This window comes from Capricornis sumatraensis, chromosome 13 (genome assembly GCF_032405125.1).
Source record: "Capricornis sumatraensis isolate serow.1 chromosome 13, serow.2, whole genome shotgun sequence".
In the NCBI taxonomy this organism is placed as follows: Eukaryota; Metazoa; Chordata; class Mammalia; order Artiodactyla; family Bovidae; genus Capricornis; species Capricornis sumatraensis.
Window position 1 is genome coordinate 14,092,218 of NC_091081.1, and position 1,153,433 is coordinate 15,245,650.

Genomic DNA, 1,153,433 nt, shown 5'->3' on the forward strand with positions numbered 1-1,153,433 from the left:
TCCCAGCAGAAAACTGGCTCCTTGAGAACAAGTTCCCATTCATTCATGAATAGAAGAATTTATTGTATGTCTCTGATAAAAATCATTATCTTAATCTTAAGTGACATTACTTTCTCATTAAAATTAGTTTTTCCCAAATAGCCAAAATAGTCTTCTATAAAAGAAACAACTTAGAAGTGTCATACTTCCTGATTTCAAAATTACTGCAAAGGCACAGAAATCAAAACAGTGTGGTACTGGCATAAAGACAGACATATAGACCAATGAAATACAATAAAGAGCCTAGAAACAAGTGCCCAAGTCAAAAGACTATACAAAAGTGCCAAGATTACTTAATGGAGAAAGGATAGCCTTTTCAACAAATGATAGTAGGAAAATTGAATATATACATGCAAAAAGATGAAGTTGTATTTTTACCTTATGTGGATGCTCAGTTGCTTCAGTCATGTCCGACTCTTTTTGACCCTATGGACTGTAGCCCACTGGGCTCCTCTGTCCGTGGGATTCTCCAGGTAAGAATACTAGAGCGGGTTGCCATGCCCTCTTCCTGGGAACCTTCTTGACCCAGGGATTGAACACGTGTCTGTTGCATTTCCTGCATTTTGCATAGATTCTTTACCCTCTGAGCCACATTATACCATATACAAAAATTAACATAACATAGATCAAAGACTTAAACATAACAGCTACAATTATAAGTTTCTTAGAAGACATAGGGACTTGATAAGGATAGAGTCAATTCAGTTCAGTCGATCAGTCGTGTCTGACTCTTTGTGACCCGATGAATTGCAGCACGCCAGGCCTCCCTGTCCATCACCATCTCCCGGAGTTCACTCAGACCCACGTCCATCAAGTCGGTGATGCCATCCAGCCATCTCATCCTCTGTCATCCCCTTCTTCTGCCCCCAATCCCTCCCAGCATCAGAGTCTTTTCCAATGAGTCAACTCTTCACATGAGGTGGCCAAAGTACTGGAGTTTCAGCTTCAGCATCATTCCTTCCAAAGAACACCCAGGACTGATCTCCTTCAGAATGGACTGGTGGGATCTCCTTGCAGTCCAGGGGACTCTCAAGAGTCTTCTCCAACACCACAGTTCAAAAGCATCAATTCTTTTGCGCTCAGCTTTCTTCACAGTCCAACTCTCACATCCATACATGACCACTGGAAAAACCATAGCCTTGACTAGACGGTCCTTTGTTGGCAAAGTAATGTCTCTGCTTTTGAATATGCTATCTAGGTTGGTCATAACTTTCCTTCCAAGGAGTAAGTGTCTTTTAATTTCATGGCTGCAATCACCATCTGAAGTGATTTTGGAGCCCCCCCCAAAAAAGTCTGACACTGTTTCCACTGTTTCCCCATCTATTTGCCATGAAGTGATGGGACCAGATGCCATGATCTTCGTTTTCTGAATGTTGAGCTTTAGGCCAACTTTTTCCCTCTCCTCTTTCACTTTCATCAAGAGGCTTTTTAGTTCCTCTACACTTTCTGCCATAAGGATGGTGTCATCTGCATTTTGATATTTTTTCTGGCAATCTTGATTCCAGCTTGTGCTTCTTCCAGCCCAGCGTTTCTCATGATGTACTCTAGTTAGCTTAGAAACCCCATTAGGGAACCAGAGATAAAGAGGAACTTTAAGGGGTTTGGGAGACCACAGTAAGATTAATGATCACTCAAGAAAGTAAAGGGAAATTCTGAAACAATGTGGGCTTGCTTAACTCATAAAGCAGAACAAATCACTTAGCATCAAAGCCAGGTTGGCTTGCCTAACAATAAAATCAAGCTAACCAAAACCAGAAAACAGAAACATGAGACATGCCCCAGACAGTGAACCCATGGGGACGTGAGAGCTATATCCTTCCCAGTGAGCTCAGTGAGTTAATGAACCCCAAACATGCTCTTGACCCGTAAGATATGTTCTTTGCACAATGTCCCTCAGACAATAAAACAATAGTAGAGAATAAGGCCTACAGCCTGCCCAGTGGTGTCATCAAGTTAGTGACCCCGGGACATGCTCTGTTCATACAAAAAACAATCATTTGTGGAAAGGTGACTTTTTCTAAATGGAAGATGCTTATTGTACTGAAGGCTTCCCCAGGGGCTCAGCGATAAAGAATCTGCCTACAGTGCAGGATATACAGGAGACTCAGGTTCTATCCCTGGCTCAGGAAGATTCCCTGGGAGAGGAAGTGGCAACCCACCCCAATATTCTTGCCGGAAAAATCCTATGGACAGAGGAGCCTGCTGGGCTATAGTCCATGGGGTCGCAAAGAGATGAACCCAATTGAGCAACTGAGCATGAGTACATATTAATAGAATATTTATATGATCCTAGAAAGTTTTAAGTTTAAGTGCTCAAAAGTTTCCGTTCAGTTTTTTCATTGTATGAGACCAATTATTTGGAAAAATAACTTTTCCAAAGTGCTATGACAATCCTGGCCTGACCATATAGGAACAAGAAAACTCCCCTGTCCAACCTGGGGGAGGAACTCATGATGGAAACACAATGTCTACTCAAGAAAAGACGAAGAAGGTCTCCTTCCCCTCCCCTCTCTTCGTTTGATTATAAAAAATGTATCCCACTGAGTACTTCAGGCAGTGCGACTCTTGCCTGCCAGCATGTGAACCTTGTAAGTGTCCTATTGTAATAAATCACTTATCTATCCTTTTGCCTCTCACTGAATTCCTTTCTGCAAGCAGACATAAAGGACTGTGCTAGCGGAGCTCTTCGGAACCCTGGAAATGACACCTAATGGTTTCAGAAAACCTTCGTGACATTGAGTTTGCAATGATTTCTTGGACATGACATTAAAAGCCTGGGAAATCAAAGAAAAAATATACATTGGATCTCATTAAAATTAAGAATTTTTGTGGGTCAAAGGACAATAGCAACAGAGTACAAACACAGCCTACAGAGTAGGAGAAAAAATTTGCAAATCCTATAACTGTTAAGGGATTGATAATAGAATATATATAAAGAACTCCAATAACTCAACAACAACAAAAAACCAATCAATCTGATTTTTAAAATGGGCAAAGGATTTGAATAAATATTTCTTCAAAGGAGATATACAAACAGCCAACAAGCCCATGCAAAGATGCTCAACATTGCTAGTCATTGCTGCTGCTGCTGCTAAGTCACTTCAGTCGTGTCCGACTCTGTGCGACCCCATAGATGGCAGCCCACCAGGCTCCGCCGTCCCTGGGATTCTCCAGGCAAGAACCCTGGAGTGGGTTGCCATTTCCTTCTCCAGTGCATGAAAGTGAAAAGTGAAAGTGAGGTAGCTCAGTCGTGTCCGACTCTTAGCGACCCCATGGACTGCAGCCCACCAGGCTCCTCCTTCCACAGGATTTTCCAGGCAGGAGTACTGGAGTGGGGGTGCCATAGGGACATGCAAATCAAAACCACAGTGAGATACCACTTCACATCCATTAGGATAGCTGAAAAACACAGCAACAGAAAAATGACAAGTTTTGGGGAGGATATGGAGTAATTAGAATCTTCGTGTGTTGCTAGTGGGAATATAAAATGGTGCAACTGCTGGCAGTTCCTTAAATTAATCATAGAATTAGCATACGATCCAGATATTCCACTTCTGGGTATATACCTCAAAGAAATAAAAGTGAGGTCTCAAACTGAGTACACTCCTACTCGGTACAGCATTATTCACAACAGCGCAAAGTTGGAAGCAACCGTCTTCATCAAAAAATGGATGGATAAACAAAATGTGGTGCCTACATACAATAGAATATTATTCGGTCTTAAAATGGAAGGAAAATGTGACTCGTCTCATAACATGAATGAACTTGAAATCATTATACATGATAAAGCCAATAACCAAAAGACAAGTACTATACGATCTCAGTTCAGTGAAGTTCCTAGGGTAGTCAGATTCATAGAAGACAGAAAGTGGAATGATGGCTGCCAGGGCCTGGGGAAAAGAGGAATGTGGAGTTAATGTTTAAAGAGCTTCAGTTGGGGGGGGAAATGGGTGGTGACGGTGATTGCACAAGAATGTGAATACAGCGAATGCCACAGGACTGTACGCACTCAAATGGTCAAAGCTTAAATTTTATGTTATCTATATCTTACCACAAAATTCTAATTTCCGCTCTTCAGACTTGCATGTTTTCTTTTTCTAGCTGTCTAAAAGCAGATAGTACTTTTAGATGATAAGAAACAAAGGGAATATTTTTTTTTCTTCTTCTTTTCATGTTTACTAGCATCTTTCTGGACCTTGTTCTTGAATAAAAGTGATCTAGTAAGATTTAATCAATTATCTGCTGCAAGCATCTGTGAATTCTATAATTTTTTTTCCCAGAATGGAAAATCAACAACAGAACCCTTGAGCTCAAAGATAATCTAATCTAACCCCTGAGTTTTGCAGACAAGGATGCTGAGACCTGGGGGGATTTCGTGACTTGGGGAGATAACACAGCTGCTCTCTGATGCTGTAGGTCCGCTGGCATTATGGCTATAACAGAAGCCAGGTTTACAGGCTGTGTGCTTCTTGTGGTGCAAATCATATTAGCTGGGAAAACAAAGTACTGACAAATTCAGTAAACAAAACAGCCATTAGGAAAACAGGATTAGGACAGGGCTCAAAGAAGCCTAGGGGCAGTACATTTTATGATGTGAGAGGATGTTAGAGTCTTTGATCCCCAGTCGCATACTCAGCAGTTGCATGACCAAGGGCACTCAACTGCTCACTTCGCTCTGCTGCAAATTGAGCTTAATTGCAGGGCAGCCATCATAGAGCTCCTGTAAGATTAAACGCGATCCTACTTTTAGATGAGATTGTACTTTTAGATGGCTCTACGGAACTCGCTGTTTCTGTTGTTTCTATGTTCTATTCCTGTTGCTTCCGATTCTTTTATTCTAAAAATGGAGCAACCCAAATTCACAGACCAGCTATGATTTCACAACCCCCAAAATTGTAAAATTCTTGTGCTCTAATCTTGTGCTTTCCCCCGCTTTATTCATGAATTTTGTTCACCCATTTGCTGCCTTCTATGTCTGGAAAGTTCTGATAAGACATTATTCTTACATGTTCACTGCAGTATTTGAAAGATTTAAGAGGTATTAAATAGTAAACTTGTTCATAATTATTTATACTTATTAGTAACTTATTAAACTTTTTAGCTTTTGTAACTTGGGGTTTGCAGGTACAATCAGATGGTAGACTGTAAAATCTTTAAGGAAAAGAATATCCCTTCTATGCTTTTCTCACAGTAGCTGGAGGCATGTAATAGATGATCGTTGAATAAGTAATAGAATGAATGGAGAAATAATTAACTACCTGTTTATTACTCATTAATATTGATATAGTCTTATTTTTTTCTGGTATATATTTTCCATTCATCTTCTATGTACCATCATTTTGGTTCACTTCTTTCATTAAAAAATTAGTTAAGGCAATAATGCTACAATGCTGGACACTCTTAATCCCTGAACTAAATATCTCTGTTCTACCAGAATAGATTTATGCTGGCTACAGTCTCACATCCTGTCTTGATTAAGAGCATGGGTCATCCCGGGCATTGGAGTTGGGAAAAAAGCAGATTAGAGACATCCCAGAGTGAGCTGAAACAATAAACTTGCCAAGTATGTAGGACTTGGTCTCAGGCTTGAGAGGACATCAGTGAGTGTCAGACTCCAGTGTGGACTGGTCTAAAAAAGCCACCAACTGGTTTTCTTTCTAACTGTGAATTTGCTTTCTTTTTATCCTTAGCCATCTTAATTAATGCATTTTTAAACTTTATATTTGTCTGAATATTCATTGTTTTTCTTTTTGCCCCTCACTTTCTGTTTTGGTTTTTTCCTTTATCATACACTTGATAAAAGTTTCTTCCAGCTTTGTTTTCTGTCCCTTAAAGCCCATAAGAATATTCACAAAATACGATTACTTTGTGAAAGAAATGTTGCAAAAATCAGATGGGGTTTACAATCATTTTGGATCTGGAGTAGGACCAAGAGTTAGTCATGTATAGAAAAGAAAGTTTATTTACTGCTATCTGAGAAATAGTTGCTCAGTTGTGTCTGACTCTTTGTAACCCCATGGACTATACAACCCATGGAATTCTCCAGGCCAGAATAATGGAGTGGGTAGCTTTTCCCTCCTCCAGGGGATCTTCCCAACCCAGGGATCGAACCCAGGTCTCCTGCATTGCAGGTGGATTCTTTACCAGCTAAGCCACAAGAGAAGCCCAAGAATACTGGAGTGGGTAGCCTATCCCTTCTCCAGCGGATCTTCCCAACCCAGGAATCAAACTGGGGTCTCTTGAACTGCAGGTGGATTCTTTACCAAGTGACCCATCAGGGAAGCCCTTTTCAAGAAATTGAGTGTATGGCCTTATATTACTTCTAGAAAAAATAATTATTACCTCCATTTGACAGGAGGCTCTGTGTATGTTCAGAAAACACAGAAGCATAGTGAAATAAAAAATTTCTAAGAGCCTAGTTGCTCAAACAATTGAACGTCTAAACCCTTCAGTTCAGTTCAATTCAGTTGCTCAGTCATGTCCGACTCTTTGTGATCCCATGGACTGCAAGACACATATCATTTTTAAAACAAGAACTTTAAGAATTTGTTTGATATTCAGGAAAAGGTAGAGAGTCAGTACCTCTGTGACCCTAGTCACGTGTCTTTCTCTAATATCGCTTCGTAGATAAACTCATAGCTCTCTCTTAAGACATGGATTAGTTTACTGAAATTACTTCTTTAAAATATTTATTTATATTTCTGTTTTCTAACTTTCCAATTGTCTAATTTAGATCTGGTTCATTTGAAGAATTTTACTTTTTGTTCCAGAAAACATTATTTGGTTATTACTGAATTTATTATCTCAGGCAAGTTCCCCTTTGGTTTGTGTTCACATCTGATTTATGGGCAATAGCCAGATGCAAGTGCTGCTAATTTCTCAACTGCTTTCTTCCAAGTTCTCATTAGCATTTAGTTAAGGTAATGCATGGCCATTACCATTTACACAGTACTAAGAAGATGAGTGCAATTGGCAATGGAGGCAATTCAAGGGGAGAGTGGAGAAATTCATCCAAACATGTGTAAAATGTGATGTAGGGAAGCAGGTGGGAAAAGGCGACTGTGGAGGGTGCTAATTGATTGTCCTTGGAGATGCAGATGGAGAATTTATGATGATGAAATCCCTTAGTGAGAGGCCAAGGCCCGGGTAACTTTAGGGGAAAGAGCAAAGGGGAAGCATAATAAGAGTTGACACCAGAGACAGGCAACAGGATCATTCTAGTGTCTGTATGAAAAATAGGCTATTGGCAAAAAAGCTGAATCAAGGATAAACAGTACATTGCAATAATGCAGGGCAGAAATGAGAGTGGCATGAATTTGGGGTAAGTGGTCAGATACTGAGTAGAGTTTCAAAGCAGAGCCAACAGGATTTGCTGATACATAACGTGTGGAAATGGAAAGAAATAGAGAATCTATTCTTTATTTATTGAGTCAGTATATGTGTCAGACATTGAGCTAAGTAGTTTGGCCTAGAAATATAAAAAGGCACAGTTCCTGCTCTTAAGGAGAAGATGACCTAGTACATTTTTTCCCCACACATTTTGACTGCAACAGTAAAAAATAAATTTCATCTTGTGATCCAGTATGCATCTATATACATCAACATAACTGAAATGAGGTTTCAATAAACTATATTTATCCATGTAATGAAAAACTTAAAATTAATATAAAACATAATTTTAATAATATAAAAATAGCATTCTTTTTTATTCTATTTAATTAAAAAATAATACTGGTCACAATCCATTAAATCAGTGGTTCTCAGACACTTTGGTCTCAGGAACACTTTACACTCTTAAACACTAACAACATCCGAAAAAGCTTTTGTTTACATGGCTACATCTATTGATTTGCTATACTGTAAATTAAAATGGATAACTAAAAAATATTTACTTGATCTAAAATGACAATAATAAGCCTAATATAGTTCGACATAGTTTATTTTTCATGGAAAATATTCTTAAGGAAACTTACGCAAAAATTAATGAAAAGAGAGACATTGTTTTACATTTTTGAAAATCCCGTTAATGTATAAGACAGCTAGATTTTCATATCTGTTTCTGTGTTCAGCTGGTTGAGACATGTTGTTTGAATTGAAGTACAATGCGGAGGTAATCTGCACTTAGCTTGCAGTCAGCCCTCCTTATTTGCAGTTCTTCTGCATCCGTGGATTCAGTCATCCATGGACCATTTAGTAGTATTGTCTTTACTGTTGAAAAATATGTATATAATTGAATCCTCGAAGTTCAAACCTGTGTTGTTCAAATGCAGCTATGTATATGAAGAAAAAAATGTATATGAAGAAAGTCTGGCCTTATACAGATATGTAGCTAGAAAAGGGAGGAGCATTTTAACGGCCTTTTAAAAGTAATCATGATTACGTTTTGTTACTACACCAAAATTCAATGGTCGATATTAGTTTCTTAAAGTTTACTTGCATCATGAAATCTGAAACTGTGTCAATGAACTTTTAGTACATTTTCATTTACATCCCCTGGCTTGTCTTGCACTTTAAATGGCTCTTTTACCCCTGCTTGATTTTGGAATGTTATGCATTAGTCATTTGGAAAATACTGGTTCACTGAGTTATAAAGATTTTCCAGATGGTTTATATATTTTATTATATAATATCTGAAAATTGTATTTGTTAATATCACCGTCTATTTTTATCAGAAAAGCAGCGCTGGCCTTGTGGATCTCCTGAAAATATCTTGGGACCCCTCTTCTGCCAGGGTTCCACAGATCACACTTTGGGAACTACAATGCTAAGCTGGCTTGGCAACCCACTAACAGGTAGCAAACCAGTTTTACACAGAGAACATGCTAATGCAGGAAAAATTTAAAAAGCAAGAAATCTGAAGGAAATGAAGGAAATATCATTAAACTAGATTTTAGTTTTATCCCCACCAACCAAGGTCATGGCTAATAATTGAATGAGAGGGAATTCGATTTAAGTTTATCCAGTTTCAAAGACCATGTTTTTTCTAATGTAAATGCCATTCTTATACAGGAAATTGTTGTGGAAAAAATCATTTTTTTTCAACAAATATTTACTTAGTATCTGCCATAAGCCAGAAGCTATTTTATTATTGGGATTCTTCTTATTCTAGGTATCATAACAGGCAAAATCTGCTATTAGTCCTCTGGTGCGCTGTGTTCTCAGTCATGTCCGACTCTTTGTGACCCCATGGACTGTATCCCACCAGTTTCCTTTGTCTATGGAATTCTCCAGGCAAGAATACTGGAGTGGGTTCCTCCTCCCGGGGATCTTCCTGAGTCAGGGATCAAACCCTGACTCTCCTAGTCATTGCTAGGTGGATTCTTTATTACTGTGCTACCTAGGAGAAGAGAGTCCAGTGGTAGCAATATATATATATATTTTTAATAGATAAAAACAAACAATAAAATATTTTAGGTAGTATTGAAGTCTATGATGGGAGTATGGAAAAGTAAGAGCAGTGTTATCCAGAGCCCATGCTTTAAAGGCCTTCACTTTTAAAGTAAATGCTCTTTAGCCATATCTCTGGTGATGCTAGTGGTAAGGAATCTACCTGTCAATGGAGGAGACACAAGAGATGCAGGTTCAATCCCTGGCTACAGTTGTGAACATTCCTAGGACGATTTCTGGAAGCAAGGAAGCTGTACTGGGCTGTCCATCAGAGCGTGAGATCTTTTTTAGTGCAGGATGAAGTAGAATGGGGAGGAAGCTGGGCATGTGGCAAGAGATTCCATTTAAATTCTGCTTTGTCCTGTAAATGTTAGGGATGGGTCTGAATAAAGGGATAGAAGAGACTGGGTGCATGGTTTGGAACCTACTTGTAGTCAGGTGGGTCAGTTAGGTTACTTTTGAACATAGACTAGACACACTTGCAGAGGCCCTATCTCATATCATACCAAACACATTTAAAGACTACACATTAAATATTAATTTTTTCTACAAAAATTTTTAGAGGTTTTTAGGGACTTCCCTAAAAAGTCCCTAAGTGTTGGTCTAGTGGTTAAGAATCTGCCTTGCAGTGCAGGGGATATGGGTTCAATCCCAGGTCAGGGTGAAGAAGGAATTCATAGGGCCTGACTCCATCTTAGGCCTGTTCATGCTGATCATGCTCAGCCACCTTTCCAACGGACTCTGAACTCTGTGTTTAGTGCCTATGAAAACAACAACAGAAGGATAAGACCCCTCCAGACAGGGGAACCTTGAAGATCGTATCTAGGTTACTCATCGCCTAGGAGAAAACATACACTAATCACCTCTTCCTCCAGACAGGCTGTAAATTTTTCTGTGTCTATCGGAGTGTAACCTCAGGTTTATTGATTATTGGCTAATTGTTTGACTGTTTGAGCACATGAGCACATAGCACGTGAATGATGGGGTTATTGGGATTGTGTTTTCCTTGGTTTATGTAAGTCTCAAGGAATTTGGAGTGGTGGGTTCAGATACGTACACATGGGGTATAAAAGATTTTCACAAATGCTGGTCGGGGTCCTTGGCTAAGAGGAGACTCTGCCTTGGGCCCGCCGGTGTAATAAACTGCACTCCACTATCGGCATTGTCCTTCTGAGTGAGTTTGTTTCCCGGGAACACGTGGCTACATTTGGTGCATTGGCCGGGAAACTCCTCACTTTGAGGAGACAGGTCTCATTTGAGGCCACCCCAAGGCTTTGTGGCTTGAATCTCCTAGAGGGGGGAAGGCACCTCACCCCTCTGGAAGAATTCAGCCTTTCAACGTCCGGTTTCTTCACTTTGGCAGGTAGTGAACGGCAGCAAGGGAACTGAGCGCTCAGGTGGGGAGGAACCCACCTGGCAGGGTGGAAAAGGGGGCCTGATCACCCCCCTGGGAGGGACTAGAAGGAGCATGGACCCACAGGGGCCTGGAATAGGCAGGCGGCGATTGCTTGGTACACAGGTCGAGGAGCATGCTATGGTTTAGGAGGGAAATTTGTGAACGTCATTTAGGAGGTGTGTCCACGCTGTCTCAGGGAAAATTATTACCAAGCGATTGCCAGGGGATTTTAGGATAGGAAACTGGTCCTTGTATGCTCGTATTCTGCCCTCCCCCAGGAGGTGTCCCGACTGCTGTGAAATTCTTGACCCCCTCGGAATTGTTAGGCCAGAAGGAAGGGGATACATAAGTGAGTATGAATTGGCTGTCCCGGAGATGGCCTGGGACATGGGATATTTAACCCATCTGTATTTTCATCCGCACCTGATCAAGCGCACCAAGGCAGAACGGACTTTAAGGGAGAAACAGTCCTGGACCGTGTGGTTTCTGGTTCGGCTGTGCTGACCAGCAGGTGGAGGTATGCCGATCCCCCTTCTCCCTCTGGGATCTGGCAGGTAAGGCTCTTCTCACCCCAATTAGGAAGGAGGCAGAACGGCAATTTAAGTGTCATTGAGTGGAAACATCGGAAGTACATAGGGTACTGAGAACTTCATAGACAGAATGAAAAGGAAAAATAGAAGAAGGTCCGAGAAGGTAAGCAAGGTGGGGGGAAGTGAATCTAAGGCAACTGTATTAGAGTGCAGGGTTAAAAGTTTAAAGAAGGGATTTGGAGGGGACTATGGGGTGAAGATGAAGCCTAACCACCTCCACATACTCTGTGAGGTCGAATGGCCCCATATGGGAGTAGGATGGCCACCAGAGGACACCATGAACTTAAAAATAGTGGAAGCAGTCTATTCAGAGGAGAGCCAGGACACCTGGATCAATATCCATATACTGACTCATGGCTAGGGTTAGCTCAAGACCCTCCTACTTGGACAAGCTTCTGTATCCAGAAGGGAAAGGGAAAAATATTAATGGCACAAAAAATGACTGATGATAAAAAAGGAAATTCTACAGGATTTGGACGGGTCGACCTGACCCCTCCCCCATAATGGATAATGACGCTCCTCCCTCATGCTCCACCAGAACCGGAGGCCGCCTTACTGCCCCATCCAGGGCCAGGTGAAGTCCTGCAACAGCCGCTGCTCCTCTGCCAGCCCTCCCCGGGGTCATAGAGCCACCTCGGGCGGCCCCGATCCCGGTGACAGAAGCCTCTGGCCAACACTTCCAGGATCCAGCTCCAGCCAAACCGCCCAAGCTGTATGAGCCTCTCCCGGTGAGTACTGACAAGAAGGGGAGGGAGACGTTGGAATTAAGCAGAAACTGCTCTCTGCCAGAGAGCTGGAGGGAATGAAAGAGAACAGACAAGAGATTTGCAGTGCTAACTGCTGCTCTGGGAAAGCCTATCTCGGGCCCTCCTGAAAACGTCCTCTGCCCCAGGGACAGGACAGTCCTTCAACCAGTCCCAGCGGAGGCCCTGGGCCCTGTTACAGCCAAACCAGCGTACCCGGTGCCAAGCTTTTGGCCACTGGAAGAATGAATGCCCTAAGGTAAGGAAGGAAGAGGAAGCTCCCGCAGTTGTGGGGCTTGCTGGCTTGGAAATTAAATAGGGCTGCCTGAGCTCCGAGATATCAGGTCCCCAAGAACCCATGGTAACCTTAGAAGCGGGGGACCAAAACAGTGACTTCATGGTGGATACAGGAGCAGAACTGTCGGTAGTAACAAAACCTGTGGCACCACTGTCCAAAAAGACTACCGCTGTAACTGGGGTATCGGGAGAAGACATGATTAAATCGTTTTGCCAGCCCAGAAAATGTCAGATGGGGGGGCACCAAGTGATTCATGAATTCCTCTACATTCCTGAGTGTCCAGTACCCCTGTTGGGAAGAGACTTGCTCTCCAAACTAGGAGCACAAGTGACTTTCTCCCCTGAGGAGAGGCCTACCTTCCAGATGGGCACTATGACTTATTTGCTCTCTCTCTCAAGACCCCCCCAAGATGCGTGGAGGTTGCATGAGCCTACGAAGGCAGAACCAGGTGGGCCGGAAGAGAATGAGAGAGAGCTAACTCAATTATTCCCTGAGGTCTGGGCGGAAGACAACCACCCTCTCCCCGCAGGATGGCTAAACATCGAGCTCCAGCGATAATAAGGTCCAGTACCGGCTACCGATAGAGGCCTGGGCCAGCATACGGCCCCACATCAATAGGTTGAAACAAGCGGGCATTCTAGTAGAGTGCCAGTCGGCTTGGAATACACCGATCCTATCAGTCAAAAAGGAAGGAGGACAGGACTATAGGCCTGTACAGGATCTCAGGCTAGTCAACCAGGCTACTGTGACTTTACACCCCACTGTTCCAAACCCCTATATCTTACTTAGCCTCCTCCCGCCTAGGACTAAAGTTTATACTCGCCTAGATCTCAAGGATGCCTTCTTCTGCGTACGCCTCACCCCAGCGTCGCAGCCCATCTTTGCCTTTGAATGGGAAGATCCAGTTGGGGGCACCAAGCAACAACTCATCTGGACTCCCCCACAAGGGTTTTAGAACTCTCCAGCCATCTTTGGGGAAGCCGTGGCTTCTGGCCTGGACTCATTCCATCCAGAAGAGTATGGATGTTGGCTCCTACACTATGGGGATGACCTGCTGCTGGCCCCCGAGACCAAGGAAAAATGCTGGAAAGGGACAAAAGCACTCTCCAGCTGCGGATGGAAGCAGGTTACCGGGTGTCAAAGTAGAAGGCACAGATCTGCAAGGAGGAGGTAAGGTATCTGGGGTTTGTTTTAAAGAAGGACACAAGGGTCCGGACCCTAGTTGGGTCCTGTATACTGATGGCACCAGCCTGATAAAACAAGGACAACGGCTGTCAGGTTAGCCAAAGCGGAAGGGGCCATCAAGACTGAAAAGGGATGGTGGGTATTGCCAAGTGGCAAATTATTGGTACTGGAGGAGCTGGCACACACTCTGGTAAGCCAAACACACCAAGCGACCCACCTAGGCCATGCTGCCTGCTCACAGGTTAATGCTGCCTCTTGGGTATTCAGACAAAAACCTCCAGGTATTCAGCCGAAAGGCATGCTGCCCTTTGAACACCTGGAAGTGGACTTCACTAAAATGAAACCTCACCAACACTACCGTTACCTGCTGATCATGGTATGTACGTTCTCAGAATGGGTAGAAGCTTTTTCTACCTGGACTGAAAGAGCAATCAGAAGTAGCCCAGTGCCTGCTTAGGGAAATAGTTCCCAGATTTGGACTTCTTACCAGCATTGGTTCAGACAATGACCCGGCTTTTGTAGCTGATCTAGTACAACAAGTAAGCAAAACTTAAGACATCAAATGGAAACTGCACACTGCATATAGGCCAGAGTTCTCAGATGGTGGAATGAACCAACCGGACATTAAAGAGACTCTCCAAGTGGATCATAGAGACTGACTGCTCCTGGGTGGACTTGCTTCCGACGGCTCTGCTCAGACTCAGGATGACCCCACAGTCCCAAGGCTGTTCTCCACACGAAATTGTGAATGGGAGGCCCCCTCCCATAATAAAACAGGTGTCAACAAATTTGCCTCAGGTAAGGGGGAATAGGATTTCACCGCAGATGGAACTGGGTAAGGTAATAAATCAGGTAACCAAGTTTGTACAAGAAAGGGTGCCGTTCCCCCTCGGAGAAGAGATTCATGAGTTTATGCTGGGTGACCAAGTATGGGTCAAAGATTGGAAACATGATTTGCTAGCCCCCTGGTGAAAGGGCCCTTATGTTATTCTAACTACCCCTTCTGCAGTTAAAGTTGCAGGTATTGTCCCTTGGATCCATCATACGAGGGTGAAGAGAACATACCACACAGACCCAAAAAACACTGAGTGGACTGCACAGAGGGACCCCGCTGACCCTTGAGAGACTAAGACCATCCTTAAGAAGGAGGAAAAGAAGATCCTGGACGAGCCCCTTCAGGATGAAGCGGCACAATCAGCTCCTGCTGCTTGGCCTCATCAACGTGATTTTGAATTTAACTTCCGTTTCAACCCAGGACAATGTTTTCATCTCATGGGCACGTTCCTATGCAGACTTCCACAGCACTTCCTGCTGCTGGGTAGGTAGGGCTATGACTCTATCAGTGATGGACGGACTTCCTTGGTGGGTGTCTCTGCTCTGCCAAGGAGATTTTAAACCACTCTGCTCTTTTCTGGGATGACAAAAAGAGACTTTGCTCTCTCTTGCCAATCCTTGCTCTCTTGGTGTAAGACCTACAGTCAATAGACTCGGGTCATGGGGTTACATTTGATATAAATGCCAGTGTAACAAAAGCCTAACCTACTTGTAAATCTACCCTGGTAGCCCCGGTAAATCTACCTTGTTTACATGCTACGTGGACAAGATCTGTGTTTCAGTGATATGAGTATATTGCTGCTTATTCGTATCCTCTATAGGGACAACAGATATCATGATTAAAGTAGAGGCCTGGACTAATTTCACAAAACAGGCCCTCCTAGATAGAACAAAAGCCATCCAAGCCTTAAATGAAGAGCAAACCCAAATGAGAAAAGCGGTAATTCGTAATAGCATGGCTGTGGACATACTCACAGCTGCTCAAGGAGGGACCTGTGCTATAATTAAGGTTGAATGTTGTGCATACATTCCTGACTTATCTGGCAATGTATCGACTGCTTTAGATGACACGAAAAACCAAGTAAAAGCAACGTCAAATGAAAACATTCCTTGCTGGACTTCGGTCCTATCTTGGGTGAAAGGTAATTGGTGGAAAACTATATTTACCACTGTTATAGTTGCCTTGATAGTTCTGCTTTGTGGACCCTGAATTTTATAATGTATTATGAACTTTGTAACCTGAAGGTTGATGTCATTCTCCCAAACTGGCAGTCGGAGAGCCAGGGTGCAACATATCCCTATGAATGATGTTCATAATATGAGTTAAGACCAGCAAGAGGGGGGAATGAAGAAGGAATTCATAGGGCCTGGACTCCATCTTAGGCCTGTTCATGCTGATCATGCTCGGCCACCTTTCCAATGGAATCTGAACTCTGAACTCTGTGTTTAGTGCCTATGAAAACAACAACAGAAGGATAAGACCCCTCCAGACAGAGGAACCTTGAAGATCGTATCTAGGTTACTCATCGCCTGAGAGAAAACATACACTAATCACCCCTTCCTCCAGACAGGCCATAAATTTTTCTTTATCAATTGGAGTATAACCTTGGGCTTATTGATTATTGGCTAATTGTTTGACTGTTTGAGCACATGAGCACATAGCACATGAATGATGGGGTTATTGGGATTGTATTTTCCTTGGTTTGTGTAAGTCTCAAGGAATTTGGAGTGGTGGGTTCAGACACGTACACATGGGGTATAAAAGATTTTCACAAATGCTGGTCGGGGTCCTTGGCTAAGAGGAGACTCTGCCTTGGGCCCGCCAGTGTAATAAACTGCACTCCACTATCTGCATTGTCCTTCTGAGTGAGTTTGTTTCCCAGAACGCATGACTACGACAAGGGAACTGAGATACCATATGCCCAGAGCAACAAAGTCTGTGTACCGCAACTAGAGAGCCTGTGCACAAAACAAAGATCTGGCATGTTGCAACTAAGACCTGATGCAGCCAGCAAAATTTTAAAAATATTTTTAGAGGTTTTTACAGTTTTGTTTATCATAGAATTTGACCATGAGAAACTCACTTAATTTGCAATTGGCTATGATTTGATTTCTTGGCAATTATTATGTATACTTGGAATTCTTGTGAAGAGGAAAAATAAACAAATTATGTGGAAACACAATGCAATTTTCTTTGATTCCTGAAATAAGATTTTTAAAAAACTGACGCCATATGTTTTGCAATATTTAAACATTTATTAATTTTGAATTTGAGGTTTTCTGTTATTTTCTAATAATATTTCTGTTATTTTCCAATAATATTTCCAGGTTTTATATATTTTCTTAGGTCCTTGGAAAAGCTTATTGTGTTTAATAGTTTGAACTCTCATAGCATTACTTGATAGCTGAGGTCCTAGAATTAGACTGTGTTGTCCAGTACAGTAGTCACTAGACAGATGTGCTTTTAAAATTAAAAGTAAAATGGAAAATTCAAGTCCTCAGATGCACTAGCCATACTTCAGGTTTCTAGGATGATGCTGATCCAGGTCAATCACTGTCCTGGAAGTGCAGACACTGATCTATCTTCAGACTATAAATCAAGTTATCTATAAAGGGTTGGAAATTCTCTCAACTGGCTTGTAAAGGAAAGGAGTGTGAAAGAGACAGAAAATGCTTGCAGACTGTATTGGAGGAAGGTCTCCAAACCAAGTACAAATGAAACAGAACTGAGTGCAAAGTCAAAGAAAGGCCGGAAGAAAATGCGAAGAAAAGTGGGTAGAAATGGTGATGCTAACTGACTTAAAAAAAAACAAAACAGGACTTTGAGAACATGTGGCATGCAGAAAAGTGAGAGCCGATTTAGTCAAAGACTAGAAACTCCAATTCAGGTGTCTGTCTGCTGCGCTGAGAGGAAGGAGCAGATCTCTCCAAGATAATGCAGAGGAAACAACAGCAGAATCTGGCAACGGATTAAGTGTGATAGAGAAAAAAAAAGGCTTCTGGGAGACGGAAGAGAGATGATTCTACAGAGTTAGTGCAATTGAGAAGGGTCCTGTCTGTGAGACTGGACAACCCTTGGGAGGAAATGGAGACTTGAGTGTTTATTCTTTTCAACTGAGAGGGTCGGCAGAGTGTCACCATCAGAAAACAGGAAGAAATGTGGGACTTGATGGGGCTGGGGGTCAGTGGGTAAATCATTGACCAAAAAAAAAAACGATGGTTGCAGACCTGAAGCAGATGGGCTTTCTCAAGGAAGGAAGAAGAAGAAGAAGAAAAAAAGGGAAACCAGTAATCCTTGTTTGGAGGGTAGTCAGCTCAGTAAAAGGAAGGAAAAGCCATGCCAAAAGGAATGTGTAATAAACAGTCAGTAAAGGTAACAGTCCTGAAGAGGAACAGTTCTAAAGGCCAGCAGGGAGATCTTAGGGGAAAGGAATGACATAGAGAACCACAGGTAGGAAAAACTTTGAGATTAGAATGAAAATGAATAGACTTAGACCTATATCACTGAAAACCCATCTCATAGTGCTTGAATATGAGGGCAAGAAAATGTCTTAACCCAAGGGCATGATGAACCACATAGAAAATTCTAGAATTAGGGCTTTTCGTTGCAAAAAAGGATGTGCACACTGATTTATGGGGTGACAGCAGAGGGGATATGATTCTGTAAGCCAGTGTTTAAAAGGAAGAGGCATATATCTACAGTTAATAAGAACAACTACGACCTGTAGAACACAGTCTTGTTTCCTGAGCATACCTCTTGAGCATAAGTATCTCGTAGTTTCAGTTGCATCTGATTCTTCGCAACCCCATGGACTGCAGCCGGCCAGGCTCCCAGGCTCCTCTGCCCTTGGGATTCTCCAGGCAAAAATACTACAGTGGGTTACCATTTCCTCCTCCAGGGGACCTTCTTGACCCACGGATCAAACCCGTGTCTCTTATGCCTCCCGCATTGTCAGGTGGATTCTTTACTACTAGAACCACCTGGGAAGCCCACGAACTCGTTTAAGCTCCGATGTATCTCATGTAAAGGCGACTCTGCTCTTTCATTTGATGCATTGATAATGAAGTAGCTGAAATAAGAAGATGATTGTCTGTCTGGGACTGTCAGCTCAATCTATTGTGGCCCTACTACTACTTCTCTTCACATTCCTAAGGCTGCATGCAAGGCTTTGCCCCCAATTTCCCTTCCAGGTTTAACCAGGTTTCACTTTTTTTTTTTTTAACCCACTATCAAATTTTGTTGAAGTGAATCTAATTGCCCTAGGAGTGTGTAATGCTTTAAAAGTTCACCATTGACCAGAAAAGAATAGAAAGAAAAGAGTTTTCAAATGCGCTTTCCTGACTGTGTTCCCAAGTCAGAAAATTATTTTCTGCAGCAAACCTTATGCTTTATTCCTAGTGTAGATTTTGTGTTTCTCTAATCTTAAAGAGGCTGTTTTATTACAGAAGGAAAGGAAGATTTTGGATTCCACTTGATAGCAGCAGACTTTGGAGTAATAATGGAGACTTACATGTAGATGAAGCTACACTCTACACTTCACTAGTAGTTTCCGCATAAAACCCTTTGAGAAAAGTATATTTCTTTTTTATTAAGGTGTAGCTGATTTAAAATGTTATAATTGATGCTTTTGAACTGTGGTGCTAGAGAAGGCTCTTGAGAGTCCCTTGGACTGGAAGGAGATCCAACCAGTCATTCCTAAAGGAAATCAACCTTGAATATTCATTGGAAGGACTGATGCTGAAGTTGAAGCTCCAATACTTTGGCCACCTGATGCGAAGCACTGACTCATTAAAATAGATCCTGATGTTGGGAAAGACTGAAGGCAGGAGGAGAAGGGGAAGACAGAGGATGAGATAGTTGGGTGGCATCACCAATTCAATGGACATGAGTTTGAGCAAACTCTGGGAGATAATGAAGGACGGGGAAGCCTGGCATGTTGCAGTCCATGGGATCACAAAGAGTTGGACATGACTTAATGACTGAACAACATAATATGTAATATTATAATTTTTATAAATTATAGTCCACTTAAAGTTACTATAAATAATGGCTTTATTCCCTGTCTTATTCAATATATCTTGCACATTATTTGTTTTCTATGTTGTAGCTTGTGCTTCTTAATCTCCTGCCCTGATCTTGCTCCTCCCTCCACCCATATTTCCACGAGTTTTCCCGAGTGTTTCATTTAGCAGTAGGACTCCCTAGATATACTGAGAGAGAGAGAAAGGGTAGGAGAAAGCGGGGGAAGGAGGGAACGACTGAACAATTGTAAGGAATTTTTGAGCTAGGTAAATACCAACAACGCCTCAAGTAGGCAGAAATGGCTGAAACCTTCAGGCTACTGCTTAAAGGATCTGAATGGTACTAAGGTGGAAGTATTAAATGTTGCAAGTTCAAGATAGAGGGAGAGAGAGAGAATCATCTAGACAAGAAGGCAAATGATCCATCTGGCTCCATGAATTTATTTATTTTTTTCAGTTATTGTGTGGAAAAACATTTTGGAACATTTTTCTGTCTTACACTAAGTGCCCATATCGGCGCCAACTGAAGATTTCCTACTTTTCACTAACTACTAAAACACTAAAAACAAGGTGGGAATGAGAATGGAGAGAGAAAGTTTTATTATTTATTCACAATAAATCACCCTGGGCTTGATATAAACCCTAAATCTTTTAAGGAGTGAAGTTTATTTTGAACACTGCTTGGAAGATGGGAATACCAGTGTATCACAATGTAAGTCATGTGTTTGACCAAAAGAACAATACAAAACAACAGACATCAAAGCAGAAGCAACCAAGAACAAATTACACAATAATGCTCGTTTCTCTTAAAAAATTTTCCTGATCCAATTTCATATGACAATTCTATTTTTGGCTATCCAATTTCTATTTTTGGCTGTTTGTGGGTGGGGGGCGGGGGTCTGGTCTTTTTTTCTTCCTTGAAAGAACCTGACAGGAAATGATTCTTACCAGTAAAGTCAAAGGAGGCGTATTTACATAGTTCCTCATGATGTGATCAGGAAATCCTGTTGCAGAAAAAAAGTTGCAGAAAAAGGAAGGAAAAAAATGTAGTCTGCTTATGTTTTCTTAAACTTCTCCTGCCCCACCCCTGGAGCCATTCAAAATACAAGAATGGTCACATGTGTATGTATGGCTGAATCTCTTCACTGTTCACTTGAAACCATCACAACACTGTTAATCTGCTACACCCCAACACAAAATATTTTTGCTGTTAAAAAAAAATACAGTCTCACTTTTTTTTCTGAACCATAGATGTCAGTCAACACCAAAATTCATACTTCTGGGTTTGCTTCTCTCTTGTTGTTGAAAAGCTAAGAAAGTGGAGGTTTCAGATGCAATTTTGCCTCATTTCTAGATCTGTCCAGTCTCATCAGGGATGGCTGAATGTCTGTGGGCAGGAGAAGGCATTCCAGCTTTGCAGGTTTCTAATCTCTCTCCTGACATGCCATCAGGTCTCCCGCTGACGTCTGTGAGCTGTGCGTCAGAGGCCGAAAGGATCTAGGCTCTGTGATCTTTCTTCTGAGTGACAGCGACGCTGCCAGCCAGGAGGGGGCTGTCACTTCAGATTCCACAGCAACTTGAGCGGCTGCAGCTGCCGCCTGAGGGAAAACCAGATGCACCAATATTTTGAATGTGCTATCAGATTTGCTAGGAATGTACAGACTTGTTGCAGTTGTTTTGCAGGATCCTGGTATTTGAAATCTGTCACAAAGCCAATTCCAATTTGGGTAATAATGTGATAACTCTGAGCACTGGGTGCTAGGTACTAAATTTTACTTGAGAGTTCACACATTCTTACTGACAAGTTCTATGAACCCCATGTTATAAATAGGGAAACTCCCAGCATTGCTAAGGACACATGGTGAGTCAGTTCTATAAATGGTCATCTGGCAGCACATCGATTCTCCTGTAACTTTCAACCGTTTGTGTTCTCCGTGTAACATATTCTATCCCGGGAGGGAAGGGGGCCATTTGTTACCACCTGGGAATGAAGAATTAGCAAGTTAAATCACTTGCTCTAAGCACATTTTATTTGGAAGGAAGCACTATTATCGCAATTCAGAGACAAAACCACACCTTTTCTATTACATATATTTGTCTGTGGTCAATATCGGGTAACCCACTCTCACATTCCCTTTCTTTGTAAAGAAGGCAGACTTTGCACTTTCCTGATGAGATTTTCTCTTCCTGTAGCTGTTTCTCCAAATTTGCTGTTTTTTTTTTTTTTTTCACTTTAGAAAGTGTGAACATGACAATTTAAGATTATATCACAGTTCACAGCTTTAAGAGCCATATTTCTGTTTTGCTCTATTGACTGGTTGATTCTCAACCTAAGAGATATATGATCCTTTGGGAACTTTGTTGCATTCTTTGATCATTAAGGATTCTCATTAAGCAAAAGCACAAGCAGGAGAAATTGAAGACCTAATTTGATGAACTTCTACTATAGGAGAGAAATTCTACTTTAAGCAAGAGAACATGGGCCTGTTGCATAAGCAAGGATGCTGTTTTCCATGTTTTCCCATTTTCACTGTATCTCTGGCACATGGAGCAGAGCCTGGCCTTAAGTAGGGCCTAAGTAATAATAAAATTTATTATATATTTATCAAAGGAAAGCATGAATGAATGAATAAACAGATGAATACATTGCAGACTTTTAAGAGGAGTTTTTGATGTTATTCCGGGAAGCAAAAAGAAGACTGGGCAAACTCAGTGATTTCATTTTTCCTCTCTTTTATTAACATCAATGTATATTGCCTGCAATAGAGGGGTTAAGATAAGGTCTCTGCTCTCAAGCCATTTTCATAACAGTTACTGATTCTGATAAAACAACTGGCTTTAGGGCCTCAGTCCTAATGTTAGAGCTATACCACTATTCCTTAGTAAATATTCTTGTATGCTGTTTTCAAGATTCAGAAAACATGAACTTTGCACCTTGCATCATCATTTTTTATTTGGAGTTTCCTTCAGCTCCAATTTTTTCTGCCTACGTGGTGTTCTATTAGCATTGTTGTTGAACTGAATTATTAAATTTCAAAAGCATATTTTTAAAGACAGTTTCAGTAATTTTTCTAGATTATAAATAGCTTTTTCATTACTTTTTGCTAAAAAAAAAGATGTTTAGAGCATTCCAGAAAGTTCCTTATCATTGAACTCTTTTACATGGACATTAATAATGTGTCCCAACTGTATATTTATTTTGACTCTCAAGCTTAGTTGCTGTGTGTCTTTTACTGACCCTCAGTTTTCTCATGTAGAAAATGGAGATATTTACCTTTTGAAGAGTTAGTAATTTTAAGAGAACCTATATAAAAACACTGAAAATTTCTGCACATTGTAAGTACTCTGCCCAAAGTTGCCAATTTTTAGTATTGTATTTGATTTTAATAATTAAATGAGTGTTCGATCCCTGGGTCAGGAAGATCCCCTGAAGCAGGGCATGGCAAACCCACTCCAGTATTCTTGCCTGGAGAATCCCATGGACAGATGGAGCTTGGAAGGCTATAGTCCATGGGGTCGCAAAGAGTTGGACAGTACTGAAGTGACTTAGCACGCATGCATTTATATGGGGCACAAATGACAGAGAGACTGCAAATGAATAATACATTGACTTTGCTCTCAAGTAGAAACAGTCCCAGCACCTAAATACATGAATCACAATGCAAACCTGTGATAATAATAAACGAATAAAGTGCTTAGGAACATAGTGATTGACTTCATCCTAGGATACACCAGGAAGACTTCCTACAGAATGGAATTTTATTTCAAACTTGCAAAATGGGTACAAATGTATCAGGAGAAGAAAAGGGCATCATTTTAGGGAGTGAATATACCTGAAATAGAAGTTCAGAATGACCAGAACCTTCAATGATGATTCCATCAAAGTGGAGTTTGGAGAGAGGTGGTTGAAGAAGTGAGAAAAACTTGTTGAAGACAGATATGAAGGAACTTGTATGGTAAGGAAGGAATTTGATTTAATTTTCTGTAATTAGATCTATGTTTTAGAAAATTAACTCAAGAGGTAGTATGAATGATAGTACAGTGGTTACCATCTGAGTCACCAGGGAACTTCCTCTACCATCAGATCAGATCAGTCTCTCAGTCGTGTCCAACTCTTTGTGACCCCATGAATCGCAGCACACCAGGCCTCCCTGTCCATCACCATCTCCTGGAGTTCACTCACACTCACGTCCATCGAGTCAGTGATGCCATCCAGCCATCTCATCTTCTGTCGTCCCCTTCTCCTCCTGCCCCCAATCCCTCCCAGCATCAGAGTCTTTTCCAATGAGTCAACTCTTCGCATGAAGTGGCCAAAGTACTGGAGTTTCAGCTTCAGCATGGTTCCTTCCAAAGAACAACCAGGACTGATCTCCTTTAGGATGGACTGGTTGGATCTCCTTGCAGTTCAAGGGACTCTCAAGAGTCTCCTCCAACACCACAGTTCAAAAGCATCAATTCTTTGGTGCTCAGCTTTCTTCAAAGTCCAACTCTCCCATCCATACATGACCACTGGAAAAACCATAGCCTTGACTAGACGGAACTTTGTTGGCAAAGTAATGTCTCTGCTTTTCAATATGCTATCTAGGTTGGTCATAACTTTTCTTCCAAAGAGTAAGCATCTTTTAATTTCATGCCTGCAGTCACCATCTGCAGTGAATTTGAGCCCAAAAAAATACAGTCTGATACTTTTTCCACTGTTTCCCCATCTATTTCCCATGAAGTGATGGGACCAGATGCCGTGATCTTCGTTTTCTGAATGTTGAGCTTTAAGCTGACTTTTTCACTCTCCTCTTTCACGCTCATCAAGAGGCTCTACAATAATGGTACCCTAATCTAGGACTTCCAGCTCTCAGAACTGTGAGAAATAAATTTCTGTCCTTTATAAGCTAAAAAAAAAAAAAAAAGGACAGGATCTAGAGTTAGATGAAGAGGAAGTCAGTCACTCAGTCCTGTTGGACTCTTTGCGACCCCATGGACTGTAACCCACCAAGGTCCTCTGTCCATGGGATTCTCCAGGCAAGAATATTGGAGTGTGTTGCCATGCCCTCCTCCAGGGGATCGCCCTGACCCAGGGATCAAACCTGGGTCACCTGCATTGCAGGCAGATTCTTAACCATCTGAGCCACCAGGGAAGCCCAATCTAGAGCTAGATGGCTTGGATTGAAATCTTGCCTCTACTCTTTACTAGTTCATGACTTTAGGGCAAGTTACAGCAACTCTGTGTGCCTCAGTTTTCCCGGATATAACATGGGGATAGTGAAAATACATGCTTTACAAAGTTATTGTGAGGTATGAGTTAAGCTATGATTAGAATAGTGCCTGGCATGTAATAAGCATTATAAATAAATGCTGGTTAAACAATAATATAAAATAGAAAGAGAGAATGAAAGCAGTGAATGAATGAATTAAACCCAGGTGGGATGCTGGTGAGGGTCAGCTCTCAGACTCAGTCATTTCAGTGCAGAAGAAAACTTGTCTGGTCCAAAACGTAGAGAAATTTGAATAAAACAACAATATTCTTAAAACAAAGATGGACTTGAAACCATTGATTGGGGGCTAATACACAAAAACCTGGTGTAATTTTCCAATTTGATCTAGGTCCTACTGCTGGGGACTGGGACCAGACTGAGGTGGAGAAGCAGACATAAGTACACAGAGAGCTGAATTTAAGCTATCGCTATAAAGCTAGAAGCATTGAAGAGAGGTCTAAGATATTAATATGAAAATGGGGCCAGAAAAATCTATCTATGGCCTGGAGGATGTGACAAAAATATTCTGCATAGTTCTATAGATGGAAAAAAGTGCCGCATGTAAAACAAATAGGTATGCAAAACAGCTGTGAGGTACTAATGAATATTGCCTACAATGTATAGAGATTTTATTCTAATGAAATGAATATAAAAATGTTTATGAACAACCCAACTATGTATTACATAAGACACACACTTCAAATTCAATGCCATGAGTAGTTTGAAACTAAAAAGATAGATAAAGGTATTCCACGCCAATATTCATTTATTAAAAAGGAGTGGTTCTATTCATATCTGATAAAGTATATTTCAGAACAATAAAAATTGCTAGAGAAAAGGAGGGACATTATGTAATGATAAAAGGATAAATTCACCAGGAGGACATAACAAATTGAATTGTGTACATACCAAATAATACATATGAAGAAAAAGAGTCATGAAACAAAAATAGACTGAAAAGTAGACAAATCCAAAATTTGTTCATAAATAGCTGAACACTATAATCAAACCAGCACATCTAATTGACATATATAGAGCATTTAACTCAGCAATAGCAGAGTATGTATTTTTTTAAAAATCAAGCCTCTATGGAAAAGTAGCTAAGACAGACTATATCTTGGGGTATAAAACCCCAAATTAAAATCATATAGAGTATATTTTCTGACCATAATGAAATCAAACTAAAGATCAAAAACAGAAAGACAGTAGAAATACATTCAAACACAGAAATCAAAAAACACGCTTCTAAAAATTCATGTATCAAAGAGGAAGTCTCAACAGAAACAACAACAAAAAGAACAGAATGACAATGAAAATACAGCATATCGAAATGCTATATGAAATGTCATGAAAGAAGTCCTGAGAGGGGAATTTATAGCATTAAATGCTTGCCTGAGAAACGAAGAACGTTTTCAAGTTAGTAACTTAAGTTTCTCCATCAAGAAACTAGACAAAGAAGACCAAAGCAGCAGCAGAAGTAACATAATACAGAGCACAAATAAATAAAATTGAAAATAGGAAAACGATAGAAAAAATTAGTGAAACAAGAAGTTGCTTGTTCAAAACAAGCTAACAAATAAAAATAAAATGGATAAACCTCTAGCAGGCTTCCTTGGCGGATCAGTGGTAAAGAATCTGCCTAACTTGACTTTAGTGTGGAGTAGAGGAAGACCAATATTAAGAGTTAAAAGTTTTTGTTTTTGTACAGACTCCTATAGGATCATATGATAAACTGTGGCATAATCGTTTAGTCACATAAAAGCTCTTGATTACACTGCAACAAGTGAGTATTTTATCCTGACAGGTAGATCTTAGAAAGAAATTATTTTTAGAGAATAGAAGAAATAAGTTAGTTTCTTTTGGGTAGCTACTAACTTATTCTCAATAGAGTAGAGCACATTACTAGAGTTCGTAATAGCTGATGGTAAGGAAGCAATCACTGGTCAGTTTATTTTCCTTTTCAGTTTTGCTCAAACAAAATGGGTTTTTTCTACTGAATTTTAACCAGTAATGAATGAAGGGGATGTCCTCACTTATTTACACATTAATATACTATGTCAGTGTCGATAAAATTATAACTTCACTATTAGTTTACTATTTACCAGATTTTCTATTTTCTAAGACAAAACTAGGGACGGGGAAGCCTGGTGGGCTGCTGTCTCTGGGGTCGCACAGAGTTGGGCACGACCGAAATGACAGCAGCAGCAGGACAAAATTGTAATCATAGCATAGAAACCTGTCTGAAATAATAGAATTGGAAATTGTGATACTTGTTTTTGTTGCTAAGTCATGTCTGACTCTTTTGTGATCTCATGAACTGTAACCCACCAGTCTCCTCTATCCATGGGATTTTCCAGGCAAGAATACTGGAGTGAGGGGCCATTCCCTTCTCCAGGGGATCTCCCCAGACCAGGGATAGAACCTGCATCTCCTGTATTGGCAGGCAGATTCTTTACTACTGAACCACCAGGGAAACCCCATTGCAGTAATTTGACTAATCTTAAAAAAAAAAAAAAAAATGCGATGCTTAGATATTACTCAAATTAACAGAGTTGGCACATATGTAAAATCAATTCATTTACCAATTTGTTAAAATGTATTAAGAGTTGGAACTCTACTGCAAAAAATGTTTAAGCAAACTTTCTGCTTTGGAACATATTTGAGCAGTAAAGGGCGATGGTTAAGAATTCTGGCTTTTGTGGTCAAACATATCTGCTCTGTGATCACTAGTTGTGTGGTTTTGAGTCAAAGCAGACTTTTCTGGGTACAAAGCAGGACAAAGCAGACCTTCCTAGGTACAAAGAAAACAGGAGGAGGAATTTGTCTTAAAAAATTCTGATAATTGAATTAAGTCCAGCTAGTGATACACAGTGCCTGATAAACTACTCAAACAGTGTTAGGTTTTACTGGAATTTATCATTGCCTTGGTATCATAATACTGTCAACTATTGATTCTACATATGAGAAAGCTTTTACATGGAAATCTGATTAATAGAGTTTTCTATATGTATGTGTATGTAAGACTTTAATGATGAAGTTGTTGTAAAATTAGAAAATAAGACAGCCATTTATATTGTTACTGTGTTACAGGCACTGGTGAAGAATTTTCACATATTTTATTTCATATTTCACATGTATTATCTCACTTTGTGTGCAGAAGAGCCATGTAGGATGGCAATATTCTTTTCATTTCAGAATTGAGATAAGAAAATTTCTGTTTCGAGAGTCACAGATATATAGCCACAAAATCATATTCAAATATCCTAAGTCCCTAGTTTTACTGTCTTGTAGAAAACATGATTAAGCCATAATACTGATTGAATGGAGAGTAACTTTGATACTTCTGCTTGTTTAACTGATTGAAGCAGGTCACGACGCAATCTTCTACTCCTGCTATTGTGTAGGTGTATGACTATGCTGGAAATGTCATAAAATAACTATTGTCATAAAATGTCATAAAATAATTATTCATAGTTTTTAGTTGATTTGTGATAAATTGTCCATATATAGGTTACAAGGTCTGACTGATGAAATTATATGATAGATGGATAGACAGATAGATACAGCTACTAGGAAAAGTAAGAGGCAGTCTGGCTTTATCATAAATGGATAAAAGACTCATTTTGCTAAGAATCAAGGAACCTGGGCATTTGTAAAGCCTCAGGAAAGTGCCCCTAAACTTTAGCAACCAGGAGAAGTGAAACTAGAAGGATGAAACAGAGGGGAAAATGATACCCTTATCCACAACTCTCAAACATTTTTAAACAACAAAAATGACGTATCATAATACACTGAAATCTTTTAAGCATTTATTTTTTAAATATATGAGTTAGCACGTTGTTTTATAAACATGCATTGAAAGAAAACGTTTCATGTTAAGAAAATTAGAGTTTATATTGCATTTGAAAAAATAAATCATTCAATATTTAAATATTTGAGTGAAGACAGAGTGTTTGATATTTTTCTGGATTTATTATATAATTTAGGTATTTTGGATTTTGCATTTGCATATTAAAGTTTGCTATTTCATATTGAAAATTTGATATTGCATATTTAAAATATTGATATTTCAATATTCCCATATTGAAAAATTTGATAGTTTTAGCTCTAAGGCTGAAGTTTGTATTCCAATCTTTGTACGCCCTCTTCTGGTTACTGGCAAGTATAAAAAATTCTGAATTTTCTCAATGGATTCCAAGATTTGTATCAACATTTTTATATTTTTATACTTAAATTTCTGAAATGTGACAGTAAATCACCACTTCTGATAGTTGGTGATTGACCATTTGACCTTAAATACAGTGTATGATGATCAGAAATGATCTGTATGCCCCAGGGACCTCTAAGAGGCTTACTTCTGGGAGCCAAGATGCTTTGAATCTCAGGGGTCAAATGGGAACACCACATGGGAAGAGGAAGAAAGAAGGAAGAAAACAGACGTAATTAGGCCGTTGTTATATGTAAAGTGAAGTCCTAGGTATTTCCGAGCCATCATCTCAAAGAGATCAATAGTTGCTGTTTTGACAAGAAGGAAATTGAGGCACAAAATGCCCAAGTGATTTTCCCAAGATTACATAACTGGTAAAGCCAGACGTCTGACACCTTCTTGACTTAAGTCCTGTTCTCTCTTCATTAATGGGCTTCACTGGTGTCTCAGACAGTAAAGAATCTGCCTGCGATGAGAGAGACTTGGGTTCGATCCCTGCGTTTGGAAGATCCCCTGGAGAGGGGAAAGACTACTGAATCCAGTATTCTTGCCCAGAGAATTCCATGGACAGAGGAGCCCACTACAGCCCATGGGGTCATAAAGAGTCGGACACAAATGAGCAACTAACACTCCACTATCTTCATTAATACATAATAAAAGGCAGAGAGGCAGGAAAAAAGTAATGCACAGCACAGAAAAGTTTGTGATTTATTCATTCAATTACTCATTTAACAAGCATGATTTGATTTGTGGATTGTAAAGTACATACTGTTAAAATAATTTAAATCTATTTTAATTTACAGTATTTTTGTGGACAGACTGACCTATAGATATTGTCAGATGTCAGATAATCTCTTCATTATGTAGTGATAACATGAAGTAATGAGTAATGAATAAGAGCAATTGAGAGCAAATTGCATTCTTCTTATTCTTTATTTTAACAAACACACAAAAGCTGTGTTTTTCTTATCCCCCGGAGAGAAAGGGAAAAAAGAGACAGGATAGAAGGACAGTGATTTTTACCTAGGGCTGACTACGCGTAAGTGTTTTATATATTTTGTTTTTATTAATTGTCTCAATAAACCTGTGATGTGAGGCATTGCTTTTTAATTATAAGATAGCCATATATCCTGGCTTGCCAGGTTGTCCTGGTTTACTTCTGCCATCCTGGGATAATTATTAATAGCACCTTCTTTCACTCTTCAAAATATCCTAATTTGGCGTGTGTGTGTGTGTGTGTTAGTCACCCAGTCGTGTCTGACTCTTTGCCATCCCATGGACTGTAGTCCACCAGGCTCCTCTATCCACGGAATTCTCCAGGCAAGAATACTGGAGTGGGTGGCCATTCCTTTCTCCAGGGAATCTTCCTGACCCAGGTATTGAACTCTGGTCTCCTGCATTGCACGCAGATTCTTTACCACCTGAGCTACCAAAATATCCTAATTTGGACAATGTATTATATGTCCTTTTAATGATCTGTTTTGTACTTATACAAACCAAGGCCCAGACAAGTTAAGCAACTTGCCCAAGGTGATCAGTTTGCAAGCTGCCCTGTGAGGACTGGGAGAAAACTCCGCCTAACCCTAAAGCCCAGACTCTTCTTGCTGTGCCAAGGTTGTATCTGTCACACCTTCAGAATTTCTTCAGAGCCTTTTTGACTCTCCCTTGCCTCTTGAGGTAATGTGATTTATTGCTTATCTTGCAGGCTTTATAGGCTAAGTCATAACTGCGATTAAATTCTCCCTGTAAAATATAATTTCATTTTCAAAAGGAAACACAGATCTTGCTGATAGAACCACTCGTGAATGCTAACAGCCTTCTTAACTGCAGTCCCCGGTTGCTTTGTCAACTGATCTCCATACAGTGCTTAACTCAGTCATATCAAAAGGTTCTTGTGATACTGAAAGGCTGTATTATCTTTATTTAATATTCTGCCCTTTCTGTGGTGCTCTGTCAGATCAAAGTGTTAACCTTGTTGAACGATCATTTTGCTAATGAGTTCCTGGTAAAACTGTGTCATTGTCAGAGAAGAGAGACTCCTTAGAATGAAAACTTTCAAATGTCAATTAAACCAGATCCTTGAAATTGATCCTCTGGAAAGCTGTCCATGGGTGAAACATACTGTATGAACATAGGGGCAGAACTAGAGGGTGGGGAGTAAGTTGCAGTCAAAATGTGAAATGCACAGCAAGGAGGCCTGTGGGGGAAGAACTTACAAAAAGTCAGCTTGCAGGCATATAAGTGTATACCTAAATGGAAGTGGTTTTACCCCCCTTTGCTTAAAGATAGTTGAGGGTGGGCGATCTAAACAGCTAGACAGTAAAATACCATGTTTGATAAAACACATTAACTTTAATGTGACTTAACACATGTCTTCTCACAGGAGTACTTTATTTTTTTCCTCCTAGAAATTAAAAAAATGAGAATATAGACAGAGATTTCAACATCGACTGACAGCCTAGACACATTTCAGTGAGGGTTCTACTTGGAAAGTCTCAATGCAGAGGTAAGGTCAGTCTACTCTGTCAGTTGCTAGGGTGCCTCTCAGCATAGCGCATGTGTTTAGGTGGACTTAAAGAAATATTGTGAATGACAATTTTAAAAAAGCTGTTCCCTTTCTGGGCTCTGTCCCCGACATAAAATTCCCAGTTATATACTCTATTTATCTCTCTCTTGGCTTAAAATAACATATACATAATACAAGTGTGTCATAAACTTTCTCACTTTTGTGTGAGAAACACTTTGTGTTTAATGTGGGGAGAAAAGAACTTTTTGCTGGATAATGAGGGAATAAGAAAGAAAAATAATTCAAAACCTACATTGTACAGAGAAAAAAACACCCTGGATTTTGCACAAGCACTTCTGCAAAGTCAGTGAGCTGGGATGCTCTTGAAGGTTTGCAAAATCCAACAGCAAGAATAATTTAGCATTTTACAGCATCTTCTTTCTTATCTTGGCTTATTAGGGATTGCCAAAATGTATTCCAAAGAACATTAAAAGAAGCTTCCCTTTCTTTTTTCCACTCTCATAGGTTTGTGTCTAGCCTCTTAATAGCCCATAATCAGGTGAATTGTTTATGATGTTATTAAGTGAAGACAGCCTTACGGTGAAGGTACCTTGATGTGTTGCCATGGAAATGCCACAAGCACTGATTTGGCATTAGGATTTTTGGCCACATTGTAGAAATAAGCATAGAGAGGAGACAAGCTGAGATTTTCTTGAAAAGAATTTAAAATAACCCCAGTTATATTCATCCCTTGCTTGTGCAACAGATATGTCCTTTAAAGAATTTATTTTTCATAACTTAAAAATATACTGTTATAGATATTTTAAAGAATCCTGATAGCCATTGTTGGCAAGTCTGGAAACAACAAAATTGTTGTTGTTGTAAGTGATAACAGTACCTATCCTTTGGTTATATTATTTTAGTATAATTAGATATCATAATGTATGGTAAGCATTCAGCAAGGTTTTTAACAAGTAGTAGGTAGATTTCTGGGCTTCCTAGGTGGCGCTGGTGCTGCTACTGCTGCCACCTGCCAATACAGGAGACCTATGAGAAGCAGGTTTGATATCTGGGTTGGAAAGATTCCCCTGGAGGAGGGCATGGCTACCCACTCCAGTGTTCTTGCCTGTAGAATCCCATGGACAGAGGAGCCTGGCGGGCTACGGTCCATGGTGTCACAGAGAGTAGGATATGACTGAGAGACTAACATTTTCACTATCTTTATAGTGAGAAACTTTATACTGTAAGGTATAACACTTTATAATGTTAGCGAGTAGCATCTTTCACTATCTTTATAGTTATAGTCACTAACGTGACTTTTCATTCAGTTCATTTCAGTTCAGTCGCTCAGTTGTGTCTGACTCTTTGCAATCCCATGAATCGCAGCACGCCAGGCCTCCCTGTCCATCACCAACTCCTGGAGTTCACTCAGACTCATGTCCATCGAGTCCGTGATGCCATCCAGCCATCTCATCCTCTGTCGTCCCCTTCTCCTCCTGCCCCCAATCTCTCCCAGCATCAGAGTCTTTTCCAATGAGTCATCTCTTCACATGAGGTGGCCAAAGTACTGGAGTTTCAGCTTTAACATCATTCCTTCCAAAGAAATCCCAGGGCTGATCCCTTTTAGAATGGATTGGTTGGATCTCCTTGCAGTCCAAGGGACTCTCAAGAGTCTTCTCCAACACCACAGTTCAGAAGCATCAATTCTTCGGCACTCAGCTTTCTTCACAGTCCAACTCTCACATCCATACATAACTACTGGAAAAACCATAGCCTTGACTAGACGGACCTTTGTTGGCAAAGTAATGTCTCTGCTTTTGAATATGCTATCTAGGTTGGTCATAACTTTTCTTCCAAGATAAGAATTTTAGGACTCTTGCAGGTCAAGATAAGCTAAGAAACTCTTTTTCTTTCTGGATTCCTTACTAGCCAAGTGATGCTCTCCTCACCACTTCCAGTGAGTCACTTATAGACCTCATGGTTCTCATTCCTGTAGGCTCTGCTAGGTTGGATGGAGATCCTGGTTCCTGGGCGATGGAGGGAAAGGGGGGGGGGCGTCCTCCAAAGGATAACAGGAAGTGATCCATTGAACCTGCAACTATAAACTGCCACCTGGTCACTTAGAGGTTCTCATGCCGAGGGATGAGGGGGCATACCAAGGAATACTGTACTGGCAAGGATAATCAATCTGCCCTCTTTCACAAGGCAATAGAATTGCTGTAAGTTTCTTTCCCAAGATCACACAACTGTGGAATGGCTCAAAAAGCATTTAAACCTAGGAATTTCCGCCTCTGATGTCCATGTTCTTACTGTCATATCTTAAAAGAGGTCCTCAGGAAACCTTGAAATGAATGCTCAAAATGCCTGGAATATGTATAATCAGATCCTGTAGTTTCTAACAAAATCAGAGCAATTACAGAAACAAAATTTGGGATATGAATAAGAAATAAGAGATCATTAAGTAATTTAATCTCTACCAGGTAATTGAAGGCATTAAAATATTAATATCTGGATATTAACTAATAAAAGTAGATATTAACATGCTAAGTAGTATTTTAAAATTTTACATGGAGTCACTTAGTGAGATAAAAGAATATGCAAATGTAATAAAGAGAAATGGTATATGAATGGTAGACTTTCACCCAAAGAAAGTCATAGATCTAGGCTTGGCACTCACATTAAAATAATAGAAATTCAACATCATGCTTTCTGATTTTATTTGACTTAGGGAATCAAGCTAAAAGGTGGAAATCAGTGAGCAACAGATAGACTTACCATACTTTAGAATTTAGAGTCAAATAATCACAAAAGCAAACATAAAACTTTACTCTGAGAGAGAGGGATATGGAGTTCTGAAAGAAGGTTCTGCCCCATCTGGAGGAGGTTTCCTTTGGGCTGGAACTTTGAATGAGATCTCTGTGAGTTACCTGTTATTAGGTGAACGGTTGGCCCAGTTTGGTGGCATGAAACAAACCTTTATGTTGGTCATAAGGTCTGTGTGCAGGTGACGGGTGTGGTCAGGACACAGCAGATGTATTTTATTGTCTGCTCCATAAGTGTCTGGAAGCTCCAATGGACGATCCAAAGGCCCCGTGTCTGTGTTGGAGGCACGTGGGGAGGGGGCTTCTAAGATCAGAATCAGAGTCTTCTGAGTGCTCACTCAGCTGCCTGTAGGCAGGGACTTCTGACCAGAACACCACTCGGTAGTCTCTCCTTACAGCCAGGACTTCGCCACTAACAGTGAATGGGTGGGTTCCCAGTCCAAGCATTGTCAGAGGGACAGAGCCAGCCAGAAGCTGTAGCGTGGTGTTGCTTCTCCTGCATTCTGTTCTCAAAGCAGCCACAAGGCCAGCCCAGGTTCAAAGGAAGGGGACAGCGGCTCCGCTTCTTTACAGCAAGAGGCAAGGTTCTGCGGAAGCTTACAAGGGACAGGAAGTATTCTCGTTTCTGTAAAAGATAACCTATCACAGACCTGAAAAATGAGTAGAAATTAACTGAGCTAATGAGTGAGCGTGCGACAAGATGAAGAAGAACAGCATTCTAATGGAAGCAAAGAGGACCACAGGGAACGTGGATACCTGGAGAGAGGAGTGGTACCATTTAACGAGACAGGAAACACCAGTCCTGGGAGAAGATCAAGTGTAGACTTTTGCTTTGAGATGACTTTTAAACATTCAAATTCAACTGTCAGTTCGCAGTGCCAGGAACTCAAAGTGTTTCATCAGTTACAGTTATGGTTCAGTCGCTCAGTCGTGTCTGACCCTTTGCAACCCCATGAATCGCAGCCCGCCAGGCCTCCCTGTTCATCACCAACTCCCGGAGTTCACTCAGACTCACGTCCATCGAGTCAGTGATGCCATCCAGCCATCTCATCCTCTGTCGTCCCCCTCTCCTCCTGCCCCCAATCTCTCCCAGCATCAGAGTCTTCTCCAATGAGTCAGCTCTTCGCATGAAGTGGCCAAAGTACTGGAGTTTCAGCTTCAGCATCATTCCTTCCAAAGAAATCCCAGGACTGATCTCCTTCAGAATGGACTGGTTGGATCTCCTTGCAGTCCAAGGGACTCTCAAGAGTCTTCTCCAACACCATGGTTCAAAAGCATCAATTCTTCGGCGCTCAGCTTTCTTCACAGTCCAACTCTCACATCCATACATGACCACAGGATAAACCATAGCCTTGACTAGACGGACCTTTGTTGGCAAAGTAATGTCTCTGCTTTTGAATATGCCATTTAGGTTGGTCATAACTTTCCTTCCAAAGAGTAACCGTCTTTTAATTTCATGGCTGCAATCATCATCTGCAGTGATTTTGGAGCCCAGAAAAATAAAGTCTGACACTGTTTCCACTGTTTCCCCATCTATTTCCCATGAAGTGATGGGACCAGATGCCATGATCTTCGTTTTCTGAAAGTTGAGCTTTAAGCCAACTTTTTCACTCTCCTCTTTCACTTTCAAGAGGCTTTTGAGTTCCTCTTCACTTTCTGCCATAAGGGTGGTGTCATCTGCATATCTGAGGTTATTGATATTTCTCCGGGCAATCTTGATTCCAGCTTGTGCTTCTTCCAGCCCAGCGTTTCTCATGATGTACTCTGCATAGAAGTTAGATAAGCAGGGTGACAATATACAGCCTTGACTTACTCCTTTTCCTATTTGGAACCGGTCTGTTGATCCATGTCCAGTTCTAACTGTTGCTTGCTGACCTGCATATAGGTTTCTCAAGAGGCAGATCAGGTGGTCTGGTATTCCCATCTCTTTCAGAATTTTCCACAGTTTATTGTGATCCACACAGTCAAAGGCTTTGGCATAGTCAATAAAGCAGAAGTAGATGTTTTTCTGGAACTCTCTTGCTTTTTCCATGATCCAGCGGATGTTGGCAATTTGATCTCTGGTTCCTCTGCCTTTTCTAAAACCAGCTTGAACATCTGGAAGTTCACGGTTCATGTATTGCTGAAGCCTGGCTTGGAGGATTTTGAGCATTACTTTACTAACGTGTGAGATGAGTCCAATTGTGCGGTAGTTTGAGCATTCTTTGGCATTGCCTTTCTTTGGGATTGAAATGAAAACTGACCTTTTCCAGTTCTGTGGCCACTGCTGAGTTTTCCAAATGTGCTGGCATATTGAGTGCAGCACTTTCACAGCATCATCTTTCAGGATTTGAAATAGTTCAACTGGAATTCCATCACCTCCACTAGCTTTGTTCATAGTGATGCTTTCTAAGGCCCACTTGACTTCACATTCCAGGTGTGAAGTGTTTCATCAGACTATATCAAATAGATTTTCCCATGGTTCAGTCTCCGCTTATGACCTGGAAACTCTAGCCTTCCTTGAGTTACTCTGTCATATCAAGAGCTTCTCATTTAGTCATTCCTTTAACCAATAAGTATATATTGAGCACCCTAAGTACCAATTACTGTTCTAAGCACAAGGGGTGGTGCTGCTGGGAAGAAATCAAAGTTTCTGCTCACATAGAACCTGCATTTCAGTGATGTAAGTTCCATCATAGATAGTCAACCCACAGACAGATAAGTACAGCCATCCCTTGGCATCTGCAGGGTATTGATTCCAACATCTCCCACCCCAAATACCTATATCATCAGATGCTCAAGTCTCTTATATAAGATGGTATTATTGTGCTTAGTCGCTCAGTCATGTCCAACTCTTTGTGACCCCATGGACTGTGGCTGGCCAGGCTCCTCTGTCAATGGGGATTCTCCAAGCAAGAATACTGGAGTGGGTTGCCATGCCCTTCTCCAGGGCATCTTCCCAACCCAGGGATCAAACCCAGGTCTCCTGCATTGCAGGGTGATTCTTTACCATCCGAGCCACCGGGGAAGACCATAAGATGGTATAGTATTTGTGTATAACCTGTGCACATCTTCCTGTATATTTTAAATCATCTCCGATTACATAGAATACCCAATACAATGCAAATGCTATGTAAATAATTGTCAGCATGCTACAAATTCAAGTTTTGCTCTTTGGAACTTTTTTTTCAAAGATTTTTGATCCACATTGGTTGAATCCTTGGATGTAGAAGTTACAGATTAGGAGAGTTGACTGTATAAATTATAACTGTAAGTGCTATGAAGAACAAAAGTAAGGCATGTGTGGTAGAAGACCGTGATAGGTGGCAGTCGTGGCAGTCATATCAGACATTGAAAAGAAGACATGAATAAGGTGTAAGGTGATTGATAATGGTGGCCTGCCGGGGATGGCAGGGAAATGATTACCTGAGTCTAACTGAGCTGCTGTATAGATCCACCTGAGTACAATTCTGACTTGCAAGTGTTCCGTCATGATTCCACAGGTAAGAGCTTCATCCTATTGGTTGCTCAGTTCCTCAATCAGATACAGTAAATATCTGATGAGTCAATCAAGTGGAGTTCCAGCAAGCAGGTATCAATGAGAAGGATGTTTGAGGCAAAGGGTAAGGCAACTGTAAAAGCCTGCTGCTGCTGCTGCTAAGTCAAGTTAGGTTTATTTATTTATCCTGGATATATTTAAGAATAGGGTGGCCAGTTTGGAGAGAAAGTGGTAGATGAGGTTGCCGATGTATCCAGGGATGAGCACATGGAGGGCTGCTTATGTCAACATAAGGAAGGTTGACTTTATTTTAAATGTAATAGGAAGCTATCAATAATTTTAGGTAGAAGAGTGGCATGACCTTAATTATATTTTAAATAGATCTGTCTGGCTGCAGTGTGAAAATATTCAAGAAGGGTTTAAGAGTGGGAGCAGGAAGTTGGGTAGGAAGTTATTGCAGTGATTCAGAAAGAGAAAACAGTGGCTTAGACCAGGGTGATGGAGACAGAGAAACTGAGAGCAGTCAGGTTTGGGGTAAGTTTAAAGGCAAAGCCTATAAAATATGCTCTCTCCTGCAGGTCATCCTGTAGCATACAGTTTCCATTCCCCAGCCCACATGAGCTGGTTTGGTTCATTTTCCGCTATTGTACTCCTATCGCTCACTGGGTCCATAAAATGTCCTTTTCAGTCATATCACCTGTGGGAGAGCCTGCTTCCTGCGCCTCTGATGTGAGTCACGGTGCTTGATCACAGCATGTGTGCCTTCTCTGTTTCTCCAGGGTGACTTTCCCCCGCGTGATGCTTCTTGATCTCTCAAGCAAAAAGACCCTGTTGATCCCATTCCTCTGCTCTCCAGGCAGTACTGGGTGTGTCCAATCGAGGCACTACCCAATGACAGTCTCCTCAAGAGTCCCTGAAGTACTGTGGGCAGGAGAACATTAAGACTCTGTGTGGTACAGCCATCTTTAAGCTCTAGTATATCAGTTAATGATTTTCACCATTGTAGGAATGTTAGAACTTCAAATCATGAAACCAGCTTATGGTGAATCGAACAATAGCATTCACTCTTATATTTGAAAGCACTTGTTCTTCCTCTTTTAATGCCACTCACTTATTTAATTTTTAAATATTTTCTTATCTTTGATTTCCTTTGTGCTTTATCCTGAAAATTATCCCTTAAATCTGTAAGTTGAGGGATAAGCTTTTAAGCTGTTCTGGAATCAAGAAAGGATTTCAATGTTAAATAAATGAACAAATGAATGAATATTTAAGTAAATAAAATACGTTGTCTTAGACAGCTTACAGTGAAGACCTGGGGGGGGAAAAGACTTATTTACCAAATAGAGAAAAGCTTCACAAGGCATCTTAAAGCTTATTTTTCACATGTATGAAAGGCAATGATGAACTAATATTGAATTTCTTTGAGTACAGGACTTTAGAAAATGATCTCAGGTATTTTTTCAAATTGCAATGAACTTGACATATAACACTGTGCAAATTTAAAGCGTGTGTGCGTGCTGTGTCGCCCAGTCATGTCTGACTCTTTGCGACTCTATGGACTATAGCTCTCCAGGTTCCTCTGTCCATGGGATTTTCCAGGCAAGAATACTGGAGTGGGTTGCCATTCCCTTCTCTAGGGCATCTTCCCTACCAAGGGATCGAACACGCTAGAATATGTGTTTACTAGGAAGACTTTCGGTCCAAAGAAAATTGTGAAATATTGGGAAGAGTTAATGAAAGTAGTTATGATTGGGGCTTTTTAGATAATTCTCTAAAAAAGTGTTTTCTTCTGCTTGAGAAGTTCTACACGGAAAAGAAGATAGAATAGATGGGTTAAATAAAAAGTAATTCTTACAAGTAAAAAAATACACTATGTAGCTTTCCAACAAGCTTATTTTTGGAAAAAAATTTTAAAATAGCATGTAGCTTTAAAATATTTTAATGAAAACTTTGGGCTTTATAATGCACTGTATCGAATTTGAAACAATTTTAAATGAGCTAATTAGAGGCAAAAATGATGACTTATGGGCAAATCACAATAGTAGATCAAATTTGTGATATTTTTTCTTGTTTGTGCTTCTACAGTCAGTTTGAGGACTAGTGCTTTAATTGATTGTAGGTTAGAATTGCCAGACCTGATTCAACCATTCACTGAAACCAGATTACACATTGCTATTAGGGTTAAGGATGAATAATTCAAGAAATATTTTGGGGGAGCTCTTTTTACATTGAAACTCTAATCGGTAGGTGGAATTTAATAGCACCTGGATTAAGCAGAAACCAATGAGGTAAAAATTGCTTCCTCTCTACCCATGAAAAAATTTCTCCTTTGCACTAAGAATTTTTGAAGGGAAAAATCATTCAGAGTATATTTTTTGAGTACCTGGAAGGTATAGCAAGTTAGTTGAGAGCCTCTCACATGAGAGAAAAGATACATATACTTTTGGATCAGAGAGGAATTCACAGCAAAACGTACTCTGTTCAGCTACCAGTTAAAGTGGCTTATCTGTGCTGCTTGCCAGTCAACACACACAGATTCGCACATACACCCACACACACCTACTGCCACTGCCGCTCTCCAAGATTCAGTGTCAAGCAAGGGAATTTCCAGCCAGACACCACTCACTTAGCTTTTACCCCATTTCTTTCTCCTCCCTTCAGATTGACTGGCGTTCAGTATGTCACACTGTTGATTGTTAACTTCCTGAAATAACGTATCCGTTGTTTCCATAACTTCTTGGGGGGCCATAAAGACAGAGTCTTATCATACTCTGATAAGAGTGGCTCTGATAGAGTGGCTCCTGGCCTGTGCAGGCTTGGCCTACATTGAGCATTTTGGGAACGACTGCCTCTGCAGACACAAGCAAATTGAGACATGGGTTTCGTGTGCCTGAGTCTCCTAGGACCCAGGTGGGAGCATGACTTCAACGTAAAAGCACTAACTTTAGTCCCGTGAGAATCCTTGTTTCGGGGCATTGCTGCACCCTTACAAAGGCCGGTGTGAGCCTAAGGGAGTGCAGTTTCCTACTCTGATTTTTTTAAAAAAATTAGCTGAGGATAAAATGATGATGATATTTTCTGGATCTTGTGGTACCTGTAGTATGTATGGTTTTTCAACAGCTGTAACTTGTTTTCATTGTCTCAGTCTTAACCTCTAATTCTAAGAGCAACATGAATTTAATAGCATGTAAATACAGCTGCTTTAGATAGACAATGAATTAATAGTAAGAAGGGAAAGAACAAATTTGTTACCTATATTCCTTGTTTTTTCTCATTGTGACTGCAGAATTTTTTTTTTTAATTTTAGTTTTTTATATGTTTCACACACACACATAACAACATAGCTGAAATAAACTTCTGTTTTGTTAACCTGGTATTATTTGTTATGGATAAAATACTAAAATCAAGCAAGTTGTGTTTTGATTAAAGAACTTAAGCATTTGGTTTTGGTTATCATAAACCTACTGATCTACTAAGTAAAACTTTTTATTTAAATTTTTTCTTTTTTGGATAATAGGTGCTAGGTCAGTTCAGTCGTGCCCGACTCTTTGTGACCCCATGGACTGTAACCGGCCAGGCTCCTCCGTCCCTGGGATGGCACTAGCTTTGTTTCTTCCGGGGGCCTAAGGAGCCCTGGGGACAGGCGTAGTTATGGGGGAGCTGTATGGTCACGGCCTTAGGTGGTGGGCATCTAGGGTGCCTCAGCTTGCGAGTGCCCATTTGGTGCCACCAGTAAAGCCACTGGGGGAGGCGGGCGCTGCTCTCTTCTCGCAAGGCACAGCAGGCAGTGGCCACAAGCCCAACTCGCTCTAGGACAGGGCGCTTCATCTCGCGCTCCAGAAGCATGTGCAGACTCTGAAGGTGCGTTCAATGCAGTTGGTGCTGGCGGAAGAGTGGTTTAGCCACCGGGCTGCCCCATCGTCCAAGCTGTGCTTGCAAGAGGAAGCCAAACCGACAGCACCGGTTGGAAGCTCTGTAGCTCTGGGTTGACATTTGTGCAGAGGATCACACGCTGGCATGGTCTGGCAGCGGCTCCAGGTCCGGCGTGAGGGGATTGGCCAGGAGCGAGTCCTCGAATGTGTTGTGCAGTTCCAGCCTGTTAGTACCGCCCAGCATCCGCTCTGCTGTGTACTAATCCAGGACACGCTTGCTGTTGCCCACGTGCCTGATGACCATGCAGTGACCTGGCTCCTCGCTCTGCAAGTAGAGTGCTGCGTCGCCGTGCATCAGCACATCGTATACCACGCTGCTCTTGGACACCTCCTTGGAGCGGAACTGTGTTGGCGCCGACGGGTTCTGCCCGTCATTGTTACCAGGTGGCTGTAGCTCAAGATGGACAAGGTCTTGAGGCCAGAGACAATAAGGAAGTCCGTGAGCACGAACCTGACCTTGGTCTGGCCCGACTGATAGTCGTCTCCACCCACAAAAACACGGCACTGCCACGTGAGCTCCAGGGTACCAGGCACTGGCGTGGTCTGTGAGTACCCACCAAGGAAAGCGCAGCCCTTCAAGATGCTGGCCACCCTGGAGAGCGTGGAGGGCAACACTTCCAGGCCCAGCTGGACGGTGCGCAGCAGGCTCTCAGCGGTGTCACTGAGACCCGGGAGCACTTTGCAGAAGCGCTCAAGGTTGGCGGGCCACACCCTGAGGATGCCTCCTCCGGCTGCTGCGTGTGCGCGCGCGTGCCCGGGAGGACGTCGTCGGCGTGCGCGCTCTGGTTAGTTAGTTGTGAGGAACTCGGGGGATACAGACAGCGCCGAGAGGGCACAGAGTTTCCAAGAGTGGCCGCAATAGCTCCCGCAGAGCCTGTGAGTGCGTGTCACCTCCTGCAGGTTCAGAGATGATCACGCTCGAGTCGGAGAACAGGCGGTCGTCGAGACCACCATGGGCAGTGAGCTGAAGTCACGAATAGCTCCTGGCCCTTGTTGTCCAGGCTCAGGCTAATGAGGGCCGTGGGCGTCAGCCAGTGGTTGTAGCTGGCCTCATTGCGGCGGGTCCAGGTGGCGCAGGACAGGTGCAGTCCAGCATGGCAGGGCTCAGCCTGGAGTGGTTGTTCCTGTCCCGGCGGAGCAGGACCCCAAGCTGGGGCAGCTGCTGGGCGGCCTGGAGGGTGAAGCACGTGGACCTGGCTTCGCTGTTGACAAATGTGATCCAGTACTTAATATAAGTCCTTGGCGTCCGGCTGTAGACCGCAGCGGGCTCTCAACCTTGAACTCGGTTTTCATCCATCACGAGGAATGGTGCGGAGTCGGCAGGGACAGCAGCAGGTGGCTAAGTAAAACTTTTTATAAAACTTTTAATACAGGTATAAAGTTAATCGTAATTTTTTTTTTTAATTTAAGGAGATAACACATAACAGTTTAAGTTCAACTTGGTTTGATTCAAACATATCCTTCTAGACCTAAGACTGTGTGAAACATTTTATCTGGAGTTTTCAATGAAAACGAGTCCCTGTGTCTGTATGTGTGTGTGTGTGTTTAAATTGGAGGATAATTGCTTTACAATGTTGTGTTGGTTTCTGCTGCACAAAATGCGAATTAGCCCTAAGTATACATATATCCCCTCCCTCCTGGGCCTTCCTCCCACCTCGCCCCACCCCACCTCGCTAGGTCATCACAAGAGCACCCGGGTAAGCTGCCTGTGCCACACAGCTGCTTCCCACTAGCTAGCTGTTGTACACGTGCTGGTGTGTACATGTTGGTGCCACTCTCTGGATGTGTCCCACCCTCTCCTTCCCCTGCTTGTTCACAAGACTGTCCTCACCTTTGGGTCCATTCCTTCCCTGCAAATAGGTTCATCAGTCCCATTTTTCTAGATTCCATATATATGTGTTAATATAGGATATTTGTTTTTCCCCTTCTGACTTAACTTCAGTCTATGTAACATGCTCTGGGTTCATCCACCTCAGTTCACCTGACTCAATTGCCTTTCTTTCTACAGCTGAGTAATATCCTGCTGTACATTTGTACCACATCTGTCCCTTCATCTGTCGATGGACATGTAGGGCGCTTTCATCTCCTGGCAGTTGTAAATAGTGCTGCAGTGAACATTTTGGTACGCGTGTCTTTTTGAATTATGGTTTTCTCAGGGTATATGCCCGTAATGGGATTGCTGGGTCATAAGGTAGTTTTATTTCTAGTTTTTAAAGAAATCTCCATGTTATTTTCCATAGTGGTTGTATCAGTTTGCATTCCCACCAACAATGCCAGAGGGTTCCCTTTTCTCCACATCCTCGCCAATATTTATTGTTTGTAGATTTTTTGGTGATGGCCATTCTGACTGGTGTGAAGTGGTACCTCATGTAGTTTTGATTTGCATTTCTCTAATAATGAGTGATGTAGAGCATCTTTTCGTGTGTTTGTTAGCCATCCGTATGTCTTTGGAGAAATGTCTGTTTAGATCTTCTGCCCATTTTTTGATTGGTTGTTTGTTTTTCTGATTTGAGCTGCATGAGCCGCTTGTATATTTTGGAGATTAATCTTTTGTCAGTTGCTTTGCTTGCAACTGCTATTCTGAGGATTGGCTTGTAACCTCATTAATAGCTTCCTTTGCTATGTAAAAGCTTTTAATTTTAATTAGGTCCCTTTTGTTTTTATTTCCATTACTCTAGGAGGTGGGTCAAAGAGGATCTTGCTGTGATTTATGTCAGAGTGTTTTCCTATGATTTTCTCTAGGAGTTTTATAGCTTCTGGCTTTACATTTAGGTCTTTAATCCATTTGAGTTTATTTTTGTGTATGGTGTTAGGGAACGTTCTAATTTCATTTTTTTTTTTTTACATGTAGCTGTCTAGTTCTTCCAGCACCATTTATTGAAGAGGTTGTCTTTTCTTCATTGGATATTCTTGCCTGTCTGTCTTACATAGCTGATGTCCTGACTGACATCTCCTATAAAATTAGTGAAGGGATGACTTAATTCCTTTTATTTCATGACAGTTTCTGTAAGCTCACATAATCTTACAATTCTTTTATTGTCAGATTTAATATAAAATCTTAGATGGAATGACTGGGATATAGAATCGAAGAATATATGTTGACACAAATTTTAAAACTAAATTGTTTGCATGTTTACTTACTCTATGATAAATTGATAAATATTTACTCTGTGAGGGCTTTCCTGGTAGCTCAGCTGGTAAAGAATCCTCCTGCAATGCAGGAGACCTGGGTTTCATCCCTGGGTTGGGAAGATCCTCTGGAGAAGGGAAAGGCTACCCACTCCAGTATTCTGGCCTGGAGAATTCCATGGGCTGAATAAATCCCTGGAGTCGCAAAGAGTCAGATGCAGCTGAGCGACTTTCACTTTACTCTATGAAGCCCTTTAAACACTAGATGGCACTAAAAATATATCATGATAAATTTTGTTATTCATCACACAGATGTAGTATTAATTTTATGAGCTTGTAAGTTGGTATGTACTTTGTTTAAATTTTTTAAACATTTGAAACAACTGAAGTGCTACTAGTGCAGTTGATTATTGAAAGAGGTAATAAAATCACCAAGCTGCAGAAATGCATAATTTGTAATTAAAGCTATTCAGTGTTCAGTGGACAACAGATATTACCTTTCTGAAGCCTTTTTCATCATATGTGTTTGCTCTCTAAATTCACTAAGGGAAAGCACTACTTTGCAAATGAACTTAATGGAGAGGTCCTTTTTATTTGTTTGGCTGCGCTAGATCTTAATTGCGGCACTTGGTATCTTTAATCTCCATTGTGGTGGCATCTGAGCTCTGTATTGTGGCATGTGGGATCTAGTTCCCTGATCAGGAATTGAACTGGGACCCCCTGTATTAGGAGTGCAGAGTCTCAGCCCCTGGACCACCAGCAAATTCCTCAAAGAATATGTTCTTAAACTGTTTGATAATCTGATTATGATGAAGCATGACGTATGAGCACATTGATAAAAGATTGAAATTCTTGACATGTAATACTTCCTCTAACAAAAATAACATGAAATTAGTGATATACCACTACCTGAGGACATCAGTGAGTCACGATAGATTTATCATCAGTCCAAGGAATATTTCCAGTTAATCACTGCACAGAAAGCTTTGAAATGACCCGAAATATCATAGGAAGAGGTTCCTAAATTTGACAGCTGTCCTAAAATTGTACCTATTATTATTAGATAATTTGTGAAGCTGAAAGAAAGTTTTATATACTATTGCAGGTAAACACAGTAAGATCAACTGTGCTAGAGGAAAGCCCGAGTTATCTTCTTTGTCCTGTGGAGACAGGATTGATGAGGATAGCCAGTCACCAGGGAGAGGTGTGTTAGGTGGTGTCATAATTCAGGTGTTCCATAGTGTCTGAATCTTGTGATATTTGTAGGATTTGCTTGCTTTAAAAAGTTTCTCATTTGTTGTGACTTCTCATTACAGACATGTTATTCATTTTTGTGTATAATATTGTATTTTTTTCCTAAATAGGGTTCAAAAATGGTATAAGCTTCAGATCGCAAAAATTATTCATTTTTAGCCCATACAGTCTCTGCTTTCTTTTCACTATTGGACTTTTGTTTATGTTGTTTTCTTTGTTTTTTATGTCCTCTCAATATTGCCTTTCTAATTTCTACTTGCCTAGGACTAAAAGACCTGGTACATATATCATATTTCCTTCATGAAAAGGACTTTGATCTCTCTCAAAGCTCTACATTTCCTCAAGTCAATCAAGAATAATTTCTCCATCATCTAGAAAAATGTATTTTTATTTCTTTTGTGACATGTTACTTTGTATATCTTACATTATATATACTTATGACTGTGTTATTTTTCCCTGTTGGGGTCTTAACTTTCTGATGGAAGAATCTAAATCTTATCCATATGTATCCTGTGTAATACTTAGCACAGTAATTTATATCATAGGTATCCCCTAAATATGTGTAAAATTAATGAAAGCGTGAACATTGTTTGATCTGAAGGTCACAACATAACGTTTTTCTCTGCCTATTTATTCAAACTCTGAATATTTTGGTTTTAGGTGTATACTTGTATTTAAAATAAAATATGCAACAACCAGACTCTTGGAGAAAATAAAGGAGAGGTTTTTACATTTACAAGAATCATGGTCCCATCTCGATATCGGCAACATTACAAGACCACAGATCCCTCTTCCAGCATATATTTAGTCTGTATCAGAAGGCAGCAAACTATAGCCCATGGGCTAACTCCGGTCAGCTGCCTGATTTTGTAAATAATGTTTTACTGAAACACAACTGATTCATTTTTATCATTTTGTGACTTGTTTTCAAGTCACAAAAGCACATTTGAGTTGTTTTGATAGACTGTAATAGTGAGCAGAGCGTAAAATCTTTACCATCCGATCCTTTAACAAGAAAATTTTGCTGTCCTCTGATATGAATCTTGTTGGTAGTTAGGTAGCTAGATAACTGTATAGGAGAATCCAAAGCTTTCCTTTTAAAAATGAGTTGGGAATAAGAGAACTACTAAAATTTTAGCTTTGGAGTTAACACTTTTTCAGAGTGTTTTAAAGGTTAGTTTTCTCTTGGAACATATACACCCCATTGGGTAGTAGGAACTCCACAGAAATTTGCACAGTGGAGAAAGACCAACACATTTCAGTTCCACACAAAGAGGTGGAACTTAGTGTGGTTTGCCGCACTAAGTGGGCCAGCCAGTAGTCACCAAATCAGTAACTTGTGAAGTCCTGCAGTTCAGTTCAGTTCACTCACTGCCATTTCTGACTCTTTGCAAACCCATGGACTGCAGCACGCGGAGCTTCCCTGTCCATCACAAACTCCCGTAGCTTGCTCAAACTCACTTCCACTGAGTCAGTGATGCCATCCAACCATCTCATCCTCTGTCATCCCCTTTTCCTCCCCACTTAAATCTTTCCCAGGATCAGGGTTTTTTCAAATGAGTCAGTGGCCCAGGGTATTAGAGTTTCAGCTTCAGCATCAGTCCTTCCAATGAATATGCAGGATTGATTTCCATTAGGATAGACTGGTTGGATACCCTTGCAGTCCGATGGACTCTCAAGAGTCTTTTCCAACACTACAGTTGTTGGGGGGGAAAAAAAAGCATCAATTCTTTGGCTCTCAGCTTTCTTCACAGTCCAACTCTCACATCCATACATGACTACTGAAAAAACCTTAGCTTTGACTAGACAGACTTTTGTTGGCAAAGTAATGTCTCTGCTTTTTAATATGCTGTCTAGGTTGGTCATAGCTTTCTTTCCAAGGAGCCAGCTTCTTTTAATTTCATGGCTGTAGTCACCATCTGCAGTAATTTTGGAGCCCTCAAAAATAAAGTCTCACACTGTTTCCACTGTTTTCCCATCTATTTGCCATGAAGTGATGGAACCAGATGCTGTGATCTTAGTTTTCTGAATTTTGAGTTTTAAGCCAGCTTTTTCACTCTCCTTTTTCACTTTCATCAAGAGGCTCTTTAGTTCTTTTTTGCTTTCTGCCATAAGGGTGGTGTCTTCTACATATGTGAGGTTATTGATATTTCTCCAGGCAATCTTGATTCCAGCTTGTTCTTCTTCCAGCCCAGCATTTCTCATGATGTACTCTGCATAGAAGTTAAATAAGCAGGGTGACAATATACAGCCTTGATGTACTCCTTTCCCAATTTGGAACCAGTCTGTTGTTTCATGTCCAGTTCTAACTGTTGCTTCCTAACCTGGATACAGATTTCTCAAAAGGCAGGTCAGGTGGTCTGGTGTTCCCATCTCTTGAAGAATTTTCCACAGTTTGCTGTGATCCACACAGTCAAAGGCTTTGGTATTGTCAATAAAGCAGAAGTAGATGTTTTTCTGGAACTGTTTTGCTTTTTCAGTGATCCAGCAGATATTGGCAATTTGATCTCTGGTTCCTCTGCCTTTTCTAAATCCATCTTGAACATCTGGAAGTTCATAGTTCATGTACTGTTGAAGCCTGGCTTGGAGAATTCTGAGCATTACTTTGCTAATGTGTGAGATGAGTGCAATTGTGCGGTAGTTTGAGCATTCTTTGGCATAGCCTTTCTTAGGGATTGAAATGAAAACTGACCATTTCCAGACCACTGCTGAGTTTTCCAAATTTGCTGGCATATTGAGTGCAGCACTTTCACAGTATCATCTTTTAAGATTTGAAATAGCTCAGCTGGAATTCCATCACCTCCACTAGCTTTGCTCTTAGTGACGCTTTCAAAGGCCCACTTGACTTCACATTCCAGGATGTCTGCCTCTAGGTGAGTGATCATATCATCATGATTATCTGGGTCGTGAAGACCTTTTTTGTACAGTTCTTCTGTGTATTTTTGCCACCTCTTAATATCTTCTGCTTCTGTTAGGTCCAGACCATTTCTGTCCTTTATCGAGCCCATCTTTGCATGAAATGTTCCCTTGGTATCTCTAATTTTCTTGAACAGATCTCTAGTCTTTCCCATTCTATTGTTTTCCTCTATTTCTTTGCATTGATTGCTGAGGAAGGCTTTCTTATCTCTCCTTGCTATTCTTTGGAACTTTGCATTCAGTTGGGTATATCTTTCCTTTTCTCCTTTGCCTTTTGGTTCTCTTCTTTTCTTAGCTATTTGTAAGGCCTCCTCAGACAACCATTTTCCCGTTTTGCATTTCTTTTTCTTGGGATTGGCCTTGATTCCAGCCTCCTGTACAATGTCATGGACCTCAGTCCATAGTTCATCAGGCACTCTGTCTATCAGATTTAATCCCTTGAATCTATTTGTCACTTTCACTGTATAATCGTAAGGGATTTGACTTAGGTCTACCTGAATGGTCTAGTGGTTTTCCCTACTTTCTTGAATTTAAGTCTGAATTTGGCAATAAGGAGTTCATGATCTGAGCCACAGTCAGCTCCTGGTTTTGTTTTTGCTGACTGTATAGAGCTTCTCCATCTTTGGCTGCAGAGAATATAATCAGTCTGATTTTGGTGTTGACCATCTGGTGATGTCCATGTGCAGAGTCTTCTCTTGTGTTGTTGGAAGAGGGTGTCTGCTATGACCAGTGTGTTCTCTTGGCAAAACTCTATTAGCCTTTGCCCTGCTTCATCTGTACTCCAAGGCCAAATTTGCCTATTACTCCAGGTGTTTCTTGACTTCCTACTTTTGCATTCCAGTCCCCTAGAATGAAAAGGACATCTTTTTGGGTGTTAGTTCTAGAAGGTCTTGTAGGTCTTCATAGAACCCTTCAACTTTGGCTTCTTCAGCATTACTGGTTGGGGCATAGGCTTGGATTACTGTGATATTGAAAGGTTTGCCTTGGAAACAGAGATTATTCTGTCATTTTTGAGATTGCATCCAAGGACTGCATTTCAGACTCTCTTGTTTTCTGTGACGGCTCCTCCATTTCTTCTAAGGGATTCTTGACCACAGTAGTAGATATAATGGTCGTCTGAGTTAAATTCACCCATTCCAGTCCGTTTTAGTTTGCTGATTCCTAGAATGTCGCTGTTCACTCTAGCCGTCTCCTGTCTGACCACTTCCAATCTGCCTTGATTCATGGACCTAACATTCCAGGCTCCTATGCCATTTTGCTCTTCACAGCATCGGACTTTACTTCCATCACCAGTCACATCCACAACTAGGTGTTGTTTTTGCTCTGGCTCTGTCTCTTCAACCTCTCAAGTTATTTCACCTCTGATCTCCAGTAGCATATTGGGCGCCTACCGACGTGGGGAGTTCAGCTTTCAGTGTCCTATCTTTTTGCCTTTTCATACTGTTCTTACGGGATGGGTGCAAATGTATAATTCTTAGAATCTGCCCTTCTCAGGTCATATTAAAATACACACACACACACACACACACTACACACTCATACTCACACTCCCTATTGTGTACAGTAGGCCTGGCTCCATCCAGTGAAGGATGGATTTGGTGTGCAGAGTGAGGGTTGTGTCCTGCAATGAGAGGCCCTGGAACAGGAGGCCTTTATCGCATCCGGTCTCTGCTTTTTCTCGGTGCCTTTCACCTGCCTCGGTTTCTCCTAACCTCTCTGCCCTACCTTTTCCTGTTCAGACCAATTTCCAGTCTTCCAAAAGTAGGACATCAAGTCATGGGGCGACCGAGTTAAAACCTAGCCTCTCAGGAAACAGTGAAGGTGGAGAGATTTCAAGAGGGCGCTTGAGGGGCTTCCCTGGTGGCTTCGTGGTAAAGAATTCGCCTGCTGAGGTGGTTCAGGCCTTGATCTGGGAAGATTGCACTCTGTGGAGCGGCTAAGCCTGCGCTCTAGAGTCAGGAGTGCCAGCAGAGAGGCCCCGGTGCCTAGAGCCTGTCCTCCTCACTAATAGAAGCCACTGCAATGAGAAGCCTGCACACTGCAGCTAGAGAGCAGCCCCCACAATAACAAAGACCCAGCACAGCCAAAATAAATACATCAATAAATAAAGAAAAAAAAAAAGAGGTCACCATTGCAGAAAAGCCAGCTCTGCTTGGCAAAAATGAGGCGGGTCAACAGGCTGTATACTCCAAAAGTTGTTCTCTGTGATGAGAGCAATAAAGGGACCTGGTGAGCAGACCCAGGGCCACTGCCTTCTTATTCCTGAGACTACCATGTAGGAATGAGCGCCTTAGATGGAAACACAAAGCCATAATATTTATATTAAAAAAGTTAAAATATTCACGATACACCACCTGCACACAGCTAGTCCAGTTGGCATCCTGAAAGCAGGACCCAAGGTATGGTTTTCTAAGGGAGCAAATACATAATGAGCGTGTTGGCTCAGCAGGTGTGGGTGGGACTGAGCAGCTGTGCAGCAGGTCTGTAGCCGTTCCTCTGAGCAGCCCTTTTGCTGCTCATCACAATACATTTCTTGGGAATAGGGTTCCTGGCACCCTATTTCAGGAGTGGAGACGACGTGGAAAAAATCTGACCTTACCTTGGAGAGATTCCATCCTATGGAATATAGTGACTGGTGGGTTGCACCCATCAACCTGATCTCATGCCTTATCTTTTTATTCGGGCATGGCAAATATTATTATTACATATCCCTCTTTAAAAGGAAAACACCTTCTCTACCTTGGCCACTTTCAAAGGCTGGAGATTCTGGGGGCAGAGACTTTGATAGAGCGTGCAGGCCCTAGAGGGAATTTCTTCCAAAGCCCTCCTGTGCATGTGAGCAGAACACCGATGGAGTTCCTTTCAACACCACCCCAACCCACATGGGAAGAGGAGCCAACGGTGTGGACCTGGCCAGAAATACATGGCAGTGCCAGCTGCCCCTACCCACCCTGTCCCTACTTTGCCACTCTGCAGATTGATGTCTGCACCTGGAAACTTTCCTGATGGCAAAAGTATATCCCCACACTGGGGCTCAATTCTCACTCTCTGAAGCAGGGCAGGGCCCTGAATCTCATCGTTCTCCCCAGCATATGCTAGCCTTCCTGGTGAGCTGGGGACTTTGAGTGGACAGAATGCCATGTATAGCTGATGCCCTGGCAGATGCAGCATGTCTGGCCCTGGGGTGGCTCCTTGCATTCTTGGTTGGTTGGTTGGTCTAAATCTTCACAGGCTCCTTGCATTCTTGGTTGGTGGGTCTAAATCTTCACAGTCGTAGCATCTATCTCCCTTTGATCTTTCTTCTGCATGTGGTTCCCCTTTGGCCACCTCTCACTCCCAATACAAAACACCCAGCAGGGCCAGTGACACTGAGAGATTCCAGTCCCTAAGGGGACTTCTCAAAGGTGAAGCCCAGTGCCCCTCCTTCCTTCAGGCCCTGGAAACCCTCCGTGTGTCTTTCACTCTGGGGCACAAAGTGCGGCACAAGCTTGGTGCCGTCGTTCATGAACAGCAAGCCTGACCCATGTTCCTGCTGGGACCCACTTACAGGTGCTGGCATGGTACTGCAGCTGCAGCTTTGCCATCTGGGCCATGTGCTCTGGCATGTTGGCGCAGCCACCTGCAAACTGCTGGCCTGACCTGGAGACCATGGCAGTCAGTTGAGCTCCTGATTAGGCAGTTGGTGCCCCTCTGCGAGTCCAGAGGCAAGAAGGTGGGAGAAGAGGCTGCTGCAGCTGCTCTCATACCCCAGGTGATGCTTATGACACCAGCATTTGAGAATCATGACTTAGATAGACCAAGAGAATGAGGAGCAGGTTTAAAGAAGTGTATAAGCACATACGAAAACTTGCTTATGATAGCCCTGCGGCTTCCAAAGTACACACTGCGCAGGTTCCGGGAAGTGCTCACGGAATGGGGATTTGTGATTGGGCTGGGTGATGGGCAAGGCATCAGATATTTGGCATCTGGACTCTGACCGGCTCTGGAAGGGTAGACTGTGGGCCTGCTGGGCTTAGGAAGAATCTCAGGAACTGTTAGAGGTGAGGTGTGTGAAATAATTGAAAAGAGAAGAAAATTGCACCTAGCTGTGCAGTTTATTCAAGATCCGGTCATGATTTTAGGGTTACTAGCTCCCACCCAGGTCTCATTGCAGCAGCACGAAAATGGCAGTCACCCCTCTTACTGCCTGAGGAGCACTCACCTTAGCTTCTCAGCCTCATCTTTCAAGCGTGTCTAACATGAATGTGAACGAGTTCTTTTCTAATACTTGAAATAGACAATTTTTTTTTTCATTTTGACTTTTCAGCCCCCCTTTGGTCCACGTCTTCTAGGACCACTTAATACATGCTGGTGTGAAGACCTCTTGCGTGATCCTGCTAGAGCCAGGATAGGGGTTTCTGATTCTTCAACTATTTTGAAAGTAAGACAGTACAAAAAGATAAAATCATTTGCATGCTTAGTTGCAACTTATATTGGTCTATGCCCTCTTTCCTCCTCCTGCCCCCCTCCTGTAGGCTCAGAGGATAGATACAAAGGGAGATAGAAAAAAAATCAGAGCAAAATGAATTTTACATTTTCTGGATTTGACTGCTTTGTTCTTTCTACTACTTAATGGTACCAGAGTATGAACAGTTTGTAAGTGTTTTTCATAATGTAAGTGCCTGTCTTCATCAGGGGTAGTTTTTCCCCGCTAAGACCATTCACTCTTATTTGCATAGGGAAATCACAGGAACGTGCAAAAGACACAAATCACTGAAATTCAGACTATTTATTTTTAGCCGTAAATGGTTCTGATAAGCTTGCATATCTGTGTCACTCACTGCATATTTACCATGGATTATTAATTCTTTATGTTCACTAAGGCATATCTCTCCGTCTTAAAGTTCCTTTGTATTCCATCAGATTTATGGTACATAGTAAATCCTCAATACATATGAATTGATTTATACAGCTGGGAAAAAAGATAGGTTCAAAGTCATTGATAATGCCAGTTGGAAAATTTGCGATCTGTACAACTGCACGTGGATGAACATTTATAGGTGAAATGTATGGTGGATAATGTGAGAATGCTCTGCTGCTGCTCCTGCTAAGTTGCTTCAGTCGTGGCCGACTCTGTGTGACCCCATAGATGGCAGCCCACCAGGCTCCGCCATCCCTGGGATTCTCCAGGCAAGAACACTGGAGTGGGTTGCCATTTCCTTCTCCAATGCATGAAAGTAAAAAGTGAAAGTGAAGTCACTCAGTCATGTCTGACTCTTCGTGACCCCATGGACTGCAGCCTACCAGGCTCCTCCGTTCATGGGATTTTCCAGGCAAGAGTACTGGAGTGGAGTGCCATTGCCTTCTCCAATGCATGAAAGTAAAAAGTGAAAGTGAAGTCACTCAGTCATGTCTGACTCTTCGTGACCCCGTGGACTGCAGCCTACCAGGCTCCTCCATTCATGGGATTTTCCAGGCAAGAGTACTGGAGTGGGGTGCCATTGCCTTCTCCAGAGAATACTCTAGCAAGCATTATTTGTGAAAGGTGGGTAATTCTTGATGCACTGAGAAATTTACAAAAGAATAGTGATATATTGCAAAGCTTGTCTATAAGATTTGCACCCTTAAGCATTTTCCAAAGTTAGAGAAGAAGATATTACAAATCCTTTTTGGAATCGTTATTGCAATTTGCTTACATAGGTACTCTCCAGAGACCCTTGGTTATCAGTTTCTTCTTTTTGATAAAGACGGAGCAGGTTTTGCCTCCCTTGCTGACCACACCTTATACATATACTGCATCTGTCAGGAACACTCTTCATCTTCGGTGTGCCCCATCCTAGAAAGTACCCACATGTGATACTCTTTGCCTCATTTCTAGGTGTAAACGTTTCTCTTTCCAATTTGTTATATCAAAGGTTGGGGCTATTTTGAAATATTAAGAAACATGGAAACCCATATGGCAGAGATTTTTTTAAAGACATGTGTATCACCATTTGGGGAGTGATAAGGAAGCTATTCTGTCTTCACTGAGGAAAAAGTAATTGTCAATATGGTTAAATTGCTGGAAAGTGTACTGAGCATAGATGCAAGGAAGAGTTTCTCTGTAGGGAGTGTTGTTAGGTCCTTGAATGGGTGACATAGGAGGTAGATCACTTTGATTTTCATTATTAACTCTTCGGTATCTTACTAAGATCTGGATTCTAGAATTTTGAATTCTAGTACATTTCTTTTACTTTGGAAATAAGCAAAACCAAAAATTCCCACCAAAATGTTCTTTCTTTAAGGCCTCAGTTCTTTCTAGAGCTGGTGATAATGGATAGACTATGGAAGATTTCACTGAAGATTATGAGTGCTGCTATAGAAAGGTATTTGAGGAGTTTTATTAAGTGTGAAAAAGCAAGATGCTCTTAGGGCATGTATAACTATGGCTGCCTTCAAAAAGGCAAGCATGGTGTTAGAAAACAGGAGTGTGAGAGGGACTGTTCTTATAGTGAACCAACCTTGGTAGCTCAGCTGGTAAAGAATCCACCTGCAATGCTGGAGTCCCTGATTTGATTCCTGGGTTGGGAAGAACTCCTGGAGAAGGGGTAGGCTACCCACTCCAGTCTTCTTGGGCTTCTGTGGTGGCTTAGACTGTAAAGAATCTGCCTGCAATGCAGGAGACCTGGGTTTGATCCCTGGTTTGGCACCCCACCCCAGTACTCTTGCCTGGAAAATCCCATGGGCGGAGGAGCCTGGTGGGCTGCAGCCCGTGGGGTCGCGAAGAGTCGGACAGGACTGAGCGACTTCACTTTCACTTTTCACTTTCATGCATTGGAGAAGGAAATGGCAACCCACTCCAGTGTTCTTGCCTGGAAAACCCCAGGGATGAGGGAGCCTGGTGGGCTGCCGATTGTGGGGTCACACAGACTCGGACATGACTGAACTGACATAGCCTCAGTTGGGAAGATCCCTTGGAGGAGGGCATGGCAACTGACTCCAGTATTCTTCCCTAGAGAATTCCATGGGCAGGGGAGCCTGGCGGGGCCCAGTCCATGGGGTCTCAAAGAGTCAGACATGACTGAGCGATTTTTCACTTTTTTAAGTGCATATATTGCCTATTCTGAAACAAATAAAATAATAAAATTCAAAAAACTCTTAATTCGCGAACAACAAAAACAATGGCACCCTGAATTCATTTAATGTTGACCAACAGGGATGTAGTTAGATAAATCACAATGCTCCATCTAATGGAATAAACTGCACCTGTTAAAAAGAATGAGGTAGGCATAGAGAACATAGTAAGTGAACAAAAGCAAAATGCAGTATGTACAAAGTTTCACGTCTGTACATTTTTAAAGGTCACTCAAAGAGCTTTGTATACTTAAACTCTTCTGTGTGCCAGTGTTGTTTTCTGGAAGGACACACATGGAAGGATGAATAGGGTTTTCCCATGGGGAGAGAATAGAGGGTAAAGAATGGGGAGGATGGTTTTATTTGTCATAAATTTCTGAGTATCTGTAATATGTGTGTATGTTACTTTAATGAATGCTTAAAATGATATTATGCCTTTGTGAAAAAGTTCAGTGTCACATTCCACATTTTCCTAAACTGATGTGAATCCAAGTAGATAAGTTATATAATATTATAGAAAACATCTGTAAAAATTTCACAAGTAGAGAGCAGCTAATCTGTTCTAGACAGTTTCTTTTTCTTTTCTTTTTTTGCAGTCACACTCTTTATTTAGAAGTGATTTATTAAAAATGGTTGGATTTTCCAAATTATTAGCAATAATATGATGCAGTGGAGATAGTAGTAGCCTGAGAGTCTCACTAGGACTTCCACTTGGACCCCTTCAGTCTAAGACCCAGCAAATTTCTGTGTTCAAAGAGAGAGGTGACTAGTTCATCTTTAAGATTCTGTCCCACCTTAGAATCCCAGGATTCTCTTACTGCTAAGAAAGCAAAGAATTCAACGCTGATTTTAGTAACATTTAATTTAAAGATTTAAATCTGTGATTTAAAGTTTTTAGCATCCTATGTGATATTATATATCACCAATTAGGAATGCTGGCTCTTACACCAGTGTGTGTAGGTTAGTACCTTGGTAGAGGCTTGGTGGTTATGGTTGGTATAATAATGACCCTTCAAAGATGGCTATGCTTTAACTCCTGAAACCTGTATGTGCTGTATGTACACGTTGCCTAAAGTAACAAAGGGATTTTTGTAGTCCCTTTTGTTCAGTTCAATTAGGTTGCTCAGTCATGTCTGATTCTTTGTGACCCCATGGATTGCAGCACGCCAGGCTTCCCTGTCCATCACCAACTCCCAGAGCTTGCTCAAACTCAAGTCCATCGTGTCAGTGATGCCATCCAACCATCTCATTCTCTGTCGTTCCCCTCTCCTCCTGCCTTCTTTCCCAGCATCAGGATCTTTCCCAGTAAGTCAGTTCTTTGCATCAGGTGGCCAAAGTATTGGAGTTTCAGCTTCAGCATCAGTCCTTCCAATGAATATTCAGGACTGATTTCCTGGAGGATTGACTGGTTTGATCTCTTTGCTGTCCAAGGGACTCTCAAGAGTCTTCTCCAACACCACAGTTCAAAAGCATCAATTCTTTGGTGCTCAACTTTCTTTATAGTCCAACTTTCACATCCATACATGACTACTGGAAAAACCATAGGTTTGACTAGACAGACCTTTGTTGGCACAGTAATATCTCTGCTTTTTAATATGCTATCTAGGTTGGTCATAGATTGTCTTCCAAGGAGCAAGCGTCTTTTAATTTCATGGCTGCAGTCACCATCTGCAGTGATTTTGGAGCCCAAGAAAATAAAGTCTGTCACTGTTTCCATTGTTTCCCCATCTGTTTGCCATGAAGTGATGGGACCAGATGCCATGGGACCAGAGTCCGTTTTGTAGTTGTGATTAATTTAATGATTTATGAGATAGGAAGATTATCCTGAAATATTATAATATCATGATCTTTGTAAGAGGGAGGCAGGAGGGTTAGTATCAGGGCCGGGAGAGGTAAAGATGACATTAGAGGTCATCGAATCAGAAAGAAATTTAAGGATGGTATACTTCTGATTTTGAAGGACCTAGGCCAAGGAATGCAGGAAATCTCCAGAAGCTGGAAAAGGCAAAGGAATAGACTTTTCTCTTGAAACTCCAGAAGGAACAAAATCCTTCTGACACCTTGATTTTAGCCCAATGAAATCCATTTTGTACTTCTGATCTCCAGAATGGTATCTTAGTATCTTAATAAGTTTATATTGCTTTAAGTTACTAAGTCATGATAATTCGTTACAGCAGCAATAGGAAACTAATGCTGTGATATACATGTAGAATTAAAATTTAAAGGTCATATCAATTGTTGTACACGTTTCCACTTCTTTAATACAAATAGAAATTGTCAACCAAAGCAAGATTGAGGAAAACCTGTGACCACTCACTATCAATCAATAATACATGTAAAATGTTGTTGACTTTTATAGACAAAATATAGGAAAAGATAAACCAATAGTTAAGTTTGAGGAACTTCCCTGACATTTAAATGTAAATGTACACTCTTTCAGAAGGATAAGCTGCCAATAGTCATTCGAAGCGACTAAGAATGAAGGAATACTGTTGTGCTTGGCATGGATGGTGGAAAACTGTATGGGACTGTTTCAGTTTTTTCCCTAGCCTTCTAATGTAAATAGCTCTTTCGGAAAAGGTGACATTTTTGTAGTGGTATCAAATCCTGCCTGTAAGAGTGATTAACAATGGCAACAAATACTCAAGTCCTGGTTCACCGTCCATCTGCATCCATTTTACTCTAGCTCAGCACTTCTCTGTCAGTTACAGTTTTAAATGTCAAGCACAACTCAAGTGGGACTCACAGATAAGGGAATTTGTAAGCATAATGTAGTACAAGTGTCTTGTTTTCCTTCAGAATTGACCATGTTTAGCAAGATTTACTGTGCTTTTTTTTCCCCTCACTGTGCTTTTTCCCCTACCTGTACAGAGAGAGAGAGAGAGAGAATGTTGATGAGAGACATCCTGTGGCAGTGATAGGTCACTTTGAAGCCGTAGTGACCTTTCAGTTCAGTTCAGTTCAGTCGCTCAGTCGTGTCCAACTCTTTGAGACCCCATGAATCGCAGCATGCCAGGCTTCCCTGTCTATCACCAACTCCTGGAGTTCACTCAAACTCACTTCCATCAAGTCGGTGATGCCATCCAGCCATCTCATCCTCTGTTGTCCCCTTCTCCTCCTGCCCCCAATCCCTCCCAGCATCAGAGTATTTTCCAATGAGTCAACTCTTTGCATGAGGTGGCCAAAGTACTGGAGTTTCAGCTTCAGCATCATTCCTTCTAAAGAACAACCAGGGCTGATCTCCTTCAGAATGGACTGGTTGGATCTCCTTGCAGTCCAAGGGACTCTCAAGATTCTTCTCCAACATCACAGTTCAAAAGCATCAATTCTTCGGCGCTCAGCTTTCTTCACAGTCCAACTCTCACATCCATACATGACCACTGGAAAAACCATAGCCTTAACTAGATGGACCTTTGTTGGCCAAGTAATGTCTCTGCTTTTGAATATGCTATCTAGGTTGGTCATAACTTTCCTTGCAAGGAGTAAGCGTCTTTTAATTTCATGGCTGCAGTCACCATCTGCAGTGATTTTGGAGCCCCCAAAAATAAAGTCTGACACTGTTTCCACTGTTTCCCCATCTATTTGCCATGAAGTGATGGGACCAGATGCCGTGATCTTCATTTTCTGAAAGTTGAGCTTTAAGCCAACTTTTTCACTCTCTTTCACTTTCGTCAAGAGGCTTTTTAGTTCTTCTTCACTTTCTGCCATAAGGGTGGTGTCATCTGCACATCTAAGGTTATTGATATTTCTCCCAGCATCTTGATTCCAGCTTGTGCTTCTTTCAGCCCAGTGTTTCTCATGATGTACTCTGCATAGAAGTTAAATAAGCAGGGTGACAATATACAGCCTTGACATACTCCTTTTCCTATTTGGAACCAGTCTGTTGTTCCATGTCCAGTTCTAACTGTTGTGGCAGAGAGGAGCTACTCCATGTCCGAGGCCAGGGGCAGAAGCCTGGAGGACCCCATGCCTGGGGCAGTGGCCAAGAGGAGTTACCCCAAATCCGAGGTCAGGGGCAGTGGCCGAGAGTGCCAGGCTGCGATGGCACAGGAATGGCTGAGAGGAGCTACCCCCCGTCTGAGGTCAGGGGCGGCGGCCGAGAGTGACTGGTTGCAACAGCGCAGGAGCAGCCAAGAGAAGTTACCCCACGTCTGAGGTCCGGGGCGGCAGCTGGGAGGAGCAACCCCATGTCCAAGGAATGGTGGCTGCATGGGAGGGCCTAGAGGAGCTCTTCCACGTTCAAGGTCAGGAGGCGGTGGTGAGGAGATACCCCTCCTCCAAGATAAGAAGAAAATATACTATCTCTCAGTTACATAAAATATGTCATCTCAGTTGCCTCTTTTGACACAGTGTCTTGTTTCATGATGCAGGAGATAGTGAAGGACAGGGAAGCCTGCGGTGTTACAGTCCATGGGGTTGTAAAGAGTCTGATGTAACTTAGTGACTCTACAACAACAAGGAGCTAAAAGACCTGTACTCTGAAAATTATAAGACACTGATGAAAAAAATCAAAGGTGACACAAAGAAATGGAAAGCTATACCATGGTCTTGGATTGGAAGACTCAATTTTCTCAAAATATCTATACTACCCAAGGCAATGCAGTCTTGGGATTCAGTGCAATCCCTATTGAATTACCAATGGCTAATTTTGCAGATCTAGAAAAAAGGAATCTTTGTGGAAACACAAAAGACGTCAAATATCCAAAGCAATCTTGAGAAAGAAAAATGGACGTGGAGGAATCAGGCTTCCTGACTTCAGACTATAATATAAAGCTACAGTAATCAAAGCAGTATAATAGTAGCACAAAAACAGAAAGATAGATTAATGGAACAGGATAGAAAGCTCGGAAATAAACCCAGAAATCTATGGTCAATTAATCTACAACAAAGGAGGCAAGAATATACAATGGAGAAAGCACAGTCTTCAATAAGTGGTGCCGGGAGAACTGGACATCTGCATATCAAAGAATGAAATTAGAGTGTTCTCTAATACCACAACAAAAATAAACACAACATGGATCAAAGACCTCACTCAATGTAAGACCAGATAATATAAAACTCTTAGAGGAAGACATAGGCAGAACTCTGAGACATAAATAGCAGCAATATCTTTTTTGATTCATCTCCTGGAGTAGCATAAATAAAAACAAATGTGACCTAATTAAACTTAAATGCTTTTGATGACAAAGGAAACCATAAACAAATGAAAAGACAATCCACAGAATCGGAGAAAATATTTGCAAAGGATTTAACCAGCAAGAGATTAATCTGTAAAATATACAGATAAGTCATGCAGATCAATATAATAAAATCCCAATAAAAAACGAGCAGAAGATCTAAGTAGACATTTCTCCGAAGAATACGTACAGATGGCCAAAAAACAGAAGAAAAGATGCTCAGCATCTCTAAGTGTTAGAGAAATGCAAATCAAAACTACAATGAGGTATCACCTCTTACAGGAGCGGATATCACCAGAAAGCCTAACAATAAATGCTAGAGAGGATTTGGAGAAAAGCGAACCTTCCTACACTGTTGGTGGGAAAGGAAATTGGTACAGTCACTATGGAGATCAGTCTGGAGATTTCTTAAAAAACTAAAAATAGAGCTACCATGTGATTCAGTAATCCCATTCCTATGATATATCTGGAGAAAACTATAATTCAAAAAGATACATGCACCCTGAGGTTCACTGCCACACTATTTACAATAGTCAAGACATGGAAACAAGCTAAATGTTCCTCAGCAGGTGCCTGGATAAAGAAGGTGTGGTGCGTGTATACAATGGAACATTACTCAGGCTTTAAAAAGAATAAGAGAGATGGCAAGTGTGAACCTTGACACTCTCTAGAACCAGCACCAGAAAAATAGGTCCTTCTCATCATGGGGGACTGGAATGCGAAAGCAGGAAGTCAAGAGACACCTGGAGTGACAGGCAAGTTTGGCCTTGGAGTACCGAATGGAATAGGGCAAAGGCTAGCAGACTTTTGCCAAGAGAATACACTGGTCATAGCAGACACCCTCTTCCAACAACACAAGAGACGACTCTACACATGGATATCACCGGATGATCAACACCGAAATCAGATTGATTATATTCTTTGCGAACAAAGATGGAGAAGCTGTATACAGTCAGCAAAAACAAGACCAGGAGCTGACTGTGGCTCAGATCATGAACTCCTGACTGCAAAATTTAGACTTAAGTTGAAGAAAGTATGGAAAACCACTAAACCATTTAGATAGGACCTAAATCAAATCCCTTTGATTATACAGTAGAAGTGGCAAATAGATTCAAGGGATTAGATCTGATAGAGTGAAGACTATAGATGGAGGTTTGTAAAGTTGTACAGGAGGCAATGATAAAAAACCATCCTCAAGAAAAAGAAATGCAAAAAGGCAAAATGGTTGTCTGAGGAGGCCTTGCAAGGAGCTGAGAAAAGAGGAGAAGTGAAAGGCAAAGGAGAAAAAGAAAGATATATCCATCTAAATGCAGAAGTCCAAAGAATAGCAAGGAGAAATTAGAAATCCTTCCTAAATGATCAATGCAAAGAAATAGAGGAAAACAATAGAATGGAAAAGACTAGAGATCTCTTCAAGAAAATTAGAGATACCAAGGAAACATTTCATGCAAAGATATACACAGTAAAGGACAGAAACAGTATGGACCTCACAGAAGCAGAAAATGTTAAGAAGAGGTGGCAAGAATACACAGAAGAGCTATACAAAAAAACAACTTCATGACCCAGATAATCATGATGGTGTGATCACTCACCTAAAACCAGACATCCTAGAGTGTGAAGTCAAGTGGGCCTTAGGAAGCATCACTACAAACAAAGCTAGTGGAGGCGATAGAATTCCAGCTGAGCTATTTAAAATCCGAAAGTATGATGTTGCGAAAGTACTGCACTCAATCTGCCAGCAAATTTGGAAAACTCAGCAGTGGCCACAGGACAGGAAAAGGTCAGTTTTTATTCCAATCCCAAAGAAAGGCAATGCCAAGGAATGTTTAAATGACCGCACTATTGCCCTCATCTCACACGCTAGCAAAGTAATGCTCCAAATTCTCCAAGCTAGGTTTCAATGGTACATGAACTAAGAACTTCCAGATGTACAGGCTGCATTTAGAAAAGGCAGAGGAACCAGAGATGAAATTGCCAACATTCGTTGGATCATCGAAAAAGCCAGAGAATTCCAGAAAAGATATCTACTTCTGCTTTATTGACTACACCAAAAACCTTTAACTGTGTGGACAATGAAGTGTGGAAAATTCTTCAAGAGATACCAGACCACCTTACCTACCTGCTGAGAATCCTCTATGCAGATCAAGAAGCAACAGTTAGAACCGGACATGGAGCAACAGACTGGTTACAAATTGGGAAAGGAGTACATCAAGGCTGTATAATGTCACCTTGCTTATTTAGCTTCTATGCAGAAATGCCAGGCTGGTTGAAGCACAAGCTGGAATCAAGACTGCCGGGACACTCCAGTATTCTTGCCTGGAAAAGTCCATGGACAGAGGAGCCTGGCGGGCTGCAGTCCATGGCATTACATGACTGAGGATGTGTGCATGAGGGTGGAGGTAGATGGGTTGGTAGCAATAAAACTGGTAGAACCAAAAAAAAAAAAAAAAAGACTTCCTGGAGAAATATCAATAACCTCACATAAGCAGATGACACCACCCTTATGGCAGAAAGCAAAGAGGAACTAAAGAGCCTCTTGATGAAAGTGAAAGAGGAGAGTGAAAAAGCTGGGTTAAAACTCAACATTCAGAAAATGAAGATCTTGGCATCTTGTCCCATCACTTCATGGGAAATAGATGGGGAAACAATGCAAACAGTGACAGACTTTATTTTCTTGGGCTTCAGAATCACTGCAGTTGGTGACCGCAGCCCTGATATTAAAAGATGCTTGTTCCTTTGAAGAAAGGTAATGACAAACCTAGACAGCATGTTAAAAAGCAGACACATTACTCTGCCCACAAAGGTCCATCTAGTCAAAGCTATGGTTTTTCTAGTAGTCATGTATTGATGTGAAAATTAACCATGAAGAAGGGTGAGGGCCGAAGAACTGATGCTTTTGAACTGTGGTGTTGGAGAAGACTCTTGAGAGTCCCTTGGACTACAAGGAGATCCAACCAGTCAATCCTAAAGGAAATTAATCAACTCTGTATATTCGTTGGAAAGACTGATGCTGAAGCTGAAACTCCAGTACGTTGGCCACCTGATATGAAGAGCCAACTCATTAGAAAAGACCCTGATGCTGGAAAAGATTGAAGGCAGGAGGAGAGGGGGATGACAGAGGATGAGGTGGTTGGATGGGATCACCGACTCAATGGGCATGAGTTTGAGCAAGCCTGGGAGATGTTGACAGACAGAGAAGACTGACGTGCTGCAGTCCATGGGGTTACAAAGAGTTGGATATGACTGAGCGACTGAACAGCGGCAGCAGTCTGTCAGGCAATAGAGGCAGGTGAAAGGTATAAACTCCCTCCACAACCCTGTAGCCAGAGTGTATCACAATCAAGATGAGGCTACAGCCTATTCTAATAAACATACAAGCGTCCTTAGCAATCACATATTCTCTCTATATGTAAGTTCAGAGAGTCTCCTGTACTTGGTCCTCAAGCATACCAAAAATAGGGTGAGAATTTCACCCTAGGGCAAATGCAATGATATCCAAAGTGCAGAACCAGTCAAACCTTTCATCTCTTCAGGGATTTGAGCCATCTGTGAAGGCAGAGGACATGAAGAGGAGGAACCCAGCCCCACAAGTGGGTCTCAGTACAGGATACAGGGGAAGTTGCTGGGCTGACGAGCTCCTCGGTCCCTACATCCTGTCCACCCAAGGGTGGTAGCATCTGTGCAGTTTTCAAGGTAGTCATTGAAAATGGCTCAGGCATTGCTCATTGTGCCAAAGAGAAATCACTTCTAATTTTCTAGAAGCACGGGAAGGTATTTAAAATACTTGGTAGTCTTCTCTAGGTACAGATTCGTATTTAAGTTAATTCAAAGTTAACTAAAGGTCCCTAGGATGTAGACTAAAACAGTGAGCAGTCCCCAACATTTCTGGCACCACAGACTGGTTTTGTGGAAGACAATTTTCCACAGAATGAGAGCAGGTGGATGGTTTCGGGATGATTGAAGCACAATACATTTAGTGTGCACTTTATTTCTAATCTAATGCCACTGCTAATGGAGCCAAAGCAAAAACAATACCCAGCTGTGGATGTGACTGGTGATAGAAGCAAGGTCTGATGCTGTCAAGAGCAATATTGCACAGGAACCTGTGTCAGGTCCATGAATCAAGGCAAATTGGAAGTGATCAGACAGGAGATGGCAAGAGTGAACGTCGACATTCTAGGAATTAGTGAACTAGAATGGACTGGAATGGGTGAATTTAACTCAGATGACCATTATATCTACTGCTGTGGGCAGGAATCCCTTAGAAGAAATGGAGTAGCCATCATGGTCAACGAAAGAGTTCGAAATGCAGTACTTGGATGCAATCTCAAAAATGACAGAATGATCTCTGTTCGTCTCCAAGGCAAACCATTCAATATCACGGTAATCCAAGCCTATGCCCCAACCAGTAATGCTGAAGAAGCTAAAGTTGAATGGTTCTATGAAGACCCACAAGACCTTTTAGAACTAACACCTCAAAAAGATGTCCTTTTCATTCTAGGGTACTGGAATGCAAAAGTAGGAAGTCAAGAAACACCTGGAGTAACAGGCAAATTTGGCCTTGAAGTATGGAATGGAGCAGGGCAAAGGCTAACAGACTTTTGCCAAGAGAATACACTGGTCATAGCAAACACCCTCTTCCAACAACACAAGAGAAGACTCTACACATGACATCACCAGATGGTCAACACCGAAATCAGATTGATTATATTCTTTGCAGCCAAAGATGGAGAAGCTCTATACAGTCAGCAAAAACAAGACTGGGAGCTGAGTGTGGCTCAGATCATGGACTCCTTATTGCCAAATTCAGACTTAAATTGAAGAAAGTAGGGAAAACCACTAGACCATTCAATTCAGTTCAGTTCAGTCGCTCAGTCGTGTCCGACTCTTTGTGACCCCATGAATTGCAGCACACCAGGCCTCCCTGTCCATCACCAACTCCTTGAGTTCACTCAGACTCATGTCCATCGAGTCAGTGATACCATCCGGCCGTCTCATCCTCTGTCGTCCCCTTCTCCTCCTGCCCTTAATTCCTCCCAGCATCAGAGTCTTTTCTAATGACTCAACTCTTCGCATGAGGTGGCCAAAGTACTGGAGCTTCAGCTTTAGCATCATTCCTTCCAAAGAAATCCCAGGGCTGATCCCCTTCAGAATCAGGTATGACCTAAATCAAATCCCTTATGATTATACAGTGGAAGTGAGAAATAGATTTAAGGGAGTAGCTCTGATAGATAGAGTGCCTGATGAACTATGGATGGAGTTTTGTGACATTGTACAGGAGACAGGGATCAAGACCATCCCCATGGGAAAGAAATGCAAAAAAGCAAAATGGCTGTCTGAGGAGGCCTTACAAATAGCTAAGAAAAGAAGAGAAGCATAAAGCAAAGGAGAAAAGGAAAGATATAAGCATCTGAATGCAGAGTTCCAAAGAATAGCAAGAAGAGATAAGAAAGCCTTCCTCAGCGATCAATGCAAAAAAATAGAGGAAAACAACAGAATGGGAAAGACTAGAGATCTCTTTAAGAAAATTAGAGATACCAAGGGAACATTTCATGCAAAGATGGGCTCAATAAAGGACAGAAATGGTCTGGACCTAACAGAAGCAGAAGATATTAAAAGAGGTGGCAAAAATACACAGAAGAACTGTACAAAAAAGATCTTCACAACCCAGATAATCACGATGGTGTGATCACTCACCTAGAGGCAGACATCCTGGAATGTGAAGTCAAGTGGGCCTTAGAAAGCATCACTATGAACAAAGCTAGTGGAGGTGATGAAATTCCAGTTGAGCTGTCTCGAAGCCTGAAAGATGATGGTGTGAAAAGGCTGCACTCAGTATGCCAGGAAATTTGGAAAACTCAGCAGTGGCCACAGGACTGGAAAAGGTCAGTTTTTATTTCAATCCCAAAGAAAGGTAATGCCAAAGAATGCTCAAACTACCACACAATTGCACTCATCTCACACGCTAATAAAGTAATGCTCAAAATTCTCCAAGCCAGGCTTCAGCAATACGTGAACTGTGTACTTCCAGATGTTCAAGCTGGTTTTAGAAAAGGCAGAGGAACCAGAGATCAAATTGCCAACATCTGCTGGATCATGGAAAAAGCAAGAGAGTTCCAGAAAAACATCTATTTCTGCTTTATTGATTATGCTAAAGCCTTTGACTGTGTGGATCACAATAAACTGTGGAAAATTCTGAAAGAGATGGGAATACCAGACCACCTGATCTGCCTCTTGAGAAACCTATATGCAGGTCAGGAAGCAACAGTTAGAACTGGACATGGAACAACAGACTGGTTCCAAATAGGAAAAGGAGTACGTCAAGGCTGTATATTGTCACCCTGCTTATTTAACTTCTATGCAGAGTACATCATGAGAAACACTGGGCTGGAAGAAGCACAAGCTGGAATCAAGATTGCCCAGAGAAATATCAATAACCTCAGATATGCCGATGAGACCACTCTTATGGCAGAAAGTGAAGAGGAACTCAAAAGTCTCTCGATGAAAGTGAAAGAGCAGAGTGAAAAAGTTGGCTTAAAGCTCAACATTCAGAAAATGAAGATCATGGCATCTGGTCCCATCACTTCATGGGAAATAGATGAGGAAAGAGTGGAAACAGTGTCAGACTTTATTTTTTGGGGCTCCAAAATCACTGCAGATGGTGACTGCAGCCATGGAATTAAAAGATGCTTCCTCTTTGGAAGGAAAGTTATGACCAACCTAGATGGCATATTCAAAAGCAGAAACATTACTTTGCCAACAAAGGTCTGTCTAGTCAAGGCTATGGTTTCTCCAGTGGTCATGTATAGATGTGAGAGTTGGACTGTGAAGAAAGGTGAGCACCAAAGAATTGATGCCTTTGAACTGTGGTGTTGGAGAAGACTCTCTAGAGTCCCTTGCACTGCAAGAAGACCCAACCAGTCCATCCTAAAGGAGATCAGTCCTGAGTATTCATTGGAAGGAATGATGCTAAAGCTGAAACTCCAGTACTTTGGCCACCTCATGCGAAGAGTTGACTCATTGTAAAAGATCCTGATGCTGGGAGGGATTGGGGGCAGGAGGAGAAGGGGACAACAGAGGATGAGATGGCTGGATGGCATCCCCAACTCAATGGACATGAGTTTGGGTGAACTCCAGGAATTGGTGATGGACAGAGATACCTGGAGTGCTGCGATTCATAGGGTCGCAAAGAATTGGACACGACTGAGCGACTGAACTGAATCGTACAGAAAGAAAAAGAAATGCAAGATGGCAGGCAATGTGGTTGTCTAAGGAGCCCTTACAAAAGCTGAGAAAAGAAGTAGAAGGCCGCGGAGAAAGGGAAAGATATACCGAATTGACTGCAGAGTTCCAGAGAATAGCGAAGAAAGATAGGAAAGCCTTCTTAAGTGCCTAATGCAAAGAAATAGAGGAAAGCAATAGAATGGGAAAGACTAGAGATCTGTTTAAGAAAATTGGAGATACCAAGGAAGTATTTCGTGCAAAGAAAGGCACAATAAAGGACAAAAACAGCAAGGACCTAACAGAAGCAGAAGAGATTAAGAAGAGGTAGCAAGAATAAACAGAACTGTACAAAAAAGCTAATGATTGAGATAACCACGATGATATGGTTACTCACCTAGAGCCAGACATCCTGGAATGTGAAGCCAAGTGGACCTTAGGAAGCATCACTACAAACAAAGCTAGTGGAGGTGATGGAATTCCAGCTGAGCTATTTCAAATCCTAAAATGTGATGCTGTGAAAGTGCTGCATTCATTATGCTAACACATTTGCAAAACTCAGCAGTGTCCATAGGACTGGAAAAGGTCAGTTTTCATTCCAATCCCAATGAAAGGTAATGTCAAACAATGTTCAAATTACTGTACAATTGCTCTCATTTCACATGCCAGCAAGGTTATGCTCAAAATCCTTCAAAGTTAGGCCTCTGCAATATGTGAACTGAGAACTTTCAAATGTATAAGCTGCATTTAGAAGAGGTTGAGGAACCAGAGATCAAGTTGGCAACATCCGCTGGATCATAGAAAAAGCAAGGGAATTCCAGAGAAACATCTCCTTCTGTTTTATTGACTGTGCTAAAGCCTTTGACTGTGTGGATCACAACAAACTGTGGAATATTCTTAAAGTGGTGGGAATACCAGACCGCCTTACCTACCTTCTGAGAAACCTGTTTGCAAGGAAGAAGCAACAGCTAGAACTGACCATGCAACATTGGGTTGCTTCCAAATTGGGAAAGGAGTACGTCAAGGCTGTATATTGTCACCCTGTGTATTTAACTTCTGAGCAGAGTACATCATGTCAAATGCCAGGCTAAATGAATCACAAGCTGGAATCAAGATTGCTGGGAGAAATATCAACAACCTCAGATATGCAGATGATATCACTTTAATGGCAGAAAGTGAAGAGTAACTAAAGAGCCTCTTGATGAAGGTGAAAGAGGAGAGTGAAAAAGCTGGCTTAGAACTCAACATTCAAAAAACTATGATCATGACATCTAATCTTATCACTTCATGGCAAATAGATGGGGTAAATATGGAAACAGTGTCAGCTTTCATTTCCTTGGACTCCAAAATCGATGCAGACAGTGACTGCAGCCATGAAATCAAAAGACTCTTGCTCCTTGGAAGAAAAGGTATGACAAACCTAGAGAGCATATTAAAAAGCAAAGACATCACTTTGCCAACAACAGTCTGATAGTCAAAGCTGTGGTTTTTCCAGTAGTCATGTATGGATGTGAGAGTTGGACTATAAAGAATTGTCACTTTTGAACTGTGGTGCTGGAGAAGGCTCTTGAGATTCCCTTGGCCAGTAAGGAGATCAAACCAGTCAATGCTAAAGGAAATCAACCCTGAATATTCATTAGAAGGACTGATGCTGAAGCTGAAGTTCTAATACTTTGGCCACCTGATGTGAAGAGCTGACTCATTGGAAAAGACCTTGATGCTGGGGAAGATTGAGGGCAAGAGGAGAAGGGGCCAAAAGAGGAGGAGATGGTTGGATGGCATCACTGACTCAATGGACATGAGTTTGAGCAAACTCAGGGATATAGGGATGGACAGGGAAGCCTGGTTGGGTGCAGTTCATGGGGCTGCAAACTGTCAGACACAACTGAGTGCCTGAACAACAACAACAGTCAGACAGGAGGTACCAATCTGTGGCCCAGAGGTCGGGGACCCCTGGACTAAAGGTATTCAACACTTTATACTGAAATATTTTTATCTAAACTACACATAAACAATAAAAATAAGTGTCTTTTAATATGTGCACATCAATTAAAGTAAAACTTCGCAAGTGAATTAGTTTCAAGATACTTTGGTTTAACACCAAAGCTGGCAGAGAAACAAAAGCCATTTAATTCATTGAACTCACTGTATTTCCCAGTCCTGAGGACAAATGAAATAAAGAAACCTACAACCATTGCAGAGTTAAAATTCCAAATTGTTTGTTGGGTCTTCGCCTTGGGAAATTCCTGGTATCTTTCATGTGAACTGAACCCTAACACTAAGCACTTGACACTGAATGCCTCAAATGGGGAATAATCACACTTCTTTAAAATACACAGTTGGTAAGTTTGAGACACAATTGGGAAGTTTGTTCACAACTTAAATCCGTTGAACAAATCTCACAGAACTCTCAGCCTTTCTGCTGCTGCTGCTGCTAAGTCGCTTCAGTCGTGTCCAACTCTGTGTGACCACATAGACGGCAGCCCACCAGGCTCCCCCATCCCTGGGATTCTCCAGGCAAGAACATTGGAGTGGGTTGCCATTTCCCTCTCCAATGCATGAAAGTGAAAAGTGAAAGTGAAGTCACTCAGTCGCCAAACTTTAAAACAGTTTAAACTGTGAGAAACAGAGAAAGCTTCCTGTCCTCAGTCAGGGCGGAGAGATGTCTTATGTAGTTTATAAATCTGAGTGGTTTCAGTTCAGTTCAGTAGCTCAGTCGTGTCTGACTTTTTGTGACCCCATGGACTGTAGCATGCCAGGCTTACCTGTCTATCACCAACTCGCGGAGCTTGCTCAAACTCATGTACTTCGAGTCAGTGATGCCATCCAGCCATCTCATCCTCTGTCGTCCCCTTCTCCTCCTGCTTCAGTCTTTCCCAGCATCAGCGTCTTTTCCAGTGAGTCAGTTCTTCGCATCAGGTAGCCAAAGTATTGGAGTTTCAGCTTCAGCAGCAGTCCTTCCAATGAGTATTCAGGACTGATTTCCTTGAGGATTGACTGATTGGAGCTCCTGCAGTCCAAGGGACTCTCAAGAGTCTTCTCCAGCACCACAGTTCAAAAGCATCCATTCTTTGATGCTTAGCCTTCTTTGTGGTCCAACTCTCACATCCATACATGACTACTGGAAAAACCATAGCCTTGACTAGATGGACCTTTGTTGGGAAAGTAATATCTCTGCTTTTTAACATGCTGTTTAGGTTGGTCATAGCTTTTCTTCCAAGGAGCAAACATCTTTTAACTTCATGGCCGCAGTCACCATCTGCAGTGATTTTGGAGCCCAAGAAAATAAAGTCTGTCACTGTTTGCATTGTTTCCCCATCTATTTGCCCTAAAGTGATGGGACCAGATGCTGTGATCTTAGTTTAAACCACTCATGATTGGAGTAGTTTGGAAAAACTCAAAAGCAATTAATTAAAGTGAACTGGTTTCTTACAGCTCCCAGTCCAGCCCCTGCCAGTTGTGGGAGGCCAGTCTAGGCACCCCTGCACTGTGGAGTTTCTCTCTAAATCCTGCGCTTTGGGGTTGGGAAGAAAGTGGCCACATCTTCCTGTGCTTGGATGACCAGCCTCTGTTTGCCCAGGTCTGAGGGGTCTTCCAGGATGGAGAACTGTTGGTGCTAAAACAGAGACAGTCTGAGGCAGCAGGCCCAAGTCTCTCAGCCCACTTGAACCCCTGCTCCTCTCCTAGAAGGATCCCTCCTCACTGTTGCCAAGGCTGGGAAGATCTCCCATGAGTGGTTTTCTTGTTTAGAGGAAGCTGCTGAGCCTCAGAGTGCAGTTTCCAAGCTTCCTGCCTCTACCCTACTTGGCCATGTTCACAGATTCTGCCCTGAAGACCCCAGCTATTCCTCCTCAGCCCCCCAAGCCTAACCCCACAGAGGCTGATGGGGGTGGGTCAGGTGAGGTTCTGTAGGCACCGGTGCTGGAGTTCCTGTGAACTAGGAGGGCTGGGAGAAAGCAGGCTATAAAGAGGAGGGTTGCTCCACTCTTTTGGAGGCTGCCCTAGGGCTCTGGCTGCTCCTTGACAGCTGCGGTGGTGGGGTTGCTCAGCATTCATTTTTCAAGCTTGCAAGTTTGGCTCTTTCTGTCTTGAAGATGCTCCTGCGTGCCTTTCTTTCTTTCTCCAGCTAAAGCATAAAGAAGTGGCAACCAACAAAAGCTTCCTTGGTGTATCTCCACTGGCGCCTTCTGGCTGCCTCTTTGTACCAAGAACCTCCTTTGTCTCTAGGCCTTTGCTTCATCCTCAAAACAGGACTAGGAACCACGCATCCTTGGTGCAGGGTGCTGAGGCGAAGCTTGGTTAGTTTATCCAGCAGATCAGGACAGGAGGAGTTGGCTAGGGCCCTATGGCCCAACCTCAAAAAGAATAGTAGAGCTGGGTGTTAAAAGCTCCCTCCCTCCCTCCCTGCCTCTGACTCCTGACAACACCATGAAAACCGGTGCTAGCTGAGAGCCCTGGGCAGGGCCTCTGTCGAGCTAGTGAGTTGAAAAATGGGGAACTTTGAGGGACTGGGGCTATCATCTCAGCCTTCCATGAGAATCAGGCCAGCCTAACCCTGTTAGAAATGTCAGGTCAAGGGAAACACGGTGGGTGGATGTAAATGGATGAACTTGAGACCCTATGCCAAGGTGCGGGCCTTCCCGTGCCCAGGCTAGGTTCCTGTCCTGAAACAGGTGCTAACAGCTTTTGTTCCAGCACCCCTGAGCACCAGACATTGTCTCCCAGGTGCCATCTCATCAGCTCCTCTTGGGGGTTTGGAGGGCTGAGTGGCTCCCCAGACCTGACCTGATAACACAGGACTCCCCGATTTAGTCCCTCTCTGAGCTGTCCATCCAGGTGCTCAGCCTCAGGAAGAAGGTACTTTGCAGAGCTGAGATGGGCAGATCTTACCATGGCTCTGTCTGAAGTTTAGGAGGCTGGTCCCTGCTCTCGGCAGTGGGCGACTGAAATGGAGCCTCTTGGCCTTAGAGCCCTTTTAATAACTTTTAAAGTTTTATTTTATTGGCGAATAGTTGATCTGCAGTGCTGTTTGGTTTCTGCCGTACAGCAGGGGGATTCGGTTATATGGATATATATTCGTATTCTCTCCCATTGTTTTATTGCAGGATGCTGAGTGCTGTTCCTTGCGCCCTACAGTGGGACCTTGTTGTTGATCCATGGTGCCTCATGGTTTGCACCTGCTGGCCCCAGTCTCCCCAGTCCATCCCTTCCCCACCCCACCCTACCTTGGAAACCACAAGTCTGTTTTCTCTTAGACCTCTTTTTAGTAATTAGATCAGACTGAATGTAGATCCAGAGAGCCGAGAAGGGGCAAGAGGTCATGGCATAGCTGACCACTAGGAACCCTTAGGACCGTGTCTCTGTAACTTACGAAGTACAGGGCATGCTGCCTCCTGCCATCAACGTGCTCCATGTGTCCCAGACTGTCAGCACGTTATGAGCGGCAGAGCTTGGCTATTTGTGCAGGTTTAAACATCGCTCCGCTAAAACTCAGCACATTGTGAACTAAGCTTAATTGAACCCAATCATCTCTTTTCTTAACCTGGCAGGGATTCAACACCCCTTATCGATCCCAGTAGTTCTCAGGTAGGCATTCATGTCACCAAGAGGAAATGAGCCTGAACCCAGTTCTCGTGTTTCATGGTGACACGCATCCATGCTTGCCTTGTTCTCTCCTATAGGACCCGTCATCCCATTTTAGGCAGTGTCTTGTGGGTTGGGCCTTTCTCAAAGCAACATAACTGGTTATTGGTGGAGAAAAGATTTAGGCCCAGTCCCACCCAGTCAGCTGGCTTCTATTCCTTCATGCTGGGAATGACGTTGTGAAATGAAAATATCTCCTGCCATATCAATAAACAAGAAATGTCACAGCCATCAGTGATTTTGGTCTCCAAATGTGAGTGAGGGCTCCCCAAACTGTGATCCAGCAGATGCTGCCACCCTCCACGGTGACTGCTGAGGAGTTGGAGGACTGTGGGAAGCAGCCATCTGCCGCTCCTTAAGGTGAACAAGGAAACAGAATTTGGTCCCAGACAGCTGAGTTGCATATGAAAGGAATGAATTCAGTGGGCCCAGAGGTTTGCATCTTCCCATACATAGAATGCTAAATTCCTTAACTTGACACCTGATCTGTGATGTTCAGGCTGCCTGCTCCTTTGTTGCAAAGTTGTATTTGGCCTGACTCCCCTGCTCCTGCCGCCTTGCAGCAGTTTTCTCAGAGCTACTGAGATGCTGTCTCCTAGGCTCGGAGTCCTAAACATTCCCACCAAAAAATAACTACTTTCGGGTTGTGACTATATATTTTAGTCAACAGCGTGAACTCCATTGCAGCCCAAGTCCTTGCTTTCATCTACACCTCCCCGCCGCCCATAAGTGTTAGATATGTTCTATGACCAACCTCAACAATTAGTATCTTAGAATTTTAGTGGGAGTGATAGAGAAATAACCCTTGTTGCCATTGAAATTTATTCTTCAAGTTGTTACTTGATTGACTTACAGCCATGAAATGTTGTAGTGCCCCTGCACTGCGATGGATTTCAGTGACCCATTCAAAATCTTTCTCTAACAGAAGTGCAGTAAAAACCTGACTAATCATACATGTAACCAGTATTTGATCCAATTCACTAGAAGTTTTGAAAAATACCAGCCTCAGTATCCAAGGCTTAGTATCAATTTATTGTTCTAATTCTTTTTTGAAACATCTTTTTTTTTTTCATTCAGATTAAAAAAAAAAACAACCCAGGAATATTTTTCATAGTAAATGAAATATATCCTAATTCTATCTATTCAGTAACACAATGGGGGTAAATTTGAAGGCAGTAGAAGCAGGCGAAGTTTTACTCTTGGCTTCTCTAGTGAGCAGGGCCAGCTTTATGGGCATGGGGGTGTGTATCACACATGATCCGCTTGCTCAGAGGAACCCGGTGCCTGGCTTAGTGCTCTACTGTCCTCTTCAGGAAATGCGTACTAGATTATTAGTGAGCAGGTGGTGAGCAGGGGAGGTGCCCTTGGGGGAGAGCCCCTGCCATTGTTTGTGATCTCACAGCAGTACCTGAAGGCTCTGACTCAGGCCCCTGGGCAAGGAGTGCAGCAGGCAGAGCAATTGGCCTGGCCAGCCCCCAGGGCAATTCAAGGAGCCCCTAGGCTAAGTGGGTGATTGAGAAGGGACCTGGGGCCGGATTGGCAGTGATGACAGTGTCAGCAGCAGGAAAATGACTGCTGTGTGCCTGGGGAAAGCAGAGGCCCCAGGCAACCCTGGGAACTGGGGGTTGGGGGGGCAGCTGGCCCATTCATTCACCAGGAGAGCTGGTCCCTGCATGGGGGGCCAGCTGGCCCATTCATTCACCAGGAGAGCTGGTCCCTGCATAGGGGGCCAGCTGGCCCATTCCTTCACCAGGAGAGCTGGTCCCTGCAGCTCCCGCACAAATACTTAACTCTGGTTTACCCTGGGACAGGAATTGCTGGTTCTCCAGGAGTAAACTTTTGTCGATAAATTATTACAAGGTAAAAGCATACACATGGATATTGCGAAAAGGTATGTCAGAGAGTTATTAGAATTATTCAGGAGAGTTTAGAGTCTCTGGTTGTGAAAACTGCTGCAACATTGTAAACAAATATCTGCAGGCCTACCTGTAGAAATTAAATGTAGTTAGCAGTAGACATAAAAGAGCTCTTTTCCTATGAACTTCAAATGAACAGATTTCTAACTAGGGAGACAATTTTTTTTTTAATTGTCTTTCTAGTTGTTGAAGACTGAACAGTGAAATTCGTGAATGAAAAGTGAAGTGAAAGTTGCTCTGTTGTGTCCAACTCTTTGTGACCCCATGGACTGTAGCCTGCCAGGCTCCTCTGTCCATGGGATTCTCTAGGCAATTGGAGTGGGTTGCTGTTCCCTTCTCCAGGGGATCTTCCCAACCCAGGGATCTAACCCAGGTCTCCCACATTGCAGGCAGATTTTTTACTATCTGAGCCTCTAGGGAAGCCCTAAATATGTGAATAGGTGTTTTCAATTATATAGAAATCATGAAGTCATTTTCAGTTTCTTAAATAACCTCTTCAAGTTATAGGAAATATCAGAAAATACTAAAATGCCATGGTTCATTTTTTATTTAAAATTCAATTCAGATTACATGAAACATATTTATGAAGAGTTAAATCTTTTAAGAAAAATTGTTCGGTGAACCATAAGCTCAAATGACTGAAATTTGTATTTCAAAATGATTTATCAGAAATGTATCCAATATTGTCACTGCTTACAAAATATTCTTCATAGCTCTAGTCACAGTTATATCAGAAAGATTCTTCTCAAAGTTAAAAATGATAAAGCCATTGATGCAAATTTGCAAATTTTTATGTTCCTTTATATTGATTGCATATGAATTGGCTAAGAGTATAGATTTTGATGACTTAATAAATTGTGGAAAGGTGAGTCACATCTTCAGTTCAGTTCAGGCATTCAGTCATGTCTGACTCTTTGCGACCCCATGGACTGCAGCATGCCAGGCTTCCCTGTCCATCACCAACTCCCAGAGCTTACTCAAATTCATGTCCATCGAGTCGGTGATGCCATCCAACCATCTCATCCTTGTCGTCCCCTTCTCCTCCTGCCTTCAATCTTTCCCAGCATCAGCATCTTTTACAGTGAGTCAGTTCTTCGCATCAGATGGCCAAAGTATTGGAGTTTCAGCTTCAGCGTCAGTCCTTCCAATGAATATTCAGGACTGATTTCCTTGAGGATTGACTGGTTGGATCTCCTTGCAGTCCAAGGGACTCTCAAGAGTCTTCTCCAACACTACAGTTCAAAAGCATCAGTGCTTTGACACTCAGCTTTCTTTATGGTCCAACTCTCATATTCATACATGACTACTAGAAAAACCATAGCTTTGACTAGATGGACCTTTGTTGGCAAAGTAATGTCTCTGCTTTTTAATATGCTGTCTACGTTGGTCATAGCTTTTCTTCCAAAGAGCAAGTGTCTTTTAATGTCATGGCTGCAGTCACCATCTGCAGTGATTTTGATCATAAGACCCACATCTTATGATGAATCAGAATATCCCACTTAATAGAATACTACATTTATTGTTTTTAAAATGATAATATCAAAATATTATGTTTTATAATTTTTATATTGTTATTTATATTACTTTTACCCTTATGGATAATAGTAATGTTTTGTAAGTAATAAAGTATTTTAAGGAAAAGCCCCTTTTAACAACAACTTTTTTCCTATTCTTTGTAAAAGATGCCCCACATATTCATTTTGCACCGAGCCCCACAAACTGTGCAGTCAACCCTGATGGCAAGGTTTAGCATTGATGCTCCCTTCCAGACATCTTCTGGTTACACTCTTATTCTTTACAGTTTGAACTGATAGAAGCTTTTGTCCATTAGGAATAGAAATGCTTCATGTTTAAAAATATTTGCCTTTCAGCACTCAAAACAGCATACTTAATGAATATGCTTTATTTTTCCATGAATTATTAGCCTCACCCTCAGCCTCTCAGCCATCTGGCTCTTCCCTCCTACCTGCTTTTGAAGATAGGAAGGCTAGTTCTGTGGTGTGTGGAGCACAGTGTTGTTATATCCTTAGCAATGGAAACTTTTTTATAGTTTTAACTCAGTTTGACATTTCCCCATTGACTTACCAGTCATAACTCAGTGTCCATTTGTTTGACTTCATCCTAAGAGTCTTGGTCAGCCTGACATTACAGTGACAAGACGTTCAGGTGTTCTGATGGCCTCCACAGTGAGGCTGGAAAGATTTATGTCTAGACAGCTGTGTGCAAAAACCTCTCTGCACATGGAGATCCACATATCCCCAAAGGATATAATGAGGAAAACTAGAAGAATAATGAAGAAAAATGACAGGCACGTGGAAGGGGAACAAACAGGGTATGCCTCTGGTAAATAACTCCCTGAAGGACTCTTAGAAAAGACTTACTGATTAATTGAATCAATCCATCATCCTTTGGGTGACAGCATCAATTTGCAATCTTTTGGGGGAGTTGTTTCATTTCATTGCTGTTATAGCTTAAATTCATGTGAGGGTAGAATGAGAGGTTAAAAAATATACCTGTTTTATTATTCAGTTCAGTCGCTCAGTCATGTCCGACTCTTTGCGACCCCGTGAATCGCAGCATGCCAGGCCTCCCTGTCCATCACCAACCCCTGGAGTTCACTCAAACTCATGTCCATTGAGTTGGTTATTAGACTACCACAATTCTGTGCTCTCATTATAGAAATGACTTACATTGATTTTAATAATGGTTTAAAATGTCAGAACATCAACATGTGTCTTATATACGGATTTTTCCTCTCTGAATTTATCTTACAGAAATCAGCTATCACTACCCATCAAAAATTTAAACTCATCTATTTGCTTCTAAACTGCATCTTCTGTTTAAGAATTTTTGAAGAACAATCTTTTTTTTTTTTTGTATTTCTGGGGACTATACAAAGATCTATCTTTATCCTTTTTAGGAGGAACTCACCTTTGTTTTCTTTGTGGTCTTTGGCAACCATAGTTTGTGATACTTGTGTAGATTTCAGTGGTTAATGAGACCTGTGAGTGTATTCTGGAGTTGAGCTTTCATTGAATTAAAAGGAATAGAGTACATACACGTCTTGGAGATTTTGCTCTCATACCTAGTAAAAATGATTGTTTCCAGACACTAGCATGTTTTAAATTGGACATAATGTATCAGTCACAAATTCTGTCTTTCCCTTTCTTGGGAGTGTGTGAAAGGTGGATGTAATACAGTGAAAAGGGGATTGATCGTGGGTCCTAAGCAAAGACTGACATGTGAGGAGAATAATTTGGGCTTTATTATTTTTTTTTATAATATAAGGATTTTGATGTCAAAGCTTCCTGAGTACAAGCATTAAGTGCCATAATTTTACCCAAGACTCATTAAGTGTCTGAGGGAAGATTTATCTTGACAACCATGCTGCTGCTGCTAAGTCGCTTCAGCCGCGTCCGACTCTGTGCGACCCTATAGATGGAAGCCCACCAGGCTCCCCCGCCCCTGGGATTCTCCAGGCAAGAACACTGGAGTGGGTTGCCATTTCCTTCTCCAATGCAAGAAAGCGAAAAGTGAAAGTGAAGTCGCTCAGTCGTGTCCGACTCTTAGGAAGTATTAAAAAATGAAACAGTTTGAGTAATCTTAATCTCTCTAATATTGGCTACTGATGAATGTATTATAAAAGAAATTGAAAAACTTCTAGCCCTGAAACTGAATGTAATTGGTTGACTAATATATAAGAACATATCATACATACATGTTAACATATGGGATCATGTTATTGATATTTAAGAGAACTCTAACGTGGATGAAAAGTGTTGCCTACCGTATCAGTAAACAAAGGATGCTATGGCCATCAAGCCAGCTGCTATTGCAGCTGCCCCTGACTGTGTACCTGGAGGGGAATTCAGGGTGGAGAAAAGGAGGATACTGGCCCTAGACAGCTGAGTGTGTATCAAAGGAATTATTGTAATGAACCCAGACTCTTCCATCTTCCCATACATAGAAAAGCACTAAATTTATTAACTTGAGATGTCTGGTTTTCTTTAATAATAGTCTTTTGATGTTCTGATTACCTGATTGTTGTTGCAAACCTCGTAAATCCCCTGGCTCTTCCATTACCTCTTGGGAGCAGTCTCTCAGAGCTGTCTGAGAGGCTATCTTCCAGGCTTAAGTTCTCAGTTGTTTGCCAAGTAAAACATAATTCTCAACTCTTAGGTTGTGCATTTTCTTCAGTATACAAAATATAAAGGCATATTTAACATGAAACTATACTGAATTTAATATACAATAATTCAGAAGCATTTTCTGATCTTATACTGCCTTAGGAAGTCTTCCTTATCAGTGTTCATTGTGGTTTACACAGTCCAAAGCCACTTGACAAATCCCCGTTGGCTGGGTGTAGTTTATTCTGTTTTTACCAGAGTGCACAAACTGGAATTTGTGGTAGAATGGCGATGTGTTTGCATTTTCAGAATAAATAGTAATCTTGAGTAGTCTCAACCTCAGTTTAACTGTTTTTCTAATGCCTGTGTGTATGTATCTCCAAAGTTTGTCCCACAATGTGGTCTATTTAAAAGGTTTTTATATCTGAGTTCAAATTGTCCACTTGTTATGGTACAATGGAATGCTGGAGTTTTGCTTCACCATTTCAGAGGTTATATTTTATAGTAGCTACCAGATGAAGAAGATCTTGGTACCCTGTGTTATTTACCAAATGCACATCTTATTTAATGGAGAACTCTAGACTAACGAATCTTCTCTTTACATCATATATACATATGTGATCTTTACTTAGGGTTGATCTATTAACTTTTAGTCTATTAACTCTTTTTATGCAACCGAGGTCTGGTGTGCACGAGCCCTCATGGTGAGAAGCAACATCCTAACAGTCATCCACCCTACTTTGATGAACGCACATCAGCATACTTCCACACCGGGAGCATCAGTGAGAGCAGCCTTGGTCATCTACAAGGCTCTCACCATGTGGCCCAGAAGTGAAATACTATAAGCTGATCTTCAGCTTCCTGGAATGCTGCCTCACAGCCTTCTTTGTTTTCGGTCAGTTGTGGCATTTCGGCTTCTGGGGGCTGGTGTGTGTCTGTGTGCGGTGAGAGCAAGGATGCACCCCCAGCAGCCTGGAGCAGCCCAAGCCCTCAGTCCCTTGAGTACGTATGGTAAACCTCAGCTGAAATTGTGACCCTGCGCTCACAAGTGCTAAAGTGAAAAGTGAAAGTGAAGTCGCTCAGGCGTGTCCAACTCTTTGCGACCCCATGGACTGTAGCCCACCAGGCTCCTCCGTCCATGGGATTTTCCAGGCAAGAGTACTGGAGTGGGGTGCCATTTCCTTCTCCAGGAGATCTTCCCAACCCAGGGATTGAACCCGGGTTTCCTGCATTATAGGCAGATGCTTTACCGTCTGAGCCACTAGGGAAGTCTCACCTTGCCTATCCTGTTTCAACATGTTCATTAAAATTGTCATCAAATCTTCATTATCAGAAGGGCAGTAAATGAATAAATTATTTTATTTTAAATAATTTGACATGCAAAAATGAAAAAGCCTCCCTATGTTAATGTAAGGTTTTTTAAATATAGTGCTCTATAATCCAGCTATTAGCTGGATGCTAACTCTAAATTCCAAATAGAGGAGGGACAGAAAAAAAAAAAGTTCTCCAAATGACAGCAAGTATCTTCCAGAAGGTCTTGTAAAAGAACCCTTAGTGTCAGGAGATAATGAAAGTGCATGTTACCTGTGACTGAGCTGAAATGGTGCCAAGACCTGGCAATTCCTTTTTACTGCCGTACCGTGTAGAACATCAGCCCTGTCTCCATGTCACTGAAATAGGGTTTCCCTGTCAGTGACATCACCAGGTACACTTTGAGAAGGAACGCGGACTTTCAGGGATGGCTCAGAAACTTGGTTGTTTTTCCATTTATTTTTAAAATGCAAATTACACTAGTAAGTCAAAAAAATCACTCTGTTAAAAATACATTCATAATTAACAAATGCAAAAGAAAGAAAGACACATCAGGATTGTAACTCTTGCCTTCTGAATATTAGGTTTATAACAAAAGCTCAGCCTAGAAAAATAGCATTCTTCACCGGAGTTTGAGGAGGATACAGCTGTACAACTTAGATGTTTCTCCAGATAGAATCACACTACTGTGCTCCCTGTTTACTGATTCCTGTTTAGTAGTCAACAACTGGTTTTGAAAATTTTGGTGGTGATGATCGTAGTGATTAGATGGTAACTTGGCTGCAACGTAAAGCAGGAATATGAGGGTTTTGTTCTCTGTGCATTTGAATCTCTATCCATATACATGTCTTAGGGTGGAATCTCATCCCAGCATGAATGTACAGTGAAACCTCATGTTAATAGTCACATTAGAATAATTTCTGGCATGTGTAGTATTTATATTTTAAGAATCAAAGGATGATACATTGGTAAGTATTTTTCTCATATGTTAAACATGCATGTCACTATAAAATCATCATGAGGTTTCGCTGACATGTTTGTGACTGTATATTTTATGCATGTATATATGGACAAACATACACAAACCGCTGAGGAAATTCAAGCACAAGTGCTGGAACTTTTTTTTTTTTTGTAGTTTATGTTCTACTAGTAACCTTTGTTCCTTTGTTATCTTCAAGTGCGTATGTGTGTAGATCACAGACATCCATGCAGGCACAGTAATGGGACTGGTTTATGTAGCTTTGCATGGGCTAACATTCAAAGTAGGCTAACCCAATAACTGAAACTTCATAGAAACCAAGAGAAAAAGTTGCTCCATGCCAATTTATAACGTTTCAAGTCCAAATTTCACTGCATTTAAAGATGGTGTATTATTAATAGTCCTAAGAAATTGATTTTAGTGTCTCAGGTGGATCAAAAAGAAAATGACTCATCTGAGTTCCTGATAAGCCTGAGCTAATTATGTTTTTCACTAATGAAAATCAAATAATGCCTGAATATATAGAACAAAATTTCCTAGGAATTCAGAATATTCCATAAACACATTGACCTACTATTAAGTTTCCAAAGGCATCTTGTTGCCAACTACGTTAACAGCACAGTTTTTCTGCCACAATAATACAGGAGGGTTAAAATACACTCTAACACACAACAGATCCCCCAATTACCACAAAGAGATCTCAAATACCAAGGTAACTATTGTTCCCCCCGCCCACCCAAAAAATAATCTCGTACGCTGAAGTTAGGAAAAGAAGTTCACCTACATAGGGGCTTCCATTTGAATTAGATATAAAAGAGTAAACATAGCTAATACATATTCAGTTGGCCTCTGTTGATAGAAATCCACAGCTGTTTCTGTGTTAGTAAAAGACATTTGTAGATACTTATAAAAGCACCTAGAGTGCAATAAATAAAATCAGTGAGTTAAGCCATCTCTGCTCTCTGCTTCCCCATAGATTGATGAGTTTAGTAGATTAATATGCTTTGTCCCACCCAACCCCCCCAGAAGACCTTATTGAAGAATTATAAAGATGACGATTATTACTTTGTTACTATTACTTGTCTCTTTTTGGCCACCGTGGAGGCTCAATGGTAAAAGCACTTGGCTGACAGCTGGCAGTTTTCATACACAGACACACTGGAGCTGCAGAGCTATGCAGTCTTGTTTCTTGACATGACACACACACAGACTTGAACTCATTCGGAATTAACAGCAGTGTGTTAGCCTAAAGGAAGTGACTTGGGGATGTCTGCACTGAGGACTCTCAGGCGCACAACTTAGGTGGGTTAAGGCAAGTATGTACGGTACAGCCTTTAGGGCAAACAACCTGCCATTTCAGACTTCGGTTACAAGGTCATCATGGTATGTTTTGTGTGTTTGTTTTTGCAGTTACATTGCCTACATAGCCGTGGTGCTATCAAGACATATGGGGGGCAGAAGACAGGGCTCTCAAATTACTGTGCCCTGGATGACTTTGCAGCTGGCAGAGGCCGCCTGGCTGGGCTGTAGAGGAGTTAGTAATGGCCAGCAGGGGGCGCCAACACGTCTCCTCATGAACTTTGCAAAGACCTGGGAGAAAGCAGCCTGCATTCCGGAAATCCACGAGGGGCGTGTCCTGCATATTTCTCTGTTTCAGATAGAAAGAGGAGGCCAAGTAGAATTGGTGTGTGCCAGTGTGTGCGTGTGCGTGCGTGCGTGTGTGTGAGTGTGCGTGTCTCTTCCAGTGCATGTGGAGGCTTTATGTTTCGTTAGTATGTATTAAACTTAGTTGCTTCTTTCTCTTCAAAAAATGCAGCAGGCCACCACGAAACAAGTTCTTTGAAAGGTCCAGGAGCTGATGTACTGAAGCCATTTGTGTTATTTTGACCTGAGAGAGAGAAAGAAGATGTTTTTAATCAAGGGCGAGAGCTCAGTACCCTTTTCTCACCTCTCCAAGCACAAGAGTAAGCCAAAAAAAAAAAAAAAAGTCCAAAGCCCAAATTATGCTTTAAATAGACAGTTTTCCTCCTCTCAACTTTTTCCTCAGTGCAACCTTCTGGATAGAGAGGCCAGCTATGGTAATTTAAAATCCATTTTCTGGGGGCAAATGTATATGTATTGCTGTACAGTTAGGCTGCCAAAAAGAATGCAGCGGTTTCAAATGGTGGCCTGTTACGGCGTGGGATATTCCCACATTTATGCCGCAGGGAGCCCAATAGATGTGGACCTGCTTCGGCACATTAGGTCAGTGGTAGTCAAAGCAGCTGCTTTGTTAGAAAATTAACCTGCAAACATGGGAATGTTAAGTGGAGCAAGTTCATAGCCATTGTTGGTTTCAAAGAGTCCTCCAAACTGTAAGAGAAAAATTAATGAAAACTTTTCCCTTTTAGATGGATTATAGATAATCCAAAGAATTATACATCAAGAATATTCACCCAACCTAACTTTTTAAAAAGAAGACTGTTTATTCATTGACTATAGAAACTAAAACACAGCTATGAATGGAGGCTGGTTAGGGGTAGTGTTTCCAAAGCCTTGTCCAGGCTCTGAGCCATTGAAGATTTGCTGGGTATAGTGGAAACCCCACAGCTAAAATTGTGCATTGCTTTTAAGCATCTATTTTCCTCCTAAGGAACTGCTTTTATTTCCGGTTGCTATATAATATCATGGGGGTGCCTGAGCTGGCCCATGATGTTAAATTACTCTTACTTTATGAGACTTGTTTACGGCAGGTTGACAGGAGAAGGTCCACTGAACAGGACAAAGACATGGGAGGGGCTCAGGTCTCTGCCTCCCAGCAGGGAATGGAGTTTACGCGTGAATCAGTTTTAGTTTTTCATGGGATTCTAATAGGCAGCGACTCTCCAATGATTGGTTTTGAGGGCTACACAGTTGAAAAAGCTCTTCATCCAACACCACATAATGCGAAACCAAAATGGAGTATAAGGGAATGCGCCAGAAGGGGAGGGTGCAGGCAGGTACGGAGCTACGGCGGCTGCGTTAGTGTGAGGACGTAAAGGTAGATGAATTTAAGATCAGGGAGTGACATGTCAGGGCAAACTCACAGTCCACAGAAGAATTTGGAAAAAACGAAACAAAACTAAGGGATCAGGAAAACTGCCCGATAATGGGCCGCATGTGACTAACAAGATGTGTGACCTGTGTTTTTCTTTCCTTTCATCCAGTGTCCTCATCTGTAGAATAAAAGCTTAGTGTTCTAGGACTTGAGGTCTGCTAGGGGATGCTTTGTAGAAGAGATGGTAGCAGTATTTTGACTGGTGATTTGTTAAACATTTATTTCATGAGCAGTGGGACTTGAAGCCTCTGATATAATTAACCATTTTCAGGCAGTAAGGAAAAAAACAGTATTTTTATTACTTTTGGTTTGCAACTGAAAGTATTTAATAAAATCATGAGAAGTTTCTGTTTTCAAGGAATTTCATTCTGGACATTAAATTTGAAGAGTCCTCTCTTTAAAGAAAACAGAATTATAAATGCCTGATTTGAAAGTATATTCTTGATTACATATAATTAGCATTCTCATGTTATCATCAGAGCTTATCCTTAAATAATGATTATATCCAATTTATTACATTTTTATCATCTTTATTGATCATTCATACTGACCAGCACAGTGTAATGTTATGTGATAAAAACATGATATTGTTAGAAGCAAGAAATTGCAGGACTTACAGATATTCTGGTCTACTTTTGAGCACAAGCATATTGTTACATGTTACTTGGGCTGATAAGATGTGATACATTGTTTACAGAGGAAACCTTTTGGGAATGAAAATACAGTGTATGTTAATTTGAGTTCATGAAGTCTTTTCCTGAGTAATATTGGGTAACATAAGCATTGTTCCTACAACTAATAAATTGCTTATTAAGTGTCTTGTATGTGACATGTCCTCTGTTGTAACTCTCTACAAGCATTGTTTTATATAAATTCAGAGCAGCTATATGAAGTACATGGGCTATTGTCTCTGTTTTGCAGTTGAGGAAACTTAGGCCCTGATGGCTCAGATGGTAAAGAACCTGGCTGCAGTGCAGAGACCCAGGTTTGATCCCTGGGAAGGGAAGATCCCCCGGAGAAGGGAATGGCAACCCACTCCAGTATTCTTGTCTAGATAATTCCATGGACAGAGGAGCCTGGCTGTCTACAGTCCATGGGGTCACAAAGAGTTGGACATGACTGAGTGACTAACACTTTCATTTTCAGGCTTGGTGAGAATAAAGTTATTCAAATAAAGTTACAGGTCCAAGGTCATAAAGAATTGGATCGCATGCAGTCTACCTTCCATAGCGCATCTTAACCACTGCCTCTCGCTGCTTTGCTTTTAGTTTTTAATAGAACACTTTACACAAGGGTATATTATTGATATAATATCGAGAAGAATGGTAAAGAACATAAAGGACTTATTTTTTATTTAAGCTATCAAATCTTCTGGGAGGCTGGGAAACTTATGGTATAAATAGAAATACAACTATGTTGTGGGGAAGAAGCAAAAAGAAATATCAAAGGAAAAAGATTTAGAGACATTTCATAAAGAAAGTATATTTTAAGATACAATTTGAAGGAGAGTGGGATTTGAAAAGTAGAATTTGGGAAAAGACATTTGGTGTCAAGAGAATAGCATCGACAGCTGAAAAAATCCACATCGTGTTTGTGGATGGCGAGAGTTTTAGTTGGGCTGTTAGAAGTAGATAAGGGGAAACATCAGAGTATGTGTGAGACATCAGAGAAGGTAAGGTCAGGAAGCAGTTCTTAACCATTGTAAAATGTGAAATCGTTGCATTTTCCTGGTGTCTCTCAGCATTATCTGCATCCAGTTGAGACTCAGAAGTTTTTAAGTTGAAGAGCAGAGATAATATTTCCATAAAATTTTGGGGCTGGGCCATAGTAGAGCGGCAAGTTCTGATATGGATTTTGGACTTTTTGTTTAGTAGGCAATACGGAGTTTTTTGATAGTTTCTGGGCAAAGGTCTAACAATTGGAGTGATACTTTAAGAAGATTAAATTGATAGTTACATAGAAGAATGGGAGTAGGGGTTATAAAATAAAGAGACTGTAAAACTTCAGTTAATGAATAGCTGAATTGGGGCAGTGGTTTTGGGGATGTAAAAGAGGGGTTGTGTGAGATCCTGTTTACAGAAGGGATGCCATATAGTATTGACTGCCTTCTGAACTTGATAAAGTCTGTTTTATGAGTGGTGTTCTGAATGCTTTTGGGGAACTACAAGAGACACACACAAAATGCAGCATGGTGCACAGATCATGCCCTTTGTGAAAAGAAGCTGAAAAGGGTATGTATAAGGATTACCTTAATCTCTCCGGAGGAGAAATACTCCCCCAAATGTGTTATCATCCTACACACTAACAATATTAAAAGGCAAAATGACTGAATGGTGGAGGACAAGGACAACAAACACGAATCTTCAAAGAGAGAAGCTCACATTTCGAAATGAATTGGAATCTTACTTTCTATTTTGATCTTCGCTTGCAATTCAGCATATCACCTGATGCTGATATATAGAATTTGTTATCAGTTGTTATCCAAGGGAATTTGCCTAAACACAGATATAAAAATCAGGCTCCGATTGTATGTCTGCTCTCTTGAGTGCTAGAGTAAAGGGTCTGATAAGTTTAAGTCTTAATACTCTGGTTTCATTTTCACTTTTCACACCAGAAAAATGTTAAAGAGCATTATTACTTCATTTATCATCCAAAAGAGAACACTTATAAGTCTCATAGGGAGTGCTGGTAATAAGTATACCAGGACAACGCATGTAAACTGTGACTGTACTGGGAAAATCAGGACATACAGCTTATATATAGTTACGTACAACTACCTACAATGTTATATCATCATCAAAATATACAACTTTTGGGCAATTCAAAGAAATTATATATTGAATTTTTAGCTATGTAGTTGATACACATGTAAGAATACTTTTAAAAGTAGCTTTAGAGGTGGCTTTCCTGATAAATTTTGTAAAAATTATGAACAAAATGTTATTAGAGTTATCTCAGTCAAAACAACGTTAATAGAGGAGAAAGTATTGGAGGCAAGTCATGACTGAAGGAAAGCCACATGCCATCTCTTGTGTGTGACAATAACATTTGCTTAATCACCTTTTAGGATCCCAGAAGAATACTGCAAAGTAAAGCACTCACATGTACATGGGCTGCAGCTGTAAATGAGACGTCTTCTGAGGCCCCTGATAGCCGTAAGAATCAAAGCCACCTATGAAATCAACTAGAGAGGGACAATTGCTATAATTAGTCAACTTTTCAGAGGAGATGCATACTCATGTTCAAGGTCTTATACAGATTACTAATATAAACCTTTTTAATAATCTATTAGACCAGAAGTAGCTAATTGTGGAGATAAAAAGATAGTTCCTTCAAGGCAGTGATTCCCCCACCCCCAACTGTGAGATTCAATTATTGCTTTACACGAATCTATTAACTTGGGAGAAGAAATTATATACTCCTTTGAAGCAACCAAGACTTAATTGGAGCAATAAAATTCACTTGCACAATTAAGATGCCATATGTCTTTGTGGTTAGTGTGGAGATTTTCTGTAACACCTTGCAAATGTAAAAAAATCGACGATAGCTCAAGTGCATGTATCTATCAGCAATTATTATTAGTAATAATGTTATATCCTGATTGTCAGGTTCAAGGTGCTGTGATGAAGGTGAGGTAAATTAGCTCAGCACGGGCGTCCCTGCCATTATGTGGTTCGTAATCTCAAATAGAAGGTGATGGCACCCCACTCCAGTGCTCTTTATAGAAAATCTCATGGACGGAGGAGCCTGGTGGGCTGCGGTCCATGGGGTCGCTGAGGGTCAGACAGACACGACTGAGCGACTTCACTTTCACTTTTCACTTTCATGCATTGGAGAAGGAAATGGCAACCCACTCTAGTGTTCTTGCCTGGAGAATCCCACAGATGGGGGAGCCTGGTGGGTTGCTGTCTATGGCGTCGCAGAGAGTCGGACACAACTGACGCGACTTAGCAGCAATCTCAAATAGACAGTCAGAAATAAAGATATGGAAGAAATTCTAACCAAGGATTCAGATGCATCTGATATACGTTTGGTGCAGACATATTATACAAGAGCATTATAAAATATGTATAGTATTATTCATATTATATTATACCTAGAACAGTCAAGTTCAGAGAGTCAGAAAGTACATTGATAGATGCCAGGGATGGCGGGGTGGGGTGGGGTGGGGCGGGGGATGGATGGGGAGTTCGTGCTTAATGGCGACAGAGGTTCATTTTAGAAAGGTAAAAAAGTCGGGAGATGGAAGATCACGAGGGTTGCACAGCATTGTGCATGCACTTAGTTCCACTGAACTGTAGAGTTAAATATGGTGACAATAGTATGTTTTATATTATGTGAATTTTGATGCATTATAAAAGCATTAAACATATTTATAAGCAAAAAAAAAAAGCCACATTCAAATGCCATACACACCTAGATGTTTGAGGTACAATGAGATACAACAAGAGTTACTATGGTAGATTATATTATCCAGAATGGCTGCAGCAAGATCTCCTGAATCCCGTGTCTGCTTACAGTGTGATCTTGACACTCCACCTGTCCTGTGGTTTGGGTCTTTATCCTTTCCTGTTGAAGCTGGGAGGAACTTTGTGGCCACTTGGACCCACGGAGTGTGGTAAAGGTGACACTCTGTGACTTCTAAGGCTAGATCAAAAAAATGTCATGCTCTTCCTTCCCTTTGCTCTTCAGGGATTCTCTTCAGGAACACAGCCGTCATGCCCAGACTGGGAAGGGCAGCACATGGAGAGATCAACAAAGGACCCTTGGATATGATTTTGTCTAACAGGGTGGCTGAGGTCCCAGCTGACAGTCAGCGTCAGCACCCAGACACGTGCCTCCAAATGATCCCAGCCGCAAGCTGCTGAGTCAGCCCAGCGCTGGAGTGTCCCCAGCTGAGGCCTCTGACGCTGGGGGTTGCAGACCAGCTGTCCTCGCAGTGCCTTGTCTGGACTCTTAGCCCGCAGCCCACGAGTGTAATCGCGGCTGTTTTACACCACTGCATTTTGCAAGCAGCGGTAGCTGTGACGCAAACATTCGTGCTAAGAGTGCTATGGGAAACTTTTCCTTTGTGTTTCCTTTTTCATTCCTGGTCGTGGAGGTCCTGTGGTGGGGCCCAAAGAGGCAAGACGACAAAAAAAGCTGACAAGATAGATGACAGGAAGGGGAAAGAGAGGACCCTAGAGACTGAATTAAGATGTGTGAGGATATCTTTACTTTTTTTCTAATGTCTTATTCTGGTGGTTGAAGTTTGGCTAGTTTTTATTCTCTTTTTAATATCTCAAAGTGTTACAGGTAGAAATTGGAACAAGGGACATAAAATCCATGATGTCTGTTTAGTGGGGAAATCTTTTTATTTTTGAAAAGCATTTTATTTTTTTAGAGCAGTTTTAGGTCCACAGCAAAACTGAGAAGTACTGAGAGTTGTGCCCTATCCCACCCCCAGTATGTGCACACCCTCCCCTCCTGTCAGCATCCCACACCAGTGTGGTGCACTTGTTACAACTGAAGAACCTACCTTGACGCATCCTTAGCACTCAAAGTCCAGAGTTTGCATTGGGGTTCACTTTGCTTTTAAATTCTGTAGGTTTTGACAGACTTGTAATGACATGTATCCACAATTTTGGTATCATACAGAATGGTTTCACTGCCCTAAAAATCTGTGTTCTGCCTTTTTTAGGGTTTTTTTTTGTTTGTTTTTGGCCATGCTGCCTGTAGGATCTTAGTTCCTTGACCAGGGATTGAACCAGGAAGGCCCTTGACCGTGACAGCACAGAGTCCCAGCCACTGGATCACCAGGGAATTCCCTTGTTCTACATTTTTAATCCCTGCATTGCACGCCTGCTGCGTCGCTTCAGTCGTGTGTGACTGTTGGCAATCCTGTGGACCGTAGCCAGTCAGACTTTTCTGTCCATGGGATTCTCCAGGCAAGAATACTGGAATGGGTTGCCATTTCTTTCTCCAGGGGATCTTCCCGACTCAGGGGTCAAACCCAGGTCTCTCACACTGCAGAGACCTGCAGATTCTTTACCCTCTGAGCCACCAGGGAAGCCCTATAATCCCACCCTCTCCCTTAAACTCTAGCAACCATTGATCTTTTTACTGTCTCCAGTAAATGTCACGCACTTCCCTTTGCTCTTCAGGAATACAACCGTCATGCCCAAACTGGGAAGGCCAAACTAGCCCACGTGAAGAGATCAACAAAGGACCCTTGGATATGATTTTGGCTGACAGGGTGGCTGAGGTCCCAGCTGACAATCAGCATCAACACCCAGACAGGTACCTTCAAATGATCCCAGCTCCAAGCTGTTGAGTCAGCCCACCTTTTCTAGAATGTCACATACCTGGACTCCTATGGTTTCTAGCCTTTTCTGATTGGTTTCTTTCAGTTAGTCATATGCTTTGAAGGTGCCTCTATATCCTCTTATGATTTAATCTCTCTCTCTCTCTTTTTTTTTTCTATCATTAAAACCCTTTTACTGAGGCAGAATTTCTCTTCTGGTCAGAAGTGGAGTAGTACAACAGTCCTTCCTTATCCACAGAATACAGTTCAAGGTCCTTAATGGATTCCTGAACCATGAACAGTGCTGAACCCTGTATCTACACAATACTTTGCTTTTTTCCCCTCCCTGTACTAATGGATGCTACTAATGGATAGGTAGCATGCACAGCATGAATATGCTGGACAAAGTGATGATTTATGTTACTGGAGGGACCGAGCAGGATGGTGTGAAATTTCATCACAGTACTCAGATGGCTCAGAATTTAAAACTTAGGAATCGTTTATTCTTTTCAGACTGCAGTTGACGGCAGGTAGCTGAAACCATGATACGGAGAATCTAGAGTGTAATGAAAAGAACAGAGGTCTGATGTTAGAAGGATGGGGATTCAAATACTGTTTTGACCAGTTGCTGGCTGTGTGACCTTAGACAAATCACTGAACTTCTCTTACACAAGAATTAGAACACATTTTATTAGTGGGAGGATAAAATGAGGGGTGTAGAGCCCTGGGTGAGACATGTGGTGTGGAAGAAGAAAACTAAAAACCCGTAAGAATTCAGGATTTTCTTTATAGTTCTTCTAAACTTTGCAGTGTGGGAGAAAGGAAGTGTTTAATTTGGAACAACTATAGGAATACAGGGCTTGCCTGGTGGCTCAGATGATAAAGAATCTGCCTGTGATGCAGGAGACCTGGGTTGGGAAGATCCCCTGGAGAAGAGAAAGGCTACCCACTCCAGTATTCTGGCCTGGAGAATTTCATGGTCAGAAGAGCCTGCTGGGCTACAGTCTATGGGGTTGCAAACGAGTCAGACATGATTAGTGAGCAAATAATGGCAACTAGATGTTTGGCTTAGAGCTCAAAATTTGTTGTCTAGGAGGTGTTGCTGCCTTTAACAGAAGCAAAAGAATTGAGAGAAGGGAGCTTGTGTTTGGCTTCATTAGAAAATGTAGTATGTACGTGGCATATATGAGCAGCAAGGACCAGAAAACATTTGGGAAACAGGAACTATAATTGTAATTGGTGGGAGACAAATTGGAGACTTGCTGGGACTGGAGAGGTGAATTTCTTTTTCTTCATTCAGCTTTATTGTGTTTCATTGAAACCTATCTCCACCTGACATATTATGAATCTACCCTATTTGTTGTTGATCTCAGCATGGTAACATAAGCTGCATGAGATTTACTGTGCACTACAGTGGCCCCAGAACCCAGAACAATGTCTGGCTCATGGAAGCCATATTTACTGAATAAACTCTTCAGGCTGTTTTGAAAAAAGGCAGGTGATTTAAGTATGGAAGATGCTGGGAAAATTTCTAAGTGAAATTGAAGTGCATTTACCCTTTCTTCAGAAGGCCTTGAATGATAATTAAGAGAAGACCTTTTATAGGAGATCTAGAATGTCAGTACTTGCTTGGATCCTGTGAGACAAAAGAAATCTTTTGGATATCAATGGAAAGAAGGCACCATTCTCGTTTCTGCGGTCGATATGAATGGAAGGAAGAAAGCTAGGACTTGCTTTAGCATCAACATAACTCGGGTGAGAGGGATCATCCATTGATGATTGCTATCACATGTTGCAAAAATGTTGATAACTGGTAGAGAAAATATTGGTTTCTTTCTGGCAAGTTCATAGCATTCTAAATAGAGGTACATGACTAGGTAGAAGGTGACAAAATAAAAGAAAATTTGTACTTGTTTGATCTTTGCCTCTTTGGAGCAGTTTGGTTTTGGTTCTCTTGAAACAACTCATGAATGTTATTTTCTCGGCAGTTGGTTTTTTCTTTGCCTTAGTTTTCCTGTCTGCAGTATGGGTATGCTTTTAATCTACTGACCCGTGGAGGCACAGGGATGCCCAGTTATTTTAAATTAGTAAAGTACCATATCAGTTTAATGACTATGATTTGAGAACATTAATAATAGTGGAATTTAGAAATTACCAAGTAAGAGAAAAATGCTTTTTGAAGGAATATTCTTCAATCAAATATGTCCCCTGTTGTGAGCTTCCCTTTTATTTAAACCTTTTAATCATGAACAGTGAGTTCAGCAAACTTAAAGCTGCTTTTTAAAAATACATGTTGGCAGGGAGGTATTGTAATATAAAATTGTACCTTGGTTATTAATGACAAAAGCTACTAGTCAACACACTCTTTTGGAGATAGAGCTGGAAAATATCACGGGGGGAAATTTTAAAAGGCAGCTCACAGAAAGCTAAGCCCAAATATTTGGAAGCACTCATTGAAAGATGTTAAAGAATTTCTGTGGGCCTATGAAAGTAGAGTGTAAATCCATTATCTCTGCAGGTAAGGATTCCAAGGGTACTTATCTCCAGTGGCACAAAAGGAATTTCAGAGCATAAAAGTCGAAGTCCAAAAAACCGCTTGTTGCTCCCACGCAGACTTACTTGGAGGCAGCAATTCAGCTTCTTCTGTGAGCTTGATGTACTCAGTCTGGACTTACATCTCTGAGTGGACGGTTTATTTTTTCTGATTAGGAAAACACATTCTTTGTAGGTAGGGGTGTTTTACTCCACCGTTGCCTGAAAAGTCACTAAAGTGTGATACTACAGAGAGCTTCCAGCAGGCGAAACATGCATTGAATGAAATGAGACTTATTAGCTAAATCACAGCAGATGCTTCCCTTCCTAACCTTGTTCAGAAAGTAACCTTTTCTCAGGATCTTAGGGTTGTGTTTTCCATGTTTCTCTCTTAGTTGTATCGCAGTCAGATCTTCAGGGTTTTAACTTGGTAGACACATTTAAGTATACTAAAAACTGCAAAGGAAATATTTCTTTAGAGATCATTTGAGTAACTAAGCTTTAAGCTGTTGGTTTTAAAAACGTAATGAAAATGCTATACACATTTCCATAAATAAATAAACTGTTTCGTCTTTTCACTGTTGCCTATTTTGGCTGATTCTCAGTGTGGCCAGTACCTTAGGTGAGATTTGAAGAAACACATGTTGGTTTTCTGCTGAGACAAGGGTCTTGCTGTTGAATCATCTTCTAATAGTATAATGCCGCCACTGGCTGCATCGCAGGGAGAGTGTGAAGTAGTGGGAAGATTGAGGGCTTGGGAGTCAGAAGACCTGGGCTCAGCCGTGCCTTCCCTTCTTACTAGCATTGTACCCACAAGCAGGTCACAACTGCTCTGAGCCTGACTTCCTTCTTCCTCTGTGAAGTGGAGATAAAACAATCCCAACTGCACAGGGTTATGTACGTGTGTGACTAGATGCACGTGTTTTACGGATACACTGCAGGTGGATGTGGGGTTTCATCTCTCTTAGCAAGGGATTTGTCCGAAAAGAATGATTTGAAGTATGCTTTACACGTTTACTTTCTTTACTGAGAGCATGAGAATTTTTCAGGCCAGGAAAGTAGATGGAGGTAAGTAAGAGTCAGAAAAGAGAACTTTGTGTTAGAATTTACTTGAAGTTAGTGTGGAATAATGAAAGTGTGGAAGTCATCAGCAGAAGCTGAGGTAGGTTTATGGAAACCCTTCTCATGCCCACTTGGTTGGTTAACTATAGTCTGGCAAGTGATAGGAGTAAGCCATGTGACATATTGTAGATAAAAAGGAAAGATATTGTATATATTAAAAAAAAAAAAAACTACCTAGAACTGAGTTTCCACTTTTCAAATATTTTTGGAAATCACTTCGTATCTTATCCTAAAGGATGGAGAGGGACTGGACCTGATTTGGTTTGTGGTCTGGAAGGCTTTGACCCATGAGTGTCAAAAAGGAAATTTCGAGTGGAGTGAGTGAAGGTGAAGACACCAAGAGCTTGTCTCCTGGGTTGGGCTGAGGGAATGAGGCCAAGGCTAGGTGGAAGAAGAAAAGCTAAACCATTCCTCTCAGATTTAGGCGGGGTTTCGAGAATATGTGGCTCAGATGGTTAAGAATCTCCCTGCAATGCGGGAGACCTGGGTTTGATCCCTGGGTCGGGAAGATGCCCTGGTGAAGGAAATGGCAACCCACTCCAGCATTCTTGCCTGGAAAATCCCACGGACAGAGGAGCCTGGCGGGCCAGAGTCTGTAGGACCACAAAGAGTCGGACACAGCTGAGTGACTAACGCTTTCACTTTTCTAGAAGACAGAAGGATAATTGCTGGTATGGAGAACCCTCGAGGTTCTGAGGGGGAAATGGGACGCGTTATGTCTGGTAGCTTTGGTTTTTCTCAGGTTTGGGCACTAGACGTAAGGTGCTTGGAAGGCTTTGCAGCAGGTCCCGTGGCCACTGTGTCACACCGTCAGGGGGAGAGGAGGGAAAGCTGTGTTGGGAAGAGGGAGCACCCAGGTGGGCTTTGGGGCTCTCTCCGGCTGTTGTGCAGCAGCCCTGGATTAGGAGTAGAGACGCTGCATCTGAGCTGCGTCAGGCAGGGATATTGGAAATCCAAGCCTGATGGAGGAGAATGCAAGGAACGAAGGCCAAGGGTGCCTGTAAGAGCATCACTGTTCTTATGCATCCGGGAGAGAGATGATGAGTAGAAAGATAAAACTTCCAGTGGAGGGAAACTCCTGAGTAAAGATGAAGACACAGTCCTCCAGGAGGGAGGCAGGAGAACAAAGGAGTAAAAATCGGAGTTTACAGTCAGGCAGAGAGTGTTAGAACTGGTGGTTTTTAGAGATGCCTTTTTCCTCCATAGTGAAGGTGATCCACATCTCTCCTCGGTGAAGGGAACTATGGGGTGGTGGCAAAGTGAGTGGTGACAGATGTGGTTAAGAAGTGAGATGGTCAAGAAATTGTACAGCTCGAGTCAGAAAACTCTGTATTCAGATAGTTTTAATACTTTGAATAGATGTGGAATCACGTGCAGAGTGTGATAAAATGACCTTTATTTTCAAGCTTCCTGGCATCACTTTGTGCCATGGCATTTGGGTGGATTAGATAACACCAGTCTCTGTTTTGTTCTTCCCCTAGAGAATGGCTTTCAATTATATGTGACGTGTCTCTCAGTCGAAATTGGAGAGAGCAGTTATTACAGGCTCTAGGCAGGCTAGTTAGACATGATTGGCTGTGTCTTCACAGCTGACATCTGGGATATATTTAGAAGGCACAGCCCACTTAAATGCAGGTTTTAATTAGGGTGTCGGACATCGATGTATCCATATTTAGGAAAATGAAAAATAAAGCATGGATGCTAAAATCCCCAGGAGAGAACTGTTTCTCCCCTTGTACTTTTTGGTTGCACAATTTTTGCATTATTTTTCAGCCTCCAGAAAGAAGAGCTAAACCTAAAGTGATCATCTTTATCGGACAATGAGAGCATTTCAGGCATGAGGATGCCCAGTGGTCACTAGTGTTTTCTTAGCTATTTGGGATAGGTGAAACTAGGTTTTCCACGTGGGGTTCGTTAAAAACACGTAAGATGATTCTTGTGTGAATTATGGGGTCCATTTGATCAATATGGGTGAAAAAGTTATCCTTTTAAGAAAAGGCGCATCTATTTTTGTTAAATTCTGCACATCCCTCTGACTTATCCTTTAGGTTTCAGTGGGGATGTCATTTCTTCAGGGAAGAATTTCCTAGTCCTCTTAACTGCATGAGGCACCACTGGGGGTAAGTCCTCCCATCCCCACTCTCCTTATCTGAACACTCATCACACTTTGGTCTATTTCCTCGTGTGAATTGTGTGCTGGGTTGTAGGCATCAGGGGGGGCAAAGACAGTGTCTGCTTCATCCCTAGTGAGTAGCACACAGCCTTCCATGTGGAGTGGCTACTTGACAAAGGTCTCAGAAGAACCTGTGTCGAGTTTCACGGTGAAGTGATGTGTAAAGTATACCTTGACCTGGGAGGCAAGTTCGGCTCCCAGCACCGCCTCTAAATGATTAACTTGGAGCAAGTCAGTGTTCCTTTCCTCAGCTGTAGAATCAAGGGACTAAAGCAGGTGATTGCGAATATTGCCCAGTGCTCTATGCTCTGCACGATTCCATATTTGTGGGATTGTTTTACATACTGATAATAGCAGTGGAGCATTTAAAATGAACCAACCTGTGAAGACATAATGAGTGGGAAAAATTCGTGTGAAGGAGTTGTTCCCCCTCTGGCTGTTGCTGCTGTTGTGCGTCAGTTTTACTGAGCACGTTTCTAGGGAGATGAACTGAAGAATAGGTCTGTTGGAACCTGAGACTCGAGACGTGACCGTTCGCAACTGGGGAACAGAGTGATGACAAAGAGTGGGAGCCGGGAGAGAAAAGTACGGTGGACGGGCTTGGAGCCCACAGAAATACTGCCGTCCCCATTCAGTTTATTTCCGTGACGAAGGTGTGTGGATGCCTGACTGTGAGCATCCCTTTGCCTCTGTGCTCTTGGGAGTTCCTTTCGCATCAACTCCATTAGTTACAAAGGCAGCAATCCATATCCAGTTTTCTTTTTGTGTCAGAATTGTTCATGTATAAACCAGGATTCTTTGTGGGAAACATTTGCAATTAATCCCCTAAACAAACAAACAAACAAACAAAAAATGCAAATCTCACTCTGCCCTGAGGCAGCCCTGCTGACTCCGAGGCCAGACCACCATCTATTATACACAGAAATGAATTGAAATTCCCACTTTGGGCCTAACCTAATTTTCCAGTGATAATAGGCATGGATTCCCAGAAGCACTGTACGCCTCTTGATAGTAACATCCTCATTTCCTTTCCTGGTAAATGTTTTAAATAAAGATTTTAGCGCCAAAGGAAATTAACCTTTAAATTAATTGTAATTATAAAATGCCATCACTGATTTTTGTCTTCAGCCTAATTACTTTCTATTATTTAAACAAACCTCACCTCCTGTGAGTTTTAAGTTTGTTTCTCCTTCACTCCCTGCCACACAATGCCAACCCACCCCCGTGGAGGCCTGCCTGGCTCTCTGCCGCTGGAGCAGCCTCGTTTAAAGGTCGCGCAGGATGGAGGGTTTGCCCTGCGCTGCTTCTTTGCAATGCACTCTTAACTGCTCTGCGTAAGGCAGCTCGGCTCCGATGTTTTCGCTCCGCGTACCTGGTGGCCGTCCTGTCTTTAGAGAGGCAGTGCTTTCAGCCCCCCTGCTTTTAAGAAGGAGATAGCCATGCCTGGCCTTCTGTTCCTATCAGATGCCGTTGCTACCGCTAAAGCAAAACTGGTCGTAATGGATTTGGCAACTGCCAGCATCCTTTATCAAAAGCCCGACTTTGGGTGCACCGTCCTCTTTCTCAGCGTGTCTCAGCGTTGGAGGGCTCTCAGACGTCTGTTTCCTGTGCCAGCTCTTTGTCTTGCTCTCGTTTGTTCTTTCAAGACAGGGCTAAAGGATCCCATCTACTTTATTTGTGAGTATGTATGTTGGCGCTGAAAGCATCCTATCTGCCACTTAGCTGCGTTCCTTCTTAGGTCATTATCAATGTGAGTAAAGAGAGAGATGGTGCGGAAACAGGTACAGAACACGTGTGAGAGGATGGAAAGAGGCAAACTAATCCCAGTGGGAGATGTTTCTTTTAATCCTTTCTGTAAATACCACTACCTCTCCTGCCTTTCACAAGCGCTGGCTTTCTTTTCCATTGAGGCGGATTAAAACCACTTGGATGTTATTTATCGACTGCGTTATGTTGGTTTTCTGCATTACATACCTCCTTTAAACACCCCAGTTAAAGGGCCTCCTCTGCTGCTCTGAATATTGTTAACCTCAGCATTGACTGTTTAGAAATACGGGCCTGAATGCTTCGAATCAACAAAGGGTAGAGAATGGATCAATTTCTTCCCCCATATTTTTGACTTGGGAACATGGTATGCATGCTCAGTCACTCGGGTGTGTCCGTGTCTGACTCCCTGTGACCCTATAGAACGTAGCCTGCCAGGCTCCTCTGTCCATGGAATTTCCCAGGCAAGAATACTGGATACTGGAGTGGTTTGCCATTTTCTTCTCCAGGGGATCTTCCTGACCCAGGGGTCCGACTGGTGTTTCCTGCGTCTCCTGCATTGGCAGGCAGATTCTTTACCACCTGGGATTCCCTTGGGAACATTAGATTTATTTAAGGATGGTCCTGTGTGCATGTATGTGTGTGTATGTTTGTGTATAAAAAGCTATGAAGTATAACGGAATGGCCGCTAGGAGAAGAGGGAGAAAATGAGAAGTAACTGTTCAAGAAGACTCAACTTGGCCCTCAATGTTGATTGTTCAGTCACCCAGTCATGTCCGACTCTTTGTGGCCCCATGGACTAAAGCACACCAGGCCTCGCTGTCCCTCACTGTCTCCCGAAGTTTGCCCAAGTTCATGTACATTGCATCGGTGATGCCATCCAGCCATCTCACCCTCTGAAGCCCTCTTCTCTAATCTTTCCCAGCCATCAGGGACTTTTCCAGTGAGTTAGCTGTTAGCCTCAGGGGACCAAAATACTGCAGCTTCACCTTCAGCTTTAGTCTTTCCAGTGAGTATTCGGGGTTGATTTTGCTTAAGATTGACTGGTTTGATCTCCTGGCTGCCCAAGGGACTCTCAGGAGTTTTCTCCAGCACCACCTCCAGTTTGAAGGCATCAGTTCTTTAGCGCTCTTTGACATTCTGTTTACAGTCCAGCTCTCACAACCATACATGACCACTGGGAAGACTATATATTCTCGACTGTATGGACCTTTGTCAGCAGAGTAATGTCTCTACTTTTCAACCCGGGGTCTAGGTTTGTCATAGCTTTCCTGCTGAGAAGCAGTTGTCTTCTGATTTCATTGTGCAGTCTCCATCTGCAGTGACTTTAGAGATGAGAAGAGGAGATCTGTCACTGCTTCCACCTTTCCCCTATTTGTCATGGAGTAATGGGTCTAGGTGCCATGATCTTAGTTTTTTTAAGTATTTAGTTTTAAGCTGCCTCATGAACTCTCCTCCTTCACCCTCATCAAGAGGCCTTCAGTTCCCATTCGCTTTCTGCCATTAGAGAGGTACCGTCTGCATATCTGAGGTTGTTGATGTTTCTCCCACCTGTCTTTTGATTCCAGCTTGTAGCTCATCCAGCCCGTCATTTCTGATGATAGGTGTATCATCAGCATATAGGTTAAATAAAGCATGGTGGCGGCAGACAGCCCTGTTGTACTCCTTTCTCAGTCCTGAACAATCAGTTGTTCCATACTAGATTCTAACTGTTGCTTCTTGACTCACATACAGGTTTCTCAGGAGACAGCCAAGGTGGTCTGGTACTCTCATCTCTTTAAGAGCTCTCCACAGTTTGTCGTGATCCACAAAGTCAAAGGCTTTAGCGTAGTTGATGAACCAGAGGTAGATACTTATCTGGAATTCCCTTGCTTTCTCTGTGGTCCAGCGAATGTTGGCAATTTGATCTCTGGTTCCTCTGCCTTTTTCAAACCCAGCTTTAAACCAGGTTTGGATTTTGAGACCCAGTCTGGAAGTTCTTGGTTTGTGAAACACGAAAGCCTAGCATGGGAGATTTTAAGCATGACCTCACTAGCTTGGGGGATGAGTGCAACTGTCTGACGGTTAGCACATTCTTTAATTGGCTCTTCTTGGGTGTTGGACCTGAATATCCAAATTTAAAAATAAAGCACTCATGTTTTCTCTTCCGTGACCACAAGAGGGAGCAATTTAACAGCTGGCGGAAAAGACCAGTACTAATTTCGGGAGACGGAACTGTAAAAATTGTCTCACAGTTCGGGAAGGCTGCTGTCACCGACAGGCGCTCACGTGTTACTGACGGGAGGCACACGTGTATGTCTCTGTTTTAGGCGTTGGTCATCTAGCCTGGCTTTTGTTTTTACTTATGGCAGCATATCTTTCTCCCCCCAGCTTTCTTCCATTTGTAGAAAATGAGGAAATCTGCTTTATTTATTCATTTATCTCTTATAAATTCATTATTTATTTCTTATAAATTCGTTATTTATTTATTTATCCATTATTCTCTTACTTAGAATTAACTGGGGTCTACCAAAGTGTCACATTCGTTTGGAGTTTCCCTGTAGTCCAGGAGATGTTAGTGGAGAGCTAACTGGTTGATTCACTTATTTCCCATATACTTATTGAGGGATAGGTTAGATGCGGAGGCTATAGCAGTGGTCAAGACAGGTGTGGTCCCCAGTGACATCCGCTAACACTGTCTTCCCTTGAGGGAGTCAGTATGTCCTGTGTGATGTCAGAAGCTCACCGGGAACACTCAGCGACCTTGGGCAAGTTGTTTAATCTTATGGGTCTATAAAATTAAAGTGTTGAAATGGGGCAGTAGGCAGCAGTTTTCCATCATTTCAAACTCCGCAGTGTTCTCAGTTCATAAGAAGTCTGAAGCCAAATCGGGAGCTGTAAAATTTAACAAACGCAGAGCTCCTGCTCTGGAAGGTTGGGAAAGGGGCAAAGTGACACCTTCTACTCTGGCCCCTCTGTGGCTCTGCAGAGCACCAGCTAGAGATTAGCAGCATCCGAAGTCTGGGGCTCCAGACCCTAATAATGAGTGATTCTGTTCAGAGATGGGGAAAGAAGAGACAAATTTTGGTTTTGTGATAGGCTGGCAGAGATAAACAAGATTACTTCAGTCAGTCACCTTCAGAATTGCAAAACAAATGTTGTAAAGAAAACAATAATATATTATACTTTCATTTGATTGAGTATGATATTTGTGAAGTAACATAGGCAAATCATTCTCATAACTCTACCTGTCAACCTGGCACTCAGGAACTTCGCACCTTTTTTGAACTGCTAATTGCCTACCCCTTGGGTTATGTTTGGTGAGTGATTTATAAATAATAAGAAAGAAAGCTGAGGTTACCAAGCAGAATGTATAAAATGGCCCCGACAACCAGATAGAGAGACAGAAAAAGATAGGAAGAAAGGAGACATATACCCAAATGTTAACTGAGAACCAGAATTTGAAATTGTGAAATCATTCTAACTTTCTTTTTCTTTCATCTGTAGGTTCTCTCCATTTTGCAGTAACTTACATCCTTTTATAAACAGAAAGCACCAATTTTTTTTTTTTTAATGGCTGAGTACTCCTCCCTTGCCACCTCCACCCACCCTCAGAGGTGGGAGAACGTGTCCTTGTGCTCAAAGAATAGCATCCAAACTCAGTGATCCTGTCAAACTAGAAAAATGATCAAAGTGTGCAGAACAGAGTTCAATACACAGAAGTGTAGGCCAGCAGGCTTTAGAAGAAAAATCAAACAAAAATAACAGAAAATTATTAGCCTCAGAGAAGTGAATAATTTCCCGTGGTTTGCTTTTCAAATGAAAGGTTCCATAAATTGATTATGACTTTTATCCCAAGGCCAGTTTGTTTTGGAGAATTCAGGACAGGATTTTATGCATCTGTGCTTGGTTGGCAGGTTCATGCACATGTGTATCTACAAGTTTAAAAATCTAGAATTAATTTTTAAAATATTTTTTCAAAATAAGCCCCCTTAGGATATTTTAAAATGGCATTCTGCATATTTTCCCGGATGATTTGAATATTTAATAACATTTGCAAACACACTGAATCTCTTTTAGGAAAAATAGTGAGTACTTAGAAAAATGTCGCCTTCCCAGATGGTGCTAGTGGTAAAGAACCCTCCTGTCAAAACAAGAGACGGAAGAGACACAGGTTTGACCCCTGGGTCAGGAAGATCCCCTGGAGGAGGAAATGGCAACCCCTCCAGTATTCTTGCCTGCGGAATCCCATGGACAGAGGATTCTGGTGGGCCACAGTCCACGGGGTCACAAAGAGTCAGACACGACTGAAGCTACTTAGTATGCACTTAGAAAAATGGATCCATTTTCCAGAGGACTGATGTTTATTTTTAGTTCTAGTTTAACTATTAAGGCAAAGGTTTATAAGAACACATAATAAAAATTTAGAAATCATGTTGGCCTTTTTTTTCCCCTCTTATGGATCAGTGATATTTCCCACAGCTGCATGTTTTCCTTTTAATTGTCCCATCTAACAGCGCTAACGCAGCAGGTAATTTCTCAGTTCTGTCATTCTAAGTGGACACTGGACTCTGGTGCAGAGAAGCTGAAGATTAAGGGAGAGAAGAGTTACAAGTATCATAAAAGGCAACAGACCAGAAGTCTCGGAACCTTTTATTTATTTCACAGAATATTGTCAAAGAGAACAAGTAGAGAGGCATGGAAAACACTGGAGGTTCTAAGGAAAAACAGCCTGGTTGGCAACGCATGATAGAGTGAAGAGCCCAACCACAAAGACAGCTCAGTGAGGGACGACCACTCCCCTGGAGAAAGAATTTTCTCCTAAGACATACCACTGCCTTTTCACTAACAAATGTAGCAAAGTACGTTGTGATGGTTGCCCCAGTCACAAGCGTCAGGGCGCACCCTCTGGAGCAGGTCCCAGGTTTCTGGCCAGGGGCTTCTCATCTGAAGGCAGATCGCCCCTACCCCCGGCGGGGGATGCTAAGCAGGACCGCTGCCTGCCGGCGGCGAGCCAGGGGCGGGGAGGCCGCTGTTATGCCTGGAGCCTCTTAGGCACAGGCCTTTGAGGCGCCAGTGAGTGGAAGCTAGCCCCACTCTCTTCCCAGCAGATGTTTTCAAATAGCCTCACGCTGTGTGCCTCTGTGTGTATGTGTTTAATCTTTAGATATGGGATGTTCGGGACTGAATGGTGTCCCCTTCCAGATTTATCTTTTAAAGGCTGAACCCCCTAGGTGGATTGTATTTGGAGAGGGGACTTCAAAGAGGTAATTAAGGTTAAAGAGGAGCCGACAGGCTACCGTCCAGAGAGAGTCGGACGTGACTGAGCGACTGTCACATCACAAGGTTAAAGAGGCCGTAAGGACGTGTGGCCCTCATTTGATAAAACTGGTGCCCTTAAAGCCTAGGAAGAGACATGGGCATATGCACAGAGAAAAGGGGGCACGTGAGAACGATGCGAGAATTCAGCCTTCCGGAAGCCAAGGAGAGAGCCTTCAGGGGAAACCAAGCCTGCCAACACCTTGAACTTGGACTTCTAGCCTCTAGAACTGTGAGATCATGGGGATCCGCTGGTTAAGCCGCCCCGTCTGTTACGCTTTTGTCACTGCAGCCCTAGGGGGCTGGTCCATGGGGGCGGAAGTGCCACATCTTCCTGTTTGAAATCTTTGCTCCAAGGGCGGTCGTCATCCCCCGGCAGGCTCAGCAGATGGCAGTGGTGTCCTGTGAGTTTGCACCGCCAGCTGTCCTGCCAGGCTGTGGCTCCAGCTTAGATCGCCGAAGGGTCAGAGATGCCAGCTTCAAGGCCCTAGGTTCTCATTGGGGAAATAACAACAACTTTGCATTAAAGTGTCTTGATAAATACTTATCAAACTGGCCGCTAGAGAAGTGCATGGGATACCGTTTAAAAGGAGAAATAAGGAAGAAAATCTTCGGCGTTTGATGTGCCTGCAGTGACTCCCTTTCGTTCAGCAAAGGTTTATTCTATTTTGTGGAGTCTTGAGTCTTCGGTTGTGGAGCCTGAACCCTCACCGCAGCTTCCTCGAGGTTGGTGCTTCTGAGGCTGGCTGGCTGCAATTGCTGCTGAGCCTCAGATATTAAAACCGAGGGCAGACTGGTCAGTATCCTCCTGACGTCACGGACACTGCAGTCTCCCAGGTGCATGGTTAGGCTCTTAACTGTACAGTCCAGTCCCAGCGCAGCTACAGAACCCAAACTGTCCTCTGTCCCTTCTGAGACCCTTAGGAATGGAGACTGAACTAATCTGGCAGTTAGGGAGCTGGCACCTCCTCCTGCCCTACACTCCCTTTAGGATGCTTCATCACAAATCCATAGCAGGTAAGGACAGTCACACACAGATCCCTTCTCTGTTTATATATACGTTAAAGTTGCCTCATATCTCAGGACTTCAGCGGTCCCATGAATGTCCAAGATAAACATGAGACTACTTGAATATAAAACAAAGTAGTTTATATCTTACTAAGCAAAAAGACCACAAGTAGAAAAATTATCTATGATAAGGCTGCTTGCGTTTTAGATTAATATAGGCGCTTAAGTTGAGTGAAGTAAATCAGAAAGAAAAACAAATATTGTGTACTAATCGTTATATGTGGAATCTAGAGAAATGGTTCTGATGAACTTGTTTGCAAAGGGGGAATAGAGACACAGACAGAATGAATGGGTGGGTGCAGTGGGGGGTCTGAACTGGGAGATTGGATTTATGCGTGTATGCTGCCATGTGTAAAACAGATAGATAGCTAGTGGGAACTACTGTATAGGGCAGACAGCTCAGCTCGATGCCGTGTGGTGACCCGTATGGGTGGGATGTAGGGGGGAGTCAGACACACACACGCGCGCGCGCACACACACACACACACACACACACACACACACAGCTGATTCACTTCATTGTACAGCAGAAACGAATACAACATTGTAAAGCAATTATATTCCAATAAAAACCAAGAAGTTGTGAGTTGTGGTTAAAATAAGGAGCTGTGGTCAAAATATATATAAAGAATAAGCATTATGGAAAAGCTTTTCAGACGTTTTAAAGGTACGCCTTGTCTTCCAAAAGATACTTGTAACTTCACACCCACTTTCATTTATATGGCTTTGACTAAAACTTGACTTAGGGACGAATTCCCTAAAAGAGTTCCCTGGGATTCCTGTTCTAGTTTCTTCAACTGATATTTCCATCTACCTGTTCATTCATGTCAGAAACCCGGAAATCCATCAATCTCTTTTTAACCCATCATTGAGTATTTATGTTTAATAACATACATATCCTTTCCCTCTCCATCACTGGTCGTAGGCCAGACCCTCATCTTCTCATCTCAGTCCTTGTCATGGTGTCCTAATTTGTCTCCCTTTCCTTAATTTTGATCCATTCATCCAAGTCTTTGCTTCATAATGTTTTGTTTGCATATGTTTGCGTTTCTGATTATGTCATTCTCTTTCTATTAACTGCCAATTGATTTGCCATCATGCAATACAAAATAAAGTGCAGACTCCTTTCTTTGTTATAACCATTTTTTATGCTGTCTCATCTGCTTCCAGTCATCTCTGGGTGCCCACTTCTAGCATAGGGTGTAATTCAGTCATATTATCCCGGCTCCTCTGCCCCCAGCTTGGCAGGCTGTGATATGTCTTGATGCTTTTTCACCTTTGGCCTGGGATCACCTTACTCCCACATTGGCTACCCAGCAAATACTAATTTATTTTCCAAGATGAAACTCAAGAGAACTCTTCTCTATGAAACCATTCCTGATTCCTATTCTTATCTCCCCACACTATACACTGTACAGAGTTTTATTACACTTATTTGTTCACATGTTTTTTTTTCCCTACAGAATCTTTAATTCTTAGAGGTAAAAGACTGCATATCATTCCTCTAAAAACATCCAGAGACTGACACAGCGCTTCATACATTGAGGAGTATTTTGTAAATGCTTATTTGTAAATGACTATCATTTCCTTTTGCACACAGCATACTATAAACTATACACTGTGTAGTCCTGATTTTACATAGCGTGCAAGTATGATTGAAAACGTGTGTTCTCTAAATGAAACATCTGATACAGCCTCCTTCTTTCTAGTATGATTGGAAAGTGAAGCAGAAACACATGTTTCTCTGAGCATTTTCCTTGGATCATCCTGTAACAGAGCAGTGGATTATCATCTTTCCCCCCACTGTCTCAATACCCCAGTCATTATGAACATGTTTGAAAACCAAGAAAAATGATCCCCACCTCTGATTTTTCCTCAGAGTAAATATAGCTGTATGCGCAAGTACCCAGAGATCCCGGAAGGACTTCTTCCAGTCCTCCTCTTTCAGATCCTTAGTGGGGGCGAGGATGAGTGAAACTTTCTATCTGCCGATTTTCAGAAGAGTAGACAGTGGAGCCGCTTCAAGGCTTGTGAGACGGCCCTGAGGTCTATACTTGGGATTAAGCAGTAGCGCTAAATGCTGAGACTCTGAGGTAACATTCTTGCCATTTGTATCAAATTATAACAACAAAACTGGACTTCCCAGGTGGTGCTAGTGGTAAGGAACCTGCCTGCCCGTGCAGGAGACATAAGAGGTGTGGCTTCGATCCCTGGGTTGGGAAGATCCCCTGGAGGAGGGCATGGCAACCCACTCCAGTGTTCTTGCCTGGAGAATCCCCATGGACAGAGGAGCCTGGTGGGCTAAATTCATAGGGTCGCAGAGAGTTGGGCACGACTGAAGCAACTTAGCACGCACACAGGAACGAAAAGGAACTATCAATATTTGGTTTCATGATTTCTTGATTTAATCTGAAGTTGGTTCTTGTGAGAATTTTTGAAACTTACTGCAAATTGTTGATTGTAGTCATTTGTAGTCCTGGGTGACACCCATTAGTTATCTGTATGGTGGATAGTTTTATGAAAAACACTTCAGCCTGATGTGTGCAAAGGGCTTAGTCCCTGGTTCTAATGATGCGTTAAGGGATATCGTCTGACAAGCAGATAGGCTAGGTAAGAGGCAGTACAGACGATGCTCTGAACGTGAAAGAAACAGGATAGAGCTTTTATACTTACAGCTGTCCTCTTCTTCAGTTATACATTTCACAACATAACAGGCGTAGATGAACCCTGCCAGCTGAAACAAAATAAAGATGCTTTAGACATGAGGCAAAGGCAACAGTCCTGGACCTCACTGGGGGAATGGCCTTTCAAAGGCAGGCAGTTTTGACTAGATTTGGTGTTCCAAAATGGTTCATCAGACTTGTTCCAGATTCCAGTGTGGAGTCTTGATTCGTATAATGTGCCTTACAAATGATTACATTACTCTGTTTTCCTTTGTTCTGCATTTACGTGAGATTTGTTAATTGCCAGGCAATCTACAACAAATTATTTTAGGTCTTGAAAAAGAACTATGGCCATTCATTAATGGAATAACATTTGCATTTGTGCCAATCAACTTCTAATTCACTTTTCATTAGCCCAGAGCCTAAGATTCTAAAATTAGATTCCTGCTGACTAGCAGAAAAATGTTTCAAGGGAAAAATTTTGAGGAGATTCCATGGAAAGTTGCATGAACACTTTGTAAGTAAAACTTGTTTAGACCAGTTTCGGGAACCAAGACCAGGAACACAGCATACCAGGTATAATCAAGATGACGTGCTACAGAAGAGCAACAGGGTAGATAACCAGTATGCTCTGAACTGGGATCGCACACATCAGAGCATCTTTACCGAAACATGTGGCAGAGGTCCCTGTCGTCAGGGAAGCCTTTGCTCACTGAAACAAGTCTCTGTGAAGGAGCACAGCAAAGCTCTTGATGTATAGCCCCTCAGATGTCATAGTTTTGTATTCCTTCATATAATTATTGAGTCCAATAATGAGCACTGGTGGAAGGAAGGAAACTAATTTCCTGATTTGTGGAAAATTTTTTCCCTCCAAATAATCCAATCTGGAGGAATCCTAAAAAGCATATGCTCAGGATAGTGATGAACATTATTCACAATGACATTTCAGACAGGCATTGATCCGCTGAGTGTTTGGCATCGGGGAAGGGAACCTTGGAAAAAAGGCTACCGTCTTCAATTAGGAAGCCAAGGTACAGAGCAGAGAGTTGCTGCTGTGAGAAGTCTAATGAACTTGTTTTTCCATTATCTGACAGATTGCAATATTTCTGGAAGACACGAGTGAAACAGTTTAAGTCAGAGGGTACACTGAGAGATTTAATGGGAACTATTTGGAGATAGAGAGAGGTCCAGTTCAAAGGAACTTTAGAAAATCTCTGATTTTAATTTGAGAAGGAAAGCATGTTCTGGCAGATTCTAGTTCTTTTTCAAAGAGAACTGGCATGAGATAAAGCAGTGGTTTTCCCAGCACAGAAGCAGTGACCCTGCTTAAGAGTGAGAAGTGGATGAGGAAAACTTGTGCAGAATATTCTTTACCAGCTTCTGTTTTCAGATCCTGAATGAGAGGAACAGTGGAGCCCCCCTGCCCTCCCACACCAAGTGGGTTATCTAAACTGTTACATATAATAATAGATAGAAAGCATACTGGGGCTTCCCAGATGGTGCTAGTGGTAAAGAACCTGCCTGACAGTGCAGGAGACGTAAGAGACACAGGTTTGATTTCTGGGTTGGAAAGATCCCCTGGACGAGGGCATGGCAACCCACTCTAGTAGTCATGCCTGGAGAATCCCATGGACAGAGGGAACCGGTGGGCTACAGTCCATAGGGTTGCAAAGAGTTGGACACGACTGAAGCGACTTGGCATATAGTGCAGATAACATACCACTGATGTTACGTTAGCCCTTAGGTTTTTAAAAAATGTGTTAGAAAAGTTACCAAATAACCATTTTTCTCTTTGTGGGTATTGGCAATAAAATTGTGATAATAATAACTATTTCCTTATATAATGGAATCATCAGAGTTACTGTTTTTATGAGATTTACTTTTGAAGTGCTAGGTACTGTTAAAAAAACCAGTGTGTCCTGTTTGGCTTCAGCAAGGATTTTGATATGACCAAGCAAAATCACACAGTGATTTGAGCATTTTCACGGATAGTGGGGAAAACAGATTATACTAACACTTTTTAATTTTTTATCTACCAGGACCCATGAAAATGCCCTCTTCACTGAGTGACCCAGGCCCACTGGTGTTTTGTCATGGGTGCCGGATCTGACACTTGCTAGGCAAAGAAGCTGTGGGTTTGGTTAGATCCCCTGGGTACTGCTTGTGTCTCCTCTTCTTCCTCTGCGGGAAGGTGTTACCACTGTGGCTAATGCAGTAGATTTATCCATGGTTCCTCTCTTCAGGTTAGAATACTACAGGCAGCATTTTTTCCCAATCACAAGCTTTTCTCTTGATTTTCACTCATCACTTAATTACTTTGAAATGAAAATCTAGGTAAAGAGCACAGATGAATTCTGAGATTCAGGGCCAGTGAGTTTAAACTTCTCATTAAAGTGTCACTAGAATCTAGATTATTAAGAGTATTTCTCTCCCAGGATGCAGCCGTGGCACTGTATTGTGCTTACCAGTGAGCTTTTAATTGTATTCAGTTGCATTCTTTAACTATCAGGGGAGCGACTTTGATATAAAAGTAAATCCTGCTGCATTTCATTACAAAAGCTTGCTGATTAAGAGAACTTCAGCTTTTAAACTGGTCACCTCTAAATACAAATGGAAATGAGTTTCCCCCAAATTAGTCAGGATTCATAAACCTCTGTTACCTTTCAATTTTCCTACACTGAATAAATTTCTAATTTAATTTTCACTCCCTCGCAGCAATTTATAAATTTACCTTCTGAAGAGCAGTTTCAAAGGATTTCTTACAGCTCTGAATACTTTCTATAACATGCAACTCTGTTAACTGTGGTCGGGCCACAAAGATGAACGCGGCTGGGTTTCCCAACCTTGGCACCACTGACGTTTTGGGTTGAGTGCTTCTTTTTCTGTGGGCTCCGTTGTACCTTATAGGATGTATAACTACTAACACCCTATGATCAAGACAGTTTGACAGCTGAGATAATCCAGAATATCTTGGAGAAGGAACTGGCAACCCACTCCAGTATTCTTGCCTGGAAAGTCCCATGGATAGAGGAGCCTGGAGGTAGTTCATGAGGTCGCAAAGAGTCGGATACGACTGAGCGACTAAGTACAAAATGTCTCCAGACCTTACCATACATCCTTCAAAGGCAAAACTGCCCCTCGTTAGAGCCACTGTTATAGACCCAGTCTAAAGGATCTTGCAATCTTGTGGCAGGGATACACATATAATTGTAATTCAAAGTAGATTAGGATAAGTGTCAGGAGGAAGGAAGAAAATTGATTGTCTCCTAACTGACAAACAGTAAACTGCCTGCTTTTGCGGTTAGCTCATTAAATCCTCACAACTGCCTTTGGAAGAGCATCATACGTATTTTTGCAGAGGAGTGGTAAAACGGGCCTTGCTTTGCCTGAGTGAGTTCATCAAGTGGGGAACTTACAGCTGTGTTCAAGGAAGAGCCAGTCTTTTCATCTGATGGGTGTGTGTGGACCTCATGTTAAAACAAGGGAAATAAAAGCTGTGAAGGCAGATTAGGACTATAATCAGAAGGCTTTGAGTATGAATCAAATTGCAATTCTGTGTCATTTTCTACACAATACACTTAAGGAGCGCCCTGTCTTCAACCAAAAATGTATAAAATTTTTTGTGAAATACAAATCCTTCCTAATGTGATACGTTGGTCCCTTTATAGCCTCACTTCTCACCACTCCTTGTCTCAGAACTGACACCGGTATGAAGCTGTTGGCAGTTTGCTGACATATATCAGATGGTTGCCCTCTGCTCTTTAACTCATTAGCCCCTTCTGCCAACAAAGTGCCTGGCCGCTCTGCACCTGCTCCCTTTCTTCCTCACTCAGTCCTGCACCTTTGAGTAGGTCTGACTCATCCTTTAAGACTGAACGGAAGTGTTGCCTCCCCGAAGAACTGGGAATCCATCCCCTGGGTAGATTGTAAGTGACAGGCTGGCGTTTTTGGAAATAGATCTTGAGAAATGGGAGAGGGGGCTTTGAGAGGGAATAACCAGAGGAAAGGTGAGAACACCTTCCCAGCAGAACTCAGACAGCCTGTGGGATGATGTGGATTTCATTCAGGGAGGAGCAAGATGGCCCCACTTCCGAGGAGTCTGGGTCATGTGAAGGGGAGTGATGGTGCCCAAAGCAAGAGACAGTGACCGACATTGTCATAGTAGGTCTGAATACCTGGAATTAAAATAAAATTATTTTATTTTGTTCCTTACATAAAAATGGCTGGAATAACAATGGCTAGATACTGGTCATACTGTATTAATGCTAGGCAAACATATAATCATCCGCTTGTAGAAAATCAAAATATTACAGCTGTCTTAGTCTTTGGCATGCAGAGCAGAGCTAAGCCTAAATCTTTTTATTTTTATTCATCTTTTCACCTTGACACATCTAATATGATTTGTTCACTTCTAATTCACCTTATAGGGAATTACATATCATCTTGATACCATTACTGGCTGAAAGGAAATGATACTTTATAACTAAATCAGATTAAAATTCTTTTTTGTATCAACAAACCAGATTATGACTCTATGTCCCAGAAATTCACTTAGAAGCTAATAGGTAAGTAGAAACTAAAATCTTTGGTAAGTATTTAAAAAGATTTAATTGTAATAATTGACAATGTAACAACTTTAGTGTTTCAAATATTATCTTTTGGACTTTTTTTTTTTTTCAGGAAGTTGTACTAGATGTACTTTTTCCTAACCCTCCCCTTAAGTAGAGCTGAAAACCCTGGACATTATATATGTGTGTGTGCTTAGTCACTCAGTCACGTCCAGCTCTTTGTGACCCCATGGACTGTAGTCTGTAAGGCTCCTCTGTCCATGGAGTTTCCCAGGCAGGAATAGCAGATCCTCCTCCAGGGGATCTTTCTGACCCAGGAACTGAAACCATGTCTCCTGTGGCTCCTGCACTGGCAGGTGGATTCTTTTCCATTGAACCACCTGGGAAGCCATATATATATAAATATATAAAACACATGTAGGAAGGCTCTGAGAGGCGGAAAGAAGGTAGACTGACCAGGAATCTTGGGACCCAAGGAAGGACATGGGAGTGAATTTCCTGCCTTTTTTTTTTTTTTTTTTTGTCTCATGTATGCCATGCTTGAAGCTGAAGAAGCCCACAGCCCAGAAATGCCAATGGACACACATAGGAAAAAACCCGCAACAGAAGCCTGCTGTCTGACCAAAGGACCAGGGAAGGGAAAGCCTAGCAAGACAAAAAAAATTAAAGACAGTAATTTTTGGGGTCACAAAGAGTCGGACTAACTGAGCGACTGAACTGAACTGAACTGAACTAAATAGCCCTTCTTTAACTAACAACACAGAAAAAACTATAGCCCCACTGCCCAACCACAGCAGCAAAGAGTGTAGAGCCAAGTCCTCGCCTCTGTCTAGGCTGTGATATCTGAGAAGTCAGAAAGGGAGCCTGGACTTTCATTTCTTCCAGGAAGGAGGAAATCCCCCTCTGTAGTGTCTGCAGAGATCACAGAGGGAGTCTGGACTTCTAGCCTCTCTCTTGAGTAAGGAGCACCCCTCGCTTCCCAACAGTGCCTTGTCAGAGGCGCTTAGTGGGTAACAGGTCTTTCACCAATGCCCAGCAGCAGGGAGGTCAATCCCCTGGCCCATGGGGTCAGATGAAGCCAAATGGGATCAGTAACAAGGCCCTCCTACCCCTCCTAGCTATGGAGGTACCAGTGAAGGCTGAGTGGAAAGGAGCTTCCACTATCTCCAAGCGTTAATGAGAAGCCCTTCCTCTCTTGAGTTTCAGTTGAGTTTGAGTGGGGAAGCTGGACTTCTAACCCCTACTCAGAAGTAATGAGTAGGTTGGTATCTCTCCTTCTCCTGCCAAAGTAGCACCAGAGAAAACCAGCTAATCAGAAGGTTTAAGAAAGAAAGATACAGTCTCATAATGTAATACCAAATGCCCATGTTTCAGTCCAAAATTTCTCACTATAGCAATAAGGATAACATTCTCAACATGAATGAAAACAGGCGACGGATAGAAGCTAACATAGTGTGAGGCTAACATAGTGTGACAGAAATGTTAGAATTATCTGGCAGACATTTTAGAGCAAAAAAAGAAAATGCTTGAACAAGAAATTATGAACACACTTGAATGGGAAAAAAAAGTGTCAGCAAAGAAATAGAAGATGTAAAGAAGACCCAGATTGAAAATATAGAACTGAAAAAAATGAAATATCCAAAATTAAGCTCAGCTGCAGAATGGAGGAGACAGAACTAAAAAAGTGAGCTTGAAGATAGAACAATAGAAATTACCCAATGAAAAACAAGAGAGAAAAACAGTAGACTAAAAAAAATGGACACAGTCTCATACAGCCATGAGACTGTTAAAAAAGAAATCTAACATTTGTATCATTGGAGTTCTGAAAGGAAAGAAAAAAAAGAGCCCTACTGAAAGAGTGCTTGAAGAAATAGTGACTGCAAATTTCCCAAATTGGACTTACATAGTCAAGAAGCTAATTGAAGCCCAAATAGGGAAAACCCACAGAAATTCATACCAAGATACACGATGGTCAAAATTTAGAAAACCAACTATAGAAATCTTGGAAGAAGGAAAAGGAAATATTTATGTATAGCTACTTTGGAAAACAGTTTGAAGTTTTCTTAAAAAAACTAAAATGCAACTACAGTATAGCCCAGCAACATACTCCTGGCCATTTATGCCAGAGAAAGGAAGATGTGTTCACACAATAAACTGTACACGAAAGCGTATAGCAGCTTTACCCATGATAATCCCAACCTGGATGCAATCCCGATGTTCTTCATAGAATGAATTGGCATGCCGGTATTATGGAATAGTACTCAGCCGTACAAGAAAGGGACTAGTGATACATGCCTCGACCTGTATAAATTTTCATAGAATTTAGCTGAATGATAAAGCCAGCTCCAAAAGTTATATCCTGTGTGACTCCATATAAATAACATTCTTGATGTGACAAAGTCAGAGAAATGGAAAACAAGTTAGTGACTGCCAGGACTAAGGAAGGTGGCGTGTCACAGGGAATGGATGTGACCATACAAAGGCAACAGGAGGGGTCCTTGACTGTACCTACGTCAGCATCCCGATCGTTACTATTGGGCTAAAGGGTACACAAGACCTCTCTGTATTGTTTCATAGAATTGCAGTATGTATTTCACTATTATTTCGCAATATTTCACCACTGTTTTCTAGGTGTTTCTACAATTATTTCACAAAAAGATTAATTTAAAAACACTACATTCTAGGTAACTGTCATTTATGTTAAAAGACCTTTTATGTTATAATTTCTAAATTTATAAATGTATTTAAACAAGGTGGATGTACTTGTTTTCTTAAGTACAATGAAACATTTTAATTCTGATCTCTTAGATCAACATAGAAATTCACAATAGTTATTTATACTGATACAATATGGAATTACTATTCAACCCTCGTTTTTTAGACTGGGAGTGGAAATGGGGGTAGCAAACACTATTTTTTTTTTTTTTTTGTATTTGCAATTATCTCATTCTCGACTGTTTCTGTGTTTCATTTAAATTACATCATCTATTTTTGTTCTGAATTTATAACTCAGATGTTATAAGCCCATGCTTTTGGTTCAAACATGACTTTGAACTGAAGGATATTATCCCCTCAGAAAATATACCTTTAAGTTGCAAATCATTTTACTTCTTTGCATGTTATTCCATTTAGGTATTTTGAGATTACTTTAGCCAAGTATTCTAATATGATATAATTAATACCAGTGTCATTAATGAAGGTCTTTCATATGAAATATTTTTTATGTGGACTGGTGTACCGTTTCAGCTGTCCACCAGATTATTCTTATCTTAAACTATTCCAGTGGTTGTGCTGTTAAGCAGCACACTGCAAATTTTCTTTGCTACAGATAATCCAGGTGCAGTTACCAACCTACAGTAACTCACAGAGGATTGCCTTTAGGGCTATTGTGAAAGTTCACAGCCCACTGAGTCAGAAAAGCTTTCCAGAGGATCAGAAACATATCTTAATACCAGCCTTTAGGTATTGTGCCGCAACACCAAGCATGACTGTATTAAACACTTTTTAAAAGATTAAATAAAAGTAGACATACATGCAAACTTGCATTATCTACTTAAGGCTAGGAAATGGACTGAACCAAATGCCAATGCTGGCTTAACCAATAATTCCTGTTCTAAATTGGCCTCTGGAGACTGGTAGATTTCTTCAGGCCAATGTTACCAAAAGGTTACCCGAGTTCAAATGAGTCTAATGTATTAGTAAAGTTGGAAGAGCAGGAGATTCTCAGGCAGGGTAAAAGACCACTAATAAAACTCAAATGTCATCATGGCTAATAACCTCTCTCAAAGTTTAAGTATCACATTAGTTTAAAAACTGTATTGAGAGCAGTAGTTCATGCATTCTATGTATCTGGTAGGTGTGTGTTGCGTGTTGGTCACCCAGTCGTGGCGGTCTCTTTGAGATCCCGTGGACTGTAGTTCGTCAGGCTCTTCTATTTATGCAACTCTCTGGGCAAGAAGGATCCTGGTTGGCTGCCGTCGACGGGGTTGCACAGAGTCAGACACAACTGAAGTGACTTAGCAGCAGCAGCAGCAGCAGGCAAGAATACTGGAGTGGGTGGCCATTCCCTTCTCCAGGGGATCTTCCCAACCTGGGGATCGAACCTGCGTCTTCTGCCTTGGAGGCAGATTCTTTACCGTGGAGCCTACAGGGAAGCCCATCTGCCAGTTGGGAGGAGATCAAAGAAATGGCTGGTCTAGTTCAATAGAACTGCCACAGCACACCTTTAGTTTTTGAAAGAGGACGCATAGTAGGCGTTTGTGACCAAAACTGTTCACTGAAAATAACTGGCATTATATTATACACCTAAAACTAATGCAATGTTATGTGTCAGTTGTATCTCAATTTTTTAAAAAAGAAAATGATTGGAAAATGCTAAAGGCTAAGAATAACCCTCTACTATTTTGATAATAAAACTAAGTTTAAGATTGTATACGTCACATGTAATAGGGACCCTGATTTATTCACAGTGAAGCATTTGAGAAAGTGCGGTGTCGCAGTGCTCTATAAAACGTGAAAAATCGACACTGTCCAGTGGCAACTTTGAACAAAAGAAGTACATAATGCTTTTGTGAGCAATGGTACAAACAGCATCATTTTTTTTTTGCTCAGAGGTAATAGGGGGAACCTACCAACGGCACCCCACTCCAGTACTCTTGCCTGGAAAATCCCATGGACGGAGGAGCCTGGTAGGCTGCAGTCCATGGGGTCGCTAAGAGTCGGACACAACTGAGCGACTTCACTTTGACTTTTCACTTTCATGTATTGGAGAAGGAAATGGCACCCCACTCCAGTATTCTTGCCTAGAGGAATCCCAGGGATGGGGGAGCCTGTTGGGCTGCCGTCTATGGGGTTGCACAGAGTCGGACACGACTGAAGCGACTTAGCAGCAGCAGCAGCAAAGCAAAATTAATTGTACAAAAAGTTAGGCATATGTAAACATAAATGAGCTCATCTTAGGTTATGTCAGCATTAGCAGACAAGGATAAAGGTGTTCAGTGTGTGTCACTGAAGGAAGTGTGCTGTTCCAGAGATGACAGTGGGAGTACAAGGCCAGATTCTTCTGAGGAGACTAGGAGAATTGTACTGAAATAGTAGTTGCAAAAATGACCTGTTTGTTTAAAAAAGGTGCTCAAACTAAATTAACATTTCCTTTCCAGAGGTGCTAGGTTAGAACATAAGGGAAATGCAGAATATATAACGTACCTGGGGCTTCAGCACACATCGTACCACGATATTTCAAGAAATCGTGACTGAGATGACGTCATGAGAATATATACATGTAAATGTATAGGCTGTACGTGAAGACTATACCCTGGATCTGTATCTGGTTAAAGACCCGGACTCTGAAAAGAACCGTGATGAAGCGATCAGCTTAGAATTGGAGGGCAGTTTCAGTAGCATGCTTCAGGTGTCCCACCTTAAGTCTTAGTCTGTACGTCTTTTTAAAATTCTTGAGAAAGAACAACAAGGATCTAGTGATCAAATTCTGTAATTAGATGCAGCTTTCCTAAACTAGTGGTGTGGTCCTTGGCTAGAGGAAGAGAATACTGTGTAAACAAAGTATTTTTACAAACAAAGCATGTTTTACACCTCCTATGTAAAACAAAGGAGGTGAATAGCCCTACTTCTTCTGGTCTCATCAGTCAGAACACTGACAGTGTTTGATGCTAGTACCACAGCTGAAGAGAGATACTCGACAGACTTGTACCCACACTGTGAAGCGAGACAGTGGAGTGAGAGATGACGAGTAAACGTTCTGGCTCATAGAAAGGTCTCTGTGAACATTGTGAGGAGGAGGAGGAGGACAGAGAATTTTCTGTGTAATTTGATGGTGGACTGTTTTCTGGGACCAGCACTGAAAACCACATGATCTCTGTGATCACTTCCTGTCAGAGATTTTAAAAGTATTTAGTGAATAAATTATCACTGTTTAGAAATGAAAATGTGGAAACGGTAGGCCCGTTCATATGTTTTCTGTAAGCATAGCATTTCAGTATAATTAACATTTAACACAGAGCAAAGTGAGCACCTCTGCCCATTACTTTAGTAAATAATCTGTTTCTCTGTGTTAAAGTAGCTGTGATGAAGTACTGTAGGCCATTTAATATTTGCGGGGTGGTGAATAAGACATTATCCTTGGTCTCTAAGATTCTGTCTGGTTCACATTTCTAGGAGAATCTAAGATCGTTACAGCAAGATCACTGCATACATGGTGGCACAAGGCCTCTGCTTAGGCAGAAGTCATTCCTTCCAATTTCATCTGAGAATACTCAGGAGATTGGACTTCACAAGAGACCTTTCTGGAATTGACCAGTTATCATCTTCCAGTCTAGAAGTTGATTTCCATTGAACTGTTTCTTTCCAGAATCAGGAGCTGAGTCAAGAAATATAGCTGGGACTCATAAATCTCATGGAGAAGGCAATGGCAACCCACTCCAGTACTCTTGCCTGGAAAATCCCAGGGACGGCGGAGACTGGTGGGCTGCCGTCTGTGGGTCACACAGAATCCGACACGACTGAAGTGACTTAGCAGCAGCAGCAGTGTAAATCTCACTGGGCCAAAAAAAAAAAAAAAAGTCTCACTGCCCACACTATAGGCTTGCCCTCTCACTCCTTTCTGGCTCTGTTGAGCCAGCTGGAATGTCCCCATGGCTCGGAGGCGCACACTGTCCTCTCATAGCCCAGAGTTTCAGCCCAGGCTGGCCGGTTATGTGGTAGGAGGTGAGAAAGGGTTAATGTTGTCCAACTTTGACTTTTTATGAATCATTTCTTCTTTTGGAAGATAATGAGTAGCAGAAAAAGTGTTAAATGACAGTCTCACTATTATATTAAAAGATTACTGATTAACATTGTATAAAAATAATATCAACAAGAAGAGTGCTCTCATTGTACTAAAAAAAGAAAAAAGAAAAAGGAAACAGGGCATACCAGCTAGAGAGAAAAGTTGCTTCAGAATGTTACAGTAAACTTAGATGTATTTTTTAAGGTTTTGAAAAATGGTTAAATAGGAAGCTTAGAGCAATCAGTGGCTTGACCATGACATCTGTGGGAATAAGCTTTATGCTTTATGAAAAGGTATTTTATGTAGCATTCAATGAAGCTTGCTTTTGAAGCAGAGTACTTGCTGTAACATGTGGCTGAGGAAGATGAATGGGAATGAAGGTAGTAACAGAAAAAGAACCCCCAAGGGGAATAAGATGTGGATTGTGGAAGACACAAATTTGAAGACCAGTTCTTCCCAAAGCAATTTTAAAAAGCACAAAACTGAATTAAAGTGGCATTTAAAAGACCCGTCAGCTCTTCCTTGGCTAGCAGAGTAATCTAGTTGGATTGAATAACTTCAGAGTCAGAACTTGGCTATGCTTGGTGTTCTTCACTGTGCCTCTCCTCCTTTCTATCTGAGTTACCTTCTTCAACATAAATCCTAGATCACCTTCTTTCTGCAGAACATGTGGCCAGTGTGAGGGTGAAAGATACTGAAGATGATCCTTCAGAATAGAAGGGCTTCATTAATTAATGGTAATACAGTTGTTACCACTTGGGAATATATAAACTAGGAAAAATGGCAACTGTATTAGTGTGTTTTATGTCTTCATTTTTCAGTGTTTTAATTTCAAACAACCAATCATCTAACGAGCCTGTCATGTCCTGGGAGATAGAAAAGGAAAGGCTAGTGATTACAATTCACAGCAATAGCTAACATTGTTGAAGTGTTCACTATATTCTGGGCATATGTTCACATCTTTATAGCTATTGTCTTATCTGTTCTTTCCAAAACCAATGAGAGATTTTCCATCATTACCCGTAATTTACAAAGAGAAAGCCGAGGCCTGGGGGAAATTAAATGATGCTTCACGATTAAGAGATGGTAAGGAGAGGACCTGAACCCAGGTCTATAAACCTGAAATACTGTGTTTGTCACTCTTACATGGTATTGTTAATTTACCTAATAGGCAAAACTGACTCCTCTCACACAAGGGGAACATAAGATTCTAAAACTCTGAGTGAATTCATATGCAGACAAATCCTAAAATTAAGTTCACCTACTTTTCCAAGTTGGAAATTTGAACATAGAGGATAATATTGAGCTTTGGACTAATGGAGGTTGGAAATCAGCAAGAAAAAAACTGGCTCAGCTACCAGAGAAACCACAGAAGAGTTAATGCCACTCATGGGGAGCCTGGGGTGTGTAGGAGAACTGGAATGTTCCTCCCACTCATTTAATTACTATTTCAGTTCTTTTTCAGTAGTTCCAACTCATCATGATTTTCTAGTCCTCAGAATTGTTTATAGATGCTTCTACACACTGGGGCTTCCCTGATAGCTCAGTTGGTAAAGAATCTGCCTACAATGCAGGAGACCCCAGTTCGATTCCTGGGTCAGGAAGATCCTCTGCAGAAGGGATAGGCTACCCATTCCAGTATTGTTGGGCTTCCCTTTGTGGCTCAGCTGGTAAAGAATCTACCTGCAATGTGGGAGACCTGGGTTCAATCCCTGGGTTGGGAAGATCCCCTGGGGAAGGGAAAGGCTACCCAGTCAGTACTCTGGCCTGAGAATTCCATGGACTGTACTGTACAGTCCGTGGGGTCACAAAAAGTTGGACATGACTGAGTGACATTCACTTTCTACACACCAGAGTGGGCTTCTTATATTAGAATTTATTGGTGAGCCACTAATTACCATCAGTTTACTGCTGGTGAACAAAGCACGTGTCACATTACGTGAATAGTCATAGGGGCCATATGGTTCTAAGAGTCTGAAAATCTAATCAGTGGCTTTCCTTGCTCATATGATAAAGAATCAATACCAGACATTCAAGAACTTGCCTGGTTTGGTTCAAGCTTATCCTTCCAGCACCGACTCTTATGGCTTCCCTTTACCTTTTCATATTAAATGTCCAAGCAATTACCCCCATCTATCAAACAGTATGTCTGATACCTTCATGCTTTTAAATATGGCATTTCTCTAGCCAAGAAATAAAATTTAACACCATATAGTGAGTGTCTATGTGCAGCATGGGTTACTTCAAGACTGCTTTTCAGAGAAGTGTTTCCTAAATGTCAAAAGGCACAGATAGGTACTTTCTGCTCTGTACTCATATAGCACCCTGTTAAATACCTTTATTATACAGCTTCATTCATCTTATTGTAATTCTTTTTTTTTTTTTTCGTCTATTAACTCTTAAACTCGGCTATGAGGATTCTCAAGACCACCCAAGAATATGTTTCTGATCCCAGAAAGTTCCCTCTTGCCCCTTTCTTATCATCATTTCTCCCATTCCCACCTCACTTACTAGGCAACCACTGTTTGGAATTTAGTAACCACATAATGGGGCTTCTCTGGTGGCTCAGATAGGAAAGAATGTGCCTACAATGCAGTAGACCTGGGTTTGGTCCCTGAGTCGGGACAATTCCCTGGAGAAGAGAACAGCTACCCACTCCAGTAATCTTGCCTGAAGAATCCCATGGACAGAGGAACCTGGTGGACTATAGTCCATGGGATTGCAAAGAGTCAGACACGACTGAGCAGCTAAGCACACGTGCAACCATATAATAATTTTGTAGAGTCTTCATACACAAAGCAGAATCATACTGCTTTGTGTATGGCTTCTTCCATTGAGCATGCTATTTTTGAGATTAATCCCAAGATATTGCATGCATCTGTAATTTAATCTGTTTTATTTTCAACTGGCATTCGCTTGTATGAATATTCATATATCAGTTAGTTAACTTTAGCTACATAACAAACCACCCCAAAATTTAGGGTTTGAAACAGCAACCATTCATTTTTTGCCCATTGTCCTGTGGTTTGGCAATTTGGGCTGAGTTCAGATGGGCAGTTCTTTTGCTAAACTTGGTTGAGTTCACGCTTGCATCTGTAGCTGATTGTCAGCCATCTAGGCAGCTCTTTTCTCCAGGGTTGGCTGATTATTAGTTGAGGTGATGAGGACAAATGTACCACTTACTTGTGGTCTCACATACTTAATCATCTATCAGGGAAATCTGGCTTGTGCAAACTGGTGTGGCATATTCCCAGAGCAGTAATAATAGGTTGAACTTTTCAAATCTCTGTTTGTATTATTTTTGCTATCATCCCAATGTCAAAATGAATGGGTTGCCATTATAGCAAAAATCTCCCATGATACTCCAATTTACTTATCTATTAATCTGTTGAGGGAAACTCTAGTTGTCTCCAGACTTGGGGTGCTATGAATTAAGCTATCCTAAACATTTTCTACAGATAATTTTGTGAAGCTGTATTTTCCTTTATCTTGAAGTGATACCAACTAGTGGAATTGCTGGGTCATTGTAGGGTAGGAGCTTGGCTGAATGGAAGTGGTCTGGTTCTCTGGAAATAATTAGCAGAGAGAACAGACTGTGGATTCTTCAGGAATATAGATTGTTAGTACCCAACTTTTGTCTTTACTTTTTGGTATGTTTGAGCAATGTGATCATCTTCTTAGTATCTGATTATACCCTAAACTTCAGTGAAGTTTTGTTATGCATTCTTACATTAGCAGTCTTTTGGGGAACTAAAGGAATCAAGGTGACGATGTACAAAGATGAGATATAAGGAGACAATTGAGAATTCAGCTAAAAGAGTGGAGTAAAGGTGTCAAGACCTCAAGATTCTCCCAGTGATACTTCTGAATACATTGTGTATGGAGTAGAAGTTTGGATTACCTTTTAATCCTGAAGAACAAGTTGAGTCCATTAGATGGAAGGCTTTTATTGGCAAATGAATAAGCATCATGCCTAGCACTTAGCGCTCAAAAATTAGCTAGTTTCTATTTCCATTTAGTTCCAATTCTGTATCTTGCGCTTAGTCAAATAATTATACTTTAAGGTTTCCTGATTAAATAGTGACGAGAAGTTATGTTTTGTATAGGTTACAAGTCAATATGAAGATAAAAAAAGTCATAACTATGAATGTACTTTGAGTTCCTAGGAGAAATATTCTATGCTTTAATCATTCACATCATCTCTAGATGTTCATCAGACTCAGATTCTATTCAACCATCCTCCTTAAGAAGGAAGGAGGTCTTTTTATTTATTTTATGTTCCCAGATGTATTGATTGTCTCAAGTGGTTTCTGTTTCTGCTTCCTACCTTTTTTAACTTTAAGGATGCACAAGTTGAGAACTGTCAGCTACTTTAGAGATTTTTATGTTTTCATAAAAATGTTATTTATGTTTTTGATTTTCAACTTCTAAAATTGAAGTTTTAACATAAGCATTAGAACATTTATCTTACACAAATTTTACAAGTCCTTAAACAATATTTATTCTTTCTTAGTAAGTTATCATTCATATTTCTGAGCTTGGAGTTTTCCTATTAGTTTCTTATAAAACTAATTTTATCTGTATTACAGGTTTTATTTTCTCCCTCTAATTATTATGTCATTAAAGTTTTCTCATTATACACTTGTCAAAAATTATCAAAGAGAGTACAGCATTGATGACTCCATTAAAGAAATAAGGGGAGAGAAAACAAAAGAGGAGAAAAAAGAATTTGATAAGTTTGTAAAGATATGAAAAAAAAAGACTGCTGAGAATGGCCCCCATGTAAGGATTTTTTTAAAAAATTAGTATTTACAAATCATGATTCAAATGCTGTAAGAACCATGTTTTTGTTTCTTTAATTCAGCATATTAATATTTATACTGACTTGTTTTTCTTTCCCCTAATCTGGGAAAATATGTTTTTCATTCCATTATATTATTTACTATACTTGAGAATGCACAAAGGACCATGCTCTTCATAGCCACAGCATCAGCTCAAAGGGAGAGAGAGCTGTCCGCTTTTTTTTCTTTCCTTAAAGATGCTATCATTATCAGTTCTCCCAGAAAAGTGGAGCTTGATGACATTCTTCTCACTTTACCTTAATGACTTTAAAAAATTGTTGAAACCTTACTCCTGAATGTTGTTGCTGTGCGTGTGTGCGTGTGTGTGCGTGTGCATGTGCGTGTGTATATGAATGTGGGTCTTAAGAGAGCAAGAAATACTGAGTAAGTGATGGGATTCCATTGGGTTTCATGGTCTTTTATGAAGGTTGACTCAGTTCTAAAATTGGTCCCCATCTGCTTCTGCAGATCAATTTTCTAAAATTCAGACAAGTCTAAGATTTTTTCTACACCTAATTTCCCCCTCCAGTTCTTAAGTCCCCATCTAGAATTTGTCTGTGACTAAGTTCGCTTCCTTCTAAATCCCCTTGTTCAGATAGCTGATTCCCAACTATTTGCAACCTCATCATTCCAGTATATGACACTCCATCTTACAGCTTCTGGAAAAGCAGGTAGACTTAGCTGTTCCTCATCTCTGATGAACATATTCAATCTGAGAGAATTAGAAAATAATGAAATTAGCATTTTACTACGCTCATACACAAAGTCTTTTATTCCTCGCAGTCTTCTTATGAGGTGTAGGTATAATTATATTCTCTTTGTAGATGAGGATTTGGGGTTATAGAGAAGTTGAATGACTGCTTTGAAATCACCTGCTATCAAGCTGTGGGGCTGGGATTTTAATCTGGGCAGGCTGGCTCTAGAATACATGTTCTTGACCACTATTCTACACTGCCATTTCCTGCTAGGACCCTAAAAACTGCATTCTTCTTGGCATTATGTGTTTTTGGAATGCCTGTTTTATGTGCAAAGGTGTGTCCCATGAAATGCAGCTAGTTAGGAAAGTAAGCATAAATAAGTATCAAAAAGCATTACTTTCACCCTGGTCTTTAACATTTATTTCTTAAAAAACCCAAAGTAAAGGGAAGACATTTTATTATATTTAAATCCTTAGGCAATTAGAAAATCTGATTGCATGGTAATATATTTCATTGATTACATTTTATTTTACAGAGGTAAAAATATCAGGCTCAAATGAACTATTTCTATTTCTTAATCACAATTAATAGACTAAACACTTAAGCCTCTAACCTAAGTTGCCTATCTACATGTAAGATGAAATAAACCGTGATAAAGATGAAATATAGAACCCAGCAATAGAAAGAAGGAAACTCCTAAATTTTCTAAAGTCCCTTGGACTGCAAGGAGATCCAACCAGTCAATCCTAAAGGACATCAGTCTTGGATATTCATTGGAAGGACTGATGCTGAAATTGAAACTCCAATACTTTGGCCACCTGATGAGAAGAACTGACTCATTGGAAAAGTCCTTGATGCTAGGAAAGATTGAAGGCTGGAGGAAGAGGGGACAACAGAAGATGAGATGGTGGGATGGCATCACCTGACTTGATGGACATGAGTTTAAGTAAGCTCCGGAAGTTAGCAATGGACAGGGCAGCCTGGTGTGGTGCAGTCCATGGGGTCACAAAGAGTCATTCATGACTGAACGACTGAACAGAACTGAACTGAAAGTAACAGAAAAATACTGGGCACAAACATAACATGAATAATTGTTAATACAATGTTCCTATAATTTGAAGTTTGGTACTCTAGCTATTGTTGGAGAAATTTTTTGAAAAGCACAGTTTTATCTGTTAGAATATATGGTATAATGCTAAGTCACTTCAGTTGTGTCTGACTCTGTGCGACCCCATAGACAGCAGCCCACCAGGCTCCCTCATCCCTGGGGTTCTCCAGGCAAGAACACTGGAGTGGGTTGCCATTTCCTTCTCCAATATGGTATAAAAGATGTTTAAAAGTTATGTTGTATAAAAGCATAGTTCAAGCTTTTTTAAAGTACAAGTGCAAAGGAATATGAGGCTATCATAGAAATAAAATGCACAGCTACACCCTCAAGAACTTGTATTATTTGGGAGGTAAGGGAAACAGACACACACTAACATCACACACTACTTGAATCAGGTAGATAAGAGGCCTGAAGGGATGATGTACTTTTTTCACTACCATTCTATAGCTCTGATTCCTTTTTCCACTCTAAGGGGGTATACTGAGTGGAGGGTGGATGAAAAAGAGAGGTGAATTAATCTGCTTCCTTTTCTCAGTTCTTCTGTCCTAGAATTGCAGCTCTATTTCAACCCCAGTAATGTCTCAAGTATAATGTTCAGTAAAAATCAAGCACCATGCTAAATCCCATGGGCAGAGGAGCCTGCAGGCTACAGTCTATTGGGCCACCAAGAGTCAGACACGACTGAGCGACTGAACATACACATACTATGTGCAGTAAACCCCAGGGCACTGGCATTCTCAGAGAAAATCCTGTGCTACACTATTGGGTAGAAATATAGGTTCCAGAGTTAGGCGAATATATCCGTGGAGCATTCATGAACAACCAAAGAAAAGTTAGGTTTAATCATTTCTCCCAGGGTGGTCCGATTGTAAACAAAAATTTCTGCATATCATCTCAGAAAAAAATTCCCCCAAACCAAACTGCGAATGGACTCAGCAGGGAGAGGTTTGATTTTTCTTTCTTGCCAGAGATGCCAGCTTTAGTTAAAAGCAGCAGAGAATTGAAGCTGGCATAGAAAGCAGGACACTTCTGAGTTGGTTACTGCATCTTGGTGGGCTAGACAACTTCCAATTTCTTTTTTGGTTCTCTTGACCCTGAGTCTTTGGATACTTTCTGTATTTCAGCAGCTTGATCTTTCTAAGAAGATGGAAATGTTCAGGATGGTAAAAGTTAAAAAAAAAAATCTTTATTTTAATTAAATCAGTGTCAACAGTGTTCTGACCCTGCCTATTGCAGTCACTTTGACTGATACCAGCTTGGCTCCTCACAGGGTTATCTTAGCTAAGATGTTAGTCAGTGCTCAAGATGAATGTAAGATTGAAACATTTTCCAACTTCAGAGAGGATGTCTCTTTGTGTTCACATGGAATTATAATACATTTTCATGATAAATTGCAAAGTTTTACCTGTGTGCAAAGAGTCCTTTTGGTGGAGGGGGCTGGGAATTAAATGGGATTAAACAAACAGAATAATGTATTGTTTTCTGGGCAAAGTTTCCTAAATACTTTAGAACTTAAATATATTGTTTGGAGATGACTTCAATTTATAATGTAGGTTTAAAAAAAAATCTGTCGTGTGTCAATTTCTTATTTAAACCATTAATCCAATGGGTGAAAAATAGAAGTTCCTTTGAGAAGATGAAAGGCTGGCTTCATACCAAGAAAGCTACAAAAGAAGGTTCAGGGTGGCTTGGCCCAATTAGTCTCCTGGAAAATTGGCAGCTGCAGAACTCACTTCTGAGTTCCATTTTTGCCTGTCTCAAACACTGTCAAATACTTGCTTTTGCTTTTACCACTCAATCCATCAGACTTAATATTCCCGAATCCTGTAGTTAAAAGTGATGAAGGGTTTTCTCTTCATGGAAGTAAAAAGTACCCAGATCATTTATTTATAAAATATAGACAGCCCTTTCCACATGCTATGCCCAAGTGTAGTGGGGGTACTAAGAACTGAGAGATCAGGAAATGAAAATTTCTCTTCAGTTCCATCTAGAGTTGGTAAATTCACTTTTAGACTTAGTCATCACATTCTTGGACAGCCTCTGGAGCCCTGGTGGTCTTTCCAGCTGCACACCAGGCATCTCCTCCTGGGTGTCCTAGCGGACACTGTAAACTTTCCATGCCCCAAACTACATTTCTGCTCTTCTTTTTAACACCTGAGTATACCCCATAGCCTTTCTGTCTCAGGAGATGACAGTGGCATCCTTTGAGATGTTAAATATCAAAGCTACTGGAGACCTCCTGGCCACTCCTGTCACACTGCAGAACCCAGCTGTCATGAAATACTGTAGGATTTGCTTCTAAAGTCTAACTTAATCTGATTACTTTTAACGTCTGCCGTCTCCCAGTCTCAAGTTGCCCCTTCTCTCACCTGGATTGCTATTATGGTCCCCTAATTCATCTCCCTATTTCTATTTATAATCTACTTGCAACACAGCAGCCAAAGTGACCACTTAAGGATGTAAGTCAGATCATGAACCTTCTTTGAACAAAACCCTCCCTGGCTCTCCAGTTTGCTCAGAGTAAAGGCCAGAGTTGTTACAGTGGGGCCCAAATGTAACATAATCTGTCTGGTATTACCTCTCTGACCTCACCCTTTCCTCTTCTTCCCTTTGCTTACTATTCCCTTAGCACCATTAATTGTTTTTTTTTTTTTTTTTTTTGCTATTTCTTGAATAAATAGGCCAAAAGTAGCCTTTAGGCTTTGGATATTCTCTCTGTACCTCTTTCAAGTTTTGTTCAAATGTCACTTTCTCAAGGTTGCCTTTTTATCTTCACTGTCTGTTTCAAATTGCACCTTCCTTGGCACTCTCAGTACCTCTAATTCTGCTCTATTATTGTTCCAGAGTAATTTCATCACATGTACGAACAGGTCCTTTTTATTCCATTTCTAAAGTTAATTGTGTGGTTAACCTGGGTTATTTTGGCACTAATGATCTAGGCAGAAATTGCTAGGTCTGATTCCACTTGGTGAAACTGACAATAAGTTGTAATTTGATCCTGGTAGCCTACCTTGAGAAAATTGCCACAGGATTTCTTCCAGATTCAAATTTACCTCCATCCCTACCCACCCTGAAAGCCCGTAATCCCATTTCTAAGGGGGGTGTCATCATCCTCTGAGCCGTAATTCATCCCTTCGCTACGGTTTAGATGCTACATCCCCTGTTTCCTTTCTTTATCATCTCCTTTTACCTCCACCTCTACCCTTAAATGTTCCCACCCTACTGTTCTTTATCCTCTAAGGAAAAAGCCCCTGAAACTGTAAAATGCCCTTCACTGACCTATGTCTGTCTGTCTTTCTATCTCTCCATCCCATTTGCAACCAGAATTTTGAAGAATTTTTCTACACTAGTTCTTCATGTCTTTCATCCCACAACCCAGAGAAATCAGCCTTCCATCTTCTCTGTCGTAAAACTCTTCTCACTAAGACGAAATCATAGATTTCAGGATGCTAACTCTGTGGACAATATTTAATATTTGTCATGGACAAATTTTGATTACTCGGCTTGGTTTCAGTTCCAACACCACTGAAAAATGCTCAATGTCTTGAAAATCTCACAGCCCTTCACCTTAATGATAAGGGTCTCTTTTGACTTTTCTTCCATCTGTTGATACCTTTCAATATTCTTTTTGGGTTCTTTTTAACAAAACATTGAGTAATTATGATTCCAAAGTTGTTTCCTGGATCTTCTTTGCTTCTCATTTCACATACTTCCGTTTTCGCTTTCAGAATAAGTATTGTTTATGGACTTAGAATATAATTTTAATGAGAGCAGTATTATATAAAGCCTGATTGGGTTGTGAAATGAAAATCCTATGAAGAAGCAAGTATAGAATCATCCTTCATAAAAGTGGCTGCGTACAGGAATAAGATTCCAAATTTGTATCTGCTGCCTGACCTCCATCCAGGATGCCAGACTCTACTGTGTAGCAGCCCATGGACATCAACACTTGGATACGCTGGGGTATCGCAGACGCATCTTGTTCAGCACTGAGTCCTCTTTGCCTTTCAGCTGTGGCCCTCCTCTCTTGCACCCTGTCTCAGCGAATAGACTGCTACTGTGCATTAGCCTGAATTTCAGACTTTATCACTGACACCTGCATCCTTACTTCCACTCTACTAAGTCCCGAGTTTCTACTTACTAAGGATCTATAAACGTGGTTCTTTTTTTCCCAAGCACATTGCCACTGCTTTAGTCTGGGACTTTGCCATTTCTTGCAGAGTTTACTGTAATAGGTTGCCAATTCATTTTCCACAGTGTGGACAGAGTGATCTTTTTACAAATGCAGTTGTATCATACAGTCTGCTCTAAAAAACCTGTTCGTATACCTTCAGGACAAAATTCAGACTCTTTCACCTGGCATATATTGTATTTTAAGATTTGCCTCCTGCCTGTCACACCAGCTTGATCTCCTTTATGGAAAACTCTATATGTTCTAGCCATACCAAACTTGCAGTTATCCATAAACGCCATTCTCTCTCACAGCTCTCCCAACCTCTGATAGCCCCTTGACCCTATTCTTCCTTCTAGATGAAAGGGAATTATTGTATTCAACTTGAGAATCTTCTTATTTCTTAAAAAATCAGCTTAGAAGTCATCCCCTCAGTCTTTGTTTGGGCCTTACTTTAGGAGATAAACCCTTCTTTTTCAAATTTAAATTTGTTTCATTAAGTTCAAAATTAAACTATGCTCACTAAATGAAACTAGAAAAAGAAAAATAGGAATTACTCATAATTCTGCCATTTACTTAATCTCTGTTAACATAATCTTGTCTACCCTATTGTATCTATCTCATAAAATGTATCTAAAATATACATATAAAACCACAATTTTTAAAAATGTTAAATACCATCATATTATATATGATCCTTGAAGCCCAGTCTTTCAGAATAACCAGTGCCTGTTAACGAATGGTGAGGAGTGCCATACTTAGATTTCCTTTTGTTCTGTTTTCTTCAAAACTCAGTGGTTCTCCTAATGTGTCAAAAGAAGAACAACTGTGAATAAGGTTTTTATTTTTGGCATCATTTTAGTCGTAGGTATGACACAGTGTATGAGGGCATTAGCTAGAAAACAAGAATCACTGGGCTCATGAGAGAGTACCAATCAGTACCAGTCTGCTGGAGTCTTTGAAGTAGCCTCTGGTGGACTTAAAACATGAAAAGAGGTGAAATAATGAATCAGAGTAGTTAACAAGTGAGGGCAGATTTTAGGCAGTAAAAAAAAAAAAGGGCGGGGAGGGGAGTGGGAAATAGAATGGAGAAAAGAAAGGAAATTAAAATGTGTAAGTTGCACAATGAAATCTTGAAATGGATGACATGCAGAGTCAGTTAAAATAAAAGATATTGTCATCTTGGAAAATTGAAAGCTACAGCCCTCACTTCAGGAGGTCCAATTCTGTAGGAAAATGGGATGGGATTTTAAGGTGTTTATCAGCACACTGTTCATAGAGACCCAGCTAGAATTTTGCTAAGAGATTAGTGAAATTTTATCACCTCTTCTCAGAAAGACTAAAATGAGTTTGAGCCTGTGAAAGGAGACAAATAAGCAGGAAGCAGGAAATCCCCAAGGGAAAGAATGTCTGGCATGAGAGAAGCTGGAGTGAGCCCGCGGGAGGAGGGCAGAGGTTGCCCTAGGTACAGACTATACCAACATCTTACTGCAAGGTAGAGGCAGGCATTTTAAACTTTAAACCTTGATGTTTTCATGTGTCTAAAGGAGCATGTTAGTTTGTTAATGTTCTCCTCTTCTCCCGGGAAAGCAAGTATATACTCTGTTTTCTCTCACCCGTGTTGAATGTGACTGCTCTCCTGTGAGGGAGCTCTTGAAGCGCTGACAGATTCAGTCTCTAGAGAGGGCTGCGACCTGCCTTCAGCCAGGTTGAAGATACTAAAGCAAAGGAATTAACTTCTGAATTTCCAGAAGAAGGTGAGGTCCATTTACCATCACTCCGCCTTCCCCACTCCTTAATGCAAAACACAAGTGTCATTTACTTAGAGTGTGCTCCAGGGACCTAAAATGCCTCCCCAAACTGTGAAAGGTTCACCTTAGGTTTAGAATTAAAGGTTTGCTTTTTTTTCTTTTGAACTTTTTATTTTGTATTTGGGTATAGCTGAGGGGCCTCCCCAGTGACTCAGTGGTGAAGAATCCACCTGCAGTTCAGGAGACGCGGGTTCAATCCTGGGTCCGGAAGATCCCCTGGAGGAGGGCCTGGCAACCCACTCCGATATTCTTGCCTGGAGAATCCTATGGACAGAGGGGCCTGGTGGGCTACAGTCCATAGGGTTGCAAAGAATAGGTCAACTTAATCGGGCAACGACTGAAGCAACTTAGCAAGCTCGCACGTAGCCGATGAACAGTGTTGTGATAGTTTCAGGTGAGCAGCGAATGAACTCAGCCATACGTGTACGTGTGTCCATTCTTTTTAAATGGCCATTGACAGGGAAGCCTGGTGTGCTGCAGTCCATGGGGTCGCAAAGAGTCTGACATGACTGAGCGACTGAATTGAACTGATTCTTTTTAAATAAGCAAATAGGTCCTAAAGTTGCCAGGTAAACCCAGCAGTCACTTCTAATTAATCTAGCAATCTCAACATCTTCAGCATAATTTCAGTTCCTTCACTGTTTAATGTGCCTGAGTTAGAATAATAAATAAGAAGAATCAATAAAATGAGTGAGTGTGTCTTTTAGGCATGTGGCTTGAAAGAGGGAAAACAGTCTTCCTCATGGGGCGATGTGGGAAATTCTAAGCCCTTTTGTAATATTTTGAAGTTAATCTAGGTCATATTTCCACCCAACAGATGAACAAAAGAATTCCTCAGGAAACATACATTTAAAAAATAATCATTCCTGCCTTTCTGAACTCTTTATTAATATAATGGGAGGAACTGTAGAAGCAGAGGTGGGGTTTAGAGGGACAAAACCACATGTAGCATACGTGAGTTCATGTCTGGAGAGTTTTGTTTTTCTTTGCTACAGCATGGTTTAATCATCTGGCTTTGGTAACTGACTGCCTCGGGCAGCTGTAGCCTTTCTTATCATTATGTTTCACCATGTGTCACCTTTCCCAGACAGCTATAGGATCAGGATAAGAAAAATTGTTTCTTTATGCTGTAGATCTAACAAAACCACAGGCTGCTCACAACCCACCAAATGAATGCCTAGCATTTAAAATCGACCTGAATTAAATGAAGCAGTTGATTATAAATGCTAGACACTCAATTTAGAAACTGTGGCTTAAAGAAAGAAACAACATATGACTATGGATTGTTCATTTTGCATGAGAAGAAAAAGGTGATGTTATGACCAGAATGAAATATTTCCTGAGGAGTGAGTGAATTCCAATGATTTTGGTTACTCAAAACATCTTTGTAAGTGTGACGCTATTATATGGATATTTAAATAACATTTAATATTTCTGTCTCTGAAAGGAGTATAACCCAGTAAAGGACTGGGTATACATTTGTAATTCGTATACCATACCAGTTATTGAAATAATGCAAATAAGGTGGAGAAAATCAAACAGAAGGTTTTTTTTAACCCTAGGTAGGAAAAATTTGAATTATGAGTAATTAGACAATTCCTATATGTGGAAAGGGACTGAGAAGGAGTATGTGATTGAAATCAGTTTGTAGTTACCTCAAAACTGTTGTGTGTGAAGGTTTTATGATATTGTCTTTTTTTTTTTTTTTAAGTTAAGAAGCCCTGTTGGATCAGGATGGGCTGATTTGTTATTGTTCTGATAGTGAAGGTTAGGAGTCTAGGCTCTCAGATGGCTAAGATGGAAGGATGTTTCATAAAACGGCGAGTGAGTGCTGCTCAGATGACAGGTTAGACTGATGTCTTGATGGATAGGAAAGAACTTAGCTGAGATGGCTGTTCAGCATTCTCAGAGGGAAAATTTATTATGTCTCCACACTGACAAAAGTGTTGACTTTGTCTGTGCTTTCCTTTGCAATAAGATTGGATACAGAACCTTAATAAAGAATTAATTCTATCCTGGCCTGTTGTATTCAATACTTCACACATCTAAAAATAATATAAATAAACATACTCAGTTTTTTTTTTTTTTTTTTTTTTTTTTTTTTTTTTTTTTTTTACATACTCAGTTTTTTTAGACATCCTCTTGAAACTAAATGATTAGCATTTTACTTTAAATGTTTTGGACTTTTGGTTACCTGTGGAATGGGAACACAAATGTTCTGTTTGTTTTACTTTAATAGTATTGCACAGATGAATGTGATTATGATTTTAACTAATATAAAGCATTTGTCATATGGTATAATGTAAACCATTGATAGGTAATTATTTCTTGAAAATCTACTAGGTGTTATACATAGCATCATGTGCTGAAATACAGTAGTGAAAGGGAATATGTTCTTCCAGAGATTATATGTTTAGTTGGAAAAGCCAGACAAGAACAAAAGTAAAATATAAACGGTCCAATAAGAAAATGGGCAAGAACAGTGTGGAAAAGCTAAAACTGAAGCAGAAAACCACAGCCTTATTTGCCTCAGGGATCAGAAGATGGGTTTAGGATCTCCAGAGTGTCAGAAAGGAGAGAGAAGCAGTGAAAGATACCAAAATCTACATGTCTTTTAAATCCATAACTAGCCCTTTTCCTTCATATATGCTGCATACAATGTTCCAGAGAAAACAATAGCTGGAAAGCTAAATGGACTGAGATAAGATTTCACATGCAGAGGTAAGAAAATTTGGAGTTCAATTCCAGCCAAGCTATTTAGGTTGGTACAAGAGTTTTAGACTGTGAGTTTTAAATCATTATATCTAGGGTCAAGCATGCATCTTTATTAATCAAAATAGGAACCATTACAGTCAACACAATTTTTGCCAATGAGAAATAAGTTTATTCCTGTAGCATGAAAATCCATGGTTCAAGGTTCCATTGGAAAGCGTTTTATGGCTCCTTCTGGTTGGGGAAGCATTTTCCCCTGCACAAAATTGTCGAGATGCTTGGAGAAGTGGTAGCTGGTTGGAGAGAGGCCAGGTGAATATGGCGGATGAAGCAACACTTGGTAGACCAATCAGTTCGCCTTTTGAAGTGTTGGTTGTGTGACTTGCAGTTTTCAGGGAGAACAGTTAGGTCCATTCTGCTGACCAATGCCAGCTGCAAGCTGTAGTTTTCTGTGCATCTCATTGATTTGCTGAGCATACTTCTCAGATGTAATGGTCTCAACTGGGATTCTGAAAGCTGTAGCGGGTCAGATGGGCAGCAGACCACCAAACAGTGACATGACCTTTTCTTGGTGCAAGTTTGGCTTTGAGAAGTGCTTTGGAACTTGTCAGTCCAACCACTGAGCTGGTCATCACTGGTTGTCATATAAAATCTACTTTTCATCACATGTCACAATCAAATGGAGAGATGGTTCATTGTTGTTGCACACAATAAGAGATGACTCTTCAGAACGTTGATTTTTTTGATTGTTCTGTCAGTTCATGAGGCACCAACTTATCAAGCTTTCTCACCTTTCCAGTTTGCTTCAAATGCTGAATGACCGTAGAATGGTTGACATTGAGTTCTTTGGCAACTTCTCGGGTAGTTTTAAGAGAATCAGCTTCAGTGATTGCTCTCTGATGGCTGACCACTGTGCTCATCTCCTTTCCAAAACTGCTTGAATGACCACTGCACTGTTTGTTAGTAGTTCCTGGGCCGAATGCATTGTTGACATTGCAGGTTGTCTCCACTGCTTTACAACCCATTTTGAACATGAATAAAAATATCACTTGAATTTGCTTTTTGCCTAACATCATTTATATAGTCTAAATATAAAATAAGCAGCAAGTAATAAGTCATTAGCAAAGTAACATAAACTGAGAAATGTACATTAAAGTGATGTGTAACATAACCATGTTTATTTAAGAATGTATTCCAATATCAAATGGCAAAGTTCAACAATATAAAACCACAATTACTTTTGCAACAACCTAATAAAAGGGTTTGGGAAATACTTACTTTCCACATAAAGTAATAATTAAATAGTAAAGGTTATGTCTAAGATGAAGTGATTTCCTTGAATTAGGAGACAAACCAACCTAGTCCCACTCATAGAATCAAACTTCTACAAATTTAAAATACTCTGCCAGACATTTAACTCCCTGGTAGGAAAGAACTGAATCTTCAGGAGAAAGGAACAAAATCTTAAGAAGCTATGCATATTATTTACAATGTCTAGCATACATAAGGAATTATTAGGCTTTTGAAGAAGTAGGAAAATATGAGAAAGAAGAAAATAGAAATCAAATAGCATATGACCAAGATTTATGAAGATCATGGCATCTGGTCCCATCACTTCATGGGAAATAGATGGGGAAACAGTGTCAGACTTTATTTTTTTGGGCTCCAAAATCACTGCAGATGGTGACTGCAGCCATGAAATTAAAAGACGCTTACTCCTTGGAAGAAAAGTTATGACCAACCTAGATAGTATATTCAAAAGCAGAGACATTACTTTGCTGACTAAGGTCCATCTAGTCAAGGCTATGGTTTTTCCTGTGGTCATGTATGGATGTGAGAGTTGGACTGTGAAGAAAGCTGAATGCCAAAGAATTTATGGTTTTGAACTGTGGTGTTGGAGAAGACTCTTGAGAGTCCCTTGGACTGCAAGGAGATCCAACCAGTCCATTCTGAAGGAGATCGGCCCTGGGTGTTCTTTGGAAGGAATGATGCTGAAGTGAAACTCCAGTACTTTGGGCACCTCATGTGAAGAGTTGACTCATTGGAAAAGACTCTGATGCTGGGGGGGATTGGGGGCAGGAGGAGAAGGGGACAACAGAGGATGAGATGGCTGGATGGCATCACCAACTCGATGGACGTGAGTTTGAGTGAACTCCGAGAGTTGGTGATGGACAGGGAGGCCTGGTGTGCTGCAATTCATGGGGTTGCAGAGTCAGACACGACTGAGCGACTGAACTGAACTGAACTGAACTGAAGATTTTGAAATTTTGTAATAAAAAGTTAAAACTATTAGTAATATGTTAAAGACTATAGAGAAAGACTGTTATAATAGATGAAGAGATGGGAGAATTTCAGAAGAGATTTATAAAAAGAACCAAATAGAAAGTTTATAGCCAAAAAACACAATATCTGAAATCAAATATTTATTGGATGAGATCAAACCTACTATATATAACAGAAGAAAGGATCATTAAACTTGTAGATAGAATGTTATATATACCATCCAGTTGAAGTACAGAGAGAATAAAATGGAGAGCAAAGAGTAATTCAGTGATGCTTGGAAGAGTATAAATCGATCATTATTGGAGTCTGAGAGAAGATATGAGGAAGGAAACTGAAAAGTTAAAGAAACATTGGCTAAAGTATTTGTAAATTTGATTAAAAAACTCACAAATCATATAATTTCAATATGTATCAAATATTAAAAATGCAATGAAAGTGAAATCTAGACACATTATAGTCAAACTGCTGAAAACTAAAGATAAAGAGGAAATCTTAAAAGATGCCAGGGTGAAAATGCTAAGAAAAATTCATGGCTTTTCATCAGAAAATGGAGGCTAGAAGACAATAGAATGTCATTTTTAAAGTATTGAAAGAATCCACAAACCCCACAGTTTGTCAACCCAGAATTCTATACCCAGGGAAAACTTTTTTTCTAATAAGGAAGGCAATAAATTCTGAGTAAAATTGTTACAACGGACCTTCACTATTAAAAATATTAATGGAAGTTCTTATGCTTGATGAGAAATTATAGTAGGATATATAATACATTAAGAAAAAAGAGCACTGGGAATGTTAAAAATGTAGATAAATATATAATGTTTTTTCTTTCATATTTTAAAAGACAATAGATTGACACATCCAAGCAGTAAAATTGAACCCTTATCTGGAAATCATCCAGAGTATGTTCTCTGACCACAATATAATTAAATCATAAGTTAATAAGAATAAGATATCTAGAGAATTAATAAATCTTTAGAAATTAAGCACTACACTTCCAAATAGCCCATGAGTAAGAGAAGAAATCACAAGGTAAACTAGATAGCATTTTAATGTTGATGAGATCACAGAATATTAAAGTTTATGAGATGCAACTGAAGCTATAATTCAAGGAAATTTTATAGCTCTCAAGAAGAGAGGGTTAAGGTCAATAGTTTAGATTTTCACTATAATATTTTTTCAAAAAGAAGAGCAATAAGCCCAAAGAAAACAGAAGAAAGGAAATAGTATAGATAACAATAACAGTCAGTGCAACAGAAAACGTCACAAAAATAGAGAAAATCAAAGACAAATATTGCTGGGAAGATTATTAAAGTTATTATTTATAAAATTGAAAAACCCCTAAAAAATGAACTGAAAAAGGAAAATAAAGATTTTTCTTGCTTCATCACAAATGACAGAGGAAACGTCAATATAGTTCATGCTTTTATTGAAAGACTAATGAGAGGTTATTATGCTGATAAATTTGACAACTTAGATAAAAGGATAAAAGTCCTTGAAAAATAGTTTACCAATACTCATAGGACATTATGCTGGATAAAAGAAGGCAAATATGAACAAACATATTCTGTGAGTCTATTTATATCACAGTAGTAACCCTGGCTCCAGTACTCTTGCCTGGAAAATCCCATGGACGGAGGAGCCTGGTAGGCTATAGTCCAAGGGGTCACGAAGAGTCGGACACGACTGAGTGGCTTCACTTTCACTTTTCATTTTCATGCATTGGAGAAGGAAATGGCAGCCCACTCCAGTGTTTGTGCCTGGAGAATCCCAGGGATGGCAGAGCCTGGTGGGCTGCTGTCTATAGGTCGGACAAAGTCGAACACGACTGAGGCGACTTAGCAGCAGCAGTGACCCTGGCAAACTAAGGTGTACTGAAGCAAGTTAGAGCAGCAGTTGCTTCTGGTGGTGGGCTAACTGACTGAAAAGAGTGCATGAAATATGTCCATTTTATTTTATTTAAATTATACTTCAATTAAAAAATAAGTAGACATGATATTTCGGATAGTGATAAATATGGGAAAACTCAAGTGGGCAGGTTGACTATAAGAGCAAGAAGAATTGGATTTAAGTTAGGTGTCATTAAAGACTTTCCTGAAATGATACCTTTTGAACCAAGACCTTACAAGGAACCAGACAATTGAAAATCTGATATTTTCTAGGTATAGGGCTCAGCATGTGCAAAGGCCCCAAGGTAGGAGAAAGTCTGGCATTATTTACTGGGGCACCAGACAGAAAAAGATCGGTGGGGTTAGAACTTCCTGGGGCTTTCCAGGTTGCACAAGTGGTAAAGAACTCACCTGCCAATGCAGGAGACAAAGGAGGTGTGGTTTGATCCCTGGGTTGGGAAGATCCCTTCCAGGAGGACCTGGCAACCCACTCCAGTACTCTTGCCTGGAGAATCCCATGGACAGAGGAGCCTGGTGGGCCACAGTCCATAGGGTCGCAAAGAGTTGGACAGGACTAAAGCAGCTTAGCACACTCGCACACACAGAACTTCTTGAGCCTGTGTGTGGTGGGAGCTGAGGTTAGAGGAGGCAGGGACCAGTTAGGAATTTGAAAAAACAAAACATGTAGGATTTCTATAAGAATATGAATTTCAAATCTATAGAATGACATCAGTACTTAGTTCTACTAGTCTTTGGCAATCTCTCTTTCATATATTTCTGAACATAGCTGAGGTTTCACTTTATATTTTTTCCTAGAATAAATAAAACTAGCAAATAAACTCTTGGAACTTACATAGGGAAACATTTTGTAAACTTGCCTGGTTGGCTAGAATGACAGAATTTAGAGAAAAGATGAAGGAAGCAAGGAAAGGGAAGCCTTTATTCTGTAACCTATATTAAAATCACTCTCTGGATGGAGAGCACTCAATAAAGACAATTCTGGAAAAGCATGTAATCCAGAGCCTCTCTTGTCCATATAATAATATTCTCCCTTGCCAGAATTTTTGTAAGCAAACTTTGAAGCAAAGTGGTCTACAGTCTTAGGTTCTCGTTAAGGTCACCTGCAGTGGGTAAGGGTATGGAGAGCTAAGGGTACAAAAGACTATTTCAGTAGAAATGGAAAGTAATATAGGCACATCTACAATACACAACTAATTTTGTTAGTTGGCAGAGGAGGGGATGTGCAAGGAGGGACAAGTGGCTAAGACTGATTAGGTTTCAGAAGGTGTGTTTGAGTGTGGAACCAAGCACATCACTCCCCCCCAGAACATCTTGTTTTTGAGTTTACTCTTACAGGGCAACCTTGGGTCCTCTTCTTCATATTTTGGGCAAGAAAAGTAAAATTCATCTCAACAGCCTCAACAGTTGTAAGAGGCACTTGAAAACAAGTGCTTCGGAGAATGCTCTCCTTTTCCTGCAAACCTAGAGCTTGGGGGTTCAGCTGGCTCTTTATGGAAAGCTAGTACCTTGGTGATAACATGAAATCAACTAAGAGCCCAATTATTATACCCTGATGTTTTCTTTAAAATAAACACCTGTTATCTTAGTCATGTCTTATAAAACATTCTGATGGGAAAAGAAAAAGTTGAGGCAAAGGGCAGAAGACAGAACACAAAACAGCAAATATCTGGATGGCTCACAGAAATTTAGTTTTGTTTTAGATGTGTAGCAGAATAGAGACAGTTTTATAAAAACACAAGATAGAATCAATTATTGGTCCCCAGAGTCCCCCAGGAGGACCAATTTAAGAACTCCCTTTCAGCTCCTATAATGCCTGATCTGTAATTCAATTGGCACAGTGATAGTCGAATCCCACATTTACCACCTGTTTTTGGTAGCACTATAATTTAATTTAATAACATTAGAGAGAACTCTTCAGTTTTTAGAGATCCAGGTGGTGGTACACAAAGGGAGGAAATTCTGCAGAGAAGTTCAGTTATCGACCACAGAGGCTGGGAAGACTAGGCATTAACGCTCGTGCATGCTTCTATCCTCCAGGAGGCCTTCCACAGTATTTCAAAGAACAACTTAAGAGGAGTGTGACCTAATCTCAGCCTGAACCTCTTTGGCAGAAATAAAGGCTGGAGAAGATAATTTAATTGGCAAGACATAAGAGGATCCAGTGTGACTCCAGGAAATGGTATCCAATTCACACAGGCGTCTTTCAGGACAGAAGTGCTGTGCAGCAGCTTGATAAAACCAGGCGCTAAAGTGAGCCAAGAAACAGCAGAACACACATTTCCTTCTTGGTTGGTGAGGCCTCTCTGTAAATGCAGTGAAATCGCTAAGGGAGGCTTTAAATATTGTTGAACAGACTGGTCGGGGTCTCACTGGGTAAAGCGATTGGGATTTCAGCAAGCTATTCACTGAGACTGTTACTTCTCAGACGAAGGCAGAGGAGCAGGTATTTCCACTGCAACGTGCTTTGATTGCATTTTTTTCTGCTCAGGTCATTTGAAAAGAATATTAAATGTTTCAGTGAATCCGAATATCCAAATATTTATGAAAATAATAATGATCGTACCTTGTGCTTAAATAGCCGCTTCCATCTGAAGTGCTCAGATATTATTTCATTACCTTTCAAAATATTATCTGGAGTTGTTTAAGTGGAAACTGTATATTTACATTTTATCCCTAGTGGAACTCAGTTAAAGGCAGTGCCAAAAAGTTGCATTTAGGCAACTTTGTGATAAGTTTATTGAATATGATGAATCTCCCCTGAAAGTAATAAAAATCAAGAGAATAAATACAGGTTTTTTTTTTTGCATTTACCATTTAATGGATAGAATTTTCCTTAGTATGCTTTACTCCTCTCAGCCTGATTTCTTCCTGCCTGTTCTGACTCGAGGGTAAACTAAATAAAAGAATCCATTTACAGTCAACTTTCAAGTGATAAGAAGCTGTCTAGGAAAGCTCAGAGGTATCTACTCAAAGAAGTCTGATAAATATAGAAATAGATGATTTGGTAGTCAAAGCAAAAGCCTAAATACAGGTTGCTTACAGCAAGAAGAAGGAATAAGACAGGGAGTTCTTTCTGCCTCTACCTCCCAAATTTGAGTAATGTACAGGCTCCTTCTAAAGCTTGGATTAACCATTTTAATCCCATAACCCCCTGTGGCAATCTGTTATAGTTTATGCACCTCTTCTCAGAATAATGTTCTTAAGTGCATAAAAGTTAATATTGAAGAGTTATAGAGAAAACCAATTATACAGTATTACAATAATCAAAATATTAAAAATCATAATATTTAATATTGTGAACCTTCACTAACACAATAAATAATAAGATCTACCGTCAGGTTTGATAATTTCTGTAGTTTTGAATTAGTGATGAACATAAAAAATATTCAAGATTTTCACAATAACTGTAATGCCCTATAAAAATATCTTTTGTCACAAATATTTATTGTAGAAAGGAATGTAATAATCCAGTTAGAAGTTAGTGAAAATAAAATACGTAAATATTTATTCTCAGTCTTCAAGAATGTTATGTTAAAAACCTGTAAGTTAAAGAAAAATTATTTTCTTCAACTCCTGAGAATAGATCTGTGGATGCCTAGGGAGCTAAAGACCATAGTTTCAGAAACACTGATGTAAGAATGCCAGTGTTAGAATTTACAAAGCTTGATCATGTGACCAAAGTAAATTATTGGTTTGGACTCTTAAGGATTAATATATAAAAATTTAAACTGAGTTTGGGGTACAATGTCAGAAGTGTTCGGGCATTTGAGCAAAGCTAAATGCTTTGTAATTTAAGTTTTCGCTAATATAGAATTATGAAAACTGAATGATCAGTTCAGTTCAGTTCAGTTCAGTCGCGCAGTTGTGTCCGACTCTTTGCGACCCCGTGAATTGCAGCACGCCAGGCCTCCCTGTCCATCATCATCTCCCGGAGTTCACTCACATCCATCGAGTCAGTGATGCCATCCAGCAATCTCATCCTCGGTCGTCCCCTTCTCCTCCTGCCCCCAATCCCTCCCAGCATCAGAGTCTTTTCCAGTGAGTCAACTCTTCGCATGAGGTGGCCAAAGTACTGGAGTTTCAGCTTTAGCATCGTTCCTTCCAAAGAACACCCAGACTGATCTCCTTCAGAATGGACTGGTTGGATCTCCTTGCAGTCCAAGGGACTCTCAGGATTCTTCTCCAACACCACAGTTCAAAAGCATCAATTCTTCAGCGCTCAGCCTTCTTCACAGTCCAACTCTAGCATCTATACATGACCACAGGAAAAACCATAGCCTTGACTAGACGGACCTTAGTTGGCAAAGTAATGTCTCTGCTTTTGAATATGCTATCTAGGTTGGTCATAACTTTCCTTCCAAGGAGTAAGTGTCTTTAATTTCATGGCTGCAGTCACCATCTGCAGTGATTTTGGAGCCCCCCAAAATAAAGTCTGACATTGTTTCCACTGTTTCCCCATCTATTTGCCATGAAGTGAAGGGACCAGAAGCCATGATCTTCGTTTTCTGAATGTTGAGCTTTAGGCCAACTTTTTCACTCTCCTCTTTCACTTTCATCAAGAGGCTTTTTAGTTCCTCTTCACTTTCTGCCATAAGGGTGGTGTCATCTGCATATCTGAGGTTATTGATATTTCTCAAGGCAATCTTGATTCCAGTTTGTGCTTCTTCCAGCCCAGTGTTTCTTATGATGTACTCTGCATATAAGTTAAATAAGCAGGGTGACAATATACAGCGTTGATGTACTCCTTTTCCTATTTGGAACCAGTCTGTTGTTCCATGTCCAGTTCTAACTGTTGCTTCCTGACCTGCGTACAGAGGCAGGTCAGATGGTCTGGTATGCCCATCTCTTTCAGAATTTTCCACAGTTGATTGTGATCCACACAGTCAAAGGCTTTGGCATAGTCAAGAAAGCAGAAATAGATGTTTTTCTGGAACTCTCTTGCTTTTTCGATGATCCAGCAGATGTTGGCAATTTGATCTCTGGTTTCTCTGCTTTTCTAAAACCAGCTTGAACATCAGATGACCATTATATCTACTACTGCGGACAGAAATCCCTTAGAAGAAATGGAGTAGCTATCATGGTCATCAAAAGAGTCCTAAATGCAGTACTTGCATGCAATCTCAAAAATGACAGAATGATCTCAGTTCGTTTCCAAGGCAAACCATTCAATATCACAGTAATCCAAGTCTATGCCCCAACCAGTAATGCTGAAGAAGCTGAAGTTGAACGGTTCTATGAAGACCTACAAGACCTTTTAGAACTAACACCCAAAAAAGATGTCCTTTTCATTATACGGGACTGGAATGCAAAAGTAGGAGTCAAGAAACACCTGGAGTAACAGACAAATTTGGCCTTGGAATGTGAAATGAAGCAGGGCAAAGACTAATAGAGTTTTGCCAAGAAAATGCACTGGTCATAGCAAACACCCTCTTCCAACAACACAAGAGAAGACTCTACACATGGATATCACCAGATGGTCAACACAGCAATCAGATTGATTCTATTCTTTGCAGCCAAAGATGGAGAAGCTCTATACAGTCAGCAAAAACAAGACCGGGAGCTGACTGTGGCTCAGATCATAAACTCCTTATTGCCAAGTTCAGACTTAAATGAACAAAGTAGGGAAAACCACTAGACCATTCAGGTATGACCTAAGTCAAATCCCTTATGATTATACAGTGGAAGTGAGAAATAGATTTAAGGGACTAGATCTGATAGATAGAGTGCCTGATGAACTATGGACAGAGGTTCATGACATTGTACAGGAGACAGGGATCAAGACCATCCCCATGGGAAAAACATGCAAAAAAGCAAAATGGCTGTCTGGGGAGGCCTTACAAATAGCTGTGAAAAGAAGAGAAGCAAAAAAACAAAGGAGAAAAGGAAAGATAAAAGCATCTAAATCCAGAATTCCAAAGGATAGCAAGAAGAGATAAGATATTTCCCTACCATTGTGGATATTTACCATTTATTCCTTTCATCTATTTCCATTTCTACCACACAAGTCCTATTCTTTGCCAAATAGTATCATCTTGTAGGTTAGCTCATACCCTAGTTTTCTCAAATACAGAACAATCAACATCAAACAACCAGGCCAAAAATGCACCATGTTTATTTTTCACATACTTATCATAACCTTTCGTTAGAATTCACCATCTATATAATAACTTACTTTTAACTGTATACATTTACTGTTGGGTTTTTCTCTCCCGTGAGCTTTGTTATAAGCTCAACTGTGTCCTCCCCAGATTTCTGTGTTGAAGCCCTGACCCCCAGTACCCGAGAATGTAATTGTGTTTGGAGACAGGACCTTTAAATAAGTGGTTAAATTAAAATAAGCCTTAGGGTGGGCCCTAATCCAATCTATAAGTGTTCTTCTAGGAAGAGGAAATTTGGGCACACATAGAGACTTCAGAGCTGTGCGTGCACACTGTTTGCGTTAGTCTCTCTGTCGTGTCCGACTCTCCGTGACCCCACGGACTGTAGCCTGCCAGGCTTCTCTGTCCATGGAATTCTCTAGGCTAGAATACTGGAGTGGATTGCCGGTCCCTTCTCCAGAGGAGCTTCCTGACCCAGGGACTGAACCCTGGCCTCCTGCATTGCAGGGAGATTCTTTACCGTTTAAGCTATAGGGAAGCCCTCTGTGCACAGAGGAAAGGTCATGTGTGTGTGCCAGCTTCATCTGCATGCCAAGGTGAGGGGCCCCAGGAGAAACCAGGCTTCCTGACTCCTGGATTTAGGACTTGTAAACTCCAGAACCAAGAGAAAATAAAAATCTGTTGTTTAAGCTACCCTGTCTGTAGTATTTTGTTATAGGAGACTTAGTAAACTATCACAAGTTAGGAATGCTTGTACACTCTGTATCTGTGGATGCTTTGTAAATTTAAAAATAGAGAAGAGAGCAGGAGAGAAAGAGAGGTATGAAGGACCATGAAGTGGAGATAAGAAGGTATGTCTCTGCTCCTTTTGGAGACGTCCCCCCTTCTCATTTCTGTTTCTCCAGAATTCATGATGCCTTAGTCAACTTGATTGATAATGAAACAGGCAGAATTAATTACTAATTTAAGATTTTGACTCTTTTATCCCATTCAGAAGGCTAATAGACATGACCCTGATGCTGGGAAAGATTGAAGACAAAAGCAGAAGGGAGTGGCAGAGGGTGAGATAGTTAGATAACATCACTGACTTAATGGACATGCATTTGAGCAAACTTCAGGAGACAGTGAAAGAAAAGAAAGCCTGGCAGGCTGCAGTCCATGAGATTGCAAAAAGTTGGATACAACTTAGCGACTGAACTATAACAACAGCTGTGTGCCAAGAACCATTCAACTACTTGGATATAAGCAGTGAAAAAAGCAGAGAAAAGTTATTCACTCATTTTCAAGAAATGTTGATAACCTTCATTTCATTGGACATAATCTCATACAATCTTGGGAAGTGAATGAAGATTTTAAGGTGGCAGAGGTGATTTGAAGAACTCATTTTTATTGTAGATGTGGACATGCAGCCTCAAGCATCTTCTAAGATTGTCCCAAACAGCGGTTCTTAGCATGAACTTGTAGTATTGGATATATCATTCTTTACCTGACTCAGCTGCCGGGGATAGTTATGAACACTCAGCTTCTAAACAATGAACAATTTAGTGCAGTCACAGTTGATGAATAGACTTATATACACCAAGCTCCCACATACCTGAGGGTGGACTAAGAAAAATCAGATTTGGTTATTCCTAAAGTACCTCTCTTTTCAGTAGAGTAATAGGAATCTGGCTGAGTGGAAGCTGCCCATTTATAACAAGACCGTTCTCTGCCCAGGAAACTCTTACTGTTAACAATGTCAAATGGGTGTTCCCTGTTCCCTCTGCCACTCAAGATTTCATAAAATGACTCAAGGACGGTATCCCTTTTTAGCCCATGCATCCAGTCCATGGTCATCTAAGCTTGCCTCTCTATGGGCTAAGGAGGATATATGGGATCAAGAGTGTTCTGTCACTTCTTAGCTTGTAAATCTGTAAATCTCCTCTTTAGAAGGCACTGTTTTAATTTACTGTGGTACACTATTTCTGTGAATAGTCATATCCTCTTTGAATGAACTGCTCTCATGGAATTTATATTCTAGTGTGGGAAATAGACAATAAAACATAAATACATAAAATATTTACTTGTTAGATAGTGTTAAGTTCTAGGGAGAAAAATAAAGCAGAAAAGGGATGTGTGTGTTTGTGTGTGTGTGTGTTGCAATGTTAGATAAGGTTCCCAGAGCAGATCTCATTGAGAATGCGTCACTGGGGCAAAGACCTGACCATGGGGTGGCAAAGAGTTGGACATGACTGAAGTGACTTAGCATGCACACACACACTGGAGAAAGTAAAGAGAGAACCAAGGGAATTTTTGAAAGAAGGATAAGCATTCCAGGCATAGATCATTTGAAATACTAAATGTTCGATTAATATTTTATATAACTATTTAGGGGTTAGCGTGCATGTGTGCTAAGTTGCTTCAGGTGTGTCAAGACTTTGTGCGGTCCTATGGACTGCAGCCTGCCAGGCTCCTCTGTCCATGGGGATTCTCCAGGTAAGAATCCTGCAGTGGGTTGCCATGCCCTTATCCAGGGGATCTTCCTGACCCAGCAGGGATTCTTACATCTTCTGCATTGGCAGGTAGGTTCTTTACCTCTAGCGCCACCTGGGAAGCCCATTATGCCTAGATTCTTTGGTTGGTATTTACTAAATTAGAATAATTTTCTGAACTACTGCTAGGAATCGATGGTGTAAAAATATTTTTTGTTCAAAGCATGTTGTGAGACTGAGGAAATTTTTTGATCTTACCTGTGAAATTTTATTGTCATGTTAATGGCATCATGCTTGGCACATATTGACTGCTGGGTGAGTTTTTGTTGGATACATGTATAGATAGATGATCAGCCATCACTTGCAGGGTGCTGTTGCTGTTGCTGTGGGAGACGTCTCCTAGGAGTGAGGTGCTATATCTGCTCTCCCAGAGCAGAAGGGCTAACACCAGGGAACTGGCAAATAAACAACGGCCATGATTCAAGGTACAATACAAAAGGCAAACATGAGCGATATGTTAAGCGGCCCATATGTGACTTTAAAAATTAGAGAAGTTGTTTTTGCAGGAGATGATTTCCAAAATTTCATGATGTCTAAAATTAGGATAGGCTCCTAACAAAGAAAAATAGCAATGACACCCTGGAGGAGAGAAAATACTAGAAAACGTGAGAAGATACAACATGTTAAGTTTTACTGGAATAGAGAGCTAGAGTCACAGAGTAGATAGTGGTAAGCCTAGGAGATAGGTTGGAGGCATATTGTATAACGTTTGAATTCTGGGTTGAGGCATTTGTAGTTCATTTAGCAGCAAAAAGGAGTCACTGAACATTTTTGCAAGGAGAGAAAAATAAGCCAATCTGAGCTGTGATTTAAGCATAATTCTCTGGCAGGTTGGCTGGCTCAGGAAACCGATTAGTCGGTGAGCCTCTGCCATAGGGATGAGGAGATCCTGGAATCCGAGGGGGTAACTTCTGGAGTGCTTCTGCCAGTCACAAGAAAGTCAGAGGGAGGCTGGCGTGCAGTGGCGGGAAGGGGATTTGTGTTGGCTGAAGCTACTTGGCTATTTGGATACTTCTCTCTTAGAATGGATCCTGAAGATGTCTTCTTTCAAAACATTTTTTTTTTTAAATCAAGGCTTATATAATACACTGCTAACACAACAAATGAAATATTGGAATTATACCATAATATTCCTTTACCAATTTAACTTACTGATCTGGAATGCCTACGGCAATAAAGAACTCAGAGACTGTAGGTGTTGTTCTCTTTGATGTGTTTCTATCTTCCCCTAATAAAGAGAATTTTAAAAAGCCACAATGCCTTATTTGTTAAAAATTCAGTATATAAGATATTGATGCTCATACTGGAGTCTGAGTTATTTTATGCTTAATCTCAAAAACGTCAACTTTCATATAACATTTAAATTTGAACCCATGCTGTTTTAAAACTATTTGGGTCTCTTTAATTTAGTGTGCTGGCATATTTTATAGTTCCAAGATAACAAGTCACTCCTCATTAGATTGGCTAATTTCTGGATTATCCTGCATACACGTGTACCCCAGCATGCTCCCTGTTTATGGGGATGCTTACCTTTTAATGACTATGCCCTGTCATGCCTTGTTGCTTTGAAAAACATAGCATGTATCCTAGAGAAGCTTGTTATAATTCTACAGCTATGCATCCATATATAGGTTGGTCTGAAACTTAAATGAAACATCCCAACACTGTCATATTTACTCTTCTCACAGATGAAGTACACTTTTATATGTAGATGTATCTGGTTTGATTTCTGATTGTGTTTAGCTGAATAAAGTGTAAATGGTATCTTGTGACTCTTGCGCACAGTACACACATCTTGGAAATTTGGGAAAAAATAAAGACAGACATCCCAGTAGATAACAATAGCAATCAGTATATGATAGTGATAGGAATATTGTGCAGAGTAATATAATGGCAAAGCAAATGAAGTCTCTAAACGCCCCCAACGAATCTATAGTCCTTTGAACAAAGGAAATTCAGGAAAAACAAATGTAGAAAATGAGAGGATGCTCACATCAGAGGCCAGATAAATAAATGATGTTTCAAATACATATTTTAAAGCTGGTAAGAAGTAAAATGGGGCTTCCCTGGTGGCTCAGACAGTATCAGTTCAGTTCAGTCCCTCAGTCGTGTCTGACTCTTTGCGACCCCATGAATCGCAGCACGCCAGGCCTCCCTGTCCATCACCAACTCCCGGAGTTCACTCAGACTCACATCCATCGAGTCAGTGGTGCCATCCAGCCATCTCATCCTCTGTCGTCCCCTTCTCCTCCTGCCCCCAATCCCTCCCAGCAGCAGAGTCTTTTCCAAGGAGTCAGCTCTTCCCATGAGGTGGCCAAAGTACTGGAGCTTCAGCTTTAGCATCATTCCTTCCAAAGAAATCCCAGGGCTGATCTCCTTCAGAATGGACTGGTTGGATCTCCTTGCATTCCAAGGGACTCTCAAGAGTCTTCTCCAACACCACAGTTCAAAAGCATCAATTCTTCGGCACTCAGCCTTCTTCACAGTCCAACTCTCACATCCATACATGACCACTGGAAAAACCATAGCCTTGACTAGATGGACCTTAGTCAGCAATGTCTCTGCTTTTGAATATACTATCTAGGTTGGTCATAACTTTCCTTGCGAGGAGTAAGCATCTTTTAATTTCATGGCTGCAGTCACCATTTGCAGTGATTTGGTGATTGCAGCCATGAAATTAAAAGACGCTTACTCCTTGGAAGAAAAGTTATGACCAACCTAGATAGTATATTCAAAAGCAGAGACATTGCTGACTAAGGTCCATCTAGTCAAGGCTATGGTTTTTCCAGTGGTCACGTATGGATGTGAGAGTTGGACTGTGAAGAAGGCTGAGCGCCGAAGAATTGATGCTTTTGAACTGTGGTGTTGGAGAAGACTCTTGAGAGTCCCTTGGACTGCAAAGAGATCCAACCAGTATAGTAAGGCGTAAAACAACCTCTAATATAAAATTCCAATTTATTAGCAGCACAGTTGCTCTTTGCCAATAAAAAGGACAGCAGAAGGAATTTTAAAAAAGATTACAAGTGAATACATAGAGTTCTAACAATGTCACTAAATTTTTCTTCATGCTGATTTCATGAAAAATATAGATGTAAAGTGTGGACTTCCCAGGTGGCGCTGGTGGTAAAGAATCCTCCTGCCAATGCAGGAGATGTATGAGGGTTTGATCTGTGGGTGGGGAAGATCTCCTAGAGGAAGAAATGGTATCCCACTCCAGTATTCTTGCCTGGAAAATTCTATGGGCAGAGGAACCTTGTGGACTACAGTCCATGGGGCCACAAAGAGTTGGATGGAACTGAGGGCGTGTATGCGTGTGCGAACACAGACAGACAGACACACACACACAGATACAAAGTAGTGAAAACAAAAATAAAGACCATTGTTTTTGAACACCTGTATAAAAGTATTGAAAAGTTTAATAAGAGAGCCATATTAAATTTTAAAAGTAGAGCAAATATTTTAAACCTTTAAACTATGTTTTGCAACCACAGATCAAAGAAACAAAAATAAATAAGATGCTTCTATAATATACAATATGAGGGAAGACCAATGATATGAATCAAGGAACAAAGATGAAAGAAAAAATAGGAAAAGCTTTCATTAGCCTGAAAATCACCAATTCATTGTTGAACCAGAGGTCAAATCACCAACATCTATTGGATCACAGAAAAAGCAAGGGAATTCCAGGGGGGGGGGAAAAAGATTACTTCTGTTTCATTGACTGTGCTAAAGTCTTTGACTGTGTGGATCACCACAAACAAATTTTCCAAACATGGAAAATTCTGAAAGAGATGGGAATACCAGACCACCTTACCTGGTTCCTGAGAAACCTGTATGCAGCACAAGAAGCAATAGTTAGAACCAGATATGGACTGATTCAAAATCAGGAAAGAAGTACATCAAGGCTGTATATAGTGCTTATTTAACTTCCATGCAAAGTACATCATGGGAAATGCCAGGCTGGATGAATCACAAGCTGAAATCAAGATTGCCCGAAGAAATATCAACAACCTCAGGCATGCAGATGATACCACTCTAATGGCAGAAAGTGAAGAGGAACTAAGGAGCCTCTTGTTGAGGGTGAAAGACGAGAGTGATAAAGCTGGCTTAAAACTCAACATTCAAAAAACTAAGATCATGGCATCCGGTCCCATCACTTCATGGCAAATAAATAGGGAAACAATGGAAACAGTGCCAGAATTTTATGTTCTTGGGCTCCAAAATCACTGTGGATGGTGACTGCAGCCATGGAATTAAAAGATGCTTGCTCCTTGGAAAAATAGCTATAACAAACCCAGACAGCATATTTAAAAGCAGAGACATCACTTTGCCAACAAAGGTTGGTCTAGTCAAAGCTATGGTTTTTCCAGTGGTCATGTACAGATATGAGAATTGGAGCACGAAGAACGCTTAGTGTAGAAGAATTGATGCTTTTGAACTGTGGTGCTGAAGAAAACTCTTGAGAGTCCCTTGAACATCAAGGAGATCAAACCAGTCAATCCTAAAGGAAATCAGTCCTGAATATTCACTGGAAGGACTGATGCTGAAGCTCAAATTCCAATACTATGACCACCTGATGCAAAGAGCTTACTCTTTGGAAAAGACCCTGATGCTGGGAAAGAATGAGGGAAGGAGAAGGGGGCGACAGAGGATGAAATGGTTGGATGCATCACCGACTCAATGGACATGAGTTTGAACAAACTCCAGGAAATAGTGAAGGACAGGGAAGCCTGGCGTGTTGCAGTCCATGGGGTCTCAAAGAGTTGGACAGGACTTAGTGACTGAATAGCGACAACATGGTTGAATCCATGCCGCCTCTCTAATCTACTATAAATTCTGTCATTCAACTTCTGGATTTTCTTTACTGTAAGTTACCTTTTTCTCATTTAAATGTTTTTTTAGTATCTGCTCGCAAACATTAGGATAGAGGACTAGCTTTCTTGAGTTTTGGAATTTGCAGAGCTGGTCTAGTGGCAGAGTAGTTTAAGTTCTAAATTGTAATCTTTCCTGGCTTTTCCAAAAAAAAAAAAAAAAAAAAAACAGTGGGTTTACCACAGTGACTTTAAAATGCTCAGTGTTGAAAGCAGAGAAAGGAACTTTTCCTGACATTACTGTCTCACTGTCATGTAAAACAATGAGGAAAAGAGGGCCCCTGGCAACCAACCCTACTTTTAGTTATTGTGGGCCTTCAGTTCAGAAATTTTGGAATATAACAAGGTGGAAGATCTTGGGTAACACACCTAAACCATCACTTCCTTTGCTTGCTTGCTTATTTTATTTATTTAATTAATTAAAGATACAGTTGACCTTTGAACAATGGCAGGAAGTTAAGCCAGCCTCACCCTCCCCTACCCCACAGTTGAAAATTTGTGTATAATTTATAATCAGCCCTTTGTATTCATGGTTCTTCTGTATCCAGGTTCAGCATCTGGATTCAACCAACAGTGGATTGTGCAGCATTGTGGATTTACTAATGAAAAAATTCCACCTGTAAGTGAGTCCTAGAAATTCAAAACCATGTTGTTCAAGGGTCATATGTCTATCTTTTGTAATGACTACCTGAAAAAAGAGGCACGCCACCTCCCAAATGTGTTCATCTCACATGTGGGTGTTAGTTATTTATTTAATTAATTCAATAAATATACATGCATCAAATATTATCTTAGGGATCAGAGCATGAAATGGCAGAAAAGACACGATCTGTAGCCAGAAAGCATGTCAAAGAGGATGGAAAATCAAATAAAGAAAACCTTATTTAATATTTTCAGTTTTTATCTCCAGCATTTACTCAGTGACCAGCAGATAGTAGGAGATTGTGAATAAATTCCAACTTAATGAATTAAAGGATGTGGTGAGGAATCAAATGAGACAAAGGAATTCAGTGTGGCAATTAGTTCGGTTTGCTGATGGCATTCTTCAGAACTTGGTTTATTATCTTAAGTTTTATATCAACTACACTTACAACCGTAAATAGTGACTGAGGTCATCCCAAATGACTTCAGGTTTCCAAAGTTCTCTGGCAAACCGCTCAGTCACAGCAGTGAACAATCTGCAAGCTCAGTTAATTGGAACCTGCGACTGATGCAGGTGCATAGGAGAAGCAATTGAACAAGCACTTTGAAAATTAAGCCTTTGAGGAACTTACTAAAAGAGTCATGGAAATTAGAGCTGAGAAAGATCTGATTGTGCTATGTAATTCATCCCTTGAGGACTGGTATGCGATTGTCTTTTTACAGCCTATTTTTTCCATATATTTTTCTACTTGAAGTTTGAATGACTCAAACAAAAGGGTTTCTAATACTTCCATTGGGACAATATTATAAAAGATCTCATTATTAAGAAATATTTCCTCATACACATCCTGAATTTTTCTTTGCTTAATTTCATCCCATTAACCCCAATTACACCTCCCTGGGGCAACAATAAAAAATTTCAGCTTCTCCTCTGAAGTTGCACTCTTCAGAGATTCCCCATTCATTCCCGACATGATGGAGTCTGACTGTGTACCTCACTCAAGGGCCAACTGTGGCCTTCTAACCACTTTTATCTCCTTTATTTTTGAACACCCTCTAATCTCTGGCAATTTTGACTCTAGATAGAAATCCTTATGTGCTTTATACCCACTGTGGTCCATGCATATAAACCCGGATCATATAATAAGGCATTTTTCTCTAGGTTGAACTACTGGTAGTAGGAGTGTGGGGAAAAAAAAAAAAAGCTTAGTGTAAATGGCACGTATGAAAAGCTGAACCGACAGAAATCACATTCTTGTTAGGATTTGCATCTTGCTGAATACAATTCTGTGCTAAAGAGATTATCTTAGGAGGTTGTGTCTGCAGTACTGTTATTGTACCAGTTGGTTTATAATCAGAGCGTGGAGTTTAGCAGATCTGCACCCTTCATTCAGAAGGAGATTTTGTTCTACAGACAAGGTGACAGGAAACACTTGCCCTTCTAAAAGGATTAGAGACTTTACATTTTAAAGAACATTTTTGTACAATCACTAACATGAAGCCAGTTTCCAATTTCACATGAGAGAGATCTCTAAGGAGATAGCCAGCTTAATTAACTGAGAAATGATGGGTACAACAGAATTTCCCACTGATAGCATGTGACTTACTGTAAAGACCCTAACCTCAACTGACCTCTTCAGTGAAAACTGGCTAAAAAGTAGTGTTTAAAGATTATGCCTGAACATGGGCCTTAGGAGCCAAGAGGACAGTAGAGAGAGAGAGAAGAGTAATTTGGATAATTTTTTGTTCAGTCTGTTGATGTATAGTCTGGGAGATACTTAAAATATTTCTAGCCTGTATGTGAGAATTCATCTCATAATTGCATAAATAAAATTCATTCATTTCATCAACAGAATTCACTTCTACCTTTAGAGAATATGTGTTTTATGTATAACATATATATTTGTTGAATCTGTCATTGTATCATGAGCATAGGGCTGTAAGTTCTGTTGACCTAATAAGAACTCTGGCCAAGCTCTGGCAAGCAGTCATGAAATAGTAATCAGATAATTGTTGAATTACTCCCCTATAAAATTGGTTGGTTAGTATAAGCCATATGTGTGTGTTCAGTTGCTCAGTTATGTCCGACTCCTTGCAACCCCATGGATGGTAGCCCACCGGGCTCCTCTGTCCATGCAAGTTTCCAGGCAAGAATACTGGGGCAGGTTGCCATTTCCTTCTCTAGGGGATCTTTCCAAACCAGGGATCAAACCTGTGTCTTTTGTGTCTCCTGCATTGGCAGGTGGATTCTTTACCACTGCATTGCTGGGAAGCCCAGTATATAACACTCCCCAAATATGCAGGCTTGCACACACAATACAATATATATTAGCGTATCATTTTGATAGTCATGAAATTTGATCATGTTCAGAATGGAGAAAATAAGAAGTGGATGGAAATAAGAATGAAGAGAAAAATGAATACCCAAATACATTATTAATAAAAAAATGTGCACTGGGAAGAAAAGAAGCAAATAACTTCTTTCCCATTAGTTTCCACTTTTATTTAATGCCCAGAGTATGTTTTAGGGAATTTTGTTGTCAAGAGCTTTGAGTAAACGTGAAGAGTAAAGGGGAAAATGCCTAGTACGTTATGATTGAGAAACTTTTCTGCAGGATGCCTGAGGATGATCACACTGCTCCCCTAGGAGAAAATTTGGAGCTTTCCCTTGTGTCTCATCTCCCTCCGTTATTAGAATAGGAGTGATTTTAGGACATGGACCATGTAGTGGGGTTGTGACCTCCACTGTCTTTTAACTCAAAAATAGGAGTTAAAAAGTAAAGCTGTATAACATTTTTTGAAGCAGTAGTACTTTCTGAAATATAGACACTTTTGCATATATGTTCATATAAAGCCAGATTAAAAAATTTACATTTTAACCCATGGATTCCTTTCCGCCTAAAACTTTGGGTACACACCTCTACCTCAGCCAAGGGCTTGCTGGGTTCAATTTGCATGTCAACAGACCTGCTGACGCAAAACCATGATGGATAGATCCCATTAAGGAATTCATTCACCCATGCCTAGCCTGTTTTTCAAGGGACATTTCTAACTCATCCCTCCAGAAATACACATTTAGCTTCCCACTGACCAAGCGGGGCTTAACATTTCCCTCAGCTTGCCTGAACTTGAGACACACTTTTTCCAGACTCTGTGCACCAACCCCTGCCCCGCCGCCCCCCCCCCCGCCCCCCCGCCCCCTGCCACCTCCCTTTTCTTAGAGTACTTACTTCAGAAAACTTGTGTTTGTAAATTCTTTCTCTGTCTCTTTGGGATGTATATCTTTTTCAAAGCTTCTTTACAATTTCATAACCCAGGAATATCTTCCTCAAGGTCTTGGGAGCCATCCCTTAGAAGAGTAATCATCAAGGAAGATAGCACCCTATCTCCTAGTTTCTGGGGAAATAGAAGTGCTTAACTTTGTAGGGTACTTTCCTCCAAGTTGTAAAACTGTCTCCGGTCTGAAGATGCTGGAAGGTTTACTTCTCCTTTGCTGCTGCTGAGTCACTCCAGTCATGTCCGACTCTGTGCGACCCCATAGATGGCAGCCCACCAGGCTCCCCCGTCCTTGGGATTCTCCAGGCAAGAACATGGAGTGGGTTGCCATTTCCTTCTCCAATGCACGAAAGTGAAAAGGGAAAGTGAAGTCGCTCAGTTGTGGCCGACTCTTAGCGACCCCATGGACTGCAGCCTGCCAGGCTCCTCCGTCCTTGGGACTTTCCAGGCAAGAGTACTGGAGTGGGGTGCCATTGCCTTCTCCTATACTTCTCCTTTAGCTAATGTCAATTAGCAAACACACTTTATATTATCTAATTTCCAACTATTTTTCATCATATTAGGTCAGCCTTTATAAGTATGCCATTGGCTTAAGAATCAGCTCATGTCTACCTTGAAAGCATAGATATTGGTTGGTGCATGGGGATGACCCACTGAGATGTTATGGGGAGGGAGGTGAGAGGGGGGTTCATGTTTGGGAACACATGTAAGAATTAAAGATTTTAAAATTAAAAAAAAATAAACAAACAAAATCATAGTATTTCTGACTACTCTGAACACTTACTATATATAGAATACAGAAGTTTGCTTGAATGAAGGTAACAAAGATTAAAAAAAGACAGTCTCTGAGGAATTTACTGTCATTACAGGGACAAAATAGAGACACACAAAGCATTGCCATTTGGTAAGCAGGACAGCTAAAAAGATAAAGGGATAAAATAAGACACAGTCAGAATGTGCTGTGTTGTGGTTAGTTACTCAGTCATGTCCTACTCTTTGTGATGCCATGGACTGTAGCCTGCCAGGCTCCTCTGTCCATGGGGAGTCTCCAGGCAAGAATACTGGAGTGGGTTGCCGTGCCATCCTCCAGGGGATTTTTCTAACCCAGGGATCAAACCCAGGTCTCCTGCATTGCAGGTGGATTCTTTGTCATATGAACCACCAGGAAACCATGGCATACTTTTAAGACAGATATATTTAATTTAAATTTTTGTATTTATTAAATATGTACTGCGTTTTATTTTACTATGCTAGGTTCTACATTAATTCCTCCATCCTTCTATCTATCCATCTATCCTTCACTCCAAGCCTTTTAGGAATGATTAATTTGTCCATTTTGTTAAGTGCTGTGGATAAAATAAGACATTTTTACACTCAAGAAGATTGTGATGTGGTATAGGGCACAGATAAGTGTAGATATTATCCTTAAAATGCCACACTAAATGCACATGATGATGGAACAGCCAAGGCTTGACACACGTGGTCAGGGGTAACTTGACAGAAGATGTGGTGAGCTGAGGCCTGAAGGAAAAATGAGGTTCTCTAGGGCAAAAGAAGAACTGACATTTAGTGATTCTTGTATAACCTTGTGTTACATGCTTTTGTGTATATTATTTCAAAACCTCAGAACATCCTTGCAAAGCAGATTTTAATTACATCTTATTCCCTAGGCCAAGGAGGCATCTAGTAGCTTCCGGCCTAGTAAGTAGAGGGGGTGAGTAGTTCAAATTCAAATCAAAGTGGTTTTCAAGTTTATCCTATTTTAGTTAGACCACATCTCCCTGAAAGAAGGACGGGGCAGTTTCCACTCACACAGAAAGAAGAACATGGGCAAGGAAAAGCATGGCTCAGAAGTCTGCAAGTGTTTTGGCATGTAGTAGGGAATTGTGAGAAATGGGGCTGAAGAGTGGGCCTAAATTATGAAGAATCAGATTTGGGGGTAAATGAATTTTGCAGTATTGAATTTGGATCTAAAACAAATAATTCTCGACAGAGGACTAGGGGGCAAGTTAACTATGGTAGCTATCTGAAGGTTGCATTGGAGCTGGGAGGGTACTTGGAGAACAGTTCAAAAGACCTGATACACAAAGATGAACACAGCACAGATGCCCACCTACCATAAAGGCTCTTTGAAACTTATTAGGAATCATTGTATAATTAGGACCTTATCCAAGGGTGTAAAGTTACAGAAAACTAGAAGAGACCAAGGTAACATTTCATGCAAAGATGGGCACAACAAAGGACAGAAACGGTATGAACATAACAGAAGCAGAAGGTATTAGAAAGAGGTGGCAAGAATATACAGAACTATACCAAAATAGTCTGAATGACACAGATAACTACAATGGGTGTGGTCACTCACCTAGAGCCAGACCATCCTGGAGGGTGAAGTCGAGTGGGCCCTAGGAAGCATTACTATGAACAAAGCTGGTAGAGGTGATGGGATTCCAGCTGACCTATTTCAAGTGCTACATGATGAGGCTTTCAAAGTGCTGCACTCAGTATACCAGCAAATTTGGAAAACTCAGCATTGGCCACAGGACTGGAAAAAGTCATTTTTCATTCCAATCTCAAAGGAGGGCAATGCCAAAGAATGTTCAAGCTTTTGCACAATTGTACTCATTTCACATGCTAGAAAGGTAGTGCTCAAAATCCTCTGAGCTAGGCTTCAACAGTACATGAATTGAGAACTTCCAGATGTACAGCTGGATTTAGAAAAGGCAGAGGAACCAAAGATCAAATTGCCAACATCCGTTTGACCATAGAAAAAGTAAGAGAATTCCAGAAAAAATCTACATTCAATGACTATGCTAAAGCCTTTCACTCTATGGATCACAACAAACAGTGGAAAATTGTTAAAGAGATGGGAATACCAGGCCATCTTACCTGCTTCCTGAGAAACAGGTCAAGAAGCAATAGTTAGAATGGGATATGGAACAACAGACTGGTTCCCAGTTGGGAAAGGAGTATGTTAGGCTATATGTTGTCACCATGCTTACTTAACTAACATGCAGAGTACGTGATGTGAAATGCTGGGCTGGATGAAGCTCAAGCTGGAATTGAGATTGCCAGGAGAAATATCTATAACCTCAGATATGCAGATAACACCACCCTAATAGCAGAAAGTGAAGAGAAACTAAAGAGCCTCTTGATGAGGGTGACAGAGGAGAGTAAAAAAGCTGGCTTAAAACTCAACACTCAAAAAACTAAGATCATGGCCTCCCATCTTATCACTTCATGGCAAATAGATGGGGAAACAATGGAAACAGTGACAGACTTTATTTTCTTGGGTTCCAGCATCACTGTGGACGATGACTGACATGAAATAAAAAGATGCTTGCCCCTTGGAAGGAAAGCTATGACAAACCTAGACATCCTATTAAAAAACAGAGACATCACTTTGCCAGCAAAGGTCCATATAGTCAAAGCTATGGTTTTTCCAGTAGTTGTGTATGGTTGTGAGAGTTGGGCCATAGAAAAGGCTGAGTGCCAGAGAATCGATGCTTTCAACCTGTGGTGTTGGAGAAGACTCTTGAGAGTCCCTTGGACAAAAAGGAGATCAAACCAGTCAATTAAATCAACCCTGAATAGTCATTGGAAGGACTGATGCTAAAGCTGAAGCTCCAGTACTTTGGCCACCTGATGTGATGATCTGACTCATTGGAAAAGACCCTGATGCTGGAAAAGATTGAGGGCAGGAGGGAAGGGGGTGACTGAAGATGAGATGGTTGGATGGCATCATCAACTCAGTGTGCATGAGTTTGAGCAAACTCTGGCAGATAGTGAAGGACAGGAGAGCCTAGTGTGCTGCAGCCCAAGGGGTCACAAAAAGTGGACATGACTGAGCGACTGAACACAACAAAAGTTACTGATGTATATTTTAAATTTTCTTTTCTTTTAATCTAGGATGAACTCATGGATTTCTTGTTGTGGTAGTAAGAGTGAGAATCCTAAGTATGCCACCTCCTATTCACCATACCTGTGAAAACGCTTTTATGTGACTAAAGCATCTCTATTGGTATGATCACAGTTATAAATCTGGAGATGGGAAGAGAAGCTTGTATTATCCAGATTAGCCCCATTTCATCACACAGCCCCTTAAAAGCAGAAAGCCTTTTAGAATGAGGTTTAGAAAGATGCAGCATGGAAGAACTCTACCCACCATTGCTGGATTTGAAGATGGTGGGAGGAGGCTACAAGCCAAGGGAATTGGCTGCCTTTAAAAGCTGGGAACAGCCTTAAGCTGACAGCAAAGAAATAGGGATGTCACTCATGTAACCTTCAAGAACTGAATTCTTCCAACAACCTGAATAAGAAAAAGCACAAATTCTCCCCTAGAACCTCTAGAAAAGAGTGTAGCCCTGCTAATAGTATGGTTTCAACTCAGTGAGACCATGTTGGACTTCTGACTTACAGAAGCTGTAAGATAATAAAATTTCGTTGTTTTAAAGCATTAGGTTTATGGTGATTTGTGACAGCAGTAATGGGAAACTAATACACTTGTGTACTTAATGTCAGAGCTGAGGGAAGCATCAAATGGTGCTAAGAAAAGATATAATAGATATTTTTTACAGATGTGCAGTGAACCAAGTTAGAAAATACCAAAACCAAAGATAAAAGTAGAGGATTCCAGCATTTTATGATCTTGGAAAAGCAGGAACCAAGAGGCTACTACTGTGTTTTATTCTGCAGGCTTCTAAAGGAAGTGAAGAGAGCATGGGGGATATTGTGGGTGGTGGAAGAGTGTCATAGGTGATAGCTGAAATGATTTTGCTCCTTCTGTGTCATTCATTCATTCATCCATTCATTCAATACATACTTGCCCAGAACCTCCCAGTGTAATATGGAGGGAGAGGGGTCAATCTATAAACAGTTGCAGTGTGGAAATAGCTAAGTGTTTACAGGGTAATTGTTGATGACAGCTCTATTCAAAAGTGCCTGTCTGGGAGTTGAGCCTTACTGGCCTGTGATGATAATGTGCAGAGTTAAATGTTAAGAAACTTTATAGTAAATCAAAAGTGATTTTATAGCTGTTGAATATAATAATAAAATAAACTTGTTTTAATATTTAATTTTTGTAGTAATTTATTTTTTCTATACATTATAAAAAGCACTCACTGCAGTGGATTGGGGAAAAGCAATCAGAGTTTGAAAAGTACTGGACTACAATTTAAAAGTGAAAGTCACTCAGTCGTGTCCAACTCTTTGCGACCCCATGGACTGTACACTCCATGGAATTCTCCAGGCCAGAATACTGGAGTGGGCAGCCTTTCCCTTCTCCATGACTTTCCTTTCTCCAGGACTTCAGGCTTTCCCTTGGACTGCAAGGAGATCAAACCAGTCAGTCCTAAAGGAAATCTGTCCTGAATATTCATTGGAAGGACTGATGCTGAAGCTGAAGCTCCAATACTTTGGCCACCTGATGGGAAGAACTGACTCATTGAAAAAGACCCTGATGCTGGGAAAGATTGAGGGCAGGAGGAGAAGGGAACGACAGAGGATGAGATGGTTGGATGGCATCACCGACTGATGGACATGAGTTTGAGTAAGCTCCGGGAGTTAGATGGACAGGGAAGCCTGGTGTGCTGCAGTTCATGGGGTCACAAAGAGTCACAAAGAGACACAACTGAGTGACTGAACTGAGCATTTGAAAGAGATAACAAGACTAGACCTGGTGAACATAGAGGGAAGAAGGGGAATTTGGGGGTGTCCTGTCTCAGTTTTTCTTTGGCTTGAGTTTTTTGTATTTTCAAGAAGCCACATTATGGAAAATACAAGGAATAACTTTGCAGAAGCCAGCATCCCTCCAGTTTGCTTATAAGTCCCTCTCCACCATTTCTCCTGTTGGCCTAGTTCTTTTGAGAACCTTTCACATATGAAAATTTTATGCAACTATTCATCCCACAATAAAAAATTGTGAAGTAATTTCTGTTTAAGTTACAACCACATAGTAGCTGAGCAAGTTTTCCTCTTCACACTCCATACTAGGAGCTTGTGCTAATTTTCTTGGCGTTTTCACAGCTCTGGCTTCAGCATAACTTCTCTCCTCCACACTAAGCTGTTCTCTGATAAGGTGCAGCTGGGGAAATCCATTGCTCTCTGGACCAGTCAGGTTTTCACATCAGTTAAGTTAATTGACAGAAGGCTTAACATATTTCTTAATTATGGCTGCCAAGTCATTACTGGAAGAATCCCCCAAATCATAGAAAAACAGTATTTTCTGATTCATTGGTTATGAAAATGCCACAGTGAAAACACAACACACAACCTGATGGGATTTTTAGAAGTGAGAGAGTCCTGATAGAGGTCATGATCAGGTAATAAGAGTCCCCTCAGTTCTAATCTTACACAGCATCTCTCCACTTTGGGTATCTTTGTCCTACAAATCTTACAACCATTATTTTAAAATACTGAATGTTGTCTTGGATTATTTTGGGAATTTAATGTTATTATAAATAGATAAAACATATTATTTATAGAGAGAAATAGCCCTTGAGTTTTGGCTTGCTAAATGCATGTAAGATAACATTTGTTGCTAATAAGACTTCAATTAGTCTTTGTTTTCTTTGGATATCACACATAATATGTTATAGATTCACAGAATTATAGAAGTGAATGTGTCCTTAGGAGGCGATCTAGTTCAATTTTTTTATTTTATGGATGAGAAAGCTGAGACTCAGTGAGATTAAGTGACTTCCCCTAGGTCACTTAGCTTATTAATGGTAGAAGCAAGTCTAGATGTTTCCCTATTTCTTGACCTGAAAATTTTCTTTGTATGATTATAAAAGTAATAAATACTCATTGTAGAAAACTTAGGGCATACAGGAGGTATAAAAACAAATTAAAATTCTGTGTAATTCCACAGTTCAGAGATTTGCATCCTTATTAATTTCTTACTGTGTACAGATATAAATTTTTTCTCTGAAATTGGAATTTAATTGCATAGTTTGGTATCCCCCTCTTTCATTCAATATTAATATATCAAACTTTTTTCACTGTCATTAAAAATATTCTCTAGGCTATGTTTTTAATAACCAAATAATATTCATTGTCAGCATAGCCCAACATATCTTTGGTCATTGTTGAACGGGAAGAATCTTAACTCTATGTAGTTTTTAAAAATTAGCCTTATTTCTTTGCTTTGTCCATTTCCCCCCCATTTTTGAGCATATCATTATTCCTCAGTGATTTTTAAATGTTCTTTACCTACTAAGGACACTGATTCTCTTTCCTCCTACTTTCATAAATGCAGTATTAAAACATTTTAATTTTTATTATGACTCAAGGTTATAATTTTGAATTTCAGCTCTTACCATCGGCTGTATTACAGGTTAAGTAATTTGGGAAGGTCACACAACTGTGAGAGACAGACCTGTCATTATAAAACTAATGTGTCTTACAAAAATTTAGCTCTTTCCCAATACACCACACTGCTTTTCTGTACAGTTGAGACCCAAAAAGCAGGGGTTATACCCAAACTACTATACAGTTAATGAGAGAATTACAATTGGTAAACCAGTCTGCCAAGAAGTAACTAGCAAATCAATATCCTATATCTTTTGTTTTTCATTTTGATTCTCTTTGATACTTGGAACTGAAAACATACCCATGCTGTTCAATCTTAAGATTGGCATTTGACTAATGACTCTTCTTTTCCATTTATGCCATAGAATGTCTCAAGATTAATGAACAACTTCATAACCTATTTATTATTATTATTTTTATAACCAAGCAGTCTTATAGAAAGAGAATTTTTATATGGATCTGTGCATTAATGATTTGTCTGATATTTTGAATAGAGCAATGTCTAGGTAAAGAATATACAGAAATATAATTGAGAAATAACAAATCATTCATATCCTTTTTGGAGACTTGAGTGTTTCTCTTATTTCAGTATCTACGATTGTTTTAAATTTGATATTTAGTCACAGATCTCAGTAGACAGTTTAAAAAATAATATTTAAAAGAAACATGTGAAATAGCTGTAATTTGTAATGTTACATATTTTATTCCATAATAATTTTTGTTTTGAAAAATAGAGACAAATTGAAAAGTACTGCAGATTCATAGTTCAAAATATAAGGAGATTTAAGGAAAATTCTGATACCTATAAAATTTCCACTAACAGGGAATATTCTAAATGTTAGTTTCACCTTTAAATTTAAGTCTCAGAAATTTTGTCACATTAAATGTTAAAATCCCACCAGGTGATGGACAAATTGAATGCCTCTAAGTGTTTGTACATCTACTTTGATATATTCATAGTTTAAGCCTTTTTGTAAAATCATCTTTAACTTCAGGTGTGTGAGAATATTTACATATTCTGTCATTCACTTTTCCATTTTGATCTAGTTTCGATTAAATTCCTTCCTTTGGGAACTGGCCATATCTTTTGCAGTAATTGAACATTTTACAGTGTCCTGCATTAGACTAATTTATCTTCTCTACTACAGTAATAGGTGTCTGAAGAAAACTAATTGGGAAAATAATCAGAAGAGAATCCAAAGCTCTCGCAGCAATTGGCATTCAAGCCAGGCATGTTATGGGCTGAGAGAATATTTGTTAATTGTGGGAGACAATTTGCCCTTTACTGGAAAATGGAGTTAACATGTAGCCAAGGATGACATCTCCCCTCCCCTGTTTGAACTTCACCATCTTAAGGACACTTCTTAGAAAACATTTGAGTTTTATACTTCTAAATGGGCAGCATCTATCTCTTTAGTGGTGATAGGAAAGTACTGATAGATATGTTGGAAAGTAGCTCTGCTAAAATCTGTGTATTCTCCGATCATGACCATTGTTAATTTAGTAGAAAGGATATGCATCATCATTTAATCAATTGATGGGCCCTCTTTGTGACCCCAAATGCATAAAATGGAAGAGATGTTACGCTATTTGGTTTCAAAATGGTTGGGATTTAATTTTTAAATTATAAGGTTTCTGGAAACATCAGATGGTCACATGGGTATAAAGTAAGGCTTCTCCCTACCTCCCTAAATTGGTGAGAAACCAGAAAAAATTATAAATAGATGCAGACCTACTAATTTCTAATTTTTTAAAACAGAGTTGCAGAAGAAATTTGGGAGTTCAAAAGTTCAAACAAAATTATTTGAATAAAGTATGATGGAGGCAGTAATATAGTATGAATAACCAGAAAAGATATACACAGTCACTAAACTAAGTGACTCAGATGGTCTTCTTGTAATCCAGACTCTCCCCTCTCCCCACCAAGTTAATAATAATAAAAGCCCAGAGAGGAAGGATATGTCTGTGTCTCCCCAGCACAGAAGTACACAAACCAGGAAAATGTATGTACAGTGGAACCAAAAATACTATTTTGGCTTATTCCTCTGGTAGCATGGGATGTATCAGGCTACCCTGTTTCAATTCCATCAGCCATTAATCAAAATACTCACTGTGCTTTATTTCCAAGCTCATTCTCATAAAGAAAAAAAAAAGAAAAAGAAAACCAAATTTTTTTCTTACTATAACTTGCTTTTTAATGTAATTTTTCTAATAAAACCAAATGATAAAAATTATTTGCTGGGCAGTTTTATTTTTCACTGTAGTCTCTGCCAGTGAATTCAGTGAGTCTCCTGACCGTGATTTCCTCTGGCAAACTTGAATGTCTGGGAACCATGAACCCTGATCTAAATAGTGGATCATTGAATCTCACAAAAATCTTCTGGGGCAGGTGCTATTTGCTTTCACAGACCAGGGTGTTGAGGTATGGAGAGGTTAGGTAATTTGCCAAGGTCACAAGGCTAGTAAGAAGCAGATTTGTCCCAGCAGATCTGATGCCAAAGTCTATACTTTGAACCTCTACGAAAGCCTGCGTCCATGATGCCACAGTGTCTGTTTATGGACGGCCTACAGTGTGCCGGGCGTCATGCCAGAAGCAAGGACAAGACTCAGGAGGTCTCCCCTCTTACAGGCTCAGGCTAACACTTCTGAATTCTGAAGGAATTAATTTTTGAACAAATAATAATTATAATGTTTTGATCATGGTATAAAGTCCTTGCTGTCTTCCTGCCTCTGCAAAGCCATGTGCTTTTAAGGAGCAGAGCCCCAGGCACATATAGGCCCATGGCTGTGGTGCTGTTCTGAGTGAGGCTACGAAGGAGGGGGTGAAATCACACATGCCAGGCATCTGCAGTAGAATTTGCCAGGGAGGGGAGGATACCACGTGTTTGTAATAGAGGAACTCAGATCAAGGCAACCTGCCTAGATACGATCAGAGAGAGAGGCACCTGGGATCCCCAAGGGGCATTGTTTGCTTCATCTTGTAGCGTGGCTGTGGTCTGGGATACGAACAGTGAGGAGTCCAAGAGAGCAACATCTCAGCTTGGACATTGATTGCGTTGAACCCTAGGTGTTCTTTTCTTGTTGGCTTGCTGATAACGCGAGTCAATGAATCTCCCTAGGCCTCGACTTTTCTCTGATAAAGTTAAACTTGTACCATTTACCTACTAAGTGACTCAACTTGTTTATTATAAAGCATTTCTTTTTATGATTTGTATGCTAAGGAGGATCAAAGAGGCTTACATGCTAAAATGCATGTGAATTAGGACAATAAAAAAGACCAGAAGGCACATAAATAGATAGGCTGTGATGGATTAGTAAAATCAATTATAAAGCAGTTTGCCTTCACAAATTGCAAGATGAGGGTACAATACACGATCATAATCACAATAAATGATAATAGCCATCTTCAGCTGCTTTTGCCCTGGGGTTCAGGGCAAGTTCAGCTCCTCATTTTCTGTTCTCACCTGACTTACTGTATCTGGTCAGAGATAAGCACACACTGTCTTTCTGTCTGAGGGGCCTTACATTTCCATAGCGGATTAGTCAGAGCCTGTGTAGTATTTGTGATTCACACTGGTATTATTTTCAGCGTTCATTTTCAATACTTAAAAATCCTCAGTTGTAGTTCCTGTAAAATCAGGGGACAAATTCTACTTTCATCTTAAATAAATTATAATGGAAAAATTGAGTCATTGTCTTAAAAAATTATTCATTTATTTTAATTGAAGGCTAGTTACTTTACAATATTTTGGTGGTTTGGGCATACATTGACATGAAACAGCCATGGGTACACATGTGTCCCCCATCCTGAACTTCACTTCCATCTCCCTCCTCACCCCATCCCTCTGGGTCATCGCAGAACACCAGCTTTGGGTGCCCTGCTTAATGCATCGAACTTGCACTGGTCATCTGTCTTACATATGGTAATATACATGCTTCAGTGCTCCTCTCTCATATTGTCCCACCCTTGGCCTCTCGCACATAGTCCAAAAGTCTGTTTTTTTACATCTGTGTCTCTTTTGCTGTCTTGCATATAGGGTCTACCATCTTTCTAAATTCCATATATATGTGTTACTATAGTGTATTGGTGTTTTTCTTTCTGACTTACCTCACTCTGTATAATAGGTTCCAGTTTTGTCCACCTCATTAGAACTGACTCAAATGTGTTCTTTTTTATAGCTGAATATGTAATATTCTATCTTTTGGATCTAGGTAATATCTGATGTTCAAGCTGGTTTTAGAAAAGGCAGAGGAACCAGAGATCAAGTTGCCAACATCCACTGGATCATGGGAAAAGCAAGAGAGTTCCAGAAAAACATCTATTTCTGCTTTATTGTCTATGCCAAAGCCTTTGACTATGTGGATCACAATCAACTGTGGAAAATTCTGAAAGAGACAGGAATGCCAGACCATCTGATCTGCCTCTTGAGAAACCTGTACGCAGGTCAGGAAGCAACAGTTAGAACTGGACATGGAACAACAGACTGGTTCCAAATAGGAAAAGGAGTATGTCAAGGCTGTATATTGTCACCCTGCTTATTTAACTACTGCAGAGTATATCATGAGAAATGCTGGACTGGAAGAAACACAAACTGGAATCAAGATTTCCAGGAGAAATATCAATAATCTCAGATATGCAGATGACACCACCCTTATGGCAGAAAGTGAAGAACTAAAAAGCCTCTTGATGAAAGTGAGAGTGGAGAGTGAAAAAGTTGGCTTAAAGCTCAACATTCAGAAAACGAAGATCATGGCATCTGGTCCCATCACTTCATGGGAAATAGATGGGGAAACAGTGGAAACAGTGTCAGACTTTATTTCTTTGGGCTCCAGAATCACTGCAGATGGTGACTGCAGCCATGAAATTAAAAGATGCTTACTCCTTGGAGGAAAAGTTATGACCAACCTAGATAGCATATTCAAAAGCAGAGGCATTACTTTGCCGACTAAGGTCTGTCTAGTCAAGGCTATGGTTTTTCCAGTGGTCATGTATGGATGTGAGAGTTGGACTGTGAAGAAGGCTGAGCACTGAAGAATTGATGCTTTTGAACTGTGGTGTTGGAGAAGACTCTTGAGAGTCCCTTGGACTGCAGGGAGATCCAACCAGTCCATTCTGAAGGAGATCAGCCCTGGGATTTCTTTGGAAGGACTGATGCTAAAGCTGAAACTCCAGTACTTTGGCCACCTCATGCGAAGAGTTGACTCATTGGAAAAGACTCTGATGCTGGGAGAGATTGTGGGTAGGAGGAGAAGGGGATGACAGAGGATGAGATGGCTGGATGGCATCACTGACTTGATGGATGTGAGTCTGAGTGAACTCCGGGAGTTGGTGATGGACAGGGAGGCCTGGCGTGCTGCGATTCATGGAGTCGCAAAGAGTCAGACACGACTGAGTGACTGAACTGAACTGAACTGAATAACTAAAGTTTCCTCCATGGATTGCAAAGGCCCCTATAGTCAAAGCTATGGTTTTTCCAGTAGTCATGTACAGTTGTGAGAGTTCGACCATAAAGAAGGTTGAGCATGGAAGAATTGATGCTTTTGAACTGTGGTGTTGGAAAGACTCTTGAGAATCCCTTGGACTGCAAGAGGATCAAACCAGTCAATCCAAAAGGAAATCAACCCTGAATATTAATTGGAAGGACTGATGCTGAAGCTGAAACTCTAATACTTTGTCCACCTGATGCGAATAGCTGACTCATTGGGAAAGACCCTGATGCTGGGAAAGAATGAAGACAAAAGGAGAAGGGGGCAGCAGAGGATGAGATTGTTAGGTAGTATCACCAGCTCAGTGGCCATGAATTTGGGCAAACTCTGGGACAGTGGAGGACAGAGGAGCCCGATGTCCTATAGTCCATGGGGTCACAAAGAATTAGACATAGTGACTGAATAACAACAGCAAAAAATATCTAAATACTGATGTATCCAAAATTTTATTTCCAGTATTTACCTCTCTACTGAGCTCAGGTTGCTACATCTACCTACCAGGTCAGTATCTTGGCTTGCCTGTACAACAGACATCTCAGTTTATGTTCAGTCCAGAATTATTCTCTTCTTCTGACTCTAGTCTTTCACATTTCCCCCATCTGACTATATAGCATCACTATTCAAATGTCATCCATTTAGGAGTTATCTATGATTTTTCTTCTTCTCATGTATACATTTTGGGCAGACCCCAAAACATAGCCAGAATCTGAAAAAAAAAATTCCCACCTCCTCTAGTCTAAGCCACCAACTTTTCTCATCTCACTTACTTTGGTTGCCTCCAAACTGGTCTCTCTATGGAATTTCACTCTTCCCACAATGAATTCTTTGTACTGGAGTTCAAAATCTTTAAAACTATAATTGGATCTTTAAAAACATAATTAGATCAAATCCAAAGTCTTTTTCACAGCTTTTACATCTCACTTGATCTGGCTCCTTCTCCAAGTTACTCTTCTGTGGTCTTCCTTTTCACTCATACCTTTTCAGAGACACTGGCTCGCTCTCTGGAAGTTTCTTGAGAAGGCAAACTCATTGTCATCTTTGGACTCTACTCTTGCTACCCTCTCACTTTGGAATTTTCTTCCCGTAGCTATTGACATGGCTCACTTCCACTTTACCCAGGTTCTTACTCAGATGTCATCAGAGATGCCTTCCTTGCCATTCCAGATCTACCCCTCCCACCATTCGCCTCGTTTCCTGTACCTTGCTCTATTTTCCTTCATAGCACCTGTCACTGCCTGCCATTATATGATGTATATATTTATTTTATCTCCTTCACTGGAATGTGAGCCCCAGAGGGTAGGGTCATTGTCTGTCTTGTTTTCTAAAGTATTCTTTGGGATTAGCAATTGGTCCTTAGTAAGTATTCAGCAAATATTTGTTGAAATAAAAAATACTAACATGCATAGATTTTCTGTGCTATGAATTAATCAAACCAGCTTCCCCTACTCGCTCCCCAGTTACTCTTCCTTCCCTAGTTATTATACTTAAAATCCACATTTCGGTCATAATACTGAGATTATGGGAGGAGAGAAAGATAGGTAACCAACGTTTGGTTATTTTGGGTGAGAACCATTGAGGGAAGTCCGGAGGAAATGTGACTGACAGATATCTGAGCATAATGGAAGTACCAGTTGTTAACGAGGTTCCTCTCTAGGCCCCTTTGTCTCAGATGAAACAAAGCTGGAGGGGCTCCTCCAAGACCGCAGAACGCTCAGAAGCACCTTCCCCGTGCTTTGCTTGCCACCTGGAGCCACCTGCCCCCTGTCCCCCTTCTTCTGCCAGAACACACTAATTGTGAGGGGCTAAACATCACAAGGCCTCTTTAGGAGACCTAACCATCTCATAGACAGGCAGCAGGAACACAGGCTTTTCTCATGACTCAAAAAGAATCATGAAGCATTTCGTTTTTCTGCTGGCCACAGGTTGCTTGTAATACTAACTCTGATCCTGTTTGCCATATATTTAAAAAGATCATAAGCCCAAACCATCTTCAAGATGTAAATGGTGCATCTTCACTTCTTTCCATGAACATTGTCAATTAAGACTCCATGCCTTCCACTTCCCCCTGGCACCCCTAGAGATTTGCTCTGATGACCACAGATGGTCTAGCACTGCACTGGCCCCAATAATTACCAGCAATGTCTCTCAATTAAAGTGTAGAAGGGCCTTTGTCCACAGTTCTGTATAAGCCACCACTGTTTAATTCACTTAACAGTTATTTGTGAAGAATGACACACATAGACACACACACAGGGAAGGTAACAGAATCTTCAAGATTAAATTTAGCCTCCGCTGACCTTGGCTGCCATTAGCTCAAAAAATGAAATCTGAACAGGTGATGCTAATTCTTTACAAATTTCTCAATAATTATTTTTGGTAGTCATAGGCATTATGTAGAAATAAAAATTTAACAAAAGTATTAGATAAACTGATAGATGAACTGGAGTTAATGAACATAGCTTTGAGTTAAAACTCATTGGGAATCATTGTGAAAAACTCCATTAAAAATAAACAAAGAAATATAATAATCACTAATGTGTGTAATACATTGCAAGTTACAAATCATTTTCTCATACAATTTATCTTTTATAACAATGCTATAACACAGATATTGTGCTCCATTTTGTTATGAAGAAAATGAGATTGAAAGCAATTAAGTGATTTTCCCAAAATGACTCTTAGAATACCAATCATGGTCTTCTGGTAACTGCTCTTCATAGATGCACAGTCTAGGTGGACATAGTACTCCCTGGTGGCTCAGTGGTAAAGAATATGCCTGCCAACGTAAGAGACTCAGGTTCGATACCTGGTTCGGGAAGATCCCCTGGAGGAGGGCATGGCCACCCACTCCAGTACTCTTGCCTGGGAAATCCCATGGACAGAGGAGCCTGGTGAGCTACAGTCCATAGGGTTGCAAAAGGGTCAGATACAAGTTAACAACTAAATGACAAGGTGAAGATATGCTGCTGCTGCTGCTGCTAAGTTGCTTCAGTCGTGTCCGACCCTGTGCGACCCTATAGACGGCAGCTCACCAGGCTCCTCCGGAGATATGTTGCACACATAATAAAAAAAATTCATGATTGATAATAAATAACAGTAAAATTTTTGCTAAATGGTGTAGCAATAATTCCCATTGTTTTCCCATTTTTAGACCCCAAAATGTTGTATTTACCAGTTAATATTATGATTTTGCCCTGTGGAATAAATACAGAGAATGCACTTAAAAAAAAAAAAAAGCAACTGTACATTATTGAACCACTCTTTAGACATTTAAACCTATTTTATTTCAAAGTTTATTTTCATTTTCTTCCTGGTTATATTTTATTACCCAAGTGTAAGGACTACATTAATACTATCTTGAATTATTTAATTAGATTGCTTATGTAACAGCTTTTAAATGGCAGGCATTTTGCCAAGTATAGTAAAAACAGTTAAAAAATGGTTGCACTTGCTGTTTATTAATGTCATAGCCAATATTATTACTTATTTTTTTAGCATTCAGGGTTTGATGCTAATTGATGTAATGTCAATATCAAATAGGGTACAGATGGAGATAACGTGTAACCAAGATTATTGTCCTACAGAATCCAAGCTCAGGATTAAACCACACGTGTTAACATTCATTAGACCTCATAGACCATTTGAACCTTAAATCACATTTTATTTTACTGTTACTCCTTCCCTTGAAGTATTTATGTCCTCATATATTTCCATTACCCTGCACTTCCTCTATGTTTGTGCATATTGTTACTTATTATGTTATCATAAGGCTGGTGGGATTTGATCTGTGGAATGGCTTCTTAACGCAATTAAATATATCTGACAAACTGTATGAAGTTCTAAATTCCAAGGGTTTATTTTTAACCATGACAAGATGACATATTATAATCTCTTCCTAGCTAACTCAGATGGGAAGATAGTATCTGACAGAGAAACTATCACTGGCTGATGTGTGTGGATAACTGTAACTGAGAATGCATCATGCTGTTAAGCTCAGACAATTGGTTTGCTGCTGTTATAAATGTGGGTTATAGGTGAAAATAAGAATTCTTTTCTCAGGAGGGCTCCTCTTACCTGCTCTTTCTTATACATTTTCACACAGCTCTAACAATTTTGGAATTTTTGAGCAAAGATAGCTGTGAATGTATTGGTATACAGTTTTGGCTACTTCTTACCAAGGTTAATGATGTGTTTGGTTAACTTCCACCGAGACTGGAAGGTAGCAATTTCTTAGGACTCAGAAATTAGAAGGACATGTTATAGAGTCCTTTTATTATTGACTGTTTTATAATTCTACTTTTTTTTCAAAAGATTTTGATTTCTCTCTCTTTTTTTTTAGTGCTTCACTATACTTAGCAGCAGCAGCAGCATACTAGTTTGCAAAGTACATTTAAGCCTCATAGGAGAAAAATACTAAACAGCTACATTGCTGATGGAAAAATCATGCTGGACTGTGGTCTCCAGGCCCTTATTCATGTAACTAACCCCTCCCCACCACCTAGATGTATAATTCCTGTTCTTTGGGAGTCCATCAGGTCCTCCTCAGGATCACCTCATCTGATTCCCCCCTTCAGTGAACCCCTGTAATTTTCTCTAACAAGCATTTGGCATGCAATTATCTCCTGCCTTCCAGGGTTACTAGCTGCTCATGCCTAGATTATGCTTTTGAAGATCATGAACCCTTTTTATGCTTTTCATGTTCTTACGCCAACCCTTAGCATAATGCTTAGTAATTGCTCAGTTACCACTTGCTGAGTAAATGAAATTATAATGTTTGCTGTTTCTTATGTTTAAGATAAGTAATAATGGAAAGGAAAATAAGTATCTCATAATTCTAAAGAAAATGGGCTTATGATTCAGATAAGAAAATCAAGCAGGGACAGAGTTCCCTGAAGGTCAGCATTTGGCAAAAGGAAAGAGAAATAGGGGTGGGTGTATTAGGAAATCTTTGTGATCTTAAGATCACAACATCTTTGTCTGAGATTCAGCAATTCAGATACAGATTCCAGGGGATTTGTGCCTCTGGAAAGTCAGGAGGTTTATTTAGGTTCCTTTCAGCCCTGTCTATGAATCAGTGCATATTTTAATAGAAATGTCATACTGTGTATCTCTTCTATGCCATGGACTGTGGCAGAGACTTTCACAGACATTATCTCAAGGTCAATAAAAATCAGAAGAAAGGTAACAGAGTTGAAAAGAGTTAAAATTCCTGAAAACATGGAATTATTCAGGCAAATTCAGTTCTGGTCTCAGAGATTCCCATGTGAAAATGATAGGAAACAGCTAAAGAGCAATACCCCAGATGACAGGACAACTCGGGGAGGGAGAGGGGATGTGCAGTAGGGTGAGATAGGAAGCATCACTCAGTCAATGACTTCTGCATATTAGGCTGTATTTAGCTTCTGGGTGTTCGGTTGCTAATTAGTGTCTGACTCAGCAACCTGATGGACTGCAACACAACAGGCTTCCCTATCCTTCATTATCTCCTGGAGTTTGCTCAAACTCATGTCCACTGAGTTGGTGATGCCATCCAACCACTTCGACCTATGTCACCTGCTTCTCCTTTTGCCTTAAATCTTTCCCAGCATCAAGGTCTTTTCCAGTGAGTCGGCTCTTCACATCAGGTGGCCAAGGTATTGGAGCTTCAGCTTCAGCATCAGTCTGTCCAATGAATATTTAGGATTGATTCCCTTTAGGATTGACTGGTTTGGTCTTCTTACTGTCCAAAGAACTACAAGAGTCTTCTCCAGCACCACAATTCAAAAGCATCAGTTATCTTGCGCTCAGCCTTCTTTATGCTCCACCTCTCATATGCATACTTGACAACTGGAAAAACTATAGCTTTGATCATATAGACCTTTGTCAGCAAAGTAATATGTCTGCATTTTAATACACTGTCTAGGTTTGTCATAGCTTTTGTTCCAAGGAGCAAATGTCTTTTATCTCATGGCTGCAGTCACCATCCCCAGTGATTTTGGAGTCCAAGAAAATAAAATCTGCCACTGTTTCCACTTTTTTCCCATCTGTTTGTCATGAAGAGATTGGGGCTGGATGCCATGATCTTAGTTTTTTTTAATGCTAAGTTTTAAGCCAGATTTTTCACTCCCCTCTTTCACCCTTGTCAAGAGGCTTTTTAGTTCCTCTTTGCTTTCTGCCATTAAAATGGTATCATCTGCATATCTGAGGTTGTTGATATTTCTCCTGGCAATCTTGATTCCAGCTTGTGATTCATCCAGCCTGGCATTTAGCATCAGGAATTCTGCATATATGTTAAATAAGCAGGGTGACATACAGCCTTGTTGTATTCCTTTACCAATTTTGAACCAGTTCATTGTTCCATATCCAGTTCTAACTATTGCTTCTTGACCTGCATATAGGTTTCTCATGAGGCAGGTAAGGTGGTCTGGTATTCCCATCTCTTTCAGAATTTTCAGCAGGTTCTTCTGATCTACACAGTCAAAGATGTTGGCATAGTCAATGAAACAAAAGTAGATGTTTTTTTCTGGAATTCCCTTGCTTTTTCTATGATCAAACAGATGTTGGCAATTTGATCTCTGGTTTCTCTGCCTTTTCTAAATCCAGCTTGTACATCTGGAAGTTCTTGCTTCATGTACCATTGAAGCCTAGCTTGAAGGATTTAGAGTATTACCTTGTAAGCATGTGCAGTGAGCACAATTCTATGGCAGTTTGAACATTCTTTGCATTGCCTTTCTTGGGACTGGAATGAAATTTGACTTTTTCCAGTCCTATAGCCATTGCTGAGTTTTCCAAATTTGCAGACATATTGAATATGGCACTTAACAGCATCATCTTTTAGAATTTTAAATAGCTCAGCTGGAATTCCATCACTTTGACTAGCTTTGTTCATAGTAATGCTTTCTAAGTCCCACTTGACTTCATACTCCAGGGTGTTTGGTTCTAGGTGAGTGACCACACAATTGTGGTTATCCAGGTCTTTAAGATCTTTTTTTTTTTTTTTTTGGTACAGTTCTTCTGTGTATTCTTTCTACCTCTTCTTATTCTCTTTGCTCCTCTTAGGTCCTTGCCATTTCTCTCCTTTATTGTGCCCATCTTTGCATGAAATGTTACCTTGGTATCTCCAGTTTTCTTGAAGAGATCTCTAGTCTTTCCCATTCTATTGTTTTCCTCTATTTCTTTACATTGTTTGCTTAAGAAAGCTTTCTTATCTCTCCATGCTATTCTCTGGAAGCCTGCATTCAGTTGAGTGTATCGTTCCCTTTCTCCTTTGCCTTTCACTTCTCTTTCTCAGCTATTTGTAAGGCCTTCTCAGACAACGATTTTGCCTTCTTGCATTTCTTTTTCTTTGTGATAGTTTTGTTTAGTGTCTCCTGTACAGTGTTATGAACCTCTATCTATAGTTTTTCAGGCACTCTGTCTCCCACATCTAATCTCCTGAATCTATTTGTCACCTCTACTGTATAATCATAAAGGATTTGATTTAGGTAATATTTGAATGGCCTAGTGGTTTTCCCTATTTTCTTCAATTTAAGTCTGAACTTAAAAAAAAAAATACCATCCTTTTATTGACATTAACTTCTTCTTTTTTTCACTTTACAATATTGCATTGGTTTTGCCATACATCAACATGAATCCGCCAGAGGTGTACATGTGTTCCCCATCCTGAACCCCCCTCCCACCGCCCTCCCCGTACCATCCCTCTGGGTCATCCCAGTGCACCAGCCCAAAGCATCCTGTATCCTGCATCAAACCTGGACTGGCAATTCATTTCATATATGATATTATATATGTTTCAATGTCATTCTCCCAAATCATCCCACCCTCTCCCTCTCCCACAGAGTCCAAAAGACTGTTCTATATATCTGTGTCTCTTTTGCTGTCTCACATACAGGGTTATTGTTACCATCTTTCTAAATTCCATATATATGCATTAGTATACTGTATTGGTGTTTTTCTTTCTGGCTTACTTCACTCTGTGTATATGTACCACAGCTTTCTTATCCATTCATCTGCTGATGGACATCTAGGTTGCTTCCATGTCCTGGCTATTATAAACAGTGCTGCAATGAACATTGGGGTACACGTGTCTCTTTCAATTCTGGTTTCCTCAGTGTGTATGCCCAGTAGTGGGGTTGCTAGGTCATAAGGCAGTTCTGTTTCCAGTTTTTTAAGGAATCTCCAGACTGTTCTCCATAGTGGCTGTACTAGTTTGCATTCCCACCGACAGTGTAAGAGGGTTCCCTTTTCTCCACACCCTCTCCAGCATTTATTGCTTGTAGACTTTTGGATAGAAGCCATTCTGACTGGTGTGAAGTGGTATCTCATTGTGATTTTGATTTGCATTTCTCTGATAATGAGTTATGTTGAGCATCTTTTCATGTGTTTGTTAGCCATCTGTGTGTCTTCTTTGGAGAAATGTCTGTTTAGTTCTTTGGCCCGTTTTTTTGATTGGGTCATTTATTTTTCTGAACTTGAGCTGCAGGAGTTGCTTGTATATTTTTGAGATTAGTTGTTTGTCAGTTGCTTCATTTGCTATTATTTTCTCCCATTCTGAAGGCTGTCTTTTCACCTTGCTTATAGTTTCCTTTTTTGTGCAGAAGCTTTTAAGTTTAATCAGGTCCCATTTGTTTATTTTTGCTTTTATTTTCAATATACTGGGAGGTGGGTCATAGAGGATCCTGCTGAGATGTATGTCGGAGAGTGTTTTGCCTATGTTCTCCTCTAGGAGTTTTATAGTTTCTGGTCTTATGTTTAGATTTTTAATCCATTTTAAGTTTATTTTTTGTGTATGGTGTTAGAAAGTATTCTAGTTTCATTCTTTTACAAGTGGTTGACCAGTTTTCCCAGCACCACTTGTTAAAGAGATTATCTTTTCTCCATTGTATATTCTTGCCTCCTTTGTCAAAGATAAGGTGTCCATAGGTGCATGGATTTATCTCTTGGCTTTCTATTTTGTTCCATTGATCTATATTTCTGTCTTTGTGCCAGTACCATACTGTCTTGATGACTGGGGCTTTGTAGTAGAGCCTGAAGTCAGGCAGGTTGATTCTTCCAGTTCCATTCTTCTTTCTCAAGATTGCTTTGGCTATTCAAGGTTTTTTGTATTTCCATACAAATTGTGAAATTATTTGCTCTAGCTCTGTGAAAAATACCGCTGGTAGCTAGATAGGGATTGCATTGAATCTATAGATTGCTTTGGGTAGTATACTAATTTTCACTATATTGATTCTTCCAATCCATGAACATGGTATATTTCTCCATTTATTAGTGTCCTCTTTGATTTCTTTCATCAGTGTTTTATAGTTTTCTATATATAGGTCTTTAGTTTCTTTAGGTATATATATTCCTAAATATTTTATTATTTTCATTGCAATGGTGAATGGAATTGTTTCCTTAATTTCTCTTTCTGTTTTCTCATTATTAGTGTATAAGAATGCAAGGGATTTCTGTGTGTTGATTTTATATCCTGAAACTTTACTATATTCATTGATTAGCTCTAGTAATTTTCTGGTGGAGTCTTTAGGGTTTTCTATGTAGAGGATCATGTCATCTGCAATTAGTTTTACTTCTTCTTTTCCAATTTGGGTTCCTTTTATTTCTTTTTCTGCTCTGATTGTTGTGGCCAAAACTTCCAGAACTATGTTGAATAGTAGTGGTGAAAGTGGGCCCCCTTGTCTTGTTCCTGACTTTAGGGGAAATGCTTTCAATTTTTCACCATTGAGGATAATGTTTGCTGTGGGTTTGTCATATATAGCTTTTATTATGTTGAGGTATGTTCCTTCTATTCCTGCTTTCTGGAGAGTTTTTTATCATAAATGGATGTTGAATTTTGTCAAAGGCTTTCTCTGCATCTATTGAGATGGCTTTTATTTTTCAATTTATTAATGTGGTGAATTACATTGATTGATTTGTGGATATTGAAGAATTCTTGCATCCCTAGGATAAAGCCCACTTGGTCTTGGTGTATGATCTTTTTAATGTGCTGTTGGATTCTGACTGCTAGAATTTTATTAAGGATTTTTGCATCTATGTTCATCAGTGATATTGGCCTGTAGTTTTCTTTTTTTGTGGCATCTTTGTCAGGTTTTGGTATTAGGGTGATGGTGGCCTCATAGAATGAGTTTGGAAGTGCAATAAGTAGCTCATGATATGAGCCACAGTCAGCTCTAGGTATTGTCTTTGTTGACTGTATCTTCTTTTTCTTTGACTGTGAAGAATATAATGAGTCTGATTTCAGTATTGACCGTCTGGTGATGTCCATGTGTAGAGTCATCTCTTGTGTTGTTGGAAGAGGGTGTTTCCTGTGACTAATGTTTTCTCTTGGTAAAACTTTGTTATCCTTTGCACAGCTTTATTTTGTACTCCAAGACCAATCTTGCCTGTTACTCCAGGTATCTCTTGACTTTCTACTTTTGCATTCCAATCCTCTTTGATGAAGAGGACATCTTTTTTGATGTTTGTACTAGAAGGTGTTGTAGGTCATTATAGAGCCATTCAACTTCAGCTTCTTTGGCATTAGTGGTTGGGGCATATACTTGGATTACTGTGATGCTGAATGGTTTGCTTTGGAAACGAGCCAAGACAATTCTGTGTTTTTCTGAGATTGCACCCAAATACTGCATTTTGGACTCTTTTGTTGACTATGAGGGCTCTTTCATTTCCTCTAAGGGATTCTTGCCCACAGTAGTAGATATAATGGTCATGTGAATTGAATTCACCCATTCCTGTTCATTTTAGTTCACTGATTCCTAAAATGTTGATGTTCACTCTTACATTCTCCTGTTTGACCATGTCCAGTTTACCGTGATTCATGGACCTAACATTCCAGGTTCCTCTGCAGTATTGTTTTTTTAACAGCATTGAACTTTATTGTCGTGACCAGCTACATCCACAACTGAGCATTGTTTCTGCTTTGACCCAGTCTCTTCGTTCTTTCTGGAGCTATTTCTTCATTCTTCTCCAGTAGCATATTGGAAACCTACTGACTTGGAGGGCTCATCTTCCTGTGTTATATCTTTTTGCCTTCTCATACCATTCATGGGGTTCTCAAGGTAAGAATACTGCAGTGGTTTGCCATTGCCTTTTCCAGTGGACCACGTTTTGTCAGAACTCTCCATGATGACCCATCCATCTTCAGTGGCCTTGCACAGCATGGCTCATATTTGAGTTACACAAGACTGTGATCCATGTGATCATTTTTGTTAGCTTCCTGGGATTGTGTTTTTTGTTCTGAAATCTGTGGGATTGTAGTTCTTCTTTCTTCTGTCTGGCTTCTAATGGATGAGGTTAAGAGGCTTGTACAAGCTTCCTGATGGGAAGGAGTGGATTTGGGAAACCTGGGTCTTGCTCTGGTGGGCAGGGCCATGCTCAGTAAATCTTTAATCCAATTTTCTGCTGATGGGTCAGGCTGTTTGTTGTTTGACCTAGGACAGCCCTATCCTGGAGTCTACAGGCTATGGTAGGCCTGGGATGACTTTCAGAAGGAATTATTCTAATACACATCTCCTAGGATTGCTACTGCCCATGCCCCTGTCTATGCAGTAGGCCACCGCCAACCCAGGTCTCTGCAGGAGAGCCTCAAATACTCACAGGCAGGTCTGGCTCAGTCTCTTGTGGGCTCACTGGTCATTTTACCTGGTTCCTGGTACACAAAATGTTTTATTGTGCCCTCCAAGAGTCTCTGTTTCCCCTAGTCCTGTGGAATTTCTGTCATCAGTCCTGCTGTCCTTCAAAATCAGATTCCCTGGGGATTCCCAGTCCCTTCGCTGGATCCCAAGGATGGGAAGCCTCATGTGGGGCCTAGAAACTTCTCAACAGTGAGAGAACTTCTTTGGTATTATTTTCTCCAGTTTGTCGGTCGATTTGATTTTAACGTAATTACACTCCTCCTACCATCTTTTTGTGGCTTCTTCTTTGTCCGTGGAGGTGGGGTATCTTTCATTAGTGGGTTCCAATATTCTCCTGCTGATGATTGTCCAGCAGCTAGTTCCGATTTTGGTGTCTCACAGGAGAAGGTGAGTGCATGTCCTGCTACTCCGCCATCTTGATTGAGCCTGATAAGTTTTCTTTAAGATATTTTTTTTGCAGGATGTTAAATTTTCTTTTTTCTCTCCTGTTTCCTCTGTTGGGGTCTACAGACTGAGTCAGTAGCTGCTTGCAGTCTCTGGAGAACTTGATTTAAGTTATCTTGCATTGTTTTCCTACACTTCAGAAGAGTATGTTCACATGTCTCATAGGTCATATTCTTCAATTTTTCAAGAAATTGCGTTTTTTGAAGGCCACGTTTTTCTTCAAATTCTATCACAAAATAATGAGTTTTGCCTTGGATAACTAGTTTATGATCTAATAGACTTGAATGAATTTCTCCAAGATCCTTGATAATGAGGTGCACTGGCGAGCCTGTGGTTCCCAGCAAGTCCTTCTTGCCACTGCTCTTGTCACAGGTGGCCTGGAGTGGGTAGCCATTCCCTTCTTCAGGAGATTTTTTCAACCCAGGGATCAACCTTGTGTCTCTTGCATTGTAGGCAGTTTTATTTATTTATTTGTTTTACCATCTGAGCCACCAGGGAAGCCCTGTATTTAGCTTGGAAACAATTCTGTTCCTGCCAAAAGCCATATTCAGTTCGGTTCAGTTCAGTTGCTCAGTTGTGTCTGACTCATTGAGACTCCAGGGACTGCAGCACACCAGACTTCCTGTCCATCAGCAACTCCCAGAGCTTGTTCAAACTCATGCCCACTGAGTTGGTGATGCCATCCAATTGTCTCATCCTCTGTTGTCCCCTTCTCCTGCCTTCAATCTTTCCCAGCATCAGGGTCTTCTCCAATGAGTCAGTTCTTTGCATCAGGTGGCCAAAGTATTGGTGCTTCAGCTTCAGCATCAGTCCTTGCTATGAATATTCAGGACTGATTTCCTTTAGGATTGACTGGTTTGATCTCCCTGCAGCCCAAGGGATTCTTAAGAGTCTTCTCCAACACCACGGTTGAAAAGCATTAATTCTTCAGTGCTCAGCTTTCTTTATGGTCCAACTCTCACATCCATACATGACTACTGGAAAAACCATAACTTTAACTGTATGGATCTTTGTCAGTAAAGTAATGTCTCTGCTTTTTAAGATGCTATCTAGGTTGGTCATAGTTTTTCTTTAAGGACCAAGCATCTTTTAATTTCATGGCTGCAGTCATCATCTGCAGTGATTCTGAAGCCCAAGGTGAGAAAGTCTGTCACTGTCCGTAACAGCACTCCAGTCCTTCCATTCACTCTTGCAGGCAGGGCTAGCTTCACGGCCATGAGATCCATGCTGTCCCACAGGGCCTGATGTTCAGAAGGGCCCAGTACTTGTCCCCATCTTGGCATTCTTAATAATTTACAATGAGGAACTTTGCATTTCCATTTTGCATGGGGCCTCACAAATGAGGTAGCCACTCGTCCTTGCAGGTCACAGTGGGATTGAATAGGGATGAGAGAATAACGAGAGCAGACACAGATCAGCTCTGGAAGTCTGTCTAGACTATAGCAGGTGCCAGGCACTTTGCAGGGTATACTCTGCACAGCTGAGCATCTGCACAAGCCCTGACAGTTGTTAGTGGGAAGAGACAACCAGAGATATTGAAACATAGTTGAGGAAGAACCTGTACTTCATGCCTCCAATTCTGAGCCACGGCAGAAGGCAGGACAGAAAATGCTGGGCAATTAAAACAAAACCCAAGTTTCAAGAAAATAATTATTTTAACACAGATGATGTGTATATACACTGATAATATATGAAAGAATAAGTGAGAACTACAGTGGTTAAAAAAGAGGATTTAGACAAACTGATACACTATATCATGATTATATTTTTCTAATGAGTAAGGCATATAAGCCACATTAAATAATTGTATAATTATGTATTAGCTCTACTTATATTATTTACATTTATTTTCTCATATACATATATGTTCTCTCTCTCTCTATATATATATCCATATATACACACAAAGTAAAGGTAATTGGTTCTCTCTCTCTCTCTTTTCCTTCCTCCCTCCCTTCCTCATGTCTTAGGGTGAATCCAGTCAACACATCACTCTAGCTAAGAGCTCTATGATTTTAGGCACGTCATTTTCCCAGTTATTTCCTCATGTGTATCATGAGAAAATTAAATTAGATGTGTTAGGTTTTTATATGTGTAAAGTTTTGTTATTTTTCTCTCAGGAAGAACAGAAAATAGCAGTCTTGTTTCTTTCAAAATGATGGTATTATTAAAAATAAGAAACTCACTACAGCATAGAGAGCTGTCAGCTTAAGGCCAACCTACCTAACTTTTAGCTGGTAATAAGAGAATATGCACTTGGCTCCTGATCTCATGTTCCTCATGCTGGTCATCTCTCTCTTTCAATTTATGTAGAGAGCTCATGGTTGTTGAAAGATTGTGTATTATAGATGTCTTTCCTGTTTTGACTTTGTTGTCCCATGATCTTTCTTTAATATAATGCCCTATATAACCTCCACATTCACACCACTGTTATGTTTCTGTAGCAATGCATATTTTATGCTCTCTGAATACTTTCTGTACAGTACATTTGCACTTTTATAATCTTTTTGTTCACTTTTAATAACCTCTCTGCAGTTCTATGCTGAATTATGCCCTCTAAAATATGTTCCTATTGTGGTTTTAGGAGTTTTTCTTGGCCTATTACAAAGAAATCTCATGCTTTACTTTCATTTTGCTTGTGAATTTAAACTATCTTAATCTTGAATGCGATATTTTTCTCTGAAGAACAGTAAAATGTTTGTGTATTTTTCCTAGAAGGGGGAAACAAATAGAATATGAATCTCCAGAGTCTGTTCTCTTATAAATTGCAATACTACTAAACAGCGCAGCTTCTATCTGACTTGACTCTTTGTAAAATTGTATTTGCATATATTTCAAAGAGTGCTATATAGCAACTGCATTGATTATATAAAGGGGAAAAGTGTATCTATTCCTCCTTCTTTGAAAATTTAATAACATTATTTCTCTCTCTTTATCTCCCTCTGTATGTATATACACGCACATTTATAAACACACATGTATATATACACACATATTTAATACACATTTTATATATGTATGTGTACATTCTTAATTTTTATAGATAGATAACTATTTTTATAGATAGATAACTGAGGGAAGAATTCATACCATATATATTCTGATTGTTGAATATAGTACTAGGCCCATAGTAGGGAAAAATAAATGTTTAGTGAATGAATAATGAGTGATTAACTGCCTAATCTAATCTTTAAAAAATTACTACGTTACGGCCTTTTAGCAATTCTCAAGTTTTTCATTTTGAAATAGTTGTGATATCCTGTAAGGTCATTTAACATTTTGACCCTAATGTCACCCATCCAATCTCCCACTGACATCCTCATTGATGACAGTCTTAATATGAGAATCAAATAACATCTATGAATGTTTACCAAGAACAAGGAAATATGCCAGGGTAGAGGAACAAAGGCCTTTCCTTAGAGTTCCTATAGTTTTGTGTGAGAAAATGGGGAATAAGCCATAAACAAGAAATAATCAAATTGTGTGTTGTATGAACCAAGTGAGTGAATTGGAAAAGAAGTAACACACATATTCAGAGTAAGAGGTTTGCAGGTGTTGGTGAAGCTTCATAGAAGAAATCCAGTACTTTCGGCTAAGGAGTGGGATGCCTTGAGTGAATCTGAAAAAAAACATGACTAAGTAAATCTAAACCAAGACTCTGGTGTGGAAAGCATTTCAAAACAGGCCATGGCATTTAAATTTTATATGGGCAATGAGAGGACACTAAATTTTTGGGGGGTAGGATAGCTGGTAAAATTGCAGTGAAGTTTGCCTTGGAAGGAAAGATAGATGACGGTAGATGGAAAGAGCCATAGGGAATTATTGCAATAGTTAAAACAGCAGCATAAACTGCACATTACAAAGGATCTGATGAATGGGTGTAGACAGTGGAGACCCGGGGATCTGAAGGGATATGGAGACTTCAGAAATGTCACCAAGGTGTATAAACTGAAAGAACTGAGTAAATCTGGTGAAGGAGATTATTTGATTGAATGTTTGATTTTAATAATTGTTACAGGCTAAATTATGTCCCCTCAAAAGATATGTTAAAACCCTAACCCCCAACACCTGTGAATGGGACCTTATTAGGAAATAGGGTTTATTTGTATAATAAAGTTTAGGTGAGGTCAGTAGGGTGAGTCCTAATCCAATATGACTGGTGTCCTTAAAAGAAGAAGGAAATTTGAACACAGAGATGAGAAGGCCCCATAACAAAGAAGCAGAGATTGGAGTGAAGCAGCTGTAAGCCAAGGGTTACAAAGAATTGAGGGCCATCCTTTCCAGGTGGTAAGGAACCCAACTGCCCATGCAGGAGATTAAGAGACATGGGTTCGATCCCTTGGTTAGGAAGATTTCCTGTAAAAGGAAATGGCAACCCACTCCAGTATTCTTGCCTGGAGAATCCTGTGAACAGAGGAGCCTGGCAAGTTAAGGTCCATAGTATCAGAAAGAGTTGGACACGACTGAAGCTACTTAGCACGCATGCACACAACCAGAAGGCAGGAAGAAGCAAGTGAAGGGTTCTGCCCTTAGGTTTCAGAGGGAGCATGACCCTGCTGACACCTTGATTTCAGATTTTAACCTCTAAACCTATACTGCTGCTCAGTCACTCAGTTGTATCTGACTCTTTGTAACCCTTTGTACTATAGCCTACCAGGCTCTGCTGTCCATGGGACTTTTCAAGTAAGAAAAAAAAAAAAAAAGAATTACTGGAGCCAGTTCCCACTTACTTGACCCTGGGATCAAACCCACATTTCCTGTGCCTCCCGAATTGCAGGTTAATTCTTTACCCTCATGAGCCATCAGGGAAACCCCCTTTAGAATTATGGGAGAATACATTTTTGTTGATATTGTTGTTTTAAGCCATCCAGTTTGTGACACTGTTATGGCAGCCCTAAGAAATATGAACAGTAATGCTGAGCCTGTGCAGGATATTTATTTGGAAACATTTATCAGGTTATTAAAGACAATAATGAAATTAATAAATGGGTTTAAGGCTAGAAGTTTTTAAGCCACTTAATTAGGTTGACTTTTTAAAAGCTCTATGTATTTAATATATACAACTTAGTAAGTTTGGGAATAAATATATATTTGTAAAACCATCATCATTACCAAGGTCAAAGTTCTATCTATCTCCTCCTCAAATTTCCTCCTATCCTTATTATTATTATTTAATACTTTGGGCACCTGATGTGAAGAGCTGACCCATTTGAAGAGACCCTGATGCTGGGAAAGATTGAGGGCAGGAAGAGAAGGGGATGACAGAGGATGAGATGGTTGGATGGCATCATTGACTCGATGGACATGGGTTTGGGTGGACTCCGGGAGTTGGTGATGGACAGAGAGGCCTGGCGTGCTGCGGTTCATGGGGTCACAAAGAGTTGGACATGACTGAGTGACTGAACTAAACTGAACTAGTAGTATGTAATAAGTAAGTATGTATATAATAACTAGTAGTATGTTGTGGTAAGAACACAACAAAAGATTTACCATCTTAGAAAATTTCAATTATACTAGTATAGCATTGTAAGCTATTGGTACTGTATGTATAATAAATCTCCAGAAATTATTTATGTTACATAACCGAAACTTTGTACACTGTGACCATCACCTTCCAATTTCCTCCATCCCAGCCTCTGGTAATCACCATTTTACTTTTGTCTTCTCTGAATTTGGCTATTTTAGGCTCCACACGCAAATGACATCATGGAGTGTTTGTCTTTCTGGTTGTGGCTTACTTCACTTAATGTAACGCCCTCCATTCCATCCATGTTATCACAAATGGAAGAATTTCCTGCTCTTTAGAGGCTGAATAATACCCCCTTCATTTGTGTGTGTATCACGTTTTCTTTATCCATTTATCTGTCAATGGACATTTAGGTTGTTTCATACAGTAGCGGTTGTCAATTGTGCTACAGTGAACAATAACTCTGCAGGTTTCTCTTTGAGATCCTAATTTCAGTTTCTTTATACCAAGAAATGGGATTACTAAATCGTATGGTAGTTCTATTGTTAAATTTTTAAAGAAACCTCTATACTGTTGTCCATCACGGCTGTACCAGTTTACATTTCCAGTAATAGTGTACAAGGGCTCCCTTTTCTCCACATCCTTGCCAACATTTATCTTTTTCTTTCTAAAATAATAGCCATGCTAATAGGTATGATGTGATACCTTACTGTGATTTTCATTTACATTTTGCTGATGACTGGTGACATTGACAAATATATTTGTTGGTCAACTATATATCTTCTTTGGAGAAATGCTAATCAAGTCCTTTGCCTATTTTTTAAAATTGGATCATCATCATTATCATTTGCTATTGAATTGTATGAGTTCCTTATATTCCTTGAAAATTAATTCTTATCAGATAGACAGTTTGCAAATATTTTCTTCCATTCTGTAGGTTGCCTTTTCACCTTGTTGATTGTTTCCTTTGCTGTGCAGAAGCTGTTTAGTTTCAGATATGCATGAAGTCTAAGTGAGAGTTGAAACCAGGGAGATGAATGAGTTTCTTAAAGGAGAAAGCTGACACAGAACCACAGTCAAGGCTTTGGTCAGTGGTGTGTGGAAATTCTTCAAGAAAAAAGGCCTAATATTCAGCATTTTCTTATTCCACTGTGTAAATATTCCCATCATGGCTGATGTTACTGGTTGAAAACTTCACAAAAATTTAACAGTTGACTCCTTATGAACTGGTATGAGTTATTTTCCAGCATACCACTGCTGTGGTATGTTCATATTTAGGGCACATATGGAAGAAATGGTATCACTGGATGAGATAATAAAGTGGCTAGACAGACATTAAGACTAGTATGGTGAATTATCATGAAGACAATCATAAGAAATATTTTTAAGAGGATGATTTAGACCTCCTCTCTTTTATTGCTTATTTATATCAAATATCAACAGTACAGCTGCGCTCCTTAGAAAAACTGATCTACTATTTGTTTTTCCAACATGCTATTACTTTTCTTTTTAGTTCTATACCTATTAGTAGTAAGAAAACAAAAGGACAGTGGCATTGTTTTTAAATAGCTAAAATTTCTATAGTGAGTCCTATGTACTAAAATGCTTTACACAAATTATTTCATTATTCATCACATTGACACAATTGTTGACAGATTATTATTATCCTCACTTCATAGCTGAGGATAGTGGGGTACAGAGAGTATAATACTAGGTCTTCCCTGTCAGAACCAAGACTCATGAAAGTCTATCAGACTCAAACTCAGATGCCTGCAGAAGTGAGAGAGGGAAATACTTGAGTGGGTTTGGCCAACTGCAAGTGCCACTCTATTTCACAGAATGTTGCTGTGTAGAAATAAAAGCTCTGAATCACAGAACATAAGGTTTTTCAAAGGAAACCAGAAATCCAGATTTAAATGTGAGTTTTCCATTTTAAAAATGTTTAAATTTTTATTATTTAAACGTCTTGGTGGCCAAAAAACTGTGAGTATATGCCATCAGATTAAATTCTGTACTATATTGACTGTTCCAGTCAGCCTTACAAGAACAGTGGAGAAGGCAAGAAGAATAACAGTGGAGGAAACTTCACAGATATTAAATACATCATGTGAAGTATTTTCAAAAGTCTGAAAGAGAATTTCTGTGCAAAATGTATAAAGTGCATCCTATGTGTAAAGTACATTATTATCCTTTCTGTGAATGGTGACATAAGCAGAAATGCTCTTATAGCCTTTATCTACCATTTTTGAATTGATTTCAGTTCTTTTCAGTAAATGTTGATGAAAATTACCCATTTAACTCTGTGCTTTGAACTAGGTGGTGTCTATCACTTGCCAGCTACAAATTTTCTTGACATTCCATCAACTTTCCTCCTTTCTTTCCACTACTTGCTCTTGGAGTGTCAATCAAGGCAGTCAAGGTTGGTTAGAAGGTCTCTTCTGAAAGTTCTTTTTGGATGTAAGCTGTGTTTGTCCTTTTTTTTTTTTTTGGTCTCACCACATGCTGAGCATGTGGGATCTTAGTTTCCTAACAGGAGATGGAACCTGTGCTCCCTGAAGTGGAGTTGCAGCGTCCTAACCATTGGACCATCAGGGAATTCCCTGTTCTGGTCTGTAGGATACCTGGCTTCTGGCAGGGAGAAATGGTGGAAAGCACTGATAAGGTAACCTGAGGTTAGATTTTAAAGGGCCATACTAAGGAATTTGGGTAGTGAGGAACCATTTAAGGATTTCAAGCAAAGGACACAGCCTTGTGAGAGCTATACTTCAGTATATACTTATACTCTGAGTCACTTTGTATAAAATACAGTGAATGAGGCTAGAGGCAGGGGTTCCAGGGATGAGGCTGTGATAGCAGTTCAGAGGGAGATAATAAAACCTAGCAGAGATAACAGCAAACAGGACCAAGAATCAAGAGAGATGTATACTTAGAGTGGATCTGACACACCTGTTGGATATGGGAAGTGAGGGTTGTAGTCTAACACTGCTGTTAGAGACTGAATGTGTCCCCTGCTCCCGGAATTAGTATGTTGATGCTCTAACCTCCAGTGCTTTTAGGAAGTAATACAGTTAGATGAAGTCATGAGGGTGAGAACCAGGTTTGTTGGGAGAAGTGCCCTTTAAGCAGAGACACCAGAGAGTTGGCGCTTTCTGTTGTGCGTGTGCTCTGAGCAGAAGCCGTGGGAGCACATGGCAAGATGGCGGCCATCTGCAAGCCAGGAAGAGCGCTTGCGTCAGAACCTGGCCATGCTGGTACCCTGAGCTCAGACTTCCAGCCTCCAGAACTGTGAGAAAATAAATGTTGATTCAGCCACCCATTTGATATTTTATTATGGCAGCTAGAACAGACTAATACAGTTATGTTTTATTGCACAAATCATTCCAACTTTAGCTATTAATGGTTGGCTCTCTTGTTTTTTGACATACACCTCAACATTGTTGGTTTAAATCTATGGACATATTTCCTTATTTTCTGGTATTATAAGTATTCCAGGCTCAATTTGTATATCCTGCCTCATTCCTAGAAATGTACTGTTTTTTTCCAGGACCCCTGGTTCTGCTTATTGGAGAAGAGATTAGAAGCCAGTATTTGGGCATTAAATATACTCATTTCTATGGGGGTGTCATTGCTTCAGGTCCTCTTATCTGGCAGCAAGGAAATATATGTGTATGTAGTAACTGTGTATATGTACCTATGTATGTATATATGTGTAACTATATATATATTTATATATGTGTGTATCTATATTAAGCTAAACATGAATTCATCCTGATGTCTGCAACTCTGTTCTATTAGATCATTCTAGCCTTCTTTTCTCATTAATCTGGAATCTCCCACTACAGCAGTGAGAAATGCAGATGGCTTCCACCATCTACAGCCTTTTACTTAATTGTTCATTTCCAGTATACATGAGTAGCAGTATTAGAATTATGAACCTGTGCTCCCATGGGAAGCAGCTTTATCAACTAAAGTACAATGCTTATGTGCAGTTTCTTTTTCTTTCAGTCTTGCAGATTCATTTTCAAAGTTACTCATTTCCAAAGTTACTTAGGTCAGCACCTTCCCCCATCCCCTTCAGTGAAGTTCTTTCATACATTTGTAATGGAGTTCATATCTCTTCTCACAAGCTGCATTCATTTCTGGGATCATGGAACCTTCAAAATATTTTTTTGTACACTGAGGTTTACTCTTTATGCTCTAATGTGGTATGGGTTTCAATAAATGTGTAATTGCATGTATCTGTCATTAATATATCATAAAGGATAGTTTTGGCTGCCCAACTGGCACAGTGGTAATCTGCCTGCCAATGCAAGAGATGCAGGAGATGAACATTCAATCCCTGGGTCAGGAAGGTTCCCTGGAGGAGGGCATGGCAACTCACTCCAGTATTCTTGTCTGGAAAATTCCATGGACAGAGGAGCCTGGCAGGCTACAGTCCACAGAGTCTCAAAGAGTTGGACATGACCGAGGGACTGAGCATATATATACACAGCTTCAAGTTTTGGTAAAATCAAGTTTTTTACATTATTTTTTACACATCAACTAACAAGAGGTGATGGAGTGATTGTTCCAGGAACTACCTTGAATTAAACAGCTCCGAAGATACTATAATATGCAAGAGGCAAGAGTTGGCTATGTTAAATTTCTTATGGAAACACACTAATAAAAAGGTAAAACAACTAGATGCTGAAAAACTGAAATTCCTGTTGTGTGCACATACTGGTGACGTGCAAGAGTTACCTCTGTTTATGATATAAATAATTCTACGATATACTGTTTTAATCTGCAATGATAATCTTTGATGATAGAAGTGTTTGACCTCAATAATTTTTTTCCATAGTCTTAAAATTTAGGATAGTAGACATTTAATGTTCTTTTGAATATTTTATATCTATGTATGTATATATTTTTATGAAAATAATATTCCTTACATAACAATTTTCATTGTTACACAATGTGAACTTCAAAAGAACAGGAAAATTATATAAATAATTCCCTGTATTTAGCTCTACTCACTTGGAAAAGTAAATTAAGTATTTAAGTTGGAAGATCCCCAGTTGATTCATTAGAAATTGAAATTGATTTTAACTTATTTTATGGTATTTTTTATGGTGATTTCCTTCTGCTTCAACTCAGACCCTTATTTCTACCTCATATAGCTGTTGTTTATGAGAAAGGTGTGATTTAAATAATGGCATTTTGCTAATGCACCTATTACTGTAACTACTAAGTGTTGTTCTACAACATCCAGAAGTGGTGACAAATAATACGAATTACAGTTTTTAAATAGATGCTGTACGTGAAATGGCAGTATACATAGAGTAGAAATCAGTAATTAGGGTTTGAAGTAGCTAGCAAAATGCTCACGTCTCATCCATGGTGAGCTAAATGCTTATTGGGTGCTCACAAGGTTCTTGACATTATGGTCTACTTTGCCGTGACTGTTGTCTGCTCCATATTTCCAAGCCACCCACTGAAGACAACCATAAAAGTATAATCTATACTTCCAGTGTAAAAATGCCTTAAGATCTTTTAAAGGCAGCCAGTTGATAAACTCTTTGTCTATATTAGAAATTCATGTGAATTGAAAACCACATCCTAACACAGACAGTTCCGACAAAGATCCTATGAGTCTAAGGAACTCATGATACTTTTACTGGTCATTGAAAGTTTGCTCCTGATTGCATTTTGTGCGTGTGTGTGTGTGTGTGTGTGTGTGTGTGTAAAGACTGCAGGAGCAATAATCAAATACCATTAGTTATCTGGTACTTATCATGCAGGGAAAAAATGTGCATAGATCAATGTGCTAAGAAAACCTTTCATGACTAATGAGTAAAAAATGTCATTTTGAAACCTCTCAGCAGTTTTCGTAACAGAAAGAGCTTGCACTGTATCTTAAGAAATGCACCTAAGTGTCTAAATGTAAGAAATGAATCGACATCAGCACTGAAAGAAGACATGGGTAAATTGTTCTTTAACATAGGTGTAAAGAAAGGCTTTCTCTGACTCAAAATTACAGAAGGAAGAATAAAAAACTGTTAATAACTTGGCCATACAAAATTAATTTTTTCCTATCACCATGAAAAACAGTGAAAACATTCATGACATACACAACAGACAAAAGGCTAATATTTATAACATAAAAGTGAAGTTGCTCAGTCGTGTCCGACTCTTTGCGACCCCATGGGCTATAGCCTACCAGGTTCCTCCATCCATGGGATTTTCCAGGCAAGAGTACTGGAGTGGGTTGTCATTTCCTTCTCCAGGGGCTCTATCTGACCCAGGGATTGAACCTGGGTCTCTCGCATTGTAGGCAGACACTTTACCATCTGAGCCACCAGGGGTCCCTTATAACATAAAAAATTCCTAAAAATAGAGGGCATACTCTTTATATTGTAAAGAGTTTTATTGTTTATATTATTACCCCAAAGGTAACATCTTGCAAAACTGCAGTAAAATATCACAACCAGGATATTGACATTGATACGATCAACTGATCTGATTCAGATCTCATCAGTTTTACTTGTACTCATTTGTGCCATTTCTTTGTTTAACAGAGAACTACAGGAAAATGAAATTTTTGAGTCTCAGTCTCCTCATCTATAAAATGGGGAATAATAATGCAAACCTTGCTAGGCTCTTGTAGGGATAAAATGAGCTAATCACATAGCATGCTTCCTGCAGTCTTGGTACACAACGACCATTCAACTATCCCCTCTTCCATCCATCTGCATCATGACCCAACCCTCTGTTTTTATTGCCCTCTTAGCCTTGTGCTTAACTCCCTCCTATTTCTTATTTCACCAAACTCTGTCCTGTTCCTCACCTCCCTGCATAAGCCTAAATCTCCAGTCTTTACTCTTTATTTCTGTGGTGCCCAATATGTTTCAATGATCCCTTCCTGTCTGGAACCCATAGAGCTGAACTAGAAGCCTGTTCACACTCAAAAAGTAAAGTGAGGGCTGGAGAAGGTGGCCCCTTATTGTGCTAAAGACATAGCAGAGGAAGATGTATATCTTTCTTCTCTGTTTTGAAGTTCTATAGAGAAATACACTGATAAATGCAGGTTAGAGCAATGATACCATATGATTAGAATGGTAATGTATGCGGAATAAGTAGTACATTTTTTAAAGTGTTGCCCGAAATCCATTTATTATATTCATTCTAACAACAATACTAATTTAATACTTCCTGTGTGTTCATTGTATGTGGACTTTATAGACACTGTTATGTAGATACTGCTCATAGTTATATAGGCATTATCTAGTGATATATTTATATTGTTATACAGACACAGAGTAAGCAGTGATTCAAGATAGCTTCTTAGAAGAAATGCAGACAGATGATTAGCAACAGCTGGAATAAAGTGGTAAAAAAAGTTCCTACCCTCATGAAGCTTCTTAGTTTTTACTTGACCAAGTGTTCTAGGGTGTAAACAACTGCTTAAGCTTTCAAAATGTAGACCCCTTGTACCCTTTGGAATACTCCTGCTTTAAAGGAACTGTCATAGCCAGGTTTGGATAAAAAAGGAAAATCAACTTGGCATATGATACCCAGGGAGATATAGGAAAACCAAGAAGTCCTTTCTTTAAAAGGAAGCTAGACTAGAACAGGGAACAGAAATATTCTAGGATGGTGAAGCCTAAGTAAGGGAAAGCACTCAAAGCTGAACATCAGGGGCTCAAGTCAGTTTGCCAGTATCTGAATTGTGACCAAGAGTCGGCTATTTGTGGTAGTTGTGATGGGAGGGCACTCTGGGTCATTCAAACTGAATTACATAATGACTGAACATAGTGACTCATTCAGAAAAATGCATGTACCAGTAAGGGGGTCTAAGTCAAACACTATAGAGAGAAGAAAGAGAGAAGACTTCAGGCAAATGGTGGCAGAGTTTGTCAGTTGCACCAAAAATCATTCCAGTTTTAGAAGAGATCCTCAGCCCTAGAAGAGCATAGTTGTGAAAAGGGAGTAACTCAGCTTGGAACAGGAGGAATTTAGGGAAGATTATCCAGAAGAACAAGAAAGCTAAGCTAAAGCCAGAGTCTGTGGAAGGATTTATGGACCCAAGGGGACTATTTAAACCTAGAAGAAACTAACCCAGCAAACTCGGCTTAATTAATTCATGCATTTAGAGTTTGATTCTTTATTACATGCAACAAACTGTGTTAAACACCGAGAGATATGCATATAAATAAAACATAATCCCTATGCTTATTATTTTATTAATGAACTATACCCTATCTCTGTAACAGTGTTGCAATTATTATCTAAATAAAATTGAAATAAAATGAGCAAAGGGAAGAAGCATTGAAGAAAGGCAGGGACACCCAGTAGAAGGAGAAATAACTTGAATTTTACCCTTTTGTGAAGGCACTGAATAGAGAATATGAACTATATTCTAGTAAAGATATAATCACTTCTAATATCTGTTCTTTGACTGTCTCTGAGAGCAAAGTTTTCCACACCCAATTGGCAATTGCAGTTGTTAAACCATGATGGACAAGTTGTGGTGCCTTCCCGGGTTATGCTCTGGTTTATTTCAGTGGTGACTCCGATCAGAAAATTCTTCATCAATTTCTAAAAGCCACCTAGGGGCTTAACGTTGAAAACCTCTAGAACAGCAGGCTGTTCAGCTGGAAATGATATAAACGGGAACAAAAGGCAGCAGTCTTTCTGGCTGCCTTGGTGTTGGCTCATTGGATTCCATGGTTCAGCGACTCATATCTGAACAGTATGAAACTTTATCACAAAGAGTTTTATTCTGCTTTAAGCCTGCAGATGAAAAGTAATTTAGTTCATATGCTGCAGTGATGCAAATCAAAACCCATAACATTTTTATTAATTGCTGAAAGCAGACAGGGTTTCAGAAGCACAAAAGTACCAGCACAGAACTATAGAAACACAATAAATCTGAAAGCTAGGTTTGGAAAGATGCCCAGTGTTTTGGAAGTGAAGGGTCTGCTTATACATGATTTCATAAATGTAATTTTGCTGATGCAAAATCAGTACAAGTAGTTTAATTTTAAGATATTCCTTGGTGTAAACTAAAGCTTCTTAATTCAAATATGGACATTAAGCAGCTTTTAACTTATTTTTCCCTTACGGTGAAAACTGAATTTATTCCTGTTCAGCCCATGTTCCTACCTGCTGTCATTTTGGACACAATTTCATTTTAGTCCGTAAGGTCTCTCATAATAAACAAGTACCTTCCCAAAGAGCTAAGGTCTAAGGCACTATCTACTCTGCTTGCATCTACTCATTTTAGTCCGTAAGGTCTCTCATAATAAACAAGTACCTTCCCAAAGAGCTAAGGTCTAAGGCACTATCTACTCTGCTTGTAGAAAACAAACAGTGCCTAGCACAGTCAGCGTGAAGGACTCAAATAATCAGAAAAAAACTGAAATTTCAACCCTGACTATTGCTGCTCGAAAGAAGGGAAATGGATAAAAATAAAAATGTCTGCAGGTGCAACAGTAAGTCAGAGATCTTTATATATGTCATACACACACACACACACACACACACACACACACACACACATCAGATGACCATAATGAAGTTGCTTATAGTTCTCCATGAATTCAGTGATGATACAGTAACATTCAGCAGCACACTGTAAAGTATTGCTGTGTGGCTCAGGGGCTTCATTGTGTTTGCAGAGTTATTAGTTGTTTCCGTGTCAACTTACCTTATTCAGACTGCAGGTGAATAGCAAGCATTCTATGCTACACAATATCTGTAGGATGGGCTCGGGGTTTTCTTCCTACACTGAGGTCCTTTGACACCACATCCATCCAAAATAGTGAATGGTCTGCCAGAAGTCCTCAAGAGAATCAGCTGAGGAACTTGTTAATGTTGCTCAGGCCCAGTTTGATTTGATATTTGATTCAGTATTCTGAATGTTTCTACTAATAATATGAGGATGAGATGATTCTCATGTATGTCATTTGCAAACCACACTTTGAAAGAGTGTCTAAAATTTCAAGTATAAAAATGCTGTTTCACACCTATTAGGATGACTACTATAAAACATGGAAGAAAGAAAATAACAAGTATTGATAAGGATGTTGAGGATGTGGAGAAATTGGAATCCTGGTACATTCTTGATGGGAATGTAAAATGGTTTGGAAACGTGTGGCGATTACTTAAAAAATTAACAATAGAATTAAGAATATGATCTAGTAATTCCACTTGGGAGTATATATTCACAAGAATTGAAGACAGAATCTTAAAGAGATATCTATATACCTGTGTCCATAGTAGAATCATTCACAGTAACCAAAAGGTGGAAGCAACTCCAGTGTCTGTTGACCATGAAATGGATAAGTGGATAAACAAACTGTGGTATATACATACAGTGAGTATTCAGTCTTAAAAAGAGAGGAAATTCTGACATATACCACAACTTAGATAAGCCTTGAGGACATTATGCCAAGTAAAACAAGCCACACAAATGGACAAATACTATATGATCCCACTTACATGAGGGACCTAAAGGAATCAAATTCATAGAGACAGGAAGTAGAATGGTGGTTGCCAGGAGCTGGTTGGGAGTGGAATAAGAAGTTATTTTTGGGGTGAAGTGAAGTCACTCAGTCGTATCCGACTCTTTGTGACCCCATGGACTGCAGCCTACCAGGCTCCTCTGTCTATGGGATTCTCCAGGCAAGAATACTAGAGTGGGTTGCCATTTCCTTCTCCAGAATTTTTTTTGGGGGGTACACAGAGTTTTAATTTTACAGATGAAAAGAGTCCTGGAGATTGGTTACACAATGCCGTGAATGTAGTTAGCACTACTGAACTATATACTTAAAGCAGTTAAGAGGGTACATATTCTCTTGTATTGGCTGTGAAAGAAAAGTGAAAATGGATAGCAGTTTGAAGGTGAACAAAGATAAAAGATTCCTTGAGTGGAAGTGTCTTGAAAAAGAAAAAACTGAAAGAAAAGACTCAGTGGAGGGAGAAATGTTGATAATGCAAGGACATTAAATACAATTTAACATATGTAAAATATATTTGTAATTCACAAGTAAAATTTGGCACCTAGAAGGTTTGCAATATCCTTAATCTTTCCAGGTATACCTTGCATCAGAGAGTGAATTAGGTAAAATGTTGAGGGACTCTAACTTTCTATAATTCCAAGACATAAGAGAAAGTGGGCAGGAATCATAGTAAAAATCCTCCTACTTAACCGACTGGAACTGTGCTAACATTGAAATACTAAATAGTTTATTGTCAATTTCAGATATGCCAAACGTAGAAGGAAGTTCAGTTCATTGTGCTTTCCATGCTTGAAAGTGAAAGTGAAGTCGCTCAGTTGTATCCGACTCTTTGGGACCTCGTGGACTGTAGCCTACCAGGCTCCTCCGTCCATGGGATTTTCCAGGCAAGAATACTGGAGTGGGTTGCCATTTCCTTCTCCAGGGAATCTTCCTGACCCAGGGATCAAACCTGGGTCTCCCACCTTGCACGCAGATGCTTTACCCTTTGAGCCACCAGGGAAGCCCCATGCTTACTCCTGTTCATAAAAATGCTTTGATGATATTGATTCTTTGAACCAAATGGTGAATAATATTCCTTAACATAATAATGTTGGCAATTCTACTAAATGTGGAGGAGAACAAAGAATAGAAACTTCAATATTGGGACCTGAATTTAATCTTGTCTCCTCCAGAGTCTAGAAATATTCTCATCCTGAAGCTTGCAGATCCTGCCTTTCTTTTCTCCAAGTGGAGCAACCTAGCTCTGGGCTGCACTGGGCTCCAAGGACGTGAGGTCACCTCGTGCTGTGGTGCTTCTCTGCCAACACAAAGCAGGACCAAACATCCATTTTTTAATCTGAATGGCCAGCCTCTCAGGTCTTTACTAATGGTGCCTAGAGCATGCTAATTCCACTACAAATTTCAAAATATGTTTGACACAGAGCTGAGGAGTGTTTGAAAGGTAGCAATTTAGATATTTTAAGATTCCAAATAAGCCTGTTTTGGCACACGTTTAAATTATTTAAACCATGCATATATCTTTTTCTCATTATAATTTGTTCCACTTAATTTGCCATAGCTTACAATTAATTGATCTACCTTCCTGTATTTAATGGGAAGCAACAACAATGAACTTGTCAGTTGTTGGTCGAGGTGAGAGAGCCCCAAGTGAGTGCTGTGAATCGTCAAGAGGACTAAAATTTCCTGACAGCTGTGTTGGTCTTTGCAAAAAGTCGAAACGCTCCACCCGTCTATTACTATAGAAGACTCTGACACATGGTCCTTGTGCTGCTTAATTACACATTTCTTTTCCACTCCAGTTAACATATTTCACTTATTTGTCATTTCTAATATTTTAGCTAAAATTATGCCATTTTCTTCCTTTCAGTTTGACTGATGGCAGGAATTTTGATTGCCAGGAAAAAAATAATCCAGTCCTCTAAAGTAAAAATGAGGATCTAATCAGCAAAAAGTCCTGAAAGAATCTGACATTCTCTTTAGGAGATGATTGGCTGCCCACAGACCAGAGTGTGTGTGGGAAACTTGCCTAAGTCTCTGTTATTTGATTAACTTGTAAAGGCTAAGATCAACTGACAAATTCAATTATACATTCAAATTATATTTCTAAATTGGCTTAATTTTTTAAAGTGATGAATGAACCGTAGGGGAAAAATTCCATTACATTGTGAATGAGAAGGAATAAGTCCCAACATTAATAGTACGCCAGTGCACAAGACTTCTCTATTTCTCTTGATTAGCTGGATGGGTTTAATAAACAGGTTTATAAGTTTATTGGTCAACTGTGGTGTTTACTTTCCAGGAAGAGAAAGCTCTTTAGGGTACGAAAGAGAGAAAAAAGTGATGGTGTCCTTGGAAAAGTAATAAAAATCCTCTTGAATTGATTTTATCTTAGTAAAGCAGATCATAAATGGAGAAAACTATTTGTCTACAGATTGTCTTGAAAGGTACAGAATTCGCTAATGATTGCCTAGTAGGAGCAATTCAGGAAGAAGTCATTACTGATTGCAAGAGACATTTCTGAGTTAGATTCAAATACAATCACATAGTGATAAGTAATGTGTTGCTAAACATTTGCCCCCTCTGGAGACTTAATGTACCATAGTCAGGACAAAAGAGAGAAATACTCTTCATATACTCTCCTATTAAAGTTTGAATGATTGTCAGCACTTGAATATAGTAAATTCCAGTTTTATGGAATAGGTTGTGACCAAGACTGTTATATAAAAATTGATTTTTACACAAAATGGAAATTAGTAATTTATCCCAAGAATGTTATTGAAAAAAATAGTCTATTTGGTTAATGACAGATGATAAAGCACACTACTATTTCTTCTTTTTCCTTCTATGCTGATAAATTAGCACACACACACAAAATCAATAAAATTACATTTAAACTCATAAGTATTATTTAAATCTTCTTTACTAGGCAGTCATTTTTGCCCATCAAAAAGGGCACATTCAATTGAATTTTTACTCCATTAAAAAATATTGTGGATTGAGGGTTATTATTTTTTATTCTTTTTTACCTGCAAAAATTAGATGATTTAAATTGACTTTGAAAGAGCGCACTTTCCAACCACACCTGTGAAGGTAGTTGTGAAGACAGGCAGGATACAATGTTTGGAATTTTTTTGTTTCTTGCATTAATATCACTTTTGAGCACTTATTTTCTGCTAAGACATGTTGCAGATGAGGAAACAGGGGCTAGAGAAGTTAAACACGTGCTAAACCATACAGCACATTGGAGTCTGAATGCTAGATGGTATAGTTGCCAAGTTTATGAATTTTCTCGATATATTAAAAAGACGAGCAAAAAGTTTACATAACAGTTCATAGCTGCATTGTTCATAGTAGCCAAAAAGTAGGACCACCCAAATGTCCATCAACTGAGGAATGAAAAACAAAATGTGGCACATTCTACCATGGAACATAGTTGACCATAAAAGTGAAGTAATGATGCATGCTACAACATGGATGAACCCTTAAAAACTTTATGCTAAGAAAAATAAGTCAGTCACAAAAGACCACATATTCTATGACCACTCTTACATGAAATATCCAGAATAGGCAAACCTGTAGAGATAGAATGTAGACGTCCAGTTTGCAGGGGCTGGAGGAGGCTGGGTTTGGGAGTGGCTGCTAAGAGGTTCCAGGCCTCTATTTAGAGTGGTAACAGTGTTCTAAGCTTAAATTGTTCTAGGGTTGCACAACTGTGATTAGACTAAAAGTCATTGAAGTATCCTCGAAATGGATTAAGTTCCTGGTATATGAATTATGTCTCAATATATTTGTTTATTCAATGTCACAATGATCCCATGCTTTTTCTTCATTTTACAATGCTCAATGGATGTGTCCTCAGAGATAAAATCATGTAACTCAGAGATCATTTTGAATATGCCTGGAAGTCACACCTCTCCTAGAATTCTGCACCGTCAGCATATCTCCTCACTCCCCTTTACTCTTTCATTTTACAGAAAAAATCCCAGCTTAACCCTCTGTCAGTAGAACAGGCACATTGCTTCATCAGTGGCCAGAATAGGAGCATGTTAATGATACATACAAATCCCAGAGCACACAATTAATTCATAAATATAGGCTTTTAATGGTAGAATTCCAGTTATCTTGGTGAGAGAGAGATACTTTTTAATATTAATATAATGTGGCTGAATTAGTGCTATTTCTTTCAAAGCAGTTACCAAGAGTGGATCACTACATGCTCTGAATGTTTATTGACTTAAATGCTTATTTTTATTACAGCGCTTGTTATTGTCACCCTGGAATTATTTTAGAAAATTGTGACACCTTCTCTTCAACAGTGGAAATTAATTCTTTGGGGCTGAATTTTATTTTTGAGATACGACAAAGCAAATTTAATATGACCAGCAATCACATTGAGTAATGCCATGGGGGACTTCAAAAATCAATATCCATCTTGCTTCTCCAAAAGATGAATTTCAAATTATTTTGAGTAATTGCTGTGCAATTCATTTGATACATTACATGTATTTATTGAATCTCAACAGTTTCCTTAAACACTGGGAAAATGTCCTGTTATATAAGGTGGCATCAATGAAGAGACGGGTAATGAACATTTACTATCTCTGCAATTTATGAAATGATTTTCACAATTTAGCTCAAAAATTTGAAGAACAGCTGCAAGTTTTCTATCCTGTTCTAACTGAATGCGAGGAAATTAAATAATAATGAGAAAGTGATAGAGCAGGAATCAAAACTAGATGTGTGTACAATAGTTCTGAACCTTCCTTTTTAATTAGGATGTTGCATTACAGTTTTAAAACACTTATTTAGCTAACACACACACACACATATAATGGTATTCACCCATTCATTCATTCACTTGCACAGAAAACACTTATTGAAGGTCTGCTGTGAGGCAGGCACTCTTCTAAGCCAAGAATAAAGACAACCCAGACTTCCTGCTTTCATGGAGGTTTATCACCAAACAGAGAAGATGACCGTACACAAGATAAATTAGCAAAACGTGTAGTATGTTAGATGGCACAGGTGCTGTGGAGAAAAATAAAGCAAGATGTGAGGGAGAAAGCCCTGGGGGCTTCCAGAAGAGCTCTAGGCAGAACTCTCGGAAGTGCTAGGAAGAGCCTGGGATGACTGGAGTTTTCCCTGTGTGATCGTGGAGAAGTGGTCAAGGAGACAAGCCCAGATGATGATGGTGATGTAGATCCTACGCTGAATTTGGCTTTGGCTGTAACTAAATGACAAGGGGGAGCCACTGCAAGCTTTTGAGGAGAGGAGTGATATAATAAAACTCTTGTTTTAAAAGGATGCCCATGCTGTTGTGTTTAGACTGAACTGGGGCAAAGGTGTGTTTCTTAAGGACCCATCTCACTACGCTAGACTCACAACAGATATTCTCAGACTCGGCATCGTTAGTGTTCTTCACACCACAGCCTGGAAACGTGTCTTTTGCTTTGCCCATTCAAAAAGCTCGTCTCCAGCTTCCTTACTGTAGGGAATAGTATAAAAAAGATTGCATAGGAAACCCAAGGTGGAAACTACCCTGTAATTCCTATACCTTGTGGCTACAGTAGATATGAACAGAAGTCAAAATAATGTCTATTACCTAAATATTAGTCCTGAACCTTGAACTCTGGTCACAAAGCAAGATGAAATATTAATTATACGGGTTTCTAGACTCTTTTATTATCTTAATGTTATCTCTGTGTTTGTGGTTTAGAAAATAACCTTGGTTTACCAGTAGACCCCAGATCCCTGGTGTCAGAGCCCATTGCCATGAAAAGAGCGAACAAAAAGAAACTTCATCAGGGTGATTAAAAAAAGAAAAACAAAAAAAAACAAAGAATAGCTCAAACAAGCAACCTCCTTGTAGACATTGCTCGTTTTCTAAGGAAACAAATCTGTAGTGGAATTATTTTAGGGCACATATCCTTTAAAAACTGCAATCCCTTAACCTAGCCAAATGTTTAGCGCTGGGACAACAGATTTAGCCAGAACCTAGATTTAGCCAGAATCAATTATATTTTGCCTCTGGTTCATGTATGTTAGTGGGGGAGGGTTGAGGGGTACAGAAGAGAGAGAGGGAAGGAAACCAGGTGGCAGCTTTGTGAAGCTGGCTGGAAGCAGTGACGAGGGGCAGGGATTGATGGCAATGGGCTGTCGCCTGTATGGGCGACTAGGAATATGTGTTGTGACTTGATTCTTTGGACAGATCCTGCTCAGTGCCTCTTACGTGATCATTCTGCTGGCTGCCTTGGGTGTGACCGTGGCCCAGTGGTGTCAAAACAGCCTGATTTAGGAAAGGGCACGTTTAAGGCCTCTTCTTGGATTCTTCTAGATTTGCCCACAGAGTACTGATGGTAGTGGTGGGGGGTGAGAGATTCATGGCAATAGAAGGTGATCATAGCTCAAGACGGACCTTCTGGCTCTGACAGTACAGGGAAGGGAGAAGGGATGGAACATCAGAGTGAGAGTGGGCAAGGTGGTGGGGCAGCCCACTCTACTTTGACCTTTGACCCTTGACCTTTCATCTCCTGCCCCACTCCCTTACTCAAAGAGCAGGGCAGGCATCTATGGGATGGCATCACATGACGCACGCTCACCTCTTCACCCCAACCCAAACCTGTCACAACTTGTTCTAGAGTGTGGAGGGCTAGACTCTACAGCTGATTCTCATTCTTCACAAGTACCAACTAGAGAGAGCAGCACGTGTGACCCGGCTAAGAGAAAAGAGCGTGGAAAATGTGCTCCGGAGGGCTCCACACGTGAAGAGCACAAGGCGGGCTGGACTGAAATCCACTCTTCCACTTACTTTGCAGGAAGTGGATGGCCTGCACAGGGTTAAACCGCCTCATGGATTCGGTCGCCTGGGCGCTCAGCCCCCTGCACTGTTCTGTTTTCTCAAGGTTCTTGGAATGGATGGCTGGCCGGCAGTGCTCCTCCGACATGAATAAATGCCGCCTGCCACACCTGGGTTCTGGCTCTCCCCGTTGAAATGAGGCGCCTCCCATTACTCAGTCAGCCATACCCACTTCCTGCTTCACAGCCTCTGTTTCGTGGAAATAACCTGTCAGGTCCCATCTGCTTCATGAAGCTGCCAGTCCCCCGAGAGGAGGACCTCCACCCTGCTCTCCTGTCACATGCTGGAAACCCAGAAGGGAATAATCCTTCCCGTCTGCCAGAAATTGCTTTTGTGATACCAAGGCCTGCCTCAGGGAAGCACAATATTCTATACTCAGATGAAAATTAGATTTGTAAGTACACTGCTTTCTTCCCTGGGTGGCTTGCAAAAGTTCTCACCTTTGTTTGTAGGGAGAACTGCAAGGGCTTTAAATTTATAGCCATTAATAAGCCGGAGTCTGACTAACGCAATTATTGTTTTCCTATATCAGGCAGGTGTGGAGAAAGCCACAGAACAGACAAAAGTCTTTTCATCAGTGAAAAATGAACGTTAAACTTGCACGTCAGCTCCAAGCAGGCAGTGGATTATAGCAGGTGCAATTAATTGCCACTACATTTATTGGAACCTTGAAAACAATTAGCAAGTGTCCTAGTTGATATGACAGACTCATTAATCATTTCATATATTCCTGCAAATTGATTTATCAATCAAATAGCTACCCCTGGTTGAATAACTCATGACTGTGCTTATGGCTCTATTCATAATTCTGGTCTGTTTTTTTAAAGGAAACCAAAAGGCTTTAGCTCAATTTAGATCCTTCAGTCTCAGTAGCTATATAGACTACACCTCGGTCCCTTGAAGGTAGAACCACTACTGCAATAGGAGGGATTCACAAAGCAGACATTTGAGAGGGTGTTAGGAGCAGCAGAGGGTGTTAGAAACAATGTGTTAGCAGCAGCAGCAGCAGCAGCAGCAGCATACATCCTTCAGGGGAAGAAGCGACATTGACAGAAAGGACTTACTTGGGGGGAATGTCTTGAGGACAATGCAGCTGGGCCCTAGGAACAACTAGACCTTGTCCAAGCCAATTCTGAAGTTGCTAAGTGAGCAAAAAAGGATTCTTGGAGATATAAACTACTCAAGGTCACTTACTCACCCTTCTTATCTCTGCTAACATTTCCTTGAATTTCTATATTGATGGCGTGTTCATTGGCATTATATTTTGGAATAGTTTTGATTATCAGAACTATTTTTTATTCAGAGTAAAATTTTACCTACTACCTCTGGAACTACACAGAGTAAACCTTATACTTCTTTCAGGTGACAGCCACTCTAATAGTTGAAAATAGCCATCCTACCCTCTTGAGTTTATTTGGCTCAAGAATGTGATTTTCCATGTGTGATGGCTCTAAAATATTATCCATGTCTACATTTTTTAGATGCATTTCCATTTTGTAAAGTTTCACCTGGCACACGATGTTCAGAAGTGACCACAGTACTCCAGTGTGGAGGCGTGAGTTCTAACCAGCCCCATTGTTTGAAATTCTGAACCCTTTTAATGCAACTTAAGCCTGTTTTGTCTTTATTTGAAACTTTGCGCACTTCACTGACTCCTGATGAGCTGATTGTCAATTAAAAAATTGTGAGACATTTTCCTGTGATCTCTGCTAAATCATGTACATCCTATCCTGAACTCTATTTGAGGCTATCCTTCAGATTTTCTTAGGAGGGAATAAAGCTTAATGCCAGTTTATTATGGTGATTAAAGGAAAGAGGTTTCCGGATTTGAAAATTTGCTCCTCTGCTTAATAGCCACGACCGGATACAAGGAATTAAATCTTTCTGAGCCTCAATTTCTAACATATAATAGGAATCACAATAACACCTATATCTAAAGATTGCTGTGAGATTAAATGAGCTTTATAAAGTGTTTCTTTGGAGTGCTTAATACACAAGAATCATTCCATAAAATGTGCACTATTGTTATTATTGTAAATATTCCCTCTATTATGTATCATATTGGATTTTTCTTTCCTCCTATCATTACTATTTCTTTATATAAAGCTGAGATGAGTAGTTTTAAATATAACTAAGACAAAAACACTATAACTTAAGATCTAAGCCTCTTTTTTTACAATAGAACCTGATCTCTCCTCTTATACGGTTAGATATAATGCTATTCTGTTTAACAAGTAGAGCTACTTGAAATAAAACAAGGTATAAAAAACTTCCTTTAATAAGTTCAGTTATTTTATTAGTTGAATTGAATTGAACTTTTTTTTTCAGTTGGGAACTCATCAGTTCCGAGGTAAAGCGCTAGAACCAGCTGAAGAGCTATTGCCACGTGGTTGTGGTAGCTACATGGAGTGCCTTGATGCTCTTTAGCCACTCAGTTATATTGATGGTTTTCTAACTTCTTCCACTATCCTTACTTCTGCCTCCGGCTTCTTTAGGTCTGAATTTCTTTGGCCTTGTCTGTTTATTCATTTTGTTCTCTAGAATTTGATATCTTCCGATATCTCTACCTGAATTTCCTGCCATTCATTCTTTTTTCCGTGGGACTTTCATGGATTCTTTACCAGCTGAGCTACCAGGGAAGCCCCCATAGAGACAAAATACACACACACACACACAAAACCAAAACAAAAAACCAACTAGCTCAGCTGCCCTATAATCAGGCGTCAGTTAGAATGGAATATTGTTCAGTAGCATAGAGGATACAGTTTTGTTGTTCAGTTGCTAAGTCATGTTTGACTCTCTGCAACTGCATGGACTGCAGCATGCCAGGCTCCTCTGTCCTTCACTATCTTCTAGAGTTGGTTCAAATTCACGTCCTTTTGAGTTGGTGATGCTATCTAACCATTTCATCCTCTGCTGCCCCCTTCTCCTTTGGCCTTCAATCTTTCCCAGCATCAGGGTCTTTTCTAATGAGTCAGCTCTTCGCATCAGAGTATGCGAAGTATGGCCAAAGTATCAGGTGAGCTTCAGCATCAGTCCTTTCAATGCATAATCAGTGTTGATTTTCTTTGGGATTGACTGGTTTGATCCTGACAGTTCAGGAGACTCTCGAGAGTCTTCTCCAACACCACAATTCAAAAACATCCATTTTTCAGTGCCCAGCCCTCTTTATGGTCCCACTCTCATATCCATACATGACTACTGGGAAAATATAGCTGCACCTATATAGACCTTTGCCATCCAAGTGATGTCTCTACTTTTTAATACACTGTCTAGCTTTGTCTTAGCTTTCCTTCCAAGGAGCAAGCACATCTTTTAATTTTTTGGCTTAATCACTGTCAGCAGTGATTTTGGAGCCCAAGACAATAAAACATGTCATAGCTTCCACTTTTTTCCTTTCTATTTTCCAGGAAGTGATGGGACCAGGTGCATGATCTTCATTTTTTTGAATGTTGAGTTTTAAGCTAGCTTTTTCACTCTCCTCTGTCACCCTCATCAAGAGTCTCGTTGGTTCCTCTTGCCTTTCTGCCACTAGAGTGGTATTATTTGCATATCTGAGGTTGTTGATATTAAAAGCTTAAGCCTTCTATTCAGACAGCTTTGAATTTGAGTTAGAACATCACCACTTTTAGGAGTAACCTTGGACTTCCTAGGTGGCCCAGTTGATAAAGAATCCGCCTGGCAGTGAAGGTGATGCAAGAGACACAGGTTTGAGTCCTGGATCAGGAAGATCCTCTGGAGTAGGAAATGGCAACCCATTCCAGTATTCTTGCCTAGAATATTCCACAGACAGAATAGTCTGGTGGGCTACAGACCATGGGGTCACAGAGACGAGAGCACACAAACACACTTGGCTAAGGACATGACTAAGCCTCTTTTCCTCATCCATGAAGTAGGGATAACAGTATTGCCTCAATGTTAAAGGCTTGTTTTGATGATGAAGTGACATAAAGCATTGTAAGATGTTTAGACAGTTCTTGAGCTGAGTTGTTATTAGCTACCATTCAATTAAGTTAAAATATATTGATGTCCCACTAAGTACCAGGTACTAGACCACACCAGTGGACAAAGAAATGGTCCCTGCCCTCAGGAACTCATGGATAATGATGCTATCACTGTCATCATCATCATCATTGTTGTCGTGGTTATTTTTGCCTTGTGTTTGTTATCATCCTTAATCTCTCTAAAGACCCAAGGGCCATCAGCTGTACCCATGGAAGAATCTGTAGGTACCTTAATTTATTGAATCCACATTCTCTCTATCCTTTCCTCTTTTGCTTCACAGTTTCTAATGCTATTTTGGCTTTTTTCTTTTTTTCTCTTACATGTGTGTTTAGTTGCTCAGTTGTGTCCTACTCTTTTGCGACCCCATGGACTGTAGCCCACCAAGCTCTTCTGTCCATGGAATTCTCTAGGCAAGAATACTGGAGTGGGGAATCTTCCTGACCCAGGAACTGAACCTGAGTCTCTTGCATTGCAGATGGATTCTTTGCCAATTGAGCTATGAGGGAAGTCTTCTTATACATAATACACACTTAACTTATTTCCATTAACTATTTTCCAGCCCTCCTATTTTGAGCCTTAGTCATTTCTGTCTCCATTAGGTGTTCAACATTTTAGGTTTAATAGTATGTCTTATGACTTTACTGTGACTCTAAAGCTTATTTGTCTTTTTTTCCCCCTTGAGAAATCTTTATATACCTTTTGAAAATCAGTATATAATTTGCCTGTTTCTATTTGTCCAATGCTTACATCTTTGTAATTCCCCCCAAAGTTACTGAGAGCATCTCAGCAATCTTATTCACAAACTTTCCCAATACCCTGGGATGCAGTTTTACTAAGTAAGAAACTTGAATCTGTGTATAGTTTCTAGGTATTCTTTTTTCAACTTAAGGTTCCATTCTGTTTTACCAATGTTCTTTCTCCTCATAACAGTCCATGGCAAAGAAGAAATGGACAAACAATGCAGCTGGGAACTTCAGCATATTCTATGTCATCTGCTACCATTTTGTCAACAATCTTAACAGCAGGTTATTCCTCTCTTATCTGTATCTTATTCTAAACATACTAAAATTTATTTTTTACTATTCTATTTATCCTTCAAAGTCTTCACTTGCTCTAGTTAATCATAACTAAAGTACTTCCACTCTTTTATATATGTATTCCTTTTCAGTGAGAGCTCATAGGGAACTGTCTGCATCCAGATTCAATCATCTTCTAAGTTGACTCTTCCTGCTGTTATCAAATTTGTTTTTGTATGATTAGGATTTTGTTCTGAGGTACATCTATTATAATAGTTTCTTTCTGAGCAATATTTGTTTGAGAGATTTTGGCCATTGACTCCTCTCTATCTTTTAACAGAAACGTTTTATTTTTAACACTAGAGAACATATTTATGATTAAATCTAGCATTTCTTTCCATGACTGTTATAAACATTAAGATAATATTATCACATTTGCAGAGAGTTGCCATGCTTCCATTTTACTGTTAATTAGTTCTTCTTGGGTGGTTAAAATTAAGTGCAGATAAAACTCAGTCCCCCTATTGATTCCTCTTTCTGCTAGGAGGCAAAATCATCAGGAAGGTAAATAGAGAATTTCTCAGATGCCCTGATTCAATCAGGATATAAGCCATAGTAGCTGTCCAGATAATGAAATGCTGTCAGAATTAAGATATGTATATATATATATATATATATATATATATATATATATATACACCCATGCATACACATATGCATGAGTACTCAGTTCTTTGTTTCTTACTTTTTAAATCTTTTTTTTTTTTTTTTTTTGGTGCAGAGATTCTACTTTAAAATGGTAGAGAAAAGAATTGTACTTATGTACTCCAAAGTCTTTTTCTTTCCTATATGACACTGAATTTATAAATCCAGATATGTTTTGGCATTTTCCAGATTTCCCTGCAAACTATCAGAAGTAAATATTTGTTAGTGAATCTTATACTTCTTGGCAGATTCTCAATTATGTCTCACATTTGTATCCTGGCATGATAGCTTATCTCCCAATAGACATGTCAGAGCTAGTGTGGGGTCACCTCCTTAATTCCTCAGCTAAAGGCATAAACCTTCATGACTAGTCTTGTGCTATTGGCACTAATAACTATTTTCTGTGCATTTGTCAGAGCAGCCAGTTTTAGGGTGTACAATCTCCTAGTGTTTTTATCTCACTACAGTACCACAGGTTAAGGTAGAGTTGAGTGCATGAATTAATGTAGTTATGAAAACATGATGTGAAAAGTGAAAGAAATATGTGTTAACCCAACAAAATAGAATTTTCTGCTATACAAAGTCATCATAGGCAAATAACTTCCAAAGTTGTCCAAGAAAGGAAAGGATGATGAGGAATCTTTGGTGCTTGTGGTTCAAGAATTATGCTGATTTTTTGAGGTCTGGAAGAAACTTTCCCACACAGAAATTTTCCTCTTTTTCCCTTTTTTTTTAGTTCTCACTCTGGAAGAGTTATAACTACCTTTGAATATTCCCACAGTCTTGAAGGATCATTGCTTTGTTCCAGAAAGCAGTTTTTGTCTTTTTGTGACAGTACATTTGGGAAAGGCTTCTGACTTTGCTGACAGAGTACTGGCTGAATCTGAATTTAAATACACCCAGCAGAATGATGGAAACAAATAGTAATGCCCTTTTCTTGATGCAACATTTACCCTACCCAGCACAGGAGCTTGAGATGACTTCTAACCCACAGAGTTTATTTTTATTTCATTTTTAAATAAAAATGTTATCATGTGAGTAAAGCAGTGAGCCAGATTCAACTTTATGAAATCATACATTTAAGGAATATATTCGATTTGGAAAATTAACCTCATAACATAGAAATAATCTAACTGTATTTTCAGTCCCGTGTTTACATTTTTAATGACTAAAGAGACTGTCTATCTTTGGGGTACAAGATATAATGACCAGTATCACAGCATTTGTGTGTCAGGTTAGCTGTTAAAATTTTACATTTTGTTGCTCCCAGAAAGCTAATAAGCATTGGTAAGTTAACAGAGCATCAAGGCAGGTAAACAGGGAGTTTGACGAACATGGAAGTCAGAAAGCATCATGAGTTTAATTTTTACTCCTTCTATAGATAGTATATTCAAAAGCAGAGACATTACTTTGCTGTCTAGTCAAGGCTATGGTTTTCCCTGTGGTCATGTATGGATGTGAGAGTTGGACTGTGAAGAAGGCTGAGCGCCGAAGAATGGATGCTTTTGAACTGTGGTGTTGGAGAAGAATCTTGAGAGTCCCTTGGACTGCAAGGAGATCCAACCAGTCCATTCTGAAGGAGATCAACCCTGGGATTTCTTTGGAAGGAATGATGCTGAAGCTGAAACTCCAGTACTTTGGCCACCTCATGCGAAGAGTTGACTCATTGGAAAAGACTCTGATGCTGGGAGGGATTGGGTGCAGGAGGAAAAGGGTACGACTGAGGATGAGATGGCTGGATGGCATCACCGACTCAATGGATGGGAGTCTGAGTGAACTCCGGGAGCTGGTGATGGACAGGGAGGCCTGGCGTGCTGCGATTCATGGAGTCGCAGAGTCGGACCCGACTGAGCTACTGAACTGAACTGAACTGACTGATACATTTCTTGGCTACATACTGCCTTTTTTGACATTTGACTTAAATTCTGTAGTGTATCTAAAGAAGTCACATTGTGAAAGAAAATGAAAACAATGTTGGCAGGAATTTGCTGGCTCTTCATGTTAGCCAGATATGAGATTCATGAAGACAGTTCACAGTGCTTACTAATCATTCAAGTCAACAGAAGGGGTCTTTTTGTTGTTTGTCCTTATATATTTAAGTGAAAATATGTCACACTCCAAAACTTTGAACTTCCATATCTATGATTTATAAGGTGAATATTTTCATGAAATTCCATGCATATATTTTTGGTTATCCACCAGAAGTAAATATTAAATATTCAGAAAGGATTCTGAAGCAGTTCAGAATGTTTTGTTTGTCTGATTTTGATATTTTATGGCATTTTAATCATGTTTACTCGGTCTATAGGCAAATATGAATATATAGCTATACTTGCATCTGTTTGTATCTGTCAGTTTAATGTAACCCAATTTTAAACTATTCTCTGAGTTGGAATGCTTTAAAGATACGGACAGATCAAATTGTATAGCCATGTCCAGGGTCTTTGAATCTCTGTGGCTGTCCTGTGTGGGTTCACTTTAGTTCCAGAGGTCAGTATGACTCTCTCGCCCAACTGAGGATGGAAGGGCAGAGCTAATATCATTTCCAGAGCATCCTAAAATGGTGTGACATCTTTATTTGGATATGTTCTATTATTGCATATCAGAGTTATAGTTCTGATAAATATGTAAAACTAAATGACCCTCATGGCAGAACTGCTGATGGGTCAAAAACAATTCCAAAAGTGTTTAGATTGTTAATGTGAAAAATGCAAAGATTCAGACTTTGGTAATGACACACAAAAACCAACACGCATGAATCTATGTTAATACTGATTAGAAGAAAAGTTTGTTTACATTTCTTGTTTCTTTTCCCCCCAAGAAACTATTATTAAATCAGTGATATAGGTAATAGGTTCCACTTAACAAATTACATCTATTTACTTCTCTGTTTCCTTTAATTAGCTGCTTTTCCATTTATTTTTTGATGGTATTATGTTGTGTGACTTCCCTGGTGTCTCAGCCATTAAGGAATCTGCCTACAATGCGGGAGACCTGAGTTTGATTCCTGGGTTGGGAATATCCCCCGGAGGAGGGCATGGCAACCCACTTCGATATTCTTGCCTGGAGAATCCCATGGACAGAGGAGCCTTGCGGGCTACAGTCCATGGGGTTGCAAAGAGTCAGACACAACTGAGTGACTAAGCGCATTATGTTGTGTTATTTGATTTTTATAAAGCTTTCTCAGATTTTTAGTAGACAGAGAACAAATCATAAATAAGTACATACATAAATAACCTGAGTATATTTCAACTTATTTATAAAACCCATATGGATAGGTGTTTGAACTTAAGCTCCTCAAACAAAGGAAGTCATAGTCAGTGAACTGACCTTCAGAAACCTTGTTGCCCAGATTTTTTTTTTTTTAATAAGTATATGGTTTGGTTGATACATGTGTATGTCCTTAGTTTAATCAACCAGGGTGTTATTTTCTATGCCAAAAATTCTAGATTACAGTACTCTATGAGTAAATAAAATAATTTACAATAAGCTTAGTTTTGAAAGCTTTACAAGACATACTCTTCACAGTTTCAAAATTCGAAAACACGATTTAAAAAGTATTCTAATTTCAGTATTTATAATATCAGAAAACAGATGATTTCTAGAAGAGCCTGATCTAGTGTATCACTTTTCCTTGGAATCCAAGGAAATCACCCTAATATTGCATTGTCTGAGGTTGGGAAATGAACTTCTGTGTTAGGACACCAACATTTTTTTAAGGTGCATTTTTTTCCTTTAGATTTAGTTTCTGTCAGGTATCTAATGTTTCACTTACTCTAAATGTCTGTAAGCCAGCTTCTAGGTAAACATCACTGAGCTGACTTGTAATGGTTTTAGGAGGCACTATCATTTACCTAAATTATTAGTTCATCTTTGCAGAAGTCAGATAAAAAGAAGAATATCATGCCAACCGTTTGCAAACTGAGGCCGTAATTATCTGACATTTACAAGAGGCTGAACTGTGTATTGGATATAAAGTCCTCCACCTTGTAACTATAATTTCTAAGCTGTGATAAACCTCTTGCTTTTGGAAGAGAGTTACTGATGTAACTCAACACCTTGGGTTTTTATTAACAAGATGCTGAGTGAACAAAAGTAATACTAATCAATTCAGATGGAAGTATAGTTTTAAGTGTTCTTTCCCACATCTTGGTAAGATCCTTTAAAAATACTTAATGCATAGGTTATTTTCCCTTGAGATCCATGATTTTGCCTGATTTTTCATCTATTTCCCATAATGTTCATCTGTAGAACAATGATTAGAATCACTCATATAAAGAGTGAAAATAGGTTATTCTGAATATTAGTAATGAGATGTGTTAGAAGCCATCAAAATGTGAAATTAAAAATATATCAGTGAGTCATCTTTATAAACGCACATTCCTTTTAGTATTTGCTGCAAGCTAGGAATCCTGCTAGATTCTAAATCTTAAGTAGCAAGGGGCAAGAAAAAGAAAAGAAAACTTAAAAGTTCCCTCTATTTGTTTTTAGATCTAATACCAATAAAACTGTACTCTATTGGTATTGTTTATCTTCATTTATTTTTTGCAGTGTTTTTGACTATAAGACTAAGATTTTGCATATTACATTGAATTCTTTCTTTTTATAGCAATGTGAAGTTCAAGATAATACTATGCTTTGGGCTGAGAGCTGTTTCAATTTTTAAAAATCTGATCATCTTGTCATCACTTATGAGATTTTATCCACCCCTGGAATTGACCCTTTGCAGAATGGACCCTACATGCTGTCACCAATCGTCACGGCTAGAGGCAATGAACTACAGCCAGAAAGGCACAGAAGGATGGCATTGACTCAGCAATGTAGAAAGCAGCTCCTTAAGAGGAAGTATTCCACAACCCATAAACTATGAAGAATACAAACAGAGTGAATAATTACATATTCACTCAGGCCTGAAAAATCAGTAAATATTTCTTTTCCCCTGTCTGCAAGAGTAGGTACATGTTGTAAATGTTAATTTTCAAATATTGGAAAAACAAGATCATAGTTACAAATAGCAGGGAGGATAAAGATACCAGGACACAATGCCAAACATTCCAGGTTCTGGGGGATCATATTAATAGACAACATTTATTGAGGGCTTAAGATATGTCAGGCACTGTTCTAAATATTTGCTTAGTTTTGTTAACTCATATAGTCCTCCCTTAAACCTTATGAGGTGGACACTATAATTATTATCCTGTGGAAGATCTTATTGCCCCAATATGATTGCAGTGACCTCTCTCAGCCCACATGCTCTTCCACAAGGTGCTTTCTCACTCTCTCCATCAGGATGGGGCTTCCCAGGTGGCTAGTGGTAAAGAACTCACCTGCCAGTGCTGGAGATGTAAGAGACTGTGGATTTAGTCCCTGGGTCAGGAAGATCCCCCAGAGGAGGGCATGGCAACCCACTCCTGTATTCTTGCCTGGAGAATCCAGGGACAGAGGAGCCTGGTAGGTTGCAGTCTATGAGGTCACAAAGAGTCGGCCATGACTTGGCACGCACACCATCAGGATAGGGAGTCTAATTCTTCACTTCATGAAGCTGGGACTCCTAAGTCTAGTTCATAAAAGCCTCTCAGCTTTCTCTTGGGTCTCACAGGAGGAAGCCTCCTGGAAAACTCTTGCCCTCCACAGTAAACTTCCATGCTAGAAGTCCAGGGACGTGGAGAGGTACGTGGTCCAGGGAACATGGGTAGGCATTCTGGCTCACCCTGGAGTGAGTTAGCCCCCAGGGCAGCTGGCATCAACTGCCGCCTGGGAGAATGAGCCATCCTGGAAGCTCAGTTCAGACAACTCCAGCCGCAGCCCTTGCCATCATCTGTCAGAGCTCCCCAAACCAGGCCCGTGTGGCTGAGCTCGGGCACCCCACAGGACCCTGAGAGATAGAAAATTGTTCTGTAAACCCCTAACCTTGAGGGTCCACATATAATAACAATCAACTAGATTGTGCTCCCATTTTACAGACAGGGAACCTGAAGCATCAGAAAATGCTTGAAAAGTTACCCAATATCCCATAGTTAAAAAGTGGAGTTGCTAGGACTGAAATGTAGGTAACAACACGTAATCTTTATCCTATACTGCCCCTACACTAGTCTAGAAAATACTCTGTATTTTCCTGGCCGTGACAGAGCTATGGACTGCATGGATGACTCTGATGACCTTTTGTGGCAATTCTTCTGTTCCGAAATAATGTCCCTTCCTCTTTTCTACTGACAATGACTTTTTTTTTTCCTGCTGAAACATTGGAGTTGGACAGGGAAATTAAAATGGCAAGTTTGATACAGCTTTGAAAAATACAGTACATAAATTACTATCACATTAAGATGATTACAGCGTAGAAATGACAGTCAAAAGTAATGAGAAAAGGACCTCTTTTCTAGAGAGCAAAGCAATTATCCTGCACGACTGTAAGTTGGTTGTAAATCTAAGATACACTGCCTGCCTATTTCTTAACACAGATCTGGTGTTTCTATGTCATTGTTATGTTACTTAATGATACCAATTATTTAAAAATTAAGCACAGGGTCCTTCATGACATGATATTTATTAGATCCAAGTGGAGGTGATTTCAACTTTTCTTCAGGGTAGTGCAGTCATTCATGCCTCCTTCCCATGCCTTTCCTATTTTCCCCGAAGCTGTACTTTTTTTTTTTATGCTAACACTTAGTGGAAATTTCTGGCATAAAAAATTAAAAAGGTCAATTTTATGATGAAGCACAGCCGCTTAGATATTCTAAATGGCACCCTAGACTCAAGAAGCTAATTGCTTTTTCACAGCACAAGTCTCTCAAGTGCCCACACTGCAGACTGGCCTAGACAGACACCAGGAAGTATCTCGCTTCTGTTTCAAGGTCCACTGGGATGAGCGAGATGAGTGAAGCCATTAAAAAAAAAAATAGAAATCACCTGGAACCTGTGAAAATTATAATCGAGTACAACTTACAGTTATGACAGTCTTAATCCATCTGTCACTGTGTATTTGCGTCATGTTTCATCACCTGTTTGGTCACAGGTGTACTTTTAATCAAATCAGAGATGGCACAACCCCACCACACTAAGGCTTCTGAGTGTAGGACACACAGATGTCATTTCTGGCCCGTTTAGATTGTTCAGTTGCAGAGCTGGGTTACAAGTCCATGAGCTGTCAGGGTGTAAGATACAGGAATTCAAAGGGCAGGACAAACTGAGGGCCTGGGCTCTTCCCCAAGGAAATATTTTTTGAAATAATCTTGTTCTGATTTCTGTTAGTACAGATAGAACTATCTGCACGGTTGTTCAGTCACTTAAGTTGTGTCTGACTCTTTGCAGCCCCATGAACTGTAGCATGCCAGGCTTCCCTGTCCTGCACTGTCTCCTGGAATTTGCTCAGATTCATGTCCATTTGGTGATGCTATCTAACCATCTCATCCTCTGCCACCCCGTTCTTCTTTTGCTTTCAGTCTTTCCCATGTTATCTCTATACTTTATAGGAATAATTAAATTTAGCAATTTGGGGTAGAAACAATACAGGTATGAAAAGTTAGCTTAAGGGCTGTAAATAACAAATGCTTCTTAACCTACATTTATTTCATGGGTCTGAAATCCCACATTGGCTTTTGCCAATGGTGTGGGCTCATAAAAGTATTGTTTATGCAGAGTAAGTATTAAAGCGTCATAATGCTTACCATTTAGAAGAGCTCTAGTGTAATAGAGACACATAAGTGTACTTGTAACTAGTGTAATATAAAAAATAATAAATATTTCATATGATGGAACAAATTATGAGCTAAAAACTCAGGATCTATGTTAGGTATTAGATGGCTAATGAGCCATTAGATTAAAAATCTATTCAATAATCAAGGAGTAAGCCAAAGACATTATCTAATTAATTTAATGATATTTATCAATGCAAGGCATTTTTTCCTTATTTTCCTTCTGATTCCCACACATTCTGCCACAACTTTTTTTTTAATCATTTATTGCCTTTGAACAGCTACCTTTGTGTGCATTCTGAAATCTAGTTGATTTGCTTTGGTCATTATAAGGCCTGGGGATTCCTCAGAAGCTCAAGTTACATGTTCTGACTATTAGACTTAGTTATTTTACTTTACTTTAATTTTAAAATGATTTTCAAGACTTATGAAAGCTCTGGGAGAAAACTGATTAGTATTATTTCTAGTTTATAATGGAGGTGACGGAGGTGATGTGGAAATAACTCACTGAAGGTTGTGTAGTGTGTCAGTAGAAAAGATTCCTTTTCTTTTTCTTTAAAGCCTTGTTTGCTTACTGAGACACTTACTAAGTCCCAAGTTAACTTATTTGGAACCCACATTCATAAAAGTGACAATGAAAAAACACTGGCCTAAAGAAGTCCTGCTTCTCTCTGCTGTTGAACAAGTTAGCTGTGTTGTTTTATTTCAGTCTTCTTGATTGGTACAGCTATTGCTAGTTTTCTTCCTGAATAGAATAGACCCTTTTACACACACACACACACACACACAAACACACACACACACACACACACACACACACACACAAACACACACTTGCCTGGTCGCTCAGACCATAAAGATTCTACCTCCAATCCAGGAGGTCTGGGTTCAGTCCCTGGGTTGGGAGGATCCCCTGGAGAAGGGAACAGCAATCCACAGCAGTATTCTTGCCTGGAGAATTCCAGGGACAGTGGATCCTGGTGGGCTGCAGTCCATGGGGTCGCAAAGAGTTGGACATGACTCAGTGAGTAGCACATCCACATATATATGTATAATTGAGCCCTTGAGATAACATGAGAGCTTCTTTGATTCTCTGGAAGGGACCTAAGCGTGGTTGCAGTTTCAGCAGTTTAAAGTGGAGAGGTGGCAGAGAGAGATAAATGTTTGCCTCTGTTGCCAGGGATTTATTTGGTTTCCCATGATGGGCTTGGATCAGACAGTAAAGGATCTGCCTGCAATGCAGGAGACCTGGGTTTGATCCCTGAGTCAGGAAGATCCCCTGGAGCAGGAAATGGCTACCACTCCAGTATTCCTGCTTGGATAACTCCATGGACAGAGGATGATTCCATGGACAGAGGAGCCTAGCAGGCTACAGTCCATGGGGTCGCAAAGAGTCAGACAGGACTGAGTGACTAACACACACACACACACACACACACACACCCCATGATGATGGCCTAAGAAAGCCCTGGTATCAGGTAGGAGTGAAGAACCCCCATTATGTTTTCCGGAAGACAGAACATCTGGGGGCATATTTTCAATCCCATAGGGCACTGGAGATAGCTCGTGCCTTCAACACAGTGTGGGGAGAAAACTTGCTCCCACACCGTATAGGGAGAAAATTCGGGAGAAAATCAATTTGTCTTTGGCTCGCTTTCCTATATGAGCCCATGTGTTCTTTGAGCCCTCTTACTTTATCAACATTTGCCCTCCATTTTTATTTTCTTTTAATATGACTCTACAATGGGATATTTTGTATGCATCATTGTCTTCTGGAAATAAATTTCCCCTTAAGTCACAAGGCATATTGCCCAGTATCCTCTAGGACCTTTGGTTTAAGATGGATGTGGTCTAGAATTTGGTCATCAAGATGGGACTACTGTACTTCATAAATGAGCAGAACAACATTTAACCCTCCTGAACTTTTCACAAATCACACCAATAGGTGGGACTGCATTAAAAATATTTATAGGTGAGTGATGGAATATTTATGTTTATCTGAGATTTATCCCACTGTGCAAATAAGACTAGACTTGCTCCAGAAAACCCTGTAGTGAGTTTAGGAAGCTGGGATGCTGGGCTGACAGCATATATATGTATCTCAATCTTTTGCAGGATAAATTATTTTGAGAAGCAAGAGTAAAGAGGGCAGTTTATTAATTTTTGACAGACCACAAGTTATTAACCATATTAACAATCTTTTTTTCCTGGGCAGGCTATGGTAGCAGTAAATCTTATTAATCTGGTCAAAGTCAAGTCAACACATTAAGAGAAACAGAGAACAGTCCTTCTGCACATCACTGAAAGAACACCATCCAAAATTGGAAGTGGGTAGAGAGGTTCAAAGGCATGTACTATATGTTACAAAGTACTACTGGCGTAAGAACAAAGTAAACAAACCCAACTCAAAAGAAAAAAAAAAGATGAAAGTTCCATTCACCTATTCATATATTTCAAGTGAAACAAAATTCAAATGTTTTTCTTAAAACTACTAGCACTCTTAGCTGACTGCGCAAATATAGTCTTCACTTCTGTCAATAAATGTTCATGTTAATTTTCTGGGTAAAAAAATCAGTTTCATGCTAGCAGGAATACAGTGGAAAGTGGTTAGATTAAACTTTGGCTCCCGGCTACACGTTTCCAGCACCAAAAATAACCATATGGCATTGAGTGTGTGCAGGTCACTCTGGAGATTTACTGTAATTATGTCATGATGTGCTTATTGTTATGGATTCAACAGCCTTTCTTGCCTCTCTACCTGCTTTGTTCAAGAGCAGCTGCTGGCTTCAAGCTGTTGTCTGTTTCCAGCACAGAGGCTGAATGAAGAAGTGCTTTCTAGGGAAGTCATGTTCCAAAGTAAGAACAGCAGCAATAAACGGATTCAATGGGGGGACATAAAGTTCATTGGGCGAAAGTCTAGTCATCAGCCGGTGCTAATTTAACGCTGCCAGTTCCAATTGGTAAATAACCCTGCCTATGCAATTTATTCAGAGATGAAAGGGATGCGAGATATATTTAATGGACAGAAGAATAGAGTATTGCTCTGCAGAATGCCTGATTGTGATGGTTTCATTTAAATGATTGCATGAGTGAGCTTCAACTACTATTCCTACTCCCTGTGTGTGCCAGGACAGAATCGTGGATGCCAGGGTACAGAACATTTCATAATTTTTTGCTGCAGATAATGCTCAATAAATATTATATATATATATATATATAAAATCACACACATTCTTTAACTACATATCATATATTAAGTGTTCCTATATGCAAATAGAAGTGCTTTTAAGCAAATGCTTAAAACACTTGATAGAATGATGTGTGTGAGATGCAGATTTACGTTTTAGATTACTGACTTTATGGCTATAGTATATGCCCCCCGTTTTGTTTCTTCAAGGTGTTCTAAAAATGGCTTTTAAAATGTGCCTTTATTCATGCGGTTTACAAGGAAATAAGTAGAACTGAAACCAATGCAACCTGGGGACATTATTTCTCCCAACAGGCTCATCCTGCAGGGCCTGAGACCGGAAGTGCACAAATAATGGGTATTGCAAGGAGTGATGTGCCCGTGCATCCAGGCTCAGTCTCTCTGGCCCCCTCTGGCTTCTCCTGGTACCTCCCCCTCAGAGCATGTCCTATGCTCCTGTCACACAATCGCTGGCCTTTCTCTTCCCCCTCGACTTGCTGCTCTTGGATAACCCTTCTCATCTTCAAGACCAAGTCAGGGGGGCCTTCCCCCTGCTTTCCTAATCTCAAGTGGGCTAACTCTTCCTTATCTGGGTTCCTCTGTTTTCTGGGCTTTTCTCTGTTTCTCTGATACCTCTGTTTATCACATCGTCTTGTGATATATTTACCTTCAACCTGGAATATACTCCTGAGGGCAGTATATTCATATACAAAATGAGGCTGCCCTGACCTTGAAGATTCACAAATGGATGCTTCTCTATGAATGTGACTTAGAGAGATGTATAGTGTAAAGTAGAGGCTAGATGGCCACCTGTGAAATGGACCTGGATTGTGAAATGGACCCCTCATTGTAATGATTTCAAATTACACTAAGGTCTCCAACTTATAGGATGGCTATTTAAAACCATAAAATAATAATGGTTCTCATATCAAAGGCATGATTTATCTTGTCTTATCACTGGAGTCTGCTCCACATAACTGACTTTTTCATAATTAGTGATTAGAATATATGAAGTCCCCGGGGCCTTCATCATAATCATTAAAAATCTTAGTTTCTATGAGAAAAATTTCCACCTTTAAAAAAAAATTACTTTATTTCATTCCCACTTAATTCACTTATGTAAAGTTTACATAAGTAAACTTTATGTTTACTTTATCTTTTTTTAGATTATAATATGAGTGGGTCGAATAGCACCTTTATGAGAGTATGTATACTTTAACTCAGTGGCTGATATGTCATCTGCAAATTTGAAGTTCTTTACTTAAAAATCTAAGAAAAATAGAAAATATATTTTTGCGTATTCCTTCCACTCTACTTTTATGCCTCATGAAAATATTGAAAAGTAAAGCAGGCATGGAATATTGTCTGATGGATTAGTAAATTATAGTTTACTAGTTGTAATAGGAGTTAAGCCAGTATTTCAAAGAAAGCCAAATGTATTAGTAGATGTATTACATTTTATATCAGAGGTGGTTTTAGATCTCTTTAGTAACAGGTAAATACTCAGTTTTGTCCAAATAACACTTTGCAGATTTTTATCCTGGACATTTAAATTTCAAAATATAACTAACTGCATTTTGATCATCTGATGACTCATGCGCAATCATAGTACACCAGACATAGAAAGCAGGTTATAAAGGAGTGATCTGAGTCCTTGAAGATTTATATTCAAAAGGGAAAACTGTAAAGCACACTTGAATTTTAACCATGTGCTTTTCTCCACTCTGTGTTTCCTGACTGTTCTTGTTCCATGCTACAAGAGGAGGTGAATATCTCAGAGTTAAAATATCAGATAGGTCAAATTTTTTGATGGATAATGCGGAGTGTGTAATTTTCCCTGTTCCTTGTGTGGTCAGGGTGGACGTTCTGAAGGGCTAGACATGAAAAGGAAGCTTGTATAATGCAGAAGGAAAAAAGAAACGTTTAGGGAGCTGATGTGGGAACCAGTGTCTACACAACCTGAAAAGAAGGGACAAAGATGGAAACACTCTAAGAGGCCAGGGCCCAGGGTTTGCCTGAACGTCCAGGGTAGACATTCATCTGAAAGGCCAAAAAGATGAAATGTGAAAAATTTGAATTCTGTACAGGACTGGCAGGGAGCAAACACAGAATCTGAGGACTGGCAGGCAATAAAGCTGGTTTTGGGAGCAGTATTTTCTACTGATTGGGAAGGAGATAGATTGAGAGCAGTGAGATTAAATAGAAATTAAGTTGAAGTAGTTGAGGAGTGTGATGGTGAGAGTGAAGATCACCATCTGATCAGTGGGGATGGGAGGGGATATGTCTACCAACTGGTAAAAGTCATTTGGGATTTTGGGACAATCTGAAGTACAAAAATATGGAAGTAAAGACAAGCATAATTCCACGTTGGAATTTCCTAGAGTGCAATTTGGAAAGGGAGGAGGTTTAAAGGGAAATATAAAACATTAGAAGTTAATCTGCAGCCTTTTATGCATTCTTTTCCTTTGTAAGAAATTGAGACAGGAGGATGAGGTAAATAGATAGGGCATCTTGAATATTTGATTCTGAAATGACGGGCAAAAGGAAGTTATGTGACAATAAGAACATAGTTCTTAGGAGGAAAAGGGCGACTACAATGTATAGAATAACAGAACAGAAGAGGGAGGTGCTGGAGTCAGTAACTTGGAAAAGAAAGCTGGTAAAACCACCCAAGTGAGATGAGATGAGACAGCAAGCGTGGCAACAGGGAGGAAGGCACAACCTGAGATGCACTGTGGATGAAGAAGAGGTAGGAGGGGCCCAGCTGGGGCGAAAAGGGACAGGGAGGAATTCTCTTAAGTTTAAGAGGGCCCGAGGAGTCAGAAAAAGGGGGGGCTCAAAAAGACACATTCGAATGTAAAGATACAGAAATGTAAAGGATATAAATATAAAAATCTGTTGAGGTAAAGTGCTGGAGATGGTAAAAGAATGACACTCGGCTATATTGTTATTTTTATTAACATTTGGAAAATAGCAGGAAAAAAATACCCAGAAAATCCGTGACATCAATAAAGCAAAAAATGGAAGCCCTCAGTCCTATGTTCACACAGAACTGAATTCTTCGCACAGAACTGAATTCTTCACACAGAACTGAATTCTGCCAGCGGCCTCGCTCAGCTTGTAAGTGAATCCTTCCCCAGCGCATCTTCAGATGAGACCACAGCCCTGGCCAAATCCTTGTTTGTCACCTTGTGAGAGAGTGAAGTGGAGGATGCAGCGAAACTGTACCAGAATTCTTCCCCACAGATACTGTTAGATAATAAATGCATGTTGTTTTAAGCTGCTAAATTTGTGGGAAAGTGACATAGCAACAATAGATGATTATTATAGACACCAGGATCTGATGAAGAAGTTTCTGGCCTGATGAGAACAAAATTGCATGTTGGTGGTCAGGGTACTTAACCTTTCCAGGTCGTGACTTGTCTTATTCACGAAGTGAGGGAGTTGGCCTAGACTATCTCTCATGTCCTTTCCAGCCTGAATTTGATTTAAATGAAGAATTTTTACATCTTCATGTAAATATGAAAGACAAACCATGACTTGGAAATGTAAAGGACCTTGACTGCCAAAATACAATTCTCTTCTCACCAGGTTAGAAACTTCATTATAGCCTGGTGTTGTCTGTAATAATCATCTATTCTTGCTTTGTTACTTTCCTGGAAATTTAGCAGCTTGTAAAACACAACCCGAATTTGGGGTAGAGGGGTGAGATGACTTGGGAGAGTGGCACTGATATATATATACACTACCATATACTGTAAACTAGATAGCTGTTGGGAATGTGCCATAAAGCACGGACAGCTCAGCTCGGCGATTTGCGATGACCTAAAGAAGTGGACTTGGAGAAGGAAATGGCAGCCCACTCCAGTATTCTCTCCTGGAGAATCCCAGGGACGGGGGAGCCTGTTGGGTGCTGTCTGTGGGGTTGGACACGACTGACATGACTTAGCAGCAGCAGCAGCAAAGAGGTGGGCTTATTCCTTGGAAGGAAAGTTAATGATCAACCTAGATAGCATATTCAAAAGCAGAGATGTTATTTTGCCAACAAAGGTCCGTCTAGTCAAGGCTATGGTTTTTCCAGTGGTCATGTATGGATGAGAGAGTTGGACTGTGAAGAAAGCTGAGCGCCGAAGAATTTATGCTTTTGAACTGCGCTGTTGGAGAAGACTCTTGAGAGTCCCGTGGACTGCAAGGAGATCCAACCAGTCCATTCTAAAGGAGATCAGTCCTGGGTGTTCTTTGGAAGGAATGCTGCTGAAGCTGAAACTCCAATAATTTGGCCACCTCATGCGAAGAGTTGACTCATTGGAAAAGAGACTGATGCTGGGAGGGGTTGGGAGCAGGAGGAGAAGGGGATGGCAGAGGATGAGATGGCTGGGTGGCATCACCGACTCGATGGATGATGGACGTGAGTTTGAGTGAACTCCGGGAGTTGGTGATGGACAGGGAGGCCTGGCATGCTGCAGTTCATGGGGTCACAAAGAGTCGGACATGGCTGAGCGACTGAACTGAACTGAACTGAAAGAGGTGGGATGAGTGGCGGATGGGAGAGAGGTCTAAGAAGGAAGCGGGTATTTGTACACTTACTGGTTAAAAAAAGAGAATTTTCAGGGTAAGGAACTTTTATAATAATAATCCATATAAGAATTTTTAAAAATTGTTTATTTGTATCTTTTACTAGGCACAATGATAATCACTTTCCATGCATTTTTCACTTTGATTTCCCTTAATTCTTTATTATTACCCCCATTCTAAAAAATGAGAATGCTAATGTTAGAGGATATTCATATTTAACAAATATACAGAGCTAGTGCATTTCAGAGCTATGATTTGTATCCAGATTTGTCTGATTACAAAGTCCATACTATTAACTGACAGCGTCTATGATTCCCTGGTGGCTCAGACGGTAAAGCTTCTGCCTGCAGTGCACAAGACCCTGGTTTGATCCCCGGGTTGGGAAGATCCCCTGGAGAAGGAAATGGCACCCCATTCCAGTGCTCTTGCCTGGAAAATCCCACGGACAGAGGGGCCTGGTAGGTTACAGTCCATGGAGTTGCAAAGACTCGGACACCAGTGAGCAACTTCAGTTTCTTTCTTTTCTTTCTATACGAAGATACTGTGACTGGAGAATAGTTCAGGCTCCAGTAAACTTTGCCTTCATAAATTCCTGAGGAATCCAGAGCCAAGTCGACCTGAGGATAGAGTCTATGAATTTCACATGTAATCAGTGTGAAATATTGAAATTCCTAGAGGACACTGAACTCATGTATATCTCCTACACCTGTTTCTAGTTTATTTGATCAAGGCTCTAGTAATGCTTTAGTTGTTGTTGTTATGTGGCTATGTGGCTTGAGGGATCTTAGTTCTCTGACCAGGAATTGAACCCAGGCTCTCTGCAGTAAGGCTACAGAATCCTAACCACTGGAATGGCAGGGAATCCCCTCGAGTAAGTCTTTAAGTCATCTCAGTTTAGGAGATGGTAAACGTACCAGTTTATTCTCCTTATTTTGGCTTTTTTTTGAAAGGTATCCTTTTTGAAATCACTTCACTTCCATAGTGAGTTGACCAGAAAATTCTCTAAAATCTCTCAATTTTTATGGCTTATGTTGTATGATTCAGTTGATTTGGCTTGCATAACATCTTGTAAACAATTTCAAATATAAAATGATTTACAGTTCTTTAGTGTTCAGTTTTGAACAATAACAAATTGACCATACTTTGAGAAACCACTGCATTAAACAATCACCTTTCGTATTTAATGTATGTTTTACTGCTAATTATAATTGTTCTTTGCCTTTTAGCAAAAAGTCAAATCCTTCACTTCCCCACAGGACCCAAAATAGGCAGAACTTTTCTGTTGCTTAGCTCTCTATAGCAGCCTTCCATATGTTTAAACCTTCAAGTCACTTGTGTGACATGAGAAATATTCCAAGTACCTAATTATTGACTTAATTTGCCAGTCTATCATCTTCAGAAGCCCTGAAACACAGTGGATTTTAAACCTCTAAACAGATGTGTCCAAGCATATCAGGAACTCAGAAACATGGTTAAATGACTGGCTGATGAAAAAGATTGAATAGATAGATAGGGAGCATATTGTGAAGACGGTTCTGTGTCTGACTAAGGAACTTGTATTTTCACCCTCTTGGCTAGAAGAAACCCATGGCAAGGATTAAATTTGTCAGATTTTCTTTCTGGTTTCTCTGTGAAGGGTTTTGAATATTTTTATGAAATTTCTTTCTAGTCACTCCTCCCCCAGATGTTTCAAAACAAAATACAGTAGGAACTGTTTTGATTTTGCTAGGGCAGTGGGTGTCAGACTGTACTGGGCAGCAGCATTGCCTGAAGGAGTTGTTAAAGGAGGTTGCTGGGCCCTGTCACACCATTTCTGATTAATGGTCTGGGGAGGGTTCTGAGAATTTGCATTTTTAACAAGTTCCCATGTGCTGCTGAGGGCTTCCCTGGTGGCTCAGTGGTAAAGAATCTTCCTGCCAACGCAGGAGATGTGGGTTTGATCCCTGGGCAGAGGAAGAGCCTCTGGAGAAGGAAATGACAACCCACTCTTGTATTCTTGCCTGGAGAATTCCATGGACAGATGAGGCTGGAGGGCTACAGTCCACAGGATGGCAAAAGAGTCAGACATTATTTGGCGACTAAAAAGGACGCTCCGCTACAAGTTGTAAGACTGTTGATTGCAATTCTGTGGTTTTTAAAATGTAAAATATTTTCAGTAGATTTATGCAAATATAAAATTTCAAGCAGACTTATGTTGTTGTAGTTCAGTCACTCAGCCATGTCCAATTCTTTGTGACCCCATGGACTGTAGCATGCCAGGCTTCCCAACCCTTCACTATCTCCCTGAGCTTGCTCAAATTCATGTCCATTGAGCAAGGCTTTTCATACTGTTCATGGGGTTCTCAAGGCAAGAATGTTGAAATGGTCTGCCATTCCCTTCTCCAGTGGATCCCATTTGGTCAGAACTCTCCACCATGACCCATCTGTCTTGAGTGGTCCTACATGGCATAGCTCATAGTTTCATTGAGCTAGACAAGGCTGTGATCCATCAAGCAGAATTATACTTATTATCTTATTACCTTTGAAGATACCAGATTGCAAGTTTAACCAATTTTATGAAAAAACTGATACATTCCTAAAACTTTATTCATATGTTGAATCCCATTACACATCATTAAGAAAATAAACCTGATTGAATCCTCAAGAGAGAAAAAATATTTTATGATATAAATACAAATCCCTAATTTACTGGTTTGTATGTTTTCATCATTTTGAAACTTAATGGCTTCTTACATGGGAACTAAGGAAATGGCAACCCACCCCAGTATTCTTGCATGAAAAATCCCTCAGACAGAGGAGCCTGGAGGGCTGTGGTCCATGGGGTTGCAAAGAGTTGGACATGACAGAGCTCACATGCCTACGCATACACACCTATAAAGAGCCCATTCTTCTTTAGAAGTGCAGTGATTTCTGTTGTATCACAGGGGTCCCCAACTTTCTGTAAAACTCTCAGAATCCCACATACAGGAGCCAGAACCTTGTGGGCTTCATCATTTCCTGCCAAGTCCCAGACCTTTCTGTACAGTGACTGTTTTTCCCACTTGCTGTGAAGCAGGACAGCTGCCCTTTTTGTCTTTGCTCTTGAAGCCAGTGCATATGCTTGAGTGGTTGAACAGAGGCCCATGTTGGCTCTTTTTGTGCTAAAACAGGAGGGAGACCAAATCTGATGCATACCCTCTGGTCAAGCACCGCCTCCTACAAGGCTGATTACAGTGTGTGATGGGCTGCCACCTTGCTCTCTCTGCCACCATCCTCTAGATGGGGTTCCTAGCTCTCTGAGCCTTTCATGTGGAACCCGTTTGGTAGATGCATCACCAAATTCCTTTCTTCCAGTGAACTCTATGCCAAAAAAAAAAAAAAAAAAAAAAAGAATAAAAAAGGAAAATAGCTTCTCTGAATGCGGGAAATAATGACCTGTGGGCAGTACAGGAATGACAGAGATTCAGATCCAGACAAAGAGATAACTCAAACATATATAGGTAAAATAAAGTAGTCTCATTAAAAAGTCCACATTGAAATACTTGGACTTATCCTGGTGGCTCAGCAGTAAAGAATCCACCTGGCAATGCAGGAGATGAAGGTTTGATCCCTGGGTCAGGAAGACCCCCTGGAGAAGACTATGGCAACCCACTCCAATATTCTTGCCTGGAAAATCCCATGGACAGAGAAGCCTGGTGGGCTATAGTCCATGGGGTTGCAAGGAGTCAGACACAATTTACTGACTTAAACAGCAACGTCAGCATCCTGTCACCTACAGGCACAGAAGTTTCTGTTTGCCACGATGACATTAAATGGGACAGGAACGTATGATCCTTTTTCTGCTAATGGAATGTGACTGCAGTAGTGAATTAACACTACCTTCTTATGCTGCGTTCGGATTCAGTAAATGGCAGAGATGATATGTCACCTGTCAAGTGTTTACTGATGTTCTAAAATGCGTGTGAGGAAGAGGGTGAGTCGGGAATCAAGGCAGATGTTGATCAGAGAACAGTGTGTATTTCCTGCTCAGACCGGAACGCTTATCATGACACATGCCGGCTGCACAGTCAAAACTTATCACCACCCACAACTTCAGAAGCACGACAGGATAGCTTTGTGGCGGGCTGCTTCCTTGGCAGATGCAGTTTGATATGTCAAGCGCAGGACCTCAGTAAAATGGAGGAAATACATTTAGCTGGGTCTTCTGTGTGTGGAAGAAACTTTGATTGGAGAAGCTCTCTGAATGGAGAAGCTTATTAATCTTGCTTCATAAAATTTTTTTAAAAAGCATTATTTTATCCAGTTCATAGTTCTCTGATGAGAATCAGTCATACTTTCAAGTGGGAGCATATCAATCTTTATGTTAGAGAACACTGATTTATGTTGTCCTTAAAATGTAGCTTAAGAGGAGAAATTTCATTTAAGCCAGCAAATTGTGTTTATATTTTATCACAGGTGTTGTGGGAGTCTTTTTCCCTCTGGATTGACATGACTTTAAATACTGTTTGGCATACACAATTCTTTAAAGACTTAGTTCTGATTTGACACAATAATGTCCTATGGTTGGGAGCTCTTACAAAGATATCGGCCTCTGCTTATAAGAACTTTGTGTTGCATAAGCATAAAGTTAAAAAATTTCAGCTAATAAAATGTTTTCAATATTTACACCTCTAGTCAAACATTGTGACCCTTTTATAAGTCATAAACAAATTAATACTGTGACCACTTTCATGTGGATGGTATCAGCATCCTTTCAAATAACCTTTTTCAAAGTTTTCTAACAAATCCATAACATTCATGGTATCTCTCTGATCATCACTCTCTGGATATTTAATGATTAGCCATCTCTTGATAATTTGTCTTTTGAATCTGTTCCCCATTTTATTTAAGTGGGTCACTGATCATTTTTATTTCTAAAAGAAAACTTGGATTAATACACGTATGTCAGTGCTTTGGGGATTGAAGTATAAATCGTAGCTTTCTTGTAGGATATGCACGTGGTGTTCTTTGTCAGTGTTTGCTCTTCTCTTTGCATTTTTTTTTTTTTTGACATTTCCCTTGCCTTACCTGTCATTGTTCTCCTCTCTCTGTTTCTTTCTTTCACTGTGTTTCTCTTTCCTGCAAGCTTGTCAGCTTCACTGGTGCTCAAGACATCAAGGCTGAATTTCAATGATCTTTCAAGCTTTTATTTCTATTTCTGGCTCCTCACCTGTTTATAGGTGAGGGTGCTTAGAAGGATAGAATTACAAGAAAAATAGAAGCTTTTCTCACATGGAAAGGAAGTCAGGGGAGTCTACATTTTCTCTAATTATAGACTTTCTAAGCATTCATTTTCTCTATCCCCATATGTCTCAATCTCCTCTCTTGCTTCCCATCTATAGCAGCAGAACATACACTATGTATATACCATGGCCGTATGCAAAGTAACCAGAAAGGAACAACATCAATAACGTAACCACCCCTCTGAAAATGACATCATTCTACACAGCTGCCATCAGTCAGAGGCTGCGAAGATCTTTATCTGAAAATACCAATTTAAACTACCAAATTAACAATAAATCAACATGATACATCAAGTTATTCTATGAACTTAGAAGATTTGAACAACAGATAATCTATATTCATTCAGAAATTTTTTTTTCCTAAATAACATTTTCCCAGAAAGGAAGTAGAAGACAGTTCAGTGATGTGATCTTTATTAAACAAGATGATATTAGTGGGAGGTGGAAAAAGGATGTTAAATTGTTACTGCTTTATAGTTGGTCTTGAAAATAAATAATATGTAAATAGGGCTCTAGGTCTTATTTCTTATGGTGTTAATAGAATAGCAAGTGAATAACGGAGAGAGTGCAATGATTTGGAAAGCATATAGGGCTTAGAATATGACTGAGTTCTAGCTTAGTCTCAACCACTAACTGATGGGCCAGCAAAATGAAGGTTTCTCATAGATATGCAGCAAGGATATATGTACTGTTGGGTTCTTATTTCTATACATAAACACCTCAGTCCAGTTCAGTCGTTTAGTCGTGTCCTACTCTTTGTGACCCCATGAGTCGCAGCACGCTAGGCCTCCCTGTCCATCACCAACTCCAGGAGTTCACTCAGACTCATGTCCATCGAGTCAGTGATGCCATCCAGCCATCTCATCCTCTGTCGTCCCCTTCTCCCCCTGCCCCCAATCCTTCCCAGCTTACTCTTAAATTGCTTCTTAAAGTTATTAACTAAAATATAGTCACAAATCAGAAAACCTGCAAAAACACTTCAGCATCTAAAACATTTTACCAGTCTTATGTACTTTGTTCATGGGGAAAGCCTTCATTCTGTGACCCAGAAATGAACTACTGTTTTTTAAGATAATTCTAATAGTCTCAGTTTTCCTATCCACAGAAGACTGAAAATAAGATATAGAAGCTGGAGAAACAGTAAAAGATAATTTTGATCAAATGAAGCAGACATAAGTCAAAAGACAAAAAATGAATTATGACCAAACCATTGGAAAAGAACAGACAAAAATATAGATAGCATATATAAGAAAACAAAATTTTTTATCTATATCTATGTGATTTAAGAAAAAATATTTCAACACATTTTCAATAGGTCTTGATTATGTGGTCATATTTTAAAATGATTCACTAAATAACTAATGTCTTTATTGAAGGTCTACTATGTAGTATTTAGTTGCTTAATAAATGTTACTTTTAATTACTAAATAATATTTATGAATAGAATATAAATATTTTAAGGTTAATATAATAAAGTTCATATTGAAGATGCAGAAACTGGGAACTGTGCAGTTTGCTCAAGTGGCGAGAGGCAAGAGGCAGAGATGAACCTAGTGGTCTCAAAAACAGCACTTTTCTCCTTTATCTGGCTTGAAAACAATCTTTTTTGAAAGATAAGAATTATATCCACTTTTCATATGTCACGTATTTTAGAACCATTCCTACCAAAATCATTACAGTCACTTAGAAGAGTCTTCTAGTCAGTATGGTAAGTGGAACATAAACAGGAATTCCCTCAGGCAAAGTATAATTAAAATGAAAGTCATTGCTAAGTTTAAAAGACAAAGAGAAAACTTCACCTCCAATGAACAAAATGGAATTAAAACCAAGACAACGAATGGAGCTGAAATTGTAATCTTTCGATGTGTAGATATTTAATATGCACCCTGAGAAGAGTTTTACTATGCAATGGGAACTGGAATCAGAAGACTCAGATATGTACTTTCTTCCAAAAAGAGAAAGGAAATGGAAAGTGGCAGTTTTGATCATGAATGGGAACTGACTGAAAGAGTGTCCTTGAATTATATGTAGATGAAGCCAGTCACCATGAGAGAACACATATTTTCAGAATTTAAGTAACCGACCCAGGGATTGAACTCGGGTCTCACGCCTTGCAGGCAGACGCTTTAACCTCTGAGCCACCAGGGAAGCCCAAACAATTTTTAGAAAAATATAAATTATCAATTTCTGTAATCTCAAGAAGCAATAGAAAATATAACAGTCTATATAACAGTTGTTGTTGTTTAGTCACTAAGTCATGTCCGTCTCTTTTGTGATCCTATGGCCTGTAGCCCACCAGGCTCCTCTGTCCATGGGATTTCCCAGGCAAGAATATTGGAATGGGTTGCCATCTTCTCGAGCCAGGTATCAAACCTGCACTTCCTGCTTGACAGGCAGATGCTTTACCACTACCTAGACATATTAAATTCATAGTCAGAAATCTGTGCCTTTATTTCACTTCCAACACAGATAGTGGGTCAAAATTTTTTTCATGTGATTTCAATAAACTTTGAATATACAGAAGTTGTCTCTGTGATATGAACTCTTCCAGGTTATTGAAAAAGAACTACAGTCTAATGCTTTTTGAGACTCTAGTATGGCCTAACCACTAGTGCCACCTGGGAAGCCTTTAATGCTAAGAGTAATGACAAATTGTACAATTATAGAAAATCATAGTTTAATTTATAAACAGATTAAATATCCCAAGTAAAGCATCAAAGTTAATCTGTTTATTGATAACAAGAGAACAACAATATGAAAACATATGATTCTTCTGAGGAATGCAAGGAGAGTTCAATTTAGAAAGTTTGTCCTAATTAGCCACATTAAAGATTCAAGGAAAAAATTATATGATCATCAAAATAAATGGAAAATGTTTAATAATTTTCTGTATACTCTTAACAAAGAAGGAAGAGAAGGAAACTTGATGTATAATATAAAACAAAAGCAAAACAAGCCCAGCAAATGTCACCCTTAATATTAAAATATAGAGCATTTACACTTAAATCCAGAACAAGATGAACATGCCAGATTCCTGCTCTTAGATGTATAATTTATTATCATGTTAGCAGATACAAGAAGATCACAAAGATATAAGGTCAAAGGAAAAGGTAGGAGACATTATCACAATTTGCATATGATAATCCACCTGCATTGAAAATCCAAGAAAACTTACAGGCATGCTTTCAGAACAACTGAGTTCAGCAAGGTTGCTGGACACAGAATAAAAATTATCCCTAAATCTCAGTATATATGGTTGGAGAAAGTAATAGAATTTTTTTAAAAAAATCAAGCTCATGGTTGTAATAATACTTCAAGTACCTAGAGATGTTTTCTAGGTACAGTAAGAGCTGTGCTAGCCTTTAATGGAGATAATTATTAAATTTATTGTATAATATATAAGAAGAATTGAAAAGTATAGACCTGTGACATTTTCAGTTGGAATAATCAAAATGACAAAAATAATTTCTCTCTGCTCCACATTGTAAGATATTGTTTATTCCTTAATTAACTTTTAAAGTTAGTTCCATTTACAACTGTGTTTTGCATAGAACTTGATCACTAATTTAAAATTCATATGGAGGAATTAAAGCCTATGAAGAGACACTCGATTCTGAAGAAAAAACAGAAGTGAGCACTTCCTTGACCAGATATCAAAGCATGTTACAAAGCTGTAATGATTAAAGAAGTCAGGCATAAATACAAGAATAGTCAAAAAATCAGTAGAACAGCATAGAGAGCCTGACAGACCAGGTATATAGGTAAACGAAAACAACAGAATTAATGACTAGTGGAGAAATAAAGGATTGATGTTAGGACAGGTTTCCATTCTTATGGGAAAAAATCAATTAGGTATTGTTCAAACATCACACTAATAAAGAAAAGTAAATGTAAAATAAAGAGGTAAATGTGAAAAGCAAATGCTTAGAATATTTGTGTTAGAACAAATATGAGTTGTGTTATTGAGATACCTAGGTGGGTAAAATCTTCCTTAAAAAAGTTTAAAAAGCACATCTCTTAAAGGAATATATTTGAGAAAATTTGTATCAAGATGATATATTTTTCATGATGGAAAATAGTATCAGTGGCTCAGTAGTATCTGACTTTTTGCAACCCTATGGACTGTAGCGCACCAGGCTCCTCTGTCCATGGGATTTTCCAGGCAAGAATACTGGAGTGGGTTGCCATTTCCTTTTCCAGGGGATCTTCCCGACCCAGGGATCGGACCCATATCTCTTATCTCCTGCTTTGGCAAGCAGGTTCTTCACCATGCTTGCACCACCTGGGAAGCCATGATGGAAATCAAAACAAAGCTAAAAGAGAAGGGCAAGGTTGGAGTAACAATAACCTTAAAAAAATGCTTTTCAGAATATTTTTAAACTAGCAAATATTTCTCAAAACTTGAAAAACAAAGGTAAGACTAGAGAGTTCATAGGAAGTAAAACTTAAATTTCTGCAAAGCACATGGAAAGATCTCCATGTTTCTGAGTAATTAAGGAAATACTCCTTGGAAAGAAAGTTATGACCAACCTAGATAGCATATTAAAAAGCAGAGACATTACTTTGCCAACAAAGGTCCATCTAGTCAAGGCTATGGTTTTTCCTGTGGTCATGTATGGATGTGAGAGTTGGACTGTGAAGAAGGCTGAGCACCGAAGAATTGATGCTTTTGAACTGTGGTGTTGGAGAAGACTCTTGAGAGTCCCTTGGACTGCAAGGAGATCCAACCAGTCCATTCTGAAGGAAATCAGTCCTGGGTGTTCATTGGAAGGATTGATGCTAAAGCTGAAGCTCCAGTACTTTGGCCACCTCATGCGAAGAGTTGACTCATTGGAAAAGACTCTGATGCTGGGAGGGATTGGGGGCAGGAGGAGAAGGGGACGACTGAGGATGAGATGGCTGGATGGCATCACTGACTCGATGGATGTGAGTCTGAGTGAACTCCGGGAGTTGGTGATGGACAGGGAGGCCTGGTGTGCTGCGATTCATGGGGTCGCAAAGAGTCGGACACGACTGAACAACTGAACTGAACTGAACTGAACTGAAGGAAATACACATTGAAACAGGGTGACAATGCCCACCCCCAGATTACTGAAAAATCTGAAAGTCTAACTTTTCTTAGTTTTGAGGTTCTTGACAGGAAGAGAGCTATATTAGGATTCACCTTGGTTTTGATCATTTCCTAATTGACTGGTAGGCATTTAGAGGCATCTGCCAGTGGCAGTATAAGTTAGGGGCTGAGGGTAAAAGGATAAATGGAAAAAGAAGATGGGAGTGGTGATGGTGACTGTAGCCATGAAATCAGAAGACGATTGGTTCTTGGCAGGAAAGCTATGACAAACTTAGACAGTGTGTTGAAAAGCAGAGCCGTTACTCTGCCAACAAAGGTCTGTACAGTCAAGGCTATAGTCTCCCCAGTGGTCAGGGATGATTGTGAGAGCTGGACTGTCTAGAAGGCAGAGTGCCAAGGAATTATAACTATGGTGCTGGAGAAGACTCCTAAGAGGCCCTTGGTCAGCAAGGAGATCAAACCAGTCAATCTTAAGGGAGATCAACCCTGAATATTCACTGGCAGGACTGATGCTGAAGCTGAAGCTCTAATATTTTGTTCACCTGATGTGAAACTCCAACTCACTGGAGAAGTCCCTGATGCTGGGAAAGATTGAGGGCAGAAGGAGAGGACAACAGAGGATGAGGTGGCTGGATGGCATCACCAATGTGGTGGACATGAACTTGGGCAAACTTTGAGAGATGGTGAGGGACAGGGAGGCCTGGCGTGCTGCAGTCCATTGGGTCGCAAAGAGTTGGACACGACTGGGCAACTGAGCAACAACACTCAAATCTTGCTGAATTCTTCCCAAGATCCCTACATACTGAAAACAAATGATTAATATAGAGAGCTTCTTCTAGTTGGAGGTCACTTTTAAAAATTGCTTTTGACTCTTGTTTCTTACCTATTTAAAAACTTGCTCTTTGATTACAAAGTAAAGCAAAATGAAAGTGAAATGGGATTACATCAGGGGTGGAATTTGTAATCAAATTTGTATCATGGGCCTTCAATCTCACCTTAGACAGAGGATATAAACGATCATTGTCGTTTTCCCTTTTGCTGAATTGGAGCTTGGGCAAACCTGCTGAGAGAGGGGTTGAGGAAATAATCTTCAATTTTCTTCCAGCCAGAGTGAACAGTTCCATCTCTGGACTGTGGGAGCAAAGCCCTTAGCCAAATGGAGATACTTGAGAGTCCCTTGGCCTGCAAGGAGATCCAACCAGTCCATTTTGAAGGAGATCAGCCCTGGGTGTTCTTTGGAGGGAATGATGCTGAAGCTGAAACTCCAGTACTTTGGCCACCTCATGCGGAGAGTTGACTCATTGGAAAAGACTCTGATGCTGGGAGGGATTGGGGGCAGGAGGAGAAGGGGATGACAGAAGATGAGATGGCTCGATGGCATCACGGACTCGATGGACGTGAGTCTGAGTGAACTCCGGGAGTTGGTGATGGACAGCGACTGAACTGAACTGAACTGAAGTTTGGCCTGAGACATTATGATAAAAGTAACTATTGGATGTGTTGAACTCTTCAGCTAGTCTCTGTTTTTGGTGTTTTGCAATGTCCATAGATTTTCAATTATAATCAAAGTACTGTCTGATGCAGAGAGGCCTTTTTAAGATTGGCAGACTAAAATCCAGTTAGTTGGACACACTTGCAGAGTTGTATTTATTATTGGATAATGCTGTCATATTTAAACTGCTGACTGTACAGAGACAAGACTCAGCAGTCATGAAGGCTTATGCTCTTTTCTTTTAATATTCCCCAGATAGCCCTGAAGAATATTGGTATATTGTAACAACTCATTAAAGATAAGTCTAACTGACTCTTAGTTCTGTAGCATGTAAGTATGCTCCAACTAAAGAGCCTCTTTTACTCTTTGGAACTAGAGACATTTCCCTGCCTTCTTCCAAAGTTTCAAGGATACAGAGTTAAAAGCACTGTCCCATAGTCAGAAATTAGAAAGTTGACTGAAAAGGATTCAGAAGTTGAGATAATTTAATAAAATCCAGCCTGGGAGTTATTTTCCAGAAAATTACCTTTAATATATTAGAAACATGAACGAGATGGAAGCAGTTCCTACATTAAACATTCTTAGAGACACTATTGGGCAGGAATTTATTTTGTGCCCTGTAGTCTTAAAAGCCATCATCTTAATGATGAAGGTGGAGATAACAAAGGAAACGGAAGTTTCCTGACTCACAAGATCTGATTTCCTCTATTAGCTGGAAGCATGCATCATTGCAAATCTGTAGTTCCTTCATCTCGCTTCTCTGAATCCTGATGCAATAGTTAGCAGTCTTACCAAAGAGTCCTAATGAGCCACAAGAAGATGGTTAACAAACTTTTCTCCTACAGATTAAGGAACTAGTCAGTGGTAGATGAGTTAAGAATGGTATTCTAGTTCACCTCTTAAATATTTAGGAGTCCCCCTCACCTTAAAAATATGTTCATCGTGAAGACAGAAGCAAAATTGTTGTATAATTCTTGGTGACCAATCTAATACTAAAGGTAACTGTTGCTCTCTGTACTTAAAATGACCTCCATTTGTAACTACCTGGATTGCCTCCAGCATCATCTATAATTTAATTCTATTTTTCCCAGCTCACCTAGAAGAACTCAAAATGAAATGGTGACTTTGGTTTGTGAGGTCAGAATCAATAGCCATTAAGAGAATGAGGAGATTTTTAAATCTAGGGGAAAAGCAAGTACTTAAAATATCCCTTGCATCAGCCTCAAAATTCTCGATACTGAGACGATGCAGACATGGCAGACTGCATCAAGAGGCAACAGCTTTTGGCTTCCCAGGTGGTGCTGGTGGTAAAGAAGCCAGGAGACTTATAAGAGACGTGGGTTCAGACCCTGGGCTGGGAAGATCCCCTGGAGGAGGAAATGGCAACCCACACTGGTGTTCTTACCTGGAGAATCCCATGGACAGAGGAGCCTGGTGGGCTATAGTCCACAGGGTCGCAAAGAGCTGGACATGACTGAAGCGACTTAGCACGCACACATACAGCTTTAAGGCCTGGAGAGATAGGAGTTAATACACGAACTGATTGTCAGTCAGAATAAGAGCTAACGTTCAGCTTTCAGAGTGTTTCAGACTTGTGTGGTGCAGTAGGAGAAGCCAAGAGACCCTGCAGAACGACTGAAATAGACGAAAGCTGAGGATAAGAAGAAAATTCTGTGTTAGCTAAGTGTATGAGTTTCTCTAATCATGTCATTGGCATCATGTAAATGCCAGACACCATTTATATACAGCTTAGATACAGCAGATGTTGGCATTTAAGTATAGGTTGCTCTGAGAGAAAATTGCCCTTGAATGGAAGAGGAAGTGTACTGTCAGAGAAAAATGATTTTCTCAGTTAACAGTTATAACCCCAATAATAGAATTGTTGTCAACCAGAGGTTGTGGGGTGGGATAGGAGGAAAGAGGTAATGATACCTCAATTCCAATCGAAAAAGGAAAATCAGCTTCAGTTTAAATTGCGGATATGTGGGTTGTATACATAGAACCTTCTCCTCCCTCTCTGCTCAAACCTCAAGGCTTCATGTTAAATGGAACAAATCACATCCTTCGTGGTTCTGCTCTGTTTGGTACAGCTGCCTGCTGCAGGTGGTGCCCTAAAAATATATTGTTTGTTTATTTTGCAATAGAGCAGTCTGCAGAGTGGTACCTAAAAGTGCAGCAGCTCCCTTCTCTTTCTGTCAGTGAACCAAATGATGAAAGGCTAAGACCCCTGTCAACCTAGACGAAAGGACCCAAATAAGAGGCGCAGGTACTGCCTGAGGCTCTGCTCCTGATAAGTTCCATTTTCTTTGGATTCATGAAGCAAAGCTGAGAAGCAGACTATCTGTTATCAGAGGCTCTGACTGGGTTTCAGGGAAGTAAGGCCAAGCAACACACCACCATTGTTGGGAGAATCATTATATTTCTCTGGAAATTAATATCTGTAAGCATATGGGTCTAAAGGGAAGAAAAAAAAAACGTGTAATGGATCACAAAAGGAAAATAAAAGCACAGATTAATCTTAGGTCAGAGTTCACATAGATGCCTTTCAATTGAGCCTTCAGTGTTTTTTTATTCATTATTTTAAATGATCAAATAATTGTCACAGCCAGACTGACAGGGCACTCAGTTTACTGTTTACCGTCGTTGAACACAACACAATAACTTCTATTTGAAAATGATTTATACGTGAGAGTTAAAATAATGATACACAAAATCATATTTTCCTTAATATTATTCCAGACTTTCCCCATTGAATGAAACTGTAAAAAGACATTCACCAAAATTTCAAGGTTTGCATGAATTAATTGGCATAGAGGGGTCACTGGTGATAATGAGTCATGTCAATCCAACTTTGGCACAGTCTGATGGATGATAAAGTAAAATGTTATACTAGAAGGGATTTCCTAGAAAAAGCTTGAAAACTATTGACTTAAACAATCAAATATTTCTCTAAAATTCAGTGATATGGAAACGCCCTGGATTATTAACAGGGATGGAGCCATGTTTGCAGTTAGCATTAATCCAAACAGTCACATGGAAAGAACTCCTTCATTAAGCATAATACAATACTATGAATAGTTAGGAGAAGAATAGAAGTGAGAACTATATTGCATGAGAAGTTGGTTTCGACTCGTCGGGCTACTGCTTGAGAGAAATTTAACAATGGGTGGGAGTTGGCACAGATGTAGCCATGGAGCCTTAAGGACAGGCCTAGGCATGAAAATAATGACTGGAAATTGTATACCCAGCGTGGAGGACTGTGTGGGCTGAGAACAGTAGGGTTTAAAATCCCATTTGTAGGACTGGTAAAAGCAAATGGTATGGAGAGACTATCACAGATTGTTCTTTTTCTACTGTGTAAACAATATTTAGCTTAAGTGTGTTTGCCCATATATTTATTCTTTTTCATTCAAGTATAAGACACTAAACAATAAATTATCTCTTGTATTATAGGTATCATTATAAATCATTTTTACATCCTTCTTTTGAGATGACTTGCTGTTATTTAACAACTATAATGCATTCTACTATTATTAATTCTATCACTGTGTGTAGAAGTTTCTGTGAAGAAGAAATTTCCATCGAAGATGTATTTCTCAAAAATGTGTATCATAATAATTGATCATGCCTGGAAAGACATCTTAAAGGCAATGATATTATATATGACCAAGGAAGATGGTAGCCTTTGTTGAAGTTCAACAGCTTGTCATGTTTTCAAAAATACTCCATTTTACTATATTTTTATATACTTTTTTCTTTCTGAAATAATTTATGACTATAAAGTTAAATACAAGAAATGGGATTCTACTGGGTCTACTGTATAATACTCTATGGAGGTAATTTCAACTTTAATATTATTCAAGAAAACCCAATTATTATTGGTTTGTCACAGGCTATAATCTTCTCTACCATGTTAAATGTATTGGTATTTTTATTCCATGGTGTTTCTAAGCATAATGTGATAAATCAAGTGATATTATGCTTTGGGAGTAAGCAAGTGCTTCAAACATTACATATAGAAGCAGATACTGTAATCTGATGATAATGGTTGATATGGGATAAAACTTGCCCCGTGTAGGCTGGTGTGTTGTTACACTAAATAGTATCACACTGGCTTTAAGAATCATGGTTCTGTCTGGGGAGTAAGTAAGCTTAGTGGGATTCAGTTCATTTTTGCACACCACTGCGAGTGAACCTGACAAAATAGTAGTGTTCTCCAGAGCAGTGGAAGGAACTGAGCTAAGGAGAAAATAAATATACCACCTTTATTGTTTTCAAGGCAGTTTCTTAGACATTATCTCATCTAGTTCATAATTACAAAATAGTTTATTATACAGCTGGGTGTAAAATTTAAGGATTGTTACTCCCAGACTGTGAATATTTTACCAGATAGTTCTGAACTTGCATGTAGGGAATACTAGTGGATATTAAAGGCAAGAAAAAATCTTAGATTTAATTTGACCTTAGAGACTGTTCAAGTTCTTGTGGTCTGTTTGTTCACAGACTCACGAAACTTCTCACCAATATACAAGGACACCTTTCAGGAATAAAGCAAAATAAAATAAAGGGCATGATAACTGATTGTTCAGGGTTTATTTTTACCAAAACTTGATTGACATCTGTGGATAAGACATGAAGGTGTTATGCTCTGAAGTGATTATGTTCAAATGAATTTGTTATTTTCTAGAGAAATTGAGAGTAGATTAGAAATTTAAACATGTGCCCATTTCAGAAGTATCCATTGGTCTCAATATTTCTTACTATCAGGGGTAAATCCAGTTGGGGTTCTAAACTTGGTTTGTAGAACATCATTTATGTGTTTTGGAACACTCAGTTGTACCAAAAAATGTCCTTTCCCAATTCTATTTAGGTCTTCCCTGGTGGCTCAGACGGTAAAGAATCTGCCTGAAATGTGGAAGAGACCTGGGACTGATCCCTGGGTTGGGAAGATCCTGTGGAAGAGGGCATGGCAACCCACTCCAGTATTCTTGCCTGGAGAATCCCCGTGGATAGAGGAGTCTGGCGGGCTGCAGTCCATAGGGTTGCAAAGAGCCAGATACAACTGAGTGACTAAGCACAATTCAATTTACCACCTTCATTCTCCTAATTAAGCAACTTTGTCCATTGGAAAAAATCCCCTGTTTACAATTGAAATTTGATTCTTCTTCCCATATATTTGTGATGATTTGTATAAACTATTCTGATGTTACAGAAAGATAAATCACATTTATTTCCTTTACTGACAAGCAGGTCTCTGTATCTGAATACCTGGGAGAACAGGAGTTGAAACAGTGTGTTTAGTATTTGAAGCCAAGCAGCAAAGCTGTTGAACCATAATGGGAGCTAGGAAAAAAAACTGAATGCTTGCCATTCTGTCCATTTCCATCACACGCAACAAGCAGTTTTGTGCTAAAAACTTATGAACAGTTTTGGACATTGGACTAGAATCAGAAGTTCTACACCAGCTCACCGTTCAGTGTGGAGGTATGGTAAACAGTGTTTAAGTACATGAATTCACTATTTGACCATAGGTTAGTTATGTGAGTAACTCTTCCCTGTTGCTCAAATGGTAAGAATCTGCCTGCGATGCAGGAGACTAGGGTTTGATCCCAGGGTCAGGAAAATCCTCTGGAGAAGGGAATGGCAATCCACTCCAGTATTCTTTTTTTTAAAAATTAATTAATTTATTTTAACTGGAGTCTAATTACTTTACAATATTATGGTGGTTTTTGCCATACGTTGACATAAATCAGCCACCACTCCAGTATTCTTGCCTGGAGAAGTTCATGGACAGAGAAGCCTGGTGGGCTTCAGTTCGTGGGGTCGCAAAGAGTCAGACACAACTGAGCGACTAACACACACGTACGCAACTAGTCATATAACTTATGTGTTTGACCCTGCAATACAGGAAGGGAAGTGACTCTTAAGGCCCGGAAAGGAATTGGTAGAACAACCAGAACTGTGGTACCATCTTGGCATATAAAATCATCTGCCTGACCAAGCACCTTGCTTTTCTATGCAATTCATATTTGAGGAATCAGCAATAAAAGGAAAGGGATGGGACTGATATTTCTGGAGAAACTTTTGAAAAATATACCCACCTCTGCCCTACCTCAGATAAAAGGACAAAAAATTTTTAGAAGTATGTTTATAGTAATCTTTTAAACAGCTAGGTAAGTAATTCCTAGTCTCAGCTGGCATTAGCAATCTGGGCTTTAGGGGAATGTATGGGGGATCCATACATTCCCCTAAAGCCCAGATTGCTAGTGCCTAGAGAATCCCAGGGATGGGGAAGCCTGGTGGGCTGCCATCTATGGGGTCGCACAGAGTCGGACACGACTGAAGCGACTTAGCAGCAGCAGCAGCAGCAGCATGGGGGATCCAAGACCGCCCTCTCAGCACTACCTGAGAATTAAAGGCCTGCTTCTTGTGCTCTGGCTCAGTCTGTAGGGACTGAGGAAGGAAGGAAGGAAAGAAGGAACAGGAAGAAAGAAGGAAGAAACCACTGCTTTAGATTAATGGCCTCCGAACATTTTGGCTCCTACATACCCTGAAATAAATTTTTTAAAATTCCACTTGAAAATATGTGGGCTTGAAACTGTCTGCATTTGAAATTCATATTTGATATTTTTCATCATTTGTATAAATGGCTTCAAAAGCACTTTATTTTGGTATAGCATACATGTCAATATATTTTAAAGATATATTATTTGCTCTTATATATCCAGTGGAATTTGAATACTGCTATGATGTGTTCACTTTCTTTCATTTAAGAACACATGTACACACTTCTATAATGATCATTATGTAAAAAATAAAATTTCATTTGATGTACATTTTTGATTAATACTAGAATGGGATGGAGTTTAGCATGAATTCTATTCTAGTTGTTTTTGTATTAGGTATTTATTTATTATAAATATATAATATAAATAAATATATATTATATATAATACTATATATAAATATAAATATTTATCAATAATATATGAAGCAAATATAAATATATAAATATATTATAAGTGATATATTACATATTATAAATATATAATATATTAGGTATATATTTACTTAGGAAAAATATTGTTCTTTCAAAAATAGAGAAGTAGTGAAGGCTTTTTGTTACAATGACATCACTCAACTTCTGCAGCTTCCTTGAAATTGGGTGCCACATTTACATATTTACCTATCATAAGAATTATTTCAAGTAATCTACCAATTGGTAAGTCTATAAGGTTTTCCTTCAGTTTTAATGGAAGCAAAGAATTGGAAAGTTCTCGATTTGCAGCAGCAATTTCTGGGAGGTATACAAAGAACACCACCAAGATAAAATAAACAACAATTATACTTATAACTCTTTCTCATAAAGGCACCTAGATTAATCTGATGCATATAAAATTTGTGAGAAATATTTAATTTCAATATATTTGTTGATATAATATTTTTGTCCATGAAAAGTATGTGCCTCAAGTGTATTTGAATCAAATTATGGAGCTGCATTACTTTACTAGCATGTGAGATGAGTACAATTGTGTGCTCAGGCTTCAGCAATATGTGAACCATGAACTTCCTGATGTTCAAGCCGGTTTTAGAAAAGGCAGACGAAGCAGAGACCAAATTGCCAACATCTGCTGGATCATCGAAAAAGCAAGACAGTTCCAGAAAAACATCTATTTCTGCTTTATTGACTATGCCAAAGCCGTTGACTGTGTGGATCACAATAAACTGTGGAAAATTCTGAAGAGAGATGGGAATACCAGACTACCTGACCTGCCTCTTGAGAAATCTGTATGCAGGCCAGGAAGCAACAGTTAGAATTGGACATGGAACAACAGACTGGTTTCAAATAGGAAAAGGAGTACATCAAGGCTGTATATTGTCACCCTGCTTATTTAACTTCTCAGAGAACATCATGAGAAACGCTGGACTGGAAGAAACAGAAGCTGGAATCAAGATTGCCGGGAGAAACATCAATAACCTCAGATATGCAGATGACACCACCCTTATGGCAGAAAGTGAAGAGAAACTAAAAAGCCTCTTGATGAAAGTGAAAGAGGAGAGTGAAAAAGTTGGCTTAAAGCTCAACATTCAGAAAATGAAGATCATGGCATCTGGTCCCATCACTTCATGGCAAATAGATGGGGAAACAGTGGAAATAGTGTCAGACTTTATTCTTTTGGGCTCCAAAATCACTGCAGATGGTGATTTCAGCCATGAAATTTCCTTTCCTTACTCCTTGGAAGAAAAGTCATGACCAACCTAGACAGCATATTGAAAAGCAGAGACATTACTTTGCCAACAAAGATCCATCTAGTCAAGGCTGTGGTTTTTCCAGTAGTCACGTATGGATGTGAGAGTTGGACTATGAAGAAGGCTGAGAGCTGAAGAATTGATGCTTTCGAACTGTGGTGTTGGAGAAGACTCTTGAGAGTCCCTTGGACTGCAAGGAGATCCAACTGGTCCATTCTAAAGGAGATCAGTCCTGGGTGTTCTTTGGAAGGAATGATGCTAAAGCTGAAACTCCAGTACTTTGGCCACCTCATGTGAAGAGTTGACTCCTTGGAAAAGACTCTGATCCTGGGAGGGACTGGGGGCAGGAGGAGAAGGGGACCACCAAGGATGAGATGGCTGGATGGCATCACTGACTCGATGGACGTGAGTCTGAGTGAACTCTGGGAGTTGGTGATGGACAGGGAGGCCTGGCATGCCGCAATTCATGGGGTCGCAAAGAGTTGGACACGACTGAGCGACTGAACTAAACTGAACTGAACTGATGGAGCTGCAGGTTTGGCTAATCAGTTTTTGTAAAATGACAATTTCAGTAACATAAATGGCCAAATCATTTTTCATTGCATAACAGACATACCAGATCAAATTTACATTTTGTCTTAAAAACACTGTCTTTATTTTTCAGCTCAAATATTTCATCTCAAGTAAATGACATCCACATTGTCATCCTTGCACTTCTGAATACAACAATAGCTGGGTATCATCTGCTCACACCATTTTTCCCACTCACCTGTTTGAAATGGTGCAAGTTCACAACTTAGATTTAATATTTGCCATTTTAATAGCAACTTCCATGGCTAAGTGAAAATCAGAATCCAAATCTTTGAAAATCAAGCTTCCATGGATGTGTTTCCAGATTACAGGGAAAAAACCAGCAGGAGCAGTAAGGCCCTTTACTCTCATGCATACACCACACCCTTCAGCAACATTCAGAGAAACAACATGTGCCATTACCAGAGCAACCCCAGGTCAACTTGGATAAAGTTTGCATTCAGAATTTTGCAAATTTCTTTACCAGTTATATTCTTAGGCAAATCCTAGCAAGCCAGATAGCAAATGTATATCATTAACTGGAAACAACTGGAAACATCTGCTGCTGCTGCTGCTAAGTCGCTTCAGTCCTGTCCAACTCATGTGGGACCCCATAGATGGCAGCCCACCAGGCCCCCGTCCCTGGGATTCTCCAGGCAGGAACACTGGAGTGGGTTGCCGTTGCCATCTCCAAACTCTATCCATTTGAAAGGCACATATTTTACCTTCAAAATTGTTTCAGCACAGTATGTTGAACAATGATTTCCATCATTTCACACACTCTACAAAGTTTTATAGAGAATAGATGTAACTGAGGGATAAACTTGGCAGTGAACCTATTTTTTTAGCTATGAACAGTGTACCGGAACCTTTTCTAAAGTTTTCTGTGACTTCCCTGCTAATTTGTAGACAGTTTCTAAACCAGTTTTAATGGCTACAGGAAATAGTAAGCTTATTTATGTTTTTACCAATATCCTCTACTGGTCTCTTAAAAAATTAATAGTCAACTTGCTTAGAAGTGTGTCAGAATTAAAAGAAATAGAGGAAAATGTAGCCTAGCAATTTTGGTTGGAGAACTTCATGTTAAATTTAGAGACATTGGTCCTTTGAGCGACTTCACTTGCACTTTTCACTTTCATGCATTGGAGAAGGAAATGGCAACCCACTCCAGTGTTCTTGCCTGGAGAATCCCAGGGAAGGGAGAGGCTGGTGGGCTGCCATCTATGGGGTCGCACAGAGTCGGACACGACTGAAGTGACTTAGCAGCAGCAGAGAAAAAAGGGATTTTGTTTTCCAATGAATTGTCTGGATATGTTTCAAAATAAAAAGTTACTTCAGTTATTAAGATAAAAGTTTCCTTTAGTGGTTCATTTATTTACCTTTCTTTGTAAAGCTACTCCCTTTTCATTGTGTTGGTTACAGGAAGTGAGGTATGTGTGTGTAATACAAATAGAAGGGGGAAAGGTGCAAGCAGTGGCAGATTTCCTCTTCTTGGGCTCTAAAATCACTGTGAATGGTGACTGTAGTCATGAAATTAGAAGACGATTACTTCTTGGCAGGAAAGCTATGACAAACCTAGACAGTGTGTTAAAAACCAAAGACATCACTTTGCCGACAAAGGTCCATATAGTCAAGGCTATGGTCTTTCCAGTAGTCATGTGCAGATGTAAGAACTGGACAATAAAGAAGGCAGAGTGCCAGAGAACTGATGCTTTTGAACTGTCGTGCTAGAGAAGACTCTTGAGAGTCCCTTGGAAAGCAAGGAGATCAAACCAGTCAGTCCTAAAGGAAATCAACCCTGAATATTCTTTGGAAGGACTAATGCTGAATGGGGAAGCTCCAGTATTTGACGATGTGATGCTAAAAACTGACTCATTGGAAAAGACCTTGATGCTGCCTAAGATTGAAGGCAGAAGGAGAAGAGGGCAACAGAGGATGAGATGGTTGGATGGCATTACCGATTCAATGGCCATGAACTTGGGCAAACTCCGGGAGATGGTGAGGGACAGGGAACTGTTGCATGCTGCAGTCCATGGGGTTGTGAAGAGTCGGAAACGACTTGGTGATCGGACAACGACAAATACAGGTGAGATATATATACCTCCCTTCCCCTCACCCATGGAAGACATAGCTAATTAATAATGGCATTCTTTGCTACTGAAGAGAAGTCTGAATTTGGGGTTTCATGAATCTGTTACGCGTCAGCTGATGCTGGCATGCTGGTTTAAGCCTGTCTTCCTATCCTTGGTACCGAGAAAAACTTAGATTAGCATGTCTGCCCTCCACAGGTACTAGGTAAGAAATCTTGGGAAAGGCTTTGAGTCTGTCCTGCTGCTCTCCCAAGACTGTTACACAAATCAAAAGATTAAATTCCTATAAATGCATTTTGTAAATCATACAGTTATAGTCACATTTTCTGAAGAAATCAGGTTCATTGTGTTGTAATGTAAACAGCATCATCTCTTTAGTTCATCTCCTCCTGGGCTTTTTCCATACATATTTATTTTATCTATTTTGTAGGTGCAGTTTTTAAAAAAAATTGGATTTTATTAAAACTGTGCACACCTGTATTCCCTTTGAACGTGATATCTGATCCTAACTAGAAGAAAATGCTGCTGGAGAAGGAGAAGGCTGGAAACCTCACACCTGGCTGATCATTATGATGCTGTGGCAGTCCTTTCTGCTCAGCTGGAGGCTGTGTGATTAATAGCCTCTCTTCCCAATTATGTGGATATTATACTCTTCTTCCTTTGGCTGGAGATGGGAGATATCTTATGAATGTGCAATGCAAATGTGGGCTTTGTGAATGCTAATTTCAAAATCAGCTAGGAGTTGATTGGCAGGAAACCGAACAATGGGGTGACAGGCGTGCCAGGGGTTAGGAATCTGTGAAAGAGAGGCTGAGTGAAGGTGGAGAAAAAGAGCTGGAGAGATTTGGAGTTAATCAAGAGCCGTTGCTGGAACAGCAGCCATTTATGAAAGCAGATCTAAGCCAGATATCCTGGAAGAGAGGGCAGCTTCAAAGACAGGTGAAAGAGAAGTGTGGGAGTTTAGCTGACCACAAAAAGCAGGACAGAACTAAGAAGCCAAGATGATGCCATAAACACCACAAGCCATGTGTGTGTACCACATTCCCGAAGTGTGCCTGTCTGCCCTGGGTGTGTACCCTGAGGAACTACGCCCATTTCTGACCTTGACAGCCTCAAGGTCAGAGATGCTGTCATTTGTTTCTCTAGATGCCAGCAGGGAGCATCACTCAGGAAATGTTCACTGGACTGGACCGAACTAAACATTGGGTTGTCAGGAGGATGATTTGAGTAACAGGAGAAGGGGAGAAGCAGAGAAGCAGAGATTCAAGCCGCTGTTTCATCCCTTGTTGTTGTCGAGTCACTAAGTCGGGTCCCACTCTTAGCAATCCCATGGACTGCAAGCAGCATGCCTTAAACAGGGCAAAAGAAGTGATCAGAATGACTGTAGGAACATATTTAGTTGGAAGGCTTCTGCTAACTGGGCAGAGCAGATTGTTCAAGATCAACCCTGTTTTGGTTTGCATTCTAAAAAACTAGTTAAGATGAGCTAGGTTTTCTACATAGCAGATGCTTTCAGCCCAAGGCTGGCTAGACAATAACAAACCCAAAGATAGAAAGTGTATGGAAACTTTTCCAAAAAACTGGCTTGGGCTGCTGACTTACTCTCTCAGGTGATCCAGTCAGCATAGCAAAAGAACTCCCCCAGAAGGAAGAGCAGGTGGAAAGAGCAGAGGTGAAGATGCCACATCCTGTGATGACCTGCTCAAACTATTGCTCCACTCAGCTGGGGGGCAGTGTCGACAGGAGGATGGAGAACCAGCAGCTTGATATATTGGTCTCATCTGCCCTTAGAGACACTCCATCCATCTTCTCTACACTCTAGCCACTTTGCTTTTACAGATGATTTTTACTTATGTAAAAATATTTTTTTCTTTGGGCAGTATGTTAGCCTCAACACATGTTTCCATGTCCAAATGTCAGCAAATTATCTGTGAACCAGAATTTCACGGCGGTTTAATAAATCTGCGAGTATAGTTTATTCATACACACATTAATTCAAATAACTCTCTAAAACAGTCGTCTATTTAACTATCCATGCACACAGACTATACATTTACATCATCCTTGACACATCTATGGAAGTTTTCCAAAAATTATGGACACAGTTAAAAAAAAAGATAAAAAGGGAGTTTCAAGGAAGGAACAAGGAAGAAACATTTTCTCTAAAATTCCTCTGTAACATGTAGGAAGACATTTTATCTGTCACTAAATACCAGAAATATTTTACTTTTCCCATATGAGAATGAATGCTTCACCTAAATGAATTTTACATAATGAAATGACTAGTTCCATTCCATCAAATCTCACTTTACTTAAATATAATAAAAATGAACAGTTATAGAATTTAAAACTATCATGGAAGCTTTTTTTTTTTTTTTAATTAAAAAGTGCTTCAGGTTGGACACATTCAAGGGAGATCACTCAGTGCTTTAGCCAAGAACGTAATTCAAATATTGTGGAAATAATTTATGCTGCTCCTCAAATATTTACAGTTCCTCCTCCTTTCTGGCTGATTTGTGATTGGGTAGGAATCTGGGTCTAGTTCTGGACGATGAGCTGTGGGCAGTGAGCTCCCTCTCTCAAGCAGGAGCATTTTTGTGCCAGTGTAGACACTTCAGACCTCTTCCTGCCTTCTGGCATGGCAGCCATGATGACTGAGATGGTGGCTGTCTCCTATCCTCGTTTCCTTAGCGACCAGTGATTGGTCAAACTTCTTGCTCACCCATAAGAATAAACCTTTGTGGTTTTCAGTCACAGAAACTTGGGAAGTGCTCTCAGCACAGCATATATAGTATATAATTATATGTATATATGTATGTTTAGATATATTCCTCATTAAACAATATAATAACTATATATTAGTTATGTAATCTAATACACACACTTATGTACTTTCTTTTTAAATTCCTGAAGAGTTTTATATGAACCAGCTGGTACCATTCTACCCAGAACATTTTATGTCCTGTTATTTAAGAACTGTGAGTTACTGTCATTCTCAAAGTAATTAACTAAAGAAAGGTAAAAAAAAGATTCTATTTGTATTATTTGTTGTTAAAAATTAAGACTGTGGACCTCAACTGAAGATCTACATAGAGCCTAAGAAAATACACATAGATCTGCATACATGATCTGTAATAAATGGAGACATGTATAATAAAGTTGCCTTAACTTTATGAATCCCACAAAATTACACATTTAGTATTAGCGAAAGTTCTTCTCAAGAAAGGGAGGTGTTAATCTCTTTATCATAGGAATATAATGTAAAAAATGTTTTCTATAACATAGTAATATATTATACAAATGTGTTCTATAAATATACAAAAACAAAGGAATTATTTATAACTCCAACTTTCTTCCTGTAAAGGGAGCATTATTTATTGGCAGAATACTGTGAAAAATAGGGGTCTGATAATCTAGAAGCAGAATTCATAGAAAAGCTGAATTGTTTTGAAAAAGAGAGACGGTGATAAAAGATGATGGATGGTACCTGGGGGAAACCTAAGAAGAAGATTTTAAGGGAGAAGGGAATTCCCAGAATTAACAGCATACCCAGAAAGAATCACTTGGTCCATGACATAGCCTGGTTTAACCTGACAAATCCCTGTTAAAAGTGGCAGTGATTAGGAAAAAGCACACAGCCACCTTCTACCCACAGGTTCCAACTGCGTGTGCTGAGTATATACAGAAATGAAACAATTCGGGAAACACTAGAAGGAGTGGTTGGCTGTCAACACTTACTGCGAGGACAATCTGGAGGGAACTGTGAGCCACTTCTATGTACTGGTACTCCAGAAAACACCCTGAGACCGTGATGTAGCGATGGTCTTCTGGGGCCCAGTCTGGGGCAGGAGTCACTGATGTCACCGTACATCCTGGTCCATTCTCCATCCACCAAGATCGGTGCATTGAAATATTAAAAGTCAGGATAAGGTCTGTTTCCTGCAAGAAGACAATTTAAAAGGATGAGAATTACTTCACAAATGTTAGCTTATTTGGACTGATTTGCTTTAGTTTCCCATTTTGAATTGTGTTTTTTTCCCCTTCCCTTGCTGTATTTTATACACACAAAGAGCAAATGTGCTCAGTTGTGTCCAATTCTTTGAGACCCCATGGACTATAGCCTGCCAGGCTCCTCTGTCCATGGAATTTTCCCGGCAGGAACACTGGAGTGTGTTGTCATTTTATAGGGAGAAAAGTAGCTAGATCTAAAGTCAAAGTTCCACCCAGAAAATATGTGTCTGTTAATTTCATTTATGAAGGTTTGCCTGACTACAATAATATAAATAAGAGTATTATTAGTAAAACTGTCAGACTTACATTGTTATACTGAAAAATCTTAGCTTTTAGAACTTGTAAGTATTACAATGGGAGTGGTTTTAACTATTTTGTCAACTGAAGTTCATCTTAAAAGTGCTATTTTCCTCTCCCTTAGAATATTTACCTTTTGTACATTTTTTAAGGGGCTTACCTGGTGACTCAGACTGTAAAGAATCTGCCTGCAAATGCAGGAGATCCTGGTTTGATCCCTGGGTTGGGAAGATCTTCTGGAGAAGAGAATGGCTCTCTGCTCCAGTATTCTTGCCTGGAGAGTTCCATGGAGAGAAGAGCCTGGCAGGTTACAGTCCATGTGGTCACAGAGAGCTGGACACAACTAAAGTGACTAACTTGCATTACACATTTTAAATGTTAGAACTGTACATCAGTCTGGCAAAACACCCTGCTTATTTAACTTATATGCAGAGTACATCATGAAAAATGCTGGACTGGAAGAAACACAAGCTGGAATCAAGATTGCTGGGAGAAATATCAATCACCTCAGATATGCAGATGACACCACCCTTATGACAGAAAGTGAAGAGGAACTAAAAAGCCTCTTGATGAAAGTGAAAGAGGAGAGTGAAAAAGTTGGCTTAAAGCTCAACATTCAGAAAATGAAGATCATGGCATCCGGTCCCATCACTTCATGGGAAATAGATGGGGAAACAGTGGAAACAGTGTCAGACTTTATTTTTTGGGGCTCCAAAATCACTGTAGATGGTGACTGCAGCCATGAAATTAAAAGATGCTTACTCCTTGGAAGGAAAGTTGTGACCAACCTAGATAGCATATTCAAAAGCAGAGACATTACTTTGCTGACTAAGGTCCATCTAGTCAAGGCTATGGTTTTTCCAGTAGTCATGTATGGATGTGAGAGTTGGACAGTGAAGAAGGCTGAGCACTGAAGAACTGATGCTTTTGAACTGTGGTGTTGGAGAAGACTCTTGAGAGTCCCTTGGACTACAAGGAGATCCAACCAGTCCATTCTGAAGGAGATCAACCCTGGGATTTCTTTGGAAGGAATGATGCTAAAGCTGAAACTCCAGTACTTTGGCCACCTCATGCAAAGAGTTGATTCATTGGAAAATACTTTGATGTTGGGAGGGATTGGGGGCAGGAGGAGAAGGGGACGACTGAGGATGAGATGGCTGGATGGCATCACTGACTCGATGGACGTGAATCTGAGTGAACTCAGGGAGTTGGTGATGGACAGGGAGGCCTGGCGTGCTGCAATTCATGGGGTCGCAGAGAGTCGGATACGACTGAGCGACTGAACTGAACTGAACATAATATTGTGGTTAGTGGTAAAATATGTAAGACCTTTACTTAATAAAACAATATAGCTTGCCCCTCCATTGTTATTTTAGAAAATCAGGATCTTTCCAATCTTGCCCACTTCCACTATAAGATTGGTCATAATATTTCTTAGAAAATATCCTTAGCAAATTATTGAAGGGTGAAGATAGTTAAGTCAACAACTCTTTAGATGACGTATAGCATGTTAGGTGATGTGCAGCTACACATGGAATGAAGGTAGTGTCTGCGCTACAGAGCTTGAAATCACATACACAAATGTGGAGCTATCAGTAGCACAGGGACAAATGTTGTTTTCTAGCAAGAGAATGGTTAGAAGAAATGCGCAGATACATCTTAGTATTTATCAAGTCATGAGGGAAGATGATTTCTAACAGAGAGTTTCAGTGGTGGAAATGGAATTATTTCAGTGGTAAAGCTGGAAGATAATCATAGATGCCAGCTAGTCTTATTCCAAAATGAAGTGCTTAATAGGAAATATTAAGATATGTCCACTTAAACTGAACTTATGAAAGCGTTGAACATAACTGATCAGGGAATTTGGGGAGGGGAAAGAGTATTCCCCTTTTAATGTGCTAAGTCACTTCAGTCGTGTCCGACTCTCTGTGACCCTATAGACTATAGTCTGAACTATGTTATGAGTCTCATCATCTCCATAGAGTGGTGGTGGTGGGGGAGGGGATAATTTCTCTTTTCTTCAAGCCCTGTTGAGAAAGGCTTCAAAATGTCCTTGGAACCTGGAATATACAACAGACTAGTTTCTGACTCGGAGAAGGCAATGGCACTCCACTCCCGTACTCTTGCCTGGAAAATACCATGGATGGAGGAGCCTGGTGGGCTACAGTCCATGGGGTCGCTAAGAGTCGGACACAACTGAGCGACTTCACTTTCACTTTTCACTTTCATGCATTGGCAAGATGAATTTCAAAATAAAGCTTATGACTGGAGCTACTGTTTGGTCAAACGAAGAGTCTGGTTTTTATTGCATTAGTTGATTTTTGATGGTGAATCAGTCTAGTATAAATCCCACTTGGTTGTGCTGTGTAGTTGTTTTTGTATGTTGTTGAATTTTGTTTGAAAACATTTTGTTGAGGATATTTGCATCTATATTTGTATAGGTATTGATATGTAATTTTTTGTAATCTTGTTACGTGGGTTTGGCACTAGATTAACACCAACTCATAAAATCAGTTAGGGAGTTTTCCATTTGCTTCTATCTTCCAGAACAGACTGCAGAAAATTGAGACAATTTATTTCTTAAATGCTTGGTAGAATTCACCAGTGAACCCCTCTGGGCCTGGGGCTTTCTATTTTGAAAAGTTATTAATTGATATAAATATTGAATATACATATTTATATTCAGTATATTAAATGGATATAGGCCTATTTCTTCTTGTGTGACTTTGGTAGTTTGTGACTTTAAAGCAATGTGTCTGTTTCAGTCCGTTTCATCTAGATTATCAATTTTGTAGACATGGAGTTCAGCTCTATACTTAAGTCTCTCTTCTCTACTATAGCAGTTAAAATAAAATCTATCTTGCCATTTTTAATAAGTGACCGGTGCATTTTTTTCTTAACACCTCTCATAGCTTTCCCTTACTTGGTTCGCTCTCATTTCACAAAGTACATAATTCACTAGTTATTTTTAAGAATAGGTGAATGACTTAGTCTGAAGTGTTTTTACCTTAATTTTATATTAATTGACTGATATTTTGGTTGGATATATTCTTTTTTGTTGAAAATCATTTTCTGTCAGAACTGTGTGGATATTTCTCCATTATGTTCTACTTTCTGTTATTATAGTTAATAAATCTGATGTCATTTTGTTCCCTGTAATTTTTTTTCTGTAACCTTTCATTCTTTTGTTCTCTTGTCTTTTTGTTTCAAAAAGTGAAATAGTTCAAAAACATCAAAAAGTGCATAAGATAGTCTGAAAAAACCATTATACCCACCACTCAGTTTCATTAAATCTTATGTTATATTTGCTTTAAGACATTTTTAAATAAAATTTTATACATATAAATGATGCCTCATCTGAGGTTTTCCTAAATATGATTTCCCTCTCTCTCTCTCCACAGATAATTACTATCTTGATTTTAGTGTTATTATTCTCATGAAAGTTTTTTGTAGTTTCACTGAATATTTACTTATTTATTAATAATATAAAATGAAGGTTTTTTAGGTTTTAAAGTGTTTATGTACTCTGTCATATATTTTGGTTCCCTGTTATATTTTAAAGGTTTATTTATATAAAAATTTTTAGCTTCAAATTCTGAACTTCAGTAAGACAGTATCTTGATGGGTTTCTTTTTCACTTAGTTTGTAGAGCATCTGGAGGGTCTTTCCATCCAAGAGCCATTTACTTTCATTTTAGAAGTCAACCTACATTATACCTTTAGTGGTTCCCTCCCCTCGACTTTTTCTGTTACTGCAGTCAATTCCTTTCAGACAAATTCCTATCTGTCTTCCAGGATTGATCTCTTACATATCTTACATTTCTCTTTAGTCTCTTGGAGATTTTCTTTACCAAGTCTTCTCAAACTTATAGAATTATATCTTTAATTTTTAATACTTTGAACTTTCAAGAGCTAATTCTTCTCCAATTATTGATTTTATATAGTTAATATTGTTGAATTGTTTCCTGGATATAACTTTTCTTATCTTCTGCATACTTAATATTTTAAATTGTGTTTCCTACATTGTTTTAGATTTATCAAAGTTACTTATTTTTGCTAAATAAATAATCAGATAAATAAATAATATTAACAGTAATTATTAAGGATCTATCATGTGCCCTAGGCAATGTTCCTACCTTCATGAGTGTTAATTTTGCAGTGGGTGAAATGGATAACAAATATATAAATGTATGAAAATATCTATGTAATGATTAATATATGCAGAAATATAAACTCAAGTAAAGAAATAGAGTAACAAAGAATTGGGTGCTAGGGGGGAGGGTAATGCAATATTACATATATTAGTAAGAAAAGATGTCTCATTATTTTGTATTTGCACAGGGCTCTGAATGAAGTGTAGGAGTAAAGAGAGCAGGTATGGGAACAGCATTCCAAGCAGAGGGAAGAGCCAGTGGGAACACCCTGAAGACTTTCTATTATGTTTATTTTTTTTTCTGACTTTCCTATTTGAGCTGTTCCTTAGAACTCTTTCATAAAAGTTCTTACCAAAGAGAAACTAAAACTTGATTGGCATTTTGTCATGCATCAGTGGGCTAATCAGCTGGTGTCTTTCACACATGATTACTGGGCACCGCCTTCCAAGTGCTCCATTTGTAGAGACTGGTATAACTTTGTTCTGGGTCTTCCAGTTAATCTATGGCTACACACCAGACCACAGCCTTCCTGGGTTGAATGGAGAGGAACTGATGGTTTTGCTACATAATGTGCAGGCTTTTTTTTCACTATACAGCCTTTAATTTAATGCTCATGAATTCAGAAACTTAGCTTGTACCTCCAGTATTCTCGCCTGGAAAATCTCATGGACAGAGGAGCCTGGTGGGCTATAGAGTCCCACAAGACTTAGCAACTAAACAACAGCAATGTGTGCTTCAAAGGTGTAACCTATTCAGAGGAGAAGTATGGTTGCACAGACTAAAGGCAGAGCCTCAGCACAATCTAACTTCCTCTTGAACAGATCATTCAGTTCTTCCCATTTTCAATCCTGGACCTCACATACTCCTCCTTCTTCTAAATCCTGACTTTCCAAAGGGTTCCATGCACACTGGAACCCACTGCATGATCATAAGTTTTAGGTTTTTCCATTTTTCTAAGTCACTTGCTAATCCTCTGTCTACTTTCTGTCTTCCAAAAACTGTCGACACTTCTTGTCCATTCTCTTTTTACTGTATGTTTATCCTTTTTTTTTATTCTTTAGTATCATTTGGTGGAGTTTCAGGATGAAATGTAAGTGCATATATTCAACCAGCAATCATTAATTGGATAGTTTCTAGAATTAGCTTATTTTCTTATTTATTTTCATGTAGACACTTAAACAAAAGGTCTCTGTGTTTGTGTGTGTGTGCATTATTTTATCACAAAATATAAATTCCTGCTTGTAAAATAGACAATAGAAAGGCCCCCTTGAAGTCCCTTTACGTGCAACAGAAATTCCTGAGGTGTGAACTGGTGCTCCATGCATAATTGATAGATTATTCAATTCCCATATGCTTTGTAATTTTGCGTTCAAAATTATAAGGACTTTTGAGACAAAGAATGAGTCTTGTTAGCACAAAATAAGGCATAAAATCACAACCAATCCATATAACCAAATTTTCTATGGATTCACACTGAAAAACATATAAGATAGGTTCAGAATTGTAAGATTCAAAAACTTTTTTTTAATATAAAAAGACTTAATAATTATATGTTCAGATCAGTATAGTGACAAAAATTTCTATCAGTATATTTATTCATCTCTCTTAGTAACTCTTCAAAAAGTTCAGATTAAAGGACCTCATTATGGTCATGTCATTTTTCAAAATAGCAGGGTCTGATGTGTTGCATGAAAGCTGTTATTAGGCTTATAAAGTTGTTTCTGATGGGGTTGTATGTATTCAGGGCAATGTAAGAAGCCTAATTGCTCAACAAAAAATAAGCAAGCATTTGATAATTAAAAAAAAAAAGGTTGACAAGTAAATGAGAAAATGCTACTAGTAATGTCTAAGAATTTCAACGTAAAGCTAAAATTTGCTTTCATAATTTATGGCATTTGATGCATAATCTATTCTAATTGTAAGGAACTGATTCTATATTGCAGGAGTTAGAAGGAGAAGTTCAGAGTGATAAGCTTTGAGTTGCAGTTTAAAAAGCCAGAAATATTTTCTTAGATTTTTGGAATTTTCTTACTTAGTTCTTCTTTTTGAATAATAATATTGAAATTTGATTCTCTCCCTGCTGTAGATTGCTTAGTTAATGTCTGGAAGTCTAGTTATCAGTATTCCAGTTCCAGTTCCAGTTCAGTCGCTCAGTCGTGTCTGACTCTTTGCGACCCCATGAATCGCAGCACGCCAGGCCTCCCTGTCCATCACCAACTCCTGGAGTTTACTCAAACTCATGTCCATCAAGTCAGTGTCAGTATAGTTACTAACAAATATTAATTGTTCATATACTATATGCAAAATACTCTACCAGGCCATGACAAACAGAAGAGATATAAAACTGCAATCTCTAACATTATAGGGCTTATTTTGGAGGATGAGATATATGGGGATAAAATATAACAATAAAAGGAATAATGTGGTAAGTGATAGATGGGGGCCATCTGTGTCTGGGAACTCAGAGAGTGTGTTGCCTGTGGGCTCTGGTGGGACAGACTTTCAGAGATGGGAATGCTAGCTGGGGTCTGAAACAGGATCCAGGTTAGAAAGATCCACAACCTGGAGGAAAAAGACCATTTTAGGTAGCATGCTGCTGCTGCTGCTAAGTCACTTCAGTCGTGTCCGACTCTGTGCGACCCCAGAGATGGCAGCCCACCAGGCTCCCCCATCCCTGGGATTCTCCAGGCAAGAACACTGGAGTGGGTTGCCATTTCCTTCTCCAATGCATGAAAGTGAAAAGTGAAAGTGAAGTCGATCAGTCTTGTCCAACTAGTAAGCGACCCCATGGACTGCAGCCTACCAGGCTCCTCCATCCACGGGATTTTCCAGGCAAGAGTACTGGAGTGGGGTGCCATCGCCTTCTCCTCGGAAATAGTCTAAAGTACATTAAAACATACTTCTGGTGATGATATTAGAGAAATGCCAAACAAGCACATTTAATGATATGAAGCAAACTTTAACAACAATAAAAATACTCTGGAAGGTCAAAATATTTATATTAATAAAAGGATATATATTTAGACGTTAGGGCTAAGAGAAGTAGTTAGGATTGAACCTGTGATTTGAATGGCATTGGTAATGAGCTGAGGATATGGAGTTGGGATAGTGGGAAAGGCTATATTTGACAGCAAGAATCACTTATTCTCAATGAACTCATTTTTTACAACCAATACACCCTGGGTTAAAGTTTATAAGATCATCAGAAAGCACTGTGTTATATCTCATTGCCAGTATCTACATGTGGATACTAATTCATAGGAAACTGAAAAAATTCATTCAAATTATGATCATTCATTGCTTATTTCCAGCTGGTGAACTGAATATTCTAACCCTAAATATAACTGTTTTCTTCTGTTATACAGTCTGTTCTGTTCTTTTGTTAAATATATAGTCCATAGAATTCTCTCAGCCAGAATACTAAAGTGGGTGGCCTTTCCCTTCTACAGGGGATCTTCCCAACTCAGGAATTGAACCCAGGTTTCCTGCAATTGCAGGGAGATTCTTTACCAGCTGAGCCACACAAGGGAAGCCCAATAATACTGGAGTGGGTAGCCTATCCCTTTTCCAGCAGATCTTCGACCCAGGAATCGAACCAGGGTCTCCAGCATTGCAGGAAGATTTTTTACCAAATGAGCTATCAGGGAAGCCCTTAAATATAGCTGTTTTCTTCTGTGAATATATACTGAAATCTATGCAAACCTGCTTATACATATAAAAACTCTATTGCTAAATTTATCCTGGTAACACAAGAATCTGAAAACAAATAATTATTGTTCGAGATTCCAGGAAGAAGGAGCTAAGAAAATATGGTTTTGAGAAGATACTCAAAATTACAGATGCACTTTATTAACAAGTTGAATGAATGTTGCACACATAGGAATGTAGCCCACAACAGAAGGAAGTTCGTATCAACCAACTCCAAAATCCAAAGATGTAATTCATCCTACTGTGATAAACTGAAGTAGATGGAACATCAAATGTACATCTGTGCCCCATTATGGATCATAATTCAGTATGATACCATTGGTATTGCTAGCTCCAGTTCCTGGCTCCTGTCTTTAGTTATTCAAGGAAAGATTAAGAATTTTCCTGTGAGCATGAAAAACATTACAAACACCGCTCTAAAATCAAATGAGGAAAATCTGATATTTGGATTTCTAATATAGAATGTTTAAAGTTCATCGCCATTATATGTTTTCATTGTTTCTTGCCTGGAAACAGGTTTCTCGCCTGGAAACAGGTTTCTCATGTCTGTGTTGCAATAAAGGCCATTATTTCACTTTTCTAAATCTTATTCTAATTGCCACCTTGGTCCAGATAAATGTTTTATGTTCCCCCACAACTGGTCTGCACCCTCGGTATTGTGTGAGCATTGTTGCAAACATTTTAATGAGATCCTCTTCAGTACTTCCTTTTAGAGATTCTCTGCCGGTAAAGAATCTGCCTGCAATGCAGGAGACCCTAGTTCGATTCCTGGGTCCAGAAGATCCCCTGGAGAAGCGAATAGCTACCCACTCCAGCATTCTGGCCTGGAGAATTCCATGGATTGTATAGTCCATGGGGTCACAAAGAGTCGGACACAACTGGGCGACTTTCACTCACTTCCTATTAACATCCTGCACTTAACCTCTGCATTTTTTCCCTTTTAAATTATTTTTTATTAGAGTGCAGTTGCTTTGCAGTGTTGTGTTAGTTTCTACTGTACAACAAAATGAATGAGCCATGCATATACATATATCCCCTCTCTTTTGGATTTCCTTCCTATTCAGGTCATCACAGTGGATTATATAGAGTTCCCTGTGCTAGACAGCATCTTCTTGTCAGTTATCTATATTACATATAGTATCAATAGTGTATTTAAATTAATTCTTTGGGCTACCCCTTCTAACAGCTTTTCTTGATTAATTCCTTTCCTTTTTCAAGATCATAATGTTATACTTGCTGTGTGTGTGTATATATATACATATGATGAACAAAATCATCTTGGACCATTGTTTTCTTCTTGTGAGTAAAGGGGTATGTTAAACCCCAATATAGTCACTGTTCCTGCTCAAGAAATGCATATTAACTCTTAGCTAGAGAAGAAAGTCTGCATTTGGAATATAAGGAATTTCATTTCAAGGTGATCCTTGTATGTTGTGAGAGAGCTGTAAAGAAGGAAGGGAGAGAAGGAGGGAGAGAAAGGAAAGGAAAAGATTGCAAGGAAAAGAAAGAATTCAATAAGGAAGCTGCCATACTATGTTAAAGTTAATTGAACCTCCAGGCTCAGAATTCTTGATTATTTTTTTACTTCCAAAGATAGGACTTATCAGCAATGAGTGGGATCTAAGTTTGGCAAAATGAGTCTTGTCTCTTTCACACCCTTCCTAACAGATGCTAGAGGCAGAATTTTCTCAGCTGGTTACCATAATGAAAGATCAGCTTCTCACTGACTTTATAGTTTTCGATGTACTGAAACCTCTTCAGGCAGCTTTTCCTGCTGTTTTTTCACTTTCTCGTTTGTTCCCTCCCTGCAGGTATCTTTTTGCTTTTTGTGAGTGTTCCTTTCCCGTCTAAGAGCTTTGTAAAGTGATCTGCATTCACTCTAGGGGATCAGGGAGGCAAAGGACGGGTTAGCTATTTCAAAAGATGTCACTGCCATTTTGGCACTCATCTGAAGGCCACCATTTTCTTTGTTTTTAAAGCACTTGTATGTGGAGTTTTAATTGGCACAGAGCCTGATGATCCTGAAGGCGTGGTGACATTCAGGAACACTGAAATGTCCTCCTCAGTGGTCCCCCACCATCACTGGCCGTCATTATCCCACCTAGATGTACAGAGCACCCCCAGTACTTACATCACCATTTTTCCAAAGTTGGAAATGCTGGCGTGGATAGTATCTATACTTGCCTCCAAAGATTTTAACTTATCAATGGAATTGAATTGCAAGAACAATCACATTTTGATTCACAGTTCAAAGTGTCTCTTAGTTAAATTTGTTACCAGAAATGCTAATAAAGTTTTATGTCCTTTCCTTTCTTTGTTCATTCTCCGGGAGAGAATAAATCATGGAAATATGACCAAAGAATGGTAGCAAGATGGAGAGGAGCCAAGTGCTAATGTTATTAATGCTTAAGTTTATGTAGTCATTTTTTCAGTTACTGAGAAGGACCATAACTAGAAATGAAATGAAGTACTAATGAATAGAAAATTTGTAAAATCTATGTAAATCTGTTCATTTCAAATATAAATATCTCCTAGTTCATTATAAATTCTTCAGCTTATTGTTAAGTTTGAGAAAATATATATGCTGCAGAAAGAGAGGGAAACTATGGATTTATTACCTAGTATATGCCTCAACAACATTTAGAAGTAGAGATTACCACCTTTATTTAACAGAAGAAAAAAATGAGGCCTGGAGGGCATATATAATTGCATGAAGTTATTTTTATGAAAGATGAAAGTAGGTTTCAAACCTATTTTTGTCCAACTTCATGCCTTCCCCTGGACCTTTCTGCATCTTAAAGAAATTCTTTTTACCTCCAAATCAGTCATTGCCCAAACACCATATTTGGTACTCTTTAGGAGAAAGTTTAGAGTAAAAAACGGTGGACTCATAATTCATACCATTTATTGAAAAAACTTCTAAATGCTGTTCAGAAGCCTACACAGTGCTATAAAAGACCTTGACATGTCCTCTTAGGTGGTTTGCCAACACTGATCCAAAATTCATTGTACCCTGCATTTACAGTAGAGGTATATCAGCCATGCATTTGGATGAAGAAGCTTTTAAAGATATTTTAGTTGTACTTTATTCACATGAGAGAATTTTTTTTTAAGTGGTAAGATTTGTCTCTTGTCTTGTTTTACCCCGGCAAGTACATAGATCAATACCGCTTAGAATTTGTGGAGACAAATATAAATAAACCTCTAAGTCTAAATAAAACACCTCTTAAGTATATGTACCTATTTTCTTTGGATGGCTTCCAAAGAGCTCTTTGCAGCTTTTGTAATGCACAAGACCAAGAGGCTACTGGTGGAAAAGTCACAGTCTAGATGAAAACACTGAGAAACAAAAAAAAGGCTCAGTACTTTTCTATAGGGAAGCACGCAGTTCCTTACTCTCCTTTATAAAGAGGGGATATCCTTCCCAGAAGGTCTGAGAGAACATAGAAGTGGAAGCTAGGGACACAAATATGAGGAAAGGAAAGACCCAGTAATTTTGTTGCAGAGGTGTAAAGATGAGGAAGATGTAAGGCAGTGGACCAGAGAGCAGTTTGTTCCAGAAATGGTGCTGATACTGCCACGGCATCAGTCAACCTCAGTTCAGTTGCTCAGTCCTGTCCGACTCTTTGTGACCCCATGAATTGCAGCACGCCAGGCCTCCCTGTCCATCACCATCTCCCAGAGTTCACTCAGGCTCACGTCCATCAAGTCAGTGATGCCATCCAGCCATCTCATTCTCTGTTGTCCCCTTTTCCTCCTGCCCCCGATCCCTCCCAGCATCAGAGTTTTTTCCAGTGAGTCAACTCTTCTCATGAGGTGGCCAAAGTACTGGAGTTTCAGCTTTAGCATCATTCCTTCCAAAGAAATCCCAGGGCTGATCTCCTTCAGAATGGACTGGTTGGATCTCCTTGCAGTCCAAGGGACTCTCAAGAGCCTTCTCCAACACCACAGTTCAAAAGCATCAATTCTTCGGTGCTCAGCCTTCTTCACAGTCCAACTCTCACATCCATACATGACCACAGGAAAAACCATAGCCTTGACTAGATGGACCTTAGTCGGCAAAGTAATGTCTCTGCTTTTGAATATACTATCTAGGTTGGTCAAAACTTTTCTTCCAAGGAGTAAGCGTCTTTTAATTTCATGGCTGCAGTCACCATCTGCAGTGATTTTAGAGCCCAAAGAAAATAAAGTCTGACACTGTTTCCACTGTTTCCCCATCTATTCCCCATGAAGTGATGGGACCGGATGCCATGATCTTCGTTTTCTGAATGTTGAGCTTTAAGCCAACTTTTTCACTCTCCTCTTTCACTTTCATAAGAGGCTTTTGAGTTCCTCTTCACTTTCTGCCATAAGGGTGGTGTCATTTGCATATCTGAGGTTATTGAGTCACAACCTAGTCCTTATTTAAAAGATGCACTTCCTTCCAACTCACCCTTTTCCTTCACGCTCCTACAGAAAGCTATCATTCTCTGTCAAATGTTCTTTTCTACTTATTGGTGATTCTCTTCTCAAGAGTATCAAAAGTGACCTGAGAAGTCTTGTGAAAAGTCATAGCTTAATAATTCCCCATTCAAAAGCTCAGATTCATAAACCAAGAGGCAACTTGAATTTACATTGTACACGTTAGCTTGTCCAAAATGAAGTTGGAAATCTCATTGAGAAAAAAAGTTGTGAACAATTTTAAGTTATAGGTGGATTTTGTTAAGCTACCTCAATAAAGGAATAATAAAGTAACTGCTATTTTCCTGCCATGGACATAGGGATTATGTGACACCCAACCTTCTCATTCACCTGAGGGATCTTTTGCAGTCTCTTGGTCAGACTGTTTTAGAGTTTGCATCTGAAGACAGACACTGACAAAACTACGTTCTTTGTCTAAAGTAGTTGTAGGGTCTAAAAACAATGTCTTATGATGCATTTTGAGAGAATTTGGGTTGAATTGTTTGGAAAAGACTAAAAGGGATACTTATAATTGCCTTCAAATATTTAAAGAAATATAAGAAAAACAGAGGGATCAGACTCATTTATATTTAACTTTAGGGAGAAGCCAAAGATTCAAGCCAATGAATTTATCTGGGAGGTAAGGCAGACAATGCTCAAAGGATTAGAAGTGCTCCCGTATGGGTGATATTGTGAGTAGTGAATCCCTGTAGCTTCTGCTATCCAAGCAAAGGCTGGGTGGTCCTTCAAGAGTGAGAGTTACACTCAAAATCTGCACAGTCTCTTCCCTTAAAATGATTCTGTGATTATGTGAGTAGAGAGAAACTAAAGATCATATATGACATGAATATCTATTACCTAGGTTTACTCAGTATCACTGAAATAGACAGGGAATGTAAACTACAGAGCATATCACTCAGTCTAGTTCATATGAAATGACTTAGAAAAATAAGCTATAATTTAAAATCTATAAATGACTAGTTTATGCCCAACTGTTAATAATCTGCTTCTATTGACAACTACTCATTTTAGCTCTTAAATATACTGCACTATGCTGTAGTTGACAATGATTATATATAAATTCTCAGCACCAGGCACTTAGAGAATCTCTGTAGGAGTATCAAAATCACTTAAACACTCTTGTGAAAAGGAGCAATTTTAATCATTTTTCACCAATCAGTGATTGTTCACAGAACCGAGAGAATGGCTTGAATTTACCCAAAGAATCTGAAAAGGTTCCTACAAAATTGAAGCAATTTAAGAATTTAACCTAGTTAGAATATCACAAAGGTTACTCACTGTTATAGAATATAGCAACATGGGTTTTTTAATTAAAAATTGTTACTGAAAAATGCTCACCAATATCTGCTCCTTCAGCAAGTTGCAATCATTTTACAGTAGTAACATCAGAGACCACTGATCACCACCTAAGATACCATCATAGTGAAAAAGCTTGAAATATCGTGAGTCTTACCAAAATTCTCAGAGACAGGGCATTAACAAAAATGGTGCCGACAGGCTGGCCACAAATGTTCAGTTTGTAAATAATGCCCTGTCTCTGAAGCACCATAAAGCAAAGCACAATAAAACAAGGTGTGCCTGTAATTAAAGCCCCATGTGTTTTGCCGGGTTTGTGTCTTACACTTGTGTTCATATTTAACACAAAATTCTGTTTTTGTCAAACAGACCCCACTAGGCAACCAGCTTTGCTTTTGTCAACTTTGTTCTTCCCCTCGGAGAATATCTCTTCACAAGCAAGGGCACCAAGTAGCACTTCTTTTTGGTGAATCTTTTGGAAAGACATCAGAGAGAATTTGCAAGCACATATTGTGAATTGACCCTTCCTGGCATTCCTGGTATTTCTGCTAATCAGTATCAAAACATTATTATCCTACACACGCTGAATGATTCCTCAACACTGATAAAACTCTACCATGGAATATCATTGTGGAACTCTGTTGATCACTGAGCATGTTTTATTACTTATTATTTTACATTATCTCTACTGGGTTTTCTTCTCTCTGTAAACAGGCTTTGGTCTTCACTAGCTCTTTAAAACCACCGCTATCAAGCCCACTTATAATGATCGTCCTTGGCCACAGCTGCCCTCTCTCTCCACCATGCCTTCGATAGACTTCACTGCAGTGAGCGGTGCATCAGAACCACGTGGAGGGCTGGTCAAATCACAGGCTGCAGGCACCACCCCCAGTTTCTGATTGGTAAGTCTGGAGCAGGGCCGAGAATTTACATGTCCTAACATGTTCCCAGGTGATGCTGATCCGGGCTGATCCAAGAACTCTGAGACTCAGAGCTCTACCAGCCGTGCCTCGTGCCTCATACTGTTTGTCAGTTTTCACAGCTAGAGCCATTTAACTCATACGTGTTGATTGTGCCTCGTGCACGTAGGAAGGAATACATGCTTTTCCTTGGTTCAGTATATGTAAGGTTACAGCAGATTTGATGTGGGCAGTAAAGCTGAGCCTTTAACTGAGTTTTCCAGCTCCCTTACTTCATTCCTTCCTGGACAGCCTCCTTTTTCTGGGGCTAGGACACTTGGATTTCCCTCAGCCAGTTCCTTCTGGAAGCTGAAGATCAGCAGGTAAGTGCACTTCCCATATCTGGGAATCTACCTGCGTGCCTTCTGGACATGTGTGACCTTGTGCTTGCTCTGGCGTTTTTGGTTTGCCTGCACTGATTTCTTTTCATTGCTTGTTGTTGAGACGTTGAAGTTTGCCTTTTCTGTGCCAGTAAGTCTGGTGTCCTGGAGGTAGCATTTCTGGTCCTGATGCTGAATACCTCAGGCTGCCTTCTTTGCTTTTCAGATGTGGGTTTTTTATTCAATTGAACAACGTCGTTTCTCTTTCAGTGACTGCTGCCTAGTCTTTCCCTCCCTGGATTCCTCACTGTGTTTCCAGTCCTCTCCGCCCCATCTCCTGCACACTCTTAGCTCTGAGAGTCGGTGCGGGCTTGGTCTTCTACCTCTGTGAATAACTGCTTTTCTGTAAGATCCTGTGACTTGGCTGGAAGCTTTATGGACACCTACATGTGTGGCTTAGATTCTGGTAAGTCAGTTGTATTATTTCCTTTTTAAACGTGCATCAAGGAGGTCTATGGGCTTCTGCAAAGTGTAGTCTGAGAATCAGTGGCTTTCAGCCTGTTAGGGATGCTCGTTATAAATGCAGAGCCTCAGGCTCTGCCTCAGATGTCCGGAGTTAAGAGTCCATGGTGTAACAAGACCCCAGGTGATTTTCATGCGCATGGTGAACTGATGTATGGTATAGCACCTATAGAATGAATTGCCACCACCTGAGACTAATTGTCTCAACATCACCAATCATGACTTTTTTCAACTTTATCACACTGATGTAATTTTACAAACCTCTGTTATAGATGAATTTTCCGCTGACAATGTGAACCCAGGATTCGGTGGAAACCTAGAGTCTCTCTGTGTACATCTGACATTTGTTGTTTCTTGGTATGTCTCTTGCATAAGGACTTTTCTACTATGTCAACATACCAAAGGGATATTTGCTAATGCTTGTGGCCATGGTGTGATGTGGGCTTGGATGATAGGCAACCTGAGGGTCCAGGGTGGATGAATACCAGTCAAGTTCAACCATAAGTTTTAAGTACTTAAGGTAATGCTGGCCAATAGCAGGTGACCATCCAAACATCTCTCATCAGCAGTTATTATGGAGGAGGTAGATCAGGCTGGGTGAACCAACTATAACCTAGCATTTCTGTGTGGATGGAGCCAGCGGTGCTGGCCTGAACAGTGACCACACATGGCCCTGTTGCCAGGAAGCCATCCATGAAGGAACAACGCTCCAGGCTAATAAGACAATGTTCAGAGAGTGTCAGAGCCTCGGTCAAGACTGCCTACCTTCAGGATAGGGCTACACCCAAGAGGAGGAAATGGCCGTGTTACGGTCAAGACTGCCTACCTTCAGGATAGGGCTACACCCAAGAGGAGGAAATGGCCATGTTAACCTGGAGACAGAGGTATTGACAAGCCCTTTTTCATAAGCAGTGCCACAGAAAGAACATGGGTTCTAGAATCCAGGTTGGGTTTGTGTGAACTTGAGTAACTCTAACCTCGGATGGTCTTCCTAGGCAAATTAAAGTGCATGTCCAGGGTTTAATAGAGGACACAGATATAGCAGATGCTTAATTCAGTGGCCGATACTATTATGTTCATTATAGAGGAAATCATGTTCAGTGTGAGTCTAGGAACCTCAGGGCTACTCCAGGTTCTTTGAATTCTGACCCGATTGGTTGGAGGGTTGGGTGGCTAGGGTAGTACCTTATTCAGGATCTGAGCAGAAGGAAGCATGTATGCTCAAAGCATAAGAACTTAGCTGGGTGTTTTGGAGGACTGTTTTCCTTCCCTTTTCCTTTGTAATTTGATGACTATCTTATAGTGTTGTGTTTGGATGCCTTTTTATGTGTATATTGATCATAGATTTTTGGTTCATGGTTACAGTGAGGTTTTGGTGTATCAGTCTATGTATATGTAATTGTTTCAAGTTGCTGATTGGTTAATTTCAAATGCATTCTAAATATTCTTCATGTGTCCTCTCCTCCTTTCATGATTGCTGGTTTTGATATTTTACATTTAATTGTTTCATGTATCCCTTAACTGCTTATTGTGAACACAAATGATTTTATTACTTTTGTCTTTTAACTTCCCTCCTGGTTTGTGTGTGGATGATTTCCTACCTTTGCTATAGGTTTGCCTTTACACATGAATATTCCCATTTTGTAATTTTCTTGTTTTTAGTTGTGACCTTTCCCACCTAAAGAAGTTCCCTTAACATTTGTTGTGCAGCTGGTTCGGTGGCGCTGAATTCTTTTAGCTTTTGCATGTCTGTAAAGCTTTTGATTTCTCCATCATATTTCAAAGGGTGAAATAGTCTTCTTATTATTGGAGTATAATTGCTTTAGAATGTTAGTTTCTGCCATAAAACGAAGTGAATCACCTGCATGTACACATATGTCCCCTCCCTCTTACACTTCCCTCCCTGCTCGATCACACATATAGGTCATCACAGAACATCGAGCTGAGCTCCTTGTGATTCCCACTCGCAATCAATTAATCACATAGTAGTGTATGCATGTTAATCCCAGTCTCCCAATTCATCCCATCCCCCGTTTTCCCCTTGGTACCCATACGTTGGTTCCCTACGTCTGGGTTTCTATTTCTGCTTTGTAAGTAAGATCTACACTAATTTTTTCAGATTCCTCGTATATGCGTTAATATGCAATCTTTGTTTTCTCCTCTTTCTGACTTCACTCTGTGTGACAGTCTGTAGGTCCATCCATATCTGCACAGAAGACCCAGTTTCTTTCCTATTTATGGCTGAGTTGTGTCCCACTGTATATATGTGCCACACCTTTACCCACTCCTCTGCTGATGGACATTTAGATTGCGTTCACAGCCTGGCTATTGGAAACAGTGCTGCAGTTAACACTGAGGTGCATGTGTCTTTGAATTATGGGTTTTTCTGGGTATATACCCAGGAGTGGGATTGCTGGGTCACATAGCAGTTCTATTTGTAGTTTTCTAAGGAGTACGTCAAGGCTGTATATTGTCACCCTGCTTATTTAACTTATATGCAGAGTATGTCATAAGAAACGCTGGACTGGAAGAAACACAAGCTGGAATCAAGATTGCCGGGAGAAATATCAATAACCTCAGATATGCCGATGACACCACCCTTATGGCAGAAAGTTAAGAGGAACTCAAAAGCCTCTTGATGAAAGTGAAAGAGGAGAGTGAAAAAGTTGGCTTAAAGCTCAACATTCAGAAAACGAAGATCATGGCATCTGGTCCCATCACTTCACGGGAAATAGATGGGGAAACAGTAGAAACAGTGTCAGACTTTATTTTCTTTGGGCTCCAAAATCACTGCAGATGGTGACTGCAGCCATGAAATTAAAAGATGCTTACTCCTTGGAAGGAAAGTTATGACCAACCTAGATAGCATATTCAAAAGCAGAGACATTACTTTGCCAACAAAGGTCCATCTAGTCAAGGCTATGGTTTTTCCTGTGGTCATGTATGGATGTGAGAGTTGGACTGTGAAGAAGGCTGAGTGCCGAAGAATTGATGGTTTTGAACTGTGGTGTTGGAGAAGACTCTTGAGAGTCCCTTGGACTACAAGGAGATCCAACCAGTCCATTCTGAAGGAGATTAGCCCTGGGATTTCTTTGGAAGGAATGATGCTAAAGCTGAAGCTCCAGTACTTTGGCCACCTCATGTGAAGAGTTGACTCATTGGAAAAGACTCTGATGCTGGGAGGGATTGGGGGCAGGAGGAGAAGGGGATGACAGAGGATGAGATGGCTGGATGGCATCACTGACTTGATGGACGTGAGTCAGAGTGAACTCCGGGAGATGGTGATGGACAGGGAGGCTGGGCGTGCTGTGATTCATGGGGTTGCAAAGAGTCGGACATGACTGAGCAACGGAACGGAACTGAACTGAAAGAGCCTCCATACTGTTCTCCATAGTGGCTGTATCAATTTACATTCCCAGCAACAGTGCAAGGGGCTTCCCTTTTGTCCACACCCTCTCCAGCATTTATTGCTTGTAGACTTTTTGATAATAGCGATTCTGCCCAGTGTGAGATGACATCTCATTGTAGTTTTGATTTGAATTTCTCTAGTAATTAGTGATGTTGAGCTGCTTTTCATGTTTGTTGGCCATCTGTATGTCTTCTTTAAAATGTGTGCTCAGTCATGTCTGACTCTTTGCAACCCCATGGAATTTTCCAGGCAAAAATACTGGATGGATTGCCATTTCCTCCTCCAGGGGATCTTCCCAACCCAGGGATAGAACCTGCATCTCCTGCACTGGCAGGTAAATTCTTTACCACTGCACCACCTGGGAAGCCCTATGTCGTCTTTGGAGAAATGCTTATTTATATCTTCAGCCCATTTTTTTGACTGGATTTTTTTTTTTTTTAAATATTGAGCTGCTGCTGCTGCTGCTAAGTCACTTCAGTCATGTCTGACTCTGTGCGACCCCATAGATGGAAGCCCACTAGGCTCCCCCGTGCCTGGGATTCTCCAGGCAAGAACACTGGAGTGGGTGAGCTGTTTGTATATTTTGGAGATTAATCCTTTGTCAGTTGCTTCATTTGCAAATATTTTTCTTCCATTCTGAGGGTTATGTTTTCATCTTGCTTATGGTTTCCTTTGCAGTGCAAAAAAGCTTTTAAATTTAGCTAGGTCCCATTTGTTTAATTTTTCTTTTTATTCTTATCACTCTAGGAGGTGGATCAAAAAAGATCTTGCTATGATTTATGTCAAAGAGTGTTCTGTATTTTCCTCTAAGTGTTTTATAGTATCTGGTCTTATATTTAGCTCTTTAGCCCATCTTGTTTATTTCTGTGTGTGGTTTTAGGGAGTCTTCAAGTTTTATTCTTTACATGTAGCTATCCAGATTTTCTAGCACCACTTATTGAAAAGACTTCTCCATTGTATGTTCTTGGCTCCACTGTCAAAGATTAGGTGGCTATAGGTGCCTGGGTCAATCTGTGTTTTCTGTCCCATACTATATATTTATATTTCTGTTTTTAATGCCAATAACGTACTGTCTTGATTACTGTGGTTTTGTAGTATAGTCTGAAGTCAGGGAGCATGATTTCTCCAGCTCCATTTTTCTTTCTTGGTTGTAGGTTTATTCCTTTCACAACTTTAAATATATTGTAGCTGTCCCTTTTGTCCTGCAGAGCCGTATGGAAGTTCCCTTGTATTTTATTTATTGCTTTTCTCTTGTCGCTTTTAAAATTTTCTCTGTAACTTTAGTTTTTGTCAGATTGGTTACTATGTATCTTAATGTGTTCCTCCTTGGGTTAATCCTTTATCGGATTCTCTGTGCTTCCTGGGTTTGGATGACTGTTCTCTTTCCCATGTTAGGGAAGTTTTCAGCTATTATCTCTTTGCATGTTTTCTTAGGCATGCTCTCTCTTGCTTCTCCCTATGGGACTCCTATAATGTAAATGTTAGTACATTGGACTTTGTCCCAGAGGTCTCTTGAACTATCCTCAATTCTTTTCATTCCTTTTTCTTCTGTTCCAGTCTGTCTTCAGCGCATTCATCCTTCTGTCTCATTTAGTTCTGCCATTAATTCCTTCTAATGCATTTTTCATTTCAGTTATTGTATTCTCCAACTCTATTCTTTCTATTTTATAATTATTAAATACTTTGTGCATCCATTCATTTCCTGAGTTATTGGATTATCTTTTCAGTCATTATTCTGAACCCTTTCCCAAATAAACTGCCTATCTCCATTTCACTTAGATGTTCTTCCAAGGTTTCATCTTGTTCCTTTGTCTGGATCATCCTCCTTTGCCATCTCATTTTCTTTAAATTTTTATGTGTATTTTCTTTCTGTGGTAGGTTAGTTATACTTCTCCACCTTGGACAAGTGACCCTCTTAGGGGATTCTGTGAGTCCCAGCAGTACAGTGCCCTCTTGTTACTTAAGAGCCAGGATCAGGGTAGCTTTTGACTTGCATTTACAAACTCAGTTCTGCAGGCTGCAAGATTTTAGCTTTCTGGCCTCTGGTTTCTGCTCCCTCCTGGTGAGTAAGGCTAGTCTCCTGTGGTCATGTATGGATGTGAGAATTGGACTGTGAAGAAGGCTGAGCGCCGAAGAATTGATGCTTTTGAACTGTGGTGTTGGAGAAGACTCTTGAGAGTCCCTTGGACTGCAAGGAGATCCAACCAGTCCATTCTGAAGGAGATCAACCCTGGGATTTCTTTGGAAGGAATGATGCTAAAGCTGAAACTCCAGTACTTTGGCCACCTCATGGGAAGAGTTGACTCATTGGAAAAGACTCTGATGCTGGGAGGGATTGGGGGCAGGAGGAGAAGGGGATGACAGAGGATGAGATGGCTGGATGGCATCACTGACTCGATGGACGTGAGTTTGAGTGAACTCAGGGAGTTGGTGATGGACAGGGAGGCCTGGCGTGCTGCGATTCCTGGGGTCGCAAAGAGTCAGACACAACTGAGCGACTGAACTGAACTGAAGAGGCTTATGCCAGTTTCTTGGTGGGAGGGGCCAGTGCCTGCCCTTTGGTGGGTGGAGCTGGGTCTTGGCCCTCCAGTGGCCAGGCCTATGTTAAGAGGCACGTCTAGAGTTGGCTGTATGTTCAGGAAGTCTTTAGGCAGCTTGTTTGTTGATTGGGGGTGGGGATAGGGGGCTGTGTTCCTGCCCTTTTGGGTTTTTTGCCTGAGGCTTACCAACACTGAAGCCTATGGCCTATTGGGTGAGGCAAGGTGTTGGTGCTTATGACCCAGGTAGGATGTCTGCCTTCAGTGAGAGTTTATATAGATGACACTCGCCAATATGTACACCACCACCAGTGTCCACGTCCCCAGGGTGAGCTACAGCTGTCCCCAGTCTCCCCAGGAGACCCTCCAAGACCAGCAGGTAGGTCTGGCCCAGGCTCCTATGAAGTCACTGCTTGTTCCCTGGGCCAGTGCACGTGAGATCTTGTGCACACTTTCCAAGAGTAGAATCTCTTTTTCCCCAGTCCTGTGTAGCTCTTGCACTCAGCCCCAATTACCTCCCAAGCTAGCTTCTCTGGAGACTTCTCCTCCCAATGTCAGACCCCTCGGCTAGGGATTTTGACCTGGGGCGCAGAACTCTCACTCTTGTGGGAGAACTTCTGCCAACCATTGTTCTCCAGTTTGGGTTGTCCACCTAGGTGGTATGGAATTTGATTAAATCGTGAGTGCACTCCCTTTCCTCCTGTCTTGTGGTTTCTCATTTGTGTCTTCGGATGTAGAATATCTTTTTCGTTGATGGTTGTTCAGCAGTTACTTGTGATTTTGGTGCTTTTGTGGGCGCAGGTGAGCTCAAGGTCCTTCTCTGCTGTCTTGTCCCTCTGGGCCCCACATTTCCTGTTTTCCCTTAGGTTTCTTGTAATTTCTCCAGGAAAGTCTGAAGCAGACTGGATGACCTAGGCTTCTTGCCTGACAGTGCAGTTCTGGGGTCACATGGCAGCTTTGCTCCAGTTATCTTGGTAGTCCTCGTGTGCTGGAGCCAGCAACCGCAGTGATGAGTGACTCCACACTCTCTAGCTTCCAGGGTCAGTAATAAATGGAAGGTCCAAGGTTCTCTTTTATTTTCCCACAATTCTCCCAGCAATCATGAATTGAAGTCTGAGAAAGGAAATTCTTTAGATGGCTTGTATGATGAAATAGATTTTTGATCAGTTACGATAGGTCAGAATGGAGCAAACCCCTTGCCAGACAGCAGTTTTCCAACAGCGAAATGAAGAGACACATAGCACGAGATCCCAAAGACAGGAGCGTCTGTCCTTGCAGAGTTTGGGAAACAGCATACTGGCATGCCAGGGCTTCCCAGGTGGCGCTAGTGGTAAAGAACCCACCTGCTAGTGCAAGAGACCTAAGAGCCAAGGGTACATTCCTGGGTCAGGAAGGTCCCCTGGACTGGCAATCCACTCCAGTATTCTTGCCTGGAGAATCCCATGGACAGAGGTGCCTGGTTGATTGCAGTCCATAGGGTTGCAGAGTCAGACACGACTGAAATGTCTTAGGATGCACAAAATGACATGCAGAAGCATTCTGGTTCCCCAACATGGAAACCTACATGGTTTTCAGTAACTTTATACTTTAAAAAATTCAGTCACAAAAGAACTAAAATTTACTGTAAGATCCTAAGGCTAAATTCAAACCTGACATATCTGACTCCTTTCACTCTAAAATGCAATAATTAATTTTTCCTGGTGCTGTATTGTCACTTAGCATGAATTGAAGCTTTAGTTTTTATTAACTGTATAATTTGATTTCTCCCTAGTTGAGTCTATGTTAATCATTTTCCATAAAGAGAGATGTATGTGTCTGTCTGAGATCACTGAGAATGAGAAAAAAGTAAAGAGTAAAATTATTTCATGTTCAGGAAAATGTGAAAGAGCTCATACACATCGTGACAATCGCTTTTTCTTCTCCTGGTCTAAATTATCCAGGTAACTATGTAATTTCTCTGCTCTGTTTACCAGTGGGAACTAAGCTTTCAGGGCTGGTGGGAAAAGTAAAAGATGGTGAATAAAAAAACTGAACTCATGCCCGTGGGCATCATTCTCTACATTGCTTTCCCGTTCTGTAGTACAGAGGAGATAACAACCTTCCCTTTCCAGATAACTGAGGACCAGAGAAGTATAATGGGAATTGTTACCTTAAATGAGGATGAATTTGGTCTTAGTGGTAAGACTTGTAGGATATTGACATAATGAGATTTCTGACAGTTTGTAATAATTAACCATTTTTTGTCTGAAGAATCCTGCCAATAACTGTGGTTTCACACACAGCTGAGAAAATGTCCCAGCACTTTAAGATGTTTCCCCCTACAGTAAAGGACGGTCTTGATGTGGTCTTTTGGTATCAGTGCCTGGATTCTGTTCCCTGGTTACTCAATTTGTGTATGGAATGCCTCCTACACCCAATCCTGACCTCTACCTTTGTGTAAAGAGCCTACATTTGCCTGTATGTATTTCTGAACACAATATTGGCTTATCTACCCTGCTCTAAACCTTCTCTCCACTCTGACCTAACACCTCAGACTCTATACACAGAATCATGGTACCTACATGGCACCTCTTCCTATGCTAGTTGTATTCATGCCTGTAACTTCCCATCAGCATGGGTTGGATTGACATCCTGGGCCTGACAGTCCTTCTGTACTTGACTGCTTTCTGAGACCCAGTATGCAGTGCACATCAGCATAGAACCTAGAGTCTAAATATATTCAATAACTAATTGGCATAAATGTCTCTTAGATATGGCAAGTATCCAAGAAATACAGCTTCTGAATTGACATTTATTGAGTCAATAGGTTTCATGTACTTAAAATGAATGTGGTGATGTGCGCTCTGTCTCTATAATTTGGCTTAACCTTTCCTTTTGACTAAAATGGATTTCTGGATAGTATATAATTTTGTTGCAATATGTTAATGTTGTAAAAGGTTTTGATGTTTGTCATTTTTAAACCATAAGCAGAGCAGCTAAAGGAAATGAATAAGAAACTTGTGTTCAATCGATGATCTCAAGTAGGCAGAGCTTTTCTTACACTCCAAGGTACTTTTCTTCATTGTAAACAGAAGACAGTATTTCTCCTGTGCACATGGGCAAGGAATTTCTTGCTGTGAGCCAAAATAAATTCTAAAAAATTTTGATACACTAATTTTGTGGGCATCATTTGAGATAGGAAATAGGCTAGACTATGAATCTGGGGACTAGTGGAGTCTGAGAAATCATTTCAGAGCCTCTAGACATAAAGGATAAACTGTCTATCAGTATCTGAGGAAATTAGTTTGTGGAGGACTGTTCTGATTGACTTCTGATGCTCACTCCTCTCAGAATTATTATATCTCTGGGACTTACTTTTTAGACTCAATAAATTAGAAAAGTACTCATTTCCCATTCTTCAGGTTTTCACAAATGGAAAAAAAAAATTCCATTTTATTCCTCCTCAGGGAAAAGGATGGGAAAAATCTATCTCTCATGTCTCTCTTTCCTGTCACTTAGCCCCACCACCTTCATGAAGAGTGACTTATTTGATGGGCCAGTTTGGAAAACGGCCTGAGCATGCTCAGTTTAGTCACACCACTCTTATTTGGAGCCTGCCTGTCTGCAGAACGCATACAGTCTTTATAAACCCACAGAATGGAATCAGAGGTATGTGGTGTATCCTCACAATAATATCCATATGGAAATAACACTTTCATACTGTTCTCCCTTATAAATATATGTAAGTCAACTGTATGTATGCCTGAAAGTTGAATGATTCAATACCAGAGAATGGAGCATGAATATAGGAAGCCCAATAAAGTATTAGAAAGGCCCATAGCCCACTTTTGAGGCATCCTGAGTTTAGGACCACAAACCCATAACCTCTGTTTAGTTGGATTGCAAATGAAAGTCTTATACTAGACACAGAAGAGAACTAGTTAGACCCTGTCTCTTTCCTAGATTGAATACAGTGCATTGAGGTAAAATTAGCTGTATATCATTAAAATATCCATCCTCACGTTACTTGTATTCTAAATACGTCTTGTTTCCTGGGAACCTGAAAGGACCTATTTCAGAAAATTAACTAAGATTACAGTTCTTCAAGATAATGAAGGCCATCACTGTGAAGGATAAAATATAAATAAGGCGTGATTATAGCCTTCAAAGACTGTACGACCTGATATCCAGTCAAACAACAAGGGGAATTATATCATAAGGTGGAACATGGCTGTAACCTTAGGAAAGATGAAGAAAAAAACACTTTTGAAGTTAAGAAGGTCACATCTGGTTGAGTTATCATGAAAGGCTTAATAGAGAAGTTGGTACTTTAGACCTTAAAGAACAGAGAATATTAAAGTAAGAAGGGAATTATGGGCAAAGGTATAAAGTGAACAAGATAATTTAGAAAGGAAATAAATGGTGAGTTGGTCTGTGAGGCTACAGTCATTTTCTTCTGCATGTGTGTATGTGTGCAATTATGTGTGGGCACAAGTGTATAAAATGTATGTGAGTGTGCACACGTGGTGGGTTTAGTCGCGAAGTCATATTCGACCCTTGCGGCCTCATAGACTGTAGTCCGCCAGGTTCCTCTGTCCATGAGACTTCCCAGGCAAGAACACTGAAGTGGGTTGCCATTTCCTCCTCCAATGCATGCATGCATGTTGTCGCTTCAGTCGTGTCCGACTCTGCGACCCCATGGACAGCAACCCACCAGGCTCCTCTGCCCATAGGATTCTCCAGGGAAGAATACTGGAGTGAGTTGCCATTGCCTTCTCCAAGTGCACATGTGACATGAATGTAAATGTGTGAATGTATGTGTGAGCATGAGTGTGTGTGTGGGTAAATATACACACATGCCCCCGGGGAAAGGCACTGTAAGGGTACTGAGGCAGTGAGTGGAGTGTAATACAGGAAAGATGAGAATCATCGAACACTTATGCAGAAGGATCTAAGAGTCCTGATGGAGCATCCTATGCAAAGTGGTACCCACAAGTACCTGGGGTTTTTAGCTTACACAACCTAGAGTGCTAGCCTGGATGATTGAGGATTTGGACTTGCGTTGAATAAAGAAAAGTGATGGATGGAAACCGACATCTGTTGACACCTTTATAGACATTATCTCATCTCATCCTCACTACAGTCTTTTGGCAAGAGCATTCTTATATAGCGTGAGACAAAACGGAAGCTAAGTGATTAAGTGACTTGCTAAAGTACAACTAGGACCTGGACTTAGCTCCTACTTATCTTATTCCAAAGCTGATATTTTCTCCCTGGTACAGTGATTTTCAAATGTTGGCTGTTTATATATTATCTTCCTTGGTTTGCCCTATTACTACTTGTAATTTCTGAATGTTTTCTTGTAATTTAGTTATACATAACTCATTTTGAAAAGGATATTAATTTCACTATTTGAGCTGGTTATACATTTCTAATATAAGTGGAAATTGTTGTGTAACATGGTATTCTGTATGTAGTGGCTATGAACCTCTTAAAAGAAGAAAAAAAATATCTGCCTGGCCATGTTCTTTGACATAATCTAGTATGCTTTGTGAAATACGGCATTTCACAGAATAAGAGGCCTGTCAGTGTTCTTGATATTTAGGAATTCCTCTGTTAGACTACTATTTATGTATAGGAAGCATTCAATGAAGTATGAATCATTTCACAGAATGTGTTTCCAGGATGTCTGACTCATCTTTAAATGTGTGCTAAGTATATGAATTTATATATGTAGATATGTAAATGTTGCCTCTTGGACCCATGGATCTCCATTTTATAAAGCTGATGATAACAGCTTAGGTGACCTAGGACCTGCCTCTTGATATGATCACTTGATTCATTTACTGTATATTTTCTCAGAAGTATCAGAATTTCATCAATTCAAAGCTGATCATGACGAACTCCCACAAACTTGGAAAAGAGCTTTTTGAATGGGACTTTTGGAATGTGGCCCATCACCGCTGCTTTTAGTCTACTTTCTATATTCCTACTTAGTTCAGTCCTGGCAATTATTTTTTCTTTAGATAGTTAGGCTTCCCAGGTAGGGCTAGTGGTAAAGAACCTGCCTGCCAGTGCAGGAGACATAAGAGGTGCGGGTTCAATCCCTGGGTTGGGAAGATTCCCTGGGGAATGGTAACCCACTCCAGCATCTTGCCTGGAAAATTCCATGGATAGGAGGAGCATGGTGAGCTCCAGTCCATGGGGTTGCAAAGAATCGGACACAATTGAGCACGTGCACACGCAGATATGCAAAAAGCACAAAATATATTTTTTTCTATTTCAAGTAGTAATACACAGTAAATCTGGTTATATATACATTTTAATGAAGACAATGTAAAAAGAGTAGGGGTTTTAGAATGAGACACACTTTGAATCTGATCCTTGATGGTTTCTAACTGTCTAACCTTAGCCAAGTTAATTAACCTGTAAAATGTAGATAATACTTCTAAGTTTTTCTGAGATCACAATACATAAAGTATCTGCAGCACAACATAGGTGCTCAATGAAAATGATTTTTCTCCTTTTGTTATAACTTCAAATTGTAAAAAAAGTTGAAAGCAAAGTCAGATAAACTATAGAATTCTGAAAATACTTTTGATGTATCACTGGTTCCTACCCAACTGTTTGGTACTCTGAAATGAACCAGATAATTTCCTCTTTGCTTTCATTTTGAACAGCTGCCTCTCTCCAGATACAAAATAAAGCAAAGGCCTATAATTTAGGATTCCACCTTCCTGAACCCTGAGAAGTAGCATTTTTCCTCCCTGGTCACTAGGGTCATAGCCTTAGTGAAGAGCAGAATCTGGTCCAGGTACCCAGCCCCCCTGCTGTGGCAGTGAGGGAAACCCCTGAAACTGACATGGTGTCAAATCCGCCATTGAACTGCTGCCTGTGTAGTTTAAAACTTAGATTTTTAGGAGAAGATGTGTCCCAGGGCAAGAGAGAAATTATGCCCAGCTATGACTTTGCGATTTATGTTTAGACACTTTGATGATTGTGTTTAGTGCCTTAGTGGAATGAAGGAAACTTTAGTGTCAGGAAGATGGAGGAGGCAAACACAGATCAATATTACAGAGGAGACTCAAGGAAATGGCTTTTCTTCTTACTTAATATTTTTAATATGTGCATGATGCATCTTAGTGATTTAATTCTTAGTTTAGGACAAAATAAGTATAGAAAAACTGGCTTTTGGAAATTAAGAAGTTAAAATGGAAAATTTTAAGAAATGAAGCCATACAAATGAGCCACTTAATCTATATGAAAGAACTAGTGAGGAAGTGCAATGATGGATTTCATCTTTTATTTAAATAACTTACAACCATTTGCTCAAGTGATCTTTTCAGAATTCAGACCTCTAATTTGAAGATCTATATAGCTGATTCAAGACAGACACATGTCACAAATGGAATCAAGCTTCTTGAGAACAGTATCTTGTGAGAAAAAAGGCCTTGCTTTAAAAAGTGAAGCTCTGTTCCCTGCCTCTGGAAAAGTGCAAAAAATAAATAATATTCTGGCTATAATTTGTAAGACTTCTGCACAGTTGGGATTTTTAAAAAGTAATGCTGTGCCTAGGAGAAAAATCTTCTGTTAAACTTATTCCTTTCACGTCAAACCATTCTGCCATCTCATAAGAAAATTGGTATTTAAGCATCAGAATGAGCTTGCTTTATTTTTGTCTTCTCTGATTTGTGTAACCCTTAGAGTCTTGAAGCCACAAAGAAATTATATTATCTGCTGGTAAGTGGCAGAACCAGGTAGAAGTCTCAGATCACCTAAATCTTATTCCAGTGTTCTTTCTCACACTTCTGCTCTTCTACATTGGACAAATTATGCACTCTTACACTATTGACCTTACAGGGATCATCATTTAAGCCAAATGCCTTTTTCTCTTTCCTTCAACATCTGGAATTGGCTATCTGTAAGCAAGCTCGCTAATTACTTCTATTGATTCCGTAGACAGATGTCTCTACTTAAGGGTCCAGGGAGGTTTTCTCTTCTTAAAAGCATGTAACCAAGTATTTATATTTACCTGTTTGACACCCCTTTCTCCTGCTTCTGATAACAAGATTACCACTTTTGTTTTGGGAACTGACTTTCCTGGCGATGTTAAGCGGACTGATCACAGTACTTCAACCCCTTAAACACAGTGATTTGTAAAAGGCAAAGGCCCTATTTCAAGTAGAAGCAATTAAGAGTCCATGCTGGGGAAGTGGGCTGGACCTCAGATGAGAGTGTCCCTGTCTGTGGTTGAATAGAACGAAGACTGAGAGAGCTTGCAGCAGAGGCCGAGTGCCATCTCTCCTACCGTATCGGGGAGCATGTCTCAGAGTGAAGCAAGAGCACAGAAGAAAACCGATGAGAGAAACAGTGAAGAGACATGAGAGCACATTTCTGGTAGCTTCGCGGCGCTTGTGTCCTTGGGTTCTGTTGACCCTGAAGACGGCACCACCTCTTTAGGTTTTCTTGTTCATGAGTCAGTACCCTCCCTAGTACTAGTCAGTGTTAGTCAGTCGTGTCTGACTCTTTTGCGACCCCATGGACTGTAGCCTGTTAGGCTCCTCAGTCCACAGAATTCTCCAGGCAAGAATACCGGAGTGGGTTGCCATTTCCTTCTCCAGAGAATCTTCCTCACCCATCAATCGAACCCATATCTCCTGTATTGGCAGGAAGTTTCTTTACCATCTGAGCCACCAGCGAGATTCCCTAATACCTTCCTTACCTTCCCTCTTTTTCTCTTAAACCAGCTTGGGTTGAGTTTCTGTGACTTAGAGTTTTAAGACAATTTCATTCTTGTGTTTATTTGCATCCTCAAGTTTTCTTTAATAATTATTACACAGTTGTTATCCTCTACACCATGAAGATCTAAAGAATTATGTCTCTTCATTTGTATTTCCTTTTATACTTACTTTTGTTTTTTGGTTCAGTGATACGTATTGAGCCCTGAGGAATTTCAGTCTTCTGATAAGTCATATATGCCCAGGGATCTTCCTGTCCTCATTGCTGAGTGTGTCCCCTTTCTCTATGGATGAGGTGTCCATTCTGCTCCTTCCCTTGCAGCACCCTCATGCATGTGACCAGCCAAAGAACAGTTCTCAAGTGAAAACATAAAGCACGTCTTACTTCCCAGGATAAAACTGCCAGAAGCTGAAGGGTAGTGAGCATTGTGGTGGGTTAAATGGTGGACCCCCAAATACATCAGTGTCCCCAGAACTTGTGAGTAAGGGTCTTTGTGGATGTAATCAAGGTATTTCAAGTTGAGGCCATTGTGGATTATTTGGGTATACGCTAAACCCAAGGGTAGCTGTCCTTACAAGAGCTTGAAGATCAGAGGTGGAGGAGAAGACTATGTGAAGATGAAGACTGAGATTAGGGTTATGCTTCTCAAAGCCAGGGAAACCTGGAGCCCCCCAGAGAGGAAAGAGGCAGGAAAGAATTCTTTCCTGGAGTCCCTAGATGGAGCATGGCCCTGCCCATACCTTGATTTCAGATTTCTGATCTCCAGAGCTGTGAGAGAATCCTTTTCCATTGTTTGTGGCATTTTTTTTTCTTTTCTTTTTTAAAATTTTTTTATGGCAGCCACAGGAAACGAGTACAGGCATTACCAAACACGAATGTGAAAATTATTACTTTAGAACCAATGAATGTACAGGGTTTAATTTTTGTCAGTGAGGTTCTCAGCTGAGGACGCAGTCCTGGCCGGTGTTTGGACAGAACTGGCTCTGGAACAAGAAGAGGAAGGACAGGGATTCGCGTACCAGCGAGAAGAGGACAGAGGTGCGTGGCAGGCTAAGGTCCACAGGGTCGCAGAGAGTTGGACACGACTTAAGTGACTTAGCACAGCAGAGAGGAAATTGTCTCCAGCAAGAGTTAGGAGATGTTTTCAAATATATAAGCAGAGTGTTATTTAGGGAATCTCTTTGTTTCTCAAAGTCTTCATTTGGAGAGAGAGACTTCTCCTAATCAAATGGTTGCTCATTTTTTCTTGAGACAGTGATGTATAGTTAAAAAAAAAAAAAAAAAAAAAACAGTGCATGAGCCCTATAAACGGACGGCCTGGCTGTGAATTACAGCTTCTGGGATCTTGATCCACTCAGAGCAAATGAGACTTCTGCTCAGAGTCTGAGAAAGAAACCCTTACTCTCCTCTTATCAATTTAAATGTGAGAAGAATGCAGGGTTGAGAGTTGCTGATTTATCTTCTGGCTCTGAAGGGACACCTTGTTTTAGAAGGGAGCCAACTAGAAAAACTGAAACCAAGATGGGAGAGAAGTGAGACATTGATCACTTAATGATTTAAGATTTCGAATTCAGCTCTGCTGTATCCTCTAGACATTTTAGTTACAAGAGCCAATAAATCACATTTTGTCTAAGACACTTAAGCCACAGAGCATTTTACACTGTGTGAAGTCACTTGATATGATTCCTAAACTGTAGGATATACACTGTAAATATTAGTGCCCTATTTGCCTAAAATTCTACCAGTGTATTTCCACAGAACATGCCTTAGAGCAGTGATTTTTTTTGTCCCCCAACCTTGGCTACACATGAGAATGACCTGGACAGCTTTAGAAAGTCTCCATGCCCAGTGGCATCCCAGGTGGATTAAACCAGAGTCTCTGAGAGTAGGATTCAGGCCTCACTATGTTCTTAAAGCTCCCCAGGTGATTTGAGTCCACAGCCAAAGCTAAGAACCACTGTTTTACAGCTAACTCACAAACAGGATTTATAGGGAAAGGAAAAAAAGGCTTTTACTTTAAATAGCCACCCTAAGTATTGCCTACTTATTGTGTCAAGATTTTGAAGTTCACTACCTCTATGGCGACAGCTTCTAATCTTGTTTTTGTTCCCTCTGGCAAATTGTTGCTGGTTTTCTTTAGCAGGAGTTAAGAGAATATCCTTTTAGCCTCACTAGGTAATGCTCATTTATTTTTATTCTGTGAAAAACCCTCCAAGCTTTTGAGCTCGTTATTTTATTAGGGACTAATAAATTTAACTTGACCATACACACTAAGCTAAAAAGCTTAGTCTTCTATATGAGGCAGGCCAACAGACTGTGTTTTTAACCCTTCAGCTTAGCTTATGAAAGCCCAGTAGTGGGCTTCCCAGGCTAGTGGTAAAGAACCCATCTGCCAATGCACGAGACATAAGAGATGCAGGTTCTATCCCTGGGTTGGGAAGATCCCTGGGAGTAGGAAATGGTACCCCACTCCAGTATTCTTGCCTGGAAAATTTCATGGACAGAGGAGCCTGGCAGGGTACAATCCATGGGGTTGCAGAGAACTGGACATGGCTGAAGCAACTTAGCACACACAGTTTTACATTAATAGCTGATGTTAAATTGTGTACAAATCATGCATTTTTTAGGTACCACCCCCTATGGAGGTTATAAAACTGAAGATCCTTATGATAAGCCTAGATCCTTCTAGAACAGCAGGAATTTGAAGCTAGCATGTGGCACAAGAGCAAGCATTAAGTAGCTGTGTTTGCTGTTTTCAGCTTCAGCTTTTCTCATTTTTTAAATGAAGTCTATAATATTTCACCTATAAATTTCACAGGATAAATAGTTGTTTGCATGCATGAGGTTTGTAAACCAAAAATAAGGATAAAGTAGAAGTTAGGCATTTTGGAAAATCAGAATTGCCATACGTGTGAATTGTACCTACATGGTTTGAATAATAAAGACAATTCAATAAATACTAAGATAATATTTATCCAAAAAGCTGTATCTTAATTGCAAATCAACCGAATGTACAAATCTTCACGCTGGTGCTGAAATCTCATCAGAATAGTCATCATGATCTCAAAGTTTGTTTCAAACTTTGCAAGCATCCCTGATAGCTCAATTGGTAAAGAATCCGCCTGCAGTGAGGTGACTCGGTTTGATTCCTGGGCCGGGAAGATCTGCTGGAGAAGGGATAGGCTACCCACTCCAGTATTCTGGCCTGGAGAATTTTATGGATTGTGTGGTCCATGGGGTCAGAAAGAGTCTGACACGACTGAGCGACTTTCACTTTCACTTGCAAGCATCAAGTATCCATCAAAACTGAGCGTGAAACACTAGTGAATGTTGAATTCTCATGCTTTAGGTGTACTTCCTTTTTGGAGTTTTGGTTCTCTGCTATTTTTTCCTTACCATTTCATTTAAATTCCCTGCATGCTAACTTCATTTGTGTGATTGAAATAAAATTGCAATATATTAAAAAAAAAAAAGTTGTGTCTTGTGGGTCTGAGAAAAAGTGAAAACCTGAAGAAATCATCTTGGGTCTATGCATGAGGGCCTATGGTATTGTGTCCTTTGTTTCTGTTCAGTGTCAGTCACATCAAAGGGAAAGGCCTCTAATATTTGTATGCATCTATAGTTAACCAGGCCAACTTTAAAATATCATTTATTAATTTAACATTATTTGAGTGATATGTACCAGGCACTGACTCAGTTAATTCTCACAAGTAGTCTAGGAACCCAAGGGATGTTAAGAAATGTAAGGCTACATTACAATTAAATAGCGGAATCAGAATTTAAAATCAGGTCTTAACTCTGTAGCCATTTGTTTATAATGATGTCACCCTGATTCCCAGTTCTAGCACAAAGGCAGTTTTTCATCAAGAAAGGGATAGGAAACACTGACAATTATCATACATTTTTCTCCTAGCAATTATTTTTTGTACTGCAAGTTTTGAAGGTACAACTCAATGCAGGGAATGTGCTGGTACAGATTCCTTGTTCCTCTACCCAGACCACGTGTCAGATTTTAGTTTGTCATCTTAACATCTCTCTGATGCTCTCGTCACCAAAGCAGTAGTGCTTTACAGAGATACTGACCTCTGCGAAAGGACAGGACTTTGCAAAATCTATGCATTCTATTTTCTAAGCATGAATACTTCTTAGGAATTTTAGATTCTTTCCCTCAGGTGAAGTGAAATTACCAGGTCAAAGAACTGAATGTTTTAACTGAATGCTTTCTATACTTACTAAATTTGTTCTAGAGCACATACTGTGAAAATGAAATATTCTGTCTGTTTCACAACAAAGATATTTGAGGCTTAGGAATTTGCAGAAATAGAAGAAACATATCTCATAATTAGTTAACAACGCTTTACCCATAGTCTTCAAAAAGTCCTACTGGTTTCCAGAAGTACAGAAAAACAATTTATTTGATAGAAAACTTCTGTTTTTAACAGGAATAGAATATTATAATTGCTAACAGGGAACAAGTTGAGAATATTTGCAAACCTGAGGAAATTCACCCAACCCTAGCGCAGGTACCTGTGATATCTCTTTGATCATTAGGTAATGAATCAAAATTGAAAAGAATTTTGTCTTCATGTTCTATTTATGCAATATAATTCTCTTTATATGTGATGATTAATGTAGAAACCTTTTCCAGAAACATTTGGGAAGAGAGGAAGTTTTTTGTATTTTAAAAAAATTATAGAAACTTTAGATTCAGTACCTTTTAATTTTAAATTCATTAAGAGGAAGCCAGCATTGTATTTTACTTTTAATTTTTTTTTTTTTTTAATTTTTTTTTTTTTTATTAAATTTTAAAATCTTTAATTCTTACATGTGTTCCCAAACATGAAACCCCCTCCCACCTCCCTCCCCATAACATCTCTGTGGGTGATCCCCATGCACCAGCCCCAAGCATGCTGTATCCTGCGTCAGACATAGACTGGCGATTCAATTCTTACATGATAGTATACATGATAGAATGCCATTCTCCCAAATCATCCCGCCCTCTCCCTCTCTCTCTGAGTCCAAAAGTCCGTTATACACAGCTGTGTCTTTTTTCCTGTCTTGCATACAGGGTCGTCATTGCCATCTTTCTAAATTCCATATATATGTGTTAGTATACTGTATTGGTGTTTTTCTTTCTGGCTTACTTCACTCTGTATAATCGGCTCCAGTTTCATCCATCTCATCAGAACTGATTCAAATGAATTCTTTTTAACGGCTGAGTAATACTCCATTGTGTACATGTACCACAGCTTTCTTATCCATTCATCTGCTGATGGACATCTAGGTTGTTTCCATGTCCTGGCTATTATAAACAGTGCTGCGATGAACATTGGGGTACATGTGTCTCTTTCAATTCTGGTTTCCTCGGTGTGTATACCCAGCAGTGGGATTGCTGGGTCATAAGGTAGTTCTATTTGCAATTTTTTAAGGAATCTCCACACTGTTCTCCATAGTGGCTGTACTAGTTTGCATTCCCACCAACAGTGTAGGAGGGTTCCCTTTTCTCCACACCCTCTCCAGCATTTATTGCTTGCAGATTTTTGGATCGCAGCCATTCTGACTGGTGTGAAGTGGTACCTCATTGTGGTTTTGATTTGCATTTCTCTGATAATGAGTGATGTTGAGCATCTTTTCATGTGTTTGTTAGCCATCCGTATGTCTTCTTTGGAGAAATGTCTATTTAGTTCTTTGGCCCATTTTTTGATTGGGTCGTTTATTTTTCTGGAATTGAGCTGCGTAAGTTGCTTGTATATTTTTGAGATTAGTTGTTTGTCAGTTGCTTCATTTGCTATTATTTTCTCCCATTCAGAAGGCTGTCTTTTCACCTTGCGTATATTTTCCTTTGTTGTGCAGAAGCTTTTAATTTTAATTAGATCCCATTTGTTTATTTTTGCTTTTATTTCCAGAATTCTGGGAGGTGGATCATAGAGGATCCTGCTGTGATTTATGTCTGAGAGTGTTTTGCCTATATTCTCCTCTAGGAGTTTTATAGTTTCTGGTCTTACATTTAGATCTTTAATCCATTTTGAGTTTATTTTTGTGTGCGGTGTTAGAAAGTGATCTAGTTTCATTCTTTTACAAGTGGTTGACCAGTTTTCCCAGCACCACTTGTTAAAGAGATTGTCTTTACTCCATTGTATATTCTTGCCTCCTTTGTCAAAGATAAGGTGTCCATATGTGTGTGGATTTATCTCTGGGCTTTCTATTTTGTTCCATTGATCTATATGTCTGTCTTTGTGCCAGTACCATACTGTTTTGATGACTGTGGCTTTGTAGTAGAGCCTGAAGTCAGGCAAGTTGATTCCTCCAGTTCCATTCTTCTTTCTCAAGATTGCTTTGGCTATTCGAGGTTTTTTGTATTTCCATACAAATCTTGAAATTATTTGTTCTAGTTCTGTGAAAAATATGGCTGGTAGCTTGATAGGGATTGCGTTGAATTTGTAAATTGCTTTGGGTAGTATACTCATTTTCACTATATTGATTCTTCCAATCCATGAACATGGTATATTTCTCCATCTATTAGTGTCCTCTTTGATTTCTTTCATCAGTGTTTTATAGTTTTCTATATATAGGTCTTTAGTTTCTTTGGGTAGATATATTCCTAAGTATTTTATTCTTTTTGTTGCAATGGTGAATGGAATTGTTTCCTTAATTTCTTTTTCTACTTTCTCATTATTAGTGTATAGGAATGCAAGGGATTTCTGTGTGTTGATTTTATATCCTGCAACATTACTATATTCATTGATGAGCTCTAGTAATTTTCTGGAAGAGACCCACCTCAAAACAAGGGACACATATAGACTGAAAGTGAAGGGCTGGAATAAGATATACCACGCAAATAGAGACCAAAAGAAAGCAGGAGTGGCAATACTCATATCTGATAAAATAGACTTTAAAACAAAGGCTGTGAAAAGAGACAAAGAAGGCCACTACATAATGATCAAAGGATCAATCCAAGAAGAAGATATAACAATTATAAATATATATGCACCCAATATAGGAGCACCGCAATATGTAAGACAAATGCTAACAAGTATGAAAGGGGAAATCAACAATAACACAATAATAGTGGGAGACTTTAATACCCCACTCACACCTATGGACAGATCAACTAAACAGAAAATTAACAAAGAAACGCAAACTTTAAATGATACATTAGATCAATTAGACCTAATTGATATCTATAGGACATTTCACCCCAAAACAATGAATTTCACCTTTTTTTCAAGTGCTCATGGAACCTTCTCCAGGATAGATCACATCCTGGGCCATAAATCTAAACTTGATAAATTCAAAAAAATCGAAATCATTCCAAGCATCTTTTCTGACCATAATGCATTAAGATTAGATCTCAATTACAGGAGAAAAACTACTAAAAATTCCAACATTTGGAGGTTGAACAACACACTTCTGAATAACCAACAAATCACAGAAGAAATCAAAAAAGAAATCAAAATATGCATAGAAACTAATGAAAATGAAAACACAACAACCCAAAACCTGTGGGACACTATAAAAGCAGTGCTAAGAGGAAAGTTCATAGCAATACAGGCATACCTCAAGAAACAAGAAAAAAGTCAAATAAATAACCTAACTCTACAACTAAAGCAACTAGAAAAGGAAGAATTGGAGAACCCCAGAGTTAGTAGAAGGAAAGAAATCTTAAAAATTAGGGCAGAAATAAATGCTAAAGAAACAAAAGAGACCATAGCAAAAATCAACAAGGCCAAAAGCTGGTTCTTTGAAAGGATAAATAAAATTGACAAACCACTAGCCAGACTCATCAAGAAGCAAAGAGAGAAAAATCAAATCAATAAAATTAGAAATGAAAATGGAGAGATCACAACAGACAACACAGAAATACAAAAGATCATAAGAGACTACTATCAGCAGTTGTATGCCAATAAAATGGACAATGTGGAAGAAATGGACAAATTCTTAGAAAAGTACAATTTTCCAAAACTGAACCAGGAAGAAATAGAAAATCTTAACAGACCCATCACCAGCACAGAAATTGAAACTGTAATCAGAAATCTTCCAGCAAACAAAAGCCCAGGTCCAGACGGCTTCACAGCTGAATTCTACCAAAAATTTCGAGAAGAGCTAACACCTATCCTACTCAAACTCTTCCAGAAAATTGCAGAGGAAGGTAAACTTCCAAACTCATTCTATGAGGCCACCATCACCCTAATACCAAAACCTGACAAAGATGTCACAAAAAAAGAAAACTACAGGCCAATATCACTGATGAACATAGATGCAAAAATCCTCAACAAAATTCTAGCAATCAGAATCCAACAACATATTAAAAAGATCATACACCATGACCAAGTGGGCTTTATCCCAGGGATGCAAGGATTCTTCAATATCCGCAAATCAATCAATGTAATTCATCACATTAACAAATTGAAAAATAAAAACCATATGATTATCTCAATAGATGCAGAGAAGGCCTTTGACAAAATTCAACATCCATTTATGATAAAAACTCTCCAGAAAGCAGGAATAGAAGGAACATACCTCAACATAATAAAAGCTATATATGACAAACCCACAGCAAACATTATCCTTAATGGTGAAAAATTGAAAGCATTTCCCCTAAAGTCAGGAACAAGACAAGGGTGTCCACTTTCACCGCTACTATTCAACATAGTTCTGGAAGTTTTGGCCACAGCAATCAGAGCAGAAAAAGAAATAAAAGGAATCCAAATTGGAAAAGAAGAAGTAAAACTCTCACTGTTTGCAGATGACATGATCCTCTACATGGAAAATACTTTTAATTTTTTAAAATTTTATTGAGGTGTGATTTGCAATGTTGTGTTAATTTCTGCTGTACAGTAAAGTAATTCAGTAATACAGTAAATACACAAACAATTTCTTTTTCACATTTTTTCATCATGTTTTATCACAGGATATTGACCAGAGTTTTCTGTATACAGTAGGGCCTTGTTTATCCATTCTAGGCATGATAGTTTACATCTGCTCATCCCTATCTCCCAGTTCTTCCCTCCGCCGAACCCCTCCACCTTGGCAACCAACCACAAGTCTGTTCTCTGTGAATGTGTTTGTTTTGTAGAAATGTTCATTTGTGTTGCATATTAGGTTCCACATATAAATTATATCATATGATATTTGTCTGTCTTTTTCTGGCTTCACTCAGTATGATAATCTCTGAGTCCATCTATGTTGCTGCAAATCGCATTATTTCATTCTTTTTTATGGCCAAGTAATATTCCATTATAAATATGTACCTACTTCTTCTTTATCCATTCATCTGTTGATAGATATTTAGGCTGTTTCCATGTCTTGGCGATTGTCAATAGTGCTATGAACATAGGGGTGGTGTGCTCCTTAACACAAAGACCCTGACCCAGGAGATGATTAATGTATTAACAGCAAACTACTCAGAGGGAATGCTTTATAAATATAATATATAAACCATTTTTATTTCAGATTCCATGTTTAGTGGGCCTGTGATCTTGACCTACCACAGTCTCAAAACCTCTTTGCATGAGCTGCTTTTTCCCCTGACTCAAGGCATTAAAATAACCTGTGAATTGTTCCTTTTAGCTACCATGTTTACCCTTCTTCTAGCTTTGTCTTTTGGAACTTTAGTATGTTTGTTCCTTTCAAAATTTAGATTAAGAGGATTTCAGATTTGTTGGCTCTTGTTTTATTTGGAGAAAAACTTTGTAAAGCAAAGTGTACTGGCAGGAAAGTCTTAAGTATCTAACCATTGACATAAAGTGATTTGTAGGGAAATGCAAAAAGAGTTGGTCCTTTGTTCAAACAATCCAAAGTAAGATTATTAATATCCTATGTGGCTCAGATGGTAAAGAGTCTGCCTGCAGTGTGGGAGACCTGGGTTTGATTCCTGAGTCAGGAACATCCCTTGGAGAAGGAAATTGCAACCCAGTCCAGTATCCTTGCCTGGAAAATTCCATGGATGGAGGAGCCTGGCAGGCTACAGTCCATGGGGCTGCAAATAGTCAGACACGACTGAGCGACTTCACTTTCACTTTTCATCCTAATACCAGAGTCATAGTGGAGGTGATGGGATTCCAGTTGAGCTGTTTCAAATCCTGAAAGATGATGCTGTGAAAGTGCTGCACCCAATATGCCAGCAAATTTGGAAAACTCAGCAGTGGCCACAGGACTGGAAAAGGTCAGTTTTCATTCCAATCCCAAAGAAAGGCAACGCCAAAGAATGCTCAAACTACCGCACATTTGCACACATCTCACATGTTAGTAAAGTAATGCTCAAAATTCTCCAAGCCAGGCTTCAGCAATACATGAACTGTGAACTTCCAGATGTTCAAGCTGGTTTTAGAAAAGGCAGACGAACCAGAGATCAAGTTAGCAACATCTGCTGGATCATCGAAAAAGCAAGAGAGTTCCAGAAAAAACATCTATTTCTGCCTTATTGACTATGCCAAAGCCTTTGACTGTGTGGATTACAACAAACTGTGGAAAATTCTGAAAGGGACGGGAATACCAGACCATATGACTTGCCTCTTGAGAAATCTGTATGCAGGTCAGGAAGTAACAGTTAGAACTGGACGTGGAGCAACAAACTGGTTCCAAATAGGAAAAGGAGTATGTCAAGGCCGTATATTGTCACCCTGGTTATTTAACTTCTATGCAGAGTACATCATGAGAAACTTTCGGCTGGAGGAAGCACAAGCTGGAACCGAGGTTGCTGGGAGAAATATCAATAACATCAGATGTGCAGATGACACCACCCTTATGGCAGAAAGTGAAGAAGAACTAAAGAGCTTCTTAATGAAAGCAAAAGAGGAGAGTGAAAAAGTTGGCTTAAAGCTCAATATTCAGAAAACTAAGATTATGGCATCTGGTCCCATCAGTTCATGGCAAATAGATGGAGAAACAGTGGAAACAGTCACAGACTTTATTTATTTATTTTTTGGGGCTCCAAAATCACTGCAGATGGTTCTGCAGCCATGGAATTAAAAGATGCTTACTCCTTGGAAAGAAAGTTATCACCAACCTAGACAGCATATTAAAAAGCAGAGACATTACTAGTGAAGGCTATGGTTTTTCTAGTAGATGTATGGATGTGAGAGTTGGACTATAAAGAAAGCTGAGCACTGAAGAATTGATGCTTTTGAACTGTGGTGTTGGAGAAAACTCCTGAGAGTCCCTTGGACTGCAAGGAGATCCAATCAGTCCATCCTAAAGGAGATCAGTCCTGAGTGTTCATTGGAAGGACTGATGTTGAAGCTGAAACTCCAATACTTTGGCCACCTGATGTGAAGACCTAACTGATTTGAAAAGACCTTGATGTTGGGAAAGATTGAGGGCATGAGAGAAGGGGACAACAGAGGATGAGATGCTTGGATGTGATCACTGACTCAATGAACATGAATTTGGGTAAACTCCGGGAGCTGGTGTTGGACAGGGAGGCCTGGTGTGCTGCAGTCCATGGCATCACAAAGAGTCAGACACGACTGAGCGACGGCACTGAACTGAACTGAAGCAGAGTCATTCTATGAGTATTTCTAAAGAATCAGTGGCCCATGAACAGGTATTATTGCTGATAGAAAGTTGCACAGAAATTGTGCTGTTTTATTCACTGCATTCATTACTATGACTCAGATATTTGCTTTGTATTAATTTATCAAACTGCAAGGGACAAGTGCTTCATTCTCTGCCTCCCCGACTCCAGAGGTGTCTTAAGACCGTCCCTGTAGTCCAAGTATCCATGAGAGTTCTTCATTTGGATGTTTAGGTTCAGCTGGCAATTTGAATCATCCAGAGATGTTAATATTTATAAATATGAAGAGAACTTAATCTTTAATTGAGCTCATATATATTAGTGTCTCCTTAATACAATTCTTCTAAAACATAGTACTCAACTTTCGAGTACTCATAGTACTCAATAGTTACCATTTGCATGACCGAGCTAAGATTTTAGAATCTATAATCTCAGTCATGACTTCTATCAGCAAATAGACACGGCTGAGCGACTTCACTTTCACTTTTCATCCTACTACCAGAGTCATCCTCCTGCCAGTATCCATCCTATTTGTTGACTCATCCAGCAAATATACTGGACATGACTGAGTCCTGGCATCGAAGGACCTAATAATTCCGCAAATAGGGCAGTTAATATAAGCCTATGAAGTACTAGAACATGACCTAGACCGTGATAGGTACATAAGGAGTAAAAATTATGCTGAAAAGATCTCTAAGGAAGGAATATCGTAGAAGAATTCAGTGTAGATATAACATGTAAGGTAGCCCTTGAGGGATATTTAGGAATTCATCAAGCAGATAGGAGAAAAGAAAAAAGGATTTGAACAGTGCTATTGTGCTGGGCAAGTGTGAGACATGTTTGGGTTATAGAGAACAGTGTGGTCTGAATTGTGTAGATGAATTTTTTTTGAATGTGAAAATAGATAGGAAATTACGTTGGAACAAGAAGAAAAAATACCTTGAATCCGGAGCAACAGTTGTGTTTTAACGTCTCTTATTTTAAAGTAGCTACCAGTCACTGAGCACTGATCATGTGCTGAGTCGCTTCAGTTGCGTACGGCTCTTTGCAACCCTGTGGACTGTAGCCTGCCACGCTCTTCTTGTCCATGGGATTCTCCAGGCTAGAATACTGGATTGGGTTGCCCTGCCCTCCTCTAGAGGATCTTCTGACCTGCATCTCCTGCATTGCAGGCGATTTCTTTACTGCTGAGTCACCGGGGAAGCCCACCCATGTTCCAAGCACTAAGAGAGAGATTTTATTTGTTACACATATCAATTCTCTCAATGATTCTTTAAGATAGATATTATTCTCTCTGTTTAACAAACGCTAAAACTAGATATTCAGGTAAATATTTTGCCTAAGTTTGGTCAAAAAAGCTAGTCAGTGATAGATCTTTGAACTCAAAGCCAGACTTACTTGACTCAAAAGGTGGTGTCCTATCCATCACATCGCACTCTTGGACTTTATTCTTTAGGAACTGAAGAGATGTTGAACACTACTAAGGAAGGGTATACCATGACCAGAATCATTCTCTTGCAGAATCTTTAGGAAATAACACGGCCGCAGCTATGCACCAGGGAGGATAATCTGCCGGTGGTACATAGGATAAAAACCAGGCTCATACTACAGGCATGAGGCAACAAGGGTTTTAACCCAGGAGGACGCAGCACGGAATAGGCTATAGAAGTAATGGCATTCACATAAAATAGGACTTATGCATTGAATACTTTCAATTAGAACAACAAGAGGTAGATTTTGTCTTCTGAAATAGCCAAGTAAGCTTCTGCCAGATCAACACTTTTACAAATAACAGCTATAAACTTTAGGCAAAAGTAGAAAAAGCCCGAAGGCACTGGAGAGTGAGAAAAGTATAGTCAAAAATTGAGAAGGTCTGACACTAGGAAGGAGGAAACGGCATATTGCATGCAGGATGTAAGTGCTAATAAAAACTCACAGTTTCTGAGCAAAAGAACAAGATGCCAGTGCAGGGCAACCACAGATGCTGGGAGATAAGGGGAGAATATGAAAATGGAGATACTCAGAGAGGAAAAGCCCCACATCTGTGTATAAGTTGGCCAAGATATCTGGCTGTGCCCTGAAAAAAAGATGCACAGGGCAGACTCCAAGCTGTAGAATGAGAACTATGAAAACCAAGTGGAGATTTGAGCCGCTTCCCAAGGGGCAGAATTTGATTTGCAGTTTGAATCCCGCTAAGTCAACTACTTATTAAAACTAAAGAAAAGAAAAGCCAGCACTCTTCAGAATAACATAAAATAGATAATAATTTTATTACTGTATTATAAAAATGGTAATATCCAGATTAAAATACATAATAACTCACATATGAAGATTCAGTAAAATGTTACTCATTCTGAAGAGAAGATCAACTGAAGTCAATTTGGTGATAACTCAAATTTTGCAACTAACAGGATTTTAATATAGCTATTATGTGCTGTGTTTAGTTGCTTCAGTCATGTCCCAACTCTTTGCAACCTTATGGACAGTAACCTGTCAGGCCTCTCTGTTCATGGAATTCTCCAGGCACAAATAATGGAGGGGGTTGCCATGCCCTCCTCCAGAGGATCTTTCTGATGCAGAGGTTGAACCCGCGTCTGTATGTGTCTCCTGCCTTGGCAGGCGGGTTCTTTACCACCTGGGAAGCCCCATAGTTGTTGTAATCATGTTAATTATGAAAATGAAAATATGCTCATAATGAATGAAGATATAGAAAATTTCAACAGAAAAATAGAAACAGTATATTTATATACAGAAATTTATCTCTAAATAGAAATTCCAGAACTAAAATACACAATAAGTGAAGTCGCTCAGTCATGTCTGACTCTTTGCGACCCTATGGACTGTAGCCTACCAGGTCCTTCGTCTATGGGATTTTCCATGCAAGAGTATTAGAGTGGGTTGCCATTTCCTTTTCCATATGTGGGGAAAAATACCCACTTGGTGTTGTTCAGTCCAAAGTCATGTCTAACTCTGCAACTCCCATGGACTGTAGCATGCCAGGCTTCCCTGTCCTTCACTGTCTCCCTGAGTTTGCTCAAACTCATGTCCATTGAGTCAGTGATGCCATCCAACCATCTCATACTCTGTCGCCCCCTTCTCCTCTTGTCCTCAGTCTTTCCCAGCATTAGGGTCTGTTTAATGAGTCGTCTCTTCCCATTAGGTGGCCAAAGTATTGGAGCTTCAGCTTCAGTACCAGTCTTTCCAATGAATATTCAGGGTTTATTTCCTTTAGGATTGATTGGTTTGATCTCGTCAATGTCTAAAGGGATGCCCAAGAGTCTTCTCCAGCATCACAGTTCGAAAGCATCAATTCTTTAGTGCTCAGCCTCTTTATGGTCTAACTATCACATCCATACATGAAGAAAACATAGCTTTGATTCTACAGACCTTTGTTGGCAAAGTGACGTCTCTGCTTTTTAATATGCACTTAAGTTGGTCAGCTTCCCCTGTGGCTCAGAGGTTAAAGCGTCTGCCTCCAGTGCAGGAGACCCGGGTTTGATCCCTGGGTCAGGAAGATCCCCTGGAGAAGGAAATGGCAACCCACTCCAGTATTCTTGCCTGGAGAATCCCATGGATGGAGAAGCCCGGTAGGCTACAGTCCCTGGGGTCTCAAAGAGTCGGACACGTCTGAGTGACTTCACTTTCTCTCACTTAAGTTTGTCAAAGCTATTCTTCCAAGGAGCAAGTTTCTTTTAATTTTGTAATGCAGTCATCATCTGCATTGATTGTGGAGCCCAAGAAAACAAAATCTGACACTTACATTTTCACCATCTTTTTGCCATGAAGTGATAGGGCTGGATGCTATGGTCTTAGATTTTTTGACTGTTGAGTGTTAAGCCAGCCTTTTCACTCTCCTCTTTCACCTTCAAGAGTTTCTTTAGTTCCTCTTCACTCTCTGCCATTAAAGTGGTATCATCTGCATACCTGAGGTTGTTGATATTTCTCTTGGCAATCTTGTTTCCAGCTTGTGATTCATCCAGCCTGGCATTTAACATGATGTACTCTGCACAGAAGTTAAATAAACAGGGTGACAATACACAGCCTTGACGTACTCCTTTCCCAGTGTGGAACCAGTTTGTTGTTCCATGTCTAGTTCTAACTGTTGCTTCTTGTCCTGCATATGGATTTCTTAGGAGGTAGGTGACGTGTTCTGGTAGTCCCACCTCATTAAGAATATTCCATAGTTTGTTGTGATCCACACAGTCAAAGGCTTCAGTGTAGTCAATGAAGCAGAAGTAGATTTTTTTAAAATTCCCTTGCTTTTTCTGTGATCCAGTGTATGTTGGCAATTTGATCTCAGTTCTTCTGCCTTTTCTAAATCCAGCTTGAACATCTGGAAGTTCTCAAGTCATATACTGCTAAAGCCTAATTTGCAGAATTTTGAGCATAGTCTCACTGGCATGTGGAATAAGTGCAATTGCATGGTAATCTGAATATTCTTTGGCATTGCCCTTCTTTGGGATTGGAATGAAAACTGACTTTTTCCAGTCCAGTGGCCACTGCTCAGTTTTCCAAATTTGCTGGCATATTGAGTACAGCACTTTCACAGCATCATCTTTTAGGAGTTGAAATAGCTCAGGTAAAATTCCATCACATCCAGCAGTTTTGTATGTAATAATGCTTGCTAAGGCCCATTTGACTTCACACTCGAGGATGTCTGGCTCTAGGTGAGTGAACACACCATTGTGGTTATATGGGTCATTAAGAGATTTTTTTGTGTAGTTCTTCTGTGTATTCTTGCCACATGTTCTAAATCTTTTCTGCTTCTGTTAGGTCCTTGATGTTTTTGTCCTTTATTGTGCCTATCTTTGGTATCAGCCATTCTGTTGTTTCTCCCTATTATTTGCACTGTTCACTTAAGAAGGCTTTCTTCTCTCTCTTTGCTATTCTCTGAAACCCTGCATTCAGTTGGGGATATCTTTCGTTTTCTCTTTTGCCTTTCGCTTCTCTTCTTTTTCAGCTATTTGTAAAGCCTTCTCAGACAGCCATTTGTCTTCACATTTCTTTTTCTTGGGGATGCTTTTGGTCACCACCTCCTGGACAATGTTATGAACCTCTGTCCATAGCTCTTCAGGCAGTCTGTCAGATCTAGTCCCTTGAATCTATTTTTTTACCTCCACTGTATAATCATATGGAGAAGGAAATGGCAACCCATACCTGAATGGTCTAGTGGTTTTCCCTACTTTCTTTAAGTCTGAATTTTGCCATAAAGAGCTGATGATCTGAGCCACAGTTAGCTCCAGGTCTTGTTTCTGCCGACTGTATAGAGCTGCCTCCTCTTCGGCTGCAAAGAAGTCCCTTCTCCATATCAAGGCTGTGATCCATGAAGGGACTGAAGGGGTAGCAAGTGTGAATAAGCCTCACTTATTTAGTCCACAGATATTTAATGACATTGACTATGTTTGAGGCACTGTAGTAAGTATGAAACAAAATGAACAAAATGAAGTCTTTCCTCTTATATTCTTGTGGGGAATAAAAGAGAAATTAAATATTCTTTATTTAGTAATTCTGCTTGAAATCCTTATATTGGGTCAGTATAGCTTGAAAGAAATTATTATTCAATGTACTATCATATTTGGGCATCCTTCTTCAAAACCAACAAAGTACTGACCTAATGAAACAAGCTTATTTAGAGTCTCTTGGTGGAATTTTAGATATAAAATATAAATTACTATTTAGATATAAATAGTAGATAGAGTGTCATCTAAAGAAAAGGAAGCTGGATCTGGTTAAGAATTCAGTAGGTAATGCCTTGATTAACTGCATCATTCCAAAATCTGGCCCTCTGTTCTGAATAACCAGACATTTCTTGACATCCATGACTTTTTATGCCCTGAGTGTCAATTGATAGGAACTACCATCATATGAGATTAGAGTACTTATTTATTAATTTACGATGAGAAATAGAGTTATAGAATAGTCACACCGGCATAACCTCTTTTCTGTGATCAAGCATATGGGAGGTCAAATAATAATCAGAAACCCATTTTAGATTTCCACAAGAAACCATTGTATTAGACACAGGAAATATTCGAAGTGTGGATATTCAGTGCTGTTTCTCCCAGTGGGCAGAGGGGCACGAAATGCTAGCCTATCATCAGAAGGTAGCTTCATGAGCCGGAAAACAGAAAAGGGGAGTCAGGTGAATAGAAGGTCTAATAGCATCAGGGTAAGATCAGCTGATGTATTCATCTCACAATGGTCTTGTTATTGACATGGAAATTACTTAAAGTGCTCATTCTCCCTTCCCACTGGATTAGGCTTGCAGGGGCCCGGCCACCATTTGTGCACTAGCTCTTTTTCTATTCTTCCAAGGCTGATTAATTCCCAAACTGCACATTCATGCTTTGGATATACTGAAGCATTCAAACAGTCCCATTCCAGTCCTGCTGACATCAGAGCCACCTGCTCTCTGTTAGGTGACTTTTGTATTTCTCAGCTCTTGAGCATGTCGATTTGACAGCATAATTCCCCAAAGATTATCCTATTTCTCTCATTTTTAGACTTGGTTCTCCAAAAAGTCAGATGTTCCTCCAGACTCTCTTATGCAAATAATAGATAAAAATCACATTGGTGCTCATCAGAGATACATACTTGGAAATGGTTTGAAGCCAAATTCTCTTTAAGACTTGCTTTGGGGCATTGTGATTATCTCTTTCCCAGACATGTTTTTTTTTTAATCCATATAGTTGTAAAGTTTAAAAGTGACATTAAGAGATCATATGCCTCATAGCTTCTCTTTATAGGGGAGAGAGATTCTGCTTCAGAGATTTTTAAGCTATATAATATGTAAGTTATACACAGTGGAAAGTGAAGTCGAAGTCCACTGACTTTTTTACCCTAGGGACATTAGACTTCAAGCATTAGATTTCCATAGAGCTTTACTCTGTCATCTTCAGGCTGATAACTCCATCTTTTGAATTACTTTTATTTTTTAATATTTTTAACCACAAGATAGCTCAGCAGGTAAAGAATCTGCCTGCAATGCAGGAGACTCCAGTTTGATTCCTAGGTTGGGAAGATCCCCTGGAGAAGGGACAGGCTACCCATTCCAGTATTCATGGGCTGCCCTCATGGCTCAGATGGTAAAAAATCCACCTGCAATGTGAGAGACCTGGGTTTGATCCCAGGGTTGGGAAGATCCCCTGGAGGAGGGCATGGCAACCCACTCCAGTATTCTTGCCTGGAGAATCCCCATAGATGGAGGAGCCTGATGGGCTAAAGTCCATGGGGTTGCAAAGAGTCAGACATGGCTGAGGATGTAAATAATAAAACTGATAAGCACATAAAAAAACTTCAAGCAATACTGCTGTTTGCTATATGTATGTGATTTCTTAAAATTCTGCTGTATTTTATTATTTCACCAATGATAAGGAAGGGGATTTTTTTTTTCCTATTTTAATTAATGCAAAGAAATGTTTAGTATTTGATTCTGGATTTCTTCTCCTAGGAGTTTTCACATTAAAAACCGTATTCCTGTAAATAAGACCTTCATCCATTCCAATGACATAGATTGATTCAAATGAAAACTTAGCACAAATTATGTAATCAAACCAAAATATCTATATATTGTGGGAAGGAGGTGAATATTTATTTAAAATTATAAACAATAATTTTAGTGAACTTTGAGACTGGTAGTTCTAAGAGGTAAGACGAAATAAAAAATACTAGTGGAAATATTCACTGCTTGTTTTTTCTGCTGTAAATGAGGCTGAAATTCAATGATGCCAACATATACTCTAGAAATTAAAGTTAATAAAGAAATAATTTATTTTCTAAACTGTATTTACATTAAAACACCCAAAATCACCCCCATCCCACCTTGTGTTCTAGTCACATTATGGGGAATCTCAGTAAAGAATAACAGGTCTGGTTTGGTCCATAAGAGAGAGCCACTTAAGGTGGTGTCTTAACAACGTTCACTATATTATAAACATCCAGAGGAATGGAGACCAGAATTTATGTTAGTGTATAGACTGTGTCTATATACAGTTGTCCATTGGTATCCATGGGGGATTGCTTCCAGGAACTTCATGGATACCAAAATCTGCAAATGCTTAAGTCCCTTATATAGTATGGCACAATGGATAAAGTGACCGTCCCTATCCATGAGTCTCACATCCATGGATTCAACCATCCAAATGCAAAAGCATGAAATTTCAATCCATGATTAGTTGAATTTATGGGTATAAAGCCTGTGGCTGCTGCTGCTGCTAAATCGCTTCAGTTGTGTCCGACTCTGTGCGACCCCGTAGACAGCAGCCCACCAGGCTCCCTCGTCCCTGGGATTCTCCAGGCAAGAATGCTGGAGTGGGTTGCCATTTCCTTCTCCAATGCATGAAAGTGAAAAGTGAAAGTGAAGTTGCTCAGTCGTGTTTGACTCTGTGCGACCCCATGGACTACAGCCCACCAGGCTCCTCCATCCATGGGATTTTCCAGGCAAGAGTACTGGAGTGGGGTGCCACTGTGGCTAGGGAGGGTCAATTGCATTTCTTTGGTTATATATACATCTGTACTCAAAATTGTTTCATTCTGTTCAGTCTATCCTATATATAATTTAAAACAATGTATTTATCTCTTGGTTTAGTACTGTTTATTTGCTCTCTAATCTCTTTCTTCTCCAAGGTAAATGATTCACAATCCTTTAACTAATGTCTTAGACTAAATTTCTACTTCCTTAACCTCGGTACCCTTATATATCACTAAAGATGACCAAATGATTAATAACAAACTAATGCAAAATTATTTTAAAAGAAGCAAAATTTGGGTAAATATTAATTGAGCTATTTCTAACTAAAAATAGAGTTTAAGATGCTTGGTCAGACTTTTTCTGGCACAAAATAGTGATTTCTAAGTTTTTTTAAGTGGCTTTTGCTTTAATGTTAGTAAGAGTTGTTTTTTTTTTAAGGTTTAAGTCAGAAATTCAGTAATTCTAAGAAAAATCTATACTTTATGTGTATACTTATTAAAATAGCCAGTGATATATAAGACTACAATGTATCTTTGTTCTGCGTCATCTTTTCAGAATTAAAAGTTTCTATTGATGGCTAAGAATTTTCCTTGAATAAAAAATAGCCTTAAAATAAACTGTATCAGAAGTGCCACTGAAGATTTTATTCATCCTCCTACCCTCCCATGGGCTTATTTGTTAAATTAATTTTTACTGGAGTAGAGTTAATTTACATTTTGTTTCTGCTGTACAGCAAAGTGAGTCAGTTATACATGTATCTACTCTTTCTAAAAATTCTTTTCCCATACAGGGCATTACAGAGTACTATTGAGTTCCTCTGCTGTACAGTAGGTTCTTATTAGTTGTCTATTTTATACATATATTTTATATAGGTATATTATATATATATATATATGTGTATATTTTAATCCCAAACTCTCCATTTATCCCCTGCCTCCTGACTTCCCTCTAGATAACCATAGGCTTGTTTTTTACATCTGTGACTCTATTTCTTTTCTAATAGCTTCACTAGTACCATATTTTTAGATTCCACATGGAAGTGATACCATGTTTATCTCTGTTTGATTTCACTCAGTATGACAATCTCTAGGTGCATCCATGTTGCTGAAAATGGCCTTATTTTGTTCTTTTTGAGGGCTGAGTAATATTTCATTGCCTTTGTGTACCAAATCTTCTTTATCTGTTCATGTGTTGATGGACATTTAGGCTCTTTCCATGCCCTGTCTATTGTAAATAGTGCTGCAATGAACATAGCGGTATATGTATTTTTTTGAATTAAGGTAAACTCTGGATATTTGGCCAGCAATAGGATTGGCTGAATCATAAGGGAGGTTTGTTTTTGGTTTTTTAGGGAACTTCCACGCTGTTCTCCGTAGTGTCTGTACCAGCTTACATTCCCACCAACAGTGTAGGAGAGTTCCCTTTTCTCCTCACCCTCTCCAGCATTTATTGTTTGAAGACCTTTTGATGATGGCCATTCTGACCAGTGTGAGGTGATACCTCACTGTAGTTTTGGTTTCTATTTCTCTTAATAGTCATGGTAAGCATCTTTTCATGTGCTTTTTGATCATCTCTATGTGTTCTTTGAAAAATGTTTATTTAGATCTGCCCATTTTGATTGTTCTTCCTTAAATTATTGAGCTGTATGAATATTTTTGTATATTTTTGAGATTAATCCCTTGTCAGTTGCTTGATTTTCAAATATTTTCTCCTATTCAGTGGTTTGTCTTTTCATCTATGGTTCCCTTTGCTGTGAGGATTTTATTCACTTTTTAAATTTCACCTGCATTGTGGTCAGGTTTACTGATCTTGTGCAAGTGAAGTACATAAAGTTGCTATCTCCTTCCCCTGCCAGTCTGAATTGACAGAGAACAAGGCTGTGTTTGGGAGATAAGGCCCTTAATGATACTCTTGTACTCTGGAAAAGTAGTGTCAATCACATTAATATTATAAGCTTATAGTAAAGTATGTGATAATATTATATGTAAAATTAAGTCAGTTTACTAATGGAAGTGTGTGAAATTGTGGGAAAAAGATAAGATCACCCCATGCTATGACAAATATCAAGTCAAAACCAAAAAAACCACAGTATGAACTGAACTGAACAGTACTCATTCCAGCGCGTATTTAGGTTAAATGCCCGGCATGAAAGAATGTGAAGATCAAACTCCTTTGCACATACTTATTCATTCAACAGTTAATCTATTTTGAGTGACTGTTACATGTTAGTTACAGAGATAAGTTCTGGATAATACAACAAAGGAATATCATCTTGTTTGTGCCCTGAGTAGCCCACAGCTTAGGAGGATGTATGAATAATTGTAATATATCATGTTAAGTATTTGTGAGTAAAAGATCAAATAATGTGAAAAGTTTGTTTTGGAGAGCAGGCACCTGCCAGTACTAAGAACTTCCTTTGGTGTAGGCTTGGGGCCAGCTTCACAGAGAAGGGGAGGGGAGAGAGAATACACAGTCCTTTATATCTTGTAATTAATGTAAAGCTCAGACTTACCCTGTATGTTTACTCTGACCATCCCTGTTGTAAAGTCAGGGAAGTGAGGTTAGACATCTAGTAAGGGATGGCAGATGGAGAAGAAGCTTAGGCAGTCTAACCTTAGAGTCTGAACTCTCAACCACCACCCCATTCTGTCTCTTTTCCATGCTTTTAGGATGTGGGTTTTGAATGATGAAGAAAGGAGCTTCCAGGAGAGAAGAGTCTTAGACACATATACGCCAAGTTCAAAAGGGGTGTGTTACATTTATGGAAAAGTAAGACATGTGGAGGGCTTCCCTGGTGGCTCAGAGGGTAAAGCGTCTGCTTGCATTGTGGGAGACCTGGGTTCGATCCCTGGGTCGGGAAGATCCCCTGGAGAAGGAAATGGCAACCCACTCCAGTACTCTTGCCTGGGCCGTTGGAGGCAGGGAAGGAAGCAGGAGCCTGGTAGAGGATAGAACTGGAGACTCAAGGTCATCATCTTCACTTCCCCCTAAGACTCTATGCCTGATATTCTAGATGTATTTTTAAAGTTTCCCTATATCATGACTTCTAAGGGGCTGGCAACTGAATGAGTTTTAGAGAAGTATTCTATTAAACAATTTCTAACATTTGGAGATGCTATGATTTCTCTTCATCTCGTATTCTTTCAAAACATTCTATAAAGCCATTGCAGGGTGAATAATGAAAGAATAAAGTAAAACTGACTTTAGCCTCAAGTTCTATAATGATTATTTTGACTGCCTTTTTTCTTTTTACATTTTTTCTGTCTAAAAATGGTCATAACAGGATTTTTGCCTTCTCCTGGAGCTGTGAGAAACAGGATTTTCCTTCATCAAATCTTTGAAATTGAGGAGAAATATTGGTCAGGTAACAAAGAGCATTGTTTGCATTTCAGACAAGTGAAATGAGAGGTGGCATTCTGGTTTCCTCCTTGAGCAATTCCTATGTTCACTTACATTGAGGTTTCCAAGCTCTTAAACCACAAATACGGTCCAAACCAGAGTTTCCCCAACCAAACCACAGGAACAAATAAGAGAGAGCTGATTTTTAGCCATTATAAGAATACATAGAGACTGACAAATCTTCATGGACATATGCATTTCCTTGAGTAATGCTGTAAACACCATCTAGCCCGGTGATGGCAAGGGGAAGAATTATAGTCTAGGGGCACCTGACTGTGGCCACTGTGTTGCCTCGTGACCCTCTTGACCTTCTTGGTCAGCTTTTTTCATTCCCCAAAGTGAGGTCAAAAACCATCAGCCCCAAGGCGGCATGTAAGACACAAAACTATTTTACTAGTCAGATGCAGTGTTTTAAAAGATATTTTGAATTGTTTACCAACATTTAAAAATCAGAAGTTTCTACAGAAACATGGGAATGGTTAGCTTCCGTGGAAAACTTGGGAGATTTGACACCATTGGGTTCTGGCCACAGCCTCCTTTAGTAAGGGTGCACTCGCACCACTGTCCTTCCTGGCCAGCTTGCCTGCTTAGTTCTAGGAGATCTTTAAATGTCTTCTGTTGCTTCTGCAACTTCAGATGGTTATACCTCCCTCCCCTCAATGTATTACCATTTATGATCTCCATCTTGTTGCAGGGGAAGATAAAGAAGACAGTTTAGTTCAGTTCATGAAACATTTACTGAGTGCCGCATCTATGCCCAATACTTTGGCCACCTGATGCAAAGAACTGACTCATTAGAAATGACCCTGATGCTGGGAAAGATTGAAGGCAGGAGGAGAAGGGGACAACAGAGGATGAGATGGTTGGATTCCATCACTGACTTGATGGACATGAGTTTGAGCAAGCTCCAGGAGCTGGTGATGGGTAGGGAAGCCTGGCATGCTGCAGTGCTTGGGGTTGCAAAGAGTTGGACACGACTGAGCAACTGAACTGAGGTCTATGCCAATAATGGGTTTAGCGCTGAGGATAGGGGGAAATTGACATGGGTAAAATGCAGTCTTTACCCTTAAAGAGCTTTTGGACTAATTGAAGAAGAAAAACAGACAACATCGACAAGAGATCATGCTCAAGCTAAAAAGTCTGATTCATTTGGAATTGAAACCATAATTGTTATCATGGTCAGCTCCCTCTTTAGCTTATGCTTGTGAGAAAGGCGTCTATATCTATACATCTGTCTTTATATATTTATATAAACATCTGTTTATTCATACAGACACACACATGTGCATGCATGTGTGCATAGCAAAGATTGTTTTGCAATCAAGTGGTACAATAACAAAGCTGAAGATCATAGGTATATGGTAAAATCATACTTTCTATTAAAGTGTTGGTTTCTTGGTCACATCTGACTCTGCAACACCATGGACTGTAGCTAACCAGGCTACCCTGTCCATGGAATTCTCTGGGCAAGAGTACTGGAGTGGGTAGCCATTCTCTTCTGCAGAGGATCTTCCTGACCCAGGGATTGGACCCAGGTCTCCTGCATTATAGGCAGATTCTTTACCATCTGAGCCACCAGGAAATATCAGCATTTAAAGTGAGCAGCCATGTCTGACTCTTTGAGACCCCATGGTCCTCAGCCTGCAAGGGTCCTCTATCCACGGGATTTCCCAGGCAAGAATACTGGAGTGGGTTGCCATTTCCTTCTGTATAGGATCTTCCCGGGGTCAAACCCAGGTCACCTGCTTTGCAGGTGGATTCTTTACTGCCGAGCTACCATGGAAAGTTAGTTTCCTATGTGGCTTAATAGAAACCAAACAAATCTTAATTTTGTGAAATAATCCCCTAGAATTTTCAATTGATTAAATGTTTTAGGTTGTAAAAGTCTTGACTTGTTATTATATGTCACTTACAGTAAATATTCAAAATTTAGTGATAGGTTTTTCTTCAAAAGCTCCCTTGATGATTTAAGTATTGAATATTTCATTCAAATCTGTGTCTTTTGCTCCCAGTATTAGATAAGACTTTTTTTTTTTTTAGATATAGTGTGCTAGGTTTTTGAGGGTGGAGGAGGAGATATATTTGCTTTACAATGTGGTATTTCTGCTGTACAGTGAAGACATTTGCACCCTCTCCCTCTTGGACCTCCATCCCACCCTCTCATCCCATCCGTCTAGCTTACAGAGCACTGAGCTGAGCACGCTGTGCTCTATAGCAGGCTCCCCTGAGCTGTCTGTTTTACACATGGCATTGCACATATGCCAATTCCTATCACCCAGTTCATCCCACCCCCACCCCAAATCCCTGTGTTCATATGTCTGTTCCCTCCTGCGACGCTATTGTGCCCTGCAAATAGGCTCCTCTATACCAGTTTTCTAGATTCCACATACATGCATTAATATATGATATTTGTTTTTCTCTTTCTGAATTATTTCACACTGTATGACAGACTCTAGGTTCACCCTGTCTCTACAAATGATCTCATTTTGTTCCTTTTTATGGCTGAGTAATATCCCACTGTGTAAGCACCACATCTTTATCCGTTCATCTGTTGATGGACACTTAGCTTGTTTCCATGGCCTGGCTATTGTAAAGAGTGTTGCAGTGAACTTTGTGGTGCATGTGTCTTTTTGAATTATGGTTTTTCTCAGGGTTTATGCCCAGTAGTGGGATTGCTGGGTCATGTGGTAGTTCTATTTTTAGTTTTCTAAGAAGCTTTCATATTGTTCTCCGTAGTGGCTGTATCAATTTACATTCCCACTAATAGTGTAGGAGGGTTCCCTCTTGTCTGCACCTCCTACAGCACTTATTGTCTGTAGATTTTTTGATGATGGCCATGCTGACACACTTATTGTTTGTAGACTTTTTGTTGATGGCCATTCTGACTGGTGTGAGGTGATGCCCCATTGTAGTTTTGATTTGTATTTGTCTAATAATGAGTGATGGTGAGCATCTTTCCATGTGCTTGTTGGCCATGTGTATGTCTTCTTTGCAGAAATATCTATTTAAGTCTTCCACTCATTGTTCTGATTGAGTTTTTGTTTTTAATATTGAGCTGTATTTGCTATTTGTATAGTTTGGAGATAAACCCCTTGTCAGTTGCATCATTTGCAAATATTTTCTCCCCTTCTGGAGAGTGTCTTTTTGTTCATGGTTTCCTTTGCTGTGCAATAGCTTTTAAGTTTAATTAGGTCCCTTTTTTTAAATAAAATTTCTATTACTCAGGGAGGAATATCCAAAAAGATGTTGCTACTATTTATACCAAAGGGGGTTCTGCCTGTTTTCCTCTAAGAGTTTTCTAGTATCTGGTCTTTCATTTAAGTATTTAATCCATTTTGAGTTTATTTTTATGTATGGTGTTACGGAGTGTTCTAATTTTATTCTTTTACATGTAGCTGTCCAGTTATACCAGCACCACTCATTGAAGAGACTTCCTTTCCCCACTGTATGTTCTTCTATCCTTTGTCATAGATTAGGTGACCATATGTGCCTGTGTTTATCTCTGGGCTTTCTATCCTGCACCATTGATCTGTATTTCTTTTTTAGTGTCAGTACCACGCTATCTTGACTATTATAGCTTTGTCCTAATGTTATAGTCTGAAATCAGGGAGCCTGATTCCTCCAGCTCTGTTGTTGTTGTTATTATTGTTTTTTCTTTCTCAAGATTGCTTTAGCTACTCAGAGCCTTTTTGGTTTCATACAAACTGTAAAATTTTTTGTTCTAATTCTGCTAAAAATGACATTGGTAAAAAGTTGTAGTTTTAAATATCTACACTGTTGAAGACCATAGCACTCAGATATTACTAACTAAACGTAAAAGGCAGGTAGAGATGTGATTGTGCACTCATTCAACTTTTCGCTTCTGCTCTTTTCCTCTGTTTAAAAACCAAAACAAAACTCTCCTTTGGACATAAAATGAAGTTAAGGTTGGCATGAAATTTAAAAAAATAATAATAAAGCAGGAGTCTTATGGGGAAAGTCAGCCCTGGGATGCTATCTGCTTTTCTTTGCTCTGAAATCAAGGTGTTCCCAAGAAATACAATATTTATGAATATAGAGTTGTAGGAGGTTAGGAGAGGTACTACCACTTTGGGAAGATTTGAAATAGAGGCCAAATAGAAATTTGAATCTGTATGATAAAAAAAAAAATATAGCACCAACCTAACCTGAGATTTTTACTTTTAAAAACTCCTTTGTAGCATCCAAACTCTTACCTTTCAAGAGATTGTATAGCCTCAAAGAGTTCATCTCAGGAAAAGATGTGGACCCTAGGAGGAGTGCTCAGAAACAAAACCACTGGAGGCACAGTTTGCCTGGCACTTCCTGCTATGACAGCTCTTCTAAAAAGGCTACCTTCTGTTCTGTTGATATCTTTAGAGGGATTCAGAACAAATATCATCAGCAAACAAACATTTTTAAAGGAAATCACATTGCATAATACAAAGTTATTTTGTTTGCTTTAGATAGATATGGTGAAGTGCCGGGAGCCAGTGTGAGGAATCCCGCACGTGACAAGGTCATGAGGAAGGAAGCTGACATAGGCAAGGCGTGCTCAGACTTCAGGGGCCCCTCTTGGAAATTCCTAAGCATGTACCCCAACAAAAATCTGCCGGCTTTTGTGCTCTGCTTTTCCACTCTTCTGACATTTTCTGGAAAAAGTCAATTCAGGGCTTTAGTCTTCTACATTTGAAAGAGTGTTTCAATCCAAAAAACCCCTCTGATGGCTTTCTAGCCTGCCTGCAGGACTCGTACAGCTGCGCATGTGATTGTTTGAGGCCTCCTGACCGCAGGAGGCACAGGAAGCTTAAAACATCCTAGGAATGTAGGGGCTTCCGAAGAGTCAAAATCTTTAGAATAGGACTGATTAAAAGTTTCATTTGTTGAGTCAATGCTTGCTGGCAAATTTTCATATCCTTTGTTTTTAGATATAGTTGGTATATAGAAAAACAAGCAGTAGACCTGGTATTAGCAACATTAGATCTTTGAGTTAAGTACCTTCTTTGTTATAACCCACTGCGCCTTTGTTCTATAGAGATGTAACTTTAGCGCTTTTAAGGAGATGCAGATTAAAGAAAAACACTTCAGGGGAAACAAAATTAACATTCATTAAGGAAGAGAGCCAAAAAGTGTTAACAAGCCTCTTGGCCAGAAGATAATGTAAATCACCTGAGACCTTTTGTATACAAAATGATGTATAGAAAGAGTCTGGGCTGCGAACGCTACATAATTTTGTGTTACCCATTGATCTCCATGTTTTATCAAAAGTATAAAAGGCCTTCTGAACAATAAAGGATGGGACCAGCTTCTCGGACCAGTTTCTCGAACTAGTCTCTCGGCCTGGTTTCTGGGGAATCTGGCTCCCCCCGTGTCTCTCTCTCTCTTTTTCTCCCTTTCCCTCCCTCTGCTCTTTACTTTAATTTCAGGCTGAATTTCCATCTGGGACGCGGAGGCTCGCCAGGTCTACTTATTTGCCCTGGCTGTTAAGACCTGCGCAAAAGGGAGCTTAAGGCGAGGCACCCTGAGATATTCAAGCGGGCGCCGGTGGCCCAACGTAGATGGTGCAAATTCCTTGTCTGGAATTTTATTGGTCTTCCGTGTAAACCAAGCTATTCAGCCCTCTTTCTTCACTTAATCTTCTTACTACACTATAGTTTCTTAATCTAATCTTATATTAATAAATAAACAAGACTTTCCATGCCAACGCCGTCCACCCTTCGAATTCCCTGGATCCACCAGGGCTGGACCCCGGCAGTGAAGTAAAGTTGCTCAGTCGTGTCCAACTCTTTGTGACCCCATGGACTGTAGCCTACCAGGCTTCTCCATCCATGGGATTTTCCAGGCAAGAATACTGGAGTGGGTTGCCATTTCCTTCTCCAGGGGTCCTGTCCTAAATTCATGAAATAGAGGGTTCCTCAAAATAACATTCAAAGAAAGGTGATTTAGAACCGTATTTGCTCATGATTTTACATGGAAAAATTTAAGCTACAAAAATCTTTGGGGAAATAACCCCTATGATATTCTCCATAATACAATTTGAAATTTTGTGTATTCTTTCTTTAATTAATTTTGGCATGCTTCATTATTTTGGCAGCCAACATCAATTTTCCTCCCCTCTGACTTCTTGTAGTTTGAATTATTAAGGGAAAATGTGCTTAATTACATTCAATTTAGCACTTTGTGGTACATAGTCGGCTCTAATTGTGCTCTGAATCTTGCCTTCCATCAAGGTTGCATGCTCCAGAGAAAGGAAATATGTCATGTACTTTATCTCTTTTAAATTAGCTAATGCCATTTTTAAATAATACCTAGCAAACAGTAAGGACTCAATAAACACTGCTTAATCATACCTCTCAAAGCTCCCTAAGTATATACTACCAAACTTCTCAGGGACTAAAATTAACAACAAGCAGTCCATAAGTTGCCTGTCAGTATTTCGTATTATTTCAAAACATTCTCTTTTATTTTCCAAGTCATAAAACAAAGATTGAACCTCATTGTTAAAAATATTGTTACAGAGCCAGACAGAACAGGGGTTATTATTCTCATTTGTACCATGAAAGGGTTTCTTTATATGTCGGATTCACTCCTAAGCCCAGTGTGACAAGTTAAGAAAAAGTCCAGGTTTTGCTTCTCCTCTGTTCATTCATTTGACAAATATTAATGGGTGTCTTCCCTGTACAAGACATTCTGCTAGGAGCTATTCAGGATACAATGATGAATCAGCAGAGATCTTGCCCTCAAGTCTTATGATGCTTTGTTGTAAGGAATACTGTCAGAGCCAGGTGAAAAGGCCAGAGACTAGAGCCCTGAAATCTGTAACTGACAGATTTCCTACAGCATTACATGCAAATGAATAAAGTAACCAGGAGAGCGGATTTCATTTTTCAACTCAAGTAGAGAAAATGCTTAGAGGAGCACCTTTGAGTTGGGGAAAGGAGTACCTAGTCATTTTCCATTTTTGTTAACATTTATTAAAAACATTTCTTTTTCTGGTGGAGATAATGAAGAAAAATTATCAAACATGGAGAGAAAAATCTAGTGATGATCCAAATACTTATTTCCTATCAAAAGAGAAAGCAGGAAAAGACATGGAGAACTGAAAAGAAAGAGGAGGGACAGAGCCACCGGGAAAGAAATAATTTTAGAAAGCCTGAAAATGCTTTAATTCCACCCAAATTTATGGATAAAATGCTAAATGGTGAAGAGTTCTGACACTTTTTAAGATTACATATAAGCCAAGAAAAGGGCTAAAATGAAATGACGAATTAGTTGCTCAGTCACATCCAACTCTTTGCGACCCTATGGACTGTAGCCCACCAGCCTCCTCAGTCTGTGGGATTCTCCAGACAAGAATACTGAAGTGGGTAGCCATGCCCTGCTCCAAGGAAAGGGCTACTGCTACTGCTAGGTCGCTTCAGTCCTGTCCGACTCTGTGTGACCCCATAGACGATAGCCCACCAGGCTCCCCTGTCCCTGGGATTCTCCAGGCAAGAACACTGGAGTGGGTTGCCATTTCCTTCTCCAGTGCATGAAAGTGAAAAGTGAAAGTGAAGTCGCTCAGTCGTGTCCGACTCTTAGTGACTCCATGGACTGTAGCCCACCAGGCTCCTCCGTCCATGGGATTTTCCAGGCAAGAGTACTGGAGTGGGGTGCCATTGCCTTCTCCGAGGAAAGGGCTAAGAGGATAGCAATTCAGGATACATGACATAATTTTAGTATTTGTATTTAATATAAATCAGTGATTCTCAAAAGGTAGTGTGACTGTGAATCCTATACAAATTGAGTCAAGAGTTCAGGTTCTCAGGCCTTTTCCTAGGGTTTCTGATTCAGTGAGTCTGAGGTGCAGTCTGGAAATTACCTACTGGTCCTCAGCTATATGAATGACAAGAAATATGGCTCACATCTTTGCTCTGGTTTAGCCCTTGGGAGAAACTGCCTTGATCCTCAAAGAAAACTGTGTTTTATACTGCTGATAGCTCAGACCTGTGACTGCAACACTGCTGTCCTCCAATGACCGCAACACTGCTGTCCTCCAATGACATCAGTACCCAGATAGCTGAGACTTTGGGAGGAGACTAACCCCGGTGAAGTTAAAGTTTTGTGACACTGTCTCTGGTTGCTGAGAACCATCTTGGATCAATCCTGTTGAGTTTAGGTAAAGGGAAACAATTATATTCATTTGTTTTAATGTGACTTCAACCTAGGGTCATCATCACATATCTTGGTTTTCTCAGGATGGTCTGCATAGCCCTGTTGGCCCATTTTCTTGTCCCTTTCACTCTCAAAGTGTACCTGTCTGGACAGTAAAATATATGGTCATCTTATGTAAATATAATGGACAGAAAGGAAGAGGGAACTGAAATTGTGAAAACCCAAATTTGTAGAGTAATTCAGTGAGGAATAGTAAATTTTGATGCACTTCTGTTAATCAAATATTCTATAATTTTATAGGCTTAATAATTTTGAGCTGACATATAGACACAGAATTTGAGTTAAATTGAAGTAACTTCTTAATTTCATATAGATGAGACAGTTGAAATAAGTAATTATTGATTTATTTTTCTGAATAGAATTAAATTTTTAGCCAAAATGTATGTAATGCAAATTGAGATGCAGAAACTTAAGGAAAATGAATATAAAAACTGAGTATCAACAAAATCATTTCAAATTATGGTAGTAATATATATGTGTGTGTATATATATACACATACACACATATAAAATGCTGTTCTTACTGAAATATATATACACACACTACATTTTTTAAAAAATAAAAGCACTATTTTGCTTTGAATGCAGACATGACACATTGCCATTCAGAATCATTTTCTGTACCTGGGAAGGGAAAATATCAGGATACATGGAATTATTAGATATTATATATTAAAAACTATGTGGCTTTTGTGGGTTTGGGGCCATTTTCATGATTGTCCTTTCCTAATTCTGTAAAATGGCATCATATTTCCTAACAGGGTTGTTGTGATGATTAAATTGTAATGATGAAATAAGTACATATCCCAAATGCTTTATAAATTCTGGTTGAAAGCATAAGCCTAAATAATCTTCATGTTCTTCTTGTCCATAGTTAAGTGTTTTTGTCACTAGATGAGACCCTTTAATGAAATATGTCAGTAATTGAAGATTCTTTTCATGTGTACTGATTTCATTTTATTTTTAAACTTTTTATGTTGAAATATAGGTGAGTCACAATGTTGGATCAGTTTCAGGTGTAGAGCAAAGTGATTCAGTTACACGTACACATGAGAGTGTGATAGTCGCTTAGCTGTGTCTGACTCTTTGCGACTACATGAACAGTAGCCACCAGACTCCTCTGTCCATGGGATTCTCCAGGCAAGAATGCTGGAATGGATAAGCCATTCCTTTCTGGATCCAGGGGATCTTCCCAACCTAGGTCTCCTGTATTACAGGCAGATTCTTTACCGTCTAAGCCATCAGGGAAGCACATACATATACATGTATCTGTTCTTTTTCAAATTCTTTTCCCATTTAGATTGTTACATAATATTGAACACAGTGTACTGATTGTAGATCAAATATCATTAGCAGTAAACACATATGACATGACGAGGACAGTGCAGAGTTAGAGGGGATTCAAAGGGCATGGTTTCATGGAGATTGTAGATAATGAACATTCTACCTGCTCAGAATGAATCTACCTGTGGTTGATTCAGGAAATAAGAATTGGAACATTTTTATTCTCAGATACTTATATTAGAAAAAGAAATGTATATCAAGAATGCCTGAGTTTAATTCTGAATAAGATAAATTTTCTCACTATCATAGTTTCTGGCCTTTTCCTTAGCTTTTTCTTTTCTTTCCTCTTCTCAAAATCTTGTCTTCCATTTTCTTTTTCTTGTGCAGAGCATTTTATGGCTTTATTTCAATTCTGAAAGTTTTTCTAAAAGTGACTTATAAATGTACTACCTAAAAGGTTATTTCTAAGAGAACCCTGGTAGTGGCTGTTAGTCATCATTTATACCTGTTACAAATAGAAACTCACATCAGGAAGCCAGAATAAAAAGATGGTAAATATAAAATACAAACATAATTTTTATGTGAAGATATCTTTAAGACTATTAAACTTTCACCCTATCAAGATAGTAGCAGTTTTTTCCTCAAATGCAGTTAATATGAAACAAGTACAAATATAAGCTCAGTTTTAAAATGGCAAACACCTGGGGGCCACATAAAACCTTAGAGCCGTGGTGCTCCATTCATTCAGTTATTCATTCATCGGTCCAATCAATGTACATTCAGATTTACTGAGTCCTAGTCATGTGCTGAGGGCAAAGGTAGAGGACCCCAAATGGCAGCCCATTGGCCAATTTAGCCTCCAGATAATTTCTGTGATACCTACACAATGGCCCTAATAACTAAAAACTGAGAGATTCATCAGTCAGTCAGTCAGTTCAGTGGCTCAGTCGTGTCCGACTCTTTGCGACCCCATGCTCTGCAGCATGCCAGGCCTCGCTGTCCATCACCAACTCCCGGAGTTTACGTAAACTCATGTCCATTGAGTCAGTGATGGCATCCAACCATCTCATCCTCTGTCGTCCCCTTCTCCTCTGGCCTTCAATCTTTCCCAGCATCAGGGTCTTTTCCAATGAGTCATATGAATATCCAAATGCACAGCTTTTTTTTTTCTTTTTAATTGGATGGAAGGCAGCACTGGTTCTAAACTCCTGCTTGGTAATAAAGGGCTGAACCTCAGTTGCCGCTGTCTCCATTGGTTGGGTCCTCATTATCTTACTGTTAATGACACCCCCCTTTCACTCAGTTGTTCTACAAGCCTGAACCATGTCAATTCTACAATGTAAGCACCATGCGAATTCCTTCCTTTTTTCTGCCTCTCCATTCCCTATACTCAAGTCCACTATGATTATCTACAGCCTAGATATCCTCAGTGGCCTTCCAAAGGGTACCTCTGCTTTCTGTCTCTCCTTGCTACCCACATTTCCTAATCAAATAGCTACTGTTCAGATAGACTGCACTTCCTGCAATACAGATCTGACCATGTCACAGTAGCTTCTGCTTCCTGAGGTGAGCCTTCCATTTACCGCTGCAAAATGCATGGTTGGCAGTTCTGAACTGTATACTCTAACTATGGGAAAAAAGCTTGAAATGTGGCATTGCTAAGAGTATTAAGATAAAAACATTTGTCTCAGATAGGCAAGCTGATTAATTTGAAAAAGGGGCTTATTTGCTAATCCAGCACTTCAGAATCCTGTAAGAACTAGGCAGGGTAGTTGTCAATGGACACAGGCATCAGAGCTTGAGTTCAAAAGATCAAAATCAATAGCATTAGAGAGCATTCTTTCCAAAGTATGGTAATGGTATAACTCCCTTTGGCTTTAATGGAAGTCATGAAGCTAACATGCCATGTAACCTTTTTAAAATGGAAGGATTAGCATTCAACTGGAGCTGCCACATGCAGGGTCTATTGACAGAGCATTACGCACAGAGCTTGAATTGATCAGAGAGACTTAAATTTCTTCTCTTTCCTCTTTTGTAAACTGAGTACCATATTATTCTCCCTACCTATATGATAATGATTTGGACTTTCAAAATGGAACTCCATGCGGACTCGAAAAATACCATCTGTGGCAGGAGGTTAAGGCTTCCCTGGTGACTCAGATGGTAAAAGATCTGCCTGCAGTGCAGGAGACCTGGGCTCGATCCCTGGGTTGGGAAGATCCCCTGGAGAAGGAAATACAGCCCACTCCAGTACTCTTGCCTGGAAAATCCCATGGACAGAGGAGCCTGGCAGGCTGCATTGGGTTGCAAAGAATTGGACACAACTGAGCAGCTAACACATTCATTATTGATTTAGGTATCTATAGTAATGCCATTTTGGAGATTTTATTTATATCACATTTCATCTGATGGTGGTTCTTCTTCACTGATTCATTTAAGAAAAATATAGAGAAGGCTTATGAAGTGCAGGGCACTGTTATTTATTAACAAAAATATTTCTAGTCAAAACTGAGAGAGTATTTCTTAATCTTCTACCCATGCTGCTGCTGCTAAGTCACTTCAGTTGTGTCTGACTCTGTGTGACCCCATAGATGGCAGCCTACCAGGCTCCCCCATCCCTGGGATTCTCCAGGCAAGAACACTGGAGTGGGTTGCCATTTCCTTCTCCAATGCATGAAAGTGAAAAGTGAAAGTGAAGTTGCTCAGTCGTGTCTGACTCTTCGAGACCCCTGTGGACTGCAGCCTACCAGGCTCCTCCGTCCATGGGATTTTCCAGGTGAGAGTACTGGAGTGGGGTGCCATTGCCTTCTCCTCTTCTACCCATGAAGATGCTTGTTTTGCAGGAACATGTCACTGAACTCTTATCTATAAAGAGGTTACATGGATTATTTTTTCTGTGACAAATTAAAATAAGAGGAATTAAAATACTCTGGATTTTAAAAATTCAAATATCAAATATATGCTAGGCAAATTTAATCCTTTGATTTCTGCTTGCTACTACCCATGGATTCCTCAAATACTGAAATAATATCAAAGTAAATTATCTTGTTTTAAAGGACTGAACACAAAATGAGAAAATGAAAACAATGTAAACTTGGATTCCTGAAAATATTTTTAGTGCAGTTCTGGGGCAGCTCACTGTCATATAGAATGTTATATTAATATAAGTTAAATCATGATTCAAAAATAAATTTCATTTGTAAAAATAAAATTCAGGTTCAATAAAGACTGCTTTTATATTATAAGAGTATATAAATATGCCATTGGTTTCAGACGCTTTTATGGGTTGCCTCAAAAAATAATTGTTTCCAATTGAAAAAAACTACATACATGGATGGCATTTAGAACTTAGCTGTATGCTAACCTCTGTTCACTAACATGTGGGTGTCCACAAGCAGTTGCTTATTACATCCTCCTATAGACCACACCAATTACTGTAGTGATAGTGTGTAGTCACACCACAGCTGCTTGGTGTGCTGAAGTGAATATTAACACTGTCTTTTACTCAGTGTAACATGGCGCTCACTCAAACAGTGCCTCAGTCCGTCTGCTTTCACATATATTCCCCAAGATAATGAAAGCCATTTGGGAGCTCTGGAAACCTTAACCAGCATAGATTTGAGAGGCCACGCTGCCAGATCCCGTAACAGGCTATTTGATGCTCTGCTCCACTTTGATTTAAACAGGGCCTCTGACACAAAACAGAACATGCCTCATATATTCCAGAGCCTTGTGTTCTATTTCATCATACCCTAAGGATGTCACTTATCATCACCCTTGGTCATGCAGAGCTGAAAGAACAGGAGAGGAGATGGGCTCTGCTGTTCACAGCTGGGCTCCATTTTGACTGCAAAAGGAGGTTACTTGATACATTGTGGACTATCTCTTGGCCATTTAATCATATTCAAAGAAGAGCAAAGAGCGGCTTTTATAAAAATGACATTTCAACTACTCTGCCTTTTCTTATTTTTAGCCCTAACCGAAGAAGTATCACCATCCTAAGGCATTTTTTTAGCCCTAACCCAAGAAGTATCACCATCTTAAGGCATGTATTAATTCAAGAAGTGATGGAACACTGACAGTTACATGAATCATAATGAAACCAAAGAAGTGTTATGCTCTTGATTCCTTATGAGGAAGAAGATACTTATATTAAACATTCAAGTATTTAGGAAGATATAACTGATAAACATAGAGCCATTACAATTGGCAAGATTCACAACACAGTTTTCCTAGAAATGTAATGATTAAAATGGTTCCAACTCTAGTTTCCCAGAAGTACTTTTTAAGGAGGAAGTCACTCTATCTAGGTAATTTTTCATAAAATGAACTTACACTGTGAATTTTCTCAGGACAAGTTAGACAGCTTCAAAGTTAGATGTTTTAGGAAGGGAAAACTAATGACTGTTTGACAGGTTAAAAAAGTCGTACTTGACAGCGTGGTTATAGCTGTTTGATAGTAAGACTGAGACGGTCTGCTTTATCGAATGTCAGGCAGCAGAGCTGAAAGATCAGCCAAATAACTTCTTTAAAACCAGCAATTTGTCATTTAAAAGCATGAGAGTAGTTTTAATCAAATAATGGTTCTTAATATGCTTTATATCTCTAAAACGTTATGATTTTATGAGTTCAAACCATTTGTTCAGGGTTAGAGGAAGCCAGAATTTCACTTCGGTTATGTCCCTCTGACTTGGAAGTCTGGATAACAAAAGTCCCTTAGAACTCTGGGTGTCCCTTTGAGGTAGAGAATTGAATAATCTTTCAACTTCCTTTTCAAATGTTAACTCATTGACAACAAGCATTAATGCTTGGTATTCCCAGTGCGTTTCCACCATAACACAATATATATGTATAGGCTATCAAAAAGTATCTAATTTCCTAACTCTATCATTCATTCTGCTGTGCATGACAATAGTAGGGTTGCCCAATACAACAGAGGACGCTCATTTAAATTTGAATTTCAGATAAACCATAAATAGTATTGAGTTGGCCAAAAAGTTTGCTTGGGTTTTTCATGCCAAAACCCTAATGAACTTTTTGGCCAACTCAATATTTTAGAAGGGTAAGTATGTTCCAATTATTGCACAGATACTTTAACATCTTGGTCTGACTAAATAGGTTTTCAGTCATTGTTATCCATTAAAAGAATTTTAACTAATTCTGAAGACAAACTGTGTTCACTTTAAGATTCTGGAATTTGGATGGTGTGATGGTTAATTTTATGTGTCAACTTAACTGGGCCACAGGGTGTCCTGATATTTTATTAGACATTATTTCTGGGTGTGTCTGTGAGCGTAATACTGGATGAGATTAGCATTTGAGATGCTAGACTGGATAAGCAGGTTGCCCTTCTCAGTGGGGACAGGTTTCATTCAACCTGTTGAGGACCTAAATAGAACCAAAACACCCAGTGTGGGAAACTTTGCTCTCTCTGAACTGTCTTTAAAATGGTCATTGGTCTACACCTGCCTTTGGTGTTAGTGGTGATGGTTGTTCAGTCACCCAGTCATGTCCGACTCTTTGCAGCCCCATGGACTGCAGCACACCAGGCCTCTCTGTCCCTCACCATTTCCCAGAGTTTGCGCAAGTTCACGTTCATTGCATCAGTGATGCATCCAGCCATCTCATCCTCTGATGCCCTCTTCTCCTTCCCTCAATCTTTCCCAGCAGGGACTTTTCCAGCAAGTCATCTGTACACATCAGATGATGAAAATACTGGAGCTTCAGCATCAGTCCTTCCAGTGAATACTCAGGGTTGATCTCCTTTAAGAATGATTGGTTGGATCTCCTTGCTTTTAGGAATCTACTCCAGAACCACAGTTCGAAGGCATCAATTCTTTGGCTTTCTGCCTTCTTTATGGTCCAGCTCTCACAACTGTATGTGACCACTGGGAAACCATAGCCTTGACTATACAGATCTTTGTTGGCAGAGTAATCTCTCTGCTTTTCAACACACAGTCTAGGTTTGTCATGGCTTTCCTGCCAAGAAGCAAACATCTTCTGATTTCATGGCTGCAGTCACTGTCTGCAGCGATTTTGGAGCCCAAGAAGAGGAAATCTGTCACAGCTTCCAGCTTTTCCCCTTTTATTTGCCATGCAGTAATGGGGCCGGATGCCATGATCCAGTTTTTTTAATGTTTAGTCTTAAGCTAACTCTTTTACTCTCCTCCTTCACCCTCATCAAGAGGCTCTTTAGTTCCTCTTCGCTTTCTGCCATTTAGAGTGGTGAAAGTGAAGTCGCTCAGTCATGGCCAACTCTTCGTGACCCCATAGACTGCAGCCTACCAGGCTCCTCCTCCCTCCATGGGATTTTCCAGGCAAGAATACTGGAATGGGTCGCCATTGCCTTTAGAGTGGTATCATCCCCATATCTGAGGCTGTTGAAGTTTCTCCCACTTATCTTGATTCTGGCTTGTCACGCATCCAGCCCGGCATTTCTCATGATGTGCTCAGTGTATAGGTTAAACAAATACGGTGACAGCAGACAGCTGTCCTGCCTTTGGAGTGGGACTCAAATAGAAACGTTTATATCATTGGCTCTCCTGCTTTTCAGGATTTTACTATTATTTTATTGACATATAGTTGCTTTATTGTGTTAACCTCTTCTGTATAGCAGACTGGCTCAGTCATACATATATACGTACATTCTTTTTAAATATTTTTCCATTACAGTTGATCATAAAATATTGAATATAATTTCCTGCGCTATACAGTAGGACCCTGTTGCTTATAGATTCTATATATAACAGTTTGCATCTGCGGAAGCCAAACTCCCACTGCATCCTTCTGCCACCCACTCCTCCTTGGCAGCGCCGTCTGTTCTCTCCATCTGTCAGTCTGTTTCTGTTTCATGAGAGCTCGGTTGTGTCATATTTTAGATTCCACATATGTAATATCATAGGGTACTTCTTTCTTCTTCTGACTTCAGTGAGTGTGATAATCTCCAGTTCCATTCACATTGCTGCCAATGTCATTCTTTCTTTTCTTATGGCTGGCTAGTATTCAGTTGAATGTGGACCACTTCTTCCTTCTCCATTCCTTTGTTGATGGGCGTTTGTTGTTATTCAGTCACTAAGTCATGTCCTACTCTTTGCGACCCCATGAACTGCAGTACGCCAGGCTCCTCTGTCCTTCACTACATCCCGTGTCCATTGAGTCGGTGATGTCATCCAGCCATTTCATCCTCTGTCTCCTTCTCCTCCTGCCCTCAATCTTTCCCAGCATCAGGGTCTTTTCCAGTGAGCTGGCTGTTCACATCAGGTGGCCAAAGTACTGGAGCTTCAGCTTCACGTTCTGTCCTTCCAATGAATATTCAGGGTTGATTTCCCTTAGGATTGATTGGTTTGATCTCCTTGTTGTCCAGTGGACTCTCAAGAGTCTTCTCCAGGACCACCTTTCAAAAGCATCAATATTTTGGCAATCGGCCTTCTTTATGGTCCAACTCTCACATCCATACATGACTACTAGAAAGCCATAGCTTTGACTCTATGGACCTTTGTAGGCAAAGTGATCTTTTTAATACACTGTGTTTGTCAGAGCTTTTCTTCCAAGGAGCAATGTCTTTTAATTTTGTGGCTTCAGTCACTGTCTGCAGGGATTTTGGATCCCAAGAAAATAAAATCTGTCACTGTTTCCACTTTATCCACATTTATTTGCCATGAAGTGATAAGACTGGATGCTACAGTCTTAGTTTTTTGAATGTTGAGTTGTAAGCCAGCTTTTTCACTCTCCTGTTCCACCTTCATCAAGAGGCTCTTTAGTTCTTCACTTTCTACCATTAAAGTGCTATCATCTGCATCTCTGAGGTTGTTGATATTTCTCCTGGCAATATTGATTCCAGCTGGTGAGTCATCCAGTCTGGCATTTCACATGAGGTACTCTGCATATAACTGTGGTGCTGGAAAAGACTCTTGAGAGTCCTTTAGACTGCAAGGAGATCAAAGCAGTCAATCCTAAAGGAAATCATTCCTGAAAATTTATTGGAAGGACTGATGCTGAAGCTCCAATATTTTGGCCACCTGATGTGAAGAGCTGACTCATTAGAAAAGACCCTGATACTGGGAAAAATTGGAGGCAGGAGAAGGGGATGACCGAGGATAAGATGGTTGATTGGCATCACAGACTCAATGGACATGAGTTTGAGCAAGCTATGGAAGCTGGTGAAGGACAGGGAAGCCTGATGTGCTGCAGTCCATGGGGTTGCAAAGAGTCAGACACAGCTGAGCAACTGAAAAACAACTCTGCATATAAGTTAAATAAGCAGAGTGACAATGCACAGCGTTGACATGCTCCTTTCCCAATTTTGAACCAGTCCTTTGTTCCATAGCCAGTTCAAACTGTTGCTTCTTGTCCTGCATATAGGTTTCTCAGCAGATAGGTAAGGTGCTCTGGTATTCCCGTCTCTTGAGGAATTTTCCAGTTTGTTGTGGTCCACACAGTCAAAGGCGTTAGTATAGTCAATAAAGCAGAAGTAGATTTTTTTTTTGGAATTCTGTTGCTTTTTCTATGATCCAGCAGATGTTGGCAATTTGATCTCTGGTTTCTTGTTTCCATATCTTGCTATTGTGAGTAGTGCTTCTGTGAATATTGGAGTGCATGTATCTTTTTAAATTATAGTTTTGTGGCTCAGACAGTAAAGCATCTGCCTGCAATGCAAGAGGCCTGGGTTTGATCCTTGGGTAGGGAAGATGCCTTGGAGAAGGAAATAGCAGCGCACTTCTAGTATTCTTGCCTAGAGAATTCTGTGAACAGAGGAGCTTGGGGGCTACAGTCCATGGAGTCGCAAAGAATCAGACACAACTGAGGGACGAACATTTTCACTTTCATGCCTAGGAGTAGGATTGCTGAATCGTAGGAAAACTCTACTGTTAGTTCTTTAAGGAACCTCCATACTGTTTTCCATAGTGTCTGCACCTACTTAAACTCCCATCAGCAGTGTAGGAGGGTTCCCTTTTCTCCAAAGAAATTTGTAGATTTCTTCATGATGGCCATTCTGATCAGTGTGAGGTGGTACCTCATTGTAGTTCTGATTTGCTTTTCTCTGATAGATAGTGATGTCGAGTATCTTTTCATGTGCCTGTTTGGCATCTTTATGTCATCTTTGGAGAAATGTCTGTTTAGTTCTTTTGCCCATTTTCAGCTGATGTTGAGTTGCAAGAGCTGTTTGCATAGTTTGGAATAATTTTATAGTTCGCTTACTTTGGAATAAGTGCTTGTCGGTTGCAACATTTGCATTTATTTTCTCCCATTCCATGGGTTATCTTTTCATTTCGTTTATGTTTTTTTCCTTTACTGTGAGAAAGCATTTATTAGTTCCCATTTGTTTATTTTTGCCTTTATTTCTATTGCATTGAGAAATATCAATAACCTCAGATTTGCCGATGACACCACCTTTACGGCAGAAAGTGAAGAGGAACTATAAAGCCTCTTGATGAAAGTGAAAGAGGAGAGTGGAAAAGCTGGCTTAAAGCTCAACATTCAGAAAACGAAGATCATGGCATCCAGTCCCATCACTTCATGGGAAATAGATGGGGAAACAGTGGAAACAGTGTCAGACTTTATTTTTGGGGGTTCCAAAATCACTGCAGATGGTGACTGCAGCCATGAAATTAAAAGACGCTTACTCCTTGGAAGAAAAGTTATGACCAACCTAGATAGCATATTGAAAAGCAGAGACATTACTTTGCCAACAAAGGTCTGTCTAGCCAAGGCTATGGTTTTTCCAGTAGTCATGTATGGATGTGAGAGTTGGACTGTGAAGAAAGCTGAGTGCCTAAGAATTGATGCTTTTGAACTGTGGTGTTGGAGAAGACTCTTGAGAGTCCCTTGGACTGCAAGGAGATCCAACCAGTCCATCCTAAAGGAAACCAGTCCTGTGTAATCATTGGAAGGACTGATGTTGAAGCTGAAACTCCCAATACTTTGGCCACCTCATGCAAAGAGTTGACTCATTGGAAAAGACTCTGATGCTGGGAGGGATTGGGGGCAGGAGGAGAAGGGGACGACCGAGGATGAGATGGCTGGATGGCATCACCGACTCAATGGACATGAGTTTGGGTGAACTCTGGGAGTTGGTGATGGACAGGGAGGCCTGGCATGCTGCGATTAATGGGGTCGCAGAGTTGGACACAACTGAGCGACTGAACTGAACTGATTGTTATGGTATTCCCATCATTTTTTTCTCTTTATGCCTGTTGGCAGTTGTTTTAGGTACTTGAGTCTTCCTATAGTAGGTGCATATATATTAACGAGAGTGGTATCTTCTTCCTTTATGGTCTTTTTATTATTATATAGTGTAGGACTTTGGACTCAGACTGAAACTATAACACTTGGGTTTGGACTCCTCAGTCTCCATATTTGTGTGGGCCAATTCTTTATAATAAGTCTCTTTACATGCACACATTTTATTGGTTATGTTTCCCTGGGGAGCGCTAACACAAAAAGGAGGAGGAAAGAAAGATACCCACTCTTTATAGTAAATTGAAGATAGTAGACTTTCCATGCCTTCTGTTGGTCTGCTCTGCTGCGTTTGTTTATTGTATATAAACTTGTTGTGGGTGGACAGAGACCTCAATCCATTCTACTCCTAGGGGACTCAGTTTCAGTCAGATTTCCAAAGCACAGGCTAGGAAATCTTCTGACCTTCAGTCATATCAAGCAGCTGGCCACCACTTGGAGTTCTCACACAGCATTCATCTCACACAGAAAGGTGTAAGTCTTTCTCTTTACTCTGTAAATCTGCAGTTTCTATCTCATCTGTACTGTAGGACCCAAATCTGGGAATGCATGGCAATATTCACTTCATATACACTTTAAGCAGTAGGGACTCTAGGGGGAGATGTTTGCTGCCCTCTACCTACCTTAATCAACATTCCTCCCCATATTTAGATAGTAACAGGCAAGTCATCCGGAGAAGGCAATGGCACCCACTCCAGTACTCTTGCCTGGGAAATCCCATGGACGGAGGAGCCTCGCAGGCTACAGTCCATGGGGTCGCTGAGTTGGACACAACTGAGTGACTTCACTTTCACTTTTCACTTTCATGCATTGGAGAAGGAAATGGCAACCCACTCCAGTGTTCTTGCCTGGAGAATCCCAGGGACAGAGGAGCCTGGTGGGCTTCCGTCTATGGGGTCGCACAGAGTCGGACACGACTGATGTGACTTAGCAGCAGCAGCAGCAGCAGGCAAGTCATCAAAGCCCAAGCTAAGCAGACATCAAATTGGAAGACCAGGGGATCAGTCTTTCTCTCTTACCGGCAAATGAACAAGCTGAATAATTGTTAAGGTTCCCATTCACTTTCCCCAGGAGAACAACTCGGCTAGCCTCTGGGAAGTCATGTGACATGAGAACCACTTTTCATGGATACTACACTTTCCCAAGTGGAAAACTCTTCACACCTCCCTCCCTCCTCTTCCTATCCCCCCACCCTTTCTCCCACCCTAATCACCACTCCTGCTTTACATCTCTAATGGTCAAGGACACCAAGTCAGTTTGGTGTCTCTAGTTGCTAGGAACCCTCGCAGTTGTACATAAAGACACATGCCTTCTGTGAAATGTTCTGGAGAAGTCAGTGCCATTGTCTTTCTCAAAGCTCTGCTGTAGTCTCTGCACTACTCACTATTTAATTAGGTGGGGAAAAATGTTAGCAGGTAACACACAACATCCTATTATCAAAATAGGCTAAATTGTATTAGAAGTTTCATTCCTTATTAATGGTCATTTTTATTTTTCCTTTCCTTTTCCCTAAGTGTATCTATTAAAGTGAATTTAACATGGTGCTAGGAAACATAATCTCAAGAAGTTCCCTGAGATATCTAGAAATACCCTGGGGTTTCACAAAACCAGGGTTAGGGATCACTTGCTTGTGAAATGGTTGTTCTCAGATCCTCAAGGGAGGTTTGCCTGGTAGCCTAGCTTTAAGCAGGAGCCATCTTGCAGTTGTCAGAACATTGTGCGTGTGTGCTAAGTCGCTCAGGCATGTCTGACTCTTTGCAGTCCCATGAACTATAGCCCCCTCAGGCTCCTCTGTCCACTGGATTCTCCAGGCAAGAATGCTGGAGTGGGTTGCCATGCCCTCCTCCGGGGGAATCTTCCTGACCCAGGGATTGAACCTGTGTCTCTTATGTCTCCTGCATTGGCAGGCAGGTTCTTGACTACCAGCACCACCTGAGGAATGTCAGGTGGATCAGGAGTCAAGTCCTGTAATGGGATCCAAGAAAGGTCCAGGTAAAGTGGAAAATCATAGAGATCAGAGCCTAGGCAAGGGGTCTGAGCAATAATCATGGCGCATATGCAGTAAGAAGAGGATCTTCATACCAAAAACAATAGACCTTGTGAGAAGAAGCCACCAGAAATTCATGATTTCTGATTTCAGTTGTGTCCTTAGGGTGGCCTCAAAATCTTCTTACCTAAACCTAGCCAGCTTTTCTTTTGTTCTGCTTTTATTTCAGACTTAGATTTCTCTTCAAACGTCCAATACTTTTTACTGTGTCCTAATAGATTACTCTGGTTCTCACTTCACTCAGCCCACTGGGAGAAAGAAAGTGAAGTCGCTCAGTCGTGTCCGACTCTTTGCGACCCATGGACTGTAGCCCACCAAGCTCCTCCGTCCATGGGATTCTCCAGGCAAGAATACTGGAGTGGGTTGCCATTTCCTTCTCCAGGGGATCTTCCTGACCCAGGGATCGAACCCAGGTCTCCCACATTGCAGGCAGATGCTTTAACCTCTGCACCACAAGGGAAGCCAAGATCTCATTGGGAGAAAAGTATCTCAATTTTATCCCTTGGCAATAATATTCATATCACTGCTGGTGCTTATCTTTTCACCTTTCACCCTGTACCAGGGGAGGAGGTGTTCTTTTTCCTAAGGTAATCATTCCTTTTCTATCAATCTCCATCCTTTCCTCTGTCCTCAGCCTCTTCCCACTTTTCTCTCTCTTGCTCTTCCACAAAAATAGAAGTATGAGAGTTAAAGTCCCTCTAGTTAAAAAAACAAACTCACATTTCCCTCTAGCCACACTCATCTCTCCTTGATTCCTTTCTCAAGCAAAAGTTGGAAAAATAAATTTCACGCCTTTACTTCCTCTTGTCCACAGATCTCAACATGCCGAAATCAAGGTATCAAATCCTGCTACTCTATGGAAATATCCCTCGGTATATTGATGAGCATCCTCTTTTTGACCTACTTCATTATACACACTTAAGTTCTTACTCTAATTACATTTCTGCAACATTTTTACAGTGCTGACCTTACTTCCTTCTTTGAACTCTGTTCTCTTGCTGTCAGTGGTTATCCCCTGAACTTCAGTCTACGGCATTTTATCTCAGGTTCCTCTCTCTCTCTGCCTCCTCTCTAAACATTGATTTGCTTGGGGCTTTGTTCTTGGTTCAGTAATCATTTCACTGTATTTACATTTAAGTAGATTTAATGATTTAAATTAATGACTTTCACTATACTTAAGACTTCTCAATCTATGCTCCATGTTAACGTGTTTAGTTGAATGTTGAGTTCTGTATTATCTGATTGGAGGTCTTGCAGGGGTTCCACTCCTAAGTCATGTCCAGAATCAATTGATCATGAGGGCTCACCTCTTTTCTTCTCCCTCTCACTGTAGTAACTGCCTCTATAGAGACAAGATCTCTGCAAATAAAATACTTCATGCCAGAAATGGTTGAAAGCCCTTTAACTACACAAACTCATTCAATGTTTATAATAACCCTGTATATTAGGAACTCTAATTATGACAAAATATAAAGTATTAATATTTATTTACCTGCTTAAAACAGAAACTTGGAGGTTACTTCAGGCTACTGAAGCCCTATACCCTCAACATTCCCCATTTCCTAGTTAATCTACTTCCATACTGTGTCTCAAATTCTCCCCTTATCTGCAGTCTAATTGAGTACAGCCATAAGTCACGGGTAGCAATAGTTTCTGGAACGCCTTGCACAGCGAGGTCACAGTGATCTAAAATTCAAATATAATTATTTCTCCCCAATGTTCAAAACTCTGGAGTAGCTCCCTATACCTTTTAGAATAAAATTAAAATTTCTTAGCTTAGATTCTTCAAGGAGTGATCCTATCTTTCTGATAATTTTCTCACTTTGCAAGGAAGTGCCTCTCTCTCTTTCTGCTTCCCTAGAGGTCCATACACCTCTGGGAGGTGATGGGAAGAAAGTTTCTGCCTTCATTGCTCACTGCTTTGTTTCTCCTTCTCCAACTAATTGGTAAGACTGAGGAAAAAATTCAGAAGTTAACAATTAGGGTCCACGAAGAGTGGTACAGTCAGATGACATAAATCTCGGGAACAAACTTTTTAGGGAAGAAGGTGACAGGGCAAGTTCTTGAAGGATAAGAAGAATGCTGAGAATCTCTTGATTCTATTTTCACCTTTTAAGGCCTTTTACTAGGTGAGGCAACAAATAACCCTGTCATCTCCTTTGGACATCTGAATTTTCGAAAAGCTAAATTTCAATTAAGAAATTGATGCAGAATTCTTTTGGGATGAGATTAAGGGTTTAGAGGTGTTTGTTTACAGTGAAAGTGAAGTTCCAGAGGGTACAAGGACTAGGATGTGGAGAACGGGCAATAGTGGGAAGGTATCAGTGAAAGGAAGAATAAAATGGTTTGCTGATAGAATATAAGAAAGTAGAGGTCTCTGGAGGAACTTCTATTTGGACTTGGTGGAGGACTAGCTAGCCTGAAGTTCAAAGTATTAATAATAACGATATCTAACCTTTATGAGTTACGTTGTCCAGAATTTTTCCAAGCATCTTACATGAACTATTCTGCTTTCATTTTAAAGGTGAGAAAACACTAATGCAGATGAATGTGCCTGAATTTTACATGGTTACAAAGTGGCAACTCTGGGAGCAAACTTAACCACTGCATGATAAGAGAACTGAACTGTGATGTGAGCATATTGCTAGCATGGCTTGGGACCACGTGAGTTAATCACTCAGATGTGTCCGACTCTTTGAGACCCCATGGAGTATAGCCCACCAGCCTCCTCTTTCCATGGAATTCTCCAGGCAAGAATACTGGAGCAGGTAGCCATTCCCTTCTCCAGGGGATATTCCTGACCCAGGGATTGAACCCAGGTCTCCTGGATTGTGGGCAGATTATTCACCATCTGAGCCACCAGGGAAGCCCAAATCATGGGACCAGGTATTGGTGAATATTTTAATTGCCCCTGTAACTTAATTCCCGGTAAAAAGAGAAGCTGAATTAGATGTCTTTAAAGTTCTCTAAAGCAGTGGTTTCCAGAGCTTTATATCTCACACAAACTTTAGCTTTCCGCAGAGTCAGTTTTTGCCCTTTCCTCAGTTAAGTTTTAGGCATCAAAAATTATGCAGAAGATTATGCAAAATAACTCTATTATGGTTTAGATGGTGACTTGTATATTTCCAGAGTTCAAAGGTTCCTCAGTTCCTGCATTTTACCAATGACACTATCCATGTATTAATATAAACCTTCACTGAAATGTTTTCCTGGTGTAACAGATCGCAGTGAAGAAATTATTTTGCATATTAGAATATGATCATCTAAAAACAACTCTCTAGAATTCTGAAATCTGGCCAGTTCCTAAAGTATTTTTGTTGTTGTTTGCTTTGTTTTGCTTTGCCCTCAAGGCTAATGAATACAACCTTTGTCAGACTCCAGATTTAGCTCAAATTCAATGTCAAGGACATTTTCATTAGAGTGACTTTTCTTTATCCTCATTGAAGTTGAGCAGGCATAAAGTCTTGTCTCTTTTAGGTCTATTCTTTGTAGAAGAAATACTGGTATAGTGGAAAGTGTATATCTATGTCTTTAATTCATCAAGCCCTAATGTTGGCTTTACTCTTTATTAACTATGTTATCTTAGGCAGGTCACTAAAATTCTAAGTTGTAATTCTTTAAGTGGTTAGGACTTTATCTGAGACCACACACTTGCTCAGCTCTTTGCCCTGATCTCTCTTGCTTTTTACCCTCTGTGATAGGTTTTCCTTGAAGCGTACACCCCGAATAAATCCCACAAATCAAATCCTTGTCTCAAACTCTACTTCTAGAGAACTTGACCTAAGACATTTGGTACACTTACTCTTGTTTTGCTGTTGTTGATGGCTCTGGGGGGACTTTTGCTTGTTTTGATCTGATTTTCAGCTAATAAGTTCCTTTTCTGTGAATAGTCTGCTGATACCTTGACCTTGACCAGTCCACCTTCTTCTTGATTTCTGATGTATACTTGATATTGTAACAATTGGGCATTTCATTGTGATTCTGTGCATGTCTCTCTTCAGACTCTATGCTTCAAGAGGCCACTGCAATCACTTTCCCTCTTTTCTTAGCCTCAGAGCTTGGCAGAGTTCCTTATTCACAGAGTATGTGAAATGACAGTGGAATATACAATAACAGTGAGAAAGAGAAAGAAGAGGAAAATATTTATTACCTCTCTGGTTCTCTGTTATTTTTACTGATACCCTTAACGCAACAGTATAAAAAACAACAGGAACGACAAAAACCCTTTCAAATTGCTTTGGTAACAGAAGAGAGGCAGAAAATTGCGTGAGCAATGGACAGAGGCAAGTATAAACAGGGAAAGGGAGCAGATAAACCAATCTCAGTGGAAGAAAAGGCAGAGTTTGAAAGTGGCCGAAGGCTGTGAAACATCCTCAAAAGCAGATAGTGGGTTGTGGGCTGGACTCTCACAGTTCTTCAATGCTTCATCTTCTTGCTTTCTCCATATTCAATTTCAGACTCTCTGTAGAATTTTCTTCTCTACCCTTCTCACTTCCTCAAATAATTTCTTTTCCTGTTTCTCACATGTGCATTTCTATCTTTCTTTCCTCAAGAGTTTATTGCCCCAGACCAGGAGATTCTAGAGTTATAAACGATTGACTTATAAGTAGACCTTTGGCTAAATCCATATTTCTCTGCATAGTAATGGTACATTCCAATTTGTGACATTATAAACTTTGAAAACAATCATGTGCTTGTGATTTCTTGACTTCTTTAGAATTTCCCACGTGTTCACAAGGGAAGTGGGCACAAGTGTTCCTGACTCTCAGGTTTGGACTTACCAGATCCCTAATAGGAAGCAAATCAGGGGACCTACACCCCCTCCCCGACCATCCTCATTCATGATGACTGGGACTGCTCTTTGTTGCTGATATACCTGGTGTCTGCCTCTTGGAAGAGAGAAATCCAAACATCATGCAATCCCTGAGTGATTCTATTCTCTACTCTTGTTGATCCAGTTAGAAACCTGGGACTTAGCAGAGTTGTCCTTCAGGTATTCTTAAATTACCTGGCCACCTAGGTGGAATCCCAGCCTGCTCCTCTGGAGCTTAAGAAGCTTCTGGCTCAATTCCTGCTATAATGAACTCATGCCAGTGCTTCCTCCATGACTTTGATTGTCACCCAAGATTTGGATTTCTCTTATGACTGAATTTCTCAGTCTCTCACACCCCCTGGAAAATATCACTACAGTGCTTGCCGCAGATATGGGGCACTGTGCCAGGGACCTCAAGGCCACTGACCGCTGACCTCAAGGCACAGTGAATGTGGCTTCCCTCTCTCTCTTACATATCTTTGCACTGAGAGCCTAGTGTGTCTCCTGAGTCAGTTCAGAAATGAAGGTATATTGTGCTAATTCTTCAGATATTTCTTTTTAAAAGATTTTTATTGGAGTATAGTTACTTTACAATGTTGTATTCATTTCTCCTGTACTGAAAAATGAATCAGCCGTACATATATCACCTCCCTTTTGGACTTCCTTCTCATTCAGGTCACCACAGTGCATTAGGTAGAATTCCCTGTACTGTTACTATACAGTGTGTTCTCATTAATTATCTATTTTATACATAGCATCAATAGTGTATATCAATCTCCTATAGAATCAACAGTATATGTGTCAATCAAATTCCTCCCCAAAACCCCTGGGTATTCACATATTTGTTCTCTGTGTCTGTTTCTCTATTTCTGCTTTGCCAAACACTTCATCTATTTCTTTTAAGCAGTGAGAAGACAGGATTCTTCAAACTTGAGTAGTCTATATAAAACACATTTCAAAATTCACAATGCAGTTAACACGCCAGCCAAAGTACAGATTCCTGGCAATTCCAGTTCATTGGAAGACAGTTCTGACGCTGGATATGACACAAAACTCTGAGCACAGAAGCGGTTGTGACAAACTTCAGCCTTAATACGGCCTTAAAGTCTCAGGGAAAAACCTGATGGCTATCATTTAGCAGATGATTCTTGGTTAGTTTGTTATCTGTGCTTCTCAACTCACAGCCAACAGCTCAGGGCAGCGGCAAAACAGAAGGGCACGGACAGGGGTTTACACTGGAGGCAATGTGGGTGGGAAGTGGCAGCTGAGAATCTGACCAGTAGTGAGGGGAGGGTCAGAAGCAAGAGTGTTTTGCTGCCTTTGGGGAACATTTTAAGATTTAATACAATTTCTGGAATTGATGTACTTTCCCCTGTTTTAATGTTTTGAATTTGACACATGTGCATCTCGTCAAAGAGTATATTTAACACCAGTTTATTTTTCTAGAAGACTTGTTTTTGTAGCAATGGTACTTCCTAATGTGAAGAATTCTTACAATTGAGGAAATGCAATATGAATAGTGGCTGCAGATTATTAAGGAAAGTTTAAATGGTGTTCACATTTTTTTTTTTTTACTTAGCAAGATCTTACAGTATTTAATAAATATTGGAATATCTCGCACAGAGACAAAGGGGTTAACTAAATAGTTTTAAAGATTATGAAAATTTCATTCAGTTACCTGGAAAATTCACTTATTGAATTCTCCAGCAGTACCTGAAAATACTTTATGCTAAATAAAACCTAGTGCTCCAGAACCTAGTATTCTCCTTTAAAGAAGTGAAAAGAAAACACTACAAATGACCTATATTCTGCTAAAGCAGTTCTGCACAATTTCTCTTCCTTTCATATTGATTTATAAAAGATTAGCATGATATATTTAACTACATAAATATTTGTTGCTGATTCACAAGTGTGCCTTTTGCCTTTTGCTTTTAAATGATTATATACTAGAAAGTTGTATCTATTCCACATATAGATGAATAAGGAATGTAATAGCATAATTATAAGAAGACATTAATGAAGTATAATATATTGTTTACCATAATGAGAAAACACCCAAAATAGGTCACTGAAGTATATTCTTCCAATTGTGAACAATACTTTTTTTTATTATATAGTCAAGATAGGAAATATTTTCCAGAGGTTGCACAAACAGACTAAACCACAGAAAAAACATTCTTTCAGATAAATGATCAATCTCTCTATGGTCCCCGAGGCTTATTTTAAAGGAGCTTTCAGCTGGGGGTACACTAGAAAGTCTGTGATGCATGTAATAGAATCAAGAGCTCCATTACAATCCCAAATTGGTAGCACCTCTGAGCATCTCTGGGCTGACTTTCCTGAGAAGGATATATAGGCCCAAAGTCCCAAATAACTTACCATAGCTCACCCAATTATTAGTATATATAATTGAAACTGAATTTCATTTATTGAGTTGACCCGTTCTACAGGTTCATTTCAGAACCTGATATATCATTTCAGCTGGTGGTAAAAATTCAAAAATAGTGAATCCAAAGAAACCATAAATATGTTCAGTGATAAGTGTCTGATTATTACTATAACAGTTATAAATACAAGCGTCAGGTTTTAAAATTCTTTGGGTCAGTTTTTTTTCCAAGTTCTAAATTGTTCATAAATATTTTTAAAATAAAAGGGTTTCTTAAATTATGAGAATCTTAGTAAAGAATCTTAGCAAATTCTTGGGAGAAGAGGGATGAGATGGATGAAGGAAACTAAATTATTGGAAATTCATGCTTGGAGCTATAGTATACACTATCAATTTAATAGAAGTAATTTTTAATTATCTCCCCATTATGCTGTTAACACACTATTCATTGACAGTTAGACATCCCTGGCTGCTATAAAATTTGTATCTATGAGAAATCATTGAGATTTAAATGACATGAAGTAAAGGGGATGTTGTAATGGAACCCACGTAATGTCCTTGGACCACATATAAGCAAGGGAACATACTCATTTAGTGATTTCTTGCAGGAAAAGGAGTTTTCTAGAGATAGTGCTATTAAGAGGATTGGGCACTTGATGCAAAAAAAAAAAAATTCTCTCTTTAAAAGCCCTCCTAGTTATGCTTTGTTAGGTTCCAGTATATTTAAAATTTTCATAAAAGGTTGGCAAAACGAGGAGAGAAGTTTTCTTTTCTGTTATTGTTTTCTACAAAGAGAGATTTTCCTGAAAGCAGTCCAGCCTCTTTCCCTACCCCTTACTCCTGCTGGGGAGGGAGTGAGTTGCCTGATTGGAGGATGGGGAGAGGACCAGGTCACCTGCAACTCTGCTTCTGCCCCAGCCTGGTGTTTGAAATCTGCCCGCAGAGAGCAAGTGTGCTGAGTGCTCTGAGTCACTCTGTGAACTTAGGCTTGGTGGCCTGGCCCTGGGCATGAGGCCTTGTGAACCACAAGCCTGTGACCACAGTGACTTGCCCACAGAGGACCGCTCCATTCCCTATCAGCTTAGTAGAAATAAAAGCGGAATTGGGATCTTCCCTCTACTTATCCTTCCCCCCTCCTTTTTGAAAAACTTTTCATTCTATTATTGTTATTATCATGCAATCATGTACTATAGCAAAATTTACCCTTTTTAGTATAATTCTGTGGGTTTTGACAAGTCAGTAGATAAAAGAGTTCCATCACACCCCCTATTGCCCCTGTGGCCTTTTGTAGGCAACTCCTCCTCTCATGCTAGCCCCTGGAAACCACAGATGTGTTCTCTGCCACTGCAGTTGTGCCTTTTCTGGAAAGTTACATAAATGGAGTCATATGAACAGGATTGGGCCCTTGTTCGTTTGGCTTCTTTCACTTGGCACAGTACATTTGGCAGTTATCCATGTCCTAGTTTGTCCCGTTTTATTGTTGAGTAACAATTCCATTGCATGGAGTATCAGAGTTTGTCTAATAACAAATTAAAAGAAATTTGTATTTTTTCCACTTTTGATGATTATGAATTAAGCTTCTGTCCACATTTATGTATATATTTTTTGTGTGACCATAAGTTCCCTTAGGTCAGTATTCAGGAGTAGGATTGCTGGGTCATATGGTAACTGTATTCTGAACTTTATTAGACACTGACAAAGTGGTCCAAAGGGCCTGAACATCTGCATTCTGACCAGGAATGTCAGAGTTCCATTCACATTACATATTTGCTACTACTTGTTACTGTTTTCTTCTTTATTGTAAACAGTTTAACTGTTTTAATGAGTATGTACTAATAGCTGACTGTGCTTTTAGTTTGCATTTTTCTAATGATTAACATTTTCATAGGATAATTTGCCAAATGTGTATCTTTTGCTACTACTTGTTACTGTTTTCTTCTTTATTGTAAACAGTTTAACTGTTTTAATGAGTATGTACTAATAGCTGACTGTGCTTTTAGTTTGCATTTTTCTAATGATTAACATTTTCATAGGATAATTTGCCAAATGTGTATCTTCTTTGATCAAGTGACTGATCAGATATGTTGCTCATTTTTTAAAATTGGATATTTTCTTAATTGTTAGTTTTAAGAATTCTAGGTATTGTCTGGCTATAAGTCCTTTGCCAACTATATAATTTGAAAATATTTCTCTTTTCATTTCACAAAGTTCAGTTTATCCTAGTTTTCTTTTATAGATTATGTCTTTGGTGTCTTCCCTAAGAAATTTTTGCCTGACTAAAAGTCATGAAGCTTTTCTCCCGTGTCTTCTTCTGGAAGTTTTATAGAGTTATTTTTAAATTAATTAATTTGGCTGTGTTGGGTCTTAGTTGCGGCACACACAGTCTTTAGTTGGGGGCATGTGAATTCTTAGTTGTGGCGTGTGGGGTCTAGTTTCCTGACCAGGGACTGAACTGGAGCAGCCTGCACTGGGAAAATGCAGTCTTAGCTCCTGGACCACCAGGGAAGTCTCTATACGTTCAGGTTTTACGGTTAGGTCTAAAATCCATTTTGATTTAACTTTCATATATGGTTTGAGGGATGGCTCTTCTTTGACTCAATACTGTACTCAATAAGTATTAGTTTCTTAACAAGCAAGGTGAAAACCCTCAGGATGGGAGAAAATAATAGCAAATGAAACAACTGACAAAGAATTTCCAAAATATACAAGCAGCTCATACAACTCAATACCAGAAAAATAAACAACCTCATCAAAAAGTGGGAAAAATATGTAAACAGACATTTTACATAGAAGCTACTGCTGCTGCTGCTAAGTCGCTTCAGTCGTGTCTGACTCTGTGCGACCCCGTAGACGGCAGCCCACCAGGCTCCCCCGTCCCTGGGATTCTCCAGGCAAGAACACTGGAGTGGGTTGCCATTTCCTTCTCCATTACAAAGAAGACATATGTCCAAAGAAGACATATAGATGGCTAACAAACACATGAAAAGATGCTCAACAGATGCTCAATATCACTCATTATTAGAGAAGTGAAAATCAAAACTACAATGAGATACCACCTCATGGTAGTACATATATACTATGGTGTGTGTGTGTGTGTGTATATATATATATGCCATATATGTGTGGTGGTACATATATACTGTAGAATATTACTCAGCCATACAAAGGGACACGGTTGAGTCAGTTCTAATGAGGTGGATGAACCTAGAGTCTATTATACGAGTGAATTAAGTCAGAAAGAGAAATATAGATACATAGTGATGCATATATATGAACTCTAGAAACATGGTACTGATGAATTAATTTTCAGGGCAGCAATGGAGAAACAGAAATAGAGAGCAGACCCATAGACATGGGGAGAGGGGAGGGGAGGGTGAGATGTATGGTGACATGGAAATTTACAATACCATATGTAAAATAGGTAGCCAATGGGAATTTGCTGTATAACTTAGGGAACTCAAACAAGGGCTCTGACAATCTAAAAGTGGGGAATGGGAGGGAGATGGGAGGGAGGTTTGTGAGAGAGGGGACATGGGTGTACCTATGGCTGATTCATGTTGAGGTTTGACAGAAAACCACAAAATTTTGTAAAGCAATTATCCTTCAATTAAAAAAATAAAGTGGCAAAACTAAATGTTAGTTTCTTAAAGGTTATTTGTAATGTACCAATATTTGCAACCCTGCTAATGAACTTCTTGTTGGTTATAGTAAAATTTGTTGGTCTATCTTAAACTTTATGGATCTTTCATACCAATGCATGATTTTGTAAAAACATATATTATTCATCTGGAAAATACTAGTTTACTGAACCATTCGGATTTTCCAAAATCTGGACACACTTCATTACAAAATATCAACCAATTGTATCTTTTAATATTACCAAGAATCTCATCAAAATTTCTTTATATACAGGCAAGCTTTCAAGCTCACTGGTTGATATGTTTAAAAAATTTTTTAATGCTTGCTTGAAAGTTCAAATGTTATCATTGGCAAAAAATGTAAGGTTTTTGCATTGGAGTGACAGGTGTGTTTGTTCACTTTCACAAAAATGTCTGACAAATATACAGAATATGGTTTGTATAGCCAAGTTTTATCAGTGAATTGTTCTTTAAAGTAAATATCGTGTTGTGTGAAAAGAGTGGCTAGTTCAGTTTGCAGCTCTCAATCACACGCTTTTCCTTCCAGTTAACCATCACACTTCACTGAGCAACACAAGTGTTTTATCCCGAATTTCCATTTTGTCACACGGAATATTAAAATAGATGTGTCATTAGGGGCTAAAATTTAATAAAATTAATAATTTTTACTGCATTATCAAAGATATTACTAAGTGAAAGTGACATTCTTTTCTGTGAATGCAAAGTGGTAAAGAAGACAATATCACTAATACAGTTAGTTCCACGCTCTATTTGTGTTAGGGTTAATGTATAATTGTTTTGGCAAATTTTAAATCTTGCCAGCAGTTTATTATTCCTTTTGCCTTTTCACTGCACATATCAACACTGAAAAAAGTACCTAACATACTAGCACAAAAAAGAAAATAATTTTTACCTGATGTGCCCCCTAAAAGGTTTCCAGGGCCTCCCAGGGGTTTAGCAAATATACTTGGGGAACCACTGGCCAAGAGTATTGAAAAGTGAGGAGAATAAGGGAGAAACAGTACTGGCTTCAGAAACATCAACTGAGGCCTCACATCAGGACTCTACCAAAACAAATACAGGCGGAAAAAGACGCTTCCTCAGAAGGGAAGTTTCACAGGTATAAGCAGTTCCCTAGCAGGAGGCACCGGAGAAGGCAATGGCACCCCACTCCAGTACTCTTGCCTGGAAAATCCCATGGACGGAGGAGCCTGGTGGGCTGCAGTCAATGGGGTCGCGACTGAGTGACTTCATTTTCACTTTTCACTTTCATGGATTGGGGAAGGAAATGGCAACCCACTCCAGTGTTCTTGCCTGGAGAATCCCAGGGATGGCGGAGCCTGGGGGACTGCCGTCTAGGGGGTTGCAAAGAGTTGGACACGACTGAAGTGACTTAGCAGCAGCAGGAGGAGGCATGGGAAGCAGGCCCAGTGGCAGTGGACAGAAAAATCCTGCTCAGATCAACAGCAGGGCTGTGTCTATGGATGGAGCACACACTGCCTGAAGAAGCAGGTGCCTGAAAGTTGTGGCTCAAAGGGAAATGGAAAGTCAGGAGGTTTCGCAAGGCAAGACATATCTTAGAAGTAGCCCAAGGATGAGCCCTTCCACACTTGCTGGTTTCTAAGCATTGCAGTCAGACAGCAACTTCACAAATGCCACTTTAAGAGAGGGGGCAGTTTCAATGGAGGGGAGGGATTTTACCTTTTTATCCAAGGTATAGTGATTTTATACACCTGAAGTAACATACAGCGCAAAGATGTGATTTTCACAGATCCAAGAAAAGCTAATAATAGAATGGTTGGGGGTTTACAACCTGCCAGTACTGCAGAGGTCTGTAGGTCACAGAAGCCAAGAGAGATTAAGTGCTTCTGTCTCACCCAAGGTTTAGAAGTCCAGTTTTAGACAAGCTGACAAAAGGAAGTTTGCCTTCAATTTTCTCAGAAAAGGAGCTTTGCAGTTTACATGAGTTAAGCACAGAAATGTTCTGGCATTTACATCTTGTATCTTAAGTACAGACCTGCAGCAGATTTTTTAAAAATTAATTTTTATGGCGTATAGGTGCTCTAAATGTTGTTAGTTTCTAATGCCCCTATAGGTATACATACATCCCCTGCCTTTTGGATTTCCTTCCTATTTAGGTCATCACAGAGCACTGAGTAGAGTTCCCTGTGCCATATAGTATATTCTAATTAGTTATCTGTTTTATATATAGTATCAGTAGACTATATATGTCAATCTGCAACCTCCCAATTCATCCCACTGCCTTTTCCAGCAAATTTTTATACACTGATACTAAGGTTCTTCCAACATCACTGAAGAAACTAATCCTTTTGCCCTTGAGAGACATTGGGAATAAATCTGTACCACAGTATGTCTTACAATGGTGACAGGTAGACAGATAGTGAGAACTGGCATTGATCCACCCTTCACTATGCGTGAAGCACTTTGTGTACTTTAAAATATGTGAGTTTGATCCACCCTTCACTATGTGGAATGGAGGATCGTAACACTGTACAGGAGGCAGTGATCAAAACCATCCCCAAGAACAAAGGAAAATAGTTATCTGTGGAGCTCTTAGAAATAACTGAGAAAAGAAGAGAAGCATAGGGCAAAGGAGAAAAGGAAAGAGACATCCATTTGAATGCAGAGTTCCAAAGAATAGCAAGGAGAGATAAGAAAGGCTTCCTAAGTGATCAATGCAAAGAAATAGAGGATAGAAAAATAGAATGGGAAATACTAGAGATCTCTTCAAGAAATTAGAGATACCAAGGGAACATTTCATGCAAAGATGAGCACAAAATAGGACAGAAACAGTATGGATCTAACAGAAGCAGAAGATATTAAGAAGAGGTGGCAAGAATACACCAAAGAACTGTACAAAAAGATCTTCATGACCCAGATAACCATAATGGTGTGATCACTCACCTAGACTGAGACATCCTGGAGTCTGAAGTCAAGTAGGCCTTAGGAAGCATCACTACAAACAAAGCTAGTGGAGGTGATGGAATTCCAGCTGAGCTATTTCAAATCCTAAAAGATGTTGCTGTGAAAGTGCTGTACTCAGTATACCAGCAAATTTGGAAAACTCAGCAGTGGCCACAGGACTGGCAAAGATCAGTTTTCATTCCAATCCCAAAGAAAGGCAATGCCAAAGAATGTTCAAACTACCGCACAATTCCACTCATTTCATGTGCTAGCAAAGTAATGCACAAAATTCTCCAAGCCAGGCTTCAACAGAATGTGAGCCAAGAACCTCCAGATGTTCAAGCTGGTTTTAGAAAAGGCAGAGGAACCAGAGATCAAATTGCCAACATTTGTCAGGTCATAGAAAAAGTGAGAGAATTCCAGAAAAAAACATCTACTTCTGCTTCACTGACTACAATAAAGCCTTTGATTGTGTGAATCACAACAAACACTGGAAAATTCTTCAAGAGATGGGAGTACCAGACCACCTTACCTGTCTCGTGAAAAACATGTATGCAGGTCAAGAAGCAACAGTTAGAACTGGACATAGCACAATGGACTGTTCCAAATTGGGAAAGGAGTATGTCAAGGCTGTATATTGTCACCTTGCTTATTTAACTTAGATGCAGAGTACATCATGCAAAATGCCAGGCTGGTGAGGCACAAGCTGGAATCAAGATTTCAGGGAGAAATATCAGTAACCTCAGATATGCAGATAACACCACCCTATAGCAGAAAGTGAAGACGAACTAAAGAGCCTCTTGATGAAAATGAAAGAGGAGAGTGAAAAAGCTGGCTTAAAACTCAACATTCAAAAAATGAAGATCATAATATCTGGTCCCATCAGTTCATGGTAAATGGATGGGGAAACAATGGAAACAGTGACAGACTTTATTTTCTTGGGCTCCAAAATCACTGCAGATGGTGACTGCAGCCATGAAATTAAAAGATGTGTGCTCCTTGGAAGAAAAGCTATGACCAACCTAGACAGCATATTAAAAAGCAGAGACATTATTTTATTGACAAAGGTCCATATTGTCAAAACTCTGTTTTTTCCAGTGATCATGTATGGATACTGGAATTGGACCATAAAGAAAGCTGAGCCCCAAGGAACTGACGCTTTTGAACTGTGGTCCTAGAGAAGATTCCTGAGAGTCCCTTGGACAGCAAGGAGATCAAATCAGTCAATACTAAAGGAAATCAGTTCTGAATATTCATTGGAAGGCTCATGCTGAAGCTTAAGCTCCAATATTTTGTCCACCTGATGCAAAGAATCGATTCATTGGAAAAGACCCTGATGCTGGGAAAGATTTAAGGCAGGAGGAAAAGGGAAGACAGAGGATGAGATTTTTGGATGGCATCACTGACTCAATGGGCATGAGAGGGAGCAAGCTTTGAGAGTTGGTGATGGACAGGGAAGCCTAGTGTGCTGCTGTCCATGGGGTCACACAGAATTGGACACGACTGAGTGATTGAACTCACTATGTGGGAAGCATTTTGTGTACTTTACAAAATATTAGTAACTCCAATAACCTTGTGAAGTAAGGGATGAATTTTATGGATCAGGAAATTCTGGCTTTGAGAGCTTAAGGAGCCCAAGATGGTACTTGCCACTGGAACCTGGAACTAAGCCTAGTCAGTCAGACTCCAGAGCCCATGGATTTTCCATTTTCACCCATAGTTTTCAACAGGTTTGGTGTGTTTTAGCAGAATTTTAAAACTTTAAGCAGGACACTAAAATGTTAAAGCTTCTTATACAGCATCAACATCCATGAAATTCTCATCAAATATTTGAAGAACCTCAAAAGCACTTCCAAAGGGCTCTCCAGATAGAAAACAGCTGCCCTGCAGCTGCCTGCTCTCCTGTCGTTTCTAGTTCAACAGCTGCTACTTTTTTTTTTTTTTCCTGCTCTCTCTCTCTCTTTTTTTTTAAATTGCCCTTAATGCTTAAGATTGTTCATGCCAATGCATGGAGCTTTTTCAATTTACATCCAAGCTGAAGAAAGTGCTTCTGGTTATATCTACCTCTTGTAGCTTTAACTGTGCATGAGTGTAAAAGCCTCTGTGAGCAGAGCAAACAGGCCTCTACCCGCTTTGTTATCCGCACTGGAAGGCACAAGTGAGCCTTTCCACCCAGCGTGGCTTGGAATAAAATTAGTTGCACTGTCAGAAGGATTTGAGAGAAGTATTTTATCTGGGAGGAGAATTTAACATTATTGCTATATCTATATATTACATACTGAATTGTGCACCATCTATAGATTTAATATTCATTATATTAGGCTGGGTGCTCTATATATTAAGTCAGGTCTCAGCTTCAGATCTGCCAGGGGGATCCCTCTGGGTAGTTCTTAAAATGAATCTTAAAATCGTCTTGGCATGACACAAGAAAAAGATTAAAAATAGGAAGAAAAATATGAGCAGCATTGCATTTTCAAAGTATTATTTTGTCAAGAATTTAAAATAATAATTAGATGGAGATAAGGCTAGAGGTAGGAAGATTCTTTCCATAGTTGCGAAAGGGGTAAGGTATGAGGAGTCAGTTTCAGTAGTTCAATGAGTAGGGATGTGAGCAAAGTGAATACTGAGAGGGTCAGGAGAGAGGGAATCAATAGGTCTTAGTGTATGGGATATGGAAGAAACAATGTAGGAAACTGTCCTGGTCTTTTAGCTCTTGGTTCCAGTTCCAACAGAAAATCCCGAGGAGGGGCATATGCTGGGGCCGGAATATCCCAAACAACATTGCATATCTCACGCAATATGTTGTTTCACGTCTTTGTGTCTGTCTTGTGCCATTGAGGTCTTAAAATATAAAATCTTTAGGTCTTAAATTCTTCATTGTTTGCTAGAACTTTTCCTAGGCCTTTTTGTTCATGTTTTATTAAAGCCCAGTTTCCTAGGCTGTTTATAGAATCTTCATACTGACTCGACGGATGCGACTCTGAGTGAACTTCGGGAGTTGGTGATGGACAGGGAGGCCTGGCGTGCTGCAATTCATGGGGTCGCAAGAAGTCGGACACGACTGAGCGACTGAACTGAACTGAACTGATGCATTTTTATAAATTATATTTTTTGTAAAGAACAGATGATTAAAACCAAACTGTTAAAAATCTAAAGATTTTTACCCTTTACTAAGGAAGTTTAAATTGCACATTTACTATAAAAATATAATCTAACTTATCCTTTTTTGTTGTGCACTTTTAGTTGTATTTTTCCCTGTTTTGTCTTTCTGATAAAAGTTTTGCTTTCTATCCTGCAATGATTTGGAAAGTAGATAGTCGTTTTAAAACTTACTAGTTGTACATATACACAATGGAGTATTACTCAGCCATTAAAACGAATACATTTGAATCAGTTCTAATGAGGTGGATGAAACTGGAGCCTATTATACAGAGTGAAGTAAGCCAGAAAGAAAAACACCAATACAGTATACTAACACATATATATGGAATTTAGAGAGATGGTAATGATAACCCTGTATGCAAGACAGCAAAAGAGACAGATGTATAGAACAGTCTTTTGGACTCTGTGGAAGAGGGAGAGGGTGGGATGATTTGGGAGAATGGCATTGAAACATGTACAATATCATATATGAAACGAATCACCAGTCCAGGTTCGATGCATGATACTGGATTCTTGGGGCTGGGACGACCCAGAGGGATGGTATGGGGAGGGAGGAGGGAGGGGGTTTCAGGATGGGGAACATGTGTATACCTGTGGCGGATTCATGTTGATATATGGCAAAACCAATACAATATTGTAAAGTAATTAACCTCCAATTAAAATAAATTTATATTGAAAAAAAACTTACTAGTTGTGAACTCATTGTGTTAATGTGTGTTAGTTGCTCAGTTGTGTCCGACTCTTTGCGACTCCATGTATAGTTCATGGAATTCTCCAGGCCAAAATACTGGAGTGGGTAGCTGTTCCCTTCTCTGGGGGATCTTCCTAACCTAGGGATCGAACCCAGGTCTCCCACATTGCAGGTGGATTCTTTACTAGCTGAGCTACCAGGGAAGCCCAAGAATATGGAGTGGGTACCCTATCTCTTCTCCAGAAGATCTTCCTGATCCAGGAATCTAACCAGGTCCTCCTGTATTGCAGGCAGTTGCCGTTTCCTTTTCCAGGGGATCTTCCCAACCCAGGGATCAAACCTGTGACTCCTGCATTGATAGGCAGATTCTTTACCGCAGAGCCACCACGGTAGCCCTATTGTGTTGATAAATCTTATTAAATCAATATTTAATTATAGGATTTGAAAACAAAACAACTTAACTTCTACTTCTGGAAGATGAACAGTTTATTTTGCCTTTCCTATCCCACTTCCCTTATTCTGGTCTCTATTTTGGGATCAAAAATCCTATTTGAAAAATTAAATCTTCACTTTCTAGGTTTCTTTGACTACTTTTGTTTCCAAAGTTAAGGCAATCATTTAGCCTTTATGAGGTCAAGACTTTCCTCCACTATCTGATTACTGTCTGGTTCCAGCAAACCCCATGCTGGCAAGGAGGATGGAGAGCTACCGAAATAAGGAGGTCTAAATGCATATTATGAGGGCCAGGAAACTCAGGCAACAAGGGTAAATAAGAGGAGGAACTTCACTGAGTAAAAACGCCTCTGCTGGAGATGTTTCTTGGTGGCATATACTTGGGAGGACTGACTGCCTTTTGAGACTATGGAATGGGAGGGAGAAACACAGATTTTAGAATCCCATTCCTTTAACACAGTCACATTATTTATTATTCTTATTATTTTATTGGGAGTATAGTTGATTACAATGTCGTATTTCATGCATCTAGCAAAGTGATTCAGTTACATATATGCTCATTCTTTTTCAGATTCTTTTCTCATGTAGGTTATCACAGAGTATTGAGTAGAGTTCCCTGTGCTAGACAGTAGATCTTTGTGGTTATCTATGTTATATGTAGTAGTTTATATATGTTAATCCCCAGATCCTGATTTATCCGCCCCCCTACATTTCCCCTTTGGTGACCGTAGGTTTGTTGTTAATACCTGTAAGTCTGTTTTGTAAATAAGCTCATTCGTATCATTTTTTAAAATTAGATTCCACATGTGAGTGATATATATTTGACTTTCTTAAGTGAATAATCTCTAGATTAATCCATGTTGCTGCAAATGGCATTATTTCATTCTTTTTAATGACTGCATAGAATTCCATTGTATATATGAATGACATCTTCTTTATCCATTCCTTTGTTGAAAGACATTTAGGTTGTTTCATGTCTCAGTTATTGTGAATAGTGCTGCTTTGAACACTGGGGTGCATGTATCTTTTCAAACTATAGTTCTGTCCAGATATATGCCCAGGAGTAGGGTTGTTGGATCATAGGGAAACTCTGTTTTTAGTTTTTTGAGGAACTTCCCAACTCTTCTCGATAGTGGCTGTACCAACTTACATCTCCACCAACAGTGTAGGAGGCTTCCCTTTTCTCCACATCCTCTCCAGCATATGTTTACAGACTTCTTAACAATGGCCATTCTGACTGGTGTGAGGTCATATTTCATTGTAGTTTTGATTTGTATTTCTTTAATAATTAGTGATGTTGAGCATCTTCTCATGTGCTTTTTGGCCAGTGGTATTCCATCCAATGCAATGGGCATGAACTTGGGCAAACTTCAGGAGATGGTGAGGGACAGTGAGGCCTGGCATGCTGCGGTCCATGGGGTTGCAAGGAGTCAGACACAACTGGGAGACTGAACAACAACAACATGTCTTATTTAGAGAAATGTCCGTTTAGATCTGCCCATTGTTTGGATCAGGTTGTTCACTTTTTTGATCTAGAGCTACATGAACTGTTTGTATATATTGGAGATGGATCCCTTGTCAGTTGCATCATTTGCTAATATTTTCTCCCATTACACAGCCACATTATTGAGCTTCACTTTGACTCATTTCCTGATTGTTTCTTGGGAAGCATTTCCTGGACATTCTTTACTCCAAACTGCTATTTTCCTGCTCCTGCTCCTCTCATCCTCTGTAGGCACCAGGGAAGTCATTACTTCTCTGTACTTCCTCCATACTTGGTGGCTTATACATTTACTGCAGTCATCAAGTGGAATCCAATGATTGCTTACTTTTCTGTAACTGTGAGTCTGCCAGAGCTGGGTAATACTCTGTTCATCACTACATCCAGTGGCTGGCACAAAGGAGGTCCTCATAAAATGGTGCTGTACTGAAAATCACTATATAGTGCTGAGAGAAAGTGTGCAGAACAAAGAGATCAGAAAATGTTTGTATGCTGGGAGACAGAGACTTCACCGGACGTAGAGTATAGACAGTGCTGCAAGGTGACAAAAGAGCCTGCAAGTGTAAGAATCAAGAGAAGAAAACCACACAAGGTGAAGTAATGAGCACCGCAGGAGGATGGAGACTAGGAAAATGGTCCTGGGCTTGGTGATGGTTTTGTTACTTATCACTCTCAAAGTAGCAGAACAGAGTAACTGAGTCAGAAACCAAATTGCAAGGGCAGGATGAGTAGACGAGTAAGGGGCTGATAAACTTGTTTTGAGAAGTGTATTGGTTAGAGCAGAGATTTTGAGTAAGCAGCTTGTGGGAGTTACGAGTTTGAGTTATTTTGTCTAGTTTAGGAATACATTTGAAAATATAACATGCATCCCAGTGTTCACTGAGGCACTATTTACAATAGCCAGGACATGGAAGCAACCTGAATATACATCAACAGAGGAGTGGATAAAGAAGATGTAGCATGTATCCAATGGAGTATTACTCAGCTGTAACAAGGGATGAAATGCCATTAGCAGCAATATGGATGGAACTAGAGATTATCATACTAAGGGAAGTGAAGTCAGAGGAAGATAAATATATGATACCATTCGTAAGTGGAATCTAATGTTTAAAAATGATACAAATAAACTTAGTTACAAAGCAGAAACAGAATTACAGATATTGAAAGAAACTTGTGGTTACCAAAGGGGAAATGAGATAGGGGAAAGGGATAAATCAGGAGCTTGAGATTAACGTACACAAACTAATATATCTATAAGATAATCAACAAGGATCTACTGTATAGCACAAGGAACTCTACTCAAAACTCTGTGATAACCTATATAAGAAAAAATCTGAAAGAAAGAGTGGACATATGTAGAAGTCCATACACCTGAAACTCACACAACGTTGTAAATCAACTATACGCCAATAAAAATTAAAAGGGAATATGTGTGTATGTTTATAGGCAAAATAAAAGACACCAAAGGATAGAATAGAAGAAGAAAAAAGGATAGTTGAACAAATGTGGTAAAGCTGGAGATGGGGAGATAAGACTGAAGAAATGTGAGGAGAGAGAACAGAAGATGGAGAGAGAGCCTATCATATTCTGATAGGGAAGAGGAAAGGAGTTTTTAAGGTCAAAACGAAGATAAATAGGGAAATGGAAACTTTCATTGTCTTTATGAAGAAAGAAATCTGTGAGCGCTGGCTTCGAATATCATCTGTGTCAATAAATGAGGAGTGAAGGCATCCTCAGAGTAGAGTTGCTGGGGTGAAACGAGGGACTGTGGAATACAGAGTTTAGAACAGCAGGGAGGGAATGTCATAACGAATCAAGGGACAAAGTGTAAGATGCAAGTCTGCAATCAGGGCCGACTTTGGGGTGGTTAATGTATACTGTGATCACAGATGTGGTGGATTAAAATTTTCCAACACTTCTGTCATCTTGGGTATTGCGGTGGAGACTGGCATGGATGAGCAAATGAGTGTGAGATTCTTGACCGTAAGTGAGGATAGTATTGACAGGATCAAGCCTGGATGGTAAACTTGATAGAAATGAGAGTAGGGCCAAAACAGGATATTGCGTCCATGTTAGGAAATGTTAGAACAGATGTAGAACTTGTGGTCACGAATAATGAGTCCTGGGTGTTTATTCACGCCTTTGAAGATGCTTAAATATTTATATGTTTATTTTAATAAAGAGTTTCCAGGCAGTTACTCATTCTTTTTGCCACAGCGTTTCTGGCAGTGACAGTGGGGAAAAAAGGCTGAACAGAGATCTCGTTCTTCCCCTTTGGGTTGGTTTTTCTCCTTAGAAAATAGCCTCTATCATCTCTCACCACTGGATGACCACCTTTCATTTGTAATGTGCTTTAGGAATTGATTTCAAGGCTAATCAAAAGGAGTCGAAACTAATGTATACTGAGTATGATAAAGTCAGTATTTCAGGGATTAGAATAACCAAGCCCAGATTGTGGAACAGGAACAGCGAACTAAGTTAATATTAGTCGACTCCAAGGAAGTCATGTAACTTCTGAGAATCAGTTTTCTCACCCGTAAATGGAAGTATGTTAGCTATCCCCAACCGCTATTGCAAGAATTGGAAAGATAATATTTGTAAAACCTCTAGCATGGCTCCTAGAACTGAGTACACGTTCTCTGTATCTTTCCCATGGTTAATTTTATAGTTATTGCAGACTTTTTTTCATTTGTTAAATAATTTTTCAGGTCTTACTGTGTGTCAATCAGTATTCTACATACTCAATATAAAATGATGGGAGAGACTGAATTATTGAGCCAATTCTTTATCCTTCTTGGTATCCTTATACTTTGCTCTTTTTTATTGAAGGATAGTTGATTTACAGTGTTAGTTTCAGGTGTACAGCAAAGTGATTCAGTTATATATGTAAATATGTACATTTTTTCCACTATAGGTTATTAGAAAATATTGAGCCTATTTCCCTGTGGTGTGTGGTAGGTCTTTGTTGGTTATCTGTTTTATATATAGTAATGTGTATATTTTAATCCCAAACTCCTAATTTATTTTCACCCCTTTGGTAACCAAGATTGTCTTCTATGTCTGTGAATCTATTTCTGTTTGTAAACAAGTTCATTTGTATCAGTTTTTTAGATTACATATCTAAGCAATATCAAATGATGTTTGTCTTTCTCTGACTAAAACTTCACTCAGATTATAATACCGAGTACATCCAGGTTACTGCAAGGGGGATTATTTTGCTCTTTTTATGGCTGAGTAACATTTCCTTGCATATATGAACGGCATCTTCTTTGTCGGTTCCTCTGTCCACGGGCATTTAGGTTGCTTCCATATCTTGGCTGTTGTAAAGAGTGCTGCAGTGAACACTGGGGTGTGTGTATCTTTCTGAAGTATGGTTTTTCTCCTGAAATATGCCCACGAGTGGGACTGTAGAATCAGGGTAGTAGATCTATTTTTAGCGTAAGGACCTGATATATATTGTTCTCTATAGTGGTTGTATCTATTTACATTCCAACCGACAGTGCAGAAGGGTTCTTTTCCTCCATATCATCTCTAGCAGTTTTTATGGACAGATGGTTTTTGTTGGCCGTTCTGACCAGTGTGAAGTGATATCTCACTCTAGTTTTGATATACATCTCTCATTATAATAATTAGTGATGTTGAGCACATTTCATGTGCTTTGTGGCCATTAATATGTCTTCTTTGGAGAAATGTCTAGTTAGATCTTCTGCCCATTTTTGGGGTTGTTTTTTTGATATTGAATTCAATTTGATGTTTGTATATTTTGGAGATAAATTCCTTGTTAATTACATCATTTGTGAGGCGAATGTGATAACTGCTACACTATGGAAACGGGACTAATTATATCATTTGTAAATATTTTCTTCCCTTCTGTAGGATGTCTCTTTGTTCATGGTTTCCCTTGCTATGGAAAAGTTTTTAAGTTTAATTAGGTCCATTTGTGTTTGTTTTTATTTCCATTGCTGTAGGAAGTGGATCCAAAAAAGGTATCATTGCAATTTATGTTAAAGAGGGAGGGTGTTTGTTTTCCTCTAAGACTTTTATAGTACCTAGTCTTGCATTTATGTCTTTAATCCATTATTTTTGTGTATGGTGTTGAAGAATGTTCTAACTTCATTCTCTTCCATGTCGCTGTCCAGTTTTCTTAGCACCATTTATTGAAAAGACTATTTTCTCCATTATATACTTTTGCCTCCTTTGTCATAGATTGACTATAGGTGTTTGGGTTTATTTCTGGACATTTTATCCCGTTCCATAGATCTATATTTCTATTTTTGTGCCAGTACTACACTTTTGATTACTGTATTGTTATAGTATAGTCTGAAATCAGGGAGTCTGATTCCAGAGGCTCCCTTTTTCTTTTCAAAATTGCTTTAGATATTAAGGTCTCTTGTGTTTTCAAATAAAAATCATTTCCTTCTAGCTCTATGAAAAATGCCACTGATAATTTTAAAGGAATCTCATTGAATCTGTAGATTACCTTGGATAGTGTAGTCACTTTGAACAGTATTGTTTCTTTCAATCCCCAAAATGTGGTATATCTTTCCTGTTTGTATCATCTGTTTTTTTCAGCAGCATCTTAGTTTCTGAAGTACAGGTTTTGCCTTTTTAGGTTGACTCCCTGATATTTTTAGATGCAATGGTAGATGGTATTGTTTCCTTAATTTCCCTTATGATCATTCACTGTTAGTGTATAGAAATGCAGTAGGTTTCTGTGTATTAATTTTGGATCTTGCAACCTTACCAACTTAGTGATGATCACTGGTAGTTTTCTGGTAGGATCATTAGGAGTATCTAGGTTGAGCACCATGTCATCTGCACACGGTGACAGCTTTGCTTCTATTAAAATCTTGATTCCATTGATTTCCATTTCTTCTCTGGTTGCTATGGCCATGACTTCTTAAACTGTGTTGAATAAACGTAGTAAGAGTGGGCTTCCTTGTCCTGGTTCCTAATCTTAGGGAAATGTTTTCAGATTTTCACCATTGACAATGATGTTTCCTGTGAATTTGTCATTTATGACTTTTATTATGTTGAAGTAGATACCCTCTGTGCCCACTTTATGGAATTTATTATAAAAAATGAGTGTTGAATTTTGTCAACAGCTTTTTCTCCATCTATTGAGATGATCATACGGTTTTTATTCTTCAGCCTGATGTGGTATATCACACTGATTGCTGATATTGAAAAATCTTTGCATCCCTGGGATAAATCCCACTTGATCATGGTGTTTAATCTTTTAAATGTATTGTTGGATTTGGTTTGCTATAATTTGTTGAGGATTTTTGCGTGTATCTTCATCAGTGATTTATGTTGTTGTGGTTGCTAAGTCGTATCTGTCTCTTTGTGACCCCATAGACTGCAACATGCCAGGCTTCCCTGTACCTTACTATCTTCATGAGTTTGCTCAAACTCATGTCCATTGAGGCAGTGATGCCATCCAACCATCTCATCCTCTGTTGACCCCTTCCCTTCTTGCCCTCAATTCTTCTCAGCATTGAGGTCTTTTCCAAAGTGTCAGCTCTTTGCATCAGATGGCCAAAGTATTGGAGCTTCAGCATCAGTTCTTCCAGTAAATATTCACCATTGATTTTCTTTAGGATTGACTGGTTTGATTTCCTTTCAGTCCAAGAGATGCTCAAGAGTTTTCTCCAGCACCACAGTTCGAAAGCATCAATTCTACAATGCTCAGTCTTTTTTATAGTCCAACTCTCACATCTATACATAACTACTGGAAAAATCATAGCTTTGACCATATGGATCTTTGTCAGCAAAGTGATGTCTCTGCTTTTTAATATGTTATCTAGGTTTGTCACAGATTTTCTTCCAAGGAGCAAACATGTTTTAATTTTGTGGCTGCAGTCACTGTCCACAGTGATTTTGGAACCCAAGAAAATAAAATTTGTCAGTGCTTTCATTTTTTCCCCATCTATTTGCCATGATGTGATGGGACCATATGCCATGATTTTTGCTTTTTGACTGTTGAAATTTAAGCCAGCTTTTTCATGATCCTTTTTCACCTCCATCAAGAGGCTCTTTAGTTCCTCTTCACTTTCTGCCTTATGGGTGGTATCATCTGCATATCTGAGGTGGTTGATATTTCTCCCACCAATCTTGATTCCAGCTTGTGTTCATCCAGCCTGGAATTTTGCATGATGTACTCTGCATAGAAGTTAAATAAGCAGGGTGACAACATACAGCTTTGATGGATTCTTTTCCCAGTTTTGAACTAGTCTGTTCAAACTCATTGTTCTGTGTCTGATTCTAACTGTTGTTTTGTCCTGCATACAGGTTTCTAAAGAGACAGGTAAGGTGGTCTGGTATTCCCTTCTCTTTAAGAACTTTCTACAGTTTGTTGTGATCCATAAAGTCAGAGGCTTTAGCATAGTCAATGAAGTAGAAGTGGATTTTTTTTCTTTTAAATTTTTTTCTTACTTTTTCTATGATCTAGCAGATATTGGCAATTGATCTCTGGTTCCTCTGCCTTTCCTAAATTCAGTTTGTGCATATTGAAGCTCTTGGTTCACATATTGCTGAAGCCTAGCTTGAAGGATTTTGAACATAATCTTGCTAACATGTGAAATAAGTACAATTGTATGATAGTTTGTGCATTCTTCAGCATTGTCTTTCTTTGGGATTGGAATGAAAACTGACCTTTTCCAGTTCTGTGGCCACTGCTGAGTCTTCCAAATTTGCTGGCACATTGAGTGCAGCACTTTCACAGCATCATCTCTTAGGATTTAAAATATCTCTGTGGAATTCCATCACCTCCACTAGCTTTGTTCACAGTAAAGCTTCCTAAGGTCCACTTGACTTCACCCTTCAGGAGATCTGCTTTTAGGTGAGTGACCACACCATCATGGTTATCTGGGTCATTAAGACTTTTTTGTACAGTTCTGTATATTCTTGCCATCACTTCTTAATGTCTTCCGCTTCTGTTAGGTCCTTGCTGTTTCTGTCCTCTTTGTGCCCATCTTTGCATGAAATGTTCCCTTGGTATTTCCAATTTTCTTGATGAGATCTCTCGTCTTTCCCATTCTATTATTTTCTTCTATTTCTTTGCATTGATCAATTAAGAAGGCTTTCTTATCTTTCCTTGCTATTCTGTGGAACTCTGCATTCAAATGGGTATATCTTTCCCTTTCTCCTTTGTCTTTTGCTTCTCTTCTTTTCTCGGCTATTTGTAAGGCCTCCTCAGAAAACCACTTTGCCTTCTTGAATTTCTTTTCCTTGGGGAGGGTTTTGGTCACCACCTCCTGTACAGTGTTATGAATATCAGTCCCATAGTTCTTTAGGCACTCTGTCTACAAAATCTAATCTATCTATGATTCTATTTGTCATCTACACTGTATAATCATAAAGGATTTGGGTGCTAGTGGTAAAGAATCCACTTGCCAATGAAGGAGACACAGGAGATGCGGCTTTGATCCTTGGGTCAGGAAGATCCCCTGGAGGAGGGCATGGCAACCCACTCCAATATCCTTGCCTTAGAATCCCATGAACAGAGGAGCCTGGCAAGCTATAGTCCATAGGGTCATAGAGAGAGAAGACTGAAGCAACTTAGCACCCATGCATACCTGAACGATTTTCCCTACTTCAATTTGAGTCTGAATTTTGCAATAAGGAGCTGATGATATGAGTCACAAGCAGCTCCCGGTCTTGTTTTTGCTAACTGTATAGAGCTTCTCCATCTTTGGCAGCAAAGAATATAATCAGTCTGATTTCAGTATTAACCGCCTGGTGGTGTCCCTGTGTAGAGCTTGTATCATCAGTGATACTGGGCTGTAATTTTCTTTCTTTGTCAAATCTTTGTCTGGTGTTTGTATCAGGGTAATGGTGGCTTCACAGAGTGAGTTAGGAAGTGTTCCCTCTGTGATTTTTCAGAAGGATAGCTGTTAAATCTCCTCTAAATGTTTGACAGAAGTCACCTGTGAAGTCACCTGTTCCGGGACTTTTGTTGGTGTTTTTTTTTTTTAGCCAACAGATTCAATTTCAGTACTTACGATTGGTCTGTTCATTTGATTACCATATGGTTGCTAGTAGTAGTTTCTTAGGATCTGTGGTATATCTGTGGTGTCCTTTGTAACTTTTACTTTTTCATTTATAATTTTATTGATCTGAGCCTCTTTCAGTTTTTTCTTGATGAGCCTGTCTAAAGGTTTATCAATTTTCTTTATCTTCTTTATCTTTTAGCTTTAGATTCATTGATCTTTTCTGTTCTTTTTTCATCTCTATTTTGTTTATTTCTACTCTGATCTTTATGCTTCTTTCCTTCTACTAACTTTGAGTTTTGTTGTTCTTTTTTACTTGCTTTGGGTGTAAAGTCAGGTTGTTAAAAATGTTTCTTGTATTCTGAAGTAGGCTTGTATTGCTACAAACTTCTCTCATAGTACTGCTCTTGTGGTAAAACAAAACATCCCATAAGTTTTGGATCATCACGTTTTTGTATTAATTTGTCTTAAGCCCCCCCCCCCCTTTTTTTTTTACTTCCTCTTTGCCTTCTTCAGTGAGTGATTTTTGGTTTGCAATTACCATGAAGTTTTGATATAGCAGTCTGTATATACATGATTGTTTTAAGTATGCACTTCAGCTATCTTGCATTTGTACTCTCCTCCTCTCACAACTGTTTTAGGTATCAAATTTGTGTGCGGATGATTTCCTATCTTTACTGTATGTTTGCCTTTCTGGTGAACTTTCTTACCTTTCCCACCTAGTGAAGTTCCTTTAGAACTTGTTGTAAAGCTGTTTGGTGGTGCTGACTTCTTTGTTTGTAAACTTTTGATTTCTCTATCAAATGTGAATGAGAACCTTGCTGGGTAGAGTGTTCTTGGTTGTATGTTTTTCCTTTTCACCACTTTAAATACATTGTGCCATTCCTTTCTGGTTTGCAGAGTGTCTGTTGAAAAATCAGCCGATAACCTTACGGAGATTCTCTTGTATGTTATCTGTTGCTTTTCCCTTGTTGCTTTTAAGGTTTTCTCTTTAATTTTTGTCCATTTGATTATGATGTGTCTTGGTGTGTTGCCCCCTTTGGGTGGGCCTCTGTGGTACTCTCTGCACTCTCTGAACTTGTATGACTGCTTCCTTTTCCACATTAGGGGAATTTTCAGATGTTATCTCTTTAATATCCTCTCAAGCCCAATCTCTCTCTCTTCTCCTTCTGGGACCCCCTATAATGTGGATGTTGCTGCATTTGGTGGTGTCACAGTGGTCTCTCTAATGGTCCTCATTTCTTTTCATTTTTTTTCCTTTAATCTGTTTCTGTGGAAGTGGAATATCTTCTGGTGTCTGCCCCCTTGTGGGTCTTGGTCCAGGGGCTTGTGGCATACTTCTGGGTGGGAGAGACTGGTGCCTTCCCACTGGTGGTTCTTGGCTCTCTGGTGGGCAGGGCCATGCCAAAGGGTGTGTTTAGAGGCAGCCTGTCTGCTGATGGACATGGCTGTGTGCCCACCCTGTTGCTGTTTGACCTGAGGCAACCCAGCTCTGGAGCTATAGCGTGTTGAGTGGGGCCAGGTCTTGGTGCCAAAGTGGCAGTCCTCCAGAGAGATAACACTGAGTGATAATCCCTGGGGCTTCTGCCACCATAGTCCTTGCCCCCACAGTGAGCCACAGCCAATCCCTACCTTTCCAGGAGACCCCCCAAGACCAGCAGGTAGGTGCAGTCCAGGCTCCTGTGGAGTTACTTCTTTGCCCTGGGTCCCCGTGCATGTTAAACTTGGTGTGCACCCTCCAAGAGTCGAGGCTCTGTGTCCCCCTGTCTGTGAAACTCCGGCACTCAAGCCCCACTAACCTTCAAAGCCAAATGCTCCGGGGGCGGCTCCTCCTGATGCCAGACCCCCAGCTGGGGAGCCTGCTGCTGGGCTCAGAACCCTCACTCCTGTGGGATAACCTCTGTGATATAATTATTTTCCAATTTTGGGTTTCCCATACCCAGTGGCTGTAGCATTTGATTATATCATAAAAGCAGCCCTCCTACCATTTTGTTGTGGTTTCTTGTCTTTGGATGTAGAATATCATTTTTAGTGTTGTCCAGTCTCTTTTATTGACAGTTGTTCAGCAATTAGTTGTAATTGTGGTGTTTTCATGAGAGGAGAAGGCAATGGCACCCCACTCCAGTACCCTTGCCTGGAAAATCCCATGGACGGAGGAGCCTGGTGGGCTGCAGTCCATGGGGTCGCTAAGAATCAGGCATGACTGAGCGACTTCCCTTTCACTTTTCACATTCATGCATTGGAGAAGGAAATGGCAACCCACTCCAGTATTCTTGCCTGGAGAATCCCAGGGATGGCAGAGCCTGGTGGGCTGCCATCTATGGGGTCGCACAGAGTCGAACACGACTGAAGCGACTTAGCAGCAGCAGCAGCATGAGAGGAAGTGAACTCAAGCCCTTCTACTCTGACATCTTCTTTCCTCACTCATTAGAATTTACTATAACCATATTTCAGTGAAAAATAATTATTTCCCTATACAAAGAAATTTATGAAAATAGTAATATTACTTGAACTTTTGCAAATCTCCTTACTTTCTGTTTTGGTAGAAAATCATTCATTTTAGTATTTGTTTCTGCATTCATTCTATTGTATTATCATACATGAGGTAGTTTCTGGAAGATTCCTCTATTTTTTTCAGGAGTGAACAAAGAAAGGCATCTGAAGTCTTAGTATTTTATAGATACTTTTGCAGAAAGAGTCCCTGATCACACTTTGAGACCTCTGCACTAGACTTTCTAGAGATTTCCAAAAAGATCTGAATCCCTGGTTAATTTGTGAATATTAGTATTACTTTGACTAGTTGTAAACTGAGACCAAGAGCAACAGTAGAAGTAATCATGTCCCCTGAAATATTTCAAGATAATCTATTTTTAAAATGAATTTGCACACAGTTTTCCACTGCTACTTCCCTACTACATCACCTCTCTGAACCTGCTCAGAGATTGCATCTGCTCTGGTTCATAACTTCTCACCCTTTGCAGGATGAAAGGTGGTTGGTGTGTTTATATAGTTGTAAAAATGTGAGATGTGAATCTTTTAAGAAACTGATTTTCAGTTTAAACATATATATTGTACACAGGACACAACTAGTTCATCCCAGTTACTACCACCCCACCCTTCAATCAGAGAAGGCAATGGCACCCTGCTCCAGTACTCTTGCCTGGAAAATCCCATGGATGGAGGAGCCTGGTAGGCTGCAGTCCATGGGGTCGCTAAGAGTCAGACACGGCTGAGCAACTTCACTCTCACTCTTCACTTTCATGCCCTGGAGAAGGAAATGCAACCCACTCCAGTGTTCTTGCCTGGAGAATCCCAGGGATGGGGGAGCCTGGTGGGCTGCCTTCTATGGGGTCGCACAGAGTCAGACACGACTGAAGCGACTTAGCAGCAGCAGCAACAGTACCCTTCTATTTTCACTAACTGACTTTTATTGCTAACAGACTACAAACTTCTCACATTTACAAACTTCCCACCCAAATATTATCAATCTCTATCAAATCTCCCACATTTTCCATTTCTCCTGTGTTACCATAAGAGCAGGAGATTTTTCTGGGGTTGGGAGCCAGAAGTCTCACTGAACTCAAGACGAGTCACGCAGGGCAGTGGAGGCACGATAGTCAAGGTTCTGAGCTTGCACTTCATGTGTGCAGAAACTTGATTCTTTGAGTGCAGACAGAATTGACCATACTCAATGGAATGTTTGATATTATCCTCTTCAGAGAGAGTAAGCACATACCAGAATGCCAGTGCATTCCATTTTACTGAGTAATATGACTTCCAAAGTGACTTCAGTAATTGGGTTAGCTGGTTAGTATATTCACTCACCTTAATACAATCTATATGAGAAGCCAATATATAATCAAAGCAAAGGAAATTAGTGGGATTGTCTAAATGGGTGTTTATATCAGGCTACTGTAATCTGATGTGACTATTGCCATTCTAAAAAGGTATTACATCTAAAATGATATTATATCTCAACATGTGATTAAGGCCCAGTTTTCCCTGGATAGTGCTAAAGACCTAATCTTCTTCTTTATATCCATTTCCTCCTTCATTCTGTATGAAACCACTCAGAGTTCCTAGAATTAATAAAACCGTTTCATGCCTCTGTATCTTTACAGAGTTTGTTAGGCACTGACCTTGCATGATTTGGCCTTGCATAGGTTTCTTTTTGGTGGCTTTGGGTAGTGGATAAAGAGGCCTGAGGTGAGATGGAAAGCCTTCCTAAGAATGGCTGCATACAAGATTTCTATGGGAGGGTATTAGAAGCTCGATTCCAAAGGGTGAATGCTTCCGATTCCACTCACAAAATGAGGAGGAATGTCTAACATGTTTCAGCCGATCTGGACTACATTTAATTTTTCCAAGAAAAGCTTCTTTCTCATCCTCCTCATGATAATAAAAACCAGTAAATTCAGTAAAGAATATATTTGCTGCACTAAGTCTACCATCTTGATCAAGATCTGGATAATAGAAGACTTTTTAGTTCCATCTCTGGAGCTGGCCTTTCTAATAAACTCTAACTTCCACTGTAGTGAAGATTCTCACCAATCTGGATTGCCCCCCAAATTGAACCTTAAACCAACCAGCAATTAGTATTACCCTGTATTCAAGAATTTTACCCTAACTAACTTGTTTAATTTAGGGTAAAGAATGGGAGCCCAGTTCAAGTTTTACCTCCTGCTATAAAACATTTTCTTAACTTTCATTCAACCCCTCTTAGCTTCAACCACCATGTCCAGTAGAGAGGCAGGTCTTCCTCCTGAACAAAACTCAGTATAGACTTTTGTAAGTACTCACCATTGTGTGTCTCAGCTCTTCATCTAGTTATCTGTGTCTGCTGCTAAGTCAGTTCAGTCATGTCCGACTCTGTGAGACCCCATAGACGGCAGCCCATCAGGCTCCCCTGTCCCTGGGATTCTCCAGGCAAGAACACTGGAGTGGGTTGCCATTTCTTTTCTCCAATGGGTGAAAGTGAAAAGTGAAAGGGAAGTCGCTCAGTTGTGTCCAACTCTTTGCGACCGCATGGACTGCAGCCTACCAGGCTCCTCCATCCATGGAATTTTCCAGGCAAGAGTACTGGAGTGGCGTGCCATCTGTGTCTCTCTAATTAGCTTGTGGGTAGAGTCAGTGTTGTGTTTGTTGTGTTCTGTGGTGGTAGTAGCAAGCACTCAGAAACTGTTAAATGCATGAATCATTGAATTAATTGTTTTGGGGTTCATCTTTTTGATTCCATGAATTTCGACTCATCTTTTTGACTCCATGAATTAATACCTTTTTCTCCTGTTAACACACTGTTTCTCAGATACATTGATTCAATTGATTAGCTGACACCATTGTTTACTAAAATGTTTTCCTCAGCAGGATATTAATGGGAATTAAGCAATAGAAGATTTTGGTAGTCTCTGAAATGCTGAGTTAAACTTTTACGATATTTTTTCACACAGGACTTCTTAGGATTTAACATAGTAATATGTATTTTAAATCTGAGATAATTAAACCAGGGCAAACTCTTAGAGGGACATAGTTAAATATAAAGAAAGCCATTAATACATATTTCACATAAACAAAAAAGTATTCCAAGAAGTATTGTCTTGCAGTGTTCAGAAAGGAAGTGAAAATGAGAAAGGAAGGAAAGGAGGAGAAGAAAAGTAAAACGTTTGACTAATAAGTTTGTGAAATATATCTTCAACAGTCACCGAGGCAAAACATGTGTTCTGGCTATAAAGCCTTGTTTTTGTCTTCATTGTGAGCTGCACTTATTCAACCTGACATTTAAATTCTTCAGTATATTTAAGCTACTACTTTAGCAAGGTCCCAATCTATCAAGTTTCCTTCTTGGGGTTTGGATTCCATTCTCAGGTTAATAACTCTTGGCAATACATTGAATTCTGTAACTTTTGGCTCTTTTTATCACACCCTAGTTGTAAATTCAGTCCTGGATAAAACCAGTGATGTGTTTTAGACCATTTACACACTCACTAAAACAAATAAATAAATGAGATACAGGGCAGATGGGTATCACTCTAAGTTCATGAACACTTGTTAGTTGGGACCTGAACACCCAGCTAATCATTTCTCTGTTTGCTCAGGGACTTTCTTAAACACCTACTTTCTATTTTCAAACCTCTAATCTCCCATATCTCTGTTCTTTACATTTATGAAAATTGGTATTTGTTCTTTTCACTATCTAAGAATGCTTTGTCTCATTAACCAGTAAGCAAGCTGTATGAAAGCAGGGACCATGCACATTTTCATTTCTATCACTAGCTTTTGTTACAATAAAGCTGTAAAATAAACACAAGCATCTATTTCCCACATGACTGGAGGTTGCCCCTAACTTCCAGCTCTGCTGCTCTTAGTGGGGATCACTCATGGTCTGCTGGTTGGCTGGATGCTGTTGATCTAGATCAAGGGCCAGCAGACTTCTTAGATGTCAGAGAGTAAATGTTAGACTTTGCAAGCAAGCTAAATGTTAGACTTTGCAGGCCAGATATGGTGTCTGTCACAGATTTATTTTTTTATTTAAGAATTCTTTAAAAATGCAAAAACTACTCTTAGCTGTGAGTCTTACAAAAACAAACAAAAGGCCTGATTTGACCCCTGGGTCATAGTATGTCATGCCCTGATACAGACTGTGTTTGGGCACCTTTGCTTCAAGCTGTGTGTGTAGTTAAGCTTGTGTGCCTGTGTGCTGCAGGTGGGTCTCTGCTTTTCCTGATAGGTATGCATTCTGAGGATGTGAGGATGCTCTTCTCATGGAAAGGTTAAAAGCAAAAGGGGGCCAGTGAAGACACATGATGCCTCTTAAGACCTAGGAACTGGCTCACTGAGACTTTCAGCCCACATTCGGTTAGCCCAGCAAGCTACGTGGCTGAGACCAAGTCAGGATGTGGGGAGGTGCTCTTTGCCTGTAGTAGAAGGACAGGAAAACTCATAGCAAGATTGAGAAGACAAGACAGTGGAGCAGAAGACCTGAGCTCACCTCTTCCCTTGAGAGCACCAAAATCACAACTAACTGCTGAACAACAATTGATAGAGAAGGCAGGAACCTACATAGAAAAGATTTTCTATGTCCCACGACAAAGAATATGTCACAAAGCTAGTAGGAATGACACACTGGCAATATAATTAATTCCCACACCCCTCATTGGGGGTGGGGGGCAACCCACAAACTGGAGAATAATTATATCCCAGAAGTTCTCCCTTGGGAGTGAGAGTTCTGAGCCCCATGCCAGCCTCCTCATCCTGGGGGTATAGCATCAGGAGGAGGAGCCCCTAGAGCATTTGGCTTTGAAGGCCAACAGATCTCAGAAGCTTGACAAGACTGGGGGAAACAGAGACTCCACTCTTGGAGGATGCACACAAGGTCTCATGTACACTGGGACCCAGGGCAAGAGCAATGACTTCATAGGAGCCTGGGCCAGACCTACCTGCTGGTTTTGGAAGGTCTCTGGAGGAGGTAGCGGGTATTTGTGGCTCTTTTTTTAGGACATAAAAGCTGGTGTAAAACATATACAAGGAGTACTTATCTAAAGGCTGACATCTTGCTGGGGACATTGTATCTAATATCTGGCTCCACCCAACAGCCTGCAGGCTCCAGTGTTGGGATGCCTCAGACCAAACAACCAACAGGGTGGGAACATAGCCCAACACATGGACAGGATGCTTATAAACTTCCTAAGTCCACAACAACCTCTAAACATGTCCCTTAACAAGGCATTGCCCATCAGAGGGCCATGAATCAACTCCACTCACAGTGGAAAGTCACTGACCTCTACCATCAGGAAGCCTACACAAGCCCCTAGACCAGCCTCACCCACCAGGGGGCAGACACTCAAAGCAAGAAAAATACAGTCCTACAGTCTGTGGAACTGAGTCTCTAAACACAGATCAGAACCTTCCCTGAGATCAGCTGGTTCCTGGCCACCAGGTGATGAGTGGGAAGTATACTGCTGGAACACAGGACATGTCCTGCAGAGGGCCACTTCTCCAAGGTCAAGAATCATAACTAACTTTTCACAAACATTACAGTACAATAAGAAATTTATGTGAAGTACTGAAAGTGATGAAAGGGAAAAACCTACAATCAAGAATACTCTACCCAGCAAGGTTCTCAGTCACATTTGATGGATAAATCAGAAGCTTACAGATAAGCAAAAGCAAAAAGAATTCACCATCAAACCAGCTCTACAACAAATGCTAGGTGGAAAAGGCCACAACTAGAAACAAGAAAATTATGAATGGGAAAACTCACCAATAAAGGCAAACATACAGTAAAAGTAGGAAATCATCCACACCCAAATATGATACCTAAACTAGCAATTGTGAGAAGTGGCAAGTACATTTAAATGCAGGATATTCTAAATGCATTTGAAATTAAGAGACCAGCAATTTTAAACAACCTTGTATATACAAACAGCTATATCAGAATCTCATGGTAACCACAATACAAAAATCTGCAACAAATACCCTCACAAAAATGAAAAATCAATTGAAACCCTACTAAAGCTGATTATCAAGTCACAAGAGAAGAAAACAAAAGAGAAAGGAAAGAAAAGGTTTTGCAAAAACTCTAAACAACTAAAAAAATGGCTATGAGAACTTAACATAATTACTTTAAATGTAAATGGATTAAATGCTCCAACCAAAAGACATAGACTGACTGGCTAAATGGATACACAGCAATACTTGTATTTATGCTGTCAACAGGAGACCCACTTCAGATCTAGGAACACATACAGACTGAAAGTGAGGGGATATAAAAAGTTATTCCATTCAAACTGGAAATCAAACAAAAGAAAGCTGGAGTAGCAATATGCGTATCAGAAAAAAGCAGATTTTAAAATGAAGACTGTTAAAGAGACAAAGGACATAATGATCAATGGATCAATACAAGAAGATGTAACAATTGTAAATATGTATGTACCCAGCACAGGAGCACCTAACCACATAAGGCAAATGCTAATAGTCATAAAAGGAGACAGCGACAGTAACACAATTGTTTGTGGGGAACTTCAACACCCCACTTCATCAATGGACAGATGATCCAGAAAGTCAATAAGAAAACACAAGCTTCAGATGACGCATTAGACCAGATGGACTTAATTGATGTCCATAGAGTATAACATCAGAAAGCAGCAGAATACACATTCTTTTCAAGTACACATAGGACACGCTCTGGGATAGATTACTTGCTGGGCCACAAAGCAAAGCTTGATAAATATAAGAAATTTGAAGTCATATCAAACATCTTTTCTGACACATTGCTATGAGATTAGAAACCAAGTACAAGAAAAAAAACAAACTGTAAAACACACACGCACACACACACGAAGGTTAAATAATATGATATGAAACAACCAATGAATCATTGAAGAAATCAAAGAGGAAACTGAAAAATACCTCCAGACATATGAAAACCACAGCACAATGATGCAAAATCTTTGCAGTGTAACAAAAGCAGTTCTAAGCGGGGTGTTCGTAGAAATATAATTTTACCTTAGGAAACAAGAAAAGTCATAAGTAATCAACCTGAGCTTAAACCTAAAGCAACTAGAAAAAGACGAACAAAACCCAAGCTTAGCAGAAGGAAAGAATCATAAAGTTCAGAGCAGAAATAAACAGAATAGAGATGAAAAAACAAGAGAAAAGATCCAATGAAACTAAGTGTTGGTTCCTTGAAAAGATAAGAAAAATTGATAAACCTTTAGCCCCAACTCATCAAGAAAAAAAGGGAATGGGCATTGAATGATAAAATTAGAAATGAAAAGGAGAAGTTACAAAAGGCAGCACAGATCCACCAAGGATCATAAGTAACTCCTACTAGCAACCATATGTCAATCAAATGAACAACCTAGAATAAAAGGAAAACTTCTTTAAAATTAGTCTCCCAAGACTGAACAGGAAGAAAGAGATAATACGAATAGACTGTTCACAAGTACTGAAGTCAAATTTGTGAGTCCTGGACCAGAAGACTTCACAGGCAGTCTATCAAACTTTTAGGGAAGATTTAACACACTTCTGAAACTATTCCAAACAACTGCACAGGAGAGAACATTTCCAAAGTCACTCAGTGAGAACAGCATCACCCTGATACCAAAAACCAGACAAATATATGACAAAAATATATGGGGTGGGAGGTGGGAGGGGGGTTCAGGATTGGGAACTCATGTATACCCATGGCTGATTCATGTCAATGTATGGCAAAACCAATACAGTATTGTAAAGCAAAATAAAGTAAAATTAAAAATTTTAAAAAAATAAAAATTTTACTGCAAAAAAAAAGAAAGAAAATTACAGGTCAATATCACTGATGAAGATAGACACAAAAATCCTCAGCAAAATGCTGTAAACCAAATCTAACAATATATTAAAAGGTTGAAAAAAAAATAAAAGGTTGATATCCAGTGGGATTTATCCTAGGGATGCAAGAAGTTTTCAATATCCACAAATCAATCAGTGTGATACAACACATTAACGAACTGAAGAATGAAAAACATAAACTCTCAATAGATGAAGAAAAAGCGTTTGACACAATTCATCATAAATTTATAATACACATTTTGCAGAATAGGGGCGAAGAGGGAACCAACATAATAAATGCCACATATGAAAAACCCACAGCTAGCATCATACTCAATGGTAAGGAGCTGAAATAATTTCCTCTAAGATCAAGAACAGTACAAGGATGTCTACTCTCATCATTTTTATTCAACGTAGTTTAAGATGCCCTAGCCACAAGCAGTCAGAAAAGAAAAATAAGTAAATGGAATCTAAATCAAGAACGAAGAAGCAAAACTCTCACTGTGTGCAGATGGCATGATATTATACATAGAAAATTCTAAGGACACTACAGGAAACTACTAGAGCTTATCAGTGAATTCTGTAAGTTTGCAGGATACAAAATTAATATATCAAAATCTGTTGCATTTCTGTACATTAACAATGAAAGTTCAGACTGGAAATTAAGGAAACAATACCCTTTACTGTTGCATCAAAAATAAAATACCTAGGAATGAATCTACCTAAGGAGGCAAAAGACTTGTACTCTGAAAATGATAAGATGGTTGAAGAGATAGAAGATGACACATAGATGGAAAGATATATCACGTTCTTGATTTGGAAGAATTAATATTGTCAAATTAATTACACTGGTCAAGTCAGACTACAGATTCAGTGCAGTCCCTGTCAAATTACCAATGGTATTTTTCACAAAAGTAGAACAAAATAATTTAAAATTTGTTTGGAGACACAAAAGATCTAGAATAGCAAAAGCAATCCTGAGAAAGAAAATTAGAGCTAGAAGTATTGGGTTGCCTGACTTCAGACTATATTAAAAAGCTACAGTAATCAAAAAAATATGATACTAGCACAGAAAATAGAAATACAGATCAATAGAACAGAATGGAAAGTGTAGAGAGAAACCCACACACCCATGGTCACCTAATTTTTGACAAAGGAGGAAAGACTATACAAAGGACAGAAGATATTCTCTTCAATAAATGGTGCATGGAAAATATCTGTATGCAAGAAAATTAGAACATTCTCTAAAACCATATGCAAAAATTAACTCAAAAGGGATTCAGGACTTAAATGTAGACCAGATACTATAAAACTCTTATAGGAAAACACAGGTTCTTTGAAATTGCAGCAATAAATTTTTGGATCTTCCTCCTTGTTTAATAGGAAAAAAAAAAAAAGCCAAGCAGGACCTAATTAAACTTGAAAGCTTTTGCATAGCAAGGAAACCATAAACAAAATAAAAGATACCCTATAGAAGGTGAGAAAATATTTAATAATGCAGCTGACAAGGGATTTATCTCCAAAATATGCAAATAGCGAATACAGCTCAATATATAAAAGAAAAACAACCCAATCAAAAAAAAAAAAGACATTTTTCTGAAGAAGATATACAGCTAGCCAAAAAGCTCATGAAAAGATGCTCCATATTGCTAATTATTAGAGAAATGCCAATCAAAAGTACAATGAGATATCACCTCATACCAGTCAGAATGACCATCTCACAAAGTCTACAAAATAAATTCTGGAGATGGTATGGTGAAAAGGAAACCCTCCTACACTGTTATTGGTAATATAATTAGATACAACCACTATGGAGAACAGTATGGAAGCTCCTTAAGGAACTAAAAATAGATCAACCATATGATTCTGCAATCCCACTCCTAGGCATGTATTAGTAGAAAGCCATGCTTCACAAAGATATATGCAGCCCAGTGTTCATAGCAACTCTGTTTTAGTAGCCAAGACGTAGCAACATAAATGTCCATCTAGAGAGGACACAACTGAGAGGCTTCACTTTCACTTTTCACTTTCTGCATTGGAGAAGGAAATGGCAACCCGCGCCAGTGTTCTTGCCTGGAGAATCCCAGGGACCGGGGAGCCTGGTGGGTTGCCGTCTATGGGGTCGCACAGAGTCGGACACGACTGAAGTGACTTAGCAGCAGAGAGGAATAGATGAAGAAGATATGATACATTTATACAATGGAATATTAGCGATAAAAAAGAATGAAATAATGTCATTTGAAGCAACATGGAGAGACATAGAGATCATCATACTAAGAGAAGTAAGTTAGACAGAAAAAGACAAATATATGATAGTATTTACATGTGGAATCTAAAAAGATATAGTACAAAAAGAACTTATTTACAAAACAGATAACAGACTCAGTCTTAGAAAACAAACTTATGGTAACCAAAGTAGAAAAGTAAGAGGGGAAGGGGATAAATTAGGCATTTGGGATTAAGATGTATACACTGCTTTACATAAAATAAATAATCAACAAGGACCTAGTGTATGCAACAGGGAACTCAATAGTCTGTAATCACCTATATGGGAAAATAATCTAAAAAAGGATGGATCTATGTGTCTGTATAACTGAACCACTTGGCTGTACATCTGAAACTAACATAACACTGTAAATTAACTATACCTCAAAACAAAATAAAAATTAAAAAATAAAGAGGAATGAGAAAAATAAATGGATAAAAGTCTTAAAGATTTTTAGTTTTAAATATGGTAATCAGTAACCACATAATGTACAGCTCTTTGAGGTCCTAAATCATTTTTAGGAGCGTACAAAGGTCTTGGCACCAAAAAACTTAGAGAATATTCCATCTAGACAAAGTTTTTCATATTTGACACTACCCATTTGTTTTCTTCTCTCTGAAATAAACTAAACCATCAGGGAAAATCAGTTTCATGTGCGTGCCTCTTCTATTTCAGGCTGACTGTTGATCTGAGATGGTCTGATGGTACCGGCAAATTTGCATTTCATTTTTTATTCCAATAAGATAGTCTCTCAATGGCACTAGAATGGAGGAAAAAATCTTTTTACTCTTTCTGCAATGGTAAATTTCTGTTTTTGATGACTAAGCATATATCCAGCATCCATTCCACAGTATTATGTGAATTTCTAAGTGCTGAAACTTAAAAGAATTTACGTTGATTGTTCGACTCTCAGAAGTAACTTGAAAAGTCACTGCACATTTACATGACTATGAACTGAGCTTTCAGAAAACTCAAAAGACACCAGATTCAGGATACTTCAATCTTAATGGTGAATTTCTCTGTAATGACAGGAAAACAGTGTAGTGATAAAATATGAGATCTGCCCAGATTGAAGTCTGTCCCCTTGAATTTAGGGCACTGTGTGCATTGCTTTGACTTATTATAGGAAGAATTCATGGCCATGAATTTGTCAGCTGCTATCCAGAAAGCTGACAGCTATGGAAGCATCTCCTTGCTGTTAATAGTCCGAAGTGCAAAGGAGATACCCAGGATATTTTTTAAATAACATGGGCTGTTACAGCAGAAAAGAACATAAGAGTTGTTTCTTTTTAAAATGATGCAATGAAATTAGCCCTAAACTGTCTCCCACCTGCTCTACCTTGTAGGGTAAATCTATAACTTTTATTTTTCTAGTCAGAGATTAAGAAAAATACAAAATAGTACATTTTAATCACAGTGATCTTTTTCTCATTGAATCTTGTTATGTGGAGAATGATACTGAGAGGGAGAGACTCAGCTAAACAAGAAAAACACCGTTATTGTTTTTAAAATATTTTTTCCCACATACCAGATTGCAATTTACAACCTTGCCATTCTATCAAATGCTATGACACTTCACAATGCCGCCTAAATGCAAAATTGGCCAGGTTTAACATAATAGCTGGCTGCGTGAAACGTAAGATTGCAAATGTCACAGGACAGAGCTGATGAATGGCTGTGGGTTATTTATATACTCTACATAGATATGTTGGCTAAACTGCTGAAGGAAACGTGTTAAAACTGATTATTTCAGTTGCAGATTTGGGCCCCAAATGGCGTTTTGTGTTGCAGGCATCTGGGGTCCCAAGGCCTCCTAGAGCATGGTCTCTTTGCTCCAGAGTCTTCTCCAGTAATCACTCTGCTTGCCTCAATGTTGCTCTGTGCCCCAAAGCAAGACAGTGCCTCACATCAAGGCTGATGAGGGCACTACAGAGAATTCAGCCTCTGCTTGTAGGTGACCTGCCCAGAAATTCTTGCTTTCCTATCACTTTTGGGTCTAGGAAGTTGCTGGGCCTGCCTGACGCCATAATCATCTGCTTGCTTCTGAAACATCTTCCGAGAAGCAGAGTCACATTTGGGATGTGGAAGTATTCAAATGATCTGTTTTTTTTTTTTTTTTAACTTTTCCCCCCTTCAGTTTCTCTTCTTTCTTAGGTATGTTTGTACCTGACACCTCCAAGTCACTTTTGGTGTCCTACCGTGGTAAAAGTTTTCAATCACTGAAATCATTCGAATGGTCTTGGAATTAAATGAAATACTCATTCCTCATCATTTTTCAGGTCTTGATTTTAACAAAGAACAGTATTCGAGTAGAATATTCCAATTTTTCCACTGAGATATAATGTGATAAGCAATAAACCTCACTACAGTTCTCTCCTCTTAGTTTGAAGGTGGGATTTTTTTTTTTTAAATCTTATAGAATTTAGTGTTATGACAGTATTAGCTAATCTTTATATCATGATTACTATGTGTCAGGCCCTGTTCTCATTTAATCCTTACAACAGACACACGGGGGTAGCCTCATTATTATATTCCTTTTAAATATGAGGAAACCAAGACACAGAAGCTAAATAACTTTATGAAGTCCACACAGCTAATGAGTATGAGATTCAGGATTCAAACTCAGACTGGCAAAGGTTTCATGCTTTTAATTATGATGCCACATTGCCTTGTCAACAAATAATACAATACTCAAAAACATTAACGCTCCATTTGTAATACCACACGGAGTGACTAATCTCAGCTTCTGACCTAACAGCCCTTTTGAGTGGATGCTGACGCTGTTCTAAATGACTTGGGATGGCACAGACTGAAGTGGGGGCAGATATGCTGCGGTAACACACCACCTCATTGTCTCAGTGGTTTAGGGAAGCAGATGTGCGTCTCACTCTTGGCTCCTGTCCGTCACAGGCACACTGCCTCTGTCCTCACACCAAAACCCCAGGTGACTCAGGACATGGCACCCACCCCACAGAAGCATTGCTGGGGGCAGAGAGCGTGTGACAGAACATTCTCCAACCACTACAGCTTTTGCCTGGAGCTGAACACATGTCACTTTCCCTCACATTCTATCGGACTGAGAGGATCACATCACCCCACCTCACTCTGAGGGGAAGCACCTCTCATATGCTCTGATGGAGAGGAAGCTGGGCTGTATATAAGTAGTCCTAAGGACTATCACAGCATGCCCACCAGGCTGAGGGGGGTTAGTTGAGGCAGCATGAGATGGTCTCTCACCAAAGGGAATAGTGATCCACGATGCCCGAGAGTCGTCTTACTTCTGAGCTTATCACTTTGGGGCAATTTTATGACTAGTCAGCATTAGGTTAGAAGCCCTGCTACCCACGCATGACAGCTGCTGCTTCTTTATCTCACTCATCATATCTGCAATTGTTCATTCTCTTCTGCTTAAGATTTTAAATTCCATAAAGGCAGAGAATAAATCTGTATTAGTCATTGCTGTAGTCAACCATCCTCCCCCCACCCCCGATATTTCCTGATTTAAATCTACTCAATAAATATTATTAAACCAGAAAATATGTATTAAGCTAGGAAGAATAAACATAAGAATTTATACCTGGCACCTACTGGATTTTTTGAGCCAGTTTCACATAAGTACTTCATATGATTAGACAGAACCATGCTTTCATTTTCAGTTAGTAAGTTTACACTGTAGCACAATTTTTGAGACAAACAGAAGGTTGTCTCCTCCCTGCCAGCACCGTTTATGTGTGTGTTCAGTCGTGTCTGACCGTTTGTGACCCCACGGACCACCACCGCTTAGGGCATCTTAAATAGGAGGCCAGGGTTTTTATTCAAAAAGAGTTTTAAGGAGTAAGAATGCAAGTATCTGGATGAGTTGCCACATCGACATAAATTATGATCAAGGTAATTACTTTCCTGATAATTCCTGATAAGGATAGAGACATAGAAAACAGAGAGAATAACCTTTTTAAAGGGCAGGGGAGATGAATGAATGGGGAAAAAATTGAAGTAGAAAGAGTCTGGAGGTGAGATTTTGTTTGTTTGTTTGTTTTTGTTTTTATCTGTTGTTGGAGGTGAGAATTGTTGTTGCTGCACAGTCTCCTAAGTCATGTCCAACTCTTTGTCACACCATGGACTACAGCAAGCCAGGCCTCCCTGATCCTCACCAACTCCCGGAGTTTGCTCAAGTTCATGTCCATTGAACTGGTGATGCCATCCAACCATCTCATGCCTCTGTCATCCTCTTCTCCTCCTGCCTTCGATATTTCCGAGCATCAGGGTCTTTTCCAATGAGTCAATCTTTGCATCAGGTGGCCAAAGTATTGAAGCTTCAGCTTCTGCATCAGTCCTTCCAATGAGTATTCAGGGTTGATTTCCTTTAGGATTGACTGGTCTGATTGCCTTGCAGTCAAAGGGACTGTCGAGACTCTTCTCCAGCACCACAGTTTGGAGGCATCAATTCTTGGTGTTCTGGCTTCTTTATGTCCAGCTTTTACATTTGTACTTGACTACTGGAAAGACCATAGACCTTTGTCAGCAAAGTGATATCTATGCTTTTTAATACCCTGTCTAGGTTTGTCATAGCTTTCCTTCCAAGAAGTAATCATCTAATTTCATGGCTGTGTCACTATCTGCAGTGATTTTAGAGCCCAAGAAAATCTCTTACTGCTTCCACTTTTTCCTCTTCTATTTGCCATGAAGTGAAGCAGATGCCATGATCTTAGTGTTTTTTAATATTGAGTTTTAAGCCGGCTGACTCTACTCTTTCACCCTCATCAAGAGGCTTTTTAGTTCCTCTTCACTTTCTGCTGTTAGAGTGGTATCATCTGCATATCTGATGTTACTGATATTTCTCCTGCCAATCTTGATTCCAGCCCAGCATTTTTTGTGATGTACTCTGCGTATAAGTTAAACAGGATGACAGTATAGAGCCTTGTCATACTCTTTTCTCAATTTTGAACAATCAGTTGTTCCATATAAGGTTCTAACTGTTGTTTTGTGACCCGCATACAGGTTTCTCAAGAGGCAGGAAAGATGTTCTGGTATTCCCATGTCTTGCAGAGTTTCCCATAAATTGTTGTTATCCACACAGTCAAAGGTTTTGGCATAGTCAATGAAACAGAAGTAGATGTTTTTCTGGAATTCCCTTGCTTTCTCTGTGGTCCAGTGAATGTTGGCAATTTGATCTCTGGTTCCTTTGCCTTTTCTAAGCTCAGCTTGTACATCTGGAAGTTCTTGATTCAAGTACTGCTGAAGCCTGGCTTGAAGAGTTTTGAGCATAACTTCACTAGCATGGGAAGTGTGCATAACTGTCCAGTAGTTTGAATATTCTTTACTACTGCTCTTCTTGGGAAATGGGATGAAGATTGGCCTTTTCCAGTCCTATGTCCAATGCTGGGTTTTCCAAATTTACTCATATTTAGTGAAGCTTTTTTCTTTTTTAGGATTTTTAGTAGGATTCCATCACCTCCATTAGCTTTATTGGCAGCAATACTTCCTAAGGCCTGCTTGACTCCATACTGCAGGATTTCTGGCTCTAGGTGAGTGAGCACACCATTGTGGTTATCCAGATCACTAAGACCTTTTCTGTAGGGTTCTTCCATGTATTCCTGCCATCTTTACTTTATCTCTTCTGCTTCTCTTAGGTCTTTACCATTTCTGTCCTTTATTGTGCCCATCTTTGCATCAAATGTTCCTTTGATATCTCCAGTTTTGAAGATATGTCTAGTTTTTCCCCTTGTGTTGTTTTCCTCTATTTCTTTGGATTGTTCATTGAAGGCCTTTTTGTCTCTCCTTGCTATTCTCTGGAACTCTGCATTTAGTTGGGTTTACTTTTCCCCCTTGCTTTTTGCTTCTCTTCTTTCCTCAGCTATTTGTTAAGCCTCTTCAGACAACCACTTTGCCTTCTTGCATTTCTTATTCTTTGAGATGATTTGGCCATTGCCTCCTGTACAGTGTTACGAACCTCTGTCCATAGTTCTTCAGGCACTCTGTCTGTCAGATATAATCCCTTGAATCTATCTGAATCTAATCCCTTGAATCCACTGTGTAACAATAGGGGATTTGATCTAGGTTGTGCCTGAATGGCCTAGTGGTTCTCCCCACTTTCTTTACTTTAAGCCTGAATTTTGCTATGAGGAGATGATGAAGCTGGGCCACAGTCAGCTCCAGATCTTTTTTCTGTATATTGCATGGAGCTTCTCCATCCTTAGTTGCAAAGAATGTAATCAATCAATCTGATTTTGATATTGAACTTTTGGTAATGTCCACATTTAAAGTGGTCTCTTGTGTTATTCCAGGTATCTCTTGACTTCCTACATTTGCATTCAAATCACCTATGATGAAAAGGACATCTTTTTTGGGTGTTAAGTTCTAGAAGGTCTTATAGGTCTTCATAGAACCGTTCAACTTCAGCTTCTTTGGCATTACTCGTTCGGGCGTAGACTTGGATAACTGTGATGCTGAATGATTTGCCTTGGAAATGAAGCGAGATCATTCTGTTGTTTTTGAGATTGCATCCAAGCACTGCATTTCAGACTCTTCTTGACTGTGAGGGCTACTCCATTTCTTCTAAGGGATTCTTGCCCATAGTAGTAGATAGAATGGTCATCTGAGTTAAATTTACCCATTCCTGTCCACTGAGTTCACTGATTCCTAAGATGCTAATGTTCATTCTTGGCCATCTCCTGCTTGACCATGTCCAATTTACCTTGATTCGTGGACATAATAGTCCGGGTTCCTATGCAATATTGTTCTTTACAGCATCTGAATTTACATTCATCACCAGACACATGCACAGCTGAGAGTCATTTCCACTTTGGCCCAGTGGCTTCCTTCTCTCTGGAGCTATTAGTAATTGTCCTCTGCTCTTCCACAGGAGCATATTGGATGCCTTTCAACCTGGGGGCTCATCTTTTGGTGGAGGTGAGACTACTAATTTGAAATTTAAATGTTGACATAAGTCTCAGCTTACATTTACTTATTCAACCAAGGATCTTCTGTTACATCTCAATTACATAGTCCATGCCCACAGTGATCTGAGTACCTCTGTGGGAACCGTGGGAAATGCCTATACATAATGACCGAGATGAACTTGATGCAAAGACATGAAAGTTATATGTCTGAGCATCTTTAAATAGCATCGTCACCTGTTGCTTCCCCCCATTAGTCCTCATCACCATCATAAACTGCATGGAGAAAGGCTCAGATTTAGAGTATATTCACCTGGGAAAGAAGTGTTAATAGATTTTGAAGCACAAGCATAATACACCGTCCTTTTTGTTAAGCAATGCATTCTCTGTCATGTAATACATGGGTTACTAGGTCATGGGCAAATTTGGGGTAATTACTAATATTTAAACTCACATTTTTGTGATAATTTAAAATCATAGCACCTTCATTTTTCATGAAAATGAGTCACTTTAGAAATCTAGTAGTATTAAGTCAAAGTGATACATTGTTAATAACAAAGGGAAAAGCCTTTCTAGTGAGAAAACCTTTTCTTTAAACTAGTTGTACCTAAAGAATAATGTAGGAAGCTTTCAGTTTTCTTAAAGCAGTCAGGCATCATAAATTTTGATTCATGTCTGACCTCAAATAGAGCAGGATTATCTCTAAAGAAAAGCAAAATAAACATTGAAAAGCTTAGATTACACAGAATCCTGCAGAAAGTCCCTAGGTGGGAAATAGTCAATGATCAGTTCAGTTTCAGTTCAGTCGCTCAGTCGTGGCCGACTCTTTGTGACCCCATTAATTGCAGCACGCCAGGCCTCCCTGTCCATCACCAACCCCCGGAGTTCACTCAGACCTATGTCCATCGAGTCAGTGATGCCATCCGGCCATCTCATTCTCTGTCGTCCCCTTCTCCTCCTGCCCCCAAACCCTCCCAGCATCAGAGTCTTTTCCAATGAGTCAACTCTTCACATGAGGTGGCTGAAGTACTGGAGTTTCAGCTTTAGCATCATTCCTTCCAAAGAAATCCCAGGGCTGATCTCCTTCAGAATGGACTGGTTGGATCTCCTTGCAGTCCAAGGGACTCTCAAGAGTCTTCTCCAACACCACAGTTCAAAAGCATCAATTTTTCGGCACTCAGCCTTCTTCACAGTCCAACTCTCACATCCATACATGACCACAGGAAAAACCATAGCCTTGACTAGATGGACCTTAGTTGGCAAAGTAATGTCTCTGCTTTTGAATATACTATCTAGGTTGGTCATAACTTTTCTTCCAAAGAGTAAGCATCTTTTAATTTCATGGCTGCAGTCACCATCCACAGTGACTTTGGAGCCCCCCAAAATAAAGTCTGACACTGTTTCCACTGTTTCCCCATCTCTTTCCCATGAAGTGATGGGGCCAGATGCCATGATCTTCGTTTTCTGAATGTTGAGCTTTAAGCCAACTTTTTCACTCTCCTCTTTCACTTTCATCAAGAGGCTTTTTAGTTCCTCTTCATTTTCTGCCATAAGGGTGGTGTCATCTGCATATCTGAGGTTATTGATATTTCCCCTGGCAATCTTGATTCCAGCTTGTGTTTCTTCCAGTCCAGTGTTTCTCATGATGTACTCTGCATAGAAGTTAAATAAGCAGGGTGACAATATACAGCCTTGACGTACTCCTTTTCCTATTTGGAACCAGTCTGTTGTTCCATGTCCAGTTCTAACTGTTGCTTTCTGACCTGCATACAGATTTCTCAAGAGGCAGGTCAGGTGGTCTGGTATTCCCATCTCTCTCGGAATTTTCCACAGTTTATTGTGATCCACACAGTCAAAGGCTTTGGCATAGTCAATAAAGCAGAAATAGATGTTTTACTGGAGCTCTCTTGCTTTTTCCATGATCGAGCGGATGTTGTCAATTTGATCTCTGGTTCCTCTGCCTTTTCTGAAACCAGCTTGAACATCAGGAAGTTCACGGTTCACATATTGTTGAAGCCTGGCTTGGAGAATTTTGAACATTACTTTACTAGCGTGTGAGATAAGTGCAACTGTTCAGTAGTTTGATCATTTTTTGGCATTGCCTTTCTTTGGGATTGGAATGAAAACTGACCTTTTCCAGTCCTGTGGCCACTGCCGAGGTTTCCAAATTTGCTGCCATATTGAGTGCAGCACTTTCACAGCATCATGTGCTCCTTAATTCTCCTCTTTTCCTCTCAGGGTTCATTTTCTCTTTAGGGACCATATTAATTTGTTTAAAAAAGTCAATTATAGCACTTTGGGGACTTCTATTTTGTTCTGTTTTCCTTAATCAGCACGGTTACTTGAATCAAAAGGAAGCCTTTATCTATAAATATAATTGGGAACATAAGATTACCTTGAAAAAGGAAAACTGTGCCTTTTTGATGTGGAACTCTAAAGCAAATATAACCCAAAGAGATTTTTCTAGGGAAGGCAAGGCATCTTTAGAAAAATTTCTATTCTTTGTGTCCTGGGTATTAAATTCTCAGATGTTAAGCCCATATTTCCACTACGTACTGTTGATGAGTGAAGGAGTAGAAACATTTCTCTATAACGGGACTGTTGTTACCATGGTTTACTGGAGCCAATCTCTAGTGGCCCAAGAAAAGTCATCCATATTTGCTTATGTAAATGTTATGTACGATTCTTATGCATCTACTGTGCAGTAATACGTGTATGGTCATCAGCAGCTGAAGCGATGGTGACCAGATCTTTGATCTGGTGTTTGTCAATGCTAATTATTAATTAATTCTTTAAGACAGCTTTATATCATGAAGAATACTCTGAAATAAGGGTAAAGAAAAAATTTCCAAACACATATAAACATCCTTTTAAAATCATTTATCATATACTTTTTCAAATTACAAATTGAAACATTCAAGGTTTGGTTGATTAAATGGGGATGTTTGTGTATTTTAAAATGGAAACATTCCTGGTGGAGTGGAAAGAGCACTTGATTTAGAACCTGACACTGGATTTATCACCCCAGCCTTACCAATGACCAGGGGTGGGACCTTAGCAAACTATGTATAAGATAGATGGCTAATAAGAGCCTACTATACTGCTGCTGTATAGCACAGGGAACTCTCTACTCAGTACTCTGTGGTGACCTAAATGGGGAGAAAATTCCAAAAGGAGTTGACATATGTATAGACATAGCTGATTCACTTTGCTGCACAACAGAAACTAACACATTTTAAAGCAACCATACTCCAACAAAAATTAGTAAACAACTATGAAACATCATAAAGTTTCCTCCTCTATAAAACATGTAATACCTAATGCATGGAGTCCTGTATAGGTTAATTTTACATTAATTATACCTCATCTATACCTCAAAGTGCACAGTGGCTAAAAAGAACATACTGGAATATATTAACAGGTCTCAAGAAAAAAATATGGAAATGATCAAGCATCCTATTGGTCTCTGAATATACTGCAAGTCAGGATAAAAGTAAAATTGAAAAATACACAGACTAATGAACAGAAAAATGAAGTAGGGTAAAAGTAGGCTAAATTCTCAAAAGATACAGATGTTTTCCTATTATTAGATTCTACATTTCCACATAACAAACTCAATAATATAATGGACAAAATAAATAAAGCAAAATTGGGAGACGTTTTTTATGACTTTCCTATTGATAAAAGCCACGGGCACCATTTAAACAGCTTTCCAAAGGTCAAACTGTATGTAATATAACTGGCTGGTGATTTAACTCAACTCGTACTTGAGGTGTGGCAACACAAGCTTCACTTAACTTTGATAAATAGTTCTTTTCTTGGTTTGGTTTTAACAGGAGCTAAATAGAAGATAATTTTTGCTCTTTAGTTTCCTTCCTTTAGTGAGAGCAGATTGGGCCATATAGCTTTAAAATTTGGAAAACAGGTTAAAGTTGTATGAATTATCAAAGTGTAAAATTAAGTTTTTGAACACCTTAGTATGTTTTGGGGGCTTCCCTGGTGGCTTAGATAGTAGAGAATCCACCTGCAATGCAGGACACCTGGGTTCAATCCCTGGGTCAGAAAGATACCCTGGAAAAAAGATTGGCTAGCCACTCCAGCATTCTTGCCTGGAGAATTCCATGGACAGAAGAGCCTGGTGAGCTAAAGTCCATGGGGTCACAAAGAATTGAACAAGTTTGAGTGACTAACTCTAACATATTTTTCATCGTATAACTTATTTGCCTTCTACTCAACCAGGATCATTCATTTGACTTTGGGAAAATTAGAAGAATTGAAACAAAAATGAAAAGGGAAACAAAGAGTCAGAAGTAAGAGTTTGATATACAACAGAGAATTCTTGAGTCATGCGAATACATAGTCTGGGTCCGTGATTTAGGGAAAGAATATGATTTTGTATTTTTGTTTGTATCACCTGTTTCTATATTAAGAGCGAGGTCTTGGCAGCTGCACTATAGACCTTTACGTGGCAGAAGTAGAGAGTACATAGGAGAATTTTGCTGCCTGTCAGAGGTAGAATTTTGGTTAAGTCCTTGTCACATAGTATAGGAGGATAATGTCCCTACTTCACCTCTGGGGATCATAAAACCTAGGAGGGATGGGCTCTCAGTAGTGTCCACAAACCCAAAGGCAATAGGTGTTTAGCAAGCTTAATGGAAAGCTGAAAGCAGGGGGGACTTTTGCCATGTTCTGTTTGGCATCCAGGGACCAACTACCTGAGATACTTAAATCTGCACCAACAGCTTGTGCACAGAGGGCAAACGATCTAGAGATTCCTCTGTAACCCCCTAAACCTAGCAGGAAGCTGGGATTGCAGGTGGAGGATGTGCTAGGGGCAAGAGAAGTCATCCTAGGTATGAAGGTATTACTGCCCAAGGAGCCTAACAAGAATCAGACCCAGGGAGTACAGGTGACAAGAGGTGATGGCCGAAGTCCTAAAGGCAGACACTAAGCTCCGTTACGTGAGCCTGAGGGATTTTCATCCGTAGAGGCTGGAGGATGCACAGACAGACCACACAATGACCTCACCGATGAGACCAGCAGACAGAGCAGAGACTCCCCATTTGGCTGCCTGTGTTGCTGAGAACTTCCCACTGCTTCTCCCGGAAGTGCAGGACTCACCTCGTGAAGAGGGAAAAGGAGGAAGCAGTGCTGGTCCTGACTTGAACCTTGACTCGCCAAAAATTGAACCAAATTGAAACTATTTTAGCCCCAAAGAGATGCCATTAACTGGCAATATTAAATGTCTTTGTTTTCCACTGTGGTGAGGCTCATGAGGAAAAGCTAGTTATCACCTGTGGAAAACACAAGTGTCCATTTTCATACAACATCCAGGTTGTGTGGATAAAATATTTTCTCAGAACTCAAGGCGATCTCAATTCTGGTGCTCCACTGTGCGGACACACTCAGACAGGCTACATGGAGGCAGCCTGTGGTCCTGCTCTAGGAGAAAGTTTAGATCGGGTTCAGGCTCTTAGATAATCATTTGAGGGAAAAGCCATGCTCACACGAGAGATGCTTTTGGCTTAAAGCTGCTTCACACTGGGATGACGGTCCCCCACACTGGTAGCTGAAAAGCTTCAGCAGTGCTTCTATGAAATGTTTGATTTACAGCACGTGGATTCACAGTGTGCCTGCCAGGAGGAGTTAGCGATGAAATGTACCCCCAGGAAAGACAGTGAATGCACTTGCAGAATAGAGTGATTTAGAACTGACCAGATGAGTTTTGCAGAAAGTTTAGCACAGACAGTAGTTTGAGTTTTTGACATAATTAAAGTTGAGCTATTTTTTTTTTTCTGTCAGTCAGTTTAGTTGCTCAGTCGTATCTGACTCTCTGCGACCCCATGGTCTGTAGCACGCCAGGCTTCCCAGTCCATCACCAACTCCCAGAGCTTGCTCAAACTCATGTCCATCGAGTTGGTGATACCATCCAACATCTCATCCTTTGTCATCCCCTTCTCCTCCTGCTTTCAATCTTTCCCAGCATCAGGGTCTTTTCTAATGAGTCAGTACTTTGCATCAGATGGCCAAAGTATTCGAGCTTCAGCTTCAGCACCAGTCCTTCCAATGAATATTCAAGACTTATTTCCTTTAGGATTTATGGGTTTGATCTCCTTGCAGTCCAAGGGACTCTCAAGAGTCTTCTCCAACACCACAGTTCAAAAGCATCAACTCTTTGGCACTCAGCTTTCTTTATGGTCCAACTCTCACATCCATACTTGAGTACTGGAAAAACCATAGCTTTGACTATATGGACCTTCATCAGTAAAATAATGTCTCTGCTTTTTAATATGCCTTCTAGGTTTGTAGTAGCTTTTCTTCCAAGGAGCAAGTGTCTTTTAATTTCATGGCTGCAGTCACCATCTGCAGTGATTTTGGAGCCCAAGAAAATAAAGTCTGTCACTGTTTCCATTGTTTCCCCATCTGTTTCCCATGAAGTGATGGGACTGATGCTGTGATCTTTGTTTTTTGAATGTTGAATTTCAAGCCAACTTTTTCACTCTCCTCTTTCACTTTCATCAAGAGGCTCTTTAGTTCCTCTTCACTTTCTGCCTTAAGGGTGGTATCATCTGCATATCTGAGGTTATTGATATTTCTCCTGGCAATCTTGATTCCAGCTTGTGCTTCATTCAGTCTAGCATTTTGTATGATGTATTCTGCATATAAGTTAAATAAGCAAGGTGATGATATATAGCCTTGATGTACTCCATTCCCAGTTTTGAACCAGTCCGTTGTTCCATGTCCACTTCTAACTGTTATTTCTTGACCTGCTTACAGATTTCTCAGGAGACAGGTAAAGGTTGTTTGGTATTCCCATCTCTTTAAAAATTTTCCAGGTTCGTTGTGATTCACATAGTCAAAGGCTTTAGCTTAGTCAGTGATGCAGAAGTAGATGTTTTTCTGGAATTCTCTTACTTTTTAAATAATCCAGTCGATGTTGGCAATTTGATCTCTGGTTCTTCTGCCTTTTCTAAATCCGGCTTGAACGTCTGGAAGTTCTCAGTTCATGTACTCTTGAAGCCTAGCTTGGAGAATTTTGAGCATTACTTTGCTAGTGTGTGAGATGAGCCCAATTGTGCAGTAGTTTGACCTTCTTTGGCATTCCTGTCTGTAGCTATATAGCAAGTTGAACTGCCTTGCAGGATCCTCCTGGTTCATGATAGTGAAATTCTGTCATTGGCATAAAGGAGAATACTCATCTTTCCACTTTCCTGTTGTAAAAGGGCATATTCCAGCCTCATGAAAAATACCAGTTTATTTATTATGTATGAGATAAAGAGAAGATGGGCTTCTCATGATTTAATGGAATAATGTTTTAAGAAGTACCTTTCAAATTGTTCTCCCTCCCCAGCCTCCTGCAGAAAACACTGTTAGCTGAATCTAAATACTTTCTATCAAGTAACACTTTTGGAGTTGGACACACTTTGCTACACACCTGAAACTAACACAGCATTGTAAATCAAACATATTCCAATAAAACTTTAAAAAAAATTCAATCCTGAGTGAACTCCGGGAGTTGGTGATGGACAGGGAGGCCTGGTGTGCTGCGATTCATGGTGTCGCAAAGAGTCGGACATGACTGAGCAACTGAACTGAACTGATAATGATATTGGTCAGGTTACTTCTGATGCAAATGCAGCAGAATAATGGGGTGGCTGCTGCTGCTGCTGCTGCTGCTGCTGCTGCAGCAAGTCGCTTCAGTCATATCCGACTCTGTGCTACCCCATAGACGGCAGCCCATCAGGCTCCTCCGTCCATGGGATTTTCCAGGCAAGAGTACTAGAGTGGGTTGCCATTGCCTTCTCCAGAATAATGGGGCTAATGTTCACAAATATATACTTCACTGGATTTCTGTGAAGATCAAGTGAGAAAGTATACAAAACCCCTAAGTGTCTGGCACATAGTAGAAATTCAATAAATGTTAGCTCCATCCTTCTCATTATAATTTAGGGTCCTTAAGACTTAGCAGCAGCAGCAGCAGCAGCAACATAATTCTTGCCCAAATTCTGAGAAAAGATCTGAAATCATTTGAGGTTCTGCCCAACCATGTCTCACTGCTGAATTTCAAAAGCATTCTGCCAAAGGAATTCTGATTTTAAAATTTCTCCTCCACTTGTTATTAAACATTTTTGAGCACAAAGAAAGGACCAGGAGCTACATAGATATTCCTGTTTCCTAAAAAAAAAAAAAAATTCCAGAAGAAAGCTTTTGTTTTTGTCTTTCATTCAAGGGGAGGAAAGGAATTGAATTTTTTTAATCTCTCTGTTTGCCTTCTAAAGTATAATTTTTAATTGAGAAGTTTGAAGTAAATGACAATAAGATACAAAATTATTCAAATAATAGTTCCAAAACAGCATTTCTTTTAAACTGTTATGAATTCCTAGTTGTATAAACACATTTCTAGACCAATTATTATGCCTAAACTTAAACCACTAAGATGTTTAGGTTCTGAGCTGTAGATTGGGAAATAAGTAATTTTTTTTTTCAAAATCTTCTTCTGAGATCATCTTTCCTTTTGTTGACTAAGTGAACATCAATATTTTTTTCCCCATAAATATTCAACTTAGTGGCTTCACTACCTTGACCACACTAGCTGTAATATTGGGAAATTAATTTAACCCTTTGGGATACTTTCGTATTATATATAAAAGAATATGCCAGATTAGATGAACTTCCATGTTTCTCCTGCGTTTGAAATGCTGTGAATCTATGTAGACCTTATCTGTGTGTAGAAAGAAGTGGTCTGAGTTGGTAACTGACTTAGATTAAACAGGACGTGGGCTAAAGTGCTCTGTCTTCTCTAACTCTGGCTGTCAGAGTGTTTGCCTGACTCATTCTGATTTAAGGGGCTGCTGTGCGTCCAGCATTTGCCAGACTCTAGGAATCCGTAACTAACAATATCCGCCCTCGTGGGCTTTGATGTTTAGTCGACAGAGCCAGATATCAAGCTAATGTATAACCTATAGTACGTATAGGATTTAGTTTGAAGGGAGAGAGAGAGAGAATAATAGCTATAGTATCACTAGCAAATAACTGAAATTGGACTTACTGCATGTCAAGAAATGTTTCTTTTAGCCAATTTCCTCTTTCCAGAGCTATTAATAATGTTTTCAGGGCAGAACCGAGACCAGTGATCAGAGGGTGGGTATTTTTGAGATTTCTGCTCAGTATGCTGTTGTGCAACGGGTCACGCTCAGTTTCTAACGATCATCAACTGGAAACCAACTTCATTAACCACTGAGTAATTACTAACACTCTCATGAATAATGGTCAAGGTAATTTTAGAAACAGCCATTTAGCTGACACATCAAAGGTGACCAAACATGTCTCACAAAGTAATGACTCTGACCAGTGAAAAATTAAACCACATCCTCTCATCAATTTGTTTTCAGATCAGTTAATGGAGTCTCCTACAGAAAAGGTTTTATTTTTACTTTTCTGGCTTCATTTATATGACCTTGATTGGGACAGAGGAGAGGGTTTCAGATAGAAGATTGGCAATGATGCTGTCGGTGGTTCTCAAACCTGTTATTTTAGTGACCTTGTGGAAGCTCACTGTGATCCCCCATACCAAATACCACCTTCACCTGACAAGAACTTAGGTGTGATGTCTGTGACTTTGGAAGTATCTTTTCTTTGCTTGTTTCAACTCTTTAGGAAATAATCATGTTCTCACCTGAGAAATAGTCTTGAGATACTGGAATCTGACAGAAAAGAAGGATGATGAGAAAAAAAAGGAATGACAGAGACTAAGACAAATGAGATCAGAGGTCAACAGACAAAGTCAAGGGGTACAAGCTTGGAGCGGGTAGTAGCATTGCTAGTGTGGACTCTATTTGTAAAACAAAGGAAAACTCCTGATACAAATTTCAGTTACAAAGTCTTCAACTATATTATGTAAATGCAATTCATAGCTATAAACAAAGCCATTTCCCTCTCCTTTGACAACAGACTGATAGTACTAATACCATTTTGTCTTTTTATTTTCTTATCTAGTTTAATTCCAGGCTCACCTTTACAGCCCTGAAGCACTGACTTACAAACACCTCCGCTTCCCTTGCCACTTCCTTCTCAACTATGGACACCTGGAAAAACCTAGACTAATCAAGCTTATCTGCCTACTCCATGCCTCCAAGACAACCATGCTGTGACATTTTATATTCATAACCACAAATTCCAAAATAGCAATCCATGTTATTCTGTAATTCTACTTTAATTCTTGAGTATATTAGGGTTCATGCTCTTAAACACCTCTCGCCTCAATGTTCCCTCACTTTCCTCTTTTACTGCTAGCGAACGATCTTGCCTAATATATCATTAACCAACACCAAGAAAAGGGAATGTTCTTATTTTCTCCCAAAATTAAAATCTGTTTGACTCTGAACCCATGTTTTCTCTTTCATTCTTTTACAATGGATGGTGTCCCAGTTTCTATCAAAGGCCAACCCCTCCACCTATGCTTCGAAGCCCATCACCATTTCTTTCTCAATGACTTTGTTCCTAAAAGTCTTACCACTCCTGCATAGTCAATTTCTTGCTTGATTTTGGATCAAAAAGATACATATTAAAAACTTTTAAAATCTTTCATCTTAAAAGTCATCCTTTTAGAAGGCTAGAAGCATTGAAACTATGGTAACAATGAGCACACCTAGGGCCAGATGAGAGTGTCTAAATACCATTCTTCAATCAAAAGAACCAGGACTCTGTGGAGAGCTGGTTGATTCCAGGGCTGAATTAGTGAAAATACGTGATGAGCTTCTTGTGGTGCCAGTAAAGAAGGAAATGTACACACATACAGGTACACACACACATGCTCAGAAAAGAATTGTTAAAAAGGAAAGAAAAATAAGGATTGGGACAAGGTCATAGGAGGCAACCTGAAAAAGCCTTCAATGGCTGAAGTTAAAACAACCTGAGCAACAGAATAAATGATAGCAGTGAATTAAAAAGATACAAATAAAAGCAAAAAATACAATAAATATCCAAGAGCTCATATTGATGTAAATAACTGAATACTGAGGTACCTAAATAAATGGGGAAAGAAGTGACATCACTTTCCTCAAGAAGAATGAACTTCTCGTAATAAATACAGGATGGACAAGGAAAATAAAAAGTACCATTGGAATGCCTCAGTAATGCCTGCCATAAGCCAGATTCGCCAGTGGAGTTAAAATTTCTGAGCAGAAGTTTGAGAAACAGGATCCTTTCATGGACTCAAAGTAACTTCCCCGAAACATTTACTAATTACAAAGGGAAAAATAGTCACATTACAGAGGTAAGCCACGGAAGACACCACCTTAACATTGTGGTTATGCTCAGATAACCAGAGATACAGTTTGACATAATGCATTCTCTGATTCGAAGCACTGAGAAGGGCGTATGGCCTCTGTGGTATCCTTTTCAGTAATACATATATTCAGTCTAATCATGAGAAAATATCAGACAAGCCTCAAAGGAGGGACATTCTACAAAATACATCTTGTACTCCTAAAAAGTGTCAAGGTCATGAAAGGCAAGGGAAGACTGAGGGCCTGTCACAGATTGGAGGAGACCAAGGAGGCATGACAGCTAGATGCAAAGTGGGATCCTGGATTTGATCCTGGAAAAGAAAAAGGCATTGATCAGAATACTCCATATGTTCTGTGCTTCAGTTAATAGTATTGCACCAAGGGTAACTTTTTGGTTTTGATAAATGCTCTCTAGTTCTATTACAGGTGGCGCTAGTGGTAAAGAACCTGTCTTGCAGTGCTGGGGACATAAAAGACGTGGGTTTGATCCCTGGGTTGGGAAGATCCCCTGGAGGAGGGCATGGCAACCCACTCCAGAATTGTCTGGAGAATCCCATGGGCAGAGGAACCTGGCAGGCTACAGTGCATAGTGTCGCGAAGAGTCTTAACTGAAGCGACTTAACATGCACACATTCTAGTTCTATCAGATATTAACATACTAGGGGAAGATGGGTGAAAGGTATATGGGCACTCTGTCCTATTTCTGTAATTCTTCAGAAAGTTTAAAATTATCTCAAAATAAAAAATTAAAAAGCCACTCTTGACCTAATATCTCGTTCCAGCTATCATAGAGCAGAGCTCCTTGAAAGAGTGGCCAGTGGCTCCTGACTCTTTCTTCTCACCTTCAGCCAGACTTTGGGTGGACCCAGTGTCCATTCAGTCCCATACAGGCAAAACCAGTGGTTCCTTCTTGACTCTCCTCTACCTCCATCTCTCAGTCGCAAGTAGTTTACAAAGCCGATAACATGCTCTTCCTTGAAACGTTGTCATCTCTTGGCGTCTATGTCATCACGCATTCCTGGTTTCCTTTGTCGTTTATTCTGTGCTCCTCAGTCTCTTCTGATTCACCCTCTTCCTCTGAAAATGCAGCAGCTTCCAAAATGTAGTCCTTGGTGGTCATCTTTTCTCTGCACTTCCCCCCATTGTCGATCCACTTTCATGGTGCGCAAAGCTTGAAACACGCTTACTGCTCTGCCCTTTCCTCTGTCTGAAGGTGACAGTCTTTGCCTCTGGATCTTGGTTTTCTTCTTCAGTAGTTAGGGTCAGGTAAAGACAGAGGGGGCACGTGAATTTTGTAGCTGTGTCTCTAGAATATTCCACAAGTCTCCATTTCAGTAAAAGGGGAGGCAAGATCTGATCCATTCAGTATTTTCTAGGGAGACCACCCATATACCACTGGAAGAATTTAATTCCATTCCCGGACCAAACCAATCCTATTAGTGCTTCCTATTACTTTCTAATTCAAAGAAACATTTTCTTTCCTAATATCTTTCATAGACCACACATAATAAGAGCACAAGTTAGTAAGATTCATATACAAATGAATTTCTATTTCAGAGATGAGATTATTTCTATTTTATTCCCCCAAATGATGATTCAGCAATATAATACAGACTAGACTGGATCGATTCCTTGGTATATTTTGCTTAGGAGACATGGCGATATGTTAATATCCTCTGCTTCCGTAAGAAAAAGGAAATATCACCTGTTTAGCATCATGGGCTTTTGAGGGTTTACAGCAAATGTCATAGAACAATAATGCTGAATCCAAGAAATGTTAGGAGATTGTAACACTCTCAAAAAGAAATTCATGGTTTTTCACTGACCTAAATGGGTATCAGTTTGCTTGTACTGATGTGTGTAGAGAAAGTGTGGGATGCAGGGAGTGAGGAAAGAGAATGGAAAGCAATTAACTAAGGCCCCATGCTTTAGCCCAGGTGATACTGATGGAATTAGACTGCAAGCATAGTGAAAGAAAAGAGGAAAAGGGGCTACAGATACACTGAACTTTATATTCTTACCAGCAGAGATCAAGTTCTCAAAATGATTTCCACCCCTCCCTGGATTCTTAGTTTTTGAAACACATTTTCGGGAGAATGTAACAGGACAGTTGGCAAACAAATAGAATACTACTGGGGTTTAAGTACAATTTTTAAACAGCTGGTTCTGTGTATAACAAATGTCAGTTTTAGGCTCCAGCTGTTCCAAATAGGTTTGTTCCTAAGCTACTGACTGAACAAATGTAAAGTGTAATTGTTTTGTAATGTTCCAGACTTTAAAAATAATTTCTCTATGTATTTATAGTTGAATGGTCTTGTAAATATTTTTATATATCTAAAATGTTACAGTAAAAATAACTAAGAATACTTCATAGTATTCAATTAGTTTGTGTATATTAGACACTTCCATCAAAAAGCAGGATTTCCCTGGTGGTTCAGACAGTAAAGAATCTGCCTGCAATGCAGGAGACCTGGGTTTAATCCCTGGGTTGGGAAGATCCCCTGGAGAAGCAGATGGCAACTCACTCCAGTATTCTTGGCCTGGAGAGTTCCGTGGATAGAGGAGCCTGGTGGGCTACAATCCATGGGGTTGCAGATTCGGACACGACTCAGTGACTTTTACATCACATCAAAAAGCAATAGAATGCCCTCTTTCCACTTTACTTGCACTACTAATATATCAAAATCAAAGGTTTTAGCAAAGACAAAAGCTGGTCATATTCTAATAAGTTATGGAACCCTTGCATTTAAGGCATTTCTCTAATACCATTTGCAGTATATAACCAGTTCTTACTTGGTTTCTCTTTAAAATTGAAAATATCTCTTTCTTCACATAATTAATACTAAAATGAACCATATTATGTGTCCAAATGAAAATGTGAGACAAAACCTTGATATTCACATGCAATAGTTCTGTGACTTGCTAGTGATTCCTTTCTATTCAGATATTCTGTGTGCTGGTTCATCTCACTTGTGCAACAGAAAAGGAAAGGCTTTTGTGCACTTCACATTCAGAAACCTCAGTGCTCTACACATCCAATCTGTGATGCTGAGAACGCGCCTCTGGGTGTTTTTGAAATGAGTTACCACTTTCTCTTCACTCACCTCTCTGTCTGAAATTTTCTACTCGCTATTGCCTCCTCTGTCTCCATCTCCATTTTCTCAAATGAAAGCACTTCTCTAAAGCCTAGTTTAAATATTTCCTGCTCATTGATGACTTAAGTTCTCAAGCCACAAACAGTTCCTCTATTCCACCATTATTAGAATAAGGCTGCAAATGTCTCAGGGGTGTGCTATGGACTGATGGTATCCCCATCAAACTCATATGCTGAAGCCTAATCCCCAGATGCAATGGTATTTGGAGGCGGTGCTTCTGGGGGGTGAGTTGCTCGTGAGGGCAGAGGCCTCATAAATGAGTGCCTTTGATAAGAAGAAACAGCAGAGACCTTGTCTCTACTCTCTCTGCTACATGAGGATACAAGGAGAAAACTAACACTGAAAACCAGAAAGCAGGTTCTCATCAGACACCAGATCTTCAGCACCTTGATCTTTGTATTTCCAAGCTTCCATTACTGTGAGATATTAATGAATGTTGTTTAAACCACTCATCGAGGCTACATTTGTCATCGCAGCCTCAACTGCCTACGACAGGATAGAATCATATTTACTTCTGTTGCATCTCCCGACAGGTTCCATAAATAAAGACGCACTAGGTGAGATAGAATACAGACGCATGCACACACACACATATACATATATCCTAGATAACTTGAGATTTTGATCAGGTCCATCTGAGTACTGACCTTGTTTGAGGGCATAGCATTGCTGGTGATGAATAAAATTTAGTTTCTCAGTGAATTCTCAGAAGTTTTCATAACTCTAGGTGGACAGTATCTGTATGGAGAGTATCACCAATAACTGCTTGTCACGTTTGGGAACTAAAGAACCATGGTGGGACATTAAGTATCAAAATAAGGGAGCAAAACCACATCAGTGTGCTCTTCTATTCTTGTTCTGCCTGTTAACTTCTACTAAGTTTTGTGTTCTTGGCTCAATCAGTCTGAAATTGCATGTGTGTGAGATTAGCAATATCACTGGCACCTTGATCCATATACTACTCTTTATCCATACTATTCTTTCATTTTATATATAACAACAGAACTCTGATCAGAAATAAAGTATTTAAGAAATCAGAAAGCAACAAATTGGTATTTCTATGTGCTGTTGTTTTTCTGAGAAACCTTGTTCAAAATAGAGCATTAAAAATAGTTGAAGAATAGAGAGCAGCTTTAAATGTTGCTGTTTATTTCTAATGTGTCATTAGAATATACAGTATCTGTCACTAACACAGAATCAAATAATCAAATTTCATGGCAGAATTCCTGAGACTAATGTTTGTGTCATTTCATTTTGTAGTTGTTTTGCGGGTAAGTGAAAGCCAATTTTATCAATTATATTACCATCATTTAGCACACTGCACATAAACAACTTTATCAGTGTCATCAAGTAAAGTAGTTAGCATTGATGGGTACACACCAAGGTAGGAAATCAGCTATAATAATAAATTATACACACATATATATACACAAGATTATATAGTATTTATATGTATATCTTCGAGATATACTCTTTCCAAATTATTCATTATAACTCAAAAATGGAGAAAACAATAAATAAGTTGATGTTTGTCAAATACTAAACACTTAGAAACATAGCCTGTGCTGGAAATTGTCTCAGTCATCAAAAGAATATCACCGTAAGATTTGACTGATAGCTGTGACCAGCTGTGTTGCTAAAATGTATCTGATGCTATCCCACCCCTCATCTTACTTCTTCCATAGACTTGATCCATTGTTTATGTTTATAGGAAAGGGCTATAGTTTTTTTTTTTTTTGAGATTTTAAAAAATTTTTAATTGAAATATAGTTGATTTACAATATTGTGTTAGCTTCAGTTGTATAGCAAAGTGATTTGGTTATACATACACATATATATATTCTTTATTTTTTCCAATTCTTTTCCATCGTAGGTTATTACAAGTTATTGATTACAGTTCCCTGTTGTTGTTGTGCTCAATCACTCAGTTATATCCAATTCTGCGACCCCATGAACTGTAGCCCTAGGGCTATAGTTTTATCAGGGAGAGGAGAATGACATTCTAGAATTTTCATCATTTCTATCCCTTCTAATGAAAGGAAGTCAGCTCTCCTTTCTAAGTGTTCGAGATTATTTTCAACTCAGACAGTTTCCAGCTTCCAGCTTCCATATAAAAGAGCAAGTGACTCAAGCTATTTTCAAGGCAGGCATTGGAACAATTCTGCATATACAATATGTGTCATAGTGAGTGGAATTCAGTCCCAAACCTCTGGAGGCGATTCAGTTGATGAAATGTTTCAGTATTTCTTCTCCCCCTTAAAAAAAGAAAGTGATAAGGCCTAATAGAAGAGTTTTAAGTCACTGCCTAGAGAGGGGAAAAAACTGATTCCTCCATGTCTTGCTTGATGTGTCATTTACAGCTTTAAAGGAATCTACCTATGTAACTCTTGGCCATCAAATTATATTTATCTTAACCTAGAGATACTCAAAAAGGCTTCTGGAAAGTACTAGGATTTAAAATGCACTTGAAGTCTTGATTATATCAACGCCAATCCTTAGTTTAAAAGCTAAGAAAGATAAGTTTCAGGAGGAGAAGTAGGGTAGCTAAGAAGTTCCCACTTGACTGTAGTGTCACTGGCTGACTTCCTGTTCCCTGGGTCTGGCAGCTCTTTGGAGCTGAGTCTCTGTGGGTTCTTCCAGGACACTGGTCCATGGTGGGTCTCTCAAAATGCAGTTTCCTTGACCAATGCAAATGTAGTCTAATTCCATCCTGGGATTCTAAGGGCCGACCTGTAGTTCTTCTCTACCAAGAACTGCTTTGGGTTTGTTTTTGCAGGTTTTCTTTTTCCTTTTGTGTTTCCCACCTAGAGAAGTCCCTTTAGCATTTGTCATAAAGCTGGTTTGGTACTGGGATTGACACATGTTGTGGAAGTGAAAGTGTTAGTCACTCAGTCATGTCTGACTCTTTGGGACTCCATGGACTGTAGCCCGCTAGGCTCCTCTGTAAATGGCATTCTCCAGGCAAGAATACTGGAATGGGTTGCCATGCTCTTCTCCCGGGGATCTTCCTAACCTAGGGATCGAACCGGGTCTCCTACATGGCAGGCAGATTCTTTATACCACTACCGCCACCGACACTACTATATGTAAAACAGATAACAATACCTACTGTACTGCCAGGGAACTCTACTCATTACTCTGTAACATAATGAGTAGAATCTAAGGGAAAGAATCTAAAAACCAGTGGATATATGTATACGTGTAACAGATTCACTCTGCTGTACACCTGAAATTAATACAACATTGTAAAACACACCCCCAAAAAATTAAAACAAAAAACTGTTAACCTCCATAAAACCTCATTTGATAGACTCGGAGAAGGCAATGGCACCCCACTCCAGTACTCTTGCCTGGAAAATCCCATGGACAGAGGAGCCTGGTGGGCTGTAGTCCATGGGGTCGCACAGAGTCGAACACGACTGAGCAACTTCACTTTCACTTTTCACTTTCATGCATTGGAGAAGGAAATGGCAACCCACTCCAGTGTTTTTGCCTGGAGAATCCCAGGAACGGCAGAGCCTGGTGGGCTGCCGTCTCTGGGGTCGCACAGAGTTGGACACGACTGAAGCGACTTAGCAGCAGCAGCAATGTGAACTTTAGGCTTCCTAGGCGGCTCAGTGGTAAAGAATCCGCCTGCCAACTGCCAGTGCAGGGGACAGAGGTTTGATCCCTTGGTCGGGAAGATTCTCTGGAGAAGGAAATGGCAACCCTCTCCAGTATTCTTGTCTGAAGAATTCCATGGGCAGAGGAGCCTGGTGGGCTACCATCCATGGGGTCACAAAGGGTTGGACATGACTTAGCGACTGAGAAACAACCACCTTCAGCTGGCTCTCCCTCTAAGGAAAACACATCTGTTCCTTGGAAAGCAAAGATGAATTTTACCTCAACAAACATTGGGAACAGGCTGAAACAAAGGCAGTAACCACTCTTCTCACTCTTTGGTCAGGCCTACCTGGCCTGTTTTTACCTTAGAGATTACCAGTCAAGGGTTAGACACTAGTGCCCACGAATAGCAGAACTCACAGCTCAACTTCTACAAGGGGCCAGCTGAAGGCCCTTCTTGTCTTCAGGGGCAGCACAGCCCTTCCCCTGGTGGAGAGGGGCTTTCCTCCTCCCTGGAGCTCTCCTCCAATAGCTCCTCCATCTTCTCTTCTCAAATCCCATAACCTCATACCCCTGTCTACTTAATGTGGACTTGGAGTTTTGTACTACTTTCATACATTCTACCTATAGGTTTGTGCTGTTTCAGAATTCAACATCTTTTCTGTTTTGGCTCATCAGTCAGAATTTCTAATTTAATATTCTATCATATAGTATTTATTTAAACCATCTAAAACCAATCAATGGCAATATTTTCTCCTGCAGAATTTTTATTAAACATCAAATTGAGTCACAGATTGGTAAAAGTGTGTTTTCTTGAACTGAAGTTATATCTAATAAAAATAAACATCAGTTTTCTTATTACAATGAAGAGCTCATTAAGCCTGTGGGCAATTAGTATTGAAATTAAGTACATAATGAGTTATTACTAATATATAGTTTATGATGCACTTGTAAAGATATTAATTATTTGGTTAGGTAGTGAAAGAATTAGTTGTATAACAGCATGTAGACTTTCCCAAGGAAAATGGAATACCAATTGTGATTAAGATGACAAAACATCTACCACGTTTCTTAATTTTTGGGACAGTTGGTATGCATGGCGTATACCATTTAAATTCTATTAAAGCTGTAAACATGGGGCAACATATCTAGTAAAAAGAAATATTCCTTTGACTCACAGTGGTATTTTGATTATTTTTATTATTATTTAATATTCACCAAGCAACCATGCTGAGCAAAGCTCTAATTTAATGTTTATCAAGTGCTGTTAAGTACTGAGATAAAGAGGACCAATCTAAGATTGTTGTATTTTGAAATTCAGACTATCTATTCATCAAGATGTTTGGTGAACACATATTTCTTTTTTTATTCTTCTTTTAAAAGTTTGATTATTATGAATGTCATGTTTTCACAGTCAGCTTTTTCTTTAGTCAAATAAGAACCTGAGTAACTGTTGCATTATATTGATGACCGTGAACTTATGATAACCAAAGCCAAAGTGGGGGAGCTATAAAACGTGATTTGGGGCTTATAAAGACCCTTTTGAGGTCATCCAACCTTTTCTCCTGTCTTTAGTGTTTTAGATATACAGTGTTGTTATTTCACTGAGGATTTTAAGACTGAGAAGTTTCCTTATCTAATATAAACTTATAGTCTGTGTATTGCTTTTTATTTTCTGTTAGACAGTTATGAAGGTCTTCAAACAGAACTTGGAATCAGACCTGAGTTTGTGTGTCTGCTCTACCTGTTTGTTACCAGTTGATCAAAACACCGATTCAAGAGTCTGTTTCTTTGTTTCAGTCAGTTCAGTTGAGTCGCTCAGTCGTGAGTCCGACTCTGTGACCCCATGAATCGCAGCACGCTAGGCCTCCCTGTCCGTCACCATCTCCCAGAGTTCACTCAGACTCACGGCCATCGAGTCCGTGATGCCATCCAGCCATCTCATTCTCTGTCGTCCCCTTCTCCTCCTGCCCCCAATCCCTCCCAGCATCAGAGTCTTTTCCAATGAGTCAACTCTTCGCATGAGGTGGCCAAAGTACTGGAGTTTCAGCTTTTGCATCATTCCTTCCAAAGAATCCCAGGGCTGATCTCCTTCAGAATGGACTGGTTGGATCTCCTTGCAGTCCAAGGGACTCTCAAGAGTCTCCTCCAACACCACAGTTCAAAAGCATCAATTCTTCGGCGCTCAGCCTTCTTCACAGTCCCACTCTCACATCCATACATGACCACAGGAAAAACCATAGCCTTGACTAGATGGACCTTAGTCGGCAATGTAATGTCTCAGCTTTTAAATATGCTATCTAGGTTGGTCATAACTTTTCTTCCAAGGAGTAAGCATCTTTTAATTTCATGGCTGCAGTCACCATCTGCACTGATTTTGGAGCCCCCCAAAATAAAGTCTGACACTGTTTCTACTGTTTCCCCATCTCTTTCCCATAAAGTGATGGGACCGGATGCCATGATCTTCGTTTTCTGAATGTTGATCTTTAAGCCAACTTTTTCACTCTCCTCTTTCACTTTCATCAAGAGACTTTTTAGCTCCTCTTCACTTTCTGCCATAAGGGTGGTGTCATCTGCATACTTGAGGTTATTGATATTTCTCCCGGCAATCTTGATTCCAGCTTGGGCTTCTTCCAGTCCAGCATTTCTCATGATGTACTCTGCATATATGTTAAATAAGCAGGGTGACAATATACAGCCTTGATGTACTCCTTTTCCTATTTGGAACCAGTCTGTTGTTCATGTCCAGTTCTAACTGTTGCTTCCTAACCTGCATATAGGTTCCTCAAGAGGCAGGTCAGGTGGTCTGGTATTCCCATCTCTTTCCGAATTTTCCACAGTTTATTGTGATCCACACAGTCAAAGGCTTTGGCATAGTCAATAAAGCAGAAATAAATGTTTTTCTGGAACTCTCTTGCTTTTTCCATGATCCAGTGGATGTTGGCAATTTGATCGCTGGTTCCTCTGCCCTTTCTAAAACCAGCTTGAATGTCAGGGAGTTCAAGGTTCACGTATTGCTGAAGCCTGGCTTGGAGAATTTTGAGCATTACTTTACTAGCATGTGATGTTAAAAATATCAAACTTTCAGAAACCTGAGATAATTTATATGAAAACTATAAAATCATATACTAATATTAAGTATCTTAATTTTTTCCCACTTGCCTACTACCACACTTTATTTTCCTTGAGCCTAATAGATAACAGGAGGGCTTCCCTGGTGGCTCAGTGGTAAAGACTCTGCCTGCCAATGCCGGAGACATGGGTTCAATGCCTGATCTGGGAAGATCCCACGTGCCATGGAGCAACTAAGTCCCTACACCACAACTACTGAGCCTGTGCTCTAAAGCCTGACTTGGAGCTACTGAGCTCATGTACCACAGCTACTGAAGCCTGCTTGCTGTAGAGCCCATGCTCTGCAACAAGAGAAGCCACTGGGCAGGGAGGAGCCAGCTCACTGCAACTGGAGAGGAGCCCTCACTTGCTGAAACTAGAGAAAAGTCAGAGTAATGGAAATAAAAGCAAAATTAAACAAATGGGACCTAATTAAGCTTAAAAGCTTTTGCACAACGAAGGAAACTAAGCACAGTGAAAAGACAGCCTTTGGAATGGGAGAAAATAATAGCAAATGAAGCAACTGACAAAGAATTAATCTCAAAAATATACAGGCAACTCCTGCAGCTCAATTCCAGAAAAATAAGCGCCCCAATAAAAAAATGGGCCAAAGAACTAAACAGACATTTCTCCAAAGAAGACATACAAATGGCTAACAAACACATGAAAAGATGCTCAACATCACTCATTATCAGAGAAATGCAAATCAAAACCACAATGAGGTACCATCTAATGCCAGTCAGAATGGCTGCTGTCCAAAAGTCTACAAGCAATAAATGCTGGAGAGAATGTGGAGAAAAGGGAACCCTCTTACACTGTTGGTGGGAATGCAAACTAGTACAGCCACTATGGAGAACAGTGTGGAGATTCCTTAAAAAACTGGAAATAGAACTGCCTTATGACCCAGCAATCCCACTGCTGGGCAGACACCTTTAGGAAACCACAAGTGAAAGAGACACATGTACCCCAGTGTTCATTGCAGCACTGTTTACAATAGCTAGGACGTGGAAGCAATCTAGATGTCCATCAGCAGATGAATGGATAAGAAAGCTGTGGTACATATACACAATGGAATATTACTCAGCCATTAAAAGGAATATATTTGAATCAGTTCTAATGAGGTGGATGAAACTGGAGCCTATTATACAGAGTGAATTAAGTCAGAAAGAAAAACAGCAATGCAGTATATTAACAAATATATATGGAATTTAGAAAGATGGTAACGATGACCCCAGATGCGAGACAACAAAAGAGACACAGATGTAAAGAACAGACTTTTGGACTCGGTGGGAGAAGGCAAGGGTGGGATGATTTGATAGAATAGCATTGAAACATGTATATTATCATATGTGAAATAGATCACCAGTCCAGGTTCGACGCATGAGGCAGGGTGCTCGGGGCTGGTGCACTGGGATGACCCTGGGGGATGGGATGGGGAGGTAGAGTCAGGATGGGGAATACATGTATAGCCATGGTTGATTCATGTGAATGTATAGCAAAAACCATGACAATATTGTAAAGTAATTAGCCTCCAATTAAAAAAAAAAAAGCCAGCACAAAAAAGAAAAACCAGTACACCCAAAAATAAATAAAATCACATAAAAGAGATAACAGGAAATTTTAGAGTATTTTGACTATTAAATTCCCACAGTTTTATTTAATTGGAAATGAATGAAGCTGCTATAGCTATTCAAATTATGAAAATAAGACTATCAAAGATAAATTAATATGTTTTTTGAAAGGATCCCATTTTCCTTTTACCTTCTATTTACATTGCAGTGTTTATTTGTTTTCCTCATTTTTTGAAATTCATGGTCACTTTTATTTATCTAAAATTTAAGTTTTAAATGCATTTTCTTAATCCTAGATGATAAATTGCTAAATATATAATTGTCTCCTTTCTAGTTAATCAACATATTCAGTCATTATGGTTACATCATTTAAAAAATAAATCATACATTGCATGAACTATTTACTACAAGCAAGCTTAAAAATATAATGCAAAGCAAATGTTAAACTGTCCATCGATGAAATGCAGCAGTAGACTGATCACATAATGGTCCTATCCAGATGCAACTTGAAAGATGTGAACACAAGTCTCTGATGGACGTCTCCAAGGAGACGGATGCCAGCATTAGGAAAATGACTTAAACAACTGCTAACTGGGGTCTCCCCAGTGTGTGTCACAGATGGGGTTGGCAGAAAATACTGGTGGGTGTTTAAAAAACATGACCCAATCTTTCCCTAATTGAGGAGGCTTCTAATTGGGTAATAATTGGTTTTCACAGTTGAATGTCACAGTATTCAAGACATTTGCCAATGTATTAACATTAGCTCTAACACTAAGCACAACACATACTTTCTCTCAAATGCAAAACACATACTTTCTCACAAATGCATCTTTCTATACACACTTTTCTTAAATATATTTTATAATATTGGTCAGAATTATATATGTTTATGTTAACTGAATACTTACTATGTTCCATGCACTGAGCTAGTCCTTTATATTAATTAACCCACTTAGCAACTTATATTGGAGAAGGCAATGGGAACCCACTCCATTATTACTCTTGCCTGGAGAATCCCATGGACGGAGGAGCATGGTGGGCTGCAGTCCATGGGGTCGCGAAGAGTCCAACACAACTGAGCGACTTCACTTTCACTTTTCACTTTCATGCACTGGAGAAGGAAATGGCAACCCACTCCAGTGTTCTTGCCTGGAGAATCCCAGGGACCAGGGACGGGGGAGCCTGGTGGGCTGCCATCTCTGAGGTCGCACAGAGTCGGACACAACTGAAGCGACTTAGCAGCAGCAGCAGCAACTTATATATCATTCCCTTTTCTTTTTACTTGTAAAAATGAGGAAACTGGAGCTTTGAGACGTTAAATCAGTGGCTCATTTGCCTTCTATCTTACCTCTCATGTGTCTGACTGAAATATTCAATATGTTAACCTCTAAGGTAACTGCCTGCCATGCTAAAATGCTGTATAGTCCTCTGGAGAGGATTTTTAAAAGTCAGTAAGACATGCTTTTAAATCATCATTAGCAATAGTAAACATACTTTAGAAATACAGGTTCAAACAAAGGTGTTTAGGTGTGTATCTGTAAAAGTGGAACTACCTCTAGGAAGAGCAAGGTAAAATTTCTTGAGTTCAAAATACTTTCTAACACATTATGCCATTTCCTTTTCTTGAAAACACTGTGGAGTATATGTGCTTATCCCAGTTTCACAGACATGTAACTGTGGCTTAAAGAAGTAGTATAAAATCTACATGCTATCGCACAGCTAGTACACACCTAAGTTAGGATTAAAACTTAGGTCAGCTTGACTGTAATACTTTTGTTCTCAAGCACTATAGTGAACTATTTTCCTTTGAAGAAAGGAAATTGGATCATTATAGATAAGCAAAAATGATCAGTGATGACAAAGAGGAAAAAGCTTTCTAAGTAAGTGCTAGCATATTTAATTAAAGAAAACAATTTTCAAAGAAAAAAGCAAATTACAAAATTAGTTGATTTAGCCTTATGAGTATTAATTTCTTGATTTGAATTTTTAATTGCCTATCTGTATATCAAAATGACTGGAGTTGTGCTCTGTGAAGAAGTTGCCTTGTCATAGGAAGTCTGTCTGAAATTTAATTCATAAAACTTTTAAGTATTTGCACAAATTAGTTAAATTGGTTTCTTGATAGTCCAGTATATCCTGCTATGCTTTCTGGCTACATCATTAATTTGCTCAGAAATCAAATATAAAACCCACATCCTTTTTGTGATGGAAGACACTAAGAATATTTAATGCATAAATATGTTAAAACCTTGGTGTTTAAATAAAAAATTTAAGGCTGACTAGAGTATGGCTGAAAAACCTAAGAAAATTTGCCATTTTCTTTCTTTAATCACTATTAAGTATATTTATTAAAACTGAATACATGAAAACATAATTAAACTTGTTCTTGCAGGATTTGACAAGATGTTTTAAAGTAACAAATAAATTACCTAGATTTAATTCATGTTATAAAATATCCTATGTTGAGAATTTATTCCAGATAATTTAATTAATTTGTATATATGCAAAAGGAAGGCCCTGAAAGTGAATGCAAAAATACATGCATTCTTGAATACATGACTGAATGAAAACAGTCTTTTGAGGCTGACCAGAATAAAGACAGTGGGACAGATATTGGCCTCACTAATGGCTTTGACCCAGAATATTTAACTGAGCAAAGTGATATGATTATTCTGAATCACAGTTTTCTCATCATTGAACAAGAGTAGCAGTAAACTATGTCCACAAAGTTTCTAACTTGTACTGTGCATTAGGAATTTAGAAATATATTCCTATGAATGTGTAAGGGTCATACATGTATAAGGGTCATAAACATATGACCCTTGCCTTACTCTTCATCTCAAATGAAATTAATTTCATGGAAAAGTCTGATAGAAATTAGCTAAAAGAACACATGTATAGGAACCTCAATGTGACAAATGAAATAACTTCTGTTACAGAAGAGCAATATTATAAAACATAAGCAGAAATAAGGACAATTGACTATAAAGTATGTATGCAATTAAATATTTTGAAAATTAAAAAACGCTCATTGAATAAGTAAGAACTAAAGATGAATAAATCTAGTTTAACTGAGCTAATGAGAAGATAAATGTATTAGAATATAGCACAGGAGAATTAATTCAGAATGCAACACAAGAGACACAATCATTAAAATTGCACTAAAAAGAAGTTAAGAGACACAACTAACAGTATGAGCATATTTTCAAAGGCAAAACTGAGTTTTCAATGGAGAAAGTGGAGGCAATGGCAGAGAAAGAATACTTGAAAAACAGAATTTTCCAAATGGATATGTTTTCAAATAGAAAAATGTGAACACATTACATGGATGCTACATATAATAATGATCTCTGATATAAAAAGAAAGAAAAAAAAGGCTGTTTTAAGATGGAAAGCAAAAATTATTTGCAAAGGGAATAATCAGACCAAGAACAGATTTTTTTTTTCACATGCTAGAAGAAAACTGAATAATATCTTTATAATTCTAAGTAAGCTTAGACATTTGTGCCCAGCTAAACTGTCACTGGAATGAAGGTAAAATAAAGACATCTCAGAAAATAACTAAGGTAGTCATCCCTACAGACCATTCCCCTGCCAAAAAAATTATTGAAAGATGAACTTATCAAGAAGAAAAGCAGACAGAAGAGAAGATGGTCTGTAAGAAAGTAGAGCTCACATTCAGAATTAAACTTACACGTTAGATTTAATCAACTATGGTGTGCAAAGGGGTGGGAAAAAGATAGCACTAAATATTTGAAATAAGTGATGAGACTGTAAAAGTGAATAAATAAACAGGATATTGTTATTCCACTCACTGCTTAGAAGATACATTTCTGAAAAGTCAAAATTACATAAGTATAGTGGCTCAGATGGTAAAGAATCTGTCTGCAGTGTGGGAAATCCAGGTTTGATCCCTACGTTGGGAAGATCCCCTGGCGAAGGGGAATGGCTACCCACTCCAGTACTATTACCTGGAGAATCCCCACGGACAGAGGAGCCTGGAGGGCTACAGTTCATGGGGTGGCAAAGAGTCAGACACGACTGAGCGAGTAACACACACACATTAAAAATAATTAAAAAGATTTACCAGGTAATATTAGTAGTAACAAGCACAACAGTTACCACCAAGATGCAGCCATATTATTCTCAGGCAGTACAGAATTTAAGCAAAATGCATCAATCAGGATAAAAAGACACAGTACATATGAATACAAGGGAATATTTCCAAGGCAGATACAATAATCATGAACTTGTGGCTAACATGGTAGAACATAGATGGGAGACAGAGAAATAGGAACAAAGAATCCAGCAGAATTTGATAAAGTGATGGACAATTCCACAATTAGAGTCAGAAACTGAAAAATTAAGCACAAGATAAACAGATTTGAAAAATCGATGTTTTGACACTCATGTAGTTATACATTATATACACCTGTGTGTATAAAATTGCTGCACCCAATAAAGTGAAAGTGTGTGTTTTTAAAAGTATCAAGAAAGCATATACTAAAGCAGGCAGCAGAGTTCATGGAGTAAAAACAAATTTGTGGGGCTGTAACCAGGGGTACTGCACCAGATTCAACCAAAGACAGGGCAGTAAGGAGTCTGTCAGTGTTCATTGTTTAAATTGATTATATCTCACATGGAACAAGCTAACTCAGGTTGAACAGATGAATGCCCAAGCTACTAGCTATGACTTGAAGAACTTTAACGTCCTCTTCTACCAGCTCTAATCTCAATGTGAGATTTTTTCCATGTTCCTTCTAAAACACAGTTAACAAGAATGAAGCCGCAGTGAGCTTGCAGAACCCACACATGGGGACAGAAGAGCACAGTGGCTTTGCAGACAAAAGCCCAACAGTAGACAGCCATCACTTTTGCCCTGCGTTCATGGAAATAGCTTTTTCCCTTCCACATGGTCCCAGAAGTGGCAGCCAAGTTTCTGTAAGTTGGGGTGGGGCAGCCATTATGATTACAGCTCACCCGCAGAGGTCTTTCTTCACAAAGCTCAAGTGTCAAATAAGTGAGTTTGTCCTGGATGCTAGCTATGTAATGTGTGCCTTGCTGTGAGCCATGCTTATTTGCTTTTATTTCACATCTGTTTTGCCTTTCTGTTTACTTGTGTGTTTGTTTGCTACATGGATCCCAAAAGGGAAGGGATTTCATGGAAACATGGGGAAAAATGAAGCCAAAATTCTATGAGACGCAGTGAAGGAGTCTGATAATCTACAATTCCAGTCTTTGAAGCCTGGCAGTTTCCCCAGCCCTTGAAGTGCGTGAAATACCCATGTGTCGTTATGATAAATTCTCCTTTTGGGTTAGCTAGCTCATACATTTTTCTGTTAGTAGCAATTGGGAGAGTCCTAAGTGATTCAGGCCAGGCCAGAAAGGAATGGGGCTGACTGCGTGGAAGGGTTCAGGAGGTAGTGTCAGGGCACATGTCACCTGGCACACCTACCTCTGGGGCATCCCGACACCAGACCTGGGCATTCAGTGGGCAGCAGGAGGCTACCAAGGAGGCGTAAAGTGAACCCCGCTAGAGGACTGGGGGAGGACACTGCAGTGATGATTTCTAGTTTAGGAGCTTTGCCCAGGGCTGACCTGCTTAAGGTGCAGACATATAAATAAATCATATACAATAAAGACTCTGTTGCCAAGAGCTGCTGGGCAGAAGATATTTAGGGAGCCTTGCTAAAAAGAAACCATTTCATGTCTGCAGTTTTACAGTTCTTATTTCCCTTGTTTCATATGTGTTTCTGGCGTTCGATAGTCATTACTTGGGAGTTTGAATTTCCTATTGAGCGATTTCTCGTTCAATGGTTCCCCTCCACTTGTAAAGTCTAGCCCTGCCCTCTGCTGTGGGGCTCCATGGAAGGGCAGTCTCCCCAGGCCTGCTCTCTGACCTGCCCTGACCAGCTGCCCATCAGTAGGTGGTGTGTCAGCATCCTCTGCCTTATCCCCAAGTAGAATAATGATTCATTTCTTCCATAAGCCAGAAAGGTTGCTTCACAATAGAGGGAAGCAGTGAGGAGGAAGGGCAGGCATTCACAGTCCTGTCTTCTTGAGCTGCCCCCGTTCCCTCCTCACTAGACCAGGGGAAAGAAAAAAAAGAGAGAGAGACTTGCAGGCTGTTGTCAATGCAGCAGTCTGAGCTCCAGGCGTCTTTCAGCAAAAATTGAACTTTCATCAGAGCCAAACTTCCATGGCAATTATTTCAGGTCACTGGTATTATCATTGTATCCTTCAGTGTAAACAGACACGTAGAAGTGACAGTAAGTCTAATGAAGTATTGGTTTTGGAGCTTTTAAACAGCCCCAATCCAGTATTTCTGAAGGGCAACCTGGTGATTCATGCACTGTAATTTCTAAGGTTTTTCTCATTAGAGGAAGTCATTGGCTTTGTTTACGTTTGCACGCCAATAAACGATTCAGAGATGCCTCACCACAGCTAACATCCTGTAATACAACTGTCACACTTTAAAGGCCAGTATATAGCATTGAGAAGAAATAGAACCAGTGACTGGAGTACTGACTACAGATAAACTAGTCAACTGAACTACAAATTTAGAAATTCAGTGTGATTTAATTACCAATCCAATCAACCAGTCTTTCTGCAGTCTCTGGGGAACTCAGCAGTGTGCTAACTCCTGCCCTAGATAAAAAGTGGATTGGATGTGATCCTTGCCCTGAAGCAGCTTAAAGTCTTGTTGAAAACTACAATTAGTTTGGGTAAAGCCTTAGAGAAAAAAAGAATCTGCCTGCAATGCAAGACCCATAGGACATGCAGTTTCAATCCCTGGATCCAGAAGATCCCCTGGAGGAGGAAATGGCAACCCACTCCAGTATTCTTGCCTGGAAAATCTCATGGGCAGAAGAGCCTGACGGGCTACAGTCCATGGGGTCGCAAAGAGTCAGACTGAACACATGAGCACAAATGTTATGGTAAGATTGTCAAATGCTGTAAGAGTTGAGAGAGGACAGTGTGGGTTGGGGAAAAGAGAAAACCACATGAAGAATGTGCCACTCAAGGCCATGAGACCCGTGAAGAAAGAAGGGAGTGGACACCAGGCAGACGCAATCGTGAGAGTGAAGCCTGAGTGTTTGTCTTACATGTTTCAAAGTTTGCTTCCTTGAACAAAACACTAAGGCACTCAGAAATCTGAACCAACCTATATGTCATTCCCAAAAATAGCCGTCGACTTTTGGTATCACATGCATGGCATAACCAGGTATGAATCTCCATGAAACACTGGGCTGTTTTGACTAGTTTCAATTTAATTGAAATTGAAAGGAAAACAACCCCCAAACACCCATGTACCACAGAAGCACCAATAGCCATTATTTGATTCTTTACTGTCTGAGCCACCAGGGAAGCCCAAGGGCAGTTTTAATGGTCCATAAATGCAGGACGAAGCGTCTCTGTGAACACCGGGCTAAATACTTCACATACGTTATTTTTCACACTCTATGTAAAGTACTCCTGTTAGAACCACTTACAGATAAAGACACACAGATAAAGAACCTGAGATATTGATAGATGTCATAAGACACCGGTAGTGGTGGAAGAAGATATAAATCCTAGCCAGGAACCTAGCCTCTCCCTACTTATGAAAGCCATATCAACTAATCAACAGAAACTTTAAAATTGCCATAATCTTTTCAACACTGACCTAGGTGTGCTAGTGAATACAAAATATATTGTACTTTACTATGTCTCAAACCTCTTATAATTTACCTGAGTTAAAATGAATATACAAGAAAGCTAGGGATAAATAAGTATTAGTAATGAAGGCAGGCAAGACATTTTGATGGAACTCTGAGAGAAGCAATGCTGGTTCTAATAAGAGAGATGAAACTCAGGTGACTTAAATTTGGAAGGATGTGTATACTTTGGAGAGTTGATGGAGACCATCATTTAAGTGGTAAGATCCATAGAAGCAGAAGAGAATATGAACATAGAATATTTATACAACAGTTTCTTAGAATAAGCATTGTTACTGGCAGATGACAGGTAACCCACACTAATCAAAGTGGAAGGGCATTGTTCACGAGGGACAAGTCACATCTTTCAAGAACCGCATCAGATTTTAAGTGCAAGGGATTGGCTAAGGCAGGAACAATCATGAAAAGTTAAGATGAGGCAAAAGAGCTGGAGGCAGGCCAGTCACTAAGGAGCTAGGTGTCCAGGGTCAGGGACGTGTTCAAGCATAGCAGACAGTCTGCAGTAGATGTTCATGCACGTGAGGGAGAGCTTTGAAAAATCCAGGGAGCAAGGCAGGTGCACTGAACAATTCTTGTCTTTATCTCTCATCCTCTTGGCCTCATTTCTGACTCCAGCACTGGCTCCGGCAGGCAGTTCCAATAAAGCTTCACCGTATGCTGACATCACCTCATCTCAAACAGGCATTTACTTTCATTTGCTTTCTGGCTTGGAGTCTTTTGACTGAGTAGGAATGTCTGTGCCCCCAAGGAAAATCCTCTGTAGTGATGGAGAGACCCGCAGGGACACGCTTCTTCCTGTCCCTCTCAGGCAGTCTATAGCTTTCTCAGAAGGTCCTGTAAAATCAAGTCCCAATTGCCCTGTAGACTCAATAATTCACTGTCTTATTAGCTTTTCTCCTTCTTTATTTCATTTTCCTTGTCCCTTATTCCTGTTCCCTGGAATTGCTTCCCAAGTCACTACCTGCATGTGTCTTTGTTCATTTTCTGCATTTGAAGGAGACCCAGGCTGAGCATTTGGGTTCCCCTGGTGGCTCAGATGGTATAGGATCTCCCTGCAATGCGGGAGACCTGGGTTCAGTCCCTGGATCAGGAAGATTCCCCTGGAGAAGGAAATGGCAACCCACTCTAGTATTCTTGCCTGGAGAATCCCATGGACAGGGGAGTCTGGTGGTTTGCAGTCCATGGGGTCACAGAGTCGGACATGACTGAGTGACTAACAAAACACACTCAGGCTGAGCATTAAGCAAGAACAGACCATAGAAGGAGGGGTATCATGTATTAGGGGAACAGACCATGGGTAAGGGATATTCATACTAAGAAGAAACCTGATATAATTTCAGCTCTTGTCATGGAGACGCATACCTATCTTCTCTGCAGGAAGCATCAGAGCTGGAAGAGATCATGGTAATCCCAGTTTGCTCACTGTGGGCAAGAGGAAACCCATGGTGGGGAGTGCTAGAACTAGTCTCTGGAGTCTGAATCAGTACACTGGCCATTACCTCCCTATGCCTCTAACACTTTTATGCCACATCTAATCATCTCCAGGTCTGGCTACCCAAGGACTTGGGGCTTGCACGCAGAATAAAATAGAAGCACCTATGTGGATTAGGATGAGAGGGGCATTTCTTCATCAAGAATTCAATTAGGAAAAAAAAAAAGAAAAAGGCAAAACCAAAAAAAGACTACTTTGATGCTTAGTTTCATGAGAGTTGACACAGAGACAAGGAAAAATGATAGTATCCATAGTAAAGACAAGAAAGAAAGTCACAAACTTGCAGTGTAGAGAACATCTGATATTCTTACTTGACCGTTAATCTATCTCTCCTTCCTTTCTCTACCCAGAGTTTTTCTTGGGGAGCCACCGCCTCACATCAGTCAGTCCAGGTGGGTCTAGTCTGCTGACCAGGAGTATGCATGTGATCTGGGCTGGCCAGTCAGAGTGTTCCTTTCCTCAGACATGGCGCCAGCATGCAGGGTGACGGAGGAGCGGCCTAAAGCGAAAATAAACCTGACTCTATTGGCCCTGGTGGGTCAAGCAGGCCATATCCTGAGTGTTCCGTCGCTACTGGGCACGAGCTGAAAGTTTCTCAGTCGTGTCTGACCCTTTGTGACGCCGTGGACAATATATATCGAACCCAGGTCTCTCACTTTGCAGAAGGATTCTTTGCCAGCTGAGCCATCAGGGAAGCTTGGGTAAGAGATACTGGTTTCCATTTGCTGAGCTATTTTGCTGATTGACTGAAGGGAAATCCTGCCTGAGAGGGAAGCCAGTGCCGAGAGATTAAGAGGACAGGTGCAGCCTTGGTGACATTCTTCAAGCTCCTATGTCTAGTTGGCCCTGGGCCCTTTTATTTGTTTGTTTGTTTGTGACATAAGCATCTCCCCTATCCTCTTGCCCATAATTTTGTTTTGTTGCTTATCCTAGTTTATTCTAGTTTGAGTTGAGTTGCTGTTACATACACCATAATAGTATATATGTTAAAGCAGAAGCTGATGCTTGGTACTGAGATTAGTATCAAGGTGTAACATGATTTCTTTTCCATACAGGAACATATAATAGACCACTGCCAAGCTAATCAGTCATTTATAGTGAGTCAAACATTAATATAATTTTACCATGAAATATGCCCCAAGCCATATTCTTGAGCCTAGAGGGCAATGTTTTCTGAGTTATCTGGATGTTTTAAATTCCAACTTGTTTTTCAAAATAAAGTTTGAGCTGTATTCCTAACTAAATATTTCTATCTGAAAACTTGAATTCAAGAATCTCTTCTAACTCTAAAATCCTGTGAACCTGTAATCTTAGTTTATCCTGAATAGCATCTCTTAGTTGTTTTTAAAATAATCTTTGCTGGCTGTTGATTTTTATTGCTACTTTCTGCATAGTGAAGAATAGCTTATTTTTTTTTTAATTAAGTAGTAGGTGCAGTTGTATACTTGGTTTCCTTAAAAGATACAAAAAGTTATTAATCCTCCAAAAATTTTAGATAAACTTATAGCACCAAGAACTTGATAATATTTCTCTATGTGTATAATCTCCATTATTGAAACTATTAGAGTAGCAGGTTTTTAGAACAAATTGGCTAAAATGGTCCAGTGACATTTAAATTTAAATCAATTATATTTAAGGAACAGTGTTGGGTGAGCAAATACTTAACACATTTTTACAAGGTGTCAAACCTCTTGTGAATGTTTACTTAAAAAGGCAATAATACTGTACCACAGTATTTGACCCATTGTTTAATAAAAATGAAAAATACATCCATCAGTACATGTAAAAGAAATCTCAGATAAATAGGGGGCAAAGCAAGGCACCGAGGTAAAATAAAGAACAATGCTTTCTGTGGCAGAAATGTCTAGATTCCTTTTATTCTCATTTCTTCACAGCTGTTGAACACATCTTTCTATCTCTGTCCCAGTGGTACTATCTTTATTCAGGCTATCAGTATCTCTCAATGGGTTGCCTAAACAGCCTCTTTATGGATCCCGCTACTCTAGCCTTTCTTCCCTCCAAGCAAATCTCACATTGCCACTGATCTTCCCCAGCATGAAGCTAATCATACTACACTCCTCCTTTCCAAGTGCCCTTCGGGTGGAGTTTAAACTCCTTGGCATGAGTTGTTTGGTAGTTAATAATCTGCTGGCTATGGACTCACCAACTTCACTATTTGCCTGGAAAGCCTTTCTAACTCTCTTGCCCTGTGCACCCTTGCTCCGTCCTATTTGTCTTCCCTGTATGACCAAATGACTGTGTATTGTGTGTTACTGTATATGCTCACCAACTATTAGCTAAATATATGAGTAAATGAAGAGTTTTATCTAAGCAAGCTGTTCATAGAACAGATGAATGCAGAATCCATCATTTGACCCCCATGTTAAAAATACATACATACATATACGTGTGTGTGTGTGTTTGTGAAACAATAATGTGAAACAAGTGTCAGGACAAATTCTAGTATGAGTGACACACATTCAGACATGTTGGCCATTTAGAGAAGTTTAGGAAAAGTATACTGTGTTGCTGAAAGTAGAGCTTGTGACGCATTAGACACCTCAGGTATTTTAGAGCAGTTGTTTGGAACACGGGCTAAGAATAAGAACACAATGGCAAGGGAAAAATCATATTATTTTTGAGATTCTTAAATGTTATGTGATTTTTTTGTGAGAATAAGTGCAAAAGAATAATAATTCAAGTTATACAAAAAAATCTAACTAAAACTTCATTGTGGTTTGCCCTTAGTCCACATGGAACCATATTGACTATACATCCAGTGATTTTGTAAATACAAGACCTTGTATTGATTTGCCTGTTTGTTCTAATTACATTAAAGTGTGGGCTATATAATAGATAGCTCTGAGTAGATTATTTGCTTCCAGTTTTCTAAAGGAACGAGTGCTAAAGTATTAATTTCCATGTTTCTAGGTGACATGGTAGTTAAGTGCTGTGGTACTTCATTGAAGACACAAAATATACAAAACCAATTCTTGCAACAGCTGAAGTTAATAATGAAAAAAATCAGACCGGAAGACTAGTACTGGAAATATCTCTTTGTGGTTATTGTGTTGACAATATAATATTGCACATTAATGTATAAACTCATCACACACAACCCCTCCTGTCACCTTGCCAATAGTCATGCAAAAAAATGATACTTGGCCCTACCTTTCTTTGCCTGTGCCTTCTCTAAGATGATGCTCAAAAAAAACCAAACAACAACAACAAATCTGATTCATTGACAAGAGTCACACTTTCTCATTTCCAGTTGTACTTTCTCCTCATTCCCTGGGCTCAAAAAACACGGATTTGTTTTTCAACTGTTCTCCTTTCTCCAGCTCCATCAGAGATAACTCATTATCTTGGTTCCATTATCTTATTCCAGGGAATGTCTCTAAAATGTATCTCTACGTAAGTCCTCTTAAACCCCAGCAGCAATTATCATGTAAAAGGCCTAGAAGAATTCACCAATTATATTTGGCAGAAAGAAATAAATAAACTCATGTGGTATTCAGTTCAGTTTAGTTCCTCAGTTGTGTCCCACTCTTTGCAACCCCATGGACTGTGGCACACCAGGCTTCCCTGTCCATCACCAACTCCCAGAGTTTACTCAAACTCATGTCCATTGAGTTGGTGATGCCATCCAACCATCTTATCCTGTCATTCCCTTCTCCTGCCTTCAATCTTTCCCAGCATCAGGGTCTTTTCAAATGAGTCAGCTCTTTGCATCAGGTGGCCAAAGTATTGGAGTTTCAGCTTCAACATCAATCCTTCTAATGAATATTCAGGACTGATTTCCTTGAGGATGGACTGGTTGGATCTCTTTGCAGTCCAAGGGACTTTCAAGAGTCTTCTCCAACACGACAGTTCAAAAGCATCAGTTCTTCGGTGCTCAGCTTTCTTTATAGTCCAACTCTCATATCCATATATGACTATTGGAAAAACCATAGTCTTGGCAAGATGGACCTTTGTTGGCAAAGTAATGTCTCTGCTTTTTAATATGCTGTCTGCTGCTGCTAAGTCGCTTCAGTTGTGTCCGACTCTGTGTGACCCCATAGACGGCAGCCCACGCGGCTCTCCTGTCCCTGGGATTCTCCAGGCAAGAACACTGGAGTGTGGTGCCATTTCCTTCTCCAACACATGAAAGTGAAAGTGAAAGTGAAGTCGTGTCCGACTCCTAGCGATCCCGTGGACTGCAGCCTACCAGGCTCCTCCATCCATGGGACCTTCCCGGCAAGAGTACTAGAGTGGGGTGCCATTGCCTTCTCTGTCCAGTTGCCAACTCTAGGTTGTTCATAACTTTTCTTCCAAGGAGTAAACATCTTTTAATTTCATGGCTGCAGTCACCATCTGCAGTGATTTTGGAGCCCCCCAAAATAAAGTCAGCCACTGTTTCCCCATCTATTTGCCATGAAGTGTTGGGACCAGATGCCATGATCTTAGTTTCCTGAATGTTGATCTTTAAGCCAACTTTTTCACGCTCCACTTTCACTTTCATCAAGAGACTTTTTAGCTCCTCTTCACTTTCTGCCATAAGGGTGGTGTCATCTGCATATCTGAGGTTATTTATATTTCTCCTGGCAATCTTGATTCCAGCTTGTGTGTCATGCAGCCCAGTGTTTCTCATGATGTACTCTGCATGTAAGTTAAATAAGAACGGTGACAATATACAGCCTTGACGTACTCTTTTTCCTATTTGGAACCAGTCTGTTGTTCCATGTCCAGTTCTAACTGTTGCTTCCTGACCTGCATACAGATTTCTCAAGAGGCTGGTCAGGGGGTCTGGCATTCCCATCTCTTTCAGAATTTTCCACAGTTGATTGTGATCCACACAGTCAAAGGCTTTGGCATAGTCAATAAAGCAGAAATAGAGATGTTTTTCTGGAACTCTCTTGCTTTTTCGATGATCCAAGGATTTGGGCAATTTGAATATATGTGGTATTCAGTTTATCTAAAATCTTTATCTTTTAACCTGAAAGATCTATTTAACTCATGTAATTTTCATGTTCATTGCTTTTCCAGGGTGCCCTTTTGCTAACCATATTCACCCTAAACTCTTTACGTAGCCTTCTATGTTATCTACTGTTAATTCTCCCCATCTCCTGTTGTGCTAAATGCTCTGGCCTTGTGCGTTTTTAACCTCTCTTGCAGAACCACTCCTCCATCCCAGTTTCTTAATTCTCTCATTTACATTGCTTATCATGTCCTGCTCTTGCACCTTTTATATGTACTATTTTATCATGCCTTCTATCTACTAATAGAATGTACCCACTCCACATCTATTTCATATGCATCACCTACCTCAGATTTTGAATCTGCATGCTCTGAGCACCTTGGAACTTATTCTGTGCTATGTTGCCCTTGAGTTGCTGATATACAACTTGCTAAGTTTCCTTAAGCTGTTTCTTATTTGTCTCCTCAGTGTACTGTTTTTGAAAGCTTCTCAGGTTGGGAGTCACAGATTCCAGGTTCTTAGCACTTTTACCCTCAGAGAACCTTTAGTAATTATTTCTAAAGTCCTCACTCTCACCCCTGTATTTTCTTCATTTGTAACTTAATATGTTAAAACAGCAACAATACAATGTCTGAATTATATTCCTTCCCCACTTCTACATCTATTGCTATCTATGGTATAACAATTAAAACTCAAAGTCAATAAAGAGTCTGAAATGCAGTACTTGGGTGCAATCTCAAAAATGACAGAATTAGCTGTTTCCAAGGTAAACCATTCAGCATACTGTAAGCCAAGTCTGTGCCCCAACCACTGATGCCAAAGAAGCCGAAGTTGACTGATTCTGTGAACACCTACAATGCCTTCTAGAACTAACACCAAAAAGATGTTCTTTTCATCATAGGGGATTGGAATGCAAAAGTAGGGAGTCAAGAGATACCCGGAATAACAGGCAACTTTGGTCTTGGGGTACAAAATGAAGAATGGCAAAGGCTAACAGAGCTTTGTCAAGAGAACATGCTGGTCATAGCAAACACTCTTTTTCAACAAAACCTGGGATGACTCTACATATGGACATCAGATGGTCAGTACTGAAATCAGATTGATTACATTCTTTATAACCAAAGGTGGAGAAGCTTTTATGCAGTCATTAAAAAAAAAAAAAAAAAAGACCTGGAGCTGACTGTGGTTCAGATCACAAACTCCTTATAGCAAAATCCAAGCTTAAATTGAAGAAAGTAGGGAAAACCACTAGGCCATTCAGGTATGACCTAAATCAAATCCCTTATAATTATACAGTGGAGGTGTTGGACAGATTCAAGGGATTAGATCTGGTAGACAGAGTGCCTGAAGAACTATGGACAGAGGTTCGTAACAATGAACAGGAGGCAGTGACCAAAATCATCCCCAAGAAAAAGAAATGAAAGAAGGCATAGTGGTTGTCTGAAGAGGCTTTACAAATAGCTGGGGAAAAAGAAGTGGAAGGCTAGGGGAAAAGTGAAAGATATACCCAACTGGGCTTCCCTGGTGGCTCATACTATATAAATATAAAAGAAGAAATAAAATGTAAGGAATTGCATCACATTGTGTGCTTCCCTATTGGAGAAGGACATGGCAACCCACTCCAGTGTTCCTGCCTGGAGAATCCCAGGGATGGGGGAGCCTGGTGGGCTGCCGTCTATGGGGTCACACAGAGTCGGACACGACTGAAGTGATTTAGCAGCAGCAGTGTGCTTCCATGGTGGCTCAGATGGTAAAGAACCTGCCTGCAATTTAGGAGACCTACATTTGATTGTTGGGTTGGGAAGATCCACTGGAAAAGGAAATGGCAACCCCCTCCAGTACTCTTGCCTGAAGAATTCCATGGACAAATGAGTCTGGCATGCTACAGTCCATGGGGTCTCAAAGAGTCAGACACTACCAAGTAACTAACACACATACATATACCCAACTAAATGTAGAGTTGCAGAGAATAGCAAGGAGAGACAAGAAGGCCTTCAAATATGAACAATGCAAAGAAACAGAGGAAAACAATAACATGGGAAAGGCTAGAGAACTCTTTGAGAAAATTGGAGATATATTTCATTTAAAGATGGGCACAATAAAGGACACCAATAGTAAGGACCTAGCAAAAGCAGAAGAGATTAAGAAGAAAGGGCAAGAGTACAAGAACTATACAAAAAAGATCTTAATGACCCAGATAAAAATGGCAATGTGTTTACTCACCTAGAGCCAGATCCTGGAGTGTGAAGTCAAGTGGGCCTTAGGAAGCATCACTATGAACAAAGCTAGTGGAGGTGATGGGATTCCAGCTGATGGAATGTCTCAATGTCAGAATATTTGGAAAACTCAGCAGTGACCACAGCACTAGAAAAGGTTAGTTTTCATTCCAATCACAAAGAAGGGTAGTGCCAAAGAATGTTCAATCTATCATACAATTGGGCTCATTTCACTTTCTAGCAAGGTTATTATCAAAATTCTTTAAGCTAGGCTTCAGCAGTATGTGAGCTGAGAACTTTCAGGTGTACAGGGTTTCAAAGAGGCAGAGAAACCAGAGATAAAATTACCAACTCAAGATCATAGAGAAAGCAAGGGAATTCCAGAAAAATATTTCTACTTCATTGACCATGCTAAAGCCTTTGACTATATACATCACAACAAACTGTGGAAAATTCCTAGATGGGAATATCAGACAAGCTTACATGCCTCTTGAGAAACCTGTATGCAGGTCAAGAAGCAGCAGTTAGAACAATGGAACAATCAATTGGTTCAAAATTGGGAAAGGACTATGTCAATGCTATATATTATCACCCTGCTTATTTAACTTCTATGCAAAGTATATTATGTGAAGTGCAGGGCTGGATGACTCACAAGCTGGAATCAAGATTGCCAGGAGAAATATCAACAACCTCAGGTATACAGATGATATCACTCTAATGGTTGAAAGGGAAGAGGAACTAAAGAGCCTCATGATGAGGGTGAAAGAGAAGACTGAAAAATCTGATTGATATTCAACATGAAAAAACTAAGATCATGATATCTGGTCCCACCACCTTATGACAAATTGAAGGGGAATGAGTGGAAACAGTGACAGATTTTATTTTCTTGGGCTCCAAAATCGCTGTAGACACTGCCTGCAGCCATAAAATTAATAGATGACCCACAGAGATGTTATGGGGAGGGAGGTGGGAGGGGGTTTCATGTTTGGGAACACATGTAAGAATTAAAGATTTTAAAATTAAATTAAAAAAATTAATTAAAAAAAATAAAAAAAATAAAAACACTGAAAAAAAAATTAATAGATGCTTGCTTCTTGGAAGAAAAGCTATGACAAACTTGGACAGCATATTAAAAAAAGAGACATCACTTTGCCTACAAAGGTCCAGATAGTCAAAGCTATGGTTTTTCCAGTAGTCATGTGCAGATGTGAGAGTTGGACCATAAATAAGGCTGAGTGCTAATGAATCGATGTTTTAGAATTGTGGTGCTAGAGAAGACTCTTGAGAGTCCCTTGGACTTCAAGGAGATCAAATTAGTCAACCCTAAAGGACATGAACCCTGACTATTCAATGGAAGGACTGATGCTGAAGCTGAAGCTCCAGTACTTTGGCTACCTGATAGGAAAAGCCGCCTCGCCGGAAAAGACCTTAATGTTCAGAAAAACTGAGGTCAAGAGGAGAAGGGAGCTGCAGAGGATGAGATGGTTATATAGCATCACTAACTTAATGGGCATGAGTTTGATCAAATTCTGGGAGATAGTAAAGGACAGGGAAACCTGGCATGCTGTAGTTCATGGGGTCCCAAAGATTTGGACACAACTGAGTAACAATAACAACAAATTAAACATAACCTCCATTTATACATAATTATGACACAGGACAACATGCTATTACATATTTAAGAAAGGAGGATGCCATGGGCCATGTATGTGTCTTTCCACAGCTAGAATCATGAAATTAAAAAGTTTACAAAGAGCTAATTTCACTTTTTAACTAGATTGTAGTCTGGCTTTATTTAATATGTTCCATGAAAAAAAGCACTTTATAAACAATTTCTACCATTAATAATAGATATAAATTCCATCTGAAAATACCTAAAAAAAAAAAAGGTTAAACTCCCACTGATATGTGAGTTAAATCGACAGTTCTAATTAATAGAGGAATCAATTCCGAGCCCAGGGAGACACACATATACAGCGTATAAGGTCCTGCTGGTGACCTTTCAGATATTCCCTCACATTCCCCTTCTGTCTCCCTCTAAGCTGTTGTCTCACTTTCTGTCAATGGTTCACTGGGCTACAAAAGATACCCACAGAGCGTAAAAAGCAGTTCAGCCTTTTTCTTGATGCCAGTTGTGTCCCTTAACTGCGGTTCTCATCCGCCAAGTCTAGAAAGCTTGCAATTCCACCCTTAGGAGTGTTTGCCCGCCATGCTGTGGTACATCAGGGCAGTCTTGCTCCTGTGGGGTTTGTACCTTGTGTCCATGTACAGAAAATGTGTCGGTAAGAATAATACCTTTGAAATTCCTTGGCATCGGAGCCTCAAATCAGACGTTAGCTCTGTGCACCTTTCACTATAGACCACCTGTGATAATGTCAAAATTGCCTATGGTCATCACTGAAACATGAAAAAAGTAAACCTATTCAATTAACAACAGAGAGCCATGGGGAAAGAGCAGATATTAAAAGCTAGTGAGTCTGACAGGCACATGCAAATTTAAGAAATGGAATCAGGGGTCTACTTTTGTTACAATGGCTCTGTCAGATTAAGAAATTGAGTTTTTGTCACTCAAACGCACTCATCAACAAAGGGGCTAACAACATATGTCCTATGTATTTCTTGTGATATTTCTGGGGCACAAATCAACAACGCTTGTGGAAAATATCAGAGAAACATATTTGTGGATAGAGATATGTATGTGCAGTGAGCTTTAGATAAAAAGATAGTATGAACACATTACTGTTTTCATCATTTTTGGTAAAATGATAGAGTGAATTTTTATACATTAAGCAATGTTAAATTACACAGTAAATTATATAAAACTACATAGACCAGTGACATTTCTCCAAGCGAACACATAATTGTAGCGTTTGATAAATTTTACATTAAAAAAGGCCTCTTTTTATTTGGAAATGAACAATAAATACAGTAACATGTGAACAAGTTTGAGCATTTCTTATAAAGTTTGTGCTTATTTGCCAGTAAGATAATTCCATATTTATTTTTCTAGTAACCTAGTCACTGGGTAACTATAATACCTATTGATCTTGTTTCATCCAGATCAATACCACATTGTCAAGACAGACTCAGCTTTTCTACACATAGCATCTAAATAAATAGTAACTGCTGAGTGAAAATATTATTAATCTCCTTTAAATAAGTAGTCATTGATGTAACATTCTAAACAAAACCTGCTATTCCCAGCTTTTATATACATACAGTTCTATTTGTTCCACTTATTCAAAACTAGTTTATCATGGAGCTAAGAAATTAATTCACTGATAACTAGACTATTGCCTGCTATGACTTATAATATTACAGGCACACTACATTAAGAGTTTTTAAAACACATGTAATAAATGAAGATTTCTGTCTTCTTCTAAGACCTTCTGATCAGGATAATATGTTCAGAATCCATGCTTACAACTTTAGGAAAACTGTTTTTCCCCTCTTCCTTTCCTGGCCTTTTCTGGTCTGGGTTTTTTATTAGTTGGTTAAGGTTTGTGTAGAGAGGACAGAGGCATAGTTTCTCCTGTCCACATAGTCCTGGTAGGTAATCTCTCTTTTATACATCAACATGACAATGTTTTATTAAAGTGTTTTCAATTCTGCCAACTTTCAAATCACGGTAAGTAACTTACTGATAAGGTGATTAAATAGAGTCTTTGTGGCTACTATATTTACTTCAGTTCCACCTTACTTTCCATTATGACTCTCATTTGTTTCTCATTGTCACTGAATCCCTGGGGAAAAGTATGAAAATAATATCTTTCATGGAAAAATTCTTAATAAGTATAGTCACACTCTATGGCTCCAAGAGATAATGCTATTAACAAAAACTCATGGTTTAAAGAATTGGGAGCAAAGGAGTAGAATGATCATCAACTTTATGTACAAGACAATATGAAAGAACCCATTCCAGTCATTTCTTTAAGGCAGGTAAAACATAGGAACATAATCCTGAGCTGTTTTTTTAAATATACAAGCTGGCTATTCTTAATTAAAAAAAAAAAAAGAGGATTATGTAAATGAATAGTGAGATAGTTTAAAAAAATGCTTTAGGGTCATTTCTTGTTAACGTACAAAAGTGAAACTGAAAGTTGTTCAGCTGTGTCCAGCTCTTTACAACCGTGTGGACTATACAGTCCATGGAATTCTCCAGGCCAGAATACTGGAGTGGGTAGCCTTTCCATTCTCCAGATTATCTTTCCAATCCAGGGATCAAACCCAGGTTTCCCACACTGCAAGTGTATTCTTTACCAGCTGAGCCACCAGGGAAGCCCAAACACCCTCATAAAACTGATATGCCTTTTCTCCCCTGAAATAGTAACAGGAAATGAGCTTTACTGAAATAGATTTTCTGTCTTGATTTAAACAGAAGCACCGATTTAAATTAACGGACCAAAAGAAAACCCTGCATATGGACGAAGCATAGGGTTCCTATAGAATTGCAAATTCATACACAAGGTAGAATTTGTGGATACTTTGTGTCTTTCTAGATTTCTATTTGAAATAGAAAATAAGAGAAAACCACAGGTTTTCTGTCACTTAAACAGGTGACACTATAAACTGACAAGAAAATTACAGTACCTAGCTGGAGAATAAACTCAACGGCAATACTCCATTCACAGGAACATTTGATATTTATTCTTATGCACAACCTCGTCCCAAGCCATATTATTCATACATCTACCCCAAAAGAATGCTCACCATTTCAGGACATGTGTTTAATCACATTCTCCTATGAGAAGCCCTTACAGCTACACTAAATGCCGTGCTATGTACAATGAAGAACATCTGTGTGATTAAGTAGTAACATTTTATATTCTATGAAAGCAGTTTTATGTTACTTTAGTACCACTTTTTATTAGAGAATATAAGATAACTTTATAAATATTCCACTATAATATGGTAGTGACTTTATATACTGAACCCTGGATCAGATAAATATCATTTAATGGTTTATAGCAATTCAACAAAATAATATGTTATTCCTAATAAAAGCCACCATGCAAGCAAGTTGTATGGGAAAGCAAAATATATAGAGAGCAGAAGGCCAAAAAGCAGTTAAAATATCTGGTGGGTTGTTACTGATAAAGGGTCACTAAGCAAGATGTGTTTTCATTTCTATTAGTGATTAGGAAAGTAAACTTAAGGTGGCTCATTAAAGAGGATAAACATGATTTTAAAGGATAGGAAAATGTGTAAATACACATTGAGACACACACATATATATACGCATGCCTGTAAATAATTAATTTGCTAAAAAGAATCATACTTCCGTGGTTGTGTAGTTTTCAGCATTCACACATATATTACCTGAGCATTTGAGGAAACACTCGGGCCTGTGTACAATATATTTTACCTAGTTATAAGGATATATACACCTAGTTATAATTTTACCAAAGTTATATGGAGAAATCATACTATTAATTACTCATGGACATGATTAATTTTAACTAATTTTTATATATTTGAAATCTGAAATGTATTACAGAAATAAGAAATGTACTCACAGAATGGGAAACACAGCATGTAACCTAGGGAATTCTAAGCAGCTAACACAGGTATCCGCATTCATGTATAAATAGTGAAAGTGTTAGTTGCTCAGTTGTGTCCAACTCCTTGTGACCCTGTGGACTATAGCCCACCACACTCCTTTATCCATGGAATTCTCCAGGCAGGAATACTGGAATGGGTTGCCATGCCCTTCTCTAGGGAATGTTCCTGACCCAGGGATTGAACCCAGGTCTCCTGCATCAAAGGCAGATTCTTTATCATCTGAGCCACCAGGGAAGCATCACATGTATATGATGTACGTGCTGTGCTCAGTCGTGTCCGACTCCTTTTGTGACCCCATGGACTGTAGCCCGCCAGGCTCCTCTGTCCACGGAGATTTTCCAGGCAAGACTACTGGAGTGGGTTGCCATGCCTTCCTCCAGGGGATCTTCCCCACTCCATGGGTCGAACCCAGGTCTCCCACATTGCAAGCGGATTGTTTACCATCTGAGCTACCAGGGAAGCCAAGCCCAAATGATGTATATAAATAGGTATCTATTAGCTGCATTCTGTATTTAATGCAGAATACAGAATCTACCCTGTGCTAAATACCAGGGTATATGATAAAGGAGCATTTAGGGAGATGGATGCAAATGAGTGTTTAAAATACAACATGATGACTGAAGAATAAAAAACACATGATAATTTTAACAAATGCAGAAAAAAAACATTTGGCAAAATTCACATTCTTTCATAAAAACAATTTACTGCAAACTAGAAATAAATGGAAACTTCCTTAAGCTAATAAAGAATATCTAGAAAAAAAAAACCCCACAGCCAACAACATACTTAATAACAAAACACTGAATGTTTTTCTCTTAAGATGAACAAAGCAGGGATGGGATCAGGAACAAGGCAAGTATGTCTGCTCTGTGCTCAGTGCTTAGTCCTGTCTGACTCTTTTGTGACCCCAAGGACTACAGCATGCCAGGCTCTTCTGTCCAGGGATTTTCCAGGCGAGAATACTAGAGTGGGTTGCCATTTCCTCCTCCAGAGGATCTTCCTGACCCAGGAATTGAACCCGTGTGTCTCCTACATTGCAGGCAGATTATTCTCCACTGAGCCACTAGAGAAGCCCTATGTGGGCTCTCACCTACTGTCTCACATTGTACCAGTAGTCCTACCCAGTGCCATAAGGCTAGGAAAAGAAATAGAAGTCAGAGAGGTTGGTGGGGGGGGAATTAAACTCTTATTTGAAGACTCCATGATTTGTCTATATGGAAAAATCGCTAAGAATCTACAAAAACAGGCCATTAGAAATAATCAGTTTAGTGATAACCGAGAATATGAGTTCATCAGAAATCAATTGTCTTTTTTTAATATGGTAATAATGAATAATTGGAAACTGAATATATAAGAATCTGGATTTAAAGAATTCTTTTATCTCCTCCTGAGAAATTGAAATGCTTTTGTTCAGGTCAGCTCAACAATTAATATATCTTCATTGCTGAAACTATTTAATTTCCAGTTTCCTCTTTGTGGAAATAACCAAGTCACAGAAAATGGAAGTGATTTCCTTTTATGTAAATAATGCATAAGAATTCAGAGAAGTAAAGTGACTTAGCAAACCCACAAAAACTAGTGTTAGAGCCTAGACTGAAATTTTATCTTTTTTGAGTCTCTTTTCTTTTAAAAGACTTTATTGAATTTGTTACAGCATGTTGTTCAACTCTTTGCGACAGGCTTGCTTCTGTTTTATGTTTTGATTTTTTGGCCACGAGGCGTGTGGGATCCTAGTTCCCTGACCGGGGATCAAACCCACACCCCTTGCAGGGAAGGCAAAGTCTTAACCCGTGGACCACCAGGGACATCCCGAGTCTCTGTCTTATTCGAGATGTTTTCCATTCTTATGGTACTTGTTGATGTTGGCAGATATGCTGATGCACAAGTGCCAAAATATTTTAAGTCATCTTCTCCTCTGTCATCTTTAAAAACAATTGTGAATTTGGTTATTAGTGTTGACAAAAGTATCACAATTTTAAAACCAAATCCTCAATATTATAAATGTTAAACATTTTTATAATTACTAGAAATTATTAGTAGTCTACTCACAATTCTTAATAAGAAAACTCTCTATGCAGTGGTTTTTGGGGACCTCCTGGAAGTCAAGAGGAGGACATTTATTTCTCATTGAGTATAAACACCATTAGAAGAAACATCTTAATCAAGTATGATATTAACAAGATCAGAAGTATCCCTGAGGAAAAACAAACAAAAATGGAAAAGGGCTCACTTTGTCTTTTAGCCTCTTTTTTCAGTCAGTAAAGAGTCTGCCTGCAATGCGGGAGACCTGGGTTCAATCCCTGGGTCAGGAAAATCCCCTAGAGAAAGAAATAGCAACTCACTCCAGCATTCTTGCCTAGAGAATTCCATGGACAGAGGAGCCTGGTGGTTACAGTTCATGGGGTCACAAAGAATCAGACACAACCGAGTGTCTAAAACTTTCACTTTTCCATTCCTTACTAGAAAATAAACTGCACATTTTCAGAATACATAAGGAAGTCTCCTTTTCTTGTTGGCCTTTCTGTTTTTCTGTCTGGCTAGGCAGTTTAGGATCTCAGCCCTAAATACAGACAGCAATACCTCTGTGCCCTGACACTAGCCTGTGACCTTGCTTAAACTCTCTAGCCTCAGTTTTCTTATCTCTAAAATGTATAGGAGTAGTCGCCCTAATAGAGATTTATATAGATTAAATGAGATCATGACCATAAAGAGCCTGATATGGTACTGAGGTCCTAATAAAAACACAGTATTTTACATATTATTTCTCCTCTTTTGATGGTCAATATATAAATAGTAATATATGTAAGTATCAAAATTAAATACAGATCACTTATTATGTAACTTTTGTAAACTAGAATTGCTGACTTTCAAATTTACCACTTATGTTTCTTTAAAATTCTTAACACTATTTGTAGTTACGGAATTCATCTTCTGCCTAGGTACTGAGTAATTCTTCAAGATAGTAGCCATTCTTAATTTAGACTCTAGAAACTTGCATTAAGCTATCAAACTCTGCAGGGATGATGATGCTTATGTGGAAATTTTAAGTCGCTTACTAACAGTAACTTTGAAGTATGCTAGAGAAGTGAGTTATGATTTCTAAATCTCAACTATGAGGTTCTGACTCACAGATTTTATACCTACACATCACACAAATTCCCTGTAACATTTTAATTCTTGTGTGGTGTTTTCATTATCTTGGAATTCTCCCTCCAGTTGTTAAGCCCACACATTAATTCCTTTCTATCAATTCACAGTCAGTTCAGTCACTTAGTCGTGTCTGACTCTTTGCGACCCCATGAGTCATAGCACGCCAGGCCTCCCTGTCCATCACCAACTCCCGGAGTTCACTCAGACTCACGTCCATCAAGTCAGTGATGCCATCCAGCCATCTCAACCTCGGTTGTCCCCTTCTCCTCCTGCCCCCAATCCCTCCCAGCATCAAAGTCTTTTCCAATGAGTCAACTCTTCACATGAGGTGGCCAAAGTACTGGAGTTTCAGCTTTAGCATCATTCCTTCCAAAGAAATCCCAGGGCTGATCTCCTTCAGAATGGACTGGTTGGATCTCCTTGCAGTCCAAGGGACTCTCAAGAGTCTTCTCCAACACCACAGTTCAAAAGCATCAATTCTTCAGCATTCAGCCTTCTTCACAGTCCAACTCTCACATCCATACATGACCACAAGTAAAACCAAAGCCTTGACTAGATGGACCTTAGTCGGCAATGTAATGTATCAGCTTTTAAATATGCTATCTAGGTTGGTCATAATTTTCCTTCCAAGGAGTAAGCGTCTTTTAATTTCATGGCTGCAGTCACCATCTGCAGTGATTTTGGAGTCCCCCAAAATAAAGTCTGACACTGTTTCCCCATCTATTTCCCATGAAGTGATGGGACCGGATGCCATGATCTTAGTTTCCTGAATGTTGAGCTTTAAGTCAATTTTTCACTCTCCACTTTCACTTTCATCAAGAGGCTTTTTAGTTCCTCTTCACTTTCTGTCATAAGGGTGGTGTCATCTGCATATCTGAGGTTATTGATATTTCTCCTGGCAATCTTGATTCCAGCTTGTGCTTCTTCCAGTCCAGCGTTTCTCATGATGTACTCTGCATAGAAGTTAAATAAGCAGGGTGACAATATACAGCCTTGACGTACTCCTTTTCCTATTTGGAACCAGTCTGTTGTTCATGTCCAGTTCTAACTGTTGCTTCCTGACCTGCATACAGATTTCTCAAGAGGAAGGTCTGGTATTCCCATTTCTCAGAATTTTCCACAGTTTATTGTGATCCACACAGTCAAAGGCTTTGGCATAGTCAATAAGCAGAAATAGATGTTTTTCTGGAACTCTCTTGCTTTTTCCATGATCCAGCAGATGTTGGCAATTTAATCTCTGGTTCCTCTGCCTTTTCTAAAACCAGCTTGAACATCTGGAAGTTCATGATTCACGTATTGCTGAAGCCTGGCTTGGAGAATTTTGAGCATTACTTTCCCAGTGTGTGAGATGAGTGCAATTGTGTGGTAGTTTGAGCATTCTTTGGCATTGCCTTTCTTTTGGATTGGAATGAAAACTGACCTTTTCCAGTCCTGTGGCCACTGCTGAGTTTTCCAAATTTGCTGGCAGATTGAGTGCAGCACTTTCACAGCATCATCTTTCAGGATTTGAAATAGCTCAACTGGAATTCCATCACCTCCACTAGCTTTGTTCGTAGTGATGCTTTCTAAGGCCCACTTGACTTCACGTTACAGGATGTCTGGCTCTAGATGAGTGATCACACCATCGTGATTATCTTGCTCATGAAGATCTTTTTTGTACAGTTCTTCCATGTATTCTTGTCACCTCTTCTTAATATCTTCTGCTTCTGTTAGGTCCATACCATTTCTGTCCTTTATTGAGCCCATCTTTGCATGAAATGTTCCCTTGGTATCTCTAATTTTCTTGAAGAGATCTCTAGTCTTTCCCATTCTGTTCTTTTCTTCTATTTCTTTGCATTGATCACTGAAGAAGGCTTTCTTATTTCTTCTTGCTATTGTTGGAACTCTGCATTTAGATGCTTATATCCTTCCTTTTTCTCCTTTGTTTTTTGCCTCTCTTCTTTTCACAGCTATTTGTAAGGCCTCCCCAGACAGCCATTTTGCTTTTTTGCATTTCTTTTCCATGGGGATGGTCTTGATCCCTGTCTCCTGTACAGTGTCAAAAACTTCATTCCATAGTTCATCAGGCACTCTATCAGATCTAGGCCCTTAAATCTATTTCTCACTTCCACTGTGTAGTCATAAGGGATATGATTTAGGTCATACCTGGATGGTCTAGTGGTTTTCCCTACTTTCTTCAATTTAAGTTGAATTTGGCAATAAGGAGTTCATGATCTGAGCCACAGTCAGCTCCTGGTCTTGTTTTTGCTGACTGTATAGAGCTTCTCCATCTTTGGCTGCAAAGAATATAATCAGTCTGATTTCAGTGTTGACCATCTGGTGATGTCCATGTATAGAATCTTCTCTTGTGTTGTTAGAAGAGAGTGTTTGCTATGACCAGTGCATTTTCTTGGCAAAACTCTTATTAGTCTTTGCCTTGCTTCATTCTGCATTCCAAGGCCAAATCTGCCTGTTACTCAAGGTGTTTCTTGACTTCCTACTTTTGCATTCCAGTCCCCTGTAATGAAAAAGACATCTTTTTTGGGTGTTAGTTCTAAAAGGTCTCGTAGGTCTTCATAAAACCGTTCAACTTCAGCTTCTTCAGCGTTACTGGTTGGGGCATACACTTGGATTACTGTGATACTGGATGGTTTGCCTTGGAAACAAACAGAGATAATTCTGTCATTTTTGAGATTGCATCCAAGTACTGCATCAGACTCTTTTGTTGACCATGATGGCTACTCCATTTCTTCTAAGGGATTCCTGACTGCAGTAGTAGATATAATGGTCATCTGAGTTAAATTCACCCATTCCAGTCCATTTTAGTTTCCTAGAATGTTGACATTCACTCTTGCCATCTCCTGTTTGACCACTTCCAATTTGCCTTGATTCATGGACCTGACATTCCAGGTTCCTATGTAATATTGCTCTTTACAGCATCGGACCTTGCTTCTATCACTAGTCACATCCACAGCTGGGTATTGTTTTTGCTTTGGCTCCATCCATTCATTCTTTCTGGAGTTATTTCTCCACTGATCTCCAGTAGCGTGTTGGGCACCTTCTGACCTGGGGAGTTCCTCTTTCAGTATCCTATCATTTTGCCTTTTCATACTGTTCATGGGGTTGTCAAGGCAAGAATACTGAAGTGGTTTGCCATTCCCTTCTCCAGTGGACCACATTCTGTCAGGCCTCTCCACCATGACTCGCCCGTCTTGGGTTGCCCCATGGGTATGGCTTAGTTTCATTAATTTAAACAAGGCTGAATTCACAGTCACTTAGCCTTGATTGCCTCCTGGAGACCACACCCTGCTAAGAGACATTCTAGTCAGGTTCTTGACATTGTCCATCCACCAAAAATCTTATAACTTCTGTACCTTTTTGGTTCTTTGTCATACCTGTCCTTTGATTTTTCTGGTGTCCTATCTTTGGCTCATTTGGTCAAGATATTCAGTTCGTTCCTAATTTTGCTTCACTGATCTCACAAACTTAACCCCTTCTTCTCTCACTTTCTACTTGGTATTGTCCAATTTGATTCCAGTCAACTATCTGTCCACATCTCTTTTGATGACCTCAGCTCACTCCATGCTGGTACTTCTAATTCTTCAGCATCCAAGAAGAATTCATTATCTTTTAGAAATTCCTGAATATTTGTTGAATGAATGGTGTTTCAAATAGAACATATTTTAAAGTACCTAAGATCACAGAGATGGACATGTCATTATTTCAATTAAGTCAAGTGATAATCTCTTAATATCCCCTCAGTCTTTTTGAATCCCTTCAAGTGAATCAATATTGTCAAGATGATCAGTGGCAGAAAGAAGCAAATATGCATAAAACTACTGGGAATAACCTGGGTTTCCTTTGTATTAGAATCTGAAGTGCTGTGCCCAGGCTTTATGAGTTATTATAGTCAATTATACAAATATGGTCAGCTCAACAAAATGTTCAGAGAGAATCTTTGCCTGCTTTCACACAGAGTGTAAACAGTGTAATATCATAATAAAATTAACTTCTATTTAAAAACAAACAAAGAAACAAGCGCGAGACCGGCCTGGTTCTGCGGACCAGATCGAGGTGGTGGGTAGCGACGGTCAAGGGGGCGTGGACGGTGGGTATTGACCGCGTCCAGAAACGCCTGCGATGTAATCAACCGGGTTTGCTTCCTGAGCCCTGTCAGTCTCCAGAGGCCTATGAAGTGAAGCGAATCGCTGCTGCGTCTCTAAAAACCACGTTCTTTATTAAAAATTTCTTGATTAAAAAATTGAGAGACTCCTGGGAAGAACAAAATAAAGATCACGTGGGATACTATCCAGCAGAGTTTTTGGCTTCTGTCTGTGGACTCTGCTTCTTCAGTAAATGACCCTTGAGAAAAACTAATCATTTTCTTGCAACTCTGAAATCATGGCTCATGATTTGGTGATGTTCAGAGATGTGACTGTGGACTTTTCTCAGGAAGAGTGGGAATGCCTGAACTCAAATCAGAGGAATTTATACAGAGATGTGATATTAGAGAATTATAGCAACTTGGTGTCACTGGGAGGATGTTCCATTTCTAAGCCAGATGTAATTACTCTGTTAGAGCAAGGGAAAGAACCCTGGATGGTTGTGAGGGATGAGAAAAGAAGATGGAGACTAGATCTCTGGATACATTAACCCTGGTATTAATGTGACTAAAACTGCTTCTGTCATAAATATTCTACATTCATATCATCTTGTATCAGCAAAGTTATTGAAGACATCATCTCAGGAAACAAATTAACTTTATGACCAGATTTGGAATCCAGATATGACACTAAAAAGTTATTTCAAGTAAAGGATATTTGTGAAATGAGTTTCTCTCAGTGGAAGATAATGGAAAGAATTAGAAGCTATGGCCTTGAAGACTCTTTTTTTCAGGAAAGATTGTGAATATAAAAAGTTTGAGGGACAAGAGGGTCCTCATGAGGCATATTTCAGGCAAGTGAAAAAACCCACCTCTGAAAAAATGCCCAAGAACAGAAAACACACATCTCTTACTCTGTATCCAAGAATTCACAGTAGAGAGAAGCCCTATGAATGTGGGGACTGCGGGAAGGCTTTTAGAGTACGCCAGCAACTTACTTTCCATCAGAGAATTCATACGGGCGAGAAACCCTATGAATGTAAAGAATGTGGAAAAGCTTTTAGACAGTGTGCCCACGTTAGTTGACATCAGAGAATTCATGCTTCTGACAAACTCCTTGAATGTAAAAGATGTGGAAAGATCTTTACATGTGGTGCAGATCTTCATGTACATCAGAGAATTCATGTTGGTGAGAAGCCCTATGACTGTAAGGAATGTGGGAAGGCCTTTAGGGTGCGAGGACAACTTAATCTCCATCAAAGGATTCATACTGGTGAGAAACCCTATGACTGTAAGGAATGTGGGAAGGCCTTTAGTCGTGCCTATCATCTAACTCTCCATCAGAGAATTCATACTGGTGAGAAACCTTATGAATGTAAGGAATGTCAGAAGTTCTTTTGTCGTTACTCAGAACTTATTTCACATCAGGGTATTCATATTGGAGAGAAACCTTATGATTGTAAGGAATGTGGGAAGGCCTTCAGACTGTTCTCACAACTTACTCAACATCAGAGTATTCATTTTGGTGAGAAACCTTATAAGTGTAAGGAATGTGAGAAGAATTTTAGATTGCTCTCCCAACTTACTCAACATCAGAGTATTCATACTGGTGAGAAACCCTATGACTGTAAGGAATGTGGAAAGGCCTTTAGACTTCATTCATCTCTTATCCAACATCAGAGAATTCATTCTGGTGAGAAACCATACAAATGTAAGGAATGTAAGAAGGCATTTAGGCAGCATTCACATCTTACTTACCATCAGCGAGTTCATAATGTCACTAAATAGTTATAAGAAAGCCACCCACTGTGAATTTTGTGTTAAGGAGCATTAGAAAATAAATCTGGAAGAGAAGTGTTTGAATGTAGGAATCCCTTTTGCTTCATGCTCAAAGTTAAAACAAGAGGTTTTAAAAGAGTAGGTTAAATTAATGAATACACAGCAGTGTTTTATCACCACTCAAACCATGTTAAACTTTAGGAAACTGATAGAAATTCATAGAAAGAAACTCTCTTAAAGGAGTGAATGTGAAAAAGCTTTTGATCTTACTTATTACCACCTGTGTTCTTTCATCTGTACATACCAACCTTTGGAGGTTGCCAGGGTACCAACTCATTCTGGACATTGATAAACAGAAGGAAGGAGGAGTGATTTAGCCTGCATTTCCTGTATAAACTATAGCTCAAGGCAACTAGAGGTTGATGAGGTAAAGCTCTTTATTAGAGAATTTTCAGGACATAATGAAATAATGGATCTAAGCACGGTTCTCAGTAGAAGTGTTAAGACCTTTAGGTGAATGGTCTATATGAACTTCCCAGTGAATAGATCAGGTTGACAACATCTGACCCACTGATCAGCTTTAATCTCATAAAAAATAGGACAAAACATTTTATGCCTCCTTGTATGATACAATAAGACATACCATTGCCAAAAATATTAACGTGAATCTAATTAAGCATCAAGACCTAACTCCCAGTTTAAAGAAAATTCGAGGAACAGAAGAACAAATTACATGATATAACAGGAAGCAGACCAATAAAATGTGGGTAATTCTATGAGAGTAATGACTCAAGCTTCTCACTCAATGAAATGGATTGGAAAAAGGGACGTGGAACTCTTAGATGTTAACGAAGTCTTAAGAGATGTATCAATCAAATGCAGTGAATGAGTGTTTTTCATTTAGATCACAAGTTGAACAAGCAAAAGACATTTTTATGACAGTTGGGGAAATGGGACTATTGACAGTACTAGATAATATTAAGAAACTATGTTCTTGTTAGATGTGCTAATAGCATTGTGTTTATGTAAAAGTGTCTTAGAGATAAATTAGCAAGTTTATACACATAAAACGGTATGTGTAGAATTACTGTTAAAATGCTCATGCAAAAGAAAAGTAAGGATAGATAACTTGTTTAAGTCATGGTAAGATAAACCAGGTGCATGGTTTTTGCTTATTTTGTTTTTGCTATTTTCTCTATTTTCATGTATTTGAAAATTTCCATCATTTTAAAACCATAAAACATCTATGAAATTATAGCCAGCTTTAAGTGAATAGTATTTGTAAATGGCTACTTATTAGAACTTCTGGATGTAGCTAAAGTTCTACACATAGGGATATTAAATGTGCTATAAGGTATTTGGGAAATTAAGATTGAGGGTCCAGATTTTCTCTAGTTCACCTAATGCTACATCTCTTGTAGTACCTGTTCCCATAGTACTTCATATATTTCAGGAGTGAGTAAAAAGAGCAGTTGCAGCTATTTGTATAATCAGTGGAATAGAACTGTATTATTCAATAAAGTAGATGCTAGCAGCATGTTGAGCACTTAAAACTGAGCTACTGAGAACTGGAATGGTGGTTAATACAAATTAAAATGGTCTTAAGTGTAAAATACACATGAGGTTTTGAATACTTCATTCAAAAAAAGAATTAACGTCTCAATTCCTCACAGCATTTCTCTGCTGTAGTTGGGAAGCTGTGAAATTCAGTGGATTGGATTACTACATAATACAGAACCCAAATTTAAGTGTGTCTCTGCTGTCAAGTAGCATGTTTGTATCCTGAGGTCTTGGTTCTACCCTAAGTCATGCTGGACTTTTTTTTCCTCTTCATAAAATGTAGCCTATGTTTACTGAGTCATTTTCTCAGACTGCTTTTGGCCTGTAGATGTTTTGGTATCCAAAGGCCTTTTTAAAATTTTATACTGTTTCCTATTAAGCTCAAGCTTGCAGTGCATTGAGTACAATTCTCTTTAAGATTGTATTTTCTGTGATTTTTATTAGGGTTCATTCAGTTAGACAAAAGATCAACAGGTTCTTCTCTGTATTGGGTTTCCTGTGAGGCTTCTGTGGGAAAAAGACTTTAAAATTCTTAGAAGCCCTGCTCTTTCACAGAAAGAATGAAAGTTGGCTTTATCTTTACCCTGGAGTCATATTTTTATGACAGCACCACATACTTGATTGTTCCTCCCCTCTCAAGCCCATGTAATTTTGAGAACCCTTTGCTACCTGTAAACACTGTCATGAATCCTCTATACTTCCTTGAAATTCTACTTGAAATATGCACCAATTGATATAATGAATATATGTTTTTTTTACTCTGTTAATATGATAGATTTTTCAAATATTGATTAAACCTTATATCACTGTAGTAAACTTCAAAAACAAACAAACAAACAAACAAAAAGCTTACCCTACACGACGCATAAAAATTTTGTAAAGAAATAAAAATCTAAAAAAGAATATATTTGAGATCATATTCATTGAAAATCTAGAATAATTTTTGTCTGAGTATATTTTCTTTGCATTCCTCCCTAAAAATATTCAGTGTGACCAATTGAACATAAATATTTAAATTGTTTCAAATCAAGTGTTATCTGCATCTCCTAGAAAGCCTTACATTAAAAAAAAATGGAAAATGATAAATATTAGAATTCTTGCTCCTGTAAATAAAACAAAATAATAAAGCAGAATTAATTTGATACTTACTTGTATTTGAAATCGAGAATCAAACACAATATGGTTATTTTTCTTATGAACAGTTGTTTTACATAGCCTCTTTGGGTGAACATTACAAAGTAAGTCAGGGCTGTCTAGGAGACAAAAGATAGGATGGCCAAGGGGAAGGAGTAGAGCTCAGGTCTTGCTCCTCCTGTCTGCTCCGCCATCAGTCAGTGTTCCTCAAAGCCTGAGTAGCAGAACTGATTAGCACTGTGGGTGAAGGGCATTACTTAGGAAGTCGCTATTTGAGTACTTTGGGGATAAATCTGAGAAACAAGAAATAAGTCTATTCTGGGAATACAGATCAGAGTTTTTTATGTGTGATATTTTAAAGCTCATCAGTTACTGTATCAAACAAACAAAAAACTATAAGTTAAACTATTCTGCCCTAAAGAAGGTTTTATGTTATTGCTCCCTCTTTCGTTTCTGAGTGACTCCCTAAAGAACCACTTCTAATTACTGAAGATATAACAAGATTTATTTCAAATGTTATATATACACTCATGACCAATAATTTAGTTGCATCACCTGTGACTTCTGTGAATTTCACTTGAACTTAAGGGCTTTAAGATATAATTACTAGAAAATCTAATGTGAAAATCTAATCACAATAAGCCTCCCAGGGCACATCTAAAACTGAGGGTAGGAGTTGTTCTTCAGTGCAAGGAAAGTAACTCTGACTCAGATTGTATCCTTTGTGTTGGAAAATCTAGCCAAAATGCCCCTTGCAGAGTAGATTTAATATAAATCTGTGAGATTGATTAATTAAAAGGTATATCTGAAGATATTTCTATGTACCCAATGTTTATATGAACAGTATGAAAAGGCAAAAAGATAGGACATTGAGAGATGAACTCCCCAGGTCAGTAGGTCCCCAATATGCTACTGGAGATCAGTGGGGAAATAACTCCATAAAGAATGAAGGGATGGAGCCAAGGCAAAAACAACACCCAGTTGTGGATGTGACTGGTGATAGAAGCAAGGTCCGATGCTGTCAAGAGCAATATTGCACAGGAAACTGGAATGTCAGGTCCATGAATCAAGGCAAATTGGAAGTGGTCAAACAGGAGATGGCATGAGTGTACATCGACATTATAGAAATCAGTGAACTAAGATGGACTGGAATGGGTGAATTTAACTCAGATGACCATTATATCTACTACTGTGGCCAGGAATCCCTTAAAAGAAATGGAGTAGGCATCGTAGTCAACAAAAGAGTCTGAAATGCAGTACTTGGATGCAATCTCAAAAATGACACAATGATCTGTTCTTTTCCAAGACAAAGCATTCAGTATTACGATAATCCAAGTCTATGACCCGATCAGTAACGCTGAAGAAGCTGAACAGTTCTATGAAGACCTACAAGACCTGCTAGAACTAACACCCAAAAAAGATGTCCTTTTCATTATAGGGGACTGGAATGCAAAAGTAGGAAGTCAAGAAACACCTGGAATAGCAGGCAGATTTGGCCTTGGAGTACAGAATGAAGCAAGGAAAAGGCTAACAGAGTTCTGCCAAGAGAACGCACTGGTCATAGCAAACACACTCTTCCAAGTCTTAGGAGAAGACTTTACACATGGATATCACCAGATGGTCAACACTGAAATCAGATTGATTATATCCTTTGTAGCCAAAGATGGAGAAGCTCTATACAGTCAGCAAAAACAAGAAAGGGAGCTGACTGTGGCTCAGATCATGAACTCCTTATTGCCAAATTCAGACTTAAATTGAAGAAAGTGGGGAAAACCACTAGACCATTCAGGTATAACCTAAATCAAATCCTTATGACTATACAGTGGAAGTGAGAAATAGATTTAAGGGACTAGATCTGATAGATAGAGTGCCTGATGAACTATGGACAGAGGTTCTTGACACTGTACAGGAGACAGGGAGCAAGATCATCTCCAAGAAAAAGAAATGCAAAAAAGCAAAATGGCTGTCTGAGGAGGCCTTACAAATAGCTGTGAAAAGAAGAGAGGCGAAAAGCAAAGGAGAGAAGGAAAGATATACCCATTTGAATGCAGCGTTCCAAAGAAAAGCAAGGAGAGATTAGAAAGCCTTCCTCAGCAATCAGTGCAAAGAAATACAGGAAAACAATAGAATGGGAAAGACTAGAGATCTCTTCAAGAAAATTAGAGATACCAAGGGAACATTTCATGCAAAGATGGGCTCAATAAAGGACAGAAATGGTATGGACCTAACAGAAGCAGAAGATATTAAGAAGAGGTGGCAAGAATACACAGAAGAACTGTACAAAAAATATCTTCACGATCCAGATAATCACGAAGGTGTGATCACTCCCATTCATCTAGAGCCAGACATCCTGGAATGTGAAGTCAAGTGGGCCTTAGAAAGCATCACTACGAACAAAGCTAGTGAAGGCGATGGAATTCCAGTTGAGCTTTCAAATTCTAAAGAAAGTGCTGCACTCAATATGCCAGCAAATTTGGAAAACTCAGCAGTGGCCACAGAACTGGAAAAGGTCAGTTTTCATTCCAATCCCAAAGAAAGGCAATGCCAAAGAATGCTCAAACTACCGCACAATTGCACTCATCTCACACGCTAGTAAAGTAATGCTCAAAATTCTCCAAGCCAGGCTTCATCAGTACGTGAGCCATGAATTCCAGATGTTCAAGCTGGTTTTAGAAAAGGCAGAGGAACCAGAGATCAAATTGTCAACATTCACTGGATCACTGAAAAATCAAGAGAGTTCCAGAAAAACCTCTATTTCTGCTTTATTGACTATGCCAAAGCCTTTGAATGTGTGGATCACAATAAGCTGAGGAAAATTCTGAAAGAGGTGGGAATACCAGACCACCTGACCTGCCTTTTGAGAAACCTACATACCGGTCAGGAAGCAACAATTAGAACTGGACATGGAACCACAGACTGATTCCAAATAGGAAAAAGAGTACATCAAGGCTGTATATTGTCACCCTGCTTATTTAACTTCTATGCAGAGTACATCATGAGAAACGCTGGACTGGAAGAACCACAAGCTGGAATCAAGATTGTCGGGAGAAATATCAATAACCTCAGATGTGCAGATGACACTACTCTATGGCAGAAATTGAAGAAGAACTAAAAAGCCTCTTGATGAAAGTGAAAGAGGAGAGTGAAAAAGTTGGCTTAAGGCTCAACATTCAGAAAACGAAGATTATGGCATCCAGTCCCATCACTTCATGGCAAATAGATGGGGAAACAGTGGCTGACTTTATTATTCTGGCCTCCAAAATCACTGTGGATGATGATTGCAGCCATGAAATTAAAAGACGCTTACTCCTTGGAAAGAAAGTGATGACCAACTTAGATAGCATATTCAAAAGCAGAGACATTGCTAACAAAGTTCCGTCTAGTCAAGGCTATGGTTTTTCCAGTAGTCATGTATGGATGTGAGAGTTGGACTATAAAGAAAGCTGAGCGCCGAAGAATTTATGCTTTTGAACTGTGGTGTTGGAGAAGACTCTTGAGAGTCCCTTGGACTGCAAGGAGATCCAACCAGTCCATCCTAAAGGAGATCAGTCCTGGGTGTTCATTGGAGGGACTGATGTTGAAGCTGAAACTCAAATACTTTGGCCACTTGATGTGGCGAGTTGACTCATTTTAAAAGACCCTGATGCTGGAAAATATTGAGGCCAGCAGGCGAAGGGGATGACAGAGGATGAGATGGTTGGATGGCATCACTGACACAATGGACATGGGTTTGGGTGGACTCTGGGTGTTGGTGATGGACAGGGAGGCCTGGTGTGCTACGGTTCATGGGGTCGCAAGGAGTTGGACATGACTAGCTCATAACTGAACTGATCTGAATGCTCAGAAAAATTGGTTTGAGCCAAAGAGTAAAGCCCCGTGCAAGTCGAGATTTTAGAATTGATGCAAGATGATTTGATTTGAATTCAAAGGAGCAGAGGACAAGAGCAGTTTAGGGTAGGATGTAATTCAACTGTGGTTGTATAATTGATTGTGATACAGGTCTTATTAGGATACCTTGCACTGTTTGTGACTGAGTCATCTACACATATACACACAGAGTCACATGCACACAACCTCAGGATGCTGAAAAATGTAAATGCGTTTGGTGAAAGGCACTGTAAGTGCCCGCTGAGACATGCCAGTGACAGTGCAGTAACAGCCATGAGCACTCCGTGATTTCCTCCTGCTCCACGGAAAATGGACAAGAAAGAATATCCTAAGGCAGGAATTAATCATTAGCTTAAAAAGCCTATTAACAGGGAGCAAGTTGAAAGATGGGAGCAGCGCAGTCCACAGTGATCAGAGAAGCACTGCTTTTTTTCTTTACTGTAATAAACAAAACATTAAACACACTGTTGCTCAGTTTTTCATGAAATGTATTGCCTAACATGTTCTTCCTTCAAATATTTGTACTTCTTTAAGTCTTCACTCAAATTTTCTCTTCTCCATGAGACCTTCCCTAAGCACCCCGTGTGAAAACTCATCCGCCTTCTCTGTACTATCAATTTCCCTTCATTTATTCTATTTTCATTTTTATAGCACTGATCCTAGTCTATACTTTACTGTTTTGTATATTGTTTACTGTTCGTCACTTGGCCCACTAGAGATAAGCTCCCTCAAAGGCAAGATTCAGGGATTTTTTTTTTTCCTGATATGCTCTAAGTACCTAGAGCTGTGCCCAGTGCCTGCTGAAATTTGAAGAAATCATCACATAACGATGAAAATCACCACGACTCTGAAAACAGTTGCTTAGTAAATATTTACTAGTGCAACAGTAGAATACTGAGGCTTCTGAAAGAAATCATTTTGTAATGGAGGAAGAAGAAAGTCAGGTGCTGAAGGTGCAGGAAGAGGCAATCAGGGGTTGGAAAATGAGAACAAAGGAGTGAGGGGAAAAGTGAAGAAATGAAAAGCGGGAGTGCTTTGAAAAACAGAGAAAAAACAGTTTAATCAGATGCCTCAAGGCTCTGATATACTTGGCCAGATGTCAGTAATGATTCTAGATTGACCCATAATCTCTCTGAAATATCTAGGCTGCTAAGTCATTATAGAGTAAGATGCTTTAGGAATGCGTTTCTAGATAAAAGTCTCAAAAGGCTATATAACCCAAGAATAAAGTGTGCTATGCTTGAAAACTATATTTCCCTTTGTTTTCTTTTGCTGTCAACAATGGTTTCCCTTGCCAGCTCCCATGGGCTCTTAGTGGGAGGAGGTTGGTGAACCATTTTCTGATGCAGTGGTATCAAACTTGATTGCAGATGGGACAATCTGGGCAGCATCTGAAAGCACCAGAATTGTTGAAAGAGAACTCTGCAGATGAGATCCAGGCATGGGTGGTTTTTACTTTTTTACATTCCCTGAGTGATTCCAATACACAGCCAAGTTTGACAGCTACAGCATCTGAGAGGGATCGGTCCCAGGACCTTGCTATAAAATAACCTGATGCAGTTGACTCTCTGTATTCATAGGCTGAATTCATGGATGTGAAACTCACAGACACAGGGCTGACTATACTAAAGATTTCCTAAATGCTTACTGCATGAAACTGTCAATCCTTGAAATTCCATTTGCTGGAGAAACTTTTGGGGGCTGATCACTAATCTGGATGCGAATCAGCCATCTACCTCAAACCAAGGCTGCAAAAACAAACACTGGCAGTGTATCTCTAACTTTAGCATACCCTAGAATCACCTGGACAGCTTATTCAAATCTGGACTCCTGTGCCTTAGATCTAGAGTTCTGATTCAGTAGGTCTGGGGGAAGAGAGGAACCTGAAACCTTTTTTCTAATGATTTTCCAGGTGATCAATGCACAAACTAAAGTTTGAAAGCCACTACTCTAGACAAAGGGCATTTGAGGACAGAGATTATAAGCCTCTGGGAGAGACCTGGGGAAGTCCAACAGGGGATTATATTCTCACATCCCCAATCCAACCTTCTCAGGACAAATTTCTAGTAGCTGATTTCTTAAACCTCAATAGCTGATTTCTCAAAATCCTCAATTACTCAAACTCTTCAAGGCTGGTCCTGTTCTAAAACGGATGGTTTGAAAGAACCATAGGCTGCAACAATTGCATTCATTTCACAGGCTAGCAAGGTAATGCTCAAAATCCTCCAAGCTTGGCTTCAACAGTATGTGAACTGAGAACTTCCAGATATACAAGCTGGATTTAGAAAAGGCAAGGGAACCAGAGATCAAATTGCCAACATATGCTGGATCATAGAAAATGCAAGGGAATTATAGAAAAACATCTGCTTCATTGGATATGCTAAAGCCTTTGACTGTGTGGATCACAACAAACTGTGGAAAATTCTTAAAGTGATTGGAATACCAGACTTTACCTGCCTCCTGAGAAATCCGTATGAAGGTCCAGAAGCAACAGTTAGAACCACATATGGAACAATGGGCTGGATCAATTGGGAAAGGACTACATCAAGGCTGTATATTGTCACCCTGCTTATTTAACTTATATGCAGAGTACATCATGCAAAATGCCTGGCTGGATGAAGCTCAAACTGGAATCAAGATTTCTGGGAGAAATATTAACAAACCTCAGATATGTAGATGATACCACACTAATGGCAGAAAGCAAAGAAGAACTAAAGAGCCTCTTGATGAAAGTGAAAAAGGAGAGTGAAAAAGCTGGCTTAAAACTCAACATTCAAAAAACAAAGATCATGACATCTGTTCCCATCACTTCATGGCAAATGGAAAAAAAGTGGAAATAGTGACAGATTTCATTTTCTTGGGCTCCAAAATCACTGTGGACAGTTACTGAAGCCATGAAATTAAAAGATGCTTGCTCCTTGGAAGGACTGATGCTTTTGAACTGTGATCCTGGAGAAGACTCTTGAGAGTCCATTAGGCTCCCAAGAAGATCCAACCAGTCAGTCCTAAAGGAAACCAACCCTGGATATTCATTGGAAGGACTGATGCTAAAGCTGAAGCTCCAGTACTTTGGCCATGAGGTGCAAAGAGCCAACTCACTGGAAAATCCCTGATGCTGGGAAAGATAGAAGGCAGAAGGAGAAGGGGACAACAGAGGATGAGATGGTTGGATGGCATCACTGACTCAATGGGCATGAATTTGAACAAGCTCTGGGAGATGGTGAAGGACAGAGAAGCCCAGTGTGCTGCAGTCCATGTGGTCACAAAGGGTTGGACATGACTGAGTAACTGAACAACGTGTCAGTTATATGCCCATGTAGGATATGTTTCCAAATTCCTGTGATATTTTTCTGATCGCTGGTTCTCACTATGTTTCAATAACATTTTGGCTCATGAATGTCTCTCCAGGCACTTTAGGAATAAAGATAAGTTAGCATCTCTTACCCTTGCTAGTTTTTGGACTGCTTGGAACCGGGCCTTTCATGTTCACCTTCAAAATCACACTTAGTGGAACATTAAGCACACATTATAGGTCTATAGAAGCTTCCCCAGTGGCTTAGACAGTAGAGAATCAGCCTGCCAACACAGGAGATGCAGGTTCGATCCCTGGGTCAGGAGGGTCCCCTAGAGGAGGAAATGGCAACCCACTCCAGTATTCTTGCCTGGGAAATCCCATGGACAGAGGAGCTTTGTGGGCTACAGTCCATGGGATCGCAAAGAATTAGACACGATTGAGCACAGTACGCAGGTCTATAGACTTCTCCATTGTTCCCACATTTTTAACTATGATTCAGTGTAGAACCTGATGAGATAAAAGGTTATAAACTTACACTAGTTAAAACAATAACTATACAATCAACTGACTAGCTCACTAAGGCAGAAATGATTCTCAGCTTTCCAATGCCTCTTTGTGATTGACCCTCTGTGATTGGTGGCTCAGTGGTAAAGAATCCTCCTGCCAATTCAGGAGACACAGGAGGCACGGCTTAGGTCTCTGGTCAGGAAGATCCCCTGGAGTGGGAAATGGCAACCTACTCCAGTATTCTTGCCTGGAAAATCCCATGGATGGAAGAGCTTGGTGGGCTATACAGTCCATGGGGTTGCAAAGAGTCAGACACCACTGAGCACATGTGGAGGTAGGAGGACGAGATTAGGTTCCTATTGAATATTTCCTTCACTGCATTTCAACTTAACCTACAAAAATATTGGGGGTACAAAGTAGTTTTCATAAATATATTCATTAGAAAGCATGGTTCAAGTTCCTATGACCCATGTGGGATGACACTTCTGCTTAACACTGGAATGGTCTTGAACAAGACCATCTTCAAACAGAAAAGAAAGGAAACCTTCATCAAGGCTAATTTGTGTGTGCTCAGTTGCTCAGTTGTGTCCGACTCTTTGCAGCCCCATGGACTGTAGCCCACCAGGCTCCTCTATCCATGGGATTATCCTGTGTTGAGGCTAAAGAGAGGAGTTAAAAGAAGTCCCCAGTGACACCAGGAAAATAACTTCTTGATATAATATTGCCACTCAATGGCAGTAGGTGCAAAGTGCGGCTTTGTTATGTGCTATGTAAGTGTCACATTTGCCAAATTAGTCACCTTCTTACAGAAAAATTGCTGTAAGGAAACTTGTTGGCAAGGAAATGTTCTGAAGAGGATTTTTGCCCAGTAAAAATTCTCATTTTTCCAATACTAGGAAATAAAGTAACATTAATATGAGATCAAAGTTCTAAATATTTCTAATAGTATGAACCAGTGCTTTAGTCGTGTCCAACTCTTTGAAACCTCACGGACTGTAGCCCTCCAGGCTCTTGTCCATGGGATTCTCTAGGCAAGGATACTGGAGTGGGTTGTGATGTTCTCCTCTAGGGAATCTTCCTGACCCAAGAGTCAAACCAGGGTCCCCTGCATAGGCATGTAGGGTCTTTACCACTAGAGTCACCTGTGAAGCTCATGAACCAACATACATCAGTTCAGTTCAGTCACCCAGTCATGTCCAATTCTTTGCGATTTGCCAGGCTTCCCTGTCCATCACCAACTCCAGGAGTCGACTCAAACTCATGTCCATCTTGACAGTGATGCCATCTCATCCTCATATGTAGTCATATTTTAGAAACTTTGACATGATGCAGTTTAACATTTTTCATAAAACTTAGGTCACTGACACAGTGTTTATATGCCACAATACTAAAGGGTCCACATTCATTGCTTCTGATGCACAGTGGTTTTATCTCCTGGAAGACACTGCTGAATTCTCAGGTGCTGAACTAGGACTGGAAAAACGTCCATCACTGGGCTGACTTTCTTAAGAGACTCAGGATGCCACAAATATTCTCTTCCTTTCCATTTTAGATCCTTTCAAATATATTGATTTTTTTTAACATCTTACAGATTTACAAGTCTAGAAGCTCATCTATCCACCCTTCTAACTAAATTTCCCTCCTACCAGTAAAAATAGGACGACAAACAAACTGCGGCAACCTTCTCAGAGTGACCCGCCGACTCCCATCCATTGTTGACAGTCCTCTCACAGATTTCCACCCTCCCCTCCACCACAATGAGACACAGACACATTTTCTAGTCGAGGCTGCAGGTTGCTGTGCCCTGTGTTGCGGGGCTGCAGGTCAGACAGGCTGTGGCTCGAAATGGAGGCCATATGGCAACGAGCTGACTTCTGTGTTGAGTCCTGCACCTGTTACTCAGTAGGAGGATGCTCTTCGAGTGTTTATGTTCTTAGAGCTATTTTAATTTTCTTCATGGCTACTTCTCTGTGACTCACTGTTGGCTTCCTGTTCTCTCTGACTACTTTGTAAAATGCAGATAATTTAAGCAATGGAGAACATTCCACAGAAGTTTATTCGAGCCTTGCCTCTCATCCATTTTCATGTATTTTTAGTCTTAGTGGAACTTAAAGGACATGCACTCTTGGTTAAATTCTTCTCTGATCTGCCAAAGAGAGACAGATTTGAAAAATCTGTGGAAGGAAGCGGAGCCTCTTGGTGGGATGAAATGGGAAGAGCATCACCCCATGGTGTGTGCGTGGGGGTAATTCTGTTTCCTATGTAAATGCAATATTGTAACATGACTTGTGGATGTTGTCAAATATACAGCCTTTCCATTATGCTCCAAAGGATGACTCCAGTAATGGATCTGTATACAAAATGTTTTTATGTAACTGGGTTAGCCAAGGGATCACTTAGGCCACATTTAAATTAAAGTAGAACTTGGCATAAATCATCTCTAGGGCTTATTGAAGAATAAAATCAGTAGAGGGAGCAAAAGGAAATTATTTTTGAACTCTTGCTTTTTCACGCACATGAATAGCTTTATAAATACATTTGAAGAATTATTTCAAATGTGGTGAGCCCTTTTGAGGGTCAACAAGAGTGCATGTGTTAACGTGCTGTGTTTGTCAAATTGAGGAAATGAGTTTTCACCTTTCCTTTAATTGTACTTGGCTGCTGGGTTATAAGGGACAGCAATTTGGAAGGAGGTTCAGTAAGGTGAGATTGAGTGACCAATTCCTTGCTTGTTTGTTGTTGTTTTTAAATTATTGACAAGTAAATTGACTTGGTAGAATTTGAAGAGCACACACATAAATCCTTAATCATCCCAAATATTTCTTTAATCTGCTTGCTCATCCTGAAATCTCTCCTGACCCAGAGGACGGACACTTCTTAAAGTATCACCTAGGAAAGTGATGACTCATTTTGCACATATTTTCAGTTATTTAGGGTTCCCCGATAGCTCAGTTGGTAAAGAATCTGCCTTTAATGCAGGAGACCCCGGTTCAATTCCTGGGTCAGGAAGATCCGCTGGAGAAGGGATAGGCTACCCACTCCAGTATGCTTGGGCTTCCCTTGTGGTCAGCTGGTAAAGAATTCACCTGCAATGCAAGATACCTGGGTTTGATTCCTGGGCAGGGACAATCCCCTGGCCTGGAGAATTCCATGGACTGTGTAGTCCTTTGGGTCACAAAGAGTCAGACATGACTGAGCGACTTTCATACTTCAGTTACTTAGGTGTTGATATTAATATTATTATTGAAATTATTTTTGTCAGATACTTTCTGAGAACAGTTTTTGGAAAAATGGTAGCCAATGGAAATAAGAGTTTACTGGGATAGAATAAGAAATGTGCAGAAAGGAGAAATTGAGTAAACTGCACACAAACTGGATGAAGGTGATCACTTTTTTTCTATTTTTAATTGCCTTGGGTTTGCATGTGTGGGCAGTCTCTGAAAGTAACAAAGCCACCTATGAATTTTCTGTCCTGTTTGAAGAAAAACATCCTGAACCCAGGGCACAGTCAGCTCTCAGAACTGCTCTAGAGTAGAACTCATCATGTTTTTGCTAGACTTTAGGTTTAAAAGACTTTAGCCTGTTTTTCCCTTTATGTAACCAAAAGCAGCATTCATAGGGATACATTTATCTCTAAATCAAGATACTCAAGATATGTAATGCATATAAATTTTCAGATTTTTAAAACCAATCTCTGGTAAGGAAATAACCCATAAGTCAACTATATTTTTCTTGCTGAGGAGTAAGGATATATTATTGGTCTCTGTTTTCATTTTTTAAAATCTTATCACTGCTGGTGTGACTCATCTGAAACTAGTACTGACAATTCTGTCCTTGGCTGCACAGAGTTATCAGAATATATGCATCAGCTTGCTTCCAGGTTTTCCAAACAACATATCAATGTTGAGATGAAATTACTGTTTTGTCATCAAACAAAAATGGATATTTTAAAAATGTTTTATATACATTTACTTAACACATAATGCTGGAAAAATGCATATTGAATTCTCTCTCAGTATTTTGTATGAAGGAATTACCTGAAATATTTTTCTAGATATGGGTAAAACACAGAAATGTTGTTCAACAAAATGCAGATTTTGAGTAGTCAGATAAAAACAATTATGACAAGAAGAGCTATTAATTAAAATCTCATGCATAGCCTGTGTACCCACCATTTAATTCACAATTAGCTCCAAACAAGCTGAAAGGATTGAGGACTCAAATGTCCATGCTTTATAAAATGTCAAGTTAAAGGCCTAACTGCGAACCAGATTGCTTATGATACAGGCCTTTCAACTGTAAATATCAAATGCATAAAGGACAGCATGAATCTTTTAAACTTTATAAAGATGGCATGTGGACTCTAACATTTTGGGAAAATTAAGTCACTTACTAACATTTATGAAGAAGCATGCATTTAAGCCTTACACTGGATCCCTCTTGATCAATTATATGCCTGTCAAACTGGAATACATCAGAGTCTACCATGATGTTAAAGACCTTGGAAGAAAAGACTCAAGTGACTTCTCATAGTAATTAAAAATATATTGAAAATAAGATCTTATTCAAATTCCCAAGGCAACAAATAAAATTCTTTTTTTTAAGATAGAGAAATTTTGTTCCATAATTTTAAAAGGTGTTAGACTTGGTCATTTCTAAAGTTCTGTGAGATCCAGCATTCTATAGAGTTATACATATTATCATTTCTTTCACCAAAGAACTAAGAATTTTACCAAATTTCAAAAATCCTGGTAATTATCCCCCTAAGGACATTGTCCTTAGTTAGGGAACAGTGGGAAAATGACAGATTAAATGAATTGTTCATGTGTTAAAGGAGCTTTGGTTTGAATAGCTTTGGAATAACATCCCTTTGTATATGTCTCAGTGGTTAGGTAATGTTTCTTCTGACATTTGTTCTAAAGAATATCAAATCCCAAATTTCCATTTACTTGGATCTTCATTTTGAAATAAGCATAAAATTACTATCTATATTTATTTGGTTATAGAAAGCAATGGCACCCCACTCTAGTACTCTTGCCTGGAAAATCCCATGGACGGAGGACCCTGGCGGGCTGCAGTCCATGGGGTCGCTGAGAGTCGGGCATGACTGAGCGACTTCACTTTCCGTTTTCACTTTCATTCATTGGAGAAGGAAATGGCAGCCCACTCCAGTGTTCTTGCCTGGAGAATCCCAGGGACGGGGGAGCCTGGTGGGCTGCCATCTATAGGGTCACACAGAGTCAGACACGACTGAAGCGACTTAGCAGCAGCAGCAGCAGCAGCCTCTTTAAGTCCAATATTATTAGGAGGTAGCCTTTTAATACACTGCTTTCTAGAACTGTATTCAATCACATGATGACAACAACAAAATAATTGAGGGTAGCCTTAGAAGACATCAGCCAAACCACCCTGGCTCTGCATCTCGCTCATTTTAAGGATGATGTGAGAAAATTAATTACTTTAATCAAGCACCTTGGCTTCTTGCTCACAAATTACTGGGTGGGTGTACATGTAAATGCAGTAATTTCCTGAGTGAGTGGCAGATGGGTAGACAAGTCATGGGCTCAGGAAAAAACTGTTGTTCAGAAATGCAAGTAGCATAGTGGAACAAAACAGTTTTAACTAGCCAGATAAGTCACAGGAAAAGCAACAATAGCCTAACAATGACCTATAGAAAGGCAGTCTTTAAAAAAGGCAGTCTGTAATTTCACTGATGGAAGAACAAATGAGACACATTCGGCAAAGTCATGGGTAAAGTTTGCTCCTCATCCATGGAGTTGGCACCTCCTTTTAGTTCTCTAGGATCATAAACTTTGTGGTCATTCATGAACACCTTCCTTCCTCTACCCTTTCTAACTCCTGTTGATACTAGCCTGTTCTCCTGAATCTTAATCACCAGTGCAACTTTCTCCATGCTCACTGTCCAGTGAGAGATACTTCCTCTATCATGAAAATGAGTGTGAAGTCATCTGCTGGGGTGGGACAAGAAATGGAAATCCTTTTTCTCTGGTTTCCATGATAGTGTTCACCACTGGTAAGATTCCCCTGTTAAGCAATTCAAAGCAACTTCAATCTCATCTTAGTCATCCCTTTGCCTTAAAGAGCTCTGTTTGGGGTTGAATTGCTTCTCCTGAACATATGTGTTTAAGTACTAACCCCTGGTACCTGAGAATGTGACCGTACCTAGAATAGTCACTGCAGATATAATTAATGAAGATGAGGTCATACTTGAGCCAGGGGGTCAGGGGGTCTTCATCTACTAAGGCTGGTGTCATTATAAAAATAGAAGAGACACAGAGAGGAGAGCATCATGGGAAGATGATGCACAGAAAGAAGACCCTGATGACCTGATGTCCAAGCCAGAGACTGGAATTGTGCACTTGGGAGCCAAGGAGCACCGTGAGTTGCCTGTGACACCCAGAAGCCAAAGAGAGAGAACACAACTCTGCTGACATCTTGATTTCAGACTTCTAATTTCTAGAACTGTCCAACAGTAATCTTCTCCTTTAAGTTTCTAATCCTTTGTTACAACAGCCTTAGAACACTAATACCACTTCACTTAATTTTCTCTAATTGGGTGCTTTTCCATGTATCTGAGTCTGTGTCTTAAACCCAACTTAAATTCTCAGTTACATTGCAACTTTCCTAAGAGCAAATCCCATGGATTCTCTCTCCTTAAGTTTTTCCTCGTTTCAAATCCCTTTTCACCATGCCACTCGCCTTGGTATTATGTTGAATACAGGGGTTCAACAGATTTTGTTTTCCTCCTGAATCTCATATTACAAATGCAGTAAAGAGAAATGAGGATAAGGTAGAATTACAGAAAAATGCTCGTATTTTGAGGGTTAAGGTTATCTTTCCTCACTCTATGTTTATAAAATAAGCGATATGGAAAGCTGTACCCCTTTTCTACCTATATTCATTATGAAAATATACATAGAATGCTGTAGGGACTTATATTTCAGCTGAGGATATGATACAGAGAAATGCTTAGACACAGTTAAGATGGACAAGATAACTACCAAAAGCATATGTTTAAACCTACCATAGAGCCACCATAATTAAACTGTGATACTGATTTCAACATTAAAAGACATACCCATGGGAAAACTATGAAGTTTAAAAGATATATAATAGAAATATAAGATAAAGTTTGCAATTCAATTCAAAACAGAAAGAGAGATTTATTCATTTCCTGATGATGGGAAAACTGCTTAACTATTTAAGAATTACGAAAGATATATTCTTACCTAATTCCACATCACATGGGTTAAATCTGCGTATTTCACACTAAAAATAATAATGCCCAGAACTGACCAGAAGGAAATGGAAACAGATCCTTTCTTACTCTGTTGGTGCAAGAAAATAGCAGGAAGACCTTCATGTCCTGCACTACCAGGTGCAATCTGGGAATGAGTGCAAAGAATTCATCCTTTTTCCTTCAGTTGTTACATCTTTGGAGCTATTAACTTTAGCAAGTATTCTAATAGCAGGAGAGCAATGTCACTTCAACCACACATTCAAAGCGTGCACATGAGTCACCTGGAGATCTTGTTAAGACTGCAGATGCTGACTCAGGAGCCCTGGGGTGGGGCCTGAGACTCTGAATGTTTGTCTAGCTCCCAGGTAATTCCTATGCATCTGGTCTGGGGGGAGGCCATAGCTTTAGCAGCAATGCATTTTAGGTTACCACCAAAAATACCCTGCACAGGCCTCAGTTACATCTTCAGACACATACATATGAAGTCTAAATAGCTAGCGAAGTACATTTATGTCTCAACCCTTTTCCTCTTTCTTCCTCCTACATGAAACTCTGATCATTAGTTTATAGCAAAAATAGTTCCACTAAAACAATGTCTCCTGGGCTTTAGAGCTCAATTATTTCTTTGCCCTGGGAAAGTTTCCACTTGCAACTGCCCTAAAAACATTCTTAAACCTGACTTCCATCATTGAATTAAACTCTAATGTCTGAGAGAAGAGAAAGGTAGAAAAAGCTCAACTGGGGCCATTCTGGCAAATATAACAGCTCTTCCATGTACTGCCCCTTTTGGAATGAGCTAAATCCACTCTCATTCCTAGGGAGAGATTGAGCATTATGGTGCACTTGATCAGCCCTGACTGCTCTGCACTCTGAAAAGCAAAGCTTCAGAGAACACTTCCTCTGACCATCTCCAAATTTGAACTTGACAAGGATGTAGTTCAGATATAAGGCAATAGAAAAAAGCAAGAGTTACTTTTGAATACAATACCTTTCATACTAGAGAAATGAAAGGCTCTATTTTACACCTAGACACCAGAGAGTAACAACCCTCATAGAGGCTCACTAAGGCTGTCATTAGAGGTGTCGAGTGTCAGGGCAGGCAGCTGGCAAAAGGAAGAGCCTGCAGAAATTTCTGGGGAAGGCCAAAATAATTTAAAAAATACCTCTGGTGATTCAGACCGATGCTCCATCCACTGGCACCCACAGTGCTTGCCTGTGGGTCCCGAGTAACTATCCTGAAGCAAGAAGACGGAAGGAAAATTGCATTTTGTGATAAAAGAACATCTGAACTTCTGCCTCCCTGTTTTGGATTTAAAATTATTTGACAGGTATAATGTGGTGATAGAACTTGTTCATGAACAAAAAGGCATATTGTTTACCTTCCTGAATCTTTTGCTGGCCTTTGAATACAATCTCTAGACTAATGGAACTTCCCAAATAAAGAGTTGTCTCAGTATGGAATTACTTCAGCAAAAGATTCTTCTTTCTACACAAACCTAAGAATCTATGCCACAATCGGGACTGGCAATTTGATAGATGAGGTTCTGACGTTAAAATACATTTGATGTCTTTTTCCTAGTGTGCTTTATAAAATATTTTCATTTAAATACACCATATTTGTTAGACCAGCTACATGGGGCTCTCTCTATTGACGAGGGCCAAGGCAATTTGAACTTCAAGGATGCATTAGGAAAGTGAAATAAAGCAGTGTATTCCACTGAACACAAACTATAGATATGACCCTGCAATCCCACTCCTGGACATATATCCAGAGAAAAACATAAATTGAAAAGTAACATGCACCCCAATGTTCATAGCGGCAGTATTTATAATAGTCAAGACATGAAACATGGAAGCAACCTAAATGTTCATCAGCAGATAAACGGATAGAGATGATGTGGTATATATACATAATGGAATATTACTCAGTCATAAAAAATGAAATATCACCATTTGCAGCAACACTTATGGACCTGGAGATTATCATACTAAGTGAAGTAAGCCAGACGGAAAAAGACAAAGATCATATGATATCACTTATATGTGGAATCTAAAAAACGGTATGTAAGAATTATTTACAAAACTGAAATAGACCCACGGATGTGGAAAACAAAGTTATGGTTATCAAAGGAGAAAGAAAGGGGAAAAGACAAATTAGGAGTTTGGGATATACAGATACACACTACTATATATTAAATAGATAAACAGGGACCTACTGGATGGCATGTATGTATAACTGAATCGCCTTGCTATACACCTGAAACTAATACAATTTGTAAATTGCCTATATTTCAATAAAAGGAAAATATAGATAAGCACGATCTTTTTTTATATCAAACATGAAAGAGAATTTCTTTTAGTTTTTTTTCTCTAATGAATATTTCAGAACATTTTGGAATAGGTTTCATTTTCAGTTTAGATATAATTGTCACTTTTATGAGTTGTATGCTAAGATGTAATGATATAACTCAGGGATGACTTTATAAAGCCTTTCCTTCCATTTCCATGATGAATGCATCTAACTACTGGGCAGAAAGTAGAGGTGATGAGCAAAGTCCTTCAGTATTAGTTCATCATATAGGGAAATGAATCTTCATGAAGGACGTTCAAGAATGTAGGCAAAAGCACAACTGTCTCAGCTGCTACTTCAACTATCTGGTTTCTCCAAGTCCTCTGAAGAGGACTTGGGGCAAGATCATGTAGTTTAGACTTTCCAGAGTCAACCCATGTGCCTAAAATCAATACCTTTTAACAGGCTAGAGCAAAGTATGTTTAAACCACTGGTTCTCAAACTTTTTTTCATTTTAATCCCAGTATCAGTTCAGTTCAGTCTCTCAGTCGTGTCCGACTCTTTGCGACCCCATGAACCTCAGCACACCAGGCCTCCCTGTCCATCACCAACTCCCGGAGTTTACTCAAACTCGTGTCCATTGAGTCGGTGATGCCATCCAACCATCTCATCCTCTGTCGACCCCTTCTCCTCCCATCTAAATCTTTTCCACCATAAGGGTCTTTTCAAATGAGTCAGCTCTTCGCATGAAGTGGCCCAAGTATTGGAGTTTCAGCTTCAAAATCAGTCCTTCCAATGAACACCCAGGACTGATCTTCTTTATAATGGACTGGTTGGATCTCCTTGCAGTCCAAGGGGACTCTCAAGAATCTTCTCCAACACGACAGTTCAAAAGCATCAATTCTTCAGTGCTCAGCTTTCTTGATAGTCCAACTCTCATCCATACTGGAAAAACCATAGCCTTGACTAGATGGACCTATGTTGGCAAAGTAATGTCTCTGCTTTTTAATATGCTGTCTAGGTTGGTCATAACTTTCCATCCAAGGAGTAAGTGCCTTTTAATTTCATGGCTGCAGTCACCATCTGCAGTGATCTTGGAGCCCAAAAATATAAAGTCAGCCACTGTTTCCCCATCTATTTCCCATGAAGTGATGGGACCGGATGCCATGATCTGCATTTTCTGAATGTTGAGCTTTAAGCCAACTTTTTCACTCTTCTCTTTCACTTTCATCAAGAGGCTCTTTAGTTCTTCTTCAATTTCTGCCATAAGGGTGGTGTCCTCTGCATACCTGAGGTTATTGCTATTTCTTCCAGCAATCTTGATTCCAGCTTGTGCATCATCCAGCCCAGCATGTCTCATGATGTACTCTTCCTATAAGTTAAATAAGCAGGGTAACAATATACAGCCTTGACATACTCCTTTTCCTATTTGGAACCAGTCTGTTGTTCCATGTCCAGGTCTAGCTGTTGCCTCCTGACCTGAATACAGATTTCTCAAGAGGCAGGTTAGGTGGTCTGATATTCCCATCTCTTTCAGAATTTTTCACTGTTTATGGTGATCCACTCAGTCAAAGGCTTTGGCATAGTCAATAAGCAGAAATAGATGTTTTTCTGGAACTCTCTTGCTTTTTTGATGATACAACAAATGTTGGTAATTTGACCTCTGGTTCCTCTGCCTTTTCTGAAACCAGCTTGAACATCTGGAAGTTCATGATTCATGTATTGTTGAAGCCTGGCTTGGAGAATTTTTAGCATTACTTTGCTAGCGTGTGAGATGAGTACAATTGTGCGGTAGTTTGAGCATTCTTTGACATTGCCTTTCTTTGGGATTGGAATGAAAACTGACCTTTTCCAGGCCTGTGGCCACTGCTGAGTTTTCCAAATTTGCTGGCATATTGAGTGCAGCACTTTCACAGCATCCTCTTTCAGGATTTGAAATAACTCAACTGAAATTCCATCGCCTCCATTAGCTTTGTTCATAGTGATGCTTCCTAAGGCCCACTTGACTTCATAATCCAGGATGTCTGGCTGTAGGTGAGTGATCACACCGTCATGATTATCTGGGTCGTGAAGAACTTTTTGTACAGTTCTTCTGTGTATTCTTGTCACCTCTTCTTAATAGCTTCTGCTTCTGTTAGGTCCCTACCATTTCTGTCCATTATTGAGCCCATCTTTGCATGAAATGTTCCCTTGGTATCTCTAATTTTCTTAAAGAGATCTCTACTCTTTCCCATTCTATTGTTTTCCTCTATTTCTTTGCACTGATCACTGAGGAATGCTTTCTTATCTCTCCTTGCTATTCTTTGGAAGTCTGCATTCAAATGGGTATATCTTTCCTTTTCTCCTTTGCTTTTGGCTACCATTTGCAGATATATAGCCTTGCTCTTGCTGTGTACAACGTCTGCTGATACTTTAAAATCAATTCACTTCACTTCTGTGTTTTTTATTCTAATATGATGAGGCATAGTTGATTATATAAAAATGACTAGCTTGTGCTCAAAATAATTTAAAATGTTCTCATTTTAAAATTTACAATTCAGTGTTGAGAAACAATAATATGAGTATGCTGTTGATGAGTTATTCTTCTACCATCTATTTGTATTCAAAAAGCAGTAAAAGAATTTTATAATCATTATAAAGCAAAAGTTAACGTCAAGTTTTCTTAAATAAAGTGCCATCATTCTGTCACAATGGCATTGGAAATAAGCCCAAATATGAAAAAGAGAAGTAAATGAAGCTTTATCGATGTTTTTAAAGTATAATTTTAATAAAGTTAAAAACATCATTCCCATGCAAAAATATAGTGAGCATATATGTCAAGGGTTGCGTAGTATATTAATGAAGGAAACAGCAGAATGGTAAAGTTAGCTCAAAGGAGGATAGTAGCAGGCGGAAAATAAAGAATAGTGAAATAAGTTGAATATAAAATATATATAACCTATATAGAAATAGGTTAATGATCTACCGGACAATAATAAAATATCTTCTAAAATGAATATTAGAATTCATTTATATATCTACTGCACAAAGACATGGGTTTGATCCCTGGATCAGAAAGATCCCCTGGAGGAAGGCATGGCAACCCACTTCAGTGTTCTGGCCTAGAGAATCCCATGGACAGAGGAGCCTGGTGCGGTATGTCCATAGTGTCACAAAGAGTCAGACACAACTGAAGTGACTTAGCACACACACACTGCACCAAAGTTCACTTATATTTATCACTCTTCTCAAATTCATGTGTAATTTATTTGAGCCTGTGCCCTAATCAATAGTAAATAGTTTATTAAACTTACTTTCCCATTTGAAATGTCACATTTTACTCAGAATGTTCTGCTGTGACACTGAAAGGGCATACAGAAATACTGTAGCCTAATTTCTAAGATTTAAACTACTGTTCTTAAAAATATGAAATATTTGTTGGCCATAACTGAATCAAGTTTCTGTATCTTCAGCATCTAAGACAGTTACTGATATACAGTGGGCATTTGGTAAATACTGTTTTTTTAGTGAGTTGTTCAGTTGCCATGTTGTGTTCAACTTTTTGCCACCTCGTGGACTGCGGTGCACAAGGCTTCCCTGCCCTTCACTGTCTCCCGGAGTTTGCTCAAACTCATGTCCATTTAATTGGTGATGCCATCAACCATCTCATCCTCTGCCACCCCTCTTACTCCTTGCCCTCAATCTTTCCCATCATTAGGGTCTTTTCCAATCAGTTGACTCTTCGCATCAAGAAGCCAAAGTATTGGAGCTTCAGCATCAGTCCTTCCAGTGAACACCCAGGATTGATCTCCTTTAGGATGGACTGGTTGGATCTCCTTGCAGTCCAAGGGACTCTCAAGAGTCTTCTCCAACACCACAGTTCAAAAGCATCAATTCTTTGGTGATCAGCCTTCTTTACAGTCCAACTCTCACATCCATACGTGACTACTGGGAAAACCATAGTTTTGACTATACAGACATTTGTCAGCAAAGTGGTGTCTCTGCCTTATTTTTTTAATCTTTTTTTCTTTATATATATATATTTGAAGTATAGTTGACTTACAATGTCTCAGGTATATAGCAAGGTAATTCAGTTATACATATATACATAAATTATTTTTGAAATTATTTTCTATTATAGGTTATTATAAGATATTGACTAGAATTCCCTGTGCTATACAGTAAACCTGTGTTGCTTGTTAAATTTTTTTTTAATTTAGAAATCTAGCATTCTATTCATACAAAATCAAACAAATAGAATCAAAGTGTCATAATTATTTTAATTAGGCAAAAATCCATGTCTTCTAAAATATATATATTATATATAATATTTACATATATGTATACAAAAGCTTTTCTACTATGCTTGATAAAGGCTTGGGAAAGAATATCAAAAGAAAGAGATGGATAAGCTGGGAAACATAAGCTAACTTAAATGGGAGCCCAGAATATGAAACAGTCAAGTAAAAGATCATGATACAGTCCAGTTGTTGAACATGGCTACTAATTAGAAACATATCTGGAGCTCTGGAGAAAACAACAACAACAACAATGCCTGGGCATTTGTATTTTTCAAAAAAAATGTGAAGATATGCTGATATGCATCTGGATTTTAAAAACTGATGCTTTTTTCTGTTAAATGGTAGTTTTGGTGATATTGAGTAATATGCTGTCTAGGTTTGTCATTGGTTTTCTTCCAAGGCACAAGCATCTTTTAATTTCATGGCTGCAGTCAATATCTGCAACATTTGTTTTTTGGAGCTCAAGAAAACATAATCTGTCACTGTTTCCATATTCTCCCATCTATTTGTCATGCAGTGATCAGATCGGATGACATGACCTTAGTTTTTTGAATGTTGAATTTTAGGCCAGCTTTTTCACTCTCCTTTTTAACCCTCAAGAGACTCTTTAGTTTCTCTTCACTTTATGCAGTTAGGGTAATAACATCTGTATATCTGAGGTGGTTGACATTTCTCCCAGGAATCTTGATTCCAGCTTGCAATTTCATTCAGCCCAGGATTTTGTGTGATGTAGTTTGTATAGAAATGAAATAACTAGGGTGATAATATGCAGCCCTGATGTACTCCTTTCTCAAGGAATTTGGAATCAGTCTGTTGTTCCATGTCTAGTTCTAACTGTTCCTTCTTGACCTGCACACAGGTTTCTCAGGAGACAGGTAAGGTGATCTGGAATTCCCATCTCTTTCAGAATTTTCCACAGTTTGTTGTGATCCACACAGTCAAATTATCTAGAGTAGTCAATTTGGCAGAAATAGATGTTTTTCTTCATTTCCCTTGCTTTTTCTATGATCCAGCATATGTTGGAAATTTGATCTCTGGTTCCTCAGTCTTTTCTAAATCCAGCTTGTACATCTGGAATTTCTCAGTTTAAGTACTGGGAAGACTAGCTTGAAGGATTTTGAGCATAACTTTACCAGCATGTGAAATGAGCACAACTAACCCACTCCAGTACTCTTGCCTGGAGAATCCCAAGGAGGGAGGAGCTTGGTAGGCTACAGTCCATGGGGTTGCAAAGAGTCGGACATGACTGAGTGACTTCACTATACAGTATTTGAACATTCTTTAGCACTGATTTTCTTTGAAATTGGAATGAAAACTGACATTTTCTAATCCTGTGGCCACTGCTGAGTTTTCCAAATCTGTTGGCAGATTGAGTGCAGTACTTTAACAGCATCATCTTTTAGGATTTGAAACATCACCTCCAATAGCTTTGTTTATAGTAATGCTTCCTAAGGCCTACCTGAGGTCACACTCCAGGATGCCTGGCTATAGGTGAGTGACTATACCATTGTGGGTATCTGGGTCATTAAGATCTTTTCTGTATAGTTCTTCTCTGTATTCTTGCCACTTCTTCTTGATCACTTCTCTTAGGTTCTTATCATTTCTGTCCTTTATTGTGCCCATTTTTGCATGAAACATTCCCTTGGTATCTCCAAATTTCTTGAAGAGATCTCTAGTTTTTCCCATTCAATTGTTTTCCTCTATTTCTTTGCATTGTTCACTAAGAAGACATTCTTACCTTTCTGTTATTCTCGGGAGCTCTGCATTCAGTTTGGCATGTCTTTCCCTTTCTCCTTTGCCTTTATCTTCTCTTCTTTTCTCAGCTATTCATAAGGTCCCATTTTTTTACTGAAAATCTACTAATTCTTACAGAAGTGAAGGGGACTTCCTTACTAGCATTAAATTGTACAGAAGAACACTTGAATATTAGAATACCCCTTCCTTACCAAATACCATTTTTAATTTATACACACTCACCTAGTTCTTATTTTGTGACTCGATATTGTGTAAGTAGAAAATATTTGGGGCTACTTTGGGGCTATTTTCACCTCAGCACAATTAGCCTAATCACTCTTATTTACAATATGAAAACAGAGAGGTCATACAGTCAAAGCTATGGTTTTCCCAGTGGTCATGTATGGATGTGAGAGTTGGACTGTTAAGAAAGCTGAGCCCCAAAGAATTGATACTTTTGAACTGTGGTGTTGGAGAAGATTCTTGAGAGTCCCTTGGACCTCAAGGAGATTAAACCAATCAATCCTAAAGGAAATCAGTCCCAAATATTAATTGGAAGGACTGCTGCTGAAGTTGAAGCTTCAATACTTTGGCCAACTAATGTCAAGAGCCAACTCATTGGAAAAGACCCTGATGCTGGGAATGGTTGAAGGCAGGAGGAGAAGGGGGTGACAGAGGATGAGATGGTTGGATGGCATCACCGACTCAAGGGACATGAGTTTGAGAGAACTCTGGGAGATGGTAGAGGACAGGGAAGCTTGGTGTGCTGCAGTCCGTGGGTCAGCAAAGAGTCAGACACAACTTATGAACTGAGCAATACAACAAACAGAAATCATACCCTGAGGGCTTATGTGAATATATCTGGAGGACCTTTTTCCCAGGTACTTTCTGAGAGTGGCAGTCTCTGATTCAGTTCAGTCGCTCAGTCCGACTCTTTGCAACCCCATGAATTGCAGCACACCAGGCCTCCCTGTCCATTTCTTCTCCTCCTGCCCCCAATTCCTCCCAGCATCAGAGTCTTTTCCAATGAATCAACTCTTCGCATGAGGTGGCCACAGTATTGGAGTTTCAGCTTTAGCATCAGTCCTTCCAAAGAACACCCAGGACTGATTAAATCCCTTTAATTTCCCTTTTAGACTTGGCTTGACTGTTTGCATTTTGGTTAGGCTAGAGAGCTCAATTTTATGCACAAGCACTAGTTAAAAGTTATTGATTAAATGCTTCATTAAAATCCGTAAAAAGACAAACTATATAGGAATGTACAGCATTCACATGTAGAAATCTTTAAATGCACAATATGAACAATGGAAAAAATAGGAATATATACTATTTTCTTGGAGAAGATGCAACATTATAAAGGTGTTAACTATCTAAAAATTAATCCTTAGATTTAATGCCATTTTCATAATACCACATGATTTTTTTTTTCTGATCCAGACAAGATAATACTAAAATTCATTTAAAAAAATAAGAAGCAAGAATTGCTAGGAAACTTCTGAAACAAAGTCTTGTAATAAGAAATGACTGTCCTTCGCAGATATTAAAACATTTTATAATGCAAAAGTCATAGCAAGAATGACAATGGCCAAGACTAGAAAAACTGATCAATGTAATAAGAAATACAAACCCATTTAAGACCACAGTTAAGGTTCAGGGAACATTGCAAACCTGTAGCAAAATAATGAATTTATTAAAGAAATAGAAAAACGTTCCGAAAAGTTAGATTAGACCAACATCGCCTATCTTATATACCAAAGTATCGGACTTTAAATATAAGAAGAATCCATATATGTAATAGCTGAAATGAGAATTTTTTTCTGCCGTCTTAGAGTAAGTAAAGTATAATCCTGAAACATAGTTCAAAAAACATTGACAAATTTGATGCCATAACTAGCCACACATTTCTTTTTAAGTGGGAATTTCATATACATATTGTTCTCTCAGAAGGTACAAAGTTTTTCTGGAAAAATTCCCAATGCACTGATAGTGAGTGGCTGCAGGACACTCAATGGCTTGGCAGGGAGACTTTTTTCCATATATCCATTTATTCTTGTAATACATGTCACTTATTATTTTAAAAGAGCATAGCATAAGAGAAATGCACATATAGCTCTGAAAGAGCATGGGATGATCACACCTTCGATCTACAGTGTAACGAAGACAACCCAGGTCTCAAAAAAAAAAGCTTTCTTTTGGCTTGCTGCTCTGCATCACCTTCTTTCAAGTCACTCTTTGGTATCCTTACATACAATTACAAAGGTTTCCACATCTTTCAATATATATTGCAGCCCTATGATAATCTGTATAACCAGACAAAGAAGGGGAGGAGGATATTCCTACATGTGGGCATTCCCCCAAGTATAGCAGGAGTTCATGGCACTTTCAGGCCATGTGGATTGTGGGGAAGGGAGTGGTGGGAGATAAAACTGGATGGGTGGGTCAGGACAAACAGGGCCCTGAAATCTACGTCGAGGGTGTTGGATTTCATCCTAGGGGCAGTAAAGAGCCACTGACATGGGGAATGCAGGCACCAATTTGCATTTTAGAAAAGCAAATCAGGCTGCAGTGGAGAAACTGATTGTGTGGAGTGCTAAGGGGAGGTAGCAATATCAGAGGACGAGACTGACAGGATAGACTGGGCTATCTCCCATACTACAGTAGGTTTATTGTTGTTCAGTGGCTAAGTGGTGTCCTACTTTGTGACCCCATGGATCGCAGCATGCCAGGCTCCTTTGTCTTTCACCATCTCCCAAAGTTGGCTCAAATTCATGTCCATTGAGTCAGTGATGCTATCCAACCATCTCATCCTCTGCTGCCCCCTTCTCCCTTTGCCTTGCTTTCAATCTATCCCAGCATCAGGGTCTTTTCCAATGAATCAGCTTTGCATGTCAGGTGGCCACAGCATTGGAGCTTAAACATCAGTCCTTCCAATGAATATTCAGGACTGATTTCCTTTAGGATTGACTGGTTTGATCTCCTTGCTATCCAAAGGACTCTCAAGGGTTTTCTCTAGCACCACAATTCGAAAGCAACAATTCTTCAGCACTCAACCTTCTTTATGATCCAGCTCTCACATCTGTATATGACTACTGGAAAAACCATATTGACTAGATGGATCTTGGTCAGCAAAGGGACGTGTCTGCTTTTTTGATATGCCGTCTAGGTTTGTCATCGCTTTCCTTCCAAGGAGCAAGTGTCTTTTAATTTTGTGGCTGTAGTCACCATCCCCAGTGATTTTGGAACCCAGGAAAATAAAATCTGTCACTGCTTCCATTTTTTTCCCTTCTGTTTGCCACGAAGTAACGGGACTGGTTACACATTCTATTTAATTAACATCTTGGAATGTTGTTTCTTTCTTTCCTTGCCATCACAGTTAACCAGAGCTAACTTATTTACTGCACATTAATTATGCAGCAGGCGCTCTTCCAACAGTTTCATGCACTTCATTTATACCTTGCAATAACTTTATGGCATAGACAACATTCCTGGGCTCATTCAATGGATGAAAATCTGTCACCGAAGGTTCACAAACATGCCCAGGTTCAGACAGGAACTGGTAAGATGAATGTGACTACAACACACGGATCCAGAAACACTCTACCCCCCCCCCCCCCCCAGCTGCTTTACTTTCCCATGGGCTAGGATTTCTGTGATGACAACTTGAAGACCTTCCCTTTCTCCCGTGTCTTCCAATTTCAAGTCAACCAGCCAGTCTCTTTACAAAGGTATCTTGATAAAGCATTGCTTACATCACCTCACCTTTCTGCTTTGTATTGTAGAAAACACTGCTGCTAATCACTGAAGTTTTTCCTTGTTTTTGGGGGGATCTTTCCTATGTCTGTATCTTTGCATATGGTGGAATTCTTAGTCTTTGAGGCACACTTAAATTCAATCTCTCCTATAAGACCCCAATTTTCATGTCATGAAAATTAGACTGTTAGTCTAAAGTCCATTCTCACGTCACACCAATAACTGCATTCAGTATTAAATACTCCAGCATATGATTATCAGTTCAGTTCATTTCAGTTCAGTCGCTCAGTCATGTCTGACTCTTTGCAACCCCATGAATCACAGCATGCCAGGCCTCCCTGTCCATCACCAACTCCCGGAGTTCACTCAGATTCACTTCCAACGAGTCAGTGATGCCATCCAGCCATCTCATTCTCTGTCGTCCCCTTCTCCTCCTGCCCCCAATCCCTCCCAACATCAAAGTCTTTTCCAATGAGTCAACTCTTCGCATGAGGAAGAGTTTTAGTTTCAGTTTTAGCATCATGCCTTCCAAAGAAAACTCAGGCTTGATCTCCTTCAGAATGGACTGGTTAGATCTCCTTGCAGTCCAAGGGACTCTCAAGAGTCTTCTCCAACACCACAGTTCAAAAGCATCAATTCTTTGGCGCTCAGCCTTCTTCACAGTCCAACTCTCACATCCATACATGACTACTGGAAAAAACATAGCCTTGACTAGATGGACCTTAGTTGGCAAAGTAATGTCTCTGCTTTTGAATATGCTATCTAGGTTGGTCATAACTTTTCTTCCAAGGAGTAAGTGTCTTTTAATTTCATGGCTGCAGTCACCATCTGCAGTGATTTTGGAGCCTGCCAAAATAAAGTCCGACAGTGTTTCCACTGTGTCCCCATCTATTTCCCTTGAAGTGATGGGACCGGATGCCATGATCTTCATTTTCTGAATGTTGAGCTTTAAGCCAACTTTTTCACTCTCCTCTTTCACTTTCATCAAGAGGCTTTTTACTTCCTCTTCACTTTCTGCCATAAGGGTGGTGTCATCTGCATATTTGAGGTTATTGATATTTCTCCCAGCAATCTTGATTCCAGCTTGTGGTTCTTCCAGCCCAGTGTTTCTCATGATGTTCTCTGCATATAAGTTAAATAAGCAGGGTGACAATATACAGCTTGGAACCAGTCTGTTGTTCCATATGATTATAGACTAGCTTATTTTGTGAACATTAGTCCTATTTCTAATTTCTTTGTATTTACTGCAGCCCAGACATGAAGTGGGAAGTCAGTACACACACAGGTAATGGAAATGTTCTCATTCAAGAGCTACTGCTAGATTGATATTTCCCAACTGATATTTCATTCCATGAAAACAACTCTGTTAAAAAAATTAGTTAAATATTTAAATTATTCAGAAACTTATACATGCTAATAATGAAGTGGGAGATGAACTAAATTGTAGGTGATTTCACCACAAAGCTCTCTTGCCTTTTCAAAAGCACAGTATATCAATGGCAATAAAGATGAACAACATTTTTTGCACATGGACTATATTTCTGACACTGTGGTAAGTTGATGCCTGTCATCATCTCATTTAGTACTCTTTGTATCTCCTGGAATACTCTTAGGAAAATAGCTTGGAAAAAGCGCATCTAGATATATTTGTGAAGACACTCAGATGTCTATTAGGGAAGACACTCAGATGTCTAAACAGATGATTTCTATTTGCATGCTCTTTTTCTGTCCAAGTAAGTAGAACATGGAGAAGCATTAACGCCTGACCCAAATTTGAAAGTAGGAAATGGCAACCCACTCCAGTATTCCTTCCTGGGGAATTTCATGGACAGAGAAGCCTGGTGGGCTACAGTCTATGGAGTTACAAAGAGTTGGATAGGACTGAAGTGACTTAGCACGCATGCATGCAAACTTGAAAGCAAAGTATATTTTTAAATAAACTGCAGTGTTGGGAATTCTTAGCTTAGAAAGTCTTTCTTTCTTCCATATATATAATGCTACTTAAATCCTTCACAGAGCTTTGGATATGATCACAAAGACTCTAAAATCTAACCGAGACCAAGGGTCCTTCCATTTTTTTAACCTTCTTGATCCTCTGGGATCTCAAAGCCTTGTAAAGGGGCACAAAGGTTTTCTTCTGCGTTTAGCTAAATTGTCTACCTTTCACCTACAGGAAAAAGCTATTAGGTATAATAGGTTGATCTGTGTATCTTAGATGAAAGATAATATGGTCTTCATTTCAGCCAGAAAAATAAGAGGAATCAGGTAGCTGGGATAATAAAAAGGAAAAGACAATTTTAATGTCTTGCTAATTCAATAATTTGTCATACTCTTTTTTGAATTTTCTTAAGCCCAGAAAGACTAGGATATGGAGCTCTCTAAACTTGTAATTTTTTGTTTTCTCTTTGCATGGGCTACAAGATCCACAATTTTCAATAAGACCTGTTTATAAGTATTAGGGATATATATATATATATACACACACACACACACCTGGAAAAATAGAAAGCCAAAAGTTCTAAAAGCATTCAGAAATAGAGCATCTATTGATAACTAGGATTATAAAAATATTACATGTAAAAGGACTTGTGATAATCATCTAATTCAATTTCTTTGTGAATAAATTAATGACATGGTGAGCTAGCAGACACAATAGGTGTGTCTTATTATCCTTGTAGTTTATCCAATGCCCTTTTCATAACGGTCTGCCTTGTCAGTACTTTAATGATAAAGAAATTATTTATTTATTTATTTTTAAATTTAAATTTATTTATTTTAATTGGAGGCTAGTTACTTTACAATATTGTATTGGTTTTACCATACATCAACATGAATCTGCCACAGGTATACACGTGTTCCCCATCCTGAACCCCTCTCCCACCTCCCTCCCCGTACCATCCCTCTGGCTCATCCCAGTGCACCAGCCCCAAGCATCCTGTATCCTGCATTGAACCTGGACTGGCGTTTCATTTCTTATATGATATTGTACATGTTTCAATGCCATTCTCCCAAATCATCCCACCCTCTCCCTCTCCCACAGAGTCCAAAAGACTGTTCTATACATCTGTGTCTCTTTTGCTGTCTTGCATACAGGGTTATCGTTACCATCTTTCTAAATTCCATATATATGCGTTAGTATATTGTGTTGGTATCTTAAAATATATATTAATTACCAAAAATGTTATAAGTACAATGTACCACATTTGAAATACCAAGCTCTCTGACAATGACTGTCACTGACATAGAGTGAAAAAGACAGTAAGAATGGATAAGATGATCTCAGACACAGGAGAATAATCTTTCCCCAAGAAGACATTCAGATTTTCTTTGATTTTATCTTGATGAAAAATTTATGTTTTCACTATCACAGCACTAATATAACTGTGATCTATGGGTTTCACAATGTATAAGTCTGGTTTCATGCACTTTTGAGAATTCTACCATAATCCAAACAATATATTTATTCCCTCTTCTGGGTCAGTATGTTGAAATGCTGTAAAAGTCCTATCATTCAAAACAACCCTATTCTTGCCCTCCTGGGAGAGAGATGTTTTTGAGAATTTGTGATGTGCAACTTTGATAAAAAAGTAGTGTTAGACTTCCTACTTTCTTTCTTCTTTTCCCTGTTTTTTTCTTGTTTGTTTTAGTTGGTATAATTTAGTAGTAATTTACTACAACTCATTTAAAATCGGTAATAGCTATCAATTGTATCAGTTCAGTTTAGTTCAGTCGTTCAGTCGTGTCTGACTCTTTGCGACCCCATGAATCACAGCATGCCAGGCCTCCCTGTCCATCACCAACTCCTGGAGTTCACCCAAACTCAAGTGCATCGAGTCAGTGATGCCATCCAGCCATCTCATCCTCTGTCTTCACCTTCTCCTCCTGCCCCTAATCCCTCCCAGCATCAGAGTCTTTTTCAATGAGTCATCTCTTCGCATGAGGTGGCCAAAGTACTGGAGTTTCAGCTTTAGCATCATTCCTTCCAAAGAAATCCCAGGGCTGATCTCCTTCAGAATGGACTGGTTGGATCTCCTTGCAGTCCAAGGGACTCTCAAGAGTCTTCTCCAACACCACAGTTCAAAAGCATCAATTCTTCAGCACTCAGCCTTCTTCACAGTCCAACTCTCACATCCATACATGACTCCTGGAAAGACCATAGCCTTGACTAGACGGACCTTAGTTGGCAAAGTAATGTCTCTGCTTTTGAATATGCTATCTAAGTTGGTCATAACTTTTCTTCCAAGGAGTAAGTGTCTTTTAATTTCATGGCTGCAGTCACCATCTGCAGTGATTTTGGAGCCCAAAAAATAAAGTCTGACACTGTTTCCACTGTTTCCCCATCTATTTCCCTTGAAGTGATGGGACCGGATGCCATCAAGTGGAGTACAAAGTATATTTAACAAGGAATTAAAAATGTTTTTATAGAAAATTTTTTAAAAGCTTCAGGATGACTATTACCAATTATCAAGCTGAGAGTTGGGACAGTCAGTACATAAGAAGTGCCAGCCAGCCAGATCTTCACATGCTTAACTGGGAATAAGGCAACCGTACATAAGACAGACATAGCCGCTTCTTTGTGAAACTTGCAATCTCTGTGCAGACCAACAGCATGCTAAGTGCTCCCTGAGCTCTGTACCTTAGTTTTTCCAGGTTTTACAGCATATCTGTGCTTATATCTGCCCATCCTTTCCTGCCAGGTGCTTTTCTCTGCGAATAAGGACATGTCTTTACTCTGAAGGCTCTAGGCTGAGAATACAACCCAGTCTGCTTGACTTCCAGACCCTCATGCCTGGGCCCTGTCGGTCTTTCTATATTGTGTCTCTGCTTTGCGTGACCTGATACAGAGTATTGTCACCTGACACACTCAACATTGCATGAATGAATAAATGACTTTACTTCAAACTCTCTTGCCTTTCCTCCTCATTTAGGTTTTCTGAAAATGGGAAGGTATTACTCATCCTATTCAGGAGACTACTTATATATAGTCTGAACAGTCTGTATGGCCACTTGGTTGGGTTTCAGGGGGAAAAAGTGTGGAAATATATATTTGGAGGATTTCCTATATTTAAAAATTGAGATACTCAGGTTTCTTTTACTGTGAGGAGAAACCTGCTTAGAACAGAACACTGAGGCTTTTTAAATATTTGTCTGTTTTTCTTTTTCTAGAAACAAATCTAAACCATAAAGTTTGATTTTTTTTCATTAAAATTTCCTAAGACTTTATTCAGATTTGCTTGACTTAATTAGTTTGAGCTGTTTATCTTATTTTTAACTTTGAGGCTTGGTAGCAATAAGAAAAAGAAAATACCTTCAAGAAATAGTATATACCATGCAGTAAACACTGAAACTTTTACTTTGCATACACTATCCTATCTCAGGACAGTTATTTTCCTGACATCTTTTGCATTTTTTCAGATCAAACTCCTCACTCTTTTGTTACTGAATTCTGGGGAAAAAAGTGCCAGACATTAATATCTCAGCCTGAACTACCAAGACCACGTTTTACTGAGGTTTCTTATTAAAAGTGGCATTTTCATTAAAATCCCCTTCTCTGCTGTGAAAAGCCATGATGATGTATTATCTATTTTGAACAAATGTGCTGTAGAAAGTGCCTAGGAGGTAATAACACAGTTTAAGAAAAAAAATTAAATATGATGGCTAGCCAAATGCAATTTACTCATTTGTGTTTTTTGGTGGCAAGTCATATATCTTATAAAAAGGGATACACCTGAAGCAAGAGTAGAGAAAAAAAGTTTGCAGTTGTACACAAATAGAAATACATCAAAAAGAGTTGCACAAAATGCAGATATTTCAAGATGAAAAACTCCTAAAACAAAATCAAACGAGTGTTAGATGATACCCTGTATCCTTTTTTGTTTCCAGATAAAAACCTGTTGCCTTTTACCCTTTCCTCCCTGGGGCATGAAGACTTTCTCAACTTCTCTCTGAGCCCCAGGAGTGGCTGGGGCCTTTGTGCTGCAGGTAGGGGGTAATGCCATGTCACCATCCTTGAGGGCAGGACTGTGAGCCCATGTACTAGGTTCGAAGTCCAGTACAGTCAGACCTAATCTCTCAACTCACACGCACCCCGCCCCTTCCCTCTCTTGTGCACAGGGCCATTCTCTATGTCTGTGTCTCTCTTCCTGCCCTGGAATGAGGTTTATCTGTAACACTTTTCTAGATTCCACATATATATGTTAATATACAGTATTTAGGGGGCTCAGCTTGCTGCTCTCTGATGACTCAGGTGGGGTGGGATGGAGGTCCATGTGTATAACATGTACACATGTTATGCATATAGTGCATTCACTTCATTGTACAGCAGAAACTAACACAGATTGTAAAGCAATTATACTCCCAATGAAAAAAAAAATACAGTACTGCCATTTTCAAGCTTTCTTACCCCATGCCAGTCCTCTCATCTCCTTGTACCTCATTGCAGTCAGCTGTAAAAGAAGACTTTGAGGAATGTGAGTGCAAGTCTAAACCCTCATCTTTCCAGTATAACCCATTCACAGTCTAGTGTCAATCTATTTTCTCCACACTTCAAATACAATAGCCATAACCACTGCAAAAAAAAAAAAAGAAAAGAAAAGAAAAAGAAAAAACAGTACACAACCTATTCCCCAACCAGCATTCCTTGTTTTCCAGCTCCATGGTGGGTTACCCTAGCTCCTGCCCCTCCCCCACCTCTAAATTCTACTCATTTTCAAAGTCCAGCTATGAAGCGACTGTGCTATAATGCCTCTGTCCCTCCCATATCCTGTACTGGGCTGGGAATCATCACAGGCTTTGCCAGCTTCTCCCAGTATGTGATCTGTAACTCACGGAAGCACTTCTCCTTTTCCACCTTTCAATTCACACTTCCCTCTCTGCTACCTTATAGGATCTCTGAGGGCAGTGCCAGAACAATAATCATGATATCTTCCTGGGTACCTATCATACCTGCAGTGGGAATTTAATAATTAATGTTTATTGTGTCAATGAATATAAAAAAGGTTGTCTGTACTACCTTATTCAGTAGGAAGATAAGATATAAGATCAGAGTTGTGAAAGCCTTGAGAAAGTAAAAGTTTTATTGACATGAAAGGGGGTGATGGCTGGAATACTATACAGGCACATTTGACAAGGGAATAAAAATCCTGAGGGTTATTCACAACTGACAGAACTCTGAAGTGTGACTTGGCTACTAAAGAAATTCCTGGGCTGTAAGTATAGCTTTACAAGAAATTGAGATAACAGGCTTGGAGAACATCGGAAGAAGTAAAAATGCCAAGAAGAACAGCTTTTTCAGAGCTGTTAAGGCATCTTAATTTGTTTTCATGCAGAGAAACTTGTCAAACTGCCACTATCTTGCCTTCTTGTCATGCAAAGTTTCTATACATTGTGTGCCAATTCCACTTTCTGGTTAGCCACAAAAGTTCACTAAAGTTTGATAAAGCCGCTGCTGCAAGCCAGTATGTTATCATATTAGTGCTAAAGTGCCCTATGGTTTGGCACCATCCCCGGAGGAGAGTCAGTGGAATCAGTGATGAATCCTGAAATGCTGATGCTAAGCCTCTCCTGGAGGTCTAAGTCAGGGAGAGAAGGTCACGGTAGCCTGGCGGAGGCATCATCTCTTGGGGTCATCCAACATTTCATGAAAAGAATTCATGACTTAAGTCTGGGACTCCAAAGGATAAGAACCCCAGACCTTGCTCCTTCAAGTGTGGCCAGCAGACCCACAGCCTTGGCATCACTCTGGGGTTACTTAGCAATGCAGACTCTCAGGCCAGCACCCACATGTACGAAGTTGCATTTTAAGAAGATCCTAGGTGATTCATACTCATTAGACTTTGAGAGGCTCCACTCAAAGGCAGAGGATGGCCAAGAAAAAACCGAACAGTTTTAGTACTTCATTGTGATTAGAAAAAAAATTTAACAGTATAGATGCAAAATTGCCTATTCAATTTATTTGTATAAGATATTTTTAATATAAGAATGCTTTTCAAAACTAAGGACAATAAAGCTGTATTATCAAGATGGAAATGAAGGAGAAAATATACTCTACCCTGAGATATTTCTTGTGATAATCAATGTACTTCATTTCCTTTCCAAAATGTTGTTGTCATCTTAATACAGCATTACTGAAAATATATAAGCACTTGCTGAGAACACCCCAAATTAGTCATTAGGCATGCTGGTTGCCTAGTCCTTTCTAGTCAATTATAGTTAATAGGCATTTATTATACATCATCATAAACCACAGAATTAACCAATGAATATAGAATATTAATTCCATTGCAATTATATAGAAATATTTAAACTCCTAAGTACAGTATTTTCCATAATATTAGTAAGAACAAAATGGCTTTAGAAAAGTATCCATAAAAATAGTTCTCTACTTTCCTATTTTACTAATGCTAATAGCTTTTTTTATTTTTTCCAAATAAAGCTTAAAATAGATTACAAAATCAGGTTTTCCCTCAAACAAAGCAACACTCATAAAAATAAACATATACCAACTTAAAATAAACAAAATACTTTTTGATGACAATCAAATGACTTATGAACTCACATTATTTATGTTGTTTGGAATTTCAGTTCAAAATTAAATATATTCTGAACTCTATATTTCAACCTAAGTGAAGTTCACCATTCACTAAGATATTGTCATTATTTTAGGTATATATATGTAACAGGTAAATATATAATAAAATAACATACAAATTTATACATTATAGTTTCAAATTTATGTGTGGTATTCTCCCATTGAGTATCATATCTAGTTCATGAGAAGCCCTATTAAAAGGTCACAGGTTTAATAAAAGCTAAATATTTTGAATTTTAAAAGCAGTATAAGATTAAAAAATCCAGAATCTTATTCTACTTGAAATATTGATCCTTATATTTAAAGGTGATTTTGAATATTCTTGTGCATTTGAATGAGTATATTTTTAAAAAGATCCAATGTCAGTGCCAACAGAGAGGGATCATATTTATTTCGCAAATGACCATGCCAGGCACTACGCAAAGCATTAAGAACCCAAAGACTGTATGACAATGTTCATTCTCTCAAAGAATTCAGTTTGGTAGGGAAGAAAGACAGCTAAATCAATGCAATACCATGCATTCTGCTTTATGACAGAGGTATTGGACTAGGCGTGTCCTTAATGGAGTTTGGTGTCTAAGAATTGGTCTAGAGAAATCAGAAAAGTTGCTTTGGTTAAAATTTCTAGAAGCAAAGCCTGTGACAGAGATTCTTGAGAAAATGAGCTCTAGAGAAAGTGTTCTCAGGGAAAGGGGAATGGAGAAAGCAGAAGAAGAGGGGGATAGCTAGATATGGATGTGGTCTCATCTGAAGAAAAGTTTCAGCCTGGTCTCAGAGGAGGCTCTCACACTGGTTCCCACAGAAGAAAGGGGCTCTGTCAACCAGACGTTGGTAATGAGCTACTAGGGAAGGAAAGAGACAGTGAAAGGTTCTCTCCAGGAGAATTTACAGGACTGATGATGTTAAGAGTTTATCAAGCAGAAGAAAGAAGACATATTTAGCATAGGAGATAATATAAGGTAAAGATTCAGGAGTACGAAATAATAGTCCCTATATGTAATGATCAAGGGATTTTCAAAAAGTACAGGGAAAGAGTGTTCCAACTGACAATTAGCTATTAACTATAGAAATTAGTTCATGTAATGTGAGTAGGTAAGCCCAGAGGACATACTTTCTGATCATTATCAGTCAATTACATGATAGCACATCTATACAGTTTGGATGTTCAAGGCAAAATCTATTTCAATTGATATTACTCAGAATCCACAGGAGTATTTCTCAAATGAGATAATGCTTAAAGTGTATTTCTTCTTCTTATCATTTCTATAATGCAGCAATAACTCTGACATCTCTATAGGTTAAAGTTGTCATCTTCACTGACTTATTTAATTCATCTGAAGCCTTAATATGTGCCAAGCATTACTGCTAAATATGCTTATATGTGTTTCTGATTTAGCTCATTATGTTTAAACAAAGCCAGATTGTAAAAAGAGAAGGTGTGATTCAACTCTCCCTCAGTCTCAATAATAATAGCTGTTATTTTATGCATGTCCTTACTGTGTTAGGCCTAGCACTCAATTCTTTACATTAATTTTCTAATTTAATCACTATAATAACCTTATAACTGGGTACCATAATAAACTCCATTTTATTGAACAAGAAATGGGCTTACAGAAGTCAGTGACTTATCTGAATCCCTCTTCCTGGTGTGTAGGAGTGTCTGTTGACCACCATGGTGCACTATTACCAAGAAACCAGAGGGACTCAAGTTCAGGAATTGACCAAAGGCAAACATCTTCAGTATGTTCATTTTTATTCCAGTTGGAAGTTTCATGTTATATTTGACACACCTGTGTATGTTTTAAAATATTTCTTAAATTATTAGACTCTGCCATCTATGAAATAAGCCTATTTTACACTAAAATACCACATAGGTTGTAAAGACAACCTGTTGTAAGGATCAAAAGACATATATACAGAAAACGAGTTAAAAAATCTAGGATATGAACAAAATATAATACCAAGACACATGAATAAACACATTTATCAATTAAAATTACCACAAAATATAATACCAAGACACATGAATAAACACATTTATCAATTAAAATTACCACAAAATATAATACCAAGACACATGAATAAACACATTTATCAATTAAAATTACCACAAAATATAATACCAAGACACATGAATAAACACATTATTTATCAATTAAAATTACCACAAAATATAATACCAAGACATATGAATAAGACATTATTTATCAATTAAAATTACCTATCAAGTCCTCAGAAATTTTCTAATGCCTCTAATTCTTACTGTACTTTAGTATTAAAATATTAAACTATGTAAGCTATACATGTCAGTAACAAGTTAGCTATTACCATCAAATCCAAAGGGTTTCCCTTTCTTTATCAAATAGTTTATTCTCTTATACTGTTACTGATCTGAATCTTTTTTGATTTTTTTTATTTCATATATGATATTATACATGTTTCAATGCCATTCTCCCAAATCATCCCACCCTCTCCCTCTCCCACACAGTCCAAAAGACTTTTCTATACATCTGTGTCTCTTTTGCTGTCTAGCATACAGGATTATCGTTACCATCTTTCTAAATCCCATATATATGCGTTAGTATACTATATTGGTGTTTTTCTTTCTGGCTTACTTCACTCTGTATAATCGGCTCCAGTTTCATCCACCTCATTAGAACTGATTCAAATGTATTCTTTTTAATGGCTGAGTAATACTCCATTGTGTATATGTACCACAGCTTTCTTATCCATTTGTCTGCTGACGGACATCTAGGTTGCTTCCATATCCTGGCTATTATAAACAGTGCTGCGATGAACATTGGGGTACATGTGTCTCTTTCAATTCTGGTGTCCTCGGTGTGTATGCCCAGAAGTGGGATTGCTGGGTCATAAGGCAGTTCTATTTTCAGTTTTTTAATGAATCTCCACACTGTTCTCCATAGTGATTGTCCTAGTTTGCATTCCCACCAACAGTGTAAGAGGGTTCCCTTTTCTCCACATTCTCTCCAGCATTTATTGCTTGTAGACTTTTGGATCGCAGCCATTCTGACTGGCGTGAAATGGAACCTCATTGTGGTTTTGATTTGCATTTCTCTGATAATGAGTGATGTTGAGCATCTTTTCATGTGTTTGTTAGCCATCTGTATATCTTCTTTGGAGAAATGTCTATTTAGTTCTTTGGCCCATTTTCTGATTGGGTCATTTATTTTTCTGAACTTGGGCTGCAGGAGTTGCTTGTATATTTTTGAGATTAGTTGTTTGTCAGTTGCTTAATTTGCTATTATTTTCTCCCATTCAGAAGGCTGTCTTTTCACCTTGCTTATAGTTTCCTTTGTTGTGCAGAAGCTTTTAAGTTTAATTAGGTCCCATTTGTTTATTTTTGCTTTTATTTCCAATATTCTGAGAGGTGGGTCATAGAAGATCCTGCTGAGATGTATGTCGGAGAGTGTTTTGCCTATGTTCTCCTCTAGGAGTTTTATCATTTCTGGTCTTACATTTAGATCTTTAATCCATTTTGAGTTTATTTTTGTGTATGGTGTTAGAAAGTGTTCTAGTTTCATTCTTTTACAAGTGGTTGACCAGTTTTCCCAGCGCCACTTGTTAAAGAGATTGTCTTTAATCCATTGTATATTCTTGCCTCCTTTCTCAAAGATAAGGTGTCCATAGGAGCGTGGATTTATCTCTGGGCTTTCTATTTTGTTCCACTGATCTATACTTCTGTCTTTGTGCCAGGACCATATTGTCTTGATGACTGTGGCTTTGTAGTAGAGCCTGAAGTCAGGCTGGTTGATTCCGCCAGTTCCATTCTTCTTTCTCAAGATTGCTTTGGCTATTTGAGTTTTTTTTTGTATTTCCATACAAATTGTGAAATTATTTGTTCTAGTTCTGTGAAAAACACCGTTGGTAGCTTGATAGGGATTGCATTGAATCTATAGATTGTTTTGGGTATATACTCATTTTCAATATATTGATTCATCTGATCTATGAACATGGTATATTTCTCCATCTATTAGTGTCCTCTTTGATTTCTTTCACCAGTGCTTTATACTTTTCTATATATAGGTCTTTAGTTTCTTTAGGTACATATAGTCCTAAGTATTTTATTCTTTTCATTGCAATGGTGAATGGAATTGTTTCCTTAATTTCACTTTCTATTTTCTCATTATTAGTGTATAGGAATACAAGGTATTTCTGTGTGTTGATTTTATATCCTGAAACTTTACTATATTCATTGATTAGCTCTAGTAATTTTCTGGTGGAGTCTTTCTATGTAGAGGATCATGTCATCTGCAAACAGTGAGAGTTTTACTTCTTCTTTTCCAATTTGGATTCCTTTTATTTCTTTTTCTGCTCTGATTGCTGTGGCCAAAACTTCCAAAACTCTGTTGAATAGTAGTGGTGAAACTGGGCACCCTCGTCTTGTTCCTGACTTTAGGGGAAATGCTTTCAATTTTTCACCATTGAGGATAATGTTTGCTGTGGGTTTGTCATATATAGTTTTTATTATGTTGAGGTATGTTCCTTCTATTCCTGCTTTCTGGAGAGTTTTATCATAAATGGATGTTGAATTTTGTCAAAGGCTTTCTCTGCATCTACTGAGATAATCATATGGCTTTTAAAATCACTTACTCTTATTGACTTCCATAATCCCCAGGCACCATGACTTTTGCCCTTACTTCTCTATTGTAAATTTCATATAAGTTCTAGAGGACATTCTCAGACAAATGTTATAAAGTAGCAGCTTTATGCAGATGCTACTCTTTTGTTTCTGTTCTTTAAAGTTATATTTTAAGTTTACTGGTTACAACCAATCAGTATATTCAACTCGTTTTGATTTTCATATGCTGTCAATCATCTCAGTTACAAACTTTATAACTTGCATGTTTTGGAATTAGAATATTCTCTGACATATCAACTTATCTAATAATTTACAAATTTTAAATTTATTGGTATTGTTGAGTATTCTATTCAAAGATGGTTACAAACTAGACATGAATCATTAACCACATCTGTGATTATTCCTTCAGGATACATTACTAGCTATGGAAGTACAGGGTAAAATAAGTGTACAGAAACCTTTAACGCCCTTGAGTCACATTTCCAAATTGCTCTTCAAAAGATTGTGCTCTGTGCTATATAGTAGGTCCTTATTAGTGATCTATTTTATATATAGCAGTGTGTATATTTTAACCCCAGTTTAATTTATCCTGAGATTAACACAATATTATAAATCAACTTCAGTTCAGTTCAGTCACTCAGTTGTGTCCAGCTCTTTGCAACTCCATGAACTGCAGCATGGCGGGCCTCCCCGTCCATGACCAACTCCCGGAGTTCACCCAAACTCACATCCATTGAGTCAGTGATGCCATCCAGCCATCTCATCCTCTCCATCCCCTTCTCCTCCTGCCCCCAATTCCTCCCAGCATCGAGTCTTTTCCAATGAGTCAACTCTTCACACGAGGCTGCCAAAGTACTGGAGCTTCAGCTTTAGCAGCATTCCTTCCAAAGAACACTGAGGGCTGATCTCCTTTGTAATGGACTGGTTGGATCTCCTTGCAGTCCAAGGGACTCTCAAGAGTCTTCTCCAACACCACAGTTCAAAAGCATCTATTCTTCGGTGCTCAGCTTTCTTCACGGTCCAACTCTCACATCCATACATGACTATTGGAAAAACCATAGCCTTGACTAGATGCAACTTTGTTGGCAAAGTAATGTCTCTGCTTTTGAATATGCTATCTAGGTTGGTCATAACTTTTCTTCCAAGGAGTAAGCGTCTTTTAATTTCATGGCTGCAATCACCATCTGCAGTGAAATCAAGTTACTCCAATAAAAAAAAAATGAGTAAAAGATCGTGCCAATCTGCACTCCAAATGTAGTATATAGCAGTGCCTTTCTCACTGCATTTTAAAAACGTTCCATAGCATTTATTTTCTGAAGTGCTAAGATAGCTATCTTATCAATCAGAGAATTCAAATTCATAAAGATTAACCTATTGCTCAATGAATAAATTAGTAGTAGATTTGAAAACAAAACATACAATTCAGGGTTTAGGTACAGCATAGTAGGATGTGAGAGTTGGACTGTGAAGAAAGCTGAGCGCAGAAGAAATTATGCTTTTGAACTGTGGTGTTGGAGAAGACTCTTGAGAGTCCCTTGGACTGCAAGAAGATCAACCAGTCCATTCTAAAGGAGATCAGCTGTGGGTGTTCTTTGGACAGAATGATGCTAAAGCTGAAACTCCAGTACTTTGGCCACCTCGTGTGAAGAGTTGACTCATTGGAAAAGACTCGATGCTGGGAGGGACTGGGAGCAGGAGGAGAAGGGGATGACAGAGGATGAGATGGCTGGATGGCATCACCAACTAGATGGATGTGAGTTTGAGTGAACTCCGGGAGTTGGTGATGGACAGGGAAGCCTGGTGTGCTGTGATTCTTGGGGTCGCAAAGAGTCGGACACGACTGAGCGACTGAACTGAACTGAACTGAGTACAGCATAGCTCAAGTTCTTGAGTTATACTAACGAGTTCTAATCCCTTCCCTGTGGTTCACGGGAATGTGACTCTGATCTCCTCATCTATAAAGTGGTCATAAAAGTATTTATAAATTATTTTTGAAAATGAATGGATAACACATGTGCATCATTTAACAAGTGCTTGGCTCACTAATGAAGGCTCATCATTTTCTGAAAATTGATATTTATTTTCTCTGAAGATATTAATTTGAAAGGAATTTAACAGAAATATTACAGTCGGAAATTTCTAAATATGGAAAATTATGTATTGCAACTTGGCATGTACTTCATGATAATAACAGGAAACAAGTAAGTTGCTTCTAAAATAAATGAGCTCTTTCTAGAAAGGATCTTCCCTCCTAGAGCTTCAGTTAAAAATTAGATATTATCTTCAGGACTTAAAAAACATCATCAATTTAGAATAATATAGCAATTAGACAAAATGGTCTCTAGCTCTTTGCTCTCATTTACAGGAACATAAATATAAGAACAATTTTTTTCTTAATGCTATTGCACTTCATTCTCTTTTACTAAATGCTGTCAATTTCCATGAAGAGGGATTATAAAGTAGAAGATATTCTAAATGAGATTTTCAAACTAATTAGCCTCCTGTCTGACATACTCAATGACAAGAAAAATAAATAGTACATCATCATGATTTAAACTCACATAACTGAAATTAATGGTATTACTACTTGCTGTTTTACCACTGTACAAAGCAACATAATTATATTTGTATTTAAATGCAAATTTTCACATTTTGAACTATTAGCTAATAATGTGATAATAAGGAAATGGTGAACCATGAGAAAGGATATTTTAAAAAACAATCTATGATTTTATATGATTTCTTTTCCTTTGAGAGAAATTCCACAATTCCTCACCACATGCCTGTAACTTCATTTAGAAACTACTCATTTGGCCTCACTCTCTTCATTGGTGATGATGATACATCAATTCATATTCTACTGGGGACTGACTGTTTTCTTTCTTGTTTTGTTTTGCTTTTTTCCTAGGAAACTCCAAGAACTCTAAGAAACTGACACATAAATACTCTGGCTGAAAAATAAATTTTTTTTTAACAACTAATACTATGCATTTGAAGTTCTACTGAACAAGGTCAAAGCACAACCAGGACCAAGTAACAATCTAACCCTGGCCTCAGGAGTGGTGTGTGTGTGTGTGTGTATATATATATATATACTAATCAAAAACAGTCCCCCTCACCCCCAGCATGCACACGCACACATTCAGTCTTTTGAGAAACACCTGTTCACCTATTTTATGTTGTCAAATCTAGCTATTTTATGATTATAACACCACACGTAGTTTTAAAAGGTAAAGCACAAAGACGATGAGGTTAAAAAGATCTAACCTGTGCTCCACTCAGTATTTCTTATAGATAAAGAGGGTGGGGAACACAGTATGGTAATAATCACAGTGATTATTATTCTTCACCATGCTTAAAAATGTGAGTATGTTGTGAATAAATTTAGTGACTTCTCCATCCACATTTTTTTCAGTACCTTGAGTGAATTAGACAAAGCAACAGTGGTGAAATCAGAAATCAACATTTGAAAGTGGTAATTTGAGGTCCTAATTTTCTTAAAGATAAAAGTGGTTGTGGAAGGTACAAATGATGACTATTCAATCCCCACTACTGAGATGTTTAACTCATACAAAGAAGTTTTCTAGGAACTTAGAAGTGGAAAATAAAGTTTATGGTTTATAAACCATAATATATGGAAACAATTCCATTTCTTTCCTTAATTTTATATTGTTTCAATAATCATTTATTGAGACCCTCCCCATTTTGTACTGTGTACTATGCTAGGCACTTATATTCTTGGAATAAATCACAGTACCAACTTCAAAAACTTATTGTATAGTGGGAAATTGGGCCTGAAAACAATATTGATTATAATGTATGATGAGTACTATCAGATATTACCAACAATTGAAATAATAGAGAAGAGAAAATAATCCCTTTATGTATTATATTAACAAGCACCTCCTTCTAACTCCAGTTACCATGCCCAAAGGAAAATAGTACATAACCCCAAAATAATCCATGAAAAATAATCCTGGCACAACATAAATTTTATGCAAACCATAATGCAGTAATCATCAGAAAATGCTAATTATATTATATCGCTTCCATGGTTCAGAGTTGTCTCTCAGAATCTATACCATCCCATGAAATCAAACTAGTAATCTCTCTCCATCTGCTTATAACCTTGAAATGAGATTGGAAAGAAACCAAAAGGCATTCAGATATGCTTATTTGAGGCAAACTTTTTGATTCCACATTGTGCTCTGCTTTCAAATTTAACAACCAGTTAACAAAGCTGCATTAAATGGTAACTGCTTACATCAGAGACTTGTCGTGGTCATACCTAGAAAAATGGATAGATAATCCCAAGTAGTTTTATTTCCCCTTTGAAAACTTATAAGTGACATGCTTGATTGTGCTGTTTAATTTTTTTATTCCACTGTGGTTTCTGTTCTGAGCAGATAATATGATTACAGAGACAAAGTACAAATACCTCATATTGCCTGGGTAAGGTTATGGCTTAATTTAATTATAGTAATTTACAGCCCCATTGCACAAGGTTGTTAAAAAAAAAATGTGCTGCTTGCAATGGGCAGTAGGTTGACACAAACTAACAATGTACGTTTAAACTAAACTACCTCATTAAATTTTAGGATGCCATTATTCCTTGTCTTATTATTATTCTAAATACAGTATTGTGGCTTCTATGACTCATACAGAGCAGTTCATGACAGAATTAATTTTGATGCACACGGCATTAGTCATACTTTTCTTTGAATTTAAGTGATGTACAGTGCCACATAGATGGTTGTCAAGTTACTTAAGGAAATTTCCAGGGTATTAGCTGACACTGTCATTAACACCAAGAATATAAACAAACGTCACTGTGACTAACTCTTGTAAGATAGGAGAACAAAATTCCATGAAAGGTGTCACAATGAAAGGAGAGAGAACTAGACTTAGTAAGAGGTCTTATGTTGGCACATTCTGAATTTCCTCTGTGACCTTGGTCAAGTACACTTTCTGGGACAGATATTCTCTTGAGCTCTCTCTTTGTCTTAATACTCCAAGACACCATAAAGGCATAAATGTCTTATAAAAAAACATTGCTCTGTTTGCTTCTAAATATGAAGTGGAAACATAAAGGTAAGAAGAGCCTTCTCTCCAGTATACAAGAATACTGCAATTTCCGTTTTATCAGAGGGTATATTAAATGTCTAACCATTACTGCAAGTGTTGGCAAATAAGCAAATCCAACTGTTCAAATAGATATTCCTCATGGACTTGCCACATGGTCTGCAAGTCTCCTATTAGTCACTCCTTTGAAATCCCTTGTTAAAAGGTCATGCCATTTGGGAAGATTAATATATTAAAATTCTTAGTAAATTAAACAGGTGGCATTTTAAGAGTGGACATATTTTCATGCTTGAGAAATTTTCTCAAAGGAGGATTTTCTTGAGCCAAATATCTGAATCTGTAATCAGATAGAGGTTACTCTACTAAGGCAGGAATACCATCTTTCTTCCATTTTATTTTGTTTTTCCTGCAGTGAGCGGACCTTAGTAAACACGACTGTCATCTGCTAGAGACGAGACCTTGAGTGAACAGAATCTTTGGAAGCAGATCATCTAAATATATCAAGACTCTAAGTGAGAAATTTAGATACTTCTGGACACATGGGCAAATAAAACTGTTTGTGAGTGGGAAGGGATATTAATTTTCTATGATGATTTATCAAATACTTTATCATTGGCATTTTAAATCCCAAAGTTATGATAAGAAACACTGCTTGAAAGTTACCTGGGGGGACCCCATAAATCACTGGAATCATGGTTCCTTTGATTCCAGTCTTGAGCAGACTTCATGCATAACCTACCAAAGACATCTATCATATTGGGAAAACATACACTTAAAACCACTATCTTAGCTTATATTATCACAGAGGTCAGAAAAAAGATTTGTGAAGAAATACACATAAGATTAATAAAATATAGTTTTGGATGGTGGGCAAAGCAAGAGTTCGGCTTGAAGGTCATATCCAATGAGGTATCCCAGCTGGTTCTCTGAGGAACTAAGAAACAGCATAAAGAGGATGGGGATATGAGGAAATAGGAAAAGTGATCAAACTAAGAATAAATTGTTGTATTTCACATTCTATAAAGGATAGGTTGTCAAATCCTGTCAAAAATGTTTACTGATTATAGTAATAAAAAGCAGCAAAAATTCCAAGAATGTTAGACAAAATTAACAATGGACCACACTTAACCTATAGATTTGTAGCTCATAATATTGTATTGCCTGGCTTTAAAAAATGTTATTTTAGTATAAAGCAATAGAGAGAATTGGTAAAGCCAAAATCAATATATAACTATACAGTATTCTGGCCTGGCGAATTTCATGGACTGCATAGTCCATGGGGGTGAAAAGAGTCGGACATGACTGAGTGACTTTCACTTACACAGGAGAAGAGCAAATAAATGTGAAAAAGGTTCTTACTAGAAACAAACAAAACAAGATACATTACACATATTCAAAATGAAAGAGTAATAAGAGGTTTTTTTCAGTATTTCTCTCTTCGAGACATTTATCCACTTTCCATTTCTACTTCTACTTCATAAACTATCTTTTTTATTATACCAAATATTTCACAAATGAGTTCCTATGAAATCCTGCTGTTGTGACATTCCAATGTAGAGGAGACAAACTTCATATTTCTTTCAGCTGACTAGCAAAAGTATTTTGGGAAATATTCAGCACGCTCCCTGTGTTTCAACCTATTTCATTTTATTTTATTGAAGTCTCTACTCTCTTATTACTTTCTATTTCTTCTAACATGTACGGGATGAGTGCAAAGAGCTCTGGGTTAAGAGCTAACATAAAGAATGAAAATAGAAACTCAGCAATCTGTAGTGGCAGCATGTTAAAGAAGAAGGTGGGTCAGGAACAATAACTAAGACAAAACTCTTCCACTCAGCTTTATGAAGGAAATCCACATGCCTAAAACTTAAGAGTCAGAGTTATCATCCAAGTAACTATACCTTTTATGAGACTTCATAGCATCAACCTAGTTGCCTGCAAAACTCGTAGGACACCAGATCATAAAGAAGGAGCCTTGACCTTGACTTGAAGATACGGTTTGCCCAAATACCTCACTTTATAGATGGGGATTTGAGTTGCCAACCTGCACACAGGCAGGGCTTTACTAGAGGAGGGCTCAGGCAGAAGCAAACTGAGATCACAGGGCTGGAAGGTCACTGGAGGGAACCCTCAAAAAGCATACTTAACTGTCACTAAATGGAGGTGACTACTAAACCATCACTACTTCGATGTGGCCAGTAGGAGATGTAGCACTTAGGAGAAATAAAATGTATAATACCAGGACAAAGGAACCTTCATTCCTTATAATACAGGAAGTCCTCACTTCTCTTTGGTTGAGAAGCATAGGGAAGAGGGGGAGGATGGAGTCTGTTCATGCTAACTACTTATCACTTGTTGGTGAAATGGGGAATGGAATCTGGTGTCGGGCAGTGGTCCTCAAACTTTAAGGAAGCATCTGAATCACTTGCATTAAACATAGATTTCTGATTCAGGAGATCAAAAGGGCAACCTGAGAATATGTATTTCTAACAAGTTTCTAAGAGATGCTGCTGCTGGTCTCCCGATCATACTTTGAGAGTTACTGTTGTAGGGAATGGCAAGAACCAGAGTGAGACAGCTTAATGACTAGCAGAGCCATTTTTGATGCCCAGCTCAAGGCATGAGTAATGGTTGAAATAGATTTCCTGAGCCCTGGGGCTGATGTATGTTAGCCAGGAGGCATAGGCATCTTTTGATTATGTACTTGTTCAGAAGGAGCGCCTTTTTTATGTACACAGGGTACTTTCTATGCTGCTAGGAGTCTTGCTGAAAACAATATAGATGCTCTTATTTAGGGCATTGTTATATGCTGGCCTCCCTGCTTGAAGACATACGCAGAGCCTATGTCAACATGTATGTATACATTCATACGTACTAATGTATTCACAGACACACCTATGTATATTTATTCATGTATGTATCAGGTACATATGTATATATGTGTGTTCTTATCTCTGTACAACCCTGCCTTGGAGGATTTTTATATGTCCATGTAAGTGTGTGTACACATATGTATAGGCATATCTCAGAGATATTGAGGATTCAATTCCTGACCATTGCAATAAAGTAAATATCACAATAAAGTAAGTCACACAAATTTTTTTGTTTCCCAGTCATTAAAAGTTATGTTTAACCATGGACAAATGAAAAGATAACTGACTGAATATAAGAAAATTATTTGCAAATGATATGGCTAATAAAGTGTTTATATCCGTAATATATAAAACAGCTCATACAACTTAATATAAAAAATTGGGTAAAAGAGCTGAATAGGCATCTCCCAAAGAAGATATTACAGAAGGCCAATAGGCATATGAAAAGGTACTCAACATGACTAATCATCAGAGAGATACAAATCAACACTACAATGAGATGTCACCTCACACTTGTCAGAAAGCAAGGATGTAATGAAGAGGGAACCCTTGTACACAGTTGGTGGGAATGTAAATTGGTGCAGCCACTATGGAAAATAGTATGTAGGTTCTTCTGAAAACAAACAAACAAAAAAACAAGTATATGATCCCATGATCCCACTCCTGGTATACAGACAAAGAAAATGAAACACTAACTTGAAAACATACATGCACTCCGGTGTTCATAGCAGCATTATTTACAATAGCCAAGATACGGAAGCAACCTAGTCCATCAGCTGATGAATGGAAACAAGATGTGGTATAGATGTACAATGGAATAGTACTCGGCCTCAAAAAAGAATGAAGTTCTGCCATTACCAACAATAGGTATGAACCTAGAGGGTATTGTGCTCAGAAAAATAAGTCAGATAGAGAAAGCCAGTACTAAATGTTATCACTTATATTTGGATTCTAAAGAAATTAAATGAGTATAACAAAAACAAACAGATATAGAGAACAAACTGGTGGTTACCAGTGGGAACTGGGAAGGGAGAAGGATAGGAGAATAAGAGGTACAAACTACTATATAAAAAACAAATAAGTTACAAAGACATATAGGGGCTTCCCAGGTGGTCCTCATGGTAAAGAACTCACCTGCCAATGCAGGAGATATAAGAGACATGGGTTTGATCACTGGGTTGATCCCCTGGAGAAGGAAATGGCAACCCACTCCAGTATTCTTACCTGGAGAATCCCATAGACAGAGGAGTCTGGTGGGCTACAATCCATGGGGGTCTCAAAAGAGTCAGACAAGGATATATTGTACAGCACACGGAAATACAACCATTACTTTATAATGACTTTAAATGGAGTATAATCAACAAAATATTGCATCACTATGTTGTATACTTGAAACCAACTGAATATTGTAGATCAAATATATGTCAAAAATAAAAGCTATGTTACATAGTACTGTATTCTATTAAGTATAAAATAGCATTAAGTCTAAATAAGTACATTCCTTAAAAATACTTTATTACTAAAAAATGCTAACCATCATCTGACAATGCCAGGTTGTCACAGACTTCCAATCTGCTAAAGTTGAAATATCTATGAAGTACAATACAACAAAGTATGCCTGTAACCTGTTATCTCACAAAAACCTTCCTTGGAGATTTTATACTCTATTTTACAAATAACGGGAATGAAAGTTTGGAGTCAGAAGTTAAATCTCCATAGTTGCCCAACAAGTAGAAGAAAGCAATGGAATTCTGACCCAAGTCTTTGACTGCCACAAAACCTCTTTTCTTATTAGCATCTAGTGAAAGTCGCTCAGTCGTGTCTGATTCTTTGCAACCCCATGGGTAGCCTGCCAGGCTTCTCTGTCCATGGAATTCTCCATGCCGGAATACAGGAGTGGGTAGCCATTCCCTTCTCCCAGGGATCTTCCCAAGCCAGGGACTGAACCCAGGTCTCCTGCATTGCAGGTGGATTCTTTATCATCTGAGCCACCAGGACAGGTATTATGACATAAGAAATTCTTAAACTGTCTTATGTTCCTAAGGAGACTGAATCTCAGACCCATCCTGTGTGTGTGTGTCTGTGTGTGTGTGTGTGCAGTCACTCAATCATGTTGTACTCTCTGTGACCCCATGGGCTATAGTTCGCCAGGCTTCTCTGTCCATGGGATTTTCCAAGCAAGAATACTGGAATGGGTTGCCATTTCCTCCTCCAGAGCATCTTCCAGACTCAGGGATCAAACCCGTGTCTCCCATGTCTCCTGTTTTGGCAGGAGGATTCTTGACCAGTGAGCCACCAGTAGTTTGTCTTTTCCAGCTCCCTTGGGGATTGGAAGCCCAGAAATTCTGATTGAAACATAGAGACAACAATAATAAAAAATAGTAAATAATTTTTCTGATTATAGTAGATAATGACTTAGGAACAGAATTGTAATCCTGGATCACCTAAGAGTTTTAGGGTTTAACCAATTCCATATGTAAAAGTGTTAAGTCACTCAGTTGTGTCCAACTCTGTGACACCAAGGACTACAGCCCACCAGGCTCCTCTGTTCATGGAATTCTCCAGGCAAGAATTCTGGAGTGGGTTGCCATTACCTTCTCCATGTTCCTCTTGAATTTGGTTCATTGACTTTTCTCCTTGAAAAATCTTGGACTTATCTGTATTCCATAAATGTATTTAAGTAAAAAGATTCCATTTGATGTCTGCTTCAAAACATAAGTTCATAGAATTCTTGGTACTTAGGATAAACTTGGTTTAGAAGCCCAGACCATAAATATCATAGATGAAAGGAATCCTTGAAATAATCCCAATTAAAGGTTCCTGAACTGTGAGTTCATGAAACTAATGGGTTTTTGAGGGTGCCAAAGTGGTTTCTAGGATACACAGGATCTTTTTGAAATGAAATTATTTCTAACTACGTGTATTTCTCTGAGTACTATTCCATAGCTGCTATCACTTTCTGAGTTAGCCATGATCTAATGATTTTAGAAACATGTATCAGTCCAACTACCTTTAAAAAAATAAAAAAGGGAATGTAACCAGAGTTGTCACTTAGGTAGTCGGGAAGTGCACTTACGCTCAGTGTTTCTAGATTAGTGCTCTTGACATATCTTATGTTGACTTCCAACCTAAAACTGTAGCCTGTGCTAAGTCCTTGAGCTATTGAAGATTTCATAGCAGAGTGCTGGGAAATTGTCTATAATCTTAACCATTATTTTGAGTTTTTTTAAACATGGCTATTGGTTATAAAATTTTAAAAAGCCACTTTATCTCATTTTAGGTGATCTATATACAGTATTATTTATAATATTTAATATAATTTATTTGTAACATGTTATATTTTTGCTACTATACACAATTTTCACTTCCTTAGAGATTATAAAATTCAAGATTCTCATTCAGTTTCCAATTCTGCCCTTATATAGATTAAAAATCCAATTTTATAAACTCCAATGAAAATAGAAGATATATTGTTATTCATAGTTTATCTTATTACTCATATTTATTTATTGTCCTTTTTCTATTGCATGACATTTTTTACATGTTTTTCCAATTCTGAGTATAGACTAAACAGGTTCCTTTTTTTTCCTGGGTCTGAATTAGAAAGTCAAAAGTTTAAAATATATTTACCTTCATTTAAATTGGAAATATAAGTGCTAAGAAATATGTCTTAATGCTCAGAGTTGGAAAGATAAGCTGTAATGCTATTCTCACCCTATTTTCTGACTTGATTTGCTCTGTTACCTGCACTTACTGTTTTGTGACTCAATTCCCACATTTCTTGGATGTGATTATCTCTTAGTGAAATGCATATGACATATAGATGCAAAACACATTTTCTTTCCTTTTATTCTTTCATGGCTATGGCATATAAAGTGATGTTGGCAAAAATAAAATTCACATGATCAAAACTTGACAGATTCACTGCAATAGAGGCATTTTATGATAAAGCAGTTATGATTTATGCTTTGTTAGTCTGACTGGTATTACAGTTTGCATACAGTGTGTCTTATACAGTGCAGCTGATTACCCCTGTTATTAGCAGGAATATTTTAACATAAATAACATAAAGGGAAATTGATGCCATACAAAACTATTTGATCATATACCACCCACACATATTTTCGGTGGAGTCAAATATTATATCAAAATCACACATCTTCCTTAGTAACTATGAATCAGAGAAGCCAGTCTTATTTTTCTTAAACAGACTCACAAAATAAAATCAGTTCTGTGATGGCAACTGTTACTTTCCCTATTCTTTGCTTAAATAAAGAATTTAAAAGATTCTCTCAAAGATTCCACCTGTCAGCATGTAAAACTCCCAGGGATTCACTAGTCTACACAAAGATGGAGGAGCATGACGCACGTGGTTTACACTTTGGTTTACTGTATGTTTCTGTTTTCAAATGCAGTTGGACATGCTCTGAGAAATTGTACATTTTAGACATCATATTGTTATTAAATTATGAAGGAATTTTACTGCACATTTTAGAAAATATATCGGACCAAAACTGTTTTGAGATCCAAAAATAAATCATTTAAACTAATGACATCGATTATGAGATGTCAACCATAATCAGTTTCAATTAGACTCCCAAAGAATGTCAGAGAGGCTCAGTCCTTGAAGGAATTGCTATGGTTCAAGATCTGTCTGCATGCTCATTATAAGTTTAATTTTTGAAAGGTTTATAACTCAGCCAGTTTAATTTGCTTTGGGAAGAGACTTAGCACTCTGCTTTCTAACCCAGATACATTTTTGAGAGTTTAAAATATATATATTTAAATTGCTTTGGCTTTTCAGTGATGTGAACTTTTCTTTATTATTGTCTCCCTAACAAATATTTTTCACTTTTCACTTTCATGCATTGGAGAAAGAAATGGCAACCCACTCCAGTGTTCTCGCCTGGAGATACCCAGGAATGGGGGAGCCTGGTGGGCTGCCGTCTATGAGGTCGCAGAGTGGGACACGACTGACATGACTTAGCAGCAGCAACCAATATATTTAGATTTTTATTCCTAATCATTCCCCATAAAAATTTTAATCCCACTGATATCCTTACATCTATATCTGTACTATAGCTCTTTGGAAGGCCTTAAACACTTATCATAACTAATCTTTTAAAATTCTTACCTCAATAAACCAATTTTTGCTGCCAAGAGAAAACTGCACCCCCATTGAGACATGCATGATCTATAGCAACACTGCTGATCTTTGGGATCCACAGATTTCAAGATTTCTCTATTTATTAATGAACACATAAAGAAATTTCTGAAAGTCAGAATAAATTCTAAAAGAATGAGGTTCACTTATCATCTGCTTTGATATAAAATGACCTGGTAATAAGAACCTGTCAAAATAATTCTTCACTAAATCTTTCAAATAGGTAGCACACACTTCTGTACCTACCTTTCAATACAGATTTAAAAGTCTGGATCCGATTTGGAAAATAGAATTTAGAACAATTGACTTATTAGCAGCTGATTAAGATAATACTGTCAGAGATTTAAATGAATTGCAATTTTTACTTGATATTGGCGGATTGATTGAATTACTCCTAAACAGGAATTTTACAAATTGATATCCAATATAAGTTATTTTGTAGAAGATAAAAATATCTGCAGTTATAGAATAAAAGAATTTTAGAGCAGGAAGAGAACTGTGGTCCATTCTTCCCTGATACTTTTACAATGCTGTAGAATCTGAGACCCAAGTGTATTATCAGAGTCATATAATGCCAGCTCAAGGCTGGGAGTAAGATTTTCTTCTTCACAGCCCTGAGTCCTTGTCGTAATTCTTAAGATAATGTCTTTCCTTTGGAATGTCCCACTGTATAAAAATTTGATATCTCTAACTTCCCAGGAAATAAATCACTTATAAACAGTGTTCTTCTAGGTGTCTAGTGCCACCTTCAACAAGAGTTTATAAGCTTCTGTGAACTCTCTTTGGATTGCACAATCTCTTCTTTGACATATATAAGTCATACTAAATGATCATTGTATTGAGTCTAATATTCAGTTGATCAGTTCAGTTGACCAATTCAATTGATCATTGACTCAACATTCAAAAAACTAAGATGATAACACCTGGTCCCATCACTTCATAGCAAAGAGACTGGAAAACAATGGAAACAGTGACAGACTTTATTTTCTTGGGCTCCAAAATCACTGCAAATGGGGACTGCAGCCATGAAATTAAGAGACATTTGCTCCTTGGAAGAAAAGCTATGACCAACCTATATAGCATATTAAAAAGCAGAGAAATTGCTTTGCCAACAAAGATCCATCTAGTCAATGCTATGGTTTTTCCAGTAGTCATGTATAGATGTGAGAGTTGGACCATAAAGAAAGCTGAGCACTGAAGAATCGATGCTTTTAAACTGTGGTGTTGGAGAAGACTCTTGAAAGTCCCTTGTACAGCAAGGAGATCAAACCAGTCAATCCTAAAGGAAATCAGTCCTGAATATTCATTGGAAGGACGGATGCTGAAGTTGAAGCTCCAATACTTTGGCTACCTGATGCAAAGAACTGACTGACTGGAAAAGACCCTAATGCTAGGAAAGATTGAAGGCAGGAGGAGAAGGGAACGACAGAGGATGAGATGGTTGGACGGCATCACTGACTCGATGGACATGAGTTTGAGTAAGCTCCAGGAGTTGATGATAGACAGGGAAGCCTGACATGCTGCAGTCCTTGGGGTTGCAAAGAGTTGGATATGACTGAGAGACTGAACTGAACTGAACTGATCATTTATAAGGCAACTTAAAGCTTCCTTCTTGTGAAAGTTACTAGATTTCAGAAATTTGTTATTGAGAACCATTTCATACACTGTAGGGCAATTGCAGACATTAGGTTTCTATCAGCAAATCAATGATAATAAAGTAGAATAATTTCAGAGGAATTTTAGGAATAAAAATATCTTTAGAGATGATTTCTCAAAGCAAATTCAAGTGGAGAAACTTTAGGTCCTACTTCTAGTACAGTAAAAAGTGAACTCTTCGTGACCCCATAGACTGCAGCCTATCAGGCTCCTCTATCCATGGGATTTTCCAGGCAAGAGTACTGGAGTGGGTTGCCATTGCCTTCTCCGAGTAAAGCTGATGATAAAAACAAGCTATTAATGATGATGATGGTACCTCAACTTCTTAGAAATAGAGCAAGTCTAGAATTGCATTTTTAGTTATAAAATACTAAAGATTTTAATAATCATCAAGAAAAGTAAAGATATAAGATGAAAGGTCAAATACTTGTACATAATCTGAATAATACTTTCTCCTTTATATTTCACATACTGTTTTCTTTTCACATAATGTAGGCTTCTTCTAATGTACTTGGAAACCTACAAATCAAGGTCTGAAGGTGCTGTAATAGTAGCCAATGTTGAACTTTATAGTTTTTTCTCTTTATAGCTGAAGAGCAAGTTGTAGCTGGCAGTAAGCCATCTGTTCATTAAATATTTTAAGCCCTGAAATAAAAGGCATCTCAATATGCTGTGTAGACTTCCAAAAAACAAAACAAAACTTCATTACCACACTTACACTGAATCAGCATTTAACAAGGTATTAGCAAGGTCTATGCACTGTGATGAACGAACAAAGCAAGTGACTTCAAAACGTGAGCAATGGTGCCAAATTCTAAAATGCATTCAAATGCTTTGAGGTTAAAAAACTGTCTTGCTGTATATTGATTTCAGCAAATAAGTGATTCAATAAAATTCAAAAAAATAAAAAATTTAAAGCTTTTAATTGTTCACCTACTTCCATGCCATGATTTTTGACACTGACAGAATTCTTTCTGCCATGCTGCTAAGTTGCTTCAGTTGTGTCTGACTCTGCATGACCCCATAGACAACAGACCATCAGGCTCCGCCATCCCTGGGATCCTCCAGGCAAGAACACTGGAGTGGGTTGCCATTTCCTTCTCCAATGCATGAAAATGAAAAGTGAAAGTGACGTCTCTCAGTCATGTCCGACTCTTTGCGACCCCATGGACTGTAGCCTACCAGGCTTTTCCGTCCATGGTATTTTCCAAGCAAGAGTACTGGAGTGGGATGCTATCGCCTTCTCTGCTTTCTGCCATATCACTATATATAGGATGCACTGTAGGCATACTTTTGCTGAGACAATATGGTAGGGAAAACTCAATGTGATGACCCATCTCATCCCAGAAATTGTTAGGTTACCATGTGATTTCCTAAAACAAAATTTTTATTTTATAATAGTTTTAAATTTTCAAAACGTTGTGAAGATAGTACAAAGAGTTCCTGTATGCCTTACAATCAGTTCCCCTATTATTAACATTTTACATTCAGTTCAGTTCAGTCGCTCAGTCGTGTCCGACTCTTTGCGACCCCATGAATCACAGCACGCCAGGCCTCCCTGTCCATCACCAACTCCCGGAGTTCACTCAGACTCACGACCATCGAGTCGGTGATGCCATCCAGCCATCTCATCCTCTGTCATCCCCTTTTCCTCCTGCCCCCAATCCCTCCCAGCATCAGGGTCTTTTCCAATGAGTCAACTCTTCGCATGAGGTGGCCAAAGTATTGGAGTTTCAGCTTTAGCATCATTCCTTCCAAAGAACACCCAGGGATGATCTCCTTTAGAATGGACTGGTTAGATCTCCTTGCAGTCCAAGGGACTCTCAAGAGTCTTCTCCAACACCACAGTTCAAAAGCATCAGTTCTTCGGTGCTCATCTTTCTTCACAGTCCAACTCTCACATCCATACATGACCACTGGAAAAACCACAGCCTTGACTAGACGGACCTTTGTTGGCAAAGTAATGTATGGTACATTTGAACAACTACTAAATACACTTCAATACATTATTATTAATCAATATCCCTACTTTATTCAGATATCCTTAGTGTTTACCTAATATCCCTTTTCTGTTCCAGGATCCCATGTGGAGGACCACATTATATTTAGTTATCAAATTTCCATATACTCCTCTAGATTATGACGGCTTCTTAGCGTTTCCTTGCTTTGGATGACCTTGACAATTTTGAGGAATACTGGTCAGACAATTTGCAGCATTTTGCTCAATTTCTGTTTGTCTATTATCCTTAGGATTCGACTGGGATAATGTGTTTTGGGGAAAGAAGACCACAAAGGGAAAGCACCATTCTTATCACATCCTATCAAGACTACATGCTATCAACATGACTAGTGATTTTCACCTCGATCATCTGACTGAGATGGTGTTTGTAAGTTTCTTCACTGTAAAGATACTTTTCCTTCCATATCCATATTATACTCTCTGGAAGGAAGTCACTCTGGGTAGTCTCCACGTAAGAAATGGATAGTTATGCTCCACTTTCTGGAAAGCATAGCATCTATAAATGTGATTTGAAATTTTCTGCACAGGAGAGTATTTCTCCACTCTACCTATTAAATAATTTTTATAATATTTCTATTAGTATAGACTCATATTTGAGTTGTAATCCAATACTTTTATTTAATTTTTTTCTAAGTTGTTCCAGCTTTGGTCATTTGGAGCTCTTTCTATTGGCTCCTATATTCTTTTGGCATGCCCTCATTGGTGTGTGTGTGTGTGTGTGTGTGTGCACGTGTGCGTGTGCGTGTGTGTGTGTGTGCGCGCGCTTTCTGTGCTACCAGATATTCTACACTCATTTTGCATATTCTTTGCTGTAACCCTAGAATCAGTCATTTCAAGGAACCCTTGGCTCCCTTTATTTGAGAGTGGCATTAAAAAAAGATGGGTATGCTGAATGCATCATCTAGTTTTTATTTGATAAATATCGTGAGGTTTGTCAAACAACATTGTTTTCTGGTCTAATAGTATAACTAATATTAAGACAAATACTCTTCTTTTAAAAGCCATTTCCTTATACCTGTTAATACAGAATATACTCAACCTGTAAACACTTTAGGAAACAGCTTTCTGTGCTTTATTTAAGAGGAGGGCAATCACTGTGAGATGAGCATAATGTTTACTGATAGAAGAGGAAACTTGCTGCTTGGGTTAGAATTGTCCTTCTCACCTTTCACCTGTGTTAGCAGATAATAAGCTTTGTGCTCATTGCCTCAAGGGAGAAACTGTGGCAGAGCAGAAACCCAAAATAACTTGCCAGTCTCCCTGGGTTTGTGTTCAAAGCACTGAAGACCTTTGTGAAAGGATAATTATTGACATTTTCAAGGCGTTTTGACCATATCATGAAAGAAAACTGTGGAATCCTCTCCCAAGCATCCAAAGAGGATGACAGTGAGATAGAGACAAAAGACACAGAAAAGTGTTTTAGAGGATTAGGCAGAGGTAGCATTACTGGGGAAGTGCCAGACAGGTAATCGGAGGCAGACAGGATCACATGCGTCTGGCAAAAGGTTCTTGGCTCTCACAGGCAGTACCAAGTAGCAGAAAACTAACAGGCCTCCAGAACTGGTGAAATAGACATGTCATGGCTAACCTGCATAGGCCATTCATCAGAGCAGATGGCCCAACTTCCTCCTCTTCCTCAGTATCCTGACACTGTGGAAGACACTGGGGATACAGCAGAAACCTGGTGTGGGCCCTTAAAGGGAGGCTCAGAGTTAAAATACTAAGTTGGGCTTTGCAACACTAAGGCATATTTCTAGTTCATTTGCCTTTGTGGACTAAGACTTATACCCACAGTAGCTCTTATATTCTCCTTACTTTGATTAAGGATTAGAACAAATCTATCACTCTTTGAAAGAGATTTATAAGGGATGCTTTTTAAGTACTTGGGATATTTGACACAAAGAATTAGTGCAGAGTGGTACAGCTTTTCCTTTCCTTAAGATTATTTAATTTTGGCTGGAAGTCTGAGACCCATATTAATAAAGTGCTTCCAGCCCAAAGGGTTACACTGATTAAGAAGGTTGAGTATGTGGTTAAAAACAGATTTTGATGTTTTTGATGTTGTCAAAATAACTGCCATGAATAGAAGGCTGCCTAAATTTATATCTGGGGCTCCTTGTTTTCAGGAGATATTGTTTCAGAACCTCTGGTTGTCTGCATTCCAGGCAAGAGTACTGGAGTGGGGTGCCATTGCCTTCTCTGAAAGAAGGAAAACAGGGGTACGAATAGTCTCCACTTCATTGTATTAAGTGGAGTGAGTTCCTATTTGCAAACAGGTTGGAATATAGTAAGCAAGATATAAGTGATCATTGACTAAAGATAAGTTACTTGAGCTACAGTGATTTGGTGCTGTCTTCATATATACTTCCTTTGTTACCACAGTGCATGTAACATTGCTTTAAAAAAGGAAATCTCTCTGAATAATTTAAAGTTCTAACACTAATACCTAACTGGTTTCTAAACTTTATATCTGAGAATTTTGATTATATTTTTGCTTTTGATTATTTTAGCAACTAATACTATGCCTTAAACATGCCTGTCAAAAATCAGGTATTTTTTTTCTTTTGTTCTTAAACACCATGCACACACATACATACTCGCATACAGGTGCCTGCCTGAGTTCATTAAAGAAATAGGTTTGATAGATTTAAAGCTTCCTTCAAGCCTTTTGAATGAGATTCACATGGCTCAGTATTTGACCAAGAGGCAGATGCTAGTCAGAGCTTGGCTTACTTAGAAAAAACACATTTTTTTTCTTGTAAGATGTAAATGCCAAAGAGATAGACGTTTTTACTTTGGGGCTGAAAAGATTTCCATATCTTGCCAATTAGGATTAGCTTTGTTTTAAAGTCCAAGGATGAGAAATTCTTTTTCTGTGCATTCTTTATACACACGCATGCACATGCACCCGTACACTTCAGGCCTGGAAGCTCTGTGAACAGGCATCTTCATATTAAGGAATTAGAAAAATCTATCTTCACATAAATGTCTGCGAAGCCCTTTAAAAATCAGTGCTTTAAGTTTTTCAAAGATTTATTTATTTCGTTTTGAAAAAAAAAAAAGCAAGTACCTCATCAGTTCTCTTACAAAAAAAATCTTCAAATGCTTTTGGGGAAGAAATGAATTTTAAAGTGTGTTCAGTCATACTTTATTCAAGCAAAGCAGTGGGAAAAAAGTCTTAGAATCAGAACTACAGCTCACCATAATCTGGTTAAAATTATCTCCAGCACCACCTGTCATTATTAATATGTAGGAAAAGGAAAACTACCTTCCGCCTGAGCACATGGCCCATCAGCCCGTCGGTACTCTGTCTTATCCTGACGGCAGTTACATTTTCAATTCTTCTTGAACTTTCATATATTCGTTGAAGGTAGCTCATGGTTTAATTTAAATGTGTTTTAAGGAACATTTCATTAGCATTTACATCTACTCATGGAAGAAAATCCACAGGTCTTTTACATTTTCTGTCTCTAAGTTCTGTTAAATTTGCAAGCTTAACCATTTTGCTTGGCTTAAAAAAGCTGTTATGTTGTTTTGGAAAGTGATAACATACTAAAGTGTAAGCACCAAAGAATCAATTGTGAGAGTGATTCTTAGCAGAAACTAGAGATACGTGCTCTAAAACCTGGATCTGAAAATAACTCATAATTAGAAAGAAACACATAAAGTGACGCCATCTTGCTCAGACCCACAAAACTGAGATGCACGTTAATGAAATCCATCTTTGAATTTTGGTGACTTCAGTTCATGTCAAAAGTAGCTGAGTTGCATGTCTAATACCCACTTCTATGGCTTGAGAAGTTTCTCTACAAACTCGTATAAAGACCTTATTTTGGGATAGCTCTAGAACATTCTACTCTAGATTAGTGTGCTGCCTGATGTCCAACTGGATCAAAAAACATTGGATTTACTCTTGAGTGAACTGTCTATATGTACAATAAAATAATCTTCTTCATAGGTACAGGAACTTATATAGTGCTGTGCCTAGTGACCCAGTCACGTTTGACTCTTTGCCCACTGGACTGTAGCCCTCCAGGCTCTTCTGTCTATGGAATTCTCCAGGCAAGAATACTGGAGTGGGTTGCCATGGCCTCCTCCAGGGGAATCTTCCCAACCGAGGGGTCGAACCGAGGTCTCTCCACTGCAGGTGGTTCGTTACTGTTTGAGCCATGAAGGAAGCCTTAAGATTGACTGGATCTTTGATCTCCCTATTCCCTTTTTGTAGGCAGGAAAATCACAAAAGGTCCCACTGGGATTTGAACCCAGGATCTCCTGTTTACTAGGACAGGTGCTTTAACCAGCTAAGCCAAAGAGGGGGTCTCCAAATAGTTCTATTGCTTGCAATTTGCAAGCATAGTTACTGACACAAGTTATGGTGAAGAAAGTTACTTTGATACCTACAACATTTATTCAATATTTAACACCTAGTATGTATTAGTCATGGTATCCTTTTTTGCCTTCTTTAAAATATGTATATTTTTCATTTTTAATTGAAAAAATTTCCCATGCTAGTAAGGTTATGCTCAAAATCCCTCAAGCTAGGCTTCAGCAGTACATGTACTGAAAACTTGTAGATGTACAAGCTGGGTTTAGGAAAGGCAGAGGAATTAGAGTTCCAATTGCCAACATTTGCTGGATCATACAGAAAGCAAGGGGATTCCAGGAAAACATCTACTTCTGCTTCGTTGACTATGTAAAGCCTTTGTGTGGATCACAACAAACTGGAAAATTTTTAAGGAGATGGGAATACCAGACCACCTTACATGTCCTCTGAGAAACTTGTATACGGTCAAGAAGCAATAGTTAGAACCTTACATGGAACAACTGACTGGTTGAGAAATGAGAAAGGAGTACAACAAGGCTGTATATCATTACCCTGCTTATTTAACTTATATGCAAAGTACATCATGCGAAATGCCAGGCTGGATGGAGCACAAGCTGGAATCAAGATTGTCGGGAGAAATATCAACAATCTCAAATATGGAGATGACACCACCCTTATGGCAGAAAGCAAAGAGGAACTAAAGACCTTCTTGAAGGTGGAAGAGGAGAGTGAGAAAGCTGTATTAAAACTCAACATTCAAGAAACTAGGGTCATGGCATCTGGTCCCAATTCTTCATGGCAAATAGAAGGCAGAAAGAGTAGAAGCAGTGATAGCTTTTCTTTTCTTGGGCTCCAAAATCACTGTGGATGGTGACTTCAGCCATGAGATTAGAAGACACTGCTTCTTGGAATGAAAGCCACGACAAACCTAGACAGTGTATTAAAAAGCAAAGACATCACTTTGCCGACAAAGGTGCAGAGAGTCGAAGCTATGGTTTTTCTAGTAATCATGTACAGATGTGCGAGTTGAACCATAAAAAAGGCTGAGTGCCAAATAATTGATACTTTCAAACTGTGGTGCTGGAGAAGACTCTTGAGAGTCCTCTGGATGGCAAGGAGGTCAAATAAGTCAATCCTAAAGGAAATCAACCCTGAATACTTACTCTAAGGACTGATGCTGAAGCTCTGATATTTTGGTCATCTGTTGCAAAGAGCTGACTCACTGGAAAAGACCCTGATGTTGTGAAGGATTGAGGGTGGAAGAGAAGCGGACGCTGCAACAGAGGATGAGATGGTTGGATGGCATCACAGACTCAATGGACATGAATTTGAGAAAACTTCAGGAAATAGTGAAGGACAGGGAAGCCTGGTGTGCTGCAGTCCATGGGGTACCAAGAGAGTCATACGTGACTTAGAGACTGATCAACAACAATATAAAAATTTGTGCACCCATGCACACACATACACACTTAAACCACTAGAACACACATCCTTAGCACAAATATAACAGGCATTCTTGAATGATGAAGAATCTCTGAAGAATCACTTTGTTCCTCCCAGATGGGACAAGCGATGCATCAATCAACTTGTATGGCATGTTCATGGAAAATAGAGCAAAATCCCAGTAGAAGCAAGCAAGCTCATTATAACTGTGTCTGTTATAATACAGTCTGTGCTGATTTTGCCAAATTTATTTCCTTTCCCTTCTTTGTAGTTAAGAACTTAAAATGGCTTATCAAAGGGAAAAGGCACCACTGAAATAATGAAACTTGGCAGTTACTACCTTGAACAGGTGTCATTTTTTTCCCCTTAAATACAACTCAAAGAAAATCTAAAGCATAGATATTTACTGATGATACTATATTTTGGTTCTCACTGATAGGCAGCAGAGATTTGTATTAGTAGATGGTAAATGCTTGGACTGCAAGGAGATCCAACCAGTCCATTCTGAAGGAGATCAGCCCTGGGATTTCTTTGGAAGGAATGATGCTAAAGCTGAAACTCCAGTACTTTGGCCACCTCATGCAAAGAGTTGACTCACTGGAAAAGACTCTGATGCTGGGAGGGATTGGGGGCAGGAGGAGAAGGGGACGACAGAGGATGAGATGGCTGGATGGCATCACTGACTCAATGGACGTGAATCTCAGTGAACTCCGGGAGTTGGTGATGGACAGGGAGGCCTGGCGTGCAGCGATTCATGGGGTCGCAAAGAGTCGGACACGACTGAGCGACTGAACTGAGCTGAACTGAATGCTGGCTTTGATGCTTACCCATACAGGTACCTATCGTTGAAAAGAGTCATTATTGGTTAGTATTTAGCTCTTGTCCTTTTATACATTTGTGGTTATAATTACTGCTTCTAAACACTATTTATACACTGTGTCTTGAGGACATTTTGCTTTGTTTTGCTTTTTTCCCCAGGTTTTGACACATCTTATGGCAGAACTGATACAGTGCATTCGATGAGTTCCAAATGAAAGGCTGGATGTGGGAATGGTGGTGAACTGGCACATCACAGGTCCCATGCTCTTAGACATAAGGTACGTTTTTCTCAGGAGACACACCTGATTCCTCAGCAGTAAGGCATACAGAAGAACATAAAATTGTCATAGGACATTTCCAATAACATTTTTTACTTAGTGTATCTGTGAAGCATTAATCTAAAAAAGTACCAATAAATACAAGAATCTACTCTCTACGAATCTGCCCACATAGATCTCAAAACAAAAACCAAACAAGCAAAAAAACTCCAACTGCTTACTACAATGGATGACATAAACCTCAAAGCATAAATGTTCTTGGATTTAGGAACTGAAATTTGTATGCCTTATTAAATAGTGCAGTGCTTTCCAAATTCTAAAGCGAAGGAACACTTTATTTCAAAGTCACTCTTACAAAGAACTTTACCTTACTTCTTTACCTGTGAGTACTGCACTAATGGAAACCTGACCACCTCATCCTTCTCATTCCCTGGTCACCTCCCATCTCTCTCTACCTACGTTTTGTACCTAAATTATTAAATAGAAGTTCTCATTGAGTTCCTTGGGTCGGTGGACTTATCAGAATACTCTGTATAAGAGAGTGGGATCTCAAGAGTATCAATGCCTTGCTATAACTGTCTTTTAGATGACAACTTTTATTTATTCCTCAGTGAAGTATTTAGATTCAGCATACATTTTGGTGTATAAATATTTTCCAAATGTTTTAATAAAGCAGCTGATGCATTAATATGGAATATGTGCAATAAAAACAGAGTTATATATGTAATTGTCTTGGGAGTCTGCCTGCCTATGAATATGCCAGAGATTGACTAATGAGATATACGTTAGAAGAAGAGAAAAACAACGGAAAGCATAATTTAAGAATGGGAGGCCAGAAATATATTTATCCTGAGGCTCAAAATATTATATATAAAATTATGCTAGTTCTAAAGAAATAAGAAATTCATATTAAGGCAGAACATACAGTGTTTCAAAACTATACTTTGCTATTATGTATTTAGAATCTAGTGTTTTGAGGTCCTATGCACAAGGCCACATATTTTAAATTTCGGGGCCATCTAGTTTCTGTTGCATCTATCCCACTGTGTCCTTACAGCCTATGAGAAGCCTTGTATGTGTGCTCCATCACTCAATCACTCAGTCATGTCCGACTCTTTATGACCCCGTGGACTTTTTACTTTAGCCTGCCAGGCTCCTCTTGTCCATGGAATTTTTCAGTCTAGAATACTGGAGTGGCTTGCTGGTTTTCTCCTCCAAGGGATCTTCCCGATCCGGGGATTGAACCCATGTCTCTTGTGTCTCCTGCACTGGCAGACAGATTATTTATCACTAGTGCCACCTGACTGGCACCAGCAAGGACTGAACCTTGCATTGCAGGCAGATTCCTTACCATCTGAGCCCCAGGGAAGCCCATGGGAAACCACTGATAGAGGCAAATGAACGGATGTGGCTGGGTCCCAATAAAACTTTGTTTACAAAGAGAGACCGAGGGCCAGTCTTAAGTCTTAGGCCAGTCTTGACTCTTAGGCTGTATTTAATCAACTCCTATCTGAAATTAAAAAAAAAAAATTGACTTAATCAAGTGACTGTGTTTTATAGTAATATAATTCATCTATCTATCCATTATACTAGTATTATGCTGATAATTTAAAATTCTGAGAATATATAATCTACAGTGTGGAGAAACATCTTCATTCTCTTAAAATTTTGGGAATCATTGAGTTTCTATTCTCCTGAGTATAAACATGATGATGGATGGATGGCCATTCTCTAAACAGAGAAAAGATTTTCTATTTCTCTCTCTGTGTGTATGTGTGTTCAGTATATTAACCTGTGTCTCCTAATTACAATGACAGTAAAATCTGAAAGTTACTCTTCCCACCTCCTTCACCCTTCTTCTGCAGTCCAGTCTTTCTCTTGAGTTACTTCCTAAAGAGCTTCCATGATTTTTAACTGCATCATCTTTTGTCTAAACTCCTGCAAAGTCCCCTGATTGGAACACATCACCTCTTTCCTGGACCCTCCAGCTGCAGTATTACTTTTAAAAGGCCATGTAAATATGGGATTATTGGCTTTAGGGAGATAAGAAGAGGTGACCAGTAGCATAATATCTAATCTCATGTAATTCCAGGCCAATTCAGGTTCCACCATAAGGCAATGAGTGAGAGGCATCATTCTCCTCTCTCATCTTAAACTTACATTTTATATTCTGGTATGGGGTTCTAGGATCCTTATTTTATAAAACCATCTCTATGAACCTGCCAAAATAAGATCTATAAGGAGACTGTGTACAGAGTTTGAATGGAGTGATTTTTCTATCTTTCTGTGCAACCCTACAGACTGTAGCCCGCTGGGCTCCTCTGTCCATGGAATTCTCCAGGCAAGAACATTGGAGTGGGTTGCCATTCCTTTCTCCAGAGGAGCTTCCCAACCCAGGTATAGAAACCAGATCTCCTGCACTGTGGGCAAATTCTTTATTGTTTGAGCCACCAAGGGAGCCCCATCTTTCAGCAAAATAGTACTCAATTTTAAACATATTTTAAAGCAGGTATGTAGCATTATATTATAGTTTACATTAAAAAAAATTTAAAAAGGACCACAAGAGGCTTTTGTTATATGCAACGATTACTGAGGTAAGACTAAAACCTGGGATGATTTAGAACCACAGATATTATTTAGCATTTCCTGAATATGTATAGATTGAATATATTCACCCATACACATATATGCACACCTACGTATATCTTATACTCTTGTATTTTGGCAGCAAACATAAAGTTCACCATCTGGTCTTACAGTAGAGTCCAAACATGCAAGTATAAAAAATGTGTTAATTCTTTAAAATGAACTATTTGGAAGAGATTTGATTTCTTTAAAGGGTCATATAATTATATTGACCATGGTCTATTAATATACCTATTTCATCAGAAAGATTCTTGGATATCTTGAAAAAGAAAACCTTGCTGAGCAGAATTATTTTTCATAGACTAGTTGAGGTTCATGTTGTTTGATCTTTTTGTTCTAAAATTTATTGCCAAAATATTACAACTTTATGACACCATAACTTTTGCACACTGGTCCATAAAAAAGAAAGAGAAAGAAAGATCTAGAGAAAAGTGAGTAAATAACAGTTACTCTAAGAAATAACTAAGATCATGGAAAAAATGGAATCACATATCTTGAGCAGCACCTGAATGAAAAGCAAGGCTGTTGAATTGAGGAATTCCAGAGATACCATTCAGAGAAGGCACTGGCACCCCACTCCAGTACTTGTGCCTGGAAAATCCCATGGAGGGAGGAGCCTGGTGGGCTACAGTCCATGGGGTCGCTACCAGTTGGACACAACTGAACGGCTTCACTTTGACTTTTCACTTTCACACATTGGAGAAGGAAATGGCAACCCACTCCAGTGTTCTTGCCTGGAGAATCCCAGGGACAGGGGAGCCTGGTGTGCTGCCGTCTCTGGGGTCACACAGAGTCGGACAGGACTGAATCGCCGCAGCAGCAGCTGCAGCAGAGACACCATTCATATGGAATTCAGTCGTCTTCCCTTATCCACCATTTAGCTCCCTGCAGTTTCAGTTACCTGCAGTTCTACTACAACTGAAAACATTACATGGAAAACTCCAGAAATAAATTTCATAAGTTTTAAATTCTCGCTGTTCTAAGTAGCATGATGAAATTTTGTGCCCTCTCACTCTTTCCAGTCCAGACTGTCAATGGAAAACATCTCTTGTGCTGGTATATCCTACCCATGTGTCACTTAATAGACATCTTAACAGACTATTGCAGAATCATAGTACCTGTGCTCAGTCGACTCTTATTTTACTTAAATAATTCCATAAAGTGCAAGAGTAGTGATGCTGGAAATCTGGGCATTCTCTTACTGTGCCTAACATATGAACTGAACTTGGTGGCAGGTTATATATGTGTAGGAAAAATATAGTATATATAGTTGTCCCTTGAACAATGTAGATTTGAACAGCATGGATCACACAGATGTTTTCCAATGAATATATTAGAGATATATTCCAAATTCTGGTAGATTTGAGATAATTTGAAAAAAAATTTGCAGGCACACCGTATCACTTAGAAATATGAAAAAATTAAGGCAAAGTTAGGTATGCCATGATGTAAAATTATATGTAGATACTAGTCTATACTTATATAGGTATAATGTGAATAATATTTAATATATAATCAATAATGTATTAGATTTCTTTCAGTATTATAATTTTGCTTTCAAAGAATAACATTACCAGACAGTATGCCTCTCTATTGTCATTGGAGAAACTGCTTATCAGCCTATCACTATAGGTAAATGTGTATTATTTAATGTAACAATGTTTCCAATACTATACTATGAATATGACTGTAATAATATATATCATGAAAGTTTTATAATGATTCATTAATTCATGCGTAGGCCAGGCTACCTTGGAGCAACTGTATCAATTACACTAGGCTACCACAAAGCATTTCATGCAAAGATGGGCACAATAAAGGACAGAAAAGGTAAGGACCTAACAGAAGCAGAAGATATTAAAAGAGGTGGGAAGAATACACCGAAAAACTATACAAAAATTGCCTTAATGACCCAGATAGCCATGATGATATGATCACTCACCTAGAGCCAGACATCCTGGAGTGAAAAGTCAAGTGGGCCTTAGGAAGGATCATTACAAACCAAGCTAGTGGAGCTGATGGAATTCCAGGTGAGCTATTTCAAATCCTAAAAGATGATGCTGTGAAAGCGCTGCACTCAATATGCCAGCAAATCTGGAAAACTCAGTAGTGGCCACAGGACTGGAAAAGATCAGTTTTTATTCCAATCCCAAAGAAAGGCAATGCCAAAGAATGTTCAAATTATTGCACAATTGCACTCATCTCATACACTAGCAAAGTAATGCTCAAAATTCTCCAAATTAGGCTTCAAAAGTCTATGAACCAAGAACTTACAAATGTTCAAACTGGATTTAGAAAAGGTAGAGGAACCAGAGATCAAATTGCCAATATCTGTTGAATCATAAAAAAGCAAGAGAATTAAAAAAAAAAAATCTACTTCAGCTTCATTCAGTTTGCTAAAGTCTTTTACTGTGTGGATCACAACAAACTGTGGAAAATTCTTAAAGAGATGGGAATACCAGAGATGGGAATTACCTACTACTTGAGAAACCTGTATGCAGGTCAAGAAGCAATAGTTAGAACCAGACAGGGAACAGGAGACTGGTTCCAAATCGGGGAAGGAGTACATCAAGGGTCAAGGCTGTCTATTGTCACTGTGCTAATTTAATTTGTATGCAGAGTCAGTCATGCGAAATGCTGGGCTGGATGAAGCACAAGCTAGAATCAAGACTGCTGGGAGAAATATCAATAACCTCAGATTTGCAGATGACACCACCCTTATGGGACTTAAGAGCTTCTTAATGAAAGTGAAAGGAGAAAGTGAAAAAGTTGGCTTAAAGTTCAACATTCAGAAAACAAAGATTATGGAATCCAGTTCCATCACTTAGAAAATAGATGGGGAGACAATGGAAACAGTGACAGTCTTTATATTCTTGGGCTCCAAAATCACTGCAGATGGTGACTGCAGCCATGAAATTAAAAGACGCTTGCTCCTTGGAAGAAAAGCTATGACCAACCTAGACAGCATATTAAAATGCAGAGACATTACTTTACCAACAAAGTCCATCTAGTCAAAGCTATGGTTTTTCCCCTAGTCACTAATAGATGTGAAATTTGGGTTTTAAAGAAGGTTGAGTGCCGAAGGCTTGATGCTTTTGAACTGTGGTATTGGAAAAGACTCTAAAGAGTCCCTTGGACAGCAAGGAGATCAAACCAGTCAATCCTAAAAGAAATCAATCCTGAATTCATTGGAAGGACTGATTCTAAGCTGAAACTCCAATACTTTGGCCACCTGATGCAAAGAGCTGAGTCATTAGAAAAGATCCTGATGCTGGGAAAGATTGAAGATAGGAGGAGAAGGGGATGATAAAGGATGAGATGGTTGGATGGCATCACTGACTCAATGGACATGAGTTTGAGCAAGCTCCAGGAGACGGTGAAGGACAGGGACGCCTGGCATGCTGCAGTCCATGGGGTCACAAAGAGTCAGACACGACTGAGCGACTGAACAACAACCAGAAAACAGTCATATCGCTGCCTCTGCATTCTCAATGCCTGAATCGCTATATCTGCAAATAAATATGTTTCTTTTCCATATTATCTTCTCATTTTAAGTGTATAATGCTAGTAATATGTGTAACATTTACTGTGTTCTGTATATATTGATGTAAATCTGGCAGATGATTCACCTTGTAAACTGATGATATGAACTTGCAGAATCTAAAAGTACAGTGCTGCAAATATATTTCTTCCTTAGGATTCCTTAATAACATTATCTTTTCTTTAGCTCCCCTTATTGCAAGAATACAGTATAGAATATGTACAACATACAAAATATATGTTAGTTGACTGCTATTGGTGAGACTTCTGGTTGACAGTAATCTATTAGTAGTCAAAGTTATAAATGTGCATATAACTGAATCACTTTGAAGTACACCTGAAGATAACACAACATTGTTAATGGACTATACTTCAACATTAAAAAATGTTTTTTTAAATTACAAATAGATTTTTGACTTTTTGATGGGTGGGTGCTGCTAACTCCAGTGTTATTCAAGGGTCAACTGTATAGAGTTTCAGTATCCTCCATGGTTTTAGACTATAGGGGCAGGGAGTTGTCTTAAAAATTATCCCCCTCAGATAAGATGGGGGGGATACTGTAATCTGGGAATATTGGCCTTTGGAGTTCTGTGATGTGACTGGCCCTGAAGGGCACAACTGTTTTAAATAGGTTATATCATTATCGTGAAGACAGAACTTTATATTAGCTTCTGTATAAATAAAACTTAAAATTAAATTATCAAAAAAAAAAAAACCACACCTAGCCACTTTTCAGCTTTACTAAAATGATCTGCTTCTATGTCATAACAATTTTTAGTCTCCTAATTAGTTTGGCTTAAAATGTCGGTGTACTTGTTTCCTACAGTACAACTGTACTCTGCTTCAAGACACAAGTTCTACACTCCAAAGGCAACTTTGCTCACCCAAGTTTCATCGATCAGTGTTTCCTATATAATATTTTCTAGTATCTGTTACAACTAAAGGCAGAATGTAAATAATTAATAAAGCTATCATATTTTTATTTTCCTTTCAAATTATGAAGACAGTGGAGCAAAAGTCTAAATATCTGTGCATCCTGTAAAATGCACAGATAAAGAGGGTTGAATAATAACTGAACTTTTACACAATTTGTGCTAAAACAATTAAAGTGATGACATTTCTATTTTCCTATCATGTTTCACCAAGAATTTGGAGATAAACTAAGATAACAGTTATGTTATGCACCTCAGTATTGAGGGCTGGAGAGGCTGGATATTTAGTGCCACTCACTTTAATATCTAACTGGGTTTCTGAAACATATAGGCTCTCAATAAGTATTTGTTGAACTAGCGTAAAAATTATCCTTGAGTTATTTTCATATCTTGGCTATTGTAAATAATGCTGCAATAAACATGGGAGTGAATATATCTCTTTTATACACTATTTTCATTGTTTTGAAGGTATATATCCATATGTGAAGTTGCTGGATCATATGGTAGATTTATTTTTAATTGTTTGTTTGAGGTACCACCATACTTACTTTTCCATCAACAATATTCAAGGACTCTTTTTTCCACATCCTAGCCAACATCTCTTCTCTCTTGTACACATGGTGATTAAATATTCTATCAGGTGTGAGGTGATAGCTCATTGTGGTTTTTATTTTCATTTCCCAATCATCAGCGATGTTTAGCATATTTTCATGTACCTAGTATGGGCTTCCCTGGTGCAGTAAAGAATCCGCCTGCAATGCAGGAGCCTCAGGAGACATGGGTTCGATGCCTGAGTGGGGAAGATCCTCTGGGGGAGGGCATGACACCCACTCCAGTATTCTTGCCGGGAGAAACAGAGGGACAGAGGAGCCGGACAGGTTTACACAGGGTCGCAGAGAGTCGGACACAGCGACGTAGCACGCATGCATGCATTAGCCGTTTAGATACCTTCTGTGGACAAATGTCTACTTGGTTCCTCTGCCCTGCTTTTAGTTGGATTGTTTTTTTGTTGTTGTTATTTGGTTGTATGAGTTCTTTATATATTCTGGATATTAACCCCTTATTAGATACATATGTTTTACAAAATTTTCCTCCCATTCTGTACATTGTTTTTTTAATTTTGCAAATTCTTTTTCTTTTTTTTTTGCTGTACAAAACCTTGTGTACAATGGAATATTTTCCACCAATAAGGAAGAAGGGCATTTTGCCATTTGCAACAACATGGATGGGCGTTGAGCCCATTAGGTGAAGTGAGATAAATCAGAGAAAGACAAGTACTGCATGGTATTACTTATATGTGGAGTCTAATACAATCAGGTTTGTAAAAACAGAATAAAATGGTGGTTACCAGGGGCTGGGATAAGGCAGGATTAGGGGTAGGGGGCTAGAACAGATGCTTAAGGGTCCACACTTACAATAAAACCTAAAAATCTAGTTCACAGTATAGTGAATACAGACAGCAATATTGTATTATAATCATCAGACTTGCTAAGAGCCTAGAACTTAATTATTCCAACCACTAGAAAGAAAGACTGGTAATGTTATGTGATAGAGGTGCTAATTATCACTACAATGGTAGTCACATTATTACATTACATAAATGTATCAAATTAACATACACACCCTAAATTTAGAGGTTATGTCAAATATACTTCAAAAAATTTTCCTTGAAGATAGTAATATAAATATCTAAAGTTATTTTGCCCTGAAATAAAGAGTAAGATAATTGCAAGGATTAAATAAGATAATATGTGTAAGGCACTTAGCATAATTCCTGGTGCACAGTGTAAATGCTCAATAAATTCAGCTAGTCACATTTTTGTTATCATTTCCTCAGTTTTGGATTATCATGTTCACGATTGCATTCTCTCCTTTTCTTTTACTATCAGAGTAATGTCTGCTGGATGGGAAATATTCTAAATCAAGATTTTAGAATTTTGCTATCATTCCATTTCCTTTGGTAGGTATTTATCACGTCTACTGGGTCTGAGCTATGGGATCGCCCATATCTACATCAGCCTGCTCAAATTTATCTCGACAATGCCTTTGAGGCTTTAAATAGTATAAAACAGGTTCCTTCCTTTATCAATATTGGAAGATATAAAATCTATATATTGGATTCATAAGATACACATATGTTATTCAATGCAAGTTCCAAAATAAAGAAAAAATCCTGGATTATATTTATTGAGCACTTCCTATGCACCTAGCACTATACTTTTTACTCTAACCAATTTAATCTTACAACAACCTGATGATGAGTGGGCTTTATTATCCCAGTTTTATCCATGAAGAAACTGAAGCTTAAAGAGATTAAATACTTTCCTTATGGCTACCAGCCAGTAAGCAGTGAAATAGGAATATGGATTCCTTCTGAGTTGACTCAGTCTGAGCTTTGGTTAATTAAATTCCTAACAGTATTCTCACAGTACACATTACCTTTTAAAATAAATAAAATGTTTTAAGTACTACCCTTATGATGTTTCATTTGTACCACAGGTTAAGAATATACTGGTTATATTTATATACATATATATATATATATATATAAATTATCATAGAAAACTTATGAATTTTTGCCTACCTAAAAAATTTATGACATTTTGATTCCACTTGTTTGACTCAGTATGAATAGAATGCTAGATTTCTAATGCAAAAATAATAGATATGCAACAAGCAAAAGAAGGTTTACTTTATAGCACAGGGAGCTATAGTCAATATCCTGTAATAAATTATAATGGTAAATAATTTAAAAAATAATATGTGTATATGTGTAACTGTATCACCATGCTGTGCACCTGAAACATTGAAGGCAACTTACTTCAATAAAATATATATATTAAGAAAAAGAATATACTTGTTATTCCCATATAATTTTATAGTTAATAATAAATCAGTATATGTGACACTGGCTTTCCTAAATATTAACGTAGAGATAATTTTGCAGTGGATAATGATTAAATTTCCCTAGACTCTGAGTCATTCTTAGAGACCATTGTCTGTCTTTTCCTTGTAAAAGGAGCCACTTGTAAATGGGCAACAGCACTGAATTTGGAGATATGAGGATACACCCACATAGCTTTAGTTACAGGAAACATGGAAGGCATGGTAGATTTTTTTTTATTTACAGATAATGGTCTTGTATGAAGTTGGTATTAAATAATATAACAATAATACTGTTTTATTTTAATTTAGCCATACTAAGTCTCTTTAGTTCTAAACTATCAAAGCTCTTTAGTCTTAAACTAATGAAACTTAATTCTCAGTCCTGACCTTTTGTTGTTGTTGGAAAATTCTAGAAGAGGAACAGGAGTTTACCTGATGGTCATCATATATTTTCATTCAGGTTGCTTACTGTAAAATCAAACGAAAGCACTATATCTGGTACTTTATAAACTTCCCATAGTGCTTGGGGATCATGTAAGTTTTTCTTAACACACTTAAAATAGTGAAATAACGTTGACTCTCAGATATTGAATACTGCTGCTAAGACTGCTGCTGCTAAGTCGCTTCAGTCGTGTCCGACTCTGTGTGACCCCATAGACGGCAGCCCATCAGGCTCCTCTGTCCCTGGAATTCTCCAGGCAAGAACACTGGAGTAGGTTGCCATTTCCTTCTCCAATGCATGAAAGTGAAAAGTGAAAGTGAAGTCGCTCAGTCGTGCCCGACTCTTTGCGACCCCATGGACTGTAGCCTACCAGGCTCCTCCGTCCATGGGATTTTCCAGGCAAGAGTACTGGAGTGGGGTGCCATTGCCTTCTCCGGTTATGACAGTGCTTATTATATATTTATCCTAGTTTGGCATATATTATCATAAAAGCGGTCTGCCTTGTGGTTAAAGCTGTCCTTTTACCTTTTTAAATTAAAAAAATATTGTAATAATGAATATGACATCATTACTCATACATTTTGCTAATATTTCTGTTCTTTGCGGGGATTCTTTCTAAAGAATCAAAATTAAAAATATTTTACACTTTTAGGTAGAGAGCTTTTTGTAAGAGTTGAAAGAAATTACAAAATTGTTGACTTCCATTAACACATTTCATAGACAATTTTAGTTGATTTTTAGAAGATTTAACATCTTACAGATTTTTTTTAACCCTGAGCTGAAATGAATTTTCATTTTGACTCCATATGTTAGAGAAATATTACAGAATGCCTGTAGTGATAGGATCTTTTTCTTACATGTCTTATTACATGTTGCTGTGGGTCTCCACTGAGAAGACCTATTTTAATTCTCATTTTCAGACTCTCTCTTGAGAAGGAGAGTCATCATTTTCTTTCAAGGTCACAGAATTTGATGGATGAGGAGTACTAGCAGAGATCCCAGTTTTATTTCAAATTGAAAAAAAAAAAACAACAGAAAAGAAGATTAACCTGTCCCAATTAAGCAGTAATGAGGCCAAGGGCAGGTCCCCTTTTAACAACTGAGTGCTATAATTTTAACACTGAATTACTGTTGTTTTCTGTGTTTTTGAAGCTCGTTGTAACTGCATACTAAAAGTAGCTTATATTATACACACACACACACACACTCTCATACACTCTTCAGTTTTCAACTCCTTGCCACTTAGAGCAGCTTTTTATCTCACTGAGCACCATATTATGAGAGCATCACTGTCATAGTTATAAGTGATGCTCACTTTATCAAACTTGGAAAATTTATTTGCCTTAGATCCAGGATCAAAGTTCCTGAGTGCCATCAGGGATTTGTTTGTGAGTTGGGATTCTTAATGCAATTGCCAATTACTGTCACCCACATGTGTAAAACATTACACTTATCCCAACAGTAAAGATGGAGAGCCTTAATTAAATAAGTATGATTTATGATTTAGAAATAAAGAGAATATATAGGAAATACTGATGTCTGTGAGCTTTTCATAAAATTCTTTCTTTTGTATGAGGAATCATCACTCTCCTGGCTGATTTTCTTTGCTTACAGGCTTCAATCACTTTATTTTCTCACATTTCTGACTCAGAGGTTCAGCATAAACCTGTTTCACACAGTTGTGGAATAAATGATAAAGATTTTCTTTTTAAGATTCACCTTACTTCCATTAGGCAGATTTAATTCATAAGTCATAGTATTCTATGATCCATGCAAGTCATCATATTCATATTCTATACTTTCTCCAATGTAGTTCTCAGTGTTTTAATAAGTGCATAAATGTATTAGTTTGGTACAAAAGTAACTATAGTTTTGCATTGTTGAACTGCCATCTGATATTGGAATACATTCTAATGTGGTAATGTTATACATAATTTTAAAGTACATTTCTTGCTTTATATTCTTTTACTGATGAATTATTACTTGGTGTTACCTTTATATGTATTTTAGACTATGGCAAACAATGTTAGACAAAAAGAAAATTCAAGTGAATTTTTTATTCAACTTCAAAATGGGTTGTAAAGCAGCAGAGACAGCTCACAACATCAAGCATTTGGCCCAGTAACTGCTAATGAACTTACAGTGCGGAAGTGGTTAAAGAAGTGTTGCAAAGGAGACTAGAGCCTTGAAAATGAGAAGTGCAGTGGCTGGCTATTGGAAGTTAACAACAACCAGCTGAGAGGATCATTGAAGTTGACCCTCTTAAAACTACAAGAGAAGTTGCCCAAGAACTCAGTGTCTACTATTCTAAAGTCATTCAGCATTTGAAGCAAATTGGACAGGTGAAAAAGCTTGATAAGTGGGTGCCTCATCAGGTAATCACAAATGAAAAAAGTCTTCCTTTTTAAGTATTTTCTTCTCTCATTCTATACAACAATGAACCATTTCTTAATCAGTTTGTGATGTACAACAAAAAGTGGATTTTATATGACAACCAGTGATGACCAGCTCAGTGACTGGACTGAAAAGAAGCTCCAAAGCACTTCCCAAAGCCAAATTTGCACCAAAAAAAGAGTCTTTGTCACTGGAGGTCTGCTACCAGTCTGATCGACTACAGCTTTCTGAATCCCAGTGAAACCATTACATCTGAGAACTATGCTCAGCAAATCAATGAGGTGCACCAAAAACTGGAATGCCTGCAGCCAGCACAGATCAACAAAGGGCCCAATTCTTCTCCGTGACAATGCCTGACTGCATGGTCACACAACCAACACTTCAAAAGTTGAATGAATTGGGCTACAAAGTTTTGCCTCATCTGCCATATTCACTTGATTTATATCCAACTGACTACCACTTCTTCAAGCATCTTGACAACTTTTTGCAGGGAAAATCCTTCCACAATCAGCAAGAGGCAGAAAATGCTTTCCAAGAGTTTGTTGAATCTTGAAGCACAGATTTTTATTCTACAAGAATAAACAAACTTATTTCTCATTGGCAAAAATGTGTTGATTTTAAAGGTTCCTATTTTTATTAATAAAGATGTGTTTGAGCTGAGTTATAATGATTTAAAATTCAGGGTCTGAAACCATAACTATTTTTCCCTCAACCTAATACATATTAAAATATTGCAGATATTTTAAGAAATGTTTTGTCAATGAAGTCCTCTTCCCTAAAGTCCTACATAAGCATGTGGTAAAACAAAGAAATACTTCAAAAAACAAACAGCCCGATCAAAAATAGAGCACAAGACCTAAATAGACATTTCTCCAAAGAAGACATACGGACGGCCAAAAGCGAATGAAAAGATAATCAATATTGCTAATTATTAGAGATAAGCAATAATAACTACAGTGAGGTATTATCTCATACCAGTCAGGATGGCCATCATTGCAGTCTGCAAATAACAAATGCTTGACAGAGTGTGGAGAATGGGACCTTCCCACACTGTTGGTGGGAATGTAAATTACTGCAGCCACTATGGAAAACATTATGGAGGTTCCTTTAAACACTACACAGAGTTACCATGTGATCCTGCAATGCCACTCCAGGGAAATCTCTATATTGAAAAGATACATGCACCTCAATATTCTCAGCTGCACTATTTACAATAGCCAAGACATGGAAGCCACTTAAGTGTCCACCAACAGATAAATGGATAAAGAAGATGTAGTATATATACAAATGCAATATTATTCAGCCATAAAAAAGATGAAATAGTGCCATTTGTGATAACATGGATTGCCTAGAGATTATCATATTAAGTGAAGTCAGAGAAAGAAATATTGTATGATATCACTTATATGTGGAATCTAAAAATTGGATATAATTGAGCTTATTTACAGAAACACAGACATAGAAAATGAACTTACAGTTACCAAAGGGGAGAAGTTGCCATACCCTGCACAACTAGCCCTGAAAGAAATGAGGACTAACTGAAAACATTTTCAAAGACAAATATACATTACCATGTATAGACCTTCACTTGAGGAACTAAGGGACTCACTTTATACAGAAGAAACTTGAACTCAGAATGACAGGATAGAATGAAAGAAACAATTCTGAGCAATTAAACCATTTAACATTGATTAATGTAAATAAACATACATCGCCAAAAGCAAATGATTAAGTGGGAGGGTTTTTAAAAAGTGAACCTAGAAAACGAAATAATGATAATATAGGGTGGGGTGCTTGAAAGTAAAGCTTAGAGAATTTTCATTCCTCATTTTATTTGGGAAGAACATAGTGATATTGAACATCAGTAGGTCTCATTGAACATCAATAGGTCTCTTAACTAAAGAAAATGTGTTAAGAGTAAACCTGGAAAAACTAGAAATAGAATATACAGCTTCCAAATCACTGGAAGAAGAAAAGGGGAAATTAAGAAACCTCACAAGTCCAATAAGAAGTAGGACAAGGGATAAAAGCAAATATATAAAGAACATAACGACACACATATACATGCAGATTCACATAAATTATCTTTTATATCAATAATTATAATAAATACAAACAAACTTGCCTCTTTGAAGATGGGGTTCCTTAAAATAATAATAAAATACAGATATACAAAATGAACTAGGAAATTTTACATTAAAAGGATGACAATAAGTTGTATTATATGAACAAAATGAAAGCTAATGAAGCAATGTTAACATTAGGGTAAATAAATTGTAAGGAACATGGACGCTTTCTGTCCATAATGAAAACATGGATCATAAGACAAACTTTCAGAATAGTATCTGTTATGAATAAAATTATTCATAATACAGATAATGATATCATCACTTAGGTGTCAAGATGATTTTTTTCTATTCTCTTTAAGCTGTCATTTGCCATTACTACTCTACTTATAATCATGACAGAACAAGATTTTTAACATGATATTTATTCACAGTTTTTTTCCTCCAGATAGTATGCCAAAAATTTGCAATCTTACAATCTTTTGATATCATGTCACCTTTTAATGTAAATATGCTAATGCAACTCATGTTTGAATGCATCAGCAAGTTGCTTGTTCACAGGCACAAGTGAACTACAGAGTCAGGCACTGGCTTTTTATGAACTTTGTTCAGACTGTTGAAGTCACAAACATAGGTCTGAACAAGTTAGTCAGTCTCCCCAGGTCTAGGTTAATTTGTTCTTTTATTTATCTCTGGGGAACTCTTTCTCCCTTCATCCCAGTAGCCAAGAAAGCAGTAGTAATGTTTAGAATAAATTTTCTAAAATATGTTATCAGAGGGATATTAATGTATCCACTCTGTATTTGCCTTTGGTGGAGAAAGGCTGTCAACATTCACTACAGATTATTAAATTGCAGAGACCACTGGTCTGGTGGCCTGACCCAGAGTCTGAGTCAGAAGTCATGAGGGCTTCTGGAAGGAAGTCATTCAGTCCTTGCAACAGCTGGAGCTCTGTGGGAGGTATCAAGGCTCTGCCTGGTCCCCTTTCTGCATCTGATCACTTGAAACTATGCTCAAACCTCCAAACATGTTCCCAGCAGGCAGCTGTGTGGATCAAGAACACATATTTCTTTCTGGTCCTCTACTCTGAAGGTAGGAAGTTTGAGTCCTATGCAGATCTCCAATTTTATAGGCCCTGCTGCATTGCTTAGACACAGTTTTAAAAGGCAAAGTGGTGATGCTATTTTAGTCGCTAAGTCATGTCTGATTCTTGCAACCCCATGTTCCTCTGTCAGTGGGATTTCCCAGGCAAGAATACTGGAGCAGGTTGCATTTTTTTCTCCAGGGGATCTTCCCAACCTAGGGATCAAAAACACGTCTCCTACATTGCAGGCAGTCTCCTGCATCATAGGTGGATTCTTTACTTGAGTCACCAGGGAAGCCCTTAACAGAGAATACCTCATTTTTTTAAAATAACAAGTTAAACAGAAAATTTAGGATATCAAACATTGTATAAAATATGTAATAATTTTAAAAAAAACTAAAAGAGGGAAAAGACCATGAATGTACATGTGTGGATTGTATTTACTTCTGAAAAGGTAACACTGGCTACCTATGAAGAGAACTGGATTGCTAGAGAAAGGGGTGGGGCAGAGATTTTCCATTGTATATGTATTTGTTCATTTTGATAAGCATGTACTTTGACTTAGGAACTCTCTAGTTAGAAGTTTTCCCTATGGATCAAGATATATTCCAAAATACAAATTCAAAACAGTATTCACTACAATACCATTATTAGTAGTAAAAAAAAAAAAAAAAACGAGAAAAGTTAAAAATAAAAGGAGAAAACTCAAGATATTAGAGTCCTATAGTTTTTCTCCTGCTATCTGATAACATCAGAATTCTATCCCATTTTTTATATATAGTTTTTCATTTTTCTTCTTGTACAGTAGGTTGTTTTAAATGGAACCATATTGCACCCCATTCGTGGTAATGTGCATGGTACATACATGAACAGGTTAAGTACACTGTTCTCTCAGTGGGTCATTTTGTTTCCAATGAATGATGTATAGACCCCCATGCATGTTAAAAGCTGTAATCTTACAGCTGCTTCTTTCATCCAATACATTTCTTTGGTTTCCTTTGAGAATGCACCAAACAATGGAACACTTTTAAATTCTGACTACTGTTAAATATCCGGCCAGAATTTCAATGAAAAGAGGAGAGTTAAATCTGGTACCAATTTATTCAGATTTACTTTGGTTATTTTACATCTACCTTAAAATAATTAAGTCACAAAATAGCTCTATAAAATGGATCCTTGTTCATATGCCTTATTTACTTTTTAAATGACTCTGTAGTATTTCAATAAATTGTGTGCTTTATTTTTGCAATAAAATTTTATACAAATGTAGGCAATAAATTGACATAAGCTATACTAAACACAGAGCTCTGAAAATAGAATTCTTTTAAGCAAATATGACACAGAAGCAACTTGTGTTCCAATTTAAAGGCTATCAAAAGATGAAGCATAAATACTTCTCATACTGCAAAAAAGTAATTTGGTAAAAATCAACAAACTACATCTCTTTGGCATCTTACAATATTAAAAAATTATGCACCTTTCATGCACAGAGTTTACTGAGTAACTGATTCAACAAAATGGATTTGGTGATAAAATTAAGAAATGAAGTGTTCTCCTCACTCATTGTAGCGGTATATACACTAGGGGATCTAAAGGAAGTCACCAGGTCTTAGGTGTCTGTTCTGCATGTTTAATGTCTTGCTTGGCAACTGGCAATTAAAGTTATTAACACTATTAATTCATGTATATCTAGGGCCATAGCAAGAAGCATGGTAACTGTTGAAAGTAGATGTTAACAGTATACACATATGTCCTGTGGAATAGCTTGAAAAATCAAGTTCTGCATATCATAGTGTGACTTAGCCTCAAAATATGACATTTTTAGAACATTAGAGGAAAAAAGAAATGATTTCACAAATTACTATTTTTTTTTTGTGTGTGTGAAAGTGTCTGAGGTTAAAAAAAGGATATGTACTTAGACAAGTATAGAAAATATGGTACAATGCACGTAGATTCAGAACACATATAATCATAATGGCTTTAAGAAGCCTTATGGTTAAGCAAAATTCTCTCATACCTACTTGTTTATCTTTCTTTAACTGATCAGAAGTGAATTTATTCGCTTTTATTTTCTTAAAATAATCAAAAATCTTACAATCAGTGCTTGGGAGAAGACAGTTGGAGAAATGACAAGGAGATTGATTCTTGGCTTCTCAGGAAGGAAACTAAGGCCTAGGATATCAAATTATTTTAGCATGGTTACTAACAACTGGATGAGAAAGATCCTGAATCTAGGCACTTGTTTCAGTCAGTGTTCACTCTTGTCTATAGTCCTACTTTCTATGGAGGTAGAATATGCAGAGCAGTACTCTGAGGGGTTGCAATTTAATCTAATCCAAAAGATAAATAATACAAATTAAAGTAAATTCATTAAGAGTTTCTAAAGTTCCAGGTATCTATCTAAATATTTTAAATATACTAACTCAAGTAGATCTCTATTTTATACCATATACCACAATAAATGAGAGAGATGAGGGACCCAAGAAGTAGTCAACAAACCAGTTAAGTACTAGAAAAACCGAAGATACATTTTTCTACAATATTTAAGTGGATAAAATATATCTAAACATAAATTATATCACAAAAGCTATAGTAATAATAGATGTTAAAATAAAATAACAAAACTTTAGACTCAAATAAACATCTAATAGTAATAATGTATAAAATAGTTTTACAAATCAATGAAAAAGACAACTTGCAGGAGAAATGAGCAAAAAGAAAAAAATACATGTGCAGACAAATAGTCAATAATCATATGCAACACTATTCACAGCAAATTACTTTTTCTTTCACTGCAAGTTCTAAAGTGAAACTAATATGTCCATGTATTATATCAACCAGATGGATAAAACCCACCGTTGGCAAGTGCACCTAAATATGGCACCCTTCATACCTAAACATTTTAAACTGTGCATTCTCCATGGGAGTCAAATTCCACTCTAGGAATGTACTCTGTAGAGATCTGGAAGTAACTTGGTTGAGAGATATCATTATATAGTTTACATTTAATCATCACAGGTTTGCACTGAATGGGTCTACTCATAAGCAGATTTTAAAAATATATATATATTGGAAAATGTTTTTGAGATTTGCAATAATTTCCAAAAACTCACAGACAAACTGCATTGTTTAGAAATATTGAAAAAACTTAGAAGTTAGGTATGTCATGAATTTACATAAAACATATGTAAATACTAGTCTAGTTTTCCATTTACTACCATAAAATATATGCAAATCTATAATAAAAAGTTAAAACTAATCAAAACCTAGGAACACAAAGACTTACAGATTGTACATGGTACCACTGCAGTCCAGATAAATAACATAAGGAAGCAAACATAAGGATATAGCATTAGATAACTGCATAAAATTAACTGGTACTACTGCGCTAACTTTATAACCATTGCTGCTATTGCGATGAGCTTCAGTGTCACCACTGTCTGCTTAAAACATCCTGTGATGCTAGTCACTTCCTTGTGAACAGTTTGCCTCTCCAGTAAATTTTGCGTCGAAGTAAAAGGTGATCTCTTACGGTCCTCATGTAGTCTTCATTGCGCTTAGTGCAATACTGTAGACCTTGAATAACACTGCGGGGCCCATATGAAGTGCCACGAGCGATATGGAAGTGCTCCATGAAAACAGAAAAGTTAGGACATTACAAGTAAAAGTGGAATTGCTTGATGAGCATCATGGATCAAGGTCTGTAACTGTGGTCACCTGCCATTGCAAGATAAATGAAACCAGCATAAGGACTATTGTTTAAAACAAGAGAGAGAGAGAAAAAAAAAAAAAAAGAAAGAAAAGGAAATTTGTGAAGCCACCAAGGTAGCTACATCAGCAGATGAGAAAACCTTGCAATTTTTGCAAGATATCTTTCTATCTCATATTAAAAATCCAACTTTTATGTGGGTACAGGATTGTTATAAGAAAGGCCTCCATATAGACTAACATGATATGAGACAAAGCAAAAGTCATTGAGTGACAAAGCAAAAGAAAGGTGAAAGAGTTAAGCTGGGGAATTTAATGCCAATAAAAGACGGTTTGATAATTTTAGAAAGAGGTTTGGCTTAAAAAGAAATGTCAAGATAATAGGAGAAGCAGCTTCTGCAGACCAAAAGGCAGCAGATGAGTCCTCAGATGACATTAAGAAAGCTACCTTGGAGAAAGGATATCTGCCTGAACAGGTTTCTAATGTAGATTAAAGTGTATTTTCTGGAAAAACACTGCTACAAAGAACATTTATTAGTGTGGAAGAGAAACAAGCATAGGGATTTAAGGCCGGAGGCACACTGTCAGGTCTGTGATGAGGACTTGCCCTTATCTATCCCTGAGCCTTGAAGGAAAATATAAACACCAGATGCCAATCTTTTGGATGTATACGAAGGCCTGGATAATGGAGAACTCTTTTTCTGGATCGTTGGCTCCATCCATGTTTTGTTCATGACATCAGAAAGTGTCTTGCCAAAAAGAGACTGCCTTTTAATGTTCTTCTGATATGGGACAATGCCCCTGGCTAGCATGAACTCCAAGAGTTCAACACTTAAGTCAACAAAGTAATCTGTGTGTGCATGCTAAGTCGCTTCAGTGGTGTCCGACTTTTTGTGATCCTATGGACTGTAGCCCACCAAGCTCCTCTGTCCATGGGATTCTCCGGGCATGAATAACGGAGTGGGTTGCCATGCCCTCCTCCAGGGGATCTTCCTGATCCAGGGATCAAACCCATGTCTTTTATGTCTCCTGCATTGGCAGGTAGGTTCTTTAACACTAGTGCCACTTGAGAAGCCCCTCAAAGTAGTCAATCAGTTCATTCTAAAGTAGATCAGTTCTGAATATTCATTGGAAGGACTGATGACGTAGCTTAAACTCCAATACTTTGACCACGTGATGCAAAGAAGTGATCATTGGAAAAGACCCTGATGTTGGGAACAATTGAAGGCGGGAGAAGGGGACGACAGAGGATGAGATGGTTAGATAGCATCACTGACTGTATGGACATGAGTTTGAGTAAGCTCTGGGAGTTAGTGATGGACAGGGAAGCCTGGCTTGCTGCAGTCCATGCGGTTGCAAAGACTGAGTGACTGAACCGACTGACTGAAAAGCAGAAGAGTCAGAGAGAAATTAAGGTGCATCTCCATAAAGTTATACCAGTCATGCCTGCCCCTCCTCATCCCTCCCCACCTCTCCCACCCTTGACACAGCAAGACACATATCTTTGTTCCTTCTCAGTCTAACTCAACATGAAGAAAACTAAGATAAAGAATTTTATGATGACTCATTTTCATGTAATGAAAAATAAAAAATTCTCATGCTTTACATTTAATAAACTTATCTGCTCTGTGTGTGTGTGTCTAGGTGTGAAATTCTAACTGTTTGAGAAATTTTTGTGTCATCATCATTAATGCCTAAGTATACATCGAGTGGAATGTTATGTGCAAGACTTTTATTGAGGTGGAGAACCTATCCTTACACAGGTATGAGGTGCTGCTGCGGCTGCTGCTAAGTTGCTTCAGTCGTGTCTGACTCTGTGCAACCCCATAGACGGCAGCCCACCAGACTCCGCCATCCCTGGGATTCTCCAGGCAAGAACACTGGAGTGGGTTACCATGTCCTTCTCCAATGCATGAACATGAAAAGTGAAAGTGAAGTTGCTCAGTCATGTCCTACTCTTAGCAATGCCATGGACTGCAGCCTACCAGGCTCCTCCATCCATGGGATTTTTCCAAGCAAGAGTACTGGAGTGGGGTGCCATTTCCTTCTCCAGTATGAGGTGAGAGATATTTAAAATTAGTACTGTATTAGTTTTGTTACTGTTTCATAAGTTTGCTTTCAAAGAATTACATTACTATATAGTATGCCCCTCTCTCTCATAACTGTGTCAAGAGTAGGCTCTCAGTAGTCAACTGTTGTTATTGTTCAGTGGCTCAGACCTGTCTGACTCTTTGTGACCCCATGGACTGCAGCACACCAGGCTTTCCTGTCCTTCACCATCTCCCAGAGCTTGCTCAATCTCATGTCCACTGAGTCAGTGATGCCATCCAACCATCTCATCCTCTGTCGTCCCCTTCTCCTCCTGCCTTCAATCGTTCCCAGCATCAGGGTCTTTTCAAATGAGTTAGTTCTTTGTATCAGGTGGTGAAAATATTAGAGCTTCAGCTTCACAATCAGTCCTTCCAATGAATATTCAGGACTGATTTCCTTTAGGATTGACTGGTTTGATCTTCATATTGTCCAAGGGACTCTCAAGAGTCTCCTCAAAGACCACAGTTCAAAAACATCAGTTCTTCAGCACTCAGCTTTCTTTATGGTCCAACTCTCACATCCATACATGACTACTGGAAAATCCAATGCTTTGACTATAGGGACTTTTGTTAGTAAAGTAATGTCTCTGCTTTTTAATATGCTATCTAGGTTTGTCATAGCTTTTATTCCAAGAAGCAAGTCTTTTAATTTCATGGCTGCACTTACCATCAGCAGTGATTTTGGAGCCTAAGAAAATAATGTCTGTCCCTGTTTCCATTGTTTTCCCATCCATATGCCAGGAAATGATGGGACTGAATGCCATGATCTTCATTTTTTGAATGTTGATTTGAAAGCCAGATTTTTCACTCTCTTCTTTCACCTTCATCAAGAAGCTCTTTAGGTCCTTATGCTTTCTGCCATAAGGGTGGTGTCATCTAAATATCTGAGGTTATTGATATTTCACCCAAAAATTCCAGCTTTGCTTCATCCAGTTCAGCATTTCACATGATGTATTCCACATATAAGTTAAATATGCAAGGTGACAATATACAGCATTGATGTACTTCTTTCCCAATTTGGATTCAGACTGTTCCATGTCCAGTTCTAATGGTTGCTTCTTAACCTGCATACAGATTTCTCAGGACATACCTAAGGTGGTCTGGAATTCCCATCACTTTAACAAATTTCCACAGTTTGTTGTGATCCACACAAAGGCTTAGTGTAGTCAATAAAGAAGAAATAAATGTTTTTATGGAATTATCTTGCTTTTTCTATGATCCAGCGGATGCTGGCAATTTGATCTCTGGTTCCTCTGCCTTTACTAAATCCAGCTTGAACATCTGAAAGTTATCGGTTCACATACTGTTGAAGTCTTGCTTGGAGAATTTTGAGCATTATGTTGCTAGCCTATGAGATGAGTACAATTATGCAGTAGTTTGAACATTCTTTGGCATTGCCTTTCTTTGGGATTGGGATGAAAACTGACTTTTTCCAGTCCTGTGGCCACTGCTGAGTTTTCCAAATTTGCTGGCATATTGAGTGCAGCACTTTCACAGCATCATCTTGTAGGATTTGATATAGCTCAGCTGGAATTCCATCACCTCCACTAGTTTTATTCATACAGATGCTTCCTAAGGCCCACTTGTGTTCACACTCCAGGATATCTGGCTCTAGGTGAGTGATCACACCATCGTGGTTGTCTGGGTCATTAATGTCATTTTTGTTAATTCTTCTGTGTATTCTAGTCACCTCTTGTTAATCTCTTCTGCTTCTGTTAGGTCCATACCATTTCTTCTGTTTATTGTGCCCATCTTTGCATGAAATGTTCCCTTGGTATCTCTAATTTTCTTCAAGAGATCTCCAATGTTTTCCTTCTATAAGCCATGCCATGTAGGGCCTTCAAGACGGATACGTCATGATGGAAAGTTCTGACAAAACATTGTCCCCTAGAGAAGGGAATGGCAAAACACTTCAGCAACCCATGAACAATATGAAAAGACAAAAATATATGACACTGAATGATGAACTCTCCAGGTCAGTAGGTGCCCAATATGCTACTGGTGAAAGCAAAGAAATAGCTCCAGAAGGAATGAAAAAGCTGAGCCAAAGTGGAAACAATGCCCAGTTGTGGATGTGTCTGGTGATGAAAGTATAATCCAATGCTATAGAGAACAATATTGCATAGGAACCTGGAATGTTAGGTCCATGAATCAAGGTAAATTGGAAGCGGTCAAACAGGAGATGTCAAGAATGAGCATTGAGATTTTAGAAATTAGTGAACTAAAATGGACCAGAATGGGTGAACTTAATTCACATAACCATTATATCTACTACTGTGGGCAAGAATCCCTTAGAAGAAATGGAGTAGCCACCATAGTCAACAAAAGAGTCTGAAATGCAGTACTTAGGTGCAGTCTCAAAAACAACAGAATGATCTCTGTACCTTTCCAAGGCAAACCATTCATTACCACAATATTCCAAGTCTATTCAACAATCACTAAAGCTGAAGAAGCTGAAGTGGAACAGTTCTATGAAGACCTACAAGACCTTCTAGAATGAACACCAAAAAAAAAAAAAAGTCTCTTTTATCATGCTGCTGCTACTGCTGCTGCTAAGTCACTTCAATCGTTTCTGACTCTGTGCGACCCCACAGACTGCAGCCCACCAGGCTCCGCCATCCCTGGGATTCTCCAGGCAGGAACACTGGAGTGGGCCTTTTTCATCATAGGGGACTGGAATACAAAAGTAGGAAATCAAGGGATCCCTGGAGTAACAGGCAAGTTTGGTCTTGGATTACAAAATGAACAGGGCAAAGGCTAAGAGTTTTGTCAAGAGAATGCACTGGTCATAGCAAACACTTACCAGATGGTCAACACTGACATCAGATTCATTATATTCTTTGAGGCCAAAGATGGAGAAACTCTATACAGTCAGCAAAAACAAGACCAGGAGCCGACTGTGGCTCAGATCATGAATTCCTTATCTCTAAATTCAGACTAAAATTGAAGAAAGTAGGGAAAACCACTAGGCCATTCCAATTGGCCATACCAATTAGGTATGACCTAATTCAAATCCCTTATGATTATACAGTGGAAGTGACAAATAGATTCAAGGGATTAGATCTGATAGACAGAGGGCCTGAAAAAGTATGGATGGTGGTTTGTTTGTAACAGTGTACAGGAGGCGGTGATCAAAAACCATCCCCAAGGAAAAAAAAAATGCAAAAAGGCAAAAGGTTTGTCTGAGGAGGCCTTACAAATAGCTGAGAAAAGAAGAGAAGTGAAAGGCAAAGGAGAAAATAAAAGATATACTCATTTGAAAGCAGGGTTCCAAAGAATAGCAAGGAGAGGTAAGAAAGCCTTCCTAAGTGAACAATGCAAAGAAACAGAGGAAAATAATAGCATAGGAAAGTTAACTATTGGGGAGTCAAAAATTACATATGTATTTTAAATTTGTGGGGGTTGGTATCCCTAATCACCAAGTTTTAAAGTATTAAAAATTCATATATAAATAAAGAGATTTTTTTGTTGCAGAGCTGTATTCAATAAAAAGAGCCTAAGAATAATGCAATGGTCACCAAAAAGGGAAAATAAAAATACAGTTTGGTATATTAAGACACACGGAATACTATGGTAACACACAGAGAAAGAGCTTTATATGCGTTGACATTGAAACTGCCCAAAATCTATTAAGGGCAAGAAGCAATAAGCAGAAACACTGTGTATGTCTGGAGACACTTGGGCACTTAACTGTCTGAGCCAACAGGGAAGTCTATATATATATATGGGTAAAACTGAAAGCAAAAAAGCTGTCATAGCAAACACCCTCTTCCAACAACATAAGAGAAGATTCTACACATGGACATCACCAAATAGTCAACACTGAAATCAGACTGATTATATTCTTTGCAGCCAAAGTTGGAGAAGCTCTATACAGTCAGCAAAAACAAGACCAGGAGCTGACTGTGGCTCAGATCATGAACTCCTTATTGCCAAATTCAGACTTAAATTGAAGAAAGTCGGGAACACCGCTAGACTATTTAGGTATGACCTAAATCAAATCCCTTATGATTATACAGTGGAAGTGAGAAATAGATTTAAGGGCCTAGATCTGATAGATAAGAGTGCCTGATGAACTATGGAATGAGGTTTGTGACATTGTACAGGAGACAGGGATCAAGACCATCCCCATGGAAAAGAAATGCAAAAAAGCAAAATGGCTGTCTGGGGAGGCCTTACAAATAGCTGTGAAAAGAACAGAAGCGAAAAGCAAAGCAGAAAAGGAAAGATATAAGCATCTGAATGCAGAGTTCCAAAGAATAGCAAGAAGAGATAAGAAAGCCTTCTTCAGTGATCAATGCAAAGAAATAGAGGAAAACAACAGAATGGGAAAGACTCGACATCTCTTCAAGAAAATTAGAGATACCAAGGGAACATTTCATGCAAAGATGGGCTCGATAAAGGACAGAAATGGTATGGACCTAACAGAAGCAGAAGATATTAAGAAGAGGTGGCAAGAATACACTGAAGAACTGTACAAAAAAGATCTTCATGACCTGGATAATCACGATGGTGTGATCACTCATCTAGAGCCAGACATCCTGGAATGTGAAGTCAAGTGGGCCTTAGAAAGCATTACTATGAACAAAGCTAGTGGAGGTGATGGAATTCCAGTGGAGCTGTTTCAAATCCTGAAAGATGATGCTGTGAAAGTGCTGCACTCAATATGCCAGCAAATTTGGAAAACTCAGCAGTGGCCACAGGACTGGAAAAGGTCAGTTTTCATTCCAATCCCAAAGAAAGGCAATGACAAAGAATGCTCAAACTACCGCACAATTGCACTCATCTCACACACTAGTAAAGTAATGCTCAAAATTCTCCAAGCCAGGCTTCAACAATATGTGAACCGTGAACTTCCAGATGTTCAAGCTGGTTTTAGAAAAGGCAGAGGAACCAGAGATCAAATTGCCAACATCTGCTGGATCATGGAAAAAGCAAGAGAGTTCCAGCAAAACATCTATTTCTGCTTTATTGTCTATGCCAAAGCCTTTGACTGTGTGGATCACAATAAACTGTGGAAAATTCTGAAAGAGATGGGAATACCAGACCACCTGACCTGCCTCTTGAGAAACCTATATGCAGGTCAGGAAGCAACAGTTAGAACTGGACATGGAACAACAGACTGGTTCCAAATAGGAAAAGGAGTTCATCAAGGCTGTATATTGTCACCCTGCTTATTTAACTTCTATGCAGAGTACATCATGAGAAACGCTGGACTGGAAGAAACACAAGCTGGAATGAGGATTGCTGGAAAAATATCAATCACCTGAGATATGCAGATGACACCACCCTTATGGCAGAGAGTGAAGAGGAGCTAAAAAGTCTCTTGATGAAAGTGAAAGAGGAGAGTGAAAAAGTTGGCTTAAAGCTCAACATTCAGAAAACGAAGATCATGGCATCTGGTCCCATCACTTCATGGGAAATAGATGGGGAAACAGTGGAAACAGGGTCAGACTTTATTTTGGGGGGCTCCAAAATCACTGCAGATGGTGACTGCAGCCATGAAATTAAAAGATGCTTACTCCTTGGAAGAAAAATTATGACCACCTAGATAGCATATTCAAAAGCAGAGACATTACTTTGCCGACTAAGGTCCGTCTAGTGAAGGCTATGGTTTTTCCAGTGGTCATACGGATGTGAGAGTTGGACTGTGAAGAAGGCTGAGTGCTGAAGAATTGATGGTTTTGAACTGTGGTGTTGGAGAAGACTCTTGAGAGTCCCTTGGACTGCAAGGAGATCCAACCAGTCCATTCTGAAGGAGATCAGCCCTGGGATTTCTTTGGAAGGAATGATGCTAAAGCTGAAACTCCAGTACTTTGGCCACCTCATGCGAAGAGTTGACTCATTGGAAAAGACTGATGCTGGGAGGGATTGGGGGCAGGAGGAGACGGGGATGACAGAGGATGAGATGGCTGAATGGCATCTCTGACTCGATGGATGTGCGTCTGAGTGAACTCCGGGAGTTGGTGATGGACAGGGAGGACTGGCATGCTGCGATTCATGGGGTAGCAAAGAGTCGGACACGACTCAGCGACTGAACTGAACTGAACTGAACTGAACTGAAAATATTATCTCTGAAGCTGCATCTGTTACAGTGTCTCCACCCCTTCACCAAACTCCACCACTCTGCCATACTGCACTTCACTTAAAAAAAGAAAAAGAAAATTGGTGATGGTTCTGTCTGGACTGCACTGAAAGAGAGAGGGCTTTAATTTTGGGGGGGATTATTAAGCAGTGTCAGCAAGCTTTCAGCCATGTGGCCAATCAGGCTGAACAATATCTGTTACATTCTACATTTGCTTATATGTTTGTGTACATATTTATATAGACATATACACAAATAAATGTCTACAAGGAGGCATGCTCACTTAATGTTAATTCTGAGAATTGGGGTGAATGGGATATTTTTCTCCTTATTTTATTTTTTTGTAGTAGGAAATTTGTTGCTACTATAATTAAAATAAACATTACTAATTTCTAAAAGAGAAAATCAAAACTGAAAAAGTATGTTTCCTGTATGCAAGACAGGAAAAAAGACACAGCTGTGTATAACGGACTTTTGGACTCAGAGGGAGAGGGAGAGGGTGGGATGATTTTGGAGAATGGCATTCTATCATGTATACTATCATGTAAGAATTGAATCGCCAGTCCATGTCTGACGCAGGATGCAGCATGCTTGGGTGGGTGCATGGGGATGACCCACTGAGATGTTATCGGGAGGGAGGTGGGAGGGGGGTTCAGGTTTGGGAACTCATGTAAGAATTAAAGATTTCAAAATTAAAAAAATAATAAATAAAAGAAAAGAAAAAAAATTTCACAGATTCTGGGAAATACCCTTGACTTTTCTATTTATTAATAACTCTATAACCTTGGAGAAAGTATTTACCTCCCTCAACCTTATATTCCTCTTTCACAAATTAAGTGTAAAAAAAAAAAACAATACAAACAAACAAAAAAAAAACTGCAAAAGGGAACTCTCAGGGTTTTCTCCACTGTCATCACAATGGTTTCTGCCCATGTGTTTTCTTTTTTTTATATATATATAAATTTATTTATTTTAATTGGAGGCTAATTACTTTACAATATTGTATTGGTTTTGCCATACATTGACACGATGAACACTATTTAGAATAGTCAGGACTTCTGTGAAGTTGGGGATACTGTTATTTCACTTACTCATTTCCTCTAAGTATCATTTAAAAAGTTGGAACATTATTTGTATTTCCTAAAAGTGTTTGCACTTCAGCTCGTAGTACCTTTGTTTTCAAGGGTTTCATCTCAAATTCCTTCTTAACTGACAAGAGTCTTGGACACACCAGTGAACGCTGAGCAGTCCATGCTGAAGGTCAGCCTGTTCACAGGCTCCCAGCATTTTCAGTGGGGTCATTTCCAGCAGACAGGGACATTCATGCTTACTAACAATTATATATGCATTGTTTTTCAGTGACGTTCAATAGGAATATAATATCTGCACGTTGTCAGAACATGACTAAGTAACCTGTAAAGGTAAGGTTAAAAACATTCTCATTTCAACACACACAATAGTGATTAGTGTGTGTTCAATTTCGGTATTAAAAACAACCTAAATAGATACAGATGGACAGAGATTGATAAATAGGCACAATTGGATTGCTTGTGTTTCACTCTCTTCTTCTGGTAACCTGTGTGCTGTCAAGGTGGGGTGGTTATATCTATGGAGATACTTAAACGCAATGTCCACTAATTACAGAGGTGAAGGGTGAAGGTGAAGTCGCTCAGTCGTGTCCGACTCTTTGCGACCCCGTGGACTGTAACCTACTAGGCTTCTCCGTCCAAGGGATTCTCCAGGCAAGAATACTGGAGTGGATTGCCGAGCACTGTTTATTTTGACAGCTATTCAATTATTCAGGAAGAAACTGAATGGTCATAGAAAAATCAGCTTTACTCATATACATTCCAATTCATGACAAGACTCCACCCATCCACTCATAACTTTAGTCCTACCAGAAGAACCATCAATTACAATCATTCAATAATTCTCTGTTCATGTTTTCAGAAAACAAGATCCCCACTACACTAATTCTACCTAGCAGAAAAATGTATTGCTATTCATAAGATTTTCAGATTTGAAAAAATAGGCTATTTTAGCCTACATCAATAGATTTTTCAGATTTTTTAAGCTACAACCAGGAATCAGGGTTCTTTGTTTACCTACATAATGCCATTCACCTCAAGCAACAAAAAATTATCAATTATAGCACACATTAAATCAAGACACTTACATGTTTCTATTTTATACCACAGACACAGGAAAACTTAATACTTGGAACAATATTCGTTGTATAAAGCAATGTCTTTCCCAATTCACTTTATGCTCTATAATTTTATTTATATTACTGCCATATTTATATTAAGAGAATTTAAATCTAAATTAACACAAGTAAGTAAAACTTAGTTTTGTAATAAAACTAGATACAAATATCTTGTTAATAAAATCACCATGCACTCTATACACAGGTCTCAATGTAATCTACATCTAAGTCACAGTCTAGTCTACACATGCCCACAAAAGTCAGTAATTCTGAAACACTGAGTTAAGTATATTGATACAATTAGGCTCTGCTAGTACATTTGGGAATAATCTTTGGCATACCCACTGGATAACATATTTACTAGATAATGTTGATCCTGATTTTTTTTTATTTGGAAGTTATTTTGCCCTTTATTTTTTAGCTTATTCCCAATGAAGTTACTTTTATATACTTAATGTTAGCATTTTGTCTTACAGATGGCTGAAGGAGAAAGCAACACTTTCTTCAACTCAGATAATCTTAGCTCTCTTAAGCAATGTGTGACTTAAAAAATCTGTTCCCCGGTGGCTGAAGAAAATCCATTCCCTCATCCAATAATTTGGTTCATTGATTTCTCTTGATTTTAAGTACTTTATAAACACTCGGTGATCATAAAGATGACGTGAAATGTCAGTGTCAATTGCCCTGTAGATAACATTGCTTCTAACAGCTTTTCCAAGGGCTCTCAGTATTCACAACTAAAAGTGATTATTTTTTTCTCTTTTAATAGTCTCTAGATGAACAACGCTGAATACTGGAAGTGATGTTTTTGAAGCATTTTCTAAAAATGTTCACTTTTCGTCCTCATGTAGAAATTCTTTCAGTATTCAATATAAGAAAAGAGTAACATTTATTTAGGTAGTCTATATCACACTCTTACAGTCATATTCCTTTTTGTATATCCGTTGTTTGACTGAACCTCTTGACTGACATCAGAAACTGTGTGTGTGTGTGTGAGAGAGAGAGAGTGAAAGAAAAAATGGTTTAAAGGAGGAAAGAGGAAGAGAGAGGGAGAGAAGACAAATAGGATAAGGGAGAAAAGAAGCTGGAGTGACAAACAAACTCGCAGGAAGACAAAATACAATATTGTAAGGTATGGATACCCTCTGTCTAAGTACTTGAGGGTGAAATTCTACCACATTCATCACTGAACTTAGCAGGAAATGACCTAACATTGTCCTTTTTGGGTACTGAGATGAGAATTCTTGTCCAGGTTGTTTCCAGCCTTGGCATCTTCTGAACAGAGACTAAGATAGGCAATTAAGCCTAATTGTGATAAATTATTGCTTTATATTCATTCTGGTGGAGGCCTACTGCCTAGCAGGTAATAACCCCAAACCACTAAACTAATTGTGGTTAAAACCTCGGGTTAGATGTAGAATGACCCTAGATGAGAGAGGGAGTGCTTCATCTATGATGCCGTTACCCCTGCATCCCAATTTACATACACAATTAACTTTGTGACAACGCATGAACTAATTAACATTAATATGGCTAACAAGGCCTGTCCTTCCAGTATACTCTCAGTTTTTAATCCCATCATAACCTCGTTGGCATGAACTTGAAAACTACAGAAATCCAAAGGTTAAGTTGTCTTGGAGTTGTACTCTGTTTCTGTCATAGATGTATGAAATTCCAGTGCAATTATTCTGTACTAACTTTTCTTCATTTCAGTGATCCCCAAGTGATTTGTTTTTGCTATCATACCCCTAGTAAAATATTTTAGTTCTATTTTAGACATTTATAAATTTTAAGCATTTATAAATCATGTATCAGTATTAATACTATTATTAAAATATACAAGAGTAGAAAAGTAGATAAAATAAACCCGCATAGGAGTTCTAATGCTTTCTTGCTCCATCCCAGTGGATTATCTTGCATATGCAATGGGATGGGCTGACTTCTTTTGGAGACCAATGCTTTGGTCAACAGATAGAGGTTTGCATAAAGAGAAATTCAGCACACACAGATTCTTTTATCTGAATACAATTCAGATGTATGAAGTTAAGAGTTAGAAGGGATTTTTAAGGGTTTATCCAGTAAATCTCTTTTACCACATCCATGACAGATGGAAATTCAGTATAATATCATGAATTATTTATACTTGAAATTTCTAAGAGAATAGATCATAAATGTTTTCACTATAAAAACACACTAATGATAACTATGTGAGGTGATGGATACATTAACATGGAAGTATAATCATTTCACAAAGTATATATACATATATCAAAACATCACATTGTGTACCATAAATATAATTATTATTTGTCAACTATATCTCAGTAAAGCTAGGGGGAAAGACATAAACAAACAAAAATAAATCCATCCCTTCCCCTGAAGTGCTCTTCTTAATTGGACACAACTGTTGGAATCCTCAACATTATACTGATGAACTTGTGTCCAGTTAGGACTTCACACTGTCCATTTAGCAATCATAGGTTTGGTTATCTATGAATAAACACATCTAATCATTCTTTTTCATGGGAGCCTTTCATATATTTGATGAAACCTATGTAAGGCTGGTTCCTCTTATTGATACTGTCTCAGAAGTTTCACATATCCACTTGCTTCACTCATACTTAAGAGGTATGTTTCCTAGGTCACAACTTCTCTTTCCTTTTTCTCTATGAGAACCACCAGCTTTGGAATACCTACTTGAAAATGGGGAAACAAGAAATGTAAATGTCACTCTAGATAGGGTTTGACCACCCTGAAACTAGAGAAGGGAATATTACCTCTATTAATCAATAACCCATTTTATATAGCTAAATTAAATGAGCAGTTCTTTCTTGGAAATATAATTATTTGTCTTCATGAGTATAAAAGGAAAACAGCAAATTTATTACATGATAATGTTGCATTTTAAGCATCTGCTCTGTTACGTTATTTTTTAAAAAATGCAAGGAACAAAAATCAATGGACCTAAAATAAAATGGAAAAATAAATATGAATCCACTAGGGTCCTACAGATAATGTAGTTGACTTTTCTTTCAATGAATATAGATAAGTTATTTCATGTGGAGAGGCCTAGAATAATGATGATAAAATTACTCTATAGAAAGTGTGCCTGGGCTAAAATGTTCCATTATTTTAACAGATTCTTTCCATTTCTGGTTTCATTGATGTATGTTTTAGCCATATATATATATATAAACTCTCTGCATTGCTGGGTTAAGTACTTTTTATGCACCATTACTGACTCTTACATTCTCTTCCTAGGTAGCAAATTTACAAACCTAAAGCAATTTGAATCATATATGTTTAAAATTTAAATTACATGAAGGAAAGCAACTGATGGAATTCAAACAAAAAATCATTCCTAGAGTAGAAACGTAGAAATGTTAAACTATTTTGGACAAAATTAATTTAAAATTATGCTTTGTAAAAAATTGCTCAATTGTCTTAACAAACTCAGGTTCAAATGTGAGGATGAAATTGATAGCTTGGTATTCTAGTGCATTTAAATGATTGACCAGGCTCAGAATCAATTAATAGTTCTGTGAAGGTATATAAAACCTATTCAGTGAAAGTGTCTCTTCTTTTGCCCTCCATTGTAAAGAACTTATTTTCATTATGAAAAAAATCATCATCCTTACTGAACCGAGAGTTAAATTATAACTGTAGGCTTTTATTATTAATAACATTGCCATATTATATGGCAGTGTTATATGGATTATGAATGTTTAGATTAATACCTTTAATCATTCAAAACTTGGATATAAAAATGTATCATATGTGCACACAAAGAAGTTTTCATATTAAAATAGGCAAAGTTTTAAGAACTGCAAATGGCCTACTCTTAACAAGTAGAAAATACATAAAATTATATATGTACACACATTTTAAAGGTTTCCATGTGATGGAAGATGATGTAGAAAATGAAAATAGGTCAAAAATTTATTCTGTTAATATGTGATAGCCTTCCAATGGGTTGGTTCACTAGATCATAAAAATTAAATGCCATGTTTTCAGAGAGGTGGTAATGAAGATTAAACAAGAGATGGAGGAAACAAACACAACTGAGTATAAAGTTGATATTGGAAAATACCTATTTCTTCCCATTTGAAAATGAAACGCTTCCTTTCAGTGTGCTCAGTCGCTCCAGTCATGTCTGACTCTTTGTGACCTCATGGACTGTAGCCCGCCAGCCTCCTTTGTCCATGAGATCTTCCCAGCAAGAATACTGAAAGAATTGCCATGACTTTCTCCAGGGGATCTTCTCAACCTAGGGATTGAACCTGTGTCTCCAGCATCTCCTGTACTGCAGGTGGGTTCTTTACCTGCTGAGCCATCAGGAAGTCCCTCAGTTGCAATAAGATAATACCAAATTAGCACTGCAAGCTAAAGATTCATTCTGGAGATTATAATTTACCAACTGTACCAGTGTAAAGTCAGATTTATTCAATTTAAATTACTTTAGTCTTTGACTATATTGGATTGGGAAAGAAAAAAAAAATCTAATGAAGAAGTAACACCATATGGTCAATCTGGTACTTTTACCCAATTTACAACTCTAATCCAAATAACACTTCTTAATATACTCTATAGTCCCATGTATTTGGTCATAAAAATCTTGCAGACTATCATGACTATTTTAGCAGTTACTTCAATTCTCCAAGCCAGGCGTCAGCAATACGTGAACCGTGAACTTCCTGATGTTCAAGCTGGTTTTAGAAAAGGCAGAGGAACCAGAGATCAAATTGCCAACATGCGCTGGATCATGCAAAAAGCAAGAGTTCCAGAAAAACAAATATTTCTGCTTTATTGACTATGCCAAAGCCTTTGACTGTGTGGATCACAATAAACTGTGGAAAATTCTGAAAGAGATGGGAATACCAGACCACATGACCTGCCTCTTGAGAAACCTATATGCAGGTCAGGAAGCAACAGTTAGAACTGGACATGGAACAACAGACTGGTTCCAAATAGGAAAAGGAGTTCATCAAGGCTGTATATTGTCACCCTGCTTATTTAACTTACATGTAGAGTACATCATGGGAAACGCTGAACTGGAAGAAACACAAAGCTGGAATCAAGATTGCCAGGAGAAATATCAATCACCTGAGATATGCAGATGACACCACCTTTATGGCAGAAAGCGAAGAGGAACTAAAAAGCCTCTTGATGAAAGTGAAAGAGGAGAGTGAAAAAGTTGGCTTAAAGCTCAACATTCAGAAAACGAAGATCATGGCATCTGGTCCCATCACTTCATGGCAAATAGATGGGGAAACAGTGGAAACAGTGTCAGACTTTATTTTGGGGGGCTCCAAAATCACTGCAGATGGTGACTGCAGCCATGAAATTAAAAGACACTTACCCCTTGGAAGAAAAGTTATGACCAACCTAGATAGCATATTGAAAAGCAGAGACATTACCTTGCCGACTATGGTCCATCTAGTCAAGGCTATGGTTTTTCCAGTAGTCATGCATGGATGTGAGAGTTGGACTGTGAAGAAAGCTGCGCGCCAAAGAATTGATGCTTTTGAACTGTGGTGTTGGAGAAGACTCTTGAGAGTCCCTTGGACTGCAAGGAGATCCAACCAATCCATTCTGAAGGAGATCAGCCCTGGGATTTCTTTGGAAGGAATGATGCTAAAGCTGAAACTCCAGTACTTTGGCCACCTGATGCAAAGAGTTGACTCATTGGAAAAGACTCTGATGCTGGGAAGGATTGGGGCCAGGAGGAGAAGGGGACTACAGAGGATGAGATGGCTGGATGGCATCACTGATTCAATGGAAATGAATCTGAGTGAACTCCGGGAGATGGTGATGGACAGGGAGGCCTGGCATGCTGCAATTCATGGGGTTGCAAAAAGTCAGACACGACTGAGCGACTGAACTGAACTGAACTCAGTTATATTATATTGGACATCCTCATAAAAACTGCATGATGATTCACAAATTTGAAATCTGATGTGTGATTATGCAATAAAAGTTTCTAGAAATTGAGGGATGTATTGCTGACAAATTCTAAGCATAGAATTGTCCTTCCGACTTCCACAATACTTAATGTTCCTTAGCACCAATTCATGCACAGCTTTTCCTGGCTTGAAAAATGACCTGTTGACTTTTTGATCTCTCAACTTAACGTTTATCTTTATTTTTGGTCATGGGTAAAAATGGTACATGGTCTTCTGCTGCTTTCTACTTATTCACAGTTGGCTAGTTACATCTGAAAGATACCCTGGGCTCTGGCTGGTGTACGTTGTTCAACTCCAAGGATGCCTGCTGATTCCTGCTTAGATACGGCTTTAAGTCTCAAACAGTTCTTTCCCCAAATATAGCCATTATAAATATGGAGAAGTCAGATTAAATTATATTTTATGAAAAACAATGTTGAAAGCACACTTTAGATAGCTACTTCATAAAACTACAAATTATCACTAAAGACACTCCAATACCTCTTCTTATAGAAGTAGGTCTTTTATTTGAATTCTTGTGAGTTTCTTTAAAAGATCTGAGTATAAAAATATTCTTTAAGAGAGTTCCCTAAATATTTATGTGGCTGTCTTTTGAGTATTATGGAACATATTCAGTAAAGTAACCTATGTATCTATTTTCACTTAAGATGTACTTCAACAATTCCATCTCCCTCAAAAATAGTATATATATTTTTCCATATATATGGAAAGCTTGACAAGGCATGGGTTAAGGCATAAACCATTGATCTTTAAGTTTAAGAGGCCAAATTCTTTTTGTAAAAGTCAATAGAGTAGGTAGGGAGAGAGATTGATGTTTTAAATTCTGATCATGAAGTTTGTTCATTGTATTCAAGGACAATTAGCAGGCATCTGCTTTTCTAAAAAAATAACCTTAGGTTAGGATCTATGCCAGGAGCTCCAACCTTGCTCTCAAAGTTGTTTGTTTTCCTAAGTCAAGACAGCTAGTAGAGACTAATGGTTAAGGATGCATTAAAAACATCTCAGTAAAGAAATGTTTAGCTTCCTATACATTGAACTTCATATTTCCTAGCTCTGTGCTGTAGAAGTATAACCAAAGCCAAAATAGGCTCATCTGGAAGTTGACTTTCTTAAACAGCCAGCTAAGACAGGTCAGTATCCTTCTTTTGTCAGGCACTCTTCCTGAATGTGAATTGTAGAGACTAGATATAGGGTAAGAAGGAATAAATTCTTTCTAAATAGAGAAAAGGCATTTTTGATTGGTTATTATAGGACTGAAACAAAGAGTCGACTCATTGGAAAATACCTTGATGCTGAGAAAGACTAGAAGGCAAAAGGAGAAGGGGGCAGTAGAGCATGAGAAGGTTAGATAGCATCACCGACTCAATGGACATGAATTTGAGTAAACCTCAGGAGATAGTGGAGAAGGTAATGGCACCCCACTCCAGTACTCTTGCCCAGAAAATCCCATGGATGGAGGAGCCTGGTAGGCTGCAGTCCATGGGGTCGCTGAGAGTTGGACACGACTGAGCGACTTCACTTTCACTTTTCACTTTCATGCATTGGAGAAGGAAATGGCAACCCACTCCAGTGTTCTTGCCTGGAGAATCCCAGGGATGGCGGAGCCTGGTGGGCTGCCGTCTCTGGGGTCACACAGAGTTGGACACGACTGAAGCGATTTAGCAGCAGCAGCAGCAGGAGATAGTGGCGGACAGAAGAGGCTGGCCTGCTGCAGTTGCAAAGAGTCAGAATACGACTTAGCAACTGAACAACAACAACAAATTATAGGGGACTGTCTTTCCTGGTAGGAGTTGCTATTTGAGTGCAAATTCACTGAATGAGTATTAAATTAGCCTGGTTCTCAGAAAGATCTCATGATGAATTGTTTGATCAGTTAGGCTTAAAATCAAGCCATGACCAAACCCTCAGGTGCATATGTAAAATTTGAGCAGATATTTCTTTTATCAATACTAATCATAGAATTTAAGGAGGTTTGACTTGTGAATAACATTAGGTCACATTTATTTCAATGCTTCATTTTAAGGATATAGAAACTGAAGCCCAAGGTAGCAAGCAATATGCAAAGAACCATCCAATGGACAAAAGGGCAGAGCCTGAACTCTGACAAGTGAAGTGTACAAAACATTGCAATAAAAACTGAAAATAGATCCCAGCACCAGAGAAACGGGAGAGTCTGATGCACTGCCTCACTTCACACATCATAGGAGTGAACTTACTCTAGTACAAAGGGCAACCTAATGGCTTGAAGGGGTGATGGCACTTCACAGAGCAACACGGAAACAGAGGGCCGCAGTGTTAATGTGTGCCATGGGGGTGAGGAATGGAGAGAAGGAGTTTCAGTTACACCTCCATGAACTCACTGGAATTTAAAAACTTTAAGTCCTAGGGAAGCTGCCAGAGTTACTATGCCCTGCAGAAATAGGAGGCAATTAAGCAGAAGTCAGGATGTAATAACTACAGGATGGGAGAATGCTTAAAACACTTTAAGGCAATTAAGATTCTATGACCTAGTCTTGTGTCTTCTCTGGGCTACCAAAGTGCCATTCAATCACCATATTTTACATCTTCTGCATAATGAAAACACCTGCAACTTCATAGGCCCTGACTTAACTTGCAGATAGAGTACTTCTTTGTTGTGACTGGAATTTTATTTCCTGTAATAGGTCATCTCCCCCACTGCTATCCAATTTCATAACAGTCAGCATCCTGGATCCATTATCAGAATAACGGGTTGAAGGCATTTTCATCCCTTTTCATGAAAGCATCAAACAAAATTCAAATATATTTAACCTTTAAAACTTTATTTTGATTTCATTAGTGTTCAACAAATAGTTGTTGAATGGCTACCATCTATCAGGCACTAGGGTTTCAATGTAACTGAAGGTACTCAAGGTCTGGTAGGCAAGAAATATATGCTAGTAAGTATTACAATACAATATTACATTGAGGTGTTCGCAGAAGACTTCTATGCAAACAGTAATGAAGGGTCACCCAAAAGGACACACTTTAAACATAAGTCACTATGTAGTCAAAGGGGAAGGGCAGTTTAGAAAGAGGGAATTATCATGGGAATGGCAAATGGTTTTGTGTAGGTAGGGGACTGGTGAGATGTGGGAAGTAGCAGGAGTGAAATGTGTCCAGGATATCGCAACCTTGGTGTGTGTATGTGCTAAGTCACTTCTGGGTGTCTGACTCTGTGACCATATGGACTGTAGCCTGCCAGACTCCTCTGCCCATGAGATTCTCCAGGCAAGAATATTGGAGTGGGTTGTCATTTCCTTCTCTAGGGGATCTTCCTGACCCAAGGGTTGAACCTGCACCTCTTATGTCTCTTGCATTGGCAGGCGGGTTCTTTATCACTAGCGCCACCTGGGAAGCCCTCTCAGTCTTGGCACTATTGACATTTTAGACTTGATCATTTTGTGTCTGAGACTGTTCTGTTCATTTTTAGCAGAGTTTAAGAGTCAAGGCTGTATACTGTCACCCTGCTTATTTAAATTCTATGCAGAGTACATCATGAGAAATGCTGAACTGGAAGAAACACAAGCTGGAATCAAGATTGCCAGGAGAAATATCAATCACCTCAGATATGCAGATGACACCATCCTTATGGCAGAAAGTGAAGAGGAACTAAAAAGCCTCTTTTAAAAAAATTTTTTTTTCCTTTATTTTAATTTACAATACTGTATTGGTTTTGCCATACATTGACATGAATCAACCACGGGTGCACATGCGTTCCCAAACATGAACCCCCCACCCACCTCCCTCCCCATAACGTCTCTCTGGGTCATCACCGTGCACCAGCCCCAAGCATGCTGCATCCTGCATCGGACATAGACTGGCGATTTGATTCTTACATGATAGTATACATGTTACAATGCCATTCTCCCAAATCATCCCGCCCTCTCCCTCTCCCTCTGAGTCCAAAAGTCCATTATACACATCTGTGTCCTTTTTGCTGTCTTGCATACAGGGTCGTCATTGCCATCTTTCTAAATTCCATATATATGTGTTAGGATACTGTATTGGTGTTTTTCTTTCTGGCTTACTTCACTCTGTATAATCAGCTCCAGTTTCATCCATCTCATCAAAACTGATTCAAATGTATTCTTTTTAATGGCTGAGTGATACTCCATTGTGTATATGTACCACAGCTCTCTTATCCATTCATCTGCTGATGGACATCTAGGTTGTTTCCATGTCCTGGCTATTATAAACAGTGCTGTGATGAATATTGGGGTACATGTGTCTCTTTCAATTCTGGTTTCCTCGGTGTGTATGCCCAGCAGTGGGATTGCTGGGTCATAAGGCAGTTCTACTTGCAATTTTTTAAGGAATCTCCACTGTTCTCCAAAGTGGCTGTACTAGTTTGCATTCCCACCAACAGTGTAGGAGGGTTCCCTTTTCTCCACACCCTCTCCAGCATTTATTGCTTGAAGATTTTTGGATCACAGACATTCTGACTGGTGTAAAGTGGTACCTCATTGTGGTTTTGATTTGCATTTCTCTAATAATGAGTGATGTTGAGCATCTTTTCATGTGTTTGTTAGACATCCGTATGTCTTCTAACACCATACACAAAAATAAACTCAAAATGGATTAAAGATCTAAATGTAAGACCAGAAACTATAAAACTCCTAGAGGAGAATATAGGCAAAACACTCTCCAACATAAATCACAGCAGGATCCTCTATGATCCACCTCCCAGAATACTGGAAATAAAAGCAAAAATAAACAAATGGGATCTAATTAAAATTAAAAGCTTCTGCACAACAAGGAAAATATAAGCAAAGTGAAAAGACAGCCTTCTGAATGGGAGAAAATAATAGCAAATGAAGCAACTGACAAACAGCTAATCTCAAAAATATACAAGCAACTTATGCAGCTCAATTCCAGAAAAGCCTCTTTGATGAAAGTGAAAGAGGAGAGTGAAAAAGTTGGCTTAAAGCTCAACATTCAGAAAATGAAGATCATGGCATCCGGTCCCATCACTTTATGGGAAATAGATGGGGAAACAGTGGAAACAGTGTCAGACTTTATTTTGGGGGGCTCCAAAATCACTGCAGATGGTGACTGCAGCCATGAAATTAAAAGATGCTTCCTCCTTGGAAGAAAAGTTATGACCAACCTAGATAGCATATTCAAAAGCAGAGACGTTACTTTGCCAACAAAAGTCCGTCTAGTTAAGGCTATGGTTTTTCCAATGGTTATGTATGGATGTGACAGTTGGACTATGAAGAGAGCTGAGCGCTGAAGAATTGATGCTTTTGAACTGTGGTGTTGGAGAAGACTCTTGAGAGTCCCTTGGACTGCAAGGAGATCCAACCAGTCCATTCTGAAGATCAGCCCTGGGATTTCTTTGAAAGGAATGATGCTAAAGCTGAAACTCCAGTACTTTGGCCACCTCATGCGAAGAGTTGACTCATTGGAAAAGACTCTGATGCTGGGAGGGATTGGGGGCAGGAGGAGAAGGGGATGACAGAGGATGAGATGGCTGGATGGCATCACTGACTCAATGGACGTGAGTCTGAGTGAACTCCGGGAGTTGGTGATGGACAGGGAGGCCTGGAGTGCTGCGATTCATGGGGTCGCAAAGAGTCAGACGTGACTGAGCTACTGAACTGAACTGAAGAGACATCCTGGTGTCTACCCACGAGGGGCCAGTAGCATACATTTCCTCCCCTCTCCTCATCACAATGGTCTTGAGAAGAAAATGTCTCCAGACCTCTCTGTATGTTCCCTGGTAAACAGAATCTTTCATAGTCGAAAACAAAACTGGATGACTGGTGGAAGCGAGGTCACCAAAAGTCATCATATATGCCATGAACAGGAGTATAAGGATCATGCCGTGCATAGTCAGTGAAGTAACGAGACATCATAGAGATGAGTATGTCTTTCCAGTACAAGTTCATATACCACTTGACATATTTTGAAATTTTACAAAACATGTATATTTTGAATATATGCAGTTTTGGAGAGGGATGCTTGAACTTTTTCCCTTTCAAAAGGGATCTAAATTCCTAAGCTAACTTGAAATAACTAGAAATGTCTATAATTATTGAATGTTCCTTATATACCCAATCCTCTTATAGAAGTAAACAGAGAAACAAAATAACATAACTTTCAAGACAAAGGGACTAAAATAATAAAAAAAAGATATGGGTCCTGATGCTTCTTACTGAGCAGCTCTTTGGCAGAGTAAGACACTCAGCAAGATAAAAGTTGTGCAGTTAGTCTGAAGAGGAAAAGTTAAAATTTTACATAACCTCCTGCTCCTTCTGCCTCTGTGACTCAGCTTGCTCCTTGCAAAGTCTGGCTCATGTAGGACACGTAGTCTAAGAAAGCGGGGACTTACAATATTAGGAACTGGAGCTTATCTCACTCACCCTTGTCCTGCTCTTTGCAACTGCCCAGCCCCTGCAAACCTTCTTAACCATACCTGTCCGTGTAAAGGTCAGGCATCCCCCTCCCATCTTGATTGCTGTTCCTGTGCATGTGAGACCTCTTAGTTTAAACCAGCCTATTAACAGCTAGTGTTGCCCACTATAGTCTGTCTGTAAAAACTCTGTAACCCCTTTGTTCAGGGCTCAGAGCTTAGAGTTTTAACTCCTCTGGGCCCACCAGTGGAATAAACCTGAGTTCTCCAGCTCTCCAAGTGTGGTGCTTCATTTCTGCAACAAGTCCACATTTAAGTCAGCAATATACTATATAAGAATTCCACCCCTATCTTGAATGCATATAAAATTGAATGAAAACGATGCCTCTTTGTTTTGATTCTGATGAACTCTTACAAACAAAGAGATGTTCTATAATAACAAGAATTTGCCAAATGAATGACTCACTGGCAATCCTATGTGTATCTTCTACAAAGACAGAGAGCAGGTCCCAGAGGACCCTTTGATGGCATGTCAAACATGGGTAATAGCTCCTGTTTTTTGTTTTTTTTTTAAATTTTTTTTCCCTAATGTTCCAACACTTGGCAGTAATATTTGGTTTCAGTCAATGCTTCCTTCAGCATTTATTATATCACTGTTGCTATGGTAAAAATTAAAGGTGTTAATCACAAACACATTGTTGTTGCATGAGACGGTGAAACAGGATCCAACAGTGGTATGAGAATTAAAAAAAAATGTGTTTGCATGTATAATATTGAAACAATGGTGGAGTCTTACTGATTCTTCTAGAAAGTTGCTCTTCCACAGAAAATCAAATATGGAATGACCTTATAAAGTTTAAAGTATTTTTAGATAATACTCTAGAATCTCATTCCTTAACACATATTGGGACATTTATACTAAACTTTTTATTTTCTAAGGTAATGGGATGATAAAATATTTTTAATTAGGTTTTAAAATAAGAGTAGCACATGTACAACATAAAATTTCAAACACTAAAGAAAAGCAAAAAGTAAAAAAAAAGAAAAGAAAAGATAAAGTGAATGGTATCCTCTCTTTTCCAACTCGTAAGTTCTTTCCCTCATGAAATATTAATAAACTTTGTATAGCCTTCCAGGAATTTTTATTCTCACAGGTGGGACAAGTCTACATACTGTTGCTTTGTACCTTGCTTTTTTTTTACTTAAAAACATATGTGCAAAATTTCCATATTATAACTCATATTTACTGTATTCTTTATAATGACCCCATACTCTGCAAATATAAACTGTTGCATATGTTCTGTTGCATATGCATACTATTTGTTTTTAACCATTCCCTTTTATGGAGACGTACAGGTTTACAGTTTGTGTACACACAGTTCTACACTATGAATTGTGTGTGTGTGTTAGCCACCAGTCATGTCTGACTCTTTGAGATGCTATGGACTGTAGCCCAGCAGGCTCCTCTGTCCATGGGATTTTTCAGACAAAAATACTGGCCTGGGTTGCTATTCCCTTCTCCAGGGGAACTTCCCAACCCAGGGATCGATGCCAGGTCTCCTTCTTTGCAGGCAAATTCTTTACCATCTGAGTCACAAGGGAAGCCCCAGAATTTTGTATGTACATCCTTAAAGAATCCTGAATATAAATATTTTTATAGGGTTCTTTCCCAGTATGAAATGTATTCAATTTCTTTATATTGCAAAAGCTCTTTGAATGAGATATTTCTCACAATGAAAAGTTATTCATTTCTGTCAAACTCTGAGTTTGGAATTTTGCTGGACTATGAAACGCCAGGAGCTGGAAATTCATATTCTTACATTTCATATATTCTAAAATGTTACATAATATACCATATATAGAATGAAGGCATAATTTAACAATGTAATGTTTAACATAAGAGAAGTTTTGTAGTTAAATTAGAATAATTAATATTGAACAAAAGCGAATATATTGACCAAATGAAAGACTTAACAGCATATATAGCATGGTTACTCCTATTTCCTTCAAATCATGTTATATGTATGTCTTAAGGTGAAAGATACTTTGAATGCATCAACCATTACAGAACAACATTCAGTTAGGTATTTAAAATGTTTCTGAGTTATTCAGGTTGGTTATATATGCGTTTAGAAAACATATGTGGACTATTTCAAACCTGGACACCATTAATTATAAAAAAATATTGACAATTTGTTTCTATGTCTTAGGTACTAATTATCTTCTTTTTTTTTCATTTTGAGAGTCTAAGGAATCAATTTTTGTGATCTAGAATTTGAAGTTTCTTATCAAAATTCTAGTGCATTATGTGTTCATGGATACATTAATGTGTTCATGTATTTCTTTTATATAAGCTATATAAATGCCAATGTTAAATAGCGATTACATGCCAGATACTGTGGTAGATGCTATAAATACAACTATTCTCTATGCATTTCAGGGAAGTTAGAATTTAATCAGGAAAATAAATATTACTTAAATAATCATGCCAATAATGATAAAATTGAAACTCTGCTATATACTGTAAAGGAGAGTTACAGGTCACATAAGAGTATATGATGTGAGAAATTACCTGTTAAGGAAGGTTTCTACGAACTGAGATTTAAAGTATAAATAAGAGTCAAAAAATAAAAGAAGGAAATGGACAGCATTCTTGGAGGAGAAACAGCATCTGCAAAGACCTTGGGAGGGGCATGCTCACAACCATGATCACTGACTCAAATATATAGTGGGAAGGGACATACTTTGTAATTGGGAAATTCTCAACGTGCTCCTTGGTGTGTGGGGCAGGAACTACTGTGCGAGGAAGCCCAAGTGTATTAAGGGAGTAAGTGAAAAACAGCATTCCCTGCAGGGAATGGCAAACTCTGGGGCCACCATTCTGATGGACCTATCATACCTCCATATGATCCATGAGTTTGAACCCTGCGAAAGCCATTATGGACGCTGAATGATGACAGTAGATTACTCAAAACGGAAACAAATTGTATCCGCAGCTGCAATCACCATACCAGACATGGTATCTTTGCTGCAGTAGATTAACACTACCTTTGGAATGTCATACACACTCTCTTCTATCCCTGTCAGAAATAAGAATCAGAAACAGTATATATTTCTAATCTTGCTCCAGAGCTATATTAACTCTTCCTCCATTTGTCAAAATGTAGTCTGAAGGGAAGTGGGTTGTCTGGAGATTCCATAGAAGATCACACTGATCCACTATATACGTGGGACCCTATCAAGAACACCATGCCAACCAAAACAGATGAGCAAAAATAGCAAATACAGCGGAGGTTTAGGAAGGCACCTGCGGTGTGATAGGAAACAATACCTGCACAGATTGAGGGGCTCATATATAAGTGAAGTTTGTAGGGCTCCAGTGGTCCGTGGCTTAATGGAACATTCTCTGAAAGTAAGGGGCAAATTATTCTTTCTTAAAACAGTCACTACCAAGAAGAGAGAACACCACCCTGTGGCCCTTATCAACCTAAAGTTTGCATATCTCATGCCTGCAAATACTACTGAAACCCATTTACCATATAACATAAAAAAAATCTTCCAGCTTTGAGGAGGGCCTGGAACAGATCCAGACAATTATGTTAGAGGTCCTGTCCCTAGGACCTTAGGACCCAGAAGATCTTATGGTATTAGAGACACCAGTGGTAAGAAAGCTCAGTTGCAGCTTGTGGCAAATTTCAAGAAAAAAAAATCATACCATAGATCCATAGGTTTCTGGAGCAAAACTATGCTATTTGCAAGGCTCTGCCAAAATATAAGACCATGTCTCCGGCATGCTATGGGGACCTGGTAGAGATGAAGTATCTGAACATGGGACATAAAGTGAGTATGGTGTCAAGAGTGCCTATCACAAAGCATATCTAACACAAAATCCCTGATTTCTGTGGTCTGCATATCAAGGACGCTCTAAAAGAGAGGAGGGAACTCTCTCTTGAGGGACTGTTACTAAACAGCCATCATCCCAATTCTACCTACTTCCTCTCTGAAAATTGAAAATGTCTGCCCTCACTTATCACCTGGGAATAATTTAGACACTGCAGACAACAGAACCCACTGTGTATCTGGAGAAAGAGGAGCTGCAACCCTGTGCCCTCTCCTGGATTTACACATGTAATTATTCTTACAGTGGGGACATGTGAGAGACACACCTCATATGAAAAAGGAACTCCTGAATTCCCGTCTTGTTTCTCATCCTGGAGGCCTGACTCAATTCTTTTTACTCTAAGAAAGTTGATTCTGTAATTAAAAAAAAAATTTTTTTTTAATCTTTTAAGTTAAAAGTGCCTATCGGGATCTGGGTTCTATCAGAACTACTAAGTAATAAATTAGCCGGGCCCAGTAACAATCCATTGTAAGATGAAAGTGGTATTTTAGGGGCATAAGTAAGATTAGAGGTTACAAGAAGATTCATGAGCAGGTATCCTGCAGTGCCATCCATCATTACTGCAGTAGTACCTCAGAGCAATGATGGATCAGCTCAGTATATGAGTATATCGCTGTCTGAAGATTTTTAGTATTTGACTCATTGACACAGGATCCTGCATAAAATTGTATTGAATGAACAGATTCACTTTACAGAAACAGAGGGATGGTAGTAGTTACCATCAGATACACTGGTTATATCACACACTGACCATCAAGAAGCTGCCAGCTTTACAGAGGGAAGAAATGGCTTATTAAAGGTCATCTTGAAGATGATACCCTGAAGGGATGCAATGTGCATTCTCAATACCCAAATACTGGTATATGGTACTGTGTCCCCTTTAAGTAGAATACATGTATCTGGCAACTAGAGAGTTGAAGTGGAAATGGACCCACTTATCATCATTCCCAGTGAACTATTTGGAGAATGGGGATTTTTGTTTCTCACTCTCACAACTTTGGATTCCATGGATTTCCAGGTCCTGACTCTTAGAGAGGGTACACTTACACCCAGGGACACTTACACTAACACCTGGAAGCTTTACATGTTACCCAGTTACTTAGGGCCTCTTGTTCTATAAACGACTGGCAAAAAAAGAGAAAAGCCTATATCCTAGAGGGCCTATGACACTCACCATTAGCAGGTCAATGGATGTTACACAAAGAACCTAGAATAATATACTTAGAAGTCAGGTGATCCAGATGAACATTTCATGGTATTCAGTTTCCCAGTGTTAATGAGATAGTTGGATGTTGTCACCAACTCGATGGACATGAGTTTGAGCAAGCTCTGGGAGTTGGTGATGGACAGGGAAGCCTGGTGTGCTGCACTATGTGGGGTGGCAAATAGACATGACTGAGCAACTGTACTGAACTGAATGTTGATATTAAGTGGAACTATGCAGCCCTTATGGCAGAAAGTGAAGAGGAACTAAAAAGTCTCTTGATGAAGGTGAAAGAGGAGAGTAAAAATGTTGGCTTAAAGCTCAACATTCAGAAAATGAAGATCATGGCATCTGGTCCCATCACTATGGGAAATAGATGGGGAAACAGTGGAAACAGCGTCAGATTTTATTTTGGGGGGCTCCAAAATCACTGCAGATGGTGACTGCAGCCATAAAATTAAAAGACATTTACTCCTGGGAAGTAAAGTTATGACCAATCTAAACAGCATATTAAAAAGCAGAGACGTTACTTTGCCAACAAAAGTCCATCTAGTCAAGGCTATGGTTTTTCCAGTGGTCATGTATGGATATGAGAATTGGACTGTGAAGAAAGCTGAGTGCCAAAGAATTGATGCTTTTGAACTGTGGTGTTGGAGAAGACTCCTGAGAGTCCCTTGGACTGCAAGGAGATCCAACCAGTCCATTCTGAAGGGGATCAGTCCTGGGATTTCTTTGGAAGGAATGATGCTAAAGCTGAAACTCCAGTACTTTGGCCTCCTCATGTGAAGAGTTGACTCATTGGAAAAGACTCTGATGCTGGGAGGGATTGGGGGCAGGAGGAGAAGGGGATGACAGAGGATGAGATGGCTGGATGGCATCATTGACTCAATGGACATGAGTTTGGGTGAACTCCAGGAGTTGGTTTTGGACAGGGAAGCTGCGATTCATGGGGTCGCAAAGAGTCAGAGACGACTGAGCAACTGAACTGAACTAGCCATCTGTATGTCTTTTTTGGAGAAACGTCTGTTTGGGTCTTTTCCCCACTTTTTGATTGGGTTGTTTGTATTTCTGGTATTGAGTTGTATGAACTGCTTGTATACTTTGGAAATTAATCCGTCGTCAGTTTTTCATTTGCTATTATTTCCTCCCATTCTGATGGTTGTCTTTTCACCTTGCTTATAGTTTCCTTTGCTGTGCAAAAGCTTTTAAGTTTAATCAGTCCGCACTTGTTTCCTTTTGTTTTTATATCTGTTACGCTAGGAGGTGGGTTATAGAGGCTCTTGCTTTGATTTATGTCATCGAGTGCTCTGCCTATGTTTTCCTCCAAGAGTTGCATAGTTTCCAGTCTTACATCTTTCTATTCTGTTTTAGCTGGCTCAGGCTCCCATAAGAAAATACCATAGAATAAATGGCTTAAACAAGAGGAATTTCTTCCTTATAGTTCTGGAGGCTAGGAAGTCCAGGATCAAGGGACCAATCAATTTCGTTCCTGGTAAAAACCTTCTTCCTGCCTTGCCGATGACTGTCCTATCGCTGTGTTCTGATGTGGCAGAGGGAAAGAGAGCTCTCTTCTTGCTTCCTCTTCATATAAGCACACTAATTCCATCATTGAGGTCTCACCTTCATGGCCCCAACTAAATCTGCTTGCCTCCCAAATGTCCTGTCTCCAAATACTGTTACATTGAGGGTGAGGGCTTCAACAAATAAATTGTGGACAGACACAAACAGTCAGTCCATAATATTTTTCTGTGTCTATCTCTCTCTCTTTCAAGAGAATTAAGCATATTTAAGTCAATAAGGAGAAGTGAATTTGGAGCTAAAGGTGAACATACAAAGATTTTTTTTAAAAGATTAATATATAATATAAAAATCCTGAATTAGCTAGAGTGACTTTTTATTTTCTACATGGTGGAAAATGGTATTGGAACAAATAGTTTGTTTTTTCTTTTCTAAAACTGAGTGGGCGTAGTGCTTATAAGGCAAAATATTTGAGGAAAAAAAGATATAGAATCAGAAAGAAATTAAAAGCAAAATTGTGGAGATTCTCAGGCAATTATTGCAGCTTGATGCTGATGAGGCAAGGTCTATTTTTCTTTTCTTCCTGTCCAAATACAATACCTGGTATAATGCCTGATACAATTCCTTCAGATTGTATCAAATTTTACAGTAGTGATATAAATAATGACAAGTTATAGGTATGAAAATCTATTTCTTTAACATTTTCACTCACTGCATAGTATATGAAAGTGAAGTCGCTCAGTCGTGTCCGACTCTTAGCGACCCCATGGACTGCAGCCTACCAGGCTACTCCGCCCATAGGATTTCCCAGGCAAGAGTACTGGAGTGGGTTGCCATTGCCTTCTCCCCATTATATATGAAGCCAGGCCTAAATGTGCCCATTAAATATGATGCCAATGGACAGTCTTGCTACACCCACATGTCCCTGTATTTACAGATCTGATTAACTACTGAGAAAATCAGAGCTTTCCTTTGGACTATTAATTATGACTAAGAAAGAAAACATACGGATCAGCAAGTAATCCTTATAATTCAGCCACTACATTCTATTTCTTAGGGAAAGTCATACCTATTCTCCAAAACTCAGCTCAGCTCAAACCTTATCACACAAGACCTCTCTTAACCACACCAACAACTCTGCACAAGGCCTCTTCCAGAGCACTTAACCCAATGTGCTGCAAATTTTTACGTTTTAAGAAAAGACTGTGAGCTCTATGAGAGGAAGCACAGCTTCTGATTCACCTCTGTAGTCACAGCACATAACTCTTGCTCCTTGTTGATTAAATAATTAGAAAAGGAGATGGACAAGACAGAGAAGAAAGAGGAACAGGAGAAGAGAAAAGGAGGAAACGGAAGAAAAAAGAAAAGAAGGAAGGGGGTGAAGAGAAGAAAGAAAAGGGAAAAGGAGTGATGGAAAGGAGAAAGAGGAGGAAGGGAAGGAAGGAAGAAAGAATAGAAAGAAAAACCAGTTAAGCAGCATCACAGGATATAATTTGTGATCAAATACCTGGCAGAAAATATAAGGTTAAAACTTGTAATTATATACTTGATAAAACTGACAAATGTTCTAAAAGAAAAGGCAAAGATGTGTTCATTCAGTAAACGTACATTGAGCATCTATTTTGTATCAAGGGCTTCCTGATACTTTGGATGGTAAAGAATCTGCGGGCAATGCAGGAGACGTGGGTTTGATCCCTGGGTTAGGAAGATCCCACGGAGAAGGGGATGGCTACTCACTCCGTATTCTTGCCTGGAGAATCCATGGACAGAGGAGCCTGGTGGGCTACAGTCTATGGGGTTGTAAAGAGTCAGATATGACTGAGTAATTAATACTTGGTATCAAGCCTGAGGGTACTGGAGACTATCCCAATGGAAAAAAAATTCCCCAACCTTTTGTATTCACATTCTAGGGAAAGTGATTTTAATATATCATTTAGTACACAGTATGCTGTATAATATATTACCATATAGTATGACTGTACTACGCTGTGCTGAGTCTCTCAGTAGCATCCCACTCTTTGTGATCCCATGGACTGTAGCCCCCCAGGCTCCTCTGTCCATGGAATTCTCCAGGCATGAATACTGGAGTGGGTTACCATGCCCTCCTCCAGGGGATCTTCCCAACCCAGAGATTGAACCTAGGTCTCTCACACTGCAGGTGGATTCTTTACCATCTGAGCCACCAGGGAAGCCCAAAATACTGGAGTGGGTAGCCTATCCCTTCACCAATGGAACTTCCTGTCCCAGGAATTGAACTGGATTCTCTTGCACTGCAGGTGGATTCTTTACCAACTGAGCTACCCGGGAAGCCCCATATAGTATGACAGTCCCATATAGTATGACAGTCCCATATGGTATGACAGTGTATGTCAAATGCTTTGGGGAAAAAAAAAATAGAACAGAGCTACCTGGACTGGAGTGAAAGAAGCACCCGTTAGGAGATGAAAATGTTAAAGTGGGTAGTTAGGGTGAGATTCTCTGGAAAGATATAGGATTTAGAGAGTCCGTCACGCATATTTCCTAGAAGAAGGCTTTCCCAAGGAGAGGAAAGAGTAAGTGGAAATTCCTAAGACACGGTGTGCCTGGAGCTTTGGAGGCCAGTGTAAGTAACGTGGAGGGAGAAGGGGAGAGAGTAAGGAGCTAAGGTGGGGAGGCGCAGACCCGGGACAGTCTTCCAGCCACTGCAGGCTTGTACGTGAGGGGGATGGAAGCCACTGGCGGGGTTTGGCGGAGTGATGTGATTGGGTAAATACTCTAAAGGGATCACTTTGCCGCCGCCTTGTGAACAGAAGCAGGGCCCAGTGAGAGGATGAGAAGGAGCTGATGGCTCGGAATGAGGGGTAGCAGAGGAGGTGAGGGAAACGGCGGGGGATTCAGGACATACCCTGCGGGTACACTGGAGTAACATCAGAGAGAAAGGGGCACCAAGAGAAATCTTACCCTTACTGAGTTCCAGTCCTGGGGATGAAAGTTTTATTCACATATGTTTCAGTTTCTCAAAAACTGTCCTGTGTTTATATGAATGGACACAAACTAAATTCTATTTATTGACACCTCTTATTGAGTATTATGCATTAAATCAGTACTGGATTTAACAAATTAAAATACCATATTTTAAGATATTGTAATGGTAGAAAAATTAAGCATGTATGGATTTGGAAGAATGGCTTTAACTGGGAAAGTCTTTGCTTCTGGTGTTTCTTATTTGAGTTTCTTCTAAGGAGGGGCTAGGATAAGCATCTGACACAATCATATGGGAATAAAGTGGAGGACTGTTTTTGGCTAGTTTTAATAAATGATACTTTGTCATCAAATGAAGGTATATAAAGTATAAATCCAACAAGGCTCAGTATATCATTTCCATCAATGTACCAAATAAAAATACTTAAGGCACAAAATATTTTAGTTGTTGGTAAAGCAGAAAGGTAAAACTATATGGATTAACATTTTTTTTGCCAGTTTAATGCCTATCATTTGCCTCAATATTCTGACTAGATTAAGTTCAGAAGATTTTAAAAACTTTTTATATCAATATTTAATTTTTAATTTTTATTAGAATATAAGTGCTTTATAATGTTCTGTTTCTGCCATATGTTTAAGTTTAAAAAGTGAAAAAAAATCCAATATTTCTTCTTTGAGAACTTTACATTGGGGATTTTAAATTCAAGAATTATGAAGAAAATGCTCAAATATAGTCTAGGGTTTTTTATTTTATAATTTGTATTTCTGAAGATCAGATTTCCAACTGGTCTCTCTGGACTAAAGAATGTTAAGCTTTGAAACTTTTTAATATAAAAGATTCATTAAACCTATGAAAGAAGCATTTGAGAAAAAAATAACACTTTGTTACTGTTTGATCTCAGTGGTGAAAATTGTACATTCACGTGCACTTCAGGAAAAAACATCTAGGAAAGTCTTCCTCTAAGTCTGACAAGTCTTCTAATAAGGACATAAGTGCTGGAGCCAAACCACTGGGGGTCAAATTTCAACTCAGCCATTTCCTTACTGTGAGACTGTGGAAAGTACATCTAAAATCTCTGTGATTCTGTTTCCTCTCATATAGTAAGAAGGTTAATAAAAATATCTGACCTCACAGAGCTGTTATGAAGATTAAAATATTTAATGTATATATAGAAGACTTAGAACCATATCTGACACATAATAAGCACGGCTTTAATATCGGCTATCATGGTTGTTTAGAGTAGCCATCAACAAAACGTTCCTTTTCCTTTTTAAGAGAAGCTTATTAAATGTATCTGACTCTCAGGGGCCAGAAACAGGACTGGAGGCCTTCTGCTCTAGAGCAACTCAATGGCTTACCAAGGCATCTGTGGTCTGACCTGGGGCTTCCTTTTGATTTCTCAAACATACTAATCAGTTCCTATCCTAAGGCTACTGTACTAGCTATTTCCTCCTCTGGGAATGTTCTGGAGACTTTTAGATGCCGTATTCCTTCCAGTCCTTTAGATTTCAGTTTAAAAGCCACTGCTTCAGAAAACACCCTTGACTCGAAAAGCAAACTCAGTAAGTAGTCACTCCGATTAGTTGTCTTCAAGTGTTTGTGACTTTCTGAAACTTTTTCTGATAATTTGTTTTTGTTTTTGTCTCTCCTGATTAATTTACCAGCTACAAAATTCAAAACTCTATTCAGAGATTCAGAATAGCAAAGAGATTCCCTATATATAAGACCTGCTGAATAAATATTGTTGAATAAATGAACACACAAATGAAAACTCAAAATTCTTATTTCCTTAGCTTTTCATTTTTTTGCCCACTCTTTGTATACCCAACTCTATATGGCATTTCACACACTTATGTTGCCCCAAGCAAGTGCCTCAAAACTTATCCTAAGAGATTAAAGCATTCGCAGTATAGAAATGACTGGTGGTCAGCAGCTGACATCATAACCATATAAAGGAACATATTTTTGGTCGATATTTCAGTAGACTGAATACTTAATTTCTTAAAAGAAGTTAAAATTTCATGATGCAATGATACGATCTGCATATGTAGCACCAGGAGAAAGGCTAACAAAATATTCAGCAACTCAAAAATTTCCCCCTTGCTGTATGCCCCTAATTTCCCAAATGTTCACAAAATACCTATCATGATCTTTTTGAGTTAGTATACTACAGATTACAATTGGGGAAATGATGAAATAGATAAGGTTTATTTGAAATCATCCAGAGATGATTTTGAAATCAAACACTAAAATTTCCCCTAGAGATTTTAGAAATACATTTTCCTAGCTCGGGAGACCAAAGTTTAATGTACTTTAAAAGTAACCCAGCCCATACAAGATGCTGAGGTAGGCCTCCCCCTCCCACAGAAACCAAATGTCTCAGGAAAAGAGGCCTATGATGGTTTAGAATTTACAGAATTATGTATTTCAACCTCAAAGAAAATCGACAGCAACTATTTTTAGGCCTAATCTAAATCCATCTACACCCCTCCACCTTTTGTTTTCCTGGAGAACACAGCAAATGGCATAGATCAAAGTCTGTTTTCTTTGAGCACAGAGGGGGCTTGAAGGCTGTCCGCTCACTGCCACTGTGTCAGATGGATAATGACAGATGTGATGTATATTGCATCTCAGTAGATGGGGGATTTTTCACCTCATCCTATGAGGCTGGAGGACAATGAATTAGTGTACTGCCTGCACAGACTGCCAAGAGGAACACGCCACCAGCTGGAACAGCAAAAACAAACAATCCCAAATGCCTCTGTGGTTTACAAGTGGTCATTTTTCAAAAAGATGCACATGGATAGAGTGGACAGGCTCCCAGCAAATGGAAGGAAAGTAATGCTGTGTTTCATGAGCAATTCTGGGAAGACACTGCCATCAAATATTCATGGTAGCCTCATGTCTGTAAGAACCCGGTTGATAGAATAACAGTGCTGATTCACCTGGCACCACACCTCAGCCCTCTTTCTATTCTCCAGCTACTAAATCTGGGCTGTCAGTGATGGGAGCTGATGGGAAATGATAGCCTTATTGAGCTGCCTCATGAACTGTAACTCATTTGTTCTCAAGACCCAGACTGACAGCCCTTGCATTTTTCCCTTCCAGCAAAATTGAGCATAAATCACTTTATCATTTTTCCACATGACAGTTTATCAGAATTCTGGAATTCTATATGAAGTCATAGGGGCTGGTAAGAGAAAATGAGACAAGTTTCTATCCTGTCGCTGAAGAGGACTGTCCCTCCAAAGGCATGAGTACGACCATAAAAATACAATCGCAACTCAACTAAATACAAATTCTCTCCTCCTTGACAGATACCCCATCAGCTACTTTTTTTTCCTTCCAGAGTTTTCTGCATGACAAAGACAAGGAGAATGGAGTTTTGAATTATAATTATGCCTTTGTTCTAATGAGCAGGGAAAAGTGGCCCTGTCCAGTTTAATGCTGGTGTCTTTGGACTGAAAATGGTCAGAGTGTTAGGAACTGACGTTGAGACCTTACCAGGTTTGCTGCAAAGAAAATCTGTTAAACTCATTTAGAACAGTGTGCCTGCCTTTCTTCAAAACAATTTTCCTTGTACAGCATTCGGCTGCCAAATGGGGATATAAAAACAACTGTGGTGTCTGACTATTTAGAGGCTTCATTTGATCAGTGTGTAGTGGGGAGCCAGGAAGGCAAACCTACAAGGAAGATGGTACCTTCAGTAGCTTCATGCAGAGGGCACACTGGCACATTTGAGACCCAGGACAGAGTGGGCAATCGTGGGATGAGGAAGGAAGGGTCAGGAGAGACCTCACAGACGGAGTGATCATAAGTCCAATCCAGGGAGAGAATTCAGTGTTTCCACCTAAGAGGACCAGTGGCTCTCCCAGTGGTGAAGCTGGAAATCTAGCCAATTTATCTCACCTTCATTTTAATCTAAACATAAGCCTTTCTTGAGTCAATGGTTACTCAAATTTTGTGATTTTATTTATAGAGCCCTCCAAAAACGCTCAACACAACCTAAGGTTGAACGGGCTTATATTCATATATTGAGAATCTATAATATCACACATCTGGAACACCCTAGTAATGAGAGCAAATACTAGACATATAGTTTGACAGTCACAAGCCAGAACCCTTGCTCTTTACATGAAAGGGAAAGCCTACATTAAACTCGCTTTCATTTCCCTGGTGGCTCAGATGGTAAAGTGTCTGTCTACAATGTGGGAGACCCGGGTTCGATCCCTGGGTCAGGAAGATCCACTGGAGAAGGAAATGGCAATCCACTCCAGTATTACTGCCTGGAAAATCCCGTGAACAGAGGAGCCTGGTAGGCTACAGTCCATGGGGTCGCAAAGAGTCGGACACGACCGAGCAACTTCACTGCACTTCACTGCTAATGATACATCCCATAACATTCTGACTTGAAAATGATTTGACCATTTAACCTGGAACGCAGCTCCATGTAACGACAGCATGATTGGATCTGAATCATGGCAACGTTCAAAGTATATACAAAGTTGTGAAGCCTGCTAGATCTCCTTTTGAAATCTGCTCTTCTCAAAGATGACTATTCAGATTAAGAAGGGAGTTGACGGGAGTTTTTTTATCCTATGGCCCAGCAATGATTTCTTTTTCTCACATCTCTCAAAGTACTCTTTCTGAACATTGATTCTGACCTTCACTGATGAACTTCAACGTCTAAACTATGTAACCTGACATCTTCCTCTCATTCTCTTTGGCTGGCAGTAGAGTTAGAACTTATGTACAATACTTAGATACATGAACTCAGTTATATAGATGTATTGGATACAAATACTTTGAAGATGCTAATATGTAAACACACACATTTCAGACAGCAGTGGTGTCTCTAATTTGCTGTTTTAATTAATTTAATTAGATTAAATATAAACCTATAGGGCATGCATATCACCAGAGATGGCCTTGCCCCCAAAGTGGAAAAATTAGTTCTGGGTGGGAGGGTGAAAAAAAATCTTATTATTTTTATGTATAATGCACAGATATAAATACAATATAAACAGATGTATTTGTGCTAAAAAAGGGAATTCTCAGGGGCTGGGGGTGGGGATTGATGACACTGCCATAGGGTGTCTGTGATGGTCTCAATGAACAGTTATTGCTTTCTAAACTGATTTTAAGTACAGTAATCTGAGTGGCTGCTTCGGCTTTCGTGGCTGCATTTTGATTTGCAGTGGAGTGATAGCAGCTTCAGTCTTTTTTTTTTTCCTGAAAAGAGCTGAAAATAAGGCATGAATCTAAAATCTACATGTGGGAATCTGGCCAGAGATATTGCAGCAAGTAAAGAGAGAACAGGGACCAGGAGAAATCAGTTATCCCGTCAAACAAGCCCCTGGATGCAAAACAGTTGGCAATTTCTGTTTCCCAAGCAACCTCTGCCTGTGATAGAGTGTCAAAGAGAGTATCTCAATCCCACCGCAATCATTTGCACTTTATAAAATCTCTCGAGGAATTGATCTCTCTAAAAATAGGTAGTAAAGAAGTTATTATCTCATTCTAATTTATTGCCATTTTCACTTGATAAAGTTCCATTTAAACACCTATGGAGGTCATGCATATTAGCAAGACAAGAGCAGTTCTAAAAGCGTGTTTGAATCCTACTGAAAATTCATGGCACTCAGTAATGGAAAGCTTGAAAGGAATTGTGTGTATGCGTGTTTGTGTGTGTGTCTGTGTGTTTTGACCTGTACTTGAAAAGTGTATGATGATTCCAAAATGTCTGCCCATCAACAGAAGAGTCTGCCACCTACCCTTGAACCTGAGAGTTTTTGTGATGGTCCTGACCAGTAGATGTGGTGGAAGTGACTTTGCATGGCTTCTGAAGCCACAAAAGAAATGGGCCTCCACCTTTTTGGGGATACACAACTTTGGAGCTCCAAGCCACCAAGTAAGAATATCACCTGAGTCTGTTACGCTGGAGAAACCACATGGAAATACGTAAAAGAGACAGAAAGAGATGCAGGAGAAGCAGATTTTGGGGATGTCAACTGAAGAGCCCGGACTGCAACCTGAGCCACCTTCTGACTGCAACCACATGAAAGATCCAAGTAAGAAGAGCCCACCTGAGCAAAGCCAATCTGTATTAGAGATGATGATAAACTGACTGGTTTTGTAAGTCACTAAAGTACAGAATTTGGGGATAGTTTGTTATACAGTGACAGATACTGGGAACATGTGATCGCGCATACCATGTGAGAATGAGTCCATGATGCTCATATATTTCCATAGAAACTTTTGCAAAATAGCTTGGGCTATTTTCTGGAATATTACAGTAAAAAAGAAAGTTTTTTTTAAAAAAAAAACCTGGAAAATTCTATATATTGTACATTTCATCAAAGATTATTCTAATAGTCTAATTATTCTAAGGAAAATTATTCTAATTTTCCTTAAAGATAACTGAATTTGGTAACTTATATTATGGGCTTCCCAGGTAGTTCAGTGGGTGAAGAAACCATCTGCAATGCAGGAGACGTGGGTTTGATCCCTGGGATGGGAAGATCCCTTGGAGGATGGCATGGCAACCTACTCCAGGATCCTTGCCTGGGGAATCCCATGGACAGAGGAGCCTGGAGGGCTACAGTCTACAGGGTCACAAATAACTGGACACGACTGAAGTGACTGAGTACGTATGTACACAACTTACTTTATACATTTTACCTAAAGATTTAAAAAAATATTAAAATATTTGTCTTCATTGAATAGTCTCTTTTTAAATATATTTTCCTTTGAATTTATATAACATTTTTTATTGAAATATAGTTGATGTACAATGTTATGTTAGTTTCAGGTGTATAGCAAAGTGATTCAGTTATACATGCATACTTTTTCAGATTCTTTTCCATTAGAGGTTATTACAACCTTGAATTTTTCATTTCCTGATTTCATCGACTTGATTTTAGTGTCTCTTTGACCATGTAAATCATCTTATTTTAGCTGAGTTCCTGCCGCTGATTCTTTCTAATATCAAGTACTTTTTGAAAAACATATTTAAATGATTACAAGGCCAGGCTCCCCAGTAATTCAGCATTGGCTGAGAGACATGAGAAGCTCTGGAAGCAAGGTCAGAAGTAGCCGCTAGAGACCAGCACAGTAAATGGACGGCTGTCGCCAGTGCCAGCACCAGCTCATTAAAGTCTCCTGGAGTGTTACACTTGTTTTCTGCCTCTTGAGGTCCCATGGTTGTTCATTTGTCTACTTAGTCATTCATTCCACAAGCCTATAAAGAACACTAACTACAATGCCAAACACTGGTTTAGCACCAATGAGAAAAAGAAAAAGAAAACGTGACCCATGTCTTCAAAAGCTTCCTTCTGGAAAGAGCCAACCCCAGTGATTCTGGTGAAGAGCTGGCCACAGTAGAAGCACATATAAAATATTATTCTGTGAATAGAGAGGCGGGAGTTCCCATGTCACCCTAGAGAGACCGGAGAAGGCATCACAGGTAGTACGACACTGGAACAGATAATTAAGCAAAGAATGGAAATTCAATCGAGAAGACTAGGAGTTCACATGCAGAACTAGATGGATGTCAAAAGTTCATGTTTAGGAAATAGAGATATAGCAGTTTCTGCTGAAACTGAAGGACTTATGAGGGTGAGTTGGAGCCATGTTCTGGCAGAACAGGTGGGTAAGGGCTGGACAGTAAAAGCCTTGCAAGCTATGCAGATTCTCCACTCTGTATATAATGTACAACCCCACAGCAGCACAAAGGCACACACAAGCACCCTCACAGATGTGCATACTTTTAGGGCTGAAGCATCATTCAGTTTGTTTTCACTGATTTAGTAATATCAGAGATTCAAGTTATAGCATCCTGCACCTCATCTCAGAAAAGATGTATCTCCTTCTTTCTATCTCTCCCAACAAAAATATATTAGTCTTGGCCTCAAGTATTTCCTCAGGTTCCCTGAGAATGCCCTCTGAATGATTAACTCAGTCTACAATTATGAAGGATTTCCTAATATTTTGCCTCTGTGCTTTCCTTCTGCAGCTTTCACTTAGCTGCCTGCCTTCACTGACAAATGAGAATCATCGCCTCCTAACTTATTTATAACATCCTTTTGTATATTTGCAGGAGAGCTCAGGGAGCAATTCAAACAGAAATGCAGCTGCTTTCAGTTCGACTGAAAAAAAAAAAAAAAACAAGCATACTTAGTTGGTCTCTCAGATATGGCATCTCGGCCCAGTGATACTGTTAATAAAGCCTTGTGGATAGCACGGAAGAATCCTTGTTATTTCCAGCAATCTGGGGTTGGGCTGAAACATGTCTCTAGCTCTTTGAGCCATTTTCTATTTTTGTAAGATGTGCTGGCCATAGTAATTTATGTTTACAAACTTTATAGTTTATGGTACTTCAGATACAAGTGGAATTTCAGAATGAAAAATTCTTAAAAACAGTAAAATTGCTTAATAATAACTAGCAATGGAAAAACTGCTGGATCCATGATATAGGGATATAGAGAGGCATTCTATTGAGCTCAAGCATACCATATTGGCATATGATCTAGAAGAAAATAAATGAGAAATATGAAAAATGTCTTAGGAAGACCTACAAAAGTATGTCTTTAATATTCAGTTCTCTTGAAATAAAGCCTAAATAAAATGTATTCTGAATAAATTCTTAAATTACAAGCATGTAGCTATGCTTTATTCCATGGAAATAGAGGAAGGAATAAACTTCCATAAAATTAGGAAAATATGAGCTGTGAGGAATATATTGTATTTCCCTACAAAATAAGTATATAGTTGATAACTAATTCTTATATTGCATCCCAGGAACCCTAAGAGGTTTATGGACATTAGCTCATTTAATAAACACTGAAGCACACAACAAGCTACGTGTAATTATCCAAATTTACAGGTAAGGAAACAGAGGGGCACAGATTAAATAATTGCTGAAAAGTCACATCAGTTCAGTTCAATCAGGTGGCTCAGTCATGTCTGACTCTTTGCAACCCCAGGCGCTGCAGCGTGCCAGGCTTCCCTGTCCATCATTAACTCACCGAGCTTGCCCAAACTCATGACCATTGAGTTGCTTATGCCATCCAACAATCTCATCCTCTGTCATTCCCTTCTGCTTCTGCCTTCAGTCTTTCCCAGCATCAGGGTCTTTTCTAATGTCAGCTTTTTGCATCAGGTGGCCAAAGTATTGGAGTTTCAGTTTCAGCATTAGTCCTTCCAATGAATGTTCAGGAATGATTTCCTTTAGGATTGACTGGTTTGATCTCCTTGCAGTCCAAGGGACTCTTGAGAGTTTTCTCCAATACCACAGTTCAAAAGCATCATCACCAAAAAGTCACATAGTTAAAGTCAAATAACATAATGTGATTATCCTATAGGTTTTAGTTTCAGGTTTTAAAACAGATTTCAGTTCAGTTCAGTTCAGTCGCTCAGTCACGTCTGACTCTTTGTGACCCCATGAATCGCAGCACGCCAGGCCTCCCTGTCCATCACCATCTCCTGGAGTTCACTCAGACTCACATCCATCGAGTCGGTGATGCCATCCAGCCATCTCATCCTCTGTCGTCCCCTTTTCCTCCTGCCCCCCAATCCCTCCCAGCATCAGAGTCTTTTCCAATGAGTCAACTCTTCGCATGAGGTGGCCAAAGTACTGGAGTTTCAGCTTCAGCATCATTCCTTCCAAAGAAATCCCAGGGCTGATCTCCTTCAGAATGGATTGGTTGGATCTCCTTGCAGTCCAAGGGACTCTCAAGAGTCTTCTCCAACACCACAGTTCAAAAGCATCAATTCTTTGGCACTCAGCCTTCTTCACAGTCCAACTCTCACATCCATACATGACTACTGGAAAAACCATAGCCTTGACTAGACGGACTTTAGTCGGCAAAATCATATCTCTGCTTTTGAATATACTATCTAGGTTGGTCATAACTTTTCTTCCAAGGAGGAAGCGTCTTTTAATTTGATGGCTGCAGTCACCATCTGCAGTGATTTTGGAGCCCAAACAAATAAAGTCTGACACCGTTTCCACTGTTTCCCCATCTATTTGCCATGAAGTGATGGGACCAGATGCCGTGATCTTCGTTTTCTGAATGTTGAGCTTTAAGCCAACTTTTTCACTCTCCACTTTCACTTTCATCAAGAGGCTTTTTAGCTCCTCTTCACTCTCTGCCATAAGGGTGGTGTCATCTGCATATCTGAGGTTATTGATATTTCTCCCGGCAATCTTGATTCCAGCCTGTGTTTCTTCCAGCCCACAGATTTACTGAGGCATAAAAGACATACAATACTGCTTATATTTAAGGTGAAAATTTGATAAATTTTGGCATATGTGTTCATGTGTGAAATTACGATTACCATCAAGAAAATGAATACACCTAAAAGTTTAAGTGTTAATCACTTAGTTGTATCCTACCCTTTGCAACTTGTGGACTATTGCCTGCTAGGTTCCTCTGTCCATGTAATTCTCCAGGCAAGAATACAGGAGTGGGTTGCCATTTCCTACTCCAGGGAACCTTCCCAACCCAGGGATCAAACATGAGTCTTCTGCATTGCAGGCAGGTTCTTTACCATCTGAGCCATCAGGGAAGCCCAGGAATATATCTATCACTCCTTCAAAGTATACTTGTAATCTTTTGCAACCCTCTAGAACCCTACAGTATCTGTGCCTCCTGAAGTTACTGGTTTGCTTTCTGTCATTATATATTTGTTTGAATTTTCTGGAATATTGTGCAAATGAAGTTATGCAATAAGTATGCAATTTTGCCTGGGTTATTTCACACAGGATAATTATTTTAGGATTTATTTATAGTGTATGCATCAATCATTTATTCTTTTTAGTGTTTAATAATATTCCATTGTATAGATATACCACAATTTGTTCATCCATATTGATGGACTTTTTGGTCATTTTCCATATTAGGCCATTACAAATAAAGTTCTGTGAACATTCAAGTACAATTATTTGCATTGACATAGACTGTAACATCATTTGTTTAAATGTCTAGGCATAGAACAGCTGTGTTATAACAGGTGTATATTTAACTTTTAAAGAAACTAATGAATTTTCTGAAATGATTGTAACATTCTATAGTTTCATCAAGAGTGTATGATCGTTCCAGTACCTCTACATCCTTGTTAACACTTGCTTTTTTTTTTTTTTTCCATATTAGCCGTGTGTACTGGTATGTCATTGTGGTTTTAAGTTGCATTTTTCTCATGACTAACTGAGGCGCTTAGTTTCCACTGCATACTTTCTTTGGCAGTGAGTCTATTGAAGTCTCTTATTCATGATATTTTTTTTTTTCTTGAATTTTGAGTGTTCTTTATTTACTCTGGATAGACATGGGTCATTTGACAGACATGACTGGCAAATATTTTCTCCTGTTCTGCAGGCTATATTTTCTTTCTCTTAACAGTATCTTCTGAAGATTCTAAGTTTTAATATCAAAAAGATCAGATGTATCAATTTTTTATATGATTCCTTCTCCAGGGAATCTTCCTGACCCAGGGATCAAACCCATGTCTCCTTTGTCTCCTGCACTGGCAGGTGTGCTCTTTACCCCTAGAGCCACCTGCGAAGCCCAGGAACTGTCTATCAGGGTGCAAATATTTAGTATATTTGTGAGACTATTTTCAGTTCTTTTACATATTTTCTTTAAAATTTCATTTCCTAAAAAAGGAAAAAAGGAAAAATCCACATCCTGGTTGTTACTAGTACACAAAATACACTTGATTTATACATACAGGAACGTCGCTCAGTCGTGTCCCACTCTTTGCGACCCCATACTGTAGCCTACCAGGCTCCTCTGTCCATGGGATTTTGCAGGCAATAGTACTGGAGTGGATTGCCATTTCCTTCTCCAGTGGATCTTCCCCACCCAGGGATTGAACCCGGGTCTCCCGCATTGTAGACAGACGCTTTACCATCTGAGCCACCAGGGAAGTCTTTTTGATTTATACGTAAATCATGCTTATATCCTATAATCTAGCTAAATATACTTGTTAGTTCTATTAGCTTTTTGTATATTCCACAGACTTTCTACATATAAGGTGTGTTATATGCAAGTGTACATAGTTTTAATTTTTTCTATCCAGTCGAATTAAAAAAAAAGACTTTCCTAATATAATTATCATTTCTAGAGCTCTTCATTCCTTTGTATAGATACAGATGGCATTTTTCAGAACTTTTAGTATCACATTAATTAGATGTGGTAAGACCAGATATCTCTGCCTTGTTATTAATTGTAGTGGCAAATCAATTAGTCTTCCACAATAAATATACTGTCAACTGTAGTGTTGTTGTTGTTTTCCCTCTAACAGATAACCTTTATCTATTCCTAAAGTATGTTATCTTGGTTTCAAATATTTGACGTTTTTCCAAATTCCTTTCTGATATTCTATCTAATTTTATTGTATCATATTCAGAAAATGGATGATAGGATCCTGAGAATATATTTTATAAGATTTGTATGCTTTTAAATTTATCAAGATGGTCTGTCTTGATAAACATTCTATGTGTATCTAGAAATAATTTGTATCTTGATATTGCTGATTGGCATATTATAAAAATAACAATTAGGTGAGAAATTTGGTAGCATTGTTAACGTCTTTCACAACATTACTGACTTTCATTTTATTGAGAGATAGGTGTTGAAATCTCTAACTATATTTGTGGATTTGAGGTTTTCAGTTCCATTGGTTTTTGCTTTATATATTTTGAAGCTTTGCTATTGATCTATAAACATTCATGAGTTTAGATTCTCTTAATGAATTGACCTCCCCTTATTAATACAAAATTTCCTTTATCCCTAGTATTATTTTTTGCTCTGAAATATACTTTGACAGATATTAATTATACAGATGCTATACCTTGCTTCAGTGTGCACTATTAGTGTGCATCTTTAGCTTATCATATTCTATCTTTACATAATACTGTAATATTTCACATGTGCTATAAGAACTATATATCATACTAAATTCTAGGCTCTGCATTATAGTATACATTTTATTTCAAATATGCTGTAAAGTCCACAATATAGTTATCATTAATGCTTTAAGTAGTCAGTAATCTTTTAATGAGATTTGAAAATTAAGAAAGACAGTATAATTAGTCATGTAGTTACCTTTTCCAGTTCTTTTTAGTCCTTTGTGCAGATCCAGATTCAATCTTATATCATTTTAATTTGGCCTGAAGGACTTCCTTTAACATTTGCACTGCAAGTATACTAAGTGATTAATTCTTTGAGGCTTTGAGTTTCTTAAACAAAGCCTTAATTTGCCATCAGTTCCAAAAGATATTTTCACTGAATGGAGAATCTAGGTTGTCAGGTTATTTTCTTTCCATCCCTTAAAGTTGGGGCTAAGCTCTCATTTGCATTGCTTCCAGTGAGAAATATGCCACTTTATTCCTCTGTATCTAAGATGTCTTTTAGTCTGTGACTTCTTTAAGAGTTTCCTTTTGTCACTGATTTTACCACATTTTACTATGTTGTACTTTGGTAGACTTTGTTTTTCTCTGTCTCATGCTTCAAGTTATTGAGCTTCATGGATCTGTAGGCTTATAGAGATTTCATCAAAGTTGGAAATTTTTCTGCTAGGATTTATTCAAATAATTCTGCTGTCTACTCTTTTTTTCTCCTAGTATGTTACTCAGTGAAATTTAGGTGATAGTTGCAGTCATGACAGCAAACGAAACATCTGCAGAAGAATATGTAGAAAGCAGAGAGGTAAAGGCTATGAATAAAACCCTAAAGGGTGTCAATATTTAAATGGCAGCAGGAGGAAACTGATGGAGAAGGCAATGGCACCCCACTCCAGTACTCTTGCCTGGAAAATCCCATGGACGGGGGAGCCTGGTGGGCTGCAGTCCATGGGGTCGCTAAGAGTCAGACACGACTGAGCGACTTGACTTTCACTTTTCACTTTCATGCATTGGAGAAGGAAATGGCAATGCACTCCAGTGTTGCCTGGAGAATCCCAGGGACGGGGGAGACTGGTTGGCTGCCATCTGTGGGGTCGCACAGAGTCGAACACAACTGAAGCGACTTAGCAGCAGCAGGAGGAGGAAACTAAAACTTGTGATCATGCTAGAGAAGAGGCATGCCAGAGACACAGGGCAAGACCAGTTCTTACAGCAAAGAGTCTGTTCTGCTTTTACATTTCTGCATCCATCCCAAATTCAGTGGCTTAAAGCAACAAAATCAGTTTACTAGCTCAGTTTCTGTGATTCAGGAACACGGAAAAGGATGAGTAGCATCATTTTGGTTTAGCATCTCTCACGAGGTTGCAGTCAGACAGCAGCTGGAACAAGCGCAGCTGGGAGCTGCAGTCACTGAGGCTAGTTGAGTCCTTTCAGTTTTCTCAAGTCTTATCAGAGCTTCTCCAAAGAGCTAGTCTTAGCTTTTGCCTAGTATGGTAGTTTAGGATAAGCGATGGTATAAATCTTGACGGATAGCTTTCAGGTTACTTATTCCATAGAGTAAGCAGAAGCTGTATCACTTCAGAAATCACATAGCATTAAAAGCTTCTGCACAACAAAGGAAACTATAAGCAAGGTGAAAAGACAGCCTTCAGAATGGGAGAAAATAATAGCAAATGAAGCAACTGACAAACAACTAATCTCAAAAATATACAAGCAACTCCTGCAGCTCAATTCCAGAAAAATAAACGGCCCAATAAATAAATGCGCCAAAGAACTAGACATTTCTCCAAAGAAGACATACAGATGGCTAACAAACACATGAAAAGATGCTCAACATCACTCATTATTAGAGAAATGCAGATCAAAACCACAATGAGGTACCATTTCACGCCAGTTAGAATGGCTGTGATCCAAAAGTCTACAAGCAATAAATGCTGGAGAGGGTGTGGAGAAAAGGGAACCCTCCTACACTGTTGGTGGGAATGCAAACTAGGACAGCCACTATGGAGAACAGTGTGGAGATTCCTTAAAAAACTGGAAATAGAACTGCCTTATGACCCAGCCATCCTACTGCTGGGCAGACACACCAAGGAAACCAGAATTGAAAGAGGCATGTGTACCCCAATGTTCATCGTGGCACAGTTTATAATAGCCAGGATATGGAAGCAACCTAGATGTCCATCAGCAGATGAATGGATAAGAAAGCTGTGGTACATATACACAATGGAGTATTACTCAGCCATTAAAAAGAATACATTTGAATCAGTTCTAATGAGGTGGATGAAACTGGAGCCTATTATACAGAGTGAAGTAAGCCAGAAAGAAAAACATCAATACAGTATACTAACACATATAGATGGAATTTAGAGAGATGGTAATGATGACCCTGTATGCGAGACAGCAAAAGAGACACAGATGTATAGAATGGAGTTTTGGACTCTGTGGGAGAGGGAGAGGGTGGGGATGATTTGGGAGAATGGCATTGAAACATGTATAATATCATATACGAAACGAATTGCCAGTCCAGGTTCGATGCTGGATACAGGATGCTTGGGGCTGGTGCACTGGGATGATCCAGAGGGATGGTACGGGGAGGGAGGTGGGAGGGGGGTTCAGGATGGGGAACACATGTACACCCATGGCAGATTCATGTTGATGTATGGCAAAACCAATACAATATTGTAAAGTAATTAGCCTCCAATTAAAATAAATAAATTTAAATTAAACAAAAAGAAATCACATAGCGTACTACTGCTATACTCTATTGGTCAAAACAATCTCATTAGTGAAGTTGCTCAGTCATATTTGACTCTTTGCGACCCCATGGACTGTAGCCTACCAGGCTCCTCTGTCCATGGGATATTCCAGGCAAGAGTACGGGAGTGGGTTGCCATTTCCTTCTCCAGAGTATCTTCCCAACCCAGGGATTGAACCTGGGTCTCCCACATTGTAGGCACTCACTTTATCACCTGAGCCGCCAGGAAGTCCTAACAACAATCACATTAGCCCTCCCCATTTCAAAGGCAGGGACATAGACACCACTTCTCCATGGAACAAACATGAAGTCTTAGTTAAAAATGGCATGAGGAATGGAAGTGATTGCTGCAAGAATTCTTGGAAAATACATTCTGTCACATACTCCAGGGGAAAAGACAGTTAAGAAGAAAAAAAGTCACAAGTGCTAATTACTATAGAGAGCCCAAGTTAGAGGAGAATTGAAAACTGACAACTGTATTTGGTCATCAGGTCTTCACTGGTATATTTGGTCAGAGCAATTTCCTCCTAATAATTATAGAGTGTGTAAATAAAAAATACATTACACACACAAATATAAAAGCATGAAAACAATATTGTAAATAATGCCAAAGTATTTATAAAATAGGAATATATTACTATTATATATTAAATTATATAATTTAATTTTGTCCTTATTTTATTATTGAATTTTTGAGTCCCTGTTTTGTGGTAGACACTTAGCTATGTGCTTATTTGAAAACTGTATGAGGAATGATTATGTACATTTGACATGTGAGGAGCCTGAATCTCATAAAGATGTGTATGTTGACCAAATTCACATATCTACTAACTGAGTTCATTTTAAAGTCTAGGTCCTTCTGACTGCAGAGTACCCCCTTGTCCCACTACGCTCACCCAGCTATAAGATCAGTGACTGCACATTCTCCTTCTCATTATTTGTCATTCAGTATTCATAGTAATAGTCCATCCAAACAGAGCGCAGGTGTGTATTCTACTTGACCGTCAGCATTGGCAACAGAAATGTTTAAACTCTAGATAGGAAAAAAAAAAAAAAAGAATGCATTTAAATTCAACTATTTTCTCCGGACTGGTGTGCTAAAATGTGTGTGTGTTCTCATATGGGAATTATTATTTTGAAACTAATTTTCTTTTGTATGTCATGAAGTTGAGGGTTTGGAGATTTGCTCAACCATTTATAACACGATCCTGAGGAACACACAGCAAATGCTAAAACAGCCCCAAATGCATCCTGTCTGTAGGAAAGGTCAGCACATCACAGGGTTTTCACTGAACCTTAAAAGACAAACAACTTCAACACAGCACGGCCGTCTTGGCTCAATGCAGTCCCGATCCTGCTGAGAACAGTAAAATAAAGAGGATATTTGATCTAGGTTGCAAGTGAGCTATTTTTCTTGTTGTTTTCTTTTGGGTGTTGATTTTCTTTGCAGGCAAAGACCAAAGACAAATTTAAGTTCATTTATTAATTAAGCATGAATAACCTATTAAGCATAATTTGAGTGTGGTTATCTCACTTATATGTTCAAAACAAAGACAAAAAAAATTATTCTGTCTGAGGTAGCACATAGTAATATTTAACTTGAACAAGGGAATTAATTGCTAAGCAACCTAACTCTGGTTAGGTCATGCAGGCAATGATTTAAATCTTTCTTCCTATATTCTATCTGTAGAAATGCATCTGGAGTTTTCACCATCCTTCTATTTCGGCCCTTCCAAGCACATGCATTATTTACTATTGTCTTTTCCATTTGGTAAAATAAGATTAAGTCAGCCCTCAAAGAAGCCAGACATTTCTGTGTCCTATTCAGCTGCCATTTCATAGCTAGTTCAAATTGAGTGTGTGTTTTGGGCCAAATGACAGAAGTAAGGAAACTAAAAACAATTGGATCACATCTAGTCGTACTTTTGATCTTCCTATCACTGAATAGGATATTTCGATGTATCTTGTGCAATGTGACAACAGTGGACGGTTGCATTTCTCAGTTGTTCTTTAACACTGGTATGAGTTACAGCACTGAATGCCAAGTATTTATCCCTACAAGTCCATAACAATGCTCAGAAGACAGCAGCAACTCATTTGCTGCAGCACTCGTTAGAAATGTTACAGGGAAGTCCATGTCAGAGTTACTGTGATAAATGCAATCGGATTCAACAGAAAGAACTTTATAAGAGAAGTTAGAAGGTTTCTGATGTCCATGGGTGGCAAATGCCCCATAAGAACACTTTCATAGTGATAGACTTGAGGTAACTCTCAGAAGTCATCTGGATGTTCAATCACTACTAATGTCCCACTTGGATCTTAATACACATTATTCATTAGAAGTAAAAACCATCTCCTTCTCCAAAATTTGAGGGCAGTTACAAGATTCAGTATTCTTTTGGCCATTACTGTTTTGGTTGTCAGTAATGGCAAGAGCCCTCAAGAACAAAGCATGGGAGCAGTAGCTGGAAGAAGTAGGCAATTTCTGCTTTCTCAAGAGAACAGAACAAATCAATAAGGTCGATTAACAACTTACAAAATTTTTTCAAGCATGATGGGACCAATTGTGAAAGAATATATAACCTTTTGGGTCTTTACAGTGGCAGCCATTGTCTGATCCTATATATATATATTTTTGAAATGCATTCATTTCCTAGAACTAATGGAGTTTTAGGAAGTGAATATAATACTAAGTACGTTTGCGGTGAAATATTTGTTGAAGATACTTACTATTTTTTTTTCTCTATCTGGTAAGCCCAGGCAGTGGAATTTGTAGCTATAATTTTATTTTCACAGTGCTTTATTAGTTATTCTCTAATATTGGAAAGAAGATAAAGCTATTAAAAAGCCAAATGCAGCAGAAACAACGTAAGATAATCCACATACAAACATAACCTCATCATTTGTCCACACTCTTTAAGTGTCTTTGTTGTGATTCCACAAAGCACTTGGATTAGCAATATAGTTGGCCAATCTGAACCAATCTGGGCTAATCTTGGAACATTCAAAGGGAAGTGCTTGGCACATAGTCAATTGTTAATTGTTTTACTGTGCAGATAATAAGCTTCTACACATTGTTCCTTAACAATTTTAACTACTGAGAAGCCTATATTTTTGATCTCTTGAAAAAGAAATTACACTTATAGCTTTTTCCTCTTTGTAATTCTACTCAATTTTTCCGTATTTGTACTCAGGTATTGTGAGCAATTTTAGGCCCTACATACATATAAACAAACAAACAGACCAAAACCAAACAAACAAAAAAAAATTTGTTTAATCTACCTGTATTCCACTTCTTTCTCATCATTTCTATCTGAAAACCAGATATGTTACCTTAACTGCACTTTGATGGGCAAATGCCTCTAGGAAACTAGGTTTCTAGGCAACAATGCAGAGACTGAGGGCAAGACAAAGGAAATAGTTTCCTGTTTCAGCTGTCAGAACAAAAGGGATCCCTTCATAATGCATTAATGCCCAGGGTACTGGTGGAGTATTTGATTTAATTTTTCATATGCTATCATCAAAAGCCTGTCTTTTCAAGTAACTATTTTTCTAAAGTTATTGTTTGATTTGTCTTCCTTAAAACAAAACAGTAAATTAAAGAGTTTAAGTATCTTTAATTCACCCTGGCTAATTCAACAGTAGTGTTTTTTAAATTCTTCTTAATCAGTTCATGCTCCCTTTGTAAGAACACTGTTCAAATGATGATATTCTAGCATAATCAGGACATAAAAAGAGAAATCTTGCTGACAAGACAGTGTGCAACCTTTTACACTATCAGCAGGCTTCAGGATTTTGTATTTGCAATTAAAGTTATTATGAAATACAGGGAAATCACAATTTAGGTCATTTTTTGCTCCTCTCCACAGTAAGATGAGGGACTTTAAAAAAACTAATTTGTACAACAGAGAGGTTAAAGCAGTGCTAGACCAGGAAAGTAATTCAAGAAGGAGCAAATAGAGAATGTAGATTATTGTTTGCAATGAAATAGTATCTTGTGTCTTCTACTTCATCTGAATGAAAGGATCATTTCAGGATAACAACATTTAATCTGGGTCATTGAAAAATATAGGAGTCTCCTTAACCAAATTGTACGTGTATATTTCTGCCATAAAATTTGTAATTCAGTAACCTTCAGTCTTAGGTAACTGTGTGTCTGCAATATTTAAGGTGTGTTTAACTGAATCAAAAAAAGTTTCCCTTCCTTAGCAGTGATAGAATACCGTGGTTATTAACAGTTTAACTAAACCACAGGAAACAAAGTCCCTTAGCTATTGAGTTTCATTTGCCACTGGAGTTTTATGGAACATTTCATGACTTATTAAAGGACTGGAATATGCCCCCCCCAAATATGCCACTTTGGCATAAAGACTGCTTTGAGGTGAAGGCAATTTAAAATCAAAAGATGTTGGACTAGGTCTCTGCTCTTCCCCTTATCTGCCTAAAAGCAGGACACATATTTCCTTTTGAAGAAGGTACCCCCACTTTGTACCAGGGAGAGAAAAGTAACTCTTATCTTGGAAGACAGGGAGTCAATACTAAGATGAGTTCGCATAAACAGAACCTACGAAAATAGCCCTACCTTCCATTAGATCCCTCCATATACTTCCTAATCATTTCTCGACAATTTACCCTCCTTTGAAACTCAACTCCTCCTTACTCTTTTTTTTTTTTTAAAGGTACATAATAAACTAAATTTCTGTGTGTAAACTGGATGCTTGGGCTTTCAATACAGTATTCATATAAAGCAATAAGTATTAATGTTATGAAAAAAATAAATAAAAGGTACATAATCCCTAAATCTAACCATTTATTTTGGTTGCATTTCTATTCTGTAACCTCTGGGGCACATACATTTTGATAAAGATTGTGTGCCTGTTCTCCTGTTTATATGACATTTGTTAGTTCAATTAGCCTGGTTCCTGGCATAGAATCTAAGAGAGTAGGAAAAAAGATTTTCCTCCCCAACACTGATTTGATATTAGAGGTATAAAATACTTTGGCAGGTGATCAGATGTGACTTCAGAGTCATTTTTTATATGTAGAGACGGCTTCTAGCTCATTTGGTAAAGAATCCACCTGCAATACAGCAGACCCTGGTTCAATTCCTGGGTCAGGAATATCCACCAGAAAAGGGGTAGGCTACCCACTCCAGTATTCTTGGGCTTCCCTTGTGGCTCAGCTGGTAAAGAATCCACCTGCAATGTGGGAGACCTGGGTTTGACTCCTGGGTTGGGAAGATCCCCTGGAGAAGGGAAAGGCTACCCACTCCAGTGTTCTGGCCTAGAGAATTCCATGGACTGTATAGTCCATGAGGTCACAAAGAGTCAGACACAACTGAGTGACTTTTACTTCACATCTAATAGAACTAACTTTCATAGGTAAATGGAGGACCTTTACAAGTACCACAGAGCTCTGAGGGTTGGGACATGGAGAATTACAAAGAAGAATGAAGTTGATGCATAGAGATAAGCTGAGAAGAAAGAGATAAAGTGAGCGATGATTGGCTATATTCCTTAATGAGACATGACTCCTCTTAAAGATAACATTTATTTTCTCCCAAGTTGATTTAGGGGGAAAAAACACACACACAACTAAATGGGTAGAGAGAATATTAATCACAGAATAGATAGAAAAAAACAGATAATGAATTCTCATTCAGAGAGAATCACTCCTTGGTCAAGCAAAAGTACAGAGGAAAACTTTGGTTAAGCATATGGGAAAGATGTAAAGTCCCTTCAGAAATCATTTGAAGTAGACCTGTGTATAATGTAAGTAATTCACATACGCAAAGGATTAAGCACTCATAAAAGAACCAAGTACAAAACCCACCATTCTTGTCCAAGACAAAATGGGATAAGAGTGTTAAGGGCACAAAAATGATCAACACTTACACACATTGTTCTGGGAGTTCAAATAAGCACAATAACTCATTATCTGGACTCAAAGGGATAAGAAGCTTTTTCTCAGCTTCTGAAAGAGGAGAAATAACACATTAATACTGGCATGCTCTATATAATATTTCTAGTTTGTTGTATGTCAAATGTTCAAATTAACAGTGGAGTAACGTGTATGTATATTCCTATTTGAAAGTTACTCTAACAAAATGGTAAATTCTCATAATGGGTAGCGGTACTCTATCAAAAGGCTCTATTAGCCTCAGAGAGTCCCATGGTGTTGATATAGAAAAACAGTCTTGGAAGACCCTACCTATTTTTATTTTTATCATTTAGAATCTCTTTAGTATGCATTTTAAAATTGAAGTAATTTTCAAATATAGCAGATCCTAAATAGTCTATATATGATTTCACAAAAGTCTATTTCTCTTTTCTTCCTTTTAAAAGTTTATATAAAATGAAAGCAAATTTTGTTAGCCTTCTTGGAGTTATGCACTATTTGAGAAATTCTTTTTTTGTTTTTTCAGATAATATGATTTATTTTTTTATTTTTTTATTTTTTCTTTTTCTTTTTAAATTTTAAAATCTTTATTTCTTACATGTGTTCCCAAACATGAACCCCCCTCCCACCTCCCTCCCCATAACATCTCTGTGGGTCATCCCCATGCACCAGCCCCAAGCATGCTGTATCCTGCGTCCCTATTTTTAATGATAACATATTATTTCATGTTCAAATAAAGAAAAAATAGGCAAATAGTTGTCTTATATCATTTTGTCTTAATGTAGTTTCAAACTGATTTTGCTTTATACGTCACCCTGGCTGTTAAAATTTGTAACATTATCCTTTTTTTTCATAAAATAGAAAATAAAGTTGGCATCTATTAAATAACTAACATGTTTCTCAATGTGCTTGACTTTTTAAAAATTTATTTATTTTAGTTGGAGGATAATTAATTTACAATATTGTATTGTTTCTTTGTCATACATTGATATGAATCAGCCATGGGTTTACATGTGGGTCAGGAAGATCCCCATCCTTTACCTGCCTCCCACCTCCCTCCCCATCTCTTCCCTCAGGGTCATCCCAGTGCACCAGTCCTGAGCACCCTGTCTCATGTATGGAACCTGGACCGGCGATCTGTTTCACATATGATAATATACATGCTTCAGTGCTATTCTCTCAGATTATCCCACTCTCTCCCTCTCTCACAGAGTCCAAAAGTCTGTTCTTTACATCTGTGTCTCTTTCGCTGGCTCGCATATAGGGTTATCATTACCATCTTTCTAAATTCCATATATATCCGTTAGTATACTGTATTGGTGTTTTTCTTTCTGGCTTACTTCACTCTGTATAATCGGCTCCAGTTTCATCCACCTCATTAGAACTGATTCAAATGCATTCTTTTTAATGGCTGAGTAATACTCCATTGTGTATATGTATCACTGCTTTCTTATCCATTCGTCTGCTGATGGACATCTAGGTTGCTTCCATGTCCTGGCTATTATAAACTGTGCCGCGATGAACATTGGGGTATGCGTGTCTCTTTCAATTCTGGTTTCCTCGGTGTGTCTGCCCAGCAGTGGGATTGCTGGGTCATGTGGCAGTTCTATTTCCAGTTTTTTAAGGAATCTCTTCACTGTTCTCCATAGTGGCTGTAATTTTATACATGGAAGAGTCAGTCACAGCAAGTAGTTAGTTATCTTGTTCAATGTCACACGTTTAGAAAGTGAGAGTGGTGAAATTTAAACTCTGTCTGAGAATCTCATTTCCCTCATTACCACTATGCTGCTGCTGCTGCTGCTAAGTCGTTTCAGTCGTGTCTGACTCTGTGCGACCCCATAGACGGCAGCCCAACAGGCTCCCCTCATCCCTGGGATTCTCCAGGCAAGAACATTGGAGTGGGTTGCTATTTCCTTCTCCAATGCATGAAAGTGAAAAGTGAAAGTGAAGTCGCTCAGTCATGTCTGACTCTTCACGACCCCATGGACTGCAGCCTACCAGGCTCCTCCATCCATGGGATCTTCCAGGAAAGAGTACTTTCCCAAAAAACAACTGACAGAAAGGAAGGGAAATCTGGTAAGACTTATCTGAGTGTCTTTTAATTCCCTGATACCTATCAGACAATCACATAGAGACGGCAAAATAAAGAATGTGAAAGAGTCTCTGAAATTTCTACTTGACAATCCTGGGCCAAAGTAATCCTGAGACAAAAGAACTAGTCTTGTCTACTCTCCTTCCCTTCAAATATGGGATATGCTTATGAGTCCAACGTAGAGTGCCCACAGTGGTGAGTCACAGTGCATAGCACAGGCGACTTGTGATAGCAACATAGACTTTTCAGTTACAGCATCTTTGTCATGCTATCAGGACATCTGGTATACAGCACTTACAACGTTTTAAGGAGAAAAAAGCATGTATAGACAAAAACATCATATGCTTCAATGTTAAGAAATAAATGTATAAATTAGATTGGGAAGAAACAAATATGTACATTGATAAAAGTGTATCAGATACTGTCTATTTTCTCCCATCAGATGAAGCAATTCCTATTGTTCCATAAGTTTATGGATTGTTCCTTCTGTTTTTATCTATTCTGCTTTTAATGTGTTTTTTTAGTGTGTTTTGAAATCTTTTAATGTGCTTTTTAGTTGTACAATTTTCATTTGATTTGTCTTGATCTCATCTACATCTTGGGTGGGACTTCCAAATTTTGCTGAGACTTCCTATTTTTTATTTTTCATTTGTTTCAAATGTGCTCATAGGGGCTCATTGAAGCACTTGGTGACTGCTTTAAAATTCCTGTCAGATAATTCTAACATCTATGTCAGCTCCATATTGGAATCTGTTATTTGTTTTTTCTCATTCAGCTTGATATGTTCCTAATTATTATTATGAGGTGATTTTTTATTAAATCCTGGATTATAGGGTGTTATGTTGTTAAATTCTGATTCTGATTAATCTTCTGTTTTAGCAGGTCTCTTCTGACATTGCTCCATTGGGTGGAAATGTACATACAATTCAGGTGAAGAGATTCCTATCTCTTTGTAAGGTCCAGGTTAACTGTTAGAATTACTCAGTTTGGGATTTATGAGGCAAAAAGAAAGCCCAGGATAGTCACTACCATCCTGGCCAATCCATTCTTTTAAATCAAAAGTCTTTCTCTCCATCTTTTAGAATTTTCTTATGTTTGCTTTACATTACACCCAGAATTTTCAGTTGTTTTTAGTAGGAGGATTAGGGAAAAGTGTGTCTACTCTTTTTCAGAAGTACAAGTCCTATGCTAATAGACTGAAAAAATGAACAGAGCCTCAGGGGTATGTGGGACTCCAAGCAAAGATCTAATATTTGTGTCCCTGGAGTCCCAGAAGGAGAAGATAAGACTTTCACTTTTTACCATCAGAAACTAGTAAAAGAAGAGCAAATTAAACTCTAAGTGAACAGAGAATGGAAACAATAAAGATTACAGTGGAAATCAATGAAATAGAAAAGAGGAAGACGGAGAAAAATCAATGAAACTTAAAGCTGGTTCTTTGATAAAGCTAATACTGTTGGTAAACCTTTAGCCAGAATAATTATAAATAATAAAAAGACACAAATTACCAAAGTCAAAAATGTTATCACATAGATCTCAAAGCTATTAAAATGATAATAAGGGAATATTACAAATAACTTTATGCCAATATATTCAAACACTTAGATAAAATAATGATTCCTTTAAAGACATCAAAACTTACTCAAGAAGAGATGGAAAATCAGATAATTCTACATCTATCTATTAAGAACTTGAAATTATACTGCAAAGTCTCCCACCTTTGTATCTCTAAGACTATATGGCTTTATTGGTGATTTACTTCAAACATTTAGAGAAAAGAAACCTAAAAACCCAATAAAACTCTTCTAGAAAATTTAACAGGTAGGAATTAGTTCATTCTATGAGGCCAATATTGCTCAGACATGGACAAACAGTGATACAAGAAAAGAAAGCTACATACCATTGCCCTTCATGAACATAGAATCCAACACTATATATAATGGATATTTCCCTAAGAATGAAACATTTGTTTAAAATAAAAGTAATTTATGACATTATCAAACCAAAAATAAGAAGTCATTTGATCATTTCAGTGGATAAAGAAAAGTTTTTGATAAAGTCTATACATTTTGATAAAAACTCCTGGCAAAGGAGAAATGAAAACTTTTTCAACTGGATAAAGAACATTTAACAAAAGCCTACAGCTAACATTAAATTTAATGGTAAAGGACTGAATACTTTCCCCCTAGGATCAGGAGTAAGATAAGAATGTTGACTCTCAGCACTTTCATTCAACGTTGTACTGAAGTTCAACCCACTGTGTTTAGTGCAGTAAACACACAAAAAATAACAACAAAGCATGCAGACTGGAGAAGAAGTAAAATCCACAGGATTTGCAAAAAAAAATATAACTACTAGAGCTCATATGAGTTTACTATTGTTGTACAATAGAATACAAAGTATTAAAAATCAGCTGAATTTCTATATATTAGCAGTGAATAATTAGATATTAAAATAAAAATACTATTTACAATATGACCAAAATACTTAAGTATATTTTGATAAATGATGTGAAAGGCTTGTACACTTAAAGGTACAAAACACTGCTTGAGAGAAATTGAAAATGACCTATATAAATGGAGAGATACATTGCCATTATAGTTCCTAACATTAAATATTATGAGAATATCAATTCCCACAAACTTCACCTAAAGATTTGATGCAATCCCTAAAATGGAAAAAGGAGTATGTACAAATTTTCCAGTGGTGACAGATAGATATATCATTTTTGATTGTGGTGATGGCTTCTCAGGTCTATAAATATGTCCAAAAGATACCCCATTGCACATTTTAAATATGGCTTCTTATTGCATGTTAATTATGCCTCAAGTAAAAAAAAAAAAAACTAAACTATTTATATAGAATCAGAAACACACACCTTGATAGTAATGAATGAATGAGGTAAAGGAACAGGTTTACAACAAATCCATCAAGGTTGGAGCTGGCCTATCTTAAACTTAAGAAAAATACTTATTTTAAATAGCTATAATTTCTTTCTAAAGCCCTAATAAGGAATGAATATTACCTGATTTTTGGTTGTTGTTGTTTTTTATTACCTTGTCTTAGAAGTCTCAGGCCTGGCATTGTAAAATATATTAATCTTTACGCTGTTTGGATTTAAATAATATTTTCAGGGAAATTTTCTACTATTTCACTAATGAAATAATTAATATGGGTTTCCTCATATTTTAGGATAATTAAAAAGTTTATATATTTATCTTGGTGAAACAACTTCTATATTGATGCTGTAAAAATCAGTGTTCCTTTCCACATATCCAGATAAGGAAGAAAATAAGTTTTAAGTTCTGAAAATTGTCCCACAAAAACTGTATAACAATCCCATGGGTTTCTCAGATTCATGATAAGTATCCATAAATTTCCCAGAAACATTTTTATTATTTTCTATCAAGAATCCAAGTATCATTGAGATTATCTGTGGTTTTTACCATACTTTGTAAAACTTAAGCTAAAAAAATATATATTTGCATACATTTAGAACCCAGTAAATCATGAAAAATGGCCTCACACTCAACTATGCCTATAATTTATGTTAGAAAATTCTTCCAGTATGATCATCAACCATTTTTATTGAGCATGCAACCTGTCAAAAGTGTTGCAATAGGCATGATTACAGAAACAAGTAGTTTGAACAACAGCATTCATTTATTCAACAAATACTCATTTGAGTTTCCAATGTAGAACAGGCATTTCACTAGGTACTGGGGTTAAAGGGTCAACAAGAAAGACGTGATGCTGGACTTCATGCTGTTAACATTGCAATGGGAGGATCTAGACTAAATAATAATTTTTGTACTGCCGTCTATGGGGTCGCACAGAGTCGGACACAACTGAAGCGACTTAGCAGCAGCAGCATATTTCATTTAAGAATGAAATTAAAAGAATCCTTTGATAAAGGTGTAGGGCCTACATTTTAATTATACAGTAAAACAGTAAACATGTCATACATTCTAATTTAATGTAAAATTTAACAAGATTAGATATGTATATGTGCATAGTTAATTTACAACTTCTGAAATAATACATAAAATATTAAAAAAAAATAAGCGTTTGAGAAAACTTCATTCCAGCACTCATTAGTCCTTTGCATAAACAATTCCTGGAGACTTCCCTTTCAGTTACAGTGAATTTGGTAATTCTGACCAACTCTCCTTCTAAGTACTTTTAGAAGTTATGAAAGCTTCTGAAGAAATCTGAGATCTGATCAGATAGATAGGGAAGGATTACTCAGTCAGGATTTAGAAAAGAAAAAACAAAAGTCATGGACTTGGTGGCACTCTTCTTCTGCAGGTATTTGCTGATTCTTGAGAGGGCTGCTGGAGAATTTGCTGGCAGCCTCTCTTAGTTAGGGCACAGTTGTGATGTTCAGGGGTCACCAAGAAGAGTTCCCTGGTGAACTCTCCATCCTTCAGACTGAAACATCAAAGAATCTCACAACCTCCTTTCCCCACCCCTGCAAGGATAAAAGCTAGCCAGAAGTAGAGAAATCCTTCCAGGAAGAGTAATGTATCATCTAATCATCTTCATTTTTAAATTGGGTAAAGGTGATCCAGGGTAGCTAGTACCCAGACAACTAACAGAAACAAATAAAAACCATCTATCAAGGATGATAGAAACATCCTAGACCCTAACTTGCTTATGCAAATATTTTCAGATATAATATCTGGTACATATTTAAAAAAAAACCTTGGATGATGACATAATGATGAATACATGACATCATGAAAGTGAAAGTGAAGTTGCTCAGTCATGTCCGACTGTTTGCGACCCCATGGACTGTAGCCTATCAGGCTCCACCGTCCATGGGATTTTCCAGGCAAGAGTGCTGGAGTGGATTGCCATTTCATTCTCCAGGGGATCTTCCCAACCCAGGAATTGAACCCAGGTCTCCTGCATTGCAGGAAGACGCTTTACCATCTGAGCAGCACACGACATCATACATTTATGCAAAACCATAGTATGTGCAACATCAAAAGTGCATCACAACACCCCAGTCCCACAGCTTACCCAGAAAATAACAGACTCCATAGGTGCTCTAGACATTAATAATTCAAGAAATAAAATGCGACACTAAGAATTTTAACAACATAGTAGAGACTAACAAAGGACAGAGTAGATTGAAAAAGAATCAAATTGAAAGTCTAGAACTGGAAATTACAGTTATCTAAACTAAAAACTCAAAAGATATGTTTAACAGCATATTATCCAATATGGAAATGCAAATTAGTAAACTAAAAGCTAAGGGAGAAGAATACATACAGAATGAAGCAATTCATTCCCCCATTTCTTTCTTTTTAGTCTTTACATTACACCATAATGTAAACTCCCTGAGTTCCAGGACCACATCTTGCTCACTGTGCTCGCTCACTGGTGCCTAATGGAATTAACTCATCATGGATATTCATTAAATAATTGTTGATCAAAGAAATATTTGGTTAGAAAAATTCACTTCTATGATAACTTCCAAGGCAATACTTTAGACAGAGTGTGTCTAATTAAATACGGTTGGCTATACTGAAAAAAAATTGTAGGATAATTCCTGAGGTAAGGGGAAAAGAGGAAATAAAAGGTATCAGATTTGGATAGGAAGGATGGTAGAGACCAGTGTTGCTATTCAAACATACTATCATTGTGAATGTATGATATCCAACATGGTGTACATATAGAAAGCTTAAGTGAAATTGCTCAGTTGTGTCTGACTCTTTGCAACTTCATGGGCTGTAGCCTACCAGTCTCCACCATCCATGGGGTTTCCCAGGCAAGAATACTGGAGTGGGTTGCTATTTCCTTCTCCAGGAGATCATCCTGATCCAGGGATTGAACCTGGGTCTCCGCACTGTAGGCAGATACTTTACTGTCTGAGCCACTAGGGAAGTCCATGGGCAGGTCGGTATGAACCCCTAACAGGGTTTCTGCCATAAGCCATATGAGGTCACCACCGAACCGCAGAGCAGGGCTCCTCACTAGTTTCACCCAGGGCATGTCATTCATTCACAAAAGCACACTGTAGAGTTAGTAAAGTACAGCAGAAAACATGTTCACTAGGAGAGCAAAGAACTAGAGCTCCAAGCATCCTTACCTTGTCCTGAAGAATCCTGGATGAGCCCAAGATGAAAAGTTGTTGCTGAACCACAAAAAGACACCCAGTTTCTTGGCCTCCAGAGGAGAAGAATTCAATCCGGGGCCAGAGACGAGGCTTGATCACTTGGAGTTTTTGTGCAATAGAGTTTTATTAAAGTATAAAAGAGATAGAGAAAACTTCTGACACATACATCAGAAGGGGGAAGAAAGAGTGCCCTGGTGTACATATAAGTTATTAGAATTAGTAAGTGAATTTGGAAATGTTGCTATATTTAAAGTCAATGCACACAAAAATCCAAATTCATATATTTATGTTTTTTTGTTATTCAGTCACTAAGTTGTGTCCAATCTTTTGTGACCCCATGATCTGCAGCATGCCAGGCTCCCCTGTCCTCCACTATCTCCTGGAGTTTGCTCAAATTCATGCCCAATGATTCGGTAAGGCTACCTATGTTGCCCCCATCTCCTGCCTTCAGTCTTTCCCAGCACCAGGTTCTTTTTGCATCAGATGGCAAAAGCAATGGAGCTTCAGCTTCAGCATCAGTCCTACCACTGAGTATTCAGGGTTGATTTCCTTTAGGATTGACTGGTTTGATCTCCTTGCAATCAAGGGATTCTCAAAACTCTTCTCTAGCACCACAATTCAAAAGTGTCGATTCTTTGGCACTCAGCCTTCTTTATGGTCCAACTCTCACATTTGAACATAATTACTGGAAAAACCATAGCTTTGACTATCTGAATCTTTGTTGGCAAAATGATGTCCCTGCTTTTAAATACCCTGTCTAGGTTTGTCATAGTTTCCCTTCCAAGGAACAAGAGTCTTTTAATTTCATGCCTGTAGTCACTACCTACAGTGGTTTTGGAGCCCAAGAAAATAAAATCTGACACTGCCTCTATTTGCTCCCCTTCTATTTGCTATGAAGTGATGGGACTAGATGTTACGGTATTAGTTTTTTAAAATATCTTTTTTTTTTCAAACATTCATGCTAGAAATAATTAACTAAGGAATGGAGTTTTAAAAGATACAACACTTTTAATGGCATCAAAATGTGAAACTCCTATCAAAAATATGAAAACACAATGTATTTTCAATGAAAACACAATGCATAGGGTACTCGACAGAAAAACATTAAAATGGAAATAAATTATATACATTCCCGAATAGGAAGACTGTATTGGGAGTTCCAACTAATATTGGGGTTTAGATAAAGCTGTAATATTTAAGAGAGGGTGTTTTGGTATGAGGATAGATTAATGGGATAGTTTGGGAAACCCAGTTTAGTAGACATAACACTTGACTTTTCACAAAGCAGATAGGATGACAGTCATTTTAGTAAATGGTTCTGGGACAATCAGAAATGCATATGGAAAAAAAGTGAAACTTGAATCCTATTTCACAACATTCTTAAGTTCAATTCCCTATTATAGATAATGGGAAAGGTTAAATGAACACATCTTATTGGACTGAGTTTTTCAACAGCAGCACTATTGCTATTTGGGCCAGATAATTCTTTGTTTGGGAAGCTGTCCTGTGCATTATGGTATGTCTAGCAGCATCCCTGGCCTCTCTGCACTGAATGCCAGTAACACACTGTCAGTTATGACAACAAAAATATATCTAGACATTGACAAATGTCCCCTTGTGCTAAATTGCCTTCAGCGATGAACCACTATTCTAGGAGATGATGTCAAAAACTACTTATTATTTTGGATAAAGAACAACCTCTTAAATAGGACACAAAATGATCTAACTGAAAGTAAAAACTTTTTAATTTGACTACTTTAAAAAAATCTGTTCATTGAAAACAGTATCAGGAGAATGAATAGAGAAGCCACAGAAAGGGAGAAAGTAATAGCTGTCTAACTGGCCTGAGGCTTATAACCAGATTTTGTAAAGAATTCAATGAGAAAATGATGAAAACAACAGAAAAATGATCAAGCGACTTCACCAAATGAATATGTTAAAATGACCAAAAAAGACATGGAATAGTGTTCAGAATCACTAGTTGTGAGGAAAATGCAAGTGAATCAAGACAAAATTCTAGATCTCCATCAGAAATGGCACAGTGAGAATCCTGACCACACCAAGAGTGACTGGAGATACACAGCGGGAGTCAGCACGCTTGAATTGTCAAGGGATGAATATTAAGCATTTTATGGTCTCTGTCAAAAGTACTTACTGAGGTATCACCTCGCACCAGTCAGAATGGCCATCATCAAAAAGTCTACAAATAACAAGTGCTGGAAAGGCTGTGGAGAAAAGGGAACCTGTCTACACTGTTGGGAGGAATGCAAATCGGTGCAGCCACTATGGAGAACAGTACAGAGGTTCCTCAAAAAAACTAAAAATATAGAGTTGGCCTATAATCCATCAATCCCTCCCCTGGGCATCTATAAAAGACACAAACTTGAATTTGAAGAGGTACATGCACCCCAGTGTTCATAGTTGCACTGTTTACAATAGCCAAGACATGGAAGCAAACTAAACGTCCATCCACAGATGAATGGGTAAAGAATATATGGTACACATACACAATGGAATATTACTCAGCTGTAAAAAATCACAAAATCATGCCATTGCAACAACGTGGATGGTCTTGGAGGGTACCAAGCTAAGTAAACTAAGAGAGAAAAAGACAGGTATCACATGATACCATATATGGGATCTGGAAAAAAAAAAAAGACTTATTTACAAAACTGAAATTGACTCACAAACATAGGAAACAAACTGATGGTTACCAAAGGCAAAAGGGAAAGGAGGGATAAATTCGGAGTTTGGGTTTAACAGATACACACTACTATGCTAAACAACATATAAAAATAAACAACACAGACTTATTGTATAGCACAGGGAACTTTACAAGATACTCAATATCTTGTAATAACTGATAATGAAAAAGAATCTGAAAAAGAATATATATATATGTACACATATATATGTATATGGCCTTCCCTGGTGGCTCAGACGGTAAACAATTTGCCAGCAATGCAGGAACCTGGGTTCAATCCCTGGTCAAGAAGATCCCCTGGAGAGGGGAATGGCTACACCCCAGTATTCTCAGCTGGAAAATCCCACAGACAGAGGAGCCTGGTGGAGTACAAGCCATGGGGTTGCAAAGAGTCAGACATGACTGAAGCAACTTAGCAAGCATGTGAATACATAACTAATCACTCTTGTTTGAAATTAATACAATAGTGTAAACAAACTAATTTCAAAAAGAAAATACTCTACACTTTTACCACAAAAGCAACCACAGACAATTGGTAAATGAATGGGCATTGCTGTGTTCCCCCCAAACTTTATTTTTAAATATCAGTGGCAGGACAGACTTGTCCAGCAAGCCACAGTTTGCATATTTCACGTGTATAGCAACAAGGTTGGGAAGATCCCTTGGAGGAGGGCATGGCAACCCAGTCCAGGGTTCTTGCCTGTAGAATCCCCATGGACAGTGAAGCCTGGCAGGCTGCAGTCCATGGGGTCTCAAAGAGTTGGACATGACTGAGTGACTAAGCACAGCACAGCACAGTGGGCTAGGTACTCTCACATGCTCCCACATGTTCACATATTTTTAAAATAGAAACTTTTAAAAAACAATTTCCTGAAAGTTTATGATTTCCTTGTTTTGGGGGTGGGGGTTGGGCAGAGAGAAGGCAATATGAATATCCATGTAAAGCAGACTTGGATGATAGCAGACCCACAAATAAGAAACTTTCTTCCCCTACAAGGACACTGAGTACAACACCCTGAGTCACACTCACAGCATGCCAAGCAGTATTTCTCTTCTCCTGTGACCATTATCAAGCCAAGTAGTAGAATCTTGCAAGTAAAAATTTGTAATGTAGTTCATTTTCCAATGTTTCCATCCTTTCTATGCATTTTACTCAATATTTGGAGTTACTTGTCCTATGAAAAATATGGTTTTGTACTAGTTAGCACTGATATTCTGACATGTATCCATCTCATTGGTTCTCAGACCTGGCTGCATATCAAAATCAGTTGACAACTTAAGGAAAAAAAAAAAAAATCTATGGCTTAAATCTAGCTTAGACTAATTAAATCAGGCTCTCTTGGGGTGTGGCCCAGGGGTTTTTGAAGTACCCCAGAAAGATTTAACGTGTAGTAGGTTTGAGAACCACTGAACTGTTTGATGGCCCCAGTGAGAAGTGTGCATAATTAAGTCAGAAATGTTCAATCTGCCTCAATATAGTCAGGAAGAAAAAAATTATGGTTTTGGTAAAAATTGGTATTTCTCACATAGTTGTTAGTGTATTAAATATGAGATGGCATTTTTCTAAAGCTTACAAATAAAAATGTCTCTCCTGAATATTTAGCATTCATACATAAAAATGGGCTTCCCTGTGGCTCAACTGGTAAAGAATGTGCCTGCGATGGATGTGGGAGACAAAAAAAAAAAAAAAATTCACTGACCTGTGCTAGCACGTACTTATTACTTTGGCCCCAGCATGCTATTTGAGTCTTTCCAATGGTCTCCTTCACCTGCATTGTCAGGAACAGTTTTTATAAAGAGGAAACAAATACTTGTGTCTAATACTTGGCCAAAGCTGTCCTTTAAATCTGCCCTCTACTTCACTAAGGAATCCCCATCGGTTAGATGCACTTAGATAAGTGGCAAAGTTTGCCAAGACTTGCTGTGTATTTTTGGAATGCTGTATATTTTTGGAATGTTAAGCTTTCTTCCCCCTATCCAATATTGCATTATCGACCAAAACTCTTAATAATATGTCAACTGTTCCTAGTCTAGATAGGGGATGAAATTATTCTATAATGCATTTCAGTATTTTCACAACTTAAAAAAATTCTAATGGCAACTAACACTTCTCCATAAAGAATTCTAAAGGATGCCCATCGTAGAGCTAAAAATAAATCTAAAAAATGAAATTCTTCTTTTTCTATGTAGTATTTTCATCTCTGTGGGGGATGACACCATCTATTTTGTCCTTCAGTGAACAACTTTCTATATTACCTTTTATTCTTTGTATTTCTCACATATAATTTTAATTCAATAACATCTTCTATTAGTTATTTCTTCCTTTCCATCTCTACAAATTCTTGATGATTGCTGACCTGAATTGCTGAAACATATTTCCTATCAGGGGCTCTGCTTCTAAACCTGCTGCCCTCTAATTAAGCCAAAATGACATGACTAAAATCACATTTTTTTGATTCACTATTATATTTCATTAAAATTACTCCCCTTAAATCTCTCCACTAGTCAGCTGATACATTTCTATCAAATTTGGGTAACAAACCTTATCCAAAGCTCAGAGCATGTCATTGCATCATTTTTCTCCAGTTTCCTTCTCATTCTTCAGCTACCCTCTATGCTCCAAAAAATATTCTTTATACCTTGGTACTATTTTCTCCTAACATGCCAATCCAGTATTTGCAATTTGTTAAAGTATTCCTCTTGTCTCTGCATGATGTGTATGGTATATCTTACAAACTATTGTGAGAATACAGTGTTTTCTTTAGAATGGTAAACTACCTCTAACCTCCTATGTTTTTGTGCTAGGTCGCTCCAATTGCATCTGACCTTCTGCAACCCTATGGACCATAGCCAGCCAGACTTCTCTGTCCATGGGATTCTCCAGGCAAGAATACTGGAGTGGGTTCCTTCTCCAGGGTTCTTCCTGACCCAGGGGTTGAACTTGTGTCTCTTATGCCCCCTGCATTGGCAGGCGGGTTCTTTACCACTAGCCCCACCTGAGAAGGCCTAAGCTTAAGAAGATAAAATCTGAGAGAGCAAAACAGTACTACCTTCTTCCTGGATGGGGAGCATGTGAAGATGTAGGCAAAGACCTTAAGAGAGGGTCATGAAATCAAACTAGAATATAACTCCTGAGGATCTAACGCACATATGCACATTTTTATTTGAGTGCTGTTTTGCTCATTGCTATAGCTCCAGAACACAGAAGCTTAGCTTATACTAGTCAGTCAATAAATATTTGTTGAGGACACTGATCTATAAACGTGTATATACTCCCACAAGATTGATCCATACTTACAGTGCAGAGACACTATACAGATCACATGATAATATTCTCACCATGAAATGTAACTATACCTATTTTTGTGCAATGTTAAGTCAGTAACTATTTATTTGAATACTTATACGTTCCACTTACCATTCTGTGTGTGCTTCTGTACTAAGTCGCTTCAGTTCTACCTGACTCTTTGTGACCCTATGGACTGTCTGTAGCCCTCCAGGCTCCTCTGTGCATGGATTCCCCAGGTAAGAATACTAGAATGGGTTGCCGTGCCCTCCTCCAGATTTTCCCAACCCAGGGATAGAACTGGAGTCTCTTATGTCTCCTGCATTGGCAGGCAGATTCTTTACCACTGGCACCACCTGGGAAGCCCATATATTAATCCATAAGTGAAATTAATTATCTTGTCCCGTTGGGTTTCTCTAACTGCATACCATAGGGACTTGATAGGTTATACACAACAGAAATGTATGTCTCATAGTTCTGGCGGGTGGGAATTCCAAGATCAAGGCTTTGGCAGGTTCAGCATCCAGTAAAAGTTTGCTTTCCGGTTCACAGACAGGTAACATTTTGCTGTGTCTTAACACAGTGCAAGGGGCAGAAGTGTTTTCTAGGGTCTCTGTCATAAAGGCACTAACCCCATTCATAAGAGTTCTGCCACTTCCCAAAGGCCCTACCTCCAAATACATTAGGGGTTGAATTTCAACATGTGAATTTTGGAGAGATACAAAATTAGCACTTATTAAGGGAATAGCCAAATGAAAAGAAAATGTCACTGATGTTTCTTCACCTAGAAATAAATGAGGGATGTTATCTTAAAGTTTGAAAGAGGGATTTAATTCTACATTCCTATAAGTCACAAGCCAAGTATCAGTTGTGGTCAATATATTTATTTTCTCAGGTCAGTATTAGAGACATCCATGAGCATCATACATTTATCAAGCTGCTTTTTTGAACCTTAGAATGCAAATTACATGTTTGCTACTGCATCAGGTAAAGTTTCAGGTTTATAATATTGTTAGTAGTTACTAGAAATAAACAAATTATAGATACAGCAGTCATTAACCATGAATAAAACACATATTATTTCTTAAAGAGAAAGATTTTCTCAAAATAATGTAAAAATGAAGAATTCAACAAATGACAAAGGAAAACATTTCACACAAAATTTCTTCAATTGCCAATGACAAATTGGATCTCAGTGGTCATTCTGTAGGAACAGAATACGGTGTTGACTACCAAAGAACAGACTAAGCATGTTGAGACTATGAGCACAACGGGAAGAAAGTGAAAGTGTTAGTTGCTTCAGTCATGTCCAACTCTTTGTGACCCCATGAACTGTAGCCCTCAAGGTTCCCCTGTCCATGGAACTGTCCAGGCAAGAATACTGGAGTGGGTAGCCATTTCCTTCTCCAGGGGATCATCCCAACCCAGGGATCAAACCTGGGTCTCCTACATTGTGGGCAGATTCTTTACTATGTGAGCCACTAGTGAAGCCCCAACACAATGAGGGGGGTTACCCTTAAATTTTAAGCATTGAAATAGTTTCATGAGATCAGATTCTTTCCATGTCTTTGTACCTATTTTACGGAGAAGGCAATGGCACCCCACTCCAGTACTCTTGCCTGCAAAATCCTATGGATGGAGAAGCCTGGTAGGCTGCAGTCCACGGGGTCACTAAGAGTCGGACACCACTGAGTGATTTCACTTTCACCTTTCACTTTCATGCACTGGAGAAGGAAATGGCAACCCACTCCAGTGTTCTTGCCTGGAGAATCCCAGGGATGGGGGAGCCTGGTGGGCTGCCGTCTCTGGGGTCGCACAGAGTTGGATACGACTGAAGTGACTTAGCAGTAGCAGTACCTATTTTATGTTTTAGGAATTTAAAGAAATTCAATTATATGTTAGTACTTTAATTGCCACAGAAGTGTTATAAATTGCCTTTAATGATAATTCATTTTAAGATCTTATTCTGACCCTCTGGAGAGAGGTGAGAGACACCAAACTGATACTCAGGAAGTCAAACCTATATTGTTACTTTTTGTCCTGATGCCTTCAAAGCCATGGAAAGAGACAGCGTCTGTGAACAATTTAGCACTGTACTTTGGGGGTGTAATGGTTGATTTTGTATGTCAACTTGACTAAACCACGAGGTACCCAGACATCATTCTGAGTGTATCTGTGAGAGTGTTTCTGGATAAAAGAAACACTGAATCAGTAGACCAAAGAAAGCAGATTGCCCTCCTTAGTGTGAGTGGGCATCATCCAATCAATTGAAGATCTGAATTGAACAAAAATACTGAATTAGAGGAAACTCCTCCTGCCTGACTATTGAGCTGGGACATTGATCTCTTCTGACTTTTACACATAGATTAAAACACTCGCTATTCCTGAGTCTCATGCTTGCTGGCATTTGGACTGGAACTTATATGAATCTGTGGTTCTCAGACCTTTGGATTTAAAGTGAAGCTATATATCAGCTCTCCTGGGTGTCCAGCTTGCCAACTGCATATCTTGCGATTTCTGCCTCCATAATACATAATCCAATTAGTTATCATAAATACCTATTAGATAGACTGATAAACAGATATGCTTGTAGATAGATAACTAAAATATATTTCCTGTAGGTTCTGGGGCCTGGTTTCTTGGATTTACCTGGTGGCTCAGATGGTAAAGAATCTGCCTGCAATGCAGGAGACCCAGGTTTGATCCCTGTGTCAGGAAATCCCCTGGAGAAGGGAATGGCAACCCACTCCAATATTCTTGCCTAGAGAAGTCTATGGACAGAGGAGCCTGGAAGGTTACAGTTCGTGGGATCGCAGAGTTGGACATGACTGAGTGACTAAAACTTTCTCTTCCTAGTTTCTCTGGAGTATCCTGACTAATACAAGGGGCATTTATATTAAAAGGTCATGTTTATTTTATTTTTTGACCCTATAATATTATTAAAAGAAGCCAAACTAAAGACATTGATTGAGAATATATGCTTATAAAATTCCTTTAGCAGAATTATAAAATTATAAAAGCTGGGGAGAATATAACTAAGTCATTTACAGATGCCCTCATGAAGCCGAATTGCTTCATATGATTTTCCAAAATCATTTGTACAGAGTAATGAATCATTACAATAAAGCAAAAATAAAGAGGGAATGTACATATTACAGGTATGGCTCTTGAAATATTAGGCAATATAAGTATTATACCTAGAATATAATATCTAGGTCTTCGTAGGGAAGTTAAGGTGCTTAGGCCCTGAGTATACTAAGAAACTTCATAGACTTTAGACTTAATGACCCTGGACTTCAGAGCTTTCTCTGCTGCATAGAAACTGCCTAACTTTAGTCAACTGATTTTGCCTCTTCTGACCTTCATTCCCTAATTTATAAAGTGGGGAAATAACATCTATTTTTTAGGTGCGCTCAGTTCAGTTCAGTCGCTCAGTCGTGTCCGTCTCTTTGCGACCCCATGAACAGCAGCACACCACGCCTCCCTGTCCATCACCAACATCCGGAGTCCACCCAAACCCATGTCCATTGAGTTGGTGATGCCATCCAACCATCTCATCCTCTGTCGTCCCCTTCTCCTCCTGCCCTCAATCTTTCCCAACATCAGGGTCTTTTCTAATGGGTCAGCTCTTCGCATGAGGTGGCCAAAGTATTGGAGCTTCAACTTCAGCTTCAGTCCTTCCAATGAATATTCAGGACTGATTTATTTTAGGATGGACTGGTTAGATCTCCTTGCAGTCTAAGGGACTCTCAAGAGTCTTCTCCAACACCACAGTTTTAGGTGTGTAGTGAGGATTAAATGAGATAATACACAAAATTCTCATTGAGTGCATATAAAGGACACATAAAACATGGTTCCTATTGTTATTATACAACGATATTGTAGAGTCACTATGAATGTGTGACAAACACTGGGCTTCAGGTAGAACTTACAAGTGCTGTTTGCTGGGGGTGGAGTGTTTGCAGTGGGGTGAGGTTTGGAGACTTGTCACCAGTTTCTACCAGTACCTGGCATTTCATTATGATTCATTACTTTATTTATAATAATGAAATTCTTTTCAACTATTGCTTAGTTTCATATGTGAAATTTGAGCAATGCTCTGAGTATGTCTGAATTTTATTAAAGAATCTGTAACTTTAGAGAAGAAAAATGACTTGCCCATACCATAGACCTGGAAAATATTACAATCAAGATTAGAAATCAAATCTTCTGATTCTAAATTTCCTATTATCCACAGTCTTATTAAAATTAATATATAAATCACTTAAGGGAGATTGTATATTTCCATAAAGAAATATAACATAGTCTATAAGTGACATAAACATTTATCCCCATCAGTTATCAGTTGCATCTCACATATTAGATCATTTTGTTACAATAATGCTAATGGATGCCTTAATGTATAAAGTGTGGTGCTTTATAAGTTAATTTATAGGTATGTTAATTTCATGTGCCTTAAGTATTTCCTATTGCTCAAGTGAGTCAAACTAAACCTGAATTTCATTACTTTTAGCCCCAACAATGTTCTACTGAGTCACAGCTTTTTCTGACTTCAGGGTTTTATTTACTCATTGACAACCACACAGGGAACAAACCCAAAAGAAAAGGGACACAAATCAAACTTTTAAGAGAAGGAGAACATAAGAGTAGGAACTTAGTGTCCAGCTAATTGACTAACCTTAGACCAGAGAACCTATTTCACATGAGGTAAGACCTCTAGGCTTTCATTTAAATTCTGCTCAGTCTCTGACATTTCTGTCAGATGTAACATCTTTTAAATTGTTCTGCCCTTCAAAATTCAATAGAAGGAAGAATCGTGTTCTCTCTATGATAAATATACTTTTTCTATGTGATTGGGACAAAGTCTTGAAATAACCAACTACAGTACTGCTTTGACAGTTCATCCAATGGCGACTGTGGCAATCAAGCACAGTCCTAAACTCTTTAGCTCAGGGCAACAACAGTATTTCTCGCTATGCCTCTTGCTGAAAAAGTTCTCACTTGACTTTTCTAGGACTGAAAATTCAATCTCTGCTTTACATATGATTTCATAACCTTATGAGTCATTTCTGGTTCATTTATTTTTCTGTGTGTACAGCTAAGAAGCAATGGGGAAACAAAAAACATTATAAGGGCATTCATTTGTTAATTTAGCAAATACTCATCAAGGATCTACTACGTATACAGCATTAGAGTAGGAAGGTACTAGAATCTGTAGTAAACCAACATATAGGGGGCTCAAAAGACTTAAAGTCTTTGTGGACTATTATTATAAGAATTCAGTTTTCCTTAATTAAGTCTAGTTATTTTAAAATTTAAGTCGCTCAGTCGTGTCCAACTCTTTAATTTGAAACTTAAATTATATCAAAATGTATCATCCAGTTTTTAAGTGTTTTCAATAAAGGGGGAAAAATAAAGAAGTAAGAGTGATATTAGAAAATTAGAAAAGGAGACATAAATATCATTCATATAATAGACACACTGCCCTGAGTTTTGCCTACATAGAAGCACAACATAACGTTCATAGAAGGTCAATTAATTTGATGGATAAGTTGAATTGGGTGTCTGGCACCAAAGAATCAAATAAATCACTTTTTACCTGGAGTTTCTATTTTCATAGAAACAACCACAGTGCTAAACAGAGATGATTACTAAATAGAGATGAATAATCAAGAGTCTGTTAAACCCTCTCACTGACTTAGGGGCGGAAGGATAGCAGAGTTGAGAACATGGCTGTTGGGAGATTCATATATCAAAAGGTTCAAGTTTTGACCACATTCTTGTGCAGCACCCAAAGTAACTTATAAATAGACTTAGACTTTTCATATTTTTTTTCTGTTCTTTGAGATTCCTTTGGGACCACTGATCGAAACTAGGAACTCTGAATACTCTAAGACAACTTGAAAAAATTATATTTAACCTTAGACTCCACAGTCACTGGGGAATTTTTACTTGATGGAGAGTTCCCTCTTTGTGTTCTGATTCTTGGATTTAAAGAGGCAAGAAAGCAGAAGTGATTTCAGAATGGGTTCAGAGTCTATTGCTCAGTGGAGGTATATGCTCCCAATTGTTAAAGGGCTCCTCATTCACTGAACAAATATTTATTGAGTAGCTACTCTGTGTCAGGCCCTGGTGAACAAGACAGGCAGAGTCCTGGACTTTAAAAGGTCACATCATGCCAAATTGCCATTGGCAGATTAAAGAAACAAAAGGCCAAAAGGACAGAATGATTTACAGATACCTGCTAACCCCTTTTGCTCACACATATAAACACCACATCATCGGCCGACAGGTATGTTTGTGACAAGAATAATTTTCAGAACATCAACCCTCACTGCAGTCTGTGTCTAACTTGGAGCTTTAACTGATACTTCTCAGTAAGCATTCATGTTTGCATTGTTTTATCCTGGATAGCAAGGCTGTAATTGCTCAATGTGGATTTACTGACCATCCACACCTGAGCACAGCCCAATGCTGAGTCACTGCAATACAGTAATTTATCTCATGGAAACCAGGGCCGGAAAGTGGAAATTTCCTTCAAGTATGTTATAGCAACTATGAAGAATTTTCCATCACAATACCCAACAGTCCCAGAAGTTTGGCTTTTTAGCATATTTTTCAGATGCTTCTATGTTTCTCTTTTACTAGTGCCCCACAGTACCTGCAATGGCCTTATGCCACATGCCTTGACTTCCTAGAGTTTACCAGAATAAACCTAGGAACAGACTAGCCCCTTCCTTCATCCACAGACCTCAAATCTGGATTTGCTGCTCTCATGCTTTCTTTGACTCCCTCATTTCCATGGATATGGCCCCTCCCAACAGTTCAAAGATGGGGTCTGAAATAGACAGAGAAGCACATATCACAATCTTCTGGAGAAGGTCAAATGATATATTCACCTTCCATGCAAATTATAGGGGTAGGTGGGCCTTTCCTAATCTATTCTGTAGTGAATATTTCTGAAAGTTTTCATCTTAGAATTCTGTTCATTTAACCTTGGGATTGGGATAGAAAATATGAGGCAAGTTTCTGTCTGTATCAGAAAATTTCCATCTGCAGATGGTGTTTCTCCAGTTGGAAAAGATGGAAGTCAAATCTACTGGTCAGATAGCATCTTAAAAAATAAAAGTCAATTTTCTCCTGCTTAGCACTCTCAGACAGAACAATGTTCCGACTGTCTTCATACCTGGTCTTCAGCCTGTTTGCTTCAGGCTGTTTGAACACTGAAACACTTGCAAATCACTTAGTAAATAGCATTGTCCAGGCTCCCTGAGTGCTACACCACTGCCCTGGCCCCTCTTCTAAGATGCCTCCTCCCCATCCTCCTGAAGAGCCTGCAACCACAATGTCACTCTTAGCACAACACAGGGCTAAGGTCTGGCATCAGCTCTGATGGGTTTGTGCTCAAGCAGTACCCATACTTATGGGTTGGCCAAAAAGGTTGTTTGGGTTTTTACATACCATCTTATGAAACCTCTGCCCACTACCCCCCACCCCCAAATACGTTTTGGCCAACCCAGTACATGTTCTGAACCTGAACTCTGCTTATCTCAAGTAAGAAAAATTTATTAAAATTCTCTGCTTCAGTCTTAGCTGTGAATAAGCTAGATAACTTATTAGATAAGCTTAGAAAGATAATTCCCCTACCCATTCTCCTCTGAGGTTCTGATATGCTAGCTTTGGAGGGAAATCACTAAACCAAACATCTCTGCAATGATGGTAAAGATGAACATTTTCACCTTTGGGATATCTACCAGGTATACTGAAGTTGGTCTTACATTCATCCTGTCAGGCTGACACTGTCAATACCTAAGCCTTCAAATATTTTCAGGAGGTGAAGGATGGAGACCCATATGTAGCTTGCCCAGAGTCCAGGAATAACCATTCCCATGAACTCATCTGTAAGCAAAATCTACCTATGGGAGTGTTCTACCCTGAGGCCAAAAGTTCAGCTCCAACAGAATCTAGATCCAGAAATGCACAGGGGAGGAAAATGAATACACTATTTGACAATTACTGTCAGGTTGATCTTCCCCCTTTTTCTCACATGCCAATAAGTTTCATTGAGGCAAGAATACAGTTCACTTGGACCATATAATTGTTTCCAACCCATAAAGAGAAGAGAGAGTGGAAGGCAGGGAAGGAGAAAGGGAGGAGGGAGAGAGAACCCAAGAAGAAAAAAAAAAAGTGTACATATATATATATATATATATATATATATATATATATATATATATATATGATTTAATGATTTTGACAAAATGCCAAAGGGAGAAAATTCTGTAACTTATCCTTTTTTAACACTGACTTGTGAGGTGGTCTCTTTCCTCAGCGTTTTATTAGGTTTAAGAGAATAAGCAAACTAATCCAAGCTAACATTGCAATGTCCCTCTACAGAGACAACACATTTACCTTTGAGTTCATTTATTTAGTAATATTTAGTAAACACCCATTAGGTACCTAGCACTATGCTTAACAAAGAAGAAACTAAATGAATATAAAATAAAAATTAACAGCAGCATTGCTGCAGGGAAGTTCTTTGCTTAAAGAGTCTCATAAAATGGAAGAACTTTTTAAATATAAAGAAAGGAAGATTTCTGTATACAGCACAGTTGGAAAGTAGTAGAAAAGGTGGGTGGAAAAGATTTGTTTACAGTCGAATTTTGTTACCTGCAGTGGTAATGCTCTAGAAAGTCACTGCAAACACAGTGAATACTGAATCATTGTTCTTATGGGAAAAACAAGGGTAGGTTCCTGTGAGCCTCTGCTCACAACATTTTCACTAACCAATCTTGTTTCTATTTAAAATCACCTTATTCAATAATTTATTTTTGTTCATTAACATTTGAACTCAAATTCAACAGCACTATAGTTCATGTCTGAAAGAAGCTTATCTAATATATGCATTTTCTCTATAAGGCACATCACAGTGTTCATGTCCTTAGGAACACTTATCAGCACTTCAGCACTATTTGCTGCTGCTGCTGCTAAGTTGCTTCAGTCGTGTCCGACTCTGTGCGACCCCATAGACGGCAGCCCAACAGGCTCCCCCGTCCCTGGGATTCTCCAGGCAAGAACACTGGAGTGGGTTGCCATTTCCTTCTCCAATGCATGAAAGTGAAAAGTGAAAGTGAAGTCGCCCAGTCGTGTCCAACTCTTAGCGACCCCATGGACTGCAGCCCACCAGGCTCCTCCGTGCATGAGATTATCCAGGCAAGAGTACTGGAGTGGGGGCATCTTAATCAGCAAAATCACCAACAAACATACCCAAATGCAGAAAAATGGGGCACTAAATAGACTGTGAAAAGGACACTTATTTACAGCATGAGAAGCAAAAGACAGAACATCGTCTTGTTCAACCTCAGCTAAGAACATGTACATTTGGAACTCAAATTTTTCACTGCTCTGCATACATCCATGAGTAACTATGAAAGCACATGAGTACTGATTCAAGGGTTCTAAAGACATTTTAGTGAGTGGGCAAATTTGAAAATATGGAATCTACTAATAATGAAGATTGATTGTATTTATAAGGGAAACAGATAGTCTTTATTAAAAATAACTAGAGAAATGAAGAGCACAGTAATTTTGGGAATTTGTGAAGAAGTCTATCATCTTGCTGTAGGTCAGTTTTTTCAAAGTGTGGTACCTGGACCAGAAGCATCACACTACAGGAAATACCTTAGAAATGCAAATTCTTAGGTCCTACCCCAGGCTGCTAAGTCAAATTCTCTAGAGAAGAGCCTCAGCAACGTGAGTTTTAATAGGGTTTTCAGGTGAGTATGACCATTATGGATGGTTCTAGTTGAAGACTAATAATGGAAATAAGAGCAGGTAAAAAAGTGAAAGTGAAAATGTTAGTTACTAAGTCATGTCTGACTCTTTGCGACCTCCACAGACTGTTGCTTGCCAGGCTCCTCTGTCCATGGGATTCTCCAGGCAAGAATACTGGGGTATCCATTCTCTTCTCCAGGGGATCTTTCTGACCCAGGGATCAAACCCTTGTCTCCTGCACTGCAGGCAGATCCTTTACCAGCTGAGCCACCAGGGAAGCCCAACAGCAGGTAGGTGGGGTTTAATAAAATTTGTCAGTGTTCTGATAAAAAGTCAAGAAAACTGGGCTTTACCCAATAATAATAAGAGGGTGAGTAGTTCGGGGTTTTGCTTTAGAGGAGGAAAATACGTGTGCAAAACTGATGATTAAGGTTTCAAAACACTGGAAGTAATATAGATCTGGAGTAATGACCTCAAGCAGGATCTCTCAACATTGGCCCTGTTGGTATCTTGTTTTGGGGTCGTTAGGGGCTTTTCTGCACATGATGAGGTATTTAGTAGCATCCTAGAACTCCTCACCCACTAGATGCTAGTAGTGTCTCCCCTTAATACAACAGCCAAAAATGTCTCCAGACGTTACCAAGTGTCCCTGAGAGGCAAAAAAGTGCCCCTGTTTGAGAGCTACTGATTTAGAGGTGCTCTTTTATTTGTATATTAATTTATTCAATTTAAGTCAGCTACTATTTATTAATTAACCACCAATTAGGTCTTAAAGTGGGCTTAGGTTAGAGATGCAGAGGTAAGGCACAGTTTATTTGGACTTTTTTCTAAAGTCTTAAAATTTAGAAACTAATTAACCGGTCTTTAAAAGGTGAGAAATAAGTGTTCTTATCCCAATTTTATATGGATTAAGCTATCAACCTATAGATTTAGTCGTTGGCACTTTGGATGTGAGAAAAATCCAATTTTGATACCACAGGGCTGTCCACAAACGTTAGACTAGAACTTTGTTGTTGATATAGCTTGGTTTTTGTGGAGTCTGTTTTGTGATTTCAAGCTTCACTGAATGCTTGCCGTTACTGAACACAATGCAATGGTTAAACAGGAGAAGAAGTAATCAGCCAGACACCAGCATATTCTAAGTCTTTGGGTCTGATGCCTTGTTTAAATGACTAGGGGCTGGTGCTATCCATTTTGAAGGACAAGAATCACAGTGACTGAAAAATTTAATTAGACCCAAACTTCATTTTATGGAATAGTGAGGACCCCGAAGAACTGACTCATTAGAATAAAACCCTGATGCTGGGAAAGATTGAAGGCAGGAGCAGAAGGGGACAACAGAGGATGAGATGGTTGGATGGCATCATTGACTCAATGGACATGAGTTTGAGTAAACTCCGGAAGTTTTCGAAGGACAGTGAGGCCTGGCATGCTGCAGTCCATGGGATCACAAAGAGTCAGACATGACTGAGAGACTGAACTGAACTGAGGACCCCAAAAGATAGCACTGCTTGCTTATGGTGTCTCTACTGTGAAACTGGAGTTTGAAAATTGCGCATGTATGTGTGCATGCATGCACACACATACACATATATTTTATATATACACACATATATTTTACATGTGTGTATGTGTGTATATATATATATATATATATAAATATATATATCAAAGGAAGTTTTTAGCAAGAGCTCCATAAATATAGAGCACATATATGCAAAGCAGTAGTAGCTAGGAAATCTTGATCTGTAGATGCTGTGAACTTATAATTTTTTATCCAAACCAGGTCATTTTTGTAGTGAAGTACAGTATTAACAGAATAGCAAGGGAAGGTGAGGACTGATCTGGGCAAGCAAGGATTTATGACCACTTTAGCTACAGAGAATTAAAAATTCAACCCCGTAGTTTGGCGGAGATATCGATTCAGTGTGTTCAGCCAAGACCCTGGGAATCTTCATATTTCAGAAGATCTAGGAGTGGACAGGGAGGCCTGGCGCGCTGCGATTCATAGGGTTGCAAAGAGTCGGACACGACTGAGTGACTGAACTGAACTGAACTGAAGGAGTGGCATAATCCGGCATGGTGGAGACTGAGGCTGGCTGCTTGGGTACAGAGCAACATTAGAGGGAGGAAGGCTGCCAGCAGGTCACTACTCTGCCTCAAGGAACTGGGGGAAGGCTGTCAGTGGCTCAGGGCCTCCTGCTCCTGCTTTCACAGCTTCTCAAAGCGCCTGGTCCATCCAATATGCTCAGCCCTGCTGGTAGCCTTGTCCTATAGCTGACCTTTAGAAAATGTCCAGTGGACACTTTTACACCCTGTAACTGGCAGCAGGAGTATACATTTGGGTGTGGGGCATTTTCTACTTGTGACAGAAGTGTCACTTAGCCAGATATTTGACACCATGATCTTATTTTATACAGAAATTGTTTCCTTTGGATGCTATCTTTACAATTTCAGGGATGTTATTTTTAAACAGTCAGCAAAAGTTGAATTAATGTCTTGGTCATTCAGTAACATCAATGGTTTATAGTCAAAAATCAAGTTAAAAGGAGCTTAAAAAGTGAGTAAAGGAGTCAAACCACTTCAAGAAATTATGTATCATAAGGAAATGGTGCCCTCATTCATCTCAGTAAATTTTGTGATTAAAATGGACTATTGATTGTACCTGATAGAGAGGTGCATAATTTAATCAAGTGAGATCAAATTAGCAATACAATCTTATATAGTCGTACACAGCACCATTTATTCTTGGTGAAGATGATCCAGAATCACTGTGCAATATTTGAATATGTCTCTAATATAATACAATGCGAACACTTCTTAATGCCCTGCTCAGGTCAGCTTTTTTAGGTTGCTGCTGTGGTATACTTAGTTTTTCATTTACTCAAATGAAATATATCGACTGCCCACGGCATACAAGGTGATAAGGTTACACCAGTGCAAAAGTTTATAGTTTAGCAAGTTCACTACTCCATGAATTTTAGTTTCTATGTCTGGGGAGACAAATGGCACCCCACTCCAGTACTCTCGCCTGGAAAATCCCATGGACAGAGGAGCCTGGTAGGCTGCAGTCCATGGGGTCGCTAAGAGTTGGACACGACTGAGCGACTTCACTTTCACTTTTCACTTTCATGCATTGGAGAAGGAAATGGCAACCCACTCCAGTGTTCTTGCCTGGAGAATCCCAAGGACAGGGGAGCTGGTGGGCTGCCGGCTATGGGGTCGCACAGAGTCGGACACGACTGCAACGACTTAGCAGCAGCAGCAGTAGCATATACAGACAATTTCAGAGAATAAGTACCATGAAGAAAACTCATTGGGATAAAAGTATTTCTGTTATATTCTCAGAGAATAACTAATACTGATATTTTGTGTTTATTGAATATTCTTACTGTATGAGCCCACAACTAAGAATTGTGTGTGTGTGGCTCAGTCATGTCCTACCCTTTGTGACCCCATGGACTATAGCCCTGCCAGGCTCCTCTGTCCATAGAAGTCTCCAGGGAAGAATAATGGAGTGGATTGCCATTCCCTTCTCCCATTTCACTCCCAGATTTACATAAACTTTCTGAAGTTAGTATGAGGAATATTTTTATTTTACTAATGGAGAGACTAGAGTTAGAGAAATAGAATTACCTAAGGTCAGTCAGATATTAAGGAGAAGGGCCACACTTTAAGCTTCCCAGATGGCAGTTAGTAAAGAATCCACCTGCCAATGTAGGAGACATAAAAGATGTGAGTTCAACACCTGGGTCAGGAAGATCCCATGGAGAAGGAAATGGCAACCCACTGCAGTATTCTCACCTGGTAAATCCCATGGACAGAGGAGCCTGGCAGGCCACAGTCCATGCGGTTGCAAAGAGTCAGACATGACTGAACACGTGAACATATGTCCACAGTTTAAAGCCTTGGGAAAGTGGGTGGTGGGAGGGAGGTTCCAGAGGGATGGGATATAAGTATACATAAGACTAATTCACTTTGCTGAACAGCAGAAACTAACACAACCTTGTATAACAACTATATTCCAATACACATAAATAAATAAATGATCGACTAAAGAAAAAAAAAGTCAGCTGCTAGTCCAAGCTTCTCATGCAAGTTCATGCATAGAAGACAGAGTGATGTCAACAAAATAACAGAGAGAGAGAGAGAAAAATATATGATAAGCACAGAAGTGGAGAGGAGTGGACACACAGAGGAAATAATCAGATTAACTCTCCTGGAAACTGACACTGCAGGCGAGTGTGTAATTAAGTAGAGTTTAGCCAAGAGAGGTAAGGATGAAGGGGCCCTGAAGACAGAGGAAACAGCATGTGCATGGTAACAGGATGCTCACGCCTCCAGTGAGACAGGAATGTGAGGACAAGGGGCTGCGGGAGGTAGGGAAGGATGGGGAGGGATAAAAGGAGAGACAGGCAGAGATCAAGCTTTGGAGGGCCTGCGTGCCATGCTGGAGAGTTTGGCTTTATTCTGTAGCTGACAGGGAGCCACTGAAGTGTTTCAAGCAGGTAAATGACCTTATCTGATTTGCCCTTTTAGAAAGATCACCCTTTTTGCCAGAGTCCAATGTGCATTGGAGAGAGTGAGGCAAGCAGCCAGAAAAGACGGTCTGGGAAAGTTGACCTCTGGGCCAGTCAAGAGGTCATGATTTACGCCAGCCAGCACATGTGGGGATGGATGTCATAATAGACATGATGTGAAGAAGGCAACATTCACGCGACTAGGTGACTGTGAAGGGAAAGGGAGCTTGGGGGAGAAGTCATGTGGATTACTGAGTTTCCGGCTCAAATGGCGACACCACCGGGGGAACAGCAGAATCGGGTGCTGAAGACGAGACAAACTGCTCACCGCGAGGCTTCAGTTTCCTCATCAGTAAATAAAGAAAAAATAATTTTTACCTCATTAACTGTGATGAGGGCTAATGAATTGTAAAATATCTAATCCATTTAGGATATTTCTGGGCACATGCCAGAAAACCATTCACTATATCACTATCATGAGCGACGGATTTAACATAATTTTGTTGCCTGCTTTTTTCCCTCTCACGATGATTAAAGTTATTGCCCCGAATAAACTCTAGTTGCCAATGCAAATTTAAGCAAAGAAACGCAAAACTTGTAACGGGAAGTAAGTGTTGCTCTCATTATACAGCAAGCTGTAGTCTCTTTAGTCATGCATGGATGTGAGAGTTGGATCATAAGAAGGGCTGAGCGTGAAAGAATTGATGCTTTCACACTGTGGTGTTGGAGAAGACTCTTGAGAGTCTCTTGGACAGCAAGGAGATCAAACCAGTCAATCCTAAAGGAAATCAACCCTGAATACTTATTGGAAAGACTGATGCTGAAGCTCTGATTTGTTCGCAGCCTACTGTGAAGAGCCAACTGATTGGAAAAGAGCCTGATGCTGGGAAAGACTGAAGGCAAAAGGAGAAGAGGGTGGCAGAGGATGAGATGGTTGGATAATATCATCAACTCAATGGACATGAACTTGGGCAAATTCCGGGAGATAGTGAGGGACAGGGAGGCCTGGTGTGCTGCAGTGCATGGAGTTGCAAAGAGTAGGATGTAACTTAGCTACTGAACAACAACAGATATTAAGGCATGATTTATTTACTCTGTTTGTGGGGTATAGTTGAAGATAGAGAAACCCCATAACTCCAGGAAACTGCCTGCTTGATATTCTTTGATAGTAGCAATGAGCTTCTGACAGAGAATCTTATGACTTGAACTACCTCAATATTGTGTAGCTTGAGCAGATTTGAAAAGACCTATCAGGGCATATTCTCAAGATAAATCTTCCAAGCTATGAGCACATTATCCAGAGCTGTACCAGAATGGGGCTGGCCCTTCAGACACAGCAGAGTTTTAGCCCACATTTGTTTTAATTTGGCTAGGTGCCTGTCTGCTGATGATTTCAGTTACAACTGATAGAAAGAGAAAAGTCAGAAAACGAATAAAATATAGATTGCCCATAAATTAATTTTTCCCTTTTTTCCTCTTACAGAGGAAGCATCCATCAAGGATATAAACAATATAAACTGCACTTTCTTCTCACAGCCAGGAGTCTTTTAAATAATATATTGATTGCATATAGGATTACAGTAAAGCATTTGTCTTATACCTTTTATATGAATGCAAGAAGAATTAAGTAGCTGCTGCTGCTGCGTCGCTTTAGTCGTGTCCAACTCTGTGCGACCCCATAGACGGCAGCCCAACAGGCTCCCCCATCCCTGGGATTCTCCAGGCAAGAACACTGGAGTGGGTTGCCATCTCCTTCTCCAATGCATGAAAGTGAAAAGTGAAAGTGAAGTCACTCAGTCATGTCTGCCTCTTAGCGACCCCATGGACTGCAGCCTACCAGGCTCCTCCATCCATGGGATTTTGCAGGCAAGAGTACTGGAGTGGGGTGCCATTGCCTTCTCCAATTAAGTAGCTGCATTACCTCAATCATAAATCTGACAAGGAAATGCTGTTCCTAAAAACTATCTACAGTCTAAGACACCTTTGAAGGTAAATGCACCATTTTAACGCCATTGTTTATTACTGTAAATAAAGTGATCAGTTAATTTATTGTGTTCGAAAACAAAGAAAAGACATAATGTTCATTACCTTACAGTTAGGAGATAAGCACAAAATATGTGTGTTCATACTAAAGCACTGAGAAGCTTAGAATAGAATAATGGAAATGGTAAAAGACACAAATACTCATGTCTGACTTAAAAATAACATTTACAAATGAAGATTCCTTACCAGCATTAAGTGGAAATTAAATTCTTTTTTTTTTTGTCCCTAAAGAACACAAGCATTTAGCATTTTTAAAAGTTATCAAGACTTTTTCTATCCGATTGATTTTTACTATTCAGCAAGCATCAACCTATTCTCCTTAATGGTAGACACGAAGCTATTCAAGTCTGCATCAACCTGCTGATACAGAGAAGTTCAGTTAAATGCAGATGTGAGGCAAGGGTCCCAAGAGTATGCAAAGGTGTGCTTTAGTTAGAACACAGTTAAGTGATGTAACACACAGACCTTACGAGTTTATTTCTTGTACCTTTAATATTTCCTGATCTGCAGGTGGGTTTCTTCCACAACAGAGGTTCTCAATTGTTTTCTTTTTATCTGAAGACTTGTTTAGACTCCTTTCCCAAACAAAAATTTGGTCAGGAGAGTGACACTGGTTTCCATGTTTGTGACTCTCTTTAATGTCTGGCTTCATAGAAGACAGCTGGACTTCATATGTGCTTTTTCATTTAATCTTTTGTGACATGTTGCTTTGGTTGTAATTATCTTAAAAGAACATAGTCTCACAATGAAATGTACTAAACAAAGGGAAGCACAATTTCACAGCCCTTTCAGATGTTTGTGAATATTTCAAATGAAAGTGGATATTCTTCTTGATAACTATATCCGAACTTGACAAGGGGTCGTTTGCTAAAGTTTAGTTGCATTGTGGAATCTGGGCCATATTAATGATCATTCATCCTTTTTTTGTATTAAAATGCATCAGCATGTCTTACACATTGACTGGATCTTTTACCCCTATATCCGTAACATCATGTGTGGGTCACTTGAGATACTGGTTTGAGGACTTATATGGATCTCCCAAATGTTAACTTACATAATTTTACAATATCAAAAAGTCACATTTACTAACATCACTTATATTTTCTTCAGTGTTATTGTGAAAATAATTTTTAGTTCACAGACCTCTTAATAGGGTCCCTGAAACCCCCAAATGATACTTAATGCACCACTGTCCCATATAGTGATTCAAAGAACCAGGATCCCAGCTTGGGGCTTCACTATTCTCACAAAGAGCTCATCATTTTGTCCACACAGAGAGTAGAAGAAAGGAGGTAGGTAGCATATTTCTTTTAAATTAATTAATTTATTTTAATTGGAGGCTAATTACTTTAAAATATTGTGGTGGTTTCTGCCATACACTGACATGAATCAGCCATGGGGGATCAACATGTGGGATCAACATGTGTCCCCCATCCTGAACCCCCCTCCCACCTCCCTCCCCATCCCATCCCTCAGGGTTGTCCCAGTGCACCAGTTTTGAGTACCCTGTTTCAGCATAATTGATTCTTTAAAAAAAAGTTCACTTCCATGAAATAACACACATTATTTCTGCTTGTATTCCATTAGTGTAAACTATTTATACAGTCACATGTATATGTAAGGAAGGGGGAGAGGAAATGTAGCTCCTGGGGAATGTATCATCATCTGGGTGAAAGTCTCTCATATTATAGCTATAAATATGTTGCATGGTGGTGGTGGTGGTTTAGTCACTAAGTCGTGTCTGACTCTTGCAACCCTATGGACTGTGGCCCACCAGGCTCCTCTGTCCATGGATTTCCCAAACAATAATACTGGAGTGGGTTGCCATTTCCTTCTCCGGGGGATCTTCTAGGCCCAGGGATCAAATCTGCATCTCCTGCATTGGCAGGCAGGTTCTTTATCACTGAGCCACAGAGAAACCCTGAACACAGAGTAGGAAGGTCCTCACAGAGGAGATGAAACTATACATCTGCTGCGTCACTGAGCCACTGGGACACAGGAGGCTGCGGCAGCTCCTCTGGTTTCTGTTCATCCTTATATTAATCTCCCAACAATGCAGCCGATTTCTCAGGCTTTCTTTCTTACAATGTTGTTAGAAAAGTAGTAATTGCAAGTAGTAAAAATCTATTTTAAAAAGTTTCAAAAAGATATATAAATTGAAGATCAAAATTTTCTCTCCTCTTCAGTAACTCATCCTCCACTCTCCCTCTTGGTAAGCTTAGTGGAAACTGGGGCATTTTTTTCCTCCAATTTTGGGGTTTTTTCTTTAAAACTTAAAAAGTCAGGTTAACAGAAAAAATTACTTTAATAGGGGACATTTGGATTTTACAAGATAATGGGGCAACAACAATATTTCACAAAGATAAGCCAGGTTCCTTTCATAATGTTTTTCCTGACGTGCAAATGACATTGTAGCTCTAACACTGGATTTCTTGATGACTTTTTTCAAAAAGACATCTGATATGCTCTCTTCTCTTAGAAGTCTTTTCTCATGATAGAAATCATAATCAAGTACCGTACTGATTCTTCAATCAGAGCTAAGCTTCTATACGCCTAGATTTCTCCCAAGGCTACAAGTAATATCCTGCCTTTTTCCCTACATTGAACTGCTGTGACATAATCTTTACTGCGTATAAAAGCCATACAAGTGGTTAGAGTTCAACCATAAAACAAGAAAGCACTTTAAGATTTTTGGAAACTGGATTTATGAAGCAGGGAATTGACCACATACATGATGACAGAAAGGAGAAGCTGAGTGGCGAATACTGAAGGAAAGCAAAACTAGCAGCTGCAGCAGCAAGCTACCCCCGATCTTAGGGTGGAGAGAGAGAAGCAGGCAGTACTGGTGGCATCCTGACTGGGGGCCCTTGTTAGAATCTAGATCTGCAGCAAAAACAATCGGCAGGACACGGAGGAGATGTGGTCATGGCTGGAATCTCTGGCACTCAGGAAGAGGAAAAGAAATACCTGGATTCTTATTTCTTTTTGCCTATTTTCCAGCAGTCTTAAGGGAAAGGGAAGTCGCTCAGTTGTGTCCGACTCTTAGCGACCCCATGGGCTGCAGCCTACCCGGCTCCTCCATCCATGGGATTTTCCAGGCATGAGTACTGGAGTGGGGTGCCATTGCCTTCTCCAGGGGACCTTCCTGACAACGGTTTGAACCCACATTTCCTGCATTGGCAAGCAGATTCTTTACCACTGAGCCACCAGGGAAACCCTCATCTGAAGAGTACTATTGGCTTAACTTAGAGAGAAGACAGATAACATGGAGCCTGAAAGGGTCAGCTCTCTTGAGGTTCAGAGCAGAGCACTAATATGCCAAGGTCCTGTTCCTCGATCCCAGAGATAAATGACAGGAGACCTGGCAGGGAAGAGCAGCGTGAGTCCAGCCAGTGCCCAGTGCCCAGCGACAGGCACAGGGCCATTGACATAAAATTCTATGAGGCTGGAAAGAGAGAGCACAGAGTAAAACAGGGAGAGAAAAGGAAGGGGAGGGGAAGAAGGTCTGAGTGTCAAAGGTGAAGAGATCTATACCTCCTGAGTTCAGCCTCCACTAGCAAAAAAAAGATGTTTGATAAATGCTATATTGTTTGGGTCTTAGGCCTATTGGAGCATCAGGAACTTCCTCTAGGTGCAACCTCCCCAGTGGCTCAGATGGTTAAGAATCTGCCTGCAGTGCTGGAGACCTGGGTTCAATCCCTGGATTGAGAAGATACCCGGGAGAAGGAAATGGCAAGCCACTCCAGGATCCTTGCCTTGAGAATTCCATGGACAGAGGAGCCTGGTGGGTTACAGTCAATGGGGTGGCAAAGAGTCGGACACGACTGAGCAACTAACAGTCTCACAACTGAGATACTGCTTTCCCTGTAGAATCTGTGTGTCTACTCCAGCATCGTGCTGGGAGCTACCTAGATCAGAGGCTTCAGCTTTTCCATTACACCCCAGAATTGACCTTGATGGGGATGGGGATGTAACCCTTCTAGATCGGGTAAAGCATTCCTGCTCTGCAGCTTGTGAAAAGTCAGAGTTGACTCATCTGCAGCCCGGTTCACTCAGGGTTTCACATTTTCCAGGAAAGGACCTTCCAAGTGCTTTTAGTCCTATGAAGCAGCCTTACCTCCCTACCCCTGGCTGGACAAGCATGATGGCCTCATTTTTAACTGAACGGAACTCCAATCCCCTGGGCTGCACAGCTGCCTCACTATTTCTATCTCCACCGTTGAGGAAGATGTCTGTGCTGGTGCAAACAGCTTCAGTTATGAACTAAAAAATGATCCTGATGTGCCTGGCCAGCTGGGTGCCTCTGGAGAGTATAACTTACAGTGATTGGTGGTGTCCAAAAGAATTAAAAATTTCATTTGCCTCTGGGATTCAGATCATTCAGATCCCTGAGTAGTTGACAAGAGTGGCAGGGTTCAGCTAAGCCTAGTTCTTCTCTCTTGAGATTCCAAATGGCACCGAGATGCCAGATACATAAAAGAAAAGAGACTGGAGTCTTGTGCAAAGAGATATGAGTCTTTCCCTGAACTTCAGTGAGGTCCTGAAGTCGTTTCTATGTTGTACATGCTTGTCATTATACTCATCATATATCATTACAATTACATTTTAATTATCCATCTTCTCAGCTAGACTTTAGAAAATATGAGCTGATGACCTGGGTCTCATTTGCCCACTGCCCTCACCCTTGGGTCTAGGGCACATAATTGTTGCTCACAAATATTTGTTTAAAAACAGGAAGGATTCTGGAGAAAGAAGAAAGGAAGGATTTTAATGATAGAATATTGATAAATGGCAAGATCTGAAGATTTTCAAAATATTCTTTCAAAGTATCTAATTTCAAAGACTGAATTGACATTGAATGAAATCTGTTTTCAGTGATACTACATTTCTTCCATCTGTAAGACTTGACATTAAATTTCTTGCTAAAGCACCATTTTGCTGGCTACATAGATCAGGAAAGCTCATTTGTAACTGAAACACATATTAAATGAATGACATATTATAATGCTGTTTAGCAAACATCCATCAACAGTGCTGACAATACCCAAGTTCCTTCACAGAGAACAATTTGTCGATCAAGAAGTTAATTTGTAGGGAAGCATGGTCAAATTTAACCGATAGATAGATCCATTCTAAGGGCAACATGTCTTCTTTTACAAATTAGAACACCTCTAGATAAAAACAAACATCATTAATAGCATAGATTTTTATGTAATTTTCCCATGAAAGACTAAAAATCAAAGTAAGATAAATTATACTTAACAATATTAGAAAAATAATTTAAAATAAAAAAAAAAGCATGACTCTAAGAAGCATCTCATTATTTGCCTGGTATTATCTTGGAAAGGTTAGAGTTGGTTTTGAGGAAGGGTTTTAAATGTGGTATAAATTTAAACAAAGGCACTGACATAAGAACATTTATACCTGTCATGTTCTCTGATTTAATAAAGAGAGAAAACTTAAGTTTGAAAATATGGAGCAAATTAAATATGTTTTGAGGAAATATATAGTGCATACATTCAGGGCTAATTCTTGTGAGAAGATATTTAATATTTAAATGTACTAATATATTTCATGCTATGAGCTTAGCATTTGCCCCCCCTTTTTTAAATATAAAAATATTTTGCATTATTCAAACCAGAAGATAAACAATGGTTCAAAAACAACTTATGTTCTTTACTGTAAAAGTTGTTGACTCACGTGTATTACAATAATCTCACTGAGAAACCATTTTCCAAATCGCATTTAATCACACACTTGGATAAACAGAAACCATTTTGTATGGCTTTGCATGTGTGCATGTGGCTAAATGGAAGTGGATATGGCATATGATTTGTGATTTAGCAGGGCCAATTTTAGTCAGAGTTGTGAATTTGTAACTTTTTTCTTTTAAAGTAGCGTTACGTCTCCAACTAGGGGTCCCTGAAATCTCACTTCCTCTACAGGTTCCTCCCTACATAAACACTTCCAATCACAAAAATGTTTGTTTGTTCGTACGCCCTTCTCTGCTACCTACAATCAGAATCTTCTCTTACACCCTACGTTCATCCTGCAGTATAAGCTATGCACAGGCAGCCCCAGATATTGTGTCGTTCAGGGGTCTATATCTGAACTGAAAGCAAAGGCTTAACCTAGAGATTAAGCTCTAGATAAAATGCAAGTCAGTCACAGGTTAGAGTTTTTGAGTCATCAGGTTCTTGATGGAGGTCTGCCAGTCATATTCTGTGAAAAGAGGTGTTTACTCTGACCAGAAATTTCTCTGCTTCTTCACTTAGAAAATGTCTTTTTCTTTCTAAATTCTATATCCTTTTCACTTCCTAGAGAAGATGATGGTTATCAACCATATCTTCTCATGAACTGATACAAGTTAAAAGAGCATACTGTTATTCTGTATGAATGAGGAGCAACTTTTCCAATTTTCATCTTTTCTCCCTCAGTATTTTTTCTGGCTTGATTCTTCCTCTGCTATGTAGTAGAGCCTGTGCTGATCCTTTTTGGTTAGTTACTGATACCTAAATGAAATGAAATCTTTAGATATGAGCACAAGTAGATCTCAAAGTAGATCTCTACATCTCAAAGTAAATCTCTACATAGTTTAGTTTATTAAAATGCACTGCTTCACTAGTTCATGTTAATGAACTATTCATGTAATTAATCCCTATAATTAACTCAATTGTAAACCTGTATATGTAACAAATATATAAGGAGTTACCTATAGGCACTATTCTCAGTGCTTAGAATACTCGGGTGTCACAGGAGATTTAGACATTACACAAGTCAACAAATAAATGTAAGAAATAATGCCAGGCTATAAGTGCTGGGTTTCCCAAGTGGCTCAGTGATAAAGAATCTGCCTACAATGCAGGAGCCACAGGAGATGCGGGTTCAATCTCTGGGTCAGGAAGATCCCCTGGAGGAGGGCACGGCAACCCACTTCAGTATTCTTGCCTGGAGAATCTCATGGACAGAGGAAACTGGTGGGCTACTGTCTTTAGGGTCACAAAGAGTTGGACACGACCGAAGTGACTTAGCATGCATGCATGCACGGCAAGCACCGTGACTAGGAGAAAAGGAACCGTGTGAGAAATGCAGGAGTCATTTTAGGCAAAATAGTTTAAGATCTTTTTGAAGAAGTGGCCTTTAACTGGAGGTCTGTGAAGAGAAGGAGCTGTGGGCCATGAGAAAGTCTGAGGAACAAGGCTCTGGGCAGAGGAAATGCAATGGAATAAGGAACTGAGACAAAAATATGCCTGGAGGGTTAAGGAACAGGAGAAGGGAGCAGGCTGGAGAAGAGGCTGTATGGCACACAGAAGCAGGGAGGACCCAGCAGAAGTCTTTTCAGAGGATGCCTTGCACGTCATTGTGTTAAATGCTTTCCTACAGGATATCTTTATTATTATAACTTTAGAATTATTATTTCTCTGATTTTGAGAAGATGGTAAAATAAGCTACATATAAGTAATACGTAACATTAAAATATTCTCTTACTGTTGGATATTTAGGTTGCTATCAGATATTTTCCCTATATATATTTTTTCTCTATATATATTTTCCCTATATATGTATTTCCATATATATATATTTTCAGATAGATGTGTGTGTATGTACATATATATAATGCATCTTTGCACATAACATGTTGTCCCAATTTCTAATTTGTATCTATGTTAGGACACTTTAAATTTGCTGTTTAATTACTAGCAACTTGTTTAAAAACAAACATGACAGAAAATCTCGGATGCAAAGAATGAACACAGAAAACTGATGCTGAAAAAGCTTATTCAGTAAGTAGTCAGTTCTCTGAGTCTCATTTGCTTCATTGGTGCAAAAGAGCACAGTGTTAAATCAGTAACGGTTACAGGCAGATGGGTGTTGGCTTACAGCACTGCTGTTAAACCTTAACTAGCAGGCATCTATAAGTTCTGTAGGTCATCAGTAACCCTTTTCACCCATGCTGATGGCTCAGCATATCTGTATCACTATTATTAGAAAATCAATGGTAAGTCCATTTTCCTGGGTCACTCCATTCATATACATTTCCCCCTTTTTTCTAAAAACCTGACTCCTTACCCCTTTACTAATCAAATTGATGACTCATGCCTCTTATTTACTGAAGCATACTGAAGCAATTAAAAGAGAATTTACTGTCTCACCCCCAAATCTACCAGATTGCCTGCATGTATACCTGTCAGCTAACATTTTCTCCTTGCAGTGGATGCATTGTCCCTGTTCTATGTAAGGTCAAGTCCTTCACTTCAGCCCTGGATCCTGTCTTCTCTCAGCTGCTGAAGAACTTACGATAGCTCTTACATCAATGAGTTTCTCCCTCTCAGTAGACGGTTTCCACTGGCATACAAATACTCTCCAATATCTGCACTCAACAAAACATATAAACACAAACAAACCCTAGACTACCCTGTTTCTTTTGCTGTAGCTCTATTTCTCTGCTTCTCATAGCCAAAAGTCCTTGAAGTAGTTGCTTAACTGTCTTTGATTCCTCCCCGCACAGCCTTTCATAAAGCTTTCTTTACTGTTTGTCCACCAAAATCACTGTATGCAAAGTCAAGAGTAGCTTCCATCTTGCCATATTTCATATTCAGTTTTCAATCCTCATTCTTATCACAATTTGTCTTCCCTCCATCTTGTTTTTTTTAACCTAACCTCTAGGACACTAAAGTCTCCTGACTTCTTACTTCACAGTCCATTTCCCCTTGGTCTCTTTTTCTGGATCCTTCTCTGCTGGAGCTATGAAGTTTAAAGCCCTGAAGAACAGTCTTTAAGTGTTTAGCTCTCTTCTTTTCTCTGTCTTTTTTAAGAGATTTCATTCTTTCCTGTGCCTTTAAAGTTCATTTATATACTGATGACTCAAATTTATGTCTATGATTCAGTACCTCTTTTGAGTACAAGACTCACATCTTACTGTTTACTTAGGATGTCTAATGGGAAGTTCTGATATAATGTGGACAAAATAGAGTAACTGGTTCTGCACATATTCTTCCTCCTTTCCTATCTGTCCTCTGTCTACTTCCAGCTCAATAAATGGAAATACCAGAATCTCCAAATGGCTCAGACTACAAGCCTGAAAGCCAATCCTGACCATTCTCTTCCTACACCCTGCAAAGGAGCTTTAGCAAATCCTGTTATCTTAACCTCGTATCATATCAAGAACACAACTAGATCTCATCTTAAATGGCGCCCACATACACATGTCCACTATCACCACTGCTATCTCGGCAATCCAGTCCAAAAGCATCTGCAACTTACATGTAAAAGTATCCAAACTGATTTCCATTTTGCCACTCTTGTCCCCTTACAGAGTATTTTTGCAACATCCATGGTGACATTTCATAAATAGAAATTAGATCACATAATTCTTAGCTTATTCAAAGTCTCTTTGTGCTTAAAATAATGTCCCAACCTCATACATTTTCAGAAAGCTGAGAAAAATGAGTTATTTTATATTTATACTGTTTCAAGTTCAAATAGAAAAATCAACCTGTGACACTCAAATATTATAATAAAAATCTATTATTTAATTTTAAGGGGAGTATATTAATAAGATACAGAAATTAAAATAAAGGCTGGATAAAAATAGAATAATGGTACAGAATAATATTTGCCAGTGATTTAGATGTGTGTAATTTTGAAACCTAAATTGAGGTTTTATGCTGAAAATACAGAAAAAAATAATGCAAAGTCTTTTATACATATTAGCATATTTTTAAAATATTTTCTAAAACATGTAAGCTCTTTCCTCATTTCAGCTTGAAGTAAACTTGAGTTTCCTCTCTTTTATGCAGTTTAGCAATTAAGAAAAACAAAAAATCATTAAAAATCCTGAGGACAGCAATTCTAGTGAGTCTGAAAGACTGGTTTTTCTCTCTCTTGGAAGGGCAACTCTCTAGTGAGTGGACAGCTGCAGGAAAAATAAACGCAGATTCAACAGACCCTGGAGATTTGAGAGGCGAGAGATGTCACGGACTGCCTGCCTGCATATGCTACTCCAAGTCTTGTCTTTTCATGTTGTTTTTCTTCCAACACATTCTAAGAGAGCATACCTTGAAATTTGTTCTGAAACATGGTCAAATAAAAATTTTAGATTGCAAAATACTCTGTGAAAATATGAAATACTGAAGCCAAATTTCTTTCATTAATAATACTTTATATAATCATTTACATTACTTCACCACTACCAATAAATTTCAGTTTCTCCTTTGTTAAATATGCAATTATCTTCTTCCCCTCCTTTTTCAATCTTCATATGTCTTCAGATTTAGTAATTCCATAGTTATCAGGGAAAATACTAGAGTTTGTACTTCATTTTTATTTTCACTTTACTATTTGATAATGTTTTCCAAATGGGATCACGACACTTTTGCCCCATAGAGAGATTTGATCTTATGCAATACTCAAAAGGATGGGATCATTTAGAAAATAAAATGCTTACAACCAGCAAAGAGATCTAAACTCAGAAAGTGTTATAACTCTGATATATCACATTTATGACATGTTTACTTTTTTTCCTTTCTCACTTTTCTGAAAGAATCCTGTTCTTAATGCATTCTTAATAAACGACGGAATGAGTCATAGACTGAGGGCCCATCTTTCCAAGGTTAGCAGACTGCAGTGAAGTGCTCTCATCATTATTTCATAAGCCATTAATTCCTTATGGTTTTTACAGTATTCATTCCCATTCATTAGATAATATTCTGCTATCTTTGCTTTCAAAGCTGTGCTTCTGGCTTTACATTTTCTGAAGAATAACTTAGGAGGAAAAACCACCCAGCAGTCCTAATTATTTGGCTATTTGGTAATAATAAACTCAGCTTTTTTTCTATTGAGAAGAAAGAAACAGGAAGCAAGAGGACAAGAAGAATTGGACTCATTACGCTTCACACTATGACGCCACAGTTAACATACAATACAAATGCTTTAAAAAGTGAGTAGAAGGGGGTCTGGATATACAAAATGCTTAATGGATTAATTTCAGTGCTCATAAAATCCAGTGCAAAAGTTTGAGTCCATCCAAGCTGCAGGCTGCCTGCTGAATCTGTTGTACTGGGCCCACCCCCAGGAGGGCCGCAGCCCGTTGGAGTATCCGGCTAGCTGCAGCTCTCTTCAAGAGCAATTGTTGAGTGTGCCAAATTGTGAGATATTGGTTCCCCTCTTGGGACTAATTGAGAGCACCAAACTCATTCTCACTTGTGATTCATCAAATACAAGATTTGAGGACCTGTCACTAGAGGTTTTTCTGGCAGAGTGGAAAAGGGACAGAGTGTCTTTACAGTATCAGCAGCTACTTCACTACAAAATGCCTAGTTTTTACACTATGAAATATATGACATTTTTTGAAATACCTCTTAATTACTTCAGTTTTATATATTACACTACCTGTGAGTGTGAAAACCCTAGAGTCCTCCAATTACCATTAGATGCATTCCTCTAGCAGGTTACACGTGCTAATGAAGGGAAAAAAAATCTAATTATAATTCTATAAATGGCTGTTTATTAGTGAATCATCCTCCTCTTTTTACCCTTCTAAGCTGTTTTTCTGGATGCATCAGGCTGTATACACATTTTGCTTTTTTAAGTTTTTACAAAAAACAAATCTATAAAGAGGAAGAGGGGGAGTAACACTTTGAGTGCTATGTTGGAATGAAAAGCAACTTCAATATTTCAAAATTTCTTCATGCAGTTCTCAAATAGTACAGATTTATTAAATAGTCTTACTTTCTTCGTATTGCTTTACATTTAATAACAGTGTTTACCAAGCATTGCTTGTTGGTTACCTGTAGTGAACTGAACTACAAGCCAAAACTTCAACTGTCTTTTCCATGTAAATTGTAACTACAGGACAGAATAGAGAAGATTTGTTACCATATGAAAGGCATGGAAAATAGTCACTTATTGCTCTCTCTGGCCAATAACCTTGGATGCTAGAAGCAGAAAAAATTGATTTATTTCACTATTTAATATCCTTTGAGTTGTGTTTTTATATAATTTCCCACAGTTCATCAAAGCATCCATTGTCCCTGAGTGAATTCACAGACAAAGCGATTGACATTCTGCCCTCCAAAGCTAATTTGGCAACCGTCAATCCCAATTTAGCTGCCAAATGTGTTCCAAGGGTTATGTTAGGATGATGGTTTACAGTGAATCAGGGGACTTTGATAAGGTTATCAGAGACTGGGAGCACATGAGGGGCTGGTGTGCACCATGCTGAACTGGACATAATTCTCAAATCAAGTCTGTCACTACTTTAGGATCTGAGAGCCCACTTCATATGAGGTCATTCTAATCTAGACAAGTTATTCCAGGGTTTAAAAAATATATAGTTGTTTTCTTTTTTTTTAACTTTAAATATTTCTAAATGTAAAGCCTTAGAACTCTTAATGGAAGCATGTTCTTTTCTTTTTTACATGGCTCTGTGAATAATAAATCTATAAAAAGCAGAGTTGCTTTAATTTGGCAAAGAATAAAAATTGATGTTCTAGAATGATCTCTAATTAGGCTTTGAGACAAACAGAATGGCACTTGTTAGACCACATTTGTATCTGCTTTCTTTTATTTCAAGCAGGATACTATCTTGAAATATTAATCTCTGTGCTTTTATTTTTCATACTTAACATTTGGAAACTTCACCTAGTGAATCAGGGATATCCTTCTTGCCTTGAAGAGGAATGACATCGAAGTAAGGAAGTACAAATGAGAACAGTTAACTTCCTGGAGCCATCAAAACCATATAGCCATCTAGTTCTTGCAGAGAAACAAAAAGCAACTCAGATATTAGAAAAAATGGTAGAATTGTGAAATAGTTTACATTGTTTTAACCACAAGAGTAAAGAAGGTAGAAATCCAAGTGGGAATTCTCAGATATTTTTGTAGCTCTCAGTGAGAGCCTCATGGAGCATATAAGTTTTTCAATACTCTGGGAATAAGGCTCCTCATCTTCTAGAAATTCAATTATAATTTTAAAATAAATATGCAAATAAAGTAGTATTAGATATAGGGCCTTTCATGGTCTAGTCATCTCAACCATGGACAAAGATACAGGGAGGTTTTGGAAAGAATTTTGCCATAAAATGAATATATATACTTCGGGTATTAAAAATGAAGTTAAGTATAAATTCTCACCAGAGCTCTTGGTTATCCAGTTTTTTGCTTCACTTGACACCTTGGGTAGAGTCAGTGTTAAGTAATAAATCTTCATATGTAAACACATCACAATCTACACTGTGATCCCTGCTTAAAAGGAAGTCAGAAACCAGGGAACTTCTCTGTGCTCTGCTTAAAGGTAATCTAATCTGAAAATGCAAAGCATGTTCCATGAACAAATAAGAACATCATCGCATAGGAATTTGTTATTGAATGTTTGCTACTAATGGATTATCTGAGTTCTTATTGCCTGAAAAGAAGAAAATTGTTTTTTCCGAAAAGAAGGAAATTGATCATGTGCTTGAGGTCCTCTCCTTTAAAGCTGTGCTGATTTATACACAGCCCAGAAACAGCCTTCTATGGGTTTGAAGCCTGAACTCAGCACTTCTCCCCCAGGCAGAATTAGCAAATGCCCCCAGAGAATATAGCATCTTCTAAAGGTCAATTCATCTCTTTAGGGGCGGTTACCAATACAAAGTATCATCCCATCAGCACCCCTCTACTGTTTTTGAATTGTTATTGTCTAAAGTTTACAATACACACACACACACACACAAAGACTATATGAAGAATAATAACATGCACTTCTTGCTTCATCTCATGGTCAATCTAAAAAGATTGCTATAGCCGTCCCAACACAAAACAATTCATTTCCTCTTTTATTCATATTTGAATAAAAATTTGAAATAAAATTTGCTTTGCTTTTCTTCTCCGAGTAAGAAGTGAATTAAGGAAGTCGGATTTTTTGGGGATGATGATAAATGCTTTGGGACATGTTGAATTTAAGGTGACAATGGAATTGACATGACACAAGCAGAAAGTTGGAGATGTGGGACCTTAACTTAGCAACAAGGTCAGGACTGAAGATATAGATCTGGCAGATATATGTGTAGAGATGATACTTTAAATTATGACAGTAAATTGCATTTTCAAGTGAAAGAAAGTAAACAGAGAAGGAGAAAGATCCAAAGACCTTATTCCTTGCTTTAGGGCCTTAAAAGGAAGTGGAACAAGTAAGCAAACAAAAGAGAATTGTAGAACTAGGAAAGTAAGCAGTTTAATTTAATGAATTACAATAGGAAACAAGAGAACAGAGGCAGCTAGTTCATCTCTATTTGGGCGAAAATTATACTATATGCAATTCTTGATAACATGTAGGACATTTATCCTACATCTAAAAGCAAAATCTATTGTGATGATTTGGGAAATAATTTTTATATATCATTTTAATTCATGATTTCTTAGACTGTATGCATTTTAAGAAAAGCAAGATAAAAATATGAATCCAATTAAATGTCATCTTGATATTTATTAAACTTAGTCTTAAATCAATTAGCAGAGGTATTCTTGTTTTATTAGTAATTGAACAGGTATTTTACTTTTTGAATATCATTAATTCAAATTAAAAAATAATTATGAGACTCTCCATACCACCTTTTCCCATATGAAATCGTAAAAGCAAATCTTGATACAAGCATTGATTTCATTCAGCAGAAAATATCCAAATATCAGATACCTCTTTAAATGAATAATTCATTTTTTAATAAAAGGAATAAACCTGGGATTGATGCAATAGCACTTCATTTCACAGAGCACTTGCAACTGGTTTTTAGGATTTGTTCCCTATTGCCTACAGTATATGACAGGTTTTATTCTCTTCCCATAGCTTTTGTTTGCAGGAGTGCAATTTTATTCTTCAAAGCTTAAATAGGCCATATTTTTACATAGCTTTTTTATATATCAACATTTTAAATGAAAATTTACACCTAAATAGCAAAAGCAACTATCAGAATTACTAAAACATTACAGCTTTCTAGACACTGCTAATTAAAAGCATTCATTAAGTATAATTTATTGCTTTGGTCATGTCTAATGAGATAAGTTTCTGGTAATATAATGAAACATATATACCTGCATCCATATTATCAAAGGGCTAAATACAAACAAATCGGATTGTTTTAAGTGTAAAATAATCCTTTGGTTACATTTCATGATCTGTAAGTAAATTATTTTATTTCTAAAGATAAAGGGTTTATCTTTCACTGCTGGTGCCCATAAATGACCAAAATAGAAACTGAGATCTCAAGATAGTCACATAAATAAAAGTGTTAAGATATAATTTCAGCCTAAGAATAATTTATAACTGTGACACATCCAACAGAATACAGCTTTCTTTGCAGGTATCAGAAGAGCACTAATATTGTTTTCCTGAGTATAACTATTTGAAAATCATTCCATAAATTTCATTTTCCCAGGTGATGAAGCTAGTAAGTGAACACATATTATGTGTTTTCCTTCTAGCAAGGCACTTTGAAGTTAACTATAGAATAGCAGATCTCTTTTTTCAAAATAACTCAATTTGGTTAACAACTGGAGTTAGTTCCATTTCTATTTGACATGTGAGCAAGAAAATCACAACTGACCAAAATAATCCCATAAAATAATCAGACTAAGCTACCTGAGGAATTCATCAAACTATTAGTCTAATAGTCCAGGTCACATTTAATGCTCAAAGGCAGTTGCCTACAAAGTTAGCAAACATTTTAGGTTAAAAATTAATGCCATCTCTGTCTCATTAATAGAGCATATATTAAAATATCATCCTAGGAAGTAACAAACTGTATGGTGTTTCAGAATATTTGGTGGTGGTTTAGTTTCTGAGTTGTGTCTGACTCTTTGTGACCCCATGGACTGTAGCCTCCCAGGCTTCTCTGTCCTTGGGACTTTCCCAGGGGGTTGCCATTTCCTTTTCCAGGGGATCTTCAAGACCCAGGGATCAAACCTGGGTCTCCTGCATTGCAGGCAGATGCTTTACCATCTGAGCCACCACGGAAGCCCTCAGAATATTTAGTCACAACACTAATACCTAAACCATTAATATAAATAGTGTGGAAATCAGTTATTATACAATGTAAATGTTTAGAAATGGTTTTTATGTAAGCTATATGTTTATTTGTTCCTACCATATTAAGTGTTGGTTTATATGACATTTACAATGTTTTATTAATATCATTGAGATCAAATTTTTAAAAAGAACTTTCTCTGATTGATTAGTTTTATTTTTGCTTATATCTCATGGGGATAATAATAAAAATATATTAATTCATATTGTAATAATGATGTTGGATTTACACAGAATTTTTGATGGGAAAAATATTGTCTATACAATTATGGATACAAAGAAAACGGAAGATCAACCCATTCAGCCGTGTGTATCATATTATTATAATTAAGTCATTTCATTCCTGAAGGTATTCATTAATGACACTAATAACTGTTTCTCTCATAAGTACATAGCAGATAGTTTAGCATAAAAAGTAGAAAAGACACTGGAATAAGAAAACACAAAATTCTAAACTCTAATGGGTAACTCGAGTTTGCCTTAATACTGTACTACTTTGTATTATTTCTTGTCAATATTCATTATGAAGAATTAACTCCTTTACAAAATGCTTTATGGAAATAAACACACTCTCTCACATACATAAAGACCACAGAATGTCCTCCCTGATTTTATTTCTCATGTTTGTCTTTCAGCTTCGAACAATCTGACCCATTCATATGGTCAAACAATTTTTGGGGGGAGGTGAAGGAATAAAGCCATTTATATTCTGTAACCTAAGTATTATCAGCAGTTTCAGGAGCCCCATTTTTGAGCTTTCATATATCTGTACATTTTTCAATCACCATTGCTTCCTTCTGGCACTCTATTACTTGAAGAATGTGAGGCAGTTGCAGAAGCTAAAGAATTAAATGGCATAAATACATCTTTCTCAAACCCTTTGAGCAGGAAAAGGGAGGAAAAACTCAGAACAGATAACAATATAACTGTGCCCTTTATAGTTTTCCTTTAGATTATTTGTTAAAAGGAAATTATTAAATTTTCATGTGCTCTGCAGAGTCTAGCCTTGGTTTATAAGATGAAAAGAAAAAAATATTATTAACTGCTTCACTGCCAAGGGACAGCTGTTACCTGCCTGTGTGCATTAGCAGAATTCTTAATAACTTGGGTTTCAACTCTCTCGAACGCTGTTTTAGGATATACCCTCACTTCAATTCCAATGCCCACGTCCAAGGTCATGAGATCACAAGCTTTATCCAGTGCCCACAGTCATCATGTGGAGTGGGAAGCAAAATTACAGAACATTTGTGCAGCCAGCCTAGTTCAAACCTCTCCTTTATTAATATTAAACAAACTCTCAAATCTGCGAGATCATCTTGCTTAGCCAATACGCCTAACTACCTGTCTTCCAATGATTAAGGTGATTATTTCATTGAAAATGTCATTGAAAGTCATTTTAGTGAGGAATCTCTTTGAAGAAATTACATTTTACAGCAATGTGTATAAATTGGGCAAGGAATTCAAGTCCTGGGAAGCATGCATGCTTTTCTGGCCTGAAAGAAATGTGAACTTTAAGCAGAAAATTAAGTGTCCTTCTGAGAGTCACCTGAATAATTCGTTTTCATTGGTCACGACATGTTCAGGAAAGGCCCGCCTGCTGCCAGGAGTGTGGAGTATGATGCCTGGTGAGAATCACAGAAACGCCATCCACCAGGGCAGATACAGCAGAGGGTCCCAGTGAGAACTTGTCCTAAACGTGATCCTAAAACTACAGGTTCCAGAAGCCTGGGGTCTATCTCATATGATAGTGTCACCCTCTTATCTTTCATCATTTGCTTTCGTAAAAAAAAAAAAAATCAAGATTACTTATACTCAGGATCATAGTTAAATAATAAACAAACAGACTTGAAAATGCTCAAAGAGCTTTGTGAAGTGCCTGTATGCGAGATTAGAAATGTGAATTACCATGACCCCATCCCCCACGCATCAAGGTATCTAGCCCTGTGAACAGAGTTCCTGGCCACTTTCAGCTCTTTTAGCCTTTTAAAGCAGGTTGTCATCTCTGGGTTTTAAAAGTGTCAACATCTTTGCATCATCTTTCTGCTCTAAGCAATAGAGAAGTAAAAGAACATTTTTATAATCTCTTTTAAAATAATTATGAAAATTTACAAGTTTACAACTCTCTCCAGTGTCTCAAGTAGGATTTGCTACTGTTTTGAATGGATGATCTTATTTGACTTATTTGCTGTTAACTGCATTCAATAGAAGAAGGATGATGGTTTTGGAGATGTACAAACTGCACTATTTCAATTGTAAAGGCATTTATGTTAGAAATATAATAGCAAGACACACATGCAAATACAGAAACATACACACACTCATAGAAGTACAGCACAAAATGAAACCTGGATGAAAATATAAGTATTTTAAGTCTTTCCGAGACTGTTTTAGAACAAAATATCTATTTCATTCATTTATGTGATAAATTATATCTCTCTGGTAACAGTCTTATTCAACTAAAACTCATTAATTATTTGAATTATTACATTGCTATTGGGGTCTAATTAGGTAAGTCTTCAGCAGAATAATAAGCAAACTAAGTGATTTCAGAAAACCTTCAAGATCTTACTTTTGATAAAATGCCTACTCTGCTTCAGAACTCGCTCATGAGTCAATGTTTTAAAAGTACACATTCTTATTGTAGTAATCAATATTTTACTTTAGCTTGCTTAAAATAATAAACGGCATTTTTGTGACACACTGAAATATTTCTTTGATTGTAGAAATGCAGAGAGATAGATGAGGACAGCTTTAGATTTACCTTCGTATGAGGTGCATCTAAGTGACAAAAGCAGAGTAAGCCTGCCTTACTTAGGAAGAGGCTTGTTAACACACAACTGATGACTCAGGCAAATCAGATGGCAAATTACCTTTGAGAGGTCCCCAGCCTCCAAATAGAAGCAGATAACAAACACATTCCACGTAACCCAGAGGACTAGCCAGACAGCATACTGTAGAAAAGCAAGAGAGAAATAACATAATTAATTTTGAATCAGCTGAGTAAGATTTAAATAGAACTGGAACTTTTGAACACCAAATCTTAAAGATTAATGGGGAATATTAGATATCACTTCTTTCTAAGAAACAGGATGAGATGTACATTTATCTCTAGTTTGATTTTTTTTTCCCCCTCACTGTTATGAACTATAGTGTTACAACTCAAACTAGCTTAGGGATAATGTCTTCATTTTTTTTTAGACAAAATAGATAGCAGCCCACATTTCTGTTTTCAGGGGGAATGGTTATGGTTTCTAGACATTAAAAAAATAATGCCTGAATAGATGTATCAACTACAATCCTTCAAAAAGAGAACTCTTATTTACATTTAGCAAGATCAACTCAATGCTTGATAACATGTAACCTTTCCCCAAGTTAGCTAGCATCATCTTCAAATCAGTTTTCATATCTTTGTCCCATCTAATCATCTTTCTCTCTTTGGTATCTTTTTTTCCATTTATCTTTTCATCTTAGTTTATCCTCTTGATATCCCCCATTATAGTGACCATCTAGTTATTATCTCTAATTCTATTCTGTTGTCATATTCAGGGTACTGTCTTTGTCAATGACAAAATTTTCTTACCAAGACACAGTCCTGAGCATTCAGTTAGCTAAATTTATTAAGCCCCTCGTTAGCAACATGCTAGAAAGACAATGGGGATAAAAGACCAATGATACATTCTTCCTGAGTTCAAGGCAAGTAAAGGAAGCAGATCAGAAGAGATGCTTCTTAAATAAGAATCATAAAAAGATGTATCAGTTCAGTTCAGTTCAGTTCAGTTCAGTTCATTCGCTCAGTCGTGTCCGACTCTTTGCGACCCCATGAATCGCAGCATGAAAGGCCTCCCTGTCTATCACCAAGTTCACTCAGACTTGCATCCATTGAGTCAGTGATGCCATCTAGCCATCTCATCCTCTGTTGTCCCCTTCTCCTCCTGCCCCCAATCCCTCCCAGCATCAGAGTCTTTTTCAATGAGTCAACTCTTCCCATGAGGTGGCCAAAGTACTGGAGCTTCAGCTTTAGCATCATTACTTCCAAAGAAATCCCAGGGCTGATCACCTTCAGAATGGACTGGTTGGATCTCCTTGCAGTCCAAGGGACTCTCAAGAGTCTTCTCCAACACCACAGTTCAAACGCATCAATTCTTCGGCGCTCAGCCTTCATCACAGTCCAACTCTCACATCCATACATGACTACTGAAAACCATAGCCTTGACTAGAAGGACCTTAGTAGGCAAAATAATGTCTCTGCTTTTGAATATGCTACCTAGGTTGTTCATAACTTTTCTTCCAAGGAGTAAGCGTCTTTTAATTTCATCGCTTCAATCACCATCTGCAGTGATTTTGGAGCTCCAAAAAATAAAGTCTGACTAGTCTAACTTAAGGAAGAAAGATAGCAAAAGTGTGTAAAGTATTCTGAGAAGAGGTAGTCCTGTGTAGTTTAACAGAAGAGTTGAAACACCTTCCATTAGAGGTGAACCAAGATAACTTATGGATTTTACCAAATAAGTGAATCAGAGTTTGCAAGGACTACCATGGGAGGGTACTATAAACACAGAGAGCAGCAGGTGTGATTTAAAAAAAAAAAAGATGAAACAAGAGGCTTCTACATCATTTCTCTGCTAAATAAATACCAATGACTCCCATTATTTATACAGTAAGTTCCAAAATCTTTATTTTACAGTTCAAGGACCTCCATGAATATTGTACCATGTTATCTTTCAGACACGTTTCAGTTCATCCTTCAAGCCATTATGATTTACGTATGTATTGGACTGCTACTCTTCCATGTACGTGGAGAGTTATTTCTTACCTCTGAGCCATTTTGTATGTTATTCTTTATCCTTTAATAATTTTTCTTTTTCCTAATACTCCTCTTACCACATATCAATATTCTATTTTTCTTCAGAGGTCAATATAAGTATCATCTCTTGAGTGATACCCAGTTGGAAATGGTGTATCCCTGCTTTATGATCCAGTAAGATCAGCTACCCAAGATGGACGGGTTATGGTGCAGAGGTCTGACAGAATGTGGTCCACTGGAGAAGGGAATGGCAAACCACTTCAGTATTCTTGCCTTGAGAACCCCATGAATAGTACGAAAAGGCAAAATGATAGGATACTGAAAGAGGAACTCCCCAGGTCTGTAGGTGCCCAATATGCTACTGGAGATCAGTGGAGAAATAACTCCAGAAAGAATGAAGAGATGGAGCCAAAGCAAAAACAATACCCAGCTGTGGCTGTGACTGGTGATAGAAGCAAGGTCCGATGCTGTAAAGAGCAGTATTGCACAGGAACCTGGAGTGTTAGGTCCATGAATCCAGGCAAATTGGAGATGGCAAGAGTCAAGGTCGACATTCTAGGAATCAGCGAACTAAAATGGACTGGAATGGCTGAATTTAACTAAGATGACCATTATATCTACTACTGTGGGCAGGAATCCCTTAGAAGAAATGGAGTAGCCATCATGGTCAACAAAAGAGTCCAAAATGCAGTACTTGGATGCAATCTCAAAAATGACAGAATGATCTTTGTTCATTTCCAAGGCAAACCATTCAATATTACAGTTATCCAAGTCTATGCCACAAACAGTAACACTGAAGAAGCTGAAGATGAATGGTTCTCTGAAGACCTACAAGACCTTTAAGAACCACACCCAAAAAAGATGTCCTTTTCATTATAGGGGACTGGAATGCAAAAGTAGGAAGTCAAGAAACACCTGGAGTAACAGGCAAATTTGGCCTTGGAATGCGGAATGAAGCAGGGCAAAGGCTAATAGAGTTTTGCCAAGAGAATCCACTGGTCATAGCAAACACCCTCTTCCAGCAACACAGAAGACTCTACACATGGACATCACCAGATGGTCAACACCGAAATCAGATTGATTATATTCCTTGCAGCCAAAGATGGAGAAGCTCTATACAGTCAACAAAAAAACAAGACCAGGAGCTGACTGTGGCTCAGCTCATGAACTCCTTATTACCAAATTCAGACTCAAATTGAAGAAAGTAGGGAAAACCGCTAGACCGTTCAGGTATGACCTATATCAAATCCCTTATGATTATACAGTGGAAGTGAGAAATAGTTTTAAGGGCCTAGATCTGATAGAGTGCCTGATGAACTATGGAATGAGGTTCGTGACATTGTACAGGAGACAGGGATCAAGACCATCCCCTTGGAAAAGAAATGCAAAAAAGCAAAATGGCTGTCTGGGGAGGCCTTACAAATAGCTGTGAAAAGAATGCTCAAACTACCGCACAATTGCACTCATCTCACATGCTAGTAAAGTAATGCTCAAAATTCTCCAAGCCAGGCTTCAGCAATACGTGAACCATGAACTTCCAGATGTTCAAACTGGTTTTAGAAAAGGCGTAGGAACCAGAGATCAAATTGCCAACATCCGCTGGATCAAGAAAAAGCAAGAGAGTTCCAGAAAAACATCTATTTCTGCTTTACTGACTATGCCAAAGCCTTTGACTTTGTGGATCACAATAAACTGTGGAAAATTCTGAAAGAGATGAGAATACCAGACCACATGACCTGCCTCTTGAGAAACCTATATGCAGGTCAGGAGCAACCATTAGAACTGGACGTGGAACAACAGACTGGTTCTAGATAGTAAAAGAAGTATGCCAAGGCTGAATATTGTCACCTTGTTTATTTAACTTATATGCAGAGTACATCATGAGAAACGCTGGGGTGGAAGAAGCACAAGCTGGAATCAAGATTGCCGGTATAAATATCAATAACCTCAGATAGGCAGATGACACCACCCTTATGGCAGAAAGTGAAGAGGAACAAAAAAGCTTCTTGATGAAAGTGAAAGAGGAGAGTGAAAAAGTTGGCCTAAAGCTCAACATTCAGAAAACGAACATCATGGCATCCAGTCCCATCAGTTCATGGGAAATAGATGGGGGAACAGTGGAAACAGTGGCTGACTTTATTTTTTGGGACTCAAATCACCACAGATGGTGATTGCAGCCATGAAATTAAAAGACACTTACTCCTTGGAAGGAAAGTTATGACCAACCTAGATAGCATATTCAAAAGCAGAGACATTACTTTGCCAACAAAGGTCCATCTAGTCAAGGCTACGTTTTTTTCCAGTGGTCATGTATGGATGTGAGAGTTGGACTGTGAAGAAAGCTTAGTGCTGAAGAATTGATGCTTTTGAACTGTGGTGTGTGAGAAGACTCTTGAGAGTCCCTTGGACTGCAAGGAGATCCATCCAGTCTATTCTAAAGGAAATCAGTCCTGTGTGTCTATTGGAAGGACTGATGTTGAAGCCGAAGCTCCAATACTTTGGGCACCCCATGCCAAGAGTTGACTCATTAGAAAAGACCCTGATTCTGGGAGGGATTGGGGGCAGGAGGAGAAGGGGACGACAGGATGAGAGGGCTGGATGGCATCATTGACTTGATGGATATGAATTTGAGTGAACCTGGGGAGTTGGTGATGGACAGGGAAGCCTAGCATGCTGCAATTCATGGGGTCACAAATAGTCGGACATGACTGAGCGACTAAACTGAACTGAACTGAAGATCCGGCTTTCTCAAATTTCATTCCAAATGTCTTATATCTAATTATTTGCATGTTTTTTGTCCTTTGCACAATGCCAAGTTCTTTGAGGGAAAAGACTATTTCTATGTATACTTATACCCGTAAGTTTCTAAGTTAATTCTTGGTACAAAATAGGTATTCAATAAATATTTTGTAATCAATCAATGAATGAGCAGCAATATGGGGGGAAAAAATCTTCATTTTCAGAAGAACTTCTTATACCCATTACAGATTTGATTTTCATGAGACTACTATGATCATTCATGTAGTGTGAGGACTGAGCCCTAAATGATAAGATTGAATGCTCAGTAGCTTCACTTGTTTCTAACCTTTTGCGACCCTATGGACTAGGACTGCCAGTTTCCTCTGTTCACGGGATTTTCCAGGAAAGAATATTGGAATGGGTTGCCGTGCCTTTCTCCAGGGGATTTTCCCAAACCACGGATCAAACTAGCACCTCCTATGACTCCTGTATTGTAGATGGATTCTTTACCCCTGAGCCACTGGGGAATCCCAAATGATAAGTCTGTGTAATCATAAATCATAACTTGGCTGCTTTTCAAGTGATGCTTTCATCTAACTGCTGAAAATGTTCATTGCTCAGAATAAAGTAAGGGCAAAACTAAATGGCCAAACACAAAAGAAAGGGTTTGAGAAGTGAAAGCTTGGTACTGGAAATACAGTGAGTAAGGTAAGCAGGCTGGGGTGTGACATAATCATAGTTCATTATAAGCATTCCTAAGATTAGTGAATCATGTCTTTAAAACACCTCATTTATTTGACAGTTTAGAATTATCAACAGTTAAGTGTTATAATATTAACAATGAAAATATCTTTAATAGATATAGATACATGTATACTCATAAAATAAATATCCCTGGTAAAAATGATTGGACTATATTTATCTTTTGCTCAAACTTAATTATGAAAGTGTTTGTCAGTTGTGTCCAACTCTTTTTGACCCCATGGACTGTAGCTCACCAGGGTCCTTAGTTTATGGGATTCTCCAGGCAAGAATACAGGCGGGGGTTGCCATTCCCTTCTCCAGGGGATCGTCCCAACCCAGGGACAGAATCCAGGTCTCCTGCATTACAGGCAAATTCTTTACTGTCTGAGCCACAAAAGAAGCCCTTATTTTAGCTTTATTTTTTCATCTTCAACAATAGCATCATTTATTCTGCCTAGGCATTCTCATCACTTTCTCATCCATTGTTATGATACAAAAGAACAAAAGCAGCCCAAATAAAGCAGCTTATTTTCTAATTTTTGATCATATTATGACCAGGGATTGCCTGCTTTATGGTATAAATCCTTTCTCCTAATTCATAAATCCTATTACATCTACTTCATGCTATAGAAACGTTCAATTATAAGAAATAAAACATGCTAAATACATTAAATAAAATATACTGCTATTATAATTAAGTTGATAATCAGCCAGAATCGGATAAAAATCCAATTTTAATCATAGATTACAGTGCAGATCAAAGAGAAAGGCAGGTTTCTACCTTCTTAATTTACCAATGCTGCTATTACATACTCACACTTCCTTATGATTTTATGTCTATGGACACATTTTAAAGACTGCATAATTTTCAGTTTATTTTACAAGATTACATTTCCCCTCAGTTGTAGAATTTTCTTATTGTAGGAAATATTTAAAGTTTTGATCATATATAGCAAATTGAGAAAAATACCATGCTTAGATATAATCACATATCATTTTAGTGTGTTTCATATGTACTTTTTCTATTAGTGCATTTTTCAGTCATGTATGTTACCACGGGAACCTTTCTCTATATTCTGTTACCTGAATTTTTTTACACTTGATTAAAATATCTCATTGAATATTCTGTAACATATGTTGCAATGCAATGATATACTATAAGTTATTCAACTAATTATCATTAAACTTTTTGTGCTTTTCTTATTCTATTTTGATCGATTCCTATAAATTTGGATTTTGCATAAAAAATTTCAGTTCAGTTTGACATGTTAAATCATACCTGAAAATATTTTGTTTAAATGGACTATTTCTAAGACAGACTATAAATGTTAGAATATCCAACAGGCATCATTTTAATGAACATATAAACATGGCTATTAAATTTTATGCAACTCCAAATAAAAACAGAATCCCCAAAGGCATTCTATTCTTGAAGCAAAAAATGGAAAATAATTCTCTTAGATTGAAAAAAAAATGATACTCATTCACCATGAAGACACCTGTATATAACTAATTTCTTTCAATTCATGCAACATATTTCAGACAAGGATATTTATAGCCCAAAGGCTAGAAGGATTCCATTGAAAGAGCTTTTGAGTGAAATAATAATAAATCAAGTTATATAGGAACATCTTAATTGACATATGCAAATAAGAGGTTTGAAAGGCTAAAAAAACATAAGAATTAGTGAGAAAATACCAACCTACACTTTTAAAAACTGAAATTCATGCAGTTTAAGAATTAGATAGTAATTCTATTCATGTATATCTGTTCTTATAGCAGAGTTTTATGATGTAATATATAGAGCTAAAAGTGATACGTGAGAGGAAAAAAAATCTTCAATCTATTAAAAGGCAACTTGTATTTTATTGTCACATATTCATCACACTTTGTGGCTAGAAATGGCATCACAAAAGCGCATTCATTTCTTTCCAGTCAGCAAACAATTTAAAACTCATCTCTTTCGATATTCTTCCTTTTTGAAATCATAGTTAAAGAACTGTAATAACAGTGGTTTTTCCTGTGTTGAAATTTCCCAGTAACACCAAAGAAAATGAAATTGCTTCAGTTTCTGGTTATCTAGAAACCTAAAAATCACAGTCAAGATGATATTAGAATGAATTTTTTAAAAAACTATTACAAATGTGAATTAAAAAAATTATATATCTAATACTATTTTATGTTGCTCTGATGTACCCAACTTCCCATGCAAAAATATGACAGAATTTATTAATATTACTTGTTACTTTATATAGCTAAATAAATAATAATAATAAAATAAAAATAAATAATAAATAGTCTTTGTGGATATAACTGTTAAATATTTTGAGATGGGGAGATTATCCTGGATTATATGGGTGCCCCCAAAGAAATCATCAGTTCAGTTCAGTCACTCAGTCGTGTCCAACTCCTTGCAACCCCATGGACTGCAGCATGCCAGGCCTCCTTGTCCATCACCAACTCCTGGAGTTTACTCAGACTCATGTCCATCGAGTCAGTGATGCCATCCAACCATCTCATCCTCTGTTGTCCCCTTCTCCTCTCACCTTCAATCTTTCCCAGCACCAGGGTCTTTTCAAATGAGTCAGTTCTTAAAATCAGGTGGCCAAAGTATTGGAGTTTCAGCTTCAACACCAGTCCTTCAATGAACATTGGAAAATTCATAGAATATTCAAAGAAATCATGGGTATCCTCATAAATGGAAGGCAGATGGTTATCTTACACACATAAATAGAGTGAAAATGTTAGTTTCTCAGTCATGTCCAACTCTTTGGGCTTTAGCCTGGCAGGCTCCTCTGTCAATGTAATTCTCCTGGCAAGAATACTGGAGTGGGTAGCCATTCCCTTTTCCAAGGGATCTTCCCAACAGAGGGATTGAACCCAGATCTTCTGCACTTCAGGTAGATTCTTTACCAATTGAGCTACTAGGAAAGCTCCATGATGAACAAAACAGATTTAAAGATGACTTTCACATGGTTACAAGCCAAGGAACCCTGTAGCTCCCAGACTCTGGAAGAGGCAGGGATTAGATCTCCCCTTAGAGCTTCTGTAGATAGTATCAGCCTTGAGTTGGGCTCAGTGATACTGATTTCAGAATCTGGACTCCAGACCGAGAGCGAATGAACTTCTGTCGGTTTAATTCACAAAGTCTGAGGGAATTTGTTCCAGCAGCTCTAGGAAACTAATACACCTATCCAAATCTTCTCTTCTCCCTTCCACTGAGCTGTCAATGAAATGTAACCCTGAGGAGTATAATACCTAAGTACTTGTGAATAAATGTAAGTATCTTCAAAATTAAGATCCACTTTTTTTTGGGGGGTGGGGCAATTACATTGCTGCTCCAGAATCAGTCCTTTGATGATCTCTTGAATGGCATGTGTCATGCTTAGTTGCTCAGACATGTCAGACTCTTGCTTTACTTATATGCCTTATGTAATTACTGTGAAAGTCTTTACTGGAAAAAAACATTCTTGTTTTATAAGTCTCAACCTGTTCTTAGGGTATTCCCAATATTCTAACAATAAAAAGCTATTGCATAAAGTTTTAGGATACAGAAATTGGCACATTTAGAATATTTACAGATTTGTTCAAAAAATGTCAAAATAGGTTAAATACCTAGAGAAAGATACAATTCAAGTAACTTCTTAATGCAATTAACTCTGGAAGCAAGGAAGGGGAAAAGAAGGTAATAGTCATTATCAATGTAATGAATTGATCATATTTAGTTGGGAAAATTATATCATATCATTAAAATATTAAGAATTCCAATAAACAATTTGGATTCCTTTTATTTCTTTTTCTGCTCTGACTGCTGTGGCCAAAACTTCCAGAACTATGTTGAATAGTAGCGGTGAAAGTGGGCACCCTCGTCTTGTTCCTGACTTTAGGGGAAATGCTTTCAATTCTTCACCATTGAGGATAATGTTTGCTGTGGGTTTGTCATATATAGCTTTTATTATGTTGAGTTATGTTCCTTCTATTCCTGCTTTCTGGAGAGTTTTTTCATAAATGGATGTTGAATTTTGTCAAAGGCCTTCTCTGCATCTATTGAGATAATCATATGGCTTTTATTTTTCAATTTGTTAATGTGGTGAATTACATTGATTGATTTGTGGATATTGAAGAATCCTTGCATCCCTGGGATAAAGCCCACTTGGTCATGGTGTATGATCTTTTTAATGTGTTGTTGGATTCTGCAGTTCTGCAATTCCATTCATCATTGCAACGAAAAGAATAAAATACTAAGGGATATATCTACCTAAAGAAACTAAAGACCTATATATAGAAAACTATAAAACACTGATGAAAGAAATCAAAAAGGACACTAATAGATGGAGAAATATACCATGTTCATGGATTAGAAGAATCAATATAGTGAAAATGAGTATACTACCCAAGGCAATTTACAGATTCAATGCAATCTCTATCAAGCTACCAGCAGTATTTTTCACAGAGCTCGAACAAATAATTTCAGAATTTGTATGGAAATACAAAAAACCTCGAATTGCCAAAGCAATCTTGAGAAAGAAGAATGGAACTGGAGGAATCAACCTGCCTAACTTCAGGCTCTACTACAAAGCCACAGTCATAAAGACAGTATGGTACTGGCACAAAGACAGAAATATAGATCAATGGAACAAAATAGAAAGCCCAGAGATAAATCCACACACCTATGGACACCTTATCTTTGACAAAGGAGGCAAGAGTATACAATGGAGTAAAGACAATCTCTTTAACAAGTGGTGCTGGGAAAACTGGTCAACCACTTGTAAAAGAATGAAACTAGATCACTTTCTAACACCGCACACAAAAATAAACTCAAAATGGATTAAAGATCTAAATGTAAGACCAGAAACGATAAAACTCCTAAAGGAGAACATAGGCAAAACTCTCCGACATAAATCACAGCAGGATTCTCTATGATCCACCTCCCAGAATGCTGGAAATAAAAGCAAAAATAAACAAATGGGATCTAATTAAAATTAAAAGCTTCTGCACAACAAAGGAAAATATAAGCAAGGTGAAAAGACAGCCTTCTGAATGGGAGAAAATAATAGCAAATGAAGCAACTGACAAACAACTAATCTCAAAAATATACAAGCAACTTATGCAGCTCAAGTCCAGAAAAATAAATGACCCAATCAAAAAATGGGCCAAAGAACTAAATAGACATTTCTCCAAAGAAGATATACAGATGGCTAACAAACACATGAAAAGATGCTCAACATCACTCATTATTAGAGAAATGCAAATCAAGACCACAATGAGGTACCACTTCACACCAGTCAGAATGGCTGCAATCCAAAAATCTGCAAGCAATAAATGCTGGAGAGGGTGTGGAGAAAAGGGAACCCTCTTACACTGTTGGTGGGAATGCAAACTAGTACAGCCACTATGGAGAACAGTGTGGAGATTCCTTAAAAAATTGCAAATAGAACTGCCTTATGGCCCAGCAATCCCACTGCTGGGCATACACACCGAGGAAACTAGAATTGAAAGAGACACATGTACCCCAATGTTCATCGCAGCACTGTTTATAACAGCCAGGACATGGAAGCAACCTAGATGTCCACCAGCAGATGAATGGATAAGAAAGCTTTGGTACACATACACAATGGAGTATTACTCAGCCATTAAAAAGAATATATTTGAATCAGTTCTAATGAGATGGATGAAACTGGAGCCGATTATACAGAGTGAAGTAAGCCAAAAAGAAAAACACCAATACAATATACTAACAAATACATGGAATTTAGAAAGATGGTAATGATGACCCTGTATGTGAGACAGCAAAAGAGACACAGATGTGTAGAGCAGACTTTTGGACTCTGAAGGAGAGGGAGAGGGTGGGATGATTTGGGAGAATGGCATTGAAACATGTATACTATCATGTAAGATATGAATCGTCAGTTTATGTTCGATGCAGGATACTGGATGCTTGGGGCTGGTGCACGGGGATGATCCAGAGAGATGATATGGGGTGTGAGGTGGGAGGGGGGGTTCATGTTTGGGAACTCATGTACACCCGTGGTGGATTCATGTCAATGTATGGCAAAAAAAAAAAAAAAAAAGAATTCCAATAAACAAACAGCAGTCCTAAATTTATCAGCCATCACAATTACCTTGAAAATTTAAAACGTCTTAAATTATTAATTGTTTAAAATATGTCCATCCAAATATTCTTCAGTATCACTTTTTAGTAATTTAGACATTTTTAGCATTTAACCCCTAGTGAATACTGCCATATTTGATCCTACAGATTGAGTGGAAACCATTACCTTTAGCTGTAGGTATATATTTTTATGACTGTTATGGCTATTCTGAAACCATATATGGTTCTAGTTTATTAATGTATCCTAGCATACCTAGGGGCTTCCCTGGTAGCTCAGATGGTAAAGAATCCACCTGTAATGCAGGAGACCCCAGCTCAATTCCTGGGTCAGGAAGATCGTCTGGAGAAGGAATAGGCTACCCACTTCAATATTCTTGGGCCTCCCTGGTGACTCAGATGGTGAAGAATTCACCTGCAATGAGGGAGACCTGGATTCAATCCCTGGGTTGGGAAGCTCCCTTGGAGAGGGGATGGCAACCCACTCCAGTATTCTTGCCTGGAGAATCCCCATGGACAGAGGAGACTGGCGGGCTACAGTTCATGGAGTCAGGAAGAGTCAGAGATGACTGAGCGACTAAGCAGCGTCAGCAGCATACCTAAAAATGTTGAATCCCCTCTCCTTATTAACAAGCAATAAGATTTAAAAGATATATGATTAGCCATATATTGAATTATAACCTTTCAACTGTGCTTTAAGAATTCATAGCACACATAGACAATGGCACTATTTGGAAAGCTCAATGATATAAACAAAGGAGATGGCATGCAACTGAAAGTGACTGACTCAGGGGTTCTGATCACCCCAGGTTCCTGAAGAGCTCAACATGCTAATACATCTGCAAACTATTAGCTGTGACACTCTTGGGAAGTTCTGCTGTGAAAACTCGTACCCAGTACAAACTTTCTCTTCAAAAGGACAAGTCATGCTAATGCATCAAAAATAAAGCCGGCTTGCTCAGCCTGCTCAACAGGGTAGCTGGTTCCCCACTTGTCTTTATATTCTTTATAGTCATCTAGAGGGTGATTCTGAATATCACACATATGATCCAATTAATTGTGTAGCAATTACAGCAAATAGGGACACATCAGTGAGGCAAAGTTCAACTCAGTAGCCACAAATAGACATAAATATATATTGATGTATATTGATGTATAGTATTCTAAAGTAGGTGCTTGGATACTTTTTAGATTGCAATGCTTATATGGAGAATGAAGTTCCAAATTTATAGATGTTAATATATCTGTGCATGTTAGTCATGAAAAACCACATACTATTTTTCTCATTATTGAAGCACTTCGTTTTTCACTTTGTCAAATAGCTTTTCATTTACTATTTCAAAAGCAAGGCTGAAATTATTAATTTCAGAATCACTGTGGTAACATGGATAAAAATGAAAGCAAAACAAAAAACAACCATTTCAGTTAGGAAAGCTTTTGATTGCAAGTAATAAATATTGAACTACAGGTGGTTTACAAACTAGGGTTTTCTTTTTTCATACATGACGTCTGGAAGTGGTGCGTGGTAGGCACAATGCTGCTGTGGCTCTAGGTCTATACCTTTTTGGATTTTCTTTTAAATCCTCATACAATTAACACTTACAGGCAGAAAGTGCTGGGCAGAAAAGATCCCTTCCTTCTGTAACATTTTATTCTTTTGGAAAAGAAAAGAAAAAAATTCCCAAATGCACTCAGCAGACTTCCTTATATCTCATTAAGTAGAACTGTCTCACCTGCCTCCTTTCCTAAACCCAATCACTGGCAAAGAGAATTGGGGTTATCGTGGTGGTTTTATGCCAATTTTAATTCATCGCATGGGCCAGACTCTACTTCGACTTCTGACAACCATACACATATTGGGATTCTGTTAGCAGCAAATGAAGGGAAGGCAGATTTGTGTCCCACTCTAACCTGTGCACATTCGAAATTTTTGTTTCCTTTAATATGCAAAAATGGATAATTACTATTTAACATTTTTCATATATATCTTGTTTTCTAGAGAAATACTCAACCATTTGCTTTGGTAAGACTGTACATATTCAACTGAACAGAGAAGTAATTTAGTATTATACCTAAAGTAAGTAAAATATTTCAGACTATCCATTGAGGAAGCACACATACCAGATGTAGTTTTTTATTTTTTTTTATTTTTGCAATCTGCAAGACTTAACTTAAGGGACACACAAAGAGGAAAAATACAGAGTGTTAGCTGTCTCACTAGAAATATAAAACATCTATGTCTTGAGAAGGAAGAAAAATGTTATGGAAAATATTAATGATAGTTACATAAGGAAAACAAGGCCCTCTAAAGAGCTAAAAGTAGGAAGTTAACCATGGCATTTTCAAAATTTATGAAAATATGCTTCATTAAGCATATGTGGTGGGTGTGTCATGGTTGAGAATACTGATTAAGCATAATCTACCATTTTCCTTTTGAAATTAGAAAATATCTTGTCTCTTCCAACCAAAAAAGTTTTCATCTCTTCTTAGCTTTATTAGTCCCCAAGCCTATCAAATTCAAGCTAGTCTAATAGTCAGATAAACAACCTTCTAAAATATGTAAATTACCCTAGTTGGGTAAATCTAATAATACAACCTTTAAAAATGACTAATTTTTGTGCTTGGTTTAAAACATCCAAATACAGATGCATGTCAAAATACATATATTTTATCTTATTTTAGGCTGATGAATTATGGAAACTTCATTTCTCTTGGGGCTTCCCTCATGTCTCAGATGGTAAAGAATCTACCTGCCATATGCGGGACATGGGTTCAATCCATGGGTTGGGAAGATCCCTCAGTTCAGTTCAGTTCAGTTCAGTGGCTCAGTCGTATCTGACTCTTTGTGACCCCATAAATCACAGCACGCCAGGCCTCCCTGTCCATCCCCATCTCCTGGAGTTCACTCAGACTCACGTCCATCGAGTCCGTGATGCCATCCAGCCATCTCATCCTCTGTCGTCCCCTTCTCCTCCTGCCCCCAATCCCTCCCAGCATCAGAGTCTTTTCCAATGAGTCAACTCTTCCCATGAGGTGGCCAAAGTACTGGAGCTTCACTTTAGCATGATTCCTTCCAAAGAAATCCCAGGGTTGATCTCCTTCAGAATGGGCTGGTTGGATCTCCTTGCAGTCCAAGGGACTCTCAAGAGTCTTCTCCAACACCACAGTTCAAACGCATCAATGCTTTGGCACTCAGTCTTCTTCACAGTCCAACTCTCACATCCATACATAACCACAGGAAAAACCATAGCCTTGACTAGATGGACCTTAGTCAGCAAAGTAATGTCTCTGCTTTTGAATATACTATCTAGGTTGGTCATAACTTTTCTTCCAAGGAGGAAGCATCCTTAAATTTCATGGCTGCAGTCACCATCTGCATTGATTTTGGAGCCCAAAAAAATAAAGTCTGACACTGTTTCCACTGCTTCCCCATCTATTTCCCATGAAGTAATGGGACCAGATGCCATGATCTTCATTTTCTGAATGTTGAGCTTTAAGCCAACTTTTAAGTCTCCTCTTTCACTTTCATCAAGAGGCTGTTTAGCTCCTCTTCACTTTCTGCCATAAGGGTGGTGTCATCTGCATATCTGAGGTTATTGATATTTCTCCCGGCAATCTTGATTCCAGCTTGTGTTTCTTCCAGTCCAGCGTTTCTCGTGATGTACTCTGCATATATGTTAAATAAGCAGGGTGACAATATACAGCCTTGACATACACCTTTTCCTATTTGGAACCAGTCTGTTGTTCCATGTCCAGTTCTAACTGTTGCTTCCTGACCTGCATACAGATTTCTCAAAAGGCATGTTAGGTGGTCTGATATTCCCATCTCTTACAGAATTTTCCACAGTTTATTGTGATCCACACAGTCAAAGGCTTTGGCATAGACAGTAAAGCAGAAATAGATGTTTTGCTGGAACTCTCTTGCTTTTTCCATGATCCAGCGGATGTTGGCAATTTGATCTCTGGTTCCTCTGCCTTTTCTAAAACCAGCTTGAACATCAGGAAGTTCACGGTTCTCGTATTGCTGAAGCCTGGCTTGGAGAATTTTGAGCATTACTTTACTAGCATGTGAGATGAGTGCAATTGTGCGGTAGTTTGAGCATTCTTTTGCATTGCCTTTCTTTGGAATTGGAATGAAAACAGACCTTTTCCAGTCCTGTGGCCACTGCTGAGTTTTCCAAATTTGCTGGCATATTGAGTGCAGCACTTTCACAGCTTCCTCTTTCAGGATTTGAAATAGCTCCAATAGAATTCCATCACCTCCACTAGTTTTATTCGTAGTGATGCTTTCTAAGGCTCACTTGACTTCACATTCCAAGATGTCTGGTTCTAGATTAGTGATCACATCATCATGATTATCTGGGTCATGAAGATATTCTTTACAGTTCTTCCATGTATTCTTGCCACCTCTTCTTAATATCTTCTGCTTCTGTGACGTCCATACCATTTCTGTCCTTTATCGAGCCCATCTTTGCATGAAATGTTCCCTTGGTATCTCTAATTTTCTTGAAGAGATCTCTAGTCTTTCCCTTTCTGTTGTTTTCCTCTATTTCTTTGCATTGATCACTGAAGAAGGCTTTCTTATCTCTTCTTGCTATTCTTTGGAATTCTGCATTCAGATGCTTACATCTTTCCTTTTCTCCTTTGCTTTTCACCTCTCTTCTTTTCACAGCTATTTGTAAGGCCTCCCCAGACAGTCATTTTGCTTTTTTGCATTTCTTTTCCAAGGGGATGGTCTTGATCCCTGTCTCCTGTACAATGTCACGAACCTCATTCCATAGTTCATCAGGCACTCTATCTATCAGATCTAGGCCCTTAAATCTATTTCTCACTTCCACTGTATAATCATAAGGGATTTGATTTAGGTCATATCTGAATGGTCTAGCGGTTTTCCCTACTTTCTTCAATTTGAGTCTGAATTTGGTAATAAGGAGTTCATGATCTGAGCCACAGTCAGCTCCTAGTCTTGTTTTTGTTGACTGTATAGAGCTTCTCCAACTTTGGCAGCAAGGAATATAATCAATCTGATTTCGGTGTTGACCATCTGGTGATGTCCATGTGTAGAGTCTTCTCTTGTGTTGTTGGAAGAGGGTGTTTGCTATGACCAGTGCATTTTCTTGGCAAAACTCTATTAGTGTTTGACTGCTTCATTCCACATTCCAAGGCCAATTTGCCTGTTACTCCAGGTGTTTCTTGACTTCCTACTTTTTCATTCCAGTTCCCTATAATGAAAAGGACATCCTTTTTGGGTGTTAGTTCTTAAAGGTCTTGTAGGTCTTCATAGAACCGTTCAACTTCAGCTTCTTCAGCATTACTGGTTGGGGCATAGGCTTGAATTACCATGATATTGAATGGTTTGCCTTGGAAATGAACAAAGATCATTCTGTCGTTTTTGAGATTGCATCCAAGTACTGCATTTCAGACTCTTTTGTTGACCATGATGGCTACTGGTTCCAAATAGGAAAAGGAGTGCATCAAGGCTGTATATTGTCACCCTGCTTATTTAACTTCTATGCACAGTACATCATGAGAAATGCTGGGCTGGAAGAAATACAAGCTGGAATCAAGATTGCTGGGAGAAACATCAATAACCTCAGATGTGCAGATGACACCACCCTTATAGCAGAAAGTGAAGAGGAACTAAAAAGCCTCTTGATGAAAGTGAAAGAGGAGAGTGAAAAAGTTGGCTTAAAGCTCAACATTCAGAAAACGAAGATCATGGCATCTGGTCCCATCACTTCACGGCAAATAGATGGGGAAACAGTGGAAACAGTGTCAGATGTTATATTTTGAGGCTCCAAAATCACTGCTGATGGTGACTGCAGCCATGAAATTAAAAGACGCTTCCTCCTTGGGAGAAAAGTTATGACCAACCTAGATAGCATATTCAAAAGCAGAGACATTACTTTGCCGATTAAGGTCCGTCTAGTCAAGGCTATGGTTTTTCCAGTAGTCATGTATGGATATGAGAGTTGGACTGTGAAGAAGGCTGAGTGCCAAAGAATTTATGCATTTGAACTGTGGTGTTGGAGAAGACTCTTGAGAGTCCCTTGGACTGCAAGGAGATCCAACCAGTCCATTCTGAAGGAGATCAACCCTGGGTATTCTTTGGAAGGAATGATGCTAAAGCTGAAACTCCTGTACTTTGGCCACCTCATGCGAAGAGTTGACTCATTGGAAAAGTCTTTGATGCTGGAAGGGATTGGGGGCAGGAGGAGAAGGGGATGAAATAGGATGAGATGGTTGGGTGGCATCACAGACTCGATGGATGCGAGTCTGAGTGAACTTCGGGAGTTGGTGATGGACAGGGAGGCCTGGCGTGCTGCGATTCATGGGGTCGCAAAGAGTCAGACACGACTGAGTGACTGAATTGAACTGAACTTGAGCATTCTTTGGCATTGCCTTTTTTTTGGATTGGAATGAAAACTGACCTTTTGCAGTCCTGTGGCCAGTGCTGAGTTTTCCAAATTTGCTGGCATATTGAGTGTAGCCCTTTCACAGCATCATCTTTTAGGATCTGAAATCACTTAACTGGAATTCCATGACTTCTATTAGCATTTTTCATAGTGATCTTTTCTAAGGCCTACCTGACTTCACATTCCAAGATGTCTGGCTCTAGGTGAGTGATCACACCATCATGATTTTCTTGGTCATGATCTTTTTTGTACAGTTCTTCTGTGTATTCTTGCCACCTCTTCTTAATATCTTCTGCTTCTGTGACGTCCATACCATTTCTGTCCTTTATCGAGCCCATCTTTGCATGAAATGTTCCCTTGGTATCTCTCATTTTCTTGAAGAGAACTCTAGTCTTTCCCTTTCTGTTGTTTTCCTCTATTTCTTTGCATTGATCGCTGAAGAAGGCTTTCTTATCTCTTGCTATTCTTTGGAATTCTGCATTCAGATGCTTATCTTTCCTTTTCTCCTTTGCTTTTCACTTCTCTTCTTTTCATAGTTATTTGTAAGGCCTCCTCAGACAGCCATTTTGCTTTTTTGCATTTCTTTTCCATGGGGATAGTCTTGATCCCTGTCTGCTGGTCAATGTCACGAACCTCATTCCATAGTTCGTCAGGCACTCTATCTATCAGATCTAGTCCGTTAAATCTATTTCTCACTTCCACTGTATAATCATAAGGGATTTGATTTAGGTCATACCTGAATGGTCTAGTGGTTTTCCCTACTTTCTTCAATTTGAGTCTGAATTTGGCAATAAGGAGTTCATGATCTGAGCCACAGTCAGCTCCTAGTCTTGTTTTTGTTGACTGTATAGAGCTTCTCCATCTTTGGCTGCAAAGAATATAATCAATCTGATTTCGGTGTTGACCATCTGGTGATGTCCATGTGTAGAGTCTTCTGTGTTGCTGGAAGAGGGTGTTTGCTATGACCAGTGCATTTTCTTGGCAAAACTATATTAGCCTTTGCCCTGCTTCATTCCACATTCCAAGGCCAATTTGCCTGTTACTCCAGGTTTTTCTTGACTTCCTACTTTTGCATTCCAGTCCCCTATAATGAAAAGGACATCTTTTTTGGGTGTTAGTTCTAAAAGGTGTTGTAGGTCTTCATAGAACAGTTCACCTTCAGCTTCTTCAGCGTTACTGTTTGCGGCATAGACTTGGATAACTGTGATATTGAAAAAGGAATGGCTACCTACTCCAGTATTCTGGCCTGGAGAATTCCATGGACAGAGGAGCTTGACAGGATACAGTCCATGGGGTTGCAAAGAGTTGGACATGACTGAGTAACTTTCACTTTCATTCTTCTTGGGTGCTTTGTATGACATTAGACTGTAAGGATAGGGTGAGCATAAAGTTCTCCCAGTTAAATTTGATACAACAATACAACTTACTAACTTGTGTTTGGATAAGAGTTCTGTCAAAATTTTTTCTGGGTCAATATTTTTTTCTGCCTGCATAAGTGACAGGATAGCATCTACCAGTATTTCATGTGATATGTGTCTTCTGAGTACCTGTCTTCTTGGTTGGATACTGTTAATAGTAAAAGCTTGTCTGTGTGTATACGCATGCTAAGTCGCTTCAGTCGTGTCTGACTCTTTGTGACCCTATGCACTGTAGCCCTCCAGGTTTCTCTGTCCATGGGATTCTGCAGGCAAAAATACAGGAGTGGGTTGCCATGTCCTCTTTCAGGGGATCTTCCCACCTAGGGATTGGAACCCAGGTCTCTTACATCTCCTGCATTGGCAGTGAGTTCTTTACCACTAGTATGACAAGGAAAGCAAAAGGCATACCATATCTGGTGAATATTGTTAGCTCTACTGATATTTTGGGCTCAAGATGTTCAAGCTGGTTTTAGAAAAGGCAGATAAACCAGAGATCAAATTGCCAACATCCTCTGGATCATGGAAAAAGCAAGAGAGTTCCAGAAAAACATTTACTTCTGCTTTATTGACTATGGCAAAGCCTTTGACTGTGTGGACCATGGCAAACTATGGAAAATTCTTAAAGAGATAGGAGTACCAGACCACCTGACCTGCCTCTTGAGAAATCTGTATGCAGGTCAGGAAGCAACAGTTAGAACTGGACATGGAACAACTGGTTGGTTCCAATTAGGGAAAGGAGTACATCAAGGCTGTATATTGTCACCTTGCTTATTCAACTTATATGCAGAGCACATCATGAGAAATGCTGGGCTGGAAGAAGCACAAGCTGGAATCAAGATTGCCGGGAGAAATATCAATAACCTCAGGTATGCAGATGACACCACCCTTATGGCAGAAAGTGAAGAGGAACTAAAATGCCTCTTGATGAAAGTGAAAGAGGAGAGTGAAAACGTTGGCTTAAAGCTCAACATTCAGAAAACGAACATCATGGCATCTGGTCCCATCACTTCATGGCAAATAGATGGGGAAACAGTGACAGACTTTATTTTTTTTTTGGGGGGGGGGTGCTGCAGAATCACTGCAGATAGTGACTGCAGCCAAGTCGCTTCCTCCTTGGAAGAAGAGTTACCCTGTATGCGACACAGCAAAAGAGACACAGATGTATAGAACAGTCTTTTGGACTCTGTGGGAGAGGGAGAAGGTAGGATGATTTGGGAGAATGGCATTGAAACATGTATAATATCATATATGAAACGAATCACCAGTCCAGGTTTGATGCATGATACTGGAGGCTTGGGGCTGGTACATTGGGACAAACCAGAGGGATGGTACAGGGAGGGAGGAGGGAGGGGGGTTCAGGATGGGGAACACGTGTATACCTGTGGTGGATTCATGTTGATGTATAGCAAAACCAATACAATATTGTAAAGTAATTAACCTCCAATTAAAATAAATAAATTTATATTTAAAAATAAATAAATAAAATAAATAAATAAAAAGCAGAGACATTACTTTGCCAACAAAGGTCTGTCTAGTCAAATCTATGGTTTTTCTAGTAGTCATATACGGATGTGAGAATTGGACTATAAAGAAAGCTGAGAGCCAAAGAATTGATGCTTTTGAACTGTGGTGTTGGAGATGACTCATGAGAGTCCCTTGGACTGCAAAGAGATCAAACCAGCCATCCTAAAGGAAATCAGTCATGAATATTCATTGGAAGGACTGATGCTGAAGCTGAAACTCCAATATTTGGCCACCTGATGTGAAGAACTGACTCACATGAAAAGACCCTGATGCTGGCCAAAGATTGAAGGCTGAAGGAGAAGGGAACGACAGAGGATGACATGTTTGGATGGATCACTGACTCGATGGGCATGAGTTCGAGTAAACTCCGGGAGTTGACAATGGACAGGGAGGCCTGGATGCTGCAGTCCATGGGGTCACAAAGAGTCAGACACGACTGAGTAACTGAACCGACTGACTGAAAGAGATAACCATACATTCAAATCTAAATATTAGTAATTCTGTGTTAAAGAGGAAAACTTAAAAGGGACTTTTAATTAATTATCTACATTGAAACACACACTGCATAAGACAGAAGCACTGAATATAGAAAGTTTACCCTCAGAGGAGCTAATCATGAAATATTAGAACTATTTTTATCAGTTGGTTTAAAAGGGAAAAGTTGCTTAAAACTACTTGGTTCAATGCAGACAATAATCCAGTTTTAAGTTATGCATCTTTTCACTCTATGAAAGATACTCTGAAAATAACAATCATTGTATCTAATAAAAATGGCTTTTTGATTTCATTTCTAGCTTTTTTAAGAACACAAAGGTAAAATTATAAGCTTATTTTATTAATTAAGCCTTTGGCTTCATGTGTGAACTTTGATTCATAAATGAAATACTATTAAACAAAATATGTTTCTGAAAATCAATTTAGCAATTTTCTTAAATTCATTAATTTTTATTTGAATTTATGGTAAACATAATGATGACCCCTCAAATGCATCTCAACTGAATTGCTAGGACCTGTAAATATGATGAGTTATCACTCCTTTGACTATACTATTCTTTTGTCAGAACTGACCTAAAATAAGGAGATTATTCAAGTGAGCCTCATCTAATCACATGAGTCTTGTAAAGCAGATAGTTTTTTTTTTTTTTTTTTCTGGTTGGTGGCAGAAGCAGAAGTTGGAGAGATATATAATGCATGTGAAGTTGAAAACAATCCCCAGCAAGCAGCCAGCAAGAAAATGAGGACCTCATTCCTACAATCAAATGTAATTGAATCCTGCCAAAAACCTAAATAAGGTGGGTGAAGACTGTACCCCAGGGGCCCCAAGATAGCTACTATCTTGATATCTGTCTTCTTAGACCCCAAGTACAGTATTCATAGTATTCAACCAAGTCCACCTGGACTTCTGACCTACAGAAAAGTGAAAGAATAAATGAATGGGTGTTATTTTAAGCCTTGAAGTTTGTTATACAGCAATGGGAAACTAATATATCAACACTGAGATTTTCATTTTTAGAAAATATGTTTAACTGTTAAGTAATTTGCCACAGGGGTCAAGTGCTATAAATCCATTGTATATTAAACAGACTGGATTTAACAGAATCTTTCAGGCTGAATTTTGGTATAGGTAATTCATTCTGAATTTTAAGACATTTTTATACACTACATCAATGTGCCTATAGTGATTTCTAGAAATAAAATTATCATTATTTATAAGTCATTTCATCAGTCAGTTATTTCATAGAAAGGTATATTTAGAAATTAGGAGGTTTGGGTTTAAATTCTAACTCCATAATGAATCTACTTCTATAATTTGGACAGTGTTGGTATTTCTATCTAATTTTGAACCTACCATTCCTAGATGAGTGCAAGGTGATTTTATTATTATTTCTCTGGAGAAGTATATACTTTCTTACATAACAAGCTTTAGCTGAAGTGCCCATGGGCTAGTCCAACAATGGTGATACAGTAAACAGAATCTTCACTCCTTATGTCAGCCACTTAAGACAGTCAATCATTTTTATTGGATATAATGATTGCAGAGTGATATCCACCAAAAGTATTAGCACCAGAATCACTTTTTGTATCATCATACAAGGACTTTTTATAAAGGAGGTATTCATCATTTCTTAAGAAATGTATCTTAAGAAGACACCATCAGCATTTTTAATGGTGTCAAGTAGACATATTCTTTGTAAGCCTGACATTACTTGGTCAAAAGTGGTGGTGGTAGCAGACAGGGCCTTGGAGAATATGTTAAAATAATGCCCCCACATGTGTACATCTTAATGTGCATTTAGTACTAAAATGACCTTGACTGAGGACTTAATAGATATTAATTTTTCAGAAAGATAAAAACAAGGTGAAATAATGATGATTTGCAAGTTCCAATAATGGATACTTATGTTTCATTATACATATGAGTTTTTTTCCAATCTTTTGTTTGCCTTTTTTTTAAGTCACCCTAAGGCTAAAGTGAGTGAACTCCAGGAGATGGTGATGGACAGGGAGGCCTGGCTGCTGCGATTCATGGGGTTGCAAAGAGTCGGATACGACTGAGCGACTGAACTGAACTGAAGGCTAAAATGACTAATACTCAACTTAAACATGGGATTCAATGTTAAAAGTTTTAAAAATTATCTTCCTCTTAAAAATATTTATCCTATTCAAGAGTAAAATGAGTTTAGTCCAAATTATTCAAGGAAATCAATTTTCATATTTGGCTCTAAAATAATTTTTCTGTCTTCATCACATTACTGTGCAAGTCTATGACTATTTAGCTCCAGTGTTAAGGGTATCCTATTAATAAGGCCATGGTGTTGGACTGGATGCCCAGAGAAACTCCTCAGGGATATTTCTGTTCATTGTCTACAGAACATACATCTTTTAAAGTTGCTGCTTTTTATTTTTTATTGAAGTATAGCTGATTTACAATGTTAATTTCTGTTGTACAGCAAAATGATTCTGATATATATATATATATGTTTTTCCATTATGGTTATCATATGATATCGAATATACTTTCCTGTGCTATACAGTAGGACCTTGTTATTTATTCATTCTATGTGTAACAGCTTACATTGGCTAACCTTAACCTCCCACTCCCTGACAGCCACAAGTCTGTTTGAGTCTGTTTCCATTTCATAGATAGGTTCATCTGTGTCCTAGTTTAGATTTCACATGTAAGTGATATATAGAACATGTAATAGACACATGCCTCGCAAATGTAAGGCTACAAGGTGTTACAAGGTAAGTGAATGTGAGGAATGTTGAAAATTCATCCAAATTATCTGTAAAATCATGTGCTTTACTTACTGTTCATTCATTAATTGTATCATATTTATAAGGGATTTATATTTTTTCTAATAAATCATATATGAAAATAGAAAATCTTTCATCAATTTATCTCAGTACAAACTTATTCCTGTATAACATTTCATGGCAACAAAAATGTACTTGAAAGAGAATTCAAATAAAGCATTTTTGAAACTCAGACTATAGTAGATGCTATCCAGTGGGTGGGTACTTCCAGGTGCCCTTTTGGGTCTGAAGTACTAATCCAGTGACCAGAGGCATTGCCTATTGATAGATCACACCCAAGCCCCTTCTCAGGAACTACCCTTGGTCACTGTAAGCTACCTTGCTTATGATTTATACTCACATCCAGAAACAACCCTCTTCTCATGACTGGTTACTGCTGAAGTTCAAAACTCCAAGTCTCTTGTCTCAATTCTGGACATACATGAAAGGCCAGCACAGTTTCAGGGTTCTACATGGGACCAGCTGAGGCTTTTGTCACCCTCCTGACAGGGGCAATAGATTCAAGGTACTGGGGCTAGGGAAGAATCTGTTTGGCACCCAAGTGAAAGAGTGGGGCATCTCTTGCTAATCCTCTACCCAGTTTTGATGGCGGTGCATCAGAGAAGCAACCATGGCTTGACAGGCATGGTCAATAGTGACTGATAGTCCTCAGGGTTGATGGCTTGCGTTACCCCAGTAGGCAAGCTGCCTACATGGGCAAATGAGGGTCCAGAGAATACAGACAAAACGGGCAGTACAGAAAGTTCCAGTAGGAGCTGCAGAGGTGGGGCTGCAGTTTGTCCCACTGATCTTGTAAGTTCACCTTGAAAAAAAAACACCAACTGGTAGAGGGGATATTTTCAGGTGAGATGACTGTACTATCTGAAGCATGGTCATCTGTGGAGTGAAAGGTATGGATTGAAGAGAATCCATGCTGTACCATCTAGATCCCCCCTTTTAGTATTAAATTTTTATTCTTCCAACATGGCTTGTAATGTCTCACAGCTAAGTCCCTCTCAAGGAATTGTCCCTTGGTCAAAGGGAGAGGCCTAACTCAAGGTCACGTCTCATTCCTACAGGCAGCATACAGCCAGTGACAAGTCCATTGGGGAATATTAAGGCTTGCCCATCATTCTCCCAAACTTGGACATATATGAAAGACCATCATGGTTTTGGAGCATCCCATAACACGAGGGGTTGCAACTGCATTGTAGTTCCAATTTTTCATCTACCCAATCCTGTTTTTGTTCTTAAGATCGCTCTTTATTAAACTTACTGAATATAAATCTCTGTCTCTGAGTTGGTATCCTGGGAAAGCTGACCTATATATTGAAATCACTGCAGATGACAGAAAAGAAAAACCCCCCTGAATTTCTTCAGTGAAAAAATGAGATTTCATAAATCACTTTGATGAAATACCATAAGCATAAATGAAATACTAAAAGCACTATAACAAATAAGCAAGAATAGGGCTCAAATCCATGTGAAAATTTATAAGCCAGGCTCAGTATCTGAAACACTGCATTATTTTACAAACACATTACAGATTTTTTGGAAAATCACATGATATGGCTGTTTTAAAATGTTTACCATCCAAATGTTTGATAATATATTAACAATGTCTGTACTATAATCTCAATAAAGCTGTCCCCAGTGTGTATTACAGGCAGACTATTCCTAAATAATATATCCTTCCATTTGCTTCTGGCTTCTTCAGCTGGGCCTTCCTTTCCATTTAGATTTTTTCTCCTTCTTTTATTCCCCATGCATACTTGTAAAATTATACACTTAACCCTATAGTGTAAGAAAAGGGATAATATCCTGTACTTTGCAAATTAATTATTTTAAATATTTAAATGTATCTAGTCTTTTATTTTTGAAGAGAATGGTATGGAAAGCCAAAACTCATTAAATAAATAACTACATATCTATTTTAATTCCAAACATATTTCTCTGTAAGTGCAGAGTAGCCCATATAATATGCTTATTTGTAAAGGTATCTACATACATATTGCAATTATTATTTCCTAAGCCCTTTCATTTTTTTCTGCCACTTTATACATTTATGAGTATAATATGGGATGATTGTATTGACATTTCAAGATAATAATATACCACATCATTTCAGTTGTGTCCTACTCTTTGGAACTCCACAGAGAGTAGCCTGCCAGGTTCCTCTGTCCATGGGATTCTCCAGGCAAGAATACTGGAGTGGGTTGCCATGTCCTTCTCCAGAGGATCTTCCCAACCCAGGGCTCGAATCTGTGCCTCTCATGTGTCCTGCATTTGCAGGCAGGTTCTTTACTGCTAGCACCACCTGGGAATCAGGTTATCATTTATTACCAGTTCAATATGTACTAAATACGGCTAAATTAAATTTACATGATTGTCTCATTCAATCCTCAAATAATACTATCAAGTTCATACTATTATTATCCCCACAACAAAACTGAATGGATACAAAACTATTCACCTCTCCTGTTCAACATTATACTATATAACCTAAGCAGCAAAGGAGAGTGTAAGAAATCAATAAGAAATTAGTAACGAAAAAAGTAAATTTCCATTTTTCATAAATGATATGATTATTTACAAGAGAATTAGCAGAAAAATTATTAGAGCTAATAAGGGTTCAAAATGAGGGGTGATCAATATAAAAAATCAATTGTGTTTCTATAAACAAGGAAAAATAGCAAGAAAGTATCATTTTAAACGGTACTGGTTCTGGACATCTGGCTTCTGAACACTTAAGATGTAATTTTGTGTTTTTAAAATTCTTTACTCCAATAAATATTAATTTAAAAATCAGATTAAAATCTGAACATCATAAATAAGTTATTTCAACTTTTCTTTAGAAACCAAACATATCAACTAGGGTAGGGAAATAAAATACATAGTATCTTCAATAACACTTGTTGACAAAGAATGGGCATATATAAATCCCAAAATAAGGGTGGATGTAGCCAAATCATTAGAAGATCTGAGCAATAGAATTTACAGTAAATGGAATACCTGATGAGTTCCATAAGCCACAGAACCTCTAAATCACAAATAAAACTTACCACTAGAAGTTAGGGACCTCACATTGAACAGAATCATGGGCTTTAGATTCTTGGAAGGGTCAGCTAAAGATGGGGAGTCATATGTGGGTGCAAAAAATAAGTGGTTAAGGTCATTAAGCAGGGGAGAGAGAAATAGTTGTGGTCATATATGCCTTCTATGTAGAATTATTTGTTTCAAAAAATAAAATATTGTTTGGAACATGCTGCTGCTGCTAAGTCACTTCAGTCATTTACATTTTAAAAAATGCTGTTTATTGGAACATCAAATTATGCCAAGCATCTATACTTAACTGGCAACTGAACCTTTAGGGTTTCAGAAATATCTAGAAACATACACTCTCACTCTGAATTAACATTATTGGAGGTCAAATAAAACTGAATAGAGCCAGAAAATGGGAGTTAAGGGTAGATGAGCACTAGAGGCATTGAACGGGTTAAGGTACAGAAGATTCCCCCCAGTCTTTTAACTCTGAAATATATCATCTAAATATTGGTGCACTGTCTTGAAACACAAGATCATCTTGAAAAGATAACCTTCCTGAATTAGGCTCAGCTCAGAGACAGAGAGAAAGACATACAGAAAGACCATACTTTGAGAGGAGGCACCCTGCAAGTGGTGAAGCAGTGAAGGCTATTTTGATCCACCTCTGCATTCTCCGCAGGAACCTCTTCCTAAACATCCTGGAAATTCTATTTTAATCAAACTAGGGAAGAAAATAAGATCACCATGAAAAAGGGTAGCCTAAAAAGATGAAAATTAACTTCTAATATCTCAAAATGAGCTAAACGAAATTAAGAAAACAAATGACTGAAAGAACACAAACAAACAGAAAAGTTCAGAAATGGATGGTTATACAAAAATAAAAGAACGGACAGTTTTCAAGGAAGATTAAGGGGGGAAAACCTCTTTAGAAAGGATGATGGAATTAAAAGATACATAGTCAAATAAAAATAGACGGTAAGGTAAATAATTGAAGTACAGCAAAGTGTAAAGGATAAAACAGAAAAAAAAAAAGTAAAATGATTTAAGAAAATCACACCCCCCCACACACACATGACAGAAGTCACCAAAGAATGAAATCAAAAAGAGGGACAGAAAAGTATTTAAACCCTTAATTCAGATAACTGCAATAAAAGCACTCATTCCATGTACTAAAACACAAAATCAACTGAAAACACCAGGAGACCCATGCCAGGAAAAGTATCGCTTTTTAAAAACTGAGGTATAATTAATATATGATAAAGTGCATCAATTTTAAGTGTGTAGTTGTATTAGTTTTGACAATTGTATAAACCCATGTAAGCAACACTCTAATTAAGATATGCATTTATAGAAACCTAATGCCCATTCCTAACAAAAGATTCTATTGTTTTTCATTAGCACAGTGTTCCCTTTTCTAGAATTTCATGTAAATGGAAACACAAGGTATACAATGTCTGCCTTGTTTGATTTCACATAGTGTTTCTGATATTAATAAATGTTATTGCATGTGGCAGTAGCTTATTCTCTTTCACTGTATTACACTTTATCAATACATCCCATGTGTTTACCCATTAATCCACTGATGAATATTTGCTTTCTTCCTGCTTTTTAGATATTATAGTAAAACTGTTATCAATATTCAGCTTTTTGACTATTGTATAAGGTTTTTAGTAGACATAAATTTTCTATTTTGGGGGGATAAATACTTAAAGGAGTGGGATTGATAGATCATAGAGTATGTCAATGTTTTTTTTTTTAAACTATTGCTAAACTATTTTCTACAGGCTTGAACCATTTTACATTTCCACAAGAAATGTATAAGAAATCTAGTTGTTCCAAAGCCTCTCCAACAATTAGTATTGCCACTCTTTTTCATTTCAGTTATTTTCGTTTGTGAAGAATGTTAGAGTGTTTTAATTTGCATTTCCTTAAAGTTGAATGTATCTTTTATATGCTTATCAGTCAGATATTATCAATAAAACAAAATATATAATTTTTTAAAGGATCAATAATAAAATTGATATCAAGATGGACTAAGAAAAAAGGATGGAGAAATACTGGTATCAGAAATGAACAGAATGTCCAGTATTCAGACATCTGCAAAAATCAAAATGTTCATAAGAGACTACTACAAACAACTCTACACAAATACCTTTGACAAATTAAATGCAATGAACCAATTCTTTAAGAGGCTCATATGATCAACAGATTTCCTTGGAAGGAAAGTATGACCAACCTAGATAGTATATTCAAAAGCAGAGACATTACTTTGTCAACAAAGGTCCATCTAGTCAAGGCTATAGTGTTTCCAGTGGTCATGTATGGATGTGAGAGTTGGACTGTGAAGAAAGCTGAGCACCGAAGAATTGATGCTTTTGAACTGTGGTGTTGGAGAAGACTCTTGAGAGTCCCTTGGACTGCAAGGAGATCCAACCAGTCCATTCTAAATGAGATCAGTCCTGGGTGTTCATTGGAAGAACTGATGCTGAAGCTGAAACTCCAGTACTTTGACCACCTCATGAGAAGAATTGACTCACTGGAAAAGACTCTGATGCTGGAAGGGATCAGGGGCAGGAGGAAAAGGGGACGACAAAGGATGAGATGGCTTGATGGCATCACCAACTCGATGGACGTGAGTTTGGGTAAACTCTGGGAGTTGGTGATGGACAGGGAGGCCTGGAGTGCTGCAGTTCATGGGGTTGCAAAGAGTCAGACATGACTGAGTGACTGAACTGAACTGATGATCAATTTAACTAATAAGAAATAGATTGAATATCTCTATCACCATTAAAGAAATTACATTCATAATTTAAAAACTAAAAGGAAATTTCTCAGCCTAAATGACTACGTGGGAAAATTCTTCTAAATATTTAAAGATTTAATGCCACAATTCTACAACATTTATTTGAGAAAATGGAAGATGCAAGAATGCTTTCTAATACATATTATTAACTCAGTATTACTCTGAAAACAAAATCCCAGACAAAAGTGCAAAAGAAAAAAAACAAATTACATACAAATATCATGAATACAGATGTAGAAATCCTTAACAAAATGCTAGTCCATGAAATTCAGCAATATCACATAGATTAGTCAACTATGATCAATTAGTGTCTAAGCGATGCAAAGGCTTATTCAATTTTCAAAAAATAATCAATATAATCCATTATATTAATAGGTTTAAAAAAATAAACACATGCTTATGTCAATTGATGCAGAAAAGCACTTAGCAGAATTTGACACTAATCCATGATTTAAGAAACAGAAACAGAGGTGAACTTCTTCAGTGTCAAAAAGATCATCTAAAAATTCCCTGCTGCTGCTGCTCCATTGCTCAGTCATGTTTGACTCTTTGTGGCCCAATGGACTGTAGCCCACCAGGCTCTTCTGCCCATGGAATTTTCCAGGAAAGAATGCTGGAGTGGCTTGCCATTTACTACTCCAGGGGATCTTCCCAAACTAGGGATGGAACCTGCATCTCATGCATCTCCTGCATTGGCAGGGGAATTCTATACCAATGGCACCCCACTCCAGTGCTCTTGCCTGGAGAATCCCATGGGCGGAGGAGCCTCGTAGGCTACAGTCCATGGGGGTGGCCAAGAGTCGGACACGACTGAGCAACTTCAGTTTCACGTATTGGAGAAGGAAATGGCAACCCACTCCAGTGTTCTTGCCTGGAGAATCCCAGGGAGCCTGGTGGGCTGTCGTCTATGGGGTCGCACAGAGTCAGACACGACAGAAGCGACTTAGCAGCAGCAGCAGGAGCAGCAGTGCCACCTGGGAAGCCCCTAAAATGCCTACAAGTAAGGTCACACTTTATGGTGAAATACTGAATGCTTTCCACCTACAGTATAGTATAGTGTTAGTCACTTAGTCATGTCCGACTCTTTGATACCCCATGGACTATAACCCACCAGGGTCCTGGTCCATGGGATTCTCCAGGCAAGAATACTGGAGTGGGTTCAATTTCCTTCTTCAGGGGGTTTTCTCGACCCAGGGATCAAACCCAGGTCTCCCGGATTGCAAGCAGACTCTTTACCTTCTGAGCCACCAGGGAAGCCTCCTAAGATTGATAATAAGATAAGAACATTTGTTCCCACCATTCCTGTTAAAAGTCTGGAGGTTATAGCCAGAAAAAAATAATACAATAAAAATAAATAAGCATAATGATCAGAAATGAATGAAAACAATTGTTCCTATTATTAATGATAAGATTTTGTATGCAGAACTCAAAAGGACTCTAAAAATTCCTTCTAGAGCTAGGTGAGTCAGGGTAGGTAAAAGGCCGCAAGAACGATATACTGTATTTCTGGTGGTGGTGGTGTTTAGTCACTAAGTCGTGTCTGACTCTTGCGACCCCATGGACAGTAGCTAGCCAGGCTCCTCTGCCTATGGGATTCTCCCAGCTAGAATACTGGAGTGGGTTGCCATTTCCTTCTCCACTGTATTTCTATATAGTAGCAATAAACACAAAAATTTTAAACATAATACTATTTAAAATAACGCAAGACCCAAAATATTCAGGTGTAAATCTAGAAAAACATACATAAGATTTGTACAATGAAAACTATAAAATGCTAATGAAAGAAACCAAAGATGATCTAAGTGGGTGGAGAGACATACCATATTCATGTATTGGAAGACTCAATATAGTGAAGATGCCAAATTACGCTCATTACAGGTTTAAAATGTAGTTAACATAATTACTACCCAAATTCTAGCAATAGACAAGATCATAAAATGTATATGGAAAGGTAAAGAAATGAAAATAATTAAAGCAATCTTGAAAAAGAAAAATAAAGTTGAAGGAATGGCTTTACTGGTATAACAGTTGCAGTATTCAAGACAGTATAGTATGGGCAAATATATAAACACGTAATGTGCTAATGTGTGGTGATGTTGGGAACGTATTTCATGTGTTTTTCTTTGCCATCTGTATATTCTCTTGGGTAAAATGTCTCTCATGTCTTTTGCCCTTTTTCTATTAATAATTGTATTGTTTGTCCTTATACTATTGCATTTTGATTTTTCAATATATCTTAAATATGAGTTGTTTGTCAGATAGGTGGTTTGGAAGTATTTTCTCCCACTGTTTATATTGTCTCTTCATCCTTTCGGCAGGGTATTTCACAGAACAAAATATCTAATTCAGATGAAGTCACTGATTTCCACTACTGTCTTCTAATTCACTGATCTATTTCTCTGTATCATCAAATCTACTATTGACTCTTTCTAGTGTATCTTTTTATTTCAGTTATTGTATTCTTCAGTTTGGTAGCTTCATATTCTTGTCTTTGTTAATACTCTCACTGTGTTCATCCATCTTTTTTCTGATTTCTTTGATCTTAATGATCATGATTACATTAAACTCTTTACCCTGAAGACTTCCTATCTTCACTTTGTTTGGTTCTTTTTCTAAGGTTTTCTTTTATTCCTTCATTTGGAACATATTCCCCTATCTGCTCATTTTGTCTAATTCCTTGATCTTGGAGAAACACCCTTTTAGCAGCACAGTCACTTCTAGCCACCAGAGCTATCTGCTCTAGTGGGGCCCTCCATGTGGGCTTCACGGACCTTCTGTTATTGATGGGCTGACTTCTGTGAGTACACTGGTAGTCAGAGCTGGCCCCCTGGTCCACTTGGCTGCCAGCCTCAGCCTTTGGTGGTGGCTGACAGGCTACTGGTGAGGGGGGCTGGATCCTGCATGGCTAACCTCATTAGGCTAGGACCGGTACTGCTGGCAGGTAACCCCTGGCACTGATAGGCTAGGGGGAGGACTCCAAAATGACCATTGTCAGGTCCAGTGTCTCTACAGTAGCGTAAGCTCCCTGAAATGGCTGCTGCCAGCATCTGTGCTCCCAAAGCGAGTCCTGCTTGCCTCCTGCCTCTCTGGGAGACTCTCCAAGGTCAGCAAGTGGGTCTGACCTAGGCTCTTTCAAATTACAGCCTTTGCCCTGGGACTCAGAGTGTGTGAGATTTTGCATACACCCTTTAAGAGACGAGTTTCTGTTTTCAACAGCCCTCCAGCTCTCCCACACAGAAGCCCTGCTGACCAGATGTGCTAGGGGCTCATCCTCCTGTTGCATGAACCCTGGGCTGGGGAGGCTCAGACCCCTCACCTTTTGAGATTAACCTCTGCAATTATAATTACCCTCCTGTTTGTGGGTTGCCCACTGGGGGTATAGGTTTTTATCATATTACATCTCTACCCACAGATACCTGTTTCATTACAGTCCTTCTTTATAGCTTTCATTGTTGAAAATCTTTTCTGCTAATCTTCACATCATCCTCACTAACAATCGCTCTCTATAAACAGTTGTGATTTTGGTGTATCTGGGAGAGGAGGTGAGGTCAGAGTCTTCCTATTCTGTCATCTGGCCACATATTCTGTCTTTTAGGAGTTTCTTAGGAAAACAGTTACAGGGTCACGGAAAATGGAAAGTAAACAGCAAATGAAGAGATGCAAAAGTGATAAAAGGAAGGCAAGATTGACATGGTTTGAATGATTTCAGTGAAAATATGTATTCCAACTATTCCAGACTTCATTAAATGCCCAAGAAACAGTGAATTATTGAACACTGGCTGTAGGCACCCTAGTGGGTGCTAACTTGGATTCAAAACCTCATACACTGCCTGCTCCCATGTGACTCACAGTCCACAACAGGCATGGAAACAGATTACTTAGTATGTACTCAGTCTCTCAGTTGTGTCTGACTCTTTTCGACCCCATGGACTGCAGCCTGCCAGGCTCCTCTGTCCCTGGAATTTTCTGGGTAAGAATACTGGAGTGGTGATTATTTAGTTATTAGTGAGTTATTTAGATTAGTGCAATGGAAGTTAGCTCAGTGGACACTGGCAGCACTTAGAGCCTGCTGTCAGTGCAAGGGCTCACTCAGGTCGCCTCAAAAATCAGCGAGACAACACATTTCTATTTCCTAGCTAAAGTTGCCTTTAATGTTCTCATTCGTCATCCTCTGTAGAAAGCAGTTCTGGTTTATAGTTGAAACTATTAGCTGTTTGAGAACCTGTAAACGCCCTAAAAGTTTCACAACTCGATCAAGTTCACCACTTCAGTCAACAGATAAGGCAGTCATTGTACCTCAGGGTATTCATTGTATCATCGATGAAATGTTTTAAATCAAAATAGTCAACTACTTTTGCTACAGTCTCACCATTCTGGCTAAATATTTATTCTCATAACAAACATTTATTGAGTCCATAAATTGGGCTGGGAGCTTAAGATATACCAATAAATAATAAGCAGTTTGCTTTCAGATATCTCAGTCTGCTGGGGGAGATGGGCAGGGGAATGAATGATTTTTCATATGAGGAAACATGTTATGAGGAAGAGAGGGAATAGCTCTCTTGGTTTAGGATAAATCATATCCCTAGGAATGCTTGGAGGGTTACAGAATATCATCACTCAACTGCTTTTTATCTCTTTTTATTTCAAAGATCTTCCAAAGAAGAAACATTTAAAGAATTCTGTCATTTGAATTGGCTTCTTGATTTTGTAGAACTGGGCAGTAATTACAAGAATTTATTTCGTATAACATTAGAGATAAATGCCATCTTAGATAAAAGTTTAAATCCAAACTGATAGTGCAAGAGGCAGCTAAGTATGTGAGCAGATAGCTGGCACTTTAAATAAAATGGGAATATATCCAAATATCAAGACAGTATTGATGATTTTAGCAATTAAAAGAGCAATGGCCTTCCACACATTTTGCAAAAGAGCAAGTTCAGCTTTGCCTCAATTAACCCAGATTTCAATTCAAGGGCACAAGAATCATGAGCCAAATGGATCCTCCACAAATCCTGCAGGGAAAATGTAGCATATTAGATCTGGTCACTTTTTTTTTTTTTTTTTAAAGATCTGATCATATTTTTAACACCTGTTTTAAAAACTGTAGCTTAATTTATACCTGTAAATTTCTTGACCTGATGATCTAGACATCACTAAATAAAAACTTAAATGTGAAAAATACAGAATTATCAGCGCAGAAAAATGGAAAATTGAAAGAGTTGACTTTGATTTTTCAAAATAACAAAGGGCAGAATGAAAATGAGTTTGTTCTGCCCTTGTACCCTGATGCATAATAAGAGACTGAGGGGACAAGCTCAATGAAATTAAAGGGCAAGATACTTAAAATGAATGGACATATTTATTTGCCCAGCATGTATAATAACATTTTAGTACCCTCAGTTGCTAGAGGTCATAGAAAACAAATAAAAACACCTGGAATTTGAAAAGAATAGAATAATTTTCTAAGTAATGAAAACATTTATGACCAAGATAATGGCATAGTTAATTGTATTGCTATACTTCAGGGAGTATTAAATAAATCATCTACCAGAAATCACCCCGTCAGCAATAAGTACAACAAGGATTCTCTACAAGTCTTTGAAGTCTTCAGAATTTTCTATTGCTTTCAGTGAAGAGTAACTAGATCTCTCTGACTTGTTAGCCAATAAAATATGTCCCTATAATTTTTTGGGGGGAGGGGGGTTGCAAAGTGGGTATGGAATAAACAATTGAATACCAAAATGAAACATGCTGAAATATTGGCATGAAGTTAGATTTTAATTTAAATGTGTGTTCTTCTATTTCTTAATTTTATAATTTTAAGAGAGTCACAAATTCTCTGCACCACGGTTTTCCTATTTGTGAAGTGGATTCACTGAGATTTCCCTTTGCGGACAGGGCAGACACACTGCAGTTTTAGCTTTCTGTGTATGCGAACTCTACAGGGCTCAGAGGCCTAAATAGCACCAGTGGCTCAGCTTCAATAACCCACCATTGCTCAAAGTAAAAAAAAAAAAAAAAAAAAAGAACCAAAGTATCTCTAATCGTAATTCTGTATTAAATACTTATATTTATATTAAACACACACACACACACACACACACACACAAAACTCTAACAATGCTTCACTAATAACATATTAGTTTTGTGTAAGCACCAGGCTTGTTTGTGACCCTATGGACTATAGCGCAACAGGCTCCTCTGTCCATGGGATTCTCTAGGCAAGAAGACTGGACTGGGCTGCCATGCCCTCCTCCAGGATCTTCCTGACCAGGGATCTAACCCACTTCTCTTACGTCTCTTGCATTGGCCTGCGGGTTCTTTACCACTAGTGCCACTTGTGAAGCCAAGTGAAAAAAAGCAAATTACCTCTAATTATAATTCTGTATTAAATACCTATAATTATAGTAACAACAACAACAAAAAAAAACTCTAAGAAGGAGAATGTTCACTAACATCTCTTGGTTCAGTGTAAGCCCCAGATTTGTTTACTGTGAGCCTGAGACTCTCTTTTCCTTGAAGTCTGAGTACGAGGCACAGTGATCTCCCTTTTTATGTTAGGGTCAGGCTTTGATCATTCAGAACTAAACTTCTTGCTCCCGTAATTGTGCTACCCTCTATGTTTCTACATTGAGCATTAAGATTCTGTCATTTTATCTCAACACAACTTATTTTGTCTAGAAAACATATTTCTTTTTATTAGGTCATCAGATTCTTGGTGAAGCTGAAAAGTTGAAAGCCAAAGAAAAATACATTGAAATGAAGAAAATAAATGTTAAGGGGATAGGTAAAAAACTTAAAAAGGAAATCAGTGATAGAGAAGGATAAATAATAATGCTCATATGTGATCTAAATGTAAACAACACTCAAAGGCCTATCAAGAACCTATCCTTAAGAATTATGGAGAGTAATTTATTGACAATGTGAGGAAAATGTTAAAAGAAAATCCATAATTTGTTTCATTGTCTCCAAAGATGATTTTGAGTAAATGTCAAAAACAGACTTAAACCTCAACCAACAAATAATTATTTGAGTTGCTGAGGGAAATCATGAAAATCTGACAAAATTCCAAAATTGGCAGGTCTAAACTTGTGGCTCAGCTGATAAAGAATCCACCTGCAATGTGGGAGACCTGGGTTTGATCCCTGGGTTGGGAAGATCCCCTGGAGAAGACAAAGGCTACCCACTCCAGTATTCTGGCCTAGAGAATTCCATTGACTGCAGTCCAGGGGGTCGCAAAGAGTTGGACATGACTGAGTGACTTTTACTTCACTTAAAATCATAATAAGAACAAAAGAAAAAAAGTCAGTATAGTTTCTACTATATTTTTAAACACTTCACACCTTGGATATTATTTTTTATAAGAAGTAAAGCAGCATTGCATGCATTTACTATGCAATCTATGAAAAACTATATAAATGCCAAAACTATTTCACGAAGCTTTAACAGAGGAGATGGTATTGAAATTCTGAAGAGAAATGATTTGTACTTAGCATTTCTCTGGCATTACAGAAATGATTGGAATTTTTTCTTTTAATTAAAACTGCCAGCAAGGAAGGATTTAAGGATGATCAGAATAAATCCTACCAGCAAACTTCATTAACCAAGAAAGTTATAGGAAAAATAAAAGGTACTATTTACTAGTGTTATAAGAAATGGATCTACATATCAGGTATATTTAGAAAAGTTCTCATAAATTTATTGATGCTGATTGTGAGCAGAATGTTGGAGAATTCTTCAAAGTTCCACAAATTGTGAATAACTTAGAAAATTGGTGATTAAAATATTTAAAGGACTATTTTGCTCTATTATTTCTCTGACCATGAAATATATGTATTTTAGGGACCTATTACTTAATAAAATCAGGTATTTTTCCTCACTTCTTTTTAGCTTGTATAAAAATAGTACCTAATGAGATGATAAAGAATTATGTTTACTGTAACGTAGTCACAGAAGCAGAAGATATTAAGAAGAGGTAGAAAGAATACACAAAAGAACTATACAAAAAAGATCTTCATGACCCAGATAACCATGATGGTGTGATCTCTCACCTAGAGCCAGACATCTTGTAGTGCAAAGTCAAGTGGGCCTTAGGAAGTATCACTCTCCACAGAGCTAGTGGAGGTGATGGAATTCCAGTTGAGCTATTTCAAATTCTAAAGGATGCTGGTGCTAAAGTGCTGCACTCAAAAAGCCAGTAAATTTGGAAAACTCAGTAGTGGCCACAGGACTGGAAAAGGTCAATTTTCACTCCAATCCCCAAAAAAGGCAATGTCAAAGAATGTTCAAACTACCACACAATTGCACTCATCTCACATGCTAGCAAAGTAATGCTCAAAATTCTCCAGGCCAGGCTTCAGTAGTATATGAACTGCAAATGTCCCGATGTTCAAGCTGGATTTAGAAAAGGCAGAGGAACCAGAGATCAAATTGCCAATAGCCTTTGGATCGTTGAAAAAGCAAGAGAGTTCCAGAAAAACATCTACTTCTGCTTTATTGATTATGCCAAAGCCTTTGACTGTGTGGATCACAAAAAAAAACTGTGGAAAATTCCTAGAGATGGGCATTCCAGACCATCCAAACTGCCTCCTGAGAAATCTGTATGCAGGTCAAGAAGCAATAGTTAGAACCGGACATGAAATAATGGACTGATTGCAAATTGGGAAAAGTGTATGTCAAGGCTGTATACTGTCACCCTGCTTATTTAACTTATATGCAGAGTACATCATGCGAAATGCTGGGCTGGATGAAGTACAAGCTGGAAAAAGATTACTGGAAGAAATATCAATAACCTCAGATATGCAGGTGACACCACCCTTATGGTAGAAATTGAAGAAGAACTAAAGAGACTCTTGATGAAAGTGAAAGAGGAGAGTGAAAAAGTTGGCTTAAAATTCAACATTCAAAAAACAAACATCATGGCATCTGGTCCCATCACTTCATGGCAAATAGATGAGGAAACATTGGAAATAGTGAGAGACTTCATTTTTGGGGGCTCGAAAATCACTGCAGATGGTGACTGCAGCCATGAAATTAAAAATGCTTGCTCCTTGGAAGAAAAGCTATGACCAACCTAGCTGCTGCTGCTGCTGCTAAGTTGCTTCAGTCGTGTCCAACTCTGTGCGATCCCATAGACGGCAGCCCGCCAGGCTCCCTCATCCCTGGGATTCTCCAGGCAAGAACATATTAAAAAGCAGAGACATTACTTTGCTGACAAAGGTCCATCTAGTCAAAAGTACGGTTTTACCACTAGTCATGTGCCGAAGAATTGATGCTTTTGAATTGTGTTTTGAAGAAGACTCTTGAGAGTCCCTTGGACTGCAAAGAGATAAAACGAGTCAATGCTAAAGGAAATCAGTCCACAATATTCATTCGAAAGACTGATGTTGAAGCTGAAATTCCAATACTTTGACCACCTGATACAAAGAACTGACTCACTGGAAAAGATCCTGATGTTGGTAAAGATTGAAGGCAGGAGGAGAAGGGGACAACAGAGGATGAGAGGGTTGGATAGCATCACTGACTCGATGGACATGAGTTTGAGCAAGCCCCGGGAGTTGGTGATGGAAGGGAAGTCTGGCGTGCTGCAGTCCGTGGGGTCACAAAGAGTCAAACATGACTGAGTGGCTGAATTTAGTCAGTCCAGGAAATATCACAGGAACTACAAATGATTATGAACTCACAGGCCACTGCATGCATTCAAAGCAAAAACAGTCTGTTTCATGCAGCACTAGGCATTTCTCCTGTCCTGTTACTAACATCATCTAAGTAGCAGAATTGGAGAAGGCAATGGCACCCCACTCCAGTACTCTTGCTTGGAAAATCCCATGGATGGAGGAGCCTGGTGAGCTGCAGTCCATGGGGTCGCTGAGAGTTGGACACGACTCAGTGACTTCACTTTCACTTTTCACTTTCATGCATTGGAGAAGGAAATGGCAACCCACTCCAGTGTTCTTGCCTGGAGAATCCCAGGGATGGCAGAGTCTGGTGGACTGCCGTCTATGGGGTCGCACAGAGCTGGACACGACTGAAGCAACTTAGCAGCAGCAGCAGCAAGTAGCAGAATTCTTTACTGTCTGAACCACCCAGGGTTTCTTAGGGCTTTCCATGTGGTGCTAGTGATTAAAAAACCCATCTGCCAATGCAGAAGACACATTAAGAAACTCAGTTCAATCTCTGGGTCAGAAAAACCCTCTGGAGGAGGGAATGGCAACCCACTCCAGTATTGTTGCCTGGAGAATCCCATGGGCAGAGGAACCTGGAGGGCTAAAGTCCATAGGGTCACCAAGAATTGGACAAAAAAAAAAAAAAGAGAGAGAGAGAGAGAGAGAGCAAGAGAGAGAAAATTCTTTCCTATACTGTATAAGATTCTGTTCAGGGTAAAGACTTCAGTCCAAAGATTTACATGCAGTTAAGCCTTAAGAGGTACTGGATGTACTGATATGAAAAGTAGAATCAAAAGTTGACAAAGGACCACAGTACCTTGATCCAACAGGCTCTGAAATACTGCTAACCAGAATTCAGCCTTCTCTAGCTATAGCCATCATTCCTGACAGAAGTCTCCTTAAATTTACTTCTGTTAGAGCCCTGCTGTCAATGAGCCATGACCTTTGCCTTCCATGACCACCAACAGAAAAAGCCAGGGCCACCTAGCCCATGTTAAATACAACAGTGCTTTCCCAGCTCACCTGAATCTTTAAATTCTGCAAGGTACTCTGAGTTGAGTAAGTCATCTTACTGTACTTGATCTCTCTGGCAGCAAATCTGCTACTCACCTTTAGAGACTTTTCCAAAATGTCATAATTGCACCGGGAGGTTTTAACCAAATTCCTAATCTCTCCTAGTTTTTCTTTTTTAACTTTCTCTTGTGATTTTTATAAAAATATCAATATCCCTCTTTTCCACTTTCATTTATCTTTATAGTTTTTATGCATATAAAAAAATTGCTTCTCTAAACTTATGACTTTTGGATACTCAGTATATCAAAATTAACTATGAAGATTATTGTATTAATGAATCAGATGTTTACATATCATACAGTCTGTGTAGTTTACACTTACTACACTGACTATATCCATCTACCAATAGTCTCTTTTATATGTTGAGGCTCATTTCTGTCTTACACTGATATACAAATAGTTATGAGACTAAATAAGATATTTAATGGTTTATTATAATTCAACTCTTCTGATTTTTCTCTCTTGACACTGAGCTTCCTAGATGTAAATTTGAAGGAAAATGTTAAGCCATCTTGTGACAGACATATTTTAAGTTGATCCCATCAATTCTGAGTTTCTAATAGCTGCTTCTGTTTTAAGAGGAAAATAAGATTCGTTTTGAAGAAGTTGTTGTTCAGTAGCTAAGTCATGTCCAGCTCTTTGCAACCCCGTGAACTGCAGCAGGCCAGGAGATATATAAGCCAATATGAGCTAATGGTAATATATGTGTACATTTCTCTATTTCTTTCTAGAATATAAAAAGGATTGGACCTTGCACTAAATGTGTATTTTGGGAGACAAGGGCAAGGACAACCAGCAGGATAGCATCTTTTCTCTACTGCATTCAGCGAACAAAGGACCAGGGCAATATAATTTACATTTGGAGATTCAACCCTTCGGAACATCAGACTCTGCCAGCTCTATTCCTACGCTAAGCCCTCACAACTGAAGTCATGTCTTCAATGTGTTGATTCTCTAGAAACTAGAAAAGATTTTAGGCTCTTAGCAACTTTTGATCCATGAAAAATTGTACATGTGTCAATTGCTTCCAAAATTGTAAGCATTTCCTCACTTTTATGAGGTTTTACTTTTGTGCTGCTATCCTGAGAGAAATCAGATTTTAGCGCTTTCAATACCTTCTTTGACACTGTAGCTATTCCTTTCTATAAATGATACCTGCTCATTTGCTTTTTGTAAGATCCTGTTAGAAAAAATCCATAGCTTCTGTCTGAATTCCTGTCACTTTGTAGCCATGCCCCTGGGAAGCCTGGATGGCTTTGCTTATGAGTTTACAAGTACAAGATGCCAGACATGCTGATTCTGGAAGCACTGAAGATCTTACAAATGTAGGTGCCTCTACTTTATCACCTAAAAGAGAAATACAGCCTTCCTCAAATTTAAATTCTAGGAATTTTCGTTAATAATAACATACTGAAAATAATACATTAGGCACATTACTATTTCAAGCCTAAATTAATCATACTCTATACAAAGAAATGCCTTCCCTGGAGGCTCAGTGGTAAACAATCAGCCTGCCAGTGCAGAAGACCTGGGTTCAGTCTCTGGGTTGGGAAGATCCCCTGGAGGAGGGCATGGCAACCCATTCCAGTATTCTCACCTGGAGAATTCCAGGGGCAGAGGAGCCTGGCGGGCTACAGTCCATGGGGTCGCAAAAGAGTCAGATAGGACTTAGTGACTAAACAACAATAATACAAAGAAATAATATGATTATTAGATTAAATTCCCCACATTAGAATTCTCTTTTTATACTTAGAGAAACTGAGGCAAGGCTTCTATCTATTAGTTGAAATATTCACACTATTAGCCAAGCCCACATGAGATAGGACATTAATTAATGTATGTACCAAGCAGAAGAAATTTATTCTAATGGAAATTTAAAATGAATTCACATGTGTTCTATAATGGACACTGAGGTCCTGTCCTTCTATAATCTCTCTTTAGGTAAAGACACTCAACCCAGATGCTGGGGACTCACAATTGAGTTTCTCACTGAGCAATGCCCCAGGCCTTAGGGAGCTGACTTGCCCAAGACTGCATCCTTTTCCAGGGGACAGGATTCAGCTACTGACTGGCAGAGGTGGGGAGAGAAAGCCCTGGCCTTACCCTGCCTGGATTTAGCACAGCTCTGAAGGGCTATAGTCCTTGGGCTCCATAGTCCTCATAGGATGAGCTGAGGCTTCATTAACAAAAGCACTGTAGCTTCTCCTCTGTCCTAACCTGGCTCCCTCCCTTCGTATGTCTCCCATAACAGTTCTCAATACATCCTCTGCACCTTAGAGTGTTTCCCAGTAACACAACTGAAGACACTTTTGAAACCATTCTTACCACAAAGCTTCAGAGGAGTAATATTTAGTGGACACGAGTTCAAAGAGATCACCCAATACAAAATATCAAACAAACAAACAAACACATATCCTAAATATTGGCTCATTTCCCATTAATGATCTGTTTTGATCTAAAAGGCAAAACAAACCATTGTGTGATTTTCTTTAATTTCTGCTTATACAATGGATACTGAGGAAGATTTTCCAATAGTCTAAATTGCGTGATTTTGCTCAGAAACAAAGACATGAGGAAAGTACTTCACATCCTAAAAAAAAAAGTAAAAGCAATGGATTTTACACCCCTGGCAGCCAGTCCACCTCTGCTTCCTCACCCTTGACCTCAGGGCTGCCGCCAGCCTATTTAAGCAGCAGCTGGAAGGTTTGAAAGATAAGTCTTGGTCTAGTTTAGAGATTGCCAGAGCTTTCCCCAAACTTCCACTTGCCCTGGGAAGTACAAGAGAATCCTTTGTAGAGATAGGAGCTAATCATGAGAGAGAGAGGCTGACTCTCTCCTTCAGTAGGACATTTTGGTATCAGACTTGTGAAATGGGGCCTCAGTGCCTTGAACATGGGTTTGGGAGAAGTGAAAGGTTTAAGGAGGCTGATCCAGAGTGGATTTTCTGCAGTGAAGATGGATTTTGCTATGGTTGTCCTGCTGAAAGATCCTTCAAGAAAATGCCTCTCTCCCAAAGAGCCAGCATGGGGATTTGAGTCACACAAAGGGTGGAAACTGGAGAAATTTCAATAATCAACATGGGAGAACTTTAACACCATCAATTAAGTAAGAGGTATTTATCCCTTTCTCCCCTCTGGTCAGCAATACACTGGAAAAGAAAGATTCCAAGAAGAGGAGGGAAGAGTTTAGAGACATAAAGAAAGCATAGAAAACCAGGCTATGGCCACTTTCCAGGGCAAGTTGATGAATCAGCCATGGAAATTGATGGCGAGGATAAGTAATATGTTGGAAAAGTGATTAAACTTTTAAACTGTACTGAACTGAAATATTAATATCTGAAAGAGCTTGGGAATCTATAAGATCAATCTGAGAAGTTTTCATAGAATGGGAAATGAGGGTCAGACATGGTCAAAGGCAATGACTATAGAAAACTAATGATGTTTCCACTCACTGGATTAAGATTGCTCAAGAAGCGGTTACATTTTTTTGGAGAAGAATGATTAAATTAAAAACATTACTGTCCTGCCTGATACAGTAACCAAAGATACACTAATGAAGGACAATTGCTTCTATTTACCAAAGAATTTTCAGCTTTGCCGCTTTAGTTTTATTTCTATACACTTACATGGAAGGAAGCATGGCCACAACATAACACTGAGTGAAAACACACACACACACACACACACACACACACACACACACACAAAGAAATGGTCCTATTTATGTAACTAAAACTGCATGATTACATGTTTGCATACATTTTCTATATTTATCTCTCTCATGCTCAGAAGTCTGAAGCTAGAGGTTAACAGTGGTTATTAGGATTACGTGGGAGTGAAGGGATACTGAATGTTTGCTTTATATGTGTTGTTTCCATTTTGCATAACACAAACATATGACTTTTTGAAAGTAAAAAAGGGTATTTTTTTAAAAACAGAAAAATAAGCTCAAAGGCATTGTTCAGGCAATGGTCTCTCTTCTGCATGCAGGTCTCTTCAGACACTGGTGAAAGTCATGACTTCACACTCACTAGAGACACAAACAAAAATTCAATAACAAAACATGCCTGACACCTTATTAATCCCATAGCAGCCCAATTCCTTCCTATGTGCTTCCTGCTTCCTGCTCACATTTGGCTTTCACATACATTAATGTAGTAGATGTGATCTTTGGCTAATCCAGGATTCTCTATTTTTAAAACGTGAAACCAATGCTATAATTTCCCATGGTGGTAGTGGATTTATCAACCCAGATCTCCTGCCCTGCAGGCAGATTCTTTACCATCTGAGCCACCAGGGAAGCCCAGTGGATATATAAATGTCTCTAGGGCCCCCAGAAGTATATCCATATTAGATGTACATGAGCACAAAATGACAGAAGCATATGGGCCATCTTCTTGCTAGATCTTTAATTCTACTACAAAGAATTTCTAAAGAGAGTTTGCGGCTCTTTCTTCTCTGTATAATTTTCAAATCAGATATAGTTTTATCTGTCTGTGAGTGTCAATCTAAGGTCTTGTTCAAAATCAGGGCTTCCCAGTACTATCAGGCACTGCAGAGGTGCTCTGGTGCCATTGCTGTGCACTAACTGAGCCCAGCACAGCGAGAGTGAGTGGGCTCCCACGCCTTCCCTCTCTTTGCACTTCAGGGTCTCCACTTTTCTTCAGTTCAGTTCAGTTGCTCAGTTGTGTCCAACTCTTTGCAACCCCATGGACGGAAGCACACCAGGCCTCCCTGTCCATCACCAACTCCCAGAGTTTACTGAAACTCATGTGCATTGAGTTGGTGCTGCCATCCAACCATCTCATCCTCTGTCGTCCCCTTCTCCTCCTGCCATCAATCTTTCCCAGCATCAAGGTCTTTTCAGAGGAGTCAGCTCTTCACATCAAGGTGGCCAAAGTATTGGAGTTTCAGCTTCAGCATCGGTCCTTCCAATAAATATTCAGGACTGATTTCCTTTAGGATGGACTGGTTTGATCTCTTTGCAATTCAAGGGACTCTCAAGAGTCTTCTCCTACACCACTTTTCTGGGATCTAGTATTAAAATCTCTTTTAATAAGTTGATGAAAAGGGGAAATCAACTGTTTACACTTTTATGAAAGGAAATTCAAAAGTCTTACATCAAACAACTTTATGTCAAAAATGAAAAAAAAAAAAAAAGGGCTCTTTTTGGAGAGATTTGTTCAAAGACTTCAAGCCCAAACACGGTGGTGAAATTAATACCAGGTCTGAGGCATTTCGCCCTCAGATCAGCGTGTTCTACCTTATGGCATTAATCCTCTCTTTGACTGCTGACTTCATTGTTAGTATCACCTCTTTCTTCCAAGGTCTGGGATCCTGAATATTTCTGGTCAAAGTAATTCTGAGAGGTGTGTGCCACAGTTGCTCACTAATACCATCTCTGATTTCAGTAGAGACTTTGGTCACATTGGTAGAACAGATACTCTCAGCTTTCAGCCAATTTCCTAATGAAAGCATTTATATTGTGAGGGTATGTGTCTATTTCCAATTGCATTATAGGTTCATAATGTCTTCCAAGAGACAATCATATTTTGCCATCAATTCTAACAACCATAACTCAGGGAGATACATTTGGTGTTTTTATGAATTGTAGAGATAACATAAAAGAGTCTATAGCTCACCATCTGTTTGGTAAAACATTAAATGTATTTCAAATATTAACTTTCTAGTTGCAATTTTAGAAGGCATATAAATTAGTTGTCTTATGCAGTTTAAAAGTCTTAGCATTAATGACATGTCAGCAAAACTATTATAAGCAGAGGTGGGAATGCAAGACACTTCCAATGCAGTTGAACAAACAGCAAAATTAAAATCACAACAAAAATTATCTGAATAAGTGAAAAATCACCTTCTATTCTCATGCTAACCCTAGTGAAACAGATATGTTTCAATGCATTTTTCTCCATTTGGCTTAGTGGTTTGATCTCATTTCAGTGTTTAACTGGTTACATGCTACTGTAATGAATAAGCTAGGGATTTGATTTTTCACCAAATCCCATTAATCTGGAAGAATTAAAAGTTTGCATGAACCGATGGTATTTTAAAACTGACAACTATATACAAAAGAAGTTACGTAAGTAGTTTGACCTTTCACTGTTGTTTGAAATTGTTAATCCCAAGAGTGAAAATAAAAGTGAGAACAGGGATCAAAGGTAAAACCTGAGAAGGGAGGAAGGAAACACAAGTAACAAAAAGAGAAAGTCAGAAAGAAGGAATGTCATTTGATCAACATTCTGGGATAAAGTATATAGATCAAGGAAACATGGAACATATCATTAAAAAGGTCCAATAAAAATGCCACAGAATATTCTGCCAATTATTTTGACTGAAGTGAGTCTATAGAATCACACAGTTCAACACAATCAACTCACAATTGAAACAACAAAGACCCTGAAAAATGTTCTTTTGTCTGAAATCAAACAATCATTAGCAGGGCTGGAAACTCTAAACTCTTGGCATCTAGTTCAGGGTTCTGGATTGAAAATCAAGAAATATAAGGAGAGGAGATGCAAGTAATATTGGATTATTTAAAGAAATATGCTAAATAAACTGTTGGATGATAGTTGGAAGTCCTAAGAAAATAAAAAAATTAGCAGGTATAGAAAATTAAAAACCTCAATAAAAGGACATCTACAACATAAAGTTACAATTTCATTATTCGCTAGGATGACAACTTGATCTCAGAGGCAAACATGCTATTATTGCAAATTAATAAGTCAGCTAAAACAGATTTTTAATTTAGAAAATGCTCTTGGTGTGATTTACAACTTCACACGGCCTGGTATGATTGAAAAACTACCAGGGAACACATTCTACACTTGAGTCTAAGATCTGTACCGTTTCAGCAAAATGATTTATCCTTCCTCAGCTTCCAATAATTCATCTAAAATTAATGATTTGGGTTAGCAGACTTTTAAATTCCTCCTCCACTTTTACTTCCTAGAAATTAAATTAGTATATAAGTAAACTTCTGATTCTTTGAGATTTAATGCATTTCTTCTTTCCAGGAAAAAACAACAACAACAACAACAAAAACAACCAAAAAACAACTCAAACTTCAAAGCTAAAATATAACACTAAGCACACCTTTCTCAGCTTCTAATAACTCATCTATTTTCCAAGTCAAAAGGTAGTACAGTCCTGTAACAGTCTGTAATATTTCAACTCTTCAAATAAAAGGGTGTGTTGGTATAATGGGTTCAACTATATCATATGTTTAATCCTCTGTGATTTGAATGAAAAACTGAAGTATGGTCCTTTCCATGTTGTAAAGCTTAGACTCTGGATTCATTTGTCCACTATGCCACCATAAATGAGTTTAAATGTGTAAAAATAATAGGTAAAAATATCACTCTAATGTTCAGTTATAACCATAACATGGGTGAAAACATTTAAGAAAAGATGTAGATATATTTTGCTCAAGTAGGCAAGAGAGTGCTAAAATTAAACAATTGGACATGAATCTCTTTCTAAAGTAGAATAAGTCTTTGCTTTTCATTCCAGCATTCACCATTGTGGCAAATAACAGACTCAGGTCAATAATTATTCAAAAGACATTTAAGCTTTGAATTTTTGTATCTATTTGCCAAATATTAAATTTCATTATATTTAGGTATCATGCAAACTTGGCAGATTTAGCAGATAAATAAATAGCAGATAAATAATATTCTTACACATATGAAAATTGTTGTAATAGGATCTGATGAATCTTCTATCAATGACATGTTGGTGTATAACTATTATAACTAATTACTTATAGTTTTATCTAAAGTTATAAATAAATTTTCTACCATGCTTCACATTTTAAATGTTGAAATGATAAATTCTGGTACTTTATTATTATGTTTAGAAAGAATATCAATATTTAATTTTAACAAACTTGTTAAATTTGCTAAAGACTAATATACAATTTCCAAGAAATGTTCATTTTGAATAACTTTATGATGCATTCATTTTAAAAAGTACAAAATTGTAGCATATTTTAGCAAATAATTTCAAAATGCAGTACTTTACATTGCTTTAAAGGATATTTTCCTATGGATTGTGGTAATAAAGAGCAAGAAATTCAATTGTAATTGTCAACCTTTATGTATATTAAAAGCTTTCCACTTCCATCAGTGATGACCACAGGATACACACGGTTATTGATTGTAAGCTATTTGTCCAAGATGGATTAATGGTTTCTTCTCCCGTAAATATAAATATTTCAACCTAAGCTCATCAAAACTTCAAACTTTTAAACAATCATTAACAAGATCCAATTCCATTCACCCACCTACCACTCTTCCCCAGAGAATTCCTGAAATAGCTCCTTGTGGAATAAGAAATAAACTGATTAACAATAACTTAAACAAAAGCATATTAATTACTTTATACATCCTGACACAACTGACTTGTTCAATAGCTTATAATTTTATTGACCTTTATTTAACCAGAACATTTCATAGTTTACTTTTATTAGTGAAGTTAAAATATCTGCTGGCTGCCTTAAAATAAGCATGGGCAGAATCAACTCATCTGCCTTTTCTCCTACTCAGTATATAATTTGCTATCAGATGAATAATCTTATCCATAGTAACTAAGCTATGTACTGAGTTTGTCAGAAAAAAATTTATTTAGATCCTTTCATGTGTTAGGCCTTTTACAACAAAACATGAATTACTGATTTTTATTTTCTGTTTAATGACAAATATTAGATTAATTTAGCAGCAAAAGTTTGACATATATAAACACACACACATATGTATAGATCTATGTGTGACTCTATGCTTGTTACAGGGGAAAAGCCACAAACTCAACATGGTGTCACTTGTGTTAAAGCCCATGATACCAAACCTATTTTTAATACTTAATCTACTTGCAGTTTTTACCTTCCCTAGATATGCAATCTTAATCAACCAGATTCGAATTTTCTGGTCAGCACTAAGGAAGTAATCTGTCACTTGGAACCTCTCCATCCCCTAGAGGGAGAAAAGGCAATATACATGATTAAAAACACAATGAAAGAAAAAATCCTCTCCATTTCCTCTCCCCCCAAAATAAGATGTTTTGGTTCAAAATAACCCTTCCTTTTCTTTTGCTCATACACCTTCCTCACCCCACCCTCTTTCTATAAAAGTCTTTCATTGTGTATTGGTCCTCTGAGTACCCTTCTAGTTGCTAGATAAGATGCTGCCTAATTTGTGAATCAACTTACAAAGCCAATTAGAGCTGCATATTTACTTGGCTGAATTTTTTTTTTTTTACATACTCATACATTAACATGTGTAATATATTCACTAATGTATTTTGGATATAAATTGATATTCAAAGATGCACAAGACAAGAATTAAAAATTATTTCTCATAAAGGTTCATAATCAGAACACAGACTTGACCTTGGGTTGAGATCTGAGAGCATTCCTGGTACTGGAGGACTCATGTGCCCAACAAGTCCCCTGAAACTAGACAAAACTTTGTTTAAACAATGTCAACCACGGGCCTTTCATTTTCACAAATATCTTGAGAAAATAATGACTTGTTCCAGTATTTATAATCATAGTACTTATTGATCCTGTGATTCTGAACGAGTTGCTATAAATTCAGTTAAATTTCTAAGCTGTGTCCGACTCTTTGTGACCCATGGAGTGTAGCACACCAGGCCTCCCTGTCTATCACCAATTCCTGGAACTTATTCAAACTCATGCCCATCGAGTCAGTGATGCCACCAATCTTTCCCAGCATCAGGGTATTTTCCAATGAGTTGGTTCTTCACAACAGGTGGATTAAGAATTGGTTTTTCAGCTTTAGCATCAACCTTCCAATGAATATTCAGGACTGATTTCCTTTAGGATGGACTGGATGGATCTCCTTGTAGTCCAAGGGACTCTCAAGAGTCTTCTACAACTATACAGTTCAAAAGCATCAATTCTTCGGTGCTCAGCTTTCCTTATAGTCTAACACTCACATCCATACATGAGTACTGGAAAAACCATAGCTTTGACAAGACGGACCTTTGTTGGCAAATTAATGTCTTTGCCTTTTAATATGCTATCTAGGTTGGTCATAGATTTTCTTCCAAGGAGTAAGCGTCTTTTAATTTTATGGCTGCAGTCACCATCTGCAGTGATTTTGAAGCCCCCCAAAATAGTATCCCATTGTTTTCATTGTTTCCCCGTCTATTTGCCATGAAGTGAAGGGACCGGTTATCAGGATCTTAGTTTTCTGAATGTTGAGCTTTAAGCCACGTTTTTTACTCTCCTCTTTCACTTTCATCAAAAGGGTTTTTAGCTCTTCTTTGCTTTCTGCCATAAGGGTGGTGTCATCTGCATATCTGAGGTTACTGATATTTCTCCCGGCAATCTTGATTGCAGCTTGTGCTTCCTCCAGCCTAGTGTTTCTCATGATGTACTCTGCATATAAGTTAAACAAGCAGGGTGACAATAGTACAGCCTTGACACACTCCTTTCCCAATTTGGAACCAGTCTTTTGTTCCATGTCCAGTCCTGACTGTTGCTTCTTGACCTGCATATACATTATATATGCATATAATGCATATAGACCTGCATTTCTCAGGAGGCAGGTCAGGAGGTCTGGTATTCCCAACTCTTTAAGAATTTTCCAGAACTTGTTGTGATCCAGAGTCAAAGGCTTCAGTTCAGTTCAGTCGCTCAGTCGTGTCCGACTCTTTGAAACCCCATGAATCATACCACGCCAGGCCTCCCTGTCCATCACCAACTTCCGGAGTTGACTCAGACTCACATCCATCAAGTCAGTGATGCCATCCAGCCATTTGGTCCTCTGTTTTCCCCTTCACCTCCTGCCTCCAATCCCTCCCAGCATCAAGGTATTTTCCAATGAGTCAACTCTTCGCATGAGGTAGCCAAAGTACTGAAGTTTCAGCTTCAGCATCATTCCTTCCAAAGAACACCCAGGGCTGATCTTCGGAATGGACTGGTTGGATCTCCTTGCAGTCTAAGAGACTCTCAAGAGTCTTCTCCAACACCACAGTTCAAAAGCATCAATTCTTCGGTGCTCAGCTTTCTTCACAGTCCAACTCTCACATCCATACATGACCACAGGAAAAATCATAGCCTTGACTAGACAGACCCTTGTTGGCAAAGTAATATCTCTGCTTTTCAACATGCTATCTAGGTTGGTCACAACTTTTCTTCCAAGGAGTAAGCGTCTTTTAATTTCATGGCTGCAGTCACCATCTGCAGTGATTTTGGAACCCCCCAAAAATAAAGTCTGACACTGTTTCCATTGCTTCCCCATCTATTTCCCATGAAGTGATGGGACTGGATGCCATGATCTTCATTTTCTGAATGTTGAGCTTTAAGCCAACTTTTTCACTCTCCTCTTTCACTTTCATCAAGAGGCTTTTTAGTTCCTCTTCACTTTCTGCCATAAGGGTGGTGTCTGTCTGCATATCTGAAGTTATTGATGTTTCTCCCGGCAATCTTGATTCCAGCTTGGGCTTCTTCCAGCCCAGTGTTTCTCATGATGTACTCTGCATAGAAGTTAAATAAGCAGGGTGACAATATGCAGCCTTGACGTACTCCTTTTCCTATTTGGAACCAGTCTGTTGTTCTATGTCCAGTTCTAACTGTTGCTTCCTGACCTGCATACAGATTTCTCACGAGGCAGGTCAGGTGGTCTGGTATGCCCATCTCTTTCAGAATTTTCCACAGTTGATTGTGATCCACACAGTCAAAGGCTTTGACGTAGTTAATAAAGCAGAAATAGATGTTTTTCTGGAACTCTCTTGCTTTTTCAGTGATCCAGTGGATGTTGGCAATTTGATCCCTGGTTCCTCTGCCTTTTCTAAAACCAGCTTGAACATCTGGAAGTTCACAGTTCACGTATTTCTGAAGCCTGGCTTGGAGAATTTTGAGCATTACTTTACTAGCATGTGAGATGAGTGCAATTGTGCGGTAGTTTGAACATTCTTTGGCATTGCCTTTCTTTGGGATTGGAATGAAAACTGACCTTTTCCAGTCCTGTGGCCACTGCTGAGTTTTCCAAATGTGCTGGCATATTGAGTGCAGCACTTTCACAGCATCATCTTTCAGGATTTGAAATAGCTCAACTGGAATTCCGTCAACTCCACTAGCTTTGTTCGTAGTGATGCTTCCTAAGGCCCACTTGACTTCAAATTCCAGGATGTCTGGCTCTAGACGAGTGATCACACCATCATGATTATCTTGGTTGTGAAGATCTTTTTTGTACAGCTTTTCTGTGTATTTTTGCCACCTCTTCTTAATATCTTCTGCTTCTGTTAGGGCCACTGTAGTCAAGAAAGCAGAAATAGAAGCTTTTCTTGAAGTCTCTTGCTCTTTTGATGATCTAGCAGTTTGATCCAGAAGTTGGCAGCTTGATCTCTGGTTCTTCTTCCTTTCCTAAATCCAGCTTGAACATCCAGGTTGGATTAAAGATTTACTGAGCATGGCCATGCTCATCATAACAAGACTGGTTTCCCTCTTACTTAGTCTTTCCTAGCAGGAAGCTTCCATAAGCCTCTTATCCTTATCTATCAGAGGGCAGATAGAATGAAAACCACAATCACAAAAAACTAACCAAACTGATTACATGAAACATAGCCTTGTCTAACTCAAGCAAACTATGAGCCATGCCCTATAGGGCTACCCAAGATGGATGAGTCATGGTGGAGAGTTCTGACAAAATGTGGTCCCCTGGAGAAGGGAATGGCAAACCACTTCAGTATTCTTGCCTTGAGAACCCCATGAACAGGATGAAAAGGCAAAAAAGATAGGACACTAAAAGATGAACTTCCCAGGTCAGTAGGTGCCCAATATGCTACTGGAGATCAGTGGAGAAATAAGTCCAGAAAGAATGAAGAGACAAAGCCAAAGCAAAAACAACACCCAGTTGTGGATGTGACTGGTGATGGAAGAAAAGTCCAATGTTGTAAAGAGCAATATTGCATAGGACCTGGAATGTTAGATTCATGAATCAAGGCAAACTGGAAGTGGTCAAACAGGAGATGGCAAGAGTGAACATTGACATTTTAGGGGTCAGTGAACTAAAATGGACTAGAATGGGTGAATTTAACTCAGACAACCATTATATACACTACTGTGGGCAAGAACCCCTTAGAAGAAATGGAGTAGCCATCATGGTCAACAAAAGATTCCAAAATGCAGTACCTGGATGCAATCTCAAAAAGGACAGAATGATCTCTGTTCATTTCCAAGGCAAACCATTCAATATCACAGTAACCCAAGTCTATGCCCTACCAGAAATGCTGAATAAGTTAAAACTGAACGGTTCTATGAAGACCTACAAGACCTTCTAGAAATAACTAATACCCCAAGAAGATGTCCTTTTCATTATAGGGGACAGGAATGTAAAAGTAGGAAATCAAGAGATACCTGGAGTAACAGGCAAACCTGGCCTTTGAGTACAAAATGAAGCAGGTCAAAGGCTAACAGAGTTTTGCCAAGAGAACGCACTTGTCATAGCAAACATCCTCTTCCAACAACACAAGTGAAGACTCTACACATGGATGTTACCAGATGGTCAGTACTGAAATCAGACAAATTATATTCTTTGTAGTCAAAGATGAAGAAGCTCCATACAGTCAGCAAAAACAAGACTGTAAGCTGACAGTGGCTCAGTTTGTGAGCTCCTTATTGCCAAATTCAGACTTAAATTGAAGAAAGTAGAAAAAACCACTAGGCCATTCAGGTATGACCTGAATCAAATCCCTTACAATTATACAGTGGAAATGACACATAGATTCCAGGGGTTACATCTGATAGACAGAGTGCCTGAAGAACTATGGACAGAGGTTCATGACATTGTACAGGAGGTAGTGATCAAGACCATCCCCAAGAAAAAGAAATGCAAAAAGAGAAAATGGTTGTCTGAGGAAGCCTTACAAATAGCTGAGAAAAGATGAGAAGTGAAAGGCAAAGCAGGAAAGGAAAGATATACCCATGAGTGCAGGTTTCCAAAGAATAGCAAGGAGAGATAAGAAAGCCTTCTTCAGCAATCAATGCAAAGAAATAGAGGAAAACAACAGAATGGGAAAGACTAGAGATCTCTTCAAGAAAATTAGAGATACCAAGGGAACTTTTCATGCAAAGATGGGCTCACTACAGGACAAAAACTGTTTGGACCTAACAGAAGCAGAAGATATTAAGAAGAGGTGGCTTGAATACACAGAAGAGCTGTACAAAAATGACGTTAATAACTCAGACATCCACAATAGTGTGTTCACTCACCTAGAGCCAGACATCCTGAAATTGGAAGTCAAGTGGGCCTTAGGAAGCATCACTATGAACAACACTAGTGGAGGTGATGGAATTCCAGTTAAGCTTTTTCAAATCCTAAAAGATGATGCTGTGAAAGTGCTGCACTCAATATGCCAGAAAATTTGGAAAACTCAGCAGTGGCCACAGGACTGGAAAAGGTCAGTTTTTATTCCAATTCCAAAGAAAGACAATGCCAAAGAACGTTCAAACTACTGCACAATTGTACTCATCTCACATGTTAGCAAAGTAATGCTAAAAGTCAGGATGTCTGTTTCTCACTGTGATAGAACTCGGTGGTGTATTATAAGGATGAGCTTGGTCTATGTAAAACTCCCGACACTTGTTAGATATGGAATAAATAGAAGTTATGATAATACAACAGTGATACAGAATGCATATGCTATGGCTTCATGGCTAAGTATTAGGGTGAACTACAACTTATTTTATTTGCACATTTAAACACTTGGCATATGAATTCAAAGGCAGGACTAAGTTGGTCAATAAAAATGCTGAGTTATGGCAGTTTTGTTTTTCTTTAATCAGTTGCTTTGATTGAAATAATACTTGATCACATTAAAATTTCTGAAACATCTACTTTGTGCATGAGGAGTTAAGGTCCGTATTTTGATTTTCAATGACAAACAACTTTTGCTTTCATTTTTAAAATGCTCCTATTTTATATACATCAAATATATGTATCTTCACATGGGAGTATGTTATAAAGGCCTTTTGCAGTTTATAGTTATAAAGGCTATTGAGATGTTACCTAGTCTTCCCTGGATCTGTGGCAACTGGAAATTGGAATCTACGACTAGGCTTCTCTTGTGGCTCAGATGATAAAGAATCCACCTGCAATGCAGGAGATGGGGTTTGATCCCTGGGTCAGAAAGATCCCCAGAAGAAGGAAATGGCTACTCAATCCAGTATTCATGCCTGGAGAATTCCATGGATAGCGGAGCCTGGATAGCTACAGTCCATGCGGTCACGGAGAATCAGACACAACTGAGCAGCTAACAAACACATAGAGCAGCAATTTAATTTTTAAAAGTCCCTGCCTCCCTAAATATCTTGCCTATCAACTCCTCAGTTATAAGAACTGATTTACCATATTAAAAAAAACTAGAGACCACCTTCCTGAAAACAGATAATACTCTATTTCAAAACGCTTCTGCTCAATAAATGGTTGTGGATTTTGAATGTGAAAATTAAGTAAACTAATCTGAAGTTGCTAGTGGCAGTGTTGTTGGTGGTAGGAGCAGTGATGGTAGAAAAACATCTATTAGTACCCTGAAGAGCCAAGATAATTGGGAGGAACTAAATATACAACAAAGGCCTAAGATTACTGATGGGATGTTAAAAAGAGAAGCAGGAGGAAGAGAGGGGAAACGTGCTCATAGAACTCCTGCTACTTTCATTCTGAAGCCCTGGGCAGATAGCCCTTTAAAGTATTATGAATGAACAAGTTCTTTCTTGCCTCTTTGACTTTGCATATTTCAATTCCCTTCTTAGATTCTTTTCTGTCTGGCCAAAACATTACTCTTTCTCCCGGTTTCAGTCCACATTCCCCTTCTTTACAGTCTTTGTTAACTTTTTGAGACAAATTTTTTGCATTGTTTTAATTTTCACCTGATGATAATAGCAAAATCAAACAGATTTTTAGTTTGAGTGAACGGATATTACATAAATAACATGACTTTTTAAAGCATCTCCTATATTGACAGGGTAATTACACATTAGTGTAGTCAAAAATTATAAAAACAATATTGTCAATGAGGAATGGTTAACAAACAAGTCTTCATTAAAATATTTATAGTCCATTGCCTGTGTAAGTAAAGAAAACTTTCAATACTTGTAAAAAGTCACCATAAAGTCCAGAAATCTAGGAATCAGAGCATCTGTGATTAGAAGGAATACTATCATTTCATTCAACCATCCTGCCAGTAAGTGAATCCCCTAGTCTACATTTCTGACAAGTGAATATCCAGGCAATACTGGGCCTCTTGGCTATTCCCCTAGAGACTAACCTGAGAAATGTCACAGTCATATACAGAACGACATCAGAACAAATTTTGAATTCTTCCTCTCATATGAAATAATGTGAATCATCACACATACTGTGAAAAAAATGTGAAACAAATCATTTAACAAAATTCAACACTGTTCATTGGTGACTTATATTTTTAAATCACACATTTTGTATAGATTTTCATAAAAACATTAAGAAACTTTTTACTGAATAATTAAATGTAACCAAATTAACTTCAGTCCTTACTCAGAGTAGAAAAATAGGTGATAATAGAAAAAAGAAACAGAACTAGAAAAAAAGTAGTATAAAAAATTTACAAACAGAATCCTTAACTAAACAGAATTTAGAGACCAGAAGGGGGAGCTTTCACAGCCTTTTACAAGAGCAGAGCCCACAGGAAGAAGAAAGTCTCTTCTATCCTGGTAAGGACTCAACCAATGAAAAGCAATGGACTCTGTTTTTCTCTAGCCTTTCCTCTCTATAAACGTATCCTCCTTCCCTGGCTGTTCAGAACCTACAAGTGACTCATCATGGCTGAGACCACAAATTGTAATTCTCTGATTCCCAATAAACTCATCTTTACTGGAAAAATCTCTAACAATCTATTTCAAGTCAACAGTGGTCATGTGTACTTGTTGGTAATGTTGAAGAAAGGTCATGGAATTCTGGATATATGTACACTGATATTAATGACGACCCCATTCTTTATGACATCAAAACAATGTTTTCCTTACTATTTCAAACAAACCTACTTGTCTTCATCTACAGCCAGACATCCTGGAATGTGAAGTCAAGTGGGACTTAGAAAGCATCACTATGACCAAAGCTAGTGGAGGTGATGGAATTCCAGTGGAGCTGTTTCAAATCCTGAAAGATGATGCTGTGAAAGTGCTGCACTCAATATGCCAGCAAATTTGGAAAACTCAGCAGTGGCCACAGGACTGGAAAAGGTCAGTTTTCATTCCAATCCCAAAGAAAGGCAATGCCAAAGAATGCCCAAACTACCGCACAATTGCACTCATCTCACTTGCTAGTAAAGTAATGCTCAAAATTCTCCAAGCCAGGCTTCAGCAATAGTGAACCATGAACTCCCTGCTGTTCAAGCTGGTTTTAGAAAAGGCAGAGGAACCAGGGATCAAATTGCCAACATCCACTGGATCATGGAAAAACCGAGAGTTCCAGAAAAACATCTATTTCTGCTTTATTGACTATGCCAAAGCCTTTGACTGTGTGCTGCTACTGCTTCTAGGTGGCTTCAGTCATGTCCGATCTGTGGGACCCCACAGACAGCAGCCCACCAGGCTTCCCCGTCACTGGGATTCTCCAGGCAAGAACACTGGAGTGGGTTTCCATTTCTTTCTCCAATGCATGAAAGTGAAAAGTGAAAGTGAAGTCGCTCAGTCATGTCTGACTCTAGCTACCCCATGGACTGCAGCCTACCAGGCTCCTCCGTCCATGGGATTTTCGAGGCAAAAGTACTGGAGTCAGATGCCATTGCCTTCTCCAATCACAAAAACTGGAAAATTCTGAAAGAGATGGGAATACCAGACCATCTGACCTGCCTCTTGAGAAATCTGTAGGCAGGTCAGGAAGCAACAGTTAGAACTGGACATGGAACAACAGACTGGTTCCAAATAGGAAAAGGAGTACATCAAGGCTGTATATTGTCACCCTGCTTATTTAACGTATATGCAGCATACATCATGAGAAACGCTGGACTGGAAGAAACACAAGCTGGAATCAAGATTGCCAGGAGAAATATCAATCACCTCATATATGCTGATGACACCACCCTTATGGCAGAAAGTGAAGAGGAACTCAAAAGCCTCTTGATGAAAGTAAAAGAGGAGACTGAAAAACTTGGCTTAAAGCTCTACATTCAGAAAATGAAGATCATGGCATGCGGTCCCATCACTTCATGGGAAATAGATGGGGAAAGAGTGGAAACACTCTCAGACTTTATATTCTGGGCTCCAAAATCACTGCAGATGGTGACTGCAGCCATGAAATTAAAAGACGCTTACTCCTTGGAAGAAAAGTTATGACCAACCTAGATGGCATATTCAAAAGCAGACACATTACTTCACCGACTAAGGTCTGTCTAGTCAAGGCTATGGTTTTTCCTGTGGTCATGTATGGATGTGAGAGTTGGACTGTGAAGAAGGCTGAGTGCCAAAGAATTGATGCTTTTGAACTGTGGTGTTGGAGAAGACTCTTGAGAGTCCCTTGGACTGCAAGGAGATCCAACCAGTCTATTCTGAAGGTTATTAGCCCCGGGATTTCTTTGGAAGGAATGATGCTAAAGCTGAAGCTCCAATACTTTGGCTACCTCATGCGAAGAGTTGGCTCACTGGAAAAGACTCTGATGCTGGGAGGGATTGGGGGCAGGAGGAGAAGGGGACTACAGAGGATGAGATGGCTGGATGGCCACACTGACTCGATGGACATGAGTCTGAGTGAACTCTGGGAGTTGGTGATGGACAGGGAGGCCTGGCGTGCTGCGATTCATGGGGTCACAAAGAGTCGGACACGACTGAGCGACTGAACTGAACTGAACTGTCTTCACTGTTGTCAGACAAAACACAGTGTATATTATGAATGTTTCCTGTAAATGCTACATTTAGTAATATCAGTCTTCTAAAAATATCAATTTTTTAAAATCTTTTCAAAGCAAAGACCTGATTTGGAGAAAATGTAGGAAAATGTATTTTGTGGAGAAATAGTTATCTAGAATCTAGTAACAGTTTAAAAGGTATTTTATCAGTTTCAATACTCAAATTACAGGTGATGAACAATTTGCAGTAACCCATGAGATTCCCAAAGGGAATTTTAGAAATTGTTATTTATTACAATTTATTTCCCTACTTTCTTCATGTATGTGTTCTAGGTCTTCAGGGCTCTCTTGGCTTATTATTATTGTTACTACTAATGCAATCAAAGCACTTTCCAAAGAAGCCTTTTACTCTCCAAGTAGTAGTAGGCAATCCACAAGCATTTTCCAGACTTAACAGAGTGCCAACACCTCTTTGTGCCTGACAAGTCAAGGAACTCCTCTCTCAGGATTGAGACTCAATTAGATATAAAAAGAGTTAAGTGAATTAAGACACTTATTCACTGAATTTAGCAACTGGGACTATTATTTCTTTACTGATCACAAGGCTCATGCATAAGCTACCACACATAATTACTCTGGAGAGACCCCTGATATATCATTAGTCCTGGGCATACTAGAATCACTTCACTCTCCGAGGACTTCACTAGATTCCTATGGCCCTTACCACAGAATTACATGGAACTATTCGCTGTGTTAGTCTAAAATGGTTTAATGACCACATCTCTACTGACAGCAGGTACACTGTGGTGGGCAAGGCTTTTGATATTTCTAAGCACTACTGATTCAAACGTGATCTGCTGAGTTCACAGAAAAGGAGAGAAAACTGTTTTTCTGGGATCTTCATCATTTTATATTTTAAATTATATATTATTTATAGTTCTGTTCTTCCCAGAGAAAAGTGTGTACCTTATCATATATGCCTGAGCCTAGAAAATAACTCACAAAAATAATCCTCAAATAGAGTTGTTGACAGATAAATTATGGAAATAGTGAGCAATGGACATTTTGGAACATGTTTAGTATGACGGTTAACAACCATACATGTTATTTATCTTGCTTTTCAGTGTCAGATGGAAAATATTTCATTCCGAGTAATGGTACTCATGACAAGACGCAAGGTTTGAAAAAAAATAGTGGCTCTTTTCCTGCTGAGTCCTAAAAGTTGGAAATCATAATGGAAATATTAAAAATGGAAAAAGATAAAGAGAAAAAGGAAAACTGGACTACTGCAACTCAGCTTTTTGTTATAGATTCATGACAAAGAGATACACAAAGAACATTTTAAAATAGAGTTTCGGTAGGAGAGTGTTGCAGCCCTATTTTAAAGAGGACTTAACTTTGATTAACTCTTAGTTTAGAAACTTTTTGACTCCTAGATGATGTATCTTTGTTGCTCTCTAAATCTCAGTAAAGTATGATCAAGGATGATGTTGATATACACAAAGAAGTGAAATTCTTAACCATGATAATTATCTGAGAGCTACCTGTGCCAGACACATACTCAAATTTAATATCAATCTTTAACTTCATATTGCACCAACTGATAATTGATGTGAAGAAGAAACCAAGGCTTAAAGAATTTATCTGACTTGGGTAAGAGTGGATAAGCCAATGCATTTCAGAAATGATCAAGTCATGTCCTTATCCTCACATTCCAAGTTTTATGGTTTTTATAGGAAAAATATTAAGTATGAGTAACTAGTTATGTCCAGAATTGTGTTCAATACTGTCCCACGTGGGTGAAAAGTCATGGCTTATGAGCATTAAGACTCTATTCTGCCTTTTTTCCTGCCTTTTCTAGTAGTCATATATGGATGACCATAAAGAAGACTGAGCGCTGAAGAATTGAAGCTTTTGAACTGTGGTGCTGAAGGACTCTTGAGAGTCCCTTGGATAGCAAAGGAGATCAAACCAGCAATCCTAAAGGAAATCAGTCCTGAATATTGGAAGAACTGATGCTGAAGTTGAAGCTCCTCCTTTGGCCACCTGATGTGAAGAGTCAACTCACTGGAAAAAAAAAAAACCCTGATGCTGGGAAAGACAGAGGGCAGGTGGAGGAGGGGGGTGACAGAGAATGAGATGGTTGGATCACATCACCAATTCAATGGACATGAACTTGAGCAAACTCTGGGAGATGGTGGGGGAAACAGAGGCCTGGCATGCTGCAATCCATGGGGTTACAAAGTGTCAGACATGACTTAGTGATTGAATATCAACAACAAAGACTCTACTCAGGAGGTACATGGTTAGAGTTCACACGTTCTGCTGGATCACTTGACTATGTGAAATGCCACCCAGAGGAGGCTAGGCACTACAACTACTGATGAACGAAAATGGCTATCTGGGTTGGAGGGGAAGGCTCTGTCTGTATTCTTGATGCAGATCCTCCATTAGCTCTGTGAACACTGTCTTCTAGTTCTAAAAGGCAAGCATACAGGTAAGTTGACTTATAATCAGTGGAGAAAGTGCAACTATAGCAAGGTCTGGTTTGGTGGAACTAAGGCAAGTGCTTACGTATTGCTGGCAAGCATGTAAATTAGTCAGTGTCCCTCCCCTAGGAATCTGTAAGAGTCTCTGCACTGACATAGACTAAAATAATTCCTAAGAGGACAGGGATTGAAACAGGTCCCATCCACTCCCTTTTCATCTGAAAATCAATATTGTTTTAATCCATCTGACATACCAGGGTATCCACCGGTGATACTAAATGACAGGAAGGTAAACAGGGGTCCCAAGATGAACCTCAACATCAGGGAAATGTGGATGAGTGACCTATTAATAAGTTTAACACTATGCCTTAGGACATCAGAAGGATGAGAGTAAAGTATAATTGACCTGGATCTACCCCTATCCAACTCAAGCACTCTAGAGGAGCTTTAGGGAGCTGAGGGAATGGTAACAGTTCTAACCCTTGGGACAGGCAAGTGACCTGTCCAGCCCAGACTAAACATGACAGAGCTGGAAGGGGCTCTTTTGAAGATGGGTTGCCATCAAAGCTTGAACCAGTCAGCAGAGACCAACAGTAGCGGCTTGGATTAATTCTATTACAGCAGGTATCAGGGATACTAAACTCTGTCCCCTAGTAGCTATGGCAGCAGCACAGCTAGAAAAGGGCAAATTAACTGAACTGTCTAGCTATAGTCATTATACTGCAGCAGGTGGTGGCATTTCATGAAGAATCCAGTATTCCTGATAGAGACTGTGTGCTTTTCAGCCAGGTGATATTGTATTTGAGTACTGACTTTGTCAGCAAGGTAAATAGTCAGGACTAACTTCGTGGGCATGGATAAGCACTGGGCATGCTGTGACATAACATGCAAGGTGGAGATGGGAAATTGCACCCTATAATGTAGGAAGATGTGAACTTAGTGTCTTCATAATTTGGATATGAAGGGCTTATTTTGCTGCAAGCTGATAGATCTAGGGACATTAAGTTCCCAGTTAAGGTAAGTAAATGCAAACCATGACAGGTTTGCCAAGTGGCAGAGGTCCGATGAGCATTCTATATTTAAAGGATTATGATTTAACCCTATAAGCTGCATTGCTATTTTAACAATATTTGGTTCAGTATAATATAATTTGTTTTGACGGCAAGTTAATAAGTAATGTTTTTTTTTTTCTTTCCAACCAAGTTAAATCACTAGAGGTGTGTCTCTAACAGATCTATCTTCACCAACATTTTAGAGGTGAGACACTAGACAGAATTAAGACAGATATTCATCATCCTGTTTGTTATATCCCTACAACCTGGATCAAGTTTAAGAACATACCAAAATGCACTGGATATTTTTATGTAAACTTTGACATGAATTCTTTTTCTGATGTGTACATATCTCAATAAGGAAATTATCTGGAATGGCAATCACACATTATTGTCCCTGTGACAGATGTAAAGTGGAAAGTCATGAAAACTTGCCTTTCAATATGGCAGTGAACTTTCTGTTTTTCAGAATATTCACATTTTTATTTAAATTAAAAATCCTAGTGACAAAAACGTCAGAACAGGAGTCAGTTTAATGAAACAAATATGAGTTTATTGCCATAGGAATATTAATAGCCATAATATTTCAATTTCACACATCCATTCTCCCTAAAACCAAAAATATGTTGTCTTACTGTGGAATTAGAGTGAAAGAATTTGTCACAGATGGTAGTGTGTTGCTCTTGAAAAAAAAAACAAGTAGAGAGCAAATTATGGAAGTCATGGTAACCATGATCCACTAAAGCCTGCTGAATTGTAGTTGAAATCCTAAATTCAGGAGCCAAAGCTTATCACCAGTGATCTGATAGCCTGAAGCCTATGGGGCAAAGAGTAAAACACTAGAGGACTTTGAGCCCTAATATGGTGGCAATGAAAGCTTCATCTGAAGGCTTGCTCCTATGGTACTTTAAAGTTACCAAGGGCTGTCTTCATTTATACATAATGTGCATGTCCCTGACTGAAAATTTTTCTCTGATGACACTAAATTTTTAAAAAGTTTACTTATTTTAATTGGAGGCTAATTACTTTACAATATTGTATTGGTTTTTCCATACATCAACATGAATCCACCACGGGTGCACACAAGTTCCGCATCCTGATCCCCTTCCCACTTCCCTCCCCATACCATCCCTCTGGGCCATCCCAGTGCTGCAGCCCCGAGCATCCTGTATCATGCATCAAACCTGGACTGGCAATTTGTTTCACATATGACATTATACATGTTTCAATGCCATTCTCCCAAATCATCCCACCCTTGCCCTCTCCCACAGAGTCCAAAAGACTGTTCTAGACATCTGTGTCTCTTTTGGTGTCTCGCATACAGGATTATTGTTACCATCTTTCTAAATTCTATATATATGTGTTAGTAGGCAATGGCAACCCACTCCAGTACTCTTGCCTGGAAAATCCCATGGACAGAGGAGCCTGGTAGGCTACAGTCCATGGGGTCGCTAAGAGTTGGGCACGACTGAGCAACTTCACTTCATGCACTGGAGAAGGAAATGGCAACCCACTCCAGTATTCTTGCCTGGAGAATCCCAGGGACAGAGGAGCCTAGTGGGCTGCCATCTATGGGGTCTCACAGAGTTGGACATGACTGAAGCGACTTAGCAGCAGCAGCAGCAGCATACTGTATTGGTGTTTTTCTTTCTGGCTTACTTCACTCTGTACAACAGGCTCCAGTTTCATCCACCTCATTAGAACCGATTCAAATGTATTCTTTTTAATGGCTAAGTAATACTTCGTTGTGTGTATGTACCACAGCTTTCTTATCCATTCATCTGCTGATGGACATCTAGGTTGCTTCCATGTCCTGGCTATTATAAACAGTGCTGCAATGGGGTACATGTGTCTCTTTCAATTCTGGTTTCCTCAGTGTGTATGCCCAGCAGTGGGATTGCTGGGTCATACGGCAGTTCTATTTCCAGTTTTTTAAGGAATCTCCACACTGTTCTCCATAGTAGCTGTACTAGTTTGCATTCCCACCAAAAGTGTAAAAGGGTTCCCTTTTCTCCACACCCTCTCCAGCATTTATTGCTCGTAGACTTTTGGATCACAGCCATTCTGACTGGCATGAAATGGTACTTCATTGTGGTTTTGATTGGCATTTCTCTGATAATGAGTGATGTTGAGCATCTTTTCATGTATTTGTTAGCCATCTATGTCTTCTTTGGAGAAATGTCCATTTAGTTCTTTGGCCCATTTTTTGATTGGGTCATTTATTTTTCTGGAATTGAGCTGCAGGAGTTGCTTGTATATTTTTAAGATTAATAGTTTTTCAGTTGCTTCATTTGCTGTTATTTTCTCCTATTCAGAAGGCTGTCTTTTCACCTTGCTTATAGTTTCCTTTGTTGTGCAGAAAATGAGTAAGTTTAAGTTTAAGTTTAATTAGGTCCCATTTGTTTATTTTTTGCTCTTATTTTAATATTCTGGGAGGTGGGTCATAGAGGATCCTGCTGTGGTTTATGTCGGAGGGTGTTTTGCCTATGTTCTCCTCAAGGAGTTTTATAGTTTCTGGTCTTACATTTAGATCTTTAATCCATTTTGAGTTTGTTTTTGTATACAGTGTTAGAAAGTGTTCTAGTTTCATTCTTTTACAAGTGGTTGACCAGTTTTCCCAGCACCACTTGTTAAAGAGATTGTCTTTACTCCATTGTATATTCTTGCCTCCTTTGTCAAAGATAAGGTGTTCATAGGTGCATGGATTTATCTCTGGGCTTTCTATTTTGTTCCATTGATCTATATTTCTGTCTTTGTGCCAGTACCATACTGTCTTGATGACTGTGGCTTTGTAGTAGAGCCTGAAGTCAGGCAGGTTGATTCCTCCAGTTCCATTCTTCTTTCTCAAGATTGCTTTGGCTATTCGAGGTTTTTTGAATTTCCATACAAATTGTGAAATTATTTGTTCCAGCTCTGTGAAAAATACCACTGGTAGCTTGATAGGGATTACATTGAATCTATAGATTGCTTTGGATAGTATACTCATTTTCACTATATTAATTCTTCCGATCCATGAACATGGTGTATTTCTCCATCTATTAGTGTCTTCTTTGATTTCTTTCACCAGTGTTTTATAGTTTTCTATATATAGGTCTTTTGTTTCTTTAGGTAGATATATTCCTAAGTATTTTATTCTTTTTGTTGCAATGGTGAATGGAATTGTTTCCTTAATTTCTCTTTCTATTTTCTCATTATTAGTGTATAGGAATGCAAGGGATTTCTGTGTGTTGATTTTATATCCTGAAACTTTACTATATTCATTGATTAGCTCTAGTAATTTTCTGGTGGAGTCTTTCTATGTAGAGGATCATGTCATCTGCAAACAGTGAGAGTTTTACTTCTGATTGCTGTGGTCAAAACTTCCAAAACTATGTTGAATAGTAGTAGTGAAAGTGGGCACCCTTGTCTTGTTCCTGACTTCAGGGGAAATGCTTTCAATTTTTCACAACTGAGGATGCTTGCTTTGGGTTTGTCATATATAGCTTTTGTTATGTTGAGGTATGTTCCTTCTATTCCTGCTTTCTGGAGAGTTTTTGTCATAAACGGATGTTGAATTTTGTCAAAGGCTTTCTATGCATCTATTGAGATAATCATATGGCTTTTATTTTTCAATTTGTTAATGTGGTGAATTACATTGACTGATTTGTGGATATTGAAGAATCCTTGCATCCCTGGGATAAAGCCCACTTGGTCATGTTGTATGATCTTTTTAATGTGTTGTTGGATTCTGATTGATAGAATTTTGTTAAGGATTTTTGCATCTATGTTCATCAGTGATATTGGCCTGTAGTTTTATTTTTTTGTGGCATCTTTTGTCAGGTTTTGGTATTAGGGTGATGGCGGCCTCATAGAATGAGTTTGGAAGTTTATCTTCCTCTGCAATTTTCTGGAAGAGTTTGAGCAGGATAGATGTTAGCTCTTCTCTAAATTTTTGGTAGAATTCAGCTGTGAAGCCGTCTGGACCTGGACTTTTGTTTGCTGAAGATTTCTAATTACAGTTTCAATTTCCGTGCTTGTGATGGGTCTGTTAAGATTTTCTATTTCTTCCTGGTTCACTTTTGGAAAGTTGTACTTTTCTAAAAATTTGTCCATTTCTTCCAAGTTGTCCATTTTATTTTATTGGCATATGATTGTTGATAGTAATCTCTTATGATCCTTTGTATTTCTGTGTTGTCTGCTGTAATCTCTCCATTTTCATTTCTAATTTTATTGATTTGATTTTTCTCCCTTTGTTTCTTGATGAGTCTAGCTAATGGTTTGTCAATTTTATTTATCCTCTCAAAGAACCAGCTTTTGGCTTTGTTGATTTTTCCCATGGTCTCTTTTGTTTCTTTTGCATTTATTTCTGCTCTAATTTTTAAGATTTATTTCCTTCTACTAACCCCGGGGTTCATAATTTCTTCCTTTTCAAGTTGCTTTAGGTGTAGAGTTAGGTTATTTATTTGACTTTTTTCTTGTTTCTTGAGGTATGCCTGTATTGCTAAGAACCTTCCCCTTAGCATTGCTTTTACAGACACTAAATTTTTAAGTAACAAAATCAAATGAAATCTCAGGTGGTTGCTTTTAGGCACAATGTAAGATTTTGACCTTAATGAATATCGTACAGGACAACAGTGAGACACTCTCCTCCTTTTCCTCCTTAGGGAAGCAGGGGGGAAAAAAAGAATTAAAAAAAAGAAAAATCTCATGAGAAATACTGTGCAATGTCACTTACACATGGAATCTAAAAAAGGTAACAAACTCATGAATATGATGAAAAAGAAGTAGACTCACAGATATAAAGAATAAACTAGTGGTAACCAGGGGGGAGAGGGAAGAGAGGAGGGACGTTAGAGTGGCAGAAGAGTGCTATGTATGTTAAGCTGCTTTAGTAGTGTCCGACTCTTTGCAGCCCTATGAACTATAGCTTGCCAGGCTCCTCTGTCCATGGGATTCTCCAGGCAAGAATACTGGAGTGTGTTGCCATTTCCTCCTCCAGGGGATCTTCCACGTAATTATACTCCAATGATAGGAACCACCCTTCACTGTTGTGAGATTAAGTGGTACAAACTATTGGGTATAAAAGAAGCTACAAGTCAAAAGCATATATGCACCCTAATGTTCACTGCAACACTATTTACAATAGTGAGGACACGGAAGTAACTAAAATGTCCATCAACAGAAGAATGGATAAATATGTAGTACACATACTGTTCAATCTCTAATTTGTGTCTGACTCATTGTGACCTCACAGACTGTAGCGTGCCAGGCTTCACTATCCTTCACTATCTTTTGGAGTTTGCTCAACTCCATATATATGTACACAATACAACAGACTGTTATTCAGCCATAAAAAGGAACAAAACTTTGATCATTTGCAGAGATATGGATAGGCCTAGATATTATCATTGGAGAATGAAATGGCAACCCACGCCAGTACTCTTGCCTGGAAAATCCCATGGACGGAGGAACCTGGTAGGGTACAGTCCATGGGGTCGTGAAGAGTCGGACACAACTGAGAGACTTCACTTTCACTTTTCACTTTCATGCATTGGAGAAGGAAATGGCAACCCACTCCAGTATTCTTGCCGGAGAATCCCAGGGACAGAGGAGCCTGGTGGACTGCCATCTATGGGGTCACACAGAGTCAGACACGACTGAAGTGACTTAGCAGCAGCAGCAGCAGATATTATCATAAAGAGTGAAGTTAAGTCAGAAAGAGAAAAACAAATAACATATATAAACAAATAAACATGGGATCTAGAAAAATGGCATAGATGATCTTACTTGAAAAGCAGAAATAGAGACACAGATTTAGAGAACAAACATATAGATACCAAGGGGGACTGAGTGGAGGTGGGATGAATTGGGAGATTGGGATTGACATACCTACACTACTATGTATAAAAAAGATAACTAATGAGAACCTACTGTATAGCACAGAAAACTCTACTCAGTGCTCTGTGGTGACCTAAATGGGAAGGAAATCAAAAAAGAGGATATGTATATACTTATGGCTGATTCACTTTTATGTATAGCAGAAACTGACACAGCAGTATAAAGCAAATATACTCCAATAAAAAGGTTACAAGGATTATATAATATGAATAATATAGCCAATTTTTAGAATAACTATAAATGGAACATAACCTTTAAAACTGTGAATCACTTTATTGTACAGTGCTGTCTATGGGTCGCACAGAGTCAGACACGACTGAAGCGTCTTAGCAGCACCAGCAGCAGTAGCTTATATCATATCATACATTAACTAAACTTCAATAATTGTTTAAAAGCCCATAAGAACCTTGGTTTTAGCTAGCATGCCAAAAGACTATAAACGTAGATAGAATTAACCAAATTATTTATCAATTTACAGATTTTTTAAAAAATCTAGTTTCTGAAATACACTGAAGAAAAACAAAACAAACCAAAAAATCTTAGTATTCCCCTGTGCCACCCCCCACAGGCATACACCTCAAAGGGTAATGTCATAAGCCTTTATATTTTGGATATACCTGGAGGGCTTGTTTCAAAGCTGAAGTCTGTCCCTAGCCCATACACAATGACTAATTCAGCAGGTAGGGCTTTCAGAAAATTTTCACTGCTAACAGTTGTCAGGGGTTGCTTTGAGAATCAACTGCTTTAAGGAGTCTTAAGTTCTTTTTCTGAGGAATGATAATTCTGTCTCGCAGCTTTCAGTTCAGTTCAGTTCAGACACTCATTCACATTCGACTCTTTGCGATCCCATAGACTACAGCACACTAGGCTTCCCAGTCCATCACCAATTTCTGGAGTTTGCTCAAATTCATGTCCATTGAGTCGGTGATGCCATCCAACCATTTCCACCTCTGTAGTCCCCTTTTCTTCCTGCCTCTGTCTTTCCCAGCATCAGGGTCTTTTCCAGTAGTCAGCTCTTTGCATCAGGTGACCAAAGTATTGGAGTTTCAGCTTCAACGTCAATCCTTCCAATCAATATTCAGGACTGATTTTCTTTAGGATTGACTGGTTGGATCTCCTTGTTGTCCAGGGGACTCTCAAGAGTCTTCTCTAACACCACAGTTCAAAAGCATCAATTCATTGGCTTTCAGCTTTCGTTATGGTCATACTTTTACATCCATACATGACTACTGGGAAAACCATAGCAGCACTTTAACAGCGTAATCTTTAGGATTTGAAATAACTCAGCTGGAATTCCATCACCTCCACTAGCTTTGTTCATAGTGATGCTTCCTAAGGCCCACTTGACTCCAGGATGTCTGGTTCTAGGTGAGTGATCACACCATTATGATTATCTGGGTCATGAAGATCTTTTTTTGTATAGTTCTGAGTATTCTTGCTACCTCTTCTTAATATCTTCTGCTTCTGTTCAGTCAGTCAGTCAGTTCAGTCACTCAGTCCTGTCCAACTCTTTGTGACCCCACGAATCTCAGCACGCCAGGCCTCCCTGTCCATCACCAACTCCCGGAGTTCACTCAGACTCATGTCCATCGAGTCCGTGATGCCATCCAGCCATCTCATCCTCAGTCGTCCCCTTCTTCTTCTGCCCCAATCCCTCCCAACATCAAAGTCTTTTCCAATGAGTCAACTCTTCTCATGAGGTGGCCAAAGTACTGGAGTTTCAGCTTCAGCATCATTCCTTCCAAAGAAATCCCAGGGCTGATCTCCTTCAGAATGGACTGGTTGGATCTCCTTGCAGTCCAAGGGACTCTCAAGAGTTCTCCAACACCACAGTTCAAAAGCATCAATTTTTCAGTGCTCAGCCTTCTTCACAGTCCAACTCTCACATCCCTACATGACTACTGGAAAAACCATAGCCTTGACTAGACGGACCTTAGTCGGCAAAGTAATGTCTCTGCTTTATAATACGCTCTTCTGTTAGGTCCATACCATTTCTGTCCTTTATTGTGCCTATCTTTGCATAAAATGTTCTCTTGGTATCTCTAATTATCTTGAAGAGATCTCTAGTCTTTCCCATTCTATTGTTTTCCTCTATTCCTTCACAACTTTAGGAGTTAGGAAAATCTTTGTAGGAAAATCTGTGTTAGAAAATCACTCATATAGGACTCATCATTTTTAAGCCAGATGTTTGAGAGCTCATAAAAGCTGTCTTTCATGGTCTATACATGCTCGTAGTCTTAGTAGAATTCAGAGAGGACAAGTTAATTGAAAATATTGATTTGTACTGTGAAAGTCCTCATTATTAATTTTGGAACAGAGTAAGAATATAAGTAGATAAATTTATACATACACAGATAAATACCAAAAGCAATGCTGGAATTGGAAGGAATTAAAAGTACCAAAAAAGAAAAAAACTTTCTGAAGAAAATGAACCTATAAAGACAGAAAAAAATGATTTACTTTCACATTATCTTACTTAGAAAGGAGCTTAAATGTTTCCTTTATTTTAAAAATTGTGTTCTTTCATTTATGTATAGTCAACTTTCACACCATAAACTTAATATCTTTTTACTCTATCAAGAAATTAAGAAAGATACAGACATATTCCTTCAAAGACCAAGGAAGAAACAATACAAGAAACTCTGAAGCAAAAAGAATGGCTTGGGAATTACCTGCTCTGAACTTCGGTTTTCTGGTTATAATGGACCCACTAAATGATGATGATGATTAATGAAAAGCCTTGAAAGTATCTTTAGGGAAAAATGGGAAGCCAAAAAAATAGGAAGAACTAGAGCTTTATTGTTCTTATGGTGATAAGCTGCAGACTTATGTCTTCCCAAAAGTGTATTTTGACTTGACTTCCATTTCTTTGAATATGAGATTGAATTAAAAGTTCATTTTCACTATATATCACTACATCAAGGTATGAAACAGAGGCTAGCTAGATGAAAATCTAAGTATAATAACAGAAAGATCAGAGTTTCCGTGACGGTTGATTATTTAAAAAGAGAAAATAAAAGCAGTAAGAGGACGTGAATGCCTTCATATGCCAAATAGTTTAATCATTACCAATATCACATAAATAAAACATTGCACTGTGAAAAATAATTTAATAAAAGTGGCTTTCAAAATTTTTAAAAAACTGAAAGACTATTAAATAACACAAATGAAATAAAATAACCTATAAGTTTTTTTACTTCCAAAATAATTCAAAACACAGCAATCTTACAGTGATTTCAGTTATTTAAAAAAAGCCACACAACTCCATATCAAGATAGATATTGGAAAATATATCTATAATTTTTGAGAAAAGATGGATAGACATTGATAAAACAAAAAAAAACATACTATATCTAACATGTATAAGACTTCACTCATCTACCCTAATTCCTCTGAGAATGATCTCCATATCATTCTTTATTTGCTGCTGCTGCTGCTAAGTCGCTTCAGTCGTGTCCAACTCTGTGCGACCACCATAGACAGCAGCCCACCAGGCTCCTCTGTCCCTGGGATTCTCCAGGCAAGAATACTGGAGTGGGTTGCCATTTCCTCCTTCAGAGCTTGTATGCATGCTAAGTCACTTCAGTCGGGTCTGACTCTGTGTGACCCTATGGCCAGCAGTCCACCAGGCTACTCTGTCCACAGGATTCTCTAAGCAAGAATACTGGAGTGGGTTGCCATTTCCTTCTCCATGTTCTTTATTTACTATAGTTTATTTTCTCCAAATAGCAGAACAATAAACATACAGACATAAATGTGAACCTGGAGCCAATTTAGTGTCAATATAATTATCTCCCATCCATGTATGTATCTGATGAATATCACCCTTATATTCCTATATACCTGTACCTATATACCAGCCTATAAGATGTGTTTTTAAAAAGTTGTTCCTCTCCATGTAAGGAGGTCATAACCAAACCCCTGTAAGTTTCCAGTTATTAACAATAGGCTGCAGGAGTAAGTAAGTTATGAAATCAAATAATTTAGTTGATATAAAGAGCAGCATTAAATGAATAGACAATTCACAGAAATATACAGGGTAAATGGTATATGACAGCTGTAACATAATCTACATTGTCTTTTATGTTTTTAATAGACCTGTGGCCTTTTATATTAATATATTTGGAGGAGTTGAAAATGTTCAGATAGTACAACAAAGTGGCTGAAGTGCAGGAAACAATTCAGTGAGTAAAAGAAGAAAGAAGTAATTACTTGCTATGTGGAAATATGGAAGAAAACATGTCTTAAGTAGCCCTTAAATTGCAGTTTGAATATCAAACCAAAACAATATGTGGAACTTAAAATAGTCATCTAGTCATTAGCTGCATCTTCAGGTTCTCACCCTAGGAAACTGCTGATTTATCTGGAATTTGATTACAGAGAGAAATATAATTTATTTAATAGGTATAACATTCATAAATCATAGTAGCATAAGCCTTCTATTGTATCATTCCAAATATTTGTGCTTTATACTTTTTAAGTATTTTTTCTACCTACTCTCAGTGGATAGAGTAAGCCTCAGAATCCTCATTTTATACATTAATAAACTCAAATACATTAATCTTGCTCCTACAGGCCGCAGTCTACAGGGTTGCACAGAGTTACACATGACCGAAGGAACGTAGCTGGCATGCAACCCACGTGTAAATGTATATCAATCAATAAAATTCTGTGTGGTGCTCAGTCCTGTCTGATTCTCTGTGACCTCATGGACTATAGCCTTCTAGGTTCCTCTGTCCATGGAGTTTTCAAGACTAGAATATGGGAGTGGGTTGCCGTTTCCTACACCAGAGGATCTTCCTGACCCAGGGATGAAATCTGCATCTCTTGCATCTCCTGCATTGGCAGGTGGATTCTTTGGAGCTCCCCTGGTGGCTCAGATGGCAAAGAGTCTCCCTGCAATGTGGGAGACACAGGTTCGATCTCTGGGTTGGGAAGATCTCCAGGAGAAGGAAATGGTAACCCACTCCAGTATTCTTGCCTGGAAAATCCCATGAACGAAAGAGCCTGGAGGGCTACAGCTCATGCGGTCACAAAGAGTTGGACACGACTGAGCGACTAACACACACAGCACCATCTGGGACGCCCCAGTGAACTTCTAGAAGGGAGAATAAATAAATGATTGGCCATAGTGGGGGCCACAGATGGGATCTAACAACGAGCTACAGAAAGTCAAGTATTTTTTAGAAACAGGGCCCCAGTTCTCATCGGGGTGCTGTTTCTTTCGCAGCTACAGAGCCAGCAAGACTTTTCAAATCTGTAACTCAGTGAAAGCTGCATGTGTACTATGTATTAGCTGCATTTATCTACACCACAATAATACTACAGGCCAATAAAGTTCTGTTCAGGGATAAATGTGAGCAGTAATAGAGCTGGACAAACAGACTTTGTGAACCTATCTCCTAATGAATTTTTGTAGACTTTAAGGAATTGGAAATTTAAATGCAAGATATCCTTTACCATTGCTCTTTCAGCTCTGAAATAAGAAGTAATCAGTCTAAAATTCAGCAAAATATGAACAGAAACACAGCATGCTGAAACATGGCAAAGCAGGAGGCAGAATTTGGTCAGACATTCTTTGTGGTTCAAGGTTTCAGTAACATGTTAGCTTGTAGGAACTGGTAATTAACACCAGGCTATATTCATGACTTTAGCATGTCATCAGTAGTTTGTGTGTGTTCTGTGTCATAACCTGCATGAGTCACTGTTGTGTGCCCTTTCATTCTTTGGAGAGGCCATGTGACTTAGAAGAAAATGTAAAAATTATGAAGATACACAAATCAATGACCAATCCATATGTTCTATCTAATAGCAATAGGATGTTCTGGGAATATTATATAATTTCCCCAAGCACCAGATGTCCTCTATAAAATTCAAATTCTAGTTTGAGTGACTTGTATAAACATTCATATATATATATGAAAGATTCTATTACAGTGAATAGTATCACTTAGTAGATATCATGGTAATTGTTAATTTCATTACTATTTTTGGTTCAATCACTGTCTAGCAAAACTTATGCAAATTTATGAGAAGAGGGGTGAAGAAGAGGAAGGAAACAGGGGGGATGAGGAAGAATAAGAGTGGAGGAGAGGGAGAAAGGAGAGGAGAGAAAGCAAAAGGGGAGAAGCTATCCTAGCACTGGGGTGACTGATCCAGTACAAAGTACTAGACTTCTGAGACCACATGGGCCACACTCTGCCAGGCTCCTCTGTCCATGGGGTTCTCCACGCAGGAATACTGGAGTGGGTCATTCAACCCAGGGACGGAACCTGCATCTCTTACATCCCCTGCATTGCCAGTTGACTTCTCCCCCACTGAAACACCAGAGAAGCCCAAAAGACTTTGCATAACCAGAGACAGCTCCTTTTTGCATGAGCACAAATGGTATACTTAAAAGCTCCAAAAGAGTCCTGGATGTTAGTTCAAAACTTTTTTTTCCCCTAAACAATACTTATTTTACTAATTTAATTAATTCCTTCCAATATTTGTAGCAAAAGTAAATATCAATTAAAAATTATGTCACTGCCCTCTATTACATTGATGTTACATCAGAAAATTTTTGAAAAATGGTATTTGAAGTGATCTTTCTGAGAGTCTTCATCCTTATATTTTTGTAGAACATTGCCATTATTTTGTGTATCTCTTTTATGTAACCTGATTCTCATGTAATTTTTAGTTATAGAATTTTGTACCAAACAGTTAACAAAAATTTTGCATGTTTCATTTTTGCATGAGACTATCTGAATTCTCCAGCATTCCTACCAACTGATATAAATAATTTCCATTTAGTTATTTATTTATATATACCTAGCTTCATAAAATGGTAAAATAAGGAAAATATTGGAAACAATAATATAAAGTATACTTAAGAACTATCAAATAAGGTCAAATACATTTTAAAAGAAAACTAAAGATCTTTTGTTTCATACAGCAACTCTATGCCATTGTTTCTTGCTTTATAAGCCTCAAATTAATATTTCTATTCTGTACACAAAACTAGCACTAAGAAGTTCAGTTTATTATGCTCTGATACACAAAGAGAAATGAAAACATGAATGCATACTTAATCATAAACAAATCTGAACCCAAGGTGATCAGTGTGAAAGAAAAGCAGTTAGGGGGGAATGATGATGCATTATCTAAATAATATTAAATTTTTAAAAATGTAAAAAAAAAAGTATGTTATTTTTTCCATATTAACAGTGATGTTACATGCTGAAAATGAGTTAGGGTTATATAAATACAATAGCGGATAATCTTTTTACCATAACAAGATGTGTGGCAATGGCACAGGGGAGAAGACATCACCAGTTAAACGATGGATGTTCCCTGAGGTCCTGTTTATTTTTACTATTTAATTAGTAACAGTGAAAGTGAGCTCAAACTGGAAAATGCCTCTGGTGGGAAAGGAATAAAATTCTTGAAACCTTTTCCAATTCAATATATTTTTTTTGGTGCAGAAAAGTCTTAATGATATTATGTCTTGGGAATAGGTGTATCTGATATCTAAAAGCAAGTGTGCAATCTGTCACACTGAAATCATTCACTTTCAACACCAACACAGAAAAAGTTGCAGGGGAATGGAAGACATTCACATGATACTAGTTTTCCCCTTGAGTAAAAATGTATTGGCTTCCTAAAATGACTATTACATTTTTTTAACCTTTTCTTATCAGTAAATCTCATTTTCATAGTAGATAGCACGAGCACTCACTCTTTACTGATACACAGGAGTGATATATCATTGCTCTAGACTGACTTAAAGCTACCGGGCTGTTTATTTCATTCTTACTCAGTGGTCAGGTAATGGCAGAAAGTAAAGAGAAACTAGAGAGCCTCTTGATGAGAGTGAAAGAGGAGAGTGAAAAAGTTGGCTTAAAACTCAACATTCAGAAAACTAACATCATGACATCTTGCTCTTTGGAAGCAAGGCTATGACAAACCTGGACAGAGTATTAAAAAGCAGAGACATCACTTTGCTGACAAAGATCTGTATAGTCAAAGCTATTATTTTTCCAGTAGTCACCTATAGATGTGAGAGTTGGACCATAAAGAAGGCTGAGAACTGTAGAATTGATGCCTTTCAACTATGGTATTGGAGAAGACTCTCAAGAGTCCCGTGGACTGCAGAGACCAAACCAGTCAGTCCTTAAGGAAATCAACCCTGGATATTCATTGGAAGGACTGATGCTGAATCTGAAGTTCCAATATTTTGGCCACCTGATGTGAAGAGCCAACTCATTGGAAAAGATCCTGATGCTGGGAAAAATTGAAGGCAGGAGGAGAAGGGGACGACAGAGGATGAGATTGTTGGATGGCACTATTGACTCAATGGACACGAGTTTGAGCAAGCTCTAGCAGATGGTGAAGGACAGGAAACCTGGCTGCAGTCCACGGGGTCGCAAAGAGTTGGGCATGGCTGAGTAACCAAACATAAAAGTATTTATGCCCTTCATCAAACACTAATATTTCAAAATGATGACAAGATAATTAAAATTTTACTGGACTGTGAAAAAATTTCTTAGAAAACAGCAGCTTCACTTCCAAGGGGCATCTTCTTGCACACACATACCAATTTTTCACTCTATGACACCCCCATACAATAAAAATGAATTCTAGACTAAATGAATTTCATACATGCAGTGAACATTTCTGTTACACAGTTCCTTAAATACACGTGGTACCTTTAAGAGGAAAAAAAAAGAGAAGACAGAAGAATTGATTCCATTGCATTTCAGAAAATGACAGGTCTAGGCAGACAGAGGTTTGATGGCGGAATTTAGATAACATATTCTTGTGCATGGAGTCCCCAGACGAGTCAACGTCTCCAAAAACCACTGACAAGATGTCTACAAACACAGCACAGAGATGACCAAGAAAATGACAACTATTCCATTAAGGAGACAGCTGGGCAATCAAAAAAGCTTCCAACAACTAAAACTGTTCACAAAATAAGTGAAGGGTCAACTTCAGAATATTTGGTGATATTGTTGCAAATAAAGATTTATTTTGAAACAAATGCTATAGAGAATACTACACAAAAGCAGTTCTGAAATAATTGCTACACTCAGAGACCATTTCTTCATTTAGCTTCAGTTTGGTTGACTCAGTAAAAGGAAAATTATTAATGAATTTAAAAACTGAATAAATTGAAATCCTTTGTTCAGTTACATCATTTTTTTTCCCTTTTTAAGGAACTGTTTACTATTGTTACTTGACACACCAACTACACTAAGAAAACCTAGAGCAAGAAAGTCATAAAGCTACTTTATCAATTTGGCACAACTATTACCATAAAATTTAGTAAACATCCTCGAGGCAATGCCCAGGTTACATCAAGATCCTGCCTGCTCTCATCACTGTGATAAGAGAGGAGAGCAAAAGCAACAGTGAAATGACCCTGATTTGGGCTGTTTTCTTGATTCTGAAGTAATAATGGATGGAGTAAAAAAAAAAAACAGGGAAAAGAAATAAATCTAGGAATAGAGAAGAGATTTTAAAAAGAAATGAATCGAATATTACTGGAATTCCAAGATAATAACATAAAATAAAGTCTTCAGAATATAGATGCTCTGTCAAAATTTAGATTACCAAAATCATGTAAGAAATTGAAACCTTGAAAAGACCAATTCCTGTAAAATTGATTGGAAAGATGATTAAATAGCTATCATTCATGAAAATACTAGGATTAGATGATTTCATAGATGTGCTCTTAGAAACATTAATAGCTCCAATCCTGCTTGAGCTATCCCAGATCACAGAAGGGAATCTCCGCTATTTATTTTATGAAGCTTGGATATCTTGCAAAATACTATAACTGAAAAGCTATGAATCAATCTCATTTTTGAGTAAAGATATAACATACAGAAATAAAAATATTAGAATTTTGTAATGGAAGCAAAGAATGAGATATCACAACCAAATATGGTATAGTCTAGTAAAGGAACCAGAGAAGGCAATGGCACCCCACTCCAGTACCCTTGCCTGGAAAATCCCATGGACGGAGGAGCCTGGAAGGCGGCAGTCCATGGGGTCACTAAGAGTCAGACACGACTGAGTGACTTCACTTTCACTTTTCACTTGCATGCATTGGAGAAGGAAATGGCAACCCACTCTGGTGCTCTTGTCTGGAGGGTCCCGGGGCTGGGGGAGCCTGGTGGCTGCCGTCTATGGGGTCGCACAGAGTCGGACGACTGAAGTGATTTAGCAGCCAGTAAAGGAAGATGGGGTTAATATCAGAACATTTATCAACTCAACTGAATATATCCAAAATTTAAAACAATAAGTAATATTACTATATTAATATAGGTTTAAAAACATTTAACAAAGAGCATTATCATTCTTATAATTGAAAGAACCTATTTAAGTTCTTTGGCCACATAATACAAAGAGCCAATTCATTGGAAAATACCTTGATGTTGGAAAAGACTGAAGGCAAAAGGAGAAGGGGGCAGCGGAGGATGAGATGGTTAGATAGAATCACTGAGTCAATGGACATGAATTTGCGCAAACTCTGGGAAACACTGAAGGACAGGGGAGCCTGGTGTGCTGTAGTCCATGGTGTCTCAAAGAGCTGTACATGACTTAGTGATTGAACAAAAACAACAAAAATTTAAATATGGTAAAGACTATTTAATAAATGCCAATAGCAATCATAAAATAAATAACAAAATATTAAAATATTTACCCTGGTGTGGGAAATGGCAACCCCCTCCAGTATTCTTGCCTGGAAAACTTCATGGACAGAACAACCTGGCAGGCTACAGTCCATGGGGGTCACAAAGATTCAGACATGACTGAGCAAGCATGCAAAGCCACCAAAATCTTTACATGAAAATTCAGGAATTTGACTGAGATTCCTATAATTGCCACACATATTTTTAACTATTAGAGAGTCTTATGCATACAATAAAAATATATAATACTATTATTGCACATAAATGAAAAAAGTTTATTTTCTTAAAGATATAACCTAAAAAATCCAAAGGATTTTAGGAAAACTTCATTGATAAGAAAATTTGAACAAGATAAATACACAAAAGCAACATATTTTCTCCATTTTAATAATAAGTACTTAGAAAGGGGAAAATATTCCATTCACAATTGCTATAAAATCTACAAAGTATACAGAAATAAACTTAACAAGGAAAGTATTAAATCTACATGAAAAAGCCTACAAAATCATATTGATCAAACTAATACAAGAGAAATTAGAATGAAAAGGCATATCAAGTTGTTGAATGGTGAGCTTAAATCTCATAAAGTCTCACATAAAATCAAGTTAATTTCAATTATAGTTCTAACAGGTTTAATTTTTTAATTGAATACATTAATTTTAAAGTTAACATTAAACAATAGAGCTTTCCTGGCGGTCCAGTAGTAAGAATCCAGTGGAGGAGACCTCGGCTCGATCCTTTGGTTGGGAAGATCCCCTGGAGGAGGATACAGTATTCTTGCCTGGAGAATTCCATGGACAGAGGAGCCTGGCAGGCTACAGTCCATGGGGTTGCACAGAGTCAAACACGACTGAGCGACTAACACTGTGCTTCTACCACATATCTGCAGCACCTGGCGAAGAGATCCCTGGGACTGCAGCCCACCAGGCTCCTCTGCCAATGGAATTTTCCAGGCAAGAATCCTGGAGTGGGTAGCCATTACCTTCTCCAGGGAATAGATATACAGGCTTCCTTACCAGAAAGAATCTGCCTGCAATGCAGGAGACTTGGGTTCGATCCCTGGGTCAGAAGATCTCCTGGAAAGAGTTGGATACAACTGAGCAACTTACACACACACACACACACACACACAAACACATAAAAAAGAGAGAGACAGAGAGACAAACTTTCATATTGTAACGTCATTCTATGACCTATTTCTCACTACCTGTATACTGTCTGTCTTGCCCTTAAAAGCTTGAATTTGGTCTTGTCAATGTTGAATCAACAGGGACTAGAAGAGTGTTGGGCACAGAATGTTAGTAAATGTATACTAAAGGAATTACTTTTATTAGTTTATCAGAAAATTGATCTAGAAAGCTTTTTTGTGCGTTTGTTTTGGAAATCTTTGGCAGGTCACATATTTAATCTTAAAATTATATGTATCTAATGCTTAAATTTATCAGGATCTCAAGGAAAAACAACCTAATAACATAAGTAAAACATTACTATTCCCAGGATTTGGATGAAGGAGATCACAATACGCCAGTCTGGCACACTGATTATTTTGAATTAAAGTTATTTGAGGAAAGGCTGGTGAAATAGAAGCATTCTAGCCCTCCTTTGTCCCTTTAAAGCAGGAAATAAATCTCTCATGTGAAAGGTAATCCCTATTCCAAGATGTAGAGAAATATTCTTATCACCAGAGATAGGGAATTTACAGCCAAAAGGCTGTATAAATAAACCTTGTTACTTTCTCACTAATTTACCACTCCAAGCCAAAATTTCTTTCTCTTATCAATTCTTCACAAATGTGGTATTTATTTCTCTAAAAGGCATAAAATCTGCTTGCTCTGGCCACTTCTTTTAGTCTCATATTTTAATGGATTTCTGCATATAGAAAATTAAATTTGTTTTCCTCTTGTTAATCTATCTTAATTAATTAAGACCAGCCATAGAACCTAGAAGGGAAGAAGGGAAAAGTTTTCCTTCTCTACAGAGACAAGAGATAGATATTTGCTGTGAGTCTGTTGAAAGCATAGCTTTCAACAAAACCTTGACAATGAATAGAGGTCATAAGTTTGTTTCTCATAAAATCACTCAGTGTAGGTTAATTGACATATAGCTAAAACGCAAATCAGGAGTAAATAATACACTGAAAATTCTAAACCGATCCAGTACAGGTATGAGGCCCTGTTCGTGTAGGATAGGATAGAGAGGGTCTGGCAGAATATTTGCACCACTTATTCCTTCAGCAATTCCCCATAAATATCAGCTTTCTTATTCGAACACTTGGTAGGTATTGAGTGGCAGTGATATTGAGGTTTTCCTGAAAAGCAGTAGGCATGTAGATAGTATAAAATACTGGCTAGCTGGAGGTGCATAGACTCTAATGGACAGTTAACTGGTGGTTAGAATCATATCAGAAGTGGATAAGTCAGACTAAACCACTCACCATGGCACACAGGCCGGCTGAAGGAGCTCAGCAGAATCATAATTCCCCTCTACTGAAAATATTGGGTTCTTCACCACTAGCGCCACCTGGGAAACCCAATTACCAGGTATTTAATAAGGCATTCAGGGCTCTTCTGGTGGCTTAGCAGTAAAGAATCCACCTGCAATGCAGGAGACGCAGGTTCTATCCCTGGGTTGGGAAAATCCCCGGAGAAGGAAATGGCAACCCACTCCAGTATTCTTGCCTGGGAAATGCCATGGACAGAGAAGCCTGGATGGTTACAGTCCATGGGCTCTCAAAAGAGTTGGACATGACTTAGTGACTAAACAACAACAAAGATATTCTATTTTAGGATGATAAAACCATGTTATCTACATACTTCATAATATTTACTATTTTTAACTAAAAGTTGAATCAAGTTGTTAGGAAACAGTTTACAAAGGGTCTGAGACATCCATATTTGGTAATGTCCATATAACAAATCAGAAAATGAAAGTTTAGAACTGAATTTAAAAAATTTTTCCCCAAATTACTCATCTTACTTTAATGACTGTCTTGTGAAAATGACTCCACCACTTCCCAGCCTCTTCTTGAAAATATCTAGAAACATACTTATCTTTTAATTTCTTCTTCCCTACCATGCTGCTAGCCACTTAGGACCCCTACATATATAAAACTCTTAAATATACAGAGAATGTCTTATATAAAAATTTAGGATGGTCAAGTATTTTCTTTACATTCTGGTCCCTATCTAAAATGTTCAGTTCAGTCCAGTCACTCAGTCATGTCTGACTCTGCAACCCCATGGACTGCAGCATGCCAGGTTTCCCTGTCCATCACCACATCTGGGAATTTACTCAAACTCATATCCATTGAGTCGGTGATGCCATCCAGCCCTCTCATCCTCTGTCGTCCCCTTCTCTCCCCACCTTCAATTTTTCCCAACATCAGGGTCTTTTCCAATGAGTCAGTTCTTCACATCAGGTGGCCAAAGGACTGGCGTTTCAGCTTCAACATCAGTCCTTCCAATGAACACTCAGGACTGATTTCCTTTATGATGGACTAGTTGTATCGACTTCCAGTCCAAGGGATTCTCAAGAGTCATCTCCAACACCACAGTTAAAAAGCATCAATTCTTCAGTGCTCAGCTTTCTTTATAGTACAACTCACACATCCATACATGACTACTGGAAAAACCATAGCCTGGACTAGAGAGACCTTTGTTGGAAAAGCAATGTCTCTGCTTTTGAATATGCTGGCTAGGTTGGTCATATCTTTCCTGCCAAAGACTAAGCCTCTTTTACTTTCATGGCTGCAGTCACCATCTGCGGTGATTTTGGAGCCAAAAGAAATACAGTGTGCCACTGTTTCCACTGTTTCACCATCTATTTGCCATGAAGTAGTGTGACCAGATGCCATCATTTTAGTTTTCTAGATGTTGAGCTTTAAGCCAACTTTTCACTCTCCCCTTCCACTTTCTTCAAGAGGCTCTTTAGTTCTTCTTCACTTTCTGCCATAAGGGTGGTGTCACCTGCATATCTGAGGTTATTGATATTTCTCCCAGCAATCTTGATTCCAGCTTGTGCTTCATCCAGCCCACTGTTTCTCATGATGCACTCTGCATCTGAAAAAGTTGGCTTAAAGCTCAACATTCAGAAAATGAAGATCATGGCATCTGATCCCATCACTTCATGGGAAATAGATGGGGAAACAGTGGAAACACTGTCAGAGTTTATTTTTGGGGGCTCCAAAATCACTGCGGATAGTGACTGCAGCCATGAAATTAAAAGACGCTTATTCCTTGGAAGAAAAGTTATGACCAACCTAGATAGTATATTCAAAAGCAGAGACATTACTTTGCCGACCAAGGTCCATCTAGTCAAGGCTATGGTTCTTCCTGTGGTCATGTATGGATGTGAGAGTTGGACTGTGAAGAAGGCTGAGAGCCGAAGAATCGATGCTTTTGAACTGTGGTGTTGGAGAAGACTCTGGAGAGTTCCTTGGACTGCAAGGAGATCCAACCAGTCCATTCTGAAGGAGATCAGCCCTGGGATTTCTTTGGAGGGAATGATGCTGAAGCTGAAACTCCAGTATTTTGGCCACCTCATGCGAAGAGTTGACTCATTGGAAAAGACTCTGATGCTGGGAGGGATTGGGGGCAGGAGGAGAAGGGGACGACCGAGGATGAGATGGCTGGATGGCATCACGGACTAGACAGACGTGAGTCTAAGTGAACTCCGGGAGATGGTGATGGACAGGCAGGCCTGGCGTGCTGTGATTCATGGGGTCGGAAAGAGTAGGACACGACTGAGCGACTGAACTGAACTGAACTGAACTCCACATAAAAGTTAAATAAGCAGGGTGACAATATACAGCCTTGATGTACCCCTTTTCCTATTTGGAACCAGTCTGTTGTTCCATGTCCAGTTCTAACTGTTGCTTCCTGACCTGTATACAGGTTTCTGAAGAGGCAGATGAGGTGGTCTGGTATTCCCATTGCTTTAAGAATCTGCGAGTTTGTTGTGATCCACACAGTCAAAGATTTTGGCATAGTCAATAAAGCAGAAGTAGATGTTTTTCTGGAACTCTCTTGCTTTTTTGATGATCCAGCAGATGTGGCAATTTGATCTCTGGTTCCTCTGCCTTTTCTAAAACCAGCTTAAAAATCTGAAATTTCATGGTTCACATACTATTGAAGCCTGGCTTGGAGAATTTGGGGCGTACTTTACTACCATGTGAGATGAGTGCAACTGTGTGGTAGACTGAGCGTTCTTTGGCATTGCCTTTCTTTGGGATTGGGATAAAAACTGACTTTTTCCAGTCCTGTGGCCAGTATTGAATTTTCCAAATTTGCTGGCATATTGAGTGCAGCATTTTCACAGCATCATCTTCCAGGATTTGAAATAGCTCAACTGGAATTCCATCACCTCCACTAGCTTTATTCATAGTGATGCTTCCTAAGGTCCACTTGACTTCACATTCCAGGATGTCTGGCTCTAGGTGAGTGATCACACCATTGTGATTATCTGGGTCATGAAGATTTTTTTTGTACAGTTTTATGTATTCTTGCCACCTCTTCTTAATATCTTCTGCTTCTGTTAGGTCCATATTATTTCTGTCCTTTATTGAGCCCATCTTGCATGAACTGTTCCCTTGGTATCTCTAATTTTCTTGAAGAGATCTCTAGTCTTTCCCATTCTATTGTTTTCCTCTATGTCTTTGCACTGATCACTGAGGAAGTCTTTCTTATGTCTCCTTGCTATTCTTTGGAACTTTGCATTCAAATGGGTATATCTTTCCTCTTCTCCTTTGCTTTTTGCTTCTTTTCTTTCACAGCTATTTGTAAGCACTCCTCAGACAGCCATTTTTCTTTCTTGCATTTCTTTTTCTTGTGGATGGTCTTAATCCCTGTTTGCTGTACAATGTTACGAACCTCTGTCCATATTTCATCATGCAGTCTATCAGATCTAATCCTTTGAATCTATTTTTCAATTCCACTGTATCATTGTAAGGGGATTGATTTAGGTCATACCTGAATGGTCTAGTGGTTTTCCCTACTTTCTTCAATTTAAGTATGAATTTGACAATAAAGAGTTCATGTTCTGAGCACAGTCAGCTCCTGGTCTTGTTTTTGCTGACTGTATAGAGCTTCTCCGTCTTTTGCTCCAAAGAATATAATAAATCTGATTTTGGTGCTGACCATCTGGTGATGGCCATGTGTAGAATCATCTCTTGTGTTGTTGGAAGAGGATGTTTGCTATGATCTGTGCGTTCTCTTGGCAAAACTCTGTTAGCCTTTGCCCTGCTTAATTCTGTACTTCAAGGCCAAATTTCCCTGTTATTCCAGGTGTTTCTTGACTTCCTACTTTTGCATTCCAGTCCCCTATAAAGAAAAGGACATCTTTTGTGGGTGTTAGTTCTAGAAGGTCTTGTACGTCTTCATAGAACTATTCAGCTTCAGCTTCTTCAGCATCCCTGTTGGGGCGTAGACTTGGATTACCATGATATTGAATGGTATGCCTTGGAAACAGAGATCATTCTGCTGTTTTTGAGACTGCATCCAAGTACTGCATTTCAGACTCTTTTGTTGACTATGATGATACTCCATTTCTTTGAAGGGATTCTTGCCTACAGTAGTAGATATAATGCTCATCTGAGTTAAATTCACCCATTCCAATCCATTTTAGTTTGCTGATTCCTAAAATGTTGACGTTCACTCTTGCTGTCTCCTGTTTGGCCACTTCCAATTTGCCTTGATCCATGAACCTAATATTCCAGGTTCTTATGCAATTGTGCTTCTTAAAGCATCAGACTTTACTTCCATCACCAGTCACATCCACAACTGGGTGTTATTTTTACTTTAGCTTCGTCTCTTCATTCTTTCTGGAGTTTTTTCTCCCTGATCTCCAGTGGCATATTGGGCACCTGCCGACCTGGGGAATTCATCTTTCAGTGTCCTGTCTTTTTGTCTTTTCATACTATTCATGGGGTTCTCTAGACAAGAATGCTGAAATGGTTTGCCATTCCCTTCTCCAGTGGACCACATTTTGTCAGACCTCTTCACCATGACCCATCCGTCCTGCATGGCCCTACATGGCATGGCTTATAGTTTCATTGAGTTAGACAAGACTGTGGTCCATGTGGTTAGGTTGGTTAGTTTTCTGTGATTGTGGTTTTCAGTCTGTCTGGCCTCTGATGGAGAGGATAAGAAGCTTACGGAAGCTTTCTGATGGGAGAGCCTGACGGAGGGGGAAAAAAGGCTACAAAGTTAGCCTTACTTTGAACTAGTCCAGCCTGTGTGTAGCAGACATGTGGATCTAATACAAATCAATAAAAATACTATTACATTTTTAAACACCTCTATGCTTTTACTTCTGTTATCTTTGCCTGAAATTCTCACCTCTTCCTGTCTTCCCCATCATACTCAAATGTTAAATCTTAATTCATGTGTCATTTCCTCTATGAAGGATCTCCGGAATCTTTCCAGGCCCTGGTTGATGTATTGAATCTGTTCTGGGAATCTTGTGATATCCTTTACATCTCTCATAGAATTTATGATAAGCATTGTTTTTACATGGTTACATGCTTCTTCTCCCCTCTTTAAAATGGAAACATTTGGAGGCTTTGTTTGTTATGGTATAACTTACACATAGCATGGTCCTTACCATATAATAAACAATCAGTGAAGGACTTTTTAAAGAGTGAAGGAATTCTAACAGTCATTGGATTTCCATACCTTTGTATAACAAAGCCACCTGTTCAGATCTCCCTGAGAAAAGGAAACAATTTCAAAGTAAAATATGTTGTGTGTGTGTGCATGCTAAGTCATTTCAATTGTGTCCATGTCTTTGCAACCCCATGGACTGTAGTCCACCAGGCTCCTCTGTCCATGGGATTCTCTGGGCAAGAATATGGAACGGGGTTTTATTTCCTCCTCCAGGGGATCTTCCCGACCCAGGGACTGAACTCATGTCTCTTATGTCTCCTGCCTTGGCAGGCAGGTTCTTTACCACTAGCACCACCTTTAATGGACTTTAATCGTTACTGTTCCATTTCTGATTCAAAAAGGCAAACAGCATGCCACCTCTACAGCCCTAAAATTATGAGCAGCAAAATAAAGCTATTTCAATCAATTGCCAGAGAAGGAAGACTGGACATTTAAGTGCTCATTAATAAGCAGAATAGAGCAACTGGCAGTCCACAGTATGTATGGGTGAGCCACAGATGCAGAGGAAGAGTAACTTCTAGGCAGAATTCTTTATAATCTGGAGACTTGAGGAAGGAATGTATGAATAACAGTGAGTGTAAAAGTGGGCTGGAAAACAAGCACAGTCCCTCCACCACCTTTGGAAACACAGAAGCATTTAATCCTCTAGAGGAAAAAACCCAATATTTTTAAAATAAGTAAATAAACAAAGTTATAATACATATAACTGTTAAATGAAATTATCTGAAGATAAAGTCAAATGGTCAAAGCATAGAGAATCATCAAAATGATAGATACATAAACACTCCAGAGTTGAAGGTATTCATGCTTTCAAATCAAAAAGGCCTACAAAATTTTCAATTAGGTCCACACTCAGACACCTCCTTTGGAAATGGTAAGACAACCCTTATGAAATGAATATTGCAAGATTTTTTTTTTCAAGTTATCTACAAAAGAATGAAGGACAGATTGATTCAGACTTCCCATCAGTAACCTTGCTTCCTAGAATACAATTGAAAATTACTTCAGTGCTCGAAGGAAGATAGATTGATTCTCACCCGTGAATTCTGCCTCTAGTAAACCTATCACTCAAGTGTAAAGGTAGAATAAACTCAGAAAGTTTATCTCCTGAACAAGCTTTCTCAGAAATTTGTGTGAAGAATATTAGAAAGAAAATAGGTAGGATCTAAGAAAGCATGAATCTAATGCAGGGGGTGCAGAGAAGGGTAGATGGATGTGTAATAGGCCTGAAGAGCCACCAATTTAGACTGGAGAGCAGGAAATCTCCAGGGAAGAAGAGCCTAACCTAAAAAAAGAGTCGCTGATAAAATCATGGTCAAGTCAAAAGAAAATGGCCTAAACTCAAACAGGAAAGCAATGGGTTTCCAAAAGATGAACAGAATGAGTAAGAAATGGAAATAGGACATTTTTTTTTTAAAGCCTGTTTTCTCACTTTCAGGAATAAAAGAAAAACTCCAGTGGGAAGGGGATATTTGGGAGGGGGACTGTCAACACAGTGTGATCCAAAAATAAATTAGAGTAAAATGATTTTGCTTTTACAGACCCTCTGACATGTCTATATATAGACCACTCAGGAACTATAAAGAGACTAGGAACAGCTGGAGGAAGGCAAGGAAGAGGATTTTTATCTTGTTATAAGTCTAATTTTATATTTTGTTTTCTGAATTCTGTACTGTAAAGAAAGCAGAGTGTCGAAGAATTGATGCTTTTGAACTGTGGTATTGGATAAGACTCTTGAGGGTCCCTTGGACTGCAAGGAGACCAAACCAGTCAATCCTAAAGGAAATCAGTCCTGAATATGCTTTGGAAGGACTGATGCTGAAGCTGAAACTCCAATACTTTGACCACCTGATGAGAATAATTGATTCATTAGAAAATACCCTGATGCTGGGAAAGATTAAAGGCAGGAGGAGAAGGGGATGACGAGAGGATGAGATGGTTGGATGGCATCACTGACTCGATGGATATGAGCCTGAGCAAGCTCTGAGAGTTGGTGATGGACAGGGAAGCCGGGTGTGCTGCAGTCCATGGTGTTGCAAAGAGTCAGACACAACCGAGCAACTGAACTGAACTGAAATATCTCACATCTCTCCTCAGAATTTTTTTTCCAAAAATTATTTGATGACTTACGAACAGGAATTATTTAGACTGTTAAAATGTAATTAGTTATACTTGCCACATTCTATAAATCTTTAGTCACAGCCTAACAACAGAATGTGAGCACAAGTATATTCTTGTAGAATAAATGGCCCACAATTCCCTAAGGGAATACATCCTTTTGAGAATAAATTGCATTCACCATGTTGCATGATTACATTTATTTTAGAACTAGAGGCTAAATCCATAAAACTTGTAATGATGTTTTTTTCCTCCCTCCCAGGCTTATGGGAAAAGACTTAGTTTCACAACTACTAAGTCATTAGAAGCAATGTTAATTTACTACTATCTCAAGTCTTTTCATCTCTAATCTACATTGATTTTCTGTCCTGAACAGAAAGTGTGCATTTTTAATGCGTTAGCTGCAATACATTTCCTTTTGGATATTTTTTTCCTGCAAAAAATGAATCAAATACTCAAAACAACTGCCTAAACATAGATTATTAATTTCCTAGAAATGACCAAATAGAGTACACAAATTTTTAGGACAGTCATATTACTAGAGTGAAAGAAACACATGACCTGAGAGTAGGACACAGAACTTACTTCTCATTTATTGCTATTGGTTATAGTCTCCATGGGGATCTGAGCTCCTTAAAAACTTAAAATCCAAATCATGGCTGATTATCAGTAAATAGTAAATTCCAAAAACATGGAGTTTCCACCCCCCCAATACAAACTGAGTTTCTATTTTCTTTTGCACATCCTCTGAGGAGTCTATACGTGTCCCAAACTGCCAAAACAGAATGCTTTTATAAAATAGGTCTTAGCTTTGTTTTCTGATAACTCCATGTGGGCTTCAAGACTTGTCCCAGATGACACGGGTTTCCTTTCTTTTAATAAATTGGCTCAAGGAAAAGCAAAATCAAAGAAGTCAAAACAGATGACATGTTGTCTGAAGCTGACTCATTGATGTCTTTTTATGCTCTGCTCTCCCTCAAAGGAGAGAAGGATGTGTCACAATTCACAAAGAAATACTCATTGATAAACCAGTATTAATATGTTAAATAATAATTGCAGGAAAAACAAAGTGTCTCAAATTGACGAACCAAAGTTTAGTACTCAGCAACAATGTGAAATTATTCATCTAAAATTTTAATATGCAATCTGAAAGCAGTATTGAATTCTTCATTATTTCAGAAGAATGAGTAGAGGTTTAATGACAGTCTAAAACTTCATTATTTAAAAAAAAATAAAACAAGGAATGACAATTCATGAATATTGGTTTCTCTTTCTAAACATCATATTCCTGCTTCCTGAAATTAGCTGTAACCATACTATTTTAAAGGACTTCCCTGGTGGTTCAGACAGTAAAGAATCTGCCTGCAACGCAGGAGACCCAGGTTCAATCCCTGGGTTGGGAAGATCCCTTGGAGAAGGGAATGGCAACCCACTCCAGTATTCTTGCCTGGAGAATTCCATGGAGAGGGGATCCTGGAAGGCTACAATCCATGAGTTGTATATAATTGTCATTGTACATAATGCAAACTACATAACTGTTGTCCATAACGCAAAGAGCTGGACATAACTGAGCAACTTTTATATCACATCACATACTATTTTAATCTCTTGATTATTTTGGTAACAAAACAGGATACTGATCCCAGTTTTTCTCACTTGACTTGTTTAATTTGGATTACTTATTATAACCTAAACTGATGTCAAAGAAAACCTCTATAGGAAGAGTAATATATATACATGCATGTTTTGGTATATAATGAGGGTACTTTTTCAATTATATAGAAATGAATTCTCCCACTAGCTATTTAAAGCTCCTTGCAAATAAATGTGGAGATAATTTTGTTCTTAATTAATATATACTATAAATCATATACAAATTATGTTTACATACATATATATGTACATATGTATATATATATGAATTCAGTTCAGTTCAGTTCAGCCGCTCAGTTGTGTCCGACTCTTTGCAACCCCGTGAATAGCAGTACGCCAGGCCTCCCTGTCCATCACCATCTCCTGGAGTTCACTCAGACTTACGTCCATCGAGTCTGTGATGCCATCCAACCATCTCATCCTCGGTCGTCCCCTTCTCGTCCTGCCCCCAATCCCTCCCAGCATCAGAGTCTTTTCCAATGAGTCAACTCTTTGCATGAGGTGGCCAAAGTACTGGAGTTTCAGCTTCAGCATCATTCCTTCCAAGGAAATCCCAGGGTTGATCTCCTTCAGAATGGACTGGTTGGATCTCCTTGCAGTCCAAGGGACTCTCAAGAGTCTTCTCCAGCACCACACTTGAAAAGCATCAATTCTTCGGTGCTCAGCCTTCTTCACAGTCCAACTCTCATATCCATACCATTATCAAATGCTGATTGTCACAAGAAATGATTTTTAAATACCATTCTAATTCATTATTTCTGGAAATTAAGGATACTCTATAATACTATCCTTCTGCAAAAATAAAATGTGCATCATTAGGGTTTTGTGTTCTTAATTCTGGAGACATAAGGTTATTTCCTCACTAAATACATAGCAAAAACCATTAACCCTGATATACGAATGATATAAATTGCAGAGAGTAATTTAAAATCTAACTGCTCTTCAAACATCAAATGCCATGACAGATTTTGGATTTGCCAAAATCTTACAAAACCTGTTTTCATTTGTCAGATAAATTATGGCCCTTTGAGCTGTGCACATAAAAGGTAGCTCAGTATGGTAGTTAAGAGTATGGCTTTGGTTAAGAGCATGGGTCCATATCCTGACTCTGCTATTTCCTAGTTACATGAGTTTGAACAGAAAATTTATAAAGTTAATGTGAGGTTTGTAGGATTTTTAGAGGAAGCAATCTAGTAGCATCTGTGAACGGTAATGGAAATGGTAAGAAAAGAAAATATATGATTCCTATTACTGTGATTTTGGTATGTTGTTCTCTTCTGTTGTTTTTATGAAATCTGAATAATGGATTTTTAGCTATTTTGAATTCATTTCTAGTTTTGGGATGCGTTTAACTGACCAAGTCAGTGGATCCAAACTCTGCAAGGTATTCTTCTTTCCTTCAAAATAACTTGGTTAAATACAGAGAAAGGGAGGGAAGGGGGGTGGGGAGAAGGAAAGAGGAAAGAAAAGGAAGGAATGAAAGAAGAGAGGGAAGAAAGAAAAAAACAGGAAAAAATAATGAGAGTTATGACAACATGTCTTGTGGTAATATCACCAAAAAAATTGCTGTGCCTTTCCCAGTTAGGAACCACATACTCCTCAGATTATCTTAGACAATTTAAAGCATGCAATTCATCAACATTTTTTTGTCATTAACTAATAACTACTGGATATCTCAAATCATATTCTGCTTGCCAGTGTCTTTAGCCCAAATGAAGATGTATTTGGCAATTTCATTTATGACATAAGGTAATTCTTATATGGGAGCCATTTATATGTATTTATGTATGAATTATTCCACCAAAGTTAATCTGGGCTTTTCCTTGGGACTCTTGACGCTATGGAGTTATGCAATACAGATGCTTTTTATGGATTCTTGCTTCAAATGTCCTTTGCTTGGAATTGAAATCATCCATTTAATTTTACTTCAACATATTATATTCTTTGAAATGCCAGAGGCCTTCAAAGGGTACTAATGAGTTCTTATCCCAATTAACTGTTGTAAATTTTTCTTCTTTGCTCTTATGAAAGAGAAAATTAGTTAAGGAAATGAAACTCATTACCAATACTCTAAATTTTATCTGTTGCTACTGTGCTTAGTGTTTCAAGGATGCCCACATGCTTATTTTAGGGGGGAGGAAGCTTTCGATTAATAGAATAATATGTACCATCAATAAGTTGAAACTCTCTACAAATAGCAAATGTGGAAAGTGACACTTTTCTTCTTAGCCTCTATTTTTGGGCATCTGCCTTTTTGTTTGAGCAAAATTAGGCCTACAGGTAATGAACACATCATTACACTCTGTGATAACCTAGAGGGGTGGGATGGGGGTAGGATGGGAGGGAGGCTCAAGAGAAAGGGGATACATGTATACTTAAGGCTGATTCACAGTTATATGGCAGAAACCAACACAACATTGTAAAGCAATTAGCCTCCAATTAAAAATAAATTTAAAAAAATAAATAGAAGGTATCACAAAGGGAAAGTTCATTTTAATAAGAGAAAAACAAGAAATATCAAAATGAAAATGTATGATATTGAAAAGGGTAAGGATCTTTACTAAGTGATCCATATGTAAAAATTGTTATGATAAACACTAAGGCTCCACAGAAAAATGAGCAATGAATACAACAAGACAATCCCTTGAAAAGGAAATAAAAATGGCTAATAAAAATATGAAAAAGTTCAATTCAGTAAGATAAGAAATGCAATAAAAATGACACATTTTCTTTCAGTAGGTTAAAAAATATGAGAACAGGTAGTATCCAGGGTTAGAAGGGTGCAGTGACAAACACTCTGCTCTACATTGGTGGGAGGATAATTTAATAGAATGATTCTGGATGCGTAATTGTCAACTATATACTAAAAGATTTAAACTTGTTCATATTATTTAGTTATATTTAGGTATCTTTTTTAAGGACCAAAATCACAAATGAAGATGAGGGTATTTTTTATGGAGATGATTATAGGGAAATATTTATCATAAAAACATGAAAACAGTATAATGTATAATAATTTATAACATTGTTTTTGTTGTTTAGTTGCTAAGTCGTGTGTCTCTTTTGCAGTCCCTGTTGCCCACCAGACTCCTCTGTCCATGGGATTTCCCAGGCAAAAATACTGGAGTGGGTTGCCATTTCCTTCTCCAAGGGATCTTCTCTACCCAGGAATCAAACCTGCATTTTCTACACTGGCAAGTGGATTCTTTACCATTGAGCCACCAGGGAAGCCCCCAATATATACCATGCCATAATATATTTATTATATTATATAATATATAATAATATGTAAAGGGCTAAATAAACAATGAAATTGCTGTTGTTGTTCAGTCACCCAGTCGAGTCTGACTCTTTGCGACCCCATGGACTGCAGCATACCAGGCCTCCCTGTCCATCACCATCTCCTGGAGTTTTCCCAAGTTCATGTTCATTGCATTGGTGATGCCATCTACCCATCTTTCCTCTGATACGTTCTTATTCTTCTCCTTCAATTTTTCCCAGCATCAGGGAGTTTTCCACTGAGTCGTCTGTTCGCATCAGATGACCAAAATACTGGAGCATCAGCTTCAGCATCAGTTCTTCCAGTGAATATTCAGAATTGATCTCCCTTAAGATTGAATGGTGTGATCTCCTTGCTGTTCAAGAGACTTTCAGGAGTCTTCTCCAGCATCACAGTTCCAAGGCATCAATTCTTTGGCATTCTGCTGTCTTTATGGTCCAGATCTCACAACCATACGTGATCACTGGGAAACCATAGCCTTGACTATATGGATCTTTGTCAGCAGAGTAATGTTTCTGCTTTTCAACACACTGTCTAGGTTTGTCATCACTTTCCTGCCAAGGAGCAATTATCTTCTGATTTCATGGCTGCAGTCACCATTCACAGTGATTTTGGAGTCCAAGAAGAGGAAATCTGTCACTACCACTTTTCCCCTTCTATTTGCCATGCAGTAATGGGGCCGGATGCCATGATCTATTTTTTTTTTTTTTAATATTTAGTCTTAAGCCAGCTCTTTCACTCTCCTCCTTTACTCTCATCAAGAGGCTCTTTAGTTCCTCTTAACTTTTTGTCATTAGAGTGCTATCATCTGCATATCTGAGGTTGTCGGTGTTTCTTCTGCCTATCTTGATTCTGGGTTGTAACTCATCCAGCCTGGATGCCATCAAGGTGTCTATTATGTCAGCAAATATGGAAGACCCAGCAGTGGCCACAGAACTGGACAAAGTCAATCCTCATCCCAATTCCCAAGAAGAGCAGTAACAATGTGCTAACCATCAGGCAATCACACTCAACTCCCATGCAAGAAAGATCATGCTTAAAATCTTGCATGCTAGCCTTCAGCATTATGCAAACCAAGAAGTTCAGATGTCCAAGCTGGGTTTAGAAAAGGAAGAGGAACTAGAGACCAAATTGCCAACGTTTTCTGGATTCTAGAGAAAGCAAGGGAATTTCAGAAGAAAACATCTATCTCTGTTTCATTGACTATGCTAAAACCTTTGACTGGACCATAATCAAAGAAATAGCCACATGAATTCCAAATTATTTGATATCACTTAAAATAAAAATTAATACACATATTTGAGATACAGCATAATCAGATACATTTCAGTTGCACATAGATGAAGAAAATGTACAAAAGTATAAATAAGTTTCAGCTGTAAACTAATGAAAGTGCTTATCTTTATTTTTATATTGAGTTGTTTTATATTGTGATGTAAGGTAACAAATATAGAAATCATAAAAACTTACATTTTCAGGGGAAAGGAAAAGAAATTTCATCGTTAATATCTCAATATCCAGAATACAGAGAGACTATGGATATTTCTAAACTGCAGCAGTACCGTGTTGTTAGTTACAGCTCGTTGCCAATTTTGCATTTTCCTGCTAAACCCAGATCCTTCTTTGACCAGAATTTCTGTCATCTCTGATTCCATTCAAGTTTATTTAACTAAAATTCTTTTTATCATCTTTAGGCAAACTGAAAATCCTTTATTCCATTTTTATGGCAAATTCTGTATTTTCATGAATCAACTTTTGAGTTTCAACATGGCATCACAGCCATGAGATTCCACTAATTTGATATATAGAAATGGTTTGTTGTATAGAAATTACATAGAAATAGGTAACTAGTACAGAAATTGAGTGATACTATAACACAAACCTAAAATTCATAGCATTAACTTTGAGACAAGGTGGAGGCCAGAAGGACAGTGAGAAGACTATCAGGGAAAACAGGAAAAACGGTAAAGAAATGGCTTTTGAGGACTGGAGAAAAGAAGACTCACGGCAATTACTGTGGGAACAATAAGGCTAAATACTGCCTGCAGTAACTTTGAAGATAGAAAATATATCTACAGACTTGTGGATCTGGCTAAGGGGATTTCCAAGCAAACAGTTGACAGTATTATTTGTCATCTTTTAGCTATGCATAACATGATAGTATGAGAGATAAGCAAAAGGAACAGTCCCATTTTCAAGTACAATTTAGACAGTACATTGTTAACTGAAGACTTGCTAGGTTGGAAAATAAAAATTGCACATTTACAGCATCTCCAGCTGGCAAAAGACTTTTCAAGTAAAGACGTTGCCTCTAGAAAGAGAACAAATTCAGAATGGTGTCTGTAAGTCAAGATCAAATCAAAGATGCAATGCTAAGACATGCAGCTAAGACTTCAGAAAGATTTCAGAGATCCTCTCAATTATATAAAAGTTCTAACAATCTTAAAGGCATGCCATGACATTGTAACTCTTATGGAACACTAGAGACTGTATCCTATATTGAAAAGATTTGTGCATATGTAATTTAAGAAGATGAGTTTAATTTGGTACACAGAAAGCTCACAAAAATTTTTGAGGGCTGTAGCAGTTTAAAAGTGGTAGAGAGTTCAACCAATAACTTAGATTACCCTCTGAGCTACCAGGGAAGCCTAGATTACCACACTCTATTTCAAGTTGCCCAACGGGCTCTTACTAGTCTATACAGCTCAGTATTACTTTCAAATGATAATAAACACTTTTTTTTAAGCTAAGCTTTTAAATACCAAGCATTGTGCCAAGATCATTTTATATCGAGTTGGTCAAGCTGATGGCACAGAAAAACCCGATGAACTTTTGGGCCAACCCAATATAATATCCCACTCACTCCTCAAAACAAAGGAAGCCAAAAACTTTTAAGCCATACAAAAATTTTGATCCACATCTAGATATTTATTCCAGGAACTTTATCACAAGTGGAAATGACATACTTAGGTGGTGATACTCAGAGTAACACTATTTATTAGAATAAAATCATGAAGGAGCCTCAAAGTCTAATGGAAGAGGAATGGCAAATTGAGACTGTTTCACGTAATGGCCTGTAACAATTAAATTAAAGCATGTGGCTGGCTTTATTTTTTTGGGTTCCAAAATCACTGCAGATGGTGATTGCAACCATGAAATTAAAAGATGCTTGCTCCTTGGAAGGAAAGTTATGACCAGCCTAGACAGCATATTAAAAAGCAGAGACATTACTTTGCCAACAAAGGTCCATCTAGTCAAGGATACGGTTTTTCCAGTAGTCGTGTATGGATGTAAGAGTTGGACTATGAAGAAAGCTGAGCACCAAAGAATTGGTGCTTTTGAACTATGGTGTTGGAGAAGACTCTTGAGAGTCCCTTGGACTGCAAGGAGATCCACCAGTCCATCCTAAAGGAGATCAGTCCTGGGTGTTCTTTGGAAGGACTGATGTTGAAGCTGAAACTCCAATACTGTGGCCACCTGATGCGAAGAGCTGTCCCACTGGAAAAGACCCTGAAGCTGGGAAAGATTAAGGGCAGGAGGAGAAGGGGATGACAGAGGATGAGATATTGGATGGCATCACTGACTCCCTAGACATGGGTTTGGGTGGGCTGCGGGAGTTGGTGATGGACAGGGAGGCCTGGCGTGCTGCAGTTCATGGGGTCGCAAAGAGTTGGACACGACTGAGCAACTGAATGGAACTGAACTGAATCAATATAATCATTACTTTCATTGTTAATGTAAGAAACTAAAGATTGGTTAGGTTATATTGTCCAGAGTCACACAGAATTTGGTAGGTTAAAGATTTTAACCCTGGAATTATGACTACAGAAAACCCACTCCCACGCACTGTACCACCTCCTTTACAATGGATCAAATTACAATTTATACAAGAAAGTGAATGCTACTATCATGTCTTATGCACTGAAAAACCCTCTGCAACAGAACACATCCTACTTGTAATCTTGTAAAAAGTATTACAAGATTTACATGGAAGCATACCCTTAGAGAGGACATTTGCTCATCTGGGTGTGTTCCCAGAGAAGACTATGGGGCTTCCAATTCAGCCTTAGCCAGCCAGTGGACCCCTTGTTCCCAGATGCCACCATATTGCCTGTTTCAGTACCCATGAGCTTTATCTGGGTTCCAGGTGCCAGAGAGAACAACAAGGAACAGGAGGGCATCTTTTATGTGAACAAGGCTTCATAAGACCCAAGAAGGCTTGCTGGTTTGCACTGAATAAGGCAGATCTTTAGGTACAGTGTCTCATATAAACACCTTTATCAAAAGCTTGCTTTACAATTTTAAATAGATCCTATACATTTTTTGCTTTGTCAAAAAACAGAAGAAGCTGAAAAAAATAATGGCAATAAAAAAAATCTACATTAATGAAGAGCTATAGCTAAGATCTGAGATACACACAAAAGTAAAAAATCATAAGTTATGGTTCCCATAGCAACTACAACACAGTTGGATTTCACTTTTATGTTAAGTAAGTTTAACTCGAGTGAGAATGCAAAATACTTCTTCCAAGCCAAAAAAAGAATTGTGAAAGACACAGAGTGGTCCAGATTGATCTGGCTTTCAAGTATGTCAAATATTCACCCTAATATGTATTAACAGTTTTACATTAATACTACATGTTCATTTGTATTGATTCTAAACTACCTTTATTCAGTTGAGAAAATATAATTATTTAAAATGGGAAAAAGTCCCATTAGAATCTGTTAGATTGGAAAACATGACTTTATAATTTTTCACATAGCATTTCTATTGTCCTTGTATTTTCAAAATAATATTTGCTGAAAGAACAATTTATTGGTACTTTAAGAAAGTACCATTTATTGGTACTCACTGCCAAGTGTTTTAAATTTGACAGTTTCTTAATTACTTTGATATAGCATGAAACTATATAAACAAACACAGGGTACTTTAAAGAGAGAGTTTACAAATAACTTTCAAGACATATATAGTTTGCATATTTTTTCTCTATTTCAATGAAATTTTTAGAAAATAGGAAGGGTACTTACTCCCGTTATGTAACGAGGTCTATATTGAATGGTTCCAAATAAACCAAGAATGACGATAATAATATGTACAAAATTTGCCAGGATAGGTGCCCACTGATATCCAAGGAAGTCAAATATTTGCCTCTCCAGCACACAAACCTAGAATAGCAAAATAGGATATATAGATAAGCACAATGATGAGAGAAAAAAAGAATCACATTGACATGATAATTAGCAACTATAACTGTGTTACCATATCTGGCATTTGTCTTTAACAGTGAGAATGACATTTGGGGGTTATATTTCAAAGGAAGACTAAGGGAGCTACGAATCCAGAGATAGCTGCAATCCTTTCAGGGATGATTTTGTGGCGGCATCAAGCAGTATTCGCAGGATGTCATCTGTGCAGTCACAGGATAAATTATATTGTCATATGCACTGTCAAACACTTGAAGTCATCAACCAGCAAGCTTGGGGAATGACGTCCACATGAAGGGTGTGTTGTTAGAATATGCTCAGATGTCATCGTATAAGTTGGGAATAGAACAAACAGGGTTGATGGAGAGGAAAAAGAACTCTTCAGCGAGTCAAGAGACCAGACTTTGGATGTTGATCTGTCACTAGACAGCTGTGGTGCCCCAGGAAGTCATTTCTTTTCTCTGGGGGTCTGATTTCTTATTTGTAAAATGTAAGACTTTGACTAATGTCTAGGATCCTTCTAACCTTAAGAGGATTAGATTATAAATCAAATGTGACTTTTTAAAAATCATATCTAGTTATTGACAGTAACCAGGAAAAAAGGAAGGCCCTGAAAGAAACTTCAAACGATGGAAAACAAAAATAAAGCATCACTGTTTAAACACAAGACACAAGGCATTTCAAATCCTTCTATATTCATCTGTGCTTTGAAACTTACAATTAAGTCATACGTGAAAAACTAAACAATGGGAGGAGAAAAGCAAAACCAATCAACCAACCAACTCACCAGAAAACAAACAACAACAACAACAAAAACCCTGACTGACCAGTTGTCCAAAAGTGCCATTTTACATCAGCAAATGAAACCGGAATGGCTGGCAAGTCTCTCATCAGATCTAACAAAGCAAAGGGAACGGTGTGAATTAAACTCAGCTGTGTTTCCTGCCTACCCTCAGGTGGAATGATAACAAACTAAAACACCCTTGGACTGCAAGGAGATCCAACCAGTCCATTCTGAAGGAGATCAACCCTGGGATTTCTTTGGAAGGAATGATGCGAAAGCTGAAGCTCCAGTACTTTGGCCACCTCATGCGAAGAGTTGACTCATTGGAAAAGATTCTGATGCTGGGAGGGATTGGGGGCAGGAGGAGAAGGGGACGACAGAGGATGAGATGGCTGGATGGCATCACAGACTCGATGGACGTGAGTCTGAATGAACTCCGGGAGATGGTGATGGACAGGGAGGCCTGGCGTGCTGCGATTCATGGGGTCTCAAAGAGTTGGACATGACTGAGTGACTGAAATGAACTGAACTGAACTGAACTTAAAATATTGTAAACAAAACTGATGTTAAGCACAGATATTCAACAATTGGTTTTCAGCTAGCATTTAGAGGAAAATGATTTTAAAACCCCTAAGTCACTAACTATACTTTATCACTCTGCTTTGATACTTCTTGTCAAAAGGACATCCTAACACTTCAGACAATTTAGTTTTAAATTAAATACCTGTAGACTAGTTTGAAGGCTTCTAGAATGATCATTATTCCCACTGCACTTCTTTAACTGCAGCACATTTTCTCATCAAGCATCGAAGGAGAAAATAAACTTGTGACAACTGTTGGCATAACACCTCTATTTCCTAAGACACACCAGGTACCATGTTATGCTGTAACAGTAATAGTCCAGCCTAAGAAAACCTTAAGTTTCACTTAGTCCTGGCAGTGAATTAAAAAAAAGAGAGAGAGAGAGAGGGAGGATCTCGGATTTATATTCTATCCTACATATTCTAAATACAAAATACCTACCAGAGTCCCAGCAGTGGAATATGATATTCTGATTGATTAACAGTCTGTCATGGAATATGCACATAACCCAAGCCTCATAAACTCTGAAATGTCTCCTGATGAAACACTCCTTCAACTGTTTCCATGCAGTCAACACTTCTTATGAAGAGGCCCATTTGTGATGTTAAGCAGTATTACATGTGCCTTGTTGGAATCCATCAATGTTACCAAAAGATAAGTGGATGTTCTCAGCATTGCTAATCGTCTATATAAAAGCTCCTTCTAACACAGAACTCTCTTATCCTTATCCTATGAATAAACAGTAAGTAGAAATGTGAAACAGCAGCAAGAAGCATTTAAACTCCATAAATTTTGAGCATCATAACTGTGGGGACACAGCAGGGAAAAAGTAGAGAGGATGAAGCACATCATTCAAACAGTGGGAAATCTCTCAATAAATGCTCCAATTATGGAACAAAAGAGCAAGCACCATTGTTAATTATAAAAAATATATAGATGATAATATACTCACTCAGACTGCAAAGCTAAAATGAAGTTGCATCAACATTTATCAGCCTTTTTTGTGACAGAACTAATTGTTCCATCAAACATTACTTACGAGGTTATGCAGACTGAACAAGCTAATGTGCCGTTTTTCACATATAGCATTTCTGCTATTACAGTATTTCACTTATATAGTATTTCTCCTCTTTTTGATAGGCTCTTTAGTCATCATAAGAAGCTCTATCACAGGTTCTACTATTTAGAGCTAGGGCCAAAGAATTGAAGATTTCAGTGCATACAAAGGGAATAACAATTTATAAAGTGGGTACAGACTTTCCTAAGAATTCCTTCCAAAAGGAAGTGCATTAATTATGAAATTACAGGGAAATTGTGGCACTAGAGGGAAGAGGATATTTTCTTTTTCAATTTTTTAAAGTTTAAGTGTACTTGATTTCTAATGTTGCATTAATTTCAGGTGTACAGCATAGTGATTCAGTTATGCACACACATACACAAAGATATATATGTTCTCTTACATATTATTTTCCTGTATAGGTTACTACAAAATAATGAGAATGATCCCCTGTGCTATACAATAGGCCCTTGCTGATTATCTATTTTATATTTATTAGTGTGTATGTTCATCTTGACCTCCTAATTTATTCCCTCACCCCCTTTGATAACCTAAATTTGTTTTCTATGTCTGTGAGTCTTTTTCTGTTTGTAAATAAATTCATCTGTATCTCTCTCTCTCTCTTTTTCAGATTCCACACATAAGCAATATCGTATCTTTGTCTGGCTTACTTAATATGATAATTTCTAGGTCCATCTACATTGCGACAAATGGCAGTATTTCATTCTTTTCTATGGCTGAGTGCTATTCCTTAAACCACTTACTACAGGTGAGGCATTCATACTAGTCCCTGGTCATATTTCACGTCACTGAATCTGCACAACACCCAGAGAGATAAATATTACTGTCTTATTTTTCAGACTAAGAAATCCAAGGTGTATTATGTCTAAGTGATTCTCCTACAGTATCAGAAGTGGTAAATCATCCAAGAGGAATGTAGGCCTATGGGCATGGCCAGTGCGGTGTCTCTATTTTTGAACTCTCTACACCTAGTCCAAAAAGAAAATGCTTTCATAGATTATGTTGGAGGCCTATGCTGGGTACAAGATATATGTGACTTTTTCACCTTATTTTAGAATAGCATACAGAATTTCTTTGATCATGCCTATCAGCTTACAACATCAGATTTATCATCATTGGTCAAGGCAGAGCTCCTTTTTATTTTATTTTCTAAGAAGACTCTACACATGGATATCACCAGATGCTCAATACTGAAATCAGACTGATTACATTCTTTACAGCCAAAGATGGGGGAGATATATAAAGTCAGCAAAAACAAGACTGGGAGCTGACTGTGGCTCAGATCATGAGCTCCTTATTGCCAAATTCAGACTTAAATTGAAGAAAGTAGGGAAAACCACTAGACCATTCAGGTATGACCTAAATCAAGTCCCTTATGATTATCAGTGGAAGTGACAAACAGATTCAAAGGATTAGATCTGATAGACAAAGTGCCTGAAGAACTACAGACTGAGGTTCCTGACATTGTCAGGAGGCAGTGATCAAGACCATCCCCAAGAAAAAGAAATGCAAAAGGCAAAATGGTTGTCTGAGGAGGCCTTACAAGTAGCTGATAAAGAAGAGAAACAAGACAAAGTAGATAAGGAAAGATATATCCATCGAATGCCGAGTTCCAAAGAATACCAAGGAGAGATAAGAAAGCCTTCCTCAGTGATCAATGCAAATAAATAGAGGAAAACAACAGAATGAGAAAGACTAGAGATCTCTTCAAGAAAATCAGAGATACCTAGGGAACATTTCATGCAAAGATGGGCTCAATAAAGGACAGAAATGGTATGGACCTAACAGAAGCAGAAGATACTAAGAAGAGGTAGCAAGAATACACAGAAGAACTGTACAAAACAGATCTTCATGACCCAGATAATCACGATGGTGTGATCACTCACCTAGAGCCAGACATCCTGGAATGTGAAGTCAAGTGGGCCTTAGGAAACATCACTATGAACAAAGCTAGTAGAGGTGATGGAATGCCAGTTGAGCTATTCCAAATCCTTAAAGATTATGCTGTGAAAGTGCTGCACTCAATGTGCCACCAAATTTGGAAAACTCAGCAGTGGCCACAGGACTGGAAAATGTCAGTTTTCATTCCAATCCCAAAGAAAGGCAATGCCAAAGAATGCTCAAACTACCGCACAATTACACTCATCTCACATACTAGCAAAGTAATGCTCAAAATTCTCCAAGACAGGCTTCAGCAGTATGTGAACCATGAACTTCCAGATGTTCAAGCTGGATTTAGAACAGGCAGAGGAACCAGAGATCAAATGGCCAACATCTGTTGGATCATCGAAAAAGCAAGAGACTTCCAGAAAAACATCTACTTCTGCTTTATTGACTACACCAAAGCCTTTGACAGTGTGGATTCAACAGAATATGGAAAATTCTTCAAGAGATGGGAATATCAGACCGCCTGACCTGCCTCCTGAGAAATCTGTATGCAGGTCAAGAAACAACAGTTAGAACTGGACATGGAACAAGAGATTTGTTCCAGATCGGGAAAGGAGTATGTCTAGGTTGCATATTGTCACCCTGATTATTTGACTTATATGCTGAGTACATCATGAGAAATCCTGGGCTAGAAGAAGCACAAGCTGGAATCAAGATTGCTGGGAGAAATGTCAATAACCTCAGATATGCAAATGACACCATCCTTATGGCAGAAAGTGAAGAAGAACTAAAGAGCCTCTTAATGAAGTGAAAGAGGAGAGTGAAAAAGTTGGCTTAAAGCCAACATTCAGAAAACTAAGATCATGGCATCCAGTCCCATTACTTCATGGCAAATAGATGGAAAACAATGGAAACAGTTTTTTGGCTGGGGTGGGGGGCTCCAAAATCACTGTAGGTGGTGACTGCAGCCATGAAATTAAAAGACACTTACTCCTTGGAAGGAAACCTATGACCAACCTAGACAGCATATTAAAAAGTAGAGACGTCACTTTACCAATAAAGGTCTGTTTAGTCAAAGCTATGGTTTTTCCAGTAGTCATGGATGGATGTGAGATTTGCACTATCAAGAAAGCTGAGTACTGAAGAATTGATGCCTTTTTTAAAAATTTTTAATTGATGCTTTTGAACTGTGGTGTTGGAGAAGACTCTTGAGAATCCCTAGGACTGCAAGGAGATCCAACCAGTCCATCTCTAAGGAAGTCAGTCCTGAATATTCATTGGAAGGACTGATGCTGAAGCTGAAATTCCGGTACTTTGGCCACCAGATGCGAAGACCTGACTCATTGGGAAAGAGCCTCATGCTGGGAAAGACTGAAGGTGGGAGAAGGGGACAACAGAGGCTGATATGGTTGGATGGCATCACTGACGCGATGGACCCGAGTTTGCATAAACTCCGGGAGTTGGTGATGGACAGGGAACCCTGGCGTTCTGCAGTCCATAGGATCGCAAAGGGTCGTACATGACTGAGTGACTGAACTGACTGACTGCTGACTGAAATTGTCTCCTTCAACCCACACTCTCAATGTTACTCCTTTCTTGTTCCCTGGACTCTTCTTACTTTACACTCTTTGAAACACCTGACATACAAATATATGCATATAGCCTTGAAAAACATTATTGGGGTGTGTGTGTGTGTGTGTGTGTGTGTGTGTGTGTGTGTGTGTATGACATTTTCATCTAAAAAATGCTTTAGGGAATAAATAACTTTCATGTTTGCCTGCTAGTGATGGAGGTTTAGTCGCTAAGTTGTCTCCAACTCTTGGAACCCAATGGACTGTAGCCCTCCAGGCTCCTCTGTCTTCTGTCCATGGGATTTCCCAGGGCAAGAATACTGGAGTGGTTTGGCAGATCCTATGTCTATTGTGCTGTATATAAATTCTGGTGTTTGGTCATTTGGCTTCTGTACAATACCCATTATAAATGCATAACTTTTTTCTTTTCACAAAGAAAAAGTTTGCACAAACTTTTTTATTGCCACAAAAAATGCAAATACTATTTTTGAGGCTTTTTAAAAACATAACTTGGGGCTATTCTTTATCAACTATTATCTCTGCATCTGAGATCATCACTTTCTTCTTTTCCTTTAGATCATCAATGTGATTGATTATATTGACAAGTTTTCTCAGGTTCAGTTAACATTTTTTTTCCTGGGAAAATCTTTATTGAATTGGAATACTATTTTATCACATTTTCAGTTTGGGTTAAATACAAATTTACTTCAGAGTTTTGTATTTATAAACTGATGTATAATTCAATTTTCTTTTTCTCTCATTCTCCTATTCTGTTATGAAGATTGCACTGGCCTTGAAACCTAGGTAAGGCTCAACATTTATTTAGACACTTAACAAACTTTGAAGAAACCAATCAATTCTATGTTCCCAAAAGCAACCTATGTCAACTTAGGGAAAAATGGTAAAGTTCATAGATTTTCCTAAATTGTTAGGTTGGTGCCAGCATACAGGCAAATATCTGCTGTGTTTGTATACATTCTTTTCTATCATTTTATTTATATAAATGAGATTGCAATGTAAATATGACCTTTCACTTGCACTTCCTACTTAGTAATGTGTTGTAGAGGCTTCTTTACATCAACACATTCTGTTTTCATAGCTCTACCTCATTTTACCCTTATTTAGACATTCCGTGTTCATAGTTTTTTTAATTCTGTTGGACTTTAACATACACAGGTTGCATTAAACAGCTCTGTATATGTGTGTTGATATATCCACATATATAAAATTGGAAGTGGTGGGTCAAATTCTAGTTGTATAATTTCAAATATTATAACAACTGTTATTCTTTGGCATGTATGTATGTACTAATACATAGACATGAAAAATACTTTTCTCTTCTGCATGATTTTAAATGTGAATTCTAATAGTATTGTTAATCAAGTATGCTTATGCTGAAAAGTTTTCAAAAACCTTTCTGATAATTACCATTAAGTAATATTTATCTTATTTCAATGGCAATAAATGTTCATAAAAAGTACCTGTGCAATGTCTTCCTGATAAATAAACTGACTTTTCAAGCTGGAAGAGACTCATTCCACCCACGTCAATTTACAAATGAGAAAATTGGGTTCCATTATGTTAATAGTTTGTTAAACTAAGTTTGACCTCTTAATAGGAGAATATTCAGTCTGAAACAAATATGCTTCAGTGTTTGCAAGGCAAATGGAAAATGTTTCTGTTTCTTTGCTGGATATTTCCATTTAATTTTTTATGAGGAAACCGATGGATACATTAAAATATATATTTTTAACACTTAAATTGTACACTTAGGGATAGCTATTTTCAGTTGGTGGGGTGCGGAACTAGTTTCTTTCAAATGCATTTTGCTAATGATAACAAAGATTTCTTAATAAATTTTTCTCCCAGATATTGACATTATTTTCTTATATTTGTAAATTTTAATTTCACTTATACAAATAATTTAAAATAAAACTTATTCATGACCTTTGATAGAAAAATAGGCTTTTTTTCCTATCACGTTAGAACGTGAGTTCCTCTATTAGAGGAAAAAAAATGGTGTTAAAGGCTAGAAACAACCAAATTAAATGTCTACAGCAAATTATAAACTGAAATTGAATTGAAATTGCACTTATACACGAGTATCCTTTTCTCCTCTTTGTACGTATCTGCCTTAAGCATCTCTACTCTCCTTAAGGAACCTGAGATTTCAGATCATCTCAACTCTCAAATCTCTGAGTAAAATAAATAAGGTAACACAGATGTTAGGCAGATAGAGTGCTTCCAATGAAAGTTCATCTGCAATGTCAAAGAAATGATAAAGTCGGCCAAAAGTTGGTTAGCATACAAACTGTGGAAATTCAGGACTCAATAAAGAAATTATTAGTATTTTAGTTTTTTCCAGGAGAGGATAACTTGTTGTTTTAGCATCAAGAGTAGGAAAAAGGGGAGAAAATCAAGATGAAAACTGAAATAGGCTTTAACAGCTCCCAGAATGGGTTCAAAGTTCCTCTTTCATCCATAAGGACCATGGGAATTTAGATAAACCTCCAAGCAGACATAGAGTATAGCTATCTATTTATCAAAATTTTGTTAACAGAATTGCTGCTAAATTTTCTTCCTGCATTCCAGTAGAGTATGGCCAATTTATTGCTCCCAGTTTTATCCACTATTTCCTGCTGCAGAGAGAATATAAAACACCCCGAGAGGAAATGAGGAAACAGGTCTGGTACTGTTTCCTTGATTCATATAGGAGTCTGGTCCTTCAGCAAGAAGATCCTGCCCTGAGATCTTGCCTTGGATTTATGTTTCTCCTGTGTCTGCCTCCCAGGTGCAGAATTTTCTGTGTCACTGCTGTCTGCTTATGTTGGTAAAGCTGCTAATTCTGTCTGTGTTTATTCTGTCCCTTTGCTGCATCTTGTCATGCTAGATCTCATCCACAATCTGGTTACTTACCCTCCCCTGAAGTCTCCTACAACGAACTGTAATTTTGAGCATGTTTCAGATTTGTCTCCTCCAGAATCAGACAAATTAGTTGCTCTTATTTTTAAGCCAATTCCCAAGAAGGCTGTAAAGACTAGAGGTATTGGGTCTTTATAAGATTGTTGAGGTGGTGGATTCTTTGTGATATTGTATAAAAATATCAATATTATAAAGCAAAACTATATAATTATGACTGATGACGCCCTCTCCCCCACTTAAGGTTCTCTGTGTTCAAAATGGATAAGGTAAGTGAGAACATTATGTGATCTTTTAAATGTTACATGCAGGTGATAGAAGAGACACATTTGTTTCATTTCAACAAGTGACCTCATTCATATATGAAATGAAGAGAATAAACTAAAAGTAGGGTCTGCAATGATTACACGTGTAAGATATGGACAAAACCAAGCACAGAGCTTTACCTGAGGTTTTAGGTACTCTTAAGTAACTGAAATTATTCAAGTGTGTGGGGGAATGTGTGTACATTTGTATATGCAGGTAGGTGTTCATGTGTATTGGTGTGTACACCAGTATTCAATAAAGGATGTAAAATGAAATTGAAAGATGTTTGATAATAAATGGTTCACAGACAGCAATTTATCTTAATTCAGTTGAAACAAGTATTTTCTATCTCATTCCACCTAATTGCCTTTCTTTAAAAGCAAGACAAAAAATTAAATCACAAATACAAATGACGAAAACATCACCAAAAGACGTCTGGCCCCAATGGCTCTGGTTATAATAGAAATCAATGTGTCATAGTGGTACAGAATTCAAGTTCTGGAATTGGAAAGCCAAGTTTGAACTCTAACTAGCTGTGTTACCGCAAGAGGTAACCTGATTGCTATGAATCTCAGTTTTTTTTAATCTATAGATTAGGGATATTGTATTACATAGCTCCTAGGATGTTCATGAAGATTAAAGTAATAAAGTACATAGAATACTTATTAAAATGCCTAGGCTGTTTTCTGAAATAGCTGCTATGATTAGTATTTCAACAATACAAGTTTATATGTTGGATTATAATACAAATGTTATTCCAGACTAACACTTGTGTAGAATTTTTTGGTTAGAAATGATCATCTATTTCTCATTCTATTGATCACAGTGCAAATAATAACATGGCAGTCATAAATAACCTTGATTATTCAAAGGGATCTTTCTTAATGAATGTTTTCCTGCCTATTTCAATACTCCATTGTATCTAATCCTTTGTAGCACTTTTCCAGTAGTCTTGTTGTTGTCCGACTCTTTGCGACCCCATGGATTATAGCAAGTCAGCCTCCTCTGTCCTTCACTATCTCCCAGAGTTTGCTCAAATTCATGTCCATTGAGTCTGTAAGACTACCTAATCCTCTCATCCCCTGCTACCACCTGATCCTTTTGCCTTCAATTTCTGTGCCATGCTTACTCGCTCAGTTGTGTCCAACTCTATGACCCCACAGACTGTAGCCCACCAGGCTCTGCTGTCCATGGGGATCCTCCAGGCAAGAATACTGGTGTGGGCTCCTATGCCCTCCTCTCAATCTCTGTAATACTATGCTGAAAAAGGAAGGATTTGAAACATCAAGTCTTCTGTCATTTTCCATCATTCTCCCCATTTTTCAGATGAGATAAGAATCAACATATATTAAAAAAAAAAAACTATCTCCATATAGTTAATCACAGTAGGATTTTCAAGCAAATTCTGGTGAAGACGTGGCATAAGCTCAATGGAACAATAAAAACAAGTGTTTACATTTCTTACAAACATTACTGAAACACAATACATGGCATTTCTTAACAAATCTTCACTGAAATGCAGAGACACTTATTTCTGAGGTTGAGTTAATAGGGTTATTTAATTGACCTACATAAGAATCAAACAGCATATTTTAGGACCTTCTCTGCTATTGTGTGTAACAATGCCACTTATATATAATTCTAAGTATGCTAGCTAAAATTCTAGTTGTTGTGATAACAGAATCCTTTATTACTGCTCACAGCTGTTCATTCCGCATAGCAATTTATAACCATTTTATAGTGAACACTCATGCTATCAAAAGACAAGTTGATGACTAGCATATTATACTAGATTAAAAAAAAAACAGAAAATAGTCTTACAAAAAAGTAGTACAAAAAGTTAACACTAGAACACAGAAAAATTTTTTTGGTTGTTGGGGAATTGAGCTTACTAAGTCAGATGATCACTTGATCGGTGTGCTCCTATGTCAAAGTATGTGTGCATGTGTACAAACACTAAATATTATTTGATTTTTAGAAGCAGGATTTTTTCAAATTAAACGCTATTTTTACAATAATTTCTCAAAATTCTTTGAGTATTTATTATATCCCATGCCACCTGATAAGCACTTCAGTGAGTAAGTCAGTGGTTACTTTTAAATCATGCATTCTACAAGGATTATCTATCATTACCTTTATTGTACAGATTAGGAAATATATCCCATGTTCAAGATCATGATTATAGAGTTGGGCTCAAACCCCAGTCATTCTAACATCAATGCTCATGTTGATAACCACAAACAATTTATAACAATATAAATTTAGAACCTATGATTTTGATTTTAAAATTTTTAGGGGCACCAATTCTGCTTTACTAACAAATACTGCTCTAAACATGTAAGCATGAGAGATTTCTGTTTTGGCTATAAAAGATTAAAAAATACATTATAACTATTTTTATATATAGCTCAATGGTCTGAAAACTCACAGTCATTGATTATCCCACAATGTAATCACCATCATTATTACTCTATCATTACAAATTATGTAATGGTCTACAGATGAGTTTACAATTAAGACAGAACCTTTTGAAAATAAGGTCAAATTTTATCCTATTGATGCAGTTAATAGACTAATAATCTGGCAAAGTCACAACAAAATGACATTTATCTGGAGTTGTGCTGTGAAATGGTTTCATACCTTAGTAGCCAAACTCTCATTTATGAAATTTAAAGTTTCCCTATGCTCATAGGAAATAAGCTAAAAATATCACAGTCCAGGTCCTCTGAGTAGATGGATCATTGTTTTGATTTTTCCACTGAGTCTATAATTTTCCTCACCGGAAACCCTTCTTCCCAGAAGAATCAGAATACATCAAAACGACAGCTGTTCTTGGTAGTTTTCACAGCTCACTCAAAGTACTTGACAGGTATGAATTAGGGAGCTTAATGGCTTAATGTAACTATTTGACCTTGAATCTCTAGTATCTCCACAACAAAGTCTTAACTGATTCAAGGTGAAACTAATGCACAAATAGTTTAAATACTAATAACACAGTAATGTCCACTGTGTAGCAGACCTTGACCATAAACTTTTAAATCATGTAAGTATTGAGCGATGCAAAGCATTGTCTCAGGTACCAGTGAGGTGTGTGTTTGGGAACAGGTAATGAGACGAATCAGACTTCATGTTGTCTGGCAGAATTAGTCTTATACCATGAGATATGCTAATATCTGAAATGCTTATTAAGACAGAAATTCTCAAAACTCTCAAGAGGGCCCAGGTGTTCAAATGACATCCCTGCTGTGGAGCTATATATCTGGTTCTGATCCATTGCCAAACCCCCTATTGCTCATGTAGCAAGTATATACAAACAACATTAAAAAAAAAAAGGTGGCTGGTATTATCAATACACAACAGAGCAAATGAAGGATGGGTTGACTCTATTTCAATAAGGGACTTTCAGATTTGAGTAGAATAAGTTGCTAAATTCATCATCAGTATCATTTATTTTTTTACTATGGATTTTTTATTCATCAAGAGCTCAGAGAAAGTCAAATAACAAAAATAGCTTGCAATGTTCTTATTTTCATGTATCATATGATATCACTCTTTCATAGCAAATAACTTTCCCTAGAGAAAACTCTATTGCTATTTTTTAACAGCACAATCACATTAAACATATTAAAGCTGCCATCTGGAGAATTTGAAATTTGTCAACAAGGTAAAAATGCAGACACACTTTTTTTTTCTGAAAAGCAGATAAGGAGGCCAAAAAAACATGTCTAATATATCATTATCAGAGAAGTAACGTCTAGGCAGTTTTCAGGTTTGGTCCTAATAAATATTTGTGTATGTTTGTAAATATTTTTATTTTGTGAATTCAGAACAAGGTAAAATGCCACTCCAATCTTCCTGGCCTTACCCCCATTTAAGGCAGTGAACTAATATACCGTAATTACTGTCATCAGCATTCCCTATTAAACAGATGCCGTATATTGAACAGAATTGGTGGCGTAACTGCACTTCCTGTCTCAGGAAACAGAAGTAGATATCGCAGCGTCCAGCACTCTGGTGTCTTCCCTGTCTCTTTCCCTCCGATCTGCTTGCTGTTCTCCTACTCTACGGAAGGCAGCAGCCGAGGCTTCAAGGCACTGTTTCTTTGACTGCAGCGAGGCAGCCATATGGAAGATGTCAATCAAACCTCTCAAACTCTAGGTTACGTCTCTTTCATAAAATTCAATTTCATAAGGATGGGAGATGGAATGACAGCCTCACTTACTCTGACTGCTAAAGGCCAATCAAGAGTTGAAATGAAAGCAGAAATGTTATCAAGATCACTCCCATGTACTGGCAGTCACCGTGGGTTATATCAGAAATTGCTGGTAGGAATACAAGAGAATATCACTGCAGACAGCTACAGGCACATTTTAGAATTTGTCATGAGGTCTGCTATTTCTGGCATGGTAAATACCATGTCTTCATGTGCCCTTTAAAATAACCATCTTATTGAATTCAACACAGATATGGAGATGCTGTTCTGAATAAGAGGCAGTCATAATATTTGTTTTCCTATTGACAGAAGGTGTCGGTGGCTGTCCATGGTTGAATGTAATAAGACATGATATTCTCTATTGGCTTTAGGAGTTTTATCATAGACTCCATTAATGTAGCATAGATAACTGGTACAGGCTTAAAATGACAAATTCTGTCAAGCTATGAAATGCATTTCATACCTTAAAGTTAAAAATTCAAAGCATTACAGGCATTCCTAAACCACACGCATAGTTTCCCTGTCTGTATGCACACATATTTCATATACTATTCATAGCACTATCCCAAGTATTTTACACACAGGAGCTTATCTAATGAGGCAGATAATATTATGTTCACTTTTAAAGATGAGAAAACCAAGGCAGAGAGAGAGGTTAATTTGCCCAAGTTCATACGGCTATCAGTAAAGATGATTTGTCGAGTCCAAGCTTTGGACCATAATCATATCACATCCCATGTGATACTAAAATACATATGTATATATTTATAAGGGGCTTCCTTGGTGGCTCAGATGGTAAATATGCTACATGTATGTTTTTGTAGATATAAACATATATATATATATATATACACACACACACATACTTCACTATGCTTTGTTTCAAAAATCTTTAATGTAATGAGCTCATCATATCATTTCAGTGGGTTCATGAATAAGCTGAGTATATAATACAAAACACTACCTGATTCACATTGTTTGTATTTGTTCCCACATAATGTAGCCCTCAGCATGGAACCATATTTCTGAAATGCTATGTCATCTCTCTGCCAGTGATATAGTTTCATTCTACTGGCAACGGGGGATAAACTAGACAATACCTCTGAAATGCTGCTATTACCTGGACATAAATTTGGGATGCTATATCTCTTTAAGTGGTCCAATTTATTTATGAGCTTTTCAAAGTACAGGACTAACTATAAATATGCATATTATACTCATGTCTTGAGTTCAATGTCAAGCAGTAGAATTTCAGTAAAATGCGGTCATAAATAATAGGGTTCTAGGGCTACTCCCACATGCTTTTGTTCTGATTAGTTGAATTGCATGATGTAAGTTGTGGCTACGTGTGTTTTTGCTCCCATCACTTACGTGTTTATAGAGTGCCTGTCGTAAACACAGACTCAAACCTGGTTATATCAGTTGTACTTCGAATGTATATCACTGTGCAACTCAAGTATTATGTATACAGTTAATGAGTACAAAAATATACATTAAAAATTAATAAATTTAACATATTAGAAAGACTACATAAAGTCCACATAAAGACATTAAAGTAAATTTCTAAATGATAGTTGGAAAAAAACAATGATGAAATCTAAAGGAGTCTTTTCCTAAATGATTTTATATCTTTAAGTTCTTATTCTACTGTAAGGAAACCAACACATAAAAATCCATAAAAAATAAAGTATAGATTTTTTAATGTAAAAAAGAAAATGTCAGCTACTGATTCCACACACAAAGAAGAATCCTTAGTCTTACAGCAAAAGAAGAGTTTTTATAGTTTGAGTTAAGATGAAATGTGTCAGGTACATATGTATCACTTTTATAAGTCACTGCCTTAAAATGTTTTAATTGAATCCATATCTAAAGAGAAGGTTATATTGTGTCATTATTCTGGACTGCAAGGAGATCAAACCAGTTTATCCTAAAGGAAATCAATCCTGATTTTTCATTGGAAGGACTGATGCTGAAGATCCAGTACTTTGGCCACGTGACTCAAGGAGTTGACTCATTGGAAAGTACCCTGATGCTGGAAAGATTGAAGGCAGGAGGATCAGGGGATGACAGAGGATGAGATGGTTGGATGGAATCATGGACTCGATGGACATGAGTGTGAGCAAAGCTCTGGGAGTTGATGATGGACCGGGAAGCCTGGTGTGCTGTAGTCCATGGGGTTGCAAAGAGTTGAACATGACTGAATGAACTAAACTGAACTGATTCTGGAACCCAACCTATTTCTGATAATTCTTGGTACAATATAAATAACATATCCACTGCATCACATTATAGTTGAGAATGTTCAAGTGATTCTCTAGAGCCTAGTTCCTGATATTGTTCAGGAAAAAGTAAACCTTGACCCATATCTCATACTTTGGAGCAAAGGAAAGCCAGAAAGGCAAACAATAAACATTATTACCTTCCTTCATGAAAATGGCTGTAACTTTTTAAAGCTATCAATTCATTTTCTCAGATCCACAGATAACTAATCAGAACTCTACATGCATTTGCTCAGTGCTTTACAATCTCAGCAGAAATAACCATCAGGCGCTAGAGCTGTATTGTTTTTCCCAGTTCTGAGAATAATTCTCACCTTTTCAGAACGTATCATAAAGGTTTATTTGTTGGCAAGGCTTTCTGAAAAGCATTTTCTTTTTCTATAGTTGGAAATTTCAAGAAATGCTGAAATATTCATGCTGTCTTCATATAATCCCCTTATAATTAGGTTAAACTGTTTTTTCCCCCCTACGTTTCAGGTGTACAGTATTATACTTGGCACCTCTACATGCACCTAGTGATCACTGCCCTAAGTCTGTTATCATCCATAACCATATATGGCCCTTCACTCATTTTGCCTACTACCAACCCTCTTCCCCTTTAGCAGCCACTAACATATTCTCTATAGCTATACATTTATTTTTATTTTATCATTTGTTTTGTTCAGATTTCATATAGGAGTTAAATCATCTGATCTTTGTCTAACTCTGACTTATTTTGATTAGCATGACATCAATACTTTCAAGGTCCATCCATGTTGTTGCAAATGTCAGGATTTTATTCCTCTCTGTGGCTGAGTGGTACTACATTGTATATGCACACACACACATATATATATCCACCACATCTTTTTCATCCATTCCTCTATCTATGGACACTTAGGTTGTTTCCATTTCTTGGCTATTTTAAATGAAGCTGTGATAATAACAGGGGTGCATATAACCTTTTCAACTATTGTTGTCCTGTTCTTAGCATAAAGAGTGGAAATGGAAAAGCCTAGTCATGTTATAGTTCTATTCTTAATTTTTTGAGGAATTTCCATACAGTTTTTGATAGCGGCTGCCCAATTTGCAGTCCCAACAACAGTTAATAGTTCCCTTTTCCCCACATCCATTCTAACAACTGGTATTTCAAACCTTTTAACAGTCATCTCAACAGGTGATAACTTGTAGTTTTGATTTCTATTTCCCTAATAGTTACTGGAAAAGGTCAGTTTTCATTCCAATCCCAAAGAAAGGAAATGCCAAAGAATGCTCAAACTACCGCACAATTGCACTCATCTCACACGCTAGTAAAGTAATGCTCAAAATTCTCCAAGCCAGGCTTCAGCAATATGTGAACCGTGAACTTCCAGATGCTCAAGTTGGTTTTAGAAAAGGCAGAGGAACCAGAGATCAAATTGCCAACATCCGCTGGATCATTGAAAAAGCAAGAGAGTTTCAGAAAAACATCTATTTCTGCTTTATTGACTATGCCAAAGGCTTTGACTGTGTGGATCACAACAAATTGGAAAATTCTTAAAGAGATGAGAATACCAGACCACCTGACATGCCTCCTGAGAAACTGAAGCAGGTCAAGAAGCAACAGTTAGAACTACACATGGAACAACAGACTGGTTCAAAATTGGGAAAGGAGTATGTCAAGGCTGTACATTGTCATTCTTCTTACTCAACTTATAAGCAGAGTACATCATGTGAAATGTTTGGCTAGATGAAGCATAAGTGGAAATCAAGATGACCAAGAGAAATATTAATAATCTGTGATATGCAGATGACATCACCCTCATGGCAGAAAGCAGAGGGGAACTAAAGAGCCTCTTGATGAAGGTGAAAGAGGAGAGTGAAGAAGCTGGCTTATATCATCTATCAGACACTATTAGTTTGTATCTCATTTAACTGTCTAAACAATCCCCATTTGATGGATGAGTAACTGACTAAACTGAAGGTTAAATATGTTGCTTAAGAAAAATAAAGAGCAGCTGTGGAATTTGAAACTACATCTGATAAGTGAAGTTGATACTCTCCTATATTACCTCTCTATGCAAAACAGTGCTTAAGAAACTTTGATTTGTGCAAAAGTCTTTGACACCTTTAATATTTATCTATCTCTGTTTTAACCAGTCACATGTCTTGGGGAGAGGTTTGCCCAAAGTAGTACAAATGTTATTGGTGAAAAGGCAAAAAAGTCCAGTTGAATTTGATGTGTATTATAAATTGTTGAAAAATAGTCTAAAGCTATCTATCTCATTTAACAAGAGACAATATCCAAGTTATATATATATACACACACACACAACACACACATATATATAACAACAATCAAACTGACAAAACACAACTAATTCTTAAAATAGTGCTGTTTCCTGCTACACTGACCCTTTAGTCTCTGGGGTTGTTGCTATTGTTTGTTTTGGTTTTTAATTCTCTCTGAATTCATTTGCTTCACTGAGAACCACACTTAATGTTGGCCCCAGACCTCAGTCCCTGGTCTCCAGCTGAGCTCTGCCAAGCCCACCATTAGTTACAATCTCACCAGCTAATTGACAGAGCAGCTTTTCCTGGTATGATATCACCAAGGTGCTGCACTCTCCTGCCACTTTCCCATTTTGGGTTGTTTCAAGAGTGTTGTTGGCCTAGCAAACTCTAAACCTTAAGGTGTAATTATAGTTCTGTAAATGCACAGAGAATCAGGCAATATCATGGTGGGAATTAGAAAGCAGCCTGGTCAGTAAAGCACAGTCTACTAATTACACTGATGGCTTTTCTATAAGACAATAATCATGGGTCTTTCGATAAAAGGCAGCAAAATTGCCTGAACTTTCCTCTGTTTTCTTATTTTAAAATATGTTGACAATTTTAGGATACTGTTTCATTGTATTCTTTCTGAAAGTTCTAACTTTGAATTATACTCTAATATTGTGTATATTTACAGTAATGATATATGCTAGAAATCCTGCATGGAACTCATTGAATTAATTTGGTATATAATAGTATTGGCAACAAACTATAAGAAAATAATGTTCTTGTATTCAGATGTATCTAAGACAATGATAACTTTTTAAATTTTATCAATAAAATGATCAAAGGTGTCTGTAGTTTTGTAAATACTAAGTGAAGTGAAGTCGCTCAGTCGTGTCCGACTCTTTGTGACCCCATGGACTGTAGCCTACCAGGCTCCTCCCTCCATGGGATTCTCCAGGCAAGAATACTGGAGTGGGTTGCCATTTCCTTCTCCAGGGGATCTTCCCAACCCAGGGATCAAGCCCAGGTCAGCACTGTAGATGGATTCTTCACCATCTGAGCCACCAGGGAAGGCCATGCATTAATATATAATATACATGCAATTTATATGTCCACATATTTTGGGTGTGGACTTGACTATATAAAATAACGATACTTATGGAGTGACTTCTGTCAACAAATAGATCACACAAATTATAGGTATAACTGTCTCATAATATGTACCTAGACTCTAAATATATTAAGGGCTATATAACAGGGTTTTATACCTCAGTTATAGAGCTATCACACAAAAGTCCAAATGTTATTAATTTTAAATATTGGAAAATATTATATAAATTATACTTTTTTAAAATAGCAACCAGAAAATGAACACTACGCTCTGATGCTGGGACTGTTCAAAAATTCACAAAATGATACCTATGTGAGATCAAATGTGATGCCAGAGACATTTTAAATAGCTTGACTGTAGTAATCATTGTATAACGTATACTTATATCAAAATAATATGCTATTCACCTTAAACATATACAATTTTTTATTTGTCATTCATCCTTCAATAAAGAAGGAAAATGAAAAGTAAAAGCAATTTACTTTCAACAAAGTAATCAACAATCAAACAATCAACATTCAAAAGCACAAAAATGTTAAGTCATCCCAATCTGCTTCTTAGCCTCCATTTTCCTTGGAGTTCAATCTCATTCGGAGGTTACTGCCTTCTGTTGGTTTTCACATTCCACAGTGTAATTGAGATTTAGTGATATAGGAGGTTTTATATCTATTTTACAGAGCAATTTCATCAGAAGTACATGGCTGGTTGGAATAACTATGGATTTTTTTTCTATATTAGTGTTATTGTAAATTAGAAAATGAATTTATGATTGCACAAAAAATCAAACTAGGTTCTAGAAATATACAGGGTAAGAGTTAATAATCTTTAATCGATATTCAAAGCTTGATGTATATTTTCCATCATTGTACACAGTATCCAGATCATGTTTTAGAGCTTGACTTCAGTAAGAGCTCTCTCAGACTTGGCCCTATATACTGGTTTTGTGAAAACCTAAAGATATTTTTACTCTGTGAAGCTCAGATGCCCTGAACCCATATGATCTGGGGAAATGCAATACTCTGAACTTATAATTTCAAAGGCTATGAGTAATACTAAGAGGTAGTTGGGTCCTCTTCATGAGGGGATCTATTTCCTTTATCCTGTACACTTCAGACAGATTGTTATCAGCCCCTTCCAAACACTTCTGAGAATGCAACTGATAGCTGCTTCCAAAATTGCCATTTTCTGTTGTGTACATATCAGAAACAATAAACCTCACCCACCATGGACCACTTGACAAAGCACAGATGCTTCTCAAATTTGCATTTGATTATTGACCGAGTGTTACTGTGTTTATCTGAAGACCAGTATGATAAAGAGTTACACATCTCAAAAGAACCATGGGGTATATACAACATTTGTTAAGCTGGCAGATGGTATTGTCACCTGTTATTATAAACAAATGAAAAAACAAGCACACTTTGCAGGATAGATGATTTATAAACCAGTTGTTAGGTTGCTCTTACCAGGGCTGTTAGTTTGATAGGAGGCTAGGAATTAACCACATGATGAATTGTATTTACTTTTTGACAAGAAAAGTCATTTTGTAAAATGTATGAACACAACCATATTGTGAAACTAAGACTCTACAAAGCACCATTTCAATGGACAGGTATAACACAAGTGCTCAGTCAGGAGGATGAGGGTTGTCTCTGCAGAGCAAAGCCAGTGAACAAGTGCTCACACTTTTCCAACAACCAAAGAGATGACTCAACACATGGGCATCACCAGATGGTCAATACCGAAATCAGATTGATTATGTTCTTTGCCGGCGAAAAAGGAAAAGTGCTATACAGACAGCAAAAACAAGACCTGGAGCTGTGGCTCAGATCATGAGCTTCTTTTTGCAAAACTCAAGCTTAAAAAAAGTAGGGAAGACCATGAATCATCCAGGTATGACCGAATCAAATCTATGATTATACAGTGGAGGTGATGAATAGATTCACGGGACTAGATTTGATAGAGTACCTGGAGAACTATGGACGGAGGTTTGTAACACTGTACAGAAAGTGGTGACCAAAACCATCCCCAAGAAAAAGAAATGTAAGAAGGCAAAGGGGTTGTCTAAGGAGACTTTACAATTAGCTGAGAGAAGAGAAACTGAAAGCAAGGGAGAAAGGGAAAGATATTCTCAACTGAATGCAGAGTTCTAGAGAATAGTAAGAAGAGATAAGAAGGCCTTCTTAAATGAATAACACACATAAAGAAAAACAGTAGAATGGGAAAGACTAGAGATCTCTACCAAAAGATTGGAGATATAAAGGGGATATTTCATGCAAAGATGGGCTTGACAAAGGACAGAAACAGTAAGAACCTAACAGAAGCAGAAGAGATTAGGAAGAGAAGGCAAGACTATTCAGAAGAACTGTACAAAAAAGGTTTTAATGATCTGGATAACCATGATGGTGCAGTCATTCATGTAGAGCTGAACATCTGAACTGTGAAGTCATGTGGGGCTTCAGAAGCATTACCATGAACAAAACTAGTGGAGGTTATAGAATTCCAGCTGAGCTATTTAAAATCCTAAAAGATGTTGTTACTAATGTGTTGTACAAAATACGCCAGCAAATTTGGAAAACTCAGCAGTGTCCATAGGACTGGAAATGGTGGATTTTCATTCCAACCTTAAAGAAAGTCAAGGCCAAAAAATGTTCAAACTATCATACAACTGCACTCATTTCACACACTAGCAAGGTTATGCTCAAAATCTGTCAAGCTAGGCTTCAGCAGTACATGAACACAGAACTTCCAGATGTACAAGCTAGGTTTAAAAAAGGCAGAGGGACCAGAAATCAAATTGCCAACATTCACGGGATTATGGAGAAAGCAAGAGAATTCCAGAAAAAAAAAAAATCTACCTCTGCTTCACTGACTACATTAAGGGCTTTGATTGTGCGAATCACAACAAACAGTGGAAAATTCTTAGAGATGGGAGTACCAGACCACCGTTCCTGTCTCCTGAAAAACATGTATACAGGTCAAGAAGCAACAGTTAGAACTCAACATGGAACAACTGACTGATTCCAAATTGGGAAAGGAGTATGCCAAGGCTGTATATCGTCACCTTATTTATTTAACTTACACATGGAGTACATCATGTAAAATGCCAGGCTCGATGAATCACAAGCTGGAATCAAGATTGCTGGGAGAATTATTAACAACCTCAGATATGCAGATGATACCACGCAGAAAGGGCAGAGCAACTAAAGAGCCCCTTAATGAGGGTGAAAGAGGAGAGTTAAAAAGCTGGCTTAAAACTCAACATTCAAAAAACTAAGATAATGGCATCTGGTTCCATCACTTTATAGCAAATAGGTGGGAAAAAGTAGAAAGAGTGGCAGACTTTATTTTCTTGGGCTCCAAATCACTGTGGACAGTGACTGAAGCCATGAAATTCAAGGATGCTTGCTCTTTGGAAGGAAAGCTATGACAAATCTAGACAGCATATTAAAAACCAGAGATATCACATTGCTGACAAAGGTAAGTATATAGTTAAAGCTATGGTTTTTCCAGTAGTTATGTACAGATGTGAATGTTGGATCATAAAGAAGGCTGAGCACCAAGAAACTGATGCCTTCATATTGTGGTGCTGGAGAAGACTCTTGAGAGGCCCTTGGACAGCAAGGAGATTAAAGAGATCAATCCTAAAGGAAATCAATCCTGATTAGAAAGGATTGGAAGGACTGATGCTGAAGCCCCAATACTTTGGCAACCTGATGTGTAGAGCTGACTCACTGGAAAAAAAATCCTGATGCTAGGAAAAATTGAAGGCAAAAGAGGATGAGATGGTTGGAAAACATCACTGACTCAATGGACGTGAATTGGGCAAACTTTGGAAGACTGTGGAGGACAGGGGAACCTGGTGTGCTGCAGTCCATGAGGTTGCAAGGAGTCAGGTATGACTTGGTAACTGAACAACACAAATAATCTATATTTCATCTTACTGTGCCAAATGTTATTTTCTACGTATGCTATATAGTCACTTCAATTCCTAATCTCCTGAACTCATAGCAAACCTAGAGAGATTGGGAGTTTCATGACTGCATGATTTTAGTAAGTTTATCAAATTAAAAATCCATTAATAGCAAACTCTCATTTCACCCATTGCTTATGACCTCTTTTATACATACTTAATACACAAACATATAAAATTCAGCAATTAAACATTATAGTAACTCTAATTCTAGAATCCTTAGTATCCATATCTGCAAAATGGGTACAAGCACCACATTTCCCTTACAGGGTTTTTACAGTGTTTGAATGGGATATGATAATAAATAACACTTTTTAAGAGGTAACTACATTTTGTGCACTCTACTTAATTTAATACCTATAACATCCCTATATGTAGGTTTCATTATATGCCCACTATTACATGAGAAAACTGAAGCACTGACTAGTTAAGTAACTTGCACAGAGTCATGGAGACCACAGAGAAATCCAGATATTTAGATCCAGAGTCCACTTTTCCAACCACAGTGTCACACTGTGTGATAGCCCATCATAGCTTGTTAGTAACTGGTCTCTCCGTATTCTGTCTTTTCTAAGCCATCCTCTGTATCACCAAAATGACCTTTCCAAAGCACAATCATAACATTATTTCTTTATAACTTTCAATCTGTTCTCACTAAATCTATACAATCAAATTCATTCTCCCATTTAATGATACCCTTTGGCTTCCGGTTGAAATTCTCATTCTACTTGCCCAGTAAACTCAAAAATACAGCCTAAACATTATCTTAGGAATGGACGATCCATTTTATCACATTCCTCTACAGCTTTCTATGTCCCAGGTACATTTGTTGGAATGAACTTCCTACTCATTACCACACAAGCAACAGCCACTTTTCAAGATACCGATCAAACTTTTCTAGTGAGTCTCTAGAAAGTTGAGCAGCTCTACTCTGGACTATTTCTTGGACTAAACTTATCACGGTCACATCCCATTATGTTCCAATGATGAGTTTTCAGGTCTCTCCCCCTCATTGGACTGTGAGGTCCTCCAGGATGAGTTGAATTTGATGTAGCCTTGGGTGATAATTGCCTGGTAACTGGAAAATATTTGGCTCTCAAAAGCATTTATTCCAATGCAATTTGTTTCCCATATGAAACTAATTTAAGTACCATATTAGCATCCAAGTCAACAGTTTAATTCAATAAATATTTATGGAACACTATTATCTGTTAGGCTCTGTGGTGGCTATGCACAGATATGAAACATATGTATCCTGCCCTCAAAAGGAGCTGGTGAAACAACATGGGCTCCCTCCCAGTTAATTTAGATATATTCTACTACCAGTTATTCACAGGGTATTAGATGAACACAGAAGAGGGACATTTAGTTCAGGCTAAGAAAGGAAGGAAAAAAAGGCCATGGATATTAAGGTTATCTCCCCTCAAATGGCCATTTAACCCTGCATTACTAATAAAGGGGAATATTTTCCATCTAACAGCTGCAGTCCACCCATTTGGTAATAACTATGATAGACAGGTTGTTACTAAGGTAACTACATCATGGTCTAAGAGATGCAAAGATGTAAAGCCATTGTAACTAGCCCTGCTGAAAGTGTTCATGCTCTGATCATCCGGGATAGAAAATGGTTAGTCAAATTTAGTGATCTGGCACTCTACAATTATTGCTGTCAACAATAGATGTCAATATGCTTCATTTCTCCTCACAATGAAGAAAGAGAGAGGGCGAACAGCAAAGAAGAAAGCCAAGAGAAATGCAACAAGACTGTTGGGCCACAGATTTGGATATTTCTTATATCTACAATACGTGGAGGTGACATTTTGGGCCTGAGAGTTTTTGTCAGAGTTCCAAACAACCACAACACTGCAGTCAATCCCTGTAATTTTCCTTCTCTGGCAATGTTCTACAAGCCTGCCTGTTGACATGCTCTATCACGGCTTCTGAAATGTGAATTTCTTGAGGGCAGTCCTCTTGGGTTCATCAGTGTATTCCTCTCAGTGCCAAGAACTGCATATCACACTCATTACCCACAACACAATCACTGAGTATTAAGTGGGAGTAGTTACAAAGGTACAGTTAGAATTTCACTTCACCATATTCTCAGATGGCAGTAAAATAAAAGGATAATTTATAGAAATGGAATTCAATGGATCTCCACTACATTAAAATGTTCTCTGTAATAGCTCATAAATTAGAGAATTTCTACATGCCCTTGTTCCCCTGCAGTCTGTTTTCAAGACAAAAGCCAGTGTGATCCTCTTAAAATATACTCAGGTCATGTCAACCTTCTGCTCAAAATTTCTCCATTGGCTTTTCATCTGAGAACAAACGCAGTGGCCTGAGTCCCTCCATCATCTGGCTCACTGTCCACTCCTTACCTCTTTGACTTCATGTCCTGAACTCTCCCCGAACCCACTGTGCTATAGGCACACTGGACTCGGTGCTGATTCTCCTGCCTCAGTGTTTTCACGTGTTCTGTCTTCTCTGCCTGACTCAATCACTTACTTCCTTCAATCATTTACTCAAAATTCATCTTCTAATTCAGAGCTGCAAGATCACTTTGCCTAACTTCACAGTTTCACCCCTACCATGTGTTCCAAACTTCCCACTTCTGCTTCATTAGCTCTCTTTCACACTTGCCACTCTCTAACATATTTTGTATGTCTCCTTTTTATCTTATTTCCTCTCTTCCTCACCAGAATGTAAGTTCCATGAGGGGTGGGATTTTTCTCTTTGGTTCATTAGCATACATTCTTTGCCTGAAACAGTGATTGATTTACTGCAGGTGTTCAAAACATATTCCTGAAAACTGAATAAAACTAATGAAAATAAAACTTTTTTGAAATAATAAGTGTCAGAAGTCAGGAAGAATACTTGTTTGCTACAATAGTGATTTATGGATGCTGTTCTATCTCTAACTAGCTGTGTAATCATTACTAATCACTTGGTTTGCTATCTTTAACAAAATTGTTACCAATGAGAATTGATGAAGACTAATTAAAGATTAATTAACCATTAGTCTAATCTATCCTGTACTTTGTCAGAAAGCAGAAATCCCTCGGCATTCAGATGTCTTACCCACAAAACGGACCCACAAAACTGTCTTTGAGTATAAGCTTGAAGAATTGCAAAAAGGAAGAAGGTAGAGGTATCTAGAGGGAGACCTCACCTCAGGCATGGGTGTGGGATAGTCAAAAATCCCTGTAACAGTGTTCCAGACATAAGCTATCCTTGAAGCATTAGGTTAGACCCACTCTGCATTTTGGAGCTTCCCCAGTGACTCAGCAGGTCAAGACTTGGCCTGCTATGCAGGAGACACAGGATCAAGCCCTAGGTCAAGGAGATCCCCTGGAGAAGGAAAAGGCAACCCACTCCAGTATTCTTGCATGGAGAATCCCATGGACTGAGGAGCCTGGTGGGCTAGAGTCCTTAGGTCCCAGCGTCGGACACGACTGATCAACTAAGCACACATTCTGCCTTAGGTTTCATTTTAAGGGAACATGGTTTTCGTCTTCTGGTCTAGCGGCTCTGCTTTATTTTTCCCCATGTTTTATACCTATTATCAATGACAATGACAGCAAAAGTAGCAGTAACCACAGCAATCATTTACTGAGCATTGATCTATTTAGGCTAATTCTTTGAGCAATATTCACTAATAGCATGTTTTAAGATACTTGTTTGCATTTTTTTTCTTTCTTCAGTTTATTTTCCTCTTTCAACACCTTCTTCCTCCATTCACTTGGTAATGGGTACCTTCATCATTGCCTCAGGATAAGATTAAAACTAGGCAGTGAGTTGAGATTTTGTTTTCAAAAGTTAAATTCTGATAAGACAGGGGGTTCATGGAGACGGGGGAGACTATGTACTCCCCTACACATACACCACCACCACCCACTAGAAAGTGTTTTCATCCAAGGATGGGGGAAGTCACAGATGTGAGAAATCTCTGCGAGAAAGCCACACAATGACAAGGGAAATACAGTAAGACTAGCAGAGGCAATGACAGAAAGAGCAAGGAGACCTGAAGAGGCAGGTGGACGAGGATGATGGGTGTCTCAGGGGTACACTGCGTGAGCAGATGACTCACTGGCTGCAGGTGACCTTCCTCTCCGCCCCACCCCCATTCCCGCACCAGTGGCCCTACAACACGTGTAGTTGGGCTTAGGAGCCCTAACCCGGATGAAAGGCTCAGGGTTCATCTGGGTTTGCAAGGTACTTTACAGAGAATTGAGAAAGTGCAAACTAGCCCATAATCCTATGCACAAAACTTACTGCAACCCTGGCCAGAATGCATGGGGTGGGGGTGGGGGGAACTCCTCAAATGACTATGATTAAATTTTCTACTAGTTGAGAAGAATAAAAACTCAAAACAGAAATTCAAGTTTTTGTTGGGTTTGTTTTATCTTTTGATATACTTGTCACCTTGCTTATTTAACTTATATGCAGAGTACATCATGGGAAATGCTGGGCTGGATGAAGCACAATCTAAAATCAGGATTGCAGGGAGAAATATCAATAACCTCAGATATGCAGAGGACACCACGCTTATGGCAGGAAGTGAGGAGGAACTAAAGAGCCTCCTGATGAAAGTGAAAAAGCCAGCTTAAAACTCAACATTCAGAAAACTAAGATTATGGTATCTGGTCCCATCACTTCATGGCAAATAGATGGGGAAACAATGGAATCAGTGACAGACTTTATTTTCTTGGGCTCCAAAATCACTGCAGATGGTGAGTTCAGCCTTGAAATTAAAAGACACTTGCTCCTTAGAAAAATAGCTATGACAAACCTAGACAGCATATTAAAAAAGCAGAGGCGTTACCTTACCAACAAAGGTCCATATAGTCAACTATGGTTTTTCCAGTAGTCATGTATGGATGTGAGAACTGGACTATAAAGAAAGCTGAGTGCCAAAGAATTGATGTTTTAGAACTGCGGTGTTGGAGAAGACTTTTGAGAGTCCCTTGGACAGCAAGGATATCAAATCAGTTGATCCTAAAGGAAATCAGTCCTGAATACTCACTGGAAGGACTGATGCTGAAGCTCCAATACTTTGGCCGCCGGATGTGAAGAACTGACTCACTGGAAAAGACCCTGACACTGGGAAAGACTGAAGGCAGGAGGAGAAGGGGACAACAGAGGATGAGATGGTTGGATGGCATCACTGACTCGATTAACATGAGTTTGAGCAAACTCCGGGTGTTGGTAATGGACAGGGAAGCCTGGTGTGTGACAGTCCATGGGGTCACAAAGAGTCGGACACAACTGAGTGACTGAACTGAAAGATTAGGGCTTCCCTGGTGGCTCAGACGGTAAAGAATCTGCCCGCAAGGGGGGAGACTTGGGTTTAATCCCTGGATCAGGATGATTCCCTGGAGAACAGAATGACTACCCACGCTAGCATTCTTGCCTGGAGAATTCCATGGACAGAGGCACAACTGAGTGACTAACACTTTCACTTCCTGGGATTCATACCTACTGCATCTGCATGGTTTCATTTCCATTTTGAAACAATCCTATGTAGGGGGAATTATTATTTTTTTCTAGTTTACAGTTGAGAAAATTGGTGCCCAGAGAGGTTAAGTTGCTTGCCTAAAGGTATAACTGGTTCAAGATTATGTTCTTAATGTCTATAAGCTTCCAGTCTTGTTAACTTTATATTGTTAGTTTTGAGTTATTATTTTGTTTTCCATGGTTCCCTGGATACAACGAAACAAGAAGCTAAAAAAAAAATAAAGCCTTTTACAAAATCATGACTTTAATCATTGGATATTTTTGCATTGACCTAATGCTTCCACCAAAAAAAAATGAAAGAATGAATAAAGATCCAACTCATGTCACAAGGTCTGATCCCTCATTTCCTTTTGAAGCAGGGAAGCAACTAAGTAATGCAAATATGCAAATATGCAGAGTTGTGTGAGGGCTGCCTCTGGGGATATGCTGCCAGCTTTGCTGTTTAGCAACTGTGTGACCGACCATTTTAATTCCTCTGTCTATCCTTAGATTTTTATAAGCTTTAAGAAGATGATCACAGCAGCCTCTGCTTCATAAGACAGTTTGAGAATTAAATGAGTGAACCTATGTCAGGCTCACAGAGGCAAGGGCTTTAAGGTGAATGCTAGGTTTTAACACTGACAATATTGCACATCATTTTCTCTCATAACCAATAAATAAAAGGAGAACTCTCTAGGCCTTACATAAATCACATTTTGTCCCAATTTATCTCAAAGAGACTGGCATTAAAGGCCCAGGAAAATTAAGGAAATTTCAGTTACCCTAATAACTTCTAATTTTATAATCATGAAGATCTCAATTAAACTTGGTATCATCCAAGAGTAAACTCACTGTTTTGAAAATACTGGATGAGTAAATTAATTCTAGGTGATATGCCAGGCGAGTTCCAAACTGAGACCATAAGAGCTGAAGGAAGTTCTGGCAGCCTGATTCCTAAAGCAAATCATCAACCACAGACCTGGACCCTGGCTCCATCAGTTAAGGTCTCTGTCAATGGGGCATTTTCAAAAAGGGTATGCAAGAGCAACTCAGGCTTGAGGGCAGAGATTCACAGAGTGTGTTAGTCGCTATGGTTAGCTGACTATAGCGAACTGAAGCAATAAACACGAGCTCAGAATTCCATCTTGATCATGAACTGGATTTTCTGGATGACCAACCTGATCAGCGTGTGGAAAATAATTCTTTGGAAAAGAAGTCCACTCAGTTATGGCCTAAGAGAAAAGCATGGGAGAACTCAGGCACAAGATTTTATCACTCATTTCTAAGAGAATCTGTTGCTTTTATACCCTGCTGTGTATTGTTTCTCATGCAACCTTTCATCAAAAAAAGAATGCTAATGAGACATGTTTATCCGAGGAGGAACGACATTATGACAAAAATATTGTGAACGTGAATTCTATCCTCTTGACACATCCACACATACATTCTGTTTGCTGATGCTATTAGTGTTTAAAATGTATCAGGAATTTGGAATACTTACCTTCAATTTACTCCTAAAGAATCCTAAAATGCACACTATTAAGCTGTTGCCTAGAGGAAGAAACTGAGGCACAGATATTTCAAGTAAATTGTACAAGACTAAACATTAAAGGAGAGATTTTTCAGCCAAAGTTTTCTGAAGTCCAAGACGATACACTCTTAATATGCATGCTGAACTCTTGGTGGGGGTGGGGAATGTTTTTGGTATGCAGCTGTTCGATTTAGGACTCTATGGGGTTTTTTTCCTTTTGTAATTTTCTGGTATTGGGGTTGAAATTACACAAAAATATTAATGATTATCAGTTTCCATCTGGTTCCTGGGTTACCTTTAAATGCCCTCTGAAATGGCAAAGTGGCTGGTTACATTTTTACTGACCAAACTGCCTCGCATTCTTTAACCAGGTTATGAATTATACGTAGACATGCAACGGACTCTCTAAGCTATTCCATTTTTCACAGAAATAAGTGAAAGAAAATTACCCTTCATCAGAAACCAATGCAGTTTTCCCAAGACAAATCTGTGACCTGTATCTGTGGGTGAAGACCTTCTGGATTTTTACCATAGCAACATCTCACTGCCTTCAAAATATTTTGCCCAAATGATCAACTCAGAGCTTAAAGACCAAAGTTTCCTTCTTGCCAATGGGCTTGCTGAGAACAGAATATCATTGTTGACACTCCAAGGTGTAAGTACCCTTATAAAGGATAACTTAATTAGATATCTGAAATGAACACTTTTTTCTATACCATTTGTTCAGTGAAGAAGAGCTTCCAAAGAAAGACGACGATGCTCCTTTATGCTTATTAAAGGCTTTGAAGAGTGGCAGACTGAACAAGAAAACGATGTCCAAAAGAAACCAGCACCATGGGCTATTTGTGACATGGGTAGATAAACGGAAAGCAGAAGAGAGACTGCTGGATTTCTAAAGTAAAGGACACGTAAATTTTAATGCAAGCATCCTATGACTGACTATGGCTACAGTGATAGCTGTGATTTGATAGTTTGAGCAAATACTGTTCCATGTAGATTCTTTGGGTATCAATGAGCAACACACAGAACTCTGGACATCTTGATCATCAAATGTGATGGACTTTCTTTTAGCACTCATAAGTGAGTCACCCTCTTATTTTCCATTCGTTATGAATTTCTGAAATGGAAACTTTCTTTCTATTGCTCCATGACTGGCTGCATGAAATTGCAGCACCCTCTGTGAGACAGAAGGATCACGTGGTTATCTAGCAGCTGTGCCTTGTTCAAAATATCAGCACGAATTAACATGTATATTATCTTTGCAGAGTGAGGACTCAACCACTTTGCCTCCCCCTCAGGTTGACACTGTTCAAACAAATGTTTGAAATTAGACAAGTGTCCTTTTTCCCTAACAGAATATGGAAAATTCACAAATTCTAGTATATGTGCACATAAACATTTCACCATTTCCCAAATATACAAATGCGAAATAGGTGTCATAAATACAAATGTTCATAGCTGTACACAAGATGGGGTCAACCACATTACAGCAGCATGCCTTCTTGCATTTTATCACAACACTAAAATATGCAATTCCTTCCCCTGACAAAGCACTGTTGAGCCACAATGTGGTCTGAGTAATTATCGCCCTGGAGGGAAACACACAATGACTCCAGTGAACAGGAATAGCTGTTTAGACAGCTGGACTCTACTAGTCCACTATCAGAGCCAAGGGGTCTAATTCATCACCTGGCTTCCGTTTTAGAGAATTCCACTCACCTGAGAAGGAAGGCAGTCAGGGGACTTAAGGAGCAATCATATTAAGTACAATCAAAAGCTGACTAGAGATAGAGGTGACTACAGTGGGATGATGGATGTTCATGAAGAGATTAGGCTTATAATATAGGTTGTACTTATATAGGTTGTACTATTGTCTTACAGTGCTTATTTTGTCACAACACTTTACTATCGACTTTTAATCATTCAAATATCAACATTTAAGGATAGAGAGAAGCAGTGCTTAGCAGGAAATGGGATTGAACTGCAATGTCCATTTAATGAGGAAACAAGATAAAATGCTTCCTCGGTGACTCAGTGGTAAAGAATCTGCCTAACAATGTAGGAGCCAGAGGAGCCGTGGGTTTGGTCTCTGGGTCTGGAAAATCCCCTGGAGGAGGAAAAGGCAACTCACTCCAGTATCCCTGCCTGGGATAATCCCATGGACAGAGGAGCCTGGAGGGCTGCAGTTTGTGGGGTTGTCAGGAGTCAGACACAACTGAGCGCATGCACGCACGCACGCACGCGTGATATACAAATACTTCCAAGTTCTTTCTGTAGGACTTCTTCACATTCATAATCATTAGCTTGCGTTGCACCCTAACTACTTTTGTCAAAGCCTCTCATTTTTTAAAACTCCCACTGTTTTGTGTTTTATAAGGAAACAGATAAAAACCCACCACAGAAGAAAAGGAAGAAGCAGAAATCAATATATAGAGCATTGCTACACTCTGCAGTCCCCTAAAAATAAGAAGACTTTCACCATTTTCTAAAAGCAGTATCTTTATAAAATGGTTCAACAATTGATGGAAGTTCGTCTCAGAGGGATGCCCTCTGACATCTGTTTTATATTATAACAAACGAGGAGTGAAGATTTTCTAGATTGGGGAAATTACTTCAGGTGAAAGTAGAACACTTAATAACATAACAGCTGTCCATGAACAATAAATATTATAGAAAATATACAGAAAGAAATGAAAATTTCAGAGAGTGACTAATCAACATACACTAGAAGAAAACCAGTGCGTCATTGCTGTCTTTCAAATAGCACCCACAGTTCATCATTGTTTCTATTGGAAACAATTAGCGTTTCCCCCATTCCATTTTTAAATTCTCTTTATTTAGAAAGTTTATTCTTTTAAAAACTTACCTTTGCTGTTTCATAATGCATACTTTTTTTGCCATCATTTAAAATTAATTAATACCTTTACCTTCCATCAGATGATGATGCCAAGTCCTTAGGTAACCAAGACCTCCTGTCACCTCGTTCCAACAAATGTGCTAATTCTGTCATTTTCTTACTCTCCCCACTTCATGAATTAGAGATTAGTACTAGTTTTTGTTCATGCAATATTGCATTAATTTAGTCAATGTTTACACATATCATATTCATACTATTCTTAAAGTTCAGACCATATGATGGTGATTAAAATCCTTCCATCTGAAGCACCTCCTTCACACTTTCCCCGAGTGAGTAGAAATCCTCTCATTTGGTTGTTTAAAAGGTCTTCATTTTGACCTAATTCTAGCAAGACAGTTTTCGTGGATAATGAATTATAGGTACATAATGATTCTTTCTCGGTAGACTGAAGGCACAGTTTCATTGTCTTCTTGTTTACATTATTGCATGGAAAAGTTTAACATCACTTCAAGCTGGTTTTTAGAAAAGGCAGAGGAACTAGAGATCAAATTGCCAACATCCGCTGGATCATTGAAAAAGCAAAAGACTTCCAGAAAAACATCTATTTCTGCTTTATTGACTATGCCAAAGCCTTTGACTGTGTGGAACACAATAAACTGTGGAAAATTCTGAAAGAGATGGGAATACCAGACCACCTGACCTGCCTCCTGAGAAACCTGTATGCAGGTCAGGAAGCAACAGTTAGAACTGGACATGGAACAACAGACTGGTTCCAAATAGGAAAAGGAATACATCAAGGCTGTATATTGTCACCCTGCTTATTTAACTTCTATGCAGAGTACATCACGAGAAACGCTGGGCTGGAAGAAGCACAAAGCTGGAATCAAGATTGCCGGGAGAAATATAAATAACCTCAGATATGCAGATGACACCACCCTTATGGCAGAAAGTGAAGAGGAACTAAAAAGCCTCTTGATGAAAGTGAAAGAGGGGAGTGAAAAAGTTGGCTAAAAAGCCTCTTGATGAAAGTGAAAGAGGGGAGTGAAAAAGTTGGCTTAAATCTCAACATTCAGAAAACTAAGATCGTAGCATCTGGCCCCATCACTTCATGGGAAAGAGATGGGGAAACAGTGGAAACAGTGTCAGACTTTATTTTTGGGGGCTCCAAAATCACTGCAGATGGTGATTGCAGCCATGAAATTAAAAGATACTTACTCCTTGGAAGGAAAGTTATGACCAGCCTAGATAGCATATTAAAAAGCAGAGACATTACTTTGCCAACAAATGTCCGTCTAGTCAAGGCTATGGTTTTTCCAGTAGTCATGTATAGATGTGAGAGTTGGATTGTGAAGAAAGCTGAGCACTGAAGAATTGATGCTTTTGAACTGTGGAGTTGTAGAAGACTCTTGAGAGTCCCTTGGACTTCAAGGAGATCCAACCAGTCCATCCTAAATAAGATCAGTCCTGGGTGCTCACTGGAAGGACTGATGCTAAAGCTGAAACTCCAATACTTTGGACACCTCATGCAAAGAGTTGACTCATTGGAGAAGACTCTGATGCTGGGACGGATTGGGGGCAGGAGGAGAAGGGGATAACAGAGGATGAGATGGCTGGATGGCATCACTGATTTGATGAATGTGAGTTTGAGTGAACTCCAGGAGTTGGTGATGGACAGGGAGGCCTGGCATGCTGCAATTCATGGGGTCACAAAGAGTCGGACACGACTGAGTGACTGAACTGAACTGCAGTTATTACTATTTTTACATCATACGATTTTTTTCTGGAGGTTTGTAAGAGCTTCTCTTTGTACTTATATTCTATAGGTTTACTATGACATATTTAGTTGAAATATATATTTATTAACATTGCAATTCTTTAGAATAGTGGATTTTAGGATCGGAGTATTTCAAAAATTCTATTAAAAGTATTTCAAAAATTCTATTAAAAGTTTATTCGTTTCCCCCCATTAGTGCCTTTAAAACTCTGAAACAATCATAGGAGAGAGGCTTTCACTTGATCCTGCTTCTCTTTTCATCTTCCTTTCCTATTTTTCATCCTGTATCTCTAGACTTCATTTTGCATTATTACTTTGAAACAATATTCCTGGACAGCATTTCATATCTTCATCTTTGTCTAAGCTGCTGTAATTCATTATTACAGTTTAAACCCCAATTATTATATTTGAATTTTCCTCCTTTTGGTCTGCTTGGTTGTACTTTATAGCTTCTTCTCTCTTGTTAAAAAAGTCAAAACAGGGCTCCCCTGGCGACTCAGTGATCAAGAATCCTCCTGCCCATGCAGGAGACATGGGTTCCGATCCTGGTCTGCTGCTGCTGCTGAGTAGCTTCAGTCATGTCCGACTCTGTGCGACCACATAGACGGCAGCCCACCAGGCTCCTCCGTCCATGGGATTCTCCAGGCAAGAACACCGGAATGGGTTGCCATTTCCTTCTCCAATGCAAGAAAGTGAAAAGTGAAAGTGAAGACGCTCAGTCATGTCCGACTCTTAGCAACCCCATGGACTGCAGCCCACCAGGCTCCCCTGTCCCTGGGATTCTCCAGGCAAGAGTACTGGAGTGGGGTGCCAGGAAGATCCCAAATGCCACAGCACAACCAAGCCCATGGGCCACAGCTACTGAAGCCAGCACACCCTAGAGCCTGTGCTCAACAACAAGAGAAGCCAGCACAACAGGGAGCCCTCACACTGCAAGTAGAGAGCAGCCCCGCTCTCTGCAAGTAGAGAAAGCCCTTAAGCAGTAACGAAGACCCAGCACAGCCAAAAATAACATTTGAAAAGTCAATATCTATTTCATACTTTGTTATTGCCAGTATCTGAAGTCTCTATCAATTTGCTTCTCTTGTTTGCTCCCGTACATTTTCAGTTATGTTGCTTTGCTTGCTTGGTGTTTTCTGTAAACTGCCTATTCCTTTAAGGGGATCTATAGAAATTCTTTGACACCTGGATAAAGCTGGATCTCTACAGAAGGAACTATATGTTGTATTCTTGTTGACTGGCAGGGACACCAAACCAAGGATACTTTTAAATTACATTTTCCCCTCAGAGTTTGCTCCCCTCTTCAAATAGGTCATGTAATTTGGATTTGAAAGTGACATGAAGCTTTGTGTGATCACAGTTCTCAGCCACACAAAGTTTGTGGTTCTGATTCTCAAAGTGCACCTGTTTCCCTTTTCCTACTTCAAGACTGAGATAGGGAAGCTTCTTTGTTATCATCTGCTATGTAACAGGCTTGGTTCCCCTTAACTGTCATATAGCAAAGCAGTCTTTTGGGTTTTCAGCTTTTTGTTGAGATCTCCTATTACTTCCCCTATGTCTGTACAGCTCCAGGTCTTAACTCCTATGCTCCGTGCCTCATGCAGACTTCAGAGACTGCAGGTCATTATTTTCTGTATAAACCTGCAGGATGAAAGCAATCTTGGTGCTCATGCAACTCCCATGCTTACAAGTTCCATTTTATGTTAATACACTTCACTTCGTTTGTCTGACTATGTCTGCATTGTACCAGCAGTGTATTTCAAAAATATTTAGAAATATTTCTAGCTAGCATCTTATTGTATGAATAAGAAGAGTTGTTCAGGATATCAAACCAATCATACTAGCGGAAAATGGAAACCTCATCCCATCTCCTTAGTGAGAGAACCTGGACTATGGATAGACATGCAGAAAACATTTGCTTTGATTCATTGCAATGGTGCTTCTATATCTAACCCTACATCTCTCCTAAAAAGAGTCTTGTGCCACCAGCAGCCTCTTCTATCTTGAGTTTCAAGAACATCCTTTGATTCTTTGTAATGACCTCTACATTGCAAAATCCATTTACTTTGAAAGAGGAAAGAGCAGGTGCTTCAGTGTCAAGCAAACCTCATCTCCTGGCACTATGGCTTCTTGTTTGAAACATTTTCCTCAGATTAGACTCATCCATTTATAGATGGATGAGTAGCCATGCAATAGATACTCAAACACAGTAGTAACTGTGTATCAGTGGGCTCGGCCATTTTACCTTCTATTCTTCACAGTATCCTGCCTTAATAACTAGACCACCATCCCTTCACTATCTGCTGAAGTTTAGAACCTGAGTTGGTACCTCATTTTCTCATCAGAACATTTAATCAATTTGCCTGTTATTCGCACTTCATTTTCTAATACCAGCACATAGAATAGGGTGCTTTGCAGGGAGAGTTATGCTCTGAGGTTATATAATGTCTAGCATGGGAGTAGATTTCCTTTCATTTTTCCCTTTCTTTGTGCAATGTTACCACATTGATCTTAGATCACAAACCCATATAACAAGAAGCATACCTTGAAGAGCCAAGCAATGTATTGTAAGTTAAGATTTGGTTGTGCTTATTAGATGTTCAGCAGAATTATGCTAGAATATCTTAAATCTAGTCTCACCCCTCAATCTACTATGAACAAAAGACACATATAGAATTATAGATAGAAAGTCGTTTATATATTGTTGTTGTTGTTTAGTCTTGTCCAACTCTTTTGGAATCACATGGACTGTAGCCTTCCAGGCTCCTCTGTCTATGGGATTTCCCAGGCAAGAATACTCAAATGAGTTGCCATTTCCTTCTCCAGGGGATCCTCCCAACCCAAGGATCAAACTGGTGTCTCTTGCATTGGAAGGTAGATTCTTTACCAGTGAGCCACTAGGTTCGGCCACTTTATATTCAACTAATAATAAATGTACAACAGGGACTAAGTATTTGTGATAGCGTTTGAGGTATAAATGCATGCTTTAAAAGAAACAAAATCCTTGGTGCTTATAAGTAATAAGTATAATTACTTAACACACCTTTGAAATTACTGGATGAACAAAGTACTTGAAAAAGCACAAGTTATTTCAAAAATACAGATGTACTAATTAACTGCTTAATAGTAGACATTCATGTACAAGAACTGGTCTAAATGAGCTCTGCCCAAGTACCAAGATGTGGAAAGGAAAGTGGTAAAGTGAAAGGCGCTCAGTTGTGTCCAACTCTTTGCAACCCCATGGACTAGTCCATGGAATTCTCCAGGCCAGAGTACTGGAGTGGGTAGCCATTCACTCTCCAGGGGATCTTCCCAACCCAGGGATTGAACCCAGGTCTCCTGCATTGCAGGTGGATTCTTCACCAGCTGAGCCACCAGGGAAGCCCAAGAATATTGCAGTGGGTAGCCTATCCTCTCTCTAGAAGATCTTCCTGGCCCAGGAATCAAACCAGGGTCTCCTGCATTGCAGGTGGATTCCTTACCTTTGAGCCACCAGGGATTAAAGATGTGGAAGTCAATTCAAAATCATTTTTCTGATCACTCCAGTGAAAAAACTGGGGTCAAGAGAAGATTGATGGAAAAATGAAACTTAAAGCCTAACCTATCATTTTGAGCACCAAAATACTAAGGGAAAAAAATCTCCCTCTTGGAATTTTGTGAACATAATGGTCAATGAACTAAAATGTATTTTGGAGTTCATCTTTTTTGTTTCCCCCTCTTACATATGCTCACAGAAAATTCTTCATCTTTCTAATGAAGCAAATGCTATAATTTAAAAAACAATTAGTATCATAAAAAATTAATTTTTGTTAAAATGTTATGTACATTAATTATTTCAATAACACTTTACACTTCTTGAATTTACCTTAGAAGAGTCTTCTTACTTTTCATTCAATAAAATTATTATGGTAATTCCTTATTTTAAAGATACATGCATTATAGGAAAGGAAAACTGATGTGATCAAATTCAGTCTATTGAATACATACAAAACATAGTTATGTGAGTTTCCCATTAATTTGTAATTTAACCCACAACAGGGAAAGGAATAGCTAGTGCATCACACAAATGTACATTTCAGAATCTACCCTCAGGCATTCTTGTAGTTAAAAGTAGGATAAACAGCCTACTTTGGCTACTCTTACAGAAAGAACAGCCGTCATCCACTCACCTTCCACAAGCCTTCAGGAGAACCCTCCCTTTACATGAGTACAGCCCCAAGTGTTTCCATATCTTGAACTAGCAATCATACGTATCTGAGCACTTGCTCACTCGAATTATTTTTAGTAATAGAACAAAATGAAACTCTTTACTTTATGAGGTTGAATATAAGTTAATAAGCAAATAAGATAATTAAAATTACCTTTTCAATTCATTATCATCTCTGGCTATTAGTTAAAATCTTTCAGATTGTTTTCAGAGGAAAAATAAAAACTTTTCAACGGCTAAGCACAATCATACAAACAGAATTCTGAACTTTCATATTCCTCAAAAGAAAAATCATGTGAGGTGGCAAGAAGTGCCAGATATATTAGAGGATGAACAGATAAACCTCTCAAGCAAATTTTGGCTCTTCACTGTGTCACTGATAACTGCTCATACCCATGCATAATTTTGCTCCTATGGTAGGTAGAATAGAATAATGTCTTCCAAAAATGTCCATGCCCCAGTCCTTGGAATCTGTGAACATACTGCCTTTTATCACAAAAGAAGATCTGCAGATATAATTAACATTAAGGACCTCAAGATGGGGAGATTACTCTGGATTCTAGCGGATTCAGTCTAATCACATGAGTCTCTAAAAGTGGAAAAACCTTACCCATTTGAGGTCAGAGAGATGTGACAGAATGAGACGATGGCAGAGAGAGATGATGGTATGCTAAGACACTCCTGTTGATTCTGAAATGTAAAGCTATGTGCAAAGATCCCAGAGAGGCCTTTAGAAGATGGCAAAGGCAAAGAAACGGACTGTTCCCCTAATCCTCCAGAAAGAAACAGCCCTGCCAAACCTTGATTTTAGGTCACTGAAATCCCAGCTGAACTTCTGATCTACCGTACTATAAGATAACAAACCTTGTTCTAAATCAGTAAGTTTGTGACAATTGGTTACAGCAGCAATAGAAAAAAATGTTTCCCCAGAACAATCTTGAGAGAAGGGAGAAAAGAGTGTCTTTTACCGTTGAGAAAACCAGTGCGCAGAGAATTTCCTCTGTTAAACAGTAAGCATGTAAGGTCCCGACTCCTAAATCCAGATCCACAGCACTGCCCCACAGAGGGATCCCTTTATGGAAGCAGTGTTGAGGCCACGATGACTAGGTTAAACGACCCTCAGAACATCAGCTCATAAAGACAACAAGGCTGTGAAACACAGAGATGGGGGCTAGTGAATTATAGATGGAAGAAGCAGGCAGGGCCCAGTCTCAGCAGTGGGGAAAATCATCTGTTTTGGAGGAACACCTAGAAGAGATCCAGTGTCCCTGGTCCTTGAGAAATGGGGGCAGGGGAGGGATAGGTGATGCTGGTATGTGTCAGACTGGGTGACACCGAATAGCACAGTGAACATATATGCTGTATTCAACAGACAACAGAGAGGGATCAGTGGCTTTTAAACAAGAATGTGCCTTCTTAAACATGCATGAAAATGATGGGCCTAGCGGCACTGTGGAACAAGAAATGCAGCAGGAACAGACTATAAATAGGAGACTCCAAAACAATGGAACACTCTTTCATTGGCTCCAGTGAACTGCAATGAAAACTGAGACTATGACTAAAATAGAGAAATGGCAGTTTTCAGACACAAAAAACAACAACAAAACGGTTTCAGGAGGAAAGCTGAACGCAGGATGCAGCGGAGAAATGACATTCCATAATCTGAGATCTTTACCAGCTATTATTTTGTGAGCGTTTACCAGGTACTCTTTTAAGCAGATTTTATAAGTTCTATCAGTAAAGAACATTCCATTAAGCGCTACGTGTTGGACTCTGTGTTAAGTAAATGTATTATCTCATATTCACCTCAGGACAATTTATGAGAGAGGTACTCCTCCTATGTCTCTTTCACAAAGATTGACCGAGGTCCAGTAATGAATCAAAGCATGCTCGTGATTACGAAACTAGTCAACAACAAAGATTGGACTCACACTCAGCTCTATCTGAGTGGAAAGTCCCAACCATAAAACTGTAAATATAGTCTTCTAACTCTTGACACAATATTGCATTACATTTTAGTAAAGCTTCCAATTTCAGGGGAAGTTCATTGTTTTCTGAATATCTATTAATGAAGTATCGAAATGATTTTTACCCTGGTTAATCTTGCAACCCAGGCAAAACACAAATTGAAGCTGGAGAATAATACAAATTCCTTCATTTTTAACAAATGAAAACAGCCTAGTGACTCATAGTAGCTAAACTGCATGATTGGAAGCTAATGAAACCATAAATATATATATATATACCACTCTTGTGAATTCAAATTCTGTTCTAAATTAAGTCAAAACACTAAAATTATAGAGATGGCATAAATTGCCAAGTTTTATTTCTCCCAGAGTGAGACTCTTTAAATACTCACTAAGCTGCTTAGTATCTTTTTTAAAGAACTTTTACAATACATTGAAGTGATAAAATGGGATATGTAAGAGTTAAACTAATAAACCACATGGATTAAGTGTCACTCAAAATACTATCAGGTTTAAAAGCGAAAGAGAACATACTTAGATGAACAAAAAAGGAAAGAAAGAAAATGTCCCTAGAATTCCCCAAGAGCAAACATCTGAGAAATAGCATGAGTCATGTTTCCACAGTGAAAATACCTAGCTTATCTCTGTCTAATTAATGCACCGAAGAAGTACAACTCTAATTAAAACATATTTTGAGCATGGAGCAAACATGTAGCGGGAATGGATAGAGAATAGTTAAGTTGTAGATTTTTAAAATACCAAGCAGTTCTATTTTTGATTTTTTGAGGATCCTCCATGCTGCCTTCCATATTGACTAGACCAATTTACATCCTCACCAACAGGTGAAGTGATATCTTGTGATTTTGATTTGCATTCCTTCGATAACTAGTAATAATTAATGATGTTAAACACACTTTCATATACTTGTTGGATATTTTGCGTGTCTTTTTTGGAGAAATGTCTATTCAGTTTTTGCCTATTTTAAAAATAAAATTACTTGTCTTTATTAGGTTGTAGGAGTTTCTCATATATTTTTTATGTACTAACCCTTTTCTACATACATGGCCTGAAATTATTTTCTTCCATTTCATATGCCGACTTTTCATTTTATTGATGATTTCCTTCATTGGGCAGAAACTTTTTATTTTGATATGGTCCTACTTTTCTTTTTTCTGCTTTTGTTATCTGTGCTATTAAGTGTCATATACAAGAAATTATTGCTAAGACTAATTTCAAGGAGTTTTTCTCCTAAAGTTTTATAGTTTCAAGCTCTTGCATTCAAATCTTTAATCCACTTTGAATTGAATTTTGTGTATGTTGTAAAATAAACTTTCCAACTTTGTTCTTTGGCATGTGGGTATGCTCTTTTCCCAGTACCATTTACTAGAGAAACTACCTCTACTCTGTGTTCTTGGCACTCTTAAAGAAGATTCACTTCAGTTCAGTTGCTCAGTCGTATCTGACTCTTTGCGACCTCATGTATTGCAGCATGCCAGGCCTCCCTGTCCATCACCAAATCCCGGAGTTTTCTCAGACTCACGTCCATCCCTGGAGTTCACTCAGACTCACGTCCATCGAGTCAGTGATGCCATCCAGCCATCTCATCCTCGGTCATCCCCTTCTCCTCCTGCCCTCAACCCCTCCCAGCATCAGAGTCTTTTCTAATGAGTCAACTCTTCACATGAGGAGGCCAAAGTACTGGAGTTTCAGCTTCAGCATCATTCCCTCCAAAGAAATCCCAGGGCTTATCTCCTTCAGAATGGACTGGTTGGATCTCCTTGCAGTCCAAGGGACTCTCAAGAGTCCTCTCCAACACCACAGTTCAAAAGCAGCAATTCTTCAGCGCTCAGCCTTCTTCACAGTCCAACTCTCACATCCATACATGACTACTGGAAAAACCACAGCCTTGACTAGATGGACCTTTGTTGGCACAGTAATGTCTCTGCTTTTCAATATGCTATCTACATTGGTCGTAACTTTTCTTCCAAGGATTAGTTGGTCATTAATGCATAGGTTTATTTCTGGTTTCTGTAATTTGTATAATGGGTCTATATGCAATGTTTCTGGATATATATCCAAAAAAACTAAAACCAAGATCTCAAAGAGACTTTTGTACTACTATGTTCACTGCAGCAGTATTCACAATAGTTAAGACATGCTGCTGCTGCTGCTAAGTCGCTTCAGTCATGTCCGACTCTGTGTGACCCCATAGACGGCAGCCCACCAGGCTCCCCCACCCCTGGGATTCTCTAGGCAAGAGTACTGGAGTGGGGTGCCATTGCCTTCTCCGAATTAAGACATGAAAGCAACCTAAATGTCTATGTACAGATGATAAACTAAATGTGATGTATATACATAATGGAATATTTTCAGCCTTATAAAAGAAGACAATTCTGGCACTTGCTGGAGGACATTACTTTAAGTGAAATAAGCCAGACACAGGAGGACAAAGGCTACATGATACCACTTATATGAGGAATCTAAAATGGTTAAACTCATCCACGTGGAGAGTGGAACAGTGGCTGTTATGGGCTTGGTGGTAGGAAGGAAAGTAGAGAATATTAGTCAAAGGTTATAAAGTTTTAGTAATGACTAAGTCCTAGAGATCTGCTGTACTGCATAAAGCCCATGGTTAACAATATTGTGCTAAACACTTAGATGTTTGCTAAGAGGGCAAATCTGATGTTAGGTAATCTCACACACACACACAAAGTGAAAGTGAAGTCGTTTAGTCATGTCCAACTCTTTGCGACCCCATGGACTGTAGCTCGCCAGACTCCTCCGTCCATGGGATTTTCCAGGCAAGAATACTGGAGTGGGTTGCCATTGCCTTCTCCGGGGGATCTTCCCAACCCAGGGATCGAACCCTGGTCTCCTGCAATGCAGGCAGACGCTTTACCCTCTGAGCCACACACACACAAAATAATAAAGACGATGGGAGAAAAGTTTTGGAGGCACTGGCTATGTTTATGTTATATTAAAGCTATTTTTATATTCTCACTACTGTAAATAACAAGATATTGTTAATTCTCACAAAAGACATGAAAAAATGTTTTGTGAAATGAATAATATTTTGGCACTAAAATCTGGCAAGTGATCATAAAATTCCCTGTACATAACTTGGTTACTGTGTGCACAAAGTCTGCACTAGAGAAGAAAAGCAATAACAGTCAAGCTAGAATTACTGAAAGATTCACCTTATCCAATAATTTAGGATTCTGTTCTTCAGTAGCAGAGTAATTGTAGGAAAAGCCAAATCAATAATTGCTGAGAGTTTGATTGAAGGATTCATGGAGTTCTTCACACACAAACAAGTATTATAAAATGACTGCAACATTTACGGGAGGCCATGGTGCCAACAATCTTATTGATTTTAAGATCAGTGCAGGTGACACTCTCAATATCCTGACTGCCAAATTCCTCATATTTCTCAATTCCAACATCTTCCTCTCCAGTTTCTCCCCTTTACCTTTGTTTCAGAACATATCCCACTTGTTTGCAAACCCAGTTCTGTCCTTGAACCTCTTTCATCAAACTGCTCCTGGAACTCTGTCCTTTTCTTCACTTTTTGTCTTCTATTTCTCCTTCTCAGTTTTCCTTCTCATGTTTCCTAGTCTTTAAAAAAGCTTTCCATGGGGAAAAATAGTATAAATTCCTCCATTGTAAGGTACCTTCCTTTGTAAAATCTATTTAATAATCTCTGTTAAGAAGCACTATCATAATAAAAAGTGAAAATGTACATGACAGATATAAGGAGATGTAGCCCTTAGTAGTGATGGAGCATTATGACTGTAGGGGTAGGATTACTAATGATTTTTCTTTATATTTCTGAACTCTTTTTCAGCTTACATACTTTTATATTTCAAAACCTTCCTGTAATATTTTACCCTGTATTTGTCCATGATCAAAATTTCAAAAAAAAATAGTCTATTCAGTAGCTTCCACATTCACTATTTGCCTGATACCCTTGAACCTAACTTTGCTTTGTTTCCTTTTTCTACTTAATTAAAATACCTCTCATAAAGGCATCCAATGACATTAAAACCATGAGATATATTTTAAATTTTCCTTTATTCTTAATTTCTTGGCTTTGTTATAATTAAATAGTGTCATCTCCTCGAAATCTCTCCTCTCTCAGCTGTCTTATACATTCCCAGGCTTTCCTATTTTTCTATTTCTTGCTCCTTCCCAATTTCTTTTTGGCCCAACCATCTAGCTAGTCCTTGGATGCCAGAAATTGATAAGTACCACTGAACTTCTTTTCTCCATCTCTCTTTTTCCATACTTTGTCATTCATTTTATTATATTCCCTAAGTTCAGCTCTCACCTCTTTGCAAATGACTGTTAAATGAGTTTCTGTGAACATGCTGGTTCCCTTGAGCTACATACATTCAACTGTACGCTGGACATATCTTACAGGTATCCTCGTGACACCTAAAAAACCCTACTACCCAGCAATTACATCATCTTTCTCCTCAATGCAACCTCTCTTTTGTGCTTCTTACCCTTATAATAGCATCATTTTTTAGATAGTAATCAAGCTCAAAATATCAGGGTGATATTATTTTATCGCCCCATACATTCAGGATATTTGCTATACCATCAGTCTAGCCCTATAAGGATTAATGTACTTTAGGCACACTTTCCTAGTATTTTTATTTTCTTTCTTCACTCAGTGTTTTTTTTTCTGCAGAAGAATCACTCCCATCTTGCCATTCCTATATTCCACCAAAAAGCTGTCTACACACACACACACACACGCACACAAACACACACACACACTATTACACATCTAGCCTTCTTGGTTTTAGTTCTTTCAGTTATGTTTTCTCTCATTAGAATTTTATTTTTGTTCTACTGTTCCCTTTCACAATAAAATAAAACAAAAAATAAATGCTTTATACATCTCTCCCTCTATTAACTAGTCACTCATTCCTTAACCAATTGCAATTTGTTCTGTTCTGGGATTGCAAATCAGAGTATCCTTATTCTAGAAATCACTGACTTTTGCCACAGCAAGTCTGAGCTTTCCCAAGTCTCACCTTTCTCAGTTGTTCTGCAGTGTTTCATATTGCCATTTACACCCAGTTCCCTAAATAGCATAGACTGGCCTCTACCATATGCATTTCTAAGCTGATTCTACTAGGCTAATATATCTCTCCATATAGATTACTCTCTCCTGACTCATAATGTAGAAGTTATTAACATTCTTAAATTGTTTCTCTATAGCATCTCTCACATACGTTTCTAAGTTTTAAATGCAAACACTTGTGTATCATCCAAAAGATCTCTCATTTCTCATTCTCAGAGATGTGATCACAAGTACCTAACAGACACCTTTGTCTTAAATTCATACAATTCCAACCAATTTTAGGTTCTAGGTTAAACCCAGTAGCCAATTGACTACCCATATCTATTATTCTATTGCCAATTCAAACATTTCTATTTTTCCAGTAGAAATTGTTGTCAAAAATACTCCATTTTCCTTTCTCCCATGCACCCAACTTGTTGCCAAGCCCTGAGCACTCGACATGTCTAACGGTCATTCCAAATGTCCCTCTTCTCCACTGCATTTTCAACGCTACAAACCTATTTTCCTCATATCAGGAGCATCTTCTAAAAGCACTCTTCCGGTAATGTTTATCTTTTACAAAAACCTTTATTGTCTCCCCATTGTTTAACAAATCAAAGACAGTTTGTTTTTTTTTTTTTAATTTCTCATCCTAAGATTCAGAATCTCTGAAAACCTTTGTATGGAGTTCTATTCAGCATCCTCTGGATCACCTTTTAAACTAATCCCATGCAACCTTGACTTTTATAATGAGAGTTGCCTTTGACAAAACCAAAATATCTGTAAGTTTGCTAAGGGCCCGGGGTGAACATTCTGGGTGCCCAGGTTTTGGAAATACTGGGGCACAGTTTAACCCAAACCTACCTTCCCTTCACCATGCGTGTTATTTCCGTCTTCATCCCTCCATTCTAGAAATTCTGCAAGCTCCTCAAAGACAGGGACGTATTTAAATTTCCACATTATATGGCACATAATACAGTGCCTCATTTATACTAAGTATTTATTAATTGTTCAAGAAAAATGGAATTAATAAATTTAACCCATTCACTCAGATAAATTCATTACAATAAACCACATTAAAATATTACTCTTAGCTATTTGCTATTCAAACATACTTCCTAAGTACTCAGGGAAAAGAAGGGTATGTTCCCTACAAAAATTTTATAACAATTTTATTTTCTGCCTCTTTTATGGTCCTTAAACTTTACTGCATTATCATGGCACAGAAGAGGCCATATAAAAAATGGCTCAAGGAAAATTAAATAGAAAAAAAAATGACCCTAAAATTTTAATTCAAAAAATCACCATTTCCATCCAAAATAGATATTTCCCCTTGAAAGCTAAAATTAAAACTGGCAGTCCTCCATATATCATAAGTTAAGTTCTTTATTAGTATCATATTTTGCTTCCATAATGAGTATCATCAAAATCTAAACTTACAAAACGATTACTAATATTGAAGTGAAACTATCTTTAATGCCTTTAACAAGTAGGTTAGTATGAAGTACACCAATCTTCTTAAATGTATTACTCTTTATGGATACATACACTCTGCTTTGTGTAAAGCTGTCGGAAACCGAGATATTTTCTTCAGATAAAGTGTAAAAGCCCAAGCCAGAATTCAGCTCTTTGTAAGGGATAAACCAGGGTACTTTCTCAAAAGAGGTGAAGAAAAATGAACATGTGATTTTGACCTTCAGGATTTGCAAGCCTCCTGTAAGCTAAAGTATGTATGTGTGTGTGTGTGTGTGTGTATGTGTATATATATATATATGTATATATATATATATATACATATATAAAAAGTGGTGTTTAGATGAAGAAAAGTGTTTGATGAGTATATAACAAAGCACACTCTGCCCTTTAAGCCTTGGATAGAAAGTTAAGAACAGATGGAAAATTCCATTGTGTGCTTTCTGTGCCACCTGTCACTATCTGAATGGTAGCCAGCATTACAACTCTACCTTATTTAGTCTCATGATGGAAAGACTGGCACTACTGAGGAACCACTCTACTAGAAATTAATGATACTTAAAGCTTGCAATAAATACAAGAACACAGACTGCACTTGTAGTCAAAACTTGGCAATTCACCATTCTCCATTCAATCAATAAAATTCTGAAAAATGTTTATAACTTCTGTGTTAGTTGTAGACTATGTCTTGGAACGTATGGAGACTACTGAGCTCAATGTACAGTTAGTAAAGCTTACATGAAGAGATCCCACATAAGCTTACTGCCTCAGGCAGATCATATTGATGCAGGATGAAGAAAAATGTCTAACAAAATTGAGCAGGAAGTATTAAATGATTAACATGTTATCAGTACATTTAGAAATATACATTATGTTTGTATGGTGTGGTGGCTGCAAGGTTAGGGTCACAATGAGTAACTGGTTAAAGAGGAATAGATGAAGGAGGAAACAGCACTTTTTTAAAGGAATATATGGTATACATAGTAGAATTGAGTACTTGATAATATACCTCTAATGGAGCTCTATGATTGTTTTATTTGGAATTACTCTTTCTTTCCCAACTGTGCCTCCTAGTTAGTGACTTTATGGGTACAGCTAGTGTTGTGCTGAATCCAAAGAGATGACTAATAAAGTTCATGTTGAATTCTTACTTGTCTGAAGAAGGACTGTGAAAGAAATAGTATTTTAGAAAAGATTTGTGTGAAGGGAGGAAGAACTAAGACGTGGGGAATGATAGCACTGCAGTGTCACGATCAGCTTCAGTGATGCTTGAGAAACAGAAATGATTGAACAAATCTGATGCTGAAAAGTAAGTACACAACTACTCCTGAGAGGAAAGAACCATGCAAGTGGAAGGGCTCGAGAAAGTGGGAGAGTTAGGCTGGCCACATGAAGTTCTGAGTACATATAGACATGACCTAAATTTCAGGATAACTCTGAAGAAAGAGATGATCTGCAAAGCCTAAGACACCAAAGGAAAGATGAATGATACTAAGAACCAGCAATTCAAAGCAAAGCTTTGTTGATTAATAAATAAAACAGTTTAAAGACAAATGGCTATGCTATCAGAATGATGTGGGGAAGTTAACATAGTATAACAAGCATACATAATTTAGCAAAAAATAGATAAAAAGGCTTTTGAAGATTTCATCAGGTTATTTCAGAATTTTTGGAGCCAGGTATTTAGAGCTGGCATCACATTAAAATAACAATGTCATAGATTACAAATGTCCTGGGTTATGGAGAATAAAACCTATACAGAGTCATATTACATTGTAAAAGAAGAGAGTGAAGATGGCATGTTTGGACCCGTTTTCACTAATGTTCTTACATGTAAGCATGAAGTCTGAGGAAAGGGAGACAAATAAAAGGAAACAAGCATATCCCTAAGCTCCTCCCAAAGCCCTGGAAAGGGAAGACGGGTCACAGGCAAGATTTCTGTCATCTTGTCTTGGCAGCATCACAGTCACCATCAGGACTCACTGTAGGGGACAGAACTGCAGAGCTGGGACACCTGCGTATCTAGGAGGCAATGGATCTTGTCAAGGAGGCGACTGATCTAGCCAACTGTGTTTCAATGCTAGAGAAGAAAATGGTATGTTACATAATGATAATTTGTACAGAATTCCAAAGATTAAAATTAAATATAGAAAGAACTTTTGTTTTCTCTTAAAAGGGCATCATTGTCCTATATTATTAGCTCAAGAAGAATCATTTAGAGGAGCAACATAAAAGGCTACAAGGTGATGTATAACACAAAGATTTCTATATGTGAACATCTGTGCTAACACTAGGGGCCTTTGTAAGTCCTCCAACTATTAGGACTGAATACTTCTTCTCACCATGAACCCTAGTTATTCAGACTTCTGCCCTCTTCCATTCAAAGCAATCACCTAGTCTATATCTCATATTTCCTTCTCTAAAGAATCAGCATGGAAAGAATGTAATCTCCTTATTTTTGGCATATAGCATCAACTGTCATAAATTAGTTACAAGGGGGAGGGGTCTATATGGCTTCCTAAGTTTGTACAATGATGGGAATGATTAAGTCCTAAAAGCATCAAAACATACCAGAAAATAGTAGTTCCAGTCTTCTCAAAACATGATTATCATTCCTCAAAAATTATGACATGCCTGTAATGTCATGAATTATAACATTCGTAAATAGTAGTACTGGGGAATATTTTATGTAAGCAAATTTCAGAGGAAAATGCATAGATTTAATCAGAAGAAGGGAAAATACTATTAACCAGACTTGGATTATAGATCAGTGTCTCCTCCTTTAATCATCACATAATGTTTTCTGTATTGTGCTCTAAGGAACTGTTCTTTTCTGTTAATTTTGATCATACTATTCTTTCCAGTGAATTTATAGACATATTGTATCTCACAGATTCTGCTAGTCTGTAGTTCTGGCTTCTTTATAATGTAGGCTTATCATGATGTTTCATGGTGTACGCTGTATTATGGCTATTCTCTATATATTTCCTTTTAACCTCAGTTCCCACTAATAACCATTTATTTATTTGGCATTTTCTAGTTCATCCAACAAATACTGCAGACCAAGTCATCTTGTAAGGTCACTGAGTAACCTAAGGATGAAACAGCCTTGAGTTACTAACCCCAGAAGTCTAATCAATCGTAACCAGAGGAAGAGCTGGGAAATTAAAGACTTCAAAATTGGCAAGTCTAAATGCTACACGGAGGAATCAGGCAGAAAGGGAAGAGAATTCCTGAACAATGATAATTTTTAAAAGGTGGAGAGCTCTTGCATGAACCATATTTGCCTAAAATAGCAAAGCTAAATAATTTTGATTATCAAAAATGCTATTTTGTAACAAGTTATGAAGATTAAAAGAGGGAAGACAGAGAAGTAGGGCCTACTAAAGAACTAATAAATGTTTGTGCATTTTCTAATATGCCCTCCAGATATATGTGTGTATATATCTACATGTATCTATATATCTATAGATAGATACCTTTGAAGATACTTGGAAAAATATGAAGATAATGTATAATTAGAAAACTAATTTTGTGATTTTATATATTATGAGATAATTTCTTAATGATATATTTGAAATGAGGCCCCAGACAGGAGATTGTCTGGTAGAAAGTCCACATACTATGAAGACTATGTTTGATAGTTCACACACTATGAAGTCTATGTAAAGTGAATCTTCAGTTTGGTGGGCTTGATAGTGAATAGCTTCCTGTTCTCAAGAGCTATTATGTCACAATTGCATTCCCCCATTTCTTTTACCTTATGTTAATTTATTCTGTCTTATCTGTCCATCAGAAAATTTAGTTCTGTTCAGCTGCTCAGTCCTGTATGACTCTTTGCAACCCCATGGACTGTAGCAAAATCATTGCAGATGGTGATTGCAGCCATGAAATTAAAAGATGCTTACTCCTTGGAAAAAAGTTATGACCAACCTAGATAGCATATTGAAAAGCAGAGACATTACTTTGTCAACAAAGGTCCATCTAGTCAAGGTTATGGTTTTTCCAGTGGCCATGTATGGTTGTGAGAATTGGACTGTGAAGGAAGCTGAGCACCGAAGAATTGATGCTTTTGAACTGTGGTGTTGGAGAAGACTCTTGAGAGTCCACTGGACTGCAAAGAGATCCAACCAGTCCATCCTAAAGGAGATCAGTCCTGGGTGTTCATTGGAAGGACTGATGTTGAAGCTGAACCTCCAATACTTTGGCCACCTGATACGAAGAACTGACTCATTGGAAAAGATCCTGATGCTGGGAAAGATTGAGGGCAAGAGGAGACGGGGATGACAGGGGATGAGATGGTTGAATGGCATCACTGACTCAAAGGACATGGGTTTGGGTGGACTCTGGGAGTTGGTGATGGACAGGGAGGCCTGTCGTGCTGTGGTTCATGGGGTCACAAAGCGTCGGATACAACTGAGCAACTGAACTGAACTGAACCCCTATAATGAGGGGTACATATTTTTTGAGTGTTAGTTCTAGAAGGTCTTCATAGAACCATTCAGCTTCATATTCTTCAGCATTACTGGTTTGGGCATAGACTTGAATTGCTACGATATTGAATGGTTTGCCTTGGAAATGAGCAGAGATCATTCTGCCGCTTTTGAGACTGCATCCAAGAACTGCATATCAGACTTTTTTGTTGACTATGAGTAATCAGAAGACTACTACCCTTAATACTCTGAGCTGAACTATGCTAGAACATAAAATATGTTGAAATATTCTGGATACCTCCCTAACACTGCATACGTTTTCCTGACTCTGTGCTCACTATGATGTAACGAATATACCTTCAGTTGTGCTCTATTTGTTACTTGACTAATAGTATTATATGGTCACTCAATTTGTAATACAGAGATTTGCTTATTAAAATGTCTTTCTCTATGTTTTTTCAGAAAAAGATGTTCATTGTAGAATAAACAATATTAGACAATAACACCATATAGACACTATAGTTTTCTCTTGTATGTTTCTTTGCAGTGTTGACTTGTTATAAAATACCATTTAATGGTAAAATGATTTTGTTGCATATTAAAGAGTGACTTCAGTGAAATAGTAAGGGCTGGCAGTGGATCTGGAACAAAGGCAAAGGTAAAGTGGTAAAACAATTGCTTTCTAGAATGAATGCATGAGCTCTCACTCAACAGGACTGTCGATTATATAACAGGCTTATTAAAGATCAACAGCAAGACTAGAGAAAAGTGGGAGCCAGGTACTTGGCCACTACCATGATCAGTCTCATAAACATTTCTTCGCCTCCTTCCACCACAGGATAACTTGTGTATCCTATGTTGGCCCATATGTCCACCTACCTTGCACTATAAGGTATTATCTTCTAGGACCTAGGAAATCATAATCAAGTCTAGGTTGGTCACTACAGGGATAGATCGGTGCATGAGAAACTAAGTGTACCAAAAAACAGCAAGTCGTTTGTGAAAAGCAGAAACAAATGAAATTTGTGGCATCTTTGGAGGCTTCCTTGGTGGTTCAGATGGTAAAGAATCTGCCAGCAATGTAGGAAACCTGTGCTCAATCCCAGGTAGACCCCCTAGAGAAGGGAATGGCTACCTACTCCAGTGTTCTTGCCTGGAGAATTCCATGGACAGAGAAGCCTGGCAGGTCAGAGTCCATGGAGTCACAAAGGGTCGGACACGAGTAAGTGACTAATATTTTCCCTTTGGAAAATTGGGTGGTTTATGACTATTTATTAGAAGTAAGAATGTTCTCTATTTCTAAAATGATAATACTGGTATTAATACCTTCTTTAAGGGCTTCTGAATCTGCAAATATCCTAAGTATTTTACAATAAAAAGCAGACTAAAAGAAAAACTAGTCATGAAGCTTACAGAAACACAGAGGCACATAAATCTGGGAGGAAACTGTGTATCCGTAAATGCCAGCTTCAGTATTAGAACAGTTTTCAAAACAGCGAAGTTACAGTTCTGCCCTCTTTTAAGTCAAACACATGAACCATTTCATAGGAAAACACTCAGCTACACAGGATCTAAAATGCAGGGGAAATCAGTTCATAATCAACATGAAAACATCTGAAAAGAAATATGTGATTGTTCCCTCTAAGTGGCATAAACACACTTCAAGGAGGTTTGACTTCAGGCTGCCAGATTCAGAGTACTTTTTGCCTGTTTTTTGACTTTCAGAAGAAAAGAAATGGTGAATCTTTACAATTTGAAGAGACATTTCCTTCAAAGAGTTAAACACACAAGAATAAAAATGTGTGGTTTCAGCAGCTTCACCTGTGAAATGGAGGTTATAAATACTCTATTTCTTACGGGGTCACTGGCAGAACTCAAAGATATTTGTAAAGTGCTTCTTACAAAAAAGACTCTTGTGTATAAGTGCTAAATTCATCATAAGTAATAACACAGTAAATAAAATTGAAATTCCTCCCCAAATACCTCCTAACATCTTACCTGGCAGATTTATTAACACTACTGAAAACAATTCATATTTGTTAAAATAAGATATCACATATTCTTATGGTCAACAAAGTAAAGAGATAGGCCCTTTGTCTTACCAAAGTCTGGACCTTAAAACAACTGTTTGTCCAATAAAGAGATTCAGGAAAACATCAAGCCAAAATTAATAAAATAGAATACAAAGAGGAGGGGAAGGGAGAGGAAGAAGAGAAACATCAGAGGTTCAAAACAATATGAGCAAGAATTGGATCTAAGAATTGCGAGTAGATTACATACTATCAAAGTATGCCTTTGATAACAGTAGTGCCACATGGGGAAGCCCGTTAGCTCAGAGTGGTAAAGAGTCTGCCTGCAATGCAGGAGACCCAGGTTCGATCCCTGGGATGGGAAGATCCCCTGAGAAGAAAATGACAGCCCACTGCAGTATTCTTGCCTGGAGAATTCCATGTATAGAGGAGCCTGCCGGGCCACAGTCCATGGGGCCACAAAGAGTTGCACAAGACTGAGCAACAAATACTTCACTTCATTGTCCGTTGTTAATGATTCCACCATAGAATTTTTAGAAGGTGACCCAGGTCTTGAAAATGTGAGAGAACACATGTTCAAAGCTTAAAATTGAAGCACTTATGCAGAAAATAAACTTGTTTTAAAGAAACAATACTTCTTGGAAATTTGTATATTACATAAATTGCTATGAACAGCAACAACAAAAAGAAAGACTCTGACCTAAAATAATATCAAATTCCACTGACTTACTGCTAAGAGACACCTTAGGTTTGGGGTTGTTTTATAGCCTATCAATATATTCAGCAAATAAACAGGTCCTGGAAGACTTCAACTGTCAAGCTCATATAAAATAATTTGAAAAAAAAAAAACAAAAACACAAAATATCCACGGACCTAATAGCTTGCATAGGAAAAAAGAGAAATTGAAGGTTATTCCAAAGCTCTCAATAGTAGGGGAAAAAAAATCCTGCCTCTACTGGAATTGAGAATATCCATTCTCTTCTTTCATACCTGAATTATTCTTTGACATCTTCAGCTATTTTAGCTCTGCTTTTCAAGTCTCCAAACATTTTATAGTTAAGATGGCACAAAATATAACTGATGTTTCCCCATCTGTTTCCTTAATAAATAGCCTCTGCTAGAATGACCAGTGTACAAACAGCAAAATAGAACCACTCATCATACTATATACCGCACACCACAGAGAAAAGAGCTTTGTTTTGATAAGGTTTTTCTGGATGGTGTGACATAATTCTTCCTCTGTCTCAGAGGTATTTGGGCATCTGGACAAGAAATTATTCAACTGAAATGGAAAAAAAAAATCTCTACAAACTAGTAGATGGCTTATATTTTATAGGGATGTTATATACACTTGAAAATAACCAATAATTATCTTAAATTTTACATATAATATTTCTCCACATGCAACTTCATTGCAAAAACATTACGACTCTTGACAACATCAAATGCTTTGTAATGTCATTAAGGTTCAAAATTACAAGTTATGAAAAAGTAACTTACTTTCTGATCCTTTAGTTAAAATTGATCCTAATTCTAAAGGGTTTTATTTGAATAGTAGGGAAAAATAATGTTTAAACTGGATTATTTTAGAAAATGGGAGCAGTTAGTAATTATCAAGTAAACTATAAACAGTTCTAGCATTTCAGAGGATCAAGAACAAAACAAAATGAAACTTGTATACAGATACGCTATCAGAAATGACTAGGAAAGGAACACTTATGGATATGGAAATAAAATGATGCTGCTGTTTTATACCATCCTTAAAAAAATACAAAGTACCATTAAAGTAAATTCATCAATTCTTTTGGAGGAGTCTGGCCTCCTAAACGCAAAAAGTTTTGAAAGTTATAAGCTTTAATTAAGAGAAAATTTATCATGACAAAGCGTTGGAAACTTTTTAGTTGAGTATCTTATAATTTTACCTCTATTTGTATGAATAAATAACACGAAGAAGTCCATACTGAATGCACAACAAACATGTACAGAATGAAAGAATAAATGAATGATTTGGTAGCTCTAACTATTGGGTGTGCATATACATGGGGGAAAGATTTTGTTTTCTTAATTACCTCAGGGCCCAGTGTAGTACTTGCCTGTAGTATTTGACTGGGTATAATGAGAAAAATGGCTTATACTCTGAAGTTAGTCTTTATTCCTGTTCAAGAAATGTCCACATCCTAAAACACTATACCTAACATTCACAAATTCATAAATATTAAAAAGGACTTGTGCAAAACTAAATATCCAGAAAGGATTGAAAGCTTATCAAGATTTCAGAAAAGTGGGAAAGACACCATTTCTACTAATGCCAGTGATCAATGTCTTAGGGACATTTTTTCGTACAACTTGAAAAGACAAAATTCCTTAAAACCTTTGGACAGAAAAGGAATTCAAAAATCATTCTCTAAATATATTTATTCAGGGCTGAAAAGGAGGCATCTGAAAGACTGCTTGCTATGCTGGTCATGAATCAAAACTGCAATGATTTTTGTTGTTGTTGTTGTTGTTCCAGAACACTACTTCCAAGTAGATATATCTAGGCTATTTCTGGGGAGCTAAACATTGCTTATTAGCACTTAGAAACAACACAAGAATGAGAAAATATGTAATTCTCATTACAGACAGAGGATTCTATTGTCTTAGGCTACCTAAACTGTTATTTCAAAAAGACACAAAAGTGGCCTTCATTAATCAATATATGTTTAAATGACTTATCTTGTGTGTGTATTAGCAGAACCATTCCCACAGTGGTTTAGGTCAAGTAATTCATACGAAGTAGGACTAGGTTTGGTAAAATTGTGACTTTGCTACACAACTTATTTTTGGAACTGAAATTTGTCAAAGGATCACAGTTAAACTAAAAATAATCATAAAAATTAAAAAAAAATTAACCTTACTCAAAATATAAATACACATGCATGTGTTAATGTATGCACATATATGTATGTATGCATGTAGTGTGTATGTGTGTATTTATATACACACACAAAGTGTTAGCCCTCTATTAGTGACTAATAGACACTATTCTTGTTAGTCAAGAATAGTGTCTTATTCTTGACTCTTGTAGAACAGAGTATTAACAAAAAAACCCAAATCTTATGTTTCTAAAATTGTAAATTTATACTCAAATCAGATGAACCAAACTGTATCCTCCCCATATACCATCTCATTTTAAGCATTTTTCTTTTGCATTTTCTTCTAGATATGAACATACACAGGTAGTAGATACTCGCATTCTGTGTTACTCTACAGATCTCAGTATTTTCGGTGTCTTTGTCATCTACTAACAGGTGGTAATTATCCCAAGTCAGCTGATGATTCACTGGAAGCCAACGTTCTAACTACATCTCAGTAGAGAAACAATCATCAGAGTCCAAATGGGGAAACAAATACAATACTGAGTTCGATTTGCCCATACAAGTTGCCATGCCAAAAGAAACAAGAAACTAAAGCTAACTTTAATGTTGTATAGAACCCTCAGGCTGGTCCAAATAGAAGATTGTTTTATGTCAATTTATTCATAAACATCAAGGCCTAAGTAGAATTAAATCACAGAAAAACACTTAATGAAATTCTTGTACAAGCCTTTACAAGGGTACTGTCTTGTGTAAATAATGGGACAAAAGAAAAGAGCTCAGGAAGGGTAGGAAAAGGATACCCAAGGTTGAAAGATATGCACCCTAGATTCTACTCCATTTCACGTATTCTGGGACCTTGATTTAGTGATTCCTCCCCTGACTCCTGCATCATCGATCATTTTCCTCTTTATTAGACCTTTCCAATTAGCACATAAATATACCCTTATCTCTCCTACAAAATGAAACAACAATGCTCATTCTTGTCACCATTTTCCCCTCCAATCACAACATCATTACTCTCTTTCTCTCTGAAACAATATTCCAAGAGACACACAAATATAGAGTGTGTGTGTGTGTGTGTGTGTGTGCGTGTGTAAAATCTAGAAAAAGGGTACAGAGAAACCTATCTGCAGGATGGACATGTGGACACAGAGTGGGAAGGGGAGGGTGCAACAAATTGGGAGAGTGGTGTTGACATGTACACATTACCATGTGTAACATAGCCAGCTCGCGGGCAGCTGCTCTATAGCAGAGAGAGCTCAGCTTGGCACTCTGTGATGACCTAGAGGGTTGGGATAGGGGGTGGGAGGTGGGCTCAAGAGAGAGGGGACTTATTTGTACGTATAGCTGATTCACTTCCTTACACAGCAGCAGCTAACACAATGTCATAAAACAATTATTCTCCAATAATAAAATAAAATTTTTAAAAATTTTCCATATTCTCTGTCTCCAATTTCTTCCTCCCTACTCTCTTTTGAATGTATCAGTCGGACTGCCCCTTCCACCATAGAACGAAAAGTGCTCTTGCCATCATTTAATAATTGCCACACACCAAAATAATTAGTCTATATTTTACTTGACTTCACAACAAGTGACATAGCAACTCTGCCTTGACACACCATCTTCAGCTGGCTTTCTGGACCCTTCACTCCTCTGGGTGTCTTCCCACCTCACTGGCCTCTCCTCATCTGCCTCCTATGCTGATTCTCCTTCATCAACTTGACCAGAGCTCAGTTCTGGATGATCTCACTGACTTCTCTGCCTGGTCCTGCCGTCTCACTATTTTTATTTGCCCTGGTGTTAATCCACTTCATTCCCTTTTCCCCCTCAGGTCTTTAACCAAATGTCTCTTTCACAGTCAGGCATTCCCTGACTATTTAATTTAAATTTACATTCACTCCCATCAATACACCCAACTCTTTACCTTTTCTCCATAACACTAAATACCATCCACCCATTTTCTCTTATCAAGTGTACATATATGTGCTCAGTTATGTCCAACTCCTTGCCACCCCATGGTCTGTAACCTGCCAGGCTCCTCCGTCCATGGAATTTTCCAGGCAAGAATACCAGAGTGGGTTGCCATTTCCTGCGCCAGGGACTCTTCCCAACCCAGGAATCAGACCTGCATTTCTGGCATATCCTATATTGGCAGGCAGATTCTTTACCACTGTGCCACCAACTATATGTGTGTGTGTGTGTGCGCGTGTGCGTGCACATGCTAAGTTGCTTCAGTCATGTCCAATTCTTTGCAGCCCTATTGACTATAGCCTACCAGGCTCCTCTGTCCATGGGATTCTCCAGGTCAGAATACTAGAGTGGGTTGCCATTTCTTCCTTCAAGGGATCTTCCTGACCCAGGGATCAAACCTGCATCTCTTATGTCTCCTGCACTGATAGGTGGGTTCTTTACCACTAGCACCACCTGGAAAACATATACATATATACATACACACATATGTGTATGTATTTATGCATTTAGTTAATAATTTACTTAGTTTTTAGCTAGTTTATTGTCTGTTTTGCCCAAACTAATATGTAATATCCACAAGGAAAATTTATTTCCTTTCTTATGAATGTTCAGTTGTGTTTGACTCTGTGACCCCATGGACTGTAGCCTGCCAGGCTCCTCTGTCCATGGGATTTTCCAGGCAAGAATATTGACGTGGTTACATATATATATATATATATATATATATATATATATATATATATATGCATACACACACACACACACATATTCAGTGACCAATGCAACTAATAATGAAATGAGATAATGACGTTAGTAAATCATGAATTCAAACCCACCCCATCCTGGGCCCTCCAGAAATCTTTACCTTGTTCCCTTTAACATGGAGCAAAACTGAATTTAATAAAAGAAGGAAATAAAATAAGAATGTTTTATTCCTTTAGAGTATATTCATCTTTTCCTTATTAAAAAAAAAAAAGTTCCTTAACAATCAGGGAGAACTAGTCTTCTACACTTAGCATGTTTTTCATATTTGATGAGGGTGGAATGCCTGTTTCAAAGATGTAAGTACTATTGTACTTCGGCAGGATGTAACTTGCTATCATGACTGCATATGTATTAGCTTGTCAGCAAATAATTCACCCTGTAACAAGCACTTGTCTTTGCTTGTTCCTCTTGCATCATAATACAGATCTTCTAACAGGTTTATTAAAACTTCCTGGACTTAAAAATACATCATAAGGTACCTATCCATATACTTATTTATGGGCCAGGCAAAATTTAGTCGTTCTGGTGTAAATTAAAAAGCAGAGACATTACTTTGCCAACAAAGGTCCATCTAGTCAAGGGTATGGTTTTTCCTGTGGTCATGTATGGATGGGAGGGTTGGACTGTGAAGAAAGCTGAGTGCTGAAGAATTGATGCTTTTGAACTGTGGTGTTGGAGAAGACTCTTGAGAGTCCCTTGGACTGCAAGGAGATCCAACCAGTCCATGCTAAAGGAGATCAGCCCTGGGTGTTCTCTGGAAGGAATGATGCTAAAGCTGAAACTCCAGTACTTTGGCCACCCCATGGGAAGAGTTGACTCCTTGGAAAAGACTCTGATGCTGGGAGGAATTGGGGGCAGGAGGAGAAGGGGACGACCGAGGATGAGATGTCTGTATGGCATCAGCAACTCGATGGACGTGAGTCTGAGTGAACTCTGGGAGTTGGTGATGGACAGGGAGGCCTGGAGTGCTGCGATTCATGGGGTTGCAAAGAGTCGGACATGACTGAGTGACTGAATTGAACTGGACTAATCTTACTAGATGTAGTCCATTAATGCAAGAGGCTTAAATATGCCATATTTTTGGTGATATTAAAATTCTATGTTTTTAGGAAAAATTAAGAATGTATACAAGATATGCACGGGCATATTTTGTTTTACTGTGCTTTGTAGATACTTTGAAGATTTGTGCTTTTTCTTTTCTTTTTTTTTTTAACAAATTGAAGGTTTGTGGCAACTATACGTTGATGGTTACCACTTTTTTAGAAATATTTTAATTAAGGTATGTATTAAAACATATTTTCTTAGACATTATGGCATTGCACGCTTAAGACACTAGAACATAGTGTAAACTAACTTTTATAGGTATTGGGAAACCAACAAGTGTGTGTCACTCTCTTTGCTGCAGTCTTTACTTTATTGCAGTGGTCGAGAACCGAGTCTACAATATCTGAGTTATACCTGCATCATACGTGTACATACATATAAATATGTTGATCACCACAAAATACTTATATTAGTGTGTGCTGTGCTGTCGCTTCAGTCATGTGCAACTCTTTGCAACGCTATGGTCTGTAGCTTGCCAGACTCCTCTGTTCATGGAATTCTCCAGGCAAGAAGACTGGAGTGGGTTGCTTTGTCCTCCTACAAGGGATTTTCCTAACCCTGGGATCGAATCCACGGCTCTTACACGTCTCCCGCATTAGCAGGTGGGTTCTTTACCACTAGCACCACATGGGAAGCTCATTTTATAAATAACTTAGATGACTAACAGAAAGGGAATGGTAAAAATACATGAGGGTATATTCAAAGTAAGATGATAGAGTAGGAAGCAATTAAACCTTGTGCTCTGCAAACTTACAGTCATGGAAAGATGTTTATGAGACAGTACTACAGGAAACAAAAGATAGCACTTTTTTTTTTGCATTCCTTTATCTTTTACGTCTAGAATGTACTCTACATATTCTCTCATTTATTTATTATGTTCTTTAACTTGTTCATCAGAGAAGGCAATGGCACCCCACACCATAATCTTGCCTGGAAAATCTCATGGACAGAGGAGCCTGGTAGGCTGCAGTCCATGGGGTCGCTAAGAGTCAGACATGACTGAGCGACTTCACTTTCACTTTTCACTTTCATGCATTGGAGAAGGAAATGGCAACCCACTCCAGTGTTCTTGCCTGGAGAATCCCAGGGACAGGGGAGCCTGGTGGGCTCCTGGCTATGGGGTCGCACAGAGTCGGACACGACTGAAGTGACTTAGCAGCAGCAGCAGCAACTTGTTCATATATCTCTCGTCTTTTAATTTAGGTTGCAAGTAGGATGTAGGAATAATTAGGAGTATCCTGCTCCTGAATCATTTCAGTAGTGTTTCTAAAACTTCGAAATGTACTCTACTTGAAAGACCACCTTCAGGACTCAGGCATTATCTCCTTCCTGTAGGTTCCCACAGTACCACTTCATAGCAAGATTAACACTGTATTTCTCATGTTTTTATGTATTTATCTCTTGCTTACATCCTTCACATCTAGCAGATTCTTGAATTGCAGTGCATATTCAATAAGTTTGCTGAATGTGCTAATAAACTGACCTTATATTATTTTTAAAATCTGAAACAATTATAGAAAAGGGTCACTTTGTCTATCCAATTTAGGCCTATCCCCAGGAGTCACATTTGATCTCTTTGTACTGTCAAGAGAAAAAGAAAGTCTGTCTAGATGATTTTTCACAGATCTTACTAATTCAATCAATGTCATATTAAAATTGATCACAGGTTATGTCAAAATAAGTCAACTCCCTAAAACAGTCAGTAAATCAACTGAAAATAAATATTAAACTGATTTTTAATATCATTATATGGGTATTTGTTGGTAGTGGACTAAACTTCTCCTTTCTCATAAGTTTGTTGTTTATAGATGTAGCTCTGGACACTGTATGAAAATAAATGTGTATTTCAAGGTAGTTTTATTAAGAATAAAGAAATAATTTTCATTCTTTTTGCAAAACCAATTGTTGAAAAGTGCCTTTATTAGAGAACAAATTCAAGATGAAACTCATTTGTTTCATCTTTATCATCCATGCAAGAATACAAACTAAACAGAAAATATAGCAAGAATTTTCATTTACAAATTACTTTTATTTTTATTTTTCATTTGTGTAAAAAAACTGCACAAATAGGAAAACAAGTTCCACGTTCTATGCCATTTATGTTTTAAGCCCTAATTATATTTAAATTACTCTTCAACTCTAACTGCATTAACATAATTGTGTGTCAACTAGCAAGATGTACTTATTGAATGAGGTATTTTTAGAACATTCTGCAAGTCAATAATGCCTTTTCCAATTTTTTGTTTTACATTTCTCTATGCCAATTATCTTTTACTAGAAGAGTTCCTCTTTTTCCTTTTGTTTCTCTGAAAATTCAGCTTTCAAAACTTTCAACCAAGCTATTTTTTACTCTTATTCCATAGAAATAGTGCTAACATTATTATGTGAAGCTCAGTCGATTTAGTTTTATGTACATCTAGAAACTATTGGCAGGAATATCTCCGTGTAAATTTGAGCTTTGCTTCTGCCAGCAGACTTTCTGCCAAGATGCAATGTTGCTTTGTAATACGTGACACAATGAAAGACAAAATCCAGTAGAATCATTTATTCATGCAGTGGGATGTGTAAATTGGAATTCTAGGATAAGTAATCTAACTAGTCACGCTTTCACAGTACCAAACGTCTAAAATACTTTTAGATAAATAAACAAAGCAAATGTAAGAAACCCAGAAATATATATTTTTATCAATATTTAATCTTCAATTTTAAAAGTGCAATCATGTAGCTTCTTACAGTTGGTTTTTAGTATCACAAAACAAAACAACAAAGAAAATCCCTGCACACATTTTCTTTCTTACCTACCATGGACTAAACTGGATTACCTTAAATTCTAAAGTTCTTTCATTGTGTAGTTTTAATTATATCATTAAAACTATTTTAAATATTAATTTCTCTCAAGCAAATACTTATCTGTGATTTAAAACTACACATATTATCAAAATGTATGTTAAAAACCATATTCTCCTACTTCACTCTTCCCATATCCTTTTCTGCTTCCATAAACCACCATTTTCAAGTCTTTATTTCTGATATTTAGCCACATGTTTATAATGAATATGCTTATACTAATATTTACAGATATCAATGTTAGGAATTTATTTCCTATCTATTTATTTCCTATTTATTTCTTGTTTATTTCCTCTTTGCCTTCACTCCTACCACTTTACCATTATTGTTTCATGAAACATTTTTGTCATATTAATAACAAATTTACAAATTGTATATTTATTAATAAAAATTATTCATTGTCAGGCAAAAATGGAATAATATATAGTCAATTCCTTCCACTGACCATAGTTTCATTCTACAAAGTAGCTGAAAACACTGAATTAGTGAACACTGAGCCATTGCTCCTAGGTGGAACACAGGGTTAGGTTCTAGCCACTTTTTATCACAATACAGTCATCAGTCAGTCAGTCTAGAACCTTATTTATGTGCGCTTCCATTACAGATTCCATTGAAATATGAACACTGAAGTCACATCCAACAGCCTTAGAGCTTATACTTTAATGAAGTTTATCTAACATCTGCATTTTCTCCATAAAGCACAGCCCAAACTTCCTGTACTTAGGAACAACTAGACAGCAATTCAGCAGTACATTTGGAGGTCATTTGAAACAGTGAAATCTCAAACAAAAAATGAGCAAAAAACAAACAAGAAACATAGCATTAAATAGACAGAGGAAACATTTAAATTATGAGAGCAGTAAGAGGAAGTCAGAGTGTTAGCTTGTTTGAACTTACATGGGGATCTGCATGTCAAGCAACTCAAACTTGCTGCTCTGTGAATGACTTCAAATGTGTATGAGTATTGATTTTGGCTTAAAATAAGTTGTAATGATAGGTGAATTTCCAAATACAGAAGTATTGAATATTGAAGACAGACTGTATAATTCTTCCTGGAAGGCTTTTCTTCCCCATAGAGTTAACTGGTTTATCATCCCTAAATCTTTTCAACCTTTCACATATCTCTGAACATCTCTAACTCCCAGGCATGCTCCTATCTAGAATGAGTACTACTGGTGTGGTCTAGGGACTGTCTTTCATCAGCTAATGGGGTGACCATCTACTTCCTTGATCTCAAGTTTTGGGGCCTGATTTGGTGAAAACATCCACCACTGGCTTCCTAAGAAAGAACACTGTATGGGTAAAGATATTCAGATCTTAAACATGTGAGAAGATCTTTATCAAACTCTCTTAATGATGATTAAGTTGGGTATAAAATCCTGTATTGAAAACAATTTTTCTTTAGTTTAAATTTTTTGTTTAGTGATGCTTTTTGTTATATCCAGTAGAAAAACTAAATGCTATTCTTATGTCCAGTCACATCTGGTTTCGGTGTTAATCTTTGTTTTTTTCCCTACGGATGCTTTCAAGATCCAATGGCTCTGAAGTTACAAGATTATGTACTGTATGTAAACCTTTAGAACTTTTAGAAATCTCTCCTTTCATATTTATTCTCTTTATCCTAGTGGGTGTGGTGTTAATGTTAGGGTTCTTATTTCTCTACTCTAATTTTAATGGAGTTTTATGAGGGAAAATAAAAATGTTTGTATACAGTTATATTTAACTGAGTCCTGAAACAATTTAATTTTAGTATAGCTCATTGATTGATTTACTTAGTTACTTGACAGATACTGAGTGCCCAACATAGACTTCTAAAACAGAATCTGCCCACAAGAATTCTGAAACAGAGGAAGGACAGAGGTATATAAATTACTACAATGAAAAGTAAAAACTGATACATGCCATAAGAGATACAGATACTGTGAGAAAGCAGAAGGTGATTATTAACAGCTGGGGATCTCATTAAACATATCATTAAAGTTGATATGCTATAAGATCTGAATCTGAAAAGATAGGCAGTACTTGGATACAAAGACAGAAGCCCCATAGGCAGAAGGCATTATTACTTCAAGGAAAATGAATAAAGGCACAGAAATATGCATGGTTACCTACTGATATAAATGTTGAGTAGTTTAATTTTCTTCATGAATGTGCCTAGAGGAGAGCTATTAATAAATTGATTTCCATTCTCCTTTTCTGCATGAATGCCATTCCTAAAGTCTTTACTACACTAAAGAAAAGTTAAAGTTTAAATTTCATGATTTTGAGTATAATTAGGAAATCAAATGAGTATTCAGTAAAATAATCAATCACAAAATTAAATATAACTTTAAATACTGCCAGGACCATGTACATTCATGGCCCAATCCTTCTCATTATATGAAAAAGATTTTTGCAGAGAATCTAATATTAAAATTTGAAGCAATATTCATACTAGATTTTTCTAAAAATAATGTATTTGGATTCTAAATTTTAATAGTCAACAAGACAAGGCAGTCTGATTTAGAATTGAGGAGATATAAAACGTGACTTGGAGAGAACACAAATGGCTTGTTACACATAACATTCGTGTTCACTGATACTGAACAGATCTCCATAGGGTCTCACTCGGATACTGTTCTCCCAGTAGCTTCCAGGAAACTTCCCCTCACCCCTCCCCATCCCCACAAGACTGTCATAAAACAAAACTCTCTAATGCTCCATTAATGAATATTACTGAGACATGATTCAAGACTGACCAAATTATACTGTACTCTCTATAACGACTATTGTTTATGTTTGCCTCAGTATACTGCTTTTAAAAACATTCCCTTATCCTCTTAATTTGGTAGTTTCAGGTGAAATCACTAAAAATAATTTAAAATAGAATCATATATTACTCCTTAAATAAAAGTAGTAAAGATAGTTATTTTTAAAATGTGATTAAACTACACATAATGATAGTGATTAGAAGGAATGGTTTAGGCAAGTTACTGCAAACGTCCCTAGAGAAATGGACCAGGTCTAGATAGCCATTCAACATTTATTTTTTAAAAGCATTGTGTTCCCATGTGTATTTTTCATATCTTATTGAGAACAAATGGCTAAATTCTATTTTCCATTAATAAACCATTAATTTCACAAAACCAGGTTAAAAGAACACAAAATAATCCACAATAGAAGAAAGTTCATTTTGTCTTAAGTATGTTTTAAGCATGAGTAACAGGGTATTTAAAGAATACCAACCATTTAAAGAAAAGTGAACATATCAAATTGATTATCAGAAATGCTGAAACTTTGTATACTTAACATTTTTTCAGCAAGTTCACATTTTATTAAGTTTTTATATTTTCCATAGTAATATTTGGTCCCTGTGCAGACAAAAAACCTAAGATCAATCATAGATTCAAAGACAAATAACAATCCCCTTATTTTTCCTGGAGTTTACTCAAACTCACGTCCATTGCATTGGGAATGCCATCTAACCATCTCATCTTCTGTCTCTCTCTTCTTCTCGCACCTTCAATCCTTCCCAGCATCAGGATCTTTTTAAATGAGTCAGTTCTTAGCATCAGGTGGCCAAAGTACTAGAGTTTCAGGTTCAGCATCAATCCTTCCAACGAATACTTAGGATTGATTTCCTTTAGGATTGATTGGTTGAAACTCCTTGCCGTCCGAGGGACTCTCAAGAGCCTTCTGCAACACCACAGTTCAAAAGCATCAATTCTTCAGTGGTCAGCTTTCTTTATAGTCCAACTCTGACATCTGTGTAGTCATGTTACATGACTACTGGAAAAAAACATAGCTTTGACAAGATGGACCTTTGTTGGTAATGTCTGCTTTTTAATATGCTGTCTAGATTGGTCATAACTTTTCTTCCAAGGAGTAACAGTCTTTTGATTTCGTGGCTGCAGTCACCATCTGCAATGATTTCGGAGCCCAAATAAATAGAGCCTCTCACTGTTTCCATTGCTTCCCCATCTCTTTGCATGAAGAGATGGGACCAGATGCCATGATCTTAGCTTTCTGAATGTTGAGCTTTAAGCCAACTTTTTCACCCTCTTCTTTCACCTTCATCAAGAGGCTGTTTAGTTCTTCTTCAATTTCTGCCACAAGGGTGGTGTCATCTGCATATCTGAGGTTATTGATATTTCCCCTGGCAATCTTGATTCCAGCTTGTGCTCCATCCAGCCCAGCATTTCTCATGATGTACTCTGCATATAAGTTAAACAAGCAGGGTGACAATATACAGCCTTGAGGTAATCCATTCCAGATTTGGAGCCAGTTTGTTATTTCATGTCTACTTCAAACTGTTGCTTCCTTACTTGCATACACATTTCTCAGGAGGCGGGTGAGGTGGTCTGGTATTTTCATCTCTTGAAGAAATTTCCACAGTTTTTTGTGAGCAACAGTCAAAGGCTTTGGCGTAGTCAATAAAGCAGAAGTAGATTATTTTTTTGGAGCTCTCTTGCTTTTTTGATAATCCAGCAGATGTTGGCAATTTGATCTCTGGTTCCTCTGCCCTTTCTAAATGCAGCTTGAACATCTGGAAGTTCATGGTTCACGTACTGTTGAAGCGTGGTTTGGAGAATTTTGAGCATTACTTTGCTAGGGTGTGAGATGAGTGCAATTGTGCAGTAGTTTGAGCATTCTTTGGCATTGCCTTTCTTTGGGATTGGAATGAAAACTGACCTTTTCCAGTCCTGTGGCCACTGCTGAGTTTTCCAAATTTGCTGGCATATTAAGTGTAGCACTTTCACAGCATCACCTTTCAGGATTTGAAGTAGCTCCACTGGAATTCCATCACCTCCACTAGCTTTGTTTGTAGTGATGCTTCCTAAGGCGCACTTCACTTCACATTCCAGGATGTCTGGCTCTAGGTGAGTAATTACACCACTGTGATTAACTGGGTCATTAAGATCTTTTTTGTATAGTTTTTCTGTGTATTCTTGCCACTTCTTCTTAATATCTTCTGCTTTTGTTAGGTCCATATCATTTCTGTCCTTTATTAGTGCTGATCTTTGGATGAAATGTTCTCTTGGTATATCTAGTTTACTTGAATAGATCTCTAGTCTTTCCCATCTATTGTTTTCCTCTATTTATTTGCATTGGTCACTGAGGAAGCCTTTCTTATCTCTCCTTACTATTCTTTAGAACTCTGCATTCAAATGGGTATATCTCTCCTTTTCTCCTTTGCCTTTAGCTTCTCTTCTTTTCTCGGCTATTTGTAAGGCCTCCTCAGGCAACCATTTCGTCCTTTTGCATTTCTTTTTCTTGGGGATTGTCTTGATCTCTGCCTCCTACACAATGTCACGAAGCTCCATCCATAGTTCTTCAGGCACTCTGTCTGTAAGATCTAATTCCTTGAATCTGTTTCTCACTTCCACTGTATAATCATAAGGGATTTGATTTAGGTCATACCTGAATGGTCTAGTGGTTTTCCCTACTTTCTTCAATTTAAATCTGAATTTGGCAATAAGGAGTTCATGATCTGAGCCACAGTCAGCTCCCGGTCTTTTTTTTTTTTTTTTTCCTGACTGTATGGAAATCTCAAAAATGACAGAATGATCTCCGTTCGTTTCCAAGGCAAACCAACAATACCACAGTAATCCAAGTCTATGCCCCAACCAGTAATGCTAAAGAAGCTGAAATTGAATCATTCTATGAAAATGTACAAGAATGTCTAGAACTAATGCCCCAAAAATGTCCTTTTCATTATAGGGAACTGGAATGCAAAAGTAGGAAGTCAAGAAATACCTGGAGTAACAGTCCAATTTGGCCTTGGAATACAGAATAAAGCAGGGCAAAGGCTAGTAGAGTTTAGCCAAGAGAACGCACTGGTCATAACAAACACCCTCTTCCAACAACACAAGAGAAGACTCTACACATGGACATCACCAGATGGTCAACACCAAAATCAGATTGATTATATTCTTTGCAGCCAAAGATGGAGAAGCTCTATACAGTTGGCAAAAACAAGACCAGGAGCTGACTGTGGCTCAGATCATGACCTCCTTATTGCTAAATTCAGACTGAAGTGAATTAACTAAGAATGTCTTGATTCCTTGAAAGCTCAGTTGGTAAAGAATCTGCCTGCTGACTCCATATTTGAAATACAAAATAGACACAGATATAAAGAACAGACTTTTGGACTCTGTGGGAGAAGGCGAGGGTGGGATGATTTTAGAGAATAACACTGAGACATGTATATCAAAATAAGTGAAACAGATCACCAGTCCATGTTTGCTGCATGAAACAGGGCATTCAAAGCTGTTGCACTGGGACAACCCTGAGGGATGGGATGGGGAGAGAGGTGGCAAGTGAGTTCAGGATGGGGGACACATGTACACTCATGGCTGGTTCATGTCAATGTATGGCAAAAACCACTACAGTCCTGTAAAGCAATTAGTCTGCAATTAAAATAAATAAATTAATTTGAAAAAAAAAAAGTCCAAATGGAAAAAAAAAAAAAAAGAACCTGCTTGCAATACAGGAGGCTACCTGCAGTATAGGAGTCCAGGGTTCAATGCCTAGATTGAGGTCCCCTGGAGAAGGAAATGGCAACCCACTCCAGTATTACTGGGGAAATCTCATGGACAGAGGAAGCTTGTGGGCTGCTGTCCATGAGGTTGCTAGAGTCGGACATGAATTAGCAAGTAAACCACAATAAAACCCTTTACACTGCTGAACTCAGTGTGTGATAGCGTCCAGCAAATATTAAGTTCTCTGAAGTGTCCATGATTTCTTTTATCCCAAAAGAGACCACATAAAGTCAAGAAAAGAGCAATTAAAAAAAATATATATGTATATGAATGACTTTAACATTAAATCTACTTTAGTTCTTTTTTAGTATTTTCTGAATACTTACTATTTTCAAAGAATTTTAAAAAATTTATTCCCCATTTCAGAGGTTATCTTGTGAGATAGGACATTCATTGGCAAAATTAGGAGATTTTTTTGGAAGAATCAAGGAATATTCAATAAATACTGATTAGTCTCTAATACTCCTATTATTATAGTGTTATTTATCATGGTATCATATTGTAACCATACTAAATAATTTCTGCCATGCATGTAGGGGAATAATATCCATTCAACTATAATTCTTCAGGAAATCACCAAAAGATAATAGAAATACATATTTTAATTAAATATTCTGTAGGATAAATTACATGTAGTATAACATAAACTTAACATGATATATATCTGGAGTTATTGATATTATCTATTAATTGGAATTATATAAACATCTTTTCTACATGTTATGCACATATACACATCTCTAAGTCTTTGGAAAGACTGTTTAAATCTCAAAATAACCAAGATAAACCTATCAATACATGAAGACTAACTTATTGATAACTCACCTTTCTATTACACTAAATAGGAACGTGTATTTTATTATTCAGATCTCACTATGTCAGTTGGCATCACATGGATACTCTAAATTTCTATTGAAGAATGTAGGTCATCTATTTGCTAATACAGCTGAATGTACTAACAGGAACCAAACTGTACTATTAGCTGAGTTATATTAAATATTTAATACAACTTAGGGGCTAGACTAAAAATCTTGGACCTATACAACTATTTTATGCAGAAAGTGTTATTAATATTCAAATATTTTACAGACCAAAAAATTGAGTCTGAGATCCTAAACAAGCTAACAGATCACACGGCAAGCAACCTATAATAGAGAGAAAATCTGAATCAAGTCTTTTGCACTCTAACACGTGAACTTCTGTTTTCCACGTTGTACTCACCACATTTAATACAGGAACATCCTTCAAGACAACTGTTTATAAAAGTTTTTCTTGTATTCTAACCATAAATTATGACCAACTTAGATAGCATATTAAAAAGCAGAGACATTACTTTTCCAACAAAGGTCTGTCTAGTCAAGGCTATGGTTTTTCCTGTGGTCATGTATGGATGTGAGAGTAGGACTGTGAAGAAAGCTGAGCGCTGAAGAATTGATGCTTTTGAACTGTGGTGTTGGAGAAGACTCTTGAGAGTCCCTTGGACTGTGAGGACATCCAACCAGTCCATTCTAAAGGAGATCAGTCCTGCGTGTTCATCAGAAGGACTGATGCTAAAGCTGAAACTCCAATACTTTGGCCACCACATGTGAAGAGTTGATTCATTGGAAAAGACCTTGATGCTCGGAGGGATTGGGGGCAGGAGGAAGAGGGGATGACAGAGGATGAGATGGCTGGATGGCATCACCAACTCGATGGACATGAGTTTGTGTGAACTCAGGGAGATGGTGATGGACAGGGAGGCCTGGCATGCTGCGATTCATGGGGTCGCGTGACTGAACCAAACTGAACCATAAATTAAGTAAATTACCCAAAAGTAAGCATCCAAAGCGAGTCTAATGCTCACAGACCAATGAACCAACCTATAGAAAAACAACATTATGGATTTCTAATGCACATAACACAATTGTTATATTTAATATGATTAATAATTCATTGTTGATGACTGAAATTAGGGAACTAACATGTAGATTATTTGTATTGTATTATGTGTATGGTCACATTGCTTCTATAACTTACAGGCAGTCATGTGAAATGTCAGGCTGGATGAAGCACAAAATGGAATCAAGATTGCTAGGAGAAATATCAATAGTTTCAGATATGCAGATGATACCACCTGCAGTTTCAGATATGCAGATGATATGCAGAAAGTGAAGAGGAACTAAAGAGCCTCTTGATGAAGGTGAAAGAGGAGTGAAAAAGCTGGCTTAAAACTCAACATTCAATAAACTAAGATCACGGAATATGGTCCCATCACTTCATGGCAAATAGATGGGGAAAATGTGGAAACAGTGGCAGACTTTATTTTCTTGGGTTCTAAAATCACTGCAGACAGTGACTGAAGCCAGGAAATTAAAAGACACTTGCTCCTTGGAAGAAAAACAATGACAAACCTAGACAGTGAATTAGAAAGCAGAAACATCACTTTGCCAACAAAGGTCCATATAGTCAAAGCCATGGTTTTTCCAGTAGTTATGTACAGATGTGAGAGTTGGACCATAAAGAAGGCACTGAATAATTGATGCTCTACAACTGTGGTGCTGGAGAAGACTCTTGAGAGTCCCTTGGACTGCAAGGAGATCAAACCAGTCAATCCTAAAGGTAATCAACCTTTTATATTCATTGGAAGGACTGATGCTAAAGCACCAATACTTTGGTCACCTGATGTGAAGAGCCAACTCATTGGAAAAGACCCTGATGTTGGGAAAGACTGAGAATGGAATAACAGAAGATAGCATGGCCAGATGGCATCATTGACTCAATGGACATGAGTTTGAGCAAACTCTGGAAGATAATGAAGGACAGGAAAGCCTGGTGTGATGCAGTCCACTGGGGTCTCAAAGAGTTGGACATGACTGAGCAGCTGAACAATAACAGTAGCAATGTTGCTCACCCTACTGTCGTGGTAACAAATAATCATGTATTGACTTTACTAAAATCAAAACAAAAAAGGGTTTTTTTTATTAAGTGTAAAACAAGTGGTCCTTGACATGTCTTTCCAAAAAGAAAGGAAAAATGGTAAATTATATAATTAAGAAAAGTCAATGTTTTTAATTCATTTACTCATTCATTCCTAAAATATTTTTGCACAGAATGTGTGTCAAGCACTATACAGGCAGGAAAAAGAAAATTTAAATAAAATGGAGCCCCTCCCTACTCAGGAAGCACTTTTAAATCAAGTAAAAATATAAATGCTGCATGGCAATACAGAGAAGGATGCAATTAACTGAATCTAGTGTAACTGAGTGCAATGTTTTAGAAACATATGCTTTATTAATTCCCCCAATTAGTTAGCATTTTCCAAGTACAGAATCGCTTAAAGTTTAAGTCTCTTTAAAATTAATAAGAGACTGAGAATTCCTAATAAATTCCTTTTAACAAATTTATGTCAAAGTTCCTTATTATTTTAAAGTAATATTTGCTTATTCATTTAATCAGAAAACATTTTAGGAGCACTGTTGTGAGCTAGGCCATGTTAAATGTTTTGTTTAATTGAAAGTGTGTTCCTTAACCACACATATTTGACCAATCCAAGAGTTGTTTAGTTGCTAAGTCAGGTCCAATTCTTTTGTGATCCCATGGACTGTAGCCCACTAGGCTCCTCTGTCCAAGGAATTTCCCAGGCAAGAATACTGGATTGGGTTGCCATTTTCTTTTCCAGGATATTTTCTTGACCCAGGGATGGAACCCAGGTATCCCACACTGACAGGCAGATTCTTTATCACTGAGTTGTCAGAGAAGCCAAAGCCATGAGAAATAGTTTCAAATTCACCATTTTTGTTAATTGTGAGAAAAGATGTTACCTGTTAATCCCATCTTATTACCATCTGATTAATGGTAATAAAGGAACTATTACCATAATATCAGGAAGAGACCCTACCATTTTTGAGGACAGAAGCTAGTCTTGCCAATTGACTGTATTTGCTTGCTGCTGCTGCTGCTAAGTCACTTCAGTCATGGCCGACTCTGTGCGACCCCATAGACGGCAGCCCACCAGGCTCCCCCATCCCTGGGATTCTCCAGGCAAGAACACTGGAGTGGGTTGCCATTTCCTTCTCCAACGCATGAAAGTGAAAATTGAAAGGGAAGTCACTCAGTCGTGTCCGACTCTTCAAGACCCCATGGACTGTAGCCCACCAGGCTCCTCCATCCATGGGATTCTCCAGGCAAGAGTACTGGAGTGGGGTGCCATCACCTTCTCCATGTATTTGCTTAGTTAATTCTATATTTGTGGCTCATTTCCATTTCCCATCACTTAGACCCTTTAAGAGAGTATATTAGACAAAGAACTAAGGGAAGACACAAAAGTTAGAAAAATATAAACTATGAGCAGAAGTAGCAACATGATTCACAAGACAAAAATGTAGGGGATGTGAATCCATAGAAAAAATTTTTCTGATATTGTGACGATTCTGTTTCAGGAAAAAAGAGAATGATAAACAAGAAACTAAAAACAATATAATGCTAAGCAGTGTTTTAAAATTTTTAGTTCTACTGGAACCCTACAACACAACCATATTACACATGGGCAGAATTTATTATATTTAAGAACAATCTCTTAAATTTGGCATAATTGAGACTTGGTGTATTCTCAACAGGAAAACGTCATGGTTTATAAAATGAGCTGCATTTCCTCAGTAAAAAACTACTTTCATGTTTGTTTCATACTCTAGATCAGGGGTCCCCCATCTCCAGGCCATGGACCTGTACGGCAGATTGGCAGTGGCATTCGATTTCAAATAAAGTGCACAATAAATGAAATGCTCTTGAATCATCCTGAAACCATCTCCCTCCCACTCCTGGTCCATGGAAAAATTGTCTTCTAGGAAATCAGTCCCTGGTGCCAAAAAGGTTGGGGACCACTGCTAGATCCTTATTGTATATATTGTGAAAGACTGAGGGCAGGAGGAGAAGGGGACAACAGAGGATGAGATGGTTGGATGTCATCACCGACTCGGTGGACATGAGTTTGAGCGAGCTCTAGGAATTGGTGATGGAAGGGGAAGCCTGGCGTGCTGCAGTCCGTGGGGTCGCAAAGAGTTGGACAAGACTGAGGGACTGAACTGAACTGATTGTGTTTTTTATACCATGAGATCAAAGTGCACTGTACTAAAAAATGAAAAGAAACAAATATACAATGAACACAGCATATGGATAACTTCTTGGGCATGGACTTGTGTTTAAGGGTGTGAGAACAGTAAAGAGAAAACATACTTAATTGTTACAGACATTCAGGAGTGCTGGAGGTGCACAGACACAATTCCAAAAGTATTGTTAATTATTGTAGTTGGAAAAGAATTTTAGGTTCACACTTGGGCAAATGTGTGCGTGTGTTTCCAGAAAGGTTTCTAGACTATAACCATGTAGGACCATTTACCCCAGGAAGACTGGAGTTAGTTAGAGGAGCAATGAATATTTTATTTTAGCACAAACATTTGTTTTCTTTGTAGAACGCATTTACACACATACTAAAGCATTTAATAGATAATAACATTAACTCTGTTCTTTAAAAAAAAGAAAGGTATGGGACGTTAAAGGCACTTTTTCTTAATCAGAGCAGTTATATCTAATTACATAAACAAATTTGTAGAGCAAATTTAGACATATTCATGTATCAAGGAGAGCTATGTACAAGAGACTGTCAAAGACTTCAGCTCTAAGATATCTTTCTAATGGCCTTCCTTCGTTACTTTCTTATTGTGAGATCTATGTCCTTGAGTTAAGACATAATGTCACAAAGAAACCCCTTTAAAAATCTTTAAAAGAGTTACAAGTTAACCCTGTAGCCACTCAAGTGTGCATAAGATCAGCTCAGTTTATAAGTTTATATGCAGACTCTAGGATTGAGAGGAACAGTCCATTTTGATGACTGTGTAAAAGGATAAGGATGAATTAGTGAAAACACCAAACACTTAAGATACTTTTTGGAGAGATAAGCATAATGGGAGTGGAGAGTACCAACAGAGTAAGTATTCTGAAATTTAGGAGTTAGACATTGAAGGATGAGACAGATAACTGTCAGAGCATTACATAAAAATTATTTAAGACTTTGCAAATGGAGATGCCAATTAAGGAACCTTGTTTCTTAGGACCCAGGACAGTGCACAATATGTCAGAGTATCCTATAATTTCTTTCCAACATTTTAAAATCAGACGACTACAATTCTGAAAATTTCTATAAAAGCAAATCACCAAGTATAAACCCTGACAATTTTCACAGTACTGTCCATGTTCTATTCATCTTAACAACTAATTTCTTCCAGCATGGTTATCTGGTCTATATAGTCTATATAGTTTCAGTATATCTTTTGGAAAAATATTCACCTGAGCTAATGCAATGAAGTGTATAACTGCAAAGTGGTTGACTAGGTTGCGTCTGTTTGTTTTTGTTGTCTATAATGAATCAAAGCCATAATAATGATAAAATTTGGCATATAGTCATTTTTTGCCTTTTTTTTAGGTATAGAGGAAATATGCTTTATATGCTTAATATAAGTAGAGGTAATACTATTAAAAATCCCTTTTATAATATATCCTATAGTGATTCAGCAAGCAGTCTGTACTATTATACTGTTAATGCTAAGGAACTCTACTTTCTGAAGGATTAAGGAATATTATACATTAATTCTGATTGGTAAGCACTAGATATAACCTAGATCTTAACTTCATGATTTCCAGATTATCCTTGTCCAGGAGAAATTTCACTTTTATAATGGAAATATGTGGTCATTCTAATAAAGAAGTATTTCAAGGTCATATTACACATCCAACCTGGTTTTAGAAATACTTCCTCATTAATAACTGCACTCTGACAGTTTCATCACATCTCATTATTAACACAATTTTCCCATTCTTTATATTTCCACTTATGCCAAATAAAGGGGGAAAAAGATTAAGGATCAGGTCCGCTTTTAGCAACAGGTGTAACATGAATCCTTATTATCCACCTTTAATAATAAGCACTTAATTTTCTTGGATGATCCAAAGATCACAGCAGACAGTGACTACAGCCATGAAATTAAAAGACACTTGTTCATTGGAAGAAAAGCTATGGAAAATCTGGATAGCATATTTAAAAGCAGAGATATCACTTTGCTGACAAAGGTCCATCTAGTCAAAGCTATTGTTTTTCCACTAGTCATGTATGGATGTGAGACTTGGACCATAAAGAAGTCTGAGAGCCAAAGAATAGATGTTTTCAAATTGTAGTGCTGGAGAAGACTCTTGAGAGTCCCTTGGACAGTGAGGGGATCAAACCAGTCAGTCTTAAAGAAAATCAGTCCTGAATATTCATTGGAAAGACTGATGCTGAAACTCCAATACTTTGGCCACCTGATGCGAAGATCTGACTCATTAGAAAAGATTGCGATGCTGGAAAAGATTGAAGGCAGAAAGAGAAGGGGGCAACAGAGGATGAGATAGCGGGATGGCAATATCAACTCAATGGACATGAGTTTGAGCAAACTCCGGGAGATACTGAAGGACAGGGAAGCCTGGTGTGCTGTGGTTCATGGGGTCACAAAGAGCTGGGCATGACTGAGCAACTAAACAGCAACGAACTAATCTGAAGAAGCACTGATCTCTTTGGAACTATGGTCTCAAATGGAAATTCTGTGTTTTGCTTTTTCGTAGTTCTCTTGTCAGTCATGCCTTTAAAGCAAGTTATTAAAAGTGTTCATCTGATTTAAAATCCAAGGTCTTCCGTATTCTTGGCCCTTATGTATAAATGGTTTACTTCTAGATGTTACATTAACTATCAACTAGTCTGTTGAGGACTTCCCTGGTGGCTCAGATGGTAAAGGGTCTGCCTACAATGTGGGAGACCTGGGTTCAATCCCTGGGTTGGGAAGATCTCCTGGAGAAGGAAATGGCAACCCACTTCAGTATTTTTGCCTGGAAAATCCCGTGGGTGGGGGAGCCTGTAGGCTACAGTCCATGGGGTCACAAAGAGTCGGACACGATTGAGCGACTTCATGTTCAGTCTGTTTCATGGTGTACCAATACTACTCTGCTTAAGCGATGGAGGAGTGAGAGAAGAGAAAGAGCTTAAAGAGACAGTTTTAGATGTATCTATAATTTTGATTTCTTAAAAATAAGGTTACTTGAAGCAACTATATTAAAATATCACTACAGAAACTTGAGTGATGAATTTGTGATAATGTTATTATTTGGACTACTCTATGCTTTAAAATATTTAATAGAAAAATTTAAATATCCAATTTTGATTTAAATTGTATTCGCTTAAAACTTTAAAAAATATGACTATTTGAACACCATTCTTAACATACAAAAATGTTTAACATCACAGATTTGTTAAATTTTAATAATTCTGAAAGATAAATGTTAATTATTTTTAAAATGTTTAATTATTAGTTATATTTATTTTAAATCTACTTCTTAAATTTGTAGTTTTAATTTATGGTTGAAAGTGAAGGCAATTATATAGTTTCGGCATTGCAGAAACTTTTCAGATTTTCTTATGTTTCAAGAACAGAAACATCTTTGCAACTATTCCATGAAAAGTCTTTAAAAGATCATACTTAGAGTACAAAGCTTAACATATATTTATATAATCAAGCTCACTAACTATATAATTACAGTTATTCATTGTTGTTGCTCAGTCACTCCGTCATGTCTGACTCTAAGCGACCTCATAAACTACATATAGCACGCCAGGCTTCTCTGTCCATCACTATCCCCCTGAGTTTGCTCAAACTCACATCCATTGAGTCAGTGATGCCATCCAACCATCTCATCCTCTGTCATCCCCTTCTCCTCCTGCCCTCAATCTTTTCCAGCATCATGGTCTTTCAATGAGTCAATTCTTCACATCAGGTGGCCAAAGTATTGGAGTTTCAGCTTCAACATCAGTCCTTCCAATGACCATTCAGGTTTGATGTCCTTTAGGATTGACTGGTTTGATCTCCTTGGAGTCCAAGGGACTCTCAAGAGTCTTGTCCAGCACCACAGTTCAAAAGCATCAGTTCTTCAGTTCTCAGCCTTCTTTATGGTCCAACTCTCACATCCATGTATGACTACTGGAAAAACCATGGCTTTGACTAAATAGACCTTTGTGGGCAAAATGATATGTATGTTTTTTAATACACTGTCTTAGGTTTGTCATAGCTATTCTTTCAAGGAGCAAAAGTCTTTTAATTTCCTGGCTACAGTCACTGTCTACATTGATTTTAGAATCCAAGAAAATGAAATGTTTCACTGTATCCACATTTTCCCCATCTACTTGCCATGAAGTGATAGGACCAGATGCCATGATCTTACTTTTTTGAATGTTGAGTTCTAAGCCAGCTTTTACACTCTCCTTCAACTTCATCAAAAGGCTCTATAGTGTTTATTTTTCCAATTGGTCAACTTGATCTTTCAAAAGTCTGAATGTGGAGCATAAAAATCCCTCTACTTCTGAGCATTTTGACTTGCATTTCTATCCAATTTTTAAATATATATTACAATATTATATTTTAATATGCATGAAAATTCTTCACTGTTCTCCACTGTAGTTGGTTCCTTTGTCAATACAAAAGTATCCTCTTTGTGACACCTAATGCTGTTCTACTTGAATCCTATGTATTCTGGTATTAACAAATCCAATCTTAATTTTATGTTTATCTGCTATATACATATTTATAATTTATATATAACATGTTACTTTAATATGTAAGTATAAATAGCATAAATGGTAATATCTTTTGACTCAATCTATAAGCCTTTGACTTTTAATAAAATTTTTAATATATAACCAGGTATTTTTTATAATTTTTTTGCTTTTTTTTCCCCATTCATGTTTCTTAACAATATCCATATAACTGGGCTGCTGTAGAGATTAAATAACCTGATATTTACACTTCCTGGCAAACAGGCTTCACTTAGTGCTGATGTATTTGCTTGCTTTTATGTTCCTCTCTACTTATTTCTGATTTATTGACTATGCCAAAGCCTTTGACTGTGTGGAACACAATAAACTGGAAAATTCTGAAAGAGATGGGAATACCAGACCACCTGACCTGCCTCTTGAGAAACCTGTATGCAGGTCAGGAAGCAACATTAGAACTGGACATGGAACAACAGACTTGTTCTAAATAGGAAAAGGAGTACCTCAAGGCTGTATATTGTCACCCTGCTTATTTAACTTCTATGCAGAGTACATCATGAGAAATGCTGGGCTGGAAGGAACACAAGCTGGAATCAAGATTGCCGGGAGAAATATCAATAACCTCAGATATGCAGATAACACCACCCTTATGGCAGAAAGTGAAGAGGAACTAAAAAGCCTCTTGATGAAAGTGAAAGAGGAGAGTGAAAAAGTTGGTTTATAGCTCAATATTCAGAAGAGTAAGACCATGGCATCTGGTCCCATCACTTCATGGCAAATAGATGGGGAAACAGTGGAAACAGTGGCTGACTTTACTTTTTTGGGCTCCAAAATCACTGCAGACGGTGACTGCAGCCATGAAATTAAAAGATGCTTACTCCTTGGAAGGAAAGTTATGACCAACCTAAAGAGCATATTAAAAAGCAGAGATATTACTTTGTCAACAAAGGTCCATCTAGTCAAGACAATGGTTTTTCCAGTGGTCATGTATGGATGTGAGAGTTGGATTATGAAGAAAGCTGAGTGCCGAAGAATTGATGCTTTTGAACTGTGGTATTGGAGAAGACTCTTGAGAGTCCCTTGGACTGCAAGGAGATCCAACCAGTCCATCCTAAAGGAGATCAGTCCTGTGTGTTCATTGGAAGGACTGATGTTGAAGCTGAAACTCCAGTACTTTGGCCACCTGATGTGAAGAGCTGACTCCTTGGAAAAGACCCTGATGCTGGGAAAGATTGAGGGCAGGAGGAGAAGGGGACGACAGAGGATGAGATGGTTGGATGGCATCACTGACTCAATGACGTGGGTTTGGGTGGACCCTGGAGTTGGTGATGGACAGGGCGGCCTGGTGTGCTATGGTACATAGGGTCGCAAAGAGTCGGACATGACTGAGTGACTGAACTGAAATGAACCTATTCTATACATTGGTCTCTTATAACCTTGGAAGGCACAAATGATGTTATAAATTCTACTGAAGGTAATATTTACATGATGTGTGTGCTTTCAAATGAGGGCAGATTATCAATATGGAAAAAGAGGCTAGATAGAAACTTCAATAGTATTTGTTTATATGTGCAATTTATTTCCTTCTGTATTAAAATCTTTTCTCAAACGTATCATGAATTACTATAAAGCTATTTTATGTGTTTTTTTCCTGATTTTTCCCTACACTAAACTTCAATGATTTCCTACAGTAAACTTCTACAACATGCAAAGTGTCTCTTACTTTAGAACTTGTGTTTTAGCTTTTTGCCCTCATTTGTCTTGAGACAAATATAAACAACATGTGCATCAGCAACTGATTTCTCTTTAATCAGACTCAGGATTGTTGAAGCCTCTAGTTTAGGTATAATAAGAGCAGCAGGATAAGGATGACAAGCCAAAAGTTAAATACATGGTTTGTGCGGGATTTGTCTTTGTATTAGAGCTGAGGCTACCATAGTATGCACACACAAAACAGTATTGATTTCCTGTTGAATGCTTGCTTATGAGTTTATGATTCACTCAGAAGTAAGGCGATCCTTCTGAAAAATCCTTTAGAGGTTTTAACACATCTATTAAATGATCTTATTACCATTTTTAAAGTGGACTTAATTTGTTACTTTTTGGCTATTTCATCTTTCATGGTACTCAAACCCAGTAAATTGGTACTTCACAAAGAAAAAGAGAATGCATAACGTGAGTGATTATAAAATGCCCTGACTTCACACCATATCCTTTCTCTAATTCTCACTATGACCTTTTCAGAAAATCCTTGCCTCACTGCTGTTAGCAGGAATATCTTAGATGCTCCCTGTAATAGAAAAGTTCCAGATGTATCTTTGGAAATGAAGTATTCTTTGAACCAGTCTATATCATGTCTATGTTTTAATGCCCTTTCTACTTGTGTACAATTATTAGATTTACCTATCATGGCTTAGATGGGCAAAATTTGCCTTAAAATTTTCTGAAGAAAAAAAAAATACGATGATTTACTAGTTAATATTTTTAATGCCACCTGAAAGCCCCCAGAGAACACAGTTTTGTGTGTGTGTCCTCAGTTGCTCAGTTGTGCCCTACTCTTTGCAACCTCATAGACTATAGCCTACCAGGCTCCTCTGTCCATGGGATTCTCCAGGCAAGAATACTTGAGCGGGTTGCCATTTCCTTCTCCAGGGGATCTTCCCACCTCAGGGATTAAACCCAGGTATAGTCCATGGGGTCGCAAAGAGTCGGACACGACTGAGCGACTTTCACTTTAACTTAACAACTCCTGCATTGCAGGCAGATTCTTTACCGTCTGAGCCACCTGGAGATCCTCAATTTTAGCGGGGTTATAGTTTGGACCCTATGGGCTCCAAAATCACTACAGATGGTGATTGCAGCCATGAAATTAAAAGACGTTTACTCCTTGTAAGAAAAGTTATGACCAACCTAGATAGCATATTCAAAAGCAGAGACAGTACTTTGCCGACTAAGGTCCCTCTAGTCAAGGCTATGGTTTTTCCTGTGGTTATGTATGGATGTGAGAGTTGGACTGTGAAGAAGGCTGAGTGCCAAAGAATTGATGCTTTTGAACTGTGGTGTTGGAGAAGACTCTTGAGAGTCTCTTGGACTGCAAGGAGATCCAACCAGTCCATTCTGAAGATCAGCCCTGCGATTTCTTTGGAGGGAATGATGCTAAAGCTGAAACTCCAGTACTTTGGCCACCTCATGTGAAGAGTTGACTCATTGGAAAAGACTCTGATGCTGGGAGGTATTGGGGGCAGGAGGAGAAGGGGGCGACAGAGGATGAGATGGCTAGATGGCATCACCAACTCGATGGACGTGAGTCTAAGTGAACTCCAGGAGTAGGTGATGGACAGGGAGGCCTGGCATGCTGTGATTCATGGGGTCGCAAAGAGTCGGACACGACTGAGCAACTGAACTGAACTGAATGACCTCTTTGATACTCCCATGAAATAACATATAACACGATTTTCTGACTCTCAATGACAACGGCCTATAATGGCAACACATGGTTTTTCCTCTCTTCATCTATTTTCTATTAGGGAATCAGGCATTGGATGTCACTGATAATCTCATGGATAGAAGGGCCAGACTAAGGAATAATGACCTAGCACCACATGATCCCTCAACAAATCAAATTAGCAATCTTTACAATTCTAAATATTCATATTCTATAGGAAATACATTTTAACATGTCTCAAGATACCAGACAAGTGGAGTTGGAAGGGGAATTTTTAATCAGACCGCAAAGTCTACTTTCATATTCTGTTTTTAACACTTAAACAGATATGACACACTACATGATGGAGCTTAACTTAAAACTCAAACCAACAAAAATATCAGCTGCTGTAAGTTGCTTCAGTCATGTCTGCCTCTTTGTGACCCTGTGGACCATAGCCCACCAGGCTCCTCTGCTGATGGGATTCTACAGGCAAGAATACTTGAGTGGATTGCTGTGCCCACCTCCAGAGGATCTTCTCCCCCCAGGGATTAAACCCACATCTCTTAGGTCTCCTGTATTGGCAGCTGGTTCTTTACCACTAGCACCACCTGGGAAGCCCACAACTACATGGCATGCCCATAATTTTATTCCAGATATACTACCACGATATCACTCCATGCCTCTTGTAGATGCCAAAATCACTACCATTAATTCATTCTTTCAAGTCTTCAGTAGTAAGAAAATCCACACTATAGATAACCACTAAATATAACCATATATAAGTTTTTCCTGTAGCTCTTGTGATCCTTGCTAGGTCTGGATATCTTTTTCATTCATTAAAGAAGAGTTATCATTTGTTGAGTGCCTACTGTGTCTAAGAAGGCACTGTCAGGCACTGTAGAAACAAGGTTTCAAACTTTTCCAACAATTTTGCAAAGCATCATAGTTGTCACCAATTTGCAGAATGACGAAACTGAGATGCAGAGTTCTTAAATGACTTAAGATTTTAGAGCCAATAAATGATGGGACCAAAATTCCAATGCAGGCCTGCCCAGTTCCATAGTCTGGATATTCTCCCCTCAGGATAAACCCTTTCACCCAAAACTTTTCTTTCTTTCTTTTTTTTTTTAAATCAAATACATATTTAATTAAGAAACTAATAATGCAATATTACCCAAACAAAATGTAAGCACATGTTCAATTATCATGTTCCATATTTCAGAGAAGAGGCATTAAGGATTTATGCCATAAGTTTATTTACAAACATATTTAGGATGCTGAGTCCAAGGGACTGATCCTTTTAAGAGACTGCACCTCTTAATATGCTCCTCTTCCTATCTTTCTCATGGATCAAAGTCATCATAGCTAGTAACCTCCACTTGTTTTCCACTGAAAATGGTATATTCTTCCCTGGACCCTCCTCATAGTAGCTCCGACGAATCACAGAGGTTGTGAACCTCCGGATGCTCTGTCCCAACATAGCGCTGTTGGACGCTCTACAAAAGATCCAGAGACCGGAGGTGGAAGAAATGGCGGCTGCAAAACTACCGCTTCTTGCCTCGCGACCTTGCTCCTCTCCAAAACTTTTCTTAAATCCAGTTCCCTCCAGGATTTTTCTCTACGTTACAATGGCAATGTAATAGTTTAGTAGATATATGCTCCTTTATTCACTCATTAAATAAGATTCTGTATACCAAATGGTCTTTGTTAAGTCTACTGCATGCAAAAGAGAACTGAACCTTCCCTGCCCTCTAAGGATTATAAGCCAACTTAGTTATACCTCTTGGGAAGAAGGATGCTTATTAGAGTAATGGCTATCTCAAGTGAGTTTTTTAGAATGAAGCAATTTATCAATGGGTGATCAGCTTAAAGGATTAAAGTGTAATATTGGGAATTATCATAATATCAAATGTCAAAAAATAAGAACATTTTTCAGGGACATTCTAGAGCTCCTTAAGCCAAAATAATGATCCTCCATGTTAAAAGGTTCATATTTTTCAGGAATACACATTCATATGGAAAAGCATGTTTCAGTGTTTCTTCTGTCATACCACTCATTGCCACTTTGCCCACGAGCAAAACTAGCCTCAAATATTTCTTATGGGTAGTACGAAAATTATAGCTAATGCATCTGTTGATAAAATATGCTTTTAAGAACTCAATGTTAATGGAAATTTGTTCCAACAAAAGTACCAAAGGACAACTGTCATACAGAAAATAAATAATATGTTATTCTGTCTTAAGTAATTCTTCTCTTCCATTTATAGAAAATAAGTCAATACTTTCAGTTCTAAATTAAGAACATTTTGGTTAAAATAAATTACCTAACAATATGGGGAGAGCACTTAGCTACCACTTGATGATTCTTCTTTTATATTCTCCATCTTTGTAGCTCATGCTTGAAAATATGTGAGGAATACTATTGTTGCCCTATGTATGCCCACAGGAGGAAAGTGTTATCCTTCTGATTCTTCCGAGGTTTTAATTATGAGAGTAATTATGTTGACATAATGTGCAAAATATTGTGATATTTCATTTTCAATTATTTACTACTATTGGCAAATGACAGCACAAATTACAGATATGCATACATCTATGTTTGCTAACAATCCATTGTCAAACATTACTACATTTTTAAATTATAGCTACCAGCAATAGGTAGCTAATTTCCCTTAAGTAATTCTCCTGCTAGGATTCCTACAAATTAAAATCATTTGGAGCTGACCTGAATTTTAACACTAATATATGCCTTAAAGTGTTTAAGCTTTATTATTTTTCTTACCAAGAGTTAATTCATGAGTCACTACATTTAAAGTTACATATATCTTGTTTTTTAAGGTAAATTCTATGTAGTTCAGCACTTGATTCATCTATATTCCAGCGTTAAAAAGCAAAACAACCATTAATACAGGCTTATTGTAATTATGTTTCTATGTATATTTAATGTAATATTTTAACCCTTTCCCAAGGTATGGAAATCTTAAGATTAAATAAGATGCTAAAAAAAGGATCCAATTAAAAATATATATTAGCCCAAAAAAGTCTGTTTTTCTTTTTTGACTCACCTCTTAGAATAATGAAAACAAAAATAAATGGGGCCTAATTAAGCCTGAAAACTTTAGCAAAGCAAAGGAAACCATAAAGAAGATGAAAAGACAACCCTCAGAATAGGAGAAAATATTAACAAATGAAGGAACTGACAAAAGATTAATCTCCAACATATATAGCTCATGCAGTTCAATATTAATGAAATAACAATCCAATTGAAACATAGGCAGAAGACCTAAATAGATATTTCTCCAAAGAAGGCATACAAATTTCCAACAAACATGTGAAAAGATGCTCAACACCACTAATTAATTATTAGAGAAATGCAAAACAAAACTTCAATGAGGTATCACCTCACATCAGTCAGAATGGCTGTCATCAAGAGATTTATGAATAATAAATCCTGAAGACAGTGTAGAGAAAAGGGAATCCTTCTCATGCACTGTTGGTGGGAATGTAAACTGATACAGCCACTATGGAGAACAGAATGAGGGGCGGGGGTCCTCAAAAAGTTAAAAGTAGAGTTACCATGTGACCCAGAAATCCCACTACTGAGCATATACCAAGAAGACACCATAACTCAAAAAGACACACGCACCCATTTGTTCACTGTAGCACTATTTATAATATCCAGGACGTGGAAACAATCTAAATGGCCATCAACAGAGAAATGCATAAAGAAGAAGTGGTACATACATGCAATGGAATATTACTGAGCCATAAAAGGAATGAAATTGGGTCATTTATAGAGGTGTGAATGGACCTAGAGGCTGTCATGCAGAGTGAGCTAAGTAAGAAAAAAAAATATATGTATATATATATATATAATATATCACATATATGTGGAATCAAAAAAAATGGCATAGATGATCGTATTTCCAAAGCAGAAATAGAGATACAGACATAGAGAACAAATGCATGGTAACAATGGGGGTAGGTGGAGTGGGATGAATTTGGAGATTGGGATCGACGTATATACATTATGCTTATTATGAATAAAATAGATAACTAATGAGAACCTACTGTATAACACAGGGAAGTCTACTCAGTGCTCTGTGGTGACCTAATGGGAAGGAAATTCAAAGAGGGGATATATGTATATATATAGCTGATTCACTCTTTTGTAGAGTAGAAACTAATGCCACATTATAAAGTAACTATACTCCAATAAAATTAATTTAGAAAATTTAAAAAATACAATGAGAAAAGGATAAGAATAAAAAATTTACTGGAAAAAATGTATTAAAGATGTCTAACCTCATTAGTTACTGAGGGAAATGCAAACTGAAAGAAGAGTTTTGCTTCTAGAACATCAGCTTCAGTGTAGAGACAAAGGACAGGCTTTTCCTGTGTTGCTAATGGAAGTGTAAATTGGGTAAGACAACTTGGCAGTATTAAAATGAAAAAATGAAGTTTTCCCCAGTTATACTTCTTGCATTTTTATTAAGAGAAAATAACACTCTTTTTATTCAGTTCAGTTCAGTCGCTCAGTCATGTCCAACTCTTTGTAACCCCATGGACACATGGATGCATGCCAGGCCTCCCTGTCAATCACTGACTCCCAGAGTTTAACCAAACTCATGTCCATTGAGTCGGTGATGCCATCCAACCATCTCATCCTCTGTCGTCCCCTTCTCCTCCTGCCTTCAACCTTTCCCAGCATCAGAGTCTTTTCAAATGAGTCAGCTCTTCGCATCAGATGGCCAAAGTTTTGGGATTTCAGCTTCAACATCAGCCCTTCCAATGAACACCCAGGACTGATCTCCTTTAGGATGGACTGGTTGGATCTCCCTGCAGTCCAAGGGACTTTCAATAGTCTTCTCCAACACCACAGTTCAAAAGCATCAATTCTTCGGTGTTCAGCTTTCTTTTTTAGTCCAACTCTCACATCCATACATGACTACTGAAAAAACCATAGCCTTGACTAGATGGACTTGGTTGAGAAAGCAATGTCTCTGCTTTTTAATATGCTGTCTAGATTGGTCATAACTTTCCTTTCAAGGAGCACATGTCTTTTAATTTCATGGCTGCAGTCACCATCTGCAATGATTTTGGAGCCCCCCAAAATAAAGTCTCTCACTGTTTCCCCATCTATTTCCCATGAAGTGATGGGACCAGATTCCATGGTCTTACTTTTCTGAATGTTGAGCTTTATGCCAACTTTTCCACTCTCCTCTTTCATTTTCAGCAAGAGGCCTACCAAAAGGATGTACATTCACGTGTCCATCATTACACCACAGTAATCTAAGGCAAGGGCTCAGCTATTAATGCTGAAGAAGCTGAAGTTAAATGGTTTAATGAAGACCCACAAGACCTTCTAAAACTAACACCAAGAAAAGATATCCTTTTCATCACAGGAAATTGGAATGCTAAAGTTGGAAGTCAAGAGATATCTGGAGTAACAGGAAAAAGTTTGGCCTTGGAGTACAAAATGAAGCAGGGCAAAGGCTAACAGAGTTAGCCTAAGAGAACACACTGGTCACAGAAAACACCCTCTTTCAACAACACAAGAGACGACTCTATACATGGACATCACCAGATGGTCCATACCAAAACCAGACTGAATATATCCTTTGCTGCTGAAGATGGAGAAGCTCTATACAGTCAGCAAAAACAAGACTGGGAGCTGACTGTGGCTCAGATGATCAAATTTGTATTGCAAAATTCAGGCTCAAATTGAAGAAAGTAAGGAAAACCACAGGGAAACAGTGGAAACAGTGTCAGACTTTATTTTTGGGGGCTCCAAAATCACTGCAGATGCTGATTGCAGCCATGAAATTAAAAGACGCTTACTCCATGCAAGAAAAGTTATGACCAACCTAGATGGCATATTCAAAAGCAGAGACATTACTTTGCTGACTAAGGTCCATCTAGTCAAGGCTATGGTTTTTCCAGTGGTCATGTATGGATGTGAGAGTTGGACTGTGAAGAAGGCTGAACACCGAAGAATTGATGCTTTTGAACTGTGGTGTTGGAGAAGACTCTTGAGAGTCCCTTGGACTGCAAGGAGATCCAACCAGTCCATCCTAAAGGAGATCAGTCCTGGGATTTCTTTGGAAGGAATGATGCTGAAGCTGAAACTCCAGTGCTTTGGCCACCTCATGCGAAGAGTTGACTCATTGGAAAAGACTCTGATGCTGGGAGGGATTGGGGGCAGGAGGAGAAGGGGACGACAGAGGATGAGATGGCTGGATGGCATCACCAACTCAATGGACGTAAGTCTGGGTGAACTCCGGGAGTTGGTGACAGACAGGGAGGCCTGGCATGCTGCGATTCATGGGGTCGTGAAGAGTCGGACACAATTGAGCGACTGAACTGAACTGAAGGAAAACCACTAGACCATTCAAGTGTGACCTAAATAAACTTCGTTATGATTACACACTAATTCAAAATTAGGAAAGGAGTATGTCAAGACTGTATATTGTCACCCTGCTTATTTCACTTATATGCAGAGTACATCATGTGAAATGCCAGGCTGTGTGAATCACAAGATGGAACCAAATTGCCAGAAGAAATACCAACAACCTCACTTTATACAGATGACACCACTGTAATGGCAGAAAGTGAAGAGGAACTAAACAGCCTCTTAATGAGGATGAAAGAGGAGAGTGAAAAAGCTGGCTTAAAATTCGACATTCAAACAACTAAGATCATGGCATCTGGTCCTATTACTTCATGGCAAATAGAACTGGAAAAAGTAGAAGCAGTGACAGATTTTATTTTCCTGGGCTCCAAAATCAATGTAGATGGTGACTGCAGCCATGAAAGTAAAAGACACTTACTCCTTGAAAGGGAAGCTATGACAAATATAGACCACCTATTAAAAAGCAGAGACATCAACAAAGGCCCGTATAGTCAAAGCTATGGTTTTTCCAGTAGTGATGTGTGAATGTGAGAGTTGAATGATAAAGAAGGCTGAGTGACGAAGAATTGATGCTTTTGAACCGTAGTGTTGGAGAAGACTCTTGAGAGTCCCTTGGACTGCAAAGAGATCAAACCTGTCAATCCTAAAGGAAATCAATCCTGAATATTCATTGGAAGCTGAGGCTCCAATTCTTTGTCCACCTGATGAGAAGAGCCAACTCACTGGAAAAGACCTTGGTGCTGAGAAAGATTGAAGGCAGGAGAAGTGAGTGACAGAGGATGAGATGGTTGGATGGCATCACTGACTCAATGGACATGAGTTTGGGGCAACTCCTAGAGAGAGTGAAAGCCTGGCATGCTGTCATTCATGAAGTCGTGAGGAGTCAGACACGACTTGGCATCTGAACAACAACAATTTATGCACTGTTTGAAATAGCAAAATATTGGCAACACTGTATGTATCCAGCAATATGAACCACTTCTAATACTGTATTATCTATATGCACAGATAAAAAGAAACACTATGTGGGCAGAGAAAAGGAATTCCATAGACTTGTATATATGCAGACATAAAGGAAGGCATTTTTACATAAACATAGGCACCACCTGTTTTAGGAATGTGTTCACCCTGAATCCTCAACATCTTAAACAATGCTTGGTGTATAGGTTCTCAGTTTTAAATCTCTTGAATAAATGAGTAGGGGAAAGAGGCTCTTTTTTTTTAAAATAACTTATGCTTACAACTTTATTATATAGATGTACAAAATACACATAGAAGTACATTTGAGTCTTTTATTTGAAAATTCCTGCAACTTTTCAAAGCACACACTAAACCATGAACCACAGCTGACAGCCAACTTTGACCCTGTCCTTGTGATCTTCTTGGCAACATAATTTGCACCCTGTAGGAACGAAGATGACTTCTTCCTATGACAAGGCTGTGTTCGACACTGGTTAATTAGCACACAGATGGCAGGGAGGCTGCCCATTTTACCCCCTACTATAGAAACCACACATTTATATGCAGCACATATTGCAAAGTGGAATATTTGCACAAGTCATATGGCAGTAATCAGGTCCTCACTTTAGAAAGTAAGAATGAAAAGAAGGTAATGATTATGAACTTCAAAGTACAGTGCACTCAGATAATTGGACAAGCTTCATTGAGAAAAGATGAGGCACAATGTACTGTGCTGTTCTTATACTTTAATTCTTAATTCTTAGAAAAGCAAATATATATATGAAATTTATCTAAGATGCTGATCAAGCAGTTAGCAATGTAAATATAGCACGTTTTAAAGGAAAGGAGGTGAAATACCATATACACTTGTTTTAAAAATGCATTTTGAGGGTTCTGCTCAAATGTAAAATCTGAAAATAGTACAGGAAAAAAAAAGGACTTCAAATGGGAGGGCTTGCTGAGAATGAGAGACACTGAACAAAACAGAGCTGGAATCTCTTTCCTCGAGCAGTACATTTCCTGCACTAGCTCCATACCCGAGATAGATAGGATTTCTCCTCTAACTGATGAATGGCTATGAAACATTTACATATTTATTCTCTTGCAAAAAAAAATATTCCTGAGTTTAAGGAAATGACTACAGGGATGGTTTCAGAAGCTTTCTCCTGAGCTTCTTACTCAAGAAGCTACTTTAGGCAAGGAAAAATAAAGAGGAGGTAAGTGTTCACTGACAAGTTAATTTCCTTTACCTAATTGTCATCTGGATGTGGATAATCAAAACTTGATAGAGCTTGTATAAAACATGCAACATTTAAATCTTGGCTATTGGTGAAGAATGTCTCTATTGATTTTTTAAAACTAACTTCTCATATATTCTAGCCTTATTAAAATTTAAAAATCACTGAAAAGTGGATTTCAGAATATTAAAAACAATAATATTTATACAAGATTTGATGTGAGGAATATTTCTTTCAAGATACTACTTCTCCTTGAACACATATTTGTTTTGGTTGAACCATCACTATTACTATGAAGTATGTTTTGGTACATTATGCTAAAATAGTGTCTTAGTAATTAAATCTAAAAGAACTCCTATTTCTTAATTATATTCCAAGCACCAAGATAATTTTCAGATCATTTATTTTCTAGTTATTGCATTCAAAATGCTAAAATGGTACAGCCTCATCCCATATTATACAATTTTACAAAATGTGATCTTTAAACAATTAAGAAAAGCAAATTCTTTATGTAGAAATGCAAATTAATACTTTTCCTTACATTATTGTTTGTAGCATTAAGACCAGGCCTTCCTGTCGGTTTTTCAAGACAGCCTGTGGGACCTACTGTACCTTCACGCTTTCCTGGCAATGACACTTTTCACTTTGAACACGTCAAAGGAGGAAAAGCAGCATCATATAATTTAGGAGTGAGAATGAATGGGATCCCTGAGCTCTGGTTATCCTTGAAGCAGATATCTTTCTATGCATTTCACATAAGAAATCTGCTGCAGAGGGTAAAGATGTGGGATTACAGCCGGGGCTTACCCCTCTCACAGTTCTTGAAAAAAAAAAAACACACTGTATCAACTCATTTGGGAGGAAACTTCTGAACTAATGCAATGGATTTTTTTCCCCTTTCTTTGCTTTTTTTTTTTTTTTTTTTTTTTGGTTAACAAGGATTACATCCAGCTACTTTTTAGAAGTACTATTACTATTTTGTGCGAAGTATAATCTTGCCATCTAAGTAAAATTTTAGTAGGAGGCTTTGAAAAATAAATCTAAACATAGCACATTGATGAAATAAATTGTAGGACACCATACATTACTTAGAATAAATTTTAAGTAAAAAGCAGATTATGAAATAATACAAGCTGGAGGATGCAGATTTCTACTTAGGACATAGAGAGCTGCAAAAGTGACCCCACTATCCAAACAAGGAAAATAGGCCAGATATTCTACAAAATATATTTTCTGAATCCATTAGAAAGTTGTAGTTATTGTGCAATCAAGAAATTTGAATTCCCAAGAGGGACTAGCCCCTCCAAGGAGATACAGGATTCACAAACTGTCTTGCCAGTCAAAGAACATGGAAAATAAAGCAAGAGCCTCCATGAGACTAAAAAAAAAAAAAAGAATTCGCTAAAATTTTAACAAGGCACTCAAAAAGTTTGGGCTTAGTGTATCCATTTGGAATAACTGCAGAGCCTACGCAAAAGGATAAGTCAACTTCATCTGCATACTCTCTTTGGTAGTGTTCGCTGATTCTAAGAAGGAAGACTGGAGGCAGGGCAGCAGCCTAAAGAGAGATGCCCTGCATGGGGCAGGTAGTGTGGAGGAGATTACAGCTCTGAGTACAAGCACAATGCCATCGAGTTTTCTGGACTCTTCTCCCATACAAAGCAAAAAGCTGTATTACACAAAAGGCAGCAAAGAAGCATGTGGCTAGGCAAAAAGTAGAAAAACAAAGCCTACTAGGCTTATGACAAGGGCAGGAAACTCTCTTGGACCTAACATCCTATAACTGCTTGTATCTCCCATCACTAAGAACATAAACACCTATTCAAGGTCAAGGTCAAGGTCAACAACTGATACATACAAGGCAGGGAGAATTTGGTCATCAAGTGGAGGAGTGGTAGGCATCCTGAGACTTCCCTACTGGCAACCCAGGGTGCAAGACCTCCTCCAAACTACAGCTGAGGCAGAACATCAGAGAACCCCCATTTCTCCATGGATCTATCATAGAGTACTAAGCAATAGCCATCTACTGGTGGGGAAAGATAAGAACATTAACAGAGCTCAGACTCTGTGGTGCAGCCTTTATGAGGATGATAGAACGTTGAGGATGGAGAATTCATACTGAGGAGAACTCACTATCATCCTAGTTCTTATCTGAAGCACAAGAAAAGATAACCCATCTCTAGAAGAATTTCAAACCTAGAGGAAATTCATCTCTAGAGGAATTTCCTGTACTACCAGGAAACACAGCAATGTCAAAACCAAACCCAGGCAACCCAGGCAATTCCTGATCAGGGTGACTCAACACCCCACGCTAGTGGCCTGGTAGATGTTGAAACCTGCCCATTCCCATACATAAATACTATACACATCAGTAGCTGCTGAGTTTCTACAGCCACAGAAAAGTCAGTAGCCATGCATTAGCTATCATTAATTAAAAGAAAGAGCTGATAAATATAGCAATATGGTGTGTCTCAAAAGCATTGTACTAAGTGGAAAAAAGCCAGAAATAGAAGACCACAGGTGTCATTCTGAAATGCAAAACTCTAGATGCAAAAAAAAAATTGATCGGTGGTCACCCAAATTGGTAAAGGAAGGGGTACTGATTACAAAGGGGACAAAGGAACTTTGGGGGAAGATGGTAATATATTTTTCTAACCTTGACTGTGGTGGGTTTTGCATGACTGAATACACTGTCAAAAACTCATATAATTTTGCTAACATACAGAACGACAGTCAAGTGTTGTTGTTCAAGGAACATTTATTTATTTGACAACTCCTCATTTTTTCACCTGATAAATGAGAAGAAGCCGGTATTTCAAAGGTATGTTTGAATAAAACAAAACTGAAATCTCCAATCAGGGAATGTGGTTTAATCATCAGTGTGTTAGAGAAAAGTAGCTTTAAATTCAGAATAGTCTTCAATGACAGATATGCAGATATCTTCACTAAGCACTGAACACATGATACAAAATTAAAGGAATATTATATATTGGAGGCAATAGGGTTAACATAAATGTTTTTAAAGCAAATAGGAAGTAGCAAATTAGGTGGGAAAAGAGGGTGAGAGTGACGGAAAAGGGAGACGAACATAAAGCACACCCACAACAGATGTTTGAAGTTATTTAACAAAGGAAATATTAACTATACAACTCAGTACCTCACAGATGCGCCACAACTTTTTGAGATCATACAAAAAGTAACCTCCATTGAGAAACTGTTCAGCAAATAATATAGAAGAGGAAAAATGAGAAGACCTTGTTTGACCCAAGTCTCATCCTATCAGTGACTTCACTGTCTGAAAAAAAAAAAATCACTCAACTTTTCGGGATTCAGTTCACTCAGCAAATAAAAAACTTAAGGATTCTTTTTAAGAAATATGTATTTGCATGAGGAATTCTTAAATCAAATGCTGAGCAAGTAAGCGTTTGAATGAACATTTGCTCTATCTTTTAGGCAAGATACTGAATAGGAGAGAAGAAAAAAACTGAATGTCTTTCACATTGTAAACAGATTCAAACCTGTATACTCTTCATCAAGTTAACTACTTTTAAGAAAATAATACAAGTTGTCACATTTAAACATGACAAAGTAATCTTTAGAATAGGTGCATTCTGTGAAAGGGTGTTCTAATTTTAATGAGATCTCACAAAATTAGACAAAATGCAAATGGAAGTGATTTTCTCTATGATCATTATAGAATAGGAGCATTTTATTTGTAGAGGTTGATTTACCTTTGAAAATGTTTTTAAAGGAAGAAATAAATATAGAAATAAATATATTTATTCAAAAGAATATAGAAAATATTTATTTAGTATTAATTACACATTAATTTTTATAAATATTTAATATTATTTAAGAATAGGACCTACATAATACAAATGCATTCCATCTATTTGTATTTGTACACATAAAGTTTCAAAAAAAAAGTCAATGATATTTTAAGGCAAATAACATGAAACTTTCACTTCTAATCTCCAGTCTTATTTGTAGGGTACTCCTTGACATTCTTTTCAGTATTTTACAGGAATCTCAAGCTATATATGTACAAAACTAAATCCAAGAATTCTTGCATCTCATCCTCCAGTGTACCCTAATCTAGGAAGTGGCATGAGAGTTTATAAAAAATGTGAAAGTAATTCTTAACTCTCTTTCCTTCCCACTGCATGTAGTAAAATGGAAACCCTATTAGAAATATCTTGTAATACAAGCAACTCCTGCAGCTCAATTCCAGAAAAATAAATGACCCAAACAAACAATGGGCCAAAGAACTAAATAGACATTTCTCCAAAGAAGACATATGGATGGCTAACAAACACATGAAAAGATGCTCAACATCACTCATTATTAGAGAAATGCAAATCAAAACCACAATGAGGTACCATTTCAAACCAGTCAGAATGGCTACAATCCAAAAATCTACAAGCAATAAATGCTGGAGAGGGTGTGAAGAAAGGGGAACCCTCTTACACTGTTGGTGGGAATGCAAACTAGTACAGCCACTATGGAGAACAGTGTGGAGATTCCTTAAGAAATTGGAAATAGAACTGCCTTATGACCCAGCAATCCCACTGCTGGGCATACACACGGAGGAAACCAGAATTGAAAGAGACACATGTACCCCAATGTTCATCGCAGCACTGTTTATAATAGCCAGGACATGGAAACAACCTAGATGTCCATCAGCAGATGAATGGATAAGAAAGCTGTGGTACATATACACAATGGAGTATTACTCAGCCATTAAAAAGAATACATTTGAATCAGTTCTAATGAGGTGGATGAAACTGGAGCCAATTATACAGAGTGAAGTAAGCCAGAAAGAAAAACACCAATACAGTATACTAACACATATATATGGAATTTAGAAAGATGGTAATGATAACCCTGTATGCGAGACAGCAAAAGAGACACAGATGTATAGAACAGACTTTTGGACTCTGTGGGAGAGGGAGAGGGTGGGATGATTTGGGAGAATGGCATTGAAACATGTATACTATCATGTAAGAAACGAATCGCCAGTCTATGTTCAATACAGGATACAGGATGCTTGGGGCTGGTGCACTGGGATGACCCAGAGAGATGATATGGGGAGGGTGGTGGGAGGGGGGTTCAGGGTTGGCAACTCATGTACACCTGTGGTGGATTCATGTCAATGTATGGCAAACCAATACAGTATTGTAAAGTAAAAAAAGAAAAAAAAGAAATATCTTGTAAATTAAGCTAGTAATAGTGCATACAGAAATAAAAAGAAGAAAACATGGTATGTTATGAAAACCTCAATCAATAGTTAAGCCATTTTTGACCTACAACATAGAGAACATAAAATGAAATATGAATAAATATTGATTAACCCAAAAAATGGCAGGAAGGGAGCAACCTAATAAAAACAAAAAAGATAAGGGCTATATGGAAGTCAAATACGACGATGGTAGATTTAATTTCAACCATTAAGTTAAACGTATATATAGCAACACTCTAATTAAAAGGCAAATACTGCCAGTGTATATAAAAGAGAAAGATCAAACTATGCTCTCGACAAGAAATGTACATTAACTATAAAGAAACATGCATGTTGAAATAAAAGGGGAAGTAGTATAGAATGCAGAGAGTACGTGTGAAACATGGTCTGGCTATATTAAAACTGTATTTAAGTAAAATCAAGACAAAAACGTTATGAGAGAATAAGAAAGAAGGAAGAATGGGAAAAAGTGGCAATTAATCAGGAAGCCATAATACTAAATATGTGTTTCAGAATAGAGCTTCGAAAATGCATTAAGCAAAACCTGATAGAACTAATGAGAAAAATAGAAAAAAATCACGATTACAAATGGAGACATTAGAATACCTCTCCCTGACACTGACAGAAGACACAGACAAAAATAAGTAAGGATATATCACATCTAAACTACAGTATCAATCATCTTGCCCTGATTAACCTTCATAGAACACTACATGCAACAACAGTAGGATAGTTTCAAGCATAAAGAAATTGTTCACCAAAATAGAGCATAAGCCTGACCATAAAATAATGCACAATGTCAAAAGACTGATATCTGACAAAATATTTCTTTGCTCAGAACAGAATTTAATTAGAACTCACTAATAAAATATGCAGAAAACCATTAAAGTATTTGAATCCACAGTATTAAATAGAGGAAAGTTTATAATATTAAATGCCTAAAATGGAAAAAGAAGAAAAGCCTAATTTAATACTTGAAGAAGAAAGCAAAAGAAGAACAAAGTAGTCCAAGGTAAATGCACAGAAATAAACAATTAAGAGCAAAAATAAATAGAAAACAGACAAACAATAGAGAAATATAGCAAAAGTTAATCCTTTGGAAATATTAATGAATTTGACTAACACCTAGTAAGAGAGAAAATAAAAATTACAAATATCAAAAAAGGAGGGAATCCACTTTAGATATTACAGATATCAAAAGGATAATAAAAAATATTGTCAACAGATTTAGGCCAACAAATATGATAACTTAGATAAAATGGAATATAACCTGGGTGGGGGGAATGCAAATTATCCAAGCTAAGAATTAACTTAAGAAAATTTCCAATTTAAGAAGTTTCCAACTTAAGAAAATATCTAAGAAAATTTCATTAGCTCTCTATATGACCAAAATTTAATTTTTAATCAAAACCCTCACACAAATAAAACTCAAGCTGTAGATTATATCCCCTATAAATTCTATGGAATATTTAAGAAAAAAACAACATGATTCTGACACAAACTCTTTCAGAAAACAAAGGAGGGTCATGCTATATTCATCTTGATACCTTACCTGTTAAGACATTACAATACAAGGAAAGAATATTATAGTCCAATATTCCTTACAAAATAGAAATATCCTCAACAAAATATTGCTAAATATAGTCCAGCAATGCTAAAAAATGACGATACATCATGCCCGAGTGTGGTTTATACTGTGAATGCAAAGTCGGCTTAAAGCACTATCCCCCTACAAAAAAAAAAAAAAAAAAATCAATGCAATTTACCAAAAGAGCTGAATGAAATAGAAAAGTAATATATTCATTGTTATAGACACAAGAAAAGCATCTGACAAAATTAAAAGCTATGCATGAAAAAAATCTCAGCAAAGAAGTTCCTGAATTTCATAAAAGCCATTTGTAAGCCCAAGGCCTTGGGGAGTTGGGGAGAGTAAGACTGGCAGTTTGGGATTAGCAGATGCAAACAATTATACATAAGATGGATAAATAATAAAGTCCTACTGAGTAGCACAGGGAACTATATTCAATATCCTGTGATAAACCATAACAAAAAGAATATTTAAAATAAGAAGGCCTACATTTGTATAACTGAGTCACTTTGCTGTACAGCAGAGACTGGCACAACGAGGTAAATCAACTGTATTTAAAAAAATATTAAAAAAAGACCAAGGGCTAAACTCAAATATAATGGTAATGGACTGAATGTATATCAGGGCTGGATACAACAGTGTCTGCTCTCATAATGTTAATTCAGTAGTATACTGGAGGTTCTAGCCAGAGTGGTAAGGCAAGAGAAATAAAAGCATAAATTTTGAAAAAGAAGGCACAACACTTTATTCTTCAGTGACATGATCTTCTCTATAAGGGAGCATAAATCCTTCTTAATACTGACAACTGGAATTAATAAGTTTGCTAGGTTGCAGAATGGAAAGGTAATATATAGGAAAAAATTACATTCTATAAACTGATAGAAAATTTTAAAATTGAGTAAAAATATAATTTTTATAACAATACTAAAAATACTTATGATAAATTCAACAAAAGAGGTAAAATATACAAACTCAGAAAATTACATAATTTCTGAGAGAAATTTTAAAAGATCTAAATAAATAAAGATTTACACTACACTCATGGACTGAAAGCCTCTAGATTCAATGAAATTCCAATTAGAATATTCACAGGATTTTTTTTAATAAGTAAACAATCAGATTTTTAAATTAATATTAAAATCCAAAGGACCTTTAATAAACAATATTATTTTAAAAAACAAAAAATATATGAGGAGACATCCTACCTGATTTCGAGATTTACTAAAACGTTAGTGTTGGCATTTGGATAAACATAAGATAGTAGAAAAGAAGAAACAGCCAAGAAATAGACCTATACATATACAGTTGATTTATTTTCAATAAAAATCTCCAGATAATTCAATGGGGGAATGAGGGAGAACTTTGACCTTTAACCCTAAACATTCCATATATGAGAGGATGGAAATCCAGCTGAGCTATTTAAAATCCTAAAAGATGCTGCTGCTAAAGTACTGCATTCAATAGGTCAGCAAATTTGGAAAACTCAGCAGTGGCCACAGGACTGGAAAAGGTAAGTTTTCATTCCAATCCCAAAGAAAGGCAATGCCAAAGAATGTTCAGACTACCATACAATTGTGCTTATTTCACATATTATCAAGTTTATGCTCAAAATTCTTCAAGCTAGGTGTTAGCAGTACTTGAACACAGAACTTTCAGGTATACATGATGGATTTAGAAAAGACATAGGAACCAGAGATTAAATTACCAACATTTGTTGGATCATGGAGAAAGCAAGTGAATTCCAGAAAAACATCTACTTCTGCTTCATTGACTACACTAAAGTCTTTGTGTGGATTACAATGAATTGTGGGAAATTCTTAAAAAGATGGGAGTATCACAGACCAACTTACCTGTCTCCTAAGAAACCTGTATGCAGGTCAAGAAGCAACAATTAGAACTGGACATGGAACAATTGACTGGTGCAAAACTGGGAAAGGCATATACAAGGCTGTATGTTGTCATCCTGTTTATTTAACTTATATGCAGAGGAACCTCTTGATGAGGGTGAAAGAGGAGAGTAGAAAAGCTGGTTTAAAACTCAACATTCAAAAATTAAGGTCTCAGCATCAAGTCCCATCATTTCATGGCAAATAAAAGGGGAAAAAGTGGAAACAGTGACAGATTTTTTCCTTGGGCTCCAAAATTACTACAAACACTGACTGGAACCATGAAATTAAAAGACACTTGCTCTTTGAAAAGAATGTTATGACAAACCTAGACATCATTTAAAAGAGCAAAGACATCACTTTGCTGACAAAGGTCCATCTAGTCAAAGCTATGGCTTTTCCAGTAGTCATGTATGGATGTGAGAGTTGGACCATAAAGAAGGTTGAGTGCCAAAGAGTTGATGCTTTTGAACTATGGTGTTAAAGAAGACTTTGAGAGTCCCTTGGACTGCAAGGGGATCAAGGCATTCAATCTTAAAGGAAATCAACCCTGAATATTCATTGGAAAGACTTATGATGAAGCTCCAATACTTTGGCCACCTGATGCAGAGAGTCGACTCATTAGAAAAGATTGAAGGCAGTCTGGGAAAGATTGAAGGCAAAAGGAGGATGAGATGGCTAGATGGCAGCACCAACTCAGGGAACATGAGTTTGAGCAGACTCAAGGAGATAGTGAAAGACAGGGAAGCTTGGCATGCAGCAGTAAATGTGAGAGAGTCAGACACAACTTAGCAAATGAACAACAACAAGACATACATCACAGACTAAAAGATGATGCCTGTGTCCTCAAGACAGGCAAAGAGTTTTACAAATAACATCCAAAAACACTAATCATATAAGACAATGATATATTAAACCAGGTGAAATGAACTAGATGAGAAACAATAAATAAATATGGCATAAGGCTAACACACACACACACGCACACACAATAAAAGATTCAAAAATTCACTTTATATACATTTACCAGAATCTTCAAGGAACGATGTAACTTTATGCATAGTTTTAGAATTTGTGAAATAATTGATTTATATAACTTTGATTATACAATTAATTTTTAAGACTTTTTGCAATAACTTAGCTATACGTTTTTTTTAAATTTTTACACAGTTTAAAAAGGGACACAACTACAAGACCTGCATAAAAAATAACACTGATGAAAGAAACTAAAAAAAATAATTGAATAAATGGAGAGATATTCCCTATTCATGGATAGGAAGATTCAATATTGTCAAGATTTAGTTCTCTCCAACTTGATCAATAAATTCAATACAGATGCCATAAAAATCCCAGTAAATTGTTTAGTGCATATCAACAAAGGGGTTATAATGTTTTTATGGTATGGGTGGCTTACAAATAATACAAACTTTTTTCTCACAGTTTGGAGACTACTAGACAAGGATCAGGTTATTATCACAGATGGATGAGTGTGCTCTTCAGAGTTACAGACTTCTCACATCCTCACATAGTAAGAAGCAGCAAGAAGAGGGTCTCTTTTATGAAGGCACTAATCTCACTCACGAAGGCTGTACCCTGTTGACTTAATCGCCTGTAAAATGCCCCACCTTCTAATTCCATCACCTTAGAGGTTAGGTTTCAACACAAAGATTTGAGGGAGACACAAACATTCAGATCATAGCATATCAAGGGGCAAGAAATCTGGAGTAGCCTACATAATAATGAAGGAGAAGGAGAAAGTTGGAGGACCAGCACTACGTAACTTTAGAGGCAGATCAATGGAATATGATAGAGGGCCCAGAAACAGACTACAGTTAACTGATCTTTGACAAAACAGCAATGGAAATACAATAGAGAGAAAATAGTCTTCATAATAAATGATGCTGGAACAGTCCAAAGTGGGGGAGGGAAAACAAAACAAAATTAGACAGAGACCTTATCACACGCACAAGAATTAACTCAAAATGGGTTAACATACATATAAACGCAAAAACTACAAATCTTCTAGAATATAACATAGCAGAACACCTAGATGACTTTGGATATGGTGACGACTTTTGAAATATAAGACCAAAGACATGCTCCATGAAAGAAAGAATTGATAACATTAAAAGAAAAATTCTGTTCTGTGAAAGACAATGTCAAGGAATTAAAAGACAAGGCACATACTAGCATATAATATTTGCAAAAGGCATATCAGGACTGTTATTGAAAATATAAGAATCCTTAACACTTAACATCAAAGATCTTAAGAGTTGCCTCACCAGAAAAAGGTATACAGATGGCAAATATAAAAAGATGCTCTATACTATATGCCATCTAGAAAATGAAAACTAAAACAGTGAGATATCAATTCATAACTACTAAAAAATACCAAAATTTAGAACACTGACAATCCCAAATGCTGATAAGCGACTGGAATTCTCATTTACTGCTGATGGAAATGCAAAATGGTATGGTCACTTTGGAAGACAATTTGCCAGTTTATTACAAAATGAAACATAGTCTTACAATATGAACTGGTGATATGGTATTTATCAGAATATACTGAAAACTCACATCCACACAAAAATGTTGCCATGTTTACAGGAGTTTTATTTGTAATCGCCAAAGCTTAAAACAGAGATGATGTCCTTCAGTGGGCAAGGTACATCCAGACAACAAAATATTAATCAGCACTAAAAATAAATAAGCTATCAAGCTGTGAAGACATGGAGGACACTTAACTGCATATCACTAAGAGAAACCCAGTTCAACAGGAACAGAATCCCAAAAGCCTAATATGATTCCACCTCTAAGATGTTTTGGTAACGGCAAAACTACAGAGACAGTAAGGTGACCAGTGTTTGCAAGCAGTGTGCGGAGGAGGGAGGAAGGAATAGGGAGACCACAGAGAATTTTAAGGCAGTGAAAACTGCTATCAGACTGTAACAATGTATAAATTCTAGTATACAGAGAATGCACAGCACCCAAGGGTGAACCCTAATGCAAACTGTGGGCTTTGGGTGAAAAGGATACATCAGTGTCAGTTCATTAACTGTAAGAGTGTTGTGGGATTGTTGATGGTTGGGGAAGCTGTTCATGTTGAGAGAAAAGAGGGTATATGAGATCTCTATTCTCTGCTCAATTTTGTTGTAAACCTAAAACTGCTCTACAAAATATGAGTTTAAGAAATAGATCACTTATCTAACAAGCAGTGGAGTGAAATTGGCAGGATAGGCAGTGTCACAAATAAACTCTCTATTAATGTCTTAATCTTACATGTAATTTTTCTTGTCTCTCACCCTGTCATCTGACAAGATAGTTATTTTCTGGTTGAATTTTACACTGAATCACTTACCACTGTATATGCTTATTGGCAATCTGGGTATACGTTTATTAACAAGTTTCAGTTCCAAAAAAACACAGCATACTAAAAATATTTAATGCAAGAGGAAGTTTTAAAATGTCACTTATAAAGACCATTATAAAAGGAACTTACTCTTCCCACAAATGTCTTCCTCGAACAACCTGCCAGGCTAGCTACTACATGACAAAATGTTCCAGTATGTTCAAGACAGTTACGTGATGTCAATTTTCCAAAGACAAGTGAGAAATACAATCAATCATTCAAATGGTTTGTCTACAAGATGCCAAATATTTTCATACAGGACCGAATGTCTCAAATTCTCTAACACAATTATTAACACTTGGATTGTGGTTTATAATTCCCCAAGTGCTTTATGGTGCTGGAGAAGACTCTTGAGAGTCCCTTGGACAGCAAGGAGCTCAAACCAGTCAATCCTAGAGGAAATCAACCCTGAATATTCATGGTAAGGACTGATGCTGAAGCTAAAGCTCCAATACTTTGGCCACTTTTGTGAAGAGCTGACTCATTAGAAAAAGACCCTGATGCTAGGAAAGACTGAAGGCAGGAGGAGAAGACGGTGGCAGAGTGAGAGAGTCAAGTTCTAGGCAGGTTGATAAGAAGTCCGGGTCCCGGAGGAGGAGAGAAGGGTCTGGGGCTCTAGAAGAGGAGATAGGGGTCTTGAATTCTCAAGAAAGAGGAAAGAACAAAGGTCCATTTTTTTCTCTACATTCCTTTGTCTTAGTCACACAAAATGTTTTCTCCTTTAAGCCTGGAACTGATGATTACACAACAAACAGCTTAGTTTAAACCCTACTAATGGAGAAGGAAATGGCAACCCACTCCAGTGTTCTTGCCTGGAGAGTCCCAGGGACGGGGAAGCCTGGTGGTTTGCTGTCTCTGGGGTCGCACAGAGTCGGACATGACTGAAGCGATTTAGCAGCAGTAGCAGCAGCAAGGATTATATAACAGTGTATCCTGCTTGAGGACAGTTTCTCTTTCACCTTCTGGCTAATCTGGTTATCTTAAAATGTAAATTATGGGAGTGGGTCTAGTAAGATCTTTACAACCTTGAGATATTCTTTTGATTTATTGTAATAATTAATTTAAAAAGTATATAGATCCCTTGCTTAGACTAGCAAGGCGGGCACTCTCCGTCCCCCTTCTGATGTCTATGTCAGAAGCTTTCTCTTTCCCTTTCATCCTTTAATAAAACTCTGCTACAAAAGCTCTTGAGTGATCAAGCCTGGTCTCTGGTCCCAAAGCTAAATCTTCTTTGGAGATCAGGAATACATCACCATTTACTGTAAGCTATCAAGAGGATGAGATGGTTAGATAGCATGACTAACTCAGCAGACATGAATTTGAGCAAACTACAGCAGAGGGTGGAGGCCAGAGAAGCCTGGCTTGCTGCGGTCAGTGGGGTGGCAATGAGTCAAATATGACATAGCAACTGAACAAGAAAGTGCTTTATATACCTCAACTCACTGAACCTCAGGATAACCCTGCAAAAGATAATAATTAAGCCCCTTCCCTAAGAAACTGAAGCTTAGAAAGACTAGGGGAGTCTGTTAACTCAACATTAAATTTATAAATTGGAGATGTTCTCCTTGAAGAAAAAGGCACAAGAGGAACAGCCCACAGTGGGCCTACTAGCCAAGATCTCAGACGCTTACTCTGTTAAAATAGTAAAGACAAACTTGTATGTATCTGTGTGTTTGTCCAGGCAGTTTGGGAATAAGGAAACAGGAGTTAATACATTTAGCATAGTTATTGCTTCTAGGAAAAATGCCCTCCAAGCCTCACTGTTTTTGTAAAAGAAGCATCCCCGAAAGATAATATAGACATCAAAGTACCAAGTGTCCATAATGTGAAGGCTCATTGTGTTCCTGACATTCGGTTTTACTATGAGTTGGAAGAACAATGATGAAAAGCTTCCCTCTCCCCGTGTGCAACATTCAAAAGGGCAGTAATTACCACGAGAGGAAAGGCATGCTTGTTTCTGGCATTTTGCCACTATTAATTTGTCCCAGGACAGTTTTGTGTCAAGTGCTTTCTATTCTTTTTTTAAAAAGGATAACCACATTTGCACAGTTAGCAATTGTTTTTGCAGCATTAGCAAGCGAAAGGAATCTGCTCCAATATGGAGTTCCTTTCTATGTGTTTCTATTTATTTAAATTGTCAAAAGACACAGCTGGTTCAGAAACAAACCCCTTAAAAGCCATTCCTATTTTCCACATCATAATCATGTGATACATATTAGCAATTTATTATATTTTTCTCAACAATTTCATGTTTTTCTACTTGCATGATTTCTGCTGGCATGAAGTATTTGTTTTGTCTCCTTCTTGTAAGCACCTTGATGAAAAGAATTCCTAAGTGTGAATACTTTCCACTGACAAGAAAAATGATAATGTGGCTGTCATGTGAATCAATGATACCCTGGAAATCTGATATTTAGTTAAAACATTTCTTCAAATTATTATAAATATTTCACAAATAATGCTTTTTACGTTCTGTTCAGAGTGCTTTGTAAGTACTTGTGTTTCCCCTAATCCAGCTGTTATAGGAAGAATCAGGACAAAGTTTAAGAGACTTTCCTATAACTGTTAAATATTTAATTATATTGAACATGGCATTTAAGTATGGATTTTGATGACTCGGAGAGAGCCATTAGAAGACTGGTAACAGAGCTATAAATTCTATCAAACTATTGACCAATAACGCTCGCCAGCATATTATGGGCTTATAGTATTCTCTGGAGGAATAGTTTCCCGAAAAAAGATAAACTTAAGCAGGTATAGCAAATGCATAAAAACTTCAATTTAATAAACAATTTACTACAAACACCAATACAGAAAGTACCCTGTCAAGTAAAAATTTACGTATTGCTTGGATTTAAAAAAAAAAATGTGTTAACTTGGCTAGGCTATAGTCTTAAGATACTAAACGAATACTGATCAAGACATTACTCTGAAATTACTGTGTAGATGTGGTTAAAATCCATGATCAGTTGACTTTGAGCTGGGAGATTATTTTAGATAATCTGGGTTACCTTGATTAAATCAGAGAATGCTCTGAGAAAAGGAATCTCCCTTGTGGACATTAGCTTCAGCCAGTGCCTGCAAGTTCTAGTCTGTCCTTCCTGACATCATGGCCTACAGATTCTGGACTTAACAAGCCAGCAGACCAAGTGGATGAGCCAATTGTTTGCCATAAATCTCTTAATACACTGGCTCCTGGTTTTGCTTTTCTGGTTCAACCTAATATAACGCTAAAGGACTAAATTCAGGCCAAACGTAAAATCAGTGAGTTTTAAGATACTTTAAGTTCTCAGCCTTATAATCATGAGGCATTTTAAATTTTCTTCAGTGATTATTTGTATGCTGTTTGAAGTGTGGTAGAAGAATAAGGTTATAGAACTTATGGTGGGGAGATAAAGAAAACCATGATTATCTATTGGTTCCATTACACAGGAGACAGGTAATAATATGCAATTTCATTTCGGGCATGTTTTAGATCAAATGTTTTATCATTTTATCATGTTTTTTCATTCTTATTGGATAGGTGGTACAAGTGGTAAAGAATCTGCCTGTCAAGGCAGGAGATGCAATAGACGTGAGTTCGATCCCTGCATCAGGAAGATCGGCTGACGCAGGAAATGGCAACCTCCTCCAATATCCTTTCCTGGAAAATTCCAGTGACAGAGGAGCCTGGTGGGCTACAGTCCAAGGGGCCACAAAGAGTCATACACAACTGAGCACAAGGAAAGAAAGCAACTAAAACAATCATGGAAATAGTTAAAGGACATGTGGATATTCCTTTACAGAGCAAGAATCCCTAATGGCTTAGTGAAAATTCTTACAAGGAGGGTCAAAAGGAGTAACATAGTTTGGAAAGAGGAAAACTGAACTTGATTATGACTGTTGTGTGGGATATAATAAGTGATTTCACTGCATGTACTATGAGCAGCAAATTGAGGTTTAAAAGGATGGAGGGTAGGCAGTAAGATGGTTGATAGAGAAATATAAGGTCAACTAAGCTGTTTGGTATGCAAAAAAATGCTTTTCGAAAAGTGATCCACAAACTTCCCTTGAAAAGGATGTTAAAAATGCAGTTTCCTGTTCCCTGCCTCCAGAGATTCTTAATCAGCATGCACCTGGTAGAGCCCAGAAATCCTGAGTTTTTAAGCAAATGCCATTAATGATTCTACTGCAAACGATACAGTGATTATACTTAAGGAATCACAGCTTCAAACTATCTATTTTTATTTGTGTTATAAAGAAAAGTGTGCAGATTGTACTTTCAATATTTTTTCATAGGATTATGATTACTTTTGGTCATTATTGTCACATTCCTTCACTTTCCTACAAGCAATTTTTTGGTCTCATCATAAACTGCCCTGTCTACATATTCAGCCTGTGGCAATTTCAACAAACAGAACTATATGAAATAATCCTTTATGAAGTAATATGATGGTTTTACCTATCCATAAATGTAAGAGTATAATATTTAAGGATAAAGAAAAAAGAGAGAATGATCATAGTAGATCATTTTCTGAATTATTTTTTCTAGTTTCACTAAGATATAACAAAGAACAATGCATAAATCTAAGGTATACAAAATAATGATCTGATATATGATAATCATTTCATGAAATATATAAATACAGAGAATATTCATCATCTCCTACAGATAGAAAATTAAATAAAAATGTATTTTTCTTTATTAGAACTCAGAATGTACTCCTTTAAATTTTTCATATATAACATACTGCAATGTTAATCATATGTATTACATTGTACATTGCATATTCCTAGTACTTATTTATTTTACAACTGGAAATTTAAACATTTTAACTGCCTTTATCCAATTATTCTCCACCCACCCACCCACCGCTGCCCCACTTCTAGTAACCACAAATCTGATCTCTATTTCTATTTCTTTCTTACTGAAATGTAAGAAGTATAATTGAGCTGCAACACTGCGTCAGTTCCTGTTACACAATACAGAGTTTAGATATTTCTAGACAGTTCACAATTATCACTAGGATAAGTCTAGTTATGTTATGTCACCATGAAAAGACATTATTACATGGTTATTGACTATATTCTCCACAATGTGCATTTCAGATCCAGGAGTCATTTATTTTTCACTGGAAGTGTGTACTTTTTAATCTCCCTCTCCTATTTCTTTCTTCTCCCAACCTCTTCCCCTCTGGTAACCACGGTTTTATTCTCTGCATCTGTGTTCTCTTTCTGTTTTGCTATAGTCATTCATTTTATTTTTTAGATTGCTTCCCTGGTGACTCAGACGATAAAGCATCTGCCTGCAGTGTGGGAGACCCAGGCTTAACCCCTGGGTCAGGAAGATGCCCTGGAGAATGGAATGGCAATCCACACCAGTATTCTTGCCTGGAGAATTCCATGGGCAGAGGAGCTTGGTGAGCTGTAGTTCATAGGGTAACAAAAAGTTGGACATGATTGAGCAACTAACACTGTACTACACTGTACTACTGTTCCACATATAAGTGCTGATATACAATGTTTTTCTTTCTTTGACTTATTTCACTAAGAATAATAGCCTCCAGGTCCACCTATGTTATAACAAATGTCAGTATTACATTTTCGTGGCTTAGTAATATTCCTGTGTGTCTACATCTTCTTTACATATACACACACACACACGTATGTGCAACACCATGTGTGTGTACATATATGTATATATAGATATATATATGGGGGTCACAAAGAGTTGAACACGACTGAGCCACTTTCATTTTTTTCATATATATATATTCATAGAACTAAAAGAAACGATTCTAACATTTGCGTCGCATCTGACTCTTTGCGACCCCATGAATCGCAGCACGCCAGGCCTCCCTGTCCATCACCAACTCCTGGAGTTCACTCAGATTCATGTTCATTGAGTCCGTGATGCCATCCAGCCATCTCATCCTCGGTCGTCCCCTTCTCCTCCTGCCCCCAATCCCTCCCAGCATCAGAGTCCTTTCCAATGAGTCAACTCTTCACATGAGGTGGCCAAAGTACTGGAGTTTCAGCTTTAACATCATTCCTTCCAAAGAAATCCCAGGGCTGCTGAACTATGAACTAAAAAATGCCCTGAATTGCGATCCTGAGAAAAATGAACAAAGCTTGAGCTATCAGAGTCCCTGACTTCAGACTATACTACAAAATTATAGTAATAAGAACATGATGGTACTGGCACAAAACCAGAGACTCAGATCAGTGGGTCAGAATGGACAGCCCAGAAATAAATCCACACACATATAGTCAATTGACAAAGCAAGCGAGAGTATAAAGTTAAATGTTGGTTGCTCAGTCATGTCCAGCTCTTTGTGATGGCATGAACTGTAGCCTGTCAGACTCCTCTGTCCATGGAATTTTCCTGGCAAGAACACTGGAGTGAGTAGCCATTCCCTTCTCCAGGGGTTCTTCCAGACCCAAGGATCAAACCTGGGTCTCCAGCATTGCAGGCAAATTCTTTATTATCTGAGCCACCAGGAAAGCAAGAGGATATAATCGAGAACATACAGTCTCTTAAATAAGTGTTATTGAGGAAACTGGATAGTTACATATAAAAGAATGAAATTAGAATTTTTTTCTCACACCACATATAAAAATAAACTTAAAATGGATTAAAGACCTAAATGTAAGACCTGAAATCATACAACTCCTAGAAGAAAACATGGGCAGTACACTCTTTGACATTTACCTTAGCAATATATATATGTATGTATGTATGTATGTATTTTGCATCTGTCTCCTTGGGCAAGGGAAACAAAAGCAAAAATAAACAAATGGAACCTAATCAAACTTAAGCTTTTCTGCATAGTGAAGGAAACCATCAACAGAATAAAAAGGCTACCATTTGCATTTGATTTTCCATGTTTTCCTTAAGGAGGGCATGGCAACCCACTCCAGTATTCTGGCCTGCAGAACCCCCATGGATAGAGAAGCCTGGCAGGCTACAGTCCATGGGGTCTCAAAAAGCTGGGCACAGTAAGCACCTAAGCACAGCACAGCATGTGTTTTCCTTAAATTATTTATTGTTGGTATTGTTTCTATAAAATATCTAATACTATCATGCAAGAAACTCTCAAAACTTACTTCTAAACAACAGAAGCCTCAGTAAACAAATGGATACGTTTAACCATGTAAAGAAAAAGCTGTAAAACTCTGAACCATCATTAATTGTATATGAACAAGTACATTTATACACATGAATGTTTATTTTTTGAAACATATTTAGGGGCAAGACTTCCCTGGTGGCTCAGACGGTAAAGCGTCTGCCTACAATGCAGGAGACCTGGGTTCAATCCCTGGGTCGGGAAGATCTCCTGGAGAAGGAAATGGCAACCCACTCCAGTACTCTTGCCTGGAAAATCCTGTGGATGGAGGAGCCTGGTAGGCTACAGTCCTTGGGGTCCCAAAGAGTCGGACATGACTGAGCGACTTCACTTTCACTTTGACTTTCAAGGGCCAAGAACTGCTACATTCCTCCATTTTCTAGAGTAATTTTCTAAGCAATGTGCTTATTGAAATAAGCAAGGAGTATGACAAGGCTGTCTGCTGTCGCCCTGTTTGTTTAACCTATACACGAAGCACATCATGAGAAATGCCGGGCTGGCTGAGTTACAAGGAGGAAGCAAGTTAGGTGGGAAAGACATCAACAACCTCAGATATGTGAATGATATCACTCTAATGGCAGAAAGGGAAGAGGCACTAAAGAGCCTCTTGAGGAGGGTAAAGGAGAAGAGTTAAAGAGTCAGCGTAAGACTAAATCATAAAAAAATAAAATAAAACAAAACCAAGATCATGGCACCCGGCCCCATTACTGCATGGCAAATAGAAGAGGAAAAGGTGGAAGGAGTGACAGAGTTCCTCTTCTTGGGCTCCAAAATCACTGAGGACAGTGACTGCAGCCATGAAACAGAAAATAATTGCTTCTTGGCAGGAAAGCTATGACAAACCTACAGTGCGTTGAAAAGCAGAGACATTACTCTGTTGACAAATGTCCGTATAGTCAAGGCTATGGTCTTTCCAGTGGTCATATGGTACAGTTGTGAGATCTAGACCGTAAAGAAGGCAGAACACCAATGAACCGATGCCTTCCAACTGTAGTGCTGGAGAAGATTCCTGAAAGTCCCTTGGACAGCAAGGAGATCAAGCCAGTCAATGCTAAGGGAGGATCAACCCTGAATATTCACTGGAAGGACTGATGCTGAAGCTGACACTCCAGTATTTAGGTCATCTGGTGTGAACAGACAGCTCATTGGAAAAGTCCTTGATTCTTGGAAAGATTGAGGGCAGAAGGAGGAGAGGGTGTCAGAGGATAAGATGGCTAGATGGCATCACCAATGCAATGAACATGAACTTGGGAAAACTCCAGGAGATGGGGAGGGACAGGGGGGCCTGGTGTGCTGCAGTCCATGGGGTCACAAAGAGTTAGATACGACTGGGTGACTGAACAACAACAAGGGGAAAGAATAGCTACATTCTTGAATTTTCTAGAGTAATTTTCTAAGCAATGTGTTATTGAAATAAGCATATAGATTAGACTTTCCAGATTTGTTACAGCATAATGAAGAAGAAAATTAGACACTAGCTACAATCTTTTATTGTTCATTATACAAAGTCCATCTTTCTTTGAGTACAAAGGATATTCCTTGTATCAGCATTTATTTTTATGTTTCTATACAGATTTTGTTGTTGTTGTTCTGTTAAGATCCCAAGGGTTTTGTAGCTGACACAGAGTACTTCTATGACTTCTACAATTTAAAGAACTCCCCAAAGAACCAGAGCTCATCATTTTAAACTACATTATGTGAAAATTGAAAATGTTTTGTTTTAGATGCAGCACTAATGAAATGAATAATTTACTTGCATAAAACTATTGTAGGATAATGATATATCTGAGAACTCCGTAATGTGAAAGAGTTCAATTCAAGTTTAAGATATTAAATGTAGTAGCATTTTGCTGTGAGTTGCATTGAGAAGGCAAAGGGCCCTGAAACAGCTCAAACATAGATATGTTTTAAACTCAAATTGTTATGTTGGAAACTAATGAACACAAACACAGAGTAAATGATGTATTTCAAGACAGGGGAATTAGTATGCTATAAATTTTAATTTTATTTTTAATACGAAGAAAATGCTTTCATTTGTTCTTCTAACCAATGACAGGAATAGATGTACATTGTATAATAATTCAACTTTCTACTAATTAATTCCCTTGTCCCCAGTCTACTGCATGATCCATTTAAATTCATGGTTAACAGTTGTTAAAGAAATAGCATTATGTAAAGTCTGTATTGAACAAAAATTTAGTTTAGGTTTGCCCAATCCCTTTGGGTACTGAGAAAAGATGTTTTTTTAGAGCTTAGATTTTTTTTCCCCCAAATTAAAAGGACATTCCTTTAGACTCAACTGTTAAAGTACAGACCTGTATAAGCTATTTCTCCCTTCAGAAATTAATCAAGTAATTATAAAATAAGTGATTTTTATGTTGACTCCATTAGTGTAGTCTTATTGCCTCTCTCATCATTCTAGGAGGGCAAGCTCTCTCCAGGAAGGAGAGTACAGAAAGCACAAGAGAGTCAGAGCTCTCCTCCAAGACACCAGTGGTGAAAGATCAGTGGATCAAGGGAGCCTTCAAGCGGTGGGAAAAACAAAGCTAATTATGGCTGATTAGGAGGCCTAGGAGGACATAGAAACAAAATAAAATGTTGCCAGGAGGAATTTGATAGACTAAGACAGAAGGAAGAGTCTGAAAATCATGGAATAGTAAGCACGGGTGGAAAATGAAATGTAGGGAAATGGCTCCAAGAAAGGTTTGAGGACCTTTGAAATCCTCCAGTTTCCAAGACAGACATATCGTCATTTGTTGACAGTAAAGAGGAGACAATGAGCATGGAAGCTGGAGAGAAGCAAATATTTTTGAGACCAGGATGTTTGACATATCCCTGAAGTAGCAGTTAAATCTGAGAAGTTATATTCTTTTTAAAATTCAAAATAAAATAGTGTCTTCATTGTATCATTTGAGCATTAAAAGATAAAAGACAGTGACTTTTCATCATTTGTGAGCATCTGGCCATTTCTTATTTGTCTGATGCACTTCCTTTTCTTGTTTTGATGATCTGACAGGATACGCATTAGGCCAAAGTACAAATAAAGTCATTATCAATCTGTACGTGTGGTGGCAGATGTCTGTATTCATCACTACTTCTGCAGTTTTAAGTGACAATGAAACATGCATCTTTAAAAGATATTTTCTGCACTGAAGGTGACAGTGTAAAATTTCAATCTTGACAAAGTAACAGGGTTTTCTAATGCGATACATGAATCTGCAAATGAAATAATCTACCACATTCTGATATTTTATAGTCATGCAAAAAAGCTTGCAGGACATGAAACTTCCTAGATGAAACTCAGCATCTCAGTTAATTAGGAAGGATATAAAATGAACTCTTGAAAACCATCAAAAGATGCTACATCAATAATTCACAGCTTCTAATGAAAAAGAGGCAGTGTTTAAGAAAAGGAACTTTAGATGGAAATTGTAGTAAACACTAATATGAAACTTAATGATTATCCATCAATTACTAAATTTATATCTCAAGAAAATAATGAGCTATTTTGTAGAACATAACCGTTAATTATGCCATGCAAGACATATATATTTAAGGATTAAGTTCTCAAATGTAATTAACATGCTCAATACAGAGACTATTCTGTCTAATAACTTACTCTTAAACTGATCCAATTTCTGAGACTCATTAACATAAATTATGCCAACTTGTTGCTTTACTGTTAACAGTTTAATAATAGATTGATTGAATAAACCAGTATGAATACTAAATTAGTAACATGTATAAAGAAAATATTTATATTTGTGTGTGCATATTTGAATAAGATCATTGACATGTCACCACTACCGTACTCCTAAATTCTCACTTTGCTTAAGGTTGTGAGTTCTGGTATCTGCTTTCTCCCTCCATCATTATAAACCTTTTCATCTCCTTTTATGTCAAGACCTGCAAAAATAGGATCTTTGATTGATTAACTTCAGTGTGAACATCTAACCAGGAGACTCTCACATTGACATTTCCCACAGGGAAATCAAAGCATAAACATTCAAAAATCTGAATCTACATTTTCCAAAGGCAGATAAAGGTCATGAATTAGTGGGCTAGTGATAAAATAATAATAAGTCCTCATCTTGCAAAATTATCTTTTACATATTTAACATGTTGATTTTAGGAATGTTACATTTCATAGTGGTAACAAATACCATGCAATCTACTATTAGGTTTATTTTGTAAACATTAAGATGATAGAGCCTATTTTCAAACTTCTCATAAACTAAATGTTTCCATACATATATTCATTTGATCTGTACTTTCCTAATAATTTTTAAGTGTCTAAAACAGTGTCTGGCATAGCTGTCCATTAAAAATGTGTGTTATATAAAATATATAACCACCTGCCAACTGAGTTATTTTTAAATCAGGTCTATTAGGTTCAAGTTCAAAATATTAAAATATGGATAAGACAAGTCTTTCTGATCTTACAGGGAGCAAAGTTGGGGCAATTTATTGGCTTCTTATCAAGCCAAACAACCTAAAATTGAAATTTCCCAAATGTGGAATACAACTAATTTCATTTCATAAAAATCATTTGGATAATAACAGTAAAAAATAGCAATCCAAATATTTACTGAGAATCAGCTATGTTCAGAATATTTTACTGATAACTTCAAAGAATATACAGTTGAGTAAGATGAAGTCCCTTTTTAAGTATAGCATGGTACCAAATGCAGGTAATTTCTTGCAATTCATCAGAAAACAGTGATCTTTAAAGAGTATTTGCAATTATAAAATGATTCACTGCTGCTGCTGCTGCTGCTAAGTCACTTCAGTCGTTATATATTTATATCTTATTTAGATTGATCTATCAATTAATCAGTCTAACAACCTATCTACCTCCTACCTATACATGGGCTCAGTCATTAGTTGTGTCTGACTCTTTGCAACCCGTGGACTGTAGCCCCAGGCTCCTCGCTCCATGGGATTTTCCACCCAAGAACCTATACAAATCTAACCATTTAACTATGGAAGGACATATCAAATATGTATCAAATATGTATAAAATAAAAATCTGAAAAAAATTTCCCACTGCTCTATTTTTTCAGATGGATTTTTTCTTTCATAGATAAATGGATATCCATACATATCTATCCATTTATCTATGAAAAGGATAAAAATTTATCTGAAAAATTTTAATCAGAATTTGTGACTCTAAGCACTGGGCAATATTTAAATATCTTGCTCCTCTAAATCAAGTAGTGTGTTAAGCGCTTACAGAAAATAAAAGTTCAGTTACTGCCAAAATTAGACATAGTTAATTATTAAAAATGACAACTAACATCTTCAAGTGTCATCCATTATTTAAGAAGGATTCCAGTTGAAGAGTACTTTGATATTTTAAGAGAAAACTTCTTTGATGTTTGTACATTGCTTCTCACAAAAGAAACCAATATAATAGTCACGGTAACAATTTCCCTCAGAAATAATACTGCAGATAAAAGACCCAACATCCAGGGCCTACCCTAGGGTAATCTGTAAAATGGAGAAAATATGTCTTTAGTAACAATCCATTCTCCCTGTGGTCCCTCTCTTCTCTTCACTGCCTTTATACTTTCCCCACTCCCTTCCCCTTTTCACGCTTGTAACTTCTCTGGTTCTCAATTTAAACTTTAATTACAAAAGTCATTAAAGTTTCATAGAGCTTTACATTTCTGTCAATTATTTTTGCATGCCTTTATGTCCACAGTTCCCACCAAAAAAGGAAGGTGCCATAACACCTTAAGACATTAGCTAATTTCATGTCATTGTATTGGAGTTGACTTCTGATTCCAAATTCCTCACTGTTTGCACATGGGATAGATAGACAAAATGTTTAGTTTTAAACAAACAATCAAGGTCGGCATAGCCTGTATTAATGATATTTTCCCCATTCACTTTCTGATATGTTCGTTCCTGTGAACCCACTGGTCTTACTGAGCTATGCTTAGATCTGATCATAATTTGAGACAAGTCTTATTTTGAATTCCTGATCTAGGAATCTATTGTTTTATTATGTTATTTTTATTTTTGAGTTAACATTCATACTCTCTTAGCTAATTTTAATCACTTTTAATGTGTTGGGTGTGTGTGCATGCTCGGTCAATTCTCTTTGCAACCCCGTGGACTACAGTCCACCAGGTTCCTCTGTCCCTGGTATTTTGCAGGCAAGAATACTGGAGTGGGTTTCCACTTCGTATTTCATGGGATCTTCTCAACCCAGGGAATCAAACTCTCATTTCTTGCATCTCCTGAATTGGCAGGTGGATTCTCTACCACTGGGCTACTATTGGGGAAGCCCAATAGTATTAGTATGGTGTACCAAATGTGTTGGGTCCATGACCAGCATCTGAAGCAAATGCACATTCCCTCATTAAACACAGTATTATACCCAGTATAGGTCATTTAAAGGTCTTACTTCTGTAACATATTTGAAAATTTGAATTCATTCTTTGTGTTCTAGCCAGAATTGGGTCTTTTTTTCTGAGCACACTGTGCTCAAAATATTTCCCAAATTACTTTTCCAATCCAAACTAACCAGTCACCTGGAAAGCATAAAAGTCTAGAGCCATACTGCCTAAGTAAGAATACTGGCTTTCTAAGGGACTAGCTCTGTGACCTTGAGAAAGTTACTCAACTACACCATGCCTTAGTTTCTTCATCCATAGCATGGAGATATTTCACGGCATCTGCTTCATAAGCATGGTGTAACAATGAACGTCAATGTATGTGACGTGTTTAAAATTGTGCTTGATATGCAATGATCGCTAAGCAAGGATTAGCTTTTCCCATTTTATTCAGATACCTGTAATGATGTACATCAGGGGATATGTGATATATGTTCATGGTATTCCTCTTTGTTTTAAACAGAGGGTCTGAAATCAGTGTCGGAGCCACATTATCTGATGCCATTGGTAGTCACTTCCAGAGCTGCAGCAGCATCGCACCAGGGAGTAAGGAAATCAGTCTTAGGGAATTCACATCGAGTCAGAAGCTGCCCACACTGTATTCACGGTTACATAATTCATGCTCCATAGTTTATTTTTTCGTTATTAGGAAACTTCATATGCAAGAAGAAATTCACATTATTTCTATCTATTCTTCTTAAATTTAAATATATCCAAAGGTTACCAAATTGGTTTAGTTTTGCTTCATTTTTTTATTATATCACTGCCAGTGTATGTAGTAAATTGTAATTTGTCTAAAATTCTCCTAGATTTGGGTTTAGGCTTGTAAAATTTCAAAAAAAAAATAAAAAAAAAAAAACATTTTGGGAGATCAACCTAACATTACTTACTTTTTAGTTTACCAAGATAGAACACTTAAAACAAAATGTGGAGTCAAAATAATAAAACAAGGAATAAACTTTATGCCAGAGAGTTCAAAATCTATATAGAATAGCATTTTTAAACAATAACTAAAATGTAATTCACACTAGGAAACACCTTTACATGATACAAGACAAAGTTTGTCTTAATAATAAATTGAGCATACTAATGCAAAAAGACAAGCACAAAATTGAAAAATACACAAATATATGAATGATAAATTGACCAAGAATACATACAGGAAACAAATGAAAAATACTCAACCTCACTAATAATCAAATTCTAGTTAAATTATAATGTAGTGTCATTTTTCCTCTATCATACCAAAGGACATAGATGTACAATTTTGTTTTTAGATTGTGCATTAACATGCTCCCAAATTATCATGCTTACACTGTTGCCTATACAGGTATTATTTATTTTCACTGAATCTAGAATAAGGAAGGGAAAACATTTCAGTTCACATTTTTAAAAAATCATTACATGTGTCCCCCTAAGGCCAGAAACAAGAAAAGGATGTCTGTTTTCGTCTCTATTATTTGATAGTGTACAGGAAATCATAGCCAAAACAATGAAGCAAGAAAAGAAATGAAAGGTATCCAAAATGGAAGAGGCAAAACAATCGATTTTTTTAGAAAACATAGTCATATATGTATGTGTGTGTATGTGTCTGTGTATATATGTGTGTGCATATATGTATCTATACACACACACACATGCACACACACATATATATAATTTTTTTGAATTTAATATATATTAAAAAACAACAACAAAAACTAGTTTAGCTAGTTGTTAAAGATTGGCTGGTCCTGAAACCCAAACTATGAACTGTAGAATTTCTGGTGAGAAAAGAACATGAAGCAGTAATCCTGGCACCAAAGATAAATTTTTAAAAGCAGATTATGGTAACATAAATTTACACATGTGAAAAACAAGAGAGAGAGAGAGAAGGTGAGAATTAGAATATACACTCACACCAGGAAGAACAGTTTTTGTAGACTAACAAGTTTATTCAGCAGATTGGAAAACACTGTTGAAAACTGAGTGAGGCCAGATTGAAGGAAATCTGGAAAAACAAGCTAATGAATTTAGAGTTTGTTCCATAAACAGAAGGGAAACAGTGAAAGATTACGGGCCTGTGGATAAATCTTATTATTAACTTGCCATTGTATAAAGGTAACAATATACCAAAAATATATGTACCTACTCTGTGGGTGGTCATTTGGGGTCAATGAGACCCCAAATGTATGCAATTGCCATTTCCCCTTTAGATACAGACAGTCTACTATATGCAAGTCCAGTCATGTATTTTAAGTGCTTGTTTTAACTTCTGAACATATTTGGAGAATTCAACTATTTAAGCTTACGACAGATGAACTATGCAAATTTGTTTTGGAATATCATTTCAACTTCCTTAATATTGATTTCGGCAATTAAAACATTCTTTGCCTCAATGACATTTTTATTTTTTCTACAAATGGTAATCCTTCTTCATAGATGGGCTGTCCAGTACCTGAGTGTATTATCTGCCACCCAGGGTGAACTATAGGTTTATACAAGCACTTCACAGTTGTCTATTAGAGGAGCACCATGCAATAACTGCTGCTTAATAGAATTCAAAGTACAAAGAAAATCAATTGTGTTAACCATTCAGCCCACATATTTTAATAACCCAAGTTACAATGACACTTTTAAAACATTTTCTATTTATTGCTTCAACTGACAATGTCCTTATTTTAATAAGTCAGATACAGATACTCACAAAGAGAAGAATCATTCTCCTAATTGGAATTCTTATTAAAAATCCTCAAACTTAATTGCAAATCACACATACATGGCTCTTCACTCTTATTTAAGTGGTGACATGTAAGTGGTTAAAAGGAAACTAGAAGGATAATCTTTTAGCTGTATTAATAATCTGTAAAGGCTTTGTAGGAGAGACTAATTTGTCACTAAATTCATTTTTTCTTCCACCTGGTCACCAAACTTGCCTACATCTCTGCTTTCATTTCCCGTTGGTGTGGACATATGGCTGTATTCTGGCCAATCAAATGTGAGCAGAAGTGTTACTTACTTCTAGACTTGGCCCATGTGAGTGAAGTCGCTCAGTCATGTCCGACTCTTTGTGACCCCATGGACTGTAGCCTACCAGGCTCCTCCATCCATGGGATTTTCCAGGCAAGAATACTGGAGTGGGTTGCCATTTCCTTCTCCAGGAGATCTTCCCGACACACGGTTTGAACCCAGGTCTCCCACATTGTAGGCAGATGCTTTACCGTCTGAGCCACCAGGGAAGAGTATGGAAGACTTGGCCCATACACATCTCCTAATACAATCCTGTCTTCATTCTCTTTGCCCATCCCCTGACTGAATGGAATCAGAGAAGGGTGCTTCCTGATCAAGAAGGATGCTGGATCCCAGAACAGTTCTATAGAGCAGAGTACGACACCTACTCTGGTATAACACAAAATAAACGTACTGTGTTAAGTCATTGAAAGTATGGGGATGTCTTTTATATTACTAGCCTATTCTAATCAATATATTCCTATAAGATAGACTGTGTATCTTTTTTTTACTTTTTTCCCTTGTATCAAGATGTGTACCTTGGATTAAAAGAGGTACTTAATGAAGTTTGGTTTAAAATGTTGACTAACTCTTTCAGCTAAAATATCTTTGTAGAGTTGGGATAGACAGTCCCTGAGTTTCCTTCCAAAGCTAAGATTCTTTTACATTCCATGAGTTGAGGATTTTAATTAGCTCTTTCTTTGTGGGAGCTCTTTTGCTGAAGCTTTTAAAAGCATACTTTATTTATTCAGCAAAGATGTCTTTTGCACATATCAAAGATTTCTTTAAATCCTATAAACACACTCAACTTCTCTCTGTTTAACACAGAGTAGACTGCAATAATACTGCAATGTAGAAATAAGGATAAATATGTCAATAAATCATTCTTTGTATTAACCAGATAAATCTCTATTGCATGCTAGAAATAAATATAAACACAATCAAATTCTTAAACCTGTAAGCAGTAACCCCTTATATTCACAGGAGTAGCTATCACCTCAGTAGGTATCAAGATGTCACTATCAGGTGAAATTCAAAGACCTGGAAAGTGAGGACCATCCATTAGTTATGATGCTAATATTACTTGTTATACTTTATTGCATTAATCTTGAAAACTTAAATATAATATCATAAATATTCAAATTATTTAACTTTCCCCATACTTTCAGAGAAAACAAGATGAAACAATACTATGACTATTATAAAATCAATATTTACTTACTTTCAACTGTAAATATAATTTTAGAAAGAATAGGATTCTTTAGCAGTTAGACATACATAAACTCCCTCCTTGCCCCTTGGAAGCTTTCAATTTTAATTTCCCCAAAAGGTCTATGAATATTTTGCTAAGAATCTACTTGATGTTTTGCATGCATAGCATTTTTTGTTGCTTCTTGTTAAAGAAACCTTAGCTCAATTTTTTATGACATTTAATCTTTGTAAGCAGGGGTCTTGAGGCAGGGTTAGCTTACCTCACTTTATAACTGCAATTAGAATATTAGCTTAAAGTTACTAGAGAGTGAAAAACAAAAGCATTTCCAGGGAAACTCCAAGTCATGTATCAAATGTAATATACGTAACATATGCATTAAGTCTCCTATATATGAATGATTAGTCTAGGCACCCAATTAACACAATCAGCTATACACCACTGTACTACACCAGGTTTATAATCCTTTTCACACAAATACATAAAAACAAAACCAAGAAAACATTTTTAACCTTAGAATATAGTACCTTGCCAAGTACAGTTGTAAAGTACAACAATTGGCATACAGGGGCTGGCATCAAAAGATGAGGCAAAAGGAGTTCCTGACTGGAGGAAAGAGAGGAGGTGGGAGATGGCAGAGCTGAAGGACTGTTAGCAAAAGGAGACAGAGGGCAAGCTGCAGTTTCACTCATGCCTGATGTTCATGGAAAGCTTGTTCATATCTTTGAAAGTTTGCAACTTGAAAGTTCCTATATAGGGGACTTACTATATTGTGTATGCTAATATAAACATTTGCATGCTAACTGTTATGCTAAATGAATGTAATGTATGATAATACATGTTAAAATGAATCCATAGAACACAGTTGATGTTAAATAACATTAAGAAGCAACCCAATAATGTTTAATTTATTATATTTTATAGGCTAGTCATGCTTTTATGAAAGCGAGAGATTCCCAACTGTATATGTGTTTTACATCATGCAATTAGAAAACAGGAAATATGTCCTGTGGGACTAGACTGGTATCAATTTAAACAGAGTTTTAGAGGAGATGTTACGTAAGTTCCAATAATATTCTACTTTAGTTATCACTGACTGGATGAACGGGAATCTGAGTGAACTCCGGGAGTTGGTGATGGACAGGGAGGCCTGGCGTGCTGCGATTCATGGGGTCGGAAACAGTCGGACAGGACTGAGCGACTGAACTGAACTGAACTGAACTTAGTTATAAAATCAATTAATGGTTTGAGCTAAATTAATTGTCACTTAATCATTTAACCAAAAAGTTTTGAGAGTATGTGGAGGTAATTCCAAAAATGTATTTAGAAGAAGCAATCTTGCTCACGTGTGTAACATAAAGACAAAGTTTCAGCCAAATTCTGTTGCATTCAAACCATTCCCATATTAGGTATTAGACAACAGAAACTGACTTATGCATGTTTAAATCAAGACAATGTTTATAAGTGCTTTGAACTCCAGCAAGTAAGTGAAAAACAGATTGCTATACACACATACATTTCAAATCTCAAGTAAAAACTTGGACTGAATTCAAGGCAAATCTAATGTACCAAAAGGAAAGCAAGCAATGATTCCACAAACTTGTACAGATTCTCATGGACTTTTGAATGTTTTGACGCCTGCCCACAAGAAAAAATACGGTGTAGGCTGCGACCAGGATCGGAGAAGGCAATGGCAACCCACTCCATCACTCTTGCCTTGAAAATCCCATGGACTGAGGAGCCTGGTAGGCTGCAGTCCATGGAAGCGTGAAGAGTCAGACAAGACTGAGCGACTTCACTTTCACTTTTCACTTTCATGCACTGGAGAAGGAAATGGCAACCCACTCCAGTGTTCTTGCCTGGAGAATCCCAAGGGCGGTGGAGCCTGGTGGGGTGCCGTCTATGGGGTCTCACAGAGTCAGACACGACTGAGGCGACTTAGCAGCAGCAGCAACCAGGATATTCTATTTACCCTATTTCAGTGTTCTGCTCTATGCTATTGTCTCCTATCATATTCTCCATTTCATTCTATTTCACCTAAGAAAATATAGGTTTTGGTATATTAATTTCAAGATCCATTAATGGATTCCATAGCACAATTTTTAAAAAACCCAGTACCTACTAAAGTATTCAACAGAAAATATTAAAATCTGTGTTCTCTAATCCAAAAGTATGTTCAATTTCTCGAGCAACATTGGTCCTATCATTGGTCAAAAAAAAATTAACATTGTTTTATTAGTAGTACTATGACAAATATCTTAGTGTTCTAATTGCCTGGAAAAAAAAAATCCATCATATTAGGAAAAGGAAAAAGTTACTCTAGGAAAGGCTTCAATAAACTATGGAAATAAACTTTCTAATCCTTTGTTTTATTTTTATGTCAAACCCCCACCATTTCACTTCAAATTACCATGGCTAAAATGAAGAGATGAAAATCTCCTATGCTAAAACTTTAAAATTGGAATGATATGCTAAAAAGCAGAGCCCATGGGAAAAGCTCAGTGGACTTCTGACAACAGAATTAACTCTCAAGATAAAATAAATGAATAAACAAAAATTTCTAGACAATATGCCTATAAAAAGCCATGATAATCAGTGATATAGATAAAGTTGTAGGAAATGTGAAAGACCTACGTTTAATGGCAAAATTCTAATCTAGTGGTAGTCATTTTATTATTTTTATCTTTCTGATATAAATCAAGAGTCCTTAAAAAAATATGTCTGACATAGCATTTTTCTTTAAGATTTGACAAAGCTTCCAAAGAAATTACACCAAATTTCCTTCAACACTGTCAAAGCTTAGCTTTGAGTTAAGAAAAGCTTATGAAGTACTTATGAGTTCATTGTGCTTAGTTCTATCAGCAAATGCTTGGTTTATTGAAAGAGACAAAATATGTGACTTAATTAGTTTAGCTAGGTATAAATAATCTGGGGGAAAAAACAGTGTAAGTGTTAGTGGTTCAGTCATGTCCGACTCTTGCAACCCCACGGACTGTTGCCAGCCAGGCTCCTCTGTCCATGGAAATCTCCAGGCAAGAATACTGGAGTGGGTAGCCATTCCCTTATCCAGTGGATCTTCTCAACCCAAGGACTGAGCCCAGGTCTCCTGCATTGCGAGCAGATTCTTCATCATCTGAACCACCATGGAACTAAAACTCTTATTGCTTTCTTGCAATCATATTCCTGTGATCTAAATGCATACATTGCTCATAATCTGTGGTTTCTTTACAGGCAAATTCACTCTATTTATGAAAATATCAAAGCATTTCATAGAATCCTAGAACCCACAGATCTGATTTAAGATAAAATCTGCTCACTGTGTAAGACAAGATGTGATACAGAAAATGTTCTATAATGTTCATAAATGTTCTAAATGTTGTATAATGTTCTTTCATTGTCCAACTCAAGCTATTAAATTTAATGGCTTTGTCTGGTCAGACATTTTGTGGCCACATACCAGAGATATTTCTCCCTGCACATTTTCTACTTAATGGAGATAAATTCAAGTTAGGCTAAGTAAAGTGAGTATATATGGAAATGACATAGCATCCCCCCTTTTTTGCATTCACTCAAAAAGTATTTCAGAAAGTCTAGTGTTTCAGGTGTACTGAACAAGACAAAATTCTTGTTCCTATGAGATTATGGAGAGTTGCACAAAAGAAAAATAAACAAGAACTAGAAAATATTTAAATAATAACAAATAGTTTTATCAGGGAACAATAAAGCAGTTTAAAATGATGGGGTGCAAAGAAAGGAGTGGAAACTATTAGATGATAAAGTAGGAGAAGGTCATATTTGAGTGGAAATCTGAGTGAAATGAGGAAAGAAACCAAATGAGAATTTATAGGAAGAACAGTAACTCAAGAAGAAAAGGTAAAAGCTCAAACTTTGAAACTAATTTGGCTGAGTACCCATTCTTCCAGGAAATCCTTCCACCTTTCAACCCTTAAATGACAAGGCTACAAAGGAAATTATGTTGAACACACTGAATAAAATTTATAAGAAGCTGTTAATACTTTTTCCATTTTGATTTCAAAGTGTTTGAATCAGGGCTAATTTCACAATACTTAAATCTGAATAAATCTATCTGGTCAGCAAGTAGGCAGTATCTATGAAATCCATATTATTCAAAAATGTTTTATAATAAATAACTATACAATTCTTAAGGTATAAAGTGTACAAAGGTACATGAGTGTACAAATTGTATACCCATGGCTGGTTCATAACAACGTATGGCAAAAATCATCACAATATTGTAAAGCCTCACATTAAAATTAATTAATTAATTAAAAAACTTAACAGACTCTAACCCTGTTATATGTATTTAATATTTTTATGTAAGAAATTACAATTATCAGTGGGTTACAGATAATGTTAACTTCTTAATACTTCATATATAGTGAAAAAAATTCTCTTTAAAATTCAGTATACATGCAATTGTATTCATAACCACACTGTTATGTAATTCTGAACCTTGATTTAAGTTAGGATAAATGAAAGCTAAAATAATTCTATTGCAGTCACAACACCCACAATGTGGAACCACTTTGAGAAATTTAAAACAGGATTATTCTGACAGCACCTGTACTAGTCAGCTGCCTGTGATCTACTTTGGGTAATTAGGTTCCCAGTTCCCCTATCAGGTTTCACAGAAAATTACGGCCAGCATACAATGACTTAGACTGACTATGAGATAATACAATCTTATGCGTTATTACTGAAATCTTTAAATGTTCGATTTGCATAAATAAGACAGGGCATATACTAATTACATTTCTATTTGAACTCTTCACCTCTGAATCAAATGTCATGACAAGTAATTTGAAATTGAGGCAGAATAAATTCTTGATTTTCCTGCGAGCACCATATAGAACTATGATTCGCAAAAGAGAAAGAAATGCCTAGGAAGGCATCTCTATAGACACATGCACTTTAATATTACCCTGCAATCTTTCAGGAGGCCAAAATTAACTAAATAAATCTGCAACATATCATTGAAGTCAAAACACACAAACTGACTTTGGGAGCTGGAGGCCACATTTTACTAGCTTACAATTTCAAACACCCCAACATTATTAGGAGTATGTAACAAAAGAACAGATTGAATAAACTGTTGAATTGCATTCTTTCATATTTTTTCCCTATTGGAAATTTTAATTTAGAATTAAATATTCTTGCCTATTAGCAATATTTTATTAAACCTATAGTTAGTGACTCTAGTTTTTCCTCTAGGGAAATTCCATTCATAACTTGAAAATAAAAATATTAAACAAAGCTTCTTGATATATCTAAAAGCCCATTTTTTAAAGAATTTTCAACTATTGAATAGTTTATAAGGCCAAAATAACTGCTCTTTTGCCAATACCATAAAGATAAGAGCTGTGGACACAGGACACGGACTATCACTGATGTATTATTCTTCATTTATGAGGTTCTTGGCCTTAAAGAAATAATAAAGGAATCCAGAGTTTGCAAGTCATTAATGATGATTAATACGAGACACCTTCAAAGCTCTACAAACTGACCGGGAAAGGGCACATTATGACCATGAACTCATTTAGAACAGTAATTAATTCATCACCTTAAATCTAACACTGTTTCACAAATTGATGATAAGTGAGTTCAACTTACTCTTTTATTAAAGTAGGCAAATTATGAAGAAGGTGTACGTTGTATCTTTAAAACAAAAGCAAATTTAAATAGTCTCAATTTCCTGGTTTCATAGTGACCTTTGTGATTTATAAATTTTTTCACTGCATCTCATAAATTAAAAAATATATCTAACAATTCAGTTGAAGAAGAAGTTATGTCCTAACAACTTAACATCACAGATAATTATGGGCAGCCATTTGGGAAAAAAAAAAAAAAAAACGCACATGAATGAAAGAAAAAATAGTATGTTTTACCTTGTTCAAAATAACAACTGTTCACTAATAATATATGTGTGCCTGGTGGGAGCTGTGTAACTTCTTAAACCTTGAAATCAGATTAGACAACACCAGCATTATAGTGCATTCCACACTCATTTTCCCTTGGTACTTGCTTTTCATCACACTGAATTTAAGTGAAAGTCACTCAGTCATGTCCGACTCTTTGCAACCCCAAGGACTGTATAGTCCATGGAATTCTCCAGCCAGAATACTGGAGTGGGTAGCCTTTCCCTTCTCCAGGGGATCTTCCCACCCCAGGGATGGAACACAGTCTCCCACATTGCAGGTGGATTCTTCACCAGCTGAACCACCAGGGAAGCCCAAGAATACTGGGATGGGTAGCCTAGCCCTTTTCCAGTGGATCTTCCCAATCCAGGAATCAAACCGGGGTCTTCTGCATTGCAGGTGGATTCTTTACCAACTGAGCTATCAGGGAAGCCCTTTTATCACAAGAACAACTGAAAATCCAGTTTCTCAAAACCATAATATTTTCAAAAAGAATTACTCTGTTCCTATGTTTAAATCTGAACTCTGGAGATGTTGGCCTCTCAGAGGTGTTGAGCATAACTATTTTCCTTGAAAATTTTGTTTAAAATCTAGAGTGATCCCGTGTGTTTGCTGTAGTATCCCTGGGACATAGACTGTTTTATCCTAGGGTTTCTGATTTTATGGTATAACATGAATGTGTATCAAGAGTTTACTTGCAAAGTTCATTGGAAGTACTGAAAAGAAATGCACTAAAATAACTGTTAAAACATTTTCTATTATTTCGTCTCTTTGGGGGGGTTTTCAGAAAATCCCATTACAAAGCTTTTTACATCCATTACTTTGTATAGGTAGAAAGGAATGAAAAAAAAAAAAAAAAATCCAAGTACTGCCTGGTGGTGCTTGAGTCAGAGAAGCAGAAGCAGGACTAAAGAATGAGTCACTCATGCTTAGTGATTCTGAGTTTGTTTACAGCAGTTGGTTATCCTATTTGTTTCCCTTCAATTTCCAGCTCATTTTACCTTAATTCATCATTTGTATAAGTGGAGACTTTTTTGTTTTGTCTCTTTAGTATTAAAGCTGTCTTGTAACTGAGGATCATTTTCATCTCTCTCCAAACTCTTTGTCCCTTTCATCGTCACTCACAGATTCTACTTCCCATTCCTTTAATTACTTGTTTCTCCTTTTAAGATTACCCTCAATATGACCAAATTTCTTCAATGTAATGGGTCCTCAAAAAAATTCACTAGATATAGTAGTTATATAAAACATAGCTTTATGAGAGTAACTTTAAAAACTGAACATAAAAGACAGTTAAGTATCTTACCATTTAAACACATTATAAATGTGAAAAGTTATTGTATCAGAATATTTTGCTATTTAGAAACAATCATATCGAAAATCTTTGGCATATCGTAGTTAGAAATATAGTTGTGAAAATTCTTGGCTCTTTTATACTTACAAAAATATACAGTAGTAAATAAAAAGAATAGCAATGAGACGTTCTTGTCGGCCTTTTGCAAAACTGAGCATTTAACACATATCTTATGGATGCATTTTAGATTCACAAATATCAAGTAACACTGTTCATTATACTTCAAGCATGTTTACCAGAAACTTATTTTAGCTTGACTTCTAACTATAGTACATTTCTTTCCTGGATGGGCACAGGGGAGAATCATTTCCTTGTTTTATTTTTTTTTTAAATATTTAGGACTCAAAATTCTAACTACTCTAATTTAAACAGATTAATTAGTATTTTATATAATACACATGTGATTTCTAAGCATCAACCAGTGTTACAATGTTAACAGTGTAAAGATCAAAGACAGCATACTCTGATGTATGTGCTATGTGCTTAGTCGCTCAGTTGTGTCCGACTCTTTGTGACCCCATAGACTGCAGCCCTCCAGGCTCCTCTGTCCATGGGGATTCTCCAGGCAAGAATACTGGAGTGGGTTGCCATGCCCTCCTCTAGGGGCACTTCCCAACCCAGGGATTGAACCCAGGCCTCCTGCATTGCAGGCAGATTCTTTATAATCTAAGCCACCACGGAAGCCTTGTTTGATATATAAATGTGATCAACATTTTAGGAAGCAACTGTTTAACACAGGTGGAATCAGAAAACCAGGCTACTATAACCTAGACAGAGGAGACAAGGATGATAGTGGGTGAGATGGTTGGATAGCATCACTGACTCAATGGACATGAGTTTGAGCAAGCTCTGGGAGTTGGTGATAGACAGGGAAGCCTGGTAGTTCATGGGCTTGCAGAGAGTCAGACATGACTGAGTGACTGAACGGATAACCTAGACAGTATGCAGCTGCAACATAGCCTCAGACAGTGAAATTTCTACTAGATTAAGAATAGTCCTACATAAACAATAATTTCATATGCATTAGAACTATGCCTAAAGGGATTTCATGCCTAGGGAAGTATTACCATATTAGCTGATTAAATGTAAAAGATTATTAAGAAAAGGTACTACATTACTTAGATTCCCAAAAGCCACTCAGAAGCTTGTAAACTGTCAGGCCACAGACAATGGCTAGCCCAGGGTTTGGCCTTTACTTTCTATGGCTTCTTCCAGTGGACTTCTTTATGTGAACTATCTGGCCCACAGTGATTTTGAGTTTGTAATCAATATTCATCGCCTGTTTTACTCAGAAATGAACTTTAGGCTTCCAAATGTCATAAACACTCTGGAACTAGAATGTGTGAATAATTGTGGAAAAGTGAGATATTATTTACAGCTGGCATCCAGAATAATTTCTACTTTTTATGTAATACACATGTACAATTCAACTTCTCTATATTTTACCTTATCTGTAGAATTTTTCTGTTCCTCTTGTTGTAAAAACATCAAAATCCTTCAAGCTAGGCTTCAGCAGTACAAGAAATTCCAGATGTACAAACTGGGTGTTAAAAAGGCAGAAGAACCAGAGACCAAATTGCCAACATTTTTGGATCATGGGGAAAGCAAAGAAGTTTCAAAAAAACACATCTACTTCTGCTTTATTGCCTAAAGTTTTTGACTGTGTGGAGCACAAAAAATTGTGGAAAATTCTTAGAGAGATGGGAGTACCAGACCACCTTATCTGTCTCCTGAGAAACCTGTTTGAAGGTCAAGAAGCAACAATTAGAATTGGACATGGAACAAATGATGGTTCAAAACTAGGAAAGGAATACAATAAGGCTGAACATTGCCACCCTGCTTATTTAACTTCTATGCATAGCACATCATGCAGAATGTCATGCTGGATGAATCACAAGCTGGAATCAAGATTGCCGTGAGAAATATCAATAACCTCAGATATACAGATGACACCACCCTTATGGCAGAAAGTGAGGAGGAACTAAAGAGCCTCTTGATGAGGGTGAAAGAGGCGAGTGAAAAAGCTGGCTTAAAGTCAAAACACAAAACAAAACTAAGATCATGGCATCTGGTCCCATCACTCCATGGCAAATAGATGGGGATAAAGTGGAAACAGTGACAGATTTTACTTTCTTGAGCTCCCAAATCACTGTGGATGGTGACTGCAGCCATGATATCCAAAGACACTTGCTCCTTGGAAGGAAAGCTATGACAAATCTAGACAGAGTATTAAAAAGCAGAGACATCCCTTTTCAGACAATGGTCTGTATACTTAAATCCATGATTTTTCCTAGTAGTCATGTACCGATGGGAAAATTGGTCCATAAAGAAGGCTGAGCACTGAAGAATTGATGCTTTCAAATTGTGGAGCTGTAGAAGACTCTTGAGAGTCCCTTGGACAGCAAGGAAATCAAACTAGTCAATCCTAAAGGAAATCAACCCTAAATATTCATTGGAAGGACTGTTGCTCAAGCTGAAGCTCCAAGACTTTGTCCATCTTATGGAAAGAGTCTGCTCTTTGGAAAAGACCTTGATGCTGGGAAAGACTGAGGACAGGAGAAGGGGGCAATAGAGGATAAGATGGTTAGACATCATTACTGACTCAATGGACATGCATCTGAGCAAATTCCAGGAGATGGTGAAGGATAGAGGAGCCTGGAGTGCTGTTGTTCATGGGGTCAGAGAGTCAGACATGATTTAGTGACTGAACAATAACAACAAAAGCAACAAAATCCTCTATTCATGTTTAACACAATCTCATTCAATGAGTATCTAATTTTTGGTGTCATAAAAGAAAGATCCAAAAGAAGCTGAATTATAAGTGGGTGACAAATCAGATTAAAGACAGCAGCTCTCCACCATCCCATTCTAATCGTCTTTATTTCTGCAGTGAGTTTACTATGTCTGTCAGTACCTTATAAGTGTCATTTCAACTAACCCTCCATAACCTTAGACCAATATCAATGTGTCACTACGCCTTAAGCATTATCTGACCTGCTTGAAATCAAGTAAGTTGTACAAGTAGGATCTAACATCAGATCTCTCTGACCACTCCCCAAGATAAAAGAAATTTAAAATATGATTTTTATTTTCTAAGGCTTTCCCTAAAAACCAAAGTCCCTCTTAAACTTCAAACAATTTTAAAGTCTAAATCACAGCAATATGTTCTGAAAGCTGGTGTTTGCATAAAACATATCCTGTGCATGCTTACTTTTCAATATTTCAATTACTTTAAACTTTAGGTTTCAATTTATAAAGTGAAAACCTTGGTGTCATTGCTATTCCTAATGTCATGAGTATTATCATTAAAATACATTTAAAATGTCATTAAAATAGCAGACATTTTAAAAGATAAAGTTCGCTTGCTTTTGGATTCATTTTCTATTAATGTGATCATTTGTAATTTAATATAAGAACAACTTTCAGCAGCCCTTTCAGAGACAATCCCATTTAGTGTAAGTTAAAACTGTGAATAAAGAGTTCAATTAATAATCAATATATAGAAATGTTAAATTTAAGAAAGCCAGCCTCACTTGTATCAGAGAACAACTGGAACTTGAAATTTAAAAAAAGGAACTTTTATCTGTTCACGTGAAACTCTCATGGGAAAGCAGATACCTTATAGATCAAATTAAAATTTTGTTCCAGTTTGAATCATAAATTTGAAATTTCAGACCAAAACACCTATAAGAACATTTCTAATACATAATAGAGATACTTACATAAATTTCTCTTCTGAAACAATTCCTAGTATTGTTAGTTTAGAATCAACAAAATAAAACTGCTATCCTTTGTTTTAATTAACCAAATATAGTCATTCTGGTGACTAGGATATGTACAAACACTTTGGTTTTAAATGAACATTTAACTTGTACATAAATTAGAAATGTATTCAGAAGCCAAGTTTAATATATGTGCACATATACATGTAACATGTACTGATGCATGCATTTCATGTGAGAAATAGCATTATCCCCAAATATAGCTGTTCTAAAAGACAACTTGAATATATTTTACACTAGAATTACTCTTGTAGCCTCTTGATAGCTTGAAATACAGCAAGTACACTTGGGAGCGATTGGGTCTTGGCTTGAGCATGAGTGGCATTGAGAATAGATTGCTGCTCTTAGTGCTTAGAGTGAAAGAGAAGAGCCTGCTGTGCAGATAAAGTGAGGGGTTATTTTTCCTACCCTACAGCTCTGTCCCATTTTCGCTCCACATCACCTCACCCAACTGAATGGATTTCCCACTAGGAATATTATCTTGAAGGAAGACACTTTTCCTGATTGTACTCTGATGGGATACACAATCTAGGGTTTATGTTCCCTTCCCCCTGCCAAATGAGACTCACTGCTTAGTTAGAATAAGCATCTTTGCCAAGCCCCAACTCCCATGATGGCTTCAAGAAGAAGTAGTAAGAGAGAATAGAGGGAAGGCAAACACTGGCTGGCCGAGGACCACAAAACACTCTACCGCCATTATCAAGGCTCTGGTTTAGTATTTGCAGCTTCAGAGCCTGCTCAGGCATATCGCGTCGTCCAGATTTGTTTATGTTTTTCTTCCACAGGCATGATTTGCTGTTGGAAATGTCCAAATAACTACAATCTGAAGTAAATATAGTCTCTTACTCTTGAGTTTTCTGAGTTCACTTCAAATTCTGTTTCTTTTTTTTTTTTTAATTTTTTATTTTTTTAATTTTAAAATCTTTAATTCTTACATGTGTTCCCAAACATGAAACCCCCTCCCACCTCCCTCCCCATAACATCTCTGTGGGTCAAATTCTGTTTCTTAGTCCCTCAATTTTGAGGATGTCACCATTCTAAGACCAACAGGTGAGTTCATTATCCAAACTAGACATGACTCAGTTTTTCCCATCCATTTAATTGCCAAATATGTGCAACTCTCTGAGTGCAGGCATTTCTAAGAACTGGCAAAAACAATGCACAGTATAAGCCACTACTATAAATATTAGTTGATTTGGGTTTGAGTGTCCCTCAAACCCAACCTGTAACAATTTTATCACTGCCTATAACAATCAAACTTTTTCTTCAGGTTGGACACTGAATGATTAATACATGAGGATGTTCATCCACCACTGTTTGTACACAGCGGACTTAAGACAAATTTAACAAACTTCTGAAGGCCTCTGTTACTCTAAATCTTGCTATATCTTCTAGTAAAGACATGAAAGTGTCATTTGCTCAGTTGTGTCCAACTCTTTGTGACCCCATGGACTGCAGCCTGTCAGGCTCCTCTGACCACGGAATTTTCCAAGCAAGAATACTGGCGTGGGCAGCCATTCCCTTCTCCAGGGGATCTTCCCAACCCAGGGATTGAACCCAGGGTCTCCTGCACTGCAGAAAGATTCTTTACTGTCTGTGCCACCAGGGAAGCCCATAGTGAAGACATGAGATCTTTCTGGATTATTAAGTTTAATGGGCAAACAAATTATGGAAACATCTATAGGGGGAACTAAATTAAGAGTGAGTGAGTGAGTAATAGATAGCAATGTATTGTATCTTTGCATCCTAATTACCCTAAAATCTATGAAGAATTCATAGGATACAGGATGCTTGGGGCTGGTGCATGGGGATGATCCAGAGTGATGATATGGGGTAGGAGGTGGGAGGGGGATTCAGGATTGGGAGCTTGTATACACCCGTGGTGGATTCATGTCAATGTATGGCAAAACCAACACAGTATTGTAAAGTGAAATAAAGTAAAAATCAAAAAAGAAAAAGAATACACATGTGTGCCAGGATTGACATCTATGTCATCTCCATTAATCCCCATCAAAACCCAATGAGGTATCTACTAATAACTGTATTACACAGATGAGCAAATTGATGCTTAAGATCAACTAAATGGGGGTCAGGTCTCTATGACCCCCAAAGCATAAGCTTCTTTCAAAGACAGTGTTGGTTACTTACTATAATAGCTATTAAAGTTGCATCTAATGAGCTAGTTCAGTGTAATATAAGGATCTGCCAAGTAAGAAAGGGTTCTGGACTACAAATCCTCAGTGAAACTAAGTTTTGTCTTGTCCAGTCACGTGGGTATTGCATGCTCTTATATGTCGAAAAGATTTAAATGTCAAATGGGCTAGTCTTGGGGTTACATCCAGAGGTGCTCTGTGTGTGTGGATAGGGAGAAAGCAAAATAGTGGCTGTTTTCTGTTAAAGCTGAATGCCTAACTTCACCCTACTGATTTTAGAACTTTAGAGATTTTACGATGTCAACTTGTTTCATTCCATTTTCAGTGGGATTATGGGCTAAATTGTATCCCTCTCCAATTCATCTGCTAAAGCTTTAACCCTGTATTTCAGAGTGCAACCATATTTAAATACTACACCTTTAAAGAGGTGATTAAATTCAATGAGGCTTGTTGTCTTTATGCAACAGAGATTAGAACACACAGAGACACCAGGGATGCCTGTGCTCAGAGGAAAAAAAGACCAGGTGAAGAGGCATCATAAGAGTAGCCATCTGCAAGCCAAGGAGAGAAGCCAAGCCTGCTGGCCTCTGAAAGTTACAGCCTCCAAAGGTGCTGGGAAATGAATCTCTGCGGTTGAAGTCACTCAGTCTCTAGTTTCTGTTATGGAAACCCTAGCAAACTAACAAAGTAGGAAAATTAACTAGATAGATTATTCATACAGGATTATGTGCAGGAATTTTGATATGCAAGCTTTTGCACGAAATTGTAGGCAGGCTGAGTAAATGAGAACACAAATAGATCACTTTCATCTCCAATTAAATGTGTTCTCAGTGTTTATCCCACTTTACAATGGTAGGCAGGTCATACACATTCACATAAAAAGTAACTACCAGAAGGAAATCACAGGTAAAAAAGAAACAAACTCCCATATCCTGATTAGTTTAATTTCCATGTTCATTAGAGAGATCAACATAAAAATAAAATAAGTACAAATCTCAAGAGGCTGAATTTTAAGGCCACTGACGGGAAAGTTTGAGAAGCAGACAGACACAATCAAGAATGGTGTAAATAAGACCCTAAAGGGAGAATGCTCAATAAACTCATCTAATTTTATGTCAGGAGCACTTGGCCCTTCACTGAGACGTCAGTTATGAGAAAATGAGGTTTTTAATTTCAACAATGGCTCCCTAGGTCAGTGTAAAAACAACTTCACGAATCTCTCGAAAAGAAAACAATACTTTTACTTCTTGCAGGATTACTTATTTCGTTTATGAACAATGTCAGACAAAAATGTATTACACACACAAGAAAAGTAAAAGCAAAGCTAGCTCTTTCATTTTTTTAAATTACTTTTAAAACTCTTAATATATAATCAAACTATCTGTACCAGGGATATATACGTGTGTGTGTGTGTGTGTATTCAGTTCCCAGTTCTGTCTGATCTTTGAGACTTCATGGACTTAGCATGCCATGCTCCTCTGTCCATGGAATTTTCAAGGTAAAACTATTGGAGCAGGTTGCCATTTCCTACTCTTGGGAATTATCCTGATCCAGGGATTGAATCCACATCTCTTGCCTCTCCTGCATTGGAAGGTGAATTTTTTTTTTTAACCACTGTCCCACCTGGGAAGCCCATGTGTATACACACACACACACACACACACACATTGTCATTAAAAAAAGACTTTCCTTTTTGTAAACACTTCCCACCCTACCTCATAGGTAATTGAATTCCTAGTTGTTAATATACATCACAATAGTACCAGCATGCTTTGTTACTGCTTTAGTCAATTCATCATTCTGTCTCATCAGGTGGCTCAGTAGTAGAGAATCCGCCTGCCAGATACAGGAGTCTTGGATTCTATCCCTGGGTCTGGAATATCCCCTGGAGGAGAAAATGGCATCCATTCCAGTATCCTTGTCTGGAAAATCCCATGGACAGAGGAGCCTGGCAGGCTACAGTCCATAGGGTTGCATAGCTATACATGACTGAGCACAGACACATGCACCATTACTATTACTTAAAAGTACTCTACTTCCACTTCTGCATTCTCCACAAGGTAGTCAGATACCTCCTAAAATATAAACTGGAATTATTTCACTTCCTGGATTAGAGCCTTCCAACAATTTTCTCTTTAACTTAGGATTCCAACTCTTTCCAATACTCTAAATGCCCTATGGGATCTGTCTGTATCTTACAAATTCATTCCATGCTGACTGGCTGACTTCATGCTTTGCCAGATACAATGGATTTCTTTTGGTCCCTAAACAATGCTTAAGTGCTCTTGAACTTACTGTTCACTTTGCCTGGAACACTCTTTCCCCAAATCATTGTATGGCTGACTACTCGTGTTTCATTGTAAAGGCCATATTTTCAGAAAAACGTCCCTTGATTACCCAAACTAAAGCAGTCCTTAACTGTCAAGTCTCTCTGGCATCACTCTGTTAATCCTGTTATAGCATCTTTCACTCAGAAATTATCCTGCTCATGTATTTATCTTGAATTTCTTACTTTTTCTTGTCTCTCAAAAAGAGGAGACTTTGTATCTCTTCCTCGTTGCTAAAATCCTGGAATCTATAGCAGTTTCTGGTACAGAGAAGGTGTTCAGTAAATATTGATATGCTCAGGAATCAAGGACAACAACTCTAAATCCTGCCTCCTCTACTCTGAAAAGAAAAGAGAACGATGTATAAATTAGAAAGAACCGACATGAAGTCCCTTCCCTTTGTTTCTCTCCCTTATACCTTAGTCAGACATCAGTATCCAGTAACATACTTCGCCTTCTCTGGTCCCAATCCTAGTCCCTCTAAATTCCTAGAATTAAATACTTCTAGTATTCAAATACAAGCCCCTAGCTCACAATATACACTACTGTCAAAAACATCCTTTTATTTCTGTCCTAAAGCAACTCAACCTCCCTTCACTCCATTTGGCCATCATAGTTGATGTAAACTTTATGAAAAGTGGGACCTACTATCATTTTTGTCTTGCTTTCCCGATATTTGCATTTCTGGGTTTCTCATTGTTACTAGGGCCTTGTGCAAGGGACCTTAAGGTGCAATTTAAAACTAAAGGCACATACAGTAATATGAAGTGAGTTCATGCCATTTTATCTTTTCATTTATGCTCATTACCTTGTTCACTTTAAAATACCAGATTTCATAATCTCTCATTCACTACACATCAATTACCTGCTTCTCTATTATCCTCATGTATCAGTTCCCCAAGTTCAGAAGCAGTAACATAATCTGCTTTTCACTTTCCTTCAAATTGGTTTTTTTTTTCCATTTAATCTCCATGTCATGCAATTGTTAAATCATACCAAAATTGCCTCTCTGACACAACATAGCAAAAAAGACAGCATACATTACATGTCTATGCTTTCATCATTGATCTAGAATAAGACATTGTTGCCATTTCCTAATTTCCCCAATTATACCTTTCAAGGACTTCCTTCATCAATTTTTTCATTCTGTCATTCCCTGTACTTTTCTTGAGCAATCTTCTGGACACCCTCTTAGGATTTGGGTTAGCCAATGCAAATAAAGCAAAAAGCAAAAGTAAAGTCCATATTTTCAAAAATACGTCATGCCCTTGCAGCTTAAATTCAAATGGCTTCTAGTCTAGAAAAATCGGTGTTTTAAAATGCCAGCCCTCACAACTCATCATGCAGTTTCCATCGTTTCTTATGCCTGAAACTCATTATACAGTTTCTACTTTTTGCTGGCCTGCCACGTGACAAGGTATTGTATATAAATTATTTACAGTTCTGATTAAAAATCCCACATAGATGACTATCTCCCAAATAATTAATACCTGTATGACTAAAACACTGTCACAAAACACTGGGGATTTTATGGAAATTTACAATAGTATTTTTCTAGCTTTTTATAACTATTATCTAACAGATATTATTTGCATATTATAATCTCTTTGATGATTTTTCAGTGAAGGATGTGATTTACAAATTATCAGTCAAGATAACTGATTGATACAGTATCACATCAATACAGTAAAAAGGAAGAATCATATGATTATTTTAGTAGGTGCAAAAAATCACCTGATAACATTTAATACCTAATCATGCTAAAACTTTTAAAATGCTAGGAATATAAAGGAGCTTCTTCAGTATGATAGAATATACCTACTAAAACATGTACAAGTAATACTGTATTTAATGGTGAAATACTGAATGCTTTCCCTCTGAGGTTGGAAATGAGACAAGAATATGCAATACAGCTGCATCTATTTAACATGCTGAAGGTTCTAGCCAGCGCAATAAAAAAAGAAACATAAAATGCAAGGATCTGAAGCAAAAAGCAAAACATTTTATTTTCCAAAGAATCTATGAACAATTAGAACTAAGTGAACAAGTTCACTGGAAACAAGGTCAAAGTACAAAACTAATGAACATATTTATATTCCAGAAACAAATCATCAGCAAATTAAGGGAAAAGACCAAAATAAAAGATAACACAAGTGTCAAATGTTTGTGGAATAAGTACAATGGAATATTATAAGAGTATAAAAATGACAATTACTAAATGATTACTGCAGGAAAATAAAGACAACAAAAATAGAGAAACAGAGCATGTTCATGAGTCAGGATAATGTTAAGAAGTTAATTATCTCTTAACTGATGTATAAACTCAATGCAGTCCCAATTAAAATGGCAGTTGTTTTGTTTATTTTGTAGCTGCAGTTCTTGTTAATGTGGAAACTGAAAATCTAATTCTAAAATTAATGAGAAAATTCAAAGTACCTAGAGTTCCACTGAAATTTTTAAAGTGAAAGTGAAAGTCACTAGGAGGGACTCTCTGACTCTTTGGACTATACAGTCCAGTGGAACTCTCTAGGTTGGAATATTGGGGTGGATAGCCTTTTCCTTCTCCAGGGGGTCTTCCCAATCCAAGGATCGAACTCAGGTCTCCCGCACTGAAGGCAGATTCTTTACCAGCCAAGCCACCAGGGAAGCCTATCCCTTGTCCAGCGGATCTTCCCTACCCAGGAATCAAATCAGGGTCTCCTGCATTGCAGGCAGATTTTTTACCTATCAGGGAAGAAATCTTTAAAGAGATTTCTTTAAATCTCTTTACACTGTAAAGCTGCGGGGCTTATACTACTAGAGTTCAAGATTCACCAAGAAGTTATATTAATTATGTTATGCGGTCTTGGTGCAAAGATTAATAATTAGACCACTGGAACAGAATAGAGAGATCAGAGGTTGGCCTTTACACTTACAGTCACCTATAATTTCCCAGAACTGTCACAGCAATTCAGTAACAAAAGGGTCTTTTCAAAATAAACTGTTGGATCAATTATCTGGGAAAAAATAAACTCTACCTTGAAATGAACCATATACATACACAGATAATGTGACAGTTCATAAACCTAAATGTGAAAGATAAAATAATGAAACTTCTAGCAGAAACTATAGGAAACTATCTTGATGGTCTTGGGTAAACAAGTATTTCATAAATAGAACAAATTAATCAGATTTCATTAAAATTAAAAAATATCTAAGTGGTATCATGTAAAAAAGGCAAATAGTACAGAAGACAAAATATAAAGGACTCACATGTATAAATGTATTTAATCATTCTTGGAAATCAATATGGAGGCAGTCAACCATGTTTTTAAGCTAGCAACTCTTAATCAGATACTATATGAAATATCCAGAATGCCAAATAGTATATTTAAAAGTGCTTACATTATAAGTCATTTAGGAAATAAAAATTAAAATATAGTGTGATAATAAGACACACTATTTAGAATGACTTAAAGGTAAAGAGCATAAACATCAAACATAAGAATCAAAAGAATGGGGTGCAAATGGCTAGTGAGTCACTCAGCCATGTGACCCCATGGACTGTAACCTGCCAGGCTCCTCTATCCATGGAATCCACTTCCGAACCCAGGGATTGAACCTACTTCTCCCGCACTGCAGGCGGATTCTTTACCATTTGAGCCACCAGGGAAGTATAAAGCCACCTGGGGGATGTAAAGAGCACAAACATCAAATGTAAGAATCAAAAGAGCGCAGTGCACATGGCAATCCCATGATTACCTGTTGGCAGTGAACTTTGGGAAATTCTTTGGCATTATTTACTAAAGCAAAATATATTTACCCTTGTAGGGAAAATCCCCTGGAGAAGGAAATGGCAACCCACTCCAGTACTCTTGCCTGGAAAATCCCATGGACAGAGGAGCCTGGTTGGTTACAGTCCATGGGTTCACAGAGTTGGATACAACTTAGCAACTAAACAACAACAAAAACACCAATTACACAGAAATCCATCATAAATTAATGCATATGTCTCCATCATAGCCCCATATTGAAAATAATGCAAATATCCAATAGCAATATACATGAGAAGCTTAAAGAGGGATCTGAAAAGTAGTATTGATGTAGGAAGTTGTTACGTGGGAAGATATATGAGAAAAAATGGACCAGCTGTAAAAGTCTGATTTGTCTTCAATACTCTATGTAAATTATATCTCAATAAAAAACTTTTTAAAAATCAGGTAAAAATGATTCATGTAAATATCAAAAGAATACTTATGAATTTTATTACTTCTGGCTAGTTATAATGAATGATAAGATTTTCCTCCCTCCTTCCCTTCTGCTTCAATTCTGGTCAAAAATAAATGGATAATTGATCTTCTGTGAGAGGTGATATCAAGTTTCCATTAGAGAAATTATGCTAATTAAATGCTAGACTATATTTCTCATTTTCTAACAGATTGGTTCTCACTATGTACTTCTTTATTTAAATTATTTTAAGAGTCAGATTATTCTTTACTTACTCCATAATGAAAAGGCCATGAAGAGAAATCTAAACAGGGAAAGTTTTCAGGAAAAGTATTCTGAGATACATATCATCTTTAGTTTGATACCCCAAAATAAATTTGCTTCACAACATGATATTGTTTCCCAAATTCAGAATTAAAGGTGATAACAGGCTTGAGAAAGTAAAAGGTGACATACATATTACTAAGTAATTCAGTATCCCATCAAAGTGTAGATTCAAAGTAGACTTCCTTTGTTTCTGGAAGCATATGTAGGTTAACACTCAGGTCCCACATTTTTAACAGGATAGGATTAATATTTCCTTGATAAAGTTGCCATGAGGGGTGAAATAATTACCACTTTTCCCAAGCAAAGGGAAACACCTGACAAAGGGTTAATTTCAATAGTATACAAAAACAATTTCAGCTCAATAAAGCCATTTACAAAATAAAAATATGGGTAGAGGGCAAAAATAGAGATTTCACAGAAAAATAATTACAAATGACATTTACAAATAAATTTAAAATTCTCAGACTCATACACCATCAAATCTATATTTAGGTAACAGTGGAAATTTATTTTTATCTACTAATTTATAATTATCAGTGTAATGTTAATGAAGGTGAAGGAAATGTATACATTTTGAAATGCACAAGTGTAATTTGTCTGCCTCTCTACAAATCATAAAAATATAATTTGTATAATATTAATTTCATAACTCCTTATGAGACCTAAATGAATGAACAAATGATGACCTTTACTCGCGTGTGTGTATATATAGATAGATAGAGAGAGAGAGACTGGATACTTATTCAGAGAGCAGAAATTAAAAGTTGAATATAAATGATTATAGAATATCTATATCAAATATTGTGTATGTGTGCGTGCTCAGTCATGCTTGACTTTTGTGACCCGATGGACTATAGCCTGCCAGGCTGCTCTGGTCCTTGGGATTTTCCAGGCAAGAATACTGGAGTGGATTGTCATTTCCTCCTCCAAGGAATCTTCCCAACCCAGGGATCGAATCCATATCTCTTGCATCTTCTGATTTGGCAAGTGGATTCTTTACCACTGCGCCACCTGGGAAGCCCGCACTGGAGTGGGTTGCCAGTTATCAAATACTGTAACCATAACAAATATATGGGGGGAAATCACAGTAGAAACTACAGAGAGGAGAAAAGGTCTGTCCAGCATAGTTATTATAGGGTTATGTGCTTTTATTCTGAGGTAGGAGGAGGATTTTATACATGTAAATATCCATGTCCTCTATATGAAAAAGAAACACAACTGAAATTTAAGTATTTTATTACTTCAAAATATCTTCCTAGTGATAGCTTTACAAGTGCAAGTAATGGCCAATTAAAATAAGGAGGATTAAAATAACTAACTTGTAGTGGCAAAATGAACAAGCTTCAACAGCAAATACACATCAGCTGAAGATGTTGCAAAATTACCAGAGTTAATAAAAAAATCACTTTGATAGCTTCTTTCTTTGAGGAGCTCAGCTTTTTTTTTTTTTCCTAGACATTACCTAATTAAATCTCAAAACACATGAGTTTGTGTAATCAACTCTCAAGGTTCTTTTGAAAATCTTGTGGGAAAGGTACACCTTTCATCTAAGCATTTATTTTAGTCTTTTTATCTCTTTTGTTCTACGCAGACATTGAATCTATCATTATTCTTTGTTTTTTTTTTTTTTTGCTTCCACTTCCATATTTGCAACTTGCTCATGCATGTAGAGCTTGTTCTTGAGAAGTGACCCTTCAGCACCCTGGGTCAAAAGTGAAACTGCAGCCACCCATAGGTGCAATCACTGTTGTTGCTTACTGTTCTCAGGTTAGTGAGAATGACCTGAACACTCATAATGATGAATCCAAATGTCACACTATCCAGTGTATCCTGAATACACAATGTGCTGGAAAAGGTTAGAAAGAATGTTTTCTAAAAATTCGCAGCATGTTCCATCCTGTGCTAATAAGTAACGATCACATAATGAAGAGAGTGAGAAAGTACAGAACAAATGCACTGAAGTCAGTGAAAAATATGAGTATCACCAGGGAAGCCAAGACTTTGAAGCAGCGCTTCTCAACCAGGGGAATTTTTCCTGTTCCCACCAAGGTACATTTGGCAATGTTAGAAGACATTTTTGGTTTTCAAAACTCAGAAGAGGGATACTATGAACATTCAAGGGGTAAAGATGCTGCTAATCACACTATAATGTATAGCATCGCCTCCCACAACAACAACAATAAAAATAACATGTCCAGTCCAAAATGTCAGCAATACCTAAGTTGAGAAATCCGAATTTAAACTATAGCTAGTGCATCTCAAGAGCTATGATCATCCTACAAAATCTCAAAAGATGTTTCTAGCAGACAAATAATTGGGTGGCAATGGTCCTTTTTAATGTGAAATAGATCATTAGGAACAAGGAAAAGATGTAATACATATTTGATATTTAAAGGCTATAAATAGTACCATTGTAAGCATCATCTAATTGAAGAGATGAAATGTTAACATCTTTGAATTCTTCCCACCCAATCACATTTCTTTCTTTTCTCCAGAGCGTTTTCTTGAATTTTATCATCCTTCCGAGATTTTCTAGTTTTCTTTTAAGTTAGGTATGCATTCCTAAATAATGTATATTTCATTATGCTAGTAAAATTTTGAAGTGAATCAACAGAAATTTTACTTGCATTTTGGATTAATATTCTTTTTGTGAGATTCACCTATGTAGATTTGAGTCTATTTATTTAACTGAAGAATGTATTTTAATCAGGAGTGGTTGGGTATATGTTTTTAACTTAAAAACAGTGCATTCTGGAAACACACATACTTATATTCACTTTTGTGCTTAGAACTTTGATAAGTACTATGGCGATTTTAAAGGTGTGAGGTGTTGTCCTTGCTCCTAAGATCCATGGAAAGTTTGTAATGAGATTAAGGAGGTTAAGTAATTTTCCTGAAATATAGCAAAGTTGGTAAGTGCATGAATTTTGGAGTCAAGAGACCTGGATTTGAACCCTTGTTTCCTTATTTGTTGATTCACTTTAGCTAACTCCATCTCTTGATAAAATGAGAAAAAATTTTATGTAATTGTGATGATGCTTATAAAATGCAGAAAGAGTAATTAAGAAAATAATGTATACTCTACAAGTGGTAATTTTTTTTTTATACTTAGGGATATAGGCATTCCCTAACTAATAGACAAATTATCTGTTTTCCCTTAGGCACAACATTGGAGAAGGCAATGGCACCCCACTCCAGCACTCTTGCCTGGAAAATCCCATGGATGGAGGAGCCTGGTAGGCTGCAGTCCATGGAGTCGCTGAAGAGTTGGACACAACTGAGCGACTTCGCTTTCACTTTTCACTTTCATGCATTGGAGAAGGAAATGGCAACCCACTCCAGTGTTCTTGCCTGGAAAATCCCAGAGACAGAGGAGCCTAGTGGGCTGCCATCTATGGGGTCACATGGAGTCAGACACAACTGAAGTGACTTAGCAGCAGCAGGCACAACATAAAAAAACTGAGTTCTCATTCTTGAAAATCATAAAAATTTAATTCTTAATGAAAATAAAATTAAAACAAAGATATTTCAAATACTTACTGAACATGCAAATTTAAGTCTAATGGCATAACATTTTGATATACGAAACTATGCAGTTTTTCAGTTAATATTTCCCTTCCCTCATCTTCTTTCAGTATATATACTGCATTCAGAAACAGCTGATAAAGTTAGAATTATCTGATAACGTAAGAACACTTTGGGGTTTTCCACTTTATAAAGGACTTGGGAAAGTACTTAGAAGCAACAAATGTTTCAGAATGTCGCAGTTTTCAATGTAAGAAAACAACTTGAAAGAAAATAAAAGTTTTGCTTTTGTTTGATTTCTGAGTCCTGTAAGACTTAAAACAATTACATTTGAAAAACAGTAGAAAGGGATTTATGATCATCTAAGATCTTCAAGACCAAGATAATCACAATGGTGTGATCACTCACCTGGAGCCAGACATCCTGGAATGTGAAGTCAAGTGGGCCTTAGAAAGCAACACTATGAACAAAGCTAGTGGAGATGATGGAATGCCAGTTGAGCTATCTCAAATCCTGAAAGATGATGCTGTGAAACTGCTGCACTCAATATGGCAGCAAATGTGGAAAACTCAGCAGTGGCCACAGGACTGGAAAAGGTCAGTTTTCATTCCAATCCCAAAGAAAGGCAATGCCAAAGAATGCTCAAACTACCACACAATTGCACTCATCTCACATACTAGTAAAGAAATGCTCAAAATTCTCCAAGCAGGCTTCAGCAATACATGAACCGTGAACTTCCAGATGTTCAAGCTGGTTTTAGAAAAGGCAGAAGAACCAGAGATCAAATTGCCAATATCCACTGGATCATCAAAAAAGCAAGAGAGTTCCAGAAAAACATCTATTTCTGCTTTCTTGACTATGCCAAAGCCTTTGACTGTGTGGCTCACAATAAACTGTGGAAAATTCTGAAAGAGATGGGAATACCAGACCACCTGACTTGCCTCTTGAGAAACCTATATGCAGGTCAGGAAGCAACAGTTACAACTGGACATAGAACAACAGACTGGTTCCAAATAGGAAAAGAAGTACATCAAGGCTGTATATCCAGGGTGGTGTTATCTGCATATCTGAGGTTACTGATATTTCTCCCGGCAATCTTGATTCCAGCTTGTGCTTCTTCCAGCCCAGCATTTCTCATGATGTACTCTGCATATAAGTTAAATAAGCAGGGTGACAATATACAGCCTTGACATATTCCTTTTCCTATTTGGAACCAGTCTGTTCCATGTCCAGTACTAACTGTTGCTTCTTGACACACATACAGATTTCTCAGGCAGGTCAGGTGGTCTGGTATTCCCGTCTCTTTCAGAATTTTCCACAGTTTATTGTGAGCCACACAGTCAAAGGCTTTGGCATAGTCAATAAGCAGAAATAGATGCCTTTCTGGAACTCTCTTGCTTTTTTGATGATCCAGTGGATATTGGCAATTTGATCTCTGGTTCTTCTGCCTTTTCTAAAACCAGCTTGAACATCTGGAAGTTCACAGCTCACGTATTGTTGAAGCCTGGCTTGGAGAATTTTGAGTATTATTTTTACTAGAATGTGAGATGACTGCAATCGTGTAGTAGTTTGAGCATTCTTTGGCATTGCCTTTCTTTGGGATTGGAAAGAAAACTGACCTTTTCCAGTCCTGGGGCCACTGCTGAGTTTTCCAAATTTGCTGGCATACTGAGTACACCACTTTCACAGCATCATCTTTTAGGATTTTAAATAGCTCAACTGGCATTCCTTCACCTCCACTAGCTTTGTTCGTAGTGATGCTTTCTAAGGCCCACTTGACTTCACATTCCAGGATGTCTGGCTCTAGGTGAGTGATCACACCATAGTGATTATCTGGATCATGAAGATCTTTTTTGTATAGTTCTTCGGTGTATTCTTGCCACCACTCCTTAATATCTTCTGCTTCTGTTAGGTTCATACCATTTCTGTCCTTTATTGTGCCCATCTCTGCATGAAATGTTCCCTTGGTATCTCTACTTTTCTTGAAGAGATCTCTTCTCTTTCCCATTCTATTGTTCCCCTCTATTTCTTTGCATTGATCGCTGAAGAAGGCTTTCTTATTTCTCCTTGCTGTTCTTTGGAACTCTGCATTCAGATGAGTATATCTTTTCTTTTCTCCTTTGTGTTGCCTTTTTCTTTTCACAGCTATTTGTAAGGCCTCCTTAGAGAGCCCTTTTGCTTTTTTGCATTTCTTTTTCTTGGAGATGATCTTGCTTCTTGTCTCCTGTACAACATCACGCACCTCTGTGCATAGTTCAACAGGCACTCTGTCTTTCAGATCTTGTCCCTTAAATCTATTTGTCACTTCCACTGTATGATCGTTAGGGATTTGATTTAGGTCATACCTGAATAGTCTAGTGGTTTTCCCTACTTTCTTCATTTTAAGTCTGAATTTGGCAATAAGGAGTTCATGATCTGAGCCACAGTCAGCTCCCAGTCTTGCTCTTGCTGACTTTATAGAGTTTCTCCTTCTTTGGCTGCAAAGAATACAATCAATCTGATTTCAGTGTTGACCATCTGGTGATGTCCATGTGTAGAGTCTTCTCTTGTGTTGTTGGAAGAGGGTGTTTGCTATGACCAGTGTGTTCTCTTGGCAAAACTCTATTAGCCTTTGCCCTGCTTTATTTTGTATTCCAAGGCCAAGTTTGCCTGCTACTCCAGATGTTTCTTGACTTCCCACTTGTGCATTTCAGTCCCCTATAACGAAAAGGACATCTTTTTTTGTCTGTTAGTTCTAGAAAGTCATGTTGGTCTTCACAGAACTGTTTAACTTCAGCTTCTTCAGCATTACTGGTCAGAGCATAGACTTGGACTACCATGATATTGAATGGTTTGCCTTGGAAACAGAGATCATTCTGTCATTTTTGAGACTGCTTCCAAGTACTGCATTTCTGACTCTTTTCTTGACTATGATGGCTACTCCATTTCTTCTAAGGGATTCTTGCTCACAGTAGTAGATATAATGGTCATCTGAGTTAAATTCACCCATTTCTGTCCACATTAGTTTGCTGATTCCTAAAATGTTGATGTTCACTCTTGCCATCTCTGACCACTTCCAGTTTGCCTTGATTCTTGGACCTAACATTCCAGGTTCCTATGCAATATTGCTCTTTACAGCATCGAATCTTGTTTCCACCACCAGTTTCGTCTACAACTGGTTGTTGTTTTTGCTTTGACTCCATCTCTTTATTCTTTGTGGAGTTATTTCTCCACTGATCTCCAGTAGCATATTGGGCACCTACTGACCTGGGGAGTTCATCTTTCAGTGTCCTATCATTTTGCCTTTTCATACTGTTCATGGGGTTCTCAAGGCAAGAATACTGAAGTGGTTTGCCATCCCCTTCTCCAGTGGACCATGTGATAACCATGTGTCAATTAGAAATCCCATTCCCATACCTACACCATTTAGTAAAACTCTCCTTAACCTCAGAATCTCCCAAAAGAGGCAGGACGTTGTAGCGAAAAATGGGCAAGAAAGCAGGATATGAGCTGGTCATGTTAATCTAAAATTGACGGATGTTTAAAGCAGAAGCAACTAAGTTACTATCAATGGCAACATTAAGGTTTCAGAGTAGAAAAATGGACTCATAAGCTAAATTGAGCTTCTTGACAATTAATATTGTTTTTTCCTACTTGAATTTTTGTATAACTTTAAAATTCAAATCCACTACAAAATGAAATAAATGGTTATGAGGATTGTTTGTTTGTTTTGCTTGGGTTTGACTGGCCAAAACTTTTTAAACTAACAGTTCAAGAAATTTAGTGCATATATTCTTTTACTGTAAATCTCCCTGAAATAAGCATAGGCAATCTTCAGTGTTTCCAGGAAACTATAGTCATATATCTTGATTTCTTTCCCGTTTCTGATCCAATAAGGGTTAACACCTCCTCGTAGCTCAGTGATAAATTCTGGAGCCAGCTTCCCTAGTGGCTGAAAGTTCAAGGATCCCTTGCTCAGTGAAAGCAGTGCAACATTGGCAATGACCTTTCATGGTGGCGGTCACTACAAGGTTTGTCCTAACTGAAGGGTTATTATTTTCTGTAATAAAAGCTATAGCAAGTAAAGGTCTCAGGCTCAACTGTCACACTCATATCTCCATACAGTTAAAAATATTATTAATGACTAGAGACGAGTCTCTGGTTGGCAGGAACGAATTCATTACAGAAATGTTTTATGGCTGTGGTCAAGCTAGAAGGATGATAATAGGATCAAAACATTTTGTATTGAAGCATGGAACTACAGATAAACTTCCTTTTTAAAATTTTGTTTTTTGTAATGTAAAACCTTTTCTCCAATGAATGCATACTATTTGGATAATAAAAATATAACACAGAAATAAACACCCTTTTTCCAGAGCTGGATACAAATTTAATGGCCAACTAGCTCAAAATTCTCATTTTAGAAGCCAGTTAATTAAAGTCCAGAGAATGTTCTGGCCCTAGGTCACAATACTAGTCAGTGAAAAGAAAGACTCATTCCTGAATGTTCTGTCCATCAACCCACTCTAGGCAGGAACTGGTGGAGTGAAAAAGGAAGCACACTGTTTGGATCATTCTTGAAATGGAAGACAACACTTAAGTAACACAGCTCATAAAACCCACTCCATACGTCATGTCTTTTTAATGTTTTTACCAGCACCTGATAATGGATAGCAAACTCCCTCACACCAAAAGAAATGTCAACAACTTTACAAATGATGAATAACCATGATGTGTATCATGACTTCATGATTTTCAGTCATTCAGAGAACTGTCGTCAACTTTGCAACTTACATTGTAACTTTATTTTACATTAATCTTGGTACCAAAATACAGAAATTATACTTGAAACCATAGAAACTTTTTAGACTATGCAAAAGGAAGATCTGAAGGGTAAAGGTTGATGTCTGTTACATGCTGCTTTGCTATGTTTCATCATTATAATGTTGTAAGAACTAATTTCAGTTTAAAGAATTTCCATATTGCCACTTTCCTTCCAAAGTTCCCACTTCTTATTTCAATGAATTTTACTTGGGCTATCAACTAGGAAGTGTTGGCTGCAGCTCACGGCTGATCTTTTCCCATATTCTGTTTCTTTCCAGTGAATAAAATGGAAGCTAATGAGATTTTTTTTTAGTGGCTGGGGTAACTTTTTATTAACTAATTAGTTTAATTGGACGATAATTTCCTTACAATACTGTGGTGGTTTTTGCCACACATTGACAATAATCACCCATAGGTGCACATGCGTCCCCCATTCTGAACACCCCTCCCACCTCCCTCCCCACCCCATCCCTCTGGGTTGTCCCAGAACACCGCCTTTGAGTGCCCTGCTTCAAGCATCCAACTTGCACTGGTCATCTCTTTCACATATGCTAATATACATATTTCAATGCTATTCTCTCAAATCATCACACTTCCTCCTCTTCTACACAGTTCAAAAGTCTGTTCTTTACCTCTGTGTCTCTTTTGCTGTCTTGCATATAGGATCGTTGTTACCATCTTTCTAAATTCCATATATATGTGTTAAGATAGCATATTGATCTTAACTTTTGAAACTGTCATCTGATGAAACATAGATCTTAAAATTAAACCATATTTTTTGGCTCTAAAAATTTTATTTTAATGAACTTTACTTGGGACTTCAACTTATATTCTCCAAGAGGGAGGGAAGGGAATGGAAACACTTGCTCCTCCCAAATAATGATATTCTCTACTCTTCTAGTTTCTTCAGTCTATTTAAGGAAGGATGAAGTAAAAATAATCACTCAAGGGAATTTTCAGAAAAAATTATAAACAGACCCTCAATAGTTGATACAAAATTATAAACGGGAAGATATTTATACATCTCAGTAATTTGGTAATTTTATTTATATATTAATTTTTTGAACTTTTCACCAACTGTAATAGAAAGTTTTATTTTCCAAATTAAAGATCTATACCAGTTTATTCAAGACAGACCATTTTTCCCCAGCCTTTTTGATTTCTAGGTTACTTATCATGTGAATCCTTATACAAGGGATACTGAATAACATAAACTAGCTTTTAGGTAAGAAATGCCTCATGCAGTTCTGATTTTTATCAACTTACAGTTTGATGGAGGATATAATTTGCAAACAAGCAAACAACTCAGATAAGAGTTTCTTGTGGAGGATAAAGTTGATGGAATTCTGGTTCAGACATTTAAGACAGTCTAAAAATAATGGAAAGTAAAAAAAAATAAATAAAAATTAAAAAAAATAAAAATAATGGAAAGTAGTAATTGGTACAGTTCTTAGTGTGCCTTTATCATACTGATGGTCTTAAGCAAACTGTAATAAGACCTGGACAGACATCAAGCCAAGATGGGACACTGGTAAGTCTTGGTACACAAGTATCCCTAAGTGAACAAGTGGCATGGTTGAGCAGTTTGGAAATCATCCTGATTTCACATTCCAGATAAGGTCACCTATATCAGTTTTTTTTTTTTTTTTTTACCACAATTACCTGAAGCACACACATTGCATTGTGTCTGTCTACCAGATAATCATTTTATACATTTCAATATATTCAATCTCAATCTTTTTGTAAAAAAAAAAAAAACACTCTAAAAAATCAGTGATTATTGTCCTCAAATAATAATTCAAAGAAGGCGAAAATGGGTAAGGAGATTGACACTGGGCCCTACCCTTACATACCAGAAATCAGTATTCTACAAAAACTGAAAATGAATACAAACATTTAATTCATGTATCATACCTACAGTATGCAGTAATACATTAATACTATTCCTATTTACAAAGACCTAGAAATATAATAGGAAATAAAGACTAAATACATAAAGTTATTTTTGTATCTAATACACATGAGAGAGATTTGACAAGGACATCACAATAAATAAAGGGGGGAAACAATTTCGGGCAGAGGTATAACAGGTTTTATGGAGGAGAGTTTTGAGCTACACCATGGATGAGGGATAGGTTTATCTGATAAAGTATATGGTCACTGTCTTTCAGGTGAGAAAATCAGTATTACCAACATTACCAAAGTTGGTTTTGGTTCACAGAATCTCCCACACTCTCCCTCCAGGTTCTACTCCTTTCCCCTAGCCACCCTAGTTAGAAAGATGAGCATGTTACTAAAGCTGGGCCAGTCAGAGCTAATAATGGACCTTGACTAGGTCTGTTGAGGAAAGGGGCTTCCCAGGTGGCACTAGTGGTAAGGAACTTGCCTGCCAATGCAGGAGACTCCAGAGATGTGGGTTCAGTCCCTAGGTTCCAGGTGGCCATGTATGTGTGAATCCTAGAGGATGTGATGTGACCTACATCTGGCCTTTCAGTTATACAGTTGCTTTTCTTTCCGTTTTAGCTTTCTCGTTTTCTTCCCTTCGTTCTTCCCTCTCCTTCAGCATTTTCAGCTGGCTTTTCATCTCTCAAAAAGAGAGACTCTACATACTATTCACACAATATAAACAAAATGATGGAAGATTATGCCTTTTGCTAAAAGAACTTTTAAAATAGAACTATTAATGTGAAAGTGTATTGTTCAGGCACGTCTGACTCTTTGCGACCCCATGGACGGTAGCCTGCCCGGGCTCCTCCTGTCTGTCAAATTCTCCAGGCAAAAATACTGGAGCAGGTTGCTATTTCCTTCTCCAGGATCAAACCTGGGTCTCCTGCATTGCAGGCAGATTTTTTACCATCTGAGCCACCAGGGACTGTGGCTTAATACTTAATACTCACCAGGGACTTAATGCTTTAAGTCAGTTAACCTAACAGCAGAGTTGGACATGGTTTAGAGCAGTGGGTGCAAGCATGGCCACTAGACCATTGAACAGCATCAGCATCACTTGGAGATTTGTTAAAAGTACAGATTCTCAAGCCCTACACTGGGCCTCCTGAATCAGAAGCCACCACCTGTTTTCCATGGGATTCTGGTGCACATTTAAGTTTCAGAAGCACTGCTTTGGAGGACTGACATGATGGCCAGGGAGCTAGCCACTGATTCTCACAATAAGAGAGCCTGTGCTATGTTAGAGGTAGTGGAAAACAGAAGAATATAATGCCTCACAAGGAATGAGTGATACATTTTATGGATAAACAGACACAGTTATTACACACACACAAACTAATGAATGTGAGCAAAGCTTGAAGAACAAGATGAACTTAGGGTTGAAAGCAGAGAAAATACAGTGGATACGCTGCCGAGGGTTTAAATCCTGACTTTGCCATTTCCTCCCTATGCTAAACTTCCTTCTGGCCCAGTTCTTTCATTTCTATAATGGTGGAAATAAAAATGCTTACTCCTTATGATTCTGATGGCAGTTAAATGAGTTAGTATATGTAAAGCTCTCAGATTAGGTCAGGCACATGAAATGTCCTTGTAAGGCTATTAGCTAGAGCTTAGCTCTCTACCTGCTCTATCATATTCAGTAACCAACAGCTACAAGTGACTATTTAAATTCAAATTTAAATAATTTAATGATTTCTTCCTTAGCTGCATGAGCCACGTTTCAAGTGCTCCATAGCCATATGTATTATAGACTGTTTTCATCATCAGAGGAAGTTGTACTGGATACTGAGGCTGTGAGATTTGCATGCTAATGATGGAGCCAGAGGACATGAGGAGATAGAAACCTGTTTGGTTAAGTGAAAAATGACCATCAGAGCTCCATGCTGCCATCACATGAAACAACAACCGTCGGCCTCCTTACTTAGAGGGCTTAGTCCTTTCTCAAGGGCCTGCTGTTTCCTCTTGGCATCCTGGAACCCCAGGTAGGTGGAAATGCAAACTGAACTGAAAGGATCCGAAAGCCTGCTTTGCCAGCTTCATCTGTCCCTCATGCGTCTCATGTACTGAGTGAATAGAACTTCGAGAAGCCCAGGCTTCTCCTCTCTGCTCACCAAACTGCCAGCGATGTCTGTATTCTCAGTTCTAAAATATGACACATGAACTCAGTTGGAAGGTATAAAGTAGAAAACTAGGGAAGATATAAATCTAAGTGTACCCTATTACCCAATCTCAGCATAAAATATACAACATTAATGAGTAGGAATTTCCATGTGGCTGTTCCTCTTTTATCTGGTATTCATTCTGAAATTCAAGGCCACTCCAAAGTTGGATTCAAGCTTTCTTCCTTATCATTTCTCCTTCTGAGCTCTTCTTCTAGTTCGATGTCCTTTCTGGCCCTTGATTACACTGTACTCATTCATACATCTGCACGCTTGCTCATTTGGTATCTCTTCTCTGATATACTGTTATGACTGTGGCTTCATTCATTCAAATCTCCCCATCCATCAATATCCAGCTCAAATCTTACCTCTTTGAAGCCGTTTGTGACTAGATCTCACACCACTAATGCTAAAAAAAAAAAAAAGTATAAGCCAAAAATTTCCCACATATTATCTCCTATAGATAATATATATTCCTCTAACTTAAAAACATAGATCTTGGCATCATTTCTCATAGTAGGTAAGTGATCTTGATTTTAAAAAAATAACTCATGAACAAATGTATTGCATTATATGGTCTACTGTGTTGGAGGATCAGGTAGTGATTGCTGGAGCAGTGTCCTCGAAGAGGCAGGGTTGGTACTAGTAGATATTTGGAGAAAAGCCTTCCATGAATGCATTGGCAAATCATGAATAGTAGGTAGACATGAACCGCAGACAGGTGTTTAAATACAGTGACAGAAGCTTGTGGAAATCTGTGATAGATTCAGCTTTCTCAGTAAAGCAAGAACCAAGTCGGCTAGGTAAGAGGGTAGATAGAGGAGGAGATGGTAGAGGTATGAAAAAAGATCAAGGAAACCTAAGTTGCTTTTGTTTTTTGTTTTGTTTTAATAAATAGGAAATAGAATGGGCTAGGGAACTATGGCAGGAGAAGGCAATGGCACCCCACTCCAGTACTCTTGCCTGGAAAATGCCATGGATGGAGGAGCCTGGTGGGCTCCAGTCCATGGTGTTGCGAAGATTTGGACATGACTGAGTGACTTCCCTGTCACTTTTCCCTTTCAAGCATTGGAGAAGGAAATGGCAACCCACTCCAGTGTTCTTTCCTGGGGAATCCCAGGGACAGGGGAGTCTGGTGGGCTGCCGTCCAGGGGGTCGCACAGGGTTGGACACGACTGAAGCAACTTAGCAGCAGCAGCAGCAGCAGGGAACTATGGCATCGTTGCTGTAAAGCGAGGACAAGAGGAAGATGAGAGAAGTGAAAAGCTGGTAGGATCAGATTCCCAGTGAGACTGAAGCATTTGGAGATGGAGTTCCAGAGGACACAAGGTGGAAAGAGAGAACTGTGACTGGAGAAGAGGCCATTCTGAACTGAGAATCTGGATCGGTTGCATGATATGTTCCTGGGGTGACAGGCTGGGTTAGGACAGAGACAAGATTATTGGAAGAAAGTGGATGGGTGGGAGCAAACTGTGAAGCTAAATAACTGGGCGGATGATCTACCTAAATGGGCTTCCCTGAGAGCTCAGTTGGTAAAGAATCCGCCTGCAATGCAGGAGACCCCAGTTAGATTCCTGGGTTGGGAAGATCCCCTGGAGAAGGAAAAGGCTACCCACTCCAGTCTTCTGCCCTGGAGAATTCCAAGGACTGTATAGTCCATGGGGTTGCAAAGAATCGGACATGACTGAGCGCCTTTCACTTCACTTCTACCTTCATGCCAAAGTCACCAATAGTTACAAGAGCAGTGTTGAAGAGACTGACATTGAACCAAAAACTAAACTCTGCATGGACGACGGGGGAGTGTGCAGCCTGGGGGTAAAGAAGAAGGCTCATGGGTGGTTTAATATGAGGATGTCACCTACAGCTGCATGTCTTTGTGGAAGAGGAAGGGAGAAAGGTCTGAAGGAGCCAATGGCAATGAAAGAAGGATCATATCAACCCTTTTCTGAGGCTTAGCAGGACAGGGGTAAGAGAAAAAAAGAGCCACCACATGTGAATTCTTCTGAAAATCCAGTATCATCAGAAGAGACTGGGGAGATGAAAGAACACTCCTAGAAGGTGATGAAGATGTAGATTTTTACTAATGATTATCTTTTGTGTTTTTGATAAAACAAATTAGATTTAACCCTTTGAAAGCATATGAAGTAAGACTCCTCCCCTTTCTGTAAAAGATCCTAGAATTTAAAGATTCCCTTAAACTTTTAAGGCCTACTAAAGTATACTATGGATAACATGTGCCTTACAAAGCAGAGGATACATATCTCTATTATAAAATGTTATTAAAAGAAATGTTTGATAATGTTGCTTTTTATTAGTAATAACTGGCTATTTTAAAAGAATGGCTCTGAAGGGGAATCATTTGTTCCCTATTTAATTTTTATTATCCCATGCTTCTCCCCACCATCCCATTAGTCATCTTGACTTAACTGTGTTTGCCTTCTTAAAATATGGAGGGGATAAAAATTGATAGCTCATAAACACATATTAAAGAGTAACTTGAGATTTATAGAAGAGAATAAAGAGGAACAGAGGAATGGTCACTGTAGGCAATACTAACCGGCAAGCAAAATGAAATAAACCACACAAGAGTGTGCACTTGAAAGCGTGTATGAGTGCACATGTATATACACACACACAGAAAACTGAATTGTGATTCAATCATAGAAAGCTGTTGCAAAATGGTCCTATAATAATCAAATGTATTTTATACGGAATTTGTCTCTTTATGGAAAGACCTTTTTCTGTATCTTCTATAGTCTCCGATGTTTAAAAATGTTCAAAATTGACAATCCAGCAGGTAGCACACTGTTACAGCTAAATGATGAGATGACTTAACTACTGTTGATGTTCACTAAGTACAGACTTCTAGTCCCAAAAATCAATATAAATGAAAAAGAATGTTTTAGTAACACAATGGGATCAATACAAGGTGCATATTATCTGATATTTGAATAAATGCAGAAATTGACTCCATGATATTAGCTCTATTATTGATGGCAGTACAGAGAGGAAAAGGTGATAGTAGCAAACTGTAGACAATGATGAAAAAGCCCAGACCCATTAACCTCCATCTTCCTGACACAGCAAAGCCAATACCACCCATGTAGCTTAACTTGGGAGAATGACAGTAACTAAAACAGTTACTTATGCACTGATGCATAAGGAAAATAAAGAAAACAACTGATATCAGGACACTAAACTAAAAATTATTTTAATTCTGCTTTCTCTTATGATTCACAAGGCAAGAAACAAGCCTATATGCAGAATGGAGTAGAAGGCATCTTTGAAAATCTACATTCCCATCTTGGTTAACATTTGTCTTCTCCTGCACTGTGCAAAGAATCAGGCTGAATGATCATCATTTGTTTAAAAAAAATGAAGCTATATTAAACTGTAGGATTATTATTCACAATAAATAATAGATTTGTCATTTTGAAATTCTAGATAATTTAGATGATTCAAGTTTCCATTAACAATTTCCCATTAATGCTGCTTTGTAACTGGAAATGCAATAACATATAATCTTTATAAATGACATTAAAAGCCAGTGATTTATTGAGGTGACTACTAGAATTAAGAAAAGACAATGAAGCTGCACATAGTGATAGACAAATGGAGATGCTGTGAAATCTTTTCTTTCCCAGGTATAAACAAAAATAAAGCACCTTTTCCTGTGTAATATTTTAATTAAATCCATCCTTCTTAGAAATAAATCAAGATGAGAACAATAGATTCCATTATTTTTTTAAAATCAATAAATGATGAACATTTTCAGGCCAAGCAGGTATCAGAGCATCGTAGCCTCACCCACTAAATGTAAAATGCAGTGGAAAAGCAGAGCATAGGGAGGGCTGTGACAGTTCACTCTGAGTGGCCGGTGATATTGACGAATCAGTGTCCCGCATTGTGATAACAACTAGACAATCCAATTAACCCAAGTCAAGCCTTAGATTTCTCTCTCAGTGTCTCTTAACACTGATTGGGCGATCAATCTTGTCTTAAAATACAATGGTATCTCCTCTCAGTTTTGAGTGTTTTTGAGGCCCCAGCTACACACAAAAAAAGGATAACAAGCTCAAGAGCCCAACCCCAACTATTAGATAGGATATAATCCATGAGTTCAAGTTACAGCATAACTAGTACCACAATGTCAAAGTGATTATCAGAACTAAAGTAAGAAGTTATTCCCTTTAATATGCCCCATCCAATTTCAGAAATGGATCTGAGATAATTTTGTCTTATCAGTTGCTTGATGAACTGATACAGAATCTCTGAAATGACTGGCTGATATTTTATTGTAAATATGCAACAAATACACATCAGTGAAAAAACAAAAAACAACTCTTGATTTCCACAAAATATGTAGGGCAAATTCCTTATTGCAAAATTCAGACTTAAATTGAAGAATAGGGGGGAAACCTCTAGGCCATTCAGGTATAACCTAAATCAAATCCCTTATGAGTTGTATAGTGAAAGTGACAAAGAGATTCAAGGAATTAGATCTAATAGACCGAGAGCCTGAAAAACTATGGATGGAGGTTTGTAACGCTGTACAGGAGGCAGTGATTAAAACCATTCCTCAAAAAGGGAAAACCAAAAAGGCAAAATGATTGTCTGAAGAGGTCTTACAAATAGCTGAGAAAAGAGAAGCAAAACTCAAAGGAGAAAAGGAAAGATACTGATCTGAATGCAGAGTTTCAAGGAATAGCATGGAGAGGTGGGAAAGCCTTCTTAAGTGAACAATGAGAAGAAACAGAGGACAACAATAGAATGGGGAAAACTAGAGATCTTTCCAAGAAAATTAGAGATGACAAGGGAACATTTCACGCAAAGATGGACGCGATAAAGGACAGAAACAGTATGGACCTAACAGAGGGAGAAGGTAAGGAGAGGTGGCAAGAATACACAGAAGAATTGTACAAAATAAGGGCTTAATGACCCAGAAAACCACCATGGTGTGATCACTCACCTAGAGCCAGACATTATGGAGTGTGAAGTCAAGTGGGCCTTAGGAAGCATTGCAACCAACAAAGCTAGTGGAGGTGATGGATTTCCAGCTAAGCTATTTCAAATCCTAAAATAAGATGCTGTTAATGTGCTGTGCTCAAAAAGAAGAAAAAGAAAAAGGAACTACTGTGCTCAACATGGGTTTCCCAGATGGTGCTAGTGCTAAAGATCCTGAAGGAGGAGACTTTAGGGCCTGGACTCCGTCCTAGGCCTGTTCAATGCTGGCCACGTGCGGCCGCCTTTTCTGTGGATCCTGAGCCCTGTGCTCAGTGCAATGGAAACGACACACCAGCAGAAGGATAAGACCCCTGAAGGACAAAGGAACCTTGCGCGTCGCATCTAGGTTACTCATCACCTAAGAGAAAACATATACTAATCACCCCTGTCTCTGGACAGGTCATTTTTTTTTTTTTTTCTGTGCTTATCAGAGTGTAACCTCGGGCTTCTTGATTAATGACCAATTGTTTGACTGTTTAAGCACATGACACATGAGTGATGGGGCTATTGTGATTGTATCTACCTTTCTTTGTTTATGCAAGTTTCAAGGAATTTGGGAAGATGCGTTTGAGCACTGTACACATAGGGTGTAAAAGATTTTCCCAGAAACTGGTCAGAGTCCTTGGCTAGGAGGAGACTCTGCCTTGGGCCCTCCTGTGTAATAAACTGCACTTCACTATCTGCATCGTCCTTCTTCGAGTTTGTTTCCTGGAATGCGTGGCTACAACAATCCCATCTGCAATAATGAGATATAATAAGATGTGGGCTCAATCCTTAGGTCAGGAAGATCCTCTGGGGAAAGAAATGAAAACCCCCTCCAGTATTCTTGCCTGGAGAATCACATGGATAGAGGAACATGGTAGACTATGGTCCATGGGGTCGCAAAGAATTGGACATGACTGAAGCGACGTGGCAGGCAGGCACTCAATATTCCAGCAAATTTGGAAAACTCAGCAGTGGCCACAGGACTGGAAAAGGTCAGTTTTCATTTCAATCCCAAAGAAGAGCAATGCCAAAGAATGTTCAAAGTACCACACAATTGCACACATTCTACATGCTAGCAATGTAGTACTCAAAGGCCTTCAAGCTAGGCTTCAAATGTACTTCAAAAGAGAACTTCCAGACATACAAGCTGGATTTAGAAAAGGCAGAGGAACCAGAGAGCAAATTGCCAACATTCAATCCTGCCTTATTGACTATGCTAAAGCCTTTGACTGTGTGGATCACAAAAAACTGGAAAATTCTTAAAGAGATGGGAATGCCAGACCATCTAAACTGCCTCCTGAGAAACCTGTATGCAGGTCAAGAAGCAACAGTTAGAACTGGACATGAAACAACAGACTGGTTAAAAATTAGGCAAGGAATATGTCAAGGCTGTATATTGTCACCCTGATTATTTAACTTATAGCAGAGCACATCATGCAAAATGCCAGACTGGATGAGGCACAAGCTAGAATCAAGATTGCCGGGAGAAATATCAATAACCTCAGATATGCAGATGACACCACCCTTATGGCAGAAAGTGAAGAGGAACTAAAAAGCCTCTGGATGAAAGTGAAAGAGGAGACTGAAAAAGCTGGTTTGAAACTCAACATTCAAAAAACGAAGATCATAGCATCTGGTTGCATCACTTCATGGCAAATAGATGGGCAAAAAAATGAGAACAGTGATAGACTTTATTTTCACTGCAGACATTGACTGCAGCCAGGAAATTAAAAGATGTTTGCTCCTTGAAAGAAAAGCTATTACCAATCTAGACAGCATATTAAAAAGCAGAGACATTACTTTGCCAACAAAGTTCTGTCTAGTTAAAGCTATGGTTTTTCCAGTAGTCATATATGGATGTGAGAGTTGGACCATAAAGAAAGCTGATATTGAAGAATTGATGCTTTTGAACTGTGGTGTTGGAGAAGACCCTTGAGAGTCCCTTGGACTGCAAGGAGATCAAACCAGTCAATCTTAAAGGAAATCAGTCCTGAATATTCATTAGAAGACTGATACTGATACTGAAGCTCCAATACTTTGGCCACCTGATAAGAAGAGCTGACTTATCAGAAAAGACCCTGATGCTGGAAAGACTGAGGGCAAGAGGAGAACGGGTGACAAAGGATGAGATGGCTGAATGGCATTATTAGCTAAGTGGAAATGAGTGTGAGCAAATTCTGGGAGATAGTGAAGGGCAGGGAAACGTGGTGTGCTGCAGTCCATGGGGTCACAAAGAGTCGGACATGACTAAGAGACTGAACATCAATGTAGGGCCTATATAAGAAAATGGAAAATTCATAAGGAAAGAATATTTTTAAAAGGACCATCTCTGGGAAAAACAAAAATGAGATTTTTTAATATAATGGAATTTCTTTCTGGCTCCTTTCTGAGTCTGCCTCATTCTTTTTCAGCTGCTTTCTCTCTCACCAACATAATCATGTTGCCCTGAGTGCCTTTTCTATTTCTACCCTGTGTGAGTGACACCCATGGACTGTAACCCACCAGCCTCCTCTGACCATGGGATTTCCCAGGCAAGAATACTGGAGCAGGCTGCCATTTCCCACTCCAGGTCATCTCCCCCTGCCCCCCAGGGATCAAAGCCTTGTCTCTTGCGTCTCCTACATTGGCAGGCGAATTCTTTACCCCATTGCATCACCTTGCTCTATATACCCCATTCTTCAGAGGTCTGTTAGAACAACCTTCAGTAGGTAGTCAGTCATATGTTTACTGAGCAGCTGTTCCTTGCCCAGCACCAGGAATTTTAAAGTAACATTTAACACATTTATCTGATGGTCAAAGGCAGTTGATTTCAAGACACCCTAGTAAGCCAGGCCAGTGGATAACAGTTTACATTTATATGATGTGTAACTCTAAATAGTCAAACTCAGAAAAAGCTTATCTTTTATCAAAATAGAGTTTAAAATCATGAGCCCAATGATAAGTACTATAAATTACTATAAATTTATTTCTATAAGTTCTATGCAATTCTATTTTTCACATCAATGTGGATATCAGACACTTTGGGAAGAGAATAATGAATTATGATGGTATCAAAACTTCTTTCATAATGGTCAACTTAGGAATTAAAGAATTTTATCAGTTTGGAATATTCTTATTGATATTTAAGATCCAGAGACTTTTCAGCAAAGGTTAAGTTTAAGGAGATGTCTGACAATGATTTGAAATTATAAAGAGTCACTAGCTCCTCAGAAATATTATAGAATTTATGGTATTGCCAACTGCAACTTGTATAATTTGTTCAAATTTATACACGTCTGGAACCACCTGAGCTCACTGTATTATGTAACACTGCAAAATACAGATGGTTAGAGATATAATAATTAGGGCTCCTTTCCTCTTGCTGAGCTTTTACATAGCAGATTTTCCTTAAAACTAAATGTTATATTCTGGTTTCCTCAGTGTGTATGCCCAGCAGTGGGATTGCTGGGTCATAAGGTAGTTCTATTTGCAATTTTTTAAGGAATCTCCACACTGTTCTCCATAGTGGCTGTACTAGTTTGCATTCCCACCAACAGTGTAGGAGGGTTCCCTTTTCTCCACACCCTCTCCAGCATTTATTGCTTGCAGATTTTTGGATCGCAGCCATTCTGACTGGTGTGAAGTGGTACCTCATTGTGGTTTTGATTTGCATTTCTCTAATAAGGAGTGATGTTGAGCATCTTTTCATGTGTTTGTTAGCCATCCGTATGTCTTCTTTGGAGAAATGTCTATTTAGTTCTTTGGCCCATTTTTTGATTGGGTCATTTATTTTTCTGGAGTTGAGCTGTAGGAATTGCTTGTATACTTTTGAGATTAGTTGTTTGTCAGTTGTTTCATTTGCTATTATTTTCTCCCATTCAGAAGGCTGTCTTTTCACCTTGCTTATATTTTCCTTTGTTGTGCAGAAGCTTTTAAGTTTAATTAGGTCCCATTTGTTTATTTTTGCTTTTATTTCCAGCATTCTGGGAGGTGGATCATAGAGGATCCTGCTGTGATTTATGCCGGAGAGTGTTTTGCCTATGTTCTCCTCTAGGAGTTTTATAGTTTCTGGTCTTACATTTAGATCTTTAACCCATTTTGAGTTTATTTTCGTGTGCAGTGTTAGAAAGTGATCTAGTTTCATTCTTTTACAAGTGGTTGACCAGTTTTCCCAGCACCACTTGTTAAAGAGATTGTCTTTACTCCATTGTATATTCTTGCCTCCTTTGTCAAAGATAAGGTGTCCATAGGTGTGTGGATTTATCTCTGGGCTTTCTATTTTGTTCCATTGATCTATATTTCTGTCTTTGTGCCAGTACCATACTGTCTTGATGACTGTGGCTTTGTAGTAGAGCCTGAAGTCAGGCAAGTTGATTCCTCCAGTTCCATTCTTCTTTCTCAAGATTGCTTTGGCTATTTGAGGTTTTTTGTATTTCCATACAAATCTTGAAATTATTTGTTCTAGTTCTATGAAAAATATCGCTGGTAGCTTGATAGGGATTGCATTAAATTTGTAAATTGCTTTGGGTAATATACTCATTTTCACTATATTGATTCTTTTGTTCATTGCAGCACTGTTTATAATAGCCAGGACATGGAAACAACCTAGATGTCCATCAGCAGATGAATGGATAAGAAAGCTGTGGTACATATACACAATGGAGTATTACTCAGCCATTAAAAAGAATACCTTTGAGTCAGTTCTGATGAGATGGATGAAACTGGAGCCGATTAACAGAGTGAAGTAAGCCAGAAAGAAAAACACCAATACAGTATACTAACACATACATATGGAATTTAGAAAGATGGCAATGATGACCCTCTATGCAAGACAGCAAAAAAGACACAGATGTGTATAGCGGACTTTTGGACTCAGAGGGAGAGGGAGAGGGTGGGATGATTTGGGAGAATGGCATTGAAACATGTATACTATCATGTAAGAATCGAATCGCCAGTCTATGTCCAATGCAGGATACAGCATGCTTGGGGCTGGTGCATGGGGATGACCCAGAGAGATGTTATGGGGAGGGAGGTGGGAGGGGGGTTCATGTTTGGGAATGCATGTATACCCGTGTGGATTCATGTCAATGTATGGCAAAACCAGTACAGTATTGTAAAGTAAAATAAATAAAGTAAATAAATAAATAAAAATATGCCATCAGCTCCCCCCCCAAAAAAAAGACTAAACTAAATGTTATAAAACCCCCTCTCTGAAGTCAATCAAATAACATGAATAAACATGACTCTGTTACATAAAATATTTAACTTAATCAAACTTAAATATATGCTCTCTTAACTACCAAGACTAAACATCTGCTTTTAAAATAGTGATACGCTCACAATGTCCATATTAAATGGGGAAGAATTAAAACTACAATTGATATCAATTATACATGAAAGAATTTATAAAAATAAAAGTCTAGAAACATTTCAAATTAAGTATTTATAGGTAGGTGGAGGTATAATTGGGGGCTTCACAGGTAGTTCAGAATCAGCCTGCAAGGCAAGAGACCCTGGTGTGATTCCTGGGTCAGGAAGATCCCCTAGAGAAGGGATAGGCTACTCACTCCAGTATTCTTGGGGAAACCTGGGTGCTTAGATGGTAAAGAATCTATCTGCAATGCAGGAGACCTGGTTTGGATCCCTGGGTTGGGAAGATCCCCTGGAGGAGGGCATGGCAACCCACTCCAGTATCCTTGCCTGGAGAATCCCCATGGACAGAGGAGCCTGACAGGCTACAGTCCATGGGATTGCAAAGAGCCAGACACAACTGAGCAACTAAGTACACACACACACACACGCACACAGATGTACAATTATAGATGTCTTCAAGTCATTTTTTAAACTAACATTTTCCGAATTGTCTTTGATTACCAGTTATCTTCACAACTAGAAAGATGTGTGTCATTTAACCACCCCCCCCCCAAAAAAAAAGGCTTCCCAGGTCATGCTAGTAGTAAAGAACCTTCCTGCCAATGCAAGGGACATAACAGACACGGGTTCAATCCCTTGGTCAGGAAGATCCCCTGGAGGAGGGCATGGCAATCCACTCCAGTATCCTTGCCTAGAGATTCCCATGGACAGTGGAGTCTGGTGGGCTACATTCCACAGAGTCACGCAGCGTCAGACACTACTAAGTGACTTAGCACACAAAGGAAAAACATTTTCTTGAAGAAACTGTTTTGATTTAATGGAATAATATCAGTGAAACATGAGCACTTAGGCATGGTCATAAAACCTTCAAATAGTTATCACCCAGTCGACATGAAAGGAAAAATAATACTCTGAAAAACTCACAGTTAAGATATTTGGAGGACAATATAATAAGAGATACCTAATGATGCCCGTGCACCACCAGTACCTTTAAATATACCAGAGAAACAGATAAGGCATGATTAGAGGGTGATCCATTTAAAGGTTCAGTTCAGTTTATTTCAGTGGCTCAGTCGTGTCTGACTCTTTGCAACCCCATGAACTGCAGCACGCCAGGCCTCCCTGTCTATCACCAATCCCCAGAGTTCACTCAAACTCATGTCTATCAAGTTGGTGATGCCATCCAGCCATCTCATCCTCTGTCATCCCCTTCTCCTCCTATCCCCAATCCCTCCCAGCATCAGAGTCTTTCCCAGTAAGTCAACTCTTCGCATGAGGTAGCCAAAGTACTGGAGTTTCAGCTTTAGCATCATTCCTTCCAAAGAACACCCAGGGCTGATCTCCTTTAGGGTGGACTGGTTGGATCTCCTTGCAGTCCAAGGGACTCTCAAGCATCTTCTCCAACACCACAGTTCAAAAGCATCAATTCTTCAGCACTCAGCCTTCTTCACAGTCCAACTCTCACATCCATACATGACCACTGGAAAAATCATAGCCTTGACTAGACAGACCTTTGTTGGCAAAGTAATGTCTCTGCTTTTGAATATGCTATCTAGGTTGGTCATAACTTTTCTTCCAAGGAGTAAGCGTCTTTTAATTTCATGGCTGCAATCACCATCTGCAGTGATTTTGGAGCCCCAAGAAATAAAGACTGACAATGTTTCCACTGTTTCCCCATCTATTTCCCACGGTCCACTGGAGAAGGGAATGGCAAACTACTTCAGTATTCTTGCCTTGAGAACCCCATAAACAGTATGAAAAGACAAAATGATAGGATACTGAAAGAGGAACTCCCCAGGTCGGTAGGTATCCAATATGCTACTGGAGGTCAGTGGAGAAATAACTCCAGAAAGAATGAAGAGATGGAGCCAAAACAAAAACAATACCCAGTTGTGGATGTGACTGGTGATAGAAGCAAGGTCCAATGCTGTAAAGAGCAATATTGCATAGGAACCTGGAATGTTAGGTCCATGAATCAAGGCAAATTGGAAGTGGTCAAATAAGAGATGGCAAGAGTGAACATCGACATTCTAGGAATCAGCGAACTAAAATGGACTGGAATGGGTGAATTTAACTCAGAAGACCAGTATATCTACTACTGTGGGCAGGACTCCCTTAAAAGAAATGGAGTAGCCATCATGGTTAACAAAAGAATCCGAAGTGCAGTACTTGGATGCAATCTGAAAAAACTATAGAATGATCTCTGTTCATTTCCAAAGCAAACCATTCAATATCACAGTAATCCATTTAAAAGCAACCCCAAGTAATACAACAACACTTTCAACTTCATACTTAAGGACGTCATAATAAACTTCAATGTGCTACAATTTGAATTAGCTACCCAGATCCACCAACCCTTACCCTCATACAGCCAACTAGAACCAATGTCAACTTTTCTCATCCTGCCAACCTCCACATCTGATCAGTCAATAATCCATCAATTCCATCTCAGCCAGGCTCCTTCATAAGGTACATCTGAATTCTTATGATGCCTGAAACCTGAATATATCTTATAAAATGTTGCATTTTTGATAGAATGTTTATATTTTCTGATAAAAGCTTTGATATTGATGCTGTATGTTACAATCAATAGCATCTTGGTATCAGTGAAATGCAATACGTATATATGCATATTTTTACATATATATATGTGTGGAGAAGGCATGTATATATATACATACACACACACACACACACACACACACTTAGAACTAATAATGTTTTATTATATATTATCTTGAGTATTTGTTTTCCAATTTACTGAATAGCAAATGTTTTCTTCTAACTTAATAACTATTGTTGGACCTCACTGTTCGGGTCCAGTGATAGTTGGTCCACTGTTCTTTCCAATGCTCTGTCATAGTTTTGCTTCTAATAAAGTGGAAGTTTGTACTTCTTGGAGCAAAACCATACACCAGACTCCAGGGAAAGGTGGATAGTGATGACATGAGGACAAAGGTAATTTAGGCATATCTATCTTTTTATTAAGCACTATTAAATTTCTATCACCTCATTCAGGAGTATCAATTTATGTGTAGCTTTTGTTGATCTTTCTTGGCTTTTAGTGCTTTAAATTGGGAGCAGTATGGGGCTAATCAGGACCTACAGGAATCGATATAAGAAATCTGTGTCTTAAGAAGTCCATGGGTGGGTCTTTAGAAATGACCTTGTCAGATCATATAGTATTTTAAAGCTGTTAAGTAGTTGTATTTCATGACTTCATTAAGGTTCACCACAATTCTATGAACCTACTGAATCAGTAAGATCTATGACCTTGGGAAAAAAAATTAAAAGTAACATATTTTTCTATTTTTATTGAAGTTTTATGCTTAAAAGCTAGTGTTATTCTCAATCTTCATACACAGTTACTTACTAAAAGAAACATGATCTAAGATTAACAAATATCTATTAATTTAGATATGATTTGGGGCAGACGTTTTCCAATTGTCACTGCGTGTAGCCAACACAGTGGAGTCCAGTAGCTAAGAGTCACACACTTAGCAGCTGTGTGACTTTCAACTTATTTATCCTCTCTGTTTCATTTCCATTCTTTGTAGGCTAGGGATAAGATAAAGCACGGTATTTTGTGACAATTATATGAGATAATCCAGTAACAGCAAAATACTTACCACTGCCTAAAAGTATTCAATTAGTCTTTGGTATACTACTATTATACTATCAATACTATTATTATCCAGCAATGTTATAAAGTAGGCTCAATCATCAGGGAATCAGGTAACAATATTCCCAGAAACAGTATCAGTAGATACTATTTGCAACAGATACATCTAGAATGTTTGTCTTAAAATTACAAATTCTGTGGAGGCTTTTGGAATGGTAAAGGCAGTGTTTCCCATATCACACTGTACTGGAGAAATGTGGTCAGTGGTGAAGTGGCCACAAATGTATGAGGCATTAAAATTAAAGGATTCTTGCTTGCATTTTTTCTTTGTTAAAACTGATTCAAGAAAGCTGTAGCATGTACTTCTATCTTGGAGCCTGGAAGTATTAATACATTAAAGGATAATGAGAGGCCCAAAGGAAAGACACCTGGTTTTGTTTCTTCTTTCAGCATCTCTAAGCTTATTTAACCAGAAATTCTTTTATCATAGAACTCCTATTAACATCTTGATTTACAAACTCTCTAACCCTCTGGTGTCCTGACAAGAACCCTGCAAATAATGTAAAAAATGAAGTGGACCAAGTATAGAAAAGAAAAAAAAAAAACAATTGCAGACATGGTACCAAGGAGGACTTCTATTCCTTCTGGGCACTGCAAAACAAAAGGAGCGGGACAAACTGGCCTGTGAATGTCACAGAGGCCAACCTGAGCACCAGGGAGGTGGGCTGGGCAGGTGGGAGCAACGCCACTTCCATTCAACACTGCAAGCTTGAGGTGATGAGGTTTTTGACTTCCTCTTTTTCTTTTCCCTAAAATCCATATGTTCATGTATGGTCCTATTCTCTCATATTGGCATCTCAGATGCTTATATAGCCCAAATTTTACATGACCTATAGTTCTATATAGGGCTTCCTTGGTGGTTCAGATGATAAAGAATCCACCTGCAATGCGGGAGACTGGAGTTCAATCTCAGGGTTGGGGAAGATCCCCTGGAGAAGGGAATGGCTACCCACTCCAGTAGTCTTACCTGGAAAAGCCCATGGACAGAGGAGCCTAGCAGGCTATACGTTTTATGTAGTCCCCCTGGCCAACAGCTTGAGGCTTCCGGCACAGACTCCAGGGCCAAACTATCATCTATTAATGGATATGGATCACTCAGCTAATGGCTAAGTAGTTTGTCTCACAGCAGCCCTGCAAAGATGGAATTGTTATGCCCAGTTCTCTGATAAGATGAAGTTACAGACAGGTGACATAACTTGCTCAGGTTCACTGGTCTGGCAGGTAGAAGAGCCAAGATTCATACCTGGCCATTCCTGCATGCACAGTATTTAAAAGCATTCATTTTAGGGGGGTAGAATGTGGAAGTTAGGGCAAAAAATGTTGATAATGGTTATTTCTCCTCATCCCACTTCACTTATTCAGAGGTGAGGAAGCTCTGGTTAAACGACTTACTTTTCATTTGAAATATCAAACCAGACTCTGGTTGAGGGACTGTATCAAATATTACCCTTACATGGTAATCAATTTTTTTATTTTCAGTCCTCAAATTGAAAAATATATTTGAGCTTTTAATTCTTGTTTTCTACTGCTTATTAAAATTTTGTTCTGAAGAATTACAGATACAAAGAAAACTTCAAAATGAATAAAATCCTTATTTCTTCATATTGGAGTTGGCAAACTGTGATCTGAGAACCCAATCTGGCTCACTGCCTGATTTTGTAAATCAAGTTTTATTGATACACAGGTATACCAATTCATTTACACATTACCTGTGGTTGTTTCATGTGAGCACAGCAGAACTGATCAGTTGTGATGCACATCAGAGGACACACATGACCAAAAATATTTACTCTGGCCTGTAGGGACAAGTTTGCCAATGTCTGCTCCAGATTTCTGATTTCTTATACTGGGAACAAAACCAGACTTTCATAACCCTTTGTCCTTAAGATCACTTTTTACAACCCTCATATAATTACATTTTACTAGGTTCCATGTTTCCACAGGCTCATATTAAATGTAGATAATGTGAAAAAAATGCCTACAATAATATCTTACTGTATTCACTGAAGGTGTTTTGTTGAGGAGGTTAACCTCACTGCAGTGCTCCCCGTGAGAACAATGTACATAGTTGGAACACAAGATCTTTTCCTCTTGATAAATTAATTAGCATTAATAGCATGGCCACTTCGTATCTTGTAAATAATTTTTTTCTTTCCTTTAGAAGCTAGAAATGTGTAAGCTAAACGTGCAATCTTCTAACTTACATTCTTGAATACCCCTTTCAACTTTATAAATATACCCTGGGCTTCATTTTAGCTCTCTATTGTCATTTCCTTTTTCTTTCTTTTTTTTTTTTTTTCAATTTCTATTCACTTTATGTCACTGGGATATATCATTATTTTAGCAATATCTCATCTTTTTTAAATTAATATTTGTCATAAATAATGAGAGTACTGAAAGTACAAGTGTTAGTCACTCAGTCTTGTCCAGCTCTTTGTGACCCCATGGGCTGTAGTCCACCAGGCTCCTCTGTCCATGGAATTCTCCAGGCAACAATTCTGGAGTGGATTTCCATTTCCTTCTCCAGAAGATCTTCCCAACCTCAGGTCTCCTGCCTCATAGGCAGATTATTTACCGTCTGAGCCACCAGGAAAAAGTCCTAAAGACAAGAGGCTGGCTCCTTTGGCCTCCTGTCACGGGAATCTATTCCTATGAGGGTTCAGTTTAAACTTTTAAAAAGAAAATAACCTGACCTCACAAAGACCTCAGCTGAAAAATTCTGCAGTTGTATCTTGAGGAGAAAGAGAATCACATTCCCTTGCTGAGTTAGAACATCTCCTTAAGTATGACCATCACGTCCTCATAGTTTCAAGGATTTTTATACAGATATCCAATGAGATTTAGGACAGGATCCATGTTGTAATGGCAGCTTTATATGACAACACTGCAGAAAGTGGAATGGGGGGATGATACCAATACAGGAATATATCGATGCTACTAAAACGCGAATAGAGTAGGACACGGGCAGATGTTCAGGTCACCTTTTTATCTTATGGCCAAATAAAATACTGGTGCTGACCATTCTACCCTGCTGCTGGCTTCCTGGGCAATCCAAGGCATTGAGAAAATGCTATCAAATCCCTCAGAGAGACCACGACTGTGGAAAATTCTGAAAGAGATGGGAATGCCAGATCACCTAACCTGCCTCTTGAGAAATCTGTAGGTCTTCCTGCAGGTCAGGAAGCAACAGTTAGAAGAGGACATGGAACAACAGACTGGTTCCAAATAGGAAAAGGAGTACATCAAGGCTATATATTGTCACCCTGCTTATTTAATTTATATGCAGAGTACATCATGAGAAATGCTGGGCTTGAGGAAACAAGCTGGAATTGAGATTACCAGGAGAAATATCAGTAACCTCAGATATGCAGATGACACCACCGTTATGGCAGAAAGTGAAGAGGAACTAAAGACCCTCCTGATGAAAGTGAAAGAGGAGAGTGAAAAAGTTGGCCTAAAGCTCAACATTCAGAAAACTAAGATCACGGCATCTGGTCCCATCATTTCACGGGAAATAGATGGGAAACAGTGAGAACAGTGTCAGACTTCATTTTTGGGGGCTCCAAAATCAATGCAGATGGTGATTGCAGCCATGAAATTAAAAGACGCTTACTCCTTGGAAGGAAAGTTATGACCAACTTAGACAGCATATGAAAAAGCAGAGACATTATTTTGTCAACAAAGGTCTGTCTAGTCAAGGCTATGGTTTTTCCAGTAGTCATGTATGGATGTGAGAGTTGGACTGTGAAGAAAGCTGAGCACCGAAGAATTGATGCTTTTGAACTGTGGTATTGGAAAAGACTCTTGCGAGTCCCTTGGACTGCAAGGAGATCCAACCAGTCCACCCTAAAGGAAATCAGTTCTGGGTGTTCATTGGAAGGACTGATGTTGAAGCTGAAACTCCAATATTTTGGCCACCTGATGCGAAGAGCTGACTCATTTGAAAAGACCCTGATGTTGAGAAAGATTGAAGGCAGGAGAAGGGGACAGTAGAGGATGAGATGGTTGGATGGCATCACCGACTCAATGGACATGGGTTTGGGTGGACTCCAGGAGTTGGTGATGGACAGGGAGGCCTGGCATGCTGCAGTTCACGGGGTCGCAAAGAGTCGGACACGACTGAACGACTGAACTGTACTGAAGTAACCAGTATGGCTGAACTTCATTCTGAAAGTCTCACTAAGGTGTACAAACCTATTGATACTAATTTTTTTCCCCATTCTACCTCCCTGGGAATTACTTCTATGACAGGTTTTTCTCCATGAAGCAAAACTGCGTTCATTTGTATTCAGTATTGGAGAAAAGCAACTAACTCACCCAGCCCCATCTCCCACTGGTATATCATAATGGAAAGGTGAAGAATTAGGGAAGCAAGTATGTAGTTCAAACCAAAGAAGCATTTTGTATACTTCATCACTTTAAGAAATAAAAGAGTTTCTTGCTGCACCCACATTCTTCTGTACAAACCCTTCTGAATACTTCCAGATGGAAGTCTGTTTTTAAATCCTAATTTTTTTTTAGAAAAGTCATTTTCTATTTCATTCATAAGAAGTGGCAAGTCATAAGATTAAATAATATCTGGATCTTTATCATTTTCCTTCAGTCTGATCTTTAAACATGGACATATAATTGCTATGGTTACACATAGTTGGCATTCTGTAATTAGAAAAGCATCAAGCTTACAAGTTACCACACATTTTAGGGTGAGGAATATCTACTTCACAGCTCCTTCTTACAATGCTACTTCCTCATTCGCCACTGAAATTACTCAAGGCTCAAATCCAGCTTCCTTCTAGCTATTCACACAAACGCAGTGTTCATCCAACTGTCTCTTTACAGCCAAGATTTTAGGTTTCTTCAGAAGAGAGCCTGAATTAAAGTTAAAACACTCTTCATTCAGCTATTTTTTAAATGATAATGCACCATTACCACAGAAGTTACAAGACTATGCCATATTAATCAACATTACACAAACATCTTAGAAGCCTGCTGTGCCCGTGATAGTCTAATATGACCTCAAGGAAGGATCTAATAAAGATGGAATGTGCTGACAAAAGGCATCCATCAACCAGAAGGCGCAGGAAGTACTCGAAGCGCTTTACGACACAGCCAGAGGGGCTGCTTGGTGCAAACTTGCAGAAGATACTACAGATGGCAGTATTAAGGATACATGGTATGCCCATTACAGACTCTCCATTTTCTTACTAATAATCAGAAGAAATGACCTTAATGCAGCAAGTGAGGAACAGTATTTTGCCTGGATAATTGAAGTCATTCCAGCAAGAATTTTGTCACTGATCTCAAAAAGCTAAACATGGTTTGAAAAGTTAGGGAAAACACAACTCTTAAGTTTAATACATATATGACTATAGTATAAAAATTTGACGTTCCATAGAACACCAAAAACTTGACATTCTATGCTTTCCATAATATATTTGTATGCAAATTTGGGATATTTGAAAGATACATAGAACACTAAAACACTATTATTAAAAACCAGAAGTTGAGGGAGTGCAGTGTTTAATTACTGCATATCATCAATATAAATTAAATGTTTTTCAGATTCTAACGCCCCTGAAATCAAGCTGGGTTGTAAAAGTGAAGTCATGTTATAATTGCATTGGCAGCTGGCTGCATAAAACAATGGTATAATATAACTGATGGTGTCTTAGAACCATGCAATATAAGCCTTTTCTCTAAGGTTAACTTTAGTTTGTTCATTTTCAAAAATGTTCAAAGATCACATTGCAAATGAAACAATGCTATGAATTACTGAAAATATACTTTATTTTACTGGTGTCAAATAGGGGTATCGCTACATGTTGTCCTCACTAATTTTCAAAGAAAAATATTAAATGCCTCTCACTTGTTTTTCCTTAACTTCTTTTCCTTAAGGGAACTATGTCTGTGAACACAGCCATCATGTGACATGGTTTGAAATTCTCTCATAATGCTGACCTCTTCCTTTGATATGCTCTACATAGAATATGTGAAAGAATGTCATATGTAAATGTTGCTTACATATTTTAAAGTGGAACCATCTTCCTTATTTTTGGTTGCTATTATTTTATGCAGAAAATTATTAAAGTTTTTTAGCAAACTGTTTCCAAGAAACTTTACTGGAAAAGATTCTTGATAATCTAATTGGCAAACCCTTACTGAGTACACAGTCAACTAAATCCATTACGTTCTGTATCTATGGTCTAATGTTAAATCATGAGTTTCCTGGGGCAGTTAGTATATTAGATCTAAATTTAGAACTTCCTCTTTTTTATTGTTAATTGACAAGTTGATAGATTTAGCCTATTACTCTAGTTTGATATATGCATCTTTTCTAAACGGTGTATCATTTGTTCCAGTGTGCTTCCAAACACACTGGCCTTTCTGTCCCTTAAACTCCTTACTTCCTGTGATCCTGTCCTTCATCCTAATAGATCATTGTCTCAACCATCATTCCCCACAACCTAGAACTGGAATTCTATATAGTACTATCGGGTTCGAGCATCTTGCTCTCTAACCACCACCTCCTACTCCACCTAATACCTTAGCAACAATAATCACTCCTTTAGACAACACTGGGCACAGTTTATCACTCCCTCTCTATTGAGAACTCTCCTTTCCTGGGTTTAGGAGCACCACACTCTCATACATTTCTTCTTTCCTCTCTAGCTAGCTCACCTCAAAATCTTTGCTGGTTTATTCTAATGAATCTAGTTTGTGAGGACGCCAGCTTAGCTCTTAGACTAAATCTATTGTCTACCTCTTACTCATTAGCGATGCCACGAATCTCATGGTATCATGAGAATCTCAAGAATCATGATGACTCCCAAAAGACATCTCCCCTGAGTTTAAAAATCTCAGAACTGACTTTTCTGGTGGCTCAGTGGTAAAGATTCTTCCTGCCAATGCAGGAGACACAGGTTTAATCCCTGATCCAGGAAGATCCCACATGCCTTGGAGCAACGAAGCCTGTGCGTCCCAACTAAGGGAGCCTGTGCTCTAGATCCGGGGAGCTCACATGCCTAGAGCGGTGCTCTGCAACAAGAGAGGCCACTGCGATAAGCCCCACATCACAACTAGAGGGCTTCCAGTCGTTGTAGCTAGAGAAAAGCCTGTGCAGGAATGAAGACCTGCCGCTGCCGCCGCTGCTGCTGTTAAGTCGCTTCAGTCGTGTCCGACTCTGTGCGACCCCAGAGACGGCAGCCCACCAGGCTCCCCCGTCCCCAGGACCCTCCAGACAAGAACACTGGAGTGGGTTGCCATTTCCTTCTCCAATAATGAAGACCTAGGACAGCCCAAAATTAATAAATAAAACTACTTCTTAAAAACTCTCCACGTGACCTCTCCACTTGAACTCATCTAATAGGATAACACATTCCATAGTCTATTTTCAATATTCTTGCCCCTCCTCCGATTTTCTTAGTTCAGTCTTTCTCACCTCAGTAAATGGACAATACAACTTTAAGTTAATCAGGCCAAAAAATTCTTACACTTCTCTTCTACTCTTTCTCTCATAACCACATCCAAATTATCCAGAAATCTTATTCATTCTTCCATAAAAAATACTTTGAAAATGCTAATTAAAACTCCAATGAAATTCTCCTATACATATATTACAATTACTAAAATTCAAAGACTGATAACATATTACAAGGATACAGAGTACCTGGAAATACATTGCTTAGGAGAGTATAAATGTTAAAACATTATACTTGTGGTGGATTCATGCTGATGTATGGCAAAACCAACACAATATTGTAAAGTAATTAACCTCCAATTAAAATAAATAAATTAAAAAAAAGAAAAACTAAAAGATTCTTAAAATGTTAAATATATACCTACTTTGAGGCTTCCTTGGTGGCTCAGACGGTAAAGAGTCTGGCCTGCAATGTAGGAGACTTGGGTTCAGTCCCTGGGTCAGGAAGATCCCCTGGAGAAGGAAATGGCAACCCACTCCAGTATTCTTGCCTGGGAAATCTCATGGACAGAGGAGCCTGGCAGGCTACAGTCCGTGGGGTCACACAGAGTCAGACATGACTGAGCAACTAATACTTACTTACCCTGTGTACCAGCTATTATATTCCTACTATTTACCCAAGAGAAAGAAAAACATGCCCACAAAAATAATCATACAAGATTTCTAGCAGCTTTATTCACAGTAAATACAAATTATGAACACACTGAAATGTCCACCAACAGGAGTATGAATAAACAAATCGTGGCCTATCCATGCAATGGAATAACACTCATCAATAAAAAGACAGAACTGCTAATATCCATAAAAATATAGATGCACCTCGGAAACACGATGCTGAAAGAAGCAGCCAGATATGTGAGCATACAGTGTATCCTCCGCCCACACACATATGTGCACACACACACACACACGCACACACAGGAATGGGCAAAACTAACCTATGGGGCAAGAAATAGTGGTTGCTTGTGGCAATATGGGGATTGACAGAAAAGGGGAGTAACGGCCTCTGCAGGCATGGCAGTCCCGGTAGCCTCCTGCAACTGTACTAGGTTATTATTCGTACGAATGTATAGATTCAACAAAACTTACCAAATAATGCAGTTAAGATAGAGGTACTACATTGCATTTAAATTTTTCCTCAAATATAAAGCTGCAGATACTGAAAGGGATCATAATTACTACCACCATAACCTCTTGCCTGAACTGGGGCCGTTGGTCTCTGCGGCTCTACACCATGGTTCCTACTATGTTTTCTACCTATGAGCCAGCATCATAGCCTTTCTGAAATAAGCAAAGGCATGTGGCAGCCGTGCTCCAAACCCTCCCTTGATTCTACCACTCAGAAGTAAAGCCAATAATCCCTTCCTGATTGATGAGGTTCTGCAAATGATGATTCCACCTCATAGCTCCCTGAGCTCACATCTGACTGTTCCCCATTACATCTAGCCACACTTGACCTTGCTTGTCTTTGCACTTTCTTCTCTTTCCCCACATACCAGAGTATTTTCCCTTTAGCTGTGAAATTTTTACCATGTGTCAGTTACTCCAGGAGGTCCTACTTGACCTCTGTACGTAATATTGTAAGTCCTCATCACTTCCTATCCCACTCCCTACACTGTGTTTTCATAGAACCTATCACTTTTATACCATATGGTTTATTTGTTTACTTTGAGTTTTTCTGAACCTCCCATGCCACATTTTAATGTAAAACTTTATGGAGGTGATGACATTTTAGCATTTTGTTCATTCACGGGTATATTCCACAGCTTAAAATAGTACCTAACACACAGAAAGTACACAGTAAATATGAATTAATGTATAAGTGAGTGAATGGAGAAATCTATAACTGTGATCGCTCTCTGTCCAATGTCCTCATTCTACTGTTAAAATGTTGAGCTAGATGGAGATGCAGCAAAGGACAGTCACAGAGCTGATCATCAGAGAAATTTCTCCTAATTAGAATAATTAACATTGGTTTTGGATTTATTTGCCAAGCTTCACTCATTCTGCCTTTCCCAGTATAACAAAATCAATGCTATAAGTTTTTATCAAAATCCGATTTTTACTGTAGTACAACACACAAAGTCAAAACATTTATCAGTTGCCGTGTTGACATCATTCAGCTCAGTCGCTCAGTCCTGTCCAACTCTTTGTGACCCCAAGAACTGCAACACACCAGGCTTCCCTGTCCATCACCAACTTCTGGAACTTGGTCAAACTCATGTCCATCGAGTCAGAAATGCTATCCAACCATTTCATCCTCTGTTGTCCCCTTCTCCACCTGCCCTCAACCTATCCCATCATCCAGGTCTTTTCAGGTGAGGGAGATGAGTGTTTTTTTCTCAGGATCTTTTAAATACAAACTATAAGTGGTCTCATTTGGCCTTTAATTAAAGCACATTGCAATAAAAGGCACATAAATTTCCTCAACAACTATAACAACAACAACACCACAAACTCTTAAATAAGAAAAAAAATTTTTTCAAAGAGTTTTCAACCTTTGTGCTCATTCCAGGGTGTCACAGGTTTAATGGCCTGCTAACAGAAACCACCAATTAAAACTTGTGTCAAGGTAACTCTATATTAGATAGCAGCGAGCTTAAGATGCAATCTTGATTTAAGTAAGTCTCTTTAACATTCTCAAGGAGGGCAGTATATTTGTTATTAAAGCTCAAAGCCATGAGCCATTAGATACTCATATAACATGGGTTCTACTGTCTCATATTTCTCCCAGTAGTGAGCTTAATGTGATGGTTAAACACATGCTAACTGGGTTCCAATTCTTTTGCTAGGCTTTCCTAACTGTGGGATCTTGGGCAAGTTACTTAACTTTCCTCTGCCTTAGTTTCCCCATTCATAAAATATAGATAAAATAATGCCTTCCTCATAGATTGTGGAGATCACACAATGAGATACCGAATCTAAAGGGTTCAATAGCGTTTGCTATTACTATCATATGTGATTGTAAAGGAGACAGCAGATTTATGTTTTCTATCCTTATAAATCCCCCACTGCAATCTGATAGCTTGGCTTTAAAAATGCCAAAATAAGAAAACAATAAATGCTATGAAATTACTGTATAAGTTAAATAACTCTTCATGTGATTGGGTTTATACTTGTGTTAAATATTTGCTTGTCAGTTTTAACACTGAAGAGATTCGACTGTGAGCACATGAAAGCCTTCCTTCTCTTCAGTAAGTACCATTACTACCTTATAATACAGAAGTTCCTGTGCCTCTCCAGAGGGCAGAGTCAAGTCTCTCCCACATTCCTCTCTCTGGCCAACCTTTCTGGGCAGACTATAGTCTTGACTAGCATCTTGGTGATCTTTGTCAGCCACAATGCCAGAGAACCTCTGATGCATCGTAGGCTCTTATCTCTGCAGGGATAATCATCACTGTTTATGTAAAAACACTGATCCTACCATCATCCTCTTCTAATTAAGTCAGGACTCCTTCACTGTCACCAATGGCTCTATTTGAGTCCCTCCTCCCTCAGTAAAGTGCAGATCTCTAGCAACTAGACCCAGAGTTAATGGGCTAACAGACCTGTGCCACAAGAGCCCTTCTGGGGGAAAAATGTTCCACCACTATGCTAAGATTAAGCAGGTTTGTGTGGATTCATACCCAGAAAGTGTATTTTGTTTTTTGCTCATGCCTTAGTCTGGGTCACTGTACCTGTGTCTACACAGAGCTCTATACCTCTGCTGAGCAGGACAGGCTTCATTCTTTACAGGGAGTGTTTGCTTCTCTGCAAGCTTGCTTTCATCACAGGTCATAGGATATGTTTGTATATACCCAAACTTCAACTGTGCACAGAAGTTACGCCTCCTCCTCTGCCAGAAGCATCTGTCTTTATCAGTGCACCTAAATGGGTCTTGAGGAGGTAGAGTTGTTTAGCCCCACATGTTAGCTACAAGTGTCACAGCCCAGGGCCATTCAGTTCTTTTCCCAACAGAAAAAGTACTAGTGGCATCCCTTGGCTTGTATAGATCAATGCTAGGCAATAATTGGAACTAAGCAAGAACAAGAAATGAACTGAGACCAGAATTTCTCAGGTTGATCCTTAGTATGAGCACTACATTCATTCACAAAACTCCACTACTATATTTTCTTCCTTTTATTTTGATGCTTTTAAAAATCATTGCTTAATTTTTATTGGGATTCATTTAATATGTATATTATATTCATCTATATGTGTGTGACTTTTGGAAATTTAGAAAAAGTCTATATCCTAAACAATAAAATGTAAAAGAGCCAAAATTCTCTAATCCATATATAATCACTGGAAAAATATCTCATTATTAAAATGAAAATTTCTAGAAAAATAAAAATGTGCATTTTTGAGGAAAAAAATTTTCAAATGAGAGCTTAATTTTAACCTTGATTACACCAAAATATCGTATCATCGTTATCTCTGACAACAAAAAGAAGACTCCTGTGAAAACCTCAGGTCAGGTGAAACGACCATATCGGAGTTCAAGCTTCATTAAAAAACTGTTAAAACTTTTTCCCATGAAGACGATGAATCTTAAACTCGGGCAAGAATGAAAGCATTCCTTCACTGCTGGATATCACGACGTCGGAAGGGAAAGAGAGCTAAAGGGTGAACAGAGTGTCAGAGTTTAGGAATTCTGGACAAAAGAAGAAGAAGGAAGCTTAGGTTACCTTTTCCTTTATTATTTCATTATTCACCATTTTAAAAATGAGAAAACATATTTTATGCCTCACAGAGACTAGTGTTTTAAAATATAATATAATGATTTCTATAATTCTAAGATTATTCCATTCATTAACAACAGCTGCCATTGAAACAAATTTGAAGTCATTATTAGAAAAATAATTCCAAGAATTACAAGGTCAGATATTTTTTAGCTCTATAATAACACTCCCAGATACTTTTAATGAGCTTATAGTACTAAAGATATTGATAGTAAAATGCTATGAAATATTAAATTAGTAGGCCCTAGAAGACAATGAGGGAGGGTGCAGCTCTTCATCCTGCACACGACTGCTCCATAGCTCACTCTTTCCATTAATTTTCCGGAAAAGTGAATGTGAACATGTATAAACTCTTCAAAACAAATCCCACATATTGGTATATTTAGGAAAATCCTTTGGATTCACAATGTATTTTCATGCAATCAAATTGCAGTGCAGATTACATTACATAGCCGTACTTAAAGTGGGATGAGAAGCAATGACCAGTCTTCTCTCATTTAAGTCTATCTAGATATCTGAATTAGTTCTGTCTAGATATCTGAATTAGTTCTGTTCCATGCATGAGCAATTTTGAGGACATACCCTTTACACCAATCCATTCTGAATGAGATTAGCCCTGGGATTTCTTTGGAAGGAATGATGCTAAAGCTGAAACTCCAGTACTTTGGCCACCTCACGCAAAGAGTTGACTCATTGGAAAAGACTGATGCTGGGAGGGATTGGGGGCAGGACGAAAAGGGGATGACAGAGGATGAGATGGCTGGATGGCATCACTGACTCGATGGACGTGAATCTGAGTGAACTCCGGGAGCTGATGATGGACAGGGAGGCCTGGCCTGCTGCGATTCATGGGGTCGCAAAGAGCCGGACATGACTGAGCGACTGAACTGACTGACACTTTACAGTTTTTTTTTTTTTTTTTACTTTATAGATAAATAATATATCTTCATCATTTTTCAAAGAGTACACATTTACAATTTTAGGATTAGAAATTTTAGGAAAAAAGAAAGAAAATTAGAAATTTCCTTTCCAAACTACTATTTTCAGAGCACAGTATCATGTCTAATAATTGTTTCCGGCAACGTGAGGATTCTGCAGATAATCAATTGACAAAAAAAAGCAAAAGCAAACAAAAACAATCCCTCCTTCCAAAAAGGCTTTCATAAGAAAACAAAAGCAACAGGATCGCCTTCCTTTCCAGTGATCTAGAAAAGCAAGAGTTACATATTTGAAACAATTAGTGTTTATTAAGCAAGGACTGTTTCAATGCTCAATTACATTTTTCCAGTTGCATTACAGGATTTTCTTAAAAGGAAGCAATGGATGTAATGTGGAAGAGTTATAAAAGGATCTTCGAAGAGGCAGAAGATATTCACAAAAAAGGACATGCTTCAGAGAACTGTCCAGTGCACCAAGTCATATGCTTTATTTGAGCATCACTAAGGATCAATACAAAGGAATATAAAACAGAAACTTAAACCCACCAACTGATGTAAGGAAGTGCCTAGGGTTGTAGTCACAGTCTTCCCTCAGGGACATCCTGCACCTCTCCCAGAGTCTCCCAACTCCAAACTGTCTTCCTTAGGCACCGCACATTAATCCACCTTTCAGACTGTATCACTTCCAGTTCCTAAGAAGAGCCAACATCTCCTGAAAGGTTCACTGCCAAATTCCTGGCCCTTCATTTCTGATAGGAGCTGGGGCCTGGAATGAGCTCAGAGATTTCCAAAATCAGGCATGAAGTTCTCAACCATGATGACTGGCACCCAGCTTGGAGCTGGACTTCTTCATGGCCAGCTGGACCCTGGAAGCCAATGTCCAGGTGACCCAGATGGCCTGTACCACTGAACTGGCAGCCTTCCCTTCTGCTGGGTTGGGTTTTTCTGGTCCAGTACCTAACCAGCTCCATTCCTTGGGTTCTGAAAGCTTGCTTCCTTCTCCCCTCGACCTGTCACCTCTTCTCTAGGGAGGGTCTGCCTGGTACATTTCAGGAAGCTGGATCCTGAACTAAGACGGTCAGTTCTCTTGGGACAAGTCTGGTACCTGACTGCATCCTGAGTGCAGAATCGTCCTCTGAACACTCTCCCTGCCTATTCCAGTATCTTGTTACTGTCGGCTTCTGAAAGTGGGACTCAGGAAGGTGTGCCCCACGGAACCTGTGCCAAGACCAGGGTGGCTGAAGGCTCTGTGGCCACGTCATCTTTCTTCAGTCCTCGCTCTGCCTTGATGAGTAGGTTTCCACCCCCACTTACCTGTCCACATTGGGCACCTGTGCTTAGGTCAGCTTGACCCAGCATAAGCTGGTCACTTACTTTCTGATACAGGCACCCACCACCACACCACTCAGTAAAGTTACTGCCCCAGGACACTGAGTCCCATCTTGGGTCATGTCCTATTCTCAAGTGCCCTCACCTCGGGGCACTTGTACCCTTTTTAGCTCTATCACAATGAACTAAAAGGCAGGTTGATTCTTAGTTGCTACGAAGTGAAGTGGATAGAAAGAAATGCTTTGTCAAAAAGCATACCACAAAATTCATAGGAGTTTCTGACACACTGTGCCAGCAGAGACAGAGCTAATTGGATGTCTGTGACTTCCTGGAGGATTTGCTCTTAAGAGGCCTCATCCCTGAATGATAGTCTTTCTTCTGCCAGCTTGTGGCCGAAAATGGAATGGTGACCAACACATCCTGGCCGGGTCTAAGTTTGAGGCCAGATCCTTCCAGTACTTCTCCTCAGGCATTTGGCAGAACTTCAGAGATTCACTAACTCTCAGTGGTAATAATCATTTTTCCTTCATATTTCTTGATGGCTACATTAGTCTTATTAATGTCTAGATGACCGTCTTAAAGTAGTGTGAGTTGCTCAGTCATGTCTGACTCTGAGATCCTATGGATTGTAGCCCACCAGGCTCCTCTTTCCAAGAAATTCTCCAGGCAAGGATACTGGAGTGGGTTGCCATTTCCTTCTCCAGGGGATCTCCTCAACCCAGGGATTGAACCTGGGTCTCTCGCATTGTAGGCAGATTCTTTACTATCTGAACCATCCCTTAAGGGCCCTAAAATGCCAATCATTATGAGATGAATTCTCTCACACCTTGGCATTGCCTACTCATTGCTTTTTGAAATGCACGCACATGGCTTTACTTTGCATTTTGGGGGTATTATACAAGAATTGGATGGTATCAGGTAGGACTATAAAATCAATGGTGTAAAAACAAAACTGATAACATCATGAACAATTCTACTGTACCAGTAAATTCACCACCTATGAAATATTTCTAAAATATTCATTCAGAAATAACCTTGTCGTCTCCTTCCCATATTTTGTCCCCACTCCAAATTCCAAGTAGGCAGCCAGCTTCTTTGCGCTCCTCTGTCTCAGGGAAGTTTTGTGACACTGGGCAGAATGCACAATCACAATTAATACGCTGGAGAACAGTGTGTGTGTATATCTATGTTTGGTGGGATGGTGTGAATGAGCTTAGAGAGGGAAGATTCTGTAAGACAAGGAAGGGGCCTGAATTCCAAGGGGCACCGGAACTGTCAGAAGCCTGCAGTGAGTTTCCTGGTTTCTGGAACTAATGTGAATTGTCATGCTGTGATGTCAACATGCAAAAAACAGCAAGAGATTTTAATTGTCACTTTTTAGGAACAGCACATTAGGTAAAACATGACAGAAAGTCTCTTCTATCAACATTGATACAATCACATCTTAAAGAGCTTTGCCTCTATTTACAGATCACATTAAATTTCACATTAACTATTCTATTTGCTGCTATTTTGCCATTAGAAGATGTTGTTAAATATATGTCTGTCGGCTCTTTATAAACCTTTGGAACTGCAGAAACGTTTGTTACATTCAATATAGATCAATCAGAGGAATTCCACGTATGTATTTGGAAGGCAAAAATAAATTTTATATATCTGTATCGGCTTTTCAAATATGATAAAACCAATTTCTTCTAAAGAATACTAACTTCCAAACCATTTTCCTCCTACATAAACTTCATTAATAGTGCTCTTTTTAGATTTAAATTACTTTCTAACTTCATTACTTGTTCTGCATACACTCAAGAATCTGCTAATTCAAAGGAAGCACTCAAGCATCCCTTTATGTCTCAAGGATCAGGAAATCTTATGAGAAACAATAAGCGCCTTTGTCAGATAGTGAATGAGGAAAAAAATTCTGCATTAAGGAATAAACCATGTTCAATTTTAACAAGTTAAAGAACACTTCTTTACCTTGCACTTAATTTAAAATCCAATCACAGGAATGAAGGTCTTTAAAAATTAAGACATCTCTTCTAGAGAACTATTAGAATCCTGGAAGGTGGCTATACTGGTAGCAACTGATCTTTCCACCCAGCAGAAATTCAAATCAAATAAGACAAAAAAAGAATCTAGGAACTGCAGGTTCCATACAAAGGTTTTAACCTGGGTTTTCAACATCAGGACTATTGACATTTTGAGCTGAATAAGTCATTGTTGTTATGGCCCATCTCATGCATCTTAGGGGCCTTTCCCCTCTCCAGGTGGCGCTAGAGGTAAATAACCTGTCTGCCAACGCAGGAGATGTAAGATTCCAGCTCCATCTCAAGGTTGGCAAGACCCCCCGGAAGAGGGCATGGCAGTCCACTCCAGTATTTTCGCCTGGAGAATCCCACGGATAGAGGAGCCTGGCAGGCTACAGTCCATGGGGTCGCAAAGAGTCAGATATGACTGAAGAAACTTAGCAACAACACACACGCATCTTAGGATGCTTTACCCACTAGATGCCAGCAGCACCTTCTCCGTCTTGCCTTTCTGCTCTTTCCCTCCCTCTCATCTCCACACTGTGACAGTCAATAAACACTGTCAGATGTCTCCTGGGAGGCAAAATTCTGCCCACTATCACTCCTCTCCTGCTGCTGCTGCTGCTGCTGCTGCTAAGTCGCTTCCGTCGTGTCCGACTCCGTGCGACCCCAGAGACGGCAGTCCACCAGGCTCCCCCGTCCCCGGGATTCTCCAGGCAAGAACACCGGAGTGGGCTGCCGTTTCCTTCTCCACACTCCTCTCCTAGAACCACTGTTTCTATCTGATTCCCTTCGAACTAGCTTCTGCATGGCAACACTTCCATACAACTGTTTGTTGAGTAAGAAAGAAGGTGACTTTTAATGTTCATAAAAATAAAATCTGCAAAGGCTCAACAGTGTCTTTAATTTGCTATCTATAAATGAGGAATGTGTCAAATCCAATCAATGGATTTTCAGGCGGAGGAGGGGTTCTTTCCACCTAAAGAGAGTATAATTTGATGATTAAAGGGCTACCTGGGCTTTGCAATTAGGCAACCTAAAATCAAATTTAACTTTTAACATTTAGAAGCTGTGTGATCATGAATAAAATATTAAAATTCCTTATATCTCTAATCTTTAAATATTAGAAAGGCAGAAAACAATATCTCTACTTCCCATTGTTGTAGGAATTAAATGGGATAACATCTCTAAAGGGCGTGCCACAGATAGATGCTCCATTATCTCATGCCTCTGGCCATGGCAGTATAAATCAAAATCGCTTATTATGTGACTGTTTTTCTTCAAAGCAGCATACTTTTTTCCTAGTTTTTTAATCAACTATTACTGCATCATTTTGTATATACTCTAGCTTTCTAGAAACAAAAACCACACTTAGTTTTGTTTGCTCTCATGACAGGACAAGGCAATAGGGTAAGCAGGACTTTGGCAGGTGTTTCATCTTTTATCTGTAACAATCTTCTCTGTGCTGGAGTGGGTGTGGAGAAAAGGGAGCCTTCCTACATTGTTGGTAAGAATGTGTACTGGTATAGCCATGATACAGAACAGTACGCAGGCTCCTTAAGAAACTAAAAATAGAGTTACCATACGATTCAACAATCCCACTCCTGAGCATACAGTCAGAGAAAAACATGGCTTGAAAGGATACGGGCACCCCAATGTTCAATATTCAGTGTTCACTGTCTGCAATAGCCAAGACATGGAAGCAATTTAAATGTCCACCAACAGATAAATGAATAAGGTTTTGGTACATATAAAGTGGAATATTACTCAGCCATTAAAAACAAGGAAATCATGCCATTTGCAGTAACATAGATGGTCATGGATATTATCCTACTAAGTGAAATGAGTCAGACAAAAAGATAGGTATTATATGATGATATTTATATGTGGAATCTAAAAATAATGATGATACAAATTAACTCATTTCCAAAACAAAAACAGACTCACAGACTTAGGGAAATTATGGTTACCCGTCGGAAAGGGGTAGATTGGGGGTTTGGATTGACATGTATTGAAAATTAACACATAAGGACCTATCTATTGAGATACATGTGTACATATAACTGAGTCAATTTGCTGTGTATCTGAAACTAGCACAACATTGTTAGTTGACTATGTTCCAATACAAAATAAAAATTTAAAACCAAAAGGATCTGGATGTATTATTTCCAAACATAATAATAATTAAGGGGGGAACATTTCTTTTTCCGTAGACTCGTCTTCTTTAACTTCACTAAAGGATTAACTGGACTGCCAGGTCTTATAAGACCATCCTGAACCCTCCTCCTAGGCACTTTGTCTGAAACCCATGAAATCCATGCTCTTACGACTAACTAGAAATATATTGTGTTATATATTCCTCAGTGTTATGGTCCAACAGGAATCACAAAGGACACACTATTTTGTGAACAACAGTTGAATCTGTTGTGGCATTGCTCATGTGTAAGAAATTTGAATAAAGCGTAGTCCCTGCCCTCAAAGAGCTTACACTTACTGCATATAAAGTAACCTGGGAAATTATGTTGTGTAATTCTAAATTTGCATTGCAACGATGAAACTCAAACAAATGCATATAAATAGAAAATAACCAACATAGAAACGACACAGACAATCTATTCATCTTTTCCAGGGTACACTTTCTCCTCACTTTGCTCAACAGTCCCTTCTCCTTTCAACAGGCTAATATGCTCCATAACTCCTTGGTCTCATCCTTCTCCATGACTCATTTCTCACTTCCAGGCAACAAACTCAGGGCAGGGGGAGGAGGCGAGGTGGTGGAATATAGTATAGTCTATCCCTCAGCAGGATTGAGAAAGTGCCAAATAATACCCCAGGTATCAGACCTCAGCTTAAGGTCCGCTCAGCCACTTTCCGCGTCTTGCCAACCAGACTAGGTGAGTTCCTTCTGCAGTAAGGCTTCTTTCAGTCTATAGTTGTCCTGGATAAACTTCATATAAATAAAACATGCCCAATGTTTTAAAAATTAGTGTCTAAAGCAGAAGACTATAAGTTATGTGTCAGCATTTCCACATGCAGGATTATCAACCCCTCGTTTTTTCTGAAGTTTAGGCAGAGGCTGCTGGCCTCACCTAGCATTACTACTCACTGTTCTGGTATAAAGAGACACACTTGCCAACTGTACACAGCTAAAGACTGAGCAATCGCGGCACTTATGAATAAACTTAAATTTCAGCAAATAGCAAAAATACCTACTAGATTCTAATTTGAAAAACAATTGCTTAATATCGAAAAAATATGAAATTTACATTTATTTCAGTTTGTGTTTAAGTTAAACGATCACTTATATTTTACAAGAAAAACTAAAGATAACTTCATTGAAAGTTCTCTGTTGTCCTTGATCTTAAAGGCTTCCACAATCTCAAGCATAAACTAAGTATTAGCAACAAAAACATGCTTTATTATTTAGCTTTCCTGTCAGGAACTTTATTTTCCTAAATCACATTCAGAGCAACAAACATTTATGAAAGTCTAAATAAGAATAAGAAACTGCTGTATTAGGTGCTGGGCTAAAAAGCCTAGTAAAGAAAGCAAACACATGACAGGTTATTTTAACAACATTAATGAAATGTTAAAAAATGCATCTACAGCTGAGTCTGGAGTCCACTGAAGGACTACTGGGGAAGATGAACATGGGATAAGCCTGAAAAGGTTAAGAAATTTTTCCTAAGAATTTTCAGAAATAATAGGATCGAAGCTGTAGAACAGCACAGGGTTTAACTGTAACTAAAAACGATTGAGAATTAGAAATACATAAGTGTAAGAAGTGAAGGTCCTAGAGCAGGGAGGTTCATAGAGGCATTCCTGTACTCTGGCCTCAAAACATCAAGGCAGCATTGTTTCCGGATGCCTGCTTCTTTGAGAAAAAATGTTTCCAATTAGGACACAGAATGACCAGATTTCAACAAGATAAAGGGAGAAGGAAATGACTATCCTTTAACAGTTCCATTTGACTGATAATGTTTGGCTGTCCTCTACAATATTTTGCAAAATATCACATTACAGGAAATGCAATGAAAATCCTGTAGCTGTAAAATTTTACCTCAGTCTGTGCAATCAAACAGTGTAGTAACTAGATGCTGCAATTACTTATTCATGTGAAAACTATTATTCACTTCATTAGATCAATGTTTCCTTGTTCCAAGATTTTCCTACGGTTTTGCTTGCCACTCTTCACTCCTTGCTCTCAGAGGAATAATTTACCTGATTTTCTTAGGTTAATAAGATATTCCCCCAAATCAATCACAACAAAGGCATCCCTGGGCCCAGGGATATACACATAGACACTATCACATCCATATATGGATAGCAAGATAAAGTAACTTTAGATTCTGATATTCAACCATTAGCCCAGCTGTTGTAATAAAACGGTGTATTTAACAGGACTCAGGGGAATGAGTAAGCTTGATGTTTAATGCAAACCAGCTTGTTGAAAAATATTATCACTTCATATGATGTTACAAAGCAATAAAATTAAAAAAGAGGCCCTAGGGAGGTATTTAACATATAGACATAGAGTTTATCTAATAGAAGTTTGTATACTTACTAACTGAAATACACTATCAGAAAAACTCTAGGTCTAGTCCAGTGTTCTTGCCTGGAGAATCCCAGGGATGGGGGAGCCTGGTGGGCTGCCATCTATGGGGTCACACAGAGTCGGACACGACTGAAGTGACTTAGCAGCAGCACCAGTATATTCATCAAAATTATGCAGAAAATGAAACATACATTTGAGTGTAACTTGAGTACATTCTGCTTAAATGATTCTATTCATGTATACTTTTGAAAGGTGCTATACACATTTTTATAATAACATAATTATACTAACATTTAATTTAAAATAATTACATGTAAATAATGCACAATTTTAAAAATGAGAACTGTTAAGACTTATGTGAATTCAAAATGCATTACAAGATTGTAGGCTCTTGCTATATTGTGATCTGCATGCCTATGTGTGTGCTAAGTCACTTCAGTCATGTCCAGCTGTGACCTCATGGACCTGCCAGGCTCCTCTGTCCACGGACTTTCCCAGGCAAGAATACTGGAGTGGGTTGCTATGGCTTCCTCCAAGGGATCTTCCCCACTGAGCGATCAAACTCTCGTCTCTTTTGTCTTCTGCATTGACAGGCAGGTTCTTTACTCCTAGCACCACCTGGGAAACCCATGATCTGCATAAGTCTTATTAACAAGCGTATGCCTAAAATAAGAAAAACACCCAATATCTATAAAATTAGATTAAATAAATCTGCCAACATTACCTAAGCAGGTTAAAAAGTTCAGAATCATCTAGCCAACACGTTTTGTTTATTATGACTCTGTTTCAAATATTGAGGTGATATGACATCACTCTTAGCTAGGAAGGAAGGAAGATTATCTGATATGTAGATTCCTGTAGATTTTCTTTCTTTCTTTTTTTTTTAATCCCCTGACTGTCCTGGGAATCAATGCAAAGACAGAGTTTACCCTGGTTGGCTCAGCAGTAAAGAACCCTCCTGCCAATGCAGGAGACGCAGGAAACGTAGGTTTGATGCCTGGGTCAGGAAGATCTCCTGGAGGAGGAAATAGCAACCTGCTCCAATATCTTTGCCTGGAAAACTCCATGGACAGAGGAACCAGGCGGGCTATAGTCCATAGGGTTGCAAAGAGTTAGACACAACTGAGTGCACACACGCCCACACACATAAGAAACATTAAAGATAATTACTATGCCGATTTTTTAAAAAATCAAATGTTAACTAAAAAATATAGGATTGGGGGAAGAAATAAGAGAGGTTTTAAAGGCATACGTGGGTTTCCACGATGGCTCAGCAGGTAAAGAATCTACCTACAATGCAGGAGACACTGGAGACCTGGGTTTGATCCCTAGGCAGGTAAGATCCCCTGGAGGAGGGCACAGCAACCCTCTCCTATATTCTTGCCTGGAGAATCCCATGGATAGAGGAGCCTGACAGGCTACAGTCCATAGAGTCCCAAACAGTTGGATATGTCTGAAGTGACTGTGCTCAAAGGACATGCAAGATAAGGCTCGGATCCTCAAATAATTTTTAGTATATATGAAGAAAAGAACCTCGAGTATATGAAAAAGCTAGAAAATAAACTTCTAGTTCTCTAGTAGAATGTTAAATCGTAGAACGTTAGTAGAAATAAAAAGTAACGTAATATTCACAAAAGGAGAAAGCAAACATTTCTTTAGGTTATGCTGGTAGATCATGCCAAGCGACAAACCTGCATCATAGCTTTAATGAGATGGGCTGAGACCATCTACAGCTCTGTCCAGACAGAGTGAAGCACGAGAAAGATAAAAACCCAGTTCCATATATCAAATGACTTGTTTCTCAGTTAAAGTCAGGCCCTTAAAATCACAAGAATATTGATTTCTATAATTTTGTTCTTTTAGGCAAAGCAAATCTTAGAAAACAGATGATGCTAAAAACAATCTTTTTCCTTCATGCTCTTTCCTTTTGATATATCTTTTTTTTGCAATGTAACTGGAGTGAGGTGGCAGGGATTCACACGGTTTTGCACCTCCCTATTCTTTAGGGTACCTATAGACTAAGGAAAATAATATAATAAATATTCTCATTTTATAAATTTTGCTTAAAATATGTACATGAACCTTCATTTATTTAAACTCATATATTAGACAGATATGCCAAAGAGTGCACATTTCTGAATCAGGGAAATACGGATGCTATCTTTCCCATGTTGTCTACATAATAGTATTAGTCGCTCAGTCATGTCCAACTCTTTGTGGCCCCATGGACTGTAGCCTGCCAGGCTCCTGCATCCATGAAATTTTCCAGGTGTGAATACCAGAGTGGGTTGCTAATTTCTCCTCCAGGGTATCTTCCCGACCCAGGGACTGAACCCAGGTCTCTCGCAATGCCGGCAGATTCTTTACCATTTGAGAAAGAACTACTCTAAAAATCTCTGAATTTGTTAAGAATAGTAAGTGAACATTTGTTGAAGAAGATGTGCTATGTACAAGGTGCAACTTTAGTTGCTTTACCATACGTCACTATTTAACCTTTGTAACAATCCTGTGCAGAGAAGGCAATGGCACCCCCTCCAGTACTCTTGCCTGGAAAATCCCAGGGATGGAGGGGCCTGGTGGGCTGCAGTCCATGGGGTCACTAGGAGTCGGACATGACTGAGCGACCTCCCTTTCACTTTTCACTTTCATGCACTGGAGAAGGAAATGGCAACCCACTCCAGTGTTCTTGTCTGGAGAATCCCAGGGACGGGGGAGCCTGGTGGGCTGCCGTCTGTGGGATCACACAGAGTTGGACACAACTAAAGCGACTTAGCAGCAGCAGCAGCAACAATCCTATGAGACAGAGGTTAAGCATCTTGCTCAAAGTCACAAAGCTTGTGAGTAGTGAATATTGAATGTGAACCCAGGTAGTGTGCCGTGAGAGCAGCTGTCCCCAAACTGTTTGGCAACAGGGACTGGTTTCATGCAAGACAATTTTTTCCACAGACAGCAGGGGTAATTCAAGAATATTACATTCATTGTGTCCTTTATTTCTATTTTTATTACATCAGTTCCACCCCAGATCATCAGGTATTAGATCCTAGAGGTTACGGACCCTTGCTTTAGAGTGCTACACTTACAAAATTATGTCTGTCCTAACTTTTTGGGCAGTATCATTACAACAATAAGCTGCTTATCTGAAGCTGTGCACATGTTATCAAATTATTCTTGACCTGGGACCAAGAGTGTGTTTTTCTAGCCTTACATCCATCCACATTTCCATAACATGTATAATGAATCACACTTGAACTTGTAGATTTGAAGGGAGTGGAGTTCAATGGTTTCAAGGAAACTTTTAAAAAACATCCAGAGGGAATCAAGCAGATGAAAATTAGGAACCACAAGACTTTAAAATTCATACTGGCAGGAAGCTGCAAGCAGTGATGATAAAGGAAAACAAAATGATGCAAATTTAAGTGGATTAAATAGGCAGAAAATCAGTGGGGGGACGGGGATCTTTAATCAAGCCAAAGTGCTAAAGACAATAGAGGTTGATGATGTGGAAATGGTTAACAGTTTTATATCTACTGAGATCAACCCTATTCAGGTGAGTTTTTTTCAATTCTTCTAATTCTCAATAACTTTCTCTGATACACCAAGATTGTTCAGACTGGTAGGACTGCAATTAACTCCACATGTGGAAAAGAATTTTATGTAAATAGGCTCAAGATATGAGAGTTAGAAAGGAATTTAGATATCATCCAACCCCATCAGGAAAAATGTGAGACCAAAAGAGGTTAATTAAACTTACTCAAGGTCACTCTAAAGTTGATTAATGTAAGCTGGAATAAGATAGTTATGCAGTGGAAGAATTTATAGTAATATGATTCTTTCAAAACCCTAACATAGTATTCCATGAAGGGAAAGACCACGGGTGGGCGGGGGTGGTGGGGGTGGGGGCCGGGGGGGGGGGTGGCAGGGACTCCTTTTAATACTGTCTTTAAAGTCTTTTGAAAATCAGCAGCAAAGGGATTATAAAAGATGGTAAATTATAATGGTCATTAAAGTACTTTTACAGAAAATGGTTCCTTATATATTTTCTAACCTCTGATGATCTTTGCATGTTCTCATTATGTCTGGAGATGAAACCAACCACAAAGATGGTCTTTTCAATTTCTCTCACCTTGGGCAAGACATAAATGTAAAATGTGGGCAATCAAACTTCAAAGTTTGTAAATCCTATTTTGAGTCCTTCAAAAAAGCACTTGAGGTAAGAGGGCATGTGGCAGGCAGACATGAAGACTAAACTCTTAAGGGCTTTCCTGATGGCTCAGCCGGTAAAGAATCTGCTTGCAATGCAGAGGACACGGGTTCGGTCTCTGGGTTGAGAAGATCCCCTGGAGAAGGAAATGGTAACCCACTCCAGTATTCTCGCCTGGAGAATCCCATGGACAGAGGAGCCTGGTGGGCACAACGCGCAAAGTGGCAAAGAGCCAAACTCAGCTGAGCGACTAAGTATGCAAACTCTTTTAAAAGCAAAAGATTATGACATTTAAGATAAACAAAGCACACAGTACTAGTAAAATTAAAATGCAAACATGTGAAGAGTGTTAGGTGGAAGGGAAAAAGGTGCCCTGAAGGAGTTTACACATGAGATCATTGACTGAAGTAGGTGTAAGGTGAGAAGAAATGTTAAGATTTGGCTGTGATATGGGAAAGAACAAGTAAGAGGGAGGAAGTGTCAAAGACAGAAAAGACAGACTTCAATGCATATGAAAAAGCAGCCACTGAAAATAAGTGATGTAAACATTACTTGTGAGAGTCAGCAATCTAATATTAAACAGATTACTGAGGTGATGCTCCAGGGTGGAAAGACATTTAGCAGGGGGAAACTGCCTCAGCGGGGCACTCCCCTTAAGACAGCAGATGACTGGCATACAATAAATGATTCAGAATTTAATGGCATTCTATTATAAACATTCAATTTGTAGAAAAAACAGTTTCAGATTCTCCCCTTTGCTAGGAAAACAACATGCAGAAATTTTATACACACACACACACACATACACACACACATATACATACATGCTGCTGCTAAGTCGCTTCAGTCGTGTCCGACTCTTAGCAACCCCATGGACTGCAGCCCACCAGGCTCCTCCGTCCATGGGATTCTCCAGGCAAGAATACTGGAGTGGGTTGCCATTCCCTTCCCTGACATACATACATATATACATACACATGAAGGCTGAGTGCCGAAGAATTGATGCTTTCTAACTGTGGTGTTGGAGAAGACTCTTGAGAGTCCCTTGGACTGCAAGGAGATCCAACCAGTCCATTCTGAAGGAGATCAACCCTGGGATTTCTTTGGAAGGACTGATGCTGAAGCTGAAGCTCCAGTACTTTGGCCACCTCATGCGAAGAGTTGACTCATTGGAAAAGACTCTGATGCTGGGAGGGATTGGGGGCAGGAGGAGAAGGGGACGACAGAGGATGAGATGGCTGGATGGCATCACTGACTCGATGGACGTGAGTCGGAGTGAACTCCGAGAGATGGTGATGGACAGGGAGGCCTGGCGTGCTGCGATTCATGGGGTCGCAAAGAGTCGGACACAACTGAGCGACTGAACTGAACTGAACTGATACATACATATAATATGGGCTTCCCTGTGAGCTCAGCTGGCAAAGAATCTACCTGCAATGTGGGAGACCTGGGTTCCATCCCTGGGTTAAGAAGATCCCCTGGAGGAGGGTACAGCAACTCACTCAAGTATTCTTGCCTGGAAAATTCCATGGTCAGAGGAGCCTGGCAGGCTACAGTCCATGGGGTCACAGAGAGTCAGATACAACGGGGCAACTAAGTACAGCACAGCATACATAAATATGTGTGTATATCTATTTATCTATCTATCTATATTTATTTATAGGCATACATGTATATATATGTGTATATGTGTATATATGCATATATAAATGTGTATATATGTATACACATGTACGTGTGTGTATATGTATGTATATATATATATATATAACTCAGTTTTCCCATTATCTATATAGGTAGTTCTACTAATATGTAGATATATATAATGTATTTAAAAACATATATAGTTTCAAATCTCATCCCTTTCACTTAAACATTCACATTCCTTGGGATAAACATACAGATGCATGCACACATATGGATAGACTAGATTATATCCTTAAAGGAAGATTCCTGCTATCATATCTCACATTTTTCAGGCAAGTGTTATGTGCCTGCTATAATAATCTTCTTAATTTGGGACTTCCTTGGTGTTTCTTGTGGTTAAGACTCTGCACTTCTAATGCAGGGGGCAGAGGTTTGATTCCTGGTCAGGAAACTAAGATCTCATGTTCCGTGTGACAAAAAAAATGCAAATTAAAAAATAAATAAAGTGTACAACTTGAAAAGCTTTTTTAAGAAAAATAATCTTCCTAATTCATAGCTTGGGGTTACTCATTTGGTCCCGTGTATTGTAATGTGGTCTCGTTACTCTAATGTAGCATACAGCTTCCTTAGACCTCACAATGCTTTGTTTAGGTTTCACTTAAAATCAATTTAATATTTATTTCACATCCAATTTGTTTGCCTTTTTATTTTTAGTTTTGGACACATAAACCATATCAACACTCATAGTAATGTGCTATACTAATTTTCAGTTCAAAACTGTATTTAAAACGTAATAGGCTATTAAATTTTTATGACTCAAAGGACTGTGCAATTGGAAGAACTTATGAATGTTTATCTGATAATATAATGGTTTATAGCTACCATTTGTTTACAGCTTACATGCCAGGCATAGTCTTACATGTCTTATGTTCACTGTCTCATTTAATTCTTCAAATAACTCTATGAGGTATATATTGTTATTCATATTTTACAGGTAAACACGCTAAGTATTCAGAGAAGGCAATGGCAACCCACCCCAGTACTCTTGCCTGGAAAATCCCACGGATGGAGGAGCCTGGTGGGCTGCAGTCCATGGGGTCGCTAAGAGTCAGATACAACTGAGCATCCTCCCTTTCACTTTTCACTTTCATGCATTGGAGAAGGAAATGGAAACCCACTTCAGTGTTCTTGCCTGGAGAATTCCAGGGACAGGGGAGCCTCGTGGGCTGCCGTCTATGGGGTCGCACAGAGTTGGACACGACTGAAGTGACTTAGCAGCAGCAGCACGCTAAGTATTATAGTTTAGAAAGTAATATGTGCAGGCAATATGCTGAGTACTTTATGAGGGTCCTAGGACTTTATCTTAAAAAAAAACCCTGAAATAGGCTGTATCTTTACCCTGGTTTCACTGAGGTGAAGATAAGTAATTTGGAGAGTTAGTAAGTGGCAGGTCTTGGCTCACAAGAGTGGATAGTCATTCCCTTCTCCAGGGATCAAACCCTGGTCTCCCACATTGAAGGCAGATTCTTTAACATCTGAGACACCAAGGAAGCCCAAATATACAATAGAGTTTAGATTCTGAGCGGTGTTGATTTGGAAGCTCTGGTTCAACCACTGGAGCAACGGTCATTTAATCTGTCTTCTGCTTCCTGATGGACAATTCTCAGACCACCTGCAACTGGGTGAAAGCTACATTATTAAGTTACACAAGAGGTGCTATGTCTTCTTATAACTATTATCCCATTATAACAAAATTATTTCAGTCAGAAAATTTATACCCCACCACACACATGCTAAATTTTTGCTGCTAGTATTTAATATCCTGAAGCTATTTTTTTTTCAGATTAAAGATCTTTTGACCCTCCTTCTCTGTCCTGTATCAAAATTTTAGCAGCTTAAGTTTCTGTTTTATGTTTCTGTTATGCTTAGAAGAGCTGGAGGCAAAAGCAAAATTTCTATAAACTTCTCAGAACAAGATTACTAAAGCAACCTTTTAAGATCCGGCACACTTGTAGCTTGCCTGTTTGACAACCATTCTGCAAGTATTTACAAAGCATCTATTAAACACTGGTTAGTATAGTTTGAACACCAGGAATATAAATGCAGTCTCTGAACTTAAGAAAATCAATATTGAGGTGGGGAAAGGAAGGTGTTAAGGGAATATACATATGTAACTACCTATAATACAGCTTGCAGATACACAAGAGAACAGCGGTTAAAAGGGCTGATTCAGAAAGCAAATTCTTGGGTTTGAAAGATGACTCAGCCACTTTAAGAGTTGACTAAGTCTGGGGAATTTAGACTCACTGTGTAATTCATATTGCTAATGCATAAAAAAGAAGCTAAAGAGTATTAACTTCATAAGGTGTTATTGAGAATTAGCCAAGATAAAGCTAGTGGCTGAAAAGCAATACATAGTTAACATGTTTTATGATCATAGAATGTGCTAAATGTGTATAATTAAAGTCATATGGGGACCCAGATAAATGGCCAATCTCTTTGGTCTAGGGAAGAAAGGCAGGCAGCTGGTGTTCAGGAATTCTTTGCAGAATTCTGCCTTGATTGTCTTGTGCCTTTATTTGGTTGTATGGAGACAGAATATACTCAAGAGAGGATATATTCTAGAAAGGGGGAACCGCCAAAATAAGAACAGAGAGCAGGAGGAATATATGACACACTGGTGGAGCTCTAGGGCTCTCAATATGGTGGAAAATGAGGTTTGGGCTGAAATGACCTGGGCAAAATGATAAAGGAAAGAAGAGCTAAGAACAGATTATAAAGACACATAACAAGAAAGATCACTGTCTGCCAGCAGGAATCCTCAAACTGAGTTACCAAATGCAAAAGAAGTCAAGATATCAGACCACAACTCTAAGATCCACTCACTAATTTGCTAAGTTAGAACTGAGACTTGTTCAGATTTAGTGCTTGGTAAATGCCTGTTGAGTAGAATTAACAAAAAAGGAAAAGAAGACAACCACGAAGTGACCTAACTTGTTATATAGCTCCTGCTGAATACATTTTGTAAGTAACAACCGAGTGATAACATCCTACCTTTATTTGATTAGTTTTGTCACTAATGTCACAATTGTACAATAAATATATATAAGTTAAAAAATTTCATTAGATCAACATGGAGTATGTCATGGGAATTTTTTCAAAATTCTGCATTTGAGATGGGAGTTTACACGTTTCTTATGAAAGTATGACAATCACTTCATTCATTCCAATTAAGTTCATGTGAACTTATCCCCACTCCTCCAAAAAAAAAAAAAATCAATCTATATATTCTGCTAAAATTCAACACATAAAGTATACCATTAATTTTATGATAAAAATAATATATGCTGTCTTAAATTAACTCTGTCCTTCTATATTGACATTGACAATCAAGGTGACTTCTAGGTAATTCATATCATTATAGATAGTCCATTCTGAAGAGGCAGGCTACAACTGTGTACCACAGTTAATCAAGTATAGTGCTAATCTGAGTGTCAATTTCAAAAGAAATTAGTCCCAAAAGAGATACTATATATCAATGAAGTCAATGGTGACTCATTTTGTTTTATATTCAATGAAAATTATTATATCATAGCTTACTTCAAACATTTAACATTTCTTGACAAAATCGAAAATATTTTAAAAAGGTTCAAGTTCTGTATTTGCAAAAGTCCTACAGGGAATATCTATGACAACATTTCCCACCATTATACTAAAATATAAAAACTTTTCTAATGCTAATGAAACAAATAAATAATGCAATTTTGTATGTATTTGCTAATTTTATAAACTCAAGAACATTATACATGTGAGTTCAGAAGGTTTTACCATTTAAATCTAACTATATGCTTTTGATTGGAGAAGGAAATGGCAACACACTAGTGTTCTTGCCTGGGAAATTCCATGGACAGAGGACCCTGGAGGGCTACAGTCTGTGGGGTCCCAAGGAGTCAGACATGACTGAGCAATTCAACAATAACAATATGCTTTTGATAAATAAAAAATGGTAATAAATAATGTACCATATGTAAGTAAACTTATTATCATAAGTAGTCAATCAATATATCATTTTCTTCTTATGGATTCTGCTTAAATCATTGAGTATTTTCTGTATTAACTGCTTTGATCAGGTTCTATTACTTACTACAGGAAACAATGGGACTAGAGATGACTGAACTGAGCAGGTGAGACTTAAATCATTTTTTAGGGACAAAGAAAGAAAACCTCTTTAGTAACCAAACTGGTAGTAGGTGATTTACAAGTGATTAAACTGATAAATATTGTTCTGTGATCAATGTCAATTTCCCATTTCCTGAAGTTGAGCTACTTGTCAGTGTTTTGAATTGCCATCTGTAGCAGACATATCTGAAAGACTGTCTTTACAAATAACTGAATTTATTTTTCTGCAGGACACATGTTTTTGCCACAGAGACTTTTGGCAACTTTATGTGGCTCACCTGCTTTACTACAACTGCTTCTAAGGATATGTGACTCTAATATACACTGCTTATTCTGAAAGGAATTGGAAAGCGAAACTTAGAATGCACGTAATATAAACACTCTCTAATAACTCTGGTAAATACTTAAATTGCACAGATTTGGATTCCACTGGGATAGGAGAATGAAGCTAGTTCCACCATAATAAAATCTTCAAAGAGTGTTAACATTCTCAGCTGTGTAACTAAAGCATTTCCCCCAAAGGAAGTCACATGCCAACTCTTCATGACTAATGCAACTAATAAGGTATGCGGATTTGGCTAAGATACTCGAGTTAAACACAGCATATGGAATTTTTATATGGCACTCTTCCACTACTATTACAGAAGCAGTTGTGCTTTTTAAAATAAATACATTATTCTTTAGAGGAGTTTTAGATTCACAGGAAAACTGAACTGAAAATCCAGAGTTCCCTTATCTCCACTGCCCCAACACATGTACACCTCCCCCATCACCCCCATCATCAACATCCCCAACCACAGTGGTACATTTGTGACAGTCACTGAACTCGTATTGATGAATCATATGTCATTACCACTCAAAGTCTGTGGTTTATATTGGGTTCACTCTTGGTGTTGGACATTCTATCGATCTGGATAATTTATAATCCTATGTATCTACCACTACAGTATCACGCAGAACAGTTTCACTGCCCTGAAAATCCTCTGTGCTGTGCCTATTCATCCCTCCCTCCCCTACCCACTGCTAATAAGTTCTAGGAGGTTTTTGGATTTTGGTCATTTCTTTAGAATTTTCTACATAGACAATTCTGTCACCTGAAAATAAGACTGTCTTATTTCTTCCTTCCAAGTCTGTACACTTTTTTGTTTCCCTTATCTCACTTCATTAGAATTTCCAGTAAGATGTTCAGAAGTGATGAGAGAGAGCATCTTGGCCTTGTTCTGAGCTTAGTGGGAAAGCTTCAAATTTTTCACCATTAAGTATAATATTAGCGGAAGGATTTTGTAGATGTTCTTTATCAAGCTGAGGAAGTTCCCCTCTGTTCCTCTTTTGCTGAGAGTTTTTAATCATGAATGAGTGTTGGATTTGTTAAATGCTTTTACTACATCTACTGATATGATTATGTGTTTCTTTTGCCTGTTAATTTTATGGGTTATATTAACTGATTTTCAAATGTTGAAATGTTCTTGCATATCTGAAATAAATCCAACTTGGTTGTGGCATGTAATTTTTTTAAATATATTGTTGGGTTTGATTTCCTAGTATTTTGTTGAAATTTTTAACATCTATGTTCATGAAAGATATCAGTCTATAGCTTTCTTATAATGTCTTTGGTTTTGATATTAGAGTAAAGCTGGCCTCATATTATGAGTTAGGAAGAATTCCCTCTGCTCCTACCTTTTCAAGAGACTGTAGGGAATTAGAATAACATTGTCCTTCAGTGTTTTATAGTATTCATCAGTGAACCCACCTGGGCCTTATGCTTTCTGTTTTGATGGGTTATTAATTATTTATTCAATTTTTGTTATAGATATATGCCTATTTAGGTTGTCTGTTTTCTCTTTGTGTGAGTTTTGGCAAACTATGTCTTTCAAGGAATTGGTCCATTTCATCTAGGTTATCAAATTTGTGGGTACAGAGTTGTTTACAGTATCCCTTCGTTATTCTTTTAATGTCCATGGGATCTGTCTGTACTGATGTCCAGCACCTATACACCTATATTTACTTTAAAAAGCTTAAATTGTGCTACATACACTTGGTAATAGGCACTGTCAGTAAAAGACAAACAAGGAAAATATCTATAATATCCACATGAAGCAAAACAAGGAGAAAAAAAAATGCATATTTATACCAAAATGGCATATGGTTTACAGTATGTTTTGAAGTTATTTAGCTCTCCCCAGCTCCTTACTGTCATGTCTAATACCAGTGACTTCTCCAGAAAATCAGGGAATATGCCCATGAATATAGATTCCCCCCAAAATCATGTGAAATTTATATATTTTGCCATTTGACTCCACAGATTTTCAAAGCAAAAGTCCAATCATTATTATGACATCTTTACATGAGCTGCATGCTAGAGAGGGGTAAGGCAACATGTGGAACAGATGTGAAAATACCTATGATGATCAGTAACTTAAAATTGATTGAAAAGACAGCCTTCTGAATGGGAGAAAATAATAGCAAATGAAGCAACTGACAAACAACTAATCTTAAAAATATACAAGCAACTTATGCAGCTCAATCCCAGAAAAATAAACGACCCAATCAAAAAATGGGCCAAAGAACTAAATAGACATTTCTCCAAAGAAGACATACGGATGGCTAACAAACACATGAAAAAAAGCTCAACATCACTCATTATCAGAGAAATGCAAATCAAGACCACAATGAGGTACCACTTCACACCAGTCAGAATGGCTGTGATTCAAAAGTCTGTAAGCAATAAATGCTGGAGACGGTGTGGAGAAAAGGGAACCCTCTTACACTGTTGGTGGGAATGCAAACTAGTACAGCCACTATGGAGAACAGTGTGGAGATTCCTTAAAAAATTGCAAATAGAACTGCCTTATGACCCAGCAATCCCACTGCTGGGCATACACAGCAAGGAAACCAGAATAGAAAGAGACACATGTACCCCAATGTTCATTGCAGCACTGTTTATAATAGCCAGGACATGGAAACAACCTAGATGTCCATCAGCAGATGAATGGATAAGAAAGCTGTGCTACATATACACAATAGAGTATTACTCAGCCATTAAAAAGAATACATTTGAATCAGTTCTAATGAGGTGGATGAAACTGGAGGCGATTATCCAGAGTGAAGTAAGCCAGAAAGAAAAACACCAATACAGTATACTAACACATATATATGGAATTTAGAAAGATGGCAATGATGACCCTATACGTGAGACAGCAAAAGAGACACAGATGTGTAGAGCGGACTTTTGGACTCTGAGGGAGAGGGAGAGGGTGGGATGATTTGGGAGGATGGCATTGAAACATGTATACTATCATCTAAGAAATGAATCGCCAGTCTATGTTCGATGCAGGATACAGGATGCTTGGGGCTGGTGCAAGGGGATGATCCAGAGAGATGATATGGGGTGGGAGGTGGGAGGGGGGTTCTTGTTTGGGAACTCATGTACACCCGTGGCAGATTCATGTCAATGTATGGCAAAACCAATACAGTATTGTAAAGTAAAATAAAGTAAAAATAAAAATAAATAAATAAAATAAAATCGATTGAGTCTTTTGAGCAATATTGAGTCTAGAGAGCAAATATTTCTCTAAATTTGGAAGTGGTGATTACACCAACGTAATACTATTGACCCATAATGATAAAAATTCTTATCCTATCTGAAAACTGAGGGGGTCTGAAAATTATTTTACCCTTTAAATGCAAAGACACTGAGTGTTTGTCGTGAATGCAGACTACCTAGAAGAAAGAATACGACGCCTTTAGTTTGGTACTTGCATCCAGAAAAAAATTGGAAGATGTAAATTAATTCCATTGGAGGACATAAAATAACCATTTCCCGCCATAAAAGGAAAAGCAGATTGGCTAAACATAATCTCTATTCACAAATAAAACATATTAAGCATTCATGCTAGACACTTTGTAGAATTCTTGATGTACAAAACCTCCAGGAGAGCAGGTATCCTTGTTTGTACCTTTAAGCATCATATGCACCTAAAGTAGTGCCTGACACATATTTGCCCTTTGGCACTGAATTCTCTTAAAACCATACACAATATTTATAACTATCATTACTTTACACATAAAGAGTAGAGGTCAACAAAATAAACCACACACCAAGGATACCAAGCCAGACGTGGGCAGATCTGAGACTATAGCCCAAGTATGCACCTGTCAGATACACAAAGCCACTCACTCCTATTCTTCAAACTTGCCTACTCCTCCAGCCAGTTCAGCAATAGACATATATTCTGTAAATATGTTTACCATGTATATCATTTAATAAATTATTTCTTAGCTTGTCATTTAACATATTTTTGTTGAAGGTCATAATTCTCAAGTGTTCTGTCAGAAGTAAACCATGGGAAACTTATGGATTTTAAATTCTGTAGTTGCATTAAAAATCTCCACTGTCACATAAATATGATTTCCAACTAATGAACATAACTTATTGAACTGTAACCATAATCTTATTTTTTAAGCCTTTTCCTGAGTTTGCTTTCTGATCATAGAGGAGAACCCTGTGTCAGATGGTCACTATAAAATACACTATTTACAGCATCTCTAATTCACTTATAAAATGCATGGAGAAAATTGATACGGCAGATCCTGGTGTGAGTCTCCTTTTAACAAATTTTGAACTCTGATCACAGCATTTACCTGCTGTCACACTGCTTTTTGGTGAAAAATGCTCTTTGGGTTTCTCAGCAAGTTTAGCAAAAATTTTAGCAAATTTCTTTTTCTATGAACATTGGGAAAATGCGTGTAAATCTTGCTATATTCTCTTCAAGTAAACTTTGCTTGATGCAAAAACATTCTTGTTGATTACAGTACAATTACTTTGACTTTCATTCCAGACATGCCAATTTCTATGTGTTTTGATCTTTGAGCCTTGATTTTTACAAGTGGATAGGGAGTGAATGCTCCTCTTTTTCTCATAGAATCTCAAGGAGGAGATGAAGAGGCACAAGTGAAAGCACTTGGAAAACTATCAGACTGTGTAGAAATATAAGACGAATACTACCTACAAAAGTTGTGCAAGAGAGTATGCAATCTTGATCCGAGATATAAGAGCCACAATATCCAAAATTGAGGGCCTTCATTTCCTCCATCTGATCCAGTATGTTCAATATTCTTTTTCCTCTCTCCTACAGGATATACCCTCTACACAACTCAATCTAGAAACCTGAGCTCATCTAAACCCACTACATCTACTTCACTCTAGGCAAGAAGAGGTGGCAAGAATCCGCAGAAGAACTATACAAGAAAGGTCTTAATGACTGGCTTAACCACAGTGGTGTGGTCTCCCACTTACCACCAGATATCCCTGAGTGTGAAGTGGAGGGGCCTTAGGGAGCATTATTATAAATAAAGCTAGTTGAGGTAATGAAATTACACTTGAGCTATTGAAAATCCTAAAAGATGATGCTGTCAAGGTGCTGCACTCAATATGTCAGCAAATTTGAAAAACTCAGCAGTGGCCACAGACTGGAAAAGGTCAGTTTTCATTCCAATCCCAAAGAAGAGCAGTGCCAAAAAAATGTTCAAAGTACTGTACCGTTGTGCTCATTTCACATGCTAGTAAGGTTATGCTCAAAATCCTTCAAGCTAGGCTTCAGTGGTTTGGAAATCGAGAACTTCAAATGTACAAGGTGGGTTTAGAAAAGGCATAGGAACCAGAGATCAAATTGCCAATACTAGTTGTTGGATCATAGAGAAAGCAAATGAATTCCAGGAAAAAAAAATCTGCTTCATCAACCAGGCAAAAATATTTGTGTGGAAAATTCGTAGTGATGGGAATACCAGATCACCTTACCTATCTCCTGGGAAACCTGTATGTGGGTCAAGAAGCAACAGTTAGAAATGGACTGGTTCAAAATTGGGAAAAGAGTATGTTGAGGCTGTATATTCTCACTCTGCTTATTTAACTTATATGCAGAGTACATCGTATGAAATCCCAGGCTGGATGAATCACAAGTTGGAATCAAGATTGCCAGGAGGAATATCAACGACCTCAGATATACAGATGAAATCACCCTAATGGCAGAAAGTGAAGAGGAACCAAAGAGACTTGATGAAGGTCAAAGAGGAGAGTGAAAAAGCTGGCCTAAAACTCAACATTCAAAAAACTAAGATCATGGCTTCCAGTACCATCCTTTCATGGCAAATAGAAGTGGGAAAAGTGGAAGCAACGGCAGATTTTGTTTTGTTGGCTCTCAAATTACTGTGGACGGTGACTGCAGCCATGAAATCCAAAGACAGTTGTTCACTGGAAGGAAAACTTTGACGAAACCTTGACAGTGCATTAAAAACCAGAGATATCACTTTGCCAACAAAGATTCATATAGTCAAAGCTATGGTTTTTCCAGTAGTACTGTATGGAAATGAGAGTTGGACCATAAACAAGTATGAATGCTGAAGAGCTGGTGCTTCTAGAGTGTGGTGCTGGAGAAGACCCTTGAGAGTCCCTTGGACTGCAATGAGATCAATCCCAAAGGAAATCAACCCTGAATATCCATTGGAAGGACTGATTTGAAGCTGAAGCTCCAATGCTTTGGCCACCTGATGCAAAGGGCTGACTCATTGGAAAAGACTGATGCTGGGAAAGATTGATGGCAAAAGAAGGGGGTGGCAGAGGATGAGATGGTTAGAGAGCATCACCAACTCCAAGAACATGAATTTGAGCAATCTCAAGGAGATAGTGGAGGACAGATAAGCCTGGTGTGCTGCAGTCCATGGGTCACAAAGAGTCAGACGTAACTTAGTGATTGAAAAACAACAACAAAACAATAAGCAGCTACCATGTTTCTGCTCTCTTACGTATCTTTATAGTCACTATTTTAATTTCTGCCCTCCTCATTTTTCCTGCAGATTGGCTATAGTAATCTACCTACTGGGATCCATGCCATGGCAGCCAAAGTGGCTTTCCTAAACGGAAAATCTAACTTCATTCCTTGATTGCTTAAAATCTTCAATGGATCCCTGCTGCTGTCAGGATCACATTCAAACTCTTTATTATGTTTTCTAAGGTGGAAGGAATGATGCTAAAGCTGAAGCTCCAGTACTTCGGTCACCTCATGCGAAGAGTTGACTCACTGGAAAAGACTCTGATGCTGGAAGGGATTGGGGGCAGGAGGAGAAGGGGACGAGCGAGGATGAGATGGCTGGATGGCATCACTGATGCGATGGACGCAAGTCTGAGCGAACTCCGGGAGATGGTGATGGACAGGGAGGCCTGGCGTGCTGCGATTCATGAGGTCGCAAAGAGTTGGACATGACTGAGCGCCTGAACTGAATTGAACTGGAGTGACTGAGCATAGCGCAGCTGAGAAAGAATCTGAAGTTTTGTAAATATTCTCTTTAGAGACTACGTTCATTGCTGCAGATAATTGAGAACTGGTTCCAACTTGAATGTGACCTAGAACAAGAAGGAAAGAGTCAAAGGCTTTGATAAACATTATTAGATTGATGTGAAATTTATCCATATTAACAACAATCAAAGGGTATTTACTGATGAAAGAATCAGTGCTAAAATAAACTTTATATCATGAAAATTTAGGAAAATATAGGCTATAGAGAAAAATAAAATAGCCATTATTGTCTTCCACTGAAATACATATATAAATATTTACACATATAGTATTTGCTGCTGCTGCTAAATTGCTTCAGTCGAGCCCGACTCTGTGCAACCCCCATAGACAGCAGCCCACCAGGCTCCTCTGTCCCTGGGATTCTCCAGGCAAGAGTACTGGAGTGGCCTGCCATTTCCTTCTCCAATGCATGCATGCATGCTAAGGCACTTCAGTCGTGTCCGACTCTGTGCGACCCCGTGGACAGCAGCCCACCAGGCTCCTTAGTCCATGAGATTCTCTAGGCAAGAATACTGGAGAGGGTTGCCATTTCCTTCTCTATAGTATTTGCTGACATTTTAATGTTTAAACAGGTAACAATGACTGATAACAATAAAAGACCAGTTAACACTTATTTAGTATAACTCTGTGCCAGGAACTCTATTATATGTTTTGCAAGAATTGTTTAGTTAATAGCATATATAATATATATGAAATTAACTTTCTTTTTGGATACAAGTGTTTATATGTTCTAGTATGAATTTATTAGGAATTAAAAAAAACCTAGTCTTTCTTCCAAATATTTTCTTTTTCACATTTGGAGATCTTCTCTTTGATATATATGAAATAGCGAATATATATGAAAGGCATAAGAGTTATTAATTATAACAATAAATGAAAACTAATTATATTAATAACTTAAATTGTATAAATAACTTACTACTTGTTAATATGGGCTGTATATGTTGTATAATGAGGTGTGTAGGTATGTGGATATAAATTTTTCAATTTTCAACAAAATCAGATTGATTTATATCTTGTTAAGATCCTATTCAGATACAAATAATATAGAAAATATAGTAGATATGCTAGCTGACAAGAATTCATTTAATTTTTGGATTCTAAAAACTCCTGACACTGGATCCCTAAACTTGGAAGAATTCTAATGAATTATTAATATCAGCCATTGCTAAGAGCAAGTATTTGCAGCAGGTATGGAACTTGTTTTATTCTTCTAAACATTTTAAGTTCTAATAAAATAGCTTTTTTTAATCCAACATTGTATTTATCAACAAATGAATAATAAAAGAAATCCATAAGGGAAAAATGAACAAGCAAAACCTCATACAGTTATCAATTTAAATTATACACAAATACATACTAGAACCAATTATATCTTTTATGTAAATTTATCAGATACAACAGGATGTATTTGCATTTATATTATTCTGAAATTAAATTGTACACTTACGTCAATAGCTTGTGAAGTAGCTGGGGAAAAAGGACCTAGTAAATGTCTTATGGGATAATGTTTTGATTTGCACTGCATTTAGCATATGAATATAGTAGAAAATCAATAATGTCAGAGTTTGAGTAATGTTTCGGATCCTGTCCTTTGCCACTCAGTCAAAGTCCAAAATCCAGCCCAAGCTTCCCTTTTTCTCTCACCCCTCAAGGCCACAGTTTGCATCTTACCACCCTGATATCTAGCCTCCAGGTAAGACTTCCCTGGTGGCTCAGACAGTAAAGTGTCTGTCTACAATGCGGGAGACCTGGGTTGGATCCCTGGGTCGGGAAGATTTCCTGGAGAAGGAAATGGCAACCCACTCCAGTACTCTTGCCTAGAAAATCCCATGGACAGAGGAGCCTGGTGTCCATGGGGTCTCAAAGAGTCGGACACGACTGAGCGACTTCACGTTCACGTTCACCCTGATGTCTAAGGCCGGATTATTTTCCTGTTTCTCCAAGTGCCTAAACTCTTTTTCCATACCCTTAATTGCACTAGACACTGCTGCTAATTCTCTCCCATGAAGCCAAGGTCTGGATCATATTTAACTGTGTGATGTATCTGTCTAGCTGCAATCCTTATACAGCTTATCGAGATGGAAGAGGTCAGATTGTTAATGATAACTGTTAATAATATTTAAAAGGAATGAAATTGGGTAGTGATGGGGATGAACCTAGAGTCTGTCATACAGGGGGAAGTAAGTCAGAAAGAGAAAAACAAATATCCTATATTAATGCATATATATGGAATCTAGAAAAATGGTACTGATGAACCTAACTGCAGGGCTGGAATAGACACAGATGTCCAGAATGAACTGATACACCCAGAATGGGGGAGGAGAGGGTGGGGCAAACTGAGAGAGTAGCTCTGACATACATACACACTACCATGTGTGAAACAGCTCGTGGGAAGCTGCTATATATCACAGGAGTTCAGCTCAGGGCTCTGTGATGACCTGGAGGGGTGGGATAGGGGAGGGGGCCAGTTGGAGGGAGGCTCAAGAGGGAGGGGATATATGTAGACACATAGCTGATTCACAGTGTTGTACAGCAGAAACTAACACAGTATTATAAAGCAATTATATGCCAATTAAAAAAAAAAGTATTCAACGTAAAAATAATTATATTTGATCCAACTGGTTATTGTCAGTTCAGTTCAGTCACTCAGTTGTGTCCGATTCTCTGCCACCCCATGAATCTCCGCATGCCAGGCCTCCCTGTCCATCACATTCTCCTGGAGTTTACTCAAACTCATGTCCATCCAGTCAGTGATCCCATCCAGCCGTCTCATCCTCTGTCTTCCCCTTCTCCTCCTGCCCCCAATCCCTCCCAGCATCAGCGTCTTTTCCAATGAGTCAACTCTTCGCATGAGGTGGCCAAAGTATTGGAGTTTCAGCTTTAGCATCATTTATCCAACAAAAAAATCATCCAACATTATCAGATAATCGTAACATTATCCAACATTTTTTCATCTGACAACAGGACATATTTTGATTGGATTTTCTAAAGCAAATTCTGATCCTATGGTTTCACATTGCAAATTGGCCTTGAAGAGTCAAAATTTTGATTCTCAGCATTCAGTAACCACTATAATATAAAGATTTAGTCTATGACTCTACTAGAAAATTCAACTCAAGTTTACTGAAATGTAGCATATTTTACTAAAAGTATTTTCCCCTTCCCTTAGTTTCTTTTGTAAAATGTTTCTGCAAAAGAAACAGATTTATGAATAATTACCAAATTCTAGACATAAGGACTATATTTAGACATGCTAAAGATAACACCATTCATTTCTAATAAGAAGCAAAAGCAGAATGTGTTATATAAAAGCAAATCAAATCTTATGTAAAACCTATATAAATGAAATAAGGGTATTTTAGTGAACTAGCATTATAACCTTATTTCAGAGCATCTTGTCTAATTCCACCAATCACACATAAAATTGATTTCATTACTATGTAGAAACACCATAGCTTATATTTTCTGCAGTTATATTGGTAAATATAATACATTTCTCAGTCATCAAGAATGCTTTGGCATATAAAAATCTTTGAAATAGAGCTGCCGAGTAGAAGTAACACACAGAAGCATCAACATGCAGTACAAATTTTTTAATATTAGACTAAATAATTTTTTAAGACTAGAAAATTTACTTGATATACCAATGAATAAATAAAATTTTGAAACCAACTGCACTGCAATCCATTTTTAACACTATGGTGTTATTTATACTGATGTCAGCAAGGTGATTTTTGATAAAAATTTTAGTCTATGAGGCCTCTTGATTTTTCTGAACTTTATGATAATATGAGATACCTCACAATAGGGTATTAGAAAAAAAGGTTAAGAACTCATATTCCCAGAATGGTTATTTTAAATTTTTTTCTCATTTATATAAATGAGGAAAAGTAGATAAAAATTTGTGCTCTAATGGGCCAAGTAAAACGGTTTTGGTAGTTGCTGTCTGTGTGCCCCTGTGCAAAACTAGGTTCAATCAAGAAGAGCCGTTAAGTTCAAGCGCTAATTATCTTCAGTTTATTTTCTTCCTTTTCCTTCTTTTAGTTGTTATAATGAGTTTTGGTACAATATAAATTCAAAGAAAGTATTTTATAGTTGTTGGAAGATTATAACAAACATTACCAACAGTCTACCTGCATATATAAATTGGAAATTGACAAAACAAATATTTAAGATATACAAAAAGAATTTAGTAAAATGTAATATTCAGTTTCATTTTAAAAAGCACTGATCATCAGAAGCATAGGTATAAAAAGTGATATTCAAATTTCTTAAAAATATTACTATCAGAAACATTTAATCAAAATAATAATGAATAGTGTAACCTGAGTGGATGGAGACCGACAGATCGAAAAGAAATTGTAAGAGACAAACTACTTGCTTCTAAACTTCCAGGAACAAGATAGCCTTTCATGAATGATCTTGAAGCATTTCGCAAATACCTGCGCCAAATCTTATGGTACCTGTAATGCGTAGATATAAAACTCCAAGGAGAAATGGGAAAATAGATCAGCCTAGGTTGACTCAGATAAGATGTCCAGTGGAGGGAACCGCCCTGGAGCCCTGACTCCTCAGAGAACTGCTGAACACAGCTCTTGGACCAGCTTCTCTCTCAAGCAGGTTTCCTGTGGGTGTTAATCTCTGTTTCATACCTCTTTAATACTCTGATGCCCAAGCTTCCTTCCCCTTCTAGATCTGTAATCCCATACTTCCTCCCCACTACCATTTCTCGCTGAGGACAAAACTGCATGAGTGTGTGCTTTCCACCTGAATATTAATTATTTCCTCTCTGGCCACTGCCTTTAATTTTGCCTTGAGTATTTTCTTCTCCCAGTGACAGGAGAAAGGCAGGTTTCCTGTGTCTCAAGAGGCTGTCACTTCAGGGTAAATTATGCTTTTATTAATACTTTCTAGTGGTATAGGATTAGCAAAATAAATGGCATGCCCAGAACAAGAAGTTTTAAACTGACACAGCCTGTTATCTATTTATATGCTGACTTAGAGGAATTGCTAAGCAGAAAGAAATGGGGATGGTTACAAATCAGTAAGCCATACCTGCTTCAGCTACATGAAAAATTAGAATACAGTTTTTTCAAGTGATCATACTACTAACTAAAGTTATAAACACTTTCAAGATGAAAACATACCCCCACCCCTGACACACACACATACACACAGGGAGCAAAATACACTCTAATTTATATTTTCACATGGAAGACAGAATAGAAATCAAAATTTAAAAATTGCTAGTCATATCTACTTCATACTGAAGAATTGTTCACCAATTCCATCACTAAGTTCTGTCAATATTGACTAATTTGAAGTTGAACAATTTTGATTACCCCCACTGTTAATTCCTGGTAAAGACAAGTAATGAGAAATTAACACAGTAAGAGGAGGAAGGAAAATAATGCATTGTTGTTAAACATGACAACACAAATAAGAAATGATTTTTTTAAATGAATGGTTAATTATATTTGAAACACAAGATTTAAGCCTATACTCTCCATTTCACTTGGTTCATAACTGCAAATACCACATAGTCATCTTTGGTTTGTTAACTAAATGTGTCATAGTTAATTACACTACTTTCAAACCTGGTGAAAATACTTAATATCATGGGAACTTAAAAAAAAAAAAAAAAAGAACTTCCTTAGACTAAGATCACAACACCTGAGAGACAGCCCTTCAATTCTCAGATTTGATTAAGTGTATAGTGTTACACTGTCTGTGTTCAAACCTGGGTTTGACATTTATTAGCTGTGTGGTGGAAGCAAAAGCCGGTCAGTCGTGTCTGACTCTTTGCAACCCCGTGGACTATACAGTTCATGGAATTCTCCAGGCCAGAATACTGAAGTGGGTAGCCTTTCCCTTCTCCAGGGGATCTTCCCAAGCCAGGGATCAAACCGAGGTCTCCTGCATTGCAGGCAGATTCTTTACCAGCTGAGCCACCAGGGAAGCCCATTAGCTGTGTGACCTTGGTCAAATTACTTAACTTCTCCATCCTGCAAGTTTCTCATCTGTAAAATGGGCTCAATAGTAGCATCTACCCCCAAAGGTTGTAAGATTCAATGAGTTAATATTCAGTTCAGTTCAGTTTAGTTCAGTCACTCAGTCGTCTCCGACTCTGCAACCCCGTAAATCACAGCACTCCACGACTCCCCGTCCATCACCAACTCCCGGAGTTCACTCAGACTCACGTCCATCGAGTCAGTGATGCCATCCAGCCATCTCATCCTCTGTCGTCCCCTTTTCCTCCTGCCCCCAATCCCTCCCAGCATCAGAGTCTTTTCCAATGAGTCAACTCTTTGCATGAGGTGGCCAAAGTACTGGAGTTTCAGCTTCAGCATCATTCCTTCCAAAGAAATCCCAGGGCTGATCTCCTTTAGAATGGACTGGTTGGATCTCCTTGCAGTCCAAGGGACTCTCAAGAGTCTTCTCCAACATCACAGTTCAAAACCATCAATTCTTCGGCGCTCAGCCTTCTTCACAGTCCAACTCTCACATCTATACATGACCACTGGAAAAACCATAGCCTTGACTAGACAGACCTTAGTTGGCAAAGTAATGTCTCTGCTTTTGAATATGCTATCTAGGTTGGTCATAACTTTCCTTCCAAGGAGTTAATATTAGTGACATGTTAACAATAGTTTCTGGGAGGGGAATGACATTTTAATAAGTACTTGTTGATTTAAAAAATAGATTTAACTTCCACTACTGTGCAGTGAATTCTTAAGAGATCATTTCTGGCTCGGCCAAATCATGATCAAAAGCAATAAGTGTAAAAGTTTAATAATGAAAAGAATAATCCATTCATGCAGAAAAATACCAAAATGGTTAGCTGTCTATGGGAATGCATGGTTGCTTCACATCTTCAGGGTTGGCCCCATAGCCCAAAACTTTAAAATTTTAACTTTTAAAAAGTCACTGCTTTACAAACTTAGTAAGAAACAAACTATATATATTATATTATATTTCAATATATTATATTCTCATATTATACATCCTATGAAATGGAATTAAGAGGATGGGGCAACAGCAATAAACCAGATGGGACACCTATGGGTATCTTATTTTTGACAAAAGAGGCAAGAATATACAATGGGGCAAAGACAGCCTCTTCAAGATGTGGTGCTGGGAAAACTGGATAGCTACGTATAAAAGAATGAAATTAGAACACTTCCTAACACCATACACAAAGATAAACTCAAAATGGATTAAAGACCTAAATTTAAGACCAGAAACTATAAAACTCTTAGAAGAAAACATAGGCAGAACAGTGATATAAATTACAGCAAGATCCTCTATGACCCACCTCCTAGAATAATGGAAATAAAAACAAAAAGGAACAAGTGGGACCTAATTAAATTTAAAAGATTTGCACAGCAAAGGAAACTATAAACAAGGTTAAAAGACAACCCTCAGAATGGGATAAAATAATGGTAAATGAAACAACTGACAAAGGATTAATTTCCAAAATATACAAGTAGCTCATACTAATCAATACCAGAAAAACAACCCAATCCAAAAGTGGAAAAAAGAGCTAAATAGACATTTCTCCAAAGAAGACATACAGATGGCTAATAAACACATGGAAAGATGCTCAACATCACTCATAATTAGAGAAATGCAAATCAAAACTACAATGAGACATCACCTCAAACCGGTCAGAATGGTCATCATCAAATGTCTACAAACAATAAATGCTGGAGAGAGCATGGAGAAAAGGGAACCCTCTTGCATTGCTAGTGGGAATGTTAATTGACACAGCCAGTTTGGAAGACAGTATGGAGATTCCTTGAAAAACTAGCAATAAAACCCCCACAGGACCCAGCAATCCCACTCCTAGGCATACACCCTGAGGCAACCAAAACTGAAAAAGACACGTGTACCCCAATGTTCATTGCAGCACTATTCCTAATAGCTAGCACATGGAAGCAACCTCCATGTCCATTGACAGATGAACGGATAAAGTAGCTGTGGTACATATACAATGGAATATTACCCAGCCAACAAAAGGAACACATTTGAATCAGTTCTAATAAGGTGGACGAACACAGAACCTATTATACAGAGTGAATTAAGTCAGAAAGAGAAAAACAAATATCATATGCTAACACATATATATGGGATTTGAAAGATGATGCTGATGAATCTATTTTCAGGGCAGCAATGGAGACCCAGACAAAGAGAACAGACGTATGGACACGATCGGAGCAGGGGAGGAAGGAGAGGGCGGGATGCAAGGAAGGAGCAGCGTGGAGACTCGCATTATCAGACATGAAACGGACAGCCAGTGGGGATTTGCCGTGTGACTCGGAAAACTCAAACTGCGGCTCTGTAACAACCTAGAGGATAGGACGGCGAGCAAGGCTCAACAGGGAGGGCACACTTGTATACTGATTTGTGTTGATGCTTGGCAGAAACCAACACAACACTGGAGAGCAATCACCCTTCAGTTAAAAATAAATTAAAGCAAAAAGAGGACAGGGCAAAAATGGATTTGGTGACCACATAGATAAAAATGCAAAATAAAAATTAGTCTCAATGCTAAGTTATGTCCCATAATTAAACTCCTTTTATAATGAAATGTAACTGAATTATGACTTTTTAAACATGGCATATGCGGTTCATCACACTAGCAATAAGAAAACCAAACTCTGTAATTTTACTTCACTTAGCTCCTGCATCAATGAGATGTTTTAAATCTATTTTAAAAGGCCACAGAGAAGATGCACTAGACATCGTACGGATCGTGCACAAAACCTCACCAGCCTGAGTTACAAGGATCTTCTCAACCTTCCTTTGAAACTGCTCATGCTGAGCTGATCTAAATTTCTATCAAGCCTCTTATATGGTTTCTGATCCAAAAGCGGCTTATAAGCAGCAAAATAGAAGAATGAGAAGATGGATACAAAGGCCTTGACAAAAGCAAAATGCATGTGTGACAGAATAATCACTGGAAAGATTCAAAGATTGAAAACAGCACAAGGTGTGTGTGGGCGTGCATGCACGCTTATGCCTTCACACAAATTGTCCTAATGTATTCTCGCAATACAGAAGGCTCCTGACTGTGTTACAGCACAAAAACAGAAACCGACGCTCAAAATGATGGCTCCATGTCATCAAGGCTTAAGAGGTCTCAAGTACACTCCATTTAACAAAGTAGACAACTTACTATTAATCTTGTACTTACTAAGTGCCTTATGCAGTAAGAGCTTTAAAGGCACTCAATTAGTAAATAGTTACAAGGTGCCCACTAAGCCCATACCACATTGAATCTTTGCATGACCATATCAGAGATATGGTTTGTGATCCCCCATTTAAGAAGGATCTCAGCAAAAGAGAAAGAGTGCAAAGCGCGTGGGATGACGCTGCAAAGCTGTTAGCCATTGCAAAGCTGGAGCCGAGTCGAAGGCTGAATTCAGATCTCTGTATTCCAGATTTACCCTTATATTGACAGAGATCTCAAGGGCCAGGCCTAAAGGCAGAAGGCTCATTTGTTTGGACTACCATCTCACATGTGAAAACAACTCCACCTAAGCGAGGTCTTAAAGTACTCAAGAAATATCTGTAAAGGAAAAGTATCTGTTAATTCCATATTGCAAACATCAACTACAGTAAATGATCCATTTTTTCATCTTCGGATGTTCTGCCCAAAGCATATACGATACAGGGAGCAGTATGGGGTGGGTTAACTTATTTGCCTTCGCCTCTCCCTTTCTTTTTTGTTTAGTTATCTGCTCATAAACAGCCTAGCGAGACCTTCAATCCAGTAAATATGCCACCAGAAAAAGCCTTTGAAACAAACACAGATGAAAAGGACCCTTTGAACTGTCAACCACCTCAACTCTCCTTTCCATTCCTCTCCAGCCAAGCAGCTTATAACCGCAGGCCCCCCCTTGATGGAGGCACCACTTCCAGCTAAGATGCATGACAACTGCCTCAACTTCCTAATACCCCGGCTCCTGGGAACTTTCTCGTGCTGCTGCTCCTGAATCCCCATCTTTCCATCATCTCCTTCAGTAAGAAAGCCTTTCAGGATGAACCATTTCCAACTGAAACTATAAACACTAGATTCGAGAAATGTATTTTCAGTCCTAATGTTTGCTGGCAGCCAATCTGGGGAGTTAGAGACACTACTACGTGCAACCCCATCCTCAGCAGCTCTCACAGAGTCTGCCTGTGGTGTATCTAACAAAGCAATTGTCTGTCTTTCCACCTCTATCTTTTACGAATATGAATGAATACACAAGTATGTGTATGTATTCCATATGCCAACAGTGGCAGATTTAAAGTGCCATCAGTTCAGTTCAGTTCAGTTGCTCAGGCATGTCCGGTTTGCGACCCCATGGACTGCAGCATGCCAGGCCTCCCAGTCCATCACCATACTTAAGTTTTATAGAAGCAACGCATGACATATATTTGAGTCATAGGATTCTCAGCAGGTCTGCTAGACTTAGAGCAGATGTTGAAATGCGTCTTAAAAGGATGACAACAAAGCTGGCAATGCCTATTTTAATAACAGGCTTCAGAGCTTTCTGAAAATCTAATAAAATTAACGTAACTCTGATTAATGTCAATGAAGATATCACGCTTATGTGCACAGACATTAAGAATAAATGTTACCAAAAAAGAGAAACATCAAGCGGCTTCCTTTCCATGGCCTACTTAAGTTACAAATATCTACCCAAGCTTTTCATTAGCAAGTCTATATGGGTCATATAACTCTCCCCTGACTCTGTTCTTGCTTCTAATTGATTATTTGTTGCTAAGGAAGAGTGCCTAGAGGTTTTCCAAAAGGTTTAGAGCCTTGAGGACAGAAGTTAGAAGTTACACTGAACTGCTGTTGAACATACATCTCAAAATTTAACCCAAAGATTTAGGTTAATATCCAATGGAGGGGGACTTCCCTAGTGTCTCAGTGGTAGAGAATTCACCGGCCAATGCAGGGTTCAATCCCTGATCCATCAAGATCCCACATGCTGTAAGGCAACTAAGTCTGTGAGTCTGGGCACTGCAACTATTGAGGCTGTGCTCTAGAGCCCAGGAACTGCAACTGAGCCCTCACATCTTAACTACCAGAGTCCACGCACCCCAGAGCCTGTGCTCAGCAACCAAGAGAAGCCGGTGCACCGCAGCTAAAGTAGTAGCTCCTACTCATCGCAACTCGAGAAAAAACCCACAGCAATGAAGACCCAGTACTGCCAAATATACACACGCCTCTCCAATGGAGGACTGATTGCACTGCTATGATCAATATTAGTAACTGTATCATTCAACAAATATTAATATAAATCTACTATATGCCAGGTGCAGTGCTAGGCATGGGAGTACAAATGAAAAAAAAAAAAAACAGGCTTTATTCTCAAGAAGCTAAAATCTCATAAGGCATCGAAGGAAGTGATAAAGTAACTACGATATGCTATGCAAGGAGAAGTCGCTCAGTCATGTCCGACCCGTGGACTGTAGCCCACCAAGCTCCTCTGCCCATGGGATTCTCCAGGCAAGAATACTGGAGTGGGGTGCCATTGCCTTCTCCAGGGGATCTTCCTGACCCAGGGATCGAACCCAGGTCTCCCACATTGCAGGCAGACGCTTTACCCCCTGCACCACCAGGGAAGCCCTACTCTATGCAAAGGACTATGCTAAGGAGAGGACAGTTCCCTCACTGTGGAAGGCACTCTGGAAGGCAAAGTAAATCAGAACATGGGGTCTACAAACTTCCAGGACAAGGTGACCTGTAAACTGAAAGCTCAAAGAGGAACAGGAGTTTGGTGAAGAAAGGGGAAACAGTGATTCGGGATAAAATGCTAGTACATGCAAAGGCCAGCACAGAGCAAGAACTTGGTCAGTTTAGGTACTTAAAGTATTTCAAGTAAAGCTGAAACCAGACAAGCACTTACACTGCAGATAATGCGGCTTCAGCTTCAAGGGCTCCTCTCTTGCACCAGCCCTTCCCAAAACCCTGGAAGGAACCCTACCAAAGGGTTCAAATGTTTATATGTGTACAAGAAAGAGTTATCCTGGTGGGTCTGAGACCCCTCTCCTTGGAAAGCCCTGCTTGTGAGGTTGGCTTTTGGCTGACATCTGGGAACTCAGATTTCAGGAGGGTTTCCACCATCCCATACACAAGAGTGACTCACTGTACCTAAATTCCTTATATAAACAAAACGGTTTGTGCTGAACACTTGCTTTCCTTCTGCAAGTTTGGGATTTGGGTACATGCTGGACAGAGGATGTCTACATGACTGGCTTCCAATAAAAAGCTCAGCACTGAATCTCTAAGGAGCTTGTCTGGTGGGCATGCTTCCCACTTGTCACAGTCTGTTCCTTGAAGAATTAAGCATGTCCTGCGTGACTCTACTGGGAGAGAACTCTTGAAAGTTTGCCCCTGGTTTCCCTTGGATTTTGCCTCGTGAACCTTTCCCCTTCTTGGATTTCACCTTGGATCCTTTCACTATAATAAATCATAGCAGTGAAGCTGTAAGTCCTTCTAGCATATCATCAAACCTGGAAGTTCTTGGAGACCCCCAACACAAAAAGTTTTATAAAATGATCAAAGATAAAATGGATTTTTATTCTTTTTTAAAAAAAAGAGGGACCCCAAATTCTCTAGTCTTTTAGTCTCACAAAATCTGGATCCTGCCCTGGATAGGTGAGTGGGGCACACCAGTGCCAGTGGGGTGTGTAATCAGATATCAGGTTAGACAGGCAACAGGATAGCCACTGCAAAGATCAAAACATTTGGGAAAAATAAGTATCACTTTCCCTATAGATGTATCTGTATGATTTGGGACCTAAGTTAAAAATCAAAGAACTGTTGCTATTACATGGAAAATGATACAATACTTCCCATAGGAAAATCACTATTTGAGAGAGGGAAGGAAGGGCAGAGTAACAGGAGGTTTTTTACAGCCTCTGTAGGTCATGGTCAAATTTGTGTAAATGAAGTTTGCTTCATAAAGTCCTAGAGCTTCTGGAGCTACGAAGTTCAGGGGCATTTGTTCTTTTTCATCCACATTATATCAGCCAGCTTGAGAATAACTCAGGAGGGCAGAAGCTTGTCAATATAAGTGAAGCAGATAAAATTAATGACCTTAATTTACAAAATATAGGTGTTCAAATACCTATCATGGGAAGGTGAGAGCCTAAAAACTGCTGGCTACAGCTCCTAACCTGGGAGAGAAGCCTGGGGCTCTTTCTAGAACTCTGACCTAGAGTTATTTCAACAAGTAGTCATAGCTCAGCAAAACTGTCCCTTGCACTAATTAGATGCATTAATAAAATCGCCACTACTGTAGCTGTTCACATATACTTTATTAGAAGATGTGAGGCTTTTATGAATCACTTTAAACACAATTTGGCAAATATTTACTGATCCTTGGCTCTGTATGTACAAGGTTCTATCCTAGCGCAGCGATTGCTATTGTTTGCTACAAAGGCCCCCGCATACGTGTGTGCGTGCTAAGTTGCCTCAGTTGCGTCTGTGTCTGACTCTTTGAGACCCCAGGGACTGTAGCCCACCAGGCTCCACTGTCCATGGGATTCTTCAGGCAAGAATACTGGAGTGGCTGCCATGCCCTCCTTCAAGGGATCTTCCAGACCCAAGGATTGAATCTGTACCTCTTATGTCTCTAGTATTGGCAAGCGGGTTCTTTACCACTAGCGCCACCTGTGAAGCCGCCGCCGCCGCCGCCACTGCTGCTGCTGCTGCTAAGTCGCTTCAGTCGTGTCCAACTCTGACTAAAACACTCATTCCCCCAGCTGCTGCTGGGCATGTTAGCTGCTGACAGCCAAGAGTGAAGGCCCCCTTAGGAACTACGTGGGTGAAAGGGATCTGCTTTCTCCTTCCTGGAGGCCTGCTGCATCCAATGACTGGTCCACATGGGGGTAGGAAAGTCCAGCCTCATTGCCTCAACCTGGGGAAAACAGTATATTGTCCAAGCTTCAGAGCTCCTTGTGGACCCGGCTGAAGCTTTCCACTTCTCCTTCTGCACAGCCCTGCTCTCCACATTCCCTCACAAGTGTTGTTTTCAAGAGGACTAGTCAGCAGCCCACCTGGAGCAAATCTCATTTCAGACTACACTTACTGCTGCTAAGTCACTTCAGTCGTGTCCGACTCTTAGTGACCCCATGGACTGTAGCCCACCAGGCTCCTCCGTCCATGGGATTTTCCAGGCAAGAATACTGGAGTGGGGTGCCATTGCCTTCTCCACACTTACTAGGGGAAATTAACTAAGGACAGTCAGTACAAATGGACTAAAAATGACAGTGACATTGTCTCATAACTTAAGGAACTTTACAAATTAATGGGAATCCAAGTATGGCAAGAGTGTCTGCTCCGCAAAAGCAGGGGTGGATAACAAAATGAATGAACAACAAGGCAGCCTATGGTGAGTGCAAGGGCAGTAGTTGTTCAGTCGCTCCAACATGTCCAACTCTTTGCGACCCCACGGACAGCAGCTCATCAGGCTTCCCTGTCCTTCACCATCTCCTGGAGTCTGTTCAAACTCATGTCCATTGAGTCAGTGATGCCATCCAACCATCTCATCCTCTGTCACCCCCTTCTCCTCCTGCCTTCAATCTTTCCTAGCATTAAGGTCTTTTCCAATGAGCCAGCTCTTTGCATCAGGTGGCTAAAGTCTTGGAGACAATAGTAGTTTATAGGTCAAATGAAGAAGAAGTAAAACTTTGTTAGGTGAATAGAGATATTTCATAGGTATATTTTGAAACAGTCCTTGACAATCTAGAAATTACTGGCATTTTAATAGAGCCAGTGTTTGCCATTCAGGCAGGAGAAACAGTGAAAACATAAGGGGCAGGTGGGGAAAGAAAGGGTATATGTGGCTAGTGAAGAAGGTAATGATGGCATTGTGGAGACTTGTGAATGCCAGGGGAAAATGACATCTCTAATGGTCATTCATGGTGTTTGAACATGGGGGTGATTCACCCAGATTGGGCTGAGAGGAAGAGACAAGGCTGGAAGCCAGGCTGGAGCAGCATGGCTCTAAGAGCCTCCTCCAGTACTAACCCATTCCAGGCCCACCACTTGGGATAAGAAACCAGGAGACAAATGCCAAGGTTTCTTAGTGCTGATAATGGCAGGCTAGGGGCAGGGCGTGGCAGGAAGACCAATCCCTCCTGGTTGGTGGTGTCTCTATACGAAGCACACTCAGATCGTGAATGAAGAAAACTGTCTAGGTCTGAGCAACACAAAGCAGGAGTGGAAACAAGTTCAAGGAGTTTAGGACAGGCCAGAGGTCAATGCATGACATACAGGATTACACATGGTCTCCAGTTCAGGTCAGGGGCCCTTCTGGGGGCCAGAATAGAGATGATGGGATGGGAGAATTAGGGATGGATGAGGGACCGGATGTCATGCTCTGGACAAAAACAAGTTCATTAGTTATCAAAACGGTATATATAATGTTAGGGCTCAGAACAGGCCGCTCCAATGTATGCCACAATGGTGTATTGATTATTTCAAACTGAAGTTACTTGAGAAATGGCTGGTGGGGAAAATCACATAAAATACATTCTGAACTCCCCCCGCCCTCCCCCATGTCTTCCCCCAAAGTGGGAAATAACTCTCCCATGTGAAAGCATCGTCTCTGTAGCAGGAAGACAGAATCTCCTGAGTTACAGAATTCAAGACTAAAAAAGCGGTATGAACCACCTTAGTCACGAGTCTTCATTAGTCTGTTACCTCAGGTACAAGCCCCTTTGTTAACTCTTCACAAACAGTTGTTTCTTGGTTGAAAAATAATATATAAACAGCCTGCTTTGGTCACTTCTGGGGTCCCATCTTTAAGAGACCCCTATGCACATAAATTCATTTTTTTTCCCCTTCTGTTAATGTCTCTTGTGTCACTTTATTTATTAGACCAGACAAAAGAATGTGAAGGGGTTAGGGGCAAGATTTCCCCTCCTTGACAACACAAGTCAATAAAATGAAAGCCCATATGTGGCCAAGCTGAAGGAAAGCAGTGAGCCTTGTGGCTGCTACAGGTGAAAGGACAGAGATCCGATGAAGACTTTTAGCTTCACAGGAAAGACATGTTCTCATGATGGTGTGGCTGAAGGTAAAATATAAGTAGAAACCGATTTATTAAGTTAAACTAAAAATAACTCAGTATCATTTTTTTTCACCAAGGAATCAACACCCATTAATACGTAGAAAATGCTATAAATTTGACAGAGGCAACCATGACTGGTCACAGCTTAGCTGGGCAGGGAGTCAGGTCAGTTTCACAAGCGACCATCTGGAATCTGGCATGAGTCCCAGGAGGGGAAGGGTGCCTCCTAGCGGGCTTCCGGGGTACTACATCCATTCGTGGCGCCCTTCGTCGAGGCAGAAGGCATCGGCCAGCAGGGCTCAGTAAAAATAGCAACATCACCTCTACGCATGGCTCTCTTCCATTCCCCCACACTTGAGCCATCTCTCCACAGGAAAGCTGGGACTGAGCAAGCCACAGACTCAGTCTGGACGTGCCGCAGACCACCTGTCTAATCAGACACCAGGAGATGCTTTCGTGCTAGAGTCGGTCTTCCTTCTGTCCACACAATTGAAAATTCACACTCCGTTATAAAAATGGAATGGAGTCGCTTCCCTGAATGACTAGGATCCAGGTGGATTTCACATGATCTTGACTGGAGTGACTGCAGAAGCCGGACTACCTGGCCCGTTGCCCCAGGTGGATGAGCTTCATTAAGGAGGATGCCAGCATCACAGCCTCACACTCAAAATTCTCCTGAAGCTCAGGAGTTTTTAGCCAACAATTCTAATGAAGATATGCTCATATGTGAAAATTTTGTCAGGCCACTGCTCCGTGGAATTGGGCTGACTGTGAGCAATTTTTAAGGTAAAATATTTTTTTTAAGACAATAACATGTAATAGAACCTAAGTGATAAAGATGAAATTCCATATGCAGTAAAATAGAGCCAGATGAGATGACAGTCAAAAGCAGAATGTTTCCTCAGAACTCTGAGATGTAAGAAACAGATAAGCAATATTGTTTTCAAAGTGCAGTGCTTCCTGTATGTAACCAAATTTTAAAGGAAACAAACAAACAAAAAGTTGTGGTCTTGGTTGACAGGAGCTAAAATAAATGAGTTGTTGTTGGAAGAGCAAGTGACTAACTGATCACTGACTCGACTCTATGATTTTCAAAGTTGTGTCACTTAACCCCCAGACTCTGGGGACCAGATGACATGGTTTAGAGAAACCAGCATCCCACTTTTCATCTCTCAGAAGACCCTTTCTCAGGGAAGGCTTCCATCTTTCTTCCTTTCTGGACTGCCGCCTGAGTTATCCCTCAGAAAACAATAGGTGACTTGCCCATGTTATTCCTCCTCCAAAGTTATAATTAAATCAAGTTATCCTTCAAAATAAGTTCAAAAGCTCAGTGAACCAGAAAATGTTTCCTCAGACTGAAAAATATTCTTCATCGTTGCCTATATCCACCAACTAATTGACCTGCCAGTCCTACAGGCTCTTCAAGAACCCCCCAAATGAACAAAGATGAAGCATGAATGGGCCTGGAGTACATGACTGAAATGTGCAATACAGGCACCAATGTGATGAATGAAGGCAAGTTAAACTCACTGAGTGGTCTCAGCTCACCAGCTGAGACAGACTTAAAATAACTCAGCCAACTCTAGTTTTGTTGACATACGGAATGTTGCATAGAATCTCAAACTCAAGCTCAAAACCTACCAATTCAACCTACCGAAAATCAGGGAAAGAGTCTAAAATTTACTGAATACCTACTATATAACTTAGAAATTACACCATCCTCTCAAACTCAAGTGCTGCTGTAAGAAACTTCCTTTCTCTTACTTTCTTATTCATTTTCTTCTAGCATAATTTTCCTTATTATTAATAGTGTTTCAGAGGTCGAGTGGTAGAGCCAGACTGCTTAGGTTTGTATACTAAAATTCCACTTACTAACTGCATAATCTTGATTAAGTCACTAAGACCCCATATGCCTCTGTTTTACCACCTTATAGATTAAGGAGAATAATGCCTGTGCCTTGAAGTTCTGCATTATTCTGGATTGCATGAGTTGGGACACAAGGATTCAGGACAGTGTGGAGCACACATAGCTACTGTTCTCTCTTATATCTTTTTGCCCAAAACATTTTTTTGTTCCTAATCATTACATCTGACTCTTGTATGCCTGTCACAAAATAGGTTCCCAATAAATACTTGGGTAAGTGGATGGATTTAATTTAATCCACATACTAGCTTTGTGAGGTAGGACTTTATTATCATTTTGAAGGTAAATGAGGAATTAACACCCTCAAAAAGAAATATATATGTAAAACATTACAGAGTTTACTCAAAAAATTAAAAACTGAACTACCGTATGATACAGCAATTCTACTTCAGGGTACATGGCTGAAAAACAGAACAAAATCACTATCTCAAAAAAAAAATAATTGAAACATATTTACAATAGCTAAGACATGAACCTTAGCTCATGTAGGGGTACCCAACACAGACGGGTCATGGTGAAGAGTTCTGACAAAATGTGGTCCACTGGAGAAGGGAATGGCAAACCACGTTAGTATTCTTACCTTAAGAACTCCATGAACAGTATGAAAAGGCAAAACGATATGAAGCTGAAAGATGAACTCCTCAGGCTGGTAGGGGCCCAATATGCTACTGGAGAAGGGTGGAGAAATGACTCCAGAAAGAATGAGGAGATGGAGCCAAAGCGAAATCAGCAGCCAGCTGTGGATGTGACCAGTGATGGAAGTAAAGTTTGATACTGCAAAGAACAAAATATACGAACCTGGAATGTTAGGTCCATAAATCAAGGTAAACTGGAAGTGGTCAAACAGGAGATGGCAAGAGTGAACATGGACATTTTAGGAATCAGTGAACTAAAATGGACCAGAATGGGTGATTTTAATTCAGATGGCCATTATATCTACTACTGTGGGCAAGAATCCCTTAGAGGAAATGAAGTAGCCCTCGCGGTCAACAAAAGGGTCTGAAATGCAGTACTTGGGTGTAATCTCCCTAGGCAAACCATTCAGTATCGTAGTAATCCAAGTCTATGCCCCAACAGCTAATGTTGAAGAAGCTGAAGTTGAACAGTTCTATGAAGACCTATAAGACCTTTTAGAACTAACACACACACACACAAAAAAAGATGTCCTTTTCATCATAGGGGACTCGAATGCAAAAGTAGGAAGTCAAGAAACACCTGGAGTAATAGGCAGGATTGGCCTTGGAGTACAAAATGAAGCAGGGCGAAAAGCTAACAGAGTTTTGCCAAGAGAACACACTGGTCATAGCAAACACCCTCTTCCAACAACACAAGAGAAGACTCCACACATGGTCATCAACAGATGGTCAATACCAAAATCAGATTGATTATAGCCTTTGCAGTCGAAGATGGAGAAGTTCTATATGGTCAGCAAAACCAAGACCAGGAACTGACTGTGGCTCAGATCATGAACTCCTTATTGCAAAATTCAGACTTAAATTGAAGAAAGTAATGGAAAACACTACGCTATTCAGATATAATGAAAAGCAAGTCCCTTTTGATTATACAGTGAAAGTTACAAATAGATTCAAGGGATTAGATCTGATAGAATGCCTGAAGAACTATAAATGGAGGTTTGTGACATTGTATAGGAGGTGGTGATCAAGACCATTGCCAAGAAAAAGAAATCCAGAAAAGGCACAATGGTTGTCTAAGGAGGCCTTACAAATAGCTAAGAAAAGAAGAGAAGCGAAAAGCAAAAGAGAATAGGAAAGATATATCCATCTGAATGTAGAGTTCCCAAGAATAGCAACGAGAGATAAGAAAGCCTTCCTAAGGGAACAATGAAAATAGAGGAGAACAATAGAATGGGAAAGACTAGAGATCTCTTCAAGAAAATTAGAGACACCAAGGGAACATTTCATGCAAACATGAGCACAACAAAGGACAGAAATGGTATGGGCCTGACAGAAGCAGAAGATATTAAGAAGAGGTGGCAAGAATGCACAGAAAAACTATACAAAACAGATCTTAACGTCCCAGATAACCATGATGGTGTGATCACTCACCTAGAGCCAAACATCCTGGAATGCGAAGTCAAGTGGGACTTAGGAAGCATCATTATGAACAAAGCTAGTGGAGGTGATAGAATTCTAGTTGAGCTATTTCAAATCCTAAAATATTTCAAATCCTATTTCAAAACTTAAGAGATTTCACAATTCAAATCCTGTAAAAGTGCTGCACTCAATATGCCAGCAAATTTGAAAAACTCAGCAGTGGCCACAGGACTGGAAAAGGTCAGTTTTCATTCCAGTTCCAAGGAAAGGCAATGACAAAGAATGCTCAGATTACCTCACAATTGCACTCATCTCACACGGTAGCAAAGTAATGCTCAAAATTCTCCAAGCTAGGCTTCAGCAGTACATCAACCGAGAGCTTCCAGATGTTCAAGCTTGATTAAGAAAAGGCAGAGAAACCAGACGTTAAATTGCCAACATCTGTGGATCATAGAAAAAGTAAGAGAGTTCCAGAAAAACATCTACTTCTACTTTATTGACTATGGCAAAGCCTTTGACTGTGTGGATCACAACAAACTCTGGAAAATTCTTGAAGAGACGGGAATATCAGACCACTTGACCTTCCTCCAGAGAACTGTGTATGCAGGTCAAGAAGCCAGAGTTAGAACTGGACATGGAACAACAGACTGGTTCCAAATTGGGAAAGGAATATGTCAAGGCTGTATGTTGTCACCCTGCTATTTTAACTTATATGCAGAGTACATCATGCAAAATGCTGGGCTGGATGAAACACAAGCTGGAATCAAAATGCCAGTGGAAATATCAACAACCTCGGATATGAAGATGACACCACATTTATGGCAGAAAGCAAAGAGGAACTGAAGAGCCTCTTGATGAAAGTGAAAGAGGAGAGTGAAAAAGTTGGCTTAAAACTCAACATTCAGAAAACTAAGATCATGGCATCTGGTCCCATCACTTCATGGCAAATAGATGGAGAAACAATGAAAACAGTGACAGATTTTATTTTCTTGGGCTCTGAAATCACTGCAGATGGTGACTGCAGCCATGAAATTAACACACTTGCTCCTTGGAAGAAAAGCTCTGACAAATCTAGACAGTGTATTAAAAAGCAGAGACATTACTTTGTCAACAAAGGTCTGTCCAATCAAAGCTATGGTTTTTCCAGTAGTAATGTATGGATGTGAGAGTTGGACCACAGAGAAAGCTAAGCACCAAAGAATTGATGCTTTCAAACTGTGGCATTGGAGAAGACTCTTGAGAGTCCCTTGGACTGCAAGGAGATCAAGCCAGTCAATCTTGAAATCAGTCCTGAATATTCATTGGAAGGACTGACGCTGAAGCTGAAACTCCAATTCTCTGACCGCCTTATTGAAGAACTGACTCATTGGGAAAGACCCTGATGCTGGGAAAGATTGAAGGTGGGAGGAGAAGGGGACGTAAGAGGATGAGATGGTTGGATGGCATCACCAACTTAATGGACGTGAGTTTGAGCAAGCCCCAGGAGCTGGTGATGGACAGAGAAGTCTGGCGTGCTGCAGTCCATGGGGTTTCAAAGAGCTGGACATGACTGACTGAAGATATGAACCTAAGTGTCTAATACCCACAGAAAGAAACACTACCCAGCCATGAGAAAGGACATCCTGCCATTTGCAGCAACATGGATAACCTGAAGGGCATCATGCTAAGTAAAATGAGTCAGAGAAAGACACACACTGTATGAACTCAATTATATGTGGAATCAAAGAGTAAAAAATAAATTCCTTGTAGAAACAGAACAAATTGGTAGGTGGCCAGAGGCAGCGGGGAAAGTGGATGAAGAAACCAAAGATGCAAAACTTTCAGGCACAAGATATACAGGTTCTGGCCATTACTGTACAGAATGGTGACTAGAGTTAACACTCCTGCTGAGAAAATAGATTTTAAGGTTCTCATCACAAAAAAGGTACAGTCGGTAACTATGTAAAGTGATGGATGTTAACTAAATTTACTCTGGCAATCATTTCAAAATATATACATGTATCGAATCATTATGTTGTATACTTTAATATGAAGGTACATGTCAAAGAAAAGAAGAAGAAATGCAGCTAGTCAGCAGAACAGATATTTGACATCAAGTGTGCACACTGTGCCACTGTACCACACAGAGAAATGCAAGGCTTTGCTATACAAAAACACAACTGCATGAAAGCTTCACTTGGGTAAATGTCCAACAAACACAGCTCAGTACAAAGTGTCTTTGTGTTCTGTTTCATTTTAGAGATTCTTATTGTAACCCGGTAATTAGGTATCTCATCCTCAGACTTCTATTTCTAGCATCTGTTCTGTTGCTATAATGAGGACATCCAAGTGAATGAAGGACGGTGAGAATCAGGGTTTCCCATAACTGGACTGTGGTTGAAAAAAAAAGGAAAGACTGTGGATGGGAGAGGGAGGGCAGGAACAAAAGGAGCCAAAAATACAGACAAACTTGGGAAAATGGTCTTCACAAAGTGGTGAGGAATCATGCTACCCACACTAATGTTTCCCTTTAGAGAGGCTTGAGCGGGAGAGAGCTGTGATTCAAAAATAATGGTATCCATGCTGGGTCTGTTCCCAGCTGTCACACTGAAGTCAAACTGCTCTGTCGGCCCACCTCAGACCCCAGAGAGAAGAACTTGGAAGAGGCCGAAAGGAGCTGCACAGCTGACAAGAAAGCAGATTAAAAATACAGGGAGAAAACCTGCCACATTATGGTCATGGAAAAATGCCTGTTAAACGATGCCTCTATCACCTTCTCACATCGGCCAAAGAGAGGACATTCTCTTCTGGGCCAAGAAATCTGGCTTGTATGGAGAAATAAAGGGCATGTTGTACTGAAGATGCTCTCAAGTTGGGAGTTTATTTGCTGCTTTTAACACCAACAAAAATAGAGTGCAGTGGAAATGCACTTTCAAGATTGCATCAGTGTGTTTTGAGATAGGATCCTTACAGTGTGCGCTGCACTCAAAGGATGATATGCTTTCCTGCTTATTAAAGTGGTGACAGAAGCAAAAAGGAACCCCATGCTAAATAACAAGCGTTTTACATATAAACACATATGGCTAAATCATATGTTATCCTTTCATTTTTACAATTAAACCTTTCTGTATCTAGTTCTCAACATTCATAATGGTCTTAAGACCTGTTATTGCTGAGGGGTTATTAACATACTATTTATAAAAAATTCTAATTCAAATTGCATATGCATATATGAGCTATGAATCGAGATCCATAACTCTTTGCTAATAAATCCATAGCGCCTGCTGCAAGTGCACTCTAGGTAAGTACACTTTACTGCTCTGTCGAAGCAATTAATTAGCTAAAGCTGCACATATTCCTGCCAGAGCAATCAAGAGCCACAGCCAAACAGGAGAGGAGATACAGCAGCGGCAGAGGAGAGCCAAAGGGTGAGAACACAGCTCAGGACAGAGAAACATAAAAATAATTACTTGCAGGTCTCCAAACTCAAAAATAACATTCTTAGAAAGTGAGAGACACAATAAAGGGTCACACTCTTATACACAGTTCTCACTGAGGCAACTATTTCATACTTCTGGGTACTCAGACCTGGAGAAGACAAAGAGCTGAGACGCTACACGGTGCAAAGGTCTGGAGCTAAGTCCTTTGTTACTGAAGTTCCTTCTTCCTTGCTTTCTACACCGTCCTTCTCCCCTCTAGACAGTCACGCATACTCACTTTCACAATGCTCAAGAAGTTACATATATGCAGATGTGCGTGTATGTAGATTACACACACACACACACACATGCTCAGTCATGTCCAGCTCTTTGTGACCCCATGGACTGTAGCCAGCCAGGCTTCTCTCCACAAGATTTTCCAGGCAAGAACACTGGAGTGGGTTGCCGTTTCCTTCTGCAGGAGATCTTCCCAACCCAGGGGTCAAATCTGTCTCTTGCATCTCCTGCGCTGGCCCATGGATTCTTTACCACTGAGCTACCAAAGAAGCCTCATATATACATACACACATTGACTCGGTTGTATCAAGAGAAAATACGAACGCTTTTTGAAGTTTGCATTTAGTATTTCAGAACTTAAAAGTATAGGTTTCAAATGAAAAAATTGGCAACTGTGTATAATATGACATGTAAGACAGACAGAAACGATTTAGCAATATATCCATGACAGAGGCCAGCGCAAGAGAAGTACTTGGTGTGCGTGCGCACTGGTCATCTCAGCAGACGCAGAACACTCCCCGGAGCTTCTCAGTCTGAGGGCTCATGTGTGTGTGTGTGTGCATGTCCACCTGAGAGGGATGGCAATGAGAGGGGAAGAAGCAGCAGGGCAGTGAAAGATACGAGTGTTCATGGAAATACTACAAAGATGATCACTTTTGGAGAAATAATGAGGGGCTGTGTGCTGTGGAAGATTGGGTCTTTTCCAATGAGTCAGCTCTTCACATCAGGTAGCCAAAGTATTGGAGTTTCAGCCTCAACATCAGTCCTTCCATGACATCCTCTTAATCTCATGTAAAGCCTTTGGCTCCACCCTGAGCTCTCACACCATTCAAATGATTATGCCACCCCAATCATATACCTGTTTAAGCTCATATGTTTAATCTTATGAAATAAGGTATACAGCTATTTTATTAAATGGCATATGTTTAAATACTACATGCTTCCCTCAGCAAAAGTGTCTAAGGGAAGGTTGAAAATAAGAACACGTTAAAGTCAGTCTGGGAGAAGGCAATGACACCCCACTCCAGTACTCTTGCCTGGAAAATCCCATGGATGGAGGAGCCTGGTAGGCTGCAGTCCATGAGGTCGCGAAGCGTCGGACATGACTTCACTTTCACGCATTGGAGAAGGAAATGGCAACCCACTCTAGTGTTCTTGCCTGGAGAATCCCAGCGATAGGGGAGCCTGGTGGGCTGCCATCTATGGGGTTGCACAGAGTCAGACACGACTGAAGCGACTTAGCAGCAGCAGCAAAGTCAGTCTGTGGGATTTTTCTGGTTCACTTTCCAAACCTGGGTCACTTTTCTATTCATTGAAGAGAACAAATGACTCAAGACCAGGGGCTACTCAGCACTGAAGATATGAGCAGACCTCCATACTGATGCCCAGAGGTCGCTAGTTGGACACAACCAACGTTCCAAGTGTAATAGCACAAATACCACTGTATGTAACTAAAGAGAGAGAAGACAGACTATGATAAACCACATAAGAGAATGTTTTCCCTCCTAGGCTGTAACACTGGAGGTTGTAAAAACATTAGTAATATAATAACAAACATGTATTTAGCATTTAGTAAGTGACTGGCAGGTGGCAGTTATTTCTAAGTACTCTACTTGAAATTTGCCCTCAAAACAACTCTGTAGAGTAGGTATCATTATTGCCACTTTATAGGTGTGGAAAATGAATCATTGAGAGGTTAAGTGCTGGGCTCCTGGTTCACGGGTGTTCCCTGTGGGGTAGGGATCTGAACCCAGGCAGTCTGACCCCATGCTACGTTGCCTATGGCAACAATAATGATGGCTGAGCACTTACTATGCCCTCGGTTCTGCTCTAAACAATCTACTCATATAGTTTAATGTTTTTGTGTAGCCCCATGAGGAAGCCAGGCATCCCAGTGGCTCAGAGGTAAAGAACCTGCCTGCCAATGCAGGAGTCGCAGCAGATGTGGGTTTGATCCTTGCGTTGGGAATATACCCTGGAGTAGGAAATTACAACCCGCCCCAGTCTTCTTGCCTAGAAAGTTCCATGGACCGAGGAGCCTGGCGGGCTACAGTCCCTGGGGTGTCAAAGAGTCAGATGCAAGTCAGCACACATGACCTCCATCTGCACAAATATGAAAACTAAGGCTTAAAACATGCCAAGGTAATATACATCTTCCAAATGCCAGAGATTAGACTGAAACCTTGGCCTGTGATATGTTCAAGGACCAGGTGGCAACAGAGGTCCAAGTCCATCTGTAATTTATAAATAAGGATTATAGTCTATAAATCTATATAATCTATAAATATAGGTTACAAACATAAAATAAATCCCTGCTTTATTTACACTTTTACATGAACTACTGACATCCTCTACAGTTCAGTTCAGTCGCTCAGTCATGTCCTACTCTTTGTGACGCCATGAATCACAGCATGCCAGGCCTCCCGGTCTATCACCAACTCCCGGAGTCCACCCAAACCTATGTCCATCCAGTTGATGATGCCTTCCAACCATCTCATCCTCTGTCGTCCCCTTCTCCTCCTGCCCTCAATCTTTCCCAGCATCAGGGTGTTTTCCAATGAGTCAGCTCTTCGCACCAAGTAGCCAAAGTACTGCAGTTTCAGCCTCAACATCAGTTCTTCCAATGACATCCTCTTAATCTCATGTAAAGCCTTTGGCTCTACCCTGAGCTCTCACACCATTCAAATGATTATGCCACCCCAATCATATACCTATTGAAGCTCATATGTTTAATCTTATGAAATAAGGTATACAGCTATTTTATTAAATGGCACATGTTTAAATACTACATGCTTCCCTCATGATCTCCACCACTTTTATACAGAATGAAGTAAGCTAGAAAGAAAAACACCAATACGGTATACTAATACATATATATGGAATTTAGAAAGATGGCAACGATAACCCTGTATGCGAGACAGCAAAAGAGACGCAGATATACATAACAGACTTTTTGACTCTGTGGGAGAGGGAGAGGGTGGGATGATTTGGGAGAATGGCATTGAAACATGTATAATATCATATAAGAAACGAATCACCAGTCTAGGTTTGATGCAGGATACAGGATGCTTGGGGCTGGTGCACGGGGATGACCCAGAGGGACGGTATGGGGAGGGAGGTGGGAGGGGGGTTCAGGAGTGGGAAATTCTGTATACCCATGGTGGATTCATGTTGATGTATGGCAAAACGAATACAGTATTGTGAAGTAAAAAAATAAATAAAAATAAAAATAAAAAATAAAAAATTTTTTAAAAATGCACTTATATTTAAAATATCTATATCTAAATTATAATTTTACTGGTACATCTGTCAAATGTCACCTCCTAGTGATATCTGGAGGGAAGAGTGAGTTTCCCAGAGTCTAGAGTATTTTGACATCTTTCCATTCACTAATGCTGGGAGAGATGAATTTGGAGATTTCACTTTCCAGCTTAACTAACCCCACACTCAAATGGCCTCAACTACTTCAGAAAAGAGACCCACAGATTGAAAGCAATAAAGGTAAAGCAAGTAAAAGCAAGTAATTTTCAATAATCAATCTGGTAGGAGTTTCTTGCTCGACAGAATACAAATACAAGGTAAAATTTATAATATATAACCATTTCTAATATAGCTCTTTTAAAATATATTTATAATTTCTATCAACACAAATATTGTGACATTGGAAAAGACAGAATGATTTAAAATATGAATTCACATATGAAATTCTATGCATTTCATATGTAATCTCTTTATTATAAATCCTTTTGTGTTTATAAGTATATAATTTGCTAGTACAGTATAAAAACTACAAATAAATCTGTAGTACGTGCTAAATATATTTTATTGCTAGGGATGAAAGATCAAAAAAAGTTTATAATACTTTATTCTATTCCAGTAAGTGGCTCGGATGGTAAAGTGTCTGCCTGCAACGCAGGGGACCTGGGTTCGATCCCTGGGTCAGGAAGATCCCTGGAGCAGAAAATGGCAACCCACTCCAGTATTCTTGCCTGGAAAATTCCGTGGATTGAGGAGCCTGGTGGGCTACAGTCCACGGGGTCGCAAAGAGTCAGACACAACTGAGCAACTTCGCTTCATTCGCTTGACACATTATCTTAATTTTGGGAGCTATTGTATATAAAATACTAAACTAAGACTGAATTCCTTTTAATAAGTAAACCTGTTATATAAAAAAATAGTTAACTAGATAACATGGTTCTGAAATTGTGTCCTACTTCCCTCAGTTGCTAGCTAAAACTGGCACTAGAAGTCACTGTTCATTGAATAAAGCGATGACCATGCTTGACACCCTCTAGTCTTCATATACATTAATTTTATTCTTCACAACAATCCCACGAAATAAGTGACTAATCCAGTAGGAAAGATAACTGGAAGAAAAAAATTAGTTGCCTTGTCACTAAGGAAATAGATGATAGTCAAACAACACAACGCTATTATTTTGCCCATTACCTTTGCAAAAATAGATTGTAATATATTTTGCCCAATATCAAGGAAGACATAGAAACCAGTATTCTTGTTATTACTTATTAACACTGGATCCTTGGGCAAGTTAATTAACTTCTCAAGAGTACAATTTCTTCAAATTCAATTCTTCAAATTCTTTTGTGTAATGAGAACACTAATACCATATATCTTAAGGACTGTTGTGAGAATTAAGTAGGCTAATTCATGTAAAAGTTTATTCACAAGAGTCCTTGGCACATAAGAACCCAATAAGTGTTAACTATCCTAGATTGCTGATGACAAAAGTTCTTTTAGATTATGAATTTGGATTATGTATCAAAAGCCATAGAGAGAAACATTAAGAATAAGCCACCCCTGAAACTCACTCTACCCTAAGGAAAATATACAATATTTTGGAAAAATACAAACATATAGACACAAAACTACACATTGTCAAGGTATTTTTAATAGAAATAAAATGTGGAAAAAGGAAATGCCCTACACTAGGACTGCCTAACAATATATAATATGTTTCCCATTACAAGAATATACTAAAACTTTAAAAGGATCTTAAAGTCTTGAATGTAAAGACTATGTAAAATATGGAAACATTTTGTTGCAATCTTATTTGAAAAAAAAAAGCTTAACAAATTTCACATGTATGTTTATTATTTTTATTTAAATATCACTATAATGGAAACTCACCTAGAGCCAGACATCCTGGAATGTTGTGAAGTCAAGTTGGCCTTAGAAAGCATCACTATGAACAAAGCTAGTGGAGGTGATGGAATTCCAGTTGAGCTGTTTCAAATCCTGAAAGATGATGCTGTGAAAGTGCTACACTCAATATGCCAGCAAATTTGGAAAACTCAGCAGTGGCCACAGGACTGGAAAAGGTCAGTTTTCATTCCAATCCCAAAGAAAGGCAATGCCAAAGAATATTCAAACTACCCCACAATTGCACTCATCTCACATGCTAATAAAGTAATGCTCAAAATTCTCCAAGCCAGGGTTCAGCAATATGTGAACCGTGAACTTCCTGATGTTTAAGCTGGTTTTACAAAAGGCAGAGGAACCAGAGATCATATTGCCAACATCCGCTGGATCATCAAAAAAGCAAGAGAGTTCCAGAAAAACATCTATTTCTGCTTTATTGACTATGCCAGAGACTTTGACTGTGTGGATCACAATAAACTGTGGAAAATTCTGAAAGAGATGGGAATACCAGACCATCTGACCTGCCTCTTGAGAAATCTGTATGCAGGCCAGGAAGCAACAGTTAGAACTGGACACGGAACAACAGACTGGTTCCAAATAGGAAAAGGAGTACGTCAAGGCTGTATATTGTCACCCTGCTTATTTAACTTCTATGCAGAGTCCATCATGAGAAACGCTGGGCTGGAAGAAACACAAGCTGGAATCAAGATTGCCAGGAGAAATATCAGTGACCTCAGATATGCAGATGGCACCACCCTTATGGCAGAAAGTGAAGAGGAACTAAAGAGCCTCTTGATGAAAGTGAAAGAGGAGAGTGAAAAAGTTGGCTTAAAGCTCAACATTCAGAAAACTAAGATCATGGCATCTGGTCCCATGACTTCATGGCAAATAGATGGGGAAACAGTGGATACGGTGTCAGACTTTATTTTTGGGGGCTCCAAAATCACTGCAGATGGTGATTGCAGCCATGAAATTAAAAGATGCTTACTCCTTGGAAGGAAAGTTATGACCAACCTAGACAGCATATTCAAAAGCAGAGACATTACTTTGTCAACAAAGGTCCATTTAGTCAAGGCTATGGTTTTTCCTGTGGTCATGTATGGCTGTGAGAGTTGGACGGTGAAGAAGGCTGAGTGCCGAAGAATTGATGCTTTTGAACCGTGGTGTTGGAGAAGACTCTTGAGAGTCCATTGGACTGCAAGGAGATCCAACCAGTCCATCCTAAAGGAGATCAGTCCTGGGTATTCTTTGGAAGGAATGATGCTGAAGCTGAAACTCCAATACTTTGGCCACCTCATGCGAAGAGTTGACTCATTGGAAAAGACCCTGATGCTGGAAGGGATTGGAGGCAGGAAAAGGAGGGGACAACAGAGGAGGAGATGGCTGGATGGCATCAGTGACTCAATGTACATGGGTTTGGGTGGACTCTAGGAGTTGGTGATGGACAGGGAGGCCTGCAGTGCTGTGTTTCATGGGGTCGCAAAGAGTTAGACACGACTGAGCAATTGAACTTAACTGATAATGGAGAAAGCTATTAATATTTTGAGTAACAAGTTGGAAAGAACGGTTTTAAAATTTTAACCGTAGCTTTATTTCGTTGGTAGTATAAGGGTAACCGTTTTCTGTTGCTACAGGTGTTCCAGCCTCTGCACTATTTATGCTGAAACACATATGTGTGAAGTGAAGTGAAAGTGCAAGTTGCTCAGCCGTGTCCACTTCTTCATGACCCCATGGGCTACACAGTCCATGGAGTTCTCCAAGCCAGAATGCTGCCGTGGGTAGCCTTTCCCTTCTCCAGGGGATCTTCCAACCCAGGAATCGAACCCGGGTGTCCCACATTGCAGGTGGATTCTTTACCAGCTGAGCCATAAGGGAAGCCCGAGAATACTGGAGTGGGTAGCCTGTCTCTTCTCCAGCAGATCTTCCCAAAACACATATACTGATACTTTATTTTCTCTACTCTCGTCTCTAGCCCCACTTCAGTTTAATTCTGATTAACTAATGAAGAACATTTTCTATTATTTTTTTTCATATTATTCCAATCAAATTGATTTTTTAATTAATTTTTATTGAAATATAGTTGGTTACAATGTTGTTAGCTTCTGCTGTACAGCAAAGTGAGTCAGTTATACATATACATATATTCCGGAGAAGGCACTGGCAACCCCCGCCAGTACTCTTGCCTGGAGAATCCCAGGGATGGAGGAGACTGGTTGGCTGCCATCTATGGGGTCGCAGAGAGTCAGACACGGCAGAAGGGACTTAGCAGCAGCGGCAGCATACGTATATTCTCTCTCTAGTTTTCCTTGCCATTTAGGTCACCAAGTAGACTTCCCTGTACTATACTGCATGTTCTTATTAGCTATCTATTTTATCCATAGTAGTGTATATATGTTCAGAGAAGGCAATGGCACCCCACTCCAGTACTCTTGCCTGGAGAATCCCATGGTTGGAGGAGCCTGGTGGGCTGCAGTCCATGGGGTTGCTAAGAGTCGGACACGACTGAGCAACTTCCCTTTCACTTTTCACTTTCATGCATTGGAGAAGGAAATGGCAACCCACTCCAGTGTTCTTGCCTGGAGAATCCCAGGGATGGGGGAGTCTGGTAGGCTGCCATCTACGGTGGCACACAGAGTTGGACACGACAGAAGCGATTTAGCAGCAGCAGCAGCAATGTATATATGTTAATCCCAATCTCCCAATTCGTTCAACCCCTCCTTAACCGCTCTGTGTCCATAAGTCTGTTCTCTACATCTGTGTCTCTATTTCTGCTTTGCAAATAAGTTCACCTGTATCAATTTTTTAGACTTCATATGTAAGCAGTGTTATATGGTTTTGTTTTTCTCCTTTGGAGGTACTTCACTCTGTATGACCATCTCTAGATACATCCATGTGTCAGCAAACGGTAACATTCCCTTCCTTTTTATGACTAAGTAGTGTTCCATTGCATGTATGTACTACATCTTTTTTATCCACTCATCTGCTGATGGATATTTAGGCTACTTTCATGACCTGGCTATTGTAAATACTATTGCAGTGAACATTGGGGTGATGTATCTTTTTGGTATTCTCCAGGCAACACAGATTTTTATTTGGTTCTTTGCTTACTCTCATCTGTGTCCCCTTGTTTATTTCTGCATGTTTATTTCCATGGCAGTCAGACAGGGGGAACAATACAAAGAATTCAGACTCTGAAGACTTCATTTTTGAACATGGCTCTGCCATTTACTAGCTTTGTGGATCCTTCTCAGACTGGTCCCTGAGCTTCTTTGAGAATGGTGATAAAAGTACTTGCCCTGCCTCCCTTACCAGGGTGATTATTGTGAAGAACATATTTTTTAAAGGCCTGGATTAACTACACACAAAATTTGTAAATCTTTTTTGAACTGAATGCATATTATTTGTAAAAGATCTGAAAGCAATCTTTGATATTTTATGTATTTATGAACTTACTTCTGAGATTTTTCCAATAGATTTCTTCTTTGGCAATAGCCCTTATTGCTGAAGGCTGCTAAGTGGTGTGAACATGAATAGTCTGTACACATGTTTTGGGATAGTACATCTCCTAACACTTAAATCACCTTAAAAAAAAAAAAACTATTGAAACACAAAGGGATCCAAAGAGTAGGAAGGGAAGGAATATTGAAACAATTCTCCATTTACTTTCTTTGAATACCAAGCTTGCTTGTCTTTTCATAAAAGACATTAATAGTGTAAGAAAGGTTTTCTTCATTTAAATTACATCTCAGTTAATGGAGTCCCCCCCACTACAGAATCACATGCATTATCTAATTTTTCAGAGAAAGATTAAAGACTTTTTGAAAAAGTTTTGAAAGGCTGTCTTGCTTCTACCTTCCCCATAAAATAGCTCTGAAGGTTAATGAAAATGTAATAACATTTTAAACTATTTAAGAACCAACCATAATAACATCTACAAGAATGTCATTACCTACTGAGACTATTTCCCCCTGCCCTCATCGCTAGGATTAAAAAAGTATTGGATTTCTTCTAGTCTTCAAGATGCGTGTGTTATTCAAATTTGTTGTGTTACTACCTAAAAGGTGTAGCAATTTGTGAACAGAGAAATAAACATTTGAAGCAATTTTCTAAGTACTGTATTATTTACTATCTTTAAAAGGTTGGAGCTCTTTAATCAAATCACATGAACTTTTATTTTCAAAATGTTATATATGCTGAAAGCTTTCTCCTAAACTGCATGGACTTACAATAAAAAAGCCATATTTTCATTAATCATTATAGCAATGCTCTTTTTCTCTAGCAAGTTTTTTCTGTATTGCGACATTTTTTCATTGCTGGATGACATTTTGCTTTCAGTGGATGGATATTTTCATGCCAGAGCATTTGAACATCCCAGAGGGAACCTTGTGTTTCATATTGTCTGGTTCTTCTATTGTTTAGTTTCATATTTTTAAAACTCAGTATTGAAGAATTTTATAGTCAAACATTGAGGATAAAATTTTAATTTTTACCTACACAGTCTGCTAAACTTAACCAGATGAGTAATCAGCAAGGAAAGCCATTCTTTAATGCAATAAATATTTATTGATTTCCCAATTGTTTTAGGGACTAGAGATATAACAAATTATATGTTAAATGAGGGAGACATACTTCCTCTCATGCGACTTACATTCTGGTGAATGGTGTGCAGTTCTCTTTGGGGAGCTGGAAAGTTTGGAGTACTTCTAAATGTCTAGAAAATGAACTACAGGCTTTCTTCTCGCCTCTGCCTGACTTAGAGGAGACCTCACTATTCTAAGTGCATTTCTCTCTGCTTTTCTTCTTTTCTATGTAGCCTTAATAAGGGAAGGGACTTGGGGTAATGTTGAAAGCCAGTGTTGAAGGAAATCATCAAGAGGATCTCTGGTTGACCTGTGAGCACAATCAAGCAATTCAGAGGCTCCTCACCCCCAGCCTTGTCGTTGAAACATATGTTCTGCCCACCAATCCCACCTTAGAAACTGTTCAAGGACATAGCCTTGAGAAAAATAATGTTTTGTAGAGACCACCTGGGCTTCCCTGATGGCACAGTGGTAAAAAATCTGCCTGCCAGAGCAAGAGATGTGGGTTAGATACATGGGTCAGGAAGACCCCCTGGAGTAGGAAATGGCAACCCACTCTAGTATTCTTGCCTGGAAAATCCATGGATAGAGGAGCTGGTGGGCTATAGTCCACGGGGTAGCAAAGATTTGGACACGGCTGAGCATATGCATGCATGCACACACACACACACACACAACCTGAATGCCATATGAACTGAACCCAGTTAAGGCCCCTATATACAGTTTCAAGATTCTGATGGATGGATACAGAGATCTCCCATTGCAGCTACCCAAGACAAGCCTTTCAAGTAAATTCCCTTGTTTATTGAAACTGCCACCTGCTAACGTGGACTGGTCGCCCGCTTTCTCAGATCTCTCCTTAGCTCTCTGAGTGCAGAGGCTAGTTTGCAAATCAAGAAACAGGGGACATTTTCCCCCTCTTTTCTTAAACTCCACAGTTGACTGCTGTGAGGCTCAACTGCATATAGAGGCTTCTATGATGTAAAGCTAACTTCCATGACTCAGACAGTTACAAGCCGATCACCAACTCTACAAAAAATGCATATAGAGAAACTTGTGATTGGCACAAGGGCTGGGTCAGCAGGGTCAAAGAAAGTCTCTGAAAGCCACATTATTTCAATACTATTATCTATTATGACTTTTTACTGATGCTTATTGCATTAGCCTAGGAGAGTAACAGAGAAGGCAATGGCACCCGACTCCAGTACTCTCACCTGGAAAATCCCATGGATGGAGAAGCCTGGTAGGCTGTAGTCCATGGGGTCGCTAAGCGTCGGACACGACTGAGTGACTTCACTTTCTCTTTTCACTTTCATGCATTGGAGAAGAATATGGCAACCCACTGCAGTATTCCTGCATGGAGAATCCCAGGGACAGCGGAGCCTGGTGGGCTACCATCTATGGGGTCGCACAGAGTCAGACACGACTGAAGCAACTTAGCAGCAGCAGCAGCAGCAGGAGAGTAAATTGAGAGTTAGCCATTCTCTTCATGTATATATATATATATATATATATATATATATATCTGTGAACACATGCCCCTGCTTGTGATAATATTGTGATGGATACAAAGAAATACAGTTGAAAAGTTGTAGCCTCTGCCTATAAGCAGTTTACATCCCAATCTTGGAAACTTTCATAGACCAAGAAATAAGGTGCTGGCTTCTCTCTATTCTGTGAGGGATATAAATGATGAACAAATAAGGGCTGTCTCTGCTGCTTATTTAACTTATATGCAGAGTACATCATGAGAAACGCTGGGCTGGAAGAAGCACAAGCTGGAATCAAGATTGCCAGGAGAAATATCAATAACCTCAGATATGCAGATGACACCACCCTTATGGCAGAAAGTGAAGAGGAACTAAAAAGCCTCTTGATGAAAGTGAAAGAGGAGAGTGAAAAAGTTGGCTTAAAGCTCAACATTCAGGAAACGAAGATCATGTCATCCGGTCCAGTCACTTCATGGCAAATAGATGGGGAAACAATGGATACAGTGTCAGACTTTATTTTTGGGGGCTCCAAAATCACTGCAGATGGTGATTGCAGCCATGAAATTAAAAGACGTTTACTCCTTGGAAGGAAAGTTATGACCAACCTAGACAGCATATTCAAAAGCAGAGACATTACTTTGCCAACAAAGGTCTGTCTAGTCAAGGCTATGGTTTTTTCTGTGGTCATGTATGGATGTGAGAGTTGGACTGTGAAGGAAGCTGAGCGCCGAAGAATTGATGCTTTTGAACTGTGGTGTTGGAGAAGACTCTTGAGAGTCCCTTGGACTGCAAGGAGATCCAATCAGTCCATTCTGAAGGAGATCAGCCCTGCGATTTCTTTGGAGGGAATGATGCTAAAGCTGAAACTCCAGTACTTTGGCCACCTCATATGAAGAGTTGACTCATTGGAAAAGACTCTGATGCTGGGAGGGATTGGGGGCAGGAGGAGAAGGGGACGACAGAGGATGAGATGGCTGGATGGCATCACTGACTCTATGGACATGAGTCTGAGTGAACTCTGGGAGTTGGTGATGGACAGGGAGGCCTGGCATGCTGCGATTCATGGGGTCGCAGAGTCGGAGACGACTGAGTGACTGAACTGAACTGAACTGGAAATACCATGACAGAAAAGGGCTGATGAGAGCTATATATAAATTAGCACAGATAACACAGTAAGATATGAAAATGGCCAAAATAAAGCAATCAAAGAGATATTCTGTGCCCAGAGAATGCATCTAAACCAGTGACTTCAGCTTAAACTTGTGTGAATTCCAAACTACTCATGTAGAGCCAAAGACCAGGAAGAGCAAAAGAAGTAGGTGGAAACACTTATGTGCTCAGCACAGGAGTAGCAACACTGCAAGCAGGGCCAGAAGGATGCCTTCATACAGAGTGCCCAGTGTATGCCAGGAGCTGCGGAGGGCACAGGAGCAGGCCACAGAGGCCAGGAGGACAGGACAAATCCCTACTAGCATGGAGCTCCTGTCCCAGGTTTCTGACAGTGACTGTCTGAGGAGCTGAAATGAAATTATGGAATGGAGGATGATGTCAGGTTAGATGGCCAGGTGAAGGGCCAGATTTGCAAAAATTTGAGACAGTATTCCAGGCAGAGAGCATTGCGAAAGCCCTAAGATTGTGACTGACTCATCATTTTATTGGAAGAGAAAAGTGACTCCGGCCAGTGTACAGTGAACAAAGGGGGAACCTGTTGGAAAACATCTGGTGACAAATTGAAATTCTAATGCAACAATCATTGTTCAAGCATACAAAAATGAAGTCTGCTGGCAACTGAGGACCTGATCTCAGACATACCCCTGCACCACTGAGAACCTGACCTTCCTGTGAACTGTGCCTAACCCCAGCCATTTTTAAAACAAAGATGCAACCTTATGTCTTCAAAAGTTGAAGACATAGGTTGCTCCTCTTTGTAACTATGCAACCATTTCAGACCTTAAGAAATTGTTACTTAACATGCATCCATAATTCTTGCCGTCTTTGTAACTATGCAACCATTTCAGACCTTAAGAAATTGTTACTTAACATGCATCCATAATTCTTGCCGTCTTCAACTATAATTCCTGATAAATAGTCCATGGAACTATTAACCAACTTTGAGGGTTTTGCCTTTGTAAATCTCCATTTCATAGTCTGGTGGAACATGATTCAAGTGCTTCTCAAATCTGTGTCTCCCAGACTAGTCTTAAATCCCAAATCAACACCCTTTTATTACAATCAGATATCCCATTCTGAAATTTTAGTTAACATGTCCAAGAGGTAAGTAGAGACCAGATTACATAAATCCTTGCACAGACTGAGTTTGGATACTATTCTACTTGGAAGAGTTGATGGATTTAATAGAAGGAGAGAAACAGTAAGATTCACACTTTAATAACTTAGCCTTGTTGAAATAACCTGCATAAAATATACTATCTCCTTTCAAGTTTTTTTTTTTCCACTACTCACAATTTTCATGTTTATTTCCTATGGCACACAATAAATGTATTAAGGGGACTGTACTTACTGGCTGGCTCAGTTTACGCCTGCTGCCCCAACTTATTATTAACAGTACCCTCATTTACTCTGGAAAGTGTCTAGGTTTAGACCAGGGTTGTCAATCTTTTCCTGTAAAGGGCCCAAGTGCAAGTGTTTCTGGCTGTGCAGATCAGAGGGCAATGAACCTCTGCCACAACATCACAAAGGCAAGCCACAGACCATACGTAAGCTAAACGGGGTGGTTGTGTTCCAATAAACCTTTACTTATGGATACATTAAAATTATACGTGAAGTTCAGTTTTAGTATCATAAAATAAGTTTTGACTTTTCCAATTATTTAAAAATATAAAATCCGTTTTTAGCTCACGGGCCATATAAAAACAGGTAGGTGAATTTAGTCCAGGGGTTCACTAATCTCCTGTTTAAGATTATAAATGAGATGGTGACCCTTACTGTCATTTATTGAGGGCCTACTATGTGCTGGCAGTCATCACAACAAGCCTATGAGGTACCTACCAGCTATAAATGTGTGACTGTGGCTCAGACCATGAACTCCTTATTACCAAATTTAGACTCAAATTGAAGAAAACAGGGAAAACCGCTAGACCATTCAGGTATGACCTAAATCATATCCCTTATGATTACACAGTGGAAGTGATAAATAGATTTAAGGGCCTAGATCTGATAGATAGAGTGCCTGATGAACTATGGAATGAGGTTCGTGACATTGTACAGGAGACAGGGATCAAGACCATCCCCATGGAAAAGAAATGCAAAAAAGCGAAATGGCTGTCTGGGGAGGGCTTACAAATAGCTATGAAAAGAAGAGAAGCGAAAAGCAAAGGAGAAAAGGAAAGATATAAGCATCTGAATGCAGAGTTCCAAAGAATAGCAAGAAAAGATAAGAAAGCCTTCTTTAGCAATCAATGCAAAGAAATAGAGGAAAACAACAGAATGGGAAAGACTAGAGATCTCTTCAAGAAAATGAGAGATACCAAGGGAACATTTCATGCAAAGATGGGCTCGATAAAGGACAGAAATGGTATGGACCTAACAGAAGCAGAAGATATTAAGAAGAGGTGGCAAGAATACATGGAAGAACTCTACAAAAGAGATCTTCACGACCCAGATAATCATGATGATGTGATCACTAATCTAGAGCCAGACATCTTGGAATGTGAAGTCAAGTGGGCCTTAGAAAGCATCACTACGAACAAAGCTAGTGGAGGTGATGGAATTCCAGTGGAGCTGTTTCAAATCCTGAACGATGATGCTGTGAAAATGCTGCACTCAATATGCCAGCAAATTTGGAAAACTCAGCAGTGGCCACAGGACTGGAAAAGGTCAGTTTTCATTCCAATTCCAAAGAAAGGCAATGCCAAAGAATACTCAAACTACCGCACAATTGCACTCATCTCACATGCTAGTAAAGTAATGCTCAAAATTCTCCAAGCCAGGCTTCAGCAATACGTGAACCGTGAACTTCCTGATGTTCACGCTGGTTTTAGAAAAGGCAGAGGAACCAGAGATCAAATTGCCAACATCCGCTGGATCATCAAAAAAGCAAGAGAGTTCCAGAAAAACATCTATTTCTGCTTTATTGACTATGCCAGAGCCTTTGACTGTGTGGAACACAATAAACTGTGGAAAATCCTGAAAGAGATGGGAATACCAGACCACCTGACCTGCCTCTTGAGAAATCTGTATGCAGGCCAGGAAGCAACAGTTAGAACTGGACATGGAACAACAGACTGGTTCCAAATAGGAAAAGGAGTCGTCAAGGCTGTATATTGTCACCCTGCTTATTTAACTTCTATGCAGAGTCCATCATGAGAAACACTGGACTGGAAGAAACACAAGCTGGAATCAAGATTGCCAGGAGAAATATCAATAACCTCAGATACGCAGATGACACCACCCTTTTGGCAGAAAGTGAAAAGGAGCTAAAAAGCCTCTTGATGAAAGTGAAAGAGGAGAGTGAAAAAGTTGGCTCGAAGCTCAACATTCAGAAAATGAAGATCATGGCATCCAGTCCATCACTTCATGGGAAATAGATGGGGAAACAGTGGAAACACTGTCAGACTTTATTTTGGGGGGCTCCAAAATCACTCCAGATGGTGACTGCACCCATGAAATGAAAAGACGCTTATTCTTTGGACGAAAAGTTATGACCAACCTAGATAGTATATTCAAAAGCAAAGACATTACTTTGCCGACTAAGATCCGTCTAGTCAAGGCTATGGTTTTTCCTGTGGTCATGTATGGATGTAAGAGTTGGACTGTGAAGAAAGCTGAGCGCCGAAGATTTGATGCGTTTGAACTGTGGTGTTGGAGAAGACTCTTGAGAGTCCCTTGGACTGAAAGAAGATCCAACCAGTCCATTCTGAAGGAGATCAACCCTGGGATTTCTTTGGAAGGAATGATGCTAAAGCTGAAGCTCCAGTACTTTGGCCACCACCTCATGCAAAGAGTTGACTCATTGGAAAAGACTCTGATGCCTGGAGGGATTGGGGGCAGGAGGAGACCGGGACAACAGAGGATGAGACGGCTGGCTGGCATCACTGACTTGATGGACGTGAGTCTGAGTGAACTCCGGGAGATGGTGATGGACAGGGTGCTGCGATTTCATGGGGTCGCAAAGAGTTGGACACGACTGAGCGACTGAACTGAACTGAATAATAAACAGAGTTATAAACAAAGGCAAGCCAAAGGAACTCACCACCCAAGGTCTCCATGCTAAGAAGTGGCAGAAAGCTTAGCTGAAGGGTCCACATCGGCACCCACATGGCTAAATAATATCACAATGCACCTTCATTTCCTCCCTCCTGATGTACATTTCTCCTCCATCATCTTTTTATTTCTTGCCTAGTTTCAATCTCCTTTTATCCACTAATTACCTTCACTTTCTTTGTCCATGCCTTCTTTTCCATAGTCTATCAAAATTATAATTACAATCTACTTATATTCCTAGGACCGGGGATGTGGGGGGAGCCAGAAATCAGATTGCATAGAACAAAGAACAGTCCTTTCAACCTTTATAGTCAAATATTTCTAGTTTCCTAAAATTTTCTAAACATAAATATTCCCTTTATAATCCTAAAAAAGAAATCAGTTTTCCTCCTTAGCACTAGCTTTCTAGGTAAAATATACCTATTATCTAATTTAATTGTATTTTTCTTATAACAACCAGTTAAATAACAGTGATAGCAGTATTTTTCTTTGCAACTGTCTCATGAGTAAATCCCTAATTCTCACTTCCTTGTATCTGTAAGAAAACGGGGTCAAGTTAAATAAGATCCAGATAAGTTACTTCCATTCTTAAATCTATGATACACCATAGTCCTAATGCCTTAAGGTAGGAATTTTGCCACCATATTGAGGATTTGTGGTTCTATATTTCAAACAACTCTCTTTACAAACGAATTTTTGGAACACAGGTTGTTCTTTGAATTGGGGGCTTTCAGGACATGCTGCCAAACCCTTCATGATTTTAAAGCATTTTGCAAGTGTTTATTTAATGATGACTGTCTGTTTTGATAGTACAGATGGATAACAAAGGAGGTTACTTAATTCCAGGACCATTTTCACTATTGAAGCTTCTTGCCAACAATAAAGCAGCAGTAAAACTCAAATAGTTTATAAATGTCAGCAAAATCCTATGAACAAATTATTGCCCAAGTCATTTTGTTTTAGTGTCTTTTATTTGGAAAAACATACTTTTTAAGGGAGGAGGAGAAGATGCCATTTGATTGTTGAGATACACTACCATTTTCCACTAAATTGTTGTTAACAACTTTAAAAAATCAAGTTGAAGCTGCTGATTTAAGTTGCTCACTTCATGTCAATTTCTGAAAATGTTAAGCATGGCATTAAAATCAAAGATGCATTTAAGGATAAACACACACTTAGTTTGGAGGGATGAATAAGTACAACCTGTTTGGTTCACATTAAGCTTGCAGATTTATCAACACCGGGAACACATGGGAAAGACAGAGCGAGTGTTTATGAGCTCTCAGAAAGGATTGATTTTTACAAGTCCCTGATTTAGCTGGAAGGGGTGCCTATATATTTAGTTACCAAAAGGGTTAATGGATTTAACCTTTTGAAAAATGTATTTTTCCACATGCATATAACATGATGGATAGTTTACTGAATCCACATAGGTAAACATAGGTGAAAACAAATTAATTGGAAGGTATAAGGTGTTTTTTTTTTTTTTCTTGATAGATGGATCTCATTATTTTCCTTGGGCAGACAAAGCCATAACAGTTTCCAGAGAAAGGAGAAGTGACAGCTCCAGGAAACTGCTTACAGATGGACAGCCAGCAGGCTAAAAATATTATTGTGTCCACCTCATCAATAAGCTGGCTCCACGAAGAGTGGCAATTATTCTTTTCCTGCTTATGCTGGCTTTGAAAGGCATGAAGACAATTATTGATAGCGGGGTATGCAGAACAAAATATATACAGTAACACAAACCCATTTACTATGGCAAATCCATATCAGAGAGACCACTGCCTTTCATGCCAGTGTTTAAAGCAGCAACATGTACCCATCGATGTCTTAAGAGGATTATGCTGATATTGTGTTTTGTTGCAATCCTATTAATTATTGATGACGCATATTTATTATTCACCTATATTTAGAAAGTCTGTATTATGTACTGAAAAGAGGGAGAGAAACATCACTGAGTTGAAGGAGGTGTTTTCAATATTCCACATGCACGGATGTCATAACTGGCCTTTATCTACCGCAGAGGTTCTTTAAGCTTTGTGTGACAATTTTATCAAAAGAAATGAATGAAAATAAAATTTTATATAAAATCACAAACTATCAATGCTTGTTAGCCATCAGGAAACAAGATACACAGCTTTATTATTTTTTTAACATGAGGAAAAAATTTGGAGTACCAATTACTGTGTAGAATTAAAAAAAAAAAAAACCTTTAATTAAAGGCACAACAAAATGAAGGACAGATTCCAGGCCTCAACATAGAGCTAAAGGGATTTCAATGGGCTCATTACTTTTATTATCCTGCATTGCTCAGCCAAACCTACAGTAAGGCTGTGTTTAGACACAAGATCTGCTGTGTACTTGCAGAAATGTGGGCAATGGATCAGCTCACCTGAAACCAGTAGAGCAGACATGCAAAATCAGGGCATAGCAAATGCTATACTTATTCTGCTGAATGCAGAGAGGAGAAAGGTATTAACCAGGAAAGGAGTTAGGAGAAAAATGGCAGACAGTTTCAACCATAGCAGTCAAACCTCGCCATATTCAATCACACAGTTTAAAGTACTGTGGATGTTCTCAGGGCTTTTGTTTTTAGGATGTCCCTTTTCCTGGCATTTATATTCTAAGATAGATGAAAAGGATTCACATTTTTAATTTCAACAAACTGCAAAATAGCAAAAGTGCCATTTTTTTTAAGTCAGTCTAAATGAGAGAACATGACTTATACACTGCAACATTTTTCAGATTGTTCCAGGCATGAAGGTCATAGTGATCAACTGTGCTGCCTTATTCTAGAGTTGAACAATTATCCAATAATCAGGGATTCCATCCAGAGCTCCCATGACTACACTAAGGAGACCCTTGTTCCCAGTTTTCCTAAATGTCTAATCTCTGAGGACTAGAGAGACGGGTTCATTCAAAGGTGAATTGTCTTTCTGAGTGTAAAAAAGCAGCGGATAATTAGAACAACAACTAAATATCCTCCACCTAAATCCCAAGTCAGCTGCCCATTTGTAACTACAATCTTGAAAAACTATAGGTTTTTCAGTCTGTGATACAATTACTGTTTTTTATTTAAAAGATTTCCAGAGTGCTGGTATCTGAAAAGAAAATATTCATTTGATAGTGTCACAATGTGTTATATTTTAAATTATGCATTCTTTTTATGCTGCTTTTTGGAATTTCATGAGATAGCAACTAAATGTAGTTGTAAGGGGAAAAAGCATACTGAAACCCTTGTGAGATTGAGACAAGTTATTTATTCACCTCCCTATGTAAACTGTTCAGGTGACAGGATTTTTTTTTTTTTTTTTAGTTTATTTTTTATTTTTATTTTTTTTTTAATTTTAAAATCTTTAATTCTTACATGTGTTCCCAAACATGAACCCCCCTCCCATCTCCCTTCCCATAACATCTCTGTGGGTCATCCCCATGCACCAGCCCCAAGTATGGGCAACATATACAATAGTCTAAGGCTCCTCATTTGGCTCAGTGGTAAAGAATCCGTCTGCTGAATAAGAGACAGGTGTTCAATCCCTGGGTTGGGAAGATCACTGGAGAAGTAATTAGCAACCCTCTCCAGTATTCTTGCCTGGGAAATCCTATGGACAGATGAGCCTGGCAGGTTACAGTCCATGGGGTCGCAAAAGAGTCAAACAGCACTTAATGACTAAAATAACAACCACAAGATAATCCAGGTGAAATCATATTTGAAACACACTTCACCTGAATTTAAACTAAATTTGTAAATTATTTATTCCAGCTAAAAAAACTAATGTCCACTGACATATAATAAAGATTATTTGCTTTTGAATTATATTGAAATAGTCCATCAAGAAAATTCTTTGATTATTATCTTACGACATTTTAAATTAAAACTGACAAACAACAACACAGGAAGGGAAACCACTGGTTCTAATTAAGGCATAAAAGAGGGCAGTGATGGAGCCACTCACTTCACCCAAGGACCAGGGTCCTGAATGCAGTAAGGATCCCTTTTCCACACTTCCCTGCTCCCCACTTCTCAGAGCCTGAAAGGAAAGCCCTGTATGTTGTGTGGGTGAGTGTGTGTTTCCAGGAGGCACCCACTGGCAGTCAAGAGCCTATTCCTTCCTTGACCTCTGTGAGCAGGGATCCGGGTCATAGAGAATCATATTTGCTTAGAAAGGAAGTCAGGCATTCTGACCGTTTGGCTAGGGGAGGGCAAGGGAGGAAACTGTCCAAAATTCAAAGAGTGTATTCCCAGAAGTCTTGGGCAGAGAAAGCACAACCTGAAATGTTTCCCAGATGTCACCAAAAGACTAAAGGCAGTCCATGCTGGTATTTTAGACTTCTATATCTAGGCTATCTGTGGCAGCTGGACTGTTTATCCTAGTAACATTGAGTACATGATTAGAAGAACCTAGGAACATTCTTGTAACACAGTCACCAATTTGGAGAAGGCAATGGCACCCCACTCCAGTATTCTTGCTTGGAAAATCCCATGGACGGAGGAGCCTGGTGGGCTGCGGTTCATGGGGTCGTGAAGAGTCAGACATAACTGAAGTGACTTAGCAGCAGCAGCAGCAACAGTCACCAATTTGTAACAAGCACTGTTTAATAAAATTAATCTGTGTGCCTGGCCATGTTCCTCTTGTACTACAAAGCCCCCTTGGTCTCGAGCTCGATGCTGTTTCTCTGTTGTTAGCACTTGAGCACAAACCCTACCATTTCCAGGGATTCATTTTCATTGCCTCTGTCCTGATGCCCTCGGTGTCCTCACCAGAGACCAGTCCACTGACAGAGAAGAAATCTCTCACTGATCTCTCATCTGTGCTCTTTTTGTAACTTTTCCTTAAGAGACAAGGTAAAATTACAGGAAAAGCCAGCTTTGACTCAAAAGTGCCTTGAAACTTTTCTTTACATCTTTCTTTGACGTGATTTTATCCAAATCCCAATAATTATCAAAGTTTTACTTCTCTTTAGAATACTTTTGTGAAGACAGACAAATATATCTAAGCTCCCTTCAGTTCAGTTCAGTTGCTCAGTCATGTCCGACTCTTTGGGACCCCATGAATCGCAGCTCGCCAGGCCTCCCTGTCCATCACCAACGCCCAGAGTTCACTCAGACTTGCATCCATTGACTCAGTGATGCCATCCAGCCATCTCATCCTTTGTCGTCCCCTTCTCCTGCCCCCAATCCCTCACAGCATCAGAGTCTTTTCCAATGAGTCAACTCTTCCCATGAGGTGGCCAAAGTACTGGAGTTTCAGCTTTAGCATCATTCCTTTCAAAGACATCCCAGGGCTGATCTCCTTCAGAATGGACTGGTTGGATCTCCTTGCAGTCCAAGGGACTCCCAAGAGTCTTCTCCAACACCACAGTTCAAAAGCATCAATTCTTCAGCACTCAGCCTTCTTCACAGTCCAACTCTCACATCCATACATGACCACAGGAAAAACCATAGCCTTGGCTAGACGGACCTTAGTTGGCAAAGTAATGTCTCTGCTTTTGAATATACTATCTAGGTTGGTCATAACAATACTATTTCTATTCGTGGCATCAATTACACTACTTTCTTTCCTTTTAAACACACTGAAACATCTTACAACACTCTCACACTTGTAAGCATCAGTCCCACTGTGGTTTTCTTCATCTTTACATATTTTGAAACCTGGAAGGATAACAATCCTAACAGTAAAATCACTGTTCCTAGAATCTTGTAACTGCTAGATTAATCCAGGTTAACATTCATGATTCTTGGACATATTTTTTCTCCTCAAGCCCTATAGTAAGATACACCCTCATAAGCTCATCCCTGCACGTATTTCAATCCTTACCATAGACAGGAGACCATCTTCTCAAATGAAAAACAAGCTAATGAATAGGTGGACTGAATCCACTCCTTAGAAAACAGGTCTTCATTATGCATTAAGAGCACACAAAGGATCAAGTGGTGAGCATTGTTTAAATAACAGCACTGCCTGTCCTTGGGGAACTGTCTGGATCATAAACTGTATTTGATAAGGACTTTAGGAACTTAATACTGTAACAATCCTGCCTACGCCTATGCAGGTATAGCAAATGGCTCATTGCCAAGAGTTCTGGTCTAGGACAGGCATATTTAGTGGCCAATGAAATGCTGACAGCAGAGATTTTTTAAAAAAAGAGCTAGGACTAAAAAGATTCAGTCTCTGGCTTTCAACCATTATTCCACCTCACATGAGCCACCAGCATTGATCCCTGATTTGGCATTTTAACCTGCTACTGGATATCATATACATGTTGGCCAGCGCCCCCAGATGCTAAATTTAAGACACTAATCATTGTTGCTCATTCCCAAACCTCCTTCTTTCAAGTTCTTCTTTCTGTCCTCTCTCCTGCTCCCTCACTCTCTCTCCACCTTCCCCCAACCCCTGTCCCATCCTCATCTCTTTTTCATGTGTCTCCCTAATTTCCTAGTCTTCCCTGGTTTAGCCTTTTCTCTTTTCTACATTCAGACCAGTGGAGTCCGAGATTAATCAAAGGAGTTAAGCCCCAGATATGAAGGCCACCTCACACATGCCTTCTCCTATCAATATGACTTGTCTTCTGACTTTCTTCATCCTCATGTTAACTGAAAATGATATTTTCCATTCCTTGGGTGCCTCTATACATTTTGGTGGATCATTTTGTACAATCGCCATAGTCTGCCATCTATTACAATTTCTCATGCAAACAGCTTATCAATTTTTTACAGCTTCTCTTGTAAAGCAGGTATCTTTGTATTTTTTAGGCAAAAGTGTTTTATTAATTAGTATGTTCTAATAACTTCTGTGACTTTTGTATTAGGCCATCCTTTATTGAAACTGTATTTCTTTTGGTTAATCATTCAATAAGCAGTCCAAATAAATTTAGTTTCCACTCTCCAAGCACTTTTGCTTTCTAACATTAAAAAGCATTCAAGTTAAAACACTTAGACATTTTATACATAATCTACGCTCCTCCACACTGTGCTCTTAGTGGGGCATGCTTTTTCACACTTGTGAAGTGCTGGCAAAGGACCCGGGTCACTTGACTGCAAGCATCAAACACAAATCGACTGTAAGAATCAAATACAAATAAAGTAGTTTGGGGAGTTAGACACAAAGTATTAACCCTTTTTTCTGAAATCAGTATACTTATGACTTGCGACTTTCTGGTTAAAGACTTGTTTTAACAGATGATAAAAATACTTATCCAAGCGGCCATCAGTATGGTTACACAGACTCGGCCTTACTGTTTATGAATCAAATATCCATGTTTAGATTTGGGTATTGCCCACAAATTATACACACAGCACTGTATACCCAGTCAAGTAAAAACTCAATGACACAATGTCATCATATGTTAAAATAAGCACTGCCTTTTCCTTTACCTCTGCATTCTCAGTTCCACAAACAGTTTCTGTTCTTGGTATCATCCAAACCACCTTCTTTGTATACTTATATTTACCTATAAAAATGCATATTGTTTTATATATGCTTTTGGTATATGTATTTTTGTATACATCTTTGAAAATACAGAGTTTAGCAGTTTACATATTCTTGTGAAATTTTCTATTTTTACTAAAACTTATATAACATCCAAGCATACTGATAAAATCTGGCTGTCATGAGTCTCTTTTTACTGTTGCACGTTATTATGATTTATCACATTTTACCACTCCATTCACCAAAGGATGACATGGAGGGTGGACATTTCACTGTCACAGACAATCCTGAAGTGAACATCCGTGGCATAGGTTTGTGTATAATGTTTTCTTTGTGAAGTTGTATTCAGCTTCAAATTTTTATTTAAGGGTTATTTTTTTACAATAGTTCATGCACTAAAGGGCAAAATATTCATACAAATTAAACTGTGAAAATGAGAATACACCACTTAATGCTACCTATCATTATATAAAACTGATGTTTAAAGCATTTAGCATCTGAAAATACATGTGGGGGAATTATTAATTTTTTTCACTGAAAAAGGACTACCTCAGAGAGCCTGATTGCATCTTCTATCTCGTGACAGGATGTAAATCATTTAGAACACGAGACAAACATAATCTAACACTTGCCACAGCGGTATCTTCAAGATAAAATAACTTAACCTTTTTCTATGAATGACCTTCAGAGTAAAATAGTGGGGTACCATCGAGTCAATATGTCTCAAAGGTAATGGATTACACTTGGAAAGTAAAGCTTTCTTGCAAACTCCAGGTTTGGAAATGAATATCAGGAGGAAGTTGGTGAAAACAAACAGATAATAAGCATGACTAAATCACTGTGGATGGTGACTGTAGCCATTAAATTAAAATATGCTTACACCTTGAAAGGAAAGCTATGACAAACCTAGACAGCATATTAAAAAATAAAAACATCACTTTGCAAACAAAAGTGTGTATAGTCAAAGCTATGGTTTATCCAGTAGTCATGTACTAATGTGAGAACTGGATCATAAAGAAGGCTGAGTGCCGAAGAATTGATGCTTTTAATTTTTGGTGCTGGAGAAGACTCTTGAGAGACCCTTGGACAGCAGGGAGATCAAACCAATCAATCCTAGAGGGAATCAACCTGAGATATTCATTGGAAGGACTGATGCTGAAGCTCCAATACTTTGGCCACCTGATGAAGAGAGCCAACTCCCTGGAAAAGACCCTGATGCTGGGAAAGATTGAGGGTGAGAGGAGAAGGGGATGACAGAGGATGAGATAGTTGGATGGCATTATCAACTCAATGAACGAGAATTTGAGCAAACTCTTGGAGAAAGTGAAGGAAAGGGGAGCCTAGCATGCTGCCATCCATAGGGTTGCGAAGAGCTGGACCCCACTTAGCAACTGAACAACAACAAAATGTTGCTAGACAAAAGCCTCACATTACTACTTGTTCCAGTGTGAGTGACTCTCCTATTATAGAGCATTGGGATGAGCACTCTGCCAGGAGCCAGCGTGAGGAATCCCGCCCGTGGCAAAGGTCATGAGGAAGGAAGCCAGACATACACAAAGGTGTGATCTGGCTTCAGGGGTTCCCCCTGGGTTTTCCTGAACATCTGCCCCCAAAACCAGAGTCTGCCTGCCTTATTGTACTGTGCTTTCCACTCTTCTGCCTCTAAAAGGAATTAACGTAGGGCTCCAGTTAACAGTCTCCTGCATATAAAAAGAATGTCTCGGTTTAAACCCCTCTGATAGCTTTCTAACTTACCTGACTGGTCTGCCCGGACTTTACAACTTGCAATTGTTTACAGTCCCCCAACCGTGAGAGGCACGAAGCTTAAAACATCTTAAAGATATAGAGCCTTTTAGAGTTAAGAATTAGTTTGGTGAAGAGTTTGTTGAGTTAATGTTTGCCACCAGGCCTCCATATCCTTTATCTTTTAGGCACCTGGGAGGATATTAATCAATGTAATTGGGATGCAGAAATAGGAATATAGTAGTTTTGATGTTAACAACACTAGACTTTTGAGTTAATTAACTTTCTATTTGTTATAAATCACTATACTTCTTTTTCTTTGTTATAAATTGTTGTGTCCTTGCTATGTAAGAATTTAACTTTATTTAGTGCTTTCTGAGAGTGGCACCAGACTTTGGGAAGAACAACACTATTACCCTTATCAGAAAAGGGCTGTAAAATGCTAATTGGCCTTCTGGCCAGAAGATGATGTAAATCACCTAAGACTTGTGTATACAACTAGGTATGCAGAGAGAAAGTCTGGTCTCGATAAGAGTCAGGGCTGCTAATGCTGCATAATTTTGTATTATCCATTGATCTCTATGTAAAATTAAAAGTATAAAAGGCCTTTCCAGACAATAGAGGATGGGCCAGTCACTGGAAAGACTGGTTTCCCCCGTGTCTTCTTTACTCTATTTTCAGGCTGAATTCCCATCTGGGGCATGGAGGCTCTCTGAGTCTACTTACTTGCCCTGGCTTCTAAGACCCATGAGACAGGGAGCCTAAGGTGGGGCACCCTCCGCTATTCAAGTGGGCACCAGTGGCCTAACGTAGATGGTGCAAGTTCCTTGTCTGGAACTTCATTGGTTTTCCACGTAAACCAAGTTATTCAGCCTCTTTTCTCCACTAAATTTTCCTACTACACTATTTCTTCCTAATCTCTCTTTATATTTCTAAATAAATAAGTTTTTCCTCGCCATGTCGTCCCTGCTTTGAATTACCTTGGATCCACTGGGGCTGGACCCCAGCAGCACTCCACTGGAATTAGAAAAGCTAGGTTCCAACCCCACCTGAGTCTCTTACAAATCACCTATATATGGAAAGATATAAATTATTTGAGGCTCAGATTCATCTTTAAAATTGACGTAACAGTACCCCTGCACAGAGCTGTTCTGTATGTTGAAATTAGGTGCGAAAGTTCTGTAAAGTTCAAAGCACTATACAGATTACTGAATTAGTTTTTACTGCCACATTTTAAGTATGCCTAGAGCGATGTGGACTACAACCACCGTTCCGCCTGGTTGTCTGCTTCCCACCCCAAGCAGTCAGGAGGATCTGGGAGTGACATTGTCATGGGCCACTTTTGACTGTTCTGCACTTTCTCCTTCAGTGACACAACTTCCACTTCCCTTATACCTGTAACAAGCTAACTTATGTAAGCTTTATCTTCTTTCAGTCTTTTATTGAATGCCACTAAACCACTGCTTCCAGGGAGGCCAAGGCTAAAGTCATTCTGTTCCCCTAAATGAACTTAACCAATGTGACCAAATAATTTTGGTCCACTTCACAGCATCCCATTCAATGTCTTAGTAGCACAAACTCCAAGTTTCTTCCCCAAAATAGCTAATGGAGAAGGAAAAGATGACTGGCTTGTTAATAAATAAATGCCCATTTATAACATCACACAATGCTATTTCTGAATGGCATTTATGAGTTGCTATTAATAAAAAATTATTCTCTCTGAACTCCCATACAGCTGTCTTTGAAGTCACTAATAATCATTTTAACACAAAGCTTCATTCCTTTTCTCCAAAAAGCTCTAAGCACCTGGGAGACATTATCTAATTAACCCTAATGCATGCAGAGAGGCTCTGACAGGGTGTTTCAGAAGACAGACAGTGTCTATAAAGTTCACCATAACTATCATTAAAATATTATCTGTTCAAATGCATGTATAAAACACAAGTCTTCAGCCACAGGAATTCACTTCATTTAAATTTCTTGTAAAATAAAATGGATTTCTATTGACAAGTATTATGTGCTCTAAACTTAACCTGTTAAAACAGATTACTTCAAAGGCATATCCTTAAGTTATTTTGACTCACATGTATTTCTCTTTCTCCCTACAAAAAGGATAAAACTATAAATATTTTAAGACCTTAATCGTCTCCAAAATTCCTAAAATGTCTTGCTGACTCATAGGTACAACTGATTTTACACAACCCTGGTCTTAATTTTTAGAATCTGTGTCACTTGAAACACAACTTTTAGAAAAATCGGAAAAACTGAAATTTTTTTTTTCATGAAGTATATTTAAAAGTATTGGTTGTAAGTGGATGAACAGCCGTACCTAAACTGAGGAACAAAGATGACTATGAAAATAAATTTAGTCTGGCTTCTTTGTGTGAAGCGCAAGGACACAGAGTGACTGTAATTTAACTTAGTTAACCACACTGGCTGAAACAAGTCAGGCTAAAGAACGCAAATGACTTTGCTTGTCAATCTCTTCGTCTGGTGGAGTTTCTCAAGGAAACTCACTGAGCCCCAAACCAGGCTGACCCATGTACCTTCGTAATGTAGTGAGTAGGGTGATACAGATACTCACCAGCTTGATCATGCAACTAGGAGATGTGACCCAAGATCTTTAACCTCGCTGAAGGCAAAATCATGTATCTTCCTTCTTCTGTAGACACCTACCTCAAGCAGTGCTCTGATCAGTTGAAAAGTGAAAGTCACTTAGTCATATCTGACCCTTTGCAGCTCCATGGACTATAACTCATTAGTCTCCTCTGTCCATGGAATTCTCCAGGCAAGAGTATTGGGTGGGTAGCCATTTCCTTCTTCAGGGGATCTCCCCAACCCAGGGATCAAACCTGGGTCTCCTGCAATGCAGGCAGATTCTTTAACCAACTGAGCTATCAGGGAAGCCTGCCCTGATCAGTTACACTAAGTGAAATCCCCTTGTTCTATGTTCCATTAGTAAACTACCACCATGAATTTCTCTGGCAAGACTCATCATCTTTATAGCTACACTGCTTCTATGTATAAATGGTCCAAAAATCTATATATTCAGTGAAATCAAGGATAACACTTCACTCTTGAGCCCCAATATAGCACACTGTTAGGCATATTATTTAATATATTCTGACTGAGGGATGGATGGAGGCTTTGATGGATAGATAAAGCAGCTACACTTATTGACTACATCCCCTAGGTCTTCTGAATCCCAGTGGGGCTTTGAAATACCTGGGAGAGATCTGGAAGAATCAGAGAGGAGTGGTCATAGGAACTCCTGAACCTCTCTTGTATTTTAGGGAATATATTGGGGAATATTCCCATACATTGTTTGCAGTTGAGAATGCAGAAGGCCTTACTTTTTAAAATCATTTACTGTTCATTTTGTAACACCTGCTATATGCAAGAAACTATGGTGGGCCATGTGTGAATTAGCATATGACTCAAATGAGCAATGTAAAAGTCCTTTCTTTTAATTTTAAATACAATTTTATATTGGGACTTCTACAGTTATGAAAATAAAATATGAGAGTTGACTAAAAAACTGTCAAGGCCATGACAACTCAAAAGTCAATATTGAATATAATTAAGTGAGCTTTAAAAGCTTTTTCATCTTATAAATGGAACTAGGGCCTAAACAATAAGCACAATAAAAATACGTTTTCAAACAGATTCTACTTCTGCTCTTCAAGAACATTTGCTAAATTCACACTATAAGTCATGCTCAGTTCATTAAGTGTTTCAGCTTTTTACCATCAATAAAGTCCAGAATAGAGACCTACTGTGATTGAGAGATACACTTAGGAAAATTACTCTAAGAGCATTAAACAGTTTCCATGTGTCTCTTAAAACACATTGCTTTTCCTTTGTTTATTTTCCTATTGACAGCTGAACTTTTCAATTCTTCATATCAAACATGAACATAACTTTCAATTAATTGATAAACATCACAGAGACTCAAAAATATCCCCTACAATTTAGAGCCCAGAATGCATTTTATTCTCATGCACATTCTCAAAAGTAACTGTCAGTTTTGTGTAGATGCTGGCATATTTTCCCCTACTAGAGGGAAAGATTGATCAGTCAGAAAGGAAGGTTTACTGATACTGTCTTAACAGTAGTCAGTGCAGAGAAGTTTTTCTGAAATATTTAAATCATCCTCACTGTCTTTATATCAATTATACAGAAGCCTATTTAACTGTTTAATTGTATACAAATCAGGTGATCTCCAAGCTCTGTCTTGCCTCTTCTAATTTACTACATTAATGGAACCGTTCTCAGTCACCCTAATAGCTTCTTCTCTCATCTAGATGATTACTTTTAATGCTGTAACTCTAGCCCAGGTCTCTTCCTTGTCCCTACATAATTCTATCAGAATAAATGGTCTCCAAGCAAAAATCTGACCACATTTTCCCCCCTATTCAAAATCCTGCATTGGCTCCGCACTGAATACTGGAAAATCCAAACTCCATGAGGTTGTTTGTTGCTTTTGTGCTCAGTTCAGTTGCTCATTCACGTCTGACTCTTTGCAACCCCATGGACTCCAGCACTCCAGGCGTCCCTGTCCATCACCAACTCCCGGAGTTTACTTAAACTTATGTCCACTGAGTCAGTGATGCCATCCCTTCTCCTCCTGCCTTCAATCTTTCCCAGCATCAGGGTCTTTTCCAATGAGTCAGTTCTTCACATCAGGTGGCCAAAGTATTGGAGTTTCAGCTTCAGCATCAGTCCTTCCAATGAACACCCAGGACTAATCTTTAGGATTGACTGGTTGGATCTCCTTGCAGTCCAAGGGACTCTCAAGAGCCTTCTCCAACACCACAGTTCAAAAGCATCAATTCTTTGGTGCTCAGCTTTCTTTATAGTCCAACTCTCACATCCATACATGACTACTGGAAAAACCATAGCTTTGATTAGATGGACCTTTGTTGGCTCTTTGCAGCCCTAAGGACTGTAGCCCACCAGGCTCCATGGGATTTAACAGGCAAGAAGACTGGAGTGGGTTGCCATTTCTCCTCCAAGGGTTCTTCCCAACCCAGGTATCGAATTCACATCTCCTGCATACCTCCAATACCATGTCATGTAAAAGCCACTATTAACCTGAGTCCAGGTGCTTCTGGGCATGACCACTATGCCTACTTTACCTTCCCAAATCAAGGTATTTCAACTGCTTCCAATTCCCATAAAACACAGGCTGCTATGTCTTTGCTTTTCTCGTGCATTGTTCCCTCCTGGAATGTATCCTCCCACCCCATCCAACTAGCATGTACACACTCATCTTTATAAGAGTCACTTCCTTTTCTAAGGAGGGTCTCCTCATGAGCATATCAAGATTAAATCAGCAACTCAACTCACATAGTCAATTTTTCATTATATTTCTTCATCAAGATGCCAGATAATACAAATGTTTTCATTCATCGCACATCCTTTCTCCCTTCAGTTTCACTTTCCTGCATCTCAGAAAATACATGCCAATCATACTATTTTTCCCTTCCCACCTCCATCTTTCTTCACATCCCTTCAATACTCCTCACTGAATGTTATCATGCCATGAAGTAAAAGGGCTTGTGGATGAAGTTGTAATGGAAGTTGGGCCCATCGGAATTCTAAAAATGTGTAAGGGGTGATGAAAAAAAATCAATCAATTTTTCACTCAAAACTCAAGTCCTTAAACTGTAAATAAAAAAAATAAATAAACTGTAAATAATTTCCTCTTTCTGTAATATTTTGAATGACTATTCCAATATATTTTCCTGGATTTACAAATCTCACTTTGTCATAAATTGATTGAAAACATCATAAAGATTTTTGTTTTCAGCTACAAAAGTACACATAGGTTAATCTGAATATTTCGCACATCTTTTTTGACATTTCTGCTGATGTTTTCCTAAGTTTCAGACATCTGTCTGTTCCTACCATGTAAATATATTAGGTTGGTGCAAAAGTAATCATGGTTTTGCACTGTTGAACTTTGCCATTTAATATTGGAATATCATCTTAAATAAATGTGGTTATGTTATACACCATTTTAATGTACATTTCTCACTTTATGTTTTATGCTAATCACTTATTACTTGATGTTTGTTTTATATTTATGTTAGACTATGGAAATGATGTTAGACTATAAGCAAAGTCAAGTGATCTTCTTACTTGAGTTCAAAATGGGTCATAACGCAGTGGATACAACTCACAACATCAACAACGCATCTGGCCCAGGAACTGCTAACAAATGTACAGTGCAGTGGTGGTTCAAGAAATTTTGCAAAGGAGAAGAGAGCCTTGAAGATGAGGACGACAGTGGCCGGCCACTGGAAGTTGACAACAACCAACTGAATGCATCATCGAAGCTGAACCTCTTACAACTACGTGAAAAGTTGACAAAGAACTCAATGTCGGCCATTCTATGGTCATTCAGCATTTGAAGCAATTTGGAAAGGTGAAAAGGCACAATAAGGGGGTGCCTCATGAGCTAACTGAAAATCTAAAATAACTGTCATTTAGAAGGATCATCTTCTCTTATTCTAGGCAACCACAATGAACCATTTCTTGATCGGATTGTGATGTACGATGAAAAGTGGATTGTATATGACAACTCATGGCTACCAACTCAGTGGATCGGAGAATAAGCTCCAGAGCCCTTCCCAAAGCCAAACTTGCACCAAAAAAACAGTCATGGTCACTTCTTGGAGGTCTGCTGCCCATCTGATACACTACAGCTTTCTCAGTTCAGTTGCTCGGTTGTGTCTGACTCTTTGTGACTCCATGGGCCTCAGCACACCAGACGTCCCTGTCCATCACCAACTCCTGAAGTTTACCCAAACTCATGTCCATCGAGTCAGTGATGCCATCCAACCATCTCATAGCTTTCTGAATCCCAGCAAAACCATTACATCTGAGAAATAAGCTCAGCAAATCAATGAGATGCACAGAAAACAGCAACACCTGCAGCCAGCACTGGTCAACAGAAAGGGTCCAACAACGCTCAACCACACGTCGCACAACCAATACTTCAAAAGTTAAATGAACTGAGTTATGATGTTTCACCTCACCCGCCATATTCACCTGACCTCTCACCAACTGACTACCACTTCAAGTATCTCAACAACCTTTTTCAGGGAAAATGCTTCCGCAACTGGCAGGAGGCAGAAAATGTTTTTCAAGAGTTCATCGAATCCCAAGGCACAGACTTTTATGCTATAGTAATATACAAACTTATTTCTCATGGCAAAAATGTGTTGATTGTAATGGTTCCTATTTTGATTGATAAAGACGTGTTTGAGCCTAGTTATAATGACTTAAAATTCACTATCCAATATTGCAATTACATTTGCACCAATCTATTATCCTATGTATTCTTGTCTTCATAAATTAATGAAAATTCATTATTTGTTCAGGAATTAATTAGTAAAGATCTATTAAATTGTATATACCTGTTTCTTTTTTTTCTGCAAAGTAACAGTGAATTAAGTACCACAGAGTTTGAGACTGTCCCATTTTCTTTTCTACAGTCAGTGCAAAATTAGAGGTAATTTAAGGAAACATCAATTTTAGATATTTTCTGTAGTGAAAATCAATCATATTGAATTTCAAGATTTCAAAAATATGTTAATATTTAAAAAAAAACAATTTATTGTTGTTAAATCTTTAAAGTGTTTACAATCCAAGTAGTCATTAAACCTACACAAATCCACAAAATGTTTTGAACATCGATAGGAACTGAGGACTTGGCAGAGTCTCTAACTGTATATGGTTGTATTGTTTAGTTATCAAATATGCTACTTAGATATGCAACTTAGTACATTTAATATGACTTACAAAGAGATGAAAAACACAGATATTATTAAATACAATCTATTCTTTGATGATTTAGCAGGTTCTTTAGGATCACACAGCACTTCATAGACATTAGGAGCATCAATTAACACTGAAATTCATCCATATGGTGAGGATGATAGAGACAGTGAAGATTTCAACCACTGAGATTTTTCAATATATGAGAAAACAAGCAATGTATAATATTAGGCAAAACTAGTAGAATACCCATCTGAATATTATTAAAACATGTAAATTTTGTTAGTGTGCACATGGGAAAACAGAAAAACAGCACAAATGGTGTTAATTACTGGCCAATGAAAGTACAAGCTATAAAAGATATTTTCTCTAACTCTGCAAAAGAAGCAATTGAAGAATCAGGTTTGCTTATGAAAATACGAGGTAAACATAAGGACAGTATAGGGCACAAAATTAATTTTATTCCTACAGTTAGGAGAATGTGGCTTGATATTCTTAATATTTAATATTCTTAAATTAAGGAAATATTCCCCTTTAAAAGCAAAAAAAAAAAAAAAAAAGCATGTATAAATCACAGACAGATGGTAAAGAAGTGCTCCAATGGGGCAGAAAGGTCAGAAGAGGACACTGAAATCTATTGAGACAAGCTGTGTCAGAAAGTCTGATGTCCAATCCTACAAAGATATCAAGGATACCCAAGACTAAAGCAATATAATCAATAACTGATATTCATGGCCATATCACTGAGAGGATTCACAGGTCTGGGATCCTGAGATCTGGGAGAAGAGTCCTGGGGGTCTACCAAAGTGAGAAGTAACACCCCTTCCTAGGAAGACCACTGCTCTGATCCTTTATATAGCAATACGGTAAATTTAGCTGGGTGCTAAAAGACAGACTAACCAAATGTCTTCACTCTCTCTTTTACCTTTGTTAAATCCAGTGCCAAGAATTAGCCAGATAATTTACACACTGGGCCTGCTCTCTGCTTAAGGAAGGAATTGGTCTCTAACCAAAATATCTTGGGTACCAGAGCTAATATCATTCACTGAGTCTTTAAGAGTGGATGACAATCTGGGTGTCTGCAATTACATCAGAGCCTCTTAAAACACTGCCTGATTGCTGGGGAAGAAGCTTCATTTCCTATATTGCTTTCCTCAGTGTGAGACTGCAGGACACATGACAACACCTTTACCCCACTAAGATCATGCAACTTGCCCTTTAATTACACATTTGTAGACTAGATTCCCCCCGCCCCACACTTTATTCCAATCTGTATTTTACTCTCCCCACATCACTGTACATACATGAAAAACAAGCTGAGATGAACTTTCAGCAAAGGGTCAAATCCATGGGATTTAGAGATGATACTTAGACACACACACACACCCACACACCCACCCTCACACACCCTGTTGCTGCAAATATATCCTGCTGTTAGGAGAACACAGGGATCTAACTGTTGAGTGGTACACTCTCAGTCTTGCTAAAATCAAAATATGGCATAAGACAAGTGCAAAGACCTCCCAACTCACACACTGTACGTATCTGAAGGTCTTCCATGACAGAAACCAGATTGTACAGGGTTAACCAGAAAGTATGTCATGAGGAAGTGGAAGAAGGACAGATATTGACCTTTTGCTCCGAACCTAAGATTGGTCATATTAGCGCTCTTGTCGGACATAGGCGCTTTTTGTAAGCACAGATGGCATTTTAAATCGCTTGATACACCCTTCATCATCATGAGACACCACAGAATCACCCTGCTCTACTCCTTGACAGCTTTGCAACAAGCACCTCAAAGATCAGGTGGCAGAGCCCACTCATCACAAGGAGAAGCTTGAGATCTCAAAGTCTACACTCCCACGCTCAGGGTGAGGAATCTCTTCTCCCAGCTTCCACATGTTCACCCACCAGAATCACCTGGACAACAGATTAAAGCTCAGCTCATTGGGCACATCCCCAGAGTTTGATTCTGTAGATCTGGGATTCTCAATTTTCAGCAAGATCCCCAGTGATTCTCCTGCTGCTAGTCCAGAGATCTGATCTTAAGAAGTGCTGCTAGAGACTGGGTTTGAAATGTATTTTCTGATTTAGTGACTACCTGACCCTCACTTTACTTTTGCCTCCATTTCTTCTTTCCTTTCCTCTTTCTCTCTCTGCATAAAATATGGTTTTATTTGGAAGCTATGTTCATGGAACAAAGTTGAATTAAAAACATCTTTCTACTTTTAGTGCAATGAAAATACCCTGTGTTCTGTGCTCAGTCCTGTCCGACTCTTTGCAACTCTATTAACCGTAGCCCACCAGGCTCCTCTGTCCGTGGGGATTTTCCAGGCAATACTGGAGTGGGTTCCGATTTCCATCTCCAGGGGATCGTCCCAATCCACGGATTGAACCCGTGACTCTTGTGTCTCCGGTGCTGGTAGACATTTTCTTTACCACTACGCCACCTGGGAAGAACCTATGATACCATAATAACAAACAACTCATACATTTGTCCAAACTCATAGAAAGTATATCACCAAGAGTGAATTCTAAGCTAAGCTACAGACTTTGGATACTTATGGTATCTCAACCAGCTGTAACCACTCTAATGAGGGATGCCTGATGATGGGGAGGGTTGCATATTAAGGAGGGAGCAGGGAAAGCTCTGCCTTGCCTCTCAATTTTGCTATAAACCTAAAAGTTCTCTAAAAAAATAAAATACCCCCTTATATTTGAAGGGCATTTTTTTTTTCTCTACCAAATAGGGGGAAACTAAGTAAATGAATTTGTAAGCTAAATTCTTTATCATTTACTTTGAATTCTCCTCCTCTGAAACCTATTATCATATGAAATGGTCAAAGGGCTAAGGCACAATCAAGTGATCCAGAGAGGTTTGGGAAACTCTGGGTTAAGCAAATGTAAAGTTTCTTTGTTGGAGAACTATTCAGAGTGTTAAATGAGCTAATATGTATTAGGACTCTCCAAGAAGCTTGTTTTGCTTAAATCATTTACAGAGCTTGATTCATTAGGGAATACTTGCTGGGTGGAACACCGGTGTTCTGGGAATACAATTTGTGAAATAGTATACTTTTCCCCAAAACACTCAGATAAATGACTGATTTAAAATAGGCAGAGTCATTTTTATTTTAAATCACTTCATAAAGAAAGTGATTAGGACACTGTACACATGTGTAAAAGGATTGCTTGTAAGATAACTTCACTCTAATTGGTATAAGCTCACAACTGAAATTTGGTTTTACTAGACTTATTATTGAATCCAAATTCCTAAAAACCTGCAGAGAAAAAAAGTGAAATACCCTTCTTTTCCCTCTTTGGAACTGGGTAGTTATTAGAACACCTGCTAATTAATGTTTCCTGTACTTAATGGAAAAATAGAGATCACAAAAACAAGTTTCAATTTTCAGATCCAATTATTAAGTCAAGTTTGTGGATTTCATAATTATTTCAATTTAAACTCACACAAGTCTATAATACTATATCAAAATATCATTAAGCTATTAAGTTAAACATTGGATATTTACTGAAAGGGTCAGAGATTGATAAGGATTACTGTTAGTAACCTTTGAAACCATAATGTATCAATTTCAAATTACAGAAAATTGTTTAAATGTCATTTATACATTGGGATAAGCTGAAAACACGTAATCACCATCTCTATGAATCACCACTTAGCCTCATTTCTAATCCTCTGATGCAGACAAAGGTTACTAGGCTACAGTCTGTGTTTTCTATTTGATAAGCATTAAGTGCTTAATTTTTAGGATCTCACTGATCTTAAGAGACAGGGCAGACACAAATTGCTTCCTAAACAGGAATAAAAACTGTGTTTTTATAACCACATCCATAAAGATTTCCTCTTCCCATGAATGTATTTAATATAAAATCACAAGTATAAAACCAAGAAATTCTTATCTCTATATGTCACTACATAAATTCCATAAAACCTTTCTATTTTTCCATGGCCAAGCGGGAATGCCATTTTCTTCATTCATTCACTCATTCATTCAAACAGTATGCATTTAGCTCTGGTGATATGCAAGGATGATATCAAAACAGAATTTTTTAAAAAAATCAGCAATGTACTAGAATATGCATATATTATACATACTTATATGATATATTTTTTCTAGCAGGGTGGTTTGACTTAAAGAAATAACTATATACAAAGCTGAATTATGCCATAAAGAGTTTCAATGATGGTGAGACAGCTTTTTGATGAGCCCACAAAATTAACTCAGCTGAGTAATTCCAGGCACGAAGGCAAAACTTCTAACTCTTCCAAAAAAATCAGAAAACCCAGTTTAGGCTGCTTGAGGGAGTCAAGGTGGGGTGAAGAGCAAAAAGATTTACTTCTTTCCCTTACAGTGATTATGTATACTCAACTTCAGCTCTACTGATTTAAAGGAACTTTTCTTCTGATTTCATTTCTCTACTGCAGGTAAGAAAATTCCACTCTTAACATCTTTCAATGATAATTGGAGGATGCTGCAGAAAATACAGATAACTGATCAGCACTTGGGAGGAAGGTTAGTACTTTGCCAAAGCAATTGACCTGCCAAGTAGGAGGTCAAAAAATACCATTTAAATTCTTTCTAGGCGACTGACCTTGCTTAATGCACAGGGAAAGAGGAAAGGGCTCCGAGAGAATCCTACAGGAGCCTGGAGCCTCAGGAGTGTGTGGAATCACAGCAGGTGTACAGTGGGATGAATGGGTAGAGTACTCAAGGGAACTTCCAGGCTTGGGAACTGGTCACAGTTCTGGCACTCGAGCCTCCATATTCAAGCAGTTGCAGTTATGACTGGAGAACTACTTCAAGAGGCAGTCCTTGATGGACCTGGAGTAAACTGGGCATTTTCAGAGCTCCAAGAGCAATAAAGCATAGTCCAGAATAACCCCAATCCTATGTCTGTAGAAACCATTTCCACAGTTTTTATATTTTGGGACTGTTACCACTTTCTCTTATGAATGCCTTCAAATGTTCCTATGGTTGAAAATGACTACTTTTGCTTTCCTTCTAAAATCAATTCCAACATAAATGGTGTCTATTTAAAATACCTGGATAGCTGGCAAAAGTCTACACATAGTAATGAGTTGTAACTCTGCTGGTTAATGCAATAATAAAGAATCTGAATGTTTTACAAGAAGCCCTAGAGATATTAACTTCTTCCTTTGTAAAACAAGATAGTAAGACTGAAAACTAATGATTTTATAAAAGTGGTCGGATTTCCTTGTGACTCAGCTGGTAAAGAATCTGCCTGCAATGCAGGAGACCTGGGTTCAACCCCTGAGTTGGAAAGATCCCCTGGAGAAGAGAAAGGCTACCCACTCCAGTATTCTGGCCTGGAGAATTCTATGGACTATACAGTCCATGGGGTCGCAAGGAGTGAGACATGACTGAGTGACTTTCACTTTCACTTATAAAGGTGGTAGATAAACAGCAGAAAGCAGAGTCTTGATTGCCAATGTCTACCATCCCATGGTAACTCAGTAACGTTTTAAAATAGAATACTTATCTAGACATAAGTTCTCGATGAACAAAAAACTATTTACAGTTCCTGACTTTTGCAGTAAACTACAGGCTGTCTTGATTTCCATTCACCAGTTAACTCAGTGTTTAATGACGTGTATGATCCACAGTTGTACAACACCCCAGATGCACTGTCTTCAAGTGAAGAACATCTCATTCTTCTTATATCATCACTGTCTGATGCAGTGTCCTATACAACCTAGATACTCAAAATAGATTTGTCTGAAAGCTGAGCATTCAAGGAATATATGACAATCTGCTAGGAATCTTCTTCAAACTCCATAATATTTAAATGACATAATTTTGAAGACATATGATCTCAGCTACCATCTGGCTGTTTGGTCTGCCAGGTGTGGTAGCATGTTCTAAGAAGTATTATTTTAAATATTCTCAAAATGGATCTTGACTGACAAAAGACTATAGGACACCTTGCACATTTTAAGTTTATAAAGAAAGTTGGATTTTTTTTTTCACTTTTTGAAGAACTCTGAAATCTGTAGAAAATACAAGTTTTAGATTAGTTGCTGTCATATACAGTAGACTGTAGATGGTGGACAACTGGAAAGGTTTCTAAATTAGCCATGCCTCCAAATAAATCTCCTTTAGCAATCTGCCTAGTATTTTAGTAGAGGTGTTTAAAAAACATTCTATTAAAATGTTTAATGCTCCATCATAATAAGGGAATTATATGTGCTAAATACATCAAAGCAAGTTATTCTATCTGGAATTAACTTCATTTCACAGACTTCCCCGCCCCCCCATCCATCTAAACTAAATGACAAATTCCTCTCAAAATGAAAAGTCTACTTTGTATAGATGTGATTACAAAATCTTTTTCAAAATAGTTTTTTAGCTTTCACTTTGAAACTCTAGGTATTTCAGTTCATTTTAGAAAGTTATTCTGACTCGGAATCATTTAAGAACTTAAAAATTTAGAAAATAGCATATAGAATTTATTCCCGTTAACTAGCTCGACACCATGCCTAACAGTTCTGTGGGCTTAAATGGCCAAATTCAGTTGCTTGTGTGCTATAACGTTCAGAATTAGTACAGAGCCTGTATTTTGCACCATTAGATGGACAGGCTGTAAATATACTTCAGAGATGGGTGTGCGGATTTTTGTTTTCCTCTACACAAATGGAGTGAATATTGAAACTAATTTACATTTCTCAAGTTATGTAAAGAATAAAATGAAGAACTATACATTAACCGAGCTTACATTTTCTAACTAATACAGTGAGGTTTGGGAGCCCTGAGCAGCAAACAGCTGGGCCACCCATCAGTGTGGTTCTGTTGTCATATGTGTTAGAACCTTAGGAACCATATGACCAATCAGGAGAGGTATCAATATCTCTGCTGAATGCCACCTTGTACGTTTCTCCGAGTACGCTCCTCTCTATCCTGGCTTCCAACTCTGGGGTCAACATCTCTGCTTCCAAGCTCGTAAGGAAGGGCACAATCACATACTGGGGGCAAGGGAAGTGCCTTTCTGTTTCATTTAGTACATATGCTGGCCCAATTAAGCCACAAGAGGATCCAAGCTTTCCCTAGCAGTATGTGTGCTCAGTCATGTCAGACTCCCTGCAACCCCATAGACCATAGCCTGTCAGGTTCCTCTGTCCCTGGGATTCTCCAGGCAAGACTGGAGCGAGTTCCCATTTCCTCCTCCAGGCGATTTCCCCAACCCAGGGAAGGAACTTGTATCTCCTGCATAGGCAGGCACTTCACCACTTTACTAAAGGCTCTTTACCACTGTGCCACTAAATCCGATATAATCAAAGCTGTCCCCTCCATTACCATGGTGGAATTTCCAAATAGCATTTGCCTAGTGAAAACAAAAATTTCATTCACTCCAATTTATTTAGAATTGAGAAACAGCAAGAATATATTTTTTCCCTGTTTGTCCAAGTGAGGAAAAACATGGACACCTCAAAAATGATTTAAGCAATCAACTAAAAAAAGAGTCAATATTCAGAAAACAAATTGGACTTTGGGGAATTATATCAATGAATACTTACATATCAGATAAAAATTGTTTTACAAAATGAATATATATATACATACACACTTACATTTCATATATTAAACTTCAATGACTTGATGTTTATCTCAATTTGAAAGATTGTGAAAGTGATGAATGTATTTACACGCTGTTCTCTTTCCTTTTTTACTCATTCTCTGCATAGACAGAGAGCCAACATTTCTTCTTTATTAATAGCAACAAAAATGTTATTTTATATGATTCAGTGTAAATATTTCCTTTTTTTTTGCAAAACAATAAAATAAACAAGTCACAAATACAGGGAATTTCAACCTCTGAACTATAATAACATCCTACTTAATTTAAGCTGGTATGAGACTAATCTATTAGAAATAATATTTGCATTCCAAAGCAGGAAAGCAGTGCTAAAATGTACAATGATAAAAAATCCAAAAGAACGTTAATATAATAAAATTAACAAAATGTAAGTATTTGCATTTGGGTTGAGCAAACTCAATCTTGCCTCAAGTTTTCAGTTTCTGCTTATCCAACACATTTTTAAAAGGCAGAAGTCTCCTTTATCGTTTCAGTTTCTATGCCCACAAGGCAGTGGTACTCTAACAACGGTATGAGATGGTATGCAGATAATTACCATTAAAAGCATAAGCCATTCACAGTTGTTAATATTGACAAGAGTGATGATTAGACTGTTGAATCAAAGGCGAATGAAGCCTCAATAGTTACTGAAACAACAATAAACTATACTCAATAGTTCAATCAAAAATATATTCATATGGCTTCCTGAAATGTAGCCTGTTAATGTGCAATTACAAATTCATCTCCCAATTTGTGAACTATCCAAATGAATTAAGGTACACAAAATAGCCAACTGGAAATAGTATCCATTAGGAATGGAGTGTAAGGCCTTGAACATTAGAATCAGGCTCTGATGCTCGCTGCCACTCACTGCTTCTTTGATCTTAGACAAATGTAATAATAATAATGTTAATAGTAATAGTTTCTATGGCATTTACTTGCATTATATCATTTGATTTTCATCTCATTAAGTACAAATTTCATATCCTTTTCAGAGATGAGAACATTGAAATTAATGATGTTAATTAATTTGCTTCTGGTAAGTTTAGCTATGATGGATCCATGTGCTTAACCACAAATGCCATATAAGGAGCCCCAGAATCTCTGTCTGAAAACAGCTATATTACAGATGTCTGAGGAGCAGTCGATGATGTTATCAAGCAAAGCTTAGCACAGAATTTGATAATGGTAAATATTATAGTAGCATATATTTACTAAATAAGAATAATAGTAATGATAAATCAGAAATCAATAAAAGCAAAGACTAGATCTACAATATAAGTTATGTCTGAATTAATTCTGACAAAGAGGAAATCAAGAAAACACTACATACAAAACCTATGAGATATAACTAAAGCAGTATACAGAAGAAAATTCATAGCCTTAAGCACATTTATTAAATAATAATTAAAATAACTGCATAATGTATTCAACTTGGAAATTTTGGAAGAACTGTGAAATGAACTTCAGGAAAACAGAAGGAATACATAATAAATATAAAGGCAGAGAGTTAGAAATTAGAAAACTATAAAAAATCACCCTTATGAATATTAATGAAACATAAAATAGCAAATATAATTATACAATATATGTAAAGAATAATAAAACATGATCAAGTGAGGTTCATTTAAGACTTTCAGGGATAACCCTCCATTAGGAAATCTGTTAATAAATGACATATTAGGCCCAGATAGGTCCTGATAAAGAGAACAAACTTCTTTTACTGTAGGAATAAATGCATACTTAATCTAGATTGTAAACACATATGTGCTATATGCATATGTGTTGGACAGAAAGCTAAGCCTGGAGATGTATATATGTGTATCTCAAACCAAAAGCCAGAGTAATGCCTTGTGACTAATAGGCAACATTGCCATTACATTCTCTTCTCTAGAATTGCATGCTTGCTTTCTGGAAGATGCTCAAAAGAGGTTAGTTGAATAAACAAGTAAATGAATGATTGACTATAAGCAAAACCAGTAAATATATCAATGATAGCAACGCCAAACAGAACATACATTGGATTAGCTCAAGAACTGTATCTAGTCAATTAGGATGTGGAAGAACTGTTGAACAAATGACCAATATTATGAAGACACATAATATAAATATACATACATACAGGTGAACATATTGACCACATAATGCCTTGCCAGTAATCAAAGAAAATATTTTTTTCTGTAATTCCCCAAATGAAACAGCTCTTGATAAATGAAATAGAAGACTGTTGAGGGCTACTTGCCCTATCACATACTAGATAATATTATAAAGCCACAATAAAAAAAACAGTATGAGCCTATGTTGCAATAGAACCTACATATAGGCCTATCTATGTAGGTATCTCCAGATGCTGGCATTTCAAAGTATTTTTTATTTTATTGATAATATTTAGCAACCTTGTATGTATTTTTAAAATAAGCATGCATCAACAAATACTCAACGTTAATAGATGTTTAAAAACTTATGAGTGTCCTTTTCGTATAAGAAACACTTTATAGGAGAATAGAAAAGCCCCCAACTATTATTCATCACCATGAAAACTTGTCTGAAAGGAGACTTTGATTTAAATTTGTCAGAGCTGTCAGCAATCTCCTGAGGGAGGGAAGACAGCTCCAGTTAAACACCCTGGATTCTAAGTGCAACAACTTATAAAATATTGAACTCTTCTGTTAAATTTGTTTTTGATGAAACTGGAAAGTATCAATGTGTACACGGTCCTAAATAAAAGTGCCAAGATTTTATGTATCCTACCCATCAAAATGAAACTTCCTGGGTGCATTTCATTAAAGTTATATATCAAGAGAAATTGCCTCTGAATCTAGCCTTATCTGAGCCACCTATGGAATAGGCACTATGAATGGAATTCACAGAGGGCACACATGTGTGTGTATGTACATATGTGCATGTACACGTATGTGTGTTGTAAAGAGGAGGAGAGAGGGAGGAGACAGAGCAGAAAATTCATTTTCAATATATTTTGCTAAAAATCTGGATTTTACCTCAAATCTTGTAGTATAAAATATAAAGTAATTAAATTTTCCAATACTTAGATCCATTATTCTTGGGTCTCATATTTCCTTTTGAGAGTATACAGTTTAAGTATCCTGCTCAGTTCCAGGTGGAAGCTAGCCTAGGACTAAAAACCAAGTAAAAATGAAACTTCTCAGACAGCTGAACTGTCATCTATTTCAGTACCCACCATGTTTCATATTTCAGCCACATTTAATTAATGCAAAATTTGTGGTAAGCTTGGTTGATTTCAGGATCATAAAGAGAAGTGATCTCTTAAAACTTCATTTTCGCTGTCCTCAGTTCAATAATGCAAGCGATTCTTGCTCCTTCAGGGGACACACTCAAAGTCTCAGGCTCACCAGACAGCTCGGAAATCATATGACCCTGACTTTTACAAAACAGCTCTGCTTTAAAGTACATCCTATGATCCTGTGCCCCTTCTAACTTCTACCCAATAGTGGACCTTTCATATGCTGCCATGCTCGTTGAACACAGGGCTCACGCAGTTGCTTCCCTCCGTTGTACTACTACTGTTAGACTTTACAACTGCTTTTTGCTCCCATCACTCTAGAGGTATTTACCCATCTTACCGTAACCCCGGAAAATTACAGAATTTCAAAATCCAGTCTGCTATTCTTATCTTTGGATAAATGTCACTATAGTGAGACATCCAAGGATCAACAAATCTTTAAGTAAAGTCTTTAAGTAAAATCATGCAGTTTCCAACTCTGCCTCAAAATGCTGTTTGGTGCACGCAGGAGATAACACTAGTTTAATCTGATTTCACTCCATGATTAAATTTAACGTGTTTCAATTTTCTTAACATCTAAGAAATTCCGAAGTACACAAATTTTCAGGAGCCAATAACTATAGGGATTTGAAGAAAAAATGACATCTGTGAAACACATGAAAGCAAAATTCACTGGTGTTAACTTTTGACATCAAAGGCAAGACAAACTATTAACTGAAACTGTCACTGGAATGTTTTGTTGTTCAGTCACTCAGTTGTGCCTGACTATTTGTGACCCCTTGGACTACAGCACACCAGGCTTCCCTGTCCTTCACTATCTCTCAGAGTCTGCTCAAACTCATGTCCGCTGAGTCAGTGATGCCATCCAGCAATCTCATCCTCTGTTGTCCCCTTCTCCTCCTGCCCTCAATCTTTCCCAGCATCAAGGTTTTTTTTTTCCAGTGAGTCAGTTCTTTGTATCAGGTAGCCAAAGTATTAGCACTTCAACTTCAGTCCTTCCAATGAATATTCAGGGTTGATTTCCTTTAGGATTGACTGGTTTGATCTCTGAGCTGTCCAGGGGACTCTGGAGAGTCTTCTCTTGCACCACATTTTGAAAACATCAATTCTTCTGTGCTCAACCTTCTTTATGGTCCAACTCTCACATCCATACAGATTACTAGAAAAACCTCTAGAATTTTCCATATCAGAAATAGTTTTTAAAATTTAAGCCTCCTTCTTTAGGCAATAGTGTAAGACTGAAAACAGACTCCCAGTATCCTGAGTTTTGTGAATCTCCTCATGACATCCTGTATCTCTCCCTGCTGATCATTTCTGTGTGACTCTCTTCCACGGCATCAAGGGCTGAAGTGGCTCTTGCGCTTTTTGGAAGTGAACACAGCCTCCCTTATCATCCCAGTGTGGACGCCTCTTGCCCTGCATGGCAGGAGAAGAGTTAACCAGTCCAGGTACAAGGGCCCATGGTAGGGAAGGGAGCACATTCTGGTTTGAAAGGACCAGACATAGGCTTGTCAATTCTAACCTGACGAGTATTCTCTCAGGAATACTGAGCTGCAAGATAAGAATGAAGCTTTGATAATCCAAATGCACTTTGATAGAACATCAACTGAACTTAGCACTGAAGAGTAGCATTTTTTAAGGTTCTAAATTTTAGCTGGAGGCAGAGGGAATACCAGAAGGAAAATAAATGAAAGCTGCTCACCACTTCAAAAGCTAATCTTTGTAATGCTTTCATTAGCAGTTAAAAAAAAAAAAAAACACCCACATTCACACTTTAGAAGTAGAAAAGAAATTATTTTGACGCCTGATTGCTATGGGGTGTAGTTTAACTCCCCAGTCTTTCAAAAACAGGCAAGGTCAGGAATTCCTTTTACCACTGTTGAGCTTGTAAAATATTTTGTTTGTAAAGGAACCAAAATAGATGTATAAGAAAGAGATTAGCTGATGAACTGCTCATTTAGTTCCTGCAATAAAAGATAAGGATCTGTTATACTCAGAGTCAAAAAGGTTCTTCATTCTAAAGAAACTATCCCCTTAGGCTCGACATAAATGCTCTATTTTCACTTTTAAACAAATATAGTATAAAAATATTTGGACTAGACTGTAGAGAAGTTGCCGTGGGACTGGTAACTAGGAGAATCTACAACCAGTCTCCCTTAAACCTTAGCAAGGAGGGGAGGGGAGGGAAACAAGTGAAAATATTGTTAGTTGAGTCTAACGGGAAAATGTGTGTTTCAAACCAAAATATATAACTCAAAGGCCATGCAAGTTCATAAACAGGAGGAAAACAGGTAAAGTTAAGATCATGTTTGCAACATCTATACTCGAAGAGATTTCCTACCTGAAGATCTAGCCTCGAGGAAAGTCCTACCTGCCAGATACAATGTGGGTTTTGTGGTTAATGGATCAATGATATTATGGATATAACGTGTGGGCTGAGGCATAACAGAGAATTCCTAATTACACAGTATCTGCATAATATCAATCTTAAGGAAGAGACAATAACCATTATTTATCCTTTCAATACTAAGTAATTCTAAGCTCTTTAATATCATTACAAGGGTGTGCTTTTCAAAACCCATTTCTAGCGCGCTTGCTATTTTCCCTCTCGTATACCATCAAAAACTCGCGGTTGACAGATTGTCTTGGGGCTTCTTGGCCTGTCCTCTATGCTATCACAAGGGGACCCCATTATTTGCAATTCACAAGAAACACTAAAGTACAGTGAGTTTCCAATCTTGATAAATACCATCAAAAATATAGAATTGAATTTCTGGTACACAATGTTAAATAAAATGTTCTACTAGTTACTAAAAGTATGGCAGGGTCTGAATAGAAGGGTAACAGAAACACCAGCAAAGTTGTTAAAGCACTTTCGGGTATTGGCCACTATTATTTAAACCAAGTCATAGAGAGAGCAAAAGGACATTGGGATGAAGCAACTTGTACAGAATCACATTAGTGGGGTGGCTAGAAAAGAGGAGCATACTTATCTGAAGAAATAAGGTACAGGGAAACTACAGAAGAGCCGGGAATGATTCTGTGGGGCACTGATGCAGGGTCCTGAATGCCAAGAGAAAATGAAAATCACACTTTTATTCTACAAGGATTAGAAATATCAAAGGACTGCTTAAGCGAGCTGAAGAAAAAGGTATTCAAGACTAATTTGCTGTATCTACAAGACATGCTATAATGTAACATCAAGGCTTTCTGAGCTCCTGTGCATTGCTCTTAGACCCATAATTTAAACATTTAACTGTTTATGGTCAGAATATTGGTTTGGTTTGGGAAAGAGCAAATCCTAATGTGTGAACAACCGTTTAACGGCACCCTCTCATTTCAGGTTTTATTAGAGTCACTTGCAGGAGAGGCCCAATTTCTCTTTTTTCAATTTCTATGGATGTGAATTATAAGTGTTTGTGATAATGCATTACAAGTTGTTCATTTTCATGTTTCTGCCCTACTGGGGACCCAATCATTTCATCAGAAAGTTGACTTTTCTCAGAGACAATACACTGGATATGAACTCTCCCAGGATGCTTTTTAAAAAAGCAGTGATTGGAAAAAGAAGCCCTGAGAATGTGACTGTGGCAGACTTTAATACAAACCCTCGAACTACTAGAAAAATCAAATCACCACACAAAATAGGTCAGTAATACCATTATTACAAATGAGTAAGTAACACAGTGGTGTGAATTATCAAAACGCAAATTTCAAACTTTGTGGAAAAAAAATTTTTTTCCTTTTAGATCACAGTGTAATACAAATATTTCTGTAGGTAAAGAGTATTCCTGCTATATCAAAAGAGGCATATGTAATTAAACTAGAAAAATATGTTCTTCTCCATTAATGCTACTTTTAGAAATTCCACAATGGCTATTAGGCAATCAAAAGTAGCAATGCTAAAGCCATTTCTGCAAGAAGACTATGCATTCAGTTGCTTTATTCCCGTTTCCCTGACAACCTGCCAGTATTCATGACCCAACCAAATTCCCAACAGTATTACAGAACAGGCTTTTAATAATGCAAAGGCCTTTCTTTCTTTTGATGGGATGATGTCCTCTTAGTGAGAATAGAATCAGCCATTAACAATCTGTTCATCAGTTTTCCTTTCAATGTCCCAATGTGATTTAACCTTTGTTAACCAATTCTCAGATTATTTTACACGGGATGCTAGTTAGGAAGCACATTTATAACTATGATTCAATTGATGTCCAAGGGCTCGGAATAAGCAGCTGCTTGAAACACAATGGTTGGCTTTCTTCCACCTACTTGTATATCATTAATTTATTTTAAATACCTTTTAAGTGTTATAACTAACATGACAAGGGCAAAATAATCTTTACTGAGATATGTTCTAACAGATTTTTAAAAACTTAACTGGTTTTTAACATAATCATTGAAGTTATTTTAAGGCATTAATGCAATGCATTTAACTCTGCATAATAGAACACTCATCTCCAACCTTTTTCAAGTCCCTGAAACCAGACAATATGCTACTGCATACTGGTAAATGACTAATGCCTCAAATGATTCCCAATTTTTCTTTTTAACTTTTTGTATTGTTAATCACTTTCCTCTTTATTCTCTACATTTTTGATAAAAGAGACACACCTGCTTTCCTTCAGCTAAGCATTTTCTATTAAAGTGGATCTATCATGCCAGCAATAGGCAAAGTGGTTCAGTTTACTAAAACACGTAGGCTGGGTGTTGTTAATCAATGGCATTTTATTGATTTCCTTTTCTAGAGTACAAACTAACACAAAGTATTATATACGAAAATAGGGCACTAGGCAAAAAATCATTACCTGAAAGGAAATATTGTTATACTATGGCTGTGTAACCGTCATTGGTTTGCAGCCATGACAATACAATGAAAGAACAGCAATGAATAAATTGATGTGCTTCAGGAAAAAAAAATCTTGCCTTGATTTTGAGTGTTCTATTATTTTATATACTTTTATTATTTTTAATTGAGAAAATCAAATGATGTTAAAATATTATTCCACTAATACTCCAATTATATTGATGTGTAGTCCCTGTCTTTAAATTTAATAAACAGTGCCTTTTGCCCTAGATTTTTACTGAAGATTCCAAAATGAATGATTTATCTACCTACCTGCCTACTTTATCAAATAGTGAAAATGACAACACGTAACCTAACGGAAAGTTATAAGGAAAGATAAGACTTTCAGTAGGTGAAGTTTTAGAACTCAAGAGGCACATAATCAATCTCTTCCTAAAATATCCTTAACAAGATGGCACCAGCATCCTGTTTAGACAAATTAGTGAAGATGGCAGTGGAATGATTAATTCCTGGCTAGTTCCTGTTGTACTGAAACATATGTATCAGTACAGTCACACTCGTCCCCTAGAATTCTAAATATTTGACATTATGGTTGTACTTCCAGAGTCTTTGTTACTTTCTTTAAATCCATCCACAGCTTCCCACATCTCCACCATGACCCTCAGCCATAGCTCAGCTTCATTGTTTGTTTTTGCTTTCTTCTAAAAGATTGTAAAAGTGCTGCTTCTTTTCGTCCTGGCCCTCCCTCTGTCAGCTGTCATCACACACGCTGGAGAACACGGCTGGTTCCTCTTGAGAAATAAGACCACCGAACTTGAAGCAGTGCATGGATCACTGTGTGGTTAACAATCAAGAAAACAGCAAAGGGGGCTCTTCTCCACTTGGAGTCCTAAGAGCATTGACCTCCAGTTCTGTTGAACAAAGATTTACCGAGCCCATAATTCATTCTAGGTACTAGACTGCCTGTCAGGGTACAGAACTATGTGAGATTAAGTTCACAGACTCTAGGAACATGCTGTAAAATGTGTGTGACGTTGTCTGCCCCAAAGCTAGCCTTCTCAGTGAACAAGAGCTATATTTTAGTTGGCATCCCACCTCAAGTGAGATCAGCTCCTAAAGAAAGCACATTTGGTACACAAAGACAAAATTATCCTTTAATTTCCTTAAATCATCCACGAAATGCAGTGTACATCTTGTATACTATCACTGTCCTAATGATTGTGCATTCAACACTGTGAGAACCTCGGAGTAAGACCCAAGAAAGCAACGAAAACAAGTTTTGCAAAATGCAACTGGATAGTCGGCAGCCTCTTATTATTAAACTATTAAAAGGATGGAAAGACAGAAGATTTTAAAGAATCTATTTGCATGCATGTTTGATCAATTCTACTTTAATATAAAAATCTCATATCTTTTAACAAAGATTGATTTTGCTTTTCTAAGGTTTCAAACATGACAGTGTATCTAAAAGCATCTAGATGTGGCACACAGCATATACCAACACATGTTTCCTGAATTTAATCTAAATTTTTATCTACAACTTTGAAAAAGATGAATGAAGAACTGGCCATTCCAAACTGGTGTTGCTTACTGTGACTCCACGTACTAACTCTCACTCTCCATTTCTTGAACACTGGGTGAGTCAGGTCAGGTCCTATTTCTCAACCTCATTTGGGGTTAGATTCTGAAATTGGCAGCTTTATGAGTATGATGCAGCCTACTGTGAGGAAAAAAAAAAAAGTGCCACGGAGGTTTAAAGAAGAGGATTTTAGGCTATACTGAGACCTCAGAGAAGGCTTCATAGAGCTGAGGAAGCATATGTGGAATCCAAGAATAACTAAGTTAAATTGGCAAAACAGGAGAGTACATTCTAGAGAGTGCTAAGTGTAAAGATACAAACTCATGAAACCCTACAATTTGTGCAGAGACCACATTTTCCAGGGCCATCATAGCCTAAAAGACCAAAAAATATAGGTAGGTACAAATTGGATCACAGCTGTTTGCTCTAGGCTATGAAGAACTAATGCATTTGAACTGTGGTGTTGGAGAAGACTCTTGAGAGTCCCTTGGACTACAAGGAGATCCAACCAGTCCATTATAAAGGAGATCAGCCCTGGGATTTCTTTGGAAGGAATGATGCTCAAGCTGAAACTCCAGTACTTTGGCCACCTGATGAGAAGAGTTGACTCATTGGAAAAGACTCTGATGCTGGGAGGGATTGGGGGCAGGAGGAGAAGGGGACGACAGAGGATGAGATGGCTGGTTGGCATCACTGACTCGATGGACATGAGTGAACTCTGAGAGTTGGTGATGGACAGAGAGGCCTGGCGTGCTGCGATTCATGGGGTCGCAAAGAGTCAGACACAACTGAGCGACTGAACTGAACTGAACTGAAGGAGACTGGCCTTTATTTTATAGGTATTGGGGAGGCATTTAAAGATATCAATTAGGTAAATGTCATGGTTGAGTTTTCATTTGAGATATGTTCTTTAAGGAAGCTATCTCAAATAAGGTAAGGCAGAAGCCTAAGAGAAAGAATGAGAAGTTAAGAGACTAGTTAGTGGGTTATACACCAGGAACAGAATGAAGAACTATTTGGAGCTCACCTAAAACTGAACAGCTGCCTCAGCCGAGGTGAAGGTGTGTGAGAGTGCTGGACAATGCCTGTGCCCCACAAACCAGGCTCGACTGCATGAGGATGGAATTCTCTGAAAGGCGGACCTGAGGAGGCAGCAATGTCATAGGGCTTCCCTGCGGGTTATCTGAGAAGATGGCCACCACAGACTTTGACCCACAAGACTAAAGATCAGAGAGATGGCTAAGTTAGGGGCGAGAGATCTGAGTCTTCAAACTCTGATTGATAATAAAAGCACTGAGAGGCTGACAGACCTGTAGAAAGGGACACCTACAATGGGTCAAAGCCCTCCTAGAGAAACAGCTTTTTAAGGAGAGGGCAGCTCAGGAGTTATCAGAAGACAAACCAGAAGAGGAATGAAGGGACAGCAGGAGGGAGCCGAGGAAGAGAGCTTGATGAATAAATGCAGCGGCAAGAAGATAACTGAACAGACAACTAGCAAAGATGAATCACAGGGCAGCCTCAGAATGACCCGAGGCCTACAGCACAGTTGTACCGGGGCCACTGTGGCCCAGAAGGTGGGCCACACGGGCCTGAGCAGGGAGAGTGGGGTGAGCAAGCTGGGAAACCCAGTGTAGACCCTCTTTGAAGCAGTTGAGCTAAGGAAGGAAGAAATTAGCAGAGAGTAACCAAAGTGCAAGAGGACTCAGGGTTTGGCTTAGCTTGGTTTTAGAATGAGGACATTTAACATGTTTACAGAAAAGGGATATGAAACAGCTTTTTATGAATGCTGGCAACCCTGATGAGTAGTGACCGTCTGAACACAAGGTCAAGAACAACTGAACCCTGCCTGTAGGGTTCAAGGGGGAAAAAAAGGCAGTGACTAAAGATGAGTGCCTGCTACAAACAGGAGAGGGGAGTACTGGGATAGATACCCTAAGCTTTCTCTTCCTTTACAGGCTTGCTCCAAATGATTAGTTATTCACAGATGAGATGCACTTTGTACACGTCGGTAAACATTGTTGTTGTTATTTAGTCACTAAGTCGTGTCCAACTGTTTGCGGCCCCATGGGCTGTAGCCCGCCAGGCTCCTCTGTCCATGGGATTTCCCAGGCAAGAATACTGGAGTGGGTTGCCATTTCCTTCTCCAGGGGAGCTTCCCAAACCAGGGATCAAACCTGATTTTTCTGCCTGACAGATGAATTTTTTAGTGCTGAGCCACTGGAGAAGCTGGTAATCATCACAGTTTTCTAATTATAAAGGAAAAGGGAACTGAAGAACAATGGTAATCTTGGTAAGGAGTTATAGGGAACAGCCTACCCAACTGCTATAGAAATAAACTTCCCTAGGATCCACTAAATTGGCTACTAGAATGTTAGAGAAACCCAAACATGAAGGCATTGTTTTCCAATTTAACAATGTGTTTGAAGGACTGCACTTAAAAACAAATAAAAACAAAAATATAGGTTTAAAAAATGAAAAAGAGATGGCACTGATTTAGGCTATTCACTCTTTCTTGGTTTTTTGTTTTGTTTCATATGCATGTTGCTTCTTATCTAGACTTTGCTGCTGAGAACCTGGGGAGAGGGTTCTCTGCAGTGTGACCTCAATGCACAGAGCTGCCACAGAGCTGTATGCTGGGTTGGGACAAGAGTAGACACTCATGGATCACAGATCTGAATCTCCAGTCACATCTGTTACATGTCCCATCAGATCAATACTTCACAGGATCTGTGAGGAAGTACAGGGGAAAAAAAATTGATTACCTCAAATCCTTAACCTCAAAAACAAAGAGAAGAGATAGAGAGAAAAACAGGTGTTAGTAAGTTAGGAACAAAATCCGCACCAAGAAATTGCCCTTGGATTAGTTAAAGCAAAACCCATTTTCCTGTATGCTAGATTTACTAGCCACACAGATTCAAGACGGCTTATCCTGAGCATGGGCTATTTTGAAAATGGATGGCAAATAAATTATAAAACATACGTGACTGATTGAGTTAGGAAAAGCACTCTACTAAAATGGCAGAGTTGTAATTTAAAAACAACTCATAGTTATTGTCTGAAAATCCTGTATAATACCACATAAACAACTGATCAACTTAAAGCCTTTTTTTAATACTGCTCATTTAAGTATGGAAATAAGTCAGTGAGTATATATTAAACAAGTCCATACGTTATTTCATAGATCTCCTTGCATTAGTTTGTTAAATGCTTAATTTTTCCCCTTTCTAAAGATTCACTCTCCAGCACAAGAGGACTTGTTTTAACTATGCAGCCCAGCAATGGGAGATGCCCACATACAGATGTGTTTTCTAGAATTCGCTCTGTGTATTCTAATTCATTACACGTCATTTTATAAAAGTTACTCAATAATGGTAAAATGTAAGTGAGCTACATGTATAAACTATCATAGCTACTAATCTTTTTGAGGGCTTACCTAACAGACCTGATTTAATATACATATTAAATGATATATTTATTAATTCATGAGTCGGGAATATAACCTACTGACTAAAACAAATGATGTATTCATGTATGTTAGTCACTCAGTTGTGTCTGACTGTTTGAGACCCCATGGACTGTAGCCCACCAGGCTCCTCTGTCTATGCAATTTCCCAGGCAAGAATACTGGAGTTGGCGGCCATTCCCTTCCTCCAGGCGATCTTCCCGACCCAGGGACTGAACCTGGGTCCCCAGTGCACGCAGATTCTGTTACCACTGAGCCACCAGGGGGAGAAAATAATAAACCCAGACATTCCCTTCTGATCACAAAAGTAGCCAGCATTTGAATCCTGGACATAGTTTCTCTCATTACCAAATCATCACTACCCCATTAAAAACAAACAACACTAACTATACATCATAATCCCATTTTTGTTTTTTAATATGACAATTCCCTAACAATTTTTAAGGATATTATACTGTGTTCTATTGTAAGATGCTTACTCCTTGGAAGAAAAGTTATGACCAACCTAGATAGTATATTCAAAAGCAGAGATATGACTTTGCCGACTAAGGTCCATCTAGTCAAGGCTATGGTTTTTCCTGTGGTCATGTATGGATGTGAGAGTTGGACTGTGAAGAAGGCTGAGCGCCAAAGAATTGATGCTTTTGAACTGTGGTGCTGGAGAAGACTCTTGAGAGTCCTTTGGACTGCAAGGAGATCCAACCAGTCCATTCTGAAGGAGATCAATCCTGGGATTTCTTTGGAAGGAATGATGCTGAAGCTGAAACTCCAGTACTTTGGCCAACTCATGCAAAGAGTTGACTCATTGGAAAAGACTCTGATGCTGGGAGGGATTGAGGGCAGAAGGAGAAGGGGACGACCGAGGATGAGCTGGCTGGATGGCATCACGGACTCGATGGATGTAGGTCTGAGTGAACTCTGGGAGTTGGTGATGGACAGGGAGGCCTGGCGAGCTGCAATTCATGGGGTTGCAAAGAGTAAGACACCACTGAGCAACTGAACTGAACTATTGTATCTCTAGTGACTTTAGACGGCTTTTTTTGTATTGATGTTTTCCTCTCCTTGTCCCATCTGGAACTTTATTACCAGAGGTTGCTTCTAAACTTTAGAAAGCACGTTTCTTCAGTTTTTTTCCAATAATGCCCACCCAAATCCTTCAACTATTTGCCTTTACATCCTGTAACTTTTCAGTTTCAAAACTGTGATATAAACGTAAGTGTCTTCTTTGAGCCCTACAGTGCTTGGCAGAATGCTATTTGTATTTTAGCAGGGCTAAGAAAAATGTAAAGTTAATCTATCCCACAATAATGAGAAAAATCTCTAGAAACTCAAATTCTTTCCAGTATATTTTTACTTATAACAGCAACAGTCTTAAATAACAATGATGTATTATTAACATTAATGAGTTAACATTTCAGAGCTATATACAGTGACATAAAAATGAACAAAAGTACATTTAAAAAAAAAAAAGCAAGGCCCAGAGCAAGATGTCAACAAACTGGGAAAAGTGTGACTTGAAGGAGTCTTTAGGGAAAGGTAAGTCAGAGAGGTGAGACAGGAGAGCAAGCAATCACAGCATTGTTTGGCACATAGTTGTGTATGTGTGCGTACACTCACACGCAGGTTATACTACATACACACATTATATAATACAAATGTACACATACTATACATTACACAAATACACACTTTACATGATATATACACACAACTATACATACATGTGTGTTTATACACATATATATTTTAACTAAAAATTTACAGATGTACACGTTTACATGTATGGGCAGTAGAACCCATATGGCTACAGCAGGTGTAATAAATGTGACTGTGTTTCCCTTAAAAAGGTGCCTGCCCTACAAACCTCCCCACTGCTTCCAGGAATTCATGCAAGGCACTCACCCTCTGAAGCCTGTGGGAGGGCAAGGGAAAGAAAGGATAGGCAAATTAGCCATAATTGGATCTTATTAACTTAGTCATTTAAATTGCTAATCTGTTTCCAAGTAGGCTCATTTGTAGATAACTCATCTTTAGCTGACTGAACTTGGCTTTTCTAACCCGTGTTTGTAATTGGGAAAGAAGAGAATAACTTGTCATTTATCTTCCTTTTTCTTCATTTCAAAAATAAATAAATGGTCAAAAATGTCAAAACCCACTAGAATTTGGGTAGAATTTATAGCTACACAGTTAAAGAGTATGATCATGAAATAATTAGATTTTACATGTGTTCAATTATCTTCCGATCTCATGCAAGCCTAGATGATGTAATTAAAGGTATAAAATGGGGGGAGGGGAAATTATTGAATTAATTTCTCAGCAAAGGCATACAAAATACACGCTTATACAGAAAAAAATCTAAAAATATTTTCTTTTTAAAATAAATTTTATGTCATTTCACAACTTATCCAAATGACAAATTACTGCTGTACATGTGAAAATAATGTTGTATATCAGTTGTTCCTCAATTAAAAAAATAATCCTTTTAGGATTCAAAATTTCATAGAAAATGTAAGTTAAGTGAGTATAAAACTTGCATTTTTTGAGTTATTTTTAGAAGAGAAAATTGCTGATGATTTTAGAGAATAGTATTCATGGTGTATAATACTGAATTATTAAGAAATGTAATTGGGCTTCCCTGATAGCTCAGTTATTAAAGAACCTGCCTGTATTGCAGGAGACCCAGGTTCAATTCCTGGGTTGGGAAGATCCCCTGGAGAAGGGATAGGCTACCCATTCCAGTATTCTTGCACTTCCCCTGTGGCTCAGCTGGTAAAGAATCTGCCTTCAATGCAGGAGGCCTGGGTTCAATCCCTGGGTTGGCAAGATTCCCTGGAGAAGGAAAAGGCTACCCACTCCAGTATTCTGGCTGAAGAATTCAATGGACTGTAGTTTCAGGGTAGATGTTAAGCTTATGAGAGAAAAGACTCTTTTTTAAAGCTTTGTCTTTAGGACTTAAACTCTATCCAGAATATAGTAGGTGTTCAACAAATACTGGCTGAATGAATACACAATTCATTAATTCATTTAAGAGTCAATACAGGATACCTGTTTTTATGTTGGCTTTTATTTCCCTTCAAAAATTAAATACTGACTTTATATATCAATATACTATATACCAAATCATTTCCTGAAACATACAGTAGTTGGCACAGAAAACTTAGTTTTTATGTTACTTCCATTTTAGCCTATTCTTGAGATGCAAACACACAAGTTAGAATACCAGGGAAAGTTTTCCCTGATTGCCAACTCTAGATAACTTACATAGGGAGAAATGATGCTAAGAGAAGGGACCCAATAAAAGTTTCAAAACTCTAATATTAATATGCAAAAGGGATTGAGCAATTATATAATATAGACTAATTTTGGCAGGAATGATATTGCTCCCTCACCAAGAGTGAGTGATCTGTTTTTCACACTGGCATTTGGAAACAGAAAAAGTAAGTATAGACAGCCTAGGTACAGATGTGTACTTCACAAGATCTCAGGGAAAACAAATACCCTCTCTGCTTCCCGCTGCCTTTTATTTGAATATTAAGAGAAATAGAGAGATCACTCAAAGTACTGATATTATTTCAAGCTGAGGTGAACAATAGCATTAAAGAGAATGGCTGAATAAGCAATAATATGCCTATCTGCTATATCAGCTAGACCATTCAAGCTCACTAACAAAAAAAGCCCACTAATAACATATTTTAACAGCTTCCATTGAGCATTGTTTCTATAGAGTATCTAGATGTAATATCTCTACTAGTTTACAGTTGCCTCCATATAGACATTCTTATAGCGATATTGATCTCAAGTCTTTATCCTTTCTATAAGATGATGCATTATCATCTGTAAGGTGATCCATTTTACTAAAATACCCTTTTTACAAAAAGGATGACATTAGGTATAAGGTGACCAAGATGAGTTCATTACTCTAGAAAATACTCATAAAGTCTTAAAAAAAATTCTTATATTTTCAAAACTGACTATTTAAACTGAACTTCAAGATGAAAAACACATAAGACAAAAAAAAAAATTCAGAGAATTTTATTATTCAAATGCCAAAAAGTATTCACCTCCAGGATGCCAAAGCCTTTGACTGTGTGGATCACAATAAACTGTGGAAAATTCTGAAAGATATGGGAATAACAGACCACCTGACCTGCCTCTCAGGAAGCAACAGCTAGGACTGGACATGGAACAACAGACTGGTACCAAATAGGAAAATGAGTACGTCAAAGCTGTATATCGTCACCATGCTTATTTAACCTACATGCAGAGTACATCATGAGAAAGCGGGCTGGAGGAAGCACAAGCTGGAATCAAGATTGCTGGGAGAAATATCAATAACCTCAGATATGCAGATAACACCACTCTTATGGCAGAAAGTGAAGAAGAACTAAAGAGCCTCTTGATGAAAGTGAAAGAGGAGAGTGAAAAAGTTGGCTCAACATTCAGAAAACTAAGATCATGGCATCCAATCCCATCATGTCATGACAAATAGATGGGGAAACAGTAGCTGGCTTTATTTTTCTGGGCTCCAAAATCACTGCGGATGGTGACTGCAGCCATGAAATTAAAAGACGCTTGCTCCTTGGAAGGAAAGTTATGACCAAACTAGATAGCATATTCAAAAGCAGAGACATTACTTTGCCAACTAAGGTCCAACTAGTTAAGGCTATGGTTTTTCCAGTGGTCATGTACGGATGTGGGAGTTGAAGAACTGATGCTTTTGAACTGTGGTGTTGAGGAAGACTCTTGACAGTCCCTTGGACTGCAAGATCATCCAACCAGTCCATTCTAAAGGAGATCAGTCCTGGGTGTTCATTGGAAGAACGGATGTTGAAGTTGAAACTCCAATGCTTTGGCCACCTGATGCAAAGAGCTGACTCATTTGAAAAAACCCTGATGTTGGGAAAGATTGAGGGTGGAAGGAGAAGGGGATGACAGAGGATGAGATGGTTGGATAGCATCATCGACCAATGGACGTGGGTTTGGGTGGCCTCCGGGAGTTGGTGATGGACAGGGAGGCCTGGCATGCTGCAGTTCATGAGGTCGCAAAGAGTCGGACACGACTGAGCAACTAAACTGAACTGAAAGTGAGGGAGGTAGGAATTAAGCTCTGAAAAATATCAAGGCAATCTCACTTTAATACCATGTTTTAAAAGTTGCACATTTAAGTGGGAATGTTAAGAGAAAAGCCCCTAATTTGTCACATTTTATGATGACAAACTGCACCAGAATGTGCAGCTATGTCATTTTGATAGGCATGTGGAAAGTCTAGCTATGTCATTTACCTGATAAAAGCACTGGGCATTTGACAGATCACAGACCTAGATTCAAATACTTGTTTCAATGTGTACCTTAGGCAGGCAAATTAAGATATCTAGCCTTTGGTTATTTAATTTGTAAAATATAAATAATAAAAGAAACAACCTCACACAGGTACTCTAGGTACTAAGAGAAAATGTGTATGAAGAATTTTAAACTATACTGAAACAAAACAGATGGCAATTAAGTTATCAGCAGAGTGAAATTCAAATCAAAACTACAATGAGATATCACCTCACACCATGATTAAGATGTCTACAAATAATAAATGCTGGAGAAGTTATCGAGAACAGGAAACCTTCCTACACTGTAGATTGGAATGTAAATCGGTAAAGTCACTATGGAGAACAGTATGGAGGTTACTTAAAATAAAAATAGAGCTATTGTATGATCCAACAATCCCATTCCTGGTCATATATCCAGAGAAAATCATAATTCAAAAACATACATGCAACCCAGTGTCCACTGCAGCAATATTACAATAGCCAGGACATGGACGCAACCTAGATGTCCATCAACAGAGGAAATGATAAAAATGAAGTGGTACATATAAACAGTGGAATATTACTTAGCCATAAAAAAGAATTGAAATAATGTCATTCATGAATACCTTGATCCTGTCATACGGAGTGAATTAAGGCAGACAGAGAAAGACAAATATCATGTTATCACTCCTATGTTGAATCGAAAAAAAGGGTACAAATGAACCTATCTACAAAACAGAAACAGAGTTATAGATGTAGAAAACAAACTTACAGTTACCAGAGGGTAAAAAGAAAGACAGAAAAGAGGGCGTGGGTAAATTGGGATTGAAATATACTGATACACTGACTGCTATATATAAAACAGATAACCTATATGGATCTATTATATCACAAAGGAACCCTACTCAGTCCTCTGTATTAACCTATATGGGAAAATGTGTGGATATATGTATAATGATGTATAATTGATTCATTTTGCTGAACACCTGAAACTCACCCATTGCAAATCAATTATATGCCAATAAAAATGGAAAGAAAAAACACTTTACCTCCACAGTAGCATGGGTTGTGGCTGTTGTTGGGGTGGCTAATTTATGTATGTAGAAGAAGGCTGGGGTCCAGGGAAGTAGCCTCAGAAATCAGTATTATTTAAGAGAATAAAGCTGAGCAAAGAAATGTTATTTCACAGCCAAGTTAAAAACACAATTTCATCTTCTTCAAAACTGATTAGCATTGTGGACTGTGGCATGAATTCACACAGCAGTTCAATCTATTTTAAGCAAAAAAAAAATGATCTCTGCTTTTGGGAGGAAACCATGCATTCAACTGCCAAGTTAATCAAGATACAAACATTGCACATAAATGCTTTTTTTTTTTTCAAAATTCAGAAATTCAATTATGTTTATAATTAACAAGTTCTTGACAGTACAATTTCTTGAAGTTTTAATAAGTTTCCTCAGGAGTTTTAATTTTGCAATTTTTTCAGCAAAACCTGCCCATGATTCCTTGGCCTTCTGTTAACAAGGGAATATTTGGTTTCTTTTGCACTTGTAAATTTTGTCAAAGAGAGACCTACTATTAGCAGTTTTTAATCTATTAAATAGTAAGTAATATTCCTCAAACTGCTGCCTTAAGATTTTAAGATATAAAGTTCAAAATGTAAACATTGGAAAAGATCTAAACAGTCTTATGTAGATTTTCTTAAATTTTCAACTTGCTGTATACATTGATCACTGAATCCACAAAGTTGAAAATATCTGGAAAGGAAAATAAAATCTTAGACTTTCAAATAATTAGAAAGATACAAGATGTTGACTGGGGGAATTTTAGTAGTATAGATTGACTGCACACTGAGATGGGATGGGGTCCATTGCAGGGGCCAAGTGGGGGGAGCTGAGAGAGAGAGGGAGGGAGGGAGAGAATGTCTACAAGGTTTATCCCAGGAGAGAAATTCTACAATCGCATCAACTCATAATGCTGGTCACTAGAGACGGTAGACCATCACTCAGCATACCTAGGCTGAAGATGCAAAGTACACCTGGAGTGGTACTCTCTCAAGAAGACAACTCTTAAATAGTGATTCTTCTATGAGATGCATAGGGCAAAATAAACTGAACATCTTTGGGCTGATGTATGTTTTCAGAGGAGATGTTATCATTACTAACGACCCGGTCACAGCTAATGATTTTATGGTTAACCAGAGACCTGGGTAGCTATGGTAAACTTACAGAACAGCTTTGCAGCATCTCATGGTGGTTTTTATTCTCAGCTGAAGCATTTAAAATGTGGTTCACTTAATGAACTATGAAGTGATCCAATAAGATCCTCTCAAGCATGAGGCATGCTATGTGACTTCATGGTGATAGAATTTAAGAAGCCAGGACTCAATTAAAAAAAAAATAAGGAATGGAGTTAAAATTTAAAACCCTACAAAAACTATCAGAAATATTGATTAATATAACATACTTTGGGAAAGGAAGGAGTTCACTATATCTCTCATTAAGACAAAGAGAGAGAAAAAAAATAGTGCTATTTTGTTTTTTTTAAAGATTTTGCCCCAAAATGGTTTTCAGCCCCACTTCTAAAGCACTCACTGACAAAGGGAAGGTGATTAACCATGTAACTGTGGTTGGCTCATATCACTCAGAATTTACCCTCAAGAAAGGTTCAGGATCCCTTTCCCTGAGTGGCCAAAATCCAACTGTAACATGCATTCTATAAGCAAAGAAAATGGGAGAGATGATATTTGAGTGGTCAGACAGCATACCGCTTCCATACTTTGCTAGTCATGATCCACAGTAAAATTTCTTTGGAGATAATCTGATAATATAAGTCTAAGTCCTACTGATTACATATTCCACTGGAAAAGGAAATTTATTTCAATTGTTTTATCTTAAGAAAATGATCAGAAAAGTATAAAAATGTATCAATAAGACTTGATTTCAGGAATATTTAAAATATTAAAATAACGGGAAAATGCGTCCCTTAGAAGGAAGTATGTTAAACAAACAATGAGATTATTTATATTGTTAAATAATATGTGTAACGATTATATATTGAAATATATATAATGATATAAAATTATATCATTTTGAAAATGATATTATCACCTTGAAAATAATGATATAAAAATGTTAAATAACACTAAAACATTTTTTATATAAACATATGCTCTAAAATAAAAACCTAAGATGTGATATCAAAATGATAACAAAAACCATAGGTAACTTATTTTATTATCTATACTTTTTAACATTTTTCTAAAGTATTTTAATAAACATTTTTAAGATGGTAACAAACTAAAGGAAGCAAGGAAGGAAGGGAAACAAAGAAACTCCTAAATATTAAAGGTAGTAAATTTATATATTTTTTATACTAGCAGGAAGTTGTAAATAAGTTGTCCATGTCCACCATTAGAAGACTTGTTAAGAAGAAAATGTGTAGAAATGTTATTGACACAGAAAGATATTACTGAATGAAAAGAGCAGGTTACAATACTGTATACTTTGTACACTGGCATTTTTGTTTTATAAATACTTACAGAGAGGCATCCTCTCTCAGTTCAGTTCAGTCTCTCAGTCGTGTCTGACTCTTTGCGACCCCATGAATCGCAGCACGCCAGGCCTCCCTGTCCATCACCATCTCTCGGAGTTCACTCAGACTCACGTCCATCGAGTCCGTGATGCCATCCAGCCAGCTCATCCTCTGTCGTCCCCTTCTCCTCCTGCCTCCAATCCCTCCCAGCATCAGAGTCTTTTCCAATGAGTCAACTCTTCGCATGAGGTGGCCAAAGTACTGGGGCTTCAGCTTCAGCATCATTCCTTCCAAAGAAATCCCAGGGTTGATCTCCTTCAGAATGGACTGGTTGGATCTCCTTGCAGTCCAGGCATCCTCTCTAGGTGTCAGGAAATCCATGCATGCTTACTAAGTCACTTAAGTCATGTAGACCTGTGCGACCCTATGAATTGTAGCTCACCAGGTTCCTCTGACCATGGAATTCTCCAGCCAAGAATACTGAAGTAGGTTGTGGTACCCTCCCCCAGGGTATATTCCTGATCCAGGGATCAAACCTGTATCCCTTACATAAAACCTGCATTGGCAGGAATGTTTATTACCCCCTGAGAAGCCAGAATATCCATGTATCTAATTTATTGTTTAATTTTTTTCCTCATTCTTTAGTTTTTTTACAATGAATATTTTGTTCTCTATTATTCAGTTTTTTAAAATTTGCTAAATTAAAAAAAAAGTTTTTTGCTTGTTCATCTGAAAGAACAGTTTAGAAAGGAGAATATGCAAATTGTTTTCCATTGCTGCTGCAGCAAATTATCATAAATTAAGTGACTTTAAAACTACAAATGTATTATCTTGTACTTCTGTACAATGTTAGGAACCTCTGTCCATACCTCTTCAGGCACTCTACCAGATGTTCATAACATTGTACAGAAGTACATGGTATTAAAACATCCCCAAGAAAAAGAAATGCAAAAAGAGAAAATGGTTGTCTGAGACAGCCTTACAAATAGCTGAGAAAGGAAGAGAAGTGAAAAGCAAAGGAGACAAGGAAGGATATACCACCCTGAATGCAGAGTTCCAGAGAATAGCAAGGAGAGATAAGAAAGCCTTCCTAAGTGAGCAGTGCAAAGAAATAGAGGAAAACAATAGAATGGGAAAGACTAGAGATCTCTTCAAGAAAATTAGAGAAATCAATGGAACATTTCATGCAACGATGGGCACCATAAAGGACAGAAATGGTATGGATCTCAAAGAAGCAGAGATGTTAAGAGGTGACAAGAATATATAGAAAAACTCTACGAAAAAGATCTTAATGACCTGGATAAGAACAATGGTGTGATCACTCACCTAGGACTAGACATCCTGGGGTGTGAAGGCAAAGCAAGTGGAGGTGATGGAATTCCAGTTGAGCTATTTCAAATCTTAAAAGATGATGCTATAAAAGTGCTGCACTCAATATGCCAGCAAATTTGGAAAACTCAGCAGTGGCCACAGGACTAGAAAAGGTCAGTCTTCATTCCAATCCCAAAGAAGGGCAAGGCCAAAAAATGTTCAAATTACTGCACAATTGCACTCATCTCGCACACTAGCAAAGGAATGCCCAGAATCCTTCAAGCTAGGCTTCAGTAGTATGTGAACCAATAACTTCCAGATGTACAAGCTGGATTTAGAAAGGGCAGAGGAACCAGAGATCAAACTGCCAACATTCACTGGATCACAGAAAAAGCAAGAGAATTCCAGAAAAACATCTACTTCTGCTTCATTGACATCACTAAAGTCTTTGTGTGGATCACAACAAACCAGAAAATCCTTAAAGAGATAGAAATAGCAGACAACCTTACCTGCCTCCTGAGAAATCTGTATGCAGGTCAAGAAACAACAGTTAGAACTGGACAGGAAACAAGGAACTGGATCCAAATAGGGAAAGGAGTACGTCAAGGGTGTATATTGTCACCTTGCTTATTTAACTTATATGCAGAGTACATCATTCAAAATGCCAAGCTGGATGACTCACAAGATGGTATCAAAATTGTTGGGAGAAATATCAATAACTTCAGATATGCAGAGGACACTTTCCCTATGGCAAAAAGCAAAAAGAAATTAAAGAGCCTCTTGATGAAGGTCAAAGAGGAAAGTGAAAAGCTAGCTTAAAACTAAACATTCAAAAAATGAAGATCCTGGCATCCGGTCCCATCACTTGATGGCAAACAGATGGGTGAAATGATAGAAACAGTGACAGACTTCATTTTCTGCTCCAAAATTTTGGGCTCCAAAATCACCGTAAATAGTGACTCCAGTCGTGAAATTAAAAGATGCTTGCTCCTTGGAAGAAAAGCTACAAACCAACCTAGAGTGCATATTAAAAAGCAGACAACAATTTGCTTAGTAAGGTCCATATATTCAAAGCTATGGTTTTTTCCAGTAGTCATGTATGGATGTGACAGTTGGACCATAAAGAAGGATGAACACTGAAGAATCCATGGTTTTGAACTGTGGTGTTGGAAAAGACTCTCAAGAGTCCCTTCGACTGCAAGATCAAACCAGTCAATCCTAAAGGAAATCAACCCTGAATATTTATCGGAAGTACTGATGCTGAAGCTCCAATACTTTGGCCACCTGATGTGAAGAGTCGACTCACTAAAAAAGACCCTGATGCTGGGAAAGATTGAAGGCAGGAAGAGAAAGGGATGACAGAGAATGAGATTGTTGGATGGCATCACTGACTCAATGGGCATGAGTTTGAGTGGACTCCAGGAAATGGTTAAGGACAGGGAAGCCTGCCATGCTGCAGTCCATGGGGTCACAGTCACAGAGTCAGACATGACTGAGCAACTCAACAACAATTACCTTGTACTTGTATAGGTCAGAGACCAACAAAGATTCCATAGACTATACTACGGTGTCAGTGTGGCTGCATTCCTTTTTTGGAGACTAGGTGAGAAGCCCTTTCCTTGCCTTTTCCAGCTTCTTGAAGCCATCTGCATTCACTGATTTGAGGCCCTTCTACTTTCAAAGACAGCAAGGTCACAACTCTCTAATCCTTTTTCTGTGATTTTCTCTCTCTCTCACCGTAGCTGGAAAAGGTCCTCTGTCCTTAAGGGCTCATTTGATTAGACTGGGCCCACAAGGATAATCTTCCCATCTCAAATCCTAGAAACATCACTGCATCTGTAAATTTCTCCTTGGTATATAAGAACCATTTTTGCAGTTTCTGAAGATTAGAAATTGGACAGGTTTTGGGGGACTACTGCTCACCCTACTACACAACATTATCAGAGATGCCTGTTTTAAATGGTACTAGTGAAATTTTAATTTACAAAGAAAAGAACTTATTCACTAATGCCTCACCTTACCTCACTTCAGGATTCATCCTATCTTAATGATATGCAAAAGATGTGCAAGCATATAGGTAAATCTTAGAACCAAAAGACTTCTAGGCAAAAGCATAGGCTAAAACCTTGGTGATTTTAGGCTAGACAAAGATTTCTTGAATAGTCAAGAAAAAATATATATATAAGAATAAAATTGATAAATTATATTTCATAAAGTTAAATACTTATTCTTCACAAATACTATTCAGAGAATGAAAAATTTAATATTTGCAAATGCATGCATCATAGAAGACCACCAGGGAAGCCCAGAACATCATTAGTCACCAGCAAAATGGAAATGAAACCACAATCAGATCTACTATGGACCTGTTTCAAATGCTAGAAATTAAGAAGACAACATTCTGGCAAGAAGTCAGTACCTAGAATGCTTACATACTGCTGAGAATATAACTGCTGCAAACACTTTGAAAAGCAATGATAATAATTTCATAAAAAATAAAATAACTATTATATGGCCCAGCCCATCATTTCACTATTCAAGAGAAAGGACAGGTTTTGGGGGAATACTGCTATTTCTTTATTCAAGAAAAAGGAAAGCATACACCCATTAAAATAATCGTATACAAATATTCACAGAAGCTTTATTTTTAAAATCCCCAAACTGAAAACAACTCAAATGTCCATCAACAGGTAAACGGATAAATTGTGGTATATCCATAAAACAGAATACTATTCACCAATAAAAAGGGAGTGGACTGTTAACATGGACAACAATGTAAGTATGCTTTCATCATTTTGTTGAGTGAAAGAACCCAGACAAAAGTAGGAGTAACATTTTATGCTTCCATTTGTGTAAATTTCTAGAATGGAAACTCTTATGTGGTCTCAGAAAGGGTATCAGTTGCTATCCAAAGGAGTATGAAGGAACACAAGGAAACTTTTGGAAGGGATGAGTTAGGTTCCCTATGTTCATTGTGGTCATTGTTTCAATACTGCATATATATGTCAAAACATATCAGATAGTACACTTATGTTTAGTTTGTCATGTGAATTAAGTATACTTACAAATTGCTTAAAAACAAATTTAAAAAAACAAGTTGCCTATATGAAAAGAAAGAAAAATAGGTGATACAGCTGGACAGGTAAGATTGCGCTCAGAGGGTCAAAGAATTTGTCACAGGTTTGAATTCCATCCTGAGCCAAATAGGGAGCCAAGTGGAACTCACAGCAACAAAAATACAGGAATGATCTTATCAGAGCAGCAAGGAATATACCCTGAAGTCAGCAGAGAGAATCCTCTGCTGTTGAACTTGAATGGCAAGAGTCTGGTAACAGAAACATACTGGTTATAAAGGCTGTACAGGTCTTTAAACGTTAATGAATTCTAAGCTAAAGCAGGAACAATGGAAAAAAGAGGAGACTGATTTGAGATATAGACAAAGTATAAGGATTCAGTCTCTAAAATCTGATGAGAAACCCAAAGGCATTGAGAGAGCATTAGATCAAAGATGAACTAAGTTTGGGAAGTTTAGTACATGATGAAGCCATAAGGCTGAAGCATAAAACAAGCTGAGGAAGCACGATAATGATATAGGTTCTGTACATGTTGACTATGAGGGAAATAGATGATACTCAGATGGAGACTAACCTTCAGTTAAAAATAGAAGCTGGGACAGACAATGTAGACTGTGGAATAAATACTTGATAATCATTTGAACAATGATAGATGGGGAAACAATGGAAACAGTGACAGACTATTTTCTTGGGCTCCCAAATCACTGCAGATGGTGACTGTGAAAGTCACTCAGTCGTGTCCGACTCTTTGCAGCCCCATGGACTGTATGGTCCATGCAATGCTCCAGGCCAGAATACTGGAGTGGGCCCCCCTTCCCTTCTTCAGGGCATCTTCCCACCAGGGAAGCCCACGGTGGCTGCAGCCATGAAATTAAAAGACACTTGCTTCTTGGAAGAAAATCTATGACCAATCTACACAGCATTTTTTTTTTAATCAAGGTTTAAACATGATAGGAACACTCAAAATTCTTTTTTTTTTAATTTTAATTTTTACTTTATTTTACAATACTGTATTGGTTTTGCCATACATTGACATGAATCCACCACAGGTGGATTCACAGCATATTAAAAAGCAGAGGCACTACTTTATCAACAAAGGTCCATCTAGTCAACGCTATGGTTTTTCCAACAGTCATGTATGGATGCGAGAGTTGGACAATAAAGAAAGCTGAGCAACGAAGAACTGATGCTTTTGAACTGTGGTGTTGGAGAAGACTCTTGAGAGACACTTGGATTGCGAGGAGATCAAATAAGTTAATCCTAAAGGAAATCCATCCTGACCATTCATTGGAAGGACTGATGCTGAAACTCCAATTCTTTGGCCACCTGATGGGAAGAACTGACTCATTAGAAAAGACTCTGATACTGGGAAAGACTGAAGGCAGGAGGAGAAAGGGATAACAGGATGAGACAGTTGGATGGCATCACCGACTTGAAAGACATGAGTTTGAGCAAGTTCCAGGAGTTGGTGATGGACAGAGAAGCCTGGTGTGCTGCAATCCATGGGGTCACAAAGAGTCAGACATAACTGAGCGACTGAAATGAACTGACTGAATCGTTCAGAATAAAAGCATAGATGGTGGTATCACTAAAGTAGAGCATATAAAAAACATTAATGAAAAGTGACTTCAGTTGAATCTCCAGAAAATATCATCAAGGGTTGTGTGAGTGTGAGTGGAGAAAAATTTCACCCAACATAATCAGGACCAAAGGAGGAAGCTGAGTTCAGTTCAGTCGCTCAGTCATGTCTGAGTCTTTGTGACCCCATGGACTGTAGCACACCATGCTGCAGTTGGCCCATCACCAACTCCCAAAGTACTCAAATTCAAAGGAGGAAGAGATTCTCAATATTGGGCAGAAGAAAGTCAAATGGTTCCAAATCAAAGTCAAAGTAGTTTTGCAATTCTGCAATTAGGTGGTCAGTAAGAACTTCGTGACAGCAGTAGCCATACAGCCTTAAGAGAAGAATCTGGTCAAAAATAATTTAACCAATGAATTACAGTTAAGGAAAAAGGAAAAAGAAAAAGAAAAAAAAAGAGTGGAGATAATGACTGGGGTTTACTCCTTAAAAATTTATCAGCAGGTAGGTCAATAAAAATTATATGTAGGTAAAAGAAATCATGCTAATCATTTTGATGATTAAAACTGAATGACAGAAAACTGAAAAAGAAAAAGTTGTAGACATTTTCCATTTTTTAAACAATTTCTAAGAACATAGAGAATCATCATAAATGCTATCACTGTAGTAATAACCCTAACTAAAATTGACTAATCCCTTATGTTCCAATAACTACTATAAGCAAACACAAATTTTAATCCTCAAATAGTTTCTATATGTACAAACTATTCTTATGCCTATTTTACAGATAAAGGAACTGAGGTTGAGAGGTTAAGCACCTGGCCCACCATAAGAGTCACAGCTAGCGCCTGAGTCCAGATAACACTCTTACCTAAGGAATAATGACAACTCTAAAGGGCTTTGGTATGACACAACCAACTTTCTCAGGACTTTGTCCCTGAGATTCTCTTAATTCTATAATGAAAGCACACAAAATAGTTATGTCACCTACAATGTTAAAATATGAAGAAAGATATATAAAACTCCACCAAGGCCATAGCTATGAGCTACTAAAGTGATGATCATTCAATTACTATTTCACACTTTCCTTTCCTTTTGGACCACTAGTATGGAGAGAAGGTTAGGCCCTTGTCAGTTAAGAAGTGCCCAAGGGCCACTTTGTTGTGGAGAGTGAGGTCATTTTACAAAGTCTTTGATTCCTTTCATTCTTCAGACAGCAAGCTCTCAATTAGAAATGTGAGTGGTCATACCAGATATTTGGATGGAAATGTCTCTCACCAAAGGAACTGTACCTCCTTGAAATATTTAAGGAACAGATTGTGTAGTCTGAGCTCTGTAAGAGGCTGAATCAAAACTACTTTAAAAATTAAGACCATGGTATACTTCAGAGGCCAGAGTTTTGTTTCTTTGACATACTCTGACTTGGGAATGAAAAGGAAAAATGTATTAGGAGGCTAATGTTCTGCCTTGGATGAGGCCATTGTTTTGAAGAGATTTTGCATAGTAAGATTAGGGCAAGATATTATTGATATCTTTCATAGATTACCAACCTTTGTGTATTCCTGTTAAATCAACTTAATTTCTTGGCTGACTGTCTCAGTTATCATGCTTTACAATTCTATGTGTGGTTGAAAAAAATATCAGTTACTTAAATACGAAAATGGTAGACCAGGTGTTCAAAATTATTTTGTCTCAGAACACTTTTACAGTGTTAGGGAAAAATAAAAAGCAGCACTGAGGATCCAAAAGTGGTTTCAGTTATATATATTTTTTTATTCACCATATCAGAAGTTAGAAAATTTTAAATATTTAATAAAATAAGACTATTACATATTAATAAACTTTACAAAAAGTAACTTTTCAAAAAAGGTGAGAAGTATAATTAAATATTTTGCATACAGTAAAATGGCAAGTTTTAATGAAAGAAAGTCTGATTTTCATATTTGGTTGGCCATTCTATGTTATTTTGTTTGAAGAATATGTAGGAAATCTAGTTTCACTTGTGGTTGGAAAGAAGAGGAGTATTCAAATAGCCTTTTAATATTGTTTGATACTATACCAAAAATTATAGTAGTTTAAAAGTTAAGTTACAATGTGGATCTAAATAATATTAAATAACATTTGCCTGGAAGGCTGCAGTCCATGGAGTCACTGAGGGTCACATACGACTGAGTGACTTCACTTTCACTTTTCACTTTCATGCATTGGAGAAGGAAATGGCAACTCACTCCAGTATTCTTGCCTGGAGAATCCCAGGGATGGGGGAGCCTGGTGGGCTGCAGTCTATGGGGTCGCACAGAGTCAGACACGACCGAAGCAACTTAGCAGCAGCATAACATTAAAAGCAGTTAGTATATCTTATACTTTGAATGGATTTTTCTGTCCATGAATAATTTTGTAATACCCTGCATTAGTAACTGAAAAATAATGGTTTGCTAAATTATGTAGATTTTCTAAAGGAAGATTCATCTCATTAAACAATATTGAAAACTCATACTTATTAATATCACTATCCATCTTATCAGAAGAATTTTCAAAAGCTGTTAAACTAGTGGCAGAGACTCACTTTCCAAAACTCAAAAACCAGATTTTATCAACAAACACGGTGAGCAGTCTTCCTGGAAGCAGCAAGCTCACTTTGCCCATTTCCAAAAAAAAGAAAAAGAAAAAAAGCTGAAAATACCCAAGTCTACATAACCATAGTTTGTAAATTGTTTTTCAAGCAAAAACTGATGACATGGTGATGATATGGAAAAAAAAAAAAATCAAACTTTTTGTTCAGTTTGCAACTCAAACAACTGCACAAGTATTTCCTTGAGACAGCAAAAATACTTCAGTACACAAAGTGCTTTTTGCATCCATTCTATTTTGTCAGAGAATACTAAAAAAGATGTTAGATGTTTACTCAAACATTTAAAGATTAACAAAATGTATAAATTTTACTACTTCAAGAATTTAACTGAAACTTTTTTTTAAAACTACATACCTTGTAAATGCATGGTGATAAAACAACTCAATGGCTAGTGGAGTTTGGTGTCATTACCTTCATTCATGCTAAGGTGACTATACCTTGATTACTTTTCGCACCATCAGGACAAATGTCAAAATGAACAAGGTAAATTATGTCTTGATACTATTAGGAAAATAGTTTGACCCTCCTGACTTCCTGAAAGAATATAAATCATACTTTGAGAACTGCCGTGAGAAATAACAAGTAAATGAGTATACATTTAGATAGCATTTCTAATATCTTATATTATGGCTCTGATCTTAAATTATTGATTATTGAGAAGAGATATGAATACACTATCTCCTTAAAATTACACATACCTATTTGTTAGGACACATTAACTGTCAGCAAAAACAGACGGAAGGATTTACGGGTAAATGCTCACAGTGTGTGTCCAAGCATGAGAAAGGAAGAGAGAGAGAGATGGGGAGAGAGAGATGGAGAGAGAGATGGGGAGAGAGAGGAGACTGAGAGAGATGGCAAAAGAGGGAGAGAAGGAGAGACAGATACAGAGAGAGAGACACACACACAGAGAAACACATACAGAGAGAATAAGAGAGACAGAGACAGCAAGAGATACAGAGACACACAGAGAGAATAAGAAAGAGACAGAGAGCCAGAGATTGCAAACAACTTAAAATGGATTAAAGATCTAAGTGTAAGACCATAAACCGTAAAACTCTTACAGTAAAGTATAGGCACAATACTCTGACATAAATCATAGCAAAATTCTCTATGACCCACCTCCTAGGGTAATGGAAATAAAAACAAAAATAAACAAGAGAGATCTCATTACACTTAAAAAGCTTTTCCACAGCAAAGGAAACTATCAACAAGAGGAAAAGACAGCCCTCAGAACGGGAGAAAATAACAACAAATGAAACAACTGACAAAAGAATTAATTTCCAAAACAGATAAGCAGCTGATGCATCTCAATACCAGAAAAACAAACAACTCAATCAAAAAGTGGGCAGAAGACCTCAGTAGACATTTCTCCAAAGAAGATATACAAATGGCTAAAAAACACATGAAAAGATGCTCAACATTGCTCATTATTAGAGAAATGTAAATCAAAACTACAATGAGATATCACCTCACACTGGTCAGAATAGCCATCTTCAAAAACCTACAAACAATAAATGCTGGAGAGGACGTGGAGAAAACCCTCTTAAATGTTCATGGGAATGTAAATGATACAGCCACTGTGGAGCACAGTATGGAGATTCCTTAAAAAACTAGGAATAGAACTGCCTTATGACCCAACAATCCCACTACTGAGCATATGTCCTAAGAAAACCATAATTGAAAAGACAAATGTACCCCAATGTTCATCGCAGCACTATTTACAATAGTTAGGACACAAAAGCAACCTAGATGTCCATTGACAGATGAATGGATAAAGAAGCTGTGGTACAAATATGGGCTTCCCTGGTAGCTCAGCTGGTAAAGAATCCCCTGCAATGCAGGAGACCCCAGTTTGATTCCTGGGTTGAGAAGATCCCCCTGAAGATGGGATAGGCTACCCATTCTAGTATTCTTGCGTTTCCCTGGGGGCCCAGATGGTAAAGAATCTGCCTGCAATGTGGGAGACCTGGGTTCAATCCCTGGGTTGGGAAGATTCCCTGGAGGAGGGCATGGCAACCACTCCAGCATTCTTCCATTGACAGACAAATGGATGAAGAAGTTGTGGTTCATATATACAATGGAATATTACTCAGCCATAAAATAGAATGCATTTGAGTCAGTTCTAGTGAGACAGATGAACCTAGACAGACATGGCGAACAGACTGTGGACACAGGGTGGGGAAGGAGAGGGTGGGACGAATGGAGAGGGCAGCCTGGAAACATACACCACCATATGTAAAATAGACAGCCAGTGGGAATTTGCTGTATGACACAGGGAGCTCACACTGGGGCTCTGTGACAACCTGGAGAGGTTAAATGGGGTAGGAGACGGAGGGAGATTCAGGAGGGAGGGGACACACATATACCTATAGCCGATTCATGTTGATGTACAGCTGAAACCAACACAGTACCGTAAAGCAATTATCCCTCAAAAATAAACTGCAGACAACAAAATGGACAACTTTTAAAAACCACTCCTCAGTACCATTAAAAAATAATAACTTATGAATGGAAAAAGTCCACACATAAAGCAACTGCACCTAACCAGAAGCTAATTTCTGTTTTCAGAGGTATAAAGAAGTGTGGAAATAGAGTGAAAGTCTGGAGTACGCGTTTGGCAAAAGAACAATCTGTAGGTCTCAACAGAGAGGGAGAGGGACGTGCATACAAGGTGTGGAGTGGCAGGAGCAGCGGGTCCTCTTAAGCTGCCACCTAGCATTGCTTCTGTGCATCTGTGAAGGGAACACCCATTTGGTAGTAGGGTGAGCGGTGAAGCAGACAACTCAAGACTTAGAATTTTCCTTAGAGTGCAGTAATCACTTCCGATGACTGCTTGCCATTTATGTGTACAGAACATAAGTTCTCCATCTCAGCTGAAAATATAAGGCCACTAGATAGCTGCATGCCTTCCCAGGTGGTGCTAGTGGTAAAGAATCTGCCTGTCAATGCAGAAGACACAAGAGATGTGGGTTCGATCCTTGGGTTGGGAAGATCCCCGGGACTAGGAAATGGCACCCCACTCCAGTATTCTTGCCTGCAGAATCCGATGGACAGAGGAGTCTGGCGGGCTATGGTCCATAGGGTTGCAAAAAGTTGGATATGACTGAAGCAACTTAGCACCCACACACAGACAGCTACAAAAATAAATAGATTGGGCAATATTCAGAGAGAGACACAGAGAAGAGAGAAAGGCCCAGAGACAAGGGAAGCCCAGAGAGAATATGAGGAATAGGCATTTCAAATCTAACCAGAGAAGGGAAATAAAGCTTTCTGTTTCAGGATTACAACTGTTCAGAGTAAGTTTGTGATCATTATTAAGTTGACATATTCAGTGGAGTCCAATAATGTAAATATTTTAATTCTTTAAATTTTTAATGAAAACTTTTCTTTCATATGCAGAAATATGAAAAGCATCTCTTTTAAATATATTTTAATTGGGGGATAATTACTTTATAATATTGCAGTGAGCTCTGCCATACAGAAACATGAATTAGCCATAAAAGTGCATGCACAAATCTCATGACAAGCTTATCATCTTTCCTCTAAGAAGAGTCACAGCAATTGGCCATAGGTCAATGTGCACATTTGTTGGAGTTACATATACAGGCTAGGCCCTTGAAGGGTCCATCTGAGGATCACCCCTGCTATTATTCCCCTGGCCTGCATTGAGTTCACCTGATCTGGTTGGTCAAGTGTCAGTTTTAACGTTGCCAAAACAGCCGTTTAGCAGGGTCACTTTTCAGGATGACAAACACGAGATTTAAAGCTTGACCCAATTTCTAGTTACTGAACATCTCCTTTAGAAGCAATGGGATAAGCATCAGTTTTTATAAACATGCATCCAAGCAAACACGCTTTGCCACAATCCCTGAGACCTCTCAAATTACTGACTGGAGGTTGGTCATCATAATGGGATTTGTGCTGATTCTCTGGAACAGCTTCACACAGGCCATTTCCTCTCTTATCCAAGGGCTCTAGGGCAAACTGAGTTCTTTAGGGAATCAAAAATACAATGCCTTTCACATTTACTATGATTCTCAAATACTTTACAAAGAGACATACATAATATTGAGCTCTATTTTTCTAAAAGAAGTCATGACCTATGACTACCTGCTTCCCTTTGAACGAAAGTGTTTACATTTTGTCTGGTTTGTACACTGGTTGTACTCTTTAGTTGTTAAGAAAAAAAGGAACTGAAGCTTGTAAACAGACCCTGGGCTGGCAGGCAGCGGCAACACAGTGTAGAGGAAAGATGAGCGGGCGTGAGATGAAAGATCACATTTCCCAGCTGACACCATTCAAAGCATCTGACCAAAGCAGAGCCATTGGAGAGTTCAAGTTAAAAAAAAAACAAAAAAAAAACAGTATTCTTCACCCTGGCTATACCTGCTGCCCTGGATTGACCTGTGGGTCATCACTGGGTCAGCATGGCCAGCAGGACGTGATGGACAGGGGTTTTAAATAGGATACAGTCCTATGCACCATCGTCTATTTGCTCTTTATTGAATTATCAGGTGCACAACTCCCTTTCAGTCTTTCTCTTTTCATTTCTTTTTAACCTATAAACCCCAAATTCAAAGCCCCAGAGACACGAGGACATGGAGTCGGCGGGTCAATGAAATGGAGACTCTCCAGTGCCCTCCTTTCTTGTGTTCCCCGTGTTCGGGCAAATAGATTCAAAAGTCATTGGTACACTGATCCAACTTGGTCTTCTGAATCTGAACAAAAAAGTCAATAAAGATGACAGGCTCTAGAGTCAAACTGTCTGGTTCAACTTCCAGTTGGGTCACACACTTACTAACTAGGGAACCTTAGAAAAGCCACTGTCTCATCTCGAAAGCCTTAATGGCCCCATCTGTAAAATGGGGATAATGAATACCTTGGGGCAGAGGACTAAATGAGTTACTATAAGTCAAGTGCTTAACATGCCAATTATCGTTAGTTCAGAAAGAAAAAGGAGAGGGAGGAGGGTGAGGAACAGGTACAGTGAGTGGAAGAAAGGACAAGTACATTCTACCAAATGCCTTGAATTGTAATTTGGTACAATAAATTCAATTTCCCACTTATTCTATGATAACTTCAGAGATGCACTTTGTATATAATATGTGTGTGTGCTCAGTTGCATCCAATTCTGTGACCCCATGGACTATAGCCCTCCAGGCTCTTCTGTCCATGGAACTGTCCAGGTAAGAATACTGGAGTGGGTTGCCATTTCCTACACCAGGGGATCTTCTCAAGTCAGGGATCAAACCCATGTCTCTGGAGTCTCCTGGACTGACTACTGCTGCTGCTGCTGCTGCTAAGTCGCTTCAGTCATGTCCAACTCTGTGCGACCCCAAAGACGGCAGCGCACCAGGCTCCCCCATCCCTGGGATTCTCCAGGCAAGAACACTGGAGTGGGTTGCCATTTCCTTCTCCAATGCACGAAAGTGAAAAGTCAAAGTGAAGTCGCTCAGTCGGGTCCGACTCTTAGCGATCACACAGACTGCAGCCCACCAGGCTCCTCCATCCATGGGATTTTCCAGGCAAGAGTTCTGGAGTGGGGTGCTATTACCTGGACTGACAGTGGATTCTTTATCACTGCACCGCCTGGGAAGCCCTATATGTGTGTATATATATATATTATACATTATATATATATATATATATTGGAGAAGGCAATGGCACCCCAGTCCACCCCACGTGCTTTAAGTTACTGGTTTTTACAATTTTTTTTTTTAACAAAAGTCCACCAAATATACACTTTTTATGAACAAGAATTTTAAAACATGAAAATGAAGTTTCAAAAAATCATTACATTTGTTAAATGTTTCATTCTAAAACATATCATTCATTCTACTTTGTTAGTTTCCAGTTTCATTTCAAAAAATGTGGTTATGACTCAATGAACTGATACCATGATTATCAATCACAATTCATGATATGTATATTTTAACTTTAATCCATATTCACAGAGTGGTTAGCATTCTTAGACATGGCCTAAACAGTAATAAACCCTAAGGCAGTAAAACTAAGGACTTTAAATATTACTAACATTAATGCCAGAGATTTTAAGGGATACCAAAAACGCTCTTTTGTTGGTGAAATAACAATTGCTCAGTATAAGTGGTTGGTAGATGCCTTGGCCTTCCATCAGTCTGACAGTGTATAGGTCTCCATTAGTTCTGGGTTCAAGTCAACAATGGTTTTTCACAACATACACTGTTTTGTAAGCACTGCAGTTGCCTCTTCTTTTTATAATGCAGGTGCTTAAGCTTTGATTGCCAAGGCATCCACATTAAAGAGGTACCCACATCAAAGATGGCTATCTTGAACACAGTCCCAGCTCTGGACTAACCAACAAGACAGGCTACCCACTCAAGTGGTCCAAATTAGCTCAGGACAATTAACTATAGCTACTTTGCATGCTAAGTCACTACAGTCAGGTCCAACTCTTTGCGAGCCTATGGGCTGTTGCCCACCAGACTCTTCTGCCCATGGGATTCTCCAGGCAAGAATGCTGGAGTCAGTTGCCATGCCCTCCTCCAGGGGATGTTCCCGACCTAAGTATCAAACCCACATCTGCATTTCTGGCACTGCAGGTGGATATTTTACCACTGAGCCACCAGGGAAGCCCGACAGTTTTACTGACAACATTTTGTTGAGAAACTTGGAATGACTTCTCCTGGTTCCTACTGCCCATACCTTCTTCTGATAACTGAACTTCTTCCTTACAGGGAGCCGAGTCCTGCTCTCATTATTCCATTCAGCTGAGAGCGCCTGACCCCTCTCTCAGCTTCAGGTAGGTGTGTGCACACTGGAGCACTTCATCCTGCCAGGTCCCGTTAGTGGTAACCATAGTACTTTTGCGAAAACAATCAGAAAAAGATAGCCCTGGATTTGCAGGCACTAAGGAATCAAGATTGCCAGAAGAAATATCATTAACCTCAGATATGCAGATGACACCACCCTTATGGCAGAAAGTGAAGAGGAACTCAAAAGCCTCTTGATGAAAGTGAAAGAGGAGAGTGAAAAAGTTGGCTTAAAGCTCAACATTCAGAAAACGAAGATCATGGCATCTGGTCCCATCACTTCATGGGAAATAGATGGGGAAACAGTGGAAACGGTGTCAGACTTTATTTTGGGGGGCTCCAAAATCACTGCAGATGGTGACTGCAGCCATGAAATTAAAAGATGCTTACTCCTTGGAAGAAAAGCTATGACCAACCTAGATAGCATATTCAAAAGCAGAGACATTACTTTGCCGACTAAGGTCCGTCTAGTCAAGGCTATGGTTTTTCCTGTGGTCATGTATGGATGTGAGAGTTGGACTTCGGCTGAGTGCTGAAGAATTGATGCTTTTGAACTGTGGTGTTGGAGAAGACTCTTGAGAGTCCCTTGGACTGCAAGGAGATCAGCCCTGGGATTTCTTTGTAAGGAATGATGCTAAAGCTGAAACTCCAGTACTTTGGCCATGTCATGAGAACAGTTGACTCAAACACCAATACAATATACTAACACATCTATATGGAATTTAGAAAGATGGCAATGATGACCCTGTATGCAAGACAGCAAAAGAGACACAGATGTGTATAGTGGACTTTTGGACTCTGTGGGAGAGGGAGAGGGTGGGATGATTTGGGAGAATGGCATTGAAACATGTATACTATCATGTAACAATCGAATCACCAGTCTATGTCCAATGCAGGATACAGCATGCTTGGGGCTGGTGCACGGGGATGACCCAGAGGGATGTTGTGGGGAGGGAGGTGGGAGGGGGGTTCATGTTTGGGATTGCATGTACACCCGTGGTGGACTCATGTCAATGTATGGCAAAACCAATACAGTATTGTAAAGTAAAATAAAGTAAAAATAAAAATTAAAAAAAAAAAGAATACACAGAAGAACTGTAAAAAAAAAAAAAAAAAAGGGAAAGACTTTGATGCTGGGAGGGATTGGGGGCAGGAGAAGAAGGGGACGACAGAGGATGAGATGGCTGGATGGCATCACTGACTCGATAGACGTGAATCTCAGTGAACTCCGGGAGTTGGTGATGGACAGGGAGGCCTGGCGTGCTGCGATTCATGGGGTCGCAAAGAGTCGGACATGACTGAGCAACTGAACTGAACTGAAGGACATAACTCTGCTGGGTCTTAGAGGAAAAGACAGTAAAGGGGAAAGAAGAATGATTTCTAATATTCTTTCATACAGCTTTACTGCATACAGCTTTACTGCCTCAGCAGGACCTAATGCCAATTTTCCTCTTAAACTTCTTAGTTTGTGAGCCAATAAAGATTTTGCCTTTTACATTTTCAGCTAAATTTGAGCTGTGTTTCTATCACTGGAAACTGAAAGAGTACTCATGCAACCCTTCTATATCCCGCTCCCTAAGGCTTATAAAATGACATTCCAAAATCGCCGTGACAATCCTTGCCCTGCTCAATCTAGATTAGAGTTCCTCAGCCACTATCTCACACCAATTCTGGGACCTCCATCTCGGTTTGCTCACCACTGCTTGAAAAACACTGTGCTGAAAGCTTGCTCAAGAGATTGCTCTTCCTGGGATATTTGCTGTGGCTGGTGTTGCTTAGTCACTCAGTTTGTGACCCCAGGCACTGTAGCCCGCCGGGCTCCGCTGTCCATGGAATTTCCCAGGCAAGGACACTAGAGTCGTTTGCCATTTCCTTCTCCAGGGGATCTTCTCAACCCAGGGATCAAACCCGTGTGTCCTGCATTGGCATGTGGATTCTTTACCACTGAGCCACCAGGGAACCCCCTCCCTGGGATATGTTCCTGTGTAAATTCCATCTGTTCGGAAAGTCCATGCAAAATGTGCACCTCCTTTGTAAAAATCTCAGCCATTCTTGCCCCAGGGAGCACCTTAGAGCTTCCTGCTTAAACACTGTTAGGTTTTTACAGCCTACAGAGGGACAACCTAAAGTAAATTCTACCAAACAACACATAAGAGCAGCATTTCTAACAGATTAATCTTTTGGAGTGTTAGGATGGATGAGCAGAGAAAGAAAGAGGGGAACATTTAGGGGTCTATCACAGGGGTCTTGCTGTGAGAGGGCAAAGGCTTGTCTCAAAGAGTGACAGCAGGGGCAAACAGGAAACAGTTATAAGGGTGCAATGCCAATGCAGAGATGTAAGAGACGTGGGTTCAATACCTGGGTGGGGAAGAGCCCCTAGAGGAGGGCATGGCAACCCACTCCAGTATTTTCGCCTGGAGAATCCCATGGACAGAGGAGCCTGGCAGGCTGCAGTCATGGTGTTGCACAGAGTAGGACACCTGAAGCTACTTGGCACACGTGCAAGTATATATCATTTTTAAATAAAGTTTAATCATGCTAACTGGTTCCTAAGAAAGACATTTATAGTAGCATGCTTTAGATATTTGCAAATATTCCACATGTGATCATTCCATACATTTTTCTTCCCCCAGAAATGTTAGCAAGGGTATTCAGGGAAGAAGTCATTTGTCTAAATCAGGTAAGTGGAAACATGTTGTTCTGTTTTTCTTTTGATCTTTGTTGACTTTAACAGACTGGTTGATCAATTTCAGTTCTTTCACTCCCTCTCCCTCTTCTGTCTGTCTTCCTTTTTAGTTTTCTTTCCTCCTTTTGAACTTCCTTCCTCTTTTGGGTTTTATTTCTAGCAAGTACTCAAGGAAGTGCTTTCCTTTCTCAAATGCATATTTGAGTGCACTTGGGCTTTCTTTCTCTTCACTCTTCACTAAAGATCAATCTCATAACCAGGTTTGGAGGTAAAAAGCCATTCTGATTGGTTCTTCATACATCTGAACAGAACCACAACTATACTATCCAGGTGACTACAACAGGCCCTCAAAGTCAGATGGGCATAGCAACCAAATAGTTCTTTCCAAGATATTAAAGGTGGCTCATATCCCCAGTCTGAAAAATCATTTACCTAACAAAGTTAGTGACTAAGAAATTAGCAGATATTACTACATGCTCAAGAATTAGCTCAATATTTTAGTCCAAATTATGGACATGCATGCAAAAAAATCCACATACTTTCTCCATGAACTTTCAGCTCTAGTCAGAATTAGAATTTCCTATCTCAATTTCGTCTAGATCTCTATCCTGTCTTTGAAGTTTAAAGTGCTGGCCAAAGCCTGATCGTGACTGACTCCCTCACTGATATCTAGGCATCATAGTATGTCCCATTGCTGATGTCCATAGACTTGCTGGAACCCCTGTAGCTGTACTGCTGCTCTGAGATGGTGTGCCCTTTGGACACTGTCTGAGTCACTTTTGTGCTCCTCTGAAATCTGTAGGCAGAGGCTGCAGGCACTTACCTTCCCCACAAAACTCATCTGCTTTGACATACAGAGTATATTTTGAGTCATTCCCAGGCAGTCTGCCCCATCTATCTGGTCTTAGTCACATGTCTTGTCAGTGTCCATAGGGATAGGACACCTAGGTCAATAAAACAATACCAGACACATATTAGGTAATTCACAGAGAAGTGTTTGGTAAATAATTGCATTCCATCAGGAAGTTCTGAACAAGCTTGATGTTACCAAAGATGAGAATGTCAGCTGAGAGGAGATGGTGGTATCTGGGCTCTTTAACGTTGAACACATATTAATAATCTGTGTGCATATATAGCCATGGAAAGAATGCATTCATTCCAAATTACTCAGAAATCATCACATGTAAGTGTCCAAACTCAGGTCATCAATTAATGAGTCTATGAAAATTTCACTCTGGATCTCCATTTACATCTCTGATACCACCACCTTTTCAGAGATGACAATGAGATAAATTTTGGTGCTTCGTGTTGTTCTTTTAAATAATAAAGGGTCATTTCTGTAAGAAAAGTGGGCTTTGTCTGCCATGGATCAAGAAAAGATATCAAAATAATTCTGAAAGAAGTGTGGAGAGAAAGTCTAACCATGAATTCATTTTACCTACTTGGCTAACACAAAGCTCCAAACAGAGCCACTCATCCTTATGTTCTTTATAACTCATATCAGAGCTTAAGTTGGTTCAGCATGCCAGCAAAGCCCTGTTCAAATCTTAGAATGCCATGTGGGCAGTTCAAAGCCTGCCAAAGCCTATTTATAATCCATCTGAAGGCTCGTCTCATTCTCAGTGGATTTGCAAATTCAAACACTGTATAATACTGCAAAGGTCGTCAATTCTCTCACTGTTTTTCATGATAATTCTAATTCTTTTTTTGCAATAAGCAGAAAAAAGAAACTTAGCACTTCTGAGCAAAACAGCAGTAAATGAAAATGAGAACTGTAATCAGGCCAGGTTTTGAACCACCTTCAATGCCAAGGTAACATGGGTAGAACCGAAACTCTAGGGCCGAAGCATATTTATAGAAGACTCATTTTGTAATGATATTCAAGAATGGATTATGGGTGGGGGTAACATTTTAAAAAATAATTCAGGAAAAAATTTAAGTCTGAATTAGGTGAGAGGTAATAAAAAAAGAGAGAGAGAGAGAGGAGAGTACATTTAAAAACAACAAGAAAGGCTTGGTTCTTAGTCATTTTTTCAGGGATTCATCACCAGGACAAAGTTCCATTTCTTCATAGACTATTCATTTGACTCAAATTATGCTACTCTATATTACCTCTTTCAGTGTTTATCCTCTGTTCCCAATCATATATCACAATCTTGGAATGTCTATAATATTCAGGCGTCACATACTTGTGGAGCTCCTAACTCAGAGGGTACCCCAAAGTGTGTTCATGTTCAAAGCAGAGTGTAGAAGTAATGATAGTATAACTTGGTTATTATTGTTATATATTAAACTGGGGAGAAGTCAAGTATAAAGATATCCTTTAACTAGAAACTTTCAGGACTTTAATTTGTCTCTGTATCATCCTGTGTTGAACACTAATTCACTCCTGGGGCCCAATAAATATTTGTTAAATAAATAAATTACATACAATCATATGCAAGCAAACAGTAATTATGATGGAATGTAGAAATACCAACATGATCATAATAGATGGGAAGTGTTTGTCCTTTGAGTAACTAAGTCTTATTTGCAACATGCACTAATTTGCATATACAGTATAGTTAGTGCCTAAGAGAATGTCTTAAGCATTTTTATCTAGAAAAGGGTATGAGTGATATAAATCATTATTTACACCAACTCATTTTAGAATCCACTTGATTTTTATGGGCATGACTCCTTGTGCATCTTTCTAAGCAAGAATGTTTAAAATCTGTCAGTCTGGCTCCTAAATAATCATTACTTCCTAAAGAGTTAACACCCTTATCCATATGTCTGCATTCTTATTTAGTTGAAACATTAAAATATTTTTAGAAAACACATTATTTATTAAAGATGTCTGTAAGTGCAAAGCAGTGTATAAGATTCTGCTATGTAGACAGATGTCAATTTAAAAAATAGCCTGTTACTTTGTCCTGTTTGTGACTCTTAAAAATATTTAGATGAAAATGAATTAGATTATTTTAATAGTTCTGATCATGAGAAATGCTGGGCTGGAAGAAACACAAGCTGGAATCAATATAGCTGGGAGAAGTATCAATAACCACAGATATGCAGATGACACCACCCTTATGGCAGAAAGTGAAGAGGAGCTAAAAAGCCTCTTGATGAAAGTAAAAGAGGAGAGTGAAAAAGTTGGCTTAAAGCTCAACATTCAGAAAACGAAGATCATGGCATCCGGTCCAGTCACTTCATGGGAACTAGATGGGGAAACAGTAGAAACAGTGTCAGACTTTATCTGTTTGGGTCCAAGATCACTGCAGATGGTGATTGCAGCCATGAAATTAAAAGACGCTTACTTCTTGGAAGAAAACTTATGACCAACCTAGACAGCATATTCAAAAGCAAAGACATTACTTTGCCGACTAAGGTCCGTCTAGTCAAGGCTATGGTTTTTCCAGTGGTCATGTATGGATGTGAGAGTTGGACTGTGAAGAAAGCTGAGCACCAAAGAATTGATGCTTTTGAACTGTGGTATTGGAGAAGACTCTTGAGGGTCCCTTGGACTGCAAGGAGATCCAACCAGTCCATTCTGAAGGAGATCAGTCCTGGGATTTCTTTGGAAGGGATGATGCTAAAGCTGAAACTCCAGTACTTTGGCCACCTCATGCAAAGAGTTGACTCATTGGAAAAGACTGATGCTGGGAGGGATTGGGGGCAGGAGGAGAAGGGGACGACAGAGGATGAGATGGCTGGATGGCCTCACTGACGCGATGGATGTGAGTCTGAGTGAACTCCTGGAGTTGGTGATGGACACGGAGGCCTGGCGTGCTGCGATTCATGGGGTCGCAAAGAGTCAGACACGACTGAGTGACTGAACTGAATAGTTCTGAATAACTGTTTCTCATATAATTCAACTTCCTAGCTCATACTTATACCAAAACTGCCCATTTCCTTTTCCACTTCCTTTATGTAGGTATCTTCTTCCTGTGGTGTTACATCTTTTTGTCTTTTCATACTGCCAACAAAGGTCTGTATAGTCAAAGCTATGATTTTTCCAGAGTCATGTACAGATGTGAGAGTCTGAACATAAAGCTGGGTGCTGAATAACCAATGCTTTTGAATTGTGGAGCTGGAGAAGACTCTTGAGAGTCCCTTCGACTGCAAGGAGATCAAATCAATCAATCCTAAAGGAAATCAACCTTGACTATTCATCAGAAGTGCTGATGCTGAAGCTGTAATACTTTGGCCACCTGATGTGAAGACTTGACTCACTGGAAAAGACATTGATGCTGGAAAGATTAAGGGCAAGAGGAGAAGGGGGCAACAGTGGATGAGATGGCTGCATGACATCAGCGACTCAACAGACATGAGTCTGAGCAAACTCTGAGAGAGAGTGAAGATAGGGAATCCTGGCATGCTTCAGTCCATTGAGTAGCAAAGAATGGGTCATGATTTAGCAACTGAACAACAATGTAGACATAGCTTTAGTCACAGTTATCAGAATTGGTTATTTAAACTAATCTCTAATGTAACACTCAAGAGCCATTCCTTTTAATGAATAAAAATGAAGGAAAAATAAAATCTATAAAACATTACTCCAAAAGCAACAACAACAAAAAACAAATTATAGTGGGAGTTTTTCAGCATCTCTATATGGCATCTCCAATTGGCCACATGAAGATCATTCTGAAAAGATTTTATCTCATGTCAATGCTACTTGAAACCAAACCAAACCATGTCATACTTTAATATTCTGATTATTTATTATGTGCCAGGCTTTGTGCTAAGTGCTGGTGATTTAGTATTTACTTCAATGATGAATGAGTATTTTACCTTCATAGACTTTACAGTTTATAAGAGCAGAAAAACAATTAAATAAAGACACACTATACTGAGGCAAAGGACACCTCATAGCAATGCCACTAATTAACAATAATTGTTTTTAACTAACAATAATTGTACCTCTGGTGTAATTTTGTCCACTTTTCCTCATAAACCACAACATTAGATAACAGGATTGTTTGCCAATGTGAAAGAAATTTATTGACAATTCAGAGATGTTTCAGTTAAACAGTGCAGCCTAACATGTAGTGAGAATATCATGCTCACTATCTTGATATTTAATGGCTAAAAAATCCTGCAGAGAACTTTCAGTAGATGATTTTAAAACCCAGATTCCTAAACACATGGCTGGGGGAAAGCCAGTATCCATGGAGTTTAAATGGAGTTGAAATGGAGAAGAGATGACAAAGCTTCTTCATGGAAGTTATATTGTTCCCCACACTAAAATTCAAAGAATTTATGAAGTATATTTGTTGTCAGACTCCTGGAATGATTTTTTTTTAATCTTCTCCTGAGGTTTCCGCTATAGCCAAGTAAAAGCTGATGAATTTCATGGTAAATACAAGACAAACATTTTATCCTGGAACTTCAGCTGACTGTTCTCACTTTTGGCTCATTTGCATTTATTAAAATTCAGGTTTGGGACACTACATTTTATCTGCGGATTTTTTTCTTTAATTAACAGAGTAGATATATGTGTGGCAAGAATTGAAATTCTGAGTTTTCTTAAATATGGAGAAGGTATTCCTTGTTACCATATCCTTAGCAACCCATCAACTGTCACTTTAAGGTTGCTAAGAAAGGAGCTTTTGGGAACAGAATGAGATGTTAAACAGATGAGGGTTTTTGCTGGTTTTGTTCATTAGCCAGTTTCCTAGAAATACATCTTTTTATGGCATTCTACTAAGAATGTCTGGACTGTTTTTTTTAAGCAAATATACAATAATTATATTAATAAATAATAGTATATGAAACACTGCTGATGTGCTCTTATGCCTGTTTGTATCTTACTAAAACCCACTGGAAGCAATCAAGTATAAGAATACAGAGATACAGAGACAGAATTCCCAAGCACCCTGCCAAATGAAGCTCTAATACTCTCTAACTTGCTAATGGCAGAGCTCCTGTGACATACATAGTGACAATGTGCTGACCTCTCATTCTCCAAAGGGAATGTCCATCTCTACCCAAAACAGCCCCCTGAAAGCAACACGTAAGCTTTACCTCCAAGTTGGTGAGCCCTTTTGACAAAAGCAGTACTGCACTTCAACTCTGAGGTGACTTTTTATCTTTCACATTTTCCCATCGTTGAAATTGGGATGAGTCTTCAGTTTATGAAAAGGCATCCTTTAATTGGAAGCACTTTTCCTTTCTTAGTGGTATACTGAGCATAATAATGCACCTTTACATTGATGACACCTTAGAATGGATGGAATATGATTGCTCTCAACCTGCAGGGGTTTCAGATATGGCGGCAATAAATATTGGAAATAGAGTAGGTCAAATGAAAGCCCTGTGGATTTCCTCTGAATAAAGATACAGCGGAACAGTTACTTTCCCACATGTGAGGCTGAACCTCAGGCCCCCTTTGACCTTTCTAGTACACCTGCTCAGATAGGAAGTTCTATCTTCCTTAATAGCAGCTCGGAATATAAATGCCAGGATCTTGTTTTCATAAATAATGCAGGCCCGAGGGCTATTTTACCTTGATTGCTTATCCTCCATTCTCCAAAGCTTATAACTTATACCCAAATGATGTAACCTTACCATTTGCATTAATTCATGAATTTGAAACCAACCATCTACAAGTTCCCTGGGGTGGTTTCCTTTCATTGGTATGCATGTAAATAGCACAAAAGCTGGCATAAAAATTAATGAACTATTTACTTTAGGAGCTTATGCATAGCTGTGAAAAAAAACAAGCAAATGCTTAAGTTTATTAAAGTAAAATTCAAGCTATGAAGTCTTAAATACTGAAAATAGTGTCTAAAATTGGTGGTGCTTAAATTTGAAAAATATAAACTAAAAGCAAACTGAAGATGGGAAGAAATAACTGTGGAGCACTTTTTGATGGTACTGCCCACCAACCAAAATATAGTCTGATTCTGGTACCACTATGGAGTTTAGGAGACAAACTAGTAAGAACTCAAACCAATCAGGAAAATGGTAGTTCCAAGCATCTGGGGTTTAGGCCAGAGTTGAATATACATTTTAAACCTGCCTTTTGTTAGTGACAATACCTGTTCCCATTTTTATAGCACTGAGTATAGTTGTCTTGTGATATGAACAGTTTCACATTTTATACATTTTGATAATAAACTCCCCGAAAAACAGTAACTGTCCAATTTGACCACGTCTCTTTGAACTACCTTCCAACAGATGTCTCTGCCAACAGCCCCATAAGAACTAACCCTAGATTCACCAATCTTACCCATGAGAATTCTGGAGAACTTCCCACATTGCTCCTTCAATGCAGCTAATTGCAGTTTTAATTGCAACTATTCCTTATCTTGTAGAATGCTGATCTCACCAAATAAATCTCAACTTCAGGGTCTAGATTTGCTCCTGATTTTGAAGCTGTTGTGGTTTCTGCTTAAGTTTTTCATTTTTAAGACATTCAATACAGCATAAGCTTTCTTTCTCCAGATTCAGTTTTAAATAATCTGTTTATTTCAGCAAATTTTATCTTTTGGCAGTTGCCTTTTTTGTCCCCCTCTATGTCTTTGCTATATCAAAATATCAAACTCAAACCAATGGGAGTTGTTTAAGGATGGAAATTCACAATTCTGATTAACACAAAATTGGACTTGATCCAAAAAAGTAGCAAAAGAGAGAACTGAAGAGTGACTATTAAAAAGAGTGGCCTGAAGGACTAGGGGATCTGTATACAACTGTTTTCATCATTCCATTTGAAAAAACCTAGAGAGGCCGAAAAGCAAATTATTCTTTCAACAAAAAGCTGCAGCTAGCAACACTTTCTGTTCTGATTCACAGATAGAAGAACTTCGAAATAGCTGCTTTGCAGAATCCTATATTGTTCCACATAAGATCATCCACTGCCTCAAAGTGATTTGCTAAGTGGTGCTGGTAGAAGGACCACTGTGAATTGGCACTGGGCCAAGACACTTGGCCGTGCCTATCACCTGGAGGCCTCTTGAATGTTACAAGAACAGCAGACCTGATGTTTCTGGATTCCTACCACATGGTGCAGCCATAAATGGGTAGCAATGAAATAGATGAAACGTGTTTTATGGGATAGTTCCATTTGGCCATGCATATAGAGAACAGTCACAAGACTACTGCATGAGAAAAGGCTTGAAAAGACTGTATTTAACACACAGTATCTATGAAAGCTAGAGTTATTAAAAGCACATCAGCCTAAAATAGAATTTTATTCAAATGCCTTAACACAGCTCTATCTTTTGATCACACATTACATTGGATTGGCCAAAAAGTTCATTTGGGTTTTTCCATACCATCTTCCAAAAAACCCAGACAGACTTTTTGGCCAACCCAATATTAGATCAACACAGCTCTATCTTTTGATCACATATTACATTGGATTGGCCAAAAAGTTCATTTGGGTTTTTCCATACCATCTTCCAAAACACCCAAACAGACTTTTTGGCCAACCCAATATTAGATTTATTGAGACAGATGACAGAATGGTTGGCATATGCTGAAAGCTGCTACACAGATGCATAGCTCATTTACATCAACTCTTCAATATCCTTTCAAGAAAAAGACTACATAATTTGGAACAAAATATAAGTCTGTATTTCTAAACAACTCATTCAATGATGTTACCTATATAACCGCAACCAAAGTGCTCCACTTCCATTCATAAAAGGTTCATATGTATGGGGACACAGTGGAAACAGTGTCAGACTTTATCTTTTTGGGCTCCAAAATCACTGCAGATGGTGATTGCAGCCATAAAATTAAAAGACGCGTACTCCTTGGAAGAAAAGTTTTGACCAACCTAGACAGCATATTCAAAGGCAGAGACATTACTTTGCCAACAAAGGTCCATCTAGTCAAGGCTATGGTTTTTCCAGTGGTCATGTATGGATGTGAGAGTTGGACTGTGAAGGAAGCTGAGCACCGAAGAATTGATGCTTTTGAACTGTGGTGTTGGAGAAGACTCTTGAGAGTCCCTGGGACTGCAAGGAGATCCAACCAGTCCATTCTGAAGGAGATCAGCCCTGGGTGTTCTTTGGAAGGAATGATGCTAAAGCTGAAACTCCAGTACTTTGGCCACCTCATGCGAAGAGTTGACTCATTGGAAAAGACTTTGATGCTGGGAGGGATTGGTGGCAAGAGGAAAAGTGGATGACAGAGGATGAGATGGCTGGATGGCATCACCGACTCGATGGACGGGAGTTTGGGTAAACTCCGGGAGTTGGTGATGGACACGGAGGCCTGGCGTGCTGCGATTCATGGGGTCGCAAAGAGTCGGACACGACTGAGCAACTGAACTGAATTGAACTGAAGGTAAAATTATCTGTCAAACTAAGTAGCCATATGGTGAAACAAAGTTCAAAGGAACTATAAATCTGAATATCTTTCTTTTATGAAAGATTTTCAAAGATTTGACAATATATACATTTTAAGAAATGTCTCATATATACTAATCTTGTTATCAAATTTATAGAAACAATCCATAATCTATAATAAGTGCAAAGTATTTTCAGATATCCCACACAAATAAGGAAAAAGTACTAATCACAAAATATGGGGAAATTATATTTAAGACTTTACTAGTTGACAATTTGAAGTTCTTTAAGAAAACTTAACTTTTGAACTTTAAGCATTTAAAGTAAGACAGAATATTTGCTATTGTGTGTTCTTCTTCGCACACTAACACATTACAAGTTTGTTAGCTAATTTGAATTTCTAACTACCAAGAAAATCATTTTCTTGATTGCAAAATAACCTACTAAAAATATAATGGCAAAGTGTAGATTTTAAATTTGAGAATAGTGGGGTACGGTGGACATTAACAATGAAAATCTGGGGGTTACTTACCAGGAAAAAAGAAAAAGCTTTATTATTTACCCTTGTTAATAGACCTGAGATTTATTCTATCTTTCAGTAGAAAAGAATATAAGTCAATGCAGGTAAGGACAGAAAGTGGAAGGAAGGATGAAAGACGGATTTACACATAACTGAGCATTAATGAAAGGCATCTAAATTGTAAATGTTGACTGTTTTCCCTTCTCATACACTCTTCTGTTACTTCAAATATTGTTAAAATACAAGCTTTCAGATTTTACTCCTAGATCTTACTGATTCATGAAGATCAAAATCAAAAGGAAAATCTTCCCATTTATCAAGATCACAAACTAATCTGAAGAATCAAAATAAATTTGAGTATGTTTGGTACTTGACTCCAACCATAAACATTACTAATGCTTTGTTAAAATAACAACGACAACAATAATAATGAACGACAGAGACAACATATACTCAGCTAAGTGCCTATACCGGAGGCTTCCAGTTTTTGTTCTCTTTTAATAACCAACTCTTGGGAAATTTAGTAACTATTAAAGCATCTACCAATAAAATCTCAAAAGAGGCTTATAATTTAAAAAACATGGCTATTTGGAGCTTCTGTCTGAAGACGTTCACTGCATCAGAAAAGGGCTGATTCATCTGAATACTCATTTCTGATCACATTTAAACTACATCAACTTTAAAATGATGAGTTCACTATTAAGGGACCAGATAGGGAGATACAAAAGAATTTACCTCTTGAGTAACTCTGTAGCAGGCTTTGTGTCTTACATAAATTTTACTTATCCCTCAGATAGACAAATATTAATTCTGTTTTTACTTATTAGGAGACTAGCGCACACAATTTAGTCACGAAAATGGATTCTGTATATTTCTAAAGTCCAGGTTCCCTCTTACTCTCCTCCATTTCTAAATATTTTGCCTGGAACTGTCTTGGCACCTTACATCATTTGGCTGGCTCTTGGTCATCCTTGGGGTCTGTGATGCCTACTTCCATCGGTCCATTTGCTAAAGTCTTATCTCATCTTCCCCCATAGACTGTGACAGGATTCTTGAGGACAGGGTTCTTGCCTTTCTTTCCTTCGGGTTTCCAGCCTTGCTAACAGTTTCTGGCACACAGTAAACATTCACCAAGTGTTACCAGATCCCTTCCCCATCTTGAGCTTTTTATTTTAGAGAACTAAAGTTAAAATTTACATTTTTTTAAAAAGTCAGGCTTTGAACTCGTTATCAAGCTGATCTTTCATTATGTTGGGCTTTCACCTAAAAAGTGAGCATAACGTTTAGTCCTCACAAATACACCATAATATAAAACGATGGCAAAATGTAAAGTTTCTCAAAACCATGTTAGGACAACAAAAGAGACAAGTGCAGTCCACTGGTTTTGAATTTTCTACAAAAAGTTTGACACAGATACACACGTAACAACATACATCTCTGTAAATAGTGTAGACCCTTAATGTATATAGAGGGAAATCACATTAACAGTTAATCAAAAGTTAATGCTTAGAAAAACTAGCATGCTGTACCTAATTAAGGCAACGAACAAGATGAGGAAGAAGACAGATTCCTGGAGTTTATTTGGGACAGCACATTGGAGGTTCGCTAGCAGCTCAGGCAGTAAAGAATCTGCCCACAATGTGAAAGAAGCAGGTTCAATGCCTGGGTTGGGATGATCCCCTGGAGAAGGAAATGGCAACCCACTCCAGTATTCTGGCCTGGAGAATTCTGTGGACAGAGGAGCCCGGCAGGCTACAGTCCATGGGGTCACAAAGAGTAGGACACGGCTGAGTGGCTACCACTCTGACTTCACTGGAGCTTGGGTGGGGGAGGCAGTGAGAGGACAGTGCTGTTGGAACAGGATTATGCTTGGCTTCCTGGTAAGAGGAACCCTGGGGAAGATGCCCCTGGGGGAATATTTGCTTATGGAGCATCTGAGCATGACCTGCAATAAAGTGGCAAATTATGCCTAGATCAGACACACTAATACCCACTCTTTCTTTTGGATTAGAGAGCACAGAACTGCTTCCTCCCTAGGGCAAAACTGAGAGCAAAAAAATGTTTTTCCTTCCACCTACAGTAAATATTTGAGGAAGTTTAGGAGCAAATTGATTTTCAAAATAAAAACAAAACAGCCTTTCTATGCACTATTCAGGGTCTCTAGAGGTACACTGGGCTGGTTGGAAGATAGTGCCTCAGAATTTGAAAAAAAAAAGAAATAATAAATTGGTTTCTTTGTCCTTCTGGCTTTTCCAAACTAAAAGTTATTTCAGGGAGCCCTATAGGCAGAACTACCAAACAGGCAACTGCTTCTTGCCCAAAGACATATTCTAGTCTCAACAGAAAATCTCCCAACAATTTAAACCCTCCCTGGGGAAGCAGCAGAGATGACCGTGGGCAGTCTGGCTCCGCACCTATAATCTATATTGGCCAAGACAAAGTGAGCTTTATTAGTCTCTTTAATACTATGGAAGGTCACCCAAATTATGATTTTTACTACAATTAGCTTACAGCACAGTCATAATATATCTCAGCTGCAGCACAGTTCTACTGGAAAGGGAATGAAATTCTTTCATAATTCAGAAATATCATAAAAACTACTTTCAATGTGATCTTTAATACAAAATGGACAGTTACCAATATAACTGAGGGAAGGAACATGGACATAAAGGATGTCCTTTGGAAAAATATTGGAACATAAAACCTTATATGAATCATAAATAAAATTTACAAGCAATGTAACTCTGGGGAGAATGCACACTGGATACGGATCTCCCTATAAGCATTGATTCTCAAAATAACTACCTAGTTGGCTCTCGTTTAATCTGATATCAGTATTATCAACAGCAAGAGTCAATCTTTTAATTCTCTTTTTAAGGATAGCAAGTAAGCAAATTAGATGACAATATACCCATACATATCTTGAGGCCTGGGAAAAAAGTGTCCTTTGCAAAATATTAAATAACATATTAAATAGCAATGTATTAAAAACAACAATTTATGAAATAACATTAAATGTATGGACATGTTTTGTAAAATTTTTAATGCATAGACTACAGTTGATCTTCATCTAAGCTGGTCGGACTAAACTGAATAGCTATTACCATATTGATTCCCTTATACCTATCCAAATGAGCTTTTCATACCCCAGGTGTATTATCACTTCTTATAATAAAATGAATTAGATTAACTAGCACAATATAGGAGAAGGCAATGGCACCCCACTCCAGTACTCTTGCCTGGAAAATCCCATGGGCGGAGGAGCCTGGTGGGCTACAGTCCATGGGGTCGCGAAGAGTCGGACACAACTGAGCGACTTCATTGTCACTTTTCACTTTCACTTTTCACTTTCATGCATTGGAGAAGAAAATGGCACCCCACTGCAGTCCTCTTGCCTGGAGAATTCCAGGGATGGGGGAGCCTGGTGGGCTGCAGTCCATGGGGTCACGAAGAGTCGGACACGACTGAAGCGACTTAGCAGCAGCATAGAATAACAGTGACAGAAGACGATGTGGCTGGAGATAGGTAAATTCCCTTGTGCCCTAAGAACCCCTTTGGGAAAGATAATTACAATATGTCTCAACTGTTGAGTGAGTTTTTAAATGCCATAAAGTATGCTAAGTTGATTATATAATTTATTCTATTCATCTTCACAAAATACCCTTAAGATAGAGGTGTTATCCCTGTTTTACCAAATAGGGACAAAATGTTTAGAGAGTTTATGCAATGTGTCTGGATTCTCAAAGCAGGGAAACTACAGAATTGAGCTTCAGTCAGTGTGTAAAGGACACAACTGACCTCAGAAAATTACTCGTAAATCTTTTTTTCAATCTACCCAACCTGCAGACAGTGAGGCTTTTTCCTCCCCCGCCTCCCACTGACTTTTTTTAAGATCTTAGAAATATTTTCGGTTTAACAAGTTCCAGTGGACATAGCCACTCCCGATTTTAATTGTTCAGCATTACACAGCACTGTCTCTTCCTGTTGCTTTGAAAGCCCTCCAAACTCCAGGGTTTCTTCTCTAACTATCCTTCAAGATCTTTTCAAGCCTCTTTCTCCTCCCCAACCATTATTTACTATTAGAGGACCTCTTTTCTGTTCTCACAGCACACTCCTCGCCTACCTTATCCCATTCCTGCCTGTGACTTCAAATATCATCTCTATGCCACCGAATTCAAATGGCACAACTAGTCTGAAAGAGGAGAGCCATTCAGAGAACACGAGAGTCAGCGTGTACGTATGCATTGCTTATGTTAACCAAAATGATAACTGTAGAGTTTTAAACTCTATTAAATCACACACGAGTAAAAATGAACATTTTCTTGGATAAAAATTGGTCCAAATTAACCTTTTAGGAAAAACGAAGAATTCCGTTGCATTTCTTTACTATATACTATTTGTACCATCTCTTTTCACTTTGTTATTAAAGCATACAATATGGGGCTTCCCTGGTGGTCCAGTGGTTAAGCATCCACCTTGCAACGTAAGGGACACTGGTTCAATCCCTGGTCTGGGAAGATCTCACATGCCGTGGAGCAGCTAAGCCCGTGCACCACAACTACTGAGCCTGCACTCTGGAGACTGAGGGCCCTGGAGCCCAAGCTTTTCAGCAAGAAGCCACCAACAACGAGAAGCCCACCCACCACAGTGAGGAGGAACCTTACCTGCCACAACTACAAAAAGCCTGCGTGCAGCAAGGAGGACCCAGGGCAGCCAAAAATAAATAAATAAACCTTTCTTAAAAAAACACACTATGTATATCCATGAAAGCATTCTAGGGATATCCATGATCATTTCCTTAAGTCTGTGACTTGGAAGATACTGTATTTACATTTTTTGAGACATTTTATTTTACTATTTCAAGTCCAACTGGCTCATTATTTCATGGAAATCAACTATGACCTTGTATTCATGGTGTAGAAAGAGCTTGTCCAAAGTGCAACTAATATCCAGTCTAACATATGAGCAAAGTTTTCTTAGATGGTCATATAACAAGCATCAAATGTTTGGATGAGCAAAGAGGGGGTTCAGAGAAAGGCGAGCTGATGTCAATGTCAGAGCCAGTCAGGACCTTATCTTTTGTACTAAATCCTTCATTGTAGCATTGAGAAAGCTGATAGTTCTATGGAGAATCCATTCCTCAACAGCCATGGTCCTCAACGTACCCTTTAAAAGTAATTTTAAAAAACCATGTACCCCTCATAGAGGGGTATATTTAATTTATTAAATGTAAGTTTAAAAATTTAATTTTAATTTTGAGATGAACATTTAATTTTTCATGGTGCATTTAAACAGCAAGGACTATGAGCTGTGCCACATTAAAAATAATGTTTTGGAATAAAACTCACATAAACATTATAATTAATCCAGAGTTATCTAAATACTAGAGAGAATGACATGAACAAGATTTTATTTACAGCTTGAAGTTTTACTTTATTCCTATTTGTTTCTGAAAGCATAATTTCTATCCTATTTTCACTGAGTTTTACACTACTGTAATAAGTTTTATGCCTGAAAGCCTTTCTATTGATATTTCTCTGCAATAAAAATAGGCAGAAATGACTTTAAAAACTCCTCAAGACCATATAAGTAAGTGTAAAAATAACTGTCTTCTGGATTTAATTGCAATTAAAATTATTTGAAGGGCACAATTATCAAAACAAAACGCATCTGAAGTTGTGGTGATTATTAAAAAGATCACAATTACTAGAAGTTAATCTCTTAATGAAATGGATAGCTTGGCCTTTTTCCATTTATTTCATGTATTCCATGGGTGACCATTACTTAGCGCTAAAAGAAGACAGGACCCAGCATTAACTTTCTTCCATTTTCAGTTTGTTATTGTCTTTATTACTGTAACTGTGGAGATTCTTTGTTTACATAAATAAATAGATGGAAATGGAAGAAACGCCTTCCATTATAGCAGTGTCACTCAAATCCTTGAACTCCTCAGCTACATGCCAGAAGTCAGTGATCTCAAAAATTATTTTAATCATATATTGGCTGACAACTCAATTAGGCCCTTCTGCAACTTTGCTTAAATAGAGAATTGTAAACCACTTGACTTGCTAATAGATTTATTACACAGTCAGAGCCATTTCACCTGTCAACACTAAAACAAAATTGTCTCTTACTTTTTTTGGTGGTGGAGGGTGAGGGGTGGAGGGTGAGGGGTGGAGGGAGGTGGGAATCCTCAAAGTTCTGAGTCTATATACCAGTGGGAAAGCCTCATATAACCCCAGAGAATACAGTTTAAAGTCTACTACACAATAGCATGATGGCAATTTATACTACATATATATATTCACTTCTCCTGAAAGTATAATACTGAGTAAAACTAGAGCACACCAATTTGAATCAAATAACTTCAACTGAAGATCTCCCAAGGATCTTCCTTTATTATCAGCAAATAAACATACACATATTAAAGGTTCAAATATCTATTGCAATTCAGTGTTAAGACAAGTTATGCAGAAATCTTATTTTTATATGCCCAACAAGATTGTATCAGCCAAATAAGGCAATGCATTATTAGTAATACTCATTCATCCATTCAGCTATGATTTTTGGAAAGCAACTAGATGTATTTCCTTAGTTGGGTTCTGAGAAATAGAAAATTGGCTCAAACCTAAACAATGTTTTCTGGCTCCAAACACCATTTCTCAGAGTTACAAGGACTTATTAAGGAAGCAGCCAAGTACTTAGAGCAGTGTTGAGCAGTTTTTCAGCTCTAGAAGACTACAAGCTGAGGCTTTCCTTGTTCCGTGGTAAATCCATGGAACCCACAACCAAATAAACACAATGCAGCTGAGAATGCCAACAGCACAACCTCCAAAAAAAATTAGTGTGTGTCAATTTTTATTCGTAAAATATAGTTCCTTCAGAAACACTTATTCTTTGGTTTATATTTTTAGCATATATTTGCCATGAGATGAAACTGTAGGAGAAGTTTTACTTACTAACAATGAAAAGGAAGAAAACAAAAAGCAAGAGAGCACATGGCCTTTGCAAGGCACTAAACTCATAAGCAAAATGTTTATATTTTTAATTTATAGATAATTTAACACCTATGTTTTTTTCCTTTATTTTTCCTGTAGGAACTATATTGAAGCAGATCTCCCCCCTCCAGGAAACCCAAAGGAAAAATAATACTCACTGAAAAAGTGGGATTGCAATAGTTCTTCTTACTTACTCCTTGCCTTAAAGTCAGCTTAACAAATGGTGCTGTCCACACGTCCTTTTTATAATGTGTATGTGTAGGAGAGGGGGTTGGGGGGGGCAGGCCGCTTTCTAAGATGATTCTTCATGACCCACACCCTTGCCAAACCATCTCCATCTCTGGTATGAGAGACACCTGTGATATGATGGGCAGCCCTCCTGTGGTGAGGTTACTTGCTACAGCTGACTTGAAAAAAACATGCATCTCTTCACTGGGCCTTAGCCAATCACACGAGCGCTTAAAATCTGCCTGGGGACATCAAGTCAGAGATGTGAAGCATGAGAGGGAAATTCTCTGTCACAGCTTTTGAAGATGTAGGGGAGGGTAGGGAAGGGTAAGGGAGGGAGGGGAGGGGAGGGGACGGGAGGGGAGGAGAGGGGATCCCCTCCCGCCGTCCCCCAACCTCGCCACTGCCCGATGCGAACGCAGATTGCCTCTAAAAGTCGACAGCAGTCGGAAAGGAAAGAAAAATCTCAGCCCTTGTAAGTGTCAGGAACTGAGCTCTGCCAAAATCACGCGGGACTGGAGGAGGACTCCGAGTTCAGCTGCTAATGCAGCCCAGCTGACACCTTGCTTTTAGCTTCCTGGATCTTTAGCAGAAAAATCAGCCCAGGCTTCTCACCTACAGAACTGTGAGCTAATAAATGGGTGTTTTTAAGGCACTGTGGGCTGGAAAACTGGCCCTCATACCTGGAGGGAGGGCAAGGAGAAACTGAAGAAAGAAGCAAGTGGTAGGTTTAATAAGCAAAGGAACTTACATGGGAAGCTTGTCTTGGGTGGCCGCAAGATGAATAGACCTCAGGACCGCCTGCCAGAATCTTAAACGTTTATATAGAGCTTTTAACAGGGTCAGCCACATGCACAGACCAGATGGTCTCAACAATACTCTCTCAAGGATAAACCTTGGAACAGTTCCTAGCACGGGAATGGTGGGTGGAGAGTACATTCCAAGAACAGGGAAAGGGACGAGGTACCTCCAATTGTCTGGGTCCAGCCTGTGGCCAACTACGGTCATGTCTTCCTGATTATCTCCTCCACCAGGCACTCACTAAGTTTGTGGGAGCTTGTTCTACCACAACAGGAGACTAATACACATGCGTTCTGCAGACGGACTGTGAGGGAAGTTGGAGTACCTTCAAAAAGTTGCGAAGAGTGCTACCCTGCTACCTGTCCAGAATAATCTGGATGCAGTCTATCTACTGGTTTGGGCTCTGTACTGTGAACAAAAGCCCACTAGTGTCCACTAAAAGGAAAATAAATTTGCTTGATGGAAACCAAGAATCGAAGCTATAATTATTTGAAAACTACAATATGAAAGAGATTGATTCTCTGCTTCTCTAGTTCTCATTCTGTTTATTAAGCATCCAAACAATGAGTGGACTACACTTTGCACTTTGCTTATACAAATACTCTCATTTAACAGTCACAACTCCATGAAGCAGTTACATTCCAACGAGAAACCAGATCTTGTATCTCTCCTATATTTTATACCTAAAGTGTCTCTCATCTCCATTTTTCTAATATAAAACCTTTTAAACAGCCACACCACAGACAACCTCACCACCAAACCAGTTATTGAAGTCTGAGACCTCTCACTTTTAGTTCTAGACTCAGTTCTTTGGAATTACCCATTTGAGTATATTGTCCCCAGAGTTTGCTGCAGGTGCACTTTGTTTATACACATAAGGTATACAGTTTAATAGTTTAATCCTTCCTAAAGCAGTTCAGCCCCAGTTGCATAGGAGAACCACCCAGGAGCATTAACCATCCACTGCCTGGGTCCCTGCATCAGAGATAATGATTTAACTGATCTGAAGTGGGGCCTGACCTTGAAATTTTTGAATCTGCCCTGGAGATTCTACAATGGAGCCAAGGTTTAGACCGTTGATGCAGGGGTGGCTCATACTTTGGAAAGAATTTACAGGGAGTATTATCTGGACTGAAAGCAGTGGGGAAAGGGAAACACTAACAGGCTGCAGGGTTCTGCTTTTGCCCCAAGATATCTGTCTGGGCAACCAAGGACTTAAATTCCTCACTGAAAAGAAGGTGTGCAAAATGTGTAAATGTTTCACAGCTATGTTGATACAAATAGTCCTGCGGGCCTTTCTACAGTAGGAGTGTAATTTTAAAAAAATTTACACTGTTGCTTTATTTAATGTTTCTATTTAAGCCTATTTAAAAGAAGTATCTTCATCTTCTAAAAATCACTACTTGTATTCCTCTTATTCATCTCCTTCCATTCAGCTTAGTATGTAATGCTATCCTTTTGTTTCGGCTTCAACTTGATTGTTTTCAACTTCTTTTATTTATTTATTTTTGGTATTTATATAAACAGGGTATATAAATGTATCTCACTTATCCGATTTAAATATATCCTATTTATCCCATAAAATATATTTCTATAAATAGGACACTTTTGGTATCCTATTTAAAGTGTTTCATTAACTTTTTCTTTGTGATAATTTAAGCCTTTTTTTTAAATTATTTGTGTTTTAATGGGAACATCTTTGTTAACAAACACAGAAATGTATAAAACCGGAAGCATATTTGCATGTGTAATACTAACCCCAAAGGGAAATCTCTCTTACACTTTACTATTCATTCATACCTGATGTTTTTAGCTCCTTGAATACATTAAATCCCTCTGACCCATAGGCTTTCTTAGATGTTATTTCCTCGGCCTTAAATAAATTTTCCTGGTAAACTCTTCCTTTTCTTTCTGGTTTCAGTTAAACAGCTTTTTGCTTTTTTTAAGATGGAGTGTATCTTTCCAGACTTTGAATGCATATAAATATATATATAAATGGGATCACTCCATTTATATTGTGTTTATTTTCATTCAAAAGAATGTTATAAAATTTTCTATGTCAGTACATGTAGATCTAACATTCTTTAACATTATAGAATTTCACTTTTTTGTTTCTTTATACTTTATCCTATTTACCAATTATCTTGATACAGTTTTTTACCAGTGAAACTTATGTTACAAGTCAAGATTCTTGTACATACATATTAGGTCACCTATATACTTATTTGCATAGATTTCATCTGGTTGGATCACTGAGTCAAAAAATTTCTCATTTAAATTTTATTTTGACACATTTTGCTGAATTTTTCTCCATAAGTTTTCTTCCCAATTTAATTTCCATCAACAGTGTTCATTATTTTAAAGTTTAGCTTTTTATTTGTTAAACATTAACTCATTATCATTTTATTATAAAAAGCCATTTATATTTACCTTAATCAGTGCATATATCAACTGATACAAATATTTCAGTAATGATCAAAGTTATTCATTTCAGAAAACTGTGAGAATTAAATAGCACAAAATAAGTCTCTAGGTCAAAATTTTTAATCTTAATTCATCTATGGAATTCATAAAAGGTAACAGCTTTCCTAAGTTTAATCTTGCTTAATGCAAACCTAATAAAGTAAATATTTCACAGATAAAATTAATTTTCATGTGTAGGAGAAAAACTGTTTCAGAAGTATATGCACAAACTAAAAATATGATGGCAGACCCAGTATTATTTTTCTGTTTTTGATATTAGTGTGAGTAATATATTTTAGATCCTCATATGTCAGTTGTATTTATACATATGTTGAAGTTATGAATAGCAAACCATTTTACACATTTTCCAAAGCCTGGGAGTCCATAGAAGTATAGGTAAAATTTTTAATACAATTCCTATTTAAAAAGCAGGAATGTAAGAATTAATAAGAGCAACAAGAACAACAACAGAAACAGCAGTAGCAATAACAGCAACCTAAGACTTCACTTTAGAGAATGGAGAATCTCTGACAAAATATTGGTTTACCCTTATTTCTTCCTAATAGCAAATTTACCAAAATAATAATAACTACTTACATAAAATTCCGAGTTTTAACTTGTAACACACTATCCTAACACTTAACATTGTGAATGGAAAGTATATCCGTGACTATTTACCTTAATTTGGTTAAGAATATGAAGCAGCACATGCTATTCAGGTTGCAGAAAATACCATGGATATCTGCTAATCAGACAAGAAGTAAGTGGCTAGTGGGAAAGTAAGGGATATCAGAATAGCCTTCCCAGCCCAGTCATCATTCAGGGCCGAAGTTAAGAAGAAAAGTGAAGTGGAAAATTTCAACAGATATATTTATGATAATGCTTATGATACCAGACATGGTCAGAGACAAGAAAAAGGAACTAAAAGGTTGTGTGTGTGTGTGTGTGTGTGTGTGTGTGTTTCTCTTTCTTGCTGTCTCCCTCAATCTCTTTCTCAGAGATTGCCCACCGTCTTATTGATTTGTAGGGCTGGAAGGACATTGTATCCCATTGTGTTCCAAGATCACTAATAATTCCTCATCAGAGTTCCATCTAACACCTCTGACCCAAGGCCATCTGGCCAAGCCATGCCCCTTCCTAGAGATAGGTGTTCGTGGGCTCATCAGGAAGACCATTCATTCCACAGGCCAGAGTAATGTCAGGGAGCTTTTCAGCTCTTTACTGGATATCTCAGAAAGAAAGTCTCACACACATTTCCAAATCAATCTGTCCAAATTCAAAGTCATTTTATTCCCTGCTGAAAAACTGTTTTCTAAGTTTTTCCCCCATCACAGTTAACAATCTTACTGTCAGCTGCACCACACCAGAGCCTACGGCCCTCTCTCTGACCCACTCCCTTCCCCGCTCCCATGGCCTGGCACACAGCGTGTACCGAGGAACAGCATGTAAATGCAAGAGAAACAAAGAAGGGATGGAAGAAAAGAAGAAGGAAAAGAATAGGCAGGGAGAGAAAAAGAATGGAAAGGAGGTAGTTTCTTTCAACTGGGGAATATATTGAGGTCCAAGTGCATTGTTTTTCCACATTGATAACCCTTGGTCAGGCACTTCCATCTTTTTTAATTGCATTATTACAACTGGCTACTAATTTGTCTCCTGCCACTTGTCCATCACTCTCTTATCTCTCAAATTGTTCCATCAGAATAGTAATGGTTTGCTGTTGTTCAGCCAGTCACTCAGTCCTGTCTGACTTTCTATGACCCCATGAATTGCAGCACACCAGGCTTCCCTGTCCTTCACTATCTCCCACTGACTCATGTCCATGGAGTCGGTGATGCCATCCAACCATCTCATCCTCTATCATCCCCTTCTCCTCCTCCCTTCAATCTTTCCCAGAATCAGGGTCTTTTTCCAGTGAGTCGGTTGTTAGCATCAGGTGGCCAAAGTATTGGAGCTTCAGCTTCAGCACCAGTACAATGGATATTCAGGGTTGATTCCCGTTAGGATTGACTGGCTTGATCTCCTTGCAGTCCAAGGGAGTCTCAAGACTCTTCCAGCACTACAGTCGGAAAGCATCAATTCTTTGACACTCAGCCTTCTTTATGTTCTAACCCTTACATTTGTAACATCACATCTGTAATGGTTACCTCTGGTTTAAAACATATTGAATGAATCCCACTATTTACAACTGTATTCTTCCCTGATGGCTCAGCAGTAATGAGTCTGCCTGCAATGCAGGGGACACGAGTTCCATCCCTGGGCCAGGAAGATCCTCTGAAGAAGGAAAGAGCAACTCACTCCAGTATTCTTGCCTTAAAAATCCACCAGACAGAGGAGTCTGGTGGGCTACAGTCCAAGGGGTCACGAAGAGTCAGACATGACTGAGCATGCACACACACACACACACACACATTATTTATCAATTATGTTCAAATTTCTTACCTTAATCTGGGCCCTCAAATACAATTATTAGAAGGCTTTTATAGCTCCATCTTCAGCAGCCCCAAACCCAAGCCCCCTCGTACTCCCATCTACATCGAGGTCATAAGAGGGCACAGGTGATAACAACGGTCACACTGGCCACCTTTCTGCACGCAGTGTTCACAAAGTGAAATAATATAACCTGAACCCTTCTCTTCTAAACCCCATACAGCTAATCTCTCTTTAACAGTCAACCTGAAAGTCACATCTATAAACCCTTTGACATCTTCAGAATGAAAAAGTCCTACCCTCTTCGTGTGTCTACAAAATTTGGTTAAATCTATTACAGTATTCATTTTAGTATAAAAGGGATAAGTACAGCAATAATAAAGAGCATATAATTTTATAGTCCAGGAACCCTTAGGGTGTCAGCTCCCTTGAAACCTGACCAGGCTCTGCCATTTATGCATCTTTTTTTAAATATAAATTTATTTATTTTAATTGGAGGCTGATTACTTTATAATATTGTATTGGTTTTGCCATACATCAACATGCATCCGCCATGGGTGTACATGTGTTCCCCATCCTGAAGCCCCCTCCCACCTCCCTCCCCATCCCATCCCTCTGGGTCATCCCAGTGCACCAGCCCCGAGCATCTCTGCATCTCTAGCACCCAAGGCAGAGCCAACAACAGCTATGCAAATGTCAGCCTACTTAGTGGATAACAACCTGTAGAATTTTTTCCAGATTAAAAAAAAAAAATAGTTAGGTCACATGACAGTTACATTTTTTACAGACCCAACCTAAAGAAAATATTTCCATTTATCAAAAAGATTAATGTTTTAAATTCAACTTTCATAAATGGACTTACCAGGTGGCTCAGTCAGTAAAGAGTCTGCCTGCAATGCAGGAGACCCAAGTTCAATCCCTGGGTTGGGAAGATCCCCTGAAGAAGGAAATGGTCACCCACTCCAGTATTCTTGCCTGAGGAATCCCATGGACAGAGGAGCCTCGCGGGCTAGTCCATGGAGGTGCAAAGAGTCAGACACGACTGAGGGACTAACACGTTCACTTTCTGTCATGTATATCACAGTGCTCCAGTGTTCCTCACACTTGAATCTGCACCCCCAGATCACTGTGATATTGACCCACTTCAATAAATAGGAACCAAGTAAGATACGCTGATCTTGATGCCCCCAAACAAACACCCCCTTCCTACCATCTGCCTCCTCTGTTTGGTCTAGCTCTCATGTTTGCTCTCTCTCTCCCTCCCTCTTCCTTTCTTCTCCTTCTTCTTTTTCTTCTTCTTCTTCTGTCTCTCTCTCACTGTCACACACACACACTTTGGGAAAATTATGGTGTTTTGGACTTAACCCTCTCCATTAGGTTCAGGCCTCTCCCAACAGCCAGTGCTTTCTTTTCAATGAATCAATTTCAACAAGCAGGTTTGGACAGTATTTCACCTTCCTGTAATTTTAGTCCTGCCACTGAATGAAACACCAGCAAGTCATATAAGAGATATATAAGTTAATAAAATTCTGAACTCTGTATAGGAGTATGCCTGTTCTCCCTCTCCTGAGGACATTAAGATAGATTTTCATATCTGATAGAGCCAAAGTCACTGGGAACAGAAGGTAGCCAACAGGAAAATCTGCCTTTACCAAGGACCTATGGTAAGCCTGAACTCAGCATCATCAGGCGTGCAGAAGTACATAGACCTTCACACCTGGAAAACACCCTGTTTTTCTGGTCAGAAAGGCTCTCTAAGTGATCAGGACTATTCTGATCTAGGTATAACCCCCATTATTAGATGACACAATTCCTTTAGCACTGCTTAAGCAACCTACATAAATTAAAACATTTGCACACATATTATCAGACTCATACAATAAAGGGTTCTTCACCATTGAAGTCTCTCCCCAGTTTACAGGGCTTCCTGCGTAGCTCAGTTGGCAAAGAATCTGCTTGTGATGCTGGAGACCTGGGTTCAATTCCTGGGTTGGGAAGATCCCCTGGAGAAGGAAATGGCAACCCACTCCAGTATTCTTGCTTGGAAAATCCCAAGGACAGAGGAGCCTGGCAGGGTACAGTCCATAGGGTCGCAAGAGTCAAACACGACAGAGCTATCTTTCTTTTTCCAGTTTACTTAGCATCAACCATGTGTACGAAATGTTCCTAACTGAAGCAGAAGATATTAACAAGAGGTGGCAAAAATGCAGAGAACTATATTAAAAAGAGCTGGACCCAGAGAGCCACAATGGTGTGATCACTTCCCTACAGCCAGACATCCTGGAATGTGAAGTTAAGTGGGAAGCATTACTATAAACAAAGCTAGTGGAGGTGATGGAATTTCAGCTGAGCTATTTCAAATCCTAAAAGATGACACAGTGAAAATGCTGCAGTCAACATGCCAGAAAATCTGGGAAACTCACAAGTGTCCACTGGACTGGAAAAGGTCAGTTCTCATTCCAATCCCAAAGAAGGGTGATGCCAAAGAATGTTCAAATTACCACACAATTGTGCTAATTTCACATGCTGGCAAGGTAATGCTCAAAATCCTTCAAGCTAGGCTGCAACGGCATCTGAACAAAGAACTTCCAGATGTATAAGCTGGATTTAGAAAAGCCAGAGAAATCAGTGATCAAATTGGCAACATCCACTGGATCATAGAAAAAGCAAGGGAATTGCAGAAAAATATCTGCTTCATTGACTACGCTAAAACCTTTGACTGTGTGGATCACAACACACTGTGGAAAGTTCTTCAAGAGATGGGAATACCAGACCACCTTACCTGCCTCCTGCGAATCTGTATGCAGGTCAAAAAGCAACAGTTAGAAAAGGACATAGAATAATGGACTGGTTCAAAATTGGGAAAGGAGTATGTCAAGGCTGTATATGGTCACCCTGCTTATTTAACTTATATGCAGAGTACATCATGCAAAATGCTGGGCTGGATGAAGCACAAGCTGGAATCAAGACTGCCGAGAGAAATATCAATAACCTCCAGATACACAGATGATACCACCCTAATGGAAGAAACCAGAGAAACTAAAGAGCTTCTTGATAAAAGTGAAGGAAGAGAGTAAAAAAGCTGGTTTAAAACTCAAGATTCAAAAGCTAAGAATCATGGCCTCTGGTCCCATCATTTCACGGCAGATAGGTGGGGGGAAAATGGAAACAGTGAGAGACTTTATTTTCCTGGGCTCCAAAATAACTGAGGATGGTGACTGCAGCCATGAAGTTAGAAGGTGCTCGCTCCTTGGAAGAAAAACTATGACAAACTAGACAGCATATTAAAAAGCAGAGACATTACCTTGCTGACAAAGGTCTGTATAGTCAAAACTATGTTTTTTTCCAGTAGTTAGGTACAGATAGTTAGACCATAAAGAAGGCTGAGTGTCAAAGAACGGATGCTTTTGAACTGTGATGCTGAAGAAGACTCTTGAGAGTCCCTTGGACAGCAAAGAGATCAAACCAGTCCATCCTAAAGAAAATCAACCCTGAATATTCATTGGAAGGACTGATGCTGAAGCTGAAGCTCCAATACTTTGGCCACCTGATGGGAAGAGCTGACACTGAAAGACTCTGATGCTGGGAAAGATTGGGGGCAGGAGGAGAAGGGGAGCAAGAGTGGATGAGATGGTTGGATGGTATTATCGACTAAATGAACATGAGTTTGAGCAAACTCCGGGAGACAGCGAAGGGACGTTTGGCGTGCTGCAGCCTATGGGGTCACAAAGAATCAGAGACCTCTGAGTGAGTGAACAACAACAAAAGTTATATGAAAAGAGATATGAAGGGAAGGATAAGCACACACACACACACACACACACACACACACACACACACAAAAGGTAGCTTAAAGAAGAATAGAGCACCCCGCTTAATCTCAGAATCTCTCTTTTGTTCCATTCTTCTTGACTCCCAATTCAGCTCTGTGAAACTCCACTGAAGGGTCAGAAACTCTATAGTCAGTATCCTCTAAGCATCACTTAAATAATTAAACAGAAACAAGGATCATTCAAAACCTTTTCCTTCTCAAAGATGACATTCACTTTAGTATTCATATCTCATCTGGAAGTTAACTCTGCTGCTCAGGCTGCAGAATGCCTTCCGTTTTGTGATTCTAACATGGCATTACTCTTGGGCATTAGTGACACGGTGTAAAATGCTGGCATTTACAGAGTACTTAGCGGTGATGCCAGTAAATCAAGAAGATGTTTCAGTAACACCTAGGTATTAAACTTCTACCTCACTCACCCTCTGTCCCAGCCATTAGTGATGTATAATTGAAATCTTAATTCTAACTGACTTAGGCAGAGTCAAGCCACTTCAGGAAACAATAATGCTATCTGACACACATGACCTTTTTGATTAAAATAGCTTGTCTCTTTTAGAAAATGCCTCTTCCATATCTCATTAACAGCTTCACAGCCTCCAATATTTGAAAAAGACAGGAGATTTCAGGAGATGCCTAGAAAATATGCTTTACTTTTGGAGGTATTACTAGAATAGCAAAGTATTTATCTGTAATTATTAGTAAGAAGGATTCTGGCTTCTGTAATGAAACATATAAAAAAACTTAAGAGCAAATATCAAAGCATCTCCAAGGATACAAGTGGTCTATAGGAACATCGAATTAAAAAAAAAAATTCCCTATTTATTGAGAGCTCTCCAAATATACAAATGTTCACAAAACTAATTAGACCAATCACTGTCTAATATCTGTATCATAATGTTGACTAATGAACAATTCTGTAGATAGCTGCAAGAGATAATTGGATGACATTTAATTTACAGAAAGAGAGACAAGGGGGAAAAAACACCATAAACACAAGCAAGAGCTTATTCCTCTGCTCAGGTTTCACTGCCATATCCCTATTACCCAATTCTAACCAGGGTGAGCTCAGAAGGCATTAAGGAGATACCAAGAACTAAAACCTCATTCTGTAAAGCATCCTTTAGACAATCTCACTTATCAAACAGAAATAGAGACACAGACATGGAGAACAAAACACACAGATACCAAGGTGGTTAGATGGGATGGGATGAATTAGGAGATTGGAACTCTTTGAAAGAAAAGTTATGACCAACCTAGATAGCATACTGAAAAGCAGAGACATTACTTTGCCAACAAAGGTCCGTCTAGTCAAGGCTATGGTTTTTCCAGTGGTCATGTATGGATGTGAGAGTTGGATTGTGAAGAAAGCTGAGCGCCGAATAATTGATGCTTTTGAACTGTGGTGTTGGAGAAGACTCTTGAGAGTCCCTTGGACTGCAAGGAGATCCAACCAGTCCATTCTGAAGGAGATAAGCCCAGGAATTTCTTTGGAAGGAATGATGCTAAAGCTGAAACTCCAGTACTTTGGCCACCTTCTGGGAAGAGTTGACTCATTGGAAAAGACTCTGATGCTGGGAGGGATTGGGGGCAGGAGGAGAAGGGGATGACTGAGGATGAGATGCCTGGATGGCATCGCTGACTCGATGGATGCGAGTCTGAGTGAACTCCGGAAGTTGGTGATGGACAGGGAGGCCTGGCATGCTGCTATTAATGGGGTTGCAAAGAGTCGGACACGACTGAGAGACTGAACTGAACTGAACTGAATTAACAGATATACACTATTGATACTATGTACTAAAAAAAATAACTACTGTATAGCACAGGGAACTCTGCTCGATGCTTTATAGTGACTTAAATGGAAAGGAAATTTTAAAAAGAAGGGATATATGTATATGTACAGCTGATTTATTTTGAACAGAAGAAACTACCACAGCATTGTAAAGCAACTATACTCCAATAATCTTTTTTTAAAGTATCTCTTTGCAGTAACTGAACTTTTCAAAAGACATAGGGCACTGACTACCATAACTTGACCCAGAGCACAGATGAAGAACAAAACAATACTGTACAATAAGATTTTATTTTTAAACAATATTTGTATTTGCTCCTAGTCAGGTAAGCAGGTCTCCTTTGAAATGGAAATCCACTAGATAGCTAAAGAGGTCATTGTTGGATGACACAAACAACTGCATTTACAGAGGATTTGGGCTCTGACATCATTTAGTGTCTAACAGAGCCAAAGACTTGCAAATGTCTTTGCAATACCTGGGATGCCCTAGAAGTCTCAGAGCTGGCCCCATAGAGCAAGAGATAATTTAAGTCAGAAATATACTGTTTGTGCATATGTGCACACCCATGCCTCCTGCCCCTGACACTGACCTGAAAGACTGGAGCTCAGTCACGTGCTGACAAACGTCATCACCCAGCCATAACTTAGAAGAATATACTTAAAAAAGCATAGTTTTCTACTGACAAGGCTTTAAATTTGAATTAAAAGTAATATTTTTAAATACATAAGCTTTTCAGAAAGTTTGACATTGCCTGCCACTAATCAGAATTGATATTTGAGCCTTCTTTAAAAAACATATGAGAGAGTTGGACAACATGAAATAACTTCTTATATAGTCATATTGGGCAACAGTCAAAAACAGGTTTTATGTTCAGAATTTATGTTTGGAAATGATAAATAATATTTATTTCATCTGACAAAGGAGAGGGTGGGGCTCAGTCCATATTTAAATCTTTGCTAAAATGCAATGTTTCACTGTACCTATAGGATAAAACCTTTGTCAGTTAATACATATGCTTGGTGATAGGAAAAGTTTTAAAACTTTTTAAAAACTTGGTGATATGAAAGTTTAAAAACTAAAAATGTGTCATCTTTGATTGAGAAAGCAACTAGTCCACAGCTATTTAACCACCAAGCTAATCGGCCTGATAAATCTTGAACTCTTGAATTTATTGACAATAGACTCTGCCCTATAGAAGCAAGTCATTCAGTTGAGAACAAACCTTAATGATGTATATGAATACGTGTAATATATGTGTGTTTCCTTACTCATACAGAGTCATATGTATATTTGAACTTTAGAAATTAAAAACCAAACAGGGAAAAAACTTCATGGTACTTTTTGTTTTGTCTTGAATTGTTCAATAACTCATTCATTTTCTGGGAGACTATGATTAAAACAGTTACATATTTGACACTATGTATCAACACAAGCAGTTAAGACTAACACTGTTTTGATGTTTGGATATGCATGGATATGACATTAATAATTGTTAACAGGCTACAGTATTTTCATTGTGTCCCAAAGTATGACGTCTGGCAACTCAAAAGTTATTTAAAGTTGCAAATACTAATGTTTTTACAGAACCATAATTGAATAGGGAAATTGGTATACATATAGTAATTAATCTAATTTCTACTTTAACCACCACTGAAAAATTATAGAAATTATATTTTATTTGTTTGTTAATGCCAAATAAGATCTTGAATCTACTTGTTCTGTTTCTATTGGAGTTTGTTTGTTGATTTTCCCATATTATATTCAGATCAGTAATGTGAAGAGTTCAAGAAGTTTGCTGGATTCCAAATACATGGATATCACCAAATGGTCAGTACTGAAATCAGACTGATTACATTATTTGCAGCCAAAGGTGGAGAAGCTCTGTACAGTCAGCAAAAACAAGACTGGGAGCTGACTGTGGCTCAGATCATGAACTCCTTATTGCCAAATTCAGACTTAAATTGCAGAAAGTAGGGAAAACCACTAGACCATTCAGGTATGACCTAAATAAAATCCCTTTCAATTATACAGTAGAAGTGACAAACGGATTTAAGGGATTAGATCAGATAGACAGGGTGCCTGAAGAACTATGGATGGAGGTTCATGGCATTGTACAGGAGGCAGTGATTAAGACCATCTCCAAGAAAAAGAAATGGAAACATCAAAATGGTTGTCTGAGGAGGCCTCACAAATAGCTGAGAAAAGAAGAGAAATGAAAGGCAAACGAGAAAAGGAAAGATATACTCATTTGAATGCAGAGTGCCAAAGAATAACAAGGGGAGATAAGAAATCCTTCCTCAGTGATGAATGCAAAGAAATAGAGAAAAAGAATAGAATCTCTAGAGATCTCATCAAGAAAATTAGAGATACCAAGGGAACATTTCATGCAAAGATGAGCTCAATAAAAGACAGAGATGGTTATGGGCCTAACAGAAACAGAAGATATTAAGAAGAGGTGGCAAGAATACACAGAAGAACTATACAAGAAAGATCTTCATGACCCAGATAACCACAGTGGTGTGATCATTCACCTAGAGCCAGACATCCTGTAATGTAAAGTCAAGTGGGCCTTAGGAAGCATCACTATGAGCAAAGTTAGTGGAGGTGATGGAATTCAAGCTGAGCTCTTTCAAATCCTAAAAGATGATGCTGTTGAAGTGCTGCACTCAACATGCCAGCAAATTTGGAAAACTCAGCAGTGGCCACAGAACTGGAAAAGGTCAGTTTTCATTTCAATCCCAAAGAAAGGCAATGGCAAAGAATGCTCAAACTACCGCACAATTGCACTCATCTCACACACTAGCAAAGTGATGCTCAAAATTCTCCAAGCCAGGCTTCAACAGTACATGAACTGTGAACTTCCAGACATTCAAGCTGGATTTAGAAAAGGCAGAGGAACCAAAGATCAAATTGCCAACATCCGCTGGATCATAGAAAAAGCAAGAGAATTCCAGAAAAACATCTACTTCTGCTTTATTAGGCCAAAACCTTTGACTGTGTAGATCACAACAAACTGTGGAAAATTTTTCAAAAGTTGGGAATACCAAACCACCTGATCTGCCTCCTTAGAAATCTGTATGCAAGTCAAGAATCAACAGTTAGAGCTAGACATGGAACAACAGACTCCAAATTGGGAAAGGAGTACATCAAGATTATATATTGTCACCCTGCTTATTTAACTTATATGCAGAGTATATCATATAAAATGCCAGGCTGGATAAAGCACAAGCTGGAATCAAGATTGCCAGGAGAAATGTCAATAACCTAAGATACACAGATGATATCACCTTTATGGCAGAAAGAGAAAAGGAACTAAAGAGCCTCTTGATGAAAGTGAAAGAATGAAAAGTTGGCTTAGAACTCAACATTCAGAAAACTACAATCATGGCATCCAGTTCCATCACTTCATGGCAAAAAAACGGGAAACAATGGAAACAGTGAAAGACTTTATTTTCTTAGGCTCCCAAATCACTGCAGATCGTGACTGCAGCCATGAAATTAAAACAGGCTTGCTCTTTGGAAGAAAAGCTATGACCAACCTAGACAGCATATTAAAAAGCAGAGACATTACTTTGCCGATAAACGTCCATCTAGTCAAATCTACGGTTTTTCCAGTAGTCATGTATGGACGTGAGAGTTGGACTATAAAGAAAGCTGAGTACTGAAGAATTGATGCTTTTGAACTGTGGTTTTGGAGAAGACTCTTGAGAGTCCCTTGGACTGCAGGGAGGTCCAACTAGTCCATCCTAAAGTAAATCAGTACTGAATACGGATTGGAAGGACTGATGTTGAAGCTGAAACTCCAAAACCTTGGCCACCTGACACAAAGAACTGACTCATTGGAAAAGACCCTGATGCTGGGAAAGATTGAAGGTGGGAGGAGAAGGGGGCAACAGAGGATGAGGTGGTTGGATGGCATCACCGACCTGATGGACATGAGTCTGAACAAGCTCCAGGAGTTGGTGATGGACAGGGAAGCCAGGAGCGCTGCAATCCATGGTGTCACAAAAAGTCGGACACAACTGGGTTACTGAACTGAACTGAACCCATTACTATTCTTTCTCTGACTACTCAAGGATGTCTGAAATACAAACAAGACCCAGATAATAGAAAAAAGACTCTCTGCTGCTGCTGCTGCTAAGTCGCTTCAGTCGTGTCTGACTCTGTGCGACCCCACAGATGGCAGCCCACCAGGCTCCGCCATCCCTGGGATTCTCCAGGCAAGAACACTGGAGTGGGTTGCCATTTCCTTCTCCAATGCATGAAAGTGAAAAGTGAAAGTGAATTCGCTCAGTAAGTGTCCGACTCTTCGTGACCCCATGGACTACAGCCTACCAGGCTCCTCCATCCGTGGGATTTTCCAGGCAAGAGTACTGGAGTGGGTTGCCATTGCCTTCTCCAAAAAGACTCTCCAGCATTCTTTAAATCAACTGCTGGAGAAAGGCCTTTGGAAGAGATAAATGTAATTACCAGGAGAATTCATCTTATATGTTAGCAGATTTTTAAAAATGAGATATATCTCACAACTCCACTACTGAGTTATAACCTTCCTTTTGATTATGAGAATCATTTGATTAAAATGTATCTCATGGGCTTCCCTGGTAGCTCAGTTGGTAAAGAATCTACCTGCAATGCAGGAGACCCTGGTTCGATTCCTGGGTCGGGAAGATCTGCTGGAGAAGGGAAAGGCTACCCACTCCAGTATTCTGGCCTAGAGAACTCCACGGACTGCATAGTCCATAGGGTCACAAAGAGTTGGACAGGACTGAGTGACTTTCACTTCCCTGACATATATAGTCCTCCTAGGCTTGAGCTAGTTTTCTCTCTTCAAATCCCTAGCACAAAACTGTCCTGATTTTAAGCCAAAATTAATGTTCATGTTAAAGCACACTTGTAAAGGAAATAGTAATATCCCCAGTCTGTATCTGTGTTTTTTTTTTTAATTGCCCTAAACTAGAAAAAGTCAGACCAAATCAGTCCAATAGATAGAGAGGAGTGAGGACCCCCACTGTCCTTGCCACTTTCTGATCTATTCTTATAAACACCTAAACACTTAGGAACTTAAATGTTCTAGTAGTGACAGTGCATGATGAAAGGGGGTAAATTCACAACTTTATATACTTTGCACACTGATTTTTAACTCATTCATCTTGTAGAAATTTTTGCTTCTGATGCAGTTGACATGGCAAGGTAGCACACTCTAATTCTTAGTCACTTGTGGATATACGTTGATGATGATGATTAATTCCATCTATTAATTGGAGGGTGATTTGGGATGAGATTAACATTTAAATCAGTGAATTTGAGTAGTGCAAGATTGTTCTCCATTATGTGGATGGGCCTCATCCAATCAGTTGAAGGCCTGAATAGAACAAAAAAATAGCTTCCCCAGCAAGAGGAAATTCTCCAGCAAACTGCTGGTGGATTGTAACTGCACCACTAGCAGTCCTGGGTCTCCAGCTTTCCAGCCCAGCAGATTTTTCCCAGATGGTGCTAGTGGTAAAAAAAAAACCCACCTGCCAATGCAGGAGACATAAGAGATGAAGGTTCAGTCCCTGGATTGCAGAGATCCCCTGGAGGAGGGCATAGCGACCGACTCCAGTATTCTTGCCTGGAGAATTTCGTGGACAGAGGAGCCTGACGGGCTACGGTCCATGGGATGGCAAAGAGTCCAACACGACTGAAGCAACTTAGCATAGCGCAGGTCCCATGATCACGTGAGCCGGTTCCTTATAATGAATCTCTCTCAGATAGTTCGATATAAAATAAAGAGTGGATACATCAGTAGCTTTTTTAAACAATTCTTTCCATTAAAGAATTTTGAATCCATTATTAAGTTTTAGTGCTTCAGAAAGCTTTCCTTATACATGAGAATATCTTTTAGCTGTGATGTGATTCACGTACGCACTTTCATAACCACATAGAAATACTTTTTTTCCACATTCAGGTGAAAAACGGATAACATAAACTGAGTAATGGATTCCTTGAGAATTTCTATTCTTTTTTATAAATCTATTATAATATTTCCTCAAAATTCAGTTTATTCACTATTTGTTACTTCTTTGAATTTAACCTTATAGAAAGAATGTCCAAGGTGTAATTCAACGTTTTCTGTATGACACTGAATGGGTTGTTGGTGAGACTGGTCAAACTTTATTTCAGCTTCAATTTTTAAAGATTCCTTCTCTCTTCCTCTTAAACACCTAAACCTAAGCTAAAATGAGAAAATAAATGGATTCAGGTTTAGAAAATTAATTATTTAATGATGGGTAGCTGCAGAGGTCAAGTACATTAACATTTCATTATTATAAGCATTACGATCACTTCATCTTTTACCTTCTGTAGGACATACTCTCTGAGAATCAAGACAAAATGCTAATAAGAGGTGTACAGGCAATAAACTTAGGCTTCTGTAAGTCCTTTAAGAGCTCTTCGTTAGAAAGTAGAAATAATGTCTGCCATAATATCAATTCCCTTTCAAGGTTCCTGGCTGATGCCTCCACCTCAATCACATTATCTTACCTCTATCTGACCTTTTCCTAGCAAGAACTGATCACTCTGAAAAGCACATGCTTCAGTTCAATGGCCCACCTTTATTGCCTACACAAGCAGAAAACTCCCAAACCCATGTGCCAGTATAGTAGGCTTACATTTTGACATTGAGTTTCTGTCTTCTGCTATTCACAGAAACTGATATTTATATATACAGCCTACAGTCTCCATTGAAAACTTCACAACCTCTATCAAAACCACTAAAATGATGCGTGGAAGACCCATTCTAATTTTTTAAAAGATACAGTCATTTTTCCTTGAACAGATATAGTTTTAACCTAAAGGAAAAAGAAACACCAAGGAAACCTTATAAGTTTATTTCTATCCTTACTTCAAGGTCTCCTACCGAAAAGACTTCACTTCCTGACTTTTTCTCTTCTTTAAGGGAAAATACCCTTCTTGGAGGAATTACCATTTCACTAATTTGGAAAGTTATAATGGCACTCAATTTAGGCAGCGGTAGAAGATCCAAACCATTCTGTGTGCATCTCGTAACGCTTCATAACGCACCTATTCAATCTCCCATCTTCAGGAGGATGTCCTCATTCTGATCTAAGAACATTCTCTATAGATGAATGGACAGGTATTACAGGTGCATTTTCATCATTCATATGAAAGCACTTCTACTTTCACTTTTCTTTCCTTTTTCTTAAAATGTTACACTTTCTTGGCTTTCAGCCATAACATCAAAATTTTCCAGGATTTTTTTCCCCCTAACTTGATTTTTAGTATAAGCCTCGTTTCGTAAAAAAAAAAAAAAGTTTCAGGGCACTTCTTTTTTGCTTCCTCTTTATTTTGAGGGCCCTGAAGCTATCATGATGTGGAGTTATATAGGGAAAGTCCTGTCCTTTAATAATTCTTCAAATACTTCTGGCTAAGAATCTAACAGACTAGCTAGATGAATAAATATACTGAACAACTCATAGTATTTGTGAATAAAAACTGAGCCAGGAGTTACAAATAACATAGAAACCCAAGAAGTAAACTGTACTTCCGCTGTGGTGATAAACTTGAATTTACCATCAGTGCAAAGTTTAGACATCTTCAACTTGAATCATCCATTGGTAATTGGTAACCTTTTCTTCTGTGGAGACTGGCCAGGCCTAGCTCCAGACACAAGTAAGATGTTAGCTAGACAGGCTCAGAGATTTTTCTTCTGCCTGCTTAGTGTATCTTCTCTCTCTTCTAGTGTTTTCCCCTCCCAAAATCTGCTTCATCTCTCAAATCCTAGCCTGTCTCTCATTCTTTCAGGATTACATTACTTTAACTTGCTCTCTTTACCAATAATAGTCATTAGCTTTTAGGGGTTCATATAGTTTAATTCCATGTATGCAGAGACAGAAAACACTAAGTTTCAATGGTGCAGTTAGACTCAAGGTTTCCAGCAAGAATGATGTATTTGGGAGAGAATAGGCTTCTGCCTAAAGTTACAGCACAAAACAAGAGCTTATAGATGAAGCCCAGAACTCTGCTGGGTCAATTTTTTAAATGTTAGATTTTTCAAACAGACAATATTTGTTTTGGTATCTGAGGAGTAAAGAAAATCTGGCAGCAAATATAAAAGGAATAAAAAATATTGATCTCTGATTTTGATTGTATTGAGTTCCTGATTTATTTGATTAATAATATAAATTTCATTGATAATTGTGTGCTTATTAGGCACTATTCGAAACATTGTATGTATATTTGATCATCTATGCAGGCCCCACAACAACCATGTATCTGTTAATATCCACAATAGAAAATCTACAGTCCAATGGCAATCCACTCCAGAACTCTTGCCTGGAGAATCCCATGGACGGAGGAGCCTGATAGGCTACAGTCCATGGGGTCGTAAAGAGTCGGACACGACTTAGCAACTTCACTTTCACTTTCACCATCTGCACAGCAGGCCCTTCTGTCTAGAAGGACTTCTATCTAGAAGGTAAAAAGCAAATGATGCAGGCTTATCAAAATGATTGTGGGTTTTACCATTGATATTTTCCAAGTAAGGAAAAAGTTGTGACAATACTAAGAGGTCAAGGGGGACTTACTCAAAGCTAACATTGTGTTTTGCGTCTGCAGAGCTTTCTACAACATCCAGAGAGTCCCATGGTTCAGTGACATAAGGTTTTCTTTCCATCATTCAATAATACCCATGTTCCAGACACTGGGCTGAGTGGCAGTATTCTCGGTTACTCGGATTGCTAAAGCTTAGCTCCTATTGCCAATTTTCACGTTAAATTAAGACCTTTTCATTTTGCAATTAACCTTCCACTATGCTATTTGTCACAAGAACCCCTTGAGTGCTGTGACGACCTAAAATCAAAGGCATACTAAAAATTCACATTGACCAAATCTGGATAATAATTTTTATTAGTTGTCTGATTGCATTCCAGAATACAATTAACTTTTAAACCCCTTTTTAACCTTTTTAAAGCCTTTTTTAGGAATATGTCAACTTCCAACCCATATCAATCTATATACACAATAGCTAAAATTTCAAGTGAAAAAGGGACATATAACCTGTCTGTATCTAATTACGTTTCACTCATCCAGGAGGCAAGAGACAACTGATAAGAAAATTTTCCAGACCCTATTAGCCAACACTCTATATCCAATGACTGCTTAATACAGATGTGATGAGGGCAACAAGCTTTCCTAAAGAGGATACTTCACCATAGTACTCCAGGAATATCAGCCTTGAATGCTAATTGTATAAGGATAGAACCACAGGTTTCCACCCATACAAACATGAAGAGATTGGCTAGAAAGGAGAGTATGTGTCCATCCCACCTGAACAGGAATACCTGTAAGAAAAGGACTGTGTGCATAATAGGAAAGAGCAAACTCCAATGAGGCACACATAATCCTGCATTAAAATACAGGGCAGTGAGGGGACATCACTGGCAGTACAATAATTAAGACTGCTCTTCAACTGCAGAGGGTGAGGGTTCCAACCCTGGTCAAGGAACTAAGATCCTGCATGCCACATTGTATGGCCATTTTCTTAAATTTAATAAATATATATATATATCTCCCTGGTGGCTCAGATGGTAAAGAATCTGCCTACAATGCAGGAGACCCAGGTTTGATCCCTGCATCTGGAAGATCCTCTGGAGAAGGGAATGGCTACCCACTTCGGTATTCTTGCCTGGAGAATTCTATGGACTAAAGACCATGGAGTCGCAAAGAGTCAGACACAACTGAGCAACTAACACTTTCACTTTTCACTTTCATATATATATGAAAGACATATATATGAAATACATATATATATATATATAGGGTATTGACAATTACTATAATCAACCTATATAATATATACCACAAACATATGATTGAAACCATCCCTCCCAAGCATTACTTAGGAAAATATTTTACTTTTATCTTATTTTGATGCTAAATATTGCCTTGTCAGGAAAACCCACCTATCTAAGATAACATTAGCTTTACTGTCACCTTGTCCTGAGCACCCTCTAATACTGCTACATTTTTGCTTTTTGAATTTAACACCACTTATCAACCTGGTATGTGCCTATCATCCATCATCTCAACTAGAAAGTTATCTTCATCATAACAAGGAATTTTTATTTGTTTATGCCAATTTCCAGTGCTGAAACAGCCACTGGCATATCAGTTCAGTTCAATTCAGTTCAGTCGCTCAGTCATGTCCGACTCGTTGCGACCCCATGAATTGTAGCATGCCAGGCCTCCCTGTCCATCACCAACTCCCGTAGGCACTTAATAAATATGAATCAAATCAATGAATAATTTAATACTTTATAAAACCTATGACACCCAAAACCTATGACAACCACAGCTTATTACTAAACAGTAAATATTTTAAAATCACGTCTTATCACAACATGACTAACATTCTTAACGATCAATATTGCTGAAGAGTGGAGAAAAAAAATAAACCTAGGACATAACCTTCATCTTGCAAATAAGAGTACTGAATTTCAAAAGGAGTAAGTTAAAAAATCAGTCAAGGGCTGATTTGAGCCTTCCTCCTCATGTTTCTATGTCCTAGGTTTCGTGGCAATGAGAGTCCCCCATAACATGAAAATGTGGGCATATCCACTACAGTCGTGTCCAACTCTTTGCAACTCTATGACCGTAGCCTGCCAGGCTTCTCTGTCCATGGGATTCTCCAGGCAAGAATACTGGAGTGGGTTTCCATGCCCTCCTCCAGGGGATCTTCCTGACCCAGGGATCAGATTGAACCCACCCACATCTCTTATGTCTCCTGCACTGGCAGGCAGGGTCTTTACCATTAGTGCCACCTGGGGACACCATCTTCATATTATGTTCCTTTACATTCATTTGCAATAACATGACTATATTTTAACTCTTACTTCTTTTTGTTTTTCTTAACAATACATTAAAATGTAGCATATACAACAAACCACCATGTACGTACCAGCCATACACTTTAAGAAAATAAAAGATGAGAAACTCCACAAATAAAGTTGAAATCCCATTCAATGCTCCCCAGTTCCATTACCCTCGTCCTTCCCAAAGAAGGCAAACACTAGGCTGAATTTGCTGGGTAGCTTCCAGTCTGCCATCTATACTTTGATACCTAAACAGATCAGTATTGTTTTGTGTGTTTTTAATTATATGAGTAGCATAATGTACATATCTAATTTCTTATCGCTTGACATTTTTTCAAGAGATAAATAATACATTTTAATCAATACATGTAAATTCATAATATGATGGAATTAGTCATTTTTCTCGTATATCCCTCCATGAGTTAATGTCTTCTTTCAATCACTTCCTTTGGTCAATTCATTTTATCTACCTGATATTTCATGCGGTAGACACGGTTGGCTGGGTAGTCCCAAGCCCAATCCAAATCCCCTTTCTTTTGTTTCTCTCCACTACAGAGTCTGAAAAAGCAAACTCTTCCTGATCTCTAGCTTCCTTCGGATCTGGGAGAAGCCATGTGACATGAATCTGTCCCTCTAGACACTGGCAGCTATTTGAAGAGTGGACTCTGGTAAAGTTTTTGCTTTCCTAAGACACAGGGTAAAGATCCTTGTGCACCTTTCTTTCCTCCATTTCCCTTTGAATATGAGCAAATTACCTGGAACTTTGGCAGGTATCTTGAAACCATGAGGGAAAAAAATAAAGCAAACAAACAAAAAACTGTATGGATGCTGGCTTTCACATCTTTGAGCTAGTGTAAACATGCCGTCATTGATGTATATATAAATAAGTTCTCTTATTTGTGAGAAAATTCAAACTCTACCATTATTATGTTTCTGTATACTTGCAACTGAAAATATTGTTAACCCATACCCATTTCTTCACCATTATATTTACTTCCATTTCATTATATTTTTCCTTCACTTCCATAGATCTCACTTTTTAATTGTGCCCCCTCCTACTTAGAAAATATGTTTTATACTTCACATCATTTTATAAAAGCACAATTCTAATCACGCATAAATCTTTGCAGGAGGAAAGAGAGTGGTTGCTATTTTTAATAGAGAAGTAATCAAAGTAACCCTCACTGAAAAGTGAGCAAAACCTGAAGATGATTGATAATTTTGAAAACCGTATCTTATTTTTTCAGGAGATATTCAGATACTCTTAAAGTTACTTTGCAGTGGTACTTCACCTATAGATGAAGGCAATCCAATCTTTTTCAGATCAGACACCATTTATTTATGTATTCAGACACTATTCAGAGAGAGCAAGAGCTAGCAGAAAGGAGACTTACAAAAGAGTAGAAATGGGGCTTTCCTTGGGAGTTCACGGCCAGGGAGAGAGGGGGAGAGGAGGTCCTAGGACCTTACAAGGTGCCAGGCATGATACAGATGAATGTGCAAGCCCCATGACTTTAAGGAGAATGAAGGCGCATGGCTCCCTAGGACAATCACCAACTGCATCCTGGCGGATTTAACCCCTGACTTGACATTTCATGATGAGCAGAAAATCAAGAAGCAGGCAGGAGCATTCCAGAGAGAAAGAAAGGCATGATAAAAGATAAGAAGCATCCAAGCAGTTTTAGGCAACTCGTCGTCATTCATCATGAAGGAAGAAGCCTCAGTGTGAGCCACAGTGTAGAGAAGATGCAGGCTGTGCTGATTGACGAGGGAAAACCTAGTGGGGAAGCTGGAATCCAATTCCATAGGTACAAGTAAATGAATCTTAAGCATTAAAAAAATAATCAAACGTCCTCCAAAAGAGTGAAGTCGCTCAGTCGTGTCCAACTCTTTGCGGCCCCACGGACAGCAGGCTCCTCCATCCATGGGATTTTCTAGGCAAGAATACTGGAGTGGGTTGCCATTTCCTTCTCCAGAGAACGACCGAGGGATCGACCCAGGTCTCCCACATTGTAGACAGACGCTTTCCGTCTGACCACCACTTGATCTCAGCCAAAAGGCCAAGAAGCGATGTCCTCCAAAGTAGTTTGAAATGTGTTCAGATTACACAAAAAGGTAAATGTATATATTTAATATTCTGCAGATACCAAGAAACATGTTTTAATTTCTGAGGAACTAAGTATATACTCCAGCTTCAAACATCAAAAATTTTAAATTGCCCTGCCCAGACTTGTGGTTAGCAGATGCAAACTATGATATATAAAATGGATAAGCAACAAGGTCCTTACTACTGTACAGTGCAGGGAACTATGTTCAATCCTGTGATAAACCATAACAGAATGGAATATGAAAAAGAATGCATCTGTAGGTATACCTGAGTCACTCTGCTGTGCGGTGACTTAGGTAAACCATGTCCTTAATATTTTAATTGTTAAAGCATGAAATCATAATCCAATTCATATTGAAAAATTTCACAAGCTCTAGAACTGTGTGATGTCACTGAAGTAGTCCTAAAACCCCCAAATTAACACAACATTATAGGTTAACTATACTCCAATAAAATAAATTTTTAAAAATTGTCATGTCCAGATGGAATCATTGGGAACACTACAAGTAATCGTTTGCCTGGCTCCTCTTTTTGCACATGTGATTTGATTAATCAGAAGCCAGAAGCCAGAGAAGCTTCACCCACTGGCTTTTCCCTTGTCTTACAGGGCAAATGCTCCATTTTCCATTCACAATGCTCAGCTTCTTCTCCCTCTCTTTTGCCTCACAATAATTATATTCAGAACACATCTGAAAACAAAGAGTTGGGCGTGAATTCCAACAGGTGTAATTAATGTCAAGTGCTCCTGCAAGTGGCGTTGCTTTCCTGCTGCCTCTTCCACCTGCTGCCTTTCGTGGCTGCCTTCATTATGCCGAGTCCATCTGTTGAAAATGTGCATCCAGAATTCATCATTTTACATCCTGAGAGGCACCTGAACCCTCTTGTCCTCTCTTTAAGTGAGCCCTCAGAGAGTCACTTTATAGGCACAATTAGTTAAGTGCTGTGATGCCACGGGGATCAAGCACAATGGTTACGCACAGCACTCTTAGTATTTCAAGGTGGTTTGTTCATATTCAGAGAGTTGGCTCAATAAAAAAAGAGAAAAGCGCCCCAATCCTGTAGTTTACTATTTTGCTTATAAGGCTGAGAAAGTAAAGAATCTGCCTGCAGTGCAGGAGACCTGGGTTTGATCCCCAGGTTGAGAAGATCCCCTAGAGAAGGGAATGGCAACCCACTCCAGTATTCTTACCTGGGGAATGACATGGACAGGGCAGCCTGGAGGGCTACGGTCATGGCGTCACAAAGAGTCAGACATGGCTGAGCGACTAACATTTTCACTTATGAGTGGAAAGTATGTACTAGGGATTAATTTTATATTTGTTTATATGTGTGTGTGTAATTCCTACATACATGTTTATGTGTGTATATATATATACACACACGTATTTATACATAGATACTTTTGTCACCATCATATGTAACATGGGTGATGATACACTGGCCACGTTAAACGGCTGAGTCCACAAAGACTTTTAAGTGGAAGTGAAAAGCCAGTTAGGATTCTTCCAGTGCTGCTGCTGCTGCTGCTAAGTCGCTTCAGTCGTGTCCGACTCTGTGCGACCCCATAGACAGCAGCCCACCAGGCTCCCCCGTCCCTGGGATTCTCAAGAACACTGGAGTGGGTTGCCATTTCCTGCTCCAGTACATGAAAGGGAAAAGTGAAAGTGAAGTCGCTCAGTCGTGTCCGACTCTTAGTGACCCCATGGACTGCAGCTTACCAGGCTCCTCCTCCCATGGGATTTTCCAGGCAAGAGTACTGGAGTGGGCTGCCATTGCCTTCTCCATCTTCCAGTGCTATTTCTGACCAAATGTGCTTCAAATATGAATGAGGACATTAAAAAATAAAATTCTGATAGGATACGGCAACAAAAAATAAGATAGAGACTAGTAGAGTAAAACATAGGGTAACAATGGTCTTAACTACAGAAATGGCATCCCTCCTCACTTTCTACCCACAGGGCTTCGTACTTACTTGCTGGCTACCCAGTGATCTCAGCTAGGCACCATGAGGCGAATCAAGAAATGACTTATATTCATAGCTGATGATAATGTATGACTTTCATTCTTGAAGAGTATTTGCAATTTCAGAAAATTCCCTGAGTTGTAATGGCTTAAAATATATACACGTACACAAAAACATTCAATGTACTTCTGATAGTGGAACTGGAGTTGGCTGGGAGGGTAGATGATACAGTTATCTGAGGGAAGTTATGATGAAGGTATTCCAGCTCCTCTAAAAACATTTACAGCAAAAGTGCTGCCTCTTCTAGTTACACATAAGAGCAGTGTTGACTCCTAGCTGGGCAAATACTCTTTGGTGAAAGGGAATATAACATATTGAGTTCACCAAAAAGGTCAGTCAAGTTTTTCCATAAGTTCTTTAAAAAAAATCCAAATGAACTTTTTAGCCAACCCAAAAGATTGTCCTTAGATCATTCCTAAAGGTCAGAGGATTTTTTTTTTAATTCTTGCAGACTAGAGGGATTTTTATAATACTTATGTAAACTATGTGTTTACTATTTTAATTGTTAAAGCATGCTAAGATGCTAAGTCACTTCAGTCGTGTCCAACTCTGTGCGACCCCATAGACGGCAGCCTACCAGGCTCCCCCATCCCTGGGATTCTCCAGGCAAGAACACTGGAGTGGGTTGCCATTTCCTTCTCCAATGCATGAAAGCGAAAGGTGAAAGTGAAGTCACTCAGTCATGTCCGACTTAGTGACCCCATGGAATGCAGCCTATCAGGGTCCTCTATCCATGGGATTTTCCAGGCAAGAGTACTGGAGTGGAATTGTTAAAGCATAAAATAATTCAATTTCACATTGAAACTTTTCATAAGATCTAGAACGTGTGTGTAATTTTCACTGAAGTATTCCTAAAACCCAGCACTTAGAACATGACATGTGATCAATAAATATATGTTGAGTGAGCAACAACCTTCTGTGGTAGGTATTACTATCAGCATTTTAAAGATGAAGGTCTTTAAAGGCTCAAAGTTGAGTGAATTGCTCAACTATTTTTGGTGATTTTGCTACAGAAACAATGAACTGTGGCAGCTTGCTTCTTTGACATCTTCCTAAAAAAAAAAAAAAGAAAAAAAAAAAAAACACCATCTATCAGTTCGCCTGCTTGGAGAGCCCAATCAGTCTCAGTCTCAATCCGAATAACAAACAACTGACCACAAAGCATATCCAGACATAGTACTACCTGCAGATGAATGACTAAGGCAACCCCCTGGCCTTGTGAGGCAAAGGATACATATGTAATAAAATCCTATTAAAAAGTTGTTGTTGTTGTTGTTCAGGCGCTAACTCATGTCTGACTGTTTGTGACCCTGTAGACTGTAGCGTGCCAGGCTCCTCTGTCCTCCACTATCTCCCAGAGTTTGCTCAAATCCACGTCCACTGAGTTGGTGATGCTATCTAACTATCTCATCCTCTGCGACCCCTTTCTCCTTTGAAAAAGTATGAAAAGGTACCTTTGTAAAAGAAATGCATTTGACTCCTACACACTGCCTAGGCACTTTCCTCAAAAATGTAGGGGGAAAACTTGGTTAGAATTTAAATTCTTCTCTTCTGTGGTGGTGACGGAGTACATGTGGAGCAGAAGGAGAGAACAGTCAGAATATAGCAAACACCTGAGTTTCAGATAAAGCGCGAGCAGAGGGTCCTCCTACATCCCCAGGATTTTCCCACCCAGTGTTCTCGAGGTCAGGCTGACGAAAGGGCTATTTACCAGAGAGAAGCCCCCTGAGATTGCCATCATGGTCCTGGAAACTCCAGCCAACCACAGGACCCTGAATCATTCTCACTGATATTTAAGCTTTTAGGGACCAAAACCATAGCCAAGATCAGGAAGGGGTGATTTTAGCAGCTATCCCTTCCTTGAGAACTGCCAGCCAACTAGCTTACTTGGGCTTGCCTATACTTACTATATTAATCTCCTAATAACGTGTGCTAACATTTTAAGCATTTTACAATTTGAGAGTGTTTTGAGCCGCTCTAATTAATTAAACTGTGTTTCACTGTGTACCAATAATACAAGACAAAATTTAAGAACAGATTCAATAAAAGATGCCAAAACAAATGATTATGTGAATTCAAAGGAGAAGAACTCATCTGATTTGGAGAAGAGAGGAAATGAATCATGGACAGAGCAGCACTTGAAGTTTGCCTTAAAAACTAGATAGTATTCTGATAGAAATAAGGGGATAATTCTAAGTACAGGCAACAAACTGAACAAAGGCACCAAGGTAGCTATTGTTAGGAATTGCGGAAATAAAGCAGTACTTTAGTTTTACTTGATCACAGGGTAGGAGTAGGATATGAAGCGTGCGGGAGTTTAAGGGAAGGAATACTGAATAGACAGTCTTGAATGCCCTGATAAGAACTACGAGCAAAATGTTGGTAGAACTGAGAGACCCCAAAAGGTTTCGACCATGGAGTAAGGGGACTTAGCATGATAGGATAAACGCAATGATTCCCAAACCTAAATTTTGAATTCTAATCTCTTAATCACATTAAAGCTCCAAAGGCTTTAAGATATCAAACCTTGCATTTCACTATAAACTAGAAGTCCCCTATTACTGACAAACATTATTGTCTCTACTTCTTGATAACCAAGTCTAAGCTATGAGTCAGCTTTGATTTTCAGCATCAGGTTATCAATTACTATGTAACTGGATTTAGTAACTATATAGGTGATGAGGATAGAACAGAGAAGGATTTCACATCAGCATGTTCTGTGGCAAGGGGTAGAGGGATCCCTCAAGACCACAATGTATCATCAAGATGCTCCAAACGAAACTAAAGATGCAGATATCTTGCATACACCAAGACAGGCAGCAGAAAACAGAGACACGATAACAATAAACAATAAAATCCAAGAAGGGGGCAGGGAGTGGTCACCTGGTCAATAAGTTTTAAGGACATAAAGTCAGACAAAAAGATAAGAGACTGGTGTTAGGTACAAGGTGAGAACAGGAGCAAAGGAATAAAACAAGAGACCAGATAATAGCACCAGGAAACATGTTTAGCGTCGATCTGTTAGGTAAGAAATGGCTGCAGGGCTCATTGAGTTTTCAATGTGGGCTGGCCTGGTTCCAGGAACAGGAGTGAAGCTGAGCTTCCAGATGGGGTAAGGAGAACTCGATGGATGTTGGATGAATGTGGGGGCAGGGAGGTAGCTGGGCAACCCTCCAAATCCATTTGACATTTTCACTTAAGAGTTATTTTTCAAACCTTTAATCTTTTCGGAACTTTTTATATATGCCCTTTCTACATCCCCGTGTCCTTTCTGTAATGAAATGAGGAAATTGAGATATGATATAGAGATGAGAGGGAGCTTATGTCTTTATAGCAGAAACCACTTTTAAGTTAAGTTTTTCTACATCTGAGCTGGGATGACTAGGATTTACATTAAAGCCATCAGAGGCCATTCATATAGCCTCATGAAGCACTGCAGTGTTGCTGACATGGGAAATTGATACTAATTAAATCTGATGAAACTAGAGGAGGCTCAACAAAAGGCAACAGAAGAATCAAGGGATGAATGGACAGCTGCATAAGAATGATGACATGCTGACTTATATACTAAATTCTAGGCTTCTATAACGAAGGAGGTAAAACTTGAAGGCAGAGATGGTTTTCTAATAAATAAAAGAAAGCAAAATTGATGTAGGTAATTTCTACTTTACACCACAATGCATTCTTGGAAATCACACCATAAAACAGCTTGTATTTTCCCTCAGGAGTAATTTTGTAATTGGATATTGTGTTCCTGAATAAGGATTTGTTTTTCAAATAAATCAGAGATATGATCAACAATATGCTATAAAGGCGAGGCTAGAACAATGTTAGGCCTGTGTAATAATTTAAAATATCATCATTATATTCCTTGTCCTATAAAATGGACATAAATGAACAGCACATGTTGATTATACAAGGGGCCCAAATGCACTATAAAACTGTACACACCACACATAATATTACAACTTTGCTGCCTCATAAATTTGACCTATCTAAAAATGAATACATGACTAGCTATCACAAACATAATTTAAATATTTAATCAACAATATTGAGTGCCTTCTTAGAATTCAGATAGAATATTTTGGAAAGCTAGTATTGGAACTTGAAAGTGAGGTATAAAGATAGGATGTGATACTCCTTGAATATTTGTGGGTTTGTTTTTTTTTTGTTACTTTCTATTGCTATCTAACTTACGTGTAGCTGATTCTATTCTAAGCACATTATAAGTACTAATTTATTTAACCCTCATAATGAAACTGTAACACTGGCACAGTTATTACACTCATTATAACTGAGAAGTGAGGCAACGTGTCTAAAATCAAACACCTGTTAAGGGATAAAGCCAGGATTGGAAGCCAGAATCCAAATGACTAGTCTATGCTACCTCTCCATATGTGGCGTTTTCTCTCAAAACGTCCTTGTAACAAGTAAAAGCATTATAATGACATTTGAGTTATATGTATATACATATATATAATGTATATACATACATAGTATTGACAAACATGCATATTAGGTATAATATGGCTTTGGACTATAAATAGTGGTGGTTCAACGGTAAGGAATCTGTTTGCAATGCCGGAGACCTGGATTCAATATCTGTATAGGGAAGCTCCGCTGGAGAAGTGAATGACTATCCACTCCAGGATTCTCGCTTGGAGAATTCCATGAACTGAGGAGCCTAGCAGGCTACAGTCCATGGGGTCCCAAAGAGTCGGACACAGCTAGGTGATTAACTAATGCATGTGACTATAAATAACTATTAAATATATATCATATTTATATATAATATAGTAACTGAATGCTGGACAATTATATTACCATAAATAATACTAGTTAGCCAATTTCTGAGGAACATGCAAATATTAATATGAAAAATTATACCGATCTGCCAATTTCATATACACACATGTAAACATATACACAATAAATATGCATAAGAATATGCTTATTTTTATTGGGAAAATAACTAAACCTCCACTTTAATACAAGAGTAAGGTTTCAATATATATGTATCACTGAATAAAGACAAAGTTGATAGCTCCAGGGATAACCAATTAAAGGCAAAGTTTTTGGTTTATTTCCTGTGTAATAATGCATAGTCTAAATATCCTGTTGCTGAGATAGAATGCAATTATAAGGATTAGGAATGTTTTAATGTGTTCCTTCAATCTTCTCCTATAAAACTTCAAGGATAATAAATCTAATCATCCTTTCAGTAAGATTACTCCCTTTTTTTTTTTTTTTGTACTGACTACCTATTAGGTTGTTGAAAAAGTAGGAACCATTATAATCAACACATTTTTGCCAATGAGAAATAAGTTGGCTTATTCCAGTAGTGTAAAAATCCTTGCCTTGGGATTCAACAAACTCTTGGAAAGCATTTTATGCTTCCTGCTGGCGATGGAAGCGTTTTCCCTGCAAAAAGTAGTTGAGATGCTTGAAGAAGAGATAGTTGGTTGGTGAGAGGTTAGGTGAATATGGCGGGTGAGGCCAAATTTTGAAGCCCAACTTGTTCAACTTTTTAAGTGTTGGTTGTACGATGTGTGGTTGGGCGTTGTGGTGAAGAAGAATTGGCCCCCTTCTGTTCACCAATGCCAGATGCAGGCAAGTTAGTTTTCAGTGTATCTAATTGATTTGCTGAGCATACTTCTTAGATGTAATAGTTCTGCAGAGATTCAGAAGGCTGTAGTGGACGAGACTGGCAGCAGACCACCAGATAGTGACCATGACTTTTTCTGGTTCAAGTTTAGCTTTGGGAAGGGCTTTGAAACTTCTTCTTGGCCCAGTCACTGAGCTGGTCATCACTGGCTGTCATATACAAACCACTTTTCATTGCATATCACAATCCCATTGAGAAATGGTCCGCTGCTGTCACGTTGAATAGAGAGAAAACGACACTTCAAAATGACAATTTTTTGATTTGTGCTCAGCTCATGAGGCACCCACTTATCAAGCTTTTTCACCTTGCCAATTTGCTTCAAACGTCAAATCACCATAGCAGGGTCCATGTTGAGCTCTTCGGCAACTACACATTCACCGTCCTTATGTAACTGTAAGAGTATCAGCTTCAACGATCCTCTCAATTAGTCACTGTCAATATCAGATGGCCGGCCACTGCACTCCTCATCTTCAGACCTCTCATCTCCTTTGCAAAACTTCTTGAACCACCACTGCACTATATGTTCATTAGCAGCTCTGAGCCAAATGTGTCATTGAAGTTGTGAGTTGTCTCCATTGCTTTATGACCCGTTTTGAACCCAAATAAGAAAATCTCCTGAATTTGCTTTTTGTCTAACATCATTTCCGTAGTCGAAAATAAATATAAAATGCACAGCAAGTAAGTCCTTAGCAATGAAGAGATTAAGTGAGAAATGCATACTAAAATGATGCATAACATAATCACATTTATTTAAGAATGTATTCCAATCTCAAACGGCAAAGTTCATCAATGCAAAATCACAGTTTGCACCAATCTAAATATTTAAAATTAAATCTTTATGCCCTTTCTTCCTCTGAATCTCTTTAAGGAATCTATATTTCTATTTTCAGGCAACAGACTAGCTGTGACTTGCAGAACTTTACCATAAGTTAGCCTGGCTTAATGGCTGTTGCCACCCACTGGTGTTGGAGAGTTTAAATATGTTCTCAAATAGGGTCCCTAATTTACTTAAAGGTTCAAGAGTCGGCTTTTTCTTCAACAGTTGTTCTTGTATAAATTTTATGTCAGGATTATGCAAACAGGATGTTCAAGGGTTCATTTTGTCATATGTGTGTGGCCATTCGGATATCTGTAAAGAGGATGGAATGGAATAGGATCAGATAGGATAGGATAGGATACTGTGGGGGAAAGATGGGCAAGAACAAGGTTTGCAATCACATTCACTGTCCCTGATGTTTGGATGGGTATAAAGCTTGTGAACTATCATTACAGTCTTAAACTGCAGAAGTTCAATGGTGACATTTATGAACACCACAATATAAGCAGGTGTAGAAAGTGGGAAAACCTTTAAACATGAGTTAAATGAGTCCTTATCTATTATCAAACAGAGAAAAGAGATCACAACATCTTACCAACACTAAGTAGCAGCAATCTTTCGTTAAGATCTTTTTTTTTTCCAATGTGGACCATTTTTAAGGTCTTTATTGACACAGTACTGTTTCTGTCTTATGTTATTGTTTTTGGCCACTAGGCATGTATGACCTTAGCTACCAAAACAAGGACTGAACCCACACTCCCCACATTGGAGGGTAAAATCTTAACCATTGGACCACCAGGGAAGCCCCTACAGTGGTCACTCTTGATTCAAACCATTGCTTTTCCAAAACAATCTCAGTCATAAAAGTAAAATGGCTTTCACAAGGCACCTAATATTATGAATATTCTGGCAAGTAAATACAGCCCCAGTGCTGAGATAATAAGAATTCTATTAGGGGTTTGCATTTGTATATGCCCACAGACATAAAAATGTTCAGAAAGGGGAGTAGACTAGAACAGAAACTGCATTATGCTGAAAAATACCAATAATAATATGCTGGCAAGTGTGCTTTGATTGCTCACATTTCTTCTAAAGTGTTTTTCTGGTCCATGAGCATGTGCACTTTAAACAAGTTTGATTACAGCTGAAAAAGTATTTAATGAATCAAGAATAATAGTAGTATACGACGAGGAAGGCTTTATGTACAGTTTTAAGACTTTTGTTGCTGAGAAAATGGGACACAGGAGGCAGCTTGGTGCATGTACGGCGCTAGGTTTCTTTGTTTTCTTCTCCTTGGTCGTTTTTTCTAGAATGTCACTCCCAGATTCACAGATGCCATATGTGTTTCATTTCCGATCTTTAAGAGCAATGGCTACGATTGTAAGCTACTAGACTGTACAAGGAGTAAGACACACACACACACAAATACACGCACATCTCTGGCTTTGCATCAGTCACAGTACATGTCTCTGATCCCACCAGTGCAGTGTTTTGAAGACGATCAAGTTAGGTTATGTTACTCACAACATTTTTTTTTTTCATTTTTGAAATATAAACCAAAGTTCAAGACATATTACTCTGCCTTGACTTCAAAAGATTTTGACATTGTTACCTAAGGTTTCAATCTCTGAAAAGAATGAACAAGGCCTAGAATAATCCATGAAGAATATGAATAACCCATGCACAGTATGAAAAGGCAGTTCTCTCATCTAGAGTCAGACATCTTGGAGTGCAGTTAAGTGGGCTTTAGGAAGCATCACTAGGAACAAAGCTAGTAGAGAAATTCCAGCTGAGTTATTTCACATCTTCAAAGATGATGCTATTAAAATTTTGCACTCAATATGATAGCAAACTTGGAAAACTCTGCAGTGGCCACAGGACTGGAAAAGGTCAGTTTTCATTCCAATGCCAAAGAAAGGCAATGCCAAAGAATATTCAAACTAACGCAAAATTGTACTCATTTCACATGGTAGCAAAGTAATTCTCAAAATTCTCCAAGCTAGGCTTCAATAGTACGTGAACTGAGAATACCAGATGTTCAACCCCAATTTAGGAAAGGCAGAGGAACCAGAGGTCAAATTGCCATTGCCAACACCCGTTGGATCATAGAAAAAGCAAGAGAATTTCAAAAAAAACATCTACTTAATCTTCATTGTCTATGCTAAAGCCTTCGACTCTGTGGATCACCACAAACTGTGGAAAATTCTTTAAGAGATGGGAATTCCAGACCACCTTACCTGCCTCCTGCAAAATCTGTGTGCAGGTCAAGAAGCAACAGTTAGAACTGGGCATGGAACAATGAACTTGTTTCAAATGAGGAAAAGAGTACATCAAGGCTGTATATTGTCACCCTGCCTATTTAACTTATATGCAGAGTACATCATGTGAAATGCTTGGCTGGATAAAGCACCAGCTGGAATCAAGGTTGCAGAGAGAAATATCAATAACTGCAGATATGCAAATGACACCAACCTTATGGTAGAAAGAGAAGAGGAACTAAAGAGCCTCTTGATGAAAGTGAAAGAGAGTGAAAAACCTGGCTTAAAACTCAACATTCAAAAAACGAAGATCATGGCATCTGGTCCCATCACTTTATGGCAAGTAGATGAGGAAACAATGGAGACAGTGAGAAACTATTTTCTTGGACTCCAAAGTCACTGCAGATGGTGACTGCAGCCATGAAATTAAAAGACACTTGCTCCTTGGAAGAGAAGCTATGGCCAACCTAGACAGCATATTAAAAAGCAGAGATATAACTTTACCGACAAAGGTCCATATAGTCAAAGCTATGGTTTCTCCATTAGTCCATGTATGGATGTGAGAGTTGGACTGTGAAGAAAGCTGAGCACTGAAGAACTGATGCTTTTGAACTATGGTGTTGGAGAAGACCCTTGAGAGTCCATTGGACAGCATGGAGATCAAATCAGTCAATCCTAAAGGAAATCAGTCCTGAATATTCATTGCAAGGGCTGATGCTGAAGCTCCAATACTTTGGCCACCTGATTTGAAGAACTGACTCATTGGAAAAGACCCTGACGCTGGGGAAGATTGAAGGCAGGAGGTGAAGGGGACGACAGAGGTTGAGATGGTTGGATGCCATCACTGACTTGATGGACATGAGTTTGAGCAAGCTCCAGGAGTTGGTGATGGACAGGTGTGCTGCAGTCCATGGAGTGGCAAAGAGTCAGACACGACTGAGTGACTGAACTGAGAATAACCCACCCTCACCACCAGTTAACAGAGACGTGCACTTTGAGGGTGTTCACTCATCTAGAATCTAAGGAATGTCCATTCAGTAATAGGGTTTAGTCCCCTGTGTGGACCCTTATACGTGGTGAAACACAAACCACAAACTTTTGCCTAGTAAGGCTGGAATACTGCTTCAACCTAACAAATACATATGACAACTGCCTATGTCCCAGGCACTGGAGCTGGGAAGAGAACATAATGGATCAGGGTGAGGAGAAGAAGAGCTGTTCAAACAGCCATCTTAGGGGGACTTTGGAATTTTAATTATGCAAAGCTCTCACTTCAAGAATGGCTCAAGGAGGCATACACTCGTGGCAGGACCTAGATACGCGCCCACCTGATCCAGCTGAGCACTCTGAAAAAGCTATTCTCTGGATTGAAAGTCAGAGTCTCTAAGAAACGTCCAGTCTAGTGATGCAGACCTTGCCGTGTGCTTCAGGGGAAAAGAATAGAGAAAATCTGGAAGCGGAGTGGTTCTGCCACAAGGTAAATGACAACAGCAAGGGTTTATCAGCACATATGCGATGGTGGGGATGCAGACGGGACCAACACCTGCCTGTCCAGTAGATTTCATTCATATTGTGAGATGATGGTCATAAGCCAATCATAGTTCATAGGTGTCTTTAACCTCACCTGCTGCATGATGTAGGCCTGCAAACATTTTCTTAAAATGTAGAATTAGGTGCCCACAGTAAAATTTAAAAAAAATTATATTTCCAGTTAATTTTAAAAATAATTTAATTTGCATTACAGCAAACTTACATGACAATAACCAGCTGGGGCCTGCAGTGTTTATCTCTTAGAAAGGTGCATGTTCTCAGTTCCTCTGTGTGTGTCTGAGTTAAGTTGCTTCAGTCATGTCTGATTCTTTGCAACCCTATGGACAGCAGCCCACCAGGCTTCTCTGTCCATAGGATTCTCTAGGCAAGAATACTGGAATGGATTTCCATGTCCTCCTCCAGGGGATCTTTCCGACCCATGGATTGAACTCATGTCTTTTATGTCTCCTACACTGGCAGGCAGGTTCTTTACAACTAGTGCCACTTGGGAAGCCCCTCTCAGTTCCAAGATTTCCACAACTCGCAAATATGAACTGGGCTTTATGTTTTATCCATGCCTATAATATAAAACATAAGGGGCAAAGATAAACCAAGTAAGATATGTTTGATAGACTGAATGCCTGTGCCCTCCCCCAAATTCATATATTAAAATCCTACCCCTGCAATGAGATGGTACTGGGGAGTGGAGCCTTTGGGAAGTAATTCAGTCACACAGCTGGAGGCCTCATGAAAGATGTTAGTGCACTTATGAAAGAGACTTCAGAGAGGCCCTTCCCTCTCCCACCATGTGCGATGTGTCCACAGCAAGGAGATGGCCACTGGAGAACCAGGAAGTCAGTCCTCACAAGACATCAGATCAGCCAGCAACTTGATCTTAAACTTCCCAGACTCCAGAACTTTGGGAAATCACTTCTGTTCCTTTTATAACACCTAGTTTCTGGTATCTTATTTTAGCCACCTGAACTAAGACAATATGTCTTCGGGGGAAAAAGAAATTCTTATTTCCATAGCCACTGTAATAATTTGAAACCTGAGTTAGACAATGAGTTAGCAAGTATTTCTGTAGTTCTATTAATATATTTCTGCTCTCTGCATGATGCTAACAGGTTTAAGAAACACAAAACCCAATTTGAAATGGAGAATCTCTTTCTTCCCTTGGAAAGGAGAATGAATATACTCATTTGGCAATCACACTAGAAACTGAAAAAAATATGTTCAAGGACATGTAAGTAATTGTTTTTTTACAACAACCGCTTTCTGAAAATAAACACTGTAAAGTGGGTACAGCAGCTGAGGAATGAAAGCTTTGCGGGGGTAGGTCTCAATGAAAATGCCTCATTCATGTCAATTACATGTTCAAGAACAATGACCAAAAACCACCAAGGAAACTACTGGCTATTTGGAATTTTTTTCTTATTTGTATGTTTCTTTCCTTCTGCTGTATGGAGAATAAGCATGTATTCATTCGCTCCACAAATATTTACTGATACACTGATTACACAACAGGCATTACTTGTCATCTCTGAGGATAAGTAAACAATTCAGCCCACATTCCTACTTTCAAGAAGCTTTTACTCAAGACTAAAACATAGATGAGGAAAGTCTGGCAAATGCTTTAAAGAGGACTAAAAGGTTTAAGGTAGCAATGTTTTAAAGTAGACTAAAATAAGGCAAGTGATACAGGCTGATAGGGTTGTTTCGGAAGGCCTTCTTTTGAGAAGACATCTGAGTAGACAGCAGAGTCAAAATCAACCCTGAATATTCACTGGAAGGACTGATGCTGAAGCTGAAGCTCCAATTCTCTGGCCACCTGATGCGAAGAGCCGACCTGACTCTGGGAAAGATTGACGGTAGAAGGAGAAGAGGGCGACAGAGGATGAGACGGTTGGATGGCACCATGGATTCAATGGATATGCGTGTGAGCAAACTCTGGGAGATAGTGAGGGACAGAGAAGCCTGGTGTGCTGCCATCCATGGGGTCGCAGAGTCAGACATGGCTGAGTGACGAAACAACAACATCAAAGTGTCAGGGTAAGAATATTCCACTCAAAAGGAACACTATTTGGAAAGTTCCCATGGCCAGAAGGGCCAAGACCACCTGGCTGGCCTGGAGTGAGTGACAGGGAATGTTACTAGGTGAGAGCAGAAGGCAGGGACAAAGTCTTCTAGGATCCCGGAGGCTGCAAGGAATGATTACATACAATTAGAAACCACAGGCGGCCCTCATCAAATGCATGACACGATCTGATCATGTTTCTAAAAGACGATTTCTTCCACACTGTGGAAGTCACAGTAGAAAGAGAGCCTAGAGAGCCTACTGCATAAATCTGGGAGGAAAACAATGAGTGGCTTGCACCAAGTACTGTGCGTATAGAAAGCAACAGTTGGAGCTGTGAAATATTTTGAAGTAGAGCCAGTAGGATAGGTTATCTGATAGGCCAAGCGCATTTAGAGTTATCATCAAATAAATCTGTGCAACGTGATATGTTACTTGATTTTCTATTTACATTCTATTTTCTGTTGGAGCACAGTAAAACCTTGGAGAAGGCATTGGGGCCAGAGCTGGTGGACAACGGAGGGATTGTTCAAATGCATCAACCTTTCATAATAATTAATTGTTACTCATGAAGCAAGAACCAAACACTAGCCCTCTCTTCTTCCTTTCTTCCCTTTCTTCCTTCCAGTGAAGCATTCAAGTATATTTAAAGAAATATATACAGCAATTTATATTTACTTATAGTCAGGTTTATGAATGAAGTAATGCTTTTAAATACAAAAGTGAAATTTTAAAGGAAAAACAGGATTAGGTGATGTTTTGCAGCTTTCATCAGTACTCTTTACCTAGTTATTTCAGTAATGAAGAATTTGAAAAAAAAAAGAATGGCATCTCATGCCAACTGCTCTACATATTTAAGTTCTGAGCACCTGAGCATGAAAGTTGAAGTATTGAATAGATTGAGTATATTATGAACAGAGTTTAGTGTAACAATCAAATAAATTACATTCATGATATCCATAATCACTAGTCTGTGGCATGACAATTAGCTACAAATGATAAACAATTCTCATTAATTAATATGATCAGTTCTACATTTACATAGCCATACAGTTTCTAACTTTTTTTAAATTCTTCAATATCTCCTTGAGTTTCAGCTAAGTCTTTTCTACTCCATAATCACATATGTCATACAATAAACATTTGCTCTAATATGCTGACTGAATTAATATCAATATGTCTAATCAACTCTGTTTATCTCTCTTCTCTTTTCTTTCCCCCTCTCTCTCTTTCTTCACTCTTTGCTCTAATTTTCCCCACTCAATACACCTTCCAGATCACAGATCACAGGTCTCAGACCAGACTTCTCCCAAATCACTAGCTTCTTCTCTGCTTCCAGATTGCTTCACCAGAAAAGTTCTTAATTATTCTCCTGCTCCCTGTTCCCTGATCAGAAAGTTCAGCTCCTGGGTATCAAAGAGCTCAAATGCTGACGTGGAAGGTTAGCAAAGGACAAGGCAGCATAATACCCAACAAAGAACACAAGTCAGAGAGAGAGGCCTGAGAGATGTTGAACTCAGCCTCTGGGAGCTGTGGTCAACGGGGAAAGGGAACAGAAGGGAGAGGATAAAGATCCATTAAGTGCTGAAAGTGTTAAAAGTGTTCATTGCTCAGTCTTGCCCAACTCTTTGCAACCTCACAGACTACAACCCACAAGGCTCCTCTCTCCATGGAATTCTCTAGGCAAGAATACTGGAGTGGGTGGCCATTCTCTTCTCCAGGCGATCTTCCCGACCCAGAGATAGAAACTGAGTCTCCCGCACTGCAGGCAAATTCTTTACTGTCTGAGCCACCAGGGAGCCCAAAGAGCTATCAAAGCCCCACCAACTCATGACTGTGATTCTCTGGCTATGGCTTGGAGAAGTAGATGATGCCAGATGCTGCTGCTGCTGCTGCTAAGTTGCTTCAGTTGTGTCTGACTCTGTGCAACCCCATAGACGGCAGCCCATCAGGCTCCCCCATCCCTGGGATTCTCCAGGCAAGAATGCTGGAATGGGGTGCCATTTCCTTCTCCAATGCATGAGAGTGAAAAGTGAAAGTGAAGTTGCTCAGTCGTGTCTGACTCTTCCCGACCCCATGGACTGCAGCCCACCAGGCTCCTCCGTCCATGGGATTTTCCAGGCAAGAGTACTGGAGTGGGGTGCCATCGCCTTCTCTGTGAGAGGATGGCAGATATGTGCTCTTAAATTCTTAAGAGCATCGTGATGGATTACAAAATACATCCATCTTGTGGATACACAGGACCTATTTAACATTCTAGTGCTGCACAGAGAGAGAAAGAAGAAGAAACATGAAAGATTACTGGAGAGGAATAAACGTAAGTTAGCTTTACACAAGAACATTTGAAATGCATTCTCTCTCTCCCCCATGTGAATTTCTTTTCCTGTAATCTGGTTTTTTATGGATAAATATGGACACGTATGTTCAGTTTATCTGAAAGGGGTCATAATCAGGTCAAGAAAAAGTCCTAGTACTGTGTGAAACTTGATACATATTAGCTATAACATGCTTCCTAGATTAGAGCTTTGACCTTGAAGACAAAGAGCTAAAATAACTGAATCATACAGACATTTTGCTTTTTCTCATCAATCAGGGTATTGACCCCTAAAGGCACTGAGGTACAGGGTGAAGGTGACTCTTAAGGTCTGAGATTGCATTCTGTTTTTGAGTGCAAGAAAACAAGCTTGGAGAGACACGATACAAAACAACTTAGTAAAGACTTTAGCATGAAAAGCTTTCTCTCCTAGGTATGAAAATGAAGTGAAAGTGAAGTCACTCAGTCATGTCCGACTCTTTGCGACCCGTGGACTGTAGCCCACCAAGCTCCTCCATCCATGGGATTCTCCAGGTAAGAATACTGGAGTGGGTTGCTATTTCCTTCTCCAGAGGATCTTCCCAACCCAGGGATCGAACCCAGGTCTCCCCCATTGCAGGCAGACGCTTTAACTTCTGCACCACCAGGGAAGCCTTAAATACAAGAATCCAAGTACTAACATCAAAGAATTCAAGGGAGGAAAGGAAGCCAGGTTGAAAGAAGAAGGGGGAGGAGGTGTGGGGGGGGGGCGGTGAAAGGGGTGGCCTTACAGACATCTCCTGCAACCTACAGATGCCCAGGCATTATGGGACTTTTTCCTGGGCCTCCAGAGAAGGGAGGACTGGAACTCAGCCCTACCAGAAATCAGACCAGACCAGAAGCAGAATTTGAGTTCTCTGCCAAGAGGAGGTGATCAGTCTCCAATCCTCAGCTCAGGCTGAGGGCCCTTCGACCAGATTCCTGCATCCAGGACCAGGGGACTAGGAAAACAGGGAAGGACAGGAAGTGTTAAGGAGAAGAAAGAGAGAGGGAAGGGGAGAGAGGTCAATAAAGTCTCTTGTTTCTTACCGGTCGGGGCCCTCTGGCCAGTTGTCCGCATCAGGAGGAGACCAGGGACAAAAGGGTCCCAGTTGAAGCCACTGGGTCTGGTCCATTGGCAGGCAAGCTGGCCCCTGAGTACCCTGAGTCATCAGGATGTCAGTCTCAGTGAAGAAGAGTCCCCACCAGAGTCGCCATTTGTTGCAGGAAGAGGGACCCCTTCCAGGGCCCGAAACTGGGCTCTTGTCTAACACTCGGAAATGAATTGTCCGAGGAGACACATGTGCTGACAAAGCAAGAGATTTTATTGGGAAAGGACCACCTCCAATGTTGGCACTTGAACGATCATTTCTCAGGGTGCTAAGTTGCTTCAGTGGTATCCGACTATGGACCATAGCCTGCCAGGCTCCTCTGTCCATGGGATTCTCCAGGCAAGAATACTGGAGGGGGTTGCTATGCCCTCCTCCGGGGGACATTCCCAACCTGGGGGTTGAGCCTGCCTCTCCTATGTCTCCGCATTGGCAGAGGGGTCGTAACCACTAGCACCACCTGGGAAGGCTCCTCCCTTTGATGCCAGAACACAAGCTCAGCTGGCTTGAATTTCTATGTTTGCCAAACAAGAAAGGGAGTAAAAAGGATGTCTACATAGACATTTCTTAGTCATATAACCAATTTGTCAGGATATTACAGAATTTAAAGAGTTTATCACAGTTCTTTAGAGCCAGCCATAATTCAGCAGGTTGCTCTCAATTCCAGCTGGTTTTCACTGCACAATACAATCAATGATATAATCATCAGATGTAAGTGACAGAGTTCACTTTGTTTTTTAGGGCAAATCATCTGAAAACGTTGAAAATACTTCAAGTTCCTTTAGGAAAACATGTTGAAATTTTCCATAGTGATAATGTTATTAACACAATGAGAGTTTTGAAGCTTCCTGTAAAATTAGGTTTAAAAAAATTAAAATGTTAAGTTTCATGTAAGGCACATCTATCTCATCATGCACATTTAAAGAAAAGTATTAAAAAGAAACACATTTTAATACTACTTTATACAGTCAACATGTAAGGGAAAAACATAGACAACAAATACAATTTCAGGGAAATTAGTGATGCATGCCTCCAAAATTATAGGGATTTAGTCTTAAAATTATTATTTAAGTGTAGATTCTTTTCAATTCCAAGAGAAATACTTTAGTTTTCTCTACTCATCAACTAAATTCCTCATTAACCTACAAGAACACAGCAACACTGTTGTACAGTTGATAACCCTCCCTTTTTATTATGCAAATAAGACTATACAGGTGGTTACAGATTTTGAAATAACTGTTACTAATTATACACTATTCTCCAATGCCATAATAAAAAGTGAATGAACTTGACACTGACATAAGGAAAATATGCAGTTTAAAGAAATGACATGGTATCCAAAACAGATGTTATCGTAAATTATAGTCTAATAATTTAAGGGTGAAATTGTGCTGAAGGCTCAGTCATCCATAATGGATTCCTTTATGACTTACCCAACAGGAATCAGGGTTAAACATTCTAAATATGGTTTAATCTGGCTTGAACTATGTGTGATTAAACGTTTCGATTTGACACAACTGGCTAATTATCTCCAAAATTCAATTGTGTAGAAATAGTTCATTTACAAGGATTTTTCATGGCAACGCAAGTCATGAAAGTCTACACAAGGAGACAAAGAGGGTCACCCATACTGGAACAGGGTGTGCCAAGCAGGGCTGTGGGGGACAGTGGCCAAGCTTTAAACAGGCAGACTTATGGAAACAGCAAAAACCAAAATGTGCATATTTACAGTCACACAATCACTGCGGGGAAAAAAAGCTGCGGGGCGGGGTTGGTGGGGCACGGGGTGGAGTGCCTAACCCTGAGAGGAGCTGAGAGAGCCATTTAGCCTGGGCCTCAGTTCAGTTCAGTTCAGTTCAGCCGCTCAGTCGTGCCGACTCTTTGTGACCTGATGAACTGCAGCACGCCAGGCCTCCCTGTCCATCATCAACTCCCGGAGTCCACACAAACCCATGTCCATTGAGTCGGTGATGCCATCCAACCATCTCATCCTCTGTCGTCCCCTTCTCCAACAGAAGAGGGTATTTTAGCAAAGTAAGTGTTTTCTCAAATATAAGCTGTTATACTGACTCAGGATAAAATAAGTGAGGAAGAAAGAAACTAGAGTTCAATGAGCACTTGATCATCTTAAGCGTTATCAATATCTTCAATTAATGAAACACCATTATTTTACCCATTCATTATAACTGTGCAAATATTGAAAACATGGTTCATAAATCTTGAGGTTTCCATATACAAAATTTATATATGCATGTGCCTATGTGTGTGATGTGACAATTTCAAAAACACATTTGAAACCAGAATAGAAAGAGACACGTGTACCCCAATGTTCATCGCAGCACTGTTTATAATAGCCAGGACATGGAAACAACCTAGATGCCCATCAGCAGATGAATGGATAAGAAAGCTGTGGTACATATACACAATGGAGTATTACTCAGCCATTAAAAAGAATACATTTGAATCAGTTCTAATGAGATGGATGAAACTGGAGCCAATTATACAGAGTGAAGTAAGCCAGAAAGAAAAACACCAATACAGTATACTAACACATATATATGGAATTTAGAAAGATGGTAATGATGACCCTGTATGTGAGACAGCAAAAGAGACACAGATGTGTAGAGCGGACTTTTGGACTCTGAGGGAGAGGGATAGGGTGGGATGATTTGGGAGAATGGCATTGAAACATGTATACTATCATGTAAGAAACGAATCGCCAGTCTATGTTCGATGCAGGATACAGGATGCTTGGGGCTGGTGCACGGGGATGATCCAGAGAGATGATATGGGGTGGGAGGTGGGAGGGGGGTTCATGTTTGGGAACTCATGTACACCCGTGGTGGATTCATGTCAATGTATGGCAAAACTAATACAGTATTGTAAAGTAAAATAAAGTAAAAATAAAAATTTAAATAGAAAAAAAAAACACATTTGACATTGCTCTTATTCCTTAAATATCAGGGTGGCAGAAATATAAACATAATAAATTCCAAGATACTAAAGCAAAGTTCTATCCAAATCTTGAAATATGACCTAAGTTTAAGAGTTCAGTGAAAGAGTTTTGAAGATACATGTACGGTAAATAACCCACTTCAGTTCAGTCGCTCAGCCATGCCCAACTCTTTGGGAACCCATAGACTGCAGCACGCCAGGCTTCCCTGTCCATCACCAACTCCCAGAGCTTACTCAAACTCATGTCCATCAAGTCAGTGATGCCATCCAACCATCTCATCGTCTGTCATCCCCTTCTCCTCCTGCCTTCAATCTTCCCCAGCATCAGGGTCTTTTCCAGTGACTCAGTTCTTTGTATCAGGTGGCCAAAGTATTAGAGTTTCAGCTTCAGTCCTTCCAGTGAATATTCAGGACTGATTTCCTTTAGGACTGACTAGTTTGATCTCCTTGTAGTCCAGGGGACTCTGATAATAACCCAGAGAAGTTGCTATCTACTGCACTGTATCTACATAAACACCAATTCCAAGTGATTGCTTCATAGTTTCTCTTTATCCAGAAGTAATATGGGAAATAGATGGGAAAACAGTGAGAACAGGGTCAGACTTTATTTTTTGGGCTCCAAAATAACTGCAGATGGTGACTGCAGCCATGAAATTAAAAGACGCTTACCCCTTGGAAGAAAAGTTATGAACAACCTAGATAGTATATTCAAAAGCAGAGACATTACTTTGCCAACTAAGGTCCGTCTAGTCAAGGCTATGGTTTTTCCTGTGGTCATGTATGGATGTGAGAGTTGGACTGTGAAGAAGGCTGAATGCTGAAGAACTGATGCTTTTGAACTGTGGTGTTGGAGAAGACTCTTGAGAGTCCCTTGGACTGCAAGGAGATCCAACCAGTCCATTCTGAAGGAGATCAGTCCTGGGATTTCTTTGGAAGGAATGATGCTAAAGCTGAAAGTCCAGTACTTTGGAGACCTCATGCGAAGAGTTGACTCATTGGAAAAGACTCTGATGCTGGGAGGGGTTGGGGGGCAGGAGGAGAAGGGGGCGACAGAGGATGAGATGGCTGGATGGCATCACTGACTCAATGGATGTGAGTCTGAGTGAACTCCGGGAGATGGTGATGGACAGGGAGGCCTGGCATGCTGTGATTCATGGGGTCGCAGGGAGTCGGACACGACTGAGAGACTGAACTGAACTGAATGTCTTATTAATCAAGAGACTAATTTCTCAGGTTTTGTGTCTTTCCTTATCAAAGTCTTTGCTACTGAGACTGAGTGGATCTGGCATAGGCATGTGCTTCTTTATTAGGTATCTGTAAGAGTAGGGCATAGGACAAGACTACAGCAGCAGCCCCAAGGAGGCTTGTGAGTAAGGCTTTATGATGATGAAGATATGACTCTAGGCAACTGTCCTGGGAAATAAGAGACCAAAACATAAGGTTACTGGTGGGGGGACGGCACCACAATGATAGCACAATGACGGCACCACAATGATAGCATGGGACTCGAGGAGAAGGCTGGGGGTAATCTTGAGGTCAAAAGGCAAGGTCTAAAGTCTAATTAGGAGTTAAAATGGAAATTTCATAATTCTCACAGTTCAAGCTACAGTGTCTACCATTCTGGAAGTGAATTAATTCAAAACCCTACCATGGTGAGGATGAACTGGAATGGAGATGGGATGTTAAGGCTGCTTGCATCAAAAATTGGGGAAAAGGCACCCCATAAGTGAAGAGCTAGAAGAATGCACAAGTGTGGGGGAAAAAGAAAGGACTGATGCTTGGTTTTGTTTTGTTTTTGTTTTTTGCTTCAGGCCCAGCATATTTTGAAAGAAACTGGAATTATCCCATAGGACCACAGAAAGAACTTCAAAGAATCCCTTTGAAATCAATTAGTACATACAAATATTTATCTAAGAAGTCACTCAAAGATATTTGACAGGTAAATACTTAAATTCAATGATTCAAATAACACAGCCCTGTGAGCAGAGTATTTGTTTGTATTTGTTTTTTTTAAACTCTTACAACACTAAGCATTTGATAAATGTATGAAAATGGTATTATCAAGCTGGAGTGTTATGACCTCCATAAAGCATAATCAAATTATTCTTCCGGCTATTTAATTCAAGTGCACTGGAATAACCAATGAAGCTAAGTTATATTAGTCTAATTTTCAATGAGGTAGAGATAATTATTAAAGTCACATTGATTCTTTTCATGGGAAAAAACTAATAGCTATAATATGCCCACTTTGATGATACCCATTCCATATATTTTCTGCTGAAACCTTCCCTACAACCCAATTAAGGTGGGCATTATTTCCATTTTATAGATTGGAACACTAAGACTGAGCTAAGAGTGAAGTCAAGAATTAGGCCCAATATATACCCAAAGCAATGGAAATCAGAATGTCCTAGAGATATCAGCAATGCCAGGTTCACTGCAGCATTATTTATAAGTGTGTGTGTGTGTGTGTGTGTGTGTGCACGCATGTTTGTGCTTGTGTAATAGGCAAGATATAGAAACAGCTCTAAGATGTCTTTGTATTTTATATATATATATACACACACTCATATATATAGTACTCAGTATAGAAACAACCTAAGTGTCTATCAATGGATGAGTGAATAAAAGGTGTGATAAATATACATATGTTTCATTTTATATATTTTCTTCCAATATTTCATTGCATTAGTATATGTACAAAGAAAAGGAGAAAATCGTGTTTGTGACAACTTGGATGGACCTTCAGGGCATTATGCTAAATCAGATAAGCCAGATAGAGAAAGACACTTAAATGCTGTATAATCTCTTTAATTTGTGGAATCTGAAAAATTCAAACTCAAGAGTAGCAAAGAGCAGAATCATGGTTACTCAGGGTGTGGAGGTAGAGGTGGGGAATAGGGAGATGCTGGTCAAAGGGTGCAAATTTTTAGTTATAAGATTAACCAATTCTCAGTATCTAATACATAGCATAGTGATTATAACTAGTAATACTGCAAGACTACATTTTAAATGTTTTCACCACACACACACAAAAGAAATAATAACTATGTGACAGGATGGAAGGATTAGTTAGTGCTATGGTGTCATTCTGCCATATATAAATGTATCAAATCAACACTTTTAGTGAAAGTTACTCAGTCCTGTCCTACTCTTTGTGACCTCATGGACTATACAGTCCGTGGAATTCTCCAGGCCAGAATATTGGAGTGGGTAGCCTTTCCCTTCTCCAGGGGATCTTCCCAACCCAGGTCTTCCTCATTGCAGGTGGATTCTTTACCAGCTGAGCCACCAGGGAAGCTTCCAAGAATACTGGAGTGGGCAGCCTATCCCTTCTCCAGCGGATCTTCCTGACCCAGAAATCGAAATGCGGTCTCCTGCATTGCAGATGGGTTCTTTACCAACTGAGCTACCAGGAAAAAAGCCCCTTTAACACCTTAAATTCACATAATAGTGTAGTAGTGTAGTGAAGTCACTCAGTCGTGTCTGACTTTTTGCAACCTCATGGACTGTAGCCTACCAGGCTCCTCCATCCGTGGGATTCTCCAGGCAAAGTACTGGAGTGGGGTGCCATTTCCTTCTCCAGGAAATCTTCTCAACTCAGGGATTGAACCCGGGTCTCCCGCATTGCAGGCAGACGCTTTACCATCTGAGCCACCAGGGAAACTCAATTATATCTCAGTAAAGCTGGGGGGGCGGGGGGAGAATTGAACACATACTATCTACCTCAAAGCATGTCTCCTTCCACAAGGGGACAAATAAGAATCACTTTGAGAGAACACTAGGATTCTTAAAGATACTTTTATTATACCTTTGCATCAATATTTTTCTTGAAGGACTCAAAAAATAATGCAAGTCATAAGAAATACCCTTTAAAACACTTTTTTACTATTTTGGGTGAAAGCAAGTGGTATGTATCTGTCCCAATTTACAAGGATTTGAGAAAAGAATAATAGGCATATTCAATAGGTGATAAGCACCTTAGAAAATCTAGCTGCATCATGCACGCTTACTAATTATAGCTCAGGGATAACTCAGGGCTCTTTATAAGCCCAGTGGTTGTCAACCTGTTACAATAGTTTGTCAACTGCATTTCTTTCCAACCATCCCTGATGGAAACATGTAATTACTAAAACTACCAAAGTAAATGCATTTGAATTAAAGCAAACCGCATTGTAAACTTTATGGCCGTAAATTCTGTAAGGGATTGAATAACATGAAATGACTCGGCTGCTTTAAGAGAGAAAGAAAGCTTTTTTAACATAGCAGCTAAAACCTAACAATGGTTTAGTAAGAGTATTTGACTCAATTCTCAATTGTTATGTAAATAAGCATACCTGTAGGAGTGAACACAGTTGTGGTTACAATGAAGTCTTAAATAAAAAGCAGGGCCTTTTAAAACACACACCAAATGTTCTGAACCTACTGAGAAAGTTTATTAATTTAAACCATGGCCCATAGGATAATATTTAAGAAGCCAGTCTTTTTCTAAGATGACAAATCACACTTGAAAATTGCCTTCACAGTCATAAAACCCTCAAGCTAGGCAAGACCCTGAGCTGTCCTTCAGCTTCAGCCAACAAAAATATCAGCAATAAGTATGGCTAACAATCCACCTGCAGCATAGGCTAAACGATGGCAAATAAGGCATTCATGCAAAAAATTAACACATGGCAGAAAATAATACTGAGCTCCAGGGCAAAATTCAGTCTTGTGTCGTGCTGAAAAATCAAAGAATATATCTTAGACTATGAAATCCCTAAACAGTATCTCATTAGTATGATTCAGAACTTTACTCCAGGGAAACATACTTTTACAATACTTATTTTAATCTTATTTTATCATGCTCTTAAAGGAATTCTTCTTTCTCTAGAACTATATGCAGGAAAACACTCATCACTGGTTTTCAATTAGTTATTAAATCTTTGTGAGAATATGTACTTTTCTATTTATATTAGTCATTATTTTGGCAATTCCTATTGCACTGATTTAGGGTAAATGAACAATCTATTCCAATATGCTCAGTTTTTTTGTTTCAATTCTTAAACAGAAAAATGATTTCTCATTTGCTAATCAGTAACATATTTCAGACTATGAGGCCACTGGGGACAGTTCTTGTAAGGACTTCTCAGTAATATGTAAAAAGATAAAAGGATCTAATTTTATACACACACACGCGCACGCGTAAAATGATGATCTTAGCAAAAGTCGACTCGCTATTGTATAGTACTATATCTTCTGATGCTTTGAGATGACCACAGAGTAAGGCGTGAAGTTAATCTGAAGCTGAACCTGAGGTCAGACTCTGCAAAGAAGTTCTTGGGGAGAGAAGGGGTATCCAGCAATATCTCATGGATCTGTGTCTAAAATTTGACAGCAGAAAGAGAAATCACGAGAGACTATTTCAGTTCCATCCAGACACCCTTCTGAACTTTGAAGCAGAATAAGAAACATCTGGAGATGTTGATCCCAGAACTGAGGTAACAGCAGGGCAGATCACACAAACATTCTGCTTAAAACTACTGCACTAATTTAATAGTAGACTCTGAAATGCCTTCCAAAGAAACTATGTATGTATATACAAATGTAATCCATGTAGTTCACAGCTTATGTGAATGTTTTTTTGTACCTTAAGTGTTTTTGCATGATTTCAGTCAATAACGGCTAGCCTGGCAGATGAGACTATAACTTTCAGCCCATGAGAATCAGGTTAACACTCTCAGCCAATAGGGCTCTATAACTTGATCCTGGAGGGGAACACGTTCTTCAGTGTATTTCTCCTGCTACTGGGTCTCTTTCTGTCATTTATTTCATGTTCTGATAAGCAATTTGGACCCATAATGATGGACAAAAATAGGCTATATCTGCTAGCAGAAAATAAAGTGCATAGCACTGGTTGTCAACATGCCTGTGTTAAGATGGCTCAATTCTCCTTCCAGAAAATAGCCGAGGACACATTAGGTAAAGATATTCAGGAAGTTCAGGACTGGTGAACGTCTCCCGGCATTATGAAAGGCACCAATGATATACTGGAGCTACTAGTCGGGGTCAATGCTTACGTGGACAGCTGCTGGAAGAGACAGGGGCTGCAGGAATCCTGACTTGAGTAACCCAAGAAAATCAAAGAGAGAACAGCGAAACTGGACATCTGGAATGAATCTTCATAGAAACTAAGCCAGATTTTTCCAACTACAGTCCTGACCTAGTCTTGGGTCATGAAATCAATTTTGTGAATCAATATTTTTCCTGCATATAATAATATAATAAAATTGAATAAGATAAAAGTATCATAGTGGTTCATTCACAGCCAACTATTAACCATACAGTTCTTGCTTCATTTCTAATTTATGTCTTGTTCTATATAACGTCTAACCATGGGTCACATTTTAAAAGATATGAAAGCCAATAACCTATGCACAAACCGCCACAAGCAGTGCTGAGTTAGCATCTCCATTTTGTGGAATGCACCCCCCACAGAAAATTGCTATAAGGATACAGAAATGGCCCTCTGGTGTTACAAATTTCAGCTTGAGAAGTGTGCAGGGTAAGGAGTGTGCATTAATATTATCTATCCCTCGTTGGACAATTGGTACCTGTGTGTTAAGAGCCACCAAGACCACCACCACCAGTCTTCTCAAATAACTATGTCTGGGCTCTGGTTTAATTTCCTGATCGACACTTTACAACTTCATCAAAACTGGAGAATTTTCTAGACTCCAAACTCTCTTGGTCTGAACCTTACCAGTCTGCCTAGATCCTCCCAGACTCTTCAACCCATCACCTAGACACTTCTGCTTAAATTTTCAAGGTTGCCAGGTTATCAGCTCTGAAAATGAACTATATAGCTACCAGGCTCACCTGACATTCTAGAACCATTGCCTGCTTCTTGGAACCTACTTCTGGTTTATCCTAGCCACCAGAATTTTATTTCCTGATAGACAAGGCTGGACTTTACTATATTCTTTGGATATTCTAGGCAGATTGATAACTATAAAACAAAGCAGGGTCCTATCAGACCCTCTCAGTACAAGAGCCCCTCTGTGTCCCATTTCTTGTTTGTAGAAAAAGGCTTTAGTCTCCCAGGCATTCCCTGAGTTCCAGAGAACAGGCACAAGCAGTTCCTAACTAGAGAAGTGAGGGTAAGCAGAAACAAAGGAAAAACTATTAAATGAGAAAACTAATGACAATAATTAAGCTATGAAACAGAGTCCTAGTTTCTCCTCAAGGGATAACAATATGATGGATATCCTTGAGCTGTTCTTCTTGAACTAAGACCAACTCCCTTCCATCCAGATGGAGGATGGAAACTATATGCTTCACCCAAGCACTAGACCCCAGACTGGTTAGGAGGGGAAGATTGATGATGTAGATTCCTGAAATATCACCATTACCTCACCACCAACCAATCAGAAGAAAGTCATGAATCCTGCACCCCTCAGTCTCAAATACTGGCTTTAAAAACACTCGCCTGAAAACCAACTGAGGAGTCTGGGTCTTTTAAGCATGAGCTGCCTATACTGTAAGCAGATAGGCTAAGGGGGGTTTCCCTAGAGAAAGAGAACAAGGCATGGTTTTCTTGACAAAAGAAAAGTCACTTTGGGCCTTAGTCATTTTGTGATCTAGGCCTGGCCACAATGCTTGCTGTGGATGATGTTTCAATAATTAATGATCTTAAAGGAAATGAGAGAAGGCAGGGATGGACACGACTGAGCAACTGGACTGAACTGAACTGAAGAAAAAGTACTCAAGAAACAATAGTTCAGCAATAAAACAGAGCTCCTTCTCAAGGGATATATATATATATATATAACACTGACATAGTCTTTGAATTCCACAGGAACTAAGGCCCCCCAGCCTGAAACTGTTCACCTTAGATTGGGACTAGAACTTGTGTGCTGGGATTCAAACCTGGCCAAAACTCTGTTTGGGACTTGAACCCACATGGCCAGGACTTGAAGCCAGCCAAAACCCATTGTCTCACAACTGAGGTCACACACTTCATTTCAGAACCCAATGGAGCTCAGCTTCTTGAAGAATTCAGTGAGAGACAAAGTGATAGGTAAGAGGTGGGTTTACTTAGAGAGAAACACACTCCACACACAGAGTATAGCCCATCACAGAAGGCAAGAGCAGCCTTGGGAGAAACACACTCCAAGACAACAGTGTGGGCCATTGCAGAGGGTGAGCGCAGCCTCGGAATGTGGTGCAGTTAGTTTTTGTGGGCTGGGTAAGCTCATAGGCTAATGAGTGGGGGCCTTATTCTATTTTGGGGAAGAGGCAGAGATTCCCAGGAGTTGGGCCCCTCTCCACTTTTTGGTCTTCTGGTCAGCCTTGGAGCTGTCATGGCGCCTCTGGGTGCATCACTTAGCTTACTGCTGTATTGTTTTCAGCCGCTCAGTACTGTCCAATGATTCTGACCCCATGGACTGCAGCACACCAGGTTTCTCAGTCCTTCACTATCTCCCTGAGTTTGCTCAAACTCATGTCCATTGAGTCCGTGATGCCATCAACCATCCCAACCTCTGTCACCTCCTTCTCCTCCTACCCTCAGTCTTTCCCAGCATCAGGGTTTTTTCCAGTGAGTTGGCTCTTCGCATCAGCTGGCCAAAGTATTGGAGCTTCAGCTTAAGGTGATGTGTTATAATGAGTGTATACTTTGGATAAGGGTCTAGGAGAAGTTGGTTTGTCTGCCATCTTGGGCCTCAGTTCAGTTCAGTTCAGTTCAGTCGCTCAGTCATGTCCCACTCTTTGCAACCCCATGAATCGCATCACGCCTGGCCTCCATGTCCATCACCAACTCCTGGAGTTCACTCAGACTCGCATCCATCCAGTCAGTGATGCCATCCAGCCATCTCATCCTCAGTCATCCCCTTCTCCTCCTGCCCCCAATCCCTCTAAGCATCAAAGTCTTTTCCAATGAGTCAACTCTTCCATTGAGCTGGCCAAAGTACTGGAGTTTCAGCTTCAGCATCATTCCTTCCAAAGAAATCCCAGGACTGATCTCCTTCAGAATGGACTGGTTGGATCTCCTTGCAGTCCAAGGGACTCTCAAGAGTCTTCTCCAACACCACAGTTCAAAAACATCAACTCTTCGGCACTCAGCCTTCTTCACAGTCCAACTCTCACATCCATACATGACTACTGGAAAAACCATAGCCTTGACTAGATGGACCTTAGTCGGCAGAGTAATGTCTCTGCTTTTGAATATGCTATCTAGGTTGGTCATAAGTTTTCTTCCAAGGAGTAAGCATCTTTTAATTTCATGGTTGCAACCACCATCTGCAGTGATTTTGGAGCCCCCCAAAATAAAGTCTGACACTGTTTCTACTGTTTCCCCATCTATTTCCCATGGAGTGATAGGACTGGATGCCATGATCTTCATTTTCTGAATGTTGAGCTTTAAGCCAACTTTTTCACTCTCTTCTTTTACGTTCATCAAGAGGCTTTTGAGTTCCTCTTCACTTTCTGCCATAAGGGTGGTGTTATCTGCATATCTGAGGTTATTGATATTTCTCCCAGCAATCTTGATTCCAGTTTGTGTTTCCTCCAGTCCAGTGTTTCTCATGATGTTCTCTGAATAGAAGTTAAATAAGAAGGGTGACAATATACAGCCTTGATGTACTCCTTTTTCTATTTGGAACCAGTCTGTTGTTCCATGTCCAGTTCTAACTGTTGCTTCCTGGCCTGCATACAGATTTCTCAAGAGGCAGGTTAGGTGGTCTGGTATTCCCATCTCTTTCAGGATTTTCCACAGTTTATTGTGATCCACACAGTCAAAGGCTTTGGCATAGTCAATAAAGCAGAAATAGATGTGTTTCTGGAACTCTTTAGCTTTTTCCATGATCCAGCAGATGTTGGCAATTTGATCTCTGGTTCCTCTGCCTTTTCTAAAACCAGCTTGAATATCTGGAAGTTCATGGTTCATGTATTGCTAAAGCTTGGCTTGGAGAATTTTGAGCATTACTTTACTAGCGTGTGAGATGAGTGCAATTGTGCGGTAGTTTGAGCATTCCTTGGCATTGCCTTTCTTTGGGATTGGAATGAAAACTGACCTTTTCCAGTCCTGTGGCCACTGCTGAGTTTTCCAAATTTGCTGGCATATTGAGTGCAGCACTTTCACAGCATCATCTTTCAGGATTTGAAATAGCTCAACAGGAATTCCATCACCTCCACTAGCTTTGTTTGTAGTGATGCTTTCTAAGGCCCACTTGACTTCACATTCCAGGATGTCTGGCTCTAGATGAGTGATCACACCATCGTGATTATCTGGGTCATGAAGATCCTTTTTGTACAGTTCTTCTGTGTATTCTTGCCATCTCTTCTAATATCTTCTGCTTCTGTTAGGTCCATACCATTTCTGTCCTTTATCGAGCCCATCTTTGCATGAAATGTTCCCTTGGTATCTCTAATTTTCTTGAAGAGATCTCGAGTCTTTCCTATTCTGTTGTTTTCCTCTATTTCTTTGCATTGATCGCTGAAGAAGACTTTCTTATCTCTTCTTGCTATTCTTTGGAACTCTGTATTCAGATGCTTATATCTTTCCTTTTCTCCTTGGCTTTTCGCTTCTCTTCTTTTCACAGCTATTTGTAAGGCTTCCACAGACAGCCATTTTGCTTTTTTGCATTTCTTTTCCATTGGGATGGTTTTGATCCCTGTCTCCTGTACAATGTCATGAACTTCATTCCATAGTTCATTAGGCACTCAATCTATCAGATCTAGGCCCTTAAATCTATTTCTCACTTCCACTGTATAATCATAAGGGATTTGACTGAGGTCATACCTGAATGGTCTAGCAGTTTTCCCTGTTTTCTTCAATTTCAGTCTGAATTTGGTAATAAGGAGTTCGTGATCTGAGCCACAGTCAGCTCCTGGTCTTGTTTTTGTTTACTGTATAGAGCTTCTCCATCTTTGGCTGCAGAGAATATAATAAATCTGATTTCAGTCTTGACCATCTGGTGATGTCCATGTGTAGAGTCTTCTTGCCTTGAGAACCCCATGAACAGTCTGAAAAGGCAAAATGATAGGATACTGAAAGAGGTACTCCCAAGGTCAGTAGGTGCCCAATATGGTACTGGAGGTCAGTGGAGAAATATCTGCAGAGAGAATGAAGGGTTGGAGCCAAAGCAAAAACAATACCCAGCTGTGGATGTGACTCATGATAGAAGCAATGTCTGATGCTGTAAAGAGCAATATTGCATAGGAACCTGGAATGTCAGGTCCATGAATCAAGGCAAATTGGAAGTGGTCAGACAGGAAATGGCAAGAGTGAATGTTGACATTCTAGGAATTAGTGAACTAAAATGGACTGGAATGAGTGAATTTAACTCAGATGACCATTGTATCTACTACTGTGGGCAGGAATCCCTCAGAAGAAATGGAGTAGCCATCATGGTCAACAGAAAAGTCCGAAATGCAGTACTTGGATGCAATCTCAAAAATGACAGAATGATCTCTGTTCGTTTCCAAGGCAAACCATTCAATATCACAGTAATCCAAGTCTATGCCCCAACCAGTAACGCTGAAGAAGCTGAAGTTGAACGGTTCTATGAAGACCTACAAGACCTTTTAGAACTAACACCCAAAAAAGATGTCCTTTTCATTATAGGGGACTGGAATGCAAAAGTAGGAAGTCAAGAAACACCTGGAGTAATAGGCCAATTTGGCCTTGGAATACGGAATGAAGCAGGGCAAAGACTAATGGAGTTTTGCCAAGAAAATGCACTGGTCATCTTGGGCCTAATTGACTTTAATCAGTTTATGTTATTTCCTCGGGCTATGTCACTCTTTCAAAGGTTGTACTTTGCCCCCCTCCCCTCCTGTTTCACACCCAGGTGGAGGATGGGATGATGATGTTGACCCTCCTGACTTTAGTCAATTAAAGCTTGGACTCTGTTGACCTTTCTTTCAATTTTATGCTGAATTCTCCTCTGCTCAAGCCCCTTCGTGAGTACGCATGTATCCTTAGCTTAAAACTTCCCCAGTTTTGCTGTTCCAAGAGACATTGCTTTTGGAAAGATCTCTGGTGGTCTCTATACTTGCTGAAAGTAATAAATCCTTCCTTCTCCCAACTTCTGGCTTGACTGTAATGCTGAGCCAAGCATGGGCTTGTGTGGCTCCTGGGCATGGAGGCCTTTTTGTCCTCCATTTCTTGTAGGCAAGACTCCAGGCTCCAAGACCTTCTCTGAGTTCCAAAGGGCAGCACAGTTGGTAATCAAGAGAGGGGCAGCCAGGAAACCACTTGAGGCAAGATTCAAGGGGTCAGAGAGGCTCACCAAGATTAGAAGACCAGACCACCACCACCAGAACCTGATTTAAACAACTTTCATGATTTTCCAGGAGCCTCTAAATTAACCTTTTCTCTCCCTTACTTGCTATCAGGTATAATCTGCAATAGTTAGTAAATTGAGGTCATCCCCTGAGACTTGCCTTAGAAAAGAAGTTATATTCTTTAAGAGCTGCCCTTGTAAAGGAGTTCTGGTCTCATGGCAACTGCAGATGGTTTCATCTCTGGACATTTGACTGAGAAATTGTAAGGGCAATTATAGTGAAGCACAGAGTGCTCAAAGAAACTTTTCAAAAATCAAAACAATCTTTGGGGTGTGTTCTCATGTCATTTATCCTTCCCTTTTTATCTCTTCCCCTAGTATTGGAAGAAAGCTTATTCAATTCTAAGCCATGTGATTCTAGTTAGGAATGCTTTCAGCTATAAGTAATAGAAAACCCAGCTAACAGTAGCTTAAACCAGTAAGAGTTTATTTTTCTCACAAAAGAAGACTAAATGGATATAGTTGGTGGCTGTTATTAGTTCAGCAATTCAAAAATAACAGGGCTAAGATATTTGGGGTTTTCAAGAAGCTCTGTGCATCAAACCCATGCTTAAGACACTATACAGGGAAGCAGAAATGACCGTTTTGGCCGTATCTGACCCCCTTCATCTAGAAAACAAACACTCCTTGAGAAAGCCTTCCAGCAGCCAGACTGGGTCACATGGACACCTGTGGCTGCAAATAAGGCTGTACAAATTAGGTGAAAAAAAATTGTCAACATTAACTGCAACAGATAATAATCCATTGTGCATGTTGGGCACATTAACACCCAAAACAAACTGGATTCAAGAACAAAGAAAATGGAAATGAGTATCAAGTTAGCAATTCACAGTTTATCACCTAAAGCTACCACCAGCTATGAGTCAACAGGTCAAAGGGATATATATATATATATATATATATATATATATATATATATATATATATATACAGGCCCATATTTATGAATACTTGAGTTGTTATAATGAAAAATATAATGAACTGCCAAACATTTCTCAGTCCTTGGGTGGTGACTGACCAATTTTTAGGAAATAGTATCCTTATTTTCATATGCAGTGGAATATCCTTAATGGTTTTATTATATGAACTGGAACAATTAATTTTCTAACAATTGTCAAAATCTCAGATTTTAAAAGGAAGTTCAAATTTAATTACAAGAGTAAATGAACATGTAGCTTGGGAATATATAGATTCCAGATCTAACGGCGCCTCTCATTAACAAGGAGATCCTGGATAAGTCAAAACCTGTTCTGGAAATCAAAACAGTTCCAAAGAGAGTTAAGTTGAATCTAATGATAAATTTACTCTAGTTCACAGTATAATTTCTAGAATAGTTTAGGGGGTGATGGGACCAGATAGGGCAGGGACCAGACAGAGGGCTTCTCAGTAGCCATTATATTAAAACATTCTGATTGAAAAATCAATGTCACACACATCTCCACGAACCCAGCATCAGAAGAGCAAAGTCCTTCGTGGTAGTGATAATGGCGGTGCTGGTGGTCTGTTGCTCCTTGACATCAAGAACTGGCTACTTCTATTTTTTTCACTACTAAAAAGACCATCCTCTTTATTTATTTATTTTAATTAATTTTGTTGGCTACTTTTCTGTGGGGGTAATAGTAAATTGTGGTCACTGAGATTCTCTAGAACTAACTGGGATCCAGTCTCCAGATTGTAGGATAATAAAAGAAGGCCCATTTTTAATGAGCAGATATTTCAGAAAACCGGTGAATCAAAGAGTCATTTTTTCCATAACAGTATTAAAGACCATGTTCTATAAAGTCAATTCATTTTGTTCCTGTCGTTGCTCACTGGCACATAGCTCATTAAATTTTAGATTCAATTAGAGGTAAATCATAAAATTTATCACCACACAAATAACAATATTTTAGCATAATTAGTCCCAACACCAGAAGTCTTGTTTAATTTCCACCAAAATTAGCCAAGTTATTTCACTAGGCTGTAGTCTGAACGTGTGTGTTCATGTCCCTCTATTTCACACACTGGAACCCTAACCTCCATGGTGTTAGAAGGTGAGACCTTCAGGAGTGAACAGATCTTGAGGGCTGAGCCCTCATGAATGGGATCAGTTCTCTTATAAAAGCTAACTTGTCCCTTTTACCATGTGAGGATACACAAAAAAGGTGCTGACTGGACCAGGCAGAGGGTCTTCACCAGAAAGGGACCATGCTGGCATCCTGATCTTAGATTCTCAAGCCTCTACAGAACTGACAGAAATAAATTTCTGTTGTTTATAAGCCACCTAGGTTGTGGCATTTTATTATGGCAACCCTAAAAGACCAAAGCAGACTGTACATCATGTCTTCTTTTAAACACCAAAGATATTATCTTCATTATATTTTGTAACTTCTTTAAATAACAGCATATTGTAGATAGCTAACTTTTTTATTTCTGTCAGCATTTTATTTCAGGGTTCATTTCTTTCTCTGACATCCTTTTCATCACCACTGCAGATATTTCCATACGGAAATTTTATTTTCCTTTAGATTTCTGTTCTTAAAATATTTTATGCATTTATTTTGTTCTACATCTCCATAGATAAAGGCAATAATAGAAGTAATTAATGTTTTGCTATTTTACTCTGAGTTTATGCAGAGTAGTCATTTGATTATCAAATCCATCCAGGATCTGCAATTAGAGTCGGTTCTACAGCTGCTCTCTTCTCGTTTCCTATAATGCATGTTCTTTTCTTTGGAACTGTTGTTTTCCAGTGTGGGTGATGTACAATACTCAGAATGCATCTTCAAAATAAATGTGGCTTCCCTTTCTATCTTCAAGGCCAACATGGGGAGAGAAACTCTATTGAGCTTTTCAGAATTAAAGTGGTGCTTTTAGTGCCTACATTTTTGTGTGTGACAGTGAATGCAGTCAGCAGCTTTGTCAGTTGGGTGTCACTGTCACACTAAGCTTTCCAGATGTTCAAATGTAAAAATGTCATAAAATGCCACCCCAAGGATGTATTTCTTTTTATTCCTTGTCTATTTCCCCCCATAAAGAAAGGACGAACCAAAGCAGAGCCATAGCTAGGATGACCGCCCACCATTCTCCCTAAATGGCCTAAAAGAAAAAGCACAAAGAACCTCCAGGGTTCTTTTGGCGATTATAAATGTAGCACAACTTACATGATTGGACAATTAAATTTAATATTTGAATTAGAAGCAAACCCTGCATTAACTCTGCTAGAACTCAGAGATATTTTATTTATATGATTAAATGACATTAGATAAATGATATATAAAAATATAACTTATTTTCCTAAATTTGATATAGTATTAGAATATATTATCTTTAAAGAAAAACCCACACCTCTATTCTAAATAACATGTAGTAAAATTTTTCCTTTAGGACTAAAGTTTAACAAAAAAATCTACTCATACACTTACACAATCATAGAGATATAAAGTAACTTTTTAAACTGGAAGGAGGCCTTAGGCATTAATTAAATATGCTGATAATTTATTTAAAAAGTGAGACAGCTTTAATTAATTTATCATAAGACTACCACATGTATGCATATGTGTGTGTTTGCTTGAAAGTACATTCCTTACTTTTCAAATTCACTTTATAACATATTGGCTTTGATAGTAATTACAGAAACTGTAAGAGAACCACTTGGAGACAGCTTCATAATTTCTCACTTCTTCCCCAGGGAAAATATTACTGCATACGTTCACTCTATATCATTTTATAAGGTTCCTTCTGGCTACTAATTTTCAGCTAAAAACCAAGAAAGACGAAAGAAACTATTCCAACTGTATCTATTTTTTCTGGCTTCAAATCAAGTGTACAGAAACAAGCTTCATAAAGTCATCTTTTTAATTCATTAAGAAGAGCGTCTTTATTTTGTTTGAAAATTCTGTCTTTTCAGGAAAACTACTCAAATGTTCATGCATGGAGGGGGAATCACTGTAGAAAACAGATTCAACAACTCTTGTAGATATTTGTGACAGCATGGGTAAAGTATCACATTTCAGATGAGTTTCAATTATTTTATTTAAATTTCAATACATAACGCTTAAAGTGCTGTTATGGCGACTGACAAAAGTTAATTATGAGTAAAAATCCCTTTCCGAAAAGTACTTCAGTCCCATCAAGTTTAGAAACAGAAGCTACCTTATTTTTTAGAGTTATTTATTCTTCAAGATTTTATAGGAACCATTATAATGCTTAGACCCTAGCATGACCATTTTAAACCTCAAAACAAGACCAGGTGCTCAGGACACATTGCATCTAGTGAGGAAAAAAGACCATGCACATAAAAGGGTAAGCAACGGCCCGCTGTAGACTACTGCACATAAAATAAATGGCCTAGATCATAAGACCTATAAAAACGGAGGAAAAGCTGGGCTCACCACGGGCTGGAGTAGTGGAGGAAGATTTTTATAGAGAAGCTAGGCTTCGATACGTGTTTAAGAAAAAGAATGGCACCATCCTCATGAGTAGGAAGGAGAAAGGGAGCACTGAAATTGGGGATAATGGCGAGAGCAATCCAGGGTAAGCCAAAACAGGAACTATAAACTGGAGACATCAAATAATCTTACCGCATCACAGACAAGGGGTCTAAATAGGGCGTTGTGTGATAAACTTAAGGAATTGATTATAAACATCTTTCAGTGCTCACCTGAGAGAACATGAACTTTTATTCAGTTCACAAAATCAGTTGTTGTCATTAATTTCAAATACACATGTCTAGAACCCATTATAGACACTCTGATTCCCAGAGGTTGGGATTAGAGACTATTTTTCAAAATTCTTAATTATTTTTTTTTCAGAGTATATTGGATTTACAATGTTGTGTTAGTTACTGCTGTACAGCAAAGTCAGTTAGCTATACATATATATATATCCACTCTTTTTTACATTCTACTCCCAAATAGGTCATTACAGAGTATTGAGTAGTTTTCTGTGCTATTTAGTATGTTCTTATAGTTATCTGGTCTATACGTATGTTTATCTAGTCTATACGTATGCTTCTCTGATAACTCAGTTAGTAAAGAAAATTCCTACAATGCAGGAGACACTGGCTCGATTCTTGGGGTGGGAAGATCTGCTGGAGAAGGGATAGGCTACCGACTCCAGTATTCTTGAGCTTCCCTGGTTGCTCAGCTGGTAAAGAATCCACCTGCAATGCAGGAGATTCGGGTTTGACCCCTGGGTTGGGAAGATCCCCCAGACAAGAAAAGGGAAAGGCTACTCACTGAGTCTACACATGCTCAGCTGTTTCAGTTCAGTTCAGTCACTCAGTCATGTCCAACTCTGCGACCTCATGGACTGTAGCATGCCAGGGTTCCCTGTCCATCACCAACTCCCAGAGTTAACTTAAACACATGTCCAAGTTGGTGATGCCATCCAACCATCTCATCCTCTGATATTCCCTTCTCCTCCTGCCTTCAATCCTTCCCAGGATCAGGGTCTTTTTCAATGAGTCAGTTCTTCATATCAGGTGGCCAAAATATTGGAGTTTCAGCTTCAGCATCTCTCCTTCCAATGAATATTCAGGACTGATTTCCTTTAGGATGGAATGGTTGGATCTCCTTGCAGTCCAAGAGTTTTCTCCAACACCACAGTTCAAAAGCATCAATTTTTCAGCACCAAGCTTTCTTTATAGTCCAACTCTCACATCCATACACGACTACTGGAAAACCATAGCTTTGAATAGACAGACCTTTGCTGGCAAAGCAATGTTTCTGCTTTTTAATATGCTGTCTAGGTTGGTCAGAGCTTTTCTTCCAAGGAGTAACCGTCTTTTAATTTCATGGATATCGTCACCATCTTCAGTGATTTTGGAGCCAAAAAAAATAAAGTATCTCACTCAATGGAAACAGTGTTTCCCCATCTATTTGCCATGAAGCGGTTGGACAGGGTGCCATGATCTTAGTTTTCTGAATGTTGTATTTTAAGTCAACATTTCACTCTCCTCTTTTACTTGCATCAAGAGACTCTTTAGTTCTTCTTCACTTTCTGCCATAAGGGTGGTGTCATCTGCATATCTGAGGTTATTGATATTTCTCCCAGCAATCTTGATCCCAGCTTGTGCTTCATCCAGCCCAGCATTTCTGATGATGTACTCTGCATATAAGTTAAATAAGCAGGGTGACAAAACACAGCCTTGACATACTCCTTTCCTGATTTGGAACCAGTCTGTTGTTCCATGTCCAGTTCTAATTGTTGCTTCTTGACCTGCATACAGATTTCTCAGGAGGCAGGTAAGGTAGTCTAGTATTCCCATCTCTTTAAGAATTTCCCACAGTTTGTTATGATCCACACAGTCAAAGCCTTTGGCATAGTCATTAAAGCAGATGTTTTTCTGGTATTCTCTTGGTTTTTCAATGATCCAAGGGATGTTGGCAATTTGATCTCTGGTTCCTCTGCCTTTTCTTAATCCAGTTTGAACATCTGGAAGTTCATGGCTCACGTACTGACGAAGCCTGGTTTGGAGAATTTTGAGTATTACTTTGCTAGCGTGTGAGATGAGTGCAATTGTGTGGTAGTTTGAGCATTCTTTGGCATTGCCTTTCTTTGGGATTGGAATGAAAACTGACCTTTTCCAGTTCTGTGGCCACTGCTGAGTTTTCCAAATTTGCTGACATATTGAGTGCAGCACTTTCACAGCATCATCTTTTAGGATTTGAAATAGCTCAGCTGGAATTCCATCACCTCCACTAGCTTTGTTTGTAGTGATGCTTCCTAAGGCCCACTTGACTTCCCACTCCAGGATGTCTGGCTCTAGGTGAGTGATCACACCTTTGTGGTTATCTGGGTCATGAAGATCTTTCTTGTTAGTTCTTCTGTATATTCTTGCCCCCTCTTCTTAATATCTTCTGCTTTGGTTTGGTACATACAATTTCTGTCCTTTATTTGCCCATCTTTGCATGAAGTGTTACCTTGGTATCTCTAATTTTCTTGAAGAGATCGCTAGTCTTTCCCATTCTGTTGTTTTCCTCTATTTCTTTGCATTGATCACTGAAGAAGGCTTTCTTATGCTCTCATTGCTATTCTTTGGAAATCTGCATTCAAATGGGTATATCTTTCTTTTTCTCCTTTGCTTTTAGCTTCTCTTCTTTTCTCAGCTATTTGTAAGTCCTCCTGAGACAACCATTTTGCCTTTTTGCATTTCTTTTTCTTGGGGATGGTCTTGAACACTGCCTCCTGTACAATGTCACAAACCTCCACCCATAGTTCTTCAGTCTCTCTTCCATCAGATCTAATCCCTTGAATCTATTTATCACTTCCACTGTATAATGTAAGGGATTTGATTTAGGTCATACCTGAATGGTCTAGTGGTTTTCCCTACTTTCTTCAATTTAAGTCTGAATTTTGCAATAAGGAGTTCATGATCTAAGCCACAGTCAGCTCTCAGTCTTGTTTTCGGTGATTGTATAGAGCTTCTGCATCTTTGGCTGCAAAGAATATAATCGATCTGATTTTGGTGTTGACCATCTGGTGATGTCCATGTGTAGAGTCCTCTCTTCTGTTGTTGGAAGAGGGTGTTTGCTATGACCAGTGTGTTCTCTTGGCAAAACTCTGTTAGCCTTTGCCCTGCTTCATTTTGTACTCCAAGGACAAATTTGCCTGTTACTCCAGGTATTTCTTGACTTCCTACTTTTGCATTCCAGTCCCCTGTGATGACAAGGACATCTTTTTTGGGTGTTAGTTCTAGAAGGTCTTATAGGTCTTCATAAAACCATTCAACTACTTCAGCTTTTTCAGCATTACCAGTTGGGGCATAGACTTGGTTCACTGTGATATTGAATGGTTTGCCTTGGATATGAACAGAGATCATTCTGTAATTTTTGAGACTGCATCCAAGTACTGCATTTCAGACTGTTGACTATGATGGCTACTCCATTTCTTCTATGGGATTCTTGCCCACAGTAGTTGGGCAAGCTCAGTTGTTTAGTCATGTCCAATTCTTTGCAACCGCATGGAGTGTAGCTTGCCAGGCTCCTCTGTCCATGGAGACTTTCTGGCAAGAATACTGGAGCAGTATTTCAGTACTGGAGTAGGCCATTTTCTACTCTAGGGGACCTTCCTGACCCAAGGATTGAACCTGCATCTCGCAATCTTCTGCACAGGCAGGTGGATTCTTGACCACTGAGTCAGTAGAGAAACCCCCACACTACACTTAATCTTAGCCAAAACGCCAAGAAGCAGTTCTTTACACAGTAGTGTCTACACGTCAATCCCAGTCTCCCAGTTTATCCCTGCCTTCCCTTCCCCCTGACAAACCACAAGTTTGTTTTCAATGTCTGTAACAAATTCTGTTATGTAAATAGGTTCATTAAAATGATCCACAGATATAGACCCAGATTTCTGGGCATGAGACCTGTGCAGTCTCATAGGACTCCATGCTTCTAAGGGACCCAGCCTTAGTTTAATTAACACTCTGTGCAACCACCATGAACCTCTTACTAATATTAGCATTAATCGTTCATCTGTTGTCATCTTTTGTCATGCTTTTCATATATAGTGTTCACTATGGCCCATGAATACAGAATTCTAGTGAACCCAAGATGTATGGAAGTTCATTCAGCAAGACTCAGAGTAAATATTAGGTAAGCTTACTACATCTACGACTGAGTAAGTGGGCGTGCTGATAGCCTCCAAGAGGCCATGTTTCCTGTTTGAACCAGAATTGCATGAAGTCAGAAAGAAAATATGGCATTCTGAGCAACAGAAACCACCAAGGGACCTGATCATTTCCCTTCCTGTTCATACTACTTCTCTCTATTAGTCAATGATTTACACTGAAGATGATTTAACATAAAAGAAAAGAAAATAATGAAAGTGAAAGCCGCTCATCTGTGTCTGACTCTTTGTGACTGGACTATACAGTTCATGGAATTCTCCAGGCCAGAATATTGGAGTGGGTAGCCTTTCTCTTCTCCAGGGGATCTTCCCAACCCAGGAATCAAACTCAGGTCTCCTGCATTACAGGTGGATTCTTTACCAGCTGAGACACAAGGGAAGCTGAAGAATACTGGAGTGGGTAGCCTATCCCTTCTCCTGGGGATCTTCCCAACCCAGGAATCAAACTGTGGTCTTCTGCATTGCAGGCAGATTCTTTACCAACTGATATATCAGGGAAACCCAATAATAGGGCAACCTATAGTTTCTTTTGCTTCCAATTATTCTTTATTTATCTTTAAGCCAAATGACAGTGTTAATAAAATGTGAATATCAAAAAGTTAAATAAAAACATCTGAGTTAGATTTGTGCAGCATTTCCTTTGTTCTGGTAAGAAAGAAATATATATGCACACATAAACAACAAAACAAAAATTGTGTAATATCAATGTTTCCACATGAGTTAAATACTTTTATGTTAGCACTTAAAACTGTCATTAGTCATTTAAACATGACTAGTAAAACCCACGATAATAATCTAAAATTTTAATTTTTCTTTACTTAGCACAACATTAAATAGAAATTTTAGAAACACCATGACAGGTTGAGAGACCGTGGAAGAGAGGAAAAAATTTTATATTCTAATTCCTTTAATGGCATTTTTTTTCCTGCCTTCAAACAGGAGGCTCCACATTTTCATATTGGACAGGGTCTTGCAAATTACATCGATGACCCTGCCTTTTGTGACAATCAGGACTGAGAACTGCTACTGTAAGTAAGAGAGGCAGTAAACAATTTTGAAGAAAGGTATATTTCATTATGTTTAATCTACAGAAGACTGGCCCAAGTAAGAAAATGTAGGGAGACCGATTGGAAATGTTTATAACAGAAAGGTAATGAATAAAAAGGTTTACTAATATGAGTACAAATGGAAGAAAGAAGGCAGAAATAAAGGAAAAGAGATACTAAAGGGACTCAAAATGGCAAGAAAAGGAAAGGAAGACATTAAAAAAATGTCTCCAAATGTTGAACCCTGGATACTGGCTATCAAATTAAAGAGGAAGTCAAAGGTCTCCACTTCATACATGCCAACTTTTGAATGGAAGACAGACATTGAAGAATGCTGTTCCATGTTCTGGTGGACAGTGCACTTGAATGGAAGGGAAATCTGAGTACCATTATGGACATAACGCTTCTCTATAGAATTAAATAAAATCATACAGGAAAGATAGCAGAGAAAGAAGGCAAGCCACAAATGCCTAGGCCGTATATGATGCCACTGCTCAGGAAGCAAGGAAAGAAAAGCAGCAAACACTTGAGACAGAGATGGAGCAGCCAAAGGAATGAGAAGAGCTGGAAGAGCAACACTCAGTAACACCAAGCTAGATACTGATTTATTTAAGAAGAATTGTGAAGAACAGTGTTATACGTCATAGAGCAAAGAGAGTGTGATATGCTAAAAGTGCTTTGAATTTTCAAGTGTATATTCATAAATGACCCTGGAGGAAGCAATTTCAGAGAGCAGCTTTTCAGAAACTGCCAGACTAGACAGAGTTCAAGGACTGAGTGGGTGGCGATAAAATGGAGGTTGCAGTCCCACTGCTCATTTTGAAGATGTGCTTCATAAGAAAGAAGTCAAATAGAAGAGCGGCAAGGTGAGATGGGAGATGGGTTAGTAAAGTCAAGTGAAAAAGTTTTTAAGATATATGAGTGATCATTTTCAATACATATGTATGTTCTTACCATTGCTTTCATGTTTTATATCATTTCTATAGACTACTTACAATCCTTGGAACAATCAAACAACAGATGAATAAAGGAAAGATTGAATAAAAACAAAACAAAATGATGAAGCATGAGCAACTGTGCAGTCTCTTCTTGATCCAACAATGCATCCTAAGATACCGTTAGGGAAAATGAGAATGAAAATACACATGCTTCCCTCAGGGAGCTTAAAGTTGGGAATATATTTACACTTTCACTGTTAACTAAATATCAAGCAGAGTCTAGTAAAGGCCACAATGAAAAGAAGGTATAAATAAGCCAAATAATTTTTGAAAACCCCAAAGTGTCATGTAACTGTTCCTGTGGTGAGAAATGAATGAATCTGGAAAGCTTTCTCTGGAATTGTGTTAGAACGGGAAGGAAAAGGGACCAAGAATTAAAATACTAATGCTTCTTCCTCCAAGAGCAGCAGGGAAGAAAGAAGAACATGTGGCAGCTACAGAGCAATGTAAATAAGATGATGTTATATTGAACTGTTTAGAGGAGGGAACCCCGGCCGGAAAGCTTTGATGATCTCAGTGAGTTAAGAGGCAACGTCACCTGCTGAGAGAGAAGGTAAGAACAGCTGTAAGAGCGTCAACAGAGAAGGATCAATAGGACTCCTGAGGGCTCAGCCTCTGTAGTCCCCTACCCTGCCTCTCAGGCAGAACACACCTAGCTATTTTTAAGAGCTGATCTTCCTCTTGAAATCACTGAGGGTTGTAACCATACACAATAACCACCCTCCTTTCTGTGTTTCTATTATCCTTATAGCGTGTTCGGCTCATTACTCTATATTCCTCTGCTCTGTCCTCCAGGTGTTTTTGATTCTGAGTCTTCTCTGAGTCTGACTAAAGGCTGCTGGGAGAGGATAGGGAGACACCTTATTCTTAAGCTGAGTCCTTCCAAGTGTCTGCAGAGTAGTCGTTCAATAAATTTCCTGACTGAATAGAAGAGGAGAGGTGAGTATTGCAAACATATTTAAAGGGAAGATTCCTCTCTCCTCTGCTCTAGGAGATTTATAACACTAAACTGGGTATTAATGCATGACTTGTACAGAACAATATACCACAGAAGCAATGTTTGCAGAATTCAAAGTAGGGACTTCATGGTTAAAGTAATTTTTCATCTCACTAGCTTTCAAGAATTTTAAAGAACATTTTCCTTTAAGATCTATGGTAGATGATAGAAGCAGAGTCAGAGCTAATCACTGAGTATACAGTAAAATAATTATAATAAGGCAGGATTGTTACATATTCTATCCCTAATTCTACCCTGAGGACAAACAACAGTTGAAAAAGGTAGATTTAATGACAATGTAATCGGGATAATTCAAATTCAAATCTCTACATTGGCTAACTTGTAAAATGTTAAACACTTAAATTGTTAAGAAGACAATAAATATACAAGTAATTCTGTCCAAAAATTGAGTTTTCTAAAATATCCAATATTCATTTATAATTAGTAAAATTATCTCAATTTGCATTTTATTTGAATGTATGAGCTGATACTTGGAAATGATTTAATTATGTTGACTGTCATCATTACCCAGATTCAGAGGACAGGAGGAGTCTGTAATTGGGCTTGGTGTTAAATGTTGTAAGGACCTCTATGAAGGTCGGTCATTCCTATTTATAGTAGCCCATCACTACAGATCTACACAGTGTGTGTTCTATACTCAGTGAGGAAGGTACACGTCCTCCACTGTGCCAACTGGGATATTTATTTGTCTGTAGTATAATCAGAGTTACAGCAGTGTAAAGACTTTGTAACGGATTTATAGTTCAGGCTCCCTATTGTCAAAGTGTCTCAGAATTTTGACTTAAGCATGAACGTAGCAAAAGGATGGAAATTTTTCCTTCTAATTTGACCTGATCTAATGCATAAAGCCTATAAAGAAGGTTTATAAAGAAAGCTGAGCACCAAAGAATCGATGCTTTTGTAACTGTGGTGTTGGAGAAGACTCTTGAGAGTCCCTAGGACTGAAACGAGATCCAACCAGTCTATCCTAAAGGAAATCAGTCCTGAATATTCATTGGAGGGACTGATGCTGAAGCTGAAACTCCAGTACTTTGGCCACCTGATGAGAAGAATGGACTCATTGGAAAAGACCCTGATGCCGGAAGATTGAAGGCAGGAGGGGAAGGGGATGACAGAGGATGAGATGGCTGGATGGCATCACCTACTCAATGGACATGAGTTTGAGTAAGCTCCAGGAGTTGGTGATGGACAGGGAAGCCTGGCGTGCTGCAGTCCATGGGGTTGCAAAGATTCAGACACAATTGAGCGACTGAACTGAACTGAACTGAACTGAATGCATAAGCCCATCTTCAAAAAGACATGAAATAGAGTCCTTTCACCTTTTCTCTTAATTTCTGCATAGACTGCCAGAGCTGGAATGAACTTTGCAGACCATAGATCCATCTTCTTCATCCTCTTGGGGAGAAGGTGAAGCTCAGAGGGTCTGTCCCAGGAGACACATTCAGAAAGCCACGGCAACAAATTTAAACTGACCCATTCTAAATCCTTTTTACTCTAGCCTATCAGTCATTCAGTTATTTTTTTTAAAACTTACTTTGCTGAAGTATAAAACACATAGTTCGATGAATTACCACAAAGCAGACATGGAACCAACTACCAGGTCAGGATATATAAACACCTTCAGCAAACCAGAACCCCAACTTGCTGTTCCTTTCCGGTCACTATCCCCTCCTCCACCTCCCAAAGGAACTACTACCTTGATTCTGTCACTGCATTTTCTGTTCCATAATTTTATACAAACAGGATCATCCAGTGGGGGTTTTATTGACTGTTTTTGCTCTTTGTTTGGGATAGCTGTAGCTTATTCAATTCTCTTCCTGCATAAAATTCTATTGTCTCAATATCCCACAATTTCCTTATGCATTATGACAGTGATAGACATTTGGACTTTATTTTTCATCCTCCAACTATTACCAAAAAATGTTTCTATGGACATGTTTGTCCATGTCTCTTGCAAACATGTTCAAGTTATATTTTATTACTATAAATGAAATTACTGTGTCATATGGTAGACTACTTTATTTTTTAGTAAACACTGCCAGACTTATGTAAAGTGGTTGTACCAATTTGCTTTCCCACCATTAGTACTGCACAGTATATTCTTAGATCCTTAAAGAAGCATTTATTGTATACCTAATATATCCTAGAAACTGTGTTAATTCCTCAGCCTTCAAATATGACTAAAGGACAGAATATTTTCACAAGAACTTCTCAAATAGAGTTGACTGACATATAAATAAACATTCCAAAAGATCCAATATTTACATTAATATCTATACAGGATATTATAACATAAATAAATTTTATAAAGATATTATAACATAAATATCTGCAGAGTATTAACCTTGTTTCTGTCTCCAGAATGTGAACGTGATCAACACTATTCTGGTTGTAAAGGACTATAAGGAGACGGGGTAGGCATTAATGAGCGAGGCAAACCTGGAAGCACACAGGAGTCAGGAAAGTCTTCATCAGAGTCACAGTGTTTAGACTGACCTAAAAAATGATTTACTGCTAGGAGGAAAGGTCTTTCCTGGAAGAGAAAAATTTGTAAGCAGACTCACCAAGATTTTATCAGCATGCCACAGTCAGAAAACTGGAATGGGATAGCTAACGTGTAGATTAGAGGTAATAAGGATGAAAATACTCCAAAGTAAGGGGTAAGAACATGGAGAGCTTTAAGTGCTTAGCTAAGGATTTTGGACTTTATTGCACAGACAATGAGGAACCATCAAAAGGCTTTTAACAGAAGAGCAAAATGAACATACTTGAATTTAAGAAAGATCATTATGGTCTTGGACGATGGATTAAGAGGGACACAAGACTTCAAGTCCAATCCCATTTAAAGACCCGCTATCAGCCTAACAGTCAAGGAGAAGATGATGATGAAGGCATAAGCTTTCTACAGTCTTTGCAGAGTGGAGGAAAGGAAAAGAGTGAACATCATGTTACTAAGATAGAATCAACAGGATGTGTCATGGATTAGACACATGAGGAATAGATATTAGACATATTAGACATATGAGGAATAAGGAGGTTTGGTTTGTTGTGTTGACTAGCTGGATGTTTCTGCTGCATGCAAAGATCAAGCAGACCATAGGAAAGGAATATTTAGAAGAAAAAAATGATTTCCATCTCAGAAAGACCAAGCAGGTAATTTTACAAATTTCATATCGCTGTGTAGTATGGTAGTTATTACTAGCTTTCCCTCAATATCTATCATTCTTTTTTCCTTGTCATTATGGAACCGAATTGTAACTGGGCTCATGGCCTCACAATTAAAGACTACATTTCTCCATCTCTTGCATGTGGGTGTGGTGATGTGATTTAGTTCTGAACACTAGGATCTGGAGCGAGGCTATTATGCAAACTGCAGGTCATGGTAAGAATGACTGAGGCCTTCTACCGTGATGATGACATATTTTAGTCTTTGAAGAAGACACTCAAGAAAGGCAGAACCACAAGACTGAAGAAACATCTTGTAGAACGGAGTTGCTCTATCCTCCTGGATGTTGTTCTAGGCTTTTACTAAGAAATAAGTATTCTTCTCACTTAAACCACATTCTGTTTTGGTCTATTAAAAAATTGTTTAACATTGTAAATGACACCCTAACAAAGCCCGCTGAAGATGGAGATGTTGGGCAGAGTTCAGTGATCCAGGGCCAGGTTATAATTTGAAGTCTCTCACCATGAAAATAGAAGTAACACTTTATATCAGAATAGAAGGTAGGAATACCTACAAAAAGGTATTTGCTATTCTTGGTGACAGTTTCAATGAGGCTTTGTAACTTCGTTTTGCGAAGATATGGAATTTCAAGGTACTATACAGAATGTCTGTATGAAAAATTAGGAAATACTGTTTAGAAGTCTCAAATTAAAATAAAAAACACTTTATAGTTTTTAAACAGCTTATTCCACTTCTATAGAGTAATACCAAGGAAAAGAGTCCAGGTGGTGGTTGTCATTCAGCCCCTCAGTTGTGTCTGACTCTTTGTGACCCCATGGACTGCAGCATGCTAGGCTTCTCTGTCCATCACCATCTCCCAGAGATAGCTCAGACTCACGTCCATTGAGTTGGTGATGCCGTCCAACCATCTCATCCTCTGTCGTCCCTTCTCCTCCTGCCCTCAATCTTTCCCAGCATCAGGGTCTTTTCCAATGAGTCAGTTCTTCACCTCAGGTAGCCAAAGTATAGAAGCTTCAGCTTTAGCATCAATCCTTACAATGGATATTCAGGACTGATTTCCTTTAGAATGGACTGGTTGGATCTCCTTGCAGTCCCAGGGACTTTCAAGGGTCTTCTCCAACACCACAGTTCAGAAGCATCAATTCTTTGGTGCTTATCCTTCTTTATGGTACCACTCTCACATCCATATAAGACTACTGGCAAAGCGATAGCTTTGACTATATAGACCTTTGCTGGTAAAGTAATGTCTCTGCTTTTTAATATGCTGTCTGGGTTGGTCATAGCTTTTCTTCCAAAGAGAGTCTTTTAATTTCATGGCTGAAGTCACCATCTGCAGTGATTTTGGAGCCCAGGAAAATAAAGTTTGTCACTGTTTCCATTGTTTCCCCATCTATTTGCCACAAAGTGATGGGAGGAGATGCCAGGATCTTCGTGTTTTGAATGCTGAGGTTTAAGCCATCTTTTTCACTCTCCTCTTTCACTTTCATCAACAGGCTTTTTAGTTCCTCTTCACTTTCTTCCATAAGGGTGGTGTCATCTGCATACCTAAGGTTATTGATATTTCTCTCTGCCATCTTGATTCCAGCTTGCGTTTCATCCAGCCCACCATTTCACATGGTGTGCTCTGCATATAAGTTAAATAAGCAGGGTGGCAATAAACAGCCTTGACGTACTCCTTTGCCTATTTGGAACCAGTCTGTTGTTCCATGTCCAGTTCTACCTGTTGCTTCTTGACCTGCATACAGGTTTCTCAGGAGGCAGGTAAGCTGGTCTGGTATTCCCGTCACTAAGAATTTTCCACAGTTTGCTGTGATCCACACAGTCAAAGACTTTAGCCTAGTTAATGAAGCAGAAGTAGATGTTTTTCTGGAATTTTCTTGGTTTTTCAATGATCCAATGGATGTTGGCAATTTGATCTCTGGTTCTTCTGCCTTTTCTAAATCCAGCTTGATCATCTGGAAGTTCTCAGTTCACATACTGTTGAAGTCTAGCTTATAGAATTTTTAGCATTACTTTACTACCATGTGAAATGAGTGCAATTGTATGGTAGTTTGAACATTCTTTGGCATTGCCTTTCTTTGGGATTGGAATGAAAACTGACGTTTTCCAATCCTGTGGCCACTGCTGAGTTTTCCAAATTTGCTGGCATATTGAGTGCAGCACTTTCACAGCATCATCTTTAGGATTTGAAACAGCTCAACTGGAATTCCGTCACCTCCACTAGCTAGAAAGTCAAGGTTAGTACAGGTAACTCAGTCCCAAGCAATCATTAATGCAGTTTTGCCCCTTGCATTATCTTCTCCATGGTCAATAATGGTTGCCTCAGATTCTACCCAATTCAAAGGGAAAGGGGAAAAAGAGAATGTACCCAATATCTTAGAGTATTAAACCCAGAGACATTACGTATCACCTTTACTCTCATTTCATTTCCAGGAATTAAACCATATTGCTGTATCTTAACTTAAAGAATGCTGAGTCATGTCTTGTGCTCAGGAAGAATAGTATAGATTTTGGTAGACCACTTGCAGCTTTTTCCACGCTGGGATAACTGGGAGGTACCAAATGGGCAGATCTAAACAGACACTTCTCAAAAAAAAGACATACAGATGGCCAAAAGGCACATTAAAAGATGTTCAACATTGCTAATTATCAGAGAAATGTGAATGGAAATTATAATAAGGTATCACCTCACACCAGTCAGCATGGCCATCTTCTAAATTTTACAAATAACAAATGCTGGCAAGGGTGTGGAGAAAAGGGAACCCTGCTATACTGTTGGTGGCAATATGAATTGTTACAACACTATGGAGAATAGTATGGAGGCTCTTCAAAAAACTAAAAATAGAGCTACCATATGATCCTATAATCCCACTCCTGGGCATATATCCAGAGATAAACATAATTTGAAGAGATACATGCACCTCAGTGTTCATTGCATTTGTTGTTATTTGCAATAGCTGGGACATAGAAGATACCTAAATACCCATCAACAGAGGAATGGATAAGGAAGATGTGGTGTGTGTATATATATATAATACATACATACATACATGCACACAATGGACTATTACTCAGCCATAAACAGGAATGAAATAATGCCATTTGTAGCAATATGGATGGACCTAGAAATTTTCACTAAGTTATATAAGCCAGATAAAGACAAATAAATGATATCACTTACATGCAGAAGCTTAAAAGATACAAATGAGCTTAATCACAAAACAGAAAGAGAATCACAGTCATAGAAAACAAATTTACAGTTACCAAATGGGGGTGGGGGGGAATAAATTAGGAGATTGGGATTTATGTGTAACACTACTATATAGAACCTCTTACATAGCAAGGAAAACTATAGTCAATATTTTATAATAACATAAGAAAAAGAATCTGAAAAAGCATATGTGTATGTGTGTGTGTGTAGTAACTGAATCACTGTGCTATACACCTGAAAATAATACAATATTATAAATTAACTGCACACCAATTTAAAAAATGCCTGGGACTATTGTCCGTGAAATTGTAAGGCTAAAAAATATAAGTAAACTAGAAAGTTACATTCTTCAAAAACTGGATTTGAGTCAGATTATGAAGGCCCTTAATGACTAAGTGACAAACATTTTAAGCAATAAAGGTTATAACTGATCTGACTGCATGTTCCAAGGTTGACTGGAGATGAAGTGGTTGGCAATAAGGAGAGCTTTGGGGAGGCCACTAAGTTAGATAAGGAAAGCATTTATGTAGTCTAGAGCAAAGTGCTGACCTTGCAAATGAGGAAAGGGGGCAGAATTTGGACAATGCTGCTAAAGAGATTGGGAAAAGTGTATTGGTGGAGGGTAGGGAGAAAATGAAATGGTGAAACTCACTTAGGTTTGGGCCTAAGAAAACAAGGTAGCAAATACTGCAGCAGGAATTTGGAGACACAGACACAGAAGACAAGCTGCTAAACGGTAATTGCAGGTCATTTAAATAGACAAGCCCCAAAGACAGTTATAAGTAAAGTTATTGTTTCACACAGCTGTGGCTACCACCATGAGTAAGCCTGAGCAGAACAGAGCAAGAAGCAAAGAGAATGAAGACAAGTGGTATGTGAAATGCCAGAGCTTGGAGAGGGGCAGAAAAGAAGAATCAGTGAAGAAAACTAAGAAATCAATTGGATAGTTTTCAAGACAACATAGAAATGATACAAACAGAAAGAAGTTCATCAGAATATCCCCTGCATCACCAATAATGCAGTTAGAGTAATGACTTCAGAACTATTCATATGCAAACCTGGCTTAAGCAATGAACACCAGTTTGCATTTTATCTTTACCACTTTTTTTTTTTTAATTTACAGAGGACCACTTGCAGTGTAATATATAACAAAACAGGGAAGTACCATGGCTTAAACAAGAATGCTTTACACTGCTATGAAACAAAAAACAAACCCCCTTTACAAATCAGTCAGAGTCTATTCATAAGCAGGTTTGAACAGATACCCAGGAGGCAAGTGCAAATTGAAAACAGTTCTAGTCAAATCCACTTTGTTGTATAGCTTTTGGACATTTCTGAAATAACCACTAGTGTTTCTGGACCAAGTACCTTTTTATCTGGGGCTTGATCCTGAGATCCTTTTCTTGAATACAAATGATTTATAACACAACATTTTTATAATGAAAATTTGCATAGGGCATAAAAATATGAGTCGAATGATTTCTTTCTTCTTTGGATCAAATAATTCACACAGTTAACAAATATACATCTTACTTATGAGGAAAATTTGTGTTTAAGTAAACACATTTATTGTAGCATCTATAATAGAAATTATGGTTACCTAGTGGCACCCCACTCCGGTGCTCTTGCCTGGAAAATCCATGGATGGAGGAGCCTGGTGGGCTGCAGTCCATGGGGTTGCTAAGAGTCGGACACAACTGAGCGACTTCACTGTCATGCATTGGAGAAGGCAATGGCAACCACTCCAGCGTTCTTGCCTGGAGAATCCCAGGGACGGGGGAGCCTGGTAGGCTGCCGTCTATGGGGTCGCACAGAGTCGGACACGACTGAAGCGACTCAGCAGCAGACAAATAACTAGCAAATCAAAGTAAATTCTATTCTGAATGAAAAGTAGTTAAAATTTTGTATTCGGGTTCATAAACATATTTTCTTTTAGTCTTAGTTATACTCTTGTAAATTTAATTAATTTGTTTTAAGTGGAGGATAATTACTTTACAATATTGTGGTGGTTTTTTGCCACATATCGACATGAATCAGTCACGGGTGCACGTGTGTCCTCCAATCCTGAACTCTCCTCCCATCTCCCTCCCCACCCCTTCCCTTTGGGTTGTCCCAGATAATTATATATTTTTTTCAATTGTACAATAATAATTGCGATATTTTAGTTATTTAGAAAAACTTACTACAAAGTTTCTTTATATAAGAAGTACATATATACAGATAAGTTTATACACACATATATATAAAGTGATCTTGAAGTGCAACACATTATCTCCTAGTTTCACTCATTTTGAAGTATGTAGATAGAGCAAAAGTATTTCCTTCATTTCGTGGTTCTATAGAAGAAACAATTTCTGGAGAAAATCAAGGAGATACTATGAAATTATATAACAGTTAAAATTGAGAGCTAGATGGAATCATAGACATCATGGAGTCCAATCCATTGACTCAACAGAAGAAGATGTGGATACACAAAGCTGAATGAAATGACCCAGAGTTCCTTAATCTGAGGAAGATCCCTAGCCTCTTCCCACTATAATGCAAAATCTCCATTACAGAAAAAGAAAGCCCTTGGGCAATAAATAAATTCTGCAGAAGATTACAAGTTCCATAAATCACATCATTTTATAAACACATCACTCCTTAGAAACCATAAAACTCCAATCTTTACTATAAAAACCTATGAGATGTGATAATGGAAAGATTATTTCTTTTTTATAGATGAGGAAACAGGCCCAAATGGTTAAATGACTTACTCAAAGTCACACAGACAGTAAATTCAGTGTTCTTTCTGATATTCTACACACACACACGTAAGATTAAGTGTGAAGTGGATTTTTATTCCACCAAGTCATGGAAGTAAAGTCAGGGCAGAAAGCAAGGACTCAGTGGCAACGTTGTCATGTAACAAGATGAGTCTAGCTGTCAGATAGCTCACCCACTTTCAGACTGTCCCCACAGGTGATGTCTTCATAGGTCAAATGGCCTAAATAGTTGTCCAATTCACTTCCTCAGCTTGAGTGCAAACAAATAGAATGGTGCTTGACAAGAAAAATTTTTAATGTCAACGTTACAATTAATCTTAAGCATTTGTGTATTTAAAATATTAACACAATTCACATTTTAAAAGAGTCTTGATATTAAAAGTCAATGTGTTGTCTGCTTTATCAAAGTCTTCCTCTCATATTATGATCAAATTTATGTGGATATGTCTGCCCATCATGAATGGGTATTAAAAATCTGATCTAAGTATTCAATATTTCACAGACTTTCCTTAGAGACAGCAATACAGTGAATACCAAAAACTGAACAAAACCAAGACTCTGATGCTGGGAGGGATTGGGGGCAGGAGGAGAAGGGGACGACAGAGGATGAGATGGCTGGATGGCATCACTGACTCGATGGATGTAAGTCTGAGTGAACTCCAGGAGTTGGTGATGGACAGAGGGGCCTGGTGTGCTGGGATTCATGGGGTCGCAAAGAGTCGGACATGACTGAGCGACTGAACTGAACTGAACCGAACTGAAACAAAACCAAAGTTCATTTTGTACAAGGCAAGCGAATAGCAACCTCAGAATCACTTAGAGGGGGAAAAAAAAAACCCAAAAACATAATACTGATAATTTACAGATGTTAACTCTAATAAAACCCAAACCATCCACAGACTTTAATTGTCAGAATTACCTACTTAGTTTTATATTTACCATAATCAAAATCAAATGGGTGAATTCAGTTTGTTGTTTCCTCAAAGAAACATTAACATGGCTATGTATATGTGTTATTTTAGTTAACCCTTTCAATAACTCTCTGAAGTAATTACCCTTCCAGATCAACCAACAGATGAGGAAAATGAAATGCAAAGGCACAGAATCTGACTGGATCACACAGCAGAGAAGAGCCTCAAGCAGTCTGAATCCAGTGGCCACATACTTAGCCATAATGCTATACTTGTTTTCTAGTTAGACACTGTCTACTGAAGGAAGCTAAGCATGCTGCAAGAATAAGCCCAATGTAATAACATAATAATAATAATTATATAAAGTTGATTTGAAATTTACAATGAGTTAGCTGAACTCTAACAGTGGCTCAGTAACTTTCTTCAGTCTTAAAAGCAAAGTAAGGGCTCCTTTGACCATCCAGCGGTTAAGACTTCAGCTTCCAGTGCAGGGGGTGAGGGTTGAATCCCTGGTGGGGGAAGCTAAGATCCCACATGGCTCCTGGCCATAAAACCAAAACATAAAATAGAAACAGTACTGTAATAAATTTAATAAAGACTTTTAAAAAGTATCTGTGACATACAAACTAGTGGTTACCAGTGGGGAGAAGGGGAAGGGAAGAACATGATAAGCAGGGGATTAAGCGGTGCAAACTATGTGTAAAACAAATAAGCTGCACGATATATGGTAAAACACAAGAAATACAGCTAATACTTTTATAGTAATTTTAAACGGAGTCTAACCTATAAAAATTTAGAATCATTGTGTTATATACCTGAAACTAATGTAATATTACAAAGCCACTGCACCTGTATAAAAATAAAACTATAAATTAAAAAGAAATATATTACTTAAAAAAAGAATGTTATAAGAAAACTGCCACCTTAAAAAAAGTTCATGAAACCTCTTCAGCTAATCAAAATAAATATTAAAATAGCTAGAAGTAAATTATGCTTCCTACTTCAAAAGAGTAAAATTAGGCCAATTCAGGAAAATATTAGTTTTCTAATTACCTCCTAACTATCACTTCTACCCATTACATTCTCTCAGAACAAGAGATAATTTTAAAATATCACTTAGAAAAAAACAACATAGATTGGACTATGCACCATAATTCATAAACACTGAGAAAAGCGAGCCCTATCAAGTCTATAAATAGACACTATTTATTATGATGCACACACACTACACAAGTAGTCATTCAGCCGTGTCTGTCTCTTTGCGACCCCATGGACTGTAGCCTGCCAGGTTCCTCTGCCCATGAAATTCTCCAGGCAAGAATCCTGGAGGGTGTAGCCATTCCCTTCTCCAGGGGATCTTCCTCACCCAGGAATTGAACCCAGGTCTCCGGCATTTCAGGAAGATTCTTTATTTATTATGATAGTAGCACATTATTCCGAAATCTGGGTTGTTCTTTCCCTTTCCCTGCCTCAAAACTAATCAAAAGCTGCATAAAGAGAAATGCCAGGACTAGGCACCCAGTAAGCTGAACAAGGAGTTTACAATTCAATCTAAACGTCTACCATCTATGGGGTTTTCAGGTTTTGACAGAGTGCTACAAAAATCAATAAGCACCAGAAGTTATTAAAGCCCAACAAACTTGTCATGTGTAAAATCAGTTCATTCTCCAGCAATTTACAGCACATACAGATGAGACTTAACCCAGGTAAGGATTTATTTTCAAGTCTGACCATAAGCTCTCTGCTTCTCATTCTCATAGGTATTTCTTTTTAAAATCTATATAGCATAAAATTTAAAATAATACTCAATAGCTGAGGAATCTGAAATCTTGTTGAGCTATTTACATAAGTTGCTTATCAACTGAAAATATTAACATTTTTCAAATGGGCAAATTCTTAAGAAATGAAAGAGAATTAAGTTGGTGGGCAAGTTCATTCTGATTTAAAAAAAAGAAAGAAAGAAACATTTAGATAATGTCTCTAAGAAATGAAAGAGAATTAAGTTGGTGGGCAAGTTCATTCTGATTTAAAAAAAAGAAAGAAAGAAACATTTAGATAATGTCTCTGTCATGAAGACTGAAGTTCTGAAACCCTAAGATAAATTAGTGGGCATTGCATAAGAGTCATTCACCTCAAAACAAAAGCACTCAATAGTTTAGAAATTACTAATATTTGTCAATAGTAGGGAATTTTAAGAACAAAATGACAATACCAAAATTTGAGTTTTTCATATATGATACACTCTATGTGACCTCCTACAATAAGAGGCCTACTATTGTTCACAAAATGAGAAACGTTCCTTTCTTATTAGACACGTCAATAATCATAAATACATTCAGTAATCATCTTCCCCTTTTCATCTCAGGAACTGGAGGCAAGCAGAAGAGAGAAAGCAGAACAGTGAAAGACATGGAATTATGTCATCAGAGAAATGAAATAAATATTTTCAGGGCTATAGGATTTCAAATATTTGAAGGATTTTCCTTCTGAAAAGGAGCTAGATACACTCAACACCTGGCATTAATTCCTCACGCATGACAGGCACTCAGTAAATACTGACTCTATGACTGAGACGATGAATCAATTAATACACAAATCATTTGTTGATTATTTTCAGAGCCAGAACAATACTCTAGAATCACAGAATTTGGAACATACTATAGGAAGACAGAATTTTTCTTTAATGTATGAAAAAACATGCAAACTTTAGCACTCCACACTAGAACGTGCTGTCTCTCAAGGGAGAATGTGTCCCAAAGCTACGACCATTTCCCTTGGCTGTTATAGAAGGGAGTGCTCTGCAGAGGGACATTCAGACAGGCGACTTTTAAGAGTCCCTCCGATGCTGTGGTTTCCTTTTCTCTTGGAATTTCTCCGTTGTGTGTTCTCATTTCTCATTTAAGCTAATAATTTCTGGTGTTTACTCTCTGCCCAGAAAATCCATTCATATTTCCATCCTCGCATACGAGCACACAGCAATAAACCAGAACAAATCTTCAGCTGACATCTGCCTATTCTCATCACTTTGCAACAGTCATATTTCAAGTCCTGGTGGGCAGAAATGAAAAAGAACCCAAGCGCCCTTAGACTACGAACACCATCCCTATATACTGGTCTTTTGGTTTTCTTTTTCTAGTTTATCTGCAATGATATAAGCACATTTTTTACAACATTCAACAATGATGATTTAAATAATGATACAGATGTGGCTAATTTCCTGCTTTTGTTCACTACAGTCATTTGATAGACAGAGGGGTGGGTAATGAAGCTAAATAATTCAGTCCTATCTGAAACTGTTGCAGTTGAATAGATGTAGGCAAAACGCGAATGTGGGTACTATATGAAGATTTAAGGAATTTGAATTATTTTGGTTGGGAAATAGAGCAAATGATGATGTAGACTGGGTGGTTGTGGGAAGTTTGAGAATTAAGAAACTTTAGTTTCAGACCTGACACCTCATCACGCTACGCCAGGTTTCTCACATGTAAAACAGGGAACAGTGGCGGCTATTTATCCTCTCCTGCACCCCAAGTTTGTGTGCATCTAAAACGAAATAATAGCAAGGGAAACACTCTGCTATTAGTGCTGCATATAAACACCGAGTAGCACTGACTTTAGGTATGGATTTAAGGTCCGTGACTAGTCTAAAAGGATACACCCCAAATCAGACCAATGAAAAATCTGTCAGTGCCCTAAAATAACAACTAAAGAGCAAGACTCTATTATCACCATTCTAGAAATAAAGTACTATCCTGTCACACTATTATTGCCATCGACTTCATGTACTTCTTTTCAAGCTGCTTTGCAAAGACAAACCTAAACACTCTAGAAATGTATGAAGTCTGTATCACACAGAAACAGCCCTTCTGTAAATTTTATTTCATATTGATTTTGTCTTTCCATCTTATTCATTGCAAAGTCAAGTCACACAAAGAAAATCAATAACTGAACATTAAGAAAGCAAAATTCATACCAAGGGCTTACTACTGTTTTGCATATCTATTCTTTTTTCCCCACATTCTGTAACACTGCAGGTTGAAAAAATTGCATAGCTGAATAAATTAAAGTTAATATTCTCCTGCCTTTTGAAGGAGCAAAAACATATTAAGTCCAGGCAAGATCTTTTTTTCTTTCTCCCTCTGGTGCTCTGCAGGTTCTTTATCAATATCAATGGCTTAAGACCATATTGTCCCATGGCTGCCATTGAAATAAACGGTACTACAACATCCCGTTATGAAAGGGCATTTGATGATTTAGCAGGTGAGAGATTATTAAATCTTGAATCTGAAATGCTGGGGCATTATGAAACTACATACTTCAAACAACTGTGGAATCCACTCAAACTATATTTCTCTTCAGGAGATGAAATGCCATGTAGGTTTCAACGTTCAAGTGTTTTCAAAGGCTTTGAAAACTGAACACCTGCAGTTATTCACACATAAACTTTGCCTTTGCAGCATTAGTATCCCAATAGCTTTTTTTTGCTGAAATTATTATATTTATGAAACCATAGCTAATTACTTTTGAAATTTTGCATAAAAAGATACAATGCAGTTAATAATAGCTGTTACATACTCAAAAAACAAAAGTTTTGTCTTTCAATTAATGCTAACAATATTGGATATGAGTAGTTTTTATTTCCTCATATTAAAAATATTTTGAAAACCATTTGAGGAAACATGAAAATCACACAGCTGTAAACTTGTAGCAGATCTTACACACAGAGACAATCTGACTGAGGGAACTTGTACACACTTTTATCTTTGGTTTGCTGCTAAATATTGAACACCTGAATCTCTGAGAAAAAAAAAATGTGTGCATCATATGCATAGATAAGTTTATAATAAATGTTACATATATTCAGAATGTGCGGCATATAACTCACAGACAATTTTTAAATATACAATGCTATTGATTGCAAATTCCATATAACCAGTTGATCTGCACGCATTCTTTGTTCTGCCAAACTCTTGCATCAGTACGTGTATCAGTCAGAGGACTCCAGAGAAAGGAAACCAATAGGGTGTGTGGGTGTATGTGTGTGGGTATGTGTACATATATCTGTATATACACACATATGTGGAGAAGGCAATGGCACCCCACTCCAGTACTCTTTCCCGGAAAATCCCATGGACGGGGGAGCCTGGTGGGCTGCAGTCCATGGGGTCGCTAAGAGTCGGACATGACTCAGCGGCTTCCCTTTCACTTTTCACTTTCATGCATTGGAGAAGGAAATGGCAACCCACTCCAGTGTTCTTGCCTGGAGAATCCCAGGGATGAGGGAGACGGGTGGGCTGCCGTCTATGGGGTCGCACAGAGTCGGACACGACTGAAGTGACGTAGCAGTAGCACACATATATGTGAGATATATGAGAGAGATTAATTTCAAGAAATTGGCTCATATGATTGTGCAGGCTGGCAAATCCATATCTGCAGGGTAGGCTGGTAGGGTAGAGATCGCAGGAAGAGCTGATGGTGCATTTTGAACTCAGTCTGCTGACAGGACTCCCTCTTCTTTGAGAAACATCAGTCTTTTCTATTAAGACCTTCACCTGACTGGAGGAGGGAAGCCCATCCGCATAGGGTGGGCAATCTGCTTAACTTAAAATCCATTGATATAAATCTCATCTAAATAACAAATTCAGAAAAGCATTTAGAAGACTATTTGACCAAACATCTGGGTACTGTGGCCTAGTCTATTCTACACAAGTCATTAATCATCATGGTGGCTAATCTGTGGTTGCAACTGATGAGCAGGGCATTTCCATCATGAATCCTGTTGATATTTTCTCTTACTTTTTTTTTTTTTTCTCTTACTTTAATGAATCCTGAAGAAAGTCAAATGAAGAAAATGTGTGTCATGTTCGTTGCTGAACTGGGTAACAGTACACAAATACTGAGAAAACATTTCCTCGATTTTTGGCTATTAAACAATGTAAAATTTATAGCAATAACATACTTCTAAGTTTAACCAGAACTGTTAAACTTGTGGGTGGACCTCCTCCAGTCAGGTGAAGGTCTTAATAGAAAAAGACTGATGTTTCTCAAAGAAGAGGGAGTTCTGTCAGCAGACGGAGTTCAAAATTCTTCCTGCAATCTCTACCCTACGAGCCTACGCTGCAGATTATGGATTTTCCAGTCTGCACAAGCATGAAATTAATCTCTCTCATCTATCTCACATAAATGTGTATATACATACATGTATATATATATATATATGTACACACACACACAGCCTATTGGTTTCCGTTCTTTGGAGAACTCTGATACAGCTACTGATGCAAGAGTTTGGAAGAAAGCTATGTCCTTGGAAGAAAAGCTATGTCCAATCTAGACAACATATTAAAAAGCAGAGACATTACTTTGCCAACAAAGGTCCATCCAGTCAAAGCTGTGGTTTTTCCAGTAGTCATGTATGGAGAGAGTTGGAGTATAAAGAAAGCTGAGCACAGAAAAATTGATGCTTTTGAACTATGGTGTTGGAGAAGACTCTTGAGAGTCCCTTGGACTGCAAGGAGATCCAATCAGTCAATCCTAAGTGAAATCAGTCCTGAGTGTTCACTGGAAGAACTGATGCTGAAGCTGAAACCCCAATACTTTGGCCACCTGATGCAAAGAACTGACTCATTGGAAAAGACCCTGATGCTGGGAAAGATTGAGGGCAGGAGGAGAAGGGGACGACAGAGGATGAGATGGTTGGATGGCATCACCGACTCGATGGACATGAGCTTGAACTGAGTAAGCTCTGGGAGTTGGTGATGAACAGGAAAGCCTGGCATGCTGCAGTCCATGGGGTCGCAGAATCGGACACGACTGAACAACTGAACTGAACTGAATTGAACTGAGAATTGTTTACATTTTCTCCAGGATTTTCTCAAGCTTAGACAATCAAGAAACTATAAACTAAACTCTTGATTTGGCATATTTGCTAACTTCCATAGTGTAAATATACCTACCATAGACCAATTTCAACCTACCAATACGTGACTTGAATGAAGCTGGAACAAGATGTGTGATTGTATAAACCCCTGACACAACAGACAAAAATATCCTCAAGAGCATAGATAATACTGAAATAATTAGCATAATTAAAACATGATAGGCTTGGAGTAAAATCTTTGCTTTTAATATGATTTAATTAATTATACATTTCTATAATTTAAGTTTTAATAATGCCTATGTTTAACAACCAGCTCACTATAATTCATGAAAATTTAACAATCAGTTCTTAAGAGTCAGTACCGGCTGACTCCAGTAAACCACTGCAGGCTTACCTTTCCTAAACATTGCTGGTGGATGAAATTTTGCAAAGAGAACTTAATTCACTTGGAATCAGGGATTAACATTAATAAAATATAATGCACTCCTCCTGTAATGTGTTCAGCCTTATCAGTTATTAATACTTATTATGAAGTCGCCTATCAGCTCCTTTCTGGAGGGCAGGCTTTGATGAACGGAGTGACAGTGTGGAGACACAAACGAGAAGGGATCCGAAACAAGAATACAAGTGGAAAAGGAAACAGACCCAAAAGGAGGCTTTCACAGAAGCCAAAATGTGCCAAACTGAAAAACTGTAGATTAGGATCAGCCTTTCCTATGTTGTTGTACATGGCTAGAACCTAAGTGCAATATTGAGAAGTTTCAAATGCTCAGTTTTACTATCAACATTTAGATAGAATACAAATTTTTTTAGAGTTCTTGCCTAAAATCTTGCATTTTATGGGTGGTTTGTTATTTCAAGCTAATATCCAAGAAATGTTCTAAGGATATATACTTCCGTATCTACTTCAAAGAATAACATTAACCTATAGAGGAAGCAAGCAGTACAGTCATAATCTAAAACAAACATGAATTCTGTTAGTATATTTATGCTAATGGGAATATGAAAAAGAGGTGAAACCTTATCTTACTTCCTTTCATTCAATTTATTAAGGAATTTGCCTTTTAAAAAATTTACAGAAAGTTTCAAAGTCTGTCTTCAATGGTTCTAAGGGAACACTAATAAAAGTGACAGAAATGAAATTAGAGGAAAAATAAAAATAAAATGACCATGTTCTTGTCTTCACACACAGCAGGATATCAAGCCTTCTCTAGTTCAGCAACTTCACAATTTCAGAAACTTTCACAGTACACTGACTATGATATTGGTATCATAAGTTCAGACTTGTGAGATAATTAACAGTTTAATGCTAAATAGGCAAATGTGTGAACATGCACACATATACAGTAACACACACACACATATCTTTATACCTATATCTCAATTTTCTACTCTCCTGATTGGATTAACAGCTCAAAAATTGTCAAATGTAAAGAAAGTGAAAGTGTTAGCTGCTCAGTAGTTGTCTGACTCTTTGTGATCCCATGGACTGTAGCCCGCCAGGCTCCTATGTCCATGGAATTCTCCAGGCAAGAATACCAGAGTGGGTTGTCATTTCCTTCTCAGGGGATCATCCTGAACCAGGGATCAAACCCAGGTCTTCTGCATTGCAGGGCAGATTCTCTACCATCTGAGCCACCAGGGAAGCCCAATGTGAAATGTAAAATCTTCCCTTAAATCCTGTCTTCATCATCTTTCCTTTCATCTTCTCCATTCTCTGAATCTGACTTTCATCTGTCCCCTCCTAAGTACACTGGAGTTAACTCAGAAGATGCACAGTCACGCCAGTTATACCCCAGATTTCAATTCTAGTTCTTTCATGCTTCCCTTCTCATCTCAAAATTCATATGCCTTCAGTGGCGTTCTTCTTGTGCGATACTCTCTTAGCTTATCCTTTAGTCTCTCTGTGGTAAAAATTTCCAGAGGTATTTATAGATCACTCCTATTGCTTGCCCAAGGTAAGCTCTTCATCGTTTAAAAAAAAGACACTTGAGAAATGAAGCCTCGACCAGGGAACCAGCACATAACCTTGCAGTAGAGCAGTCCTGAAATGTGTGCACAGAATATCGCTTCCTTGGAACATCAGCACAGCTGTGACTGGGATCAAGTAAGTTGGGATATTTGTGAGTTAAACTACACTGACTTCATTCTTTTTTATTTTTACAATGGTTACTATGCTAAATGTGCATGGTTTATTTCCAAGATGGAGACCAAACTGAAGTGTTTCCCAGTCAAAACTGATGGGGAAACTTTGATTGGAGTCTATCTTGGGATAAGTGCTCCATACAATGTAAGCAGTCCATGGCAGCAATTAAATTCTCAAATAACGACTCAGGTAAGCCTGTTGCTGCTGCTGCTGCTGCTGCTGCTGCTGCTAAGTCGCTTCAGTCGTGTCCGACTCTGTGCAACCCCATAGATGGCAGCCCACCAGGCTCCGCCCTCCCTGGGATTCTCCAGGCAAGAACATTGGAGTGGATTGCCAATTCCTTCTCCAAAGCATGAAAGTGAAAAGTGAAAGTGAAGTCACTGAGTTGTGTCCAATTCTCAGCGACCCCATGGACTGCAGCCCACCAGGCTCCTCCATCCATGGGATTTTCCAGGCAAGAGTACTGGAGTGGGGTGCCATTGGCTTCTCCTAGGTAAGCCTGTTAGTACTTCTCAAATCAAACCATGTGGATGACTTACCACACTGTAGGTCATAAGGAATAACAAGTTAGAAATAAAGAGGACAATAAGTCAGTCCTGAGTGAAACAGTACAATCATATTCTACATATAACTCCTTTCCCTGTAAGTGGGTGGACAAAAGACATAACAGAATGGCAACCAAGAAGTGGAGCCAAATCATGGGGCTGGGAAAATATCCAAGACAAACAGAGACATGAAGACCAAATGCTGGCAGTATGAATAGATTACCTAAAAGTTAAATATATTTTCCTTGGAGAGCTGTCTTTAAAGAGCTTGGTGCATGCCAACCTTTTGGCATTGAATAAGAGCTTAAACACAGCCAGTACCTCAATCAAACATGGGTCACTTTCCAATATATGTCTTCTATTGTGAATTGGCTGTCCTATTGAGGAACCGTGATTCTCAAACCTTAGGGTACGTATGAAGCAGTTGCAGAATTCTTTCAAAACATAGTCTCAGGCTGCCACTTCCCCAGGGACTCTATTCAGTAAGTATTAATATTATGTGAGCCTGAAAATCTGTTACAGGTTCTACTCTGAGGAAGGCTGATTTAAAACTCAGCAATAGATACAAGATAGATTACAGAGAAAACTTAGAAAGCATGATCAATTTCATTTTAGATTAGAGGAATATACATAAATAAATAAATATATATATATATATTCAATAACTTTGTTTTAACAAAGACATCTGAATCCTCTGAAGTGAAGTGAAGTGAAGTCGCTCAGTCATGTCCTACTCTTTGCGACCCCATGGACTGTAGCCTACCAGGCTCCTTAGTCCACGGAATTTTCCAGGCAAGTACACTGGAGTGGGTTGCCATTTCCTTCTCCAGGGGATCTTCCCAACCCAGGGTTCGAACCTGGGTCTCCTGCACTGCAGGCAGAAGCTTTACTGTCTGAGCCACCAGGGAAGCCCCTAAGTGAATCCTCTGAATCCATCTGAATCCTCTAAGTATCCCTTTTTCATATATTTTTTATATCACATCCAGGGGCTTCCTTGGTGGCTCAGACAGTAAAGAATCTGCCTACAATGCAGCAGAGCTGGGTTAGATCCCTGGGTTGCGAAGATCCCCTAGAGAAAGAAATAGCTACCCACTCCAATATTCCTGCCTGGAGAATTCCATGGACAGAGGTGGTCTGGTATTCCCATCTCTTTAAGAATTTTTCACAGTTTGTTGTGATCCACACAGTCAAAGGTTTTAGCGTAATCAGTAAAGCAGAAGTAGATGTTTTTCTGGAATTCTCTTGCCCTGGTGGCTCAGAGGTTAAAGCATCTGCCTCCAATACGGGAGACCTGGCTTCGATCCCTGGGTTGGGAATATACCCTGGAGAAGGAAATGGTAACCTACTCCAGTATTCTTGCCTGGAGAATCCCATGGACAGGAAGCGTGGTAGGCTACAGTCCATGGGGTTGCAAAGAGTCGGACACGACTGAGTGACTTCACTTTCACTTAACGGATGTTGGCAATTGATCTCTGGTTCCTCTGCCTTTTCTAAAACCAGCTTGAACATCTGGGAGTTCTTGGTTCAGGTACTGTCGAAGCCTAGCTTGGAGAATCTTGAGCATTATTTTGCTAGCATGTGAGATGAGTGCAACTGTGCAGTAATTTGAACATTCCTCAGCACTGCCCTTCTTTGGGGTTGAAATGAAAACTGATCTTTTCCAGTCCTGTGGCCACTGCTTAAGATTTCCAAATATGCAGGTATATTGAGTGCAGTACTAAACATCATCATCTTTTAGAATTTGAAATAGCTCAGCTGGAATTCCATCACCTCCACTAGCTTTATTTGTAGTGATGCTTCCTAAGGCCTACTTGACTTTGCACTCCAAGATGTCTGGCTGCAGGTGAGTGACCACATCATCGTGGCTATCTGGGTCCTGAAGATATTTTTTGTATAGTTCTTCTGTGTATTCTTGATACCTGTTCTTTTTTTTTTTTTTGACATCACTTCTTAATATCTTCTGCTACTGTTAGGTCCATATTGTTTCTGTCCTTTATTGAGCCCATCTTTGCATGAAATGTTCCCTTGGTATCTCTAACTTTCTTGAAGAGATCTCTAGTCTTCCCTTTCTATTGTTTTCCTCTATTTCTTTGCATTGTTCACATATGAAGCCTTTCTTATCTCTCCTTGCTAGTCTTCGGAACTCTGCATTCAAATGGGTATATCTTTTCTTTTCTCCTTTGCCTTTCACTTCTCTTCTTTTCTCAGCTATTTGTAAGGCCTCCTCAGACAACCATTTTGCCTTTTTGCATTTCTTTTTCTTGGGGATGGTCTTGATCACCGCCTCCTGTACAATGTCACAAACATCCATCCACAGTTCTTCAGGCACTTTGTCAGTTCTAATCCCTTGAATCTATTTGTCACTTCCACTGTATAGTCGTCAGGAATTTGATTTATGTCATATCTGAATGGCCTAGTGGATTTCTCTACTTTCCTACTTTCTTCCCAGGGCCAACAGAGTGGAACAGAAGGACGTGCTCTTATTTTTTCCTGGGAGAACATCAAAACCTCAACTAGTTGCTGAACAACGATCAACAGGAGAAGGTTGGATCCTAACGAAAAAAGCTACCCCACATCCAAGGGCAAAAGAGAAGCCCCAACAAGATGGTAGGAAGGGCACAACTGCATTTCATTATCATAATTAAAGATAAAATATGAGAACTGGTTTACTAAGCAAGAAAATATAACTCCCTATATTCTGGGGAAGGGAGTCACTGAGCCCTAACGATTCTAGGCCATCCAGGAGGTAAAGTGCATGGTTAATCTGAGTATCTAATTTACTATTACATAATTTAAACGAGGGTTTCCCTAGTGGCACTAATAGTAAATGGCACCTGCCAATGCAGGACAGGTAAGAGACATGGGTTCAATCCTTGAATCTGGAAGATCCCCCTGGCGGAGGGCCTGGCAACCCATTCCAGTATTCTTACCTGGCGAATCCCACAGACAGAGGAGCCTGGTGGGCTACAGTCCACAGAGTCGGAAAGAGTCAGATATGACTGAAGTGACTTAAGCATGCACACCATTTAAACAATAAAATTAATCCAAAACACAGAATGAATTAAGTGAAAAATGTCTGTCAAATGTTTGATGCTCTGTTGGGAACACATGCTCTTGGAGGAAGACACATAACTATTCAAGTGCAATACACATTTAAGACAGTGCTTATTGCTGTAAACTATTATATTAAAATGCTCAGAGAAGGCAATGGCAGCCCACTCCAGTACTCTTTCCTGGAAAATCCCATGGGTGGAGGAGCCTGGTGGGCTGCAGTCCATGGGGTCACGAAGACTTGGACACGACTGAGCGACTTGACTTTCACTTTTCACTTTAATGCATTGGAGAAGGAAATGGCAACCCACTCCAGTGTTGCCTGGAGAATCCCAGGGACAAGGGAGCCTGGTGGGCTGCCGTCTATGGGGTCGCGCAGAGTCGGAAACTACTGAAGCGACCCAGCAGCAGCAGCAGCAGCAGCAGCAAAGATTTGTTAATCAAATAGAGGTTTGACCATTGTACTCCGAATGCTTCTTCTCCAAATTTGCATATGAGATAAAGGCAGAGCATGGCATGGGCAGAATCAAAAGGTTTTAAAAGTGTTCAAGGTTTTAAAAGAAAAGTATATACTTATCTCTTGTACTTAATGTATATTTATAAAAATAAGCATATGACATGGTACATATGTATATAAGATGTAAATGTGGCAATGTAGATAAAAGCCTAATCAACATTTGGGCTGAATGTATTTACATGTTATTAAAATAGTCACTGTATGAAGTTTAATAATGCACTCTGTAATCTACATGGCTACCCTTTAGCTGCATGAAAGGGCTAAAAGATTTAATAAGGATTTAATATGACAGCAGAAAATAGCCTCAATTTAAAGTTATTTTATATTCTTTATGAGTTCTTCTTCAGGTGAGCTAAAACTTCTAAATTTAAGAGCATACACTGCATGTGTCATCCTCAAAACAGATGATGCCTAATGAAACAAATATATATGATATCCTAAGGAAGTCAGTTTTAATTAGTGGAAAATCTTAAGTGCAGAACATTTTAAAGGCATTTTACAATTTATTTTCAAGGACACTGTAAAAATCAAATCAATGGCTGCCAGTGAATCTGTGAAAACACTTTAATGTTCACACCCCACCCCACTTCTTTCCAACAAGTCAGAGAAATATTTAGAGCAGAGAGAGCAGGGAGCAGATTCAGAAAGTTAATTAATTGCTCAACTTCAGACAGCCAGGAAGTGGCAATACCCAACCAAATACATAAGTTTTCAGACTCACAAATGATAAGATACATTTTTAATTAAGAGCATTTCCAAACTATGTGTCATTAAACTTCTCAAATATCATTTAAAAGAACCTCTGCATTGGTCAAGTTATTTTTTATGGTGAAATTTTCTTTTAAACAAACAGTCGCCTTTACTTTAGCCCAGATTAAATAATCACCCATCCATTGTAGAGTTATTGATTTTTTTTAAACAAGTAACTATTGCACACTTATTCTCTGCCAAGTGCTGTGCAAATGCCTGGGAATAGTGTGGTAAATAGAATCCCTACCCATGTGAAGCTCACTGGAAGCACAGATATCCTATTAAAATAAAGATAAATGTGTTTGCACTCAGAACATATGGAGTGAAGTGGAATGATGTATGACAAGTTCAAGTTTCTACTGAAAAACAAAGAAGACATAATCTGGTCTGGGTAATCACTGAGGTATTGTTTGAAGGGACTTGTGCAAGCTGAGAGAGCTGGCCAGAAACAGCTAGGTAGGTTGGAAAGATAAACAAGGGCAGTGATGGTGAAAATTTAAAGAGGATATATCCAAAACATATTTAGGAAGGAAATAAAACTGAATGATAGGTTAGAACTAGGAGGTGAAGACACAGAGTCAGAATTAGAAGAATTAGAGAGACTTTACTTAATTAAAAAAAAAAAAAACTAGAGTGTATTCATAGGACATCTGTATTCACAAAAGCTAACTGATGTTTCAGGTTAATTACTGTTCTCCACATGTTGAATTTCTGACATAGTTTCTGTAAGCATAATTCGGCAACACAACAATGGCGGAGACTGTCATGCCAAAATGAATTGCCAACATATGCAATTAAAATAAATGTCTATGAGACATAACTGTCAAAATAGTAATTATGACTTGGTGAGCTAGAAACAGTCTGAAAACTTATTTGAGATTAAATTCTTGTCCTCTATTTAGACTCAGTACATTCCAACCAAGGTAATTTTAAAAAACAACAACCACAACAAAGCACCTAATCAAACTCTTTATTACTGAATATTCAATAACAGGGTTCAGATAAACAGTATATAAATGGGAACCACTTTGAGTAGTTTAATGATTCTGAAATCATGTTCTTTTAAAATATATTTCATTTTTGAAAAATAATGAATAAACCACTCCCAATTTTAAAATTTCACAGTCATTTATGACATTCATTACATGCAAATACATTTTCTACGATAAGAGCACATTACCAAAGACAAAGTTAGAACTTTTTGTATTAAGGAGCATTTACCAGGCGACCTATTAGATTTGGCAAAGTAGGAAAATCACAGAAGTCTGTAAAAATATTATTCAAGAACAAAATATTCTAGCACATACTTCTAGCAAAACTTAAGGAGGTATCATATTTTACCAATTCTGAGACTCAGATGTTTTATTTCTTTTATTTTTTTACATTTCAAAATCTTTGAAATTAAGATGCCTCTTAAAATTGATGCAATTCTTTTAAATGCTGGGAAGACACAAGGGACATCACATAGTTGCGATTACCTGCTGTTCGTCATAGCTAAGCAAACTATCTTCTTGCCTAAAGCCACGTGCATTGTTGATTAAATAAAGGTTGAGTTTTACTTCTATATAAATTGTCTTTAAAATGTTTATAGCATGATTCATCACTGAAACAAAAACATATTTATTTTTTGAAATGTATTTCAACAAAGGACAGGAAATAAAGTCTGTTTCAATAAAATATTCTTCATTGGTAGGATGACCACAATTACTGATTTTCTTTCAAAGTAACAAATAACGTGCTCTATGAAACATAAGAAAGAAAGATATCCAGAGTTACATGAAGCTGTGTTATATGTTGTTATTGATAGCTGTGCAAAAGAGGTGTCTCACAAGCCATTCCATGTAGGTAAAGAAAGGACCAATTTGCTCAGTCCTTCAGAATAGATGTGAAAATGTTTCAAAGCAATGAGGGACAGATGTGATGGAGTCATGGGTTGAGTGGAACTATCATTAATAAAACTGTCATCATTCTGTTGAAAGCTTTCGGTTTTTTCTTAGTGATATGAGAAATGATGATCCATCTTACAATTAACATCACATTAGAATCAGTCTAATAAAGTTATGAAAGAAGTGAACTATCAGATAGGATGGTTCTAATTTCAGCTTTTTAAATGAAAATCTGGGAAACCCTGGTTAGTTTTTAAAACCTCTCTGGGCCCCCATTTCTTCACTTGTAAAATGAGGTTGTCAGGATAGGTCATTGCCAAGACCTTCTATTTCTATGACATTACGCATTTTTCTTAACTTTAAATACTTGCAATCTATTTAAAAGATACATGGGAAAACTTGGTTCACTAAAATGTCTATTCATTTGAAATGCTGCTGCTGCTAAGTCACTTCAGTCGTGTCCGGCTCTGTGCGACCCCATAGACAGCAGCCCACCAGGCTCCCCCATCCCTGGGACTCTCCAGGCAAGAACACTGGAGTGGGTTGCCATTTCCTTCTCCAATGCATGAAAGTGAAAAGTGAAAGTGAAGCCTCTCAGTCATGTCCAACTCTTAGCGACCCCATTGACTGCAGCCTACCAGGCTCCTCCATCCATGGGATTTTCCAGGCAAGAGTACTGGAGTGGGGTGCCATTGCTAATAACTATAAAATAGAAGTAACCAGTAGTCTTCCCTATGAATTTTGAATTTAGACTTTTAAAAATAAACTATGATGGTAACCATAGTAACAGTAGAAAAGAGTAGTCAATGAAATACTGGATAAGTGAAAATTTGTACAAATATTTTAAATCTTCACAACTATTTAGAAATCACAATCGTTTGTAAAAAGACTAGATGCAATGAAAAAGAAAGATCAAATCATAACTTTAGTTTAAAACATACCTATCTTTGAGTCTTTGGAAATTCATGAATGTATTGTAAATATGTTGTGCTATCTATGTGCCAATGATTTTCATTTCACCAGAATATTTATTAAACCTGAATACTTTACTAATAATTTTGAGTAAATGAAAAATTATTATAGTTTGATTCAAAATATTACCATCAGATAAAAATTTCCATAATAATCTACCAAAGGGAATATATCAAATTTGACTATAAAATCTCATTTAACACACACAGATACTATGTGAAGTGACAAAAGTCTAGGGAGGTTGAAAGAATGTTGTATGAATTTTAGGTAAAGGTAAGCTTTATTTTCATTTAATTGGAGGCTAATTACTTTACAATATTGTGGTGGTTTTGGCATACATTGACATGAAACAGCCATGGGTGCATATGTGTCCCCCATCCTGAACCTCCCTCCCATCTCCCTCCCCACCCCATCCCTCTGGGTTGTCCCTGAGCACTAGCTTTGAGTGCCCTGTTTCATGCATCGAACTTGCACTGGTGTTCTATTTTACATATGACAATATACATGTTCCAATGCTATTCTCTCAAATCATCCCCATCCTCGCCTTCTCCTACATAATGCAAAAGTCTGTTCTTTACATCTGTGTTTCTTTTGCTGTCTTGCATATAGGGTTGCCGTTACTGTCTTTCTAAATTCCATATGTATGCGTTAATATACTATATTGGTGTTTCTCTTTCTGACTTACTTCACTCTGTATCATAGGCTCCAGTTTCATTCACCTCATTGGAACTGACTCAAATGTGTTCTTTTTTATAGCTGAGTAATATTCCATTGTGTTTATGTACCACAACTTCCTTATCCATTCATCTGCTGATGAACATCTAGGTTGCTTCCATGTCCTAACTATTGTAAACAGTGCTGTAAGGAACACTGGGGTACATGTGTCTCTTTCAATTCTGGTTTCCTTGGTGTGTATGTCAAGCAGCAGGATCGCTCAATCACATGGCAGTTCTATTTCCAGTTTTTAAGGAATCTCCACACTGTTCTCCATAGTGGTTGTACTAATTTACATTCCCACCAACAGTGTAAGAGGGTTCGATTTTCTCCACATCCTCTGTAGCATTTACAATCGGAAACTTTTTGATGACAGCCGTTCTGACTGGAGTGAGACAGTAGTTCACTGTGGTTTTGATTTGCATTTCTCTGATAATGAGTGATGCTAACTGTGCTTAGAAAGTACTGATAATTAAGGTAGATAATTTCACTAGGATATAACTTACCAAAGTCACTGAAAGATTTTATCAGAAAGTATGGAAGGCCAAACAACTGTTTCCAGTAATTTGGAAGAAAATGAGATGAAGGGAAATTTTACACAGGTGAATTTACTACTATATAATTCAAGAAACAGTTTAGACTGATTCTTTCTCATAAAAGGCTGTGAATTTCAGTAGTTTTAATTTTTAAATAGTTAAAGGAAAATCATAATGAGGAATGACAGGAATTTGCCAAGAAAAAGATTATATTGTTTGAAAAGGCAGAAAACAATTCCAACAATCAATCTTAATTTGGCATATATATGATACACATGTTAAAATAAACTAAGAATATGAGATTGAAATAAACATTCAAGCATAGAGTCAAAGAATAATAGCACTCAAACTTGATGGGATAACAGTACTTATTAATTCAACCTGAAGTTAAAGATGTTTTTGTCTTGATTAAACTATTTGGAAAATTTTATTAATAAAAATGGCTCACATTCATCTCCACTGGTGCTATTTTTTAAATACTCTCTTTATTTTATCTGAGTCAGATATGCAAGTGCATCAAGAGCCTTGTCTGTCCTGATCATCCTCTTACCATAAGCTTGCATAGGAGGTAACTAGTGCTTAGGAGGTACATTAGCTGCTAGATCTCTATGGGTCTGTCTCATTTCTGTAAATATTGACAGCAAAGATCCTAACTGCCCCATAGTAAACAGCTTGCAAAGATACAGTGTTTCCTACTAGAAGAGAGGGCAAATCTGTCTACCATCCAGTACAATCAATAAAATAGCACTCTCCATAATAAAGTTCAGGTGGATTTGCTTAATATTCATTATGAAAGTTCCAGATCTCCTAAGCTCAAGATTCCTTAGATGTGACACAAACCAACTATGTGTTGTGAGTCAGCCCATCCATGCGATTCCCAAAGTACCTGGGGATGAAGTTCACATGGCTTGCTGTGCCGTGAGTAATAAAGCCTCTATCTCTGATCCAGGAATACTGTGTCTCCTGCTGCAGGCTAGTTTGTTGGTCTGAAGTTAGGATAAAATCTCAGACTGTCCCTATTACTGATAGAAACCTAGACATTTCTCAGAAAAAGTATGGATGCATTTTCCTGGCAATTTGTCCAACTTCTAGGTTTTTAAAGTTATTAAACAGTAATTAGTCCCTTATATAAATAAAAGTGAAAGGGAAGTCACTCAGTGGTGTCCAACTCTTTGCAACCCCATGGACTGTAGCCCACCAGGCTCCTCCATCCATGGAATTTTCTAGACAACCATACTGGAGTGGGTTTCCATTTCCTTCTCCAGGGGATCTTCCCAACCTAGGGATCGAACCTAGGTCTCCTGCATTTACCGTCATGCTTTACCATCTGAGCCACCATGGAGTCCCTTATATAATTATCCATAAATATATAAATAATATGATTAATTTCATGACTAATTGATTTCTGAAAAAAACATAATTATTGGTTATTTAAGCCCAAATGGATTAAGATTTAGAGGACACACCTCAAAAACAGGTTAAACCAGGTTGCCCCCACCAAATTGCTGGCTCCTTCTCATCACCAGTTCAGTTACTTAGGCTTACATCCAAGTGAGGGGGAGAAAAATTTGCTTGAAAATTTCAGATGGAGTCTTGCTAATTAACAACCAAGAGAAGTCATTTAGCATGTCATTTCTGAGATGTCAAAACAAATGCATATCAGTTCTATGAACAAGCTGAGTGAAAAACCTATTAACTACTTAATTATAAACTCTTCCCCATACACTCCCATATATAACTCTTTTGGAGAAAAGTACTGAGTCTCATTTAAGATGTACTCGTGTATGGTGCTGGAGAACATGGCAACCCATTCCAGTATTCTTGCCTGGAGAACCCCATGGGCTGAGGAGCCTGGCGGGCTGTAGTCCATGGGGTCACAAAGAGCTGGACACACTGAGCAACTAAGCACAGCACAGTGCCTGGTGAGAAATCATTAAAGTGAGGCTGAACACTGCAAGAGTATGAGGAGGGTAACCTTAGAAACAACCAACTGGACCTATTAAGTAAGTCTATTCTATCATGCTTAAGGTAATGGCCAAGTTCTATATGCAAAATGGTCAGATAATAAGACCAATTCTATATACAAAACGGTCAGATAATAAGACACTTAATCCATCTGAAGATGACAGGAATGCAAAGATAACCTACCACTGAACCCTGAGAACCTGCTGACATTTGGACAAACTGCCATGATAAACCAAATCTGTAAGGAAACGCAAGCTGTCAATGTTCAATTCCTAAATCAGACACATTTAATAGATTGATTACTTTTGTTGTGATAGAAAATTCCACATAATGGATTGCAAGAGCTTTGTATAGCGTAATGTGAAAGTCATCAGCTGACAACTTTCAATGCATAAGTTTGTATCACATTGACAGTATGCATCTAAATGTATTAACCACGTGTATATAGGTAAATGACATCACTATACTTTGATTATCTCTTCTGCATGTTCCCAGTATCTGATATATCAAGAAAATGAGGTTTCACTTAGGAATCCTATCCTGAAATCTGACTGTATTCTTGACAGTTCATGGTAAGCAGAACAAAATTCAAGAGAATCCTAGCCAATTACCATGAAGTGATTGAGGTTAAGTTTGAAAGTGATAAATAAATGATATGATAGCTGCCAGAGTCAACTTTCTTTCTCCATGGTAGACAGAAACACCATTGGCCACTCTCAACTAATTCCACAGAGAAGAGGCTCTGTTAATCTTTGACACCAAATATTACAAAAGCATATCATCAGACTGAGGAACCTTGATATTTTTCATCATTTAATATTTAATATTTCTTCAGGTAACTAAATAAAACATGTTCCCTCTTATTTTTGAAGGCATTTAAAAATGAAAGCACTTATCTCATTTGTAAAAAAATAAAGTTCGGGGTCATGACTTTTCCATCTATGTTCCAATTTCAGCTGCAAGGAATAAAAGCCAACAATTAAGAAAGATCTAATATGGCAGGGGTTTCGTGAAAGACATCAGTAGCATTGTTTCACATTAGCTGTTCGAACAGCCATCAGAGGATAATGACTTTCAGTCACTATCAATCAATAAATTATTCAGTTGCAATTTCCCATAAGTCATTGCTATTACTACCAGTCATCATCTCCTCCTTTGTTTCTTGAAGTTAAACTTGAACAAAGCAGTATGACTAATTATCAGTTCATCTTCAAGAGATCCCAGCAATAATTTGCCACTTTGGACATTTAGATTTTACTAGTAATAGATGAAGGCTCTGTATATTTTTAAGTTGCTGTGAACTCCTAAGTAATTGCACACATTTCATTCACCTTACTATCAGTGAAGAGCATTATGCTGCCTAGATGAAGCTAGATTAAACCAATTAAAAAGATGAGCCAGTTTTGTTTATCATGTATTTTTATAATTTATCTGACAGCTGTTTCCTGAATACCACTGAAGAATGCATATAAAGCAGATATAACCCCTCTGAATAAACTGATGCTTCTTTAAATCTCATTTTGGAATGTATTATCCCTAAACAGGGTTGTTAAATTAATCTTCAATCATAAGATTCAAAAGGACACTAAAAAATTCCTGATCTTCCAGATTCTGTACTAGTATTTAATTAGGATTAACTGCATGACTAGAAACAGTGCTATTTCAATTTTTGTTTTAGCAAGGCCAAACTTCTTAGAATGATATTTAATATGAAAATAGTAATGCAACATATTAATATCTATTCTGTATATATTGTAGTAGTTCCACTTATTTCATTCTAGATGTAGGAATTTCTTTTTTAAAACAAAATAAAATGAAAGGATTTTTTTTGGTGTAGCCTGTTTTACTTTGGTTATGTTGGGTAGTACCAATTTCTCATGTATAGAGGCAGTATAAACACAAAAACTTCTATTTCTAAGGGCCACTCATGTCCACTAACAAATCCATGTAAACTCAGGTAAGGTTGATTGGTATAGTATTGTCTATTTCCACACATTTGCACCTGTAGTAGCTCCACTAAATGGCTTACTTTCTCCTTTAATAGAATCATCTTTTCACAAGGCCATTTTTGCACCTGACTTGCTGTTTGATAAATAGTGTCCTTCAGTATTTAAATTACACACTACCCTTTTACATTTCCAGACCATAAAAGTGAGGTGATGCTTCAGCACAGGCACAAATAATTCTATGCAGTTTTTTATCATCCTAAAAGTTGTCTATCAGCCAACTAAAAACAAACTTCACTTAATGTGAAAGTGAAAGTGTTAGTCGCTCAGTCATGCCCGACTCTTTGCGGCCCTATGTATTGTGACCCTAAGTATTGTAGCCTGCCAGACTCCTCAGTCCAAGGAATTCTCCAGGCAAGAACACTGGAGTGGATAGCCATTTCTTTCTCCAGCGGGTCTCCCACATTGTAGGCAGACTCTTTACCATCTGAGCCACCAAGGAAGTCCACTTAATATAACTAAAACTGTATCAAGAAAACTAATATGTATCACCCTCCTTGTCTGAACTCTTCATTTCTCAGGGCAAGGAAAGGATTGTGTCTCAGTAAAGATCAATTTAACCTCTTTTTCTCAGTTCTCTAAAATCATTATTTGTCTCTTGGAAACTCTTGATTTAAACAATAATAACACTTTATTGTTTAAAACACGGGAATGAACAAAAGTCTTCATCTAAGACATGACATATGACCACAACACCTAAAGAGAATTTGTGTGATGTTTCGAAGTTCCCACTCAGTGAATTTTCACTTTCTTTACATAAAAATGATTGCTATGTACAGGTACCAGAAAGTGAAATGTCTACTATAAGTTCAGTTCTGATCCCTAAGGAAACACTACTTGTGGCAATGAAAGAAACCTCAGAATAATAATAATATTCCCTATTGAAAAACAAAACTAAAACAAAGGAAATGCCTGGTACACGGAACCTCTTATTTTAGAATTTATGAAACATTTCCAAAAAAATCAAGAATTATTAAATTGCATTCTACTGTATCAGGTTCTAAAATAAATAAAGTGCTTCTGAAACTGCAAATACAGATGTTTAACCGAAATAATCCTAAGAAGAGGGAAAAAAGTAAAATAATTTTTAAAAATAATACTATTCCACTGGCTGCTTTCTAATAAACTCACTGAAAATATGACTACAAAGAGGCAGGAACACAACAGGAACATAAATAAAATCAGAAACTTACAAATGTTCCAGATTACAGCTCAAAGTGAACTGAGACTTATGAAAACTACTATGGGCAATAACATTAACATAAAAGGCATGATCTTAAAAAGAAAACAACCAAGGAGGCGATGGGTCAGATAACAACACAGGATTAATACATATTAGGTGAAACTTCAACCTCTCAACTGCTCTTTCTATCCTCTCAAAGAAAATCTCAAATCACATATAGAACTAAAAGTTATAAATATATTCCATCTTTTACTTAAGTGGGCCATTTTAAATATTGCTAACATTTTTCCTTTTGATCTTCCCTACTGGCCTAAGGTAAACCATTGGCCTAAGAACTGAGATTTGTCTTAGATGTACTGCAGAGAGAGAAGCTAAAGAATGGTCAGTTCTGACATGAAAATATTATTTATGCAAGAAGCCAAAGCCTTTAAAACCAGACAACTCTCTAGAAAACTCTCTTCTTCAAACTGCTTCATCTTCCCATTTTTGCATGTCAAAAACTAAACATGAAGAAGTGAGAGGTTCAGAGAATTAACCAACTATAAAGGAGACTATTTTCCTCATCGCTAATACTTGGCTGACTTTTTTTATAGGGATAAATTTGATCTGGGGAGAATAAGAAGAATTCTTTCCTACTGTGCAAAATTCGTTGGCAGGTACATGAAGTAAGGTGAGAGAATATATGTTCTGACTTCCAATTTTGGGATTTGACCTGCAACATTCCAACCTGGTACTGAGGAGAAGGAAGAAGAGAAAAGGGAGGGGGGTGAAAGGAAAGGGGTAAAAGATGAAGAACAGAGGGAAGGAAAGAAGGATAAAGGAAGAAACGAAGTCTGCATTCTTACGAGATGGGCTAAATCAATGGCTCACGAGTGTGCCTCTGAGGAACAAGTCTCAACTCAAAATTTCAGCTTCACAACTTACTAGTCATGGATCTTGAGAAAAGTCAACTTATCTAAGGTTGAGTTCAGTGATATGCAAAGTATGACCAATAGCTATCTCACAGATTTTCTTCACAAATTAAATAAATTAATATACATGCAACAAAGATTTTATTTATAAGTATACACACACAACAGTATGTGAACCAAGAACTTCCAGATGTACCAGCTGAATTTAGAAAAGGCAGAGGAACCAGAGATCAAACTGCCAACATCCGTTGGATCACAGAAAAAAAGCAAGGGAATCCCAGAAAAACATCTACTTCTGCTTCCTTGACTACACTAAAGCGTTTGACTGTGTGGATCACAACAAACTGTGGAAAATCCTTCTAGAAAAGGGAATACCAGACCATTACACCTGCCTCCTGAGAAACCTGTATGCAGGTCAAAAAGCAACAGTTAGAACCGGGCTTGGAACAACAGACTGGATCAAAATTGGGAAAGTAGTACGTCAAGACTCTACACTGCCACCTTGCTTTTTTAACTTATATATAGAGTACATCATGCAACATGCCAGGCTGAATGTGTTACAAGCTGGAATTAAGACTTCTGGGAGAAATATCAACAACCTCAGATATGCAGATGATACCATCCTAATGGCAGAAAGTGAAGAACTATAGAGCTTCTTGATGAAGGTGAAAGAGGAGACTGAAAAAGTTGGCTTAAAACTCAACATTCCAAAGATGAAGATCACAGCATTCAGTCCCATTATTTCATGGCAAATAGATGAGGAAAAAAAGGAAACAGTGACAGACTTTATTTTGGGGGGCTTCAAAATCACTGTGGAGAAACAGTGAGAGACCTTATTTTCTTGGGCCCCAAAATCATTGTGGACAGTGACTCAGTTCAGTTCAGTCGCTCAGTCGTGTCCGACTCTTTGCGACCCCATGAATCGCAGCACGCCAGGCCTCCCTGTCCATCACCATCTCCTGGAGTTCACTGAGACTCACGTCCATCAAGTCCATGATGCCATCCAGCCATCTCATCCTCGGTCGTCCCCTTCTTCTCCTGCCCCCAATCCCTCCCAGCATCAGAGTCTTTTCCAATAAGTCAACTCTTCGCATGAGGTGGCCAAAGTACTGGAGCTTCAGCTTCAGCATCAATCCCTCCAAGGAAATCCCAGGGCTGATCTCCTTCAGGGTGGACTGGCTGGATGCAGCCATGAACTTAGAAGATGCTTGCTACTTGGAAAAGAAGCTATGACAGACCTAGACAGCATATTAAAAAGGAGGCACATCACTTTGCCAACAAAGGTCCATATAGTCAAAGCTTTGGTTATTCCAGTAGTCATGTATGGATGTGAGAGTTGGACCAAAAAAACAGGCTGAGCATTGAAGAATTAATGCCTTTGAATTATAGTGCTGGAGAAGACTCTAAGAGTCCCTTGGACTGCAAGGAGATCAACCGGGCAATCCTAAAGGAAATCAACCCTTAATATCCATTGGAAGGACTGATGCTGAAGCTGAAGCTCCAATACTTTGGCTGCCTGGTGAGAAGAGCCGACTCACTGGAAAAGACCCCTGATGTTGGGAAAGACTGAGGGGAGGAGGTAAAGGGGACGACAGAGGATGAGATGGTTGGATGGCATCACCGATTCAACAGACATGAATTTGAGCAAACTCTGGGAAACAGTGAAGGACAGGGAAGCTTTGTGTGCTGCAGTCCACGGGGCTGCAAAGCATTGGACATGACTTAGCAGCTGAACAACAACAACACACACATATAAAACACCAGCTCTTCATAGAGTGTAAATAGCCAAGCTTTGCTCAATAAAGACTCCAGAGAATTTGGCAAGAGAAATTATGAGTGGTAACTAGGGAGAGATGAATCGTAGGCAGAGTGGAAGCAGAACAAATGGAAACCCTTGGCAATTATGAAAAAGAAGATGAGGAACAAGTGCCAACACCAACAGAGTGCCGGAAAGCAACACAGTAATAATGTGGCCCACTTCTGTGCATAAGTATCTTTAGAGGACCTGAAAACTTTCAGAAGGTTCAGTCTAAGTAAACTTCATATGAGATCGGGTCTTCAGCGTTCATCTGTGTGTATGAAACTAGCTGAAAGAGACAGAAGCAAAGCTCACAGGAGTAAGCACTTTTGGGCCTCAGAGGAGAGCCCAGAGAGAAAGTGGACATTCTAAGTCACAGAATTAGAGGTTCATCAAAATTAAAAATAACTCTGAGATGCAGGACTGTGGCCCAGCTAACAACTAAGACCGAGGTTTACATATGTAAATTGATTCCAAAAGACAGATGAGGACAATGATGATGAATTTCTAATAAGACCCAGTAATTATAGATTAAGTAAACTTGCAGACATGGTACTCGTTAATTTAAGCAAGGCATTTAATTAAGTCCCTAATTATATCTTATGGACAAGGCAGAGGAGTGAGATAGGGGAAGTAAGGAACACCCTAAGAGTCAGGAATCTATACCCAAACATTTTGCACCCAAACAATGATTAATTAATCAATCTGAAGTTGGAGGGAAAGCGCTGTAACATTGAGTTCTAGGACTTAATCAACCTGCAAACAATCCCAAACCGGGAAGGAGAACAAAGGTTGTGTGTAGGATGAGATCATCAGAAAAATAAATTTATTTTTTTATGCTGTGGACAGAATTAAAGCCTTGTACTTACATTTAAAAAAGCAATGATATAAGTATAGAAGTAGAATCATCTAACTTGATAGCAGCTCATGTAAAAATATAAAATAAACCCTGGGCTATATATGGTCACAAGTTCAATGTTGTGGAGGTTGCCAATGCCATTGAGCCTGCATCAATATCAGCCAACAAACGCCCTTTCAATTTATGGGAGCCAATCACTGTATTCAATCCTGTAATCACTTATTATTCCTAGTTCTTATTTCTGTGCTGTCAGTGAAAATTTAGATGATTAGAGGAAAAAGTCTGGGCAGTATGAGGTCTTAAAGCTATTTGAGACATAATTGAGGCAAGTGTGGAAACTGCTTCATTAAGAATGAAGCCTCAGTGAGACCTGCCAACTTTCTTCAAATAGGGGCAAGTTTGTTGCGAGGTATGTTTGTTCTCTGCTTTGCTAAAGAACAGAACCAGCCCATCTGGAAATGTTAGAGGGACCCATCTGGCTCAGCGCAGTAAGATCAGACCGTGAGAATAAGAGGGTGAGATGGGGCTGTAGAGCCAGCCAGAACTCAGTCTTTCATAATTTGAGAATCAGCAGGAATTTCTGAGCACCTTCTTTCTGCCCTGCACTGCTTAGTAACAAGTCGGAGTTGATATTAAAAACAATTTAACTATTGCACTGCATGAGCACTGACCAGTCAGAAGGGATGCCTGGTCCATCAGAAAGGATGCCAATGAGAAACAGCAGTATGACCATCCTGGTACATACCGCATCTCAGTTCAAGATTAACAATGGAAGGAGCAAAGGTCCACATGTAATGATAGCACTAACACACCTGCTGTATTGGAAGCGTAAATGAATGTATTGGAATGTAGCAGCACTGAAAAAATGAAAAGGCTTAAAAATCAGACAGAATTTGAGAGTAAGCTTGATGAAGATCTAGGTGAACCAGCAGGTGAAGGAAACAGAAAAAATTTCAACAATATCTGGTATGTATGGGGAACAATGTCAAAATTACTATATCATCATGAAGGTGGGAGTGAGTGGCAGGTGCTAAGATTATAAAGGCAAACAGAGGCCAGGCCATATATATATAGTACATGGGCTACCCTTTGGGCAATAGGGAGCCATGAAGAACTCACAAGCAATATGATCAAAATCCTTTAAAGAACACACCACTCTAATGGCGTTGAAAAAGACTGACTAATAAGGCTACCTGAATGTTCATTGGAAGAACTGAAGCTGGAGCTCCAATACTTTGACCACCTGGTACGATCAGCCAACTCATTGGCAAAGACGCTGATGCTGGGAAAGACTGAGGACAGGAGGAAAAAGGGGCAGCAGAGGATAAGATAGTGAGATAGCATCACCAACTCAATGGACATGAATCTGAGCAAAGTCTGGGATACAGTGAAGGACAGGGGAGCCTGGGGTGCTGCAGTCCATGGGGTTGCAAAGAGTTGGACATGATTTAGCAATTGAACAACAGCAGTAACAATAAAGCTATTGCACCCATTTGGAATTGGCATAAACTAAGGAGACAGTTTTTTTTTTTAAATTTTAACTTTATTTTACTTTACAATACTGTATTGGTTTTGCCATACATTGACATGAATCCACCACGGGTGTACATGCGTTCCCAAACATGAACCCCCCTCCCACCTCCCTCCCCATAACATCTCTCTGGGTCATCCCCATGCACCAGCCC

The 1,153,433-nt window shown here is 38.7% G+C and overlaps 2 protein-coding genes and 2 pseudogenes across 2 annotated transcripts; 2 read left to right on the top strand and 2 right to left on the bottom strand.

The window, feature by feature from the left end:
* The first annotated feature begins 13,289 nt into the window (after positions 1-13,289).
* Positions 13,290-15,799, top strand: LOC138089954 (endogenous retrovirus group S71 member 1 Env polyprotein-like; annotated as a pseudogene).
* Positions 15,800-41,432: 25,633 nt separating this feature from the next.
* On the bottom strand, positions 41,433-52,128 carry LOC138089955 (inositol-3-phosphate synthase 1 pseudogene; annotated as a pseudogene).
* Positions 52,129-87,999: 35,871 nt separating this feature from the next.
* On the bottom strand, positions 88,000-719,335 carry NKAIN2 (sodium/potassium transporting ATPase interacting 2). The gene is made up of 7 exons (XM_068985329.1): positions 719,309-719,335; positions 717,616-717,753; positions 618,155-618,235; positions 252,052-252,252; positions 108,443-108,503; positions 88,632-88,713; positions 88,000-88,024 (listed from the first exon to the last, which is right to left on the bottom strand). The coding sequence occupies exons 1-7, from the start codon at positions 719,333-719,335 to the stop codon at positions 88,000-88,002; spliced, it is 615 nt and encodes a 204-aa protein (XP_068841430.1).
* On the top strand, positions 427,097-428,585 carry LOC138089655 (zinc finger protein 30 homolog). The gene is given in 3 exon segments (XM_068985103.1): positions 427,097-427,329; positions 427,465-427,578; positions 427,622-428,585. Coding segments are annotated over 3 exon segments (1,311 nt in total).
* Positions 719,336-1,153,433: the final 434,098 nt, after the last annotated feature.

What these genes read in the sequence shown, in the direction of transcription:
- NKAIN2 (XM_068985329.1), bottom strand. Translation starts at nt 719,335, where the DNA reads ATGATCATTCTAGAAGCCTTCAAACTA. An exon ending in TTCTAGAAGCCTTCAAACTA is followed by an intron (nt 717,754 to 719,308) that starts GTCTACAGGTAT and finishes TTGCTATTCTAG; the next exon opens with GTTTGTGTGCTGGAGAGGCA. An exon ending in CAGCTGCAGCCCATGTACAT is followed by an intron (nt 88,025 to 88,631) that starts GTGAGTGCTTTA and finishes ATCTGTGTTTAG; the next exon opens with GCAAATTCCCTTGGATAACA.